The sequence below is a fragment of the Atractosteus spatula genome, chromosome 13 (genome assembly GCF_055471065.1).
Source record: "Atractosteus spatula isolate fAtrSpa1 chromosome 13, fAtrSpa1.hap1, whole genome shotgun sequence".
Classification (NCBI taxonomy): Eukaryota; Metazoa; Chordata; class Actinopteri; order Semionotiformes; family Lepisosteidae; genus Atractosteus; species Atractosteus spatula.
Window position 1 is genome coordinate 29,544,656 of NC_142718.1, and position 1,153,433 is coordinate 30,698,088.

The following is a 1,153,433-nucleotide window of genomic DNA, read 5'->3' on the forward strand; positions in this document are numbered from 1 at the left end:
ACAACCAAACAACAATTTTCCTGCATTTCAAATGCATCCTAAAGCACAGCAAATGCATCAGAAAATGTCTAGTTCTTTTTGAAACCCTAACCCTAACCCTAGGTCGGGCACTTTGGGAACTCAAATACTCTATCAAAAACATGTCTACAAATACAGCGTTCGAAAAGTCACCCAAATCGCTCCCAACTAGTCAGAAACATTTAAAATAATGTTTCTAAGCAATTCAATGTATCTACAGTGAATCTGTTGTTTAAATTTCCAATATTTTTCTTTTTCTCACTTTCTCCTGAAATGGCGCAGAAAATGAGCAAGTCTTGTGGCGTATGTGGGACTACATTACAATTACCACTACAGTGCGGCTAAAAGTATAATTGTTTTGGGCATTAAATGCAACAAGCAGGATAAATTCACATACAGAATGTGTGTTTTCAAACTTTTGATTTTTGACCCTTTTTGAGCGACAGCCACGCGGCTAAAGAAAAATGGCAAAATACGGCCATATTTTTTTCTCGAGGAAACAACCAAACAACAATTTTCCTGCATTTCAAATGCATCCTAAAGCACAGCAAATGCATCAGAAACAGTCTAGTTCTTATTGAAACCCTAACCCTAACCCTAGGTCGGGCACTTTAGGAACTCAAATACTGTATCAAAAACATGTCTACAAATACAGCGTTCGAAAAGTCACCCAAATCGCTCCCAACTAGTCAGAAACATTTAAATTAATGTTTCTAAGCAATTCAATGTATCTGCAGTGAATCTGTTGTTTAAATTTCCAATATTTTTCTTTTTCTCACTTTCTCCTGAAATGGCGCAGAAAATGAGCAAGTCTTGTGGCGTTTGTGGGACTGCATTACAATTACCACTACAGTGTGGCTAAAAGTATCATTGTTTTGGGCATTAAATGCAACAAGCAGGATAAATTCACATACAGAATGTCTGTTTTCAAAATTTGATTTTTGACCCTTTTTCAGCGACAGCCGCGCGGCTTAAGAAAAATGGCAAAATACGGCCATATTTTTTTCTCGAGGAAACAACCAAACAACAATTTTCCTGCATTTCAAATGCATCCTAAAGCACAGCAAATGCATCAGAAACGGTCTAGTTCTTATTGAAACCCTAACCCTAACCCTAGGTCGGGCACTTTGGGAACTCAAATACTGTATCAAAAACATGTCGACAAATACAGCGTTCGAAAAGTCACCCAAATCACTCCGAACTAGTCAGAAACATTTAAAATAATGTTTCTAAGCAATTCAATGTATCTGCAGTAAATCTGTTGTTTAAATTTCCAATAGTTTTCTTTTTCTCACTTTCTCCTGAAATGGCGCAGAAAATGAACATGTCTTGTGGCGTTTTTGGGACTGCATTACAATTACCACTACAGTGTGGCTAAAAGTATCATTGTTTTGGGCATTAAATGCAACAAGCAGGATAAATTCACATACAGAATGTCTGTTTTCAAAATTTGATTTTTGACCCTTTTTCAGCGACAGCCGCGCGGCTTAAGAAAAATGGCAAAATACGGCCATATTTTTTTCTCGAGGAAACAACCAAACAACAATTTTCCTGCATTTCAAATGCATCCTAAAGCACAGCAAATGCATCAGAAACGGTCTAGTTCTTATTGAAACCCTAACCCTAACCCTAGGTCGGGCACTTTGGGAACTCAAATACTGTATCAAAAACATGTCTACAAATACAGCATTCGAAAAGTCACCCAAATCGCTCCCAACTAGTCAGAAACATTTAAAATAATGTTTCTAAGCAATTCAATGTATCTGCAGTGAATCTGTTGTTTAAATTTCCAATATTTTTCTTTTTCTCACTTTCTCCTGAAATGGCGCAGAAAATGAACAAGTCTTGTGGCGTTTGTGGGACTGCATTACAATTACCACTACGGTGCGGCTAAAAGTATAATTGTTTTGGGCATTAAATGCAACAAGCAGGATAAATTCACATACAGAATGTGTGTTTTCAAACTTTTGATTTTTGACCCTTTTTGAGCGACAGCCGCGCGGCTAAAGAAAAATGGCAAAATACGGCCATATTTTTTTCTCGAGGAAACAACCAAACAACAATTTTCCTGCATTTCAAATGCATCCTAAAGCACAGCAAATGCATCAGAAACGGTCTAGTTCTTATTGAAACCCTAACCCTAACCCTAGGTCGGGCACTTTGGGAACTCAAATACTGTATCAAAAACATGTCTACAAATACAGCGTTCGAAAAGTCACCCAAATCGCTCCCAACTAGTCAGAAACATTTAAATTAATGTTTCTAAGCAATTCAATGTATCTGCAGTGAATCTGTTGTTTAAATTTCCAATATTTTTCTTTTTCTCACTTTCTCCTGAAATGGCGCAGAAAATGAGCAAGTCTTGTGGCATTTGTGGGACTGCATTACAATTACCACTACAGTGTGGCTAAAAGTATCATTGTTTTGGGCATTAAATGCAACAAGCAGGATAAATTCACATACAGAATGTGTGTTTTCAAACTTTTGATTTTTGACCCTTTTTGAGCGACAGCCGCGCGGCTTAAGAAAAATGGCAAAATACGGCCATATTTTTTTCTCGAGGAAACAACCAAACAACAATTTTCCTGCATTTCAAATGCATCCTAAAGCACAGCAAATGCATCAGAAACGGTCTAGTTCTTATTGAAACCCTAACCCTAACCCTAGGTCTGGCACTTTGGGAACTCAAATACTGTATCAAAAACATGTCTACAAATACAGCGTTCGAAAAGTCACCCAAATCGCTCCCAACTAGTCAGAAACATTTAAATTAATGTTTCTAAGCAATTCAATGTATCTGCAGTGAATCTGTTGTTTAAATTTCCAATATTTTTCTTTTTCTCACTTTCTCCTGAAAAGGCGCAGAAAATGAGCAAGTCTTGAGGCGTTTTTGGGACTGCATTACAATTACCACTACAGTGTGGCTAAAAGTATCATTGTTTTGGGCATTAAATGCAACAAGCAGGATAAATTCACATACAGAATGTCTGTTTTCAAAATTTGATTTTTGACCCTTTTTCAGCGACAGCCGCGCGGCTTAAGAAAAATGGCAAAATACGGCCATATTTTTTTCTCGAGGAAACAACCAAACAACAATTTTCCTGCATTTCAAATGCATCCTAAAGCACAGCAAATGCATCAGAAACGGTCTAGTTCTTATTGAAACCCTAACCCTAACCCTAGGTCGGGCACTTTGGGAACTCAAATACTGTATCAAAAACATGTCGACAAATACAGCGTTCGAAAAGTCTCCCAAATCACTCCGAACTAGTTAGAAACATTTAAAATAATGTTTCTAAGCAATTCAATGTATCTGCAGTAAATCTGTTGTTTAAATTTCCAATAGTTTTCTTTTTCTCACTTTCTCCTGAAATGGCGCAGAAAATGAGCAAGTCTTGTGGCGTTTTTGAGACTGCATTACAATTACCACTACAGTGTGGCTAAAAGTATCATTGTTTTGGGCATTAAATGCAACAAGCAGGATAAATTCACATACAGAATGTGTGTTTTCAAAATTTGATTTTTGACCCTTTTTGAGCGACAGCCGCACGGCTTAAGAAAAATGGCAAAATACGGCCATATTTTTTTCTCGAGGAAACAACCAAACAACAATTTTCCTGCATTTCAAATGCATCCTAAAGCTCAGCAAATGCATCAGAAACGGTCTAGTTCTTAATGAAACCCTAACCCTAACCCTAGGTCGGGCACTTTGGGAACTCAAATACTGTATCAAAAACATGTCTACAAATACAGCGTTCGAAAAGTCACCCAAATCGCTCCCAACTAGTCAGAAACATTTAAAATAATGTTTCTAAGCAATTCAATGTATCTACAGTGAATCTGTTGTTTAAATTTCCAATATTTTTCTTTTTCTCACTTTCTCCTGAAATGGCGCAGAAAATGAGAAAGTCTTGTGGCGTTTTTGGGACTGCATTACAATTACCACTACAGTGTGGCTAAAAGTATCATTGTTTTGGGCATTAAATGCAACAAGCAGGATAAATTCACATACAGAATGTGTGTTTTCAAACTTTTGATTTTTGACCCTTTTTGAGCGACAGCCGCGCGGCTTAAGAAAAATGGCAAAATACGGCCATATTTTTTTCTCGAGGAAACAACCAAACAACAATTTTCCTGCATTTCAAATGCATCCTAAAGCACAGCAAATGCATCAGAAACGGTCTAGTTCTTATTGAAACCCTAACCCTAACCCTAGGTCGGGCACTTTGGGAACTCAAATACTGTATCAAAAACATGTCTACAAATACAGCGTTCGAAAAGTCACCCAAATCGCTCCCAACTAGTCAGAAACATTTAAAATAATGTTTCTAAGCAATTCAATGTATCTGCAGTGAATCTGTTGTTTAAATTTCCAATATTTTTCTTTTTCTCACTTTCTCCTGAAATGGCGCAGAAAATGAGCAAGTCTTGTGGCGTTTGTGGGACTGCATTACAATTACCACTACAGTGCGGCTAAAAGTATAATTGTTTTGGGCATTAAATGCAACAAGCAGGATAAATTCACATACAGAATGTGTGTTTTCAAACTTTTGATTTTTGACCCTTTTTGAGCGACAGCCGCGCGGCTAAAGAAAAATGGCAAAATACGGCCATATTTTTTTCTCGAGGAAACAACCAAACAACAATTTTCCTGCATTTCAAATGCATCCTAAAGCACAGCAAATGCATCAGAAACGGTCTAGTTCTTATTGAAACCCTAACCCTAACCCTAGGTCGGGCACTTTGGGAACTCAAATACTGTATCAAAAACATGTCTACAAATACAGCGTTCGAAAAGTCACCCAAATCGCTCCCAACTAGTCAGAAACATTTAAATTAATGTTTCTAAGCAATTCAATGTATCTGCAGTGAATCTGTTGTTTAAATTTCCAATATTTTTCTTTTTCTCACTTTCTCCTGAAATGGCGCAGAAAATGAGCAAGTCTTGTGGCGTTTGTGGGACTGCATTACAATTACCACTACAGTGTGGCTAAAAGTATCATTGTTTTGGGCATTAAATGCAACAAGCAGGATAAATTCACATACAGAATGTGTGTTTTCAAACTTTTGATTTTTGACCCTTTTTGAGCGACAGCCGCGCGGCTTAAGAAAAATGGCAAAATACGGCCATATTTTTTTCTCGAGGAAACAACCAAACAACAATTTTCCTGCATTTCAAATGCATCCTAAAGCACAGCAAATGCATCAGAAAATGTCTAGTTCTTTTTGAAACCCTAACCCTAACCCTAGGTCGGGCACTTTGGGAACTCAAATACTCTATCAAAAACATGTCTACAAATACAGCGTTCGAAAAGTCACCCAAATCGCTCCCAACTAGTCAGAAACATTTAAAATAATGTTTCTAAGCAATTCAATGTATCTACAGTGAATCTGTTGTTTAAATTTCCAATATTTTTCTTTTTCTCACTTTCTCCTGAAATGGCGCAGAAAATGAGCAAGTCTTGTGGCGTATGTGGGACTACATTACAATTACCACTACAGTGCGGCTAAAAGTATAATTGTTTTGGGCATTAAATGCAACAAGCAGGATAAATTCACATACAGAATGTGTGTTTTCAAACTTTTGATTTTTGACCCTTTTTGAGCGACAGCCACGCGGCTAAAGAAAAATGGCAAAATACGGCCATATTTTTTTCTCGAGGAAACAACCAAACAACAATTTTCCTGCATTTCAAATGCATCCTAAAGCACAGCAAATGCATCAGAAACAGTCTAGTTCTTATTGAAACCCTAACCCTAACCCTAGGTCGGGCACTTTAGGAACTCAAATACTGTATCAAAAACATGTCTACAAATACAGCGTTCGAAAAGTCACCCAAATCGCTCCCAACTAGTCAGAAACATTTAAATTAATGTTTCTAAGCAATTCAATGTATCTGCAGTGAATCTGTTGTTTAAATTTCCAATATTTTTCTTTTTCTCACTTTCTCCTGAAATGGCGCAGAAAATGAGCAAGTCTTGTGGCGTTTGTGGGACTGCATTACAATTACCACTACAGTGTGGCTAAAAGTATCATTGTTTTGGGCATTAAATGCAACAAGCAGGATAAATTCACATACAGAATGTCTGTTTTCAAAATTTGATTTTTGACCCTTTTTCAGCGACAGCCGCGCGGCTTAAGAAAAATGGCAAAATACGGCCATATTTTTTTCTCGAGGAAACAACCAAACAACAATTTTCCTGCATTTCAAATGCATCCTAAAGCACAGCAAATGCATCAGAAACGGTCTAGTTCTTTTTGAAACCCTAACCCTAACCCTAGGTCGGGCACTTTGGGAACTCAAATACTGTATCAAAAACATGTCGACAAATACAGCGTTCGAAAAGTCTCCCAAATCACTCCGACCTAGTCAGAAACATTTAAAATAATGTTTCTAAGCAATTCAATGTATCTGCAGTAAATCTGTTGTTTAAATTTCCAATAGTTTTCTTTTTCTCACTTTCTCCTGAAATGGCGCAGAAAATGAGCAAGTCTTGTGGCGTTTTTGGGACTGCATTACAATTACCACTACAGTGTGGCTAAAAGTATCATTGTTTTGGGCATTAAATGCAACAAGCAGGATAAATTCACATACAGAATGTCTGTTTTCAAAATTTGATTTTTGACCCTTTTTCAGCGACAGCCGCGCGGCTTAAGAAAAATGGCAAAATACGGCCATATTTTTTTCTCGAGGAAACAACCAAACAACAATTTTCCTGCATTTCAAATGCATCCTAAAGCACAGCAAATGCATCAGAAACGGTCTAGTTCTTATTGAAATCCTAACCCTAACCCTAGGTCGGGCACTTTGGGAACTCAAATACTGTATCAAAAACATGTCTACAAATACAGCGTTCGAAAAGTCACCCAAATCGCTCCAAACTAGTCAGAAACATTTAAAACAATGTTTCTAAGCAATTCAATGTATCTACAGTGAATCAGTTGTTTAAATTTCCAATATTTTTCTTTTTCTCACTTTCTCCTGAAATGGCGCAGAAAATGAGCAAGTCTTGTGGCGTTTGTGGGACTGCATTACAATTACCACTACAGTGTGGCTAAAAGTATCATTGTTTTGTGCATTAAATGCAACAAGCAGGATAAATTCACATACAGAATGTGTGTTTTCAAACTTTTGATTTTTGACCCTTTTTGAGCGACAGCCGCGCGGCTTAAGAAAAATGGCAAAATACGGCCATATTTTTTTCTCGAGGAAACAACCAAACAACAATATTCCTGCATTTCAAATGCATCCTAAAGCACAGCAAATGCATCAGAAACGGTCTAGTTCTTTTTGAAACCCTAACCCTAACCCTAGGTCGGGCACTTTGGGAACTCAAATACTGTATCAAAAACATGTCTACAAATACAGCGTTCGAAAAGTCACCCAAATCGCTCCCAACTAGTCAGAAACATTTAAAATAATGTTTCTAAGCAATTCAATGTATCTGCAGTGAATCTGTTGTTTAAATTTCCAATATTTTTCTTTTTCTCACTTTCTCCTGAAATGGCGCAGAAAATGAGCAAGTCTTGTGGCGTTTGTGGGACTGCATTACAATTACCACTACAGTGTGGCTAAAAGTATCATTGTTTTGGGCATTAAATGCAACAAGCAGGATAAATTCACATACAGAATGTGTGTTTTCAAACTTTTGATTTTTGACCCTTTTTGAGCGACAGCCGCGCGGCTTAAGAAAAATGGCAAAATACGGCCATATTTTTTTCTCGAGGAAACAACCAAACAACAATTTTCCTGCATTTCAAATGCATCCTAAAGCACAGCAAATGCATCAGAAAATGTCTAGTTCTTTTTGAAACCCTAACCCTAACCCTAGGTCGGGCACTTTGGGAACTCAAATACTCTATCAAAAACATGTCTACAAATACAGCGTTCGAAAAGTCACCCAAATCGCTCCCAACTAGTCAGAAACATTTAAAATAATGTTTCTAAGCAATTCAATGTATCTACAGTGAATCTGTTGTTTAAATTTCCAATATTTTTCTTTTTCTCACTTTCTCCTGAAATGGCGCAGAAAATGAGCAAGTCTTGTGGCGTATGTGGGACTACATTACAATTACCACTACAGTGCGGCTAAAAGTATAATTGTTTTGGGCATTAAATGCAACAAGCAGGATAAATTCACATACAGAATGTGTGTTTTCAAACTTTTGATTTTTGACCCTTTTTGAGCGACAGCCACGCGGCTAAAGAAAAATGGCAAAATACGGCCATATTTTTTTCTCGAGGAAACAACCAAACAACAATTTTCCTGCATTTCAAATGCATCCTAAAGCACAGCAAATGCATCAGAAACAGTCTAGTTCTTATTGAAACCCTAACCCTAACCCTAGGTCGGGCACTTTAGGAACTCAAATACTGTATCAAAAACATGTCTACAAATACAGCGTTCGAAAAGTCACCCAAATCGCTCCCAACTAGTCAGACACATTTAAATTAATGTTTCTAAGCAATTCAATGTATCTGCAGTGAATCTGTTGTTTAAATTTCCAATATTTTTCTGTTTCTCACTTTCTCCTGAAATGGCGCAGAAAATGAGCAAGTCTTGTGGCGTTTGTGGGACTGCATTACAATTACCACTACAGTGTGGCTAAAAGTATCATTGTTTTGGGCATTAAATGCAACAAGCAGGATAAATTCACATACAGAATGTCTGTTTTCAAAATTTGATTTTTGACCCTTTTTCAGCGACAGCCGCGCGGCTTAAGAAAAATGGCAAAATACGGCCATATTTTTTTCTCGAGGAAACAACCAAACAACAATTTTCCTGCATTTCAAATGCATCCTAAAGCACAGCAAATGCATCAGAAACGGTCTAGTTCTTTTTGAAACCCTAACCCTAACCCTAGGTCGGGCACTTTGGGAACTCAAATACTGTATCAAAAACATGTCGACAAATACAGCGTTCGAAAAGTCTCCCAAATCACTCCGAACTAGTCAGAAACATTTAAAATAATGTTTCTAAGCAATTCAATGTATCTGCAGTAAATCTGTTGTTTAAATTTCCAATAGTTTTCTTTTTCTCACTTTCTCCTGAAATGGCGCAGAAAATGAGCAAGTCTTGTGGCGTTTTTGGGACTGCATTACAATTACCACTACAGTGTGGCTAAAAGTATCATTGTTTTGGGCATTAAATGCAACAAGCAGGATAAATTCACATACAGAATGTCTGTTTTCAAAATTTGATTTTTGACCCTTTTTCAGCGACAGCCGCGCGGCTTAAGAAAAATGGCAAAATACGGCCATATTTTTTTCTCGAGGAAACAACCAAACAACAATTTTCCTGCATTTCAAATGCATCCTAAAGCACAGCAAATGCATCAGAAACGGTCTAGTTCTTATTGAAATCCTAACCCTAACCCTAGGTCGGGCACTTTGGGAACTCAAATACTGTATCAAAAACATGTCTACAAATACAGCGTTCGAAAAGTCACCCAAATCGCTCCAAACTAGTCAGAAACATTTAAAACAATGTTTCTAAGCAATTCAATGTATCTACAGTGAATCAGTTGTTTAAATTTCCAATATTTTTCTTTTTCTCACTTTCTCCTGAAATGGCGCAGAAAATGAGCAAGTCTTGTGGCGTTTGTGGGACTGCATTACAATTACCACTACAGTGTGGCTAAAAGTATCATTGTTTTGTGCATTAAATGCAACAAGCAGGATAAATTCACATACAGAATGTGTGTTTTCAAACTTTTGATTTTTGACCCTTTTTGAGCGACAGCCGCGCGGCTTAAGAAAAATGGCAAAATACGGCCATATTTTTTTCTCGAGGAAACAACCAAACAACAATATTCCTGCATTTCAAATGCATCCTAAAGCACAGCAAATGCATCAGAAACGGTCTAGTTCTTTTTGAAACCCTAACCCTAACCCTAGGTTGGGCACTTTGGGAACTCAAATACTGTATCAAAAACATGTCTACAAATACAGCGTTCGAAAAGTCACCCAAATCGCTCCCAACTAGTCAGAAACATTTAAAATAATGTTTCTAAGCAATTCAATGTATCTGCAGTGAATCTGTTGTTTAAATTTCCAATATTTTTCTTTTTCTCACTTTCTCCTGAAATGGCGCAGAAAATGAGCAAGTCTTGTGGCGTTTGTGGGACTGCATTACAATTACCACTACAGTGTGGCTAAAAGTATCATTGTTTTGGGCATTAAATGCAACAAGCAGGATAAATTCACATACAGAATGTCTGTTTTCAAACTTTTGATTTTTGACCCTTTTTGAGCGACAGCCGCGCGCGGCTTAAGAAAAATGGCAAAATACGGCCATATTTTTTTCTCAAGGAAACAACCAAACAACAATTTTCCTGCATTTCAAATGCATCCTAAAGCACAGCAAATGCATCAGAAATGGTCTAGTTCTTATTGAAACCCTAACACTAACCCTAGGTCGGGCACTTTGGGAACTCAAATACTGTATCAAAAACATGTCTACAAATACAGCGTTCGAAAAGTCACCCAAATCGCTCCCAACTAGTCAGAAACATTTAAAATAATGTTTCTAAGCAATTCAATGTATCTACAGTGAATCTGTTGTTTAAATTTCCAATATTTTTCTTTTTCTCACTTTCTCCTGAAATGGCGCAGAAAATGAGCAAGTCTTGTGGCGTATGTGGGACTACATTACAATTACCACTACAGTGCGGCTAAAAGTATAATTGTTTTGGGCATTAAATGCAACAAGCAGGATAAATTCACATACAGAATGTGTGTTTTCAAACTTTTGATTTTTGACCCTTTTTGAGCGACAGCCGCGCGGCTTAAGAAAAATGGCAAAATACGGCCATATTTTTTTCTCGAGGAAACAACCAAACAACAATTTTCCTGCATTTCAAATGCATCCTAAAGCACAGCAAATGCATCAGAAACAGTCTAGTTCTTATTGAAACCCTAACCCTAACCCTAGGTCGGGCACTTTGGGAACTCAAATACTGTATCAAAAACATGTCTACATATACAGCGTTCGAAAAGTCACCCAAATCGCTCCCAACTAGTCAGAAACATTTAAATTAATGTTTCTAAGCAATTCAATGTATCTGCAGTGAATCTGTTGTTTAAATTTCCAATATTTTTCTTTTTCTCACTTTCTCCTGAAATGGCGCAGAAAATGAGAAAGTCTTGTGGCGTTTTTGGGACTGCATTACAATTACCACTACAGTGTGGCTAAAAGTATCATTGTTTTGGGCATTAAATGCAACAAGCAGGATAAATTCACATACAGAATGTGTGTTTTCAAACTTTTGATTTTTGACCCTTTTTGAGCGACAGCCGCGCGGCTTAAGAAAAATGGCAAAATACGGCCATATTTTTTTCTCGAGGAAACAACCAAACAACAATTTTCCTGCATTTCAAATGCATCCTAAAGCACAGCAAATGCATCAGAAACGGTCTAGTTCTTATTGAAACCCTAACCCTAACCCTAGGTCGGGCACTTTGGGAACTCAAATACTGTATCAAAAACATGTCGACAAATACAGCGTTCGAAAAGTCTCCCAAATCACTCCGAACTCGTCAGAAACATTTAAAATAATGTTTCTAAGCAATTCAATGTATCTGCAGTAAATCTGTTGTTTAAATTTCCAATAGTTTTCTTTTTCTCACTTTCTCCTGAAATGGCGCAGAAAATGAACAAGTCTTGTGGCGTTTTTGGGACTGCATTACAATTACCACTACAGTGTGGCTAAAAGTATCATTGTTTTGGGCATTAAATGCAACAAGCAGGATAAATTCACATACAGAATGTCTGTTTTCAAAATTTGATTTTTGACCCTTTTTCAGCGACAGCCGCGCGGCTTAAGAAAAATGGCAAAATACGGCCATATTTTTTTCTCGAGGAAACAACCAAACAACAATTTTCCTGCATTTCAAATGCATCCTAAAGCACAGCAAATGCATCAGAAACGGTCTAGTTCTTATTGAAACCCTAACCCTAACCCTAGGTCGGGCACTTTGGGAACTCAAATACTGTATCAAAAACATGTCTACAAATACAGCGTTCGAAAAGTCACCCAAATCGCTCCCAACTAGTCAGAAACATTTAAAATAATGTTTCTAAGCAATTCAATGTATCTGCAGTGAATCTGTTGTTTAAATTTCCAATATTTTTCTTTTTCTCACTTTCTCCTGAAATGGCGCAGAAAATGAACAAGTTTTGTGGCGTTTGTGGGACTGCATTACAATTACCACTACAGTGCGGCTAAAAGTATAATTGTTTTGGGCATTAAATGCAACAAGCAGGATAAATTCACATACAGAATGTGTGTTTTCAAACTTTTGATTTTTGACCCTTTTTGAGCGACAGCCGCGCGGCTAAAGAAAAATGGCAAAATACGGCCATATTTTTTTCTCGAGGAAACAACCAAACAACAATTTTCCTGCATTTCAAATGCATCCTAAAGCACAGCAAATGCATCAGAAACGGTCTAGTTCTTATTGAAACCCTAACCCTAACCCTAGGTCGGGCACTTTGGGAACTCAAATACTGTATCAAAAACATGTCTACAAATACAGCGTTCGAAAAGTCACCCAAATCGCTCCCAACTAGTCAGAAACATTTAAATTAATGTTTCTAAGCAATTCAATGTATCTGCAGTGAATCTGTTGTTTAAATTTCCAATATTTTTCTTTTTCTCACTTTCTCCTGAAATGGCGCAGAAAATGAGCAAGTCTTGTGGCGTTTGTGGGACTGCATTACAATTACCACTACAGTGTGGCTAAAAGTATCATTGTTTTGGGCATTAAATGCAACAAGCAGGATAAATTCACATACAGAATGTGTGTTTTCAAAATTTGATTTTTGACCCTTTTTGAGCGACAGCCGCACGGCTTAAGAAAAATGGCAAAATACGGCCATATTTTTTTCTCGAGGAAACAACCAAACAACAATTTTCCTGCATTTCAAATGCATCCTAAAGCTCAGCAAATGCATCAGAAACGGTCTAGTTCTTATTGAAACCCTAACCCTAACCCTAGGTCGGGCACTTTGGGAACTCAAATACTGTATCAAAAACATGTCTACAAATACAGCGTTCGAAAAGTCACCCAAATCGCTCCCAACTAGTCAGAAACATTTAAAATAATGTTTCTAAGCAATTCAATGTATCTACAGTGAATCTGTTGTTTAAATTTCCAATATTTTTCTTTTTCTCACTTTCTCCTGAAATGGCGCAGAAAATGAGAAAGTCTTGTGGCGTTTTTGGGACTGCATTACAATTACCACTACAGTGTGGCTAAAAGTATCATTGTTTTGGGCATTAAATGCAACAAGCAGGATAAATTCACATACAGAATGTGTGTTTTCAAACTTTTGATTTTTGACCCTTTTTGAGCGACAGCCGCGCGGCTTAAGAAAAATGGCAAAATACGGCCATATTTTTTTCTCGAGGAAACAACCAAACAACAATTTTCCTGCATTTCAAATGCATCCTAAAGCACAGCAAATGCATCAGAAACGGTCTAGTTCTTATTGAAACCGTAACCCTAACCCTAGGTCGGGCACTTTGGGAACTCAAATACTGTATCAAAAACATGTCGACAAATACAGCGTTCGAAAAGTCTCCCAAATCACTCCGAACTAGTCAGAAACATTTAAAATAATGTTTCTAAGCAATTCAATGTATCTGCAGTAAATCTGTTGTTTAAATTTCCAATAGTTTTCTTTTTCTCACTTTCTCCTGAAATGGCGCAGAAAATGAACAAGTCTTGTGGCGTTTTTGGGACTGCATTACAATTACCACTACAGTGTGGCTAAAAGTATCATTGTTTTGGGCATTAAATGCAACAAGCAGGATAAATTCACATACAGAATGTCTGTTTTCAAAATTTGATTTTTGACCCTTTTTCAGCGACAGCCGCGCGGCTTAAGAAAAATGGCAAAATACGGCCATATTTTTTTCTCGAGGAAACAACCAAACAACAATTTTCCTGCATTTCAAATGCATCCTAAAGCACAGCAAATGCATCAGAAACGGTCTAGTTCTTATTGAAACCCTAACCCTAACCCTAGGTCGGGCACTTTGGGAACTCAAATACTGTATCAAAAACATGTCTACAAATACAGCATTCGAAAAGTCACCCAAATCGCTCCCAACTAGTCAGAAACATTTAAAATAATGTTTCTAAGCAATTCAATGTATCTGCAGTGAATCTGTTGTTTAAATTTCCAATATTTTTCTTTTTCTCACTTTCTCCTGAAATGGCGCAGAAAATGAACAAGTCTTGTGGCGTTTGTGGGACTGCATTACAATTACCACTACAGTGCGGCTAAAAGTATAATTGTTTAGGGCATTAAATGCAAAAAGCAGGATAAATTCACATACAGAATGTGTGTTTTCAAACTTTTGATTTTTGACCCTTTTTGAGCGACAGCCGCGCGGCTAAAGAAAAATGGCAAAATACGGCCATATTTTTTTCTCGAGGAAACAACCAAACAACAATTTTCCTGCATTTCAAATGCATCCTAAAGCACAGCAAATGCATCAGAAACGGTCTAGTTCTTATTGAAACCCTAACCCTAACCCTAGGTCGGGCACTTTGGGAACTCAAATACTGTATCAAAAACATGTCTACAAATACAGCGTTCGAAAAGTCACCCAAATCGCTCCCAACTAGTCAGAAACATTTAAATTAATGTTTCTAAGCAATTCAATGTATCTGCAGTGAATCTGTTGTTTAAATTTCCAATATTTTTCTTTTTCTCACTTTCTCCTGAAATGGCGTAGAAAATGAGCAAGTCTTGTGGCGTTTGTGGGACTGCATTACAATTACCACTACAGTGTGGCTAAAAGTATCATTGTTTTGGGCATTAAATGCAACAAGCAGGATAAATTCACATACAGAATGTGTGTTTTCAAACTTTTGATTTTTGACCCTTTTTGAGCGACAGCCGCGCGGCTTAAGAAAAATGGCAAAATACGGCCATATTTTTTTCTCGAGGAAACAACCAAACAACAATTTTCCTGCATTTCAAATGCATCCTAAAGCACAGCAAATGCATCAGAAACGGTCTAGTTCTTATTGAAACCCTAACCCTAACCCTAGGTCGGGCACTTTGGGAACTCAAATACTGTATCAAAAACATGTCGACAAATACAGCGTTCGAAAAGTCTCCCAAATCACTCCGAACTCGTCAGAAACATTTAAAATAATGTTTCTAAGCAATTCAATGTATCTGCAGTAAATCTGTTGTTTAAATTTCCAATAGTTTTCTTTTTCTCACTTTCTCCTGAAATGGCGCAGAAAATGAACAAGTCTTGTGGCGTTTTTGGGACTGCATTACAATTACCACTACAGTGTGGCTAAAAGTATCATTGTTTTGGGCATTAAATGCAACAAGCAGGATAAATTCACATACAGAATGTCTGTTTTCAAAATTTGATTTTTGACCCTTTTTCAGCGACAGCCGCGCGGCTTAAGAAAAATGGCAAAATACGGCCATATTTTTTTCTCGAGGAAACAACCAAACAACAATTTTCCTGCATTTCAAATGCATCCTAAAGCACAGCAAATGCATCAGAAACGGTCTAGTTCTTATTGAAACCCTAACCCTAACCCTAGGTCGGGCACTTTGGGAACTCAAATACTGTATCAAAAACATGTCTACAAATACAGCGTTCGAAAAATCACCCAAATCGCTCCCAACTAGTCAGAAACATTTAAAATAATGTTTCTAAGCAATTCAATGTATCTACAGTGAATCTGTTGTTTAAATTTCCAATATTTTTCTTTTTCTCACTTTCTCCTGAAATGGCGCAGAAAATGAGCAAGTCTTGTGGCGTATGTGGGACTACATTACAATTACCACTACAGTGCGGCTAAAAGTATAATTGTTTTGGGCATTAAATGCAACAAGCAGGATAAATTCACATACAGAATGTGTGTTTTCAAACTTTTGATTTTTGACCCTTTTTGAGCGACAGCCACGCGGCTAAAGAAAAATGGCAAAATACGGCCATATTTTTTTCTCGAGGAAACAACCAAACAACAATTTTCCTGCATTTCAAATGCATCCTAAAGCACAGCAAATGCATCAGAAACAGTCTAGTTCTTATTGAAACCCTAACCCTAACCCTAGGTCGGGCACTTTGGGAACTCAAATACCGTATCAAAAACATGTCTACAAATACAGCGTTCGAAAAGTCACCCAAATCGCTCCCAACTAGTCAGAAACATTTAAATTAATGTTTCTAAGCAATTCAATGTATCTGCAGTGAATCTGTTGTTTAAATTTCCAATATTTTTCTTTTTCTCACTTTCTCCTGAAATGGCGCAGAAAATGAGCAAGTCTTGTGGCGTTTGTGGGACTGCATTACAATTACCACTACAGTGTGGCTAAAAGTATCATTGTTTTGGGCATTAAATGCAACAAGCAGGATAAATTCACATACAGAATGTCTGTTTTCAAAATTTGATTTTTGACCCTTTTTCAGCGACAGCCGCGCGGCTTAAGAAAAATGGCAAAATACGGCCATATTTTTTTCTCGAGGAAACAACCAAACAACAATTTTCCTGCATTTCAAATGCATCCTAAAGCACAGCAAATGCATCAGAAACGGTCTAGTTCTTTTTGAAACCCTAACCCTAACCCTAGGTCGGGCACTTTGGGAACTCAAATACTGTATCAAAAACATGTCGACAAATACAGCGTTCGAAAAGTCTCCCAAATCACTCCGAACTAGTCAGAAACATTTAAAATAATGTTTCTAAGCAATTCAATGTATCTGCAGTAAATCTGTTGTTTAAATTTCCAATAGTTTTCTTTTTCTCACTTTCTCCTGAAATGGCGCAGAAAATGAGCAAGTCTTGTGGCGTTTTTGGGACTGCATTACAATTACCACTACAGTGTGGCTAAAAGTATCATTGTTTTGGGCATTAAATGCAACAAGCAGGATAAATTCACATACAGAATGTCTGTTTTCAAAATTTGATTTTTGACCCTTTTTCAGCGACAGCCGCGCGGCTTAAGAAAAATGGCAAAATACGGCCATATTTTTTTCTCGAGGAAACAACCAAACAACAATTTTCCTGCATTTCAAATGCATCCTAAAGCACAGCAAATGCATCAGAAACGGTCTAGTTCTTATTGAAACCCTAACCCTAACCCTAGGTCGGGCACTTTGGGAACTCAAATACTGTATCAAAAACATGTCGACAAATACAGCGTTCGAAAAGTCTCCCAAATCACTCCGAACTCGTCAGAAACATTTAAAATAATGTTTCTAAGCAATTCAATGTATCTGCAGTAAATCTGTTGTTTAAATTTCCAATAGTTTTCTTTTTCTCACTTTCTCCTGAAATGGCGCAGAAAATGAACAAGTCTTGTGGCGTTTTTGGGACTGCATTACAATTACCACTACAGTGTGGCTAAAAGTATCATTGTTTTGGGCATTAAATGCAACAAGCAGGATAAATTCACATACAGAATGTCTGTTTTCAAAATTTGATTTTTGACCCTTTTTCAGCGACAGCCGCGCGGCTTAAGAAAAATGGCAAAATACGGCCATATTTTTTTCTCGAGGAAACAACCAAACAACAATTTTCCTGCATTTCAAATGCATCCTAAAGCACAGCAAATGCATCAGAAACGGTCTAGTTCTTATTGAAACCCTAACCCTAACCCTAGGTCGGGCACTTTGGGAACTCAAATACTGTATCAAAAACATGTCTACAAATACAGCGTTCGAAAAGTCACCCAAATCGCTCCCAACTAGTCAGAAACATTTAAAATAATGTTTCTAAGCAATTCAATGTATCTGCAGTGAATCTGTTGTTTAAATTTCCAATATTTTTCTTTTTCTCACTTTCTCCTGAAATGGCGCAGAAAATGAACAAGTTTTGTGGCGTTTGTGGGACTGCATTACAATTACCACTACAGTGCGGCTAAAAGTATAATTGTTTTGGGCATTAAATGCAACAAGCAGGATAAATTCACATACAGAATGTGTGTTTTCAAACTTTTGATTTTTGACCCTTTTTGAGCGACAGCCGCGCGGCTAAAGAAAAATGGCAAAATACGGCCATATTTTTTTCTCGAGGAAACAACCAAACAACAATTTTCCTGCATTTCAAATGCATCCTAAAGCACAGCAAATGCATCAGAAACGGTCTAGTTCTTATTGAAACCCTAACCCTAACCCTAGGTCGGGCACTTTGGGAACTCAAATACTGTATCAAAAACATGTCTACAAATACAGCGTTCGAAAAGTCACCCAAATCGCTCCCAACTAGTCAGAAACATTTAAATTAATGTTTCTAAGCAATTCAATGTATCTGCAGTGAATCTGTTGTTTAAATTTCCAATATTTTTCTTTTTCTCACTTTCTCCTGAAATGGCGCAGAAAATGAGCAAGTCTTGTGGCGTTTGTGGGACTGCATTACAATTACCACTACAGTGTGGCTAAAAGTATCATTGTTTTGGGCATTAAATGCAACAAGCAGGATAAATTCACATACAGAATGTGTGTTTTCAAAATTTGATTTTTGACCCTTTTTGAGCGACAGCCGCACGGCTTAAGAAAAATGGCAAAATACGGCCATATTTTTTTCTCGAGGAAACAACCAAACAACAATTTTCCTGCATTTCAAATGCATCCTAAAGCTCAGCAAATGCATCAGAAACGGTCTAGTTCTTATTGAAACCCTAACCCTAACCCTAGGTCGGGCACTTTGGGAACTCAAATACTGTATCAAAAACATGTCTACAAATACAGCGTTCGAAAAGTCACCCAAATCGCTCCCAACTAGTCAGAAACATTTAAAATAATGTTTCTAAGCAATTCAATGTATCTACAGTGAATCTGTTGTTTAAATTTCCAATATTTTTCTTTTTCTCACTTTCTCCTGAAATGGCGCAGAAAATGAGAAAGTCTTGTGGCGTTTTTGGGACTGCATTACAATTACCACTACAGTGTGGCTAAAAGTATCATTGTTTTGGGCATTAAATGCAACAAGCAGGATAAATTCACATACAGAATGTGTGTTTTCAAACTTTTGATTTTTGACCCTTTTTGAGCGACAGCCGCGCGGCTTAAGAAAAATGGCAAAATACGGCCATATTTTTTTCTCGAGGAAACAACCAAACAACAATTTTCCTGCATTTCAAATGCATCCTAAAGCACAGCAAATGCATCAGAAACGGTCTAGTTCTTATTGAAACCCTAACCCTAACCCTAGGTCGGGCACTTTGGGAACTCAAATACTGTATCAAAAACATGTCGACAAATACAGCGTTCGAAAAGTCTCCCAAATCACTCCGAACTAGTCAGAAACATTTAAAATAATGTTTCTAAGCAATTCAATGTATCTGCAGTAAATCTGTTGTTTAAATTTCCAATAGTTTTCTTTTTCTCACTTTCTCCTGAAATGGCGCAGAAAATGAACAAGTCTTGTGGCGTTTTTGGGACTGCATTACAATTACCACTACAGTGTGGTTAAAAGTATCATTGTTTTGGGCATTAAATGCAACAAGCAGGATAAATTCACATACAGAATGTCTGTTTTCAAAATTTGATTTTTGACCCTTTTTCAGCGACAGCCGCGCGGCTTAAGAAAAATGGCAAAATACGGCCATATTTTTTTCTCGAGGAAACAACCAAACAACAATTTTCCTGCATTTCAAATGCATCCTAAAGCACAGCAAATGCATCAGAAACGGTCTAGTTCTTATTGAAACCCTAACCCTAACCCTAGGTCGGGCACTTTGGGAACTCAAATACTGTATCAAAAACATGTCTACAAATACAGCATTCGAAAAGTCACCCAAATCGCTCCCAACTAGTCAGAAACATTTAAAATAATGTTTCTAAGCAATTCAATGTATCTGCAGTGAATCTGTTGTTTAAATTTCCAATATTTTTCTTTTTCTCACTTTCTCCTGAAATGGCACAGAAAATGAACAAGTCTTGTGGCGTTTGTGGGACTGCATTACAATTACCACTACAGTGCGGCTAAAAGTATAATTGTTTAGGGCATTAAATGCAACAAGCAGGATAAATTCACATACAGAATGTGTGTTTTCAAACTTTTGATTTTTGACCCTTTTTGAGCGACAGCCGCGCGGCTAAAGAAAAATGGCAAAATACGGCCATATTTTTTTCTCGAGGAAACAACCAAACAACAATTTTCCTGCATTTCAAATGCATCCTAAAGCACAGCAAATGCATCAGAAACGGTCTAGTTCTTATTGAAACCCTAACCCTAACCCTAGGTCGGGCACTTTGGGAACTCAAATACTGTATCAAAAACATGTCTACAAATACAGCGTTCGAAAAGTCACCCAAATCGCTCCCAACTAGTCAGAAACATTTAAAATAATGTTTCTAAGCAATTCAATGTATCTGCAGTGAATCTGTTGTTTAAATTTCCAATATTTTTCTTTTTCTCACTTTCTCCTGAAATGGCGCAGAAAATGAGCAAGTCTTGTGGCGTTTGTGGGACTGCATTACAATTACCACTACAGTGTGGCTAAAAGTATCATTGTTTTGGGCATTAAATGCAACAAGCAGGATAAATTCACATACAGAATGTGTGTTTTCAAAATTTGATTTTTGACCCTTTTTGAGCGACAGCCGCACGGCTTAAGAAAAATGGCAAAATACGGCCATATTTTTTTCTCGAGGAAACAACCAAACAACAATTTTCCTGCATTTCAAATGCATCCTAAAGCTCAGCAAATGCATCAGAAACGGTCTAGTTCTTATTGAAACCCTAACCCTAACCCTAGGTCGGGCACTTTGGGAACTCAAATACTGTATCAAAAACATGTCTACAAATACAGCATTCGAAAAGTCACCCAAATCGCTCCCAACTAGTCAGAAACATTTAAAATAATGTTTCTAAGCAATTCAATGTATCTGCAGTGAATCTGTTGTTTAAATTTCCAATATTTTTCTTTTTCTCACTTTCTCCTGAAATGGCACAGAAAATGAACAAGTCTTGTGGCGTTTGTGGGACTGCATTACAATTACCACTACAGTGCGGCTAAAAGTATAATTGTTTAGGGCATTAAATGCAACAAGCAGGATAAATTCACATACAGAATGTGTGTTTTCAAACTTTTGATTTTTGACCCTTTTTGAGCGACAGCCGCGCGGCTAAAGAAAAATGGCAAAATACGGCCATATTTTTTTCTCGAGGAAACAACCAAACAACAATTTTCCTGCATTTCAAATGCATCCTAAAGCACAGCAAATGCATCAGAAACGGTCTAGTTCTTATTGAAACCCTAACCCTAACCCTAGGTCGGGCACTTTGGGAACTCAAATACTGTATCAAAAACATGTCTACAAATACAGCGTTCGAAAAGTCACCCAAATCGCTCCCAACTAGTCAGAAACATTTAAATTAATGTTTCTAAGCAATTCAATGTATCTGCAGTGAATCTGTTGTTTAAATTTCCAATATTTTTCTTTTTCTCACTTTCTCCTGAAATGGCGCAGAAAATGAGCAAGTCTTGTGGCGTTTGTGGGACTGCATTACAATTACCACTACAGTGTGGCTAAAAGTATCATTGTTTTGGGCATTAAATGCAACAAGCAGGATAAATTCACATACAGAATGTGTGTTTTCAAACTTTTGATTTTTGACCCTTTTTGAGCGACAGCCGCGCGGCTTAAGAAAAATGGCAAAATACGGCCATATTTTTTTCTCGAGGAAACAACCAAACAACAATTTTCCTGCATTTCAAATGCATCCTAAAGCACAGCAAATGCATCAGAAACGGTCTAGTTCTTATTGAAACCCTAACCCTAACCCTAGGTCTGGCACTTTGGGAACTCAAATACTGTATCAAAAACATGTCTACAAATACAGCGTTCGAAAAGTCACCCAAATCGCTCCCAACTAGTCAGAAACATTTAAAATAATGTTTCTAAGCAATTCAATGTATCTGCAGTGAATCTGTTGTTTAAATTTCCAATATTTTTCTTTTTCTCACTTTCTCCTGAAAAGGCGCAGAAAATGAGCAAGTCTTGAGGCGTTTTTGGGACTGCATTACAATTACCACTACAGTGTGGCTAAAAGTATCATTGTTTTGGGCATTAAATGCAACAAGCAGGATAAATTCACATACTGAATGTCTGTTTTCAAAATTTGATTTTTGACCCTTTTTCAGCGACAGCCGCGCGGCTTAAGAAAAATGGCAAAATACGGCCATATTTTTTTCTCGAGGAAACAACCAAACAACAATTTTCCTGCATTTCAAATGCATCCTAAAGCACAGCAAATGCATCAGAAACGGTCTAGTTCTTATTGAAACCCTAACCCTAACCCTAGGTCGGGCACTTTGGGAACTCAAATACTGTATCAAAAACATGTCGACAAATACAGCGTTCGAAAAGTCTCCCAAATCACTCCGAACTCGTCAGAAACATTTAAAATAATGTTTCTAAGCAATTCAATGTATCTGCAGTAAATCTGTTGTTTAAATTTCCAATAGTTTTCTTTTTCTCACTTTCTCCTGAAATGGCGCAGAAAATGAACAAGTCTTGTGGCGTTTTTGGGACTGCATTACAATTACCACTACAGTGTGGCTAAAAGTATCATTGTTTTGGGCATTAAATGCAACAAGCAGGATAAATTCACATACAGAATGTCTGTTTTCAAAATTTGATTTTTGACCCTTTTTCAGCGACAGCCGCGCGGCTTAAGAAAAATGGCAAAATACGGCCATATTTTTTTCTCGAGGAAACAACCAAACAACAATTTTCCTGCATTTCAAATGCATCCTAAAGCACAGCAAATGCATCAGAAACGGTCTAGTTCTTATTGAAACCCTAACCCTAACCCTAGGTCGGGCACTTTGGGAACTCAAATACTGTATCAAAAACATGTCTACAAATACAGCGTTCGAAAAGTCACCCAAATCGCTCCCAACTAGTCAGAAACATTTAAAATAATGTTTCTAAGCAATTCAATGTATCTGCAGTGAATCTGTTGTTTAAATTTCCAATATTTTTCTTTTTCTCACTTTCTCCTGAAATGGCGCAGAAAATGAACAAGTTTTGTGGCGTTTGTGGGACTGCATTACAATTACCACTACAGTGCGGCTAAAAGTATAATTGTTTTGGGCATTAAATGCAACAAGCAGGATAAATTCACATACAGAATGTGTGTTTTCAAACTTTTGATTTTTGACCCTTTTTGAGCGACAGCCGCGCGGCTAAAGAAAAATGGCAAAATACGGCCATATTTTTTTCTCGAGGAAACAACCAAACAACAATTTTCCTGCATTTCAAATGCATCCTAAAGCACAGCAAATGCATCAGAAACGGTCTAGTTCTTATTGAAACCCTAACCCTAACCCTAGGTCGGGCACTTTGGGAACTCAAATACTGTATCAAAAACATGTCTACAAATACAGCGTTCGAAAAGTCACCCAAATCGCTCCCAACTAGTCAGAAACATTTAAATTAATGTTTCTAAGCAATTCAATGTATCTGCAGTGAATCTGTTGTTTAAATTTCCAATATTTTTCTTTTTCTCACTTTCTCCTGAAATGGCGCAGAAAATGAGCAAGTCTTGTGGCGTTTGTGGGACTGCATTACAATTACCACTACAGTGTGGCTAAAAGTATCATTGTTTTGGGCATTAAATGCAACAAGCAGGATAAATTCACATACAGAATGTGTGTTTTCAAAATTTGATTTTTGACCCTTTTTGAGCGACAGCCGCACGGCTTAAGAAAAATGGCAAAATACGGCCATATTTTTTTCTCGAGGAAACAACCAAACAACAATTTTCCTGCATTTCAAATGCATCCTAAAGCTCAGCAAATGCATCAGAAACGGTCTAGTTCTTATTGAAACCCTAACCCTAACCCTAGGTCGGGCACTTTGGGAACTCAAATACTGTATCAAAAACATGTCTACAAATACAGCGTTCGAAAAGTCACCCAAATCGCTCCCAACTAGTCAGAAACATTTAAATTAATGTTTCTAAGCAATTCAATGTATCTGCAGTGAATCTGTTGTTTAAATTTCCAATATTTTTCTTTTTCTCACTTTCTCCTGAAATGGCGCAGAAAATGAGCAAGTCTTGTGGCGTTTGTGGGACTGCATTACAATTACCACTACAGTGTGGCTAAAAGTATCATTGTTTTGGGCATTAAATGCAACAAGCAGGATAAATTCACATACAGAATGTGTGTTTTCAAACTTTTGATTTTTGACCCTTTTTGAGCGACAGCCGCGCGGCTTAAGAAAAATGGCAAAATACGGCCATATTTTTTTCTCGAGGAAACAACCAAACAACAATTTTCCTGCATTTCAAATGCATCCTAAAGCACAGCAAATGCATCAGAAACGGTCTAGTTCTTATTGAAACCCTAACCCTAACCCTAGGTCTGGCACTTTGGGAACTCAAATACTGTATCAAAAACATGTCTACAAATACAGCGTTCGAAAAGTCACCCAAATCGCTCCCAACTAGTCAGAAACATTTAAAATAATGTTTCTAAGCAATTCAATGTATCTGCAGTGAATCTGTTGTTTAAATTTCCAATATTTTTCTTTTTCTCACTTTCTCCTGAAAAGGCGCAGAAAATGAGCAAGTCTTGAGGCGTTTTTGGGACTGCATTACAATTACCACTACAGTGTGGCTAAAAGTATCATTGTTTTGGGCATTAAATGCAACAAGCAGGATAAATTCACATACTGAATGTCTGTTTTCAAAATTTGATTTTTGACCCTTTTTCAGCGACAGCCGCGCGGCTTAAGAAAAATGGCAAAATACGGCCATATTTTTTTCTCGAGGAAACAACCAAACAACAATTTTCCTGCATTTCAAATGCATCCTAAAGCACAGCAAATGCATCAGAAACGGTCTAGTTCTTATTGAAACCCTAACCCTAACCCTAGGTCGGGCACTTTGGGAACTCAAATACTGTATCAAAAACATGTCGACAAATACAGCGTTCGAAAAGTCTCCCAAATCACTCCGAACTCGTCAGAAACATTTAAAATAATGTTTCTAAGCAATTCAATGTATCTGCAGTAAATCTGTTGTTTAAATTTCCAATAGTTTTCTTTTTCTCACTTTCTCCTGAAATGGCGCAGAAAATGAACAAGTCTTGTGGCGTTTTTGGGACTGCATTACAATTACCACTACAGTGTGGCTAAAAGTATCATTGTTTTGGGCATTAAATGCAACAAGCAGGATAAATTCACATACAGAATGTCTGTTTTCAAAATTTGATTTTTGACCCTTTTTCAGCGACAGCCGCGCGGCTTAAGAAAAATGGCAAAATACGGCCATATTTTTTTCTCGAGGAAACAACCAAACAACAATTTTCCTGCATTTCAAATGCATCCTAAAGCACAGCAAATGCATCAGAAACGGTCTAGTTCTTATTGAAACCCTAACCCTAACCCTAGGTCGGGCACTTTGGGAACTCAAATACTGTATCAAAAACATGTCTACAAATACAGCGTTCGAAAAGTCACCCAAATCGCTCCCAACTAGTCAGAAACATTTAAAATAATGTTTCTAAGCAATTCAATGTATCTGCAGTGAATCTGTTGTTTAAATTTCCAATATTTTTCTTTTTCTCACTTTCTCCTGAAATGGCGCAGAAAATGAACAAGTTTTGTGGCGTTTGTGGGACTGCATTACAATTACCACTACAGTGCGGCTAAAAGTATAATTGTTTTGGGCATTAAATGCAACAAGCAGGATAAATTCACATACAGAATGTGTGTTTTCAAACTTTTGATTTTTGACCCTTTTTGAGCGACAGCCGCGCGGCTAAAGAAAAATGGCAAAATACGGCCATATTTTTTTCTCGAGGAAACAACCAAACAACAATTTTCCTGCATTTCAAATGCATCCTAAAGCACAGCAAATGCATCAGAAACGGTCTAGTTCTTATTGAAACCCTAACCCTAACCCTAGGTCGGGCACTTTGGGAACTCAAATACTGTATCAAAAACATGTCTACAAATACAGCGTTCGAAAAGTCACCCAAATCGCTCCCAACTAGTCAGAAACATTTAAATTAATGTTTCTAAGCAATTCAATGTATCTGCAGTGAATCTGTTGTTTAAATTTCCAATATTTTTCTTTTTCTCACTTTCTCCTGAAATGGCGCAGAAAATGAGCAAGTCTTGTGGCGTTTGTGGGACTGCATTACAATTACCACTACAGTGTGGCTAAAAGTATCATTGTTTTGGGCATTAAATGCAACAAGCAGGATAAATTCACATACAGAATGTGTGTTTTCAAAATTTGATTTTTGACCCTTTTTGAGCGACAGCCGCACGGCTTAAGAAAAATGGCAAAATACGGCCATATTTTTTTCTCGAGGAAACAACCAAACAACAATTTTCCTGCATTTCAAATGCATCCTAAAGCTCAGCAAATGCATCAGAAACGGTCTAGTTCTTATTGAAACCCTAACCCTAACCCTAGGTCGGGCACTTTGGGAACTCAAATACTGTATCAAAAACATGTCTACAAATACAGCGTTCGAAAAGTCACCCAAATCGCTCCCAACTAGTCAGAAACATTTAAAATAATGTTTCTAAGCAATTCAATGTATCTACAGTGAATCTGTTGTTTAAATTTCCAATATTTTTCTTTTTCTCACTTTCTCCTGAAATGGCGCAGAAAATGAGAAAGTCTTGTGGCGTTTTTGGGACTGCATTACAATTACCACTACAGTGTGGCTAAAAGTATCATTGTTTTGGGCATTAAATGCAACAAGCAGGATAAATTCACATACAGAATGTGTGTTTTCAAACTTTTGATTTTTGACCCTTTTTGAGCGACAGCCGCGCGGCTTAAGAAAAATGGCAAAATACGGCCATATTTTTTTCTCGAGGAAACAACCAAACAACAATTTTCCTGCATTTCAAATGCATCCTAAAGCACAGCAAATGCATCAGAAACGGTCTAGTTCTTATTGAAACCCTAACCCTAACCCTAGGTCGGGCACTTTGGGAACTCAAATACTGTATCAAAAACATGTCGACAAATACAGCGTTCGAAAAGTCTCCCAAATCACTCCGAACTAGTCAGAAACATTTAAAATAATGTTTCTAAGCAATTCAATGTATCTGCAGTAAATCTGTTGTTTAAATTTCCAATAGTTTTCTTTTTCTCACTTTCTCCTGAAATGGCGCAGAAAATGAACAAGTCTTGTGGCGTTTTTGGGACTGCATTACAATTACCACTACAGTGTGGCTAAAAGTATCATTGTTTTGGGCATTAAATGCAACAAGCAGGATAAATTCACATACAGAATGTCTGTTTTCAAAATTTGATTTTTGACCCTTTTTCAGCGACAGCCGCGCGGCTTAAGAAAAATGGCAAAATACGGCCATATTTTTTTCTCGAGGAAACAACCAAACAACAATTTTCCTGCATTTCAAATGCATCCTAAAGCACAGCAAATGCATCAGAAACGGTCTAGTTCTTATTGAAACCCTAACCCTAACCCTAGGTCGGGCACTTTGGGAACTCAAATACTGTATCAAAAACATGTCTACAAATACAGCATTCGAAAAGTCACCCAAATCGCTCCCAACTAGTCAGAAACATTTAAAATAATGTTTCTAAGCAATTCAATGTATCTGCAGTGAATCTGTTGTTTAAATTTCCAATATTTTTCTTTTTCTCACTTTCTCCTGAAATGGCACAGAAAATGAACAAGTCTTGTGGCGTTTGTGGGACTGCATTACAATTACCACTACAGTGCGGCTAAAAGTATAATTGTTTAGGGCATTAAATGCAACAAGCAGGATAAATTCACATACAGAATGTGTGTTTTCAAACTTTTGATTTTTGACCCTTTTTGAGCGACAGCCGCGCGGCTAAAGAAAAATGGCAAAATACGGCCATATTTTTTTCTCGAGGAAACAACCAAACAACAATTTTCCTGCATTTCAAATGCATCCTAAAGCACAGCAAATGCATCAGAAACGGTCTAGTTCTTATTGAAACCCTAACCCTAACCCTAGGTCGGGCACTTTGGGAACTCAAATACTGTATCAAAAACATGTCTACAAATACAGCGTTCGAAAAGTCACCCAAATCGCTCCCAACTAGTCAGAAACATTTAAATTAATGTTTCTAAGCAATTCAATGTATCTGCAGTGAATCTGTTGTTTAAATTTCCAATATTTTTCTTTTTCTCACTTTCTCCTGAAATGGCGCAGAAAATGAGCAAGTCTTGTGGCGTTTGTGGGACTGCATTACAATTACCACTACAGTGTGGCTAAAAGTATCATTGTTTTGGGCATTAAATGCAACAAGCAGGATAAATTCACATACAGAATGTGTGTTTTCAAACTTTTGATTTTTGACCCTTTTTGAGCGACAGCCGCGCGGCTTAAGAAAAATGGCAAAATACGGCCATATTTTTTTCTCGAGGAAACAACCAAACAACAATTTTCCTGCATTTCAAATGCATCCTAAAGCACAGCAAATGCATCAGAAACGGTCTAGTTCTTATTGAAACCCTAACCCTAACCCTAGGTCTGGCACTTTGGGAACTCAAATACTGTATCAAAAACATGTCTACAAATACAGCGTTCGAAAAGTCACCCAAATCGCTCCCAACTAGTCAGAAACATTTAAAATAATGTTTCTAAGCAATTCAATGTATCTGCAGTGAATCTGTTGTTTAAATTTCCAATATTTTTCTTTTTCTCACTTTCTCCTGAAAAGGCGCAGAAAATGAGCAAGTCTTGAGGCGTTTTTGGGACTGCATTACAATTACCACTACAGTGTGGCTAAAAGTATCATTGTTTTGGGCATTAAATGCAACAAGCAGGATAAATTCACATACAGAATGTCTGTTTTCAAAATTTGATTTTTGACCCTTTTTCAGCGACAGCCGCGCGGCTTAAGAAAAATGGCAAAATACGGCCATATTTTTTTCTCGAGGAAACAACCAAACAACAATTTTCCTGCATTTCAAATGCATCCTAAAGCACAGCAAATGCATCAGAAACGGTCTAGTTCTTATTGAAACCCTAACCCTAACCCTAGGTCGGGCACTTTGGGAACTCAAATACTGTATCAAAAACATGTCGACAAATACAGCGTTCGAAAAGTCTCCCAAATCACTCCGAACTAGTCAGAAACATTTAAAATAATGTTTCTAAGCAATTCAATGTATCTGCAGTAAATCTGTTGTTTAAATTTCCAATAGTTTTCTTTTTCTCACTTTCTCCTGAAATGGCGCAGAAAATGAGCAAGTCTTGTGGCGTTTTTGAGACTGCATTACAATTACCACTACAGTGTGGCTAAAAGTATCATTGTTTTGGGCATTAAATGCAACAAGCAGGATAAATTCACATACAGAATGTGTGTTTTCAAACTGTTGATTTTTGACCCTTTTTGAGCGACAGCCGCACGGCTTAAGAAAAATGGCAAAATACGGCCATATTTTTTTCTCGAGGAAACAACCAAACAACAATTTTCCTGCATTTCAAATGCATCCTAAAGCTCAAGAAATGCATCAGAAACGGTCTAGTTCTTAATGAAACCCTAACCCTAACCCTAGGTCGGGCACTTTGGGAACTCAAATACTGTATCAAAAACATGTCTACAAATACAGCGTTCGAAAAGTCACCCAAATCGCTCCCAACTAGTCAGAAACATTTAAAATAATGTTTCTAAGCAATTCAATGTATCTACAGTGAATCTGTTGTTTAAATTTCCAATATTTTTCTTTTTCTCACTTTCTCCTGAAATGGCGCAGAAAATGAGAAAGTCTTGTGGCGTTTTTGGGACTGCATTACAATTACCACTACAGTGTGGCTAAAAGTATCATTGTTTTGGGCATTAAATGCAACAAGCAGGATAAATTCACATACAGAATGTGTGTTTTCAAACTTTTGATTTTTGACCCTTTTTGAGCGACAGCCGCGCGGCTTAAGAAAAATGGCAAAATACGGCCATATTTTTTTCTCGAGGAAACAACCAAACAACAATTTTCCTGCATTTCAAATGCATCCTAAAGCACAGCAAATGCATCAGAAACGGTCTAGTTCTTATTGAAACCCTAACCCTAACCCTAGGTCGGGCACTTTGGGAACTCAAATACTGTATCAAAAACATGTCGACAAATACAGCGTTCGAAAAGTCTCCCAAATCACTCCGAACTCGTCAGAAACATTTAAAATAATGTTTCTAAGCAATTCAATGTATCTGCAGTAAATCTGTTGTTTAAATTTCCAATAGTTTTCTTTTTCTCACTTTCTCCTGAAATGGCGCAGAAAATGAACAAGTCTTGTGGCGTTTTTGGGACTGCATTACAATTACCACTACAGTGTGGCTAAAAGTATCATTGTTTTGGGCATTAAATGCAACAAGCAGGATAAATTCACATACAGAATGTCTGTTTTCAAAATTTGATTTTTGACCCTTTTTCAGCGACAGCCGCGCGGCTTAAGAAAAATGGCAAAATACGGCCATATTTTTTTCTCGAGGAAACAACCAAACAACAATTTTCCTGCATTTCAAATGCATCCTAAAGCACAGCAAATGCATCAGAAACGGTCTAGTTCTTATTGAAACCCTAACCCTAACCCTAGGTCGGGCACTTTGGGAACTCAAATACTGTATCAAAAACATGTCTACAAATACAGCATTCGAAAAGTCACCCAAATCGCTCCCAACTAGTCAGAAACATTTAAAATAATGTTTCTAAGCAATTCAATGTATCTGCAGTGAATCTGTTGTTTAAATTTCCAATATTTTTCTTTTTCTCACTTTCTCCTGAAATGGCACAGAAAATGAACAAGTCTTGTGGCGTTTGTGGGACTGCATTACAATTACCACTACAGTGCGGCTAAAAGTATAATTGTTTAGGGCATTAAATGCAACAAGCAGGATAAATTCACATACAGAATGTGTGTTTTCAAACTTTTGATTTTTGACCCTTTTTGAGCGACAGCCGCGCGGCTAAAGAAAAATGGCAAAATACGGCCATATTTTTTTCTCGAGGAAACAACCAAACAACAATTTTCCTGCATTTCAAATGCATCCTAAAGCACAGCAAATGCATCAGAAACGGTCTAGTTCTTATTGAAACCCTAACCCTAACCCTAGGTCGGGCACTTTGGGAACTCAAATACTGTATCAAAAACATGTCTACAAATACAGCGTTCGAAAAGTCACCCAAATCGCTCCCAACTAGTCAGAAACATTTAAATTAATGTTTCTAAGCAATTCAATGTATCTGCAGTGAATCTGTTGTTTAAATTTCCAATATTTTTCTTTTTCTCACTTTCTCCTGAAATGGCGCAGAAAATGAGCAAGTCTTGTGGCGTTTGTGGGACTGCATTACAATTACCACTACAGTGTGGCTAAAAGTATCATTGTTTTGGGCATTAAATGCAACAAGCAGGATAAATTCACATACAGAATGTGTGTTTTCAAACTTTTGATTTTTGACCCTTTTTGAGCGACAGCCGCGCGGCTTAAGAAAAATGGCAAAATACGGCCATATTTTTTTCTCGAGGAAACAACCAAACAACAATTTTCCTGCATTTCAAATGCATCCTAAAGCACAGCAAATGCATCAGAAACGGTCTAGTTCTTATTGAAACCCTAACCCTAACCCTAGGTCTGGCACTTTGGGAACTCAAATACTGTATCAAAAACATGTCTACAAATACAGCGTTCGAAAAGTCACCCAAATCGCTCCCAACTAGTCAGAAACATTTAAAATAATGTTTCTAAGCAATTCAATGTATCTGCAGTGAATCTGTTGTTTAAATTTCCAATATTTTTCTTTTTCTCACTTTCTCCTGAAAAGGCGCAGAAAATGAGCAAGTCTTGAGGCGTTTTTGGGACTGCATTACAATTACCACTACAGTGTGGCTAAAAGTATCATTGTTTTGGGCATTAAATGCAACAAGCAGGATAAATTCACATACAGAATGTCTGTTTTCAAAATTTGATTTTTGACCCTTTTTCAGCGACAGCCGCGCGGCTTAAGAAAAATGGCAAAATACGGCCATATTTTTTTCTCGAGGAAACAACCAAACAACAATTTTCCTGCATTTCAAATGCATCCTAAAGCACAGCAAATGCATCAGAAACGGTCTAGTTCTTATTGAAACCCTAACCCTAACCCTAGGTCGGGCACTTTGGGAACTCAAATACTGTATCAAAAACATGTCGACAAATACAGCGTTCGAAAAGTCTCCCAAATCACTCCGAACTAGTCAGAAACATTTAAAATAATGTTTCTAAGCAATTCAATGTATCTGCAGTAAATCTGTTGTTTAAATTTCCAATAGTTTTCTTTTTCTCACTTTCTCCTGAAATGGCGCAGAAAATGAGCAAGTCTTGTGGCGTTTTTGAGACTGCATTACAATTACCACTACAGTGTGGCTAAAAGTATCATTGTTTTGGGCATTAAATGCAACAAGCAGGATAAATTCACATACAGAATGTGTGTTTTCAAACTGTTGATTTTTGACCCTTTTTGAGCGACAGCCGCACGGCTTAAGAAAAATGGCAAAATACGGCCATATTTTTTTCTCGAGGAAACAACCAAACAACAATTTTCCTGCATTTCAAATGCATCCTAAAGCTCAAGAAATGCATCAGAAACGGTCTAGTTCTTAATGAAACCCTAACCCTAACCCTAGGTCGGGCACTTTGGGAACTCAAATACTGTATCAAAAACATGTCTACAAATACAGCGTTCGAAAAGTCACCCAAATCGCTCCCAACTAGTCAGAAACATTTAAAATAATGTTTCTAAGCAATTCAATGTATCTACAGTGAATCTGTTGTTTAAATTTCCAATATTTTTCTTTTTCTCACTTTCTCCTGAAATGGCGCAGAAAATGAGAAAGTCTTGTGGCGTTTTTGGGACTGCATTACAATTACCACTACAGTGTGGCTAAAAGTATCATTGTTTTGGGCATTAAATGCAACAAGCAGGATAAATTCACATACAGAATGTGTGTTTTCAAACTTTTGATTTTTGACCCTTTTTGAGCGACAGCCGCGCGGCTTAAGAAAAATGGCAAAATACGGCCATATTTTTTTCTCGAGGAAACAACCAAACAACAATTTTCCTGCATTTCAAATGCATCCTAAAGCACAGCAAATGCATCAGAAACGGTCTAGTTCTTATTGAAACCCTAACCCTAACCCTAGGTCGGGCACTTTGGGAACTCAAATACTGTATCAAAAACATGTCGACAAATACAGCGTTCGAAAAGTCTCCCAAATCACTCCGAACTCGTCAGAAACATTTAAAATAATGTTTCTAAGCAATTCAATGTATCTGCAGTAAATCTGTTGTTTAAATTTCCAATAGTTTTCTTTTTCTCACTTTCTCCTGAAATGGCGCAGAAAATGAACAAGTCTTGTGGCGTTTTTGGGACTGCATTACAATTACCACTACAGTGTGGCTAAAAGTATCATTGTTTTGGGCATTAAATGCAACAAGCAGGATAAATTCACATACAGAATGTCTGTTTTCAAAATTTGATTTTTGACCCTTTTTCAGCGACAGCCGCGCGGCTTAAGAAAAATGGCAAAATACGGCCATATTTTTTTCTCGAGGAAACAACCAAACAACAATTTTCCTGCATTTCAAATGCATCCTAAAGCACAGCAAATGCATCAGAAACGGTCTAGTTCTTATTGAAACCCTAACCCTAACCCTAGGTCGGGCACTTTGGGAACTCAAATACTGTATCAAAAACATGTCTACAAATACAGCGTTCGAAAAGTCACCCAAATCGCTCCCAACTAGTCAGAAACATTTAAAATAATGTTTCTAAGCAATTCAATGTATCTGCAGTGAATCTGTTGTTTAAATTTCCAATATTTTTCTTTTTCTCACTTTCTCCTGAAATGGCGCAGAAAATGAGCAAGTCTTGTGGCGTTTGTGGGACTGCATTACAATTACCACTACAGTGTGGCTAAAAGTATCATTGTTTTGGGCATTAAATGCAACAAGCAGGATAAATTCACATACAGAATGTGTGTTTTCAAACTTTTGATTTTTGACCCTTTTTGAGCGACAGCCGCGCGGCTTAAGAAAAATGGCAAAATACGGCCATATTTTTTTCTCGAGGAAACAACCAAACAACAATTTTCCTGCATTTCAAATGCATCCTAAAGCACAGCAAATGCATCAGAAAATGTCTAGTTCTTTTTGAAACCCTAACCCTAACCCTAGGTCGGGCACTTTGGGAACTCAAATACTCTATCAAAAACATGTCTACAAATACAGCGTTCGAAAAGTCACCCAAATCGCTCCCAACTAGTCAGAAACATTTAAAATAATGTTTCTAAGCAATTCAATGTATCTACAGTGAATCTGTTGTTTAAATTTCCAATATTTTTCTTTTTCTCACTTTCTCCTGAAATGGCGCAGAAAATGAGAAAGTCTTGTGGCGTATGTGGGACTACATTACAATTACCACTACAGTGCGGCTAAAAGTATAATTGTTTTGGGCATTAAATGCAACAAGCAGGATAAATTCACATACAGAATGTGTGTTTTCAAACTTTTGATTTTTGACCCTTTTTGAGCGACAGCCACGCGGCTAAAGAAAAATGGCAAAATACGGCCATATTTTTTTCTCGAGGAAACAACCAAACAACAATTTTCCTGCATTTCAAATGCATCCTAAAGCACAGCAAATGCATCAGAAACAGTCTAGTTCTTATTGAAACCCTAACCCTAACCCTAGGTCGGGCACTTTGGGAACTCAAATACTGTATCAAAAACATGTCTACAAATACAGCGTTCGAAAAGTCACCCAAATCGCTCCCAACTAGTCAGAAACATTTAAATTAATGTTTCTAAGCAATTCAATGTATCTGCAGTGAATCTGTTGTTTAAATTTCCAATATTTTTCTTTTTCTCACTTTCTCCTGAAATGGCGCAGAAAATGAGCAAGTCTTGTGGCGTTTTTGGGACTGCATTACAATTACCACTACAGTGTGGCTAAAAGTATCATTGTTTTGGGCATTAAATGCAACAAGCAGGATAAATTCACATACAGAATGTCTGTTTTCAAAATTTGATTTTTGACCCTTTTTCAGCGACAGCCGCGCGGCTTAAGAAAAATGGCAAAATACGGCCATATTTTTTTCTCGAGGAAACAACCAAACAACAATTTTCCTGCATTTCAAATGCATCCTAAAGCACAGCAAATGCATCAGAAACGGTCTAGTTCTTATTGAAACCCTAACCCTAACCCTAGGTCGGGCACTTTGGGAACTCAAATACTGTATCAAAAACATGTCTACAAATACAGCATTCGAAAAGTCACCCAAATCGCTCCCAACTAGTCAGAAACATTTAAAATAATGTTTCTAAGCAATTCAATGTATCTGCAGTGAATCTGTTGTTTAAATTTCCAATATTTTTCTTTTTCTCACTTTCTCCTGAAATGGCACAGAAAATGAACAAGTCTTGTGGCGTTTGTGGGACTGCATTACAATTACCACTACAGTGCGGCTAAAAGTATAATTGTTTAGGGCATTAAATGCAACAAGCAGGATAAATTCACATACAGAATGTGTGTTTTCAAACTTTTGATTTTTGACCCTTTTTGAGCGACAGCCGCGCGGCTAAAGAAAAATGGCAAAATACGGCCATATTTTTTTCTCGAGGAAACAACCAAACAACAATTTTCCTGCATTTCAAATGCATCCTAAAGCACAGCAAATGCATCAGAAACGGTCTAGTTCTTATTGAAACCCTAACCCTAACCCTAGGTCGGGCACTTTGGGAACTCAAATACTGTATCAAAAACATGTCTACAAATACAGCGTTCGAAAAGTCACCCAAATCGCTCCCAACTAGTCAGAAACATTTAAATTAATGTTTCTAAGCAATTCAATGTATCTGCAGTGAATCTGTTGTTTAAATTTCCAATATTTTTCTTTTTCTCACTTTCTCCTGAAATGGCGCAGAAAATGAGCAAGTCTTGTGGCGTTTGTGGGACTGCATTACAATTACCACTACAGTGTGGCTAAAAGTATCATTGTTTTGGGCATTAAATGCAACAAGCAGGATAAATTCACATACAGAATGTGTGTTTTCAAACTTTTGATTTTTGACCCTTTTTGAGCGACAGCCGCGCGGCTTAAGAAAAATGGCAAAATACGGCCATATTTTTTTCTCGAGGAAACAACCAAACAACAATTTTCCTGCATTTCAAATGCATCCTAAAGCACAGCAAATGCATCAGAAACGGTCTAGTTCTTATTGAAACCCTAACCCTAACCCTAGGTCTGGCACTTTGGGAACTCAAATACTGTATCAAAAACATGTCTACAAATACAGCGTTCGAAAAGTCACCCAAATCGCTCCCAACTAGTCAGAAACATTTAAAATAATGTTTCTAAGCAATTCAATGTATCTGCAGTGAATCTGTTGTTTAAATTTCCAATATTTTTCTTTTTCTCACTTTCTCCTGAAAAGGCGCAGAAAATGAGCAAGTCTTGAGGCGTTTTTGGGACTGCATTACAATTACCACTACAGTGTGGCTAAAAGTATCATTGTTTTGGGCATTAAATGCAACAAGCAGGATAAATTCACATACAGAATGTCTGTTTTCAAAATTTGATTTTTGACCCTTTTTCAGCGACAGCCGCGCGGCTTAAGAAAAATGGCAAAATACGGCCATATTTTTTTCTCGAGGAAACAACCAAACAACAATTTTCCTGCATTTCAAATGCATCCTAAAGCACAGCAAATGCATCAGAAACGGTCTAGTTCTTATTGAAACCCTAACCCTAACCCTAGGTCGGGCACTTTGGGAACTCAAATACTGTATCAAAAACATGTCGACAAATACAGCGTTCGAAAAGTCTCCCAAATCACTCCGAACTAGTCAGAAACATTTAAAATAATGTTTCTAAGCAATTCAATGTATCTGCAGTAAATCTGTTGTTTAAATTTCCAATAGTTTTCTTTTTCTCACTTTCTCCTGAAATGGCGCAGAAAATGAGCAAGTCTTGTGGCGTTTTTGAGACTGCATTACAATTACCACTACAGTGTGGCTAAAAGTATCATTGTTTTGGGCATTAAATGCAACAAGCAGGATAAATTCACATACAGAATGTGTGTTTTCAAACTGTTGATTTTTGACCCTTTTTGAGCGACAGCCGCACGGCTTAAGAAAAATGGCAAAATACGGCCATATTTTTTTCTCGAGGAAACAACCAAACAACAATTTTCCTGCATTTCAAATGCATCCTAAAGCTCAAGAAATGCATCAGAAACGGTCTAGTTCTTAATGAAACCCTAACCCTAACCCTAGGTCGGGCACTTTGGGAACTCAAATACTGTATCAAAAACATGTCTACAAATACAGCGTTCGAAAAGTCACCCAAATCGCTCCCAACTAGTCAGAAACATTTAAAATAATGTTTCTAAGCAATTCAATGTATCTACAGTGAATCTGTTGTTTAAATTTCCAATATTTTTCTTTTTCTCACTTTCTCCTGAAATGGCGCAGAAAATGAGAAAGTCTTGTGGCGTTTTTGGGACTGCATTACAATTACCACTACAGTGTGGCTAAAAGTATCATTGTTTTGGGCATTAAATGCAACAAGCAGGATAAATTCACATACAGAATGTGTGTTTTCAAACTTTTGATTTTTGACCCTTTTTGAGCGACAGCCGCGCGGCTTAAGAAAAATGGCAAAATACGGCCATATTTTTTTCTCGAGGAAACAACCAAACAACAATTTTCCTGCATTTCAAATGCATCCTAAAGCACAGCAAATGCATCAGAAACGGTCTAGTTCTTATTGAAACCCTAACCCTAACCCTAGGTCGGGCACTTTGGGAACTCAAATACTGTATCAAAAACATGTCGACAAATACAGCGTTCGAAAAGTCTCCCAAATCACTCCGAACTCGTCAGAAACATTTAAAATAATGTTTCTAAGCAATTCAATGTATCTGCAGTAAATCTGTTGTTTAAATTTCCAATAGTTTTCTTTTTCTCACTTTCTCCTGAAATGGCGCAGAAAATGAACAAGTCTTGTGGCGTTTTTGGGACTGCATTACAATTACCACTACAGTGTGGCTAAAAGTATCATTGTTTTGGGCATTAAATGCAACAAGCAGGATAAATTCACATACAGAATGTCTGTTTTCAAAATTTGATTTTTGACCCTTTTTCAGCGACAGCCGCGCGGCTTAAGAAAAATGGCAAAATACGGCCATATTTTTTTCTCGAGGAAACAACCAAACAACAATTTTCCTGCATTTCAAATGCATCCTAAAGCACAGCAAATGCATCAGAAACGGTCTAGTTCTTATTGAAACCCTAACCCTAACCCTAGGTCGGGCACTTTGGGAACTCAAATACTGTATCAAAAACATGTCTACAAATACAGCATTCGAAAAGTCACCCAAATCGCTCCCAACTAGTCAGAAACATTTAAAATAATGTTTCTAAGCAATTCAATGTATCTGCAGTGAATCTGTTGTTTAAATTTCCAATATTTTTCTTTTTCTCACTTTCTCCTGAAATGGCACAGAAAATGAACAAGTCTTGTGGCGTTTGTGGGACTGCATTACAATTACCACTACAGTGCGGCTAAAAGTATAATTGTTTAGGGCATTAAATGCAACAAGCAGGATAAATTCACATACAGAATGTGTGTTTTCAAACTTTTGATTTTTGACCCTTTTTGAGCGACAGCCGCGCGGCTAAAGAAAAATGGCAAAATACGGCCATATTTTTTTCTCGAGGAAACAACCAAACAACAATTTTCCTGCATTTCAAATGCATCCTAAAGCACAGCAAATGCATCAGAAACGGTCTAGTTCTTATTGAAACCCTAACCCTAACCCTAGGTCGGGCACTTTGGGAACTCAAATACTGTATCAAAAACATGTCTACAAATACAGCGTTCGAAAAGTCACCCAAATCGCTCCCAACTAGTCAGAAACATTTAAATTAATGTTTCTAAGCAATTCAATGTATCTGCAGTGAATCTGTTGTTTAAATTTCCAATATTTTTCTTTTTCTCACTTTCTCCTGAAATGGCGCAGAAAATGAGCAAGTCTTGTGGCGTTTGTGGGACTGCATTACAATTACCACTACAGTGTGGCTAAAAGTATCATTGTTTTGGGCATTAAATGCAACAAGCAGGATAAATTCACATACAGAATGTGTGTTTTCAAACTTTTGATTTTTGACCCTTTTTGAGCGACAGCCGCGCGGCTTAAGAAAAATGGCAAAATACGGCCATATTTTTTTCTCGAGGAAACAACCAAACAACAATTTTCCTGCATTTCAAATGCATCCTAAAGCACAGCAAATGCATCAGAAACGGTCTAGTTCTTATTGAAACCCTAACCCTAACCCTAGGTCTGGCACTTTGGGAACTCAAATACTGTATCAAAAACATGTCTACAAATACAGCGTTCGAAAAGTCACCCAAATCGCTCCCAACTAGTCAGAAACATTTAAAATAATGTTTCTAAGCAATTCAATGTATCTACAGTGAATCTGTTGTTTAAATTTCCAATATTTTTCTTTTTCTCACTTTCTCCTGAAATGGCGCAGAAAATGAGAAAGTCTTGTGGCGTTTTTGGGACTGCATTACAATTACCACTACAGTGTGGCTAAAAGTATCATTGTTTTGGGCATTAAATGCAACAAGCAGGATAAATTCACATACAGAATGTGTGTTTTCAAACTTTTGATTTTTGACCCTTTTTGAGCGACAGCCGCGCGGCTTAAGAAAAATGGCAAAATACGGCCATATTTTTTTCTCGAGGAAACAACCAAACAACAATTTTCCTGCATTTCAAATGCATCCTAAAGCACAGCAAATGCATCAGAAACGGTCTAGTTCTTATTGAAACCCTAACCCTAACCCTAGGTCGGGCACTTTGGGAACTCAAATACTGTATCAAAAACATGTCGACAAATACAGCGTTCGAAAAGTCTCCCAAATCACTCCGAACTCGTCAGAAACATTTAAAATAATGTTTCTAAGCAATTCAATGTATCTGCAGTAAATCTGTTGTTTAAATTTCCAATAGTTTTCTTTTTCTCACTTTCTCCTGAAATGGCGCAGAAAATGAACAAGTCTTGTGGCGTTTTTGGGACTGCATTACAATTACCACTACAGTGTGGCTAAAAGTATCATTGTTTTGGGCATTAAATGCAACAAGCAGGATAAATTCACATACAGAATGTCTGTTTTCAAAATTTGATTTTTGACCCTTTTTCAGCGACAGCCGCGCGGCTTAAGAAAAATGGCAAAATACGGCCATATTTTTTTCTCGAGGAAACAACCAAACAACAATTTTCCTGCATTTCAAATGCATCCTAAAGCACAGCAAATGCATCAGAAACGGTCTAGTTCTTATTGAAACCCTAACCCTAACCCTAGGTCGGGCACTTTGGGAACTCAAATACTGTATCAAAAACATGTCTACAAATACAGCATTCGAAAAGTCACCCAAATCGCTCCCAACTAGTCAGAAACATTTAAAATAATGTTTCTAAGCAATTCAATGTATCTGCAGTGAATCTGTTGTTTAAATTTCCAATATTTTTCTTTTTCTCACTTTCTCCTGAAATGGCACAGAAAATGAACAAGTCTTGTGGCGTTTGTGGGACTGCATTACAATTACCACTACAGTGCGGCTAAAAGTATAATTGTTTAGGGCATTAAATGCAACAAGCAGGATAAATTCACATACAGAATGTGTGTTTTCAAACTTTTGATTTTTGACCCTTTTTGAGCGACAGCCGCGCGGCTAAAGAAAAATGGCAAAATACGGCCATATTTTTTTCTCGAGGAAACAACCAAACAACAATTTTCCTGCATTTCAAATGCATCCTAAAGCACAGCAAATGCATCAGAAACGGTCTAGTTCTTATTGAAACCCTAACCCTAACCCTAGGTCGGGCACTTTGGGAACTCAAATACTGTATCAAAAACATGTCTACAAATACAGCGTTCGAAAAGTCACCCAAATCGCTCCCAACTAGTCAGAAACATTTAAATTAATGTTTCTAAGCAATTCAATGTATCTGCAGTGAATCTGTTGTTTAAATTTCCAATATTTTTCTTTTTCTCACTTTCTCCTGAAATGGCGCAGAAAATGAGCAAGTCTTGTGGCGTTTGTGGGACTGCATTACAATTACCACTACAGTGTGGCTAAAAGTATCATTGTTTTGGGCATTAAATGCAACAAGCAGGATAAATTCACATACAGAATGTGTGTTTTCAAACTTTTGATTTTTGACCCTTTTTGAGCGACAGCCGCGCGGCTTAAGAAAAATGGCAAAATACGGCCATATTTTTTTCTCGAGGAAACAACCAAACAACAATTTTCCTGCATTTCAAATGCATCCTAAAGCACAGCAAATGCATCAGAAACGGTCTAGTTCTTATTGAAACCCTAACCCTAACCCTAGGTCTGGCACTTTGGGAACTCAAATACTGTATCAAAAACATGTCTACAAATACAGCGTTCGAAAAGTCACCCAAATCGCTCCCAACTAGTCAGAAACATTTAAAATAATGTTTCTAAGCAATTCAATGTATCTGCAGTGAATCTGTTGTTTAAATTTCCAATATTTTTCTTTTTCTCACTTTCTCCTGAAAAGGCGCAGAAAATGAGCAAGTCTTGAGGCGTTTTTGGGACTGCATTACAATTACCACTACAGTGTGGCTAAAAGTATCATTGTTTTGGGCATTAAATGCAACAAGCAGGATAAATTCACATACAGAATGTCTGTTTTCAAAATTTGATTTTTGACCCTTTTTCAGCGACAGCCGCGCGGCTTAAGAAAAATGGCAAAATACGGCCATATTTTTTTCTCGAGGAAACAACCAAACAACAATTTTCCTGCATTTCAAATGCATCCTAAAGCACAGCAAATGCATCAGAAACGGTCTAGTTCTTATTGAAACCCTAACCCTAACCCTAGGTCGGGCACTTTGGGAACTCAAATACTGTATCAAAAACATGTCGACAAATACAGCGTTCGAAAAGTCTCCCAAATCACTCCGAACTAGTCAGAAACATTTAAAATAATGTTTCTAAGCAATTCAATGTATCTGCAGTAAATCTGTTGTTTAAATTTCCAATAGTTTTCTTTTTCTCACTTTCTCCTGAAATGGCGCAGAAAATGAGCAAGTCTTGTGGCGTTTTTGAGACTGCATTACAATTACCACTACAGTGTGGCTAAAAGTATCATTGTTTTGGGCATTAAATGCAACAAGCAGGATAAATTCACATACAGAATGTGTGTTTTCAAACTGTTGATTTTTGACCCTTTTTGAGCGACAGCCGCACGGCTTAAGAAAAATGGCAAAATACGGCCATATTTTTTTCTCGAGGAAACAACCAAACAACAATTTTCCTGCATTTCAAATGCATCCTAAAGCACAGCAAATGCATCAGAAACGGTCTAGTTCTTATTGAAACCCTAACCCTAACCCTAGGTCGGGCACTTTGGGAACTCAAATACTGTATCAAAAACATGTCTACAAATACAGCGTTCGAAAAGTCACCCAAATCGCTCCCAACTAGTCAGAAACATTTAAAATAATGTTTCTAAGCAATTCAATGTATCTGCAGTGAATCTGTTGTTTAAATTTCCAATATTTTTCTTTTTCTCACTTTCTCCTGAAATGGCGCAGAAAATGAGCAAGTCTTGTGGCGTTTGTGGGACTGCATTACAATTACCACTACAGTGTGGCTAAAAGTATCATTGTTTTGGGCATTAAATGCAACAAGCAGGATAAATTCACATACAGAATGTGTGTTTTCAAACTTTTGATTTTTGACCCTTTTTGAGCGACAGCCGCGCGGCTTAAGAAAAATGGCAAAATACGGCCATATTTTTTTCTCGAGGAAACAACCAAACAACAATTTTCCTGCATTTCAAATGCATCCTAAAGCACAGCAAATGCATCAGAAAATGTCTAGTTCTTTTTGAAACCCTAACCCTAACCCTAGGTCGGGCACTTTGGGAACTCAAATACTCTATCAAAAACATGTCTACAAATACAGCGTTCGAAAAGTCACCCAAATCGCTCCCAACTAGTCAGAAACATTTAAAATAATGTTTCTAAGCAATTCAATGTATCTACAGTGAATCTGTTGTTTAAATTTCCAATATTTTTCTTTTTCTCACTTTCTCCTGAAATGGCGCAGAAAATGAGCAAGTCTTGTGGCGTATGTGGGACTACATTACAATTACCACTACAGTGCGGCTAAAAGTATAATTGTTTTGGGCATTAAATGCAACAAGCAGGATAAATTCACATACAGAATGTGTGTTTTCAAACTTTTGATTTTTGACCCTTTTTGAGCGACAGCCACGCGGCTAAAGAAAAATGGCAAAATACGGCCATATTTTTTTCTCGAGGAAACAACCAAACAACAATTTTCCTGCATTTCAAATGCATCCTAAAGCACAGCAAATGCATCAGAAACAGTCTAGTTCTTATTGAAACCCTAACCCTAACCCTAGGTCGGGCACTTTGGGAACTCAAATACTGTATCAAAAACATGTCTACAAATACAGCGTTCGAAAAGTCACCCAAATCGCTCCCAACTAGTCAGAAACATTTAAATTAATGTTTCTAAGCAATTCAATGTATCTGCAGTGAATCTGTTGTTTAAATTTCCAATATTTTTCTTTTTCTCACTTTCTCCTGAAATGGCGCAGAAAATGAGCAAGTCTTGTGGCGTTTGTGGGACTGCATTACAATTACCACTACAGTGTGGCTAAAAGTATCATTGTTTTGGGCATTAAATGCAACAAGCAGGATAAATTCACATACAGAATGTCTGTTTTCAAAATTTGATTTTTGACCCTTTTTCAGCGACAGCCGCGCGGCTTAAGAAAAATGGCAAAATACGGCCATATTTTTTTCTCGAGGAAACAACCAAACAACAATTTTCCTGCATTTCAAATGCATCCTAAAGCACAGCAAATGCATCAGAAACGGTCTAGTTCTTTTTGAAACCCTAACCCTAACCCTAGGTCGGGCACTTTGGGAACTCAAATACTGTATCAAAAACATGTCGACAAATACAGCGTTCGAAAAGTCTCCCAAATCACTCCGAACTAGTCAGAAACATTTAAAATAATGTTTCTAAGCAATTCAATGTATCTGCAGTAAATCTGTTGTTTAAATTTCCAATAGTTTTCTTTTTCTCACTTTCTCCTGAAATGGCGCAGAAAATGAGCAAGTCTTGTGGCGTTTTTGGGACTGCATTACAATTACCACTACAGTGTGGCTAAAAGTATCATTGTTTTGGGCATTAAATGCAACAAGCAGGATAAATTCACATACAGAATGTCTGTTTTCAAAATTTGATTTTTGACCCTTTTTCAGCGACAGCCGCGCGGCTTAAGAAAAATGGCAAAATACGGCCATATTTTTTTCTCGAGGAAACAACCAAACAACAATTTTCCTGCATTTCAAATGCATCCTAAAGCACAGCAAATGCATCAGAAACGGTCTAGTTCTTATTGAAATCCTAACCCTAACCCTAGGTCGGGCACTTTGGGAACTCAAATACTGTATCAAAAACATGTCTACAAATACAGCGTTCGAAAAGTCACCCAAATCGCTCCAAACTAGTCAGAAACATTTAAAACAATGTTTCTAAGCAATTCAATGTATCTACAGTGAATCAGTTGTTTAAATTTCCAATATTTTTCTTTTTCTCACTTTCTCCTGAAATGGCGCAGAAAATGAGCAAGTCTTGTGGCGTTTGTGGGACTGCATTACAATTACCACTACAGTGTGGCTAAAAGTATCATTGTTTTGTGCATTAAATGCAACAAGCAGGATAAATTCACATACAGAATGTGTGTTTTCAAACTTTTGATTTTTGACCCTTTTTGAGCGACAGCCGCGCGGCTTAAGAAAAATGGCAAAATACGGCCATATTTTTTTCTCGAGGAAACAACCAAACAACAATTTTCCTGCATTTCAAATGCATCCTAAAGCACAGCAAATGCATCAGAAACGGTCTAGTTCTTTTTGAAACCCTAACCCTAACCCTAGGTCGGGCACTTTGGGAACTCAAATACTGTATCAAAAACATGTCTACAAATACAGCGTTCGAAAAGTCACCCAAATCGCTCCCAACTAGTCAGAAACATTTAAAATAATGTTTCTAAGCAATTCAATGTATCTGCAGTGAATCTGTTGTTTAAATTTCCAATATTTTTCTTTTTCTCACTTTCTCCTGAAATGGCGCAGAAAATGAGCAAGTCTTGTGGCGTTTGTGGGACTGCATTACAATTACCACTACAGTGTGGCTAAAAGTATCATTGTTTTGGGCATTAAATGCAACAAGCAGGATAAATTCACATACAGAATGTCTGTTTTCAAACTTTTGATTTTTGACCCTTTTTGAGCGACAGCCGCGCGCGGCTTAAGAAAAATGGCAAAATACGGCCATATTTTTTTCTCAAGGAAACAACCAAACAACAATTTTCCTGCATTTCAAATGCATCCTAAAGCACAGCAAATGCATCAGAAATGGTCTAGTTCTTATTGAAACCCTAACACTAACCCTAGGTCGGGCACTTTGGGAACTCAAATACTGTATCAAAAACATGTCTACAAATACAGCGTTCGAAAAGTCACCCAAATCGCTCTCAACTAGTCAGAAACATTTAAAATAATGTTTCTAAGCAATTCAATGTATCTACAGTGAATCTGTTGTTTAAATTTCCAATATTTTTCTTTTTCTCACTTTCTCCTGAAATGGCGCAGAAAATGAGCAAGTCTTGTGGCGTATGTGGGACTACATTACAATTACCACTACAGTGCGGCTAAAAGTATAATTGTTTTGGGCATTAAATGCAACAAGCAGGATAAATTCACATACAGAATGTGTGTTTTCAAACTTTTGATTTTTGACCCTTTTTGAGCGACAGCCGCGCGGCTTAAGAAAAATGGCAAAATACGGCCATATTTTTTTCTCGAGGAAACAACCAAACAACAATTTTCCTGCATTTCAAATGCATCCTAAAGCACAGCAAATGCATCAGAAACAGTCTAGTTCTTATTGAAACCCTAACCCTAACCCTAGGTCGGGCACTTTGGGAACTCAAATACTGTATCAAAAACATGTCTACATATACAGCGTTCGAAAAGTCACCCAAATCGCTCCCAACTAGTCAGAAACATTTAAATTAATGTTTCTAAGCAATTCAATGTATCTGCAGTGAATCTGTTGTTTAAATTTCCAATATTTTTCTTTTTCTCACTTTCTCCTGAAATGGCGCAGAAAATGAGCAAGTCTTGTGGCGTTTGTGGGACTGCATTACAATTACCACTACAGTGTGGCTAAAAGTATCATTGTTTTGGGCATTAAATGCAACAAGCAGGATAAATTCACATACAGAATGTGTGTTTTCAAACTTTTGATTTTTGACCCTTTTTGAGCGACAGCCGCGCGGCTTAAGAAAAATGGCAAAATACGGCCATATTTTTTTCTCGAGGATACAACCAAACAACAATTTTCCTGCATTTCAAATGCATCCTAAAGCACAGCAAATGCATCAGAAAATGTCTAGTTCTTTTTGAAACCCTAACCCTAACCCTAGGTCGTGCACTTTGGGAACTCAAATACTCTATCAAAAACATGTCTACAAATACAGCGTTCTAAAAGTCACCCAAATCACTCCCAACTAGTCAGAAACATTTAAAATAATGTTTCTAAGCAATTCAAGGTATCTACAGTGATTCAGTTGTTTAAATTTCCAATATTTTTCTTTTTCTCACTTTCTCCTGAAATGGCGCAGAAAATGAGCAAGTCTTGTGGCGTTTGTGGGACTGCATTACAATTACCACTACAGTGTGGCTAAAAGTATCATTGTTTTGGGCATTAAATGCAACAAGCAGGATAAATTCACATACAGAATGTGTGTTTTCAAACTTTTGATTTTTGACCCTTTTTGAGCGACAGCCGCGCGGCTTAAGAAAAATGGTAAAATACGGCCATATTTTTTTCTCAAGGAAACAACCAAACAACAATTTTCCTGCATTTCAAATGCATCCTAAAGCACAGCAAATGCATCAGAAATGGTCTAGTTCTTTTTGAAACCCTAACCCTAACCCTAGGTCGGGCACTTTGGGAACTCAAATACTGTATCAAAAACATGTCGACAAATACAGCGTTCGAAAAGTCTCCCAAATCACTCCAAACTAGTCAGAAACATTTAAAACAATGTTTCTAAGCAATTCAATGTATCTACAGTGAATCAGTTGTTTAAATTTCCAATATTTTTCTTTTTCTCACTTTCTCCTGAAATGGCGCAGAAAATGAGCAAGTCTTGTGGCGTTTGTGGGACTGCATTACAATTACCACTACAGTGTGGCTAAAAGTATCATTGTTTTGTGCATTAAATGCAACAAGCAGGATAAATTCACATACAGAATGTCTGTTTTCAAACTTTTGATTTCTGACCCTTTTTGAGCGACAGTCGCGCGCGGCTTAAGAAAAATGGCAAAATACGGCCATATTTTTTTCTCAAGGAAACAACCAAACAACAATTTTCCTGCATTTCAAATGCATCCTAAAGCACAGCAAATGCATCAGAAACGGTCTAGTTCTTATTGAAATCCTAACCCTAACCCTAGGTCGGGCACTTTGGGAACTCAAATACTGTATCAAAAACATGTCTACAAATACAGCGTTCGAAAAGTCACCCAAATCGCTCCCAACTAGTCAGAAACATTTAAAATAATGTTTCTAAGCAATTCAATGTATCTACAGAGAATCTGTTGTTTATATTTCCAATATTTTTCTTTTTCTCACTTTCTCCTGAAATGGCGCAGAAAATGAGAAAGTCTTGTGGCGTTTTTGGGACTGCATTACAATTACCACTACAGTGTGGCTAAAAGTATCATTGTTTTGGGCATTAAATGCAACAAGCAGGATAAATTCACATACAGAATGTGTGTTTTCAAACTTTTGATTTTTGACCCTTTTTGAGCGACAGCCGCGCGGCTTAAGAAAAATGGCAAAATACGGCCATATTTTTTTCTCGAGGAAACAACCAAACAACAATTTTCCTGCATTTCAAATGCATCCTAAAGCACAGCAAATGCATCAGAAACGGTCTAGTTCTTATTGAAACCCTAACCCTAACCCTAGGTCGGGCACTTTGGGAACTAAAATACTGTATCAAAAACATGTCTACAAATACAGCGTTCGAAAAGTCACCCAAATCGCTCCCAACTAGTCAGAAACATTTAAATTAATGTTTCTAAGCAATTCAATGTATCTGCAGTGAATCTGTTGTTTAAATTTCCAATATTTTTCTTTTTCTCAATTTCTCCTGAAATGGCGCAGAAAATGAGCAAGTCTTGTGGCGTTTGTGGGACTGCATTACAATTACCACTACAGTGTGGCTAAAAGTATCATTGTTTTGGGCATTAAATGCAACAAGCAGGATAAATTCACATACAGAATGTGTGTTTTCAAACTTTTGATTTTTGACCCTTTTTCAGCGACAGCCGCGCGGCTTAAGAAAAATGGCAAAATACGGCCATATTTTTTTCTCGAGGAAACAACCAAACAACAATTTTCCTGCATTTCAAATGCATCCTAAAGCACAGCAAATGCATCAGAAACGGTCTAGTTCTTATTGAAACCCTAACCCTAACCCTAGGTCGGGCACTTTGGGAACTCAAATACTGTATCAAAAACATGTCTACAAATACAGCATTCGAAAAGTCACCCAAATCGCTCCCAACTAGTCAGAAACATTTAAAATAATGTTTCTAAGCAATTCAATGTATCTGCAGTGAATCTGTTGTTTAAATTTCCAATATTTTTCTTTTTCTCACTTTCTCCTGAAATGGCGCAGAAAATGAGCAAGTCTTGTGGCGTTTGTGGGACTGCATTACAATTACCACTACAGTGCGGCTAAAAGTATTATTGTTTTGGGCATTAAATGCAAGAAGCAGGATAAATTCACATACAGAATGTGTGTTTTCAAACTTTTGATTTTTGACCCTTTTTGAGCGACAGCCGCGCGGCTAAAGAAAAATGGCAAAATACGGCCATATTTTTTTCTCGAGGAAACAACCAAACAACAATTTTCCTGCATTTCAAATGCATCCTAAAGCACAGCAAATGCATCAGAAACGGTCTAGTTCTTATTGAAACCCTAACCCTAACCCTAGGTCGGGCACTTTGGGAACTCAAATACTGTATCAAAAACATGTCTACAAATACAGCGTTCGAAAAGTCACCCAAATCGCTCCCAACTAGTCAGAAACATTTAAATTAATGTTTCTAAGCAATTCAATGTATCTGCAGTGAATCTGTTGTTTAAATTTCCAATATTTTTCTTTTTCTCACTTTCTCCTGAAATGGCGCAGAAAATGAGCAAGTCTTGTGGCGTTTGTGGGACTGCATTACAATTACCACTACAGTGTGGCTAAAAGTATCATTGTTTTGGGCATTAAATGCAACAAGCAGGATAAATTCACATACAGAATGTGTGTTTTCAAACTTTTGATTTTTGACCCTTTTTGAGCGACAGCCGCGCGGCTTAAGAAAAATGGCAAAATACGGCCATATTTTTTTCTCAAGGAAACAACCAAACAACAATTTTCCTGCATTTCAAATGCATCCTAAAGCACAGCAAATGCATCAGAAACAGTCTAGTTCTTATTGAAACCCTAACACTAATCCTAGGTCGGGCACTTTGGGAACTCAAATACTGTATCAAAAACATGTCTACATATACAGCGTTCGAAAAGTCACCCAAATCGCTCCCAACTAGTCAGAAACATTTAAATTAATGTTTCTAAGCAATTCAATGTATCTGCAGTGAATCTGTTGTTTAAATTTCCAATAGTTTTCTTTTTCTCACTTTCTCCTGAAATGGCGCAGAAAATGAGCAAGTCTTGTGGCGTTTGTGGGACTGCATTACAATTACCACTACAGTGTGGCTAAAAGTATCATTGTTTTGGGCATTAAATGCAACAAGCAGGATAAATTCACATACAGAATGTCTGTTTTCAAAATTTGATTTTTGACCCTTTTTGAGCGACAGCCGCGCGGCTTAAGAAAAATGGCAAAATACGGCCATATTTTTTTCTCGAGGAAACAACCAAACAACAATTTTCCTGCATTTCAAATTCATCCTAAAGCACAGCAAATGCATCAGAAACGGTCTAGTTCTTTTTGAAACCCTAACCCTAACCCTAGGTCGGGCACTTTGGGAACTCAAATACTGTATCAAAAACATGTCTACAAATACAGCGTTCGAAAAGTCACCCAAATCGCTCCCAACTAGTCAGAAACATTTAAAATAATGTTTCTAAGCAATTCAATGTATCTGCAGTGAATCTGTTGTTTAAATTTCCAATATTTTTCTTTTTCTCACTTTCTCCTGAAATGGCGCAGAAAATGAGCAAGTCTTGTGGCGTTTGTGGGACTGCATTACAATTACCACTACAGTGTGGCTAAAAGTATCATTGTTTTGGGCATTAAATGCAACAAGCAGGATAAATTCACATACAGAATGTCTGTTTTCAAACTTTTGATTTCTGACCCTTTTTGAGCGACAGTCGCGCGCGGCTTAAGAAAAATGGCAAAATACGGCCATATTTTTTTCTCAAGGAAACAACCAAACAACAATTTTCCTGCATTTCAAATGCATCCTAAAGCACAGCAAATGCATCAGAAATGGTCTAGTTCTTATTGAAACCCTAACACTAACCCTAGGTCGGGCACTTTGGGAACTCAAATACTGTATCAAAAACATGTCTACAAATACAGCGTTCGAAAAGTCACCCAAATCGCTCCCAACTAGTCAGAAACATTTAAAATAATGTTTCTAAGCAATTCAATGTATCTGCAGTAAATCTGTTGTTTAAATTTCCAATAGTTTTCTTTTTCTCACTTTCTCCTGAAATGGCGCAGAAAATGAGCAAGTCTTGTGGCGTATGTGGGACTACATTACAATTACCACTACAGTGCGGCTAAAAGTATAATTGTTTTCGGCATTAAATGCAACAAGCAGGATAAATTCACATACAGAATGTGTGTTTTCAAACTTTTGATTTTTGACCCTTTTTGAGCGACAGCCACGCGGCTAAAGAAAAATGGCAAAATACGGCCATATTTTTTTCTCGAGGAAACAACCAAACAACAATTTTCCTGCATTTCAAATGCATCCTAAAGCACAGCAAATGCATCAGAAACAGTCTAGTTCTTATTGAAACCCTAACCCTAACCCTAGGTCGGGCACTTTGGGAACTCAAATACTGTATCAAAAACATGTCTACAAATACAGCGTTCGAAAAGTCACCCAAATCGCTCCCAACTAGTCAGAAACATTTAAATTAATGTTTCTAAGCAATTCAATGTATCTGCAGTGAATCTGTTGTTTAAATTTCCAATATTTTTCTTTTTCTCACTTTCTCCTGAAATGGCGCAGAAAATGAGCAAGTCTTGTGGCGTTTGTGGGACTGCATTACAATTACCACTACAGTGTGGCTAAAAGTATCATTGTTTTGGGCATTAAATGCAACAAGCAGGATAAATTCACATACAGAATGTCTGTTTTCAAAATTTGATTTTTGACCCTTTTTCAGCGACAGCCGCGCGGCTTAAGAAAAATGGCAAAATACGGCCATATTTTTTTCTCGAGGAAACAACCAAACAACAATTTTCCTGCATTTCAAATGCATCCTAAAGCACAGCAAATGCATCAGAAACGGTCTAGTTCTTATTGAAACCCTAACCCTAACCCTAGGTCGGGCACTTTGGGAACTCAAATACTGTATCAAAAACATGTCGACAAATACAGCGTTCGAAAAGTCTCCCAAATCACTCCGAACTAGTCAGAAACATTTAAAATAATGTTTCTAAGCAATTCAATGTATCTGCAGTAAATCTGTTGTTTAAATTTCCAATATTTTTCTTTTTCTCACTTTCTCCTGAAATGGCGCAGAAAATGAGCAAGTCTTGTGGCGTTTGTGGGACTGCATTACAATTACCACTACAGTGTGGCTAAAAGTATCATTGTTTTGGGCATTAAATGCAACAAGCAGGATAAATTCACATACAGAATGTATGTTTTCAAAATTTGATTTTTGATCCTTTTTGAGCGACAGCCGCACGGCTTAAGAAAAATGGTAAAATACGGCCATATTTTTTTCTCGAGGAAACAACCAAACAACAATTTTCCTGCATTTCAAATGCATCCTAAAGCTCAGCAAATGCATCAGAAACGGTCTAGTTCTTATTGAAATCCTAACCCTAACCCTAGGTCGGGCACTTTGGGAACTCAAATACTGTATCAAAAACATGTCTACAAATACAGCGTTCGAAAAGTCACCCAAATCGCTCCCAACTAGTCAGAAACATTTAAAATAATGTTTCTAAGCAATTCAATGTATCTACAGAGAATCTGTTGTTTATATTTCCAATATTTTTCTTTTTCTCACTTTCTCCTGAAATGGCGCAGAAAATGAGAAAGTCTTGTGGCGTTTTTGGGACTGCATTACAATTACCACTACAGTGTGGCTAAAAGTATCATTGTTTTGGGCATTAAATGCAACAAGCAGGATAAATTCACATACAGAATGTGTGTTTTCAAACTTTTGATTTTTGACCCTTTTTGAGCGACAGCCGCGCGGCTTAAGAAAAACGGCAAAATACGGCCATATTTTTTTCTCGAGGAAACAACCAAACAACAATTTTCCTGCATTTCAAATGCATCCTAAAGCACAGCAAATGCATCAGAAACGGTCTAGTTCTTATTGAAACCCTAACCCTAACCCTAGGTCGGGCACTTTGGGAACTCAAATACTGTATCAAAAACATGTCTACAAATACAGCGTTCGAAAAGTCACCCAAATCGCTCCCAACTAGTCAGAAACATTTAAATTAATGTTTCTAAGCAATTCAATGTATCTGCAGTGAATCTGTTGTTTAAATTTCCAATATTTTTCTTTTTCTCACTTTCTCCTGAAATGGCGCAGAAAATGAGCAAGTCTTGTGGCGTTTGTGGGACTGCATTACAATTACCACTACAGTGTGGCTAAAAGTATCATTGTTTTGGGCATTAAATGCAACAAGCAGGATAAATTCACATACAGAATGTGTGTTTTCAAACTTTTGATTTTTGACCCTTTTTGAGCGACAGCCGCGCGGCTTAAGAAAAATGGCAAAATACGGCCATATTTTTTTCTCAAGGAAACAACCAAACAACAATTTTCCTGCATTTCAAATGCATCCTAAAGCACAGCAAATGCATCAGAAATGGTCTAGTTCTTATTGAAACCCTAACACTAATCCTAGGTCGGGCACTTTGGGAACTCAAATACTGTATCAAAAACATGTCTACAAATACAGCGTTCGAAAAGTCACCCAAATCGCTCCCAACTAGTCAGAAACATTTAAAATAATGTTTCTAAGCAATTCAATGTATCTACAGTGAATCTGTTGTTTAAATTTCCAATATTTTTCTTTTTCTCACTTTCTCCTGAAATGGCGCAGAAAATGAGCAAGTCTTGTGGCGTATGTGGGACTACATTACAATTACCACTACAGTGCAGCTAAAAGTATAATTGTTTTGGGCATTAAATGCAACAAGCAAGATAAATTCACATACAGAATGTCTGTTTTCAAAATTTGATTTTTGACCCTTTTTCAGCGACAGCCGCGCGGCTTAAGAAAAATGGCAAAATACGGCCATATTTTTTTCTCGAGGAAACAACCAAACAACAATTTTCCTGCATTTCAAATGCATCCTAAAGCACAGCAAATGCATCAGAAACAGTCTAGTTCTTATTGAAACCCTAACCCTAACCCTAGGACGGGCACTTTGGGAACTCAAATACTGTATCAAAAACATGTCTACATATACAGCGTTCGAAAAGTCACCCAAATCGCTCCCAACTAGTCAGAAACATTTAAATTAATGTTTCTAAGCAATTCAATGTATCTGCAGTGAATCTGTTGTTTAAATTTCCAATATTTTTCTTTTTCTCACTTTCTCCTGAAATGGCGCAGAAAATGAGCAAGTCTTGTGGCGTTTGTGGGACTGCATTACAATTACCACTACAGTGTGGCTAAAAGTATCATTGTTTTGGGCATTAAATGCAACAAGCAGGATAAATTCACATACAGAATGTCTGTTTTCAAAATTTGATTTTTGACCCTTTTTCAGCGACAGCCGCGCGGCTTAAGAAAAATGGCAAAATACGGCCATATTTTTTTCTCGAGGAAACAACCAAACAACAATTTTCCTGCATTTCAAATGCATTCTAAAGCACAGCAAATGCATCAGAAACGGTCTAGTTCTTATTGAAATCCTAACCCTAACCCTAGGTTGGGCACTTTGGGAACTCAAATACTGTATCAAAAACATGTCTACAAATACAGCGTTCGAAAAGTCACCCAAATCGCTCTCAACTAGTCAGAAACATTTAAAATAATGTTTCTAAGCAATTCAATGTATCTACAGTGAATCTGTTGTTTAAATTTCCAATATTTTTCTTTTTCTCACTTTCTCCTGAAATGGCGCAGAAAATGAGCAAGTCTTGTGGCGTATGTGGGACTACATTACAATTACCACTACAGTGCGGCTAAAAGTATAATTGTTTTGGGCATTAAATGCAACAAGCAGGATAAATTCACATACAGAATGTGTGTTTTCAAACTTTTGATTTTTGACCCTTTTTGAGCGACAGCCGCGCGGCTTAAGAAAAATGGCAAAATACGGCCATATTTTTTTCTCGAGGAAACAACCAAACAACAATTTTCCTGCATTTCAAATGCATCCTAAAGCACAGCAAATGCATCAGAAACAGTCTAGTTCTTATTGAAACCCTAACCCTAACCCTAGGTCGGGCACTTTGGGAACTCAAATACTGTATCAAAAACATGTCTACATATACAGCGTTCGAAAAGTCACCCAAATCGCTCCCAACTAGTCAGAAACATTTAAATTAATGTTTCTAAGCAATTCAATGTATCTGCAGTGAATCTGTTGTTTAAATTTCCAATATTTTTCTTTTTCTCACTTTCTCCTGAAATGGCGCAGAAAATGAGCAAGTCTTGTGGCGTTTGTGGGACTGCATTACAATTACCACTACAGTGTGGCTAAAAGTATCATTGTTTTGGGCATTAAATGCAACAAGCAGGATAAATTCACATACAGAATGTGTGTTTTCAAACTTTTGATTTTTGACCCTTTTTGAGCGACAGCCGCGCGGCTTAAGAAAAATGGCAAAATACGGCCATATTTTTTTCTCGAGGATACAACCAAACAACAATTTTCCTGCATTTCAAATGCATCCTAAAGCACAGCAAATGCATCAGAAAATGTCTAGTTCTTTTTGAAACCCTAACCCTAACCCTAGGTCGTGCACTTTGGGAACTCAAATACTCTATCAAAAACATGTCTACAAATACAGCGTTCTAAAAGTCACCCAAATCACTCCCAACTAGTCAGAAACATTTAAAATAATGTTTCTAAGCAATTCAAGGTATCTACAGTGATTCAGTTGTTTAAATTTCCAATATTTTTCTTTTTCTCACTTTCTCCTGAAATGGCGCAGAAAATGAGCAAGTCTTGTGGCGTTTGTGGGACTGCATTACAATTACCACTACAGTGTGGCTAAAAGTATCATTGTTTTGGGCATTAAATGCAACAAGCAGGATAAATTCACATACAGAATGTGTGTTTTCAAACTTTTGATTTTTGACCCTTTTTGAGCGACAGCCGCGCGGCTTAAGAAAAATGGTAAAATACGGCCATATTTTTTTCTCAAGGAAACAACCAAACAACAATTTTCCTGCATTTCAAATGCATCCTAAAGCACAGCAAATGCATCAGAAATGGTCTAGTTCTTTTTGAAACCCTAACCCTAACCCTAGGTCGGGCACTTTGGGAACTCAAATACTGTATCAAAAACATGTCGACAAATACAGCGTTCGAAAAGTCTCCCAAATCACTCCAAACTAGTCAGAAACATTTAAAACAATGTTTCTAAGCAATTCAATGTATCTACAGTGAATCAGTTGTTTAAATTTCCAATATTTTTCTTTTTCTCACTTTCTCCTGAAATGGCGCAGAAAATGAGCAAGTCTTGTGGCGTTTGTGGGACTGCATTACAATTACCACTACAGTGTGGCTAAAAGTATCATTGTTTTGTGCATTAAATGCAACAAGCAGGATAAATTCACATACAGAATGTCTGTTTTCAAACTTTTGATTTCTGACCCTTTTTGAGCGACAGTCGCGCGCGGCTTAAGAAAAATGGCAAAATACGGCCATATTTTTTTCTCAAGGAAACAACCAAACAACAATTTTCCTGCATTTCAAATGCATCCTAAAGCACAGCAAATGCATCAGAAACGGTCTAGTTCTTATTGAAATCCTAACCCTAACCCTAGGTCGGGCACTTTGGGAACTCAAATACTGTATCAAAAACATGTCTACAAATACAGCGTTCGAAAAGTCACCCAAATCGCTCCCAACTAGTCAGAAACATTTAAAATAATGTTTCTAAGCAATTCAATGTATCTACAGAGAATCTGTTGTTTATATTTCCAATATTTTTCTTTTTCTCACTTTCTCCTGAAATGGCGCAGAAAATGAGAAAGTCTTGTGGCGTTTTTGGGACTGCATTACAATTACCACTACAGTGTGGCTAAAAGTATCATTGTTTTGGGCATTAAATGCAACAAGCAGGATAAATTCACATACAGAATGTGTGTTTTCAAACTTTTGATTTTTGACCCTTTTTGAGCGACAGCCGCGCGGCTTAAGAAAAATGGCAAAATACGGCCATATTTTTTTCTCGAGGAAACAACCAAACAACAATTTTCCTGCATTTCAAATGCATCCTAAAGCACAGCAAATGCATCAGAAACGGTCTAGTTCTTATTGAAACCCTAACCCTAACCCTAGGTCGGGCACTTTGGGAACTAAAATACTGTATCAAAAACATGTCTACAAATACAGCGTTCGAAAAGTCACCCAAATCGCTCCCAACTAGTCAGAAACATTTAAATTAATGTTTCTAAGCAATTCAATGTATCTGCAGTGAATCTGTTGTTTAAATTTCCAATATTTTTCTTTTTCTCAATTTCTCCTGAAATGGCGCAGAAAATGAGCAAGTCTTGTGGCGTTTGTGGGACTGCATTACAATTACCACTACAGTGTGGCTAAAAGTATCATTGTTTTGGGCATTAAATGCAACAAGCAGGATAAATTCACATACAGAATGTGTGTTTTCAAACTTTTGATTTTTGACCCTTTTTCAGCGACAGCCGCGCGGCTTAAGAAAAATGGCAAAATACGGCCATATTTTTTTCTCGAGGAAACAACCAAACAACAATTTTCCTGCATTTCAAATGCATCCTAAAGCACAGCAAATGCATCAGAAACGGTCTAGTTCTTATTGAAACCCTAACCCTAACCCTAGGTCGGGCACTTTGGGAACTCAAATACTGTATCAAAAACATGTCTACAAATACAGCATTCGAAAAGTCACCCAAATCGCTCCCAACTAGTCAGAAACATTTAAAATAATGTTTCTAAGCAATTCAATGTATCTGCAGTGAATCTGTTGTTTAAATTTCCAATATTTTTCTTTTTCTCACTTTCTCCTGAAATGGCGCAGAAAATGAGCAAGTCTTGTGGCGTTTGTGGGACTGCATTACAATTACCACTACAGTGCGGCTAAAAGTATTATTGTTTTGGGCATTAAATGCAAGAAGCAGGATAAATTCACATACAGAATGTGTGTTTTCAAACTTTTGATTTTTGACCCTTTTTGAGCGACAGCCGCGCGGCTAAAGAAAAATGGCAAAATACGGCCATATTTTTTTCTCGAGGAAACAACCAAACAACAATTTTCCTGCATTTCAAATGCATCCTAAAGCACAGCAAATGCATCAGAAACGGTCTAGTTCTTATTGAAACCCTAACCCTAACCCTAGGTCGGGCACTTTGGGAACTCAAATACTGTATCAAAAACATGTCTACAAATACAGCGTTCGAAAAGTCACCCAAATCGCTCCCAACTAGTCAGAAACATTTAAATTAATGTTTCTAAGCAATTCAATGTATCTGCAGTGAATCTGTTGTTTAAATTTCCAATATTTTTCTTTTTCTCACTTTCTCCTGAAATGGCGCAGAAAATGAGCAAGTCTTGTGGCGTTTGTGGGACTGCATTACAATTACCACTACAGTGTGGCTAAAAGTATCATTGTTTTGGGCATTAAATGCAACAAGCAGGATAAATTCACATACAGAATGTGTGTTTTCAAACTTTTGATTTTTGACCCTTTTTGAGCGACAGCCGCGCGGCTTAAGAAAAATGGCAAAATACGGCCATATTTTTTTCTCAAGGAAACAACCAAACAACAATTTTCCTGCATTTCAAATGCATCCTAAAGCACAGCAAATGCATCAGAAATGGTCTAGTTCTTATTGAAACCCTAACACTAATCCTAGGTCGGGCACTTTGGGAACTCAAATACTGTATCAAAAACATGTCTACAAATACAGCGTTCGAAAAGTCACCCAAATCGCTCCCAACTAGTCAGAAACATTTAAAATAATGTTTCTAAGCAATTCAATGTATCTACAGTGAATCTGTTGTTTAAATTTCCAATATTTTTCTTTTTCTCACTTTCTCCTGAAATGGCGCAGAAAATGAGCAAGTCTTGTGGCGTATGTGGGACTACATTACAATTACCACTACAGTGCAGCTAAAAGTATAATTGTTTTGGGCATTAAATGCAACAAGCAAGATAAATTCACATACAGAATGTCTGTTTTCAAAATTTGATTTTTGACCCTTTTTCAGCGACAGCCGCGCGGCTTAAGAAAAATGGAAAAATACGGCCATATTTTTTTCTCGAGGAAACAACCAAACAACAATTTTCCTGCATTTCAAATGCATCCTAAAGCACAGCAAATGCATCAGAAACAGTCTAGTTCTTATTGAAACCCTAACCCTAACCCTAGGTCGGGCACTTTGGGAACTCAAATACTGTATCAAAAACATGTCTACATATACAGCGTTCGAAAAGTCACCCAAATCGCTCCCAACTAGTCAGAAACATTTAAATTAATGTTTCTAAGCAATTCAATGTATCTGCAGTGAATCTGTTGTTTAAATTTCCAATAGTTTTCTTTTTCTCACTTTCTCCTGAAATGGCGCAGAAAATGAGCAAGTCTTGTGGCGTTTGTGGGACTGCATTACAATTACCACTACAGTGTGGCTAAAAGTATCATTGTTTTGGGCATTAAATGCAACAAGCAGGATAAATTCACATACAGAATGTCTGTTTTCAAAATTTGATTTTTGACCCTTTTTGAGCGACAGCCGCGCGGCTTAAGAAAAATGGCAAAATACGGCCATATTTTTTTCTCGAGGAAACAACCAAACAACAATTTTCCTGCATTTCAAATTCATCCTAAAGCACAGCAAATGCATCAGAAACGGTCTAGTTCTTTTTGAAACCCTAACCCTAACCCTAGGTCGGGCACTTTGGGAACTCAAATACTGTATCAAAAACATGTCTACAAATACAGCGTTCGAAAAGTCACCCAAATCGCTCCCAACTAGTCAGAAACATTTAAAATAATGTTTCTAAGCAATTCAATGTATCTGCAGTGAATCTGTTGTTTAAATTTCCAATATTTTTCTTTTTCTCACTTTCTCCTGAAATGGCGCAGAAAATGAGCAAGTCTTGTGGCGTTTGTGGGACTGCATTACAATTACCACTACAGTGTGGCTAAAAGTATCATTGTTTTGGGCATTAAATGCAACAAGCAGGATAAATTCACATACAGAATGTCTGTTTTCAAACTTTTGATTTCTGACCCTTTTTGAGCGACAGTCGCGCGCGGCTTAAGAAAAATGGCAAAATACGGCCATATTTTTTTCTCAAGGAAACAACCAAACAACAATTTTCCTGCATTTCAAATGCATCCTAAAGCACAGCAAATGCATCAGAAATGGTCTAGTTCTTATTGAAACCCTAACACTAACCCTAGGTCGGGCACTTTGGGAACTCAAATACTGTATCAAAAACATGTCTACAAATACAGCGTTCGAAAAGTCACCCAAATCGCTCCCAACTAGTCAGAAACATTTAAAATAATGTTTCTAAGCAATTCAATGTATCTGCAGTAAATCTGTTGTTTAAATTTCCAATAGTTTTCTTTTTCTCACTTTCTCCTGAAATGGCGCAGAAAATGAGCAAGTCTTGTGGCGTATGTGGGACTACATTACAATTACCACTACAGTGCGGCTAAAAGTATAATTGTTTTCGGCATTAAATGCAACAAGCAGGATAAATTCACATACAGAATGTGTGTTTTCAAACTTTTGATTTTTGACCCTTTTTGAGCGACAGCCACGCGGCTAAAGAAAAATGGCAAAATACGGCCATATTTTTTTCTCGAGGAAACAACCAAACAACAATTTTCCTGCATTTCAAATGCATCCTAAAGCACAGCAAATGCATCAGAAACAGTCTAGTTCTTATTGAAACCCTAACCCTAACCCTAGGTCGGGCACTTTGGGAACTCAAATACTGTATCAAAAACATGTCTACAAATACAGCGTTCGAAAAGTCACCCAAATCGCTCCCAACTAGTCAGAAACATTTAAATTAATGTTTCTAAGCAATTCAATGTATCTGCAGTGAATCTGTTGTTTAAATTTCCAATATTTTTCTTTTTCTCACTTTCTCCTGAAATGGCGCAGAAAATGAGCAAGTCTTGTGGCGTTTGTGGGACTGCATTACAATTACCACTACAGTGTGGCTAAAAGTATCATTGTTTTGGGCATTAAATGCAACAAGCAGGATAAATTCACATACAGAATGTCTGTTTTCAAAATTTGATTTTTGACCCTTTTTCAGCGACAGCCGCGCGGCTTAAGAAAAATGGCAAAATACGGCCATATTTTTTTCTCGAGGAAACAACCAAACAACAATTTTCCTGCATTTCAAATGCATCCTAAAGCACAGCAAATGCATCAGAAACGGTCTAGTTCTTATTGAAACCCTAACCCTAACCCTAGGTCGGGCACTTTGGGAACTCAAATACTGTATCAAAAACATGTCGACAAATACAGCGTTCGAAAAGTCTCCCAAATCACTCCGAACTAGTCAGAAACATTTAAAATAATGTTTCTAAGCAATTCAATGTATCTGCAGTAAATCTGTTGTTTAAATTTCCAATATTTTTCTTTTTCTCACTTTCTCCTGAAATGGCGCAGAAAATGAGCAAGTCTTGTGGCGTTTGTGGGACTGCATTACAATTACCACTACAGTGTGGCTAAAAGTATCATTGTTTTGGGCATTAAATGCAACAAGCAGGATAAATTCACATACAGAATGTATGTTTTCAAAATTTGATTTTTGATCCTTTTTGAGCGACAGCCGCGCGGCTTAAGAAAAACGGCAAAATACGGCCATATTTTTTTCTCGAGGAAACAACCAAACAACAATTTTCCTGCATTTCAAATGCATCCTAAAGCACAGCAAATGCATCAGAAACGGTCTAGTTCTTATTGAAACCCTAACCCTAACCCTAGGTCGGGCACTTTGGGAACTCAAATACTGTATCAAAAACATGTCTACAAATACAGCGTTCGAAAAGTCACCCAAATCGCTCCCAACTAGTCAGAAACATTTAAATTAATGTTTCTAAGCAATTCAATGTATCTGCAGTGAATCTGTTGTTTAAATTTCCAATATTTTTCTTTTTCTCACTTTCTCCTGAAATGGCGCAGAAAATGAGCAAGTCTTGTGGCGTTTGTGGGACTGCATTACAATTACCACTACAGTGTGGCTAAAAGTATCATTGTTTTGGGCATTAAATGCAACAAGCAGGATAAATTCACATACAGAATGTGTGTTTTCAAACTTTTGATTTTTGACCCTTTTTGAGCGACAGCCGCGCGGCTTAAGAAAAATGGCAAAATACGGCCATATTTTTTTCTCAAGGAAACAACCAAACAACAATTTTCCTGCATTTCAAATGCATCCTAAAGCACAGCAAATGCATCAGAAATGGTCTAGTTCTTATTGAAACCCTAACACTAATCCTAGGTCGGGCACTTTGGGAACTCAAATACTGTATCAAAAACATGTCTACAAATACAGCGTTCGAAAAGTCACCCAAATCGCTCCCAACTAGTCAGAAACATTTAAAATAATGTTTCTAAGCAATTCAATGTATCTACAGTGAATCTGTTGTTTAAATTTCCAATATTTTTCTTTTTCTCACTTTCTCCTGAAATGGCGCAGAAAATGAGCAAGTCTTGTGGCGTATGTGGGACTACATTACAATTACCACTACAGTGCAGCTAAAAGTATAATTGTTTTGGGCATTAAATGCAACAAGCAAGATAAATTCACATACAGAATGTCTGTTTTCAAAATTTGATTTTTGACCCTTTTTCAGCGACAGCCGCGCGGCTTAAGAAAAATGGCAAAATACGGCCATATTTTTTTCTCGAGGAAACAACCAAACAACAATTTTCCTGCATTTCAAATGCATCCTAAAGCACAGCAAATGCATCAGAAACAGTCTAGTTCTTATTGAAACCCTAACCCTAACCCTAGGACGGGCACTTTGGGAACTCAAATACTGTATCAAAAACATGTCTACATATACAGCGTTCGAAAAGTCACCCAAATCGCTCCCAACTAGTCAGAAACATTTAAATTAATGTTTCTAAGCAATTCAATGTATCTGCAGTGAATCTGTTGTTTAAATTTCCAATATTTTTCTTTTTCTCACTTTCTCCTGAATTGGCGCAGAAAATGAGCAAGTCTTGTGGCGTTTGTGGGACTGCATTACAATTACCACTACAGTGTGGCTAAAAGTATCATTGTTTTGGGCATTAAATGCAACAAGCAGGATAAATTCACATACAGAATGTATGTTTTCAAAATTTGATTTTTGACCCTTTTTGAGCGACAGCCGCACGGCTTAAGAAAAATGGTAAAATACGGCCATATTTTTTTCTCGAGGAAACAACCAAACAACAATTTTCCTGCATTTCAAATGCATCCTAAAGCTCAGCAAATGCATCAGAAACGGTCTAGTTCTTATTGAAATCCTAACCCTAACCCTAGGTCGGGCACTTTGGGAACTCAAATACTGTATCAAAAACATGTCTACAAATACAGCGTTCGAAAAGTCACCCAAATCGCTCCCAACTAGTCAGAAACATTTAAAATAATGTTTCTAAGCAATTCAATGTATCTACAGAGAATCTGTTGTTTATATTTCCAATATTTTTCTTTTTCTCACTTTCTCCTGAAATGGCGCAGAAAATGAGAAAGTCTTGTGGCGTTTTTGGGACTGCATTACAATTACCACTACAGTGTGGCTAAAAGTATCATTGTTTTGGGCATTAAATGCAACAAGCAGGATAAATTCACATACAGAATGTGTGTTTTCAAACTTTTGATTTTTGACCCTTTTTGAGCGACAGCCGCGCGGCTTAAGAAAAATGGCAAAATACGGCCATATTTTTTTCTCGAGGAAACAACCAAACAACAATTTTCCTGCATTTCAAATGCATCCTAAAGCACAGCAAATGCATCAGAAACGGTCTAGTTCTTATTGAAACCCTAACCCTAACCCTAGGTCGGGCACTTTGGGAACTAAAATACTGTATCAAAAACATGTCTACAAATACAGCGTTCGAAAAGTCACCCAAATCGCTCCCAACTAGTCAGAAACATTTAAATTAATGTTTCTAAGCAATTCAATGTATCTGCAGTGAATCTGTTGTTTAAATTTCCAATATTTTTCTTTTTCTCAATTTCTCCTGAAATGGCGCAGAAAATGAGCAAGTCTTGTGGCGTTTGTGGGACTGCATTACAATTACCACTACAGTGTGGCTAAAAGTATCATTGTTTTGGGCATTAAATGCAACAAGCAGGATAAATTCACATACAGAATGTGTGTTTTCAAACTTTTGATTTTTGACCCTTTTTGAGCGACAGCCGCGCGGCTTATGAAAAATGGCAAAATACGGCCATATTTTTTTCTCGAGGAAACAACCAAACAACAATTTTCCTGCATTTCAAATGCATCCTAAAGCACAGCAAATGCATCAGAAACGGTCTAGTTCTTATTGAAACCCTAACCCTAACCCTAGGTCGGGCACTTTGGGAACTCAAATACTGTATCAAAAACATGTCTACAAATACAGCATTCGAAAAGTCACCCAAATCGCTCCCAACTAGTCAGAAACATTTAAAATAATGTTTCTAAGCAATTCAATGTATCTGCAGTGAATCTGTTGTTTAAATTTCCAATATTTTTCTTTTTCTCACTTTCTCCTGAAATGGCGCAGAAAATGAGCAAGTCTTGTGGCGTTTGTGGGACTGCATTACAATTACCACTACAGTGCGGCTAAAAGTATTATTGTTTTGGGCATTAAATGCAACAAGCAGGATAAATTCACATACAGAATGTGTGTTTTCAAACTTTTGATTTTTGACCCTTTTTGAGCGACAGCCGCGCGGCTAAAGAAAAATGGCAAAATACGGCCATATTTTTTTCTCGAGGAAACAACCAAACAACAATTTTCCTGCATTTCAAATGCATCCTAAAGCACAGCAAATGCATCAGAAACGGTCTAGTTCTTATTGAAACCCTAACCCTAACCCTAGGTCGGGCACTTTGGGAACTCAAATACTGTATCAAAAACATGTCTACAAATACAGCGTTCGAAAAGTCACCCAAATCGCTCCCAACTAGTCAGAAACATTTAAATTAATGTTTCTAAGCAATTCAATGTATCTGCAGTGAATCTGTTGTTTAAATTTCCAATATTTTTCTTTTTCTCACTTTCTCCTGAAATGGCGCAGAAAATGAACAAGTCTTGTGGCGTTTGTGGGACTGCATTACAATTACCACTACAGTGTGGCTAAAAGTATCATTGTTTTGGGCATTAAATGCAACAAGCAGGATAAATTCACATACAGAATGTGTGTTTTCAAACTTTTGATTTTTGACCCTTTTTGAGCGACAGCCGCGCGGCTTAAGAAAAATGGCAAAATACGGCCATATTTTTTTCTCAAGGAAACAACCAAACAACAATTTTCCTGCATTTCAAATGCATCCTAAAGCACAGCAAATGCATCAGAAATGGTCTAGTTCTTATTGAAACCCTAACACTAATCCTAGGTCGGGCACTTTGGGAACTCAAATACTGTATCAAAAACATGTCTACAAATACAGCGTTCGAAAAGTCACCCAAATCGCTCCCAACTAGTCAGAAACATTTAAAATAATGTTTCTAAGCAATTCAATGTATCTACAATGAATCTGTTGTTTAAATTTCCAATATTTTTCTTTTTCTCACTTTCTCCTGAAATGGCGCAGAAAATGAGCAAGTCTTGTGGCGTATGTGGGACTACATTACAATTACCACTACAGTGCTGCTAAAAGTATAATTGTTTTGGGCATTAAATGCAACAAGCAGGATAAATTCACATACAGAATGTGTGTTTTCAAACTTTTGATTTTTGACCCTTTTTGAGCGACAGCCACGCGGCTAAAGAAAAATGGCAAAATACGGCCATATTTTTTTCTCGAGGAAACAACCAAACAACAATTTTCCTGCATTTCAAATGCATACTAAAGCACAGCAAATGCATCAGAAACAGTCTAGTTCTTATTGAAACCCTAACCCTAACCCTAGGTCGGGCACTTTGGGAACTCAAATACTGTATCAAAAACATGTCTACAAATACAGCGTTCGAAAAGTCACCCAAATCGCTCCCAACTAGTCAGAAACATTTAAATTAATGTTTCTAAGCAATTCAATGTATCTGCAGTGAATCTGTTGTTTAAATTTCCAATATTTTTCTTTTTCTCACTTTCTCCTGAAATGGCGCAGAAAATGAGCAAGTCTTGTGGCGTTTGTGGGACTGCATTACAATTACCACTACAGTGTGGCTAAAAGTATCATTGTTTTGGGCATTAAATGCAACAAGCAAGATAAATTCACATACAGAATGTCTGTTTTCAAAATTTGATTTTTGACCCTTTTTCAGCGACAGCCGCGCGGCTTAAGAAAAATGGCAAAATACGGCCATATTTTTTTCTCAAGGAAACAACCAAACAACAATTTTCCTGCATTTCAAATGCATCCTAAAGCACAGCAAATGCATCAGAAATGGTCTAGTTCTTATTGAAACCCTAACACTAATCCTAGGTCGGGCACTTTGGGAACTCAAATACTGTATCAAAAACATGTCTACAAATACAGCGTTCGAAAAGTCACCCAAATCGCTCCCAACTAGTCAGAAACATTTAAAATAATGTTTCTAAGCAATTCAATGTATCTACAGTGAATCTGTTGTTTAAATTTCCAATATTTTTCTTTTTCTCACTTTCTCCTGAAATGGCGCAGAAAATGAGCAAGTCTTGTGGCGTATGTGGGACTACATTACAATTACCACTACAGTGCAGCTAAAAGTATAATTGTTTTGGGCATTAAATGCAACAAGCAAGATAAATTCACATACAGAATGTCTGTTTTCAAAATTTGATTTTTGACCCTTTTTCAGCGACAGCCGCGCGGCTTAAGAAAAATGGCAAAATACGGCCATATTTTTTTCTCGAGGAAACAACCAAACAACAATTTTCCTGCATTTCAAATGCATCCTAAAGCACAGCAAATGCATCAGAAACAGTCTAGATCTTATTGAAACCCTAACCCTAACCCTAGGTCGGGCACTTTGGGAACTCAAATACTGTATCAAAAACATGTCTACATATACAGCGTTCGAAAAGTCACCCAAATCGCTCCCAACTAGTCAGAAACATTTAAATTAATGTTTCTAAGCAATTCAATGTATCTGCAGTGAATCTGTTGTTTAAATTTCCAATATTTTTCTTTTTCTCACTTTCTCCTGAAATGGCACAGAAAATGAGCAAGTCTTGTGGCGTTTGTGGGACTGCATTACAATTACCACTACAGTGTGGCTAAAAGTATCATTGTTTTGGGCATTAAATGCAACAAGCAGGATAAATTCACATACAGAATGTCTGTTTTCAAAATTTGATTTTTGACCCTTTTTCAGCGACAGCCGCGCGGCTTAAGAAAAATGGCAAAATACGGCCATATTTTTTTCTCGAGGAAACAACCAAACAACAATTTTCCTGCATTTCAAATGCATTCTAAAGCACAGCAAATGCATCAGAAACGGTCTAGTTCTTATTGAAATCCTAACCCTAACCCTAGGTTGGGCACTTTGGGAACTCAAATACTGTATCAAAAACATGTCTACAAATACAGCGTTCGAAAAGTCACCCAAATCGCTCCCAACTAGTCAGAAACATTTAAATTAATGTTTCTAAGCAATTCAATGTATCTGCAGTGAATCTGTTGTTTAAATTTCCAATATTTTTCTTTTTCTCACTTTCTCCTGAAATGGCGCAGAAAATGAGCAAGTCTTGTGGCGTTTGTGGGACTGCATTACAATTACCACTACAGTGTGGCTAAAAGTATCATTGTTTGGGGCATTAAATGCAACAAGCAGGATAAATTCACATACAGAATGTATGTTTTCAAAATTTGATTTTTGACCCTTTTTGAGCGACAGCCGCACGGCTTAAGAAAAATGGTAAAATACGGCCATATTTTTTTCTCGAGGAAACAACCAAACAACAATTTTCCTGCATTTCAAATGCATCCTAAAGCTCAGCAAATGCATCAGAAACGGTCTAGTTCTTATTGAAATCCTAACCCTAACCCTAGGTCGGGCACTTTGGGAACTCAAATACTGTATCAAAAACATGTCTACAAATACAGCGTTGCAAAGTCACCCAAATCGCTCCCAACTAGTCAGAAACATTTAAAATAATGTTTCTAAGCAATTCAATGTATCTACAGAGAATCTGTTGTTTATATTTCCAATATTTTTCTTTTTCTCACTTTCTCCTGAAATGGCGCAGAAAATGAGAAAGTCTTGTGGCGTTTTTGGGACTGCATTACAATTACCACTACAGTGTGGCTAAAAGTATCATTGTTTTGGGCATTAAATGCAACAAGCAGGATAAATTCACATACAGAATGTATGTTTTCAAAATTTGATTTTTGACCCTTTTTGAGCGACAGCCGCACGGCTTAAGAAAAATGGTAAAATACGGCCATATTTTTTTCTCGAGGAAACAACCAAACAACAATTTTCCTGCATTTCAAATGCATCCTAAAGCTCAGCAAATGCATCAGAAACGGTCTAGTTCTTATTGAAATCCTAACCCTAACCCTAGGTCGGGCACTTTGGGAACTCAAATACTGTATCAAAAACATGTCTACAAATACAGCGTTGCAAAGTCACCCAAATCGCTCCCAACTAGTCAGAAACATTTAAAATAATGTTTCTAAGCAATTCAATGTATCTACAGAGAATCTGTTGTTTATATTTCCAATATTTTTCTTTTTCTCACTTTCTCCTGAAATGGCGCAGAAAATGAGAAAGTCTTGTGGCGTTTTTGGGACTGCATTACAATTACCACTACAGTGTGGCTAAAAGTATCATTGTTTTGGGCATTAAATGCAACAAGCAGGATAAATTCACATACAGAATGTGTGTTTTCAAACTTTTGATTTTTGACCCTTTTTGAGCGACAGCCGCGCGGCTTAAGAAAAATGGCAAAATACGGCCATATTTTTTTCTCGAGGAAACAACCAAACAACAATTTTCCTGCATTTCAAATGCATCCTAAAGCACAGCAAATGCATCAGAAACGGTCTAGTTCTTATTGAAACCCTAACCCTAACCCTAGGTCGGGCACTTTGGGAACTAAAATACTGTATCAAAAACATGTCTACAAATACAGCGTTCGAAAAGTCACCCAAATCGCTCCCAACTAGTCAGAAACATTTAAATTAATGTTTCTAAGCAATTCAATGTATCTGCAGTGAATCTGTTGTTTAAATTTCCAATATTTTTCTTTTTCTCAATTTCTCCTGAAATGGCGCAGAAAATGAGCAAGTCTTGTGGCGTTTGTGGGACTGCATTACAATTACCACTACAGTGTGGCTAAAAGTATCATTGTTTTGGGCATTAAATGCAACAAGCAGGATAAATTCACATACAGAATGTGTGTTTTCAAACTTTTGATTTTTGACCCTTTTTGAGCGACAGCCACGCGGCTTATGAAAAATGGCAAAATACGGCCATATTTTTTTCTCGAGGAAACAACCAAACAACAATTTTCCTGCATTTCAAATGCATCCTAAAGCACAGCAAATGCATCAGAAACGGTCTAGTTCTTATTGAAATCCTAACCCTAACCCTAGGTTGGGCACTTTGGGAACTCAAATACTGTATCAAAAACATGTCTACAAATACAGCGTTCGAAAAGTCACCCAAATCGCTCCCAACTAGTCAGAAACATTTAAATTAATGTTTCTAAGCAATTCAATGTATCTGCAGTGAATCTGTTGTTTAAATTTCCAATATTTTTCTTTTTCTCACTTTCTCCTGAAATGGCGCAGAAAATGAGCAAGTCTTGTGGCGTTTGTGGGACTGCATTACAATTACCACTACAGTGTGGCTAAAAGTATCATTGTTTGGGGCATTAAATGCAACAAGCAGGATAAATTCACATACAGAATGTATGTTTTCAAAATTTGATTTTTGACCCTTTTTGAGCGACAGCCGCACGGCTTAAGAAAAATGGTAAAATACGGCCATATTTTTTTCTCGAGGAAACAACCAAACAACAATTTTCCTGCATTTCAAATGCATCCTAAAGCTCAGCAAATGCATCAGAAACGGTCTAGTTCTTATTGAAATCCTAACCCTAACCCTAGGTCGGGCACTTTGGGAACTCAAATACTGTATCAAAAACATGTCTACAAATACAGCGTTGCAAAGTCACCCAAATCGCTCCCAACTAGTCAGAAACATTTAAAATAATGTTTCTAAGCAATTCAATGTATCTACAGAGAATCTGTTGTTTATATTTCCAATATTTTTCTTTTTCTCACTTTCTCCTGAAATGGCGCAGAAAATGAGAAAGTCTTGTGGCGTTTTTGGGACTGCATTACAATTACCACTACAGTGTGGCTAAAAGTATCATTGTTTTGGGCATTAAATGCAACAAGCAGGATAAATTCACATACAGAATGTGTGTTTTCAAACTTTTGATTTTTGACCCTTTTTGAGCGACAGCCGCGCGGCTTAAGAAAAATGGCAAAATACGGCCATATTTTTTTCTCGAGGAAACAACCAAACAACAATTTTCCTGCATTTCAAATGCATCCTAAAGCACAGCAAATGCATCAGAAACGGTCTAGTTCTTATTGAAACCCTAACCCTAACCCTAGGTCGGGCACTTTGGGAACTAAAATACTGTATCAAAAACATGTCTACAAATACAGCGTTCGAAAAGTCACCCAAATCGCTCCCAACTAGTCAGAAACATTTAAATTAATGTTTCTAAGCAATTCAATGTATCTGCAGTGAATCTGTTGTTTAAATTTCCAATATTTTTCTTTTTCTCAATTTCTCCTGAAATGGCGCAGAAAATGAGCAAGTCTTGTGGCGTTTGTGGGACTGCATTACAATTACCACTACAGTGTGGCTAAAAGTATCATTGTTTTGGGCATTAAATGCAACAAGCAGGATAAATTCACATACAGAATGTGTGTTTTCAAACTTTTGATTTTTGACCCTTTTTGAGCGACAGCCGCGCGGCTTATGAAAAATGGCAAAATACGGCCATATTTTTTTCTCGAGGAAACAACCAAACAACAATTTTCCTGCATTTCAAATGCATCCTAAAGCACAGCAAATGCATCAGAAACGGTCTAGTTCTTATTGAAACCCTAACCCTAACCCTAGGTCGGGCACTTTGGGAACTCAAATACTGTATCAAAAACATGTCTACAAATACAGCATTCGAAAAGTCACCCAAATCGCTCCCAACTAGTCAGAAACATTTAAAATAATGTTTCTAAGCAATTCAATGTATCTGCAGTGAATCTGTTGTTTAAATTTCCAATATTTTTCTTTTTCTCACTTTCTCCTGAAATGGCGCAGAAAATGAGCAAGTCTTGTGGCGTTTGTGGGACTGCATTACAATTACCACTACAGTGCGGCTAAAAGTATTATTGTTTTGGGCATTAAATGCAACAAGCAGGATAAATTCACATACAGAATGTGTGTTTTCAAACTTTTGATTTTTGACCCTTTTTGAGCGACAGCCGCGCGGCTAAAGAAAAATGGCAAAATACGGCCATATTTTTTTCTCGAGGAAACAACCAAACAACAATTTTCCTGCATTTCAAATGCATCCTAAAGCACAGCAAATGCATCAGAAACGGTCTAGTTCTTATTGAAACCCTAACCCTAACCCTAGGTCGGGCACTTTGGGAACTCAAATACTGTATCAAAAACATGTCTACAAATACAGCGTTCGAAAAGTCACCCAAATCGCTCCCAACTAGTCAGAAACATTTAAATTAATGTTTCTAAGCAATTCAATGTATCTGCAGTGAATCTGTTGTTTAAATTTCCAATATTTTTCTTTTTCTCACTTTCTCCTGAAATGGCGCAGAAAATGAGCAAGTCTTGTGGCGTTTGTGGGACTGCATTACAATTACCACTACAGTGTGGCTAAAAGTATCATTGTTTTGGGCATTAAATGCAACAAGCAGGATAAATTCACATACAGAATGTGTGTTTTCAAACTTTTGATTTTTGACCCTTTTTGAGCGACAGCCGCGCGGCTTAAGAAAAATGGCAAAATACGGCCATATTTTTTTCTCAAGGAAACAACCAAACAACAATTTTCCTGCATTTCAAATGCATCCTAAAGCACAGCAAATGCATCAGAAATGGTCTAGTTCTTATTGAAACCCTAACACTAATCCTAGGTCGGGCACTTTGGGAACTCAAATACTGTATCAAAAACATGTCTACAAATACAGCGTTCGAAAAGTCACCCAAATCGCTCCCAACTAGTCAGAAACATTTAAAATAATGTTTCTAAGCAATTCAATGTATCTACAATGAATCTGTTGTTTAAATTTCCAATATTTTTCTTTTTCTCACTTTCTCCTGAAATGGCGCAGAAAATGAGCAAGTCTTGTGGCGTATGTGGGACTACATTACAATTACCACTACAGTGCTGCTAAAAGTATAATTGTTTTGGGCATTAAATGCAACAAGCAGGATAAATTCACATACAGAATGTGTGTTTTCAAACTTTTGATTTTTGACCCTTTTTGAGCGACAGCCACGCGGCTAAAGAAAAATGGCAAAATACGGCCATATTTTTTTCTCGAGGAAACAACCAAACAACAATTTTCCTGCATTTCAAATGCATACTAAAGCACAGCAAATGCATCAGAAACAGTCTAGTTCTTATTGAAACCCTAACCCTAACCCTAGGTCGGGCACTTTGGGAACTCAAATACTGTATCAAAAACATGTCTACAAATACAGCGTTCGAAAAGTCACCCAAATCGCTCCCAACTAGTCAGAAACATTTAAATTAATGTTTCTAAGCAATTCAATGTATCTGCAGTGAATCTGTTGTTTAAATTTCCAATATTTTCTTTTTCTCACTTTCTCCTGAAATGGCGCAGAAAATGAGCAAGTCTTGTGGCGTTTGTGGGACTGCATTACAATTACCACTACAGTGTGGCTAAAAGTATCATTGTTTTGGGCATTAAATGCAACAAGCAAGATAAATTCACATACAGAATGTCTGTTTTCAAAATTTGATTTTTGACCCTTTTTCAGCGACAGCCGCGCGGCTTAAGAAAAATGGCAAAATACGGCCATATTTTTTTCTCGAGGAGACAACCAAACAACAATTTTCCTGCATTTCAAATGCATCCTAAAGCACAGCAAATGCATCAGAAACAGTCTAGTTCTTATTGAAACCCTAACCCTAACCCTAGGTCGGGCACTTTGGGAACTCAAATACTGTATCAAAAACATGTCTACATATACAGCGTTCGAAAAGTCACCCAAATCGCTCCCAACTAGTCAGAAACATTTAAATTAATGTTTCTAAGCAATTCAATGTATCTGCAGTGAATCTGTTGTTTAAATTTCCAATATTTTTCTTTTTCTCACTTTCTCCTGAAATGGCGCAGAAAATGAGCAAGTCTTGTGGCGTTTGTGGGACTGCATTACAATTACCACTACAGTGTGGCTAAAAGTATCATTGTTTTGGGCATTAAATGCAACAAGCAAGATAAATTCACATACAGAATGTCTGTTTTCAAAATTTGATTTTTGACCCTTTTTCAGCGACAGCCGCGCGGCTTAAGAAAAATGGCAAAATACGGCCATATTTTTTTCTCGAGGAAACAACCAAACAACAATTTTCCTGCATTTCAAATGCATCCTAAAGCACAGCAAATGCATCAGAAACAGTCTAGTTCTTATTGAAACCCTAACCCTAACCCTAGGTCGGGCACTTTGGGAACTCAAATACTGTATCAAAAACATGTCTACATATACAGCGTTCGAAAAGTCACCCAAATCGCTCCCAACTAGTCAGAAACATTTAAATTAATGTTTCTAAGCAATTCAATGTATCTGCAGTGAATCTGTTGTTTAAATTTCCAATATTTTTCTTTTTCTCACTTTCTCCTGAAATGGCGCAGAAAATGAGCAAGTCTTGTGGCGTTTGTGGGACTGCATTACAATTACCACTACAGTGTGGCTAAAAGTATCATTGTTTTGGGCATTAAATGCAACAAGCAGGATAAATTCACATACAGAATGTGTGTTTTCAAAATTTGATTTTTGACCCTTTTTGAGCGACAGCCGCACGGCTTAAGAAAAATGGCAAAATACGGCCATATTTTTTTCTCGAGGAAACAACCAAACAACAATTTTCCTGCATTTCAAATGCATCCTAAAGCTCAGCAAATGCATCAGAAACGGTCTAGTTCTTAATGAAACCCTAACCCTAACCCTAGGTCGGGCACTTTGGGAACTCAAATACTGTATCAAAAACATGTCTACAAATACAGCGTTCGAAAAGTCTCCCAAATCACTCCGAACTAGTCAGAAACATTTAAAATAATGTTTCTAAGCAATTCAATGTATCTGCAGTAAATCTGTTGTTTAAATTTCCAATATTTTTCTTTTTCTCACTTTCTCCTGAAATGGCGCAGAAAATGAGCAAGTGTTGTGGCGTTTTTGGGACTGCATTACAATTACCAATACAGTGTGGCTAAAAGTATCATTGTTTTGGGCATTAAATGCAACAAGCATGATAAATTCACATACAGAATGTCTGTTTTCAAAATTTGATTTTTGACCCTTTTTCAGCGACAGCCGCGCGGCTTAAGAAAAATGGCAAAATACGGCCATATTTTTTTCTCGAGGAAACAACCAAACAACAATTTTCCTGCATTTCAAATGCATCCTAAAGCACAGCAAATGCATCAGAAACGGTCTAGTTCTTATTGAAACCCTAACCCTAACCCTAGGTCGGGCACTTTGGGAACTCAAATACTGTATCAAAAGCATGTCGACAAATACAGCGTTCGAAAAGTCTCCCAAATCACTCCGAACTAGTCAGAAACATTTAAAATAATGTTTCTAAGCAATTCAATGTATCTGCAGTAAATCTGTTGTTTAAATTTCCAATAGTTTTCTTTTTCTCACTTTCTCCTGAAATGGCGCAGAAAATGAGCAAGTCTTGTGGCGTTTGTGGGACTGCATTACAATTACCACTACAGTGTGGCTAAAAGTATCATTGTTTTGGGCATTAAATGCAACAAGCAGGATAAATTCACATACAGAATGTCTGTTTTCAAAATTTGATTTTTGACCCTTTTTCAGCGACAGCCGCGCGGCTTAAGAAAAATGGCAAAATACGGCCATATTTTTTTCTCGAGGAAACAACCAAACAACAATTTTCCTGCATTTCAAATGCATCCTAAAGCACAGCAAATGCATCAGAAACGGTCTAGTTCTTTTTGAAACCCTAACCCTAACCCTAGGTCGGGCACTTTGGGAACTCAAATACTGTATCAAAAACATGTCTACATATACAGCGTTCGAAAAGTCACCCAAATCGCTCCCAACTAGTCAGAAACATTTAAATTAATGTTTCTAAGCAATTCAATGTATCTGCAGTGAATCTGTTGTTTAAATTTCCAATATTTTTCTTTTTCTCACTTTCTCCTGAAATGGCGCAGAAAATGAGCAAGTCTTGTGGCGTTTGTGGGACTGCATTACAATTACCACTACAGTGTGGCTAAAAGTATCATTGTTTTGGGCATTAAATGCAACAAGCAGGATAAATTCACATACAGAATGTGTGTTTTCAAAATTTGATTTTTGACCCTTTTTGAGCGACAGCCGCACGGCTTAAGAAAAATGGCAAAATACGGCCATATTTTTTTCTCGAGGAAACAACCAAACAACAATTTTCCTGCATTTCAAATGCATCCTAAAGCTCAGCAAATGCATCAGAAACGGTCTAGTTCTTAATGAAACCCTAACCCTAACCCTAGGTCGGGCACTTTGGGAACTCAAATACTGTATCAAAAACATGTCGACAAATACAGCGTTCGAAAAGTCTCCCAAATCACTCCGAACTAGTCAGAAACATTTAAAATAATGTTTCTAAGCAATTCAATGTATCTGCAGTAAATCTGTTGTTTAAATTTCCAATAGTTTTCTTTTTCTCACTTTCTCCTGAAATGGCGCAGAAAATGAGCAAGTCTTGTGGCGTTTTTGGGACTGCATTACAATTACCACTACAGTGTGGCTAAAAGTATCATTGTTTTGGGCATTAAATGCAACAAGCAGGATAAATTCAGATACAGAATGTCTGTTTTCAAAATTTGATTTTTGACCCTTTTTCAGCGACAGCCGCGCGGCTTAAGAAAAATGGCAAAATACGGCCATATTTTTTTCTCGAGGAAACAACCAAACAACAATTTTCCTGCATTTCAAATGCATCCTAAAGCACAGCAAATGCATCAGAAACGGTCTAGTTCTTATTGAAATCCTAACCCTAACCCTAGGTCGGGCACTTTGGGAACTCAAATACTGTATCAAAAACATGTCTACAAATACAGCGTTCGAAAAGTCACCCAAATCGCTCCCAACTAGTCAGAAACATTTAAATTAATGTTTCTAAGCAATTCAATGTATCTGCAGTGAATCTGTTGTTTAAATTTCCAATATTTTTCTTTTTCTCACTTTCTCCTGAAATGGCGCAGAAAATGAGCAAGTCTTGTGGCGTTTGTGGGACTGCATTACAATTACCACTACAGTGTGGCTAAAAGTATCATTGTTTTGGGCATTAAATGCAACAAGCAGGATAAATTCACATACAGAATGTGTGTTTTCAAACTTTTGATTTTTGACCCTTTTTGAGCGACAGCCGCGCGGCTTAAGAAAAATGGCAAAATACGGCCATATTTTTTTCTCGAGGAAACAACCAAACAACAATTTTCCTGCATTTCAAATGCATCCTAAAGCACAGCAAATGCATCAGAAACGGTCTAGTTCTTATTGAAACCCTAACCCTAACCCTAGGTCGGGCACTTTGGGAACTCAAATACTGTATCAAAAACATGTCTACAAATACAGCGTTCGAAAAGTCACCCAAATCGCTCCCAACTAGTCAGAAACATTTAAATTAATGTTTCTAAGCAATTCAATGTATCTGCAGTGAATCTGTTGTTTAAATTTCCAATATTTTTCTTTTTCTCACTTTCTCCTGAAATGGCGCAGAAAATGAGCAAGTCTTGTGGCGTTTGTGGGACTGCATTACAATTACCACTACAGTGTTTCTAAAAGTATCATTGTTTTGGGCATTAAATGCAACAAGCAGGATAAATTCACATACAGAATGTGTGTTTTCAAACTTTTGATTTTTGACCCTTTTTGAGCGACAGCCGCGCGGCTTAAGAAAAATGGCAAAATACGGCCATATTTTTTTCTCGAGGATACAACCAAACAACAATTTTCCTGCATTTCAAATGCATCCTAAAGCACAGCAAATGCATCAGAAAATGTCTAGTTCTTTTTGAAACCCTAACCCTAACCCTAGGTCGGGCACTTTGGGAACTCAAATACTCTATCAAAAACATGTCTACAAATACAGCGTTCGAAAAGTCACCCAAATCGCTCCCAACTAGTCAGAAACATTTAAAATAATGTTTCTAAGCAATTCAATGTATCTACAGTGAATCTGTTGTTTAAATTTCCAATATTTTTCTTTTTCTCACTTTCTCCTGAAATGGCGCAGAAAATGAGCAAGTCTTGTGGCGTTTGTGGGACTGCATTACAATTACCACTACAGTGTGGCTAAAAGTATCATTGTTTTGGGCATTAAATGCAACAAGCAGGATAAATTCACATACAGAATGTCTGTTTTCAAAATTTGATTTTTGACCCTTTTTCAGCGACAGCCGCGCGGCTTAAGAAAAATGGCAAAATACGGCCATATTTTTTTCTCGAGGAAACAACCAAACAACAATTTTCCTGCATTTCAAATGCATCCTAAAGCACAGCAAATGCATCAGAAACGGTCTAGTTCTTATTGAAACCCTAACCCTAACCCTAGGTCGGGCACTTTGGGAACTCAAATACTGTATCAAAAACATGTCGACAAATACAGCGTTCGAAAAGTCTCCCAAATCACTCCGAACTAGTCAGAAACATTTAAAATAATGTTTCTAAGCAATTCAATGTATCTGCAGTAAATCTGTTGTTTAAATTTCCAATAGTTTTCTTTTTCTCACTTTCTCCTGAAATGGCGCAGAAAATGAGCAAGTCTTGTGGCGTTTTTGGGACTGCATTACAATTACCACTACAGTGTGGCTAAAAGTATCATTGTTTTGGGCATTAAATGCAACAAGCAGGATAAATTCACATACAGAATATCTGTTTTCAAAATTTGATTTTTGACCCTTTTTCAGCGACAGCCGCGCGGCTTAAGAAAAATGGCAAAATACGGCCATATTTTTTTCTCGAGGAAACAACCAAACAACAATTTTCCTGCATTTCAAATGCATTCTAAAGCACAGCAAATGCATCAGAAACGGTCTAGTTCTTATTGAAATCCTAACCCTAACCCTAGGTTGGGCACTTTGGGAACTCAAATACTGTATCAAAAACATGTCTACAAATACAGCGTTCGAAAAGTCACCCAAATCGCTCCCAACTAGTCAGAAACATTTAAAATAATGTTTCTAAGCAATTCAATGTATCTACAGAGAATCTGTTGTTTATATTTCCAATATTTTTCTTTTTCTCACTTTCTCCTGAAATGGCGCAGAAAATGAGAAAGTCTTGTGGCGTTTTTGGGACTGCATTACAATTACCACTACAGTGTGGCTAAAAGTATCATTGTTTTGGGCATTAAATGCAACAAGCAGGATAAATTCACATACAGAATGTGTGTTTTCAAACTTTTGATTTTTGACCCTTTTTGAGCGACAGCCGCGCGGCTTAAGAAAAATGGCAAAATACGGCCATATTTTTTTCTCGAGGAAACAACCAAACAACAATTTTCCTGCATTTCAAATGCATCCTAAAGCACAGCAAATGCATCAGAAACGGTCTAGTTCTTATTGAAACCCTAACCCTAACCCTAGGTCGGGCACTTTGGGAACTAAAATACTGTATCAAAAACATGTCTACAAATACAGCGTTCGAAAAGTCACCCAAATCGCTCCCAACTAGTCAGAAACATTTAAATTAATGTTTCTAAGCAATTCAATGTATCTGCAGTGAATCTGTTGTTTAAATTTCCAATATTTTTCTTTTTCTCACTTTCTCCTGAAATGGCGCAGAAAATGAGCAAGTCTTGTGGCGTTTGTGGGACTGCATTACAATTACCACTACAGTGTGGCTAAAAGTATCATTGTTTTGGGCATTAAATGCAACAAGCAGGATAAATTCACATACAGAATGTGTGTTTTCAAACTTTTGATTTTTGACCCTTTTTGAGCGACAGCCGCGCGGCTTAAGAAAAATGGCAAAATACGGCCATATTTTTTTCTCGAGGAAACAACCAAACAACAATTTTCCTGCATTTCAAATGCATCCTAAAGCACAGCAAATGCATCAGAAACGGTCTAGTTCTTATTGAAACCCTAACCCTAGGTCGGGCACTTTGGGAACTCAAATACTGTATCAAAAACATGTCTACAAATACAGCATTCGAAAAGTCACCCAAATCGCTCCCAACTAGTCAGAAACATTTAAAATAATGTTTCTAAGCAATTCAATGTATCTGCAGTGAATCTGTTGTTTAAATTTCCAATATTTTTCTTTTTCTCACTTTCTCCTGAAATGGCGCAGAAAATGAGCAAGTCTTGTGGCGTTTGTGGGACTGCATTACAATTACCACTACAGTGCGGCTAAAAGTATTATTGTTTTGGGCATTAAATGCAACAAGCAGGATAAATTCACATACAGAATGTGTGTTTTCAAACTTTTGATTTTTGACCCTTTTTGAGCGACAGCCGCGCGGCTAAAGAAAAATGGCAAAATACGGCCATATTTTTTTCTCGAGGAAACAACCAAACAACAATTTTCCTGCATTTCAAATGCATCCTAAAGCACAGCAAATGCATCAGAAACGGTCTAGTTCTTATTGAAACCCTAACCCTAACCCTAGGTCGGGCACTTTGGGAACTCAAACACTGTATCAAAAACATGTCTACAAATACAGCGTTCGAAAAGTCACCCAAATCGCTCCCAACTAGTCAGAAACATTTAAATTAATGTTTCTAAGCAATTCAATGTATCTGCAGTGAATCTGTTGTTTAAATTTCCAATATTTTTCTTTTTCTCACTTTCTCCTGAAATGGCGCAGAAAATGAGCAAGTCTTGTGGCGTTTGTGGGACTGCATTACAATTACCACTACAGTGTGGCTAAAAGTATCATTGTTTTGGGCATTAAATGCAACAAGCAGGATAAATTCACATACAGAATGTGTGTTTTCAAACTTTTGATTTTTGACCCTTTTTGAGCGACAGCCGCGCGGCTTAAGAAAAATGGCAAAATACGGCCATATTTTTTTCTCAAGGAAACAACCAAACAACAATTTTCCTGCATTTCAAATGCATCCTAAAGCACAGCAAATGCATCAGAAATGGTCTAGTTCTTATTGAAACCCTAACACTAATCCTAGGTCGGGCACTTTGGGAACTCAAATACTGTATCAAAAACTGTCTACAAATACAGCGTTCGAAAAGTCACCCAAATCGCTCCCAACTAGTCAGAAACATTTAAAATAATGTTTCTAAGCAATTCAATGTATCTACAGTGAATCTGTTGTTTAAATTTCCAATATTTTTCTTTTTCTCACTTTCTCCTGAAATGGCGCAGAAAAATGAGCAAGTCTTGTGGCGTATGTGGGACTACATTACAATTACCACTACAGTGCGGCTAAAAGTATAATTGTTTTGGGCATTAAATGCAACAAGCAGGATAAATTCACATACAGAATGTGTGTTTTCAAACTTTTGATTTTTGACCCTTTTTGAGCGACAGCCACGCGGCTAAAGAAAAATGGCAAAATACGGCCATATTTTTTTCTCGAGGAAACAACCAAACAACAATTTTCCTGCATTTCAAATGCATACTAAAGCACAGCAAATGCATCAGAAACAGTCTAGTTCTTATTGAAACCCTAACCCTAACCCTAGGTCGGGCACTTTGGGAACTCAAATACTGTATCAAAAACATGTCTACAAATACAGCGTTCGAAAAGTCACCCAAATCGCTCCCAACTAGTCAGAAACATTTAAATTAATGTTTCTAAGCAATTCAATGTATCTGCAGTGAATCTGTTGTTTAAATTTCCAATATTTTTCTTTTTCTCACTTTCTCCTGAAATGGCGCAGAAAATGAGCAAGTCTTGTGGCGTTTGTGGGACTGCATTACAATTACCACTACAGTGTGGCTAAAAGTATCATTGTTTTGGGCATTAAATGCAACAAGCAAGATAAATTCACATACAGAATGTCTGTTTTCAAAATTTGATTTTTGACCCTTTTTCAGCGACAGCCGCGCGGCTTAAGAAAAATGGCAAAATACGGCCATATTTTTTTCTCGAGGAAACAACCAAACAACAATTTTCCTGCATTTCAAATGCATCCTAAAGCACAGCAAATGCATCAGAAACGGTCTAGTTCTTATTGAAACCCTAACCCTAACCCTAGGTCGGGCACTTTGGGAACTCAAATACTGTATCAAAAACATGTCGACAAATACAGCGTTCGAAAAGTCTCCCAAATCACTCCGAACTAGTCAGAAACATTTAAAATAATGTTTCTAAGCAATTCAATGTATCTGCAGTAAATCTGTTGTTTAAATTTCCAATATTTTTCTTTTTCTCACTTTCTCCTGAAATGGCGCAGAAAATGAGCAAGTCTTGTGGCGTATGTGGGACTACATTACAATTACCACTACAGTGCGGCTAAAAGTATTATTGTTTTGGGCATTAAATGCAACAAGCAGGATAAATTCACATACAGAATGTGTGTTTTCAAACTTTTGATTTTTGACCCTTTTTGAGCGACAGCCGCGCGGCTAAAGAAAAATGGCAAAATACGGCCATATTTTTTTCTCGAGGAAACAACCAAACAACAATTTTCCTGCATTTCAAATGCATCCTAAAGCACAGCAAATGCATCAGAAACGGTCTAGTTCTTATTGAAACCCTAACCCTAACCCTAGGTCGGGCACTTTGGGAACTCAAACACTGTATCAAAAACATGTCTACAAATACAGCGTTCGAAAAGTCACCCAAATCGCTCCCAACTAGTCAGAAACATTTAAATTAATGTTTCTAAGCAATTCAATGTATCTGCAGTGAATCTGTTGTTTAAATTTCCAATATTTTTCTTTTTCTCACTTTCTCCTGAAATGGCGCAGAAAATGAGCAAGTCTTGTGGCGTTTGTGGGACTGCATTACAATTACCACTACAGTGTGGCTAAAAGTATCATTGTTTTGGGCATTAAATGCAACAAGCAGGATAAATTCACATACAGAATGTGTGTTTTCAAACTTTTGATTTTTGACCCTTTTTGAGCGACAGCCGCGCGGCTTAAGAAAAATGGCAAAATACGGCCATATTTTTTTCTCAAGGAAACAACCAAACAACAATTTTCCTGCATTTCAAATGCATCCTAAAGCACAGCAAATGCATCAGAAATGGTCTAGTTCTTATTGAAACCCTAACACTAATCCTAGGTCGGGCACTTTGGGAACTCAAATACTGTATCAAAAACATGTCTACAAATACAGCGTTCGAAAAGTCACCCAAATCGCTCCCAACTAGTCAGAAACATTTAAAATAATGTTTCTAAGCAATTCAATGTATCTACAGTGAATCTGTTGTTTAAATTTCCAATATTTTTCTTTTTCTCACTTTCTCCTGAAATGGCGCAGAAAATGAGCAAGTCTTGTGGCGTATGTGGGACTACATTACAATTACCACTACAGTGCGGCTAAAAGTATAATTGTTTTGGGCATTAAATGCAACAAGCAGGATAAATTCACATACAGAATGTGTGTTTTCAAACTTTTGATTTTTGACCCTTTTTGAGCGACAGCCACGCGGCTAAAGAAAAATGGCAAAATACGGCCATATTTTTTTCTCGAGGAAACAACCAAACAACAATTTTCCTGCATTTCAAATGCATACTAAAGCACAGCAAATGCATCAGAAACAGTCTAGTTCTTATTGAAACCCTAACCCTAACCCTAGGTCGGGCACTTTGGGAACTCAAATACTGTATCAAAAACATGTCTACAAATACAGCGTTCGAAAAGTCACCCAAATCGCTCCCAACTAGTCAGAAACATTTAAATTAATGTTTCTAAGCAATTCAATGTATCTGCAGTGAATCTGTTGTTTAAATTTCCAATATTTTTCTTTTTCTCACTTTCTCCTGAAATGGCGCAGAAAATGAGCAAGTCTTGTGGCGTTTGTGGGACTGCATTACAATTACCACTACAGTGTGGCTAAAAGTATCATTGTTTTGGGCATTAAATGCAACAAGCAAGATAAATTCACATACAGAATGTCTGTTTTCAAAATTTGATTTTTGACCCTTTTTCAGCGACAGCCGCGCGGCTTAAGAAAAATGGCAAAATACGGCCATATTTTTTTCTCGAGGAAACAACCAAACAACAATTTTCCTGCATTTCAAATGCATCCTAAAGCACAGCAAATGCATCAGAAACGGTCTAGTTCTTATTGAAACCCTAACCCTAACCCTAGGTCGGGCACTTTGGGAACTCAAATACTGTATCAAAAACATGTCGACAAATACAGCGTTCGAAAAGTCTCCCAAATCACTCCGAACTAGTCAGAAACATTTAAAATAATGTTTCTAAGCAATTCAATGTATCTGCAGTAAATCTGTTGTTTAAATTTCCAATATTTTTCTTTTTCTCACTTTCTCCTGAAATGGCGCAGAAAATGAACAAGTCTTGTGGCGTATGTGGGACTACATTACAATTACCACTACAGTGCGGCTAAAAGTATAATTGTTTTGGGCATTAAATGCAACAAGCAGGATAAATTCACATACAGAATGTGTGTTTTCAAACTTTTGATTTTTGACCCTTTTTGAGCGACAGCCACGCGGCTAAAGAAAAATGGCAAAATACGGCCATATTTTTTTCTCGAGGAAACAACCAAACAACAATTTTCCTGCATTTCAAATGCATCCTAAAGCACAGCAAATGCATCAGAAACGGTCTAGTTCTTATTGAAACCCAAACCCTAACCCTAGGTCGGGCACTTTGGGAACTCAAATACTGTATCAAAAACATGTCTACAAATACAGCGTTCGAAAAGTCACCCAAATCGCTCCCAACTAGTCAGAAACATTTAAATTAATGTTTCTAAGCAATTCAATGTATCTGCAGTGAATCTGTTGTTTAAATTTCCAATATTTTTCTTTTTCTCACTTTCTCCTGAAATGGCGCAGAAAATGAGCAAGTCTTGTGGCATTTGTGGGACTGCATTACAATTACCACTACAGTGTGGCTAAAAGTATCATTGTTTTGGGCATTAAATGCAACAAGCAGGATAAATTCACATACAGAATGTGTGTTTTCAAAATTTGATTTTTGACCCTTTTTGAGCGACAGCCGCACGGCTTAAGAAAAATGGCAAAATACGGCCATATTTTTTTCTCGAGGAAACAACCAAACAACAATTTTCCTGCATTTCAAATGCATCCTAAAGCTCAGCAAATGCATCAGAAACGGTCTAGTTCTTAAAGAAACCCTAACCCTAACCCTAGGTCGGGCACTTTGGGAACTCAAATACTGTATCAAAAACATATCTACAAATACAGCGTTCGAAAAGTCTCCCAAATCACTCCGAACTAGTCAGAAACATTTAAAATAATCTTTCTAAGCAATTCAATGTATCTGCAGTAAATCTGTTGTTTAAATTTCCAATAGTTTTCTTTTTCTCACTTTCTCCTGAAATGGCGCAGAAAATGAGCAAGTCTTGTGGCGTTTTTGGGACTGCATTACAATTACCACTACAGTGTGGCTAAAAGTATCATTGTTTTGGGCATTAAATGCAACAAGCAGGATAAATTCACATACAGAATGTCTGTTTTCAAAATTTGATTTTTGACCCTTTTTCAGCGACAGCCGCGCGGCTTAAGAAAAATGGCAAAATACGGCCATATTTTTTTCTCGAGGAAACAACCAAACAACAATTTTCCTGCATTTCAAATGCATCCTAAAGCACAGCAAATGCATCAGAAACGGTCTAGTTCTTATTGAAACCCTAACCCTAACCCTAGGTCGGGCACTTTGGGAACTCAAATACTATATCAAAAACATGTCTACAAATACAGCGTTCGAAAAGTCACCCAAATCGCTCCCAACTAGTCAGAAACATTTAAAATAATGTTTCTAAGCAATTCAATGTATCTGCAGTAAATCTGTTGTTTAAATTTCCAATAGTTTTCTTTTTCTCACTTTCTCCTGAAATGGCGCAGAAAATGAACAAGTCTTGTTGCGTTTTTGGGACTGCATTACAATTACCACTACAGTGTGGCTAAAAGTATCATTGTTTTGGGCATTAAATGCAACAAGCAGGATAAATTCACATACAGAATGTCTGTTTTCAAAATTTGATTTTTGACCCTTTTTCAGCGACAGCCGCGCGGCTTAAGAAAAATGGCAAAATACGGCCATATTTTTTTCTCGAGGAAACAACCAAACAACAATTTTCCTGCATTTCAAATGCATCCTAAAGCACAGCAAATGCATCAGAAACGGTCTAGTTCTTATTGAAACCCTAACCCTAACCCTAGGTCGGGCACTTTGGGAACTCAAATACTGTATCAAAAACATGTCTACAAATACAGCGTTCGAAAAGTCACCCAAATCGCTCCCAACTAGTCAGAAACATTTAAAATAATGTTTCTAAGCAATTCAATGTATCTGCAGTGAATCTGTTGTTTAAATTACCAATATTTTTCTTTTTCTCACTTTCTCCTGAAATGGCGCAGAAAATGAGCAAGTCTTGTGGCGTTTGTGGAACTGCATTACAATTACCACTACAGTGTGGCTAAAAGTATCATTGTTTTGGGCATTAAATGCAACAAGCAGGATAAATTCACATACAGAATGTGTGTTTTCAAAATTTGATTTTTGACCCTTTTTGAGCGACAGCCGCACGGCTTAAGAAAAATGGCAAAATATGGCCATATTTTTTTCTCGAGGAAACAACCAAACAACAATTTTCCTGCATTTCAAATGCATCCTAAAGCTCAGCAAATGCATCAGAAACGGTCTAGTTCTTAATGAAACCCTAACCCTAACCCTAGGTCGGGCACTTTGGGAACTCAAATACTGTATCAAAAACATATCTACAAATACAGCGTTCGAAAAGTCACCCAAATCGCTCCCAACTAGTCAGAAACATTTAAATTAATGTTTCTAAGCAATTCAATGTATCTGCAGTGAATCTGTTGTTTAAATTTCCAATAGTTTTCTTTTTCTCACTTTCTCCTGAAATGGCGCAGAAAATGAGCAAGTCTTGTGGCGTTTTTGGGACTGCATTACAATTACCACTACAGTTTGGCTAAAAGTATCATTGTTTTGGGCATTAAATGCAACAAGCAGGATAAATTCACATACAGAATGTCTGTTTTCAAAATTTGATTTTTGACCCTTTTTCAGCGACAGCCGCTCGGCTTAAGAAAAATGGCAAAATACGGCCATATTTTTTTCTCGAGGAAACAACCAAACAACAATTTTCCTGCATTTCAAATGCATCCTAAAGCACAGCAAATGCATCAGAAACGGTCTAGATCTTTTTGAAACCCTAACCCTAACCCTAGGTCGGGCACTTTGGGAACTCAAATACTGTATCAAAAACATGTCTACAAATACAGCGTTCGAAAAGTCACCCAAATCACTCCGAACTAGTCAGAAACATTTAAAATAATGTTTCTAAGCAATTCAATGTATCTGCAGTAAATCTGTTGTTTAAATTTCCAATAGTTTTCTTTTTCTCACTTTCTCCTGAAATGGCGCAGAAAATGAGCAAGTCTTGTGGCGTTTGTGGGACTGCATTACAATTACCACTACAGTGTGGCTAAAAGTATCATTGTTTTGGGCATTAAATGCAACAAGCAGGATAAATTCACATATAGAATGTGTGTTTTCAAACTTTTGATTTTTGACCCTTTTTGAGCGACAGCCACGCGGCTTAAGAAAAATGGCAAAATACGGCCATATTTTTTTCTCGAGGAAACAACCAAACAACAATTTTCCTGCATTTCAAATGCATCCTAAAGCACAGCAAATGCATCAGAAACGGTCTAGTTCTTAATGAAACCCTAACCCTAACCCTAGGTCGGGCACTTTGGGAACTCAAATACTGTATCAAAAACATGTCTACAAATACAGCGTTCGAAAAGTCTCCCAAATCACTCCGAACTAGTCAGAAACATTTAAAATAATGTTTCTAAGCAATTCAATGTATCTGCAGTAAATCTGTTGTTTAAATTTCCAATATTTTTCTTTTTCTCACTTTCTCCTGAAATGGCGCAGAAAATGAGCAAGTCTTGTGGCGTTTTTGGGACTGCATTACAATTACCAATACAGTGTGGCTAAAAGTATCATTGTTTTGGGCATTAAATGCAACAAGCATGATAAATTCACATACAGAATGTCTGTTTTCAAAATTTGATTTTTGACCCTTTTTCAGCGACAGCCGCGCGGCTTAAGAAAAATGGCAAAATACGGCCATATTTTTTTCTCGAGGAAACAACCAAACAACAATTTTCCTGCATTTCAAATGCATCCTAAAGCACAGCAAATGCATCAGAAACGGTCTAGTTCTTATTGAAACCCTAACCCTAACCCTAGGTCGGGCACTTTGGGAACTCAAATACTGTATCAAAAGCATGTCGACAAATACAGCGTTCGAAAAGTCTCCCAAATCACTCCGAACTAGTCAGAAACATTTAAAATAATGTTTCTAAGCAATTCAATGTATCTGCAGTAAATCTGTTGTTTAAATTTCCAATAGTTTTCTTTTTCTCACTTTCTCCTGAAATGGCGCAGAAAATGAGCAAGTCTTGTGGCGTTTGTGGGACTGCATTACAATTACCACTACAGTGTGGCTAAAAGTATCATTGTTTTGGGCATTAAATGCAACAAGCAGGATAAATTCACATACAGAATGTCTGTTTTCAAAATTTGATTTTTGACCCTTTTTCAGCGACAGCCGCGCGGCTTAAGAAAAATGGCAAAATACGGCCATATTTTTTTCTCGAGGAAACAACCAAACAACAATTTTCCTGCATTTCAAATGCATCCTAAAGCACAGCAAATGCATCAGAAACGGTCTAGTTCTTTTTGAAACCCTAACCCTAACCCTAGGTCGGGCACTTTGGGAACTCAAATACTGTATCAAAAACATGTCTACAAATACAGCGTTCGAAAAGTCACCCAAATCGCTCCCAACTAGTCAGAAACATTTAAAATAATGTTTCTAAGCAATTCAATGTATCTGCAGTGAATCTGTTGTTTAAATTTCCAATATTTTTCTTTTTCTCACTTTCTCCTGAAATGGCGCAGAAAATGAGCAAGTCTTGTGGCGTTTGTGGGACTGCATTACAATTGCCACTACAGTGTGGCTAAAAGTATCATTGTTTTGGGCATTAAATGCAACAAGCAGGATAAATTCACATAAAGAATGTGTGTTTTCAAACTTTTGATTTTTGACCCTTTTTGAGCGACAGCCGCGCGGCTTAAGAAAAATGGCAAAATACGGCCATATTTTTTTCTCGAGGATACAACCAAACAACAATTTTCCTGCATTTCAAATGCATCCTAAAGCACAGCAAATGCATCAGAAAATGTCTAGTTCTTTTTGAAACCCTAACCCTAACCCTAGGTCGGGCACTTTGGGAACTCAAATACTGTATCAAAAACATGTCTACAAATACAGCGTTCGAAAAGTCACCCAAATCGCTCCCAACTAGTCAGAAACATTTAAAATAATGTTTCTAAGCAATTCAATGTATCTACAGTGAATCTGTTGTTTAAATTTCCAATATTTTTCTTTTTCTCACTTTCTCCTGAAATGGCGCAGAAAATGAGCAAGTCTTGTGGCGTATGTGGGACTACATTACAATTACCACTACAGTGCGGCTAAAAGTATAATTGTTTTGGGCATTAAATGCAACAAGCAGGATAAATTCACATACAGAATGTGTGTTTTCAAACTTTTGATTTTTGACCCTTTTTGAGCGACAGCCGCGCGGCTTAAGAAAAATGGCAAAATACGGCCATATTTTTTTCTCGAGGAAACAACCAAACAACAATTTTCCTGCATTTCAAATGCATCCTAAAGCACAGCAAATGCATCAGAAACGGTCTAGTTCTTATTGAAACCCTAACCCTAACCCTAGGTCGGGCACTTTGGGAACTCAAATACTGTATCAAAAACATGTCTACAAATACAGCGTTCGAAAAGTCACCCAAATCGCTCCCAACTAGTCAGAAACATTTAAATTAATGTTTCTAAGCAATTCAATGTATCTGCAGTGAATCTGTTGTTTAAATTTCCAATATTTTTCTTTTTCTCACTTTCTCCTGAAATGGCGCAGAAAATGAGCAAGTCTTGTGGCGTTTGTGGGACTGCATTACAATTACCACTACAGTGTTTCTAAAAGTATCATTGTTTTGGGCATTAAATGCAACAAGCAGGATAAATTCACATACAGAATGTGTGTTTTCAAACGTTTGATTTTTGACCCTTTTTGAGCGACAGCCGCGCGGCTTAAGAAAAATGGCAAAATACGGCCATATTTTTTTCTCGAGGATACAACCAAACAACAATTTTCCTGCATTTCAAATGCATCCTAAAGCACAGCAAATGCATCAGAAAATGTCTAGTTCTTTTTGAAACCCTAACCCTAACCCTAGGTCGGGCACTTTGGGAACTCAAATACTCTATCAAAAACATGTCTACAAATACAGCGTTCGAAAAGTCACCCAAATCGCTCCCAACTAGTCAGAAACATTTAAAATAATGTTTCTAAGCAATTCAATGTATCTACAGTGAATCTGTTGTTTAAATTTCCAATATTTTTCTTTTTCTCACTTTCTCCTGAAATGGCGCAGAAAATGAGCAAGTCTTGTGGCGTTTGTGGGACTGCATTACAATTACCACTACAGTGTGGCTAAAAGTATCATTGTTTTGGGCATTAAATGCAACAAGCAGGATAAATTCACATACAGAATGTCTGTTTTCAAAATTTGATTTTTGACCCTTTTTCAGCGACAGCCGCGCGGCTTAAGAAAAATGGCAAAATACGGCCATATTTTTTTCTCGAGGAAACAACCAAACAACAATTTTCCTGCATTTCAAATGCATCCTAAAGCACAGCAAATGCATCAGAAACGGTCTAGTTCTTATTGAAACCCTAACCCTAACCCTAGGTCGGGCACTTTGGGAACTCAAATACTGTATCAAAAACATGTCGACAAATACAGCGTTCGAAAAGTCTCCCAAATCACTCCGAACTAGTCAGAAACATTTAAAATAATGTTTCTAAGCAATTCAATGTATCTGCAGTAAATCTGTTGTTTAAATTTCCAATAGTTTTCTTTTTCTCACTTTCTCCTGAAATGGCGCAGAAAATGAGCAAGTCTTGTGGCGTTTTTGGGACTGCATTACAATTACCACTACAGTGTGGCTAAAAGTATCATTGTTTTGGGCATTAAATGCAACAAGCAGGATAAATTCACATACAGAATATCTGTTTTCAAAATTTGATTTTTGACCCTTTTTCAGCGACAGCCGCGCGGCTTAAGAAAAATGGCAAAATACGGCCATATTTTTTTCTCGAGGAAACAACCAAACAACAATTTTCCTGCATTTCAAATGCATTCTAAAGCACAGCAAATGCATCAGAAACGGTCTAGTTCTTATTGAAATCCTAACCCTAACCCTAGGTTGGGCACTTTGGGAACTCAAATACTGTATCAAAAACATGTCTACAAATACAGCGTTCGAAAAGTCACCCAAATCGCTCCCAACTAGTCAGAAACATTTAAAATAATGTTTCTAAGCAATTCAATGTATCTACAGAGAATCTGTTGTTTATATTTCCAATATTTTTCTTTTTCTCACTTTCTCCTGAAATGGCGCAGAAAATGAGAAAGTCTTGTGGCGTTTTTGGGACTGCATTACAATTACCACTACAGTGTGGCTAAAAGTATCATTGTTTTGGGCATTAAATGCAACAAGCAGGATAAATTCACATACAGAATGTGTGTTTTCAAACTTTTGATTTTTGACCCTTTTTGAGCGACAGCCGCGCGGCTTAAGAAAAATGGCAAAATACGGCCATATTTTTTTCTCGAGGAAACAACCAAACAACAATTTTCCTGCATTTCAAATGCATCCTAAAGCACAGCAAATGCATCAGAAACGGTCTAGTTCTTATTGAAACCCTAACCCTAACCCTAGGTCGGGCACTTTGGGAACTAAAATACTGTATCAAAAACATGTCTACAAATACAGCGTTCGAAAAGTCACCCAAATCGCTCCCAACTAGTCAGAAACATTTAAATTAATGTTTCTAAGCAATTCAATGTATCTGCAGTGAATCTGTTGTTTAAATTTCCAATATTTTTCTTTTTCTCACTTTCTCCTGAAATGGCGCAGAAAATGAGCAAGTCTTGTGGCGTTTGTGGGACTGCATTACAATTACCACTACAGTGTGGCTAAAAGTATCATTGTTTTGGGCATTAAATGCAACAAGCAGGATAAATTCACATACAGAATGTGTGTTTTCAAACTTTTGATTTTTGACCCTTTTTGAGCGACAGCCGCGCGGCTTAAGAAAAATGGCAAAATACGGCCATATTTTTTTCTCGAGGAAACAACCAAACAACAATTTTCCTGCATTTCAAATGCATCCTAAAGCACAGCAAATGCATCAGAAACGGTCTAGTTCTTAATGAAACCCTAACCCTAACCCTAGGTCGGGCACTTTGGGAACTCAAATACTGTATCAAAAACATATCTACAAATACAGCGTTCGAAAAGTCACCCAAATCGCTCCCAACTAGTCAGAAACATTTAAATTAATGTTTCTAAGCAATTCAATGTATCTGCAGTGAATCTGTTGTTTAAATTTCCAATAGTTTTCTTTTTCTCACTTTCTCCTGAAATGGCGCAGAAAATGAGCAAGTCTTGTGGCGTTTTTGGGACTGCATTACAATTACCACTACAGTTTGGCTAAAAGTATCATTGTTTTGGGCATTAAATGCAACAAGCAGGATAAATTCACATACAGAATGTCTGTTTTCAAAATTTGATTTTTGACCCTTTTTCAGCGACAGCCGCTCGGCTTAAGAAAAATGGCAAAATACGGCCATATTTTTTTCTCGAGGAAACAACCAAACAACAATTTTCCTGCATTTCAAATGCATCCTAAAGCACAGCAAATGCATCAGAAACGGTCTAGATCTTTTTGAAACCCTAACCCTAACCCTAGGTCGGGCACTTTGGGAACTCAAATACTGTATCAAAAACATGTCTACAAATACAGCGTTCGAAAAGTCACCCAAATCACTCCGAACTAGTCAGAAACATTTAAAATAATGTTTCTAAGCAATTCAATGTATCTGCAGTAAATCTGTTGTTTAAATTTCCAATAGTTTTCTTTTTCTCACTTTCTCCTGAAATGGCGCAGAAAATGAGCAAGTCTTGTGGCGTTTGTGGGACTGCATTACAATTACCACTACAGTGTGGCTAAAAGTATCATTGTTTTGGGCATTAAATGCAACAAGCAGGATAAATTCACATATAGAATGTGTGTTTTCAAACTTTTGATTTTTGACCCTTTTTGAGCGACAGCCACGCGGCTTAAGAAAAATGGCAAAATACGGCCATATTTTTTTCTCGAGGAAACAACCAAACAACAATTTTCCTGCATTTCAAATGCATCCTAAAGCACAGCAAATGCATCAGAAACGGTCTAGTTCTTAATGAAACCCTAACCCTAACCCTAGGTCGGGCACTTTGGGAACTCAAATACTGTATCAAAAACATGTCTACAAATACAGCGTTCGAAAAGTCTCCCAAATCACTCCGAACTAGTCAGAAACATTTAAAATAATGTTTCAAAGCAATTCAATGTATCTGCAGTAAATCTGTTGTTTAAATTTCCAATATTTTTCTTTTTCTCACTTTCTCCTGAAATGGCGCAGAAAATGAGCAAGTCTTGTGGCGTTTTTGGGACTGCATTACAATTACCAATACAGTGTGGCTAAAAGTATCATTGTTTTGGGCATTAAATGCAACAAGCATGATAAATTCACATACAGAATGTCTGTTTTCAAAATTTGATTTTTGACCCTTTTTCAGCGACAGCCGCGCGGCTTAAGAAAAATGGCAAAATACGGCCATATTTTTTTCTCGAGGAAACAACCAAACAACAATTTTCCTGCATTTCAAATGCATCCTAAAGCACAGCAAATGCATCAGAAACGGTCTAGTTCTTATTGAAACCCTAACCCTAACCCTAGGTCGGGCACTTTGGGAACTCAAATACTGTATCAAAAGCATGTCGACAAATACAGCGTTCGAAAAGTCTCCCAAATCACTCCGAACTAGTCAGAAACATTTAAAATAATGTTTCTAAGCAATTCAATGTATCTGCAGTAAATCTGTTGTTTAAATTTCCAATAGTTTTCTTTTTCTCACTTTCTCCTGAAATGGCGCAGAAAATGAGCAAGTCTTGTGGCGTTTGTGGGACTGCATTACAATTACCACTACAGTGTGGCTAAAAGTATCATTGTTTTGGGCATTAAATGCAACAAGCAGGATAAATTCACATACAGAATGTCTGTTTTCAAAATTTGATTTTTGACCCTTTTTCAGCGACAGCCGCGCGGCTTAAGAAAAATGGCAAAATACGGCCATATTTTTTTCTCGAGGAAACAACCAAACAACAATTTTCCTGCATTTCAAATGCATCCTAAAGCACAGCAAATGCATCAGAAACGGTCTAGTTCTTTTTGAAACCCTAACCCTAACCCTAGGTCGGGCACTTTGGGAACTCAAATACTGTATCAAAAACATGTCTACAAATACAGCGTTCGAAAAGTCACCCAAATCGCTCCCAACTAGTCAGAAACATTTAAAATAATGTTTCTAAGCAATTCAATGTATCTGCAGTGAATCTGTTGTTTAAATTTCCAATATTTTTCTTTTTCTCACTTTCTCCTGAAATGGCGCAGAAAATGAGCAAGTCTTGTGGCGTTTGTGGGACTGCATTACAATTGCCACTACAGTGTGGCTAAAAGTATCATTGTTTTGGGCATTAAATGCAACAAGCAGGATAAATTCACATACAGAATGTGTGTTTTCAAACTTTTGATTTTTGACCCTTTTTGAGCGACAGCCGCGCGGCTTAAGAAAAATGGCAAAATACGGCCATATTTTTTTCTCGAGGAAACAACCAAACAACAATTTTCCTGCATTTCAAATGCATCCTAAAGCACAGCAAATGCATCAGAAACGGTCTAGTTCTTATTGAAACCCTAACCCTAACCCTAGGTCGGGCACTTTGGGAACTCAAATACTGTATCAAAAACATGTCTACAAATACAGCGTTCGAAAAGTCACCCAAATCGCTCCCAACTAGTCAGAAACATTTAAATTAATGTTTCTAAGCAATTCAATGTATCTGCAGTGAATCTGTTGTTTAAATTTCCAATATTTTTCTTTTTCTCACTTTCTCCTGAAATGGCGCAGAAAATGAGCAAGTCTTGTGGCGTTTGTGGGACTGCATTACAATTACCACTACAGTGTTTCTAAAAGTATCATTGTTTTGGGCATTAAATGCAACAAGCAGGATAAATTCACATACAGAATGTGTGTTTTCAAACTTTTGATTTTTGACCCTTTTTGAGCGACAGCCGCGCGGCTTAAGAAAAATGGCAAAATACGGCCATATTTTTTTCTCGAGGATACAACCAAACAACAATTTTCCTGCATTTCAAATGCATCCTAAAGCACAGCAAATGCATCAGAAAATGTCTAGTTCTTTTTGAAACCCTAACCCTAACCCTAGGTCGGGCACTTTGGGAACTCAAATACTCTATCAAAAACATGTCTACAAATACAGCGTTCGAAAAGTCACCCAAATCGCTCCCAACTAGTCAGAAACATTTAAAATAATGTTTCTAAGCAATTCAATGTATCTACAGTGAATCTGTTGTTTAAATTTCCAATATTTTTCTTTTTCTCACTTTCTCCTGAAATGGCGCAGAAAATGAGCAAGTCTTGTGGCGTTTGTGGGACTGCATTACAATTACCACTACAGTGTGGCTAAAAGTATCATTGTTTTGGGCATTAAATGCAACAAGCAGGATAAATTCACATACAGAATGTCTGTTTTCAAAATTTGATTTTTGACCCTTTTTCAGCGACAGCCGCGCGGCTTAAGAAAAATGGCAAAATACGGCCATATTTTTTTCTCGAGGAAACAACCAAACAACAATTTTCCTGCATTTCAAATGCATCCTAAAGCACAGCAAATGCATCAGAAACGGTCTAGTTCTTATTGAAACCCTAACCCTAACCCTAGGTCGGGCACTTTGGGAACTCAAATACTGTATCAAAAACATGTCGACAAATACAGCGTTCGAAAAGTCTCCCAAATCACTCCGAACTAGTCAGAAACATTTAAAATAATGTTTCTAAGCAATTCAATGTATCTGCAGTAAATCTGTTGTTTAAATTTCCAATAGTTTTCTTTTTCTCACTTTCTCCTGAAATGGCGCAGAAAATGAGCAAGTCTTGTGGCGTTTTTGGGACTGCATTACAATTACCACTACAGTGTGGCTAAAAGTATCATTGTTTTGGGCATTAAATGCAACAAGCAGGATAAATTCACATACAGAATATCTGTTTTCAAAATTTGATTTTTGACCCTTTTTCAGCGACAGCCGCGCGGCTTAAGAAAAATGGCAAAATACGGCCATATTTTTTTCTCGAGGAAACAACCAAACAACAATTTTCCTGCATTTCAAATGCATTCTAAAGCACAGCAAATGCATCAGAAACGGTCTAGTTCTTATTGAAATCCTAACCCTAACCCTAGGTTGGGCACTTTGGGAACTCAAATACTGTATCAAAAACATGTCTACAAATACAGCGTTCGAAAAGTCACCCAAATCGCTCCCAACTAGTCAGAAACATTTAAAATAATGTTTCTAAGCAATTCAATGTATCTACAGAGAATCTGTTGTTTATATTTCCAATATTTTTCTTTTTCTCACTTTCTCCTGAAATGGCGCAGAAAATGAGAAAGTCTTGTGGCGTTTTTGGGACTGCATTACAATTACCACTACAGTGTGGCTAAAAGTATCATTGTTTTGGGCATTAAATGCAACAAGCAGGATAAATTCACATACAGAATGTGTGTTTTCAAACTTTTGATTTTTGACCCTTTTTGAGCGACAGCCGCGCGGCTTAAGAAAAATGGCAAAATACGGCCATATTTTTTTCTCGAGGAAACAACCAAACAACAATTTTCCTGCATTTCAAATGCATCCTAAAGCACAGCAAATGCATCAGAAACGGTCTAGTTCTTATTGAAACCCTAACCCTAACCCTAGGTCGGGCACTTTGGGAACTAAAATACTGTATCAAAAACATGTCTACAAATACAGCGTTCGAAAAGTCACCCAAATCGCTCCCAACTAGTCAGAAACATTTAAATTAATGTTTCTAAGCAATTCAATGTATCTGCAGTGAATCTGTTGTTTAAATTTCCAATATTTTTCTTTTTCTCACTTTCTCCTGAAATGGCGCAGAAAATGAGCAAGTCTTGTGGCGTTTGTGGGACTGCATTACAATTACCACTACAGTGTGGCTAAAAGTATCATTGTTTTGGGCATTAAATGCAACAAGCAGGATAAATTCACATACAGAATGTGTGTTTTCAAACTTTTGATTTTTGACCCTTTTTGAGCGACAGCCGCGCGGCTTAAGAAAAATGGCAAAATACGGCCATATTTTTTTCTCGAGGAAACAACCAAACAACAATTTTCCTGCATTTCAAATGCATCCTAAAGCACAGCAAATGCATCAGAAACGGTCTAGTTCTTATTGAAACCCTAACCCTAGGTCGGGCACTTTGGGAACTCAAATACTGTATCAAAAACATGTCTACAAATACAGCATTCGAAAAGTCACCCAAATCGCTCCCAACTAGTCAGAAACATTTAAAATAATGTTTCTAAGCAATTCAATGTATCTGCAGTGAATCTGTTGTTTAAATTTCCAATATTTTTCTTTTTCTCACTTTCTCCTGAAATGGCGCAGAAAATGAGCAAGTCTTGTGGCGTTTGTGGGACTGCATTACAATTACCACTACAGTGCGGCTAAAAGTATTATTGTTTTGGGCATTAAATGCAACAAGCAGGATAAATTCACATACAGAATGTGTGTTTTCAAACTTTTGATTTTTGACCCTTTTTGAGCGACAGCCGCGCGGCTAAAGAAAAATGGCAAAATACGGCCATATTTTTTTCTCGAGGAAACAACCAAACAACAATTTTCCTGCATTTCAAATGCATCCTAAAGCACAGCAAATGCATCAGAAACGGTCTAGTTCTTATTGAAACCCTAACCCTAACCCTAGGTCGGGCACTTTGGGAACTCAAACACTGTATCAAAAACATGTCTACAAATACAGCGTTCGAAAAGTCACCCAAATCGCTCCCAACTAGTCAGAAACATTTAAATTAATGTTTCTAAGCAATTCAATGTATCTGCAGTGAATCTGTTGTTTAAATTTCCAATATTTTTCTTTTTCTCACTTTCTCCTGAAATGGCGCAGAAAATGAGCAAGTCTTGTGGCGTTTGTGGGACTGCATTACAATTACCACTACAGTGTGGCTAAAAGTATCATTGTTTTGGGCATTAAATGCAACAAGCAGGATAAATTCACATACAGAATGTGTGTTTTCAAACTTTTGATTTTTGACCCTTTTTGAGCGACAGCCGCGCGGCTTAAGAAAAATGGCAAAATACGGCCATATTTTTTTCTCAAGGAAACAACCAAACAACAATTTTCCTGCATTTCAAATGCATCCTAAAGCACAGCAAATGCATCAGAAATGGTCTAGTTCTTATTGAAACCCTAACACTAATCCTAGGTCGGGCACTTTGGGAACTCAAATACTGTATCAAAAACATGTCTACAAATACAGCGTTCGAAAAGTCACCCAAATCGCTCCCAACTAGTCAGAAACATTTAAAATAATGTTTCTAAGCAATTCAATGTATCTACAGTGAATCTGTTGTTTAAATTTCCAATATTTTTCTTTTTCTCACTTTCTCCTGAAATGGCGCAGAAAATGAGCAAGTCTTGTGGCGTATGTGGGACTACATTACAATTACCACTACAGTGCGGCTAAAAGTATAATTGTTTTGGGCATTAAATGCAACAAGCAGGATAAATTCACATACAGAATGTGTGTTTTCAAACTTTTGATTTTTGACCCTTTTTGAGCGACAGCCACGCGGCTAAAGAAAAATGGCAAAATACGGCCATATTTTTTTCTCGAGGAAACAACCAAACAACAATTTTCCTGCATTTCAAATGCATACTAAAGCACAGCAAATGCATCAGAAACAGTCTAGTTCTTATTGAAACCCTAACCCTAACCCTAGGTCGGGCACTTTGGGAACTCAAATACTGTATCAAAAACATGTCTACAAATACAGCGTTCGAAAAGTCACCCAAATCGCTCCCAACTAGTCAGAAACATTTAAATTAATGTTTCTAAGCAATTCAATGTATCTGCAGTGAATCTGTTGTTTAAATTTCCAATATTTTTCTTTTTCTCACTTTCTCCTGAAATGGCGCAGAAAATGAGCAAGTCTTGTGGCGTTTGTGGGACTGCATTACAATTACCACTACAGTGTGGCTAAAAGTATCATTGTTTTGGGCATTAAATGCAACAAGCAAGATAAATTCACATACAGAATGTCTGTTTTCAAAATTTGATTTTTGACCCTTTTTCAGCGACAGCCGCGCGGCTTAAGAAAAATGGCAAAATACGGCCATATTTTTTTCTCGAGGAAACAACCAAACAACAATTTTCCTGCATTTCAAATGCATCCTAAAGCACAGCAAATGCATCAGAAACGGTCTAGTTCTTATTGAAACCCTAACCCTAACCCTAGGTCGGGCACTTTGGGAACTCAAATACTGTATCAAAAACATGTCGACAAATACAGCGTTCGAAAAGTCTCCCAAATCACTCCGAACTAGTCAGAAACATTTAAAATAATGTTTCTAAGCAATTCAATGTATCTGCAGTAAATCTGTTGTTTAAATTTCCAATATTTTTCTTTTTCTCACTTTCTCCTGAAATGGCGCAGAAAATGAGCAAGTCTTGTGGCGTATGTGGGACTACATTACAATTACCACTACAGTGCGGCTAAAAGTATTATTGTTTTGGGCATTAAATGCAACAAGCAGGATAAATTCACATACAGAATGTGTGTTTTCAAACTTTTGATTTTTGACCCTTTTTGAGCGACAGCCGCGCGGCTAAAGAAAAATGGCAAAATACGGCCATATTTTTTTCTCGAGGAAACAACCAAACAACAATTTTCCTGCATTTCAAATGCATCCTAAAGCACAGCAAATGCATCAGAAACGGTCTAGTTCTTATTGAAACCCTAACCCTAACCCTAGGTCGGGCACTTTGGGAACTCAAACACTGTATCAAAAACATGTCTACAAATACAGCGTTCGAAAAGTCACCCAAATCGCTCCCAACTAGTCAGAAACATTTAAATTAATGTTTCTAAGCAATTCAATGTATCTGCAGTGAATCTGTTGTTTAAATTTCCAATATTTTTCTTTTTCTCACTTTCTCCTGAAATGGCGCAGAAAATGAGCAAGTCTTGTGGCGTTTGTGGGACTGCATTACAATTACCACTACAGTGTGGCTAAAAGTATCATTGTTTTGGGCATTAAATGCAACAAGCAGGATAAATTCACATACAGAATGTGTGTTTTCAAACTTTTGATTTTTGACCCTTTTTGAGCGACAGCCGCGCGGCTTAAGAAAAATGGCAAAATACGGCCATATTTTTTTCTCAAGGAAACAACCAAACAACAATTTTCCTGCATTTCAAATGCATCCTAAAGCACAGCAAATGCATCAGAAATGGTCTAGTTCTTATTGAAACCCTAACACTAATCCTAGGTCGGGCACTTTGGGAACTCAAATACTGTATCAAAAACATGTCTACAAATACAGCGTTCGAAAAGTCACCCAAATCGCTCCCAACTAGTCAGAAACATTTAAAATAATGTTTCTAAGCAATTCAATGTATCTACAGTGAATCTGTTGTTTAAATTTCCAATATTTTTCTTTTTCTCACTTTCTCCTGAAATGGCGCAGAAAATGAGCAAGTCTTGTGGCGTATGTGGGACTACATTACAATTACCACTACAGTGCGGCTAAAAGTATAATTGTTTTGGGCATTAAATGCAACAAGCAGGATAAATTCACATACAGAATGTGTGTTTTCAAACTTTTGATTTTTGACCCTTTTTGAGCGACAGCCACGCGGCTAAAGAAAAATGGCAAAATACGGCCATATTTTTTTCTCGAGGAAACAACCAAACAACAATTTTCCTGCATTTCAAATGCATACTAAAGCACAGCAAATGCATCAGAAACAGTCTAGTTCTTATTGAAACCCTAACCCTAACCCTAGGTCGGGCACTTTGGGAACTCAAATACTGTATCAAAAACATGTCTACAAATACAGCGTTCGAAAAGTCACCCAAATCGCTCCCAACTAGTCAGAAACATTTAAATTAATGTTTCTAAGCAATTCAATGTATCTGCAGTGAATCTGTTGTTTAAATTTCCAATATTTTTCTTTTTCTCACTTTCTCCTGAAATGGCGCAGAAAATGAGCAAGTCTTGTGGCGTTTGTGGGACTGCATTACAATTACCACTACAGTGTGGCTAAAAGTATCATTGTTTTGGGCATTAAATGCAACAAGCAAGATAAATTCACATACAGAATGTCTGTTTTCAAAATTTGATTTTTGACCCTTTTTCAGCGACAGCCGCGCGGCTTAAGAAAAATGGCAAAATACGGCCATATTTTTTTCTCGAGGAAACAACCAAACAACAATTTTCCTGCATTTCAAATGCATCCTAAAGCACAGCAAATGCATCAGAAACGGTCTAGTTCTTATTGAAACCCTAACCCTAACCCTAGGTCGGGCACTTTGGGAACTCAAATACTGTATCAAAAACATGTCGACAAATACAGCGTTCGAAAAGTCTCCCAAATCACTCCGAACTAGTCAGAAACATTTAAAATAATGTTTCTAAGCAATTCAATGTATCTGCAGTAAATCTGTTGTTTAAATTTCCAATATTTTTCTTTTTCTCACTTTCTCCTGAAATGGCGCAGAAAATGAACAAGTCTTGTGGCGTATGTGGGACTACATTACAATTACCACTACAGTGCGGCTAAAAGTATAATTGTTTTGGGCATTAAATGCAACAAGCAGGATAAATTCACATACAGAATGTGTGTTTTCAAACTTTTGATTTTTGACCCTTTTTGAGCGACAGCCACGCGGCTAAAGAAAAATGGCAAAATACGGCCATATTTTTTTCTCGAGGAAACAACCAAACAACAATTTTCCTGCATTTCAAATGCATCCTAAAGCACAGCAAATGCATCAGAAACGGTCTAGTTCTTATTGAAACCCAAACCCTAACCCTAGGTCGGGCACTTTGGGAACTCAAATACTGTATCAAAAACATGTCTACAAATACAGCGTTCGAAAAGTCACCCAAATCGCTCCCAACTAGTCAGAAACATTTAAATTAATGTTTCTAAGCAATTCAATGTATCTGCAGTGAATCTGTTGTTTAAATTTCCAATATTTTTCTTTTTCTCACTTTCTCCTGAAATGGCGCAGAAAATGAGCAAGTCTTGTGGCATTTGTGGGACTGCATTACAATTACCACTACAGTGTGGCTAAAAGTATCATTGTTTTGGGCATTAAATGCAACAAGCAGGATAAATTCACATACAGAATGTGTGTTTTCAAAATTTGATTTTTGACCCTTTTTGAGCGACAGCCGCACGGCTTAAGAAAAATGGCAAAATACGGCCATATTTTTTTCTCGAGGAAACAACCAAACAACAATTTTCCTGCATTTCAAATGCATCCTAAAGCTCAGCAAATGCATCAGAAACGGTCTAGTTCTTAAAGAAACCCTAACCCTAACCCTAGGTCGGGCACTTTGGGAACTCAAATACTGTATCAAAAACATATCTACAAATACAGCGTTCGAAAAGTCTCCCAAATCACTCCGAACTAGTCAGAAACATTTAAAATAATCTTTCTAAGCAATTCAATGTATCTGCAGTAAATCTGTTGTTTAAATTTCCAATAGTTTTCTTTTTCTCACTTTCTCCTGAAATGGCGCAGAAAATGAGCAAGTCTTGTGGCGTTTTTGGGACTGCATTACAATTACCACTACAGTGTGGCTAAAAGTATCATTGTTTTGGGCATTAAATGCAACAAGCAGGATAAATTCACATACAGAATGTCTGTTTTCAAAATTTGATTTTTGACCCTTTTTCAGCGACAGCCGCGCGGCTTAAGAAAAATGGCAAAATACGGCCATATTTTTTTCTCGAGGAAACAACCAAACAACAATTTTCCTGCATTTCAAATGCATCCTAAAGCACAGCAAATGCATCAGAAACGGTCTAGTTCTTATTGAAACCCTAACCCTAACCCTAGGTCGGGCACTTTGGGAACTCAAATACTATATCAAAAACATGTCTACAAATACAGCGTTCGAAAAGTCACCCAAATCGCTCCCAACTAGTCAGAAACATTTAAAATAATGTTTCTAAGCAATTCAATGTATCTGCAGTAAATCTGTTGTTTAAATTTCCAATAGTTTTCTTTTTCTCACTTTCTCCTGAAATGGCGCAGAAAATGAACAAGTCTTGTTGCGTTTTTGGGACTGCATTACAATTACCACTACAGTGTGGCTAAAAGTATCATTGTTTTGGGCATTAAATGCAACAAGCAGGATAAATTCACATACAGAATGTCTGTTTTCAAAATTTGATTTTTGACCCTTTTTCAGCGACAGCCGCGCGGCTTAAGAAAAATGGCAAAATACGGCCATATTTTTTTCTCGAGGAAACAACCAAACAACAATTTTCCTGCATTTCAAATGCATCCTAAAGCACAGCAAATGCATCAGAAACGGTCTAGTTCTTATTGAAACCCTAACCCTAACCCTAGGTCGGGCACTTTGGGAACTCAAATACTGTATCAAAAACATGTCTACAAATACAGCGTTCGAAAAGTCACCCAAATCGCTCCCAACTAGTCAGAAACATTTAAAATAATGTTTCTAAGCAATTCAATGTATCTGCAGTGAATCTGTTGTTTAAATTACCAATATTTTTCTTTTTCTCACTTTCTCCTGAAATGGCGCAGAAAATGAGCAAGTCTTGTGGCGTTTGTGGAACTGCATTACAATTACCACTACAGTGTGGCTAAAAGTATCATTGTTTTGGGCATTAAATGCAACAAGCAGGATAAATTCACATACAGAATGTGTGTTTTCAAAATTTGATTTTTGACCCTTTTTGAGCGACAGCCGCACGGCTTAAGAAAAATGGCAAAATATGGCCATATTTTTTTCTCGAGGAAACAACCAAACAACAATTTTCCTGCATTTCAAATGCATCCTAAAGCTCAGCAAATGCATCAGAAACGGTCTAGTTCTTAATGAAACCCTAACCCTAACCCTAGGTCGGGCACTTTGGGAACTCAAATACTGTATCAAAAACATATCTACAAATACAGCGTTCGAAAAGTCACCCAAATCGCTCCCAACTAGTCAGAAACATTTAAATTAATGTTTCTAAGCAATTCAATGTATCTGCAGTGAATCTGTTGTTTAAATTTCCAATAGTTTTCTTTTTCTCACTTTCTCCTGAAATGGCGCAGAAAATGAGCAAGTCTTGTGGCGTTTTTGGGACTGCATTACAATTACCACTACAGTTTGGCTAAAAGTATCATTGTTTTGGGCATTAAATGCAACAAGCAGGATAAATTCACATACAGAATGTCTGTTTTCAAAATTTGATTTTTGACCCTTTTTCAGCGACAGCCGCTCGGCTTAAGAAAAATGGCAAAATACGGCCATATTTTTTTCTCGAGGAAACAACCAAACAACAATTTTCCTGCATTTCAAATGCATCCTAAAGCACAGCAAATGCATCAGAAACGGTCTAGATCTTTTTGAAACCCTAACCCTAACCCTAGGTCGGGCACTTTGGGAACTCAAATACTGTATCAAAAACATGTCTACAAATACAGCGTTCGAAAAGTCACCCAAATCACTCCGAACTAGTCAGAAACATTTAAAATAATGTTTCTAAGCAATTCAATGTATCTGCAGTAAATCTGTTGTTTAAATTTCCAATAGTTTTCTTTTTCTCACTTTCTCCTGAAATGGCGCAGAAAATGAGCAAGTCTTGTGGCGTTTGTGGGACTGCATTACAATTACCACTACAGTGTGGCTAAAAGTATCATTGTTTTGGGCATTAAATGCAACAAGCAGGATAAATTCACATATAGAATGTGTGTTTTCAAACTTTTGATTTTTGACCCTTTTTGAGCGACAGCCACGCGGCTTAAGAAAAATGGCAAAATACGGCCATATTTTTTTCTCGAGGAAACAACCAAACAACAATTTTCCTGCATTTCAAATGCATCCTAAAGCACAGCAAATGCATCAGAAACGGTCTAGTTCTTAATGAAACCCTAACCCTAACCCTAGGTCGGGCACTTTGGGAACTCAAATACTGTATCAAAAACATGTCTACAAATACAGCGTTCGAAAAGTCTCCCAAATCACTCCGAACTAGTCAGAAACATTTAAAATAATGTTTCTAAGCAATTCAATGTATCTGCAGTAAATCTGTTGTTTAAATTTCCAATATTTTTCTTTTTCTCACTTTCTCCTGAAATGGCGCAGAAAATGAGCAAGTCTTGTGGCGTTTTTGGGACTGCATTACAATTACCAATACAGTGTGGCTAAAAGTATCATTGTTTTGGGCATTAAATGCAACAAGCATGATAAATTCACATACAGAATGTCTGTTTTCAAAATTTGATTTTTGACCCTTTTTCAGCGACAGCCGCGCGGCTTAAGAAAAATGGCAAAATACGGCCATATTTTTTTCTCGAGGAAACAACCAAACAACAATTTTCCTGCATTTCAAATGCATCCTAAAGCACAGCAAATGCATCAGAAACGGTCTAGTTCTTATTGAAACCCTAACCCTAACCCTAGGTCGGGCACTTTGGGAACTCAAATACTGTATCAAAAGCATGTCGACAAATACAGCGTTCGAAAAGTCTCCCAAATCACTCCGAACTAGTCAGAAACATTTAAAATAATGTTTCTAAGCAATTCAATGTATCTGCAGTAAATCTGTTGTTTAAATTTCCAATAGTTTTCTTTTTCTCACTTTCTCCTGAAATGGCGCAGAAAATGAGCAAGTCTTGTGGCGTTTGTGGGACTGCATTACAATTACCACTACAGTGTGGCTAAAAGTATCATTGTTTTGGGCATTAAATGCAACAAGCAGGATAAATTCACATACAGAATGTCTGTTTTCAAAATTTGATTTTTGACCCTTTTTCAGCGACAGCCGCGCGGCTTAAGAAAAATGGCAAAATACGGCCATATTTTTTTCTCGAGGAAACAACCAAACAACAATTTTCCTGCATTTCAAATGCATCCTAAAGCACAGCAAATGCATCAGAAACGGTCTAGTTCTTTTTGAAACCCTAACCCTAACCCTAGGTCGGGCACTTTGGGAACTCAAATACTGTATCAAAAACATGTCTACAAATACAGCGTTCGAAAAGTCACCCAAATCGCTCCCAACTAGTCAGAAACATTTAAAATAATGTTTCTAAGCAATTCAATGTATCTGCAGTGAATCTGTTGTTTAAATTTCCAATATTTTTCTTTTTCTCACTTTCTCCTGAAATGGCGCAGAAAATGAGCAAGTCTTGTGGCGTTTGTGGGACTGCATTACAATTGCCACTACAGTGTGGCTAAAAGTATCATTGTTTTGGGCATTAAATGCAACAAGCAGGATAAATTCACATAAAGAATGTGTGTTTTCAAACTTTTGATTTTTGACCCTTTTTGAGCGACAGCCGCGCGGCTTAAGAAAAATGGCAAAATACGGCCATATTTTTTTCTCGAGGATACAACCAAACAACAATTTTCCTGCATTTCAAATGCATCCTAAAGCACAGCAAATGCATCAGAAAATGTCTAGTTCTTTTTGAAACCCTAACCCTAACCCTAGGTCGGGCACTTTGGGAACTCAAATACTGTATCAAAAACATGTCTACAAATACAGCGTTCGAAAAGTCACCCAAATCGCTCCCAACTAGTCAGAAACATTTAAAATAATGTTTCTAAGCAATTCAATGTATCTACAGTGAATCTGTTGTTTAAATTTCCAATATTTTTCTTTTTCTCACTTTCTCCTGAAATGGCGCAGAAAATGAGCAAGTCTTGTGGCGTATGTGGGACTACATTACAATTACCACTACAGTGCGGCTAAAAGTATAATTGTTTTGGGCATTAAATGCAACAAGCAGGATAAATTCACATACAGAATGTGTGTTTTCAAACTTTTGATTTTTGACCCTTTTTGAGCGACAGCCGCGCGGCTTAAGAAAAATGGCAAAATACGGCCATATTTTTTTCTCGAGGAAACAACCAAACAACAATTTTCCTGCATTTCAAATGCATCCTAAAGCACAGCAAATGCATCAGAAACGGTCTAGTTCTTATTGAAACCCTAACCCTAACCCTAGGTCGGGCACTTTGGGAACTCAAATACTGTATCAAAAACATGTCTACAAATACAGCGTTCGAAAAGTCACCCAAATCGCTCCCAACTAGTCAGAAACATTTAAATTAATGTTTCTAAGCAATTCAATGTATCTGCAGTGAATCTGTTGTTTAAATTTCCAATATTTTTCTTTTTCTCACTTTCTCCTGAAATGGCGCAGAAAATGAGCAAGTCTTGTGGCGTTTGTGGGACTGCATTACAATTACCACTACAGTGTTTCTAAAAGTATCATTGTTTTGGGCATTAAATGCAACAAGCAGGATAAATTCACATACAGAATGTGTGTTTTCAAACGTTTGATTTTTGACCCTTTTTGAGCGACAGCCGCGCGGCTTAAGAAAAATGGCAAAATACGGCCATATTTTTTTCTCGAGGATACAACCAAACAACAATTTTCCTGCATTTCAAATGCATCCTAAAGCACAGCAAATGCATCAGAAAATGTCTAGTTCTTTTTGAAACCCTAACCCTAACCCTAGGTCGGGCACTTTGGGAACTCAAATACTCTATCAAAAACATGTCTACAAATACAGCGTTCGAAAAGTCACCCAAATCGCTCCCAACTAGTCAGAAACATTTAAAATAATGTTTCTAAGCAATTCAATGTATCTACAGTGAATCTGTTGTTTAAATTTCCAATATTTTTCTTTTTCTCACTTTCTCCTGAAATGGCGCAGAAAATGAGCAAGTCTTGTGGCGTTTGTGGGACTGCATTACAATTACCACTACAGTGTGGCTAAAAGTATCATTGTTTTGGGCATTAAATGCAACAAGCAGGATAAATTCACATACAGAATGTCTGTTTTCAAAATTTGATTTTTGACCCTTTTTCAGCGACAGCCGCGCGGCTTAAGAAAAATGGCAAAATACGGCCATATTTTTTTCTCGAGGAAACAACCAAACAACAATTTTCCTGCATTTCAAATGCATCCTAAAGCACAGCAAATGCATCAGAAACGGTCTAGTTCTTATTGAAACCCTAACCCTAACCCTAGGTCGGGCACTTTGGGAACTCAAATACTGTATCAAAAACATGTCGACAAATACAGCGTTCGAAAAGTCTCCCAAATCACTCCGAACTAGTCAGAAACATTTAAAATAATGTTTCTAAGCAATTCAATGTATCTGCAGTAAATCTGTTGTTTAAATTTCCAATAGTTTTCTTTTTCTCACTTTCTCCTGAAATGGCGCAGAAAATGAGCAAGTCTTGTGGCGTTTTTGGGACTGCATTACAATTACCACTACAGTGTGGCTAAAAGTATCATTGTTTTGGGCATTAAATGCAACAAGCAGGATAAATTCACATACAGAATATCTGTTTTCAAAATTTGATTTTTGACCCTTTTTCAGCGACAGCCGCGCGGCTTAAGAAAAATGGCAAAATACGGCCATATTTTTTTCTCGAGGAAACAACCAAACAACAATTTTCCTGCATTTCAAATGCATTCTAAAGCACAGCAAATGCATCAGAAACGGTCTAGTTCTTATTGAAATCCTAACCCTAACCCTAGGTTGGGCACTTTGGGAACTCAAATACTGTATCAAAAACATGTCTACAAATACAGCGTTCGAAAAGTCACCCAAATCGCTCCCAACTAGTCAGAAACATTTAAAATAATGTTTCTAAGCAATTCAATGTATCTACAGAGAATCTGTTGTTTATATTTCCAATATTTTTCTTTTTCTCACTTTCTCCTGAAATGGCGCAGAAAATGAGAAAGTCTTGTGGCGTTTTTGGGACTGCATTACAATTACCACTACAGTGTGGCTAAAAGTATCATTGTTTTGGGCATTAAATGCAACAAGCAGGATAAATTCACATACAGAATGTGTGTTTTCAAACTTTTGATTTTTGACCCTTTTTGAGCGACAGCCGCGCGGCTTAAGAAAAATGGCAAAATACGGCCATATTTTTTTCTCGAGGAAACAACCAAACAACAATTTTCCTGCATTTCAAATGCATCCTAAAGCACAGCAAATGCATCAGAAACGGTCTAGTTCTTATTGAAACCCTAACCCTAACCCTAGGTCGGGCACTTTGGGAACTAAAATACTGTATCAAAAACATGTCTACAAATACAGCGTTCGAAAAGTCACCCAAATCGCTCCCAACTAGTCAGAAACATTTAAATTAATGTTTCTAAGCAATTCAATGTATCTGCAGTGAATCTGTTGTTTAAATTTCCAATATTTTTCTTTTTCTCACTTTCTCCTGAAATGGCGCAGAAAATGAGCAAGTCTTGTGGCGTTTGTGGGACTGCATTACAATTACCACTACAGTGTGGCTAAAAGTATCATTGTTTTGGGCATTAAATGCAACAAGCAGGATAAATTCACATACAGAATGTGTGTTTTCAAACTTTTGATTTTTGACCCTTTTTGAGCGACAGCCGCGCGGCTTAAGAAAAATGGCAAAATACGGCCATATTTTTTTCTCGAGGAAACAACCAAACAACAATTTTCCTGCATTTCAAATGCATCCTAAAGCACAGCAAATGCATCAGAAACGGTCTAGTTCTTAATGAAACCCTAACCCTAACCCTAGGTCGGGCACTTTGGGAACTCAAATACTGTATCAAAAACATATCTACAAATACAGCGTTCGAAAAGTCACCCAAATCGCTCCCAACTAGTCAGAAACATTTAAATTAATGTTTCTAAGCAATTCAATGTATCTGCAGTGAATCTGTTGTTTAAATTTCCAATAGTTTTCTTTTTCTCACTTTCTCCTGAAATGGCGCAGAAAATGAGCAAGTCTTGTGGCGTTTTTGGGACTGCATTACAATTACCACTACAGTTTGGCTAAAAGTATCATTGTTTTGGGCATTAAATGCAACAAGCAGGATAAATTCACATACAGAATGTCTGTTTTCAAAATTTGATTTTTGACCCTTTTTCAGCGACAGCCGCTCGGCTTAAGAAAAATGGCAAAATACGGCCATATTTTTTTCTCGAGGAAACAACCAAACAACAATTTTCCTGCATTTCAAATGCATCCTAAAGCACAGCAAATGCATCAGAAACGGTCTAGATCTTTTTGAAACCCTAACCCTAACCCTAGGTCGGGCACTTTGGGAACTCAAATACTGTATCAAAAACATGTCTACAAATACAGCGTTCGAAAAGTCACCCAAATCACTCCGAACTAGTCAGAAACATTTAAAATAATGTTTCTAAGCAATTCAATGTATCTGCAGTAAATCTGTTGTTTAAATTTCCAATAGTTTTCTTTTTCTCACTTTCTCCTGAAATGGCGCAGAAAATGAGCAAGTCTTGTGGCGTTTGTGGGACTGCATTACAATTACCACTACAGTGTGGCTAAAAGTATCATTGTTTTGGGCATTAAATGCAACAAGCAGGATAAATTCACATATAGAATGTGTGTTTTCAAACTTTTGATTTTTGACCCTTTTTGAGCGACAGCCACGCGGCTTAAGAAAAATGGCAAAATACGGCCATATTTTTTTCTCGAGGAAACAACCAAACAACAATTTTCCTGCATTTCAAATGCATCCTAAAGCACAGCAAATGCATCAGAAACGGTCTAGTTCTTAATGAAACCCTAACCCTAACCCTAGGTCGGGCACTTTGGGAACTCAAATACTGTATCAAAAACATGTCTACAAATACAGCGTTCGAAAAGTCTCCCAAATCACTCCGAACTAGTCAGAAACATTTAAAATAATGTTTCAAAGCAATTCAATGTATCTGCAGTAAATCTGTTGTTTAAATTTCCAATATTTTTCTTTTTCTCACTTTCTCCTGAAATGGCGCAGAAAATGAGCAAGTCTTGTGGCGTTTTTGGGACTGCATTACAATTACCAATACAGTGTGGCTAAAAGTATCATTGTTTTGGGCATTAAATGCAACAAGCATGATAAATTCACATACAGAATGTCTGTTTTCAAAATTTGATTTTTGACCCTTTTTCAGCGACAGCCGCGCGGCTTAAGAAAAATGGCAAAATACGGCCATATTTTTTTCTCGAGGAAACAACCAAACAACAATTTTCCTGCATTTCAAATGCATCCTAAAGCACAGCAAATGCATCAGAAACGGTCTAGTTCTTATTGAAACCCTAACCCTAACCCTAGGTCGGGCACTTTGGGAACTCAAATACTGTATCAAAAGCATGTCGACAAATACAGCGTTCGAAAAGTCTCCCAAATCACTCCGAACTAGTCAGAAACATTTAAAATAATGTTTCTAAGCAATTCAATGTATCTGCAGTAAATCTGTTGTTTAAATTTCCAATAGTTTTCTTTTTCTCACTTTCTCCTGAAATGGCGCAGAAAATGAGCAAGTCTTGTGGCGTTTGTGGGACTGCATTACAATTACCACTACAGTGTGGCTAAAAGTATCATTGTTTTGGGCATTAAATGCAACAAGCAGGATAAATTCACATACAGAATGTCTGTTTTCAAAATTTGATTTTTGACCCTTTTTCAGCGACAGCCGCGCGGCTTAAGAAAAATGGCAAAATACGGCCATATTTTTTTCTCGAGGAAACAACCAAACAACAATTTTCCTGCATTTCAAATGCATCCTAAAGCACAGCAAATGCATCAGAAACGGTCTAGTTCTTTTTGAAACCCTAACCCTAACCCTAGGTCGGGCACTTTGGGAACTCAAATACTGTATCAAAAACATGTCTACAAATACAGCGTTCGAAAAGTCACCCAAATCGCTCCCAACTAGTCAGAAACATTTAAAATAATGTTTCTAAGCAATTCAATGTATCTGCAGTGAATCTGTTGTTTAAATTTCCAATATTTTTCTTTTTCTCACTTTCTCCTGAAATGGCGCAGAAAATGAGCAAGTCTTGTGGCGTTTGTGGGACTGCATTACAATTGCCACTACAGTGTGGCTAAAAGTATCATTGTTTTGGGCATTAAATGCAACAAGCAGGATAAATTCACATAAAGAATGTGTGTTTTCAAACTTTTGATTTTTGACCCTTTTTGAGCGACAGCCGCGCGGCTTAAGAAAAATGGCAAAATACGGCCATATTTTTTTCTCGAGGAAACAACCAAACAACAATTTTCCTGCATTTCAAATGCATCCTAAAGCACAGCAAATGCATCAGAAAATGTCTAGTTCTTTTTGAAACCCTAACCCTAACCCTAGGTCGGGCACTTTGGGAACTCAAATACTGTATCAAAAACATGTCTACAAATACAGCGTTCGAAAAGTCACCCAAATCGCTCCCAACTAGTCAGAAACATTTAAAATAATGTTTCTAAGCAATTCAATGTATCTACAGTGAATCTGTTGTTTAAATTTCCAATATTTTTCTTTTTCTCACTTTCTCCTGAAATGGCGCAGAAAATGAGCAAGTCTTGTGGCGTATGTGGGACTACATTACAATTACCACTACAGTGCGGCTAAAAGTATAATTGTTTTGGGCATTAAATGCAACAAGCAGGATAAATTCACATACAGAATGTGTGTTTTCAAACGTTTGATTTTTGACCCTTTTTGAGCGACAGCCGCGCGGCTTAAGAAAAATGGCAAAATACGGCCATATTTTTTTCTCGAGGAAACAACCAAACAACAATTTTCCTGCATTTCAAATGCATCCTAAAGCACAGCAAATGCATCAGAAAGAGTCTAGTTCTTATTGAAACCCTAACCCTAACCCTAGGTCGGGCACTTTGGGAACTCAAATACTGTATCAAAAACATGTCTACATATACAGCGTTCGAAAAGTCACCCAAATCGCTCCCAACTAGTCAGAAACATTTAAATTAATGTTTCTAAGCAATTCAATGTATCTGCAGTGAATCTGTTGTTTAAATTTCCAATATTTTTCTTTTTCTCACTTTCTCCTGAAATGGCGCAGAAAATGAGCAAGTCTTGTGGCGTATGTGGGACTACATTACAATTACCACTACAGTGCGGCTAAAAGTATAATTGTTTTGGGCATTAAATGCAACAAGCAGGATAAATTCACATACAGAATGTGTGTTTTCAAACTTTTGATTTTTGACCCTTTTTGAGCGACAGCCGCGCGGCTTAAGAAAAATGGCAAAATACGGCCATATTTTTTTCTCGAGGAAACAACCAAACAACAATTTTCCTGCATTTCAAATGCATCCTAAAGCACAGCAAATGCATCAGAAAGAGTCTAGTTCTTATTGAAACCCTAACCCTAACCCTAGGTCGGGCACTTTGGGAACTCAAATACTGTATCAAAAACATGTCTACATATACAGCGTTCGAAAAGTCACCCAAATCGCTCCCAACTAGTCAGAAACATTTAAATTAATGTTTCTAAGCAATTCAATGTATCTGCAGTGAATCTGTTGTTTAAATTTCCAATATTTTTCTTTTTCTCACTTTCTCCTGAAATGGCGCAGAAAATGAGCAAGTCTTGTGGCGTATGTGGGACTACATTACAATTACCACTACAGTGCGGCTAAAAGTATAATTGTTTTGGGCATTAAATGCAACAAGCAGGATAAATTCACATACAGAATGTGTGTTTTCAAACTTTTGATTTTTGACCCTTTTTGAGCGACAGCCGCGCGGCTTAAGAAAAATGGCAAAATACGGCCATATTTTTTTCTCGAGGAAACAACCAAACAACAATTTTCCTGCATTTCAAATGCATCCTAAAGCACAGCAAATGCATCAGAAAGAGTCTAGTTCTTATTGAAACCCTAACCCTAACCCTAGGTCGGGCACTTTGGGAACTCAAATACTGTATCAAAAACATGTCTACATATACAGCGTTCGAAAAGTCACCCAAATCGCTCCCAACTAGTCAGAAACATTTAAATTAATGTTTCTAAGCAATTCAATGTATCTGCAGTGAATCTGTTGTTTAAATTTCCAATATTTTTCTTTTTCTCACTTTCTCCTGAAATGGCGCAGAAAATGAGCAAGTCTTGTGGCGTTTGTGGGACTGCATTACAATTACCACTACAGTGTGGCTAAAAGTATCATTGTTTTGGGCATTAAATGCAACAAGCAGGATAAATTCACATACAGAATGTGTGTTTTCAAAATTTGATTTTTGACCCTTTTTGAGCGACAGCCGCACGGCTTAAGAAAAATGGCAAAATACGGCCATATTTTTTTCTCGAGGAAACAACCAAACAACAATTTTCCTGCATTTCAAATGCATCCTAAAGCTCAGCAAATGCATCAGAAACGGTCTAGTTCTTAATGAAACCCTAACCCTAACCCTAGGTCGGGCACTTTGGGAACTCAAATACTGTATCAAAAACATGTCGACAAATACAGCGTTCGAAAAGTCTCCCAAATCACTCCGAACTAGTCAGAAACATTTAAAATAATGTTTCTAAGCAATTCAATGTATCTGCAGTAAATCTGTTGTTTAAATTTCCAATAGTTTTCTTTTTCTCACTTTCTCCTGAAATGGCGCAGAAAATGAGCAAGTCTTGTGGCGTTTTTGGGACTGCATTACAATTACCACTACAGTGTGGCTAAAAGTATCATTGTTTTGGGCATTAAATGCAACAAGCAGGATAAATTCAGATACAGAATGTCTGTTTTCAAAATTTGATTTTTGACCCTTTTTCAGCGACAGCCGCGCGGCTTAAGAAAAATGGCAAAATACGGCCATATTTTTTTCTCGAGGAAACAACCAAACAACAATTTTCCTGCATTTCAAATGCATCCTAAAGCACAGCAAATGCATCAGAAACGGTCTAGTTCTTATTGAAATCCTAACCCTAACCCTAGGTCGGGCACTTTGGGAACTCAAATACTGTATCAAAAACATGTCTACAAATACAGCGTTCGAAAAGTCACCCAAATCGCTCCCAACTAGTCAGAAACATTTAAATTAATGTTTCTAAGCAATTCAATGTATCTGCAGTGAATCTGTTGTTTAAATTTCCAATATTTTTCTTTTTCTCACTTTCTCCTGAAATGGCGCAGAAAATGAGCAAGTCTTGTGGCGTTTGTGGGACTGCATTACAATTACCACTACAGTGTGGCTAAAAGTATCATTGTTTTGGGCATTAAATGCAACAAGCAGGATAAATTCACATACAGAATGTGTGTTTTCAAACTTTTGATTTTTGACCCTTTTTGAGCGACAGCCGCGCGGCTTAAGAAAAATGGCAAAATACGGCCATATTTTTTTCTCGAGGAAACAACCAAACAACAATTTTCCTGCATTTCAAATGCATCCTAAAGCACAGCAAATGCATCAGAAACGGTCTAGTTCTTATTGAAACCCTAACCCTAACCCTAGGTCGGGCACTTTGGGAACTCAAATACTGTATCAAAAACATGTCTACAAATACAGCGTTCGAAAAGTCACCCAAATCGCTCCCAACTAGTCAGAAACATTTAAATTAATGTTTCTAAGCAATTCAATGTATCTGCAGTGAATCTGTTGTTTAAATTTCCAATATTTTTCTTTTTCTCACTTTCTCCTGAAATGGCGCAGAAAATGAGCAAGTCTTGTGGCGTTTGTGGGACTGCATTACAATTACCACTACAGTGTTTCTAAAAGTATCATTGTTTTGGGCATTAAATGCAACAAGCAGGATAAATTCACATACAGAATGTGTGTTTTCAAACGTTTGATTTTTGACCCTTTTTGAGCGACAGCCGCGCGGCTTAAGAAAAATGGCAAAATACGGCCATATTTTTTTCTCGAGGATACAACCAAACAACAATTTTCCTGCATTTCAAATGCATCCTAAAGCACAGCAAATGCATCAGAAAATGTCTAGTTCTTTTTGAAACCCTAACCCTAACCCTAGGTCGGGCACTTTGGGAACTCAAATACTCTATCAAAAACATGTCTACAAATACAGCGTTCGAAAAGTCACCCAAATCGCTCCCAACTAGTCAGAAACATTTAAAATAATGTTTCTAAGCAATTCAATGTATCTACAGTGAATCTGTTGTTTAAATTTCCAATATTTTTCTTTTTCTCACTTTCTCCTGAAATGGCGCAGAAAATGAGCAAGTCTTGTGGCGTTTGTGGGACTGCATTACAATTACCACTACAGTGTGGCTAAAAGTATCATTGTTTTGGGCATTAAATGCAACAAGCAGGATAAATTCACATACAGAATGTCTGTTTTCAAAATTTGATTTTTGACCCTTTTTCAGCGACAGCCGCGCGGCTTAAGAAAAATGGCAAAATACGGCCATATTTTTTTCTCGAGGAAACAACCAAACAACAATTTTCCTGCATTTCAAATGCATCCTAAAGCACAGCAAATGCATCAGAAACGGTCTAGTTCTTATTGAAACCCTAACCCTAACCCTAGGTCGGGCACTTTGGGAACTCAAATACTGTATCAAAAACATGTCGACAAATACAGCGTTCGAAAAGTCTCCCAAATCACTCCGAACTAGTCAGAAACATTTAAAATAATGTTTCTAAGCAATTCAATGTATCTGCAGTAAATCTGTTGTTTAAATTTCCAATAGTTTTCTTTTTCTCACTTTCTCCTGAAATGGCGCAGAAAATGAGCAAGTCTTGTGGCGTTTGTGGAACTGCATTACAATTACCACTACAGTGTGGCTAAAAGTATCATTGTTTTGGGCATTAAATGCAACAAGCAGGATAAATTCACATACAGAATATCTGTTTTCAAAATTTGATTTTTGACCCTTTTTCAGCGACAGCCGCGCGGCTTAAGAAAAATGGCAAAATACGGCCATATTTTTTTCTCGAGGAAACAACCAAACAACAATTTTCCTGCATTTCAAATGCATTCTAAAGCACAGCAAATGCATCAGAAACGGTCTAGTTCTTATTGAAATCCTAACCCTAACCCTAGGTTGGGCACTTTGGGAACTCAAATACTGTATCAAAAACATGTCTACAAATACAGCGTTCGAAAAGTCACCCAAATCGCTCCCAACTAGTCAGAAACATTTAAAATAATGTTTCTAAGCAATTCAATGTATCTACAGAGAATCTGTTGTTTATATTTCCAATATTTTTCTTTTTCTCACTTTCTCCTGAAATGGCGCAGAAAATGAGAAAGTCTTGTGGCGTTTTTGGGACTGCATTACAATTACCACTACAGTGTGGCTAAAAGTATCATTGTTTTGGGCATTAAATGCAACAAGCAGGATAAATTCACATACAGAATGTGTGTTTTCAAACTTTTGATTTTTGACCCTTTTTGAGCGACAGCCGCGCGGCTTAAGAAAAATGGCAAAATACGGCCATATTTTTTTCTCGAGGAAACAACCAAACAACAATTTTCCTGCATTTCAAATGCATCCTAAAGCACAGCAAATGCATCAGAAACGGTCTAGTTCTTATTGAAACCCTAACCCTAACCCTAGGTCGGGCACTTTGGGAACTAAAATACTGTATCAAAAACATGTCTACAAATACAGCGTTCGAAAAGTCACCCAAATCGCTCCCAACTAGTCAGAAACATTTAAATTAATGTTTCTAAGCAATTCAATGTATCTGCAGTGAATCTGTTGTTTAAATTTCCAATATTTTTCTTTTTCTCACTTTCTCCTGAAATGGCGCAGAAAATGAGCAAGTCTTGTGGCGTTTGTGGGACTGCATTACAATTACCACTACAGTGTGGCTAAAAGTATCATTGTTTTGGGCATTAAATGCAACAAGCAGGATAAATTCACATACAGAATGTGTGTTTTCAAACTTTTGATTTTTGACCCTTTTTGAGCGACAGCCGCGCGGCTTAAGAAAAATGGCAAAATACGGCCATATTTTTTTCTCGAGGAAACAACCAAACAACAATTTTCCTGCATTTCAAATGCATCCTAAAGCACAGCAAATGCATCAGAAACGGTCTAGTTCTTATTGAAACCCTAACCCTAGGTCGGGCACTTTGGGAACTCAAATACTGTATCAAAAACATGTCTACAAATACAGCATTCGAAAAGTCACCCAAATCGCTCCCAACTAGTCAGAAACATTTAAAATAATGTTTCTAAGCAATTCAATGTATCTGCAGTGAATCTGTTGTTTAAATTTCCAATATTTTTCTTTTTCTCACTTTCTCCTGAAATGGCGCAGAAAATGAGCAAGTCTTGTGGCGTTTGTGGGACTGCATTACAATTACCACTACAGTGCGGCTAAAAGTATTATTGTTTTGGGCATTAAATGCAACAAGCAGGATAAATTCACATACAGAATGTGTGTTTTCAAACTTTTGATTTTTGACCCTTTTTGAGCGACAGCCGCGCGGCTAAAGAAAAATGGCAAAATACGGCCATATTTTTTTCTCGAGGAAACAACCAAACAACAATTTTCCTGCATTTCAAATGCATCCTAAAGCACAGCAAATGCATCAGAAACGGTCTAGTTCTTATTGAAACCCTAACCCTAACCCTAGGTCGGGCACTTTGGGAACTCAAATACTGTATCAAAAACATGTCTACAAATACAGCGTTCGAAAAGTCACCCAAATCGCTCCCAACTAGTCAGAAACATTTAAATTAATGTTTCTAAGCAATTCAATGTATCTGCAGTGAATCTGTTGTTTAAATTTCCAATATTTTTCTTTTTCTCACTTTCTCCTGAAATGGCGCAGAAAATGAGCAAGTCTTGTGGCGTTTGTGGGACTGCATTACAATTACCACTACAGTGTGGCTAAAAGTATCATTGTTTTGGGCATTAAATGCAACAAGCAGGATAAATTCACATACAGAATGTGTGTTTTCAAACTTTTGATTTTTGACCCTTTTTGAGCGACAGCCGCGCGGCTTAAGAAAAATGGCAAAATACGGCCATATTTTTTTCTCAAGGAAACAACCAAACAACAATTTTCCTGCATTTCAAATGCATCCTAAAGCACAGCAAATGCATCAGAAATGGTCTAGTTCTTATTGAAACCCTAACACTAATCCTAGGTCGGGCACTTTGGGAACTCAAATACTGTATCAAAAACATGTCTACATATACAGCGTTCGAAAAGTCACCCAAATCGCTCCCAACTAGTCAGAAACATTTAAATTAATGTTTCTAAGCAATTCAATGTATCTGCAGTGAATCTGTTGTTTAAATTTCCAATAGTTTTCTTTTTCTCACTTTCTCCTGAAATGGCGCAGAAAATGAGCAAGTCTTGTGGCGTTTTTGGGACTGCATTACAATTACCACTACAGTTTGGCTAAAAGTATCATTGTTTTGGGCATTAAATGCAACAAGCAGGATAAATTCACATACAGAATGTCTGTTTTCAAAATTTGATTTTTGACCCTTTTTCAGCGACAGCCGCTCGGCTTAAGAAAAATGGCAAAATACGGCCATATTTTTTTCTCGAGGAAACAACCAAACAACAATTTTCCTGCATTTCAAATGCATCCTAAAGCACAGCAAATGCATCAGAAACGGTCTAGTTCTTTTTGAAACCCTAACCCTAACCCTAGGTCGGGCACTTTGGGAACTCAAATACTGTATCAAAAACATGTCTACAAATACAGCGTTCGAAAAGTCACCCAAATCGCTCCCAACTAGTCAGAAACATTTAAAATAATGTTTCTAAGCAATTCAATGTATCTGCAGTGAATCTGTTGTTTAAATTTCCAATATTTTTCTTTTTCTCACTTTCTCCTGAAATGGCGCAGAAAATGAGCAAGTCTTGTGGCGTTTGTGGGACTGCATTACAATTGCCACTACAGTGTGGCTAAAAGTATCATTGTTTTGGGCATTAAATGCAACAAGCAGGATAAATTCACATAAAGAATGTGTGTTTTCAAACTTTTGATTTTTGACCCTTTTTGAGCGACAGCCGCGCGGCTTAAGAAAAATGGCAAAATACGGCCATATTTTTTTCTCGAGGAAACAACCAAACAACAATTTTCCTGCATTTCAAATGCATCCTAAAGCACAGCAAATGCATCAGAAAATGTCTAGTTCTTTTTGAAACCCTAACCCTAACCCTAGGTCGGGCACTTTGGGAACTCAAATACTGTATCAAAAACATGTCTACAAATACAGCGTTCGAAAAGTCACCCAAATCGCTCCCAACTAGTCAGAAACATTTAAAATAATGTTTCTAAGCAATTCAATGTATCTACAGTGAATCTGTTGTTTAAATTTCCAATATTTTTCTTTTTCTCACTTTCTCCTGAAATGGCGCAGAAAATGAGCAAGTCTTGTGGCGTATGTGGGACTACATTACAATTACCACTACAGTGCGGCTAAAAGTATAATTGTTTTGGGCATTAAATGCAACAAGCAGGATAAATTCACATACAGAATGTGTGTTTTCAAACGTTTGATTTTTGACCCTTTTTGAGCGACAGCCGCGCGGCTTAAGAAAAATGGCAAAATACGGCCATATTTTTTTCTCGAGGAAACAACCAAACAACAATTTTCCTGCATTTCAAATGCATCCTAAAGCACAGCAAATGCATCAGAAAGAGTCTAGTTCTTATTGAAACCCTAACCCTAACCCTAGGTCGGGCACTTTGGGAACTCAAATACTGTATCAAAAACATGTCTACATATACAGCGTTCGAAAAGTCACCCAAATCGCTCCCAACTAGTCAGAAACATTTAAATTAATGTTTCTAAGCAATTCAATGTATCTGCAGTGAATCTGTTGTTTAAATTTCCAATATTTTTCTTTTTCTCACTTTCTCCTGAAATGGCGCAGAAAATGAGCAAGTCTTGTGGCGTATGTGGGACTACATTACAATTACCACTACAGTGCGGCTAAAAGTATAATTGTTTTGGGCATTAAATGCAACAAGCAGGATAAATTCACATACAGAATGTGTGTTTTCAAACTTTTGATTTTTGACCCTTTTTGAGCGACAGCCGCGCGGCTTAAGAAAAATGGCAAAATACGGCCATATTTTTTTCTCGAGGAAACAACCAAACAACAATTTTCCTGCATTTCAAATGCATCCTAAAGCACAGCAAATGCATCAGAAAGAGTCTAGTTCTTATTGAAACCCTAACCCTAACCCTAGGTCGGGCACTTTGGGAACTCAAATACTGTATCAAAAACATGTCTACATATACAGCGTTCGAAAAGTCACCCAAATCGCTCCCAACTAGTCAGAAACATTTAAATTAATGTTTCTAAGCAATTCAATGTATCTGCAGTGAATCTGTTGTTTAAATTTCCAATATTTTTCTTTTTCTCACTTTCTCCTGAAATGGCGCAGAAAATGAGCAAGTCTTGTGGCGTATGTGGGACTACATTACAATTACCACTACAGTGCGGCTAAAAGTATAATTGTTTTGGGCATTAAATGCAACAAGCAGGATAAATTCACATACAGAATGTGTGTTTTCAAACTTTTGATTTTTGACCCTTTTTGAGCGACAGCCGCGCGGCTTAAGAAAAATGGCAAAATACGGCCATATTTTTTTCTCGAGGAAACAACCAAACAACAATTTTCCTGCATTTCAAATGCATCCTAAAGCACAGCAAATGCATCAGAAAGAGTCTAGTTCTTATTGAAACCCTAACCCTAACCCTAGGTCGGGCACTTTGGGAACTCAAATACTGTATCAAAAACATGTCTACATATACAGCGTTCGAAAAGTCACCCAAATCGCTCCCAACTAGTCAGAAACATTTAAATTAATGTTTCTAAGCAATTCAATGTATCTGCAGTGAATCTGTTGTTTAAATTTCCAATATTTTTCTTTTTCTCACTTTCTCCTGAAATGGCGCAGAAAATGAGCAAGTCTTGTGGCGTTTGTGGGACTGCATTACAATTACCACTACAGTGTGGCTAAAAGTATCATTGTTTTGGGCATTAAATGCAACAAGCAGGATAAATTCACATACAGAATGTGTGTTTTCAAAATTTGATTTTTGACCCTTTTTGAGCGACAGCCGCACGGCTTAAGAAAAATGGCAAAATACGGCCATATTTTTTTCTCGAGGAAACAACCAAACAACAATTTTCCTGCATTTCAAATGCATCCTAAAGCTCAGCAAATGCATCAGAAACGGTCTAGTTCTTAATGAAACCCTAACCCTAACCCTAGGTCGGGCACTTTGGGAACTCAAATACTGTATCAAAAACATGTCGACAAATACAGCGTTCGAAAAGTCTCCCAAATCACTCCGAACTAGTCAGAAACATTTAAAATAATGTTTCTAAGCAATTCAATGTATCTGCAGTAAATCTGTTGTTTAAATTTCCAATAGTTTTCTTTTTCTCACTTTCTCCTGAAATGGCGCAGAAAATGAGCAAGTCTTGTGGCGTTTTTGGGACTGCATTACAATTACCACTACAGTGTGGCTAAAAGTATCATTGTTTTGGGCATTAAATGCAACAAGCAGGATAAATTCAGATACAGAATGTCTGTTTTCAAAATTTGATTTTTGACCCTTTTTCAGCGACAGCCGCGCGGCTTAAGAAAAATGGCAAAATACGGCCATATTTTTTTCTCGAGGAAACAACCAAACAACAATTTTCCTGCATTTCAAATGCATCCTAAAGCACAGCAAATGCATCAGAAACGGTCTAGTTCTTATTGAAATCCTAACCCTAACCCTAGGTCGGGCACTTTGGGAACTCAAATACTGTATCAAAAACATGTCTACAAATACAGCGTTCGAAAAGTCACCCAAATCGCTCCCAACTAGTCAGAAACATTTAAATTAATGTTTCTAAGCAATTCAATGTATCTGCAGTGAATCTGTTGTTTAAATTTCCAATATTTTTCTTTTTCTCACTTTCTCCTGAAATGGCGCAGAAAATGAGCAAGTCTTGTGGCGTTTGTGGGACTGCATTACAATTACCACTACAGTGTGGCTAAAAGTATCATTGTTTTGGGCATTAAATGCAACAAGCAGGATAAATTCACATACAGAATGTGTGTTTTCAAACTTTTGATTTTTGACCCTTTTTGAGCGACAGCCGCGCGGCTTAAGAAAAATGGCAAAATACGGCCATATTTTTTTCTCGAGGAAACAACCAAACAACAATTTTCCTGCATTTCAAATGCATCCTAAAGCACAGCAAATGCATCAGAAACGGTCTAGTTCTTATTGAAACCCTAACCCTAACCCTAGGTCGGGCACTTTGGGAACTCAAATACTGTATCAAAAACATGTCTACAAATACAGCGTTCGAAAAGTCACCCAAATCGCTCCCAACTAGTCAGAAACATTTAAATTAATGTTTCTAAGCAATTCAATGTATCTGCAGTGAATCTGTTGTTTAAATTTCCAATATTTTTCTTTTTCTCACTTTCTCCTGAAATGGCGCAGAAAATGAGCAAGTCTTGTGGCGTTTGTGGGACTGCATTACAATTACCACTACAGTGTTTCTAAAAGTATCATTGTTTTGGGCATTAAATGCAACAAGCAGGATAAATTCACATACAGAATGTGTGTTTTCAAACGTTTGATTTTTGACCCTTTTTGAGCGACAGCCGCGCGGCTTAAGAAAAATGGCAAAATACGGCCATATTTTTTTCTCGAGGATACAACCAAACAACAATTTTCCTGCATTTCAAATGCATCCTAAAGCACAGCAAATGCATCAGAAAATGTCTAGTTCTTTTTGAAACCCTAACCCTAACCCTAGGTCGGGCACTTTGGGAACTCAAATACTCTATCAAAAACATGTCTACAAATACAGCGTTCGAAAAGTCACCCAAATCGCTCCCAACTAGTCAGAAACATTTAAAATAATGTTTCTAAGCAATTCAATGTATCTACAGTGAATCTGTTGTTTAAATTTCCAATATTTTTCTTTTTCTCACTTTCTCCTGAAATGGCGCAGAAAATGAGCAAGTCTTGTGGCGTTTGTGGGACTGCATTACAATTACCACTACAGTGTGGCTAAAAGTATCATTGTTTTGGGCATTAAATGCAACAAGCAGGATAAATTCACATACAGAATGTCTGTTTTCAAAATTTGATTTTTGACCCTTTTTCAGCGACAGCCGCGCGGCTTAAGAAAAATGGCAAAATACGGCCATATTTTTTTCTCGAGGAAACAACCAAACAACAATTTTCCTGCATTTCAAATGCATCCTAAAGCACAGCAAATGCATCAGAAACGGTCTAGTTCTTATTGAAACCCTAACCCTAACCCTAGGTCGGGCACTTTGGGAACTCAAATACTGTATCAAAAACATGTCGACAAATACAGCGTTCGAAAAGTCTCCCAAATCACTCCGAACTAGTCAGAAACATTTAAAATAATGTTTCTAAGCAATTCAATGTATCTGCAGTAAATCTGTTGTTTAAATTTCCAATAGTTTTCTTTTTCTCACTTTCTCCTGAAATGGCGCAGAAAATGAGCAAGTCTTGTGGCGTTTGTGGAACTGCATTACAATTACCACTACAGTGTGGCTAAAAGTATCATTGTTTTGGGCATTAAATGCAACAAGCAGGATAAATTCACATACAGAATATCTGTTTTCAAAATTTGATTTTTGACCCTTTTTCAGCGACAGCCGCGCGGCTTAAGAAAAATGGCAAAATACGGCCATATTTTTTTCTCGAGGAAACAACCAAACAACAATTTTCCTGCATTTCAAATGCATTCTAAAGCACAGCAAATGCATCAGAAACGGTCTAGTTCTTATTGAAATCCTAACCCTAACCCTAGGTTGGGCACTTTGGGAACTCAAATACTGTATCAAAAACATGTCTACAAATACAGCGTTCGAAAAGTCACCCAAATCGCTCCCAACTAGTCAGAAACATTTAAAATAATGTTTCTAAGCAATTCAATGTATCTACAGAGAATCTGTTGTTTATATTTCCAATATTTTTCTTTTTCTCACTTTCTCCTGAAATGGCGCAGAAAATGAGAAAGTCTTGTGGCGTTTTTGGGACTGCATTACAATTACCACTACAGTGTGGCTAAAAGTATCATTGTTTTGGGCATTAAATGCAACAAGCAGGATAAATTCACATACAGAATGTGTGTTTTCAAACTTTTGATTTTTGACCCTTTTTGAGCGACAGCCGCGCGGCTTAAGAAAAATGGCAAAATACGGCCATATTTTTTTCTCGAGGAAACAACCAAACAACAATTTTCCTGCATTTCAAATGCATCCTAAAGCACAGCAAATGCATCAGAAACGGTCTAGTTCTTATTGAAACCCTAACCCTAACCCTAGGTCGGGCACTTTGGGAACTAAAATACTGTATCAAAAACATGTCTACAAATACAGCGTTCGAAAAGTCACCCAAATCGCTCCCAACTAGTCAGAAACATTTAAATTAATGTTTCTAAGCAATTCAATGTATCTGCAGTGAATCTGTTGTTTAAATTTCCAATATTTTTCTTTTTCTCACTTTCTCCTGAAATGGCGCAGAAAATGAGCAAGTCTTGTGGCGTTTGTGGGACTGCATTACAATTACCACTACAGTGTGGCTAAAAGTATCATTGTTTTGGGCATTAAATGCAACAAGCAGGATAAATTCACATACAGAATGTGTGTTTTCAAACTTTTGATTTTTGACCCTTTTTGAGCGACAGCCGCGCGGCTTAAGAAAAATGGCAAAATACGGCCATATTTTTTTCTCGAGGAAACAACCAAACAACAATTTTCCTGCATTTCAAATGCATCCTAAAGCACAGCAAATGCATCAGAAACGGTCTAGTTCTTATTGAAACCCTAACCCTAGGTCGGGCACTTTGGGAACTCAAATACTGTATCAAAAACATGTCTACAAATACAGCATTCGAAAAGTCACCCAAATCGCTCCCAACTAGTCAGAAACATTTAAAATAATGTTTCTAAGCAATTCAATGTATCTGCAGTGAATCTGTTGTTTAAATTTCCAATATTTTTCTTTTTCTCACTTTCTCCTGAAATGGCGCAGAAAATGAGCAAGTCTTGTGGCGTTTGTGGGACTGCATTACAATTACCACTACAGTGCGGCTAAAAGTATTATTGTTTTGGGCATTAAATGCAACAAGCAGGATAAATTCACATACAGAATGTGTGTTTTCAAACTTTTGATTTTTGACCCTTTTTGAGCGACAGCCGCGCGGCTAAAGAAAAATGGCAAAATACGGCCATATTTTTTTCTCGAGGAAACAACCAAACAACAATTTTCCTGCATTTCAAATGCATCCTAAAGCACAGCAAATGCATCAGAAACGGTCTAGTTCTTATTGAAACCCTAACCCTAACCCTAGGTCGGGCACTTTGGGAACTCAAATACTGTATCAAAAACATGTCTACAAATACAGCGTTCGAAAAGTCACCCAAATCGCTCCCAACTAGTCAGAAACATTTAAATTAATGTTTCTAAGCAATTCAATGTATCTGCAGTGAATCTGTTGTTTAAATTTCCAATATTTTTCTTTTTCTCACTTTCTCCTGAAATGGCGCAGAAAATGAGCAAGTCTTGTGGCGTTTGTGGGACTGCATTACAATTACCACTACAGTGTGGCTAAAAGTATCATTGTTTTGGGCATTAAATGCAACAAGCAGGATAAATTCACATACAGAATGTGTGTTTTCAAACTTTTGATTTTTGACCCTTTTTGAGCGACAGCCGCGCGGCTTAAGAAAAATGGCAAAATACGGCCATATTTTTTTCTCAAGGAAACAACCAAACAACAATTTTCCTGCATTTCAAATGCATCCTAAAGCACAGCAAATGCATCAGAAATGGTCTAGTTCTTATTGAAACCCTAACACTAATCCTAGGTCGGGCACTTTGGGAACTCAAATACTGTATCAAAAACATGTCTACATATACAGCGTTCGAAAAGTCACCCAAATCGCTCCCAACTAGTCAGAAACATTTAAATTAATGTTTCTAAGCAATTCAATGTATCTGCAGTGAATCTGTTGTTTAAATTTCCAATAGTTTTCTTTTTCTCACTTTCTCCTGAAATGGCGCAGAAAATGAGCAAGTCTTGTGGCGTTTTTGGGACTGCATTACAATTACCACTACAGTTTGGCTAAAAGTATCATTGTTTTGGGCATTAAATGCAACAAGCAGGATAAATTCACATACAGAATGTCTGTTTTCAAAATTTGATTTTTGACCCTTTTTCAGCGACAGCCGCTCGGCTTAAGAAAAATGGCAAAATACGGCCATATTTTTTTCTCGAGGAAACAACCAAACAACAATTTTCCTGCATTTCAAATGCATCCTAAAGCACAGCAAATGCATCAGAAACGGTCTAGATCTTTTTGAAACCCTAACCCTAACCCTAGGTCGGGCACTTTGGGAACTCAAATACTGTATCAAAAACATGTCTACAAATACAGCGTTCGAAAAGTCACCCAAATCACTCCGAACTAGTCAGAAACATTTAAAATAATGTTTCTAAGCAATTCAATGTATCTGCAGTAAATCTGTTGTTTAAATTTCCAATAGTTTTCTTTTTCTCACTTTCTCCTGAAATGGCGCAGAAAATGAGCAAGTCTTGTGGCGTTTGTGGGACTGCATTACAATTACCACTACAGTGTGGCTAAAAGTATCATTGTTTTGGGCATTAAATGCAACAAGCAGGATAAATTCACATATAGAATGTGTGTTTTCAAACTTTTGATTTTTGACCCTTTTTGAGCGACAGCCACGCGGCTTAAGAAAAATGGCAAAATACGGCCATATTTTTTTCTCGAGGAAACAACCAAACAACAATTTTCCTGCATTTCAAATGCATCCTAAAGCACAGCAAATGCATCAGAAACGGTCTAGTTCTTAATGAAACCCTAACCCTAACCCTAGGTCGGGCACTTTGGGAACTCAAATACTGTATCAAAAACATGTCGACAAATACAGCGTTCGAAAAGTCTCCCAAATCACTCCGAACTAGTCAGAAACATTTAAAATAATGTTTCTAAGCAATTCAATGTATCTGCAGTAAATCTGTTGTTTAAATTTCCAATAGTTTTCTTTTTCTCACTTTCTCCTGAAATGGCGCAGAAAATGAGCAAGTCTTGTGGCGTTTTTGGGACTGCATTACAATTACCACTACAGTGTGGCTAAAAGTATCATTGTTTTGGGCATTAAATGCAACAAGCAGGATAAATTCAGATACAGAATGTCTGTTTTCAAAATTTGATTTTTGACCCTTTTTCAGCGACAGCCGCGCGGCTTAAGAAAAATGGCAAAATACGGCCATATTTTTTTCTCGAGGAAACAACCAAACAACAATTTTCCTGCATTTCAAATGCATCCTAAAGCACAGCAAATGCATCAGAAACGGTCTAGTTCTTATTGAAATCCTAACCCTAACCCTAGGTCGGGCACTTTGGGAACTCAAATACTGTATCAAAAACATGTCTACAAATACAGCGTTCGAAAAGTCACCCAAATCGCTCCCAACTAGTCAGAAACATTTAAATTAATGTTTCTAAGCAATTCAATGTATCTGCAGTGAATCTGTTGTTTAAATTTCCAATATTTTTCTTTTTCTCACTTTCTCCTGAAATGGCGCAGAAAATGAGCAAGTCTTGTGGCGTTTGTGGGACTGCATTACAATTACCACTACAGTGTGGCTAAAAGTATCATTGTTTTGGGCATTAAATGCAACAAGCAGGATAAATTCACATACAGAATGTGTGTTTTCAAACTTTTGATTTTTGACCCTTTTTGAGCGACAGCCGCGCGGCTTAAGAAAAATGGCAAAATACGGCCATATTTTTTTCTCGAGGAAACAACCAAACAACAATTTTCCTGCATTTCAAATGCATCCTAAAGCACAGCAAATGCATCAGAAACGGTCTAGTTCTTATTGAAACCCTAACCCTAACCCTAGGTCGGGCACTTTGGGAACTCAAATACTGTATCAAAAACATGTCTACAAATACAGCGTTCGAAAAGTCACCCAAATCGCTCCCAACTAGTCAGAAACATTTAAATTAATGTTTCTAAGCAATTCAATGTATCTGCAGTGAATCTGTTGTTTAAATTTCCAATATTTTTCTTTTTCTCACTTTCTCCTGAAATGGCGCAGAAAATGAGCAAGTCTTGTGGCGTTTGTGGGACTGCATTACAATTACCACTACAGTGTTTCTAAAAGTATCATTGTTTTGGGCATTAAATGCAACAAGCAGGATAAATTCACATACAGAATGTGTGTTTTCAAACGTTTGATTTTTGACCCTTTTTGAGCGACAGCCGCGCGGCTTAAGAAAAATGGCAAAATACGGCCATATTTTTTTCTCGAGGATACAACCAAACAACAATTTTCCTGCATTTCAAATGCATCCTAAAGCACAGCAAATGCATCAGAAAATGTCTAGTTCTTTTTGAAACCCTAACCCTAACCCTAGGTCGGGCACTTTGGGAACTCAAATACTCTATCAAAAACATGTCTACAAATACAGCGTTCGAAAAGTCACCCAAATCGCTCCCAACTAGTCAGAAACATTTAAAATAATGTTTCTAAGCAATTCAATGTATCTACAGTGAATCTGTTGTTTAAATTTCCAATATTTTTCTTTTTCTCACTTTCTCCTGAAATGGCGCAGAAAATGAGCAAGTCTTGTGGCGTTTGTGGGACTGCATTACAATTACCACTACAGTGTGGCTAAAAGTATCATTGTTTTGGGCATTAAATGCAACAAGCAGGATAAATTCACATACAGAATGTCTGTTTTCAAAATTTGATTTTTGACCCTTTTTCAGCGACAGCCGCGCGGCTTAAGAAAAATGGCAAAATACGGCCATATTTTTTTCTCGAGGAAACAACCAAACAACAATTTTCCTGCATTTCAAATGCATCCTAAAGCACAGCAAATGCATCAGAAACGGTCTAGTTCTTATTGAAACCCTAACCCTAACCCTAGGTCGGGCACTTTGGGAACTCAAATACTGTATCAAAAACATGTCGACAAATACAGCGTTCGAAAAGTCTCCCAAATCACTCCGAACTAGTCAGAAACATTTAAAATAATGTTTCTAAGCAATTCAATGTATCTGCAGTAAATCTGTTGTTTAAATTTCCAATAGTTTTCTTTTTCTCACTTTCTCCTGAAATGGCGCAGAAAATGAGCAAGTCTTGTGGCGTTTTTGGGACTGCATTACAATTACCACTACAGTGTGGCTAAAAGTATCATTGTTTTGGGCATTAAATGCAACAAGCAGGATAAATTCACATACAGAATATCTGTTTTCAAAATTTGATTTTTGACCCTTTTTCAGCGACAGCCGCGCGGCTTAAGAAAAATGGCAAAATACGGCCATATTTTTTTCTCGAGGAAACAACCAAACAACAATTTTCCTGCATTTCAAATGCATCCTAAAGCTCAGCAAATGCATCAGAAACGGTCTAGTTCTTAATGAAACCCTAACCCTAACCCTAGGTCGGGCACTTTGGGAACTCAAATACTGTATCAAAAACATGTCGACAAATACAGCGTTCGAAAAGTCTCCCAAATCACTCCGAACTAGTCAGAAACATTTAAAATAATGTTTCTAAGCAATTCAATGTATCTGCAGTAAATCTGTTGTTTAAATTTCCAATAGTTTTCTTTTTCTCACTTTCTCCTGAAATGGCGCAGAAAATGAGCAAGTCTTGTGGCGTTTTTGGGACTGCATTACAATTACCACTACAGTGTGGCTAAAAGTATCATTGTTTTGGGCATTAAATGCAACAAGCAGGATAAATTCAGATACAGAATGTCTGTTTTCAAAATTTGATTTTTGACCCTTTTTCAGCGACAGCCGCGCGGCTTAAGAAAAATGGCAAAATACGGCCATATTTTTTTCTCGAGGAAACAACCAAACAACAATTTTCCTGCATTTCAAATGCATCCTAAAGCACAGCAAATGCATCAGAAACGGTCTAGTTCTTATTGAAATCCTAACCCTAACCCTAGGTCGGGCACTTTGGGAACTCAAATACTGTATCAAAAACATGTCTACAAATACAGCGTTCGAAAAGTCACCCAAATCGCTCCCAACTAGTCAGAAACATTTAAATTAATGTTTCTAAGCAATTCAATGTATCTGCAGTGAATCTGTTGTTTAAATTTCCAATATTTTTCTTTTTCTCACTTTCTCCTGAAATGGCGCAGAAAATGAGCAAGTCTTGTGGCGTTTGTGGGACTGCATTACAATTACCACTACAGTGTGGCTAAAAGTATCATTGTTTTGGGCATTAAATGCAACAAGCAGGATAAATTCACATACAGAATGTGTGTTTTCAAACTTTTGATTTTTGACCCTTTTTGAGCGACAGCCGCGCGGCTTAAGAAAAATGGCAAAATACGGCCATATTTTTTTCTCGAGGAAACAACCAAACAACAATTTTCCTGCATTTCAAATGCATCCTAAAGCACAGCAAATGCATCAGAAACGGTCTAGTTCTTATTGAAACCCTAACCCTAGGTCGGGCACTTTGGGAACTCAAATACTGTATCAAAAACATGTCTACAAATACAGCATTCGAAAAGTCACCCAAATCGCTCCCAACTAGTCAGAAACATTTAAAATAATGTTTCTAAGCAATTCAATGTATCTGCAGTGAATCTGTTGTTTAAATTTCCAATATTTTTCTTTTTCTCACTTTCTCCTGAAATGGCGCAGAAAATGAGCAAGTCTTGTGGCGTTTGTGGGACTGCATTACAATTACCACTACAGTGCGGCTAAAAGTATTATTGTTTTGGGCATTAAATGCAACAAGCAGGATAAATTCACATACAGAATGTGTGTTTTCAAACTTTTGATTTTTGACCCTTTTTGAGCGACAGCCGCGCGGCTAAAGAAAAATGGCAAAATACGGCCATATTTTTTTCTCGAGGAAACAACCAAACAACAATTTTCCTGCATTTCAAATGCATCCTAAAGCACAGCAAATGCATCAGAAACGGTCTAGTTCTTATTGAAACCCTAACCCTAACCCTAGGTCGGGCACTTTGGGAACTCAAATACTCTATCAAAAACATGTCTACAAATACAGCGTTCGAAAAGTCACCCAAATCGCTCCCAACTAGTCAGAAACATTTAAAATAATGTTTCTAAGCAATTCAATGTATCTACAGTGAATCTGTTGTTTAAATTTCCAATATTTTTCTTTTTCTCACTTTCTCCTGAAATGGCGCAGAAAATGAGCAAGTCTTGTGGCGTTTGTGGGACTGCATTACAATTACCACTACAGTGTGGCTAAAAGTATCATTGTTTTGGGCATTAAATGCAACAAGCAGGATAAATTCACATACAGAATGTCTGTTTTCAAAATTTGATTTTTGACCCTTTTTCAGCGACAGCCGCGCGGCTTAAGAAAAATGGCAAAATACGGCCATATTTTTTTCTCGAGGAAACAACCAAACAACAATTTTCCTGCATTTCAAATGCATCCTAAAGCACAGCAAATGCATCAGAAACGGTCTAGTTCTTATTGAAACCCTAACCCTAACCCTAGGTCGGGCACTTTGGGAACTCAAATACTGTATCAAAAACATGTCGACAAATACAGCGTTCGAAAAGTCTCCCAAATCACTCCGAACTAGTCAGAAACATTTAAAATAATGTTTCTAAGCAATTCAATGTATCTGCAGTAAATCTGTTGTTTAAATTTCCAATAGTTTTCTTTTTCTCACTTTCTCCTGAAATGGCGCAGAAAATGAGCAAGTCTTGTGGCGTTTTTGGGACTGCATTACAATTACCACTACAGTGTGGCTAAAAGTATCATTGTTTTGGGCATTAAATGCAACAAGCAGGATAAATTCACATACAGAATATCTGTTTTCAAAATTTGATTTTTGACCCTTTTTCAGCGACAGCCGCGCGGCTTAAGAAAAATGGCAAAATACGGCCATATTTTTTTCTCGAGGAAACAACCAAACAACAATTTTCCTGCATTTCAAATGCATTCTAAAGCACAGCAAATGCATCAGAAACGGTCTAGTTCTTATTGAAATCCTAACCCTAACCCTAGGTTGGGCACTTTGGGAACTCAAATACTGTATCAAAAACATGTCTACAAATACAGCGTTCGAAAAGTCACCCAAATCGCTCCCAACTAGTCAGAAACATTTAAAATAATGTTTCTAAGCAATTCAATGTATCTACAGAGAATCTGTTGTTTATATTTCCAATATTTTTCTTTTTCTCACTTTCTCCTGAAATGGCGCAGAAAATGAGAAAGTCTTGTGGCGTTTTTGGGACTGCATTACAATTACCACTACAGTGTGGCTAAAAGTATCATTGTTTTCGGCATTAAATGCAACAAGCAGGATAAATTCACATACAGAATGTGTGTTTTCAAACTTTTGATTTTTGACCCTTTTTGAGCGACAGCCGCGCTGCTTAAGAAAAATGGCAAAATACGGCCATATTTTTTTCTCGAGGAAACAACCAAACAACAATTTTCCTGCATTTCAAATGCATCCTAAAGCACAGCAAATGCATCAGAAACGGTCTAGTTCTTATTGAAACCCTAACCCTAACCCTAGGTCGGGCACTTTGGGAACTAAAATACTGTATCAAAAACATGTCTACAAATACAGCGTTCGAAAAGTCACCCAAATCGCTCCCAACTAGTCAGAAACATTTAAATTAATGTTTCTAAGCAATTCAATGTATCTGCAGTGAATCTGTTGTTTAAATTTCCAATATTTTTCTTTTTCTCACTTTCTCCTGAAATGGCGCAGAAAATGAGCAAGTCTTGTGGCGTTTGTGGGACTGCATTACAATTACCACTACAGTGTGGCTAAAAGTATCATTGTTTTGGGCATTAAATGCAACAAGCAGGATAAATTCACATACAGAATGTGTGTTTTCAAACTTTTGATTTTTGACCCTTTTTGAGCGACAGCCGCGCGGCTTAAGAAAAATGGCAAAATACGGCCATATTTTTTTCTCGAGGAAACAACCAAACAACAATTTTCCTGCATTTCAAATGCATCCTAAAGCACAGCAAATGCATCAGAAACGGTCTAGTTCTTATTGAAACCCTAACCCTAGGTCGGGCACTTTGGGAACTCAAATACTGTATCAAAAACATGTCTACAAATACAGCATTCGAAAAGTCACCCAAATCGCTCCCAACTAGTCAGAAACATTTAAAATAATGTTTCTAAGCAATTCAATGTATCTGCAGTGAATCTGTTGTTTAAATTTCCAATATTTTTCTTTTTCTCACTTTCTCCTGAAATGGCGCAGAAAATGAGCAAGTCTTGTGGCGTTTGTGGGACTGCATTACAATTACCACTACAGTGTGGCTAAAAGTATCATTGTTTTGGGCATTAAATGCAACAAGCAGGATAAATTCACATACAGAATGTGTGTTTTCAAACTTTTGATTTTTGACCCTTTTTGAGCGACAGCCGCGCGGCTTAAGAAAAATGGCAAAATACGGCCATATTTTTTTCTCAAGGAAACAACCAAACAACAATTTTCCTGCATTTCAAATGCATCCTAAAGCACAGCAAATGCATCAGAAATGGTCTAGTTCTTATTGAAACCCTAACACTAATCCTAGGTCGGGCACTTTGGGAACTCAAATACTGTATCAAAAACATGTCTACAAATATAGCGTTCGAAAAGTCACCCAAATCGCTCCCAACTAGTCAGAAACATTTAAAATAATGTTTCTAAGCAATTCAATGTATCTACAGTGAATCTGTTGTTTAAATTTCCAATATTTTTCTTTTTCTCACTTTCTCCTGAAATGGCGCAGAAAATGAGCAAGTCTTGTGGCGTATGTGGGACTACATTACAATTACCACTACAGTGCGGCTAAAAGTATAATTGTTTTGGGCATTAAATGCAACAAGCAGGATAAATTCACATACAGAATGTGTGTTTTCAAACTTTTGATTTTTGACCCTTTTTGAGCGACAGCCACGCGGCTAAAGAAAAATGGCAAAATACGGCCATATTTTTTTCTCGAGGAAACAACCAAACAACAATTTTCCTGCATTTCAAATGCATACTAAAGCACAGCAAATGCATCAGAAACAGTCTAGTTCTTATTGAAACCCTAACCCTAACCCTAGGTCGGGCACTTTGGGAACTCAAATACTGTATCAAAAACATGTCTACAAATACAGCGTTCGAAAAGTCACCCAAATCGCTCCCAACTAGTCAGAAACATTTAAATTAATGTTTCTAAGCAATTCAATGTATCTGCAGTGAATCTGTTGTTTAAATTTCCAATATTTTTCTTTTTCTCACTTTCTCCTGAAATGGCGCAGAAAATGAGCAAGTCTTGTGGCGTTTGTGGGACTGCATTACAATTACCACTACAGTGTGGCTAAAAGTATCATTGTTTTGGGCATTAAATGCAACAAGCAAGATAAATTCACATACAGAATGTCTGTTTTCAAAATTTGATTTTTGACCCTTTTTCAGCGACAGCCGCGCGGCTTAAGAAAAATGGCAAAATACGGCCATATTTTTTTCTCGAGGAAACAACCAAACAACAATTTTCCTGCATTTCAAATGCATCCTAAAGCACAGCAAATGCATCAGAAACGGTCTAGTTCTTATTGAAACCCTAACCCTAACCCTAGGTCGGGCACTTTGGGAACTCAAATACTATATCAAAAACATGTCTACAAATACAGCGTTCGAAAAGTCACCCAAATCGCTCCCAACTAGTCAGAAACATTTAAAATAATGTTTCTAAGCAATTCAATGTATCTGCAGTAAATCTGTTGTTTAAATTTCCAATAGTTTTCTTTTTCTCACTTTCTCCTGAAATGGCGCAGAAAATGAACAAGTCTTGTTGCGTTTTTGGGACTGCATTACAATTACCACTACAGTGTGGCTAAAAGTATCATTGTTTTGGGCATTAAATGCAACAAGCAGGATAAATTCACATACAGAATGTCTGTTTTCAAAATTTGATTTTTGACCCTTTTTCAGCGACAGCCGCGCGGCTTAAGAAAAATGGCAAAATACGGCCATATTTTTTTCTCGAGGAAACAACCAAACAACAATTTTCCTGCATTTCAAATGCATCCTAAAGCACAGCAAATGCATCAGAAACGGTCTAGTTCTTATTGAAACCCTAACCCTAACCCTAGGTCGGGCACTTTGGGAACTCAAATACTGTATCAAAAACATGTCTACAAATACAGCGTTCGAAAAGTCACCCAAATCGCTCCCAACTAGTCAGAAACATTTAAAATAATGTTTCTAAGCAATTCAATGTATCTGCAGTGAATCTGTTGTTTAAATTACCAATATTTTTCTTTTTCTCACTTTCTCCTGAAATGGCGCAGAAAATGAGCAAGTCTTGTGGCGTTTGTGGAACTGCATTACAATTACCACTACAGTGTGGCTAAAAGTATCATTGTTTTGGGCATTAAATGCAACAAGCAGGATAAATTCACATACAGAATGTGTGTTTTCAAAATTTGATTTTTGACCCTTTTTGAGCGACAGCCGCACGGCTTAAGAAAAATGGCAAAATATGGCCATATTTTTTTCTCGAGGAAACAACCAAACAACAATTTTCCTGCATTTCAAATGCATCCTAAAGCTCAGCAAATGCATCAGAAACGGTCTAGTTCTTAATGAAACCCTAACCCTAACCCTAGGTCGGGCACTTTGGGAACTCAAATACTGTATCAAAAACATATCTACAAATACAGCGTTCGAAAAGTCACCCAAATCGCTCCCAACTAGTCAGAAACATTTAAATTAATGTTTCTAAGCAATTCAATGTATCTGCAGTGAATCTGTTGTTTAAATTTCCAATAGTTTTCTTTTTCTCACTTTCTCCTGAAATGGCGCAGAAAATGAGCAAGTCTTGTGGCGTTTTTGGGACTGCATTACAATTACCACTACAGTTTGGCTAAAAGTATCATTGTTTTGGGCATTAAATGCAACAAGCAGGATAAATTCACATACAGAATGTCTGTTTTCAAAATTTGATTTTTGACCCTTTTTCAGCGACAGCCGCTCGGCTTAAGAAAAATGGCAAAATACGGCCATATTTTTTTCTCGAGGAAACAACCAAACAACAATTTTCCTGCATTTCAAATGCATCCTAAAGCACAGCAAATGCATCAGAAACGGTCTAGATCTTTTTGAAACCCTAACCCTAACCCTAGGTCGGGCACTTTGGGAACTCAAATACTGTATCAAAAACATGTCTACAAATACAGCGTTCGAAAAGTCACCCAAATCACTCCGAACTAGTCAGAAACATTTAAAATAATGTTTCTAAGCAATTCAATGTATCTGCAGTAAATCTGTTGTTTAAATTTCCAATAGTTTTCTTTTTCTCACTTTCTCCTGAAATGGCGCAGAAAATGAGCAAGTCTTGTGGCGTTTGTGGGACTGCATTACAATTACCACTACAGTGTGGCTAAAAGTATCATTGTTTTGGGCATTAAATGCAACAAGCAGGATAAATTCACATATAGAATGTGTGTTTTCAAACTTTTGATTTTTGACCCTTTTTGAGCGACAGCCACGCGGCTTAAGAAAAATGGCAAAATACGGCCATATTTTTTTCTCGAGGAAACAACCAAACAACAATTTTCCTGCATTTCAAATGCATCCTAAAGCACAGCAAATGCATCAGAAACGGTCTAGTTCTCATTGAAACCCTAACCCTAACCCTAGGTCGGGCACTTTTGGAACTCAAATACTGTATCAAAAACATGTCTACAAATACAGCGTTCGAAAAGTCTCCCAAATCGCTCCGAACTAGTCAGAAACATTTAAAATAATGTTTCTAAGCAATTCAATGTATCTGCAGTAAATCTGTTGTTTAAATTTCCAATAGTTTTCTTTTTCTCACTTTCTCCTGAAATGGCGCAGAAAATGAGCAAGTCTTGTGGCGTTTTTGGGACTGCATTACAATTACCACTACAGTGTGGCTAAAAGTATCATTGTTTTGGGCATTAAATGCAACAAGCAGGATAAATTCACATACAGAATGTCTGTTTTCAAAATTTGATTTTTGACCCTTTTTCAGCGACAGCCGCGCGGCTTAAGAAAAATGGCAAAATACGGCCATATTTTTTTCTCGAGGAAACAACCAAACAACAATTTTCCTGCATTTCAAATGCATCCTAAAGCACAGCAAATGCATCAGAAACGGTCTAGTTCTTATTGAAACCCTAACCCTAACCCTAGGTCGAGCACTTTGGGAACTCAAATACTGTATCAAAAACATGTCTACAAATACAGCGTTCGAAAAGTCACCCAAATCGCTCCCAACTAGTCAGAAACATTTAAAATAATGTTTCTAAGCAATTCAACGTATCTGCAGTGAATCTGTTGTTTAAATTTCCAATATTTTTCTTTTTCTCACTTTCTCCTGAAATGGCGCAGAAAATGAGCAAGTCTTGTGGCGTATGTGGGACTACATTACAATTACCACTACAGTGCGGCTAAAAGTATAATTGTTTTGGGCATTAAATGCAACAAGCAGGATAAATTCACATACAGAATGTGTGTTTTCAAACTTTTGATTTTTGACCCTTTTTGAGCGACAGCCGCACGGCTTAAGAAAAATGGCAAAATACGGCCATATTTTTTTCTTGAGGAAACAACCAAACAACAATTTTCCTGCATTTCAAATGCATCCTAAAGCACAGCAAATGCATCAGAAACAGACTAGTTCTTATTGAAACCCTAACCCTAGGTCGGGCACTTTGGGAACTCAAATACTGTATCAAAAACATGTCTACAAATACAGCGTTCGAAAAGTCACCCAAATCGCTCCCAACTAGTCAGAAACATTTAAAATAATGTTTCTAAGCAATTCAACGTATCTGCAGTGAATCTGTTGTTTAAATTTCCAATATTTTTCTTTTTCTCACTTTCTCCTGAAATGGCGCAGAAAATGAGCAAGTCTTGTGGCGTATGTGGGACTACATTACAATTACCACTACAGTGCGGCTAAAAGTATAATTGTTTTGGGCATTAAATGCAACAAGCAGGATAAATTCACATACAGAATGTGTGTTTTCAAACTTATGATTTTTGACCCTTTTTGAGCGACAGCCGCACGGCTTAAGAAAAATGGCAAAATACGGCCATATTTTTTTCTCGAGGAAACAACCAAACAACAATTTTCCTGCATTTCAAATGCATCCTAAAGCACAGCAAATGCATCAGAAACAGTCTAGATCTTAATGAAACCCTAACCCTAACCCTAGGTCGGGCACTTTGGGAACTCAAATACTGTATCAAAAACATGTCTACAAATACAGCGTTCGAAAAGTCACCCAAATCGCTCCCAACTAGTCAGAAACATTTAAAATAATGTTTCTAAGCAATTCAATGTATCTGCAGTAAATCTGTTGTTTAAATTTCCAATAGTTTTCTTTTTCTCACTTTCTCCTGAAATGGCGTAGAAAATGAACAAGTCTTGTGGCGTTTTTGGGACTGCATTACAATTACCACTACAGTTTGGCTAAAAGTATCATTGTTTTGGGCATTAAATGCAACAAGCAGGATAAATTCACATACAGAATGTCTGTTTTCAAAATTTGATTTTTGACCCTTTTTCAGCGACAGCCGCGCGGCTTAAGAAAAATGGCAAAATACGGCCATATTTTTTTCTCGAGGAAACAACCAAACAACAATTTTCCTGCATTTCAAATGCATCCTAAAGCACAGCAAATTCATCAGAAACGGTCTAGTTCTTATTGAAACCCTAACCCTAACCCTAGGTCGGGCACTTTGGGAACTCAAATACTGTATCAAAAACATGTCGACAAATACAGCGTTCGAAAAGTCTCCCAAATCACTCCGAACTAGTCAGAAACATTTAAAATAATGTTTCTAAGCAATTCAATGTATCTGCAGTAAATCTGTTGTTTAAATTTCCAATAGTTTTCTTTTTCTCACTTTCTCCTGAAATGGCGCAGAAAATGAGCAAGTCTTGTGGCGTTTTTGGGACTGCATTACAATTACCACTACAGTGTGGCTAAAAGTATCATTGTTTTGGGCATTAAATGCAACAAGCAGGATAAATTCACATACAGAATGTCTGTTTTCAAAATTTGATTTTTGACCCTTTTTCAGCGACAGCCGCGCGGCTTAAGAAAAATGGCAAAATACGGCCATATTTTTTTCTCGAGGAAACAACCAAACAACAATTTTCCTGCATTTCAAATGCATCCTAAAGCACAGCAAATGCATCAGAAACGGTCTAGTTCTCATTGAAACCCTAACCCTAACCCTAGGTCGGGCACTTTTGGAACTCAAATACTGTATCAAAAACATGTCTACAAATACAGCGTTCGAAAAGTCTCCCAAATCACTCCGAACTAGTCAGAAACATTTAAAATAATGTTTCTAAGCAATTCAATGTATCTGCAGTAAATCTGTTGTTTAAATTTCCAATAGTTTTCTTTTTCTCACTTTCTCCTGAAATGGCGTAGAAAATGAACAAGTCTTGTGGCGTTTTTGGGACTGCATTACAATTACCACTACAGTTTGGCTAAAAGTATCATTGTTTTGGGCATTAAATGCAACAAGCAGGATAAATTCACATACAGAATGTCTGTTTTCAAAATTTGATTTTTGACCCTTTTTCAGCGACAGCCGCGCGGCTTAAGAAAAATGGCAAAATACGGCCATATTTTTTTCTCGAGGAAACAACCAAACAACAATTTTCCTGCATTTCAAATGCATCCTAAAGCACAGCAAATTCATCAGAAACGGTCTAGTTCTTATTGAAACCCTAACCCTAACCCTAGGTCGGGCACTTTGGGAACTCAAATACTGTATCAAAAACATGTCGACAAATACAGCGTTCGAAAAGTCTCCCAAATCACTCCGAACTAGTCAGAAACATTTAAAATAATGTTTCTAAGCAATTCAACGTATCTGCAGTAAATCTGTTGTTTAAATTTCCAATAGTTTCTTTTTCTCACTTTCTCCTGAAATGGCGCAGAAAATGAGCAAGTCTTGTGGCGTATGTGGGACTACATTACAATTACCACTACAGTGCGGCTAAAAGTATAATTGTTTTGGGCATTAAATGCAACAAGCAGGATAAATTCACATACAGAATGTGTGTTTTCAAAATTTGATTTTTGACCCTTTTTGAGCGACAGCCGCACGGCTTAAGAAAAATGGCAAAATACGGCCATATTTTTTTCTCGAGGAAACAACCAAACAACAATTTTCCTGCATTTCAAATGCATCCTAAAGCACAGCAAATGCATCAGAAACGGTCTAGTTCTTATTGAAACCCTAACCCTAACCCTAGGTCGGGCACTTTGGGAACTCAAATACTGTATCAAAAACATGTCTACAAATACAGCGTTCGAAAAGTCACCCAAATCGCTCCGAACTAGTCAGAAACATTTAAAATAATGTTTCTAAGCAATTCAATGTATCTGCAGTGAATCTGTTGTTTAAATTTCCAATATTTTTCTTTTTCTCACTTTCTCCTGAAATGGCGCAGAAAATGAGCAAGTCTTGTGGCGTATGTGGGACTACATTACAATTACCACTACAGTGTGGCTAAAAGTATAATTGTTTTGGGCATTAAATGCAACAAGCAGGATAAATTCACATACAGAATGTGTGTTTTCAAACTTTTGATTTTTGACCCTTTTTGAGCGACAGCCACGCGGCTAAAGAAAAATGGCAAAATACGGCCATATTTTTTTCTCGAGGAAACAACCAAACAACAATTTTCCTGCATTTCAAATGCATCCTAAAGCACAGCAAATGCATCAGAAACAGTCTAGTTCTTATTGAAACCCTAACACTAACCCTAGGTCGGGCACTTTGGGAACTCAAATACTGTATCAAAAACATGTCTACAAATACAGCGTTCGAAAAGTCACCCAAATCGCTCCCAACTAGTCAGAAACATTTAAAATAATGTTTCTAAGCAATTCAACGTATCTACAGTGAATCTGTTGTTTAAATTTCCAATATTTTTCTTTTTCTCACTTTCTCCTGAAATGGTGCAGAAAATGAGCAAGTCTTGTGGCGTTTTTGGGACTGCATTACAATTACCACTACAGTGTGGCTAAAAGTATCATTGTTTTGGGCATTAAATGCAACAAGCAGGATAAATTCACATACAGAATGTCTGTTTTCAAAATTTGATTTTTGACCCTTTTTCAGCGACAGCCGCGCGGCTTAAGAAAAATGGCAAAATACGGCCATATTTTTTTCTCGAGGAAACAACCAAACAACAATTTTCCTGCATTTCAAATGCATCCTAAAGCACAGCAAATGCATCAGAAACGGTCTAGTTCTTATTGAAACCCTAACCCTAACCCTAGGTCGGGCACTTTGGGAACTCAAATACTGTATCAAAAACATGTCTACAAATACAGCGTTCGAAAAGTCACCCAAATCGCTCCCAACTAGTCAGAAACATTTAAATTAATGTTTCTAAGCAATTCAATGTATCTGCAGTGAATCTGTTGTTTAAATTTCCAATATTTTTCTTTTTCTCACTTTCTCCTGAAATGGCGCAGAAAATGAGCAAGTCTTGTGGCGTTTGTGGGACTGCATTACAATTACCACTACAGTGTTTCTAAAAGTATCATTGTTTTGGGCATTAAATGCAACAAGCAGGATAAATTCACATACAGAATGTGTGTTTTCAAACTTTTGATTTTTGACCCTTTTTGAGCGACAGCCGCGCGGCTTAAGAAAAATGGCAAAATACGGCCATATTTTTTTCTCGAGGATACAACCAAACAACAATTTTCCTGCATTTCAAATGAATCCTAAAGCACAGCAAATGCATCAGAAAATGTCTAGTTCTTTTTGAAACCCTAACCCTAACCCTAGGTCGGGCACTTTGGGAACTCAAATACTCTATCAAAAACATGTCTACAAATACAGCGTTCTAAAAGTCACCCAAATCACTCCCAACTAGTCAGAAACATTTAAAATAATGTTTCTAAGCAATTCAATGTATCTACAGTGAATCAGTTGTTTAAATTTCCAATATTTTTCTTTTTCTCACTTTCTCCTGAAATGGCGCAGAAAATGAGCAAGTCTTGTGGCGTTTGTGGGACTGCATTACAATTACCACTACAGTGTGGCTAAAAGTATCATTGTTTTGGGCATTAAATGCAACAAGCAGGATAAATTCACATACAGAATGTGTGTTTTCAAACTTTTGATTTTTGACCCTTTTTGAGCGACAGCCGCGCGGCTTAAGAAAAATGGCAAAATACGGCCATATTTTTTTCTCAAGGAAACAACCAAACAACAATTTTCCTGCATTTCAAATGCATCCTAAAGCACAGCAAATGCATCAGAAATGGTCTAGTTCTTATTGAAACCCTAACACTAATCCTAGGTCGGGCACTTTGGGAACTCAAATACTGTATCAAAAACATGTCTACAAATACAGCGTTCGAAAAGTCACCCAAATCGCTCCCAACTAGTCAGAAACATTTAAAATAATGTTTCTAAGCAATTCAATGTATCTACAGTGAATCTGTTGTTTAAATTTCCAATATTTTTCTTTTTCTCACTTTCTCCTGAAATGGCGCAGAAAATGAGCAAGTCTTGTGGCGTATGTGGGACTACATTACAATTACCACTACAGTGCGGCTAAAATTATAATTGTTTTGGGCATTAAATGCAACAAGCAGGATAAATTCACATACAGAATGTGTGTTTTCAAACTTTTGATTTTTGACCCTTTTTGAGCGACAGCCACGCGGCTAAAGAAAAATGGCAAAATACGGCCATATTTTTTTCTCGAGGAAACAACCAAACAACAATTTTCCTGCATTTCAAATGCATCCTAAAGCACAGCAAATGCATCAGAAACAGTCTAGTTCTTATTGAAACCCTAACCCTAACCCTAGGTCGGGCACTTTGGGAACTCAAATACTGTATCAAAAACATGTCTACAAATACAGCGTTCGAAAAGTCACCCAAATCGCTCCCAACTAGTCAGAAACATTTAAATTAATGTTTCTAAGCAATTCAATGTATCTGCAGTGAATCTGTTGTTTAAATTTCCAATATTTTTCTTTTTCTCACTTTCTCCTGAAATGGCGCAGAAAATGAGCAAGTCTTGTGGCGTTTGTGGGACTGCATTACAATTACCACTACAGTGTGGCTAAAAGTATCATTGTTTTGGGCATTAAATGCAACAAGCAGGATAAATTCACATACAGAATGTCTGTTTTCAAAATTTGATTTTTGACCCTTTTTCAGCGACAGCCGCGCGGCTTAAGAAAAATGGCAAAATACGGCCATATTTTTTTCTCGAGGAAACAACCAAACAACAATTTTCCTGCATTTCAAATGCATCCTAAAGCACAGCAAATGCATCAGAAACGGTCTAGTTCTTATTGAAACCCTAACCCTAACCCTAGGTCGGGCACTTTGGGAACTCAAATACTGTATCAAAAACATGTCGACAAATACAGCGTTCGAAAAGTCTCCCAAATCACTCCGAACTAGTCAGAAACATTTAAAATAATGTTTCTAAGCAATTCAATGTATCTGCAGTAAATCTGTTGTTTAAATTTCCAATAGTTTTCTTTTTCTCACTTTCTCCTGAAATGGCGCAGAAAATGAGCAAGTCTTGTGGCGTTTTTGGGACTGCATTACAATTACCACTACAGTGTGGCTAAAAGTATCATTGTTTTGGGCATTAAATGCAACAAGCAGGATAAATTCACATACAGAATGTCTGTTTTCAAAATTTGATTTTTGACCCTTTTTCAGCGACAGCCGCGCGGCTTAAGAAAAATGGCAAAATACGGCCATATTTTTTTCTCGAGGAAACAACCAAACAACAATTTTCCTGCATTTCAAATGCATCCTAAAGCACAGCAAATGCATCAGAAACGGTCTAGTTCTTATTGAAATCCTAACCCTAACCCTAGGTCGGGCACTTTGGGAACTCAAATACTGTATCAAAAACATGTCTACAAATACAGCGTTCGAAAAGTCACCCAAATCGCTCCCAACTAGTCAGAAACATTTAAATTAATGTTTCTAAGCAATTCAATGTATCTGCAGTGAATCTGTTGTTTAAATTTCCAATATTTTTCTTTTTCTCACTTTCTCCTGAAATGGCGCAGAAAATGAGCAAGTCTTGTGGCGTTTGTGGGACTGCATTACAATTACCACTACAGTGTGGCTAAAAGTATCATTGTTTTGGGCATTAAATGCAACAAGCAGGATAAATTCACATACAGAATGTGTGTTTTCAAACTTTTGATTTTTGACCCTTTTTGAGCGACAGCCGCGCGGCTTAAGAAAAATGGCAAAATACGGCCATATTTTTTTCTCGAGGAAACAACCAAACAACAATTTTCCTGCATTTCAAATGCATCCTAAAGCACAGCAAATGCATCAGAAACGGTCTAGTTCTTATTGAAACCCTAACCCTAACCCTAGGTCGGGCACTTTGGGAACTCAAATACTGTATCAAAAACATGTCTACAAATACAGCGTTCGAAAAGTCACCCAAATCGCTCCCAACTAGTCAGAAACATTTAAATTAATGTTTCTAAGCAATTCAATGTATCTGCAGTGAATCTGTTGTTTAAATTTCCAATATTTTTCTTTTTCTCACTTTCTCCTGAAATGGCGCAGAAAATGAGCAAGTCTTGTGGCGTTTGTGGGACTGCATTACAATTACCACTACAGTGTTTCTAAAAGTATCATTGTTTTGGGCATTAAATGCAACAAGCAGGATAAATTCACATACAGAATGTGTGTTTTCAAACTTTTGATTTTTGACCCTTTTTCAGCGACAGCCGCGCGGCTTAAGAAAAATGGCAAAATACGGCCATATTTTTTTCTCGAGGAAACAACCAAACAACAATTTTCCTGCATTTCAAATGCATCCTAAAGCACAGCAAATGCATCAGAAACGGTCTAGTTCTTATTGAAACCCTAACCCTAACCCTAGGTCGGGCACTTTGGGAACTCAAATACTGTATCAAAAACATGTCGACAAATACAGCGTTCGAAAAGTCTCCCAAATCACTCCGAACTAGTCAGAAACATTTAAAATAATGTTTCTAAGCAATTCAATGTATCTGCAGTAAATCTGTTGTTTAAATTTCCAATAGTTTTCTTTTTCTCACTTTCTCCTGAAATGGCGCAGAAAATGAGCAAGTCTTGTGGCGTTTTTGGGACTGCATTACAATTACCACTACAGTGTGGCTAAAAGTATCATTGTTTTGGGCATTAAATGCAACAAGCAGGATAAATTCACATACAGAATGTCTGTTTTCAAAATTTGATTTTTGACCCTTTTTCAGCGACAGCCGCGCGGCTTAAGAAAAATGGCAAAATACGGCCATATTTTTTTCTCGAGGAAACAACCAAACAACAATTTTCCTGCATTTCAAATGCATCCTAAAGCACAGCAAATGCATCAGAAACGGTCTAGTTCTTATTGAAATCCTAACCCTAACCCTAGGTCGGGCACTTTGGGAACTCAAATACTGTATCAAAAACATGTCTACAAATACAGCGTTCGAAAAGTCACCCAAATCGCTCCCAACTAGTCAGAAACATTTAAATTAATGTTTCTAAGCAATTCAATGTATCTGCAGTGAATCTGTTGTTTAAATTTCCAATATTTTTCTTTTTCTCACTTTCTCCTGAAATGGCGCAGAAAATGAGCAAGTCTTGTGGCGTTTGTGGGACTGCATTACAATTACCACTACAGTGTGGCTAAAAGTATCATTGTTTTGGGCATTAAATGCAACAAGCAGGATAAATTCACATACAGAATGTGTGTTTTCAAACTTTTGATTTTTGACCCTTTTTGAGCGACAGCCGCGCGGCTTAAGAAAAATGGCAAAATACGGCCATATTTTTTTCTCGAGGAAACAACCAAACAACAATTTTCCTGCATTTCAAATGCATCCTAAAGCACAGCAAATGCATCAGAAACGGTCTAGTTCTTATTGAAACCCTAACCCTAACCCTAGGTCGGGCACTTTGGGAACTCAAATACTGTATCAAAAACATGTCTACAAATACAGCGTTCGAAAAGTCACCCAAATCGCTCCCAACTAGTCAGAAACATTTAAATTAATGTTTCTAAGCAATTCAATGTATCTGCAGTGAATCTGTTGTTTAAATTTCCAATATTTTTCTTTTTCTCACTTTCTCCTGAAATGGCGCAGAAAATGAGCAAGTCTTGTGGCGTTTGTGGGACTGCATTACAATTACCACTACAGTGTTTCTAAAAGTATCATTGTTTTGGGCATTAAATGCAACAAGCAGGATAAATTCACATACAGAATGTGTGTTTTCAAACTTTTGATTTTTGACCCTTTTTGAGCGACAGCCGCGCGGCTTAAGAAAAATGGCAAAATACGGCCATATTTTTTTCTCGAGGATACAACCAAACAACAATTTTCCTGTATTTCAAATGCATCCTAAAGCACAGCAAATGCATCAGAAAATGTCTAGTTCTTTTTGAAACCCTAACCCTAACCCTAGGTCGGGCACTTTGGGAACTCAAATACTCTATCAAAAACATGTCTACAAATACAGCGTTCTAAAAGTCACCCAAATCACTCCCAACTGGTCAGAAACATTTAAAATAATGTTTCTAAGCAATTCAATGTATCTACAGTGAATCAGTTGTTTAAATTTCCAATATTTTTCTTTTTCTCACTTTCTCCTGAAATGGCGCAGAAAATGAGCAAGTCTTGTGGCGTTTGTGGGACTGCATTACAATTACCACTACAGTGTGGCTAAAAGTATCATTGTTTTGGGCATTAAATGCAACAAGCAGGATAAATTCACATACAGAATGTGTGTTTTCAAACTTTTGATTTTTGACCCTTTTTGAGCGACAGCCGCGCGGCTTAAGAAAAATGGCAAAATACGGCCATATTTTTTTCTCAAGGAAACAACCAAACAACAATTTTCCTGCATTTCAAATGCATCCTAAAGCACAGCAAATGCATCAGAAATGGTCTAGTTCTTATTGAAACCCTAACACTAATCCTAGGTCGGGCACTTTGGGAACTCAAATACTGTATCAAAAACATGTCTACAAATACAGCGTTCGAAAAGTCACCCAAATCGCTCCCAACTAGTCAGAAACATTTAAAATAATGTTTCTAAGCAATTCAATGTATCTACAGTGAATCTGTTGTTTAAATTTCCAATATTTTTCTTTTTCTCACTTTCTCCTGAAATGGCGCAGAAAATGAGCAAGTCTTGTGGCGTATGTGGGACTACATTACAATTACCACTACAGTGCGGCTAAAATTATAATTGGTTTGGGCATTAAATGCAACAAGCAGGATAAATTCACATACAGAATGTGTGTTTTCAAACTTTTGATTTTTGACCCTTTTTGAGCGACAGCCACGCGGCTAAAGAAAAATGGCAAAATACGGCCATATTTTTTTCTCGAGGAAACAACCAAACAACAATTTTCCTGCATTTCAAATGCATCCTAAAGCACAGCAAATGCATCAGAAACAGTCTAGTTCTTATTGAAACCCTAACCCTAACCCTAGGTCGGGCACTTTGGGAACTCAAATACTGTATCAAAAACATGTCTACAAATACAGCGTTCGAAAAGTCACCCAAATCGCTCCCAACTAGTCAGAAACATTTAAATTAATGTTTCTAAGCAATTCAATGTATCTGCAGTGAATCTGTTGTTTAAATTTCCAATATTTTTCTTTTTCTCACTTTCTCCTGAAATGGCGCAGAAAATGAGCAAGTCTTGTGGCGTTTGTGGGACTGCATTACAATTACCACTACAGTGTGGCTAAAAGTATCATTGTTTTGGGCATTAAATGCAACAAGCAGGATAAATTCACATACAGAATGTCTGTTTTCAAAATTTGATTTTTGACCCTTTTTCAGCGACAGCCGCGCGGCTTAAGAAAAATGGCAAAATACGGCCATATTTTTTTCTCGAGGAAACAACCAAACAACAATTTTCCTGCATTTCAAATGCATCCTAAAGCACAGCAAATGCATCAGAAACGGTCTAGTTCTTATTGAAACCCTAACCCTAACCCTAGGTCGGGCACTTTGGGAACTCAAATACTGTATCAAAAACATGTCGACAAATACAGCGTTCGAAAAGTCTCCCAAATCACTCCGAACTAGTCAGAAACATTTAAAATAATGTTTCTAAGCAATTCAATGTATCTGCAGTAAATCTGTTGTTTAAATTTCCAATAGTTTTCTTTTTCTCACTTTCTCCTGAAATGGCGCAGAAAATGAGCAAGTCTTGTGGCGTTTTTGGGACTGCATTACAATTACCACTACAGTGTGGCTAAAAGTATCATTGTTTTGGGCATTAAATGCAACAAGCAGGATAAATTCACATACAGAATGTGTGTTTTCAAACTTTTGATTTTTGACCCTTTTTGAGCGACAGCCGCGCGGCTTAAGAAAAATGGCAAAATACGGCCATATTTTTTTCTCGAGGAAACAACCAAACAACAATTTTCCTGCATTTCAAATGCATCCTAAAGCACAGGAAATGCATCAGAAACGGTCTAGTTCTTATTGAAACCCTAACCCTAACCCTAGGTCGGGCACTTTGGGAACTCAAATACTGTATCAAAAACATGTCTACAAATACAGCGTTCGAAAAGTCACCCAAATCGCTCCCAAGTAGTCAGAAACATTTAAATTAATGTTTCTAAGCAATTCAATGTATCTGCAGTGAATCTGTTGTTTAAATTTCCAATATTTTTCTTTTTCTCACTTTCTCCTGAAATGGCGCAGAAAATGAGCAAGTCTTGTGGCGTTTGTGGGACTGCATTACAATTACCACTACAGTGTTTCTAAAAGTATCATTGTTTTGGGCATTAAATGCAACAAGCAGGATAAATTCACATACAGAATGTGTGTTTTCAAACTTTTGATTTTTGACCCTTTTTGAGCGACAGCCGCGCGGCTTAAGAAAAATGGCAAAATACGGCCATATTTTTTTCTCGAGGATACAACCAAACAACAATTTTCCTGCATTTCAAATGCATCCTAAATCACAGCAAATGCATCAGAAAATGTCTAGTTCTTTTTGAAACCCTAACCCTAACCCTAGGTCGGGCACTTTGGGAACTCAAATACTCTATCAAAAACATGTCTACAAATACAGCGTTCTAAAAGTCACCCAAATCACTCCCAACTAGTCAGAAACATTTAAAATAATGTTTCTAAGCAATTCAATGTATCTACAGTGAATCAGTTGTTTAAATTTCCAATATTTTTCTTTTTCTCACTTTCTCCTGAAATGGCGCAGAAAATGAGCAAGTCTTGTGGCGTTTGTGGGACTGCATTACAATTACCACTACAGTGTGGCTAAAAGTATCATTGTTTTGGGCATTAAATGCAACAAGCAGGATAAATTCACATACAGAATGTGTGTTTTCAAACTTTTGATTTTTGACCCTTTTTGAGCGACAGCCGCGCGGCTTAAGAAAAATGGCAAAATACGGCCATATTTTTTTCTCAAGGAAACAACCAAACAACAATTTTCCTGCATTTCAAATGCATCCTAAAGCACAGCAAATGCATCAGAAATGGTCTAGTTCTTATTGAAACCCTAACACTAATCCTAGGTCGGGCACTTTGGGAACTCAAATACTGTATCAAAAACATGTCTACAAATACAGCGTTCGAAAAGTCACCCAAATCGCTCCCAACTAGTCAGAAACATTTAAAATAATGTTTCTAAGCAATTCAATGTATCTACAGTGAATCTGTTGTTTAAATTTCCAATATTTTTCTTTTTCTCACTTTCTCCTGAAATGGCGCAGAAAATGAGCAAGTCTTGTGGCGTATGTGGGACTACATTACAATTACCACTACAGTGCGGCTAAAATTATAATTGTTTTGGGCATTAAATGCAACAAGTAGGATAAATTCACATACAGAATGTGTGTTTTCAAACTTTTGATTTTTGACCCTTTTTGAGCGACAGCCACGCGGCTAAAGAAAAATGGCAAAATACGGCCATATTTTTTTCTCGAGGAAACAACCAAACAACAATTTTCCTGCATTTCAAATGCATCCTAAAGCACAGCAAATGCATCAGAAACAGTCTAGTTCTTATTGAAACCCTAACCCTAACCCTAGGTCGGGCACTTTGGGAACTCAAATACTGTATCAAAAACATGTCTACAAATACAGCGTTCGAAAAGTCACCCAAATCGCTCCCAACTAGTCAGAAACATTTAAATTAATGTTTCTAAGCAATTCAATGTATCTGCAGTGAATCTGTTGTTTAAATTTCCAATATTTTTCTTTTTCTCACTTTCTCCTGAAATGGCGCAGAAAATGAGCAAGTCTTGTGGCGTTTGTGGGACTGCATTACAATTACCACTACAGTGTGGCTAAAAGTATCATTGTTTTGGGCATTAAATGCAACAAGCAGGATAAATTCACATACAGAATGTCTGTTTTCAAAATTTGATTTTTGACCCTTTTTCAGCGACAGCCGCGCGGCTTAAGAAAAATGATAAAATACGGCCATATTTTTTTCTCGAGGAAACAACCAAACAACAATTTTCCTGCATTTCAAATGCATCCTAAAGCACAGCAAATGCATCAGAAACGGTCTAGTTCTTATTGAAACCCTAACCCTAACCCTAGGTCGGGCACTTTGGGAACTCAAATACTGTATCAAAAACATGTCGACAAATACAGCGTTCGAAAAGTCTCCCAAATCACTCCGAACTAGTCAGAAACATTTAAAATAATGTTTCTAAGCAATTCAATGTATCTGCAGTAAATCTGTTGTTTAAATTTCCAATAGTTTTCTTTTTCTCACTTTCTCCTGAAATGGCGCAGAAAATGAGCAAGTCTTGTGGCGTTTTTGGGACTGCATTACAATTACCACTACAGTGTGGCTAAAAGTATCATTGTTTTGGGCATTAAATGCAACAAGCAGGATAAATTCACATACAGAATGTCTGTTTTCAAAATTTGATTTTTGACCCTTTTTCAGCGACAGCCGCGCGGCTTAAGAAAAATGGCAAAATACGGCCATATTTTTTTCTCGAGGAAACAACCAAACAACAATTTTCCTGCATTTCAAATGCATTCTAAAGCACAGCAAATGCATCAGAAACGGTCTAGTTCTTATTGAAATCCTAACCCTAACCCTAGGTTGGGCACTTTGGGAACTCAAATACTGTATCAAAAACATGTCTACAAATACAGCGTTCGAAAAGTCACCCAAATCGCTCCCAACTAGTCAGAAACATTTAAATTAATGTTTCTAAGCAATTCAATGTATCTGCAGTGAATCTGTTGTTTAAATTTCCAATATTTTTCTTTTTCTCAATTTCTCCTGAAATGGCGCAGAAAATGAGCAAGTCTTGTGGCGTTTGTGGGACTGCATTACAATTACCACTACAGTGTGGCTAAAAGTATCATTGTTTTGGGCATTAAAGCAACAAGCAGGATAAATTCACATACAGAATGTGTGTTTTCAAACTTTTGATTTTTGACCCTTTTTGAGCGACAGCCGCGCGGCTTAAGAAAAATGGCAAAATACGGCCATATTTTTTTCTCGATGAAACAACCAAACAACAGTTTTCCTGCATTTCAAATGCATCCTAAAGCACAGCAAATGCATCAGAAACGGTCTAGTTCTTATTGAAACCCTAACCCTAACCCTAGGTCGGGCACTTTGGGAACTCAAATACTGTATCAAAAACATGTCTACAAATACAGCGTTCGAAAAGTCACCCAAATCGCTCCCAACTAGTCAGAAACATTTAAATTAATGTTTCTAAGCAATTCAATGTATCTGCAGTGAATCTGTTGTTTAAATTTCCAATATTTTTCTTTTTCTCACTTTCTCCTGAAATGGCGCAGAAAATGAGCAAGTCTTGTGGCGTTTGTGGGACTGCATTACAATTACCACTACAGTGCGGCTAAAAGTATAATTGTTTTGGGCATTAAATGCAACAAGCAGGATAAATTCACATACAGAATGTGTATTTTCAAACTTTTGATTTTTGACCCTTTTTGAGCGACAGCCGCGCGGCTAAAGAAAAATGGCAAAATACGGCCATATTTTTTTCTCGATGAAACAACCAAACAACAGTTTTCCTGCATTTCAAATGCATCCTAAAGCACAGCAAATGCATCAGAAACGGTCTAGTTCTTATTGAAACCCTAACCCTAACCCTAGGTCGGGCACTTTGGGAACTCAAATACTGTATCAAAAACATGTCTACAAATACAGCGTTCGAAAAGTCACCCAAATCGCTCCCAACTAGTCAGAAACATTTAAATTAATGTTTCTAAGCAATTCAATGTATCTGCAGTGAATCTGTTGTTTAAATTTCCAATATTTTTCTTTTTCTCACTTTCTCCTGAAATGGCGCAGAAAATGAGCAAGTCTTGTGGCGTTTGTGGGACTGCATTACAATTACCACTACAGTGCGGCTAAAAGTATAATTGTTTTGGGCATTAAATGCAACAAGCAGGATAAATTCACATACAGAATGTGTATTTTCAAACTTTTGATTTTTGACCCTTTTTGAGCGACAGCCGTGCGGCTAAAGAAAAATGGCAAAATACGGCCATATTTTTTTCTCGATGAAACAACCAAACAACAGTTTTCCTGCATTTCAAATGCATCCTAAAGCACAGCAAATGCATCAGAAACGGTCTAGTTCTTATTGAAACCCTAACCCTAACCCTAGGTCGGGCACTTTGGGAACTCAAATACTGTATCAAAAACATGTCTACAAATACAGCGTTCGAAAAGTCACCCAAATCGCTCCCAACTAGTCAGAAACATTTAAATTAATGTTTCTAAGCAATTCAATGTATCTGCAGTGAATCTGTTGTTTAAATTTCCAATATTTTTCTTTTTCTCACTTTCTCCTGAAATGGCGCAGAAAATGAGCAAGTCTTGTGGCGTTTGTGGGACTGCATTACAATTACCACTACAGTGCGGCTAAAAGTATCATTGTTTTGGGCATTAAATGCAACAAGCAGGATAAATTCACATATAGAATGTGTGTTTTCAAACTTTTGATTTTTGACCCTTTTTGAGCGACAGCCGCGCGGCTTAAGAAAAATGGCAAAATACGGCCATATTTTTTTCTCGAGGAAACAACCAAACAACAATTTTCCTGCATTTCAAATGCATCCTAAAGCACAGCAAATGCATCAGAAACGATCTAGTTGTTATTGAAACCCTAACCCTAACCCTAGGTCGGGCACTTTGGGAACTCAAATACTGTATCAAAAACATGTCTACAAATACAGCGTTCGAAAAGTCTCCCAAATCACTCCGAACTAGTCAGAAACATTTAAAATAATGTTTCTAAGCAATTCAATGTATCTGCAGTAAATCTGTTTTTTAAATTTCCAATAGTTTTCTTTTTCTCACTTTCTCCTGAAATGGCGCAGAAAATGAGCAAGTCTTGTGGCGTTTGTGGGACTGCATTACAATTACCACTACAGCGTGGCTAAAAGTATCATTGTTTTGGGCATTAAATGCAACAAGCAGGATAAATTCACATACAGAATGTATGTTTTCAAAATTTGATTTTTGACCCTTTTTGAGCGACAGCCGCGCGGCTAAAGAAAAATGGCAAAATACGGCCATATTTTTTTCTCGAGGAAACAACCAAACAACAGTTTTCCTGCATTTCAAATGCATCCTAAAGCACAGCAAATGCATCAGAAACGGTCTAGTTCTTATTGAAACCCTAACCCTAACCCTAGGTCGGGCACTTTGGGAACTCAAATACTGTATCAAAAACATGTCTACAAATACAGCGTTCGAAAAGTCACCCAAATCGCTCCCAACTAGTCAGAAACATTTAAATTAATGTTTCTAAGCAATTCAATGTATCTGCAGTGAATCTGTTGTTTAAATTTCCAATATTTTTCTTTTTCTCACTTTCTCCTGAAATGGCGCAGAAAATGAGCAAGTCTTGTGGCGTTTGTGGGACTGCATTACAATTACCACTACAGTGTGGCTAAAAGTATCATTGTTTTGGGCATTAAATGCAACAAGCAGGATAAATTCACATACAGAATGTGTGTTTTCAAAATTTGATTTTTGACCCTTTTTGAGCGACAGCCGCACGGCTTAAGAAAAATGGCAAAATACGGCCATATTTTTTTCTCGAGGAAACAACCAAACAACAATTTTCCTGCATTTCAAATGCATCCTAAAGCTCAGCAAATGCATCAGAAACGGTCTAGTTCTTATTGAAACCCTAACCCTAACCCTAGGTCGGGCACTTTGGGAACTCAAATACTGTATCAAAAACATGTCTACAAATACAGCGTTCGAAAAGTCACCCAAATCGCTCCCAACTAGTCAGAAACATTTAAATTAATGTTTCTAAGCAATTCAATGTATCTGCAGTGAATCTGTTGTTTAAATTTCCAATATTTTTCTTTTTCTCACTTTCTCCTGAAATGGCGCAGAAAATGAGCAAGTCTTGTGGCGTTTGTGGGACTGCATTACAATTACCACTACAGTGCGGCTAAAAGTATAATTGTTTTGGGCATTAAATGCAACAAGCAGGATAAATTCACATACAGAATGTGTGTTTTCAAACTTTTGATTTTTGACCCTTTTTGAGCGACAGCCGCGCGGCTTAAGAAAAATGGCAAACTACGGCCATATTTTTTTCTCGAGGAAACAACCAAACAACAATTTTCCTGCATTTCAAATGCATTCTAAAGCACAGCAAATGCATCAGAAACGGTCTAGATCTTTTTGAAACCCTAACCCTAACCCTAGGTCGGGCACTTTGGGAACTCAAATACTGTATCAAAAACATGTCTACAAATACAGCGTTCGAAAAGTCACCCAAATCACTCCGAACTAGTCAGAAACATTTAAAATAATGTTTCTAAGCAATTCAACGTATCTGCAGTGAATCTGTTGTTTAAATTTCCAATATTTTTCTTTTTCTCACTTTCTCCTGAAATGGCGCAGAAAATGAGCAAGTCTTGTGGCGTATGTGGGACTACATTACAATTACCACTACAGTGCGGCTAAAAGTATAATTGTTTTGGGTATTAAATGCAACAAGCAGGATAAATTCACATACAGAATGTGTGTTTTCAAACTTTTGATTTTTGACCCTTTTTGAGCGACAGCCGCACGGCTTAAGAAAAATGGCAAAATACGGCCATATTTTTTTCTCGAGGAAACAACCAAACAACAATTTTCCTGCATTTCAAATGCATCCTAAAGCACAGCAAATGCATCAGAAACAGTCTAGTTCTTATTGAAACCCTAACCCTAGGTCGGGCACTTTGGGAACTCAAATACTGTATCAAAAACATGTCTACAAATACAGCGTTCGAAAAGTCACCCAAATCGCTCCCAACTAGTCAGAAACATTTAAATTAATGTTTCTAAGCAATTCAATGTATCTGCAGTGAATCTGTTGTTTAAATTTCCAATATTTTTCTTTTTCTCACTTTCTCCTGAAATGGCGCAGAAAATGAGCAAGTCTTGTGGCGTTTGTGGGACTGCATTACAATTACCACTACAGTGTGGCTAAAAGTATAATTGTTTTGGGCATTAAATGCAACAAGCAGGATAAATTCACATACAGAATGTGTGTTTTCAAACTTTTGATTTTTGACCCTTTTTGAGCGACAGCCGCGCGGCTAAAGAAAAATGGCAAAATACGGCCATATTTTTTTCTCGAGGAAACAACCAAACAACAATTTTCCTGCATTTCAAATGCATCCTAAAGCACAGCAAATGCATCAGAAGCGGTCTAGTTCTTATTGAAACCCTAACCCTAACCCTAGGTCGGGCACTTTGGGAACTCAAATACTGTATCAAAAACATGTCTACAAATACAGCGTTCGAAAAGTCACCCAAATCGCTCCCAACTAGTCAGAAACATTTAAATTAATGTTTCTAAGCAATTCAATGTATCTGCAGTGAATCTGTTGTTTAAATTTCCAATATTTTTCTTTTTCTCACTTTCTCCTGAAATGGCGCAGAAAATGAACAAGTCTTGTGGCGTTTGTGGGACTGCATTAGAATTACCACTACGGTGTGGCTAAAAGTATCATTGTTTTGGGCATTAAATGCAACAAGCAGGATAAATTCACATACAGAATATGTGTTTTCAAACTTTTGATTTTTGACCCTGTTTGAGCGACAGCCGCACGGCTTAAGAAAAATGGCAAACTACGGCCATATTTTTTTCTCGAGGAAACAACCAAACAACAATTTTCCTGCATTTGAAATGCATTCTAAAGCACAGCAAATGCATCAGAAACGGTCTAGATCTTTTTGAAACCCTAACCCTAACCCTAGGTCGGGCACTTTGGGAACTCAAATACTGTATCAAAAACATGTCTACAAATACAGCGTTCGAAAAGTCACCCAAATCACTCCGAACTAGTCAGAAACATTTAAAATAATGTTTCTAAGCAATTCAATGTATCTGCAGTAAATCTGTTGTTTAAATTTCCAATAGTTTTCTTTTTCTCACTTTCTCCTGAATTGGCGCAGAAAATGAGCAAGTCTTGTGGCGTTTTTGGGACTGCATTACAATTACCACTACAGTGTGGCTAAAAGTATCATTGTTTTGGGCATTAAATGCAAGAAGCAGGATAAATTCACATACAGAATGTGTGTTTTCAAACTTTTGATTTTTGACCCTTTTTGAGCGACAGCCGCACGGCTTAAGAAAAATGGCAAAATACGGCCATATTTTTTTCTCGAGGAAACAACCAAACAACAATTTCCTGCATTTCAAATGCATCCTAAAGCACAGCAAATGCATCAGAAACAGTCTAGTTCTTATTGAAACCCTAACCCTAGGTCGGGCACTTTGGGAACTCAAATACTGTATCAAAAACATGTCTACAAATACAGCGTTCGAAAAGTCACCCAAATCGCTCCCAACTAGTCAGAAACATTTAAATTAATGTTTCTAAGCAATTCAATGTATCTGCAGTGAATCTGTTGTTTAAATTTCCAATATTTTTCTTTTTCTCACTTTCTCCTGAAATGGCGCAGAAAATGAACAAGTCTTGTGGCGTTTGTGGGACTGCATTACAATTACCACTACAGTGCGGCTAAAAGTATAATTGTTTTGGGCATTAAATGCAACAAGCAGGATAAATTCACATACAGAATGTGTGTTTTCAAACTTTTGATTTTTGACCCTTTTTGAGCGACAGCCGCGCGGCTAAAGAAAAATGGCAAAATACGGCCATATTTTTTTCTCGAGGAAACAACCAAACAACAATTTTCCTGCATTTCAAATGCATCCTAAAGCACAGCAAATGCATCAGAAACGGTCTAGTTCTTATTGAAACCCTAACCCTAACCCTAGGTCGGGCACTTTGGGAACTCAAATACTGTATCAAAAACATGTCTACAAATACAGCGTTCGAAAAGTCACCCAAATCGCTCCCAACTAGTCAGAAACATTTAAATTAATGTTTCTAAGCAATTCAATGTATCTGCAGTGAATCTGTTGTTTAAATTTCCAATATTTTTCTTTTTCTCACTTTCTCCTGAAATGGCGCAGAAAATGAACAAGTCTTGTGGCGTTTGTGGGACTGCATTACAATTACCACTACGTTGTGGCTAAAAGTATCATTGTTTTGGGCATTAAATGCAAAAGCAGGATAAATTCACATACAGAATATGTGTTTTCAAACTTTTGATTTTTGACCCTTTTTGAGCGACAGACGCGCGGCTTAAGAAAAATGGCAAAATACGGCCATATTTTTTTCTCGAGGAAACAACCAAACAACAATTTTCCTGCATTTCAAATGCATCCTAAAGCACAGCAAATGCATCAGAAACGGTCTAGTTCTTATTGAAACCCTAACCCTAACCCTAGGTCGGGCACTTTGGGAACTCAAATACTGTATCAAAAACATGTCTACAAATACAGCGTTCGAAAAGCCACCCAAATCACTCCCAACTAGTCAGAAACATTTAAAATAGTGTTTCTAAGCAATTCAATGCATCTGCAGTGAATCTGTTGTTTAAATTTCCAATATTTTTCTTTTTCTCACTTTCTCCTGAAATGGCGCAGAAAATGAACAAGTCTTGTGGCGTTTGTGGGACTGCATTACAATTACCACTACAGTGTGGCTAAAAGTATCATTGTTTTGGGCATTAAATGCAACAAGCAGGATAAATTCACATACAGAATGTGTGTTTTCAAACTTTTGATTTTTGACCCTTTTTGAGCGACAGACGCGCGGCTTAAGAAAAATGGCAAAATACGGCCATATTTTTTTCTCGAGGAAACAACCAAACAACAATTTTCCTGCATTTCAAATGCATCAGAAACGGTCTAGTTCTTAATGAAACCCTAACCCTAACCCTAGGTCGGGCACTTTGGGAACTCAAATACTGTATCAAAAACATGTCTACAAATACAGCGTTCGAAAAGTCACCCAAATCGCTCCCAACTAGTCAGAAACATTTAAAATAATGTTTCTAAGGAATTCAATGTATCTACAGTGAATCTGTTGTTTAAATTTCCAATATTTTTCTTTTTCTCACTTTCTCCTGAAATGGCGCAGAAAATGAGAAAGTCTTGTGGCGTTTTTGGGACTGCATTACAATTACCACTACAGTGTGGCTAAAAGTATCATTGTTTTGGGCATTAAATGCAACAAGCAGGATAAATTCACATACAGAATGTGTGTTTTCAAACTTTTGATTTTTGACCCTTTTTGAGCGACAGCCGCGCGGCTTAAGAAAAATGGCAAAATACGGCCATATTTTTTTCTCGAGGAAACAACCAAACAACAATTTTCCTGCATTTCAAATGCATCCTAAAGCACAGCAAATGCATCAGAAACAGTCTAGTTCTTATTGAAACCCTAACCCTAACCCTAGGTCGGGCACTTTGGGAACTCAAATACTGTATCAAAAACATGTCTACAAATACAGCGTTCGAAAAGTCAACCAAATCGCTCCCAACTAGTCAGAAACATTTAAAATAATGTTTCTAAGCAATTCAATGTATCTGCAGTGAATCTGTAGTTTAAATTTCCAATATTTTTCTTTTTCTCACTTTCTCCTGAAATGGCGCAGAAAATGAGCAAGTCTTGTGGCGTTTGTGGGACTGCATTACAATTACCACTACAGTGTGGCTAAAAGTATCATTGTTTTGGGCATTAAATGCAACAAGCAGGATAAATTCACATACAGAATGTGTGTTTTCAAACTTTTGATTTTTGACCCTTTTTGAGCGACAGCCGCGCGGCTTAAGAAAAATGGCAAACTACGGCCATATTTTTTTCTCGAGGAAACAACCAAACAACAATTTTCCTGCATTTCAAATGCATTCTAAAGCACAGCAAATGCATCAGAAACGGTCTAGATCTTTTTGAAACCCTAACCCTAACCCTAGGTCGGGCACTTTGGGAACTCAAATACTGTATCAAAAACATGTCTACAAATACAGCGTTCGAAAAGTCACCCAAATCACTCCGAACTAGTCAGAAACATTTAAAATAATGTTTCTAAGCAATTCAACGTATCTGCAGTGAATCTGTTGTTTAAATTTCCAATATTTTTCTTTTTCTCACTTTCTCCTGAAATGGCGCAGAAAATGAGCAAGTCTTGTGGCGTATGTGGGACTACATTACAATTACCACTACAGTGCGGCTAAAAGTATAATTGTTTTGGGCATTAAATGCAACAAGCAGGATAAATTCACATACAGAATGTGTGTTTTCAAACTTTTGATTTTTGACCCTTTTTGAGCGACAGCCGCACGGCTTAAGAAAAATGGCAAAATACGGCCATATTTTTTTCTCGAGGAAACAACCAAACAACAATTTTCCTGCATTTCAAATGCATCCTAAAGCACAGCAAATGCATCAGAAACAGTCTAGTTCTTATTGAAACCCTAACCCTAGGTCGGGCACTTTGGGAACTCAAATACTGTATCAAAAACATGTCTACAAATACAGCGTTCGAAAAGTCACCCAAATCGCTCCCAACTAGTCAGAAACATTTAAAATAATGTTTCTAAGCAATTCAATGTATCTGCAGTGAATCTGTTGTTTAAATTTCCAATATTTTTCTTTTTCTCACTTTCTCCTGAAATGGCGCAGAAAATGAGCCAGTCTTGTGGCGTTTGTGGGACTGCATTACAAATACCACTACAGTGTGGCTAAAAGTATCATTGTTTTGGGCATTAAATGCAAGAAGGAGGATAAATTCACATACAGAATGTGTGTTTTCAAACTTTTGATTTTTGACCCTTTTTGAGCGACAGCCGCGCGGCTTAAGAAAAATGGCAAAATACGGCCATATTTTTTTCTCGAGGAAACAACCAAACAACAATTTTCCTGCATTTCAAATGCATCCTAAAGCACAGCAAATGCATCAGAAACGGTCTAGTTCTTATTGAAACCCTAACCCTAACCCTAGGTCGGGCACTTTGGGAACTCAAATACTGTATCAAAAACATGTCTACAAATACAGCGTTCGAAAAGTCACCCAAATCGCTCCCAACTAGTCAGAAACATTTAAATTAATGTTTCTAAGCAATTCAATGTATCTGCAGTGAATCTGTTGTTTAAATTTCCAATATTTTTCTTTTTCTCACTTTCTCCTGAAATGGCGCAGAAAATGAGCAAGTCTTGTGGCGTTTGTGGGACTGCATTACAATTACCACTACAGTGTGGCTAAAAGTATCATTGTTTTGGGCATTAAATGCAACAAGCAGGATAAATTCACATACAGAATGTGTGTTTTCAAACTTTTGATTTTTGACCCTTTTTGAGCGACAGCCGCGCGGCTTAAGAAAAATGGCAAAATACGGCCATATTTTTTTCTCGAGGAAACAACCAAACAACAGTTTTCCTGCATTTCAAATGCATCCTAAAGCACAGCAAATGCATCAGAAACGGTCTAGTTCTTATTGAAACCCTAACCCTAACCCTAGGTCGGGCACTTTGGGAACTCAAATACTGTATCAAAAACATGTCTACAAATACAGCGTTCGAAAAGTCACCCAAATCGCTCCCAACTAGTCAGAAACATTTAAATTAATGTTTCTAAGCAATTCAATGTATCTGCAGTGAATCTGTTGTTTAAATTTCCAATATTTTTCTTTTTCTCACTTTCTCCTGAAATGGCGCAGAAAATGAGCAAGTCTTGTGGCGTTTGTGGGACTGCATTACAATTACCACTACAGTGCGGCTAAAAGTATAATTGTTTTGGGCATTAAATGCAACAAGCAGGATAAATTCACATACAGAATGTGTATTTTCAAACTTTTGATTTTTGACCCTTTTTGAGCGACAGCCGCGCGGCTAAAGAAAAATGGCAAAATACGGCCATATTTTTTTCTCGATGAAACAACCAAACAACAGTTTTCCTGCATTTCAAATGCATCCTAAAGCACAGCAAATGCATCAGAAACGGTCTAGTTCTTATTGAAACCCTAACCCTAACCCTAGGTCGGGCACTTTGGGAACTCAAATACTGTATCAAAAACATGTCTACAAATACAGCGTTCGAAAAGTCACCCAAATCGCTCCCAACTAGTCAGAAACATTTAAATTAATGTTTCTAAGCAATTCAATGTATCTGCAGTGAATCTGTTGTTTAAATTTCCAATATTTTTCTTTTTCTCACTTTCTCCTGAAATGGCGCAGAAAATGAGCAAGTCTTGTGGCGTTTGTGGGACTGCATTAAAATTACCACTACAGTGCGGCTAAAAGTATAATTGTTTTGGGCATTAAATGCAACAAGCAGGATAAATTCACATACAGAATGTGTGTTTTCAAACTTTTGATTTTTGACCCTTTTTGAGCGACAGCCGCGCGGCTAAAGAAAAATGGCAAAATACGGCCATATTTTTTTCTCGATGAAACAACCAAACAACAGTTTTCCTGCATTTCAAATGCATCCTAAAGCACAGCAAATGCATCAGAAACGGTCTAGTTCTTATTGAAACCCTAACCCTAACCCTAGGTCGGGCACTTTGGGAACTCAAATACTGTATCAAAAACATGTCTACAAATACAGCGTTCGAAAAGTCACCCAAATCGCTCCCAACTAGTCAGAAACATTTAAATTAATGTTTCTAAGCAATTCAATGTATCTGCAGTGAATCTGTTTTTTAAATTTCCAATATTTTTCTTTTTCTCACTTTCTCCTGAAATGGCGCAGAAAATGAACAAGTCTTGTGGCGTTTGTGGGACTGCATTACAATTACCACTACAGTGCGGCTAAAAGTATAATTTTTTTGGGCATTAAATGCAACAAGCAGGATAAATTCACATACAGAATGTGTATTTTCAAACTTTTGATTTTTGACCCTTTTTGAGCAACAGCCGCGCGGCTAAAGAAAAATGGCAAAATACGGCCATATTTTTTTCTCGAGGAAACAACCAAACAACAATTTTCCTGCATTTCAAATGCATCCTAAAGCACAGCAAATGCATCAGAAACGGTCTAGTTCTTATTGAAACCCTAACCCTAACCCTAGGTCGGGCACTTTGGGAACTCAAATACTGTATCAAAAACATGTCTACAAATACAGCGTTCGAAAAGTCACCCAAATCGCTCCCAACTAGTCAGAAACATTTAAATTAATGTTTCTAAGCAATTCAATGTATCTGCAGTGAATCTGTTGTTTAAATTTCCAATATTTTTCTTTTTCTCACTTTCTCCTGAAATGGCGCAGAAAATGAGCAAGTCTTGTGGCGTTTGTGGGACTGCATTACAATTACCACTACAGTGCGGCTAAAAGTATAATTGTTTTGGGCATTAAATGCAACAAGCAGGATAAATTCACATACAGAATGTGTATTTTCAAACTTTTGATTTTTGACCCTTTTTGAGCGACAGCCGCGCGGCTAAAGAAAAATGGCAAAAAACGGCCATATTTTTTTCTCGAGGAAACAACCAAACAACAATTTTCCTGCATTTCAAATGCATCCTAAAGCACAGCAAATGCATCAGAAACGGTCTAGTTCTTATTGAAACCCTAACCCTAACCCTAGGTCGGGCACTTTGGGAACTCAAATACTGTATCAAAAACATGTCTACAAATACAGCGTTCGAAAAGTCACCCAAATCGCTCCCAACTAGTCAGAAACATTTAAATTAATGTTTCTAAGCAATTCAATGTATCTGCAGTGAATCTGTTGTTTAAATTTCCAATATTTTTCTTTTTCTCACTTTCTCCTGAAATGGCGCAGAAAATGAGCAAGTCTTGTGGCGTTTGTGGGACTGCATTACAATTACCACTACAGTGCGGCTAAAAGTATAATTGTTTTGGGCATTAAATGCAACAAGCAGGATAAATTCACATACAGAATGTGTATTTTCAAACTTTTGATTTTTGACCCTTTTTGAGCGACAGCCGCGCGGCTAAAGAAAAATGGCAAAATACGGCCATATTTTTTTCTCGAGGAAACAACCAAACAACAATTTTCCTGCATTTCAAATGCATCCTAAAGCACAGCAAATGCATCAGAAACGGTCTAGTTCTTATTGAAACCCTAACCCTAACCCTAGGTCGGGCACTTTGGGAACTCAAATACTGTATCAAAAACATGTCTACAAATACAGCGTTCGAAAAGTCACCCAAATCGCTCCCAACTAGTCAGAAACATTTAAATTAATGTTTCTAAGCAATTCAATGTATCTGCAGTGAATCTGTTGTTTAAATTTCCAATATTTTTCTTTTTCTCACTTTCTCCTGAAATGGCGCAGAAAATGAGCAAGTCTTGTGGCGTTTGTGGGACTGCATTACAATTACCACTACAGTGCGGCTAAAAGTATAATTGTTTTGGGCATTAAATGCAACAAGCAGGATAAATTCACATACAGAATGTGTATTTTCAAACTTTTGATTTTTGACCCTTTTTGAGCGACAGCCGCGCGGCTAAAGAAAAATGGCAAAATACGGCCATATTTTTTTCTCGATGAAACAACCAAACAACAGTTTTCCTGCATTTCAAATGCATCCTAAAGCACAGCAAATGCATCAGAAACGGTCTAGTTCTTATTGAAACCCTAACCCTAACCCTAGGTCGGGCACTTTGGGAACTCAAATACTGTATCAAAAACATGTCTACAAATACAGCGTTCGAAAAGTCACCCAAATCGCTCCCAACTAGTCAGAAACATTTAAATTAATGTTTCTAAGCAATTCAATGTATCTGCAGTGAATCTGTTGTTTAAATTTCCAATATTTTTCTTTTTCTCACTTTCTCCTGAAATGGCGCAGAAAATGAGCAAGTCTTGTGGCGTTTGTGGGACTGCATTACAATTACCACTACAGTGCGGCTAAAAGTATAATTGTTTTGGGCATTAAATGCAACAAGCAGGATAAATTCACATACAGAATGTGTATTTTCAAACTTTTGATTTTTGACCCTTTTTGAGCGACAGCCGCGCGGCTAAAGAAAAATGGCAAAATACGGCCATATTTTTTTCTCGATGAAACAACCAAACAACAGTTTTCCTGCATTTCAAATGCATCCTAAAGCACAGCAAATGCATCAGAAACGGTCTAGTTCTTATTGAAACCCTAACCCTAACCCTAGGTCGGGCACTTTGGGAACTCAAATACTGTATCAAAAACATGTCTACAAATACAGCGTTCGAAAAGTCACCCAAATCGCTCCCAACTAGTCAGAAACATTTAAATTAATGTTTCTAAGCAATTCAATGTATCTGCAGTGAATCTGTTGTTTAAATTTCCAATATTTTTCTTTTTCTCACTTTCTCCTGAAATGGCGCAGAAAATGAGCAAGTCTTGTGGCGTTTGTGGGACTGCATTACAATTACCACTACAGTGCGGCTAAAAGTATAATTGTTTTGGGCATTAAATGCAACAAGCAGGATAAATTCACATACAGAATGTGTATTTTCAAACTTTTGATTTTTGACCCTTTTTGAGCGACAGCCGTGCGGCTAAAGAAAAATGGCAAAATACGGCCATATTTTTTTCTCGATGAAACAACCAAACAACAGTTTTCCTGCATTTCAAATGCATCCTAAAGCACAGCAAATGCATCAGAAACGGTCTAGTTCTTATTGAAACCCTAACCCTAACCCTAGGTCGGGCACTTTGGGAACTCAAATACTGTATCAAAAACATGTCTACAAATACAGCGTTCGAAAAGTCACCCAAATCGCTCCCAACTAGTCAGAAACATTTAAATTAATGTTTCTAAGCAATTCAATGTATCTGCAGTGAATCTGTTGTTTAAATTTCCAATATTTTTCTTTTTCTCACTTTCTCCTGAAATGGCGCAGAAAATGAGCAAGTCTTGTGGCGTTTGTGGGACTGCATTACAATTACCACTACAGTGCGGCTAAAAGTATCATTGTTTTGGGCATTAAATGCAACAAGCAGGATAAATTCACATACAGAATGTGTATTTTCAAACTTTTGATTTTTGACCCTTTTTGAGCGACAGCCGCGCGGCTAAAGAAAAATGGCAAAATACGGCCATATTTTTTTCTCGAGGAAACAACCAAACAACAATTTTCCTGCATTTCAAATGCATCCTAAAGCACAGCAAATGCATCAGAAACGGTCTAGTTCTTATTGAAACCCTAACCCTAACCCTAGGTCGGGCACTTTGGGAACTCAAATACTGTATCAAAAACATGTCTACTAATACAGCGTTCGAAAAGTCACCCAAATCGCTCCCAACTAGTCAGAAACATTTAAATTAATGTTTCTACGCAATTCAATGTATCTGCAGTGAATCTGTTGTTTAAATTTCCAATATTTTTCTTTTTCTCACTTTCTCCTGAAATGGCGCAGAAAATGAACAAGTCTTGTGGCGTTTGTGGGACTGCATTACAATTACCACTACGGTGTGGCTAAAAGTATCATTGTTTTGGGCATTAAATGCAACAAGCAGGATAAATTCACATACAGAATGTGTATTTTCAAACTTTTGATTTTTGACCCTTTTTGAGCGACAGCCGCGCGGCTAAAGAAAAATGGCAAAATACGGCCATATTTTTTTCTCGAGGAAACAAACAAACAACAATTTTCCTGCATTTCAAATGCATCCTAAAGCACAGCAAATGCATCAGAAACGGTCTAGTTCTTATTGAAACCCTAACCCTAACCCTAGGTCGGGCACTTTGGGAACTCAAATACTGTATCAAAAACATGTCTACAAATACAGCGTTCGAAAAGTCACCCAAATCGCTCCCAACTAGTCAGAAACATTTAAATTAATGTTTCTAAGCAATTCAATGTATCTGCAGTGAATCTGTTGTTTAAATTTCCAATATTTTTCTTTTTCTCACTTTCTCCTGAAATGGCGCAGAAAATGAACAAGTCTTGTGGCGTTTGTGGGACTGCATTACAATTACCACTACGGTGTGGCTAAAAGTATCATTGTTTTGGGCATTAAATGCAACAAGCAGGATAAATTCACATACAGAATATGTGTTTTCAAACTTTTGATTTTTGACCCTTTTTGAGCGACAGACGCGCGGCTTAAGAAAAATGGCAAAATACGGCCATATTTTTTTCTCGAGGAAACAACCAAACAACAATTTTCCTGCATTTCAAATGCATCCTAAAGCACAGCAAATGCATCAGAAACGGTCTAGTTCTTATTGAAACCCTAACCCTAACCCTAGGTCGGGCACTTTTGGAACTCAAATACTGTATCAAAAAAATGTCTACAAATACAGCGTTCGAAAAGTCACCCAAATCGCTCCCAACTAGTCAGAAACATTTAAATTAATGTTTCTAAGCAATTCAATGTATCTGCAGTGAATCTGTTGTTTAAATTTCCAATATTTTTCTTTTTCTCACTTTCTCCTGAAATGGCGCAGAAAATGAGCAAGTCTTGTGGCGTTTGTGGGACTGCATTACAATTACCACTACAGTGTGGCTAAAAGTATCATTGTTTTGGGCATTAAATGCAACAAGCAGGATAAATTCACATACAGAATATGTGTTTTCAAACTTTTGATTTTTGACCCTTTTTGAGCGACAGACGCGCGGCTTAAGAAAAATGGCAAAATACGGCCATATTTTTTTCTCGAGGAAACAACCAAACAACAATTTTCCTGCATTTCAAATGCATCCTAAAGCACAGCAAATGCATCAGAAACGGTCTAGTTCTTATTGAAACCCTAACCCTAACCCTAGGTCGGGCACTTTTGGAACTCAAATACTGTATCAAAAAAATGTCTACAAATACAGCGTTCGAAAAGTCACCCAAATCGCTCCCAACTAGTCAGAAACATTTAAATTAATGTTTCTAAGCAATTCAATGTATCTGCAGTGAATCTGTTGTTTAAATTTCCAATATTTTTCTTTTTCTCACTTTCTCCTGAAATGGCGCAGAAAATGAGCAAGTCTTGTGGCGTTTGTGGGACTGCATTACAATTACCACTACAGTGTGGCTAAAAGTATCATTGTTTTGGGAATTAAATGCAACAAGCAGGATAAATTCACATACAGAATGTGTGTTTTCAAACTTTTGATTTTTGACACTTTTTGAGCGACAGCCGCGCGGCTTAAGAAAAATGGCAAAATACGGCCATATTTTTTTCTCGAGGAAACAACCAAACAACAGTTTTCCTGCATTTCAAATGCATCCTAAAGCACAGCAAATGCATCAGAAACGGTCTAGTTCTTATTGAAACCCTAACCCTAACCCTAGGTCGGGCACTTTGGGAACTCAAATACTGTATCAAAAACATGTCTACAAATACAGCGTTCGAAAAGCCACCCAAATCACTCCCAACTAGTCAGAAACATTTAAAATAATGTTTCTAAGCAATTCAATGCATCTACAGTGAATCTGTTGTTTAAATTTCCAAAATTTTTCTTTTTCTCACTTTCTCCTGAAATGGCGCAGAAAATGAGCAAGTCTTGTGGCGTTTGTGGGACTGCATTACAATTACCACTACAGTGTGGCTAAAAGTATCATTGTTTTGGGCATTAAATGCAACAAGCAGGATAAATTCACATACAGAATGTGTGTTTTCAAACTTTTGATTTTTGACCCTTTTTGAGCGACAGCCGCGCGGCTTAAGAAAAATGGCAAAATACGGCCATATTTTTTTCTCGAGGAAACAACCAAACAACAGTTTTCCTGCATTTCAAATGCATCCTAAAGCACAGCAAATGCATCAGAAACGGTCTAGTTCTTATTGAAACCCTAACCCTAACCCTAGGTCGGGCACTTTGGGAACTCAAATACTGTATCAAAAACATGTCTACAAATACAGCGTTCGAAAAGTCACCCAAATCGCTCCCAACTAGTCAGAAACATTTAAAATAATGTTTCTAAGCAATTCAATGTATCTGCAGTGAATCTGTTGTTTAAATTTCCAATATTTTTCTTTTTCTCACTTTCTCCTGAAATGGCGCAGAAAATGAGCCAGTCTTGTGGCGTTTGTGGGACTGCATTACAATTACCACTACAGTGTGGCTAAAAGTATCATTGTTTTGGGCATTAAATGCAACAAGGAGGATAAATTCACATACAGAATGTGTGTTTTCAAACTTTTGATTTTTGACCCTTTTTGAGCGACAGCCGCGCGGCTTAAGAAAAATGGCAAAATACGGCCATATTTTTTTCTCGAGGAAACAACCAAACAACAATTTTCCTGCATTTCAAATGCATCCTAAAGCACAGCAAATGCATCAGAAACGGTCTAGTTCTTATTGAAACCCTAACCCTAACCCTAGGTCGGGCACTTTGGGAACTCAAATACTGTATCAAAAACATGTCTACAAATACAGCGTTCGAAAAGTCACCCAAATCGCTCCCAACTAGTCAGAAACATTTAAATTAATGTTTCTAAGCAATTCAATGTATCTGCAGTGAATCTGTTGTTTAAATTTCCAATATTTTTCTTTTTCTCACTTTCTCCTGAAATGGCGCAGAAAATGAGCAAGTCTTGTGGCGTTTGTGGGACTGCATTACAATTACCACTACAGTGTGGCTAAAAGTATCATTGTTTTGGGCATTAAATGCAACAAGCAGGATAAATTCACATACAGAATGTGTGTTTTCAAACTTTTGATTTTTGACCCTTTTTGAGCGACAGCCGCGCGGCTTAAGAAAAATGGCAAAATACGGCCATATTTTTTTCTCGAGGAAACAACCAAACAACAGTTTTCCTGCATTTCAAATGCATCCTAAAGCACAGCAAATGCATCAGAAACGGTCTAGTTCTTATTGAAACCCTAACCCTAACCCTAGGTCGGGCACTTTTGGAACTCAAATACTGTATCAAAAAAATGTCTACAAATACAGCGTTCGAAAAGTCACCCAAATCGCTCCCAACTAGTCAGAAACATTTAAATTAATGTTTCTAAGCAATTCAATGTATCTGCAGTGAATCTGTTGTTTAAATTTCCAATATTTTTCTTTTTCTCACTTTCTCCTGAAATGGCGCAGAAAATGAGCAAGTCTTGTGGCGTTTGTGGGACTGCATTACAATTACCACTACAGTGTGGCTAAAAGTATCATTGTTTTGGGAATTAAATGCAACAAGCAGGATAAATTCACATACAGAATGTGTGTTTTCAAACTTTTGATTTTTGACACTTTTTGAGCGACAGCCGCGCGGCTTAAGAAAAATGGCAAAATACGGCCATATTTTTTTCTCGAGGAAACAACCAAACAACAGTTTTCCTGCATTTCAAATGCATCCTAAAGCACAGCAAATGCATCAGAAACGGTCTAGTTCTTATTGAAACCCTAACCCTAACCCTAGGTCGGGCACTTTGGGAACTCAAATACTGTATCAAAAACATGTCTACAAATACAGCGTTCGAAAAGCCACCCAAATCACTCCCAACTAGTCAGAAACATTTAAAATAATGTTTCTAAGCAATTCAATGCATCTACAGTGAATCTGTTGTTTAAATTTCCAAAATTTTTCTTTTTCTCACTTTCTCCTGAAATGGCGCAGAAAATGAGCAAGTCTTGTGGCGTTTGTGGGACTGCATTACAATTACCACTACAGTGTGGCTAAAAGTATCATTGTTTTGGGCATTAAATGCAACAAGCAGGATAAATTCACATACAGAATGTGTGTTTTCAAACTTTTGATTTTTGACCCTTTTTGAGCGACAGCCGCGCGGCTTAAGAAAAATGGCAAAATACGGCCATATTTTTTTCTCGAGGAAACAACCAAACAACAATTTTCCTGCATTTCAAATGCATCCTAAAGCACAGCAAATGCATCAGAAACGGTCTAGTTCTTATTGAAACCCTAACCCTAACCCTAGGTCGGGCACTTTGGGAACTCAAATACTGTATCAAAAACATGTCTACAAATACAGCGTTCGAAAAGTCACCCAAATCGCTCCCAACTAGTCAGAAACATTTAAATTAATGTTTCTAAGCAATTCAATGTATCTGCAGTGAATCTGTTGTTTAAATTTCCAATATTTTTCTTTTTCTCACTTTCTCCTGAAATGGCGCAGAAAATGAGCAAGTCTTGTGGCGTTTGTGGGACTGCATTACAATTACCACTACAGTGCGGCTAAAAGTATAATTGTTTTGGGCATTAAATGCAACAAGCAGGATAAATTCACATACAGAATGTGTATTTTCAAACTTTTGATTTTTGACCCTTTTTCAGCGACAGCCGCGCGGCTAAAGAAAAATGGCAAAATACGGCCATATTTTTTTCTCGAGGAAACAACCAAACAACAATTTTCCTGCATTTCAAATGCATCCTAAAGCACAGCAAATGCATCAGAAACGGTCTAGTTCTTATTGAAACCCTAACCCTAACCCTAGGTCGGGCACTTTGGGAACTCAAATACTGTATCAAAAACATGTCTACAAATACAGCGTTCGAAAAGTCACCCAAATCGCTCCCAACTAGTCAGAAACATTTAAATTAATGTTTCTAAGCAATTCAATGTATCTGCAGTGAATCTGTTGTTTAAATTTCCAATATTTTTCTTTTTCTCACTTTCTCCTGAAATGGCGCAGAAAATGAGCAAGTCTTGTGGCGTTTGTGGGACTGCATTACAATTACCACTACAGTGTGGCTAAAAGTATCATTGTTTTGGGCATTAAATGCAACAAGCAGGATAAATTCACATACAGAATGTGTGTTTTCAAACTTTTGATTTTTGACCCTTTTTGAGCGACAGCCGCGCGGCTAAAGAAAAATGGCAAAATACGGCCATATTTTTTTCTCGAGGAAACAACCAAACAACAATTTTCCTGCATTTCAAATGCATCCTAAAGCACAGCAAATGCATCAGAAACGGTCTAGTTCTTATTGAAACCCTAACCCTAACCCTAGGTCGGGCACTTTGGGAACTCAAATACTGTATCAAAAACATGTCTACAAATACAGCGTTCGAAAAGTCACCCAAATCGCTCCCAACTAGTCAGAAACATTTAAATTAATGTTTCTAAGCAATTCAATGTATCTGCAGTGAATCTGTTGTTTAAATTTCCAATATTTTTCTTTTTCTCACTTTCTCCTGAAATGGCGCAGAAAATGAGCAAGTCTTGTGGCGTTTGTGGGACTGCATTACAATTACCACTACAGTGTGGCTAAAAGTATCATTGTTTTGGGCATTAAATGCAACAAGCAGGATAAATTCACATACAGAATGTGTGTTTTCAAACTTTTGATTTTTGACCCTTTTTGAGCGACAGCCGCGCGGCTAAAGAAAAATGGCAAAATACGGCCATATTTTTTTCTCGAGGAAACAACCAAACAACAATTTTCCTGCATTTCAAATGCATCCTAAAGCACAGCAAATGCATCAGAAACGGTCTAGTTCTTATTGAAACCCTAACCCTAACCCTAGGTCGGGCACTTTGGGAACTCAAATACTGTATCAAAAACATGTCTACAAATACAGCGTTCGAAAAGCCACCCAAATCACTCCCAACTAGTCAGAAACATTTAAAATAATGTTTCTAAGCAATTCAATGCATCTACAGTGAATCTGTTGTTTAAATTTCCAAAATTTTTCTTTTTCTCACTTTCTCCTGAAATGGCGTAGAAAATGAGCAAGTCTTGTGGCGTTTGTGGGACTGCATTACAATTACCACTACAGTGTGGCTAAAAGTATCATTGTTTTGGGCATTAAATGCAACAAGCAGGATAAATTCACATACAGAATGTGTGTTTTCAAACTTTTGATTTTTGACCCTTTTTGAGCGTCAGCCGCGCGGCTTAAGAAAAATGGCAAAATACGGCCATATTTTTTTCTCGAGGAAACAACCAAACAACAGTTTTCCTGCATTTCAAATGCATCCTAAAGCACAGCAAATGCATCAGAAACGGTCTAGTTCTTATTGAAACCCTAACCCTAACCCTAGGTCGGGCACTTTGGGAACTCAAATACTGTATCAAAAACATGTCTACAAATACAGCGTTCGAAAAGTCACCCAAATCGCTCCCAACTAGTCAGAAACATTTAAATTAATGTTTCTAAGCAATTCAATGTATCTGCAGTGAATCTGTTGTTTAAATTTCCAATATTTTTCTTTTTCTCACTTTCTCCTGAAATGGCGCAGAAAATGAGCAAGTCTTGTGGCGTTTGTGGGACTGCATTACAATTACCACTACAGTGCGGCTAAAAGTATAATTGTTTTGGGCATTAAATGCAACAAGCAGGATAAATTCACATACAGAATGTGTATTTTCAAACTTTTGATTTTTGACCCTTTTTGAGCGACAGCCGCGCGGCTAAAGAAAAATGGCAAAATACGGCCATATTTTTTTCTCGATGAAACAACCAAACAACAGTTTTCCTGCATTTCAAATGCATCCTAAAGCACAGCAAATGCATCAGAAACGGTCTAGTTCTTATTGAAACCCTAACCCTAACCCTAGGTCGGGCACTTTGGGAACTCAAATACTGTATCAAAAACATGTCTACAAATACAGCGTTCGAAAAGTCAACCAAATCGCTCCCAACTAGTCAGAAACATTTAAATTAATGTTTCTAAGCAATTCAATGTATCTGCAGTGAATCTGTTGTTTAAATTTCCAATATTTTTCTTTTTCTCACTTTCTCCTGAAATGGCGCAGAAAATGAGCAAGTCTTGTGGCGTTTGTGGGACTGCATTACAATTACCACTACAGTGTGGCTAAAAGTATCATTGTTTTGGGCATTAAATGCAACAAGCAGGATAAATTCACATACAGAATGTGTGTTTTCAAACTTTTGATTTTTGACCCTTTTTGAGCGACAGCCGCGCGGCTAAAGAAAAATGGCAAAATACGGCCATAATTTTTTCTCGAGGAAACAACCAAACAACAATTTTCCTGCATTTCAAATGCATCCTAAAGCACAGCAAATGCATCAGAAACGGTCTAGTTCTTATTGAAACCCTAACCCTAACCCTAGGTCGGGCACTTTGGGAACTCAAATACTGTATCAAAAACATGTCTACAAATACAGCGTTCGAAAAGTCACCCAAATCGCTCCCAACTAGTCAGAAACATTTAAATTAATGTTTCTAAGCAATTCAATGTATCTGCAGTGAATCTGTTGTTTAAATTTCCAATATTTTTCTTTTTCTCACTTTCTCCTGAAATGGCGCAGAAAATGAACAAGTCTTGTGGCGTTTGTGGGACTGCATTACAATTACCACTACGGTGTGGCTAAAAGTATCATTGTTTTGGGCATTAAATGCAACAAGCAGGATAAATTCACATACAGAATATGTGTTTTCAAACTTTTGATTTTTGACCCTTTTTGAGCGACAGACGCGCGGCTTAAGAAAAATGGCAAAATACGGCCATATTTTTTTCTCGAGGAAACAACCAAACAACAATTTTCCTGCATTTCAAATGCATCCTAAAGCACAGCAAATGCATCAGAAACGGTCTAGTTCTTATTGAAACCCTAACCCTAACCCTAGGTCGGGCACTTTTGGAACTCAAATACTGTATCAAAAAAATGTCTACAAATACAGCGTTCGAAAAGTCACCCAAATCGCTCCCAACTAGTCAGAAACATTTAAATTAATGTTTCTAAGAAATTCAATGTATCTGCAGTGAATCTGTTGTTTAAATTTCCAATATTTTTCTTTTTCTCACTTTCTCCTGAAATGGCGCAGAAAATGAACAAGTCTTGTGGCGTTTGTGGGACTGCATTACAATTACCACTACAGTGTGGCTAAAAGTATCATTGTTTTGGGCATTAAATGCAACAAGCAGGATAAATTCACATACAGAATGTGTGTTTTCAAACTTTTGATTTTTGACCCTTTTTGAGCGACAGCCGCGCGGCTTAAGAAAAATGGCAAAATACGGCCATATTTTTTTCTCGAGGAAACAACCAAACAACAATTTTCCTGCATTTCAAATGCATCCTAAAGCACAGCAAATGCATCAGAAACGGTCTAGTTCTTATTGAAACCCTAACCCTAACCCTAGGTCGGGCACTTTGGGAACTCAAATACTGTATCAAAAACATGTCTACAAATACAGCGTTCGAAAAGTCACCCAAATCGCTCCCAACTAGTCAGCAACATTTAAATTAATGTTTCTAAGCAATTCAATGTATCTGCAGTGAATCTGTTGTTTAAATTTCCAATATTTTTCTTTTTCTCACTTTCTCCTGAAATGGCGCAGAAAATGAACAAGTCTTGTGGCTTTTGTGGGACTGCATTACAATTACCACTACGGTGTGGCTAAAAGTATCATTGTTTTGGGCATTAAATGCAACAAGCAGGATAAATTCACATACAGAATGTGTGTTTTCAAACTTTTGATTTTTGACCCTTTTTGAGCGACAGCCGCGCGGCTTAAGAAAAATGGCAAAATACGGCCATATTTTTTTCTCGAGGAAACAACCAAACAACAGTTTTCCTACATTTCAAATGCATCCTAAAGCACAGCAAATGCATCAGAAACGGTCTAGTTCTTATTGAAACCCTAACCCTAACCCTAGGTCGGGCACTTTGGGAACTCAAATACTGTATCAAAAACATGTCTACAAATACAGCGTTCGAAAAGTCACCCAAATCGCTCCCAACTAGTCAGAAACATTTAAATTAATGTTTCTAAGCAATTCAATGTATCTGCAGTGAATCTGTTGTTTAAATTTCCAATATTTTTCTTTTTCTCACTTTCTCCTGAAATGGCGCAGAAAATGAGCAAGTCTTGTGGCGTTTGTGGGACTGCATTACAATTACCACTACAGTGTGGCTAAAAGTATCATTGTTTTGGGCATTAAATGCAACAAGCAGGATAAATTCACATACAGAATGTGTGTTTTCAAACTTTTGATTTTTGACCCTTTTTGAGCGACAGCCGCGCGGCTTAAGAAAAATGGCAAAATACGGCCATATTTTTTTCTCGAGGAAACAACCAAACAACAGTTTTCCTGCATTTCAAATGCATCCTAAAGCACAGCAAATGCATCAGAAACGGTCTAGTTCTTATTGAAACCCTAACCCTAACCCTAGGTCGGGCACTTTGGGAACTCAAATACTGTATCAAAAACATGTCTACAAATACAGCGTTCGAAAAGTCACCCAAATCGCTCCCAACTAGTCAGAAACATTTAAATTAATGTTTCTAAGCAATTCAATGTATCTGCAGTGAATCTGTTGTTTAAATTTCCAATATTTTTCTTTTTCTCACTTTCTCCTGAAATGGCGCAGAAAATGAGCAAGTCTTGTGGCGTTTGTGGGACTGCATTACAATTACCACTACAGTGTGGCTAAAAGTATCATTGTTTTGGGCATTAAATGCAACAAGCAGGATAAATTCACATACAGAATGTGTGTTTTCAAACTTTTGATTTTTGACCCTTTTTGAGCGACAGCCGCGCGGCTAAAGAAAAATGGCAAAATACGGCCATATTTTTTTCTCGAGGAAACAACCAAACAACAATTTTCCTGCATTTCAAATGCATCCTAAAGCACAGCAAATGCATCAGAAACGGTCTAGTTCTTATTGAAACCCTAACCCTAACCCTAGGTCGGGCACTTTGGGAACTCAAATACTGTATCAAAAACATGTCTACAAATACAGCGTTCGAAAAGTCACCCAAATCGCTCCCAACTAGTCAGAAACATTTAAATTAATGTTTCTAAGCAATTCAATGTATCTGCAGTGAATCTGTTGTTTAAATTTCCAATATTTTTCTTTTTCTCACTTTCTCCTGAAATGGCGCAGAAAATGAACAAGTCTTGTGGCGTTTGTGGGACTGCATTACAATTACCACTACGGTGTGGCTAAAAGTATCATTGTTTTGGGCATTAAATGCAACAAGCAGGATAAATTCACATACAGAATATGTGTTTTCAAACTTTTGATTTTTGACCCTTTTTGAGCGACAGACGCGCGGCTTAAGAAAAATGGCAAAATACGGCCATATTTTTTTCTCGAGGAAACAACCAAACAACAATTTTCCTGCATTTCAAATGCATCCTAAAGCACAGCAAATGCATCAGAAACGGTCTAGTTCTTATTGAAACCCTAACCCTAACCCTAGGTCGGGCACTTTTGGAACTCAAATACTATATCAAAAAAATGTCTACAAATACAGCGTTCGAAAAGTCACCCAAATCGCTCCCAACTAGTCAGAAACATTTAAATTAATGTTTCTAAGCAATTCAATGTATCTGCAGTGAATCTGTTGTTTAAATTTCCAATATTTTTCTTTTTCTCACTTTCTCCTGAAATGGCGCAGAAAATGAGCCAGTCTTGTGGCGTTTGTGGGACTGCATTACAATTACCACTACAGTGTGGCTAAAAGTATCATTGTTTTGGGCATTAAATGCAACAAGCAGGATAAATTCACATACAGAATGTGTGTTTTCAAACTTTTGATTTTTGACCCTCTTTGAGCGACAGCCGCGCGGCTTAAGAAAAATGGCAAAATACGGCCATATTTTTTTCTCGAGGAAACAACCAAACAACAGTTTTCCTGCATTTCAAATGCATCCTAAAGCACAGCAAATGCATCAGAAACGGTCTAGTTCTTATTGAAACCCTAACCCTAACCCTAGGTCGGGCACTTTGGGAACTCAAATACTGTATCAAAAACATGTCTACAAATACAGCGTTCGAAAAGTCACCCAAATCGCTCCCAACTAGTCAGAAACATTTAAATTAATGTTTCTAAGCAATTCAATGTATCTGCAGTGAATCTGTTGTTTAAATTTCCAATATTTTTCTTTTTCTCACTTTCTCCTGAAATGGCGCAGAAAATGAGCAAGTCTTGTGGCGTTTGTGGGACTGCATTACAATTACCACTACAGCGTGGCTAAAAGTATCATTGTTTTGGGCATTAAATGCAACAAGCAGAATAAATTCACATACAGAATGTCTGTTTTCTTAATTTGATTTTTGACCCTTTTTGAGCGACAGCCGCGCGGCTTAAGAAAAATGGCAAAATAAGGCCATATTTTTTTCTCGAGGAAACAACCAAACAACAGTTTTCCTGCATTTCAAATGCATCCTAAAGCACAGCAAATGCATCAGAAACGGTCTAGTTCTTATTGAAACCCTAACCCTAACCCTAGGTCGGGCACTTTGGGAACTCAAATACTGTATCAAAAACATGTCTACAAATACAGCGTTCGAAAAGCCACCCAAATCACTCCCAACTAGTCAGAAACATTTAAAATAGTGTTTCTAAGCAATTCAATGCATCTACAGTGAATCTGTTGTTTAAATTTCCAAAAATTTCTTTTTCTCACTTTCTCCTGAAATGGCGTAGAAAATGAGCAAGTCTTGTGGCGTTTGTGGGACTGCATTACAATTACCACTACAGTGCGGCTAAAAGTATAATTGTTTTGGGCATTAAATGCAACAAGCAGGATAAATTCACATACAGAATGTGTGTTTTCAAACTTTTGATTTTTGACCCTTTTTGAGCGACAGCCGTGCGGCTTAAGAAAAATGGCAAAATACGGCCATATTTTTTTCTCGATGAAACAACCAAACAACAGTTTTCCTGCATTTCAAATGCATCCTAAAGCACAGCAAATGCATCAGAAACGGTCTAGTTCTTATTGAAACCCTAACCCTAACCCTAGGTCGGGCACTTTGGGAACTCAAATACTGTATCAAAAACATGTCTACAAATACAGCGTTCGAAAAGTCACCCAAATCGCTCCCAGCTAGTCAGAAACATTTAAATTAATGTTTCTAAGCAATTCAATGTATCTGCAGTGAATCTGTTGTTTAAATTTCCAATATTTTTCTTTTTCTCACTTTCTCCTGAAATGGCGCAGAAAATGAGCAAGTCTTGTGGCGTTTGTGGGACTGCATTACAATTACCACTACAGTGCGGCTAAAAGTATAATTGTTTTGGGCATTAAATGCAACAAGCAGGATAAATTCACATACAGAATGTGTATTTTCAAACTTTTGATTTTTGACCCTTTTTGAGCGACAGCCGCGCGGCTAAAGAAAAATGGCAAAATACGGCCATATTTTTTTCTCGAGGAAACAACCAAACAACAATTTTCCTGCATTTCAAATGCATCCTAAAGCACAGCAAATGCATCAGAAACGGTCTAGTTCTTATTGAAACCCTAACCCTAACCCTAGGTCGGGCACTTTGGGAACTCAAATACTGTATCAAAAACATGTCTACAAATACAGCGTTCGAAAAGTCACCCAAATCGCTCCCAACTAGTCAGAAACATTTAAATTAATGTTTCTAAGCAATTCAATGTATCTGCAGTGAATCTGTTGTTTAAATTTCCAATATTTTTCTTTTTCTCACTTTCTCCTGAAATGGCGCAGAAAATGAGCAAGTCTTGTGGCGTTTGTGGGACTGCATTACAATTACCACTACAGTGCGGCTAAAAGTATAATTGTTTTGGGCATTAAATGCAACAAGCAGGATAAATTCACATACAGAATGTGTATTTTCAAACTTTTGATTTTTGACCCTTTTTGAGCGACAGCCGCGCGGCTTAAGAAAAATGGCAAAATACGGCCATATTTTTTTCTCGAGGAAACAACCAAACAACAATTTTCCTGCATTTCAAATGCATCCTAAAGCACAGCAAATGCATCAGAAACGGTCTAGTTCTTATTGAAACCCTAACCCTAACCCTAGGTCGGGCACTTTGGGAACTCAAATACTGTATCAAAAACATGTCTACAAATACAGCGTTCGAAAAGCCACCCAAATCACTCCCAACTAGTCAGAAACATTTAAAATAATGTTTCTAAGCAATTCAATGCATCTACAGTGAATCTGTTGTTTAAATTTCCAAAATTTTTCTTTTTCTCACTTTCTCCTGAAATGGCGTAGAAAATGAGCAAGTCTTGTGGCGTTTGTGGGACTGCATTACAATTACCACTACAGTGTGGCTAAAAGTATCATTGTTTTGGGCATTAAATGCAACAAGCAGGATAAATTCACATACAGAATGTGTGTTTTCAAACTTTTGATTTTTGACCCTTTTTGAGCGTCAGCCGCGCGGCTTAAGAAAAATGGCAAAATACGGCCATATTTTTTTCTCGAGGAAACAACCAAACAACAGTTTTCCTGCATTTCAAATGCATCCTAAAGCACAGCAAATGCATCAGAAACGGTCTAGTTCTTATTGAAACCCTAACCCTAACCCTAGGTCGGGCACTTTGGGAACTCAAATACTGTATCAAAAACATGTCTACAAATACAGCGTTCGAAAAGTCACCCAAATCGCTCCCAACTAGTCAGAAACATTTAAATTAATGTTTCTAAGCAATTCAATGTATCTGCAGTGAATCTGTTGTTTAAATTTCCAATATTTTTCTTTTTCTCACTTTCTCCTGAAATGGCGCAGAAAATGAGCAAGTCTTGTGGCGTTTGTGGGACTGCATTACAATTACCACTACAGTGTGGCTAAAAGTATCATTGTTTTGGGCATTAAATGCAACAAGCAGGATAAATTCACATACAGAATGTGTGTTTTCAAACTTTTGATTTTTGACCCTTTTTGAGCGACAGCCGCGCGGCTTAAGAAAAATGGCAAAATACGGCCATATTTTTTTCTCGAGGAAACAACCAAACAACAGTTTTCCTGCATTTCAAATGCATCCTAAAGCACAGCAAATGCATCAGAAACGGTCTAGTTCTTATTGAAACCCTAACCCTAACCCTAGGTCGGGCACTTTGGGAACTCAAATACTGTATCAAAAACATGTCTACAAATACAGCGTTCGAAAAGTCACCCAAATCGCTCCCAACTAGTCAGAAACATTTAAATTAATGTTTCTAAGCAATTCAATGTATCTGCAGTGAATCTGTTGTTTAAATTTCCAATATTTTTCTTTTTCTCACTTTCTCCTGAAATGGCGCAGAAAATGAGCAAGTCTTGTGGCGTTTGTGGGACTGCATTACAATTACCACTACAGTGTGGCTAAAAGTATCATTGTTTTGGGCATTAAATGCAACAAGCAGGATAAATTCACATACAGAATGTGTGTTTTCAAACTTTTGATTTTTGACCCTTTTTGAGCGACAGCCGCGCGGCTTAAGAAAAAATGGCAAAATACGGCCATATTTTTTTCTCGAGGAAACAACCAAACAACAGTTTTCCTGCATTTCAAATGCATCCTAAAGCACAGCAAATGCATCAGAAACGGTCTAGTTCTTATTGAAACCCTAACCCTAACCCTAGGTCGGGCACTTTGGGAACTCAAATACTGTATCAAAAACATGTCTACAAATACAGCGTTCGAAAAGTCACCCAAATCGCTCCCAACTAGTCAGAAACATTTAAATTAATGTTTCTAAGCAATTCAATGTATCTGCAGTGAATCTGTTGTTTAAATTTCCAATATTTTTCTTTTTCTCACTTTCTCCTGAAATGGCGCAGAAAATGAGCAAGTCTTGTGGCGTTTGTGGGACTGCATTACAATTACCACTACAGTGTGGCTAAAAGTATCATTGTTTTGGGCATTAAATGCAACAAGCAGGATAAATTCACATACAGAATGTGTGTTTTCAAACTTTTGATTTTTGACCCTTTTTGAGCGACAGCCGCGCGGCTTAAGAAAAATGGCAAAATACGGCCATATTTTTTTCTCGAGGAAACAACCAAACAACAGTTTTCCTGCATTTCAAATGCATCCTAAAGCACAGCAAATGCATCAGAAACGGTCTAGTTCTTATTGAAACCCTAACCCTAACCCTAGGTCGGGCACTTTGGGAACTCAAATACTGTATCAAAAACATGTCTACAAATACAGCGTTCGAAAAGTCACCCAAATCGCTCCCAACTAGTCAGAAACATTTAAATTAATGTTTCTAAGCAATTCAATGTATCTGCAGTGAATCTGTTGTTTAAATTTCCAATATTTTTCTTTTTCTCACTTTCTCCTGAAATGGCGCAGAAAATGAGCAAGTCTTGTGGCGTTTGTGGGACTGCATTACAATTACCACTACAGTGTGGCTAAAAGTATCATTGTTTTGGGCATTAAATGCAACAAGCAGGATAAATTCACATACAGAATGTGTGTTTTCAAACTTTTGATTTTTGACCCTTTTTGAGCGACAGCCGCGCGGCTTAAGAAAAATGGCAAAATACGGCCATATTTTTTTCTCGAGGAAACAACCAAACAACAGTTTTCCTGCATTTCAAATGCATCCTAAAGCACAGCAAATGCATCAGAAACGGTCTAGTTCTTATTGAAACCCTAACCCTAACCCTAGGTCGGGCACTTTGGGAACTCAAATACTGTATCAAAAACATGTCTACAAATACAGCGTTCGAAAAGTCACCCAAATCGCTCCCAACTAGTCAGAAACATTTAAATTAATGTTTCTAAGCAATTCAATGTATCTGCAGTGAATCTGTTGTTTAAATTTCCAATATTTTTCTTTTTCTCACTTTCTCCTGAAATGGCGCAGAAAATGAGCAAGTCTTGTGGCGTTTGTGGGACTGCATTACAATTACCACTACAGTGTGGCTAAAAGTATCATTGTTTTGGGCATTAAATGCAACAAGCAGGATAAATTCACATACAGAATGTGTGTTTTCAAACTTTTGATTTTTGACCCTTTTTGAGCGACAGCCGCGCGGCTTAAGAAAAAATGGCAAAATACGGCCATATTTTTTTCTCGAGGAAACAACCAAACAACAGTTTTCCTGCATTTCAAATGCATCCTAAAGCACAGCAAATGCATCAGAAACGGTCTAGTTCTTATTGAAACCCTAACCCTAACCCTAGGTCGGGCACTTTGGGAACTCAAATACTGTATCAAAAACATGTCTACAAATACAGCGTTCGAAAAGTCACCCAAATCGCTCCCAACTAGTCAGAAACATTTAAATTAATGTTTCTAAGCAATTCAATGTATCTGCAGTGAATCTGTTGTTTAAATTTCCAATATTTTTCTTTTTCTCACTTTCTCCTGAAATGGCGCAGAAAATGAGCAAGTCTTGTGGCGTTTGTGGGACTGCATTACAATTACCACTACAGTGTGGCTAAAAGTATCATTGTTTTGGGCATTAAATGCAACAAGCAGGATAAATTCACATACAGAATGTGTGTTTTCAAACTTTTGATTTTTGACCCTTTTTGAGCGACAGCCGCGCGGCTTAAGAAAAATGGCAAAATACGGCCATATTTTTTTCTCGAGGAAACAACCAAACAACAGTTTTCCTGCATTTCAAATGCATCCTAAAGCACAGCAAATGCATCAGAAACGGTCTAGTTCTTATTGAAACCCTAACCCTAACCCTAGGTCGGGCACTTTGGGAACTCAAATACTGTATCAAAAACATGTCTACAAATACAGCGTTCGAAAAGTCACCCAAATCGCTCCCAACTAGTCAGAAACATTTAAATTAATGTTTCTAAGCAATTCAATGTATCTGCAGTGAATCTGTTGTTTAAATTTCCAATATTTTTCTTTTTCTCACTTTCTCCTGAAATGGCGCAGAAAATGAGCAAGTCTTGTGGCGTTTGTGGGACTGCATTACAATTACCACTACAGTGTGGCTAAAAGTATCATTGTTTTGGGCATTAAATGCAACAAGCAGGATAAATTCACATACAGAATGTGTGTTTTCAAACTTTTGATTTTTGACCCTTTTTGAGCGACAGCCGCGCGGCTTAAGAAAAAATGGCAAAATACGGCCATATTTTTTTCTCGAGGAAACAACCAAACAACAGTTTTCCTGCATTTCAAATGCATCCTAAAGCACAGCAAATGCATCAGAAACGGTCTAGTTCTTATTGAAACCCTAACCCTAACCCTAGGTCGGGCACTTTGGGAACTCAAATACTGTATCAAAAACATGTCTACAAATACAGCGTTCGAAAAGTCACCCAAATCGCTCCCAACTAGTCAGAAACATTTAAAATAATGTTTCTAAGCAATTCAATGTATCTGCAGTGAATCTGTTGTTTAAATTTCCAATATTTTTCTTTTTCTCACTTTCTCCTGAAATGGCGCAGAAAATGAGCCAGTCTTGTGGCGTTTGTGGGACTGCATTACAATTACCACTACAGTGTGGCTAAAAGTATCATTGTTTTGGGCATTAAATGCAACAAGGAGGATAAATTCACATACAGAATGTGTGTTTTCAAACTTTTGATTTTTGACCCTTTTTGAGCGACAGCCGCGTGGCTTAAGAAAAATGGCAAAATACGGCCATATTTTTTTCTCGAGGAAACAACCAAACAACAGTTTTCCTGCATTTCAAATGCATCCTAAAGCACAGCAAATGCATCAGAAACGGTCTAGTTCTTATTGAAACCCTAACCCTAACCCTAGGTCGGGCACTTTGGGAACTCAAATACTGTATCAAAAACATGTCTACAAATACAGCGTTCGAAAAGCCACCCAAATCACTCCCAACTAGTCAGAAACATTTAAAATAATGTTTCTAAGCAATTCAATGCATCTACAGTGAATCTGTTGTTTAAATTTCCAAAATTTTTCTTTTTCTCACTTTCTCCTGAAATGGCGTAGAAAATGAGCAAGTCTTGTGGCGTTTGTGGGACTGCATTACAATTACCACTACAGTGTGGCTAAAAGTATCATTGTTTTGGGCATTAAATGCAACAAGCAGGATAAATTCACATACAGAATGTGTGTTTTCAAACTTTTGATTTTTGACCCTTTTTGAGCGACAGCCGCGCGGCTTAAGAAAAAATGGCAAAATACGGCCATATTTTTTTCTCGAGGAAACAACCAAACAACAGTTTTCCTGCATTTCAAATGCATCCTAAAGCACAGCAAATGCATCAGAAACGGTCTAGTTCTTATTTAACCCTAACCCTAACCCTAGGTCGGGCACTTTGGGAACTCAAATACTGTATCAAAAACATGTCTACAAATACAGCGTTCGAAAAGTCACCCAAATCGCTCCCAACTAGTCAGAAACATTTAAAATAATGTTTCTAAGCAATTCAATGTATCTGCAGTGAATCTGTTGTTTAAATTTCCAATATTTTTCTTTTTCTCACTTTCTCCTGAAATGGCGCAGAAAATGAGCCAGTCTTGTGGCGTTTGTGGGACTGCATTACAATTACCACTACAGTGTGGCTAAAAGTATCATTGTTTTGGGCATTAAATGCAACAAGCAGGATAAATTCACATACAGAATGTGTGTTTTCAAACTTTTGATTTTTGACCCTCTTTGAGCGACAGCCGCGCGGCTTAAGAAAAATGGCAAAATACGGCCATATTTTTTTCTCGAGGAAACAACCAAACAACAGTTTTCCTGCATTTCAAATGCATCCTAAAGCACAGCAAGTGCATCAGAAACGGTCTAGTTCTTATTGAAACCCTAACCCTAACCCTAGGTCGGGCACTTTGGGAACTCAAATACTGTATCAAAAACATGTCTACAAATACAGCGTTCGAAAAGTCACCCAAATCGCTCCCAACTAGTCAGAAACATTTAAATTAATGTTTCTAAGCAATTCAATGTATCTGCAGTGAATCTGTTGTTTAAATTTCCAATATTTTTCTTTTTCTCACTTTCTCCTGAAATGGCGCAGAAAATGAACAAGTCTTGTGGCGTTTGTGGGACTGCATTACAATTACCACTACAGTGCGGCTAAAAGTATCATTGTTTTGGGCATTAAATGCAACAAGCAGGATAAATTCACATACAGAATGTGTGTTTTCAAACTTTTGATTTTTGACCCTTTTTGAGCGACAGCCGCGCGGCTTAAGAAAAATGGCAAAATACGGCCATATTTTTTTCTCGATGAAACAACCAAACAACAGTTTTCCTGCATTTCAAATGCATCCTAAAGCACAGCAAATGCATCAGAAACGGTCTAGTTCTTATTGAAACCCTAACCCTAACCCTAGGTCGGGCACTTTGGGAACTCAAATACTGTATCAAAAACATGTCTACAAATACAGCGTTTGAAAAGCCACCCAAATCACTCCCAACTAGTCAGAAACATTTAAAATAATGTTTCTAAGCAATTCAATGCATCTACAGTGAATCTGTTGTTTAAATTTCCAAAATTTTTCTTTTTCTCACTTTCTCCTGAAATGGCGTAGAAAATGAGCAAGTCTTGTGGCGTTTGTGGGACTGCATTACAATTACCACTACAGTGTGGCTAAAAGTATCATTGTTTTGGGCATTAAATGCAACAAGCAGGATAAATTCACATACAGAATGTGTGTTTTCAAACTTTTGATTTTTGACCCTTTTTGAGCGTCAGCCGCGCGGCTTAAGAAAAATGGCAAAATACGGCCATATTTTTTTCTCGAGGAAACAACCAAACAACAGTTTTCCTGCATTTCAAATGCATCCTAAAGCACAGCAAATGCATCAGAAACGGTCTAGTTCTTATTGAAACCCTAACCCTAACCCTAGGTCGGGCACTTTGGGAACTCAAATACTGTATCAAAAACATGTCTACAAATACAGCGTTCGAAAAGTCACCCAAATCGCTCCCAACTAGTCAGAAACATTTAAATTAATGTTTCTAAGCAATTCAATGTATCTGCAGTGAATCTGTTGTTTAAATTTCCAATATTTTTCTTTTTCTCACTTTCTCCTGAAATGGCGCAGAAAATGAACAAGTCTTGTGGCGTTTGTGGGACTGCATTACAATTACCACTACAGTGCGGCTAAAAGTATCATTGTTTTGGGCATTAAATGCAACAAGCAGGATAAATTCACATACAGAATGTGTGTTTTCAAACTTTTGATTTTTGACCCTTTTTGAGCGACAGCCGCGCGGCTTAAGAAAAATGGCAAAATACGGCCATATTTTTTTCTCGATGAAACAACCAAACAACAGTTTTCCTGCATTTCAAATGCATCCTAAAGCACAGCAAATGCATCAGAAACGGTCTAGTTCTTATTGAAACCCTAACCCTAACCCTAGGTCGGGCACTTTGGGAACTCAAATACTGTATCAAAAACATGTCTACAAATACAGCGTTCGAAAAGTCACCCAAATCGCTCCCAACTAGTCAGAAACATTTAAATTAATGTTTCTAAGCAATTCAATGTATCTGCAGTGAATCTGTTGTTTAAATTTCCAATATTTTTCTTTTTCTCACTTTCTCCTGAAATAGCGCAGAAAATGAGCAAGTCTTGTGGCGTTTGTGGGACTGCATTACAATTACCACTACAGTGCGGCTAAAAGTATAATTGTTTTGGGCATTAAATGCAACAAACAGGATAAATTCACATACAGAATGTGTATTTTCAAACTTTTGATTTTTGACCCTTTTTGAGCGACAGCCGCGCGGCTAAAGAAAAATGGCAAAATACGGCCATATTTTTTTCTCGAGGAAACAACCAAACAACAATTTTCCTGCATTTCAAATGCATCCTAAAGCACAGCAAATGCATCAGAAACGGTCTAGTTCTTATTGAAACCCTAACCCTAACCCTAGGTCGGGCACTTTGGGAACTCAAATACTGTATCAAAAACATGTCTACAAATACAGCGTTTGAAAAGCCACCCAAATCACTCCCAACTAGTCAGAAACATTTAAAATAATGTTTCTAAGCAATTCAATGCATCTACAGTGAATCTGTTGTTTAAATTTCCAAAATTTTTCTTTTTCTCACTTTCTCCTGAAATGGCGTAGAAAATGAGCAAGTCTTGTGGCGTTTGTGGGACTGCATTACAATTACCACTACAGTGTGGCTAAAAGTATCATTGTTTTGGGCATTAAATGCAACAAGCAGGATAAATTCACATACAGAATGTGTGTTTTCAAACTTTTGATTTTTGACCCTTTTTGAGCGTCAGCCGCGCGGCTTAAGAAAAATGGCAAAATACGGCCATATTTTTTTCTCGAGGAAACAACCAAACAACAGTTTTCCTGCATTTCAAATGCATCCTAAAGCACAGCAAATGCATCAGAAACGGTCTAGTTCTTATTGAAACCCTAACCCTAACCCTAGGTCGGGCACTTTGGGAACTCAAATACTGTATCAAAAACATGTCTACAAATACAGCGTTCGAAAAGTCACCCAAATCGCTCCCAACTAGTCAGAAACATTTAAATTAATGTTTCTAAGCAATTCAATGTATCTGCAGTGAATCTGTTGTTTAAATTTCCAATATTTTTCTTTTTCTCACTTTCTCCTGAAATGGCGCAGAAAATGAGCAAGTCTTGTGGCGTTTGTGGGACTGCATTACAATTACCACTACAGTGTGGCTAAAAGTATCATTGTTTTGGGCATTAAATGCAACAAGCAGGATAAATTCACATACAGAATGTGTGTTTTCAAACTTTTGATTTTTGACCCTTTTTGAGCGTCAGCCGCGCGGCTTAAGAAAAATGGCAAAATACGGCCATATTTTTTTCTCGAGGAAACAACCAAACAACAATTTTCCTGCATTTCAAATGCATCCTAAAGCACAGCAAATGCATCAGAAACGGTCTAGTTCTTATTGAAACCCTAACCCTAACCCTAGGTCGGGCACTTTGGGAACTCAAATACTGTATCAAAAAAATGTCTACAAATACAGCGTTCGAAAAGTCACCCAAATCGCTCCCAACTAGTCAGAAACATTTAAAATAATGTTTCTAAGCAATTCAATGTATCTGCAGTAAATCTGTTGTTTAAATTTCCAATAGTTTTCTTTTTCTCACTTTCTCCTGAAATGGCGCAGAAAATGAGCAAGTCTAGTGGCGTTTGTGGGACTGCATTACAATTACCACTACAGTGTGGCTAAAAGTATCATTGTTTTGGGCATTAAATGCAACAAGCAGGATAAATTCACATATAGAATGTGTGTTTTCAAACTTTTGATTTTTGACCCTTTTTGAGCGACAGCCGCGCGGCTTAAGAAAAATGGCAAAATACGGCCATATTTTTTTCTCGAGGAAACAACCAAACAACAGTTTTCCTGCATTTCAAATGCATCCTAAAGCACAGCAAATGCATCAGAAACGGTCTAGTTCTTATTGAAACCCTAACCCTAACCCTAGGTCGGGCACTTTGGGAACTCAAATACTGTATCAAAAACATGTCTACAAATACAGCGTTCGAAAAGCCACCCAAATCACTCCCAACTAGTCAGAAACATTTAAAATAGTGTTTCTAAGCAATTCAATGCATCTACAGTGAATCTGTTGTTTAAATTTCCAAAATTTTTCTTTTTCTCACTTTCTCCTGAAATGGCGTAGAAAATGAGCAAGTCTTGTGGCGTTTGTGGGACTGCATTACAATTACCACTACAGTGCGGCTAAAAGTATAATTGTTTTGGGCATTAAATGCAACAAGCAGGATAAATTCACATACAGAATGTGTGTTTTCAAACTTTTGATTTTTGACCCTTTTTGAGCGACAGCCGCGCGGCTAAAGAAAAATGGCAAAATACGGCCATATTTTTTTCTCGAGGAAACAACCAAACAACAATTTTCCTGCATTTCAAATGCATCCTAAAGCACAGCAAATGCATCAGAAACGGTCTAGTTCTTATTGAAACCCTAACCCTAACCCTAGGTCGGGCACTTTGGGAACTCAAATACTGTATCAAAAACATGTCTACAAATACAGCGTTCGAAAAGTCACCCAAATCGCTCCCAACTAGTCAGAAACATTTAAATTAATGTTTCTAAGCAATTCAATGTATCTGCAGTGAATCTGTTGTTTAAATTTCCAATATTTTTCTTTTTCTCACTTTCTCCTGAAATGGCGCAGAAAATGAGCAAGTCTTGTGGCGTTTGTGGGACTGCATTACAATTACCACTACAGTGTGGCTAAAAGTATCATTGTTTTGGGCATTAAATGCAACAAGCAGGATAAATTCACATACAGAATGTGTGTTTTCAAACTTTTGATTTTTGACCCTTTTTGAGCGTCAGCCGCGCGGCTTAAGAAAAATGGCAAAATACGGCCATATTTTTTTCTCGAGGAAACAACCAAACAACAGTTTTCCTGCATTTCAAATGCATCCTAAAGCACAGCAAATGCATCAGAAACGGTCTAGTTCTTATTGAAACCCTAACCCTAACCCTAGGTCGGGCACTTTGGGAACTCAAATACTGTATCAAAAACATGTCTACAAATACAGCGTTCGAAAAGTCACCCAAATCGCTCCCAACTAGTCAGAAACATTTAAATTAATGTTTCTAAGCAATTCAATGTATCTGCAGTGAATCTGTTGTTTAAATTTCCAATATTTTTCTTTTTCTCACTTTCTCCTGAAATGGCGCAGAAAATGAACAAGTCTTGTGGCGTTTGTGGGACTGCATTACAATTACCACTACAGTGTGGCTAAAAGTATCATTGTTTTGGGCATTAAATGCAACAAGCAGGATAAATTCACATACAGAATGTGTGTTTTCAAACTTTTGATTTTTGACCCTTTTTGAGCGACAGACGCGCGGCTAAAGAAAAATGGCAAAATACGGCCATATTTTTTTCTCGAGGAAACAACCAAACAACAATTTTCCTGCATTTCAAATGCATCCTAAAGCACAGCAAATGCATCAGAAACGGTCTAGTTCTTATTGAAACCCTAACCCTAACACTAGGTCGGGCACTTTGGGAACTCAAATACTGTATCAAAAACATGTCTACAAATACAGCGTTCGAAAAGTCACCCAAATCGCTCCCAACTAGTCAGAAACATTTAAATTAATGTTTCTAAGCAATTCAATGTATCTGCAGTGAATCTGTTGTTTAAATTTCCAATATTTTTCTTTTTCTCACTTTCTCCTGAAATGGCGCAGAAAATGAGCAAGTCTTGTGGCGTTTGTGGGACTGCATTACAATTACCACTACAGTGTGGCTAAAAGTATCATTGTTTTGGGCATTAAATGCAACAAGCAGGATAAATTCACATACAGAATGTGTGTTTTCAAACTTTTGATTTTTGACCCTTTTTGAGCGACAGCCGCGCGGCTTAAGAAAAATGGCAAAATACGGCCATATTTTTTTCTCGATGAAACAACCAAACAACAGTTTTCCTGCATTTCAAATGCATCCTAAAGCACAGCAAATGCATCAGAAACGGTCTAGTTCTTATTGAAACCCTAACCCTAACCCTAGGTCGGGCACTTTGGGAACTCAAATACTGTATCAAAAACATGTCTACAAATACAGCGTTCGAAAAGTCACCCAAATCGCTCCCAACTAGTCAGAAACATTTAAATTAATGTTTCTAAGCAATTCAATGTATCTGCAGTGAATCTGTTGTTTAAATTTCCAATATTTTTCTTTTTCTCACTTTCTCCTGAAATGGCGCAGAAAATGAACAAGTCTTGTGGCGTTTGTGGGACTGCATTACAATTACCACTACAGTGTGGCTAAAAGTATCATTGTTTTGGGCATTAAATGCAACAAGCAGGATAAATTCACATACAGAATGTGTGTTTTCAAACTTTTGATTTTTGACCCTTTTTGAGCGACAGCCGCGCGGCTTAAGAAAAATGGCAAAATACGGCCATATTTTTTTCTCGAGGAAACAACCAAACAACAGTTTTCCTGCATTTCAAATGCATCCTAAAGCACAGCAAATGCATCAGAAACGGTCTAGTTCTTATTGAAACCCTAACCCTAACCCTAGGTCGGGCACTTTTGGAACTCAAATACTGTATCAAAAACATGTCTACAAATACAGCGTTCGAAAAGTCACCCAAATCGCTCCCAACTAGTCAGAAACATTTAAATTAATGTTTCTAAGCAATTCAATGTATCTGCAGTGAATCTGTTGTTTAAATTTCCAATATTTTTCTTTTTCTCACTTTCTCCTGAAATGGCGCAGAAAATGAGCAAGTCTTGTGGCGTTTGTGGGACTGCATTACAATTACCACTACAGTGTGGCTAAAAGTATCATTGTTTTGGGCATTAAATGCAACAAGCAGGATAAATTCACATACAGAATGTGTGTTTTCAAACTTTTGATTTTTGACCCTTTTTGAGCGACAGCCGCGCGGCTTAAGAAAAAATGGCAAAATACGGCCATATTTTTTTCTCGAGGAAACAACCAAACAACAGTTTTCCTGCATTTCAAATGCATCCTAAAGCACAGCAAATGCATCAGAAACGGTCTAGTTCTTATTGAAACCCTAACCCTAAACCTAGGTCGGGCACTTTGGGAACTCAAATACTGTATCAAAAACATGTCTACAAATACAGCGTTCGAAAAGTCACCCAAATCGCTCCCAACTAGTCAGAAACATTTAAATTAATGTTTCTAAGCAATTCAATGTATCTGCAGTGAATCTGTTGTTTAAATTTCCAATATTTTTCTTTTTCTCACTTTCTCCTGAAATGGCGCAGAAAATGAGCAAGTCTTGTGGCGTTTGTGGGACTGCATTACAATTACCACTACAGTGTGGCTAAAAGTATCATTGTTTTGGGCATTAAATGCAACAAGCAGGATAAATTCACATACAGAATGTGTGTATTCAGACTTTTGATTTTTGACCCTTTTTGAGCGACAGACGCGCGGCTTAAGAAAAATGGCAAAATACGGCCATATTTTTTTCTCGAGGAAACAACCAAACAACAATTTTCCTGCATTTCAAATGCATCCTAAAGCACAGCAAATGCATCAGAAACGGTCTAGTTCTTATTGAAACCCTAACCCTAACCCTAGGTCGGGCACTTTGGGAACTCAAATACTGTATCAAAAAAATGTCTACAAATACAGCGTTCGAAAAGTCACCCAAATCGCTCCCAACTAGTCAGAAACATTTAAAATAATGTTTCTAAGCAATTCAATGTATCTGCAGTAAATCTGTTGTTTAAATTTCCAATAGTTTTCTTTTTCTCACTTTCTCCTGAAATGGCGCAGAAAATGAGCAAGTCTTGTGGCGTTTGTGGGACTGCATTACAATTACCACTACAGTGTGGCTAAAAGTATCATTGTTTTGGGCATTAAATGCAACAAGCAGGATAAATTCACATATAGAATGTGTGTTTTCAAACTTTTGATTTTTGACCCTTTTTGAGCGACAGCCGCGCGGCTTAAGAAAAATGGCAAAATACGGCCATATTTTTTTCTCGAGGAAACAACCAAACAACAGTTTTCCTGCATTTCAAATGCATCCTAAAGCACAGCAAATGCATCAGAAACGGTCTAGTTCTTATTGAAACCCTAACCCTAACCCTAGGTCGGGCACTTTGGGAACTCAAATACTGTATCAAAAACATGTCTACAAATACAGCGTTCGAAAAGTCACCCAAATCGCTCCCAACTAGTCAGAAACATTTAAATTAATGTTTCTAAGCAATTCAATGTATCTGCAGTGAATCTGTTGTTTAAATTTCCAATATTTTTCTTTTTCTCACTTTCTCCTGAAATGGCGCAGAAAATGAGCAAGTCTTGTGGCGTTTGTGGGACTGCATTACAATTACCACTACAGTGTGGCTAAAAGTATCATTGTTTTGGGCATTAAATGCAACAAGCAGGATAAATTCACATACAGAATGTGTGTTTTCAAACTTTTGATTTTTGACCCTTTTTGAGCGTCAGCCGCGCGGCTTAAGAAAAATGGCAAAATACGGCCATATTTTTTTCTCGAGGAAACAACCAAACAACAGTTTTCCTGCATTTCAAATGCATCCTAAAGCACAGCAAATGCATCAGAAACGGTCTAGTTCTTATTGAAACCCTAACCCTAAACCTAGGTCGGGCACTTTGGGAACTCAAATACTGTATCAAAAACATGTCTACAAATACAGCGTTCGAAAAGTCACCCAAATCGCTCCCAACTAGTCAGAAACATTTAAATTAATGTTTCTAAGCAATTCAATGTATCTGCAGTGAATCTGTTGTTTAAATTTCCAATATTTTTCTTTTTCTCACTTTCTCCTGAAATGGCGCAGAAAATGAGCAAGTCTTGTGGCGTTTGTGGGACTGCATTACAATTACCACTACAGTGTGGCTAAAAGTATCATTGTTTTGGGCATTAAATGCAATAAGCAGGATAAATTCACATACAGAATGTGTGTTTTCAAACTTTTGATTTTTGACCCTTTTTGAGCGACAGCCGCGCGGCTTAAGAAAAATGGCAAAATACGGCCATATTTTTTTCTCGATGAAACAACCAAACAACAGTTTTCCTGCATTTCAAATGCATCCTAAAGCACAGCAAATGCATCAGAAACGGTCTAGTTCTTATTGAAACCCTAACCCTAACCCTAGGTCGGGCACTTTGGGAACTCAAATACTGTATCAAAAACATGTCTACAAATACAGCGTTCGAAAAGTCACCCAAATCGCTCCCAACTAGTCAGAAACATTTAAATTAATGTTTCTAAGCAATTCAATGTATCTGCAGTGAATCTGTTGTTTAAATTTCCAATATTTTTCTTTTTCTCACTTTCTCCTGAAATGGCGCAGAAAATGAACAAGTCTTGTGGCGTTTGTGGGACTGCATTACAATTACCACTACAGTGTGGCTAAAAGTATCATTGTTTTGGGTATTAAATGCAACAAGCAGGATAAATTCACATACAGAATGTGTGTTTTCAAACTTTTGATTTTTGACCCTTTTTGAGCGACAGACGCGCGGCTTAAGAAAAATGGCAAGATACGGCCATATTTTTTTCTCGAGGAAACAACCAAACAACAATTTTCCTGCATTTCAAATGCATCCTAAAGCACAGCAAATGCATCAGAAACGGTCTAGTTCTTATTGAAACCCTAACCCTAACCCTAGGTCGGGCACTTTGGGAACTAAAATACTGTATCAAAAAAATGTCTACAAATACAGCGTTCGAAAAGTCACCCAAATCGCTCCCAACTAGTCAGAAACATTTAAAATAATGTTTCTAAGCAATTCAATGTATCTGCAGTAAATCTGTTGTTTAAATTTCCAATAGTTTTCTTTTTCTCACTTTCTCCTGAAATGGCGCAGAAAATGAGCCAGTCTTGTGGCGTTTGTGGGACTGCATTACAATTACCACTACAGTGTGGCTAAAAGTATCATTGTTTTGGGCATTAAATGCAACAAGGAGGATAAATTCACATACAGAATGTGTGTTTTCAAACTTTTGATTTTTGACCCTTTTTGAGCGTCAGACGCGCGGCTTAAGAAAAATGGCAAAATACGGCCATATTTTTTTCTCGAGGAAACAACCAAACAACAGTTTTCCTGCATTTCAAATGCATCCTAAAGCACAGCAAATGCATCAGAAACGGTCTAGTTCTTATTGAAACCCTAACCCTAACCCTAGGTCGGGCACTTTGGGAACTCAAATACTGTATCAAAAACATGTCTACAAATACAGCATTCGAAAAGTCACCCAAATCGCTCCCAACTAGTCAGAAACATTTAAATTAATGTTTCTAAGCAATTCAATGTATCTGCAGTGAATCTGTTGTTTAAATTTCCAATATTTTTCTTTTTCTCACTTTCTCCTGAAATGGCGCAGAAAATGAGCAAGTCTTGTGGCGTTTGTGGGACTGCATTACAATTACCACTACAGTGCGGCTAAAAGTATCATTGTTTTGGGCATTAAATGCAAAAAGCAGGATAAATTCACATACAGAATGTGTATTTTCAAACTTTTGATTTTTGACCCTTTTTGAGCGACAGCCGCGCGGCTAAAGAAAAATGGCAAAATACGGCCATATTTTTTTCTCGAGGAAACAACCAAACAACAATTTTCCTGCATTTCAAATGCATCCTAAAGCACAACAAATGCATCAGAAACGGTCTAGTTCTTATTGAAACCCTGACCCTAACCCTAGGTCGGGCACTTTGGGAACTCAAATACTGTATCAAAAACATGTCTACAAATACAGCGTTCGAAAAGTCACCCAAATCGCTCCCAACTAGTCAGAAACATTTAAATTAATGTTTCTAAGCAATTCAATGTATCTGCAGTGAATCTGTTGTTTAAATTTCCAATATTTTTCTTTTTCTCACTTTCTCCTGAAATGGCGCAGAAAATGAACAAGTCTTGTGGCGTTTGTGGGACTGCATTACAATTACCACTACAGTGTGGCTAAAAGTATCATTGTTTTGGGCATTAAATGCAACAAGCAGGATAAATTCACATATAGAATGTGTGTTTTCAAACTTTTGATTTTTGACCCTTTTTGAGCGACAGCCGCGCGGCTAAAGAAAAATGGCAAAATACGGCCATTTTTTTTTCGAGGAAACAACCAAACAACAATTTTCCTGCATTTCAAATGCATCCTAAAGCACAGCAAATGCATCAGAAACGGTCTAGTTCTTATTGAAACCCTAACCCTAACCCTAGGTCGGGCACTTTGGGAACTCAAATACTGTATCAAAAACATGTCTACAAATACAGCGTTCGAAAAGTCACCCAAATCGCTCCCAACTAGTCAGAAACATTTAAATTAATGTTTCTAAGCAATTCAATGTATCTGCAGTGAATCTGTTGTTTAAATTTCCAATATTTTTCTTTTTCTCACTTTCTCCTGAAATGGCGCAGAAAATGAACAAGTCTTGTGGCGTTTGTGGGACTGCATTACAATTACCACTACAGTGTGGCTAAAAGTATGATTGTTTTGGGCATTAAATGCAACAAGCAGGATAAATTCACATACAGAATGTGTGTTTTCAAACTTTTGATTTTTGACCCTTTTTGAGCGACAGCCGCGCGGCTTAAGAAAAATGGCAAAATACGGCCATATTTTTTTCTCGATGAAACAACCAAACAACAGTTTTCCTGCATTTCAAATGCATCCTAAAGCACAGCAAATGCATCAGAAACGGTCTAGTTCTTATTGAAACCCTAACCCTAACCCTAGGTCGGGCACTTTGGGAACTCAAATACTGTATCAAAAACATGTCTACAAATACAGCGTTCGAAAAGTCACCCAAATCGCTCCCAACTAGTCAGAAACATTTAAATTAATGTTTCTAAGCAATTCAATGTATCTGCAGTGAATCTGTTGTTTAAATTTCCAATATTTTTCTTTTTCTCACTTTCTCCTGAAATGGCGCAGAAAATGAACAAGTCTTGTGGCGTTTGTGGGACTGCATTACAATTACCACTACAGTGTGGCTAAAAGTATCATTGTTTTGGGCATTAAATGCAACAAGCAGGATAAATTCACATACAGAATGTGTGTTTTCAAACTTTTGATTTTTGACCCTTTTTGAGCGACAGCCGCGCGGCTTAAGAAAAATGGCAAAATACGGCCATATTTTTTTCTCGAGGAAACAACCAAACAACAATTTTCCTGCATTTCAAATGCATCCTAAAGCACAGCAAATGCATCAGAAACGGTCTAGTTCTTATTGAAACCCTAACCCTAACCCTAGGTCGGGCACTTTTGGAACTCAAATACTGTATCAAAAACATGTCTACAAATACAGCGTTCGAAAAGTCACCCAAATCGCTCCCAACTAGTCAGAAACATTTAAAATAATGTTTCTAAGCAATTCAATGTATCTGCAGTAAATCTGTTGTTTAAATTTCCAATAGTTTTCTTTTTCTCACTTTCTCCTGAAATGGCGCAGAAAATGAGCAAGTCTTGTGGCGTTTGTGGGACTGCATTACAATTACCACTACAGTGTGGCTAAAAGTATCATTGTTTTGGGCATTAAATGCAACAAGCAGGATAAATTCACATATAGAATGTGTGTTTTCAAACTTTTGATTTTTGACCCTTTTTGAGCGACAGCCGCGCGGCTTAAGAAAAATGGCAAAATACGGCCATATTTTTTTCTCGAGGAAACAACCAAACAACAGTTTTCCTGCATTTCAAATGCATCCTAAAGCACAGCAAATGCATCAGAAACGGTCTAGTTCTTATTGAAACCCTAACCCTAACCCTAGGTCGGGCACTTTGGGAAATCAAATACTGTATCAAAAACATGTCTACAAATACAGCGTTCGAAAAGCCACCCAAATCACTCCCAACTAGTCAGAAACATTTAAAATAGTGTTTCTAAGCAATTCAATGCATCTACAGTGAATCTGTTGTTTAAATTTCCAAAATTTTTCTTTTTCTCACTTTCTCCTGAAATGGCGTAGAAAATGAGCAAGTCTTGTGGCGTTTGTGGGACTGCATTACAATTACCATTACAGTGCGGCTAAAAGTATAATTGTTTTGGGCATTAAATGCAACAAGCAGGATAAATTCACATACAGAATGTGTGTTTTCAAACTTTTGATTTTTGACCCTTTTTGAGCGACAGCCGCGCGGCTAAAGAAAAATGGCAAAATACGGCCATATTTTTTTCTCGATGAAACAACCAAACAACAGTTTTCCTGCATTTCAAATGCATCCTAAAGCACAGCAAATGCATCAGAAACGGTCTAGTTCTTATTGAAACCCTAACCCTAACCCTAGGTCGGGCACTTTGGGAACTCAAATACTGTATCAAAAACATGTCTACAAATACAGCGTTCGAAAAGTCACCCAAATCGCTCCCAACTAGTCAGAAACATTTAAATTAATGTTTCTAAGCAATTCAATGTATCTGCAGTGAATCTGTTGTTTAAATTTCCAATATTTTTCTTTTTCTCACTTTCTCCTGAAATGGCGCAGAAAATGAACAAGTCTTGTGGCGTTTGTGGGACTGCATTACAATTACCACTACAGTGTGGCTAAAAGTATCATTGTTTTGGGCATTAAATGCAACAAGCAGGATAAATTCACATACAGAATGTGTGTTTTCAAACTTTTGATTTTTGACCCTTTTTGAGCGACAGCCGCGCGGCTTAAGAAAAATGGCAAAATACGGCCATATTTTTTTCTCGAGGAAACAACCAAACAACAATTTTCCTGCATTTCAAATGCATCCTAAAGCACAGCAAATGCATCAGAAACGGTCTAGTTCTTATTGAAACCCTAACCCTAACCCTAGGTCGGGCACTTTGGGAACTCAAATACTGTATCAAAAAAATGTCTACAAATACAGCGTTCGAAAAGTCACCCAAATCGCTCCCAACTAGTCAGAAACATTTAAAATAATGTTTCTAAGCAATTCAATGTATCTGCAGTAAATCTGTTGTTTAAATTTCCAATAGTTTTCTTTTTCTCACTTTCTCCTGAAATGGCGCAGAAAATGAGCAAGTCTTGTGGCGTTTGTGGGACTGCATTACAATTACCACTACAGTGTGGCTAAAAGTATCATTGTTTTGGGCATTAAATGCAACAAGCAGGATAAATTCACATATAGAATGTGTGTTTTCAAACTTTTGATTTTTGACCCTTTTTGAGCGACAGCCGCGCGGCTTAAGAAAAATGGCAAAATACGGCCATATTTTTTTCTCGAGGAAACAACCAAACAACAGTTTTCCTGCATTTCAAATGCATCCTAAAGCACAGCAAATGCATCAGAAACGGTCTAGTTCTTATTGAAACCCTAACCCTAACCCTAGGTCGGGCACTTTGGGAAATCAAATACTGTATCAAAAACATGTCTACAAATACAGCGTTCGAAAAGCCACCCAAATCACTCCCAACTAGTCAGAAACATTTAAAATAGTGTTTCTAAGCAATTCAATGCATCTACAGTGAATCTGTTGTTTAAATTTCCAAAATTTTTCTTTTTCTCACTTTCTCCTGAAATGGCGTAGAAAATGAGCAAGTCTTGTGGCGTTTGTGGGACTGCATTACAATTACCATTACAGTGCGGCTAAAAGTATAATTGTTTTGGGCATTAAATGCAACAAGCAGGATAAATTCACATACAGAATGTGTGTTTTCAAACTTTTGATTTTTGACCCTTTTTGAGCGACAGCCGCGCGGCTAAAGAAAAATGGCAAAATACGGCCATATTTTTTTCTCGAGGAAACAACCAAACAACAATTTTCCTGCATTTCAAATGCATCCTAAAGCACAGCAAATGCATCAGAAACGGTCTAGTTCTTATTGAAACCCTAACCCTAACACTAGGTCGGGCACTTTGGGAACTCAAATACTGTATCAAAAACATGTCTACAAATACAGCGTTCGAAAAGTCACCCAAATCGCTCCCAACTAGTCAGAAACATTTAAATTAATGTTTCTAAGCAATTCAATGTATCTGCAGTGAATCTGTTGTTTAAATTTCCAATATTTTTCTTTTTCTCACTTTCTCCTGAAATGGCGCAGAAAATGAACAAGTCTTGTGGCGTTTGTGGGACTGCATTACAATTACCACTACAGTGTGGCTAAAAGTATAATTGTTTTGGGCATTAAATGCAACAAGCAGGATAAATTCACATACAGAATGTGTGTTTTCAAACTTTTGATTTTTGACCCTTTTTGAGCGACAGCCGCGCGGCTTAAGAAAAATGGCAAAATACGGCCATATTTTTTTCTCGAGGAAACAACCAAACAACAGTTTTCCTGCATTTCAAATGCATCCTAAAACACAGCAAATGCATCAGAAACGGTCTAGTTCTTATTGAAACCCTAACCCTAACCCTAGGTCGGGCACTTTGGGAACTCAAATACTGTATCAAAAACATGTCTACAAATACAGCGTTCGAAAAGTCACCCAAATCGCTCCCAACTAGTCAGAAACATTTAAAATAATGTTTCTAAGCAATTCAATGTATCTGCAGTGAATCTGTTGTTTAAATTTCCAATATTTTTCTTTTTCTCACTTTCTCCTGAAATGGCGCAGAAAATGAGCAAGTCTTGTGGCGTTTGTGGGACTGCATTACAATTACCACTACAGTGTGGCTAAAAGTATCATTGTTTTGGGCATTAAATGCAACAAGCAGGATAAATTCACATACAGAATGTGTGTTTTCAAACTTTTGATTTTTGACCCTTTTTGAGCGACAGCCGCGCGGCTTAAGAAAAATGGCAAAATACGGCCATATTTTTTTCTCGATGAAACAACCAAACAACAGTTTTCCTGCATTTCAAATGCATCCTAAAGCACAGCAAATGCATCAGAAACGGTCTAGTTCTTATTGAAACCCTAACCCTAACCCTAGGTCGGGCACTTTGGGAACTCAAATACTGTATCAAAAACATGTCTACAAATACAGCGTTCGAAAAGTCACTTAAATCGCTCCCAACTAGTCAGAAACATTTAAATTAATGTTTCTAAGCAATTCAATGTATCTGCAGTGAATCTGTTGTTTAAATTTCCAATATTTTTCTTTTTCTCACTTTCTCCTGAAATGGCGCAGAAAATGAGCAAGTCTTGTGGCGTTTGTGGGACTGCATTACAATTACCACTACAGTGTGGCTAAAAGTATCATTGTTTTGGGCATTAAATGCAACAAGCAGGATAAATTCACATACAGAATGTGTGTTTTCAAACTTTTAGTTTTTGACCCTTTTTGAGCGACAGACGCGCGGCTTAAGAAAAATGGCAAAATACGGCCATATTTTTTTCTCGAGGAAACAACCAAACAACAATTTTCCTGCATTTCAAATGCATCCTAAAGCACAGCAAATGCATCAGAAACGGTCTAGTTCTTATTGAAACCCTAACCCTAACCCTAGGTCGGGCACTTTGGGAACTCAAATACTGTATCAAAAAAATGTCTACAAATACAGCGTTCGAAAAGTCACCCAAATCGCTCCCAACTAGTCAGAAACATTTAAATTAATGTTTCTAAGCAATTCAATGTATCTGCAGTGAATCTGTTGTTTAAATTTCCAATATTTTTCTTTTTCTCACTTTCTCCTGAAATGGCGCAGAAAATGAGCAAGTCTTGTGGCGTTTGTGGGACTGCATTACAATTACCACTACAGTGTGGCTAAAAGTATCATTGTTTTGGGCATTAAATGCAACAAGCAGGATAAATTCACATACAGAATGTGTGTTTTCAAACTTTTGATTTTTGACCCTTTTTGAGCGACAGCCGCGCGGCTTAAGAAAAATGGCAAAATACGGCCATATTTTTTTCTCGAGGAAACAACCAAACAACAGTTTTCCTGCATTTCAAATGCATCCTAAAGCACAGCAAATGCATCAGAAACGGTCTAGTTCTTATTGAAACCCTAACCCTAACCCTAGGTCGGGCACTTTGGGAACTCAAATACTGTATCAAAAACATGTCTACAAATACAGCGTTCGAAAAGCCACCCAAATCACTCCCAACTAGTCAGAAACATTTAAAATAATGTTTCTAAGCAATTCAATGCATCTACAGTGAATCTGTTGTTTAAATTTCCAAAATTTTTCTTTTTCTCACTTTCTCCTGAAATGGCGTAGAAAATGAGCAAGTCTTGTGGCGTTTGTGGGACTGCATTACAATTACCACTACAGTGTGGCTAAAAGTATCATTGTTTTGGGCATTAAATGCAACAAGCAGGATAAATTCACATACAGTATGTGTGTTTTCAAACTTTTGATTTTTGACCCTTTTTGAGCGTCAGCCGCGCGGCTTAAGAAAAATGGCAAAATACGGCCATATTTTTTTCTCGAGGAAACAACCAAACAACAGTTTTCCTGCATTTCAAATGCATCCTAAAGCACAGCAAATGCATCAGAAACGGTCTAGTTCTTATTGAAACCCTAACCCTAACCCTAGGTCGGGCACTTTGGGAACTCAAATACTGTATCAAAAACATGTCTACAAATACAGCGTTCGAAAAGTCACCCAAATCGCTCCCAACTAGTCAGAAACATTTAAATTAATGTTTCTAAGCAATTCAATGTATCTGCAGTGAATCTGTTGTTTAAATTTCCAATATTTTTCTTTTTCTCACTTTCTCCTGAAATGGCGCAGAAAATGAGCAAGTCTTGTGGCGTTTGTGGGACTGCATTACAATTACCACTACAGTGTGGCTAAAAGTATCATTGTTTTGGGCATTAAATGCAACAAGCAGGATAAATTCACATACAGAATGTGTGTTTTCAAACTTTTGATTTTTGACCCTTTTTGAGCGACAGCCGTGCGGCTTAAGAAAAATGGCAAAATACGGCCATATTTTTTTCTCGAGGAAACAACCAAACAACAGTTTTCCTGCATTTCAAATGCATCCTAAAGCACAGCAAATGCATCAGAAACGGTCTAGTTCTTATTGAAACCCTAACCCTAACCCTAGGTCGGGCACTTTGGGAACTCAAATACTGTATCAAAAACATGTCTACAAATACAGCGTTCGAAAAGTCACCCAAATCGCTCCCAACTAGTCAGAAACATTTAAAATAATGTTTCTAAGCAATTCAATGTATCTGCAGTGAATCTGTTGTTTAAATTTCCAATATTTTTCTTTTTCTCACTTTCTCCTGAAATGGCGCAGAAAATGAGCCAGTCTTGTGGCGTTTGTGGGACTGCATTACAATTACCACTACAGTGCGGCTAAAAGTATAATTGTTTTGGGCATTAAATGCAACAAGCAGGATAAATTCACATACAGAATGTGTGTTTTCAAACTTTTGATTTTTGACCCTTTTTGAGCGACAGCCGCGCGGCTAAAGAAAAATGGCAAAATACGGCCATATTTTTTTCTCGAGGAAACAACCAAACAACAATTTTCCTGCATTTCAAATGCATCCTAAAGCACAGCAAATGCATCAGAAACGGTCTAGTTCTTATTGAAACCCTAACCCTAACCCTAGGTCGGGCACTTTGGGAACTCAAATACTGTATCAAAAACATGTCTACAAATACAGCGTTCGAAAAGTCACCCAAATCGCTCCCAACTAGTCAGAAACATTTAAATTAATGTTTCTAAGCAATTCAATGTATCTGCAGTGAATCTGTTGTTTAAATTTCCAATATTTTTCTTTTTCTCACTTTCTCCTGAAATGGCGCAGAAAATGAGCAAGTCTTGTGGCGTTTGTGGGACTGCATTACAATTACCACTACAGTGCGGCTAAAAGTATAATTGTTTTGGGCATTAAATGCAACAAGCAGGATAAATTCACATACAGAATGTGTGTTTTCAAACTTTTGATTTTTGACCCTTTTTGAGCGACAGACGCGCGGCTTAAGAAAAATGGCAAAATACGGCCATATTTTTTTCTCGAGGAAACAACCAAACAACAATTTTCCTGCATTTCAAATGCATCCTAAAGCACAGCAAATGCATCAGAAACGGTCTAGTTCTTATTGAAACCCTAACCCTAACCCTAGGTCGGGCACTTTGGGAACTCAAATACTGTATCAAAAACATGTCTACAAATACAGCGTTCGAAAAGCCACCCAAATCACTCCCAACTAGTCAGAAACATTTAAAATAGTGTTTCTAAGCAATTCAATGCATCTACAGTGAATCTGTTGTTTAAATTTCCAAAATTTTTCTTTTTCTCACTTTCTCCTGAAATGGCGTAGAAAATGAGCAAGTCTTGTGGCGTTTGTGGGACTGCATTACAATTACCACTACAGTGTGGCTAAAAGTATCATTGTTTTGGGCATTAAATGCAACAAGCAGGATAAATTCACATACAGAATGTGTGTTTTCAAACTTTTGATTTTTGACCCTTTTTGAGTGACAGCCGCGCGGCTAAAGAAAAATGGCAAAATACGGCCATATTTTTTTCTCGAGGAAACAACCAAACAACAATTTTCCTGCATTTCAAATGCATCCTAAAGCACAGCAAATGCATCAGAAACGGTCTAGTTCTTATTGAAACCCTAACCCTAACCCTAGGTCGGGCACTTTGGGAACTCAAATACTGTATCAAAAACATGTCTACAAATACAGCGTTCGAAAAGTCACCCAAATCGCTCCCAACTAGTCAGAAACATTTAAAATAATGTTTCTAAGCAATTCAATGTATCTGCAGTGAATCTGTTGTTTAAATTTCCAATATTTTTCTTTTTCTTACTTTCTCCTGAAATGGCGCAGAAAATGAGCCAGTCTTGTGGCGTTTGTGGGACTGCATTACAATTACCACTACAGTGTGGCTAAAAGTATCATTGTTTTGGGCATTAAATGCAACAAGGAGGATAAATTCACATACAGAATGTGTGTTTTCAAACTTTTGATTTTTGACCCTTTTTGAGCGTCAGCCGCGCGGCTTAAGAAAAATGGCAAAATACGGCCATATTTTTTTCTCGAGGAAACAACCAAACAACAGTTTTCCTGCATTTCAAATGCATCCTAAAGCACAGCAAATGCATCAGAAACGGTCTAGTTCTTATTGAAACCCTAACCCTAACCCTAGGTCGGGCACTTTGGGAACTCAAATACTGTATCAAAAACATGTCTACAAATACAGCGTTCGAAAAGTCACCCAAATCGCTCCCAACTAGTCAGAAACATTTAAATTAATGTTTCTAAGCAATTCAATGTATCTGCAGTGAATCTGTTGTTTAAATTTCCAATATTTTTCTTTTTCTCACTTTCTCCTGAAATGGCGCAGAAAATGAGCAAGTCTTGTGGCGTTTGTGGGACTGCATTGCAATTACCACTACAGTGCGGCTAAAAGTATAATTGTTTTGGGCATTAAATGCAACAAGCAGGATAAATTCACATACAGAATGTGTGTTTTCAAACTTTTGATTTTTGACCCTTTTTGAGCGACAGCCGCGCGGCTAAAGAAAAATGGCAAAATACGGCCATATTTTTTTCTCGAGGAAACAAACAAACAACAATTTTCCTGCATTTCAAATGCATCCTAAAGCACAGCAAATGCATCAGAAACGGTCTAGTTCTTATTGAAACCCTAACCCTAACCCTAGGTCGGGCACTTTGGGAACTCAAATACTGTATCAAAAACATGTCTACAAATACAGCGTTCGAAAAGTCACCCAAATCGCTCCCAACTAGTCAGAAACATTTAAATTAATGTTTCTAAGCAATTCAATGTATCTGCAGTGAATCTGTTGTTTAAATTTCCAATATTTTTCTTTTTCTAACTTTCTCCTGAAATGGCGCAGAAAATGAACAAGTCTTGTGGCGTTTGTGGGACTGCATTACAATTACCACTACAGTGTGGCTAAAAGTATCATTGTTTTGGGCATTAAATGCAACAAGCAGGATAAATTCACATACAGAATGTGTGTTTTCAAACTTTTGATTTTTGACCCTTTTTGAGCGACAGACGCGCGGCTTAAGAAAAATGGCAAAATACGGCCATATTTTTTTCTCGAGGAAACAACCAAACAACAGTTTTCCTGCATTTCAAATGCATCCTAAAGCACAGCAAATGCATCAGAAACGGTCTAGTTCTTATTGAAACCCTAACCCTAACCCTAGGTCGGGCACTTTGGGAACTCAAATACTGTATCAAAAACATGTCTACAAATACAGCGTTCGAAAAGTCACCCAAATCGCTCCCAACTAGTCAGAAACATTTAAAATAATGTTTCTAAGCAATTCAATGTATCTGCAGTGAATCTGTTGTTTAAATTTCCAATATTTTTCTTTTTCTCACTTTCTCCTGAAATGGCGCAGAAAATGAGCCAGTCTTGTGGCGTTTGTGGGACTGCATTACAATTACCACTACAGTGTGGCTAAAAGTATCATTGTTTTGGGCATTAAATGCAACAAGCAGGATAAATTCACATACAGAATGTGTGTTTTCAAACTTTTGATTTTTGACCCTTTTTGAGCGACAGCCGCGCGGCTTAAGAAAAATGGCAAAATACGGCCATATTTTTTTCTCGAGGAAACAACCAAACAACAATTTTCCTGCATTTCAAATGCATCCTAAAGCACAGCAAATGCATCAGAAACGGTCTAGTTCTTATTGAAACCCGAACCCTAACCCTAGGTCGGGCACTTTGGGAACTCAAATACTGTATCAAAAACATGTCTACAAATACAGCGTTCGAAAAGTCACCCAAATCGCTCCCAACTAGTCAGAAACATTTAAATTAATGTTTCTAAGCAATTCAATGTATCTGCAGTGAATCTGTTGTTTAAATTTCCAATATTTTTCTTTTTCTAACTTTCTCCTGAAATGGCGCAGAAAATGAACAAGTCTTGTGGCGTTTGTGGGACTGCATTACAAGTACCACTACAGTGTGGCTAAAAGTATCATTGTTTTGGGCATTAAATGCAACAAGCAGGATAAATTCACATACAGAATGTGTGTTTTCAAACTTTTGATTTTTGACCCTTTTTGAGCGACAGACGCGCGGCTTAAGAAAAATGGCAAAATACGGCCATATTTTTTTCTCGAGGAAACAACCAAACAACAGTTTTCCTGCATTTCAAATGCATCCTAAAGCACAGCAAATGCATCAGAAACGGTCTAGTTCTTATTGAAACCCTAACCCTAACCCTAGGTCGGGCACTTTGGGAACTCAAATACTGTATCAAAAACATGTCTACAAATACAGCGTTCGAAAAGTCACCCAAATCGCTCCCAACTAGTCAGAAACATTTAAAATAATGTTTCTAAGCAATTCAATGTATCTGCAGTGAATCTGTTGTTTAAATTTCCAATATTTTTCTTTTTCTCACTTTCTCCTGAAATGGCGCAGAAAATGAGCCAGTCTTGTGGCGTTTGTGGGACTGCATTACAATTACCACTACAGTGTGGCTAAAAGTATCATTGTTTTGGGCATTAAATGCAACAAGGAGGATAAATTCACATACAGAATGTGTGTTTTCAAACTTTTGATTTTTGACCCTTTTTGAGCGTCAGCCGCGCGGCTTAAGAAAAATGGCAAAATACGGCCATATTTTTTTCTCGAGGAAACAACCAAACAACAGTTTTCCTGCATTTCAAATGCATCCTAAAGAACAGCAAATGCATCAGAAACGGTCTAGTTCTTATTGAAACCCTAACCCTAACCCTAGGTCGGGCACTTTGGGAACTCAAATACTGTATCAAAAACATGTCTACAAATACAGCGTTCGAAAAGTCACCCAAATCGCTCCCAACTAGTCAGAAACATTTAAATTAATGTTTCTAAGCAATTCAATGTATCTGCAGTGAATCTGTTGTTTAAATTTCCAATATTTTTCTTTTTCTCACTTTCTCCTGAAATGGCGCAGAAAATGAGCAAGTCTTGTGGCGTTTGTGGGACTGCATTACAATTACCACTACAGTGTGGCTAAAAGTATCATTGTTTTGGGCATTAAATGCAACAAGCAGGATAAATTCACATACAGAATGTGTGTTTTCAAACTTTTGATTTTTGACCCTTTTTGAGCGACAGCCGCGCGGCTTAAGAAAAATGGCAAAATACGGCCATATTTTTTTCTCGAGGAAACAACCAAACAACAGTTTTCCTGCATTTCAAATGCATCCTAAAGCACAGCAAATGCATCAGAAACGGTCTAGTTCTTATTGAAACCCTAACCCTAACCCTAGGTCGGGCACTTTGGGAACTCAAATACTGTATCAAAAACATGTCTACAAATACAGCGTTCGAAAAGTCACCCAAATCGCTCCCAACTAGTCAGAAACATTTAAAATAATGTTTCTAAGCAATTCAATGTATCTGCAGTGAATCTGTTGTTTAAATTTCCAATATTTTTCTTTTTCTCACTTTCTCCTGAAATGGCGCAGAAAATGAGCCAGTCTTGTGGCGTTTGTGGGACTGCATTACAATTACCACTACAGTGTGGCTAAAAGTATCATTGTTTTGGGCATTAAATGCAACAAGGAGGATAAATTCACATACAGAATGTGTGTTTTCAAACTTTTGATTTTTGACCCTTTTTGAGCGTCAGCCGCGCGGCTTAAGAAAAATGGCAAAATACGGCCATATTTTTTTCTCGAGGAAACAACCAAACAACAGTTTTCCTGCATTTCAAATGCATCCTAAAGCACAGCAAATGCATCAGAAACGGTCTAGTTCTTATTGAAACCCTAACCCTAACCCTAGGTCGGGCACTTTGGGAACTCAAATACTGTATCAAAAACATGTCTACAAATACAGCGTTCGAAAAGTCACCCAAATCGCTCCCAACTAGTCAGAAACATTTAAAATAATGTTTCTAAGCAATTCAATGTATCTGCAGTGAATCTGTTGTTTAAATTTCCAATATTTTTCTTTTTCTCACTTTCTCCTGAAATGGCGCAGAAAATGAGCCAGTCTTGTGGCGTTTGTGGGACTGCATTACAATTACCACTACAGTGCGGCTAAAAGTATAATTCTTTTGGGCATTAAATGCAACAAGCAGGATAAATTCACATACAGAATGTGTATTTTCAAACTTTTGATTTTTGACCCTTTTTGAGCGACAGCCGCGCGGCTAAAGAAAAATGGCAAAATACGGCCATATTTTTTTCTCGAGGAAACAACCAAACAACAATTTTCCTGCATTTCAAATGCATCCTAAAGCACAGCAAATGCATCAGAAACGGTCTAGTTCTTATTGAAACCCTAACCCTAACCCTAGGTCGGGCACTTTGGGAACTCAAATACTGTATCAAAAAAATGTCTACAAATACAGCGTTCGAAAAGTCACCCAAATCGCTCCCAACTAGTCAGAAACATTTAAAATAATGTTTCTAAGCAATTCAATTTATCTGCAGTAAATCTGTTGTTTAAATTTCCAATAGTTTTCTTTTTCTCACTTTCTCCTGAAATGGCGCAGAAAATGAGCAAGTCTTGTGGCGTTTGTGGGACTGCATTACAATTACCACTACAGTGTGGCTAAAAGTATCATTGTTTTGGGCATTAAATGCAACAAGCAGGATAAATTCACATATAGAATGTGTGTTTTCAAACTTTTGATTTTTGACCCTTTTTGAGCGACAGCCGCGCGGCTTAAGAAAAATGGCAAAATACGGCCATATTTTTTTCTCGAGGAAACAACCAAACAACAGTTTTCCTGCATTTCAAATGCATCCTAAAGCACAGCAAATGCATCAGAAACGGTCTAGTTCTTATTGAAACCCTAACCCTAACCCTAGGTCGGGCACTTTGGGAACTCAAATACTGTATCAAAAACATGTCTACAAATACAGCATTCGAAAAGTCACCCAAATCGCTCCCAACTAGTCAGAAACATTTAAAATAATGTTTCTAAGCAATTCAATGTATCTGCAGTGAATCTGTTGTTTAAATTTCCAATATTTTTCTTTTTCTCACTTTCTCCTGAAATGGCGCAGAAAATGAGCAAGTCTTGTGGCGTTTGTGGGACTGCATTGCAATTACCACTACAGTGCGGCTAAAAGTATAATTGTTTTGGGCATTAAATGCAACAAGCAGGATAAATTCACATACAGAATGTGTATTTTCAAACTTTTGACTTTTGACCCTTTTTGAGCGACAGCCGCGCGGCTAAAGAAAAATGGCAAAATACGGCCATATTTTTTTCTCGAGGAAACAACCAAACAACAATTTTCCTGCATTTCAAATGCATCCTAAAGCACAGCAAATGCATCAGAAACGGTCTAGTTCTTATTGAAACCCTAACCCTAACCCTAGGTCGGGCACTTTGGGAACTCAAATACTGTATCAAAAACATGTCTACAAATACAGCGTTCGAAAAGTCACCCAAATCGCTCCCAACTAGTCAGAAACATTTAAATTAATGTTTCTAAGCAATTCAATGTATCTGCAGTGAATCTGTTGTTTAAATTTCCAATATTTTTCTTTTTCTCACTTTCTCCTGAAATGGCGCAGAAAATGAACAAGTCTTGTGGCGTTTGTGGGACTGCATTACAATTACCACTACAGTGTGGCTAAAAGTATCATTGTTTTGGGCATTAAATGCAACAAGCAGGATAAATTCACATACAGAATGTGTGTTTTCAAACTTTTGATTTTTGACCCTTTTTGAGCGACAGCCGCGCGGCTTAAGAAAAATGGCAAAATACGGCCATATTTTTTTCTCGAGGAAACAACCAAACAACAATTTTCCTGCATTTCAAATGCATCCTAAAGCACAGCAAATGCATCAGAAACGGTCTAGTTCTTATTGAAACCCGAACCCAAACCCTAGGTCGGGCACTTTGGGAACTCAAATACTGTATCAAAAACATGTCTACAAATACAGCGTTCGAAAAGTCACCCAAATCGCTCCCAACTAGTCAGAAACATTTAAATTAATGTTTCTAAGCAATTCAATGTATCTGCAGTGAATCTGTTGTTTAAATTTCCAATATTTTTCTTTTTCTAACTTTCTCCTGAAATGGCGCAGAAAATGAACAATTCTTGTGGCGTTTGTGGGACTGCATTACAATTACCACTACAGTGTGGCTAAAAGTATCATTGTTTTGGGCATTAAATGCAACAAGCAGGATAAATTCACATACAGAATGTGTGTTTTCAAACTTTTGATTTTTGACCCTTTTTGAGCGACAGACGCGCGGCCTAAGAAAAATGGCAAAATACGGCCATATTTTTTTCTCGAGGAAACAACCAAACAACAGTTTTCCTGCATTTCAAATGCATCCTAAAGCACAGCAAATGCATCAGAAACGGTCTAGTTCTTATTGAAACCCTAACCCTAACCCTAGGTCGGGCACTTTGGGAACTCAAATACTGTATCAAAAACATGTCTACAAATACAGCGTTCGAAAAGTCACCCAAATCGCTCCCAACTAGTCAGAAACATTTAAAATAATGTTTCTAAGCAATTCAATGTATCTGCAGTGAATCTGTTGTTTAAATTTCCAATATTTTTCTTTTTCTCACTTTCTCCTGAAATGGCGCAGAAAATGAGCCAGTCTTGTGGCGTTTGTGGGACTGCATTACAATTACCACTACAGTGTGGCTAAAAGTATCATTGTTTTGGGCATTAAATGCAACAAGGAGGATAAATTCACATACAGAATGTGTGTTTTCAAACTTTTGATTTTTGACCCTTTTTGAGCGTCAGCCGCGCGGCTTAAGAAAAATGGCAAAATACGGCCATATTTTTTTCTCGAGGAAACAACCAAACAACAGTTTTCCTGCATTTCAAATGCATCCTAAAGCACAGCAAATGCATCAGAAACGGTCTAGTTCTTATTGAAACCCTAACCCTAACCCTAGGTCGGGCACTTTGGGAACTCAAATACTGTATCAAAAACATGTCTACAAATACAGCGTTCGAAAAGTCACCCAAATCGCTCCCAACTAGTCAGAAACATTTAAAATAATGTTTCTAAGCAATTCAATGTATCTGCAGTGAATCTGTTGTTTAAATTTCCAATATTTTTCTTTTTCTCACTTTCTCCTGAAATGGCGCAGAAAATGAGCCAGTCTTGTGGCGTTTGTGGGACTGCATTACAATTACCACTACAGTGTGGCTAAAAGTATCATTGTTTTGGGCATTAAATGCAACAAGGAGGATAAATTCACATACAGAATGTGTGTTTTCAAACTTTTGATTTTTGACCCTTTTTGAGCGTCAGCCGCGCGGCTTAAGAAAAATGGCAAAATACGGCCATATTTTTTTCTCGAGGAAACAACCAAACAACAGTTTTCCTGCATTTCAAATGCATCCTAAAGCACAGCAAATGCATCAGAAACGGTCTAGTTCTTATTGAAACCCTAACCCTAACCCTAGGTCGGGCACTTTGGGAACTCAAATACTGTATCAAAAACATGTCTACAAATACAGCGTTCGAAAAGTCACCCAAATCGCTCCCAACTAGTCAGAAACATTTAAATTAATGTTTCTAAGCAATTCAATGTATCTGCAGTGAATCTGTTGTTTAAATTTCCAATATTTTTCTTTTTCTCACTTTCTCCTGAAATGGCGCAGAAAATGAGCAAGTCTTGTGGCGTTTGTGGGACTGCATTACAATTACCACTACAGTGTGGCTAAAAGTATCATTGTTTTGGGCATTAAATGCAACAAGCAGGATAAATTCACATACAGAATGTGTGTTTTCAAACTTTTGATTTTTGACCCTTTTTGAGCGACAGCCGCGCGGCTTAAGAAAAATGGCAAAATACGGCCATATTTTTTTCTCGAGGAAACAACCAAACAACAGTTTTCCTGCATTTCAAATGCATCCTAAAGCACAGCAAATGCATCAGAAACGGTCTAGTTCTTATTGAAACCCTAACCCTAACCCTAGGTCGGGCACTTTGGGAACTCAAATACTGTATCAAAAACATGTCTACAAATACAGCGTTCGAAAAGTCACCCAAATCGCTCCCAACTAGTCAGAAACATTTAAAATAATGTTTCTAAGCAATTCAATGTATCTGCAGTGAATCTGTTGTTTAAATTTCCAATATTTTTCTTTTTCTCACTTTCTCCTGAAATGGCGCAGAAAATGAGCCAGTCTTGTGGCGTTTGTGGGACTGCATTACAATTACCACTACAGTGTGGCTAAAAGTATCATTGTTTTGGGCATTAAATGCAACAAGGAGGATAAATTCACATACAGAATGTGTGTTTTCAAACTTTTGATTTTTGACCCTTTTTGAGCGTCAGCCGCGCGGCTTAAGAAAAATGGCAAAATACGGCCATATTTTTTTCTCGAGGAAACAACCAAACAACAGTTTTCCTGCATTTCAAATGCATCCTAAAGCACAGCAAATGCATCAGAAACGGTCTAGTTCTTATTGAAACCCTAACCCTAACCCTAGGTCGGGCACTTTGGGAACTCAAATACTGTATCAAAAACATGTCTACAAATACAGCGTTCGAAAAGTCACCCAAATCGCTCCCAACTAGTCAGAAACATTTAAAATAATGTTTCTAAGCAATTCAATGTATCTGCAGTGAATCTGTTGTTTAAATTTCCAATATTTTTCTTTTTCTCACTTTCTCCTGAAATGGCGCAGAAAATGAGCCAGTCTTGTGGCGTTTGTGGGACTGCATTACAATTACCACTACAGTGTGGCTAAAAGTATCATTGTTTTGGGCATTAAATGCAACAAGGAGGATAAATTCACATACAGAATGTGTGTTTTCAAACTTTTGATTTTTGACCCTTTTTGAGCGTCAGCCGCGCGGCTTAAGAAAAATGGCAAAATACGGCCATATTTTTTTCTCGAGGAAACAACCAAACAACAGTTTTCCTGCATTTCAAATGCATCCTAAAGCACAGCAAATGCATCAGAAACGGTCTAGTTCTTATTGAAACCCTAACCCTAACCCTAGGTCGGGCACTTTGGGAACTCAAATACTGTATCAAAAACATGTCTACAAATACAGCGTTCGAAAAGTCACCCAAATCGCTCCCAACTAGTCAGAAACATTTAAAATAATGTTTCTAAGCAATTCAATGTATCTGCAGTGAATCTGTTGTTTAAATTTCCAATATTTTTCTTTTTCTCACTTTCTCCTGAAATGGCGCAGAAAATGAGCCAGTCTTGTGGCGTTTGTGGGACTGCATTACAATTACCACTACAGTGCGGCTAAAAGTATAATTCTTTTGGGCATTAAATGCAACAAGCAGGATAAATTCACATACAGAATGTGTATTTTCAAACTTTTGATTTTTGACCCTTTTTGAGCGACAGCCGCGCGGCTAAAGAAAAATGGCAAAATACGGCCATATTTTTTTCTCGAGGAAACAACCAAACAACAATTTTCCTGCATTTCAAATGCATCCTAAAGCACAGCAAATGCATCAGAAACGGTCTAGTTCTTATTGAAACCCTAACCCTAACCCTAGGTCGGGCACTTTGGGAACTCAAATACTGTATCAAAAAAATGTCTACAAATACAGCGTTCGAAAAGTCACCCAAATCGCTCCCAACTAGTCAGAAACATTTAAAATAATGTTTCTAAGCAATTCAATTTATCTGCAGTAAATCTGTTGTTTAAATTTCCAATAGTTTTCTTTTTCTCACTTTCTCCTGAAATGGCGCAGAAAATGAGCAAGTCTTGTGGCGTTTGTGGGACTGCATTACAATTACCACTACAGTGTGGCTAAAAGTATCATTGTTTTGGGCATTAAATGCAACAAGCAGGATAAATTCACATATAGAATGTGTGTTTTCAAACTTTTGATTTTTGACCCTTTTTGAGCGACAGCCGCGCGGCTTAAGAAAAATGGCAAAATACGGCCATATTTTTTTCTCGAGGAAACAACCAAACAACAGTTTTCCTGCATTTCAAATGCATCCTAAAGCACAGCAAATGCATCAGAAACGGTCTAGTTCTTATTGAAACCCTAACCCTAACCCTAGGTCGGGCACTTTGGGAACTCAAATACTGTATCAAAAACATGTCTACAAATACAGCGTTCGAAAAGTCACCCAAATCGCTCCCAACTAGTCAGAAACATTTAAAATAATGTTTCTAAGCAATTCAATGTATCTGCAGTGAATCTGTTGTTTAAATTTCCAATATTTTTCTTTTTCTCACTTTCTCCTGAAATGGCGCAGAAAATGAGCAAGTCTTGTGGCGTTTGTGGGACTGCATTGCAATTACCACTACAGTGCGGCTAAAAGTATAATTGTTTTGGGCATTAAATGCAACAAGCAGGATAAATTCACATACAGAATGTGTATTTTCAAACTTTTGATTTTTGACCCTTTTTGAGCGACAGCCGCGCGGCTAAAGAAAAATGGCAAAATACGGCCATATTTTTTTCTCGAGGAAACAACCAAACAACAATTTTCCTGCATTTCAAATGCATCCTAAAGCACAGCAAATGCATCAGAAACGGTCTAGTTCTTATTGAAACCCTAACCCTAACCCTAGGTCGGGCACTTTGGGAACTCAAATACTGTATCAAAAACATGTCTACAAATACAGCGTTCGAAAAGTCACCCAAATCGCTCCCAACTAGTCAGAAACATTTAAATTAATGTTTCTAAGCAATTCAATGTATCTGCAGTGAATCTGTTGTTTAAATTTCCAATATTTTTCTTTTTCTCACTTTCTCCTGAAATGGCGCAGAAAATGAACAAGTCTTGTGGCGTTTGTGGGACTGCATTACAATTACCACTACAGTGTGGCTAAAAGTATCATTGTTTTGGGCATTAAATGCAACAAGCAGGATAAATTCACATACAGAATGTGTGTTTTCAAACTTTTGATTTTTAACCCTTTTTGAGCGACAGACGCGCGGCTTAAGAAAAATGGCAAAATACGGCCATATTTTTTTCTCGAGGAAACAACCAAACAACAATTTTCCTGCATTTCAAATGCATCCTAAAGCACAGCAAATGCATCAGAAACGGTCTAGTTCTTATTGAAACCCTAACCCTAACCCTAGGTCGGGCACTTTGGGACTCAAATACTGTATCAAAAAAATGTCTACAAATACAGCGTTCGAAAAGTCACCCAAATCGCTCCCAACTAGTCAGAAACATTTAAAATAATGTTTCTAAGCAATTCAATGTATCTGCAGTAAATCTGTTGTTTAAATTTCCAATAGTTTTCTTTTTCTCACTTTCTCCTGAAATGGCGCAGAAAATGAGCAAGTCTTGTGGCGTTTGTGGGACTGCATTACAATTACCACTACAGTGTGGCTAAAAGTATCATTGTTTTGGGCATTAAATGCAACAAGCAGGATAAATTCACATATAGAATGTGTGTTTTCAAACTTTTGATTTTTGACCCTTTTTGAGCGACAGCCGCGCGGCTTAAGAAAAATGGCAAAATACGGCCATATTTTTTTCTCGAGGAAACAACCAAACAACAATTTTCCTGCATTTCAAATGCATCCTAAAGCACAGCAAATGCATCAGAAACGGTCTAGTTCTTATTGAAACCCTAACCCTAACCCTAGGTCGGGCACTTTGGGAACTCAAATACTGTATCAAAAACATGTCTACAAATACAGCGTTCGAAAAGTCACCCAAATCGCTCCCAACTAGTCAGAAACATTTAAAATAATGTTTCTAAGCAATTCAATGTATCTGCAGTGAATCTGTTGTTTAAATTTCCAATATTTTTCTTTTTCTCACTTTCTCCTGAAATGGCGCAGAAAATGAACAAGTCTTGTGGCGTTTGTGGGACTGCATTGCAATTACCACTACAGTGCGGCTAAAAGTATAATTGTTTTGGGCATTAAATGCAACAAGCAGGATAAATTCACATACAGAATGTGTATTTTCAAACTTTTGATTTTTGACCCTTTTTGAGCGACAGCCGCGCGGCTAAAGAAAAATGGCAAAATACGGCCATATTTTTTTCTCAAGGAAACAACCAAACAACAATTTTCCTGCATTTCAAATGCATCCTAAAGCACAGCAAATGCATCAGAAACGGTCTAGTTCTTATTGAAACCCTAACCCTAACCCTAGGTCGGGCACTTTGGGAACTCAAATACTGTATCAAAAACATGTCTACAAATACAGCGTTCGAAAAGTCACCCAAATCGCTCCCAACTAGTCAGAAACATTTAAATTAATGTTTCTAAGCAATTCAATGTATCTGCAGTGAATCTGTTGTTTAAATTTCCAATATTTTTCTTTTTCTCACTTTCTCCTGAAATGGCGCAGAAAATGAGCAAGTCTTGTGGCGTTTGTGGGACTGCATTACAATTACCACTACAGTGTGGCTAAAAGTATCATTGTTTTGGGCATTAAATGCAACAAGGAGGATAAATTCACATACAGAATGTGTGTTTTCAAACTTTTGATTTTTGACCCTTTTTGAGCGACAGCCGCGCGGCTTAAGAAAAATGGCAAAATACGGCCATATTTTTTTCTCGAGGAAACAACCAAACAACAATTTTCCTGCATTTCAAATGCATCCTAAAGCACAGCAAATGCATCAGAAACGGTCTAGTTCTTATTGAAACCCTAACCCTAACCCTAGGTCGGGCACTTTGGGAACTCAAATACTGTATCAAAAACATGTCTACAAATACAGCGTTCGAAAAGTCACCCAAATCGCTCCCAACTAGTCAGAAACATTTAAAATAATGTTTCTAAGCAATTCAATGTATCTGCAGTGAATCTGTTGTTTAAATTTCCAATATTTTTCTTTTTCTCACTTTCTCCTGAAATGGCGCAGAAAATGAGCAAGTCTTGTGGCGTTTGTGGGACTGCATTACAATTACCACTACAGTGTGGCTAAAAGTATCATTGTTTTGGGCATTAAATGCAACAAGCAGGATAAATTCACATACAGAATGTGTGTTTTCAAACTTTTGATTTTTGACCCTTTTTGAGCGACAGCCGCGCGGCTTAAGAAAAATGGCAAAATACGGCCATATTTTTTTCTCGAGGAAACAACCAAACAACAGTTTTCCTGCATTTCAAATGCATCCTAAAGCACAGCAAATGCATCAGAAACGGTCTAGTTCTTATTGAAACCCTAACCCTAACCCTAGGTCGGGCACTTTGGGAACTCAAATACTGTATCAAAAACATGTCTACAAATACAGCGTTCGAAAAGTCACCCAAATCGCTCCCAACTAGTCAGAAACATTTAAAATAATGTTTCTAAGCAATTCAATGTATCTGCAGTGAATCTGTTGTTTAAATTTCCAATATTTTTCTTTTTCTCACTTTCTCCTGAAATGGCGCAGAAAATGAGCCAGTCTTGTGGCGTTTGTGGGACTGCATTACAATTACCACTACAGTGTGGCTAAAAGTATCATTGTTTTGGGCATTAAATGCAACAAGGAGGATAAATTCACATACAGAATGTGTGTTTTCAAACTTTTGATTTTTGACCCTTTTTGAGCGTCAGCCGCGCGGCTTAAGAAAAATGGCAAAATACGGCCATATTTTTTTCTCGAGGAAACAACCAAACAACAGTTTTCCTGCATTTCAAATGCATCCTAAAGCACAGCAAATGCATCAGAAACGGTCTAGTTCTTATTGAAACCCTAACCCTAACCCTAGGTCGGGCACTTTGGGAACTCAAATACTGTATCAAAAACATGTCTACAAATACAGCGTTCGAAAAGTCACCCAAATCGCTCCCAACTAGTCAGAAACATTTAAAATAATGTTTCTAAGCAATTCAATGTATCTGCAGTGAATCTGTTGTTTAAATTTCCAATATTTTTCTTTTTCTCACTTTCTCCTGAAATGGCGCAGAAAATGAGCCAGTCTTGTGGCGTTTGTGGGACTGCATTACAATTACCACTACAGTGTGGCTAAAAGTATCATTGTTTTGGGCATTAAATGCAACAAGGAGGATAAATTCACATACAGAATGTGTGTTTTCAAACTTTTGATTTTTGACCCTTTTTGAGCGTCAGCCGCGCGGCTTAAGAAAAATGGCAAAATACGGCCATATTTTTTTCTCGAGGAAACAACCAAACAACAGTTTTCCTGCATTTCAAATGCATCCTAAAGCACAGCAAATGCATCAGAAACGGTCTAGTTCTTATTGAAACCCTAACCCTAACCCTAGGTCGGGCACTTTGGGAACTCAAATACTGTATCAAAAACATGTCTACAAATACAGCGTTCGAAAAGTCACCCAAATCGCTCCCAACTAGTCAGAAACATTTAAAATAATGTTTCTAAGCAATTCAATGTATCTGCAGTGAATCTGTTGTTTAAATTTCCAATATTTTTCTTTTTCTCACTTTCTCCTGAAATGGCGCAGAAAATGAGCCAGTCTTGTGGCGTTTGTGGGACTGCATTACAATTACCACTACAGTGCGGCTAAAAGTATAATTCTTTTGGGCATTAAATGCAACAAGCAGGATAAATTCACATACAGAATGTGTATTTTCAAACTTTTGATTTTTGACCCTTTTTGAGCGACAGCCGCGCGGCTAAAGAAAAATGGCAAAATACGGCCATATTTTTTTCTCGAGGAAACAACCAAACAACAATTTTCCTGCATTTCAAATGCATCCTAAAGCACAGCAAATGCATCAGAAACGGTCTAGTTCTTATTGAAACCCTAACCCTAACCCTAGGTCGGGCACTTTGGGAACTCAAATACTGTATCAAAAAAATGTCTACAAATACAGCGTTCGAAAAGTCACCCAAATCGCTCCCAACTAGTCAGAAACATTTAAAATAATGTTTCTAAGCAATTCAATTTATCTGCAGTAAATCTGTTGTTTAAATTTCCAATAGTTTTCTTTTTCTCACTTTCTCCTGAAATGGCGCAGAAAATGAGCAAGTCTTGTGGCGTTTGTGGGACTGCATTACAATTACCACTACAGTGTGGCTAAAAGTATCATTGTTTTGGGCATTAAATGCAACAAGCAGGATAAATTCACATACAGAATGTGTGTTTTCAAACTTTTGATTTTTGACCCTTTTTGAGCGACAGCCGCGCGGCTTAAGAAAAATGGCAAAATACGGCCATATTTTTTTCTCGAGGAAACAACCAAACAACAATTTTCCTGCATTTCAAATGCATCCTAAAGCACAGCAAATGCATCAGAAACGGTCTAGTTCTTATTGAAACCCTAACCCTAACCCTAGGTCGGGCACTTTGGGAACTCAAATACTGTATCAAAAACATGTCTACAAATACAGCGTTCGAAAAGTCACCCAAATCGCTCCCAACTAGTCAGAAACATTTAAAATAATGTTTCTAAGCAATTCAATGTATCTGCAGTGAATCTGTTGTTTAAATTTCCAATATTTTTCTTTTTCTCACTTTCTCCTGAAATGGCGCAGAAAATGAGCAAGTCTTGTGGCGTTTGTGGGACTGCATTACAATTACCACTACAGTGTGGCTAAAAGTATCATTGTTTTGGGCATTAAATGCAACAAGCAGGATAAATTCACATACAGAATGTGTGTTTTCAAACTTTTGATTTTTGACCCTTTTTGAGCGACAGCCGCGCGGCTTAAGAAAAATGGCAAAATACGGCCATATTTTTTTCTCGAGGAAACAACCAAACAACAGTTTTCCTGCATTTCAAATGCATCCTAAAGCACAGCAAATGCATCAGAAACGGTCTAGTTCTTATTGAAACCCTAACCCTAACCCTAGGTCGGGCACTTTGGGAACTCAAATACTGTATCAAAAACATGTCTACAAATACAGCGTTCGAAAAGTCACCCAAATCGCTCCCAACTAGTCAGAAACATTTAAAATAATGTTTCTAAGCAATTCAATGTATCTGCAGTGAATCTGTTGTTTAAATTTCCAATATTTTTCTTTTTCTCACTTTCTCCTGAAATGGCGCAGAAAATGAGCCAGTCTTGTGGCGTTTGTGGGACTGCATTACAATTACCACTACAGTGTGGCTAAAAGTATCATTGTTTTGGGCATTAAATGCAACAAGGAGGATAAATTCACATACAGAATGTGTGTTTTCAAACTTTTGATTTTTGACCCTTTTTGAGCGTCAGCCGCGCGGCTTAAGAAAAATGGCAAAATACGGCCATATTTTTTTCTCGAGGAAACAACCAAACAACAGTTTTCCTGCATTTCAAATGCATCCTAAAGCACAGCAAATGCATCAGAAACGGTCTAGTTCTTATTGAAACCCTAACCCTAACCCTAGGTCGGGCACTTTGGGAACTCAAATACTGTATCAAAAACATGTCTACAAATACAGCGTTCGAAAAGTCACCCAAATCGCTCCCAACTAGTCAGAAACATTTAAAATAATGTTTCTAAGCAATTCAATGTATCTGCAGTGAATCTGTTGTTTAAATTTCCAATATTTTTCTTTTTCTCACTTTCTCCTGAAATGGCGCAGAAAATGAGCCAGTCTTGTGGCGTTTGTGGGACTGCATTACAATTACCACTACAGTGTGGCTAAAAGTATCATTGTTTTGGGCATTAAATGCAACAAGGAGGATAAATTCACATACAGAATGTGTGTTTTCAAACTTTTGATTTTTGACCCTTTTTGAGCGTCAGCCGCGCGGCTTAAGAAAAATGGCAAAATACGGCCATATTTTTTTCTCGAGGAAACAACCAAACAACAGTTTTCCTGCATTTCAAATGCATCCTAAAGCACAGCAAATGCATCAGAAACGGTCTAGTTCTTATTGAAACCCTAACCCTAACCCTAGGTCGGGCACTTTGGGAACTCAAATACTGTATCAAAAACATGTCTACAAATACAGCGTTCGAAAAGTCACCCAAATCGCTCCCAACTAGTCAGAAACATTTAAAATAATGTTTCTAAGCAATTCAATGTATCTGCAGTGAATCTGTTGTTTAAATTTCCAATATTTTTCTTTTTCTCACTTTCTCCTGAAATGGCGCAGAAAATGAGCCAGTCTTGTGGCGTTTGTGGGACTGCATTACAATTACCACTACAGTGCGGCTAAAAGTATAATTCTTTTGGGCATTAAATGCAACAAGCAGGATAAATTCACATACAGAATGTGTATTTTCAAACTTTTGATTTTTGACCCTTTTTGAGCGACAGCCGCGCGGCTAAAGAAAAATGGCAAAATACGGCCATATTTTTTTCTCGAGGAAACAACCAAACAACAATTTTCCTGCATTTCAAATGCATCCTAAAGCACAGCAAATGCATCAGAAACGGTCTAGTTCTTATTGAAACCCTAACCCTAACCCTAGGTCGGGCACTTTGGGAACTCAAATACTGTATCAAAAAAATGTCTACAAATACAGCGTTCGAAAAGTCACCCAAATCGCTCCCAACTAGTCAGAAACATTTAAAATAATGTTTCTAAGCAATTCAATTTATCTGCAGTAAATCTGTTGTTTAAATTTCCAATAGTTTTCTTTTTCTCACTTTCTCCTGAAATGGCGCAGAAAATGAGCAAGTCTTGTGGCGTTTGTGGGACTGCATTACAATTACCACTACAGTGTGGCTAAAAGTATCATTGTTTTGGGCATTAAATGCAACAAGCAGGATAAATTCACATATAGAATGTGTGTTTTCAAACTTTTGATTTTTGACCCTTTTTGAGCGACAGCCGCGCGGCTTAAGAAAAATGGCAAAATACGGCCATATTTTTTTCTCGAGGAAACAACCAAACAACAGTTTTCCTGCATTTCAAATGCATCCTAAAGCACAGCAAATGCATCAGAAACGGTCTAGTTCTTATTGAAACCCTAACCCTAACCCTAGGTCGGGCACTTTGGGAACTCAAATACTGTATCAAAAACATGTCTACAAATACAGCGTTCGAAAAGTCACCCAAATCGCTCCCAACTAGTCAGAAACATTTAAAATAATGTTTCTAAGCAATTCAATGTATCTGCAGTGAATCTGTTGTTTAAATTTCCAATATTTTTCTTTTTCTCACTTTCTCCTGAAATGGCGCAGAAAATGAGCAAGTCTTGTGGCGTTTGTGGGACTGCATTGCAATTACCACTACAGTGCGGCTAAAAGTATAATTGTTTTGGGCATTAAATGCAACAAGCAGGATAAATTCACATACAGAATGTGTATTTTCAAACTTTTGATTTTTGACCCTTTTTGAGCGACAGCCGCGCGGCTAAAGAAAAATGGCAAAATACGGCCATATTTTTTTCTCGAGGAAACAACCAAACAACAATTTTCCTGCATTTCAAATGCATCCTAAAGCACAGCAAATGCATCAGAAACGGTCTAGTTCTTATTGAAACCCTAACCCTAACCCTAGGTCGGGCACTTTGGGAACTCAAATACTGTATCAAAAACATGTCTACAAATACAGCGTTCGAAAAGTCACCCAAATCGCTCCCAACTAGTCAGAAACATTTAAATTAATGTTTCTAAGCAATTCAATGTATCTGCAGTGAATCTGTTGTTTAAATTTCCAATATTTTTCTTTTTCTCACTTTCTCCTGAAATGGCGCAGAAAATGAACAAGTCTTGTGGCGTTTGTGGGACTGCATTACAATTACCACTACAGTGTGGCTAAAAGTATCATTGTTTTGGGCATTAAATGCAACAAGCAGGATAAATTCACATACAGAATGTGTGTTTTCAAACTTTTGATTTTTAACCCTTTTTGAGCGACAGACGCGCGGCTTAAGAAAAATGGCAAAATACGGCCATATTTTTTTCTCGAGGAAACAACCAAACAACAATTTTCCTGCATTTCAAATGCATCCTAAAGCACAGCAAATGCATCAGAAACGGTCTAGTTCTTATTGAAACCCTAACCCTAACCCTAGGTCGGGCACTTTGGGACTCAAATACTGTATCAAAAAAATGTCTACAAATACAGCGTTCGAAAAGTCACCCAAATCGCTCCCAACTAGTCAGAAACATTTAAAATAATGTTTCTAAGCAATTCAATGTATCTGCAGTAAATCTGTTGTTTAAATTTCCAATAGTTTTCTTTTTCTCACTTTCTCCTGAAATGGCGCAGAAAATGAGCAAGTCTTGTGGCGTTTGTGGGACTGCATTACAATTACCACTACAGTGTGGCTAAAAGTATCATTGTTTTGGGCATTAAATGCAACAAGCAGGATAAATTCACATATAGAATGTGTGTTTTCAAACTTTTGATTTTTGACCCTTTTTGAGCGACAGCCGCGCGGCTTAAGAAAAATGGCAAAATACGGCCATATTTTTTTCTCGAGGAAACAACCAAACAACAATTTTCCTGCATTTCAAATGCATCCTAAAGCACAGCAAATGCATCAGAAACGGTCTAGTTCTTATTGAAACCCTAACCCTAACCCTAGGTCGGGCACTTTGGGAACTCAAATACTGTATCAAAAACATGTCTACAAATACAGCGTTCGAAAAGTCACCCAAATCGCTCCCAACTAGTCAGAAACATTTAAAATAATGTTTCTAAGCAATTCAATGTATCTGCAGTGAATCTGTTGTTTAAATTTCCAATATTTTTCTTTTTCTCACTTTCTCCTGAAATGGCGCAGAAAATGAACAAGTCTTGTGGCGTTTGTGGGACTGCATTGCAATTACCACTACAGTGCGGCTAAAAGTATAATTGTTTTGGGCATTAAATGCAACAAGCAGGATAAATTCACATACAGAATGTGTATTTTCAAACTTTTGATTTTTGACCCTTTTTGAGCGACAGCCGCGCGGCTAAAGAAAAATGGCAAAATACGGCCATATTTTTTTCTCAAGGAAACAACCAAACAACAATTTTCCTGCATTTCAAATGCATCCTAAAGCACAGCAAATGCATCAGAAACGGTCTAGTTCTTATTGAAACCCTAACCCTAACCCTAGGTCGGGCACTTTGGGAACTCAAATACTGTATCAAAAACATGTCTACAAATACAGCGTTCGAAAAGTCACCCAAATCGCTCCCAACTAGTCAGAAACATTTAAATTAATGTTTCTAAGCAATTCAATGTATCTGCAGTGAATCTGTTGTTTAAATTTCCAATATTTTTCTTTTTCTCACTTTCTCCTGAAATGGCGCAGAAAATGAGCAAGTCTTGTGGCGTTTGTGGGACTGCATTACAATTACCACTACAGTGTGGCTAAAAGTATCATTGTTTTGGGCATTAAATGCAACAAGGAGGATAAATTCACATACAGAATGTGTGTTTTCAAACTTTTGATTTTTGACCCTTTTTGAGCGACAGCCGCGCGGCTTAAGAAAAATGGCAAAATACGGCCATATTTTTTTCTCGAGGAAACAACCAAACAACAATTTTCCTGCATTTCAAATGCATCCTAAAGCACAGCAAATGCATCAGAAACGGTCTAGTTCTTATTGAAACCCTAACCCTAACCCTAGGTCGGGCACTTTGGGAACTCAAATACTGTATCAAAAACATGTCTACAAATACAGCGTTCGAAAAGTCACCCAAATCGCTCCCAACTAGTCAGAAACATTTAAAATAATGTTTCTAAGCAATTCAATGTATCTGCAGTGAATCTGTTGTTTAAATTTCCAATATTTTTCTTTTTCTCACTTTCTCCTGAAATGGTGCAGAAAATGAGCAAGTCTTGTGGCGTTTGTGGGACTGCATTGCAATTACCACTACAGTGCGGCTAAAAGTATAATTGTTTTGGGCATTAAATGCAACAAGCAGGATAAATTCACATACAGAATGTGTATTTTCAAACTTTTGATTTTTGACCCTTTTTGAGCGACAGCCGCGCGGCTAAAGAAAAATGGCAAAATACGGCCATATTTTTTTCTCGAGGAAACAACCAAACAACAATTTTCCTGCATTTCAAATGCATCCTAAAGCACAGCAAATGCATCAGAAACGGTCTAGTTCTTATTGAAACCCTAACCCTAACCCTAGGTCGGGCACTTTGGGAACTCAAATACTGTATCAAAAACATGTCTACAAATACAGCGTTCGAAAAGTCACCCAAATCGCTCCCAACTAGTCAGAAACATTTAAATTAATGTTTCTAAGCAATTCAATGTATCTGCAGTGAATCTGTTGTTTAAATTTCCAATATTTTTCTTTTTCTCACTTTCTCCTGAAATGGCGCAGAAAATGAGCAAGTCTTGTGGCGTTTGTGGGACTGCATTACAATTACCACTACAGTGTGGCTAAAAGTATCATTGTTTTGGGCATTAAATGCAACAAGCAGGATAAATTCACATACAGAATGTGTGTTTTCAAACTTTTGATTTTTGACCCTTTTTGAGCGACAGCCGCGCAGCTTAAGAAAAATGGCAAAATACGGCCATATTTTTTTCTCGAGGAAACAACCAAACAACAGTTTTCCTGCATTTCAAATGCATCCTAAAGCACAGCAAATGCATCAGAAACGGTCTAGTTCTTATTGAAACCCTAACCCTAACCCTAGGTCGGGCACTTTGGGAACTCAAATACTGTATCAAAAACATGTCTACAAATACAGCGTTCGAAAAGTCACCCAAATCGCTCCCAACTAGTCAGAAACATTTAAAATAATGTTTCTAAGCAATTCAATGTATCTGCAGTGAATCTGTTGTTTAAATTTCCAATATTTTTCTTTTTCTCACTTTCTCCTGAAATGGCGCAGAAAATGAGCCAGTCTTGTGGCGTTTGTGGGACTGCATTACAATTACCACTACAGTGCGGCTAAAAGTATAATTCTTTTGGGCATTAAATGCAACAAGCAGGATAAATTCACATACAGAATGTGTATTTTCAAACTTTTGATTTTTGACCCTTTTTGAGCGACAGCCGCGCGGCTAAAGAAAAATGGCAAAATACGGCCATATTTTTTTCTCGAGGAAACAACCAAACAACAATTTTCCTGCATTTCAAATGCATCCTAAAGCACAGCAAATGCATCAGAAACGGTCTAGTTCTTATTGAAACCCTAACCCTAACCCTAGGTCGGGCACTTTGGGAACTCAAATACTGTATCAAAAAAATGTCTACAAATACAGCGTTCGAAAAGTCACCCAAATCGCTCCCAACTAGTCAGAAACATTTAAAATAATGTTTCTAAGCAATTCAATGTATCTGCAGTGAATCTGTTGTTTAAATTTCCAATATTTTTCTTTTTCTCACTTTCTCCTGAAATGGCGCAGAAAATGAGCCAGTCTTGTGGCGTTTGTGGGACTGCATTACAATTACCACTACAGTGTGGCTAAAAGTATCATTGTTTTGGGCATTAAATGCAACAAGGAGGATAAATTCACATACAGAATGTGTGTTTTCAAACTTTTGATTTTTGACCCTTTTTGAGCGTCAGCCGCGCGGCTTAAGAAAAATGGCAAAATACGGCCATATTTTTTTCTCGAGGAAACAACCAAACAACAGTTTTCCTGCATTTCAAATGCATCCTAAAGCACAGCAAATGCATCAGAAACGGTCTAGTTCTTATTGAAACCCTAACCCTAACCCTAGGTCGGGCACTTTGGGAACTCAAATACTGTATCAAAAACATGTCTACAAATACAGCGTTCGAAAAGTCACCCAAATCGCTCCCAACTAGTCAGAAACATTTAAAATAATGTTTCTAAGCAATTCAATGTATCTGCAGTGAATCTGTTGTTTAAATTTCCAATATTTTTCTTTTTCTCACTTTCTCCTGAAATGGCGCAGAAAATGAGCCAGTCTTGTGGCGTTTGTGGGACTGCATTACAATTACCACTACAGTGCGGCTAAAAGTATAATTCTTTTGGGCATTAAATGCAACAAGCAGGATAAATTCACATACAGAATGTGTATTTTCAAACTTTTGATTTTTGACCCTTTTTGAGCGACAGCCGCGCGGCTAAAGAAAAATGGCAAAATACGGCCATATTTTTTTCTCGAGGAAACAACCAAACAACAATTTTCCTGCATTTCAAATGCATCCTAAAGCACAGCAAATGCATCAGAAACGGTCTAGTTCTTATTGAAACCCTAACCCTAACCCTAGGTCGGGCACTTTGGGAACTCAAATACTGTATCAAAAAAATGTCTACAAATACAGCGTTCGAAAAGTCACCCAAATCGCTCCCAACTAGTCAGAAACATTTAAAATAATGTTTCTAAGCAATTCAATTTATCTGCAGTAAATCTGTTGTTTAAATTTCCAATAGTTTTCTTTTTCTCACTTTCTCCTGAAATGGCGCAGAAAATGAGCAAGTCTTGTGGCGTTTGTGGGACTGCATTACAATTACCACTACAGTGTGGCTAAAAGTATCATTGTTTTGGGCATTAAATGCAACAAGCAGGATAAATTCACATATAGAATGTGTGTTTTCAAACTTTTGATTTTTGACCCTTTTTGAGCGACAGCCGCGCGGCTTAAGAAAAATGGCAAAATACGGCCATATTTTTTTCTCGAGGAAACAACCAAACAACAGTTTTCCTGCATTTCAAATGCATCCTAAAGCACAGCAAATGCATCAGAAACGGTCTAGTTCTTATTGAAACCCTAACCCTAACCCTAGGTCGGGCACTTTGGGAACTCAAATACTGTATCAAAAACATGTCTACAAATACAGCGTTCGAAAAGTCACCCAAATCGCTCCCAACTAGTCAGAAACATTTAAAATAATGTTTCTAAGCAATTCAATGTATCTGCAGTGAATCTGTTGTTTAAATTTCCAATATTTTTCTTTTTCTCACTTTCTCCTGAAATGGCGCAGAAAATGAGCAAGTCTTGTGGCGTTTGTGGGACTGCATTGCAATTACCACTACAGTGCGGCTAAAAGTATAATTGTTTTGGGCATTAAATGCAACAAGCAGGATAAATTCACATACAGAATGTGTATTTTCAAACTTTTGATTTTTGACCCTTTTTGAGCGACAGCCGCGCGGCTAAAGAAAAATGGCAAAATACGGCCATATTTTTTTCTCGAGGAAACAACCAAACAACAATTTTCCTGCATTTCAAATGCATCCTAAAGCACAGCAAATGCATCAGAAACGGTCTAGTTCTTATTGAAACCCTAACCCTAACCCTAGGTCGGGCACTTTGGGAACTCAAATACTGTATCAAAAACATGTCTACAAATACAGCGTTCGAAAAGTCACCCAAATCGCTCCCAACTAGTCAGAAACATTTAAATTAATGTTTCTAAGCAATTCAATGTATCTGCAGTGAATCTGTTGTTTAAATTTCCAATATTTTTCTTTTTCTCACTTTCTCCTGAAATGGCGCAGAAAATGAACAAGTCTTGTGGCGTTTGTGGGACTGCATTACAATTACCACTACAGTGTGGCTAAAAGTATCATTGTTTTGGGCATTAAATGCAACAAGCAGGATAAATTCACATACAGAATGTGTGTTTTCAAACTTTTGATTTTTAACCCTTTTTGAGCGACAGACGCGCGGCTTAAGAAAAATGGCAAAATACGGCCATATTTTTTTATCGAGGAAACAACCAAACAACAATTTTCCTGCATTTCAAATGCATCCTAAAGCACAGCAAATGCATCAGAAACGGTCTAGTTCTTATTGAAACCCTAACCCTAATCCTAGGTCGGGCACTTTGGGACTCAAATACTGTATCAAAAAAATGTCTACAAATACAGCGTTCGAAAAGTCACCCAAATCGCTCCCAACTAGTCAGAAACATTTAAAATAATGTTTCTAAGCAATTCAATGTATCTGCAGTAAATCTGTTGTTTAAATTTCCAATAGTTTTCTTTTTCTCACTTTCTCCTGAAATGGCGCAGAAAATGAGCAAGTCTTGTGGCGTTTGTGGGACTGCATTACAATTACCACTACAGTGTGGCTAAAAGTATCATTGTTTTGGGCATTAAATGCAACAAGCAGGATAAATTCACATATAGAATGTGTGTTTTCAAACTTTTGATTTTTGACCCTTTTTGAGCGACAGCCGCGCGGCTTAAGAAAAATGGCAAAATACGGCCATATTTTTTTCTCGAGGAAACAACCAAACAACAATTTTCCTGCATTTCAAATGCATCCTAAAGCACAGCAAATGCATCAGAAACGGTCTAGTTCTTATTGAAACCCTAACCCTAACCCTAGGTCGGGCACTTTGGGAACTCAAATACTGTATCAAAAACATGTCTACAAATACAGCGTTCGAAAAGTCACCCAAATCGCTCCCAACTAGTCAGAAACATTTAAAATAATGTTTCTAAGCAATTCAATGTATCTGCAGTGAATCTGTTGTTTAAATTTCCAATATTTTTCTTTTTCTCACTTTCTCCTGAAATGGCGCAGAAAATGAACAAGTCTTGTGGCGTTTGTGGGACTGCATTGCAATTACCACTACAGTGCGGCTAAAAGTATAATTGTTTTGGGCATTAAATGCAACAAGCAGGATAAATTCACATACAGAATGTGTATTTTCAAACTTTTGATTTTTGACCCTTTTTGAGCGACAGCCGCGCGGCTAAAGAAAAATGGCAAAATACGGCCATATTTTTTTCTCGAGGAAACAACCAAACAACAATTTTCCTGCATTTCAAATGCATCCTAAAGCACAGCAAATGCATCAGAAACGGTCTAGTTCTTATTGAAACCCTAACCCTAACCCTAGGTCGGGCACTTTGGGAACTCAAATACTGTATCAAAAACATGTCTACAAATACAGCGTTCGAAAAGTCACCCAAATCGCTCCCAACTAGTCAGAAACATTTAAATTAATGTTTCTAAGCAATTCAATGTATCTGCAGTGAATCTGTTGTTTAAATTTCCAATATTTTTCTTTTTCTCACTTTCTCCTGAAATGGCGCAGAAAATGAGCAAGTCTTGTGGCGTTTGTGGGACTGCATTACAATTACCACTACAGTGTGGCTAAAAGTATCATTGTTTTGGGCATTAAATGCAACAAGCAGGATAAATTCACATACAGAATGTGTGTTTTCAAACTTTTGATTTTTGACCCTTTTTGAGCGACAGCCGCGCGGCTTAAGAAAAATGGCAAAATACGGCCATATTTTTTTCTCGAGGAAACAACCAAACAACAATTTTCCTGCATTTCAAATGCATCCTAAAGCACAGCAAATGCATCAGAAACGGTCTAGTTCTTATTGAAACCCTAACCCTAACCCTAGGTCGGGCACTTTGGGAACTCAAATACTGTATCAAAAACATGTCTACAAATACAGCGTTCGAAAAGTCACCCAAATCGCTCCCAACTAGTCAGAAACATTTAAAATAATGTTTCTAAGCAATTCAATGTATCTGCAGTGAATCTGTTGTTTAAATTTCCAATATTTTTCTTTTTCTCACTTTCTCCTGAAATGGCGCAGAAAATGAGCAAGTCTTGTGGCGTTTGTGGGACTGCATTGCAATTACCACTACAGTGCGGCTAAAAGTATAATTGTTTTGGGCATTAAATGCAACAAGCAGGATAAATTCACATACAGAATGTGTATTTTCAAACTTTTGATTTTTGACCCTTTTTGAGCGACAGCCGCGCGGCTAAAGAAAAATGGCAAAATACGGCCATATTTTTTTCTCGAGGAAACAACCAAACAACAATTTTCCTGCATTTCAAATGCATCCTAAAGCACAGCAAATGCATCAGAAACGGTCTAGTTCTTATTGAAACCCTAACCCTAACCCTAGGTCGGGCACTTTGGGAACTCAAATACTGTATCAAAAACATGTCTACAAATACAGCGTTCGAAAAGTCACCCAAATCGCTCCCAACTAGTCAGAAACATTTAAATTAATGTTTCTAAGCAATTCAATGTATCTGCAGTGAATCTGTTGTTTAAATTTCCAATATTTTTCTTTTTCTCACTTTCTCCTGAAATGGCGCAGAAAATGAGCAAGTCTTGTGGCGTTTGTGGGACTGCATTACAATTACCACTACAGTGTGGCTAAAAGTATCATTGTTTTGGGCATTAAATGCAACAAGCAGGATAAATTCACATACAGAATGTGTGTTTTCAAACTTTTGATTTTTGACCCTTTTTGAGCGACAGCCGCGCGGCTTAAGAAAAATGGCAAAATACGGCCATATTTTTTTCTCGAGGAAACAACCAAACAACAGTTTTCCTGCATTTCAAATGCATCCTAAAGCACAGCAAATGCTTCAGAAACGGTCTAGTTCTTATTGAAACCCTAACCCTAACCCTAGGTCGGGCACTTTGGGAACTCAAATACTGTATCAAAAAAATGTCTACAAATACAGCGTTCGAAAAGTCACCCAAATCGCTCCCAACTAGTCAGAAACATTTAAAATAATGTTTCTAAGCAATTCAATGTATCTGCAGTAAATCTGTTGTTTAAATTTCCAATAGTTTTCTTTTTCTCACTTTCTCCTGAAATGGCGCAGAAAATGAGCAAGTCTTGTGGCGTTTGTGGGACTGCATTACAATTACCACTACAGTGTGGCTAAAAGTATCATTGTTTTGGGCATTAAATGCAACAAGCAGGATATATTCACATATAGAATGTGTGTTTTCAAACTTTTGATTTTTGACCCTTTTTGAGCGACAGCCGCGCGGCTTAAGAAAAATGGCAAAATACGGCCATATTTTTTTCTCGAGGAAACAACCAAACAACAATTTTCCTGCATTTCAAATGCATCCTAAAGCACAGCAAATGCATCAGAAACGGTCTAGTTCTTATTGAAACCCTAACCCTAACCCTAGGTCGGGCACTTTGGGAACTCAAATACTGTATCAAAAACATGTCTACAAATACAGCGTTCGAAAAGTCACCCAAATCGCTCCCAACTAGTCAGAAACATTTAAAATAATGTTTCTAAGCAATTCAATGTATCTGCAGTGAATCTGTTGTTTAAATTTCCAATATTTTTCTTTTTCTCACTTTCTCCTGAAATGGGGCAGAAAATGAGCAAGTCTTGTGGCGTTTGTGGGACTGCATTGCAATTACCACTACAGTGCGGCTAAAAGTATAATTGTTTTGGGCATTAAATGCAACAAGCAGGATAAATTCACATACAGAATGTGTATTTTCAAACTTTTGATTTTTGACCCTTTTTGAGCGACAGCCGCGCGGCTAAAGAAAAATGGCAAAATACGGCCATATTTTTTTCTCGAGGAAACAACCAAACAACAATTTTCCTGCATTTCAAATGCATCCTAAAGCACAGCAAATGCATCAGAAACGGTCTAGTTCTTATTGAAACCCTAACCCTAACCCTAGGTCGGGCACTTTGGGAACTCAAATACTGTATCAAAAACATGTCTACAAATACAGCGTTCGAAAAGTCACCCAAATCGCTCCCAACTAGTCAGAAACATTTAAATTAATGTTTCTAAGCAATTCAATGTATCTGCAGTGAATCTGTTGTTTAAATTTCCAATATTTTTCTTTTTCTCACTTTCTCCTGAAATGGCGCAGAAAATGAGCAAGTCTTGTGGCGTTTGTGGGACTGCATTACAATTACCACTACAGTGTGGCTAAAAGTATCATTGTTTTGGGCATTAAATGCAACAAGCAGGATAAATTCACATACAGAATGTGTGTTTTCAAACTTTTGATTTTTGACCCTTTTTGAGCGACAGCCGCGCGGCTAAAGAAAAATGGCAAAATACGGCCATATTTTTTTCTCGAGGAAACAACCAAACAACAATTTTCCTGCATTTCAAATGCATCCTAAAGCACAGCAAATGCATCAGAAACGGTCTAGTTCTTATTGAAACCCTAACCCTAACCCTAGGTCGGGCACTTTGGGAACTCAAATACTGTATCAAAAACATGTCTACAAATACAGCGTTCGAAAAGTCACCCAAATCGCTCCCAACTAGTCAGAAACATTTAAATTAATGTTTCTAAGCAATTCAATGTATCTGCAGTGAATCTGTTGTTTAAATTTCCAATATTTTTCTTTTTCTCACTTTCTCCTGAAATGGCGCAGAAAATGAACAAGTCTTGTGGCGTTTGTGGGACTGCATTACAATTACCACTACAGTGTGGCTAAAAGTATCATTGTTTTGGGCATTAAATGCAACAAGCAGGATAAATTCACATACAGAATGTGTGTTTTCAAACTTTTGATTTTTGACCCTTTTTGAGCGACAGCCGCGCGGCTTAAGAAAAATGGCAAAATACGGCCATATTTTTTTCTCGAGGAAACAACCAAACAACAATTTTCCTGCATTTCAAATGCATCCTAAAGCACAGCAAATGCATCAGAAACGGTCTAGTTCTTATTGAAACCCTAACCCTAACCCTAGGTCGGGCACTTTGGGAACTCAAATACTGTATCAAAAACATGTCTACAAATACAGCGTTCGAAAAGTCACCCAAATCGCTCCCAACTAGTCAGAAACATTTAAATTAATGTTTCTAAGCAATTCAATGTATCTGCAGTGAATCTGTTGTTTAAATTTCCAATATTTTTCTTTTTCTCACTTTCTCCTGAAATGGCGCAGAAAATGAACAAGTCTTGTGGCGTTTGTGGGACTGCATTACAATTACCACTACAGTGTGGCTAAAAGTATCATTGTTTTGGGCATTAAATGCAACAAGCAGGATAAATTCACATACAGAATGTGTGTTTTCAAACTTTTGATTTTTGACCCTTTTTGAGCGACAGACGCGCGGCTTAAGAAAAATGGCAAAATACGGCCATATTTTTTTCTCGAGGAAACAACCAAACAACAATTTTCCTGCATTTCAAATGCATCCTAAAGCACAGCAAATGCATCAGAAACGGTCTAGTTCTTATTGAAACCCTAACCCTAACCCTAGGTCGGGCACTTTGGGAACTCAAATACTGTATCAAAAAAATGTCTACAAATACAGCGTTCGAAAAGTCACCCAAATCGCTCCCAACTAGTCAGAAACATTTAAAATAATGTTTCTAAGCAATTCAATGTATCTGCAGTAAATCTGTTGTTTAAATTTCCAATAGTTTTCTTTTTCTCACTTTCTCCTGAAATGGCGCAGAAAATGAGCAAGTCTTGTGGCGTTTGTGGGACTGCATTACAATTACCACTACAGTGTGGCTAAAAGTATCATTGTTTTGGGCATTAAATGCAACAAGCAGGATAAATTCACATATAGAATGTGTGTTTTCAAACTTTTGATTTTTGACCCTTTTTGAGCGACAGCCGCGCGGCTTAAGAAAAATGGCAAAATACGGCCATATTTTTTTCTCGAGGAAACAACCAAACAACAGTTTTCCTGCATTTCAAATGCATCCTAAAGCACAGCAAATGCATCAGAAACGGTCTAGTTCTTATTGAAACCCTAACCCTAACCCTAGGTCGGGCACTTTGGGAACTAAAATACTGTATCAAAAACATGTCTACAAATACAGCGTTCGAAAAGCCACCCAAATCACTCCCAACTAGTCAGAAACATTTAAAATAGTGTTTCTAAGCAATTCAATGCATCTACAGTGAATCTGTTGTTTAAATTTCCAAAATTTTTCTTTTTCTCACTTTCTCCTGAAATGGCGCAGAAAATGAGCAAGTCTTGTGGCGTTTGTGGGACTGCATTACAATTACCACTACAGTGCGGCTAAAAGTATAATTGTTTTGGGCATTAAATGCAACAAGCAGGATAAATTCACATACAGAATGTGTGTTTTCAAACTTTTGATTTTTGACCCTTTTTGAGCGACAGACGCGCGGCTTAAGAAAAATGGCAAAATACGGCCATATTTTTTTCTCGAGGAAACAACCAAACAACAATTTTCCTGCATTTCAAATGCATCCTAAAGCACAGCAAATGCATCAGAAACGGTCTAGTTCTTATTGAAACCCTAACCCTAACCCTAGGTCGGGCACTTTGGGAACTCAAATACTGTATCAAAAACATGTCTACAAATACAGCGTTCGAAAAGCCACCCAAATCACTCCCAACTAGTCAGAAACATTTAAAATAGTGTTTCTAAGCAATTCAATGCATCTACAGTGAATCTGTTGTTTAAATTTCCAAAATTTTTCTTTTTCTCACTTTCTCCTGAAATGGCGTAGAAAATGAGCAAGTCTTGTGGCGTTTGTGGGACTGCATTACAATTACCACTACAGTGTGGCTAAAAGTATCATTGTTTTGGGCATTAAATGCAACAAGCAGGATAAATTCACATACAGAATGTGTGTTTTCAAACTTTTGATTTTTGACCCTTTTTGAGTGACAGCCGCGCGGCTAAAGAAAAATGGCAAAATACGGCCATATTTTTTTCTCGAGGAAACAACCAAACAACAATTTTCCTGCATTTCAAATGCATCCTAAAGCACAGCAAATGCATCAGAAACGGTCTAGTTCTTATTGAAACCCTAACCCTAACCCTAGGTCGGGCACTTTGGGAACTCAAATACTGTATCAAAAACATGTCTACAAATACAGCGTTCGAAAAGTCACCCAAATCGCTCCCAACTAGTCAGAAACATTTAAAATAATGTTTCTAAGCAATTCAATGTATCTGCAGTGAATCTGTTGTTTAAATTTCCAATATTTTTCTTTTTCTTACTTTCTCCTGAAATGGCGCAGAAAATGAGCCAGTCTTGTGGCGTTTGTGGGACTGCATTACAATTACCACTACAGTGTGGCTAAAAGTATCATTGTTTTGGGCATTAAATGCAACAAGGAGGATAAATTCACATACAGAATGTGTGTTTTCAAACTTTTGATTTTTGACCCTTTTTGAGCGTCAGCCGCGCGGCTTAAGAAAAATGGCAAAATACGGCCATATTTTTTTCTCGAGGAAACAACCAAACAACAGTTTTCCTGCATTTCAAATGCATCCTAAAGCACAGCAAATGCATCAGAAACGGTCTAGTTCTTATTGAAACCCTAACCCTAACCCTAGGTCGGGCACTTTGGGAACTCAAATACTGTATCAAAAACATGTCTACAAATACAGCGTTCGAAAAGTCACCCAAATCGCTCCCAACTAGTCAGAAACATTTAAATTAATGTTTCTAAGCAATTCAATGTATCTGCAGTGAATCTGTTGTTTAAATTTCCAATATTTTTCTTTTTCTCACTTTCTCCTGAAATGGCGCAGAAAATGAGCAAGTCTTGTGGCGTTTGTGGGACTGCATTGCAATTACCACTACAGTGCGGCTAAAAGTATAATTGTTTTGGGCATTAAATGCAACAAGCAGGATAAATTCACATACAGAATGTGTGTTTTCAAACTTTTGATTTTTGACCCTTTTTGAGCGACAGCCGCGCGGCTAAAGAAAAATGGCAAAATACGGCCATATTTTTTTCTCGAGGAAACAAACAAACAACAATTTTCCTGCATTTCAAATGCATCCTAAAGCACAGCAAATGCATCAGAAACGGTCTAGTTCTTATTGAAACCCTAACCCTAACCCTAGGTCGGGCACTTTGGGAACTCAAATACTGTATCAAAAACATGTCTACAAATACAGCGTTCGAAAAGTCACCCAAATCGCTCCCAACTAGTCAGAAACATTTAAATTAATGTTTCTAAGCAATTCAATGTATCTGCAGTGAATCTGTTGTTTAAATTTCCAATATTTTTCTTTTTCTAACTTTCTCCTGAAATGGCGCAGAAAATGAACAAGTCTTGTGGCGTTTGTGGGACTGCATTACAATTACCACTACAGTGTGGCTAAAAGTATCATTGTTTTGGGCATTAAATGCAACAAGCAGGATAAATTCACATACAGAATGTGTGTTTTCAAACTTTTGATTTTTGACCCTTTTTGAGCGACAGACGCGCGGCTTAAGAAAAATGGCAAAATACGGCCATATTTTTTTCTCGAGGAAACAACCAAACAACAGTTTTCCTGCATTTCAAATGCATCCTAAAGCACAGCAAATGCATCAGAAACGGTCTAGTTCTTATTGAAACCCTAACCCTAACCCTAGGTCGGGCACTTTGGGAACTCAAATACTGTATCAAAAACATGTCTACAAATACAGCGTTCGAAAAGTCACCCAAATCGCTCCCAACTAGTCAGAAACATTTAAAATAATGTTTCTAAGCAATTCAATGTATCTGCAGTGAATCTGTTGTTTAAATTTCCAATATTTTTCTTTTTCTCACTTTCTCCTGAAATGGCGCAGAAAATGAGCCAGTCTTGTGGCGTTTGTGGGACTGCATTACAATTACCACTACAGTGTGGCTAAAAGTATCATTGTTTTGGGCATTAAATGCAACAAGCAGGATAAATTCACATACAGAATGTGTGTTTTCAAACTTTTGATTTTTGACCCTTTTTGAGCGACAGCCGCGCGGCTTAAGAAAAATGGCAAAATACGGCCATATTTTTTTCTCGAGGAAACAACCAAACAACAATTTTCCTGCATTTCAAATGCATCCTAAAGCACAGCAAATGCATCAGAAACGGTCTAGTTCTTATTGAAACCCGAACCCTAACCCTAGGTCGGGCACTTTGGGAACTCAAATACTGTATCAAAAACATGTCTACAAATACAGCGTTCGAAAAGTCACCCAAATCGCTCCCAACTAGTCAGAAACATTTAAATTAATGTTTCTAAGCAATTCAATGTATCTGCAGTGAATCTGTTGTTTAAATTTCCAATATTTTTCTTTTTCTAACTTTCTCCTGAAATGGCGCAGAAAATGAACAAGTCTTGTGGCGTTTGTGGGACTGCATTACAAGTACCACTACAGTGTGGCTAAAAGTATCATTGTTTTGGGCATTAAATGCAACAAGCAGGATAAATTCACATACAGAATGTGTGTTTTCAAACTTTTGATTTTTGACCCTTTTTGAGCGACAGACGCGCGGCTTAAGAAAAATGGCAAAATACGGCCATATTTTTTTCTCGAGGAAACAACCAAACAACAGTTTTCCTGCATTTCAAATGCATCCTAAAGCACAGCAAATGCATCAGAAACGGTCTAGTTCTTATTGAAACCCTAACCCTAACCCTAGGTCGGGCACTTTGGGAACTCAAATACTGTATCAAAAACATGTCTACAAATACAGCGTTCGAAAAGTCACCCAAATCGCTCCCAACTAGTCAGAAACATTTAAAATAATGTTTCTAAGCAATTCAATGTATCTGCAGTGAATCTGTTGTTTAAATTTCCAATATTTTTCTTTTTCTCACTTTCTCCTGAAATGGCGCAGAAAATGAGCCAGTCTTGTGGCGTTTGTGGGACTGCATTACAATTACCACTACAGTGTGGCTAAAAGTATCATTGTTTTGGGCATTAAATGCAACAAGGAGGATAAATTCACATACAGAATGTGTGTTTTCAAACTTTTGATTTTTGACCCTTTTTGAGCGTCAGCCGCGCGGCTTAAGAAAAATGGCAAAATACGGCCATATTTTTTTCTCGAGGAAACAACCAAACAACAGTTTTCCTGCATTTCAAATGCATCCTAAAGAACAGCAAATGCATCAGAAACGGTCTAGTTCTTATTGAAACCCTAACCCTAACCCTAGGTCGGGCACTTTGGGAACTCAAATACTGTATCAAAAACATGTCTACAAATACAGCGTTCGAAAAGTCACCCAAATCGCTCCCAACTAGTCAGAAACATTTAAATTAATGTTTCTAAGCAATTCAATGTATCTGCAGTGAATCTGTTGTTTAAATTTCCAATATTTTTCTTTTTCTCACTTTCTCCTGAAATGGCGCAGAAAATGAGCAAGTCTTGTGGCGTTTGTGGGACTGCATTACAATTACCACTACAGTGTGGCTAAAAGTATCATTGTTTTGGGCATTAAATGCAACAAGCAGGATAAATTCACATACAGAATGTGTGTTTTCAAACTTTTGATTTTTGACCCTTTTTGAGCGACAGCCGCGCGGCTTAAGAAAAATGGCAAAATACGGCCATATTTTTTTCTCGAGGAAACAACCAAACAACAGTTTTCCTGCATTTCAAATGCATCCTAAAGCACAGCAAATGCATCAGAAACGGTCTAGTTCTTATTGAAACCCTAACCCTAACCCTAGGTCGGGCACTTTGGGAACTCAAATACTGTATCAAAAACATGTCTACAAATACAGCGTTCGAAAAGTCACCCAAATCGCTCCCAACTAGTCAGAAACATTTAAAATAATGTTTCTAAGCAATTCAATGTATCTGCAGTGAATCTGTTGTTTAAATTTCCAATATTTTTCTTTTTCTCACTTTCTCCTGAAATGGCGCAGAAAATGAGCCAGTCTTGTGGCGTTTGTGGGACTGCATTACAATTACCACTACAGTGTGGCTAAAAGTATCATTGTTTTGGGCATTAAATGCAACAAGGAGGATAAATTCACATACAGAATGTGTGTTTTCAAACTTTTGATTTTTGACCCTTTTTGAGCGTCAGCCGCGCGGCTTAAGAAAAATGGCAAAATACGGCCATATTTTTTTCTCGAGGAAACAACCAAACAACAGTTTTCCTGCATTTCAAATGCATCCTAAAGCACAGCAAATGCATCAGAAACGGTCTAGTTCTTATTGAAACCCTAACCCTAACCCTAGGTCGGGCACTTTGGGAACTCAAATACTGTATCAAAAACATGTCTACAAATACAGCGTTCGAAAAGTCACCCAAATCGCTCCCAACTAGTCAGAAACATTTAAAATAATGTTTCTAAGCAATTCAATGTATCTGCAGTGAATCTGTTGTTTAAATTTCCAATATTTTTCTTTTTCTCACTTTCTCCTGAAATGGCGCAGAAAATGAGCCAGTCTTGTGGCGTTTGTGGGACTGCATTACAATTACCACTACAGTGCGGCTAAAAGTATAATTCTTTTGGGCATTAAATGCAACAAGCAGGATAAATTCACATACAGAATGTGTATTTTCAAACTTTTGATTTTTGACCCTTTTTGAGCGACAGCCGCGCGGCTAAAGAAAAATGGCAAAATACGGCCATATTTTTTTCTCGAGGAAACAACCAAACAACAATTTTCCTGCATTTCAAATGCATCCTAAAGCACAGCAAATGCATCAGAAACGGTCTAGTTCTTATTGAAACCCTAACCCTAACCCTAGGTCGGGCACTTTGGGAACTCAAATACTGTATCAAAAAAATGTCTACAAATACAGCGTTCGAAAAGTCACCCAAATCGCTCCCAACTAGTCAGAAACATTTAAAATAATGTTTCTAAGCAATTCAATTTATCTGCAGTAAATCTGTTGTTTAAATTTCCAATAGTTTTCTTTTTCTCACTTTCTCCTGAAATGGCGCAGAAAATGAGCAAGTCTTGTGGCGTTTGTGGGACTGCATTACAATTACCACTACAGTGTGGCTAAAAGTATCATTGTTTTGGGCATTAAATGCAACAAGCAGGATAAATTCACATATAGAATGTGTGTTTTCAAACTTTTGATTTTTGACCCTTTTTGAGCGACAGCCGCGCGGCTTAAGAAAAATGGCAAAATACGGCCATATTTTTTTCTCGAGGAAACAACCAAACAACAGTTTTCCTGCATTTCAAATGCATCCTAAAGCACAGCAAATGCATCAGAAACGGTCTAGTTCTTATTGAAACCCTAACCCTAACCCTAGGTCGGGCACTTTGGGAACTCAAATACTGTATCAAAAACATGTCTACAAATACAGCATTCGAAAAGTCACCCAAATCGCTCCCAACTAGTCAGAAACATTTAAAATAATGTTTCTAAGCAATTCAATGTATCTGCAGTGAATCTGTTGTTTAAATTTCCAATATTTTTCTTTTTCTCACTTTCTCCTGAAATGGCGCAGAAAATGAGCAAGTCTTGTGGCGTTTGTGGGACTGCATTGCAATTACCACTACAGTGCGGCTAAAAGTATAATTGTTTTGGGCATTAAATGCAACAAGCAGGATAAATTCACATACAGAATGTGTATTTTCAAACTTTTGACTTTTGACCCTTTTTGAGCGACAGCCGCGCGGCTAAAGAAAAATGGCAAAATACGGCCATATTTTTTTCTCGAGGAAACAACCAAACAACAATTTTCCTGCATTTCAAATGCATCCTAAAGCACAGCAAATGCATCAGAAACGGTCTAGTTCTTATTGAAACCCTAACCCTAACCCTAGGTCGGGCACTTTGGGAACTCAAATACTGTATCAAAAACATGTCTACAAATACAGCGTTCGAAAAGTCACCCAAATCGCTCCCAACTAGTCAGAAACATTTAAATTAATGTTTCTAAGCAATTCAATGTATCTGCAGTGAATCTGTTGTTTAAATTTCCAATATTTTTCTTTTTCTAACTTTCTCCTGAAATGGCGCAGAAAATGAACAATTCTTGTGGCGTTTGTGGGACTGCATTACAATTACCACTACAGTGTGGCTAAAAGTATCATTGTTTTGGGCATTAAATGCAACAAGCAGGATAAATTCACATACAGAATGTGTGTTTTCAAACTTTTGATTTTTGACCCTTTTTGAGCGACAGACGCGCGGCCTAAGAAAAATGGCAAAATACGGCCATATTTTTTTCTCGAGGAAACAACCAAACAACAGTTTTCCTGCATTTCAAATGCATCCTAAAGCACAGCAAATGCATCAGAAACGGTCTAGTTCTTATTGAAACCCTAACCCTAACCCTAGGTCGGGCACTTTGGGAACTCAAATACTGTATCAAAAACATGTCTACAAATACAGCGTTCGAAAAGTCACCCAAATCGCTCCCAACTAGTCAGAAACATTTAAAATAATGTTTCTAAGCAATTCAATGTATCTGCAGTGAATCTGTTGTTTAAATTTCCAATATTTTTCTTTTTCTCACTTTCTCCTGAAATGGCGCAGAAAATGAGCCAGTCTTGTGGCGTTTGTGGGACTGCATTACAATTACCACTACAGTGTGGCTAAAAGTATCATTGTTTTGGGCATTAAATGCAACAAGGAGGATAAATTCACATACAGAATGTGTGTTTTCAAACTTTTGATTTTTGACCCTTTTTGAGCGTCAGCCGCGCGGCTTAAGAAAAATGGCAAAATACGGCCATATTTTTTTCTCGAGGAAACAACCAAACAACAGTTTTCCTGCATTTCAAATGCATCCTAAAGCACAGCAAATGCATCAGAAACGGTCTAGTTCTTATTGAAACCCTAACCCTAACCCTAGGTCGGGCACTTTGGGAACTCAAATACTGTATCAAAAACATGTCTACAAATACAGCGTTCGAAAAGTCACCCAAATCGCTCCCAACTAGTCAGAAACATTTAAAATAATGTTTCTAAGCAATTCAATGTATCTGCAGTGAATCTGTTGTTTAAATTTCCAATATTTTTCTTTTTCTCACTTTCTCCTGAAATGGCGCAGAAAATGAGCCAGTCTTGTGGCGTTTGTGGGACTGCATTACAATTACCACTACAGTGTGGCTAAAAGTATCATTGTTTTGGGCATTAAATGCAACAAGGAGGATAAATTCACATACAGAATGTGTGTTTTCAAACTTTTGATTTTTGACCCTTTTTGAGCGTCAGCCGCGCGGCTTAAGAAAAATGGCAAAATACGGCCATATTTTTTTCTCGAGGAAACAACCAAACAACAGTTTTCCTGCATTTCAAATGCATCCTAAAGCACAGCAAATGCATCAGAAACGGTCTAGTTCTTATTGAAACCCTAACCCTAACCCTAGGTCGGGCACTTTGGGAACTCAAATACTGTATCAAAAACATGTCTACAAATACAGCGTTCGAAAAGTCACCCAAATCGCTCCCAACTAGTCAGAAACATTTAAATTAATGTTTCTAAGCAATTCAATGTATCTGCAGTGAATCTGTTGTTTAAATTTCCAATATTTTTCTTTTTCTCACTTTCTCCTGAAATGGCGCAGAAAATGAGCAAGTCTTGTGGCGTTTGTGGGACTGCATTACAATTACCACTACAGTGTGGCTAAAAGTATCATTGTTTTGGGCATTAAATGCAACAAGCAGGATAAATTCACATACAGAATGTGTGTTTTCAAACTTTTGATTTTTGACCCTTTTTGAGCGACAGCCGCGCGGCTTAAGAAAAATGGCAAAATACGGCCATATTTTTTTCTCGAGGAAACAACCAAACAACAGTTTTCCTGCATTTCAAATGCATCCTAAAGCACAGCAAATGCATCAGAAACGGTCTAGTTCTTATTGAAACCCTAACCCTAACCCTAGGTCGGGCACTTTGGGAACTCAAATACTGTATCAAAAACATGTCTACAAATACAGCGTTCGAAAAGTCACCCAAATCGCTCCCAACTAGTCAGAAACATTTAAAATAATGTTTCTAAGCAATTCAATGTATCTGCAGTGAATCTGTTGTTTAAATTTCCAATATTTTTCTTTTTCTCACTTTCTCCTGAAATGGCGCAGAAAATGAGCCAGTCTTGTGGCGTTTGTGGGACTGCATTACAATTACCACTACAGTGTGGCTAAAAGTATCATTGTTTTGGGCATTAAATGCAACAAGGAGGATAAATTCACATACAGAATGTGTGTTTTCAAACTTTTGATTTTTGACCCTTTTTGAGCGTCAGCCGCGCGGCTTAAGAAAAATGGCAAAATACGGCCATATTTTTTTCTCGAGGAAACAACCAAACAACAGTTTTCCTGCATTTCAAATGCATCCTAAAGCACAGCAAATGCATCAGAAACGGTCTAGTTCTTATTGAAACCCTAACCCTAACCCTAGGTCGGGCACTTTGGGAACTCAAATACTGTATCAAAAACATGTCTACAAATACAGCGTTCGAAAAGTCACCCAAATCGCTCCCAACTAGTCAGAAACATTTAAAATAATGTTTCTAAGCAATTCAATGTATCTGCAGTGAATCTGTTGTTTAAATTTCCAATATTTTTCTTTTTCTCACTTTCTCCTGAAATGGCGCAGAAAATGAGCCAGTCTTGTGGCGTTTGTGGGACTGCATTACAATTACCACTACAGTGTGGCTAAAAGTATCATTGTTTTGGGCATTAAATGCAACAAGGAGGATAAATTCACATACAGAATGTGTGTTTTCAAACTTTTGATTTTTGACCCTTTTTGAGCGTCAGCCGCGCGGCTTAAGAAAAATGGCAAAATACGGCCATATTTTTTTCTCGAGGAAACAACCAAACAACAGTTTTCCTGCATTTCAAATGCATCCTAAAGCACAGCAAATGCATCAGAAACGGTCTAGTTCTTATTGAAACCCTAACCCTAACCCTAGGTCGGGCACTTTGGGAACTCAAATACTGTATCAAAAACATGTCTACAAATACAGCGTTCGAAAAGTCACCCAAATCGCTCCCAACTAGTCAGAAACATTTAAAATAATGTTTCTAAGCAATTCAATGTATCTGCAGTGAATCTGTTGTTTAAATTTCCAATATTTTTCTTTTTCTCACTTTCTCCTGAAATGGCGCAGAAAATGAGCCAGTCTTGTGGCGTTTGTGGGACTGCATTACAATTACCACTACAGTGCGGCTAAAAGTATAATTCTTTTGGGCATTAAATGCAACAAGCAGGATAAATTCACATACAGAATGTGTATTTTCAAACTTTTGATTTTTGACCCTTTTTGAGCGACAGCCGCGCGGCTAAAGAAAAATGGCAAAATACGGCCATATTTTTTTCTCGAGGAAACAACCAAACAACAATTTTCCTGCATTTCAAATGCATCCTAAAGCACAGCAAATGCATCAGAAACGGTCTAGTTCTTATTGAAACCCTAACCCTAACCCTAGGTCGGGCACTTTGGGAACTCAAATACTGTATCAAAAAAATGTCTACAAATACAGCGTTCGAAAAGTCACCCAAATCGCTCCCAACTAGTCAGAAACATTTAAAATAATGTTTCTAAGCAATTCAATTTATCTGCAGTAAATCTGTTGTTTAAATTTCCAATAGTTTTCTTTTTCTCACTTTCTCCTGAAATGGCGCAGAAAATGAGCAAGTCTTGTGGCGTTTGTGGGACTGCATTACAATTACCACTACAGTGTGGCTAAAAGTATCATTGTTTTGGGCATTAAATGCAACAAGCAGGATAAATTCACATATAGAATGTGTGTTTTCAAACTTTTGATTTTTGACCCTTTTTGAGCGACAGCCGCGCGGCTTAAGAAAAATGGCAAAATACGGCCATATTTTTTTCTCGAGGAAACAACCAAACAACAGTTTTCCTGCATTTCAAATGCATCCTAAAGCACAGCAAATGCATCAGAAACGGTCTAGTTCTTATTGAAACCCTAACCCTAACCCTAGGTCGGGCACTTTGGGAACTCAAATACTGTATCAAAAACATGTCTACAAATACAGCGTTCGAAAAGTCACCCAAATCGCTCCCAACTAGTCAGAAACATTTAAAATAATGTTTCTAAGCAATTCAATGTATCTGCAGTGAATCTGTTGTTTAAATTTCCAATATTTTTCTTTTTCTCACTTTCTCCTGAAATGGCGCAGAAAATGAGCAAGTCTTGTGGCGTTTGTGGGACTGCATTGCAATTACCACTACAGTGCGGCTAAAAGTATAATTGTTTTGGGCATTAAATGCAACAAGCAGGATAAATTCACATACAGAATGTGTATTTTCAAACTTTTGATTTTTGACCCTTTTTGAGCGACAGCCGCGCGGCTAAAGAAAAATGGCAAAATACGGCCATATTTTTTTCTCGAGGAAACAACCAAACAACAATTTTCCTGCATTTCAAATGCATCCTAAAGCACAGCAAATGCATCAGAAACGGTCTAGTTCTTATTGAAACCCTAACCCTAACCCTAGGTCGGGCACTTTGGGAACTCAAATACTGTATCAAAAACATGTCTACAAATACAGCGTTCGAAAAGTCACCCAAATCGCTCCCAACTAGTCAGAAACATTTAAATTAATGTTTCTAAGCAATTCAATGTATCTGCAGTGAATCTGTTGTTTAAATTTCCAATATTTTTCTTTTTCTCACTTTCTCCTGAAATGGCGCAGAAAATGAACAAGTCTTGTGGCGTTTGTGGGACTGCATTACAATTACCACTACAGTGTGGCTAAAAGTATCATTGTTTTGGGCATTAAATGCAACAAGCAGGATAAATTCACATACAGAATGTGTGTTTTCAAACTTTTGATTTTTAACCCTTTTTGAGCGACAGACGCGCGGCTTAAGAAAAATGGCAAAATACGGCCATATTTTTTTCTCGAGGAAACAACCAAACAACAATTTTCCTGCATTTCAAATGCATCCTAAAGCACAGCAAATGCATCAGAAACGGTCTAGTTCTTATTGAAACCCTAACCCTAACCCTAGGTCGGGCACTTTGGGACTCAAATACTGTATCAAAAAAATGTCTACAAATACAGCGTTCGAAAAGTCACCCAAATCGCTCCCAACTAGTCAGAAACATTTAAAATAATGTTTCTAAGCAATTCAATGTATCTGCAGTAAATCTGTTGTTTAAATTTCCAATAGTTTTCTTTTTCTCACTTTCTCCTGAAATGGCGCAGAAAATGAGCAAGTCTTGTGGCGTTTGTGGGACTGCATTACAATTACCACTACAGTGTGGCTAAAAGTATCATTGTTTTGGGCATTAAATGCAACAAGCAGGATAAATTCACATATAGAATGTGTGTTTTCAAACTTTTGATTTTTGACCCTTTTTGAGCGACAGCCGCGCGGCTTAAGAAAAATGGCAAAATACGGCCATATTTTTTTCTCGAGGAAACAACCAAACAACAATTTTCCTGCATTTCAAATGCATCCTAAAGCACAGCAAATGCATCAGAAACGGTCTAGTTCTTATTGAAACCCTAACCCTAACCCTAGGTCGGGCACTTTGGGAACTCAAATACTGTATCAAAAACATGTCTACAAATACAGCGTTCGAAAAGTCACCCAAATCGCTCCCAACTAGTCAGAAACATTTAAAATAATGTTTCTAAGCAATTCAATGTATCTGCAGTGAATCTGTTGTTTAAATTTCCAATATTTTTCTTTTTCTCACTTTCTCCTGAAATGGCGCAGAAAATGAACAAGTCTTGTGGCGTTTGTGGGACTGCATTGCAATTACCACTACAGTGCGGCTAAAAGTATAATTGTTTTGGGCATTAAATGCAACAAGCAGGATAAATTCACATACAGAATGTGTATTTTCAAACTTTTGATTTTTGACCCTTTTTGAGCGACAGCCGCGCGGCTAAAGAAAAATGGCAAAATACGGCCATATTTTTTTCTCAAGGAAACAACCAAACAACAATTTTCCTGCATTTCAAATGCATCCTAAAGCACAGCAAATGCATCAGAAACGGTCTAGTTCTTATTGAAACCCTAACCCTAACCCTAGGTCGGGCACTTTGGGAACTCAAATACTGTATCAAAAACATGTCTACAAATACAGCGTTCGAAAAGTCACCCAAATCGCTCCCAACTAGTCAGAAACATTTAAATTAATGTTTCTAAGCAATTCAATGTATCTGCAGTGAATCTGTTGTTTAAATTTCCAATATTTTTCTTTTTCTCACTTTCTCCTGAAATGGCGCAGAAAATGAGCAAGTCTTGTGGCGTTTGTGGGACTGCATTACAATTACCACTACAGTGTGGCTAAAAGTATCATTGTTTTGGGCATTAAATGCAACAAGGAGGATAAATTCACATACAGAATGTGTGTTTTCAAACTTTTGATTTTTGACCCTTTTTGAGCGACAGCCGCGCGGCTTAAGAAAAATGGCAAAATACGGCCATATTTTTTTCTCGAGGAAACAACCAAACAACAATTTTCCTGCATTTCAAATGCATCCTAAAGCACAGCAAATGCATCAGAAACGGTCTAGTTCTTATTGAAACCCTAACCCTAACCCTAGGTCGGGCACTTTGGGAACTCAAATACTGTATCAAAAACATGTCTACAAATACAGCGTTCGAAAAGTCACCCAAATCGCTCCCAACTAGTCAGAAACATTTAAAATAATGTTTCTAAGCAATTCAATGTATCTGCAGTGAATCTGTTGTTTAAATTTCCAATATTTTTCTTTTTCTCACTTTCTCCTGAAATGGCGCAGAAAATGAGCAAGTCTTGTGGCGTTTGTGGGACTGCATTACAATTACCACTACAGTGTGGCTAAAAGTATCATTGTTTTGGGCATTAAATGCAACAAGCAGGATAAATTCACATACAGAATGTGTGTTTTCAAACTTTTGATTTTTGACCCTTTTTGAGCGACAGCCGCGCGGCTTAAGAAAAATGGCAAAATACGGCCATATTTTTTTCTCGAGGAAACAACCAAACAACAGTTTTCCTGCATTTCAAATGCATCCTAAAGCACAGCAAATGCATCAGAAACGGTCTAGTTCTTATTGAAACCCTAACCCTAACCCTAGGTCGGGCACTTTGGGAACTCAAATACTGTATCAAAAACATGTCTACAAATACAGCGTTCGAAAAGTCACCCAAATCGCTCCCAACTAGTCAGAAACATTTAAAATAATGTTTCTAAGCAATTCAATGTATCTGCAGTGAATCTGTTGTTTAAATTTCCAATATTTTTCTTTTTCTCACTTTCTCCTGAAATGGCGCAGAAAATGAGCCAGTCTTGTGGCGTTTGTGGGACTGCATTACAATTACCACTACAGTGTGGCTAAAAGTATCATTGTTTTGGGCATTAAATGCAACAAGGAGGATAAATTCACATACAGAATGTGTGTTTTCAAACTTTTGATTTTTGACCCTTTTTGAGCGTCAGCCGCGCGGCTTAAGAAAAATGGCAAAATACGGCCATATTTTTTTCTCGAGGAAACAACCAAACAACAGTTTTCCTGCATTTCAAATGCATCCTAAAGCACAGCAAATGCATCAGAAACGGTCTAGTTCTTATTGAAACCCTAACCCTAACCCTAGGTCGGGCACTTTGGGAACTCAAATACTGTATCAAAAACATGTCTACAAATACAGCGTTCGAAAAGTCACCCAAATCGCTCCCAACTAGTCAGAAACATTTAAAATAATGTTTCTAAGCAATTCAATGTATCTGCAGTGAATCTGTTGTTTAAATTTCCAATATTTTTCTTTTTCTCACTTTCTCCTGAAATGGCGCAGAAAATGAGCCAGTCTTGTGGCGTTTGTGGGACTGCATTACAATTACCACTACAGTGTGGCTAAAAGTATCATTGTTTTGGGCATTAAATGCAACAAGGAGGATAAATTCACATACAGAATGTGTGTTTTCAAACTTTTGATTTTTGACCCTTTTTGAGCGTCAGCCGCGCGGCTTAAGAAAAATGGCAAAATACGGCCATATTTTTTTCTCGAGGAAACAACCAAACAACAGTTTTCCTGCATTTCAAATGCATCCTAAAGCACAGCAAATGCATCAGAAACGGTCTAGTTCTTATTGAAACCCTAACCCTAACCCTAGGTCGGGCACTTTGGGAACTCAAATACTGTATCAAAAACATGTCTACAAATACAGCGTTCGAAAAGTCACCCAAATCGCTCCCAACTAGTCAGAAACATTTAAAATAATGTTTCTAAGCAATTCAATGTATCTGCAGTGAATCTGTTGTTTAAATTTCCAATATTTTTCTTTTTCTCACTTTCTCCTGAAATGGCGCAGAAAATGAGCCAGTCTTGTGGCGTTTGTGGGACTGCATTACAATTACCACTACAGTGCGGCTAAAAGTATAATTCTTTTGGGCATTAAATGCAACAAGCAGGATAAATTCACATACAGAATGTGTATTTTCAAACTTTTGATTTTTGACCCTTTTTGAGCGACAGCCGCGCGGCTAAAGAAAAATGGCAAAATACGGCCATATTTTTTTCTCGAGGAAACAACCAAACAACAATTTTCCTGCATTTCAAATGCATCCTAAAGCACAGCAAATGCATCAGAAACGGTCTAGTTCTTATTGAAACCCTAACCCTAACCCTAGGTCGGGCACTTTGGGAACTCAAATACTGTATCAAAAAAATGTCTACAAATACAGCGTTCGAAAAGTCACCCAAATCGCTCCCAACTAGTCAGAAACATTTAAAATAATGTTTCTAAGCAATTCAATTTATCTGCAGTAAATCTGTTGTTTAAATTTCCAATAGTTTTCTTTTTCTCACTTTCTCCTGAAATGGCGCAGAAAATGAGCAAGTCTTGTGGCGTTTGTGGGACTGCATTACAATTACCACTACAGTGTGGCTAAAAGTATCATTGTTTTGGGCATTAAATGCAACAAGCAGGATAAATTCACATATAGAATGTGTGTTTTCAAACTTTTGATTTTTGACCCTTTTTGAGCGACAGCCGCGCGGCTTAAGAAAAATGGCAAAATACGGCCATATTTTTTTCTCGAGGAAACAACCAAACAACAGTTTTCCTGCATTTCAAATGCATCCTAAAGCACAGCAAATGCATCAGAAACGGTCTAGTTCTTATTGAAACCCTAACCCTAACCCTAGGTCGGGCACTTTGGGAACTCAAATACTGTATCAAAAACATGTCTACAAATACAGCGTTCGAAAAGTCACCCAAATCGCTCCCAACTAGTCAGAAACATTTAAAATAATGTTTCTAAGCAATTCAATGTATCTGCAGTGAATCTGTTGTTTAAATTTCCAATATTTTTCTTTTTCTCACTTTCTCCTGAAATGGCGCAGAAAATGAGCAAGTCTTGTGGCGTTTGTGGGACTGCATTGCAATTACCACTACAGTGCGGCTAAAAGTATAATTGTTTTGGGCATTAAATGCAACAAGCAGGATAAATTCACATACAGAATGTGTATTTTCAAACTTTTGATTTTTGACCCTTTTTGAGCGACAGCCGCGCGGCTAAAGAAAAATGGCAAAATACGGCCATATTTTTTTCTCGAGGAAACAACCAAACAACAATTTTCCTGCATTTCAAATGCATCCTAAAGCACAGCAAATGCATCAGAAACGGTCTAGTTCTTATTGAAACCCTAACCCTAACCCTAGGTCGGGCACTTTGGGAACTCAAATACTGTATCAAAAACATGTCTACAAATACAGCGTTCGAAAAGTCACCCAAATCGCTCCCAACTAGTCAGAAACATTTAAATTAATGTTTCTAAGCAATTCAATGTATCTGCAGTGAATCTGTTGTTTAAATTTCCAATATTTTTCTTTTTCTCACTTTCTCCTGAAATGGCGCAGAAAATGAACAAGTCTTGTGGCGTTTGTGGGACTGCATTACAATTACCACTACAGTGTGGCTAAAAGTATCATTGTTTTGGGCATTAAATGCAACAAGCAGGATAAATTCACATACAGAATGTGTGTTTTCAAACTTTTGATTTTTAACCCTTTTTGAGCGACAGACGCGCGGCTTAAGAAAAATGGCAAAATACGGCCATATTTTTTTCTCGAGGAAACAACCAAACAACAATTTTCCTGCATTTCAAATGCATCCTAAAGCACAGCAAATGCATCAGAAACGGTCTAGTTCTTATTGAAACCCTAACCCTAACCCTAGGTCGGGCACTTTGGGACTCAAATACTGTATCAAAAAAATGTCTACAAATACAGCGTTCGAAAAGTCACCCAAATCGCTCCCAACTAGTCAGAAACATTTAAAATAATGTTTCTAAGCAATTCAATGTATCTGCAGTAAATCTGTTGTTTAAATTTCCAATAGTTTTCTTTTTCTCACTTTCTCCTGAAATGGCGCAGAAAATGAGCAAGTCTTGTGGCGTTTGTGGGACTGCATTACAATTACCACTACAGTGTGGCTAAAAGTATCATTGTTTTGGGCATTAAATGCAACAAGCAGGATAAATTCACATATAGAATGTGTGTTTTCAAACTTTTGATTTTTGACCCTTTTTGAGCGACAGCCGCGCGGCTTAAGAAAAATGGCAAAATACGGCCATATTTTTTTCTCGAGGAAACAACCAAACAACAATTTTCCTGCATTTCAAATGCATCCTAAAGCACAGCAAATGCATCAGAAACGGTCTAGTTCTTATTGAAACCCTAACCCTAACCCTAGGTCGGGCACTTTGGGAACTCAAATACTGTATCAAAAACATGTCTACAAATACAGCGTTCGAAAAGTCACCCAAATCGCTCCCAACTAGTCAGAAACATTTAAAATAATGTTTCTAAGCAATTCAATGTATCTGCAGTGAATCTGTTGTTTAAATTTCCAATATTTTTCTTTTTCTCACTTTCTCCTGAAATGGCGCAGAAAATGAACAAGTCTTGTGGCGTTTGTGGGACTGCATTGCAATTACCACTACAGTGCGGCTAAAAGTATAATTGTTTTGGGCATTAAATGCAACAAGCAGGATAAATTCACATACAGAATGTGTATTTTCAAACTTTTGATTTTTGACCCTTTTTGAGCGACAGCCGCGCGGCTAAAGAAAAATGGCAAAATACGGCCATATTTTTTTCTCAAGGAAACAACCAAACAACAATTTTCCTGCATTTCAAATGCATCCTAAAGCACAGCAAATGCATCAGAAACGGTCTAGTTCTTATTGAAACCCTAACCCTAACCCTAGGTCGGGCACTTTGGGAACTCAAATACTGTATCAAAAACATGTCTACAAATACAGCGTTCGAAAAGTCACCCAAATCGCTCCCAACTAGTCAGAAACATTTAAATTAATGTTTCTAAGCAATTCAATGTATCTGCAGTGAATCTGTTGTTTAAATTTCCAATATTTTTCTTTTTCTCACTTTCTCCTGAAATGGCGCAGAAAATGAGCAAGTCTTGTGGCGTTTGTGGGACTGCATTACAATTACCACTACAGTGTGGCTAAAAGTATCATTGTTTTGGGCATTAAATGCAACAAGGAGGATAAATTCACATACAGAATGTGTGTTTTCAAACTTTTGATTTTTGACCCTTTTTGAGCGACAGCCGCGCGGCTTAAGAAAAATGGCAAAATACGGCCATATTTTTTTCTCGAGGAAACAACCAAACAACAGTTTTCCTGCATTTCAAATGCATCCTAAAGCACAGCAAATGCATCAGAAACGGTCTAGTTCTTATTGAAACCCTAACCCTAACCCTAGGTCGGGCACTTTGGGAACTCAAATACTGTATCAAAAACATGTCTACAAATACAGCGTTCGAAAAGTCACCCAAATCGCTCCCAACTAGTCAGAAACATTTAAAATAATGTTTCTAAGCAATTCAATGTATCTGCAGTGAATCTGTTGTTTAAATTTCCAATATTTTTCTTTTTCTCACTTTCTCCTGAAATGGCGCAGAAAATGAGCAAGTCTTGTGGCGTTTGTGGGACTGCATTGCAATTACCACTACAGTGCGGCTAAAAGTATAATTGTTTTGGGCATTAAATGCAACAAGCAGGATAAATTCACATACAGAATGTGTATTTTCAAACTTTTGATTTTTGACCCTTTTTGAGCGACAGCCGCGCGGCTAAAGAAAAATGGCAAAATACGGCCATATTTTTTTCTCGAGGAAACAACCAAACAACAATTTTCCTGCATTTCAAATGCATCCTAAAGCACAGCAAATGCATCAGAAACGGTCTAGTTCTTATTGAAACCCTAACCCTAACCCTAGGTCGGGCACTTTGGGAACTCAAATACTGTATCAAAAACATGTCTACAAATACAGCGTTCGAAAAGTCACCCAAATCGCTCCCAACTAGTCAGAAACATTTAAATTAATGTTTCTAAGCAATTCAATGTATCTGCAGTGAATCTGTTGTTTAAATTTCCAATATTTTTCTTTTTCTCACTTTCTCCTGAAATGGCGCAGAAAATGAACAAGTCTTGTGGCGTTTGTGGGACTGCATTACAATTACCACTACAGTGTGGCTAAAAGTATCATTGTTTTGGGCATTAAATGCAACAAGCAGGATAAATTCACATACAGAATGTGTGTTTTCAAACTTTTGATTTTTAACCCTTTTTGAGCGACAGACGCGCGGCTTAAGAAAAATGGCAAAATACGGCCATATTTTTTTCTCGAGGAAACAACCAAACAACAATTTTCCTGCATTTCAAATGCATCCTAAAGCACAGCAAATGCATCAGAAACGGTCTAGTTCTTATTGAAACCCTAACCCTAACCCTAGGTCGGGCACTTTGGGACTCAAATACTGTATCAAAAAAATGTCTACAAATACAGCGTTCGAAAAGTCACCCAAATCGCTCCCAACTAGTCAGAAACATTTAAAATAATGTTTCTAAGCAATTCAATGTATCTGCAGTAAATCTGTTGTTTAAATTTCCAATAGTTTTCTTTTTCTCACTTTCTCCTGAAATGGCGCAGAAAATGAGCAAGTCTTGTGGCGTTTGTGGGACTGCATTACAATTACCACTACAGTGTGGCTAAAAGTATCATTGTTTTGGGCATTAAATGCAACAAGCAGGATAAATTCACATATAGAATGTGTGTTTTCAAACTTTTGATTTTTGACCCTTTTTGAGCGACAGCCGCGCGGCTTAAGAAAAATGGCAAAATACGGCCATATTTTTTTCTCGAGGAAACAACCAAACAACAATTTTCCTGCATTTCAAATGCATCCTAAAGCACAGCAAATGCATCAGAAACGGTCTAGTTCTTATTGAAACCCTAACCCTAACCCTAGGTCGGGCACTTTGGGAACTCAAATACTGTATCAAAAACATGTCTACAAATACAGCGTTCGAAAAGTCACCCAAATCGCTCCCAACTAGTCAGAAACATTTAAAATAATGTTTCTAAGCAATTCAATGTATCTGCAGTGAATCTGTTGTTTAAATTTCCAATATTTTTCTTTTTCTCACTTTCTCCTGAAATGGCGCAGAAAATGAACAAGTCTTGTGGCGTTTGTGGGACTGCATTGCAATTACCACTACAGTGCGGCTAAAAGTATAATTGTTTTGGGCATTAAATGCAACAAGCAGGATAAATTCACATACAGAATGTGTATTTTCAAACTTTTGATTTTTGACCCTTTTTGAGCGACAGCCGCGCGGCTAAAGAAAAATGGCAAAATACGGCCATATTTTTTTCTCAAGGAAACAACCAAACAACAATTTTCCTGCATTTCAAATGCATCCTAAAGCACAGCAAATGCATCAGAAACGGTCTAGTTCTTATTGAAACCCTAACCCTAACCCTAGGTCGGGCACTTTGGGAACTCAAATACTGTATCAAAAACATGTCTACAAATACAGCGTTCGAAAAGTCACCCAAATCGCTCCCAACTAGTCAGAAACATTTAAATTAATGTTTCTAAGCAATTCAATGTATCTGCAGTGAATCTGTTGTTTAAATTTCCAATATTTTTCTTTTTCTCACTTTCTCCTGAAATGGCGCAGAAAATGAGCAAGTCTTGTGGCGTTTGTGGGACTGCATTACAATTACCACTACAGTGTGGCTAAAAGTATCATTGTTTTGGGCATTAAATGCAACAAGGAGGATAAATTCACATACAGAATGTGTGTTTTCAAACTTTTGATTTTTGACCCTTTTTGAGCGACAGCCGCGCGGCTTAAGAAAAATGGCAAAATACGGCCATATTTTTTTCTCGAGGAAACAACCAAACAACAATTTTCCTGCATTTCAAATGCATCCTAAAGCACAGCAAATGCATCAGAAACGGTCTAGTTCTTATTGAAACCCTAACCCTAACCCTAGGTCGGGCACTTTGGGAACTCAAATACTGTATCAAAAACATGTCTACAAATACAGCGTTCGAAAAGTCACCCAAATCGCTCCCAACTAGTCAGAAACATTTAAAATAATGTTTCTAAGCAATTCAATGTATCTGCAGTGAATCTGTTGTTTAAATTTCCAATATTTTTCTTTTTCTCACTTTCTCCTGAAATGGTGCAGAAAATGAGCAAGTCTTGTGGCGTTTGTGGGACTGCATTGCAATTACCACTACAGTGCGGCTAAAAGTATAATTGTTTTGGGCATTAAATGCAACAAGCAGGATAAATTCACATACAGAATGTGTATTTTCAAACTTTTGATTTTTGACCCTTTTTGAGCGACAGCCGCGCGGCTAAAGAAAAATGGCAAAATACGGCCATATTTTTTTCTCGAGGAAACAACCAAACAACAATTTTCCTGCATTTCAAATGCATCCTAAAGCACAGCAAATGCATCAGAAACGGTCTAGTTCTTATTGAAACCCTAACCCTAACCCTAGGTCGGGCACTTTGGGAACTCAAATACTGTATCAAAAACATGTCTACAAATACAGCGTTCGAAAAGTCACCCAAATCGCTCCCAACTAGTCAGAAACATTTAAATTAATGTTTCTAAGCAATTCAATGTATCTGCAGTGAATCTGTTGTTTAAATTTCCAATATTTTTCTTTTTCTCACTTTCTCCTGAAATGGCGCAGAAAATGAGCAAGTCTTGTGGCGTTTGTGGGACTGCATTGCAATTACCACTACAGTGCGGCTAAAAGTATAATTGTTTTGGGCATTAAATGCAACAAGCAGGATAAATTCACATACAGAATGTGTATTTTCAAACTTTTGATTTTTGACCCTTTTTGAGCGACAGCCGCGCGGCTAAAGAAAAATGGCAAAATACGGCCATATTTTTTTCTCGAGGAAACAACCAAACAACAATTTTCCTGCATTTCAAATGCATCCTAAAGCACAGCAAATGCATCAGAAACGGTCTAGTTCTTATTGAAACCCTAACCCTAACCCTAGGTCGGGCACTTTGGGAACTCAAATACTGTATCAAAAACATGTCTACAAATACAGCGTTCGAAAAGTCACCCAAATCGCTCCCAACTAGTCAGAAACATTTAAATTAATGTTTCTAAGCAATTCAATGTATCTGCAGTGAATCTGTTGTTTAAATTTCCAATATTTTTCTTTTTCTCACTTTCTCCTGAAATGGCGCAGAAAATGAGCAAGTCTTGTGGCGTTTGTGGGACTGCATTACAATTACCACTACAGTGTGGCTAAAAGTATCATTGTTTTGGGCATTAAATGCAACAAGCAGGATAAATTCACATACAGAATGTGTGTTTTCAAACTTTTGATTTTTGACCCTTTTTGAGCGACAGCCGCGCAGCTTAAGAAAAATGGCAAAATACGGCCATATTTTTTTCTCGAGGAAACAACCAAACAACAGTTTTCCTGCATTTCAAATGCATCCTAAAGCACAGCAAATGCATCAGAAACGGTCTAGTTCTTATTGAAACCCTAACCCTAACCCTAGGTCGGGCACTTTGGGAACTCAAATACTGTATCAAAAACATGTCTACAAATACAGCGTTCGAAAAGTCACCCAAATCGCTCCCAACTAGTCAGAAACATTTAAAATAATGTTTCTAAGCAATTCAATGTATCTGCAGTGAATCTGTTGTTTAAATTTCCAATATTTTTCTTTTTCTCACTTTCTCCTGAAATGGCGCAGAAAATGAGCCAGTCTTGTGGCGTTTGTGGGACTGCATTACAATTACCACTACAGTGTGGCTAAAAGTATCATTGTTTTGGGCATTAAATGCAACAAGGAGGATAAATTCACATACAGAATGTGTGTTTTCAAACTTTTGATTTTTGACCCTTTTTGAGCGTCAGCCGCGCGGCTTAAGAAAAATGGCAAAATACGGCCATATTTTTTTCTCGAGGAAACAACCAAACAACAGTTTTCCTGCATTTCAAATGCATCCTAAAGCACAGCAAATGCATCAGAAACGGTCTAGTTCTTATTGAAACCCTAACCCTAACCCTAGGTCGGGCACTTTGGGAACTCAAATACTGTATCAAAAACATGTCTACAAATACAGCGTTCGAAAAGTCACCCAAATCGCTCCCAACTAGTCAGAAACATTTAAAATAATGTTTCTAAGCAATTCAATGTATCTGCAGTGAATCTGTTGTTTAAATTTCCAATATTTTTCTTTTTCTCACTTTCTCCTGAAATGGCGCAGAAAATGAGCCAGTCTTGTGGCGTTTGTGGGACTGCATTACAATTACCACTACAGTGTGGCTAAAAGTATCATTGTTTTGGGCATTAAATGCAACAAGGAGGATAAATTCACATACAGAATGTGTGTTTTCAAACTTTTGATTTTTGACCCTTTTTGAGCGTCAGCCGCGCGGCTTAAGAAAAATGGCAAAATACGGCCATATTTTTTTCTCGAGGAAACAACCAAACAACAGTTTTCCTGCATTTCAAATGCATCCTAAAGCACAGCAAATGCATCAGAAACGGTCTAGTTCTTATTGAAACCCTAACCCTAACCCTAGGTCGGGCACTTTGGGAACTCAAATACTGTATCAAAAACATGTCTACAAATACAGCGTTCGAAAAGTCACCCAAATCGCTCCCAACTAGTCAGAAACATTTAAAATAATGTTTCTAAGCAATTCAATGTATCTGCAGTGAATCTGTTGTTTAAATTTCCAATATTTTTCTTTTTCTCACTTTCTCCTGAAATGGCGCAGAAAATGAGCCAGTCTTGTGGCGTTTGTGGGACTGCATTACAATTACCACTACAGTGCGGCTAAAAGTATAATTCTTTTGGGCATTAAATGCAACAAGCAGGATAAATTCACATACAGAATGTGTATTTTCAAACTTTTGATTTTTGACCCTTTTTGAGCGACAGCCGCGCGGCTAAAGAAAAATGGCAAAATACGGCCATATTTTTTTCTCGAGGAAACAACCAAACAACAATTTTCCTGCATTTCAAATGCATCCTAAAGCACAGCAAATGCATCAGAAACGGTCTAGTTCTTATTGAAACCCTAACCCTAACCCTAGGTCGGGCACTTTGGGAACTCAAATACTGTATCAAAAAAATGTCTACAAATACAGCGTTCGAAAAGTCACCCAAATCGCTCCCAACTAGTCAGAAACATTTAAAATAATGTTTCTAAGCAATTCAATTTATCTGCAGTAAATCTGTTGTTTAAATTTCCAATAGTTTTCTTTTTCTCACTTTCTCCTGAAATGGCGCAGAAAATGAGCAAGTCTTGTGGCGTTTGTGGGACTGCATTACAATTACCACTACAGTGTGGCTAAAAGTATCATTGTTTTGGGCATTAAATGCAACAAGCAGGATAAATTCACATATAGAATGTGTGTTTTCAAACTTTTGATTTTTGACCCTTTTTGAGCGACAGCCGCGCGGCTTAAGAAAAATGGCAAAATACGGCCATATTTTTTTCTCGAGGAAACAACCAAACAACAGTTTTCCTGCATTTCAAATGCATCCTAAAGCACAGCAAATGCATCAGAAACGGTCTAGTTCTTATTGAAACCCTAACCCTAACCCTAGGTCGGGCACTTTGGGAACTCAAATACTGTATCAAAAACATGTCTACAAATACAGCGTTCGAAAAGTCACCCAAATCGCTCCCAACTAGTCAGAAACATTTAAAATAATGTTTCTAAGCAATTCAATGTATCTGCAGTGAATCTGTTGTTTAAATTTCCAATATTTTTCTTTTTCTCACTTTCTCCTGAAATGGCGCAGAAAATGAGCAAGTCTTGTGGCGTTTGTGGGACTGCATTGCAATTACCACTACAGTGCGGCTAAAAGTATAATTGTTTTGGGCATTAAATGCAACAAGCAGGATAAATTCACATACAGAATGTGTATTTTCAAACTTTTGATTTTTGACCCTTTTTGAGCGACAGCCGCGCGGCTAAAGAAAAATGGCAAAATACGGCCATATTTTTTTCTCGAGGAAACAACCAAACAACAATTTTCCTGCATTTCAAATGCATCCTAAAGCACAGCAAATGCATCAGAAACGGTCTAGTTCTTATTGAAACCCTAACCCTAACCCTAGGTCGGGCACTTTGGGAACTCAAATACTGTATCAAAAACATGTCTACAAATACAGCGTTCGAAAAGTCACCCAAATCGCTCCCAACTAGTCAGAAACATTTAAATTAATGTTTCTAAGCAATTCAATGTATCTGCAGTGAATCTGTTGTTTAAATTTCCAATATTTTTCTTTTTCTCACTTTCTCCTGAAATGGCGCAGAAAATGAACAAGTCTTGTGGCGTTTGTGGGACTGCATTACAATTACCACTACAGTGTGGCTAAAAGTATCATTGTTTTGGGCATTAAATGCAACAAGCAGGATAAATTCACATACAGAATGTGTGTTTTCAAACTTTTGATTTTTAACCCTTTTTGAGCGACAGACGCGCGGCTTAAGAAAAATGGCAAAATACGGCCATATTTTTTTCTCGAGGAAACAACCAAACAACAATTTTCCTGCATTTCAAATGCATCCTAAAGCACAGCAAATGCATCAGAAACGGTCTAGTTCTTATTGAAACCCTAACCCTAACCCTAGGTCGGGCACTTTGGGACTCAAATACTGTATCAAAAAAATGTCTACAAATACAGCGTTCGAAAAGTCACCCAAATCGCTCCCAACTAGTCAGAAACATTTAAAATAATGTTTCTAAGCAATTCAATGTATCTGCAGTAAATCTGTTGTTTAAATTTCCAATAGTTTTCTTTTTCTCACTTTCTCCTGAAATGGCGCAGAAAATGAGCAAGTCTTGTGGCGTTTGTGGGACTGCATTACAATTACCACTACAGTGTGGCTAAAAGTATCATTGTTTTGGGCATTAAATGCAACAAGCAGGATAAATTCACATATAGAATGTGTGTTTTCAAACTTTTGATTTTTGACCCTTTTTGAGCGACAGCCGCGCGGCTTAAGAAAAATGGCAAAATACGGCCATATTTTTTTCTCGAGGAAACAACCAAACAACAATTTTCCTGCATTTCAAATGCATCCTAAAGCACAGCAAATGCATCAGAAACGGTCTAGTTCTTATTGAAACCCTAACCCTAACCCTAGGTCGGGCACTTTGGGAACTCAAATACTGTATCAAAAACATGTCTACAAATACAGCGTTCGAAAAGTCACCCAAATCGCTCCCAACTAGTCAGAAACATTTAAAATAATGTTTCTAAGCAATTCAATGTATCTGCAGTGAATCTGTTGTTTAAATTTCCAATATTTTTCTTTTTCTCACTTTCTCCTGAAATGGCGCAGAAAATGAACAAGTCTTGTGGCGTTTGTGGGACTGCATTGCAATTACCACTACAGTGCGGCTAAAAGTATAATTGTTTTGGGCATTAAATGCAACAAGCAGGATAAATTCACATACAGAATGTGTATTTTCAAACTTTTGATTTTTGACCCTTTTTGAGCGACAGCCGCGCGGCTAAAGAAAAATGGCAAAATACGGCCATATTTTTTTCTCAAGGAAACAACCAAACAACAATTTTCCTGCATTTCAAATGCATCCTAAAGCACAGCAAATGCATCAGAAACGGTCTAGTTCTTATTGAAACCCTAACCCTAACCCTAGGTCGGGCACTTTGGGAACTCAAATACTGTATCAAAAACATGTCTACAAATACAGCGTTCGAAAAGTCACCCAAATCGCTCCCAACTAGTCAGAAACATTTAAATTAATGTTTCTAAGCAATTCAATGTATCTGCAGTGAATCTGTTGTTTAAATTTCCAATATTTTTCTTTTTCTCACTTTCTCCTGAAATGGCGCAGAAAATGAGCAAGTCTTGTGGCGTTTGTGGGACTGCATTACAATTACCACTACAGTGTGGCTAAAAGTATCATTGTTTTGGGCATTAAATGCAACAAGGAGGATAAATTCACATACAGAATGTGTGTTTTCAAACTTTTGATTTTTGACCCTTTTTGAGCGACAGCCGCGCGGCTTAAGAAAAATGGCAAAATACGGCCATATTTTTTTCTCGAGGAAACAACCAAACAACAATTTTCCTGCATTTCAAATGCATCCTAAAGCACAGCAAATGCATCAGAAACGGTCTAGTTCTTATTGAAACCCTAACCCTAACCCTAGGTCGGGCACTTTGGGAACTCAAATACTGTATCAAAAACATGTCTACAAATACAGCGTTCGAAAAGTCACCCAAATCGCTCCCAACTAGTCAGAAACATTTAAAATAATGTTTCTAAGCAATTCAATGTATCTGCAGTGAATCTGTTGTTTAAATTTCCAATATTTTTCTTTTTCTCACTTTCTCCTGAAATGGTGCAGAAAATGAGCAAGTCTTGTGGCGTTTGTGGGACTGCATTGCAATTACCACTACAGTGCGGCTAAAAGTATAATTGTTTTGGGCATTAAATGCAACAAGCAGGATAAATTCACATACAGAATGTGTATTTTCAAACTTTTGATTTTTGACCCTTTTTGAGCGACAGCCGCGCGGCTAAAGAAAAATGGCAAAATACGGCCATATTTTTTTCTCGAGGAAACAACCAAACAACAATTTTCCTGCATTTCAAATGCATCCTAAAGCACAGCAAATGCATCAGAAACGGTCTAGTTCTTATTGAAACCCTAACCCTAACCCTAGGTCGGGCACTTTGGGAACTCAAATACTGTATCAAAAACATGTCTACAAATACAGCGTTCGAAAAGTCACCCAAATCGCTCCCAACTAGTCAGAAACATTTAAATTAATGTTTCTAAGCAATTCAATGTATCTGCAGTGAATCTGTTGTTTAAATTTCCAATATTTTTCTTTTTCTCACTTTCTCCTGAAATGGCGCAGAAAATGAGCAAGTCTTGTGGCGTTTGTGGGACTGCATTACAATTACCACTACAGTGTGGCTAAAAGTATCATTGTTTTGGGCATTAAATGCAACAAGCAGGATAAATTCACATACAGAATGTGTGTTTTCAAACTTTTGATTTTTGACCCTTTTTGAGCGACAGCCGCGCAGCTTAAGAAAAATGGCAAAATACGGCCATATTTTTTTCTCGAGGAAACAACCAAACAACAGTTTTCCTGCATTTCAAATGCATCCTAAAGCACAGCAAATGCATCAGAAACGGTCTAGTTCTTATTGAAACCCTAACCCTAACCCTAGGTCGGGCACTTTGGGAACTCAAATACTGTATCAAAAACATGTCTACAAATACAGCGTTCGAAAAGTCACCCAAATCGCTCCCAACTAGTCAGAAACATTTAAAATAATGTTTCTAAGCAATTCAATGTATCTGCAGTGAATCTGTTGTTTAAATTTCCAATATTTTTCTTTTTCTCACTTTCTCCTGAAATGGCGCAGAAAATGAGCCAGTCTTGTGGCGTTTGTGGGACTGCATTACAATTACCACTACAGTGCGGCTAAAAGTATAATTCTTTTGGGCATTAAATGCAACAAGCAGGATAAATTCACATACAGAATGTGTATTTTCAAACTTTTGATTTTTGACCCTTTTTGAGCGACAGCCGCGCGGCTAAAGAAAAATGGCAAAATACGGCCATATTTTTTTCTCGAGGAAACAACCAAACAACAATTTTCCTGCATTTCAAATGCATCCTAAAGCACAGCAAATGCATCAGAAACGGTCTAGTTCTTATTGAAACCCTAACCCTAACCCTAGGTCGGGCACTTTGGGAACTCAAATACTGTATCAAAAAAATGTCTACAAATACAGCGTTCGAAAAGTCACCCAAATCGCTCCCAACTAGTCAGAAACATTTAAAATAATGTTTCTAAGCAATTCAATGTATCTGCAGTGAATCTGTTGTTTAAATTTCCAATATTTTTCTTTTTCTCACTTTCTCCTGAAATGGCGCAGAAAATGAGCCAGTCTTGTGGCGTTTGTGGGACTGCATTACAATTACCACTACAGTGTGGCTAAAAGTATCATTGTTTTGGGCATTAAATGCAACAAGGAGGATAAATTCACATACAGAATGTGTGTTTTCAAACTTTTGATTTTTGACCCTTTTTGAGCGTCAGCCGCGCGGCTTAAGAAAAATGGCAAAATACGGCCATATTTTTTTCTCGAGGAAACAACCAAACAACAGTTTTCCTGCATTTCAAATGCATCCTAAAGCACAGCAAATGCATCAGAAACGGTCTAGTTCTTATTGAAACCCTAACCCTAACCCTAGGTCGGGCACTTTGGGAACTCAAATACTGTATCAAAAACATGTCTACAAATACAGCGTTCGAAAAGTCACCCAAATCGCTCCCAACTAGTCAGAAACATTTAAAATAATGTTTCTAAGCAATTCAATGTATCTGCAGTGAATCTGTTGTTTAAATTTCCAATATTTTTCTTTTTCTCACTTTCTCCTGAAATGGCGCAGAAAATGAGCCAGTCTTGTGGCGTTTGTGGGACTGCATTACAATTACCACTACAGTGCGGCTAAAAGTATAATTCTTTTGGGCATTAAATGCAACAAGCAGGATAAATTCACATACAGAATGTGTATTTTCAAACTTTTGATTTTTGACCCTTTTTGAGCGACAGCCGCGCGGCTAAAGAAAAATGGCAAAATACGGCCATATTTTTTTCTCGAGGAAACAACCAAACAACAATTTTCCTGCATTTCAAATGCATCCTAAAGCACAGCAAATGCATCAGAAACGGTCTAGTTCTTATTGAAACCCTAACCCTAACCCTAGGTCGGGCACTTTGGGAACTCAAATACTGTATCAAAAAAATGTCTACAAATACAGCGTTCGAAAAGTCACCCAAATCGCTCCCAACTAGTCAGAAACATTTAAAATAATGTTTCTAAGCAATTCAATTTATCTGCAGTAAATCTGTTGTTTAAATTTCCAATAGTTTTCTTTTTCTCACTTTCTCCTGAAATGGCGCAGAAAATGAGCAAGTCTTGTGGCGTTTGTGGGACTGCATTACAATTACCACTACAGTGTGGCTAAAAGTATCATTGTTTTGGGCATTAAATGCAACAAGCAGGATAAATTCACATATAGAATGTGTGTTTTCAAACTTTTGATTTTTGACCCTTTTTGAGCGACAGCCGCGCGGCTTAAGAAAAATGGCAAAATACGGCCATATTTTTTTCTCGAGGAAACAACCAAACAACAGTTTTCCTGCATTTCAAATGCATCCTAAAGCACAGCAAATGCATCAGAAACGGTCTAGTTCTTATTGAAACCCTAACCCTAACCCTAGGTCGGGCACTTTGGGAACTCAAATACTGTATCAAAAACATGTCTACAAATACAGCGTTCGAAAAGTCACCCAAATCGCTCCCAACTAGTCAGAAACATTTAAAATAATGTTTCTAAGCAATTCAATGTATCTGCAGTGAATCTGTTGTTTAAATTTCCAATATTTTTCTTTTTCTCACTTTCTCCTGAAATGGCGCAGAAAATGAGCAAGTCTTGTGGCGTTTGTGGGACTGCATTGCAATTACCACTACAGTGCGGCTAAAAGTATAATTGTTTTGGGCATTAAATGCAACAAGCAGGATAAATTCACATACAGAATGTGTATTTTCAAACTTTTGATTTTTGACCCTTTTTGAGCGACAGCCGCGCGGCTAAAGAAAAATGGCAAAATACGGCCATATTTTTTTCTCGAGGAAACAACCAAACAACAATTTTCCTGCATTTCAAATGCATCCTAAAGCACAGCAAATGCATCAGAAACGGTCTAGTTCTTATTGAAACCCTAACCCTAACCCTAGGTCGGGCACTTTGGGAACTCAAATACTGTATCAAAAACATGTCTACAAATACAGCGTTCGAAAAGTCACCCAAATCGCTCCCAACTAGTCAGAAACATTTAAATTAATGTTTCTAAGCAATTCAATGTATCTGCAGTGAATCTGTTGTTTAAATTTCCAATATTTTTCTTTTTCTCACTTTCTCCTGAAATGGCGCAGAAAATGAACAAGTCTTGTGGCGTTTGTGGGACTGCATTACAATTACCACTACAGTGTGGCTAAAAGTATCATTGTTTTGGGCATTAAATGCAACAAGCAGGATAAATTCACATACAGAATGTGTGTTTTCAAACTTTTGATTTTTAACCCTTTTTGAGCGACAGACGCGCGGCTTAAGAAAAATGGCAAAATACGGCCATATTTTTTTATCGAGGAAACAACCAAACAACAATTTTCCTGCATTTCAAATGCATCCTAAAGCACAGCAAATGCATCAGAAACGGTCTAGTTCTTATTGAAACCCTAACCCTAATCCTAGGTCGGGCACTTTGGGACTCAAATACTGTATCAAAAAAATGTCTACAAATACAGCGTTCGAAAAGTCACCCAAATCGCTCCCAACTAGTCAGAAACATTTAAAATAATGTTTCTAAGCAATTCAATGTATCTGCAGTAAATCTGTTGTTTAAATTTCCAATAGTTTTCTTTTTCTCACTTTCTCCTGAAATGGCGCAGAAAATGAGCAAGTCTTGTGGCGTTTGTGGGACTGCATTACAATTACCACTACAGTGTGGCTAAAAGTATCATTGTTTTGGGCATTAAATGCAACAAGCAGGATAAATTCACATATAGAATGTGTGTTTTCAAACTTTTGATTTTTGACCCTTTTTGAGCGACAGCCGCGCGGCTTAAGAAAAATGGCAAAATACGGCCATATTTTTTTCTCGAGGAAACAACCAAACAACAATTTTCCTGCATTTCAAATGCATCCTAAAGCACAGCAAATGCATCAGAAACGGTCTAGTTCTTATTGAAACCCTAACCCTAACCCTAGGTCGGGCACTTTGGGAACTCAAATACTGTATCAAAAACATGTCTACAAATACAGCGTTCGAAAAGTCACCCAAATCGCTCCCAACTAGTCAGAAACATTTAAAATAATGTTTCTAAGCAATTCAATGTATCTGCAGTGAATCTGTTGTTTAAATTTCCAATATTTTTCTTTTTCTCACTTTCTCCTGAAATGGCGCAGAAAATGAACAAGTCTTGTGGCGTTTGTGGGACTGCATTGCAATTACCACTACAGTGCGGCTAAAAGTATAATTGTTTTGGGCATTAAATGCAACAAGCAGGATAAATTCACATACAGAATGTGTATTTTCAAACTTTTGATTTTTGACCCTTTTTGAGCGACAGCCGCGCGGCTAAAGAAAAATGGCAAAATACGGCCATATTTTTTTCTCGAGGAAACAACCAAACAACAATTTTCCTGCATTTCAAATGCATCCTAAAGCACAGCAAATGCATCAGAAACGGTCTAGTTCTTATTGAAACCCTAACCCTAACCCTAGGTCGGGCACTTTGGGAACTCAAATACTGTATCAAAAACATGTCTACAAATACAGCGTTCGAAAAGTCACCCAAATCGCTCCCAACTAGTCAGAAACATTTAAATTAATGTTTCTAAGCAATTCAATGTATCTGCAGTGAATCTGTTGTTTAAATTTCCAATATTTTTCTTTTTCTCACTTTCTCCTGAAATGGCGCAGAAAATGAGCAAGTCTTGTGGCGTTTGTGGGACTGCATTACAATTACCACTACAGTGTGGCTAAAAGTATCATTGTTTTGGGCATTAAATGCAACAAGCAGGATAAATTCACATACAGAATGTGTGTTTTCAAACTTTTGATTTTTGACCCTTTTTGAGCGACAGCCGCGCGGCTTAAGAAAAATGGCAAAATACGGCCATATTTTTTTCTCGAGGAAACAACCAAACAACAATTTTCCTGCATTTCAAATGCATCCTAAAGCACAGCAAATGCATCAGAAACGGTCTAGTTCTTATTGAAACCCTAACCCTAACCCTAGGTCGGGCACTTTGGGAACTCAAATACTGTATCAAAAACATGTCTACAAATACAGCGTTCGAAAAGTCACCCAAATCGCTCCCAACTAGTCAGAAACATTCAAAATAATGTTTCTAAGCAATTCAATGTATCTGCAGTGAATCTGTTGTTTAAATTTCCAATATTTTTCTTTTTCTCACTTTCTCCTGAAATGGCGCAGAAAATGAGCAAGTCTTGTGGCGTTTGTGGGACTGCATTGCAATTACCACTACAGTGCGGCTAAAAGTATAATTGTTTTGGGCATTAAATGCAACAAGCAGGATAAATTCACATACAGAATGTGTATTTTCAAACTTTTGATTTTTGACCCTTTTTGAGCGACAGCCGCGCGGCTAAAGAAAAATGGCAAAATACGGCCATATTTTTTTCTCGAGGAAACAACCAAACAACAATTTTCCTGCATTTCAAATGCATCCTAAAGCACAGCAAATGCATCAGAAACGGTCTAGTTCTTATTGAAACCCTAACCCTAACCCTAGGTCGGGCACTTTGGGAACTCAAATACTGTATCAAAAACATGTCTACAAATACAGCGTTCGAAAAGTCACCCAAATCGCTCCCAACTAGTCAGAAACATTTAAATTAATGTTTCTAAGCAATTCAATGTATCTGCAGTGAATCTGTTGTTTAAATTTCCAATATTTTTCTTTTTCTCACTTTCTCCTGAAATGGCGCAGAAAATGAGCAAGTCTTGTGGCGTTTGTGGGACTGCATTACAATTACCACTACAGTGTGGCTAAAAGTATCATTGTTTTGGGCATTAAATGCAACAAGCAGGATAAATTCACATACAGAATGTGTGTTTTCAAACTTTTGATTTTTGACCCTTTTTGAGCGACAGCCGCGCGGCTTAAGAAAAATGGCAAAATACGGCCATATTTTTTTCTCGAGGAAACAACCAAACAACAGTTTTCCTGCATTTCAAATGCATCCTAAAGCACAGCAAATGCTTCAGAAACGGTCTAGTTCTTATTGAAACCCTAACCCTAACCCTAGGTCGGGCACTTTGGGAACTCAAATACTGTATCAAAAAAATGTCTACAAATACAGCGTTCGAAAAGTCACCCAAATCGCTCCCAACTAGTCAGAAACATTTAAAATAATGTTTCTAAGCAATTCAATGTATCTGCAGTAAATCTGTTGTTTAAATTTCCAATAGTTTTCTTTTTCTCACTTTCTCCTGAAATGGCGCAGAAAATGAGCAAGTCTTGTGGCGTTTGTGGGACTGCATTACAATTACCACTACAGTGTGGCTAAAAGTATCATTGTTTTGGGCATTAAATGCAACAAGCAGGATATATTCACATATAGAATGTGTGTTTTCAAACTTTTGATTTTTGACCCTTTTTGAGCGACAGCCGCGCGGCTTAAGAAAAATGGCAAAATACGGCCATATTTTTTTCTCGAGGAAACAACCAAACAACAATTTTCCTGCATTTCAAATGCATCCTAAAGCACAGCAAATGCATCAGAAACGGTCTAGTTCTTATTGAAACCCTAACCCTAACCCTAGGTCGGGCACTTTGGGAACTCAAATACTGTATCAAAAACATGTCTACAAATACAGCGTTCGAAAAGTCACCCAAATCGCTCCCAACTAGTCAGAAACATTTAAAATAATGTTTCTAAGCAATTCAATGTATCTGCAGTGAATCTGTTGTTTAAATTTCCAATATTTTTCTTTTTCTCACTTTCTCCTGAAATGGGGCAGAAAATGAGCAAGTCTTGTGGCGTTTGTGGGACTGCATTGCAATTACCACTACAGTGCGGCTAAAAGTATAATTGTTTTGGGCATTAAATGCAACAAGCAGGATAAATTCACATACAGAATGTGTATTTTCAAACTTTTGATTTTTGACCCTTTTTGAGCGACAGCCGCGCGGCTAAAGAAAAATGGCAAAATACGGCCATATTTTTTTCTCGAGGAAACAACCAAACAACAATTTTCCTGCATTTCAAATGCATCCTAAAGCACAGCAAATGCATCAGAAACGGTCTAGTTCTTATTGAAACCCTAACCCTAACCCTAGGTCGGGCACTTTGGGAACTCAAATACTGTATCAAAAACATGTCTACAAATACAGCGTTCGAAAAGTCACCCAAATCGCTCCCAACTAGTCAGAAACATTTAAATTAATGTTTCTAAGCAATTCAATGTATCTGCAGTGAATCTGTTGTTTAAATTTCCAATATTTTTCTTTTTCTCACTTTCTCCTGAAATGGCGCAGAAAATGAGCAAGTCTTGTGGCGTTTGTGGGACTGCATTACAATTACCACTACAGTGTGGCTAAAAGTATCATTGTTTTGGGCATTAAATGCAACAAGCAGGATAAATTCACATACAGAATGTGTGTTTTCAAACTTTTGATTTTTGACCCTTTTTGAGCGACAGCCGCGCGGCTAAAGAAAAATGGCAAAATACGGCCATATTTTTTTCTCGAGGAAACAACCAAACAACAATTTTCCTGCATTTCAAATGCATCCTAAAGCACAGCAAATGCATCAGAAACGGTCTAGTTCTTATTGAAACCCTAACCCTAACCCTAGGTCGGGCACTTTGGGAACTCAAATACTGTATCAAAAACATGTCTACAAATACAGCGTTCGAAAAGTCACCCAAATCGCTCCCAACTAGTCAGAAACATTTAAATTAATGTTTCTAAGCAATTCAATGTATCTGCAGTGAATCTGTTGTTTAAATTTCCAATATTTTTCTTTTTCTCACTTTCTCCTGAAATGGCGCAGAAAATGAACAAGTCTTGTGGCGTTTGTGGGACTGCATTACAATTACCACTACAGTGTGGCTAAAAGTATCATTGTTTTGGGCATTAAATGCAACAAGCAGGATAAATTCACATACAGAATGTGTGTTTTCAAACTTTTGATTTTTGACCCTTTTTGAGCGACAGCCGCGCGGCTTAAGAAAAATGGCAAAATACGGCCATATTTTTTTCTCGAGGAAACAACCAAACAACAATTTTCCTGCATTTCAAATGCATCCTAAAGCACAGCAAATGCATCAGAAACGGTCTAGTTCTTATTGAAACCCTAACCCTAACCCTAGGTCGGGCACTTTGGGAACTCAAATACTGTATCAAAAACATGTCTACAAATACAGCGTTCGAAAAGTCACCCAAATCGCTCCCAACTAGTCAGAAACATTTAAATTAATGTTTCTAAGCAATTCAATGTATCTGCAGTGAATCTGTTGTTTAAATTTCCAATATTTTTCTTTTTCTCACTTTCTCCTGAAATGGCGCAGAAAATGAACAAGTCTTGTGGCGTTTGTGGGACTGCATTACAATTACCACTACAGTGTGGCTAAAAGTATCATTGTTTTGGGCATTAAATGCAACAAGCAGGATAAATTCACATACAGAATGTGTGTTTTCAAACTTTTGATTTTTGACCCTTTTTGAGCGACAGACGCGCGGCTTAAGAAAAATGGCAAAATACGGCCATATTTTTTTCTCGAGGAAACAACCAAACAACAATTTTCCTGCATTTCAAATGCATCCTAAAGCACAGCAAATGCATCAGAAACGGTCTAGTTCTTATTGAAACCCTAACCCTAACCCTAGGTCGGGCACTTTGGGAACTCAAATACTGTATCAAAAAAATGTCTACAAATACAGCGTTCGAAAAGTCACCCAAATCGCTCCCAACTAGTCAGAAACATTTAAAATAATGTTTCTAAGCAATTCAATGTATCTGCAGTAAATCTGTTGTTTAAATTTCCAATAGTTTTCTTTTTCTCACTTTCTCCTGAAATGGCGCAGAAAATGAGCAAGTCTTGTGGCGTTTGTGGGACTGCATTACAATTACCACTACAGTGTGGCTAAAAGTATCATTGTTTTGGGCATTAAATGCAACAAGCAGGATAAATTCACATATAGAATGTGTGTTTTCAAACTTTTGATTTTTGACCCTTTTTGAGCGACAGCCGCGCGGCTTAAGAAAAATGGCAAAATACGGCCATATTTTTTTCTCGAGGAAACAACCAAACAACAGTTTTCCTGCATTTCAAATGCATCCTAAAGCACAGCAAATGCATCAGAAACGGTCTAGTTCTTATTGAAACCCTAACCCTAACCCTAGGTCGGGCACTTTGGGAACTAAAATACTGTATCAAAAACATGTCTACAAATACAGCGTTCGAAAAGCCACCCAAATCACTCCCAACTAGTCAGAAACATTTAAAATAGTGTTTCTAAGCAATTCAATGCATCTACAGTGAATCTGTTGTTTAAATTTCCAAAATTTTTCTTTTTCTCACTTTCTCCTGAAATGGCGTAGAAAATGAGCAAGTCTTGTGGCGTTTGTGGGACTGCATTACAATTACCACTACAGTGCGGCTAAAAGTATAATTGTTTTGGGCATTAAATGCAACAAGCAGGATAAATTCACATACAGAATGTGTGTTTTCAAACTTTTGATTTTTGACCCTTTTTGAGCGACAGCCGCGCGGCTAAAGAAAAATGGCAAAATACGGCCATATTTTTTTCTCGAGGAAACAACCAAACAACAATTTTCCTGCATTTCAAATGCATCCTAAAGCACAGCAAATGCATCAGAAACGGTCTAGTTCTTATTGAAACCCTAACCCTAACCCTAGGTCGGGCACTTTGGGAACTCAAATACTGTATCAAAAACATGTCTACAAATACAGCGTTCGAAAAGTCACCCAAATCGCTCCCAACTAGTCAGAAACATTTAAATTAATGTTTCTAAGCAATTCAATGTATCTGCAGTGAATCTGTTGTTTAAATTTCCAATATTTTTCTTTTTCTCACTTTCTCCTGAAATGGCGCAGAAAATGAGCAAGTCTTGTGGCGTTTGTGGGACTGCATTACAATTACCACTACAGTGTGGCTAAAAGTATCATTGTTTTGGGCATTAAATGCAACAAGCAGGATAAATTCACATACAGAATGTGTGTTTTCAAACTTTTGATTTTTGACCCTTTTTGAGCGACAGCCGCGCGGCTTAAGAAAAATGGCAAAATACGGCCATATTTTTTTCTCGAGGAAACAACCAAACAACAGTTTTCCTGCATTTCAAATGCATCCTAAAGCACAGCAAATGCATCAGAAACGGTCTAGTTCTTATTGAAACCCTAACCCTAACCCTAGGTCGGGCACTTTGGGAACTCAAATACTGTATCAAAAACATGTCTACAAATACAGCGTTCGAAAAGTCACCCAAATCGCTCCCAACTAGTCAGAAACATTTAAAATAATGTTTCTAAGCAATTCAATGTATCTGCAGTGAATCTGTTGTTTAAATTTCCAATATTTTTCTTTTTCTCACTTTCTCCTGAAATGGCGCAGAAAATGAGCAAGTCTTGTGGCGTTTGTGGGACTGCATTGCAATTACCACTACAGTGCGGCTAAAAGTATAATTGTTTTGGGCATTAAATGCAACAAGCAGGATAAATTCACATACAGAATGTGTATTTTCAAACTTTTGATTTTTGACCCTTTTTGAGCGACAGCCGCGCGGCTAAAGAAAAATGGCAAAATACGGCCATATTTTTTTCTCGAGGAAACAACCAAACAACAATTTTCCTGCATTTCAAATGCATCCTAAAGCACAGCAAATGCATCAGAAACGGTCTAGTTCTTATTGAAACCCTAACCCTAACCCTAGGTCGGGCACTTTGGGAACTCAAATACTGTATCAAAAACATGTCTACAAATACAGCGTTCGAAAAGTCACCCAAATCGCTCCCAACTAGTCAGAAACATTTAAATTAATGTTTCTAAGCAATTCAATGTATCTGCAGTGAATCTGTTGTTTAAATTTCCAATATTTTTCTTTTTCTCACTTTCTCCTGAAATGGCGCAGAAAATGAGCAAGTCTTGTGGCGTTTGTGGGACTGCATTACAATTACCACTACAGTGTGGCTAAAAGTATCATTGTTTTGGGCATTAAATGCAACAAGCAGGATAAATTCACATACAGAATGTGTGTTTTCAAACTTTTGATTTTTGACCCTTTTTGAGCGACAGCCGCGCGGCTTAAGAAAAATGGCAAAATACGGCCATATTTTTTTCTCGAGGAAACAACCAAACAACAATTTTCCTGCATTTCAAATGCATCCTAAAGCACAGCAAATGCATCAGAAACGGTCTAGTTCTTATTGAAACCCTAACCCTAACCCTAGGTCGGGCACTTTGGGAACTCAAATACTGTATCAAAAACATGTCTACAAATACAGCGTTCGAAAAGTCACCCAAATCGCTCCCAACTAGTCAGAAACATTTAAATTAATGTTTCTAAGCAATTCAATGTATCTGCAGTGAATCTGTTGTTTAAATTTCCAATATTTTTCTTTTTCTCACTTTCTCCTGAAATGGCGCAGAAAATGAACAAGTCTTGTGGCGTTTGTGGGACTGCATTACAATTACCACTACAGTGTGGCTAAAAGTATCATTGTTTTGGGCATTAAATGCAACAAGCAGGATAAATTCACATACAGAATGTGTGTTTTCAAACTTTTGATTTTTGACCCTTTTTGAGCGACAGACGCGCGGCTTAAGAAAAATGGCAAAATACGGCCATATTTTTTTCTCGAGGAAACAACCAAACAACAATTTTCCTGCATTTCAAATGCATCCTAAAGCACAGCAAATGCATCAGAAACGGTCTAGTTCTTATTGAAACCCTAACCCTAACCCTAGGTCGGGCACTTTGGGAACTCAAATACTGTATCAAAAAAATGTCTACAAATACAGCGTTCGAAAAGTCACCCAAATCGCTCCCAACTAGTCAGAAACATTTAAAATAATGTTTCTAAGCAATTCAATGTATCTGCAGTAAATCTGTTGTTTAAATTTCCAATAGTTTTCTTTTTCTCACTTTCTCCTGAAATGGCGCAGAAAATGAGCAAGTCTTGTGGCGTTTGTGGGACTGCATTACAATTACCACTACAGTGTGGCTAAAAGTATCATTGTTTTGGGCATTAAATGCAACAAGCAGGATAAATTCACATATAGAATGTGTGTTTTCAAACTTTTGATTTTTGACCCTTTTTGAGCGACAGCCGCGCGGCTTAAGAAAAATGGCAAAATACGGCCATATTTTTTTCTCGAGGAAACAACCAAACAACAGTTTTCCTGCATTTCAAATGCATCCTAAAGCACAGCAAATGCATCAGAAACGGTCTAGTTCTTATTGAAACCCTAACCCTAACCCTAGGTCGGGCACTTTGGGAACTCAAATACTGTATCAAAAACATGTCTACAAATACAGCGTTCGAAAAGCCATCCAAATCACTCCCAACTTGTCAGAAACATTTAAAATAGTGTTTCTAAGCAATTCAATGCATCTACAGTGAATCTGTTGTTTAAATTTCCAAAATTTTTCTTTTTCTCACTTTCTCCTGAAATGGCGTAGAAAATGAGCAAGTCTTGTGGCGTTTGTGGGACTGCATTACAATTACCACTACAGTGCGGCTAAAAGTATAATTGTTTTGGACATTAAATGCAACAAGCAGGATAAATTCACATACAGAATGTGTGTTTTCAAACTTTTGATTTTTGACCCTTTTTGAGCGACAGCCGCGCGGCTTAAGAAAAATGGCAAAATACGGCCATATTTTTTTCTCGAGGAAACAACCAAACAACAGTTTTCCTGCATTTCAAATGCATCCTAAAGCACAGCAAATGCATCAGAAACGGTCTAGTTCTTTTTGAAACCCTAACCCTAACCCTAGGTCGGGCACTTTGGGAACTCAAATACTGTATCAAAAACATGTCTACAAATACAGCGTTCGAAAAGTCACCCAAATCGCTCCCAACTAGTCAGAAACATTTAAAATAATGTTTCTAAGCAATTCAATGTATCTGCAGTGAATCTGTTGTTTAAATTTCCAATATTTTTCTTTTTCTCACTTTCTCCTGAAATGGCGCAGAAAATGAGCCAGTCTTGTGGCGTTTGTGGGACTGCATTACAATTACCACTACAGTGTGGCTAAAAGTATCATTGTTTTGGGCATTAAATGCAACAAGGAGGATAAATTCACATACAGAATGTGTGTTTTCAAACTTTTGATTTTTGACCTTTTTTGAGCGACAGCCGCGCGGCTTAAGAAAAATGGCAAAATACGGCCATATTTTTTTCTCGAGGAAACAACCAAACAACAATTTTCCTGCATTTCAAATGCATCCTAAAGCACAGCAAATGCATCAGAAACGGTCTAGTTCTTATTGAAACCCTAACCCTAACCCTAGGTCGGGCACTTTGGGAACTCAAATACTGTATCAAGAACATGTCTACAAATACAGCGTTCGAAAAGTCACCCAAATCGCTCCCAACTAGTCAGAAACATTTAAAATAGTGTTTCTAAGCAATTCAATGCATCTACAGTGAATCTGTTGTTTAAATTTCCAAAATTTTTCTTTTTCTCACTTTCTCCTGAAATGGCGTAGAAAATGAGCAAGTCTTGTGGCGTTTGTGGGACTGCATTACAATTACCACTACAGTGCGGCTAAAAGTATAATTGTTTTGGGCATTAAATGCAACAAGCAGGATAAATTCACATACAGAATGTGTGTTTTCAAACTTTTGATTTTTGACCCTTTTTGAGCGACAGCCGCGCGGCTTAAGAAAAATGGCAAAATACGGCCATATTTTTTTCTCGAGGAAACAACCAAACAACAGTTTTCCTGCATTTCAAATGCATCCTAAAGCACAGCAAATGAATCAGAAACGGTCTAGTTCTTATTGAAACCCTAACCCTAACCCTAGGTCGGGCACTTTGGGAACTCAAATACTGTATCAAAAACATGTCTACAAATACAGCGTTCGAAAAGTCACCCAAATCGCTCCCAACTAGTCAGAAACATTTAAAATAATGTTTCTAAGCAATTCAATGTATCTGCAGTGAATCTGTTGTTTAAATTTCCAATATTTTTCTTTTTCTCACTTTCTCCTGAAATGGCGCAGAAAATGAGCCAGTCTTGTGGCGTTTGTGGGACTGCATTACAATTACCACTACAGTGTGGCTAAAAGTATCATTGTTTTGGGCATTAAATGCAACAAGGAGGATAAATTCACATACAGAATGTGTGTTTTCAAACTTTTGATTTTTGACCCTTTTTGAGCGTCAGCCGCGCGCGCGGCTTAAGAAAAATGGCAAAATACGGCCATATTTTTTTCTCGAGGAAACAACCAAACAACAGTTTTCCTGCATTTCAAATGCATCCTAAAGCACAGCAAATGCATCAGAAACGGTCTAGTTCTTATTGAAACCCTAACCCTAACCCTAGGTCGGGCACTTTGGGAACTCAAATACTGTATCAAAAACATGTCTACAAATACAGCGTTCGAAAAGTCACCCAAATCGCTCCCAACTAGTCAGAAACATTTAAAATAATGTTTCTAAGCAATTCAATGTATCTGCAGTGAATCTGTTGTTTAAATTTCCAATATTTTTCTTTTTCTCACTTTCTCCTGAAATGGCGCAGAAAATGAGCCAGTCTTGTGGCGTTTGTGGGACTGCATTACAATTACCACTACAGTGCGGCTAAAAGTATAATTCTTTTGGGCATTAAATGCAACAAGCAGGATAAATTCACATACAGAATGTGTATTTTCAAACTTTTGATTTTTCACCCTTTTTGAGCGACAGCCGCGCGGCTAAAGAAAAATGGCAAAATACGGCCATATTTTTTTCTCGAGGAAACAACCAAACAACAATTTTCCTGCATTTCAAATGCATCCTAAAGCACAGCAAATGCATCAGAAACGGTCTAGTTCTTATTGAAACCCTAACCCTAACCCTAGGTCGGGCACTTTGGGAACTCAAATACTGTATCAAAAAAATGTCTACAAATACAGCGTTCGAAAAGTCACCCAAATCGCTCCCAACTAGTCAGAAACATTTAAAATAATGTTTCTAAGCAATTCAATTTATCTGCAGTAAATCTGTTGTTTAAATTTCCAATAGTTTTCTTTTTCTCACTTTCTCCTGAAATGGCGCAGAAAATGAGCAAGTCTTGTGGCGTTTGTGGGACTGCATTACAATTACCACTACAGTGCGGCTAAAAGTATAATTGTTTTGGGCATTAAATGCAACAAGCAGGATAAATTCACATACAGAATGTGTGTTTTCAAACTTTTGATTTTTGACCCTTTTTGAGCGACAGCCGCGCGGCTTAAGAAAAATGGCAAAATACGGCCATATTTTTTTCTCGAGGAAACAACCAAACAACAGTTTTCCTGCATTTCAAATGCATCCTAAAGCACAGCAAATGCATCAGAAACGGTCTAGTTCTTTTTGAAACCCTAACCCTAACCCTAGGTCGGGCACTTTGGGAACTCAAATACTGTATCAAAAACATGTCTACAAATACAGCGTTCGAAAAGTCACCCAAATCGCTCCCAACTAGTCAGAAACATTTAAAATAATGTTTCTAAGCAATTCAATGTATCTGCAGTGAATCTGTTGTTTAAATTTCCAATATTTTTCTTTTTCTCACTTTCTCCTGAAATGGCGCAGAAAATGAGCCAGTCTTGTGGCGTTTGTGGGACTGCATTACAATTACCACTACAGTGTGGCTAAAAGTATCATTGTTTTGGGCATTAAATGCAACAAGGAGGATAAATTCACATACAGAATGTGTGTTTTCAAACTTTTGATTTTTGACCCTTTTTGAGCGACAGCCGCGCGGCTTAAGAAAAATGGCAAAATACGGCCATATTTTTTTCTCGAGGAAACAACCAAACAACAATTTTCCTGCATTTCAAATGCATCCTAAAGCACAGCAAATGCATCAGAAACGGTCTAGTTCTTATTGAAACCCTAACCCTAACCCTAGGTCGGGCACTTTGGGAACTCAAATACTGTATCAAGAACATGTCTACAAATACAGCGTTCGAAAAGTCACCCAAATCGCTCCCAACTAGTCAGAAACATTTAAAATAGTGTTTCTAAGCAATTCAATGCATCTACAGTGAATCTGTTGTTTAAATTTCCAAAATTTTTCTTTTTCTCACTTTCTCCTGAAATGGCGTAGAAAATGAGCAAGTCTTGTGGCGTTTGTGGGACTGCATTACAATTACCACTACAGTGCGGCTAAAAGTATAATTGTTTTGGGCATTAAATGCAACAAGCAGGATAAATTCACATACAGAATGTGTGTTTTCAAACTTTTGATTTTTGACCCTTTTTGAGCGACAGCCGCGCGGCTTAAGAAAAATGGCAAAATACGGCCATATTTTTTTCTCGAGGAAACAACCAAACAACAGTTTTCCTGCATTTCAAATGCATCCTAAAGCACAGCAAATGCATCAGAAACGGTCTAGTTCTTATTGAAACCCTAACCCTAACCCTAGGTCGGGCACTTTGGGAACTCAAATACTGTATCAAAAACATGTCTACAAATACAGCGTTCGAAAAGTCACCCAAATCGCTCCCAACTAGTCAGAAACATTTAAAATAATGTTTCTAAGCAATTCAATGTATCTGCAGTGAATCTGTTGTTTAAATTTCCAATATTTTTCTTTTTCTCACTTTCTCCTGAAATGGCGCAGAAAATGAGCCAGTCTTGTGGCGTTTGTGGGACTGCATTACAATTACCACTACAGTGTGGCTAAAAGTATCATTGTTTTGGGCATTAAATGCAACAAGCAGGATAAATTCACATACAGAATGTGTATTTTCAAACTTTTGATTTTTGACCCTTTTTGAGCGACAGCCGCGCGGCTTAAGAAAAATGGCAAAATACGGCCATATTTTTTTCTCGAGGAAACAACCAAACAACAGTTTTCCTGCATTTCAAATGCATCCTAAAGCACAGCAAATGCATCAGAAACGGTCTAGTTCTTATTGAAACCCTAACCCTAACCCTAGGTCGGGCACTTTGGGAACTCAAATACTGTATCAAAAACATGTCTACAAATACAGCGTTCGAAAAGTCACCCAAATCGCTCCCAACTAGTCAGAAACATTTAAAATAATGTTTCTAAGCAATTCAATGTATCTGCAGTGAATCTGTTGTTTAAATTTCCAATATTTTTCTTTTTCTCACTTTCTCCTGAAATGGCGCAGAAAATGAGCCAGTCTTGTGGCGTTTGTGGGACTGCATTACAATTACCACTACAGTGTGGCTACAGATGCAGCCATTCAAAGTGTGCGTCACAGACACGTACCGCAGGTGACGTCGCTCAGTATGACGCAAGATGACGCGTGGCACCGCAGTAAGTGATTGGTTGACCGACAGGGGCACTCGTGGTCCGTTGGTCTGTCGTAGAAAGACTTACAGTAAAAACGTCTTTGCTGTGCCCGTTGTAGATATTGAATTTACCAATGAAGGGAAATCTTAGTAGCTGAGCATAAAAAGAATAGGAGCATACTGTAACGCGTGTGAAGGCCATAAACGATATTAATTTTGGAACATAAACATACAGTATATAGCTGGTCTTGGTACTTTAAAGAAAAAAATACACACCAGTATTCCATTTCTCCCTAAACATTTTAAGCTTTGAAGTCTTTAACTAACGTGATACCGGAGTCAACAAGCATACTTTTAGAATTTGATTAAAAGGGAATATAATATGGAATCGCGTATCTAAGGAATTTAATAATGGTATTCGTGTGCTGCGACAGGGCTGTGTAGGGCTGTTTCGCCTGCCTGTTCATGCGAGCTGTGTTGTAGCCGACTGGTCTAGGTGCGTGCCTAGCAACTGGTAGGTTGTGTGTTCAAATCCAGCTGGTACCGGACTTTTCTTTTAACAAACATTTCTTCGAAAAAATAGAATAGCGATATTATGGACAATCAATTGACTTTTATATTTCAAAATATCGCAACATGATCGATATTTGCGATATTTTGAACATATCTTCCCTTCTGACAGCGGTTCCTCCTTCTATTGTGTGTGTGTGTGCAACAGAGTAAATTTTTATAGAGAAATGGAGGCTGGACAGTATGCGTTACAATATAAACATTTATATTGATTTAAATCGTGTTCTGATTTAAATCGCAAACGCGTGTTTAATTATGTGTTTTTTAATCATAATCAGGCTAATGCATTTCTACATTTTCTGTATGAACCAGCTTAGAGGTTCATACAGAAAGACAGCTTGTGTTTAAATTGAGTGTAAGGTAATTTATGCTTCTAAAGTCATGGTCAGCATTTATTATCGTACTGTGCTGTAAACTTTTTCTGTGCCTAGTCACATTATTTTATAGCGTTTTTATTGCGTTATTAAATCTGGTGGCGCTGTGTGTTACAGTAGTTTCGTGACTCCCATGTCACATGGTCTGTGATTGAATCCCATAGAACTATGACTTTATTTTTTAACAAACATTTCTTTGAAAAAAATGAAACGTTTCCCTTAGTCAGAGATTAAATAAAACCTCACTCGCACCAAACAAATTTATATTTCTAAATATCACAAAATACGTTCATTGTCTTCCAATCGAGTCGAGTTGACATTGGAAGCCTGCCACACCCGGACTCTTAAACCAACGCATTAGCACGTCAAAGCCCATCGAGGGTATTGAGCCAGTATTGGCTTTAGTATTCCCCCCCTCTCCCCTCAATTCAATTCAATTCAAGGTGTTTTATTTGCATGACAGATGGGTACAAGCAGTGTTGGGTATGTATATTGTAACGCTTACGGCAGACAGGCACTGTGTAAGAGCCGGCGCACCAGAGCAGCGCACCGAGGGAGCGTCTGCATTTCTAACTTAGTTTTTAAAATTAGTCAAGCAATATGAAGCATCCCCTTTTACTTTGTGCCTGAGCATAAAAAGAATAGGAGCATACTGCAACGCGTGTGAAGTCCATAAACGATATTAATTTTGGAACTTAAACATACAGTATATGGCTGGTATCGGTACTTTAAAGAAAACATACACACCAGTATTCCATTTCTCCCTAAACATTTTAAGCATCGAAGTCTTTAACTACCGTGATACCGGAGTCAACAAGCATACTTTTAGAATTTGATTAAAAGGGAATATAATATGGAATCGCGTATCTCAAGAAATTAATAACGATATAATTATATTCATGTTGCAAAAGAACTGCAACGGACATAAAAACTCCCTTGCTTTTAATAGAGCGTTCCATAATTTCTAACTACGAAAATGGCAGGTGAAAGGATTTGTAAACATATTTTGTTAAAGCAAGTCAGTTTTTTCCGCAACACATAAAAGACATTTTTCCAAGAAAGTTTAGCCTTTGTCACTAATGAAATCACTAAATAAAGACATAAATATAGAAATCTTAAGATTTGTTTTATTTAATGTTGGTAGCAGGATGAACTGTCAGAGTGTATATTTTGTCGCAGAGTTGCTGCAAGATGTTAACAGTGAAAAAGGTATTTAGAAATGAGTTATTTCAAGATGAAAATTTTCAGAATAATTGCAAATCTAGCAGGATAGAGAAAGCACAGAAAACTGGCAGTTAGATTGATCAGATTAGTATGAAAAGTCATTTAGCAAAGGGAATTAGAAGAGTGACAAACTAGTATACTTTAGATCTTTTTTTTCTGAACCAGGGACAATCTGATTATGTTTCCCTATAACAATAATAAAAAACTTTATTTGATATATCACCATTAAAGGTGGCATCTCAAAGCAATACAATAGATGTAAAAACAGATAAAAGGACCACAGATTACAAAGTAAATGCATATAAGAAAGACAAGCAGGTAGAGGTGCTACCAAAATTAGAAAATGAAGCAGATACAGACACTAAGTCTTCTGAAAAGAAAGGTTCTGAGGTTAGATTTAAACTGGCCCTGGTGTGTGTGTGTGTTTGTGTCTGTCCTGTGATGGACTGGCGCTATGTCCAGGGTGTATTCTGCCTTGTGTCCGTCGCTTCATTCATGTGCATCCAACACACAGTTCAACGCTAGCAACTACACAAAATCTAAAATATGAGCTCTACTTGCCACTTACAGTACCAACAGTACCAGCTAACTTTAGTAGTGACATTTTCATGGATCTTTTTAACAATAAAATTTACAACATCAGACTTCAGACACAATTAAACAGGCCTCAAAAAAGTCTGGTACAAACATTTTCAGCATGGAATAAACCGTTACTTTAATGGTATAAACCTTAAATGGATTCATATTCTCAATAAGATTTGGTGCTCAGTAACATGACTTAGAAAATGACAGAAGACATACGTATCATGCTTATCCTTCTATTTTTCATAATCGTAAACTCCTTAAGGCAGTTACATTTTCTCTGTTCTGACCTGGAGTTACAGAGAAATTTAAATTCTAATAAGAGATTTGTAATGAGGAAAGTCATACCAATCACTCATACAGTACCAGGATTTGCAATTACAATACAAATACTTTCTTTCTGTATGTGTTTATTTTGCAGTTTGAGTCTATGGCATTCCTTTGGGGGTCTATACTCCAAGGCATGACTTTTTTATGTATAAACATCAGTATTTACTGCTATTAATTACTGTACGATTTATAGTTGAAATCTGAGCCTAGATATAAAGTTAGATATAAAGTTAAAATCTCGACAAAGCAATGTAGGAAATACAGAGAAAATAAATCCTTTCTGACATCTAAAATCAGTTTCGATCAAGGTCTCTAAAACGAACAAGAAAAAGAAGATTTTCGGAGGGCAATTACGCTGTGTTTATATAGAATAGGTGATTTATGAGCAATCTAATTTCTTGTTCGTTTAAAACAGTGAAATGTCAGCTGTAAAAGATCGCACCAGAAACAGCACTCTCTCTGCCTGTCATAGACGTTCAGGAAAGGCTGAATGAAGTCATGTCAAGTACAATAATTCGGAGATCAATAATACCAGTTGTAGGACAGTATATAAGGAGGATAAGGATTTTGAAGTTGACTCGAAATCTGATAGGTAACCAGTGCAAGGACTTGAAAACAGGTGTAATGCATCCCTGATAGGATTCTTGCTGTCATATTCTGAACATATTGAAGATTGCTCAGTGTGGATTTAATTTCCCCAGTGAACAGGATGTGCATTTATTAATTCTAGAAAAAAAGCCTTTCTTGATTTCTCTAGTTCTTAGTTTCTCTAGTTCCCTTTAAAATAAACTATTATTCCACAATGCAGAGTATTACATGGCCAGTATTTACACATGATATTTGTGATTTAAAGAAATTAACACAAGCAGCTTTTGGAGATTTAAGTGTTGGCTGAGTTATTGCAAGATAAAAGACTAGAGATGTTGGCAAGAAGAAGATAGTTTGGGGAAAGCTGAGGAATACACTTATAACAAGAACACTTCCTAATGGGGTTAGGCATACTTTTGATGAAGATGATGAAGTTAACAGACTATATGTTTACATAGATACTGAAATAAGGATTGTATTTTAGATTATGTGTAGTTGCTGGCATTGAACTGTGTGTTGGATGCACATGAATTGAAGGAATGGGCAAACATAGCTGATGCGGATCCACAGAGCCAGCATATTAAGATGTTTATAATTAGAGGCAATTTGTTTAAATAACTAGGTATGGATACTGATGTGCAAGAGAGGTGGAAAGGCTGTTTCCTTAAGCCAGCAGTATAAAATATTTTATTCTCAGTGAGATGCTGCCATTTCATAGTGGGTTTCTAACACTGTGTATAGTTCCATCCACACAGTGCCTTTACTTCCATTTCTAATCTCTTTATCCAGTACAGAGGATTTGGAGCCTATCCCAGTAAGCAACGGACACAAGGCAGAATACACCCTGGACATAGTGCCAGTCCATCACAGGACAGACAGACACAAACACACACAGACCAGGGCCAGGTTTCCCATAAACTAATTAACTTACCAGTATGTTTTGGAGTGCGAGAGGGAGTCATATCACACATATGGAGAAAAACCATGTAACCCAGAGAGAACATGTAAACCCCACACACACAGGATGGCAGGAATTGAACCTAGGACCCCAGTGCTGCAAGATAGCAATGCTAACCACTTTGCCACCATTATAAATGGATGAATATCTTAGTTATCTTTCTAGTTCACAGGTTTGCATGCATAATTTAATTTTGAAAGCCACTGAGACATCAGGTACTACTGTTGTATTTATGAAAAAGAAACAAAACAAAAAACATACTAACAACTGTGCCATCCTACTCCTTAGCTAATACATTTTATTATTCATAAACAGTTAACATTGTTAGCAAAATATTTTGAATTATATTTAACCCTATTTTTTCTTTAGTTTTGTATTTAACTTATTATATGATAGTCAGACTTAATGTATATTTGAACAATGAAAATATATTTTTACAAGATTTTACATTAAGCACTTAAAATTAATATGGTTAATAATAGTAAACTGTAACATGCTGTAACAAGATCGGTTAAACAGCGAAGAAAATGCTTTCAGAGAAAATGTTTCAGGTGTGAAGAACATAGATCTCCAATGCAATTTCAACCAAACCTGTTCCCACACACCCTGCCCCCACTACCATTAGAATATACACAAAGCACTCAAATCTTTCGAGCTAATGATCAGGTGACCCGAGAGAGAGCGAGAGAAACACCAAGGGGTGCGGAACCAGGGAACTATTTACATGGAAAACGGGCGATCTCCCCAGACTGTCCGCCCGTTTCACTGTTACCTGGATACCTCTTTATTTAGAACTCACTAACACTGATTTTTAGTTTAGAAGGATTCAAGTAGGGTTTTAGATGAAAGGCAGCGACCTTAATCAAGCCCAAATCACAATTGAACCCATTCAGAGCTTACATTACATTTTAGCGTTTCATTCTGAGCAGAAGACCCTCACACCTGAAGAAGGGGGAGGTGTTTTTCGCTGGAAATCTCGCCTGCTTCTACTTTACAACCGGAGTGCTGGCTGTGACGAATTAAACCGGTATTACAGGTTTCAATCACAGACCATGTGACATGGGAGTCAGGAAACTAACACCGCGCCACCGGATTTGATAACGCTATAAAATAATGTGACTTGGCACAGAACAAGTTTACAGCACAGTACAAAAATGCTGACCATGACTTTAGAAGCATAAATTGCCTTACACTCAATTTAAACACAAGCTGTCTTTAGCCCTCTAAGCTGGTTCATACACAAATGTAGAGATCCAGGCTCAGAACACACAGCTTCATTAGCGAATACATATGCAGGACAACTAGAGAAGACGTTTTACAGAGGATGGATTTTTAGAAACATCCCATCAGTGACATCACTGAAGTCAACTCCTAGGTACTGTAACTGTCGTGTGGATAGTTTCACAAGAATCAGACAAAGGTTTAAGCATCGCTTGTTCTAGATAAAACTGCAAAAAAAAAACAACCACCCATAATGTACTTCTTTGCGGCTGTTTGCCCAAATCATATATTCACAACGTGAAATCTAGAACATAATATTACGTAACCAAAATCCGCAATATGGAAACAGAACCTGTGTAATTGTTGATAGATGATGTACTCGTAACATTTTTTCAAGACGAACTACAACATTTAAAAAATGACTTGTATGTACTTGATATCTCTAATCAATCCACGGGTCCCAGCACGAAACGAAACTAAAACGCATACCGTTTCGCGCTTCTTATTAGTTGCTCAAAAGTAATTTGACCGTATGAAATGCATAATATAAACCTAGAAACATATACGTGAGTAGTACTTAAGCACTGTAGTATCTGTGTTAAGACATCAGGATGTCTTCTATCTTCTTCAGGATGAATAAAGTGGGCCTATTTATCTATCAATCATATTTAAATAACTAGTGTTCTGTACCGTGGTACCCCTAAAAGTACCACACTTGTACCATACAACAGTAGTACCTGATGTCTCAGTGGCTTTCAAAATTAAATTATGCAATAAATAACCACATGTAAGACTCTGATGCTTAAAATGTTTAGGGAGAAAGTGGAATACTGGTGTGTATTTTTTCTTTAAACTACCAATACCAGCCATATACAGTCTGTAACGTAGGGATTTCTATACGTCTTTATTTAGTGTTTACATTAGTAACAAAGGCTAAACGTTTAGCTTCAGTAACGTGTACATATCTCCCCTTTTTATAAAACGACATGGTTGAAAACTGTTCCAGAGCCACTGTTGTTTCATCAGTGAAAAGTACATCATGAAATGCCTCTCCCTGTTCAATCCACTGGAAAAAAGAAAAGGAGCATAAAGCTTCTGATGGTCATAAACGATATTCATTTAGGAGCAGCATCAGAGGTATGTTTTTAACTGCACTGCATTGGAGAGAATACCATAGTGTGTTTTTTTTTACTCCCTGGCGGAAACTGGCTTCCAGAAGAATCAGTATGGCTCAGAGATTAAATAAAACTTCACTCGCACCAAACAAATGTATATTTCTAAATATCACAACATGATCGAATTTAAGTCATTTTAATAACAATGAATAGTCACCTATGCGTTACAATATAAACATTTATATTGATTTAAATCGCGTTTAAATCACCTTTATTTAAAACCCATAAATAAAGCTGATACTGTTTAGACTTCCAATTATTTAAAACTGTATTAAAGCAGCACGATACACAATGCAACGTAAATCGCTATCTTTGTCTTCTGTGTGATAATGTTCACCTCTCTGTCCAGCAAATTTACAGGTTAAAAACAATACTGTTAGGCTGGGAAAACGATTTTTCTCCCCCCCCCCTCAAAAACCCAGTAAGTACAGTACTTACTAGTTAAAGGCTAGGCTCCCGACTACGGCGAAAGGAACCCTTCTTTCATTAGAATACAATGAACATATTTTAGCCCTGAATGAATAAATAGCAAACATGGTTTACATAAAAGACATTTTTCCAAGAAAGTTTAGCCTTTGTCACTAATGAAACCACTAAATAAAGACATAAATATAAAAATCTTAAGATTTTTAAAATGCATGACTTTGCTAAAATTTATTTGAAAATAAAAACAATTACAACCGCCAGGGGAGAGAGAGAACAGGGGAGGGATGTTGGTTTTGCATAAGGGGCGGGGCTATGGAAATTAGGTCTGTTTGGGAATGTGTAGTTACATGTTCTGGCTGTTTGTGAATTATCGTTGTTGAGTATGGAGTGTTGAGGTATTGATTTTGTGTAATGCTTTATGTTGAAAATTGAGGTGGATTTTGTTTATGATAAACAGGATAAACTGGGATGGGAGGAAGGTTTGGTTTTGCATAAGGGGCGGGATTATGATAATTGGAGGACTTTGCGAGAGTAAAATGGTTTGATATATTTGATTTTGTATTGTGGTTGTTATCTATGTTTTTGGTTGGTATTATGTTTATATGGTTGTTTTTGTTGGTTGGTTGTTATTATGGTTATTAATAATACGATCTATAGTTGAAATCTGAGCCTAAATAAAAAGAAAAAGCAAGTGATTAGGTTTATGAGCAATCTAATTACTTATTCGTTTAAAACGCTATATAAAATAAAGTTTATTACTAATTTGCTGCACAGAGCGGTGAATATTATTATGCATAAGACAAAGATAACGATCCTGATCAGTTTAGAAATCTGTGTACGCTGTAAGGTTTTTACTTCTTAAACTTTTAAAATACACGTTTTGAATAGAAAGAAATCCTCTTCCTGTTACAGTATGTATAGCAAACTAGCACGTCTTTTTTCTCCAATCAGAGGGGTGTCAGATGGTGTCAGCCAATCACCATTCTGCGTTGGGTAGCAACGGGTGACTGTTCTCAGGCGGAAGATGTAAACAGCTTAATGTTCGTGTTAAATAATTTTTTAAAATTCAATTAAACGGGCACAGTTAAGACATTAAATATACATATACATACTGTATACAGTACAGTTTGCATACGGTAATATGTTACGCGATTAAAAAATAAATAAATAAAACTGGAAGGTTCAGCACCAGCTGGATTCGAGCACACAACCTGCCCGTTGGCAGGCACGCACCTAGACCAGTCGGCTACAGTCAGCTCGCATGAGCAGGCAGGCGAAACAGCCCTACACAGCCCTGCCGCAGTACACGGATATAATCATACCGTTATTAAATTCTTGAGATACGCGATTCCATATTATATTCCCTTTTAATCAAATTCTAAAAGTATGCTTGTTGACTCCGGTATCACGTTAGTTAAAGACTTCGAAGCTTACAATGTTTAGGGAGAAATGGAATACCGGTGTGTATTTTTCCTTGTGATATTTTAAGCTCTAGTTGAATGATAGGTGTCGCATTTTAAATCATTTTCGTAGTTAGAAATTATGAAACGCCCTGTTAAAAGCAAAGAAGTTTTTATGCCCGTTGAAGTAAAACAAAATGCCTGACAAAGTATGGTTTGGACAGATTCCAAGTGCTTGTACAAATGTGCTAAAGAAATTATACTTTGAGTATACAGCTTGTCCAAAGTCATCCATTATTAATACTATTAGTAATATCTTCGGTAAAGGCTTTGATGCATAAATATTTCTGATAAAGGTAGGTTGTGTACTTTTGTCCAACTGAGCAATCTTGCTTTCATAAAATATACCAACATTTTAATGACTGAAGATTAACATGCTGTAATACACTGTTCAAAATTAAAGGCTCAAATGCTGTACATGAGAGGTTAAGCTCCCCCTGGCGGTTTTACAAGGTGACGCCGGAAAGTTTCCGGCAGAGCGTCAAATGACGCGCGATTAACCACGTCACACTGCGTGACACTGCGTGATGCCGCGACACGCCCACCGGGGTATGCCGCAAAATAACGCACACATTTTGAATGGCTGCATCTGTAAAAGTATCATTGTTTTGGGCATTAAATGCAACAAGGAGGATAAATTCACATACAGAATGTGTGTTTTCAAACTTTTGATTTTTGACCCTTTTTGAGCGACAGCCGCGCGGCTTAAGAAAAATGGCAAAATACGGCCATATTTTTTTCTCGAGGAAACAACCAAACAACAATTTTCCTGCATTTCAAATGCATCCTAAAGCACAGCAAATGCATCAGAAACGGTCTAGTTCTTATTGAAACCCTAACCCTAACCCTAGGTCGGGCACTTTGGGAACTCAAATACTGTATCAAAAACATGTCTACAAATACAGCGTTCGAAAAGTCACCCAAATCGCTCCCAACTAGTCAAAAACATTTAAAATAATGTTTCTAAGCAATTCAATGTATCTGCAGTGAATCTGTTGTTTAAATTTCCAATATTTTTCTTTTTCTCACTTTCTCCTGAAATGGCGCAGAAAATGAGCAAGTCTTGTGGCGTTTGTGGGACTGCATTACAATTACCACTACAGTGCGGCTAAAAGTATAATTGTTTTGGGCATTAAATGCAACAAGCAGGATAAATTCACATACAGAATGTGTGTTTTCAAACTTTTGATTTTTGACCCTTTTTGAGCGACAGCCGCGCGGCTACAGAAAAATGGCAAAATACGGCCATATTTTTTTCTCGAGGAAACAACCAAACAACAATTTTCCTGCATTTCAAATGCATCCTAAAGCACAGCAAATGCATCAGAAACGGTCTAGTTCTTATTGAAACCCTAACCCTAACCCTAGGTCGGGCACTTTGGGAACTCAAATACTGTATCAAAAACATGTCTACAAATACAGCGTTCGAAAAGTCACCCAAATCGCTCCCAACTAGTCAGAAACATTTAAATTAATGTTTCTAAGCAATTCAATGTATCTGCAGTGAATCTGTTGTTTAAATTTCCAATATTTTTCTTTTTCTCACTTTCTCCTGAAATGGCGCAGAAAATGAACAAGTCTTGTGGCGTTTGTGGGACTGCATTACAATTACCACTACAGTGTGGCTAAAAGTATCATTGTTTTGGGCATTAAATGCAACAAGCAGGATAAATTCACATACAGAATGTGTGTTTTCAAACTTTTGATTTTTGACCCTTTTTGAGCGACAGCCGCGCGGCTTAAGAAAAATGGCAAAATACGGCCATATTTTTTTCTCGAGGAAACAACCAAACAACAGTTTTCCTGCATTTCAAATGCATCCTAAAGCACAGCAAATGCATCAGAAACGGTCTAGTTCTTAATGAAACCCTAACCCTAACCCTAGGTCGGGCACTTTGGGAACTCAAATACTGTATCAAAAACATGTCTACAAATACAGCGTTCGAAAAGTCACCCAAATCGCTCCCAACTAGTCAGAAACATTTAAATTAATGTTTCTAAGCAATTCAATGTATCTGCAGTGAATCTGTTGTTTAAATTTCCAATATTTTTCTTTTTCTCACTTTCTCCTGAAATGGCGCAGAAAATGAACAAGTCTTGTGGCGTTTGTGGGACTGCATTACAATTACCACTACAGTGTGGCTAAAAGTATCATTGTTTTGGGCATTAAATGCAACAAGCAGGATAAATTCACATACAGAATGTGTGTTTTCAAACTTTTGATTTTTGACCCTTTTTGAGCGACAGCCGCGCGGCTTAAGAAAAATGGCAAAATACGGCCATATTTTTTTCTCGAGGAAACAACCAAACAACAGTTTTCCTGCATTTCAAATGCATCCTAAAGCACAGCAAATGCATCAGAAACGGTCTAGTTCTTATTGAAACCCTAACCCTAACCCTAGGTCGGGCACTTTGGGAACTCAAATACTGTATCAAAAACATGTCTACAAATACAGCGTTCGAAAAGCCACCCAAATCACTCCCAACTAGTCAGAAACATTTAAAATAGTGTTTCTAAGCAATTCAATGCATCTACAGTGAATCTGTTGTTTAAATTTCCAAAATTTTTCTTTTTCTCACTTTCTCCTGAAATGGCGTAGAAAATGAGCAAGTCTTGTGGCGTTTGTGGGACTGCATTACAATTACCACTACAGTGCGGCTAAAAGTATAATTGTTTTGGGCATTAAATGCAACAAGCAGGATAAATTCACATACAGAATGTGTGTTTTCAAACTTTTGATTTTTGACCCTTTTTGAGCGACAGCCGCGCGGCTACAGAAAAATGGCAAAATACGGCCATATTTTTTTCTCGAGGAAACAACCAAACAACAATTTTCCTGCATTTCAAATGCATCCTAAAGCACAGCAAATGCATCAGAAACGGTCTAGTTCTTATTGAAACCCTAACCCTAACCCTAGGTCGGGCACTTTGGGAACTCAAATACTGTATCAAAAACATGTCTACAAATACAGCGTTCGAAAAGTCACCCAAATCGCTCCCAACTAGTCAGAAACATTTAAATTAATGTTTCTAAGCAATTCAATGTATCTGCAGTGAATCTGTTGTTTAAATTTCCAATATTTTTCTTTTTCTCACTTTCTCCTGAAATGGCGCAGAAAATGAGCAAGTCTTGTGGCGTTTGTGGGACTGCATTACAATTACCACTAAAGTGTGGCTAAAAGTATCATTGTTTTGGGCATTAAATGCAACAAGCAGGATAAATTCACATACAGAATGTGTGTTTTCAAACTTTTGATTTTTGACCCTTTTTGAGCGACAGCCGCGCGGCTTAAGAAAAATGGCAAAATACGGCCATATTGTTTTCTCGAGGAAACAACCAAACAACAGTTTTCCTGCATTTCAAATGCATCCTAAAGCACAGCAAATGCATCAGAAACGGTCTAGTTCTTATTGAAACCCTAACCCTAACCCTAGGTCGGGCACTTTGGGAACTCAAATACTGTATCAAAAACATGTCTACAAATACAGCGTTCGAAAAGTCACCCAAATCGCTCCCAACTAGTCAGAAACATTTAAAATAATGTTTCTAAGCAATTCAATGTATCTGCAGTGAATCTGTTGTTTAAATTTCCAATATTTTTCTTTTTCTCACTTTCTCCTGAAATGGCGCAGAAAATGAGCCAGTCTTGTGGCGTTTGTGGGACTGCATTACAATTACCACTACAGTGTGGCTAAAAGTATCATTGTTTTGGGCATTAAATGCAACAAGGAGGATAAATTCACATACAGAATGTGTGTTTTCAAACTTTTGATTTTTGACCCTTTTTGAGCGTCAGCCGCGCGGCTTAAGAAAAATGGCAAAATACGGCCATATTTTTTTCTCGAGGAAACAACCAAACAACAGTTTTCCTGCATTTCAAATGCATCCTAAAGCACAGCAAATGCATCAGAAACGGTCTAGTTCTTATTGAAACCCTAACCCTAGGTCGGGCACTTTGGGAACTCAAATACTGTATCAAAAACATGTCTACAAATACAGCGTTCGAAAAGTCACCCAAATCGCTCCCAACTAGTCAGAAACATTTAAATTAATGTTTCTAAGCAATTCAATGTATCTGCAGTGAATCTGTTGTTTAAATTTCCAATATTTTTCTTTTTCTCCCTTTCTCCTGAAATGGCGCAGAAAATGAGCAAGTCTTGTGGCGTTTCTGGGACTGCATTACAATTACCACTACAGTGTGGCTAAAAGTATCATTGTTTTGGGCATTAAATGCAACAAGCAGGATAAATTCACATATAGAATGTGTGTTTTCAAACTTTTGATTTTTGACCCTTTTTGAGCGACAGCCGCGCGGCTTAAGAAAAATGGTAAAATACGGCCATATTTTTTTCTCGAGGAAACAACCAAACAACAGTTTTCCTGCATTTCAAATGCATCCTAAAGCACAGCAAATGCATCAGAAACGGTCTAGTTCTTATTGAAACCCTAACCCTAACCCTAGGTCGGGCACTTTGGGAACTCAAATACTGTATCAAAAACATGTCTACAAATACAGCGTTCGAAAAGCCACCCAAATCACTCCCAACTAGTCAGAAACATTTAAAATAGTGTTTCTAAGCAATTCAATGCATCTACAGTGAATCTGTTGTTTAAATTTCCAATATTTTTCTTTTTCTCACTTTCTCCTGAAATGGCGTAGAAAATGAGCAAGTCTTGTGGCGTTTGTGGGACTGCATTACAATTACCACTACAGTGCGGCTAAAAGTATAATTGTTTTGGGCATTAAATGCAACAAGCAGGATAAATTCACATACAGAATGTGTGTTTTCAAACTTTTGATTTTTGACCCTTTTTGAGCGACAGCCGCGCGGCTACAGAAAAATGGCAAAATACGGCCATATTTTTTTCTCGAGGAAACAACCAAACAACAATTTTCCTGCATTTCAAATGCATCCTAAAGCACAGCAAATGCATCAGAAACGGTCTAGTTCTTATTGAAACCCTAACCCTAACCCTAGGTCGGGCACTTTGGGAACTCAAATACTGTATCAAAAACATGTCTACAAATACAGCGTTCGAAAAGTCACCCAAATCGCTCCCAACTAGTCAGAAACATTTAAATTAATGTTTCTAAGCAATTCAATGTATCTGCAGTGAATCTGTTGTTTAAATTTCCAATATTTTTCTTTTTCTCACTTTCTCCTGAAATGGCGCAGAAAATGAGCAAGTCTTGTGGCGTTTGTGGGACTGCATTACAATTACCACTATAGTGTGGCTAAAAGTATCATTGTTTTGGGCATTAAATGCAACAAGCAGGATAAATTCACATACAGAATGTGTGTTTTCAAACTTTTGATTTTTGACCCTTTTTGAGCGACAGCCGCGCGGCTTAAGAAAAATGGCAAAATACGGCCATATTTTTTTCTCGAGGAAACAACCAAACAACAGTTTTCCTGCATTTCAAATGCATCCTAAAGCACAGCAAATGCATCAGAAACGGTCTAGTTCTTATTGAAACCCTAACCCTAACCCTAGGTCGGGCACTTTGGGAACTCAAATACTGTATCAAAAACATGTCTACAAATACAGCGTTCGAAAAGCCACCCAAATCACTCCCAACTAGTCAGAAACATTTAAAATAGTGTTTCTAAGCAATTCAATGCATCTACAGTGAATCTGTTGTTTAAATTTCCAAAATTTTTCTTTTTCTCACTTTCTCCTGAAATGGCGTAGAAAATGAGCAAGTCTTGTGGCGTTTGTGGGACTGCATTACAATTACCACTACAGTGCGGCTAAAAGTATAATTGTTTTGGGCATTAAATGCAACAAGCAGGATAAATTCACATACAGAATGTGTGTTTTCAAACTTTTGATTTTTGACCCTTTTTGAGCGACAGCCGCGCGGCTACAGAAAAATGGCAAAATACGGCCATATTTTTTTCTCGAGGAAACAACCAAACAACAATTTTCCTGCATTTCAAATGCATCCTAAAGCACAGCAAATGCATCAGAAACGGTCTAGTTCTTATTGAAACCCTAACCCTAACCCTAGGTCGGGCACTTTGGGAACTCAAATACTGTATCAAAAACATGTCTACAAATACAGCGTTCGAAAAGTCACCCAAATCGCTCCCAACTAGTCAGAAACATTTAAATTAATGTTTCTAAGCAATTCAATGTATCTGCAGTGAATCTGTTGTTTAAATTTCCAATATTTTTCTTTTTCTCACTTTCTCCTGAAATGGCGCAGAAAATGAGCAAGTCTTGTGGCGTTTGTGGGACTGCATTACAATTACCACTACAGTGTGGCTAAAAGTATCATTGTTTTGGGCATTAAATGCAACAAGCAGGATAAATTCACATACAGAATGTGTGTTTTCAAACTTTTGATTTTTGACCCTTTTTGAGCGACAGCCGCGCGGCTTAAGAAAAATGGCAAAATACGGCCATATTTTTTTCTCGAGGAAACAACCAAACAACAGTTTTCCTGCATTTCAAATGCATCCTAAAGCACAGCAAATGCATCAGAAACGGTCTAGTTCTTATTGAAACCCTAACCCTAGGTCGGGCACTTTGGGAACTCAAATACTGTATCAAAAACATGTCTACAAATACAGCGTTCGAAAAGTCACCCAAATCGCTCCCAACTAGTCAGAAACATTTAAATTAATGTTTCTAAGCAATTCAATGTATCTGCAGTGAATCTGTTGTTTAAATTTCCAATATTTTTCTTTTTCTCACTTTCTCCTGAAATGGCGCAGAAAATGAGCAAGTCTTGTGGCGTTTGTGGGACTGCATTAAAATTACCACTACAGTGTGGCTAAAAGTATCATAGTTTTGGGCATTAAATGCAACAAGCAGGATAAATTCACATATAGAATGTGTGTTTTCAAACTTTTGATTTTTGACCCTTTTTGAGCGACAGCCGCGCGGCTTAAGAAAAATGGCAAAATACGGCCATATTTTTTTCTCGAGGAAACAACCAAACAACAGTTTTCCTGCATTTCAAATGCATCCTAAAGCACAGCAAATGCATCAGAAACGGTCTAGTTCTTATTGAAACCCTAACCCTAACCCTAGGTCGGGCACTTTGGGAACTCAAATACTGTATCAAAAACATGTCTACAAATACAGCGTTCGAAAAGTCACCCAAATCGCTCCCAACTAGTCAGAAACATTTAAAATAATGTTTCTAAGCAATTCAATGTATCTGCAGTGAATCTGTTGTTTAAATTTCCAATATTTTTCTTTTTCTCACTTTCTCCTGAAATGGCGCAGAAAATGAGCCAGTCTTGTGGCGTTTGTGGGACTGCATTACAATTACCACTACAGTGTGGCTAAAAGTATCATTGTTTTGGGCATTAAATGCAACAAGGAGGATAAATTCACATACAGAATGTGTGTTTTCAAACTTTTGATTTTTGACCCTTTTTGAGCGTCAGCCGCGCGGCTTAAGAAAAATGGCAAAATACGGCCATATTTTTTTCTCGAGGAAACAACCAAACAACAGTTTTCCTGCATTTCAAATGCATCCTAAAGCACAGCAAATGCATCAGAAACGGTCTAGTTCTTATTGAAACCCTAACCCTAGGTCGGGCACTTTGGGAACTCAAATACTGTATCAAAAACATGTCTACAAATACAGCGTTCGAAAAGTCACCCAAATCGCTCCCAACTAGTCAGAAACATTTAAATTAATGTTTCTAAGCAATTCAATGTATCTGCAGTGAATCTGTTGTTTAAATTTCCAATATTTTTCTTTTTCTCACTTTCTCCTGAAATGGCGCAGAAAATGAGCAAGTCTTGTGGCGTTTGTGGGACTGCATTAAAATTACCACTACAGTGTGGCTAAAAGTATCATAGTTTTGGGCATTAAATGCAACAAGCAGGATAAATTCACATATAGAATGTGTGTTTTCAAACTTTTGATTTTTGACCCTTTTTGAGCGACAGCCGCGCGGCTTAAGAAAAATGGCAAAATACGGCCATATTTTTTTCTCGAGGAAACAACCAAACAACAGTTTTCCTGCATTTCAAATGCATCCTAAAGCACAGCAAATGCATCAGAAACGGTCTAGTTCTTATTGAAACCCTAACCCTAACCCTAGGTCGGGCACTTTGGGAACTCAAATACTGTATCAAAAACATGTCTACAAATACAGCGTTCGAAAAGCCACCCAAATCACTCCCAACTAGTCAGAAACATTTAAAATAGTGTTTCTAAGCAATTCAATGCATCTACAGTGAATCTGTTGTTTAAATTTCCAAAATTTTTCTTTTTCTCACTTTCTCCTGAAATGGCGTAGAAAATGAGCAAGTCTTGTGGCGTTTGTGGGACTGCATTACAATTACCACTACAGTGCGGCTAAAAGTATAATTGTTTTGGGCATTAAATGCAACAAGCAGGATAAATTCACATACAGAATGTGTGTTTTCAAACTTTTGATTTTTGACCCTTTTTGAGCGACAGCCGCGCGGCTAAAGAAAAATGGCAAAATACGGCCATATTTTTTTCTCGAGGAAACAACCAAACAACAATTTTCCTGCATTTCAAATGCATCCTAAAGCACAGCAAATGCATCAGAAACGGTCTAGTTCTTATTGAAACCCTAACCCTAACCCTAGGTCGGGCACTTTGGGAACTCAAATACTGTATCAAAAACATGTCTACAAATACAGCGTTCGAAAAGTCACCCAAATCGCTCCCAACTAGTCAGAAACATTTAAATTAATGTTTCTAAGCAATTCAATGTATCTGCAGTGAATCTGTTGTTTAAATTTCCAATATTTTTCTTTTTCTCACTTTCTCCTGAAATGGCGCAGAAAATGAGCAAGTCTTGTGGCGTTTGTGGGACTGCATTACAATTACCACTACAGTGTGGCTAAAAGTATCATTGTTTTGGGCATTAAATGCAACAAGCAGGATAAATTCACATACAGAATGTGTGTTTTCAAACTTTTGATTTTTGACCCTTTTTGAGCGACAGCCGCGCGGCTTAAGAAAACTGGCAAAATACGGCCATATTTTTTTCTCGAGGAAACAACCAAACAACAGTTTTCCTGCATTTCAAATGCATCCTAAAGCACAGCAAATGCATCAGAAACGGTCTAGTTCTTATTGAAACCCTAACCCTAACCCTAGGTCGGGCACTTTGGGAACTCAAATACTGTATCAAAAACATGTCTACAAATACAGCGTTCGAAAAGTCACCCAAATCGCTCCCAACTAGTCAGAAACATTTAAAATAATGTTTCTAAGCAATTCAATGTATCTGCAGTGAATCTGTTGTTTAAATTTCCAATATTTTTCTTTTTCTCACTTTCTCCTGAAATGGCGCAGAAAATGAGCCAGTCTTGTGGTGTTTGTGGGACTGCATTACAATTACCACTACAGTGTGGCTAAAAGTATCATTGTTTTGGGCATTAAATGCAACAAGGAGGATAAATTCACATACAGAATGTGTGTTTTCAAACTTTTGATTTTTGACCCTTTTTGAGCGACAGCCGCGCGGCTTAAGAAAAATGGCAAAATACGGCCATATTTTTTTCTCGAGGAAACAACCAAACAACAATTTTCCTGCATTTCAAATGCATCCTAAAGCACAGCAAATGCATCAGAAACGGTCTAGTTCTTATTGAAACCCTAACCCTAACCCTAGGTCGGGCACTTTGGGAACTCAAATACTGTATCAAAAACATGTCTACAAATACAGCGTTCGAAAAGTCACCCAAATCGCTCCCAACTAGTCAGAAACATTTAAAATAATGTTTCTAAGCAATTCAATGTATCTGCAGTGAATCTGTTGTTTAAATTTCCAATATTTTTCTTTTTCTCACTTTCTCCTGAAATGGCGCAGAAAATGAGCCAGTCTTGTGGCGTTTGTGGGACTGCATTACAATTACCACTACAGTGTGGCTAAAAGTATCATTGTTTTGGGCATTAAATGCAACAAGGAGGATAAATTCACATACAGAATGTGTGTTTTCAAACTTTTGATTTTTGACCCTTTTTGAGCGACAGCCGCGCGGCTTAAGAAAAATGGCAAAATACGGCCATATTTTTTTCTCGAGGAAACAACCAAACAACAATTTTCCTGCATTTCAAATGCATCCTAAAGCACAGCAAATGCATCAGAAACGGTCTAGTTGTTTTTGAAACCCTAACCCTAACCCTAGGTCGGGCACTTTGGGAACTCAAATACTGTATCAAAAACATGTCTACAACTACAGCGTTCGAAAAGTCACCCAAATCGCTCCCAACTAGTCAGAAACATTTAAAATAATGTTTCTAAGCAATTCAATGTATCTGCAGTGAATCTGTTGTTTAAATTTCCAAAATTTTTCTTTTTCTCACTTTCTCCTGAAATGGCGCAGAAAATGATCCAGTCTTGTGGCGTTTGTGGGACTGCATTACAATTACCACTACAGTGTGGCTAAAAGTATCATTGTTTTGGGCATTAAATGCAACAAGGAGGATAAATTCACATACAGAATGTGTGTTTTCAAACTTTTGATTTTTGACCCTTTTTGAGCGTCAGCCGCGCGGCTTAAGAAAAATGGCAAAATACGGCCATATTTTTTTCTCGAGGAAACAACCAAACAACAATTTTCCTGCATTTCAAATGCATCCTAAAGCACAGCAAATGCATCAGAAACGGTCTAGTTCTTATTGAAACCCTAACCCTAACCCTAGGTCGGGCACTTTGGGAACTCAAATACTGTATCAAAAACATGTCTACAAATACAGCGTTCGAAAAGTCACCCAAATCGCTCCCAACTAGTCAGAAACATTTAAAATAATGTTTCTAAGCAATTCAATGTATCTGCAGTGAATCTGTTGTTTAAATTTCCAATATTTTTCTTTTTCTCACTTTCTCCTGAAATGGCGCAGAAAATGAGCCAGTCTTGTGGCGTTTGTGGGACTGCATTACAATTACCACTACAGTGTGGCTAAAAGTATCATTGTTTTGGGCATTAAATGCAACAAGGAGGATAAATTCACATACAGAATGTGTGTTTTCAAACTTTTGATTTTTGACCCTTTTTGAGCGACAGCCGCGCGGCTTAAGAAAAATGGCAAAATACGGCCATATTTTTTTCTCGAGGAAACAACCAAACAACAATTTTCCTGCATTTCAAATGCATCCTAAAGCACAGCAAATGCATCAGAAACGGTCTAGTTCTTATTGAAACCCTAACCCTAACCCTAGGTCGGGCACTTTGGGAACTCAAATACTGTATCAAAAACATGTCTACAAATACAGCGTTCGAAAAGTCACCCAAATCGCTCCCAACTAGTCAGAAACATTTAAAATAATGTTTCTAAGCAATTCAATGTATCTGCAGTGAATCTGTTGTTTAAATTTCCAATATTTTTCTTTTTCTCACTTTCTCCTGAAATGGCGCAGAAAATGAGCAAGTCTTGTGGCGTTTGTGGGACTGCATTGCAATTACCACTACAGTGTGGCTAAAAGTATCATTGTTTTGGGCATTAAATGCAACAAGCAGGATAAATTCACATACAGAATGTGTGTTTTCAAACTTTTGATTTTTGACCCTTTTTGAGCGACAGCCGCGCGGCTTAAGAAAACTGGCAAAATACGGCCATATTTTTTTCTCGAGGAAACAACCAAACAACAGTTTTCCTGCATTTCAAATGCATCCTAAAGCACAGCAAATGCATCAGAAACGGTCTAGTTCTTATTGAAACCCTAACCCTAACCCTAGGTCGGGCACTTTGGGAACTCAAATACTGTATCAAAAACATGTCTACAAATACAGCGTTCGAAAAGTCACCCAAATCGCTCCCAACTAGTCAGACACATTTAAAATAATGTTTCTAAGCAATTCAATGTATCTGCAGTGAATCTGTTGTTTAAATTTCCAATATTTTTCTTTTTCTCACTTTCTCCTGAAATGGCGCAGAAAATGAGCAAGTCTTGTGGCGTTTGTGGGACTGCTTTACAATTACCACTACAGTGTGGCTAAAAGTATCATTGTTTTGGGCATTAAATGCAACAAGCAGGATAAATTCACATACAGAATGTGTGTTTTCAAACTTTTGATTTTTGACCCTTTTTGAGCGACAGCCGCGCGGCTTAAGAAAAATGGCAAAATACGGCCATATTTTTTTCTCGAGGAAACAACCAAACAACAATTTTCCTGCATTTCAAATGCATCCTAAAGCACAGCAAATGCATCAGAAACGGTCTAGTTGTTTTTGAAACCCTAACCCTAACCCTAGGTCGGGCACTTTGGGAACTCAAATACTGTATCAAAAACATGTCTACAACTACAGCGTTATAAAAGTCACCCAAATCGCTCCCAACTAGTCAGAAACATTTAAAATAATGTTTCTAAGCAATTCAATGTATCTGCAGTGAATCTGTTGTTTAAATTTCCAAAATTTTTCTTTTTCTCACTTTCTCCTGAAATGGCGCAGAAAATGAGCCAGTCTTGTGGCGTTTGTGGGACTGCATTACAATTACCACTACAGTGTGGCTAAAAGTATCATTGTTTTGGGCATTAAATGCAACAAGGAGGATAAATTCACATACAGAATGTGTGTTTTCAAACTTTTGATTTTTGACCCTTTTTGAGCGTCAGCCGCGCGGCTTAAGAAAAATGGCAAAATACGGCCATATTTTTTTCTCGAGGAAACAACCAAACAACAGTTTTCCTGCATTTCAAATGCATCCTAAAGCACAGCAAATGCATCAGAAACGGTCTAGTTCTTATTGAAACCCTAACCCTAACCCTAGGTCGGGCACTTTGGGAACTCAAATACTGTATCAAAAACATGTCTACAAATACAGCGTTCGAAAAGTCACCCAAATCGCTCCCAACTAGTCAGAAACATTTAAATTAATGTTTCTAAGCAATTCAATGTATCTGCAGTGAATCTGTTGTTTAAATTTCCAATATTTTTCTTTTTCTCACTTTCTCCTGAAATGGCGCAGAAAATGAGCAAGTCTTGTGGCGTTTGTGGGACTGCATTACAATTACCACTACAGTGTGGCTAAAAGTATCATTGTTTTGGGCATTAAATGCAACAAGCAGGATAAATTCACATACAGAATGTGTGTTTTCAAACTTTTGATTTTTGACCCTTTTTGAGCGACAGCCGCGCGGCTTAAGAAAAATGGCAAAATACGGCCATATTTTTTTCTCGAGGAAACAACCAAACAACAGTTTTCCTGCATTTCAAATGCATCCTAAAGCACAGCAAATGCATCAGAAACGGTCTAGTTCTTATTGAAACCCTAACCCTAACCCTAGGTCGGGCACTTTGGGAACTCAAATACTGTATCAAAAACATGTCTACAAATACAGCGTTCGAAAAGTCACCCAAATCGCTCCCAACTAGTCAGAAACATTTAAAATAATGTTTCTAAGCAATTCAATGTATCTGCAGTGAATCTGTTGTTTAAATTTCCAAAATTTTTCTTTTTCTCACTTTCTCCTGAAATGGCGCAGAAAATGAGCCAGTCTTGTGGCGTTTGTGGGACTGCATTACAATTACCACTACAGTGTGGCTAAAAGTATCATTGTTTTGGGCATTAAATGCAACAAGGAGGATAAATTCACATACAGAATGTGTGTTTTCAAACTTTTGATTTTTGACCCTTTTTGAGCGTCAGCCGCGCGGCTTAAGAAAAATGGCAAAATACGGCCATATTTTTTTCTCGAGGAAACAACCAAACAACAGTTTTCCTGCATTTCAAATGCATCCTAAAGCACAGCAAATGCATCAGAAACGGTCTAGTTCTTATTGAAACCCTAACCCTAACCCTAGGTCGGGCACTTTGGGAACTCAAATACTGTATCAAAAACATGTCTACAAATACAGCGTTCGAAAAGTCACCCAAATCGCTCCCAACTAGTCAGAAACATTTAAATTAATGTTTCTAAGCAATTCAATGTATCTGCAGTGAATCTGTTGTTTAAATTTCCAATATTTTTCTTTTTCTCACTTTCTCCTGAAATGGCGCAGAAAATGAGCAAGTCTTGTGGCGTTTGTGGGACTGCATTACAATTACCACTACAGTGTGGCTAAAAGTATCATTGTTTTGGGCATTAAATGCAACAAGCAGGATAAATTCACATACAGAATGTGTGTTTTCAAACTTTTGATTTTTGACCCTTTTTGAGCGACAGCCGCGCGGCTTAAGAAAACTGGCAAAATACGGCCATATTTTTTTCTCGAGGAAACAACCAAACAACAGTTTTCCTGCATTTCAAATGCATCCTAAAGCACAGCAAATGCATCAGAAACGGTCTAGTTCTTATTGAAACCCTAACCCTAACCCTAGGTCGGGCACTTTGGGAACTCAAATACTGTATCAAAAACATGTCTACAAATACAGCGTTCGAAAAGTCACCCAAATCGCTCCCAACTAGTCAGAAACATTTAAAATAATGTTTCTAAGCAATTCAATGTATCTGCAGTGAATCTGTTGTTTAAATTTCCAATATTTTTCTTTTTCTCACTTTCTCCTGAAATGGCGCAGAAAATGAGCCAGTCTTGTGGTGTTTGTGGGACTGCATTACAATTACCACTACAGTGTGGCTAAAAGTATCATTGTTTTGGGCATTAAATGCAACAAGGAGGATAAATTCACATACAGAATGTGTGTTTTCAAACTTTTGATTTTTGACCCTTTTTGAGCGACAGCCGCGCGGCTTAAGAAAAATGGCAAAATACGGCCATATTTTTTTCTCGAGGAAACAACCAAACAACAATTTTCCTGCATTTCAAATGCATCCTAAAGCACAGCAAATGCATCAGAAACGGTCTAGTTCTTATTGAAACCCTAACCCTAACCCTAGGTCGGGCACTTTGGGAACTCAAATACTGTATCAAAAACATGTCTACAAATACAGCGTTCGAAAAGTCACCCAAATCGCTCCCAACTAGTCAGAAACATTTAAAATAATGTTTCTAAGCAATTCAATGTATCTGCAGTGAATCTGTTGTTTAAATTTCCAATATTTTTCTTTTTCTCACTTTCTCCTGAAATGGCGCAGAAAATGAGCCAGTCTTGTGGCGTTTGTGGGACTGCATTACAATTACCACTACAGTGTGGCTAAAAGTATCATTGTTTTGGGCATTAAATGCAACAAGGAGGATAAATTCACATACAGAATGTGTGTTTTCAAACTTTTGATTTTTGACCCTTTTTGAGCGACAGCCGCGCGGCTTAAGAAAAATGGCAAAATACGGCCATATTTTTTTCTCGAGGAAACAACCAAACAACAATTTTCCTGCATTTCAAATGCATCCTAAAGCACAGCAAATGCATCAGAAACGGTCTAGTTGTTTTTGAAACCCTAACCCTAACCCTAGGTCGGGCACTTTGGGAACTCAAATACTGTATCAAAAACATGTCTACAACTACAGCGTTCGAAAAGTCACCCAAATCGCTCCCAACTAGTCAGAAACATTTAAAATAATGTTTCTAAGCAATTCAATGTATCTGCAGTGAATCTGTTGTTTAAATTTCCAAAATTTTTCTTTTTCTCACTTTCTCCTGAAATGGCGCAGAAAATGATCCAGTCTTGTGGCGTTTGTGGGACTGCATTACAATTACCACTACAGTGTGGCTAAAAGTATCATTGTTTTGGGCATTAAATGCAACAAGGAGGATAAATTCACATACAGAATGTGTGTTTTCAAACTTTTGATTTTTGACCCTTTTTGAGCGTCAGCCGCGCGGCTTAAGAAAAATGGCAAAATACGGCCATATTTTTTTCTCGAGGAAACAACCAAACAACAATTTTCCTGCATTTCAAATGCATCCTAAAGCACAGCAAATGCATCAGAAACGGTCTAGTTCTTATTGAAACCCTAACCCTAACCCTAGGTCGGGCACTTTGGGAACTCAAATACTGTATCAAAAACATGTCTACAAATACAGCGTTCGAAAAGTCACCCAAATCGCTCCCAACTAGTCAGAAACATTTAAAATAATGTTTCTAAGCAATTCAATGTATCTGCAGTGAATCTGTTGTTTAAATTTCCAATATTTTTCTTTTTCTCACTTTCTCCTGAAATGGCGCAGAAAATGAGCCAGTCTTGTGGCGTTTGTGGGACTGCATTACAATTACCACTACAGTGTGGCTAAAAGTATCATTGTTTTGGGCATTAAATGCAACAAGGAGGATAAATTCACATACAGAATGTGTGTTTTCAAACTTTTGATTTTTGACCCTTTTTGAGCGACAGCCGCGCGGCTTAAGAAAAATGGCAAAATACGGCCATATTTTTTTCTCGAGGAAACAACCAAACAACAATTTTCCTGCATTTCAAATGCATCCTAAAGCACAGCAAATGCATCAGAAACGGTCTAGTTCTTATTGAAACCCTAACCCTAACCCTAGGTCGGGCACTTTGGGAACTCAAATACTGTATCAAAAACATGTCTACAAATACAGCGTTCGAAAAGTCACCCAAATCGCTCCCAACTAGTCAGAAACATTTAAAATAATGTTTCTAAGCAATTCAATGTATCTGCAGTGAATCTGTTGTTTAAATTTCCAATATTTTTCTTTTTCTCACTTTCTCCTGAAATGGCGCAGAAAATGAGCAAGTCTTGTGGCGTTTGTGGGACTGCATTGCAATTACCACTACAGTGTGGCTAAAAGTATCATTGTTTTGGGCATTAAATGCAACAAGCAGGATAAATTCACATACAGAATGTGTGTTTTCAAACTTTTGATTTTTGACCCTTTTTGAGCGACAGCCGCGCGGCTTAAGAAAACTGGCAAAATACGGCCATATTTTTTTCTCGAGGAAACAACCAAACAACAGTTTTCCTGCATTTCAAATGCATCCTAAAGCACAGCAAATGCATCAGAAACGGTCTAGTTCTTATTGAAACCCTAACCCTAACCCTAGGTCGGGCACTTTGGGAACTCAAATACTGTATCAAAAACATGTCTACAAATACAGCGTTCGAAAAGTCACCCAAATCGCTCCCAACTAGTCAGACACATTTAAAATAATGTTTCTAAGCAATTCAATGTATCTGCAGTGAATCTGTTGTTTAAATTTCCAATATTTTTCTTTTTCTCACTTTCTCCTGAAATGGCGCAGAAAATGAGCAAGTCTTGTGGCGTTTGTGGGACTGCTTTACAATTACCACTACAGTGTGGCTAAAAGTATCATTGTTTTGGGCATTAAATGCAACAAGCAGGATAAATTCACATACAGAATGTGTGTTTTCAAACTTTTGATTTTTGACCCTTTTTGAGCGACAGCCGCGCGGCTTAAGAAAAATGGCAAAATACGGCCATATTTTTTTCTCGAGGAAACAACCAAACAACAATTTTCCTGCATTTCAAATGCATCCTAAAGCACAGCAAATGCATCAGAAACGGTCTAGTTGTTTTTGAAACCCTAACCCTAACCCTAGGTCGGGCACTTTGGGAACTCAAATACTGTATCAAAAACATGTCTACAACTACAGCGTTATAAAAGTCACCCAAATCGCTCCCAACTAGTCAGAAACATTTAAAATAATGTTTCTAAGCAATTCAATGTATCTGCAGTGAATCTGTTGTTTAAATTTCCAAAATTTTTCTTTTTCTCACTTTCTCCTGAAATGGCGCAGAAAATGAGCCAGTCTTGTGGCGTTTGTGGGACTGCATTACAATTACCACTACAGTGTGGCTAAAAGTATCATTGTTTTGGGCATTAAATGCAACAAGGAGGATAAATTCACATACAGAATGTGTGTTTTCAAACTTTTGATTTTTGACCCTTTTTGAGCGTCAGCCGCGCGGCTTAAGAAAAATGGCAAAATACGGCCATATTTTTTTCTCGAGGAAACAACCAAACAACAGTTTTCCTGCATTTCAAATGCATCCTAAAGCACAGCAAATGCATCAGAAACGGTCTAGTTCTTATTGAAACCCTAACCCTAACCCTAGGTCGGGCACTTTGGGAACTCAAATACTGTATCAAAAACATGTCTACAAATACAGCGTTCGAAAAGTCACCCAAATCGCTCCCAACTAGTCAGAAACATTTAAATTAATGTTTCTAAGCAATTCAATGTATCTGCAGTGAATCTGTTGTTTAAATTTCCAATATTTTTCTTTTTCTCACTTTCTCCTGAAATGGCGCAGAAAATGAGCAAGTCTTGTGGCGTTTGTGGGACTGCATTACAATTACCACTACAGTGTGGCTAAAAGTATCATTGTTTTGGGCATTAAATGCAACAAGCAGGATAAATTCACATACAGAATGTGTGTTTTCAAACTTTTGATTTTTGACCCTTTTTGAGCGACAGCCGCGCGGCTTAAGAAAAATGGCAAAATACGGCCATATTTTTTTCTCGAGGAAACAACCAAACAACAGTTTTCCTGCATTTCAAATGCATCCTAAAGCACAGCAAATGCATCAGAAACGGTCTAGTTCTTATTGAAACCCTAACCCTAACCCTAGGTCGGGCACTTTGGGAACTCAAATACTGTATCAAAAACATGTCTACAAATACAGCGTTCGAAAAGTCACCCAAATCGCTCCCAACTAGTCAGAAACATTTAAAATAATGTTTCTAAGCAATTCAATGTATCTGCAGTGAATCTGTTGTTTAAATTTCCAAAATTTTTCTTTTTCTCACTTTCTCCTGAAATGGCGCAGAAAATGAGCCAGTCTTGTGGCGTTTGTGGGACTGCATTACAATTACCACTACAGTGTGGCTAAAAGTATCATTGTTTTGGGCATTAAATGCAACAAGGAGGATAAATTCACATACAGAATGTGTGTTTTCAAACTTTTGATTTTTGACCCTTTTTGAGCGTCAGCCGCGCGGCTTAAGAAAAATGGCAAAATACGGCCATATTTTTTTCTCGAGGAAACAACCAAACAACAGTTTTCCTGCATTTCAAATGCATCCTAAAGCACAGCAAATGCATCAGAAACGGTCTAGTTCTTATTGAAACCCTAACCCTAACCCTAGGTCGGGCACTTTGGGAACTCAAATACTGTATCAAAAACATGTCTACAAATACAGCGTTCGAAAAGTCACCCAAATCGCTCCCAACTAGTCAGAAACATTTAAATTAATGTTTCTAAGCAATTCAATGTATCTGCAGTGAATCTGTTGTTTAAATTTCCAATATTTTTCTTTTTCTCACTTTCTCCTGAAATGGCGCAGAAAATGAGCAAGTCTTGTGGCGTTTGTGGGACTGCATTACAATTACCACTACAGTGTGGCTAAAAGTATCATTGTTTTGGGCATTAAATGCAACAAGCAGGATAAATTCACATACAGAATGTGTGTTTTCAAACTTTTGATTTTTGACCCTTTTTGAGCGACAGCCGCGCGGCTTAAGAAAACTGGCAAAATACGGCCATATTTTTTTCTCGAGGAAACAACCAAACAACAGTTTTCCTGCATTTCAAATGCATCCTAAAGCACAGCAAATGCATCAGAAACGGTCTAGTTCTTATTGAAACCCTAACCCTAACCCTAGGTCGGGCACTTTGGGAACTCAAATACTGTATCAAAAACATGTCTACAAATACAGCGTTCGAAAAGTCACCCAAATCGCTCCCAACTAGTCAGAAACATTTAAAATAATGTTTCTAAGCAATTCAATGTATCTGCAGTGAATCTGTTGTTTAAATTTCCAATATTTTTCTTTTTCTCACTTTCTCCTGAAATGGCGCAGAAAATGAGCCAGTCTTGTGGTGTTTGTGGGACTGCATTACAATTACCACTACAGTGTGGCTAAAAGTATCATTGTTTTGGGCATTAAATGCAACAAGGAGGATAAATTCACATACAGAATGTGTGTTTTCAAACTTTTGATTTTTGACCCTTTTTGAGCGACAGCCGCGCGGCTTAAGAAAAATGGCAAAATACGGCCATATTTTTTTCTCGAGGAAACAACCAAACAACAATTTTCCTGCATTTCAAATGCATCCTAAAGCACAGCAAATGCATCAGAAACGGTCTAGTTCTTATTGAAACCCTAACCCTAACCCTAGGTCGGGCACTTTGGGAACTCAAATACTGTATCAAAAACATGTCTACAAATACAGCGTTCGAAAAGTCACCCAAATCGCTCCCAACTAGTCAGAAACATTTAAAATAATGTTTCTAAGCAATTCAATGTATCTGCAGTGAATCTGTTGTTTAAATTTCCAATATTTTTCTTTTTCTCACTTTCTCCTGAAATGGCGCAGAAAATGAGCCAGTCTTGTGGCGTTTGTGGGACTGCATTACAATTACCACTACAGTGTGGCTAAAAGTATCATTGTTTTGGGCATTAAATGCAACAAGGAGGATAAATTCACATACAGAATGTGTGTTTTCAAACTTTTGATTTTTGACCCTTTTTGAGCGACAGCCGCGCGGCTTAAGAAAAATGGCAAAATACGGCCATATTTTTTTCTCGAGGAAACAACCAAACAACAATTTTCCTGCATTTCAAATGCATCCTAAAGCACAGCAAATGCATCAGAAACGGTCTAGTTGTTTTTGAAACCCTAACCCTAACCCTAGGTCGGGCACTTTGGGAACTCAAATACTGTATCAAAAACATGTCTACAACTACAGCGTTCGAAAAGTCACCCAAATCGCTCCCAACTAGTCAGAAACATTTAAAATAATGTTTCTAAGCAATTCAATGTATCTGCAGTGAATCTGTTGTTTAAATTTCCAAAATTTTTCTTTTTCTCACTTTCTCCTGAAATGGCGCAGAAAATGATCCAGTCTTGTGGCGTTTGTGGGACTGCATTACAATTACCACTACAGTGTGGCTAAAAGTATCATTGTTTTGGGCATTAAATGCAACAAGGAGGATAAATTCACATACAGAATGTGTGTTTTCAAACTTTTGATTTTTGACCCTTTTTGAGCGTCAGCCGCGCGGCTTAAGAAAAATGGCAAAATACGGCCATATTTTTTTCTCGAGGAAACAACCAAACAACAGTTTTCCTGCATTTCAAATGCATCCTAAAGCACAGCAAATGCATCAGAAACGGTCTAGTTCTTATTGAAACCCTAACCCTAACCCTAGGTCGGGCACTTTGGGAACTCAAATACTGTATCAAAAACATGTCTACAAATACAGCGTTCGAAAAGTCACCCAAATCGCTCCCAACTAGTCAGAAACATTTAAAATAATGTTTCTAAGCAATTCAATGTATCTGCAGTGAATCTGTTGTTTAAATTTCCAATATTTTTCTTTTTCTCACTTTCTCCTGAAATGGTGCAGAAAATGAGCAAGTCTTGTGGCGTTTGTGGGACTGCATTGCAATTACCACTACAGTGCGGCTAAAAGTATAATTGTTTTGGGCATTAAATGCAACAAGCAGGATAAATTCACATACAGAATGTGTATTTTCAAACTTTTGATTTTTGACCCTTTTTGAGCGACAGCCGCGCGGCTAAAGAAAAATGGCAAAATACGGCCATATTTTTTTCTCGAGGAAACAACCAAACAACAATTTTCCTGCATTTCAAATGCATCCTAAAGCACAGCAAATGCATCAGAAACGGTCTAGTTCTTATTGAAACCCTAACCCTAACCCTAGGTCGGGCACTTTGGGAACTCAAATACTGTATCAAAAACATGTCTACAAATACAGCGTTCGAAAAGTCACCCAAATCGCTCCCAACTAGTCAGAAACATTTAAATTAATGTTTCTAAGCAATTCAATGTATCTGCAGTGAATCTGTTGTTTAAATTTCCAATATTTTTCTTTTTCTCACTTTCTCCTGAAATGGCGCAGAAAATGAGCAAGTCTTGTGGCGTTTGTGGGACTGCATTACAATTACCACTACAGTGTGGCTAAAAGTATCATTGTTTTGGGCATTAAATGCAACAAGCAGGATAAATTCACATACAGAATGTGTGTTTTCAAACTTTTGATTTTTGACCCTTTTTGAGCGACAGCCGCGCGGCTTAAGAAAACTGGCAAAATACGGCCATATTTTTTTCTCGAGGAAACAACCAAACAACAGTTTTCCTGCATTTCAAATGCATCCTAAAGCACAGCAAATGCATCAGAAACGGTCTAGTTCTTATTGAAACCCTAACCCTAACCCTAGGTCGGGCACTTTGGGAACTCAAATACTGTATCAAAAACATGTCTACAAATACAGCGTTCGAAAAGTCACCCAAATCGCTCCCAACTAGTCAGAAACATTTAAAATAATGTTTCTAAGCAATTCAATGTATCTGCAGTGAATCTGTTGTTTAAATTTCCAATATTTTTCTTTTTCTCACTTTCTCCTGAAATGGCGCAGAAAATGAGCCAGTCTTGTGGTGTTTGTGGGACTGCATTACAATTACCACTACAGTGTGGCTAAAAGTATCATTGTTTTGGGCATTAAATGCAACAAGGAGGATAAATTCACATACAGAATGTGTGTTTTCAAACTTTTGATTTTTGACCCTTTTTGAGCGACAGCCGCGCGGCTTAAGAAAAATGGCAAAATACGGCCATATTTTTTTCTCGAGGAAACAACCAAACAACAATTTTCCTGCATTTCAAATGCATCCTAAAGCACAGCAAATGCATCAGAAACGGTCTAGTTCTTATTGAAACCCTAACCCTAACCCTAGGTCGGGCACTTTGGGAACTCAAATACTGTATCAAAAACATGTCTACAAATACAGCGTTCGAAAAGTCACCCAAATCGCTCCCAACTAGTCAGAAACATTTAAAATAATGTTTCTAAGCAATTCAATGTATCTGCAGTGAATCTGTTGTTTAAATTTCCAATATTTTTCTTTTTCTCACTTTCTCCTGAAATGGCGCAGAAAATGAGCCAGTCTTGTGGCGTTTGTGGGACTGCATTACAATTACCACTACAGTGTGGCTAAAAGTATCATTGTTTTGGGCATTAAATGCAACAAGGAGGATAAATTCACATACAGAATGTGTGTTTTCAAACTTTTGATTTTTGACCCTTTTTGAGCGACAGCCGCGCGGCTTAAGAAAAATGGCAAAATACGGCCATATTTTTTTCTCGAGGAAACAACCAAACAACAATTTTCCTGCATTTCAAATGCATCCTAAAGCACAGCAAATGCATCAGAAACGGTCTAGTTCTTATTGAAACCCTAACCCTAACCCTAGGTCGGGCACTTTGGGAACTCAAATACTGTATCAAAAACATGTCTACAAATACAGCGTTCGAAAAGTCACCCAAATCGCTCCCAACTAGTCAGAAACATTTAAAATAATGTTTCTAAGCAATTCAATGTATCTGCAGTGAATCTGTTGTTTAAATTTCCAATATTTTTCTTTTTCTCACTTTCTCCTGAAATGGCGCAGAAAATGAGCAAGTCTTGTGGCGTTTGTGGGACTGCATTGCAATTACCACTACAGTGTGGCTAAAAGTATCATTGTTTTGGGCATTAAATGCAACAAGCAGGATAAATTCACATACAGAATGTGTGTTTTCAAACTTTTGATTTTTGACCCTTTTTGAGCGACAGCCGCGCGGCTTAAGAAAACTGGCAAAATACGGCCATATTTTTTTCTCGAGGAAACAACCAAACAACAGTTTTCCTGCATTTCAAATGCATCCTAAAGCACAGCAAATGCATCAGAAACGGTCTAGTTCTTATTGAAACCCTAACCCTAACCCTAGGTCGGGCACTTTGGGAACTCAAATACTGTATCAAAAACATGTCTACAAATACAGCGTTCGAAAAGTCACCCAAATCGCTCCCAACTAGTCAGACACATTTAAAATAATGTTTCTAAGCAATTCAATGTATCTGCAGTGAATCTGTTGTTTAAATTTCCAATATTTTTCTTTTTCTCACTTTCTCCTGAAATGGCGCAGAAAATGAGCAAGTCTTGTGGCGTTTGTGGGACTGCTTTACAATTACCACTACAGTGTGGCTAAAAGTATCATTGTTTTGGGCATTAAATGCAACAAGCAGGATAAATTCACATACAGAATGTGTGTTTTCAAACTTTTGATTTTTGACCCTTTTTGAGCGACAGCCGCGCGGCTTAAGAAAAATGGCAAAATACGGCCATATTTTTTTCTCGAGGAAACAACCAAACAACAGTTTTCCTGCATTTCAAATGCATCCTAAAGCACAGCAAATGCATCAGAAACGGTCTAGTTCTTATTGAAACCCTAACCCTAACCCTAGGTCGGGCACTTTGTGAACTCAAATACTGTATCAAAAACATGTCTACAAATACAGCGTTCGAAAAGTCACCCAAATCGCTCCCAACTAGTCAGAAACATTTAAAATAATGTTTCTAAGCAATTCAATGTATCTGCAGTGAATCTGTTGTTTAAATTTCCAATATTTTTCTTTTTCTCACTTTCTCCTGAAATGGCGCAGAAAATGAGCCAGTCTTGAGGCGTTTGTGGGACTGCATTACAATTACCACTACAGTGTGGCTAAAAGTATCATTGTTTTGGGCATTAAATGCAACAAGGAGGATAAATTCACATACAGAATGTGTTTTTTCAAACTTTTGATTTTTGACCCTTTTTGAGCGACAGCCGCGCGGCTTAAGAAAACTGGCAAAATACGGCCATATTTTTTTCTCGAGGAAACAACCAAACAACAGTTTTCCTGCATTTCAAATGCATCCTAAAGCACAGCAAATGCATCAGAAACGGTCTAGTTCTTATTGAAACCCTAACCCTAACCCTAGGTCGGGCACTTTGGGAACTCAAATACTGTATCAAAAACATGTCTACAAATACAGCGTTCGAAAAGTCACCCAAATCGCTCCCAACTAGTCAGACACATTTAAAATAATGTTTCTAAGCAATTCAATGTATCTGCAGTGAATCTGTTGTTTAAATTTCCAATATTTTTCTTTTTCTCACTTTCTCCTGAAATGGCGCAGAAAATGAGCAAGTCTTGTGGCGTTTGTGGGACTGCATTACAATTACCACTACAGTGTGGCTAAAAGTATCATTGTTTTGGGCATTAAATGCAACAAGGAGGATAAATTCACATACAGAATGTGTGTTTTCAAACTTTTGATTTTTGACCCTTTTTGAGCGACAGCCGCGCGGCTAAAGAAAAATGGCAAAATACGGCCATATTTTTTTCTCGAGGAAACAACCAAACAACAATTTTCCTGCATTTCAAATGCATCCTAAAGCACAGCAAATGCATCAGAAACGGTCTAATTCTTATTGAAACCCTAACCCTAACCCTAGGTCGGGCACTTTGGGAACTCAAATACTGTATCAAAAACATGTCTACAAATACAGCGTTCGAAAAGCCACCCAAATCACTCCCAACTAGTCAGAAACATTTAAAATAGTGTTTCTAAGCAATTCAATGCATCTACAGTGAATCTGTTGTTTAAATTTCCAAAATTTTTCTTTTTCTCACTTTCTCCTGAAATGGCGTAGAAAATGAGCAAGTCTTGTGGCGTTTGTGGGACTGCATTACAATTACCACTACAGTGCGGCTAAAAGTATAATTGTTTTGGGCATTAAATGCAACAAGCAGGATAAATTCACATACAGAATGTGTGTTTTCAAACTTTTGATTTTTGACCCTTTTTGAGCGACAGCCGCGCGGCTTAAGAAAAATGGCAAAATACGGCCATATTTTTTTCTCGAGGAAACAACCAAACAACAATTTTCCTGCATTTCAAATGCATCCTAAAGCACAGCAAATGCATCAGAAACGGTCTAGTTGTTTTTGAAACCCTAACCCTAACCCTAGGTTGGGCACTTTGGGAACTCAAATACTGTATCAAAAACATGTCTACAACTACAGCGTTCGAAAAGTCACCCAAATCGCTCCCAACTAGTCAGAAACATTTAAAATAATGTTTCTAAGCAATTCAATGTATCTGCAGTGAATCTGCTGTTTAAATTTCCAATATGTTTCTTTTTCTCACTTTCTCCTGAAATGGCGCAGAAAATGAGCAAGTCTTGTGGCGTTTGTGGGACTGCATTACAATTACCACTACAGTGTGGCTAAAAGTATCATTGTTTTGGGCATTAAATGCAACAAGCAGGATAAATTCACATACAGAATGTGTGTTTTCAAACTTTTGATTTTTGACCCTTTTTGAGCGACAGACGCGCGGCTTAAGAAAAATGGCAAAATACGGCCATATTTTTTTCTCGAGGAAACAACCAAACAACAATTTTCCTGCATTTCAAATGCATCCTAAAGCACAGCAAATGCATCAGAAACGGTCTAGTTCTTATTGAAACCCTAACCCTAAACCTAGGTCGGGCACTTTGGGAACTCAAATACTGTATCAAAAACATGTCTACAAATACAGCGTTCGAAAAGTCACCCAAATCGCTCCCAACTAGTCAGAAACATTTAAATTAATGTTTCTAAGCAATTCAATGTATCTGCAGTGAATCTGTTGTTTAAATTTCCAATATTTTTCTTTTTCTCACTTTCTCCTGAAATGGCGCAGAAAATGAGCAAGTCTTTTGGCGTTTGTGGGACTGCATTACAATTACCACTACAGTGTGGCTAAAAGTATCATTGTTTTGGGCATTAAATGCAACAAGCAGGATAAATTCACATACAGAATGTGTGTTTTCAAACTTTTGATTTTTGACCCTTTTTGAGCGACAGCCGCGCGGCTTAAGAAAAATGGCAAAATACGGCCATATTTTTTTCTCGAGGAAACAACCAAACAACAGTTTTCCTGCATTTCAAATGCATCCAAAAGCACAGCAAATGCATCAGAAACGGTCCAGTTCTTATTGAAACCCTAACCCTAACCCTAGGTCGGGCACTTTGGGAACTCAAATACTGTATCAAAAACATGTCTACAAATACAGCGTTCGAAAAGTCACCCAAATCGCTCCCAACTAGTCAGAAACATTTAAAATAATGTTTCTAAGCAATTCAATGTATCTGCAGTAAATCTGTTGTTTAAATTTCCAATATTTTTCTTTTTCTCACTTTCTCCTGAAATGGCGCAGAAAATGAGCCAGTCTTGTGGCGTTTGTGGGACTGCATTACAATTACCACTACAGTGTGGCTAAAAGTATCATTGTTTTGGGCATTAAATGCAACAAGGAGGATAAATTCACATACAGAATGTGTGTTTTCAAACTTTTGATTTTAAACCCTTTTTGAGCGTCAGCCGCGCGGCTTAAGAAAAATGGCAAAATACGGCCATATTTTTTTCTCGAGGAAACAACCAAACAACAGTTTTCCTGCATTTCAAATGCATCCTAAAGCACAGCAAATGCATCAGAAACGGTCTAGTTCTTATTGAAACCCTAACCCTAGGTCGGGCACTTTGGGAACTCAAATACTGTATCAAAAACATGTCTACAAATACAGCGTTCGAAAAGCCACCCAAATCACTCCCAACTAGTCAGAAACATTTAAAATAGTGTTTCTAAGCAATTCAATGCATCTACAGTGAATCTGTTGTTTAAATTTCCAAAATTTTTCTTTTTCTCACTTTCTCCTGAAATGGCGTAGAAAATGAGCAAGTCTTGTGGCGTTTGTGGGACTGCATTACAATTACCACTACAGTGCGGCTAAAAGTATAATTGTTTTGGGCATTAAATGCAACAAGCAGGATAAATTCACATACAGAATGTGTGTTTTCAAACTTTTGATTTTTGACCCTTTTTGAGCGACAGCCGCGCGGCTAAAGAAAAATGGCAAAATACGGCTATATTTTTTTCTCGAGGAAACAACCAAACAACAATTTTCCTGCATTTCAAATGCATCCTAAAGCACAGCAAATGCATCAGAAACGGTCTAGTTCTTATTGAAACCCTAACCCTAACCCTAGGTCGGGCACTTTGGGAACTCAAATACTGTATCAAAAACATGTCTACAAATACAGCGTTCGAAAAGTCACCCAAATCGCTCCCAACTAGTCAGAAACATTTAAATTAATGTTTCTAAGCAATTCAATGTATCTGCAGTGAATCTGTTGTTTAAATTTCCAATATTTTTCTTTTTCTCACTTTCTCCTGAAATGGCGCAGAAAATGAGCAAGTCTTGTGGCGTTTGTGGGACTGCATTACAATTACCACTACAGTGTGGCTAAAAGTATCATTGTTTTGGGCATTAAATGCAACAAGGAGGATAAATTCACATACAGAATGTGTGTTTTCAAACTTTTGATTTTTGACCCTTTTTGAGCGACAGCCGCTCGGCTTAAGAAAAATGGCAAAATACGGCCATATTTTTTTCTCGAGGAAACAACCAAACAACAATTTTCCTGCATTTCAAATGCATCCTAAAGCACAGCAAATGCATCAGAAACGGTCTAGTTCTTATTGAAACCCTAACCCTAACCCTAGGTCGGGCACTTTGGGAACTCAAATAGTGTATCAAAAAAATGTCTACAAATACAGCGTTCGAAAATTCACCCAAATCGCTCCCAACTAGTCAGAAACATTTAAAATAATGTTTCTAAGCAATTCAATGTATCTGCAGTAAATCTGTTGTTTAAATTTCCAATAGTTTTCTTTTTCTCACTTTCTCCTGAAATGGCGCAGAAAATGAGCAAGTCTTGTGGCGTTTGTGGGACTGCATTACAATTACCACTACAGTATGGTTAAAAGTATCATTGTTTTGGGCATTAAATGCAACAAGCAGGATAAATTCACATATAGAATGTGTGTTTTCAAACTTTTGATTTTTGACCCTTTTTGAGCGACAGCCGCGCGGCTTAAGAAAAATGGCAAAATACGGCCATATTTTTTTCTCGAGGAAACAACCAAACAACAGTTTTCCTGCATTTCAAATGCATCCTAAAGCACAGCAAATGCATCAGAAACGGTCTAGTTCTTATTGAAACCCTAACCCTAACCCTAGGTCGGGCACTTTGGGAACTCAAATACTGTATCAAAAACATGTCTACAAATACAGCGTTCGAAAAGCCACCCAAATCACTCCCAACTAGTCAGAAACATTTAAAATAGTGTTTCTAAGCAATTCAATGCATCTACAGTGAATCTGTTGTTTAAATTTCCAATATTTTTCTTTTTCTCACTTTCTCCTGAAATGGCGCAGAAAATGAGCAAGTCTTGTGGCGTTTGTGGGACTGCATTACAATTACCACTACAGTGTGGCTAAAAGTATCATTGTTTTGGGCATTAAATGCAACAAGCAGGATAAATTCACATACAGAATGTGTGTTTTCAAACTTTTGATTTTTGACCCTTTTTGAGCGACAGCCGCGCGGCTTAAGAAAAATGGCAAAATACGGCCATATTTTTTTCTCGAGGAAACAACCAAACAACAATTTTCCTGCATTTCAAATGCATCCTAAAGCACAGCAAATGCATCAGAAACGGTCTAGTTCTTATTGAAACCCTAACCCTAACCCTAGGTCGGGCACTTTGGGAACTCAAATACTGTATCAAAAACATGTCTACAAATACAGCGTTCGAAAAGTCACCCAAATCGCTCCCAACTAGTCAGAAACATTTAAAATAATGTTTCTAAGCAATTCAATGTATCTGCAGTGAATCTGTTGTTTAAATTTCCAATATTTTTCTTTTTCTCACTTTCTCCTGAAATGGCGTAGAAAATGAGCAAGTCTTGTGGCGTTTGTGGGACTGCATTACAATTACCACTACAGTGCGGCTAAAAGTATAATTGTTTTGGGCATTAAATGCAACAAGCAGGATAAATTCACATACAGAATGTGTGTTTTCAAACTTTTGATTTTTGACCCTTTTTGAGCGACAGCCGCGCGGCTAAAGAAAAATGGCAAAATACGGCTATATTTTTTTCTCGAGGAAACAACCAAACAACAATTTTCCTGCATTTCAAATGCATCCTAAAGCACAGCAAATGCATCAGAAACGGTCTAGTTCTTATTGAAACCCTAACCCTAAACCTAGGTCGGGCACTTTGGGAACTCAAATACTGTATCAAAAACATGTCTACAAATACAGCGTTCGAAAAGTCACCCAAATCGCTCCCAACTAGTCAGAAACATTTAAATTAATGTTTCTAAGCAATTCAATGTATCTGCAGTGAATCTGTTGTTTAAATTTCCAATATTTTTCTTTTTCTCACTTTCTCCTGAAATGGCGCAGAAAATGAGCAAGTCTTGTGGCGTTTGTGGGACTGCATTACAATTACCACTACAGTGTGGCTAAAAGTATCATTGTTTTGGGCATTAAATGCAACAAGCAGGATAAATTCACATACAGAATGTGTGTTTTCAAACTTTTGATTTTTGACCCTTTTTGAGCGACAGCCGCGCGGCTTAAGAAAAATGGCAAAATACGGCCATATTTTTTTCTCGAGGAAACAACCAAACAACAGTTTTCCTGCATTTCAAATGCATCCAAAAGCACAGCAAATGCATCAGAAACGGTCCAGTTCTTATTGAAACCCTAACCCTAACCCTAGGTCGGGCACTTTGGGAACTCAAATACTGTATCAAAAACATGTCTACAAATACAGCGTTCGAAAAGTCACCCAAATCGCTCCCAACTAGTCAGAAACATTTAAAATAATGTTTCTAAGCAATTCAATGTATCTGCAGTAAATCTGTTGTTTAAATTTCCAATATTTTTCTTTTTCTCACTTTCTCCTGAAATGGCGCAGAAAATGAGCCAGTCTTGTGGCGTTTGTGGGACTGCATTACAATTACCACTACAGTGTGGCTAAAAGTATCATTGTTTTGGGCATTAAATGCAACAAGGAGGATAAATTCACATACAGAATGTGTGTTTTCAAACTTTTGATTTTTAACCCTTTTTGAGCGTCAGCCGCGCGGCTTAAGAAAAATGGCAAAATACGGCCATATTTTTTTCTCGAGGAAACAACCAAACAACAGTTTTCCTGCATTTCAAATGCATCCTAAAGCACAGCAAATGCATCAGAAACGGTCTAGTTCTTATTGAAACCCTAACCCTAACCCTAGGTCGGGCACTTTGGGAACTCAAATACTGTATCAAAAACATGTCTACAAATACAGCGTTCGAAAAGCCACCCAAATCACTCCCAACTAGTCAGAAACATTTAAAATAGTGTTTCTAAGCAATTCAATGCATCTACAGTGAATCTGTTGTTTAAATTTCCAAAATTTTTCTTTTTCTCACTTTCTCCTGAAATGGCGTAGAAAATGAGCAAGTCTTGTGGCGTTTGTGGGACTGCATTACAATTACCACTACAGTGCGGCTAAAAGTATAATTGTTTTGGGCATTAAATGCAACAAGCAGGATAAATTCACATACAGAATGTGTGTTTTCAAACTTTTGATTTTTGACCCTTTTTGAGCGACAGCCGCGCGGCTAAAGAAAAATGGCAAAATACGGCTATATTTTTTTCTCGAGGAAACAACCAAACAACAATTTTCCTGCATTTCAAATGCATCCTAAAGCACAGCAAATGCATCAGAAACGGTCTAGTTCTTATTGAAACCCTAACCCTAACCCTAGGTCGGGCACTTTGGGAACTCAAATACTGTATCAAAAACATGTCTACAAATACAGCGTTCGAAAAGTCACCCAAATCGCTCCCAACTAGTCAGAAACATTTAAATTAATGTTTCTAAGCAATTCAATGTATCTGCAGTGAATCTGTTGTTTAAATTTCCAATATTTTTCTTTTTCTCACTTTCTCCTGAAATGGCGCAGAAAATGAGCAAGTCTTGTGGCGTTTGTGGGACTGCATTACAATTACCACTACAGTGTGGCTAAAAGTATCATTGTTTTGGGCATTAAATGCAACAAGGAGGATAAATTCACATACAGAATGTGTGTTTTCAAACTTTTGATTTTTGACCCTTTTTGAGCGACAGCCGCTCGGCTTAAGAAAAATGGCAAAATACGGCCATATTTTTTTCTCGAGGAAACAACCAAACAACAATTTTCCTGCATTTCAAATGCATCCTAAAGCACAGCAAATGCATCAGAAACGGTCTAGTTCTTATTGAAACCCTAACCCTAACCCTAGGTCGGGCACTTTGGGAACTCAAATAGTGTATCAAAAAAATGTCTACAAATACAGCGTTCGAAAATTCACCCAAATCGCTCCCAACTAGTCAGAAACATTTAAAATAATGTTTCTAAGCAATTCAATGTATCTGCAGTAAATCTGTTGTTTAAATTTCCAATAGTTTTCTTTTTCTCACTTTCTCCTGAAATGGCGCAGAAAATGAGCAAGTCTTGTGGCGTTTGTGGGACTGCATTACAATTACCACTACAGTATGGTTAAAAGTATCATTGTTTTGGGCATTAAATGCAACAAGCAGGATAAATTCACATATAGAATGTGTGTTTTCAAACTTTTGATTTTTGACCCTTTTTGAGCGACAGCCGCGCGGCTTAAGAAAAATGGCAAAATACGGCCATATTTTTTTCTCGAGGAAACAACCAAACAACAGTTTTCCTGCATTTCAAATGCATCCTAAAGCACAGCAAATGCATCAGAAACGGTCTAGTTCTTATTGAAACCCTAACCCTAACCCTAGGTCGGGCACTTTGGGAACTCAAATACTGTATCAAAAACATGTCTACAAATACAGCGTTCGAAAAGCCACCCAAATCACTCCCAACTAGTCAGAAACATTTAAAATAGTGTTTCTAAGCAATTCAATGCATCTACAGTGAATCTGTTGTTTAAATTTCCAGTATTTTTCTTTTTCTCACTTTCTCCTGAAATGGCGCAGAAAATGAGCAAGTCTTGTGGCATTTGTGGGACTGCATTACAATTACCACTACAGTGTGGCTAAAAGTATCATTGTTTTGGGCATTAAATGCAACAAGCAGGATAAATTCACATACAGAATGTGTGTTTTCAAACTTTTGATTTTTGACCCTTTTTGAGCGACAGCCGCGCGGCTTAAGAAAAATGGCAAAATACGGCCATATTTTTTTCTCGAGGAAACAACCAAACAACAATTTTCCTGCATTTCAAATGCATCCTAAAGCACAGCAAATGCATCAGAAACGGTCTAGTTCTTATTGAAACCCTAACCCTAACCCTAGGTCGGGCACTTTGGGAACTCAAATACTGTATCAAAAACATGTCTACAAATACAGCGTTCGAAAAGTCACCCAAATCGCTCCCAACTAGTCAGAAACATTTAAAATAATGTTTCTAAGCAATTCAATGTATCTGCAGTGAATCTGTTGTTTAAATTTCCAATATTTTTCTTTTTCTCACTTTCTCCTGAAATGGCGCAGAAAATGAGCAAGTCTTGTGGCGTTTGTGGGACTGCATTGCAATTACCACTACAGTGTGGCTAAAAGTATCATTGTTTTGGGCATTAAATGCAACAAGCAGGATAAATTCACATATAGAATGTGTGTTTTCAAACTTTTGATTTTTGACCCTTTTTGAGCGACAGCCGCGCGGCTTAAGAAAAATGGCAAAATACGGCCATATTTTTTTCTCGAGGAAACAACCAAACAACAGTTTTCCTGCATTTCAAATGCATCCTAAAGCACAGCAAATGCATCAGAAACGGTCTAGTTCTTATTGAAACCCTAACCCTAACCCTAGGTCGGGCACTTTGGGAACTCAAATACTGTATCAAAAACATGTCTACAAATACAGCGTTCGAAAAGCCACCCAAATCACTCCCAACTAGTCAGAAACATTTAAAATAGTGTTTCTAAGCAATTCAATGCATCTACAGTGAATCTGTTGTTTAAATTTCCAAAATTTTTCTTTTTCTCACTTTCTCCTGAAATGGCGTAGAAAATGAGCAAGTCTTGTGGCGTTTGTGGGACTGCATTACAATTACCACTACAGTGCGGCTAAAAGTATAATTGTTTTGGGCATTAAATGCAACAAGCAGGATAAATTCACATACAGAATGTGTGTTTTCAAACTTTTGATTTTTGACCCTTTTTGAGCGACAGCCGCGCGGCTAAAGAAAAATGGCAAAATACGGCTATATTTTTTTCTCGAGGAAACAACCAAACAACAATTTTCCTGCATTTCAAATGCATCCTAAAGCACAGCAAATGCATCAGAAACGGTCTAGTTCTTATTGAAACCCTAACCCTAACCCTAGGTCGGGCACTTTGGGAACTCAAATACTGTATCAAAAACATGTCTACAAATACAGCGTTCGAAAAGTCACCCAAATCGCTCCCAACTAGTCAGAAACATTTAAATTAATGTTTCTAAGCAATTCAATGTATCTGCAGTGAATCTGTTGTTTAAATTTCCAATATTTTTCTTTTTCTCACTTTCTCCTGAAATGGCGCAGAAAATGAGCAAGTCTTGTGGCGTTTGTGGGACTGCATTACAATTACCACTACAGTGTGGCTAAAAGTATCATTGTTTTGGGCATTAAATGCAACAAGCAGGATAAATTCACATACAGAATGTGTGTTTTCAAACTTTTGATTTTTGACCCTTTTTGAGCGACAGCCGCGCGGCTTAAGAAAAATGGCAAAATACGGCCATATTTTTTTCTCGAGGAAACAACCAAACAACAGTTTTCCTGCATTTCAAATGCATCCTAAAGCACAGCAAATGCATCAGAAACGGTCTAGTTCTTATTGAAACCCTAACCCTAACCCTAGGTCGGGCACTTTGGGAACTCAAATACTGTATCAAAAACATGTCTACAAATACAGCGTTCGAAAAGTCACCCAAATCGCTCCCAACTAGTCAGAAACATTTAAATTAATGTTTCTAAGCAATTCAATGTATCTGCAGTGAATCTGTTGTTTAAATTTCCAATATTTTTCTTTTTCTCACTTTCTCCTGAAATGGCGCAGAAAATGAGCAAGTCTTGTGGCGTTTGTGGGACTGCATTACAATTACCACTACAGTGTGGCTAAAAGTATCATTGTTTTGGGCATTAAATGCAACAAGCAGGATAAATTCACATACAGAATGTGTGTTTTCAAACTTTTGATTTTTGACCCTTTTTGAGCGACAGCCGCGCGGCTTAAGAAAAATGGCAAAATACGGCCATATTTTTTTCTCGAGGAAACAACCAAACAACAGTTTTCCTGCATTTCAAATGCATCCAAAAGCACAGCAAATGCATCAGAAACGGTCCAGTTCTTATTGAAACCCTAACCCTAACCCTAGGTCGGGCACTTTGGGAACTCAAATACTGTATCAAAAACATGTCTACAAATACAGCGTTCGAAAAGTCACCCAAATCGCTCCCAACTAGTCAGAAACATTTAAAATAATGTTTCTAAGCAATTCAATGTATCTGCAGTAAATCTGTTGTTTAAATTTCCAATATTTTTCTTTTTCTCACTTTCTCCTGAAATGGCGCAGAAAATGAGCCAGTCTTGTGGCGTTTGTGGGACTGCATTACAATTACCACTACAGTGTGGCTAAAAGTATCATTGTTTTGGGCATTAAATGCAACAAGGAGGATAAATTCACATACAGAATGTGTGTTTTCAAACTTTTGATTTTTAACCCTTTTTGAGCGTCAGCCGCGCGGCTTAAGAAAAATGGCAAAATACGGCCATATTTTTTTCTCGAGGAAACAACCAAACAACAGTTTTCCTGCATTTCAAATGCATCCTAAAGCACAGCAAATGCATCAGAAACGGTCTAGTTCTTATTGAAACCCTAACCCTAACCCTAGGTCGGGCACTTTGGGAACTCAAATACTGTATCAAAAACATGTCTACAAATACAGCGTTCGAAAAGCCACCCAAATCACTCCCAACTAGTCAGAAACATTTAAAATAGTGTTTCTAAGCAATTCAATGCATCTACAGTGAATCTGTTGTTTAAATTTCCAAAATTTTTCTTTTTCTCACTTTCTCCTGAAATGGCGTAGAAAATGAGCAAGTCTTGTGGCGTTTGTGGGACTGCATTACAATTACCACTACAGTGCGGCTAAAAGTATAATTGTTTTGGGCATTAAATGCAACAAGCAGGATAAATTCACATACAGAATGTGTGTTTTCAAACTTTTGATTTTTGACCCTTTTTGAGCGACAGCCGCGCGGCTAAAGAAAAATGGCAAAATACGGCTATATTTTTTTCTCGAGGAAACAACCAAACAACAATTTTCCTGCATTTCAAATGCATCCTAAAGCACAGCAAATGCATCAGAAACGGTCTAGTTCTTATTGAAACCCTAACCCTAACCCTAGGTCGGGCACTTTGGGAACTCAAATACTGTATCAAAAACATGTCTACAAATACAGCGTTCGAAAAGTCACCCAAATCGCTCCCAACTAGTCAGAAACATTTAAATTAATGTTTCTAAGCAATTCAATGTATCTGCAGTGAATCTGTTGTTTAAATTTCCAATATTTTTCTTTTTCTCACTTTCTCCTGAAATGGCGCAGAAAATGAGCAAGTCTTGTGGCGTTTGTGGGACTGCATTACAATTACCACTACAGTGTGGCTAAAAGTATCATTGTTTTGGGCATTAAATGCAACAAGGAGGATAAATTCACATATAGAATGTGTGTTTTCAAACTTTTGATTTTTGACCCTTTTTGAGCGACAGCCGCGCGGCTTAAGAAAAATGGCAAAATACGGCCATATTTTTTTCTCGAGGAAACAACCAAACAACAGTTTTCCTGCATTTCAAATGCATCCTAAAGCACAGCAAATGCATCAGAAACGGTCTAGTTCTTATTGAAACCCTAACCCTAACCCTAGGTCGGGCACTTTGGGAACTCAAATACTGTATCAAAAACATGTCTACAAATACAGCGTTCGAAAAGCCACCCAAATCACTCCCAACTAGTCAGAAACATTTAAAATAGTGTTTCTAAGCAATTCAATGCATCTACAGTGAATCTGTTGTTTAAATTTCCAATATTTTTCTTTTTCTCACTTTCTCCTGAAATGGCGCAGAAAATGAGCAAGTCTTGTGGCGTTTGTGGGACTGCATTACAATTACCACTACAGTGTGGCTAAAAGTATCATTGTTTTGGGCATTAAATGCAACAAGCAGGATAAATTCACATACAGAATGTGTGTTTTCAAACTTTTGATTTTTGATCCTTTTTGAGCGACAGCCGCGCGGCTTAAGAAAAATGGCAAAATACGGCCATATTTTTTTCTCGAGGAAACAACCAAACAACAATTTTCCTGCATTTCAAATGCATCCTAAAGCACAGCAAATGCATCAGAAACGGTCTAGTTCTTATTGAAACCCTAACCCTAACCCTAGGTCGGGCACTTTGGGAACTCAAATACTGTATCAAAAACATGTCTACAAATACAGCGTTCGAAAAGTCACCCAAATCGCTCCCAACTAGTCAGAAACATTTAAAATAATGTTTCTAAGCAATTCAATGTATCTGCAGTGAATCTGTTGTTTAAATTTCCAATATTTTTCTTTTTCTCACTTTCTCCTGAAATGGCGCAGAAAATGAGCAAGTCTTGTGGCGTTTGTGGGACTGCATTGCAATTACCACTACAGTGTGGCTAAAAGTATCATTGTTTTGGGCATTAAATGCAACAAGCAGGATAAATTCACATATAGAATGTGTGTTTTCAAACTTTTGATTTTTGACCCTTTTTGAGCGACAGCCGCGCGGCTTAAGAAAAATGGCAAAATACGGCCATATTTTTTTCTCGAGGAAACAACCAAACAACAGTTTTCCTGCATTTCAAATGCATCCTAAAGCACAGCAAATGCATCAGAAACGGTCTAGTTCTTATTGAAACCCTAACCCTAACCCTAGGTCGGGCACTTTGGGAACTCAAATACTGTATCAAAAACATGTCTACAAATACAGCGTTCGAAAAGCCACCCAAATCACTCCCAACTAGTCAGAAACATTTAAAATAGTGTTTCTAAGCAATTCAATGCATCTACAGTGAATCTGTTGTTTAAATTTCCAAAATTTTTCTTTTTCTCACTTTCTCCTGAAATGGCGTAGAAAATGAGCAAGTCTTGTGGCGTTTGTGGGACTGCATTACAATTACCACTACAGTGCGGCTAAAAGTATAATTGTTTTGGGCATTAAATGCAACAAGCAGGATAAATTCACATACAGAATGTGTGTTTTCAAACTTTTGATTTTTGACCCTTTTTGAGCGACAGCCGCGCGGCTAAAGAAAAATGGCAAAATACGGCTATATTTTTTTCTCGAGGAAACAACCAAACAACAATTTTCCTGCATTTCAAATGCATCCTAAAGCACAGCAAATGCATCAGAAACGGTCTAGTTCTTATTGAAACCCTAACCCTAACCCTAGGTCGGGCACTTTGGGAACTCAAATACTGTATCAAAAACATGTCTACAAATACAGCGTTCGAAAAGTCACCCAAATCGCTCCCAACTAGTCAGAAACATTTAAAATAATGTTTCTAAGCAATTCAATGTATCTGCAGTAAATCTGTTGTTTAAATTTCCAATATTTTTCTTTTTCTCACTTTCTCCTGAAATGGCGCAGAAAATGAGCCAGTCTTGTGGCGTTTGTGGGACTGCATTACAATTACCACTACAGTGTGGCTAAAAGTATCATTGTTTTGGGCATTAAATGCAACAAGGAGGATAAATTCACATACAGAATGTGTGTTTTCAAACTTTTGATTTTTGACCCTTTTTGAGCGTCAGCCGCGCGGCTTAAGAAAAATGGCAAAATACGGCCATATTTTTTTCTCGAGGAAACAACCAAACAACAGTTTTCCTGCATTTCAAATGCATCCTAAAGCACAGCAAATGCATCAGAAACGGTCTAGTTCTTATTGAAACCCTAACCCTAACCCTAGGTCGGGCACTTTGGGAACTCAAATACTGTATCAAAAACATGTCTACAAATACAGCGTTCGAAAAGTCACCCAAATCGCTCCCAACTAGTCAGAAACATTTAAATTAATGTTTCTAAGCAATTCAATGTATCTGCAGTGAATCTGTTGTTTAAATTTCCAATATTTTTCTTTTTCTCACTTTCTCCTGAAATGGCGCAGAAAATGAGCAAGTCTTGTGGCGTTTGTGGGACTGCATTACAATTACCACTACAGTGTGGCTAAAAGTATCATTGTTTTGGGCATTAAATGCAACAAGCAGGATAAATTCACATACAGAATGTGTGTTTTCAAACTTTTGATTTTTGACCGTTTTTGAGAGACAGCCGCGCGGCTTAAGAAAAATGGCAAAATACGGCCATATTTTTTTCTCGAGGAAACAACCAAACAACAATTTTCCTGCATTTCAAATGCATCCTAAAGCACAGCAAATGCATCAGAAACGGTCTAGTTCTTATTGAAACCCTAACCCTAACCCTAGGTCGGGCACTTTGGAACTCAAATACTGTATCAAAAACATGTCTACAAATACAGCGTTCGAAAAGTCACCCAAATCGCTCCCAACTAGTCAGAAACATTTAAAATAATGTTTCTAAGCAATTCAATGTATCTGCAGTGAATCTGTTGTTTAAATTTCCAATATTTTTCTTTTTCTCACTTTCTCCTGAAATGGCGCAGAAAATGAGCAAGTCTTGTGGCGTTTGTGGGACTGCATTGCAATTACCACTACAGTGTGGCTAAAAGTATCATTGTTTTGGACATTAAATGCAACAAGCAGGATAAATTCACATACAGAATGTGTGTTTTCAAACTTTTGATTTTTGACCCTTTTTGAGCGACAGCCGCGCGGCTTAAGAAAAATGGCAAAATACGGCCATATTTTTTTCTCGAGGAAACAACCAAACAACAGTTTTCCTGCATTTCAAATGCATCCTAAAGCACAGCAAATGCATCAGAAACGGTCTAGTTCTTATTGAAACCCTAACCCTAACCCTAGGTCGGGCACTTTGGGAACTCAAATACTGTATCAAAAACATGTCTACAAATACAGCGTTCGAAAAGCCACCCAAATCACTCCCAACTAGTCAGAAACATTTAAAATACTGTTTCTAAGCAATTCAATGCATCTACAGTGAATCTGTTGTTTAAATTTCCAAAATTTTTCTTTTTCTCACTTTCTCCTGAAATGGCGTAGAAAATGAGCAAGTCTTGTGGCGTTTGTGGGACTGCATTACAATTACCACTACAGTGCGGCTAAAAGTATAATTGTTTTGGGCATTAAATGCAACAAGCAGGATAAATTCACATACAGAATGTGTGTTTTCAAACTTTTGATTTTTGACCCTTTTTGAGCGACAGCCGTGCGGCTAAAGAAAAATGGCAAAATACGGCCATATTTTTTTCTCGAGGAAACAACCAAACAACAATTTTCCTGCATTTCAAATGCATCCTAAAGCACAGCAAATGCATCAGAAACGGTCTAGTTCTTATTGAAACCCTAACCCTAACCCTAGGTCGGGCACTTTGGGAACTCAAATACTGTATCAAAAACATGTCTACAAATACAGCATTCGAAAAGTCACCCAAATCGCTTCCAACTAGTCAGAAACATTTAAATTAATGTTTCTAAGCAATTCAATGTATCTGCAGTGAATCTGTTGTTTAAATTTCCAAAATTTTTCTTTTTCTCACTTTCTCCTGAAATGGCGTAGAAAATGAGCAAGTCTTGTGGCGTTTGTGGGACTGCATTACAATTACCACTACAGTGCGGCTAAAAGTATAATTGTTTTGGGCATTAAATGCAACAAGCAGGATAAATTCACATACAGAATGTGTGTTTTCAAACTTTTGATTTTTGACCCTTTTTGAGCGACAGCCGCGCGGCTTAAGAAAAATGGCAAAATACGGCCATATTTTTTTCTCGAGGAAACAACCAAACAACAGTTTTCCTGCATTTCAAATGCATCCTAAAGCACAGCAAATGCATCAGAAACGGTCTAGTTCTTATTGAAACCCTAACCCTAACCCTAGGTCGGGCACTTTGGGAACTCAAATACTGTATCAAAAACATGTCTACAACTACAGCGTTCGAAAAGTCACCCAAATCGCTCCCAACTAGTCAGAAACATTTAAAATAATGTTTCTAAGCAATTCAATGTATCTGCAGTGAATCTGTTGTTTAAATTTCCAATATTTTTCTTTTTCTCACTTTCTCCTGAAATGGCGCAGAAAATGAGCAAGTCTTGTGGCGTTTGTGGGACTGCATTGCAATTACCACTACAGTGTGGCTAAAAGTATCATTGTTTTGGACATTAAATGCAACAAGCAGGATAAATTCACATACAGAATGTGTGTTTTCAAACTTTTGATTTTTGACCCTTTTTGAGCGACAGCCGCGCGGCTTAAGAAAAATGGCAAAATACGGCCATATTTTTTTCTCGAGGAAACAACCAAACAACAGTTTTCCTGCATTTCAAATGCATCCTAAAGCACAGCAAATGCATCAGAAACGGTCTAGTTCTTATTGAAACCCTAACCCTAACCCTAGGTCGGGCACTTTGGGAACTCAAATACTGTATCAAAAACATGTCTACAAATACAGCGTTCGAAAAGCCACCCAAATCACTCCCAACTAGTCAGAAACATTTAAAATACTGTTTCTAAGCAATTCAATGCATCTACAGTGAATCTGTTGTTTAAATTTCCAAAATTTTTCTTTTTCTCACTTTCTCCTGAAATGGCGTAGAAAATGAGCAAGTCTTGTGGCGTTTGTGGGACTGCATTACAATTACCACTACAGTGCGGCTAAAAGTATAATTGTTTTGGGCATTAAATGCAACAAGCAGGATAAATTCACATACAGAATGTGTGTTTTCAAACTTTTGATTTTTGACCCTTTTTGAGCGACAGCCGTGCGGCTAAAGAAAAATGGCAAAATACGGCCATATTTTTTTCTCGAGGAAACAACCAAACAACAATTTTCCTGCATTTCAAATGCATCCTAAAGCACAGCAAATGCATCAGAAACGGTCTAGTTCTTATTGAAACCCTAACCCTAACCCTAGGTCGGGCACTTTGGGAACTCAAATACTGTATCAAAAACATGTCTACAAATACAGCATTCGAAAAGTCACCCAAATCGCTTCCAACTAGTCAGAAACATTTAAATTAATGTTTCTAAGCAATTCAATGTATCTGCAGTGAATCTGTTGTTTAAATTTCCAAAATTTTTCTTTTTCTCACTTTCTCCTGAAATGGCGTAGAAAATGAGCAAGTCTTGTGGCGTTTGTGGGACTGCATTACAATTACCACTACAGTGCGGCTAAAAGTATAATTGTTTTGGGCATTAAATGCAACAAGCAGGATAAATTCACATATAAAATGTGTGTTTTCAAACTTTTGATTTTTGACCCTTTTTGAGCGACAGCCGCGCGGCTTAAGAAAAATGGCAAAATACGGCCATATTTTTTTCTCGAGGAAACAACCAAACAACAGTTTTCCTGCATTTCAAATGCATCCTAAAGCACAGCAAATGCATCAGAAACGGTCTAGTTCTTATTGAAACCCTAACCCTAACCCTAGGTCGGGCACTTTGGGAACTCAAATACTGTATCAAAAACATGTCTACAACTACAGCGTTCGAAAAGTCACCCAAATCGCTCCCAACTAGTCAGAAACATTTAAATTAATGTTTCTAAGCAATTCAATGTATCTGCAGTGAATCTGTTGTTTAAATTTCCAATATTTTTCTTTTTCTCACTTTCTCCTGAAATGGCGCAGAAAATGAGCAAGTCTTGTGGCGTTTGTGGGACTGCATTACAATTACCACTACAGTGTGGCTAAAAGTATCATTGTTTTGGGCATTAAATGCAACAAGCAGGATAAATTCACATACAGAATGTGTGTTTTCAAACTTTTGATTTTTGACCCTTTTTGAGCGACAGCCGCGCGGCTTAAGAAAAATGGCAAAATACGGCCATATTTTTATCTCGAGGAAACAACCAAACAACAGTTTTCCTGCATTTCAAATGCATCCTAAAGCACAGCAAATGCATCAGAAACGGTCTAGTTCTTATTGAAACCCTAACCCTAACCCTAGGTCGGGCACTTTGGGAACTCAAATACTGTATCAAAAACATGTCTACAAATACAGCGTTCGAAAAGCCACCCAAATCACTCCCAACTAGTCAGAAACATTTAAAATAGTGTTTCTAAGCAATTCAATGCATCTACAGTGAATCTGTTGTTTAAATTTCCAATATTTTTCTTTTTCTCACTTTCTCCTGAAATGGCGTAGAAAATGAGCAAGTCTTGTGGCGTTTGTGGGACTGCATTACAATTACCACTACAGTGCGGCTAAAAGTATAATTGTTTTGGGCATTAAATGCAACAAGCAGGATAAATTCACATATAGAATGTGTGTTTTCAAACTTTTGATTTTTGACCCTTTTTGAGCGACAGCCGCGCGGCTTAAGAAAAATGGCAAAATACGGCCATATTTTTTTCTCGAGGAAACAACCAAACAACAGTTTTCCTGCATTTCAAATGCATCCTAAAGCACAGCAAATGCATCAGAAACGGTCTAGTTCTTATTGAAACCCTAACCCTAACCCTAGGTCGGGCACTTTGGGAACTCAAATACTGTATCAAAAACATGTCTACAAATACAGCGTTCGAAAAGTCACCCAAATCGCTCCCAACTAGTCAGAAACATTTAAAATAATGTTTCTAAGCAATTCAATGTATCTGCAGTGAATCTGTTGTTTAAATTTCCAATATTTTTCTTTTTCTCACTTTCTCCTGAAATGGCGCAGAAAATGAGCAAGTCTTGTGGCGTTTGTGGGACTGCATTACAATTACCACTACAGTGTGGCTAAAAGTATCATTGTTTTGGGCATTAAATGCAACAAGGAGGATAAATTCACATACAGAATGTGTGTTTTCAAACTTTTGATTTTTGACCCTTTTTGAGCGTCAGCCGCGCGGCTTAAGAAAAATGGCAAAATACGGCCATATTTTTTTCTCGAGGAAACAACCAAACAACAGTTTTCCTGCATTTCAAATGCATCCTAAAGCACAGCAAATGCATCAGAAACGGTCTAGTTCTTATTGAAACCCTAACCCTAACCCTAGGTCGGGCACTTTGGGAACTCAAATACTGTATCAAAAACATGTCTACAAATACAGCGTTCGAAAAGTCACCCAAATCGCTCCCAACTAGTCAGAAACATTTAAAATAATGTTTCTAAGCAATTCAATGTATCTGCAGTAAATCTGTTGTTTAAATTTCCAATATTTTTCTTTTTCTCACTTTCTCCTGAAATGGCGCAGAAAATGAGCCAGTCTTGTGGCGTTTGTGGGACTGCATTACAATTAGCACTACAGTGTGGCTAAAAGTATCATTGTTTTGGGCATTAAATGCAACAAGGAGGATAAATTCACATACAGAATGTGTGTTTTCAAACTTTTGATTTTTGACCCTTTTTGAGCGTCAGCCGCGCGGCTTAAGAAAAATGGCAAAATACGGCCATATTTTTTTCTCGAGGAAACAACCAAACAACAGTTTTCCTGCATTTCAAATGCATCCTAAAGCACAGCAAATGCATCAGAAACGGTCTAGTTCTTATTGAAACCCTAACCCTAACCCTAGGTCGGGCACTTTGGGAACTCAAATACTGTATCAAAAACATGTCTACAAATACAGCGTTCGAAAAGTCACCCAAATCGCTCCCAACTAGTCAGAAACATTTAAATTAATGTTTCTAAGCAATTCAATGTATCTGCAGTGAATCTGTTGTTTAAATTTCCAATATTTTTCTTTTTCTCACTTTCTCCTGAAATGGCGCAGAAAATGAGCAACTCTTGTGGCGTTTGTGGGACTGCATTACAATTACCACTACAGTGTGGCTAAAAGTATCATTGTTTTGGGCATTAAATGCAACAAGCAGGATAAATTCACATACAGAATGTGTGTTTTCAAACTTTTGATTTTTGACCGTTTTTGAGAGACAGCCGCGCGGCTTAAGAAAAATGGCAAAATACGGCCATATTTTTTTCTCGAGGAAACAACCAAACAACAATTTTCCTGCATTTCAAATGCATCCTAAAGCACAGCAAATGCATCAGAAACGGTCTAGTTCTTATTGAAACCCTAACCCTAACCCTAGGTCGGGCACTTTGGGAACTCAAATACTGTATCAAAAACATGTCTACAAATACAGCGTTCGAAAAGTCACCCAAATCGCTCCCAACTAGTCAGAAACATTTAAAATAATGTTTCTAAGCAATTCAATGTATCTGCAGTGAATCTGTTGTTTAAATTTCCAATATTTTTCTTTTTCTCACTTTCTCCTGAAATGGCGCAGAAAATGAGCAAGTCTTGTGGCGTTTGTGGGACTGCATTGCAATTACCACTACAGTGTGGCTAAAAGTATCATTGTTTTGGACATTAAATGCAACAAGCAGGATAAATTCACATACAGAATGTGTGTTTTCAAACTTTTGATTTTTGACCCTTTTTGAGCGACAGCCGCGCGGCTTAAGAAAAATGGCAAAATACGGCCATATTTTTTTCTCGAGGAAACAACCAAACAACAGTTTTCCTGCATTTCAAATGCATCCTAAAGCACAGCAAATGCATCAGAAACGGTCTAGTTCTTATTGAAACCCTAACCCTAACCCTAGGTCGGGCACTTTGGGAACTCAAATACTGTATCAAAAACATGTCTACAAATACAGCATTCGAAAAGTCACCCAAATCGCTCCCAACTAGTCAGAAACATTTAAATTAATGTTTCTAAGCAATTCAATGTATCTGCAGTGAATCTGTTGTTTAAATTTCCAAAATTTTTCTTTTTCTCACTTTCTCCTGAAATGGCGTAGAAAATGAGCAAGTCTTGTGGCGTTTGTGGGACTGCATTACAATTACCACTACAGTGCGGCTAAAAGTATAATTGTTTTGGGCATTAAATGCAACAAGCAGGATAAATTCACATATAGAATGTGTGTTTTCAAACTTTTGATTTTTGACCCTTTTTGAGCGACAGCCGCGCGGCTTAAGAAAAATGGCAAAATACGGCCATATTTTTTTCTCGAGGAAACAACCAAACAACAGTTTTCCTGCATTTCAAATGCATCCTAAAGCACAGCAAATGCATCAGAAACGGTCTAGTTCTTATTGAAACCCTAACCCTAACCCTAGGTCGGGCACTTTGGGAACTCAAATACTGTATCAAAAACATGTCTACAACTACAGCGTTCGAAAAGTCACCCAAATCGCTCCCAACTAGTCAGAAACATTTAAAATAATGTTTCTAAGCAATTCAATGTATCTGCAGTGAATCTGTTGTTTAAATTTCCAATATTTTTCTTTTTCTCACTTTCTCCTGAAATGGCGCAGAAAATGAGCAAGTCTTGTGGCGTTTGTGGGACTGCATTGCAATTACCACTACAGTGTGGCTAAAAGTATCATTGTTTTGGGCATTAAATGCAACAAGCAGGATAAATTCACATACAGAATGTGTGTTTTCAAACTTTTGATTTTTGACCCTTTTTGAGCGACAGCCGCGCGGCTTAAGAAAAATGGCAAAATACGGCCATATTTTTTTCTCGAGGAAACAACCAAACAACAATTTTCCTGCATTTCAAATGCATCCTAAAGCACAGCAAATGCATCAGAAACGGTCTAGTTCTTATTGAAACCCTAACCCTAACCCTAGGTCGGGCACTTTGGGAACTCAAATACTGTATCAAAAACATGTCTACAATTACAGCGTTCGAAAAGCCACCCAAATCACTCCCAACTAGTCAGAAACATTTAAAATAGTGTTTCTAAGCAATTCAATGCATCTACAGTGAATCTGTTGTTTAAATTTCCAAAATTTTTCTTTTTCTCACTTTCTCCTGAAATGGCGTAGAAAATGAGCAAGTCTTGTGGCGTTTGTGGGACTGCATTACAATTACCACTACAGTGCGGCTAAAAGTATAATTGTTTTGGGCATTAAATGCAACAAGCAGGATAAATTCACATACAGAATGTGTGTTTTCAAACTTTTGATTTTTGACCCTTTTTGAGCGACAGCCGTGCGGCTAAAGAAAAATGGCAAAATACGGCCATATTTTTTTCTCGAGGAAACAACCAAACAACAATTTTCCTGCATTTCAAATGCATCCTAAAGCACAGCAAATGCATCAGAAACGGTCTAGTTCTTATTGAAACCCTAACCCTAACCCTAGGTCGGGCACTTTGGGAACTCAAATACTGTATCAAAAACATGTCTACAAATACAGCATTCGAAAAGTCACCCAAATCGCTCCCAACTAGTCAGAAACATTTAAATTAATGTTTCTAAGCAATTCAATGTATCTGCAGTGAATCTGTTGTTTAAATTTCCAATATTTTTCTTTTTCTCACTTTCTCCTGAAATGGCGCAGAAAATGAGCAAGTCTTGTGGCGTTTGTGGGACTGCATTACAATTACCACTACAGTGTGGCTAAAAGTATCATTGTTTTGGGCATTAAATGCAACAAGCAGGATAAATTCACATACAGAATGTGTGTTTTCAAACTTTTGATTTTTGACCCTTTTTGAGCGACAGCCGCGCGGCTTAAGAAAAATGGCAAAATACGGCCATATTTTTATCTCGAGGAAACAACCAAACAACAGTTTTCCTGCATTTCAAATGCATCCTAAAGCACAGCAAATGCATCAGAAACGGTCTAGTTCTTATTGAAACCCTAACCCTAACCCTAGGTCGGGCACTTTGGGAACTCAAATACTGTATCAAAAACATGTCTACAAATACAGCGTTCGAAAAGCCACCCAAATCACTCCCAACTAGTCAGAAACATTTAAAATAGTGTTTCTAAGCAATTCAATGCATCTACAGTGAATCTGTTGTTTAAATTTCCAAAATTTTTCTTTTTCTCACTTTCTCCTGAAATGGCGTAGAAAATGAGCAAGTCTTGTGGCGTTTGTGGGACTGCATTACAATTACCACTACAGTGTGGCTAAAAGTATCATTGTTTTGGGCATTAAATGCAACAAGGAGGATAAATTCACATACAGAATGTGTGTTTTCAAACTTTTGATTTTTGACCCTTTTTGAGCGTCAGCCGCGCGGCTTAAGAAAAATGGCAAAATACGGCCATATTTTTTTCTCGAGGAAACAACCAAACAACAGTTTTCCTGCATTTCAAATGCATCCTAAAGCACAGCAAATGCATCAGAAACGGTCTAGTTCTTATTGAAACCCTAACCCTAACCCTAGGTCGGGCACTTTGGGAACTCAAATACTGTATCAAAAACATGTCTACAAATACAACGTTCGAAAAGTCACCCAAATCGCTCCCAACTAGTCAGAAACATTTAAATTAATGTTTCTAAGCAATTCAATGTATCTGCAGTGAATCTGTTGTTTAAATTTCCAATATTTTTCTTTTTCTCACTTTCTCCTGAAATGGCGCAGAAAATGAGCAAGTCTTGTGGCGTTTGTGGGACTGCATTACAATTACCACTACAGTGTGGCTAAAATTATCATTGTTTTGGGCATTAAATGCAACAAGCAGGATAAATTCACATACAGAATGTGTGTTTTCAAACTTTTGATTTTTGACCCTTTTTGAGCGACAGCCGCGCGGCTTAAGAAAAATGGCAAAATACGGCCATATTTTTTTCTCGAGGAAACAACCAAACAACAGTTTTCCTGCATTTCAAATGCATCCTAAAGCACAGCAAATGCATCAGAAACGGTCTAGTTCTTATTGAAACCCTAACCCTAACCCTAGGTCGGGCACTTTGGGAACTCAAATACTGTATCAAAAACATGTCTACAAATACAACGTTCGAAAAGTCACCCAAATCGCTCCCAACTAGTCAGAAACATTTAAATTAATGTTTCTAAGCAATTCAATGTATCTGCAGTGAATCTGTTGTTTAAATTTCCAATATTTTTCTTTTTCTCACTATCTCCTGAAATGGCGCAGAAAATGAGCAAGTCTTGTGGCGTTTGTGGGACTGCATTACAATTACCACTACAGTGTGGCTAAAAGTATCATTGTTTTGGGCATTAAATGCAACAAGCAGGATAAATTCACATACAGAATGTGTGTTTTCAAACTTTTGATTTTTGACCCTTTTTGAGCGACAGCCGCGCGGCTTAAGAAAAATGGCAAAATACGGCCATATTTTTATCTCGAGGAAACAACCAAACAACAGTTTTCCTGCATTTCAAATGCATCCTAAAGCACAGCAAATGCATCAGAAACGGTCTAGTTCTTATTGAAACCCTAACCCTAACCCTAGGTCGGGCACTTTGGGAACTCAAATACTGTATCAAAAACATGTCTACAAATACAGCGTTCGAAAAGCCACCCAAATCACTCCCAACTAGTCAGAAACATTTAAAATAGTGTTTCTAAGCAATTCAATGCATCTACAGTGAATCTGTTGTTTAAATTTCCAAAATTTTTCTTTTTCTCACTTTCTCCTGAAATGGCGTAGAAAATGAGCAAGTCTTGTGGCGTTTGTGGGACTGCATTACAATTACCACTACAGTGCGGCTAAAAGTATAATTGTTTTGGGCATTAAATGCAACAAGCAGGATAAATTCACATATAGAATGTGTATTTTCAAACTTTTGATTTTTGACCCTTTTTGAGCGACAGCCGCGCGGCTTAAGAAAAATGGCAAAATACGGCCATATTTTTTTCTCGAGGAAACAACCAAACAACAGTTTTCCTGCATTTCAAATGCATCCTAAAACACAGCAAATGCATCAGAAACGGTCTAGTTCTTATTGAAACCCTAACCCTAACCCTAGGTCGGGCACTTTGGGAACTCAAATACTGTATCAAAAACATGTCTACAAATACAGCGTTCGAAAAGTCACCCAAATCGCTCCCAACTAGTCAGAAACATTTAAAATAATGTTTCTAAACAATTCAATGTATCTGCAGTGAATCTGTTGTTTAAATTTCCAATATTTTTCTTTTTCTCACTTTCTCCTGAAATGGCGCAGAAAATGAGCAAGTCTTGTGGCGTTTGTGGGACTGCATTACAATTACCACTACAGTGTGGCTAAAAGTATCATTGTTTTGGGCATTAAATGCAACAAGCAGGATAAATTCACATACAGAATGTGTGTTTTCAAACTTTTGATTTTTGTCCCTTTTTGATCGACAGCCGCGCGGCTAAAGAAAAATGGCAAAATACGGCTATATTTTTTTCTCGAGGAAACAACCAAACAACAATTTTCCTGCATTTCAAATGCATCCTAAAGCACAGCAAATGCATCAGAAACGGTCTAGTTCTTATTGAAACCCTAACCCTAACCCTAGGTCGGGCACTTTGGGAACTCAAATACTGTATCAAAAACATGTCTACAAATACAGCGTTCGAAAAGCCACCCAAATCACTCCCAACTAGTCAGAAACATTTAAAATAGTGTTTCTAAGCAATTCAATGCATCTACAGTGAATCTGTTGTTTAAATTTCCAAAATTTTTCTTTTTCTCACTTTCTCCTGAAATGGCGTAGAAAATGAGCAAGTCTTGTGGCGTTTGTGGGACTGCATTACAATTACCACTACAGTGCGGCTAAAAGTATAATTGTTTTGGGCATTAAATGCAACAAGCAGGATAAATTCACATATAGAATGTGTGTTTTCAAACTTTTGATTTTTGACCCTTTTTGAGCGACAGCCGCGCGGCTTAAGAAAAATGGCAAAATACGGCCATATTTTTTTCTCGAGGAAACAACCAAACAACAGTTTTCCTGCATTTCAAATGCATCCTAAAACACAGCAAATGCATCAGAAACGGTCTAGTTCTTATTGAAACCCTAACCCTAGGTCGGGCACTTTGGGAACTCAAATACTGTATCAAAAACATGTCTACAAATACAGCGTTCGAAAAGTCACCCAAATCGCTCCCAACTAGTCAGAAACATTTAAAATAATGTTTCTAAACAATTCAATGTATCTGCAGTGAATCTGTTGTTTAAATTTCCAATATTTTTCTTTTTCTCACTTTCTCCTGAAATGGCGCAGAAAATGAGCAAGTCTTGTGGCGTTTGTGGGACTGCATTACAATTACCACTACAGTGTGGCTAAAAGTATCATTGTTTTGGGCATTAAATGCAACAAGCAGGATAAATTCACATACAGAATGTGTGTTTTCAAACTTTTGATTTTTGTCCCTTTTTGATCGACAGCCGCGCGGCTAAAGAAAAATGGCAAAATACGGCTATATTTTTTTCTCGAGGAAACAACCAAACAACAATTTTCCTGCATTTCAAATGCATCCTAAAGCACAGCAAATGCATCAGAAACGGTCTAGTTCTTATTGAAACCCTAACCCTAACCCTAGGTCGGGCACTTTGGGAACTCAAATACTGTATCAAAAACATGTCTACAAATACAGCGTTCGAAAAGTCACCCAAATCGCTCCCAACTAGTCAGAAACATTTAAATTAATGTTTCTAAGCAATTCAATGTATCTGCAGTGAATCTGTTGTTTAAATTTCCAATATTTTTCTTTTTCTCACTTTCTCCTGAAATGGCGCAGAAAATGAGCAAGTCTTGTGGCGTTTGTGGGACTGCATTACAATTACCACTACAGTGTGGCTAAAAGTATCATTGTTTTGGGCATTAAATGCAACAAGCAGGATAAATTCACATACAGAATGTGTGTTTTCAAACTTTTGATTTTTGACCCTTTTTGAGCGACAGCCGCGCGGCTTAAGAAAAATGGCAAAATACGGCCATATTTTTTTCTCGAGGAAACAACCAAACAACAGTTTTCCTGCATTTCAAATGCATCCTAAAGCACAGCAAATGCATCAGAAACGGTCTAGTTCTTATTGAAACCCTAACCCTAACCCTAGGTCGGGCACTTTGGGAACTCAAATACTGTATCAAAAACATGTCTACAAATACAGCGTTCGAAAAGCCACCCAAATCACTCCCAACTAGTCAGAAACATTTAAAATAGTGTTTCTAAGCAATTCAATGCATCTACAGTGAATCTGTTGTTTAAATTTCCAAAATTTTTCTTTTTCTCACTTTCTCCTGAAATGGCGCAGAAAATGAGCCAGTCTTGTGGCGTTTGTGGGACTGCATTACAATTACCACTACAGTTTGGCTAAAAGTATCATTGTTTTGGGCATTAAATGCAACAAGCAGGATAAATTCACATACAGAATGTGTGTTTTCAAACTTTTGATTTTTGACCCTTTTTGAGCGACAGCCGCGCGGCTTAAGAAAAATGGCAAAATACGGCCATATTTTTTTCTCGAGGAAACAACCAAACAACAGTTTTCCTGCATTTCAAATGCATCCTAAAGCACAGCAAATGCATCAGAAACGGTCTAGTTCTTATTGAAACCCTAACCCTAACCCTAGGTCGGGCACTTTGGGAACTCAAATACTGTATCAAAAACATGTCTACAAATACAACGTTCGAAAAGTCACCCAAATCGCTCCCAACTAGTCAGAAACATTTAAATTAATGTTTCTAAGCAATTCAATGTATCTGCAGTGAATCTGTTGTTTAAATTTCCAATATTTTTCTTTTTCTCACTTTCTCCTGAAATGGCGCAGAAAATGAGCAAGTCTTGTGGCGTTTGTGGGACTGCATTACAATTACCACTACAGTGTGGCTAAAAGTATCATTGTTTTGGGCATTAAATGCAACAAGCAGGATAAATTCACATACAGAATGTGTGCTTTCAAACTTTTGATTTTTGACCCTTTTTGAGCGACAGCCGCGCGGCTTAAGAAAAATGGCAAAATACGGCCATATTTTTTTCTCGAGGAAACAACCAAACAACAGTTTTCCTGCATTTCAAATGCATCCTAAAGCACAGCAAATGCATCAGAAACGGTCTAGTTCTTATTGAAACCCTAACCCTAACCCTAGGTCGGGCACTTTGGGAACTCAAATACTGTATCAAAAACATGTCTACAAATACAACGTTCGAAAAGTCACCCAAATCGCTCCCAACTAGTCAGAAACATTTAAATTAATGTTTCTAAGCAATTCAATGTATCTGCAGTGAATCTGTTGTTTAAATTTCCAATATTTTTCTTTTTCTCACTTTCTCCTGAAATGGCGCAGAAAATGAGCAAGTCTTGTGGCGTTTGTGGGACTGCATTACAATTACCACTACAGTGTGGCTAAAAGTATCATTGTTTTGGGCATTAAATGCAACAAGCAGGATAAATTCACATACAGAATGTGTGTTTTCAAACTTTTGATTTTTGACCCTTTTTGAGCGACAGCCGCGCGGCTTAAGAAAAATGGCAAAATACGGCCATATTTTTTTCTCGAGGAAACAACCAAACAACAATTTTCCTGCATTTCAAATGCATCCTAAAGCACAGCAAATGCATCAGAAACGGTCTAGTTCTTATTGAAACCCTAACCCTAACCCTAGGTCGGGCACTTTGGGAACTCAAATACTGTATCAAAAACATGTCTACAATTACAGCGTTCGAAAAGCCACCCAAATCACTCCCAACTAGTCAGAAACATTTAAAATAGTGTTTCTAAGCAATTCAATGCATCTACAGTGAATCTGTTGTTTAAATTTCCAAAATTTTTCTTTTTCTCACTTTCTCCTGAAATGGCGTAGAAAATGAGCAAGTCTTGTGGCGTTTGTGGGACTGCATTACAATTACCACTACAGTGCGGCTAAAAGTATAATTGTTTTGGGCATTAAATGCAACAAGCAGGATAAATTCACATACAGAATGTGTGTTTTCAAACTTTTGATTTTTGACCCTTTTTGAGCGACAGCCGTGCGGCTAAAGAAAAATGGCAAAATACGGCCATATTTTTTTCTCGAGGAAACAACCAAACAACAATTTTCCTGCATTTCAAATGCATCCTAAAGCACAGCAAATGCATCAGAAACGGTCTAGTTCTTATTGAAACCCTAACCCTAACCCTAGGTCGGGCACTTTGGGAACTCAAATACTGTATCAAAAACATGTCTACAAATACAGCATTCGAAAAGTCACCCAAATCGCTCCCAACTAGTCAGAAACATTTAAATTAATGTTTCTAAGCAATTCAATGTATCTGCAGTGAATCTGTTGTTTAAATTTCCAATATTTTTCTTTTTCTCACTTTCTCCTGAAATGGCGCAGAAAATGAGCAAGTCTTGTGGCGTTTGTGGGACTGCATTACAATTACCACTACAGTGTGGCTAAAAGTATCATTGTTTTGGGCATTAAATGCAACAAGCAGGATAAATTCACATACAGAATGTGTGTTTTCAAACTTTTGATTTTTGACCCTTTTTGAGCGACAGCCGCGCGGCTTAAGAAAAATGGCAAAATACGGCCATATTTTTATCTCGAGGAAACAACCAAACAACAGTTTTCCTGCATTTCAAATGCATCCTAAAGCACAGCAAATGCATCAGAAACGGTCTAGTTCTTATTGAAACCCTAACCCTAACCCTAGGTCGGGCACTTTGGGAACTCAAATACTGTATCAAAAACATGTCTACAAATACAGCGTTCGAAAAGCCACCCAAATCACTCCCAACTAGTCAGAAACATTTAAAATAGTGTTTCTAAGCAATTCAATGCATCTACAGTGAATCTGTTGTTTAAATTTCCAAAATTTTTCTTTTTCTCACTTTCTCCTGAAATGGCGTAGAAAATGAGCAAGTCTTGTGGCGTTTGTGGGACTGCATTACAATTACCACTACAGTGCGGCTAAAAGTATAATTGTTTTGGGCATTAAATGCAACAAGCAGGATAAATTCACATATAGAATGTGTGTTTTCAAACTTTTGATTTTTGACCCTTTTTGAGCGACAGCCGCGCGGCTTAAGAAAAATGGCAAAATACGGCCATATTTTTTTCTCGAGGAAACAACCAAACAACAGTTTTCCTGCATTTCAAATGCATCCTAAAGCACAGCAAATGCATCAGAAACGGTCTAGTTCTTATTGAAACCCTAACCCTAACCCTAGGTCGGGCACTTTGGGAACTCAAATACTGTATCAAAAACATGTCTACAAATACAGCGTTCGAAAAGCCACCCAAATCACTCCCAACTAGTCAGAAACATTTAAAATAGTGTTTCTAAGCAATTCAATGCATCTACAGTGAATCTGTTGTTTAAATTTCCAATATTTTTCTTTTTCTCACTTTCTCCTGAAATGGCGCAGAAAATGAGCAAGTCTTGTGGCGTTTGTGGGACTGCATTACAATTACCACTACAGTGTGGCTAAAAGTATCATTGTTTTGGGCATTAAATGCAACAAGGAGGATAAATTCACATACAGAATGTGTGTTTTCAAACTTTTGATTTTTGACCCTTTTTGAGCGTCAGCCGCGCGGCTTAAGAAAAATGGCAAAATACGGCCATATTTTTTTCTCGAGGAAACAACCAAACAACAGTTTTCCTGCATTTCAAATGCATCCTAAAGCACAGCAAATGCATCAGAAACGGTCTAGTTCTTATTGAAACCCTAACCCTAACCCTAGGTCGGGCACTTTGGGAACTCAAATACTGTATCAAAAACATGTCTACAAATACAACGTTCGAAAAGTCACCCAAATCGCTCCCAACTAGTCAGAAACATTTAAATTAATGTTTCTAAGCAATTCAATGTATCTGCAGTGAATCTGTTGTTTAAATTTCCAATATTTTTCTTTTTCTCACTTTCTCCTGAAATGGCGCAGAAAATGAGCAAGTCTTGTGGCGTTTGTGGGACTGCATTACAATTACCACTACAGTGTGGCTAAAAGTATCATTGTTTTGGGCATTAAATGCAACAAGCAGGATAAATTCACATACAGAATGTGTGTTTTCAAACTTTTGATTTTTGACCCTTTTTGAGCGACAGCCGCGCGGCTTAAGAAAAATGGCAAAATACGGCCATATTTTTTTCTCGAGGAAACAACCAAACAACAGTTTTCCTGCATTTCAAATGCATCCTAAAGCACAGCAAATGCATCAGAAACGGTCTAGTTCTTATTGAAACCCTAACCCTAACCCTAGGTCGGGCACTTTGGGAACTCAAATACTGTATCAAAAACATGTCTACAAATACAACGTTCGAAAAGTCACCCAAATCGCTCCCAACTAGTCAGAAACATTTAAATTAATGTTTCTAAGCAATTCAATGTATCTGCAGTGAATCTGTTGTTTAAATTTCCAATATTTTTCTTTTTCTCACTTTCTCCTGAAATGGCGCAGAAAATGAGCAAGTCTTGTGGCGTTTGTGGGACTGCATTACAATTACCACTACAGTGTGGCTAAAAGTATCATTGTTTTGGGCATTAAATGCAACAAGCAGGATAAATTCACATACAGAATGTGTGTTTTCAAACTTTTGATTTTTGACCCTTTTTGAGCGACAGCCGCGCGGCTTAAGAAAAATGGCAAAATACGGCCATATTTTTATCTCGAGGAAACAACCAAACAACAGTTTTCCTGCATTTCAAATGCATCCTAAAGCAAAGCAAATGCATCAGAAACGGTCTAGTTCTTATTGAAACCCTAACCCTAACCCTAGGTCGGGCACTTTGGGAACTCAAATACTGTATCAAAAACATGTCTACAAATACAGCGTTCGAAAAGCCACCCAAATCACTCCCAACTAGTCAGAAACATTTAAAATAGTGTTTCTAAGCAATTCAATGCATCTACAGTGAATCTGTTGTTTAAATTTCCAAAATTTTTCTTTTTCTCACTTTCTCCTGAAATGGCGTAGAAAATGAGCAAGTCTTGTGGCGTTTGTGGGACTGCATTACAATTACCACTACAGTGCGGCTAAAAGTATCATTGTTTTGGGCATTAAATGCAACAAGCAGGATAAATTCACATACAGAATGTGTGTTTTCAAACTTTTGATTTTTGACCCTTTTTGAGCGACAGCCGCGCGGCTTAAGAAAAATGGCAAAATACGGCCATATTTTTTTCTCGAGGAAACAACCAAACAACAGTTTTCCTGCATTTCAAATGCATCCTAAAACACAGCAAATGCATCAGAAACGGTCTAGTTCTTATTGAAACCCTAACCCTAACCCTAGGTCGGGCACTTTGGGAACTCAAATACTGTATCAAAAACATGTCTACAAATACAGCGTTCGAAAAGTCACCCAAATCGCTCCCAACTAGTCAGAAACATTTAAAATAATGTTTCTAAACAATTCAATGTATCTGCAGTGAATCTGTTGTTTAAATTTTCAATATTTTTCTTTTTCTCACTTTCTCCTGAAATGGCGCAGAAAATGAGCAAGTCTTGTGGCGTTTGTGGGACTGCATTACAATTACCACTACAGTGTGGCTAAAAGTATCATTGTTTTGGGCATTAAATGCAACAAGCAGGATAAATTCACATACAGAATGTGTGTTTTCAAACTTTTGAGTTTTGTCCCTTTTTGATCGACAGCCGCGCGGCTAAAGAAAAATGGTAAAATACGGCCATATTTTTTTCTCGAGGAAACAACCAAACAACAATTTTCCTGCATTTCAAATGCATCCTAAAGCACAGCAAATGCATCAGAAACGGTCTAGTTCTTATTGAAACCCTAACCCTAACCCTAGGTCGGGCACTTTGGGAACTCAAATACTGTATCAAAAACATGTCTACAAATACAGCGTTCGAAAAGTCACCCAAATCGCTCCCAACTAGTCAGAAACATTTAAATTAATGTTTCTAAGCAATTCAATGTATCTGCAGTGAATCTGTTGTTTAAATTTCCAATATTTTTCTTTTTCTCACTTTCTCCTGAAATGGCGCAGAAAATGAGCAAGTCTTGTGGCGTTTGTGGGACTGCATTACAATTACCACTACAGTGTGGCTAAAAGTATCATTGTTTTGGGCATTAAATGCAACAAGCAGGATAAATTCACATACAGAATGTGTGTTTTCAAACTTTTGATTTTTGACCCTTTTTGAGCGACAGCCGCGCGGCTTAAGAAAAATGGCAAAATACGGCCATATTTTTTTCTCGAGGAAACAACCAAACAACAGTTTTCCTGCATTTCAAATGCATCCTAAAGCACAGCAAATGCATCAGAAACGGTCTAGTTCTTATTGAAACCCTAACCCTAACCCTAGGTCGGGCACTTTGGGAACTCAAATACTGTATCAAAAACATGTCTACAAATACAGCGTTCGAAAAGCCACCCAAATCACTCCCAACTAGTCAGAAACATTTAAAATAGTGTTTCTAAGCAATTCAATGCATCTACAGTGAATCTGTTGTTTAAATTTCCAAAATTTTTCTTTTTCTCACTTTCTCCTGAAATGGCGCAGAAAATGAGCCAGTCTTGTGGCGTTTGTGGGACTGCATTACAATTACCACTACAGTTTGGCTAAAAGTATCATTGTTTTGGGCATTAAATGCAACAAGCAGGATAAATTCACATACAGAATGTGTGTTTTCAAACTTTTGATTTTTGACCCTTTTTGAGCGACAGCCGCGCGGCTTAAGAAAAATGGCAAAATACGGCCATATTTTTTTCTCGAGGAAACAACCAAACAACAGTTTTCCTGCATTTCAAATGCATCCTAAAGCACAGCAAATGCATCAGAAACGGTCTAGTTCTTATTGAAACCCTAACCCTAACCCTAGGTCGGGCACTTTGGGAACTCAAATACTGTATCAAAAACATGTCTACAAATACAACGTTCGAAAAGTCACCCAAATCGCTCCCAACTAGTCAGAAACATTTAAATTAATGTTTCTAAGCAATTCAATGTATCTGCAGTGAATCTGTTGTTTAAATTTCCAATATTTTTCTTTTTCTCACTTTCTCCTGAAATGGCGCAGAAAATGAGCAAGTCTTGTGGCGTTTGTGGGACTGCATTACAATTACCACTACAGTGCGGCTAAAAGTATCATTGTTTTGGGCATTAAATGCAACAAGCAGGATAAATTCACATACAGAATGTGTGCTTTCAAACTTTTGATTTTTGACCCTTTTTGAGCGACAGCCGCGCGGCTTAAGAAAAATGGCAAAATACGGCCATATTTTTTTCTCGAGGAAACAACCAAACAACAGTTTTCCTGCATTTCAAATGCATCCTAAAGCACAGCAAATGCATCAGAAACGGTCTAGTTCTTATTGAAACCCTAACCCTAACCCTAGGTCGGGCACTTTGGGAACTCAAATACTGTATCAAAAACATGTCTACAAATACAACGTTCGAAAAGTCACCCAAATCGCTCCCAACTAGTCAGAAACATTTAAATTAATGTTTCTAAGCAATTCAATGTATCTGCAGTGAATCTGTTGTTTAAATTTCCAATATTTTTCTTTTTCTCACTTTCTCCTGAAATGGCGCAGAAAATGAGCAAGTCTTGTGGCGTTTGTGGGACTGCATTACAATTACCACTACAGTGTGGCTAAAAGTATCATTGTTTTGGGCATTAAATGCAACAAGCAGGATAAATTCACATACAGAATGTGTGTTTTCAAACTTTTGATTTTTGACCCTTTTTGAGCGACAGCCGCGCGGCTTAAGAAAAATGGCAAAATACGGCCATATTTTTTTCTCGAGGAAACAACCAAACAACAGTTTTCCTGCATTTCAAATGCATCCTAAAGCACAGCAAATGCATCAGAAACGGTCTAGTTCTTATTGAAACCCTAACCCTAACCCTAGGTCGGGCACTTTGGGAACTCAAATACTGTATCAAAAACATGTCTACAAATACAACGTTCGAAAAGTCACCCAAATCGCTCCCAACTAGTCAGAAACATTTAAATTAATGTTTCTAAGCAATTCAATGTATCTGCAGTGAATCTGTTGTTTAAATTTCCAATATTTTTCTTTTTCTCACTTTCTCCTGAAATGGCGCAGAAAATGAGCAAGTCTTGTGGCGTTTGTGGGACTGCATTACAATTACCACTACAGTGTGGCTAAAAGTATCATTGTTTTGGGCATTAAATGCAACAAGCAGGATAAATTCACATACAGAATGTGTGTTTTCAAACTTTTGATTTTTGACCCTTTTTGAGCGACAGCCGCGCGGCTTAAGAAAAATGGCAAAATACGGCCATATTTTTATCTCGAGGAAACAACCAAACAACAGTTTTCCTGCATTTCAAATGCATCCTAAAGCACAGCAAATGCATCAGAAACGGTCTAGTTCTTATTGAAACCCTAACCCTAACCCTAGGTCGGGCACTTTGGGAACTCAAATACTGTATCAAAAACATGTCTACAAATACAGCGTTCGAAAAGCCACCCAAATCACTCCCAACTAGTCAGAAACATTTAAAATAGTGTTTCTAAGCAATTCAATGCATCTACAGTGAATCTGTTGTTTAAATTTCCAAAATTTTTCTTTTTCTCACTTTCTCCTGAAATGGCGTAGAAAATGAGCAAGTCTTGTGGCGTTTGTGGGACTGCATTACAATTACCACTACAGTGCGGCTAAAAGTATAATTGTTTTGGGCATTAAATGCAACAAGCAGGATAAATTCACATATAGAATGTGTGTTTTCAAACTTTTGATTTTTGACCCTTTTTGAGCGACAGCCGCGCGGCTTAAGAAAAATGGCAAAATACGGCCATATTTTTTTCTCGAGGAAACAACCAAACAACAGTTTTCCTGCATTTCAAATGCATCCTAAAACACAGCAAATGCATCAGAAACGGTCTAGTTCTTATTGAAACCCTAACCCTAACCCTAGGTCGGGCACTTTGGGAACTCAAATACTGTATCAAAAACATGTCTACAAATACAGCGTTCGAAAAGTCACCCAAATCGCTCCCAACTAGTCAGAAACATTTAAAATAATGTTTCTAAACAATTCAATGTATCTGCAGTGAATCTGTTGTTTAAATTTCCAATATTTTTCTTTTTCTCACTTTCTCCTGAAATGGCGCAGAAAATGAGCAAGTCTTGTGGCGTTTGTGGGACTGCATTACAATTACCACTACAGTGTGGCTAAAAGTATCATTGTTTTGGGCATTAAATGCAACAAGCAGGATAAATTCACATACAGAATGTGTGTTTTCAAACTTTTGATTTTTGTCCCTTTTTGATCGACAGCCGCGCGGCTAAAGAAAAATGGCAAAATACGGCTATATTTTTTTCTCGAGGAAACAACCAAACAACAATTTTCCTGCATTTCAAATGCATCCTAAAGCACAGCAAATGCATCAGAAACGGTCTAGTTCTTATTGAAACCCTAACCCTAACCCTAGGTCGGGCACTTTGGGAACTCAAATACTGTATCAAAAACATGTCTACAAATACAGCGTTCGAAAAGTCACCCAAATCGCTCCCAACTAGTCAGAAACATTTAAATTAATGTTTCTAAGCAATTCAATGTATCTGCAGTGAATCTGTTGTTTAAATTTCCAATATTTTTCTTTTTCTCACTTTCTCCTGAAATGGCGCAGAAAATGAGCAAGTCTTGTGGCGTTTGTGGGACTGCATTACAATTACCACTACAGTGTGGCTAAAAGTATCATTGTTTTGGGCATTAAATGCAACAAGCAGGATAAATTCACATACAGAATGTGTGTTTTCAAACTTTTGATTTTTGACCCTTTTTGAGCGACAGCCGCGCGGCTTAAGAAAAATGGCAAAATACGGCCATATTTTTTTCTCGAGGAAACAACCAAACAACAGTTTTCCTGCATTTCAAATGCATCCTAAAGCACAGCAAATGCATCAGAAACGGTCTAGTTCTTATTGAAACCCTAACCCTAACCCTAGGTCGGGCACTTTGGGAACTCAAATACTGTATCAAAAACATGTCTACAAATACAGCGTTCGAAAAGCCACCCAAATCACTCCCAACTAGTCAGAAACATTTAAAATAGTGTTTCTAAGCAATTCAATGCATCTACAGTGAATCTGTTGTTTAAATTTCCAAAATTTTTCTTTTTCTCACTTTCTCCTGAAATGGCGCAGAAAATGAGCCAGTCTTGTGGCGTTTGTGGGACTGCATTACAATTACCACTACAGTTTGGCTAAAAGTATCATTGTTTTGGGCATTAAATGCAACAAGCAGGATAAATTCACATACAGAATGTGTGTTTTCAAACTTTTGATTTTTGACCCTTTTTGAGCGACAGCCGCGCGGCTTAAGAAAAATGGCAAAATACGGCCATATTTTTTTCTCGAGGAAACAACCAAACAACAGTTTTCCTGCATTTCAAATGCATCCTAAAGCACAGCAAATGCATCAGAAACGGTCTAGTTCTTATTGAAACCCTAACCCTAACCCTAGGTCGGGCACTTTGGGAACTCAAATACTGTATCAAAAACATGTCTACAAATACAACGTTCGAAAAGTCACCCAAATCGCTCCCAACTAGTCAGAAACATTTAAATTAATGTTTCTAAGCAATTCAATGTATCTGCAGTGAATCTGTTGTTTAAATTTCCAATATTTTTCTTTTTCTCACTTTCTCCTGAAATGGCGCAGAAAATGAGCAAGTCTTGTGGCGTTTGTGGGACTGCATTACAATTACCACTACAGTGTGGCTAAAAGTATCATTGTTTTGGGCATTAAATGCAACAAGCAGGATAAATTCACATACAGAATGTGTGTTTTCAAACTTTTGATTTTTGACCCTTTTTGAGCGACAGCCGCGCGGCTTAAGAAAAATGGCAAAATACGGCCATATTTTTTTCTCGAGGAAACAACCAAACAACAATTTTCCTGCATTTCAAATGCATCCTAAAGCACAGCAAATGCATCAGAAACGGTCTAGTTCTTATTGAAACCCTAACCCTAACCCTAGGTCGGGCACTTTGGGAACTCAAATACTGTATCAAAAACATGTCTACAATTACAGCGTTCGAAAAGCCACCCAAATCACTCCCAACTAGTCAGAAACATTTAAAATAGTGTTTCTAAGCAATTCAATGCATCTACAGTGAATCTGTTGTTTAAATTTCCAAAATATTTCTTTTTCTCACTTTCTCCTGAAATGGCGTAGAAAATGAGCAAGTCTTGTGGCGTTTGTGGGACTGCATTACAATTACCACTACAGTGCGGCTAAAAGTATAATTGTTTTGGGCATTAAATGCAACAAGCAGGATAAATTCACATACAGAATGTGTGTTTTCAAACTTTTGATTTTTGACCCTTTTTGAGCGACAGCCGTGCGGCTAAAGAAAAATGGCAAAATACGGCCATATTTTTTTCTCGAGGAAACAACCAAACAACAATTTTCCTGCATTTCAAATGCATCCTAAAGCACAGCAAATGCATCAGAAACGGTCTAGTTCTTATTGAAACCCTAACCCTAACCCTAGGTCGGGCACTTTGGGAACTCAAATACTGTATCAAAAACATGTCTACAAATACAGCATTCGAAAAGTCACCCAAATCGCTCCCAACTAGTCAGAAACATTTAAATTAATGTTTCTAAGCAATTCAATGTATCTGCAGTGAATCTGTTGTTTAAATTTCCAATATTTTTCTTTTTCTCACTTTCTCCTGAAATGGCGCAGAAAATGAGCAAGTCTTGTGGCGTTTGTGGGACTGCATTACAATTACCACTACAGTGTGGCTAAAAGTATCATTGTTTTGGGCATTAAATGCAACAAGCAGGATAAATTCACATACAGAATGTGTGTTTTCAAACTTTTGATTTTTGACCCTTTTTGAGCGACAGCCAAAAAGAAAAATGGCAAAAGAAAAATGGCTTAAGAAAAATGGCAAAATACGGCCATATTTTTATCTCGAGGAAACAACCAAACAACAGTTTTCCTGCATTTCAAATGCATCCTAAAGCACAGCAAATGCATCAGAAACGGTCTAGTTCTTATTGAAACCCTAACCCTAACCCTAGGTCGGGCACTTTGGGAACTCAAATACTGTATCAAAAACATGTCTACAAATACAGCGTTCGAAAAGCCACCCAAATCACTCCCAACTAGTCAGAAACATTTAAAATAGTGTTTCTAAGCAATTCAATGCATCTACAGTGAATCTGTTGTTTAAATTTCCAAAATTTTTCTTTTTCTCACTTTCTCCTGAAATGGCGTAGAAAATGAGCAAGTCTTGTGGCGTTTGTGGGACTGCATTACAATTACCACTACAGTGCGGCTAAAAGTATAATTGTTTTGGGCATTAAATGCAACAAGCAGGATAAATTCACATATAGAATGTGTGTTTTCAAACTTTTGATTTTTGACCCTTTTTGAGCGACAGCCGCGCGGCTTAAGAAAAATGGCAAAATACGGCCATATTTTTTTCTCGAGGAAACAACCAAACAACAGTTTTCCTGCATTTCAAATGCATCCTAAAGCACAGCAAATGCATCAGAAACGGTCTAGTTCTTATTGAAACCCTAACCCTAACCCTAGGTCGGGCACTTTGGGAACTCAAATACTGTATCAAAAACATGTCTACAAATACAGCGTTCGAAAAGCCACCCAAATCACTCCCAACTAGTCAGAAACATTTAAAATAGTGTTTCTAAGCAATTCAATGCATCTACAGTGAATCTGTTGTTTAAATTTCCAAAATTTTTCTTTTTCTCACTTTCTCCTGAAATGGCGTAGAAAATGAGCAAGTCTTGTGGCGTTTGTGGGACTGCATTACAATTACCACTACAGTGCGGCTAAAAGTATAATTGTTTTGGGCATTAAATGCAACAAGCAGGATAAATTCACATACAGAATGTGTGTTTTCAAACTTTTGATTTTTGTCCCTTTTTGATCGACAGCCGCGCGGCTAAAGAAAAATGGCAAAATACGGCTATATTTTTTTCTCGAGGAAACAACCAAACAACAATTTTCCTGCATTTCAAATGCATCCTAAAGCACAGCAAATGCATCAGAAACAGTCTAGTTCTTATTGAAACCCTAACCCTAACCCTAGGTCGGGCACTTTGGGAACTCAAATACTGTATCAAAAACATGTCTACAAATACAGCGTTCGAAAAGTCACCCAAATCGCTCCCAACTAGTCAGAAACATTTAAATTAATGTTTCTAAGCAATTCAATGTATCTGCAGTGAATCTGTTGTTTAAATTTCCAATATTTTTCTTTTTCTCACTTTCTCCTGAAATGGCGCAGAAAATGAGCAAGTCTTGTGGCGTTTGTGGGACTGCATTACAATTACCACTACAGTGTGGCTAAAAGTATCATTGTTTTGGGCATTAAATGCAACAAGCAGGATAAATTCACATACAGAATGTGTGTTTTCAAACTTTTGATTTTTGACCCTTTTTGAGCGACAGCCGCGCGGCTTAAGAAAAATGGCAAAATACGGCCATATTTTTTTCTCGAGGAAACAACCAAACAACAGTTTTCCTGCATTTCAAATGCATCCTAAAGCACAGCAAATGCATCAGAAACGGTCTAGTTCTTATTGAAACCCTAACCCTAACCCTAGGTCGGGCACTTTGGGAACTCAAATACTGTATCAAAAACATGTCTACAAATACAGCGTTCGAAAAGTCACCCAAATCGCTCCCAACTAGTCAGAAACATTTAAAATAATGTTTCTAAGCAATTCAATGTATCTGCAGTGAATCTGTTGTTTAAATTTCCAATATTTTTCTTTTTCTCACTTTCTCCTGAAATGGCGCAGAAAATGAGCCAGTCTTGTGGCGTTTGTGGGACTGCATTACAATTACCACTACAGTTTGGCTAAAAGTATCATTGTTTTGGGCATTAAATGCAACAAGCAGGATAAATTCACATACAGAATGTGTGTTTTCAAACTTTTGATTTTTGACCCTTTTTGAGCGACAGCCGCGCGGCTTAAGAAAAATGGCAAAATACGGCCATATTTTTTTCTCGAGGAAACAACCAAACAACAGTTTTCCTGCATTTCAAATGCATCCTAAAGCACAGCAAATGCATCAGAAACGGTCTAGTTCTTATTGAAACCCTAACCCTAACCCTAGGTCGGGCACTTTGGGAACTCAAATACTGTATCAAAAACATGTCTACAAATACAGCGTTCGAAAAGTCACCCAAATCGCTCCCAACTAGTCAGAAACATTTAAAATAATGTTTCTAAGCAATTCAATGTATCTGCAGTGAATCTGTTGTTTAAATTTCCAATATTTTTCTTTTTCTCACTTTCTCCTGAAATGGCGCAGAAAATGAGCAAGTCTTGTGGCGTTTGTGGGACTGCATTGCAATTACCACTACAGTGTGGCTAAAAGTATCATTGTTTTGGGCATTAAATGCAACAAGCAGGATAAATTCACATACAGAATGTGTGTTTTCAAACTTTTGATTTTTGACCCTTTTTGAGCGACAGCCGCGCGGCTTAAGAAAAATGGCAAAATACGGCCATATTTTTTTCTCGAGGAAACAACCAAACAACAATTTTCCTGCATTTCAAATGCATCCTAAAGCACAGCAAATGCATCAGAAACGGTCTAGTTGTTTTTGAAACCCTAACCCTAACCCTAGGTTGGGCACTTTGGGAACTCAAATACTGTATCAAAAACATGTCTACAACTACAGCGTTCGAAAAGTCACCCAAATCGCTCCCAACTAGTCAGAAACATTTAAAATAATGTTTCTAAGCAATTCAATGTATCTGCAGTGAATCTGCTGTTTAAATTTCCAATATGTTTCTTTTTCTCACTTTCTCCTGAAATGGCGCAGAAAATGAGCAAGTCTTGTGGCGTTTGTGGGACTGCATTACAATTACCACTACAGTGTGGCTAAAAGTATCATTGTTTTGGGCATTAAATGCAACAAGGAGGATAAATTCACATACAGAATGTGTGTTTTCAAACTTTTGATTTTTGACCCTTTTTGAGCGTCAGCCGCGCGGCTTAAGAAAAATGGCAAAATACGGCCATATTTTTTTCTCGAGGAAACAACCAAACAACAGTTTTCCTGCATTTCAAATGCATCCTAAAGCACAGCAAATGCATCAGAAACGGTCTAGTTGTTTTTGAAACCCTAACCCTAACCCTAGGTTGGGCACTTTGGGAACTCAAATACTGTATCAAAAACATGTCTACAACTACAGCGTTCGAAAAGTCACCCAAATCGCTCCCAACTAGTCAGAAACATTTAAAATAATGTTTCTAAGCAATTCAATGTATCTGCAGTGAATCTGCTGTTTAAATTTCCAATATGTTTCTTTTTCTCACTTTCTCCTGAAATGGCGCAGAAAATGAGCAAGTCTTGTGGCGTTTGTGGGACTGCATTACAATTACCACTACAGTGTGGCTAAAAGTATCATTGTTTTGGGCATTAAATGCAACAAGGAGGATAAATTCACATACAGAATGTGTGTTTTCAAACTTTTGATTTTTGACCCTTTTTGAGCGTCAGCCGCGCGGCTTAAGAAAAATGGCAAAATACGGCCATATTTTTTTCTCGAGGAAACAACCAAACAACAGTTTTCCTGCATTTCAAATGCATCCTAAAGCACAGCAAATGCATCAGAAACGGTCTAGTTCTTATTGAAACCCTAACCCTAACCCTAGGTCGGGCACTTTGGGAACTCAAATACTGTATCAAAAACATGTCTACAAATACAGCGTTCGAAAAGTCACCCAAATCGCTCCGAACAAGTCAGAAACATTTAAAATAATGTTTCTAAGCAATTCAATGTATCTGCAGTAAATCTGTTGTTTAAATTTCCAATAGTTTTCTTTTTCTCACTTTCTCCTGAAATGGCGCAGAAAATGAGCAAGTCTTGTGGCGTTTGTGGGACTGCATTACAATTACCACAACAGTTTGGCTAAAAGTATCATTGTTTTGGGCATTAAATGCAACAAGCAGGATAAATTCACATACAGAATGTGTGTTTTCAAACTTTTGATTTTTGACCCTTTTTGAGCGACAGCCGCGCGGCTTAAGAATAATGGCAAAATACGGCCATATTTTTTTCTCGAGGAAACAACCAAACAACAGTTTTCCTGCATTTCAAATGCATCCTAAAGCACAGCAAATGCATCAGAAACGGTCTAGTTCTTATTGAAACCCTAACCCTAACCCTAGGTCGGGCACTTTGGGAACTCAAATACTGTATCAAAAACATGTCTACAAATACAGCGTTCGAAAAGTCACCCAAATCGCTCCCAACTAGTCAGAAACATTTAAAATAATGTTTCTAAGCAATTCAATGTATCTGCAGTAAATCTGTTGTTTAAATTTCCAATATTTTTCTTTTTCTCACTTTCTCCTGAAATGGCGCAGAAAATGAGCAAGTCTTGTGGCGTTTGTGGGACTGCATTGCAATTACCACTACAGTGTGGCTAAAAGTATCATTGTTTTGGGCATTAAATGCAACAAGCAGGATAAATTCACATACAGAATGTGTGTTTTCAAACTTTTGATTTTTGACCCTTTTTGAGCGACAGCCGCGCGGCTTAAGAAAAATGGCAAAATACGGCCATATTTTTTTCTCGAGGAAACAACCAAACAACAATTTTCCTGCATTTCAAATGCATCCTAAAGCACAGCAAATGCATCAGAAACGGTCTAGTTGTTTTTGAAACCCTAACCCTAACCCTAGGTTGGGCACTTTGGGAACTCAAATACTGTATCAAAAACATGTCTACAACTACAGTGTTCGAAAAGTCACCCAAATCGCTCCCAACTAGTCAGAAACATTTAAAATAATGTTTCTAAGCAATTCAATGTATCTGCAGTGAATCTGCTGTTTAAATTTCCAATATGTTTCTTTTTCTCACTTTCTCCTGAAATGGCGCAGAAAATGAGCAAGTCTTGTGGCGTTTGTGGGACTGCATTACAATTACCACTACAGTGTGGCTAAAAGTATCATTGTTTTGGGCATTAAATGCAACAAGGAGGATAAATTCACATGCAGAATGTGTGTTTTCAAACTTTTGATTTTTGACCCTTTTTGAGCGTCAGCCGCGCGGCTTAAGAAAAATGGCAAAATACGGCCATATTTTTTTCTCGAGGAAACAACCAAACAACAGTTTTCCTGCATTTCAAATGCATCCTAAAGCACAGCAAATGCATCAGAAACGGTCTAGTTCTTATTGAAACCCTAACCCTAACCCTAGGTCGGGCACTTTGGGAACTCAAATACTGTATCAAAAACATGTCTACAAATACAACGTTCGAAAAGTCACCCAAATCGCTCCCAACTAGTCAGAAACATTTAAATTAATGTTTCTAAGCAATTCAATGTATCTGCAGTGAATCTGTTGTTTAAATTTCCAATATTTTTCTTTTTCTCACTTTCTCCTGAAATGGCGCAGAAAATGAGCAAGTCTTGTGGCGTTTGTGGGACTGCATTACAATTACCACTACAGTGCGGCTAAAAGTATAATTGTTTTGGGCATTAAATGCAACAAGCAGGATAAATTCACATATAGAATGTGTGTTTTCAAACTTTTGATTTTTGACCCTTTTTGAGCGACAGCCGCGCGGCTTAAGAAAAATGGCAAAATACGGCCATATTTTTTTCTCGAGGAAACAACCAAACAACAGTTTTCCTGCATTTCAAATGCATCCTAAAGCACAGCAAATGCATCAGAAACGGTCTAGTTCTTATTGAAACCCTAACCCTAACCCTAGGTCGGGCACTTTGGGAACTCAAATACTGTATCAAAAACATGTCTACAAATACAGCGTTCGAAAAGCCACCCAAATCACTCCCAACTAGTCAGAAACATTTAAAATAGTGTTTCTAAGCAATTCAATGCATCTACAGTGAATCTGTTGTTTAAATTTCCAAAATTTTTCTTTTTCTCACTTTCTCCTGAAATGGCGTAGAAAATGAGCAAGTTTTGTGGCGTTTGTGGGACTGCATTACAATTACCACTACAGTGCGGCTAAAAGTATAATTGTTTTGGGCATTAAATGCAACAAGCAGGATAAATTCACATATAGAATGTGTGTTTTCAAACTTTTGATTTTTGACCCTTTTTGAGCGACAGCCGCGCGGCTTAAGAAAAATGGCAAAATACGGCCATATTTTTTTCTCGAGGAAACAACCAAACAACAGTTTTCCTGCATTTCAAATGCATCCTAAAGCACAGCAAATGCATCAGAAACGGTCTAGTTCTTATTGAAACCCTAACCCTAACCCTAGGTCGGGCACTTTGGGAACTCAAATACTGTATCAAAAACATGTCTACAAATACAGCGTTCGAAAAGCCACCCAAATCACTCCCAACTAGTCAGAAACATTTAAAATAGTGTTTCTAAGCAATTCAATGCATCTACAGTGAATCTGTTGTTTAAATTTCCAAAATTTTTCTTTTTCTCACTTTCTCCTGAAATGGCGTAGAAAATGAGCAAGTCTTGTGGCGTTTGTGGGACTGCATTACAATTACCACTACAGTGCGGCTAAAAGTATAATTGTTTTGGGCATTAAATGCAACAAGCAGGATAAATTCACATACAGAATGTGTGTTTTCAAACTTTTGATTTTTGTCCCTTTTTGATCGACAGCCGCGCGGCTAAAGAAAAATGGCAAAATACGGCTATATTTTTTTCTCGAGGAAACAACCAAACAACAATTTTCCTGCATTTCAAATGCATCCTAAAGCACAGCAAATGCATCAGAAACGGTCTAGTTCTTATTGAAACCCTAACCCTAACCCTAGGTCGGGCACTTTGGGAACTCAAATACTGTATCAAAAACATGTCTACAAATACAGCGTTCGAAAAGTCACCCAAATCGCTCCCAACTAGTCAGAAACATTTAAAATAATGTTTCTAAGCAATTCAATGTATCTGCAGTGAATCTGTTGTTTAAATTTCCAATATTTTTCTTTTTCTCACTTTCTCCTGAAATGGCGCAGAAAATGAGCAAGTCTTGTGGCGTTTGTGGGACTGCATTACAATTACCACTACAGTGTGGCTAAAAGTATCATTGTTTTGGGCATTAAATGCAACAAGCAGGATAAATTCACATACAGAATGTGTTATCAAACTTTTGATTTTTGACCCTTTTTGAGCGACAGCCGCGCGGCTTAAGAAAAATGGCAAAATACGGCCATATTTTTTTCTCGAGGAAACAACCAAAGAACAATTTTCCTGCATTTCAAATGCATCCTAAAGCACAGCAAATGCATCAGAAACGGTCTAGTTCTTATTGAAACCCTAACCCTAACCCTAGGTCGGGCACTTTGGGAACTCAAATACTGTATCAAAAACATGTCTACAAATACAGCGTTCGAAAAGTCACCCAAATCGCTCCCAACTAGTCAGAAACATTTAAAATAATGTTTCTAAGCAATTCAATGTATCTGCAGTGAATCTGTTGTTGAAATTTCCAATATTTTTCTTTTTCTCACTTTCTCCTGAAATGGCGCAGAAAATGAGCAAATCTTGTGGCGTTTGTGGGACTGCATTACAATTACCACTACAGTGTGGCTAAAAGTATCATTGTTTTGGGCATTAAATGCAACAAGGAGGATAAATTCACATACAGAATGTGTGTTTTCAAACTTTTGATTTTTGACCCTTTTTGAGCGACAGCCGCGCGGCTTAAGAAAAATGGCAAAATACGGCCATATTTTTTTCTCGAGGAAACAACCAAACAACAGTTTTCCTGCATTTCAAATGCATCCTAAAGCACAGCAAATGCATCAGAAACGGTCTAGTTCTTATTGAAACCCTAACCCTAACCCTAGGTCGGGCACTTTGGGAACTCAAATACTGTATCAAAAACATGTCTACAAATACAGCGTTCGAAAAGCCACCCAAATCACTCCCAACTAGTCAGAAACATTTAAAATAGTGTTTCTAAGCAATTCAATGCATCTACAGTGAATCTGTTGTTTAAATTTCCAAAATTTTTCTTTTTCTCACTTTCTCCTGAAATGGCGTAGAAAATGAGCAAGTTTTGTGGCGTTTGTGGGACTGCATTACAATTACCACTACAGTGCGGCTAAAAGTATAATTGTTTTGGGCATTAAATGCAACAAGCAGGATAAATTCACATATAGAATGTGTGTTTTCAAACTTTTGATTTTTGACCCTTTTTGAGCGACAGCCGCGCGGCTTAAGAAAAATGGCAAAATACGGCCATATTTTTTTCTCGAGGAAACAACCAAACAACAGTTTTCCTGCATTTCAAATGCATCCTAAAGCACAGCAAATGCATCAGAAACGGTCTAGTTCTTATTGAAACCCTAACCCTAACCCTAGGTCGGGCACTTTGGGAACTCAAATACTGTATCAAAAACATGTCTACAAATACAGCGTTCGAAAAGCCACCCAAATCACTCCCAACTAGTCAGAAACATTTAAAATAGTGTTTCTAAGCAATTCAATGCATCTACAGTGAATCTGTTGTTTAAATTTCCAAAATTTTTCTTTTTCTCACTTTCTCCTGAAATGGCGTAGAAAATGAGCAAGTCTTGTGGCGTTTGTGGGACTGCATTACAATTACCACTACAGTGCGGCTAAAAGTATAATTGTTTTGGGCATTAAATGCAACAAGCAGGATAAATTCACATACAGAATGTGTGTTTTCAAACTTTTGATTTTTGTCCCTTTTTGATCGACAGCCGCGCGGCTAAAGAAAAATGGCAAAATACGGCTATATTTTTTTCTCGAGGAAACAACCAAACAACAATTTTCCTGCATTTCAAATGCATCCTAAAGCACAGCAAATGCATCAGAAACGGTCTAGTTCTTATTGAAACCCTAACCCTAACCCTAGGTCGGGCACTTTGGGAACTCAAATACTGTATCAAAAACATGTCTACAAATACAGCGTTCGAAAAGTCACCCAAATCGCTCCCAACTAGTCAGAAACATTTAAATTAATGTTTCTAAGCAATTCAATGTATCTGCAGTGAATCTGTTGTTTAAATATCCAATATTTTTCTTTTTCTCACTTTCTCCTGAAATGGCGCAGAAAATGAGCACGTCTTGTGTCGTTTGTGGGACTGCATTACAATTACCACTACAGTGTGGCTAAAAGTATCATTGTTTTGGGCATTAAATGCAACAAGCAGGATAAATTCACATACAGAATGTGTGTTTTCAAACTTTTGATTTTTGACCCTTTTTGAGCGACAGCCGCGCGGCTTAAGAAAAATGGCAAAATACGGCCATATTTTTTTCTCGAGGAAACAACCAAACAACAGTTTTCCTGCATTTCAAATGCATCCTAAAGCACAGCAAATGCATCAGAAACGGTCTAGTTCTTATTGAAACCCTAACCCTAACCCTAGGTCGGGCACTTTGGGAACTCAAATACTGTATCAAAAACATGTCTACAAATACAGCGTTCGAAAAGCCACCCAAATCACTCCCAACTAGTCAGAAACATTTAAAATAGTGTTTCTACGCAATTCAATGCATCTACAGTGAATCTGTTGTTTAAATTTCCAAAATTTTTCTTTTTCTCACTTTCTCCTGAAATGGCGTAGAAAATGAACAAGTCTTGTGGCGTTTGTGGGACTGCATTACAATTACCACTACAGTGCGGCTAAAAGTATAATTGTTTTGGGCATTAAATGCAACAAGCAGGATAAATTCACATATAGAATGTGTGTTTTCAAACTTTTGATTTTTGACCCTTTTTGAGCGACAGCCGCGCGGCTTAAGAAAAATGGCAAAATACGGCCATATTTTTTTCTCGAGGAAACAACCAAACAACAGTTTTCCTGCATTTCAAATGCATCCTAAAGCACAGCAAATGCATCAGAAACGGTCTAGTTCTTATTGAAACCCTAACCCTAACCCTAGGTCGGGCACTTTGGGAACTCAAATACTGTATCAAAAACATGTCTACAAATACAGCGTTCGAAAAGCCACCCAAATCACTCCCAACTAGTCAGAAACATTTAAAATAGTGTTTCTAAGCAATTCAATGCATCTACAGTGAATCTGTTGTTTAAATTTCCAAAATTTTTCTTTTTCTCACTTTCTCCTGAAATGGCGTAGAAAATGAACAAGTCTTGTGGCGTTTGTGGGACTGCATTACAATTACCACTACAGTGCGGCTAAAAGTATAATTGTTTTGGGCATTAAATGCAACAAGCAGGATAAATTCACATACAGAATGTGTGTTTTCAAACTTTTGATTTTTGTCCCTTTTTGATCGACAGCCGCGCGGCTAAAGAAAAATGGCAAAATACGGCTATATTTTTTTCTCGAGGAAACAACCAAACAACAATTTTCCTGCATTTCAAATGCATCCTAAAGCACAGCAAATGCATCAGAAACGGTCTAGTTCTTATTGAAACCCTAACCCTAACCCTAGGTCGGGCACTTTGGGAACTCAAATACTGTATCAAAAACATGTCTACAAATACAGCGTTCGAAAAGTCACCCAAATCGCTCCCAACTAGTCAGAAACATTTAAATTAATGTTTCTAAGCAATTCAATGTATCTGCAGTGAATCTGTTGTTTAAATTTCCAATATTTTTCTTTTTCTCACTTTCTCCTGAAATGGCGCAGAAAATGAGCAAGTCTTGTGGCGTTTGTGGGACTGCATTACAATTACCACTACAGTGTGGCTAAAAGTATCATTGTTTTGGGCATTAAATGCAACAAGCAGGATAAATTCACATACAGAATGTGTGTTTTCAAACTTTTGATTTTTGACCCTTTTTGAGCGACAGCCGCGCGGCTTAAGAAAAATGGCAAAATACGGCCATATTTTTTTCTCGAGGAAACAACCAAACAACAGTTTTCCTGCATTTCAAATGCATCCTAAAGCACAGCAAATGCATCAGAAACGGTCTAGTTCTTATTGAAACCCTAACCCTAACCCTAGGTCGGGCACTTTGGGAACTCAAATACTGTATCAAAAACATGTCTACAAATACAGCGTTCGAAAAGCCACCCAAATCACTCCCAACTAGTCAGAAACATTTAAAATAGTGTTTCTAAGCAATTCAATGCATCTACAGTGAATCTGTTGTTTAAATTTCCAAAATTTTTCTTTTTCTCACTTTCTCCTGAAATGGCGTAGAAAATGAGCAAGTCTTGTGGCGTTTGTGGGACTGCATTACAATTACCACTACAGTGCGGCTAAAAGTATAATTGTTTTGGGCATTAAATGCAACAAGCAGGATAAATTCACATATAGAATGTGTGTTTTCAAACTTTTGATTTTTGACCCTTTTTGAGCGACAGCCGCGCGGCTTAAGAAAAATGGCAAAATACGGCCATATTTTTTTCTCGAGGAAACAACCAAACAACAGTTTTCCTGCATTTCAAATGCATCCTAAAGCACAGCAAATGCATCAGAAACGGTCTAGTTCTTATTGAAACCCTAACCCTAACCCTAGGTCGGGCACTTTGGGAACTCAAATACTGTATCAAAAACATGTCTACAAATACAGCGTTCGAAAAGCCACCCAAATCACTCCCAACTAGTCAGAAACATTTAAAATAGTGTTTCTAAGCAATTCAATGTATCTGCAGTGAATCTGTTGTTTAAATTTCCAATATTTTTCTTTTTCTCACTTTCTCCTGAAATGGCGCAGAAAATGAGCAAGTCTTGTGTCGTTTGTGGGACTGCATTACAATTACCACTACAGTGTGGCTAAAAGTATCATTGTTTTGGGCATTAAATGCAACAAGCAGGATAAATTCACATACAGAATGTGTGTTTTCAAACTTTTGATTTTTGACCCTTTTTGAGCGACAGCCGCGCGGCTTAAGAAAAATGGCAAAATACGGCCATATTTTTTTCTCGAGGAAACAACCAAACAACAGTTTTCCTGCATTTCAAATGCATCCTAAAGCACAGCAAATGCATCAGAAACGGTCTAGTTCTTATTGAAACCCTAACCCTAACCCTAGTTCGGGCACTTTGGGAACTCAAATACTGTATCAAAAACATGTCTACAAATACAGCGTTCGAAAAGTCACCCAAATCGCTCCCAACTAGTCAGAAACATTTAAAATAATGTTTCTAAGCAATTCAATGTATCTGCAGTGAATCTGTTGTTTAAATTTCCAATATTTTTCTTTTTCTCACTTTCTCCTGAAATGGCGCAGAAAATGAGCAAGTCTTGTGGCGTTTGTGGGACTGCATTGCAATTACCACTACAGTGTGGCTAAAAGTATCATTGTTTTGGGCATTAAATGCAACAAGCAGGATAAATTCACATACAGAATGTTTGTTTTCAAACTTTTGATTTTTGACCCTTTTTGAGCGACAGCCGCGCGGCTAAAGAAAAATGGCAAAATACGGCCATATTTTTTTCTCGAGGAAACAACCAAACAACAATTTTCCTGCATTTCAAATGCATCCTAAAGCACAGCAAATGCATCAGAAACGGTCTAGTTCTTATTGAAACCCTAACCCTAACCCTAGGTCGGGCACTTTGGGAACTCAAATACTGTATCAAAAACATGTCTACAAATACAGCGTTCGAAAAGTCACCCAAATCGCTCCCAACTAGTCAGAAACATTTAAATTAATGTTTCTAAGCAATTCAATGTATCTGCAGTGAATCTGTTGTTTAAATTTCCAATATTTTTCTTTTTCTCACTTTCTCCTGAAATGGCGCAGAAAATGAGCAAGTCTTGTGGCGTTTGTGGGACTGCATTACAATTACCACTACAGTGTGGCTAAAAGTATCATTGTTTTGGGCATTAAATGCAACAAGCAGGATAAATTCACATACAGAATGTGTGTTTTCAAACTTTTGATTTTTGTCCCTTTTTGATCGACAGCCGCGCGGCTAAAGAAAAATGGCAAAATACGGCTATATTTTTTTCTCGAGGAAACAACCAAACAACAATTTTCCTGCATTTCAAATGCATCCTAAAGCACAGCAAATGCATCAGAAACGGTCTAGTTCTTATTGAAACCCTAACCCTAACCCTAGGTCGGGCACTTTGGGAACTCAAATACTGTATCAAAAACATGTCTACAAATACAGCGTTCGAAAAGTCACCCAAATCACTCCCAACTAGTCAGAAACATTTAAATTAATGTTTCTAAGCAATTCAATGTATCTGCAGTGAATCTGTTGTTTAAATTTCCAATATTTTTCTTTTTCTCACTTTCTCCTGAAATGGCGCAGAAAATGAGCAAGTCTTGTGGCGTTTGTGGGACTGCATTACAATTACCACTACAGTGTGGCTAAAAGTATCATTGTTTTGGGCATTAAATGCAACAAGCAGGATAAATTCACATACAGAATGTGTGTTTTCAAACTTTTGATTTTTGACCCTTTTTGAGCGACAGCAGCGCGGCTTAAGAAAAATGGCAAAATACGGCCATATTTTTTTCTCGAGGAAACAACCAAACAACAGTTTTCCTGCATTTCAAATGCATCCTAAAGCACAGCAAATGCATCAGAAACGGTCTAGTTCTTATTGAAACCCTAACCCTAACCCTAGGTCGGGCACTTTGGGAACTCAAATACTGTATCAAAAACATGTCTACAAATACAGCGTTCGAAAAGCCACCCAAATCACTCCCAACTAGTCAGAAACATTTAAAATAGTGTTTCTAAGCAATTCAATGCATCTACAGTGAATCTGTTGTTTAAATTTCCAAAATTTTTCTTTTTCTCACTTTCTCCTGAAATGGCGTAGAAAATGAACAAGTCTTGTGGCGTTTGTGGGACTGCATTACAATTACCACTACAGTGCGGCTAAAAGTATAATTGTTTTGGGCATTAAATGCAACAAGCAGGATAAATTCACATATAGAATGTGTGTTTTCAAACTTTTGATTTTTGACCCTTTTTGAGCGACAGCCGCGCGGCTTAAGAAAAATGGCAAAATACGGCCATATTTTTTTCTCGAGGAAACAACCAAACAACAGTTTTCCTGCATTTCAAATGCATCCTAAAGCACAGCAAATGCATCAGAAACGGTCTAGTTCTTATTGAAACCCTAACCCTAACCCTAGGTCGGGCACTTTGGGAACTCAAATACTGTATCAAAAACATGTCTACAAATACAGCGTTCGAAAAGCCACCCAAATCACTCCCAACTAGTCAGAAACATTTAAAATAGTGTTTCTAAGCAATTCAATGCATCTACAGTGAATCTGTTGTTTAAATTTCCAAAATTTTTCTTTTTCTCACTTTCTCCTGAAATGGCGTAGAAAATGAGCAAGTCTTGTGGCGTTTGTGGGACTGCATTACAATTACCACTACAGTGCGGCTAAAAGTATAATTGTTTTGGGCATTAAATGCAACAAGCAGGATAAATTCACATACAGAATGTGTGTTTTCAAACTTTTGATTTTTGTCCCTTTTTGATCGACAGCCGCGCGGCTAAAGAAAAATGGCAAAATACGGCTATATTTTTTTCTCGAGGAAACAACCAAACAACAATTTTCCTGCATTTCAAATGCATCCTAAAGCACAGCAAATGCATCAGAAACGGTCTAGTTCTTATTGAAACCCTAACCCTAACCCTAGGTCGGGCACTTTGGGAACTCAAATACTGTATCAAAAACATGTCTACAAATACAGCGTTCGAAAAGTCACCCAAATCGCTCCCAACTAGTCAGAAACATTTAAATTAATGTTTCTAAGCAATTCAATGTATCTGCAGTGAATCTGTTGTTTAAATTTCCAATATTTTTCTTTTTCTCACTTTCTCCTGAAATGGCGCAGAAAATGAGCAAGTCTTGTGGCGTTTGTGGGACTGCATTACAATTACCACTACAGTGTGGCTAAAAGTATCATTGTTTTGGGCATTAAATGCAACAAGCAGGATAAATTCACATATAGAATGTGTGTTTTCAAACTTTTGATTTTTGACCCTTTTTGAGCGACAGCCGCGCGGCTTAAGAAAAATGGCAAAATACGGCCATATTTTTTTCTCGAGGAAACAACCAAACAACAGTTTTCCTGCATTTCAAATGCATCCTAAAGCACAGCAAATGCATCAGAAACGGTCTAGTTCTTATTGAAACCCTAACCCTAACCCTAGGTCGGGCACTTTGGGAACTCAAATACTGTATCAAAAACATGTCTACAAATACAGCGTTCAAAAAGCCACCCAAATCACTCCCAACTAGTCAGAAACATTTAAAATAGTGTTTCTAAGCAATTCAATGCATCTACAGTGAATCTGCTGTTTAAATTTCCAAAATTTTTCTTTTTCTCACTTTCTCCTGAAATGGCGTAGAAAATGAGCAAGTTTTGTGGCGTTTGTGGGACTGCATTACAATTACCACTACAGTGCGGCTAAAAGTATAATTGTTTTGGGCATTAAATGCAACAAGCAGGATAAATTCACATATAGAATGTGTGTTTTCAAACTTTTGATTTTTGACCCTTTTTGAGCGACAGCCGCGCGGCTTAAGAAAAATGGCAAAATACGGCCATATTTTTTTCTCGAGGAAACAACCAAACAACAGTTTTCCTGCATTTCAAATGCATCCTAAAGCACAGCAAATGCATCAGAAACGGTCTAGTTCTTATTGAAACCCTAACCCTAACCCTAGGTCGGGCACTTTGGGAACTCAAATACTGTATCAAAAACATGTCTACAAATACAGCGTTCGAAAAGCCACCCAAATCACTCCCAACTAGTCAGAAACATTTAAAATAGTGTTTCTAAGCAATTCAATGCATCTACAGTGAATCTGTTGTTTAAATTTCCAAAATTTTTCTTTTTCTCACTTTCTCCTGAAATGGCGCAGAAAATGAGCAAGTCTTGTGGCGTTTGTGGGACTGCATTACAATTACCACTACAGTGTGGCTAAAAGTATCATTGTTTTGGGCATTAAATGCAACAAGCAGGATAAATTCACATACAGAATGTGTGTTTTCAAACTTTTGATTTTTGACCCTTTTTGAGCGACAGCCGCGCGGCTTAAGAAAAATGGCAAAATACGGCCATATTTTTTTCTCGAGGAAACAACCAAACAACAGTTTTCCTGCATTTCAAATGCATCCTAAAGCACAGCAAATGCATCAGAAACGGTCTAGTTCTTATTGAAACCCTAACCCTAACCCTAGGTCGGGCACTTTGGGAACTCAAATACTGTATCAAAAACATGTCTACAAATACAGCGTTCGAAAAGTCACCCAAATCGCTCCCAACTAGTCAGAAACATTTAAAATAATGTTTCTAAGCAATTCAATGTATCTGCAGTGAATCTGTTGTTTAAATTTCCAATATTTTTCTTTTTCTCACTTTCTCCTGAAATGGCGCAGAAAATGAGCCAGTCTTGTGGCGTTTGTGGGACTGCATTACAATTACCACTACAGTGTGGCTAAAAGTATCATTGTTTTGGGCATTAAATGCAACAAGCAGGATAAATTCACATACAGAATGTGTGTTTTCAAACTTTTGATTTTTGACCCTTTTTGAGCGACAGCCGCGCGGCTAAAGAAAAATGGCAAAATACGGCCATATTTTTTTCTCGAGGAAACAACCAAACAACAATTTTCCTGCATTTCAAATGCATCCTAAAGCACAGCAAATGCATCAGAAACGGTCTAGTTCTTATTGAAACCCTAACCCTAACCCTAGGTCGGGCACTTTGGGAACTCAAATACTGTATCAAAAACATGTCTACAAATACAGCGTTCGAAAAGTCACCCAAATCGCTCCCAACTAGTCAGAAACATTTAAATTAATGTTTCTAAGCAATTCAATGTATCTGCAGTGAATCTGTTGTTTAAATTTCCAATATTTTTCTTTTTCTCACTTTCTCCTGAAATGGCGCAGAAAATGAGCCAGTCTTGTGGCGTTTGTGGGACTGCATTACAATTACCACTACAGTGTGGCTAAAAGTATCATTGTTTTGGGCATTAAATGCAACAAGGAGGATAAATTCACATACAGAATGTGTGTTTTCAAACTTTTGATTTTTGTCCCTTTTTGATCGACAGCCGCGCGGCTAAAGAAAAATGGCAAAATACGGCTATATTTTTTTCTCGAGGAAACAACCAAACAACAATTTTCCTGCATTTCAAATGCATCCTAAAGCACAGCAAATGCATCAGAAACGGTCTAGTTCTTATTGAAACCCTAACCCTAACCCTAGGTCGGGCACTTTGGGAACTCAAATACTGTATCAAAAACATGTCTACAAATACAGCGTTCGAAAAGTCACCCAAATCGCTCCCAACTAGTCAGAAACATTTAAATTAATGTTTCTAAGCAATTCAATGTATCTGCAGTGAATCTGTTGTTTAAATTTCCAATATTTTTCTTTTTCTCACTTTCTCCTGAAATGGCGCAGAAAATGAGCAAGTCTTGTGGCGTTTGTGGGACTGCATTACAATTACCACTACAGTGTGGCTAAAAGTATCATTGTTTTGGGCATTAAATGCAACAAGCAGGATAAATTCACATACAGAATGTGTGTTTTCAAACTTTTGATTTTTGACCCTTTTTGAGCGACAGCCGCGCGGCTTAAGAAAAATGGCAAAATACGGCCATATTTTTTTCTCGAGGAAACAACCAAACAACAGTTTTCCTGCATTTCAAATGCATCCTAAAGCACAGCAAATGCATCAGAAACGGTCTAGTTCTTATTGAAACCCTAACCCTAACCCTAGGTCGGGCACTTTGGGAACTCAAATACTGTATCAAAAACATGTCTACAAATACAGCGTTCGAAAAGCCACCCAAATCACTCCCAACTAGTCAGAAACATTTAAAATAGTGTTTCTAAGCAATTCAATGCATCTACAGTGAATCTGTTGTTTAAATTTCCAAAATTTTTCTTTTTCTCACTTTCTCCTGAAATGGCGTAGAAAATGAGCAAGTCTTGTGGCGTTTGTGGGACTGCATTACAATTACCACTACAGTGCGGCTAAAAGTATAATTGTTTTGGGCATTAAATGCAACAAGCAGGATAAATTCACATATAGAATGTGTGTTTTCAAACTTTTGATTTTTGACCCTTTTTGAGCGACAGCCGCGCGGCTTAAGAAAAATGGCAAAATACGGCCATATTTTTTTCTCGAGGAAACAACCAAACAACAGTTTTCCTGCATTTCAAATGCATCCTAAAGCACAGCAAATGCATCAGAAACGGTCTAGTTCTTATTGAAACCCTAACCCTAACCCTAGGTCGGGCACTTTGGGAACTCAAATACTGTATCAAAAACATGTCTACAAATACAGCGTTCGAAAAGCCACCCAAATCACTCCCAACTAGTCAGAAACATTTAAAATAGTGTTTCTAAGCAATTCAATGTATCTGCAGTGAATCTGTTGTTTAAATTTCCAATATTTTTCTTTTTCTCACTTTCTCCTGAAATGGCGCAGAAAATGAGCAAGTCTTGTGTCGTTTGTGGGACTGCATTACAATTACCACTACAGTGTGGCTAAAAGTATCATTGTTTTGGGCATTAAATGCAACAAGCAGGATAAATTCACATACAGAATGTGTGTTTTCAAACTTTTGATTTTTGACCCTTTTTGAGCGACAGCCGCGCGGCTTAAGAAAAATGGCAAAATACGGCCATATTTTTTTCTCGAGGAAACAACCAAACAACAGTTTTCCTGCATTTCAAATGCATCCTAAAGCACAGCAAATGCATCAGAAACGGTCTAGTTCTTATTGAAACCCTAACCCTAACCCTAGGTCGGGCACTTTGGGAACTCAAATACTGTATCAAAAACATGTCTACAAATACAGCGTTCGAAAAGTCACCCAAATCGCTCCCAACTAGTCAGAAACATTTAAAATAATGTTTCTAAGCAATTCAATGTATCTGCAGTGAATCTGTTGTTTAAATTTCCAATATTTTTCTTTTTCTCACTTTCTCCTGAAATGGCGCAGAAAATGAGCAAGTCTTGTGGCGTTTGTGGGACTGCATTGCAATTACCACTACAGTGTGGCTAAAAGTATCATTGTTTTGGGCATTAAATGCAACAAGCAGGATAAATTCACATACAGAATGTGTGTTTTCAAACTTTTGATTTTTGACCCTTTTTGAGCGACAGCCGCGCGGCTAAAGAAAAATGGTAAAATACGGCCATATTTTTTTCTCGAGGAAACAACCAAACAACAATTTTCCTGCATTTCAAATGCATCCTAAAGCACAGCAAATGCATCAGAAACGGTCTAGTTCTTATTGAAACCCTAACCCTAACCCTAGGTCGGGCACTTTGGGAACTCAAATACTGTATCAAAAACATGTCTACAAATACAGCGTTCGAAAAGTCACCCAAATCGCTCCCAACTAGTCAGAAACATTTAAATTAATGTTTCTAAGCAATTCAATGTATCTGCAGTGAATCTGTTGTTTAAATTTCCAATATTTTTCTTTTTCTCACTTTCTCCTGAAATGGCGCAGAAAATGAGCAAGTCTTGTGGCGTTTGTGGGACTGCATTACAATTACCACTACAGTGTGGCTAAAAGTATCATTGTTTTGGGCATTAAATGCAACAAGCAGGATAAATTCACATACAGAATGTGTGTTTTCAAACTTTTGATTTTTGTCCCTTTTTGATCGACAGCCGCGCGGCTAAAGAAAAATGGCAAAATACGGCTATATTTTTTTCTCGAGGAAACAACCAAACAACAATTTTCCTGCATTTCAAATGCATCCTAAAGCACAGCAAATGCATCAGAAACGGTCTAGTTCTTATTGAAACCCTAACCCTAACCCTAGGTCGGGCACTTTGGGAACTCAAATACTGTATCAAAAACATGTCTACAAATACAGCGTTCGAAAAGTCACCCAAATCACTCCCAACTAGTCAGAAACATTTAAATTAATGTTTCTAAGCAATTCAATGTATCTGCAGTGAATCTGTTGTTTAAATTTCCAATATTTTTCTTTTTCTCACTTTCTCCTGAAATGGCGCAGAAAATGAGCAAGTCTTGTGGCGTTTGTGGGACTGCATTACAATTACCACTACAGTGTGGCTAAAAGTATCATTGTTTTGGGCATTAAATGCAACAAGCAGGATAAATTCACATACAGAATGTGTGTTTTCAAACTTTTGATTTTTGACCCTTTTTGAGCGACAGCAGCGCGGCTTAAGAAAAATGGCAAAATACGGCCATATTTTTTTCTCGAGGAAACAACCAAACAACAGTTTTCCTGCATTTCAAATGCATCCTAAAGCACAGCAAATGCATCAGAAACGGTCTAGTTCTTATTGAAACCCTAACCCTAACCCTAGGTCGGGCACTTTGGGAACTCAAATACTGTATCAAAAACATGTCTACAAATACAGCGTTCGAAAAGCCACCCAAATCACTCCCAACTAGTCAGAAACATTTAAAATAGTGTTTCTAAGCAATTCAATGCATCTACAGTGAATCTGTTGTTTAAATTTCCAAAATTTTTCTTTTTCTCACTTTCTCCTGAAATGGCGTAGAAAATGAACAAGTCTTGTGGCGTTTGTGGGACTGCATTACAATTACCACTACAGTGCGGCTAAAAGTATAATTGTTTTGGGCATTAAATGCAACAAGCAGGATAAATTCACATATAGAATGTGTGTTTTCAAACTTTTGATTTTTGACCCTTTTTGAGCGACAGCCGCGCGGCTTAAGAAAAATGGCAAAATACGGCCATATTTTTTTCTCGAGGAAACAACCAAACAACAGTTTTCCTGCATTTCAAATGCATCCTAAAGCACAGCAAATGCATCAGAAACGGTCTAGTTCTTATTGAAACCCTAACCCTAACCCTAGGTCGGGCACTTTGGGAACTCAAATACTGTATCAAAAACATGTCTACAAATACAGCGTTCGAAAAGCCACCCAAATCACTCCCAACTAGTCAGAAACATTTAAAATAGTGTTTCTAAGCAATTCAATGCATCTACAGTGAATCTGTTGTTTAAATTTCCAAAATTTTTCTTTTTCTCACTTTCTCCTGAAATGGCGTAGAAAATGAGCAAGTCTTGTGGCGTTTGTGGGACTGCATTACAATTACCACTACAGTGCGGCTAAAAGTATAATTGTTTTGGGCATTAAATGCAACAAGCAGGATAAATTCACATATAGAATGTGTGTTTTCAAACTTTTGATTTTTGACCCTTTTTGAGCGACAGCCGCGCGGCTTAAGAAAAATGGCAAAATACGGCCATATTTTTTTCTCGAGGAAACAACCAAACAACAATTTTCCTGCATTTCAAATGCATCCTAAAGCACAGCAAATGCATCAGAAACGGTCTAGTTCTTATTGAAACCCTAACCCTAACCCTAGGTCGGGCACTTTGGGAACTCAAATACTGTATCAAAAACATGTCTACAAATACAGCGTTCGAAAAGTCACCCAAATCGCTCCCAACTAGTCAGAAACATTTAAATTAATGTTTCTAAGCAATTCAATGTATCTGCAGTGAATCTGTTGTTTAAATTTCCAATATTTTTCTTTTTCTCACTTTCTCCTGAAATGGCGCAGAAAATGAGCAAGTCTTGTGGCGTTTGTGGGACTGCATTACAATTACCACTACAGTGTGGCTAAAAGTATCATTGTTTTGGGCATTAAATGCAACAAGCAGGATAAATTCACATATAGAATGTGTGTTTTCAAACTTTTGATTTTTGACCCTTTTTGAGCGACAGCCGCGCGGCTTAAGAAAAATGGCAAAATACGGCCATATTTTTTTCTCGAGGAAACAACCAAACAACAGTTTTCCTGCATTTCAAATGCATCCTAAAGCACAGCAAATGCATCAGAAACGGTCTAGTTCTTATTGAAACCCTAACCCTAACCCTAGGTCGGGCACTTTGGGAACTCAAATACTGTATCAAAAACATGTCTACAAATACAGCGTTCAAAAAGCCACCCAAATCACTCCCAACTAGTCAGAAACATTTAAAATAGTGTTTCTAAGCAATTCAATGCATCTACAGTGAATCTGCTGTTTAAATTTCCAAAATTTTTCTTTTTCTCACTTTCTCCTGAAATGGCGTAGAAAATGAGCAAGTTTTGTGGCGTTTGTGGGACTGCATTACAATTACCACTACAGTGCGGCTAAAAGTATAATTGTTTTGGGCATTAAATGCAACAAGCAGGATAAATTCACATATAGAATGTGTGTTTTCAAACTTTTGATTTTTGACCCTTTTTGAGCGACAGCCGCGCGGCTTAAGAAAAATGGCAAAATACGGCCATATTTTTTTCTCGAGGAAACAACCAAACAACAGTTTTCCTGCATTTCAAATGCATCCTAAAGCACAGCAAATGCATCAGAAACGGTCTAGTTCTTATTGAAACCCTAACCCTAACCCTAGGTCGGGCACTTTGGGAACTCAAATACTGTATCAAAAACATGTCTACAAATACAGCGTTCGAAAAGCCACCCAAATCACTCCCAACTAGTCAGAAACATTTAAAATAGTGTTTCTAAGCAATTCAATGCATCTACAGTGAATCTGTTGTTTAAATTTCCAAAATTTTTCTTTTTCTCACTTTCTCCTGAAATGGCGCAGAAAATGAGCAAGTCTTGTGGCGTTTGTGGGACTGCATTACAATTACCACTACAGTGTGGCTAAAAGTATCATTGTTTTGGGCATTAAATGCAACAAGCAGGATAAATTCACATACAGAATGTGTGTTTTCAAACTTTTGATTTTTGACCCTTTTTGAGCGACAGCCGCGCGGCTTAAGAAAAATGGCAAAATACGGCCATATTTTTTTCTCGAGGAAACAACCAAACAACAGTTTTCCTGCATTTCAAATGCATCCTAAAGCACAGCAAATGCATCAGAAACGGTCTAGTTCTTATTGAAACCCTAACCCTAACCCTAGGTCGGGCACTTTGGGAACTCAAATACTGTATCAAAAACATGTCTACAAATACAGCGTTCGAAAAGTCACCCAAATCGCTCCCAACTAGTCAGAAACATTTAAAATAATGTTTCTAAGCAATTCAATGTATCTGCAGTGAATCTGTTGTTTAAATTTCCAATATTTTTCTTTTTCTCACTTTCTCCTGAAATGGCGCAGAAAATGAGCCAGTCTTGTGGCGTTTGTGGGACTGCATTACAATTACCACTACAGTGTGGCTAAAAGTATCATTGTTTTGGGCATTAAATGCAACAAGCAGGATAAATTCACATACAGAATGTGTGTTTTCAAACTTTTGATTTTTGACCCTTTTTGAGCGACAGCCGCGCGGCTAAAGAAAAATGGCAAAATACGGCCATATTTTTTTCTCGAGGAAACAACCAAACAACAATTTTCCTGCATTTCAAATGCATCCTAAAGCACAGCAAATGCATCAGAAACGGTCTAGTTCTTATTGAAACCCTAACCCTAACCCTAGGTCGGGCACTTTGGGAACTCAAATACTGTATCAAAAACATGTCTACAAATACAGCGTTCGAAAAGTCACCCAAATCGCTCCCAACTAGTCAGAAACATTTAAATTAATGTTTCTAAGCAATTCAATGTATCTGCAGTGAATCTGTTGTTTAAATTTCCAATATTTTTCTTTTTCTCACTTTCTCCTGAAATGGCGCAGAAAATGAGCCAGTCTTGTGGCGTTTGTGGGACTGCATTACAATTACCACTACAGTGTGGCTAAAAGTATCATTGTTTTGGGCATTAAATGCAACAAGGAGGATAAATTCACATACAGAATGTGTGTTTTCAAACTTTTGATTTTTGACCCTTTTTGAGCGTCAGCCGCGCGGCTTAAGAAAAATGGCAAAATACGGCCATATTTTTTTCTCGAGGAAACAACCAAACAACAGTTTTCCTGCATTTCAAATGCATCCTAAAGCACAGCAAATGCATCAGAAACGGTCTAGTTCTTATTGAAACCCTAACCCTAACCCTAGGTCGGGCACTTTGGGAACTCAAATACTGTATCAAAAACATGTCTACAAATACAACGTTCGAAAAGTCACCCAAATCGCTCCCAACTAGTCAGAAACATTTAAATTAATGTTTCTAAGCAATTCAATGTATCTGCAGTGAATCTGTTGTTTAAATTTCCAATATTTTTCATTTTCTCACTTTCTCCTGAAATGGCGCAGAAAATGAGCAAGTCTTGTGGCGTTTGTGGGACTGCATTGCAATTAGCACTACAGTGTGGCTAAAAGTATCATTGTTTTGGGCATTAAATGCAACAAGCAGGATAAATTCACATACAGAATGTGTGTTTTCAAACTTTTGATTTTTGACCCTTTTTGAGCGACAGCCGCGCGGCTTAAGAAAAATGGCAAAATACGGCCATATTTTTTTCTCGAGGAAACAACCAAACAAAAATTTTCCTGCATTTCAAATGCATCCTAAAGCACAGCAAATGCATCAGAAACGGTCTAGATCAGTTTGAAACCCTAACCCTATCCCTAGGTCGGGCACTTTGGGAACTCAAATACTGTATCAAAAACATGTCTACAAATACAGCGTTCGAAAAGCCACCCAAATCACTCCCAACTAGTCAGAAACATTTAAAATAGTGTTTCTAAGCAATTCAATGTATCTGCAGTGAATCTGTTGTTTAAATTTCCAATATTTTTCTTTTTCTCACTTTCTCCTGAAATGGCGCAGAAAATGAGCAAGTCTTGTGTCGTTTGTGGGACTGCATTACAATTACCACTACAGTGTGGCTAAAAGTATCATTGTTTTGGGCATTAAATGCAACAAGCAGGATAAATTCACATACAGAATGTGTGTTTTCAAACTTTTGATTTTTGACCCTTTTTGAGCGACAGCCGCGCGGCTTAAGAAAAATGGCAAAATACGGCCATATTTTTTTCTCGAGGAAACAACCAAACAACAGTTTTCCTGCATTTCAAATGCATCCTAAAGCACAGCAAATGCATCAGAAACGGTCTAGTTCTTATTGAAACCCTAACCCTAACCCTAGGTCGGGCACTTTGGGAACTCAAATACTGTATCAAAAACATGTCTACAAATACAGCGTTCGAAAAGTCACCCAAATCGCTCCCAACTAGTCAGAAACATTTAAAATAATGTTTCTAAGCAATTCAATGTATCTGCAGTGAATCTGTTGTTTAAATTTCCAATATTTTTCTTTTTCTCACTTTCTCCTGAAATGGCGCAGAAAATGAGCAAGTCTTGTGGCGTTTGTGGGACTGCATTGCAATTACCACTACAGTGTGGCTAAAAGTATCATTGTTTTGGGCATTAAATGCAACAAGCAGGATAAATTCACATACAGAATGTGTGTTTTCAAACTTTTGATTTTTGACCCTTTTTGAGCGACAGCCGCGCGGCTAAAGAAAAATGGCAAAATACGGCCATATTTTTTTCTCGAGGAAACAACCAAACAACAATTTTCCTGCATTTCAAATGCATCCTAAAGCACAGCAAATGCATCAGAAACGGTCTAGTTCTTATTGAAACCCTAACCCTAACCCTAGGTCGGGCACTTTGGGAACTCAAATACTGTATCAAAAACATGTCTACAAATACAGCGTTCGAAAAGTCACCCAAATCGCTCCCAACTAGTCAGAAACATTTAAATTAATGTTTCTAAGCAATTCAATGTATCTGCAGTGAATCTGTTGTTTAAATTTCCAATATTTTTCTTTTTCTCACTTTCTCCTGAAATGGCGCAGAAAATGAGCAAGTCTTGTGGCGTTTGTGGGACTGCATTACAATTACCACTACAGTGTGGCTAAAAGTATCATTGTTTTGGGCATTAAATGCAACAAGCAGGATAAATTCACATACAGAATGTGTGTTTTCAAACTTTTGATTTTTGTCCCTTTTTGATCGACAGCCGCGCGGCTAAAGAAAAATGGCAAAATACGGCTATATTTTTTTCTCGAGGAAACAACCAAACAACAATTTTCCTGCATTTCAAATGCATCCTAAAGCACAGCAAATGCATCAGAAACGGTCTAGTTCTTATTGAAACCCTAACCCTAACCCTAGGTCGGGCACTTTGGGAACTCAAATACTGTATCAAAAACATGTCTACAAATACAGCGTTCGAAAAGTCACCCAAATCACTCCCAACTAGTCAGAAACATTTAAATTAATGTTTCTAAGCAATTCAATGTATCTGCAGTGAATCTGTTGTTTAAATTTCCAATATTTTTCTTTTTCTCACTTTCTCCTGAAATGGCGCAGAAAATGAGCAAGTCTTGTGGCGTTTGTGGGACTGCATTACAATTACCACTACAGTGTGGCTAAAAGTATCATTGTTTTGGGCATTAAATGCAACAAGCAGGATAAATTCACATACAGAATGTGTGTTTTCAAACTTTTGATTTTTGACCCTTTTTGAGCGACAGCAGCGGCGGCTTAAGAAAAATGGCAAAATACGGCCATATTTTTTTCTCGAGGAAACAACCAAACAACAGTTTTCCTGCATTTCAAATGCATCCTAAAGCACAGCAAATGCATCAGAAACGGTCTAGTTCTTATTGAAACCCTAACCCTAACCCTAGGTCGGGCACTTTGGGAACTCAAATACTGTATCAAAAACATGTCTACAAATACAGCGTTCGAAAAGCCACCCAAATCACTCCCAACTAGTCAGAAACATTTAAAATAGTGTTTCTAAGCAATTCAATGCATCTACAGTGAATCTGTTGTTTAAATTTCCAAAATTTTTCTTTTTCTCACTTTCTCCTGAAATGGCGTAGAAAATGAACAAGTCTTGTGGCGTTTGTGGGACTGCATTACAATTACCACTACAGTGCGGCTAAAAGTATAATTGTTTTGGGCATTAAATGCAACAAGCAGGATAAATTCACATATAGAATGTGTGTTTTCAAACTTTTGATTTTTGACCCTTTTTGAGCGACAGCCGCGCGGCTTAAGAAAAATGGCAAAATACGGCCATATTTTTTTCTCGAGGAAACAACCAAACAACAGTTTTCCTGCATTTCAAATGCATCCTAAAGCACAGCAAATGCATCAGAAACGGTCTAGTTCTTATTGAAACCCTAACCCTAACCCTAGGTCGGGCACTTTGGGAACTCAAATACTGTATCAAAAACATGTCTACAAATACAGCGTTCGAAAAGCCACCCAAATCACTCCCAACTAGTCAGAAACATTTAAAATAGTGTTTCTAAGCAATTCAATGCATCTACAGTGAATCTGTTGTTTAAATTTCCAAAATTTTTCTTATTCTCACTTTCTCCTGAAATGGCGCAGAAAATGAGCAAGTCTTGTGGCGTTTGTGGGACTGCATTACAATTACCACTACAGTGCGGCTAAAAGTATAATTGTTTTGGGCATTAAATGCAACAAGCAGGATAAATTCACATACAGAATGTGTGTTTTCAAACTTTTGATTTTTGTCCCTTTTTGATCGACAGCCGCGCGGCTTAAGAAAAATGGCAAAATACGGCTATATTTTTTTCTCGAGGAAACAACCAAACAACAATTTTCCTGCATTTCAAATGCATCCTAAAGCACAGCAAATGCATCAGAAACGGTCTAGTTCTTATTGAAACCCTAACCCTAACCCTAGGTCGGGCACTTTGGGAACTCAAATACTGTATCAAAAACATGTCTACAAATACAGCGTTCGAAAAGTCACCCAAATCGCTCCCAACTAGTCAGAAACATTTAAATTAATGTTTCTAAGCAATTCAATGTATCTGCAGTGAATCTGTTGTTTAAATTTCCAATATTTTTCTTTTTCTCACTTTCTCCTGAAATGGCGCAGAAAATGAGCAAGTCTTGTGGCGTTTGTGGGACTGCATTACAATTACCACTACAGTGTGGCTAAAAGTATCATTGTTTTGGGCATTAAATGCAACAAGCAGGATAAATTCACATATAGAATGTGTGTTTTCAAACTTTTGATTTTTGACCCTTTTTGAGCGACAGCCGCGCGGCTTAAGAAAAATGGCAAAATACGGCCATATTTTTTTCTCGAGGAAACAACCAAACAACAGTTTTCCTGCATTTCAAATGCATCCTAAAGCACAGCAAATGCATCAGAAACGGTCTAGTTCTTATTGAAACCCTAACCCTAACCCTAGGTCGGGCACTTTGGGAACTCAAATACTGTATCAAAAACATGTCTACAAATACAGCGTTCAAAAAGCCACCCAAATCACTCCCAACTAGTCAGAAACATTTAAAATAGTGTTTCTAAGCAATTCAATGCATCTACAGTGAATCTGTTGTTTAAATTTCCAAAATTTTTCTTTTTCTCACTTTCTCCTGAAATGGCGTAGAAAATGAGCAAGTTTTGTGGCGTTTGTGGGACTGCATTACAATTACCACTACAGTGCGGCTAAAAGTATAATTGTTTTGGGCATTAAATGCAACAAGCAGGATAAATTCACATACAGAATGTGTGTTTTCAAACTTTTGATTTTTGTCCCTTTTTGATCGACAGCCGCGCGGCTAAAGAAAAATGGCAAAATGCGGCTATATTTTTTTCTCGAGGAAACAACCAAACAACAATTTTCCTGCATTTCAAATGCATCCTAAAGCACAGCAAATGCATCAGAAACGGTCTAGTTCTTATTGAAACCCTAACCCTAACCCTAGGTCGGGCACTTTGGGAACTCAAATACTGTATCAAAAACATGTCTACAAATACAGCGTTCGAAAAGTCACCCAAATCGCTCCCAACTAGTCAGAAACATTTAAATTAATGTTTCTAAGCAATTCAATGTATCTGCAGTGAATCTGTTGTTTAAATTTCCAATATTTTTCTTTTTCTCACTTTCTCCTGAAATGGCGCAGAAAATGAGCAAGTCTTGTGGCGTTTGTGGGACTGCATTACAATTACCACTACAGTGTGGCTAAAAGTATCATTGTTTTGGGCATTAAATGCAACAAGCAGGATAAATTCACATACAGAATGTGTGTTTTCAAACTTTTGATTTTTGACCCTTTTTGAGCGACAGCCGCGCGGCTTAAGAAAAATGGCAAAATACGGCCATATTTTTTTCTCGAGGAAACAACCAAACAACAGTTTTCCTGCATTTCAAATGCATCCTAAAGCACAGCAAATGCATCAGAAACGGTCTAGTTCTTATTGAAACCCTAACCCTAACCCTAGGTCGGGCACTTTGGGAACTCAAATACTGTATCAAAAACATGTCTACAAATACAGCGTTCGAAAAGTCACCCAAATCGCTCCCAACTAGTCAGAAACATTTAAAATAATGTTTCTAAGCAATTCAATGTATCTGCAGTGAATCTGTTGTTTAAATTTCCAATATTTTTCTTTTTCTCACTTTCTCCTGAAATGGCGCAGAAAATGAGCAAGTCTTGTGGCGTTTGTGGGACTGCATTGCAATTACCACTACAGTGTGGCTAAAAGTATCATTGTTTTGGGCATTAAATGCAACAAGCAGGATAAATTCACATACAGAATGTGTGTTTTCAAACTTTTGATTTTTGACCCTTTTTGAGCGACAGCCGCGCGGCTAAAGAAAAATGGCAAAATACGGCCATATTTTTTTCTCGAGGAAACAACCAAACAACAAGTTTCCTGCATTTCAAATGCATCCTAAAGCACAGCAAATGCATCAGAAACGGTCTAGTTCTTATTGAAACCCTAACCCTAACCCTAGGTCGGGCACTTTGGGAACTCAAATACTGTATCAAAAACATGTCTACAAATACAGCGTTCGAAAAGTCACCCAAATCGCTCCCAACTAGTCAGAAACATTTAAATTAATGTTTCTAAGCAATTCAATGTATCTGCAGTGAATCTGTTGTTTAAATTTCCAATATTTTTCTTTTTCTCACTTTCTCCTGAAATGGCGCAGAAAATGAGCAAGTCTTGTGGCGTTTGTGGGACTGCATTACAATTACCACTACAGTGTGGCTAAAAGTATCATTGTTTTGGGCATTAAATGCAACAAGCAGGATAAATTCACATACAGAATGTGTGTTTTCAAACTTTTGATTTTTGTCCCTTTTTGATCGACAGCCGCGCGGCTAAAGAAAAATGGCAAAATACGGCTATATTTTTTTCTCGAGGAAACAACCAAACAACAATTTTCCTGCATTTCAAATGCATCCTAAAGCACAGCAAATGCATCAGAAACGGTCTAGTTCTTATTGAAACCCTAACCCTAACCCTAGGTCGGGCACTTTGGGAACTCAAATACTGTATCAAAAACATGTCTACAAATACAGCGTTCGAAAAGTCACCCAAATCGCTCCCAACTAGTCAGAAACATTTAAATTAATGTTTCTAAGCAATTCAATGTATCTGCAGTGAATCTGTTGTTTAAATTTCCAATATTTTTCTTTTTCTCACTTTCTCCTGAAATGGCGCAGAAAATGAGCAAGTCTTGTGGCGTTTGTGGGACTGCATTACAATTACCACTACAGTGTGGCTAAAAGTATCATTGTTTTGGGCATTAAATGCAACAAGCAGGATAAATTCACATACAGAATGTGTGTTTTCAAACTTTTGATTTTTGACCCTTTTTGAGCGACAGCCGCGCGGCTTAAGAAAAATGGCAAAATACGGCCATATTTTTTTCTCGAGGAAACAACCAAACAACAGTTTTCCTGCATTTCAAATGCATCCTAAAGCACAGCAAATGCATCAGAAACGGTCTAGTTCTTATTGAAACCCTAACCCTAACCCTAGGTCGGGCACTTTGGGAACTCAAATACTGTATCAAAAACATGTCTACAAATACAGCGTTCGAAAAGCCACCCAAATCACTCCCAACTAGTCAGAAACATTTAAAATAGTGTTTCTAAGCAATTCAATGCATCTACAGTGAATCTGTTGTTTAAATTTCCAAAATTTTTCTTTTTCTCACTTTCTCCTGAAATGGCGCAGAAAATGAGCAAGTCTTGTGGCGTTTGTGGGACTGCATTACAATTACCACTACAGTGTGGCTAAAAGTATCATTGTTTTGGGCATTAAATGCAACAAGCAGGATAAATTCACATACAGAATGTGTGTTTTCAAACTTTTGATTTTTGACCCTTTTTGAGCGACAGCCGCGCAGCTTAAGAAAAATGGCAAAATACGGCCATATTTTTTTCTCGAGGAAACAACCAAACAACAGTTTTCCTGCATTTCAAATGCATCCTAAAGCACAGCAAATGCATCAGAAACGGTCTAGTTCTTATTGAAACCCTAACCCTAACCCTAGGTCGGGCACTTTGGGAACTCAAATACTGTATCAAAAACATGTCTACAAATACAGCGTTCGAAAAGTCACCCAAATCGCTCCCAACTAGTCAGAAACATTTAAAATAATGTTTCTAAGCAATTCAATGTATCTGCAGTGAATCTGTTGTTTAAATTTCCAATATTTTTCTTTTTCTCACTTTCTCCTGAAATGGCGCAGAAAATGAGCCAGTCTTGTGGCGTTTGTGGGACTGCATTACAATTACCACTACAGTGTGGCTAAAAGTATCATTGTTTTGGGCATTAAATGCAACAAGCAGGATAAATTCACATACAGAATGTGTGTTTTCAAACTTTTGATTTTTGACCCTTTTTGAGCGACAGCCGCGCGGCTAAAGAAAAATGGCAAAATACGGCCATATTTTTTTCTCGAGGAAACAACCAAACAACAATTTTCCTGCATTTCAAATGCATCCTAAAGCACAGCAAATGCATCAGAAACGGTCTAGTTCTTATTGAAACCCTAACCCTAACCCTAGGTCGGGCACTTTGGGAACTCAAATACTGTATCAAAAACATGTCTACAAATACAGCGTTCGAAAAGTCACCCAAATCGCTCCCAACTAGTCTGAAACATTTAAATTAATGTTTCTAAGCAATTCAATGTATCTGCAGTGAATCTGTTGTTTAAATTTCCAATATTTTTCTTTTTCTCACTTTCTCCTGAAATGGCGCAGAAAATGAGCCAGTCTTGTGGCGTTTGTGGGACTGCATTACAATTACCACTACAGTGTGGCTAAAAGTATCATTGTTTTGGGCATTAAATGCAACAAGGAGGATAAATTCACATACAGAATGTGTGTTTTCAAACTTTTGATTTTTGACCCTTTTTGAGCGTCAGCCGCGCGGCTTAAGAAAAATGGCAAAATACGGCCATATTTTTTTCTCGAGGAAACAACCAAACAACAGTTTTCCTGCATTTCAAATGCATCCTAAAGCACAGCAAATGCATCAGAAACGGTCTAGTTCTTATTGAAACCCTAACCCTAACCCTAGGTCGGGCACTTTGGGAACTCAAATACTGTATCAAAAACATGTCTACAAATACAACGTTCGAAAAGTCACCCAAATCGCTCCCAACTAGTCAGAAACATTTAAATTAATGTTTCTAAGCAATTCAATGTATCTGCAGTGAATCTGTTGTTTAAATTTCCAAAATTTTTCTGTTTCTCACTTTCTCCTGAAATGGCGCAGAAAATGAGCAAGTCTTGTGGCGTTTGTGGGACTGCATTACAATTACCACTACAGTGCGGCTAAAAGTATAATTGTTTTGGGCATTAAATGCAACAAGCAGGATAAATTCACATACAGAATGTGTGTTTTCAAACTTTTGATTTTTGTCCCTTTTTGATCGACAGCCGCGCGGCTAAAGAAAAATGGCAAAATACGGCTATATTTTTTTCTCGAGGAAACAACCAAACAACAATTTTCCTGCATTTCAAATGCATCCTAAAGCACAGCAAATGCATCAGAAACGGTCTAGTTCTTATTGAAACCCTAACCCTAACCCTAGGTCGGGCACTTTGGGAACTCAAATACTGTATCAAAAACATGTCTACAAATACAGCGTTCGAAAAGTCACCCAAATCGCTCCCAACTAGTCAGAAACATTTAAATTAATGTTTCTAAGCAATTCAATGTATCTGCAGTGAATCTGTTGTTTAAATTTCCAATATTTTTCTTTTTCTCACTTTCTCCTGAAATGGCGCAGAAAATGAGCAAGTCTTGTGGCGTTTGTGGGACTGCATTACAATTACCACTACAGTGTGGCTAAAAGTATCATTGTTTTGGGCATTAAATGCAACAAGCAGGATAAATTCACATATAGAATGTGTGTTTTCAAACTTTTGATTTTTGACCCTTTTTGAGCGACAGCCGCGCGGCTTAAGAAAAATGGCAAAATACGGCCATATTTTTTTCTCGAGGAAACAACCAAACAACAGTTTTCCTGCATTTCAAATGCATCCTAAAGCACAGCAAATGCATCAGAAACGGTCTAGTTCTTATTGAAACCCTAACCCTAACCCTAGGTCGGGCACTTTGGGAACTCAAATACTGTATCAAAAACATGTCTACAAATACAGCGTTCAAAAAGCCACCCAAATCACTCCCAACTAGTCAGAAACATTTAAAATAGTGTTTCTAAGCAATTCAATGCATCTACAGTGAATCTGTTGTTTAAATTTCCAAAATTTTTCTTTTTCTCACTTTCTCCTGAAATGGCGCAGAAAATGAGCAAGTCTTGTGGCGTTTGTGGGACTGCATTGCAATTACCACTACAGTGTGGCTAAAAGTATCATTGTTTTGGGCATTAAATGCAACAAGCAGGATAAATTCACATACAGAATGTGTGTTTTCAAACTTTTGATTTTTGACCCTTTTTGAGCGACAGCCGCGCGGCTTAAGAAAAATGGCAAAATACGGCCATATTTTTTTCTCGAGGAAACAACCAAACAAAAATTTTCCTGCATTTCAAATGCATCCTAAAGCACAGCAAATGCATCAGAAACGGTCTAGATCAGTTTGAAACCCTAACCCTATCCCTAGGTCGGGCACTTTGGGAACTCAAATACTGTATCAAAAACATGTCTACAAATACAGCGTTCGAAAAGCCACCCAAATCACTCCCAACTAGTCAGAAACATTTAAAATAGTGTTTCTAAGCAATTCAATGTATCTGCAGTGAATCTGTTGTTTAAATTTCCAATATTTTTCTTTTTCTCACTTTCTCCTGAAATGGCGCAGAAAATGAGCAAGTCTTGTGTCGTTTGTGGGACTGCATTACAATTACCACTACAGTGTGGCTAAAAGTATCATTGTTTTGGGCATTAAATGCAACAAGCAGGATAAATTCACATACAGAATGTGTGTTTTCAAACTTTTGATTTTTGACCCTTTTTGAGCGACAGCCGCGCGGCTTAAGAAAAATGGCAAAATACGGCCATATTTTTTTCTCGAGGAAACAACCAAACAACAGTTTTCCTGCATTTCAAATGCATCCTAAAGCACAGCAAATGCATCAGAAACGGTCTAGTTCTTATTGAAACCCTAACCCTAACCCTAGGTCGGGCACTTTGGGAACTCAAATACTGTATCAAAAACATGTCTACAAATACAGCGTTCGAAAAGTCACCCAAATCGCTCCCAACTAGTCAGAAACATTTAAATTAATGTTTCTAAGCAATTCAATGTATCTGCAGTGAATCTGTTGTTTAAATTTCCAATATTTTTCTTTTTCTCACTTTCTCCTGAAATGGCGCAGAAAATGAGCAAGTCTTGTGGCGTTTGTGGGACTGCATTACAATTACCACTACAGTGTGGCTAAAAGTATCATTGTTTTGGGCATTAAATGCAACAAGCAGGATAAATTCACATACAGAATGTGTGTTTTCAAACTTTTGATTTTTGTCCCTTTTTGATCGACAGCCGCGCGGCTAAAGAAAAATGGCAAAATACGGCTATATTTTTTTCTCGAGGAAACAACCAAACAACAATTTTCCTGCATTTCAAATGCATCCTAAAGCACAGCAAATGCATCAGAAACGGTCTAGTTCTTATTGAAACCCTAACCCTAACCCTAGGTCGGGCACTTTGGGAACTCAAATACTGTATCAAAAACATGTCTACAAATACAGCGTTCGAAAAGTCACCCAAATCACTCCCAACTAGTCAGAAACATTTAAATTAATGTTTCTAAGCAATTCAATGTATCTGCAGTGAATCTGTTGTTTAAATTTCCAATATTTTTCTTTTTCTCACTTTCTCCTGAAATGGCGCAGAAAATGAGCAAGTCTTGTGGCGTTTGTGGGACTGCATTACAATTACCACTACAGTGTGGCTAAAAGTATCATTGTTTTGGGCATTAAATGCAACAAGCAGGATAAATTCACATACAGAATGTGTGTTTTCAAACTTTTGATTTTTGACCCTTTTTGAGCGACAGCAGCGCGGCTTAAGAAAAATGGCAAAATACGGCCATATTTTTTTCTCGAGGAAACAACCAAACAACAGTTTTCCTGCATTTCAAATGCATCCTAAAGCACAGCAAATGCATCAGAAACGGTCTAGTTCTTATTGAAACCCTAACCCTAACCCTAGGTCGGGCACTTTGGGAACTCAAATACTGTATCAAAAACATGTCTACAAATACAGCGTTCGAAAAGCCACCCAAATCACTCCCAACTAGTCAGAAACATTTAAAATAGTGTTTCTAAGCAATTCAATGCATCTACAGTGAATCTGTTGTTTAAATTTCCAAAATTTTTCTTTTTCTCACTTTCTCCTGAAATGGCGTAGAAAATGAACAAGTCTTGTGGCGTTTGTGGGACTGCATTACAATTACCACTACAGTGCGGCTAAAAGTATAATTGTTTTGGGCATTAAATGCAACAAGCAGGATAAATTCACATATAGAATGTGTGTTTTCAAACTTTTGATTTTTGACCCTTTTTGAGCGACAGCCGCGCGGCTTAAGAAAAATGGCAAAATACGGCCATATTTTTTTCTCGAGGAAACAACCAAACAACAGTTTTCCTGCATTTCAAATGCATCCTAAAGCACAGCAAATGCATCAGAAACGGTCTAGTTCTTATTGAAACCCTAACCCTAACCCTAGGTCGGGCACTTTGGGAACTCAAATACTGTATCAAAAACATGTCTACAAATACAGCGTTCGAAAAGCCACCCAAATCACTCCCAACTAGTCAGAAACATTTAAAATAGTGTTTCTAAGCAATTCAATGCATCTACAGTGAATCTGTTGTTTAAATTTCCAAAATTTTTCTTTTTCTCACTTTCTCCTGAAATGGCGTAGAAAATGAGCAAGTCTTGTGGCGTTTGTGGGACTGCATTACAATTACCACTACAGTGCGGCTAAAAGTATAATTGTTTTGGGCATTAAATGCAACAAGCAGGATAAATTCACATACAGAATGTGTGTTTTCAAACTTTTGATTTTTGTCCCTTTTTGATCGACAGCCGCGCGGCTAAAGAAAAATGGCAAAATACGGCTATATTTTTTTCTCGAGGAAACAACCAAACAACAATTTTCCTGCATTTCAAATGCATCCTAAAGCACAGCAAATGCATCAGAAACGGTCTAGTTCTTATTGAAACCCTAACCCTAACCCTAGGTCGGGCACTTTGGGAACTCAAATACTGTATCAAAAACATGTCTACAAATACAGCGTTCGAAAAGTCACCCAAATCGCTCCCAACTAGTCAGAAACATTTAAATTAATGTTTCTAAGCAATTCAATGTATCTGCAGTGAATCTGTTGTTTAAATTTCCAATATTTTTCTTTTTCTCACTTTCTCCTGAAATGGCGCAGAAAATGAGCAAGTCTTGTGGCGTTTGTGGGACTGCATTACAATTACCACTACAGTGTGGCTAAAAGTATCATTGTTTTGGGCATTAAATGCAACAAGCAGGATAAATTCACATATAGAATGTGTGTTTTCAAACTTTTGATTTTTGACCCTTTTTGAGCGACAGCCGAGCGGCTTAAGAAAAATGGCAAAATACGGCCATATTTTTTTCTCGAGGAAACAACCAAACAACAGTTTTCCTGCATTTCAAATGCATCCTAAAGCACAGCAAATGCATCAGAAACGGTCTAGTTCTTATTGAAACCCTAACCCTAACCCTAGGTCGGGCACTTTGGGAACTCAAATACTGTATCAAAAACATGTCTACAAATACAGCGTTCGAAAAGCCACCCAAATCACTCCCAACTAGTCAGAAACATTTAAAATAGTGTTTCTAAGCAATTCAATGCATCTACAGTGAATCTGTTGTTTAAATTTCCAAAATTTTTCTTTTTCTCACTTTCTCCTGAAATGGCGTAGAAAATGAGCAAGTTTTGTGGCGTTTGTGGGACTGCATTACAATTACCACTACAGTGCGGCTAAAAGTATAATTGTTTTGGGCATTAAATGCAACAAGCAGGATAAATTCACATATAGAATGTGTGTTTTCAAACTTTTGATTTTTGACCCTTTTTGAGCGACAGCCGCGCGGCTTAAGAAAAATGGCAAAATACGGCCATATTTTTTTCTCGAGGAAACAACCAAACAACAGTTTTCCTGCATTTCAAATGCATCCTAAAGCACAGCAAATGCATCAGAAACGGTCTAGTTCTTATTGAAACCCTAACCCTAACCCTAGGTCGGGCACTTTGGGAACTCAAATACTGTATCAAAAACATGTCTACAAATACAGCGTTCGAAAAGCCACCCAAATCACTCCCAACTAGTCAGAAACATTTAAAATAGTGTTTCTAAGCAATTCAATGCATCTACAGTGAATCTGTTGTTTAAATTTCCAAAATTTTTCTTTTTCTCACTTTCTCCTGAAATGGCGTAGAAAATGAGCAAGTCTTGTGGCGTTTGTGGGACTGCATTACAATTACCACTACAGTGCGGCTAAAAGTATAATTGTTTTGGGCATTAAATGCAACAAGCAGGATAAATTCACATACAGAATGTGTGTTTTCAAACTTTTGATTTTTGTCCCTTTTTGATCGACAGCCGCGCGGCTAAAGAAAAATGGCAAAATGCGGCTATATTTTTTTCTCGAGGAAACAACCAAACAACAATTTTCCTGCATTTCAAATGCATCCTAAAGCACAGCAAATGCATCAGAAACGGTCTAGTTCTTATTGAAACCCTAACCCTAACCCTAGGTCGGGCACTTTGGGAACTCAAATACTGTATCAAAAACATGTCTACAAATACAGCGTTCGAAAAGTCACCCAAATCGCTCCCAACTAGTCAGAAACATTTAAATTAATGTTTCTAAGCAATTCAATGTATCTGCAGTGAATCTGTTGTTTAAATTTCCAATATTTTTCTTTTTCTCACTTTCTCCTGAAATGGCGCAGAAAATGAGCAAGTCTTGTGGCGTTTGTGGGACTGCATTACAATTACCACTACAGTGTGGCTAAAAGTATCATTGTTTTGGGCATTAAATGCAACAAGCAGGATAAATTCACATACAGAATGTGTGTTTTCAAACTTTTGATTTTTGACCCTTTTTGAGCGACAGCCGCGCGGCTTAAGAAAAATGGCAAAATACGGCCATATTTTTTTCTCGAGGAAACAACCAAACAACAGTTTTCCTGCATTTCAAATGCATCCTAAAGCACAGCAAATGCATCAGAAACGGTCTAGTTCTTATTGAAACCCTAACCCTAACCCTAGGTCGGGCACTTTGGGAACTCAAATACTGTATCAAAAACATGTCTACAAATACAGCGTTCGAAAAGTCACCCAAATCGCTCCCAACTAGTCAGAAACATTTAAAATAATGTTTCTAAGCAATTCAATGTATCTGCAGTGAATCTGTTGTTTAAATTTCCAATATTTTTCTTTTTCTCACTTTCTCCTGAAATGGCGCAGAAAATGAGCAAGTCTTGTGGCATTTGTGGGACTGCATTGCAATTACCACTACAGTGTGGCTAAAAGTATCATTGTTTTGGGCATTAAATGCAACAAGCAGGATAAATTCACATACAGAATGTGTGTTTTCAAACTTTTGATTTTTGACCCTTTTTGAGCGACAGCCGCGCGGCTAAAGAAAAATGGCAAAATACGGCCATATTTTTTTCTCGAGGAAACAACCAAACAACAAGTTTCCTGCATTTCAAATGCATCCTAAAGCACAGCAAATGCATCAGAAACGGTCTAGTTCTTATTGAAACCCTAACCCTAACCCTAGGTCGGGCACTTTGGGAACTCAAATACTGTATCAAAAACATGTCTACAAATACAGCGTTCGAAAAGTCACCCAAATCGCTCCCAACTAGTCAGAAACATTTAAATTAATGTTTCTAAGCAATTCAATGTATCTGCAGTGAATCTGTTGTTTAAATTTCCAATATTTTTCTTTTTCTCACTTTCTCCTGAAATGGCGCAGAAAATGAGCAAGTCTTGTGGCGTTTGTGGGACTGCATTACAATTACCACTACAGTGTGGCTAAAAGTATCATTGTTTTGGGCATTAAATGCAACAAGCAGGATAAATTCACATACAGAATGTGTGTTTTCAAACTTTTGATTTTTGTCCCTTTTTGATCGACAGCCGCGCGGCTAAAGAAAAATGGCAAAATACGGCTATATTTTTTTCTCGAGGAAACAACCAAACAACAATTTTCCTGCATTTCAAATGCATCCTAAAGCACAGCAAATGCATCAGAAACGGTCTAGTTCTTATTGAAACCCTAACCCTAACCCTAGGTCGGGCACTTTGGGAACTCAAATACTGTATCAAAAACATGTCTACAAATACAGCGTTCGAAAAGTCACCCAAATCGCTCCCAACTAGTCAGAAACATTTAAATTAATGTTTCTAAGCAATTCAATGTATCTGCAGTGAATCTGTTGTTTAAATTTCCAATATTTTTCTTTTTCTCACTTTCTCCTGAAATGGCGCAGAAAATGAGCAAGTCTTGTGGCGTTTGTGGGACTGCATTACAATTACCACTACAGTGTGGCTAAAAGTATCATTGTTTTGGGCATTAAATGCAACAAGCAGGATAAATTCACATACAGAATGTGTGTTTTCAAACTTTTGATTTTTGACCCTTTTTGAGCGACAGCCGCGCGGCTTAAGAAAAATGGCAAAATACGGCCATATTTTTTTCTCGAGGAAACAACCAAACAACAGTTTTCCTGCATTTCAAATGCATCCTAAAGCACAGCAAATGCATCAGAAACGGTCTAGTTCTTATTGAAACCCTAACCCTAACCCTAGGTCGGGCACTTTGGGAACTCAAATACTGTATCAAAAACATGTCTACAAATACAGCGTTCGAAAAGCCACCCAAATCACTCCCAACTAGTCAGAAACATTTAAAATAGTGTTTCTAAGCAATTCAATGCATCTACAGTGAATCTGTTGTTTAAATTTCCAAAATTTTTCTTTTTCTCACTTTCTCCTGAAATGGCGCAGAAAATGAGCAAGTCTTGTGGCGTTTGTGGGACTGCATTACAATTACCACTACAGTGTGGCTAAAAGTATCATTGTTTTGGGCATTAAATGCAACAAGCAGGATAAATTCACATACAGAATGTGTGTTTTCAAACTTTTGATTTTTGACCCTTTTTGAGCGACAGCCGCGCGGCTTAAGAAAAATGGCAAAATACGGCCATATTTTTTTCTCGAGGAAACAACCAAACAACAGTTTTCCTGCATTTCAAATGCATCCTAAAGCACAGCAAATGCATCAGAAACGGTCTAGTTCTTATTGAAACCCTAACCCTAACCCTAGGTCGGGCACTTTGGGAACTCAAATACTGTATCAAAAACATGTCTACAAATACAGCGTTCGAAAAGTCACCCAAATCGCTCCCAACTAGTCAGAAACATTTAAAATAATGTTTCTAAGCAATTCAATGTATCTGCAGTGAATCTGTTGTTTAAATTTCCAATATTTTTCTTTTTCTCACTTTCTCCTGAAATGGCGCAGAAAATGAGCCAGTCTTGTGGCGTTTGTGGGACTGCATTACAATTACCACTACAGTGTGGCTAAAAGTATCATTGTTTTGGGCATTAAATGCAACAAGCAGGATAAATTCACATACAGAATGTGTGTTTTCAAACTTTTGATTTTTGACCCTTTTTGAGCGACAGCCGCGCGGCTAAAGAAAAATGGCAAAATACGGCCATATTTTTTTCTCGAGGAAACAACCAAACAACAATTTTCCTGCATTTCAAATGCATCCTAAAGCACAGCAAATGCATCAGAAACGGTCTAGTTCTTATTGAAACCCTAACCCTAACCCTAGGTCGGGCACTTTGGGAACTCAAATACTGTATCAAAAACATGTCTACAAATACAGCGTTCGAAAAGTCACCCAAATCGCTCCCAACTAGTCAGAAACATTTAAATTAATGTTTCTAAGCAATTCAATGTATCTGCAGTGAATCTGTTGTTTAAATTTCCAATATTTTTCTTTTTCTCACTTTCTCCTGAAATGGCGCAGAAAATGAGCCAGTCTTGTGGCGTTTGTGGGACTGCATTACAATTACCACTACAGTGTGGCTAAAAGTATCATTGTTTTGGGCATTAAATGCAACAAGGAGGATAAATTCACATACAGAATGTGTGTTTTCAAACTTTTGATTTTTGACCCTTTTTGAGCGTCAGCCGCGCGGCTTAAGAAAAATGGCAAAATACGGCCATATTTTTTTCTCGAGGAAACAACCAAACAACAGTTTTCCTGCATTTCAAATGCATCCTAAAGCACAGCAAATGCATCAGAAACGGTCTAGTTCTTATTGAAACCCTAACCCTAACCCTAGGTCGGGCACTTTGGGAACTCAAATACTGTATCAAAAACATGTCTACAAATACAACGTTCGAAAAGTCACCCAAATCGCTCCCAACTAGTCAGAAACATTTAAATTAATGTTTCTAAGCAATTCAATGTATCTGCAGTGAATCTGTTGTTTAAATTTCCAATATTTTTCATTTTCTCACTTTCTCCTGAAATGGCGCAGAAAATGAGCAAGTCTTGTGGCGTTTGTGGGACTGCATTGCAATTACCACTACAGTGTGGCTAAAAGTATCATTGTTTTGGGCATTAAATGCAACAAGCAGGATAAATTCACATACAGAATGTGTGTTTTCAAACTTTTGATTTTTGACCCTTTTTGAGCGACAGCCGCGCGGCTTAAGAAAAATGGCAAAATACGGCCATATTTTTTTCTCGAGGAAACAACCAAACAAAAATTTTCCTGCATTTCAAATGCATCCTAAAGCACAGCAAATGCATCAGAAACGGTCTAGATCAGTTTGAAACCCTAACCCTATCCCTAGGTCGGGCACTTTGGGAACTCAAATACTGTATCAAAAACATGTCTACAAATACAGCGTTCGAAAAGTCACCCAAATCGCTCCGAACAAGTCAGAAACATTTAAAATAATGTTTCTAAGCAATTCAATGTATCTGCAGTAAATCTGTTGTTTAAATTTCCAATAGTTTTCTTTTTCTCACTTTCTCCTGAAATGGCGCAGAAAATGAGCAAGTCTTGTGGCGTTTGTGGGACTGCATTACAATTACCACTACAGTTTGGCTAAAAGTATCATTGTTTTGGGCATTAAATGCAACAAGCAGGATAAATTCACATACAGAATGTGTGTTTTCAAACTTTTGATTTTTGACCCTTTTTGAGCGACAGCCGCGCGGCTTAAGAAAAATGGCAAAATACGGCCATATTTTTTTCTCGAGGAAACAACCAAACAACAGTTTTCCTGCATTTCAAATGCATCCTAAAGCACAGCAAATGCATCAGAAACGGTCTAGTTCTTATTGAAACCCTAACCCTAACCCTAGGTCGGGCACTTTGGGAACTCAAATACTGTATCAAAAACATGTCTACAAATACAGCGTTCGAAAAGTCACCCAAATCGCTCCCAACTAGTCAGAAACATTTAAAATAATGTTTCTAAGCAATTCAATGTATCTGCAGTGAATCTGTTGTTTAAATTTCCAATATTTTTCTTTTTCTCACTTTCTCCTGAAATGGCGCAGAAAATGAGCAAGTCTTGTGGCGTTTGTGGGACTGCATTGCAATTACCACTACAGTGTGGCTAAAAGTATCATTGTTTTGGGCATTAAATGCAACAAGCCGGATAAATTCACATACAGAATGTGTGTTTTCAAACTTTTGATTTTTGACCCTTTTTGAGCGACAGCCGCGCGGCTAAAGAAAAATGGCAAAATACGGCCATATTTTTTTCTCGAGGAAACAACCAAACAACAATTTTCCTGCATTTCAAATGCATCCTAAAGCACAGCAAATGCATCAGAAACGGTCTAGTTCTTATTGAAACCCTAACCCTAACCCTAGGTCGGGCACTTTGGGAACTCAAATACTGTATCAAAAACATGTCTACAAATACAGCGTTCGAAAAGTCACCCAAATCGCTCCCAACTAGTCAGAAACATTTAAAATAATGTTTCTAAGCAATTCAATGTATCTGCAGTGAATCTGTTGTTTAAATTTCCAATATTTTTCTTTTTCTCACTTTCTCCTGAAATGGCGCAGAAAATGAGCCAGTCTTGTGGCGTTTGTGGGACTGCATTACAATTACCACTACAGTGTGGCTAAAAGTATCATTGTTTTGGGCATTAAATGCAACAAGCAGGATAAATTCACATACAGAATGTGTGTTTTCAAACTTTTGATTTTTGACCCTTTTTGAGCGACAGCCGCGCGGCTAAAGAAAAATGGCAAAATACGGCCATATTTTTTTCTCGAGGAAACAACCAAACAACAATTTTCCTGCATTTCAAATGCATCCTAAAGCACAGCAAATGCATCAGAAACGGTCTAGTTCTTATTGAAACCCTAACCCTAACCCTAGGTCGGGCACTTTGGGAACTCAAATACTGTATCAAAAACATGTCTACAAATACAGCGTTCGAAAAGTCACCCAAATCGCTCCCAACTAGTCAGAAACATTTAAATTAATGTTTCTAAGCAATTCAATGTATCTGCAGTGAATCTGTTGTTTAAATTTCCAATATTTTTCTTTTTCTCACTTTCTCCTGAAATGGCGCAGAAAATGAGCCAGTCTTGTGGCGTTTGTGGGACTGCATTACAATTACCACTACAGTGTGGCTAAAAGTATCATTGTTTTGGGCATTAAATGCAACAAGGAGGATAAATTCACATACAGAATGTGTGTTTTCAAACTTTTGATTTTTGACCCTTTTTGAGCGTCAGCCGCGCGGCTTAAGAAAAATGGCAAAATACGGCCATATTTTTTTCTCGAGGAAACAACCAAACAACAGTTTTCCTGCATTTCAAATGCATCCTAAAGCACAGCAAATGCATCAGAAACGGTCTAGTTCTTATTGAAACCCTAACCCTAACCCTAGGTCGGGCACTTTGGGAACTCAAATACTGTATCAAAAACATGTCTACAAATACAACGTTCGAAAAGTCACCCAAATCGCTCCCAACTAGTCAGAAACATTTAAATTAATGTTTCTAAGCAATTCAATGTATCTGCAGTGAATCTGTTGTTTAAATTTCCAATATTTTTCATTTTCTCACTTTCTCCTGAAATGGCGCAGAAAATGAGCAAGTCTTGTGGCGTTTGTGGGACTGCATTGCAATTACCACTACAGTGTGGCTAAAAGTATCATTGTTTTGGGCATTAAATGCAACAAGCAGGATAAATTCACATACAGAATGTGTGTTTTCAAACTTTTGATTTTTGACCCTTTTTGAGCGACAGCCGCGCGGCTTAAGAAAAATGGCAAAATACGGCCATATTTTTTTCTCGAGGAAACAACCAAACAAAAATTTTCCTGCATTTCAAATGCATCCTAAAGCACAGCAAATGCATCAGAAACGGTCTAGATCAGTTTGAAACCCTAACCCTATCCCTAGGTCGGGCACTTTGGGAACTCAAATACTGTATCAAAAACATGTCTACAAATACAGCGTTCGAAAAGTCACCCAAATCGCTCCGAACAAGTCAGAAACATTTAAAATAATGTTTCTAAGCAATTCAATGTATCTGCAGTAAATCTGTTGTTTAAATTTCCAATAGTTTTCTTTTTCTCACTTTCTCCTGAAATGGCGCAGAAAATGAGCAAGTCTTGTGGCGTTTGTGGGACTGCATTACAATTACCACTACAGTTTGGCTAAAAGTATCATTGTTTTGGGCATTAAATGCAACAAGCAGGATAAATTCACATACAGAATGTGTGTTTTCAAACTTTTGATTTTTGACCCTTTTTGAGCGACAGCCGCGCGGCTTAAGAAAAATGGCAAAATACGGCCATATTTTTTTCTCGAGGAAACAACCAAACAACAGTTTTCCTGCATTTCAAATGCATCCTAAAGCACAGCAAATGCATCAGAAACGGTCTAGTTCTTATTGAAACCCTAACCCTAACCCTAGGTCGGGCACTTTGGGAACTCAAATACTGTATCAAAAACATGTCTACAAATACAGCGTTCGAAAAGTCACCCAAATCGCTCCCAACTAGTCAGAAACATTTAAAATAATGTTTCTAAGCAATTCAATGTATCTGCAGTGAATCTGTTGTTTAAATTTCCAATATTTTTCTTTTTCTCACTTTCTCCTGAAATGGCGCAGAAAATGAGCAAGTCTTGTGGCGTTTGTGGGACTGCATTGCAATTACCACTACAGTGTGGCTAAAAGTATCATTGTTTTGGGCATTAAATGCAACAAGCCGGATAAATTCACATACAGAATGTGTGTTTTCAAACTTTTGATTTTTGACCCTTTTTGAGCGACAGCCGCGCGGCTAAAGAAAAATGGCAAAATACGGCCATATTTTTTTCTCGAGGAAACAACCAAACAACAATTTTCCTGCATTTCAAATGCATCCTAAAGCACAGCAAATGCATCAGAAACGGTCTAGTTCTTATTGAAACCCTAACCCTAACCCTTGGTCGGGCACTTTGGGAACTCAAATACTGTATCAAAAACATGTCTACAAATACAGCGTTCGAAAAGTCACCCAAATCGCTCCCAACTAGTCAGAAACATTTAAAATAATGTTTCTAAGCAATTCAATGTATCTGCAGTGAATCTGTTGTTTAAATTTCCAATATTTTTCTTTTTCTCACTTTCTCCTGAAATGGCGCAGAAAATGAGCCAGTCTTGTGGCGTTTGTGGGACTGCATTACAATTACCACTACAGTGTGGCTAAAAGTATCATTGTTTTGGGCATTAAATGCAACAAGCAGGATAAATTCACATACAGAATGTGTGTTTTCAAACTTTTGATTTTTGACCCTTTTTGAGCGACAGCCGCGCGGCTTAAGAAAAATGGCAAAATACGGCCATATTTTTTTCTCGAGGAAACAACCAAACAACAGTTTTCCTGCATTTCAAATGCATCCTAAAGCACAGCAAATGCATCAGAAACGGTCTAGTTCTTATTGAAACCCTAACCCTAACCCTAGGTCGGGCACTTTGGGAACTCAAATACTGTATCAAAAACATGTCTACAAATACAGCGTTCGAAAAGCCACCCAAATCACTCCCAACTAGTCAGAAACATTTAAAATAGTGTTTCTAAGCAATTCAATGCATCTACAGTGAATCTGTTGTTTAAATTTCCAAAATTTTTCTTTTTCTCACTTTCTCCTGAAATGGCGCAGAAAATGAGCAAGTCTTGTGGCGTTTGTGGGACTGCATTACAATTACCACTACAGTGTGGCTAAAAGTATCATTGTTTTGGGCATTAAATGCAACAAGCAGGATAAATTCACATACAGAATGTGTGTTTTCAAACTTTTGATTTTTGACCCTTTTTGAGCGACAGCCGCGCGGCTTAAGAAAAATGGCAAAATACGGCCATATTTTTTTCTCGAGGAAACAACCAAACAACAGTTTTCCTGCATTTCAAATGCATCCTAAAGCACAGCAAATGCATCAGAAACGGTCTAGTTCTTATTGAAACCCTAACCCTAACCCTAGGTCGGGCACTTTGGGAACTCAAATACTGTATCAAAAACATGTCTACAAATACAGCGTTCGAAAAGTCACCCAAATCGCTCCCAACTAGTCAGAAACATTTAAAATAATGTTTCTAAGCAATTCAATGTATCTGCAGTGAATCTGTTGTTTAAATTTCCAATATTTTTCTTTTTCTCACTTTCTCCTGAAATGGCGCAGAAAATGAGCCAGTCTTGTGGCGTTTGTGGGACTGCATTACAATTACCACTACAGTGTGGCTAAAAGTATCATTGTTTTGGGCATTAAATGCAACAAGCAGGATAAATTCACATACAGAATGTGTGTTTTCAAACTTTTGATTTTTGACCCTTTTTGAGCGACAGCCGCGCGGCTAAAGAAAAATGGCAAAATACGGCCATATTTTTTTCTCGAGGAAACAACCAAACAACAATTTTCCTGCATTTCAAATGCATCCTAAAGCACAGCAAATGCATCAGAAACGGTCTAGTTCTTATTGAAACCCTAACCCTAACCCTAGGTCGGGCACTTTGGGAACTCAAATACTGTATCAAAAACATGTCTACAAATACAGCGTTCGAAAAGTCACCCAAATCGCTCCCAACTAGTCAGAAACATTTAAATTAATGTTTCTAAGCAATTCAATGTATCTGCAGTGAATCTGTTGTTTAAATTTCCAATATTTTTCTTTTTCTCACTTTCTCCTGAAATGGCGCAGAAAATGAGCCAGTCTTGTGGCGTTTGTGGGACTGCATTGCAATTACCACTACAGTGTGGCTAAAAGTATCATTGTTTTGGGCATTAAATGCAACAAGCAGGATAAATTCACATACAGAATGTGTGTTTTCAAACTTTTGATTTTTGACCCTTTTTGAGCGACAGCCGCGCGGCTTAAGAAAAATGGCAAAATACGGCCATATTTTTTTCTCGAGGAAACAACCAAACAAAAATTTTCCTGCATTTCAAATGCATCCTAAAGCACAGCAAATGCATCAGAAACGGTCTAGATCATTTTGAAACCCTAACCCTAACCCTAGGTCGGGCACTTTGGGAACTCAAATACTGTATCAAAAACATGTCTACAAATACAGCGTTCGAAAAGTCACCCAAATCGCTCCGAACAAGTCAGAAACATTTAAAATAATGTTTCTAAGCAATTCAATTTATCTGCAGTAAATCTGTTGTTTAAATTTCCAATAGTTTTCTTTTTCTCACTTTCTCCTGAAATGGCGCAGAAAATGAGCAAGTCTTGTGGCGTTTGTGGGACTGCATTACAATTACCACTACAGTTTGGCTAAAAGTATCATTGTTTTGGGCATTAAATGCAACAAGCAGGATAAATTCACATACAGAATGTGTGTTTTCAAACTTTTGATTTTTGACCCTTTTTGAGCGACAGACGCGCGGCTTAAGAAAAATGGCAAAATACGGCCATATTTTTTTCTCGAGGAAAGAACCAAACAACAATTTTCCTGCATTTCAAATGCATCCTAAAGCACAGCAAATGCATCAGAAACAGTCTAGTTCTTATTGAAACCCTAACCCTAGGTCGGGCACTTTGGGAACTCAAATACTATATCAAAAACATGTCTACAAATACAGCGTTCGAAAAGTCACCCAAATCGCTCCCAACTAGTCAGAAACATTTAAATTAATGTTTCTAAGCAATTCAATGTATCTGCAGTGAATCTGTTGTTTAAATTTCCAATATTTTTCTTTTTCTCACTTTCTCCTGAAATGGCGCAGAAAATGAGCAAGTCTTGTGGCGTTTGTGGGACTGCATTACAATTACCACTACAGTGCGGCTAAAAGTATAATTGTTTTGGGCATTAAATGCAACAAGCAGGATAAATTCACATACAGAATGTGTGTTTTCAAACTTTTGATTTTTGACCCTTTTTGAACGACAGCCGCGCGGCTAAAGAAAAATGGCAAAATACGGCCATATTTTTTTCTCGAGGAAACAACCAAACAACAATTTTCCTGCATTTCAAATGCATCCTAAAGCACAGCAAATGCATCAGAAACGGTCTAGTTCTTATTGAAACCCTAACCCTAGGTCGGGCACTTTGGGAACTCAAATACTGTATCAAAAACATGTCTACAAATACAGCGTTCGAAAAGTCACCCAAATCGCTCCCAACTAGTCAGAAACATTTAAATTAATGTTTCTAAGCAATTCAATGTATCTGCAGTGAATCTGTTGTTTAAATTTCCAAAATTTTCTTTTTCTCACTTTCTCCTGAAATGGCGCAGAAAATGAGCAAGTCTTGTGGCGTTTGTGGGACTGCATTACAATTACCACTACAGTGTGGCTAAAAGTATCATTGTTTTGGGCATTAAATGCAACAAGCAGGATAAATTCACATACAGAATGTGTGTTTTCAAACTTTTGATTTTTGACCCTTTTTGAGCGACAGCCGCGCGGCTTAAGAAAAATGGCAAAATACGGCCATATTTTTTTCTTGAGGAAACAACCAAACAACAATTTTCCTGCATTTCAAATGCATCCTAAAGCACAGCAAATGCATCAGAAACGGTCTAGTTCTTATTGAAACCCTAACCCTAACCCTAGGTCTGGCACTTTGGGAACTCAAATACTGTATCAAAAACATGTCTACAAATACAGCGTTCGAAAAATCTCCCAAATCGCTCCGAACTAGTCAGAAACATTTAAAATAATGTTTCTAAGCAATTCAATGTATCTGCAGTAAATCTGTTGTTTAAATTTCCAATAGTTTTCTTTTTCTCACTTTCTCCTGAAATGGCGCAGGAAATGAGCAAGTCTTGTGGCGTTTGTGGGACTGCATTACAATTACCACTACAGTGTGGCTAAAAGTATCATTGTTTTGGGCATTAAATGCAACAAGCAGGATAAATTCACATACAGAATGTCTGTTTTCAAAATTTGATTTTTGACCCTTTTTGAGCGACAGACGCGCGGCTTAAGAAAAATGGCAAAATACGGCCATATTTTTTTCTCGAGGAAACAACCAAACAACAGTTTTCCTGCATTTCAAATGCATCCTAAAGCACAGCAAATGCATCAGAAACGGTCTAGTTCTTATTGAAACCCTAACCCTAACCCTAGGTCGGGCACTTTGGGAACTCAAATACTGTATCAAAAACATGTCTACAAATACAGCGTTCGAAAAGTCACCCAAATCGCTCCAAACTAGTCAGAAACATTTAAAATAATGTTTCTAAGCAATTCAATGTATCTGCAGTGAATCTGTTGTTTAAATTTCCAATATTTTTCTTTTTCTCACTTTCTCCTGAAATGGCGCAGAAAATGAACAAGTCTTGTGGCGTTTGTGGGACTGCATTACAATTACCACTACAGTGTGGCTAAAAGTATCATTGTTTTGGGCATTAAATGCAACAAGCAGGATAAATTCACATACAGAATGTGTGTTTTCAAACTTTTGATTTTTGACCCTTTTTGAGCGACAGCCGCGCGGCTTAAGAAAAATGGCAAAATACGGCCATATTTTTTTCTCGAGGAAACAACCAAACAACAATTTTCCTGCATTTCAAATGCATCCTAAAGCACAGCAAATGCATCAGAAACGGTCTAGTTGTTTTTGAAACCCTAACCCTAACCCTAGGTTGGGCACTTTGGGAACTCAAATACTGTATCAAAAACATGTCTACAACTACAGCGTTCGAAAAGACACCCAAATCGCTCCCAACTAGTCAGAAACATTTAAAATAATGTTTCTAAGCAATTCAATGTATCTGCAGTGAATCTGCTGTTTAAATTTCCAATATGTTTCTTTTTCTCACTTTCTCCTGAAATGGCGCAGAAAATGAGCAAGTCTTGTGGCGTTTGTGGGACTGCATTACAATTACCACTACAGTGTGGCTAAAAGTATCATTGTTTTGGGCATTAAATGCAACAAGCAGGATAAATTCACATACAGAATGTGTGTTTTCAAACTTTTGATTTTTGACCCTTTTTGAGCGACAGCCGCGCGGCTTAAGAAAAATGGCAAAATACGGCCATATTTTTTTCTCGAGGAAACAACCAAACAAAAATTTTCCTGCATTTCAAATGCATCCTAAAGCACAGCAAATGCATCAGAAACGGTCTAGATCATTTTGAAACCCTAACCCTAACCCTAGGTCGGGCACTTTGGGAACTCAAATACTGTATCAAAAACATGTCTACAAATACAGCGTTCGAAAAGTCACCCAAATCGCTCCGAACAAGTCAGAAACATTTAAAATAATGTTTCTAAGCAATTCAATGTATCTGCAGTAAATCTGTTGTTTAAATTTCCAATAGTTTTCTTTTTCTCACTTTCTCCTGAAATGGCGCAGAAAATGAGCAAGTCTTGTGGCGTTTGTGGGACTGCATTACAATTACCACTACAGTTTGGCTAAAAGTATCATTGTTTTGGGCATTAAATGCAACAAGCAGGATAAATTCACATACAGAATGTCTGTTTTCAAAATTTGATTTTTGACCCTTTTTGAGCAACAGCCGCGCGGCTTAAGAAAAATGGCAAAATACGGCCATATTTTTTTCTCGAGGAAACAACCAAACAACAATTTTCCTGCATTTCAAATGCATCCTAAAGCACTGCAAATGCATCAGAAACGGTCTAGTTGTTTTTGAAACTCTAACCCTAACACTAGGTTGGGCACTTTGGGAACTCAAATACTGTATCAAAAACATGTCTACAAATACAGCGTTCGAAAAGTCACCCAAATCGCTCCCAACTAGTCAGAAACATTTAAAATAATGTTTCTAAGCAATTCAATGTATCTGCAGTGAATCTGTTGTTTAAATTTCCAATATTTTTCTTTTTCTCACTTTCTCCTGAAATGGCACAGAAAATGAGCAAGTCTTGTGGCGTTTGTGGGACTGCATTACAATTACCACTACAGTGTGGCTAAAAGTATCATTGTTTTGGGCATTAAATGCAACAAGCAGGATAAATTCACATACAGAATGTGTGTTTTCAAACTTTTGATTTTTGACCCTTTTTGAGCGACAGCCGCGCGGCTTAAGAAAAATGGCAAAATACGGCCATATTTTTTTCTCGAGGAAACAACCAAACAACAATTTTCCTGCATTTCAAATGCATCCTAAAGCACAGCAAATGCATCAGAAACGGTCTAGTTCTTATTGAAGCCCTAACCCTAACCCTAGGTCGGGCACTTTGGGAACTCAAATACTGTATCAAAAACATGTCTACAAATACAGCGTTCGAAAAGTCACCCAAATCGCTCCCAACTAGTCAGAAACATTTAAATTAATGTTTCTAAGCAATTCAATGTATCTGCAGTGAATCTGTTGTTTAAATTTCCAATATTTTTCTTTTTCTCACTTTCTCCTGAAATGGCGCAGAAAATGAGCAAGTCTTGTGGCTATTGTGGGACTGCATTACAATTACCTCTACAGTGTGGCTAAAAGTATCATTGTTTTGGGCATTAAATGCAACAAGCAGGATAAATTCACATACAGAATGTGTGTTTTCAAACTTTTGATTTTTGACCCTTTTTGAGCGACAGCCGCGCGGCTTAAGAAAAATGGCAAAATACGGCCATATTTTTTTCTCGAGGAAACAACCAAACAACAATTTTCCTGCATTTCAAATGCATCCTAAAGCACAGCAAATGCATCAGAAACAGTCTAGTTCTTATTGAAACCCTAACCCTAGGTCGGGCACTTTGGGAACTCAAATACTATATCAAAAACATGTCTACAAATACAGCGTTCGAAAAGTCACCCAAATCGCTCCCAACTAGTCAGAAACATTTAAATTAATGTTTCTAAGCAATTCAATGTATCTGCAGTGAATCTGTTGTTTAAATTTCCAATATTTTTCTTTTTCTCACTTTCTCCTGAAATGGCGCAGAAAATGAGCAAGTCTTGAGGCGTTTGTGGGACTGCATTACAATTACCACTACAGTGTGGCTAAAAGTATCATTGTTTTGGGCATTAAATGCAACAAGCAGGATAAATTCACATACAGAATGTGTGTTTTCAAACTTTTGATTTTTGACCCTTTTTGAGCGACAGCCGCGCGGCTTAAGAAAAATGGCAAAATCCGGCCATATTTTTTTCTCGAGGAAACAACCAAACAACAATTTTCCTGCATTTCAAATGCATCCTAAAGCACAGCAAATGCATCAGAAACGGTCTAGTTCTTATTGAAACCCTAACCCTAACCCTAGGTCTGGCACTTTGGGAACTCAAATACTGTATCAAAAACATGTCTACAAATACAGCGTTCGAAAAATCTCCCAAATCGCTCCGAACTAGTCAGAAACATTTAAAATAATGTTTCTAAGCAATTCAATGTATCTGCAGTAAATCTGTTGTTTAAATTTCCAATAGTTTTCTTTTTCTCACTTTCTCCTGAAATGGCGCAGGAAATGAGCAAGTCTTGTGGCGTTTGTGGGACTGCATTACAATTACCTCTACAGTGTGGCTAAAAGTATCATTGTTTTGGGCATTAAATGCAACAAGCAGGATAAATTCACATACAGAATGTGTGTTTTCAAACTTTTGATTTTTGACCCTTTTTGAGCGACAGCCGCGCGGCTTAAGAAAAATGGCAAAATACGGCCATATTTTTTTCTCGAGGAAACAACCAAACAACAATTTTCCTGCATTTCAAATGCATCCTAAAGCACAGCAAATGCTTCAGAAACAGTCTAGTTCTTATTGAAACCCTAACCCTAGGTCGGGCACTTTGGGAACTCAAATACTATATCAAAAACATGTCTACAAATACAGCGTTCGAAAAGTCACCCAAATCGCTCCCAACTAGTCAGAAACATTTAAATTAATGTTTCTAAGCAATTCAATGTATCTGCAGTGAATCTGTTGTTTAAATTTCCAATATTTTTCTTTTTCTCACTTTCTCCTGAAATGGCGCAGAAAATGAGCAAGTCTTGTGGCGTTTGTGGGACTGCATTACAATTACCACTACAGTGCGGCAAAAAGTATAATTGTTTTGGGCATTAAATGCAACAAGCAGGATAAATTCACATACAGAATGTGTGTTTTCAAACTTTTGATTTTTGACCCTTTTTGAGCGACAGCCGCGCGGCTAAAGAAAAATGGCAAAATACGGCCATATTTTTTTCTCGAGGAAACAACCAAACAACAATTTTCCTGCATTTCAAATGCATCCTAAAGCACAGCAAATGCATCAGAAACGGTCTAGTTCTTATTGAAACCCTAACCCTAGGTCGGGCACTTTGGGAACTCAAATACTGTATCAAAAACATGTCTACAAATACAGCGTTCGAAAAGTCACCCAAATCGCTCCCAACTAGTCAGAAACATTTAAATTAATGTTTCTAAGGAATTCAATGTATCTGCAGTGAATCTGTTGTTTAAATTTCCAAAATTTTCTTTTTCTCACTTTCTCCTGAAATGGCGCAGAAAATGAGCAAGTCTTGTGGCGTTTGTGGGACTGCATTACAATTACCACTACAGTGCGGCTAAAAGTACAATTGTTTTGGGCATTAAATGCAACAAGCAGGATAAATTCACATACAGAATGTGTGTTTTCAAACTTTTGATTTTTGACCCTTTTTGAGCGACAGCCGCGCGGTAAGGAAAAATGGCAAAATACGGCCATATTTTTTTCTCGAGGAAACAACCAAACAACAATTTTCCTGCATTTCAAATGCATCCTAAAGCACAGCAAATGCATCAGAAACGGTCTAGTTCTTATTGAAACCCTAACCCTAACCCTAGGTCGGGCACTTTGGGAACTCAAATACTGTATCAAAAACATGTCTACAAATACAGCGTTCGAAAAGTCACCCAAATCGCTCCCAACTAGTCAGAAACATTTAAATTAATGTTTCTAAGCAATTCAATGTATCTGCAGTGAATCTGTTGTTTAAATTTCCAATATTTTTCTTTTTCTCACTTTCTCCTGAAATGGCGCAGAAAATGAGCAAGTCTTGTGGCGTTTGTGGGACTGCATTACAATTACCACTACAGTGTGGCTAAAAGTATCATTGTTTTGGGCATTAAATGCAACAAGCAGGATAAATTCACATACAGAATGTGTGTTTTCAAACTTTTGATTTTTGACCCTTTTTGAGCGACAGCCGCGCGGCTTAAGAAAAATGGCAAAATACGGCCATATTTTTTTCTCGAGGAAACAACCAAACAACAATTTTCCTGCATTTCAAATGCATCCTAAAGCACAGCAAATGCATCAGAAACGGTCTAGTTCTTATTGAAACCCTAACCCTAACCCTAGGTCTGGCACTTTGGGAACTCAATTACTGTATCAAAAACATGTCTACAAATACAGCGTTCGAAAAATCTCCCAAATCGCTCCGAACTAGTCAGAAACATTTAAAATAATGTTTCTAAGCAATTCAATGTATCTGCAGTAAATCTGTTGTTTAAATTTCCAATAGTTTTCTTTTTCTCACTTTCTCCTGAAATGGCGCAGGAAATGAGCAAGTCTTGTGGCGTTTGTGGGACTGCATTACAATTACCACTACAGTGTGGCTAAAAGTATCATTGTTTTGGGCATTAAATGCAACAAGCAGGATAAATTCACATACAGAATGTCTGTTTTCAAAATTTGATTTTTGACCCTTTTTGAGCGACAGCCGCGCGGCTTAAGAAAAATGGCAAAATACGGCCATATTTTTTTCTCGAGGAAACAACCAAACAACAGTTTTCCTGCATTTCAAATGCATCCTAAAGCACAGCAAATGCATCAGAAACGGTCTAGTTCTTATTGAAACCCTAACCCTAACCCTAGGTCGGGCACTTTGGGAACTCAAATACTGTATCAAAAACATGTCTACAAATACAGCGTTCGAAAAGCCACCCAAATCACTCCCAACTAGTCAGAAACATTTAAAATAGTGTTTCTAAGCAATTCAATGCATCTACAGTGAATCTGTTGTTTAAATTTCAAAAATTTTTCTTTTTCTCACTTTCTCCTGAAATGGCGTAGAAAATGAGCAAGTCTTGTGGCGTTTGTGGGACTGCATTACAATTACCACTACAGTGCGGCTAAAAGTATAATTGTTTTGGGCATTAAATGCAACAAGCAGGATAAATTCACATACAGAATGTGTGTTTTCAAACTTTTGATTTTTGACCCTTTTTGAGCGACAGCCGCGCGGCTTAAGAAAAATGGCAAAATACGGCCATATTTTTTTCTCGAGGAAACAACCAAACAACAGTTTTCCTGCATTTCAAATGCATCCTAAAGCACAGCAAATGCATCAGAAACGGTCTAGTTCTTATTGAAACCCTAACCCTAACCCTAGGTCGGGCACTTTGGGAACTCAAATACTGTATCAAAAACATGTCTACAAATACAGCGTTCGAAAAGTCACCCAAATCGCTCCAAACTAGTCAGAAACATTTAAAATAATGTTTCTAAGCAATTCAATGTATCTGCAGTGAATCTGTTGTTTAAATTTCCAATATTTTTCTTTTTCTCACTTTCTCCTGAAATGGCGCAGAAAATGAGCAAGTCTTGTGGCGTTTGTGGGACTGCATTACAATTACCACTACAGTGTGGCTAAAAGTATCATTGTTTTGGGCATTAAATGCAACAAGCAGGATAAATTCACATACAGAATGTGTGTTTTCAAACTTTTGATTATTGACCCTTTTTGAGCGACAGCCGCGCGGCTTAAGAAAAATGGCAAAATACGGCCATATTTTTTTCTCGAGGAAACAACCAAACAACAATTTTCCTGCATTTCAAATGCATCCTAAAGCACAGCAAATGCATCAGAAACGGTCTAGTTCTTATTGAAACCCTAACCCTAACCCTAGGTCGGGCACTTTGGGAACTCAAATACTGTATCAAAATCATGTCTACAAATACAGCGTTCGAAAAGTCACCCAAATCGCTCCCAACTAGTCAGAAACATTTAAATTAATGTTTCTAAGCAATTCAATGTATCTGCAGTGAATCTGTTGTTTAAATTTCCAATATTTTTCTTTTTCTCAGTTTCTCCTGAAATGGCGCAGAAAATGAGCAAGTCTTGTGGCGTTTGTGGGACTGCATTACAATTACCACTACAGTGTGGCTAAAAGTATCATTGTTTTGGGCATTAAATGCAACAAGCAGGATAAATTCACATACAGAATGTGTGTTTTCAAACTTTTGATTTTTGACCCTTTTTGAGCGACAGCCGCGCGGCTTAAGAAAAATGGCAAAATACGGCCATATTTTTTTCTCGAGGAAACAACCAAACAACAATTTTCCTGCATTTCAAATGCATCCTAAAGCACAGCAAATGCATCAGAAACAGTCTAGTTCTTATTGAAACCCTAACCCTAGGTCGGGCACTTTGGGAACTCAAATACTATATCAAAAACATGTCTACAAATACAGCGTTCGAAAAGTCACCCAAATCGCTCCCAACTAGTCAGAAACATTTAAATTAATGTTTCTAAGCAATTCAATGTATCTGCAGTGAATCTGTTGTTTAAATTTCCAATATTATTCTTTTTCTCACTTTCTCCTGAAATGGCGCAGAAAATGAGCAAGTCTTGTGGCGTTTGTGGGACTGCATTACAATTACCACTACAGTGCGGCTAAAAGTATAATTGTTTTGGGCATTAAATGCAACAAGCAGGATAAATTCACATACAGAATGTGTGTTTTCAAACTTTTGATTTTTGACCCTTTTTGAGCGACAGCCGCGCGGCTAAAGAAAAATGGCAAAATACGGCCATATTTTTTTCTCGAGGAAACAACCAAACAACAATTTTCCTGCATTTCAAATGCATCCTAAAGCACAGCAAATGCATCAGAAACGGTCTAGTTCTTATTGAAACCCTAACCCTAGGTCGGGCACTTTGGGAACTCAAATACTGTATCAAAAACATGTCTACAAATACAGCGTTCGAAAAGCCACCCAAATCACTCCCAACTAGTCAGAAACATTTAAAATAGTGTTTCTAAGCAATTCAATGCATCTACAGTGAATCTGTTGTTTAAATTTCCAAAATTTTTCTTTTTCTCACTTTCTCCTGAAATGGCGTAGAAAATGATCAAGTCTTGTGGCGTTTGTGGGACTGCATTACAATTACCACTACAGTGCGGCTAAAAGTATAATTGTTTTGGGCATTAAATGCAACAAGCAGGATAAATTCACATACAGAATGTGTGTTTTCAAACTTTTGATTTTTGACCCTTTTTGAGCGACAGCCGCGCGGCTTAAGAAAAATGGCAAAATACGGCCATATTTTTTTCTCGAGGAAACAACCAAACAACAGTTTTCCTGCATTTCAAATGCATCCTAAAGCACAGCAAATGCATCAGAAACGGTCTAGTTCTTATTGAAACCCTAACCCTAACCCTAGGTCGGGCACTTTGGGAACTCAAATACTGTATCAAAAACATGTCTACAAATACAGCGTTCGAAAAGTCACCCAAATCGCTCCAAACTAGTCAGAAACATTTAAAATAATGTTTCTAAGCAATTCAATGTATCTGCAGTGAATCTGTTGTTTAAATTTCCAATATTTTTCTTTTTCTCACTTTCTCCTGAAATGGCGCAGAAAATGAGCAAGTCTTGTGGCGTTTGTGGGACTGCATTACAATTACCACTACAGTGTGGCTAAAAGTATCATTGTTTTGGGCATTAAATGCAACAAGCAGGATAAATTCACATACAGAATGTGTTATCAAACTTTTGATTTTTGACCCTTTTTGAGCGACAGCCGCGCGGCTTAAGAAAAATGGCAAAATACGGCCATATTTTTTTCTCGAGGAAACAACCAAACAACAATTTTCCTGCATTTCAAATGCATCCTAAAGCACAGCAAATGCATCAGAAACGGTCTAGTTCTTATTGGAACCCTAACCCTAACCCTAGGTCGGGCACTTTGGGAACTCAAATACTGTATCAAAAACATGTCTACAAATACAGCGTTCGAAAAGTCACCCAAATCGCTCCCAACTAGTCAGAAACATTTAAAATAATGTTTCTAAGCAATTCAATGTATCTGCAGTGAATCTGTTGTTTAAATTTCCAATATTTTTCTTTTTCTCACTTTCTCCTGAAATGGCGCAGAAAATGAGCAAGTCTTGTGGCGTTTGTGGGACTGCATTACAATTACCACTACAGTGTGGCTAAAAGTATCATTGTTTTGGGCATTAAATGCAACAAGCAGGATAAATTCACATACAGAATGTGTGTTTTCAAACTTTTGATTTTTGACCCTTTTTGAGCGACAGCCGCGCGGCTTAAGAAAAATGGCAAAATACGGCCATATTTTTTTCTCGAGGAAACAACCAAACAACAGTTTTCCTGCATTTCAAATGCATCCTAAAGCACAGCAAATGCATCAGAAACGGTCTAGTTCTTATTGAAACCCTAACCCTAACCCTAGGTCGGGCACTTTGGGAACTCAAATACTGTATCAAAAACATGTCTACAAATACAGCGTTCGAAAAGTCACCCAAATCGCTCCCAACTAGTCAGAAACATTTAAAATAATGTTTCTAAGCAATTCAATATATCTGCAGTGAATCTGTTGTTTAAATTTCCAATATTTTTCTTTTTCTCACTTTCTCCTGAAATGGCGCAGAAAATGAGCAAGTCTTGTGGCGTTTGTGGGACTGCATTACAATTACCACTACAGTGTGGCTAAAAGTATCATTGTTTTGGGCATTAAATGCAACAAGCAGGATAAATTCACATACAGAATGTGTTATCAAACTTTTGATTTTTGACCCTTTTTGAGCGACAGCCGCGCGGCTTAAGAAAAATGACAAAATACGGCCATATTTTTTTCTCGAGGAAACAACCAAACAACAATTTTCCTGCATTTCAAATGCATCCTAAAGCACAGCAAATGCATCAGAAACGGTCTAGTTCTTATTGGAACCCTAACCCTAACCCTAGGTCGGGCACTTTGGGAACTCAAATACTGTATCAAAAACATGTCTACAAATACAGCGTTCGAAAAGTCACCCAAATCGCTCCCAACTAGTCAGAAACATTTAAAATAATGTTTCTAAGCAATTCAATGTATCTGCAGTGAATCTGTTGTTTAAATTTCCAATATTTTTCTTTTTCTCACTTTCTCCTGAAATGGCGCAGAAAATGAGCAAGTCTTGTGGCGTTTGTGGGACTGCATTACAATTACCACTACAGTGCGGCTAAAAGTATAATTGTTTTGGGCATTAATTGCAACAAGCAGGATAAATTCACATACAGAATGTGTGTTTTCAAACTTTTGATTTTTGACCCTTTTTGAGCGACAGCCGCGCGGCTAAAGAAAAATGGCAAAATACGGCCATATTTTTTTCTCGAGGAAACAACCAAACAACAATTTTCCTGCATTTCAAATGCATCCTAAAGCACAGCAAATGCATCAGAAACGGTCTAGTTCTTATTGAAACCCTAACCCTAACCCTAGGTCGGGCACTTTGGGAACTCAAATACTGTATCAAAAACATGTCTACAAATACAGCGTTCGAAAAGTCACCCAAATCGCTCCCAACTAGTCAGAAACATTTAAATTAATGTTTCTAAGCAATTCAATGTATCTGCAGTGAATCTGTTGTTTAAATTTCCAATATTTTTCTTTTTCTCACTTTCTCCTGAAATGGCGCAGAAAATGAGCAAGTCTTGTGGCGTTTGTGGGACTGCATTACAATTACCACTACAGTGTGGCTAAAAGTATCATTGTTTTGGGCATTAAATGCAACAAGCAGGATAAATTCACATACAGAATGTGTGTTTTCAAACTTTTGATTTTTGACCCTTTTTGAGCGACAGCCGCGCGGCTTAAGAAAAATGGCAAAATACGGCCATATTTTTTTCTCGAGGAAACAACCAAACAACAGTTTTCCTGCATTTCAAATGCATCCTAAAGCACAGCAAATGCATCAGAAACGGTCTAGTTCTTATTGAAACCCTAACCCTAACCCTAGGTCGGGCACTTTGGGAACTCAAATACTGTATCAAAAACATGTCTACAAATACAGCGTTCGAAAAGTCACCCAAATCGCTCCCAACTAGTCAGAAACATTTAAATTAATGTTTCTAAGCAATTCAATGTATCTGCAGTGAATCTGTTGTTTAAATTTCCAATATTTTTCTTTTTCTCACTTTCTCCTGAAATGGCGCAGAAAATGAGCAAGTCTTGTGGCGTTTGTGGGACTGCATTACAATTACCACTACAGTGTGGCTAAAAGTATCATTGTTTTGGGCATTAAATGCAACAAGCAGGATAAATTCACATACAGAATGTGTGTTTTCAAACTTTTGATTTTTGACCCTTTTTGAGCGACAGCCGCGCGGCTTAAGAAAAATGGCAAAATACGGCCATATTTTTTTCTCGAGGAAACAACCAAACAACAGTTTTCCTGCATTTCAAATGCATCCTAAAGCACAGCAAATGCATCAGAAACGGTCTAGTTCTTATTGAAACCCTAACCCTAACCCTAGGTCGGGCACTTTGGGAACTCAAATACTGTATCAAAAACATGTCTACAAATACAGCGTTCGAAAAGTCACCCAAATCGCTCCCAACTAGTCAGAAACATTTAAAATAATGTTTCTAAGCAATTCAATGTATCTGCAGTGAATCTGTTGTTTAAATTTCCAATATTTTTCTTTTTCTCACTTTCTCCTGAAATGGCGCAGAAAATGAGCCAGTCTTGTGGCGTTTGTGGGACTGCATTACAATTACCACTACAGTGTGGCTAAAAGTATCATTGTTTTGGGCATTAAATGCAACAAGCAGGATAAATTCACATACAGAATGTGTGTTTTCAAACTTTTGATTTTTGACCCTTTTTGAGCGACAGCCGCGCGGCTTAAGAAAAATGGCAAAATACGGCCATATTTTTTTCTCGAGGAAACAACCAAACAACAGTTTTCCTGCATTTCAAATGCATCCTAAAGCACAGCAAATGCATCAGAAACGGTCTAGTTCTTATTGAAACCCTAACCCTAACCCTAGGTCGGGCACTTTGGGAACTCAAATACTGTATCAAAAACATGTCTACAAATACAGCGTTCGAAAAGTCACCCAAATCGCTCCCAACTAGTCAGAAACATTTAAAATAATGTTTCTAAGCAATTCAATATATCTGCAGTGAATCTGTTGTTTAAATTTCCAATATTTTTCTTTTTCTCACTTTCTCCTGAAATGGCGCAGAAAATGAGCAAGTCTTGTGGCGTTTGTGGGACTGCATTACAATTACCACTACAGTGTGGCTAAAAGTATCATTGTTTTGGGCATTAAATGCAACAAGCAGGATAAATTCACATACAGAATGTGTTATCAAACTTTTGATTTTTGACCCTTTTTGAGCGACAGCCGCGCGGCTTAAGAAAAATGACAAAATACGGCCATATTTTTTTCTCGAGGAAACAACCAAACAACAATTTTCCTGCATTTCAAATGCATCCTAAAGCACAGCAAATGCATCAGAAACGGTCTAGTTCTTATTGGAACCCTAACCCTAACCCTAGGTCGGGCACTTTGGGAACTCAAATACTGTATCAAAAACATGTCTACAAATACAGCGTTCGAAAAGTCACCCAAATCGCTCCCAACTAGTCAGAAACATTTAAAATAATGTTTCTAAGCAATTCAATGTATCTGCAGTGAATCTGTTGTTTAAATTTCCAATATTTTTCTTTTTCTCACTTTCTCCTGAAATGGCGCAGAAAATGAGCAAGTCTTGTGGCGTTTGTGGGACTGCATTACAATTACCACTACAGTGCGGCTAAAAGTATAATTGTTTTGGGCATTAATTGCAACAAGCAGGATAAATTCACATACAGAATGTGTGTTTTCAAACTTTTGATTTTTGACCCTTTTTGAGCGACAGCCGCGCGGCTAAAGAAAAATGGCAAAATACGGCCATATTTTTTTCTCGAGGAAACAACCAAACAACAATTTTCCTGCATTTCAAATGCATCCTAAAGCACAGCAAATGCATCAGAAACGGTCTAGTTCTTATTGAAACCCTAACCCTAACCCTAGGTCGGGCACTTTGGGAACTCAAATACTGTATCAAAAACATGTCTACAAATACAGCGTTCGAAAAGTCACCCAAATCGCTCCCAACTAGTCAGAAACATTTAAATTAATGTTTCTAAGCAATTCAATGTATCTGCAGTGAATCTGTTGTTTAAATTTCCAATATTTTTCTTTTTCTCACTTTCTCCTGAAATGGCGCAGAAAATGAGCAAGTCTTGTGGCGTTTGTGGGACTGCATTACAATTACCACTACAGTGTGGCTAAAAGTATCATTGTTTTGGGCATTAAATGCAACAAGCAGGATAAATTCACATACAGAATGTGTGTTTTCAAACTTTTGATTTTTGACCCTTTTTGAGCGACAGCCGCGCGGCTTAAGAAAAATGGCAAAATACGGCCATATTTTTTTCTCGAGGAAACAACCAAACAACAGTTTTCCTGCATTTCAAATGCATCCTAAAGCACAGCAAATGCATCAGAAACGGTCTAGTTCTTATTGAAACCCTAACCCTAACCCTAGGTCGGGCACTTTGGGAACTCAAATACTGTATCAAAAACATGTCTACAAATACAGCGTTCGAAAAGTCACCCAAATCGCTCCCAACTAGTCAGAAACATTTAAATTAATGTTTCTAAGCAATTCAATGTATCTGCAGTGAATCTGTTGTTTAAATTTCCAATATTTTTCTTTTTCTCACTTTCTCCTGAAATGGCGCAGAAAATGAGCAAGTCTTGTGGCGTTTGTGGGACTGCATTACAATTACCACTACAGTGTGGCTAAAAGTATCATTGTTTTGGGCATTAAATGCAACAAGCAGGATAAATTCACATACAGAATGTGTGTTTTCAAACTTTTGATTTTTGACCCTTTTTGAGCGACAGCCGCGCGGCTTAAGAAAAATGGCAAAATACGGCCATATTTTTTTCTCGAGGAAACAACCAAACAACAGTTTTCCTGCATTTCAAATGCATCCTAAAGCACAGCAAATGCATCAGAAACGGTCTAGTTCTTATTGAAACCCTAACCCTAACCCTAGGTCGGGCACTTTGGGAACTCAAATACTGTATCAAAAACATGTCTACAAATACAGCGTTCGAAAAGTCACCCAAATCGCTCCCAACTAGTCAGAAACATTTAAAATAATGTTTCTAAGCAATTCAATGTATCTGCAGTGAATCTGTTGTTTAAATTTCCAATATTTTTCTTTTTCTCACTTTCTCCTGAAATGGCGCAGAAAATGAGCCAGTCTTGTGGCGTTTGTGGGACTGCATTACAATTACCACTACAGTGTGGCTAAAAGTATCATTGTTTTGGGCATTAAATGCAACAAGGAGGATAAATTCACATACAGAATGTGTGTTTTCAAACTTTTGATTTTTGACCCTTTTTGAGCGTCAGCCGCGCGGCTTAAGAAAAATGGCAAAATACGGCCATATTTTTTTCTCGAGGAAACAACCAAACAACAGTTTTCCTGCATTTCAAATGCATCCTAAAGCACAGCAAATGCATCAGAAACGGTCTAGTTCTTATTGAAACCCTAACCCTAACCCTAGGTCGGGCACTTTGGGAACTCAAATACTGTATCAAAAACATGTCTACAAATACAACGTTCGAAAAGTCACCCAAATCGCTCCCAACTAGTCAGAAACATTTAAATTAATGTTTCTAAGCAATTCAATGTATCTGCAGTGAATCTGTTGTTTAAATTTCCAATATTTTTCTTTTTCTCACTTTCTCCTGAAATGGCGCAGAAAATGAGCAAGTCTTGTGGCGTTTGTGGGACTGCATTGCAATTACCACTACAGTGTGGCTAAAAGTATCATTGTTTTGGGCATTAAATGCAACAAGCAGGATAAATTCACATATAGAATGTGTGTTTTCAAACTTTTGATTTTTGACCCTTTTTGAGCGACAGCCGCGCGGCTTAAGAAAAATGGCAAAATACGGCCATATTTTTTTCTCGAGGAAACAACCAAACAAAAATTTTCCTGCATTTCAAATGCATCCTAAAGCACAGCAAATGCATCAGAAACGGTCTAGATCATTTTGAAACCCTAACCCTAACCCTAGGTCGGGCACTTTGGGAACTCAAATACTGTATCAAAAACATGTCTACAAATACAGCGTTCGAAAAGTCACCCAAATCGCTCCCAACTAGTCAGAAACATTTAAAATAATGTTTCTAAGCAATTCAATGTATCTGCAGTAAATCTGTTGTTTAAATTTCCAATAGTTTTCTTTTTCTCACTTTCTCCTGAAATGGCGCAGAAAATGAGCAAGTCTTGTGGCGTTTGTGGGACTGCATTACAATTACCACTACAGTGTGGCTAAAAGTATCATTGTTTTGGGCATTAAATGCAACAAGCAGGATAAATTCACATATAGAATGTGTGTTTTCAAACTTTTGATTTTTGACCCTTTTTGAGCGACAGCCGCGCGGCTTAAGAAAAATGGCAAAATACGGCCATATTTTTTTCTCGAGGAAACAACCAAACAACAGTTTTCCTGCATTTCAAATGCATCCTAAAGCACAGCAAATGCATCAGAAACGGTCTAGTTCTTATTGAAACCCTAACCCTAACCCTAGGTCGGGCACTTTGGGAACTCAAATACTGTATCAAAAAAATGTCTACAAATACAGCGTTCGAAAAGTCACCCAAATCGCTCCCAACTAGTCAGAAACATTTAAATTAATGTTTCTAAGCAATTCAATGCATCTGCAGTGAATCTGTTGTTTAAATTTCCAATATTTTTCTTTTTCTCACTTTCTCCTGAAATGGCGCAGAAAATGAGCAAGTCTTGTGGCGTTTGTGGGACTGCATTACAATTACCACTACAGTGTGGCTAAAAGTATCATTGTTTTGGGCATTAAATGCAACAAGCAGGATAAATTCACATACAGAATGTGTGTTTTCAAACTTTTGATTTTTGACCCTTTTTGAGCGACAGCCGCGCGGCTTAAGAAAAATGGCAAAATACGGCCATATTTTTTTCTCGAGGAAACAACCAAACAACAGTTTTCCTGCATTTCAAATGCATCCTAAAGCACAGCAAATGCATCAGAAACGGTCTAGTTCTTATTGAAACCCTAACCCTAACCCTAGGTCGGGCACTTTGGGAACTCAAATACTGTATCAAAAACATGTCTACAAATACAGCGTTCGAAAAGTCACCCAAATCGCTCCCAACTAGTCAGAAACATTTAAAATAATGTTTCTAAGCAATTCAATATATCTGCAGTGAATCTGTTGTTTAAATTTCCAATATTTTTCTTTTTCTCACTTTCTCCTGAAATGGCGCAGAAAATGAGCAAGTCTTGTGGCGTTTGTGGGACTGCATTACAATTACCACTACAGTGTGGCTAAAAGTATCATTGTTTTGGGCATTAAATGCAACAAGCAGGATAAATTCACATACAGAATGTGTTATCAAACTTTTGATTTTTGACCCTTTTTGAGCGACAGCCGCGCGGCTTAAGAAAAATGGCAAAATACGGCCATATTTTTTTCTCGAGGAAACAACCAAACAACAATTTTCCTGCATTTCAAATGCATCCTAAAGCACAGCAAATGCATCAGAAACGGTCTAGTTCTTATTGGAACCCTAACCCTAACCCTAGGTCGGGCACTTTGGGAACTCAAATACTGTATCAAAAACATGTCTACAAATACAGCGTTCGAAAAGTCACCCAAATCGCTCCCAACTAGTCAGAAACATTTAAAATAATGTTTCTAAGCAATTCAATGTATCTGCAGTGAATCTGTTGTTTAAATTTCCAATATTTTTCTTTTTCTCACTTTCTCCTGAAATGGCGCAGAAAATGAGCAAGTCTTGTGGCGTTTGTGGGACTGCATTACAATTACCACTACAGTGTGGCTAAAAGTATCATTGTTTTGGGCATTAAATGCAACAAGCAGGATAAATTCACATACAGAATGTGTGTTTTCAAACTTTTGATTTTTGACCCTTTTTGAGCGACAGCCGCGCGGCTTAAGAAAAATGGCAAAATACGGCCATATTTTTTTCTCGAGGAAACAACCAAACAACAGTTTTCCTGCATTTCAAATGCATCCTAAAGCACAGCAAATGCATCAGAAACGGTCTAGTTCTTATTGAAACCCTAACCCTAACCCTAGGTCGGGCACTTTGGGAACTCAAATACTGTATCAAAAACATGTCTACAAATACAGCGTTCGAAAAGTCACCCAAATCGCTCCCAACTAGTCAGAAACATTTAAAATAATGTTTCTAAGCAATTCAATGTATCTGCAGTGAATCTGTTGTTTAAATTTCCAATATTTTTCTTTTTCTCACTTTCTCCTGAAATGGCGCAGAAAATGAGCCAGTCTTGTGGCGTTTGTGGGACTGCATTACAATTACCACTACAGTGTGGCTAAAAGTATCATTGTTTTGGGCATTAAATGCAACAAGCAGGATAAATTCACATATAGAATGTGTGTTTTCAAACTTTTGATTTTTGACCCTTTTTGAGCGACAGCCGCGCGGCTAAAGAAAAATGGCAAAATACAGCCATATTTTTTTCTCGAGGAAACAACCAAACAACAATTTTCCTGCATTTCAAATGCATCCTAAAGCACAGCAAATGCATCAGAAACGGTCTAGTTCTTATTGAAACCCTAACCCTAACCCTAGGTCGGGCACTTTGGGAACTCAAATACTGTATCAAAAACATGTCTACAAATACAGCGTTCGAAAAGTCACCCAAATCGCTCCCAACTAGTCAGAAACATTTAAATTAATGTTTCTAAGCAATTCAATGTATCTGCAGTGAATCTGTTGTTTAAATTTCCAATATTTTTCTTTTTCTCACTTTCTCCTGAAATGGCGCAGAAAATGAGCAAGTCTTGTGGCGTTTGTGGGACTGCATTACAATTACCACTACAGTGTGGCTAAAAGTATCATTGTTTTGGGCATTAAATGCAACAAGCAGGATAAATTCACATACAGAATGTGTGTTTTCAAACTTTTGATTTTTGACCCTTTTTGAGCGACAGCCGCGCGGCTTAAGAAAAATGGCAAAATACGGCCATATTTTTTTCTCGAGGAAACAACCAAACAACAGTTTTCCTGCATTTCAAATGCATCCTAAAGCACAGCAAATGCATCAGAAACGGTCTAGTTCTTATTGAAACCCTAACCCTAACCCTAGGTCGGGCACTTTGGGAACTCAAATACTGTATCAAAAACATGTCTACAAATACAGCGTTCGAAAAGTCACCCAAATCGCTCCCAACTAGTCAGAAACATTTAAAATAATGTTTCTAAGCAATTCAATGTATCTGCAGTGAATCTGTTGTTTAAATTTCCAATATTTTTCTTTTTCTCACTTTCTCCTGAAATGGCGCAGAAAATGAGCCAGTCTTGTGGCGTTTGTGGGACTGCATTACAATTACCACTACAGTGTGGCTAAAAGTATCATTGTTTTGGGCATTAAATGCAACAAGGAGGATAAATTCACATACAGAATGTGTGTTTTCAAACTTTTGATTTTTGACCCTTTTTGAGCGTCAGCCGCGCGGCTTAAGAAAAATGGCAAAATACGGCCATATTTTTTTCTCGAGGAAACAACCAAACAACAGTTTTCCTGCATTTCAAATGCATCCTAAAGCACAGCAAATGCATCAGAAACGGTCTAGTTCTTATTGAAACCCTAACCCTAACCCTAGGTCGGGCACTTTGGGAACTCAAATACTGTATCAAAAACATGTCTACAAATACAACGTTCGAAAAGTCACCCAAATCGCTCCCAACTAGTCAGAAACATTTAAATTAATGTTTCTAAGCAATTCAATGTATCTGCAGTGAATCTGTTGTTTAAATTTCCAATATTTTTCTTTTTCTCACTTTCTCCTGAAATGGCGCAGAAAATGAGCAAGTCTTGTGGCGTTTGTGGGACTGCATTGCAATTAGCACTACAGTGTGGCTAAAAGTATCATTGTTTTGGGCATTAAATGCAACAAGCAGGATAAATTCACATATAGAATGTGTGTTTTCAAACTTTTGATTTTTGACCCTTTTTGAGCGACAGCCGCGCGGCTTAAGAAAAATGGCAAAATACGGCCATATTTTTTTCTCGAGGAAACAACCAAACAAAAATTTTCCTGCATTTCAAATGCATCCTAAAGCACAGCAAATGCATCAGAAACGGTCTAGATCATTTTGAAACCCTAACCCTAACCCTAGGTCGGGCACTTTGGGAACTCAAATACTGTATCAAAAACATGTCTACAAATACAGCGTTCGAAAAGTCACCCAAATCGCTCCCAACTAGTCAGAAACATTTAAAATAATGTTTCTAAGCAATTCAATGTATCTGCAGTAAATCTGTTGTTTAAATTTCCAATAGTTTTCTTTTTCTCACTTTCTCCTGAAATGGCGCAGAAAATGAGCAAGTCTTGTGGCGTTTGTGGGACTGCATTACAATTACCACTACAGTGTGGCTAAAAGTATCATTGTTTTGGGCATTAAATGCAACAAGCAGGATAAATTCACATATAGAATGTGTGTTTTCAAACTTTTGATTTTTGACCCTTTTTGAGCGACAGCCGCGCGGCTTAAGAAAAATGGCAAAATACGGCCATATTTTTTTCTCGAGGAAACAACCAAACAACAGTTTTCCTGCATTTCAAATGCATCCTAAAGCACAGCAAATGCATCAGAAACGGTCTAGTTCTTATTGAAACCCTAACCCTAACCCTAGGTCGGGCACTTTGGGAACTCAAATACTGTATCAAAAAAATGTCTACAAATACAGCGTTCGAAAAGTCACCCAAATCGCTCCCAACTAGTCAGAAACATTTAAATTAATGTTTCTAAGCAATTCAATGCATCTGCAGTGAATCTGTTGTTTAAATTTCCAATATTTTTCTTTTTCTCACTTTCTCCTGAAATGGCGCAGAAAATGAGCAAGTCTTGTGGCGTTTGTGGGACTGCATTACAATTACCACTACAGTGTGGCTAAAAGTATCATTGTTTTGGGCATTAAATGCAACAAGCAGGATAAATTCACATACAGAATGTGTGTTTTCAAACTTTTGATTTTTGACCCTTTTTGAGCGACAGCCGCGCGGCTTAAGAAAAATGGCAAAATACGGCCATATTATTTTCTCGAGGAAACAACCAAACAACAGTTTTCCTGCATTTCAAATGCATCCTAAAGCACAGCAAATGCATCAGAAACGGTCTAGTTCTTATTGAAACCCTAACCCTAACCCTAGGTCGGGCACTTTGGGAACTCAAATACTGTATCAAAAACATGTCTACAAATACAGCGTTCGAAAAGTCACCCAAATCGCTCCCAACTAGTCAGAAACATTTAAAATAATGTTTCTAAGCAATTCAATGTATCTGCAGTGAATCTGTTGTTTAAATTTCCAATATTTTTCTTTTTCTCACTTTCTCCTGAAATGGCGCAGAAAATGAGCCAGTCTTGTGGCGTTTGTGGGACTGCATTACAATTACCACTACAGTGTGGCTAAAAGTATCATTGTTTTGGGCATTAAATGCAGCAAGGAGGATAAATTCACATACAGAATGTGTGTTTTCAAACTTTTGATTTTTGACCCTTTTTGAGCGTCAGCCGCGCGGCTTAAGAAAAATGGCAAAATACGGCCATATTTTTTTCTCGAGGAAACAACCAATCAACAGTTTTCCTGCATTTCAAATGCATCCTAAAGCACAGCAAATGCATCAGAAACGGTCTAGTTCTTATTGAAACCCTAACCCTAACCCTAGGTCGGGCACTTTGGGAACTCAAATACTGTATCAAAAACATGTCTACAAATACAACGTTCGAAAAGTCACCCAAATCGCTCCCAACTAGTCAGAAACATTTAAATTAATGTTTCTAAGCAATTCAATGTATCTGCAGTGAATCTGTTGTTTAAATTTCCAATATTTTTCTTTTTCTCACTTTCTCCTGAAATGGCGCAGAAAATGAGCAAGTCTTGTGGCGTTTGTGGGACTGCATTGCAATTACCACTACAGTGTGGCTAAAAGTATCATTGTTTTGGGCATTAAATGCAACAAGCAGGATAAATTCACATACAGAATGTGTGTTTTCAAACTTTTGATTTTTGACCCTTTTTGAGCGACAGCCGCGCGGCTTAAGAAAAATGGCAAAATACGGCCATATTTTTTTCTCGAGGAAACAACCAAACAAAAATTTTCCTGCATTTCAAATGCATCCTAAAGCACAGCAAATGCATCAGAAACGGTCTAGATCATTTTGAAACCCTAACCCTAACCCTAGGTCGGGCACTTTGGGAACTCAAATACTGTATCAAAAACATGTCTACAAATACAGCGTTCGAAAAGTCACCCAAATCGCTCCGAACAAGTCAGAAACATTTAAAATAATGTTTCTAAGCAATTCAATGTATCTGCAGTAAATCTGTTGTTTAAATTTCCAATAGTTTTCTTTTTCTCACTTTCTCCTGAAATGGCGCAGAAAATGAGCAAGTCTTGTGGCGTTTGTGGGACTGCATTACAATTACCACTACAGTTTGGCTAAAAGTATCATTGTTTTGGGCATTAAATGCAACAAGCAGGATAAATTCACATACAGAATGTCTGTTTTCAAAATTTGATTTTTGACCCTTTTTGAGCAACAGCCGCGCGGCTTAAGAAAAATGGCAAAATACGGCCATATTTTTTTCTCAAGGAAACAACCAAACAACAATTTTCCTGCATTTCAAATGCATCCTAAAGCACTGCAAATGCATCAGAAACGGTCTAGTTGTTTTTGAAACCCTAACCCTAACACTAGGTTGGGCATTTTGTGAACTCAAATACTGTATCAAAAACATGTCTACAAATACAGCGTTCGAAAAGTCACCCAAATCGCTCCCAACTAGTCAGAAACATTTAAAATAATGTTTCTAAGCAATTCAATGTATCTGCAGTGAATCTGTTGTTTAAATTTCCAATATTTTTCTTTTTCTCACTTTCTCCTGAAATGGCGCAGAAAATGAGCAAGTCTTGTGGCGTTTGTGGGACTGCATTACAATTACCACTACAGTGTGGCTAAAAGTATCATTGTTTTGGGCATTAAATGCAACAAGCAGGATAAATTCACATACAGAATGTGTGTTTTCAAACTTTTGATTTTTGACCCTTTTTGAGCGACAGCCGCGCGGCTTAAGAAAAATGGCAAAATACGGCCATATTTTTTTCTCGAGGAAACAACCAAACAACAATTTTCCTGCATTTCAAATGCATCCTAAAGCACAGCAAATGCATCAGAAACGGTCTAGTTCTTATTGAAGCCCTAACTCTAACCCTAGGTCGGGCACTTTGGGAACTCAAATACTGTATCAAAAACATGTCTACAAATACAGTGTTCGAAAAGTCACCCAAATCGCTCCCAACTAGTCAGAAACATTTAAATTAATGTTTCTAAGCAATTCAATGTATCTGCAGTGAATCTGTTGTTTAAATTTCCAATATTTTTCTTTTTCTCACTTTCTCCTGAAATGGCGCAGAAAATGAGCAAGTCTTGTGGCTATTGTGGGACTGCATTACAATTACCTCTACAGTGTGGCTAAAAGTATCAATGTTTTGGGCATTAAATGCAACAAGCAGGATAAATTCACATACAGAATGTGTGTTTTCAAACTTTTGATTTTTGACCCTTTTTGAGCGACAGCCGCGCGGCTTAAGAAAAATGGCAAAATACGGCCATATTTTTTTCTCGAGGAAACAACCAAACAACAATTTTCCTGCATTTCAAATGCATCCTAAAGCACAGCAAATGCATCAGAAACAGTCTAGTTCTTATTGAAACCCTAACCCTAGGTCGGGCACTTTGGGAACTCAAATACTGTATCAAAAACATGTCTACAAATACAACGTTCGAAAAGTCACCCAAATCGCTCCCAACTAGTCAGAAACATTTAAATTAATGTTTCTAAGCAATTCAATGTATCTGCAGTGAATCTGTTGTTTAAATTTCCAATATTTTTCTTTTTCTCACTTTCTCCTGAAATGGCACAGAAAATGAGCAAGTCTTGTGGCGTTTGTGGGACTGCATTACAATTACCACTACAGTGTGGCTAAAAGTATCATTGTTTTGGGCATTAAATGCAACAAGCAGGATAAATTCACATACAGAATGTGTGTTTTCAAACTTTTGATTTTTGACCCTTTTTGAGCGACAGCCGCGCGGCTTAAGAAAAATGGCAAAATACGGCCATATTTTTTTCTCGAGGAAACAACCAAACAACAATTTTCCTGCATTTCAAATGCATCCTAAAGCACAGCAAATGCATCAGAAACGGTCTAGTTCTTATTGAAGCCCTAACCCTAACCCTAGGTCGGGCACTTTGGGAACTCAAATACTGTATCAAAAACATGTCTACAAATACAGCGTTCGAAAAGTCACCCAAATCGCTCCCAACTAGTCAGAAACATTTAAATTAATGTTTCTAAGCAATTCAATGTATCTGCAGTGAATCTGTTGTTTAAATTTCCAATATTTTTCTTTTTCTCACTTTCTCCTGAAATGGCGCAGAAAATGAGCAAGTCTTGTGGCTATTGTGGGACTGCATTACAATTACCTCTACAGTGTGGCTAAAAGTATCATTGTTTTGGGCATTAAATGCAACAAGCAGGATAAATTCACATACAGAATGTGTGTTTTCAAACTTTTGATTTTTGACCCTTTTTGAGCGACAGCCGCGCGGCTTAAGAAAAATGGCAAAATACGGCCATATTTTTTTCTCGAGGAAACAACCAAACAACAATTTTCCTGCATTTCAAATGCATCCTAAAGCACAGCAAATGCATCAGAAACAGTCTAGTTCTTATTGAAACCCTAACCCTAGGTCGGGCACTTTGGGAACTCAAATACTATATCAAAAACATGTCTACAAATACAGCGTTCGAAAAGTCACCCAAATCGCTCCCAACTAGTCAGAAACATTTAAATTAATGTTTCTAAGCAATTCAATGTATCTGCAGTGAATCTGTTGTTTAAATTTCCAATATTTTTCTTTTTCTCACTTTCTCCTGAAATGGCGCAGAAAATGAGCAAGTCTTGAGGCGTTTGTGGGACTGCATTACAATTACCACTACAGTGTGGCTAAAAGTATCATTGTTTTGGGCATTAAATGCAACAAGCAGGATAAATTCACATACAGAATGTGTGTTTTCAAACTTTTGATTTTTGACCCTTTTTGAGCGACAGCCGCGCGGCTTAAGAAAAATGGCAAAATCCGGCCATATTTTTTTCTCGAGGAAACAACCAAACAACAATTTTCCTGCATTTCAAATGCATCCTAAAGCACAGCAAATGCATCAGAAACGGTCTAGTTCTTATTGAAACCCTAACCCTAACCCTAGGTCTGGCACTTTGGGAACTCAAATACTGTATCAAAAACATGTCTACAAATACAGCGTTCGAAAAATCTCCCAAATCGCTCCGAACTAGTCAGAAACATTTAAAATAATGTTTCTAAGCAATTCAATGTATCTGCAGTAAATCTGTTGTTTAAATTTCCAATAGTTTTCTTTTTCTCACTTTCTCCTGAAATGGCGCAGAAAATGAGCAAGTCTTGAGGCGTTTGTGGGACTGCATTACAATTACCACTACAGTGTGGCTAAAAGTATCATTGTTTTGGGCATTAAATGCAACAAGCAGGATAAATTCACATACAGAATGTGTGTTTTCAAACTTTTGATTTTTGACCCTTTTTGAGCGACAGCCGCGCGGCTTAAGAAAAATGGCAAAATACGGCCATATTTTTTTCTCGAGGAAACAACCAAACAACAATTTTCCTGCATTTCAAATGCATCCTAAAGCACAGCAAATGCTTCAGAAACAGTCTAGTTCTTATTGAAACCCTAACCCTAGGTCGGGCACTTTGGGAACTCAAATACTATATCAAAAACATGTCTACAAATACAGCGTTCGAAAAGTCACCCAAATCGCTCCCAACTAGTCAGAAACATTTAAATTAATGTTTCTAAGCAATTCAATGTATCTGCAGTGAATCTGTTGTTTAAATTTCCAATATTTTTCTTTTTCTCACTTTCTCCTGAAATGGCGCAGAAAATGAGCAAGTCTTGTGGCGTTTGTGGGACTGCATTACAATTACCACTACAGTGCGGCAAAAAGTATAATTGTTTTGGGCATTAAATGCAACAAGCAGGATAAATTCACATACAGAATGTGTGTTTTCAAACTTTTGATTTTTGACCCTTTTTGAGCGACAGCCGCGCGGCTAAAGAAAAATGGCAAAATACGGCCATATTTTTTTCTCGAGGAAACAACCAAACAACAATTTTCCTGCATTTCAAATGCATCCTAAAGCACAGCAAATGCATCAGAAACGGTCTAGTTCTTATTGAAACCCTAACCCTAGGTCGGGCACTTTGGGAACTCAAATACTGTATCAAAAACATGTCTACAAATACAGCGTTCGAAAAGTCACCCAAATCGCTCCCAACTAGTCAGAAACATTTAAATTAATGTTTCTAAGGAATTCAATGTATCTGCAGTGAATCTGTTGTTTAAATTTCCAAAATTTTCTTTTTCTCACTTTCTCCTGAAATGGCGCAGAAAATGAGCAAGTCTTGTGGCGTTTGTGGGACTGCATTACAATTACCACTACAGTGCGGCTAAAAGTACAATTGTTTTGGGCATTAAATGCAACAAGCAGGATAAATTCACATACAGAATGTGTGTTTTCAAACTTTTGATTTTTGACCCTTTTTGAGCGACAGCCGCGCGGTAAGGAAAAATGGCAAAATACGGCCATATTTTTTTCTCGAGGAAACAACCAAACAACAATTTTCCTGCATTTCAAATGCATCCTAAAGCACAGCAAATGCATCAGAAACGGTCTAGTTCTTATTGAAACCCTAACCCTAACCCTAGGTCGGGCACTTTGGGAACTCAAATACTGTATCAAAAACATGTCTACAAATACAGCGTTCGAAAAGTCACCCAAATCGCTCCCAACTAGTCAGAAACATTTAAATTAATGTTTCTAAGCAATTCAATGTATCTGCAGTGAATCTGTTGTTTAAATTTCCAATATTTTTCTTTTTCTCACTTTCTCCTGAAATGGCGCAGAAAATGAGCAAGTCTTGTGGCGTTTGTGGGACTGCATTACAATTACCACTACAGTGTGGCTAAAAGTATCATTGTTTTGGGCATTAAATGCAACAAGCAGGATAAATTCACATACAGAATGTGTGTTTTCAAACTTTTGATTTTTGACCCTTTTTGAGCGACAGCCGCGCGGCTTAAGAAAAATGGCAAAATACGGCCATATTTTTTTCTCGAGGAAACAACCAAACAACAATTTTCCTGCATTTCAAATGCATCCTAAAGCACAGCAAATGCATCAGAAACGGTCTAGTTCTTATTGAAACCCTAACCCTAACCCTAGGTCTGGCACTTTGGGAACTCAATTACTGTATCAAAAACATGTCTACAAATACAGCGTTCGAAAAATCTCCCAAATCGCTCCGAACTAGTCAGAAACATTTAAAATAATGTTTCTAAGCAATTCAATGTATCTGCAGTAAATCTGTTGTTTAAATTTCCAATAGTTTTCTTTTTCTCACTTTCTCCTGAAATGGCGCAGGAAATGAGCAAGTCTTGTGGCGTTTGTGGGACTGCATTACAATTACCACTACAGTGTGGCTAAAAGTATCATTGTTTTGGGCATTAAATGCAACAAGCAGGATAAATTCACATACAGAATGTCTGTTTTCAAAATTTGATTTTTGACCCTTTTTGAGCGACAGCCGCGCGGCTTAAGAAAAATGGCAAAATACGGCCATATTTTTTTCTCGAGGAAACAACCAAACAACAGTTTTCCTGCATTTCAAATGCATCCTAAAGCACAGCAAATGCATCAGAAACGGTCTAGTTCTTATTGAAACCCTAACCCTAACCCTAGGTCGGGCACTTTGGGAACTCAAATACTGTATCAAAAACATGTCTACAAATACAGCGTTCGAAAAGCCACCCAAATCACTCCCAACTAGTCAGAAACATTTAAAATAGTGTTTCTAAGCAATTCAATGCATCTACAGTGAATCTGTTGTTTAAATTTCAAAAATTTTTCTTTTTCTCACTTTCTCCTGAAATGGCGTAGAAAATGAGCAAGTCTTGTGGCGTTTGTGGGACTGCATTACAATTACCACTACAGTGCGGCTAAAAGTATAATTGTTTTGGGCATTAAATGCAACAAGCAGGATAAATTCACATACAGAATGTGTGTTTTCAAACTTTTGATTTTTGACCCTTTTTGAGCGACAGCCGCGCGGCTTAAGAAAAATGGCAAAATACGGCCATATTTTTTTCTCGAGGAAACAACCAAACAACAGTTTTCCTGCATTTCAAATGCATCCTAAAGCACAGCAAATGCATCAGAAACGGTCTAGTTCTTATTGAAACCCTAACCCTAACCCTAGGTCGGGCACTTTGGGAACTCAAATACTGTATCAAAAACATGTCTACAAATACAGCGTTCGAAAAGTCACCCAAATCGCTCCAAACTAGTCAGAAACATTTAAAATAATGTTTCTAAGCAATTCAATGTATCTGCAGTGAATCTGTTGTTTAAATTTCCAATATTTTTCTTTTTCTCACTTTCTCCTGAAATGGCGCAGAAAATGAGCAAGTCTTGTGGCGTTTGTGGGACTGCATTACAATTACCACTACAGTGTGGCTAAAAGTATCATTGTTTTGGGCATTAAATGCAACAAGCAGGATAAATTCACATACAGAATGTGTGTTTTCAAACTTTTGATTATTGACCCTTTTTGAGCGACAGCCGCGCGGCTTAAGAAAAATGGCAAAATACGGCCATATTTTTTTCTCGAGGAAACAACCAAACAACAATTTTCCTGCATTTCAAATGCATCCTAAAGCACAGCAAATGCATCAGAAACGGTCTAGTTCTTATTGAAACCCTAACCCTAACCCTAGGTCGGGCACTTTGGGAACTCAAATACTGTATCAAAATCATGTCTACAAATACAGCGTTCGAAAAGTCACCCAAATCGCTCCCAACTAGTCAGAAACATTTAAATTAATGTTTCTAAGCAATTCAATGTATCTGCAGTGAATCTGTTGTTTAAATTTCCAATATTTTTCTTTTTCTCAGTTTCTCCTGAAATGGCGCAGAAAATGAGCAAGTCTTGTGGCGTTTGTGGGACTGCATTACAATTACCACTACAGTGTGGCTAAAAGTATCATTGTTTTGGGCATTAAATGCAACAAGCAGGATAAATTCACATACAGAATGTGTGTTTTCAAACTTTTGATTTTTGACCCTTTTTGAGCGACAGCCGCGCGGCTTAAGAAAAATGGCAAAATACGGCCATATTTTTTTCTCGAGGAAACAACCAAACAACAATTTTCCTGCATTTCAAATGCATCCTAAAGCACAGCAAATGCATCAGAAACAGTCTAGTTCTTATTGAAACCCTAACCCTAGGTCGGGCACTTTGGGAACTCAAATACTATATCAAAAACATGTCTACAAATACAGCGTTCGAAAAGTCACCCAAATCGCTCCCAACTAGTCAGAAACATTTAAATTAATGTTTCTAAGCAATTCAATGTATCTGCAGTGAATCTGTTGTTTAAATTTCCAATATTATTCTTTTTCTCACTTTCTCCTGAAATGGCGCAGAAAATGAGCAAGTCTTGTGGCGTTTGTGGGACTGCATTACAATTACCACTACAGTGCGGCTAAAAGTATAATTGTTTTGGGCATTAAATGCAACAAGCAGGATAAATTCACATACAGAATGTGTGTTTTCAAACTTTTGATTTTTGACCCTTTTTGAGCGACAGCCGCGCGGCTAAAGAAAAATGGCAAAATACGGCCATATTTTTTTCTCGAGGAAACAACCAAACAACAATTTTCCTGCATTTCAAATGCATCCTAAAGCACAGCAAATGCATCAGAAACGGTCTAGTTCTTATTGAAACCCTAACCCTAGGTCGGGCACTTTGGGAACTCAAATACTGTATCAAAAACATGTCTACAAATACAGCGTTCGAAAAGCCACCCAAATCACTCCCAACTAGTCAGAAACATTTAAAATAGTGTTTCTAAGCAATTCAATGCATCTACAGTGAATCTGTTGTTTAAATTTCCAAAATTTTTCTTTTTCTCACTTTCTCCTGAAATGGCGTAGAAAATGATCAAGTCTTGTGGCGTTTGTGGGACTGCATTACAATTACCACTACAGTGCGGCTAAAAGTATAATTGTTTTGGGCATTAAATGCAACAAGCAGGATAAATTCACATACAGAATGTGTGTTTTCAAACTTTTGATTTTTGACCCTTTTTGAGCGACAGCCGCGCGGCTTAAGAAAAATGGCAAAATACGGCCATATTTTTTTCTCGAGGAAACAACCAAACAACAGTTTTCCTGCATTTCAAATGCATCCTAAAGCACAGCAAATGCATCAGAAACGGTCTAGTTCTTATTGAAACCCTAACCCTAACCCTAGGTCGGGCACTTTGGGAACTCAAATACTGTATCAAAAACATGTCTACAAATACAGCGTTCGAAAAGTCACCCAAATCGCTCCAAACTAGTCAGAAACATTTAAAATAATGTTTCTAAGCAATTCAATGTATCTGCAGTGAATCTGTTGTTTAAATTTCCAATATTTTTCTTTTTCTCACTTTCTCCTGAAATGGCGCAGAAAATGAGCAAGTCTTGTGGCGTTTGTGGGACTGCATTACAATTACCACTACAGTGTGGCTAAAAGTATCATTGTTTTGGGCATTAAATGCAACAAGCAGGATAAATTCACATACAGAATGTGTTATCAAACTTTTGATTTTTGACCCTTTTTGAGCGACAGCCGCGCGGCTTAAGAAAAATGGCAAAATACGGCCATATTTTTTTCTCGAGGAAACAACCAAACAACAATTTTCCTGCATTTCAAATGCATCCTAAAGCACAGCAAATGCATCAGAAACGGTCTAGTTCTTATTGGAACCCTAACCCTAACCCTAGGTCGGGCACTTTGGGAACTCAAATACTGTATCAAAAACATGTCTACAAATACAGCGTTCGAAAAGTCACCCAAATCGCTCCCAACTAGTCAGAAACATTTAAAATAATGTTTCTAAGCAATTCAATGTATCTGCAGTGAATCTGTTGTTTAAATTTCCAATATTTTTCTTTTTCTCACTTTCTCCTGAAATGGCGCAGAAAATGAGCAAGTCTTGTGGCGTTTGTGGGACTGCATTACAATTACCACTACAGTGTGGCTAAAAGTATCATTGTTTTGGGCATTAAATGCAACAAGCAGGATAAATTCACATACAGAATGTGTGTTTTCAAACTTTTGATTTTTGACCCTTTTTGAGCGACAGCCGCGCGGCTTAAGAAAAATGGCAAAATACGGCCATATTTTTTTCTCGAGGAAACAACCAAACAACAGTTTTCCTGCATTTCAAATGCATCCTAAAGCACAGCAAATGCATCAGAAACGGTCTAGTTCTTATTGAAACCCTAACCCTAACCCTAGGTCGGGCACTTTGGGAACTCAAATACTGTATCAAAAACATGTCTACAAATACAGCGTTCGAAAAGTCACCCAAATCGCTCCCAACTAGTCAGAAACATTTAAAATAATGTTTCTAAGCAATTCAATATATCTGCAGTGAATCTGTTGTTTAAATTTCCAATATTTTTCTTTTTCTCACTTTCTCCTGAAATGGCGCAGAAAATGAGCAAGTCTTGTGGCGTTTGTGGGACTGCATTACAATTACCACTACAGTGTGGCTAAAAGTATCATTGTTTTGGGCATTAAATGCAACAAGCAGGATAAATTCACATACAGAATGTGTTATCAAACTTTTGATTTTTGACCCTTTTTGAGCGACAGCCGCGCGGCTTAAGAAAAATGACAAAATACGGCCATATTTTTTTCTCGAGGAAACAACCAAACAACAATTTTCCTGCATTTCAAATGCATCCTAAAGCACAGCAAATGCATCAGAAACGGTCTAGTTCTTATTGGAACCCTAACCCTAACCCTAGGTCGGGCACTTTGGGAACTCAAATACTGTATCAAAAACATGTCTACAAATACAGCGTTCGAAAAGTCACCCAAATCGCTCCCAACTAGTCAGAAACATTTAAAATAATGTTTCTAAGCAATTCAATGTATCTGCAGTGAATCTGTTGTTTAAATTTCCAATATTTTTCTTTTTCTCACTTTCTCCTGAAATGGCGCAGAAAATGAGCAAGTCTTGTGGCGTTTGTGGGACTGCATTACAATTACCACTACAGTGCGGCTAAAAGTATAATTGTTTTGGGCATTAATTGCAACAAGCAGGATAAATTCACATACAGAATGTGTGTTTTCAAACTTTTGATTTTTGACCCTTTTTGAGCGACAGCCGCGCGGCTAAAGAAAAATGGCAAAATACGGCCATATTTTTTTCTCGAGGAAACAACCAAACAACAATTTTCCTGCATTTCAAATGCATCCTAAAGCACAGCAAATGCATCAGAAACGGTCTAGTTCTTATTGAAACCCTAACCCTAACCCTAGGTCGGGCACTTTGGGAACTCAAATACTGTATCAAAAACATGTCTACAAATACAGCGTTCGAAAAGTCACCCAAATCGCTCCCAACTAGTCAGAAACATTTAAATTAATGTTTCTAAGCAATTCAATGTATCTGCAGTGAATCTGTTGTTTAAATTTCCAATATTTTTCTTTTTCTCACTTTCTCCTGAAATGGCGCAGAAAATGAGCAAGTCTTGTGGCGTTTGTGGGACTGCATTACAATTACCACTACAGTGTGGCTAAAAGTATCATTGTTTTGGGCATTAAATGCAACAAGCAGGATAAATTCACATACAGAATGTGTGTTTTCAAACTTTTGATTTTTGACCCTTTTTGAGCGACAGCCGCGCGGCTTAAGAAAAATGGCAAAATACGGCCATATTTTTTTCTCGAGGAAACAACCAAACAACAGTTTTCCTGCATTTCAAATGCATCCTAAAGCACAGCAAATGCATCAGAAACGGTCTAGTTCTTATTGAAACCCTAACCCTAACCCTAGGTCGGGCACTTTGGGAACTCAAATACTGTATCAAAAACATGTCTACAAATACAGCGTTCGAAAAGTCACCCAAATCGCTCCCAACTAGTCAGAAACATTTAAATTAATGTTTCTAAGCAATTCAATGTATCTGCAGTGAATCTGTTGTTTAAATTTCCAATATTTTTCTTTTTCTCACTTTCTCCTGAAATGGCGCAGAAAATGAGCAAGTCTTGTGGCGTTTGTGGGACTGCATTACAATTACCACTACAGTGTGGCTAAAAGTATCATTGTTTTGGGCATTAAATGCAACAAGCAGGATAAATTCACATACAGAATGTGTGTTTTCAAACTTTTGATTTTTGACCCTTTTTGAGCGACAGCCGCGCGGCTTAAGAAAAATGGCAAAATACGGCCATATTTTTTTCTCGAGGAAACAACCAAACAACAGTTTTCCTGCATTTCAAATGCATCCTAAAGCACAGCAAATGCATCAGAAACGGTCTAGTTCTTATTGAAACCCTAACCCTAACCCTAGGTCGGGCACTTTGGGAACTCAAATACTGTATCAAAAACATGTCTACAAATACAGCGTTCGAAAAGTCACCCAAATCGCTCCCAACTAGTCAGAAACATTTAAAATAATGTTTCTAAGCAATTCAATATATCTGCAGTGAATCTGTTGTTTAAATTTCCAATATTTTTCTTTTTCTCACTTTCTCCTGAAATGGCGCAGAAAATGAGCAAGTCTTGTGGCGTTTGTGGGACTGCATTACAATTACCACTACAGTGTGGCTAAAAGTATCATTGTTTTGGGCATTAAATGCAACAAGCAGGATAAATTCACATACAGAATGTGTTATCAAACTTTTGATTTTTGACCCTTTTTGAGCGACAGCCGCGCGGCTTAAGAAAAATGACAAAATACGGCCATATTTTTTTCTCGAGGAAACAACCAAACAACAATTTTCCTGCATTTCAAATGCATCCTAAAGCACAGCAAATGCATCAGAAACGGTCTAGTTCTTATTGGAACCCTAACCCTAACCCTAGGTCGGGCACTTTGGGAACTCAAATACTGTATCAAAAACATGTCTACAAATACAGCGTTCGAAAAGTCACCCAAATCGCTCCCAACTAGTCAGAAACATTTAAAATAATGTTTCTAAGCAATTCAATGTATCTGCAGTGAATCTGTTGTTTAAATTTCCAATATTTTTCTTTTTCTCACTTTCTCCTGAAATGGCGCAGAAAATGAGCAAGTCTTGTGGCGTTTGTGGGACTGCATTACAATTACCACTACAGTGCGGCTAAAAGTATAATTGTTTTGGGCATTAATTGCAACAAGCAGGATAAATTCACATACAGAATGTGTGTTTTCAAACTTTTGATTTTTGACCCTTTTTGAGCGACAGCCGCGCGGCTAAAGAAAAATGGCAAAATACGGCCATATTTTTTTCTCGAGGAAACAACCAAACAACAATTTTCCTGCATTTCAAATGCATCCTAAAGCACAGCAAATGCATCAGAAACGGTCTAGTTCTTATTGAAACCCTAACCCTAACCCTAGGTCGGGCACTTTGGGAACTCAAATACTGTATCAAAAACATGTCTACAAATACAGCGTTCGAAAAGTCACCCAAATCGCTCCCAACTAGTCAGAAACATTTAAATTAATGTTTCTAAGCAATTCAATGTATCTGCAGTGAATCTGTTGTTTAAATTTCCAATATTTTTCTTTTTCTCACTTTCTCCTGAAATGGCGCAGAAAATGAGCAAGTCTTGTGGCGTTTGTGGGACTGCATTACAATTACCACTACAGTGTGGCTAAAAGTATCATTGTTTTGGGCATTAAATGCAACAAGCAGGATAAATTCACATACAGAATGTGTGTTTTCAAACTTTTGATTTTTGACCCTTTTTGAGCGACAGCCGCGCGGCTTAAGAAAAATGGCAAAATACGGCCATATTTTTTTCTCGAGGAAACAACCAAACAACAGTTTTCCTGCATTTCAAATGCATCCTAAAGCACAGCAAATGCATCAGAAACGGTCTAGTTCTTATTGAAACCCTAACCCTAACCCTAGGTCGGGCACTTTGGGAACTCAAATACTGTATCAAAAACATGTCTACAAATACAGCGTTCGAAAAGTCACCCAAATCGCTCCCAACTAGTCAGAAACATTTAAATTAATGTTTCTAAGCAATTCAATGTATCTGCAGTGAATCTGTTGTTTAAATTTCCAATATTTTTCTTTTTCTCACTTTCTCCTGAAATGGCGCAGAAAATGAGCAAGTCTTGTGGCGTTTGTGGGACTGCATTACAATTACCACTACAGTGTGGCTAAAAGTATCATTGTTTTGGGCATTAAATGCAACAAGCAGGATAAATTCACATACAGAATGTGTGTTTTCAAACTTTTGATTTTTGACCCTTTTTGAGCGACAGCCGCGCGGCTTAAGAAAAATGGCAAAATACGGCCATATTTTTTTCTCGAGGAAACAACCAAACAACAGTTTTCCTGCATTTCAAATGCATCCTAAAGCACAGCAAATGCATCAGAAACGGTCTAGTTCTTATTGAAACCCTAACCCTAACCCTAGGTCGGGCACTTTGGGAACTCAAATACTGTATCAAAAACATGTCTACAAATACAGCGTTCGAAAAGTCACCCAAATCGCTCCCAACTAGTCAGAAACATTTAAAATAATGTTTCTAAGCAATTCAATGTATCTGCAGTGAATCTGTTGTTTAAATTTCCAATATTTTTCTTTTTCTCACTTTCTCCTGAAATGGCGCAGAAAATGAGCCAGTCTTGTGGCGTTTGTGGGACTGCATTACAATTACCACTACAGTGTGGCTAAAAGTATCATTGTTTTGGGCATTAAATGCAACAAGGAGGATAAATTCACATACAGAATGTGTGTTTTCAAACTTTTGATTTTTGACCCTTTTTGAGCGTCAGCCGCGCGGCTTAAGAAAAATGGCAAAATACGGCCATATTTTTTTCTCGAGGAAACAACCAAACAACAGTTTTCCTGCATTTCAAATGCATCCTAAAGCACAGCAAATGCATCAGAAACGGTCTAGTTCTTATTGAAACCCTAACCCTAACCCTAGGTCGGGCACTTTGGGAACTCAAATACTGTATCAAAAACATGTCTACAAATACAACGTTCGAAAAGTCACCCAAATCGCTCCCAACTAGTCAGAAACATTTAAATTAATGTTTCTAAGCAATTCAATGTATCTGCAGTGAATCTGTTGTTTAAATTTCCAATATTTTTCTTTTTCTCACTTTCTCCTGAAATGGCGCAGAAAATGAGCAAGTCTTGTGGCGTTTGTGGGACTGCATTGCAATTACCACTACAGTGTGGCTAAAAGTATCATTGTTTTGGGCATTAAATGCAACAAGCAGGATAAATTCACATATAGAATGTGTGTTTTCAAACTTTTGATTTTTGACCCTTTTTGAGCGACAGCCGCGCGGCTTAAGAAAAATGGCAAAATACGGCCATATTTTTTTCTCGAGGAAACAACCAAACAAAAATTTTCCTGCATTTCAAATGCATCCTAAAGCACAGCAAATGCATCAGAAACGGTCTAGATCATTTTGAAACCCTAACCCTAACCCTAGGTCGGGCACTTTGGGAACTCAAATACTGTATCAAAAACATGTCTACAAATACAGCGTTCGAAAAGTCACCCAAATCGCTCCCAACTAGTCAGAAACATTTAAAATAATGTTTCTAAGCAATTCAATGTATCTGCAGTAAATCTGTTGTTTAAATTTCCAATAGTTTTCTTTTTCTCACTTTCTCCTGAAATGGCGCAGAAAATGAGCAAGTCTTGTGGCGTTTGTGGGACTGCATTACAATTACCACTACAGTGTGGCTAAAAGTATCATTGTTTTGGGCATTAAATGCAACAAGCAGGATAAATTCACATATAGAATGTGTGTTTTCAAACTTTTGATTTTTGACCCTTTTTGAGCGACAGCCGCGCGGCTTAAGAAAAATGGCAAAATACGGCCATATTTTTTTCTCGAGGAAACAACCAAACAACAGTTTTCCTGCATTTCAAATGCATCCTAAAGCACAGCAAATGCATCAGAAACGGTCTAGTTCTTATTGAAACCCTAACCCTAACCCTAGGTCGGGCACTTTGGGAACTCAAATACTGTATCAAAAAAATGTCTACAAATACAGCGTTCGAAAAGTCACCCAAATCGCTCCCAACTAGTCAGAAACATTTAAATTAATGTTTCTAAGCAATTCAATGCATCTGCAGTGAATCTGTTGTTTAAATTTCCAATATTTTTCTTTTTCTCACTTTCTCCTGAAATGGCGCAGAAAATGAGCAAGTCTTGTGGCGTTTGTGGGACTGCATTACAATTACCACTACAGTGTGGCTAAAAGTATCATTGTTTTGGGCATTAAATGCAACAAGCAGGATAAATTCACATACAGAATGTGTGTTTTCAAACTTTTGATTTTTGACCCTTTTTGAGCGACAGCCGCGCGGCTTAAGAAAAATGGCAAAATACGGCCATATTTTTTTCTCGAGGAAACAACCAAACAACAGTTTTCCTGCATTTCAAATGCATCCTAAAGCACAGCAAATGCATCAGAAACGGTCTAGTTCTTATTGAAACCCTAACCCTAACCCTAGGTCGGGCACTTTGGGAACTCAAATACTGTATCAAAAACATGTCTACAAATACAGCGTTCGAAAAGTCACCCAAATCGCTCCCAACTAGTCAGAAACATTTAAAATAATGTTTCTAAGCAATTCAATATATCTGCAGTGAATCTGTTGTTTAAATTTCCAATATTTTTCTTTTTCTCACTTTCTCCTGAAATGGCGCAGAAAATGAGCAAGTCTTGTGGCGTTTGTGGGACTGCATTACAATTACCACTACAGTGTGGCTAAAAGTATCATTGTTTTGGGCATTAAATGCAACAAGCAGGATAAATTCACATACAGAATGTGTTATCAAACTTTTGATTTTTGACCCTTTTTGAGCGACAGCCGCGCGGCTTAAGAAAAATGGCAAAATACGGCCATATTTTTTTCTCGAGGAAACAACCAAACAACAATTTTCCTGCATTTCAAATGCATCCTAAAGCACAGCAAATGCATCAGAAACGGTCTAGTTCTTATTGGAACCCTAACCCTAACCCTAGGTCGGGCACTTTGGGAACTCAAATACTGTATCAAAAACATGTCTACAAATACAGCGTTCGAAAAGTCACCCAAATCGCTCCCAACTAGTCAGAAACATTTAAAATAATGTTTCTAAGCAATTCAATGTATCTGCAGTGAATCTGTTGTTTAAATTTCCAATATTTTTCTTTTTCTCACTTTCTCCTGAAATGGCGCAGAAAATGAGCAAGTCTTGTGGCGTTTGTGGGACTGCATTACAATTACCACTACAGTGCGGCTAAAAGTATAATTGTTTTGGGCATTAATTGCAACAAGCAGGATAAATTCACATACAGAATGTGTGTTTTCAAACTTTTGATTTTTGACCCTTTTTGAGCGACAGCCGCGCGGCTAAAGAAAAATGGCAAAATACGGCCATATTTTTTTCTCGAGGAAACAACCAAACAACAATTTTCCTGCATTTCAAATGCATCCTAAAGCACAGCAAATGCATCAGAAACGGTCTAGTTCTTATTGAAACCCTAACCCTAACCCTAGGTCGGGCACTTTGGGAACTCAAATACTGTATCAAAAACATGTCTACAAATACAGCGTTCGAAAAGTCACCCAAATCGCTCCCAACTAGTCAGAAACATTTAAATTAATGTTTCTAAGCAATTCAATGTATCTGCAGTGAATCTGTTGTTTAAATTTCCAATATTTTTCTTTTTCTCACTTTCTCCTGAAATGGCGCAGAAAATGAGCAAGTCTTGTGGCGTTTGTGGGACTGCATTACAATTACCACTACAGTGTGGCTAAAAGTATCATTGTTTTGGGCATTAAATGCAACAAGCAGGATAAATTCACATACAGAATGTGTGTTTTCAAACTTTTGATTTTTGACCCTTTTTGAGCGACAGCCGCGCGGCTTAAGAAAAATGGCAAAATACGGCCATATTTTTTTCTTGAGGAAACAACCAAACAACAGTTTTCCTGCATTTCAAATGCATCCTAAAGCACAGCAAATGCATCAGAAACGGTCTAGTTCTTATTGAAACCCTAACCCTAACCCTAGGTCGGGCACTTTGGGAACTCAAATACTGTATCAAAAACATGTCTACAAATACAGCGTTCGAAAAGTCACCCAAATCGCTCCCAACTAGTCAGAAACATTTAAAATAATGTTTCTAAGCAATTCAATGTATCTGCAGTGAATCTGTTGTTTAAATTTCCAATATTTTTCTTTTTCTCACTTTCTCCTGAAATGGCGCAGAAAATGAGCCAGTCTTGTGGCGTTTGTGGGACTGCATTACAATTACCACTACAGTGTGGCTAAAAGTATCATTGTTTTGGGCATTAAATGCAACAAGCAGGATAAATTCACATATAGAATGTGTGTTTTCAAACTTTTGATTTTTGACCCTTTTTGAGCGACAGCCGCGCGGCTAAAGAAAAATGGCAAAATACAGCCATATTTTTTTCTCGAGGAAACAACCAAACAACAATTTTCCTGCATTTCAAATGCATCCTAAAGCACAGCAAATGCATCAGAAACGGTCTAGTTCTTATTGAAACCCTAACCCTAACCCTAGGTCGGGCACTTTGGGAACTCAAATACTGTATCAAAAACATGTCTACAAATACAGCGTTCGAAAAGTCACCCAAATCGCTCCCAACTAGTCAGAAACATTTAAATTAATGTTTCTAAGCAATTCAATGTATCTGCAGTGAATCTGTTGTTTAAATTTCCAATATTTTTCTTTTTCTCACTTTCTCCTGAAATGGCGCAGAAAATGAGCAAGTCTTGTGGCGTTTGTGGGACTGCATTACAATTACCACTACAGTGTGGCTAAAAGTATCATTGTTTTGGGCATTAAATGCAACAAGCAGGATAAATTCACATACAGAATGTCTGTTTTCAAAATTTGATTTTTGACCCTTTTTGAGCAACAGCCGCGCGGCTTAAGAAAAATGGCAAAATACGGCCATATTTTTTTCTCAAGGAAACAACCAAACAACAATTTTCCTGCATTTCAAATGCATCCTAAAGCACTGCAAATGCATCAGAAACGGTCTAGTTGTTTTTGAAACCCTAACCCTAACACTAGGTTGGGCATTTTGTGAACTCAAATACTGTATCAAAAACATGTCTACAAATACAGCGTTCGAAAAGTCACCCAAATCGCTCCCAACTAGTCAGAAACATTTAAAATAATGTTTCTAAGCAATTCAATGTATCTGCAGTGAATCTGTTGTTTAAATTTCCAATATTTTTCTTTTTCTCACTTTCTCCTGAAATGGCGCAGAAAATGAGCAAGTCTTGTGGCGTTTGTGGGACTGCATTACAATTACCACTACAGTGTGGCTAAAAGTATCATTGTTTTGGGCATTAAATGCAACAAGCAGGATAAATTCACATACAGAATGTGTGTTTTCAAACTTTTGATTTTTGACCCTTTTTGAGCGACAGCCGCGCGGCTTAAGAAAAATGGCAAAATACGGCCATATTTTTTTCTCGAGGAAACAACCAAACAACAATTTTCCTGCATTTCAAATGCATCCTAAAGCACAGCAAATGCATCAGAAACAGTCTAGTTCTTATTGAAACCCTAACCCTAGGTCGGGCACTTTGGGAACTCAAATACTGTATCAAAAACATGTCTACAAATACAACGTTCGAAAAGTCACCCAAATCGCTCCCAACTAGTCAGAAACATTTAAATTAATGTTTCTAAGCAATTCAATGTATCTGCAGTGAATCTGTTGTTTAAATTTCCAATATTTTTCTTTTTCTCACTTTCTCCTGAAATGGCGCAGAAAATGAGCAAGTCTTGTGGCGTTTGTGGGACTGCATTACAATTACCACTACAGTTTGGCTAAAAGTATCATTGTTTTGGGCATTAAATGCAACAAGCAGGATAAATTCACATACAGAATGTGTGTTTTCAAACTTTTGATTTTTGACCCTTTTTGAGCGACAGCCGCGCGGCTAAAGAAAAATGGCAAAATACGGCCATATTTTTTTCTCGAGGAAACAACCAAACAACAATTTTCCTGCATTTCAAATGCATCCTAAAGCACAGCAAATGCATCAGAAACCGTCTAGTTCTTATTGAAACCCTAACCCTAACCCTAGGTTGGGCACTTTGGGAACTCAAATACTGTATCAAAAACATGTCTACAAATACAGCGTTCGAAAAGTCACCCAAATCGCTCCCAACTAGTCAGAAACATTTAAATTAATGTTTCTAAGCAATTCAATGTATCTGCAGTGAATCTGTTGTTTAAATTTCCAATATTTTTCTTTTTCTCACTTTCTCCTGAAATGGCGCAGAAAATGAGCAAGTCTTGTGGCTATTGTGGGACTGCATTACAATTACCTCTACAGTGTGGCTAAAAGTATCATTGTTTTGGGCATTAAATGCAACAAGCAGGATAAATTCACATACAGAATGTGTGCTTTCAAACTTTTGATTTTTGACCCTTTTTGAGCGACAGCCGCGCGGCTTAAGAAAAATGGCAAAATACGGCCATATTTTTTTCTCGAGGAAACAACCAAACAACAATTTTCCTGCATTTCAAATGCATCCTAAAGCACAGCAAATGCATCAGAAACAGTCTAGTTCTTATTGAAACCCTAACCCTAGGTCGGGCACTTTGGGAACTCAAATACTGTATCAAAAACATGTCTACAAATACAGCGTTCGAAAAGTCACCCAAATCGCTCCGAACAAGTCAGAAACATTTAAAATAATGTTTCTAAGCAATTCAATGTATCTGCAGTGAATCTGTTGTTTAAATTTCCAATATTTTTCTTTTTCTCACTTTCTCCTGAAATGGCGCAGAAAATGAGCAAGTCTTGTGGCTATTGTGGGACTGCATTACAATTACCTCTACAGTGTGGCTAAAAGTATCATTGTTTTGGGCATTAAATGCAACAAGCAGGATAAATTCACATACAGAATGTGTGTTTTCAAACTTTTGATTTTTGACCCTTTTTGAGCGACAGCCGCGCGGCTTAAGAAAAATGGCAAAATACGGCCATATTTTTTTCTCGAGGAAACAACCAAACAACAATTTTCCTGCATTTCAAATGCATCCTAAAGCACAGCAAATGCATCAGAAACAGTCTAGTTCTTATTGAAACCCTAACCCTAGGTCGGGCACTTTGGGAACTCAAATACTATATCAAAAACTTGTCTACAAATACAGCGTTCGAAAAGTCACCCAAATCGCTCCCAACTAGTCAGAAACATTTAAATTAATGTTTCTAAGCAATTCAATGTATCTGCAGTGAATCTGTTGTTTAAATTTCCAATATTTTTCTTTTTCTCACTTTCTCCTGAAATGGCGCAGAAAATGAGCAAGTCTTGTGGCGTTTGTGGGACTGCATTACAATTACCACTACAGTGCGGCTAAAAGTATAATTGTTTTGGGCATTAAATGCAACAAGCAGGATAAATTCACATACAGAATGTGTGTTTTCAAACTTTTGATTTTTGACCCTTTTTGAGCGACAGCCGCGCGGCTAAAGAAAAATGGCAAAATACGGCCATATTTTTTTCTCGAGGAAACAACCAAACAACAATTTTCCTGCATTTCAAATGCATCCTAAAGCACAGCAAATGCATCAGAAACGGTCTAGTTCTTATTGAAACCCTAACCCTAACCCTAGGTTGGGCACTTTGGGAACTCAAATACTGTATCAAAAACATGTCTACAAATACAGCGTTCGAAAAGTCACCCAAATCGCTCCCAACTAGTCAGAAACATTTAAATTAATGTTTCTAAGCAATTCAATGTATCTGCAGTGAATCTGTTCTTTAAATTTCCAATATTTTTCTTTTTCTCACTTTCTCCTGAAATGGCGCAGAAAATGAGCAAGTCTTGTGGCGTTTGTGGGACTGCATTACAATTACCACTACAGTGTGGCTAAAAGTATCATTGTTTTGGGCATTAAATGCAACAAGCAGGATAAATTCACATACAGAATGTGTGTTTTCAAACTTTTGATTTTTGACCCTTTTTGAGCGACAGCCGCGCGGCTTAAGAAAAATGGCAAAATACGGCCATATTTTTTTCTCGAGGAAACAACCAAACAACAATTTTCCTGCATTTCAAATGCATCCTAAAGCACAGCAAATGCATCAGAAACGGTCTAGTTCTTATTGAAGCCCTAACCGTAACCCTAGGTCGGGCACTTTGGGAACTCAAATACTGTATCAAAAACATGTCTACAAATACAGCGTTCGAAAAGTCACCCAAATCGCTCCCAACTAGTCAGAAACATTTAAATTAATGTTTCTAAGCAATTCAATGTATCTGCAGTGAATCTGTTGTTTAAATTTCCAATATTTTTCTTTTTCTCACTTTCTCCTGAAATGGCGCAGAAAATGAGCAAGTCTTGTGGCTATTGTGGGACTGCATTACAATTACCTCTACAGTGTGGCTAAAAGTATCATTGTTTTGGGCATTAAATGCAACAAGCAGGATAAATTCACATACAGAATGTGTGCTTTCAAACTTTTGATTTTTGACCCTTTTTGAGCGACAGCCGCGCGGCTTAAGAAAAATGGCAAAATACGGCCATATTTTTTTCTCGAGGAAACAACCAAACAACAATTTTCCTGCATTTCAAATGCATCCTAAAGCACAGCAAATGCATCAGAAACAGTCTAGTTCTTATTGAAACCCTAACCCTAGGTCGGGCACTTTGGGAACTCAAATACTGTATCAAAAACATGTCTACAAATACAGCGTTCGAAAAGTCACCCAAATCGCTCCCAACTAGTCAGAAACATTTAAATTAATGTTTCTAAGCAATTCAATGTATCTGCAGTGAATCTGTTGTTTAAATTTCCAAAATTTTCTTTTTCTCACTTTCTCCTGAAATGGCGCAGAAAATGAGCAAGTCTTGTGGCGTTTGTGGGACTGCATTACAATTACCACTACAGTGCGGCTAAAAGTACAATTGTTTTGGGCATTAAATGCAACAAGCAGGATAAATTCACATACAGAATGTGTGTTTTCAAACTTTTGATTTTTGACCCTTTTTGAGCGACAGCCGCGCGGCTAAGGAAAAATGGCAAAATACGGCCATATTTTTTTCTCGAGGAAACAACCAAACAACAATTTTCCTGCATTTCAAATGCATCCTAAAGCACAGCAAATGCATCAGAAACGGTCTAGTTCTTATTGAAACCCTAACCCTAACCCTAGGTCGGGCACTTTGGGAACTCAAATACTGTATCAAAAACATGTCTACAAATACAGCTTTCGAAAAGTCACCCAAATCGCTCCCAACTAGTCAGAAACATTTAAATTAATGTTTCTAAGCAATTCAATGTATCTGCAGTGAATCTGTTGTTTAAATTTCCAATATTTTTCTTTTTCTCACTTTCTCCTGAAATGGCGCAGAAAATGAGCAAGTCTTGTGGCGTTTGTGGGACTGCATTACAATTACCACTACAGTGTGGCTAAAAGTATCATTGTTTTGGGCATTAAATGCAACAAGCAGGATAAATTCACATACAGAATGTGTGTTTTCAAACTTTTGATTTTTGACCCTTTTTGAGCGACAGCCGCGCGGCTTAAGAAAAATGGCAAAATACGGCCATATTTTTTTCTCGAGGAAACAACCAAACAACAATTTTCCTGCATTTCAAATGCATCCTAAAGCACAGCAAATGCATCAGAAACGGTCTAGTTCTTATTGAAACCCTAACCCTAACCCTAGGTCTGGCACTTTGGGAACTCAAATACTGTATCAAAAACATGTCTACAAATACAGCGTTCGAAAAGTCTCCCAAATCGCTCCGAACTAGTCAGAAACATTTAAAATAATGTTTCTAAGCAATTCAATGTATCTGCAGTAAATCTGTTGTTTAAATTTCCAATAGTTTTCTTTTTCTCACTTTCTCCTGAAATGGCGCAGGAAATGAGCAAGTCTTGTGGCGTTTGTGGGACTGCATTACAATTACCACTACAGTGTGGCTAAAAGTATCATTGTTTTGGGCATTAAATGCAACAAGCAGGATAAATTCACATACAGAATGTCTGTTTTCAAAATTTGATTTTTGACCCTTTTTGAGCGACAGACGCGCGGCTTAAGAAAAATGGCAAAATACGGCCATATTTTTTTCTCGAGGAAACAACCAAACAACAGTTTTCCTGCATTTCAAATGCATCCTAAAGCACAGCAAATGCATCAGAAACGGTCTAGTTCTTATTGAAACCCTAACCCTAACCCTAGGTCGGGCACTTTGGGAACTCAAATACTGTATCAAAAACATGTCTACAAATACAGCGTTCGAAAAGCCACCCAAATCACTCCCAACTAGTCAGAAACATTTAAAATAGTGTTTCTAAGCAATTCAATGCATCTACAGTGAATCTGTTGTTTAAATTTCAAAAATTTTTCTTTTTCTCACTTTCTCCTGAAATGGCGTAGAAAATGAGCAAGTCTTGTGGCGTTTGTGGGACTGCATTACAATTACCACTACAGTGCGGCTAAAAGTATAATTGTTTTGGGCATTAAATGCAACAAGCAGGATAAATTCACATACAGAATGTGTGTTTTCAAACTTTTGATTTTTGACCCTTTTTGAGCGACAGCCGCGCGGCTAAAGAAAAATGGCAAAATACGGCCATATTTTTTTCTCGAGGAAACAACCAAACAATTTTCCTACATTTCAAATGCATCCTAAAGCACAGCAAATGCATCAGAAACGGTCTAGTTCTTATTGAAACCCTAACCCTAACCCTAGGTCGGGCACTTTGGGAACTCAAATACTGTATCAAAAACATGTCTACAAATACAGCGTTCGAAAAGTCACCCAAATCGCTCCCAACTAGTCAGAAACATTTAAATTAATGTTTCTAAGCAATTCAATGTATCTGCAGTGAATCTGTTGTTTAAATTTCCAATATTTTTCTTTTTCTCACTTTCTCCTGAAATGGCGCAGAAAATGAGCAAGTCTTGTGGCGTTTGTGGGACTGCATTACAATTACCACTACAGTGTGGCTAAAAGTATCATTGTTTTGGGCATTAAATGCAACAAGCAGGATAAATTCACATACAGAATGTGTGTTTTCAAACTTTTGATTTTTGACCCTTTTTGAGCGACAGCCGCGCGGCTTAAGAAAAATGGCAAAATACGGCCATATTTTTTTCTCGAGGAAACAACCAAACAACAATTTTCCTGCATTTCAAATGCATCCTAAAGCACAGCAAATGCATCAGAAACAGTCTAGTTCTTATTGAAACCCTAACCCTAGGTCGGGCACTTTGGGAACTCAAATACTGTATCAAAAACATGTCTACAAATACAGCATTCGAAAAGTCACCCAAATCGCTCCCAACTAGTCAGAAACATTTAAATTAATGTTTCTAAGCAATTCAATGTATCTGCAGTGAATCTGTTGTTTAAATTTCCAAAATTTTCTTTTTCTCACTTTCTCCTGAAATGGCGCAGAAAATGAGCAAGTCTTGTGGCGTTTGTGGGACTGCATTACAATTACCACTACAGTGCGGCTAAAAGTACAATTGTTTTGGGCATTAAATGCAACAAGCAGGATAAATTCACATACAGAATGTGTGTTTTCAAACTTTTGATTTTTGACCCTTTTTGAGCGACAGCCGCGCGGCTAAGGAAAAATGGCAAAATACGGCCATATTTTTTTCTCGAGGAAACAACCAAACAACAATTTTCCTGCATTTCAAATGCATCCTAAAGCACAGCAAATGCATCAGAAACGGTCTAGTTCTTATTGAAACCCTAACCCTAACCCTAGGTCGGGCACTTTGGGAACTCAAATACTGTATCAAAAACATGTCTACAAATACAGCGTTCGAAAAGTCTCCCAAATCGCTCCGAACTAGTCAGAAACATTTAAAATAATGTTTCTAAGCAATTCAATGTATCTGCAGTAAATCTGTTGTTTAAATTTCCAATAGTTTTCTTTTTCTCACTTTCTCCTGAAATGGCGCAGGAAATGAGCAAGTCTTGTGGCGTTTGTGGGACTGCATTACAATTACCACTACAGTGTGGCTAAAAGTATCATTGTTTTGGGCATTAAATGCAACAAGCAGGATAAATTCACATACAGAATGTCTGTTTTCAAAATTTGAATTTTGACCCTTTTTGAGCGACAGACGCGCGGCTTAAGAAAAATGGCAAAATACGGCCATATTTTTTTCTCGAGGAAACAACCAAACAACAGTTTTCCTGCATTTCAAATGCATCCTAAAGCACAGCAAATGCATCAGAAACGGTCTAGTTCTTATTGAAACCCTAACCCTAACCCTAGGTCGGGCACTTTGGGAACTCAAATACTGTATCAAAAACATGTCTACAAATACAGCGTTCGAAAAGCCACCCAAATCACTCCCAACTAGTCAGAAACATTTAAAATAGTGTTTCTAAGCAATTCAATGCATCTACAGTGAATCTGTTGTTTAAATTTCAAAAATTTTTCTTTTTCTCACTTTCTCCTGAAATGGCGTAGAAAATGAGCAAGTCTTGTGGCGTTTGTGGGACTGCATTACAATTACCACTACAGTGCGGCTAAAAGTATAATTGTTTTGGGCATTAAATGCAACAAGCAGGATAAATTCACATACAGAATGTGTGTTTTCAAACTTTTGATTTTTGACCCTTTTTGAGCGACAGCCGCGCGGCTAAAGAAAAATGGCAAAATACGGCCATATTTTTTTCTCGAGGAAACAACCAAACAATTTTCCTGCATTTCAAATGCATCCTAAAGCACAGCAAATGCATCAGAAACGGTCTAGTTCTTATTGAAACCCTAACCCTAACCCTATGTCGGGCACTTTGGGAACTCAAATACTGTATCAAAAACATGTCTACAAATACAGCGTTCGAAAAGTCACCCAAATCGCTCCCAACTAGTCAGAAACATTTAAATTAATGTTTCTAAGCAATTCAATGTATCTGCAGTGAATCTGTTGTTTAAATTTCCAATATTTTTCTTTTTCTCACTTTCTCCTGAAATGGCGCAGAAAATGAGCAAGTCTTGTGGCGTTTGTGGGACTGCATTACAATTACCACTACAGTGTGGCTAAAAGTATCATTGTTTTGGGCATTAAATGCAACAAGCAGGATAAATTCACATACAGAATGTGTGTTTTCAAACTTTTGATTTTTGACCCTTTTTGAGCGACAGCCGCGCGGCTTAAGAAAAATGGCAAAATACGGCCATATTTTTTTCTCGAGGAAACAACCAAACAACAATTTTCCTGCATTTCAAATGCATCCTAAAGCACAGCAAATGCATCAGAAACAGTCTAGTTCTTATTGAAACCCTAACCCTAGGTCGGGCACTTTGGGAACTCAAATACTGTATCAAAAACATGTCTACAAATACAGCGTTCGAAAAGTCACCCAAATCGCTCCCAACTAGTCAGAAACATTTAAATTAATGTTTCTAAGCAATTCAATGTATCTGCAGTGAATCTGTTGTTTAAATTTCCAATATTTTTCTTTTTCTCACTTTCTCCTGAAATGGCGCAGAAAATGAGCAAGTCTTGTGGCGTTTGTGGGACTGCATTACAATTACCACTACAGTGTGGCTAAAAGTATCATTGTTTTGGGCATTAAATGCAACAAGCAGGATAAATTCACATACAGAATGTCTGTTTTCAAAATTTGATTTTTGACCCTTTTTGAGCGACAGACGCGCGGCTTAAGAAAAATGGCAAAATACGGCCATATTTTTTTCTCGAGGAAACAACCAAACAACAGTTTTCCTGCATTTCAAATGCATCCTAAAGCACAGCAAATGCATCAGAAACGGTCTAGTTCTTATTGAAACCCTAACCCTAACCCTAGGTCGGGCACTTTGGGAACTCAAATACTGTATCAAAAACATGTCTACAAATACAGCGTTCGAAAAGCCACCCAAATCACTCCCAACTAGTCAGAAACATTTAAAATAGTGTTTCTAAGCAATTCAATGCATCTACAGTGAATCTGTTGTTTAAATTTCAAAAATTTTTCTTTTTCTCACTTTCTCCTGAAATGGCGTAGAAAATGAGCAAGTCTTGTGGCGTTTGTGGGACTGCATTACAATTACCACTACAGTGCGGCTAAAAGTATAATTGTTTTGGGCATTAAATGCAACAAGCAGGATAAATTCACATACAGAATGTGTGTTTTCAAACTTTTGATTTTTGACCCTTTTTGAGCGACAGCCGCGCGGCTAAAGAAAAATGGCAAAATACGGCCATATTTTTTTCTCGAGGAAACAACCAAACAATTTTCCTACATTTCAAATGCATCCTAAAGCACAGCAAATGCATCAGAAACGGTCTAGTTCTTATTGAAACCCTAACCCTAACCCTAGGTCGGGCACTTTGGGAACTCAAATACTGTATCAAAAACATGTCTACAAATACAGCGTTCGAAAAGTCACCCAAATCGCTCCCAACTAGTCAGAAACATTTAAATTAATGTTTCTAAGCAATTCAATGTATCTGCAGTGAATCTGTTGTTTAAATTTCCAATATTTTTCTTTTTCTCACTTTCTCCTGAAATGGCGCAGAAAATGAGCAAGTCTTGTGGCGTTTGTGGGACTGCATTACAATTACCACTACAGTGTGGCTAAAAGTATCATTGTTTTGGGCATTAAATGCAACAAGCAGGATAAATTCACATACAGAATGTGTGTTTTCAAACTTTTGATTTTTGACCCTTTTTGAGCGACAGCCGCGCGGCTTAAGAAAAATGGCAAAATACGGCCATATTTTTTTCTCGAGGAAACAACCAAACAACAATTTTCCTGCATTTCAAATGCATCCTAAAGCACAGCAAATGCATCAGAAACAGTCTAGTTCTTATTGAAACCCTAACCCTAGGTCGGGCACTTTGGGAACTCAAATACTGTATCAAAAACATGTCTACAAATACAGCATTCGAAAAGTCACCCAAATCGCTCCCAACTAGTCAGAAACATTTAAATTAATGTTTCTAAGCAATTCAATGTATCTGCAGTGAATCTGTTGTTTAAATTTCCAAAATTTTCTTTTTCTCACTTTCTCCTGAAATGGCGCAGAAAATGAGCAAGTCTTGTGGCGTTTGTGGGACTGCATTACAATTACCACTACAGTGCGGCTAAAAGTACAATTGTTTTGGGCATTAAATGCAACAAGCAGGATAAATTCACATACAGAATGTGTGTTTTCAAACTTTTGATTTTTGACCCTTTTTGAGCGACAGCCGCGCGGCTAAGGAAAAATGGCAAAATACGGCCATATTTTTTTCTCGAGGAAACAACCAAACAACAATTTTCCTGCATTTCAAATGCATCCTAAAGCACAGCAAATGCATCAGAAACGGTCTAGTTCTTATTGAAACCCTAACCCTAACCCTAGGTCGGGCACTTTGGGAACTCAAATACTGTATCAAAAACATGTCTACAAATACAGCGTTCGAAAAGTCTCCCAAATCGCTCCGAACTAGTCAGAAACATTTAAAATAATGTTTCTAAGCAATTCAATGTATCTGCAGTAAATCTGTTGTTTAAATTTCCAATAGTTTTCTTTTTCTCACTTTCTCCTGAAATGGCGCAGGAAATGAGCAAGTCTTGTGGCGTTTGTGGGACTGCATTACAATTACCACTACAGTGTGGCTAAAAGTATCATTGTTTTGGGCATTAAATGCAACAAGCAGGATAAATTCACATACAGAATGTCTGTTTTCAAAATTTGATTTTTGACCCTTTTTGAGCGACAGACGCGCGGCTTAAGAAAAATGGCAAAATACGGCCATATTTTTTTCTCGAGGAAACAACCAAACAACAATTTTCCTGCATTTCAAATGCATCCTAAAGCACAGCAAATGCATCAGAAACGGTCTAGTTCTTATTGAAACCCTAACCCTAGGTCGGGCACTTTGGGAACTCAAATACTGTATCAAAAACATGTCTACAAATACAGCGTTCGAAAAGCCACCCAAATCACTCCCAACTAGTCAGAAACATTTAAATTAATGTTTCTAAGCAATTCAATGTATCTGCAGTGAATCTGTTGTTTAAATTTCCAAAATTTTCTTTTTCTCACTTTCTCCTGAAATGGCGCAGAAAATGAGCAAGTCTTGTGGCGTTTGTGGGACTGCATTACAATTACCACTACAGTGCGGCTAAAAGTATAATTGTTTTGGGCATTAAATGCAACAAGCAGGATAAATTCACATACAGAATGTGTGTTTTCAAACTTTTGATTTTTGACCCTTTTTGAGCGACAGCCGCGCGGCTAAAGAAAAATGGCAAAATACGGCCATATTTTTTTCTCGAGGAAACAACCAAACAACAATTTTCCTGCATTTCAAATGCATCCTAAAGCACAGCAAATGCATCAGAAACAGTCTAGTTCTTATTGAAACCCTAACCCTAGGTCGGGCACTTTGGGAACTCAAATACTGTATCAAAAACATGTCTACAAATACAGCGTTCGAAAAGTCACCCAAATCGCTCCCAACTAGTCAGAAACATTTAAATTAATGTTTCTAAGCAATTCAATGTATCTGCAGTGAATCTGTTGTTTAAATTTCCAAAATTTTCTTTTTCTCACTTTCTCCTGAAATGGCGCAGAAAATGAGCAAGTCTTGTGGCGTTTGTGGGACTGCATTACAATTACCACTACAGTGCGGCTAAAAGTACAATTGTTTTGGGCATTAAATGCAACAAGCAGGATAAATTCACATACAGAATGTGTGTTTTCAAACTTTTGATTTTTGACCCTTTTTGAGCGACAGCCGCGCGGCTAAAGAAAAATGGCAAAATACGGCCATATTTTTTTCTCGAGGAAACAACCAAACAATTTTCCTGCATTTCAAATGCATCCTAAAGCACAGCAAATGCATCAGAAACGGTCTAGTTCTTATTGAAACCCTAACCCTAACCCTATGTCGGGCACTTTGGGAACTCAAATACTGTATCAAAAACATGTCTACAAATACAGCGTTCAAAAAGTCACCCAAATCGCTCCCAACTAGTCAGAAACATTTAAATTAATGTTTCTAAGCAATTCAATGTATCTGCAGTGAATCTGTTGTTTAAATTTCCAATATTTTTCTTTTTCTCACTTTCTCCTGAAATGGCGCAGAAAATGAGCAAGTCTTGTGGCGTTTGTGGGACTGCATTACAATTACCACTACAGTGTGGCTAAAAGTATCATTGTTTTGGGCATTAAATGCAACAAGCAGGATAAATTCACATACAGAATGTGTGTTTTCAAACTTTTGATTTTTGACCCTTTTTGAGCGACAGCCGCGCGGCTTAAGAAAAATGGCAAAATACGGCCATATTTTTTTCTCGAGGAAACAACCAAACAACAATTTTCCTGCATTTCAAATGCATCCTAAAGCACAGCAAATGCATCAGAAACAGTCTAGTTCTTATTGAAACCCTAACCCTATGTCGGGCACTTTGGGAACTCAAATACTGTATCAAAAACATGTCTACAAATACAGCGTTCGAAAAGTCACCCAAATCGCTCCCAACTAGTCAGAAACATTTAAATTAATGTTTCTAAGCAATTCAATGTATCTGCAGTGAATCTGTTGTTTAAATTTCCAAAATTTTCTTTTTCTCACTTTCTCCTGAAATGGCGCAGAAAATGAGCAAGTCTTGTGGCGTTTGTGGGACTGCATTACAATTACCACTACAGTGCGGCTAAAAGTACAATTGTTTTGGGCATTAAATGCAACAAGCAGGATAAATTCACATACAGAATGTGTGTTTTCAAACTTTTGATTTTTGACCCTTTTTGAGCGACAGCCGCGCGGCTAAGGAAAAATGGCAAAATACGGCCATATTTTTTTCTCGAGGAAACAACCAAACAACAATTTTCCTGCATTTCAAATGCATCCTAAAGCACAGCAAATGCATCAGAAACGGTCTAGTTCTTATTGAAACCCTAACCCTAACCCTAGGTCGGGCACTTTGGGAACTCAAATACTGTATCAAAAACATGTCTACAAATACAGCGTTCGAAAAGTCACCCAAATCGCTCCCAACTAGTCAGAAACATTTAAATTAATGTTTCTAAGCAATTCAATGTATCTGCAGTGAATCTGTTGTTTAAATTTCCAATATTTTTCTTTTTCTCACTTTCTCCTGAAATGGCGCAGAAAATGAGCAAGTCTTGTGGCGTTTGTGGGACTGCATTACAATTACCACTACAGTGTGGCTAAAAGTATCATTGTTTTGGGCATTAAATGCAACAAGCAGGATAATTCACATACAGAATGTGTGTTTTCAAACTTTTGATTTTTGACCCTTTTTGAGCGACAGCCGCGCGGCTTAAGAAAAATGGCAAAATACGGCCATATTTTTTTCTCGAGGAAACAACCAAACAACAATTTTCCTGCATTTCAAATGCATCCTAAAGCATAGCAAATGCATCAGAAACGGTCTAGTTCTTATTGAAACCCTAACCCTAACCCTAGGTCTGGCACTTTGGGAACTCAAATACTGTATCAAAAACATGTCTACAAATACAGCGTTCGAAAAGTCTCCCAAATCGCTCCGAACTAGTCAGAAACATTTAAAATAATGTTTCTAAGCAATTCAATGTATCTGCAGTAAATCTGTTGTTTAAATTTCCAATAGTTTTCTTTTTCTCACTTTCTCCTGAAATGGCGCAGGAAATGAGCAAGTCTTGTTGCGTTTGTGGGACTGCATTACAATTACCACTACAGTGTGGCTAAAAGTATCATTGTTTTGGGCATTAAATGCAACAAGCAGGATAAATTCACATACAGAATGTCTGTTTTCAAAATTTGATTTTTGACCCTTTTTGAGCGACAGACGCGCGGCTTAAGAAAAATGGCAAAATACGGCCATATTTTTTTCTCGAGGAAACAACCAAACAACAGTTTTCCTGCATTTCAAATGCATCCTAAAGCACAGCAAATGCATCAGAAACGGTCTAGTTCTTATTGAAACCCTAACCCTAACCCTAGGTCGGGCACTTTGGGAACTCAAATACTGTATCAAAAACATGTCTACAAATACAGCGTTCGAAAAGCCACCCAAATCACTCCCAACTAGTCAGAAACATTTAAAATAGTGTTTCTAAGCAATTCAATGCATCTACAGTGAATCTGTTGTTTAAATTTCAAAAATTTTTCTTTTTCTCACTTTCTCCTGAAATGGCGTAGAAAATGAACAAGTCTTGTGGCGTTTGTGGGACTGCATTACAATTACCACTACAGTGCGGCTAAAAGTATAATTGTTTTGGGCATTAAATGCAACAAGCAGGATAAATTCACATACAGAATGTGTGTTTTCAAACTTTTGATTTTTGACCCTTTTTGAGCGACAGCCGCGCGGCTAAAGAAAAATGGCAAAATACGGCCATATTTTTTTCTCGAGGAAACAACCAAACAATTTTCCTGCATTTCAAATGCATCCTAAAGCACAGCAAATGCATCAGAAACGGACTAGTTCTTATTGAAACCCTAACCCTAACCCTAGGTCGGGCACTTTGGGAACTCAAATACTGTATCAAAAACATGTCTACAAATACAGCGTTCGAAAAGTCACCCAAATCGCTCCCAACTAGTCAGAAACATTTAAATTAATGTTTCTAAGCAATTCAATGTATCTGCAGTGAATCTGTTGTTTAAATTTCCAATATTTTTCTTTTTCTCACTTTCTCCTGAAATGGCGCAGAAAATGAGCAAGTCTTGTGGCGTTTGTGGGACTGCATTACAATTACCACTACAGTGTGGCTAAAAGTATCATTGTTTTGGGCATTAAATGCAACAAGCAGGATAAATTCACATACAGAATGTGTGTTTTCAAACTTTTGATTTTTGACCCTTTTTGAGCGACAGCCGCGCGGCTTAAGAAAAATGGCAAAATACGGCCATATTTTTTTCTCGAGGAAACAACCAAACAACAATTTTCCTGCATTTCAAATGCATCCTAAAGCACAGCAAATGCATCAGAAACAGTCTAGTTCTTATTGAAGCCCTAACCCTAACCCTAGGTCGGGCACTTTGGGAACTCAAATACTGTATCAAAAACATGTCTACAAATACAGCGTTCGAAAAGTCACCCAAATCGCTCCCAACTAGTCAGAAACATTTAAATTAATGTTTCTAAGCAATTCAATGTATCTGCAGTGAATCTGTTGTTTAAATTTCCAATATTTTTCTTTTTCTCACTTTCTCCTGAAATGGCGCAGAAAATGAGCAAGTCTTGTGGCTATTGTGGGACTGCATTACAATTACCTCTACAGTGTGGCTAAAAGTATCATTGTTTTGGGCATTAAATGCAACAAGCAGGATAAATTCACATACAGAATGTGTGTTTTCAAACGTTTGATTTTTGACCCTTTTTGAGCGACAGCCGCGCGGCTTAAGAAAAATGGCAAAATACGGCCATATTTTTTTCTCGAGGAAACAACCAAACAACAATTTTCCTGCATTTCAAATGCATCCTAAAGCACAGCAAATGCATCAGAAACAGTCTAGTTCTTATTGAAACCCTAACCCTAGGTCGGGCACTTTGGGAACTCAAATACTGTATCAAAAACATGTCTACAAATACAGCGTTCGAAAAGTCACCCAAATCGCTCCTAACTAGTCAGAAACATTTAAATTAATGTTTCTAAGCAATTCAATGTATCTGCAGTGAATCTGTTGTTTAAATTTCCAAAATTTTCTTTTTCTCACTTTCTCCTGAAATGGCGCAGAAAATGAGCAAGTCTTGTGGCGTTTGTGGGACTGCATTACAATTACCACTACAGTGCGGCTAAAAGTACAATTGTTTTGGGCATTAAATGCAACAAGCAGGATAAATTCACATACAGAATGTGTGTTTTCAAACTTTTGATTTTTGACCCTTTTTGAGCGACAGCCGCGCGGCTAAGGAAAAATGGCAAAATACGGCCATATTTTTTTCTTGAGGAAACAACCAAACAACAATTTTCCTGCATTTCAAATGCATCCTAAAGCACAGCAAATGCATCAGAAACGGTCTAGTTCTTATTGAAACCCTAACCCTAACCCTAGGTCGGGCACTTTGGGAACTCAAATACTGTATCAAAAACATGTCTACAAATACAGCGTTCGAAAAGTCACCCAAATCGCTCCCAACTAGTCAGAAACATTTAAATTAATGTTTCTAAGCAATTCAATGTATCTGCAGTGAATCTGTTGTTTAAATTTCCAATATTTTTCTTTTTCTCACTTTCTCCTGAAATGGCGCAGAAAATGAGCAAGTCTTGTGGCGTTTGTGGGACTGCATTACAATTACCACTACAGTGTGGCTAAAAGTATCATTGTTTTGGGCATTAAATGCAACAAGCAGGATAAATTCACATACAGAATGTGTGTTTTCAAACTTTTGAATTTTGACCCTTTTTGAGCGACAGCCGCGCGGCTTAAGAAAAATGGCAAAATACGGCCATATTTTTTTCTCGAGGAAACAACCAAACAACAATTTTCCTGCATTTCAAATGCATCCTAAAGCACAGCAAATGCATCAGAAACGGTCTAGTTCTTATTGAAACCCTAACCCTAACCCTAGGTCTGGCACTTTGGGAACTCAAATACTGTATCAAAAACATGTCTACAAATACAGCGTTCGAAAAGTCTCCCAAATCGCTCCGAACTAGTCAGAAACATTTAAAATAATGTTTCTAAGCAATTCAATGTATCTGCAGTAAATCTGTTGTTTAAATTTCCAATAGTTTTCTTTTTCTCACTTTCTCCTGAAATGGCGCAGGAAATGAGCAAGTCTTGTGGCGTTTGTGGGACTGCATTACAATTACCACTACAGTGTGGCTAAAAGTATCATTGTTTTGGGCATTAAATGCAACAAGCAGGATAAATTCACATACAGAATGTCTGTTTTCAAAATTTGATTTTTGACCCTTTTTGAGCGACAGACGCGCGGCTTAAGAAAAATGGCAAAATACGGCCACATTTTTTTCTCGAGGAAACAACCAAACAACAGTTTTCCTGCATTTCAAATGCATCCTAAAGCACAGCAAATGCATCAGAAACGGTCTAGTTCTTTTTGAAACCCTAACCCTAACCCTAGGTCGGGCACTTTGGGAACTCAAATACTGTATCAAAAACATGTCTACAAATACAGCGTTCGAAAAGCCACCCAAATCACTCCCAACTAGTCAGAAACATTTAAAATAGTGTTTCTAAGCAATTCAATGCATCTACAGTGAATCTGTTGTTTAAATTTCAAAAATTTTTCTTTTTCTCACTTTCTCCTGAAATGGCGTAGAAAATGAGCAAGTCTTGTGGCGTTTGTGGGACTGCATTACAATTACCACTACAGTGCGGCTAAAAGTATAATTGTTTTGGGCATTAAATGCAACAAGCAGGATAAATTCACATACAGAATGTGTGTTTTCAAACTTTTGATTTTTGACCCTTTTTGAGCGACAGCCGCGCGGCTAAAGAAAAATGGCAAAATACGGCCATATTTTTTTCTCGAGGAAACAACCAAACAATTTTCCTGCATTTCAAATGCATCCTAAAGCACAGCAAATGCATCAGAAACGGTCTAGTTCTTATTGAAACCCTAACCCTAACCCTAGGTCGGGCACTTTGGGAACTCAAATACTGTATCAAAAACATGTCTACAAATACAGCGTTCAAAAAGTCACCCAAATCGCTGCCAACTAGTCAGAAACATTTAAATTAATGTTTCTAAGCAATTCAATGTATCTGCAGTGAATCTGTTGTTTAAATTTCCAATATTTTTCTTTTTCTCACTTTCTCCTGAAATGGCGCAGAAAATGAGCAAGTCTTGTGGCGTTTGTGGGACTGCATTACAATTACCACTACAGTGTGGCTAAAAGTATCATTGTTTTGGGCATTAAATGCAACAAGCAGGATAAATTCACATACAGAATGTGTGTTTTCAAACTTTTGATTTTTGACCCTTTTTGAGCGACAGCCGCGCGGCTAAAGAAAAATGGCAAAATACGGCCATATTTTTTTCTCGAGGAAACAACCAAACAATTTTCCTGCATTTCAAATGCATCCTAAAGCACAGCAAATGCATCAGAAACGGTCTAGTTCTTATTGAAACCCTAACCCTAACCCTAGGTCGGGCACTTTGGGAACTCAAATACTGTATCAAAAACATGTCTACAAATACAGCGTTCGAAAAGTCACCCAAATCGCTCCCAACTAGTCAGAAACATTTAAATTAATGTTTCTAAGCAATTCAATGTATCTGCAGTGAATCTGTTGTTTAAATTTCCAATATTTTTCTTTTTCTCACTTTCTCCTGAAATGGCGCAGAAAATGAGCAAGTCTTGTGGCGTTTGTGGGACTGCATTACAATTACCACTACAGTGTGGCTAAAAGTATCATTGTTTTGGGCATTAAATGCAACAAGCAGGATAAATTCATATACAGAATGTGTGTTTTCAAACTTTTGATTTTTGACCCTTTTTGAGCGACAGCCGCGCGGCTTAAGAAAAATGGCAAAATACGGCCATATTTTTTTCTCGAGGAAACAACCAAACAACAATTTTCCTGCATTTCAAATGCATCCTAAAGCACAGCAAATGCATCAGAAACGGTCTAGTTCTTATTGAAACCCTAACCCTAACCCTAGGTCGGGCACTTTGGGAACTCAAATACTGTATCAAAAACATGTCTACAAATACAGCGTTCGAAAAGCCACCCAAATCACTCCCAACTAGTCAGAAACATTTAAAATAGTGTTTCTAAGCAATTCAATGCATCTACAGTGAATCTGTTGTTTAAATTTCAAAAATTTTTCTTTTTCTCACTTTCTCCTGAAATGGCGTAGAAAATGAGCAAGTCTTGTGGCGTTTGTGGGACTGCATTACAATTACCACTACAGTGCGGCTAAAAGTATAATTGTTTTGGGCATTAAATGCAACAAGCAGGATAAATTCACATACAGAATGTGTGTTTTCAAACTTTTGATTTTTGACCCTTTTTGAGCGACAGCCGCGCGGCTAAAGAAAAATGGCAAAATACGGCCATATTTTTTTCTCGAGGAAACAACCAAACAATTTTCCTGCATTTCAAATGCATCCTAAAGCACAGCAAATGCATCAGAAACGGTCTAGTTCTTATTGAAACCCTAACCCTAACCCTAGGTCGGGCACTTTGGGAACTCAAATACTGTATCAAAAACATGTCTACAAATACAGCGTTCGAAAAGCCACCCAAATCACTCCCAACTAGTCAGAAACATTTAAAATAGTGTTTCTAAGCAATTCAATGCATCTACAGTGAATCTGTTGTTTAAATTTCAAAAATTTTTCTTTTTCTCACTTTCTCCTGAAATGGCGTAGAAAATGAGCAAGTCTTGTGGCGTTTGTGGGACTGCATTACAATTACCACTACAGTGCGGCTAAAAGTATAATTGTTTTGGGCATTAAATGCAACAAGCAGGATAAATTCACATACAGAATGTGTGTTTTCAAACTTTTGATTTTTGACCCTTTTTGAGCGACAGCCGCGCGGCTAAAGAAAAATGGCAAAATACGGCCATATTTTTTTCTCGAGGAAACAACCAAACAATTTTCCTGCATTTCAAATGCATCCTAAAGCACAGCAAATGCATCAGAAACGGTCTAGTTCTTATTGAAACCCTAACCCTAACCCTAGGTCGGGCACTTTGGGAACTCAAATACTGTATCAAAAACATGTCTACAAATACAGCGTTCGAAAAGTCACCCAAATCGCTCCCAACTAGTCAGAAACATTTAAATTAATGTTTCTAAGCAATTCAATGTATCTGCAGTGAATCTGTTGTTTAAATTTCCAATATTTTTCTTTTTCTCACTTTCTCCTGAAATGGCGCAGAAAATGAGCAAGTCTTGTGGCGTTTGTGGGACTGCATTACAATTACCACTACAGTGTGGCTAAAAGTATCATTGTTTTGGGCATTAAATGCAACAAGCAGGATAAATTCACATACAGAATGTGTGTTTTCAAACTTTTGATTTTTGACCCTTTTTGAGCGACAGCCGCGCGGCTTAAGAAAAATGGCAAAATACGGCCATATTTTTTTCTCGAGGAAACAACCAAACAACAATTTTCCTGCATTTCAAATGCATCCTAAAGCACAGCAAATGCATCAGAAACGGTCTAGTTCTTATTGAAACCCTAACCCTAACCCTAGGTCGGGCACTTTGGGAACTCAAATACTGTATCAAAAACATGTCTACAAATACAGCGTTCGAAAAGCCACCCAAATCACTCCCAACTAGTCAGAAACATTTAAAATAGTGTTTCTAAGCAATTCAATGCATCTACAGTGAATCTGTTGTTTAAATTTCAAAAATTTTTCTTTTTCTCACTTTCTCCTGAAATGGCGTAGAAAATGAGCAAGTCTTGTGGCGTTTGTGGGACTGCATTACAATTACCACTACAGTGCGGCTAAAAGTATAATTGTTTTGGGCATTAAATGCAACAAGCAGGATAAATTCACATACAGAATGTGTGTTTTCAAACTTTTGATTTTTGACCCTTTTTGAGCGACAGCCGCTCGGCTAAAGAAAAATGGCAAAATACGGCCATATTTTTTTCTCGAGGAAACAACCAAACAATTTTCCTGCATTTCAAATGCATCCTAAAGCACAGCAAATGCATCAGAAACGGTCTAGTTCTTATTGAAACCCTAACCCTAACCCTAGGTCTGGCACTTTGGGAACTCAAATACTGTATCAAAAACATGTCTACAAATACAGCGTTCGAAAAGTCACCCAAATCGCTCCAAACTAGTCAGAAACATTTAAAATAATGTTTCTAAGCAATTCAATGTATCTGCAGTGAATCTGTTGTTTAAATTTCCAGTATTTTTCTTTTTCTCACTTTCTCCTGAAATGGCGCAGAAAATGAGCAAGTCTTGTGGCGTTTGTGGGACTGCATTACAATTACCACTACAGTGTGGCTAAAAGTATCATTGTTTTGGGCATTAAATGCAACAAGCAGGATAAATTCACATACAGAATGTGTGGTTTCAAACTTCTGATTTTTGACCCTTTTTGAGCGACAGCCGCGCGGCTTAAGAAAAATGGCAAAATACGGCCATATTTTTTTCTCGAGGAAACAACCAAACAACAATTTTCCTGCATTTCAAATGCATCCTAAAGCACAGCAAATGCATCAGAAACGGTCTAGTTCTTATTGAAACCCTAACCCTAACCCTAGGTCGGGCACTTTGGGAACTCAAATACTGTATCAAAAACATGTCTACAAATACAGCGTTCGAAAAGTCACCCAAATCGCTCCCAACTAGTCAGAAACATTTAAAATAATGTTTCTAAGCAATTCAATATATCTGCAGTGAATCTGTTGTTTAAATTTCCAATATTTTTCTTTTTCTCACTTTCTCCTGAAATGGCGCAGAAAATGAGCAAGTCTTGTGGCGTTTGTGGGACTGCATTACAATTACCACTACAGTGTGGCTAAAAGTATCATTGTTTTGGGCATTAAATGCAACAAGCAGGATAAATTCACATACAGAATGTGTTATCAAACTTTTGATTTTTGACCCTTTTTGAGCGACAGCCGCGCGGCTTAAGAAAAATGGCAAAATACGGCCATATTTTTTTCTCGAGGAAACAACCAAACAACAATTTTCCTGCATTTCAAATGCATCCTAAAGCACAGCAAATGCATCAGAAACGGTCTAGTTCTTATTGGAACCCTAACCCTAACCCTAGGTCGGGCACTTTGGGAACTCAAATACTGTATCAAAAACATGTCTACAAATACAGCGTTCGAAAAGTCACCCAAATCGCTCCCAACTAGTCAGAAACATTTAAAATAATGTTTCTAAGCAATTCAATGTATCTGCAGTGAATCTGTTGTTTAAATTTCCAATATTTTTCTTTTTCTCACTTTCTCCTGAAATGGCGCAGAAAATGAGCAAGTCTTGTGGCGTTTGTGGGACTGCATTACAATTACCACTACAGTGTGGCTAAAAGTATCATTGTTTTGGGCATTAAATGCAACAAGCAGGATAAATTCACATACAGAATGTGTTATCAAACTTTTGATTTTTGACCCTTTTTGAGCGACAGCCGCGCGGCTTAAGAAAAATGGCAAAATACGGCCATATTTTTTTCTCGAGGAAACAACCAAACAACAATTTTCCTGCATTTCAAATGCATCCTAAAGCACAGCAAATGCATCAGAAACGGTCTAGTTCTTTTTGAAACCCTAACCCTAACCCTAGGTCGGGCACTTTGGGAACTCAAATACTGTATCAAAAACATGTCTACAAATACAGCGTTCGAAAAGTCACCCAAATCACTCCCAACTAGTCAGAAACATTTAAAATAATGTTTCTAAGCAATTCAATGTATCTACAGTGAATCTGTTGTTTAAATTTCCAGTATTTTTCTTTTTCTCACTTTCTCCTGAAATGGCGCAGAAAATGAACAAGTCTTGTGGCGTTTGTGGGACTGCATTACAATTACCACTACAGTGTGGCTAAAAGTATCATTGTTTTGGGCATTAAAAGCAACAAGCAGGATAAATTCACATACAGAATGAGTGTTTTCAAACGTTTGATTTTTGACCCTTTTTGAGCGACAGCCGCGCGGCTTAAGAAAAATGGCAAAATACGGCCATATTTTTTTCTCGTGGAAACAACCAAACAACAATTTTCCTGCATTTCAAATGCATCCTAAAGCACAGCAAATGCATCAGAAACGGTCTAGATCTTATTGAAACCCTAACCCTAACCCTAGTTCGGGCACTTTGGGAACTCAAATACTGTATCAAACACATGTCTACAAATACAGCATTCGAAAAGTCACCCAAATCGCTCCCAACTAGTCAGAAACATTGAAAATAATGTTTCTAAGCAATTCAATGTATCTGCAGTGAATCAGTTGTTGAAATTTCCAATATTTTTCTTTTTCTCACTTTCTCCTGAAATGGCCCAGAAAATGAGCAAGTCTTTTGGCGTTTGTGGGACTGCATTACAATTACCACTACAGTGTGGCTAAAAGTATCATTGTTTTGGGCATTAAATGCAACAAGCAGGATAAATTCACATACAGAATGTGTTATCAAACTTTTGATTTTTGACCCTTTTTGAGCGACAGCCGCGCGGCTTAAGAAAAATGGCAAAATACGGCCATATTTTTTTCTCGAGGAAACAACCAAACAACAATTTTCCTGCATTTCAAATGCATCCTAAAGCACAGCAAATGCATCAGAAACGGTCTAGTTCTTTTTGAAACCCTAACCCTAACCCTAGGTCGGGCACTTTGGGAATTCAAATACTGTATCAAAAACATGTCTACAAATACAGCGTTCGAAAAGTCACCCAAATCACTCCCAACTAGTCAGAAACATTTAAAATAATGTTTCTAAGCAATTCAATGTATCTACAGTGAATCTGTTGTTTAAATTTCCAGTATTTTTCTTTTTCTCACTTTCTCCTGAAATGGCGCAGAAAATGAGCAAGTCTTGTGGCGTTTGTGGGACTGCATTACAATTACCACTACAGTGTGGCTAAAAGTATCATTGTTTTGGGCATTAAAAGCAACAAGCAGGATAAATTCACATACAGAATGAGTGTTTTCAAACGTTTGATTTTTGACCCTTTTTGAGCGACAGCCGCGCGGCTTAAGAAAAATGGCAAAATACGGCCATATTTTTTTCTCGTGGAAACAACCAAACAACAATTTTCCTGCATTTCAAATGCATCCTAAAGCACAGCAAATGCATCAGAAACGGTCTAGTTCTTATTGAAACCCTAACCCTAGGTCGGGCACTTTGGGAACTCAAATACTGTATCAAAAACATGTCTACAAATACAGCGTTCGAAAAGTCACCCAAATCACTCCCAACTAGTCAGAAACATTTAAATTAATGTTTCTAAGCAATTCAATGTATCTGCAGTGAATCTGTTGTTTAAATTTCCAATATTTTTCTTTTTCTCACTTTCTCCTGAAATGGCGCAGAAAATGAGCAAGTCTTGTGGCGTTTGTGGGACTGCATTACAATTACCACTACAGTGTGGCTAAAAGTATCATTGTTTTGGGCATTAAATGCAACAAGCAGGATAAATTCACATACAGAATGTGTGTTTTCAAACTTTTGATTTTTGACCCTTTTTGAGCGACAGCCGCGCGGCTTAATAAAAATGGCAAAATACGGTCATATTTTTTTCTCGAGGAAACAACCAAACAACAATTTTCCTGCATTTCAAATGCATCCTAAAGCACAGCAAATGCATCAGAAACGGTCTAGTTCTTATTGAAACCCTAACCCTAACCCTAGGTCGGGCACTTTGGGAACTCAAATACTGTATCAAAAACATGTCTACAAATACAGCGTTCGAAAAGTCACCCAAATCGCTCCCAACTAGTCAGAAACATTTAAAATAATGTTTCTAAGCAATTCAATGTATTTGCAGTGAATCTGTTGTTTAAATTTCCAATATTTTTCTTTTTCTCACTTTCTCCTGAAATGGCGCAGAAAATGAGCAAGTCTTGTGGCGTTTGTGGGACTGCATTACAATTACCACTACAGTGTGGCTAAAAGTATCATTGTTTTGGGCATTAAATGCAACAAGCAGGATAAATTCACATACAGAATGTGTTATCAAACTTTTGATTTTTGACCCTTTTTGAGCGACAGCCGCGCGGCTTAAGAAAAATGGCAAAATACGGCCATATTTTTTTCTCGTGGAAACAACCAAACAACAATTTTCCTGCATTTCAAATGCATCCTAAAGCACAGCAAATGCATCAGAAACGGTCTAGTTCTTATTGAAACCCTAACCCTAGGTCGGGCACTTTGGGAACTCAAATACTGTATCAAAAACATGTCTACAAATACAGCGTTCGAAAAGTCACCCAAATCACTCCCAACTAGTCAGAAACATTTAAATTAATGTTTCTAAGCAATTCAATGTATCTGCAGTGAATCTGTTGTTTAAATTTCCAATATTTTTCTTTTTCTCACTTTCTCCTGAAATGGCGCAGAAAATGAGCAAGTCTTGTGGCGTTTGTGGGACTGCATTACAATTACCACTACAGTGTGGCTAAAAGTATCATTGTTTTGGGCATTAAATGCAACAAGCAGGATAAATTCACATACAGAATGTGTGTTTTCAAACTTTTGATTTTTGACCCTTTTTGAGCGACAGCCGCGCGGCTTAAGAAAAATGGCAAAATACGGTCATATTTTTTTCTCGAGGAAACAACCAAACAACAATTTTCCTGCATTTCAAATGCATCCTAAAGCACAGCAAATGCATCAGAAACGGTCTAGTTCTTATTGAAACCCTAACCCTAACCCTAGGTCGGGCACTTTGGGAACTCAAATACTGTATCAAAAACATGTCTACAAATACAGCGTTCGAAAAGTCACCCAAATCGCTCCCAACTAGTCAGAAACATTTAAAATAATGTTTCTAAGCAATTCAATGTATTTGCAGTGAATCTGTTGTTTAAATTTCCAATATTTTTCTTTTTCTCACTTTCTCCTGAAATGGCGCAGAAAATGAGCAAGTCTTGTGGCGTTTGTGGGACTGCATTACAATTACCACTACAGTGTGGCTAAAAGTATCATTGTTTTGGGCATTAAATGCAACAAGCAGGATAAATTCACATACAGAATGTGTTATCAAACTTTTGATTTTTGACCCTTTTTGAGCGACAGCCGCGCGGCTTAAGAAAAATGGCAAAATACGGTCATATTTTTTTCTCGAGGAAACAACCAAACAACAATTTTCCTGCATTTCAAATGCATCCTAAAGCACAGCAAATGCATCAGAAACGGTCTAGTTTTTGTTGAAACCCTAACCCTAACCCTAGGTCGGGCACTTTGGGAACTCAAATACTGTATCAAAAACATGTCTACAAATACAGCGTTCGAAAAGTCACCCAAATCGCTCCCAACTAGTCAGAAACATTTAAAATAATGTTTCTAAGCAATTCAATGTATCTGCAGTGAATCTGTTGTTTAAATTTCCATTTTTTTTCTTTTTCTCACTTTCTCCTGAAATGGCGCAGAAAATGAGCAAGTCTTGTGGCGTTTGTGGGACTGCATTACAATTACCACTACAGTGTGGCTAAAAGTATCATTGTTTTGGGCATTAAATGCAACAAGCAGGATAAATTCACATACAGAATGTGTGTTTTCAAACTTTTGATTTTTGACCCTTTTTGAGCGACAGCCGCGCGGCTTAAGAAAAATGGCAAAATACGGCCATATTTTTTTCTCGAGGAAACAACCAAACAACAATTTTCCTGCATTTCAAATGCATCCTAAAGCACAGCAAATGCATCAGAAACGGTCTAGTTCTTATTGAAACCCTAACCCTAACCCTAGGTCGGGCACTTTGGGAACTCAAATACTGTATCAAAAACATGTCTACAAATACAGCGTTAGAAAAGTCACCCAAATCGCTCCCAACTAGTCAGAAACATTTAAAATAATGTTTCTAAGCAATTCAATGTATCTGCAGTGAATCAGTTGTTGAAATTTCCAATATTTTTCTTTTTCTCACTTTCTCCTGAAATGGCGCAGAAAATGAGCAAGTCTTGTGGCGTTTGTGGGACTGCATTACAATTACCACTACAGTGTGGCTAAAAGTATCATTGTTTTGGGCATTAAATGCAACAAGCAGGATAAATTCACATACAGAATGTGTGTTTTCAAACTTTTGATTTTTACCCTTTTTGAGCGACAGCCGCGCGGCTTAAGAAAAATGGCAAAATACGGCCATATTTTTTTCTCGAGGAAACAACCAAACAACAATTTTCCTGCATTTCAAATGCATCCTAAAGCACAGCAAATGCATCAGAAACGGTCTAGTTCTTATTGAAACCCTAACCCTAGGTCGGGCACTTTGGGAACTCAAATACTGTATCAAAAACATGTCTACAAATACAGCGTTCGAAAAGTCACCCAAATCACTCCCAACTAGTCAGAAACATTTAAATTAATGTTTCTAAGCAATTCAATGTATCTGCAGTGAATCTGTTGTTTAAATTTCCAATATTTTTCTTTTTCTCACTTTCTCCTGAAATGGCGCAGAAAATGAGCAAGTCTTGTGGCGTTTGTGGGACTGCATTACAATTACCACTACAGTGTGGCTAAAAGTATCATTGTTTTGGGCATTAAATGCAACAAGCAGGATAAATTCACATACAGAATGTGTGTTTTCAAACTTTTGATTTTTGACCCTTTTTGAGCGACAGCCGCGCGGCTTAATAAAAATGGCAAAATACGGTCATATTTTTTTCTCGAGGAAACAACCAAACAACAATTTTCCTGCATTTCAAATGCATCCTAAAGCACAGCAAATGCATCAGAAACGGTCTAGTTCTTATTGAAACCCTAACCCTAACCCTAGGTCGGGCACTTTGGGAACTCAAATACTGTATCAAAAACATGTCTACAAATACAGCGTTCGAAAAGTCACCCAAATCGCTCCCAACTAGTCAGAAACATTTAAAATAATGTTTCTAAGCAATTCAATGTATTTGCAGTGAATCTGTTGTTTAAATTTCCAATATTTTTCTTTTTCTCACTTTCTCCTGAAATGGCGCAGAAAATGAGCAAGTCTTGTGGCGTTTGTGGGACTGCATTACAATTACCACTACAGTGTGGCTAAAAGTATCATTGTTTTGGGCATTAAATGCAACAAGCAGGATAAATTCACATACAGAATGTGTGTTTTCAAACTTTTGATTTTTGACCCTTTTTGAGCGACAGCCGCGCGGCTTAAGAAAAATGGCAAAATACGGTCATATTTTTTTCTCGAGGAAACAACCAAACAACAATTTTCCTGCATTTCAAATGCATCCTAAAGCACAGCAAATGCATCAGAAACGGTCTAGTTCTTATTGAAACCCTAACCCTAACCCTAGGTCGGGCACTTTGGGAACTCAAATACTGTATCAAAAACATGTCTACAAATACAGCGTTCGAAAAGTCACCCAAATCGCTCCCAACTAGTCAGAAACATTTAAAATAATGTTTCTAAGCAATTCAATGTATTTGCAGTGAATCTGTTGTTTAAATTTCCAATATTTTTCTTTTTCTCACTTTCTCCTGAAATGGCGCAGAAAATGAGCAAGTCTTGTGGCGTTTGTGGGACTGCATTACAATTACCACTACAGTGTGGCTAAAAGTATCATTGTTTTGGGCATTAAATGCAACAAGCAGGATAAATTCACATACAGAATGTGTTATCAAACTTTTGATTTTTGACCCTTTTTGAGCGACAGCCGCGCGGCTTAAGAAAAATGGCAAAATACGGTCATATTTTTTTCTCGAGGAAACAACCAAACAACAATTTTCCTGCATTTCAAATGCATCCTAAAGCACAGCAAATGCATCAGAAACGGTCTAGTTTTTGTTGAAACCCTAACCCTAACCCTAGGTCGGGCACTTTGGGAACTCAAATACTGTATCAAAAACATGTCTACAAATACAGCGTTCGAAAAGTCACCCAAATCGCTCCCAACTAGTCAGAAACATTTAAAATAATGTTTCTAAGCAATTCAATGTATCTGCAGTGAATCTGTTGTTTAAATTTCCATTTTTTTTCTTTTTCTCACTTTCTCCTGAAATGGCGCAGAAAATGAGCAAGTCTTGTGGCGTTTGTGGGACTGCATTACAATTACCACTACAGTGTGGCTAAAAGTATCATTGTTTTGGGCATTAAATGCAACAAGCAGGATAAATTCACATACAGAATGTGTGTTTTCAAACTTTTGATTTTTGACCCTTTTTGAGCGACAGCCGCGCGGCTTAAGAAAAATGGCAAAATACGGCCATATTTTTTTCTCGAGGAAACAACCAAACAACAATTTTCCTGCATTTCAAATGCATCCTAAAGCACAGCAAATGCATCAGAAACGGTCTAGTTCTTATTGAAACCCTAACCCTAACCCTAGGTCGGGCACTTTGGGAACTCAAATACTGTATCAAAAACATGTCTACAAATACAGCGTTAGAAAAGTCACCCAAATCGCTCCCAACTAGTCAGAAACATTTAAAATAATGTTTCTAAGCAATTCAATGTATCTGCAGTGAATCAGTTGTTGAAATTTCCAATATTTTTCTTTTTCTCACTTTCTCCTGAAATGGCGCAGAAAATGAGCAAGTCTTGTGGCGTTTGTGGGACTGCATTACAATTACCACTACAGTGTGGCTAAAAGTATCATTGTTTTGGGCATTAAATGCAACAAGCAGGATAAATTCACATACAGAATGTGTGTTTTCAAACTTTTGATTTTTACCCTTTTTGAGCGACAGCCGCGCGGCTTAAGAAAAATGGCAAAATACGGCCATATTTTTTTCTCGAGGAAACAACCAAACAACAATTTTCCTGCATTTCAAATGCATCCTAAAGCACAGCAAATGCATCAGAAACGGTCTAGTTCTTTTTGAAACCCTAACCCTAACCCTAGGTCGGGCACTTTGGGAACTCAAATACTGTATCAAAAACATGTCTACAAATACAGCGTTCGAAAAGTCACCCAAATCACTCCCAACTAGTCAGAAACATTTAAAATAATGTTTCTAAGCAATTCAATGTATCTACAGTGAATCTGTTGTTTAAATTTCCAGAATTTTTCTTTTTCTCACTTTCTCCTGAAATGGCGCAGAAAATGAGCAAGTCTTGTGGCGTTTGTGGGACTGCATTACAATTACCACTACAGTGTGGCTAAAAGTATCATTGTTTTGGGCATTAAATGCAACAAGCAGGATAAATTCACATACAGAATGTGTGTTTTCAAACTTTTGATTTTTGACCCTTTTTGAGCGATAGCCGCGCGGCTTAAGAAAAATGGCAAAATACGGCCATATTTTTTTCTCGAGGAAACAACCAAACAACAATTTTCCTGCATTTCAAATGCATCCTAAAGCACAGCAAATGCATCAGAAACGGTCTAGTTCTTATTGAAACCCTAACCCTAACCCTAGGTCGGGCACTTTGGGAACTCAAATACTGTATCAAAAACATGTCTACAAATACAGCGTTCGAAAAGTCACCCAAATCGCTCCCAACTAGTCAGAAACATTTAAAATAATGTTTCTAAGCAATTCAATGTATCTGCAGTGAATCACTTGTTGAAATTTCCAATATTTTTCTTTTTCTCACTTTCTCCTGAAATGGCGCAGAAAATGAGCAAGTCTTGTGGCGTTTGTGGGACTGCATTACAATTACCACTACAGTGTGGCTAAAAGTATCATTGTTTTGGGCATTAAATGCAACAAGCAGGATAAATTCACATACAGAATGTGTGTTTTCAAACTTTTGATTTTTACCCTTTTTGAGCGACAGCCGCGCGGCTTAAGAAAAATGGCAAAATACGGCCATATTTTTTTCTCGAGGAAACAACCAAACAACAATTTTCCTGCATTTCAAATGCATCCTAAAGCACAGCAAATGCATCAGAAATGGTCTAGTTCTTATTGAAACCCTAACCCTAACCCTAGGTCGGGCACTTTGGGAACTCAAATACTGTATCAAAAACATGTCTACAAATACAGCGTTCGAAAAGTCACCCAAATCGCTCCCAACTAGTCAGAAACATTTAAAATAATGTTTCTAAGCAATTCAATGCATCTGCAGTGAATCTGTTGTTGAAATTTCCAAAATTTTTATTTTTCTCACTTTCCCCTGAAATGGCGCATAAAATGAGCAAGTCTTGTGGCGTTTGTGGGACTGCATTACAATTACCACTACAGTGCGGCTAAAAGTATCATTGTTTTGGGCATTAAATGCAACAAGCAGGATAAATTCACATACAGAATGTGTATTTTCAAACTTTTGATTTTTGACCCTTTTTGAGCGACAGCCGCACGGCTTAAGAAAAATGGCAAAATACGGCCATATTTTTTTCTCGAGGAAACAACCAAACAACAATTTTCCTGCATTTCAAATGCATCCTAAAGCACAGCAAATGCATCAGAAACGGTCTAGTTCTTATTGAAACCCTAACCCTAACCCTAGGTCGGGCACTTTGGGAACTCAAATACTGTATCAAAAACATGTCTACAAATACAGCGTTAGAAAAGTCACCCAAATCACTCCCAACTAGTCAGAAACATTTAAAATAATGTTTCTAAGCAATTCAATGTATCTGCAGTGAATCAGTTGTTGAAATTTCCAATATTTTTCTTTTTCTCACTTTCTCCTGAAATGGCGCAGAAAATGAGCAAGTCTTGTGGCGTTTGTGGGACTGCATTACAATTACCACTACAGTGTGGCTAAAAGTATCATTGTTTTGGGCATTAAATGCAACAAGCAGGATAAATTCACATACAGAATGTGTGTTTTCAACCTTTTGATTTTTACCCTTTTTGAGCGACAGCCGCGCGGCTTAAGAAAAATGGCAAAATACGGCCATATTTTTTTCTCGAAGAAACAACCAAACAACAATTTTCCTGCATTTCAAATGCATCCTAAAGCACAGCAAATGCATCAGAAATGGTCTAGTTCTTATTGAAACCCTAACCCTAACCCTAGGTCGGGCACTTTGGGAACTCAAATACTGTATCAAAAACGTCTACAAATACAGCGTTCGAAAAGTCACCCAAATCACTCCCAACTAGTCAGAAACATTTAAATTAATGTTTCTAAGCAATTCAATGCATCTGCAGTGAATCTGTTGTTGAAATTTCCAAAATTTTTATTTTTCTCACTTTCCCTTGAAATGGCGCATAAAATGAGCAAGTCTTGTGGCGTTTGTGGGACTGCATTACAATTACCACTACAGTGCGGCTAAAAGTATCATTGTTTTGGGCATTAAATGCAACAAGCAGGATAAATTCACATACAGAATGTGTGTTTTCAAACTTTTGATTTTTGACCCTTTTTGAGCGACAGCCGCACGGCTTAAGAAAAATGGCAAAATACGGCCATATTTTTTTCTCGAGGAAACAACCAAACAACAATTTTCCTGCATTTCAAATGCATCCTAAAGCACAGCAAATGCATCAGAAACGGTCTAGTTCTTATAGAAACCCTAACCCTAACCCTAGGTCGGGCACTTTGGGAACTCAAATACTGTATCAAAAACATGTCTACAAATACAGCGTTCGAAAAGTCACCCAAATCGCTCCCAACTAGTCGGAAACATTTAAAATAATCTTTCTAAGCAATTCAATGTATCTGCAGTGAATCTGTTGTTTAAATTTCCAATATTTTTCTTTTTCTCACTTTCTCCTGAAATGGCGCAGAAAATGAGCAAGTTTTGTGGCGTTTGTGGGACTGCATTACAATTACCACTACAGTGTGGCTAAAAGTATCATTGTTTTGGGCATTAAATGCAACAAGCAGGATAAATTCACATACAGAATGTGTGTTTTCAAACTTTTGATTTTTACCCTTTTTGAGCGACAGCCGCGCGGCTTAAGAAAAATGGCAAAATACGGCCATATTTTTTTCTCGAGGAAACAACCAAACAACAATTTTCCTGCATTTCAAATGCATCCTAAAGCACAGCAAATGCATCAGAAACGGTCTAGTTCTTATTGAAACCCTAACCCTAACCCTAGGTCGGGCACTTTGGGAACTCAAATACTGTATCAAAAACATGTCTACAAATACAGCGTTCGAAAAGTCACCCAAATCACTCCCAACTAGTCAGAAACATTTAAATTAATGTTTCTAACCAATTCAATGCATCTGCAGTGAATCTGTTGTTGAAATTTCCAAAATTTTTATTTTTCTCACTTTCCCCTGAAATGGCGCATAAAATGAGCAAGTCTTGTGGCGTTTGTGGGACTGCATTACAATTACCACTACAGTGCGGCTAAAAGTATCATTGTTTTGGGCATTAAATGCAACAAGCAGGATAAATTCACATACAGAATGTGTGTTTTCAAACTTTTGATTTTTGACCCTTTTTGAGCGACAGCCGCACGGCATAAGAAAAATGGCAAAATACGGCCATATTTTTTTCTCGAGGAAACAACCAAACAACAATTTTCCTGCATTTCAAATGCATCCTAAAGCACAGCAAATGCATCAGAAACGGTCTAGTTCTTATTGAAACCCTAACCCTAACCCTAGGTCGGGCACTTTGGGAACTCAAATACTGTATCAAAAACATGTCTACAAATACAGCGTTCGAAAAGTCACCGAAATCGCTCCCAACTAGTCGGAAACATTTAAAATAATTTTTCTAAGCAATTCAATGTATCTGCAGTGAATCTGTTGTTTAAATTTCCAATATTTTTCTTTTTCTCACTTTCTCCTGAAATGGCGCAGAAAATGAGCAAGTTTTGTGGCGTTTGTGGGACTGCATTACAATTACCACTACAGTGTGGCTAAAAGTATCATTGTTTTGGGCATTAAATGCAACAAGCAGGATAAATTCACATACAGAATGTGTGTTTTCAAACTTTTGATTTTTACCCTTTTTGAGCGACAGCCGCGCGGCTTAAGAAAAATGGCAAAATACGGCCATATTTTTTTCTCGAGGAAACAACCAAACAACAATTTTCCTGCATTTCAAATGCATCCTAAAGCACAGCAAATGCATCAGAAACGGTCTAGTTCTTTTTGAAACCCTAACCCTAATCCTAGTTCGGGCACTTTGGGAACTCAAATACTGTATCAAACACATGTCTACAAATACAGCGTTCGAAAAGTCACCCAAATCGCTCCCAACTAGTCAGAAACATTTAAAATAATGTTTCTAAGCAATTCAATGTATCTGCAGTGAATCAGTTGTTGAAATTTCCAATATTTTTCTTTTTCTCACTTTCTCCTGAAATGGCGCAGAAAATGAGCAAGTCTTGTGGCGTTTGTGGGACTGCATTACAATTACCACTACAGTGTGGCTAAAAGTATCATTGTTTTGGGCATTAAATGCAACAAGCAGGATAAATTCACATACAGAATGTGTTATCAAACTTTTGATTTTTGACCCTTTTTGAGCGACAGCCGCGCGGCTTAAGAAAAATGGCAAAATACGGCCATATTTTTTTCTCGAGGAAACAACCAAACAACAATTTTCCTGCATTTCAAATGCATCCTAAAGCACAGCAAATGCATCAGAAACGGTCTAGTTCTTTTTGAAACCCTAACCCTAACCCTAGGTCGGGCACTTTGGGAACTCAAATACTGTATCAAAAACATGTCTACAAATACAGCGTTCGAAAAGTCACCCAAATCACTCCCAACTAGTCAGAAACATTTAAAATAATGTTTCTAAGCAATTCAATGTATCTACAGTGAATCTGTTGTTTAAATTTCCAGTATTTTTCTTTTTCTCACTTTCTCCTGAAATGGCGCAGAAAATGAGCAAGTCTTGTGGCGTTTGTGGGACTGCATTACAATTACCACTACAGTGTGGCTAAAAGTATCATTGTTTTGGGCATTAAATGCAACAAGCAGGATAAATTCACATACAGAATGTGTGTTTTCAAACGTTTGATTTTTGACCCTTTTTGAGCGACAGCCGCGCGGCTTAAGAAAAATGGCAAAATACGGCCATATTTTTTTCTCGTGGAAACAACCAAACAACAATTTTCCTGCATTTCAAATGCATCCTTAAGCACAGCAAATGCATCAGAAACGGACTAGTTCTTTTTGAAACCCTAACCCTAACCCTAGGTCGGGCACTTTGGGAACTCAAATACTGTATCAAAAACATGTCTACAAATACAGCGTTCGAAAAGTCACCCAAATCACTCCCAACTAGTCAGAAACATTTAAAATAATGTTTCTAAGCAATTCAATGTATCTACAGTGAATCTGTTGTTTAAATTTCCAGTATTTTTCTTTTTCTCACTTTCTCCTGAAATGGCGCAGAAAATGAGCAAGTCTTGTGGCGTTTGTGGGACTGCATTACAATTACCACTACAGTGTGGCTAAAAGTATCATTGTTTTGGGCATTAAATGCAACAAGCAGGATAAATTCACATACAGAATGTGTGTTTTCAAACTTTTGATTTTTGACCCTTTTTGAGCGACAGCCGCGCGGCTTAAGAAAAATGGCAAAATACGGCCATATTTTTTTCTCGAGGAAACAACCAAACAACAATTTTCCTGCATTTCAAATGCATCCTAAAGCACAGCAAATGCATCAGAAACGGTCTAGTTCTTATTGAAACCCTAACCGTAACCCTAGGTCGGGCACTTTGGGAACTCAAATACTGTATCAAAAACATGTCTACAAATACAGCATTCGAAAAGTCACCCAAATCGCTCCCAACTAGTCAGAAACATTTAAAATAATGTTTCTAAGCAATTCAATGTATCTGCAGTGAATCAGTTGTTGAAATTTCCAATATTTTTCTTTTTCTCACTTTCTCCTGAAATGGCGCAGAAAATGAGCAAGTCTTGTGGTGTTTGTGGTACTGCATTACAATTACCACTACAGTGTGGCTAAAAGTATCATTGTTTTGGGCATTAAATGCAACAAGCAGGATAAATTCACATACAGAATGTGTTTTTTCAAACTTTTGATTTTTACCCTTTTTGAGCGACAGCCGCGCGGCTTAAGAAAAATGGCAAAATACGGCCATATTTTTTTCTCGAGGAAACAACCAAACAACAATTTTCCTGCATTTCAAATGCATCCTAAAGCACAGCAAATGCATCAGAAACGGTCTAGTTCTTATTGAAACCCTAACCCTAACCCTAGCTCGGGCACTTTGGGAACTCAAATACTGTATCAAAAACATGTCTACAAATACAGCGTTCGAAAAGTCACCCAAATCGCTCCCAACTAGTCGGAAACATTTAAAATAATCTTTCTAAGCAATTCAATGTATCTGCAGTGAATCTGTTGTTTAAATTTCCAATATTTTTCTTTTTCTCACTTTCTCCTGAAATGGCGCAGAAAATAAGCAAGTCTTGTGGCGTTTGTGGGACTGCATTGCAATTACCACTACAGTGTGGCTAAAAGTATCATTGTTTTGGGCATTAAATGCAACAAGCAGGATAAATTCACATACAGAATGTGTGTTTTCAAACTTTTGATTTTTGACCCTTTTTGAGCGACAGCCGCGCGGCTTAAGAAAAATGGCAAAATACGGCCATATTTTTTTCTTGAGGAAACAACCAAACAACAATTTTCCTGCATTTCAAATGCATCCTAAAGCACAGCAAATGCATCAGAAACGGTCTAGTTCTTATTGAAACCCTAACCCTAACCCTAGGTCGGGCACTTTGGGATCTCAAATACTGTATCAAAAACATGTCTACAAATACAGCGTTCGAAAAGTCACCCAAATCGCTCCCAACTAGTCAGAAACATTTAAAATAATGTTTCTAAGCAATTCAATGTATCTGCAGTGAATCTGTTGTTTAAATTTCCAATATTTTTCTTTTTCTCACTTTCTCCTGAAATGGCGCAGAAAATGAGCAAGTCTTGTGGCGTTTGTGGGACTGCATTGCAATTACCACTACAGTGTGGCTAAAAGTATCATTGTTTTGGGCATTAAATGCAACAAGCAGGATAAATTCACATACAGAATGTGTGTTTTCAAACTTTTGATTTTTGACCCTTTTTGAGCGACAGCCGCGCGGCTTAAGAAAAATGGCAAAATATGGCCATATTTTTTTCTCGAGGAAACAACCAAACAACAGTTTTCTTGCATTTCAAATGCATCCTAAAGCACAGCAAATGCATCAGAAACGGTCTAGTTCTTATTGAAACCCTAATCCTAACCCTAGGTCGGGCACTTTGGGAACTCAAATACTGTATCAAAAACATGTCTACAAATACAGCGTTCGAAAAGTCACCCAAATCGCTCCCAGCTAGTCAGAAACATTTAAAATAATGTTTCTAAGCAATTCAATGTATCTGCAGTGAATCTGTTGTTTAAATTTCCAATATTTTTCTTTTTCTCACTTTCTCCTGAAATGGCGCAGAAAATGAGCCAGTCCTGTGGCGTTTGTGGGACTGCATTACAATTACCACTACAGTGTGGCTAAAAGTATCATTGTTTTGGGCATTAAATGCAACAAGGAGGATAAATTCACATACAGAATGTGTGTTTTCAAACTTTTGATTTTTGACCCTTTTTGAGCGACAGCCGCGCGGCTTAAGAAAAATGGCAAAATACGGCCATATTTTTTTCTCGAGGAAACAACCAAACAACAATTTTCCTGCATTTCAAATGCATCCTAAAGCACAGCAAATGCATCAGAAACGGTCTAGTTCTTATTGAAACCCTAACCCTAACCCTAGGTCGGGCACTTTGGGAACTCAAATACTGTATCAAAAACATGTCTACAAATACAGCGTTCGAAAAGTCACCCAAATCGCTCCCAAGTAGTCAGAAACATTTAAAATAATGTTTCTAAGCAATTCAATGTATCTGCAGTGAATCTGTTGTTTAAATTTCCAATATTTTTCTTTTTCTCACTTTCTCCTGAAATGGCGCAGAAAATAAGCAAGTCTTGTGGCGTTTGTGGGACTGCATTGCAATTACCACTACAGTGTGGCTAAAAGTATCATTGTTTTGGGCATTAAATGCAACAAGCAGGATAAATTCACATACAGAATGTGTGTTTTCAAACTTTTGATTTTTGACCCTTTTTGAGCGACAGCCGCGCGGCTTAAGAAAACTGGCAAAATACGGCCATATTTTTTTCACGAGGAAACAACCAAACAACAGTTTTCCTGCATTTCAAATGCATCCTAAAGCACAGCAAATGCATCAGAAACGGTCTAGATCATTTTGAAACCCTAACCCTAACCCTAGGTCGGGCACTTTGGGAACTCAAATACTGTATCAAAAACATGTCTACAAATACAGCGTTCGAAAAGTCACCCAAATCGCTCCGAACTAGTCAGAAACATTTAAAATAATGTTTCTAAGCAATTCAATGTATCTGCAGTAAATCTGTTGTTTAAATTTCCAATAGTTTTCTTTTTCTCACTTTCTCCTGAAATGGCGCAGAAAATGAGCAAGTCTTGTGGCGTTTGTGGGACTGCATTACAATTATCACTACAGTGTGGCTAAAAGTATCATTGTTTTGGGCATTAAATGCAACAAGCAGGATAAATTCACATACAGAATGTGTGTTTTCAAACTTTTGATTTTTGACCCTTTTTGAGCGACAGCCGCGCGGCTTAAGAAAAATGGCAAAATACGGCCATATTTTTTTCTCGAGGAAACAACCAAACAAAAATTTTCCTGCATTTCAAATGCATCCTAAAGCACAGCAAATGCATCAGAAACGGTCTAGTTCTTATTGAAACCCTAACCCTAACCCTAGGTCGGGCACTTTGGGATCTCAAATACTGTATCAAAAACATGTCTACAAATACAGCGTTCGAAAAGTCACCCAAATCGCTCCCAACTAGTCAGAAACATTTAAAATAATGTTTCTAAGCAATTCAATGTATCTGCAGTGAATCTGTTGTTTAAATTTCCAATATTTTTCTTTTTCTCACTTTCTCCTGAAATGGCGCAGAAAATGAGCAAGTCTTGTGGCGTTTGTGGGACTGCATTGCAATTACCACTACAGTGTGGCTAAAAGTATCATTGTTTTGGGCATTAAATGCAACAAGCAGGATAAATTCACATACAGAATGTGTGTTTTCAAACTTTTGATTTTTGACCCTTTTTGAGCGACAGCCGCGCGGCTTAAGAAAAATGGCAAAATACGGCCATATTTTTTTCTCGAGGAAACAACCAAACAACAGTTTTCTTGCATTTCAAATGCATCCTAAAGCACAGCAAATGCATCAGAAACGGTCTAGTTCTTATTGAAACCCTAATCCTAACCCTAGGTCGGGCACTTTGGGAACTCAAATACTGTATCAAAAACATGTCTACAAATACAGCGTTCGAAAAGTCACCCAAATCGCTCCCAGCTAGTCAGAAACATTTAAAATAATGTTTCTAAGCAATTCAATGTATCTGCAGTGAATCTGTTGTTTAAATTTCCAATATTTTTCTTTTTCTCACTTTCTCCTGAAATGGCGCAGAAAATGAGCCAGTCCTGTGGCGTTTGTGGGACTGCATTACAATTACCACTACAGTGTGGCTAAAAGTATCATTGTTTTGGGCATTAAATGCAACAAGGAGGATAAATTCACATACAGAATGTGTGTTTTCAAACTTTTGATTTTTGACCCTTTTTGAGCGACAGCCGCGCGGCTTAAGAAAAATGGCAAAATACGGCCATATTTTTTTCTCGAGGAAACAACCAAACAACAATTTTCCTGCATTTCAAATGCATCCTAAAGCACAGCAAATGCATCAGAAACGGTCTAGTTCTTATTGAAACCCTAACCCTAACCCTAGGTCGGGCACTTTGGGAACTCAAATACTGTATCAAAAACATGTCTACAAATACAGCGTTCGAAAAGTCACCCAAATCGCTCCCAACTAGTCAGAAACATTTAAATTAATGTTTCTAAGCAATTCAATGTATCTGCAGTGAATCTGTTGTTTAAATTTCCAATATTTTTCTTTTTCTCACTTTCTCCTGAAATGGCGCAGAAAATGAGCAAGTCTTGTGGCGTTTGTGGGACTGCATTACAATTACCACTACAGTGTGGCTAAAAGTATCATTGTTTTGGGCATTAAATGCAACAAGCAGGATAAATTCACATACAGAATGTGTGTTTTCAAACTTTTGATTTTTGACCCTTTTTGAGCGACAGCCGCGCGGCTTAAGAAAAATGGCAAAATACGGCCATATTTTTTTCTCGAGGAAACAACCAAACAACAATTTTCCTGCATTTCAAATGCATCCTAAAGCACAGCAAATGCATCAGAAACGGTCTAGTTCTTATTGAAACCCTAACCCTAACCCTAGGTCGGGCACTTTGGGAACTCAAATACTGTATCAAAAACATGTCTACAAATACAGCGTTCGAAAAGTCACCCAAATCGCTCCCAACTAGTCAGAAACATTTAAAATAATCTTTCTAAGCAATTCAATGTATCTGCAGTGAATCTGTTGTTGAAATTTCCAATATTTTTCTTTTTCTCACTTTCTCCTGAAATGGCGCAGAAAATGAGCAAATCTTGTGGCGTTTGTGGGACTGCATTACAATTACCACTACAGTGTGGCTAAAAGTATCATTGTTTTGGGCATTAAATGCAACAAGCAGGATAAATTCACATACAGAATGTGTGGTTTCAAACTTTTGATTTTTGACCCTTTTTGAGCGACAGCCGCGCGGCTTAAGAAAAATGGCAAAATACGGCCATATTTTTTTCTCGTGGAAACAACCAAACAACAATTTTCCTGCATTTCAAATGCATCCTAAAGCACAGCAAATGCATCAGAAACGGTCTAGTTCTTATTGAAACCCTAACCGTAACCCTAGGTCGGGCACTTTGGGAACTCAAATACTGTATCAAAAACATGTCTACAAATACAGCATTCGAAAAGTCACCCAAATCGCTCCCAACTAGTCAGAAACATTTAGAATAATGTTTCTAAGCAATTCAATGTATCTGCAGTGAATCACTTGTTGAAATTTCCAATATTTTTCTTTTTCTCACTTTCTCCTGAAATGGCGCAGAAAATGAGCAAGTCTTGTGGCGTTTGTGGGACTGCATTACAATTACCACTACAGTGTGGCTAAAAGTATCATTGTTTTGGGCATTAAATGCAACAAGCAGGATAAATTCACATACAGAATGTGTGTTTTCAAACTTTTGATTTTTACCCTTTTTGAGCGACAGCCGCGCGGCTTAAGAAAAATGGCAAAATACGGCCATATTTTTTTCTCGAGGAAACAACCAAACAACAATTTTCCTGCATTTCAAATGCATCCTAAAGCACAGCAAATGCATCAGAAACGGTCTAGTTCTTATTGAAACCCTAACCCTAACCCTAGGTCGGGCACTTTGGGAACTCAAATACTGTATCAAAAACATGTCTACAAATACAGCGTTCGAAAAGTCACCCAAATCGCTCCCAACTAGTCAGAAACATTTAAAATAATGTTTCTAAGCAATTCAATGTATCTGCAGTGAATCTGTTGTTTAAATTTCCAATATTTTTCTTTTTCTCACTTTCTCCTGAAATGGCGCAGAAAATGAGCAAGTCTTGTGGCGTTTGTGGGACTGCATTGCAATTACCACTACAGTGTGGCTAAAAGTATCATTGTTTTGGGCATTAAATGCAACAAGCAGGATAAATTCACATACAGAATGTGTGTTTTCAAACTTTTGATTTTTGACCCTTTTTGAGCGACAGCCGCGCGGCTTAAGAAAAATGGCAAAATACGGCCATATTTTTTTCTCGAGGAAACAACCAAACAACAGTTTTCTTGCATTTCAAATGCATCCTAAAGCACAGCAAATGCATCAGAAACGGTCTAGTTCTTATTGAAACCCTAATCCTAACCCTAGGTCGGGCACTTTGGGAACTCAAATACTGTATCAAAAACATGTCTACAAATACAGCGTTCGAAAAGTCACCCAAATCGCTCCCAGCTAGTCAGAAACATTTAAAATAATGTTTCTAAGCAATTCAATGTATCTGCAGTGAATCTGTTGTTTAAATTTCCAATATTTTTCTTTTTCTCACTTTCTCCTGAAATGGCGCAGAAAATGAGCCAGTCCTGTGGCGTTTGTGGGACTGCATTACAATTACCACTACAGTGTGGCTAAAAGTATCATTGTTTTGGGCATTAAATGCAACAAGGAGGATAAATTCACATACAGAATGTGTGTTTTCAAACTTTTGATTTTTGACCCTTTTTGAGCGACAGCCGCGCGGCTTAAGAAAAATGGCAAAATACGGCCATATTTTTTTCTCGAGGAAACAACCAAACAACAATTTTCCTGCATTTCAAATGCATCCTAAAGCACAGCAAATGCATCAGAAACGGTCTAGTTCTTATTGAAACCCTAACCCTAACCCTAGGTCGGGCACTTTGGGAACTCAAATACTGTATCAAAAACATGTCTACAAATACAGCGTTCGAAAAGTCACCCAAATCGCTCCCAAGTAGTCAGAAACATTTAAAATAATGTTTCTAAGCAATTCAATGTATCTGCAGTGAATCTGTTGTTTAAATTTCCAATATTTTTCTTTTTCTCACTTTCTCCTGAAATGGCGCAGAAAATAAGCAAGTCTTGTGGCGTTTGTGGGACTGCATTGCAATTACCACTACAGTGTGGCTAAAAGTATCATTGTTTTGGGCATTAAATGCAACAAGCAGGATAAATTCACATACAGAATGTGTGTTTTCAAACTTTTGATTTTTGACCCTTTTTGAGCGACAGCCGCGCGGCTTAAGAAAACTGGCAAAATACGGCCATATTTTTTTCACGAGGAAACAACCAAACAACAGTTTTCCTGCATTTCAAATGCATCCTAAAGCACAGCAAATGCATCAGAAACGGTCTAGATCATTTTGAAACCCTAACCCTAACCCTAGGTCGGGCACTTTGGGAACTCAAATACTGTATCAAAAACATGTCTACAAATACAGCGTTCGAAAAGTCACCCAAATCGCTCCGAACTAGTCAGAAACATTTAAAATAATGTTTCTAAGCAATTCAATGTATCTGCAGTAAATCTGTTGTTTAAATTTCCAATAGTTTTCTTTTTCTCACTTTCTCCTGAAATGGCGCAGAAAATGAGCAAGTCTTGTGGCGTTTGTGGGACTGCATTACAATTATCACTACAGTGTGGCTAAAAGTATCATTGTTTTGGGCATTAAATGCAACAAGCAGGATAAATTCACATACAGAATGTGTGTTTTCAAACTTTTGATTTTTGACCCTTTTTGAGCGACAGCCGCGCGGCTTAAGAAAAATGGCAAAATACGGCCATATTTTTTTCTCGAGGAAACAACCAAACAAAAATTTTCCTGCATTTCAAATGCATCCTAAAGCACAGCAAATGCATCAGAAACGGTCTAGTTCTTATTGAAACCCTAACCCTAACCCTAGGTCGGGCACTTTGGGATCTCAAATACTGTATCAAAAACATGTCTACAAATACAGCGTTCGAAAAGTCACCCAAATCGCTCCCAACTAGTCAGAAACATTTAAAATAATGTTTCTAAGCAATTCAATGTATCTGCAGTGAATCTGTTGTTTAAATTTCCAATATTTTTCTTTTTCTCACTTTCTCCTGAAATGGCGCAGAAAATGAGCAAGTCTTGTGGCGTTTGTGGGACTGCATTGCAATTACCACTACAGTGTGGCTAAAAGTATCATTGTTTTGGGCATTAAATGCAACAAGCAGGATAAATTCACATACAGAATGTGTGTTTTCAAACTTTTGATTTTTGACCCTTTTTGAGCGACAGCCGCGCGGCTTAAGAAAAATGGCAAAATACGGCCATATTTTTTTCTCGAGGAAACAACCAAACAACAGTTTTCTTGCATTTCAAATGCATCCTAAAGCACAGCAAATGCATCAGAAACGGTCTAGTTCTTATTGAAACCCTAATCCTAACCCTAGGTCGGGCACTTTGGGAACTCAAATACTGTATCAAAAACATGTCTACAAATACAGCGTTCGAAAAGTCACCCAAATCGCTCCCAGCTAGTCAGAAACATTTAAAATAATGTTTCTAAGCAATTCAATGTATCTGCAGTGAATCTGTTGTTTAAATTTCCAATATTTTTCTTTTTCTCACTTTCTCCTGAAATGGCGCAGAAAATGAGCCAGTCTTGTGGCGTTTGTGGGACTGCATTACAATTACCACTACAGTGTGGCTAAAAGGATCATTGTTTTGGGCATTAAATGCAACAAGGAGGATAAATTCACATACAGAATGTGTGTTTTCAAACTTTTGATTTTTGACCCTTTTTGAGCGACAGCCGCGCGGCTTAAGAAAAATGGCAAAATACGGCCATATTTTTTTCTCGAGGAAACAACCAAACAACAATTTTCCTGCATTTCAAATGCATCCTAAAGCACAGCAAATGCATCAGAAACGGTCTAGTTCTTATTGAAACCCTAACCCTAACCCTAGGTCGGGCACTTTGGGAACTCAAATACTGTATCAAAAACATGTCTACAAATACAGCGTTCGAAAAGTCACCCAAATCGCTCCCAAGTAGTCAGAAACATTTAAAATAATGTTTCTAAGCAATTCAATGTATCTGCAGTGAATCTGTTGTTTAAATTTCCAATATTTTTCTTTTTCTCACTTTCTCCTGAAATGGCGCAGAAAATAACCAAGTCTTGTGGCGTTTGTGGGACTGCATTGCAATTACCACTACAGTGTGGCTAAAAGTATCATTGTTTTGGGCATTAAATGCAACAAGCAGGATAAATTCACATACAGAATGTGTGTTTTCAAACTTTTGATTTTTGACCCTTTTTGAGCGACAGCCGCGCGGCTTAAGAAAACTGGCAAAATACGGCCATATTTTTTTCACGAGGAAACAACCAAACAACAGTTTTCCTGCATTTCAAATGCATCCTAAAGCACAGCAAATGCATCAGAAACGGTCTAGATCATTTTGAAACCCTAACCCTAACCCTAGGTCGGGCACTTTGGGAACTCAAATACTGTATCAAAAACATGTCTACAAATACAGCGTTCGAAAAGTCACCCAAATCGCTCCGAACTAGTCAGAAACATTTAAAATAATGTTTCTAAGCAATTCAATGTATCTGCAGTAAATCTGTTGTTTAAATTTCCAATAGTTTTCTTTTTCTCACTTTCTCCTGAAATGGCGCAGAAAATGAGCAAGTCTTGTGGCGTTTGTGGGACTGCATTACAATTATCACTACAGTGTGGCTAAAAGTATCATTGTTTTGGGCATTAAATGCAACAAGCAGGATAAATTCACATACAGAATGTGTGTTTTCAAACTTTTGATTTTTGACCCTTTTTGAGCGACAGCCGCGCGGCTTAAGAAAAATGGCAAAATACGGCCATATTTTTTTCTCGAGGAAACAACCAAACAAAAATTTTCCTGCATTTCAAATGCATCCTAAAGCACAGCAAATGCATCAGAAACGGTCTAGTTCTTATTGAAACCCTAACCCTAACCCTAGGTCGGGCACTTTGGGAACTCAAATACTGTATCAAAAACATGTCTACAAATACAGCGTTCGAAAAGTCACCCAAATCGCTCCGAACTAGTCAGAAACATTTAAAATAATGTTTCTAAGCAATTCAATGTATCTACAGTGAATCTGTTGTTTAAATTTCCAGTATTTTTCTTTTTCTCACTTTCTCCTGAAATGGCGCAGAAAATGAGCAAGTCTTGTGGCGTTTGTGGGACTGCATTACAATTACCACTACAGTGTGGCTAAAAGTATCATTGTTTTGGGCATTAAATGCAACAAGCAGGATAAATTCACATACAGAATGTGTGTTTTCAAACTTTTGATTTTTGACCCTTTTTGAGCGACAGCCGCGCGGCTTAAGAAAAATGGCAAAATACGGCCATATTTTTTTCTCGAGGAAACAACCAAACAACAATTTTCCTGCATTTCAAATGCATCCTAAAGCACAGCAAATGCATCAGAAACGGTCTAGTTCTTATTGAAACCCTAACCCTAACGCTAGGTCGGGCACTTTGGGAACTCAAATACTGTATCAAAAACATGTCTACAAATACAGCGTTCGTAAAGTCACCCAAATCGCTCCCAACTAGTCAGAAACATTTAAAATAATGTTTCTAAGCAATTCAATGTATCTGCAGTGAATCAGTTGTTGAAATTTCCAATATTTTTCTTTTTCTCACTTTCTCCTGAAATGGCGCAGAAAATGAGCAAGTCTTGTGGTGTTTGTGGGACTGCATTACAATTACCACTATAGTGTGGCTAAAAGTATCATTGTTTTGGGCATTAAATGCAACAAGCAGGATAAATTCACATATAGAATGTGTGTTTTCAAACTTTTGATTTTTGACCCTTTTTGAGCGACAGCCGCGCGGCTTAAGAAAAATGGCAAAATACGGCCATATTTTTTTCTCGAGGAAACAACCAAACAACAATTTTCCTGCATTTCAAATGCATCCTAAAGCACAGCAAATGCATCAGAAACGGTCTAGTTCTTATTGAAACCCTAACCCTAACGCTAGGTCGGGCACTTTGGGAACTCAAATACTGTATCAAAAACATGTCTACAAATACAGCGTTCGAAAAGTCACCCAAATCGCTCCCAACTAGTCAGAAACATTTAAAATAATCTTTCTAAGCAATTCAATGTATCTGCAGTGAATCTGTTGTTGAAATTTCCAATATTTTTCTTTTTCTCACTTTCTCCTGAAATGGCGCAGAAAATGAGCAAATCTTGTGGCGTTTGTGGGACTGCATTACAATTACCACTACAGTGTGGCTAAAAGTATCATTGTTTTGGGCATTAAATGCAACAAGCAGGATAAATTCACATACAGAATGTGTGGTTTCAAACTTTTGATTTTTGACCCTTTTTGAGCGACAGCCGCGCGGCTTAAGAAAAATGGCAAAATACGGCCATATTTTTTTCTCGTGGAAACAACCAAACAACAATTTTCCTGCATTTCAAATGCATCCTAAAGCACAGCAAATGCATCAGAAACGGTCTAGTTCTTATTGAAACCCTAACCGTAACCCTAGGTCGGGCACTTTGGGAACTCAAATACTGTATCAAAAACATGTCTACAAATACAGCATTCGAAAAGTCACCCAAATCGCTCCCAACTAGTCAGAAACATTTAGAATAATGTTTCTAAGCAATTCAATGTATCTGCAGTGAATCACTTGTTGAAATTTCCAATATTTTTCTTTTTCTCACTTTCTCCTGAAATGGCGCAGAAAATGAGCAAGTCTTGTGGCGTTTGTGGGACTGCATTACAATTACCACTACAGTGTGGCTAAAAGTATCATTGTTTTGGGCATTAAATGCAACAAGCAGGATAAATTCACATACAGAATGTGTGTTTTCAAACTTTTGATTTTTACCCTTTTTGAGCGACAGCCGCGCGGCTTAAGAAAAATGGCAAAATACGGCCATATTTTTTTCTCGAGGAAACAACCAAACAACAATTTTCCTGCATTTCAAATGCATCCTAAAGCACAGCAAATGCATCAGAAACGGTCTAGTTCTTATTGAAACCCTAACCCTAACCCTAGGTCGGGCACTTTGGGAACTCAAATACTGTATCAAAAACATGTCTACAAATACAGCGTTCGAAAAGTCACCCAAATCGCTCCCAACTAGTCAGAAACATTTAAAATAATGTTTCTAAGCAATTCAATGTATCTGCAGTGAATCTGTTGTTTAAATTTCCAATATTTTTCTTTTTCTCACTTTCTCCTGAAATGGCGCAGAAAATGAGCAAGTCTTGTGGCGTTTGTGGGACTGCATTACAATTACCACTACAGTGTGGCTAAAAGTATCATTGTTTTGGGCATTAAATGCAACAAGCAGGATAAATTCACATACAGAATGTGTGTTTTCAAACTTTTGATTTTTGACCCTTTTTGAGCGACAGCCGCGCGGCTTAAGAAAAATGGCAAAATACGGCCATATTTTTTTCTCGAGGAAACAACCAAACAACAATTTTCCTGCATTTCAAATGCATCCTAAAGCACAGCAAATGCATCAGAAACGGTCTAGTTCTTATTGAAACCCTAACCCTAACGCTAGGTCGGGCACTTTGGGAACTCAAATACTGTATCAAAAACATGTCTACAAATACAGCGTTCGAAAAGTCACCCAAATCGCTCCCAACTAGTCAGAAACATTTAAAATAATCTTTCTAAGCAATTCAATGTATCTGCAGTGAATCTGTTGTTGAAATTTCCAATATTTTTCTTTTTCTCACTTTCTCCTGAAATGGCGCAGAAAATGAGCAAATCTTGTGGCGTTTGTGGGACTGCATTACAATTACCACTACAGTGTGGCTAAAAGTATCATTGTTTTGGGCATTAAATGCAACAAGCAGGATAAATTCACATACAGAATGTGTGGTTTCAAACTTTTGATTTTTGACCCTTTTTGAGCGACAGCCGCGCGGCTTAAGAAAAATGGCAAAATACGGCCATATTTTTTTCTCGTGGAAACAACCAAACAACAATTTTCCTGCATTTCAAATGCATCCTAAAGCACAGCAAATGCATCAGAAACGGTCTAGTTCTTATTGAAACCCTAACCGTAACCCTAGGTCGGGCACTTTGGGAACTCAAATACTGTATCAAAAACATGTCTACAAATACAGCATTCGAAAAGTCACCCAAATCGCTCCCAACTAGTCAGAAACATTTAGAATAATGTTTCTAAGCAATTCAATGTATCTGCAGTGAATCACTTGTTGAAATTTCCAATATTTTTCTTTTTCTCACTTTCTCCTGAAATGGCGCAGAAAATGAGCAAGTCTTGTGGCGTTTGTGGGACTGCATTACAATTACCACTACAGTGTGGCTAAAAGTATCATTGTTTTGGGCATTAAATGCAACAAGCAGGATAAATTCACATACAGAATGTGTGTTTTCAAACTTTTGATTTTTACCCTTTTTGAGCGACAGCCGCGCGGCTTAAGAAAAATGGCAAAATACGGCCATATTTTTTTCTCGAGGAAACAACCAAACAACAATTTTCCTGCATTTCAAATGCATCCTAAAGCACAGCAAATGCATCAGAAACGGTCTAGTTCTTATTGAAACCCTAACCCTAACCCTAGGTCGGGCACTTTGGGAACTCAAATACTGTATCAAAAACATGTCTACAAATACAGCGTTCGAAAAGTCACCCAAATCGCTCCCAACTAGTCAGAAACATTTAAAATAATGTTTCTAAGCAATTCAATGTATCTGCAGTGAATCTGTTGTTTAAATTTCCAATATTTTTCTTTTTCTCACTTTCTCCTGAAATGGCGCAGAAAATGAGCAAGTCTTGTGGCGTTTGTGGGACTGCATTACAATTACCACTACAGTGTGGCTAAAAGTATCATTGTTTTGGGCATTAAATGCAACAAGCAGGATAAATTCACATACAGAATGTGTGTTTTCAAACTTTTGATTTTTGACCCTTTTTGAGCGACAGCCGCGCGGCTTAAGAAAAATGGCAAAATACGGCCATATTTTTTTCTCGAGGAAACAACCAAACAACAGTTTTCTTGCATTTCAAATGCATCCTCAAGCACAGCAAATGCATCAGAAACGGTCTAGTTCTTATTGAAACCCTAACCCTAACCCTAGGTCGGGCACTTTGGGAACTCAAATACTGTATCAAAAACATGTCTACAAATACAGCGTTCGAAAAGTCACCCAAATCGCTCCCAGCTAGTCAGAAACATTTAAAATAATGTTTCTAAGCAATTCAATGTATCTGCAGTGAATCTGTTGTTTAAATTTCCAATATTTTTCTTTTTCTCACTTTCTCCTGAAATGGCGCAGAAAATGAGCCAGTCTTGTGGCGTTTGTGGGACTGCATTACAATTACCACTACAGTGTGGCTAAAAGTATCATTGTTTTGGGCATTAAATGCAACAAGGAGGATAAATTCACATACAGAATGTGTGTTTTCAAACTTTTGATTTTTGACCCTTTTTGAGCGACAGCCGCGCGGCTTAAGAAAAATGGCAAAATACGGCCATATTTTTTTCTCGAGGAAACAACCAAACAACAATTTTCCTGCATTTCAAATGCATCCTAAAGCACAGCAAATGCATCAGAAACGGTCTAGTTCTTATTGAAACCCTAACCCTAACCCTAGGTCGGGCACTTTGGGAACTCAAATACTGTATCAAAAACATGTCTACAAATACAGCGTTCGAAAAGTCACCCAAATCGCTCCCAAGTAGTCAGAAACATTTAAAATAATGTTTCTAAGCAATTCAATGTATCTGCAGTGAATCTGTTGTTTAAATTTCCAATATTTTTCTTTTTCTCACTTTCTCCTGAAATGGCGCAGAAAATGAGCAAGTCTTGTGGCGTTTGTGGGACTGCATTGCAATTACCACTACAGTGTGGCTAAAAGTATCATTGTTTTGGGCATTAAATGCAACAAGCAGGATAAATTCACATACAGAATGTGTGTTTTCAAACTTTTGATTTTTGACCCTTTTTGAGCGACAGCCGCGCGGCTTAAGAAAACTGGCAAAATACGGCCATATTTTTTTCTCGAGGAAACAACCAAACAACAGTTTTCCTGCATTTCAAATGCATCCTAAAGCACAGCAAATGCATCAGAAACGTTCTAGATCATTTTGAAACCCTAACCCTAACCCTAGGTCGGGCACTTTGGGAACTCAAATACTGTATCAAAAACATGTCTACAAATACAGCGTTCGAAAAGTCACCCAAATCGCTCCGAACTAGTCAGAAACATTTAAAATAATGTTTCTAAGCAATTCAATGTATCTGCAGTAAATCTGTTGTTTAAATTTCCAATAGTTTTCTTTTTCTCACTTTCTCCTGAAATGGCGCAGAAAATGAGCAAGTCTTGTGGCGTTTGTGGGACTGCATTACAATTATCACTACAGTGTGGCTAAAAGTATCATTGTTTTGGGCATTAAATGCAACAAGCAGGATAAATTCACATACAGAATGTGTGTTTTCAAACTTTTGATTTTTGACCCTTTTTGAGCGACAGCCGCGCGGCTTAAGAAAAATGGCAAAATACGGCCATATTTTTTTCTCGAGGAAACAACCAAACAACAATTTTCCTGCATTTCAAATGCATCCTAAAGCACAGCAAATGCATCAGAAACGGTCTAGTTCTTATTGAAACCCTAACCCTAACCCTAGGTCGGGCACTTTGGGAACTCAAATACTGTATCAAAAACATGTCTACAAATACAGCGTTCGAAAAGTCACCCAAATCGCTCCGAACTAGTCAGAAACATTTAAAATAATGTTTCTAAGCAATTCAATGTATCTGCAGTAAATCTGTTGTTTAAATTTCCAATAGTTTTCTTTTTCTCACTTTCTCCTGAAATGGCGCAGAAAATGAGCAAGTCTTGTGGCGTTTGTGGGACTGCATTACAATTACCACTACAGTTTGGCTAAAAGTATCATTGTTTTGGGCATTAAATGCAACAAGCAGGATAAATTCACATACAGAATGTCTGTTTTCAAAATTTGATTTTTGACCCTTTTTGAGCAACAGCCGCGCGGCTTAAGAAAAATGGCAAAATACGGCCATATTTTTTTCTCGAGGAAACAACCAAACAACAATTTTCCTGCATTTCAAATGCATCCTAAAGCACTGCAAATGCATCAGAAACGGTCTAGTTGTTTTTGAAACCCTAACCCTAACACTAGGTTGGGCACTTTGGGAACTCAAATACTGTATCAAAAACATGTCTACAAATACAGCGTTCGAAAAGTCACCCAAATCGCTCCCAACTAGTCAGAAACATTTAAAATAATGTTTCTAAGCAATTCAATGTATCTGCAGTGAATCTGTTGTTTAAATTTCCAATATTTTTCTTTTTCTCACTTTCTCCTGAAATGGCGCAGAAAATGAGCAAGTCTTGTGGCGTTTGTGGGACTGCATTACAATTACCACTACAGTGTGGCTAAAAGTATCATTGTTTTGGGCATTAAATGCAACAAGCAGGATAAATTCACATACAGAATGTGTGTTTTCAAACTTTTGATTTTTGACCCTTTTTGAGCGACAGCCGCGCGGCTTAAGAAAAATGGCAAAATACGGCCATATTTTTTTCTCGAGGAAACAACCAAACAACAATTTTCCTGCATTTCAAATGCATCCTAAAGCACAGCAAATGCATCAGAAACGGTCTAGTTCTTATTGAAGCCCTAACCCTAACCCTAGGTCGGGCACTTTGGGAACTCAAATACTGTATCAAAAACATGTCTACAAATACAGCGTTCGAAAAGTCACCCAAATCGCTCCCAACTAGTCAGAAACATTTAAATTAATGTTTCTAAGCAATTCAATGTATCTGCAGTGAATCTGTTGTTTAAATTTCCAATATTTTTCTTTTTCTCACTTTCTCCTGAAATGGCGCAGAAAATGAGCAAGTCTTGTGGCGTTTGTGGGACTGCATTACAATTACCACTACAGTGCAGCTAAAAGTATAATTGTTTTGGGCATTAAATGCAACAAGCAGGATAAATTCACATACAGAATGTGTGTTTTCAAACTTTTGATTTTTGACCCTTTTTGAGCGACAGCCGCGCGGCTAAAGAAAAATGGCAAAATACGGCCATATTTTTTTCTCGAGGAAACAACCAAACAACAATTTTCCTGCATTTCAAATGCATCCTAAAGCACAGCAAATGCATCAGAAACGGTCTAGTTCTTATTGAAACCCTAACCCTAACCCTAGGTCGGGCACTTTGGGAACTCAAATACTGTATCAAAAACATGTCTACAAATACAGCGTTCGAAAAGTCACCCAAATCGCTCCCAACTAGTCAGAAACATTTAAATTAATGTTTCTAAGCAATTCAATGTATCTGCAGTGAATCTGTTGTTTAAATTTCCAATATTTTTCTTTTTCTCACTTTCTCCTGAAATGGCGCAGAAAATGAGCAAGTCTTGTGGCGTTTGTGGGACTGCATTACAATTACCACTACAGTGTGGCTAAAAGTATTATTGTTTTGGGCATTAAATGCAACAAGCAGGATAAATTCACATACAGAATGTGTGTTTTCAAACTTTTGATTTTTGACCCTTTTTGAGCGACAGCCGCGCGGCTTAAGAAAAATGGCAAAATACGGCCATATTTTTTTCTCGAGGAAACAACCAAACAACAATTTTCCTGCATTTCAAATGCATCCTAAAGCACAGCAAATGCATCAGAAACGGTCTAGTTCTTATTGAAGCCCTAACCGTAACCCTAGGTCGGGCACTTTGGGAACTCAAATACTGTATCAAAAACATGTCTACAAATACAGCGTTCGAAAAGTCACCCAAATCGCTCCCAACTAGTCAGAAACATTTAAATTAATGTTTCTAAGCAATTCAATGTATCTGCAGTGAATCTGTTGTTTAAATTTCCAATATTTTTCTTTTTCTCACTTTCTCCTGAAATGGCGCAGAAAATGAACAAGTCTTGTGGCTATTGTGGGACTGCATTACAATTACCTCTACAGTGTGGCTAAAAGTATCATTGTTTTGGGCATTAAATGCAACAAGCAGGATAAATTCACATACAGAATGTGTGTTTTCAAACTTTTGATTTTTGACCCTTTTTGAGCGACAGCCGCGCGGCTTAAGAAAAATGGCAAAATACGGCCATATTTTTTTCTCGAGGAAACAACCAAACAACAATTTTCCTGCATTTCAAATGCATCCTAAAGCACAGCAAATGCATCAGAAACGGTCTAGTTCTTATTGAAACCCTAACCCTAGGTCGGGCACTTTGGGAACTCAAATACTGTATCAAAAACATGTCTACAAATACAGCGTTCGAAAAGTCACCCAAATCGCTCCCAACTAGTCAGAAACATTTAAATTAATGTTTCTAAGCAATTCAATGTATCTGCAGTGAATCTGTTGTTTAAATTTCCAATATTTTTCTTTTTCTCACTTTCTCCTGAAATGGCGCAGAAAATGAGCAAGTCTTGTGGCGTTTGTGGGACTGCATTACAATTACCACTACAGTGCGGCTAAAAGTACAATTGTTTTGGGCATTAAATGCAACAAGCAGGATAAATTCACATACAGAATGTGTGTTTTCAAACTTTTGATTTTTGACCCTTTTGGAGCGACAGCCGCGCGGCTAAGGAAAAATGGCAAAATACGGCCATATTTTTTTCTCGAGGAAACAACCAAACAACACTTTTCCTGCATTTCAAATGCATCCTAAAGCACAGCAAATGCATCAGAAACGGTCTAGTTCTTATTGAAACCCTAACCCTAACCCTAGGTCGGGCACTTTGGGAACTCAAATACTGTATCAAAAACATGTCTACAAATACAGCGTTCGAAAAGTCACCCAAATCGCTCCCAACTAGTCAGACACATTTAAAATAATATTTCTAAGCAATTCAATGTATCTGCAGTGAATCTGTTGTTTAAATTTCCAATATTTTTCTTTTTCTCACTTTCTCCTGAAATGGCGCAGAAAATGAGCAAGTCTTGTGGCGTTTGTGGGACTGCATTACAATTACCACTACAGTGTGGCTAAAAGTATCATTGTTTTGGGCATTAAATGCAACAAGGAGGATAAATTCACATACAGAATGTGTGTTTTCAAACTTTTGATTTTTGACCCTTTTTGAGCGACAGCCGCGCGGCTTAAGAAAAATGGCAAAATACGGCCATATTTTTTTCTCGAGGAAACAACCAAACAACAATTTTCCTGCATTTCAAATGCATCCTAAAGCACAGCAAATGCATCAGAAACGGTCTAGTTGTTTTTGAAACCCTAACCCTAACCCTAGGTCTGGCACTTTGGGAACTCAAATACTGTATCAAAAACATGTCTACAAATACAGCGTTCGAAAAGTCTCCCAAATCGCTCCGAACTAGTCAGAAACATTTAAAATAATGTTTCTAAGCAATTCAATGTATCTGCAGTAAATCTGTTTTTTAAATTTCCAATAGTTTTCTTTTTCTCACTTTCTCCTGAAATGGCGCAGAAAATGAGCAAGTCTTGTGGCGTTTGTGGGACTGCATTACAATTACCACTACAGTTTGGCTAAAAGTATCATTGTTTTGGGCATTAAATGCAACAAGCAGGATAAATTCACATACAGAATGTCTGTTTTCAAAATTTGATTTTTGACCCTTTTTGAGCAACAGCCGCGCGGCTTAAGAAAAATGGCAAAATACGGCCATATTTTTTTCTCGAGGAAACAACCAAACAACAATTTTCCTGCATTTCAAATGCATCCTAAAGCACTGCAAATGCATCAGAAACGGTCTAGTTGTTTTTGAAACCCTAACCCTAACACTAGGTTGGGCAATTTGGGAACTCAAATACTGTATCAAAAACATGTCTACAAATACAGCGTTCGAAAAGTCACCCAAATCGCTCCCAACTAGTCAGAAACATTTAAAATAATGTTTCTAAGCAATTCAATGTATCTGCAGTGAATCTGTTGTTTAAATTTCCAATATTTTTCTTTTTCTCACTTTCTCCTGAAATGGCGCAGAAAATGAGCAAGTGTTGTGGCGTTTGTGGGACTGCATTACAATTACCACTACAGTGTGGCTAAAAGTATCATTGTTTTGGGCATTAAATGCAACAAGCAGGATAAATTCACATACAGAATGTGTGTTTTCAAACTTTTGATTTTTGACCCTTTTTGAGCGACAGCCGCGCGGCTTAAGAAAAATGGCAAAATACGGCCATATTTTTTTCTCGAGGAAACAACCAAACAACAATTTTCCTGCATTTCAAATGCATCCTAAAGCACAGCAAATGCATCAGAAACGGTCTAGTTGTTTTTGAAACCCTAACCCTAACCCTAGGTCTGGCACTTTGGGAACTCAAATACTGTATCAAAAACATGTCTACAAATACAGCGTTCGAAAAGTCACCCAAATCGCTCCGAACTAGTCAGAAACATTTAAAATAATGTTTCTAAGCAATTCAATGTATCTGCAGTAAATCTGTTTTTTAAATTTCCAATAGTTTTCTTTTTCTCACTTTCTCCTGAAATGGCGCAGAAAATGAGCAAGTCTTGTGGCGTTTGTGGGACTGCATTACAATTACCACTACAGTTTGGCTAAAAGTATCATTGTTTTGGGCATTAAATGCAACAAGCAGGATAAATTCACATACAGAATGTCTGTTTTCAAAATTTGATTTTTGACCCTTTTTGAGCAACAGCCGCGCGGCTTAAGAAAAATGGCAAAATACGGCCATATTTTTTTCTCGAGGAAACAACCAAACAACAATTTTCCTGCATTTCAAATGCATCCTAAAGCACTGCAAATGCATCAGAAACGGTCTAGTTGTTTTTGAAACCCTAACCCTAACACTAGGTTGGGCAATTTGGGAACTCAAATACTGTATCAAAAACATGTCTACAAATACAGCGTTCGAAAAGTCACCCAAATCGCTCCCAACTAGTCAGAAACATTTAAAATAATGTTTCTAAGCAATTCAATGTATCTGCAGTGAATCTGTTGTTTAAATTTCCAATATTTTTCTTTTTCTCACTTTCTCCTGAAATGGCGCAGAAAATGAGCAAGTGTTGTGGCGTTTGTGGGACTGCATTACAATTACCACTACAGTGTGGCTAAAAGTATCATTGTTTTGGGCATTAAATGCAACAAGCAGGATAAATTCACATACAGAATGTGTGTTTTTAAACTTTTGATTTTTGACCCTTTTTGAGCGACAGCCGCGCGGCTTAAGAAAAATGGCAAAATACGGCCATATTTTTTTCTCGAGGAAACAACCAAACAACAATTTTCCTGCATTTCAAATGCATCCTAAAGCACAGCAAATGCATCAGAAACGGTCTAGTTCTTATTGAAGCCCTAACCCTAACCCTAGGTCGGGCACTTTGGGAACTCAAATACTGTATCAAAAACATGTCTACAAATACAGCGTTCGAAAAGTCACCCAAATCGCTCCCAACTAGTCAGAAACATTTAAATTAATGTTTCTAAGCAATTCAATGTATCTGCAGTGAATCTGTTGTTTAAATTTCCAATATTTTTCTTTTTCTCACTTTCTCCTGAAATGGCGCAGAAAATGAGCAAGTCTTGTGGCTATTGTGGGACTGCATTACAATTACCTCTACAGTGTGGCTAAAAGTATCATTGTTTTGGGCATTAAATGCAACAAGCAGGATAAATTCACATACAGAATGTGTGGTTTCAAACTTTTGATTTTTGACCCTTTTTGAGCGACAGCCGCGCGGCTTAAGAAAAATGGCAAAATGCGGCCATATTTTTTTCTCGAGGAAACAACCAAACAACAATTTTCCTGCATTTCAAATGCATCCTAAAGCACAGCAAATGCATCAGAAACGGTCTAGTTCTTATTGGAACCCTAACCCTAACCCTAGGTCGGGCACTTTGGGAACTCAAATACTGTATCAAAAACATGTCTACAAATACAGCGTTCGAAAAGTCACCCAAATCGCTCCCAACTAGTCAGAAACATTTAAAATAATGTTTCTAAGCAATTCAATGTATCTGCAGTGAATCTGTTGTTTAAATTTCCAATATTTTTCTTTTTCTCACTTTCTCCTGAAATGGCGCAGAAAATGAGCAAGTCTTGTGGCGTTTGTGGGACTGCATTACAATTACCACTACAGTGTGGCTAAAAGTATCATTGTTTTGGGCATTAAATGCAACAAGCAGGATAAATTCACATACAGAATGTGTGGTTTCAAACTTTTGATTTTTGACCCTTTTTGAGCGACAGCCGCGCGGCTTAAGAAAAATGGCAAAATACGGCCATATTTTTTTCTCGAGGAAACAACCAAACAACAATTTTCCTGCATTTCAAATGCATCCTAAAGCACAGCAAATGCATCAGAAACAGTCTAGTTCTTATTGAAACCCTAACCCTAGGTCGGGCACTTTGGGAACTCAAATACTATATCAAAAACATGTCTACAAATACAGCGTTCGAAAAGTCACCCAAATCGCTCCCAACTAGTCAGAAACATTTAAATTAATGTTTCTAAGCAATTCAATGTATCTGCAGTGAATCTGTTGTTTAAATTTCCAATATTTTTCTTTTTCTCACTTTCTCCTGAAATGGCGCAGAAAATGAGCAAGTCTTGTGGCGTTTGTGGGACTGCATTACAATTACCACTACAGTGCGGCTAAAAGTATAATTGTTTTGGGCATTAAATGCAACAAGCAGGATAAATTCACATACAGAATGTGTGTTTTCAAACTTTTGATTTTTGACCCTTTTTGAGCGACAGCCGCGCGGCTAAAGAAAAATGGCAAAATACGGCCATATTTTTTTCTCGAGGAAACAACCAAACAACAATTTTACTGCATTTCAAATGCATCCTAAAGCACAGCAAATGCATCAGAAACGGTCTAGTTCTTATTGAAACCCTAACCCTAACCCTAGGTCGGGCACTTTGGGAACTCAAATACTGTATCAAAAACATGTCTACAAATACAGCGTTCGAAAAGTCACCCAAATCGCTCCCAACTAGTCAGAAACATTTAAATTAATTTTTCTAAGCAATTCAATGTATCTGCAGTGAATCTGTTGTTTAAATTTCCAATATTTTTCTTTTTCTCACTTTCTCCTGAAATGGCGCAGAAAATGAGCAAGTCTTGTGGCGTTTGTGGGACTACATTACAATTACCACTACAGTGTGGCTAAAAGTATCATTGTTTTGGGCATTAAATGCAACAAGCAGGATAAATTCACATACAGAATGTGTGGTTTCAAACTTTTGATTTTTGACCCTTTTTGAGCGACAGCCGCGCGGCTTAAGAAAAATGGCAAAATACGGCCATATTTTTTTCTCGAGGAAACAACCAAACAACAATTTTCCTGCATTTCAAATGCATCCTAAAGCACAGCAAATGCATCAGAAACGGTCTAGTTCTTATTGAAGCCCTAACCGTAACCCTAGGTCGGGCACTTTGGGAACTCAAATACTGTATCAAAAACATGTCTACAAATACAGCGTTCGAAAAGTCACCCAAATCGCTCCCAACTAGTCAGAAACATTTAAAATAATGTTTCTAAGCAATTCAATGTATCTGCAGTGAATCTGTTGTTTAAATTTCCAATATTTTTCTTTTTCTCACTTTCTCCTGAAATGGCGCAGAAAATGAGCAAGTCTTGTGGCGTTTGTGGGACTGCATTACAATTACCACTACAGTGTGGCTAAAAGTATCATTGTTTTGGGCATTAAATGCAACAAGCAGGATAAATTCACATACAGAATGTGTGGTTTCAAACTTTTGATTTTTGACCCTTTTTGAGCGACAGCCGCGCGGCTTAAGAAAAATGGCAAAATACGGCCATATTTTTTTCTCGAGGAAACAACCAAACAACAATTTTCCTGCATTTCAACTGCATCCTAAAGCACAGCAAATGCATCAGAAACGGTCTAGTTCTTATTGAAGCCCTAACCGTAACCCTAGGTCGGGCACTTTGGGAACTCAAATACTGTATCAAAAACATGTCTACAAATACAGCGTTCGAAAAGTCACCCAAATCGCTCCCAACTAGTCAGAAACATTTAAAATAATGTTTCTAAGCAATTCAATGTATCTGCAGTGAATCTGTTGTTTAAATTTCCAATATTTTTCTTTTTCTCACTTTCTCCTGAAATGGCGCAGAAAATGAGCAAGTCTTGTGGCGTTTGTGGGACTGCATTACAATTACCACTACAGTGCGGCTAAAAGTACAATTGTTTTGGGCATTAAATGCAACAAGCAGGATAAATTCACATACAGAATGTGTGTTTTCAAACTTTTGATTTTTGACCCTTTTTGAGCGACAGCCGCGCGGCTTAAGAAAAATGGCAAAATACGGCCATATTTTTTTCTCGAGGAAACAACCAAACAACAATTTTCCTGCATTTCAAATGCATCCTAAAGCACAGCAAATGCATCAGAAACGGTCTAGTTCTTATTGGAACCCTAACCCTAACCCTAGGTCGGGCACTTTGGGAACTCAAATACTGTATCAAAAACATGTCTACAAATACAGCGTTCGAAAAGTCACCCAAATCGCTCCCAACTAGTCAGAAACATTTAAAATAATGTTTCTAAGCAATTCAATGTATCTGCAGTGAATCTGTTGTTTAAATTTCCAATATTTTTCTTTTTCTCACTTTCTCCTGAAATGGCGCAGAAAATGAGCAAGTCTTGTGGCGTTTGTGGGACTGCATTACAATTACCACTACAGTGTGGCTAAAAGTATCATTGTTTTGGGCATTAAATGCAACAAGCAGGATAAATTCACATACAGAATGTGTGGTTTCAAACTTTTGATTTTTGACCCTTTTTGAGCGACAGCCGCGCGGCTTAAGAAAAATGGCAAAATACGGCCATATTTTTTTCTCGAGGAAACAACCAAACAACAATTTTCCTGCATTTCAAATGCATCCTAAAGCACAGCAAATGCATCAGAAACAGTCTAGTTCTTATTGAAACCCTAACCCTAGGTCGGGCACTTTGGGAACTCAAATACTATATCAAAAACATGTCTACAAATACAGCGTTCGAAAAGTCACCCAAATCGCTCCCAACTAGTCAGAAACATTTAAATTAATGTTTCTAAGCAATTCAATGTATCTGCAGTGAATCTGTTGTTTAAATTTCCAATATTTTTCTTTTTCTCACTTTCTCCTGAAATGGCGCAGAAAATGAGCAAGTCTTGTGGCGTTTGTGGGACTGCATTACAATTACCACTACAGTGCGGCTAAAAGTATAATTGTTTTGGGCATTAAATGCAACAAGCAGGATAAATTCACATACAGAATGTGTGTTTTCAAACTTTTGATTTTTGACCCTTTTTGAGCGACAGCCGCGCGGCTTAAGAAAAATGGCAAAATACGGCCATATTTTTTTCTCGAGGAAACAACCAAACAACAATTTTCCTGCATTTAAAATGCATCCTAAAGCACAGCAAATGCATCAGAAACGGTCTAGTTCTTATTGAAACCCTAACCCTAGGTCGGGCACTTTGGGAACTCAAATACTGTATCAAAAACATGTCTACAAATACAGCGTTCGAAAAGTCACCCAAATCGCTCCCAACTAGTCAGAAACATTTAAATTAATGTTTCTAAGCAATTCAATGTATCTGCAGTGAATCTGTTGTTTAAATTTCCAATATTTTTCTTTTTCTCACTTTCTCCTGAAATGGCGCAGAAAATGAGCAAGTCTTGTGGCGTTTGTGGGACTGCATTACAATTACCACTACAGTGCAGCTAAAAGTATAATTGTTTTGGGCATTAAATGCAACAAGCAGGATAAATTCACATACAGAATGTGTGTTTTCAAACTTTTGATTTTTGACCCTTTTTGAGCGACAGCCGCGCGGCTAAAGAAAAATGGCAAAATACGGCCATATTTTTTTCTCGAGGAAACAACCAAACAACAATTTTCCTGCATTTCAAATGCATCCTAAAGCACAGCAAATGCATCAGAAACGGTCTAGTTCTTATTGAAACCCTAACCCTAACCCTAGGTCGGGCACTTTGGGAACTCAAATACTGTATCAAAAACATGTCTACAAATACAGCGTTCGAAAAGTCACCCAAATCGCTCCCAACTAGTCAGAAACATTTAAATTAATGTTTCTAAGCAATTCAATGTATCTGCAGTGAATCTGTTGTTTAAATTTCCAATATTTTTCTTTTTCTCACTTTCTCCTGAAATGGCGCAGAAAATGAGCAAGTCTTGTGGCGTTTGTGGGACTGCATTACAATTACCACTACAGTGTGGCTAAAAGTATCATTGTTTTGGGCATTAAATGCAACAAGCAGGATAAATTCACATACAGAATGTGTGGTTTCAAACTTTTGATTTTTGACCCTTTTTGAGCGACAGCCGCGCGGCTTAAGAAAAATGGCAAAATACGGCCATATTTTTTTCTCGAGGAAACAACCAAACAACAATTTTCCTGCATTTCAAATGCATCCTAAAGCACAGCAAATGCATCAGAAACAGTCTAGTTCTTATTGAAACCCTAACCCTAGGTCGGGCACTTTGGGAACTCAAATACTATATCAAAAACATGTCTACAAATACAGCGTTCGAAAAGTCACCCAAATCGCTCCCAACTAGTCAGAAACATTTAAATTAATGTTTCTAAGCAATTCAATGTATCTGCAGTGAATCTGTTGTTTAAATTTCCAATATTTTTCTTTTTCTCACTTTCTCCTGAAATGGCGCAGAAAATGAGCAAGTCTTGTGGCGTTTGTGGGACTGCATTACAATTACCACTACAGTGCGGCTAAAAGTATAATTGTTTTGGGCATTAAATGCAACAAGCAGGATAAATTCACATACAGAATGTGTGTTTTCAAACTTTTGATTTTTGACCCTTTTTGAGCGACAGCCGCGCGGCTAAAGAAAAATGGCAAAATACGGCCATATTTTTTTCTCGAGGAAACAACCAAACAACAATTTTACTGCATTTCAAATGCATCCTAAAGCACAGCAAATGCATCAGAAACGGTCTAGTTCTTATTGAAACCCTAACCCTAACCCTAGGTCGGGCACTTTGGGAACTCAAATACTGTATCAAAAACATGTCTACAAATACAGCGTTCGAAAAGTCACCCAAATCGCTCCCAACTAGTCAGAAACATTTAAATTAATTTTTCTAAGCAATTCAATGTATCTGCAGTGAATCTGTTGTTTAAATTTCCAATATTTTTCTTTTTCTCACTTTCTCCTGAAATGGCGCAGAAAATGAGCAAGTCTTGTGGCGTTTGTGGGACTGCATTACAATTACCACTACAGTGTGGCTAAAAGTATCATTGTTTTGGGCATTAAATGCAACAAGCAGGATAAATTCACATACAGAATGTGTGGTTTCAAACTTTTGATTTTTGACCCTTTTTGAGCGACAGCCGCGCGGCTTAAGAAAAATGGCAAAATACGGCCATATTTTTTTCTCGAGGAAACAACCAAACAACAATTTTCCTGCATTTCAAATGCATCCTAAAGCACAGCAAATGCATCAGAAACGGTCTAGTTCTTATTGAAACCCTAACCCTAACCCTAGGTCTGGCACTTTGGGAACTCAAATACTGTATCAAAAACATGTCTACAAATACAGCGTTCGAAAAGTCTCCCAAATCGCTCCGAACTAGTCAGAAACATTTAAAATAATGTTTCTAAGCAATTCAATGTATCTGCAGTAAATCTGTTGTTTAAATTTCCAATAGTTTTCTTTTTCTCACTTTCTCCTGAAATGGCGCAGGAAATGAGCAAGTCTTGTGGCGTTTGTGGGACTGCATTACAATTACCACTACAGTGTGGCTAAAAGTATCATTGTTTTGGGCATTAAATGCAACAAGCAGGATAAATTCACATACAGAATGTCTGTTTTCAAAATTTGATTTTTGACCCTTTTTGAGCGACAGACGCGCGGCTTAAGAAAAATGGCAAAATACGGCCATATTTTTTTCTCGAGGAAACAACCAAACAACAATTTTCCTGCATTTCAAATGCATCCTAAAGCACAGCAAATGCATCAGAAACGGTCTAGTTCTTATTGAAACCCTAACCCTAACCCTAGGTCTGGCACTTTGGGAACTCAAATACTGTATCAAAAACATGTCTACAAATACAGCGTTCGAAAAGTCTCCCAAATCGCTCCGAACTAGTCAGAAACATTTAAAATAATGTTTCTAAGCAATTCAATGTATCTGCAGTGAATCTGTTGTTTAAATTTCCAATATTTTTCTTTTTCTCACTTTCTCCTGAAATGGCGCAGAAAATGAGCAAGTCTTGTGGCGTTTGTGGGACTGCATTACAATTACCACTACAGTGTGGCTAAAAGTATCATTGTTTAGGGCATTAAATGCAACAAGCAGGATAAATTCACATACAGAATGTGTTATCAAACTTTTGATTTTTGACCCTTTTTGAGCGACAGCCGCGCGGCTTAAGAAAAATGGCAAAATACGGCCATATTTTTTTCTCGAGGAAACAACCAAACAACAATTTTCCTGCATTTCAAATGCATCCTAAAGCACAGCAAATGCATCAGAAACGGTCTAGTTCTTATTGGAACCCTAACCCTAACCCTAGGACGGGCACTTTGGGAACTCAAATACTGTATCAAAAACATGTCTACAAATACAGCGTTCGAAAAGTCACCCAAATCGCTCCCAACTAGTCAGAAACATTTAAAATAATGTTTCTAAGCAATTCAATGTATCTGCAGTGAATCTGTTGTTTAAATTTCCAATATTTTTCTTTTTCTCACTTTCTCCTGAAATGGCGCAGAAAATGAGCAAGTCTTGTGGCGTTTGTGGGACTGCATTACAATTACCACTACAGTGTGGCTAAAAGTATCATTGTTTTGGGCATTAAATGCAACAAGCAGGATAAATTCACATACAGAATGTGTGGTTTCAAACTTTTGATTTTTGACCCTTTTTGAGCGACAGCCGCGCGGCTTAAGAAAAATGGCAAAATACGGCCATATTTTTTTCTCGAGGAAACAACCAAACAACAATTTTCCTGCATTTCAAATGCATCCTAAAGCACAGCAAATGCATCAGAAACAGTCTAGTTCTTATTGAAACCCTAACCCTAGGTCGGGCACTTTGGGAACTCAAATACTATATCAAAAACATGTCTACAAATACAGCGTTCGAAAAGTCACCCAAATCGCTCCCAACTAGTCAGAAACATTTAAATTAATGTTTCTAAGCAATTCAATGTATCTGCAGTGAATCTGTTGTTTAAATTTCCAATATTTTTCTTTTTCTCACTTTCTCCTGAAATGGCGCAGAAAATGAGCAAGTCTTGTGGCGTTTGTGGGACTGCATTACAATTACCACTACAGTGCGGCTAAAAGTATAATTGTTTTGGGCATTAAATGCAACAAGCAGGATAAATTCACATACAGAATGTGTGTTTTCAAACTTTTGATTTTTGACCCTTTTTGAGCGACAGCCGCGCGGCTAAAGAAAAATGGCAAAATACGGCCATATTTTTTTCTCGAGGAAACAACCAAACAACAATTTTCCTGCATTTCAAATGCATCCTAAAGCACAGCAAATGCATCAGAAACGGTCTAGTTCTTATTGAAACCCTAACCCTAACCCTAGGTCGGGCACTTTGGGAACTCAAATACTGTATCAAAAACATGTCTACAAATACAGCGTTCGAAAAGTCACCCAAATCGCTCCCAACTAGTCAGAAACATTTAAATTAATGTTTCTAAGCAATTCAATGTATCTGCAGTGAATCTGTTGTTTAAATTTCCAATATTTTTCTTTTTCTCACTTTCTCCTGAAATGGCGCAGAAAATGAGCAAGTCTTGTGGCGTTTGTGGGACTGCATTACAATTACCACTACAGTGTGGCTAAAAGTATCATTGTTTTGGGCATTAAATGCAACAAGCAGGATAAATTCACATACAGAATGTGTGTTTTCAAACTTTTGATTTTTGACCATTTTTGAGCGACAGCCGCGCGGCTTAAGAAAAATGGCAAAATACGGCCATATTTTTTTCTCGAGGAAACAACCAAACAACAATTTTCCTGCATTTCAAATGCATCCTAAAGCACAGCAAATGCATCAGAAACGGTCTAGTTCTTATTGAAGCCCTAACCGTAACCCTAGGTCGGGCACTTTGGGAACTCAAATACTGTATCAAAAACATGTCTACAAATACAGCGTTCGAAAAGTCACCCAAATCGCTCCCAACTAGTCAGAAACATTTAAAATAATGTTTCTAAGCAATTCAATGTATCTGCAGTGAATCTGTTGTTTAAATTTCCAATATTTTTCTTTTTCTCACTTTCTCCTGAAATGGCGCAGAAAATGAGCAAGTCTTGTGGCGTTTGTGGGACTGCATTACAATTACCACTACAGTGCGGCTAAAAGTACAATTGTTTTGGGCATTAAATGCAACAAGCAGGATAAATTCACATACAGAATGTGTGTTTTCAAACTTTTGATTTTTGACCCTTTTTGAGCGACAGCCGCGCGGCTTAAGAAAAATGGCAAAATACGGCCATATTTTTTTCTCGAGGAAACAACCAAACAACAATTTTCCTGCATTTCAAATGCATCCTAAAGCACAGCAAATGCATCAGAAACGGTCTAGTTCTTATTGAAACCCTAACCCTAACCCTAGGTCTGGCACTTTGGGAACTCAAATACTGTATCAAAAACATGTCTACAAATACAGCGTTCGAAAAGTCTCCCAAATCGCTCCGAACTAGTCAGAAACATTTAAAATAATGTTTCTAAGCAATTCAATGTATCTGCAGTAAATCTGTTTTTTAAATTTCCAATAGTTTTCTTTTTCTCACTTTCTCCTGAAATGGCGCAGGAAATGAGCAAGTCTTGTGGCGTTTGTGGGACTGCATTACAATTACCACTACAGTGTGGCTAAAAGTATCATTGTTTTGGGCATTAAATGCAACAAGCAGGATAAATTCACATACAGAATGTCTGTTTTCAAAATTTGATTTTTGACCCTTTTTGAGCGACAGACGCGCGGCTTAAGAAAAATGGCAATATACGGCCATATTTTTTTCTCGAGGAAACAACCAAACAACAATTTTCCTGCATTTCAAATGCATCCTAAAGCACAGCAAATGCATCAGAAATGGTCTAGTTCTTATTGAAACCCTAACCCTAACCCTAGGTCTGGCACTTTGGGAACTCAAATACTGTATTAAAAACATGTCTACAAATACAGCGTTCGAAAAGTCTCCCAAATCGCTCCGAACTAGTCAGAAACATTTAAAATAATGTTTCTAAGCAATTCAATGTATCTGCAGTGAATCTGTTGTTTAAATTTCCAATATTTTTCTTTTTCTCACTTTCTCCTGAAATGGCGCAGAAAATGAGCAAGTCTTGTGGCGTTTGTGGGACTGCATTACAATTACCACTACAGTGCGGCTAAAAGTACAATTGTTTTGGGCATTAAATGCAACAAGCAGGATAAATTCACATACAGAATGTGTGTTTTCAAACTTTTGATTTTTGACCCTTTTTGAGCGACAGCCGCGCGGCTTAAGAAAAATGGCAAAATACGGCCATATTTTTTTCTCGAGGAAACAACCAAACAACAATTTTCCTGCATTTCAAATGCATCCTAAAGCACAGCAAATGCATCAGAAACGGTCTAGTTCTTATTGAAACCCTAACCCTAACCCTAGGTCTGGCACTTTGGGAACTCAAATACTGTATCAAAAACATGTCTACAAATACAGCGTTCGAAAAGTCTCCCAAATCGCTCCGAACTAGTCAGAAACATTTAAAATAATGTTTCTAAGCAATTCAATGTATCTGCAGTAAATCTGTTTTTTAAATTTCCAATAGTTTTCTTTTTCTCACTTTCTCCTGAAATGGCGCAGGAAATGAGCAAGTCTTGTGGCGTTTGTGGGACTGCATTACAATTACCACTACAGTGTGGCTAAAAGTATCATTGTTTTGGGCATTAAATGCAACAAGCAGGATAAATTCACATACAGAATGTCTGTTTTCAAAATTTGATTTTTGACCCTTTTTGAGCGACAGACGCGCGGCTTAAGAAAAATGGCAATATACGGCCATATTTTTTTCTCGAGGAAACAACCAAACAACAATTTTCCTGCATTTCAAATGCATCCTAAAGCACAGCAAATGCATCAGAAACGGTCTAGTTCTTATTGAAACCCTAACCCTAACCCTAGGTCTGGCACTTTGGGAACTCAAATACTGTATCAAAAACATGTCTACAAATACAGCGTTCGAAAAGTCTCCCAAATCGCTCCGAACTAGTCAGAAACATTTAAAATAATGTTTCTAAGCAATTCAATGTATCTGCAGTAAATCTGTTGTTTAAATTTCCAATAGTTTTCTTTTTCTCACTTTCTCCTGAAATGGCGCAGGAAATGAGCAAGTCTTGTGGCGTTTGTGGGACTGCATTACAATTACCACTACAGTGTGGCTAAAAGTATCATTGTTTTGGGCATTAAATGCAACAAGCAGGATAAATTCACATACAGAATGTCTGTTTTCAAAATTTGATTTTTGACCCTTTTTGAGCGACAGACGCGCGGCTTAAGAAAAATGGCAAAATACGGCCATATTTTTTTCTCGAGGAAACAACCAAACAACAATTTTCCTGCATTTCAAATGCATCCTAAAGCACAGCAAATGCATCAGAAACGGTCTAGTTCTTATTGAAACCCTAACCCTAACCCTAGGTCTGGCACTTTGGGAACTCAAATACTGTATCAAAAACATGTCTACAAATACAGCGTTCGAAAAGTCTCCCAAATCGCTCCGAACTAGTCAGAAACATTTAAAATAATGTTTCTAAGCAATTCAATGTATCTGCAGTGAATCTGTTGTTTAAATTTCCAATATTTTTCTTTTTCTCACTTTCTCCTGAAATGGCGCAGAAAATGAGCAAGTCTTGTGGCGTTTGTGGGACTGCATTACAATTACCACTACAGTGTGGCTAAAAGTATCATTGTTTAGGGCATTAAATGCAACAAGCAGGATAAATTCACATACAGAATGTGTTATCAAACTTTTGATTTTTGACCCTTTTTGAGCGACAGCCGCGCGGCTTAAGAAAAATGGCAAAATACGGCCATATTTTTTTCTCGAGGAAACAACCAAACAACAATTTTCCTGCATTTCAAATGCATCCTAAAGCACAGCAAATGCATCAGAAACGGTCTAGTTCTTATTGGAACCCTAACCCTAACCCTAGGACGGGCACTTTGGGAACTCAAATACTGTATCAAAAACATGTCTACAAATACAGCGTTCGAAAAGTCACCCAAATCGCTCCCAACTAGTCAGAAACATTTAAAATAATGTTTCTAAGCAATTCAATGTATCTGCAGTGAATCTGTTGTTTAAATTTCCAATATTTTTCTTTTTCTCACTTTCTCCTGAAATGGCGCAGAAAATGAGCAAGTCTTGTGGCGTTTGTGGGACTGCATTACAATTACCACTACAGTGCGGCTAAAAGTATAATTGTTTTGGGCATTAAATGCAACAAGCAGGATAAATTCACATACAGAATGTGTGTTTTCAAACTTTTGATTTTTGACCCTTTTTGAGCGACAGCCGCGCGGCTAAAGAAAAATGGCAAAATACGGCCATATTTTTTTCTCGAGGAAACAACCAAACAACAATTTTCCTGCATTTCAAATGCATCCTAAAGCACAGCAAATGCATCAGAAACGGTCTAGTTCTTATTGAAACCCTAACCCTAACCCTAGGTCGGGCACTTTGGGAACTCAAATACTGTATCAAAAACATGTCTACAAATACAGCGTTCGAAAAGTCACCCAAATCGCTCCCAACTAGTCAGAAACATTTAAATTAATGTTTCTAAGCAATTCAATGTATCTGCAGTGAATCTGTTGTTTAAATTTCCAATATTTTTCTTTTTCTCACTTTCTCCTGAAATGGCGCAGAAAATGAGCAAGTCTTGTGGCGTTTGTGGGACTGCATTACAATTACCACTACAGTGTGGCTAAAAGTATCATTGTTTTGGGCATTAAATGCAACAAGCAGGATAAATTCACATACAGAATGTGTGTTTTCAAACTTTTGATTTTTGACCCTTTTTGAGCGACAGCCGCGCGGCTTAAGAAAAATGGCAAAATACGGCCATATTTTTTTCTCGAGGAAACAACCAAACAACAATTTTCCTGCATTTCAAATGCATCCTAAAGCACAGCAAATGCATCAGAAACGGTCTAGTTCTTATTGAAGCCCTAACCGTAACCCTAGGTCGGGCACTTTGGGAACTCAAATACTGTATCAAAAACATGTCTACAAATACAGCGTTCGAAAAGTCACCCAAATCGCTCCCAACTAGTCAGAAACATTTAAAATAATGTTTCTAAGCAATTCAATGTATCTGCAGTGAATCTGTTGTTTAAATTTCCAATATTTTTCTTTTTCTCACTTTCTCCTGAAATGGCGCAGAAAATGAGCAAGTCTTGTGGCGTTTGTGGGACTGCATTACAATTACCACTACAGTGCGGCTAAAAGTACAATTGTTTTGGGCATTAAATGCAACAAGCAGGATAAATTCACATACAGAATGTGTGTTTTCAAACTTTTGATTTTTGACCCTTTTTGAGCGACAGCCGCGCGGCTTAAGAAAAATGGCAAAATACGGCCATATTTTTTTCTCGAGGAAACAACCAAACAACAATTTTCCTGCATTTCAAATGCATCCTAAAGCACAGCAAATGCATCAGAAACGGTCTAGTTCTTATTGAAACCCTAACCCTAACCCTAGGTCTGGCACTTTGGGAACTCAAATACTGTATCAAAAACATGTCTACAAATACAGCGTTCGAAAAGTCTCCCAAATCGCTCCGAACTAGTCAGAAACATTTAAAATAATGTTTCTAAGCAATTCAATGTATCTGCAGTAAATCTGTTTTTTAAATTTCCAATAGTTTTCTTTTTCTCACTTTCTCCTGAAATGGCGCAGGAAATGAGCAAGTCTTGTGGCGTTTGTGGGACTGCATTACAATTACCACTACAGTGTGGCTAAAAGTATCATTGTTTTGGGCATTAAATGCAACAAGCAGGATAAATTCACATACAGAATGTCTGTTTTCAAAATTTGATTTTTGACCCTTTTTGAGCGACAGACGCGCGGCTTAAGAAAAATGGCAATATACGGCCATATTTTTTTCTCGAGGAAACAACCAAACAACAATTTTCCTGCATTTCAAATGCATCCTAAAGCACAGCAAATGCATCAGAAATGGTCTAGTTCTTATTGAAACCCTAACCCTAACCCTAGGTCTGGCACTTTGGGAACTCAAATACTGTATTAAAAACATGTCTACAAATACAGCGTTCGAAAAGTCTCCCAAATCGCTCCGAACTAGTCAGAAACATTTAAAATAATGTTTCTAAGCAATTCAATGTATCTGCAGTAAATCTGTTGTTTAAATTTCCAATAGTTTTCTTTTTCTCACTTTCTCCTGAAATGGCGCAGGAAATGAGCAAGTCTTGTGGCGTTTGTGGGACTGCATTACAATTACCACTACAGTGCGGCTAAAAGTACAATTGTTTTGGGCATTAAATGCAACAAGCAGGATAAATTCACATACAGAATGTGTGTTTTCAAACTTTTGATTTTTGACCCTTTTTGAGCGACAGCCGCGCGGCTAAGGAAAAATGGCAAAATACGGCCATATTTTTTTCTCGAGGAAACAACCAAACAACAATTTTCCTGCATTTCAAATGCATCCTAAAGCACAGCAAATGCATCAGAAACGGTCTAGTTCTTATTGAAACCCTAACCCTAACCCTAGGTCGGGCACTTTGGGAACTCAAATACTGTATCAAAAACATGTCTACATATACAGCGTTCGAAAAGTCACCCAAATCGCTCCCAACTAGTCAGAAACATTTAAATTAATGTTTCTAAGCAATTCAATGTATCTGCAGTGAATCTGTTGTTTAAATTTCCAATATTTTTCTTTTTCTCACTTTCTCCTGAAATGGCGCAGAAAATGAGCAAGTCTTGTGGCGTTTGTGGGACTGCATTACAATTACCACTACAGTGTGGCTAAAAGTATCATTGTTTTGGGCATTAAATGCAACATGCAGGATAAATTCACATACAGAATGTGTGTTTTCAAACTTTTGATTTTTGACCCTTTTTGAGCGACAGCCGCGCGGCTTAAGAAAAATGGCAAAATACGGCCATATTTTTTTCTCGAGGAAACAACCAAACAACAATTTTCCTGCATTTCAAATGCATCCTAAAGCACAGCAAATGCATCAGAAACGGTCTAGTTCTTATTGAAACCCTAACCCTAACCCTAGGTCTGGCACTTTGGGAACTCAAATACTGTATCAAAAACATGTCTACAAATACAGCGTTCGAAAAGTCTCCCAAATCGCTCCGAACTAGTCAGAAACATTTAAAATAATGTTTCTAAGCAATTCAATGTATCTGCAGTAAATCTGTTGTTTAAATTTCCAATAGTTTTCTTTTTCTCACTTTCTCCTGAAATGGCGCAGGAAATGAGCAAGTCTTGTGGCGTTTGTGGGACTGCATTACAATTACCACTACAGTGTGGCTAAAAGTATCATTGTTTTGGGCATTAAATGCAACAAGCAGGATAAATTCACATACAGAATGTCTGTTTTCAAAATTTGATTTTTGACCCTTTTTGAGCGACAGACGCGCGGCTTAAGAAAAATGGCAAAATACGGCCATATTTTTTTCTCGAGGAAACAACCAAACAACAATTTTCCTGCATTTCAAATGCATCCTAAAGCACAGCAAATGCATCAGAAACGGTCTAGTTCTTATTGAAACCCTAACCCTAACCCTAGGTCTGGCACTTTGGGAACTCAAATACTGTATCAAAAACATGTCTACAAATACAGCGTTCGAAAAGTCTCCCAAATCGCTCCGAACTAGTCAGAAACATTTAAAATAATGTTTCTAAGCAATTCAATGTATCTGCAGTGAATCTGTTGTTTAAATTTCCAATATTTTTCTTTTTCTCACTTTCTCCTGAAATGGCGCAGAAAATGAGCAAGTCTTGTGGCGTTTGTGGGACTGCATTACAATTACCACTACAGTGTGGCTAAAAGTATCATTGTTTAGGGCATTAAATGCAACAAGCAGGATAAATTCACATACAGAATGTGTTATCAAACTTTTGATTTTTGACCCTTTTTGAGCGACAGCCGCGCGGCTTAAGAAAAATGGCAAAATACGGCCATATTTTTTTCTCGAGGAAACAACCAAACAACAATTTTCCTGCATTTCAAATGCATCCTAAAGCACAGCAAATGCATCAGAAACGGTCTAGTTCTTATTGGAACCCTAACCCTAACCCTAGGTCGGGCACTTTGGGAACTCAAATACTGTATCAAAAACATGTCTACAAATACAGCGTTCGAAAAGTCACCCAAATCGCTCCCAACTAGTCAGAAACATTTAAAATAATGTTTCTAAGCAATTCAATGTATCTGCAGTGAATCTGTTGTTTAAATTTCCAATATTTTTCTTTTTCTCACTTTCTCCTGAAATGGCGCAGAAAATGAGCAAGTCTTGTGGCGTTTGTGGGACTGCATTACAATTACCACTACAGTGTGGCTAAAAGTATCATTGTTTTGGGCATTAAATGCAACAAGCAGGATAAATTCACATACAGAATGTGTGGTTTCAAACTTTTGATTTTTGACCCTTTTTGAGCGACAGCCGCGCGGCTTAAGAAAAATGGCAAAATACGGCCATATTTTTTTCTCGAGGAAACAACCAAACAACAATTTTCCTGCATTTCAAATGCATCCTAAAGCACAGCAAATGCATCAGAAACAGTCTAGTTCTTATTGAAACCCTAACCCTAGGTCGGGCACTTTGGGAACTCAAATACTATATCAAAAACATGTCTACAAATACAGCGTTCGAAAAGTCACCCAAATCGCTCCCAACTAGTCAGAAACATTTAAATTAATGTTTCTAAGCAATTCAATGTATCTGCAGTGAATCTGTTGTTTAAATTTCCAATATTTTTCTTTTTCTCACTTTCTCCTGAAATGGCGCAGAAAATGAGCAAGTCTTGTGGCGTTTGTGGGACTGCATTACAATTACCACTACAGTGCGGCTAAAAGTATAATTGTTTTGGGCATTAAATGCAACAAGCAGGATAAATTCACATACAGAATGTGTGTTTTCAAACTTTTGATTTTTGACCCTTTTTGAGCGACAGCCGCGCGGCTAAAGAAAAATGGCAAAATACGGCCATATTTTTTTCTCGAGGAAACAACCAAACAACAATTTTCCTGCATTTCAAATGCATCCTAAAGCACAGCAAATGCATCAGAAACGGTCTAGTTCTTATTGAAACCCTAACCCTAACCCTAGGTCGGGCACTTTGGGAACTCAAATACTGTATCAAAAACATGTCTACAAATACAGCGTTCGAAAAGTCACCCAAATCGCTCCCAACTAGTCAGAAACATTTAAATTAATGTTTCTAAGCAATTCAATGTATCTGCAGTGAATCTGTTGTTTAAATTTCCAATATTTTTCTTTTTCTCACTTTCTCCTGAAATGGCGCAGAAAATGAGCAAGTCTTGTGGCGTTTGTGGGACTGCATTACAATTACCACTACAGTGTGGCTAAAAGTATCATTGTTTTGGGCATTAAATGCAACAAGCAGGATAAATTCACATACAGAATGTGTGTTTTCAAACTTTTGATTTTTGACCCTTTTTGAGCGACAGCCGCGCGGCTTAAGAAAAATGGCAAAATACGGCCATATTTTTTTCTCGAGGAAACAACCAAACAACAATTTTCCTGCATTTCAAATGCATCCTAAAGCACAGCAAATGCATCAGAAACGGTCTAGTTCTTATTGAAGCCCTAACCGTAACCCTAGGTCGGGCACTTTGGGAACTCAAATACTGTATCAAAAACATGTCTACAAATACAGCGTTCGAAAAGTCACCCAAATCGCTCCCAACTAGTCAGAAACATTTAAAATAATGTTTCTAAGCAATTCAATGTATCTGCAGTGAATCTGTTGTTTAAATTTCCAATATTTTTCTTTTTCTCACTTTCTCCTGAAATGGCGCAGAAAATGAGCAAGTCTTGTGGCGTTTGTGGGACTGCATTACAATTACCACTACAGTGCGGCTAAAAGTACAATTGTTTTGGGCATTAAATGCAACAAGCAGGATAAATTCACATACAGAATGTGTGTTTTCAAACTTTTGATTTTTGACCCTTTTTGAGCGACAGCCGCGCGGCTTAAGAAAAATGGCAAAATACGGCCATATTTTTTTCTCGAGGAAACAACCAAACAACAATTTTCCTGCATTTCAAATGCATCCTAAAGCACAGCAAATGCATCAGAAACGGTCTAGTTCTTATTGAAACCCTAACCCTAACCCTAGGTCTGGCACTTTGGGAACTCAAATACTGTATCAAAAACATGTCTACAAATACAGCGTTCGAAAAGTCTCCCAAATCGCTCCGAACTAGTCAGAAACATTTAAAATAATGTTTCTAAGCAATTCAATGTATCTGCAGTAAATCTGTTTTTTAAATTTCCAATAGTTTTCTTTTTCTCACTTTCTCCTGAAATGGCGCAGGAAATGAGCAAGTCTTGTGGCGTTTGTGGGACTGCATTACAATTACCACTACAGTGTGGCTAAAAGTATCATTGTTTTGGGCATTAAATGCAACAAGCAGGATAAATTCACATACAGAATGTCTGTTTTCAAAATTTGATTTTTGACCCTTTTTGAGCGACAGACGCGCGGCTTAAGAAAAATGGCAATATACGGCCATATTTTTTTCTCGAGGAAACAACCAAACAACAATTTTCCTGCATTTCAAATGCATCCTAAAGCACAGCAAATGCATCAGAAATGGTCTAGTTCTTATTGAAACCCTAACCCTAACCCTAGGTCTGGCACTTTGGGAACTCAAATACTGTATTAAAAACATGTCTACAAATACAGCGTTCGAAAAGTCTCCCAAATCGCTCCGAACTAGTCAGAAACATTTAAAATAATGTTTCTAAGCAATTCAATGTATCTGCAGTAAATCTGTTGTTTAAATTTCCAATAGTTTTCTTTTTCTCACTTTCTCCTGAAATGGCGCAGGAAATGAGCAAGTCTTGTGGCGTTTGTGGGACTGCATTACAATTACCACTACAGTGCGGCTAAAAGTACAATTGTTTTGGGCATTAAATGCAACAAGCAGGATAAATTCACATACAGAATGTGTGTTTTCAAACTTTTGATTTTTGACCCTTTTTGAGCGACAGCCGCGCGGCTAAGGAAAAATGGCAAAATACGGCCATATTTTTTTCTCGAGGAAACAACCAAACAACAATTTTCCTGCATTTCAAATGCATCCTAAAGCACAGCAAATGCATCAGAAACGGTCTAGTTCTTATTGAAACCCTAACCCTAACCCTAGGTCGGGCACTTTGGGAACTCAAATACTGTATCAAAAACATGTCTACATATACAGCGTTCGAAAAGTCACCCAAATCGCTCCCAACTAGTCAGAAACATTTAAATTAATGTTTCTAAGCAATTCAATGTATCTGCAGTGAATCTGTTGTTTAAATTTCCAATATTTTTCTTTTTCTCACTTTCTCCTGAAATGGCGCAGAAAATGAGCAAGTCTTGTGGCGTTTGTGGGACTGCATTACAATTACCACTACAGTGTGGCTAAAAGTATCATTGTTTTGGGCATTAAATGCAACAAGCAGGATAAATTCACATACAGAATGTGTGTTTTCAAACTTTTGATTTTTGACCCTTTTTGAGCGACAGCCGCGCGGCTTAAGAAAAATGGCAAAATACGGCCATATTTTTTTCTCGAGGAAACAACCAAACAACAATTTTCCTGCATTTCAAATGCATCCTAAAGCACAGCAAATGCATCAGAAACGGTCTAGTTCTTATTGAAACCCTAACCCTAACCCTAGGTCTGGCACTTTGGGAACTCAAATACTGTATCAAAAACATGTCTACAAATACAGCGTTCGAAAAGTCTCCCAAATCGCTCCGAACTAGTCAGAAACATTTAAAATAATGTTTCTAAGCAATTCAATGTATCTGCAGTAAATCTGTTGTTTAAATTTCCAATAGTTTTCTTTTTCTCACTTTCTCCTGAAATGGCGCAGGAAATGAGCAAGTCTTGTGGCGTTTGTGGGACTGCATTACAATTACCACTACAGTGTGGCTAAAAGTATCATTGTTTTGGGCATTAAATGCAACAAGCAGGATAAATTCACATACAGAATGTCTGTTTTCAAAATTTGATTTTTGACCCTTTTTGAGCGACAGACGCGCGGCTTAAGAAAAATGGCAAAATACGGCCATATTTTTTTCTCGAGGAAACAACCAAACAACAATTTTCCTGCATTTCAAATGCATCCTAAAGCACAGCAAATGCATCAGAAACGGTCTAGTTCTTATTGAAACCCTAACCCTAACCCTAGGTCTGGCACTTTGGGAACTCAAATACTGTATCAAAAACATGTCTACAAATACAGCGTTCGAAAAGTCTCCCAAATCGCTCCGAACTAGTCAGAAACATTTAAAATAATGTTTCTAAGCAATTCAATGTATCTGCAGTGAATCTGTTGTTTAAATTTCCAATATTTTTCTTTTTCTCACTTTCTCCTGAAATGGCGCAGAAAATGAGCAAGTCTTGTGGCGTTTGTGGGACTGCATTACAATTACCACTACAGTGTGGCTAAAAGTATCATTGTTTAGGGCATTAAATGCAACAAGCAGGATAAATTCACATACAGAATGTGTTATCAAACTTTTGATTTTTGACCCTTTTTGAGCGACAGCCGCGCGGCTTAAGAAAAATGGCAAAATACGGCCATATTTTTTTCTCGAGGAAACAACCAAACAACAATTTTCCTGCATTTCAAATGCATCCTAAAGCACAGCAAATGCATCAGAAACGGTCTAGTTCTTATTGGAACCCTAACCCTAACCCTAGGTCGGGCACTTTGGGAACTCAAATACTGTATCAAAAACATGTCTACAAATACAGCGTTCGAAAAGTCACCCAAATCGCTCCCAACTAGTCAGAAACATTTAAAATAATGTTTCTAAGCAATTCAATGTATCTGCAGTGAATCTGTTGTTTAAATTTCCAATATTTTTCTTTTTCTCACTTTCTCCTGAAATGGCGCAGAAAATGAGCAAGTCTTGTGGCGTTTGTGGGACTGCATTACAATTACCACTACAGTGTGGCTAAAAGTATCATTGTTTTGGGCATTAAATGCAACAAGCAGGATAAATTCACATACAGAATGTGTGGTTTCAAACTTTTGATTTTTGACCCTTTTTGAGCGACAGCCGCGCGGCTTAAGAAAAATGGCAAAATACGGCCATATTTTTTTCTCGAGGAAACAACCAAACAACAATTTTCCTGCATTTCAAATGCATCCTAAAGCACAGCAAATGCATCAGAAACAGTCTAGTTCTTATTGAAACCCTAACCCTAGGTCGGGCACTTTGGGAACTCAAATACTATATCAAAAACATGTCTACAAATACAGCGTTCGAAAAGTCACCCAAATCGCTCCCAACTAGTCAGAAACATTTAAATTAATGTTTCTAAGCAATTCAATGTATCTGCAGTGAATCTGTTGTTTAAATTTCCAATATTTTTCTTTTTCTCACTTTCTCCTGAAATGGCGCAGAAAATGAGCAAGTCTTGTGGCGTTTGTGGGACTGCATTAAAATTACCACTACAGTGCGGCTAAAAGTATAATTGTTTTGGGCATTAAATGCAACAAGCAGGATAAATTCACATACAGAATGTGTGTTTTCAAACTTTTGATTTTTGACCCTTTTTGAGCGACAGCCGCGCGGCTAAAGAAAAATGGCAAAATACGGCCATATTTTTTTCTCGAGGAAACAACCAAACAACAATTTTCCTGCATTTCAAATGCATCCTAAAGCACAGCAAATGCATCAGAAACGGTCTAGTTCTTATTGAAACCCTAACCCTAACCCTAGGTCGGGCACTTTGGGAACTCAAATACTGTATCAAAAACATGTCTACAAATACAGCGTTCGAAAAGTCACCCAAATCGCTCCCAACTAGTCAGAAACATTTAAATTAATGTTTCTAAGCAATTCAATGTATCTGCAGTGAATCTGTTGTTTAAATTTCCAATATTTTTCTTTTTCTCACTTTCTCCTGAAATGGCGCAGAAAATGAGCAAGTCTTGTGGCGTTTGTGGGACTGCATTACAATTACCACTACAGTGTGGCTAAAAGTATCATTGTTTTGGGCATTAAATGCAACAAGCAGGATAAATTCACATACAGAATGTGTGTTTTCAAACTTTTGATTTTTGACCCTTTTTGAGCGACAGCCGCGCGGCTTAAGAAAAATGGCAAAATACGGCCATATTTTTTTCTCGAGGAAACAACCAAACAACAATTTTCCTGCATTTCAAATGCATCCTAAAGCACAGCAAATGCATCAGAAACGGTCTAGTTCTTATTGAAGCCCTAACCGTAACCCTAGGTCGGGCACTTTGGGAACTCAAATACTGTATCAAAAACATGTCTACAAATACAGCGTTCGAAAAGTCACCCAAATCGCTCCCAACTAGTCAGAAACATTTAAAATAATGTTTCTAAGCAATTCAATGTATCTGCAGTGAATCTGTTGTTTAAATTTCCAATATTTTTCTTTTTCTCACTTTCTCCTGAAATGGCGCAGAAAATGAGCAAGTCTTGTGGCGTTTGTGGGACTGCATTACAATTACCACTACAGTGCGGCTAAAAGTACAATTGTTTTGGGCATTAAATGCAACAAGCAGGATAAATTCACATACAGAATGTGTGTTTTCAAACTTTTGATTTTTGACCCTTTTTGAGCGACAGCCGCGCGGCTTAAGAAAAATGGCAAAATACGGCCATATTTTTTTCTCGAGGAAACAACCAAACAACAATTTTCCTGCATTTCAAATGCATCCTAAAGCACAGCAAATGCATCAGAAACGGTCTAGTTCTTATTGAAACCCTAACCCTAACCCTAGGTCTGGCACTTTGGGAACTCAAATACTGTATCAAAAACATGTCTACAAATACAGCGTTCGAAAAGTCTCCCAAATCGCTCCGAACTAGTCAGAAACATTTAAAATAATGTTTCTAAGCAATTCAATGTATCTGCAGTAAATCTGTTTTTTAAATTTCCAATAGTTTTCTTTTTCTCACTTTCTCCTGAAATGGCGCAGGAAATGAGCAAGTCTTGTGGCGTTTGTGGGACTGCATTACAATTACCACTACAGTGTGGCTAAAAGTATCATTGTTTTGGGCATTAAATGCAACAAGCAGGATAAATTCACATACAGAATGTCTGTTTTCAAAATTTGATTTTTGACCCTTTTTGAGCGACAGCCGCGCGGCTTAAGAAAAATGGCAATATACGGCCATATTTTTTTCTCGAGGAAACAACCAAACAACAATTTTCCTGCATTTCAAATGCATCCTAAAGCACAGCAAATGCATCAGAAATGGTCTAGTTCTTATTGAAACCCTAACCCTAACCCTAGGTCTGGCACTTTGGGAACTCAAATACTGTATTAAAAACATGTCTACAAATACAGCGTTCGAAAAGTCTCCCAAATCGCTCCGAACTAGTCAGAAACATTTAAAATAATGTTTCTAAGCAATTCAATGTATCTGCAGTAAATCTGTTGTTTAAATTTCCAATAGTTTTCTTTTTCTCACTTTCTCCTGAAATGGCGCAGGAAATGAGCAAGTCTTGTGGCGTTTGTGGGACTGCATTACAATTACCACTACAGTGCGGCTAAAAGTACAATTGTTTTGGGCATTAAATGCAACAAGCAGGATAAATTCACATACAGAATGTGTGTTTTCAAACTTTTGATTTTTGACCCTTTTTGAGCGACAGCCGCGCGGCTAAGGAAAAATGGCAAAATACGGCCATATTTTTTTCTCGAGGAAACAACCAAACAACAATTTTCCTGCATTTCAAATGCATCCTAAAGCACAGCAAATGCATCAGAAACGGTCTAGTTCTTATTGAAACCCTAACCCTAACCCTAGGTCGGGCACTTTGGGAACTCAAATACTGTATCAAAAACATGTCTACATATACAGCGTTCGAAAAGTCACCCAAATCGCTCCCAACTAGTCAGAAACATTTAAATTAATGTTTCTAAGCAATTCAATGTATCTGCAGTGAATCTGTTGTTTAAATTTCCAATATTTTTCTTTTTCTCACTTTCTCCTGAAATGGCGCAGAAAATGAGCAAGTCTTGTGGCGTTTGTGGGACTGCATTACAATTACCACTACAGTGTGGCTAAAAGTATCATTGTTTTGGGCATTAAATGCAACAAGCAGGATAAATTCACATACAGAATGTGTGTTTTCAAACTTTTGATTTTTGACCCTTTTTGAGCGACAGCCGCGCGGCTTAAGAAAAATGGCAAAATACGGCCATATTTTTTTCTCGAGGAAACAACCAAACAACAATTTTCCTGCATTTCAAATGCATCCTAAAGCACAGCAAATGCATCAGAAACGGTCTAGTTCTTATTGAAACCCTAACCCTAACCCTAGGTCTGGCACTTTGGGAACTCAAATACTGTATCAAAAACATGTCTACAAATACAGCGTTCGAAAAGTCTCCCAAATCGCTCCGAACTGGTCAGAAACATTTAAAATAATGTTTCTAAGCAATTCAATGTATCTGCAGTAAATCTGTTGTTTAAATTTCCAATAGTTTTCTTTTTCTCACTTTCTCCTGAAATGGCGCAGGAAATGAGCAAGTCTTGTGGCGTTTGTGGGACTGCATTACAATTACCACTACAGTGTGGCTAAAAGTATCATTGTTTTGGGCATTAAATGCAACAAGCAGGATAAATTCACATACAGAATGTCTGTTTTCAAAATTTGATTTTTGACCCTTTTTGAGCGACAGACGCGCGGCTTAAGAAAAATGGCAAAATACGGCCATATTTTTTTCTCGAGGAAACAACCAAACAACAATTTTCCTGCATTTCAAATGCATCCTAAAGCACAGCAAATGCATCAGAAACGGTCTAGTTCTTATTGGAACCCTAACCCTAACCCTAGGTCGGGCACTTTGGGAACTCAAATACTGTATCAAAAACATGTCTACAAATACAGCGTTCGAAAAGTCACCCAAATCGCTCCCAACTAGTCAGAAACATTTAAAATAATGTTTCTAAGCAATTCAATGTATCTGCAGTGAATCTGTTGTTTAAATTTCCAATATTTTTCTTTTTCTCACTTTCTCCTGAAATGGCGCAGAAAATGAGCAAGTCTTGTGGCGTTTGTGGGACTGCATTACAATTACCACTACAGTGTGGCTAAAAGTATCATTGTTTTGGGCATTAAATGCAACAAGCAGGATAAATTCACATACAGAATGTGTGGTTTCAAACTTTTGATTTTTGACCCTTTTTGAGCGACAGCCGCGCGGCTTAAGAAAAATGGCAAAATACGGCCATATTTTTTTCTCGAGGAAACAACCAAACAACAATTTTCCTGCATTTCAAATGCATCCTAAAGCACAGCAAATGCATCAGAAACAGTCTAGTTCTTATTGAAACCCTAACCCTAGGTCGGGCACTTTGGGAACTCAAATACTATATCAAAAACATGTCTACAAATACAGCGTTCGAAAAGTCACCCAAATCGCTCCCAACTAGTCAGAAACATTTAAATTAATGTTTCTAAGCAATTCAATGTATCTGCAGTGAATCTGTTGTTTAAATTTCCAATATTTTTCTTTTTCTCACTTTCTCCTGAAATGGCGCAGAAAATGAGCAAGTCTTGTGGCGTTTGTGGGACTGCATTACAATTACCACTACAGTGTGGCTAAAAGTATCATTGTTTTGGGCATTAAATGCAACAAGGAGGATAAATTCACATACAGAATGTGTGTTTTCAAACTTTTGATTTTTGACCCTTTTTGAGCGACAGCCGCGCGGCTTAAGAAAAATGGCAAAATACGGCCATATTTTTTTCTCGAGGAAACAACCAAACAACAATTTTCCTGCATTTCAAATGCATCCTAAAGCACAGCAAATGCATCAGAAACGGTCTAGTTGTTTTTGAAACCCTAACCCTAACCCTAGGTCGGGCACTTTGGGAACTCAAATACTGTATCAAAAACATGTCTACAAATACAGCGTTCGAAAAGTCACCCAAATCGCTCCGAACTAGTCAGAAACATTTAAAATAATGTTTCTAAGCAATTCAATGTATCTGCAGTAAATCTGTTTTTTAAATTTCCAATAGTTTTCTTTTTCTCACTTTCTCCTGAAATGGTGCAGAAAATGAGCAAGTCTTGTGGCGTTTGTGGGACTGCATTACAATTACCACTACAGTTTGGCTAAAAGTATCATTGTTTTGGGCATTAAATGCAACAAGCAGGATAAATTCACATACAGAATGTCTGTTTTCAAAATTTGATTTTTGACCCTTTTTGAGCAACAGCCGCGCGGCTTAAGAAAAATGGCAAAATACGGCCATATCTTTTTCTCGAGGAAACAACCAAACAACAATTTTCCTGCATTTCAAATGCATCCTAAAGCACTGCAAATGCATCAGAAACGGTCTAGTTGTTTTTGAAACCCTAACCCTAACACTAGGTTGGGCACTTTGGGAACTCAAATACTGTATCAAAAACATGTCTACAAATACAGCGTTCGAAAAGTCACCCAAATCGCTCCCAACTAGTCAGGAACATTTAAAATAATGTTTCTAAGCAATTCAATGTATCTGCTGTGAATCTGTTGTTTAAATTTCCAATATTTTTCTTTTTCTCACTTTCTCCTGAAATGGCGCAAAAAATGAGCAAGTGTTGTGGCGTTTGTGGGACTGCATTACAATTACCACTACAGTGTGGCTAAAAGTATCATTGTTTTGGGCATTAAATGCAACAAGCAGGATAAATTCACATACAGAATGTGTGTTTTTAAACTTTTGATTTTTGACCCTTTTTGAGTGACAGCCGCGCGGCTTAAGAAAAATGGCAAAATACGGCCATATTTTTTTCTCGAGGAAACAACCAAACAACAATTTTCCTGCATTTCAAATGCATCCTAAAGCACAGCAAATGCATCAGAAACGGTCTAGTTCTTATTGAAGCCCTAACCCTAACCCTAGGTCGGGCACTTTGGGAACTCAAATACTGTATCAAAAACATGTCTACAAATACAGCGTTCGAAAAGTCACCCAAATCGCTCCCAACTAGTCAGAAACATTTAAATTAATGTTTCTAAGCAATTCAATGTATCTGCAGTGAATCTGTTGTTTAAATTTCCAATATTTTTCTTTTTCTCACTTTCTCCTGAAATGGCGCAGAAAATGAGCAAGTCTTGTGGCTATTGTGGGACTGCATTACAATTACCTCTACAGTGTGGCTAAAAGTATCATTGTTTTGGGCATTAAATGCAACAAGCAGGATAAATTCACATACAGAATGTGTGTTTTCAAACTTTTGATTTTTGACCCTTTTTGAGCGACAGCCGCGCGGCTTAAGAAAACTGGCAAAATACGGCCATATTTTTTTCTCGAGGAAACAACCAAACAACAGTTTTCCTGCATTTCAAATGCATCCTAAAGCACAGCAAATGCATCAGAAACGGTCTAGTTCTTATTGAAACCCTAACCCTAGGTCGGGCACTTTGGGAACTCAAATACTATATCAAAAACATGTCTACAAATACAGCGTTCGAAAAGTCACCCAAATCGCTCCCAACTAGTCAGAAACATTTAAATTAATGTTTCTAAGCAATTCAATGTATCTGCAGTGAATCTGTTGTTTAAATTTCCAATATTTTTCTTTTTCTCACTTTCTCCTGAAATGGCGCAGAAAATGAGCAAGTCTTGTGGCGTTTGTGAGACTGCATTACAATTACCACTACAGTGCGGCTAAAAGTATAATTGTTTTGGGCATTAAATGCAACAAGCAGGATAAATTCACATACAGAATGTGTGTTTTCAAACTTTTGATTTTTGACCCTTTTTGAGCGACAGCCGCGCGGCTAAAGAAAAATGGAAAAATACGGCCATATTTTTTTCTCGAGGAAACAACCAAACAACAATTTTCCTGCATTTCAAATGCATCCTAAAGCACAGCAAGTGCATCAGAAACGGTCTAGTTCTTATTGAAACCCTAACCCTAACCCTAGGTCGGGCACTTTGGGAACTCAAATACTGTATCAAAAACATGTCTACAAATACAGCGTTCGAAAAGTCACCCAAATCGCTCCCAACTAGTCAGAAACATTTAAAATAATGTTTCTAAGCAATTCAATGTATCTGCAGTGAATCTGCTGTTTAAATTTCCAATATTTTTCTTTTTCTCACTTTCTCCTGAAATGGCGCAGAAAATGAACAAGTCTTGTGGCGTTTGTGGGACTGCATTACAATTACCACTACAGTGTGGCTAAAAGTATCATTGTGTTGGGCATTAAATGCAACAAGCAGGATAAATTCACATACAGAATGTGTGTTTTCAAACTTTTGATTTTTGACCCTTTTTGAGCGACAGCCGCGCGGCTTAAGAAAACTGGCAAAATACGGCCATATTTTTTTCTCGAGGAAACAACCAAACAACAGTTTTCCTGCATTTCAAATGCATCCTAAAGCACAGCAAATGCATCAGAAACGGTCTAGTTCTTATTGAAACCCTAACCCTAGGTCGGGCACTTTGGGAACTCAAATACTATATCAAAAACATGTCTACAAATACAGCGTTCGAAAAGTCACCCAAATCGCTCCCAACTAGTCAGAAACATTTAAATTAATGTTTCTAAGCAATTCAATGTATCTGCAGTGAATCTGTTGTTTAAATTTCCAATATTTTTCTTTTTCTCACTTTCTCCTGAAATGGCGCAGAAAATGAGCAAGTCTTGTGGCGTTTGTGAGACTGCATTACAATTACCACTACAGTGCGGCTAAAAGTATAATTGTTTTGGGCATTAAATGCAACAAGCAGGATAAATTCACATACAGAATGTGTGTTTTCAAACTTTTGATTTTTGACCCTTTTTGAGCGACAGCCGCGCGGCTAAAGAAAAATGGAAAAATACGGCCATATTTTTTTCTCGAGGAAACAACCAAACAACAATTTTCCTGCATTTCAAATGCATCCTAAAGCACAGCAAATGCATCAGAAACGGTCTAGTTCTTATTGAAACCCTAACCCTAACCCTAGGTCGGGCACTTTGGGAACTCAAATACTGTATCAAAAACATGTCTACAAATACAGCGTTCGAAAAGTCACCCAAATCGCTCCCAACTAGTCAGAAACATTTAAAATAATGTTTCTAAGCAATTCAATGTATCTGCAGTGAATCTGTTGTTTAAATTTCCAATATTTTTCTTTTTCTCACTTTCTCCTGAAATGGCGCAGAAAATGAGCAAGTCTTGTGGCGTTTGTGGGACTGCATTACAATTACCACTACAGTGCGGCTAAAAGTACATTTGTTTTGGGCATTAAATGCAACAAGCAGGATAAATTCACATACAGAATGTGTGTTTTCAAACTTTTGATTTTTGACCCTTTTTGAGCGACAGCCGCGCGGCTTAAGAAAAATGGCAAAATACGGCCATATTTTTTTATCGAAGAAACAACCAAACAACAATTTTCCTGCATTTCAAATGCATCCTAAAGCACAGCAAATGCATCAGAAACGGTCTAGTTCTTATTGAAACCCTAACCCTAACCCTAGGTCTGGCACTTTGGGAACTCAAATACTGTATCAAAAACATGTCTACAAATACAGCGTTCGAAAAGTCTCCCAAATCGCTCCGAACTAGTCAGAAACATTTAAAATAATGTTTCTAAGCAATTCAATGTATCTGCAGTAAATCTGTTGTTTAAATTTCCAATAGTTTTCTTTTTCTCACTTTCTCCTGAAATGGCGCAGGAAATGAGCAAGTCTTGTGGCGTTTGTGGGACTGCATTACAATTACCACTACAGTGTGGCTAAAAGTATCATTGTTTTGGGCATTAAATGCAACAAGCAGGATAAATTCACATACAGAATGTCTGTTTTCAAAATTTGATTTTTGACCCTTTTTGAGCGACAGACGCGCGGCTTAAGAAAAATGGCAAAATACGGCCATATTTTTTTCTCGAGGAAACAACCAAACAACAATTTTCCTGCATTTCAAATGCATCCTAAAGCACAGCAAATGCATCAGAAACGGTCTAGTTCTTATTGAAACCCTAACCCTAACCCTAGGTCTGGCACTTTGGGAACTCAAATACTGTATCAAAAACATGTCTACAAATACAGCGTTCGAAAAGTCTCCCAAATCGCTCCGAACTAGTCAGAAACATTTAAAATAATGTTTCTAAGCAATTCAATGTATCTGCAGTAAATCTGTTGTTTAAATTTCCAATAGTTTTCTTTTTCTCACTTTCTCCTGAAATGGCGCAGGAAATGAGCAAGTCTTGTGGCGTTTGTGGGACTGCATTACAATTACCACTACAGTGCGGCTAAAAGTACAATTGTTTTGGGCATTAAATGCAACAAGCAGGATAAATTCACATACAGAATGTGTGTTTTCAAACTTTTGATTTTTGACCCTTTTTGAGCGACAGCCGCGCGGCTAAGGAAAAATGGCAAAATACGGCCATATTTTTTTCTCGAGGAAACAACCAAACAACAATTTTCCTGCATTTCAAATGCATCCTAAAGCACAGCAAATGCATCAGAAACGGTCTAGTTCTTATTGAAACCCTAACCCTAACCCTAGGTCGGGCACTTTGGGAACTCAAATACTGTATCAAAAACATGTCTACATATACAGCGTTCGAAAAGTCACCCAAATCGCTCCCAACTAGTCAGAAACATTTAAATTAATGTTTCTAAGCAATTCAATGTATCTGCAGTGAATCTGTTGTTTAAATTTCCAATATTTTTCTTTTTCTCACTTTCTCCTGAAATGGCGCAGAAAATGAGCAAGTCTTGTGGCGTTTGTGGGACTGCATTACAATTACCACTACAGTGTGGCTAAAAGTATCATTGTTTTGGGCATTAAATGCAACAAGCAGGATAAATTCACATACAGAATGTGTGTTTTCAAACTTTTGATTTTTGACCCTTTTTGAGCGACAGCCGCGCGGCTTAAGAAAAATGGCAAAATACGGCCATATTTTTTTCTCGAGGAAACAACCAAACAACAATTTTCCTGCATTTCAAATGCATCCTAAAGCACAGCAAATGCATCAGAAACGGTCTAGTTCTTATTGAAACCCTAACCCTAACCCTAGGTCTGGCACTTTGGGAACTCAAATACTGTATCAAAAACATGTCTACAAATACAGCGTTCGAAAAGTCTCCCAAATCGCTCCGAACTAGTCAGAAACATTTAAAATAATGTTTCTAAGCAATTCAATGTATCTGCAGTAAATCTGTTGTTTAAATTTCCAATAGTTTTCTTTTTCTCACTTTCTCCTGAAATGGCGCAGGAAATGAGCAAGTCTTGTGGCGTTTGTGGGACTGCATTACAATTACCACTACAGTGTGGCTAAAAGTATCATTGTTTTGGGCATTAAATGCAACAAGCAGGATAAATTCACATACAGAATGTCTGTTTTCAAAATTTGATTTTTGACCCTTTTTGAGCGACAGACGCGCGGCTTAAGAAAAATGGCAAAATACGGCCATATTTTTTTCTCGAGGAAACAACCAAACAACAATTTTCCTGCATTTCAAATGCATCCTAAAGCAAAGCAAATGCATCAGAAACGGTCTAGTTCTTATTGAAACCCTAACCCTAACCCTAGGTCTGGCACTTTGGGAACTCAAATACTGTATCAAAAACATGTCTACAAATACAGCGTTCGAAAAGTCTCCCAAATCGCTCCGAACTAGTCAGAAACATTTAAAATAATGTTTCTAAGCAATTCAATGTATCTGCAGTAAATCTGTTGTTTAAATTTCCAATAGTTTTCTTTTTCTCACTTTCTCCTGAAATGGCGCAGGAAATGAGCAAGTCTTGTGGCGTTTGTGGGACTGCATTACAATTACCACTACAGTGTGGCTAAAAGTATCATTGTTTTGGGCATTAAATGCAACAAGCAGGATAAATTCACATACAGAATGTCTGTTTTCAAAATTTGATTTTTGACCCTTTTTGAGCGACAGACGCGCGGCTTAAGAAAAATGGCAAAATACGGCCATATTTTTTTCTCGAGGAAACAACCAAACAACAGTTTTCCTGCATTTCAAATGCATCCTAAAGCACAGCAAATGCATCAGAAACGGTCTAGTTCTTATTGAAACCCTAACCCTAACCCTAAGTCGGGCACTTTGGGAACTCAAATACTGTATCAAAAACATGTCTACAAATACAGCGTTCGAAAAGCCACCCAAATCACTCCCAACTAGTCAGAAACATTTAAAATAGTGTTTCTAAGCAATTCAATGCATCTACAGTGAATCTGTTGTTTAAATTTCAAAAATTTTTCTTTTTCTCACTTTCTCCTGAAATGGCGTAGAAAATGAGCAAGTCTTGTGGCGTTTGTGGGACTGCATTACAATTACCACTACAGTGCGGCTAAAAGTATAATTGTTTTGGGCATTAAATGCAACAAGCAGGATAAATTCACATACAAAATGTGTGTTTTCAAACTTTTGATTTTTGACCCTTTTTGAGCGACAGCCGCGCGGCTAAAGAAAAATGGCAAAATACGTCCACATTTTTTTCTCGAGGAAACAACCAAACAATTTTCCTGCATTTCAAATGCATCCTAAAGCACAGCAAATGCATCAGAAACGGTCCAGTTCTTATTGAAACCCTAACCCTAACCCTAGGTCGGGCACTTTGGGAACTCAAATACTGTATCAAAAACATGTCTACAAATACAGCGTTCGAAAAGTCACCCAAATCGCTCCCAACTAGTCAGAAACATTTAAATTAATGTTTCTAAGCAATTCAATGTATCTGCAGTGAATCTGTTGTTTAAATTTCCAATATTTTTCTTTTTCTCACTTTCTCCTGAAATGGCGCAGAAAATGAGCAAGTCTTGTGGCGTTTGTGGGACTGCATTACAATTACCACTACAGTGTGGCTAAAAGTATCATTGTTTTGGGCATTAAATGCAACAAGCAGGATAAATTCACATACAGAATGTGTGGTTTCAAACTTTTGATTTTTGACCCTTTTTGAGCGACAGCCGCGCGGCTTAAGAAAAATGGCAAAATACGGCCATATTTTTTTCTCGAGGAAACAACCAAACAACAATTTTCCTGCATTTCAAATGCATCCTAAAGCACAGCAAATGCATCAGAAACGGTCTAGTTCTTATTGAAACCCTAACCCTAACCCTAGGTCGGGCACTTTGGGAACTCAAATACTGTATCAAAAACATGTCTACAAATACAGCGTTCGAAAAGTCACCCAAATCGCTCCCAACTAGTCAGAAACATTTAAATTAATGTTTCTAAGCAATTCAATGTATCTGCAGTGAATCTGTTGTTTAAATTTCCAATATTTTTCTTTTTCTCACTTTCTCCTGAAATGGCGCAGAAAATGAGCAAGTCTTGTGGCGTTTGTGGGACTGCATTACAATTACCACTACAGTGTGGCTAAAAGTATCATTGTTTTGGGCATTAAATGCAACAAGCAGGATAAATTCACATACAGAATGTGTGGTTTCAAACTTTTGATTTTTGACCCTTTTTGAGCGACAGCCGCGCGGCTTAAGAAAAATGGCAAAATACGGCCATATTTTTTTCTCGAGGAAACAACCAAACAACAATTTTCCTGCATTTCAAATGCATCCTAAAGCACAGCAAATGCATCAGAAACGGTCTAGTTCTTATTGAAACCCTAACCCTAACCCTAGGTCGGGCACTTTGGGAACTCAAATACTGTATCAAAAACATGTCTACAAATACAGCGTTCGAAAAGTCACCCAAATCGCTCCCAACTAGTCAGAAACATTTAAAATAATGTTTCTAAGCAATTCAATGTATCTGCAGTGAATCTGTTGTTTAAATTTCCAATATTTTTCTTTTTCTCACTTTCTCCTGAAATGGCGCAGAAAATGAGCAAGTCTTGTGGCGTTTGTGGGACTGCATTACAATTACCACTACAGTGTGGCTAAAAGTATCATTGTTTTGGGCATTAAATGCAACAAGCAGGATAAATTCACTTACAGAATGTGTTATCAAACTTTTGATTTTTGACCCTTTTTGAGCGACAGCCGCGCGGCTTAAGAAAAATGGCAAAATACGGCCATATTTTTTTCTCGAGGAAACAACCAAACAACAATTTTCCTGCATTTCAAATGCATCCTAAAGCACAGCAAATGCATCAGAAACGGTCTAGTTCTTATTGGAACCCTAACCCTAACCCTAGGTCGGGCACTTTGGGAACTCAAATACTGTATCAAAAACATGTCTACAAATACAGCGTTCGAAAAGTCACCCAAATCGCTCCCAACTAGTCAGAAACATTTAAAATAATGTTTCTAAGCAATTCAATGTATCTGCAGTGAATCTGTTGTTTAAATTTCCAATATTTTTCTTTTTCTCACTTTCTCCTGAAATGGCGCAGAAAATGAGCAAGTCTTGTGGCGTTTGTGGGACTGCATTACAATTACCACTACAGTGTGGCTAAAAGTATCATTGTTTTGGGCATTAAATGCAACAAGCAGGATAAATTCACATACAGAATGAGTGTTTTCAAACGTTTGATTTTTGACCCTTTTTGAGCGACAGCCGCGCGGCTTAAGAAAAATGGCAAAATACGGCCATATTTTTTTCTCGTGGAAACAACCAAACAACAATTTTCCTGCATTTCAAATGCATCCTAAAGCACAGCAAATGCATCAGAAACGGTCTAGTTCTTATTGAAACCCTAACCCTAACCCTAGGTCGGGCACTTTGGGAACTCAAATACTGTATCAAAAACATGTCTACAAATACAGCGTTCGAAAAGTCACCCAAATCACTCCCAACTACTCAGAAACATTTAAAATAATGGTTCTAAGCAATTCAATGTATCTGCAGTGAATCTGTTGTTTAAATTTCCAATATTTTTCTTTTTCTCACTTTCTCCTGAAATGGCGCAGAAAATGAGCAAGTCTTGTGGCGTTTGTGGGACTGCATTACAATTACCACTACAGTGTGGCTAAAAGTATCATTGTTTTGGGCATTAAATGCAACAAGCAGGATAAATTCACATACAGAATGTGTGTTTTCAAACTTTTGATTTTTGACCCTTTTTGAGCGACAGCCGCGCGGCTTAAGAAAAATGGCAAAATACGGTCTTATTTTTTTCTCGAGGAAACAACCAAACAACAATTTTCCTGCATTTCAAATGCATCCTAAAGCACAGCAAATGCATCAGAAACGGTCTAGTTCTTATTGAAACCCTAACCCTAACCCTAGGTCGGGCACTTTGGGAACTCAAATACTGTATCAAAAACATGTCTACAAATACAGCGTTCGAAAAGTCACCCAAATCGCTCCCAACTAGTCAGAAACATTTAAAATAATGTTTCTAAGCAATTCAATGTATTTGCAGTGAATCTGTTGTTTAAATTTCCAATATTTTTCTTTTTCTCACTTTCTCCTGAAATGGCGCAGAAAATGAGCAAGTCTTGTGGCGTTTGTGGGACTGCATTACAATTACCACTACAGTGTGGCTAAAAGTATCATTGTTTTGGGCATTAAATGCAACAAGCAGGATAAATTCACATACAGAATGTGTTATCAAACTTTTGATTTTTGACCCTTTTTGAGCGACAGCCGCGCGGCTTAAGAAAAATGGCAAAATACGGTCATATTTTTTTCTCGAGGAAACAACCAAACAACAATTTTCCTGCATTTCAAATGCATCCTAAAGCACAGCAAATGCATCAGAAACGGTCTAGTTCTTATTGAAACCCTAACCCTAACCCTAGGTCGGGCACTTTGGGAACTCAAATACTGTATCAAAAACATGTCTACAAATACAGCGTTCGAAAAGTCACCCAAATCGCTCCCAACTAGTCAGAAACATTTAAAATAATGTTTCTAAGCAATTCAATGTATCTGCAGTGAATCTGTTGTTTAAATTTCCAATTTTTTTCTTTTTCTCACTTTCTCCTGAAATGGCGCAGAAAATGAGCAAGTCTTGTGGCGTTTGTGGGACTGCATTACAATTACCACTACAGTGTGGCTAAAAGTATCATTGTTTTGGGCATTAAATGCAACAAGCAGGATAAATTCACATACAGAATGTGTGTTTTCAAACTTTTGATTTTTGACCCTTTTTGAGCGACAGCCGCGCGGCTTAAGAAAAATGGCAAAATACGGCCATATTTTTTTCTCGAGGAAACAACCAAACAACAATTTTCCTGCATTTCAAATGCATCCTAAAGCACAGCAAATGCATCAGAAACGGTCTAGTTCTTTTTGAAACCCTAACCCTAACCCTAGGTCGGGCACTTTGGGAACTCAAATACTGTATCAAAAACATGTCTACAAATACAAATTCGAAAAGTCACCAAAATCACTCCCAACTAGTCAGAAACATTTAAAATAATGTTTCTAAGCAATTCAATGTATCTGCAGTGAATCTGTTGTTGAAATTTCCAATTTTTTTCTTTTTCTCACTTTCTCCTGAAATGGCGCAGAAAATGAGCAAGTCTTGTGGCGTTTGTGGGACTGCATTACAATTACCACTTCAGTGCGGCTAAAAGTATCATTGTTTTGGGCATTAAATGCAACAAGCAGGATAAATTCACATACAGAATGTGTGTTTTCAAACTTTTGATTTTTGACCCTTTTTGAGCGACAGCCGCGCGGCTTAAGAAAAATGGCAAAATACGGCCATATTTTTTTCTCGAAGAAACAACCAAACAACAATTTTCCTGCATTTCAAATGCATCCTAAAGCACAGCAAATGCATCAGAAGCGGACTAGTTCTTTTTGAAACCCTAACCCTAACCCTAGGTCGGGCACTTTGGGAACTCAAATACTGTATCAAAAACATGTCTACAAATACAGCGTTCGAAAAGTCACCCAAATCACTCCCAACTAGTCAGAAACATTTAAAATAATGTTTCTAAGCAATTCAATGTATCTGCAGTGAATCTGTTGTTTAAATTTCCAATTTTTTTCTTTTTCTCACTTTCTCCTGAAATGGCGCAGAAAATGAGCAAGTCTTGTGGCGTTTGTGGGACTGCATTACAATTACCACTACAGTGTGGCTAAAAGTATCATTGTTTTGGGCATTAAATGCAACAAGCAGGATAAATTCACATACAGAATGTGTTATCAAAATTTTGATTTTTGACCCTTTTTGAGCGACAGCCGCGCGGCTTAAGAAAAATGGCAAAATACGGTCATATTTTTTTCTCGAGGAAACAACCAAACAACAATTTTCCTGCATTTCAAATGCATCCTAAAGCACAGCAAATGCATCAGAAACGGTCTAGTTCTTATTGAAACCCTAACCCTAACCCTAGGTCGGGCACTTTGGGAACTCAAATACTGTATCAAAAACATGTCTACAAATACAGCGTTCGAAAAGTCACCCAAATCGCTCCCAACTAGTCAGAAACATTTAAAATAATGTTTCTAAGCAATTCAATGTATCTGCAGTGAATCTGTTGTTTAAATTTCCAATTTTTTTCTTTTTCTCACTTTCTCCTGAAATGGCGCAGAAAATGAGCAAGTCTTGTGGCGTTTGTGGGACTGCATTACAATTACCACTACAGTGTGGCTAAAAGTATCATTGTTTTGGGCATTAAATGCAACAAGCAGGATAAATTCACATACAGAATGAGTGTTTTCAAACTTTTGATTTTTGACCCTTTTTGAGCGACAGCCGCGCGACTTAAGAAAAATGGCAAATACTGCCATATTTTTTTCTCGAGGAAACAACCAAACAACAATTTTCCTGCATTTCAAATGCATCCTAAAGCACAGCAAATGCATCAGAAACGGTCTAGTTCTTATTGAAACCCTAACCCTAACCCTAGGTCGGGCACTTTGGGAACTCAAATACTGTATCAAAAACATGTCTACAAATACAGCGTTCGAAAAGTCACCCAAATCGCTCCCAACTAGTCAGAAACATTTAAAACAATGTTTCTAAGCAATTCAATGTATCTACAGTGAATCTGTTGTTTAAATTTCCAATATTTTTCTTTTTCTCACTTTCTCCTGAAATGGCTCAGAAAATGAGCAAGTCTTGTGGTGTTTGTGGGACTGCATTACAATTACCACTACAGTGTGGCTAAAAGTATCATTGTTTTGGGCATTAAATGCAACAAGCAGGATAAATTCACATACAGAATGTGTGTTTTCAAACTTTGGATTTTTGACCCTTTTTGAGCGACAGCCGCGCGGCTTAAGAAAAATGGCAAAATACGGCCATATTTTTTTCTCGAGGAAACAACCAAACAACAATTTTCCTGCATTTCAAATGCATCCTAAATCACAGCAAATGCATCAGAAACGGTCTAGTTCTTATTGAAACCCTAACCCTAACCCTAGGTCGGGCACTTTGGGAACTCAAATACCGTATGAAAAACATGTCTACAAATACAGCGTTCGAAAAGTCACCCAAATCGCTCCCAACTAGTCAGAAACTTTTAAAATAATGTTTCTAAGCAATTCAATGTATCTGCAGTGAATCTGTTGTTTAAATTTCCAATATTTTTCTTTTTCTCACTTTCTCCTGAAATGGCGCAGAAAATGAGCAAGTCTTGTGGCGTTTGTGGGACTGCATTACAATTACCACTACAGTGTGGCTAAAAGTATCATTGTTTTGGGCATTAAATGCAACAAGCAGGATAAATTCACATACAGAATGTGTGTTTTCAAACTTTTGATTTTTGACCCTTTTTGAGCGACAGCCGCGCGGCTTAAGAAAAATGGCAAAATACGGCCATATTTTTTTCTCGAGGAAACAACCAAACAACAATTTTCCTGCATTTCAAATGCATCCTAAAGCACAGCAAATGCATCAGAAACGGTCTAGTTCTTTTTGAAACCCTAACCCTAACCCTAGGTCGGGCACTTTGGGAACTCAAATACTGTATCAAAAACATGTCTACAAATACAAATTCGAAAAGTCACCAAAATCACTCCCAACTAGTCAGAAACATTTAAAATAATGTTTCTAAGCAATTCAATGTATCTGCAGTGAATCTGTTGTTGAAATTTCCAATTTTTTTCTTTTTCTCACTTTCTCCTGAAATGGCGCAGAAAATGAGCAAGTCTTGTGGCGTTTGTGGGACTGCATTACAATTACCACTTCAGTGCGGCTAAAAGTATCATTGTTTTGGGCATTAAATGCAACAAGCAGGATAAATTCACATACAGAATGTGTGTTTTCAAACTTTTGATTTTTGACCCTTTTTGAGCGACAGCCGCGCGGCTTAAGAAAAATGGCAAAATACGGTCATATTTTTTTCTCGAGGAAACAACCAAACAACAATTTTCCTGCATTTCAAATGCATCCTAAAGCACAGCAAATGCATCAGAAACGGTCTAGTTCTTATTGAAACCCTAACCCTAACCCTAGGTCGGGCACTTTGGGAACTCAAATACTGTATCAAAAACATGTCTACAAATACAGCGTTCGAAAAGTCACCCAAATCGCTCCCAACTAGTCAGAAACATTTAAAGTAATGTTTCTAAGCAATTCAATGTATTTGCAGTGAATCTGTTGTTTAAATTTCCAATATTTTTCTTTTTCTCACTTTCTCCTGAAATGGCGCAGAAAATGAGCAAGTCTTGTGGCGTTTGTGGGACTGCATTACAATTACCACTACAGTGTGGCTAAAAGTATCATTGTTTTGGGCATTAAATGCAACAAGCAGGATAAATTCACATACAGAATGTGTTATCAAACTTTTGATTTTTGACCCTTTTTGAGCGACAGCCGCGCGGCTTAAGAAAAATGGCAAAATACGGTCATATTTTTTTCTCGAGGAAACAACCAAACAACAATTTTCCTGCATTTCAAATGCATCCTAAAGCACAGCAAATGCATCAGAAACGGTCTAGTTCTTATTGAAACCCTAACCCTAACCCTAGGTCGGGCACTTTGGGAACTCAAATACTGTATCAAAAACATGTCTACAAATACAGCGTTCGAAAAGTCACCCAAATCGCTCCCAACTAGTCAGAAACATTTAAAATAATGTTTCTAAGCAATTCAATGTATCTGCAGTGAATCTGTTGTTGAAATTTCCAATTTTTTTCTTTTTCTCACTTTCTCCTGAAATGGCGCAGAAAATGAGCAAGTCTTGTGGCGTTTGTGGGACTGCATTACAATTACCACTACAGTGTGGCTAAAAGTATCATTGTTTTGGGCATTAAATGCAACAAGCAGGATAAATTCACATACAGAATGTGTTATCAAACTTTTGATTTTTGACCCTTTTTGAGCGACAGCCGCGCGGCTTAAGAAAAATGGCAAAATACGGCCATATTTTTTTCTCGAGGAAACAACCAAACAACAATTTTCCTGCATTTCAAATGCATCCTAAAGCACAGCAAATGCATCAGAAACGGTCTAGTTCTTTTTGAAACCCTAACCCTAACCCTAGGTCGGGCACTTTGGGAACTCAAATACTGTATCAAAAACATGTCTACAAATACAAATTCGAAAAGTCACCAAAATCACTCCCAACTAGTCAGAAACATTTAAAATAATGTTTCTAAGCAATTCAATGTATCTGCAGTGAATCTGTTGTTGAAATTTCCAATTTTTTTCTTTTTCTCACTTTCTCCTGAAATGGCGCAGAAAATGAGCAAGTCTTGTGGCGTTTGTGGGACTGCATTACAATTACCACTTCAGTGCGGCTAAAAGTATCATTGTTTTGGGCATTAAATGCAACAAGCAGGATAAATTCACATACAGAATGTGTGTTTTCAAACTTTTGATTTTTGACCCTTTTTGAGCGACAGCCGCGCGGCTTAAGAAAAATGGCAAAATACGGCCATATTTTTTTCTCGAAGAAACAACCAAACAACAATTTTCCTGCATTTCAAATGCATCCTAAAGCACAGCAAATGCATCAGAAGCGGACTAGTTCTTTTTGAAACCCTAACCCTAACCCTAGGTCGGGCACTTTGGGAACTCAAATACTGTATCAAAAACATGTCTACAAATACAGCGTTCGAAAAGTCACCCAAATCACTCCCAACTAGTCAGAAACATTTAAAATAATGTTTCTAAGCAATTCAATGTATCTACAGTGAATCTGTTGTTTAAATTTCCAGTATTTTTCTTTTTCTCACTTTCTCCTGAAATGGCGCAGAAAATGAGCAAGTCTTGTGGCGTTTGTGGGACTGCATTACAATTACCACTACAGTGTGGCTAAAAGTATCATTGTTTTGGGCATTAAATGCAACAAGCAGGATAAATTCACATACAGAATGTGTTATCAAACTTTTGATTTTTGACCCTTTTTGAGCAACAGCCGCGCGGCTTAAGAAAAATGGCAAAATACGGTCATATTTTTTTCTCGAGGAAACAACCAAACAACAATTTTCCTGCATTTCAAATGCATCCTAAAGCACAGCAAATGCATCAGAAACGGTCTAGTTCTTATTGAAACCCTAACCCTAACCCTAGGTCGGGCACTTTGGGAACTCAAATACTGTATCAAAAACATGTCTACAAATACAGCGTTCGAAAAGTCACCCAAATCGCTCCCAACTAGTCAGAAACATTTAAAATAATGTTTCTAAGCAATTCAATGTATCTGCAGTGAATCTGTTGTTTAAATTTCCAATTTTTTTCTTTTTCTCACTTTCTCCTGAAATGGCGCAGAAAATGAGCAAGTCTTGTGGCGTTTGTGGGACTGCATTACAATTACCACTACAGTGTGGCTAAAAGTATCATTGTTTTGGGCATTAAATGCAACAAGCAGGATAAATTCACATACAGAATGTGTTATCAAACTTTTGATTTTTGACCCTTTTTGAGCGACAGCCGCGCGACTTAAGAAAAATGGCAAATACTGCCATATTTTTTTCTCGAGGAAACAACCAAACAACAATTTTCCTGCATTTCAAATGCATCCTAAAGCACAGCAAATGCATCAGAAACGGTCTAGTTCTTATTAAAACCCTAACCCTAACCCTAGGTCGGGCACTTTGGGAACTCAAATACTGTATCAAAAACATGTCTACAAATACAGCGTTCGAAAAGTCACCCAAATCGCTCCCAACTAGTCAGAAACATTTAAAATAATGTTTCTAAGCAATTCAATGTATCTACAGTGAATCTGTTGTTTAAATTTCCAATATTTTTCTTTTTCTCACTTTCTCCTGAAATGGCGCAGAAAATGAGCAAGTCTTGTGGCGTTTGTGGGACTGCATTACAATTACCACTACAGTGTGGCTAAAAGTATCATTGTTTTGGGCATTAAATGCAACAAGCAGGATAAATTCACATACAGAATGTGTGTTTTCAAACTTTGGATTTTTGACCCTTTTTGAGCGACAGCCGCGCGGCTTAAGAAAAATGGCAAAATACGGCCATATTTTTTTCTCGAGGAAACAACCAAACAACAATTTTCCTACATTTCAAATGCATCCTAAAGCACAGCAAATGCATCAGAAACGGTCTAGTTCTTATTGAAACCCTAACCCTAACCCTAGGTCGGGCACTTTGGGAACTCAAATACTGTATCAAAAACATGTCTACAAATACAGCGTTCGAAAAGTCACCCAAATCGCTCCCAACTAGTCAGAAACATTTAAAACAATGTTTCTAAGCAATTCAATGTATCTACAGTGAATCTGTTGTTTAAATTTCCAATATTTTTCTTTTTCTCACTTTCTCCTGAAATGGCTCAGAAAATGAGCAAGTCTTGTGGTGTTTGTGGGACTGCATTACAATTACCACTACAGTGTGGCTAAAAGTATCATTGTTTTGGGCATTAAATGCAACAAGCAGGATATATTCACATACAGAATGTGTGTTTTCAAACTTTGGATTTTTGACCCTTTTTGAGCGACAGCCGCGCGGCTTAAGAAAAATGGCAAAATACGGCCATATTTTTTTCTCGAGGAAACAACCAAACAACAATTTTCCTGCATTTCAAATGCATCCTAAAGCACAGCAAATGCATCAGAAACGGTCTAGTTCTTATTGAAACCCTAACCCTAACCCTAGGTCGGGCACTTTGGGAACTCAAATACCGTATGAAAAACATGTCTACAAATACAGCGTTCGAAAAGTCACCCAAATCGCTCCCAACTAGTCAGAAACTTTTAAAATAATGTTTCTAAGCAATTCAATGTATCTGCAGTGAATCTGTTGTTTAAATTTCCAATATTTTTCTTTTTCTCACTTTCTCCTGAAATGGCGCAGAAAATGAGCAAGTCTTGTGGCGTTTGTGGGACTGCATTACAATTACCACTACAGTGTGGCTAAAAGAATCATTGTTTTGGGCATTAAATGCAACAAGCAGGATAAATTCACATACAGAATGTGTGTTTTCAAACTTTTGATTTTTGACCCTTTTTGAGCGACAGCCGCGCGGCTTAAGAAAAATGGCAAAATACGGCCATATTTTTTTCTCGAGGAAACAACCAAACAACAATTTTCCTGCATTTCAAATGCATCCTAAAGCACAGCAAATGCATCAGAAACGGTCTAGTTCTTTTTGAAACCCTAACCCTAACCCTAGGTCGGGCACTTTGGGAACTCAAATACTGTATCAAAAACATGTCTACAAATACAAATTCGACAAGTCACCCAAATCACTCCCAACTAGTCAGAAACATTTAAAATAATGTTTCTAAGCAATTCAATGTATCTGCAGTGAATCTGTTGTTTAAATTTCCAATATTTTTCTTTTTCTCACTTTCTCCTGAAATGGCGCAGAAAATGAGCAAGTCTTGTGGCGTTTGTGGGACTGCATTACAATTACCACTACAGTGTGGCTAAAAGTATCATTGTTTTGGGCATTAAATGCAACAAGCAGGATAAATTCACATACAGAATGTGTGTTTTCAAAATTTGATTTTTGACCCTTTTTAAGCGACAGCCGCGCGGCTTAAGAAAAATGGCAAAATACGGCCATATTTTTTTCTCGAGGAAACAACCAAACAACAATTTTCCTGCATTTCAAATGCATCCTAAAGCACAGCAAATGCATCAGAAACGGTCTAGTTCTTATTGAAACCCTAACCCTAACCCTAGGTCGGGCACTTTGGGAACTCAAATACTGTATGAAAAACATGTCTACAAATACAGCGTTCGAAAAGTCACCCAAATCGCTCCCAACTAGTCAGAAACATTTAAAACAATGTTTCTAAGCAATTCAATGTATCTACAGTGAATCTGTTGTTTAAATTTCCAATATTTTTCTTTTTCTCACTTTTTCCTGAAATGGCTCAGAAAATGAGCAAGTCTTGTGGTGTTTGTGGGACTGCATTACAATTACCACTACAGTGTGGCTAAAAGTATCATTGTTTTGGGCATTAAATGCAACAAGCAGGATATATTCACATACAGAATGTGTGTTTTCAACCTTTGGATTTTTGACCCTTTTTGAGCGACAGCCACGCGGCTTAAGAAAAATGGCAAAATACGGCCATATTTTTTTCTCGAGGAAACAACCAAACAACAATTTTCCTGCATTTCAAATGCATCCTAAAGCACAGCAAATGCATCAGAAACGGTCTAGTTCTTAATGAAACCCTAACCCTAACCCTAGGTCGGGCACTTTGGGAACTCAAATACTGTATCAAAAACATGTCTACAAATACAGCGTTCGAAAAGTCACCCAAATCGCTCCCAACTAGTCAGAAACATTTAAAACAATGTTTCTAAGCAATTCAATGTATCTACAGTGAATCTGTTGTTTAAATTTCCAATATTTTTCTTTTTCTCACTTTCTCCTGAAATGGCGCAGAAAATGAGCAAGTCTTGTGGCGTTTGTGGGACTGCATTACAATTACCACTACAGTGTGGCTAAAAGTATCATTGTTTTGGGCATTAAATGCAACAAGCAGGATAAATTCACATACAGAATGTGTGTTTTCAAAATTTGATTTTTGACCCTTTTTGAGCGACAGCCGCGCGGCTTAAGAAAAATGGCAAAATACGGCCATATTTTTTTCTCGAGGAAACAACCAAACAACAATTTTCCTGCATTTCAAATGCATCCTAAAGCACAGCAAATGCATCAGAAACGGTCTAGTTCTTAATGAAACCCTAACCCTAACCCTAGGTCGGGTACTATCGGAACTCAAATACTGTATCAAAAACATGTCTACAAATACAGCGTTCGAAAAGTCACCCAAATCGCTCCCAACTAGTCAGAAACATTTAAAATAATGTTTCTAAGCAATTCAATGTATCTACAGTGAATCTGTTGTTTAAATTTCCAATATTTTTCTTTTTCTCACTTTCTCCTGAAATGGCGCAGAAAATGAGCAAGTCTTGTGGCGTTTGTGGGACTGCATTACAATTACCACTACAGTGTGGCTAAAAGTATCATTGTTTTGGGCATTAAATGCAACAAGCAGGATAAATTCACATACAGAATGTGTGTTTTCAAACTTTGGATTTTTGACCCTTTTTGAGCGACAGCCGCGCGGCTTAAGAAAAATGGCAAAATACGGCCATATTTTTTTCTCGAGGAAACAACCAAACAACAATTTTCCTGCATTTCAAATGCATCCTAAAGCACAGCAAATGCATCAGAAACGGTCTAGTTCTTATTGAAACCCAAACCCTAACCCTAGGTCGGGCACTTTGGGAACTCAAATACTGTATCAAAAACATGTCTACAAATACAGCGTTCGAAAAGTCACCCAAATCGCTCCCATCTAGTCAGAAACATTTAAAATAATGTTTCTAAGCAATTCAATGTATCTGCAGTGAATCTGTTGTTTAAATTTCCAATATTTTTCTTTTTCTCACTTTCTCCTAAAATGGCGCAGAAAATGAGCAAGTCTTGTGGCGTTTGTGGGACTGCATTACAATTACCACTACAGTGTGGCTAAAAGTATCATTGTTTTGGGCATTAAATGCAACAAGCAGGATAAATTCACATACAGAATGTGTGTTTTCAAAATTTGGATTTTTGACCCTTTTTGAGCGACAGCCGCGCGGCTTAAGAAAAATGGCAAAATACGGCCATATTTTTTTCTCGAGGAAACAACCAAACAACAATTTTCCTGCATTTCAAATGCATCCTAAAGCACAGCAAATGCATCAGAAACGGTCTAGTTCTTATTGAAACCCTAACCCTAACCCTAGGTCGGGCACTTTGGGGACTCAAATACCGTATGAAAAACATGTCTACAAATACAGCGTTCGAAAAGTCACCCAAATCGCTCCCAACTAGTCAGAAACTTTTAAAATAATGTTTCTAAGCAATTCAATGTATCTGCAGTGAATCTGTTGTTTAAATTTCCAATATTTTTCTTTTTCTCACTTTCTCCTGAAATGGCGCAGAAAATGAGGAAGTCTTGTGGCGTTTGTGGGACTGCATTACAATTACCACTACAGTTTGGCTAAAAGTATCATTGTTTTGGGCATTAAATGCAACAAGCAGGATAAATTCACATACAGAATGTGTGTTTTCAAACTTTTGATTTTTGACCCTTTTTGAGCGACAGCCGCGCGGCTTAAGAAAAATGGCAAAATACGGCCATATTTTTTTCTCGAGGAAACAACCAAACAACAATTTTCCTGCATTTCAAATGCATCCTAAAGCACAGCAAATGCATCAGAAACGGTCTAGTTCTTATTGAAACCCAAACCCTAACCCTAGGTCGGGCACTTTGGGAACTCAAATACTGTATCAAAAACATGTCTACAAATACAGCGTTCGAAAACTCACCCAAATCACTCCCAACTAGTCAGAAACATTTAAAATAATGTTTCTAAGCAATTCAATGTATCTGCAGTGAATCTGTTGTTTAAATTTCCAATATTTTTCTTTTTCTCACTTTCTCCTGAAATGGCGCAGAAAATGAGCAAGTCTTGTGGCGTTTGTGGGACTGCATTACAATTACCACTACAGTGTGGCTAAAAGTATCATTGTTTTGGGCATTAAATGCAACAAGCAGGATAAATTCACATACAGAATGTGTGTTTTCAAACTTTTGATTTTTGACCCTTTTTGAGCGACAGCCGCGCGGCTTAAGAAAAATGGCAAAATACGGCCATATTTTTTTCTCGAGGAAACAACCAAACAACAATTTTCCTGCATTTCAAATGCATCCTAAAGCACAGCAAATGCATCAGAAACGGTCTAGTTCTTATTGAAACCCTAACCCTAACCCTAGGTCGGGCACTTTGGGAACTCAAATACTGTATCAAAAACATATCTACAAATACAGCGTTCGAAAAGTCACCCAAATCGCTCCCAACTAGTCAGAAACATTTAAAATAATGTTTCTAAGCAATTCAATGTATCTACAGTGAATCTGTTGTTTAAATTTCCAATATTTTTCTTTTTCTCACTTTCTCCTGAAATGGCGCAGAAAATGAGCAAGTCTTGTGGCGTTTGTGGGACTGCATTACAATTACCACTATAGTGTGGCTAAAAGTATCATTGTTTTGGGCATTAAATGCAACAAGCAGGATAAATTCACATACAGAATGTGTGTTTTCAAACTGTTGATTTTTGACCCTTTTTGAGCGACAGCCGCGCGGCTTAAGAAAAATGGTAAAATACAGCCATATTTTTTTCTCGAGGAAACAACCAAACAACAATTTTCCTGCATTTCAAATGCATCCTAAAGCACAGCAAATGCATCAGAAACGGTCTAGTTCTTATTGAAACCCAAACCCTAACCCTAGGTCGGGCACTTTGGGAACTCAAATACTGTATCAAAAACATGTCTACAAATACAGCGTTCGAAAAGTCACCCAAATCACTCCCAACTAGTCAGAAACATTTAAAACAATGTTTCTAAGCAATTCAATGTATCTGCAGTGAATCTGTTGTTTAAATTTCCAATATTTTTCTTTTTCTCACTTTCTCCTGAAATGGCGCAGAAAATGAGCAAGTCTTGTGGCGTTTGTGGGACTGCATTACAATTACCACTACAGTGTGGCTAAAAGTATCATTGTTTTGGGCATTAAATGCAACAAGCAGGATAAATTCACATACAGAATGTGTGTTTTCAAAATTTGATTTTTGACCCTTTTTAAGCGACAGCCGCGCGGCTTAAGAAAAATGGCAAAATACGGCCATATTTTTTTCTCGAGGAAACAACCAAACAACAATTTTCCTGCATTTCAAATGCATCCTAAAGCACAGCAAATGCATCAGAAACGGTCTAGTTGTTTTTGAAACCCTAACCCTAACCCTAGGTCGGGCACTTTGGGAACTCAAATACTGTATCAAAAACATGTCTACAAATACAGCGTTCGAAAAGTCACCCAAATCGCTCCCAACTAGTCAGAAACATTTAAAATAATGTTTCTAAGCAATTCAATGTATCTGCAGTGAATCTGTTGTTTAAATTTCCAATATTTTTCTTTTTCTCACTTTCTCCTAAAATGGCGCAGAAAATGCAAAGTCTTGTGGCGTTTGTGGGACTGCATTACAATTACCACTACAGTGTGGCTAAAAGTATCATTGTTTTGGGCATTAAATGCAACAAGCAGGATATATTCACATTACAGAATGTGTGTTTTCAAACTTTTGATTTTTGACCCTTTTTGAGCGACAGCCGCGCGGCTTAAGAAAAATGGCAAAATACGGCCATATTTTTTTCTCGAGGAAACAACCAAACAACAATTTTCCTGCATTTCAAATGCATCCTAAAGCACAGCAAATGCATCAGAAACGGTCTAGTTCTTTTTGAAACCCTAACCCTAACCCTAGGTCGGGCACTTTGGGAACTCAAATACTGTATCAAAAACATGTCTACAAATACAGCGTTCGAAAACTCACCCAAATCACTCCCAACTAGTCAGAAACATTTAAAATAATGTTTCTAAGCAATTCAATGTATCTACTGTGAATCTGTTAATTAAATTTCCAATATTTTTCTTTTTCTCACTTTCTCCTGAAATGGCGCAGAAAATGAGCAAGTCTTGTGGCGTTTGTGGGACTACATTACAATTACCACTACAGTGTGGCTAAAAGTATCATTGTTTTGGGCATTAAATGCAACAAGCAGGATAAATTCACATACAGAATGTGTGTTTTCAAACTTTTGATTTTTGACCCTTTTTGAGCGACAGCCGCGCGGCTTAAGAAAAATGGCAAAATACGGCCATATTTTTTTCTCGAGGAAACAACCAAACAACAATTTTCCTGCATTTCAAATGCATCCTAAAGCACAGCAAATGCATCAGAAACGGTTTAGATCTTTTTGAAACCCTAACCCTAACCCTAGGTCGGGCACTTTGGGAACTCAAATGCTGTATCAAAAACATGTCTACAAATACAGCGGTCGAAAAGTCACCCAAATCGCTCCCAACTAGTCAGAAACATTTAAAATAATGTTTCTAAGCAATTCAATGTATCTGCAGTGAATCTGTTGTTTAAATTTCCAATATTTTTCTTTTTCTCACTTTCTCCTGAAATGGCGCAGAAAATGAGCAAGTCTTGTGGCGTTTGTGGGACTGCATTACAATTACCACTACAGTGTGGCTAAAAGTATCATTGTTTTGGGCATTAAATGCAACAAGCAGGATAAATTCACATATAGAATGTGTGTTTTCAAACTGTTGATTTTTGACCCTTTTTGAGCGACAGCCGCGCGGCTTAAGAAAAATGGCAAAATACGGCCATATTTTTTTCTCGAGGAAACAACCAAACAACAATTTTCCTGCATTTCAAATGCATCCTAAAGCACAGCAAATGCATCAGAAACGGTCTAGTTCTTATTGAAACCCTAACCCTAACCCTAGGTCGGGCACTTTGGGAACTCAAATACTGTATCAAAAACATGTCTACAAATACAGCTTTCGAAAAGTCTCCCAAATCACTCCGAACTAGTCAGAAACATTTAAAATAATGTTTCTAAGCAATTCAATGTATCTGCAGTAAATCTGTTGTTTAAATTTCCAATAGTTTTCTTTTTCTCACTTTCTCCTGAAATGGAGCAGAAAATGAGCAAGTCTTGTGGCGTTTGTGGGACTGCATTACAATTACCACTACAGTGCGGCTAAAAGTATCATTGTTTTGGGCATTAAATGCAACAAGCAGGATAAATTCACATACAGAATGTCTGTTTTCAAAATTTGATTTTTGACCCTTTTTCAGCGACAGCCGCGCGGCTTAAGAAAAATGGCAAAATACGGCCATATTTTTTTCTCGAGGAAACAACCAAACAACAATTTTCCTGCATTTCAAATACATCCTAAAGCACAGCAGATGCATCAGAAACGGTCTAGTTCTTATTGAAACCCTAACCCTAACCCTAGGTCGGGCACTTTGGGAACTCAAATACTGTATCAAAAACATGTCTACAAATACAGCGTTCGAAAAGTCACCCAAATCGCTCCCAACTAGTCAGAAACATTTAAAATAATGTTTCTAAGCAATTCAATGTATCTGCAGTGAATCTGTTGTTTAAATTTCCAATATTTTCTTTTTCTCACTTTCTCCTGAAATGGCGCAGAAAATGAGCAAGTCTTGTGGCGTTTGTGGGACTGCATTACAATTACCACTACAGTGTGGCTAAAAGTATCATTGTTTTGGGCATTAAATGCAACAAGCAGGATAAATTCACATACAGAATGTGTGTTTTCAAACTTTTGATTTTTGACCCTTTTTGAGCGACAGCCGCGCGGCTTAAGAAAAATGGCAAAATACGGCCATATTTTTTTCTCGAGGAAACAACCAAACAACAATTTTCCTGCATTTCAAATGCATCCTAAAGCACAGCAAATGCATCAGAAACGGTCTAGTTCTTATTGAAACCCTAACCCTAACCCTAGGTCGGGCACTTTGGGAACTCAAATACTGTATCAAAAACATGTCTTCAAATACAGCGTTCGAAAAGTCACCCAAATCGCTCCCGACTAGTCAGCAACATTTAAAATAATGTTTCTAAGCAATTCAATGTATCTGCAGTGAATCTGTTGTTTAAATTTCCAATATTTTTCTTTTTCTCACTTTCTCCTGAAATGGCGCAGAAAATGAGCAAGTCTTGTGGCGTTTGTGGGACTGCATTACAATTACCACTATAGTGTGGCTAAAAGTATCATTGTTTTGGGCATTAAATGCAACAAGCAGGATAAATTCACATACAGAATGTGTGTTTTCAAACTTTTGATTTTTGACCCTTTTTGAGCGACAGCCGCGCGGCTTAAGAAAAATGGCAAAATACGGCCATATTTTTTTCTCGAGGAAACAACCAAACAACAATTTTCCTGCATTTCAAATGCATCCTAAAGCACAGCAAATGCATCAGAAACGGTCTAGATCTTTTTGAAACCCTAACCCTAACCCTAGGTCGGGCACTTTGGGAACTCAAATACTGTATCAAAAACATGTCGACAAATACAGCGTTCGAAAAGTCACCCAAATCACTCCCAACTAGTCAGAAACATTTAAATTAATGTTTCTAAGCAATTCAATGTATCTGCAGTGAATCTGTTGTTTAAATTTCCAATATTTTTCTTTTTCTCACTTTCTCCTGAAATGGCGCAGAAAATGAGCAAGTCTTGTGGCGTTTGTGGGACTGCATTACAATTACCACTACAGTGTGGCTAAAAGTATCATTGTTTTGGGCATTAAATGCAACAAGCAGGATAAATTCACATACAGAATGTGTGTTTTCAAACTTTTGATTTTTGACCCTTTTTGAGCGACAGCCGCGCGGCTTAAGAAAAATGGCAAAATACGGCCATATTTTTTTCTCGAGGAAACAACCAAACAACAATTTTCCTGCATTTCAAATGCATCCTAAAGCACAGCAAATGCATCAGAAACGGTCTAGTTCTTATTGAAACCCTAACCCTAACCCTAGGTCGGGCACTTTGGGAACTCAAATACTGTATCAAAAACATGTCTACAAATACAGCGTTCGAAAAGTCACCCAAATCGCTCCCAACTAGTCAGAAACATTTAAAATAATGTTTCTAAGCACTTCAATGTATCTGCAGTAAATCTGTTGTTTAAATTTCCAATAGTTTTCTTTTTCTCACTTTCTCCTGAAATGGCGCAGAAAATGAGCAAGTCTTGTGGCGTTTGTGGGACTGCATTACAATTACCACTACAGTGTGGCTAAAAGTATCATTGTTTTGGGCATTAAATGCAACAAGCAGGATAAATTCACATACAGAATATCTGTTTTCAAAATTTGATTTTTGACCCTTTTTCAGCGACAGCCGCGCGGCTTAAGAAAAATGGCAAAATACGGCCATATTTTTTTCTCGAGGAAACAACCAAACAACAATTTTCCTGCATTTCAAATGCATCCTAAAGCACAGCAAATGCATCAGAAACGGTCTAGTTCTTATTGAAGCCCTAACCCTAACCCTAGGTCGGGCACTTTGGGAACTCAAATACTGTACCAAAAACATGTCTACAAATACAGCGTTCGAAAAGTCACCCAAATCGCTCCCAACTAGTCAGAAACATTTAAATTAATGTTTCTAAGCAATTCAATGTATCTGCAGTGAATCTGTTGTTTAAATTTCCAATATTTTTCTTTTTCTCACTTTCTCCTGAAGTGGCGCAGAAAATGAGCAAGTCTTGTGGCGTTTGTGGGACTGCATTACAATTACCACTACAGTGTGGCTAAAAGTATCATTGTTTTGTGCATTAAATGCAACAAGCAGGATAAATTCACATACAGAATGTGTGTTTTCAAAATTTGATTTTTGACCCTTTTTGAGCGACAGCCGCACGGCTTAAGAAAAATGGCAAAATACGGCCATATTTTTTTCTCGAGGAAACAACCAAACAACAATTTTCCTGCATTTCAAATGCATCCTAAAGCTCAGCAAATGCATCAGAAACGGTCTAGTTCTTAATGAAACCCTAATCCTAACCCTAGGTCGGGCACTTTGGGAACTCAAATACTGTATCAAAAACATGTCGACAAATACAGCGTTCGAAAAGTCTCCCAAATCACTCCGAACTCGTCAGAAACATTTAAAATAATGTTTCTAAGCAATTCAATGTATCTGCAGTAAATCTGTTGTTTAAATTTCCAATAGTTTTCTTTTTCTCACTTTCTCCTGAAATGGCGCAGAAAATGAACAAGTCTTGTGGCGTTTTTGGGACTGCATTACAATTACCACTACAGTGTGGCTAAAAGTATCATTGTTTTGGGCATTAAATGCAACAAGCAGGATAAATTCACATACAGAATGTCTGTTTTCAAAATTTGATTTTTGACACTTTTTCAGCGACAGCCGCGCGGCTTAAGAAAAATGGCAAAATACGGCCATATTTTTTTCTCGAGGAAACAACCAAACAACAATTTTCCTGCATTTCAAATGCATCCTAAAGCACAGCAAATGCATCAGAAACGGTCTAGTTCTTATTGAAACCCTAACCCTAACCCTAGGTCGGGCACTTTGGGAACTCAAATACTGTATCAAAAACATGTCTACAAATACAGCGTTCGAAAAGTCACCCAAATCGCTCCCAACTAGTCAGAAACATTTAAATTAATGTTTCTAAGCAATTCAATGTATCTGCAGTGAATCTGTTGTTTAAATTTCCAATATTTTTCTTTTTCTCACTTTCTCCTGAAATGGCGCAGAAAATGAGCAAGTCTTGTGGCGTTTGTGGGACTGCATTACAATTACCACTACAGTGTGGCTAAAAGTATCATTGTTTTGGGCATTAAATGCAACAAGCAGGATAAATTCACATACAGAATGTGTGTTTTCAAAATTTGATTTTTGACCCTTTTTGAGCGACAGCCGCACGGCTTAAGAAAAATGGCAAAATACGGCCATATTTTTTTCTCGAGGAAACAACCAAACAACAATTTTCCTGCATTTCAAATGCATCCTAAAGCACAGCAAATGCATCAGAAACGGTCTAGTTCTTTTTGAAACCCTAACCCTAACCCTAGGTCGGGCACTTTGGGAACTCAAATACTGTATCAAAAACATGTCTACAAATACAGCGTTCGAAAAGTCACCCAAATCGCTCCCAACTAGTCAGAAACATTTAAAATAATGTTTCTAAGCAATTCAATGTATCTGCAGTGAATCTGTTGTTTAAATTTCCAATATTTTTCTTTTTCTCACTTTCTCCTGAAATGGCGCAGAAAATGAGCAAGTCTTGTGGCGTTTGTGGGACTGCATTACAATTGCCACTACAGTGTGGCTAAAAGTATCATTGTTTTGGGCATTAAATGCAACAAGCAGGATAAATTCACATACAGAATGTCTGTTTTCAAACTTTTGATTTTTGACCCTTTTTGAGCGACAGCCGCGCGGCTTAAGAAAAATGGCAAAATACGGCCATATTTTTTTCTCGAGGATACAACCAAACAACAATTTTCCTGCATTTCAAATGCATCCTAAAGCACAGCAAATGCATCAGAAAATGTCTAGTTCTTTTTGAAACCCTAACCCTAACCCTAGGTCGGGCACTTTGGGAACTCAAATACTCTATCAAAAACATGTCTACAAATACAGCGTTCTAAAAGTCACCCAAATCACTCCCAACTAGTCAGAAACATTTAAAATAATGTTTCTAAGCAATTCAATGTATCTACAGTGAATCAGTTGTTTAAATTTCCAATATTTTTCTTTTTCTCACTTTCTCCTGAAATGGCGCAGAAAATGAGCAAGTCTTGTGGCGTTTGTGGGACTGCATTACAATTACCACTACAGTGTGGCTAAAAGTATCATTGTTTTGGGCATTAAATGCAACAAGCAGGATAAATTCACATACAGAATGTGTGTTTTCAAACTTTTGATTTTTGACCCTTTTTGAGCGACAGCCGCGCGGCTTAAGAAAAATGGCAAAATACGGTCATATTTTTTTCTCAAGGAAACAACCAAACAACAATTTTCCTGCATTTCAAATGCATCCTAAAGCACAGCAAATGCATCAGAAATCGTCTAGTTCTTATTGAAACCCTAACACTAACCCTAGGTCGGGCACTTTGGGAACTCAAATACTGTATCAAAAACATGTCTACAAATACAGCGTTCGAAAAGTCACCCAAATCGCTCCCAACTAGTCAGAAACATTTAAAATAATGTTTCTAAGCAATTCAATGTATCTACAGTGAATCTGTTGTTTAAATTTCCAATATTTTTCTTTTTCTCACTTTCTCCTGAAATGGCGCAGAAAATGAGCAAGTCTTGTGGCGTATGTGGGACTACATTACAATTACCACTACAGTGCGGCTAAAAGTATAATTGTTTTGGGCATTAAATGCAACAAGCAGGATAAATTCACATACAGAATGTGTGTTTTCAAACTTTTGATTTTTGACCCTTTTTGAGCGACAGCCGCGAGGCTTAAGAAAAATGGCAAAATACGGCCATATTTTTTTCTCGAGGAAACAACCAAACAACAATTTTCCTGCATTTCAAATGCATCCTAAAGCACAGCAAATGCATCAGAAACGGTCTAGTTCTTATTGAAACCCTAACCCTAACCCTAGGTCGGGCACTTTGGGAACTCAAATACTGTATCAAAAACATGTCGACAAATACAGCGTTCGAAAAGTCTCCCAAATCACTCCGAACTAGTCAGAAACATTTAAAATAATGTTTCTAAGCAATTCAATGTATCTGCAGTAAATCTGTTGTTTAAATTTCCAATAGTTTTCTTTTTCTCACTTTCTCCTGAAATGGCGCAGAAAATGTGCAAGTCTTGTGGCGTTTTTGAGACTGCATTACAATTACCACTACAGTGTGGCTAAAAGTATCATTGTTTTGGGCATTAAATGCAACAAGCAGGATAAATTCACATACAGAATGTGTGTTTTCAAACTGTTGATTTTTGACCCTTCTTGAGCGACAGCCGCACGGCTTAAGAAAAATGGCAAAATACGGCCATATTTTTTTCTCGAGGAAACAACCAAACAACAATTTTCCTGCATTTCAAATGCATCCTAAAGCACAGCAAATGCATCAGAAACGGTCTAGTTCTTATTGAAATCCTAACCCTAACCCTAGGTCGGGAACTTTGGGAACTCAAATACTGTATCAAAAACATGTCTACAAATACAGCGATCGAAAAGTCACCCAAATCGCTCCCAACTAGTCAGAAACATTTAAATTAATGTTTCTAAGCAATTCAATGTATCTGCAGTGAATCTGTTGTTTAAATTTCCAATATTTTTCTTTTTCTCACTTTCTCCTGAAATGGCGCAGAAAATGAGCAAGTCTTGTGGCGTTTGTGGGACTGCATTACAATTACCACTACAGTGTGGCTAAAAGTATCATTGTTTTGTGCATTAAATGCAACAAGCAGGATAAATTCACATACAGAATGTGTGTTTTCAAAATTTGATTTTTGACCCTTTTTGAGCGACAGCCGCACGGCTTAAGAAAAATGGCAAAATACGGCCATATTTTTTTCTCGAGGAAACAACCAAACAACAATTTTCCTGCATTTCAAATGCATCCTAAAGCTCAGCAAATGCATCAGAAACGGTCTAGTTCTTAATGAAACCCTAACCCTAACCCTAGGTCGGGCACTTTGGGAACTCAAATACTGTATCAAAAACATGTCTACAAATACAGCGTTCGAAAAGTCACCCAAATCGCTCCCAACTAGTCAGAAACATTTAAAATAATGTTTCTAAGCAATTCAATGTATCTACAGTGAATCTGTTGTTTAAATTTCCAATATTTTTCTTTTTCTCACTTTCTCCTGAAATGGCGCAGAAAATGAGAAAGTCTTGTGGCGTTTTTGGGACTGCATTACAATTACCACTACAGTGTGGCTAAAAGTATCATTGTTTTGGGCATTAAATGCAACAAGCAGGATAAATTCACATACAGAATGTGTGTTTTCAAACTTTTGATTTTTGACCCTTTTTGAGCGACAGCCGCGCGGCTTAAGAAAAATGGCAAAATACGGCCATATTTTTTTCTCGAGGAAACAACCAAACAACAATTTTCCTGCATTTCAAATGCATCCTAAAGCACAGCAAATGCATCAGAAACGGTCTAGTTCTTATTGAAACCCTAACCTTAACCCTAGGTCGGGCACTTTGGGAACTCAAATACTGTATCAAAAACATGTCGACAAATACAGCGTTCGAAAAGTCTCCCAAATCACTCCGAACTCGTCAGAAACATTTAAAATAATGTTTCTAAGCAATTCAATGTATCTGCAGTAAATCTGTTGTTTAAATTTCCAATAGTTTTCTATTTCTCACTTTCTCCTGAAATGGCGCAGAAAATGAACAAGTCTTGTGGCGTTTTTGGGACTGCATTACAATTACCACTACAGTGTGGCTAAAAGTATCATTGTTTTGGGCATTAAATGCAACAAGCAGGATAAATTCACATACAGAATGTCTGTTTTCAAAATTTGATTTTTGACCCTTTTTGAGCGACAGCCGCACGGCTTAAGAAAAATGGCAAAATACGGCCATATTTTTTTCTCGAGGAAACAACCAAACAACAATTTTCCTGCATTTCAAATGCATCCTAAAGCACAGCAAATGCATCAGAAACGGTCTAGTTCTTTTTGAAACCCTAACCCTAACCCTAGGTCGGGCACTTTGGGAACTCAAATACTGTATCAAAAACATGTCTACAAATACAGCGTTCGAAAAGTCACCCAAATCGCTCCCAACTAGTCAGAAACATTTAAAATAATGTTTCTAAGCAATTCAATGTATCTGCAGTGAATCTGTTGTTTAAATTTCCAATATTTTTCTTTTTCTCACTTTCTCCTGAAATGGCGCAGAAAATGAGCAAGTCTTGTGGCGTTTGTGGGACTGCATTACAATTGCCACTACAGTGTGGCTAAAAGTATCATTGTTTTGGGCATTAAATGCAACAAGCAGGATAAATTCACATACAGAATGTCTGTTTTCAAACTTTTGATTTTTGACCCTTTTTGAGCGACAGCCGCGCGGCTTAAGAAAAATGGCAAAATACGGCCATATTTTTTTCTCGAGGATACAACCAAACAACAATTTTCCTGCATTTCAAATGCATCCTAAAGCACAGCAAATGCATCAGAAAATGTCTAGTTCTTTTTGAAACCCTAACCCTAACCCTAGGTCGGGCACTTTGGGAACTCAAATACTCTATCAAAAACATGTCTACAAATACAGCGTTCTAAAAGTCACCCAAATCACTCCCAACTAGTCAGAAACATTTAAAATAATGTTTCTAAGCAATTCAATGTATCTACAGTGAATCAGTTGTTTAAATTTCCAATATTTTTCTTTTTCTCACTTTCTCCTGAAATGGCGCAGAAAATGAGCAAGTCTTGTGGCGTTTGTGGGACTGCATTACAATTACCACTACAGTGTGGCTAAAAGTATCATTGTTTTGGGCATTAAATGCAACAAGCAGGATAAATTCACATACAGAATGTGTGTTTTCAAACTTTTGATTTTTGACCCTTTTTGAGCGACAGCCGCGCGGCTTAAGAAAAATGGCAAAATACGGTCATATTTTTTTCTCAAGGAAACAACCAAACAACAATTTTCCTGCATTTCAAATGCATCCTAAAGCACAGCAAATGCATCAGAAATCGTCTAGTTCTTATTGAAACCCTAACACTAACCCTAGGTCGGGCACTTTGGGAACTCAAATACTGTATCAAAAACATGTCTACAAATACAGCGTTCGAAAAGTCACCCAAATCGCTCCCAACTAGTCAGAAACATTTAAAATAATGTTTCTAAGCAATTCAATGTATCTACAGTGAATCTGTTGTTTAAATTTCCAATATTTTTCTTTTTCTCACTTTCTCCTGAAATGGCGCAGAAAATGAGCAAGTCTTGTGGCGTATGTGGGACTACATTACAATTACCACTACAGTGCGGCTAAAAGTATAATTGTTTTGGGCATTAAATGCAACAAGCAGGATAAATTCACATACAGAATGTGTGTTTTCAAACTTTTGATTTTTGACCCTTTTTGAGCGACAGCCGCGAGGCTTAAGAAAAATGGCAAAATACGGCCATATTTTTTTCTCGAGGAAACAACCAAACAACAATTTTCCTGCATTTCAAATGCATCCTAAAGCACAGCAAATGCATCAGAAACGGTCTAGTTCTTATTGAAACCCTAACCCTAACCCTAGGTCGGGCACTTTGGGAACTCAAATACTGTATCAAAAACATGTCGACAAATACAGCGTTCGAAAAGTCTCCCAAATCACTCCGAACTAGTCAGAAACATTTAAAATAATGTTTCTAAGCAATTCAATGTATCTGCAGTAAATCTGTTGTTTAAATTTCCAATAGTTTTCTTTTTCTCACTTTCTCCTGAAATGGCGCAGAAAATGTGCAAGTCTTGTGGCGTTTTTGAGACTGCATTACAATTACCACTACATTGTGGCTAAAAGTATCATTGTTTTGGGCATTAAATGCAACAAGCAGGATAAATTCACATACAGAATGTGTGTTTTCAAACTGTTGATTTTTGACCCTTCTTGAGCGACAGCCGCACGGCTTAAGAAAAATGGCAAAATACGGCCATATTTTTTTCTCGAGGAAACAACCAAACAACAATTTTCCTGCATTTCAAATGCATCCTAAAGCACAGCAAATGCATCAGAAACGGTCTAGTTCTTATTGAAATCCTAACCCTAACCCTAGGTCGGGAACTTTGGGAACTCAAATACTGTATCAAAAACATGTCTACAAATACAGCGTTCGAAAAGTCACCCAAATCGCTCCCAACTAGTCAGAAACATTTAAATTAATGTTTCTAAGCAATTCAATGTATCTGCAGTGAATCTGTTGTTTAAATTTCCAATATTTTTCTTTTTCTCACTTTCTCCTGAAATGGCGCAGAAAATGAGCAAGTCTTGTGGCGTTTGTGGGACTGCATTACAATTACCACTACAGTGTGGCTAAAAGTATCATTGTTTTGTGCATTAAATGCAACAAGCAGGATAAATTCACATACAGAATGTGTGTTTTCAAAATTTGATTTTTGACCCTTTTTGAGCGACAGCCGCACGGCTTAAGAAAAATGGCAAAATACGGCCATATTTTTTTCTCGAGGAAACAACCAAACAACAATTTTCCTGCATTTCAAATGCATCCTAAAGCACAGCAAATGCATCAGAAACGGTCTAGTTCTTATTGAAACCCTAACCCTAACCCTAGGTCGGGCACTTTGGGAACTCAAATACTGTATCAAAAACATGTCTACAAATACAGCGTTCGAAAAGTCACCCAAATCGCTCCCAACTAGTCAGAAACATTTAAATTAATGTTTCTAAGCAATTCAATGTATCTGCAGAGAATCTGTTGTTTAAATTTCCAATATTTTTCTTTTTCTCACTTTCTCCTGAAATGGCGCAGAAAATGAGAAAGTCTTGTGGCGTTTTTGGGACTGCATTACAATTACCACTACAGTGTGGCTAAAAGTATCATTGTTTTGGGCATTAAATGCAACAAGCAGGATAAATTCACATACAGAATGTGTGTTTTCAAACTTTTGATTTTTGACCCTTTTTGAGCGACAGCCGCGCGGCTTAAGAAAAATGGCAAAATACGGCCATATTTTTTTCTCGAGGAAACAACCAAACAACAATTTTCCTGCATTTCAAATGCATCCTAAAGCACAGCAAATGCATCAGAAACGGTCTAGTTCTTATTGAAACCCTAACCCTAACCCTAGGTCGGGCACTTTGGGAACTCAAATACTGTATCAAAAACATGTCGACAAATACAGCGTTCGAAAAGTCTCCCAAATCACTCCAAACTCGTCAGAAACATTTAAAATAATGTTTCTAAGCAATTCAATGTATCTGCAGTAAATCTGTTGTTTAAATTTCCAATAGTTTTCTTTTTCTCACTTTCTCCTGAAATGGTGCAGAAAATGAACAAGTCTTGTGGCGTTTTTGGGACTGCATTACAATTACCACTACAGTGTGGCTAAAAGTATCATTGTTTTGGGCATTAAATGCAACAAGCAGGATAAATTCACATACAGAATGTCTGTTTTCAAAATTTGATTTTTGACACTTTTTCAGCGACAGCCGCGCGGCTTAAGAAAAATGGCAAAATACGGCCATATTTTTTTCTCGAGGAAACAACCAAACAACAATTTTCCTGCATTTCAAATGCATCCTAAAGCACAGCAAATGCATCAGAAACGGTCTAGTTCTTATTGAAACCCTAACCCTAACCCTAGGTCGGGCACTTTGGGAACTCAAATACTGTATCAAAAACATGTCTACAAATACAGCGTTCGAAAAGTCACCCAAATCGCTCCCAACTAGTCAGAAACATTTAAAATAATGTTTCTAAGCAATTCAATGTATCTACAGTGAATCAGTTGTTTAAATTTCCAATATTTTTCTTTTTCTCACTTTCTCCTGAAATGGCGCAGAAAATGAGCAAGTCTTGTGGCGTTTGTGGGACTGCATTACAATTACCACTACAGTGTGGCTAAAAGTATCATTGTTTTGGGCATTAAATGCAACAAGCAGGATAAATTCACATACAGAATGTGTGTTTTCAAACTTTTGATTTTTGACCCTTTTTGAGCGACAGCCGCGCGGCTTAAGAAAAATGGCAAAATACGGCCATATTTTTTTCTCAAGGAGACAACCAAACAACAATTTTCCTGCATTTCAAATGCATCCTAAAGCACAGCAAATGCATCAGAAATGGTCTAGTTCTTATTGAAACCCTAACACTAACCCTAGGTCGGGCACTTTGGGAACTCAAATACTGTATCAAAAACATGTCTACAAATACAGCGTTCGAAAAGTCACCCAAATCGCTCCCAACTAGTCAGAAACATTTAAAATAATGTTTCTAAGCAATTCAATGTATCTACAGTGAATCTGTTGTTTAAATTTCCAATATTTTTCTTTTTCTCTCTTTCTCCTGAAATGGCGCAGAAAATGAGCAAGTCTTGTGGCGTATGTGGGACTACATTACAATTACCACTACAGTGCGGCTAAAAGTATAATTGTTTTGGGCATTAAATGCAACAAGCAGGATAAATTCACATACAGAATGTGTGTTTTCAAACTTTTGATTTTTGACCCTTTTTGAGCGACAGCCGCGAGGCTTAAGAAAAATGGCAAAATACGGCCATATTTTTTTCTCGAGGATACAACCAAACAACAATTTTCCTGCATTTCAAATGCATCCTAAAGCACAGCAAATGCATCAGAAAATGTCTAGTTCTTTTTGAAACCCTAACCCTAACCCTAGGTCGGGCACTTTGGGAACTCAAATACTGTATCAAAAACATGTCTACAAATACAGCGTTCGAAAAGTCACCCAAATCGCTCCCAACTAGTCAGAAACATTTAAAATAATGTTTCTAAGCAATTCAATGTATCTGCAGTGAATCTGTTGTTTAAATTTCCAATATTTTTCTTTTTCTCACTTTCTCCTGAAATGGCGCCGAAAATGAGCAAGTCTTGTGGCGTTTGTAGGACTGCATTACAATTGCCACTACAGTGTGGCTAAAAGTATCATTGTTTTGGGCATTAAATGCAACAAGCAGGATAAATTCACATACAGAATGTCTGTTTTCAAACTTTTGATTTTTGACCCTTTTTGAGCGACAGCCGCGCGGCTTAAGAAAAATGGCAAAATACGGCCATATTTTTTTCTCGAGGATACAACCAAACAACAATTTTCCTGCATTTCAAATGCATCCTAAAGCACAGCAAATGCATCAGAAAATGTCTAGTTCTTTTTGAAACCCTAACCCTAACCCTAGGTCGGGCACTTTGGGAACTCAAATACTCTATCAAAAACATGTCTACAAATACAGCGTTCTAAAAGTCACCCAAATCACTCCCAACTAGTCAGAAACATTTAAAATAATGTTTCTAAGCAATTCAATGTATCTACAGTGAATCAGTTGTTTAAAATTCCAATATTTTTCTTTTTCTCACTTTCTCCTGAAATGGCGCAGAAAATGAGCAAGTCTTGTGGCGTTTGTGGGACTGCATTACAATTACCACTACAGTGTGGCTAAAAGTATCATTGTTTTGGGCATTAAATGCAACAAGCAGGATAAATTCACATACAGAATGTGTGTTTTCAAACTTTTGATTTTTGACCCTTTTTGAGCGACAGCCGCGCGGCTTAAGAAAAATGGCAAAATACGGCCATATTTTTTTCTCAAGGAGACAACCAAACAACAATTTTCCTGCATTTCAAATGCATCCTAAAGCACAGCAAATGCATCAGAAATGGTCTAGTTCTTATTGAAACCCTAACACTAACCCTAGGTCGGGCACTTTGGGAACTCAAATACTGTATCAAAAACATGTCTACAAATACAGCGTTCGAAAAGTCACCCAAATCGCTCCCAACTAGTCAGAAACATTTAAAATAATGTTTCTAAGCAATTCAATGTATCTACAGTGAATCTGTTGTTTAAATTTCCAATATTTTTCTTTTTCTCACTTTCTCCTGAAATGGCGCAGAAAATGAGCAAGTCTTGTGGCGTATGTGGGACTACATTACAATTACCACTACAGTGCGGCTAAAAGTATAATTGTTTTGGGCATTAAATGCAACAAGCAGGATAAATTCACATACAGAATGTGTGTTTTCAAACTTTTGTTTTTGACCCTTTTTGAGCGACAGCCGCGCGGCTTAAGAAAAATGGCAAAATACGGCCATATTTTTTTCTCGAGGATACAACCAAACAACAATTTTCCTGCATTTCAAATGCATCCTAAAGCACAGCAAATGCATCAGAAAATGTCTAGTTCTTTTTGAAACCCTAACCCTAACCCTAGATCGGGCACTTTGGGAACTCAAATACTCTATCAAAAACATGTCTACAAATACAGCGTTCTAAAAGTCACCCAAATCACTCCGAACTAGTCAGAAACATTTAAAATAATGTTTCTAAGCAATTCAATGTATCTACAGTGAATCAGTTGTTTAAATTTCCAATATTTTTCTTTTTCTCACTTTCTCCTGAAATGGCGCAGAAAATGAGCAAGTCTTGTGGCGTTTGTGGGACTGCATTACACTTACCACTACAGTGTGGCTAAAAGTATCATTGTTTTGGGCATTAAATGCAACAAGCAGGATAAATTCACATACAGAATTTGTGTTTTCAAACTTTTGATTTTTGACCCTTTTTGAGCGACAGCCGCGAGGCTTAAGAAAAATGGCAAAATACGGCCATATTTTTTTCTCAAGGAAACAACCAAACAACAATTTTCCTGCATTTCAAATGCATCCTAAAGCACAGCAAATGCATCAGAAATGGTCTAGTTCTTATTGAAACCCTAACACTAACCCTAGGTCGGGCACTTTGGGAACTCAAATACTGTATCAAAAACATGTCTACAAATACAGCGTTCGAAAAGTCACCCAAATCGCTCCCATCTAGTCAGAAACATTTAAAATAATGTTTCTAAGCAATTCAATGTATCTACAGTGAATCTGTTGTTTAAATTTCCAATATTTTTCTTTTTCTCACTTTCTCCTGAAATGGCGCAGAAAATGAGCAAGTCTTGTGGTGTATGTGGGACTACATTACAATTACCACTACAGTGCGGCTAAAAGTATAATTGTTTTGGGCATTAAATGCAACAAGCAGGATAAATTCACATACAGAATGTGTGTTTTCAAACTTTTGATTTTTGACCCTTTTTGAGCGACAGCCACGCGGCTAAAGAAAAATGGCAAAATACGGCCATATTTTTTTCTCGAGGAAACAACCAAACAACAATTTTCCTGCATTTCAAATGCATCCTAAAGCACAGCAAATGCATCAGAAACAGTCTAGTTCTTATTGAAACCCTAACACTAACCCTAGGTCGGGCACTTTGGGAACTCAAATACTGTATCAAAAACATGTCTACATATACAGCGTTCGAAAAGTCACCCAAATCGCTCCCAACTAGTCAGAAACATTTAAATTAATGTTTCTAAGCAATTCAATGTATCTGCAGTGAATCTGTTGTTTAAATTTCCAATATTTTTCTTTTTCTCACTTTCTCCTGAAATGGCGCAGAAAATGAGCAAGTCTTGTGGCGTTTGTGGGACTGCATTACAATTACCACTACAGTGTGGCTAAAAGTATCATTGTTTTGGGCATTAAATGCAACAAGCAGGATAAATTCACATACAGAATGTGTGTTTTCAAAATTTGATTTTTGACCCTTTTTGAGCGACAGCCGCACGGCTTAAGAAAAATGGCAAAATACGGCCATATTTTTTTCTCGAGGAAACAACCAAACAACAATTTTCCTGCATTTCAAATGCATCCTAAAGCTCAGCAAATGCATCAGAAACTGTCTAGTTCTTAATGAAACCCTAACCCTAACCCTAGGTCGGGCACTTTGGGAACTCAAATACTGTATCAAAAACATGTCTACAAATACAGCGTTCGAAAAGTCTCCCAAATCACTCCGAACTAGTCAGAAACATTTAAAATAATGTTTCTAAGCAATTCAATGTATCTGCAGTAAATCTGTTGTTTAAATTTCCAATAGTTTTCTTTTTCTCACTTTCTCCTGAAATGGCGCAGAAAATGAGCAAGTCTTGTGGCGTTTTTGGGACTGCATTACAATTACCACTACAGTGTGGCTAAAAGTATCATTGTTTTGGGCATTAAATGCAACAAGCAGGATAAATTCACATACAGAATGTCTGTTTTCAAAATTTGATTTTTGACCCTTTTTCAGCGACAGCCGCGCGGCTTAAGAAAAATGGCAAAATACGGCCATATTTTTTTCTCGAGGATACAACCAAACAACAATTTTCCTGCATTTCAAATGCATCCTAAAGCACAGCAAATGCATCAGAAAATGTCTAGTTCTTTTTGAAACCCTAACCCTAACCCTAGGTCGGGCACTTTGGGAACTCAAATACTCTATCAAAAACATGTCTACAAATACAGCGTTCTAAAAGTCACCCAAATCACTCCCAACTAGTCAGAAACATTTAAAATAATGTTTCTAAGCAATTCAATGTATCTACAGTGAATCAGTTGTTTAAATTTCCAATATTTTTCTTTTTCTCACTTTCTCCTGAAATGGCGCAGAAAATGAGCAAGTCTTGTGGCGTTTGTGGGACTGCATTACAATTACCACTACAGTGTGGCTAAAAGTATCATTGTTTTGGGCATTAAATGCAACAAGCAGGATAAATTCACATACAGAATGTGTGTTTTCAAACTTTTGATTTTTGACCCTTTTTGAGCGACAGCCGCGCGGCTTAAGAAAAATGGCAAAATACGGCCATATTTTTTTCTCAAGGAGACAACCAAACAACAATTTTCCTGCATTTCAAATGCATCCTAAAGCACAGCAAATGCATCAGAAATGGTCTAGTTCTTATTGAAACCCTAACACTAACCCTAGGTCGGGCACTTTGGGAACTCAAATACTGTATCAAAAACATGTCTACAAATACAGCGTTCGAAAAGTCACCCAAATCGCTCCCAACTAGTCAGAAACATTTAAAATAATGTTTCTAAGCAATTCAATGTATCTACAGTGAATCTGTTGTTTAAATTTCCAATATTTTTCTTTTTCTCTCTTTCTCCTGAAATGGCGCAGAAAATGAGCAAGTCTTGTGGCGTATGTGGGACTACATTACAATTACCACTACAGTGCGGCTAAAAGTATAATTGTTTTGGGCATTAAATGCAACAAGCAGGATAAATTCACATACAGAATGTGTGTTTTCAAACTTTTGATTTTTGACCCTTTTTGAGCGACAGCCGCGAGGCTTAAGAAAAATGGCAAAATACGGCCATATTTTTTTCTCGAGGATACAACCAAACAACAATTTTCCTGCATTTCAAATGCATCCTAAAGCACAGCAAATGCATCAGAAAATGTCTAGTTCTTTTTGAAACCCTAACCCTAACCCTAGGTCGGGCACTTTGGGAACTCAAATACTGTATCAAAAACATGTCTACAAATACAGCGTTCGAAAAGTCACCCAAATCGCTCCCAACTAGTCAGAAACATTTAAAATAATGTTTCTAAGCAATTCAATGTATCTGCAGTGAATCTGTTGTTTAAATTTCCAATATTTTTCTTTTTCTCACTTTCTCCTGAAATGGCGCAGAAAATGAGCAAGTCTTGTGGCGTTTGTGGGACTGCATTACAATTGCCACTACAGTGTGGCTAAAAGTATCATTGTTTTGGGCATTAAATGCAACAAGCAGGATAAATTCACATACAGAATGTCTGTTTTCAAACTTTTGATTTTTGACCCTTTTTGAGCGACAGCCGCGCGGCTTAAGAAAAATGGCAAAATATGGCCATATTTTTTTCTCGAGGATACAACCAAACAACAATTTTCCTGCATTTCAAATGCATCCTATAGCACAGCAAATGCATCAGAAAATGTCTAGTTCTTTTTGAAACCCTAACCCTAACCCTAGGTCGGGCACTTTGGGAACTCAAATACTCTATCAAAAACATGTCTACAAATACAGCGTTCTAAAAGTCACCCAAATCACTCCCAACTAGTCAGAAACATTTAAAATAATGTTTCTAAGCAATTCAATGTATCTACAGTGAATCAGTTGTTTAAATTTCCAATATTTTTCTTTTTCTCACTTTCTCCTGAAATGGCGCAGAAAATGAGCAAGTCTTGTGGCGTTTGTGGGACTGCATTACAATTACCACTACAGTGTGGCTAAAAGTATCATTGTTTTGGGCATTAAATGCAACAAGCAGGATAAATTCACATACAGAATGTGTGTTTTCAAACTTTTGATTTTTGACCCTTTTTGAGCGACAGCCGCGCGGCTTAAGAAAAATGGCAAAATACGGCCATATTTTTTTCTCAAGGAGACAACCAAACAACAATTTTCCTGCATTTCAAATGCATCCTAAAGCACAGCAAATGCATCAGAAATGGTCTAGTTCTTATTGAAACCCTAACACTAACCCTAGGTCGGGCACTTTGGGAACTCAAATACTGTATCAAAAACATGTCTACAAATACAGCGTTCGAAAAGTCACCCAAATCGCTCCCAACTAGTCAGAAACATTTAAAATAATGTTTCTAAGCAATTCAATGTATCTACAGTGAATCTGTTGTTTAAATTTCCAATATTTTTCTTTTTCTCACTTTCTCCTGAAATGGCGCAGAAAATGAGCAAGTCTTGTGGCGTTTGTGGGACTACATTACAATTACCACTACAGTGCGGCTAAAAGTATAATTGTTTTGGGCATTAAATGCAACAAGCAGGATAAATTCACATACAGAATGTGTGTTTTCAAACTTTTGTTTTTGACCCTTTTTGAGCGACAGCCGCGCGGCTTAAGAAAAATGGCAAAATACGGCCATATTTTTTTCTCGAGGATACAACCAAACAACAATTTTCCTGCATTTCAAATGCATCCTAAAGCACAGCAAATGCATCAGAAAATGTCTAGTTCTTTTTGAAACCCTAACCCTAACCCTAGATCGGGCACTTTGGGAACTCAAATACTCTATCAAAAACATGTCTACAAATACAGCGTTCTAAAAGTCACCCAAATCACTCCGAACTAGTCAGAAACATTTAAAATAATGTTTCTAAGCAATTCAATGTATCTACAGTGAATCAGTTGTTTAAATTTCCAATATTTTTCTTTTTCTCACTTTCTCCTGAAATGGCGCAGAAAATGAGCAAGTCTTGTGGCGTTTGTGGGACTGCATTACACTTACCACTACAGTGTGGCTAAAAGTATCATTGTTTTGGGCATTAAATGCAACAAGCAGGATAAATTCACATACAGAATTTGTGTTTTCAAACTTTTGATTTTTGACCCTTTTTGAGCGACAGCCGCGAGGCTTAAGAAAAATGGCAAAATACGGCCATATTTTTTTCTCAAGGAAACAACCAAACAACAATTTTCCTGCATTTCAAATGCATCCTAAAGCACAGCAAATGCATCAGAAATGGTCTAGTTCTTATTGAAACCCTAACACTAACCCTAGGTCGGGCACTTTGGGAACTCAAATACTGTATCAAAAACATGTCTACAAATACAGCGTTCGAAAAGTCACCCAAATCGCTCCCATCTAGTCAGAAACATTTAAAATAATGTTTCTAAGCAATTCAATGTATCTACAGTGAATCTGTTGTTTAAATTTCCAATATTTTTCTTTTTCTCACTTTCTCCTGAAATGGCGCAGAAAATGAGCAAGTCTTGTGGTGTATGTGGGACTACATTACAATTACCACTACAGTGCGGCTAAAAGTATAATTGTTTTGGGCATTAAATGCAACAAGCAGGATAAATTCACATACAGAATGTGTGTTTTCAAACTTTTGATTTTTGACCCTTTTTGAGCGACAGCCACGCGGCTAAAGAAAAATGGCAAAATACGGCCATATTTTTTTCTCGAGGAAACAACCAAACAACAATTTTCCTGCATTTCAAATGCATCCTAAAGCACAGCAAATGCATCAGAAACAGTCTAGTTCTTATTGAAACCCTAACACTAACCCTAGGTCGGGCACTTTGGGAACTCAAATACTGTATCAAAAACATGTCTACATATACAGCGTTCGAAAAGTCACCCAAATCGCTCCCAACTAGTCAGAAACATTTAAATTAATGTTTCTAAGCAATTCAATGTATCTGCAGTGAATCTGTTGTTTAAATTTCCAATATTTTTCTTTTTCTCACTTTCTCCTGAAATGGCGCAGAAAATGAGCAAGTCTTGTGGCGTTTGTGGGACTGCATTACAATTACCACTACAGTGTGGCTAAAAGTATCATTGTTTTGGGCATTAAATGCAACAAGCAGGATAAATTCACATACAGAATGTGTGTTTTCAAAATTTGATTTTTGACCCTTTTTGAGCGACAGCCGCACGGCTTAAGAAAAATGGCAAAATACGGCCATATTTTTTTCTCGAGGAAACAACCAAACAACAATTTTCCTGCATTTCAAATGCATCCTAAAGCTCAGCAAATGCATCAGAAACTGTCTAGTTCTTAATGAAACCCTAACCCTAACCCTAGGTCGGGCACTTTGGGAACTCAAATACTGTATCAAAAACATGTCTACAAATACAGCGTTCGAAAAGTCTCCCAAATCACTCCGAACTAGTCAGAAACATTTAAAATAATGTTTCTAAGCAATTCAATGTATCTGCAGTAAATCTGTTGTTTAAATTTCCAATAGTTTTCTTTTTCTCACTTTCTCCTGAAATGGCGCAGAAAATGAGCAAGTCTTGTGGCGTTTTTGGGACTGCATTACAATTACCAATACAGTGTGGCTAAAAGTATCATTGTTTTGGGCATTAAATGCAACAAGCATGATAAATTCACATACAGAATGTCTGTTTTCAAAATTTGATTTTTGACCCTTTTTCAGCGACAGCCGCGCGGCTTAAGAAAAATGGCAAAATACGGCCATATTTTTTTCTCGAGGAAACAATCAAACAACAATTTTCCTGCATTTCAAATGCATCCTAAAGCACAGCAAATGCATCAGAAACGGTCTAGTTCTTATTGAAACCCTAACCCTAACCCTAGGTCGGGCACTTTGGGAACTCAAATACTGTATCAAAAGCATGTCGACAAATACAGCGTTCGAAAAGTCTCCCAAATCACTCCGAACTAGTCAGAAACATTTAAAATAATGTTTCTAAGCAATTCAATGTATCTGCAGTAAATCTGTTGTTTAAATTTCCAATAGTTTTCTTTTTCTCACTTTCTCCTGAAATGGCGCAGAAAATGAGCAAGTCTTGTGGCGTTTTTGGGACTGCATTACAATTACCACTACAGTGTGGCTAAAAGTATCATTGTTTTGGGCATTAAATGCAACAAGCAGGATAAATTCACATACAGAATGTCTGTTTTCAAAATTTGATTTTTGACCCTTTTTCAGCGACAGCCGCGCGGCTTAAGAAAAATGGCAAAATACGGCCATATTTTTTTCTCGAGGATACAACCAAACAACAATTTTCCTGCATTTCAAATGCATCCTAAAGCACAGCAAATGCATCAGAAAATGTCTAGTTCTTTTTGAAACCCTAACCCTAACCCTAGGTCGGGCACTTTGGGAACTCAAATACTCTATCAAAAACATGTCTACAAATACAGCGTTCTAAAAGTCACCCAAATCACTCCCAACTAGTCAGAAACATTTAAAATAATGTTTCTAAGCAATTCAATGTATCTACAGTGAATCAGTTGTTTAAATTTCCAATATTTTTCTTTTTCTCACTTTCTCCTGAAATGGCGCAGAAAATGAGCAAGTCTTGTGGCGTTTGTGGGACTGCATTACAATTACCACTACAGTGTGGCTAAAAGTATCATTGTTTTGGGCATTAAATGCAACAAGCAGGATAAATTCACATACAGAATGTGTGTTTTCAAACTTTTGATTTTTGACCCTTTTTGAGCGACAGCCGCGCGGCTTAAGAAAAATGGCAAAATACGGCCATATTTTTTTCTCAAGGAGACAACCAAACAACAATTTTCCTGCATTTCAAATGCATCCTAAAGCACAGCAAATGCATCAGAAATGGTCTAGTTCTTATTGAAACCCTAACACTAACCCTAGGTCGGGCACTTTGGGAACTCAAATACTGTATCAAAAACATGTCTACAAATACAGCGTTCGAAAAGTCACCCAAATCGCTCCCAACTAGTCAGAAACATTTAAAATAATGTTTCTAAGCAATTCAATGTATCTACAGTGAATCTGTTGTTTAAATTTCCAATATTTTTCTTTTTCTCTCTTTCTCCTGAAATGGCGCAGAAAATGAGCAAGTCTTGTGGCGTATGTGGGACTACATTACAATTACCACTACAGTGCGGCTAAAAGTATAATTGTTTTGGGCATTAAATGCAACAAGCAGGATAAATTCACATACAGAATGTGTGTTTTCAAACTTTTGATTTTTGACCCTTTTTGAGCGACAGCCGCGAGGCTTAAGAAAAATGGCAAAATACGGCCATATTTTTTTCTCGAGGATACAACCAAACAACAATTTTCCTGCATTTCAAATGCATCCTAAAGCACAGCAAATGCATCAGAAAATGTCTAGTTCTTTTTGAAACCCTAACCCTAACCCTAGGTCGGGCACTTTGGGAACTCAAATACTGTATCAAAAACATGTCTACAAATACAGCGTTCGAAAAGTCACCCAAATCGCTCCCAACTAGTCAGAAACATTTAAAATAATGTTTCTAAGCAATTCAATGTATCTGCAGTGAATCTGTTGTTTAAATTTCCAATATTTTTCTTTTTCTCACTTTCTCCTGAAATGGCGCAGAAAATGAGCAAGTCTTGTGGCGTTTGTGGGACTGCATTACAATTGCCACTACAGTGTGGCTAAAAGTATCATTGTTTTGGGCATTAAATGCAACAAGCAGGATAAATTCACATACAGAATGTCTGTTTTCAAACTTTTGATTTTTGACCCTTTTTGAGCGACAGCCGCGCGGCTTAAGAAAAATGGCAAAATATGGCCATATTTTTTTCTCGAGGATACAACCAAACAACAATTTTCCTGCATTTCAAATGCATCCTATAGCACAGCAAATGCATCAGAAAATGTCTAGTTCTTTTTGAAACCCTAACCCTAACCCTAGGTCGGGCACTTTGGGAACTCAAATACTCTATCAAAAACATGTCTACAAATACAGCGTTCTAAAAGTCACCCAAATCACTCCCAACTAGTCAGAAACATTTAAAATAATGTTTCTAAGCAATTCAATGTATCTACAGTGAATCAGTTGTTTAAATTTCCAATTTTTTTCTTTTTCTCACTTTCTCCTGAAATGGCGCAGAAAATGAGCAAGTCTTGTGGCGTTTGTGGGACTGCATTACAATTACCACTACAGTGTGGCTAAAAGTATCATTGTTTTGGGCATTAAATGCAACAAGCAGGATAAATTCACATACAGAATGTGTGTTTTCAAACTTTTGATTTTTGACCCTTTTTGAGCGACAGCCGCGCGGCTTAAGAAAAATGGCAAAATACGGCCATATTTTTTTCTCAAGGAGACAACCAAACAACAATTTTCCTGCATTTCAAATGCATCCTAAAGCACAGCAAATGCATCAGAAATGGTCTAGTTCTTATTGAAACCCTAACACTAACCCTAGGTCGGGCACTTTGGGAACTCAAATACTGTATCAAAAACATGTCTACAAATACAGCGTTCGAAAAGTCACCCAAATCGCTCCCAACTAGTCAGAAACATTTAAAATAATGTTTCTAAGCAATTCAATGTATCTACAGTGAATCTGTTGTTTAAATTTCCAATATTTTTCTTTTTCTCACTTTCTCCTGAAATGGCGCAGAAAATGAGCAAGTCTTGTGGCGTATGTGGGACTACATTACAATTACCACTACAGTGCGGCTAAAAGTATAATTGTTTTGGGCATTAAATGCAACAAGCAGGATAAATTCACATACAGAATGTGTGTTTTCAAACTTTTGTTTTTGACCCTTTTTGAGCGACAGCCGCGCGGCTTAAGAAAAATGGCAAAATACGGCCATATTTTTTTCTCGAGGATACAACCAAACAACAATTTTCCTGCATTTCAAATGCATCCTAAAGCACAGCAAATGCATCAGAAAATGTCTAGTTCTTTTTGAAACCCTAACCCTAACCCTAGGTCGGGCACTTTGGGAACTCAAATACTCTATCAAAAACATGTCTACAAATACAGCGTTCTAAAAGTCACCCAAATCACTCCCAACTAGTCAGAAACATTTAAAATAATGTTTCTAAGCAATTCAATGTATCTACAGTGAATCAGTTGTTTAAATTTCCAATATTTTTCTTTTTCTCACTTTCTCCTGAAATGGCGCAGAAAATGAGCAAGTCTTGTGGCGTTTGTGGGACTGCATTACAATTACCACTACAGTGTGGCTAAAAGTATCATTGTTTTGGGCATTAAATGCAACAAGCAGGATAAATTCACATACAGAATGTGTGTTTTCAAAATTTGATTTTTGACCCTTTTTGAGCGACAGCCGCACGGCTTAAGAAAAATGGCAAAATACGGCCATATTTTTTTCTCGAGGAAACAACCAAACAACAATTTTCCTGCATTTCAAATGCATCCTAAAGCTCAGCAAATGCATCAGAAACGGTCTAGTTCTTAATGAAACCCTAACCCTAACCCTAGGTCGGGCACTTTGGGAACTCAAATACTGTATCAAAAACATGTCTACAAATACAGCGTTCGAAAAGTCTCCCAAATCACTCCGAACTAGTCAGAAACATTTAAAATAATGTTTCTAAGCAATTCAATGTATCTGCAGTAAATCTGTTGTTTAAATTTCCAATAGTTTTCTTTTTCTCACTTTCTCCTGAAATGGCGCAGAAAATGAGCAAGTCTTGTGGCGTTTTTGGGACTGCATTACAATTACCAATACAGTGTGGCTAAAAGTATCATTGTTTTGGGCATTAAATGCAACAAGCATGATAAATTCACATACAGAATGTCTGTTTTCAAAATTTGATTTTTGACCCTTTTTCAGCGACAGCCGCGCGGCTTAAGAAAAATGGCAAAATACGGCCATATTTTTTTCTCGAGGAAACAATCAAACAACAATTTTCCTGCATTTCAAATGCATCCTAAAGCACAGCAAATGCATCAGAAACGGTCTAGTTCTTATTGAAACACTAACCCTAACCCTAGGTCGGGCACTTTGGGAACTCAAATACTGTATCAAAAGCATGTCGACAAATACAGCGTTCGAAAAGTCTCCCAAATCACTCCGAACTAGTCAGAAACATTTAAAATAATGTTTCTAAGCAATTCAATGTATCTGCAGTAAATCTGTTGTTTAAATTTCCAATAGTTTTCTTTTTCTCACTTTCTCCTGAAATGGCGCAGAAAATGAGCAAGTCTTGTGGCGTTTGTGGGACTGCATTACAATTACCACTACAGTGTGGCTAAAAGTATCATTGTTTTGGGCATTAAATGCAACAAGCAGGATAAATTCACATACAGAATGTCTGTTTTCAAAATTTGATTTTTGACCCTTTTTCAGCGACAGCCGCGCGGCTTAAGAAAAATGGCAAAATACGGCCATATTTTGTTCTCGAGGAAACAACCAAACAACAATTTTCCTGCATTTCAAATGCATCCTAAAGCACAGCAAATGCATCAGAAACGGTCTAGTTCTTATTGAAACCCTAACCCTAACCCTAGGTCGGGCACTTTGGGAACTCAAATACTGTATCAAAAACATGTCGACAAATACAGCGTTCGAAAAGTCTCCCAAATCACTCCGAACTAGTCAGAAACATTTAAAATAATGTTTCTAAGCAATTCAATGTATCTGCAGTAAATCTGTTGTTTAAATTTCCAATAGTTTTCTTTTTCTCACTTTCTCCTGAAATGGCGCAGAAAATGAGCAAGTCTTGTGGCGTTTTTGGGACTGCATTACAATTACCACTACAGTGTGGCTAAAAGTATCATTGTTTTGGGCATTAAATGCAACAAGCAGGATAAATTCACATACAGAATGTCTGTTTTCAAAATTTGATTTTTGACCCTTTTTCAGCGACAGCCGCGCGGCTTAAGAAAAATGGCAAAATACGGCCATATTTTTTTCTCGAGGATACAACCAAACAACAATTTTCCTGCATTTCAAATGCATCCTAAAGCACAGCAAATGCATCAGAAAATGTCTAGTTCTTTTTGAAACCCTAACCCTAACCCTAGGTCGGGCACTTTGGGAACTCAAATACTCTATCAAAAACATGTCTACAAATACAGCGTTCTAAAAGTCACCCAAATCACTCCCAACTAGTCAGAAACATTTAAAATAATGTTTCTAAGCAATTCAATGTATCTACAGTGAATCAGTTGTTTAAATTTCCAATATTTTTCTTTTTCTCACTTTCTCCTGAAATGGCGCAGAAAATGAGCAAGTCTTGTGGCGTTTGTGGGACTGCATTACAATTACCACTACAGTGTGGCTAAAAGTATCATTGTTTTGGGCATTAAATGCAACAAGCAGGATAAATTCACATACAGAATGTGTGTTTTCAAACTTTTGATTTTTGACCCTTTTTGAGCGACAGCCGCGCGGCTTAAGAAAAATGGCAAAATACGGCCATATTTTTTTCTCAAGGAGACAACCAAACAACAATTTTCCTGCATTTCAAATGCATCCTAAAGCACAGCAAATGCATCAGAAATGGTCTAGTTCTTATTGAAACCCTAACACTAACCCTAGGTCGGGCACTTTGGGAACTCAAATACTGTATCAAAAACATGTCTACAAATACAGCGTTCGAAAAGTCACCCAAATCGCTCCCAACTAGTCAGAAACATTTAAAATAATGTTTCTAAGCAATTCAATGTATCTACAGTGAATCTGTTGTTTAAATTTCCAATATTTTTCTTTTTCTCTCTTTCTCCTGAAATGGCGCAGAAAATGAGCAAGTCTTGTGGCGTATGTGGGACTACATTACAATTACCACTACAGTGCGGCTAAAAGTATAATTGTTTTGGGCATTAAATGCAACAAGCAGGATAAATTCACATACAGAATGTGTGTTTTCAAACTTTTGATTTTTGACCCTTTTTGAGCGACAGCCGCGAGGCTTAAGAAAAATGGCAAAATACGGCCATATTTTTTTCTCGAGGATACAACCAAACAACAATTTTCCTGCATTTCAAATGCATCCTAAAGCACAGCAAATGCATCAGAAAATGTCTAGTTCTTTTTGAAACCCTAACCCTAACCCTAGGTCGGGCACTTTGGGAACTCAAATACTGTATCACAAACATGTCTACAAATACAGCGTTCGAAAAGTCACCCAAATCGCTCCCAACTAGTCAGAAACATTTAAAATAATGTTTCTAAGCAATTCAATGTATCTGCAGTGAATCTGTTGTTTAAATTTCCAATATTTTTCTTTTTCTCACTTTCTCCTGAAATGCCGCAGAAAATGAGCAAGTCTTGTGGCGTTTGTGGGACTGCATTACAATTGCCACTACAGTGTGGCTAAAAGTATCATTGTTTTGGGCATTAAATGCAACAAGCAGGATAAATTCACATACAGAATGTCTGTTTTCAAACTTTTGATTTTTGACCCTTTTTGAGCGACAGCCGCGCGGCTTAAGAAAAATGGCAAAATACGGCCATATTTTTTTCTCGAGGATACAACCAAACAACAATTTTCCTGCATTTCAAATGCATCCTATAGCACAGCAAATGCATCAGAAAATGTCTAGTTCTTTTTGAAACCCTAACCCTAACCCTAGGTCGGGCACTTTGGGAACTCAAATACTCTATCAAAAACATGTCTACAAATACAGCGTTCTAAAAGTCACCCAAATCACTCCCAACTAGTCAGAAACATTTAAAATAATGTTTCTAAGCAATTCAATGTATCTACAGTGAATCAGTTGTTTAAATTTCCAATATTTTTCTTTTTCTCACTTTCTCCTGAAATGGCGCAGAAAATGAGCAAGTCTTGTGGCGTTTGTGGGACTGCATTACAATTACCACTACAGTGTGGCTAAAAGTATCATTGTTTTGGGCATTAAATGCAACAAGCAGGATAAATTCACATACAGAATGTGTGTTTTCAAACTTTTGATTTTTGACCCTTTTTGAGCGACAGCCGCGCGGCTTAAGAAAAATGGCAAAATACGGCCATATTTTTTTCTCAAGGAGACAACCAAACAACAATTTTCCTGCATTTCAAATGCATCCTAAAGCACAGCAAATGTATCAGAAATGGTCTAGTTCTTATTGAAACCCTAACACTAACCCTAGGTCGGGCACTTTGGGAACTCAAATACTGTATCAAAAACATGTCTACAAATACAGCGTTCGAAAAGTCACCCAAATCGCTCCCAACTAGTCAGAAACATTTAAAATAATGTTTCTAAGCAATTCAATGTATCTACAGTGAATCTGTTGTTTAAATTTCCAATATTTTTCTTTTTCTCACTTTCTCCTGAAATGGCGCAGAAAATGAGCAAGTCTTGTGGCGTATGTGGGACTACATTACAATTACCACTACAGTGCGGCTAAAAGTATAATTGTTTTGGGCATTAAATGCAACAAGCAGGATAAATTCACATACAGAATGTGTGTTTTCAAACTTTTGTTTTTGACCCTTTTTGAGCGACAGCCGCGCGGCTTAAGAAAAATGGCAAAATACGGCCATATTTTTTTCTCGAGGATACAACCAAACAACAATTTTCCTGCATTTCAAATGCATCCTAAAGCACAGCAAATGCATCAGAAAATGTCTAGTTCTTTTTGAAACCCTAACCCTAACCCTAGGTCGGGCACTTTGGGAACTCAAATACTCTATCAAAAACATGTCTACAAATACAGCGTTCTAAAAGTCACCCAAATCACTCCCAACTAGTCAGAAACATTTAAAATAATGTTTCTAAGCAATTCAATGTATCTACAGTGAATCAGTTGTTTAAATTTCCAATATTTTTCTTTTTCTCACTTTCTCCTGAAATGGCGCAGAAAATGAGCAAGTCTTGTGGCGTTTGTGGGACTGCATTACACTTACCACTACAGTGTGGCTAAAAGTATCATTGTTTTGGGCATTAAATGCAACAAGCAGGATAAATTCACATACAGAATGTGTGTTTTCAAACTTTTGATTTTTGACCCTTTTTGAGCGACAGCCGCGAGGCTTAAGAAAAATGGCAAAATACGGCCATATTTTTTTCTCAAGGAAACAACCAAACAACAATTTTCCTGCATTTCAAATGCATCCTAAAGCACAGCAAATGCATCAGAAATGGTCTAGTTCTTATTGAAACCCTAACACTAACCCTAGGTCGGGCACTTTGGGAACTCAAATACTGTATCAAAAACATGTCTACAAATACAGCGTTCGAAAAGTCACCCAAATCGCTCCCATCTAGTCAGAAACATTTAAAATAATGTTTCTAAGCAATTCAATGTATCTACAGTGAATCTGTTGTTTAAATTTCCAATATTTTTCTTTTTCTCACTTTCTCCTGAAATGGCGCAGAAAATGAGCAAGTCTTGTGGTGTATGTGGGACTACATTACAATTACCACTACAGTGCGGCTAAAAGTATAATTGTTTTGGGCATTAAATGCAACAAGCAGGATAAATTCACATACAGAATGTGTGTTTTCAAACTTTTGATTTTTGACCCTTTTTGAGCGACAGCCACGCGGCTAATGAAAAATGGCAAAATACGGCCATATTTTTTTCTCGAGGAAACAACCAAACAACAATTTTCCTGCATTTCAAATGCATCCTAAAGCACAGCAAATGCATCAGAAACAGTCTAGTTCTTATTGAAACCCTAACACTAACCCTAGGTCGGGCACTTTGGGAACTCAAATACTGTATCAAAAACATGTCTACAAATACAGCGTTCGAAAAGTCTCCCAAATCACTCCGAACTAGTCAGAAACATTTAAAATAATGTTTCTAAGCAATTCAATGTATCTGCAGTAAATCTGTTGTTTAAATTTCCAATAGTTTTCTTTTTCTCACTTTCTCCTGAAATGGCGCAGAAAATGAGCAAGTCTTGTGGCGTTTTTGGGACTGCATTACAATTACCAATACAGTGTGGCTAAAAGTATCATTGTTTTGGGCATTAAATGCAACAAGCATGATAAATTCACATACAGAATGTCTGTTTTCAAAATTTGATTTTTGACCCTTTTTCAGCGACAGCCGCGCGGCTTAAGAAAAATGGCAAAATACGGCCATATTTTTTTCTCGAGGAAACAACCAAACAACAATTTTCCTGCATTTCAAATGCATCCTAAAGCACAGCAAATGCATCAGAAACGGTCTAGTTCTTATTGAAACCCTAACCCTAACCCTAGGTCGGGCACTTTGGGAACTCAAATACTGTATCAAAAGCATGTCGACAAATACAGCGTTCGAAAAGTCTCCCAAATCACTCCGAACTAGTCAGAAACATTTAAAATAATGTTTCTAAGCAATTCAATGTATCTGCAGTAAATCTGTTGTTTAAATTTCCAATAGTTTTCTTTTTCTCACTTTCTCCTGAAATGGCGCAGAAAATGAGCAAGTCTTGTGGCGTTTGTGGGACTGCATTACAATTACCACTACAGTGTGGCTAAAAGTATCATTGTTTTGGGCATTAAATGCAACAAGCAGGATAAATTCACATACAGAATGTCTGTTTTCAAAATTTGATTTTTGACCCTTTTTCAGCGACAGCCGCGCGGCTTAAGAAAAATGGCAAAATACGGCCATATTTTTTTCTCGAGGAAACAACCAAACAACAATTTTCCTGCATTTCAAATGCATCCTAAAGCACAGCAAATGCATCAGAAACGGTCTAGTTCTTTTTGAAACCCTAACCCTAACCCTAGGTCGGGCACTTTGGGAACTCAAATACTGTATCAAAAACATGTCTACAAATACAGCGTTCGAAAAGTCACCCAAATCGCTCCCAACTAGTCAGAAACATTTAAAATAATGTTTCTAAGCAATTCAATGTATCTGCAGTGAATCTGTTGTTTAAATTTCCAATATTTTTCTTTTTCTCACTTTCTCCTGAAATGGCGCAGAAAATGAGCAAGTCTTGTGGCGTTTGTGGGACTGCATTACAATTGCCACTACAGTGTGGTTAAAAGTATCATTGTTTTGAGCATTAAATGCAACAAGCAGGATAAATTCACATACAGAATGTCTGTTTTCAAACGTTTGATTTTTGACCCTTTTTGAGCGACAGCCGCGCGGCTTAAGAAAAATGGCAAAATACGGCCATATTTTTTTCTCGAGGATACAACCAAACAACAATTTTCCTGCATTTCAAATGCATCCTAAAGCACAGCAAATGCATCAGAAACAGTCTAGTTCTTATTGAAACCCTAACACTAACCCTAGGTCGGGCACTTTGGGAACTCAAATACTGTATCAAAAACATGTCTACAAATACAGCGTTCGAAAAGTCACCCAAATCGCTCCCAACTAGTCAGAAACATTTAAAATAATGTTTCTAAGCAATTCAATGTATCTGCAGTGAATCTGTTGTTTAAATTTCCAATATTTTTCTTTTTCTCACTTTCTCCTGAAATGGCGCAGAAAATGAGCAAGTCTTGTGGCGTATGTGGGACTACATTACAATTACCACTACAGTGTGGCTAAAAGTAAAATTGTTTTGGGCATTAAATGCAACAAGCAGGATAAATTCACATACAGAATGTGTGTTTTCAAAATTTGATTTTTGACCCTTTTTGAGCGACAGCCGCACGGCTTAAGAAAAATGGCAAAATACGGCCATATTTTTTTCTCGAGGAAACAACCAAACAACAATTTTCCTGCATTTCAAATGCATCCTAAAGCACAGCAAATGCATCAGAAACGGTCTAGTTCTTTTTGAAACCCTAACCCTAACCCTAGGTCGGGCACTTTGGGAACTCAAATACTGTATCAAAAACATGTCTACAAATACAGCGTTCGAAAAGTCACCCAAATCGCTCCCAACTAGTCAGAAACATTTAAAATAATGTTTCTAAGCAATTCAATGTATCTGCAGTGAATCTGTTGTTTAAATTTCCAATATTTTTCTTTTTCTCACTTTCTCCTGAAATGGCGCAGAAAATGAGCAAGTCTTGTGGCGTTTGTGGGACTGCATTACAATTGCCACTACAGTGTGGTTAAAAGTATCATTGTTTTGAGCATTAAATGCAACAAGCAGGATAAATTCACATACAGAATGTCTGTTTTCAAACGTTTGATTTTTGACCCTTTTTGAGCGACAGCCGCGCGGCTTAAGAAAAATGGCAAAATACGGCCATATTTTTTTCTCGAGGATACAACCAAACAACAATTTTCCTGCATTTCAAATGCATCCTAAAGCACAGCAAATGCATCAGAAACAGTCTAGTTCTTATTGAAACCCTAACACTAACCCTAGGTCGGGCACTTTGGGAACTCAAATACTGTATCAAAAACATGTCTACAAATACAGCGTTCGAAAAGTCACCCAAATCGCTCCCAACTAGTCAGAAACATTTAAAATAATGTTTCTAAGCAATTCAATGTATCTGCAGTGAATCTGTTGTTTAAATTTCCAATATTTTTCTTTTTCTCACTTTCTCCTGAAATGGCGCAGAAAATGAGCAAGTCTTGTGGCGTATGTGGGACTACATTACAATTACCACTACAGTGTGGCTAAAAGTATCATTGTTTTGGGCATTAAATGCAACAAGCAGGATAAATTCACATACAGAATGTGTGTTTTCAAAATTTGATTTTTGACCCTTTTTGAGCGACAGCCGCACGGCTTAAGAAAAATGGCAAAATACGGCCATATTTTTTTCTCGAGGAAACAACCAAACAACAATTTTCCTGCATTTCAAATGCATCCTAAAGCTCAGCAAATGCATCAGAAACGGTCTAGTTCTTAATGAAACCCTAACCCTAACCCTAGGTCGGGCACTTTGGGAACTCAAATACTGTATCAAAAACATGTCTACAAATACAGCGTTCGAAAAGTCTCCCAAATCACTCCGAACTAGTCAGAAACATTTAAAATAATGTTTCTAAGCAATTCAATGTATCTGCAGTAAATCTGTTGTTTAAATTTCCAATAGTTTCTTTTTCTCACTTTCTCCTGAAATGGCGCAGAAAATGAGCAAGTCTTGTGGCGTTTTTGGGACTGCATTACAATTACCACTACAGTGTGGCTAAAAGTATCATTGTTTTGGGCATTAAATGCAACAAGCAGGATAAATTCACATACAGAATGTCTGTTTTCAAAATTTGATTTTTGACCCTTTTTCAGCGACAGCCGCGCGGCTTAAGAAAAATGGCAAAATACGGCCATATTTTTTTCTCGAGGATACAACCAAACAACAATTTTCCTGCATTTCAAATGCATCCTAAAGCACAGCAAATGCATCAGAAAATGTCTAGTTCTTTTTGAAACCCTAACCCTAACCCTAGGTCGGGCACTTTGGGAACTCAAATACTCTATCAAAAACATGTCTACAAATACAGCGTTCTAAAAGTCACCCAAATCACTCCCAACTAGTCAGAAACATTTAAAATAATGTTTCTAAGCAATTCAATGTATCTACAGTGAATCAGTTGTTTAAATTTCCAATATTTTTCTTTTTCTCACTTTCTCCTGAAATGGCGCAGAAAATGAGCAAGTCTTGTGGCGTTTGTGGGACTGCATTACACTTACCACTACAGTGTGGCTAAAAGTATCATTGTTTTGGGCATTAAATGCAACAAGCAGGATAAATTCACATACAGAATGTGTGTTTTCAAACTTTTGATTTTTGACCCTTTTTGAGCGACAGCCGCGCGGCTTAAGAAAAATGGCAAAATACGGCCATATTTTTTTCTCGAGGATACAACCAAACAACAATTTTCCTGCATTTCAAATGCATCCTAAAGCACAGCAAATGCATCAGAAAATGTCTAGTTCTTTTTGAAACCCTAACCCTAACCCTAGGTCGGGCACTTTGGGAACTCAAATACTGTATCAAAAACATGTCTACAAATACAGCGTTCGAAAAGTCACCCAAATCGCTCCCAACTAGTCAGAAACATTTAAAATAATGTTTCTAAGCAATTCAATGTATCTACAGTGAATCTGTTGTTTAAATTTCCAATATTTTTCTTTTTCTCACTTTCTCCTGAAATGGCGCAGAAAATGAGCAAGTCTTGTGGCGTATGTGGGACTACATTACAATTACCACTACAGTGCGGCTAAAAGTATAATTGTTTTGGGCATTAAATGCAACAAGCAGGATAAATTCACATACAGAATGTGTGTTTTCAAACTTTTGATTTTTGACCCTTTTTGAGCGACAGCCACGCGGCTAAAGAAAAATGGCAAAATACGGCCATATTTTTTTCTCGAGGAAACAACCAAACAACAATTTTCCTGCATTTCAAATGCATCCTAAAGCTCAGCAAATGCATCAGAAACGGTCTAGTTCTTAATGAAACCCTAACCCTAACCCTAGGTCGGGCACTTTGGGAACTCAAATACTGTATCAAAAACATGTCTACAAATACAGCGTTCGAAAAGTCTCCCAAATCACTCCGAACTAGTCAGAAACATTTAAAATAATGTTTCTAAGCAATTCAATGTATCTGCAGTAAATCTGTTGTTTAAATTTCCAATAGTTTCTTTTTCTCACTTTCTCCTGAAATGGCGCAGAAAATGAGCAAGTCTTGTGGCGTTTTTGGGACTGCATTACAATTACCACTACAGTGTGGCTAAAAGTATCATTGTTTTGGGCATTAAATGCAACAAGCAGGATAAATTCACATACAGAATGTCTGTTTTCAAAATTTGATTTTTGACCCTTTTTCAGCGACAGCCGCGAGGCTTAAGAAAAATGGCAAAATACGGCCATATTTTGTTCTCGAGGAAACAACCAAACAACAATTTTCCTGCATTTCAAATGCATCCTAAAGCACAGCAAATGCATCAGAAACGGTCTAGTTCTTATTGAAACCCTAACCCTAACCCTAGGTCGGGCACTTTGGGAACTCAAATACTGTATCAAAAACATGTCGACAAATACAGCGTTCGAAAAGTCTCCCAAATCACTCCGAACTAGTCAGAAACATTTAAAATAATGTTTCTAAGCAATTCAATGTATCTGCAGTAAATCTGTTGTTTAAATTTCCAATAGTTTTCTTTTTCTCACTTTCTCCTGAAATGGCGCAGAAAATGAGCAAGTCTTGTGGCGTTTTTGGGACTGCATTACAATTACCACTACAGTGTGGCTAAAAGTATCATTGTTTTGGGCATTAAATGCAACAAGCAGGATAAATTCACAAACAGAATGTCTGTTTTCAAAATTTGATTTTTGACCCTTTTTCAGCGACAGCCGCGCGGCTTAAGAAAAATGGCAAAATACGGCCATATTTTTTTCTCGAGGAAACAACCAAACAACAATTTTCCTGCATTTCAAATGCATCCTAAAGCACAGCAAATGCATCAGAAACGGTCTAGTTCTTATTGAAATCCTAACCCTAACCCTAGGTCGGGCACTTTGGGAACTCAAATACTGTATCAAAAACATGTCTACAAATACAGCGTTCGAAAAGTCACCCAAATCGCTCCCAACTAGTCAGAAACATTTAAATTAATGTTTCTAAGCAATTCAATGTATCTGCAGTGAATCTGTTGTTTAAATTTCCATTATTTTTCTTTTTCTCACTTTCTCCTGAAATGGCGCAGAAAATGAGCAAGTCTTGTGGCGTTTGTGGGACTGCATTACAATTACCACTACAGTGTGGCTAAAAGTATCATTGTTTTGGCCATTAAATGCAACAAGCAGGATAAATTCACATACAGAATGTATGTTTTCAAACTTTTGATTTTTGACCCTTTTTGAGCGACAGCCGCGCGGCTTAAGAAAAATGGCAAAATACGGCCATATTTTTTTCTCGAGGAAACAACCAAACAACAATTTTCCTGCATTTCGAATGCATCCTAAAGCACAGCAAATGCATCAGAAACGGTCTAGTTCTTATTGAAACCCTAACCCTAACCCTAGGTCGGGCACTTTGGGAACTCAAATACTGTATCAAAAACATGTCTACAAATACAGCGTTCGAAAAGTCACCCAAATCACTCCCAACTAGTCAGAAACATTTAAAATAATGTTTCTAAGCAATTCAATGTATCTGCAGTGAATCTGTTGTTTAAATTTCCAATATTTTTCTTTTTCTCACTTTCTCCTGAAATGGCGCAGAAAATGAGCAAGTCTTGTGGCGTTTGTGGGACTGCATTACAATTACCACTACAGTGTTTCTAAAAGTATCATTGTTTTGGGCATTAAATGCAACAAGCAGGATAAATTCACATACAGAATGTGTGTTTTCAAACTTTTGATTTTTGACCCTTTTTGAGCGACAGCCGCGCGGCTTAAGAAAAATGGCAAAATACGGCCATATTTTTTTCTCGAGGATACAACCAAACAACAATTTTCCTGCATTTCAAATGCATCCTAAAGCACAGCAAATGCATCAGAAAATGTCTAGTTCTTTTTGAAACCCTAACCCTAACCCTAGGTCGGGCACTTTGGGAACTCAAATACTGTATCAAAAACATGTCTACAAATACAGCGTTCGAAAAGTCACCCAAATCGCTCCCAACTAGTCAGAAACATTTAAAATAATGTTTCTAAGCAATTCAATGTATCTACAGAGAATCTGTTGTTTATATTTCCAATATTTTTCTTTTTCTCACTTTCTCCTGAAATGGCGCAGAAAATGAGAAAGTCTTGTGGCGTTTTTGGGACTGCATTACAATTACCACTACAGTGTGGCTAAAAGTATCATTGTTTTGGGCATTAAATGCAACAAGCAGGATAAATTCACATACAGAATGTGTGTTTTCAAACTTTTGATTTTTGACCCTTTTTGAGCGACAGCCGCGCGGCTTAAGAAAAATGGCAAAATACGGCCATATTTTTTTCTCGAGGAAACAACCAAACAACAATTTTCCTGCATTTCAAATGCATCCTAAAGCACAGCAAATGCATCAGAAACGGTCTAGTTCTTATTGAAACCCTAACCCTAACCCTAGGTCGGGCACTTTGGGAACTCAAATACTGTATCAAAAACATGTCTACAAATACAGCGTTCGAAAAGTCACCCAAATCGCTCCCAACTAGTCAGAAACATTTAAAATAATGTTTCTAAGCAATTCAATGTATCTGCAGTGAATCTGTTGTTTAAATTTCCAATATTTTTCTTTTTCTCACTTTCTCCTGAAATGGCGCAGAAAATGAGCAAGTCTTGTGGCGTTTGTGGGACTGCATTACAATTGCCACTACAGTGTGGCTAAAAGTATCATTGTTTTGAGCATTAAATGCAACAAGCAGGATAAATTCACATACAGAATGTCTGTTTTCAAACGTTTGATTTTTGACCCTTTTTGAGCGACAGCCGCGCGGCTTAAGAAAAATGGCAAAATACGGCCATATTTTTTTCTCGAGGATACAACTAAACAACAATTTTCCTGCATTTCAAATGCATCCTAAAGCACAGCAAATGCATCAGAAAATGTCTAGTTCTTTTTGAAACCCTAACCCTAACCCTAGGTCGGGCACTTTGGGAACTCAAATACTGTATCAAAAACATGTCTACAAATACAGCGTTCGAAAAGTCACCCAAATCGCTCCCAACTAGTCAGAAACATTTAAAATAATGTTTCTAAGCAATTCAATGTATCTACAGTGAATCTGTTGTTTAAATTTCCAATAGTTTCTTTTTCTCACTTTCTCCTGAAATGACGCAGAAAATGAGCAAGTCTTGTGGCGTTTTTGGGACTGCATTACAATTACCACTACAGTGTGGCTAAAAGTATCATTGTTTTGGGCATTAAATGCAACAAGCAGGATAAATTCACATACAGAATGTCTGTTTTCAAAATTTGATTTTTGACCCTTTTTCAGCGACAGCCGCGCGGCTTAAGAAAAATGGCAAAATACGGCCATATTTTGTTCTCGAGGAAACAACCAAACAACAATTTTCCTGCATTTCAAATGCATCCTAAAGCACAGCAAATGCATCAGAAACGGTCTAGTTCTTATTGAAACCCTAACCCTAACCCTAGGTCGGGCACTTTGGGAACTCAAATACTGTATCAAAAACATGTCGACAAATACAGCGTTCGAAAAGTCTCCCAAATCACTCCGAACTAGTCAGAAACATTTAAAATAATGTTTCTAAGCAATTCAATGTATCTGCAGTAAATCTGTTGTTTAAATTTCCAATAGTTTCTTTTTCTCACTTTCTCCTGAAATGGCGCAGAAAATGAGCAAGTCTTGCGGCGTTTGTGGGACTGCATTACAATTACCACTACAGTGTTTCTAAAAGTATCATTGTTTTGGGCATTAAATGCAACAAGCAGGATAAATTCACATACAGAATGTGTGTTTTCAAACTTTTGATTTTTGACCCTTTTTGAGCGACAGCCGCGCGGCTTAAGAAAAATGGCAAAATACGGCCATATTTTTTTCTCGAGGATACAACCAAACAACAATTTTCCTGCATTTCAAATGCATCCTAAAGCACAGCAAATGCATCAGAAAATGTCTAGTTCTTTTTGAAACCCTAACCCTAACCCTAGGTCGGGCACTTTGGGAACTCAAATACTCTATCAAAAACATGTCTACAAATACAGCGTTCTAAAAGTCACCCAAATCACTCCCAACTAGTCAGAAACATTTAAAATAATGTTTCTAAGCAATTCAATGTATCTACAGTGAATCAGTTGTTTAAATTTCCAATATTTTTCTTTTTCTCACTTTCTCCTGAAATGGCGCAGAAAATGAGCAAGTCTTGTGGCGTTTGTGGGACTGCATTACAATTACCACTACAGTGTGGCTAAAAGTATCATTGTTTTGGGCATTAAATGCAACAAGCAGGATAAATTCACATACAGAATGTGTGTTTTCAAACTTTTGATTTTTGACCCTTTTTGAGCGACAGCCGCGCGGCTTAAGAAAAATGGCAAAATACGGCCATATTTTTTTCTCAAGGAAACAACCAAACAACAATTTTCCTGCATTTCAAATGCATCCTAAAGCACAGCAAATGCATCAGAAACGGTCTAGTTCTTATTGAAACCCTAACCCTAACCCTAGGTCGGGCACTTTGGGAACTCAAATACTGTATCAAAAACATGTCGACAAATACAGCGTTCGAAAAGTCTCCCAAATCACTCCGAACTAGTCAGAAACATTTAAAATAATGTTTCTAAGCAATTCAATGTATCTGCAGTAAATCTGTTGTTTAAATTTCCAATAGTTTCTTTTTCTCACTTTCTCCTGAAATGGCGCAGAAAATGAGCAAGTCTTGCGGCGTTTGTGGGACTGCATTACAATTACCACTACAGTGTTTCTAAAAGTATCATTGTTTTGGGCATTAAATGCAACAAGCAGGATAAATTCACATACAGAATGTGTGTTTTCAAACTTTTGATTTTTGACCCTTTTTGAGCGACAGCCGCGCGGCTTAAGAAAAATGGCAAAATACGGCCATATTTTTTTCTCGAGGATACAACCAAACAACAATTTTCCTGCATTTCAAATGCATCCTAAAGCACAGCAAATGCATCAGAAAATGTCTAGTTCTTTTTGAAACCCTAACCCTAACCCTAGGTCGGGCACTTTGGGAACTCAAATACTCTATCAAAAACATGTCTACAAATACAGCGTTCTAAAAGTCACCCAAATCACTCCCAACTAGTCAGAAACATTTAAAATAATGTTTCTAAGCAATTCAATGTATCTACAGTGAATCAGTTGTTTAAATTTCCAATATTTTTCTTTTTCTCACTTTCTCCTGAAATGGCGCAGAAAATGAGCAAGTCTTGTGGCGTTTGTGGGACTGCATTACAATTACCACTACAGTGTGGCTAAAAGTATCATTGTTTTGGGCATTAAATGCAACAAGCAGGATAAATTCACATACAGAATGTGTGTTTTCAAACTTTTGATTTTTGACCCTTTTTGAGCGACAGCCGCGCGGCTTAAGAAAAATGGCAAAATACGGCCATATTTTTTTCTCAAGGAAACAACCAAACAACAATTTTCCTGCATTTCAAATGCATCCTAAAGCACAGCAAATGCATCAGAAATGGTCTAGTTCTTATTGAAACCCTAACACTAACCCTAGGTCGGGCACTTTGGGAACTCAAATACTGTATCAAAAACATGTCTACAAATACAACGTTCGAAAAGTCACCCAAATCGCTCCCAACTAGTCAGAAACATTTAAATTAATGTTTCTAAGCAATTCAATGTATCTGCAGTGAATCTGTTGTTTAAATTTCCAATATTTTTCTTTTTCTCACTTTCTCCTGAAATGGCGCAGAAAATGAACAAGTCTTGTGGCGTTTGTGGGACTGCATTACAATTACCACTACAGTGTGGCTAAAAGTATCATTGTTTTGGGCATTAAATGCAACAAGCAGGATAAATTCACATACAGAATGTGTGTTTTCAAAATTTGATTTTTGACCCTTTTTGAGCGACAGCCGCACGGCTTAAGAAAAATGGTAAAATACGGCCATATTTTTTTCTCGAGGAAACAACCAAACAACAATTTTCCTGCATTTCAAATGCATCCTAAAGCTCAGCAAATGCATCAGAAACGGTCTAGTTCTTATTGAAATCCTAACCCTAACCCTAGGTCGGGCACTTTGGGAACTCAAATACTGTATCAAAAACATGTCTACAAATACAGCGTTCGAAAAGTCACCCAAATCGCTCCCAACTAGTCAGAAACATTTAAAATAATGTTTCTAAGCAATTCAATGTATCTACAGTGAATCTGTTGTTTAAATTTCCAATATTTTTCTTTTTCTCACTTTCTCCTGAAATGGCGCAGAAAATGACCAAGTCTTGTGGCGTATGTTTGACTACATTACAATTACCACTACAGTGCGGCTAAAAGTATAATTGTTTTGGGCATTAAATGCAACAAGCAGGATAAATTCACATACAGAATGTGTGTTTTCAAACTTTTGATTTTTGACCCTTTTTGAGCGACAGCCACGCGGCTAAAGAAAAATGGCAAAATACGGCCATATTTTTTTCTCGAGGAAACAACCAAACAACAATTTTCCTGCATTTCAAATGCATCCTAAAGCACAGCAAATGCATCAGAAACAGTCTAGTTCTTATTGAAACCCTAACACTAACCCTAGGTCGGGCACTTTGGGAACTCAAATACTGTATCAAAAACATGTCTACAAATACAGCGTTCGAAAAGTCACCCAAATCGCTCCCAACTAGTCAGAAACATTTAAAATAATGTTTCTAAGCAATTCAATGTATCTACAGTGAATCTGTTGTTTAAATTTCCAATATTTTTCTTTTTCTCACTTTCTCCTGAAATGGCGCAGAAAATGAGCAAGTCTTGTGGCGTATGTGGGACTACATTACAATTACCACTACAGTGTGGCTAAAAGTATCATTGTTTTGGGCATTAAATGCAACAAGCAGGATAAATTCACATACAGAATGTGTGTTTTCAAAATTTGATTTTTGACCCTTTTTGAGCGACAGCCGCACGGCTTAAGAAAAATGGCAAAATACGGCCATATTTTTTTCTCGAGGAAACAACCAAACAACAATTTTCCTGCATTTCAAATGCATCCTAAAGCTCAGCAAATGCATCAGAAACGATCTAGTTCTTAATGAAACCCTAACCCTAACCCTAGGTCGGGCACTTTGGGAACTCAAATACTGTATCAAAAACATGTCTACAAATACAGCGTTCGAAAAGTCTCCCAAATCACTCCGAACTAGTCAGAAACATTTAAAATAATGTTTCTAAGCAATTCAATGTATCTGCAGTAAATCTGTTGTTTAAATTTCCAATAGTTTCTTTTTCTCACTTTCTCCTGAAATGGCGCAGAAAATGAGCAAGTCTTGTGGCGTTTTTGGGACTGCATTACAATTACCACTACAGTGTGGCTAAAAGTATCATTGTTTTGGGCATTAAATGCAACAAGCAGGATAAATTCACATACAGAATGTCTGTTTTCAAAATTTGATTTTTGACCCTTTTTCAGCGACAGCCGCGCGGCTTAAGAAAAATGGCAAAACACGGCCATATTTTTTTCTCGAGGAAACAACCAAACAACAATTTTCCTGCATTTCAAATGCATCCTAAAGCACAGCAAATGCATCAGAAACGGTCTAGTTCTTATTGAAATCCTAACCCTAACCCTAGGTCGGGCACTTTGGGAACTCAAATACTGTATCAAAAACATGTCTACAAATACAGCGTTCGAAAAGTCACCCAAATCGCTCCCAACTAGTCAGAAACATTTAAATTAATGTTTCTAAGCAATTCAATGTATCTGCAGTGAATCTGTTGTTTAAATTTCCAATATTTTTCTTTTTCTCACTTTCTCCTGAAATGGCGCAGAAAATGAGCAAGTCTTGTGGCGTTTGTGGGACTGCATTACAATTACCACTACAGTGTGGCTAAAAGTATCATTGTTTTGGGCATTAAATGCAACAAGCAGGATAAATTCACATACAGAATGTGTGTTTTCAAACTTTTTATTTTTGACCCTTTTTGAGCGACAGCCGCGCGGCTTAAGAAAAATGGCAAAATACGGCAATATTTTTTTCTCGAGGAAACAACCAAACAACAATTTTCCTGCATTTCAAATGCATCCTAAAGCACAGCAAATGCATCAGAAATGGTCTAGTTCTTATTGAAACCCTAACACTAACCCTAGGTCGGGCACTTTGGGAACTCAAATACTGTATCAAAAACATGTCTACAAATACAGCGTTCGAAAAGTCACCCAAATCGCTCCCAACTAGTCAGAAACATTTAAATTAATGTTTCTAAGCAATTCAATGTATCTGCAGTGAATCTGTTGTTTAAATTTCCAATATTTTTCTTTTTCTCACTTTCTCCTGAAATGGCGCAGAAAATGAACAAGTCTTGTGGCGTTTGTGGGACTGCATTACAATTACCACTACAGTGTGGCTAAAAGTATCATTGTTTTGGGCATTAAATGCAACAAGCAGGATAAATTCACATACAGAATGTGTGTTTTCAAAATTTGATTTTTGACCCTTTTTGAGCGACAGCCGCACGGCTTAAGAAAAATGGTAAAATACGGCCATATTTTTTTCTCGAGGAAACAACCAAACAACAATTTTCCTGCATTTCAAATGCATCCTAAAGCTCAGCAAATGCATCAGAAACGGTCTAGTTCTTATTGAAATCCTAACCCTAACCCTAGGTCGGGCACTTTGGGAACTCAAATACTGTATCAAAAACATGTCTACAAATACAGCGTTCGAAAAGTCACCCAAATCGCTCCCAACTAGTCAGAAACATTTAAAATAATGTTTCTAAGCAATTCAATGTATCTACAGAGAATCTGTTGTTTATATTTCCAATATTTTTCTTTTTCTCACTTTCTCCTGAAATGGCGCAGAAAATGAGAAAGTCTTGTGGCGTTTTTGGGACTGCATTACAATTACCACTACAGTGTGGCTAAAAGTATCATTGTTTTGGGCATTAAATGCAACAAGCAGGATAAATTCACATACAGAATGTGTGTTTTCAAACTTTTGATTTTAGACCCTTTTTGAGCGACAGCCGCGCGGCTAAAGAAAAATGGCAAAATACGGCCATATTTTTTTCTCGAGGAAACAACCAAACAACAATTTTCCTGCATTTCAAATGCATCCTAAAGCACAGCAAATGCATCAGAAACAGTCTAGTTCTTATTGAAACCCTAACACTAACCCTAGGTCGGGCACTTTGGGAACTCAAATACTGTATCAAAAACATGTCTACAAATACAGCGTTCGAAAAGTCACCGAAATCGCTCCCAACTAGTCAGAAACATTTAAATTAATGTTTCTAAGCAATTCAATGTATCTGCAGTGAATCTGTTGTTTAAATTTCCAATATTTTTCTTTTTCTCACTTTCTCCTGAAATGGCGCAGAAAATGAGCAAGTCTTGTGGCGTTTGTGGGACTGCATTACAATTACCACTACAGTGTGGCTAAAAGTATCATTGTTTTGGGCATTAAATGCAACAAGCAGGATAAATTCACATACAGAATGTCTGTTTTCAAAATTTGATTTTTGACCCTTTTTCAGCAACAGCCGCACGGCTTAAGAAAAATGGCAAAATACGGCCATATTTTTTTCTCGAGGAAACAACCAAACAACAATTTTCCTGCATTTCAAATGCATCCTAAAGCTCAGCAAATGCATCAGAAACGGTCTAGTTCTTAATGAAACCCTAACCCTAACCCTAGGTCGGGCACTTTGGGAACTCAAATACTGTATCAAAAACATGTCTACAAATACAGCGTTCGAAAAGTCACCCAAATCGCTCCCAACTAGTCAGAAACATTTAAAATAATGTTTCTAAGCAATTCAATGTATCTGCAGTGAATCTGTTGTTTAAATTTCCAATATTTTTCTTTTTCTCACTTTCTCCTGAAATGGCGCAGAAAATGAGCAAGTCTTGTGGCGTTTGTGGGACTGCATTACAATTACCACTACAGTGTGGCTAAAAGTATCATTGTTTTGGGCATTAAATGCAACAAGCAGGATAAATTCACATACAGAATGTGTGTTTTCAAACTTTTGATTTTTGACCCTTTTTGAGCGACAGCCGCGCGGCTTAAGAAAAATGGCAAAATACGGCCATATTTTTTTCTCGAGGAAACAACCAAACAACAATTTTCCTACATTTCAAATGCATCCTAAAGCACAGCAAATGCATCAGAAACGGTCTAGATCTTTTTGAAACCCTAACCCTAACCCTAGGTCGGGCACTTTGGGAACTCAAATACTGTATCAAAAACATGTCTACAAATACAGCGTTCGAAAAGTCACCCAAATCACTCCGAACTAGTCAGAAACATTTAAAATAATGTTTCTAAGCAATTCAATGTATCTGCAGTAAATCTGTTGTTTAAATTTCCAATAGTTTTCTTTTTCTCACTTTCTCCTGAAATGGCGCAGAAAATGAGCAAGTCTTGTGGCGTTTGTGGGACTGCATTAAAATTACCACTACAGTGTGGCTAAAAGTATCATTGTTTTGGGCATTAAATGCAACAAGCAGGATAAATTCACATATAGAATGTCTGTTTTCAAACTTTTGATTTTTGACCCTTTTTGAGCGACAGCCACGCGGCTTAAGAAAAATGGCAAAATACGGCCATATTTTTTTCTCGAGGAAACAACCAAACAACAATTTTCCTGCATTTCAAATGCATCCTAAAGCACAGCAAATGCATCAGAAACGGTCTAGTTCTCATTGAAAACCTAACCCTAACCCTAGGTCGGGCACTTTGGGAACTCAAATACTGTATCAAAAACATGTCGACAAATACAGCGTTCGAAAAGTCACCCAAATCGCTCCCAACTAGTCAGAAACATTTAAAATAATGTTTCTAAGCAATTCAATGTATCTGCAGTGAATCTGTTGTTTAAATTACCAATATTTTTCTTTTTCTCACTTTCTCCTGAAATGGCGCAGAAAATCAGCAAGTCTTGTGGCGTTTGTGGAACTGCATTACAATTACCACTACAGTGTGGCTAAAAGTATCATTGTTTTGGGCATTAAATGCAACAAGCAGGATAAATTCACATACAAAATGTGTGTTTTCAAAATTTGATTTTTGACCCTTTTTCAGCGACAGCCGCGCGGCTTAAGAAAAATGGCAAAATACGGCCATATTTTTTTCTCGAGGAAACAACCAAACAACAATTTTCCTGCATTTCAAATGCATCCTAAAGCACAGCAAATGCATCAGAAACGGTCTAGTTCTCATTGAAACCCTAACCCTAACCCTAGGTCGGGCACTTTTGGAACTCAAATACTGTATCAAAAACATGTCTACAAATACAGCGTTCGAAAAGTCTCCCAAATCACTCCGAACTAGTCAGAAACATTTAAAATAATGTTTCTAAGCAATTCAATGTATCTGCAGTAAATCTGTTGTTTAAATTTCCAATAGTTTTCTTTTTCTCACTTTCTCCTGAAATGGCGCAGAAAATGAGCAAGTCTTGTGGCGTTTTTGGGACTGCATTACAATTACCACTACAGTGTGGCTAAAAGTATCATTGTTTTGGGCATTAAATGCAACAAGCAGGATAAATTCACATACAGAATGTCTGTTTTCAAAATTTGATTTTTGACCCTTTTTCAGCGACAGCCGCGCGGCTTAAGAAAAATGGCAAAATACGGCCATATTTTTTTCTCGAGGAAACAACCAAACAACAATTTTCCTGCATTTCAAATGCATCCTAAAGCTCAGCAAATGCATCAGAAACAGACTAGTTCTTATTGAAACCCTAACCCTAGGTCGGGCACTTTGGGAACTCAAATACTGTATCAAAAACATATCTACAAATACAGCGTTCGAAAAGTCTCCCAAATCACTCCGAACTAGTCAGAAACATTTAAAATAATCTTTCTAAGCAATTCAATGTATCTGCAGTAAATCTGTTGTTTAAATTTCCAATAGTTTTCTTTTTCTCACTTTCTCCTGAAATGGCGTAGAAAATGAACAAGTCTTGTGGCGTTTTTGGGACTGCATTACAATTACCACTACAGTTTGGCTAAAAGTATCATTGTTTTGGGCATTAAATGCAACAAGCAGGATAAATTCACATACAGAATGTGTGTTTTCAAAATTTGATTTTTGACCCTTTTTCAGCGACAGCCGCGCGGCTTAAGAAAAATGGCAAAATACGGCAATATTTTTTTCTCGAGGAAACAACCAAACAACAATTTTCCTGCATTTCAAATGCATCCTAAAGCACAGCAAATGCATCAGAAACGGTCTAGTTCTTATTGAAACCCTAACCCTAACCCTAGGTCGGGCACTTTGGGAACTCAAATACTGTATCAAAAACATGTCGACAAATACAGCGTTCGAAAAGTCTCCCAAATCACTCCGAACTAGTCAGAAACATTTAAAATAATGTTTCTAAGCAATTCAATGTATCTGCAGTAAATCTGTTGTTTAAATTTCCAATAGTTTTCTTTTTCTCACTTTCTCCTGAAATGGCGAAGAAAATGAGCAAGTCTTGTGGCGTTTTTGGGACTGCATTACAATTACCACTACAGTGTGGCTAAAAGTATCATTGTTTTGGGCATTAAATGCAACAAGCAGGATAAATTCACATACAGAATGTCTGTTTTCAAAATTTGATTTTTGACCCTTTTTCAGCGACAGCCGCGCGGCTTAAGAAAAATGGCAAAATACGGCCATATTTTTTTCTCGAGGAAACAACCAAACAACAATTTTCCTGCATTTCAAATGCATCCTAAAGCACAGCAAATGCATCAGAAACGGTCTAGTTCTCATTGAAACCCTAACCCTAACCCTAGGTCGGGCACTTTGGGAACTCAAATACTGTATCAAAAACATGTCGACAAATACAGCGTTCGAAAAGTCACCCAAATCGCTCCCAACTAGTCAGAAACATTTAAAATAATGTTTCTAAGCAATTCAATGTATCTGCAGTGAATCTGTTGTTTAAATTACCAATATTTTTCTTTTTCTCACTTTCTCCTGAAATGGCGCAGAAAATCAGCAAGTCTTGTGGCGTTTGTGGAACTGCATTACAATTACCACTACAGTGTGGCTAAAAGTATCATTGTTTTGGGCATTAAATGCAACAAGCAGGATAAATTCACATACAGAATGTGTGTTTTCAAAATTTGATTTTTGACCCTTTTTGAGCGACAGCCGCACGGCTTAAGAAAAATGGCAAAATACGGCCATATTTTTTTCTCGAGGAAACAACCAAACAACAATTTTCCTGCATTTCAAATGCATCCTAAAGCTCAGCAAATGCATCAGAAACGGTCTAGTTCTTAATGAAACCCTAACCCTAACCCTAGGTCGGGCACTTTGGGAACTCAAATACTGTATCAAAAACATATCTACAAATACAGCGTTCGAAAAGTCTCCCAAATCACTCCGAACTAGTCAGAAACATTTAAAATAATCTTTCTAAGCAATTCAATGTATCTGCAGTAAATCTGTTGTTTAAATTTCCAATAGTTTTCTTTTTCTCACTTTCTCCTGAAATGGCGTAGAAAATGAACAAGTCTTGTGGCGTTTTTGGGACTGCATTACAATTACCACTACAGTTTGGCTAAAAGTATCATTGTTTTGGGCATTAAATGCAACAAGCAGGATAAATTCACATACAGAATGTGTGTTTTCAAAATTTGATTTTTGACCCTTTTTCAGCGACAGCCGCGCGGCTTAAGAAAAATGGCAAAATACGGCCATATTTTTTTCTCGAGGAAACAACCAAACAACAATTTTCCTGCATTTCAAATGCATCCTAAAACACAGCAAATGCATCAGAAACGGTCTAGTTCTTATTGAAACCCTAACCCTAACCCTAGGTCGGGCACTTTGGGAACTCAAATACTGTATCAAAAACATGTCGACAAATACAGCGTTCGAAAAGTCTCCCAAATCACTCCGAACTAGTCAGAAACATTTAAAATAATGTTTCTAAGCAATTCAATGTATCTGCAGTAAATCTGTTGTTTAAATTTCCAATAGTTTTCTTTTTCTCACTTTCTCCTGAAATGGCGAAGAAAATGAGCAAGTCTTGTGGCGTTTTTGGGACTGCATTACAATTACCACTACAGTGTGGCTAAAAGTATCATTGTTTTGGGCATTAAATGCAACAAGCAGGATAAATTCACATACAGAATGTCTGTTTTCAAAATTTGATTTTTGACCCTTTTTCAGCGACAGCCGCGCGGCTTAAGAAAAATGGCAAAATACGGCCATATTTTTTTCTCGAGGAAACAACCAAACAACAATTTTCCTGCATTTCAAATGCATCCTAAAGCACAGCAAATGCATCAGAAACGGTCTAGTTCTTATTGAAACCCTAAGCCTAACCCTAGGTCGGGCACTTTGGGAACTCAAATACTGTATCAAAAACATGTCGACAAATACAGCGTTCGAAAAGTCTCCCAAATCACTCCGAACTAGTCAGAAACATTTAAAATAATGTTTCTAAGCAATTCAATGTATCTGCAGTAAATCTGTTGTTTAAATTTCCAATAGTTTTCTTTTTCTCACTTTCTCCTGAAATGGCGAAGAAAATGAGCAAGTCTTGTGGCGTTTTTGGGACTGCATTACAATTACCACTACAGTGTGGCTAAAAGTATCATTGTTTTGGGCATTAAATGCAACAAGCAGGATAAATTCACATACAGAATGTCTGTTTTCAAAATTTGATTTTTGACCCTTTTTCAGCGACAGCCGCGCGGCTTAAGAAAAATGGCAAAATACGGCCATATTTTTTTCTCGAGGAAACAACCAAACAACAATTTTCCTGCATTTCAAATGCATCCTAAAGCACAGCAAATGCATCAGAAACGGTCTAGTTCTTATTGAAACCCTAACCCTAACCCTAGGTCGGGCACTTTGGGAACTCAAATACTGTATCAAAAACATGTCTACAAATACAGCGTTCGAAAAGTCACCCAAATCGCTCCCAACTAGTCAGAAACATTTAAAATAATGTTTCTAAGCAATTCAATGTATCTGCAGTGAATCTGTTGTTTAAATTACCAATATTTTTCTTTTTCTCACTTTCTCCTGAAATGGCGCAGAAAATCAGCAAGTCTTGTGGCGTTTGTGGAACTGCATTACAATTACCACTACAGTGTGGCTAAAAGTATCATTGTTTTGGGCATTAAATGCAACAAGCAGGATAAATTCACATACAGAATGTCTGTTTTCAAAATTTGATTTTTGACCCTTTTTCAGCGACAGCCGCGCGGCTTAAGAAAAATGGCAAAATACGGCCATATTTTTTTCTCGAGGAAACAACCAAACAACAATTTTCCTGCATTTCAAATGCATCCTAAAGCTCAGCAAATGCATCAGAAACGGTCTAGTTCTTAATGAAACCCTAACCCTAACCCTAGGTCGGGCACTTTGGGAACTCAAATACTATATCAAAAACATGTCTACAAATACAGCGTTCGAAAAGTCACCCAAATCGCTCCCAACTAGTCAGAAACATTTAAAATAATGTTTCTAAGCAATTCAATGTATCTGCAGTGAATCTGTTGTTTAAATTTCCAATATTTTTCTTTTTCTCACTTTCTCCTGAAATGGCGCAGAAAATGAGCAAGTCTTGTGGCGTTTGTGGGACTGCATTACAATTACCACTACAGTGTGGCTAAAAGTATCATTGTTTTGGGCATTAAATGCAACAATCAGGATAAATTCACATACAGAATGTGTGTTTTCAAACTTTTGATTTTTGACCCTTTTTGAGCGACAGCCGCGCGGCTTAAGAAAAATGGCAAAATACGGCCATATTTTTTTCTCGAGGCAACAACCAAACAACAATTTTCCTGCATTTCAAATGCATCCTAAAGCACAGCAAATGCATCAGAAACGGTCTAGATCTTTTTGAAAGCCTAACCCTAACCCTAGGTCGGGCACTTTGGGAACTCAAATACTGTATCAAAAACATGTCTACAAATACAGCGTTCGAAAAGTCACCCAAATCACTCCGAACTAGTCAGAAACATTTAAAATAATGTTTCTAAGCAATTCAATGTCTCTGCAGTAAATCTGTTGTTTAAATTTCCAATAGTTTTCTTTTTCTCACTTTCTCCTGAAATGGCGCAGAAAATGAGCAAGTCTTGTGGCGTTTGTGGGACTGCATTACAATTACCACTACAGTGTGGCTAAAAGTATCATTGTTTTGGGCATTAAATGCAACAAGCAGGATAAATTCACATATAGAATGTGTGTTTTCAAACTTTTGATTTTTGACCCTTTTTGAGCGACAGCCGCGCGGCTTAAGAAAAATGGCAAAATACGGCCATATTTTTTTCTCGAGGAAACAACCAAACAACAATTTTCCTGCATTTCAAATGCATCCTAAAGCACAGCAAATGCATCAGAAACGGTCTAGTTCTTATTGAAACCCTAACCCTAACCCTAGGTCGGGCACTTTGGGAACTCAAATACTGTATCAAAAACATGTCTACAAATACAGCGTTCGAAAAGTCACCCAAATCGCTCCCAACTAGTCAGAAACATTTAAATTAATGTTTCTAAGCAATTCAATGTATCTGCAGTGAATCTGTTGTTTAAATTTCCAATATTTTTCTTTTTCTCACTTTCTCCTGAAATGGCGCAGAAAATGAGCAAGTCTTGTAGCGTTTGTGGGACTGCATTACAATTACCACTACAGTGTGGCTAAAAGTATAATTGTTTTGGGCATTAAATGCAACAAGCAGGATAAATTCACATACAGAATGTGTGTTTTCAAACTTTTGATTTTTGACCCTTTTTGAGCGACAGCCGCGCGGCTTAAGAAAAATGGCAAAATACGGCCATATTTTTTTCTCGAGGAAACAACCAAACAACAATTTTCCTGCATTTCAAATGCATTCTAAAGCACAGCAAATGCATCAGAAACGGTCTAGTTCTTATTGAAACCCTAACCCTAACCCTAGGTCGGGCACTTTGGGAACTCAAATACTGTATCAAAAACATGTCTACAAATACAGCGTTCGAAAAGTCACCCAAATCACTCCGAACTAGTCAGAAACATTTAAAATAATGTTTCTAAGCAATTCAACGTATCTGCAGTGAATCTGTTGTTTAAATTTCCAATATTTTTCTTTTTCTCACTTTCTCCTGAAATGGCGCAGAAAATGAGCAAGTCTTGTGGCGTATGTGGGACTACATTACAATTACCACTACAGTGCGGCTAAAAGTATAATTGTTTTGGGCATTAAATGCAACAAGCAGGATAAATTCACATACAGAATGTGTGTTTTCAAACTTTTGATTTTTGACCCTTTTTGAGCGACAGCCGCACGGCTTAAGAAAAATGGCAAAATACGGCCATATTTTTTTCTCGAGGAAACAACCAAACAACAATTTTCCTGCATTTCAAATGCATCCTAAAGCACAGCAAATGCATCAGAAACAGTCTAGTTCTTATTGAAACCCTAACCCTAGGTCGGGCACTTTGGGAACTCAAATACTGTATCAAAAACATGTCTACAAATACAGCGTTCGAAAAGTCACCCAAATCGCTCCCAACTAGTCAGAAACATTTAAATTAATGTTTCTAAGCAATTCAATGTATCTGCAGTGAATCTGTTGTTTAAATTTCCAATATTTTTCTTTTTCTCACTTTCTCCTGAAATGGCGCAAAAAATGAGCAAGTCTTGTGGCGTTTGTGGGACTGCATTACAATTACCACTACAGTGTGGCTAAAAGTATAATTGTTTTGGGCATTAAATGCAACAAGCAGGATAAATTCACATACAGAATGTGTGTTTTCAAACTTTTGATTTTTGACCCTTTTTGAGCGACAGCCGCGCGGCTAAAGAAAAATGGCAAAATACGGCCATATTTTTTTCTCGAGGAAACAACCAAACAACAATTTTCCTGCATTTCAAATGCATCCTAAAGCACAGCAAATGCATCAGAAACGGTCTAGTTCTTATTGAAACCCTAACCCTAACCCTAGGTCGGGCACTTTGGGAACTCAAATACTGTATCAAAAACATGTCTACAAATACAGCGTTCGAAAAGTCACCCAAATCACTCCGAACTAGTCAGAAACATTTAAAATAATGTTTCTAAGCAATTCAATGTATCTGCAGTAAATCTGTTGTTTAAATTTCCAATAGTTTTCTTTTTCTCACTTTCTCCTGAATTGGCGCAGAAAATGAGCAAGTCTTGTGGCGTTTTTGGGACTGCATTACAATTACCACTACAGTGTGGCTAAAAGTATCATTGTTTTGGGCATTAAATGCAACAAGCAGGATAAATTCACATACAGAATGTCTGTTTTCAAAATTTGATTTTTGACCCTTTTTCAGCGACAGCCGCGCTGCTTAAGAAAAATGGCAAAATACGGCCATATTTTTTTCTCGAGGAAACAACCAAACAACAATTTTCCTGCATTTCAAATGCATCCTAAAGCACAGCAAATGCATCAGAAACGGTCTAGATCTTTTTGAAACCCTAACCCTAACCCTAGGTCGGGCACTTTGGGAACTCAAATACTGTATCAAAAACATGTCTACAAATACAGCGTTCGAAAAGTCACCCAAATCACTCCGAACTAGTCAGAAACATTTAAAATAATGTTTCTAAGCAATTCAACGTATCTGCAGTGAATCTGTTGTTTAAATTTCCAATATTTTTCTTTTTCTCACTTTCTCCTGAAATGGCGCAGAAAATGAGCAAGTCTTGTGGCGTATGTGGGACTACATTACAATTACCACTACAGTGCGGCTAAAAGTATAATTGTTTTGGGCATTAAATGCAACAAGCAGGATAAATTCACATACAGAATGTGTGTTTTCAAACTTTTGATTTTTGACCCTTTTTGAGCGACAGCCGCACGGCTTAAGAAAAATGGCAAAATACGGCCATATTTTTTTCTCGAGGAAACAACCAAACAACAATTTTCCTGCATTTCAAATGCATCCTAAAGCACAGCAAATGCATCAGAAACAGTCTAGTTCTTATTGAAACCCTAACCCTAGGTCGGGCACTTTGGGAACTCAAATACTGTATCAAAAACATGTCTACAAATACAGCGTTCGAAAAGTCACCCAAATCGCTCCCAACAAGTCAGAAACATTTAAATTAATGATTCTAAGCAATTCAATGTATCTGCAGTGAATCTGTTGTTTAAATTTCCAATATTTTTCTTTTTCTCACTTTCTCCTGAAATGGCGCAGAAAATGATCAAGTCTTGTGGCGTTTGTGGGACTGCATTACAATTACCACTACAGTGTGGCTAAAAGTATAATTGTTTTGGGCATTAAATGCAACAAGCAGGATAAATTCACATACAGAATGTGTGTTTTCAAACTTTTGATTTTTGACCCTTTTTGAGCGACAGCCGCGCGGCTAAAGAAAAATGGCAAAATACGGCCATATTTTTTTCTCGAGGAAACAACCAAACAACAATTTTCCTGCATTTCAAATGCATCCTAAAGCACAGCAAATGCATCAGAAACGGTCTAGTTCTTATTGAAACCCTAACCCTAACCCTAGGTCGGGCACTTTGGGAACTCAAATACTGTATCAAAAACATGTCTACAAATACAGCGTTCGAAAAGTCACCCAAATCGCTCCCAACTAGTCAGAAACATTTAAATTAATGTTACTAAGCAATTCAATGTATCTGCAGTGAATCTGTTGTTTAAATTTCCAATATTTTTCTTTTTCTCACTTTCTCCTGAAATGGCGCAGAAAATGAACAAGTCTTGTGGCGTTTGTGGGACTGCATTACAATTACCACTACAGTGTGGCTAAAAGTATCATTGTTTTGGGCATTAAATGCAACAAGCAGGATAAATTCACATACAGAATGTGTGTTTTCAAACTTTTGATTTTTGACCCTTTTTGAGCGACAGACGCGCGGCTTAAGAAAAATGGCAAAATACGGCCATATTTTTTTCTCGAGGAAACAACCAAACAACAATTTTCCTGCATTTCAAATGCATCCTAAAGCACAGCAAATGCATCAGAAACGGTCTAGTTCTTAATGAAACCCTAACCCTAACCCTAGGTCGGGCACTTTGGGAACTCAAATACTGTATCAAAAACATGTCTACAAATACAGCGTTCGAAAAGTCACCCAAATCGCTCCCAACTAGTCAGAAACATTTAAAATAATGTTTCTAAGGAATTCAATGTATCTACAGTGAATCTGTTGTTTAAATTTCCAATATTTTTCTTTTTCTCACTTTCTCCTGAAATGGCGCAGAAAATGAGAAAGTCTTGTGGCGTTTTTGGGACTGCATTACAATTACCACTACAGTGTGGCTAAAAGTATCATTGTTTTGGGCATTAAATGCAACAAGCAGGATAAATTCACATACAGAATGTGTGTTTTCAAACTTTTGATTTTTGACCCTTTTTGAGCGACAGCCGCGCGGCTTAAGAAAAATGGCAAAATACGGCCATATTTTTTTCTCGATGAAACAACCAAACAACAGTTTTCCTGCATTTCAAATGCATCCTAAAGCACAGCAAATGCATCAGAAACGGTCTAGTTCTTATTGAAACCCTAACCCTAACCCTAGGTCGGGCACTTTGGGAACTCAAATACTGTATCAAAAACATGTCTACAAATACAGCGTTCGAAAAGTCACCCAAATCGCTCCCAACTAGTCAGAAACATTTAAATTAATGTTACTAAACAATTCAATGTATCTGCAGTGAATCTGTTGTTTAAATTTCCAATATTTTTCTTTTTCTCACTTTCTCCTGAAATGGCGCAGAAAATGAACAAGTCTTGTGGCGTTTGTGGGACTGCATTACAATTACCACTACAGTGTGGCTAAAAGTATCATTGTTTTGGGCATTAAATGCAACAAGCAGGATAAATTCACATACAGAATGTGTGTTTTCAAACTTTTGATTTTTGACCCTTTTTGAGCGACAGACGCGCGGCTTAAGAAAAATGGCAAAATACGGCCATATTTTTTTCTCGAGGAAACAACCAAACAACAATTTTCCTGCATTTCAAATGCATCCTAAAGCACAGCAAATGCATCAGAAACGGTCTAGTTCTTAATGAAACCCTAACCCTAACCCTAGGTCGGGCACTTTGGGAACTCAAATACTGTATCAAAAACATGTCTACAAATACAGCGTTCGAAAAGTCACCCAAATCGCTCCCAACTAGTCAGAAACATTTAAAATAATGTTTCTAAGGAATTCAATGTATCTACAGTGAATCTGTTGTTTAAATTTCCAATATTTTTCTTTTTCTCACTTTCTCCTGAAATGGCGCAGAAAATGACAAAGTCTTGTGGCGTTTTTGGGACTGCATTACAATTACCACTACAGTGTGGCTAAAAGTATCATTGTTTTGGGCATTAAATGCAACAAGCAGGATAAATTCACATACAGAATGTGTGTTTTCAAACTTTTGATTTTTGACCCTTTTTGAGCGACAGCCGCGCGGCTTAAGAAAAATGGCAAAATACGGCCATATTTTTTTCTCGAGGAAACAACCAAACAACAATTTTCCTGCATTTCAAATGCATCCTAAAGCACAGCAAATGCATCAGAAACGGTCTAGATCTTTTTGAAACCCTAACCCTAACCCTAGGTCGGGCACTTTGGGAACTCAAATACTGTATCAAAAACATGTCTACAAATACAGCGTTCGAAAAGTCACCCAAATCACTCCGAACTAGTCAGAAACATTTAAAATAATGTTTCTAAGCAATTCATCGTATCTGCAGTGAATCTGTTGTTTAAATTTCCAATATTTTTCTTTTTCTCACTTTCTCCTGAAATGGCGCAGAAAATGAGCAAGTCTTGTGGCGTATGTGGGACTACATTACAATTACCACTACAGTGCGGCTAAAAGTATAATTGTTTTGGGCATTAAATGCAACAAGCAGGATAAATTCACATACAGAATGTTTGTTTTCAAACTTTTGATTTTTGACCCTTTTTGAGCGCCAGCCGCACGGCTTAAGAAAAATGGCAAAATACGGCCATATTTTTTTCTCGAGGAAACAACCAAACAACAATTTTCCTGCATTTCAAATGCATCCTAAAGCACAGCAAATGCATCAGAAACAGTCTAGTTCTTATTGAAACCCTAACCCTAGGTCGGGCACTTTGGGAACTCAAATACTGTATCAAAAACATGTCTACAAATACAGCGTTCGAAAAGTCACCCAAATCGCTCCCAACTAGTCAGAAACATTTAAATTAATGTTTCTAAGCAATTCAATGTATCTGCAGTGAATCTGTTGTTTAAATTTCCAATATTTTTCTTTTTCTCACTTTCTCCTGAAATGGCGCAAAAAATGAGCAAGTCTTGTGGCGTTTGTGGGACTGCATTACAATTACCACTACAGTGTGGCTAAAAGTATAATTGTTTTGGGCATTAAATGCAACAAGCAGGATAAATTCACATACAGAATGTGTGTTTTCAAACTTTTGATTTTTGACCCTTTTTGAGCGACAGCCGCGCGGCTAAAGAAAAATGGCAAAATACGGCCATATTTTTTTCTCGAGGAAACAACCAAACAACAATTTTCCTGCATTTCAAATGCATCCTAAAGCACAGCAAATGCATCAGAAACGGTCTAGTTCTTATTGAAACCCTAACCCTAACCCTAGGTCGGGCACTTTGGGAACTCAAATACTGTATCAAAAACATGTCTACAAATACAGCGTTCGAAAAGTCACCCAAATCACTCTGAACTAGTCAGAAACATTTAAAATAATGTTTCTAAGCAATTCAATGTATCTGCAGTAAATCTGTTGTTTAAATTTCCAATAGTTTTCTTTTTCTCACTTTCTCCTGAATTGGCGCAGAAAATGAGCAAGTCTTGTGGCGTTTTTGGGACTGCATTACAATTACCACTACAGTGTGGCTAAAAGTATCATTGTTTTGGGCATTAAATGCAACAAGCAGGATAAATTCACATACAGAATGTCTGTTTTCAAAATTTGATTTTTGACCCTTTTTCAGCGACAGCCGCGCTGCTTAAGAAAAATGGCAAAATACGGCCATATTTTTTTCTCGAGGAAACAACCAAACAACAATTTTCCTGCATTTCAAATGCATCCTAAAGCACAGCAAATGCATCAGAAACGGTCTAGATCTTTTTGAAACCCTAACCCTAACCCTAGGTCGGGCACTTTGGGAACTCAAATACTGTATCAAAAACATGTCTACAAATACAGCGTTCGAAAAGTCACCCAAATCACTCCGAACTAGTCAGAAACATTTAAAATAATGTTTCTAAGCAATTCAACGTATCTGCAGTGAATCTGTTGTTTAAATTTCCAATATTTTTCTTTTTCTCACTTTCTCCTGAAATGGCGCAGAAAATGAGCAAGTCTTGTGGCGTATGTGGGACTACATTACAATTACCACTACAGTGCGGCTAAAAGTATAATTGTTTTGGGCATTAAATGCAACAAGCAGGATAAATTCACATACAGAATGTGTGTTTTCAAACTTTTGATTTTTGACCCTTTTTGAGCGACAGCCGCACGGCTTAAGAAAAATGGCAAAATACGGCCATATTTTTTTCTCGAGGAAACAACCAAACAACAATTTTCCTGCATTTCAAATGCATCCTAAAGCACAGCAAATGCATCAGAAACAGTCTAGTTCTTATTGAAACCCTAACCCTAGGTCGGGCACTTTGGGAACTCAAATACTGTATCAAAAACATGTCTACAAATACAGCGTTCGAAAAGTCACCCAAATCGCTCCCAACAAGTCAGAAACATTTAAATTAATGTTTCTAAGCAATTCAATGTATCTGCAGTGAATCTGTTGTTTAAATTTCCAATATTTTTCTTTTTCTCACTTTCTCCTGAAATGGCGCAGAAAATGAGCAAGTCTTGTGGCGTTTGTGGGACTGCATTACAATTACCACTACAGTGTGGCTAAAAGTATAATTGTTTTGGGCATTAAATGCAACAAGCAGGATAAATTCACATACAGAATGTGTGTTTTCAAACTTTTGATTTTTGACCCTTTTTGAGCGACAGCCGCGCGGCTAAAGAAAAATGGCAAAATACGGCCATATTTTTTTCTCGAGGAAACAACCAAACAACAATTTTCCTGCATTTCAAATGCATCCTAAAGCACAGCAAATGCATCAGAAACGGTCTAGTTCTTATTGAAACCCTAACCCTAACCCTAGGTCGGGCACTTTGGGAACTCAAATACTGTATCAAAAACATGTCTACAAATACAGCGTTCGAAAAGCCACCCAAATCACTCCCAACTAGTCAGAAACATTTAAAATAGTGTTTCTAAGCAATTCAATGCATCTGCAGTGAATCTGTTGTTTAAATTTCCAATAGTTTTCTTTTTCTCACTTTCTCCTGAAATGGCGCAGAAAATGAGCAAGTCTTGTGGCGTTTGTGGGACTGCATTACAATTACCACTACAGTGTGGCTAAAAGTATCATTGTTTTGGGCATTAAATGCAACAAGCAGGATAAATTCACATACAGAATGTGTGTTTTCAAACTTTTGATTTTTGACCCTTTTTGAGCGACAGCCGCGCGGCTTAAGAAAAATGGCAAAATACGGCCATATTTTTTTCTCGATGAAACAACCAAACAACAGTTTTCCTGCATTTCAAATGCATCCTAAAGCACAGCAAATGCATCAGAAACGGTCTAGTTCTTATGAAACCCTAACCCTAACCCTAGGTCGGGCACTTTGGGAACTCAAATACTGTATCAAAAACATGTCTACAAATACAGCGTTCGAAAAGTCACCCAAATCGCTCCCAACTAGTCAGAAACATTTAAATTAATGTTTCTAAGCAATTCAATGTATCTGCAGTGAATCTGTTGTTTAAATTTCCAATATTTTTCTTTTTCTCACTTTCTCCTGAAATGGCGCAGAAAATGAACAAGTCTTGTGGCGTTTGTGGGACTGCATTACAATTACCACTACAGTGTGGCTAAAAGTATCATTGTTTTGGGCATTAAATGCAACAAGCAGGATAAATTCACATACAGAATGTGTGTTTTCAAACTTTTGATTTTTGACCCTTTTTGAGCGACAGACGCGCGGCTTAAGAAAAATGGCAAAATACGGCCATATTTTTTTCTCGAGGAAACAACCAAACAACAATTTTCCTGCATTTCAAATGCATCCTAAAGCACAGCAAATGCATCAGAAACGGTCTAGTTCTTAATGAAACCCTAACCCTAACCCTAGGTCGGGCACTTTGGGAACTCAAATACTGTATCAAAAACATGTCTACAAATACAGCGTTCGAAAAGTCACCCAAATCGCTCCCAACTAGTCAGAAACATTTAAAATAATGTTTCTAAGGAATTCAATGTATCTACAGTGAATCTGTTGTTTAAATTTCCAATATTTTTCTTTTTCTCACTTTCTCCTGAAATGGCGCAGAAAATGAGAAAGTCTTGTGGCGTTTTTGGGACTGCATTACAATTACCACTACAGTGTGGCTAAAAGTATCATTGTTTTGGGCATTAAATGCAACAAGCAGGATAAATTCACATACAGAATGTGTGTTTTCAAACTTTTGATTTTTGACCCTTTTTGAGCGACAGCCGCGCGGCTTAAGAAAAATGGCAAAATACGGCCATATTTTTTTCTCGATGAAACAACCAAACAACAGTTTTCCTGCATTTCAAATGCATCCTAAAGCACAGCAAATGCATCAGAAACGGTCTAGTTCTTATTGAAACCCTAACCCTAACCCTAGGTCGGGCACTTTGGGAACTCAAATACTGTATCAAAAACATGTCTACAAATACAGCGTTCGAAAAGTCACCCAAATCGCTCCCAACTAGTCAGAAACATTTAAATTAATGTTACTAAACAATTCAATGTATCTGCAGTGAATCTGTTGTTTAAATTTCCAATATTTTTCTTTTTCTCACTTTCTCCTGAAATGGCGCAGAAAATGAACAAGTCTTGTGGCGTTTGTGGGACTGCATTACAATTACCACTACAGTGTGGCTAAAAGTATCATTGTTTTGGGCATTAAATGCAACAAGCAGGATAAATTCACATACAGAATGTGTGTTTTCAAACTTTTGATTTTTGACCCTTTTTGAGCGACAGACGCGCGGCTTAAGAAAAATGGCAAAATACGGCCATATTTTTTTCTCGAGGAAACAACCAAACAACAATTTTCCTGCATTTCAAATGCATCCTAAAGCACAGCAAATGCATCAGAAACAGTCTAGTTCTTATTGAAACCCTAACCCTAGGTCGGGCACTTTGGGAACTCAAATACTGTATCAAAAACATGTCTACAAATACAGCGTTCGAAAAGTCACCCAAATCGCTCCCAACTAGTCAGAAACATTTAAATTAATGTTTCTAAGCAATTCAATGTATCTGCAGTGAATCTGTTGTTTAAATTTCCAATATTTTTCTTTTTCTCACTTTCTCCTGAAATGGCGCAAAAAATGAGCAAGTCTTGTGGCGTTTGTGGGACTGCATTACAATTACCACTACAGTGTGGCTAAAAGTATAATTGTTTTGGGCATTAAATGCAACAAGCAGGATAAATTCACATACAGAATGTGTGTTTTCAAACTTTTGATTTTTGACCCTTTTTGAGCGACAGCCGCGCGGCTAAAGAAAAATGGCAAAATACGGCCATATTTTTTTCTCGAGGAAACAACCAAACAACAATTTTCCTGCATTTCAAATGCATCCTAAAGCACAGCAAATGCATCAGAAACGGTCTAGTTCTTATTGAAACCCTAACCCTAACCCTAGGTCGGGCACTTTGGGAACTCAAATACTGTATCAAAAACATGTCTACAAATACAGCGTTCGAAAAGTCACCCAAATCACTCCGAACTAGTCAGAAACATTTAAAATAATGTTTCTAAGCAATTCAATGTATCTGCAGTAAATCTGTTGTTTAAATTTCCAATAGTTTTCTTTTTCTCACTTTCTCCTGAATTGGCGCAGAAAATGAGCAAGTCTTGTGGCGTTTTTGGGACTGCATTACAATTACCACTACAGTGTGGCTAAAAGTATCATTGTTTTGGGCATTAAATGCAACAAGCAGGATAAATTCACATACAGAATGTCTGTTTTCAAAATTTGATTTTTGACCCTTTTTCAGCGACAGCCGCGCTGCTTAAGAAAAATGGCAAAATACGGCCATATTTTTTTCTCGAGGAAACAACCAAACAACAATTTTCCTGCATTTCAAATGCATCCTAAAGCACAGCAAATGCATCAGAAACGGTCTAGTTCTTAATGAAACCCTAACCCTAACCCTAGGTCGGGCACTTTGGGAACTCAAATACTGTATCAAAAACATGTCTACAAATACAGCGTTCGAAAAGTCACCCAAATCGCTCCCAACTAGTCAGAAACATTTAAAATAATGTTTCTAAGGAATTCAATGTATCTACAGTGAATCTGTTGTTTAAATTTCCAATATTTTTCTTTTTCTCACTTTCTCCTGAAATGGCGCAGAAAATGAGAAAGTCTTGTGGCGTTTTTGGGACTGCATTACAATTACCACTACAGTGTGGCTAAAAGTATCATTGTTTTGGGCATTAAATGCAACAAGCAGGATAAATTCACATACAGAATGTGTGTTTTCAAACTTTTGATTTTTGACCCTTTTTGAGCGACAGCCGCGCGGCTTAAGAAAAATGGCAAAATACGGCCATATTTTTTTCTCGATGAAACAACCAAACAACAGTTTTCCTGCATTTCAAATGCATCCTAAAGCACAGCAAATGCATCAGAAACGGTCTAGTTCTTATTGAAACCCTAACCCTAACCCTAGGTCGGGCACTTTGGGAACTCAAATACTGTATCAAAAACATGTCTACAAATACAGCGTTCGAAAAGTCACCCAAATCGCTCCCAACTAGTCAGAAACATTTAAATTAATGTTACTAAACAATTCAATGTATCTGCAGTGAATCTGTTGTTTAAATTTCCAATATTTTTCTTTTTCTCACTTTCTCCTGAAATGGCGCAGAAAATGAACAAGTCTTGTGGCGTTTGTGGGACTGCATTACAATTACCACTACAGTGTGGCTAAAAGTATCATTGTTTTGGGCATTAAATGCAACAAGCAGGATAAATTCACATACAGAATGTGTGTTTTCAAACTTTTGATTTTTGACCCTTTTTGAGCGACAGACGCGCGGCTTAAGAAAAATGGCAAAATACGGCCATATTTTTTTCTCGAGGAAACAACCAAACAACAATTTTCCTGCATTTCAAATGCATCCTAAAGCACAGCAAATGCATCAGAAACGGTCTAGTTCTTAATGAAACCCTAACCCTAACCCTAGGTCGGGCACTTTGGGAACTCAAATACTGTATCAAAAACATGTCTACAAATACAGCGTTCGAAAAGTCACCCAAATCGCTCCCAACTAGTCAGAAACATTTAAAATAATGTTTCTAAGGAATTCAATGTATCTACAGTGAATCTGTTGTTTAAATTTCCAATATTTTTCTTTTTCTCACTTTCTCCTGAAATGGCGCAGAAAATGAGAAAGTCTTGTGGCGTTTTTGGGACTGCATTACAATTACCACTACAGTGTGGCTAAAAGTATCATTGTTTTGGGCATTAAATGCAACAAGCAGGATAAATTCACATACAGAATGTGTGTTTTCAAACTTTTGATTTTTGACCCTTTTTGAGCGACAGCCGCGCGGCTTAAGAAAAATGGCAAAATACGGCCATATTTTTTTCTCGAGGAAACAACCAAACAACAATTTTCCTGCATTTCAAATGCATCCTAAAGCACAGCAAATGCATCAGAAACGGTCTAGATCTTTTTGAAACCCTAACCCTAACCCTAGGTCGGGCACTTTGGGAACTCAAATACTGTATCAAAAACATGTCTACAAATACAGCGTTCGAAAAGTCACCCAAATCACTCCGAACTAGTCAGAAACATTTAAAATAATGTTTCTAAGCAATTCAACGTATCTGCAGTGAATCTGTTGTTTAAATTTCCAATATTTTTCTTTTTCTCACTTTCTCCTGAAATGGCGCAGAAAATGAGCAAGTCTTGTGGCGTATGTGGGACTACATTACAATTACCACTACAGTGCGGCTAAAAGTATAATTGTTTTGGGCATTAAATGCAACAAGCAGGATAAATTCACATACAGAATGTGTGTTTTCAAACTTTTGATTTTTGACCCTTTTTGAGCGACAGCCGCACGGCTTAAGAAAAATGGCAAAATACGGCCATATTTTTTTCTCGAGGAAACAACCAAACAACAATTTTCCTGCATTTCAAATGCATCCTAAAGCACAGCAAATGCATCAGAAACAGTCTAGTTCTTATTGAAACCCTAACCCTAGGTCGGGCACTTTGGGAACTCAAATACTGTATCAAAAACATGTCTACAAATACAGCGTTCGAAAAGTCACCCAAATCGCTCCCAACTAGTCAGAAACATTTAAATTAATGTTTCTAAGCAATTCAATGTATCTGCAGTGAATCTGTTGTTTAAATTTCCAATATTTTTCTTTTTCTCACTTTCTCCTGAAATGGCGCAAAAAATGAGCAAGTCTTGTGGCGTTTGTGGGACTGCATTACAATTACCACTACAGTGTGGCTAAAAGTATAATTGTTTTGGGCATTAAATGCAACAAGCAGGATAAATTCACATACAGAATGTGTGTTTTCAAACTTTTGATTTTTGACCCTTTTTGAGCGACAGCCGCGCGGCTAAAGAAAAATGGCAAAATACGGCCATATTTTTTTCTCGAGGAAACAACCAAACAACAATTTTCCTGCATTTCAAATGCATCCTAAAGCACAGCAAATGCATCAGAAACGGTCTAGTTCTTATTGAAACCCTAACCCTAACCCTAGGTCGGGCACTTTGGGAACTCAAATACTGTATCAAAAACATGTCTACAAATACAGCGTTCGAAAAGTCACCCAAATCACTCCGAACTAGTCAGAAACATTTAAAATAATGTTTCTAAGCAATTCAATGTATCTGCAGTAAATCTGTTGTTTAAATTTCCAATAGTTTTCTTTTTCTCACTTTCTCCTGAATTGGCGCAGAAAATGAGCAAGTCTTGTGGCGTTTTTGGGACTGCATTACAATTACCACTACAGTGTGGCTAAAAGTATCATTGTTTTGGGCATTAAATGCAACAAGCAGGATAAATTCACATACAGAATGTCTGTTTTCAAAATTTGATTTTTGACCCTTTTTCAGCGACAGCCGCGCTGCTTAAGAAAAATGGCAAAATACGGCCATATTTTTTTCTCGAGGAAACAACCAAACAACAATTTTCCTGCATTTCAAATGCATCCTAAAGCACAGCAAATGCATCAGAAACGGTCTAGATCTTTTTGAAACCCTAACCCTAACCCTAGGTCGGGCACTTTGGGAACTCAAATACTGTATCAAAAACATGTCTACAAATACAGCGTTCGAAAAGTCACCCAAATCACTCCGAACTAGTCAGAAACATTTAAAATAATGTTTCTAAGCAATTCAACGTATCTGCAGTGAATCTGTTGTTTAAATTTCCAATATTTTTCTTTTTCTCACTTTCTCCTGAAATGGCGCAGAAAATGAGCAAGTCTTGTGGCGTATGTGGGACTACATTACAATTACCACTACAGTGCGGCTAAAAGTATAATTGTTTTGGGCATTAAATGCAACAAGCAGGATAAATTCACATACAGAATGTGTGTTTTCAAACTTTTGATTTTTGACCCTTTTTGAGCGACAGCCGCACGGCTTAAGAAAAATGGCAAAATACGGCCATATTTTTTTCTCGAGGAAACAACCAAACAACAATTTTCCTGCATTTCAAATGCATCCTAAAGCACAGCAAATGCATCAGAAACAGTCTAGTTCTTATTGAAACCCTAACCCTAGGTCGGGCACTTTGGGAACTCAAATACTGTATCAAAAACATGTCTACAAATACAGCGTTCGAAAAGTCACCCAAATCGCTCCCAACAAGTCAGAAACATTTAAATTAATGTTTCTAAGCAATTCAATGTATCTGCAGTGAATCTGTTGTTTAAATTTCCAATATTTTTCTTTTTCTCACTTTCTCCTGAAATGGCGCAGAAAATGAGCAAGTCTTGTGGCGTTTGTGGGACTGCATTACAATTACCACTACAGTGTGGCTAAAAGTATAATTGTTTTGGGCATTAAATGCAACAAGCAGGATAAATTCACATACAGAATGTGTGTTTTCAAACTTTTGATTTTTGACCCTTTTTGAGCGACAGCCGCGCGGCTAAAGAAAAATGGCAAAATACGGCCATATTTTTTTCTCGAGGAAACAACCAAACAACAATTTTCCTGCATTTCAAATGCATCCTAAAGCACAGCAAATGCATCAGAAACGGTCTAGTTCTTATTGAAACCCTAACCCTAACCCTAGGTCGGGCACTTTGGGAACTCAAATACTGTATCAAAAACATGTCTACAAATACAGCGTTCGAAAAGCCACCCAAATCACTCCCAACTAGTCAGAAACATTTAAAATAGTGTTTCTAAGCAATTCAATGCATCTGCAGTGAATCTGTTGTTTAAATTTCCAATAGTTTTCTTTTTCTCACTTTCTCCTGAAATGGCGCAGAAAATGAGCAAGTCTTGTGGCGTTTGTGGGACTGCATTACAATTACCACTACAGTGTGGCTAAAAGTATCATTGTTTTGGGCATTAAATGCAACAAGCAGGATAAATTCACATACAGAATGTGTGTTTTCAAACTTTTGATTTTTGACCCTTTTTGAGCGACAGCCGCGCGGCTTAAGAAAAATGGCAAAATACGGCCATATTTTTTTCTCGATGAAACAACCAAACAACAGTTTTCCTGCATTTCAAATGCATCCTAAAGCACAGCAAATGCATCAGAAACGGTCTAGTTCTTATGAAACCCTAACCCTAACCCTAGGTCGGGCACTTTGGGAACTCAAATACTGTATCAAAAACATGTCTACAAATACAGCGTTCGAAAAGTCACCCAAATCGCTCCCAACTAGTCAGAAACATTTAAATTAATGTTTCTAAGCAATTCAATGTATCTGCAGTGAATCTGTTGTTTAAATTTCCAATATTTTTCTTTTTCTCACTTTCTCCTGAAATGGCGCAGAAAATGAGCAAGTCTTGTGGCGTATGTGGGACTACATTACAATTACCACTACAGTGCGGCTAAAAGTATAATTGTTTTGGGCATTAAATGCAACAAGCAGGATAAATTCACATACAGAATGTGTGTTTTCAAACTTTTGATTTTTGACCCTTTTTGAGCGACAGCCGCACGGCTTAAGAAAAATGGCAAAATACGGCCATATTTTTTTCTCGAGGAAACAACCAAACAACAATTTTCCTGCATTTCAAATGCATCCTAAAGCACAGCAAATGCATCAGAAACAGTCTAGTTCTTATTGAAACCCTAACCCTAGGTCGGGCACTTTGGGAACTCAAATACTGTATCAAAAACATGTCTACAAATACAGCGTTCGAAAAGTCACCCAAATCACTCCGAACTAGTCAGAAACATTTAAAATAATGTTTCTAAGCAATTCAATGTATCTGCAGTAAATCTGTTGTTTAAATTTCCAATAGTTTTCTTTTTCTCACTTTCTCCTGAATTGGCGCAGAAAATGAGCAAGTCTTGTGGCGTTTTTGGGACTGCATTACAATTACCACTACAGTGTGGCTAAAAGTATCATTGTTTTGGGCATTAAATGCAACAAGCAGGATAAATTCACATACAGAATGTCTGTTTTCAAAATTTGATTTTTGACCCTTTTTCAGCGACAGCCGCGCTGCTTAAGAAAAATGGCAAAATACGGCCATATTTTTTTCTCGAGGAAACAACCAAACAACAATTTTCCTGCATTTCAAATGCATCCTAAAGCACAGCAAATGCATCAGAAACGGTCTAGATCTTTTTGAAACCCTAACCCTAACCCTAGGTCGGGCACTTTGGGAACTCAAATACTGTATCAAAAACATGTCTACAAATACAGCGTTCGAAAAGTCACCCAAATCACTCCGAACTAGTCAGAAACATTTAAAATAATGTTTCTAAGCAATTCAACGTATCTGCAGTGAATCTGTTGTTTAAATTTCCAATATTTTTCTTTTTCTCACTTTCTCCTGAAATGGCGCAGAAAATGAGCAAGTCTTGTGGCGTATGTGGGACTACATTACAATTACCACTACAGTGCGGCTAAAAGTATAATTGTTTTGGGCATTAAATGCAACAAGCAGGATAAATTCACATACAGAATGTGTGTTTTCAAACTTTTGATTTTTGACCCTTTTTGAGCGACAGCCGCACGGCTTAAGAAAAATGGCAAAATACGGCCATATTTTTTTCTCGAGGAAACAACCAAACAACAATTTTCCTGCATTTCAAATGCATCCTAAAGCACAGCAAATGCATCAGAAACAGTCTAGTTCTTATTGAAACCCTAACCCTAGGTCGGGCACTTTGGGAACTCAAATACTGTATCAAAAACATGTCTACAAATACAGCGTTCGAAAAGTCACCCAAATCGCTCCCAACAAGTCAGAAACATTTAAATTAATGTTTCTAAGCAATTCAATGTATCTGCAGTGAATCTGTTGTTTAAATTTCCAATATTTTTCTTTTTCTCACTTTCTCCTGAAATGGCGCAGAAAATGAGCAAGTCTTGTGGCGTTTGTGGGACTGCATTACAATTACCACTACAGTGTGGCTAAAAGTATAATTGTTTTGGGCATTAAATGCAACAAGCAGGATAAATTCACATACAGAATGTGTGTTTTCAAACTTTTGATTTTTGACCCTTTTTGAGCGACAGCCGCGCGGCTAAAGAAAAATGGCAAAATACGGCCATATTTTTTTCTCGAGGAAACAACCAAACAACAATTTTCCTGCATTTCAAATGCATCCTAAAGCACAGCAAATGCATCAGAAACGGTCTAGTTCTTATTGAAACCCTAACCCTAACCCTAGGTCGGGCACTTTGGGAACTCAAATACTGTATCAAAAACATGTCTACAAATACAGCGTTCGAAAAGCCACCCAAATCACTCCCAACTAGTCAGAAACATTTAAAATAGTGTTTCTAAGCAATTCAATGCATCTGCAGTGAATCTGTTGTTTAAATTTCCAATAGTTTTCTTTTTCTCACTTTCTCCTGAAATGGCGCAGAAAATGAGCAAGTCTTGTGGCGTTTGTGGGACTGCATTACAATTACCACTACAGTGTGGCTAAAAGTATCATTGTTTTGGGCATTAAATGCAACAAGCAGGATAAATTCACATACAGAATGTGTGTTTTCAAACTTTTGATTTTTGACCCTTTTTGAGCGACAGCCGCGCGGCTTAAGAAAAATGGCAAAATACGGCCATATTTTTTTCTCGATGAAACAACCAAACAACAGTTTTCCTGCATTTCAAATGCATCCTAAAGCACAGCAAATGCATCAGAAACGGTCTAGTTCTTATGAAACCCTAACCCTAACCCTAGGTCGGGCACTTTGGGAACTCAAATACTGTATCAAAAACATGTCTACAAATACAGCGTTCGAAAAGTCACCCAAATCGCTCCCAACTAGTCAGAAACATTTAAATTAATGTTTCTAAGCAATTCAATGTATCTGCAGTGAATCTGTTGTTTAAATTTCCAATATTTTTCTTTTTCTCACTTTCTCCTGAAATGGCGCAGAAAATGAACAAGTCTTGTGGCGTTTGTGGGACTGCATTACAATTACCACTACAGTGTGGCTAAAAGTATCATTGTTTTGGGCATTAAATGCAACAAGCAGGATAAATTCACATACAGAATGTGTGTTTTCAAACTTTTGATTTTTGACCCTTTTTGAGCGACAGACGCGCGGCTTAAGAAAAATGGCAAAATACGGCCATATTTTTTTCTCGAGGAAACAACCAAACAACAATTTTCCTGCATTTCAAATGCATCCTAAAGCACAGCAAATGCATCAGAAACGGTCTAGTTCTTAATGAAACCCTAACCCTAACCCTAGGTCGGGCACTTTGGGAACTCAAATACTGTATCAAAAACATGTCTACAAATACAGCGTTCGAAAAGTCACCCAAATCGCTCCCAACTAGTCAGAAACATTTAAAATAATGTTTCTAAGCAATTCAATGTATCTGCAGTGAATCTGTAGTTTAAATTTCCAATATTTTTCTTTTTCTCACTTTCTCCTGAAATGGCGCAGAAAATGAGCAAGTCTTGTGGCGTTTGTGGGACTGCATTACAATTACCACTACAGTGTGGCTAAAAGTATCATTGTTTTGGGCATTAAATGCAACAAGCAGGATAAATTCACATACAGAATGTGTCTTTTCAAACTTTTGATTTTTGACCCTTTTTGAGCGACAGCCGCGCGGCTTAAGAAAAATGGCAAACTACGGCCATATTTTTTTCTCGAGGAAACAACCAAACAACAATTTTCCTGCATTTCAAATGCATTCTAAAGCACAGCAAATGCATCAGAAACGGTCTAGATCTTTTTGAAACCCTAACCCTAACCCTAGGTCGGGCACTTTGGGAACTCAAATACTGTATCAAAAACATGTCTACAAATACAGCGTTCGAAAAGTCACCCAAATCACTCCGAACTAGTCAGAAACATTTAAAATAATGTTTCTAAGCAATTCAACGTATCTGCAGTGAATCTGTTGTTTAAATTTCCAATATTTTTCTTTTTCTCACTTTCTCCTGAAATGGCGCAGAAAATGAGCAAGTCTTGTGGCGTATGTGGGACTACATTACAATTACCACTACAGTGCGGCTAAAAGTATAATTGTTTTGGGCATTAAATGCAACAAGCAGGATAAATTCACATACAGAATGTGTGTTTTCAAACTTTTGATTTTTGACCCTTTTTGAGCGACAGCCGCACGACTTAAGAAAAATGGCAAAATACGGCCATATTTTTTTCTCGAGGAAACAACCAAACAACAATTTTCCTGCATTTCAAATGCATCCTAAAGCACAGCAAATGCATCAGAAACAGTCTAGTTCTTATTGAAACCCTAACCCTAGGTCGGGCACTTTGGGAACTCAAATACTGTATCAAAAACATGTCTACAAATACAGCGTTCGAAAAGTCACCCAAATCGCTCCCAACTAGTCAGAAACATTTAAATTAATGTTTCTAAGCAATTCAATGTATCTGCAGTGAATCTGTTGTTTAAATTTCCAATATTTTTCTTTTTCTCACTTTCTCCTGAAATGGCGCAGAAAATGAGTAAGTCTTGTGGCGTTTGTGGGACTGCATTACAATTACCACTACAGTGTGGCTAAAAGTATAATTGTTTTGGGCATTAAATGCAACAAGCAGGATAAATTCACATACAGAATGTGTGTTTTCAAACTTTTGATTTTTGACCCTTTTTGAGCGACAGCCGCGCGGCTTAAGAAAAATGGCAAACTACGGCCATATTTTTTTCTCGAGGAAACAACCAAACAACAATTTTCCTGCATTTCAAATGCATTCTAAAGCACAGCAAATGCATCAGAAACGGTCTAGATCTTTTTGAAACCCTAACCCTAACCCTAGGTCGGGCACTTTGGGAACTCAAATACTGTATCAAAAACATGTCTACAAATACAGCGTTCGAAAAGTCACCGAAATCACTCCGAACTAGTCAGAAACATTTAAAATAATGTTTCTAAGCAATTCAATGTATCTGCAGTAAATCTGTTGTTTAAATTTCCAATAGTTTTCTTTTTCTCACTTTCTCCTGAATTGGTGCAGAAAATGAGCAAGTCTTGTGGCGTTTTTGGGACTGCATTACAATTACCACTACAGTGTGGCTAAAAGTATCATTGTTTTGGGCATTAAATGCAACAAGCAGGATAAATTCACATACAGAATGTCTGTTTTCAAAATTTGATTTTTGACCCTTTTTCAGCGACAGCCGCGCTGCTTAAGAAAAATGGCAAAATACGGCCATATTTTTTTCTCGAGGAAACAACCAAACAACAATTTTCCTGCATTTCAAATGCATCCTAAAGCACAGCAAATGCATCAGAAACGGTCTAGATCTTTTTGAAACCCTAACCCTAACCCTAGGTCGGGCACTTTGGGAACTCAAATACTGTATCAAAAACATGTCTACAAATACAGCGTTCGAAAAGTCACCCAAATCACTCCGAACTAGTCAGAAACATTTAAAATAATGTTTCTAAGCAATTCAACGTATCTGCAGTGAATCTGTTGTTTAAATTTCCAATATTTTTCTTTTTCTCACTTTCTCCTGAAATGGCGCAGAAAATGAGCAAGTCTTGTGGCGTTTGTGGGACTACATTACAATTACCACTACAGTGCGGCTAAAAGTATAATTGTTTTGGGCATTAAATGCAACAAGCAGGATAAATTCACATACAGAATGTGTGTTTTCAAACTTTTGATTTTTGACCCTTTTTGAGCGACAGCCGCACGGCTTAAGAAAAATGGCAAAATACGGCCATATTTTTTTCTCGAGGAAACAACCAAACAACAATTTTCCTGCATTTCAAATGCATCCTAAAGCACAGCAAATGCATCAGAAACAGTCTAGTTCTTATTGAAACCCTAACCCTAGGTCGGGCACTTTGGGAACTCAAATACTGTATCAAAAACATGTCTACAAATACAGCGTTCGAAAAGTCACCCAAATCGCTCCCAACTAGTCAGAAACATTTAAATTAATGTTTCTAAGCAATTCAATGTATCTGCAGTGAATCTGTTGTTTAAATTTCCAATATTTTTCTTTTTCTCACTTTCTCCTGAAATGGCGCAAAAAATGAGCAAGTCTTGTGGCGTTTGTGGGACTGCATTACAATTACCACTACAGTGTGGCTAAAAGTATAATTGTTTTGGGCATTAAATGCAACAAGCAGGATAAATTCACATACAGAATGTGTGTTTTCAAACTTTTGATTTTTGACCCTTTTTGAGCGACAGCCGCGCGGCTAAAGAAAAATGGCAAAATACGGCCATATTTTTTTCTCGAGGAAACAACCAAACAACAATTTTCCTGCATTTCAAATGCATCCTAAAGCACAGCAAATGCATCAGAAACGGTCTAGTTCTTATTGAAACCCTAACCCTAACCCTAGGTTGGGCACTTTGGGAACTCAAATACTGTATCAAAAACATGTCTACAAATACAGCGTTCGAAAAGTCACCCAAATCACTCCGAACTAGTCAGAAAAATTTAAAATAATGTTTCTAAGCAATTCAATGTATCTGCAGTAAATCTGTTGTTTAAATTTCCAATAGTTTTCTTTTTCTCACTTTCTCCTGAATTGGCGCAGAAAATGAGCAAGTCTTGTGGCGTTTTTGGGACTGCATTACAATTACCACTACAGTGTGGCTAAAAGTATCATTGTTTTGGGCATTAAATGCAACAAGCAGGATAAATTCACATACAGAATGTCTGTTTTCAAAATTTGATTTTTGACCCTTTTTCAGCGACAGCCGCGCTGCTTAAGAAAAATGGCAAAATACGGCCATATTTTTTTCTCGAGGAAACAACCAAACAACAATTTTCCTGCATTTCAAATGCATCCTAAAGCACAGCAAATGCATCAGAAACGGTCTAGATCTTTTTGAAACCCTAACCCTAACCCTAGGTCGGGCACTTTGGGAACTCAAATACTGTATCAAAAACATGTCTACAAATACAGCGTTCGAAAAGTCACCCAAATCACTCCGAACTAGTCAGAAACATTTAAAATAATGTTTCTAAGCAATTCAACGTATCTGCAGTGAATCTGTTGTTTAAATTTCCAATATTTTTCTTTTTCTCACTTTCTCCTGAAATGGCGCAGAAAATGAGCAAGTCTTGTGGCGTATGTGGGACTACATTACAATTACCACTACAGTGCGGCTAAAAGTATAATTGTTTTGGGCATTAAATGCAACAAGCAGGATAAATTCACATACAGAATGTGTGTTTTCAAACTTTTGATTTTTGACCCTTTTTGAGCGACAGCCGCACGGCTTAAGAAAAATGGCAAAATACGGCCATATTTTTTTCTCGAGGAAACAACCAAACAACAATTTTCCTGCATTTCAAATGCATCCTAAAGCACAGCAAATGCATCAGAAACAGTCTAGTTCTTATTGAAACCCTAACCCTAGGTCGGGCACTTTGGGAACTCAAATACTGTATCAAAAACATGTCTACAAATACAGCGTTCGAAAAGTCACCCAAATCGCTCCCAACAAGTCAGAAACATTTAAATTAATGTTTCTAAGCAATTCAATGTATCTGCAGTGAATCTGTTGTTTAAATTTCCAATATTTTTCTTTTTCTCACTTTCTCCTGAAATGGCGCAGAAAATGAGCAAGTCTTGTGGCGTTTGTGGGACTGCATTACAATTACCACTACAGTGTGGCTAAAAGTATAATTGTTTTGGGCATTAAATGCAACAAGCAGGATAAATTCACATACAGAATGTGTGTTTTCAAACTTTTGATTTTTGACCTTTTTGAGCGACAGCCGCGCGGCTAAAGAAAAATGGCAAAATACGGCCATATTTTTTTCTCGAGGAAACAACCAAACAACAATTTTCCTGCATTTCAAATGCATCCTAAAGCACAGCAAATGCATCAGAAACGGTCTAGTTCTTATTGAAACCCTAACCCTAACCCTAGGTCGGGCACTTTGGGAACTCAAATACTGTATCAAAAACATGTCTACAAATACAGCGTTCGAAAAGCCACCCAAATCACTCCCAACTAGTCAGAAACATTTAAAATAGTGTTTCTAAGCAATTCAATGCATCTGCAGTGAATCTGTTGTTTAAATTTCCAATAGTTTTCTTTTTCTCACTTTCTCCTGAAATGGCGCAGAAAATGAGCAAGTCTTGTGGCGTTTGTGGGACTGCATTACAATTACCACTACAGTGTGGCTAAAAGTATCATTGTTTTGGGCATTAAATGCAACAAGCAGGATAAATTCACATACAGAATGTGTGTTTTCAAACTTTTGATTTTTGACCCTTTTTGAGCGACAGCCGCGCGGCTTAAGAAAAATGGCAAAATACGGCCATATTTTTTTCTCGATGAAACAACCAAACAACAGTTTTCCTGCATTTCAAATGCATCCTAAAGCACAGCAAATGCATCAGAAACGGTCTAGTTCTTATGAAACCCTAACCCTAACCCTAGGTCGGGCACTTTGGGAACTCAAATACTGTATCAAAAACATGTCTACAAATACAGCGTTCGAAAAGTCACCCAAATCGCTCCCAACTAGTCAGAAACATTTAAATTAATGTTTCTAAGCAATTCAATGTATCTGCAGTGAATCTGTTGTTTAAATTTCCAATATTTTTCTTTTTCTCACTTTCTCCTGAAATGGCGCAGAAAATGAACAAGTCTTGTGGCGTTTGTGGGACTGCATTACAATTACCACTACAGTGTGGCTAAAAGTATCATTGTTTTGGGCATTAAATGCAACAAGCAGGATAAATTCACATACAGAATGTGTGTTTTCAAACTTTTGATTTTTGACCCTTTTTGAGCGACAGACGCGCGGCTTAAGAAAAATGGCAAAATACGGCCATATTTTTTTCTCGAGGAAACAACCAAACAACAATTTTCCTGCATTTCAAATGCATCCTAAAGCACAGCAAATGCATCAGAAACGGTCTAGTTCTTAATGAAACCCTAACCCTAACCCTAGGTCGGGCACTTTGGGAACTCAAATACTGTATCAAAAACATGTCTACAAATACAGCGTTCGAAAAGTCACCCAAATCGCTCCCAACTAGTCAGAAACATTTAAAATAATGTTTCTAAGGAATTCAATGTATCTACAGTGAATCTGTTGTTTAAATTTCCAATATTTTTCTTTTTCTCACTTTCTCCTGAAATGGCGCAGAAAATGAGAAAGTCTTGTGGCGTTTTTGGGACTGCATTACAATTACCACTACAGTGTGGCTAAAAGTATCATTGTTTTGGGCATTAAATGCAACAAGCAGGATAAATTCACATACAGAATGTGTGTTTTCAAACTTTTGATTTTTGACCCTTTTTGAGCGACAGCCGCGCGGCTTAAGAAAAATGGCAAAATACGGCCATATTTTTTTCTCGAGGAAACAACCAAACAACAATTTTCCTGCATTTCAAATGCATCCTAAAGCACAGCAAATGCATCAGAAACAGTCTAGTTCTTATTGAAACCCTAACCCTAACCCTAGGTCGGGCACTTTGGGAACTCAAATACTGTATCAAAAACATGTCTACAAATACAGCGTTCGAAAAGTCACCCAAATCGCTCCCAACTAGTCAGAAACATTTAAAATAATGTTTCTAAGCAATTCAATGTATCTGCAGTGAATCTGTAGTTTAAATTTCCAATATTTTTCTTTTTCTCACTTTCTCCTGAAATGGCGCAGAAAATGAGCAAGTCTTGTGGCGTTTGTGGGACTGCATTACAATTACCACTACAGTGTGGCTAAAAGTATCATTGTTTTGGGCATTAAATGCAACAAGCAGGATAAATTCACATACAGAATGTGTGTTTTCAAACTTTTGATTTTTGACCCTTTTTGAGCGACAGCCGCGCGGCTTAAGAAAAATGGCAAACTACGGCCATATTTTTTTCTCGAGGAAACAACCAAACAACAATTTTCCTGCATTTCAAATGCATTCTAAAGCACAGCAAATGCATCAGAAACGGTCTAGATCTTTTTGAAACCCTAACCCTAACCCTAGGTCGGGCACTTTGGGAACTCAAATACTGTATCAAAAACATGTCTACAAATACAGCGTTCGAAAAGTCACCCAAATCACTCCGAACTAGTCAGAAACATTTAAAATAATGTTTCTAAGCAATTCAACGTGTCTGCAGTGAATCTGTTGTTTAAATTTCCAATATTTTTCTTTTTCTCACTTTCTCCTGAAATGGCGCAGAAAATGAGCAAGTCTTGTGGCGTTTGTGGGACTGCATTACAATTACCACTACAGTGCGGCTAAAAGTATAATTGTTTTGGGCATTAAATGCAACAAGCAGGATAAATTCACATACAGAATGTGTGTTTTCAAACTTTTGATTTTTGACCCTTTTTGAGCGACAGCCGCACGACTTAAGAAAAATGGCAAAATACGGCCATATTTTTTTCTCGAGGAAACAACCAAACAACAATTTTCCTGCATTTCAAATGCATCCTAAAGCACAGCAAATGCATCAGAAACAGTCTAGTTCTTATTGAAACCCTAACCCTAGGTCGGGCACTTTGGGAACTCAAATACTGTATCAAAAACATGTCTACAAATACAGCGTTCGAAAAGTCACCCAAATCGCTCCCAACTAGTCAGAAACATTTAAATTAATGTTTCTAAGCAATTCAATGTATCTGCAGTGAATCTGTTGTTTAAATTTCCAATATTTTTCTTTTTCTCACTTTCTCCTGAAATGGCGCAGAAAATGAGTAAGTCTTGTGGCGTTTGTGGGACTGCATTACAATTACCACTACAGTGTGGCTAAAAGTATAATTGTTTTGGGCATTAAATGCAACAAGCAGGATAAATTCACATACAGAATGTGTGTTTTCAAACTTTTGATTTTTGACCCTTTTTGAGCGACAGCCGCGCGGCTTAAGAAAAATGGCAAACTACGGCCATATTTTTTTCTCGAGGAAACAACCAAACAACAATTTTCCTGCATTTCAAATGCATTCTAAAGCACAGCAAATGCATCAGAAACGGTCTAGATCTTTTTGAAACCCTAACCCTAACCCTAGGTCTGGCACTTTGGGAACTCAAATACTGTATCAAAAACATGTCTACAAATACAGCGTTCGAAAAGTCACCGAAATCACTCCGAACTAGTCAGAAACATTTAAAATAATGTTTCTAAGCAATTCAATGTATCTGCAGTAAATCTGTTGTTTAAATTTCCAATAGTTTTCTTTTTCTCACTTTCTCCTGAATTGGTGCAGAAAATGAGCAAGTCTTGTGGCGTTTTTGGGACTGCATTACAATTACCACTACAGTGTGGCTAAAAGTATCATTGTTTTGGGCATTAAATGCAACAAGCAGGATAAATTCACATACAGAATGTCTGTTTTCAAAATTTGATTTTTGACCCTTTTTCAGCGACAGCCGCGCTGCTTAAGAAAAATGGCAAAATACGGCCATATTTTTTTCTCGAGGAAACAACCAAACAACAATTTTCCTGCATTTCAAATGCATCCTAAAGCACAGCAAATGCATCAGAAACGGTCTAGATCTTTTTGAAACCCTAACCCTAACCCTAGGTCGGGCACTTTGGGAACTCAAATACTGTATCAAAAACATGTCTACAAATACAGCGTTCGAAAAGTCTCCCAAATCGCTCCGAACTAGTCAGAAACATTTAAAATAATGTTTCTAAGCAATTCAATGTATCTGCAGTAAATCTGTTGTTTAAATTTCCAATAGTTTTCTTTTTCTCACTTTCTCCTGAAATGGCGCAGGAAATGAGCAAGTCTTGTGGCGTTTGTGGGACTGCATTACAATTACCACTACAGTGTGGCTAAAAGTATCATTGTTTTGGGCATTAAATGCAACAAGCAGGATAAATTCACATACAGAATGTCTGTTTTCAAAATTTGATTTTTGACCCTTTTTGAGCGACAGACGCGCGGCTTAAGAAAAATGGCAAAATACGGCCATATTTTTTTCTCGAGGAAACAACCATACAACAATTTTCCTGCATTTCAAATGCATCCTAAAGCACAGCAAATGCATCAGAAACGGTCTAGTTCTTATTGAAACCCTAACCCTAGGTCGGGCACTTTGGGAACTCAAATACTGTATCAAAAACATGTCTACAAATACAGCGTTCGAAAAGCCACCCAAATCACTCCCAACTAGTCAGAAACATTTAAATTAATGTTTCTAAGCAATTCAATGTATCTGCAGTGAATCTGTTGTTTAAATTTCCAAAATTTTCTTTTTCTCACTTTCTCCTGAAATGGCGCAGAAAATGAGCAAGTCTTGTGGCGTTTGTGGGACTGCATTACAATTACCACTACAGTGCGGCTAAAAGTACAATTGTTTTGGGCATTAAATGCAACAAGCAGGATAAATTCACATACAGAATGTGTGTTTTCAAACTTTTGATTTTTGACCCTTTTTGAGCGACAGCCGCGCGGCTAAGGAAAAATGGCAAAATACGGCCATATTTTTTTCTCGAGGAAACAACCAAACAACAATTTTCCTGCATTTCAAATGCATCCTAAAGCACAGCAAATGCATCAGAAACGGTCTAGTTCTTATTGAAACCCTAACCCTAACCCTAGGTCGGGCACTTTGGGAACTCAAATACTGTATCAAAAACATGTCTACAAATACAGCGTTCGAAAAGCCACCCAAATCACTCCCAACTAGTCAGAAACATTTAAAATAGTGTTTCTAAGCAATTCAATGCATCTACAGTGAATCTGTTGTTTAAATTTCAAAAATTTTTCTTTTTCTCACTTTCTCCTGAAATGGCGTAGAAAATGAGCAAGTCTTGTGGCGTTTGTGGGACTGCATTACAATTACCACTACAGTGCGGCTAAAAGTATAATTGTTTTGGGCATTAAATGCAACAAGCAGGATAAATTCACATACAGAATGTGTGTTTTCAAACTTTTGATTTTTGACCCTTTTTGAGCGACAGCCGCGCGGCTAAAGAAAAATGGCAAAATACGGCCATATTTTTTTCTCGAGGAAACAACCAAACAACAATTTTCCTGCATTTCAAATGCATCCTAAAGCACAGCAAATGCATCAGAAACAGTCTAGTTCTTATTGAAACCCTAACCCTAGGTCGGGCACTTTGGGAACTCAAATACTGTATCAAAAACATGTCTACAAATACAGCGTTCGAAAAGTCACCCAAATCGCTCCCAACTAGTCAGAAACATTTAAATTAATGTTTCTAAGCAATTCAATGTATCTGCAGTGAATCTGTTGTTTAAATTTCCAAAATTTTCTTTTTCTCACTTTCTCCTGAAATGGCGCAGAAAATGAGCAAGTCTTGTGGCGTTTGTGGGACTGCATTACAATTACCACTACAGTGCGGCTAAAAGTACAATTGTTTTGGGCATTAAATGCAACAAGCAGGATAAATTCACATACAGAATGTGTGTTTTCAAACTTTTGATTTTTGACCCTTTTTGAGCGACAGCCGCGCGGCTAAAGAAAAATGGCAAAATACGGCCATATTTTTTTCTCGAGGAAACAACCAAACAATTTTCCTGCATTTCAAATGCATCATAAAGCACAGCAAATGCATCAGAAACGGTCTAGTTCTTATTGAAACCCTAACCCTAACCCTATGTCGGGCACTTTGGGAACTCAAATACTGTATCAAAAACATGTCTACAAATACAGCGTTCGAAAAGTCACCCAAATCGCTCCCAACTAGTCAGAAACATTTAAATTAATGTTTCTAAGCAATTCAATGTATCTGCAGTGAATCTGTTGTTTAAATTTCCAATATTTTTCTTTTTCTCACTTTCTCCTGAAATGGCGCAGAAAATGAGCAAGTCTTGTGGCGTTTGTGGGACTGCATTACAATTACCACTACAGTGTGGCTAAAAGTATCATTGTTTTGGGCATTAAATGCAACAAGCAGGATAAATTCACATACAGAATGTGTGTTTTCAAACTTTTGATTTTTGACCCTTTTTGAGCGACAGCCGCGCGGCTTAAGAAAAATGGCAAAATACGGCCATATTTTTTTCTCGAGGAAACAACCAAACAACAATTTTCCTGCATTTCAAATGCATCCTAAAGCACAGCAAATGCATCAGAAACAGTCTAGTTCTTATTGAAACCCTAACCCTATGTCGGGCACTTTGGGAACTCAAATACTGTATCAAAAACATGTCTACAAATACAGCGTTCGAAAAGTCACCCAAATCGCTCCCAACTAGTCAGAAACATTTAAATTAATGTTTCTAAGCAATTCAATGTATCTGCAGTGAATCTGTTGTTTAAATTTCCAAAATTTTCTTTTTCTCACTTTCTCCTGAAATGGCGCAGAAAATGAGCAAGTCTTGTGGCGTTTGTGGGACTGCATTACAATTACCACTACAGTGCGGCAAAAATACAATTGTTTTGGGCATTAAATGCAACAAGCAGGATAAATTCACATACAGAATGTGTGTTTTCAAACTTTTGATTTTTGACCCTTTTTGAGCGACAGCCGCGCGGCTAAGGAAAAATGGCAAAATACGGCCATATTTTTTTCTCGAGGAAACAACCAAACAACAATTTTCCTGCATTTCAAATGCATCCTAAAGCACAGCAAATGCATCAGAAACGGTCTAGTTCTTATTGAAACCCTAACCCTAACCCTAGGTCGGGCACTTTGGGAACTCAAATACTGTATCAAAAACATGTCTACAAATACAGCGTTCGAAAAGTCACCCAAATCGCTCCCAACTAGTCAGAAACATTTAAATTAATGTTTCTAAGCAATTCAATGTATCTGCAGTGAATCTGTTGTTTAAATTTCCAATATTTTTCTTTTTCTCACTTTCTCCTGAAATGGCGCAGAAAATGAGCAAGTCTTGTGGCGTTTGTGGGACTGCATTACAATTACCACTACAGTGTGGCTAAAAGTATCATTGTTTTGGGCATTAAATGCAACAAGCAGGATAAATTCACATACAGAATGTGTGTTTTCAAACTTTTGATTTTTGACCCTTTTTGAGCGACAGCCGCGCGGCTTAAGAAAAATGGCAAAATACGGCCATATTTTTTTCTCGAGGAAACAACCAAACAACAATTTTCCTGCATTTCAAATGCATCCTAAAGCATAGCAAATGCATCAGAAACGGTCTAGTTCTTATTGAAACCCTAACCCTAACCCTAGGTCTGGCACTTTGGGAACTCAAATACTGTATCAAAAACATGTCTACAAATACAGCGTTCGAAAAGTCTCCCAAATCGCTCCGAACTAGTCAGAAACATTTAAAATAATGTTTCTAAGCAATTCAATGTATCTGCAGTAAATCTGTTGTTTAAATTTCCAATAGTTTTCTTTTTCTCACTTTCTCCTGAAATGGCGCAGGAAATGAGCAAGTCTTGTTGCGTTTGTGGGACTGCATTACAATTACCACTACAGTGTGGCTAAAAGTATCATTGTTTTGGGCATTAAATGCAACAAGCAGGATAAATTCACATACAGAATGTCTGTTTTCAAAATTTGATTTTTGACCCTTTTTGAGCGACAGACGCGCGGCTTAAGAAAAATGGCAAAATACGGCCATATTTTTTTCTCGAGGAAACAACCAAACAACAGTTTTCCTGCATTTCAAATGCATCCTAAAGCACAGCAAATGCATCAGAAACGGTCTAGTTCTTATTGAAACCCTAACCCTAACCCTAGGTCGGGCACTTTGGGAACTCAAATACTGTATCAAAAACATGTCTACAAATACAGCGTTCGAAAAGCCACCCAAATCACTCCCAACTAGTCAGAAACATTTAAAATAGTGTTTCTAAGCAATTCAATGCATCTACAGTGAATCTGTTGTTTAAATTTCAAAAATTTTTCTTTTTCTCACTTTCTCCTGAAATGGCGTAGAAAATGAGCAAGTCTTGTGGCGTTTGTGGGACTGCATTACAATTACCACTACAGTGCGGCTAAAAGTATAATTGTTTTGGGCATTAAATGCAACAAGCAGGATAAATTCACATACAGAATGTGTGTTTTCAAACTTTTGATTTTTGACCCTTTTTGAGCGACAGCCGCGCGGCTAAAGAAAAATGGCAAAATACGGCCATATTTTTTTCTCGAGGAAACAACCAAACAATTTTCCTGCATTTCAAATGCATCCTAAAGCACAGCAAATGCATCAGAAACGGTCTAGTTCTTATTGAAACCCTAACCCTAACCCTAGGTCGGGCACTTTGGGAACTCAAATACTGTATCAAAAACATGTCTACAAATACAGCGTTCGAAAAGTCACCCAAATCGCTCCCAACTAGTCAGAAACATTTAAATTAATGTTTCTAAGCAATTCAATGTATCTGCAGTGAATCTGTTGTTTAAATTTCCAATATTTTTCTTTTTCTCACTTTCTCCTGAAATGGCGCAGAAAATGAGCAAGTCTTGTGGCGTTTGTGGGACTGCATTACAATTACCACTACAGTGTGGCTAAAAGTATCATTGTTTTGGGCATTAAATGCAACAAGCAGGATAAATTCACATACAGAATGTGTGTTTTCAAACTTTTGATTTTTGACCCTTTTTGAGCGACAGCCGCGCGGCTTAAGAAAAATGGCAAAATACGGCCATATTTTTTTCTCGAGGAAACAACCAAACAACAATTTTCCTGCATTTCAAATGCATCCTAAAGCACAGCAAATGCATCAGAAACAGTCTAGTTCTTATTGAAGCCCTAACCCTAACCCTAGGTCGGGCACTTTGGGAACTCAAATACTGTATCAAAAACATGTCTACAAATACAGCGTTCGAAAAGTCACCCAAATCGCTCCCAACTAGTCAGAAACATTTAAATTAATGTTTCTAAGCAATTCAATGTATCTGCAGTGAATCTGTTGTTTAAATTTCCAATATTTTTCTTTTTCTCACTTTCTCCTGAAATGGCGCAGAAAATGAGCAAGTCTTGTGGCTATTGTGGGACTGCATTACAATTACCTCTACAGTGTGGCTAAAAGTATCATTGTTTTGGGCATTAAATGCAACAAGCAGGATAAATTCACATACAGAATGTGTGTTTTCAAACGTTTGATTTTTGACCCTTTTTGAGCGACAGCCGCGCGGCTTAAGAAAAATGGCAAAATACGGCCATATTTTTTTCTCGAGGAAACAACCAAACAACAATTTTCCTGCATTTCAAATGCATCCTAAAGCACAGCAAATGCATCAGAAACAGTCTAGTTCTTATTGAAACCCTAACCCTAGGTCGGGCACTTTGGGAACTCAAATACTATATCAAAAACATGTCTACAAATACAGCGTTCGAAAAGTCACACAAATCGCTCCCAACTAGTCAGAAACATTTAAATTAATGTTTCTAAGCAATTCAATGTATCTGCAGTGAATCTGTTGTTTAAATTTCCAATATTTTTCTTTTTCTCACTTTCTCCTGAAATGGCGCAGAAAATGAGCAAGTCTTGTGGCGTTTGTGGGACTGCATTACAATTACCACTACAGTGCGGCTAAAAGTATAATTGTTTTGGGCATTAAATGCAACAAGCAGGATAAATTCACATACAGAATGTGTGTTTTCAAACTTTTGATTTTTGACCCTTTTTGAGCGACAGCCGCGCGGCTAAAGAAAAATGGCAAAATACGGCCATATTTTTTTCTCGAGGAAACAACCAAACAACAATTTTCCTGCATTTCAAATGCTTCCTAAAGCACAGCAAATGCATCAGAAACGGTCTAGTTCTTATTGAAACCCTAACCCTAACCCTAGGTTGGGCACTTTGGGAACTCAAATACTGTATCAAAAACATGTCTACAAATACAGCGTTCGAAAAGTCACCCAAATCGCTCCCAACTAGTCAGAAACATTTAAATTAATGTTTCTAAGCAATTCAATGTATCTGCAGTGAATCTGTTGTTTAAATTTCCAATATTTTTCTTTTTCTCACTTTCTCCTGAAATGGCGCAGAAAATGAGCAAGTCTTGTGGCGTTTGTGGGACTGCATTACAATTACCACTACAGTGTGGCTAAAAGTATCATTGTTTTGGGCATTAAATGCAACAAGCAGGATAAATTCACATACAGAATGTGTGTTTTCAAACTTTTGATTTTTGACCCTTTTTGAGCGACAGCCGCCCGGCTTAAGAAAAATGGCAAAATACGGCCATATTTTTTTCTCAAGGAAACAACCAAACAACAGTTTTCCTGCATTTCAAATGCATCCTAAAGCACAGCAAATGCATCAGAAACAGTCTAGTTCTTATTGAAACCCTAACCCTAGGTCGGGCACTTTGGGAACTCAAATACTGTATCAAAAACATGTCTACAAATACAGCGTTCGAAAAGTCACCCAAATCGCTACTAACTAGTCAGAAACATTTAAATTAATGTTTCTAAGCAATTCAATGTATCTGCAGTGAATCTGTTGTTTAAATTTCCAAAATTTTCTTTTTCTCACTTTCTCCTGAAATGGCGCAGAAAATGAGCAAGTCTTGTGGCGTTTGTGGGACTGCATTACAATTACCACTACAGTGCGGCTAAAAGTACAATTGTTTTGGGCATTAAATGCAACAAGCAGGATAAATTCACATACAGAATGTGTGTTTTCAAACTTTTGATTTTTGACCCTTTTTGAGCGACAGCCGCGCGGCTAAGGAAAAATGGCAAAATACGGCCATATTTTTTTCTCGAGGAAACAACCAAACAACAATTTTCCTGCATTTCAAATGCATCCTAAAGCACAGCAAATGCATCAGAAACGGTCTAGTTCTTATTGAAACCCTAACCCTAACCCTAGGTCGGGCACTTTGGGAACTCAAATACTGTATCAAAAACATGTCTACAAATACAGCGTTCGAAAAGTCACCCAAATCGCTCCCAACTAGTCAGAAACATTTAAATTAATGTTTCTAAGCAATTCAATGTATCTGCAGTGAATCTGTTGTTTAAATTTCCAATATTTTTCTTTTTCTCACTTTCTCCTGAAATGGCGCAGAAAATGAGCAAGTCTTGTGGCGTTTGTGGGACTGCATTACAATTACCACTACAGTGTGGCTAAAAGTATCATTGTTTTGGGCATTAAATGCAACAAGCAGGATAAATTCACATACAGAATGTGTGTTTTCAAACTTTTGATTTTTGACCCTTTTTGAGCGACAGCCGCGCGGCTTAAGAAAAATGGCAAAATACGGCCATATTTTTTTCTCGAGGAAACAACCAAACAACAATTTTCCTGCATTTCAAATGCATCCTAAAGCACAGCAAATGCATCAGAAACGGTCTAGTTCTTATTGAAACCCTAACCCTAACCCTAGGTCTGGCACTTTGGGAACTCAAATACTGTATCAAAAACATGTCTACAAATACAGCGTTCGAAAAGTCTCCCAAATCGCTCCGAACTAGTCAGAAACATTTAAAATAATGTTTCTAAGCAATTCAATGTATCTGCAGTAAATCTGTTGTTTAAATTTCCAATAGTTTTCTTTTTCTCACTTTCTCCTGAAATGGCGCAGGAAATGAGCAAGTCTTGTGGCGTTTGTGGGACTGCATTACAATTACCACTACAGTGTGGCTAAAAGTATCATTGTTTTGGGCATTAAATGCAACAAGCAGGATAAATTCACATACAGAATGTCTGTTTTCAAAATTTGATTTTTGACCCTTTTTGAGCGACAGACGCGCGGCTTAAGAAAAATGGCAAAATACGGCCACATTTTTTTCTCGAGGAAACAACCAAACAACAGTTTTCCTGCATTTCAAATGCATCCTAAAGCACAGCAAATGCATCAGAAACGGTCTAGTTCTTTTTGAAACCCTAACCCTAACCCTAGGTCGGGCACTTTGGGAACTCAAATACTGTATCAAAAACATGTCTACAAATACAGCGTTCGAAAAGCCACCCAAATCACTCCCAACTAGTCAGAAACATTTAAAATAGTGTTTCTAAGCAATTCAATGCATCTACAGTGAATCTGTTGTTTAAATTTCAAAAATTTTTCTTTTTCTCACTTTCTCCTGAAATGGCGTAGAAAATGAGCAAGTCTTGTGGCGTTTGTGGGACTGCATTACAATTACCACTACAGTGCGGCTAAAAGTATAATTGTTTTGGGCATTAAATGCAACAAGCAGGATAAATTCACATACAGAATGTGTGTTTTCAAACTTTTGATTTTTGACCCTTTTTGAGCGACAGCCGCGCGGCTAAAGAAAAATGGCAAAATACGGCCATATTTTTTTCTCGAGGAAACAACCAAACAATTTTCCTGCATTTCAAATGCATCCTAAAGCACAGCAAATGCATCAGAAACGGTCTAGTTCTTATTGAAACCCTAACCCTAACCCTAGGTCGGGCACTTTGGGAACTCAAATACTGTATCAAAAACATGTCTACAAATACAGCGTTCAAAAAGTCACCCAAATCGCTGCCAACTAGTCAGAAACATTTAAATTAATGTTTCTAAGCAATTCAATGTATCTGCAGTGAATCTGTTGTTTAAATTTCCAATATTTTTCTTTTTCTCACTTTCTCCTGAAATGGCGCAGAAAATGAGCAAGTCTTGTGGCGTTTGTGGGACTGCATTACAATTACCACTACAGTGTGGCTAAAAGTATCATTGTTTTGGGCATTAAATGCAACAAGCAGGATAAATTCACATACAGAATGTGTGTTTTCAAACTTTTGATTTTTGACCCTTTTTGAGCGACAGCCGCGCGGCTAAAGAAAAATGGCAAAATACGGCCATATTTTTTTCTCGAGGAAACAACCAAACAATTTTCCTGCATTTCAAATGCATCCTAAAGCACAGCAAATGCATCAGAAACGGTCTAGTTCTTATTGAAACCCTAACCCTAACCCTAGGTCGGGCACTTTGGGAACTCAAATACTGTATCAAAAACATGTCTACAAATACAGCGTTCGAAAAGTCACCCAAATCGCTCCCAACTAGTCAGAAACATTTAAATTAATGTTTCTAAGCAATTCAATGTATCTGCAGTGAATCTGTTGTTTAAATTTCCAATATTTTTCTTTTTCTCACTTTCTCCTGAAATGGCGCAGAAAATGAGCAAGTCTTGTGGCGTTTGTGGGACTGCATTACAATTACCACTACAGTGTGGCTAAAAGTATCATTGTTTTGGGCATTAAATGCAACAAGCAGGATAAATTCACATACAGAATGTGTGTTTTCAAACTTTTGATTTTTGACCCTTTTTGAGCGACAGCCGCGCGGCTTAAGAAAAAAGGCAAAATACGGCCATATTTTTTTCTCGAGGAAACAACCAAACAACAATTTTCCTGCATTTCAAATGCATCCTAAAGCACAGCAAATGCATCAGAAACGGTCTAGTTCTTATTGAAACCCTAACCCTAACCCTAGGTCGGGCACTTTGGGAACTCAAATACTGTATCAAAAACATGTCTACAAATACAGCGTTCGAAAAGCCACCCAAATCACTCCCAACTAGTCAGAAACATTTAAAATAGTGTTTCTAAGCAATTCAATGCATCTACAGTGAATCTGTTGTTTAAATTTCAAAAATTTTTCTTTTTCTCACTTTCTCCTGAAATGTCGTAGAAAATGAGCAAGTCTTGTGGCGTTTGTGGGACTGCATTACAATTACCACTACAGTGCGGCTAAAAGTATAATTGTTTTGGGCATTAAATGCAACAAGCAGGATAAATTCACATACAGAATGTGTGTTTTCAAACTTTTGATTTTTGACCCTTTTTGAGCGACAGCCGCGCGGCTAAAGAAAAATGGCAAAATACGGCCATATTTTTTTCTCGAGGAAACAACCAAACAATTTTCCTGCATTTCAAATGCATCCTAAAGCACAGCAAATGCATCAGAAACGGTCTAGTTCTTATTGAAACCCTAACCCTAACCCTAGGTCGGGCACTTTGGGAACTCAAATACTGTATCAAAAACATGTCTACAAATACAGCGTTCGAAAAGTCACCCAAATCGCTCCCAACTAGTCAGAAACATTTAAATTAATGTTTCTAAGCAATTCAATGTATCTGCAGTGAATCTGTTGTTTAAATTTCCAATATTTTTCTTTTTCTCACTTTCTCCTGAAATGGCGCAGAAAATGAGCAAGTCTTGTGGCGTTTGTGGGACTGCATTACAATTACCACTACAGTGTGGCTAAAAGTATCATTGTTTTGGGCATTAAATGCAACAAGCAGGATAAATTCACATACAGAATGTGTGTTTTCAAACTTTTGATTTTTGACCCTTTTTGAGCGACAGCCGCGCGGCTTAAGAAAAATGGCAAAATACGGCCATATTTTTTTCTCGAGGAAACAACCAAACAACAATTTTCCTGCATTTCAAATGCATCCTAAAGCACAGCAAATGCATCAGAAACGGTCTAGTTCTTATTGAAACCCTAACCCTAACCCTAGGTCGGGCACTTTGGGAACTCAAATACTGTATCAAAAACATGTCTACAAATACAGCGTTCGAAAAGCCACCCAAATCACTCCCAACTAGTCAGAAACATTTAAAATAGTGTTTCTAAGCAATTCAATGCATCTACAGTGAATCTGTTGTTTAAATTTCAAAAATTTTTCTTTTTCTCACTTTCTCCTGAAATGGCGTAGAAAATGAGCAAGTCTTGTGGCGTTTGTGGGACTGCATTACAATTACCACTACAGTGCGGCTAAAAGTATAATTGTTTTGGGCATTAAATGCAACAAGCAGGATAAATTCACATACAGAATGTGTGTTTTCAAACTTTTGATTTTTGACCCTTTTTGAGCGACAGCCGCTCGGCTAAAGAAAAATGGCAAAATACGGCCATATTTTTTTCTCGAGGAAACAACCAAACAATTTTCCTGCATTTCAAATGCATCCTAAAGCACAGCAAATGCATCAGAAACGGTCTAGTTCTTATTGAAACCCTAACCCTAACCCTAGGTCTGGCACTTTGGGAACTCAAATACTGTATCAAAAACATGTCTACAAATACAGCGTTCGAAAAGTCACCCAAATCGCTCCAAACTAGTCAGAAACATTTAAAATAATGTTTCTAAGCAATTCAATGTATCTGCAGTGAATCTGTTGTTTAAATTTCCAGTATTTTTCTTTTTCTCACTTTCTCCTGAAATGGCGCAGAAAATGAGCAAGTCTTGTGGCGTTTGTGGGACTGCATTACAATTACCACTACAGTGTGGCTAAAAGTATCATTGTTTTGGGCATTAAATGCAACAAGCAGGATAAATTCACATACAGAATGTGTGGTTTCAAACTTCTGATTTTTGACCCTTTTTGAGCGACAGCCGCGCGGCTTAAGAAAAATGGCAAAATACGGCCATATTTTTTTCTCGAGGAAACAACCAAACAACAATTTTCCTGCATTTCAAATGCATCCTAAAGCACAGCAAATGCATCAGAAACGGTCTAGTTCTTATTGAAACCCTAACCCTAACCCTAGGTCGGGCACTTTGGGAACTCAAATACTGTATCAAAAACATGTCTACAAATACAGCGTTCGAAAAGTCACCCAAATCGCTCCCAACTAGTCAGAAACATTTAAAATAATGTTTCTAAGCAATTCAATATATCTGCAGTGAATCTGTTGTTTAAATTTCCAATATTTTTCTTTTTCTCACTTTCTCCTGAAATGGCGCAGAAAATGAGCAAGTCTTGTGGCGTTTGTGGGACTGCATTACAATTACCACTACAGTGTGGCTAAAAGTATCATTGTTTTGGGCATTAAATGCAACAAGCAGGATAAATTCACATACAGAATGTGTTATCAAACTTTTGATTTTTGACCCTTTATGAGCGACAGCCGCGCGGCTTAAGAAAAATGGCAAAATACGGCCATATTTTTTTCTCGAGGAAACAACCAAACAACAATTTTCCTGCATTTCAAATGCATCCTAAAGCACAGCAAATGCATCAGAAACGGTCTAGTTCTTATTGGAACCCTAACCCTAACCCTAGGTCGGGCACTTTGGGAACTCAAATACTGTATCAAAAACATGTCTACAAATACAGCGTTCGAAAAGTCACCCAAATCGCTCCCAACTACTCAGAAACATTTAAAATAATGTTTCTAAGCAATTCAATGTATCTGCAGTGAATCTGTTGTTTAAATTTCCAATATTTTTCTTTTTCTCACTTTCTCCTGAAATGGCGCAGAAAATGAGCAAGTCTTGTGGCGTTTGTGGGACTGCATTACAATTACCACTACAGTGTGGCTAAAAGTATCATTGTTTTGGGCATTAAATGCAACAAGCAGGATAAATTCACATACAGAATGTGTTATCAAACTTTTGATTTTTGACCCTTTTTGAGCGACAGCCGCGCGGCTTAAGAAAAATGGCAAAATACGGCCATATTTTTTTCTCGAGGAAACAACCAAACAACAATTTTCCTGCATTTCAAATGCATCCTAAAGCACAGCAAATGCATCAGAAACGGTCTAGTTCTTTTTGAAACCCTAACCCTAACCCTAGGTCGGGCACTTTGGGAACTCAAATACTGTATCAAAAACATGTCTACAAATACAGCGTTCGAAAAGTCACCCAAATCACTCCCAACTAGTCAGAAACATTTAAAATAATGTTTCTAAGCAATTCAATGTATCTACAGTGAATCTGTTGTTTAAATTTCCAGTATTTTTCTTTTTCTCACTTTCTCCTGAAATGGCGCAGAAAATGAACAAGTCTTGTGGCGTTTGTGGGACTGCATTACAATTACCACTACAGTGTGGCTAAAAGTATCATTGTTTTGGGCATTAAAAGCAACAAGCAGGATAAATTCACATACAGAATGAGTGTTTTCAAACGTTTGATTTTTGACCCTTTTTGAGCGACAGCCGCGCGGCTTAAGAAAAATGGCAAAATACGGCCATATTTTTTTCTCGTGGAAACAACCAAACAACAATTTTCCTGCATTTCAAATGCATCCTAAAGCACAGCAAATGCATCAGAAACGGTCTAGATCTTATTGAAACCCTAACCCTAACCCTAGTTCGGGCACTTTGGGAACTCAAATACTGTATCAAACACATGTCTACAAATACAGCATTCGAAAAGTCACCCAAATCGCTCCCAACTAGTCAGAAACATTGAAAATAATGTTTCTAAGCAATTCAATGTATCTGCAGTGAATCAGTTGTTGAAATTTCCAATATTTTTCTTTTTCTCACTTTCTCCTGAAATGGCCCAGAAAATGAGCAAGTCTTTTGGCGTTTGTGGGACTGCATTACAATTACCACTACAGTGTGGCTAAAAGTATCATTGTTTTGGGCATTAAATGCAACAAGCAGGATAAATTCACATACAGAATGTGTTATCAAACTTTTGATTTTTGACCCTTTTTGAGCGACAGCCGCGCGGCTTAAGAAAAATGGCAAAATACGGTCATATTTTTTTCTCGAGGAAACAACCAAACAACAATTTTCCTGCATTTCAAATGCATCCTAAAGCACAGCAAATGCATCAGAAACGGTCTAGTTCTTTTTGAAACCCTAACCCTAACCCTAGGTCGGGCACTTTGGGAATTCAAATACTGTATCAAAAACATGTCTACAAATACAGCGTTCGAAAAGTCACCCAAATCACTCCCAACTAGTCAGAAACATTTAAAATAATGTTTCTAAGCAATTCAATGTATCTACAGTGAATCTGTTGTTTAAATTTCCAGTATTTTTCTTTTTCTCACTTTCTCCTGAAATGGCGCAGAAAATGAACAAGTCTTGTGGCGTTTGTGGGACTGCATTACAATTACCACTACAGTGTGGCTAAAAGTATCATTGTTTTGGGCATTAAAAGCAACAAGCAGGATAAATTCACATACAGAATGAGTGTTTTCAAACGTTTGATTTTTGACCCTTTTTGAGCGACAGCCGCGCGGCTTAAGAAAAATGGCAAAATACGGCCATATTTTTTTCTCGTGGAAACAACCAAACAACAATTTTCCTGCATTTCAAATGCATCCTAAAGCACAGCAAATGCATCAGAAACGGTCTAGTTCTTATTGAAACCCTAACCCTAGGTCGGGCACTTTGGGAACTCAAATACTGTATCAAAAACATGTCTACAAATACAGCGTTCGAAAAGTCACCCAAATCACTCCCAACTAGTCAGAAACATTTAAATTAATGTTTCTAAGCAATTCAATGTATCTGCAGTGAATCTGTTGTTTAAATTTCCAATATTTTTCTTTTTCTCACTTTCTCCTGAAATGGCGCAGAAAATGAGCAAGTCTTGTGGCGTTTGTGGGACTGCATTACAATTACCACTACAGTGTGGCTAAAAGTATCATTGTTTTGGGCATTAAATGCAACAAGCAGGATAAATTCACATACAGAATGTGTGTTTTCAAACTTTTGATTTTTGACCCTTTTTGAGCGACAGCCGCGCGGCTTAAGAAAAATGGCAAAATACGGTCATATTTTTTTCTCGAGGAAACAACCAAACAACAATTTTCCTGCATTTCAAATGCATCCTAAAGCACAGCAAATGCATCAGAAACGGTCTAGTTCTTATTGAAACCCTAACCCTAACCCTAGGTCGGGCACTTTGGGAACTCAAATACTGTATCAAAAACATGTCTACAAATACAGCGTTCGAAAAGTCACCCAAATCGCTCCCAACTAGTCAGAAACATTTAAAATAATGTTTCTAAGCAATTCAATGTATCTGCAGTGAATCTGTTGTTTAAATTTCCATTTTTTTTCTTTTTCTCACTTTCTCCTGAAATGGCGCAGAAAATGAGCAAGTCTTGTGGCGTTTGTGGGACTGCATTACAATTACCACTACAGTGTGGCTAAAAGTATCATTGTTTTGGGCATTAAATGCAACAAGCAGGATAAATTCACATACAGAATGTGTGTTTTCAAACTTTTGATTTTTGACCCTTTTTGAGCGACAGCCGCGCGGCTTAAGAAAAATGGCAAAATACGGCCATATTTTTTTCTCGAGGAAACAACCAAACAACAATTTTCCTGCATTTCAAATGCATCCTAAAGCACAGCAAATGCATCAGAAACGGTCTAGTTCTTATTGAAACCCTAACCCTAACCCTAGGTCGGGCACTTTGGGAACTCAAATACTGTATCAAAAACATGTCTACAAATACAGCGTTAGAAAAGTCACCCAAATCGCTCCCAACTAGTCAGAAACATTTAAAATAATGTTTCTAAGCAATTCAATGTATCTGCAGTGAATCAGTTGTTGAAATTTCCAATATTTTTCTTTTTCTCACTTTCTCCTGAAATGGCGCAGAAAATGAGCAAGTCTTGTGGCGTTTGTGGGACTGCATTACAATTACCACTACAGTGTGGCTAAAAGTATCATTGTTTTGGGCATTAAATGCAACAAGCAGGATAAATTCACATACAGAATGTGTGTTTTCAAACTTTTGATTTTTACCCTTTTTGAGCGACAGCCGCGCGGCTTAAGAAAAATGGCAAAATACGGCCATATTTTTTTCTCGAGGAAACAACCAAACAACAATTTTCCTGCATTTCAAATGCATCCTAAAGCACAGCAAATGCATCAGAAACGGTCTAGTTCTTTTTGAAACCCTAACCCTAACCCTAGGTCGGGCACTTTGGGAACTCAAATACTGTATCAAAAACATGTCTACAAATACAGCGTTCGAAAAGTCACCCAAATCACTCCCAACTAGTCAGAAACATTTAAAATAATGTTTCTAAGCAATTCAATGTATCTACAGTGAATCTGTTGTTTAAATTTCCAGAATTTTTCTTTTTCTCACTTTCTCCTGAAATGGCGCAGAAAATGAGCAAGTCTTGTGGCGTTTGTGGGACTGCATTACAATTACCACTACAGTGTGGCTAAAAGTATCATTGTTTTGGGCATTAAATGCAACAAGCAGGATAAATTCACATACAGAATGTGTGTTTTCAAACTTTTGATTTTTGACCCTTTTTGAGCGATAGCCGCGCGGCTTAAGAAAAATGGCAAAATACGGCCATATTTTTTTCTCGAGGAAACAACCAAACAACAATTTTCCTGCATTTCAAATGCATCCTAAAGCACAGCAAATGCATCAGAAACGGTCTAGTTCTTATTGAAACCCTAACCCTAACCCTAGGTCGGGCACTTTGGGAACTCAAATACTGTATCAAAAACATGTCTACAAATACAGCGTTCGAAAAGTCACCCAAATCGCTCCCAACTAGTCAGAAACATTTAAAATAATGTTTCTAAGCAATTCAATGTATCTGCAGTGAATCACTTGTTGAAATTTCCAATATTTTTCTTTTTCTCACTTTCTCCTGAAATGGCGCAGAAAATGAGCAAGTCTTGTGGCGTTTGTGGGACTGCATTACAATTACCACTACAGTGTGGCTAAAAGTATCATTGTTTTGGGCATTAAATGCAACAAGCAGGATAAATTCACATACAGAATGTGTGTTTTCAAACTTTTGATTTTTACCCTTTTTGAGCGACAGCCGCGCGGCTTAAGAAAAATGGCAAAATACGGCCATATTTTTTTCTCGAGGAAACAACCAAACAACAATTTTCCTGCATTTCAAATGCATCCTAAAGCACAGCAAATGCATCAGAAATGGTCTAGTTCTTATTGAAACCCTAACCCTAACCCTAGGTCGGGCACTTTGGGAACTCAAATACTGTATCAAAAACATGTCTACAAATACAGCGTTCGAAAAGTCACCCAAATCGCTCCCAACTAGTCAGAAACATTTAAAATAATGTTTCTAAGCAATTCAATGCATCTGCAGTGAATCTGTTGTTGAAATTTCCAATATTTTTCTTTTTCTCACTTTCTCCTGAAATGGCGCAGAAAATGAGCAAGTCTTGTGGCGTTTGTGGGACTGCATTACAATTACCACTACAGTGTGGCTAAAAGTATCATTGTTTTGGGCATTAAATGCAACAAGCAGGATAAATTCACATACAGAATGTGTGTTTTCAAACTTTTGATTTTTACCCTTTTTGAGCGACAGCCGCGCGGCTTAAGAAAAATGGCAAAATACGGCCATATTTTTTTCTCGAGGAAACAACCAAACAACAATTTTCCTGCATTTCAAATGCATCCTAAAGCACAGCAAATGCATCAGAAACGGTCTAGTTCTTTTTGAAACCCTAACCCTAACCCTAGGTCGGGCACTTTGGGAACTCAAATACTGTATCAAAAACATGTCTACAAATACAGCGTTCGAAAAGTCACCCAAATCACTCCCAACTAGTCAGAAACATTTAAAATAATGTTTCTAAGCAATTCAATGCATCTACAGTGAATCTGTTGTTTAAATTTCCAGAATTTTTCTTTTTCTCACTTTCTCCTGAAATGGCGCAGAAAATGAGCAAGTCTTGTGGCGTTTGTGGGACTGCATTACAATTACCACTACAGTGTGGCTAAAAGTATCATTGTTTTGGGCATTAAATGCAACAAGCAGGATAAATTCACATACAGAATGTGTGTTTTCAAACTTTTGATTTTTGACCCTTTTTGAGCGATAGCCGCGCGGCTTAAGAAAAATGGCAAAATACGGCCATATTTTTTTCTCGAGGAAACAACCAAACAACAATTTTCCTGCATTTCAAATGCATCCTAAAGCACAGCAAATGCATCTGAAACGGTCTAGTTCTTATTGAAACCCTAACCCTAACCCTAGTTCGGGCACTTTGGGAACTCAAATACTGTATCAAAAACATGTCTACAAATACAGCGTTCGAAAAGTCACCCAAATCGCTCCCAACTAGTCAGAAACATTTAAAATAATGTTTCTAAGCAATTCAATGTATCTGCAGTGAATCACTTGTTGAAATTTCCAATATTTTTCTTTTTCTCACTTTCTCCTGAAATGGCGCAGAAAATGAGCAAGTCTTGTGGCGTTTGTGGGACTGCATTACAATTACCACTACAGTGTGGCTAAAAGTATCATTGTTTTGGGCATTAAATGCAACAAGCAGGATAAATTCACATACAGAATGTGTGTTTTCAAACTTTTGATTTTTACCCTTTTTGAGCGACAGCCGCGCGGCTTAAGAAAAATGGCAAAATACGGCCATATTTTTTTCTCGAGGAAACAACCAAACAACAATTTTCCTGCATTTCAAATGCATCCTAAAGCACAGCAAATGCATCAGAAATGGTCTAGTTCTTATTGAAACCCTAACCCTAACCCTAGGTCGGGCACTTTGGGAACTCAAATACTGTATCAAAAACATGTCTACAAATACAGCGTTCGAAAAGTCACCCAAATCGCTCCCAACTAGTCAGAAACATTTAAAATAATGTTTCTAAGCAATTCAATGCATCTGCAGTGAATCTGTTGTTGAAATTTCCAAAATTTTTATTTTTCTCACTTTCCCCTGAAATGGCGCATAAAATGAGCAAGTCTTGTGGCGTTTGTGGGACTGCATTACAATTACCACTACAGTGCGGCTAAAAGTATCATTGTTTTGGGCATTAAATGCAACAAGCAGGATAAATTCACATACAGAATGTGTATTTTCAAACTTTTGATTTTTGACCCTTTTTGAGCGACAGCCGCACGGCTTAAGAAAAATGGCAAAATACGGCCATATTTTTTTCTCGAAGAAACAACCAAACAACAATTTTCCTGCATTTCAAATGCATCCTAAAGCACAGCAAATGCATCAGAAATGGTCTAGTTCTTATTGAAACCCTAACCCTAACCCTAGGTCGGGCACTTTGGGAACTCAAATACTGTATCAAAAACGTCTACAAATACAGCGTTCGAAAAGTCACCCAAATCACTCCCAACTAGTCAGAAACATTTAAATTAATGTTTCTAAGCAATTCAATGCATCTGCAGTGAATCTGTTGTTGAAATTTCCAAAATTTTTATTTTTCTCACTTTCCCTTGAAATGGCGCATAAAATGAGCAAGTCTTGTGGCGTTTGTGGGACTGCATTACAATTACCACTACAGTGCGGCTAAAAGTATCATTGTTTTGGGCATTAAATGCAACAAGCAGGATAAATTCACATACAGAATGTGTGTTTTCAAACTTTTGATTTTTGACCCTTTTTGAGCGACAGCCGCACGGCTTAAGAAAAATGGCAAAATACGGCCATATTTTTTTCTCGAGGAAACAACCAAACAACAATTTTCCTGCATTTCAAATGCATCCTAAAGCACAGCAAATGCATCAGAAACGGTCTAGTTCTTATAGAAACCCTAACCCTAACCCTAGGTCGGGCACTTTGGGAACTCAAATACTGTATCAAAAACATGTCTACAAATACAGCGTTCGAAAAGTCACCCAAATCGCTCCCAACTAGTCGGAAACATTTAAAATAATCTTTCTAAGCAATTCAATGTATCTGCAGTGAATCTGTTGTTTAAATTTCCAATATTTTTCTTTTTCTCACTTTCTCCTGAAATGGCGCAGAAAATGAGCAAGTTTTGTGGCGTTTGTGGGACTGCATTACAATTACCACTACAGTGTGGCTAAAAGTATCATTGTTTTGGGCATTAAATGCAACAAGCAGGATAAATTCACATACAGAATGTGTGTTTTCAAACTTTTGATTTTTACCCTTTTTGAGCGACAGCCGCGCGGCTTAAGAAAAATGGCAAAATACGGCCATATTTTTTTCTCGAGGAAACAACCAAACAACAATTTTCCTGCATTTCAAATGCATCCTAAAGCACAGCAAATGCATCAGAAACGGTCTAGTTCTTATTGAAACCCTAACCCTAACCCTAGGTCGGGCACTTTGGGAACTCAAATACTGTATCAAAAACATGTCTACAAATACAGCGTTCGAAAAGTCACCCAAATCACTCCCAACTAGTCAGAAACATTTAAATTAATGTTTCTAACCAATTCAATGCATCTGCAGTGAATCTGTTGTTGAAATTTCCAAAATTTTTATTTTTCTCACTTTCCCCTGAAATGGCGCATAAAATGAGCAAGTCTTGTGGCGTTTGTGGGACTGCATTACAATTACCACTACAGTGCGGCTAAAAGTATCATTGTTTTGGGCATTAAATGCAACAAGCAGGATAAATTCACATACAGAATGTGTGTTTTCAAACTTTTGATTTTTGACCCTTTTTGAGCGACAGCCGCACGGCATAAGAAAAATGGCAAAATACGGCCATATTTTTTTCTCGAGGAAACAACCAAACAACAATTTTCCTGCATTTCAAATGCATCCTAAAGCACAGCAAATGCATCAGAAACGGTCTAGTTCTTATTGAAACCCTAACCCTAACCCTAGGTCGGGCACTTTGGGAACTCAAATACTGTATCAAAAACATGTCTACAAATACAGCGTTCGAAAAGTCACGCAAATCGCTCCCAACTAGTCGGAAACATTTAAAATAATTTTTCTAAGCAATTCAATGTATCTGCAGTGAATCTGTTGTTTAAATTTCCAATATTTTTCTTTTTCTCACTTTCTCCTGAAATGGCGCAGAAAATGAGCAAGTTTTGTGGCGTTTGTGGGACTGCATTACAATTACCACTACAGTGTGGCTAAAAGTATCATTGTTTTGGGCATTAAATGCAACAAGCAGGATAAATTCACATACAGAATGTGTGTTTTCAAACTTTTGATTTTTACCCTTTTTGAGCGACAGCCGCGCGGCTTAAGAAAAATGGCAAAATACGGCCATATTTTTTTCTCGAGGAAACAACCAAACAACAATTTTCCTGCATTTCAAATGCATCCTAAAGCACAGCAAATGCATCAGAAACGGTCTAGTTCTTTTTGAAACCCTAACCCTAATCCTAGTTCGGGCACTTTGGGAACTCAAATACTGTATCAAACACATGTCTACAAATACAGCATTCGAAAAGTCACCCAAATCGCTCCCAACTAGTTAGAAACATTTAAAATAATGTTTCTAAGCAATTCAATGTATCTGCAGTGAATCAGTTGTTGAAATTTCCAATATTTTTCTTTTTCTCACTTTCTCCTGAAATGGCGCAGAAAATGAGCAAGTCTTGTGGCGTTTGTGGGACTGCATTACAATTACCACTACAGTGTGGCTAAAAGTATCATTGTTTTGGGCATTAAATGCAACAAGCAGGATAAATTCACATACAGAATGTGTTATCAAACTTTTGATTTTTGACCCTTTTTGAGCGACAGGCGCGCGGCTTAAGAAAAATGGCAAAATACGGCCATATTTTTTTCTCGAGGAAACAACCAAACAACAATTTTCCTGCATTTCAAATGCATCCTAAAGCACAGCAAATGCATCAGAAACGGTCTAGTTCTTTTTGAAACCCTAACCCTAACCCTAGGTCGGGCACTTTGGGAACTCAAATACTGTATCAAAAACATGTCTACAAATACAGCGTTCGAAAAGTCACCCAAATCACTCCCAACTAGTCAGAAACATTTAAAATAATGTTTCTAAGCAATTCAATGTATCTACAGTGAATCTGTTGTTTAAATTTCCAGTATTTTTCTTTTTCTCACTTTCTCCTGAAATGGCGCAGAAAATGAGCAAGTCTTGTGGCGTTTGTGGGACTGCATTACAATTACCACTACAGTGTGGCTAAAAGTATCATTGTTTTGGGCATTAAATGCAACAAGCAGGATAAATTCACATACAGAATGTGTGTTTTCAAACGTTTGATTTTTGACCCTTTTTGAGCGACAGCCGCGCGGCTTAAGAAAAATGGCAAAATACGGCCATATTTTTTTCTCGTGGAAACAACCAAACAACAATTTTCCTGCATTTCAAATGCATCCTAAAGCACAGCAAATGCATCAGAAACGGACTAGTTCTTTTTGAAACCCTAACCCTAACCCTAGGTCGGGCACTTTGGGAACTCAAATACTGTATCAAAAACATGTCTACAAATACAGCGTTCGAAAAGTCACCCAAATCACTCCCAACTAGTCAGAAACATTTAAAATAATGTTTCTAAGCAATTCAATGTATCTACAGTGAATCTGTTGTTTAAATTTCCAGTATTTTTCTTTTTCTCACTTTCTCCTGAAATGGCGCAGAAAATGAGCAAGTCTTGTGGCGTTTGTGGGACTGCATTACAATTACCACTACAGTGTGGCTAAAAGTATCATTGTTTTGGGCATTAAATGCAACAAGCAGGATAAATTCACATACAGAATGTGTGTTTTCAAACTTTTGATTTTTGACCCTTTTTGAGCGACAGCCGCGCGGCTTAAGAAAAATGGCAAAATACGGCCATATTTTTTTCTCGAGGAAACAACCAAACAACAATTTTCCTGCATTTCAAATGCATCCTAAAGCACAGCAAATGCATCAGAAACGGTCTAGTTCTTATTGAAACCCTAACCGTAACCCTAGGTCGGGCACTTTGGGAACTCAAATACTGTATCAAAAACATGTCTACAAATACAGCATTCGAAAAGTCACCCAAATCGCTCCCAACTAGTCAGAAACATTTAAAATAATGTTTCTAAGCAATTCAATGTATCTGCAGTGAATCAGTTGTTGAAATTTCCAATATTTTTCTTTTTCTCACTTTCTCCTGAAATGGCGCAGAAAATGAGCAAGTCTTGTGGTGTTTGTGGTACTGCATTACAATTACCACTACAGTGTGGCTAAAAGTATCATTGTTTTGGGCATTAAATGCAACAAGCAGGATAAATTCACATACAGAATGTGTGTTTTCAAACTTTTGATTTTTACCCTTTTTGAGCGACAGCCGCGCGGCTTAAGAAAAATGGCAAAATACGGCCATATTTTTTTCTCGAGGAAACAACCAAACAACAATTTTCCTGCATTTCAAATGCATCCTAAAGCACAGCAAATGCATCAGAAACGGTCTAGTTCTTATTGAAACCCTAACCCTAACCCTAGGTCGGGCACTTTGGGAACTCAAATACTGTATCAAAAACATGTCTACAAATACAGCGTTCGAAAAGTCACCCAAATCGCTCCCAACTAGTCAGAAACATTTAAAATAATGTTTCTAAGCAATTCAATGTATCTGCAGTGAATCTGTTGTTGAAATTTCCAATATTTTTCTTTTTCTCACTTTCTCCTGAAATGGCGCAGAAAATGAGCAAATCTTGTGGCGTTTGTGGGACTGCATTACAATTACCACTACAGTGTGGCTAAAAGTATCATTGTTTTGGGCATTAAATGCAACAAGCAGGATAAATTCACATACAGAATGTGTGTTTTCAAACTTTTGATTTTTGACCCTTTTTGAGCGACAGCCGCGCGGCTTAAGAAAAATGGCAAAATACGGCCATATTTTTTTCTCGAGGAAACAACCAAACAACAATTTTCCTGCATTTCAAATGCATCCTAAAGCACAGCAAATGCATCAGAAACGGACTAGTTCTTTTTGAAACCCTAACCCTAACCCTAGGTCGGGCACTTTGGGAACTCAAATACTGTATCAAAAACATGTCTACAAATACAACGTTCGAAAAGTCACCCAAATCACTCCCAACTAGTCAGAAACATTTAAAATAATGTTTCTAAGCAATTCAATGTATCTACAGTGAATCTGTTGTTTAAATTTCCAGTATTTTTCTTTTTCTCACTTTCTCCTGAAATGGCGCAGAAAATGAGCAAGTCTTGTGTCGTTTGTGGGACTGCATTACAATTACCACTACAGTGTGGCTAAAAGTATCATTGTTTTGGGCATTAAATGCAACAAGCAGGATAAATTCACATACAGAATGTGTTTTTTCAAACTTTTGATTTTTACCCTTTTTGAGCGACAGCCGCGCGGCTTAAGAAAAATGGCAAAATACGGCCATATTTTTTTCTCGAGGAAACAACCAAACAACAATTTTCCTGCATTTCAAATGCATCCTAAAGCACAGCAAATGCATCAGAAACGGTCTAGTTCTTATTGAAACCCTAACCCTAACCCTAGGTCGGGCACTTTGGGAACTCAAATACTGTATCAAAAACATGTCTACAAATACAGCGTTCGAAAAGTCACCCAAATCGCTCCCAACTAGTCAGAAACATTTAAATTAATGTTTCTAAGCAATTCAATGCATCTGCAGTGAATCTGTTGTTGAAATTTCCAAAATTTTTATTTTTCTCACTTTCCCCTGAAATGGCGCATAAAATGAGCAAGTCTTGTGGCGTTTGTGGGACTGCATTACAATTACCACTACAGTGCGGCTAAAAGTATCATTGTTTTGGGCATAAAATGCAACAAGCAGGATAAATTCACATACAGAATGTGTGTTTTCAAACTTTTGATTTTTGACCCTTTTTGAGCGACAGCTGCACGGCTTAAGAAAAATGGCAAAATACGGCCATATTTTTTTCTCGAGGAAACAACCAAACAACAATTTTCCTGCATTTCAAATGCATCCTAAAGCACAGCAAATGCATCAGAAACGGTCTAGTTCTTATTGAAACCCTAACCCTAACCCTAGCTCGGGCACTTTGGGAACTCAAATACTGTATCAAAAACATGTCTACAAATACAGCGTTCGAAAAGTCACCCAAATCGCTCCCAACTAGTCGGAAACATTTAAAATAATCTTTCTAAGCAATTCAATGTATCTGCAGTGAATCTGTTGTTTAAATTTCCAATATTTTTCTTTTTCTCACTTTCTCCTGAAATGGCGCAGAAAATGAGCAAGTTTTGTGGCGTTTGTGGGACTGCATTACAATTACCACTACAGTGTGGCTAAAAGTATCATTGTTTTGGGCATTAAATGCAACAAGCAGGATAAATTCACATACAGAATGTGTGTTTTCAAACTTTTGATTTTTACCCTTTTTGAGCGACAGCCGCGCGGCTTAAGAAAAATGGCAAAATACGGCCATATTTTTTTCTCGAGGAAACAACCAAACAACAATTTTCCTGCATTTCAAATGCATCCTAAAGCACAGCAAATGCATCAGAAACGGTCTAGTTCTTTTTGAAACCCTAACCCTAATCCTAGGTCGGGCACTTTGGGAACTCAAATACTGTATCAAAAACATGTCTACAAATACAGCGTTAGAAAAGTCACCCAAATCACTCCCAACTAGTCAGAAACATTTAAAATAATGTTTCTAAGCAATTCAATGTATCTGCAGTGAATCTGTTGTTTAAATTTCCAATATTTTTCTTTTTCTCACTTTCTCCTGAAATGGCGCAGAAAATGAGCAAGTCTTGTGGCGTTTGTGGGACTGCATTACAATTACCACTACAGTGTGGCTAAAAGTATCATTGTTTTGGGCATTAAATGCAACAAGCAGGATAAATTCACATACAGAATGTGTGTTTTCAAACTTTTGATTTTTGACCCTTTTTGAGCGACAGCCGCGCGGCTTAAGAAAAATGGCAAAATACGGCCATATTTTTTTCTCGAGGAAACAACCAAACAACAATTTTCCTGCATTTCAAATGCATCCTAAAGCACAGCAAATGCATCAGAAACGGTCTAGTTCTTATTGAAACCCTAACCCTAACCCTAGGTCGGGCACTTTGGGAACTCAAATACTGTATCAAAAACATGTCTACAAATACAGCGTTCGAAAAGTCACCCAAATCGCTCCCAACTAGTCAGAAACATTTAAAATAATGTTTCTAAGCAATTCAATGTATCTGCAGTGAATCAGTTGTTGAAATTTCCAAAATTTTTATTTTTCTCACTTTCTCCTGAAATGGCGCAGAAAATGAGCAAGTCTTGTGGCGTTTGTGGGACTGCATTACAATTACCACTACAGTGCGGCTTAAAGTATCATTGTTTTGGGCATTAAATGCAACAAGCAGGATAAATTCACATACAGAATGTGTGTTTTCAAACTTTTGATTTTTGACCCTTTTTGAGCGACAGCCGCGCGGCTTAAGAAAAATGGCAAAATACGGCTATATTTTTTTCTTGAGGAAACAACCAAACAACAATTTTCCTGCATTTCAAATGCATCCTAAAGCACAGCAAATGCATCAGAAACGGTCTAGTTCTTATTGAAACCCTAACCCTAACCCTAGGTCGGGCACTTTGGGATCTCAAATACTGTATCAAAAACATGTCTACAAATACAGCGTTCGAAAAGTCACCCAAATCGCTCCCAACTAGTCAGAAACATTTAAAATAATGTTTCTAAGCAATTCAATGTATCTGCAGTGAATCTGTTGTTTAAATTTCCAATATTTTTCTTTTTCTCACTTTCTCCTGAAATGGCGCAGAAAATGAGCAAGTCTTGTGGCGTTTGTGGGACTGCATTGCAATTACCACTACAGTGTGGCTAAAAGTATCATTGTTTTGGGCATTAAATGCAACAAGCAGGATAAATTCACATACAGAATGTGTGTTTTCAAACTTTTGATTTTTGACCCTTTTTGAGCGACAGCCGCGCGGCTTAAGAAAAATGGCAAAATACGGCCATATTTTTTTCTCGAGGAAACAACCAATCAACAGTTTTCTTGCATTTCAAATGCATCCTAAAGCACAGCAAATGCATCAGAAACGGTCTAGTTCTTATTGAAACCCTAATCCTAACCCTAGGTCGGGCACTTTGGGAACTCAAATACTGTATCAAAAACATGTCTACAAATACAGCGTTCGAAAAGTCACCCAAATCGCTCCCAGCTAGTCAGAAACATTTAAAATAATGTTTCTAAGCAATTCAATGTATCTGCAGTGAATCTGTTGTTTAAATTTCCAATATTTTTCTTTTTCTCACTTTCTCCTGAAATGGCGCAGAAAATGAGCCAGTCTTGTGGCGTTTGTGGGACTGCATTACAATTACCACTACAGTGTGGCTAAAAGTATCATTGTTTTGGGCATTAAATGCAACAAGGAGGATAAATTCACATACAGAATGTGTGTTTTCAAACTTTTGATTTTTGACCCTTTTTGAGCGACAGCCGCGCGGCTTAAGAAAAATGGCAAAATACGGCCATATTTTTTTCTCGAGGAAACAACCAAACAACAATTTTCCTGCATTTCAAATGCATCCTAAAGCACAGCAAATGCATCAGAAACGGTCTAGTTCTTATTGAAACCCTAACCCTAACCCTAGGTCGGGCACTTTGGGAACTCAAATACTGTATCAAAAACATGTCTACAAATACAGCGTTCGAAAAGTCACCCAAATCGCTCCCAAGTAGTCAGAAACATTTAAAATAATGTTTCTAAGCAATTCAATGTATCTGCAGTGAATCTGTTGTTTAAATTTCCAATATTTTTCTTTTTCTCACTTTCTCCTGAAATGGCGCAGAAAATAAGCAAGTCTTGTGGCGTTTGTGGGACTGCATTGCAATTACCACTACAGTGTGGCTAAAAGTATCATTGTTTTGGGCATTAAATGCAACAAGCAGGATAAATTCACATACAGAATGTGTGTTTTCAAACTTTTGATTTTTGACCCTTTTTGAGCGACAGCCGCGCGGCTTAAGAAAAATGGCAAAATACGGCCATATTTTTTTCTTGAGGAAACAACCAAACAACAATTTTCCTGCATTTCAAATGCATCCTAAAGCACAGCAAATGCATCAGAAACGGTCTAGTTCTTATTGAAACCCTAACCCTAACCCTAGGTCGGGCACTTTGGGATCTCAAATACTGTATCAAAAACATGTCTACAAATACAGCGTTCGAAAAGTCACCCAAATCGCTCCCAACTAGTCAGAAACATTTAAAATAATGTTTCTAAGCAATTCAATGTATCTGCAGTGAATCTGTTGTTTAAATTTCCAATATTTTTCTTTTTCTCACTTTCTCCTGAAATGGCGCAGAAAATGAGCAAGTCTTGTGGCGTTTGTGGGACTGCATTGCAATTACCACTACAGTGTGGCTAAAAGTATCATTGTTTTGGGCATTAAATGCAACAAGCAGGATAAATTCACATACAGAATGTGTGTTTTCAAACTTTTGATTTTTGACCCTTTTTGAGCGACAGCCGCGCGGCTTAAGAAAAATGGCAAAATACGGCCATATTTTTTTCTCGAGGAAACAACCAAACAACAGTTTTCTTGCATTTCAAATGCATCCTAAAGCACAGCAAATGCATCAGAAACGGTCTAGTTCTTATTGAAACCCTAATCCTAACCCTAGGTCGGGCACTTTGGGAACTCAAATACTGTATCAAAAACATGTCTACAAATACAGCGTTCGAAAAGTCACCCAAATCGCTCCCAGCTAGTCAGAAACATTTAAAATAATGTTTCTAAGCAATTCAATGTATCTGCAGTGAATCTGTTGTTTAAATTTCCAATATTTTTCTTTTTCTCACTTTCTCCTGAAATGGCGCAGAAAATGAGCCAGTCCTGTGGCGTTTGTGGGACTGCATTACAATTACCACTACAGTGTGGCTAAAAGTATCATTGTTTTGGGCATTAAATGCAACAAGGAGGATAAATTCACATACAGAATGTGTGTTTTCAAACTTTTGATTTTTGACCCTTTTTGAGCGACAGCCGCGCGGCTTAAGAAAAATGGCAAAATACGGCCATATTTTTTTCTCGAGGAAACAACCAAACAACAATTTTCCTGCATTTCAAATGCATCCTAAAGCACAGCAAATGCATCAGAAACGGTCTAGTTCTTATTGAAACCCTAACCCTAACCCTAGGTCGGGCACTTTGGGAACTCAAATACTGTATCAAAAACATGTCTACAAATACAGCGTTCGAAAAGTCACCCAAATCGCTCCCAAGTAGTCAGAAACATTTAAAATAATGTTTCTAAGCAATTCAATGTATCTGCAGTGAATCTGTTGTTTAAATTTCCAATATTTTTCTTTTTCTCACTTTCTCCTGAAATGGCGCAGAAAATAAGCAAGTCTTGTGGCGTTTGTGGGACTGCATTGCAATTACCACTACAGTGTGGCTAAAAGTATCATTGTTTTGGGCATTAAATGCAACAAGCAGGATAAATTCACATACAGAATGTGTGTTTTCAAACTTTTGATTTTTGACCCTTTTTGAGCGACAGCCGCGCGGCTTAAGAAAACTGGCAAAATACGGCGATATTTTTTTCACGAGGAAACAACCAATCAACAGTTTTCTTGCATTTCAAATGCATCCTAAAGCACAGCAAATGCATCAGAAACGGTCTAGTTCTTATTGAAACCCTAATCCTAACCCTAGGTCGGGCACTTTGGGAACTCAAATACTGTATCAAAAACATGTCTACAAATACAGCGTTCGAAAAGTCACCCAAATCGCTCCCAGCTAGTCAGAAACATTTAAAATAATGTTTCTAAGCAATTCAATGTATCTGCAGTGAATCTGTTGTTTAAATTTCCAATATTTTTCTTTTTCTCACTTTCTCCTGAAATGGCGCAGAAAATGAGCCAGTCTTGTGGCGTTTGTGGGACTGCATTACAATTACCACTACAGTGTGGCTAAAAGTATCATTGTTTTGGGCATTAAATGCAACAAGGAGGATAAATTCACATACAGAATGTGTGTTTTCAAACTTTTGATTTTTGACCCTTTTTGAGCGACAGCCGCGCGGCTTAAGAAAAATGGCAAAATACGGCCATATTTTTTTCTCGAGGAAACAACCAAACAACAATTTTCCTGCATTTCAAATGCATCCTAAAGCACAGCAAATGCATCAGAAACGGTCTAGTTCTTATTGAAACCCTAACCCTAACCCTAGGTCGGGCACTTTGGGAACTCAAATACTGTATCAAAAACATGTCTACAAATACAGCGTTCGAAAAGTCACCCAAATCGCTCCCAAGTAGTCAGAAACATTTAAAATAATGTTTCTAAGCAATTCAATGTATCTGCAGTGAATCTGTTGTTTAAATTTCCAATATTTTTCTTTTTCTCACTTTCTCCTGAAATGGCGCAGAAAATAAGCAAGTCTTGTGGCGTTTGTGGGACTGCATTGCAATTACCACTACAGTGTGGCTAAAAGTATCATTGTTTTGGGCATTAAATGCAACAAGCAGGATAAATTCACATACAGAATGTGTGTTTTCAAACTTTTGATTTTTGACCCTTTTTGAGCGACAGCCGCGCGGCTTAAGAAAAATGGCAAAATACGGCCATATTTTTTTCTTGAGGAAACAACCAAACAACAATTTTCCTGCATTTCAAATGCATCCTAAAGCACAGCAAATGCATCAGAAACGGTCTAGTTCTTATTGAAACCCTAACCCTAACCCTAGGTCGGGCACTTTGGGATCTCAAATACTGTATCAAAAACATGTCTACAAATACAGCGTTCGAAAAGTCACCCAAATCGCTCCCAACTAGTCAGAAACATTTAAAATAATGTTTCTAAGCAATTCAATGTATCTGCAGTGAATCTGTTGTTTAAATTTCCAATATTTTTCTTTTTCTCACTTTCTCCTGAAATGGCGCAGAAAATGAGCAAGTCTTGTGGCGTTTGTGGGACTGCATTGCAATTACCACTACAGTGTGGCTAAAAGTATCATTGTTTTGGGCATTAAATGCAACAAGCAGGATAAATTCACATACAGAATGTGTGTTTTCAAACTTTTGATTTTTGACCCTTTTTGAGCGACAGCCGCGCGGCTTAAGAAAAATGGCAAAATACGGCCATATTTTTTTCTCGAGGAAACAACCAAACAACAGTTTTCTTGCATTTCAAATGCATCCTAAAGCACAGCAAATGCATCAGAAACGGTCTAGTTCTTATTGAAACCCTAATCCTAACCCTAGGTCGGGCACTTTGGGAACTCAAATACTGTATCAAAAACATGTCTACAAATACAGCGTTCGAAAAGTCACCCAAATCGCTCCCAGCTAGTCAGAAACATTTAAAATAATGTTTCTAAGCAATTCAATGTATCTGCAGTGAATCTGTTGTTTAAATTTCCAATATTTTTCTTTTTCTCACTTTCTCCTGAAATGGCGCAGAAAATGAGCCAGTCCTGTGGCGTTTGTGGGACTGCATTACAATTACCACTACAGTGTGGCTAAAAGTATCATTGTTTTGGGCATTAAATGCAACAAGGAGGATAAATTCACATACAGAATGTGTGTTTTCAAACTTTTGATTTTTGACCCTTTTTGAGCGACAGCCGCGCGGCTTAAGAAAAATGGCAAAATACGGCCATATTTTTTTCTCGAGGAAACAACCAAACAACAATTTTCCTGCATTTCAAATGCATCCTAAAGCACAGCAAATGCATCAGAAACGGTCTAGTTCTTATTGAAACCCTAACCCTAACCCTAGGTCGGGCACTTTGGGAACTCAAATACTGTATCAAAAACATGTCTACAAATACAGCGTTCGAAAAGTCACCCAAATCGCTCCCAAGTAGTCAGAAACATTTAAAATAATGTTTCTAAGCAATTCAATGTATCTGCAGTGAATCTGTTGTTTAAATTTCCAATATTTTTCTTTTTCTCACTTTCTCCTGAAATGGCGCAGAAAATAAGCAAGTCTTGTGGCGTTTGTGGGACTGCATTGCAATTACCACTACAGTGTGGCTAAAAGTATCATTGTTTTGGGCATTAAATGCAACAAGCAGGATAAATTCACATACAGAATGTGTGTTTTCAAACTTTTGATTTTTGACCCTTTTTGAGCGACAGCCGCGCGGCTTAAGAAAACTGGCAAAATACGGCCATATTTTTTTCACGAGGAAACAACCAAACAACAGTTTTCCTGCATTTCAAATGCATCCTAAAGCACAGCAAATGCATCAGAAACGGTCTAGATCATTTTGAAACCCTAACCCTAACCCTAGGTCGGGCACTTTGGGAACTCAAATACTGTATCAAAAACATGTCTACAAATACAGCGTTCGAAAAGTCACCCAAATCGCTCCGAACTAGTCAGAAACATTTAAAATAATGTTTCTAAGCAATTCAATGTATCTGCAGTAAATCTGTTGTTTAAATTTCCAATAGTTTTCTTTTTCTCACTTTCTCCTGAAATGGCGCAGAAAATGAGCAAGTCTTGTGGCGTTTGTGGGACTGCATTACAATTATCACTACAGTGTGGCTAAAAGTATCATTGTTTTGGGCATTAAATGCAACAAGCAGGATAAATTCACATACAGAATGTGTGTTTTCAAACTTTTGATTTTTGACCCTTTTTCAGCGACAGCCGCGCGGCTTAAGAAAAATGGCAAAATACGGCCATATTTTTTTCTCGAGGAAACAACCAAACAAAAATTTTCCTGCATTTCAAATGCATCCTAAAGCACAGCAAATGCATCAGAAACGGTCTAGTTCTTATTGAAACCCTAACCCTAACCCTAGGTCGGGCACTTTGGGATCTCAAATACTGTATCAAAAACATGTCTACAAATACAGCGTTCGAAAAGTCACCCAAATCGCTCCCAACTAGTCAGAAACATTTAAAATAATGTTTCTAAGCAATTCAATGTATCTGCAGTGAATCTGTTGTTTAAATTTCCAATATTTTTCTTTTTCTCACTTTCTCCTGAAATGGCGCAGAAAATGAGCAAGTCTTGTGGCGTTTGTGGGACTGCATTGCAATTACCACTACAGTGTGGCTAAAAGTATCATTGTTTTGGGCATTAAATGCAACAAGCAGGATAAATTCACATACAGAATGTGTGTTTTCAAACTTTTGATTTTTGACCCTTTTTGAGCGACAGCCGCGCGGCTTAAGAAAAATGGCAAAATACGGCCATATTTTTTTCTCGAGGAAACAACCAAACAACAGTTTTCTTGCATTTCAAATGCATCCTAAAGCACAGCAAATGCATCAGAAACGGTCTAGTTCTTATTGAAACCCTAATCCTAACCCTAGGTCGGGCACTTTGGGAACTCAAATACTGTATCAAAAACATGTCTACAAATACAGCGTTCGAAAAGTCACCCAAATCGCTCCCAGCTAGTCAGAAACATTTAAAATAATGTTTCTAAGCAATTCAATGTATCTGCAGTGAATCTGTTGTTTAAATTTCCAATATTTTTCTTTTTCTCACTTTCTCCTGAAATGGCGCAGAAAATGAGCCAGTCTTGTGGCGTTTGTGGGACTGCATTACAATTACCACTACAGTGTGGCTAAAAGTATCATTGTTTTGGGCATTAAATGCAACAAGGAGGATAAATTCACATACAGAATGTGTGTTTTCAAACTTTTGATTTTTGACCCTTTTTGAGCGACAGCCGCGCGGCTTAAGAAAAATGGCAAAATACGGCCATATTTTTTTCTCGAGGAAACAACCAAACAACAATTTTCCTGCATTTCAAATGCATCCTAAAGCACAGCAAATGCATCAGAAACGGTCTAGTTCTTATTGAAACCCTAACCCTAACCCTAGGTCGGGCACTTTGGGAACTCAAATACTGTATCAAAAACATGTCTACAAATACAGCGTTCGAAAAGTCACCCAAATCGCTCCCAAGTAGTCAGAAACATTTAAAATAATGTTTCTAAGCAATTCAATGTATCTGCAGTGAATCTGTTGTTTAAATTTCCAATATTTTTCTTTTTCTCACTTTCTCCTGAAATGGCGCAGAAAATAAGCAAGTCTTGTGGCGTTTGTGGGACTGCATTGCAATTACCACTACAGTGTGGCTAAAAGTATCATTGTTTTGGGCATTAAATGCAACAAGCAGGATAAATTCACATACAGAATGTGTGTTTTCAAACTTTTGATTTTTGACCCTTTTTGAGCGACAGCCGCGCGGCTTAAGAAAACTGGCAAAATACGGCCATATTTTTTTCACGAGGAAACAACCAAACAACAGTTTTCCTGCATTTCAAATGCATCCTAAAGCACAGCAAATGCATCAGAAACGGTCTAGATCATTTTGAAACCCTAACCCTAACCCTAGGTCGGGCACTTTGCGAACTCAAATACTGTATCAAAAACATGTCTACAAATACAGCGTTCGAAAAGTCACCCAAATCGCTCCGAACTAGTCAGAAACATTTAAAATAATGTTTCTAAGCAATTCAATGTATCTGCAGTAAATCTGTTGTTTAAATTTCCAATAGTTTTCTTTTTCTCACTTTCTCCTGAAATGGCGCAGAAAATGAGCAAGTCTTGTGGCGTTTGTGGGACTGCATTACAATTATCACTACAGTGTGGCTAAAAGTATCATTGTTTTGGGCATTAAATGCAACAAGCAGGATAAATTCACATACAGAATGTGTGTTTTCAAACTTTTGATTTTTGACCCTTTTTGAGCGACAGCCGCGCGGCTTAAGAAAAATGGCAAAATACGGCCATATTTTTTTCTTGAGGAAACAACCAAACAACAATTTTCCTGCATTTCAAATGCATCCTAAAGCACAGCAAATGCATCAGAAACGGTCTAGTTCTTATTGAAACCCTAACCCTAACCCTAGGTCGGGCACTTTGGGATCTCAAATACTGTATCAAAAACATGTCTACAAATACAGCGTTCGAAAAGTCACCCAAATCGCTCCCAACTAGTCAGAAACATTTAAAATAATGTTTCTAAGCAATTCAATGTATCTGCAGTGAATCTGTTGTTTAAATTTCCAATATTTTTCTTTTTCTCACTTTCTCCTGAAATGGCGCAGAAAATGAGCAAGTCTTGTGGCGTTTGTGGGACTGCATTGCAATTACCACTACAGTGTGGCTAAAAGTATCATTGTTTTGGGCATTAAATGCAACAAGCAGGATAAATTCACATACAGAATGTGTGTTTTCAAACTTTTGATTTTTGACCCTTTTTGAGCGACAGCCGCGCGGCTTAAGAAAAATGGCAAAATACGGCCATATTTTTTTCTCGAGGAAACAACCAAACAACAGTTTTCTTGCATTTCAAATGCATCCTAAAGCACAGCAAATGCATCAGAAACGGTCTAGTTCTTATTGAAACCCTAATCCTAACCCTAGGTCGGGCACTTTGGGAACTCAAATACTGTATCAAAAACATGTCTACAAATACAGCGTTCGAAAAGTCACCCAAATCGCTCCCAGCTAGTCAGAAACATTTAAAATAATGTTTCTAAGCAATTCAATGTATCTGCAGTGAATCTGTTGTTTAAATTTCCAATATTTTTCTTTTTCTCACTTTCTCCTGAAATGGCGCAGAAAATGAGCCAGTCTTGTGGCGTTTGTGGGACTGCATTACAATTACCACTACAGTGTGGCTAAAAGTATCATTGTTTTGGGCATTAAATGCAACAAGCAGGATAAATTCACATACAGAATGTGTGTTTTCAAACTTTTGATTTTTGACCCTTTTTGAGCGACAGCCGCGCGGCTTAAGAAAACTGGCAAAATACGGCCATATTTTTTTCACGAGGAAACAACCAAACAACAGTTTTCCTGCATTTCAAATGCATCCTAAAGCACAGCAAATGCATCAGAAACGGTCTAGATCATTTTGAAACCCTAACCCTAACCCTAGGTCGGGCACTTTGGGAACTCAAATACTGTATCAAAAACATGTCTACAAATACAGCGTTCGAAAAGTCACCCAAATCGCTCCGAACTAGTCAGAAACATTTAAAATAATGTTTCTAAGCAATTCAATGTATCTGCAGTAAATCTGTTGTTTAAATTTCCAATAGTTTTCTTTTTCTCACTTTCTCCTGAAATGGCGCAGAAAATGAGCAAGTCTTGTGGCGTTTGTGGGACTGCATTACAATTATCACTACAGTGTGGCTAAAAGTATCATTGTTTTGGGCATTAAATGCAACAAGCAGGATAAATTCACATACAGAATGTGTGTTTTCAAACTTTTGATTTTTGACCCTTTTTGAGCGACAGCCGCGCGGCTTAAGAAAAATGGCAAAATACGGCCATATTTTTTTCTCGAGGAAACAACCAAACAAAAATTTTCCTGCATTTCAAATGCATCCTAAAGCACAGCAAATGCATCAGAAACGGTCTAGTTCTTATTGAAACCCTAACCCTAACCCTAGGTCGGGCACTTTGGGAACTCAAATACTGTATCAAAAACATGTCTACAAATACAGCGTTCGAAAAGTCACCCAAATCGCTCCGAACTAGTCAGAAACATTTAAAATAATGTTTCTAAGCAATTCAATGTATCTACAGTGAATCTGTTGTTTAAATTTCCAGTATTTTTCTTTTTCTCACTTTCTCCTGAAATGGCGCAGAAAATGAGCAAGTCTTGTGGCGTTTGTGGGACTGCATTACAATTACCACTACAGTGTGGCTAAAAGTATCATTGTTTTGGGCATTAAATGCAACATGCAGGATAAATTCACATACAGAATGTGTGTTTTCAAACTTTTGATTTTTGACCCTTTTTGAGCGACAGCCGCGCGGCTTAAGAAAAATGGCAAAATACGGCCATATTTTTTTCTCGAGGAAACAACCAAACAACAATTTTCCTGCATTTCAAATGCATCCTAAAGCACAGCAAATGCATCAGAAACGGTCTAGTTCTTATTGAAACCCTAACCGTAACCCTAGGTCGGGCACTTTGGGAACTCAAATACTGTATCAAAAACATGTCTACAAATACAGCATTCGAAAAGTCACCCAAATCGCTCCCAACTAGTCAGAAACATTTAAAATAATGTTTCTAAGCAATTCAATGTATCTGCAGTGAATCAGTTGTTGAAATTTCCAATATTTTTCTTTTTCTCACTTTCTCCTGAAATGGCGCAGAAAATGAGCAAGTCTTGTGGTGTTTGTGGGACTGCATTACAATTACCACTATAGTGTGGCTAAAAGTATCATTGTTTTGGGCATTAAATGCAACAAGCAGGATAAATTCACATATAGAATGTGTGTTTTCAAACTTTTGATTTTTGACCCTTTTTGAGCGACAGCCGCGCGGCTTAAGAAAAATGGCAAAATACGGCCATATTTTTTTCTCGAGGAAACAACCAAACAACAATTTTCCTGCATTTCAAATGCATCCTAAAGCACAGCAAATGCATCAGAAACGGTCTAGTTCTTATTGAAACCCTAACCCTAACCCTAGGTCGGGCACTTTGGGAACTCAAATACTGTATCAAAAACATGTCTACAAATACAGCGTTCGAAAAGTCACCCAAATCGCTCCCAACTAGTCAGAAACATTTAAAATAATGTTTCTAAGCAATTCAATGTATCTGCAGTGAATCTGTTGTTGAAATTTCCAATATTTTTCTTTTTCTCACTTTCTCCTGAAATGGCGCAGAAAATGAGCAAGTCTTGTGGCGTTTGTGGGACTGCATTACAATTACCACTACAGTGTGGCTAAAAGTATCATTGTTTTGGGCATTAAATGCAACAAGCAGGATAAATTCACATACAGAATGTGTGTTTTCAAACTTTTGATTTTTGACCCTTTTTGAGCGACAGCCGCGCGGCTTAAGAAAAATGGCAAAATACGGCCATATTTTTTTCTCGAGGAAACAACCAAACAACAATTTTCCTGCATTTCAAATGCATCCTAAAGCACAGCAAATGCATCAGAAACGGTCTAGTTCTTATTGAAACCCTAACCCTAACCCTAGGTCGGGCACTTTGGGAACTCAAATACTGTATCAAAAACATGTCTACAAATACAGCGTTCGAAAAGTCACCCAAATCGCTCCCAACTAGTCAGAAACATTTAAAATAATGTTTCTAAGCAATTCAATGTATCTGCAGTGAATCAGTTGTTGAAATTTCCAAAATTTTTATTTTTCTCACTTTCTCCTGAAATGGCGCAGAAAATGAGCAAGTCTTGTGGCGTTTGTGGGACTGCATTACAATTACCACTACAGTGCGGCTTAAAGTATCATTGTTTTGGGCATTAAATGCAACAAGCAGGATAAATTCACATACAGAATGTGTGTTTTCAAACTTTTGATTTTTGACCCTTTTTGAGCGACAGCCGCGCGGCTTAAGAAAAATGGCAAAATACGGCCATATTTTTTTCTTGAGGAAACAACCAAACAACAATTTTCCTGCATTTCAAATGCTTCCTAAAGCACAGCAAATGCATCAGAAACGGTCTAGTTCTTATTGAAACCCTAACCCTAACCCTAGGTCGGGCACTTTGGGATCTCAAATACTGTATCAAAAACATGTCTACAAATACAGCGTTCGAAAAGTCACCCAAATCGCTCCCAACTAGTCAGAAACATTTAAAATAATGTTTCTAAGCAATTCAATGTATCTGCAGTGAATCTGTTGTTTAAATTTCCAATATTTTTCTTTTTCTCACTTTCTCCTGAAATGGCGCAGAAAATGAGCAAGTCTTGTGGCGTTTGTGGGACTGCATTGCAATTACCACTACAGTGTGGCTAAAAGTATCATTGTTTTGGGCATTAAATGCAACAAGCAGGATAAATTCACATACAGAATGTGTGTTTTCAAACTTTTGATTTTTGACCCTTTTTGAGCGACAGCCGCGCGGCTTAAGAAAAATGGCAAAATACGGCCATATTTTTTTCTCGAGGAAACAACCAAACAACAGTTTTCTTGCATTTCAAATGCATCCTAAAGCACAGCAAATGCATCAGAAACGGTCTAGTTCTTATTGAAACCCTAACCCTAACCCTAGGTCGGGCACTTTGGGAACTCAAATACTGTATCAAAAACATGTCTACAAATACAGCGTTCGAAAAGTCACCCAAATCGCTCCCAGCTAGTCAGAAACATTTAAAATAATGTTTCTAAGCAATTCAATGTATCTGCAGTGAATCTGTTGTTTAAATTTCCAATATTTTTCTTTTTCTCACTTTCTCCTGAAATGGCGCAGAAAATGAGCCAGTCTTGTGGCGTTTGTGGGACTGCATTACAATTACCACTACAGTGTGGCTAAAAGTATCATTGTTTTGGGCATTAAATGCAACAAGGAGGATAAATTCACATACAGAATGTGTGTTTTCAAACTTTTGATTTTTGACCCTTTTTGAGCGACAGCCGCGCGGCTTAAGAAAAATGGCAAAATACGGCCATATTTTTTTCTCGAGGAAACAACCAAACAACAATTTTCCTGCATTTCAAATGCATCCTAAAGCACAGCAAATGCATCAGAAACGGTCTAGTTCTTATTGAAACCCTAACCCTAACCCTAGGTCGGGCACTTTGGGAACTCAAATACTGTATCAAAAACATGTCTACAAATACAGCGTTCGAAAAGTCACCCAAATCGCTCCCAAGTAGTCAGAAACATTTAAAATAATGTTTCTAAGCAATTCAATGTATCTGCAGTGAATCTGTTGTTTAAATTTCCAATATTTTTCTTTTTCTCACTTTCTCCTGAAATGGCGCAGAAAATGAGCAAGTCTTGTGGCGTTTGTGGGACTGCATTGCAATTACCACTACAGTGTGGCTAAAAGTATCATTGTTTTGGGCATTAAATGCAACAAGCAGGATAAATTCACATACAGAATGTGTGTTTTCAAACTTTTGATTTTTGACCCTTTTTGAGCGACAGCCGCGCGGCTTAAGAAAACTGGCAAAATACGGCCATATTTTTTTCTCGAGGAAACAACCAAACAACAGTTTTCCTGCATTTCAAATGCATCCTAAAGCACAGCAAATGCATCAGAAACGGTCTAGATCATTTTGAAACCCTAACCCTAACCCTAGGTCGGGCACTTTGGGAACTCAAATACTGTATCAAAAACATGTCTACAAATACAGCGTTCGAAAAGTCACCCAAATCGCTCCGAACTAGTCAGAAACATTTAAAATAATGTTTCTAAGCAATTCAATGTATCTGCAGTAAATCTGTTGTTTAAATTTCCAATAGTTTTCTTTTTCTCACTTTCTCCTGAAATGGCGCAGAAAATGAGCAAGTCTTGTGGCGTTTGTGGGACTGCATTACAATTATCACTACAGTGTGGCTAAAAGTATCATTGTTTTGGGCATTAAATGCAACAAGCAGGATAAATTCACATACAGAATGTGTGTTTTCAAACTTTTGATTTTTGACCCTTTTTGAGCGACAGCCGCGCGGCTTAAGAAAAATGGCAAAATACGGCCATATTTTTTTCTCGAGGAAACAACCAAACAAAAATTTTCCTGCATTTCAAATGCATCCTAAAGCACAGCAAATGCATCAGAAACGGTCTAGTTCTTATTGAAACCCTAACCCTAACCCTAGGTCGGGCACTTTGGGATCTCAAATACTGTATCAAAAACATGTCTACAAATACAGCGTTCGAAAAGTCACCCAAATCGCTCCCAACTAGTCAGAAACATTTAAAATAATGTTTCTAAGCAATTCAATGTATCTGCAGTGAATCTGTTGTTTAAATTTCCAATATTTTTCTTTTTCTCACTTTCTCCTGAAATGGCGCAGAAAATGAGCAAGTCTTGTGGCGTTTGTGGGACTGCATTGCAATTACCACTACAGTGTGGCTAAAAGTATCATTGTTTTGGGCATTAAATGCAACAAGCAGGATAAATTCACATACAGAATGTGTGTTTTCAAACTTTTGATTTTTGACCCTTTTTGAGCGACAGCCGCGCGGCTTAAGAAAAATGGCAAAATACGGCCATATTTTTTTCTCGAGGAAACAACCAAACAACAATTTTCCTGCATTTCAAATGCATCCTAAAGCACAGCAAATGCATCAGAAACGGTCTAGTTCTTATTGAAACCCTAACCCTAACCCTAGGTCGGGCACTTTGGGAACTCAAATACTGTATCAAAAACATGTCTACAAATACAGCGTTCGAAAAGTCACCCAAATCGCTCCCAAGTAGTCAGAAACATTTAAAATAATGTTTCTAAGCAATTCAATGTATCTGCAGTGAATCTGTTGTTTAAATTTCCAATATTTTTCTTTTTCTCACTTTCTCCTGAAATGGCGCAGAAAATAAGCAAGTCTTGTGGCGTTTGTGGGACTGCATTGCAATTACCACTACAGTGTGGCTAAAAGTATCATTGTTTTGGGCATTAAATGCAACAAGCAGGATAAATTCACATACAGAATGTGTGTTTTCAAACTTTTGATTTTTGACCCTTTTTGAGCGACAGCCGCGCGGCTTAAGAAAACTGGCAAAATACGGCCATATTTTTTTCACGAGGAAACAACCAAACAACAGTTTTCCTGCATTTCAAATGCATCCTAAAGCACAGCAAATGCATCAGAAACGGTCTAGATCATTTTGAAACCCTAACCCTAACCCTAGGTCGGGCACTTTGGGAACTCAAATACTGTATCAAAAACATGTCTACAAATACAGCGTTCGAAAAGTCACCCAAATCGCTCCGAACTAGTCAGAAACATTTAAAATAATGTTTCTAAGCAATTCAATGTATCTGCAGTAAATCTGTTGTTTAAATTTCCAATAGTTTTCTTTTTCTCACTTTCTCCTGAAATGGCGCAGAAAATGAGCAAGTCTTGTGGCGTTTGTGGGACTGCATTACAATTATCACTACAGTGTGGCTAAAAGTATCATTGTTTTGGGCATTAAATGCAACAAGCAGGATAAATTCACATACAGAATGTGTGTTTTCAAACTTTTGATTTTTGACCCTTTTTGAGCGACAGCCGCGCGGCTTAAGAAAAATGGCAAAATACGGCCATATTTTTTTCTCGAGGAAACAACCAAACAAAAATTTTCCTGCATTTCAAATGCATCCTAAAGCACAGCAAATGCATCAGAAACGGTCTAGTTCTTATTGAAACCCTAACCCTAACCCTAGGTCGGGCACTTTGGGATCTCAAATACTGTATCAAAAACATGTCTACAAATACAGCGTTCGAAAAGTCACCCAAATCGCTCCCAACTAGTCAGAAACATTTAAAATAATGTTTCTAAGCAATTCAATGTATCTGCAGTGAATCTGTTGTTTAAATTTCCAATATTTTTCTTTTTCTCACTTTCTCCTGAAATGGCGCAGAAAATGAGCAAGTCTTGTGGCGTTTGTGGGACTGCATTGCAATTACCACTACAGTGTGGCTAAAAGTATCATTGTTTTGGGCATTAAATGCAACAAGCAGGATAAATTCACATACAGAATGTGTGTTTTCAAACTTTTGATTTTTGACCCTTTTTGAGCGACAGCCGCGCGGCTTAAGAAAAATGGCAAAATACGGCCATATTTTTTTCTCGAGGAAACAACCAAACAACAATTTTCCTGCATTTCAAATGCATCCTAAAGCACAGCAAATGCATCAGAAACGGTCTAGTTCTTATTGAAACCCTAACCCTAACCCTAGGTCGGGCACTTTGGGAACTCAAATACTGTATCAAAAACATGTCTACAAATACAGCGTTCGAAAAGTCACCCAAATCGCTCCCAAGTAGTCAGAAACATTTAAAATAATGTTTCTAAGCAATTCAATGTATCTGCAGTGAATCTGTTGTTTAAATTTCCAATATTTTTCTTTTTCTCACTTTCTCCTGAAATGGCGCAGAAAATAAGCAAGTCTTGTGGCGTTTGTGGGACTGCATTGCAATTACCACTACAGTGTGGCTAAAAGTATCATTGTTTTGGGCATTAAATGCAACAAGCAGGATAAATTCACATACAGAATGTGTGTTTTCAAACTTTTGATTTTTGACCCTTTTTGAGCGACAGCCGCGCGGCTTAAGAAAACTGGCAAAATACGGCCATATTTTTTTCACGAGGAAACAACCAAACAACAGTTTTCCTGCATTTCAAATGCATCCTAAAGCACAGCAAATGCATCAGAAACGGTCTAGATCATTTTGAAACCCTAACCCTAACCCTAGGTCGGGCACTTTGGGAACTCAAATACTGTATCAAAAACATGTCTACAAATACAGCGTTCGAAAAGTCACCCAAATCGCTCCGAACTAGTCAGAAACATTTAAAATAATGTTTCTAAGCAATTCAATGTATCTGCAGTAAATCTGTTGTTTAAATTTCCAATAGTTTTCTTTTTCTCACTTTCTCCTGAAATGGCGCAGAAAATGAGCAAGTCTTGTGGCGTTTGTGGGACTGCATTACAATTATCACTACAGTGTGGCTAAAAGTATCATTGTTTTGGGCATTAAATGCAACAAGCAGGATAAATTCACATACAGAATGTGTGTTTTCAAACTTTTGATTTTTGACCCTTTTTGAGCGACAGCCGCGCGGCTTAAGAAAAATGGCAAAATACGGCCATATTTTTTTCTCGAGGAAACAACCAAACAACAATTTTCCTGCATTTCAAATGCATCCTAAAGCACAGCAAATGCATCAGAAACGGTCTAGTTCTTATTGAAACCCTAACCCTAACCCTAGGTCGGGCACTTTGGGAACTCAAATACTGTATCAAAAACATGTCTAAAAATACACCGTTCGAAAAGTCACCCAAATCGCTCCCAACTAGTCAGAAACATTTAAAATAATGTTTCTAAGCAATTCAATGTATCTGCAGTGAATCAGTTGTTGAAATTTCCAAAATTTTTATTTTTCTCACTTTCTCCTGAAATGGCGCAGAAAATGAGCAAGTCTTGTGGCGTTTGTGGGACTGCATTACAATTACCACTACAGTGCGGCTTAAAGTATCATTGTTTTGGGCATTAAATGCAACAAGCAGGATAAATTCACATACAGAATGTGTGTTTTCAAACTTTTGATTTTTGACCCTTTTTGAGCGACAGCCGCGCGGCTTAAGAAAAATGGCAAAATACGGCCATATTTTTTTCTTGAGGAAACAACCAAACAACAATTTTCCTGCATTTCAAATGCATCCTAAAGCACAGCAAATGCATCAGAAACGGTCTAGTTCTTATTGAAACCCTAACCCTAACCCTAGGTCGGGCACTTTGGGATCTCAAATACTGTATCAAAAACATGTCTACAAATACAGCGTTCGAAAAGTCACCCAAATCGCTCCCAACTAGTCAGAAACATTTAAAATAATGTTTCTAAGCAATTCAATGTATCTGCAGTGAATCTGTTGTTTAAATTTCCAATATTTTTCTTTTTCTCACTTTCTCCTGAAATGGCGCAGAAAATGAGCAAGTCTTGTGGCGTTTGTGGGACTGCATTGCAATTACCACTACAGTGTGGCTAAAAGTATCATTGTTTTGGGCATTAAATGCAACAAGCAGGATAAATTCACATACAGAATGTGTGTTTTCAAACTTTTGATTTTTGACCCTTTTTGAGCGACAGCCGCGCGGCTTAAGAAAAATGGCAAAATACGGCCATATTTTTTTCTCGAGGAAACAACCAAACAACAGTTTTCTTGCATTTCAAATGCATCCTAAAGCACAGCAAATGCATCAGAAACGGTCTAGTTCTTATTGAAACCCTAATCCTAACCCTAGGTCGGGCACTTTGGGAACTCAAATACTGTATCAAAAACATGTCTACAAATACAGCGTTCGAAAAGTCACCCAAATCGCTCCCAGCTAGTCAGAAACATTTAAAATAATGTTTCTAAGCAATTCAATGTATCTGCAGTGAATCTGTTGTTTAAATTTCCAATATTTTTCTTTTTCTCACTTTCTCCTGAAATGGCGCAGAAAATGAGCCAGTCTTGTGGCGTTTGTGGGACTGCATTACAATTACCACTACAGTGTGGCTAAAAGTATCATTGTTTTGGGCATTAAATGCAACAAGCAGGATAAATTCACATACAGAATGTGTGTTTTCAAACTTTTGATTTTTGACCCTTTTTGAGCGACAGCCGCGCGGCTTAAGAAAACTGGCAAAATACGGCCATATTTTTTTCACGAGGAAACAACCAAACAACAGTTTTCCTGCATTTCAAATGCATCCTAAAGCACAGCAAATGCATCAGAAACGGTCTAGATCATTTTGAAACCCTAACCCTAACCCTAGGTCGGGCACTTTGGGAACTCAAATACTGTATCAAAAACATGTCTACAAATACAGCGTTCGAAAAGTCACCCAAATCGCTCCGAACTAGTCAGAAACATTTAAAATAATGTTTCTAAGCAATTCAATGTATCTGCAGTAAATCTGTTGTTTAAATTTCCAATAGTTTTCTTTTTCTCACTTTCTCCTGAAATGGCGCAGAAAATGAGCAAGTCTTGTGGCGTTTGTGGGACTGCATTACAATTATCACTACAGTGTGGCTAAAAGTATCATTGTTTTGGGCATTAAATGCAACAAGCAGGATAAATTCACATACAGAATGTGTGTTTTCAAACTTTTGATTTTTGACCCTTTTTGAGCGACAGCCGCGCGGCTTAAGAAAAATGGCAAAATACGGCCATATTTTTTTCTCGAGGAAACAACCAAACAAAAATTTTCCTGCATTTCAAATGCATCCTAAAGCACAGCAAATGCATCAGAAACGGTCTAGTTCTTATTGAAACCCTAACCCTAACCCTAGGTCGGGCACTTTGGGAACTCAAATACTGTATCAAAAACATGTCTACAAATACAGCGTTCGAAAAGTCACCCAAATCGCTCCGAACTAGTCAGAAACATTTAAAATAATGTTTCTAAGCAATTCAATGTATCTACAGTGAATCTGTTGTTTAAATTTCCAGTATTTTTCTTTTTCTCACTTTCTCCTGAAATGGCGCAGAAAATGAGCAAGTCTTGTGGCGTTTGTGGGACTGCATTACAATTACCACTACAGTGTGGCTAAAAGTATCATTGTTTTGGGCATTAAATGCAACATGCAGGATAAATTCACATACAGAATGTGTGTTTTCAAACTTTTGATTTTTGACCCTTTTTGAGCGACAGCCGCGCGGCTTAAGAAAAATGGCAAAATACGGCCATATTTTTTTCTCGAGGAAACAACCAAACAACAATTTTCCTGCATTTCAAATGCATCCTAAAGCACAGCAAATGCATCAGAAACGGTCTAGTTCTTATTGAAACCCTAACCGTAACCCTAGGTCGGGCACTTTGGGAACTCAAATACTGTATCAAAAACATGTCTACAAATACAGCATTCGAAAAGTCACCCAAATCGCTCCCAACTAGTCAGAAACATTTAAAATAATGTTTCTAAGCAATTCAATGTATCTGCAGTGAATCAGTTGTTGAAATTTCCAATATTTTTCTTTTTCTCACTTTCTCCTGAAATGGCGCAGAAAATGAGCAAGTCTTGTGGTGTTTGTGGGACTGCATTACAATTACCACTATAGTGTGGCTAAAAGTATCATTGTTTTGGGCATTAAATGCAACAAGCAGGATAAATTCACATATAGAATGTGTGTTTTCAAACTTTTGATTTTTGACCCTTTTTGAGCGACAGCCGCGCGGCTTAAGAAAAATGGCAAAATACGGCCATATTTTTTTCTCGAGGAAACAACCAAACAACAATTTTCCTGCATTTCAAATGCATCCTAAAGCACAGCAAATGCATCAGAAACGGTCTAGTTCTTATTGAAACCCTAACCCTAACCCTAGGTCGGGCACTTTGGGAACTCAAATACTGTATCAAAAACATGTCTACAAATACAGCGTTCGAAAAGTCACCCAAATCGCTCCCAACTAGTCAGAAACATTTAAAATAATGTTTCTAAGCAATTCAATGTATCTGCAGTGAATCTGTTGTTGAAATTTCCAATATTTTTCTTTTTCTCACTTTCTCCTGAAATGGCGCAGAAAATGAGCAAGTCTTGTGGCGTTTGTGGGACTGCATTACAATTACCACTACAGTGTGGCTAAAAGTATCATTGTTTTGGGCATTAAATGCAACAAGCAGGATAAATTCACATACAGAATGTGTGTTTTCAAACTTTTGATTTTTGACCCTTTTTGAGCGACAGCCGCGCGGCTTAAGAAAAATGGCAAAATACGGCCATATTTTTTTCTCGAGGAAACAACCAAACAACAATTTTCCTGCATTTCAAATGCATCCTAAAGCACAGCAAATGCATCAGAAACGGTCTAGTTCTTATTGAAACCCTAACCCTAACCCTAGGTCGGGCACTTTGGGAACTCAAATACTGTATCAAAAACATGTCTACAAATACAGCGTTCGAAAAGTCACCCAAATCGCTCCCAACTAGTCAGAAACATTTAAAATAATGTTTCTAAGCAATTCAATGTATCTGCAGTGAATCAGTTGTTGAAATTTCCAAAATTTTTATTTTTCTCACTTTCTCCTGAAATGGCGCAGAAAATGAGCAAGTCTTGTGGCGTTTGTGGGACTGCATTACAATTACCACTACAGTGCGGCTTAAAGTATCATTGTTTTGGGCATTAAATGCAACAAGCAGGATAAATTCACATACAGAATGTGTGTTTTCAAACTTTTGATTTTTGACCCTTTTTGAGCGACAGCCGCGCGGCTTAAGAAAAATGGCAAAATACGGCCATATTTTTTTCTTGAGGAAACAACCAAACAACAATTTTCCTGCATTTCAAATGCTTCCTAAAGCACAGCAAATGCATCAGAAACGGTCTAGTTCTTATTGAAACCCTAACCCTAACCCTAGGTCGGGCACTTTGGGATCTCAAATACTGTATCAAAAACATGTCTACAAATACAGCGTTCGAAAAGTCACCCAAATCGCTCCCAACTAGTCAGAAACATTTAAAATAATGTTTCTAAGCAATTCAATGTATCTGCAGTGAATCTGTTGTTTAAATTTCCAATATTTTTCTTTTTCTCACTTTCTCCTGAAATGGCGCAGAAAATGAGCAAGTCTTGTGGCGTTTGTGGGACTGCATTGCAATTACCACTACAGTGTGGCTAAAAGTATCATTGTTTTGGGCATTAAATGCAACAAGCAGGATAAATTCACATACAGAATGTGTGTTTTCAAACTTTTGATTTTTGACCCTTTTTGAGCGACAGCCGCGCGGCTTAAGAAAAATGGCAAAATACGGCCATATTTTTTTCTCGAGGAAACAACCAAACAACAGTTTTCTTGCATTTCAAATGCATCCTAAAGCACAGCAAATGCATCAGAAACGGTCTAGTTCTTATTGAAACCCTAACCCTAACCCTAGGTCGGGCACTTTGGGAACTCAAATACTGTATCAAAAACATGTCTACAAATACAGCGTTCGAAAAGTCACCCAAATCGCTCCCAGCTAGTCAGAAACATTTAAAATAATGTTTCTAAGCAATTCAATGTATCTGCAGTGAATCTGTTGTTTAAATTTCCAATATTTTTCTTTTTCTCACTTTCTCCTGAAATGGCGCAGAAAATGAGCCAGTCTTGTGGCGTTTGTGGGACTGCATTACAATTACCACTACAGTGTGGCTAAAAGTATCATTGTTTTGGGCATTAAATGCAACAAGGAGGATAAATTCACATACAGAATGTGTGTTTTCAAACTTTTGATTTTTGACCCTTTTTGAGCGACAGCCGCGCGGCTTAAGAAAAATGGCAAAATACGGCCATATTTTTTTCTCGAGGAAACAACCAAACAACAATTTTCCTGCATTTCAAATGCATCCTAAAGCACAGCAAATGCATCAGAAACGGTCTAGTTCTTATTGAAACCCTAACCCTAACCCTAGGTCGGGCACTTTGGGAACTCAAATACTGTATCAAAAACATGTCTACAAATACAGCGTTCGAAAAGTCACCCAAATCGCTCCCAAGTAGTCAGAAACATTTAAAATAATGTTTCTAAGCAATTCAATGTATCTGCAGTGAATCTGTTGTTTAAATTTCCAATATTTTTCTTTTTCTCACTTTCTCCTGAAATGGCGCAGAAAATGAGCAAGTCTTGTGGCGTTTGTGGGACTGCATTGCAATTACCACTACAGTGTGGCTAAAAGTATCATTGTTTTGGGCATTAAATGCAACAAGCAGGATAAATTCACATACAGAATGTGTGTTTTCAAACTTTTGATTTTTGACCCTTTTTGAGCGACAGCCGCGCGGCTTAAGAAAACTGGCAAAATACGGCCATATTTTTTTCTCGAGGAAACAACCAAACAACAGTTTTCCTGCATTTCAAATGCATCCTAAAGCACAGCAAATGCATCAGAAACGGTCTAGATCATTTTGAAACCCTAACCCTAACCCTAGGTCGGGCACTTTGGGAACTCAAATACTGTATCAAAAACATGTCTACAAATACAGCGTTCGAAAAGTCACCCAAATCGCTCCCAACTAGTCAGAAACATTTAAATTAATGTTTCTAAGCAATTCAATGTATCTGCAGTGAATCTGTTGTTTAAATTTCCAATAGTTTTCTTTTTCTCACTTTCTCCTGAAATGGCGCAGAAAATGAGCAAGTCTTGTGGCGTTTGTGGGACTGCATTACAATTACCACTACAGTGCGGCTAAAAGTATAATTGTTTTGGGCATTAAATGCAACAAGCAGGATAAATTCACATACAGAATGTGTGTTTTCAAACTTTTGATTTTTGACCCTTTTTGAGCGACAGCCGCGCGGCTAAAGAAAAATGGCAAAATACGGCCATATTTTTTTCTCGAGGAAACAACCAAACAACAATTTTCCTGCATTTCAAATGCATCCTAAAGCACAGCAAATGCATCAGAAACGGTCTAGTTCTTATTGAAACCCTAACCCTAACCCTAGGTCGGGCACTTTGGGAACTCAAATACTGTATCAAAAACATGTCTACAAATACAGCGTTCGAAAAGTCACCCAAATCGCTCCGAACTAGTCAGAAACATTTAAAATAATGTTTCTAAGCAATTCAATGTATCTACAGTGAATCTGTTGTTTAAATTTCCAGTATTTTTCTTTTTCTCACTTTCTCCTGAAATGGCGCAGAAAATGAGCAAGTCTTGTGGCGTTTGTGGGACTGCATTACAATTACCACTACAGTGTGGCTAAAAGTATCATTGTTTTGGGCATTAAATGCAACATGCAGGATAAATTCACATACAGAATGTGTGTTTTCAAACTTTTGATTTTTGACCCTTTTTGAGCGACAGCCGCGCGGCTTAAGAAAAATGGCAAAATACGGCCATATTTTTTTCTCGAGGAAACAACCAAACAACAATTTTCCTGCATTTCAAATGCATCCTAAAGCACAGCAAATGCATCAGAAACGGTCTAGTTCTTATTGAAACCCTAACCGTAACCCTAGGTCGGGCACTTTGGGAACTCAAATACTGTATCAAAAACATGTCTACAAATACAGCATTCGAAAAGTCACCCAAATCGCTCCCAACTAGTCAGAAACATTTAAAATAATGTTTCTAAGCAATTCAATGTATCTGCAGTGAATCAGTTGTTGAAATTTCCAATATTTTTCTTTTTCTCACTTTCTCCTGAAATGGCGCAGAAAATGAGCAAGTCTTGTGGTGTTTGTGGGACTGCATTACAATTACCACTATAGTGTGGCTAAAAGTATCATTGTTTTGGGCATTAAATGCAACAAGCAGGATAAATTCACATATAGAATGTGTGTTTTCAAACTTTTGATTTTTGACCCTTTTTGAGCGACAGCCGCGCGGCTTAAGAAAAATGGCAAAATACGGCCATATTTTTTTCTCGAGGAAACAACCAAACAACAATTTTCCTGCATTTCAAATGCATCCTAAAGCACAGCAAATGCATCAGAAACGGTCTAGTTCTTATTGAAACCCTAACCCTAACCCTAGGTCGGGCACTTTGGGAACTCAAATACTGTATCAAAAACATGTCTACAAATACAGCGTTCGAAAAGTCACCCAAATCGCTCCCAACTAGTCAGAAACATTTAAAATAATGTTTCTAAGCAATTCAATGTATCTGCAGTGAATCTGTTGTTGAAATTTCCAATATTTTTCTTTTTCTCACTTTCTCCTGAAATGGCGCAGAAAATGAGCAAGTCTTGTGGCGTTTGTGGGACTGCATTACAATTACCACTACAGTGTGGCTAAAAGTATCATTGTTTTGGGCATTAAATGCAACAAGCAGGATAAATTCACATACAGAATGTGTGTTTTCAAACTTTTGATTTTTGACCCTTTTTGAGCGACAGCCGCGCGGCTTAAGAAAAATGGCAAAATACGGCCATATTTTTTTCTCGAGGAAACAACCAAACAACAATTTTCCTGCATTTCAAATGCATCCTAAAGCACAGCAAATGCATCAGAAACGGTCTAGTTCTTATTGAAACCCTAACCCTAACCCTAGGTCGGGCACTTTGGGAACTCAAATACTGTATCAAAAACATGTCTACAAATACAGCGTTCGAAAAGTCACCCAATTCGCTCCCAACTAGTCAGAAACATTTAAAATAATGTTTCTAAGCAATTCAATGTATCTGCAGTGAATCAGTTGTTGAAATTTCCAAAATTTTTATTTTTCTCACTTTCTCCTGAAATGGCGCAGAAAATGAGCAAGTCTTGTGGCGTTTGTGGGACTGCATTACAATTACCACTACAGTGCGGCTTAAAGTATCATTGTTTTGGGCATTAAATGCAACAAGCAGGATAAATTCACATACAGAATGTGTGTTTTCAAACTTTTGATTTTTGACCCTTTTTGAGCGACAGCCGCGCGGCTTAAGAAAAATGGCAAAATACGGCCATATTTTTTTCTTGAGGAAACAACCAAACAACAATTTTCCTGCATTTCAAATGCTTCCTAAAGCACAGCAAATGCATCAGAAACGGTCTAGTTCTTATTGAAACCCTAACCCTAACCCTAGGTCGGGCACTTTGGGATCTCAAATACTGTATCAAAAACATGTCTACAAATACAGCGTTCGAAAAGTCACCCAAATCGCTCCCAACTAGTCAGAAACATTTAAAATAATGTTTCTAAGCAATTCAATGTATCTGCAGTGAATCTGTTGTTTAAATTTCCAATATTTTTCTTTTTCTCACTTTCTCCTGAAATGGCGCAGAAAATGAGCAAGTCTTGTGGCGTATGTGGGACTACATTACAATTACCACTACAGTGCGGCTAAAAGTATAATTGTTTTGGGCATTAAATGCAACAAGCAGGATAAATTCACATACAGAATGTGTGTTTTCAAACTTTTGATTTTTGACCCTTTTTGAGCGACAGCCGCGCGGCTTAAGAAAAATGGCAAAATACGGCCATATTTTTTTCTCGAGGAAACAACCAAACAACAGTTTTCTTGCATTTCAAATGCATCCTAAAGCACAGCAAATGCATCAGAAACGGTCTAGTTCTTATTGAAACCCTAACCCTAACCCTAGGTCGGGCACTTTGGGAACTCAAATACTGTATCAAAAACATGTCTACAAATACAGCGTTCGAAAAGTCACCCAAATCGCTCCCAGCTAGTCAGAAACATTTAAAATAATGTTTCTAAGCAATTCAATGTATCTGCAGTGAATCTGTTGTTTAAATTTCCAATATTTTTCTTTTTCTCACTTTCTCCTGAAATGGCGCAGAAAATGAGCCAGTCTTGTGGCGTTTGTGGGACTGCATTACAATTACCACTACAGTGTGGCTAAAAGTATCATTGTTTTGGGCATTAAATGCAACAAGGAGGATAAATTCACATACAGAATGTGTGTTTTCAAACTTTTGATTTTTGACCCTTTTTGAGCGACAGCCGCGCGGCTTAAGAAAAATGGCAAAATACGGCCATATTTTTTTTTCGAGGAAACAACCAAACAACAATTTTCCTGCATTTCAAATGCATCCTAAAGCACAGCAAATGCATCAGAAACGGTCTAGTTCTTATTGAAACCCTAACCCTAACCCTAGGTCGGGCACTTTGGGAACTCAAATACTGTATCAAAAACATGTCTACAAATACAGCGTTCGAAAAGTCACCCAAATCGCTCCCAAGTAGTCAGAAACATTTAAAATAATGTTTCTAAGCAATTCAATGTATCTGCAGTGAATCTGTTGTTTAAATTTCCAATATTTTTCTTTTTCTCACTTTCTCCTGAAATGGCGCAGAAAATGAGCAAGTCTTGTGGCGTTTGTGGGACTGCATTGCAATTACCACTACAGTGTGGCTAAAAGTATCATTGTTTTGGGCATTAAATGCAACAAGCAGGATAAATTCACATACAGAATGTGTGTTTTCAAACTTTTGATTTTTGACCCTTTTTGAGCGACAGCCGCGCGGCTTAAGAAAACTGGCAAAATACGGCCATATTTTTTTCTCGAGGAAACAACCAAACAACAGTTTTCCTGCATTTCAAATGCATCCTAAAGCACAGCAAATGCATCAGAAACGGTCTAGATCATTTTGAAACCCTAACCCTAACCCTAGGTCGGGCACTTTGGGAACTCAAATACTGTATCAAAAACATGTCTACAAATACAGCGTTCGAAAAGTCACCCAAATCGCTCCCAACTAGTCAGAAACATTTAAATTAATGTTTCTAAGCAATTCAATGTATCTGCAGTGAATCTGTTGTTTAAATTTCCAATAGTTTTCTTTTTCTCACTTTCTCCTGAAATGGCGCAGAAAATGAGCAAGTCTTGTGGCGTTTGTGGGACTGCATTACAATTACCACTACAGTGCGGCTTAAAGTATCATTGTTTTGGGCATTAAATGCAACAAGCAGGATAAATTCACATACAGAATGTGTGTTTTCAAACTTTTGATTTTTGACCCTTTTTGAGCGACAGCCGCGCGGCTTAAGAAAAATGGCAAAATACGGCCATATTTTTTTCTTGAGGAAACAACCAAACAACAATTTTCCTGCATTTCAAATGCTTCCTAAAGCACAGCAAATGCATCAGAAACGGTCTAGTTCTTATTGAAACCCTAACCCTAACCCTAGGTCGGGCACTTTGGGATCTCAAATACTGTATCAAAAACATGTCTACAAATACAGCGTTCGAAAAGTCACCCAAATCGCTCCCAACTAGTCAGAAACATTTAAAATAATGTTTCTAAGCAATTCAATGTATCTGCAGTGAATCTGTTGTTTAAATTTCCAATATTTTTCTTTTTCTCACTTTCTCCTGAAATGGCGCAGAAAATGAGCAAGTCTTGTGGCGTTTGTGGGACTGCATTGCAATTACCACTACAGTGTGGCTAAAAGTATCATTGTTTTGGGCATTAAATGCAACAAGCAGGATAAATTCACATACAGAATGTGTGTTTTCAAACTTTTGATTTTTGACCCTTTTTGAGCGACAGCCGCGCGGCTTAAGAAAAATGGCAAAATACGGCCATATTTTTTTCTCGAGGAAACAACCAAACAACAGTTTTCTTGCATTTCAAATGCATCCTAAAGCACAGCAAATGCATCAGAAACGGTCTAGTTCTTATTGAAACCCTAACCCTAACCCTAGGTCGGGCACTTTGGGAACTCAAATACTGTATCAAAAACATGTCTACAAATACAGCGTTCGAAAAGTCACCCAAATCGCTCCCAGCTAGTCAGAAACATTTAAAATAATGTTTCTAAGCAATTCAATGTATCTGCAGTGAATCTGTTGTTTAAATTTCCAATATTTTTCTTTTTCTCACTTTCTCCTGAAATGGCGCAGAAAATGAGCCAGTCTTGTGGCGTTTGTGGGACTGCATTACAATTACCACTACAGTGTGGCTAAAAGTATCATTGTTTTGGGCATTAAATGCAACAAGGAGGATAAATTCACATACAGAATGTGTGTTTTCAAACTTTTGATTTTTGACCCTTTTTGAGCGACAGCCGCGCGGCTTAAGAAAAATGGCAAAATACGGCCATATTTTTTTCTCGAGGAAACAACCAAACAACAATTTTCCTGCATTTCAAATGCATCCTAAAGCACAGCAAATGCATCAGAAACGGTCTAGTTCTTATTGAAACCCTAACCCTAACCCTAGGTCGGGCACTTTGGGAACTCAAATACTGTATCAAAAACATGTCTACAAATACAGCGTTCGAAAAGTCACCCAAATCGCTCCCAAGTAGTCAGAAACATTTAAAATAATGTTTCTAAGCAATTCAATGTATCTGCAGTGAATCTGTTGTTTAAATTTCCAATATTTTTCTTTTTCTCACTTTCTCCTGAAATGGCGCAGAAAATGAGCAAGTCTTGTGGCGTTTGTGGGACTGCATTGCAATTACCACTACAGTGTGGCTAAAAGTATCATTGTTTTGGGCATTAAATGCAACAAGCAGGATAAATTCACATACAGAATGTGTGTTTTCAAACTTTTGATTTTTGACCCTTTTTGAGCGACAGCCGCGCGGCTTAAGAAAACTGGCAAAATACGGCCATATTTTTTTCTCGAGGAAACAACCAAACAACAGTTTTCCTGCATTTCAAATGCATCCTAAAGCACAGCAAATGCATCAGAAACGGTCTAGATCATTTTGAAACCCTAACCCTAACCCTAGGTCGGGCACTTTGGGAACTCAAATACTGTATCAAAAACATGTCTACAAATACAGCGTTCGAAAAGTCACCCAAATCGCTCCCAACTAGTCAGAAACATTTAAATTAATGTTTCTAAGCAATTCAATGTATCTGCAGTGAATCTGTTGTTTAAATTTCCAATAGTTTTCTTTTTCTCACTTTCTCCTGAAATGGCGCAGAAAATGAGCAAGTCTTGTGGCGTTTGTGGGACTGCATTACAATTACCACTACAGTGCGGCTAAAAGTATAATTGTTTTGGGCATTAAATGCAACAAGCAGGATAAATTCACATACAGAATGTGTGTTTTCAAACTTTTGATTTTTGACCCTTTTTGAGCGACAGCCGCGCGGCTAAAGAAAAATGGCAAAATACGGCCATATTTTTTTCTCGAGGAAACAACCAAACAACAATTTTCCTGCATTTCAAATGCATCCTAAAGCACAGCAAATGCATCAGAAACGGTCTAGTTCTTATTGAAACCCTAACCCTAACCCTAGGTCGGGCACTTTGGGAACTCAAATACTGTATCAAAAACATGTCTACAAATACAGCGTTCGAAAAGTCACCCAAATCGCTCCCAACTAGTCAGAAACATTTAAATTAATGTTTCTAAGCAATTCAATGTATCTGCAGTGAATCTGTTGTTTAAATTTCCAATATTTTTCTTTTTCTCACTTTCTCCTGAAATGGCGCAGAAAATGAGCAAGTCTTGTGGCGTTTGTGGGACTGCATTACAATTACCACTACAGTGTGGCTAAAAGTATCATTGTTTTGGGCATTAAATGCAACAAGCAGGATAAATTCACATACAGAATGTGTGTTTTCAAACTTTTGATTTTTGACCCTTTTTGAGCGACAGCCGCGCGGCTTAAGAAAAATGGCAAAATACGGCCATATTTTTTTCTCGAGGAAACAACCAAACAACAATTTTCCTGCATTTCAAATGCATCCTAAAGCACAGCAAATGCATCAGAAACGGTCTAGTTCTTATTGAAGCCCTAACCGTAACCCTAGGTCGGGCACTTTGGGAACTCAAATACTGTATCAAAAACATGTCTACAAATACAGCGTTCGAAAAGTCACCCAAATCGCTCCCAACTAGTCAGAAACATTTAAATTAATGTTTCTAAGCAATTCAATGTATCTGCAGTGAATCTGTTGTTTAAATTTCCAATATTTTTCTTTTTCTCACTTTCTCCTGAAATGGCGCAGAAAATGAACAAGTCTTGTGGCTATTGTGGGACTGCATTACAATTACCTCTACAGTGTGGCTAAAAGTATCATTGTTTTGGGCATTAAATGCAACAAGCAGGATAAATTCACATACAGAATGTGTGTTTTCAAACTTTTGATTTTTGACCCTTTTTGAGCGACAGCCGCGCGGCTTAAGAAAAATGGCAAAATACGGCCATATTTTTTTCTCGAGGAAACAACCAAACAACAATTTTCCTGCATTTCAAATGCATCCTAAAGCACAGCAAATGCATCAGAAACGGTCTAGTTCTTATTGAAACCCTAACCCTAGGTCGGGCACTTTGGGAACTCAAATACTGTATCAAAAACATGTCTACAAATACAGCGTTCGAAAAGTCACCCAAATCGCTCCCAACTAGTCAGAAACATTTAAATTAATGTTTCTAAGCAATTCAATGTATCTGCAGTGAATCTGTTGTTTAAATTTCCAATATTTTTCTTTTTCTCACTTTCTCCTGAAATGGCGCAGAAAATGAGCAAGTCTTGTGGCGTTTGTGGGACTGCATTACAATTACCACTACAGTGCGGCTAAAAGTACAATTGTTTTGGGCATTAAATGCAACAAGCAGGATAAATTCACATACAGAATGTGTGTTTTCAAACTTTTGATTTTTGACCCTTTTTGAGCGACAGCCGCGCGGCTAAGGAAAAATGGCAAAATACGGCAATATTTTTTTCTCGAGGAAACAACCAAACAAAACTTTTCCTGCATTTCAAATGCATCCTAAAGCACAGCAAATGCATCAGAAACGGTCTAGTTGTTTTTGAAACCCTAACCCTAACCCTAGGTCTGGCACTTTGGGAACTCAAATACTGTATCAAAAACATGTCTACAAATACAGCGTTCGAAAAGTCACCCAAATCGCTCCGAACTAGTCAGAAACATTTAAAATAATGTTTCTAAGCAATTCAATGTATCTGCAGTAAATCTGTTTTTTAAATTTCCAATAGTTTTCTTTTTCTCACTTTCTCCTGAAATGGCGCAGAAAATGAGCAAGTCTTGTGGCGTTTGTGGGACTGCATTACAATTATCACTACAGTGTGGCTAAAAGTATCATTGTTTTGGGCATTAAATGCAACAAGCAGGATAAATTCACATACAGAATGTGTGTTTTTAAACTTTTGATTTTTGACCCTTTTTGAGCGACAGCCGCGCGGCTTAAGAAAAATGGCAAAATACGGCCATATTTTTTTCTCGAGGAAACAACCAAACAACAGTTTTCTTGCATTTCAAATGCATCCTAAAGCACAGCAAATGCATCAGAAACGGTCTAGTTCTTATTGAAACCCTAACCCTAACCCTAGGTCGGGCACTTTGGGAACTCAAATACTGTATCAAAAACATGTCTACAAATACAGCGTTCGAAAAGTCACCCAAATCGCTCCCAGCTAGTCAGAAACATTTAAAATAATGTTTCTAAGCAATTCAATGTATCTGCAGTGAATCTGTTGTTTAAATTTCCAATATTTTTCTTTTTCTCACTTTCTCCTGAAATGGCGCAGAAAATGAGCCAGTCTTGTGGCGTTTGTGGGACTGCATTACAATTACCACTACAGTGTGGCTAAAAGTATCATTGTTTTGGGCATTAAATGCAACAAGGAGGATAAATTCACATACAGAATGTGTGTTTTCAAACTTTTGATTTTTGACCCTTTTTGAGCGACAGCCGCGCGGCTTAAGAAAAATGGCAAAATATGGCCATATTTTTTTCTCGAGGAAACAACCAAACAACAATTTTCCTGCATTTCAAATGCATCCTAAAGCACAGCAAATGCATCAGAAACGGTCTAGTTCTTATTGAAACCCTAACCCTAACCCTAGGTCGGGCACTTTGGGAACTCAAATACTGTATCAAAAACATGTCTACAAATACAGCGTTCGAAAAGTCACCCAAATCGCTCCCAAGTAGTCAGAAACATTTAAAATAATGTTTCTAAGCAATTCAATGTATCTGCAGTGAATCTGTTGTTTAAATTTCCAATATTTTTCTTTTTCTCACTTTCTCCTGAAATGGCGCAGAAAATGAGCAAGTCTTGTGGCGTTTGTGGGACTGCATTGCAATTACCACTACAGTGTGGCTAAAAGTATCATTGTTTTGGGCATTAAATGCAACAAGCAGGATAAATTCACATACAGAATGTGTGTTTTCAAACTTTTGATTTTTGACCCTTTTTGAGCGACAGCCGCGCGGCTTAAGAAAACTGGCAAAATACGGCCATATTTTTTTCTCGAGGAAACAACCAAACAACAGTTTTCCTGCATTTCAAATGCATCCTAAAGCACAGCAAATGCATCAGAAACGGTCTAGATCATTTTGAAACCCTAACCCTAACCCTAGGTCGGGCACTTTGGGAACTCAAATACTGTATCAAAAACATGTCTACAAATACAGCGTTCGAAAAGTCACCCAAATCGCTCCCAACTAGTCAGAAACATTTAAATTAATGTTTCTAAGCAATTCAATGTATCTGCAGTGAATCTGTTGTTTAAATTTCCAATAGTTTTCTTTTTCTCACTTTCTCCTGAAATGGCGCAGAAAATGAGCAAGTCTTGTGGCGTTTGTGGGACTGCATTACAATTACCACTACAGTGCGGCTAAAAGTATAATTGTTTTGGGCATTAAATGCAACAAGCAGGATAAATTCACATACAGAATGTGTGTTTTCAAACTTTTGATTTTTGACCCTTTTTGAGCGACAGCCGCGCGGCTAAAGAAAAATGGCAAAATACGGCCATATTTTTTTCTCGAGGAAACAACCAAACAACAATTTTCCTGCATTTCAAATGCATCCTAAAGCACAGCAAATGCATCAGAAACGGTCTAGTTCTTATTGAAACCCTAACCCTAACCCTAGGTCGGGCACTTTGGGAACTCAAATACTGTATCAAAAACATGTCTACAAATACAGCGTTCGAAAAGTCACCCAAATCGCTCCCAACTAGTCAGAAACATTTAAATTAATGTTTCTAAGCAATTCAATGTATCTGCAGTGAATCTGTTGTTTAAATTTCCAATATTTTTCTTTTTCTCACTTTCTCCTGAAATGGCGCAGAAAATGAGCAAGTCTTGTGGCGTTTGTGGGACTGCATTACAATTACCACTACAGTGTGGCTAAAAGTATCATTGTTTTGGGCATTAAATGCAACAAGCAGGATAAATTCACATACAGAATGTGTGTTTTCAAACTTTTGATTTTTGACCCTTTTTGAGCGACAGCCGCGCGGCTTAAGAAAAATGGCAAAATACGGCCATATTTTTTTCTCGAGGAAACAACCAAACAACAATTTTCCTGCATTTCAAATGCATCCTAAAGCACAGCAAATGCATCAGAAACGGTCTAGTTCTTATTGAAGCCCTAACCGTAACCCTAGGTCGGGCACTTTGGGAACTCAAATACTGTATCAAAAACATGTCTACAAATACAGCGTTCGAAAAGTCACCCAAATCGCTCCCAACTAGTCAGAAACATTTAAATTAATGTTTCTAAGCAATTCAATGTATCTGCAGTGAATCTGTTGTTTAAATTTCCAATATTTTTCTTTTTCTCACTTTCTCCTGAAATGGCGCAGAAAATGAACAAGTCTTGTGGCTATTGTGGGACTGCATTACAATTACCTCTACAGTGTGGCTAAAAGTATCATTGTTTTGGGCATTAAATGCAACAAGCAGGATAAATTCACATACAGAATGTGTGTTTTCAAACTTTTGATTTTTGACCCTTTTTGAGCGACAGCCGCGCGGCTTAAGAAAAATGGCAAAATACGGCCATATTTTTTTCTCGAGGAAACAACCAAACAACAATTTTCCTGCATTTCAAATGCATCCTAAAACACAGCAAATGCATCAGAAACGGTCTAGTTCTTATTGAAACCCTAACCCTAGGTCGGGCACTTTGGGAACTCAAATACTGTATCAAAAACATGTCTACAAATACAGCGTTCGAAAAGTCACCCAAATCGCTCCCAACTAGTCAGACACATTTAAAATAATATTTCTAAGCAATTCAATGTATCTGCAGTGAATCTGTTGTTTAAATTTCCAATATTTTTCTTTTTCTCACTTTCTCCTGAAATGGCGCAGAAAATGAGCAAGTCTTGTGGCGTTTGTGGGACTGCATTACAATTACCACTACAGTGTGGCTAAAAGTATCATTGTTTTGGGCATTAAATGCAACAAGGAGGATAAATTCACATACAGAATGTGTGTTTTCAAACTTTTGATTTTTGACCCTTTTTGAGCGACAGCCGCGCGGCTTAAGAAAAATGGCAAAATACGGCCATATTTTTTTCTCGAGGAAACAACCAAACAACAATTTTCCTGCATTTCAAATGCATCCTAAAGCACAGCAAATGCATCAGAAACGGTCTAGTTGTTTTTGAAACCCTAACCCTAACCCTAGGTCTGGCACTTTGGGAACTCAAATACTGTATCAAAAACATGTCTACAAATACAGCGTTCGAAAAGTCACCCAAATCGCTCCGAACTAGTCAGAAACATTTAAAATAATGTTTCTAAGCAATTCAATGTATCTGCAGTAAATCTGTTTTTTAAATTTCCAATAGTTTTCTTTTTCTCACTTTCTCCTGAAATGGCGCAGAAAATGAGCAAGTCTTGTGGCGTTTGTGGGACTGCATTACAATTACCACTACAGTTTGGCTAAAAGTATCATTGTTTTGGGCATTAAATGCAACAAGCAGGATAAATTCACATACAGAATGTCTGTTTTCAAAATTTGATTTTTGACCCTTTTTGAGCAACAGCCGCGCGGCTTAAGAAAAATGGCAAAATACGGCCATATTTTTTTCTCGAGGAAACAACCAAACAACAATTTTCCTGCATTTCAAATGCATCCTAAAGCACTGCAAATGCATCAGAAACGGTCTAGTTGTTTTTGAAACCCTAACCCTAACACTAGGTTGGGCAATTTGGGAACTCAAATACTGTATCAAAAACATGTCTACAAATACAGCGTTCGAAAAGTCACCCAAATCGCTCCCAACTAGTCAGAAACATTTAAAATAATGTTTCTAAGCAATTCAATGTATCTGCAGTGAATCTGTTGTTTAAATTTCCAATATTTTTCTTTTTCTCACTTTCTCCTGAAATGGCGCAGAAAATGAGCAAGTGTTGTGGCGTTTGTGGGACTGCATTACAATTACCACTACAGTGTGGCTAAAAGTATCATTGTTTTGGGCATTAAATGCAACAAGCAGGATAAATTCACATACAGAATGTGTGTTTTTAAACTTTTGATTTTTGACCCTTTTTGAGCGACAGCCGCGCGGCTTAAGAAAAATGGCAAAATACGGCCATATTTTTTTCTCGAGGAAACAACCAAACAACAATTTTCCTGCATTTCAAATGCATCCTAAAGCACAGCAAATGCATCAGAAACGGTCTAGTTCTTATTGAAGCCCTAACCCTAACCCTAGGTCGGGCACTTTGGGAACTCAAATACTGTATCAAAAACATGTCTACAAATACAGCGTTCGAAAAGTCACCCAAATCGCTCCCAACTAGTCAGAAACATTTAAATTAATGTTTCTAAGCAATTCAATGTATCTGCAGTGAATCTGTTGTTTAAATTTCCAATATTTTTCTTTTTCTCACTTTCTCCTGAAATGGCGCAGAAAATGAGCAAGTCTTGTGGCTATTGTGGGACTGCATTACAATTACCTCTACAGTGTGGCTAAAAGTATCATTGTTTTGGGCATTAAATGCAACAAGCAGGATAAATTCACATACAGAATGTGTGTTTTCAAACTTTTGATTTTTGACCCTTTTTGAGCGACAGCCGCGCGGCTTAAGAAAAATGGCAAAATACGGCCATATTTTTTTCTCGAGGAAACAACCAAACAACAATTTTCCTGCATTTCAAATGCATCCTAAAGCACAGCAAATGCATCAGAAACGGTCTAGTTCTTATTGAAGCCCTAACCGTAACCCTAGGTCGGGCACTTTGGGAACTCAAATACTGTATCAAAAACATGTCTACAAATACAGCGTTCGAAAAGTCACCCAAATCGCTCCCAACTAGTCAGAAACATTTAAATTAATGTTTCTAAGCAATTCAATGTATCTGCAGTGAATCTGTTGTTTAAATTTCCAATATTTTTCTTTTTCTCACTTTCTCCTGAAATGGCGCAGAAAATGAACAAGTCTTGTGGCTATTGTGGGACTGCATTACAATTACCTCTACAGTGTGGCTAAAAGTATCATTGTTTTGGGCATTAAATGCAACAAGCAGGATAAATTCACATACAGAATGTGTGTTTTCAAACTTTTGATTTTTGACCCTTTTTGAGCGACAGCCGCGCGGCTTAAGAAAAATGGCAAAATACGGCCATATTTTTTTCTCGAGGAAACAACCAAACAACAATTTTCCTGCATTTCAAATGCATCCTAAAGCACAGCAAATGCATCAGAAACGGTCTAGTTCTTATTGAAACCCTAACCCTAGGTCGGGCACTTTGGGAACTCAAATACTGTATCAAAAACATGTCTACAAATACAGCGTTCGAAAAGTCACCCAAATCGCTCCCAACTAGTCAGAAACATTTAAATTAATGTTTCTAAGCAATTCAATGTATCTGCAGTGAATCTGTTGTTTAAATTTCCAATATTTTTCTTTTTCTCACTTTCTCCTGAAATGGCGCAGAAAATGAGCAAGTCTTGTGGCGTTTGTGGGACGGCATTACAATTACCACTACAGTGCGGCTAAAAGTACAATTGTTTTGGGCATTAAATGCAACAAGCAGGATAAATTCACATACAGAATGTGTGTTTTCAAACTTTTGATTTTTGACCCTTTTTGAGCGACAGCCGCGCGGCTAAGGAAAAATGGCAAAATACGGCCATATTTTTTTCTCGAGGAAACAACCAAACAACACTTTTCCTGCATTTCAAATGCATCCTAAAGCACAGCAAATGCATCAGAAACGGTCTAGTTCTTATTGAAACCCTAACCCTAACCCTAGGTCGGGCACTTTGGGAACTCAAATACTGTATCAAAAACATGTCTACAAATACAGCGTTCGAAAAGTCACCCAAATCGCTCCCAACTAGTCAGACACATTTAAAATAATATTTCTAAGCAATTCAATGTATCTGCAGTGAATCTGTTGTTTAAATTTCCAATATTTTTCTTTTTCTCACTTTCTCCTGAAATGGCGCAGAAAATGAGCAAGTCTTGTGGCGTTTGTGGGACTGCATTACAATTACCACTACAGTGTGGCTAAAAGTATCATTGTTTTGGGCATTAAATGCAACAAGGAGGATAAATTCACATACAGAATGTGTGTTTTCAAACTTTTGATTTTTGACCCTTTTTGAGCGACAGCCGCGCGGCTTAAGAAAAATGGCAAAATACGGCCATATTTTTTTCTCGAGGAAACAACCAAACAACAATTTTCCTGCATTTCAAATGCATCCTAAAGCACAGCAAATGCATCAGAAACGGTCTAGTTGTTTTTGAAACCCTAACCCTAACCCTAGGTCTGGCACTTTGGGAACTCAAATACTGTATCAAAAACATGTCTACAAATACAGCGTTCGAAAAGTCACCCAAATCGCTCCGAACTAGTCAGAAACATTTAAAATAATGTTTCTAAGCAATTCAATGTATCTGCAGTAAATCTGTTTTTTAAATTTCCAATAGTTTTCTTTTTCTCACTTTCTCCTGAAATGGCGCAGAAAATGAGCAAGTCTTGTGGCGTTTGTGGGACTGCATTACAATTACCACTACAGTTTGGCTAAAAGTATCATTGTTTTGGGCATTAAATGCAACAAGCAGGATAAATTCACATACAGAATGTCTGTTTTCAAAATTTGATTTTTGACCCTTTTTGAGCAACAGCCGCGCGGCTTAAGAAAAATGGCAAAATACGGCCATATTTTTTTCTCGAGGAAACAACCAAACAACAATTTTCCTGCATTTCAAATGCATCCTAAAGCACTGCAAATGCATCAGAAACGGTCTAGTTGTTTTTGAAACCCTAACCCTAACACTAGGTTGGGCAATTTGGGAACTCAAATACTGTATCAAAAACATGTCTACAAATACAGCGTTCGAAAAGTCACCCAAATCGCTCCCAACTAGTCAGAAACATTTAAAATAATGTTTCTAAGCAATTCAATGTATCTGCAGTGAATCTGTTGTTTAAATTTCCAATATTTTTCTTTTTCTCACTTTCTCCTGAAATGCGCAGAAAATGAGCAAGTGTTGTGGCGTTTGTGGGACTGCATTACAATTACCACTACAGTGTGGCTAAAAGTATCATTGTTTTGGGCATTAAATGCAACAAGCAGGATAAATTCACATACAGAATGTGTGTTTTTAAACTTTTGATTTTTGACCCTTTTTGAGCGACAGCCGCGCGGCTTAAGAAAAATGGCAAAATACGGCCATATTTTTTTCTCGAGGAAACAACCAAACAACAATTTTCCTGCATTTCAAATGCATCCTAAAGCACAGCAAATGCATCAGAAACGGTCTAGTTCTTATTGAAGCCCTAACCCTAACCCTAGGTCGGGCACTTTGGGAACTCAAATACTGTATCAAAAACATGTCTACAAATACAGCGTTCGAAAAGTCACCCAAATCGCTCCCAACTAGTCAGAAACATTTAAATTAATGTTTCTAAGCAATTCAATGTATCTGCAGTGAATCTGTTGTTTAAATTTCCAATATTTTTCTTTTTCTCACTTTCTCCTGAAATGGCGCAGAAAATGAGCAAGTCTTGTGGCTATTGTGGGACTGCATTACAATTACCTCTACAGTGTGGCTAAAAGTATCATTGTTTTGGGCATTAAATGCAACAAGCAGGATAAATTCACATACAGAATGTGTGGTTTCAAACTTTTGATTTTTGACCCTTTTTGAGCGACAGCCGCGCGGCTTAAGAAAAATGGCAAAATGCGGCCATATTTTTTTCTCGAGGAAACAACCAAACAACAATTTTCCTGCATTTCAAATGCATCCTAAAGCACAGCAAATGCATCAGAAACGGTCTAGTTCTTATTGGAACCCTAACCCTAACCCTAGGTCGGGCACTTTGGGAACTCAAATACTGTATCAAAAACATGTCTACAAATACAGCGTTCGAAAAGTCACCCAAATCGCTCCCAACTAGTCAGAAACATTTAAAATAATGTTTCTAAGCAATTCAATGTATCTGCAGTGAATCTGTTGTTTAAATTTCCAATATTTTTCTTTTTCTCACTTTCTCCTGAAATGGCGCAGAAAATGAGCAAGTCTTGTGGCGTTTGTGGGACTGCATTACAATTACCACTACAGTGTGGCTAAAAGTATCATTGTTTTGGGCATTAAATGCAACAAGCAGGATAAATTCACATACAGAATGTGTGGTTTCAAACTTTTGATTTTTGACCCTTTTTGAGCGACAGCCGCGCGGCTTAAGAAAAATGGCAAAATACGGCCATATTTTTTTCTCGAGGAAACAACCAAACAACAATTTTCCTGCATTTCAAATGCATCCTAAAGCACAGCAAATGCATCAGAAACAGTCTAGTTCTTATTGAAACCCTAACCCTAGGTCGGGCACTTTGGGAACTCAAATACTATATCAAAAACATGTCTACAAATACAGCGTTCGAAAAGTCACCCAAATCGCTCCCAACTAGTCAGAAACATTTAAATTAATGTTTCTAAGCAATTCAATGTATCTGCAGTGAATCTGTTGTTTAAATTTCCAATATTTTTCTTTTTCTCACTTTCTCCTGAAATGGCGCAGAAAATGAGCAAGTCTTGTGGCGTTTGTGGGACTGCATTACAATTACCACTACAGTGCGGCTAAAAGTATAATTGTTTTGGGCATTAAATGCAACAAGCAGGATAAATTCACATACAGAATGTGTGTTTTCAAACTTTTGATTTTTGACCCTTTTTGAGCGACAGCCGCGCGGCTAAAGAAAAATGGCAAAATACGGCCATATTTTTTTCTCGAGGAAACAACCAAACAACAATTTTACTGCATTTCAAATGCATCCTAAAGCACAGCAAATGCATCAGAAACGGTCTAGTTCTTATTGAAACCCTAACCCTAACCCTAGGTCGGGCACTTTGGGAACTCAAATACTGTATCAAAAACATGTCTACAAATACAGCGTTCGAAAAGTCACCCAAATCGCTCCCAACTAGTCAGAAACATTTAAATTAATTTTTCTAAGCAATTCAATGTATCTGCAGTGAATCTGTTGTTTAAATTTCCAATATTTTTCTTTTTCTCACTTTCTCCTGAAATGGCGCAGAAAATGAGCAAGTCTTGTGGCGTTTGTGGGACTGCATTACAATTACCACTACAGTGTGGCTAAAAGTATCATTGTTTTGGGCATTAAATGCAACAAGCAGGATAAATTCACATACAGAATGTGTGTTTTCAAACTTTTGATTTTTGACCCTTTTTGAGCGACAGCCGCGCGGCTTAAGAAAAATGGCAAAATACGGCCATATTTTTTTCTCGAGGAAACAACCAAACAACAATTTTCCTGCATTTCAAATGCATCCTAAAGCACAGCAAATGCATCAGAAACGGTCTAGTTCTTATTGAAGCCCTAACCGTAACCCTAGGTCGGGCACTTTGGGAACTCAAATACTGTATCAAAAACATGTCTACAAATACAGCGTTCGAAAAGTCACCCAAATCGCTCCCAACTAGTCAGAAACATTTAAATTAATGTTTCTAAGCAATTCAATGTATCTGCAGTGAATCTGTTGTTTAAATTTCCAATATTTTTCTTTTTCTCACTTTCTCCTGAAATGGCGCAGAAAATGAGCAAGTCTTGTGGCTATTGTGGGACTGCATTACAATTACCTCTACAGTGTGGCTAAAAGTATCATTGTTTTGGGCATTAAATGCAACAAGCAGGATAAATTCACATACAGAATGTGTGGTTTCAAACTTTTGATTTTTGACCCTTTTTGAGCGACAGCCGCGCGGCTTAAGAAAAATGGCAAAATGCGGCCATATTTTTTTCTCGAGGAAACAACCAAACAACAATTTTCCTGCATTTCAAATGCATCCTAAAGCACAGCAAATGCATCAGAAACGGTCTAGTTCTTATTGGAACCCTAACCCTAACCCTAGGTCGGGCACTTTGGGAACTCAAATACTGTATCAAAAACATGTCTACAAATACAGCGTTCGAAAAGTCACCCAAATCGCTCCCAACTAGTCAGAAACATTTAAAATAATGTTTCTAAGCAATTCAATGTATCTGCAGTGAATCTGTTGTTTAAATTTCCAATATTTTTCTTTTTCTCACTTTCTCCTGAAATGGCGCAGAAAATGAGCAAGTCTTGTGGCGTTTGTGGGACTGCATTACAATTACCACTACAGTGTGGCTAAAAGTATCATTGTTTTGGGCATTAAATGCAACAAGCAGGATAAATTCACATACAGAATGTGTGGTTTCAAACTTTTGATTTTTGACCCTTTTTGAGCGACAGCCGCGCGGCTTAAGAAAAATGGCAAAATACGGCCATATTTTTTTCTCGAGGAAACAACCAAACAACAATTTTCCTGCATTTCAAATGCATCCTAAAGCACAGCAAATGCATCAGAAACAGTCTAGTTCTTATTGAAACCCTAACCCTAGGTCGGGAACTTTGGGAACTCAAATACTATATCAAAAACATGTCTACAAATACAGCGTTCGAAAAGTCACCCAAATCGCTCCCAACTAGTCAGAAACATTTAAATTAATGTTTCTAAGCAATTCAATGTATCTGCAGTGAATCTGTTGTTTAAATTTCCAATATTTTTCTTTTTCTCACTTTCTCCTGAAATGGCGCAGAAAATGAGCAAGTCTTGTGGCGTTTGTGGGACTGCATTACAATTACCACTACAGTGCGGCTAAAAGTATAATTGTTTTGGGCATTAAATGCAACAAGCAGGATAAATTCACATACAGAATGTGTGTTTTCAAACTTTTGATTTTTGACCCTTTTTGAGCGACAGCCGCGCGGCTAAAGAAAAATGGCAAAATACGGCCATATTTTTTTCTCGAGGAAACAACCAAACAACAATTTTACTGCATTTCAAATGCATCCTAAAGCACAGCAAATGCATCAGAAACGGTCTAGTTCTTATTGAAACCCTAACCCTAACCCTAGGTCGGGCACTTTGGGAACTCAAATACTGTATCAAAAACATGTCTACAAATACAGCGTTCGAAAAGTCACCCAAATCGCTCCCAACTAGTCAGAAACATTTAAATTAATTTTTCTAAGCAATTCAATGTATCTGCAGTGAATCTGTTGTTTAAATTTCCAATATTTTTCTTTTTCTCACTTTCTCCTGAAATGGCGCAGAAAATGAGCAAGTCTTGTGGCGTTTGTGGGACTGCATTACAATTACCACTACAGTGTGGCTAAAAGTATCATTGTTTTGGGCATTAAATGCAACAAGCAGGATAAATTCACATACAGAATGTGTGTTTTCAAACTTTTGATTTTTGACCCTTTTTGAGCGACAGCCGCGCGGCTTAAGAAAAATGGCAAAATACGGCCATATTTTTTTCTCGAGGAAACAACCAAACAACAATTTTCCTGCATTTCAAATGCATCCTAAAGCACAGCAAATGCATCAGAAACGGTCTAGTTCTTATTGAAGCCCTAACCGTAACCCTAGGTCGGGCACTTTGGGAACTCAAATACTGTATCAAAAACATGTCTACAAATACAGCGTTCGAAAAGTCACCCAAATCGCTCCCAACTAGTCAGAAACATTTAAAATAATGTTTCTAAGCAATTCAATGTATCTGCAGTGAATCTGTTGTTTAAATTTCCAATATTTTTCTTTTTCTCACTTTCTCCTGAAATGGCGCAGAAAATGAGCAAGTCTTGTGGCGTTTGTGGGACTGCATTACAATTACCACTACAGTGCGGCTAAAAGTACAATTGTTTTGGGCATTAAATGCAACAAGCAGGATAAATTCACATACAGAATGTGTGTTTTCAAACTTTTGATTTTTGACCCTTTTTGAGCGACAGCCGCGCGGCTTAAGAAAAATGGCAAAATACGGCCATATTTTTTTCTCGAGGAAACAACCAAACAACAATTTTCCTGCATTTCAAATGCATCCTAAAGCACAGCAAATGCATCAGAAACGGTCTAGTTCTTATTGAAACCCTAACCCTAACCCTAGGTCTGGCACTTTGGGAACTCAAATACTGTATCAAAAACATGTCTACAAATACAGCGTTCGAAAAGTCTCCCAAATCGCTCCGAACTAGTCAGAAACATTTAAAATAATGTTTCTTAGCAATTCAATGTATCTGCAGTGAATCTGTTGTTTAAATTTCCAATAGTTTTCTTTTTCTCACTTTCTCCTGAAATGGCGCAGGAAATGAGCAAGTCTTGTGGCGTTTGTGGGACTGCATTACAATTACCACTACAGTGTGGCTAAAAGTATCATTGTTTTGGGCATTAAATGCAACAAGCAGGATAAATTCACATACAGAATGTGTGGTTTCAAACTTTTGATTTTTGACCCTTTTTGAGCGACAGCCGCGCGGCTTAAGAAAAATGGCAAAATACGGCCATATTTTTTTCTCGAGGAAACAACCAAACAACAATTTTCCTGCATTTCAAATGCATCCTAAAGCACAGCAAATGCATCAGAAACGGTCTAGTTCTTATTGGAACCCTAACCCTAACCCTAGGTCGGGCACTTTGGGAACTCAAATACTGTATCAAAAACATGTCTACAAATACAGCGTTCGAAAAGTCACCCAAATCGCTCCCAACTAGTCAGAAACATTTAAAATAATGTTTCTAAGCAATTCAATGTATCTGCAGTGAATCTGTTGTTTAAATTTCCAATATTTTTCTTTTTCTCACTTTCTCCTGAAATGGCGCAGAAAATGAGCAAGTCTTGTGGCGTTTGTGGGACTGCATTACAATTACCACTACAGTGTGGCTAAAAGTATCATTGTTTAGGGCATTAAATGCAACAAGCAGGATAAATTCACATACAGAATGTGTTATCAAACTTTTGATTTTTGACCCTTTTTGAGCGACAGCCGCGCGGCTTAAGAAAAATGGCAAAATACGGCCATATTTTTTTCTCGAGGAAACAACCAAACAACAATTTTCCTGCATTTCAAATGCATCCTAAAGCACAGCAAATGCATCAGAAACGGTCTAGTTCTTATTGGAACCCTAACCCTAACCCTAGGTCGGGCACTTTGGGAACTCAAATACTGTATCAAAAACATGTCTACAAATACAGCGTTCGAAAAGTCTCCCAAATCGCTCCGAACTAGTCAGAAACATTTAAAATAATGTTTCTAAGCAATTCAATGTATCTGCAGTAAATCTGTTGTTTAAATTTCCAATAGTTTTCTTTTTCTCACTTTCTCCTGAAATGGCGCAGGAAATGAGCAAGTCTTGTGGCGTTTGTGGGACTGCATTACAATTACCACTACAGTGTGGCTAAAAGTATCATTGTTTTGGGCATTAAATGCAACAAGCAGGATAAATTCACATACAGAATGTCTGTTTTCAAAATTTGATTTTTGACCCTTTTTGAGCGACAGACGCGCGGCTTAAGAAAAATGGCAAAATACGGCCATATTTTTTTCTCGAGGAAACAACCAAACAACAGTTTTCCTGCATTTCAAATGCATCCTAAAGCACAGCAAATGCATCAGAAACGGTCTAGTTCTTATTGAAACCCTAACCCTAACCCTAAGTCGGGCACTTTGGGAACTCAAATACTGTATCAAAAACATGTCTACAAATACAGCGTTCGAAAAGCCACCCAAATCACTCCCAACTAGTCAGAAACATTTAAAATAGTGTTTCTAAGCAATTCAATGCATCTACAGTGAATCTGTTGTTTAAATTTCAAAAATTTTTCTTTTTCTCACTTTCTCCTGAAATGGCGTAGAAAATGAGCAAGTCTTGTGGCGTTTGTGGGACTGCATTACAATTACCACTACAGTGCGGCTAAAAGTATAATTGTTTTGGGCATTAAATGCAACAAGCAGGATAAATTCACATACAAAATGTGTGTTTTCAAACTTTTGATTTTTGACCCTTTTTGAGCGACAGCCGCGCGGCTAAAGAAAAATGGCAAAATACGTCCACATTTTTTTCTCGAGGAAACAACCAAACAATTTTCCTGCATTTCAAATGCATCCTAAAGCACAGCAAATGCATCAGAAACGGTCTAGTTCTTATTGAAACCCTAACCCTAACCCTAGGTCGGGCACTTTGGGAACTCAAATACTGTATCAAAAACATGTCTACAAATACAGCGTTCGAAAAGTCACCCAAATCGCTCCCAACTAGTCAGAAACATTTAAATTAATGTTTCTAAGCAATTCAATGTATCTGCAGTGAATCTGTTGTTTAAATTTCCAATAGTTTTCTTTTTCTCACTTTCTCCTGAAATGGCGCAGAAAATGAGCAAGTCTTGTGGCGTTTGTGGGACTGCATTACAATTACCACTACAGTGCGGCTAAAAGTATAATTGTTTTGGGCATTAAATGCAACAAGCAGGATAAATTCACATACAGAATGTGTGTTTTCAAACTTTTGATTTTTGACCCTTTTTGAGCGACAGCCGCGCGGCTAAAGAAAAATGGCAAAATACGGCCATATTTTTTTCTCGAGGAAACAACCAAACAACAATTTTCCTGCATTTCAAATGCATCCTAAAGCACAGCAAATGCATCAGAAACGGTCTAGTTCTTATTGAAACCCTAACCCTAACCCTAGGTCGGGCACTTTGGGAACTCAAATACTGTATCAAAAACATGTCTACAAATACAGCGTTCGAAAAGTCACCCAAATCGCTCCCAACTAGTCAGAAACATTTAAATTAATGTTTCTAAGCAATTCAATGTATCTGCAGTGAATCTGTTGTTTAAATTTCCAATATTTTTCTTTTTCTCACTTTCTCCTGAAATGGCGCAGAAAATGAGCAAGTCTTGTGGCGTTTGTGGGACTGCATTACAATTACCACTACAGTGCGGCTAAAAGTACAATTGTTTTGGGCATTAAATGCAACAAGCAGGATAAATTCACATACAGAATGTGTGTTTTCAAACTTTTGATTTTTGACCCTTTTTGAGCGACAGCCGCGCGGCTTAAGAAAAATGGCAAAATACGGCCATATTTTTTTCTCGAGGAAACAACCAAACAACAATTTTCCTGCATTTCAAATGCATCCTAAAGCACAGCAAATGCATCAGAAACGGTCTAGTTCTTATTGAAACCCTAACCCTAACCCTAGGTCTGGCACTTTGGGAACTCAAATACTGTATCAAAAACATGTCTACAAATACAGCGTTCGAAAAGTCTCCCAAATCGCTCCGAACTAGTCAGAAACATTTAAAATAATGTTTCTAAGCAATTCAATGTATCTGCAGTAAATCTGTTTTTTAAATTTCCAATAGTTTTCTTTTTCTCACTTTCTCCTGAAATGGCGCAGGAAATGAGCAAGTCTTGTGGCGTTTGTGGGACTGCATTACAATTACCACTACAGTGTGGCTAAAAGTATCATTGTTTTGGGCATTAAATGCAACAAGCAGGATAAATTCACATACAGAATGTCTGTTTTCAAAATTTGATTTTTGACCCTTTTTGAGCGACAGACGCGCGGCTTAAGAAAAATGGCAATATACGGCCATATTTTTTTCTCGAGGAAACAACCAAACAACAATTTTCCTGCATTTCAAATGCATCCTAAAGCACAGCAAATGCATCAGAAATGGTCTAGTTCTTATTGAAACCCTAACCCTAACCCTAGGTCTGGCACTTTGGGAACTCAAATACTGTATTAAAAACATGTCTACAAATACAGCGTTCGAAAAGTCTCCCAAATCGCTCCGAACTAGTCAGAAACATTTAAAATAATGTTTCTAAGCAATTCAATGTATCTGCAGTAAATCTGTTGTTTAAATTTCCAATAGTTTTCTTTTTCTCACTTTCTCCTGAAATGGCGCAGGAAATGAGCAAGTCTTGTGGCGTTTGTGGGACTGCATTACAATTACCACTACAGTGCGGCTAAAAGTACAATTGTTTTGGGCATTAAATGCAACAAGCTGGATAAATTCACATACAGAATGTGTGTTTTCAAACTTTTGATTTTTGACCCTTTTTGAGCGACAGCCGCGCGGCTAAGGAAAAATGGCAAAATACGGCCATATTTTTTTCTCGAGGAAACAACCAAACAACAATTTTCCTGCATTTCAAATGCATCCTAAAGCACAGCAAATGCATCAGAAACGGTCTAGTTCTTATTGAAACCCTAACCCTAACCCTAGGTCGGGCACTTTGGGAACTCAAATACTGTATCAAAAACATGTCTACATATACAGCGTTCGAAAAGTCACCCAAATCGCTCCCAACTAGTCAGAAACATTTAAATTAATGTTTCTAAGCAATTCAATGTATCTGCAGTGAATCTGTTGTTTAAATTTCCAATATTTTTCTTTTTCTCACTTTCTCCTGAAATGGCGCAGAAAATGAGCAAGTCTTGTGGCGTTTGTGGGACTGCATTACAATTACCACTACAGTGTGGCTAAAAGTATCATTGTTTTGGGCATTAAATGCAACAAGTAGGATAAATTCACATACAGAATGTGTGTTTTCAAACTTTTGATTTTTGACCCTTTTTGAGCGACAGCCGCGCGGCTTAAGAAAAATGGCAAAATACGGCCATATTTTTTTCTCGAGGAAACAACCAAACAACAATTTTCCTGCATTTCAAATGCATCCTAAAGCACAGCAAATGCATCAGAAACGGTCTAGTTCTTATTGAAACCCTAACCCTAACCCTAGGTCTGGCACTTTGGGAACTCAAATACTGTATCAAAAACATGTCTACAAATACAGCGTTCGAAAAGTCTCCCAAATCGCTCCGAACTAGTCAGAAACATTTAAAATAATGTTTCTAAGCAATTCAATGTATCTGCAGTAAATCTGTTGTTTAAATTTCCAATAGTTTTCTTTTTCTCACTTTCTCCTGAAATGGCGCAGGAAATGAGCAAGTCTTGTGGCGTTTGTGGGACTGCATTACAATTACCACTACAGTGTGGCTAAAAGTATCATTGTTTTGGGCATTAAATGCAACAAGCAGGATAAATTCACATACAGAATGTGTGTTTTCAAACTTTTGATTTTTGACCCTTTTTGAGCGACAGCCGCGCGGCTTAAGAAAAATGGCAAAATACGGCCATATTTTTTTCTCGAGGAAACAACCAAACAACAATTTTCCTGCATTTCAAATGCATCCTAAAGCACAGCAAATGCATCAGAAACGGTCTAGTTCTTATTGAAACCCTAACCCTAACCCTAGGTCTGGCACTTTGGGAACTCAAATACTGTATCAAAAACATGTCTACAAATACAGCGTTCGAAAAGTCTCCCAAATCGCTCCGAACTAGTCAGAAACATTTAAAATAATGTTTCTAAGCAATTCAATGTATCTGCAGTAAATCTGTTGTTTAAATTTCCAATAGTTTTCTTTTTCTCACTTTCTCCTGAAATGGCGCAGGAAATGAGCAAGTCTTGTGGCGTTTGTGGGACTGCATTACAATTACCACTACAGTGTGGCTAAAAGTATCATTGTTTTGGGCATTAAATGCAACAAGCAGGATAAATTCACATACAGAATGTCTGTTTTCAAAATTTGATTTTTGACCCTTTTTGAGCGACAGACGCGCGGCTTAAGAAAAATGGCAAAATACGGCCATATTTTTTTCTCGAGGAAACAACCAAACAACAATTTTCCTGCATTTCAAATGCATCCTAAAGCACAGCAAATGCATCAGAAACGGTCTAGTTCTTATTGAAACCCTAACCCTAACCCTAGGTCTGGCACTTTGGGAACTCAAATACTGTATCAAAAACATGTCTACAAATACAGCGTTCGAAAAGTCTCCCAAATCGCTCCGAACTAGTCAGAAACATTTAAAATAATGTTTCTAAGCAATTCAATGTATCTGCAGTGAATCTGTTGTTTAAATTTCCAATATTTTTCTTTTTCTCACTTTCTCCTGAAATGGCGTAGAAAATGAGCAAGTCTTGTGGCGTTTGTGGGACTGCATTACAATTACCACTACAGTGCGGCTAAAAGTATAATTGTTTTGGGCATTAAATGCAACAAGCAGGATAAATTCACATACAAAATGTGTGTTTTCAAACTTTTGATTTTTGACCCTTTTTGAGCGACAGCCGCGCGGCTAAAGAAAAATGGCAAAATACGTCCACATTTTTTTCTCGAGGAAACAACCAAACAATTTTCCTGCATTTCAAATGCATCCTAAAGCACAGCAAATGCATCAGAAACGGTCTAGTTCTTATTGAAACCCTAACCCTAACCCTAGGTCGGGCACTTTGGGAACTCAAATACTGTATCAAAAACATGTCTACAAATACAGCGTTCGAAAAGTCACCCAAATCGCTCCCAACTAGTCAGAAACATTTAAATTAATGTTTCTAAGCAATTCAATGTATCTGCAGTGAATCTGTTGTTTAAATTTCCAATAGTTTTCTTTTTCTCACTTTCTCCTGAAATGGCGCAGAAAATGAGCAAGTCTTGTGGCGTTTGTGGGACTGCATTACAATTACCACTACAGTGCGGCTAAAAGTATAATTGTTTTGGGCATTAAATGCAACAAGCAGGATAAATTCACATACAGAATGTGTGTTTTCAAACTTTTGATTTTTGACCCTTTTTGAGCGACAGCCGCGCGGCTAAAGAAAAATGGCAAAATACGGCCATATTTTTTTCTCGAGGAAACAACCAAACAACAATTTTCCTGCATTTCAAATGCATCCTAAAGCACAGCAAATGCATCAGAAACGGTCTAGTTCTTATTGAAACCCTAACCCTAACCCTAGGTCGGGCACTTTGGGAACTCAAATACTGTATCAAAAACATGTCTACAAATACAGCGTTCGAAAAGTCACCCAAATCGCTCCCAACTAGTCAGAAACATTTAAATTAATGTTTCTAAGCAATTCAATGTATCTGCAGTGAATCTGTTGTTTAAATTTCCAATATTTTTCTTTTTCTCACTTTCTCCTGAAATGGCGCAGAAAATGAGCAAGTCTTGTGGCGTTTGTGGGACTGCATTACAATTACCACTACAGTGCGGCTAAAAGTACAATTGTTTTGGGCATTAAATGCAACAAGCAGGATAAATTCACATACAGAATGTGTGTTTTCAAACTTTTGATTTTTGACCCTTTTTGAGCGACAGCCGCGCGGCTTAAGAAAAATGGCAAAATACGGCCATATTTTTTTCTCGAGGAAACAACCAAACAACAATTTTCCTGCATTTCAAATGCATCCTAAAGCACAGCAAATGCATCAGAAACGGTCTAGTTCTTATTGAAACCCTAACCCTAACCCTAGGTCTGGCACTTTGGGAACTCAAATACTGTATCAAAAACATGTCTACAAATACAGCGTTCGAAAAGTCTCCCAAATCGCTCCGAACTAGTCAGAAACATTTAAAATAATGTTTCTAAGCAATTCAATGTATCTGCAGTAAATCTGTTTTTTAAATTTCCAATAGTTTTCTTTTTCTCACTTTCTCCTGAAATGGCGCAGGAAATGAGCAAGTCTTGTGGCGTTTGTGGGACTGCATTACAATTACCACTACAGTGTGGCTAAAAGTATCATTGTTTTGGGCATTAAATGCAACAAGCAGGATAAATTCACATACAGAATGTCTGTTTTCAAAATTTGATTTTTGACCCTTTTTGAGCGACAGACGCGCGGCTTAAGAAAAATGGCAATATACGGCCATATTTTTTTCTCGAGGAAACAACCAAACAACAATTTTCCTGCATTTCAAATGCATCCTAAAGCACAGCAAATGCATCAGAAATGGTCTAGTTCTTATTGAAACCCTAACCCTAACCCTAGGTCTGGCACTTTGGGAACTCAAATACTGTATTAAAAACATGTCTACAAATACAGCGTTCGAAAAGTCTCCCAAATCGCTCCGAACTAGTCAGAAACATTTAAAATAATGTTTCTAAGCAATTCAATGTATCTGCAGTAAATCTGTTGTTTAAATTTCCAATAGTTTTCTTTTTCTCACTTTCTCCTGAAATGGCGCAGGAAATGAGCAAGTCTTGTGGCGTTTGTGGGACTGCATTACAATTACCACTACAGTGCGGCTAAAAGTACAATTGTTTTGGGCATTAAATGCAACAAGCTGGATAAATTCACATACAGAATGTGTGTTTTCAAACTTTTGATTTTTGACCCTTTTTGAGCGACAGCCGCGCGGCTAAGGAAAAATGGCAAAATACGGCCATATTTTTTTCTCGAGGAAACAACCAAACAACAATTTTCCTGCATTTCAAATGCATCCTAAAGCACAGCAAATGCATCAGAAACGGTCTAGTTCTTATTGAAACCCTAACCCTAACCCTAGGTCGGGCACTTTGGGAACTCAAATACTGTATCAAAAACATGTCTACATATACAGCGTTCGAAAAGTCACCCAAATCGCTCCCAACTAGTCAGAAACATTTAAATTAATGTTTCTAAGCAATTCAATGTATCTGCAGTGAATCTGTTGTTTAAATTTCCAATATTTTTCTTTTTCTCACTTTCTCCTGAAATGGCGCAGAAAATGAGCAAGTCTTGTGGCGTTTGTGGGACTGCATTACAATTACCACTACAGTGTGGCTAAAAGTATCATTGTTTTGGGCATTAAATGCAACAAGCAGGATAAATTCACATACAGAATGTGTGTTTTCAAACTTTTGATTTTTGACCCTTTTTGAGCGACAGCCGCGCGGCTTAAGAAAAATGGCAAAATACGGCCATATTTTTTTCTCGAGGAAACAACCAAACAACAATTTTCCTGCATTTCAAATGCATCCTAAAGCACAGCAAATGCATCAGAAACGGTCTAGTTCTTATTGAAACCCTAACCCTAACCCTAGGTCTGGCACTTTGGGAACTCAAATACTGTATCAAAAACATGTCTACAAATACAGCGTTCGAAAAGTCTCCCAAATCGCTCCGAACTAGTCAGAAACATTTAAAATAATGTTTCTAAGCAATTCAATGTATCTGCAGTAAATCTGTTGTTTAAATTTCCAATAGTTTTCTTTTTCTCACTTTCTCCTGAAATGGCGCAGGAAATGAGCAAGTCTTGTGGCGTTTGTGGGACTGCATTACAATTACCACTACAGTGTGGCTAAAAGTATCATTGTTTTGGGCATTAAATGCAACAAGCAGGATAAATTCACATACAGAATGTGTGTTTTCAAACTTTTGATTTTTGACCCTTTTTGAGCGACAGCCGCGCGGCTTAAGAAAAATGGCAAAATACGGCCATATTTTTTTCTCGAGGAAACAACCAAACAACAATTTTCCTGCATTTCAAATGCATCCTAAAGCACAGCAAATGCATCAGAAACGGTCTAGTTCTTATTGAAACCCTAACCCTAACCCTAGGTCTGGCACTTTGGGAACTCAAATACTGTATCAAAAACATGTCTACAAATACAGCGTTCGAAAAGTCTCCCAAATCGCTCCGAACTAGTCAGAAACATTTAAAATAATGTTTCTAAGCAATTCAATGTATCTGCAGTAAATCTGTTGTTTAAATTTCCAATAGTTTTCTTTTTCTCACTTTCTCCTGAAATGGCGCAGGAAATGAGCAAGTCTTGTGGCGTTTGTGGGACTGCATTACAATTACCACTACAGTGTGGCTAAAAGTATCATTGTTTTGGGCATTAAATGCAACAAGCAGGATAAATTCACATACAGAATGTCTGTTTTCAAAATTTGATTTTTGACCCTTTTTGAGCGACAGACGCGCGGCTTAAGAAAAATGGCAAAATACGGCCATATTTTTTTCTCGAGGAAACAACCAAACAACAATTTTCCTGCATTTCAAATGCATCCTAAAGCACAGCAAATGCATCAGAAACGGTCTAGTTCTTATTGAAACCCTAACCCTAACCCTAGGTCTGGCACTTTGGGAACTCAAATACTGTATCAAAAACATGTCTACAAATACAGCGTTCGAAAAGTCTCCCAAATCGCTCCGAACTAGTCAGAAACATTTAAAATAATGTTTCTAAGCAATTCAATGTATCTGCAGTGAATCTGTTGTTTAAATTTCCAATATTTTTCTTTTTCTCACTTTCTCCTGAAATGGCGCAGAAAATGAGCAAGTCTTGTGGCGTTTGTGGGACTGCATTACAATTACCACTACAGTGTGGCTAAAAGTATCATTGTTTAGGGCATTAAATGCAACAAGCAGGATAAATTCACATACAGAATGTGTTATCAAACTTTTGATTTTTGACCCTTTTTGAGCGACAGCCGCGCGGCTTAAGAAAAATGGCAAAATACGGCCATATTTTTTTCTCGAGGAAACAACCAAACAACAATTTTCCTGCATTTCAAATGCATCCTAAAGCACAGCAAATGCATCAGAAACGGTCTAGTTCTTATTGGAACCCTAACCCTAACCCTAGGTCGGGCACTTTGGGAACTCAAATACTGTATCAAAAACATGTCTACAAATACAGCGTTCGAAAAGTCACCCAAATCGCTCCCAACTAGTCAGAAACATTTAAAATAATGTTTCTAAGCAATTCAATGTATCTGCAGTGAATCTGTTGTTTAAATTTCCAATATTTTTCTTTTTCTCACTTTCTCCTGAAATGGCGCAGAAAATGAGCAAGTCTTGTGGCGTTTGTGGGACTGCATTACAATTACCACTACAGTGTGGCTAAAAGTATCATTGTTTTGGGCATTAAATGCAACAAGCAGGATAAATTCACATACAGAATGTGTGGTTTCAAACTTTTGATTTTTGACCCTTTTTGAGCGACAGCCGCGCGGCTTAAGAAAAATGGCAAAATACGGCCATATTTTTTTCTCGAGGAAACAACCAAACAACAATTTTCCTGCATTTCAAATGCATCCTAAAGCACAGCAAATGCATCAGAAACAGTCTAGTTCTTATTGAAACCCTAACCCTAGGTCGGGCACTTTGGGAACTCAAATACTATATCAAAAACATGTCTACAAATACAGCGTTCGAAAAGTCACCCAAATCGCTCCCAACTAGTCAGAAACATTTAAATTAATGTTTCTAAGCAATTCAATGTATCTGCAGTGAATCTGTTGTTTAAATTTCCAATATTTTTCTTTTTCTCACTTTCTCCTGAAATGGCGCAGAAAATGAGCAAGTCTTGTGGCGTTTGTGGGACTGCATTACAATTACCACTACAGTGCGGCTAAAAGTATAATTGTTTTGGGCATTAAATGCAACAAGCAGGATAAATTCACATACAGAATGTGTGTTTTCAAACTTTTGATTTTTGACCCTTTTTGAGCGACAGCCGCGCGGCTAAAGAAAAATGGCAAAATACGGCCATATTTTTTTCTCGATGAAACAACCAAACAACAATTTTCCTGCATTTCAAATGCATCCTAAAGCACAGCAAATGCATCAGAAACGGTCTAGTTCTTATTGAAACCCTAACCCTAACCCTAGGTCGGGCACTTTGGGAACTCAAATACTGTATCAAAAACATGTCTACAAATACAGCGTTCGAAAAGTCACCCAAATCGCTCCCAACTAGTCAGAAACATTTAAATTAATATTTCTAAGCAATTCAATGTATCTGCAGTGAATCTGTTGTTTAAATTTCCAATATTTTTCTTTTTCTCACTTTCTCCTGAAATGGCGCAGAAAATGAGCAAGTCTTGTGGCGTTTGTGGGACTGCATTACAATTACCACTACAGTGTGGCTAAAAGTATCATTGTTTTGGGCATTAAATGCAACAAGCAGGATAAATTCACATACAGAATGTGTGTTTTCAAACTTTTGATTTTTGACCCTTTTTGAGCGACAGCCGCACGGCTTAAGAAAAATGGCAAAATACGGCCATATTTTTTTCTCGAGGAAACAACCAAACAACAATTTTCCTGCATTTCAAATGCATCCTAAAGCACAGCAAATGCATCAGAAACGGTCTAGTTCTTATTGAAGCCCTAACCGTAACCCTAGGTCGGGCACTTTGGGAACTCAAATACTGTATCAAAAACATGTCTACAAATACAGCGTTCGAAAAGTCACCCAAATCGCTCCCAACTAGTCAGAAACATTTAAAATAATGTTTCTAAGCAATTCAATGTATCTGCAGTGAATCTGTTGTTTAAATTTCCAATATTTTTCTTTTTCTCACTTTCTCCTGAAATGGCGCAGAAAATGAGCAAGTCTTGTGGCGTTTGTGGGACTGCATTACAATTACCACTACAGTGCGGCTAAAAGTACAATTGTTTTGGGCATTAAATGCAACAAGCAGGATAAATTCACATACAGAATGTGTGTTTTCAAACTTTTGATTTTTGACCCTTTTTGAGCGACAGCCGCGCGGCTTAAGAAAAATGGCAAAATACGGCCATATTTTTTTCTCGAGGAAACAACCAAACAACAATTTTCCTGCATTTCAAATGCATCCTAAAGCACAGCAAATGCATCAGAAACGGTCTAGTTCTTATTGAAACCCTAACCCTAACCCTAGGTCTGGCACTTTGGGAACTCAAATACTGTATCAAAAACATGTCTACAAATACAGCGTTCGAAAAGTCTCCCAAATCGCTCCGAACTAGTCAGAAACATTTAAAATAATGTTTCTAAGCAATTCAATGTATCTGCAGTAAATCTGTTTTTTAAATTTCCAATAGTTTTCTTTTTCTCACTTTCTCCTGAAATGGCGCAGGAAATGAGCAAGTCTTGTGGCGTTTGTGGGACTGCATTACAATTACCACTACAGTGTGGCTAAAAGTATCATTGTTTTGGGCATTAAATGCAACAAGCAGGATAAATTCACATACAGAATGTCTGTTTTCAAAATTTGATTTTTGACCCTTTTTGAGCGACAGACGCGCGGCTTAAGAAAAATGGCAATATACGGCCATATTTTTTTCTCGAGGAAACAACCAAACAACAATTTTCCTGCATTTCAAATGCATCCTAAAGCACAGCAAATGCATCAGAAATGGTCTAGTTCTTATTGAAACCCTAACCCTAACCCTAGGTCTGGCACTTTGGGAACTCAAATACTGTATTAAAAACATGTCTACAAATACAGCGTTCGAAAAGTCTCCCAAATCGCTCCGAACTAGTCAGAAACATTTAAAATAATGTTTCTAAGCAATTCAATGTATCTGCAGTAAATCTGTTGTTTAAATTTCCAATAGTTTTCTTTTTCTCACTTTCTCCTGAAATGGCGCAGGAAATGAGCAAGTCTTGTGGCGTTTGTGGGACTGCATTACAATTACCACTACAGTGCGGCTAAAAGTACAATTGTTTTGGGCATTAAATGCAACAAGCAGGATAAATTCACATACAGAATGTGTGTTTTCAAACTTTTGATTTTTGACCCTTTTTGAGCGACAGCCGCGCGGCTAAGGAAAAATGGCAAAATACGGCCATATTTTTTTCTCGAGGAAACAACCAAACAACAATTTTCCTGCATTTCAAATGCATCCTAAAGCACAGCAAATGCATCAGAAACGGTCTAGTTCTTATTGAAACCCTAACCCTAACCCTAGGTCGGGCACTTTGGGAACTCAAATACTGTATCAAAAACATGTCTACATATACAGCGTTCGAAAAGTCACCCAAATCGCTCCCAACTAGTCAGAAACATTTAAATTAATGTTTCTAAGCAATTCAATGTATCTGCAGTAAATCTGTTGTTTAAATTTCCAATAGTTTTCTTTTTCTCACTTTCTCCTGAAATGGCGCAGGAAATGAGCAAGTCTTGTGGCGTTTGTGGGACTGCATTACAATTACCACTACAGTGCGGCTAAAAGTACAATTGTTTTGGGCATTAAATGCAACAAGCAGGATAAATTCACATACAGAATGTGTGTTTTCAAACTTTTGATTTTTGACCCTTTTTGAGCGACAGCCGCGCGGCTTAAGAAAAATGGCAAAATACGGCCATATTTTTTTCTCGAGGAAACAACCAAACAACAATTTTCCTGCATTTCAAATGCATCCTAAAGCACAGCAAATGCATCAGAAACGGTCTAGTTCTTATTGGAACCCTAACCCTAACCCTAGGTCGGGCACTTTGGGAACTCAAATACTGTATCAAAAACATGTCTACAAATACAGCGTTCGAAAAGTCACCCAAATCGCTCCCAACTAGTCAGAAACATTTAAAATAATGTTTCTAAGCAATTCAATGTATCTGCAGTGAATCTGTTGTTTAAATTTCCAATATTTTTCTTTTTCTCACTTTCTCCTGAAATGGCGCAGAAAATGAGCAAGTCTTGTGGCGTTTGTGGGACTGCATTACAATTACCACTACAGTGTGGCTAAAAGTATCATTGTTTTGGGCATTAAATGCAACAAGCAGGATAAATTCACATACAGAATGTGTGGTTTCAAACTTTTGATTTTTGACCCTTTTTGAGCGACAGCCGCGCGGCTTAAGAAAAATGGCAAAATACGGCCATATTTTTTTCTCGAGGAAACAACCAAACAACAATTTTCCTGCATTTCAAATGCATCCTAAAGCACAGCAAATGCATCAGAAACAGTCTAGTTCTTATTGAAACCCTAACCCTAGGTCGGGCACTTTGGGAACTCAAATACTATATCAAAAACATGTCTACAAATACAGCGTTCGAAAAGTCACCCAAATCGCTCCCAACTAGTCAGAAACATTTAAATTAATGTTTCTAAGCAATTCAATGTATCTGCAGTGAATCTGTTGTTTAAATTTCCAATATTTTTCTTTTTCTCACTTTCTCCTGAAATGGCGCAGAAAATGAGCAAGTCTTGTGGCGTTTGTGGGACTGCATTACAATTACCACTACAGTGCGGCTAAAAGTATAATTGTTTTGGGCATTAAATGCAACAAGCAGGATAAATTCACATACAGAATGTGTGTTTTCAAACTTTTGATTTTTGACCCTTTTTGAGCGACAGCCGCGCGGCTTAAGAAAAATGGCAAAATACGGCCATATTTTTTTCTCGAGGAAACAACCAAACAACAATTTTCCTGCATTTCAAATGCATCCTAAAGCACAGCAAATGCATCAGAAACGGTCTAGTTCTTATTGAAGCCCTAACCGTAACCCTAGGTCGGGCACTTTGGGAACTCAAATACTGTATCAAAAACATGTCTACAAATACAGCGTTCGAAAAGTCACCCAAATCGCTCCCAACTAGTCAGAAACATTTAAAATAATGTTTCTAAGCAATTCAATGTATCTGCAGTGAATCTGTTGTTTAAATTTCCAATATTTTTCTTTTTCTCACTTTCTCCTGAAATGGCGCAGAAAATGAGCAAGTCTTGTGGCGTTTGTGGGACTGCATTACAATTACCACTACAGTGCGGCTAAAAGTACAATTGTTTTGGGCATTAAATGCAACAAGCAGGATAAATTCACATACAGAATGTGTGTTTTCAAACTTTTGATTTTTGACCCTTTTTGAGCGACAGCCGCGCGGCTTAAGAAAAATGGCAAAATACGGCCATATTTTTTTCTCGAGGAAACAACCAAACAACAATTTTCCTGCATTTCAAATGCATCCTAAAGCACAGCAAATGCATCAGAAACGGTCTAGTTCTTATTGAAACCCTAACCCTAACCCTAGGTCTGGCACTTTGGGAACTCAAATACTGTATCAAAAACATGTCTACAAATACAGCGTTCGAAAAGTCTCCCAAATCGCTCCGAACTAGTCAGAAACATTTAAAATAATGTTTCTAAGCAATTCAATGTATCTGCAGTAAATCTGTTTTTTAAATTTCCAATAGTTTTCTTTTTCTCACTTTCTCCTGAAATGGCGCAGGAAATGAGCAAGTCTTGTGGCGTTTGTGGGACTGCATTACAATTACCACTACAGTGTGGCTAAAAGTATCATTGTTTTGGGCATTAAATGCAACAAGCAGGATAAATTCACATACAGAATGTCTGTTTTCAAAATTTGATTTTTGACCCTTTTTGAGCGACAGACGCGCGGCTTAAGAAAAATGGCAATATACGGCCATATTTTTTTCTCGAGGAAACAACCAAACAACAATTTTCCTGCATTTCAAATGCATCCTAAAGCACAGCAAATGCATCAGAAATGGTCTAGTTCTTATTGAAACCCTAACCCTAACCCTAGGTCTGGCACTTTGGGAACTCAAATACTGTATTAAAAACATGTCTACAAATACAGCGTTCGAAAAGTCTCCCAAATCGCTCCGAACTAGTCAGAAACATTTAAAATAATGTTTCTAAGCAATTCAATGTATCTGCAGTAAATCTGTTGTTTAAATTTCCAATAGTTTTCTTTTTCTCACTTTCTCCTGAAATGGCGCAGGAAATGAGCAAGTCTTGTGGCGTTTGTGGGACTGCATTACAATTACCACTACAGTGCGGCTAAAAGTACAATTGTTTTGGGCATTAAATGCAACAAGCAGGATAAATTCACATACAGAATGTGTGTTTTCAAACTTTTGATTTTTGACCCTTTTTGAGCGACAGCCGCGCGGCTAAGGAAAAATGGCAAAATACGGCCATATTTTTTTCTCGAGGAAACAACCAAACAACAATTTTCCTGCATTTCAAATGCATCCTAAAGCACAGCAAATGCATCAGAAACGGCCTAGTTCTTATTGAAACCCTAACCCTAACCCTAGGTCGGGCACTTTGGGAACTCAAATACTGTATCAAAAACATGTCTACATATACAGCGTTCGAAAAGTCACCCAAATCGCTCCCAACTAGTCAGAAACATTTAAATTAATGTTTCTAAGCAATTCAATGTATCTGCAGTGAATCTGTTGTTTAAATTTCCAATATTTTTCTTTTTCTCACTTTCTCCTGAAATGGCGCAGAAAATGAGCAAGTCTTGTGGCGTTTGTGGGACTGCATTACAATTACCACTACAGTGTGGCTAAAAGTATCATTGTTTTGGGCATTAAATGCAACAAGCAGGATAAATTCACATACAGAATGTCTGTTTTCAAAATTTGATTTTTGACCCTTTTTGAGCGACAGACGCGCGGCTTAAGAAAAATGGCAAAATACGGCCATATTTTTTTCTCGAGGAAACAACCAAACAACAATTTTCCTGCATTTCAAATGCATCCTAAAGCACAGCAAATGCATCAGAAACGGTCTAGTTCTTATTGAAACCCTAACCCTAACCCTAGGTCTGGCACTTTGGGAACTCAAATACTGTATCAAAAACATGTCTACAAATACAGCGTTCGAAAAGTCTCCCAAATCGCTCCGAACTAGTCAGAAACATTTAAAATAATGTTTCTAAGCAATTCAATGTATCTGCAGTGAATCTGTTGTTTAAATTTCCAATATTTTTCTTTTTCTCACTTTCTCCTGAAATGGCGCAGAAAATGAGCAAGTCTTGTGGCGTTTGTGGGACTGCATTACAATTACCACTACAGTGTGGCTAAAAGTATCATTGTTTAGGGCATTAAATGCAACAAGCAGGATAAATTCACATACAGAATGTGTTATCAAACTTTTGATTTTTGACCCTTTTTGAGCGACAGCCGCGCGGCTTAAGAAAAATGGCAAAATACGGCCATATTTTTTTCTCGAGGAAACAACCAAACAACAATTTTCCTGCATTTCAAATGCATCCTAAAGCACAGCAAATGCATCAGAAACAGTCTAGTTCTTATTGAAACCCTAACCCTAGGTCGGGCACTTTGGGAACTCAAATACTATATCAAAAACATGTCTACAAATACAGCGTTCGAAAAGTCACCCAAATCGCTCCCAACTAGTCAGAAACATTTAAATTAATGTTTCTAAGCAATTCAATGTATCTGCAGTGAATCTGTTGTTTAAATTTCCAATATTTTTCTTTTTCTCACTTTCTCCTGAAATGGCGCAGAAAATGAGCAAGTCTTGTGGCGTTTGTGGGACTGCATTACAATTACCACTACAGTGTGGCTAAAAGTATCATTGTTTTGGGCATTAAATGCAACAAGGAGGATAAATTCACATACAGAATGTGTGTTTTCAAACTTTTGATTTTTGACCCTTTTTGAGCGACAGCCGCGCGGCTTAAGAAAAATGGCAAAATACGGCCATATTTTTTTCTCGAGGAAACAACCAAACAACAATTTTCCTGCATTTCAAATGCATCCTAAAGCACAGCAAATGCATCAGAAACGGTCTAGTTGTTTTTGAAACCCTAACCCTAACCCTAGGTCGGGCACTTTGGGAACTCAAATACTGTATCAAAAACATGTCTACAAATACAGCGTTCGAAAAGTCACCCAAATCGCTCCCAACTAGTCAGAAACATTTAAAATAATGTTTCTAAGCAATTCAATGTATCTGCAGTAAATCTGTTTTTTAAATTTCCAATAGTTTTCTTTTTCTCACTTTCTCCTGAAATGGCGCAGAAAATGAGCAAGTCTTGTGGCGTTTGTGGGACTGCATTACAATTACCACTACAGTTTGGCTAAAAGTATCATTGTTTTGGGCATTAAATGCAACAAGCAGGATAAATTCACATACAGAATGTCTGTTTTCAAAATTTGATTTTTGACCCTTTTTGAGCAACAGCCGCGCGGCTTAAGAAAAATGGCAAAATACGGCCATATCTTTTTCTCGAGGAAACAACCAAACAACAATTTTCCTGCATTTCAAATGCATCCTAAAGCACTGCAAATGCATCAGAAACGGTCTAGTTGTTTTTGAAACCCTAACCCTAACACTAGGTTGGGCACTTTGGGAACTCAAATACTGTATCAAAAACATGTCTACAAATACAGCGTTCGAAAAGTCACCCAAATCGCTCCCAACTAGTCAGAAACATTTAAATTAATGTTTCTAAGCAATTCAATGTATCTGCAGTGAATCTGTTGTTTAAATTTCCAATATTTTTCTTTTTCTCACTTTCTCCTGAAATGGCGCAGAAAATGAGCAAGTCTTGTGGCTATTGTGGGACTGCATTACAATTACCTCTACAGTGTGGCTAAAAGTATCATTGTTTTGGGCATTAAATGCAACAAGCAGGATAAATTCACATACAGAATGTGTGTTTTCAAACTTTTGATTTTTGACCCTTTTTGAGCGACAGCCGCGCGGCTTAAGAAAACTGGCAAAATACGGCCATATTTTTTTCTCGAGGAAACAACCAAACAACAGTTTTCCTGCATTTCAAATGCATCCTAAAGCACAGCAAATGCATCAGAAACGGTCTAGTTCTTATTGAAACCCTAACCCTAGGTCGGGCACTTTGGGAACTCAAATACTATATCAAAAACATGTCTACAAATACAGCGTTCGAAAAGTCACCCAAATCGCTCCCAACTAGTCAGAAACATTTAAATTAATGTTTCTAAGCAATTCAATGTATCTGCAGTGAATCTGTTGTTTAAATTTCCAATATTTTTCTTTTTCTCACTTTCTCCTGAAATGGCGCAGAAAATGAGCAAGTCTTGTGGCGTTTGTGAGACTGCATTACAATTACCACTACAGTGCGGCTAAAAGTATAATTGTTTTGGGCATTAAATGCAACAAGCAGGATAAATTCACATACAGAATGTGTGTTTTCAAACTTTTGATTTTTGACCCTTTTTGAGCGACAGCCGCGCGGCTTAAGAAAAATGGCAAAATACGGCCATATTTTTTTCTCGAGGAAACAACCAAACAACAATTTTCCTGCATTTCAAATGCATCCTAAAGCACAGCAAATGCATCAGAAACGGTCTAGATCTTTTTGAAACCCTAACCCTAACCCTAGGTCGGGCACTTTGGGAACTCAAATACTGTATCAAAAACATGTCTACAAATACAGCGTTCGAAAAGTCACCCAAATCACTCCGAACTAGTCAGAAACATTTAAAATAATGTTTCTAAGCAATTCAACGTATCTGCAGTGAATCTGTTGTTTAAATTTCCAATATTTTTCTTTTTCTCACTTTCTCCTGAAATGGCGCAGAAAATGAGCAAGTCTTGTGGCGTATGTGGGACTACATTACAATTACCACTACAGTGCGGCTAAAAGTATAATTGTTTTGGGCATTAAATGCAACAAGCAGGATAAATTCACATACAGAATGTGTGTTTTCAAACTTTTGATTTTTGACCCTTTTTGAGCGACAGCCGCACGGCTTAAGAAAAATGGCAAAATACGGCCATATTTTTTTCTCGAGGAAACAACCAAACAACAATTTTCCTGCATTTCAAATGCATCCTAAAGCACAGCAAATGCATCAGAAACAGTCTAGTTCTTATTGAAACCCTAACCCTAGGTCGGGCACTTTGGGAACTCAAATACTGTATCAAAAACATGTCTACAAATACAGCGTTCGAAAAGTCACCCAAATCGCTCCCAACTAGTCAGAAACATTTAAATTAATGTTTCTAAGCAATTCAATGTATCTGCAGTGAATCTGTTGTTTAAATTTCCAATATTTTTCTTTTTCTCACTTTCTCCTGAAATGGCGCAAAAAATGAGCAAGTCTTGTGGCGTTTGTGGGACTGCATTACAATTACCACTACAGTGTGGCTAAAAGTATAATTGTTTTGGGCATTAAATGCAACAAGCAGGATAAATTCACATACAGAATGTGTGTTTTCAAACTTTTGATTTTTGACCCTTTTTGAGCGACAGCCGCGCGGCTAAAGAAAAATGGCAAAATACGGCCATATTTTTTTCTCGAGGAAACAACCAAACAACAATTTTCCTGCATTTCAAATGCATCCTAAAGCACAGCAAATGCATCAGAAACGGTCTAGTTCTTATTGAAACCCTAACCCTAACCCTAGGTCGGGCACTTTGGGAACTCAAATACTGTATCAAAAACATGTCTACAAATACAGCGTTCGAAAAGTCACCCAAATCACTCCGAACTAGTCAGAAACATTTAAAATAATGTTTCTAAGCAATTCAATGTATCTGCAGTAAATCTGTTGTTTAAATTTCCAATAGTTTTCTTTTTCTCACTTTCTCCTGAATTGGCGCAGAAAATGAGCAAGTCTTGTGGCGTTTTTGGGACTGCATTACAATTACCACTACAGTGTGGCTAAAAGTATCATTGTTTTGGGCATTAAATGCAACAAGCAGGATAAATTCACATACAGAATGTCTGTTTTCAAAATTTGATTTTTGACCCTTTTTCAGCGACAGCCGCGCTGCTTAAGAAAAATGGCAAAATACGGCCATATTTTTTTCTCGAGGAAACAACCAAACATCAATTTTCCTGCATTTCAAATGCATCCTAAAGCACAGCAAATGCATCAGAAACGGTCTAGATCTTTTTGAAACCCTAACCCTAACCCTAGGTCGGGCACTTTGGGAACTCAAATACTGTATCAAAAACATGTCTACAAATACAGCGTTCGAAAAGTCACCCAAATCACTCCGAACTAGTCAGAAACATTTAAAATAATGTTTCTAAGCAATTCAACGTATCTGCAGTGAATCTGTTGTTTAAATTTCCAATATTTTTCTTTTTCTCACTTTCTCCTGAAATGGCGCAGAAAATGAGCAAGTCTTGTGGCGTATGTGGGACTACATTACAATTACCACTACAGTGCGGCTAAAAGTATAATTGTTTTGGGCATTAAATGCAACAAGCAGGATAAATTCACATACAGAATGTGTGTTTTCAAACTTTTGATTTTTGACCCTTTTTGAGCGACAGCCGCACGGCTTAAGAAAAATGGCAAAATACGGCCATATTTTTTTCTCGAGGAAACAACCAAACAACAATTTTCCTGCATTTCAAATGCATCCTAAAGCACAGCAAATGCATCAGAAACAGTCTAGTTCTTATTGAAACCCTAACCCTAGGTCGGGCACTTTGGGAACTCAAATACTGTATCAAAAACATGTCTACAAATACAGCGTTCGAAAAGTCACCCAAATCGCTCCCAACAAGTCAGAAACATTTAAATTAATGTTTCTAAGCAATTCAATGTATCTGCAGTGAATCTGTTGTTTAAATTTCCAATATTTTTCTTTTTCTCACTTTCTCCTGAAATGGCGCAGAAAATGATCAAGTCTTGTGGCGTTTGTGGGACTGCATTACAATTACCACTACAGTGTGGCTAAAAGTATAATTGTTTTGGGCATTAAATGCAACAAGCAGGATAAATTCACATACAGAATGTGTGTTTTCAAACTTTTGATTTTTGACCCTTTTTGAGCGACAGCCGCGCGGCTAAAGAAAAATGGCAAAATACGGCCATATTTTTTTCTCGAGGAAACAACCAAACAACAATTTTCCTGCATTTCAAATGCATCCTAAAGCACAGCAAATGCATCAGAAACGGTCTAGTTCTTATTGAAACCCTAACCCTAACCCTTGGTCGGGCACTTTGGGAACTCAAATACTGTATCAAAAACATGTCTACAAATACAGCGTTCGAAAAGCCACCCAAATCACTCCCAACTAGTCAGAAACATTTAAAATAGTGTTTCTAAGCAATTCAATGCATCTGCAGTGAATCTGTTGTTTAAATTTCCAATAGTTTTCTTTTTCTCACTTTCTCCTGAAATGGCGCAGAAAATGAGCAAGTCTTGTGGCGTTTGTGGGACTGCATTACAATTACCACTACAGTGTGGCTAAAAGTATCATTGTTTTGGGCATTAAATGCAACAAGCAGGATAAATTCACATACAGAATGTGTGTTTTCAAACTTTTGATTTTTGACCCTTTTTGAGCGACAGCCGCGCGCCTTAAGAAAAATGGCAAAATACGGCCATATTTTTTTCTCGATGAAACAACCAAACAACAGTTTTCCTGCATTTCAAATGCATCCTAAAGCACAGCAAATGCATCAGAAACGGTCTAGTTCTTATGAAACCCTAACCCTAACCCTAGGTCGGGCACTTTGGGAACTCAAATACTGTATCAAAAACATGTCTACAAATACAGCGTTCGAAAAGTCACCCAAATCGCTCCCAACTAGTCAGAAACATTTAAATTAATGTTTCTAAGCAATTCAATGTATCTGCAGTGAATCTGTTGTTTAAATTTCCAATATTTTTCTTTTTCTCACTTTCTCCTGAAATGGCGCAGAAAATGAACAAGTCTTGTGGCGTTTGTGGGACTGCATTACAATTACCACTACAGTGTGGCTAAAAGTATCATTGTTTTGGGCATTAAATGCAACAAGCAGGATAAATTCACATACAGAATGTGTGTTTTCAAACTTTTGATTTTTGACCCTTTTTGAGCGACAGACGCGCGGCTTAAGAAAAATGGCAAAATACGGCCATATTTTTTTCTCGAGGAAACAACCAAACAACAATTTTCCTGCATTTCAAATGCATCCTAAAGCACAGCAAATGCATCAGAAACGGTCTAGTTCTTAATGAAACCCTAACCCTAACCCTAGGTCGGGCACTTTGGGAACTCAAATACTGTATCAAAAACATGTCTACAAATACAGCGTTCGAAAAGTCACCCAAATCGCTCCCAACTAATCAGAAACATTTAAAATAATGTTTCTAAGGAATTCAATGTATCTACAGTGAATCTGTTGTTTAAATTTCCAATATTTTTCTTTTTCTCACTTTCTCCTGAAATGGCGCAGAAAATGAGAAAGTCTTGTGGCGTTTTTGGGACTGCATTACAATTACCACTACAGTGTGGCTAAAAGTATCATTGTTTTGGGCATTAAATGCAACAAGCAGGATAAATTCACATACAGAATGTGTGTTTTCAAACTTTTGATTTTTGACCCTTTTTGAGCGACAGCCGCGCGGCTTAAGAAAAATGGCAAAATACGGCCATATTTTTTTCTCGAGGAAACAACCAAACAACAATTTTCCTGCATTTCAAATGCATCCTAAAGCACAGCAAATGCATCAGAAACAGTCTAGTTCTTATTGAAACCCTAACCCTAACCCTAGGTCGGGCACTTTGGGAACTCAAATACTGTATCAAAAACATGTCTACAAATACAGCGTTCGAAAAGTCACCCAAATCGCTCCCAACTAGTCAGAAACATTTAAAATAATGTTTCTAAGCAATTCAATGTATCTGCAGTGAATCTGTAGTTTAAATTTCCAATATTTTTCTTTTTCTCACTTTCTCCTGAAATGGCGCAGAAAATGAGCAAGTCTTGTGGCGTTTGTGGGACTGCATTACAATTACCACTACAGTGTGGCTAAAAGTATCATTGTTTTGGGCATTAAATGCAACAAGCAGGATAAATTCACATACAGAATGTGTGTTTTCAAAATTTTGATTTTTGACCCTTTTTGAGCGACAGCCGCGCGGCTTAAGAAAAATGGCAAACTACGGCCATATTTTTTTCTCGAGGAAACAACCAAACAACAATTTTCCTGCATTTCAAATGCATTCTAAAGCACAGCAAATGCATCAGAAACGGTCTAGATCTTTTTGAAACCCTAACCCTAACCCTAGGTCGGACACTTTGGGAACTCAAATACTGTATCAAAAACATGTCTACAAATACAGCGTTCGAAAAGTCACCCAAATCACTCCGAACTAGTCAGAAACATTTAAAATAATGTTTCTAAGCAATTCAACGTATCTGCAGTGAATCTGTTGTTTAAATTTCCAATATTTTTCTTTTTCTCACTTTCTCCTGAAATGGCGCAGAAAATGAGCAAGTCTTGTGGCGTATGTGGGACTACATTACAATTACCACTACAGTGCGGCTAAAAGTATAATTGTTTTGGGCATTAAATGCAACAAGCAGGATAAATTCACATACAGAATGTGTGTTTTCAAACTTTTGATTTTTGACCCTTTTTGAGCGACAGCCGCACGACTTAAGAAAAATGGCAAAATACGGCCATATTTTTTTCTCGAGGAAACAACCAAACAACAATTTTCCTGCATTTCAAATGCATCCTAAAGCACAGCAAATGCATCAGAAACAGTCTAGTTCTTATTGAAACCCTAACCCTAGGTCGGGCACTTTGGGAACTCAAATACTGTATCAAAAACATGTCTACAAATACAGCGTTCGAAAAGTCACCCAAATCGCTCCCAACTAGTCAGAAACATTTAAATTAATGTTTCTAAGCAATTCAATGTATCTGCAGTGAATCTGTTGTTTAAATTTCCAATATTTTTCTTTTTCTCACTTTCTCCTGAAATGGCGCAGAAAATGAGTAAGTCTTGTGGCGTTTGTGGGACTGCATTACAATTACCACTACAGTGTGGCTAAAAGTATAATTGTTTTGGGCATTAAATGCAACAAGCAGGATAAATTCACATACAGAATGTGTGTTTTCAAACTTTTGATTTTTGACCCTTTTTGAGCGACAGCCGCGCGGCTTAAGAAAAATGGCAAACTACGGCCATATTTTTTTCTCGAGGAAACAACCAAACAACAATTTTCCTGCATTTCAAATGCATTCTAAAGCACAGCAAATGCATCAGAAACGGTCTAGATCTTTTTGAAACCCTAACCCTAACCCTAGGTCGGGCACTTTGGGAACTCAAATACTGTATCAAAAACATGTCTACAAATACAGCGTTCGAAAAGTCACCGAAATCACTCCGAACTAGTCAGAAACATTTAAAATAATGTTTCTAAGCAATTCAATGTATCTGCAGTAAATCTGTTGTTTAAATTTCCAATAGTTTTCTTTTTCTCACTTTCTCCTGAATTGGTGCAGAAAATGAGCAAGTCTTGTGGCGTTTTTGGGACTGCATTACAATTACCACTACAGTGTGGCTAAAAGTATCATTGTTTTGGGCATTAAATGCAACAAGCAGGATAAATTCACATACAGAATGTCTGTTTTCAAAATTTGATTTTTGACCCTTTTTCAGCGACAGCCGCGCTGCTTAAGAAAAATGGCAAAATACGGCCATATTTTTTTCTCGAGGAAACAACCAAACAACAATTTTCCTGCATTTCAAATGCATCCTAAAGCACAGCAAATGCATCAGAAACGGTCTAGATCTTTTTGAAACCCTAACCCTAACCCTAGGTCGGGCACTTTGGGAACTCAAATACTGTATCAAAAACATGTCTACAAATACAGCGTTCGAAAAGTCACCCAAATCACTCCGAACTAGTCAGAAACATTTAAAATAATGTTTCTAAGCAATTCAACGTATCTGCAGTGAATCTGTTGTTTAAATTTCCAATATTTTTCTTTTTCTCACTTTCTCCTGAAATGGCGCAGAAAATGAGCAAGTCTTGTGGCGTTTGTGGGACTACATTACAATTACCACTACAGTGCGGCTAAAAGTATAATTGTTTTGGGCATTAAATGCAACAAGCAGGATAAATTCACATACAGAATGTGTGTTTTCAAACTTTTGATTTTTGACCCTTTTTGAGCGACAGCCGCACGGCTTAAGAAAAATGGCAAAATACGGCCATATTTTTTTCTCGAGGAAACAACCAAACAACAATTTTCCTGCATTTCAAATGCATCCTAAAGCACAGCAAATGCATCAGAAACGGTCTAGTTCTTATTGAAACCCTAACCCTAACCCTAGGTCGGGCACTTTGGGAACTCAAATACTGTATCAAAAACATGTCTACAAATACAGCGTTCGAAAAGCCACCCAAATCACTCCCAACTAGTCAGAAACATTTAAAATAGTGTTTCTAAGCAATTCAATGCATCTGCAGTGAATCTGTTGTTTAAATTTCCAATATTTTTCTTTTTCTCACTTTCTCCTGAAATGGCGCAGAAAATGAGCAAGTCTTGTGGCGTTTGTGGGACTGCATTACAATTACCACTACAGTGTGGCTAAAAGTATCATTGTTTTGGGCATTAAATGCAACAAGCAGGATAAATTCACATACAGAATGTGTGTTTTCAAACTTTTGATTTTTGACCCTTTTTGAGCGACAGCCGCGCGGCTTAAGAAAAATGGCAAAATACGGCCATATTTTTTTCTCGATGAAACAACCAAACAACAGTTTTCCTGCATTTCAAATGCATCCTAAAGCACAGCAAATGCATCAGAAACGGTCTAGTTCTTATTGAAACCCTAACCCTAACCCTAGGTCGGGCACTTTGGGAACTCAAATACTGTATCAAAAACATGTCTACAAATACAGCGTTCGAAAAGTCACCCAAATCGCTCCCAACTAGTCAGAAACATTTAAATTAATGTTACTAAGCAATTCAATGTATCTGCAGTGAATCTGTTGTTTAAATTTCCAATATTTTTCTTTTTCTCACTTTCTCCTGAAATGGCGCAGAAAATGAACAAGTCTTGTGGCGTTTGTGGGACTGCATTACAATTACCACTACAGTGTGGCTAAAAGTATCATTGTTTTGGGCATTAAATGCAACAAGCAGGATAAATTCACATACAGAATGTGTGTTTTCAAACTTTTGATTTTTGACCCTTTTTGAGCGACAGACGCGCGGCTTAAGAAAAATGGCAAAATACGGCCATATTTTTTTCTCGAGGAAACAACCAAACAACAATTTTCCTGCATTTCAAATGCATCCTAAAGCACAGCAAATGCATCAGAAACGGTCTAGTTCTTAATGAAACCCTAACCCTAACCCTAGGTCGGGCACTTTGGGAACTCAAATACTGTATCAAAAACATGTCTACAAATACAGCGTTCGAAAAGTCACCCAAATCGCTCCCAACTAGTCAGAAACATTTAAATTAATGTTACTAAACAATTCAATGTATCTGCAGTGAATCTGTTGTTTAAATTTCCAATATTTTTCTTTTTCTCACTTTCTCCTGAAATGGCGCAGAAAATGAACAAGTCTTGTGGCGTTTGTGGGACTGCATTACAATTACCACTACAGTGTGGCTAAAAGTATCATTGTTTTGGGCATTAAATGCAACAAGCAGGATAAATTCACATACAGAATGTGTGTTTTCAAACTTTTGATTTTTGACCCTTTTTGAGCGACAGACGCGCGGCTTAAGAAAAATGGCAAAATACGGCCATATTTTTTTCTCGAGGAAACAACCAAACAACAATTTTCCTGCATTTCAAATGCATCCTAAAGCACAGCAAATGCATCAGAAACGGTCTAGTTCTTAATGAAACCCTAACCCTAACCCTAGGTCGGGCACTTTGGGAACTCAAATACTGTATCAAAAACATGTCTACAAATACAGCGTTCGAAAAGTCACCCAAATCGCTCCCAACTAGTCAGAAACATTTAAAATAATGTTTCTAAGGAATTCAATGTATCTACAGTGAATCTGTTGTTTAAATTTCCAATATTTTTCTTTTTCTCACTTTCTCCTGAAATGGCGCAGAAAATGAGAAAGTCTTGTGGCGTTTTTGGGACTGCATTACAATTACCACTACAGTGTGGCTAAAAGTATCATTGTTTTGGGCATTAAATGCAACAAGCAGGATAAATTCACATACAGAATGTGTGTTTTCAAACTTTTGATTTTTGACCCTTTTTGAGCGACAGCCGCACGGCTTAAGAAAAATGGCAAAATACGGCCATATTTTTTTCTCGAGGAAACAACCAAACAACAATTTTCCTGCATTTCAAATGCATCCTAAAGCACAGCAAATGCATCAGAAACAGTCTAGTTCTTATTGAAACCCTAACCCTAGGTCGGGCACTTTGGGAACTCAAATACTGTATCAAAAACATGTCTACAAATACAGCGTTCGAAAAGTCACCCAAATCGCTCCCAACTAGTCAGAAACATTTAAATTAATGTTTCTAAGCAATTCAATGTATCTGCAGTGAATCTGTTGTTTAAATTTCCAATATTTTTCTTTTTCTCACTTTCTCCTGAAATGGCGCAAAAAATGAGCAAGTCTTGTGGCGTTTGTGGGACTGCATTACAATTACCACTACAGTGTGGCTAAAAGTATAATTGTTTTGGGCATTAAATGCAACAAGCAGGATAAATTCACATACAGAATGTGTGTTTTCAAACTTTTGATTTTTGACCCTTTTTGACCGACAGCCGCGCGGCTAAAGAAAAATGGCAAAATACGGCCATATTTTTTTCTCGAGGAAACAACCAAACAACAATTTTCCTGCATTTCAAATGCATCCTAAAGCACAGCAAATGCATCAGAAACGGTCTAGTTCTTATTGAAACCCTAACCCTAACCCTAGGTCGGGCACTTTGGGAACTCAAATACTGTATCAAAAACATGTCTACAAATACAGCGTTCGAAAAGTCACCCAAATCACTCTGAACTAGTCAGAAACATTTAAAATAATGTTTCTAAGCAATTCAATGTATCTGCAGTAAATCTGTTGTTTAAATTTCCAATAGTTTTCTTTTTCTCACTTTCTCCTGAATTGGCGCAGAAAATGAGCAAGTCTTGTGGCGTTTTTGGGACTGCATTACAATTACCACTACAGTGTGGCTAAAAGTATCATTGTTTTGGGCATTAAATGCAACAAGCAGGATAAATTCACATACAGAATGTCTGTTTTCAAAATTTGATTTTTGACCCTTTTTCAGCGACAGCCGCGCTGCTTAAGAAAAATGGCAAAATACGGCCATATTTTTTTCTCGAGGAAACAACCAAACAACAATTTTCCTGCATTTCAAATGCATCCTAAAGCACAGCAAATGCATCAGAAACGGTCTAGATCTTTTTGAAACCCTAACCCTAACCCTAGGTCGGGCACTTTGGGAACTCAAATACTGTATCAAAAACATGTCTACAAATACAGCGTTCGAAAAGTCACCCAAATCACTCCGAACTAGTCAGAAACATTTAAAATAATGTTTCTAAGCAATTCAACGTATCTGCAGTGAATCTGTTGTTTAAATTTCCAATATTTTTCTTTTTCTCACTTTCTCCTGAAATGGCGCAGAAAATGAGCAAGTCTTGTGGCGTATGTGGGACTACATTACAATTACCACTACAGTGCGGCTAAAAGTATAATTGTTTTGGGCATTAAATGCAACAAGCAGGATAAATTCACATACAGAATGTGTGTTTTCAAACTTTTGATTTTTGACCCTTTTTGAGCGACAGCCGCACGGCTTAAGAAAAATGGCAAAATACGGCCATATTTTTTTCTCGAGGAAACAACCAAACAACAATTTTCCTGCATTTCAAATGCATCCTAAAGCACAGCAAATGCATCAGAAACAGTCTAGTTCTTATTGAAACCCTAACCCTAGGTCGGGCACTTTGGGAACTCAAATACTGTATCAAAAACATGTCTACAAATACAGCGTTCGAAAAGTCACCCAAATCGCTCCCAACAAGTCAGAAACATTTAAATTAATGTTTCTAAGCAATTCAATGTATCTGCAGTGAATCTGTTGTTTAAATTTCCAATATTTTTCTTTTTCTCACTTTCTCCTGAAATGGCGCAGAAAATGAGCAAGTCTTGTGGCGTTTGTGGGACTGCATTACAATTACCACTACAGTGTGGCTAAAAGTATAATTGTTTTGGGCATTAAATGCAACAAGCAGGATAAATTCACATACAGAATGTGTGTTTTCAAACTTTTGATTTTTGACCCTTTTTGAGCGACAGCCGCGCGGCTAAAGAAAAATGGCAAAATACGGCCATATTTTTTTCTCGAGGAAACAACCAAACAACAATTTTCCTGCATTTCAAATGCATCCTAAAGCACAGCAAATGCATCAGAAACGGTCTAGTTCTTATTGAAACCCTAACCCTAACCCTAGGTCGGGCACTTTGGGAACTCAAATACTGTATCAAAAACATGTCTACAAATACAGCGTTCGAAAAGCCACCCAAATCACTCCCAACTAGTCAGAAACATTTAAAATAGTGTTTCTAAGCAATTCAATGCATCTGCAGTGAATCTGTTGTTTAAATTTCCAATAGTTTTCTTTTTCTCACTTTCTCCTGAAATGGCGCAGAAAATGAGCAAGTCTTGTGGCGTTTGTGGGACTGCATTACAATTACCACTACAGTGTGGCTAAAAGTATCATTGTTTTGGGCATTAAATGCAACAAGCAGGATAAATTCACATACAGAATGTGTGTTTTCAAACTTTTGATTTTTGACCCTTTTTGAGCGACAGCCGCGCGGCTTAAGAAAAATGGCAAAATACGGCCATATTTTTTTCTCGATGAAACAACCAAACAACAGTTTTCCTGCATTTCAAATGCATCCTAAAGCACAGCAAATGCATCAGAAACGGTCTAGTTCTTATGAAACCCTAACCCTAACCCTAGGTCGGGCACTTTGGGAACTCAAATACTGTATCAAAAACATGTCTACAAATACAGCGTTCGAAAAGTCACCCAAATCGCTCCCAACTAGTCAGAAACATTTAAATTAATGTTTCTAAGCAATTCAATGTATCTGCAGTGAATCTGTTGTTTAAATTTCCAATATTTTTCTTTTTCTCACTTTCTCCTGAAATGGCGCAGAAAATGAACAAGTCTTGTGGCGTTTGTGGGACTGCATTACAATTACCACTACAGTGTGGCTAAAAGTATCATTGTTTTGGGCATTAAATGCAACAAGCAGGATAAATTCACATACAGAATGTGTGTTTTCAAACTTTTGATTTTTGACCCTTTTTGAGCGACAGACGCGCGGCTTAAGAAAAATGGCAAAATACGGCCATATTTTTTTCTCGAGGAAACAACCAAACAACAATTTTCCTGCATTTCAAATGCATCCTAAAGCACAGCAAATGCATCAGAAACGGTCTAGTTCTTAATGAAACCCTAACCCTAACCCTAGGTCGGGCACTTTGGGAACTCAAATACTGTATCAAAAACATGTCTACAAATACAGCGTTCGAAAAGTCACCCAAATCGCTCCCAACTAGTCAGAAACATTTAAAATAATGTTTCTAAGGAATTCAATGTATCTACAGTGAATCTGTTGTTTAAATTTCCAATATTTTTCTTTTTCTCACTTTCTCCTGAAATGGCGCAGAAAATGAGAAAGTCTTGTGGCGTTTTTGGGACTGCATTACAATTACCACTACAGTGTGGCTAAAAGTATCATTGTTTTGGGCATTAAATGCAACAAGCAGGATAAATTCACATACAGAATGTGTGTTTTCAAACTTTTGATTTTTGACCCTTTTTGAGCGACAGCCGCGCGGCTTAAGAAAAATGGCAAAATACGGCCATATTTTTTTCTCGATGAAACAACCAAACAACAGTTTTCCTGCATTTCAAATGCATCCTAAAGCACAGCAAATGCATCAGAAACGGTCTAGTTCTTATTGAAACCCTAACCCTAACCCTAGGTCGGGCACTTTGGGAACTCAAATACTGTATCAAAAACATGTCTACAAATACAGCGTTCGAAAAGTCACCCAAATCGCTCCCAACTAGTCAGAAACATTTAAATTAATGTTACTAAACAATTCAATGTATCTGCAGTGAATCTGTTGTTTAAATTTCCAATATTTTTCTTTTTCTCACTTTCTCCTGAAATGGCGCAGAAAATGAACAAGTCTTGTGGCGTTTGTGGGACTGCATTACAATTACCACTACAGTGTGGCTAAAAGTATCATTGTTTTGGGCATTAAATGCAACAAGCAGGATAAATTCACATACAGAATGTGTGTTTTCAAACTTTTGATTTTTGACCCTTTTTGAGCGACAGACGCGCGGCTTAAGAAAAATGGCAAAATACGGCCATATTTTTTTCTCGAGGAAACAACCAAACAACAATTTTCCTGCATTTCAAATGCATCCTAAAGCACAGCAAATGCATCAGAAACGGTCTAGTTCTTAATGAAACCCTAACCCTAACCCTAGGTCGGGCACTTTGGGAACTCAAATACTGTATCAAAAACATGTCTACAAATACAGCGTTCGAAAAGTCACCCAAATCGCTCCCAACTAATCAGAAACATTTAAAATAATGTTTCTAAGGAATTCAATGTATCTACAGTGAATCTGTTGTTTAAATTTCCAATATTTTTCTTTTTCTCACTTTCTCCTGAAATGGCGCAGAAAATGAGAAAGTCTTGTGGCGTTTTTGGGACTGCATTACAATTACCACTACAGTGTGGCTAAAAGTATCATTGTTTTGGGCATTAAATGCAACAAGCAGGATAAATTCACATACAGAATGTGTGTTTTCAAACTTTTGATTTTTGACCCTTTTTGAGCGACAGCCGCGCGGCTTAAGAAAAATGGCAAAATACGGCCATATTTTTTTCTCGAGGAAACAACCAAACAACAATTTTCCTGCATTTCAAATGCATCCTAAAGCACAGCAAATGCATCAGAAACAGTCTAGTTCTTATTGAAACCCTAACCCTAACCCTAGGTCGGGCACTTTGGGAACTCAAATACTGTATCAAAAACATGTCTACAAATACAGCGTTCGAAAAGTCACCAAATCGCTCCCAACTAGTCAGAAACATTTAAAATAATGTTTCTAAGCAATTCAATGTATCTGCAGTGAATCTGTAGTTTAAATTTCCAATATTTTTCTTTTTCTCACTTTCTCCTGAAATGGCGCAGAAAATGAGCAAGTCTTGTGGCGTTTGTGGGACTGCATTACAATTACCACTACAGTGTGGCTAAAAGTATCATTGTTTTGGGCATTAAATGCAACAAGCAGGATAAATTCACATACAGAATGTGTGTTTTCAAACTTTTGATTTTTGACCCTTTTTGAGCGACAGCCGCGCGGCTTAAGAAAAATGGCAAACTACGGCCATATTTTTTTCTCGAGGAAACAACCAAACAACAATTTTCCTGCATTTCAAATGCATTCTAAAGCACAGCAAATGCATCAGAAACGGTCTAGATCTTTTTGAAACCCTAACCCTAACCCTAGGTCGGGCACTTTGGGAACTCAAATACTGTATCAAAAACATGTCTACAAATACAGCGTTCGAAAAGTCACCCAAATCACTCCGAACTAGTCAGAAACATTTAAAATAATGTTTCTAAGCAATTCAACGTATCTGCAGTGAATCTGTTGTTTAAATTTCCAATATTTTTCTTTTTCTCACTTTCTCCTGAAATGGCGCAGAAAATGAGCAAGTCTTGTGGCGTATGTGGGACTACATTACAATTACCACTACAGTGCGGCTAAAAGTATAATTGTTTTGGGCATTAAATGCAACAAGCAGGATAAATTCACATACAGAATGTGTGTTTTCAAACTTTTGATTTTTGACCCTTTTTGAGCGACAGCCGCACGACTTAAGAAAAATGGCAAAATACGGCCATATTTTTTTCTCGAGGAAACAACCAAACAACAATTTTCCTGCATTTCAAATGCATCCTAAAGCACAGCAAATGCATCAGAAACAGTCTAGTTCTTATTGAAACCCTAACCCTAGGTCGGGCACTTTGGGAACTCAAATACTGTATCAAAAACATGTCTACAAATACAGCGTTCGAAAAGTCACCCAAATCGCTCCCAGCTAGTCAGAAACATTTAAATTAATGTTTCTAAGCAATTCAATGTATCTGCAGTGAATCTGTTGTTTAAATTTCCAATATTTTTCTTTTTCTCACTTTCTCCTGAAATGGCGCAGAAAATGAGTAAGTCTTGTGGCGTTTGTGGGACTGCATTACAATTACCACTACAGTGTGGCTAAAAGTATAATTGTTTTGGGCATTAAATGCAACAAGCAGGATAAATTCACATACAGAATGTGTGTTTTCAAACTTTTGATTTTTGACCCTTTTTGAGCGACAGCCGCGCGGCTTAAGAAAAATGGCAAACTACGGCCATATTTTTTTCTCGAGGAAACAACCAAACAACAATTTTCCTGCATTTCAAATGCATTCTAAAGCACAGCAAATGCATCAGAAACGGTCTAGATCTTTTTGAAACCCTAACCCTAACCCTAGGTCGGGCACTTTGGGAACTCAAATACTGTATCAAAAACATGTCTACAAATACAGCGTTCGAAAAGTCACCGAAATCACTCCGAACTAGTCAGAAACATTTAAAATAATGTTTCTAAGCAATTCAATGTATCTGCAGTAAATCTGTTGTTTAAATTTCCAATAGTTTTCTTTTTCTCACTTTCTCCTGAATTGGTGCAGAAAATGAGCAAGTCTTGTGGCGTTTTTGGGACTGCATTACAATTACCACTACAGTGTGGCTAAAAGTATCATTGTTTTGGGCATTAAATGCAACAAGCAGGATAAATTCACATACAGAATGTCTGTTTTCAAAATTTGATTTTTGACCCTTTTTCAGCGACAGCCGCGCTGCTTAAGAAAAATGGCAAAATACGGCCATATTTTTTTCTCGAGGAAACAACCAAACAACAATTTTCCTGCATTTCAAATGCATCCTAAAGCACAGCAAATGCATCAGAAACGGTCTAGATCTTTTTGAAACCCTAACCCTAACCCTAGGTCGGGCACTTTGGGAACTCAAATACTGTATCAAAAACATGTCTACAAATACAGCGTTCGAAAAGTCACCCAAATCACTCCGAACTAGTCAGAAACATTTAAAATAATGTTTCTAAGCAATTCAACGTATCTGCAGTGAATCTGTTGTTTAAATTTCCAATATTTTTCTTTTTCTCACTTTCTCCTGAAATGGCGCAGAAAATGAGCAAGTCTTGTGGCGTTTGTGGGACTACATTACAATTACCACTACAGTGCGGCTAAAAGTATAATTGTTTTGGGCATTAAATGCAACAAGCAGGATAAATTCACATACAGAATGTGTGTTTTCAAACTTTTGATTTTTGACCCTTTTTGAGCGACAGCCGCACGGCTTAAGAAAAATGGCAAAATACGGCCATATTTTTTTCTCGAGGAAACAACCAAACAACAATTTTCCTGCATTTCAAATGCATCCTAAAGCACAGCAAATGCATCAGAAACGGTCTAGTTCTTATTGAAACCCTAACCCTAACCCTAGGTCGGGCACTTTGGGAACTCAAATACTGTATCAAAAACATGTCTACAAATACAGCGTTCGAAAAGCCACCCAAATCACTCCCAACTAGTCAGAAACATTTAAAATAGTGTTTCTAAGCAATTCAATGCATCTGCAGTGAATCTGTTGTTTAAATTTCCAATATTTTTCTTTTTCTCACTTTCTCCTGAAATGGCGCAGAAAATGAGCAAGTCTTGTGGCGTTTGTGGGACTGCATTACAATTACCACTACAGTGTGGCTAAAAGTATCATTGTTTTGGGCATTAAATGCAACAAGCAGGATAAATTCACATACAGAATGTGTGTTTTCAAACTTTTGATTTTTGACCCTTTTTGAGCGACAGCCGCGCGGCTTAAGAAAAATGGCAAAATACGGCCATATTTTTTTCTCGATGAAACAACCAAACAACAGTTTTCCTGCATTTCAAATGCATCCTAAAGCACAGCAAATGCATCAGAAACGGTCTAGTTCTTATTGAAACCCTAACCCTAACCCTAGGTCGGGCACTTTGGGAACTCAAATACTGTATCAAAAACATGTCTACAAATACAGCGTTCGAAAAGTCACCCAAATCGCTCCCAACTAGTCAGAAACATTTAAATTAATGTTACTAAGCAATTCAATGTATCTGCAGTGAATCTGTTGTTTAAATTTCCAATATTTTTCTTTTTCTCACTTTCTCCTGAAATGGCGCAGAAAATGAACAAGTCTTGTGGCGTTTGTGGGACTGCATTACAATTACCACTACAGTGTGGCTAAAAGTATCATTGTTTTGGGCATTAAATGCAACAAGCAGGATAAATTCACATACAGAATGTGTGTTTTCAAACTTTTGATTTTTGACCCTTTTTGAGCGACAGACGCGCGGCTTAAGAAAAATGGCAAAATACGGCCATATTTTTTTCTCGAGGAAACAACCAAACAACAATTTTCCTGCATTTCAAATGCATCCTAAAGCACAGCAAATGCATCAGAAACGGTCTAGTTCTTAATGAAACCCTAACCCTAACCCTAGGTCGGGCACTTTGGGAACTCAAATACTGTATCAAAAACATGTCTACAAATACAGCGTTCGAAAAGTCACCCAAATCGCTCCCAACTAGTCAGAAACATTTAAAATAATGTTTCTAAGGAATTCAATGTATCTACAGTGAATCTGTTGTTTAAATTTCCAATATTTTTCTTTTTCTCACTTTCTCCTGAAATGGCGCAGAAAATGAGAAAGTCTTGTGGCGTTTTTGGGACTGCATTACAATTACCACTACAGTGTGGCTAAAAGTATCATTGTTTTGGGCATTAAATGCAACAAGCAGGATAAATTCACATACAGAATGTGTGTTTTCAAACTTTTGATTTTTGACCCTTTTTGATCGACAGCCGCGCGGCTTAAGAAAAATGGCAAAATACGGCCATATTTTTTTCTCGATGAAACAACCAAACAACAGTTTTCCTGCATTTCAAATGCATCCTAAAGCACAGCAAATGCATCAGAAACGGTCTAGTTCTTATTGAAACCCTAACCCTAACCCTAGGTCGGGCACTTTGGGAACTCAAATACTGTATCAAAAACATGTCTACAAATACAGCGTTCGAAAAGTCACCCAAATCGCTCCCAACTAGTCAGAAACATTTAAATTAATGTTACTAAACAATTCAATGTATCTGCAGTGAATCTGTTGTTTAAATTTCCAATATTTTTCTTTTTCTCACTTTCTCCTGAAATGGCGCAGAAAATGAACAAGTCTTGTGGCGTTTGTGGGACTGCATTACAATTACCACTACAGTGTGGCTAAAAGTATCATTGTTTTGGGCATTAAATGCAACAAGCAGGATAAATTCACATACAGAATGTGTGTTTTCAAACTTTTGATTTTTGACCCTTTTTGAGCGACAGCCGCGCGGCTAAAGAAAAATGGCAAAATACGGCCATATTTTTTTCTCGAGGAAACAACCAAACAACAATTTTCCTGCATTTCAAATGCATCCTAAAGCACAGCAAATGCATCAGAAACGGTCTAGTTCTTATTGAAACCCTAACCCTAACCCTAGGTCGGGCACTTTGGGAACTCAAATACTGTATCAAAAACATGTCTACAAATACAGCGTTCGAAAAGTCACCCAAATCACTCTGAACTAGTCAGAAACATTTAAAATAATGTTTCTAAGCAATTCAATGTATCTGCAGTAAATCTGTTGTTTAAATTTCCAATAGTTTTCTTTTTCTCACTTTCTCCTGAATTGGCGCAGAAAATGAGCAAGTCTTGTGGCGTTTTTGGGACTGCATTACAATTACCACTACAGTGTGGCTAAAAGTATCATTGTTTTGGGCATTAAATGCAACAAGCAGGATAAATTCACATACAGAATGTCTGTTTTCAAAATTTGATTTTTGACCCTTTTTCAGCGACAGCCGCGCTGCTTAAGAAAAATGGCAAAATACGGCCATATTTTTTTCTCGAGGAAACAACCAAACAACAATTTTCCTGCATTTCAAATGCATCCTAAAGCACAGCAAATGCATCAGAAACGGTCTAGATCTTTTTGAAACCCTAACCCTAACCCTAGGTCGGGCACTTTGGGAACTCAAATACTGTATCAAAAACATGTCTACAAATACAGCGTTCGAAAAGTCACCCAAATCACTCCGAACTAGTCAGAAACATTTAAAATAATGTTTCTAAGCAATTCAACGTATCTGCAGTGAATCTGTTGTTTAAATTTCCAATATTTTTCTTTTTCTCACTTTCTCCTGAAATGGCGCAGAAAATGAGCAAGTCTTGTGGCGTATGTGGGACTACATTACAATTACCACTACAGTGCGGCTAAAAGTATAATTGTTTTGGGCATTAAATGCAACAAGCAGGATAAATTCACATACAGAATGTGTGTTTTCAAACTTTTGATTTTTGACCCTTTTTGAGCGACAGCCGCACGGCTTAAGAAAAATGGCAAAATACGGCCATATTTTTTTCTCGAGGAAACAACCAAACAACAATTTTCCTGCATTTCAAATGCATCCTAAAGCACAGCAAATGCATCAGAAACAGTCTAGTTCTTATTGAAACCCTAACCCTAGGTCGGGCACTTTGGGAACTCAAATACTGTATCAAAAACATGTCTACAAATACAGCGTTCGAAAAGTCACCCAAATCGCTCCCAACTAGTCAGAAACATTTAAATTAATGTTTCTAAGCAATTCAATGTATCTGCAGTGAATCTGTTGTTTAAATTTCCAATATTTTTCTTTTTCTCACTTTCTCCTGAAATGGCGCAAAAAATGAGCAAGTCTTGTGGCGTTTGTGGGACTGCATTACAATTACCACTACAGTGTGGCTAAAAGTATAATTGTTTTGGGCATTAAATGCAACAAGCAGGATAAATTCACATACAGAATGTGTGTTTTCAAACGTTTGATTTTTGACCCTTTTTGAGCGACAGCCGCGCGGCTAAAGAAAAATGGCAAAATACGGCCATATTTTTTTCTCGAGGAAACAACCAAACAACAATTTTCCTGCATTTCAAATGCATCCTAAAGCACAGCAAATGCATCAGAAACGGTCTAGTTCTTATTGAAACCCTAACCCTAACCCTAGGTCGGGCACTTTGGGAACTCAAATACTGTATCAAAAACATGTCTACAAATACAGCGTTCGAAAAGTCACCCAAATCACTCTGAACTAGTCAGAAACATTTAAAATAATGTTTCTAAGCAATTCAATGTATCTGCAGTAAATCTGTTGTTTAAATTTCCAATAGTTTTCTTTTTCTCACTTTCTCCTGAATTGGCGCAGAAAATGAGCAAGTCTTGTGGCGTTTGTGGGACTGCATTACAATTACCACTACAGTGTGGCTAAAAGTATCATTGTTTTGGGCATTAAATGCAACAAGCAGGATAAATTCACATACAGAATGTGTGTTTTCAAACTTTTGATTTTTGACCCTTTTTGAGCGACAGCCGCGCGGCTTAAGAAAAATGGCAAAATACGGCCATATTTTTTTCTCGATGAAACAACCAAACAACAGTTTTCCTGCATTTCAAATGCATCCTAAAGCACAGCAAATGCATCAGAAACGGTCTAGTTCTTATTGAAACCCTAACCCTAACCCTAGGTCGGGCACTTTGGGAACTCAAATACTGTATCAAAAACATGTCTACAAATACAGCGTTCGAAAAGTCACCCAAATCGCTCCCAACTAGTCAGAAACATTTAAATTAATGTTTCTAAGCAATTCAATGTATCTGCAGTGAATCTGTTGTTTAAATTTCCAATATTTTTCTTTTTCTCACTTTCTCCTGAAATGGCGCAGAAAATGAGCAAGTCTTGTGGCGTTTGTGGGACTGCATTACAATTACCACTACAGTGTGGCTAAAAGTATCATTGTTTTGGGCATTAAATGCAACAAGCAGGATAAATTCACATACAGAATGTGTGTTTTCAAACTTTTGATTTTTGACCCTTTTTGAGCGACAGCCGCGCGGCTTAAGAAAAATGGCAAAATACGGCCATATTTTTTTCTCGAGGAAACAACCAAACAACAATTTTCCTGCATTTCAAATGCATCCTAAAGCACAGCAAATGCATCAGAAACGGTCTAGTTCTTATTGAAACCCTAACCCTAACCCTAGGTCGGGCACTTTGGGAACTCAAATACTGTATCAAAAAAATGTCTACAAATACAGCGTTCGAAAAGTCACCCAAATCGCTCCCAACTAGTCAGAAACATTTAAAATAATGTTTCTAAGTAATTCAATGTATCTGCAGTAAATCTGTTGTTTAAATTTCCAATACTTTTCTTTTTCTCACTTTCTCCTGAAATGGCGCAGAAAATGAGCAAGTCTTGTGGCGTTTGTGGGACTGCATTACAATTACCACTACAGTGTGGCTAAAAGTATCATTGTTTTGGGCATTAAATGCAACAAGCAGGATAAATTCACATATAGAATGTGTGTTTTCAAACTTTTGATTTTTGACCCTTTTTGAGCGACAGCCGCGCGGCTAAAGAAAAATGGCAAAATACGGCCATATTTTTTTCTCGAGGAAACAACCAAACAACAATTTTCCTGCATTTCAAATGCATCCTAAAGCACAGCAAATGCATCAGAAACGGTCTAGTTCGTATTGAAACCCTAACCCTAACACTAGGTCGGGCACTTTGGGAACTCAAATACTGTATCAAAAACATGTCTACAAATACAGCGTTCGAAAAGTCACCCAAATCGCTCCCAACTAGTCAGAAACATTTAAATTAATGTTTCTAAGCAATTCAATGTATCTGCAGTGAATCTGTTGTTTAAATTTCCAATATTTTTCTTTTTCTCACTTTCTCCTGAAATGGCGCAGAAAATGAGCAAGTCTTGTGGCGTTTGTGGGACTGCATTACAATTACCACTACAGTGTGGCTAAAAGTATCATTGTTTTGGGCATTAAATGCAACAAGGAGGATAAATTCACATACAGAATGTGTGTTTTCAAACTTTTGATTTTTGACCCTTTTTGAGCGTCAGCCGCGCGGCTTAAGAAAAATGGCAAAATACGGCCATATTTTTTTCTCGAGGAAACAACCAAACAACAGTTTTCCTGCATTTCAAATGCATCCTAAAGCACAGCAAATGCATCAGAAACGGTCTAGTTCTTATTGAAACCCTAACCCTAACCCTAGGTCGGGCAATTTGGGAACTCAAATACTGTATCAAAAACATGTCTACAAATACAGCGTTCGAAAAGTCACCCAAATCGCTCCCAACTAGTCAGAAACATTTAAATTAATGTTTCTAAGCAATTCAATGTATCTGCAGTGAATCTGTTGTTTAAATTTCCAATATTTTTCTTTTTCTCACTTTCTCCTGAAATGGCGCAGAAAATGAGCAAGTCTTGTGGCGTTTGTGGGACTGCATTACAATTACCACTACAGTGTGGCTAAAAGTATCATTGTTTTGGGCATTAAATGCAACAAGCAGGATAAATTCACATACAGAATGTGTGTTTTCAAACTTTTGATTTTTGACCCTTTTTGAGCGACAGCCGCGCGGCTTAAGAAAAATGGCAAAATACGGCCATATTTTTTTCTCGAGGAAACAACCAAACAACAATTTTCCTGCATTTCAAATGCATCCTAAAGCACAGCAAATGCATCAGAAACGGTCTAGTTCTTATTGAAACCCTAACCCTAACCCTAGGTCGGGCACTTTGGGAACTCAAATACTGTATCAAAAAAATGTCTACAAATACAGCGTTCGAAAAGTCACCCAAATCGCTCCCAACTAGTCAGAAACATTTAAAATAATGTTTCTAAGTAATTCAATGTATCTGCAGTAAATCTGTTGTTTAAATTTCCAATAGTTTTCTTTTTCTCACTTTCTCCTGAAATGGCGCAGAAAATGAGCAAGTCTTGTGGCGTTTGTGGGACTGCATTACAATTACCACTACAGTGTGGCTAAAAGTATCATTGTTTTGGGCATTAAATGCAACAAGCAGGATAAATTCACATATAGAATGTGTGTTTTCAAACTTTTGATTTTTGACCCTTTTTGAGCGTCAGCCGCGCGGCTTAAGAAAAATGGCAAAATACGGCCATATTTTTTTCTCGAGGAAACAACCAAACAACAGTTTTCCTGCATTTCAAATGCATCCTAAAGCACAGCAAATGCATCAGAAACGGTCTAGTTCTTATTGAAACCCTAACCCTAACCCTAGGTCGGGCACTTTGGGAAATCAAATACTGTATCAAAAACATGTCTACAAATACAGCGTTCGAAAAGCCACCCAAATCACTCCCAACTAGTCAGAAACATTTAAAATAGTGTTTCTAAGCAATTCAATGCATCTACAGTGAATCTGTTGTTTAAATTTCCAAAATTTTTCTTTTTCTCACTTTCTCCTGAAATGGCGCAGAAAATGAGCAAGTCTTGTGGCGTTTGTGGGACTGCATTACAATTACCACTACAGTGTGGCTAAAAGTATCATTGTTTTGGGCATTAAATGCAACAAGCAGGATAAATTCACATACAGAATGTGTGTTTTCAAACTTTTGATTTTTGACCCTTTTTGAGCGACAGCCGCGCGGCTTAAGAAAAATGGCAAAATACGGCCATATTTTTTTCTCGAGGAAACAACCAAACAACAATTTTCCTGCATTTCAAATGCATCCTAAAGCACAGCAAATGCATCAGAAACGGTCTAGTTCTTATTGAAACCCTAACCCTAACCCTAGGTCGGGCACTTTGGGAACTCAAATACTGTATCAAAAAAATGTCTACAAATACAGCGTTCGAAAAGTCACCCAAATCGCTCCCAACTAGTCAGAAACATTTAAAATAATGTTTCTAAGTAATTCAATGTATCTGCAGTAAATCTGTTGTTTAAATTTCCAATAGTTTTCTTTTTCTCACTTTCTCCTGAAATGGCGCAGAAAATGAGCAAGTCTTGTGGCGTTTGTGGGACTGCATTACAATTACCACTACAGTGTGGCTAAAAGTATCATTGTTTTGGGCATTAAATGCAACAAGCAGGATAAATTCACATATAGAATGTGTGTTTTCAAACTTTTGATTTTTGACCCTTTTTGAGCGTCAGCCGCGCGGCTTAAGAAAAATGGCAAAATACGGCCATATTTTTTTCTCGAGGAAACAACCAAACAACAGTTTTCCTGCATTTCAAATGCATCCTAAAGCACAGCAAATGCATCAGAAACGGTCTAGTTCTTATTGAAACCCTAACCCTAACCCTAGGTCGGGCACTTTGGGAAATCAAATACTGTATCAAAAACATGTCTACAAATACAGCGTTCGAAAAGCCACCCAAATCACTCCCAACTAGTCAGAAACATTTAAAATAGTGTTTCTAAGCAATTCAATGCATCTACAGTGAATCTGTTGTTTAAATTTCCAAAATTTTTCTTTTTCTCACTTTCTCCTGAAATGGCGTAGAAAATGAGCAAGTCTTGTGGCGTTTGTGGGACTGCATTACAATTACCATTACAGTGCGGCTAAAAGTATAATTGTTTTGGGCATTAAATGCAACAAGCAGGATAAATTCACATACAGAATGTGTGTTTTCAAACTTTTGATTTTTGACCCTTTTTGAGCGACAGCCGCGCGGCTAAAGAAAAATGGCAAAATACGGCCATATTTTTTTCTCGAGGAAACAACCAAACAACAATTTTCCTGCATTTCAAATGCATCCTAAAGCACAGCAAATGCATCAGAAACGGTCTAGTTCGTATTGAAACCCTAACCCTAACACTAGGTCGGGCACTTTGGGAACTCAAATACTGTATCAAAAACATGTCTACAAATACAGCGTTCGAAAAGTCACCCAAATCGCTCCCAACTAGTCAGAAACATTTAAATTAATGTTTCTAAGCAATTCAATGTATCTGCAGTGAATCTGTTGTTTAAATTTCCAATATTTTTCTTTTTCTCACTTTCTCCTGAAATGGCGCAGAAAATGAGCAAGTCTTGTGGCGTTTGTGGGACTGCATTACAATTACCACTACAGTGTGGCTAAAAGTATCATTGTTTTGGGCATTAAATGCAACAAGCAGGATAAATTCACATACAGAATGTGTGTTTTCAAACTTTTGATTTTTGACCCTTTTTGAGCGTCAGCCGCGCGGCTTAAGAAAAATGGCAAAATACGGCCATATTTTTTTCTCGAGGAAACAACCAAACAACAGTTTTCCTGCATTTCAAATGCATCCTAAAGCACAGCAAATGCATCAGAAACGGTCTAGTTCTTATTGAAACCCTAACCCTAACCCTAGGTCGGGCACTTTGGGAACTCAAATACTGTATCAAAAACATGTCTACAAATACAGCGTTCGAAAAGTCACCCAAATCGCTGCCAACTAGTCAGAAACATTTAAATTAATGTTTCTAAGCAATTCAATGTATCTGCAGTGAATCTGTTGTTTAAATTTCCAATATTTTTCTTTTTCTCACTTTCTCCTGAAATGGCGCAGAAAATGAGCAAGTCTTGTGGCGTTTGTGGGACTGCATTACAATTACCACTACAGTGTGGCTAAAAGTATCATTGTTTTGGGCATTAAATGCAACAAGCAGGATAAATTCACATACAGAATGTGTGTTTTCAAACTTTTGATTTTTGACCCTTTTTGAGCGACAGCCGCGCGGCTTAAGAAAAATGGCAAAATACGGCCATATTTTTTTCTCGAGGAAACAACCAAACAACAGTTTTCCTGCATTTCAAATGCATCCTAAAGCACAGCAAATGCATCAGAAACGGTCTAGTTCTTATTGAAACCCTAACCCTAACCCTAGGTCGGGCACTTTGGGAACTCAAATACTGTATCAAAAACATGTCTACAAATACAACGTTCGAAAAGTCACCCAAATCGCTCCCAACTAGTCAGAAACATTTAAAATAATGTTTCTAAGCAATTCAATGTATCTGCAGTGAATCTGTTGTTTAAATTTCCAATATTTTTCTTTTTCTCACTTTCTCCTGAAATGGCGCAGAAAATGAGCCAGTCTTGTGGCGTTTGTGGGACTGCATTACAATTACCACTACAGTGCGGCTAAAAGTATAATTGTTTTGGGCATTAAATGCAAAAAGCAGGATAAATTCACATACAGAATGTGTATTTTCAAACTTTTGATTTTTGACCCTTTTTGAGCGACAGCCGCGCGGCTAAAGAAAAATGGCAAAATACGGCCATATTTTTTTCTCGAGGAAACAACCAAACAACAATTTTCCTGCATTTCAAATGCATCCTAAAGCACAGCAAATGCATCAGAAACGGTCTAGTTCTTATTGAAACCCTAACCCTAACCCTAGGTCGGGCACTTTGGGAACTCAAATACTGTATCAAAAAAATGTCTACAAATACAGCGTTCGAAAAGTCACCCAAATCGCTCCCAACTAGTCAGAAACATTTAAATTAATGTTTCTAAGCAATTCAATGTATCTGCAGTGAATCTGTTGTTTAAATTTCCAATATTTTTCTTTTTCTCACTTTCTCCTGAAATGGCGCAGAAAATGAGCAAGTCTTGTGGCGTTTGTGGGACTGCATTACAATTACCACTACAGTGCGGCTAAAAGTATAATTGTTTTGGGCATTAAATGCAAAAAGCAGGATAAATTCACATACAGAATGCGTATTTTCAAACTTTTGATTTTTGACCCTTTTTGAGCGACAGCCGCGCGGCTAAAGAAAAATGGCAAAATACGGCCATATTTTTTTCTCGAGGAAACAACCAAACAACAATTTTCCTGCATTTCAAATGCATCCTAAAGCACAGCAAATGCATCAGAAACGGTCTAGTTCTTATTGAAACCCTAACCCTAACCCTAGGTCGGGCACTTTGGGAACTCAAATACTGTATCAAAAACATGTCTACAAATACAGCGTTCGAAAAGTCACCCAAATCGCTCCCAACTAGTCAGAAACATTTAAATTAATGTTTCTAAGCAATTCAATGTATCTGCAGTGAATCTGTTGTTTAAATTTCCAAAATTTTTCTTTTTCTCACTTTCTCCTGAAATGGCGTAGAAAATGAGCAAGTCTTGTGGCGTTTGTGGGACTGCATTACAATTACCACTACAGTGTGGCTAAAAGTATCATTGTTTTGGGCATTAAATGCAACAAGCAGGATAAATTCACATACAGAATGTGTGTTTTCAAACTTTTGATTTTTGACCCTTTTTGAGCGACAGCCGCGCGGCTTAAGAAAAATGGCAAAATACGGCCATATTTTTTTCTCGAGGAAACAACCAAACAACAGTTTTCCTGCATTTCAAATGCATCCTAAAGCACAGCAAATGCATCAGAAACGGTCTAGTTCTTATTGAAACCCTAACCCTAACCCTAGGTCGGGCACTTTGGGAACTCAAATACTGTATCAAAAACATGTCTACAAATACAGCGTTCGAAAAGTCACCCAAATCGCTCCCAACTAGTCAGAAACATTTAAAATAATGTTTCTAAGCAATTCAATGTATCTGCAGTGAATCTGTTGTTTAAATTTCCAATATTTTTCTTTTTCTCACTTTCTCCTGAAATGGCGCAGAAAATGAGCCAGTCTTGTGGCGTTTGTGGGACTGCATTACAATTATCACTACAGTGCGGCTAAAAGTATAATTGTTTTGGGCATTAAATGCAAAAAGCAGGATAAATTCACATACAGAATGTGTATTTTCAAACTTTTGATTTTTGACCCTTTTTGAGCGACAGCCGCGCGGCTAAAGAAAAATGGCAAAATACGGCCATATTTTTTTCTCGAGGAAACAACCAAACAACAATTTTCCTGCATTTCAAATGCATCCTACAGCACAGCAAATGCATCAGAAACGGTCTAGTTCTTATTGAAACCCTAACCCTAACCCTAGGTCGGGCACTTTGGGAACTCAAATACTGTATCAAAAACATGTCTACAAATACAGCGTTCGAAAAGTCACCCAAATCGCTCCCAACTAGTCAGAAACATTTAAATTAATGTTTCTAAGCAATTCAATGTATCTGCAGTGAATCTGTTGTTTAAATTTCCAATATTTTTCTTTTTCTCACTTTCTCCTGAAATGGCGCAGAAAATGAGCAAGTCTTGTGGCGTTTGTGGGACTGCATTACAATTACCACTACAGTGTGGCTAAAAGTATCATTGTTTTGGGCATTAAATGCAACAAGCAGGATAAATTCACATACAGAATGTGTGTTTTCAAACTTTTGATTTTTGACCCTTTTTGAGCGACAGCCGCGCGGCTTAAGAAAAATGGCAAAATACGGCCATATTTTTTTCTCGAGGAAACAACCAAACAACAGTTTTCCTGCATTTCAAATGCATCCTAAAGCACAGCAAATGCATCAGAAACGGTCTAGTTCTTATTGAAACCCTAACCCTAACCCTAGGTCGGGCACTTTGGGAACTCAAATACTGTATCAAAAACATGTCTACAAATACAGCGTTCGAAAAGTCACCCAAATCGCTCCCAACTAGTCAGAAACATTTAAAATAATGTTTCTAAGCAATTCAATGTATCTGCAGTGAATCTGTTGTTTAAATTTCCAATATTTTTCTTTTTCTCACTTTCTCCTGAAATGGCGCAGAAAATGAGCCAGTCTTGTGGCGTTTGTGGGACTGCATTACAATTACCACTACAGTGCGGCTAAAAGTATAATTGTTTTGGGCATTAAATGCAAAAAGCAGGATAAATTCACATACAGAATGTGTATTTTCAAACGTTTGATTTTTGACCCTTTTTGAGCGACAGCCGCGCGGCTAAAGAAAAATGGCAAAATACGGCCATATTTTTTTCTCGAGGAAACAACCAAACAACAATTTTCCTGCATTTCAAATGCATCCTAAAGCACAGCAAATGCATCAGAAACGGTCTAGTTCTTATTGAAACCCTAACCCTAACCCTAGGTCGGGCACTTTGGGAACTCAAATACTGTATCAAAAAAATGTCTACAAATACAGCGTTCGAAAAGTCACCCAAATCGCTCCCAACTAGTCAGAAACATTTAAATTAATGTTTCTAAGCAATTCAATGTATCTGCAGTGAATCTGTTGTTTAAATTTCCAATATTTTTCTTTTTCTCACTTTCTCCTGAAATGGCGCAGAAAATGAGCAAGTCTTGTGGCGTTTGTGGGACTGCATTACAATTACCACTACAGTGCGGCTAAAAGTATAATTGTTTTGGGCATTAAATGCAAAAAGCAGGATAAATTCACATACAGAATGTGTGTTTTCAAACTTTTGATTTTTGACCCTTTTTGAGCGTCAGCCGCGCGGCTTAAGAAAAATGGCAAAATACGGCCATATTTTTTTCTCGAGGAAACAACCAAACAACAGTTTTCCTGCATTTCAAATGCATCCTAAAGCACAGCAAATGCATCAGAAACGGTCTAGTTCTTATTGAAACCCTAACCCTAACCCTAGGTCGGGCACTTTGGGAACTCAAATACTGTATCAAAAACATGTCTACAAATACAGCGTTCGAAAAGTCACCCAAATCGCTGCCAACTAGTCAGAAACATTTAAATTAATGTTTCTAAGCAATTCAATGTATCTGCAGTGAATCTGTTGTTTAAATTTCCAATATTTTTCTTTTTCTCACTTTCTCCTGAAATGGCGCAGAAAATGAGCAAGTCTTGTGGCGTTTGTGGGACTGCATTACAATTACCACTACAGTGTGGCTAAAAGTATCATTGTTTTGGGCATTAAATGCAACAAGCAGGATAAATTCACATACAGAATGTGTGTTTTCAAACTTTTGATTTTTGACCCTTTTTGAGCGACAGCCGCGCGGCTTAAGAAAAATGGCAAAATACGGCCATATTTTTTTCTCGAGGAAACAACCAAACAACAGTTTTCCTGCATTTCAAATGCATCCTAAAGCACAGCAAATGCATCAGAAACGGTCTAGTTCTTATTGAAACCCTAACCCTAACCCTAGGTCGGGCACTTTGGGAACTCAAATACTGTATCAAAAACATGTCTACAAATACAGCGTTCGAAAAGTCACCCAAATCGCTCCCAACTAGTCAGAAACATTTAAAATAATGTTTCTAAGCAATTCAATGTATCTGCAGTGAATCTGTTGTTTAAATTTCCAATATTTTTCTTTTTCTCACTTTCTCCTGAAATGGCGCAGAAAATGAGCCAGTCTTGTGGCGTTTGTGGGACTGCATTACAATTACCACTACAGTGCGGCTAAAAGTATAATTGTTTTGGGCATTAAATGCAAAAAGCAGGATAAATTCACATACAGAATGTGTATTTTCAAACGTTTGATTTTTGACCCTTTTTGAGCGACAGCCGCGCGGCTAAAGAAAAATGGCAAAATACGGCCATATTTTTTTCTCGAGGAAACAACCAAACAACAATTTTCCTGCATTTCAAATGCATCCTAAAGCACAGCAAATGCATCAGAAACGGTCTAGTTCTTATTGAAACCCTAACCCTAACCCTAGGTCGGGCACTTTGGGAACTCAAATACTGTATCAAAAAAATGTCTACAAATACAGCGTTCGAAAAGTCTCCCAAATCGCTCCCAACTAGTCAGAAACATTTAAATTAATGTTTCTAAGCAATTCAATGTATCTGCAGTGAATCTGTTGTTTAAATTTCCAATATTTTTCTTTTTCTCACTTTCTCCTGAAATGGCGCAGAAAATGAGCAAGTCTTGTGGCGTTTGTGGGACTGCATTACAATTACCACTACAGTGCGGCTAAAAGTATAATTGTTTTGGGCATTAAATGCAAAAAGCAGGATAAATTCACATACAGAATGCGTATTTTCAAACTTTTGATTTTTGACCCTTTTTGAGCGACAGCCGCGCGGCTAAAGAAAAATGGCAAAATACGGCCATATTTTTTTCTCGAGGAAACAACCAAACAACAATTTTCCTGCATTTCAAATGCATCCTAAAGCACAGCAAATGCATCAGAAACGGTCTAGTTCTTATTGAAACCCTAACCCTAACCCTAGGTCGGGCACTTTGGGAACTCAAATACTGTATCAAAAACATGTCTACAAATACAGCGTTCGAAAAGTCACCCAAATCGCTCCCAACTAGTCAGAAACATTTAAAATAATGTTTCTAAGCAATTCAATGTATCTGCAGTGAATCTGTTGTTTAAATTTCCAATATTTTTCTTTTTCTCACTTTCTCCTGAAATGGCGCAGAAAATGAGCCAGTCTTGTGGCGTTTGTGGGACTGCATTACAATTACCACTACAGTGCGGCTAAAAGTATAATTGTTTTGGGCATTAAATGCAAAAAGCAGGATAAATTCACATACAGAATGTGTATTTTCAAACTTTTGATTTTTGACCCTTTTTGAGCGACAGCCGCGCGGCTAAAGAAAAATGGCAAAATACGGCCATATTTTTTTCTCGAGGAAACAACCAAACAACAATTTTCCTGCATTTCAAATGCATCCTAAAGCACAGCAAATGCATCAGAAACGGTCTAGTTCGTATTGAAACCCTAACCCTAACCCTAGGTCGGGCACTTTGGGAACTCAAATACTGTATCAAAAACATGTCTACAAATACAGCGTTAGAAAAGTCACCCAAATCGCTCCCAACTAGTCAGAAACATTTAAATTAATGTTTCTAAGCAATTCAATGTATCTGCAGTGAATCTGTTGTTTAAATTTCCAATATTTTTCTTTTTCTCACTTTCTCCTGAAATGGCGCAGAAAATGAGCCAGTCTTGTGGCGTTTGTGGGACTGCATTACAATTACCACTACAGTGCGGCTAAAAGTATAATTGTTTTGGGCATTAAATGCAACAAGCAGGATAAATTCACATACAGAATGTGTATTTTCAAACTTTTGATTTTTGACCCTTTTTGAGCGACAGCCGCGCGGCTAAAGAAAAATGGCAAAATACGGCCATATTTTTTTCTCGAGGAAACAACCAAACAACAATTTTCCTGCATTTCAAATGCATCCTAAAGCACAGCAAATGCATCAGAAACGGTCTAGTTCTTATTGAAACCCTAACCCTAACCCTAGGTCGGGCACTTTGGGAACTCAAATACTGTATCAAAAACATGTCTACAAATACAGCGTTCGAAAAGTCACCCAAATCGCTCCCAACTAGTCAGAAACATTTAAATTAATGTTTCTAAGCAATTCAATGTATCTGCAGTGAATCTGTTGTTTAAATTTCCAATATTTTTCTTTTTCTCACTTTCTCCTGAAATGGCGCAGAAAATGAGCAAGTCTTGTGGCGTTTGTGGGACTGCATTACAATTACCACTACAGTGTGGCTAAAAGTATCATTGTTTTGGGCATTAAATGCAACAAGCAGGATAAATTCACATACAGAATGTGTGTTTTCAAACTTTTGGTTTTTGACCCTTTTTGAGCAACAGACGCGCGGCTTAAGAAAAATGGCAAAATACGGCCATATTTTTTTCTCGAGGAAACAACCAAACAACAATTTTCCTGCATTTCAAATGCATCCTAAAGCACAGCAAATGCATCAGAAACGGTCTAGTTCTTATTGAAACCCTAACCCTAACCCTAGGTCGGGCACTTTGGGAACTCAAATACTGTATCAAAAACATGTCTACAAATACAGCGTTCGAAAAGTCACCCAAATCGCTCCCAACTAGTCAGAAACATTTAAATTAATGTTTCTAAGCAATTCAATGTATCTGCAGTGAATCTGTTGTTTAAATTTCCAATATTTTTCTTTTTCTCACTTTCTCCTGAAATGGCGCAGAAAATGAGCCAGTCTTGTGGCGTTTGTGGGACTGCATTACAATTACCACTACAGTGCGGCTAAAAGTATAATTGTTTTGGGCATTAAATGCAAAAAGCAGGATAAATTCACATACAGAATGTGTATTTTCAAACTTTTGATTTTTGACCCTTTTTGAGCGACAGCCGCGCGGCTAAAGAAAAATGGCAAAATACGGCCATATTTTTTTCTCGAGGAAACAACCAAACAACAATTTTCCTGCATTTCAAATGCATCCTAAAGCACAGCAAATGCATCAGAAACGGTCTAGTTCTTATTGAAACCCTAACCCTAACCCTAGGTCGGGCACTTTGGGAACTCAAATACTGTATCAAAAACATGTCTACAAATACAGCGTTCGAAAAGTCACCCAAATCACTCCCAACTAGTCAGAAACATTTAAATTAATGTTTCTAAGCAATTCAATGTATCTGCAGTGAATCTGTTGTTTAAATTTCCAATATTTTTCTTTTTCTCACTTTCTCCTGAAATGGCGCAGAAAATGAACAAGTCTTGTGGCGTTTGTGGGACTGCATTACAATTACCACTACAGTGTGGCTAAAAGTATCATTGTTTTGGGCATTAAATGCAACAAGCAGGATAAATTCACATACAGAATGTGTGTTTTCAAACTTTTGGTTTTTGACCCTTTTTGAGCGACAGACGCGCGGCTTAAGAAAAATGGCAAAATACGGCCATATTTTTTTCTCGAGGAAACAACCAAACAACAATTTTCCTGCATTTCAAATGCATCCTAAAGCACAGCAAATGCATCAGAAACGGTCTAGTTCTTATTGAAACCCTAACCCTAACCCTAGGTCGGGCACTTTGGGAACTCAAATACTGTATCAAAAAAATGTCTACAAATACAGCGTTCGAAAAGTCACCCAAATCGCTCCCAACTAGTCAGAAACATTTAAATTAATGTTTCTAAGCAATTCAATGTATCTGCAGTGAATCTGTTGTTTAAATTTCCAATATTTTTCTTTTTCTCACTTTCTCCTGAAATGGCGCAGAAAATGAGCAAGTCTTGTGGCGTTTGTGGGACTGCATTACAATTACCACTACAGTGTGGCTAAAAGTATCATTGTTTTGGGCATTAAATGCAACAAGCAGGATAAATTCACATACAGAATGTGTGTTTTCAAACTTTTGATTTTTGACCCTTTTTGAGCGACAGCCGCGCGGCTTAAGAAAAATGGCAAAATACGGCCATATTTTTTTCTCGAGGAAACAACCAAACAACAGTTTTCCTGCATTTCAAATGCATCCTAAAGCACAGCAAATGCATCAGAAACGGTCTAGTTCTTATTGAAACCCTAACCCTAACCCTAGGTCGGGCACTTTGGGAACTCAAATACTGTATCAAAAACATGTCTACAAATACAGCGTTCGAAAAGTCACCCAAATCGCTCCCAACTAGTCAGAAACATTTAAAATAATGTTTCTAAGCAATTCAATGTATCTGCAGTGAATCTGTTGTTTAAATTTCCAATATTTTTCTTTTTCTCACTTTCTCCTGAAATGGCGCAGAAAATGAGCCAGTCTTGTGGCGTTTGTGGGACTGCATTACAATTACCACTACAGTGCGGCTAAAAGTATAATTGTTTTGGGCATTAAATGCAAAAAGCAGGATAAATTCACATACAGAATGTGTATTTTCAAACTTTTGATTTTTGACCCTTTTTGAGCGACAGCCGCGCGGCTAAAGAAAAATGGCAAAATACGGCCATATTTTTTTCTCGAGGAAACAACCAAACAACAATTTTCCTGCATTTCAAATGCATCCTAAAGCACAGCAAATGCATCAGAAACGGTCTAGTTCTTATTGAAACCCTAACCCTAACCCTAGGTCGGGCACTTTGGGAACTCAAATACTGTATCAAAAACATGTCTACAAATACAGCGTTCGAAAAGTCACCCAAATCGCTCCCAACTAGTCAGAAACATTTAAATTAATGTTTCTAAGCAATTCAATGTATCTGCAGTGAATCTGTTGTTTAAATTTCCAAAATTTTTCTTTTTCTCACTTTCTCCTGAAATGGCGTAGAAAATGAGCAAGTCTTGTGGCGTTTGTGGGACTGCATTACAATTACCACTACAGTGTGGCTAAAAGTATCATTGTTTTGGGCATTAAATGCAACAAGCAGGATAAATTCACATACATAATGTGTGTTTTCAAACTTTTGATTTTTGACCCTTTTTGAGCGACAGCCGCGCGGCTTAAGAAAAATGGCAAAATACGGCCATATTTTTTTCTCGAGGAAACAACCAAACAACAGTTTTCCTGCATTTCAAATGCATCCTAATGCACAGCAAATGCATCAGAAACGGTAAAGTTCTTATTGAAACCCTAACCCTAACCCTAGGTCGGGCACTTTGGGAACTCAAATACTGTATCAAAAACATGTCTACAAATACAGCGTTCGAAAAGTCACCCAAATCGCTCCCAACTAGTCAGAAACATTTAAAATAATGTTTCTAAGCAATTCAATGTATCTGCAGTGAATCTGTTGTTTAAATTTCCAATATTTTTCTTTTTCTCACTTTCTCCTGAAATGGCGCAGAAAATGAGCCAGTCTTGTGGCGTTTGTGGGACTGCATTACAATTACCACTACAGTGCGGCTAAAAGTATAATTGTTTTGGGCATTAAATGCAAAAAGCAGGATAAATTCACATACAGAATGTGTATTTTCAAACTTTTGATTTTTGACCCTTTTTGAGCGACAGCCGCGCGGCTAAAGAAAAATGGCAAAATACGGCCATATTTTTTTCTCGAGGAAACAACCAAACAACAATTTTCCTGCATTTCAAATGCATCCTAAAGCACAGCAAATGCATCAGAAACGGTCTAGTTCTTATTGAAACCCTAACCCTAACCCTAGGTCGGGCACTTTGGGAACTCAAATACTGTATCAAAAACATGTCTACAAATACAGCGTTCGAAAAGTCACCCAAATCACTCCCAACTAGTCAGAAACATTTAAATTAATGTTTCTAAGCAATTCAATGTATCTGCAGTGAATCTGTTGTTTAAATTTCCAATATTTTTCTTTTTCTCACTTTCTCCTGAAATGGCGCAGAAAATGAACAAGTCTTGTGGCGTTTGTGGGACTGCATTACAATTACCACTACAGTGTGGCTAAAAGTATCATTGTTTTGGGCATTAAATGCAACAAGCAGGATAAATTCACATACAGAATGTGTGTTTTCAAACTTTTGGTTTTTGACCCTTTTTGAGCGACAGACGCGCGGCTTAAGAAAAATGGCAAAATACGGCCATATTTTTTTCTCGAGGAAACAACCAAACAACAATTTTCCTGCATTTCAAATGCATCCTAAAGCACAGCAAATGCATCAGAAACGGTCTAGTTCTTATTGAAACCCTAACCCTAACCCTAGGTCGGGCACTTTGGGAACTCAAATACTGTATCAAAAAAATGTCTACAAATACAGCGTTCGAAAAGTCACCCAAATCGCTCCCAACTAGTCAGAAACATTTAAATTAATGTTTCTAAGCAATTCAATGTATCTGCAGTGAATCTGTTGTTTAAATTTCCAATATTTTTCTTTTTCTCACTTTCTCCTGAAATGGCGCAGAAAATGAGCAAGTCTTGTGGCGTTTGTGGGACTGCATTACAATTACCACTACAGTGTGGCTAAAAGTATCATTGTTTTGGGCATTAAATGCAACAAGCAGGATAAATTCACATACAGAATGTGTGTTTTCAAACTTTTGATTTTTGACCCTTTTTGAGCGACAGCCGCGCGGCTTAAGAAAAATGGCAAAATACGGCCATATTTTTTTCTCGAGGAAACAACCAAACAACAGTTTTCCTGCATTTCAAATGCATCCTAAAGCACAGCAAATGCATCAGAAACGGTCTAGTTCTTATTGAAACCCTAACCCTAACCCTAGGTCGGGCACTTTGGGAACTCAAATACTGTATCAAAAACATGTCTACAAATACAGCGTTCGAAAAGTCACCCAAATCGCTCCCAACTAGTCAGAAACATTTAAAATAATGTTTCTAAGCAATTCAATGTATCTGCAGTGAATCTGTTGTTTAAATTTCCAATATTTTTCTTTTTCTCACTTTCTCCTGAAATGGCGCAGAAAATGAGCCAGTCTTGTGGCGTTTGTGGGACTGCATTACAATAACCACTACAGTGCGGCTAAAAGTATAATTGTTTTGGGCATTAAATGCAAAAAGCAGGATAAATTCACATACAGAATGTGTATTTTCAAACTTTTGATTTTTGACCCTTTTTGAGCGACAGCCGCGCGGCTAAAGAAAAATGGCAAAATACGGCCATATTTTTTTCTCGAGGAAACAACCAAACAACAATTTTCCTGCATTTCAAATGCATCCTAAAGCATAGCAAATGCATCAGAAACGGTCTAGTTCTTATTGAAACCCTAACCCTAACCCTAGGTCGGGCACTTTGGGAACTCAAATACTGTATCAAAAACATGTCTACAAATACAGCGTTCGAAAAGTCACCCAAATCGCTCCCAACTAGTCAGAAACATTTAAATTAATGTTTCTAAGCAATTCAATGTATCTGCAGTGAATCTGTTGTTTAAATTTCCAAAATTTTTCTTTTTCTCACTTTCTCCTGAAATGGCGTAGAAAATGAGCAAGTCTTGTGGCGTTTGTGGGACTGCATTACAATTACCACTACAGTGTGGCTAAAAGTATCATTGTTTTGGGCATTAAATGCAACAAGCAGGATAAATTCACATACAGAATGTGTGTTTTCAAACTTTTGATTTTTGACCCTTTTTGAGCGACAGCCGCGCGGCTTAAGAAAAATGGCAAAATACGGCCATATTTTTTTCTCGAGGAAACAACCAAACAACAGTTTTCCTGCATTTCAAATGCATCCTAATGCACAGCAAATGCATCAGAAACGGTAAAGTTCTTATTGAAACCCTAACCCTAACCCTAGGTCGGGCACTTTGGGAACTCAAATACTGTATCAAAAACATGTCTACAAATACAGCGTTCGAAAAGTCACCCAAATCGCTCCCAACTAGTCAGAAACATTTAAAATAATGTTTCTAAGCAATTCAATGTATCTGCAGTGAATCTGTTGTTTAAATTTCCAATATTTTTCTTTTTCTCACTTTCTCCTGAAATGGCGCAGAAAATGAGCCAGTCTTGTGGCGTTTGTGGGACTGCATTACAATTACCACTACAGTGCGGCTAAAAGTATAATTGTTTTGGGCATTAAATGCAAAAAGCAGGATAAATTCACATACAGAATGTGTATTTTCAAACTTTTGATTTTTGACCCTTTTTGAGCGACAGCCGCGCGGCTAAAGAAAAATGGCAAAATACGGCCATATTTTTTTCTCGAGGAAACAACCAAACAACAATTTTCCTGCATTTCAAATGCATCCTAAAGCACAGCAAATGCATCAGAAACGGTCTAGTTCTTATTGAAACCCTAACCCTAACCCTAGGTCGGGCACTTTGGGAACTCAAATACTGTATCAAAAACATGTCTACAAATACAGCGTTCGAAAAGTCACCCAAATCGCTCCCAACTAGTCAGAAACATTTAAATTAATGTTTCTAAGCAATTCAATGTATCTGCAGTGAATCTGTTGTTTAAATTTCCAATATTTTTCTTTTTCTCACTTTCTCCTGAAATGGCGCAGAAAATGAACAAGTCTTGTGGCGTTTGTGGGACTGCATTACAATTACCACTACAGTGTGGCTAAAAGTATCATTGTTTTGGGCATTAAATGCAACAAGCAGGATAAATTCACATACAGAATGTGTGTTTTCAAACTTTTGGTTTTTGACCCTTTTTGAGCGACAGACGCGCGGCTTAAGAAAAATGGTAAAATACGGCCATATTTTTTTCTCGAGGAAACAACCAAACAACAATTTTCCTGCATTTCAAATGCATCCTAAAGCACAGCAAATGCATCAGAAACGGTCTAGTTCTTATTGAAACCCTAACCCTAACCCTAGGTCGGGCACTTTGGGAACTCAAATACTGTATCAAAAAAATGTCTACAAATACAGCGTTCGAAAAGTCACCCAAATCGCTCCCAACTAGTCAGAAACATTTAAATTAATGTTTCTAAGCAATTCAATGTATCTGCAGTGAATCTGTTGTTTAAATTTCCAATATTTTTCTTTTTCTCACTTTCTCCTGAAATGGCGCAGAAAATGAGCAAGTCTTGTGGCGTTTGTGGGACTGCATTACAATTACCACTACAGTGTGGCTAAAAGTATCATTGTTTTGGGCATTAAATGCAACAAGCAGGATAAATTCACATACAGAATGTGTGTTTTCAAACTTTTGATTTTTGACCCTTTTTGAGCGTCAGCCGCGCGGCTTAAGAAAAATGGCAAAATACGGCCATATTTTTTTCTCGAGGAAACAACCAAACAACAGTTTTCCTGCATTTCAAATGCATCCTAAAGCACAGCAAATGCATCAGAAACGGTCTAGTTCTTATTGAAACCCTAACCCTAACCCTAGGTCGGGCACTTTGGGAACTCAAATACTGTATCAAAAACATGTCTACAAATACAGCGTTCGAAAAGTCACCCAAATCGCTCCCAACTAGTCAGAAACATTTAAATTAATGTTTCTAAGCAATTCAATGTATCTGCAGTGAATCTGTTGTTTAAATTTCCAATATTTTTCTTTTTCTCACTTTCTCCTGAAATGGCGCAGAAAATGAGCAAGTCTTGTGGCGTTTGTGGGACTGCATTGCAATTACCACTACAGTGCGGCTAAAAGTATAATTGTTTTGGGCATTAAATGCAACAAGCAGGATAAATTCACATACAGAATGTGTATTTTCAAACTTTTGATTTTTGACCCTTTTTGAGCGACAGCCGCGCGGCTAAAGAAAAATGGCAAAATACGGCCATATTTTTTTCTCGAGGAAACAACCAAACAACAATTTTCCTGCATTTCAAATGCATCCTAAAGCACAGCAAATGCATCAGAAACGGTCTAGTTCTTATTGAAACCCTAACCCTAACCCTAGGTCGGGCACTTTGGGAACTCAAATACTCTATCAAAAACATGTCTACAAATACAGCGTTCGAAAAGTCACCCAAATCGCTCCCAACTAGTCAGAAACATTTAAAATAATGTTTCTAAGCAATTCAATGTATCTGCAGTGAATCTGTTGTTTAAATTTCCAATATTTTTCTTTTTCTCACTTTCTCCTGAAATGGCGCAGAAAATGAGCCAGTCTTGTGGCGTTTGTGGGACTGCATTACAATTACCACTACAGTGTGGCTAAAAGTATCATTGTTTTGGGCATTAAATGCAACAAGCAGGATAAATTCACATACAGAATGTGTGTTTTCAAACTTTTGATTTTTGACCCTTTTTGAGCGACAGCCGCGCGGCTTAAGAAAAATGGCAAAATACGGCCATATTTTTTTCTCGAGGAAACAACCAAACAACAGTTTTCCTGCATTTCAAATGCATCCTAAAGCACAGCAAATGCATCAGAAACGGTCTAGTTCTTATTGAAACCCTAACCCTAACCCTAGGTCGGGCACTTTGGGAACTCAAATACTGTATCAAAAAAATGTCTACAAATACAGCGTTCGAAAAGTCACCCAAATCGCTCCCAACTAGTCAGAAACATTTAAAATAGTGTTTCTAAGCAATTCAATGCATCTACAGTGAATCTGTTGTTTAAATTTCCAAAATGTTTCTTTTTCTCACTTTCTCCTGAAATGGCGTAGAAAATGAGCAAGTCTTGTGGCGTTTGTGGGACTGCATTACAATTACCACTACAGTGCGGCTAAAAGTATAATTGTTTTGGGCATTAAATGCAACAAGCAGGATAAATTCACATACAGAATGTGTGTTTTCAAACTTTTGATTTTTGACCCTTTTTGAGCGACAGCCGCGCGGCTAAAGAAAAATGGCAAAATACGGCCATATTTTTTTCTCGAGGAAACAACCAAACAACAATTTTCCTGCATTTCAAATGCATCCTAAAGCACAGCAAATGCATCAGAAACGGTCTAGTTCTTATTGAAACCCTAACCCTAACCCTAGGTCGGGCACTTTGGGAACTCAAATACTGTATCAAAAACATGTCTACAAATACAGCGTTCGAAAAGTCACCCAAATCGCTCCCAACTAGTCAGAAACATTTAAATTAATGTTTCTAAGCAATTCAATGTATCTGCAGTGAATCTGTTGTTTAAATTTCCAATATTTTTCTTTTTCTCACTTTCTCCTGAAATGGCGCAGAAAATGAGCAAGTCTTGTGGCGTTTGTGGGACTGCATTACAATTACCACTACAGTGTGGCTAAAAGTATCATTGTTTTGGGCATTAAATGCAACAAGCAGGATAAATTCACATACAGAATGTGTGTTTTCAAACTTTTGATTTTTGACCCTTTTTGAGCGACAGACGCGCGGCTTAAGAAAAATGGCAAAATACGGCCATATTTTTTTCTCGAGGAAACAACCAAACAACAATTTTCCTGCATTTCAAATGCATCCTAAAGCACAGCAAATGCATCAGAAACGGTCTAGTTCTTATTGAAACCCTAACCCTAACCCTAGGTCGGGCACTTTGGGAACTCAAATACTGTATCAAAAAAATGTCTACAAATACAGCGTTCGAAAAGTCACCCAAATCGCTTCCAACTAGTCAGAAACATTTAAAATAATGTTTCTAAGCAATTCAATGTATCTGCAGTAAATCTGTTGTTTAAATTTCCAATAGTTTTCTTTTTCTCACTTTCTCCTGAAATGGCGCAGAAAATGAGCAAGTCTTGTGGCGTTTGTGGGACTGCATTGCAATTACCACTACAGTGCGGCTAAAAGTATAATTGTTTTGGGCATTAAATGCAACAAGCAGGATAAATTCACATACAGAATGTGTATTTTCAAACTTTTGATTTTTGACCCTTTTTGAGCGACAGCCGCGCGGCTAAAGAAAAATGGCAAAATACGGCCATATTTTTTTCTCGAGGAAACAACCAAACAACAATTTTCCTGCATTTCAAATGCATCCTAAAGCACAGCAAATGCATCAGAAACGGTCTAGTTCTTATTGAAACCCTAACCCTAACCCTAGGTCGGGCACTTTGGGAACTCAAATACTCTATCAAAAACATGTCTACAAATACAGCGTTCGAAAAGTCACCCAAATCGCTCCCAACTAGTCAGAAACATTTAAAATAATGTTTCTAAGCAATTCAATGTATCTGCAGTGAATCTGTTGTTTAAATTTCCAATATTTTTCTTTTTCTCACTTTCTCCTGAAATGGCGCAGAAAATGAGCCAGTCTTGTGGCGTTTGTGGGACTGCATTACAATTACCACTACAGTGTGGCTAAAAGTATCATTGTTTTGGGCATTAAATGCAACAAGCAGGATAAATTCACATACAGAATGTGTGTTTTCAAACTTTTGATTTTTGACCCTTTTTGAGCGACAGCCGCGCGGCTTAAGAAAAATGGCAAAATACGGCCATATTTTTTTCTCGAGGAAACAACCAAACAACAGTTTTCCTGCATTTCAAATGCATCCTAAAGCACAGCAAATGCATCAGAAACGGTCTAGTTCTTATTGAAACCCTAACCCTAACCCTAGGTCGGGCACTTTGGGAACTCAAATACTGTATCAAAAAAATGTCTACAAATACAGCGTTCGAAAAGTCACCCAAATCGCTCCCAACTAGTCAGAAACATTTAAAATAGTGTTTCTAAGCAATTCAATGCATCTACAGTGAATCTGTTGTTTAAATTTCCAAAATGTTTCTTTTTCTCACTTTCTCCTGAAATGGCGTAGAAAATGAGCAAGTCTTGTGGCGTTTGTGGGACTGCATTACAATTACCACTACAGTGCGGCTAAAAGTATAATTGTTTTGGGCATTAAATGCAACAAGCAGGATAAATTCACATACAGAATGTGTGTTTTCAAACTTTTGATTTTTGACCCTTTTTGAGCGACAGCCGCGCGGCTAAAGAAAAATGGCAAAATACGGCCATATTTTTTTCTCGAGGAAACAACCAAACAACAATTTTCCTGCATTTCAAATGCATCCTAAAGCACAGCAAATGCATCAGAAACGGTCTAGTTCTTATTGAAACCCTAACCCTAACCCTAGGTCGGGCACTTTGGGAACTCAAATACTGTATCAAAAACATGTCTACAAATACAGCGTTCGAAAAGTCACCCAAATCGCTCCCAACTAGTCAGAAACATTTAAATTAATGTTTCTAAGCAATTCAATGTATCTGCAGTGAATCTGTTGTTTAAATTTCCAATATTTTTCTTTTTCTCACTTTCTCCTGAAATGGCGCAGAAAATGAGCAAGTCTTGTGGCGTTTGTGGGACTGCATTACAATTACCACTACAGTGTGGCTAAAAGTATCATTGTTTTGGGCATTAAATGCAACAAGCAGGATAAATTCACATACAGAATGTGTGTTTTCAAACTTTTGATTTTTGACCCTTTTTGAGCGACAGACGCGCGGCTTAAGAAAAATGGCAAAATACGGCCATATTTTTTTCTCGAGGAAACAACCAAACAACAATTTTCCTGCATTTCAAATGCATCCTAAAGCACAGCAAATGCATCAGAAACGGTCTAGTTCTTATTGAAACCCTAACCCTAACCCTAGGTCGGGCACTTTGGGAACTCAAATACTGTATCAAAAAAATGTCTACAAATACAGCGTTCGAAAAGTCACCCAAATCGCTTCCAACTAGTCAGAAACATTTAAAATAATGTTTCTAAGCAATTCAATGTATCTGCAGTAAATCTGTTGTTTAAATTTCCAATAGTTTTCTTTTTCTCACTTTCTCCTGAAATGGCGCAGAAAATGAGCAAGTCTTGTGGCGTTTGTGGGACTGCATTACAATTACCACTACAGTGTGGCTAAAAGTATCATTGTTTTGGGCATTAAATGCAACAAGCAGGATAAATTCACATATAGATTGTGTGTTTTCAAACTTTTGATTTTTGACTCTTTTTGAGCGACAGCCGCGCGGCTTAAGGAAAATGGCAAAATACGGCCATATTTTTTTCTCGAGGAAACAACCAAACAACAGTTTTCCTGCATTTCAAATGCATCCTAAAGCACAGCAAATGCATCAGAAACGGTCTAGTTCTTATTGAAACCCTAACCCTAACCCTAGGTCGGGCACTTTGGGAACTCAAATACTGTATCAAAAACATGTCTACAAATACAGCGTTCGAAAAGCCACCCAAATCACTCCCAACTAGTCAGAAACATTTAAAATAGTGTTTCTAAGCAATTCAATGCATCTACAGTGAATCTGTTGTTTAAATTTCCAAAATTTTTCTTTTTCTCACTTTCTCCTGAAATGGCGTAGAAAATGAGCAAGTCTTGTGGCGTTTGTGGGACTGCATTACAATTACCACTACAGTGCGGCTAAAAGTATAATTGTTTTGGGCATTAAATGCAACAAGCAGGATAAATTCACATACAGAATGTGTGTTTTCAAACTTTTGATTTTTGACCCTTTTTGAGTGACAGCCGCGCGGCTAAAGAAAAATGGCAAAATACGGCCATATTTTTTTCTCGAGGAAACAACCAAACAACAATTTTCCTGCATTTCAAATGCATCCTAAAGCACAGCAAATGCATCAGAAACGGTCTAGTTCTTATTGAAACCCTAACCCTAACCCTAGGTCGGGCACTTTGGGAACTCAAATACTGTATCAAAAACATGTCTACAAATACAGCGTTCGAAAAGTCACCCAAATCGCTCCCAACTAGTCAGAAACATTTAAAATAATGTTTCTAAGCAATTCAATGTATCTGCAGTGAATCTGTTGTTTAAATTTCCAATATTTTTCTTTTTCTCACTTTCTCCTGAAATGGCGCAGAAAATGAGCCAGTCTTGTGGCGTTTGTGGGACTGCATTACAATTACCACTACAGTGTGGCTAAAAGTATCATTGTTTTGGGCATTAAATGCAACAAGGAGGATAAATTCACATACAGAATGTGTGTTTTCAAACTTTTGATTTTTGACCCTTTTTGAGCGTCAGCTGCGCGGCTTAAGAAAAATGGCAAAATACGGCCATATTTTTTTCTCGAGGAAACAACCAAACAACAGTTTTCCTGCATTTCAAATGCATCCTAAAGCACAGCAAATGCATCAGAAACGGTCTAGTTCTTATTGAAACCCTAACCCTAACCCTAGGTCGGGCACTTTGGGAACTCAAATACTGTATCAAAAACATGTCTACAAATACAGCGTTCGAAAAGTCACCCAAATCGCTCCCAACTAGTCAGAAACATTTAAATTAATGTTTCTAAGCAATTCAATGTATCTGCAGTGAATCTGTTGTTTAAATTTCCAATATTTTTCTTTTTCTCACTTTCTCCTGAAATGGCGCAGAAAATGAGCAAGTCTTGTGGCGTTTGTGGGACTGCATTGCAATTACCACTACAGTGCGGCTAAAAGTATAATTGTTTTGGGCATTAAATGCAACAAGCAGGATAAATTCACATACAGAATGTGTATTTTCAAACTTTTGATTTTTGACCCTTTTTGAGCGACAGCCGCGCGGCTAAAGAAAAATGGCAAAATACGGCCATATTTTTTTCTCGAGGAAACAACCAAACAACAATTTTCCTGCATTTCAAATGCATCCTAAAGCACAGCAAATGCATCAGAAACGGTCTAGTTCTTATTGAAACCCTAACCCTAACCCTAGGTCGGGCACTTTGGGAACTCAAATACTGTATCAAAAACATGTCTACAAATACAGCGTTCGAAAAGCCACCCAAATCACTCCCAACTAGTCAGAAACATTTAAAATAGTGTTTCTAAGCAATTCAATGCATCTACAGTGAATCTGTTGTTTAAATTTCCAAAATTTTTCTTTTTCTCACTTTCTCCTGAAATGGCGTAGAAAATGAGCAAGTCTTGTGGCGTTTGTGGGACTGCATTACAATTACCACTACAGTGCGGCTAAAAGTATAATTGTTTTGGGCATTAAATGCAACAAGCAGGATAAATTCACATACAGAATGTGTGTTTTCAAACTTTTGATTTTTGACCCTTTTTGAGCGACAGCCGCGCGGCTTAAGAAAAATGGCAAAATACGGCCATATTTTTTTCTCGAGGAAACAACCAAACAACAGTTTTCCTGCATTTCAAATGCATCCTAATGCACAGCAAATGCATCAGAAACGGTAAAGTTCTTATTGAAACCCTAACCCTAACCCTAGGTCGGGCACTTTGGGAACTCAAATACTGTATCAAAAACATGTCTACAAATACAGCGTTCGAAAAGTCACCCAAATCGCTCCCAACTAGTCAGAAACATTTAAAATAATGTTTCTAAGCAATTCAATGTATCTGCAGTGAATCTGTTGTTTAAATTTCCAATATTTTTCTTTTTCTCACTTTCTCCTGAAATGGCGCAGAAAATGAGCCAGTCTTGTGGCGTTTGTGGGACTGCATTACAATTACCACTACAGTGCGGCTAAAAGTATAATTGTTTTGGGCATTAAATGCAAAAAGCAGGATAAATTCACATACAGAATGTGTATTTTCAAACTTTTGATTTTTGACCCTTTTTGAGCGACAGCCGCGCGGCTAAAGAAAAATGGCAAAATACGGCCATATTTTTTTCTCGAGGAAACAACCAAACAACAATTTTCCTGCATTTCAAATGCATCCTAAAGCACAGCAAATGCATCAGAAACGGTCTAGTTCTTATTGAAACCCTAACCCTAACCCTAGGTCGGGCACTTTGGGAACTCAAATACTGTATCAAAAACATGTCTACAAATACAGCGTTCGAAAAGTCACCCAAATCACTCCCAACTAGTCAGAAACATTTAAATTAATGTTTCTAAGCAATTCAATGTATCTGCAGTGAATCTGTTGTTTAAATTTCCAATATTTTTCTTTTTCTCACTTTCTCCTGAAATGGCGCAGAAAATGAACAAGTCTTGTGGCGTTTGTGGGACTGCATTACAATTACCACTACAGTGTGGCTAAAAGTATCATTGTTTTGGGCATTAAATGCAACAAGCAGGATAAATTCACATACAGAATGTGTGTTTTCAAACTTTTGGTTTTTGACCCTTTTTGAGCGACAGACGCGCGGCTTAAGAAAAATGGCAAAATACGGCCATATTTTTTTCTCGAGGAAACAACCAAACAACAATTTTCCTGCATTTCAAATGCATCCTAAAGCACAGCAAATGCATCAGAAACGGTCTAGTTCTTATTGAAACCCTAACCCTAACCCTAGGTCGGGCACTTTGGGAACTCAAATACTGTATCAAAAAAATGTCTACAAATACAGCGTTCGAAAAGTCACCCAAATCGCTCCCAACTAGTCAGAAACATTTAAATTAATGTTTCTAAGCAATTCAATGTATCTGCAGTGAATCTGTTGTTTAAATTTCCAATATTTTTCTTTTTCTCACTTTCTCCTGAAATGGCGCAGAAAATGAGCAAGTCTTGTGGCGTTTGTGGGACTGCATTACAATTACCACTACAGTGTGGCTAAAAGTATCATTGTTTTGGGCATTAAATGCAACAAGCAGGATAAATTCACATACAGAATGTGTGTTTTCAAACTTTTGATTTTTGACCCTTTTTGAGCGACAGCCGCGCGGCTTAAGAAAAATGGCAAAATACGGCCATATTTTTTTCTCGAGGAAACAACCAAACAACAGTTTTCCTGCATTTCAAATGCATCCTAAAGCACAGCAAATGCATCAGAAACGGTCTAGTTCTTATTGAAACCCTAACCCTAACCCTAGGTCGGGCACTTTGGGAACTCAAATACTGTATCAAAAACATGTCTACAAATACAGCGTTCGAAAAGTCACCCAAATCGCTCCCAACTAGTCAGAAACATTTAAAATAATGTTTCTAAGCAATTCAATGTATCTGCAGTGAATCTGTTGTTTAAATTTCCAATATTTTTCTTTTTCTCACTTTCTCCTGAAATGGCGCAGAAAATGAGCCAGTCTTGTGGCGTTTGTGGGACTGCATTACAATAACCACTACAGTGCGGCTAAAAGTATAATTGTTTTGGGCATTAAATGCAAAAAGCAGGATAAATTCACATACAGAATGTGTATTTTCAAACTTTTGATTTTTGACCCTTTTTGAGCGACAGCCGCGCGGCTAAAGAAAAATGGCAAAATACGGCCATATTTTTTTCTCGAGGAAACAACCAAACAACAATTTTCCTGCATTTCAAATGCATCCTAAAGCATAGCAAATGCATCAGAAACGGTCTAGTTCTTATTGAAACCCTAACCCTAACCCTAGGTCGGGCACTTTGGGAACTCAAATACTGTATCAAAAACATGTCTACAAATACAGCGTTCGAAAAGTCACCCAAATCGCTCCCAACTAGTCAGAAACATTTAAATTAATGTTTCTAAGCAATTCAATGTATCTGCAGTGAATCTGTTGTTTAAATTTCCAAAATTTTTCTTTTTCTCACTTTCTCCTGAAATGGCGTAGAAAATGAGCAAGTCTTGTGGCGTTTGTGGGACTGCATTACAATTACCACTACAGTGTGGCTAAAAGTATCATTGTTTTGGGCATTAAATGCAACAAGCAGGATAAATTCACATACAGAATGTGTGTTTTCAAACTTTTGATTTTTGACCCTTTTTGAGCGACAGCCGCGCGGCTTAAGAAAAATGGCAAAATACGGCCATATTTTTTTCTCGAGGAAACAACCAAACAACAGTTTTCCTGCATTTCAAATGCATCCTAATGCACAGCAAATGCATCAGAAACGGTAAAGTTCTTATTGAAACCCTAACCCTAACCCTAGGTCGGGCACTTTGGGAACTCAAATACTGTATCAAAAACATGTCTACAAATACAGCGTTCGAAAAGTCACCCAAATCGCTCCCAACTAGTCAGAAACATTTAAAATAATGTTTCTAAGCAATTCAATGTATCTGCAGTGAATCTGTTGTTTAAATTTCCAATATTTTTCTTTTTCTCACTTTCTCCTGAAATGGCGCAGAAAATGAGCCAGTCTTGTGGCGTTTGTGGGACTGCATTACAATTACCACTACAGTGCGGCTAAAAGTATAATTGTTTTGGGCATTAAATGCAAAAAGCAGGATAAATTCACATACAGAATGTGTATTTTCAAACTTTTGATTTTTGACCCTTTTTGAGCGACAGCCGCGCGGCTAAAGAAAAATGGCAAAATACGGCCATATTTTTTTCTCGAGGAAACAACCAAACAACAATTTTCCTGCATTTCAAATGCATCCTAAAGCACAGCAAATGCATCAGAAACGGTCTAGTTCTTATTGAAACCCTAACCCTAACCCTAGGTCGGGCACTTTGGGAACTCAAATACTGTATCAAAAACATGTCTACAAATACAGCGTTCGAAAAGTCACCCAAATCGCTCCCAACTAGTCAGAAACATTTAAATTAATGTTTCTAAGCAATTCAATGTATCTGCAGTGAATCTGTTGTTTAAATTTCCAATATTTTTCTTTTTCTCACTTTCTCCTGAAATGGCGCAGAAAATGAACAAGTCTTGTGGCGTTTGTGGGACTGCATTACAATTACCACTACAGTGTGGCTAAAAGTATCATTGTTTTGGGCATTAAATGCAACAAGCAGGATAAATTCACATACAGAATGTGTGTTTTCAAACTTTTGGTTTTTGACCCTTTTTGAGCGACAGACGCGCGGCTTAAGAAAAATGGTAAAATACGGCCATATTTTTTTCTCGAGGAAACAACCAAACAACAATTTTCCTGCATTTCAAATGCATCCTAAAGCACAGCAAATGCATCAGAAACGGTCTAGTTCTTATTGAAACCCTAACCCTAACCCTAGGTCGGGCACTTTGGGAACTCAAATACTGTATCAAAAAAATGTCTACAAATACAGCGTTCGAAAAGTCACCCAAATCGCTCCCAACTAGTCAGAAACATTTAAATTAATGTTTCTAAGCAATTCAATGTATCTGCAGTGAATCTGTTGTTTAAATTTCCAATATTTTTCTTTTTCTCACTTTCTCCTGAAATGGCGCAGAAAATGAGCAAGTCTTGTGGCGTTTGTGGGACTGCATTACAATTACCACTACAGTGTGGCTAAAAGTATCATTGTTTTGGGCATTAAATGCAACAAGCAGGATAAATTCACATACAGAATGTGTGTTTTCAAACTTTTGATTTTTGACCCTTTTTGAGCGTCAGCCGCGCGGCTTAAGAAAAATGGCAAAATACGGCCATATTTTTTTCTCGAGGAAACAACCAAACAACAGTTTTCCTGCATTTCAAATGCATCCTAAAGCACAGCAAATGCATCAGAAACGGTCTAGTTCTTATTGAAACCCTAACCCTAACCCTAGGTCGGGCACTTTGGGAACTCAAATACTGTATCAAAAACATGTCTACAAATACAGCGTTCGAAAAGTCACCCAAATCGCTCCCAACTAGTCAGAAACATTTAAATTAATGTTTCTAAGCAATTCAATGTATCTGCAGTGAATCTGTTGTTTAAATTTCCAATATTTTTCTTTTTCTCACTTTCTCCTGAAATGGCGCAGAAAATGAGCAAGTCTTGTGGCGTTTGTGGGACTGCATTGCAATTACCACTACAGTGCGGCTAAAAGTATAATTGTTTTGGGCATTAAATGCAACAAGCAGGATAAATTCACATACAGAATGTGTATTTTCAAACTTTTGATTTTTGACCCTTTTTGAGCGACAGCCGCGCGGCTAAAGAAAAATGGCAAAATACGGCCATATTTTTTTCTCGAGGAAACAACCAAACAACAATTTTCCTGCATTTCAAATGCATCCTAAAGCACAGCAAATGCATCAGAAACGGTCTAGTTCTTATTGAAACCCTAACCCTAACCCTAGGTCGGGCACTTTGGGAACTCAAATACTCTATCAAAAACATGTCTACAAATACAGCGTTCGAAAAGTCACCCAAATCGCTCCCAACTAGTCAGAAACATTTAAAATAATGTTTCTAAGCAATTCAATGTATCTGCAGTGAATCTGTTGTTTAAATTTCCAATATTTTTCTTTTTCTCACTTTCTCCTGAAATGGCGCAGAAAATGAGCCAGTCTTGTGGCGTTTGTGGGACTGCATTACAATTACCACTACAGTGTGGCTAAAAGTATCATTGTTTTGGGCATTAAATGCAACAAGCAGGATAAATTCACATACAGAATGTGTGTTTTCAAACTTTTGATTTTTGACCCTTTTTGAGCGACAGCCGCGCGGCTTAAGAAAAATGGCAAAATACGGCCATATTTTTTTCTCGAGGAAACAACCAAACAACAGTTTTCCTGCATTTCAAATGCATCCTAAAGCACAGCAAATGCATCAGAAACGGTCTAGTTCTTATTGAAACCCTAACCCTAACCCTAGGTCGGGCACTTTGGGAACTCAAATACTGTATCAAAAAAATGTCTACAAATACAGCGTTCGAAAAGTCACCCAAATCGCTCCCAACTAGTCAGAAACATTTAAAATAGTGTTTCTAAGCAATTCAATGCATCTACAGTGAATCTGTTGTTTAAATTTCCAAAATGTTTCTTTTTCTCACTTTCTCCTGAAATGGCGTAGAAAATGAGCAAGTCTTGTGGCGTTTGTGGGACTGCATTACAATTACCACTACAGTGCGGCTAAAAGTATAATTGTTTTGGGCATTAAATGCAACAAGCAGGATAAATTCACATACAGAATGTGTGTTTTCAAACTTTTGATTTTTGACCCTTTTTGAGCGACAGCCGCGCGGCTAAAGAAAAATGGCAAAATACGGCCATATTTTTTTCTCGAGGAAACAACCAAACAACAATTTTCCTGCATTTCAAATGCATCCTAAAGCACAGCAAATGCATCAGAAACGGTCTAGTTCTTATTGAAACCCTAACCCTAACCCTAGGTCGGGCACTTTGGGAACTCAAATACTGTATCAAAAACATGTCTACAAATACAGCGTTCGAAAAGTCACCCAAATCGCTCCCAACTAGTCAGAAACATTTAAATTAATGTTTCTAAGCAATTCAATGTATCTGCAGTGAATCTGTTGTTTAAATTTCCAATATTTTTCTTTTTCTCACTTTCTCCTGAAATGGCGCAGAAAATGAGCAAGTCTTGTGGCGTTTGTGGGACTGCATTACAATTACCACTACAGTGTGGCTAAAAGTATCATTGTTTTGGGCATTAAATGCAACAAGCAGGATAAATTCACATACAGAATGTGTGTTTTCAAACTTTTGATTTTTGACCCTTTTTGAGCGACAGACGCGCGGCTTAAGAAAAATGGCAAAATACGGCCATATTTTTTTCTCGAGGAAACAACCAAACAACAATTTTCCTGCATTTCAAATGCATCCTAAAGCACAGCAAATGCATCAGAAACGGTCTAGTTCTTATTGAAACCCTAACCCTAACCCTAGGTCGGGCACTTTGGGAACTCAAATACTGTATCAAAAAAATGTCTACAAATACAGCGTTCGAAAAGTCACCCAAATCGCTTCCAACTAGTCAGAAACATTTAAAATAATGTTTCTAAGCAATTCAATGTATCTGCAGTAAATCTGTTGTTTAAATTTCCAATAGTTTTCTTTTTCTCACTTTCTCCTGAAATGGCGCAGAAAATGAGCAAGTCTTGTGGCGTTTGTGGGACTGCATTACAATTACCACTACAGTGTGGCTAAAAGTATCATTGTTTTGGGCATTAAATGCAACAAGCAGGATAAATTCACATATAGATTGTGTGTTTTCAAACTTTTGATTTTTGACTCTTTTTGAGCGACAGCCGCGCGGCTTAAGGAAAATGGCAAAATACGGCCATATTTTTTTCTCGAGGAAACAACCAAACAACAGTTTTCCTGCATTTCAAATGCATCCTAAAGCACAGCAAATGCATCAGAAACGGTCTAGTTCTTATTGAAACCCTAACCCTAACCCTAGGTCGGGCACTTTGGGAACTCAAATACTGTATCAAAAACATGTCTACAAATACAGCGTTCGAAAAGCCACCCAAATCACTCCCAACTAGTCAGAAACATTTAAAATAGTGTTTCTAAGCAATTCAATGCATCTACAGTGAATCTGTTGTTTAAATTTCCAAAATTTTTCTTTTTCTCACTTTCTCCTGAAATGGCGTAGAAAATGAGCAAGTCTTGTGGCGTTTGTGGGACTGCATTACAATTACCACTACAGTGCGGCTAAAAGTATAATTGTTTTGGGCATTAAATGCAACAAGCAGGATAAATTCACATACAGAATGTGTGTTTTCAAACTTTTGATTTTTGACCCTTTTTGAGTGACAGCCGCGCGGCTAAAGAAAAATGGCAAAATACGGCCATATTTTTTTCTCGAGGAAACAACCAAACAACAATTTTCCTGCATTTCAAATGCATCCTAAAGCACAGCAAATGCATCAGAAACGGTCTAGTTCTTATTGAAACCCTAACCCTAACCCTAGGTCGGGCACTTTGGGAACTCAAATACTGTATCAAAAACATGTCTACAAATACAGCGTTCGAAAAGTCACCCAAATCGCTCCCAACTAGTCAGAAACATTTAAAATAATGTTTCTAAGCAATTCAATGTATCTGCAGTGAATCTGTTGTTTAAATTTCCAATATTTTTCTTTTTCTCACTTTCTCCTGAAATGGCGCAGAAAATGAGCCAGTCTTGTGGCGTTTGTGGGACTGCATTACAATTACCACTACAGTGTGGCTAAAAGTATCATTGTTTTGGGCATTAAATGCAACAAGGAGGATAAATTCACATACAGAATGTGTGTTTTCAAACTTTTGATTTTTGACCCTTTTTGAGCGTCAGCTGCGCGGCTTAAGAAAAATGGCAAAATACGGCCATATTTTTTTCTCGAGGAAACAACCAAACAACAGTTTTCCTGCATTTCAAATGCATCCTAAAGCACAGCAAATGCATCAGAAACGGTCTAGTTCTTATTGAAACCCTAACCCTAACCCTAGGTCGGGCACTTTGGGAACTCAAATACTGTATCAAAAACATGTCTACAAATACAGCGTTCGAAAAGTCACCCAAATCGCTCCCAACTAGTCAGAAACATTTAAATTAATGTTTCTAAGCAATTCAATGTATCTGCAGTGAATCTGTTGTTTAAATTTCCAATATTTTTCTTTTTCTCACTTTCTCCTGAAATGGCGCAGAAAATGAGCAAGTCTTGTGGCGTTTGTGGGACTGCATTGCAATTACCACTACAGTGCGGCTAAAAGTATAATTGTTTTGGGCATTAAATGCAACAAGCAGGATAAATTCACATACAGAATGTGTATTTTCAAACTTTTGATTTTTGACCCTTTTTGAGCGACAGCCGCGCGGCTAAAGAAAAATGGCAAAATACGGCCATATTTTTTTCTCGAGGAAACAACCAAACAACAATTTTCCTGCATTTCAAATGCATCCTAAAGCACAGCAAATGCATCAGAAACGGTCTAGTTCTTATTGAAACCCTAACCCTAACCCTAGGTCGGGCACTTTGGGAACTCAAATACTGTATCAAAAACATGTCTACAAATACAGCGTTCGAAAAGCCACCCAAATCACTCCCAACTAGTCAGAAACATTTAAAATAGTGTTTCTAAGCAATTCAATGCATCTACAGTGAATCTGTTGTTTAAATTTCCAAAATTTTTCTTTTTCTCACTTTCTCCTGAAATGGCGTAGAAAATGAGCAAGTCTTGTGGCGTTTGTGGGACTGCATTACAATTACCACTACAGTGCGGCTAAAAGTATAATTGTTTTGGGCATTAAATGCAACAAGCAGGATAAATTCACATACAGAATGTGTGTTTTCAAACTTTTGATTTTTGACCCTTTTTGAGCGACAGCCGCGCGGCTAAAGAAAAATGGCAAAATACGGCCATATTTTTTTCTCGAGGAAACAAACAAACAACAATTTTCCTGCATTTCAAATGCATCCTAAAGCACAGCAAATGCATCAGAAACGGTCTAGTTCTTATTGAAACCCTAACCCTAACCCTAGGTCGGGCACTTTGGGAACTCAAATACTGTATCAAAAACATGTCTACAAATACAGCGTTCGAAAAGTCACCCAAATCGCTCCCAACTAGTCAGAAACATTTAAATTAATGTTTCTAAGCAATTCAATGTATCTGCAGTGAATCTGTTGTTTAAATTTCCAATATTTTTCTTTTTCTCACTTTCTCCTGAAATGGCGCAGAAAATGAGCAAGTCTTGTGGCGTTTGTGGGACTGCATTACAATTACCACTACAGTGTGGCTAAAAGTATCATTGTTTTGGGCATTAAATGCAACAAGCAGGATAAATTCACATACAGAATGTGTGTTTTCAAACTTTTGATTTTTGACCCTTTTTGAGCGACAGACGCGCGGCTTAAGAAAAATGGCAAAATACGGCCATATTTTTTTCTCGAGGAAACAACCAAACAACAATTTTCCTGCATTTCAAATGCATCCTAAAGCACAGCAAATGCATCAGAAACGGTCTAGTTCTTATTGAAACCCTAACCCTAACCCTAGGTCGGGCACTTTGGGAACTCAAATAATGTATCAAAAAAATGTCTACAAATACAGCGTTCGAAAAGTCACCCAAATCGCTCCCAACTAGTCAGAAACATTTAAAATAATGTTTCTAAGCAATTCAATGTATCTGCAGTAAATCTGTTGTTTAAATTTCCAATAGTTTTCTTTTTCTCACTTTCTCCTGAAATGGCGCAGAAAATGAGCAAGTCTTGTGGCGTTTGTGGGACTGCATTACAATTACCACTACAGTGCGGCTAAAAGTATAATTGTTTTGGGCATTAAATGCAACAAGCAGGATAAATTCACATACAGAATGTGTGTTTTCAAACTTTTGATTTTTGACCCTTTTTGAGCGACAGCCGCGCGGCTAAAGAAAAATGGCAAAATACGGCCATATTTTTTTCTCGAGGAAACAACCAAACAACAATTTTCCTGCATTTCAAATGCATCCTAAAGCACAGCAAATGCATCAGAAACGGTCTAGTTCTTATTGAAACCCTAACCCTAACCCTAGGTCGGGCACTTTGGGAACTCAAATAATGTATCAAAAAAATGTCTACAAATACAGCGTTCGAAAAGTCACCCAAATCGCTCCCAACTAGTCAGAAACATTTAAAATAATGTTTCTAAGCAATTCAATGTATCTGCAGTGAATCTGTTGTTTAAATTTCCAATATTTTTCTTTTTCTCACTTTCTCCTGAAATGGCGCAGAAAATGAGCAAGTCTTGTGGCGTTTGTGGGACTGCATTACAATTACCACTACAGTGCGGCTAAAAGTATAATTGTTTTGGGCATTAAATGCAACAAGCAGGATAAATTCACATACAGAATGTGTGTTTTCAAACTTTTGATTTTTGACCCTTTTTGAGCGACAGCCGCGCGGCTAAAGAAAAATGGCAAAATACGGCCATATTTTTTTCTCGAGGAAACAACCAAACAACAATTTTCCTGCATTTCAAATGCATCCTAAAGCACAGCAAATGCATCAGAAACGGTCTAGTTCTTATTGAAACCCTAACCCTAACCCTAGGTCGGGCACTTTGGGAACTCAAATACTGTATCAAAAACATGTCTACAAATACAGCGTTCGAAAAGTCACCCAAATCGCTCCCAACTAGTCAGAAACATTTAAATTAATGTTTCTAAGCAATTCAATGTATCTGCAGTGAATCTGTTGTTTAAATTTCCAATATTTTTCTTTTTCTCACTTTCTCCTGAAATGGCGCAGAAAATGAGCAAGTCTTGTGGCGTTTGTGGGACTGCATTACAATTACCACTACAGTGTGGCTAAAAGTATCATTGTTTTGGGCATTAAATGCAACAAGCAGGATAAATTCACATACAGAATGTGTGTTTTCAAACTTTTGATTTTTGACCCTTTTTGAGCGACAGCCGCGCGGCTTAAGAAAAATGGCAAAATACGGCCATATTTTTTTCTCGAGGAAACAACCAAACAACAGTTTTCCTGCATTTCAAATGCATCCTAAAGCACAGCAAATGCATCAGAAACGGTCTAGTTCTTATTGAAACCCTAACCCTAACCCTAGGTCGGGCACTTTGGGAACTCAAATACTGTATCAAAAACATGTCTACAAATACAGCGTTCGAAAAGTCACCCAAATCGCTCCCAACTAGTCAGAAACATTTAAAATAATGTTTCTAAGCAATTCAATGTATCTGCAGTGAATCTGTTGTTTAAATTTCCAATATTTTTCTTTTTCTCACTTTCTACTGAAATGGCGCAGAAAATGAGCCAGTCTTGTGGCGTTTGTGAGACTGCATTACAATTACCACTACAGTGTGGCTAAAAGTATCATTGTTTTGGGCATTAAATGCAACAAGGAGGATAAATTCACATACAGAATGTGTGTTTTCAAACTTTTGATTTTTGACCCTTTTTGAGCGTCAGCCGCGCGGCTTAAGAAAAATGGCAAAATACGGCCATATTTTTTTCTCGAGGAAACAACCAAACAACAGTTTTCCTGCATTTCAAATGCATCCTAAAGCACAGCAAATGCATCAGAAACGGTCTAGTTCTTATTGAAACCCTAACCCTAACCCTAGGTCGGGCACTTTGGGAACTCAAATACTGTATCAAAAACATGTCTACAAATACAGCGTTCGAAAAGTCACCCAAATCGCTCCCAACTAGTCAGAAACATTTAAATTAATGTTTCTAAGCAATTCAATGTATCTGCAGTGAATCTGTTGTTTAAATTTCCAATATTTTTCTTTTTCTCACTTTCTCCTGTAATGGCGCAGAAAATGAGCAAGTCTTGTGGCGTTTGTGGGACTGCATTACAATTACCACTACAGTGTGGCTAAAAGTATCATTGTTTTGGGCATTAAATGCAACAAGCAGGATAAATTCACATACAGAATGTGTGTTTTCAAACTTTTGATTTTTGACCCTTTTTGAGCGACAGCCGCGCGGCTTAAGAAAAATGGCAAAATACGGCCATATTTTTTTCTCGAGGAAACAACCAAACAACAGTTTTCCTGCATTTCAAATGCATCCTAAAGCATAGCAAATGCATCAGAAACGGTCTAGTTCTTATTGAAACCCTAACCCTAGGTCGGGCACTTTGGGAACTCAAATACTGTATCAAAAAAATGTCTACAAATACAGCGTTCGAAAAGTCACCCAAATCGCTCCCAACTAGTCAGAAACATTTAAAATAATGTTTCTAAGCAATTCAATGTATCTGCAGTGAATCTGTTGTTTAAATTTCCAATATTTTTCTTTTTCTCACTTTCTCCTGAAATGGCGCAGAAAATGAGCAAGTCTTGTGGCGTTTGTGGGACTGCATTACAATTACCACTACAGTGCGGCTAAAAGTATAATTGTTTTGGGCATTAAATGCAACAAGCAGGATAAATTCACATACAGAATGTGTGTTTTCAAACTTTTGATTTTTGACCCTTTTTGAGCGACAGCCGCGCGGCTAAAGAAAAATGGCAAAATACGGCCATATTTTTTTCTCGAGGAAACAACCAAACAACAATTTTCCTGCATTTCAAATGCATCCTAAAGCACAGCAAATGCATCAGAAACGGTCTAGTTCTTATTGAAACCCTAACCCTAACCCTAGGTCGGGCACTTTGGGAACTCAAATACTGTATCAAAAACATGTCTACAAATACAGCGTTCGAAAAGTCACCCAAATCGCTCCCAACTAGTCAGAAACATTTAAATTAATGTTTCTAAGCAATTCAATGTATCTGCAGTGAATCTGTTGTTTAAATTTCCAATATTTTTCTTTTTCTCACTTTCTCCTGAAATGGCGCAGAAAATGAGCAAGTCTTGTGGCGTTTGTGGGACTGCATTACAATTACCACTACAGTGTGGCTAAAAGTATCATTGTTTTGGGCATTAAATGCAACAAGCAGGATAAATTCACATACAGAATGTGTGTTTTCAAACTTTTGATTTTTGACCCTTTTTGAGCGACAGCCGCGCGGCTTAAGAAAAATGGCAAAATACGGCCATATTTTTTTCTCGAGGAAACAACCAAACAACAGTTTTCCTGCATTTCAAATGCATCCTAAAGCACAGCAAATGCATCAGAAACGGTCTAGTTCTTATTGAAACCCTAACCCTAACCCTAGGTCGGGCACTTTGGGAACTCAAATACTGTATCAAAAACATGTCTACAAATACAGCGTTCGAAAAGTCACCCAAATCGCTCCCAACTAGTCAGAAACATTTAAAATAATGTTTCTAAGCAATTCAATGTATCTGCAGTGAATCTGTTGTTTAAATTTCCAATATTTTTCTTTTTCTCACTTTCTACTGAAATGGCGCAGAAAATGAGCCAGTCTTGTGGCGTTTGTGAGACTGCATTACAATTACCACTACAGTGTGGCTAAAAGTATCATTGTTTTGGGCATTAAATGCAACAAGGAGGATAAATTCACATACAGAATGTGTGTTTTCAAACTTTTGATTTTTGACCCTTTTTGAGCGTCAGCCGCGCGGCTTAAGAAAAATGGCAAAATACGGCCATATTTTTTTCTCGAGGAAACAACCAAACAACAGTTTTCCTGCATTTCAAATGCATCCTAAAGCACAGCAAATGCATCAGAAACGGTCTAGTTCTTATTGAAACCCTAACCCTAACCCTAGGTCGGGCACTTTGGGAACTCAAATACTGTATCAAAAACATGTCTACAAATACAGCGTTCGAAAAGTCACCCAAATCGCTCCCAACTAGTCAGAAACATTTAAATTAATGTTTCTAAGCAATTCAATGTATCTGCAGTGAATCTGTTGTTTAAATTTCCAATATTTTTCTTTTTCTCACTTTCTCCTGAAATGGCGCAGAAAATGAGCAAGTCTTGTGGCGTTTGTGGGACTGCATTACAATTACCACTACAGTGTGGCTAAAAGTATCATTGTTTTGGGCATTAAATGCAACAAGCAGGATAAATTCACATACAGAATGTGTGTTTTCAAACTTTTGATTTTTGACCCTTTTTGAGCGACAGCCGCGCGGCTTAAGAAAAATGGCAAAATACGGCCATATTTTTTTCTCGAGGAAACAACCAAACAACAGTTTTCCTGCATTTCAAATGCATCCTAAAGCATAGCAAATGCATCAGAAACGGTCTAGTTCTTATTGAAACCCTAACCCTAGGTCGGGCACTTTGGGAACTCAAATACTGTATCAAAAACATGTCTACAAATACAGCGTTCGAAAAGTCACCCAAATCGCTCCCAACTAGTCAGAAACATTTAAAATAATGTTTCTAAGCAATTCAATGTATCTGCAGTGAATCTGTTGTTTAAATTTCCAATATTTTTCTTTTTCTCACTTTCTCCTGAAATGGCGCAGAAAATGAGCCAGTCTTGTGGCGTTTGTGGGACTGCATTACAATTACCACTACAGTGCGGCTAAAAGTATAATTCTTTTGGGCATTAAATGCAACAAGCAGGATAAATTCACATACAGAATGTGTATTTTCAAACTTTTGATTTTTGACCCTTTTTGAGCGACAGCCGCGCGGCTAAAGAAAAATGGCAAAATACGGCCATATTTTTTTCTCGAGGAAACAACCAAACAACAATTTTCCTGCATTTCAAATGCATCCTAAAGCACAGCAAATGCATCAGAAACGGTCTAGTTCTTATTGAAACCCTAACCCTAACCCTAGGTCGGGCACTTTGGGAACTCAAATACTGTATCAAAAACATGTCTACAAATACAGCGTTCGAAAAGTCACCCAAATCGCTCCCAACTAGTCAGAAACATTTAAATTAATGTTTCTAAGCAATTCAATGTATCTGCAGTGAATCTGTTGTTTAAATTTCCAATAGTTTTCTTTTTCTCACTTTCTCCTGAAATGGCGCAGAAAATGAGCAAGTCTTGTGGCGTTTGTGGGACTGCATTACAATTACCACTACAGTGTGGCTAAAAGTATAATTGTTTTGGGCATTAAATGCAACAAGCAGGATAAATTCACATACAGAATGTGTATTTTCAAACTTTTGATTTTTGACCCTTTTTGAGCGACAGCCGCGCGGCTAAAGAAAAATGGCAAAATACGGCCATATTTTTTTCTCAAGGAAACAACCAAACAACAATTTTCCTGCATTTCAAATGCATCCTAAAGCACAGCAAATGCATCAGAAACGGTCTAGTTCTTATTGAAACCCTAACCCTAACCCTAGGTCGGGCACTTTGGGAACTCAAATACTGTATCAAAAACATGTCTACAAATACAGCGTTCGAAAAGTCACCCAAATCGCTCCCAACTAGTCAGAAACATTTAAATTAATGTTTCTAAGCAATTCAATGTATCTGCAGTGAATCTGTTGTTTAAATTTCCAATATTTTTCTTTTTCTCACTTTCTCCTGAAATGGCGCAGAAAATGAACAAGTCTTGTGGCGTTTGTGGGACTGCATTACAATTACCACTACAGTGTGGCTAAAAGTATCATTGTTTTGGGCATTAAATGCAACAAGCAGGATAAATTCACATACAGAATGTGTGTTTTCAAACTTTTGATTTTTAACCCTTTTTGAGCGACAGACGCGCGGCTTAAGAAAAATGGCAAAATACGGCCATATTTTTTTCTTGAGGAAACAACCAAACAACAATTTTCCTGCATTTCAAATGCATCCTAAAGCACAGCAAATGCATCAGAAACGGTCTAGTTCTTATTGAAACCCTAACCCTAACCCTAGGTCGGGCACTTTGGGACTCAAATACTGTATCAAAAAAATGTCTACAAATACAGCGTTCGAAAAGTCACCCAAATCGCTCCCAACTAGTCAGAAACATTTAAAATAATGTTTCTAAGCAATTCAATGTATCTGCAGTAAATCTGTTGTTTAAATTTCCAATAGTTTTCTTTTTCTCACTTTCTCCTGGAATGGCGCAGAAAATGAGCAAGTCTTGTGGCGTTTGTGGGACTGCATTACAATTACCACTACAGTGTGGCTAAAAGTATCATTGTTTTGGGCATTAAATGCAACAAGCAGGATAAATTCACATATAGAATGTGTGTTTTCAAACTTTTGATTTTTGACCCTTTTTGAGCGACAGCCGCGCGGCTTAAGAAAAATGGCAAAATACGGCCATATTTTTTTCTCGAGGAAACAACCAAACAACAATTTTCCTGCATTTCAAATGCATCCTAAAGCACAGCAAATGCATCAGAAACGGTCTAGTTCTTATTGAAACCCTAACCCTAACCCTAGGTCGGGCACTTTGGGAACTCAAATACTGTATCAAAAACATGTCTACAAATACAGCGTTCGAAAAGTCACCCAAATCGCTCCCAACTAGTCAGAAACATTTAAAATAATGTTTCTAAGCAATTCAATGTATCTGCAGTGAATCTGTTGTTTAAATTTCCAATATTTTTCTTTTTCTCACTTTCTCCTGAAATGGCGCAGAAAATGAGCCAGTCTTGTGGCGTTTGTGGGACTGCATTACAATTACCACTACAGTGTGGCTAAAAGTATCATTGTTTTGGGCATTAAATGCAACAAGGAGGATAAATTCACATACAGAATGTGTGTTTTCAAACTTTTGATTTTTGACCCTTTTTGAGCGTCAGCCGCGCGGCTTAAGAAAAATGGCAAAATACGGCCATATTTTTTTCTCGAGGAAACAACCAAACAACAGTTTTCCTGCATTTCAAATGCATCCTAAAGCACAGCAAATGCATCAGAAACGGTCTAGTTCTTATTGAAACCCTAACCCTAACCCTAGGTCGGGCACTTTGGGAACTCAAATACTGTATCAAAAACATGTCTACAAATACAGCGTTCGAAAAGTCACCCAAATCGCTCCCAACTAGTCAGAAACATTTAAATTAATGTTTCTAAGCAATTCAATGTATCTGCAGTGAATCTGTTGTTTAAATTTCCAATATTTTTCTTTTTCTCACTTTCTCCTGAAATGGCGCAGAAAATGAGCAAGTCTTGTGGCGTTTGTGGGACTGCATTGCAATTACCACTACAGTGCGGCTAAAAGTATAATTGTTTTGGGCATTAAATGCAACAAGCAGGATAAATTCACATACAGAATGTGTATTTTCAAACTTTTGATTTTTGACCCTTTTTGAGCGACAGCCGCGCGGCTAAAGAAAAATGGCAAAATACGGCCATATTTTTTTCTCGAGGAAACAACCAAACAACAATTTTCCTGCATTTCAAATGCATCCTAAAGCACAGCAAATGCATCAGAAACGGTCTAGTTCTTATTGAAACCCTAACCCTAACCCTAGGTCGGGCACTTTGGGAACTCAAATACTGTATCAAAAACATGTCTACAAATACAGCGTTCGAAAAGTCACCCAAATCGCTCCCAACTAGTCAGAAACATTTAAATTAATGTTTCTAAGCAATTCAATGTATCTGCAGTGAATCTGTTGTTTAAATTTCCAATATTTTTCTTTTTCTCACTTTCTCCTGAAATGGCGCAGAAAATGAACAAGTCTTGTGGCGTTTGTGGGACTGCATTACAATTACCACTACAGTGTGGCTAAAAGTATCATTGTTTTGGGCATTAAATGCAACAAGCAGGATAAATTCACATACAGAATGTGTGTTTTCAAACTTTTGATTTTTGACCCTTTTTGAGCGACAGACGCGCGGCTTAAGAAAAATGGCAAAATACGGCCATATTTTTTTCTCGAGGAAACAACCAAACAACAATTTTCCTGCATTTCAAATGCATCCTAAAGCACAGCAAATGCATCAGAAACGGTCTAGTTCTTATTGAAACCCTAACCCTAACCCTAGGTCGGGCACTTTGGGAACTCAAATACTGTATCAAAAACATGTCTACAAATACAGCGTTCGAAAAGTCACCCAAATCGCTCCCAACTAGTCAGAAACATTTAAATTAATGTTTCTAAGCAATTCAATGTATCTGCAGTGAATCTGTTGTTTAAATTTCCAATATTTTTCTTTTTCTCACTTTCTCCTGAAATGGCGCAGAAAATGAGCAAGTCTTGTGGCGTTTGTGGGACTGCATTACAATTACCACTACAGTGTGGCTAAAAGTATCATTGTTTTGGGCATTAAATGCAACAAGCAGGATAAATTCACATACAGAATGTGTGTTTTCAAACTTTTGATTTTTGACCCTTTTTGAGCGACAGACGCGCGGCTTAAGAAAAATGGCAAAATACGGCCATATTTTTTTCTCGAGGAAACAACCAAACAACAATTTTCCTGCATTTCAAATGCATCCTAAAGCACAGCAAATGCATCAGAAACGGTCTAGTTCTTATTGAAACCCTAACCCTAACCCTAGGTCGGGCACTTTGGGAACTCAAATAATGTATCAAAAAAATGTCTACAAATACAGCGTTCGAAAAGTCACCCAAATCGCTCCCAACTAGTCAGAAACATTTAAAATAATGTTTCTAAGCAATTCAATGTATCTGCAGTAAATCTGTTGTTTAAATTTCCAATAGTTTTCTTTTTCTCACTTTCTCCTGAAATGGCGCAGAAAATGAGCAAGTCTTGTGGCGTTTGTGGGACTGCATTACAATTACCACTACAGTGCGGCTAAAAGTATAATTGTTTTGGGCATTAAATGCAACAAGCAGGATAAATTCACATACAGAATGTGTGTTTTCAAACTTTTGATTTTTGACCCTTTTTGAGCGACAGCCGCGCGGCTAAAGAAAAATGGCAAAATACGGCCATATTTTTTTCTCGAGGAAACAACCAAACAACAATTTTCCTGCATTTCAAATGCATCCTAAAGCACAGCAAATGCATCAGAAACGGTCTAGTTCTTATTGAAACCCTAACCCTAACCCTAGGTCGGGCACTTTGGGAACTCAAATAATGTATCAAAAAAATGTCTACAAATACAGCGTTCGAAAAGTCACCCAAATCGCTCCCAACTAGTCAGAAACATTTAAAATAATGTTTCTAAGCAATTCAATGTATCTGCAGTGAATCTGTTGTTTAAATTTCCAATATTTTTCTTTTTCTCACTTTCTCCTGAAATGGCGCAGAAAATGAGCAAGTCTTGTGGCGTTTGTGGGACTGCATTACAATTACCACTACAGTGCGGCTAAAAGTATAATTGTTTTGGGCATTAAATGCAACAAGCAGGATAAATTCACATACAGAATGTGTGTTTTCAAACTTTTGATTTTTGACCCTTTTTGAGCGACAGCCGCGCGGCTAAAGAAAAATGGCAAAATACGGCCATATTTTTTTCTCGAGGAAACAACCAAACAACAATTTTCCTGCATTTCAAATGCATCCTAAAGCACAGCAAATGCATCAGAAACGGTCTAGTTCTTATTGAAACCCTAACCCTAACCCTAGGTCGGGCACTTTGGGAACTCAAATACTGTATCAAAAACATGTCTACAAATACAGCGTTCGAAAAGTCACCCAAATCGCTCCCAACTAGTCAGAAACATTTAAATTAATGTTTCTAAGCAATTCAATGTATCTGCAGTGAATCTGTTGTTTAAATTTCCAATATTTTTCTTTTTCTCACTTTCTCCTGAAATGGCGCAGAAAATGAGCAAGTCTTGTGGCGTTTGTGGGACTGCATTACAATTACCACTACAGTGTGGCTAAAAGTATCATTGTTTTGGGCATTAAATGCAACAAGCAGGATAAATTCACATACAGAATGTGTGTTTTCAAACTTTTGATTTTTGACCCTTTTTGAGCGACAGCCGCGCGGCTTAAGAAAAATGGCAAAATACGGCCATATTTTTTTCTCGAGGAAACAACCAAACAACAGTTTTCCTGCATTTCAAATGCATCCTAAAGCACAGCAAATGCATCAGAAACGGTCTAGTTCTTATTGAAACCCTAACCCTAACCCTAGGTCGGGCACTTTGGGAACTCAAATACTGTATCAAAAACATGTCTACAAATACAGCGTTCGAAAAGTCACCCAAATCGCTCCCAACTAGTCAGAAACATTTAAAATAATGTTTCTAAGCAATTCAATGTATCTGCAGTGAATCTGTTGTTTAAATTTCCAATATTTTTCTTTTTCTCACTTTCTACTGAAATGGCGCAGAAAATGAGCCAGTCTTGTGGCGTTTGTGAGACTGCATTACAATTACCACTACAGTGTGGCTAAAAGTATCATTGTTTTGGGCATTAAATGCAACAAGGAGGATAAATTCACATACAGAATGTGTGTTTTCAAACTTTTGATTTTTGACCCTTTTTGAGCGTCAGCCGTGCGGCTTAAGAAAAATGGCAAAATACGGCCATATTTTTTTCTCGAGGAAACAACCAAACAACAGTTTTCCTGCATTTCAAATGCATCCTAAAGCACAGCAAATGCATCAGAAACGGTCTAGTTCTTATTGAAACCCTAACCCTAACCCTAGGTCGGGCACTTTGGGAACTCAAATACTGTATCAAAAACATGTCTACAAATACAGCGTTCGAAAAGTCACCCAAATCGCTCCCAACTAGTCAGAAACATTTAAATTAATGTTTCTAAGCAATTCAATGTATCTGCAGTGAATCTGTTGTTTAAATTTCCAATATTTTTCTTTTTCTCACTTTCTCCTGAAATGGCGCAGAAAATGAGCAAGTCTTGTGGCGTTTGTGGGACTGCATTACAATTACCACTACAGTGTGGCTAAAAGTATCATTGTTTTGGGCATTAAATGCAACAAGCAGGATAAATTCACATACAGAATGTGTGTTTTCAAACTTTTGATTTTTGACCCTTTTTGAGCGACAGCCGCGCGGCTTAAGAAAAATGGCAAAATACGGCCATATTTTTTTCTCGAGGAAACAACCAAACAACAGTTTTCCTGCATTTCAAATGCATCCTAAAGCATAGCAAATGCATCAGAAACGGTCTAGTTCTTATTGAAACCCTAACCCTAGGTCGGGCACTTTGGGAACTCAAATACTGTATCAAAAAAATGTCTACAAATACAGCGTTCGAAAAGTCACCCAAATCGCTCCCAACTAGTCAGAAACATTTAAAATAATGTTTCTAAGCAATTCAATGTATCTGCAGTGAATCTGTTGTTTAAATTTCCAATATTTTTCTTTTTCTCACTTTCTCCTGAAATGGCGCAGAAAATGAGCAAGTCTTGTGGCGTTTGTGGGACTGCATTACAATTACCACTACAGTGCGGCTAAAAGTATAATTGTTTTGGGCATTAAATGCAACAAGCAGGATAAATTCACATACAGAATGTGTGTTTTCAAACTTTTGATTTTTGACCCTTTTTGAGCGACAGCCGCGCGGCTAAAGAAAAATGGCAAAATACGGCCATATTTTTTTCTCGAGGAAACAACCAAACAACAATTTTCCTGCATTTCAAATGCATCCTAAAGCACAGCAAATGCATCAGAAACGGTCTAGTTCTTATTGAAACCCTAACCCTAACCCTAGGTCGGGCACTTTGGGAACTCAAATACTGTATCAAAAACATGTCTACAAATACAGCGTTCGAAAAGTCACCCAAATCGCTCCCAACTAGTCAGAAACATTTAAATTAATGTTTCTAAGCAATTCAATGTATCTGCAGTGAATCTGTTGTTTAAATTTCCAATATTTTTCTTTTTCTCACTTTCTCCTGAAATGGCGCAGAAAATGAGCAAGTCTTGTGGCGTTTGTGGGACTGCATTACAATTACCACTACAGTGTGGCTAAAAGTATCATTGTTTTGGGCATTAAATGCAACAAGCAGGATAAATTCACATACAGAATGTGTGTTTTCAAACTTTTGATTTTTGACCCTTTTTGAGCGACAGCCGCGCGGCTTAAGAAAAATGGCAAAATACGGCCATATTTTTTTCTCGAGGAAACAACCAAACAACAGTTTTCCTGCATTTCAAATGCATCCTAAAGCACAGCAAATGCATCAGAAACGGTCTAGTTCTTATTGAAACCCTAACCCTAACCCTAGGTCGGGCACTTTGGGAACTCAAATACTGTATCAAAAACATGTCTACAAATACAGCGTTCGAAAAGTCACCCAAATCGCTCCCAACTAGTCAGAAACATTTAAAATAATGTTTCTAAGCAATTCAATGTATCTGCAGTGAATCTGTTGTTTAAATTTCCAATATTTTTCTTTTTCTCACTTTCTACTGAAATGGCGCAGAAAATGAGCCAGTCTTGTGGCGTTTGTGAGACTGCATTACAATTACCACTACAGTGTGGCTAAAAGTATCATTGTTTTGGGCATTAAATGCAACAAGGAGGATAAATTCACATACAGAATGTGTGTTTTCAAACTTTTGATTTTTGACCCTTTTTGAGCGTCAGCCGCGCGGCTTAAGAAAAATGGCAAAATACGGCCATATTTTTTTCTCGAGGAAACAACCAAACAACAGTTTTCCTGCATTTCAAATGCATCCTAAAGCACAGCAAATGCATCAGAAACGGTCTAGTTCTTATTGAAACCCTAACCCTAACCCTAGGTCGGGCACTTTGGGAACTCAAATACTGTATCAAAAAAATGTCTACAAATACAGCGTTCGAAAAGTCACCCAAATCGCTCCCAACTAGTCAGAAACATTTAAATTAATGTTTCTAAGCAATTCAATGTATCTGCAGTGAATCTGTTGTTTAAATTTCCAATATTTTTCTTTTTCTCACTTTCTCCTGAAATGGCGCAGAAAATGAGCAAGTCTTGTGGCGTTTGTGGGACTGCATTACAATTACCACTACAGTGTGGCTAAAAGTATCATTGTTTTGGGCATTAAATGCAACAAGCAGGATAAATTCACATACAGAATGTGTGTTTTCAAACTTTTGATTTTTGACCCTTTTTGAGCGACAGCCGCGCGGCTTAAGAAAAATGGCAAAATACGGCCATATTTTTTTCTCGAGGAAACAACCAAACAACAGTTTTCCTGCATTTCAAATGCATCCTAAAGCATAGCAAATGCATCAGAAACGGTCTAGTTCTTATTGAAACCCTAACCCTAGGTCGGGCACTTTGGGAACTCAAATACTGTATCAAAAACATGTCTACAAATACAGCGTTCGAAAAGTCACCCAAATCGCTCCCAACTAGTCAGAAACATTTAAAATAATGTTTCTAAGCAATTCAATGTATCTGCAGTGAATCTGTTGTTTAAATTTCCAATATTTTTCTTTTTCTCACTTTCTCCTGAAATGGCGCAGAAAATGAGCCAGTCTTGTGGCGTTTGTGGGACTGCATTACAATTACCACTACAGTGCGGCTAAAAGTATAATTCTTTTGGGCATTAAATGCAACAAGCAGGATAAATTCACATACAGAATGTGTATTTTCAAACTTTTGATTTTTGACCCTTTTTGAGCGACAGCCGCGCGGCTAAAGAAAAATGGCAAAATACGGCCATATTTTTTTCTCGAGGAAACAACCAAACAACAATTTTCCTGCATTTCAAATGCATCCTAAAGCACAGCAAATGCATCAGAAACGGTCTAGTTCTTATTGAAACCCTAACCCTAACCCTAGGTCGGGCACTTTGGGAACTCAAATACTGTATCAAAAACATGTCTACAAATACAGCGTTCGAAAAGTCACCCAAATCGCTCCCAACTAGTCAGAAACATTTAAATTAATGTTTCTAAGCAATTCAATGTATCTGCAGTGAATCTGTTGTTTAAATTTCCAATATTTTTCTTTTTCTCACTTTCTCCTGAAATGGCGCAGAAAATGAACAAGTCCTGTGGCGTTTGTGGGACTGCATTACAATTACCACTACAGTGTGGCTAAAAGTATCATTGTTTTGGGCATTAAATGCAACAAGCAGGATAAATTCACATACAGAATGTGTGTTTTCAAACTTTTGATTTTTGACCCTTTTTGAGCGACAGACGCGCGGCTTAAGAAAAATGGCAAAATACGGCCATATTTTTTTCTCGAGGAAACAACCAAACAACAATTTTCCTGCATTTCAAATGCATCCTAAAGCACAGCAAATGCATCAGAAACGGTCTAGTTCTTATTGAAACCCTAACCCTAACCCTAGGTCGGGCACTTTGGGAACTCAAATACTGTATAAAAAAAATGTCTACAAATACAGCGTTCGAAAAGTCACCCAAATCGCTCCCAACTAGTCAGAAACATTTAAAATAATGTTTCTAAGCAATTCAATGTATCTGCAGTAAATCTGTTGTTTAAATTTCCAATAGTTTTCTTTTTCTCACTTTCTCCTGAAATGGCGCAGAAAATGAGCAAGTCTTGTGGCGTTTGTGGGACTGCATTACAATTACCACTACAGTGTGGCTAAAAGTATAATTGTTTTGGGCATTAAATGCAACAAGCAGGATAAATTCACATACAGAATGTGTATTTTCAAACTTTTGATTTTTGACCCTTTTTGAGCGACAGCCGCGCGGCTAAAGAAAAATGGCAAAATACGGCCATATTTTTTTCTCAAGGAAACAACCAAACAACAATTTTCCTGCATTTCAAATGCATCCTAAAGCACAGCAAATGCATCAGAAACGGTCTAGTTCTTATTGAAACCCTAACCCTAACCCTAGGTCGGGCACTTTGGGAACTCAAATACTGTATCAAAAACATGTCTACAAATACAGCGTTCGAAAAGTCACCCAAATCGCTCCCAACTAGTCAGAAACATTTAAATTAATGTTTCTAAGCAATTCAATGTATCTGCAGTGAATCTGTTGTTTAAATTTCCAATATTTTTCTTTTTCTCACTTTCTCCTGAAATGGCGCAGAAAATGAACAAGTCTTGTGGCGTTTGTGGGACTGCATTACAATTACCACTACAGTGTGGCTAAAAGTATCATTGTTTTGGGCATTAAATGCAACAAGCAGGATAAATTCACATATAGAATGTGTGTTTTCAAACTTTTGATTTTTGACCCTTTTTGAGCGACAGCCGCGCGGCTTAAGAAAAATGGCAAAATACGGCCATATTTTTTTCTCGAGGAAACAACCAAACAACAATTTTCCTGCATTTCAAATGCATCCTAAAGCACAGCAAATGCATCAGAAACGGTCTAGTTCTTATTGAAACCCTAACCCTAACCCTAGGTCGGGCACTTTGGGAACTCAAATACTGTATCAAAAACATGTCTACAAATACAGCGTTCGAAAAGTCACCCAAATCGCTCCCAACTAGTCAGAAACATTTAAAATAATGTTTCTAAGCAATTCAATGTATCTGCAGTGAATCTGTTGTTTAAATTTCCAATATTTTTCTTTTTCTCACTTTCTCCTGAAATGGCGCAGAAAATGAGCCAGTCTTGTGGCGTTTGTGGGACTGCATTACAATTACCACTACAGTGTGGCTAAAAGTATCATTGTTTTGGGCATTAAATGCAACAAGGAGGATAAATTCACATACAGAATGTGTGTTTTCAAACTTTTGATTTTTGACCCTTTTTGAGCGACAGCCGCGCGGCTTAAGAAAAATGGCAAAATACGGCCATATTTTTTTCTCGAGGAAACAACCAAACAACAGTTTTCCTGCATTTCAAATGCATCCTAAAGCATAGCAAATGCATCAGAAACGGTCTAGTTCTTATTGAAACCCTAACCCTAGGTCGGGCACTTTGGGAACTCAAATACTGTATCAAAAACATGTCTACAAATACAGCGTTCGAAAAGTCACCCAAATCGCTCCCAACTAGTCAGAAACATTTAAAATAATGTTTCTAAGCAATTCAATGTATCTGCAGTGAATCTGTTGTTTAAATTTCCAATATTTTTCTTTTTCTCACTTTCTCCTGAAATGGCGCAGAAAATGAGCCAGTCTTGTGGCGTTTGTGGGACTGCATTACAATTACCACTACAGTGCGGCTAAAAGTATAATTCTTTTGGGCATTAAATGCAACAAGCAGGATAAATTCACATACAGAATGTGTATTTTCAAACTTTTGATTTTTGACCCTTTTTGAGCGACAGCCGCGCGGCTAAAGAAAAATGGCAAAATACGGCCATATTTTTTTCTCGAGGAAACAACCAAACAACAATTTTCCTGCATTTCAAATGCATCCTAAAGCACAGCAAATGCATCAGAAACGGTCTAGTTCTTATTGAAACCCTAACCCTAACCCTAGGTCGGGCACTTTGGGAACTCAAATACTGTATCAAAAACATGTCTACAAATACAGCGTTCGAAAAGTCACCCAAATCGCTCCCAACTAGTCAGAAACATTTAAATTAATGTTTCTAAGCAATTCAATGTATCTGCAGTGAATCTGTTGTTTAAATTTCCAATATTTTTCTTTTTCTCACTTTCTCCTGAAATGGCGCAGAAAATGAACAAGTCCTGTGGCGTTTGTGGGACTGCATTACAATTACCACTACAGTGTGGCTAAAAGTATCATTGTTTTGGGCATTAAATGCAACAAGCAGGATAAATTCACATACAGAATGTGTGTTTTCAAACTTTTGATTTTTGACCCTTTTTGAGCGACAGACGCGCGGCTTAAGAAAAATGGCAAAATACGGCCATATTTTTTTCTCGAGGAAACAACCAAACAACAATTTTCCTGCATTTCAAATGCATCCTAAAGCACAGCAAATGCATCAGAAACGGTCTAGTTCTTATTGAAACCCTAACCCTAACCCTAGGTCGGGCACTTTGGGAACTCAAATACTGTATCAAAAAAATGTCTACAAATACAGCGTTCGAAAAGTCACCCAAATCGCTCCCAACTAGTCAGAAACATTTAAAATAATGTTTCTAAGCAATTCAATGTATCTGCAGTAAATCTGTTGTTTAAATTTCCAATAGTTTTCTTTTTCTCACTTTCTCCTGAAATGGCGCAGAAAATGAGCAAGTCTTGTGGCGTTTGTGGGACTGCATTACAATTACCACTACAGTGTGGCTAAAAGTATAATTGTTTTGGGCATTAAATGCAACAAGCAGGATAAATTCACATACAGAATGTGTATTTTCAAACTTTTGATTTTTGACCCTTTTTGAGCGACAGCCGCGCGGCTAAAGAAAAATGGCAAAATACGGCCATATTTTTTTCTCAAGGAAACAACCAAACAACAATTTTCCTGCATTTCAAATGCATCCTAAAGCACAGCAAATGCATCAGAAACGGTCTAGTTCTTATTGAAACCCTAACCCTAACCCTAGGTCGGGCACTTTGGGAACTCAAATACTGTATCAAAAACATGTCTACAAATACAGCGTTCGAAAAGTCACCCAAATCGCTCCCAACTAGTCAGAAACATTTAAATTAATGTTTCTAAGCAATTCAATGTATCTGCAGTGAATCTGTTGTTTAAATTTCCAATATTTTTCTTTTTCTCACTTTCTCCTGAAATGGCGCAGAAAATGAACAAGTCTTGTGGCGTTTGTGGGACTGCATTACAATTACCACTACAGTGTGGCTAAAAGTATCATTGTTTTGGGCATTAAATGCAACAAGCAGGATAAATTCACATACAGAATGTGTGTTTTCAAACTTTTGATTTTTAACCCTTTTTGAGCGACAGACGCGCGGCTTAAGAAAAATGGCAAAATACGGCCATATTTTTTTCTTGAGGAAACAACCAAACAACAATTTTCCTGCATTTCAAATGCATCCTAAAGCACAGCAAATGCATCAGAAACGGTCTAGTTCTTATTGAAACCCTAACCCTAACCCTAGGTCGGGCACTTTGGGACTCAAATACTGTATCAAAAAAATGTCTACAAATACAGCGTTCGAAAAGTCACCCAAATCGCTCCCAACTAGTCAGAAACATTTAAAATAATGTTTCTAAGCAATTCAATGTATCTGCAGTAAATCTGTTGTTTAAATTTCCAATAGTTTTCTTTTTCTCACTTTCTCCTGGAATGGCGCAGAAAATGAGCAAGTCTTGTGGCGTTTGTGGGACTGCATTACAATTACCACTACAGTGTGGCTAAAAGTATCATTGTTTTGGGCATTAAATGCAACAAGCAGGATAAATTCACATATAGAATGTGTGTTTTCAAACTTTTGATTTTTGACCCTTTTTGAGCGACAGCCGCGCGGCTTAAGAAAAATGGCAAAATACGGCCATATTTTTTTCTCGAGGAAACAACCAAACAACAATTTTCCTGCATTTCAAATGCATCCTAAAGCACAGCAAATGCATCAGAAACGGTCTAGTTCTTATTGAAACCCTAACCCTAACCCTAGGTCGGGCACTTTGGGAACTCAAATACTGTATCAAAAACATGTCTACAAATACAGCGTTCGAAAAGTCACCCAAATCGCTCCCAACTAGTCAGAAACATTTAAAATAATGTTTCTAAGCAATTCAATGTATCTGCAGTGAATCTGTTGTTTAAATTTCCAATATTTTTCTTTTTCTCACTTTCTCCTGAAATGGCGCAGAAAATGAGCCAGTCTTGTGGCGTTTGTGGGACTGCATTACAATTACCACTACAGTGTGGCTAAAAGTATCATTGTTTTGGGCATTAAATGCAACAAGGAGGATAAATTCACATACAGAATGTGTGTTTTCAAACTTTTGATTTTTGACCCTTTTTGAGCGACAGCCGCGCGGCTTAAGAAAAATGGCAAAATACGGCCATATTTTTTTCTCGAGGAAACAACCAAACAACAGTTTTCCTGCATTTCAAATGCATCCTAAAGCATAGCAAATGCATCAGAAACGGTCTAGTTCTTATTGAAACCCTAACCCTAGGTCGGGCACTTTGGGAACTCAAATACTGTATCAAAAACATGTCTACAAATACAGCGTTCGAAAAGTCACCCAAATCGCTCCCAACTAGTCAGAAACATTTAAAATAATGTTTCTAAGCAATTCAATGTATCTGCAGTGAATCTGTTGTTTAAATTTCCAATATTTTTCTTTTTCTCACTTTCTCCTGAAATGGCGCAGAAAATGAGCCAGTCTTGTGGCGTTTGTGGGACTGCATTACAATTACCACTACAGTGCGGCTAAAAGTATAATTCTTTTGGGCATTAAATGCAACAAGCAGGATAAATTCACATACAGAATGTGTATTTTCAAACTTTTGATTTTTGACCCTTTTTGAGCGACAGCCGCGCGGCTAAAGAAAAATGGCAAAATACGGCCATATTTTTTTCTCGAGGAAACAACCAAACAACAATTTTCCTGCATTTCAAATGCATCCTAAAGCACAGCAAATGCATCAGAAACGGTCTAGTTCTTATTGAAACCCTAACCCTAACCCTAGGTCGGGCACTTTGGGAACTCAAATACTGTATCAAAAACATGTCTACAAATACAGCGTTCGAAAAGTCACCCAAATCGCTCCCAACTAGTCAGAAACATTTAAATTAATGTTTCTAAGCAATTCAATGTATCTGCAGTGAATCTGTTGTTTAAATTTCCAATATTTTTCTTTTTCTCACTTTCTCCTGAAATGGCGCAGAAAATGAACAAGTCCTGTGGCGTTTGTGGGACTGCATTACAATTACCACTACAGTGTGGCTAAAAGTATCATTGTTTTGGGCATTAAATGCAACAAGCAGGATAAATTCACATACAGAATGTGTGTTTTCAAACTTTTGATTTTTGACCCTTTTTGAGCGACAGACGCGCGGCTTAAGAAAAATGGCAAAATACGGCCATATTTTTTTCTCGAGGAAACAACCAAACAACAATTTTCCTGCATTTCAAATGCATCCTAAAGCACAGCAAATGCATCAGAAACGGTCTAGTTCTTATTGAAACCCTAACCCTAACCCTAGGTCGGGCACTTTGGGAACTCAAATACTGTATCAAAAAAATGTCTACAAATACAGCGTTCGAAAAGTCACCCAAATCGCTCCCAACTAGTCAGAAACATTTAAAATAATGTTTCTAAGCAATTCAATGTATCTGCAGTAAATCTGTTGTTTAAATTTCCAATAGTTTTCTTTTTCTCACTTTCTCCTGAAATGGCGCAGAAAATGAGCAAGTCTTGTGGCGTTTGTGGGACTGCATTACAATTACCACTACAGTGTGGCTAAAAGTATAATTGTTTTGGGCATTAAATGCAACAAGCAGGATAAATTCACATACAGAATGTGTATTTTCAAACTTTTGATTTTTGACCCTTTTTGAGCGACAGCCGCGCGGCTAAAGAAAAATGGCAAAATACGGCCATATTTTTTTCTCAAGGAAACAACCAAACAACAATTTTCCTGCATTTCAAATGCATCCTAAAGCACAGCAAATGCATCAGAAACGGTCTAGTTCTTATTGAAACCCTAACCCTAACCCTAGGTCGGGCACTTTGGGAACTCAAATACTGTATCAAAAACATGTCTACAAATACAGCGTTCGAAAAGTCACCCAAATCGCTCCCAACTAGTCAGAAACATTTAAATTAATGTTTCTAAGCAATTCAATGTATCTGCAGTGAATCTGTTGTTTAAATTTCCAATATTTTTCTTTTTCTCACTTTCTCCTGAAATGGCGCAGAAAATGAACAAGTCTTGTGGCGTTTGTGGGACTGCATTACAATTACCACTACAGTGTGGCTAAAAGTATCATTGTTTTGGGCATTAAATGCAACAAGCAGGATAAATTCACATACAGAATGTGTGTTTTCAAACTTTTGATTTTTAACCCTTTTTGAGCGACAGACGCGCGGCTTAAGAAAAATGGCAAAATACGGCCATATTTTTTTCTTGAGGAAACAACCAAACAACAATTTTCCTGCATTTCAAATGCATCCTAAAGCACAGCAAATGCATCAGAAACGGTCTAGTTCTTATTGAAACCCTAACCCTAACCCTAGGTCGGGCACTTTGGGACTCAAATACTGTATCAAAAAAATGTCTACAAATACAGCGTTCGAAAAGTCACCCAAATCGCTCCCAACTAGTCAGAAACATTTAAAATAATGTTTCTAAGCAATTCAATGTATCTGCAGTAAATCTGTTGTTTAAATTTCCAATAGTTTTCTTTTTCTCACTTTCTCCTGGAATGGCGCAGAAAATGAGCAAGTCTTGTGGCGTTTGTGGGACTGCATTACAATTACCACTACAGTGTGGCTAAAAGTATCATTGTTTTGGGCATTAAATGCAACAAGCAGGATAAATTCACATATAGAATGTGTGTTTTCAAACTTTTGATTTTTGACCCTTTTTGAGCGACAGCCGCGCGGCTTAAGAAAAATGGCAAAATACGGCCATATTTTTTTCTCGAGGAAACAACCAAACAACAATTTTCCTGCATTTCAAATGCATCCTAAAGCACAGCAAATGCATCAGAAACGGTCTAGTTCTTATTGAAACCCTAACCCTAACCCTAGGTCGGGCACTTTGGGAACTCAAATACTGTATCAAAAACATGTCTACAAATACAGCGTTCGAAAAGTCACCCAAATCGCTCCCAACTAGTCAGAAACATTTAAAATAATGTTTCTAAGCAATTCAATGTATCTGCAGTGAATCTGTTGTTTAAATTTCCAATATTTTTCTTTTTCTCACTTTCTCCTGAAATGGCGCAGAAAATGAGCCAGTCTTGTGGCGTTTGTGGGACTGCATTACAATTACCACTACAGTGTGGCTAAAAGTATCATTGTTTTGGGCATTAAATGCAACAAGGAGGATAAATTCACATACAGAATGTGTGTTTTCAAACTTTTGATTTTTGACCCTTTTTGAGCGTCAGCCGCGCGGCTTAAGAAAAATGGCAAAATACGGCCATATTTTTTTCTCGAGGAAACAACCAAACAACAGTTTTCCTGCATTTCAAATGCATCCTAAAGCACAGCAAATGCATCAGAAACGGTCTAGTTCTTATTGAAACCCTAACCCTAACCCTAGGTCGGGCACTTTGGGAACTCAAATACTGTATCAAAAACATGTCTACAAATACAGCGTTCGAAAAGTCACCCAAATCGCTCCCAACTAGTCAGAAACATTTAAATTAATGTTTCTAAGCAATTCAATGTATCTGCAGTGAATCTGTTGTTTAAATTTCCAATATTTTTCTTTTTCTCACTTTCTCCTGAAATGGCGCAGAAAATGAGCAAGTCTTGTGGCGTTTGTGGGACTGCATTGCAATTACCACTACAGTGCGGCTAAAAGTATAATTGTTTTGGGCATTAAATGCAACAAGCAGGATAAATTCACATACAGAATGTGTATTTTCAAACTTTTGATTTTTGACCCTTTTTGAGCGACAGCCGCGCGGCTAAAGAAAAATGGCAAAATACGGCCATATTTTTTTCTCGAGGAAACAACCAAACAACAATTTTCCTGCATTTCAAATGCATCCTAAAGCACAGCAAATGCATCAGAAACGGTCTAGTTCTTATTGAAACCCTAACCCTAACCCTAGGTCGGGCACTTTGGGAACTCAAATACTGTATCAAAAACATGTCTACAAATACAGCGTTCGAAAAGTCACCCAAATCGCTCCCAACTAGTCAGAAACATTTAAATTAATGTTTCTAAGCAATTCAATGTATCTGCAGTGAATCTGTTGTTTAAATTTCCAATATTTTTCTTTTTCTCACTTTCTCCTGAAATGGCGCAGAAAATGAACAAGTCTTGTGGCGTTTGTGGGACTGCATTACAATTACCACTACAGTGTGGCTAAAAGTATCATTGTTTTGGGCATTAAATGCAACAAGCAGGATAAATTCACATACAGAATGTGTGTTTTCAAACTTTTGATTTTTGACCCTTTTTGAGCGACAGACGCGCGGCTTAAGAAAAATGGCAAAATACGGCCATATTTTTTTCTCGAGGAAACAACCAAACAACAATTTTCCTGCATTTCAAATGCATCCTAAAGCACAGCAAATGCATCAGAAACGGTCTAGTTCTTATTGAAACCCTAACCCTAACCCTAGGTCGGGCACTTTGGGAACTCAAATACTGTATCAAAAAAATGTCTACAAATACAGCGTTCGAAAAGTCACCCAAATCGCTCCCAACTAGTCAGAAACATTTAAAATAATGTTTCTAAGCAATTCAATGTATCTGCAGTAAATCTGTTGTTTAAATTTCCAATAGTTTTCTTTTTCTCACTTTCTCCTGAAATGGCGCAGAAAATGAGCAAGTCTTGTGGCGTTTGTGGGACTGCATTACAATTACCACTACAGTGTGGCTAAAAGTATCATTGTTTTGGGCATTAAATGCAACAAGCAGGATAAATTCACATATAGAATGTGTGTTTTCAAACTTTTGATTTTTGACCCTTTTTGAGCGACAGCCGCGCGGCTTAAGAAAAATGGCAAAATACGGCCATATTTTTTTCTCGAGGAAACAACCAAACAACAGTTTTCCTGCATTTGAAATGCATCCTAAAGCACAGCAAATGCATCAGAAACGGTCTAGTTCTTATTGAAACCCTAACCCTAACCCTAGGTCGGGCACTTTGGGAACTCAAATACTGTATCAAAAACATGTCTACAAATACAGCGTTCGAAAAGCCACCCAAATCACTCCCAACTAGTCAGAAACATTTAAAATAGTGTTTCTAAGCAATTCAATGCATCTACAGTGAATCTGTTGTTTAAATTTCCAAAATTTTTCTTTTTCTCACTTTCTCCTGAAATGGCGTAGAAAATGAGCAAGTCTTGTGGCGTTTGTGGGACTGCATTACAATTACCACTACAGTGCGGCTAAAAGTATAATTGTTTTGGGCATTAAATGCAACAAGCAGGATAAATTCACATACAGAATGTGTGTTTTCAAACTTTTGATTTTTGACCCTTTTTGAGCGACAGCCGCGCGGCTAAAGAAAAATGGCAAAATACGGCCATATTTTTTTCTCGAGGAAACAACCAAACAACAATTTTCCTGCATTTCAAATGCATCCTAAAGCACAGCAAATGCATCAGAAACGGTCTAGTTCTTATTGAAACCCTAACCCTAACCCTAGGTCGGGCACTTTGGGAACTCAAATACTGTATCAAAAACATGTCTACAAATACAGCGTTCGAAAAGTCACCCAAATCGCTCCCAACTAGTCAGAAACATTTAAATTAATGTTTCTAAGCAATTCAATGTATCTGCAGTGAATCTGTTGTTTAAATTTCCAATATTTTTCTTTTTCTCACTTTCTCCTGAAATGGCGCAGAAAATGAGGAAGTCTTGTGGCGTTTGTGGGACTGCATTACAATTACCACTACAGTGTGGCTAAAAGTATCATTGTTTTGGGCATTAAATGCAACAAGCAGGATAAATTCACATACAGAATGTGTGTTTTCAAACTTTTGATTTTTGACCCTTTTTGAGCGACAGACGCGCGGCTTAAGAAAAATGGCAAAATACGGCCATATTTTTTTCTCGAGGAAACAACCAAACAACAATTTTCCTGCATTTCAAATGCATCCTAAAGCACAGCAAATGCATCAGAAACGGTCTAGTTCTTATTGAAACCCTAACCCTAACCCTAGGTCGGGCACTTTGGGAACTCAAATAATGTATCAAAAAAATGTCTACAAATACAGCGTTCGAAAAGTCACCCAAATCGCTCCCAACTAGTCAGAAACATTTAAAATAATGTTTCTAAGCAATTCAATGTATCTGCAGTGAATCTGTTGTTTAAATTTCCAATATTTTTCTTTTTCTCACTTTCTCCTGAAATGGCGCAGAAAATGAACAAGTCCTGTGGCGTTTGTGGGACTGCATTACAATTACCACTACAGTGTGGCTAAAAGTATCATTGTTTTGGGCATTAAATGCAACAAGCAGGATAAATTCACATACAGAATGTGTGTTTTCAAACTTTTGATTTTTGACCCTTTTTGAGCGACAGACGCGCGGCTTAAGAAAAATGGCAAAATACGGCCATATTTTTTTCTCGAGGAAACAACCAAACAACAATTTTCCTGCATTTCAAATGCATCCTAAAGCACAGCAAATGCATCAGAAACGGTCTAGTTCTTATTGAAACCCTAACCCTAACCCTAGGTCGGGCACTTTGGGAACTCAAATACTGTATCAAAAACATGTCTACAAATACAGCGTTCGAAAAGTCACCCAAATCGCTCCCAACTAGTCAGAAACATTTAAATTAATGTTTCTAAGCAATTCAATGTATCTGCAGTGAATCTGTTGTTTAAATTTCCAATATTTTTCTTTTTCTCACTTTCTCCTGAAATGGCGCAGAAAATGAACAAGTCTTGTGGCGTTTGTGGGACTGCATTACAATTACCACTACAGTGTGGCTAAAAGTATCATTGTTTTGGGCATTAAATGCAACAAGCAGGATAAATTCACATACAGAATGTGTGTTTTCAAACTTTTGATTTTTGACCCTTTTTGAGCGACAGACGCGCGGCTTAAGAAAAATGGCAAAATACGGCCATATTTTTTTCTCGAGGAAACAACCAAACAACAATTTTCCTGCATTTCAAATGCATCCTAAAGCACAGCAAATGCATCAGAAACGGTCTAGTTCTTATTGAAACCCTAACCCTAACCCTAGGTCGGGCACTTTGGGAACTCAAATACTGTATCAAAAAAATGTCTACAAATACAGCGTTCGAAAAGTCACCCAAATCGCTCCCAACTAGTCAGAAACATTTAAAATAATGTTTCTAAGCAATTCAATGTATCTGCAGTAAATCTGTTGTTTAAATTTCCAATAGTTTTCTTTTTCTCACTTTCTCCTGAAATGGCGCAGAAAATGAGCAAGTCTTGTGGCGTTTGTGGGACTGCATTACAATTACCACTACAGTGTGGCTAAAAGTATCATTGTTTTGGGCATTAAATGCAACAAGCAGGATAAATTCACATATAGAATGTGTGTTTTCAAACTTTTGATTTTTGACCCTTTTTGAGCGACAGCCGCGCGGCTTAAGAAAAATGGCAAAATACGGCCATATTTTTTTCTCGAGGAAACAACCAAACAACAGTTTTCCTGCATTTCAAATGCATCCTAAAGCACAGCAAATGCATCAGAAACGGTCTAGTTCTTATTGAAACCCTAACCCTAACCCTAGGTCGGGCACTTTGGGAACTCAAATACTGTATCAAAAACATGTCTACAAATACAGCGTTCGAAAAGCCACCCAAATCACTCCCAACTAGTCAGAAACATTTAAAATAGTGTTTCTAAGCAATTCAATGCATCTACAGTGAATCTGTTGTTTAAATTTCCAAAATTTTTCTTTTTCTCACTTTCTCCTGAAATGGCGTAGAAAATGAGCAAGTCTTGTGGCGTTTGTGGGACTGCATTACAATTACCACTACAGTGCGGCTAAAAGTATAATTGTTTTGGGCATTAAATGCAACAAGCAGGATAAATTCACATACAGAATGTGTGTTTTCAAACTTTTGATTTTTGACCCTTTTTGAGCGACAGCCGCGCGGCTAAAGAAAAATGGCAAAATACGGCCATATTTTTTTCTCGAGGAAACAACCAAACAACAATTTTCCTGCATTTCAAATGCATCCTAAAGCACAGCAAATGCATCAGAAACGGTCTAGTTCTTATTGAAACCCTAACCCTAACCCTAGGTCGGGCACTTTGGGAACTCAAATACTGTATCAAAAACATGTCTACAAATACAGCGTTCGAAAAGTCACCCAAATCGCTCCCAACTAGTCAGAAACATTTAAATTAATGTTTCTAAGCAATTCAATGTATCTGCAGTGAATCTGTTGTTTAAATTTCCAATATTTTTCTTTTTCTCACTTTCTCCTGAAATGGCGCAGAAAATGAGGAAGTCTTGTGGCGTTTGTGGGACTGCATTACAATTACCACTACAGTGTGGCTAAAAGTATCATTGTTTTGGGCATTAAATGCAACAAGCAGGATAAATTCACATACAGAATGTGTGTTTTCAAACTTTTGATTTTTGACCCTTTTTGAGCGACAGACGCGCGGCTTAAGAAAAATGGCAAAATACGGCCATATTTTTTTCTCGAGGAAACAACCAAACAACAATTTTCCTGCATTTCAAATGCATCCTAAAGCACAGCAAATGCATCAGAAACGGTCTAGTTCTTATTGAAACCCTAACCCTAACCCTAGGTCGGGCACTTTGGGAACTCAAATAATGTATCAAAAAAATGTCTACAAATACAGCGTTCGAAAAGTCACCCAAATCGCTCCCAACTAGTCAGAAACATTTAAAATAATGTTTCTAAGCAATTCAATGTATCTGCAGTGAATCTGTTGTTTAAATTTCCAATATTTTTCTTTTTCTCACTTTCTCCTGAAATGGCGCAGAAAATGAGCCAGTCTTGTGGCGTTTGTGGGACTGCATTACAATTACCACTACAGTGCGGCTAAAAGTATAATTCTTTTGGGCATTAAATGCAACAAGCAGGATAAATTCACATACAGAATGTGTATTTTCAAACTTTTGATTTTTGACCCTTTTTGAGCGACAGCCGCGCGGCTAAAGAAAAATGGCAAAATACGGCCATATTTTTTTCTCGAGGAAACAACCAAACAACAATTTTCCTGCATTTCAAATGCATCCTAAAGCACAGCAAATGCATCAGAAACGGTCTAGTTCTTATTGAAACCCTAACCCTAACCCTAGGTCGGGCACTTTGGGAACTCAAATACTGTATCAAAAACATGTCTACAAATACAGCGTTCGAAAAGTCACCCAAATCGCTCCCAACTAGTCAGAAACATTTAAATTAATGTTTCTAAGCAATTCAATGTATCTGCAGTGAATCTGTTGTTTAAATTTCCAATATTTTTCTTTTTCTCACTTTCTCCTGAAATGGCGCAGAAAATGAACAAGTCCTGTGGCGTTTGTGGGACTGCATTACAATTACCACTACAGTGTGGCTAAAAGTATCATTGTTTTGGGCATTAAATGCAACAAGCAGGATAAATTCACATACAGAATGTGTGTTTTCAAACTTTTGATTTTTGACCCTTTTTGAGCGACAGACGCGCGGCTTAAGAAAAATGGCAAAATACGGCCATATTTTTTTCTCGAGGAAACAACCAAACAACAATTTTCCTGCATTTCAAATGCATCCTAAAGCACAGCAAATGCATCAGAAACGGTCTAGTTCTTATTGAAACCCTAACCCTAACCCTAGGTCGGGCACTTTGGGAACTCAAATACTGTATCAAAAACATGTCTACAAATACAGCGTTCGAAAAGTCACCCAAATCGCTCCCAACTAGTCAGAAACATTTAAATTAATGTTTCTAAGCAATTCAATGTATCTGCAGTGAATCTGTTGTTTAAATTTCCAATATTTTTCTTTTTCTCACTTTCTCCTGAAATGGCGCAGAAAATGAACAAGTCTTGTGGCGTTTGTGGGACTGCATTACAATTACCACTACAGTGTGGCTAAAAGTATCATTGTTTTGGGCATTAAATGCAACAAGCAGGATAAATTCACATACAGAATGTGTGTTTTCAAACTTTTGATTTTTAACCCTTTTTGAGCGACAGACGCGCGGCTTAAGAAAAATGGCAAAATACGGCCATATTTTTTTCTTGAGGAAACAACCAAACAACAATTTTCCTGCATTTCAAATGCATCCTAAAGCACAGCAAATGCATCAGAAACGGTCTAGTTCTTATTGAAACCCTAACCCTAACCCTAGGTCGGGCACTTTGGGACTCAAATACTGTATCAAAAAAATGTCTACAAATACAGCGTTCGAAAAGTCACCCAAATCGCTCCCAACTAGTCAGAAACATTTAAAATAATGTTTCTAAGCAATTCAATGTATCTGCAGTAAATCTGTTGTTTAAATTTCCAATAGTTTTCTTTTTCTCACTTTCTCCTGGAATGGCGCAGAAAATGAGCAAGTCTTGTGGCGTTTGTGGGACTGCATTACAATTACCACTACAGTGTGGCTAAAAGTATCATTGTTTTGGGCATTAAATGCAACAAGCAGGATAAATTCACATATAGAATGTGTGTTTTCAAACTTTTGATTTTTGACCCTTTTTGAGCGACAGCCGCGCGGCTTAAGAAAAATGGCAAAATACGGCCATATTTTTTTCTCGAGGAAACAACCAAACAACAGTTTTCCTGCATTTCAAATGCATCCTAAAGCACAGCAAATGCATCAGAAACGGTCTAGTTCTTATTGAAACCCTAACCCTAACCCTAGGTCGGGCACTTTGGGAACTCAAATACTGTATCAAAAACATGTCTACAAATACAGCGTTCGAAAAGTCACCCAAATCGCTCCCAACTAGTCAGAAACATTTAAATTAATGTTTCTAAGCAATTCAATGTATCTGCAGTGAATCTGTTGTTTAAATTTCCAATATTTTTCTTTTTCTCACTTTCTCCTGAAATGGCGCAGAAAATGAGCAAGTCTTGTGGCGTTTGTGGGACTGCATTGCAATTACCACTACAGTGCGGCTAAAAGTATAATTGTTTTGGGCATTAAATGCAACAAGCAGGATAAATTCACATACAGAATGTGTATTTTCAAACTTTTGATTTTTGACCCTTTTTGAGCGACAGCCGCGCGGCTAAAGAAAAATGGCAAAATACGGCCATATTTTTTTCTCGAGGAAACAACCAAACAACAATTTTCCTGCATTTCAAATGCATCCTAAAGCACAGCAAATGCATCAGAAACGGTCTAGTTCTTATTGAAACCCTAACCCTAACCCTAGGTCGGGCACTTTGGGAACTCAAATACTGTATCAAAAACATGTCTACAAATACAGCGTTCGAAAAGTCACCCAAATCGCTCCCAACTAGTCAGAAACATTTAAATTAATGTTTCTAAGCAATTCAATGTATCTGCAGTGAATCTGTTGTTTAAATTTCCAATATTTTTCTTTTTCTCACTTTCTCCTGAAATGGCGCAGAAAATGAACAAGTCTTGTGGCGTTTGTGGGACTGCATTACAATTACCACTACAGTGTGGCTAAAAGTATCATTGTTTTGGGCATTAAATGCAACAAGGAGGATAAATTCACATATAGAATGTGTGTTTTCAAACTTTTGATTTTTGACCCTTTTTGAGCGACAGCCGCGCGGCTTAAGAAAAATGGCAAAATACGGCCATATTTTTTTCTCGAGGAAACAACCAAACAACAGTTTTCCTGCATTTCAAATGCATCCTAAAGCACAGCAAATGCATCAGAAACGGTCTAGTTCTTATTGAAACCCTAACCCTAACCCTAGGTCGGGCACTTTGGGAACTCAAATACTGTATCAAAAACATGTCTACAAATACAGCGTTCGAAAAGCCACCCAAATCACTCCCAACTAGTCAGAAACATTTAAAATAGTGTTTCTAAGCAATTCAATGCATCTACAGTGAATCTGTTGTTTAAATTTCCAAAATTTTTCTTTTTCTCACTTTCTCCTGAAATGGCGTAGAAAATGAGCAAGTCTTGTGGCGTTTGTGGGACTGCATTACAATTACCACTACAGTGCGGCTAAAAGTATAATTGTTTTGGGCATTAAATGCAACAAGCAGGATAAATTCACATACAGAATGTGTGTTTTCAAACTTTTGATTTTTGACCCTTTTTGAGCGACAGCCGCGCGGCTAAAGAAAAATGGCAAAATACGGCCATATTTTTTTCTCGAGGAAACAACCAAACAACAATTTTCCTGCATTTCAAATGCATCCTAAAGCACAGCAAATGCATCAGAAACGGTCTAGTTCTTATTGAAACCCTAACCCTAACCCTAGGTCGGGCACTTTGGGAACTCAAATACTGTATCAAAAACATGTCTACAAATACAGCGTTCGAAAAGTCACCCAAATCGCTCCCAACTAGTCAGAAACATTTAAATTAATGTTTCTAAGCAATTCAATGTATCTGCAGTGAATCTGTTGTTTAAATTTCCAATATTTTTCTTTTTCTCACTTTCTCCTGAAATGGCGCAGAAAATGAGGAAGTCTTGTGGCGTTTGTGGGACTGCATTACAATTACCACTACAGTGTGGCTAAAAGTATCATTGTTTTGGGCATTAAATGCAACAAGCAGGATAAATTCACATACAGAATGTGTGTTTTCAAACTTTTGATTTTTGACCCTTTTTGAGCGACAGACGCGCGGCTTAAGAAAAATGGCAAAATACGGCCATATTTTTTTCTCGAGGAAACAACCAAACAACAATTTTCCTGCATTTCAAATGCATCCTAAAGCACAGCAAATGCATCAGAAACGGTCTAGTTCTTATTGAAACCCTAACCCTAACCCTAGGTCGGGCACTTTGGGAACTCAAATAATGTATCAAAAAAATGTCTACAAATACAGCGTTCGAAAAGTCACCCAAATCGCTCCCAACTAGTCAGAAACATTTAAAATAATGTTTCTAAGCAATTCAATGTATCTGCAGTGAATCTGTTGTTTAAATTTCCAATATTTTTCTTTTTCTCACTTTCTCCTGAAATGGCGCAGAAAATGAGCCAGTCTTGTGGCGTTTGTGGGACTGCATTACAATTACCACTACAGTGCGGCTAAAAGTATAATTCTTTTGGGCATTAAATGCAACAAGCAGGATAAATTCACATACAGAATGTGTATTTTCAAACTTTTGATTTTTGACCCTTTTTGAGCGACAGCCGCGCGGCTAAAGAAAAATGGCAAAATACGGCCATATTTTTTTCTCGAGGAAACAACCAAACAACAATTTTCCTGCATTTCAAATGCATCCTAAAGCACAGCAAATGCATCAGAAACGGTCTAGTTCTTATTGAAACCCTAACCCTAACCCTAGGTCGGGCACTTTGGGAACTCAAATACTGTATCAAAAACATGTCTACAAATACAGCGTTCGAAAAGTCACCCAAATCGCTCCCAACTAGTCAGAAACATTTAAATTAATGTTTCTAAGCAATTCAATGTATCTGCAGTGAATCTGTTGTTTAAATTTCCAATATTTTTCTTTTTCTCACTTTCTCCTGAAATGGCGCAGAAAATGAACAAGTCCTGTGGCGTTTGTGGGACTGCATTACAATTACCACTACAGTGTGGCTAAAAGTATCATTGTTTTGGGCATTAAATGCAACAAGCAGGATAAATTCACATACAGAATGTGTGTTTTCAAACTTTTGATTTTTGACCCTTTTTGAGCGACAGACGCGCGGCTTAAGAAAAATGGCAAAATACGGCCATATTTTTTTCTCGAGGAAACAACCAAACAACAATTTTCCTGCATTTCAAATGCATCCTAAAGCACAGCAAATGCATCAGAAACGGTCTAGTTCTTATTGAAACCCTAACCCTAACCCTAGGTCGGGCACTTTGGGAACTCAAATACTGTATCAAAAACATGTCTACAAATACAGCGTTCGAAAAGTCACCCAAATCGCTCCCAACTAGTCAGAAACATTTAAAATAATGTTTCTAAGCAATTCAATGTATCTGCAGTGAATCTGTTGTTTAAATTTCCAAAATTTTTCTTTTTCTCACTTTCTCCTGAAATGGCGCAGAAAATGAGCAAGTCTTGTGGCGTTTGTGGGACTGCATTGCAATTACCACTACAGTGCGGCTAAAAGTATAATTGTTTTGGGCATTAAATGCAACAAGCAGGATAAATTCACATACAGAATGTGTGTTTTCAAACTTTTGATTTTTGACCCTTTTTGAGCGACAGCCGCGCGGCTTAAGAAAAATGGCAAAATACGGCCATATTTTTTTCTCGAGGAAACAACCAAACAACAGTTTTCCTGCATTTCAAATGCATCCTAAAGCACAGCAAATGCATCAGAAACGGTCTAGTTCTTATTGAAACCCTAACCCTAACCCTAGGTCGGGCACTTTGGGAACTCAAATACTGTATCAAAAACATGTCTACAAATACAGCGTTCGAAAAGTCACCCAAATCGCTCCCAACTAGTCAGAAACATTTAAAATAATGTTTCTAAGCAATTCAATGTATCTGCAGTGAATCTGTTGTTTAAATTTCCAATATTTTTCTTTTTCTCACTTTCTCCTGAAATGGCGCAGAAAATGAGCCAGTCTTGTGGCGTTTGTGGGACTGCATTACAATTACCACTACAGTGTGGCTAAAAGTATCATTGTTTTGGGCATTAAATGCAACAAGGAGGATAAATTCACATACAGAATGTGTGTTTTCAAACTTTTGATTTTTGACCCTTTTTGAGCGACAGCCGCGCGGCTTAAGAAAAATGGCAAAATACGGCCATATTTTTTTCTCGAGGAAACAACCAAACAACAATTTTCCTGCATTTCAAATGCATCCTAAAGCACAGCAAATGCATCAGAAACGGTCTAGTTCTTATTGAAACCCTAACCCTAACCCTAGGTCGGGCACTTTGGGAACTCAAATACTGTATCAAAAACATGTCTACAAATACAGCGTTCGAAAAGTCACCCAAATCGCTCCCAACTAGTCAGAAACATTTAAATTAATGTTTCTAAGCAATTCAATGTATCTGCAGTGAATCTGTTGTTTAAATTTCCAATATTTTTCTTTTTCTCACTTTCTCCTGAAATGGCGCAGAAAATGAACAAGTCTTGTGGCGTTTGTGGGACTGCATTACAATTACCACTACAGTGTGGCTAAAAGTATCATTGTTTTGGGCATTAAATGCAACAAGCAGGATAAATTCACATACAGAATGTGTGTTTTCAAACTTTTGATTTTTGACCCTTTTTGAGCGACAGACGCGCGGCTTAAGAAAAATGGCAAAATACGGCCATATTTTTTTCTCGAGGAAACAACCAAACAACAATTTTCCTGCATTTCAAATGCATCCTAAAGCACAGCAAATGCATCAGAAACGGTCTAGTTCTTATTGAAACCCTAACCCTAACCCTAGGTCGGGCACTTTGGGAACTCAAATACTGTATCAAAAAAATGTCTACAAATACAGCGTTCGAAAAGTCACCCAAATCGCTCCCAACTAGTCAGAAACATTTAAAATAATGTTTCTAAGCAATTCAATGTATCTGCAGTAAATCTGTTGTTTAAATTTCCAATAGTTTTCTTTTTCTCACTTTCTCCTGAAATGGCGCAGAAAATGAGCAAGTCTTGTGGCGTTTGTGGGACTGCATTACAATTACCACTACAGTGTGGCTAAAAGTATCATTGTTTTGGGCATTAAATGCAACAAGCAGGATAAATTCACATATAGAATGTGTGTTTTCAAACTTTTGATTTTTGACCCTTTTTGAGCGACAGCCGCGCGGCTTAAGAAAAATGGCAAAATACGGCCATATTTTTTTCTCGAGGAAACAACCAAACAACAGTTTTCCTGCATTTCAAATGCATCCTAAAGCACAGCAAATGCATCAGAAACGGTCTAGTTCTTATTGAAACCCTAACCCTAACCCTAGGTCGGGCACTTTGGGAACTCAAATACTGTATCAAAAACATGTCTACAAATACAGCGTTCGAAAAGCCATCCAAATCACTCCCAACTTGTCAGAAACATTTAAAATAGTGTTTCTAAGCAATTCAATGCATCTACAGTGAATCTGTTGTTTAAATTTCCAAAATTTTTCTTTTTCTCACTTTCTCCTGAAATGGCGTAGAAAATGAGCAAGTCTTGTGGCGTTTGTGGGACTGCATTACAATTACCACTACAGTGCGGCTAAAAGTATAATTGTTTTGGGCATTAAATGCAACAAGCAGGATAAATTCACATACAGAATGTGTGTTTTCAAACTTTTGATTTTTGACCCTTTTTGAGCGACAGCCGCGCGGCTTAAGAAAAATGGCAAAATACGGCCATATTTTTTTCTCGAGGAAACAACCAAACAACAGTTTTCCTGCATTTCAAATGCATCCTAAAGCACAGCAAATGCATCAGAAACGGTCTAGTTCTTATTGAAACCCTAACCCTAACCCTAGGTCGGGCACTTTGGGAACTCAAATACTGTATCAAAAACATGTCTACAAATACAGCGTTCGAAAAGTCACCCAAATCGCTCCCAACTAGTCAGAAACATTTAAAATAATGTTTCTAAGCAATTCAATGTATCTGCAGTGAATCTGTTGTTTAAATTTCCAATATTTTTCTTTTTCTCACTTTCTCCTGAAATGGCGCAGAAAATGAACCAGTCTTGTGGCGTTTGTGGGACTGCATTGCAATTACCACTACAGTGCGGCTAAAAGTATAATTGTTTTGGGCATTAAATGCAACAAGCAGGATAAATTCACATACAGAATGTGTATTTTCAAACTTTTGATTTTTGACCCTTTTTGAGCGACAGCCGCGCGGCTAAAGAAAAATGGCAAAATACGGCCATATTTTTTTCTCGAGGAAACAACCAAACAACAATTTTCCTGCATTTCAAATGCATCCTAAAGCACAGCAAATGCATCAGAAATGGTCTAGTTCTTATTGAAACCCTAACCCTAACCCTAGGTCGGGCACTTTGGGAACTCAAATACTGTATCAAAAACATGTCTACAAATACAGCGTTCGAAAAGCCACCCAAATCACTCCCAACTAGTCAGAAACATTTAAAATAGTGTTTCTAAGCAATTCAATGCATCTACAGTGAATCTGTTGTTTAAATTTCCAAAATTTTTCTTTTTCTCACTTTCTCCTGAAATGGCGTAGAAAATGAGCAAGTCTTGTGGCGTTTGTGGGACTGCATTACAATTACCACTACAGTGCGGCTAAAAGTATAATTGTTTTGGGCATTAAATGCAACAAGCAGGATAAATTCACATACAGAATGTGTGTTTTCAAACTTTTGATTTTTGACCCTTTTTGAGCGACAGCCGCGCGGCTAAAGAAAAATGGCAAAATACGGCCATATTTTTTTCTCGAGGAAACAACCAAACAACAATTTTCCTGCATTTCAAATGCATCCTAAAGCACAGCAAATGCATCAGAAACGGTCTAGTTCTTATTGAAACCCTAACCCTAACCCTAGGTCGGGCACTTTGGGAACTCAAATACTGTATCAAAAACATGTCTACAAATACAGCGTTCGAAAAGTCACCCAAATCGCTCCCAACTAGTCAGAAACATTTAAATTAATGTTTCTAAGCAATTCAATGTATCTGCAGTGAATCTGTTGTTTAAATTTCCAATATTTTTCTTTTTCTCACTTTCTCCTGAAATGGCGCAGAAAATGAGCAAGTCTTGTGGCGTTTGTGGGACTGCATTACAATTACCACTACAGTGTGGCTAAAAGTATCATTGTTTTGGGCATTAAATGCAACAAGCAGGATAAATTCACATACAGAATGTGTGTTTTCAAACTTTTGATTTTTGACCCTTTTTGAGCGACAGCCGCGCGGCTTAAGAAAAATGGCAAAATACGGCCATATTTTTTTCTCGAGGAAACAACCAAACAACAGTTTTCCTGCATTTCAAATGCATCCTAAAGCACAGCAAATGCATCAGAAACGGTCTAGTTCTTATTGAAACCCTAACCCTAACCCTAGGTCGGGCACTTTGGGAACTCAAATACTGTATCAAAAACATGTCTACAAATACAGCGTTCGAAAAGTCACCCAAATCGCTCCCAACTAGTCAGAAACATTTAAAATAATGTTTCTAAGCAATTCAATGTATCTGCAGTGAATCTGTTGTTTAAATTTCCAATATTTTTCTTTTTCTCACTTTCTCCTGAAATGGCGCAGAAAATGAGCCAGTCTTGTGGTGTTTGTGGGACTGCATTACAATTACCACTACAGTGTGGCTAAAAGTATCATTGTTTTGGGCATTAAATGCAACAAGGAGGATAAATTCACATACAGAATGTGTGTTTTCAAACTTTTGATTTTTGACCCTTTTTGAGCGTCAGCCGCGCGGCTTAAGAAAAATGGCAAAATACGGCCATATTTTTTTCTCGAGGAAACAACCAAACAACAGTTTTCCTGCATTTCAAATGCATCCTAAAACACAGCAAATGCATCAGAAACGGACTAGTTCTTATTGAAACCCTAACCCTAACCCTAGGTCGGGCACTTTGGGAACTCAAATACTGTATCAAAAACATGTCTACAAATACAGCGTTCGAAAAGTCACCCAAATCGCTCCCAACTAGTCAGAAACATTTAAAATAATGTTTCTAAGCAATTCAATGTATTTGCAGTGAATCTGTTGTTTAAATTTCCAATATTTTTCTTTTTCTCACTTTCTCCTGAAATGGCGCAGAAAATGAGCAAGTCTTGTGGCGTTTGTGGGACTGCATTGCAATTACCACTACAGTGCGGCTAAAAGTATAATTGTTTTGGGCATTAAATGCAACAAGCAGGATAAATTCACATACAGAATGTGTATTTTCAAACTTTTGATTTTTGACCCTTTTTGAGCGACAGCCGCGCGGCTAAAGAAAAATGGCAAAATACGGCCATATTTTTTTCTCGAGGAAACAACCAAACAACAATTTTCCTGCATTTCAAATGCATCCTAAAGCACAGCAAATGCATCAGAAACGGTCTAGTTCTTATTGAAACCCTAACCCTAACCCTAGGTCGGGCACTTTGGGAACTCAAATACTGTATCAAAAACATGTCTACAAATACAGCGTTCGAAAAGTCACCCAAATCGCTCCCAACTAGTCAGAAACATTTAAATTAATGTTTCTAAGCAATTCAATGTATCTGCAGTGAATCTGTTGTTTAAATTTCCAATATTTTTCTTTTTCTCACTTTCTCCTGAAATGGCGCAGAAAATGAACAAGTCTTGTGGCGTTTGTGGGACTGCATTACAATTACCACTACAGTGTGGCTAAAAGTATCATTGTTTTGGGCATTAAATGCAACAAGCAGGATAAATTCACATACAGAATGTGTGTTTTCAAACTTTTGATTTTTGACCCTTTTTGAGCGACAGCCACGCGGCTTAAGAAAAATGGCAAAATACGGCCATATTTTTTTCTCGAGGAAACAACCAAACAACAGTTTTCCTGCATTTCAAATGCATCCTAAAGCACAGCAAATGCATCAGAAACGGTCTAGTTCTTATTGAAACCCTAACCCTAACCCTAGGTCGGGCACTTTGGGAACTCAAATACTGTATCAAAAACATGTCTACAAATACAGCGTTCGAAAAGCCACCCAAATCACTCCCAACTAGTCAGAAACATTTAAAATAGTGTTTCTAAGCAATTCAATGCATCTACAGTGAATCTGTTGTTTAAATTTCCAAAATTTTTCTTTTTCTCACTTTCTCCTGAAATGGCGTAGAAAATGAACAAGTCTTGTGGCGTTTGTGGGACTGCATTACAATTACCACTACAGTGCGGCTAAAAGTATAATTGTTTTGGGCATTAAATGCAACAAGCAGGATAAATTCACATACAGAATGTGTGTTTTCAAACTTTTGATTTTTGACCCTTTTTGAGCGACAGCCGCGCGGCTAAAGAAAAATGGCAAAATACGGCCATATTTTTTTCTCGAGGAAACAACCAAACAACAATTTTCCTGCATTTCAAATGCATCCTAAAGCACAGCAAATGCATCAGAAACGGTCTAGTTCTTATTGAAACCCTAACCCTAACCCTAGGTCGGGCACTTTGGGAACTCAAATACTGTATCAAAAACATGTCTACAAATACAGCGTTCGAAAAGTCACCCAAATCGCTCCCAACTAGTCAGAAACATTTAAATTAATGTTTCTAAGCAATTCAATGTATCTGCAGTGAATCTGTTGTTTAAATTTCCAATATTTTTCTTTTTCTCACTTTCTCCTGAAATGGCGCAGAAAATGAGCAAGTCTTGTGGCGTTTGTGGGACTGCATTACAATTACCACTACAGTGTGGCTAAAAGTATCATTGTTTTGGGCATTAAATGCAACAAGCAGGATAAATTCACATACAGAATGTGTGTTTTCAAACTTTTGATTTTTGACCCTTTTTGAGCGACAGCCGCGCGGCTTAAGAAAAATGGCAAAATACGGCCATATTTTTTTCTCGAGGAAACAACCAAACAACAGTTTTCCTGCATTTCAAATGCATCCTAAAGCACAGCAAATGCATCAGAAACGGTCTAGTTCTTATTGAAACCCTAACCCTAACCCTAGGTCGGGCACTTTGGGAACTCAAATACTGTATCAAAAACATGTCTACAAATACAGCGTTCGAAAAGTCACCCAAATCGCTCCCAACTAGTCAGAAACATTTAAAATAATGTTTCTAAGCAATTCAATGTATCTGCAGTGAATCTGTTGTTTAAATTTCCAATATTTTTCTTTTTCTCACTTTCTCCTGAAATGGCGCAGAAAATGAGCCAGTCTTGTGGTGTTTGTGGGACTGCATTACAATTACCACTACAGTGTGGCTAAAAGTATCATTGTTTTGGGCATTAAATGCAACAAGGAGGATAAATTCACATACAGAATGTGTGTTTTCAAACTTTTGAGTTTTGACCCTTTTTGAGCGTCAGCCGCGCGGCTTAAGAAAAATGGCAAAATACGGCCATATTTTTTTCTCGAGGAAACAACCAAACAACAGTTTTCCTGCATTTCAAATGCATCCTAAAACACAGCAAATGCATCAGAAACGGTCTAGTTCTTATTGAAACCCTAACCCTAACCCTAGGTCGGGCACTTTGGGAACTCAAATACTGTATCAAAAACATGTCTACAAATACAGCGTTCGAAAAGTCACCCAAATCGCTCCCAACTAGTCAGAAACATTTAAATTAATGTTTCTAAGCAATTCAATGTATCTGCAGTGAATCTGTTGTTTAAATTTCCAATATTTTTCTTTTTCTCACTTTCTCCTGAAATGGCGCAGAAAATGAGCAAGTCTTGTGGCGTTTGTGGGACTGCATTACAATTACCACTACAGTGTGGCTAAAAGTATCATTGTTTTGGGCATTAAATGCAACAAGCAGGATAAATTCACATATAGAATGTGTGTTTTCAAACTTTTGATTTTTGACCCTTTTTGAGCGACAGCCGCGCGGCTTAAGAAAAATGGCAAAATACGGCCATATTTTTTTCTCGAGGAAACAACCAAACAACAGTTTTCCTGCATTTCAAATGCATCCTAAAGCACAGCAAATGCATCAGAAACGGTCTAGTTCTTATTGAAACCCTAACCCTAACCCTAGGTCGGGCACTTTGGGAACTCAAATACTGTATCAAAAACATGTCTACAAATACAGCGTTCGAAAAGCCACCCAAATCACTCCCAACTAGTCAGAAACATTTAAAATAGTGTTTCTAAGCAATTCAATGCATCTACAGTGAATCTGTTGTTTAAATTTCCAAAATTTTTCTTTTTCTCACTTTCTCCTGAAATGGCGTAGAAAATGAGCAAGTCTTGTGGCGTTTGTGGGACTGCATTACAATTACCACTACAGTGCGGCTAAAAGTATAATTGTTTTGGGCATTAAATGCAACAAGCAGGATAAATTCACATACAGAATGTGTGTTTTCAAACTTTTGATTTTTGACCCTTTTTGAGCGACAGCCGCGCGGCTAAAGAAAAATGGCAAAATACGGCCATATTTTTTTCTCGAGGAAACAACCAAACAACAATTTTCCTGCATTTCAAATGCATCCTAAAGCACAGCAAATGCATCAGAAACGGTCTAGTTCTTATTGAAACCCTAACCCTAACCCTAGGTCGGGCACTTTGGGAACTCAAATACTGTATCAAAAACATGTCTACAAATACAGCGTTCGAAAAGTCACCCAAATCGCTCCCAACTAGTCAGAAACATTTAAATTAATGTTTCTAAGCAATTCAATGTATCTGCAGTGAATCTGTTGTTTAAATTTCCAATATTTTTCTTTTTCTCACTTTCTCCTGAAATGGCGCAGAAAATGAGCAAGTCTTGTGGCGTTTGTGGGACTGCATTACAATTACCACTACAGTGTGGCTAAAAGTATCATTGTTTTGGGCATTAAATGCAACAAGCAGGATAAATTCACATACAGAATGTGTGTTTTCAAACTTTTGATTTTTGACCCTTTTTGAGCGACAGCCGCGCGGCTTAAGAAAAATGGCAAAATACGGCCATATTTTTTTCTCGAGGAAACAACCAAACAACAGTTTTCCTGCATTTCAAATGCATCCTAAAGCACAGCAAATGCATCAGAAACGGTCTAGTTCTTATTGAAACCCTAACCCTAACCCTAGGTCGGGCACTTTGGGAACTCAAATACTGTATCAAAAACATGTCTACAAATACAGCGTTCGAAAAGTCACCCAAATCGCTCCCAACTAGTCAGAAACATTTAAATTAATGTTTCTAAGCAATTCAATGTATCTGCAGTGAATCTGTTGTTTAAATTTCCAATATTTTTCTTTTTCTCACTTTCTCCTGAAATGGCGCAGAAAATGAGCAAGTCTTGTGGCGTTTGTGGGACTGCATTACAATTACCACTACAGTGTGGCTAAAAGTATCATTGTTTTGGGCATTAAATGCAACAAGCAGGATAAATTCACATACAGAATGTGTGTTTTCAAACTTTTGATTTTTGACCCTTTTTGAGCGACAGCCGCGCGGCTTAAGAAAAATGGCAAAATACGGCCATATTTTTTTCTCGAGGAAACAACCAAACAACAGTTTTCCTGCATTTCAAATGCATCCTAAAGCACAGCAAATGCATCAGAAACGGTCTAGTTCTTATTGAAACCCTAACCCTAACCCTAGGTCGGGCACTTTGGGAACTCAAATACTGTATCAAAAACATGTCTACAAATACAGCGTTCGAAAAGTCACCCAAATCGCTCCCAACTAGTCAGAAACATTTAAAATAATGTTTCTAAGCAATTCAATGTATCTGCAGTGAATCTGTTGTTTAAATTTCCAATATTTTTCTTTTTCTCACTTTCTCCTGAAATGGCGCAGAAAATGAGCCAGTCTTGTGGCGTTTGTGGGACTGCATTACAATTACCACTACAGTGTGGCTAAAAGTATCATTGTTTTGGGCATTAAATGCAACAAGGAGGATAAATTCACATACAGAATGTGTGTTTTCAAACTTTTGAGTTTTGACCCTTTTTGAGCGTCAGCCGCGCGGCTTAAGAAAAATGGCAAAATACGGCCATATTTTTTTCTCGAGGAAACAACCAAACAACAGTTTTCCTGCATTTCAAATGCATCCTAAAACACAGCAAATGCATCAGAAACGGTCTAGTTCTTATTGAAACCCTAACCCTAACCCTAGGTCGGGCACTTTGGGAACTCAAATACTGTATCAAAAACATGTCTACAAATACAGCGTTCGAAAAGTCACCCAAATCGCTCCCAACTAGTCAGAAACATTTAAATTAATGTTTCTAAGCAATTCAATGTATCTGCAGTGAATCTGTTGTTTAAATTTCCAATATTTTTCTTTTTCTCACTTTCTCCTGAAATGGCGCAGAAAATGAGCAAGTCTTGTGGCGTTTGTGGGACTGCATTACAATTACCACTACAGTGTGGCTAAAAGTATCATTGTTTTGGGCATTAAATGCAACAAGCAGGATAAATTCACATATAGAATGTGTGTTTTCAAACTTTTGATTTTTGACCCTTTTTGAGCGACAGCCGCGCGGCTTAAGAAAAATGGCAAAATACGGCCATATTTTTTTCTCGAGGAAACAACCAAACAACAGTTTTCCTGCATTTCAAATGCATCCTAAAGCACAGCAAATGCATCAGAAACGGTCTAGTTCTTATTGAAACCCTAACCCTAACCCTAGGTCGGGCACTTTGGGAACTCAAATACTGTATCAAAAACATGTCTACAAATACAGCGTTCGAAAAGTCACCCAAATCGCTCCCAACTAGTCAGAAACATTTAAATTAATGTTTCTAAGCAATTCAATGTATCTGCAGTGAATCTGTTGTTTAAATTTCCAATATTTTTCTTTTTCTCACTTTCTCCTGAAATGGCGCAGAAAATGAGCAAGTCTTGTGGCGTTTGTGGGACTGCATTACAATTACCACTACAGTGTGGCTAAAAGTATCATTGTTTTGGGCATTAAATGCAACAAGCAGGATAAATTCACATACAGAATGTGTGTTTTCAAACTTTTGATTTTTGACCCTTTTTGAGCGACAGCCGCGCGGCTTAAGAAAAATGGCAAAATACGGCCATATTTTTTTCTCGAGGAAACAACCAAACAACAGTTTTCCTGCATTTCAAATGCATCTTAAAGCACAGCAAATGCATCAGAAACGGTCTAGTTCTTATTGAAACCCTAACCCTAACCCTAGGTCGGGTACTTTGGGAACTCAAATACTGTATCAAAAACATGTCTACAAATACAGCGTTCGAAAAGTCACCCAAATCGCTCCCATCTAGTCAGAAACATTTAAAATAATGTTTCTAAGCAATTCAATGTATCTGCAGTGAATCTGTTGTTTAAATTTCCAATATTTTTCTTTTTCTCACTTTCTCCTGAAATGGCGCAGAAAATGAGCCAGTCTTGTGGCGTTTGTGGGACTGCATTACAATTACCACTACAGTGTGGCTAAAAGTATCATTGTTTTGGGCATTAAATGCAACAAGGAGGATAAATTCACATACAGAATGTGTGTTTTCAAACTTTTGATTTTTGACCCTTTTTGAGCGACAGCCGCGCGGCTTAAGAAAACTGGCAAAATACGGCCATATTTTTTTCTCGAGGAAACAACCAAACAACAGTTTTCCTGCATTTCAAATGCATCCTAAAGCACAGCAAATGCATCAGAAACGGTCTAGTTCTTATTGAAACCCTAACCCTAACCCTAGGTCGGGCACTTTGGGAACTCAAATACTGTATCAAAAACATGTCTACAAATACAGCGTTCGAAAAGTCACCCAAATCGCTCCCAACTAGTCAGAAACATTTAAATTAATGTTTCTAAGCAATTCAATGTATCTGCAGTGAATCTGTTGTTTAAATTTCCAATATTTTTCTTTTTCTCACTTTCTCCTGAAATGGCGCAGAAAATGAGCAAGTCTTGTGGCGTTTGTGGGACTGCATTACAATTACCACTACAGTGTGGCTAAAAGTATCATTGTTTTGGGCATTAAATGCAACAAGCAGGATAAATTCACATATAGAATGTGTGTTTTCAAACTTTTGATTTTTGACCCTTTTTGAGCGACAGCCGCGCGGCTTAAGAAAAATGGCAAAATACGGCCATATTTTTTTCTCGAGGAAACAACCAAACAACAGTTTTCCTGCATTTCAAATGCATCCTAAAGCACAGCAAATGCATCAGAAACGGTCTAGTTCTTATTGAAACCCTAACCCTAACCCTAGGTCGGGCACTTTGGGAACTCAAATACTGTATCAAAAACATGTCTACAAATACAGCGTTCGAAAAGCCACCCAAATCACTCCCAACTAGTCAGAAACATTTAAAATAGTGTTTCTAAGCAATTCAATGCATCTACAGTGAATCTGTTGTTTAAATTTCCAAAATTTTTCTTTTTCTCACTTTCTCCTGAAATGGCGTAGAAACTGAGCAAGTCTTGTGGCGTTTGTGGGACTGCATTACAATTACCACTACAGTGCGGCTAAAAGTATAATTGTTTTGGGCATTAAATGCAACAAGCAGGATAAATTCACATACAGAATGTGTGTTTTCAAACTTTTGATTTTTGACCCTTTTTGAGCGACAGCCGCGCGGCTAAAGAAAAATGGCAAAATACGGCCATATTTTTTTCTCGAGGAAACAACCAAACAACAATTTTCCTGCATTTCAAATGCATCCTAAAGCACAGCAAATGCATCAGAAACGGTCTAGTTCTTATTGAAACCCTAACCCTAACCCTAGGTCGGGCACTTTGGGAACTCAAATACTGTATCAAAAACATGTCTACAAATACAGCGTTCGAAAAGTCACCCAAATCGCTCCCAACTAGTCAGAAACATTTAAATTAATGTTTCTAAGCAATTCAATGTATCTGCAGTGAATCTGTTGTTTAAATTTCCAATATTTTTCTTTTTCTCACTTTCTCCTGAAATGGCGCAGAAAATGAGCAAGTCTTGTGGCGTTTGTGGGACTGCATTACAATTACCACTACAGTGTGGCTAAAAGTATCATTGTTTTGGGCATTAAATGCAACAAGCAGGATAAATTCACATACAGAATGTGTGTTTTCAAACTTTTGATTTTTGACCCTTTTTGAGCGACAGCCGCGCGGCTTAAGAAAAATGGCAAAATACGGCCATATTTTTTTCTCGAGGAAACAACCAAACAACAGTTTTCCTGCATTTCAAATGCATCCTAAAGCACAGCAAATGCATCAGAAACGGTCTAGTTCTTATTGAAACCCTAACCCTAACCCTAGGTCGGGCACTTTGGGAACTCAAATACTGTATCAAAAACATGTCTACAAATACAGCGTTCGAAAAGTCACCCAAATCGCTCCCAACTAGTCAGAAACATTTAAAATAGTGTTTCTAAGCAATTCAATGTATCTGCAGTGAATCTGTTGTTTAAATTTCCAATATTTTTCTTTTTCTCACTTTCTCCTGAAATGGCGCAGAAAATGAGCCAGTCTTGTGGCGTTTGTGGGACTGCATTACAATTACCACTACAGTGTGGCTAAAAGTATCATTGTTTTGGGCATTAAATGCAACAAGGAGGATAAATTCACATACAGAATGTGTGTTTTCAAACTTTTGATTTTTGACCCTTTTTGAGCGACAGCCGCGCGGCTTAAGAAAAATGGCAAAATACGGCCATATTTTTTTCTCGAGGAAACAACCAAACAACAGTTTTCCTGCATTTCAAATGCATCCTAAAGCACAGCAAATGCATCAGAAACGGTCTAGTTCTTATTGAAACCCTAACCCTAACCCTAGGTCGGGCACTTTGGGAACTCAAATACTGTATCAAAAACATGTCTACAAATACAGCGTTCGAAAAGTCACCCAAATCGCTCCCAACTAGTCAGAAACATTTAAATTAATGTTTCTAAGCAATTCAATGTATCTGCAGTGAATCTGTTGTTTAAATTTCCAATATTTTTCTTTTTCTCACTTTCTCCTGAAATGGCGCAGAAAATGAGCAAGTCTTGTGGCGTTTGTGGGACTGCATTACAATTACCACTACAGTGTGGCTAAAAGTATCATTGTTTTGGGCATTAAATGCAACAAGCAGGATAAATTCACATATAGAATGTGTGTTTTCAAACTTTTGATTTTTGACCCTTTTTGAGCGACAGCCGCGCGGCTTAAGAAAAATGGCAAAATACGGCCATATTTTTTTCTCGAGGAAACAACCAAACAACAGTTTTCCTGCATTTCAAATGCATCCTAAAGCACAGCAAATGCATCAGAAACGGTCTAGTTCTTATTGAAACCCTAACCCTAACCCTAGGTCGGGCACTTTGGGAACTCAAATACTGTATCAAAAACATGTCTACAAATACAGCGTTCGAAAAGCCACCCAAATCACTCCCAACTAGTCAGAAACATTTAAAATAGTGTTTCTAAGCAATTCAATGCATCTACAGTGAATCTGTTGTTTAAATTTCCAAAATTTTTCTTTTTCTCACTTTCTCCTGAAATGGCGTAGAAACTGAGCAAGTCTTGTGGCGTTTGTGGGACTGCATTACAATTACCACTACAGTGCGGCTAAAAGTATAATTGTTTTGGGCATTAAATGCAACAAGCAGGATAAATTCACATACAGAATGTGTGTTTTCAAACTTTTGATTTTTGACCCTTTTTGAGCGACAGCCGCGCGGCTAAAGAAAAATGGCAAAATACGGCCATATTTTTTTCTCGAGGAAACAACCAAACAACAATTTTCCTGCATTTCAAATGCATCCTAAAGCACAGCAAATGCATCAGAAACGGTCTAGTTCTTATTGAAACCCTAACCCTAACCCTAGGTCGGGCACTTTGGGAACTCAAATACTGTATCAAAAACATGTCTACAAATACAGCGTTCGAAAAGTCACCCAAATCGCTCCCAACTAGTCAGAAACATTTAAATTAATGTTTCTAAGCAATTCAATGTATCTGCAGTGAATCTGTTGTTTAAATTTCCAATATTTTTCTTTTTCTCACTTTCTCCTGAAATGGCGCAGAAAATGAGCAAGTCTTATGGCGTTTGTGGGACTGCATTACAATTACCACTACAGTGTGGCTAAAAGTATCATTGTTTTGGGCATTAAATGCAACAAGCAGGATAAATTCACATACAGAATGTGTGTTTTCAAACTTTTGATTTTTGACCCTTTTTGAGCGACAGCCGCGCGGCTTAAGAAAAATGGCAAAATACGGCCATATTTTTTTCTCGAGGAAACAACCAAACAACAGTTTTCCTGCATTTCAAATGCATCCTAAAACACAGCAAATGCATCAGAAACGGTCTAGTTCTTATTGAAACCCTAACCCTAACCCTAGGTCGGGCACTTTGGGAACTCAAATACTGTATCAAAAACATGTCTACAAATACAGCGTTCGAAAAGTCACCCAAATCGCTCCCAACTAGTCAGAAACATTTAAATTAATGTTTCTAAGCAATTCAATGTATCTGCAGTGAATCTGTTGTTTAAATTTCCAATATTTTTCTTTTTCTCACTTTCTCCTGAAATGGCGCAGAAAATGAGCAAGTCTTGTGGCGTTTGTGGGACTGCATTACAATTACCACTACAGTGTGGCTAAAAGTATCATTGTTTTGGGCATTAAATGCAACAAGCAGGATAAATTCACATACAGAATGTGTGTTTTCAAACTTTTGATTTTTGACCCTTTTTGAGCGACAGCCGCGCGGCTTAAGAAAAATGGCAAAATACGGCCATATTTTTTTCTCGAGGAAACAACCAAACAACAGTTTTCCTGCATTTCAAATGCATCCTAAAGCACAGCAAATGCATCAGAAACGGTCTAGTTCTTATTGAAACCCTAACCCTAACCCTAGGTCGGGCACTTTGGGAACTCAAATACTGTATCAAAAACATGTCTACAAATACAGCGTTCGAAAAGTCACCCAAATCGCTCCCAACTAGTCAGAAACATTTAAAATAGTGTTTCTAAGCAATTCAATGTATCTGCAGTGAATCTGTTGTTTAAATTTCCAATATTTTTCTTTTTCTCACTTTCTCCTGAAATGGCGCAGAAAATGAGCCAGTCTTGTGGCGTTTGTGGGACTGCATTACAATTACCACTACAGTGTGGCTAAAAGTATCATTGTTTTGGGCATTAAATGCAACAAGGAGGATAAATTCACATACAGAATGTGTGTTTTCAAACTTTTGATTTTTGACCCTTTTTGAGCGACAGCCGCGCGGCTTAAGAAAAATGGCAAAATACGGCCATATTTTTTTCTCGAGGAAACAACCAAACAACAGTTTTCCTGCATTTCAAATGCATCCTAAAGCACAGCAAATGCATCAGAAACGGTCTAGTTCTTATTGAAACCCTAACCCTAACCCTAGGTCGGGCACTTTGGGAACTCAAATACTGTATCAAAAACATGTCTACAAATACAGCGTTCGAAAAGTCACCCAAATCGCTCCCAACTAGTCAGAAACATTTAAATTAATGTTTCTAAGCAATTCAATGTATCTGCAGTGAATCTGTTGTTTAAATTTCCAATATTTTTCTTTTTCTCACTTTCTCCTGAAATGGCGCAGAAAATGAGCAAGTCTTGTGGCGTTTGTGGGACTGCATTACAATTACCACTACAGTGTGGCTAAAAGTATCATTGTTTTGGGCATTAAATGCAACAAGCAGGATAAATTCACATGCAGAATGTGTGTTTTCAAACTTTTGATTTTTGACCCTTTTTGAGCGACAGCCGCGCGGCTTAAGAAAAATGGCAAAATACGGCCATATTTTTTTCTCGAGGAAACAACCAAACAACAGTTTTCCTGCATTTCAAATGCATCCTAAAGCACAGCAAATGCATCAGAAACGGTCTAGTTCTTATTGAAACCCTAACCCTAACCCTAGGTCGGGCACTTTGGGAACTCAAATACTGTATCAAAAACATGTCTACAAATACAGCGTTCGAAAAGTCACCCAAATCGCTCCCAACTAGTCAGAAACATTTAAAATAATGTTTCTAAGCAATTCAATGTATCTGCAGTGAATCTGTTGTTTAAATTTCCAATATTTTTCTTTTTCTCACTTTCTCCTGAAATGGCGCAGAAAATGAGCAAGTCTTGTGGCGTTTGTGGGACTGCATTACAATTACCACTACAGTGTGGCTAAAAGTATCATTGTTTTGGGCATTAAATGCAACAAGGAGGATAAATTCACATACAGAATGTGTGTTTTCAAACTTTTGATTTTTGACCCTTTTTGAGCGTCAGCCGCGCGGCTTAAGAAAAATGGCAAAATACGGCCATATTTTTTTCTCGAGGAAACAACCAAACAACAGTTTTCCTGCATTTCAAATGCATCCTAAAGCACAGCAAATGCATCAGAAACGGTCTAGTTCTTATTGAAACCCTAACCCTAACCCTAGGTCGGGCACTTTGGGAACTCAAATACTGTATCAAAAACATGTCTACAAATACAGCGTTCGAAAAGTCACCCAAATCGCTCCCAACTAGTCAGAAACATTTAAAATAATGTTTCTAAGCAATTCAATGTATCTGCAGTGAATCTGTTGTTTAAATTTCCAATATTTTTCTTTTTCTCACTTTCTCCTGAAATGGCGCAGAAAATGAGCCAGTCTTGTGGCGTTTGTGGGACTGCATTACAATTACCACTACAGTGTGGCTAAAAGTATCATTGTTTTGGGCATTAAATGCAACAAGGAGGATAAATTCACATACAGAATGTGTGTTTTCAAACTTTTGATTTTTGACCCTTTTTGAGCGACAGCCGCGCGGCTTAAGAAAAATGGCAAAATACGGCCATATTTTTTTCTCGAGGAAACAACCAAACAACAATTTTCCTGCATTTAAAATGCATCCTAAAGCACAGCAAATGCATCAGAAACGGTCTAGTTGTTTTTGAAACCCTAACCCTAACCCTAGGTTGGGCACTTTGGGAACTCAAATACTGTATCAAAAACATGTCTACAACTACAGCGTTCGAAAAGTCACCCAAATCGCTCCCAACTAGTCAGAAACATTTAAAATAATGTTTCTAAGCAATTCAATGTATCTGCAGTGAATCTGCTGTTTAAATTTCCAATATGTTTCTTTTTCTCACTTTCTCCTGAAATGGCGCAGAAAATGAGCAAGTCTTGTGGCGTTTGTGGGACTGCATTACAATTACCACTACAGTGTGGCTAAAAGTATCATTGTTTTGGGCATTAAATGCAACAAGCAGGATAAATTCACATATAGAATGTGTGTTTTCAAACTTTTGATTTTTGACCCTTTTTGAGCGACAGCCGCGCGGCTTAAGAAAAATGGCAAAATACGGCCATATTTTTTTCTCGAGGAAACAACCAAACAACAGTTTTCCTGCATTTCAAATGCATCCTAAAGCACAGCAAATGCATCAGAAACGGTCTAGTTCTTATTGAAACCCTAACCCTAACCCTAGGTCGGGCACTTTGGGAACTCAAATACTGTATCAAAAACATGTCTACAAATACAGCGTTCGAAAAGTCACCCAAATCGCTCCCAACTAGTCAGAAACATTTAAAATAATGTTTCTAAGCAATTCAATGTATCTGCAGTGAATCTGTTGTTTAAATTTCCAATATTTTTCTTTTTCTCACTTTCTCCTGAAATGGCGCAGAAAATGAGCCAGTCTTGTGGCGTTTGTGGGACTGCATTACAATTACCACTACAGTGTGGCTAAAAGTATCATTGTTTTGGGCATTAAATGCAACAAGGAGGATAAATTCACATACAGAATGTGTTTTTTCAAACTTTTGATTTTTGACCCTTTTTGAGCGACAGCCGCGCGGCTTAAGAAAAATGGCAAAATACGGCCATATTTTTTTCTCGAGGAAACAACCAAACAACAATTTTCCTGCATTTCAAATGCATCCTAAAGCACAGCAAATGCATCAGAAACAGTCTAGTTCTTATTGAAACCCTAACCCTAACCCTAGGTCGGGCACTTTGGGAACTCAAATACTGTATCAAAAACATGTCTACAAATACAGCGTTCGAAAAGTCACCCAAATCGCTCCCAACTAGTCAGAAACATTTAAATTAATGTTTCTAAGCAATTCAATGTATCTGCAGTGAATCTGCTGTTTAAATTTCCAATATGTTTCTTTTTCTCACTTTCTCCTGAAATGGCGCAGAAAATGAGCAAGTCTTGTGGCGTTTGTGGGACTGCATTACAATTACCACTACAGTGTGGCTAAAAGTATCATTGTTTTGGGCATTAAATGCAACAAGCAGGATAAATTCACATATAGAATGTGTGTTTTCAAACTTTTGATTTTTGACCCTTTTTGAGCGACAGCCGCGCGGCTTAAGAAAAATGGCAAAATACGGCCATATTTTTTTCTCGAGGAAACAACCAAACAACAGTTTTCCTGCATTTCAAATGCATCCTAAAGCACAGCAACTGCATCAGAAACGGTCTAGTTCTTATTGAAACCCTAACCCTAACCCTAGGTCGGGCACTTTGGGAACTCAAATACTGTATCAAAAACATGTCTACAAATACAGCGTTCGAAAAGTCACCCAAATCGCTCCCAACTAGTCAGAAACATTTAAAATAATGTTTCTAAGCAATTCAATGTATCTGCAGTGAATCTGTTGTTTAAATTTCCAATATTTTTCTTTTTCTCACTTTCTCCTGAAATGGCGCAGAAAATGAGCAAGTCTTGTGGCGTTTGTGGGACTGCATTGCAATTACCACTACAGTGTGGCTAAAAGTATCATTGTTTTGGGCATTAAATGCAACAAGCAGGATAAATTCACATACAGAATGTGTGTTTTCAAACTTTTGATTTTTGACCCTTTTTGAGCGACAGCCGCGCGGCTTAAGAAAAATGGCAAAATACGGCCATATTTTTTTCTCGAGGAAACAACCAAACAACAGTTTTCCTGCATTTCAAATGCATCCTAAAGCACAGCAAATGCATCAGAAACGGTCTAGTTCTTACTGAAACCCTAACCCTAACCCTAGGTCGGGCACTTTGGGAACTCAAATACTGTATCAAAAACATGTCTACAAATACAGCGTTCGAAAAGTCACCCAAATCGCTCCCAACTAGTCAGAAACATTTAAAATAATGTTTCTAAGCAATTCAATGTATCTGCAGTGAATCTGTTGTTTAAATTTCCAATATTTTTCTTTTTCTCACTTTCTCCTGAAATGGCGTAGAAAATGAGCCAGTCTTGTGGCGTTTGTGGGACTGCATTACAATTACCACTACAGTGTGGCTAAAAGTATCATTGTTTTGGGCATTAAATGCAACAAGGAGGATAAATTCACATACAGAATGTGTGTTTTCAAACTTTTGATTTTTGACCCTTTTTGAGCGTCAGCCGCGCGGCTTAAGAAAAATGGCAAAATACGGCCATATTTTTTTCTCGAGGAAACAACCAAACAACAGTTTTCCTGCATTTCAAATGCATCCTAAAGCACAGCAAATGCATCAGAAACGGTCTAGTTCTTATTGAAACCCTAACCCTAACCCTAGGTCGGGCACTTTGGGAACTCAAATACTGTATCAAAAACATGTCTACAAATACAGCGTTCGAAAAGTCACTCAAATCGCTCCCAACTAGTCAGAAACATTTAAAATAATGTTTCTAAGCAATTCAATGTATCTGCAGTGAATCTGTTGTTTAAATTTCCAATATTTTTCTTTTTCTCACTTTCTCCTGAAATGGCGCAGAAAATGAGCCAGTCTTGTGGCGTTTGTGGGACTGCATTACAATTACCACTACAGTGTGGCTAAAAGTATCATTGTTTTGGGCATTAAATGCAACAAGGAGGATAAATTCACATACAGAATGTGTGTTTTCAAACTTTTGATTTTTGACCCTTTTTGAGCGACAGCCGCGCGGCTTAAGAAAACTGGCAAAATACGGCCATATTTTTTTCTCGAGGAAACAACCAAACAACAGTTTTCCTGCATTTCAAATGCATCCTAAAGCACAGCAAATGCATCAGAAACGGTCTAGTTCTTATTGAAACCCTAACCCTAACCCTAGGTCGGGCACTTTGGGAACTCAAATACTGTATCAAAAACATGTCTACAAATACAGCGTTCGAAAAGTCACCCAAATCGCTCCCAACTAGTCAGACACATTTAAAATAATGTTTCTAAGCAATTCAATGTATCTGCAGTGAATCTGCTGTTTAAATTTCCAATATGTTTCTTTTTCTCACTTTCTCCTGAAATGGCGCAGAAAATGAGCCAGTCTTGTGGCGTTTGTGGGACTGCATTACAATTACCACTACAGTGTGGCTAAAAGTATCATTGTTTTGGGCATTAAATGCAACAAGGAGGATAAATTCACATACAGAATGTGTGTTTTCAAACTTTTGATTTTTGACCCTTTTTGAGCGTCAGCCGCGCGGCTTAAGAAAAATGGCAAAATACGGCCATATTTTTTTCTCGAGGAAACAACCAAACAACAGTTTTCCTGCATTTCAAATGCATCCTAAAGCACAGCAAATGCATCAGAAACGGTCTAGTTCTTATTGAAACCCTAACCCTAACCCTAGGTCGTGCACTTTGGGAACTCAAATACCGTATGAAAAACATGTCTACAAATACAGCGTTCGAAAAGTCACCCAAATCGCTCCCAACTAGTCAGAAACATTTAAATTAATGTTTCTAAGCAATTCAATGTATCTGCAGTGAATCTGTTGTTTAAATTTCCAAAATTTTTCTTTTTCTCACTTTCTCCTGAAATGGCGCAGAAAATGAACAAGTCTTGTGGCGTTTGTGGGACTGCATTACAATTACCACTACAGTGCGGCTAAAAGTATAATTGTTTTGGGCATTAAATGCAACAAGCAGGATAAATTCACATACAGAATGTGTGTTTTCAAACTTTTGATTTTTGACCCTTTTTGAGCGACAGCCGCGCGGCTTAAGAAAAATGGCAAAATACGGCCATATTTTTTTCTCGAGGAAACAACCAAACAACAATTTTCCTGCATTTCAAATGCATCCTAAAGCACAGCAAATGCATCAGAAACGGTCTAGTTGTTTTTGAAACCCTAACCCTAACCCTAGGTTGGGCACTTTGGGAACTCAAATACTGTATCAAAAACATGTCTACAACTACAGCGTTCGAAAAGTCACCCAAATCGCTCCCAACTAGTCAGAAACATTTAAAATAATGTTTCTAAGCAATTCAATGTATCTGCAGTGAATCTGCTGTTTAAATTTCCAATATGTTTCTTTTTCTCACTTTCTCCTGAAATGGCGCAGAAAATGAGCAAGTCTTGTGGCGTTTGTGGGACTGCATTACAATTACCACTACAGTGTGGCTAAAAGTATCATTGTTTTGGGCATTAAATGCAACAAGCAGGATAAATTCACATACAGAATGTGTGTTTTCAAACTTTTGATTTTTGACCCTTTTTGAGCGACAGCCGCGCGGCTTAAGAAAAATGGCAAAATACGGCCATATTTTTTTCTCGAGGAAACAACCAAACAACAATTTTCCTGCATTTCAAATGCATCCTAAAGCACAGCAAATGCATCAGAAACGGTCTAGTTCTTATTGAAACCCTAACCCTAACCCTAGGTCGGGCACTTTGGGAACTCAAATACTGTATCAAAAACATGTCTACAAATACAGCGTTCGAAAAGCCACCCAAATCACTCCCAACTAGTCAGAAACATTTAAAACAGTGTTTCTAAGCAATTCAATGCATCTACAGTGAATCTGTTGTTTAAATTTCCAAAATTTTTCTTTTTCTCACTTTCTCCTGAAATGGCGTAGAAAATGAGCAAGTCTTGTGGCGTTTGTGGGACTGCATTACAATTACCACTACAGTGCGGCTAAAAGTATAATTGTTTTGGGCATTAAATGCAACAAGCAGGATAAATTCACATACAGAATGTGTGTTTTCAAACTTTTGATTTTTGACCCTTTTTGAGCGACAGCCGCGCGGCTAAAGAAAAATGGCAAAATACGGCCATATTTTTTTCTCGAGGAAATAACCAAACAACAATTTTCCTGCATTTCAAATGCATCCTAAAGCACAGCAAATGCATCAGAAACGGTCTAGTTCTTATTGAAACCCTAACCCTAACCCTAGGTCGGGCACTTTGGGAACTCAAATACTGTATCAAAAACATGTCTACAAATACAGCGTTCGAAAAGTCACCCAAATCGCTCCCAACTAGTCAGAAACATTTAAAATAATGTTTCTAAGCAATTCAATGTATCTGCAGTGAATCTGTTGTTTAAATTTCCAATATTTTTCTTTTTCTCACTTTCTCCTGAAATGGCGCAGAAAATGAACAAGTCTTGTGGCGTTTGTGGGACTGCATTACAATTACCACTACAGTGTGGCTAAAAGTATCATTGTTTTGGGCATTAAATGCAACAAGCAGGATAAATTCACATACAGAATGTGTGTTTTCAAACTTTTGATTTTTGACCCTTTTTGAGCGACAGCCGCGCGGCTTAAGAAAAATGGCAAAATACGGCCATATTTTTTTCTCGAGGAAACAACCAAACAACAGTTTTCCTGCATTTCAAATGCATCCTAAAGCACAGCAAATGCATCAGAAACGGTCTAGTTCTTATTGAAACCCTAACCCTAACCCTAGGTCGGGCACTTTGGGAACTCAAATACTGTATCAAAAACATGTCTACAAATACAGCGTTCGAAAAGTCACCCAAATCGCTCCCAACTAGTCAGAAACATTTAAATTAATGTTTCTAAGCAATTCAATGTATCTGCAGTGAATCTGTTGTTTAAATTTCCAAAATTTTTCTTTTTCTCACTTTCTCCTGAAATGGCGCAGAAAATGAGCCAGTCTTGTGGCGTTTGTGGGACTGCATTACAATTACCACTACAGTGTGGCTAAAAGTATCATTGTTTTGGGCATTAAATGCAACAAGGAGGATAAATTCACATATAGAATGTGTGTTTTCAAACTTTTGATTTTTGACCCTTTTTGAGCGACAGCCGCGCGGCTTAAGAAAAATGGCAAAATACGGCCATATTTTTTTCTCGAGGAAACAACCAAACAACAGTTTTCCTGCATTTCAAATGCATCCTAAAGCACAGCAAATGCATCAGAAACGGTCTAGTTCTTATTGAAACCCTAACCCTAACCCTAGGTTGGGCACTTTGGGAACTCAAATACTGTATCAAAAACATGTCTACAACTACAGCGTTCGAAAAGTCACCCAAATTGCTCCCAACTAGTCAGAAACATTTAAAATAATGTTTCTAAGCAATTCAATGTATCTGCAGTGAATCTGCTGTTTAAATTTCCAATATGTTTCTTTTTCTCACTTTCTCCTGAAATGGCGCAGAAAATGAGCCAGTCTTGTGGCGTTTGTGGGACTGCATTACAATTACCACTACAGTGTGGCTAAAAGTATCATTGTTTTGGGCATTAAATGCAACAAGGAGGATAAATTCACATACAGAATGTGTGTTTTCAAACTTTTGATTTTTGACCCTTTTTGAGCGTCAGCCGCGCGGCTTAAGAAAAATGGCAAAATACGGCCATATTTTTTTCTCGAGGAAACAACCAAACAACAGTTTTCCTGCATTTCAAATGCATCCTAAAGCACAGCAAATGCATCAGAAACGGTCTAGTTCTTATTGAAACCCTAACCCTAACCCTAGGTCGTGCACTTTGGGAACTCAAATACCGTATGAAAAACATGTCTACAAATACAGCGTTCGAAAAGTCACCCAAATCGCTCCCAACTAGTCAGAAACATTTAAATTAATGTTTCTAAGCAATTCAATGTATCTGCAGTGAATCTGTTGTTTAAATTTCCAAAATTTTTCTTTTTCTCACTTTCTCCTGAAATGGCGCAGAAAATGAACAAGTCTTGTGGCGTTTGTGGGACTGCATTACAATTACCACTACAGTGCGGCTAAAAGTATAATTGTTTTGGGCATTAAATGCAACAAGCAGGATAAATTCACATACAGAATGTGTGTTTTCAAACTTTTGATTTTTGACCCTTTTTGAGCGACAGCCGCGCGGCTTAAGAAAAATGGCAAAATACGGCCATATTTTTTTCTCGAGGAAACAACCAAACAACAATTTTCCTGCATTTCAAATGCATCCTAAAGCACAGCAAATGCATCAGAAACGGTCTAGTTGTTTTTGAAACCCTAACCCTAACCCTAGGTTGGGCACTTTGGGAACTCAAATACTGTATCAAAAACATGTCTACAACTACAGCGTTCGAAAAGTCACCCAAATCGCTCCCAACTAGTCAGAAACATTTAAAATAATGTTTCTAAGCAATTCAATGTATCTGCAGTGAATCTGCTGTTTAAATTTCCAATATGTTTCTTTTTCTCACTTTCTCCTGAAATGGCGCAGAAAATGAGCAAGTCTTGTGGCGTTTGTGGGACTGCATTACAATTACCACTACAGTGTGGCTAAAAGTATCATTGTTTTGGGCATTAAATGCAACAAGCAGGATAAATTCACATACAGAATGTGTGTTTTCAAACTTTTGATTTTTGACCCTTTTTGAGCGACAGCCGCGCGGCTTAAGAAAAATGGCAAAATACGGCCATATTTTTTTCTCGAGGAAACAACCAAACAACAATTTTCCTGCATTTCAAATGCATCCTAAAGCACAGCAAATGCATCAGAAACGGTCTAGTTCTTATTGAAACCCTAACCCTAACCCTAGGTCGGGCACTTTGGGAACTCAAATACTGTATCAAAAACATGTCTACAAATACAGCGTTCGAAAAGCCACCCAAATCACTCCCAACTAGTCAGAAACATTTAAAATAGTGTTTCTAAGCAATTCAATGCATCTACAGTGAATCTGTTGTTTAAATTTCCAAAATTTTTCTTTTTCTCACTTTCTCCTGAAATGGCGTAGAAAATGAGCAAGTCTTGTGGCGTTTGTGGGACTGCATTACAATTACCACTACAGTGCGGCTAAAAGTATAATTGTTTTGGGCATTAAATGCAACAAGCAGGATAAATTCACATACAGAATGTGTGTTTTCAAACTTTTGATTTTTGACCCTTTTTGAGCGACAGCCGCGCGGCTAAAGAAAAATGGCAAAATACGGCCATATTTTTTTCTCGAGGAAACAACCAAACAACAATTTTCCTGCATTTCAAATGCATCCTAAAGCACAGCAAATGCATCAGAAACGGTCTAGTTCTTATTGAAACCCTAACCCTAACCCTAGGTCGGGCACTTTGGGAACTCAAATACTGTATCAAAAACATGTCTACAAATACAGCGTTCGAAAAGTCACCCAAATCGCTCCCAACTAGTCAGAAACATTTAAATTAATGTTTCTAAGCAATTCAATGTATCTGCAGTGAATCTGTTGTTTAAATTTCCAATATTTTTCTTTTTCTCACTTTCTCCTGAAATGGCGCAGAAAATGAACAAGTCTTGTGGCGTTTGTGGGACTGCATTACAATTACCACTACAGTGTGGCTAAAAGTATCATTGTTTTGGGCATTAAATGCAACAAGCAGGATAAATTCACATACAGAATGTGTGTTTTCAAACTTTTGATTTTTGACCCTTTTTGAGCGACAGCCGCGCGGCTTAAGAAAAATGGCAAAATACGGCCATATTTTTTTCTCGAGGAAACAACCAAACAACAGTTTTCCTGCATTTCAAATGCATCCTAAAGCACAGCAAATGCATCAGAAACGGTCTAGTTCTTATTGAAACCCTAACCCTAACCCTAGGTCGGGCACTTTGGGAACTCAAATACTGTATCAAAAACATGTCTACAAATACAGCGTTCGAAAAGTCACCCAAATCGCTCCCAACTAGTCAGAAACATTTAAATTAATGTTTCTAAGCAATTCAATGTATCTGCAGTGAATCTGTTGTTTAAATTTCCAAAATTTTTCTTTTTCTCACTTTCTCCTGAAATGGCGCAGAAAATGAGCCAGTCTTGTGGCGTTTGTGGGACTGCATTACAATTACCACTACAGTGTGGCTAAAAGTATCATTGTTTTGGGCATTAAATGCAACAAGCAGGATAAATTCACATACAGAATGTGTGTTTTCAAACTTTTGATTTTTGACCCTTTTTGAGCGACAGCCGCGCGGCTTAAGAAAAATGGCAAAATACGGCCATATTTTTTTCTCGAGGAAACAACCAAACAACAATTTTCCTGCATTTCAAATGCATCCTAAAGCACAGCAAATGCATCAGAAACGGTCTAGTTCTTATTGAAACCCTAACCCTAACCCTAGGTCGGGCACTTTGGGAACTCAAATACTGTATCAAAAACATGTCTACAAATACAGCGTTCGAAAAGTCACCCAAATCGCTCCCAACTAGTCAGAAACATTTAAATTAATGTTTCTAAGCAATTCAATGTATCTGCAGTGAATCTGTTGTTTAAATTTCCAATATTTTTCTTTTTCTCACTTTCTCCTGAAATGGCGCAGAAAATGAGCAAGTCTTGTGGCGTTTGTGGGACTGCATTACAATTACCACTACAGTGTGGCTAAAAGTATCATTGTTTTGGGCATTAAATGCAACAAGCAGGATAAATTCACATACAGAATGTGTGTTTTCAAACTTTTGATTTTTGACCCTTTTTGAGCGACAGGCGCGCGGCTTAAGAAAAATGGCAAAATACGGCCATATTTTTTTCTCGAGGAAACACCCAAACAACAATTTTCCTGCATTTCAAATGCATCCTAAAGCACAGCAAATGCATCAGAAACGGTCTAGTTCTTATTGAAACCCTAACCCTAACCCTAGGTCGGGCACTTTGGGAACTCAAATACTGTATCAAAAACATGTCTACAAATACAGCGTTCGAAAAGTCACCCAAATCGCTCCCAACTAGTCAGAAACATTTAAAATAATGTTTCTAAGCAATTCAATGTATCTGCAGTGAATCTGTTGTTTAAATTTCCAATATTTTTCTTTTTCTCACTTTCTCCTGAAATGGCGCAGAAAATGAGCAAGTCTTGTGGCGTTTGTGGGACTGCATTGCAATTACCACTACAGTGCGGCTAAAAGTATAATTGTTTTGGGCATTAAATGCAACAAGCAGGATAAATTCACATACAGAATGTGTATTTTCAAACTTTTGATTTTTGACCCTTTTTGAGCGACAGCCGCGCGGCTAAAGAAAAATGGCTAAATACGGCCATATTTTTTTCTCGAGGAAACAACCAAACAACAATTTTCCTGCATTTCAAATGCATCCTAATGCACAGCAAATGCATCAGAAACGGTCTAGTTCTTATTGAAACCCTAACCCTAACCCTAGGTCGGGCACTTTGGGAACTCAAATACTGTATCAAAAACATGTCTACAAATACAGCGTTCGAAAAGCCACCCAAATCACTCCCAACTAGTCAGAAACATTTAAAATAGTGTTTCTAAGCAATTCAATGCATCTACAGTGAATCTGTTGTTTAAATTTCAAAAATTTTTCTTTTTCTCACTTTCTCCTGAAATGGCGTAGAAAATGAGCAAGTCTTGTGGCGTTTGTGGGACTGCATTACAATTACCACTACAGTGCGGCTAAAAGTATAATTGTTTTGGGCATTAAATGCAACAAGCAGGATAAATTCACATACAGAATGTGTGTTTTCAAACTTTTGATTTTTGACCCTTTTTGAGCGACAGCCGCGCGGCTAAAGAAAAATGGCAAAATACGGCCATATTTTTTTCTCGAGGAAACAACCAAACAACAATTTTCCTGCATTTCAAATGCATCCTAAAGCACAGCAAATGCATCAGAAACGTTCTAGTTCTTATTGAAACCCTAACCCTAACCCTAGGTCGGGCACTTTGGGAACTCAAATACTGTATCAAAAACATGTCTACAAATACAGCGTTCGAAAAGTCACCCAAATCGCTCCCAACTAGTCAGAAACATTTAAATTAATGTTTCTAAGCAATTCAATGTATCTGCAGTGAATCTGTTGTTTAAATTTCCAATATTTTTCTTTTTCTCACTTTCTCCTGAAATGGCGCAGAAAATGAGCAAGTCTTGTGGCGTTTGTGGGACTGCATTACAATTACCACTACAGTGTGCCTAAAAGTATCATTGTTTTGGGCATTAAATGCAACAAGCAGGATAAATTCACATACAGAATGTGTGTTTTCAAACTTTTGATTTTTGACCCTTTTTGAGCGACAGCCGCGCGGCTTAAGAAAAATGGCAAAATACGGCCATATTTTTTTCTCGAGGAAACAACCAAACAACAATTTTCCTGCATTTCAAATGCATCCTAAAGCACAGCAAATGCATCAGAAACGGTCTAGTTCTTATTGAAACCCTAACCCTAACCCTAGGTCGGGCACTTTGGGAACTCAAATACTGTATCAAAAACATGTCTACAAATACAGCGTTCGAAAAGTCACCCAAATCGCTCCCAACTAGTCAGAAACATTTAAATTAATGTTTCTAAGCAATTCAATGTATCTGCAGTGAATCTGTTGTTTAAATTTCCAATATTTTTCTTTTTCTCACTTTCTCCTGAAATGGCGCAGAAAATGAGCAAGTCTTGTGGCGTTTGTGGGACTGCATTACAATTACCACTACAGTGTGGCTAAAAGTATCATTGTTTTGGGCATTAAATGCAACAAGCAGGATAAATTCACATACAGAATGTGTGTTTTCAAACTTTTGATTTTTGACCCTTTTTGAGCGACAGCCGCGCGGCTTAAGAAAAATGGCAAAATACGGCCATATTTTTTTCTCGAGGAAACAACCAAACAACAATTTTCCTGCATTTCAAATGCATCCTAAAGCACAGTAAATGCATCAGAAACGGTGTAGTTCTTATTGAAACCCTAACCCTAACCCTAGGTCGGGCACTTTGGGAACTCAAATACTGTATCAAAAAAATGTCTACAAATACAGCGTTCGAAAAGTCACCCAAATCGCTCCCAACTAGTCAGAAACATTTAAATTAATGTTTCTAAGCAATTCAATGTATCTGCAGTGAATCTGTTGTTTAAATTTCCAATATTTTTCTTTTTCTCACTTTCTCCTGAAATGGCGCAGAAAATGAGCAAGTCTTGTGGCGTTTGTGGGACTGCATTACAATTACCACTACAGTGTGGCTAAAAGTATCATTGTTTTGGGCATTAAATGCAACAAGCAGGATAAATTCACATACAGAATGTGTGTTTTCAAACTTTTGATTTTTTACCCTTTTTGAGCGACAGCCGCGCGGCTTAAGAAAAATGGCAAAATACGGCCATATTTTTTTCTCGAGGAAACAACCAAACAACAGTTTTCCTGCATTTCAAATGCATCCTAAAGCACAGCAAATGCATCAGAAACGGTCTAGTTCTTATTGAAACCCTAACCCTAACCCTAGGTCGGGCACTTTGGGAACTCAAATACTGTATCAAAAACATGTCTACAAATACAGCGTTCGAAAAGCCACCCAAATCACTCCCAACTAGTCAGAAACATTTAAAATAATGTTTCTAAGCAATTCAATGCATCTACAGTGAATCTGTTGTTTAAATTTCCAAAATTTTTCTTTTTCTCACTTTCTCCTGAAATGGCGTAGAAAATGAGCAAGTCTTGTGGCGTTTGTGGGACTGCATTACAATTACCACTACAGTGTGGCTAAAAGTATCATTGTTTTGGGCATTAAATGCAACAAGCAGGATAAATTCACATACAGAATGTGTGTTTTCAAACTTTTGATTTTTGACCCTTTTTGAGCGTCAGCCGCGCGGCTTAAGAAAAATGGCAAAATACGGCCATATTTTTTTCTCGAGGAAACAACCAAACAACAGTTTTCCTGCATTTCAAATGCATCCTAAAGCACAGCAAATGCATCAGAAACGGTCTAGTTCTTATTGAAACCCTAACCCTAACCCTAGGTCGGGCACTTTGGGAACTCAAATACTGTATCAAAAACATGTCTACAAATACAGCGTTCGAAAAGTCACCCAAATCGCTCCCAACTAGTCAGAAACATTTAAAATAATGTTTCTAAGCAATTCAATGTATCTGCAGTGAATCTGTTGTTTAAATTTCCAATATTTTTCTTTTTCTCACTTTCTCCTGAAATGGCGCAGAAAATGAGCCAGTCTTGTGGCGTTTGTGGGACTGCATTACAATTACCACTACAGTGTGGCTAAAAGTATCATTGTTTTGGGCATTAAATGCAACAAGGAGGATAAATTCACATACAGAATGTGTGTTTTCAAACTTTTGATTTTTGACCCTTTTTGAGCGACAGCCGCGCGGCTTAAGAAAAATGGCAAAATACGGCCATATTTTTTTCTCGAGGAAACAACCAAACAACAATTTTCCTGCATTTCAAATGCTTCCTAAAGCACAGCAAATGCATCAGAAACGGTCTAGTTCTTATTGAAACCCTAACCCTAACCTTAGGTCGGGCACTTTGGGAACTCAAATACTGTATCAAAAAAATGTCTACAAATACAGCGTTCGAAAAGTCACCCAAATCGCTCCCAACTAGTCAGAAACATTTAAAATAATGTTTCTAAGCAATTCAATGTATCTGCAGTGAATCTGTTGTTTAAATTTCCAATATTTTTCTTTTTCTCACTTTCTCCTGAAATGGCGCAGAAAATGAGCCAGTCTTGTGGCGTTTGTGGGACTGCATTACAATTACCACTACAGTGTGGCTAAAAGTATCATTGTTTTGGGCATTAAATGCAACAAGGAGGATAAATTCACATACAGAATGTGTGTTTTCAAACTTTTGATTTTTGACCCTTTTTGAGCGTCAGCCGCGCGGCTTAAGAAAAATGGCAAAATACGGCCATATTTTTTTCTCGAGGAAACAACCAAACAACAGTTTTCCTGCATTTCAAATGCATCCTAAAGCACAGCAAATGCATCAGAAACGGTCTAGTTCTTATTGAAACCCTAACCCTAACCCTAGGTCGGGCACTTTGGGAACTCAAATACTGTATCAAAAACATGTCTACAAATACAGCGTTCGAAAAGTCACCCAAATCGCTCCCAACTAGTCAGAAACATTTAAATTAATGTTTCTAAGAAATTCAATGTATCTGCAGTGAATCTGTTGTTTAAATTTCCAATATTTTTCTTTTTCTCACTTTCTCCTGAAATGGCGCAGAAAATGAGCAAGTCTTGTGGCGTTTGTGGGACTGCATTACAATTACCACTACAGTGCGGCTAAAAGTATAATTGTTTTGGGCATTAAATGCAAAAAGCAGGATAAATTCACATACAGAATGTGTATTTTCAAACTTTTGATTTTTGACCCTTTTTGAGCGACAGCCGCGCGGCTAAAGAAAAATGGCAAAATACGGCCATATTTTTTTCTCGAGGAAACAACCAAACAACAATTTTCCTGCATTTCAAATGCATCCTAAAGCACAGCAAATGCATCAGAAACGGTCTAGTTCTTATTGAAACCCTAACCCTAACCCTAGGTCGGGCACTTTGGGAACTCAAATACTGTATCAAAAACATGTCTACAAATACAGCGTTCGAAAAGTCACCCAAATCGCTCCCAACTAGTCAGAAACATTTAAATTAATGTTTCTAAGCAATTCAATGTATCTGCAGTGAATCTGTTGTTTAAATTTCCAATGTTTTTCTTTTTCTCACTTTCTCCTGAAATGGCGCAGAAAATGAACAAGTCTTGTGGCGTTTGTGGGACTGCATTACAATTACCACTACAGTGTGGCTAAAAGTATCATTGTTTTGGGCATTAAATGCAACAAGCAGGATAAATTCACATACAGAATGTGTGTTTTCAAACTTTTGATTTTTGACCCTTTTTGAGCGACAGATGCGCGGCTTAAGAAAAATGGCAAAATACGGCCATATTTTTTTCTCGAGGAAACAACCAAACAACAATTTTCCTGCATTTCAAATGCATCCTAAAGCACAGTAAATGCATCAGAAACGGTGTAGTTCTTATTGAAACCCTAACCCTAACCCTAGGTCGGGCACTTTGGGAACTCAAATACTGTATCAAAAAAATGTCTACAAATACAGCGTTCGAAAAGTCACCCAAATCGCTCCCAACTAGTCAGAAACATTTAAATTAATGTTTCTAAGCAATTCAATGTATCTGCAGTGAATCTGTTGTTTAAATTTCCAATATTTTTCTTTTTCTCACTTTCTCCTGAAATGGCGCAGAAAATGAGCAAGTCTTGTGGCGTTTGTGGCACTGCATTACAATTACCACTACAGTGTGGCTAAAAGTATCATTGTTTTGGGCATTAAATGCAACAAGCAGGATAAATTCACATACAGAATGTGTGTTTTCAAACTTTTGATTTTTTACCCTTTTTGAGCGACAGCCGCGCGGCTTAAGAAAAATGGCAAAATACGGCCATATTTTTTTCTCGAGGAAACAACCAAACAACAGTTTTCCTGCATTTCAAATGCATCCTAAAGCACAGCAAATGCATCAGAAACGGTCTAGTTCTTATTGAAACCCTAACCCTAACCCTAGGTCGGGCACTTTGGGAACTCAAATACTGTATCAAAAACATGTCTACAAATACAGCGTTCGAAAAGCCACCCAAATCACTCCCAACTAGTCAGAAACATTTAAAATAATGTTTCTAAGCAATTCAATGCATCTACAGTGAATCTGTTGTTTAAATTTCCAAAATTTTTCTTTTTCTCACTTTCTCCTGAAATGGCGTAGAAAATGAGCAAGTCTTGTGGCGTTTGTGGGACTGCATTACAATTACCACTACAGTGTGGCTAAAAGTATCATTGTTTTGGGCATTAAATGCAACAAGCAGGATAAATTCACATACAGAATGTGTGTTTTCAAACTTTTGATTTTTGACCCTTTTTGAGCGTCAGCCGCGCGGCTTAAGAAAAATGGCAAAATACGGCCATATTTTTTTCTCGAGGAAACAACCAAACAACAGTTTTCCTGCATTTCAAATGCATCCTAAAGCACAGCAAATGCATCAGAAACGGTCTAGTTCTTATTGAAACCCTAACCCTAACCCTAGGTCGGGCACTTTGGGAACTCAAATACTGTATCAAAAACATGTCTACAAATACAGCGTTCGAAAAGTCACCCAAATCGCTCCCAACTAGTCAGAAACATTTAAAATAATGTTTCTAAGCAATTCAATGTATCTGCAGTGAATCTGTTGTTTAAATTTCCAATATTTTTCTTTTTCTCACTTTCTCCTGAAATGGCGCAGAAAATGAGCCAGTCTTGTGGCGTTTGTGGGACTGCATTACAATTACCACTACAGTGTGGCTAAAAGTATCATTGTTTTGGGCATTAAATGCAACAAGGAGGATAAATTCACATACAGAATGTGTGTTTTCAAACTTTTGATTTTTGACCCTTTTTGAGCGACAGCCGCGCGGCTTAAGAAAAATGGCAAAATACGGCCATATTTTTTTCTCGAGGAAACAACCAAACAACAATTTTCCTGCATTTCAAATGCATCCTAAAGCACAGCAAATGCATCAGAAACGGTCTAGTTCTTATTGAAACCCTAACCCTAACCTTAGGTCGGGCACTTTGGGAACTCAAATACTGTATCAAAAAAATGTCTACAAATACAGCGTTCGAAAAGTCACCCAAATCGCTCCCAACTAGTCAGAAACATTTAAAATAATGTTTCTAAGCAATTCAATGTATCTGCAGTGAATCTGTTGTTTAAATTTCCAATATTTTTCTTTTTCTCACTTTCTCCTGAAATGGCGCAGAAAATGAGCCAGTCTTGTGGCGTTTGTGGGACTGCATTACAATTACCACTACAGTGTGGCTAAAAGTATCATTGTTTTGGGCATTAAATGCAACAAGGAGGATAAATTCACATACAGAATGTGTGTTTTCAAACTTTTGATTTTTGACCCTTTTTGAGCGTCAGCCGCGCGGCTTAAGAAAAATGGCAAAATACGGCCATATTTTTTTCTCGAGGAAACAACCAAACAACAGTTTTCCTGCATTTCAAATGCATCCTAAAGCACAGCAAATGCATCAGAAACGGTCTAGTTCTTATTGAAACCCTAACCCTAACCCTAGGTCGGGCACTTTGGGAACTCAAATACTGTATCAAAAACATGTCTACAAATACAGCGTTCGAAAAGTCACCCAAATCGCTCCCAACTAGTCAGAAACATTTAAATTAATGTTTCTAAGCAATTCAATGTATCTGCAGTGAATCTGTTGTTTAAATTTCCAATATTTTTCTTTTTCTCACTTTCTCCTGAAATGGCGCAGAAAATGAGCAAGTCTTGTGGCGTTTGTTGGACTGCATTACAATTACCACTACAGTGTGGCTAAAAGTATCATTGTTTTGGGCATTAAATGCAACAAGCAGGATAAATTCACATACAGAATGTGTGTTTTCAAACTTTTGATTTTTGACCCTTTTTGAGCGACAGCCGCGCGGCTTAAGAAAAATGGCAAAATACGGCCATATTTTTTTCTCGAGGAAACAACCAAACAACAATTTTCCTGCATTTCAAATGCATCCTAAAGCACAGCAAATGCATCAGAAACGGTCTAGTTCTTATTGAAACCCTAACCCTAACCCTAGGTCGGGCACTTTGGGAACTCAAATACTGTATCAAAAACATGTCTACAAATACAGCGTTCGAAAAGTCACCCAAATCGCTCCCAACTAGTCAGAAACATTTAAATTAATGTTTCTAAGCAATTCAATGTATCTGCAGTGAATCTGTTGTTTAAATTTCCAATATTTTTCTTTTTCTCACTTTCTCCTGAAATGGCGCAGAAAATGAGCAAGTCTTGTGGCGTTTGTGGGACTGCATTACAATTACCACTACAGTGTGGCTAAAAGTATCATTGTTTTGGGCATTAAATGCAACAAGCAGGATAAATTCACATATAGAATGTGTGTTTTCAAACTTTTGATTTTTGACCCTTTTTGAGCGACAGCCGCGCGGCTTAAGAAAAATGGCAAAATACGGCCATATTTTTTTCTCGAGGAAACAACCAAACAACAATTTTCCTGCATTTCAAATGCATCCTAAAGCACAGCAAATGCATCAGAAACGGTCTAGTTCTTATTGAAACCCTAACCCTAACCCTAGGTCGGGCACTTTGGGAACTCAAATACTGTATCAAAAACATGTCTACAAATACAGCGTTCGAAAAGTCACCCAAATCGCTCCCAACTAGTCAGAAACATTTAAATTAATGTTTCTAAGCAATTCAATGTATCTGCAGTGAATCTGTTGTTTAAATTTCCAATATTTTTCTTTTTCTCACTTTCTCCTGAAATGGCGCAGAAAATGAGCAAGTCTTGTGGCGTTTGTGGGACTGCATTACAATTACCACTACAGTGTGCCTAAAAGTATCATTGTTTTGGGCATTAAATGCAACAAGCAGGATAAATTCACATACAGAATGTGTGTTTTCAAACTTTTGATTTTTGACCCTTTTTGAGCGACAGCCGCGCGGCTTAAGAAAAATGGCAAAATACGGCCATATTTTTTTCTCGAGGAAACAACCAAACAACAATTTTCCTGCATTTCAAATGCATCCTAAAGCACAGCAAATGCATCAGAAACGGTCTAGTTCTTATTGAAACCCTAACCCTAACCCTAGGTCGGGCACTTTGGGAACTCAAATACTGTATCAAAAACATGTCTACAAATACAGCGTTCGAAAAGTCACCCAAATCGCTCCCAACTAGTCAGAAACATTTAAATTAATGTTTCTAAGCAATTCAATGTATCTGCAGTGAATCTGTTGTTTAAATTTCCAATATTTTTCTTTTTCTCACTTTCTCCTGAAATGGCGCAGAAAATGAGCAAGTCTTGTGGCGTTTGTGGGACTGCATTACAATTACCACTACAGTGTGGCTAAAAGTATCATTGTTTTGGGCATTAAATGCAACAAGCAGGATAAATTCACATACAGAATGTGTGTTTTCAAACTTTTGATTTTTGACCCTTTTTGAGCGACAGACGCGCGGCTTAAGAAAAATGGCAAAATACGGCCATATTTTTTTCTCGAGGAAACAACCAAACAACAATTTTCCTGCATTTCAAATGCATCCTAAAGCACAGCAAATGCATCAGAAACGGTCTAGTTCTTATTGAAACCCTAACCCTAACCCTAGGTCGGGCACTTTGGGAACTCAAATACTGTATCAAAAACATGTCTACAAATACAGCGTTCGAAAAGCCACCCAAATCACTCCCAACTAGTCAGAAACATTTAAAATAGTGTTTCTAAGCAATTCAATGCATCTACAGTGAATCTGTTGTTTAAATTTCAAAAATTTTTCTTTTTCTCACTTTCTCCTGAAATGGCGTAGAAAATGAGCAAGTCTTGTGGCGTTTGTGGGACTGCATTACAATTACCACTACAGTGCGGCTAAAAGTATAATTGTTTTGGGCATTAAATGCAACAAGCAGGATAAATTCACATACAGAATGTGTGATTTCAAACTTTTGATTTTTGACCCTTTTTGAGCGACAGCCGCGCGGCTAAAGAAAAATGGCAAAATACGGCCATATTTTTTTCTCGAGGAAACAACCAAACAACAATTTTCCTGCATTTCAAATGCATCCTAAAGCACAGCAAATGCATCAGAAACGGTCTAGTTCTTATTGAAACCCTAACCCTAACCCTAGGTCGGGCACTTTGGGAACTCAAATACTGTATCAAAAACATGTCTACAAATACAGCGTTCGAAAAGTCACCCAAATCGCTCCCAACTAGTCAGAAACATTTAAATTAATGTTTCTAAGCAATTCAATGTATCTGCAGTGAATCTGTTGTTTAAATTTCCAATATTTTTCTTTTTCTCACTTTCTCCTGAAATGGCGCAGAAAATGAGCAAGTCTTGTGGCGTTTGTGGGACTGCATTACAATTACCACTACAGTGTGGCTAAAAGTATCATTGTTTTGGGCATTAAATGCAACAAGCAGGATAAATTCACATACAGAATGTGTGTTTTCAAACTTTTGATTTTTGACCCTTTTTGAGCGACAGACGCGCGGCTTAAGAAAAATGGCAAAATACGGCCATATTTTTTTCTCGAGGAAACAACCAAACAACAATTTTCCTGCATTTCAAATGCATCCTAAAGCACAGCAAATGCATCAGAAACGGTCTAGTTCTTATTGAAACCCTAACCCTAACCCTAGGTCGGGCACTTTGGGAACTCAAATACTGTATCAAAAAAATGTCTACAAATACAGCGTTCGAAAAGTCACCCAAATCGCTCCCAACTAGTCAGAAACATTTAAAATAATGTTTCTAAGCAATTCAATGTATCTGCAGTAAATCTGTTGTTTAAATTTCCAATAGTTTTCTTTTTCTCACTTTCTCCTGAAATGGCGCAGAAAATGAGCAAGTCTTGTGGCGTTTGTGGGACTGCATTACAATTACCACTACAGTGTGGCTAAAAGTATCATTGTTTTGGGCATTAAATGCAACAAGCAGGATAAATTCACATATAGAATGTGTGTTTTCAAACTTTTGATTTTTGACCTTTTTTGAGCGACAGCCGCGCGGCTTAAGGAAAATGGCAAAATACGGCCATATTTTTTTCTCGAGGAAACAACCAAACAACAGTTTTCCTGCATTTCAAATGCATCCTAAAGCACAGCAAATGCATCAGAAACGGTCTAGTTCTTATTGAAACCCTAACCCTAACCCTAGGTCGGGCACTTTGGGAACTCAAATACTGTATCAAAAACATGTCTACAAATACAGCGTTCGAAAAGCCACCCAAATCACTCCCAACTAGTCAGAAACATTTAAAATAGTGTTTCTAAGCAATTCAATGCATCTACAGTGAATCTGTTGTTTAAATTTCCAAAATTTTTCTTTTTCTCACTTTCTCCTGAAATGGCGTAGAAAATGAGCAAGTCTTGTGGCGTTTGTGGGACTGCATTACAATTACCACTACAGTGCGGCTAAAAGTATAATTGTTTTGGGCATTAAATGCAACAAGCAGGATAAATTCACATACAGAATGTGTGTTTTCAAACTTTTGATTTTTGACCCTTTTTGAGCGACAGCCGCGCGGCTTAAGAAAAATGGCAAAATACGGCCATATTTTTTTCTCGAGGAAACAACCAAACAACAATTTTCCTGCATTTCAAATGCATCCTAAAGCACAGCAAATGCATCAGAAACGGTCTAGTTCTTATTGAAACCCTAACCCTAACCCTAGGTCGGGCACTTTGGGAACTCAAATACTGTATCAAAAACATGTCTACAAATACAGCGTTCGAAAAGTCACCCAAATCGCACCCAACTAGTCAGAAACATTTAAATTAATGTTTCTAAGCAATTCAATGTATCTGCAGTGAATCTGTTGTTTAAATTTCCAATATTTTTCTTTTTCTCACTTTCTCCTGAAATGGCGCAGAAAATGAACAAGTCTTGTGGCGTTTGTGGGACTGCATTACAATTACCACTACAGTGTGGCTAAAAGTATCATTGTTTTGGGCATTAAATGCAACAAGCAGGATAAATTCACATACAGAATGTGTGTTTTCAAACTTTTGATTTTTGACCCTTTTTGAGCGACAGACGCGCGGCTTAAGAAAAATGGCAAAATACGGCCATATTTTTTTCTCGAGGAAACAACCAAACAACAATTTTCCTGCATTTCAAATGCATCCTAAAGCACAGCAAATGCATCAGAAACGGTCTAGTTCTTATTGAAACCCTAACCCTAACCCTAGGTCGGGCACTTTGGGAACTCAAATACTGTATCAAAAAAATGTCTACAAATACAGCGTTCGAAAAGTCACCCAAATCGCTCCCAACTAGTCAGAAACATTTAAAATAATGTTTCTAAGCAATTCAATGTATCTGCAGTAAATCTGTTGTTTAAATTTCCAATAGTTATCTTTTTCTCACTTTCTCCTGAAATGGCGCAGAAAATGAGCAAGTCTTGTGGCGTTTGTGGGACTGCATTACAATTACCACTACAGTGTGGCTAAAAGTATCATTGTTTTGGGCATTAAATGCAACAAGCAGGATAAATTCACATATAGAATGTGTGTTTTCAAACTTTTGATTTTTGACCTTTTTTGAGCGACAGCCGCGCGGCTTAAGGAAAATGGCAAAATACGGCCATATTTTTTTCTCGAGGAAACAACCAAACAACAGTTTTCCTGCATTTCAAATGCATCCTAAAGCACAGCAAATGCATCAGAAACGGTCTAGTTCTTATTGAAACCCTAACCCTAACCCTAGGTCGGGCACTTTGGGAACTCAAATACTGTATCAAAAACATGTCTACAAATACAGCGTTCGAAAAGCCACCCAAATCACTCCCAACTAGTCAGAAACATTTAAAATAGTGTTTCTAAGCAATTCAATGCATCTACAGTGAATCTGTTGTTTAAATTTCCAAAATTTTTCTTTTTCTCACTTTCTCCTGAAATGGCGTAGAAAATGAGCAAGTCTTGTGGCGTTTGTGGGACTGCATTACAATTACCACTACAGTGCGGCTAAAAGTATAATTGTTTTGGGCATTAAATGCAACAAGCAGGATAAATTCACATACAGAATGTGTGTTTTCAAACTTTTGATTTTTGACCCTTTTTGAGCGACAGCCGCGCGGCTTAAGAAAAATGGCAAAATACGGCCATATTTTTTTCTCGAGGAAACAACCAAACAACAATTTTCCTGCATTTCAAATGCATCCTAAAGCACAGCAAATGCATCAGAAACGGTCTAGTTCTTATTGAAACCCTAACCCTAACCTTAGGTCGGGCACTTTGGGAACTCAAATACTGTATCAAAAACATGTCTACAAATACAGCGTTCGAAAAGTCACCCAAATCGCTCCCAACTAGTCAGAAACATTTAAATTAATGTTTCTAAGCAATTCAATGTATCTGCAGTGAATCTGTTGTTTAAATTTCCAATATTTTTCTTTTTCTCACTTTCTCCTGAAATGGCGCAGAAAATGAACAAGTCTTGTGGCGTTTGTGGGACTGCATTACAATTACCACTACAGTGTGGCTAAAAGTATCATTGTTTTGGGCATTAAATGCAACAAGCAGGATAAATTCACATACAGAATGTGTGTTTTCAAACTTTTGATTTTTGACCCTTTTTGAGCGACAGACGCGCGGCTTAAGAAAAATGGCAAAATACGGCCATATTTTTTTCTCGAGGAAACAACCAAACAACAATTTTCCTGCATTTCAAATGCATCCTAAAGCACAGCAAATGCATCAGAAACGGTCTAGTTCTTATTGAAACCCTAACCCTAACCCTAGGTCGGGCACTTTGGGAACTCAAATACTGTATCAAAAAAATGTCTACAAATACAGCGTTCGAAAAGTCACCCAAATCGCTCCCAACTAGTCAGAAACATTTAAAATAATGTTTCTAAGCAATTCAATGTATCTGCAGTAAATCTGTTGTTTAAATTTCCAATAGTTATCTTTTTCTCACTTTCTCCTGAAATGGCGCAGAAAATGAGCAAGTCTTGTGGCGTTTGTGGGACTGCATTACAATTACCACTACAGTGTGGCTAAAAGTATCATTGTTTTGGGCATTAAATGCAACAAGCAGGATAAATTCACATACAGAATGTGTATTTTCAAACTTTTGATTTTTGACCCTTTTTGAGCGACAGCCGCGCGGCTAAAGAAAAATGGCAAAATACGGCCATATTTTTTTCTCGAGGAAACAACCAAACAACAATTTTCCTGCATTTCAAATGCATCCTAATGCACAGCAAATGCATCAGAAACGGTCTAGTTCTTATTGAAACCCTAACCCTAACCCTAGGTCGGGCACTTTGGGAACTCAAATACTGTATCAAAAAAATGTCTACAAATACAGCGTTCGAAAAGTCACCCAAATCGCTCCCAACTAGTCAGAAACATTTAAAATAATGTTTCTAAGCAATTCAATGTATCTGCAGTAAATCTGTTGTTTAAATTTCCAATAGTTTTCTTTTTCTCACTTTCTCCTGAAATGGCGCAGAAAATGAGCAAGTCTTGTGGCGTTTGTGGGACTGCATTACAATTACCACTACAGTGTGGCTAAAAGTATCATTGTTTTGGGCATTAAATGCAACAAGCAGGATAAATTCACATATAGAATGTGTGTTTTCAAACTTTTGATTTTTGACCTTTTTTGAGCGACAGCCGCGCGGCTTAAGGAAAATGGCAAAATACGGCCATATTTTTTTCTCGAGGAAACAACCAAACAACAGTTTTCCTGCATTTCAAATGCATCCTAAAGCACAGCAAATGCATCAGAAACGGTCTAGTTCTTATTGAAACCCTAACCCTAACCCTAGGTCGGGCACTTTGGGAACTCAAATACTGTATCAAAAACATGTCTACAAATACAGCGTTCGAAAAGCCACCCAAATCACTCCCAACTAGTCAGAAACATTTAAAATAGTGTTTCTAAGCAATTCAATGCATCTACAGTGAATCTGTTGTTTAAATTTCCAAAATTTTTCTTTTTCTCACTTTCTCCTGAAATGGCGTAGAAAATGAGCAAGTCTTGTGGCGTTTGTGGGACTGCATTACAATTACCACTACAGTGCGGCTAAAAGTATAATTGTTTTGGGCATTAAATGCAACAAGCAGGATAAATTCACATACAGAATGTGTGTTTTCAAACTTTTGATTTTTGACCCTTTTTGAGCGACAGCCGCGCGGCTTAAGAAAAATGGCAAAATACGGCCATATTTTTTTCTCGAGGAAACAACCAAACAACAATTTTCCTGCATTTCAAATGCATCCTAAAGCACAGCAAATGCATCAGAAACGGTCTAGTTCTTATTGAAACCCTAACCCTAACCCTAGGTCGGGCACTTTGGGAACTCAAATACTGTATCAAAAACATGTCTACAAATACAGCGTTCGAAAAGTCACCCAAATCGCTCCCAACTAGTCAGAAACATTTAAATTAATGTTTCTAAGCAATTCAATGTATCTGCAGTGAATCTGTTGTTTAAATTTCCAATATTTTTCTTTTTCTCACTTTCTCCTGAAATGGCGCAGAAAATGAGCAAGTCTTGTGGCGTTTGTGGGACTGCATTACAATTACCACTACAGTGTGGCTAAAAGTATCATTGTTTTGGGCATTAAATGCAACAAGCAGGATAAATTCACATACAGAATGTGTGTTTTCAAACTTTTGATTTTTGACCCTTTTTGAGCGACAGACGCGCGGCTTAAGAAAAATGGCAAAATACGGCCATATTTTTTTCTCGAGGAAACAACCAAACAACAATTTTCCTGCATTTCAAATGCATCCTAAAGCACAGCAAATGCATCAGAAACGGTCTAGTTCTTATTGAAACCCTAACCCTAACCCTAGGTCGGGCACTTTGGGAACTCAAATACTGTATCAAAAACATGTCTACAAATACAGCGTTCGAAAAGCCACCCAAATCACTCCCAACTAGTCAGAAACATTTAAAATAGTGTTTCTAAGCAATTCAATGCATCTACAGTGAATCTGTTGTTTAAATTTCAAAAATTTTTCTTTTTCTCACTTTCTCCTGAAATGGCGTAGAAAATGAGCAAGTCTTGTGGCGTTTGTGGGACTGCATTACAATTACCACTACAGTGCGGCTAAAAGTATAATTGTTTTGGGCATTAAATGCAACAAGCAGGATAAATTCACATACAGAATGTGTGTTTTCAAACTTTTGATTTTTGACCCTTTTTGAGCGACAGCCGCGCGGCTAAAGAAAAATGGCAAAATACGGCCATATTTTTTTCTCGAGGAAACAACCAAACAACAATTTTCCTGCATTTCAAATGCATCCTAAAGCACAGCAAATGCATCAGAAACGGTCTAGTTCTTATTGAAACCCTAACCCTAACCCTAGGTCGGGCACTTTGGGAACTCAAATACTGTATCAAAAACATGTCTACAAATACAGCGTTCGAAAAGTCACCCAAATCGCTCCCAACTAGTCAGAAACATTTAAATTAATGTTTCTAAGCAATTCAATGTATCTGCAGTGAATCTGTTGTTTAAATTTCCAATATTTTTCTTTTTCTCACTTTCTCCTGAAATGGCGCAGAAAATGAGCAAGTCTTGTGGCGTTTGTGGGACTGCATTACAATTACCACTACAGTGTGGCTAAAAGTATCATTGTTTTGGGCATTAAATGCAACAAGCAGGATAAATTCACATACAGAATGTGTGTTTTCAAACTTTTGATTTTTGACCCTTTTTGAGCGACAGACGCGCGGCTTAAGAAAAATGGCAAAATACGGCCATATTTTTTTCTCGAGGAAACAACCAAACAACAATTTTCCTGCATTTCAAATGCATCCTAAAGCACAGCAAATGCATCAGAAACGGTCTAGTTCTTATTGAAACCCTAACCCTAACCCTAGGTCGGGCACTTTGGGAACTCAAATACTGTATCAAAAAAATGTCTACAAATACAGCGTTCGAAAAGTCACCCAAATCGCTCCCAACTAGTCAGAAACATTTAAAATAATGTTTCTAAGCAATTCAATGTATCTGCAGTAAATCTGTTGTTTAAATTTCCAATAGTTTTCTTTTTCTCACTTTCTCCTGAAATGGCGCAGAAAATGAGCAAGTCTTGTGGCGTTTGTGGGACTGCATTACAATTACCACTACAGTGTGGCTAAAAGTATCATTGTTTTGGGCATTAAATGCAACAAGCAGGATAAATTCACATATAGAATGTGTGTTTTCAAACTTTTGATTTTTGACCTTTTTTGAGCGACAGCCGCGCGGCTTAAGGAAAATGGCAAAATACGGCCATATTTTTTTCTCGAGGAAACAACCAAACAACAGTTTTCCTGCATTTCAAATGCATCCTAAAGCACAGCAAATGCATCAGAAACGGTCTAGTTCTTATTGAAACCCTAACCCTAACCCTAGGTCGGGCACTTTGGGAACTCAAATACTGTATCAAAAACATGTCTACAAATACAGCGTTCGAAAAGCCACCCAAATCACTCCCAACTAGTCAGAAACATTTAAAATAGTGTTTCTAAGCAATTCAATGCATCTACAGTGAATCTGTTGTTTAAATTTCCAAAATTTTTCTTTTTCTCACTTTCTCCTGAAATGGCGTAGAAAATGAGCAAGTCTTGTGGCGTTTGTGGGACTGCATTACAATTACCACTACAGTGCGGCTAAAAGTATAATTGTTTTGGGCATTAAATGCAACAAGCAGGATAAATTCACATACAGAATGTGTGTTTTCAAACTTTTGATTTTTGACCCTTTTTGAGCGACAGCCGCGCGGCTTAAGAAAAATGGCAAAATACGGCCATATTTTTTTCTCGAGGAAACAACCAAACAACAATTTTCCTGCATTTCAAATGCATCCTAAAGCACAGCAAATGCATCAGAAACGGTCTAGTTCTTATTGAAACCCTAACCCTAACCCTAGGTCGGGCACTTTGGGAACTCAAATACTGTATCAAAAACATGTCTACAAATACAGCGTTCGAAAAGTCACCCAAATCGCTCCCAACTAGTCAGAAACATTTAAATTAATGTTTCTAAGCAATTCAATGTATCTGCAGTGAATCTGTTGTTTAAATTTCCAATATTTTTCTTTTTCTCACTTTCTCCTGAAATGGCGCAGAAAATGAACAAGTCTTGTGGCGTTTGTGGGACTGCATTACAATTACCACTACAGTGTGGCTAAAAGTATCATTGTTTTGGGCATTAAATGCAACAAGCAGGATAAATTCACATACAGAATGTGTGTTTTCAAACTTTTGATTTTTGACCCTTTTTGAGCGACAGACGCGCGGCTTAAGAAAAATGGCAAAATACGGCCATATTTTTTTCTCGAGGAAACAACCAAACAACAATTTTCCTGCATTTCAAATGCATCCTAAAGCACAGCAAATGCATCAGAAACGGTCTAGTTCTTATTGAAACCCTAACCCTAACCCTAGGTCGGGCACTTTGGGAACTCAAATACTGTATCAAAAAAATGTCTACAAATACAGCGTTCGAAAAGTCACCCAAATCGCTCCCAACTAGTCAGAAACATTTAAAATAATGTTTCTAAGCAATTCAATGTATCTGCAGTAAATCTGTTGTTTAAATTTCCAATAGTTATCTTTTTCTCACTTTCTCCTGAAATGGCGCAGAAAATGAGCAAGTCTTGTGGCGTTTGTGGGACTGCATTACAATTACCACTACAGTGTGGCTAAAAGTATCATTGTTTTGGGCATTAAATGCAACAAGCAGGATAAATTCACATATAGAATGTGTGTTTTCAAACTTTTGATTTTTGACCTTTTTTGAGCGACAGCCGCGCGGCTTAAGGAAAATGGCAAAATACGGCCATATTTTTTTCTCGAGGAAACAACCAAACAACAGTTTTCCTGCATTTCAAATGCATCCTAAAGCACAGCAAATGCATCAGAAACGGTCTAGTTCTTATTGAAACCCTAACCCTAACCCTAGGTCGGGCACTTTGGGAACTCAAATACTGTATCAAAAACATGTCTACAAATACAGCGTTCGAAAAGCCACCCAAATCACTCCCAACTAGTCAGAAACATTTAAAATAGTGTTTCTAAGCAATTCAATGCATCTACAGTGAATCTGTTGTTTAAATTTCCAAAATTTTTCTTTTTCTCACTTTCTCCTGAAATGGCGTAGAAAATGAGCAAGTCTTGTGGCGTTTGTGGGACTGCATTACAATTACCACTACAGTGCGGCTAAAAGTATAATTGTTTTGGGCATTAAATGCAACAAGCAGGATAAATTCACATACAGAATGTGTGTTTTCAAACTTTTGATTTTTGACCCTTTTTGAGCGACAGCCGCGCGGCTTAAGAAAAATGGCAAAATACGGCCATATTTTTTTCTCGAGGAAACAACCAAACAACAATTTTCCTGCATTTCAAATGCATCCTAAAGCACAGCAAATGCATCAGAAACGGTCTAGTTCTTATTGAAACCCTAACCCTAACCTTAGGTCGGGCACTTTGGGAACTCAAATACTGTATCAAAAACATGTCTACAAATACAGCGTTCGAAAAGTCACCCAAATCGCTCCCAACTAGTCAGAAACATTTAAATTAATGTTTCTAAGCAATTCAATGTATCTGCAGTAAATCTGTTGTTTAAATTTCCAATAGTTATCTTTTTCTCACTTTCTCCTGAAATGGCGCAGAAAATGAGCAAGTCTTGTGGCGTTTGTGGGACTGCATTACAATTACCACTACAGTGTGGCTAAAAGTATCATTGTTTTGGGCATTAAATGCAACAAGCAGGATAAATTCACATACAGAATGTGTGTTTTCAAACTTTTGATTTTTGACCCTTTTTGAGCGACAGCCGCGCGGCTTAAGAAAAATGGCAAAATACGGCCATATTTTTTTCTCGAGGAAACAACCAAACAACAGTTTTCCTGCATTTCAAATGCATCCTAAAGCACAGCAAATGCATCAGAAACGGTCTAGTTCTTATTGAAACCCTAACCCTAACCCTAGGTCGGGCACTTTGGGAACTCAAATACTGTATCAAAAACATGTCTACAAATACAGCGTTCGAAAAGCCACCCAAATCACTCCCAACTAGTCAGAAACATTTAAAATAGTGTTTCTAAGCAATTCAATGCATCTAAAGTGAATCTGTTGTTTAAATTTCCAAAATTTTTCTTTTTCTCACTTTCTCCTGAAATGGCGTAGAAAATGAGCAAGTCTTGTGGCGTTTGTGGGACTGCATTACAATTACCACTACAGTGTGGCTAAAAGTATAATTGTTTTGGGCATTAAATGCAACAAGCAGGATAAATTCACATACAGAATGTGTGTTTTCAAACTTTTGATTTTTGACCCTTTTTGAGCGACAGCCGCGCGGCTAAAGAAAAATGGCAAAATACGGCCATATTTTTTTCTCGAGGAAACAACCAAACAACAATTTTCCTGCATTTCAAATGCATCCTAAAGCACAGCAAATGCATCAGAAACGGTCTAGTTCTTATTGAAACCCTAACCCTAACCCTAGGTCGGGCACTTTGGGAACTCAAATACTGTATCAAAAACATGTCTACAAATACAGCGTTCGAAAAGTCACCCAAATCGCTCCCAACTAGTCAGAAACATTTAAATTAATGTTTCTAAGCAATTCAATGTATCTGCAGTGAATCTGTTGTTTAAATTTCCAATATTTTTCTTTTTCTCACTTTCTCCTGAAATGGCGCAGAAAATGAGCAAGTCTTGTGGCGTTTGTGGGACTGCATTACAATTACCACTACAGTGTGGCTAAAAGTATCATTGTTTTGGGCATTAAATGCAACAAGCAGGATAAATTCACATACAGAATGTGTGTTTTCAAACTTTTGATTTTTGACCCTTTTTGAGCGACAGCCGCGCGGCTTAAGAAAAATGGCAAAATACGGCCATATTTTTTTCTCGAGGAAACAACCAAACAACAATTTTCCTGCATTTCAAATGCATCCTAAAGCACAGCAAATGCATCAGAAACGGTCTAGTTCTTATTGAAACCCTAACCCTAACCCTAGGTCGGGCACTTTGGGAACTCAAATACTGTATCAAAAAAGTGTCTACAAATACAGCGTTCGAAAAGCCACCCAAATCGCTCCCAACTAGTCAGAAACATTTAAAATAATGTTTCTAAGCAATTCAATGTATCTGCAGTAAATCTGTTGTTTAAATTTCCAATAGTTTTCTTTTTCTCACTTTCTCCTGAAATGGCGCAGAAAATGAGCAAGTCTTGTGGCGTTTGTGGGACTGCATTACAATTACCACTACAGTGCGGCTAAAAGTATAATTGTTTTGGGCATTAAATGCAACAAGCAGGATAAATTCACATACAGAATGTGTGTTTTCAAACTTTTGATTTTTGACCCTTTTTGAGCGTCAGCCGCGCGGCTTAAGAAAAATGGCAAAATACGGCCATATTTTTTTCTCGAGGAAACAACCAAACAACAGTTTTCCTGCATTTCAAATGCATCCTAAAGCACAGCAAATGCATCAGAAACAGTCTAGTTCTTATTGAAACCCTAACCCTAACCCTAGGTCGGGCACTTTGGGAACTCAAATACTGTATCAAAAACATGTCTACAAATACAGCGTTCGAAAAGTCACCCAAATCGCTCCCAACTAGTCAGAAACATTTAAATTAATGTTTCTAAGCAATTCAATGTATCTGCAGTGAATCTGTTGTTTAAATTTCCAATATTTTTCTTTTTCTCACTTTCTCCTGAAATGGCGCAGAAAATGAGCTAGTCTTGTGGCGTTTGTGGGACTGCATTACAATTACCACTACAGTGTGGCTAAAAGTATCATTGTTTTGGGCATTAAATGCAACAAGCAGGATAAATTCACATACAGAATGTGTGTTTTCAAACTTTTGATTTTTGACCCTTTTTGAGCGACAGCCGCGCGGCTTAAGAAAAATGGCAAAATACGGCCATATTTTTTTCTCGAGGAAACAACCAAACAACAGTTTTCCTGCATTTCAAATGCATCCTAAAGCACAGCAAATGCATCAGAAACGGTCTAGTTCTTATTGAAACCCTAACCCTAACCCTAGGTCGGGCACTTTGGGAACTCAAATACTGTATCAAAAACATGTCTACAAATACAGCGTTCGAAAAGTCACCCAAATCGCTCCCAACTAGTCAGAAACATTTAAAATAATGTTTCTAAGCAATTCAATGTATCTGCAGTGAATCTGTTGTTTAAATTTCCAATATTTTTCTTTTTCTCACTTTCTCCTGAAATGGCACAGAAAATGAGCCAGTCTTGTTGCGTTTGTGGGACTGCATTACAATTACCACTACAGTGTGGCTAAAAGTATCATTGTTTTGGGCATTAAATGCAACAAGGAGGATAAATTCACATACAGAATGTGTGTTTTCAAACTTTTGATTTTTGACCCTTTTTGAGCGTCAGCCGCGCGGCTTAAGAAAAATGGCAAAATACGGCCATATTTTTTTCTCGAGGAAACAACCAAACAACAGTTTTCCTGCATTTCAAATGCATCCTAAAGCACAGCAAATGCATCAGAAACTGTCTAGTTCTTATTGAAACCCTAACCCTAACCCTAGGTCGGGCACTTTGGGAACTCAAATACTGTATCAAAAACATGTCTACAAATACAGCGTTCGAAAAGTCACCCAAATCGCTCCCAACTAGTCAGAAACATTTAAATTAATGTTTCTAAGCAATTCAATGTATCTGCAGTGAATCTGTTGTTTAAATTTCCAATATTTTTCTTTTTCTCACTTTCTCCTGAAATGGCGCAGAAAATGAGCTAGTCTTGTGGCGTTTGTGGGACTGCATTACAATTACCACTACAGTGTGGCTAAAAGTATCATTGTTTTGGGCATTAAATGCAACAAGCAGGATAAATTCACATACAGAATGTGTGTTTTCAAACTTTTGATTTTTGACCCTTTTTGAGCGACAGCCGCGCGGCTTAAGAAAAATGGCAAAATACGGCCATATTTTTTTATCGAGGAAACAACCAAACAACAGTTTTCCTGCATTTCAAATGCATCCTAAAGCACAGCAAATGCATCAGAAACGGTCTAGTTCTTATTGAACCCCTAACCCTAACCCTAGGTCGGGCACTTTGGGAACTCAAATACTGTATCAAAAACATGTCTACAAATACAGCGTTCGAAAAGTCACCCAAATCGCTCCCAACTAGTCAGAAACATTTAAAATAATGTTTCTAAGCAATTCAATGTATCTGCAGTAAATCTGTTGTTTAAATTTCCAATAGTTTTCTTTTTCTCACTTTCTCCTGAAATGGCGCAGAAAATGAGCAAGTCTTGTGGCGTTTGTGGGACTGCATTACAATTACCACTACAGTGTGGCTAAAAGTATCATTGTTATGGGCATTAAATGCAACAAGCAGGATAAATTCACATATAGAATGTGTGTTTTCAAACTTTTGATTTTTGACCTTTTTTGAGCGACAGCCGCGCGGCTTAAGGAAAATGGCAAAATACGGCCATATTTTTTTCTCGAGGAAACAACCAAACAACAGTTTTCCTGCATTTCAAATGCATCCTAAAGCACAGCAAATGCATCAGAAACGGTCTAGTTCTTATTGAAACCCTAACCCTAACCCTAGGTCGGGCACTTTGGGAACTCAAATACTGTATCAAAAACATGTCTACAAATACAGCGTTCGAAAAGTCACCCAAATCGCTCCCAACTAGTCAGAAACATTTAAAATAATGTTTCTAAGCAATTCAATGTATCTGCAGTGAATCTGTTGTTTAAATTTCCAATATTTTTCTTTTTCTCACTTTCTCCTGAAATGGCGCAGAAAATGAGCCAGTCTTGTGGCGTTTGTGGGACTGCATTACAATTACCACTACAGTGTGGCTAAAAGTATCATTGTTTTGGGCATTAAATGCAACAAGGAGGATAAATTCACATACAGAATGTGTGTTTTCAAACTTTTGATTTTTGACCCTTTTTGAGCGTCAGCCGCGCGGCTTAAGAAAAATGGCAAAATACGGCCATATTTTTTTCTCGAGGAAACAACCAAACAACAGTTTTCCTGCATTTCAAATGCATCCTAAAGCACAGCAAATGCATCAGAAACTGTCTAGTTCTTATTGAAACCCTAACCCTAACCCTAGGTCGGGCACTTTGGGAACTCAAATACTGTATCAAAAACATGTCTACAAATACAGCGTTCGAAAAGTCACCCAAATCGCTCCCAACTAGTCAGAAACATTTAAATTAATGTTTCTAAGCAATTCAATGTATCTGCAGTGAATCTGTTGTTTAAATTTCCAATATTTTTCTTTTTCTCACTTTCTCCTGAAATGGCGCAGAAAATGAGCTAGTCTTGTGGCGTTTGTGGGACTGCATTACAATTACCACTACAGTGTGGCTAAAAGTATCATTGTTTTGGGCATTAAATGCAACAAGCAGGATAAATTCACATACAGAATGTGTGTTTTCAAACTTTTGATTTTTGACCCTTTTTGAGCGACAGCTGCGCGGCTTAAGAAAAATGGCAAAATACGGCCATATTTTTTTCTCGAGGAAACAACCAAACAACAGTTTTCCTGCATTTCAAATGCATCCTAAAGCACAGCAAATGCATCAGAAACTGTCTAGTTCTTATTGAAACCCTAACCCTAACCCTAGGTCGGGCACTTTGGGAACTCAAATACTGTATCAAAAACATGTCTACAAATACAGCGTTCGAAAAGTCACCCAAATCGCTCCCAACTAGTCAGAAACATTTAAATTAATGTTTCTAAGCAATTCAATGTATCTGCAGTGAATCTGTTGTTTAAATTTCCAATATTTTTCTTTTTCTCACTTTCTCCTGAAATGGCGCAGAAAATGAGCAAGTCTTGTGGCGTTTGTGGGACTGCATTACAATTACCACTACAGTGTGGCTAAAAGTATCATTGTTTTGGGCATTAAATGCAACAAGCAGGATAAATTCACATACAGAATGTGTGTTTTCAAACTTTTGATTTTTGACCCTTTTTGAGCGACAGCCGCGCGGCTTAAGAAAAATGGCAAAATACGGCCATATTTTTTTATCGAGGAAACAACCAAACAACAGTTTTCCTGCATTTCAAATGCATCCTAAAGCACAGCAAATGCATCAGAAACGGTCTAGTTCTTATTGAACCCCTAACCCTAACCCTAGGTCGGGCACTTTGGGAACTCAAATACTGTATCAAAAACATGTCTACAAATACAGCGTTCGAAAAGTCACCCAAATCGCTCCCAACTAGTCAGAAACATTTAAAATAATGTTTCTAAGCAATTCAATGTATCTGCAGTGAATCTGTTGTTTAAATTTCCAATATTTTTCTTTTTCTCACTTTCTCCTGAAATGGCGCAGAAAATGAGCCAGTCTTGTGGCGTTTGTGGGACTGCATTACAATTACCACTACAGTGTGGCTAAAAGTATCATTGTTTTGGGCATTAAATGCAACAAGGAGGATAAATTCACATACAGAATGTGTGTTTTCAAACTTTTGATTTTTGACCCTTTTTGAGCGTCAGCCGCGCGGCTTAAGAAAAATGGCAAAATACGGCCATATTTTTTTCTCGAGGAAACAACCAAACAACAGTTTTCCTGCATTTCAAATGCATCCTAAAGCACAGCAAATGCATCAGAAACGGTCTAGTTCTTATTGAAACCCTAACCCTAACCCTAGGTCGGGCACTTTGGGAACTCAAATACTGTATCAAAAACATGTCTACAAATACAGCGTTCGAAAAGTCACCCAAATCGCTCCCAACTAGTCAGAAACATTTAAATTAATGTTTCTAAGCAATTCAATGTATCTGCAGTGAATCTGTTGTTTAAATTTCCAATATTTTTCTTTTTCTCACTTTCTCCTGAAATGGCGCAGAAAATGAGCAAGTCTTGTGGCGTTTGTGGGACTGCATTACAATTACCACTACAGTGTGGCTAAAAGTATCATTGTTTTGGGCATTAAATGCAACAAGCAGGATAAATTCACATACAGAATGTGTGTTTTCAAACTTTTGATTTTTGACCCTTTTTGAGCGACAGACGCGCGGCTTAAGAAAAATGGCAAAATACGGCCATATTTTTTTCTCGAGGAAACAACCAAACAACAATTTTCCTGCATTTCAAATGCATCCTAAAGCACAGCAAATGCATCAGAAACGGTCTAGTTCTTATTGAAACCCTAACCCTAACCCTAGGTCGGGCACTTTGGGAACTCAAATACTGTATCAAAAAAATGTCTACAAATACAGCGTTCGAAAAGTCACCCAAATCGCTCCCAACTAGTCAGAAACATTTAAAATAATGTTTCTAAGCAATTCAATGTATCTGCAGTAAATCTGTTGTTTAAATTTCCAATAGTTTTCTTTTTCTCACTTTCTCCTGAAATGGCGCAGAAAATGAGCAAGTCTTGTGGCGTTTGTGGGACTGCATTACAATTACCACTACAGTGTGGCTAAAAGTATCATTGTTTTGGGCATTAAATGCAACAAGCAGGATAAATTCACATATAGAATGTGTGTTTTCAAACTTTTGATTTTTGACCTTTTTTGAGCGACAGCCGCGCGGCTTAAGGAAAATGGCAAAATACGGCCATATTTTTTTCTCGAGGAAACAACCAAACAACAGTTTTCCTGCATTTCAAATGCATCCTAAAGCACAGCAAATGCATCAGAAACGGTCTAGTTCTTATTGAAACCCTAACCCTAACCCTAGGTCGGGCACTTTGGGAACTCAAATACTGTATCAAAAACATGTCTACAAATACAGCGTTCGAAAAGCCACCCAAATCACTCCCAACTAGTCAGAAACATTTAAAATAGTGTTTCTAAGCAATTCAATGCATCTAAAGTGAATCTTTTGTTTAAATTTCCAAAATTTTTCTTTTTCTCACTTTCTCCTGAAATGGCGTAGAAAATGAGCAAGTCTTGTGGCGTTTGTGGGACTGCATTACAATTACCACTACAGTGCGGCTAAAAGTATAATTGTTTTGGGCATTAAATGCAACAAGCAGGATAAATTCACATACAGAATGTGTGTTTTCAAACTTTTGATTTTTGACCCTTTTTGAGCGACAGCCGCGCGGCTTAAGAAAAATGGCAAAATACGGCCATATTTTTTTCTCGAGGGAACAACCAAACAACAATTTTCCTGCATTTCAAATGCATCCTAAAGCACAGCAAATGCATCAGAAACGGTCTAGTTCTTATTGAAACCCTAACCCTAACCCTAGGTCGGGCACTTTGGGTACTCAAATACTGTATCAAAAAAATGTCTACAAATACAGCGTTCGAAAAGTCACCCAAATCGCTCCCAACTAGTCAGAAACATTTAAAATAATGTTTCTAAGCAATTCAATGTATCTGCAGTAAATCTGTTGTTTAAATTTCCAATAGTTTTCTATTTCTCACTTTCTCCTGAAATGGCGCAGAAAATGAGCAAGTCTTGTGGCGTTTGTGGGACTGCATTACAATTACCACTACAGTGTGGCTAAAAGTATCATTGTTTTGGGCATTAAATGCAACAAGCAGGATAAATTCACATATAGAATGTGTGTTTTCAAACTTTTGATTTTTGACCCTTTTTGAGCGACAGCCGCGCGGCTTAAGAAAAATGGCAAAATACGGCCATATTTTTTTCTCGAGGAAACAACCAAACAACAGTTTTCCTGCATTTCAAATGCATCCTAAAGCACAGCAAATGCATCAGAAACGGTCTAGTTCTTATTGAAACCCTAACCCTAACCCTAGGTCGGGCACTTTGGGAACTCAAATACTGTATCAAAAACATGTCTACAAATACAGCGTTCGAAAAGCCACCCAAATCGCTCCCAACTAGTCAGAAACATTTAAATTAATGTTTCTAAGCAATTCAATGTATCTGCAGTGAATCTGTTGTTTAAATTTCCAATATTTTTCTTTTTCTCACTTTCTCCTGAAATGGCGCAGAAAATGAACAAGTCTTGTGGCGTTTGTGGGACTGCATTACAATTACCACTACAGTGTGGCTAAAAGTATCATTGTTTTGGGCATTAAATGCAACAAGCAGGATAAATTCACATACAGAATGTGTGTTTTCAAACTTTTGATTTTTGACCCTTTTTGAGCGACAGCCGCGCGGCTTAAGAAAAATGGCAAAATACGGCCATATTTTTTTCTCGAGGAAACAACCAAACAACAATTTTCCTGCATTTCAAATGCATCCTAAAGCACAGCAAATGCATCAGAAACGGTCTAGTTCTTATTGAAACCCTAACCCTAACCCTAGGTCGGGCACTTTGGGAACTCAAATACTGTATCAAAAAAATGTCTACAAATACAGCGTTCGAAAAGTCACCCAAATCGCTCCCAACTAGTCAGAAACATTTAAATTAATGTTTCTAAGCAATTCAATGTATCTGCAGTGAATCTGTTGTTTAAATTTCCAATATTTTTCTTTTTCTCACTTTCTCCTGAAATGGCGCAGAAAATGAGCAAGTCTTGTGGCGTTTGTGGGACTGCATTACAATTACCACTACAGTGTGGCTAAAAGTATCATTGTTTTGGGCATTAAATGCAACAAGCAGGATAAATTCACATACAGAATGTGTGTTTTCAAACTTTTGATTTTTGACCCTTTTTGAGCGACAGACGCGCGGCTTAAGAAAAATGGCAAAATACGGCCATATTTTTTTCTCGAGGAAACAACCAAACAACAATTTTCCTGCATTTCAAATGCATCCTAAAGCACAGCAAATGCATCAGAAACGGTCTAGTTCTTATTGAAACCCTAACCCTAACCCTAGGTCGGGCACTTTGGGAACTCAAATACTGTATCAAAAAAATGTCTACAAATACAGCGTTCGAAAAGTCACCCAAATCGCTCCCAACTAGTCAGAAACATTTAAAATAATGTTTCTAAGCAATTCAATGTATCTGCAGTAAATCTGTTGTTTAAATTTCCAATAGTTTTCTTTTTCTCACTTTCTCCTGAAATGGCGCAGAAAATGAGCAAGTCTTGTGGCGTTTGTGGGACTGCATTACAATTACCACTACAGTGTGGCTAAAAGTATCATTGTTTTGGGCATTAAATGCAACAAGCAGGATAAATTCACATACAGAATGTGTGTTTTCAAACTTTTGATTTTTGACCCTTTTTGAGCGACAGCCGCGCGGCTTAAGAAAAATGGCAAAATACGGCCATATTTTTTTCTCGAGGAAACAACCAAACAACAATTTTCCTGCATTTCAAATGCATCCTAAAGCACAGCAAATGCATCAGAAACGGTCTAGTTCTTATTGAAACCCTAACCCTAACCCTAGGTCGGGCACTTTGGGAACTCAAATACTGTATCAAAAAAATGTCTACAAATACAGCGTTCGAAAAGTCACCCAAATCGCTCCCAACTAGTCAGAAACATTTAAAATAATGTTTCTAAGCAATTCAATGTATCTGCAGTAAATCTGTTGTTTAAATTTCCAATAGTTATCTTTTTCTCACTTTCTCCTGAAATGGCGCAGAAAATGAGCAAGTCTTGTGGCGTTTGTGGGACTGCATTACAATTACCACTACAGTGTGGCTAAAAGTATCATTGTTTTGGGCATTAAATGCAACAAGCAGGATAAATTCACATATAGAATGTGTGTTTTCAAACTTTTGATTTTTGACCCTTTTTGAGCGACAGCCGCGCGGCTTAAGAAAAATGGCAAAATACGGCCATATTTTTTTCTCGAGGAAACAACCAAACAACAGTTTTCCTGCATTTCAAATGCATCCTAAAGCACAGCAAATGCATCAGAAACGGTCTAGTTCTTATTGAAACCCTAACCCTAACCCTAGGTCGGGCACTTTGGGAACTCAAATACTGTATCAAAAACATGTCTACAAATACAGCGTTCGAAAAGCCACCCAAATCACTCCCAACTAGTCAGAAACATTTAAAATAGTGTTTCTAAGCAATTCAATGCATCTACAGTGAATCTGTTGTTTAAATCTCCAAAATTTTTCTTTTTCTCACTTTCTCCTGAAATGGCGTAGAAAATGAGCAAGTCTTGTGGCGTTTGTGGGACTGCATTACAATTACCACTACAGTGTGGCTAAAAGTATCATTGTTTTGGGCATTAAATGCAACAAGCAGGATAAATTCACATACAGAATGTGTGTTTTCAAACTTTTGATTTTTGACCCTTTTTGAGCGACAGCCGCGCGGCTTAAGAAAAATGGCAAAATACGGCCATATTTTTTTATCGAGGAAACAACCAAACAACAGTTTTCCTGCATTTCAAATGCATCCTAAAGCACAGCAAATGCATCAGAAACGGTCTAGTTCTTATTGAAACCCTAACCCTAACCCTAGGTCGGGCACTTTGGGAACTCAAATACTGTATCAAAAACATGTCTACAAATACAGCGTTCGAAAAGTCACCCAAATCGCTCCCAACTAGTCAGAAACATTTAAAATAATGTTTCTAAGCAATTCAATGTATCTGCAGTGAATCTGTTGTTTAAATTTCCAATATTTTTCTTTTTCTCACTTTCTCCTGAAATGGCGCAGAAAATGAGCCAGTCTTGTGGCGTTTGTGGGACTGCATTACAATTACCACTACAGTGTGGCTAAAAGTATCATTGTTTTGGGCATTAAATGCAACAAGGAGGATAAATTCACATACAGAATGTGTGTTTTCAAACTTTTGATTTTTGACCCTTTTTGAGCGACAGCCGCGCGGCTTAAGAAAAATGGCAAAATACGGCCATATTTTTTTCTCGAGGAAACAACCAAACAACAGTTTTCCTGCATTTCAAATGCATCCTAAAACACAGCAAATGCATCAGAAACGGTCTAGTTCTTATTGAAACCCTAACCCTAACCCTAGGTCGGGCACTTTGGGAACTCAAATACTGTATCAAAAACATGTCTACAAATACAGCGTTCGAAAAGTCACCCAAATCGCTCCCAACTAGTCAGAAACATTTAAAATAATGTTTCTAAACAATTCAATGTATCTGCAGTGAATCTGTTGTTTAAATTTCCAATATTTTTCTTTTTCTCACTTTCTCCTGAAATGGCGCAGAAAATGAGCCAGTCTTGTGGCGTTTGTGGGACTGCATTACAATTACCACTACAGTGTGGCTAAAAGTATCATTGTTTTGGGCATTAAATGCAACAAGGAGGATAAATTCACATACAGAATGTGTGTTTTCAAACTTTTGATTTTTGACCCTTTTTGAGCGTCAGCCGCGCGGCTTAAGAAAAATGGCAAAATACGGCCATATTTTTTTCTCGAGGAAACAACCAAACAACAGTTTTCCTGCATTTCAAATGCATCCTAAAGCACAGCAAATGCATCAGAAACGGTCTAGTTCTTATTGAAACCCTAACCCTAACCCTAGGTCGGGCACTTTGGGAACTCAAATACTGTATCAAAAACATGTCTACAAATACAGCGTTCGAAAAGTCACCCAAATCGCTCCCAACTAGTCAGAAACATTTAAATTAATGTTTCTAAGCAATTCAATGTATCTGCAGTGAATCTGTTGTTTAAATTTCCAATATTTTTCTTTTTCTCACTTTCTCCTGAAATGGCGCAGAAAATGAGCAAGTCTTGTGGCGTTTGTGGGACTGCATTACAATTACCACTACAGTGTGGCTTAAAGTATCATTGTTTTGGGCATTAAATGCAACAAGCAGGATAAATTCACATACAGAATGTGTGTTTTCAAACTTTTGATTTTTGACCCTTTTTGAGCGACAGACGCGCGGCTTAAGAAAAATGGCAAAATACGGCCATATTTTTTTCTCGAGGAAACAACCAAACAACAGTTTTCCTGCATTTCAAATGCATCCTAAAGCACAGCAAATGCATCAGAAACGGTCTAGTTCTTATTGAAACCCTAACCCTAACCCTAGGTCGGGCACTTTGGGAACTCAAATACTGTATCAAAAACATGTCTACAAATACAGCGTTCGAAAAGCCACCCAAATCACTCCCAACTAGTCAGAAACATTTAAAATAGTGTTTCTAAGCAATTCAATGCATCTACAGTGAATCTGTTGTTTAAATTTCAAAAATTTTTCTTTTTCTCACTTTCTCCTGAAATGGCGTAGAAAATGAGCAAGTCTTGTGGCGTTTGTGGGACTGCATTACAATTACCACTACAGTGTGGCTTAAAGTATCATTGTTTTGGGCATTAAATGCAACAAGCAGGATAAATTCACATACAGAATGTGTGTTTTCAAACTTTTGATTTTTGACCCTTTTTGAGCGACAGACGCGCGGCTTAAGAAAAATGGCAAAATACGGCCATATTTTTTTCTCGAGGAAACAACCAAACAACAGTTTTCCTGCATTTCAAATGCATCCTAAAGCACAGCAAATGCATCAGAAACGGTCTAGTTCTTATTGAAACCCTAACCCTAACCCTAGGTCGGGCACTTTGGGAACTCAAATACTGTATCAAAAACATGTCTACAAATACAGCGTTCGAAAAGCCACCCAAATCACTCCCAACTAGTCAGAAACATTTAAAATAGTGTTTCTAAGCAATTCAATGCATCTACAGTGAATCTGTTGTTTAAATTTCAAAAATTTTTCTTTTTCTCACTTTCTCCTGAAATGGCGTAGAAAATGAGCAAGTCTTGTGGCGTTTGTGGGACTGCATTACAATTACCACTACAGTGCGGCTAAAAGTATAATTGTTTTGGGCATTAAATGCAACAAGCAGGATAAATTCACATACAGAATGTGTGTTTTCAAACTTTTGATTTTTGACCCTTTTTGAGCGACAGCCGCGCGGCTAAAGAAAAAAGGCAAAATACGGCCATATTTTTTTCTCGAGGAAACAACCAAACAACAGTTTTCCTGCATTTCAAATGCATCCTAAAGCACAGCAAATGCATCAGAAACGGTCTAGTTCTTATTGAAACCCTAACCCTAACCCTAGGTCGGGCACTTTGGGAACTCAAATACTGTATCAAAAACATGTCTACAAATACAGCGTTCGAAAAGCCACCCAAATCACTCCCAACTAGTCAGAAACATTTAAAATAGTGTTTCTAAGCAATTCAATGCATCTACAGTGAATCTGTTGTTTAAATTTCAAAACTTTTTCTTTTTCTCACTTTCTCCTGAAATGGCGTAGAAAATGAGCAAGTCTTGTGGCGTTTGTGGGACTGCATTACAATTACCACTACAGTGTGGCTTAAAGTATCATTGTTTTGGGCATTAAATGCAACAAGCAGGATAAATTCACATACAGAATGTGTGTTTTCAAACTTTTGATTTTTGACCCTTTTTGAGCGACAGACGCGCGGCTTAAGAAAAATGGCAAAATACGGCCATATTTTTTTCTCGAGGAAACAACCAAACAACAGTTTTCCTGCATTTCAAATGCATCCTAAAGCACAGCAAATGCATCAGAAACGGTCTAGTTCTTATTGAAACCCTAACCCTAACCCTAGGTCGGGCACTTTGGGAACTCAAATACTGTATCAAAAACATGTCTACAAATACAGCGTTCGAAAAGCCACCCAAATCACTCCCAACTAGTCAGAAACATTTAAAATAGTGTTTCTAAGCAATTCAATGCATCTACAGTGAATCTGTTGTTTAAATTTCAAAAATTTTTCTTTTTCTCACTTTCTCCTGAAATGGCGTAGAAAATGAGCAAGTCTTGTGGCGTTTGTGGGACTGCATTACAATTACCACTACAGTGTGCCTAAAAGTATCATTGTTTTGGGCATTAAATGCAACAAGCAGGATAAATTCACATACAGAATGTGTGTTTTCAAACTTTTGATTTTTGACCCTTTTTGAGCGACAGCCGCGCGGCTTAAGAAAAATGGCAAAATACGGCCATATTTTTTTCTCGAGGAAACAACCAAACAACAGTTTTCCTGCATTTCAAATGCATCCTAAAGCACAGCAAATGCATCAGAAACGGTCTAGTTCTTATTGAAACCCTAACCCTAACCCTAGGTCGGGCACTTTGGGAACTCAAATACTGTATCAAAAACATGTCTACAAATACAGCGTTCGAAAAGTCACCCAAATCGCTCCCAACTAGTCAGAAACATTTAAAATAATGTTTCTAAGCAATTCAATGTATCTGCAGTGAATCTGTTGTTTAAATTTCCAATATTTTTCTTTTTCTCACCTTCTCCTGAAATGGCGCAGAAAATGAGCCAGTCTTGTGGCGTTTGTGGGACTGCATTACAATTACCACTACAGTGTGGCTAAAAGTATCATTGTTTTGGGCATTAAATGCAACAAGGAGGATAAATTCACATACAGAATGTGTGTTTTCAAACTTTTGATTTTTGACCCTTTTTGAGCGTCAGCCGCGCGGCTTAAGAAAAATGGCAAAATACGGCCATATTTTTTTCTCGAGGAAACAACCAAACAACAGTTTTCCTGCATTTCAAATGCATCCTAAAGCACAGCAAATGCATCAGAAACGGTCTAGTTCTTATTGAAACCCTAACCCTAACCCTAGGTCGGGCACTTTGGGAACTCAAATACTGTATCAAAAACATGTCTACAAATACAGCGTTCGAAAAGTCACCCAAATCGCTCCCAACTAGTCAGAAACATTTAAATTAATGTTTCTAAGCAATTCAATGTATCTGCAGTGAATCTGTTGTTTAAATTTCCAATATTTTTCTTTTTCTCACTTTCTCCTGAAATGGCGCAGAAAATGAGCAAGTCTTGTGGCGTTTGTGGGACTGCATTACAATTACCACTACAGTGTGGCTTAAAGTATCATTGTTTTGGGCATTAAATGCAGCAAGCAGGATAAATTCACATACAGAATGTGTGTTTTCAAACTTTTGATTTTTGACCCTTTTTGAGCGACAGACGCGCGGCTTAAGAAAAATGGCAAAATACGGCCATATTTTTTTCTCGAGGAAACAACCAAACAACAGTTTTCCTGCATTTCAAATGCATCCTAAAGCACAGCAAATGCATCAGAAACGGTCTAGTTCTTATTGAAACCCTAACCCTAACCCTAGGTCGGGCACTTTGGGAACTCAAATACTGTATCAAAAACATGTCTACAAATACAGCGTTCGAAAAGCCACCCAAATCACTCCCAACTAGTCAGAAACATTTAAAATAGTGTTTCTAAGCAATTCAATGCATCTACAGTGAATCTGTTGTTTAAATTTCAAAAATTTTTCTTTTTCTCACTTTCTCCTGAAATGGCGTAGAAAATGAGCAAGTCTTGTGGCGTTTGTGGGACTGCATTACAATTACCACTACAGTGCGGCTAAAAGTATAATTGTTTTGGGCATTAAATGCAACAAGCAGGATAAATTCACATACAGAATGTGTGTTTTCAAACTTTTGATTTTTGACCCTTTTTGAGCGACAGCCGCGCGGCTAAAGAAAAAAGGCAAAATACGGCCATATTTTTTTCTCGAGGAAACAACCAAACAACAATTTTCCTGCATTTCAAATGCATCCTAAAGCACAGCAAATGCATCAGAAACGGTCTAGTTCTTATTGAAACCCTAACCCTAACCCTAGGTCGGGCACTTTGGGAACTCAAATACTGTATCAAAAACATGTCTACAAATACAGCGTTCGAAAAGTCACCCAAATCGCTCCCAACTAGTCAGAAACATTTAAATTAATGTTTCTAAGCAATTCAATGTATCTGCAGTGAATCTGTTGTTTAAATTTCCAATATTTTTCTTTTTCTCACTTTCTCCTGAAATGGCGCAGAAAATGAGCAAGTCTTGTGGCGTTTGTGGGACTGCATTACAATTACCACTACAGTGTGCCTAAAAGTATCATTGTTTTGGGCATTAAATGCAACAAGCAGGATAAATTCACATACAGAATGTGTGTTTTCAAACTTTTGATTTTTGACCCTTTTTGAGCGACAGCCGCGCGGCTTAAGAAAAATGGCAAAATACGGCCATATTTTTTTCTCGAGGAAACAACCAAACAACAATTTTCCTGCATTTCAAATGCATCCTAAAGCACAGCAAATGCATCAGAAACGGTCTAGTTCTTATTGAAACCCTAACCCTAACCCTAGGTCGGGCACTTTGGGAACTCAAATACTGTATCAAAAACATGTCTACAAATACAGCGTTCGAAAAGTCACCCAAATTGCTCCCAACTAGTCAGAAACATTTAAATTAATGTTTCTAAGCAATTCAATGTATCTGCAGTGAATCTGTTGTTTAAATTTCCAATATTTTTCTTTTTCTCACTTTCTCCTGAAATGGCGCAGAAAATGAGCAAGTCTTGTGGCGTTTGTGGGACTGCATTACAATTACCACTACAGTGTGGCTAAAAGTATCATTGTTTTGGGCATTAAATGCAACAAGCAGGATAAATTCACATACAGAATGTGTGTTTTCAAACTTTTGATTTTTGACCCTTTTTGAGCGACAGCCGCGCGGCTTAAGAAAAATGGCAAAATACGGCCATATTTTTTTCTCGAGGAAACAACCAAACAACAGTTTTCCTGCATTTCAAATGCATCCTAAAGCACAGCAAATGCATCAGAAACGGTCTAGTTCTTATTGAAACCCTAACCCTAACCCTAGGTCGGGCACTTTGGGAACTCAAATACTGTATCAAAAACATGTCTACAAATACAGCGTTCGAAAAGTCACCCAAATCGCTCCCAACTAGTCAGAAACATTTAAAATAATGTTTCTAAGCAATTCAATGTATCTGCAGTGAATCTGTTGTTTAAATTTCCAATATTTTTCTTTTTCTCACCTTCTCCTGAAATGGCGCAGAAAATGAGCCAGTCTTGTGGCGTTTGTGGGACTGCATTACAATTACCACTACAGTGTGGCTAAAAGTATCATTGTTTTGGGCATTAAATGCAACAAGGAGGATAAATTCACATACAGAATGTGTGTTTTCAAACTTTTGATTTTTGACCCTTTTTGAGCGTCAGCCGCGCGGCTTAAGAAAAATGGCAAAATACGGCCATATTTTTTTCTCGAGGAAACAACCAAACAACAGTTTTCCTGCATTTCAAATGCATCCTAAAGCACAGCAAATGCATCAGAAACGGTCTAGTTCTTATTGAAACCCTAACCCTAACCCTAGGTCGGGCACTTTGGGAACTCAAATACTGTATCAAAAACATGTCTACAAATACAGCGTTCGAAAAGTCACCCAAATCGCTCCCAACTAGTCAGAAACATTTAAAATAATGTTTCTAAGCAATTCAATGTATCTGCAGTGAATCTGTTGTTTAAATTTCCAATATTTTTCTTTTTCTCACCTTCTCCTGAAATGGCGCAGAAAATGAGCCAGTCTTGTGGCGTTTGTGGGACTGCATTACAATTACCACTACAGTGTGGCTAAAAGTATCATTGTTTTGGGCATTAAATGCAACAAGGAGGATAAATTCACATACAGAATGTGTGTTTTCAAACTTTTGATTTTTGACCCTTTTTGAGCGTCAGCCGCGCGGCTTAAGAAAAATGGCAAAATACGGCCATATTTTTTTCTCGAGGAAACAACCAAACAACAGTTTTCCTGCATTTCAAATGCATCCTAAAGCACAGCAAATGCATCAGAAACGGTCTAGTTCTTATTGAAACCCTAACCCTAACCCTAGGTCGGGCACTTTGGGAACTCAAATACTGTATCAAAAACATGTCTACAAATACAGCGTTCGAAAAGTCACCCAAATCGCTCCCAACTAGTCAGAAACATTTAAAATAATGTTTCTAAGCAATTCAATGTATCTGCAGTGAATCTGTTGTTTAAATTTCCAATATTTTTCTTTTTCTCACCTTCTCCTGAAATGGCGCAGAAAATGAGCCAGTCTTGTGGCGTTTGTGGGACTGCATTACAATTACCACTACAGTGTGGCTAAAAGTATCATTGTTTTGGGCATTAAATGCAACAAGGAGGATAAATTCACATACAGAATGTGTGTTTTCAAACTTTTGATTTTTGACCCTTTTTGAGCGTCAGCCGCGCGGCTTAAGAAAAATGGCAAAATACGGCCATATTTTTTTCTCGAGGAAACAACCAAACAACAGTTTTCCTGCATTTCAAATGCATCCTAAAGCACAGCAAATGCATCAGAAACGGTCTAGTTCTTATTGAAACCCTAACCCTAACCCTAGGTCGGGCACTTTGGGAACTCAAATACTGTATCAAAAACATGTCTACAAATACAGCGTTCGAAAAGCCACCCAAATCACTCCCAACTAGTCAGAAACATTTAAAATAGTGTTTCTAAGCAATTCAATGCATCTACAGTGAATCTGTTGTTTAAATTTCAAAAATTTTTCTTTTTCTCACTTTCTCCTGAAATGGCGTAGAAAATGAGCAAGTCTTGTGGCGTTTGTGGGACTGCATTACAATTACCACTACAGTGCGGCTAAAAGTATAATTGTTTTGGGCATTAAATGCAACAAGCAGGATAAATTCACATACAGAATGTGTGTTTTCAAACTTTTGATTTTTGACCCTTTTTGAGCGACAGCCGCGCGGCTAAAGAAAAATGGCAAAATACGGCCATATTTTTTTCTCGAGGAAACAACCAAACAACAATTTTCCTGCATTTCAAATGCATCCTAAAGCACAGCAAATGCATCAGAAACGGTCTAGTTCTTATTGAAACCCTAACCCTAACCCTAGGTCGGGCACTTTGGGAACTCAAATACTGTATCAAAAACATGTCTACAAATACAGCGTTCGAAAAGTCACCCAAATCGCTCCCAACTAGTCAGAAACATTTAAATTAATGTTTCTAAGCAATTCAATGTATCTGCAGTGAATCTGTTGTTTAAATTTCCAATATTTTTCTTTTTCTCACCTTCTCCTGAAATGGCGCAGAAAATGAGCCAGTCTTGTGGCGTTTGTGGGACTGCATTACAATTACCACTACAGTGTGGCTAAAAGTATCATTGTTTTGGGCATTAAATGCAACAAGCAGGATAAATTCACATACAGAATGTGTGTTTTCAAACTTTTGATTTTTGACCCTTTTTGAGCGTCAGCCGCGCGGCTTAAGAAAAATGGCAAAATACGGCCATATTTTTTTCTCGAGGAAACAACCAAACAACAGTTTTCCTGCATTTCAAATGCATCCTAAAGCACAGCAAATGCATCAGAAACAGTCTAGTTCTTATTGAAACCCTAACCCTAACCCTAGGTCAGGCACTTTGGGAACTCAAATACTGTATCAAAAACATGTCTACAAATACAGCGTTCGAAAAGTCACCCAAATCGCTCCCAACTAGTCAGAAACATTTAAATTAATGTTTCTAAGCAATTCAATGTATCTGCAGTGAATCTGTTGTTTAAATTTCCAATATTTTTCTTTTTCTCACTTTCTCCTGAAATGGCGCAGAAAATGACCTAGTCTTGTGGCGTTTGTGGGACTGCATTACAATTACCACTACAGTGTGGCTAAAAGTATCATTGTTTTGGGCATTAAATGCAACAAGCAGGATAAATTCACATACAGAATGTGTGTTTTCAAACTTTTGATTTTTGACCCTTTTTGAGCGACAGCCGCGCGGCTTAAGAAAAATGGCAAAATACGGCCATATTTTTTTCTCGAGGAAACAACCAAACAACAGTTTTCCTGCATTTCAAATGCATCCTAAAGCACAGCAAATGCATCAGAAACGGTCTAGTTCTTATTGAAACCCTAACCCTAACCCTAGGTCGGGCACTTTGGGAACTCAAATACTGTATCAAAAACATGTCTACAAATACAGCGTTCGAAAAGTCACCCAAATCGCTCCCAACTAGTCAGAAACATTTAAATTAATGTTTCTAAGCAATTCAATGTATCTGCAGTGAATCTGTTGTTTAAATTTCCAATATTTTTCTTTTTCTCACTTTCTCCTGAAATGGCGCAGAAAATGAGCAAGTCTTGTGGCGTTTGTGGGACTGCATTACAATTACCACTACAGTGTGGCTAAAAGTATCATTGTTTTGGGCATTAAATGCAACAAGCAGGATAAATTCACATACAGAATGTGTGTTTTCAAACTTTTGATTTTTGACCCTTTTTGAGCGACAGCCGCGCGGCTTAAGAAAAATGGCAAAATACGGCCATATTTTTTTATCGAGGAAACAACCAAACAACAATTTTCCTGCATTTCAAATGCATCCTAAAGCACAGCAAATGCATCAGAAACGGTCTAGTTCTTATTGAAACCCTAACCCTAACCCTAGGTCAGGCACTTTGGGAACTCAAATACTGTATCAAAAACATGTCTACAAATACAGCGTTCGAAAAGTCACCCAAATCGCTCCCAACTAGTCAGAAACATTTAAATTAATGTTTCTAAGCAATTCAATGTATCTGCAGTGAATCTGTTGTTTAAATTTCCAATATTTTTCTTTTTCTCACTTTCTCCTGAAATGGCGCAGAAAATGACCTAGTCTTGTGGCGTTTGTGGGACTGCATTACAATTACCACTACAGTGTGGCTAAAAGTATCATTGTTTTGGGCATTAAATGCAACAAGCAGGATAAATTCACATACAGAATGTGTGTTTTCAAACTTTTGATTTTTGACCCTTTTTGAGCGACAGCCGCGCGGCTTAAGAAAAATGGCAAAATACGGCCATATTTTTTTCTCGAGGAAACAACCAAACAACAGTTTTCCTGCATTTCAAATGCATCCTAAAGCACAGCAAATGCATCAGAAACGGTCTAGTTCTTATTGAAACCCTAACCCTAACCCTAGGTCGGGCACTTTGGGAACTCAAATACTGTATCAAAAACATGTCTACAAATACAGCGTTCGAAAAGTCACCCAAATCGCTCCCAACTAGTCAGAAACATTTAAATTAATGTTTCTAAGCAATTCAATGTATCTGCAGTGAATCTGTTGTTTAAATTTCCAATATTTTTCTTTTTCTCACTTTCTCCTGAAATGGCGCAGAAAATGAGCAAGTCTTGTGGCGTTTGTGGGACTGCATTACAATTACCACTACAGTGTGGCTAAAAGTATCATTGTTTTGGGCATTAAATGCAACAAGCAGGATAAATTCACATACAGAATGTGTGTTTTCAAACTTTTGATTTTTGACCCTTTTTGAGCGTCAGCCGCGCGGCTTAAGAAAAATGGCAAAATACGGCCATATTTTTTTCTCGAGGAAACAACCAAACAACAGTTTTCCTGCATTTCAAATGCATCCTAAAGCACAGCAAATGCATCAGAAACAGTCTAGTTCTTATTGAAACCCTAACCCTAACCCTAGGTCGGGCACTTTGGGAACTCAAATACTGTATCAAAAACATGTCTACAAATACAGCGTTCGAAAAGTCACCCAAATCGCTCCCAACTAGTCAGAAACATTTAAATTAATGTTTCTAAGCAATTCAATGTATCTGCAGTGAATCTGTTGTTTAAATTTCCAATATTTTTCTTTTTCTCACTTTCTCCTGAAATGGCGCAGAAAATGAACAAGTCTTGTGGCGTTTGTGGGACTGCATTACAATTACCACTACAGTGTGGCTAAAAGTATCATTGTTTTGGGCATTAAATGCAACAAGCAGGATAAATTCACATACAGAATGTGTGTTTTCAAACTTTTGATTTTTGACCCTTTTTGAGCGACAGCCGCGCGGCTTAAGAAAAATGGCAAAATACGGCCATATTTTTTTCTCGAGGAAACAACCAAACAACAGTTTTCCTGCATTTCAAATGCATCCTAAAGCACAGCAAATGCATCAGAAACGGTCTAGTTCTTATTGAAACCCTAACCCTAACCCTAGGTCGGGCACTTTGGGAACTCAAATACTGTATCAAAAACATGTCTACAAATACAGCGTTCGAAAAGTCACCCAAATCGCTCCCAACTAGTCAGAAACATTTAAATTAATGTTTCTAAGCAATTCAATGTATCTGCAGTGAATCTGTTGTTTAAATTTCCAATATTTTTCTTTTTCTCACTTTCTCCTGAAATGGCGCAGAAAATGAGCAAGTCTTGTGGCGTTTGTGGGACTGCATTACAATTACCACTACAGTGTGGCTTAAAGTATCATTGTTTTGGGCATTAAATGCAACAAGCAGGATAAATTCACATACAGAATGTGTGTTTTCAAACTTTTGATTTTTGACCCTTTTTGAGCGACAGACGCGCGGCTTAAGAAAAATGGCAAAATACGGCCATATTTTTTTCTCGAGGAAACAACCAAACAACAGTTTTCCTGCATTTCAAATGCATCCTAAAGCACAGCAAATGCATCAGAAACGGTCTAGTTCTTATTGAAACCCTAACCCTAACCCTAGGTCGGGCACTTTGGGAACTCAAATACTGTATCAAAAACATGTCTACAAATACAGCGTTCGAAAAGCCACCCAAATCGCTCCCAACTAGTCAGAAACATTTAAATTAATGTTTCTAAGCAATTCAATGTATCTGCAGTGAATCTGTTGTTTAAATTTCCAATATTTTTCTTTTTCTCACTTTCTCCTGAAATGGCGCAGAAAATGAACAAGTCTTGTGGCGTTTGTGGGACTGCATTACAATTACCACTACAGTGTGGCTAAAAGTATCATTGTTTTGGGCATTAAATGCAACAAGCAGGATAAATTCACATACAGAATGTGTGTTTTCAAACTTTTGATTTTTGACCCTTTTTGAGCGACAGCCGCGCGGCTTAAGAAAAATGGCAAAATACGGCCATATTTTTTTCTCGAGGAAACAACCAAACAACAATTTTCCTGCATTTCAAATGCATCCTAAAGCACAGCAAATGCATCAGAAACGGTCTAGTTCTTATTGAAACCCTAACCCTAACCTTAGGTCGGGCACTTTGGGAACTCAAATACTGTATCAAAAAAATGTCTACAAATACAGCGTTCGAAAAGTCACCCAAATCGCTCCCAACTAGTCAGAAACATTTAAAATAATGTTTCTAAGCAATTCAATGTATCTGCAGTAAATCTGTTGTTTAAATTTCCAATAGTTATCTTTTTCTCACTTTCTCCTGAAATGGCGCAGAAAATGAGCAAGTCTTGTGGCGTTTGTGGGACTGCATTACAATTACCACTACAGTGTGGCTAAAAGTATCATTGTTTTGGGCATTAAATGCAACAAGCAGGATAAATTCACATATAGAATGTGTGTTTTCAAACTTTTGATTTTTGACCCTTTTTGAGCGACAGCCGCGCGGCTTAAGAAAAATGGCAAAATACGGCCATATTTTTTTCTCGAGGAAACAACCAAACAACAGTTTTCATGCATTACAAATGCATCCTAAAGCACAGCAAATGCATCAGAAACGGTCTAGTTCTTATTGAAACCCTAACCCTAACCCTAGGTCGGGCACTTTGGGAACTCAAATACTGTATCAAAAACATGTCTACAAATACAGCGTTCGAAAAGCCACCCAAATCGCTCCCAACTAGTCAGAAACATTTAAATTAATGTTTCTAAGCAATTCAATGTATCTGCAGTGAATCTGTTGTTTAAATTTCCAATATTTTTCTTTTTCTCACTTTCTCCTGAAATGGCGCAGAAAATGAGCAAGTCTTGTGGCGTTTGTGGGACTGCATTACAATTACCACTACAGTGTGGCTAAAAGTATCATTGTTTTGGGCATTAAATGCAACAAGCAGGATAAATTCACATATAGAATGTGTGTTTTCAAACTTTTGATTTTTGACCCTTTTTGAGCGACAGCCGCGCGGCTTAAGAAAAATGGCAAAATACGGCCATATTTTTTTCTCGAGGAAACAACCAAACAACAGTTTTCCTGCATTTCAAATGCATCCTAAAGCACAGCAAATGCATCAGAAACGGTCTAGTTCTTATTGAAACCCTAACCCTAACCCTAGGTCGGGCACTTTGGGAACTCAAATACTGTATCAAAAACATGTCTACAAATACAGCGTTCGAAAAGCCACCCAAATCACTCCCAACTAGTCAGAAACATTTAAAATAGTGTTTCTAAGCAATTCAATGCATCTACAGTGAATCTGTTGTTTAAATCTCCAAAATTTTTCTTTTTCTCACTTTCTCCTGAAATGGCGTAGAAAATGAGCAAGTCTTGTGGCGTTTGTGGGACTGCATTACAATTACCACTACAGTGTGGCTAAAAGTATCATTGTTTTGGGCATTAAATGCAACAAGCAGGATAAATTCACATACAGAATGTGTGTTTTCAAACTTTTGATTTTTGACCCTTTTTGAGCGACAGCCGCGCGGCTTAAGAAAAATGGCAAAATACGGCCATATTTTTTTATCGAGGAAACAACCAAACAACAGTTTTCCTGCATTTCAAATGCATCCTAAAGCACAGCAAATGCATCAGAAACGGTCTAGTTCTTATTGAAACCCTAACCCTAACCCTAGGTCGGGCACTTTGGGAACTCAAATACTGTATCAAAAACATGTCTACAAATACAGCGTTCGAAAAGTCACCCAAATCGCTCCCAACTAGTCAGAAACATTTAAAATAATGTTTCTAAGCAATTCAATGTATCTGCAGTGAATCTGTTGTTTAAATTTCCAATATTTTTCTTTTTCTCACTTTCTCCTGAAATGGCGCAGAAAATGAGCCAGTCTTGTGGCGTTTGTGGGACTGCATTACAATTACCACTACAGTGTGGCTAAAAGTATCATTGTTTTGGGCATTAAATGCAACAAGGAGGATAAATTCACATACAGAATGTGTGTTTTCAAACTTTTGATTTTTGACCCTTTTTGAGCGACAGCCGCGCGGCTTAAGAAAAATGGCAAAATACGGCCATATTTTTTTATCGAGGAAACAACCAAACAACAGTTTTCCTGCATTTCAAATGCATCCTAAAGCACAGCAAATGCATCAGAAACAGTCTAGTTCTTATTGAAACCCTAACCCTAACCCTAGGTCGGGCACTTTGGGAACTCAAATACTGTATCAAAAACATGTCTACAAATACAGCGTTCGAAAAGTCACCCAAATCGCTCCCAACTAGTCAGAAACATTTAAATTAATGTTTCTAAGCAATTCAATGTATCTGCAGTGAATCTGTTGTTTAAATTTCCAATATTTTTCTTTTTCTCACTTTCTCCTGAAATGGCGCAGAAAATGAGCAAGTCTTGTGGCGTTTGTGGGACTGCATTACAATTACCACTACAGTGTGGCTAAAAGTATCATTGTTTTGGGCATTAAATGCAACAAGCAGGATAAATTCACATACAGAATGTGTGTTTTCAAACTTTTGATTTTTGACCCTTTTTGAGCGACAGCCGCGCGGCTTAAGAAAAATGGCAAAATACGGCCATATTTTTTTCTCGAGGAAACAACCAAACAACAGTTTTCCTGCATTTCAAATGCATCCTAAAGCACAGCAAATGCATCAGAAACGGTCTAGTTCTTATTGAAACCCTAACCCTAACCCTAGGTCGGGCACTTTGGGAACTCAAATACTGTATCAAAAACATGTCTACAAATACAGCGTTCGAAAAGTCACCCAAATCGCTCCCAACTAGTCAGAAACATTTAAAATAATGTTTCTAAGCAATTCAATGTATCTGCAGTGAATCTGTTGTTTAAATTTCCAATATTTTTCTTTTTCTCACTTTCTCCTGAAATGGCGCAGAAAATGAGCCAGTCTTGTGGCGTTTGTGGGACTGCATTACAATTACCACTACAGTGTGGCTAAAAGTATCATTGTTTTGGGCATTAAATGCAACAAGGAGGATAAATTCACATACAGAATGTGTGTTTTCAAACTTTTGATTTTTGACCCTTTTTGAGCGTCAGCCGCGCGGCTTAAGAAAAATGGCAAAATACGGCCATATTTTTTTCTCGAGGAAACAACCAAACAACAGTTTTCCTGCATTTCAAATGCATCCTAAAGCACAGCAAATGCATCAGAAACGGTCTAGTTCTTATTGAAACCCTAACCCTAACCCTAGGTCGGGCACTTTGGGAACTCAAATACTGTATCAAAAACATGTCTACAAATACAGCGTTCGAAAAGTCACCCAAATCGCTCCCAACTAGTCAGAAACATTTAAATTAATGTTTCTAAGCAATTCAATGTATCTGCAGTGAATCTGTTGTTTAAATTTCCAATATTTTTCTTTTTCTCACTTTCTCCTGAAATGGCGTAGAAAATGAGCAAGTCTTGTGGCGTTTGTGGGACTGCATTACAATTACCACTACAGTGTGGCTAAAAGTATCATTGTTTTGGGCATTAAATGCAACAAGCAGGATAAATTCACATACAGAATGTGTGTTTTCAAACTTTTGATTTTTGACCCTTTTTGAGCGACAGCCGCGCGGCTTAAGAAAAATGGCAAAATACGGCCATATTTTTTTATCGAGGAAACAACCAAACAACAGTTTTCCTGCATTTCAAATGCATCCTAAAGCACAGCAAATGCATCAGAAACGGTCTAGTTCTTATTGAAACCCTAACCCTAACCCTAGGTCGGGCACTTTGGGAACTCAAATACTGTATCAAAAACATGTCTACAAATACAGCGTTCGAAAAGTCACCCAAATCGCTCCCAACTAGTCAGAAACATTTAAAATAATGTTTCTAAGCAATTCAATGTATCTGCAGTGAATCTGTTGTTTAAATTTCCAATATTTTTCTTTTTCTCACTTTCTCCTGAAATGGCGCAGAAAATGAGCCAGTCTTGTGGCGTTTGTGGGACTGCATTACAATTACCACTACAGTGTGGCTAAAAGTATCATTGTTTTGGGCATTAAATGCAACAAGCAGGATAAATTCACATACAGAATGTGTGTTTTCAAACTTTTGATTTTTGACCCTTTTTGAGCGACAGCCGCGCGGCTTAAGAAAAATGGCAAAATACGGCCATATTTTTTTCTCGAGGAAACAACCAAACAACAGTTTTCCTGCATTTCAAATGCATCCTAAAACACAGCAAATGCATCAGAAACGGTCTAGTTCTTATTGAAACCCTAACCCTAACCCTAGGTCGGGCACTTTGGGAACTCAAATACTGTATCAAAAACATGTCTACAAATACAGCGTTCGAAAAGTCACCCAAATCGCTCCCAACTAGTCAGAAACATTTAAAATAATGTTTCTAAACAATTCAATGTATCTGCAGTGAATCTGTTGTTTAAATTTCCAATATTTTTCTTTTTCTCACTTTCTCCTGAAATGGCGCAGAAAATGAGCCAGTCTTGTGGCGTTTGTGGGACTGCATTACAATTACCACTACAGTGTGGCTAAAAGTATCATTGTTTTGGGCATTAAATGCAACAAGGAGGATAAATTCACATACAGAATGTGTGTTTTCAAACTTTTGATTTTTGACCCTTTTTGAGCGTCAGCCGCGCGGCTTAAGAAAAATGGCAAAATACGGCCATATTTTTTTCTCGAGGAAACAACCAAACAACAGTTTTCCTGCATTTCAAATGCATCCTAAAGCACAGCAAATGCATCAGAAACGGTCTAGTTCTTATTGAAACCCTAACCCTAACCCTAGGTCGGGCACTTTGGGAACTCAAATACTGTATCAAAAACATGTCTACAAATACAGCGTTCGAAAAGTCACCCAAATCGCTCCCAACTAGTCAGAAACATTTAAATTAATGTTTCTAAGCAATTCAATGTATCTGCAGTGAATCTGTTGTTTAAATTTCCAATATTTTTCTTTTTCTCACTTTCTCCTGAAATGGCGCAGAAAATGAGCAAGTCTTGTGGCGTTTGTGGGACTGCATTACAATTACCACTACAGTGTGGCTTAAAGTATCATTGTTTTGGGCATTAAATGCAACAAGCAGGATAAATTCACATACAGAATGTGTGTTTTCAAACTTTTGATTTTTGACCCTTTTTGAGCGACAGCCGCGCGGCTTAAGAAAAATGGCAAAATACGGCCATATTTTTTTCTCGAGGAAACAACCAAACAACAGTTTTCCTGCATTTCAAATGCATCCTAAAGCACAGCAAATGCATCAGAAACGGTCTAGTTCTTATTGAAACCCTAACCCTAACCCTAGGTCGGGCACTTTGGGAACTCAAATACTGTATCAAAAACATGTCTACAAATACAGCGTTCGAAAAGTCACCCAAATCGCTCCCAACTAGTCAGAAACATTTAAAATAATGTTTCTAAGCAATTCAATGTATCTGCAGTGAATCTGTTGTTTAAATTTCCAATATTTTTCTTTTTCTCACTTTCTCCTGAAATGGCGCAGAAAATGAGCCAGTCTTGTGGCGTTTGTGGGACTGCATTACAATTACCACTACAGTGTGGCTAAAAGTATCATTGTTTTGGGCATTAAATGCAACAAGGAGGATAAATTCACATACAGAATGTGTGTTTTCAAACTTTTGATTTTTGACCCTTTTTGAGCGTCAGCCGCGCGGCTTAAGAAAAATGGCAAAATACGGCCATATTTTTTTCTCGAGGAAACAACCAAACAACAGTTTTCCTGCATTTCAAATGCATCCTAAAGCACAGCAAATGCATCAGAAACGGTCTAGTTCTTATTGAAACCCTAACCCTAACCCTAGGTCGGGCACTTTGGGAACTCAAATACTGTATCAAAAACATGTCTACAAATACAGCGTTCGAAAAGTCACCCAAATCGCTCCCAACTAGTCAGAAACATTTAAATTAATGTTTCTAAGCAATTCAATGTATCTGCAGTGAATCTGTTGTTTAAATTTCCAATATTTTTCTTTTTCTCACTTTCTCCTGAAATGGCGTAGAAAATGAGCAAGTCTTGTGGCGTTTGTGGGACTGCATTACAATTACCACTACAGTGTGGCTAAAAGTATCATTGTTTTGGGCATTAAATGCAACAAGCAGGATAAATTCACATACAGAATGTGTGTTTTCAAACTTTTGATTTTTGACCCTTTTTGAGCGACAGCCGCGCGGCTTAAGAAAAATGGCAAAATACGGCCATATTTTTTTATCGAGGAAACAACCAAACAACAGTTTTCCTGCATTTCAAATGCATCCTAAAGCACAGCAAATGCATCAGAAACGGTCTAGTTCTTATTGAAACCCTAACCCTAACCCTAGGTCGGGCACTTTGGGAACTCAAATACTGTATCAAAAACATGTCTACAAATACAGCGTTCGAAAAGTCACCCAAATCGCTCCCAACTAGTCAGAAACATTTAAAATAATGTTTCTAAGCAATTCAATGTATCTGCAGTGAATCTGTTGTTTAAATTTCCAATATTTTTCTTTTTCTCACTTTCTCCTGAAATGGCGCAGAAAATGAGCCAGTCTTGTGGCGTTTGTGGGACTGCATTACAATTACCACTACAGTGTGGCTAAAAGTATCATTGTTTTGGGCATTAAATGCAACAAGCAGGATAAATTCACATACAGAATGTGTGTTTTCAAACTTTTGATTTTTGACCCTTTTTGAGCGACAGCCGCGCGGCTTAAGAAAAATGGCAAAATACGGCCATATTTTTTTCTCGAGGAAACAACCAAACAACAGTTTTCCTGCATTTCAAATGCATCCTAAAACACAGCAAATGCATCAGAAACGGTCTAGTTCTTATTGAAACCCTAACCCTAACCCTAGGTCGGGCACTTTGGGAACTCAAATACTGTATCAAAAACATGTCTACAAATACAGCGTTCGAAAAGTCACCCAAATCGCTCCCAACTAGTCAGAAACATTTAAAATAATGTTTCTAAGCAATTCAATGTATCTGCAGTGAATCTGTTGTTTAAATTTCCAATATTTTTCTTTTTCTCACTTTCTCCTGAAATGGCGCAGAAAATGAGCCAGTCTTGTGGCGTTTGTGGGACTGCATTACAATTACCACTACAGTGTGGCTAAAAGTATCATTGTTTTGGGCATTAAATGCAACAAGGAGGATAAATTCACATACAGAATGTGTGTTTTCAAACTTTTGATTTTTGACCCTTTTTGAGCGTCAGCCGCGCGGCTTAAGAAAAATGGCAAAATACGGCCATATTTTTTTCTCGAGGAAACAACCAAACAACAGTTTTCCTGCATTTCAAATGCATCCTAAAGCACAGCAAATGCATCAGAAACGGTCTAGTTCTTATTGAAACCCTAACCCTAACCCTAGGTCGGGCACTTTGGGAACTCAAATACTGTATCAAAAACATGTCTACAAATACAGCGTTCGAAAAGTCACCCAAATCGCTCCCAACTAGTCAGAAACATTTAAATTAATGTTTCTAAGCAATTCAATGTATCTGCAGTGAATCTGTTGTTTAAATTTCCAATATTTTTCTTTTTCTCACTTTCTCCTGAAATGGCGCAGAAAATGAGCAAGTCTTGTGGCGTTTGTGGGACTGCATTACAATTACCACTACAGTGTGGCTTAAAGTATCATTGTTTTGGGCATTAAATGCAACAAGCAGGATAAATTCACATACAGAATGTGTGTTTTCAAACTTTTGATTTTTGACCCTTTTTGAGCGACAGCCGAGCGGCTAAAGAAAAATGGCAAAATACGGCCATATTTTTTTCTCGAGGAAACAACCAAACAACAATTTTCCTGCATTTCAAATGCATCCTAAAGCACAGCAAATGCATCAGAAACGGTCTAGTTCTTATTGAAACCCTAACCCTAACCCTAGGTCGGGCACTTTGGGAACTCAAATACTGTATCAAAAACATGTCTACAAATACAGCGTTCGAAAAGTCACCCAAATCGCTCCCAACTAGTCAGAAACATTTAAATTAATGTTTCTAAGCAATTCAATGTATCTGCAGTGAATCTGTTGTTTAAATTTCCAATATTTTTCTTTTTCTCACTTTCTCCTGAAATGGCGCAGAAAATGAGCAAGTCTTGTGGCGTTTGTGGGACTGCATTACAATTACCACTACAGTGTGCCTAAAAGTATCATTGTTTTGGGCATTAAATGCAACAAGCAGGATAAATTCACATACAGAATGTGTGTTTTCAAACTTTTGATTTTTGACCCTTTTTGAGCGACAGCCGCGCGGCTTAAGAAAAATGGCAAAATACGGCCATATTTTTTTCTCGAGGAAACAACCAAACAACAATTTTCCTGCATTTCAAATGCATCCTAAAGCACAGCAAATGCATCAGAAACGGTCTAGTTCTTATTGAAACCCTAACCCTAACCCTAGGTCGGGCACTTTGGGAACTCAAATACTGTATCAAAAACATGTCTACAAATACAGCGTTCGAAAAGTCACCCAAATCGCTCCCAACTAGTCAGAAACATTTAAATTAATGTTTCTAAGCAATTCAATGTATCTGCAGTGAATCTGTTGTTTAAATTTCCAATATTTTTCTTTTTCTCACCTTCTCCTGAAATGGCGCAGAAAATGAGCCAGTCTTGTGGCGTTTGTGGGACTGCATTACAATTACCACTACAGTGTGGCTAAAAGTATCATTGTTTTGGGCATTAAATGCAACAAGCAGGATAAATTCACATACAGAATGTGTGTTTTCAAACTTTTGATTTTTGACCCTTTTTGAGCGTCAGCCGCGCGGCTTAAGAAAAATGGCAAAATACGGCCATATTTTTTTCTCGAGGAAACAACCAAACAACAGTTTTCCTGCATTTCAAATGCATCCTAAAGCACAGCAAATGCATCAGAAACAGTCTAGTTCTTATTGAAACCCTAACCCTAACCCTAGGTCAGGCACTTTGGGAACTCAAATACTGTATCAAAAACATGTCTACAAATACAGCGTTCGAAAAGTCACCCAAATCGCCCCCAACTAGTCAGAAACATTTAAATTAATGTTTCTAAGCAATTCAATGTATCTGCAGTGAATCTGTTGTTTAAATTTCCAATATTTTTCTTTTTCTCACTTTCTCCTGAAATGGCGCAGAAAATGACCTAGTCTTGTGGCGTTTGTGGGACTGCATTACAATTACCACTACAGTGTGGCTAAAAGTATCATTGTTTTGGGCATTAAATGCAACAAGCAGGATAAATTCACATACAGAATGTGTGTTTTCAAACTTTTGATTTTTGACCCTTTTTGAGCGACAGCCGCGCGGCTTAAGAAAAATGGCAAAATACGGCCATATTTTTTTCTCGAGGAAACAACCAAACAACAGTTTTCCTGCATTTCAAATGCATCCTAAAGCACAGCAAATGCATCAGAAACGGTCTAGTTCTTATTGAAACCCTAACCCTAACCCTAGGTCGGGCACTTTGGGAACTCAAATACTGTATCAAAAACATGTCTACAAATACAGCGTTCGAAAAGTCACCCAAATCGCTCCCAACTAGTCAGAAACATTTAAATTAATGTTTCTAAGCAATTCAATGTATCTGCAGTGAATCTGTTGTTTAAATTTCCAATATTTTTCTTTTTCTCACTTTCTCCTGAAATGGCGCAGAAAATGAGCAAGTCTTGTGGCGTTTGTGGGACTGCATTACAATTACCACTACAGTGTGGCTAAAAGTATCATTGTTTTGGGCATTAAATGCAACAAGCAGGATAAATTCACATACAGAATGTGTGTTTTCAAACTTTTGATTTTTGACCCTTTTTGAGCGACAGCCGCGCGGCTTAAGAAAAATGGCAAAATACGGCCATATTTTTTTATCGAGGAAACAACCAAACAACAGTTTTCCTGCATTTCAAATGCATCCTAAAGCACAGCAAATGCATCAGAAACGGTCTAGTTCTTATTGAAACCCTAACCCTAACCCTAGGTCGGGCACTTTGGGAACTCAAATACTGTATCAAAAACATGTCTACAAATACAGCGTTCGAAAAGTCACCCAAATCGCTCCCAACTAGTCAGAAACATTTAAAATAATGTTTCTAAGCAATTCAATGTATCTGCAGTGAATCTGTTGTTTAAATTTCCAATATTTTTCTTTTTCTCACCTTCTCCTGAAATGGCGCAGAAAATGAGCCAGTCTTGTGGCGTTTGTGGGACTGCATTACAATTACCACTACAGTGTGGCTAAAAGTATCATTGTTTTGGGCATTAAATGCAACAAGGAGGATAAATTCACATACAGAATGTGTGTTTTCAAACTTTTGATTTTTGACCCTTTTTGAGCGTCAGCCGCGCGGCTTAAGAAAAATGGCAAAATACGGCCATATTTTTTTCTCGAGGAAACAACCAAACAACAGTTTTCCTGCATTTCAAATGCATCCTAAAGCACAGCAAATGCATCAGAAACGGTCTAGTTCTTATTGAAACCCTAACCCTAACCCTAGGTCGGGCACTTTGGGAACTCAAATACTGTATCAAAAACATGTCTACAAATACAGCGTTCGAAAAGTCACCCAAATCGCTCCCAACTAGTCAGAAACATTTAAATTAATGTTTCTAAGCAATTCAATGTATCTGCAGTGAATCTGTTGTTTAAATTTCCAATATTTTTCTTTTTCTCACTTTCTCCTGAAATGGCGCAGAAAATGAACAAGTCTTGTGGCGTTTGTGGGACTGCATTACAATTACCACTACAGTGTGGCTAAAAGTATCATTGTTTTGGGCATTAAATGCAACAAGCAGGATAAATTCACATACAGAATGTGTGTTTTCAAACTTTTGATTTTTGACCCTTTTTGAGCGACAGCCGCGCGGCTTAAGAAAAATGGCAAAATACGGCCATATTTTTTTCTCGAGGAAACAACCAAACAACAGTTTTCCTGCATTTCAAATGCATCCTAAAGCACAGCAAATGCATCAGAAACGGTCTAGTTCTTATTGAAACCCTAACCCTAACCCTAGGTCGGGCACTTTGGGAACTCAAATACTGTATCAAAAACATGTCTACAAATACAGCGTTCGAAAAGTCACCCAAATCGCTCCCAACTAGTCAGAAACATTTAAATTAATGTTTCTAAGCAATTCAATGTATCTGCAGTGAATCTGTTGTTTAAATTTCCAATATTTTTCTTTTTCTCACTTTCTCCTGAAATGGCGCAGAAAATGAGCAAGTCTTGTGGCGTTTGTGGGACTGCATTACAATTACCACTACAGTGTGGCTTAAAGTATCATTGTTTTGGGCATTAAATGCAACAAGCAGGATAAATTCACATACAGAATGTGTGTTTTCAAACTTTTGATTTTTGACCCTTTTTGAGCGACAGACGCGCGGCTTAAGAAAAATGGCAAAATACGGCCATATTTTTTTCTCGAGGAAACAACCAAACAACAGTTTTCCTGCATTTCAAATGCATCCTAAAGCACAGCAAATGCATCAGAAACGGTCTAGTTCTTATTGAAACCCTAACCCTAACCCTAGGTCGGGCACTTTGGGAACTCAAATACTGTATCAAAAACATGTCTACAAATACAGCGTTCGAAAAGCCACCCAAATCACTCCCAACTAGTCAGAAACATTTAAAATAGTGTTTCTAAGCAATTCAATGCATCTACAGTGAATCTGTTGTTTAAATTTCAAAAATTTTTCTTTTTCTCACTTTCTCCTGAAATGGCGTAGAAAATGAGCAAGTCTTGTGGCGTTTGTGGGACTGCATTACAATTACCACTACAGTGCGGCTAAAAGTATAATTGTTTTGGGCATTAAATGCAACAAGCAGGATAAATTCACATACAGAATGTGTGTTTTCAAACTTTTGATTTTTGACCCTTTTTGAGCGACAGCCGCGCGGCTAAAGAAAAATGGCAAAATACGGCCATATTTTTTTCTCGAGGAAACAACCAAACAACAATTTTCCTGCATTTCAAATGCATCCTAAAGCACAGCAAATGCATCAGAAACGGTCTAGTTCTTATTGAAACCCTAACCCTAACCCTAGGTCGGGCACTTTGGGAACTCAAATACTGTATCAAAAACATGTCTACAAATACAGCGTTCGAAAAGTCACCCAAATCGATCCCAACTAGTCAGAAACATTTAAATTAATGTTTCTAAGCAATTCAATGTATCTGCAGTGAATCTGTTGTTTAAATTTCCAATATTTTTCTTTTTCTCACTTTCTCCTGAAATGGCGCAGAAAATGAGCAAGTCTTGTGGCGTTTGTGGGACTGCATTACAATTACCACTACAGTGTGCCTAAAAGTATCATTGTTTTGGGCATTAAATGCAACAAGCAGGATAAATTCACATACAGAATGTGTGTTTTCAAACTTTTGATTTTTGACCCTTTTTGAGCGACAGCCGCGCGGCTTAAGAAAAATGGCAAAATACGGCCATATTTTTTTCTCGAGGAAACAACCAAACAACAATTTTCCTGCATTTCACATGCATCCTAAAGCACAGCAAATGCATCAGAAACGGTCTAGTTCTTATTGAAACCCTAACCCTAACCCTAGGTCGGGCACTTTGGGAACTCAAATACTGTATCAAAAACATGTCTACAAATACAGCGTTCGAAAAGTCACCCAAATCGCTCCCAACTAGTCAGAAACATTTAAATTAATGTTTCTAAGCAATTCAATGTATCTGCAGTGAATCTGTTGTTTAAATTTCCAATATTTTTCTTTTTCTCACCTTCTCCTGAAATGGCGCAGAAAATGAGCCAGTCTTGTGGCGTTTGTGGGACTGCATTACAATTACCACTACAGTGTGGCTAAAAGTATCATTGTTTTGGGCATTAAATGCAACAAGCAGGATAAATTCACATACAGAATGTGTGTTTTCAAACTTTTGATTTTTGACCCTTTTTGAGCGTCAGCCGCGCGGCTTAAGAAAAATGGCAAAATACGGCCATATTTTTTTCTCGAGGAAACAACCAAACAACAGTCTTCCTGCATTTCAAATGCATCCTAAAGCACAGCAAATGCATCAGAAACAGTCTAGTTCTTATTGAAACCCTAACCCTAACCCTAGGTCAGGCACTTTGGGAACTCAAATACTGTATCAAAAACATGTCTACAAATACAGCGTTCGAAAAGTCACCCAAATCGCTCCCAACTAGTCAGAAACATTTAAATTAATGTTTCTAAGCAATTCAATGTATCTGCAGTGAATCTGTTGTTTAAATTTCCAATATTTTTCTTTTTCTCACTTTCTCCTGAAATGGCGCAGAAAATGACCTAGTCTTGTGGCGTTTGTGGGACTGCATTACAATTACCACTACAGTGTGGCTAAAAGTATCATTGTTTTGGGCATTAAATGCAACAAGCAGGATAAATTCACATACAGAATGTGTGTTTTCAAACTTTTGATTTTTGACCCTTTTTGAGCGACAGCCGCGCGGCTTAAGAAAAATGGCAAAATACGGCCATATTTTTTTCTCGAGGAAACAACCAAACAACAGTTTTCCTGCATTTCAAATGCATCCTAAAGCACAGCAAATGCATCAGAAACGGTCTAGTTCTTATTGAAACCCTAACCCTAACCCTAGGTCGGGCACTTTGGGAACTCAAATACTGTATCAAAAACATGTCTACAAATACAGCGTTCGAAAAGTCACCCAAATCGCTCCCAACTAGTCAGAAACATTTAAAATAATGTTTCTAAGCAATTCAATGTATCTGCAGTGAATCTGTTGTTTAAATTTCCAATATTTTTCTTTTTCTCACTTTCTCCTGAAATGGCGCAGAAAATGAGCCAGTCTTGTGGCGTTTGTGGGACTGCATTACACTTACCACTACAGTGTGGCTAAAAGTATCATTGTTTTGGGCATTAAATGCAACAAGCAGGATAAATTCACATACAGAATGTGTGTTTTCAAACTTTTGATTTTTGACCCTTGTTGAGCGACAGACGCGCGGCTTAAGAAAAATGGCAAAATACGGCCATATTTTTTTCTCGAGGAAACAACCAAACAACAATTTTCCTGCATTTCAAATGCATCCTAAAGCACAGCAAATGCATCAGAAACGGTCTAGTTCTTATTGAAACTCTAACCCTAACCCTAGGTCGGGCACTTTGGGAACTCAAATACTGTATCAAAAACATGTCTACAAATACAGCGTTCGAAAAGTCACCCAAATCGCTCCCAACTAGTCAGAAACATTTAAATTAATGTTTCTAAGCAATTCAATGTATCTGCAGTGAATCTGTTGTTTAAATTTCCAATATTTTTCTTTTTCTCACTTTCTCCTGAAATGGCGCAGAAAATGAGCAAGTCTTGTGGCGTTTGTGGGACTGCATTACAATTACCACTACAGTGTGGCTAAAAGTATCATTGTTTTGGGCATTAAATGTAACAAGCAGGATAAATTCACATACAGAATGTGTGTTTTCAAACTTTTGATTTTTGACCCTTTTTGAGCGACAGCCGCGCGGCTTAAGAAAAATGGCAAAATACGGCCATATTTTTTTCTCGAGGAAACAACCAAACAACAGTTTTCCTGCATTTCAAATGCATCCTAAAGCACAGCAAATGCATCAGAAACGGTCTAGTTCTTATTGAAACCCTAACCCTAACCCTAGGTCGGGCACTTTGGGAACTCAAATACTGTATCAAAAACATGTCTACAAATACAGCGTTCGAAAAGTCACCCAAATCGCTCCCAACTAGTCAGAAACATTTAAAATAATGTTTCTAAGCAATTCAATGTATCTGCAGTGAATCTGTTGTTTAAATTTCCAATATTTTTCTTTTTCTCACTTTCTCCTGAAATGGCGCAGAAAATGAGCCAGTCTTGTGGCGTTTGTGGGACTGCATTACAATTACCACTACAGTGTGGCTAAAAGTATCATTGTTTTGGGCATTAAATGCAACAAGGAGGATAAATTCACATACAGAATGTTTGTTTTCAAACTTTTGATTTTTGACCCTTTTTGAGCGTCAGCCGCGCGGCTTAAGAAAAATGGCAAAATACGGCCATATTTTTTTCTCGAGCAAACAACCAAACAACAGTTTTCCTGCATTTCAAATGCATCCTAAAGCACAGCAAATGCATCAGAAACGGTCTAGTTCTTATTGAAACCCTAACCCTAACCCTAGGTCGGGCACTTTGGGAACTCAAATACTGTATCAAAAACATGTCTACAAATACAGCGTTCGAAAAGTCACCCAAATCGCTCCCAACTAGTCAGAAACATTTAAAATAATGTTTCTAAGCAATTCAATGTATCTGCAGTGAATCTGTTGTTTAAATTTCCAATATTTTTCTTTTTCTCACTTTCTCCTGAAATGGCGCAGAAAATGAGCAAGTCTTGTGGCGTTTGTGGGACTGCATTACAATTACCACTACAGTGTGGCTAAAAGTATCATTGTTTTGGGCATTAAATGCAACAAGCAGGATAAATTCACATATAGAATGTGTGTTTTCAAACTTTTGATTTTTGACCCTTTTTGAGCGACAGCCGCGCGGCTTAAGAAAAATGGCAAAATACGGCCATATTTTTTTCTCGAGGAAACAACCAAACAACAGTTTTCCTGCATTTCAAATGCATCCTAAAGCACAGCAAATGCATCAGAAACGGTCTAGTTCTTATTGAAACCCTAACCCTAACCCTAGGTCGGGCACTTTGGGAACTCAAATACTGTATCAAAAACATGTCTACAAATACAGCGTTCGAAAAGTCACCCAAATCACTCCCAACTAGTCAGAAACATTTAAAATAGTGTTTCTAAGCAATTCAATGCATCTACAGTGAATCTGTTGTTTAAATTTCCAAAATTTTTCTTTTTCTCACTTTCTCCTGAAATGGCGTAGAAAATGAGCAAGTCTTGTGGCGTTTGTGGGACTGCATTACAATTACCACTACAGTGTGGCTAAAAGTATCATTGTTTTGGGCATTAAATGCAACAAGCAGGATAAATTCACATACAGAATGTGTGTTTTCAAACTTTTGATTTTTGACCCTTTTTGAGCGACAGCCGCGCGGCTTAAGAAAAATGGCAAAATACGGCCATATTTTTTTCTCGAGGAAACAACCAAACAACAGGTTTCCTGCATTTCAAATGCATCCTAAAGCACAGCAAATGCATCAGAAACGGTCTAGTTCTTATTGAAACCCTAACCCTAACCCTAGGTCGGGCACTTTGGGAACTCAAATACTGTATCAAAAACATGTCTACAAATACAGCGTTCGAAAAGTCACCCAAATCGCTCCCAACTAGTCAGAAACATTTAAATTAATGTTTCTAAGCAATTCAATGTATCTGCAGTGAATCTGTTGTTTAAATTTCCAATATTTTTCTTTTTCTCACTTTCTCCTGAAATGGCGCAGAAAATGAGCCAGTCTTGTGGCGTTTGTGGGACTGCATTACAATTACCACTACAGTGTGGCTAAAAGTATCATTGTTTTGGGCATTAAATGCAACAAGCAGGATAAATTCACATACAGAATGTGTGTTTTCAAACTTTTGATTTTTGACCCTTTTTGAGCGTCAGCCGCGCGGCTTAAGAAAAATGGCAAAATACGGCCATATTTTTTTCTCGAGGAAACAACCAAACAACAGTTTTCCTGCATTTCAAATGCATCCTAAAGCACAGCAAATGCATCAGAAACGGTCTAGTTCTTATTGAAACCCTAACCCTAACCCTAGGTCGGGCACTTTGGGAACTCAAATACTGTATCAAAAACATGTCTACAAATACAGCGTTCGAAAAGTCACCCAAATCGCTCCCAACTAGTCAGAAACATTTAAATTAATGTTTCTAAGCAATTCAATGTATCTGCAGTGAATCTGTTGTTTAAATTTCCAATATTTTTCTTTTTCTCACTTTCTCCTGAAATGGCGCAGAAAATGAGCAAGTCTTGTGGCGTTTGTGGGACTGCATTACAATTACCACTACAGTGTGGCTAAAAGTATCATTGTTTTGGGCATTAAATGCAACAAGCAGGATAAATTCACATACAGAATGTGTGTTTTCAAACTTTTGATTTTTGACCCTTTTTGAGCGACAGACGCGCGGCTTAAGAAAAATGGCAAAATACGGCCATATTTTTTTCTCGAGGAAACAACCAAACAACAGTTTTCCTGCATTTCAAATGCATCCTAAAGCACAGCAAATGCATCAGAAACGGTCTAGTTCTTATTGAAACCCTAACCCTAACCCTAGGTCGGGCACTTTGGGAACTCAAATACTGTATCAAAAACATGTCTACAAATACAGCGTTCGAAAAGTCACCCAAATCGCTCCCAACTAGTCAGAAACATTTAAAATAATGTTTCTAAGCAATTCAATGTATCTGCAGTGAATCTGTTGTTTAAATTTCCAATATTTTTCTTTTTCTCACTTTCTCCTGAAATGGCGCAGAAAATGAGCCAGTCTTGTGGCGTTTGTGGGACTGCATTACAATTACCACTACAGTTCGGCTAAAAGTATAATTCTTTTGGGCATTAAATGCAACAAGCAGGATAAATTCACATACAGAATGTGTATTTTCAAACTTTTGATTGTTGACCCTTTTTGAGCGACAGCCGCGCGGCTAAAGAAAAATGGCAAAATACGGCGATATTTTTTTCTCGAGGAAACAACCAAACAACAATTTTCCTGCATTTCAAATGCATCCTAAAGCACAGCAAATGCATCAGAAACGGTCTAGTTCTTATTGAAACCCTAACCCTAACCCTAGGTCGGGCACTTTGGGAACTCAAATACTGTATCAAAAACATGTCTACAAATACAGCGTTCGAAAAGTCACCCAAATCGCTCCCAACTAGTCAGAAACATTTAAATTAATGTTTCTAAGCAATTCAATGTATCTGCAGTGAATCTGTTGTTTAAATTTCCAATATTTTTCTTTTTCTCACTTTCTCCTGAAATGGCGCAGAAAATGAGCAAGTCTTGTGGCGTTTGTGGGACTGCATTACAATTACCACTACAGTGTGGCTAAAAGTATCATTGTTTTGGGCATTAAATGCAACAAGCAGGATAAATTCACATACAGAATGTGTGTTTTCAAACTTTTGATTTTTGACCCTTTTTGAGCGACAGCCGCGCGGCTTAAGAAAAATGGCAAAATACGGCCATATTTTTTTCTCGAGGAAACAACCAAACAACAATTTTCCTGCATTTCAAATGCATCCTAAAGCACAGCAAATGCATCAGAAACGGTCTAGTTCTTATTGAAACCCTAACCCTAACCCTAGGTCGGGCACTTTGGGAACTCAAATACTGTATCAAAAACATGTGTACAAATACAGCGTTCGAAAAGTCACCCAAATCGCTCCCAACTAGTCAGAAACATTTAAATTAATGTTTCTAAGCAATTCAATGTATCTGCAGTGAATCTGTTGTTTAAATTTCCAATATTTTTCTTTTTCTCACTTTCTCCTGAAATGGCGCAGAAAATGAGCAAGTCTTGTGGCGTTTGTGGGACTGCATTACAATTACCACTACAGTGTGGCTAAAAGTATCATTGTTTTGGGCATTAAATGCAACAAGCAGGATAAATTCACATACAGAATGTGTGTTTTCAAACTTTTGATTTTTGACCCTTTTTGAGCGTCAGCCGCGCGGCTTAAGAAAAATGGCAAAATACGGCCATATTTTTTTCTCGAGGAAACAACCAAACAACAATTTTCCTGCATTTCAAATGCATCCTAAAGCACAGCAAATGCATCAGAAACGGTCTAGTTCTTATTGAAACCCTAACCCTAACCCTAGGTCGGGCACTTTGGGAACTCAAATACTGTATCAAAAAAATGTCTACAAATACAGCGTTCGAAAAGTCACCCAAATCGCTCCCAACTAGTCAGAAACATTTAAAATAATGTTTCTAAGCAATTCAATGTATCTGCAGTAAATCTGTTGTTTAAATTTCCAATAGTTTTCTTTTTCTCACTTTCTCCTGAAATGGCGCAGAAAATGAGCAAGTCTTGTGGCGTTTGTGGGACTGCATTACAATTACCACTACAGTGTGGCTAAAAGTATCATTGTTTTGGGCATTAAATGCAACAAGCAGGATAAATTCACATATAGAATGTGTGTTTTCAAACTTTTGATTTTTGACCCTTTTTGAGCGTCAGCCGCGCGGCTTAAGAAAAATGGCAAAATACGGCCATATTTTTTTCTCGAGGAAACAACCAAACAACAGTTTTCCTGCATTTCAAATGCATCCTAAAGCACAGCAAATGCATCAGAAACGGTCTAGTTCTTATTGAAACCCTAACCCTAACCCTAGGTCGGGCACTTTGGGAACTCAAATACTGTATCAAAAACATGTCTACAAATACAGCGTTCGAAAAGTCACCCAAATCGCTCCCAACTAGTCAGAAACATTTAAATTAATGTTTCTAAGCAATTCAATGTATCTGCAGTGAATCTGTTGTTTAAATTTCCAATATTTTTCTTTTTCTCACTTTCTCCTGAAATGGCGCAGAAAATGAGCAAGTCTTGTGGCGTTTGTGGGACTGCATTACAATTACCACTACAGTGTGGCTAAAAGTATCATTGTTTTGGGCATTAAATGCAACAAGCAGGATAAATTCACATACAGAATGTGTGTTTTCAAACTTTTGATTTTTGACCCTTTTTGAGCGACAGACGCGCGGCTTAAGAAAAATGGCAAAATACGGCCATATTTTTTTCTCGAGGAAACAACCAAACAACAGTTTTCCTGCATTTCAAATGCATCCTAAAGCACAGCAAATGCATCAGAAACGGTCTAGTTCTTATTGAAACCCTAACCCTAACCCTAGGTCGGGCACTTTGGGAACTCAAATACTGTATCAAAAACATGTCTACAAATACAGCGTTCGAAAAGTCACCCAAATCGCTCCCAACTAGTCAGAAACATTTAAAATAATGTTTCTAAGCAATTCAATGTATCTGCAGTGAATCTGTTGTTTAAATTTCCAATATTTTTCTTTTTCTCACTTTCTCCTGAAATGGCGCAGAAAATGAGCCAGTCTTGTGGCGTTTGTGGGACTGCATTACAATTACCACTACAGTTCGGCTAAAAGTATAATTCTTTTGGGCATTAAATGCAACAAGCAGGATAAATTCACATACAGAATGTGTATTTTCAAACTTTTGATTGTTGACCCTTTTTGAGCGACAGCCGCGCGGCTAAAGAAAAATGGCAAAATACGGCGATATTTTTTTCTCGAGGAAACAACCAAACAACAATTTTCCTGCATTTCAAATGCATCCTAAAGCACAGCAAATGCATCAGAAACGGTCTAGTTCTTATTGAAACCCTAACCCTAACCCTAGGTCGGGCACTTTGGGAACTCAAATACTGTATCAAAAACATGTCTACAAATACAGCGTTCGAAAAGTCACCCAAATCGCTCCCAACTAGTCAGAAACATTTAAATTAATGTTTCTAAGCAATTCAATGTATCTGCAGTGAATCTGTTGTTTAAATTTCCAATATTTTTCTTTTTCTCACTTTCTCCTGAAATGGCGCAGAAAATGAGCAAGTCTTGTGGCGTTTGTGGGACTGCATTACAATTACCACTACAGTGTGGCTAAAAGTATCATTGTTTTGGGCATTAAATGCAACAAGCAGGATAAATTCACATACAGAATGTGTGTTTTCAAACTTTTGATTTTTGACCCTTTTTGAGCGACAGCCGCGCGGCTTAAGAAAAATGGCAAAATACGGCCATATTTTTTTCTCGAGGAAACAACCAAACAACAATTTTCCTGCATTTCAAATGCATCCTAAAGCACAGCAAATGCATCAGAAACGGTCTAGTTCTTATTGAAACCCTAACCCTAACCCTAGGTCGGGCACTTTGGGAACTCAAATACTGTATCAAAAACATGTGTACAAATACAGCGTTCGAAAAGTCACCCAAATCGCTCCCAACTAGTCAGAAACATTTAAATTAATGTTTCTAAGCAATTCAATGTATCTGCAGTGAATCTGTTGTTTAAATTTCCAATATTTTTCTTTTTCTCACTTTCTCCTGAAATGGCGCAGAAAATGAGCAAGTCTTGTGGCGTTTGTGGGACTGCATTACAATTACCACTACAGTGTGGCTAAAAGTATCATTGTTTTGGGCATTAAATGCAACAAGCAGGATAAATTCACATATAGAATGTGTGTTTTCAAACTTTTGATTTTTGACCCTTTTTGAGCGACAGCCGCGCGGCTTAAGAAAAATGGCAAAATACGGCCATATTTTTTTCTCGAGGAAACAACCAAACAACAGTTTTCCTGCATTTCAAATGCATCCTAAAGCACAGCAAATGCATCAGAAACGGTCTAGTTCTTATTGAAACCCTAACCCTAACCCTAGGTCGGGCACTTTGGGAACTCAAATACTGTATCAAAAACATGTCTACAAATACAGCGTTCGAAAAGTCACCCAAATCACTCCCAACTAGTCAGAAACATTTAAAATAGTGTTTCTAAGCAATTCAATGCATCTACAGTGAATCTGTTGTTTAAATTTCCAAAATTTTTCTTTTTCTCACTTTCTCTTGAAATGGCGTAGAAAATGAGCAAGTCTTGTGGCGTTTGTGGGACTGCATTACAATTACCACTACAGTGTGGCTAAAAGTATCATTGTTTTGGGCATTAAATGCAACAAGCAGGATAAATTCACATACAGAATGTGTGTTTTCAAACTTTTGATTTTTGACCCTTTTTGAGCGACAGCCGCGCGGCTTAAGAAAAATGGCAAAATACGGCCATATTTTTTTCTCGAGGAAACAACCAAACAACAGGTTTCCTGCATTTCAAATGCATCCTAAAGCACAGCAAATGCATCAGAAACGGTCTAGTTCTTATTGAAACCCTAACCCTAACCCTAGGTCGGGCACTTTGGGAACTCAAATACTGTATCAAAAACATGTCTACAAATACAGCGTTCGAAAAGTCACCCAAATCGCTCCCAACTAGTCAGAAACATTTAAATTAATGTTTCTAAGCAATTCAATGTATCTGCAGTGAATCTGTTGTTTAAATTTCCAATATTTTTCTTTTTCTCACTTTCTCCTGAAATGGCGCAGAAAATGAGCCAGTCTTGTGGCGTTTGTGGGACTGCATTACAATTACCACTACAGTGTGGCTAAAAGTATCATTGTTTTGGGCATTAAATGCAACAAGGAGGATAAATTCACATACAGAATGTTTGTTTTCAAACTTTTGATTTTTGACCCTTTTTGAGCGTCAGCCGCGCGGCTTAAGAAAAATGGCAAAATACGGCCATATTTTTTTCTCGAGGAAACAACCAAACAACAGTTTTCCTGCATTTCAAATGCATCCTAAAGCACAGCAAATGCATCAGAAACGGTCTAGTTCTTATTGAAACCCTAACCCTAACCCTAGGTCGGGCACTTTGGGAACTCAAATACTGTATCAAAAACATGTCTACAAATACAGCGTTCGAAAAGTCACCCAAATCGCTCCCAACTAGTCAGAAACATTTAAATTAATGTTTCTAAGCAATTCAATGTATCTGCAGTGAATCTGTTGTTTAAATTTCCAATATTTTTCTTTTTCTCACTTTCTCCTGAAATGGCGCAGAAAATGAGCAAGTCTTGTGGCGTTTGTGGGACTGCATTACAATTACCACTACAGTGTGGCTAAAAGTATCATTGTTTTGGGCATTAAATGCAACAAGCAGGATAAATTCACATACAGAATGTGTGTTTTCAAACTTTTGATTTTTGACCCTTTTTGAGCGACAGACGCGCGGCTTAAGAAAAATGGCAAAATACGGCCATATTTTTTTCTCGAGGAAACAACCAAACAACAGTTTTCCTGCATTTCAAATGCATCCTAAAGCACAGCAAATGCATCAGAAACGGTCTAGTTCTTATTGAAACCCTAACCCTAACCCTAGGTCGGGCACTTTGGGAACTCAAATACTGTATCAAAAACATGTCTACAAATACAGCGTTCGAAAAGTCACCCAAATCGCTCCCAACTAGTCAGAAACATTTAAAATAATGTTTCTAAGCAATTCAATGTATCTGCAGTGAATCTGTTGTTTAAATTTCCAATATTTTTCTTTTTCTCACTTTCTCCTGAAATGGCGCAGAAAATGAGCCAGTCTTGTGGCGTTTGTGGGACTGCATTACAATTACCACTACAGTTCGGCTAAAAGTATAATTCTTTTGGGCATTAAATGCAACAAGCAGGATAAATTCACATACAGAATGTGTATTTTCAAACTTTTGATTGTTGACCCTTTTTGAGCGACAGCCGCGCGGCTAAAGAAAAATGGCAAAATACGGCGATATTTTTTTCTCGAGGAAACAACCAAACAACAATTTTCCTGCATTTCAAATGCATCCTAAAGCACAGCAAATGCATCAGAAACGGTCTAGTTCTTATTGAAACCCTAACCCTAACCCTAGGTCGGGCACTTTGGGAACTCAAATACTGTATCAAAAACATGTCTACAAATACAGCGTTCGAAAAGTCACCCAAATCGCTCCCAACTAGTCAGAAACATTTAAATTAATGTTTCTAAGCAATTCAATGTATCTGCAGTGAATCTGTTGTTTAAATTTCCAATATTTTTCTTTTTCTCACTTTCTCCTGAAATGGCGCAGAAAATGAGCAAGTCTTGTGGCGTTTGTGGGACTGCATTACAATTACCACTACAGTGTGGCTAAAAGTATCATTGTTTTGGGCATTAAATGCAACAAGCAGGATAAATTCACATACAGAATGTGTGTTTTCAAACTTTTGATTTTTGACCCTTTTTGAGCGACAGCCGCGCGGCTTAAGAAAAATGGCAAAATACGGCCATATTTTTTTCTCGAGGAAACAACCAAACAACAATTTTCCTGCATTTCAAATGCATCCTAAAGCACAGCAAATGCATCAGAAACGGTCTAGTTCTTATTGAAACCCTAACCCTAACCCTAGGTCGGGCACTTTGGGAACTCAAATACTGTATCAAAAACATGTGTACAAATACAGCGTTCGAAAAGTCACCCAAATCGCTCCCAACTAGTCAGAAACATTTAAATTAATGTTTCTAAGCAATTCAATGTATCTGCAGTGAATCTGTTGTTTAAATTTCCAATATTTTTCTTTTTCTCACTTTCTCCTGAAATGGCGCAGAAAATGAGCAAGTCTTGTGGCGTTTGTGGGACTGCATTACAATTACCACTACAGTGTGGCTAAAAGTATCATTGTTTTGGGCATTAAATGCAACAAGCAGGATAAATTCACATATAGAATGTGTGTTTTCAAACTTTTGATTTTTGACCCTTTTTGAGCGACAGCCGCGCGGCTTAAGAAAAATGGCAAAATACGGCCATATTTTTTTCTCGAGGAAACAACCAAACAACAGTTTTCCTGCATTTCAAATGCATCCTAAAGCACAGCAAATGCATCAGAAATGGTCTAGTTCTTATTGAAACCCTAACCCTAACCCTAGGTCGGGCACTTTGGGAACTCAAATACTGTATCAAAATCATGTCTACAAATACAGCGTTCGAAAAGTCACCCAAATCACTCCCAACTAGTCAGAAACATTTAAAATAGTGTTTCTAAGCAATTCAATGCATCTACAGTGAATCTGTTGTTTAAATTTCCAAAATTTTTCTTTTTCTCACTTTCTCCTGAAATGGCGTAGAAAATGAGCAAGTCTTGTGGCGTTTGTGGGACTGCATTACAATTACCACTACAGTGTGGCTAAAAGTATCATTGTTTTGGGCATTAAATGCAACAAGCAGGATAAATTCACATACAGAATGTGTGTTTTCAAACTTTTGATTTTTGACCCTTTTTGAGCGACAGCCGCGCGGCTTAAGAAAAATGGCAAAATACGGCCATATTTTTTTCTCGAGGAAACAACCAAACAACAGGTTTCCTGCATTTCAAATGCATCCTAAAGCACAGCAAATGCATCAGAAACGGTCTAGTTCTTATTGAAACCCTAACCCTAACCCTAGGTCGGGCACTTTGGGAACTCAAATACTGTATCAAAAACATGTCTACAAATACAGCGTTCGAAAAGTCACCCAAATCGCTCCCAACTAGTCAGAAACATTTAAATTAATGTTTCTAAGCAATTCAATGTATCTGCAGTGAATCTGTTGTTTAAATTTCCAATATTTTTCTTTTTCTCACTTTCTCCTGAAATGGCGCAGAAAATGAGCCAGTCTTGTGGCGTTTGTGGGACTGCATTACAATTACCACTACAGTGTGGCTAAAAGTATCATTGTTTTGGGCATTAAATGCAACAAGCAGGATAAATTCACATACAGAATGTGTGTTTTCAAACTTTTGATTTTTGACCCTTTTTGAGCGTCAGCCGCGCGGCTTAAGAAAAATGGCAAAATACGGCCATATTTTTTTCTCGAGGAAACAACCAAACAACAGTTTTCCTGCATTTCAAATGCATCCTAAAGCACAGCAAATGCATCAGAAACGGTCTAGTTCTTATTGAAACCCTAACCCTAACCCTAGGTCGGGCACTTTGGGAACTCAAATACTGTATCAAAAACATGTCTACAAATACAGCGTTCGAAAAGTCACCCAAATCGCTCCCAACTAGTCAGAAACATTTAAAATAATGTTTCTAAGCAATTCAATGTATCTGCAGTGAATCTGTTGTTTAAATTTCCAATATTTTTCTTTTTCTCACTTTCTCCTGAAATGGCGCAGAAAATGAGCCAGTCTTGTGGCGTTTGTGGGACTGCATTACAATTACCACTACAGTGTGGCTAAAAGTATCATTGTTTTGGGCATTAAATGCAACAAGGAGGATAAATTCACATACAGAATGTTTGTTTTCAAACTTTTGATTTTTGACCCTTTTTGAGCGTCAGCCGCGCGGCTTAAGAAAAATGGCAAAATACAGCCATATTTTTTTCTCGAGGAAACAACCAAACAACAGTTTTCCTGCATTTCAAATGCATCCTAAAGCACAGCAAATGCATCAGAAACGGTCTAGTTCTTATTGAAACCCTAACCCTAACCCTAGGTCGGGCACTTTGGGAACTCAAATACTGTATCAAAAACATGTCTACAAATACAGCGTTCGAAAAGTCACCCAAATCGCTCCCAACTAGTCAGAAACATTTAAATTAATGTTTCTAAGCAATTCAATGTATCTGCAGTGAATCTGTTGTTTAAATTTCCAATATTTTTCTTTTTCTCACTTTCTCCTGAAATGGCGCAGAAAATGAGCAAGTCTTGTGGCGTTTGTGGGACTGCATTACAATTACCACTACAGTGTGGCTAAAAGTATCATTGTTTTGGGCATTAAATGCAACAAGCAGGATAAATTCACATACAGAATGTGTGTTTTCAAACTTTTGATTTTTGACCCTTTTTGAGCGACAGACGCGCGGCTTAAGAAAAATGGCAAAATACGGCCATATTTTTTTCTCGAGGAAACAACCAAACAACAGTTTTCCTGCATTTCAAATGCATCCTAAAGCACAGCAAATGCATCAGAAACGGTCTAGTTCTTATTGAAACCCTAACCCTAACCCTAGGTCGGGCACTTTGGGAACTCAAATACTGTATCAAAAACATGTCTACAAATACAGCGTTCGAAAAGTCACCCAAATCGCTCCCAACTAGTCAGAAACATTTAAAATAATGTTTCTAAGCAATTCAATGTATCTGCAGTGAATCTGTTGTTTAAATTTCCAATATTTTTCTTTTTCTCACTTTCTCCTGAAATGGCGCAGAAAATGAGCCAGTCTTGTGGCGTTTGTGGGACTGCATTACAATTACCACTACAGTTCGGCTAAAAGTATAATTCTTTTGGGCATTAAATGCAACAAGCAGGATAAATTCACATACAGAATGTGTATTTTCAAACTTTTGATTGTTGACCCTTTTTGAGCGACAGCCGCGCGGCTAAAGAAAAATGGCAAAATACGGCGATATTTTTTTCTCGAGGAAACAACCAAACAACAATTTTCCTGCATTTCAAATGCATCCTAAAGCACAGCAAATGCATCAGAAACGGTCTAGTTCTTATTGAAACCCTAACCCTAACCCTAGGTCGGGCACTTTGGGAACTCAAATACTGTATCAAAAACATGTCTACAAATACAGCGTTCGAAAAGTCACCCAAATCGCTCCCAACTAGTCAGAAACATTTAAATTAATGTTTCTAAGCAATTCAATGTATCTGCAGTGAATCTGTTGTTTAAATTTCCAATATTTTTCTTTTTCTCACTTTCTCCTGAAATGGCGCAGAAAATGAGCAAGTCTTGTGGCGTTTGTGGGACTGCATTACAATTACCACTACAGTGTGGCTAAAAGTATCATTGTTTTGGGCATTAAATGCAACAAGCAGGATAAATTCACATACAGAATGTGTGTTTTCAAACTTTTGATTTTTGACCCTTTTTGAGCGACAGCCGCGCGGCTTAAGAAAAATGGCAAAATACGGCCATATTTTTTTCTCGAGGAAACAACCAAACAACAATTTTCCTGCATTTCAAATGCATCCTAAAGCACAGCAAATGCATCAGAAACGGTCTAGTTCTTATTGAAACCCTAACCCTAACCCTAGGTCGGGCACTTTGGGAACTCAAATACTGTATCAAAAACATGTGTACAAATACAGCGTTCGAAAAGTCACCCAAATCGCTCCCAACTAGTCAGAAACATTTAAATTAATGTTTCTAAGCAATTCAATGTATCTGCAGTGAATCTGTTGTTTAAATTTCCAATATTTTTCTTTTTCTCACTTTCTCCTGAAATGGCGCAGAAAATGAGCAAGTCTTGTGGCGTTTGTGGGACTGCATTACAATTACCACTACAGTGTGGCTAAAAGTATCATTGTTTTGGGCATTAAATGCAACAAGCAGGATAAATTCACATACAGAATGTGTGTTTTCAAACTTTTGATTTTTGACCCTTTTTGAGCGTCAGCCGCGCGGCTTAAGAAAAATGGCAAAATACGGCCATATTTTTTTCTCGAGGAAACAACCAAACAACAATTTTCCTGCATTTCAAATGCATCCTAAAGCACAGCAAATGCATCAGAAACGGTCTAGTTCTTATTGAAACCCTAACCCTAACCCTAGGTCGGGCACTTTGGGAACTCAAATACTGTATCAAAAAAATGTCTACAAATACAGCGTTCGAAAAGTCACCCAAATCGCTCCCAACTAGTCAGAAACATTTAAAATAATGTTTCTAAGCAATTCAATGTATCTGCAGTAAATCTGTTGTTTAAATTTCCAATAGTTTTCTTTTTCTCACTTTCTCCTGAAATGGCGCAGAAAATGAGCAAGTCTTGTGGCGTTTGTGGGACTGCATTACAATTACCACTACAGTGTGGCTAAAAGTATCATTGTTTTGGGCATTAAATGCAACAAGCAGGATAAATTCACATATAGAATGTGTGTTTTCAAACTTTTGATTTTTGACCCTTTTTGAGCGACAGCCGCGCGGCTTAAGAAAAATGGCAAAATACGGCCATATTTTTTTCTCGAGGAAACAACCAAACAACAGTTTTCCTGCATTTCAAATGCATCCTAAAGCACAGCAAATGCATCAGAAACGGTCTAGTTCTTATTGAAACCCTAACCCTAACCCTAGGTCGGGCACTTTGGGAACTCAAATACTGTATCAAAAACATGTCTACAAATACAGCGTTCGAAAAGCCACCCAAATCACTCCCAACTAGTCAGAAACATTTAAAATAGTGTTTCTAAGCAATTCAATGCATCTACAGTGAATCTGTTGTTTAAATTTCCAAAATTTTTCTTTTTCTCACTTTCTCCTGAAATGGCGTAGAAAATGAGCAAGTCTTGTGGCGTTTGTGGGACTGCATTACAATTACCACTACAGTGCGGCTAAAAGTATAATTGTTTTGGGCATTAAATGCAACAAGCAGGATAAATTCACATACAGAATGTGTGTTTTCAAACTTTTGATTTTTGACCCTTTTTGATCGTCAGCCGCGCGGCTTAAGAAAAATGGCAAAATACGGCCATATTTTTTTCTCGCGGAAACAACCAAACAACAGTTTTCCTGCATTTCAAATGCATCCTAAAGCACAGCAAATGCATCAGAAACAGTCTAGTTCTTATTGAAACCCAACCCTAACCCTAGGTCAGGCACTTTGGGAACTCAAATACTGTATCAAAAACATGTCTACAAATACAGCGTTCGAAAAGTCACCCAAATCGCTCCCAACTAGTCAGAAACATTTAAATTAATGTTTCTAAGCAATTCAATGTATCTGCAGTGAATCTGTTGTTTAAATTTCCAATATTTTTCTTTTTCTCACTTTCTCCTGAAATGGCGCAGAAAATGAGCTAGTCTTGTGGCGTTTGTGGGACTGCATTACAATTACCACTACAGTGTGGCTAAAAGTATCATTGTTTTGGGCATTAAATGCAACAAGCAGGATAAATTCACATACAGAATGTGTGTTTTCAAACTTTTGATTTTTGACCCTTTTTGAGCGACAGCCGCGCGGCTTAAGAAAAATGGCAAAATACGGCCATATTTTTTTCTCGAGGAAACAACCAAACAACAGGTTTCCTGCATTTCAAATGCATCCTAAAGCACAGCAAATGCATCAGAAACGGTCTAGTTCTTATTGAAACCCTAACCCTAACCCTAGGTCGGGCACTTTGGGAACTCAAATACTGTATCAAAAACATGTCTACAAATACAGCGTTCGAAAAGTCACCCAAATCGCTCCCAACTAGTCAGAAACATTTAAATTAATGTTTCTAAGCAATTCAATGTATCTGCAGTGAATCTGTTGTTTAAATTTCCAATATTTTTCTTTTTCTCACTTTCTCCTGAAATGGCGCAGAAAATGAGCAAGTCTTGTGGCGTTTGTGGGACTGCATTACAATTACCACTACAGTGTGGCTAAAAGTATCATTGTTTTGGGCATTAAATGCAACAAGCAGGATAAATTCACATACAGAATGTGTGTTTTCAAACTTTTGATTTTTGACCCTTTTTGAGCGACAGCCGCGCGGCTTAAGAAAAATGGCAAAATACGGCCATATTTTTTTATCGAGGAAACAACCAAACAACAGTTTTCCTGCATTTCAAATGCATCCTAAAGCACAGCAAATGCATCAGAAACGGTCTAGTTCTTATTGAAACCCTAACCCTAACCCTAGGTCGGGCACTTTGGGAACTCAAATACTGTATCAAAAACATGTCTACAAATACAGCGTTCGAAAAGTCACCCAAATCGCTCCCAACTAGTCAGAAACATTTAAAATAATGTTTCTAAGCAATTCAATGTATCTGCAGTGAATCTGTTGTTTAAATTTCCAATATTTTTCTTTTTCTCACTTTGTCCTGAAATGGCGCAGAAAATGAGCAAGTCTTGTGGCGTTTGTGGGACTGCGTTGCAATTACCACTACAGTGCGGCTAAAAGTATAATTGTTTTGGGCATTAAATGCAACAAGCAGGATAAATTCACATACAGAATGTATATTTTCAAACTTTTGATTTTTGACCCTTTTTGAGCGACAGCCGCGTGGCTAAAGAAAAATGGCAAAATACGGCCATATTTTTTTCTCGAGGAAACAACCAAACAACAGTTTTCCTGCATTTCAAATGCATCCTAAAGCACAGCAAATGCATCAGAAACGGTCTAGTTCTTATTGAAACCCTAACCCTAACCCTAGGTCGGGCACTTTGGGAACTCAAATACTGTATCAAAAACATGTCTACAAATACAGCGTTCGAAAAGTCACCCAAATCGCTCCCAACTAGTCAGAAACATTTAAATTAATGTTTCTAAGCAATTCAATGTATCTGCAGTGAATCTGTTGTTTAAATTTCCAATATTTTTCTTTTTCTCACTTTCTCCTGAAATGGCGCAGAAAATGAGCAAGTCTTGTGGCGTTTGTGGGACTGCATTACAATTACCACTACAGTGTGGCTAAAAGTATCATTGTTTTGGGCATTAAATGCAACAAGCAGGATAAATTCACATATAGAATGTGTGTTTTCAAACTTTTGATTTTTGACCCTTTTTGAGCGACAGCCGCGCGGCTTAAGAAAAATGGCAAAATACGGCCATATTTTTTTCTCGAGGAAACAACCAAACAACAGTTTTCCTGCATTTCAAATGCATCCTAAAGCACAGCAAATGCATCAGAAACGGTCTAGTTCTTATTGAAACCCTAACCCTAACCCTAGGTCGGGCACTTTGGGAACTCAAATACTGTATCAAAAACATGTCTACAAATACAGCGTTCGAAAAGTCACCCAAATCGCTCCCAACTAGTCAGAAACATTTAAAATAATGTTTCTAAGCAATTCAATGTATCTGCAGTGAATCTGTTGTTTAAATTTCCAATATTTTTCTTTTTCTCACTTTCTCCTGAAATGGCGCAGAAAATGAGCCAGTCTTGTGGCGTTTGTGGGACTGCATTACAATTACCACTACAGTGTGGCTAAAAGTATCATTGTTTTGGGCATTAAATGCAACAAGGAGGATAAATTCACATACAGAATGTTTGTTTTCAAACTTTTGATTTTTGACCCTTTTTGAGCGTCAGCCGCGCGGCTTAAGAAAAATGGCAAAATACAGCCATATTTTTTTCTCGAGGAAACAACCAAACAACAGTTTTCCTGCATTTCAAATGCATCCTAAAGCACAGCAAATGCATCAGAAACGGTCTAGTTCTTATTGAAACCCTAACCCTAACCCTAGGTCGGGCACTTTGGGAACTCAAATACTGTATCAAAAACATGTCTACAAATACAGCGTTCGAAAAGTCACCCAAATCGCTCCCAACTAGTCAGAAACATTTAAATTAATGTTTCTAAGCAATTCAATGTATCTGCAGTGAATCTGTTGTTTAAATTTCCAATATTTTTCTTTTTCTCACTTTCTCCTGAAATGGCGCAGAAAATGAGCAAGTCTTGTGGCGTTTGTGGGACTGCATTACAATTACCACTACAGTGTGGCTAAAAGTATCATTGTTTTGGGCATTAAATGCAACAAGCAGGATAAATTCACATACAGAATGTGTGTTTTCAAACTTTTGATTTTTGACCCTTTTTGAGCGACAGACGCGCGGCTTAAGAAAAATGGCAAAATACGGCCATATTTTTTTCTCGAGGAAACAACCAAACAACAGTTTTCCTGCATTTCAAATGCATCCTAAAGCACAGCAAATGCATCAGAAACGGTCTAGTTCTTATTGAAACCCTAACCCTAACCCTAGGTCGGGCACTTTGGGAACTCAAATACTGTATCAAAAACATGTCTACAAATACAGCGTTCGAAAAGTCACCCAAATCGCTCCCAACTAGTCAGAAACATTTAAAATAATGTTTCTAAGCAATTCAATGTATCTGCAGTGAATCTGTTGTTTAAATTTCCAATATTTTTCTTTTTCTCACTTTCTCCTGAAATGGCGCAGAAAATGAGCCAGTCTTGTGGCGTTTGTGGGACTGCATTACAATTACCACTACAGTTCGGCTAAAAGTATAATTCTTTTGGGCATTAAATGCAACAAGCAGGATAAATTCACATACAGAATGTGTATTTTCAAACTTTTGATTGTTGACCCTTTTTGAGCGACAGCCGCGCGGCTAAAGAAAAATGGCAAAATACGGCGATATTTTTTTCTCGAGGAAACAACCAAACAACAATTTTCCTGCATTTCAAATGCATCCTAAAGCACAGCAAATGCATCAGAAACGGTCTAGTTCTTATTGAAACCCTAACCCTAACCCTAGGTCGGGCACTTTGGGAACTCAAATACTGTATCAAAAACATGTCAACAAATACAGCGTTCGAAAAGTCACCCAAATCGCTCCCAACTAGTCAGAAACATTTAAATTAATGTTTCTAAGCAATTCAATGTATCTGCAGTGAATCTGTTGTTTAAATTTCCAATATTTTTCTTTTTCTCACTTTCTCCTGAAATGGCGCAGAAAATGAGCAAGTCTTGTGGCGTTTGTGGGACTGCATTACAATTACCACTACAGTGTGGCTAAAAGTATCATTGTTTTGGGCATTAAATGCAACAAGCAGGATAAATTCACATACAGAATGTGTGTTTTCAAACTTTTGATTTTTGACCCTTTTTGAGCGACAGCCGCGCGGCTTAAGAAAAATGGCAAAATACGGCCATATTTTTTTCTCGAGGAAACAACCAAACAACAATTTTCCTGCATTTCAAATGCATCCTAAAGCACAGCAAATGCATCAGAAACGGTCTAGTTCTTATTGAAACCCTAACCCTAACCCTAGGTCGGGCACTTTGGGAACTCAAATACTGTATCAAAAACATGTGTACAAATACAGCGTTCGAAAAGTCACCCAAATCGCTCCCAACTAGTCAGAAACATTTAAATTAATGTTTCTAAGCAATTCAATGTATCTGCAGTGAATCTGTTGTTTAAATTTCCAATATTTTTCTTTTTCTCACTTTCTCCTGAAATGGCGCAGAAAATGAGCAAGTCTTGTGGCGTTTGTGGGACTGCATTACAATTACCACTACAGTGTGGCTAAAAGTATCATTGTTTTGGGCATTAAATGCAACAAGCAGGATAAATTCACATACAGAATGTGTGTTTTCAAACTTTTGATTTTTGACCCTTTTTGAGCGTCAGCCGCGCGGCTTAAGAAAAATGGCAAAACACGGCCATATTTTTTTCTCGAGGAAACAACCAAACAACAATTTTCCTGCATTTCAAATGCATCCTAAAGCACAGCAAATGCATCAGAAACGGTCTAGTTCTTATTGAAACCCTAACCCTAACCCTAGGTCGGGCACTTTGGGAACTCAAATACTGTATCAAAAAAATGTCTACAAATACAGCGTTCGAAAAGTCACCCAAATCGCTCCCAACTAGTCAGAAACATTTAAAATAATGTTTCTAAGCAATTCAATGTATCTGCAGTAAATCTGTTGTTTAAATTTCCAATAGTTTTCTTTTTCTCACTTTCTCCTGAAATGGCGCAGAAAATGAGCAAGTCTTGTGGCGTTTGTGGGACTGCATTACAATTACCACTACAGTGTGGCTAAAAGTATCATTGTTTTGGGCATTAAATGCAACAAGCAGGATAAATTCACATATAGAATGTGTGTTTTCAAACTTTTGATTTTTGACCCTTTTTGAGCGACAGCCGCGCGGCTTAAGAAAAATGGCAAAATACGGCCATATTTTTTTCTCGAGGAAACAACCAAACAACAGTTTTCCTGCATTTCAAATGCATCCTAAAGCACAGCAAATGCATCAGAAACGGTCTAGTTCTTATTGAAACCCTAACCCTAACCCTAGGTCGGGCACTTTGGGAACTCAAATACTGTATCAAAAACATGTCTACAAATACAGCGTTCGAAAAGCCACCCAAATCACTCCCAACTAGTCAGAAACATTTAAAATAGTGTTTCTAAGCAATTCAATGCATCTACAGTGAATCTGTTGTTTAAATTTCCAAAATTTTTCTTTTTCTCACTTTCTCCTGAAATGGCGTAGAAAATGAGCAAGTCTTGTGGCGTTTGTGGGACTGCATTACAATTACCACTACAGTGCGGCTAAAAGTATAATTGTTTTGGGCATTAAATGCAACAAGCAGGATAAATTCACATACAGAATGTGTGTTTTCAAACTTTTGATTTTTGACCCTTTTTGATCGTCAGCCGCGCGGCTTAAGAAAAATGGCAAAATACGGCCATATTTTTTTCTCGCGGAAACAACCAAACAACAGTTTTCCTGCATTTCAAATGCATCCTAAAGCACAGCAAATGCATCAGAAACAGTCTAGTTCTTATTGAAACCCAACCCTAACCCTAGGTCAGGCACTTTGGGAACTCAAATACTGTATCAAAAACATGTCTACAAATACAGCGTTCGAAAAGTCACCCAAATCGCTCCCAACTAGTCAGAAACATTTAAATTAATGTTTCTAAGCAATTCAATGTATCTGCAGTGAATCTGTTGTTTAAATTTCCAATATTTTTCTTTTTCTCACTTTCTCCTGAAATGGCGCAGAAAATGAGCTAGTCTTGTGGCGTTTGTGGGACTGCATTACAATTACCACTACAGTGTGGCTAAAAGTATCATTGTTTTGGGCATTAAATGCAACAAGCAGGATAAATTCACATACAGAATGTGTGTTTTCAAACTTTTGATTTTTGACCCTTTTTGAGCGACAGCCGCGCGGCTTAAGAAAAATGGCAAAATACGGCCATATTTTTTTCTCGAGGAAACAACCAAACAACAGGTTTCCTGCATTTCAAATGCATCCTAAAGCACAGCAAATGCATCAGAAACGGTCTAGTTCTTATTGAAACCCTAACCCTAACCCTAGGTCGGGCACTTTGGGAACTCAAATACTGTATCAAAAACATGTCTACAAATACAGCGTTCGAAAAGTCACCCAAATCGCTCCCAACTAGTCAGAAACATTTAAATTAATGTTTCTAAGCAATTCAATGTATCTGCAGTGAATCTGTTGTTTAAATTTCCAATATTTTTCTTTTTCTCACTTTCTCCTGAAATGGCGCAGAAAATGAGCAAGTCTTGTGGCGTTTGTGGGACTGCATTACAATTACCACTACAGTGTGGCTAAAAGTATCATTGTTTTGGGCATTAAATGCAACAAGCAGGATAAATTCACATACAGAATGTGTGTTTTCAAACTTTTGATTTTTGACCCTTTTTGAGCGACAGCCGCGCGGCTTAAGAAAAATGGCAAAATACGGCCATATTTTTTTATCGAGGAAACAACCAAACAACAGTTTTCCTGCATTTCAAATGCATCCTAAAGCACAGCAAATGCATCAGAAACGGTCTAGTTCTTATTGAAACCCTAACCCTAACCCTAGGTCGGGCACTTTGGGAACTCAAATACTGTATCAAAAACATGTCTACAAATACAGCGTTCGAAAAGTCACCCAAATCGCTCCCAACTAGTCAGAAACATTTAAAATAATGTTTCTAAGCAATTCAATGTATCTGCAGTGAATCTGTTGTTTAAATTTCCAATATTTTTCTTTTTCTCACTTTGTCCTGAAATGGCGCAGAAAATGAGCAAGTCTTGTGGCGTTTGTGGGACTGCGTTGCAATTACCACTACAGTGCGGCTAAAAGTATAATTGTTTTGGGCATTAAATGCAACAAGCAGGATAAATTCACATACAGAATGTATATTTTCAAACTTTTGATTTTTGACCCTTTTTGAGCGACAGCCGCGTGGCTAAAGAAAAATGGCAAAATACGGCCATATTTTTTTCTCGAGGAAACAACCAAACAACAGTTTTCCTGCATTTCAAATGCATCCTAAAGCACAGCAAATGCATCAGAAACGGTCTAGTTCTTATTGAAACCCTAACCCTAACCCTAGGTCGGGCACTTTGGGAACTCAAATACTGTATCAAAAACATGTCTACAAATACAGCGTTCGAAAAGTCACCCAAATCGCTCCCAACTAGTCAGAAACATTTAAATTAATGTTTCTAAGCAATTCAATGTATCTGCAGTGAATCTGTTGTTTAAATTTCCAATATTTTTCTTTTTCTCACTTTCTCCTGAAATGGCGCAGAAAATGAGCAAGTCTTGTGGCGTTTGTGGGACTGCATTACAATTACCACTACAGTGTGGCTAAAAGTATCATTGTTTTGGGCATTAAATGCAACAAGCAGGATAAATTCACATATAGAATGTGTGTTTTCAAACTTTTGATTTTTGACCCTTTTTGAGCGACAGCCGCGCGGCTTAAGAAAAATGGCAAAATACGGCCATATTTTTTTCTCGAGGAAACAACCAAACAAGAGTTTTCCTGCATTTCAAATGCATCCTAAAGCACAGCAAATGCATCAGAAACGGTCTAGTTCTTATTGAAACCCTAACCCTAACCCTAGGTCGGGCACTTTGGGAACTCAAATACTGTATCAAAAACATGTCTACAAATACAGCGTTCGAAAAGCCACCCAAATCACTCCCAACTAGTCAGAAACATTTAAAATAGTGTTTCTAAGCAATTCAATGCATCTACAGTGAATCTGTTGTTTAAATTTCCAAACTTTTTCTTTTTCTCACTTTCTCCTGAAATGGCGTAGAAAATGAGCAAGTCTTGTGGCGTTTGTGGGACTGCATTACAATTACCACTACAGTGTGGCTAAAAGTATCATTGTTTTGGGCATTAAATGCAACAAGCAGGATAAATTCACATACAGAATGTGTGTTTTCAAACTTTTGATTTTTAACCCTTTTTGAGCGACAGACGCGCGGCTTAAGAAAAATGGCAAAATACGGCCATATTTTTTTCTCGAGGAAACAACCAAACGACAATTTTCCTGCATTTCAAATGCATCCTAAAGCACAGCAAATGCATCAGAAACGGTCTAGTTCTTATTGAAACCCTAACCCTAACCCTAGGTCGGGCACTTTGGGAACTCAAATACTGTATCAAAAACATGTCTACAAATACAGCGTTCGAAAAGTCACCCAAATCGCTCCCAACTAGTCAGAAACATTTAAAATAATGTTTCTAAGCAATTCAGTGTATCTGCAGTGAATCTGTTGTTTAAATTTCCAATATTTTTCTTTTTCTCACTTTCTCCTGAAATGGCGCAGAAAATGAGCAAGTCTTGTGGCGTTTGTGGGACTGCATTGCAATTACCACTACAGTGCGGCTAAAAGTATAATTGTTTTGGGCATTAAATGCAACAAGCAGGATAAATTCCCATACAGAATGTGTATTTTCAAACTTTTGATTTTTGACCCTTTTTGAGCGACAGCCGCGCGGCTAAAGAAAAATGGCAAAATACGGCCATATTTTTTTCTCGAGGAAACAACCAAACAACAATTTTCCTGCATTTCAAATGCATCCTAAAGCACAGCAAATGCATCAGAAACGGTCTAGTTCTTATTGAAACCCTAACCCTAACCCTAGGTCGGGCACTTTGGGAACTCAAATACTGTATCAAAAACATGTCTACAAATACAGCGTTCGAAAAGTCACCCAAATCGCTCCCAACTAGTCAGAAACATTTAAATTAATGTTTCTAAGCAATTCAATGTATCTGCAGTGAATCTGTTGTTTAAATTTCCAATATTTTTCTTTTTCTCACTTTCTCCTGAAATGGCGCAGAAAATGAACAAGTCTTGTGGCGTTTGTGGGACTGCATTACAATTACCACTACAGTGTGGCTAAAAGTATCATTGTTTTGGGCATTAAATGCAACAAGCAGGATAAATTCACATACAGAATGTGTGTTTTCAAACTTTTGATTTTTAACCCTTTTTGAGCGACAGACGCGCGGCTTAAGAAAAATGGCAAAATACGGCGATATTTTTTTCTCGAGGAAACAACCAAACAACAATTTTCCTGCATTTCAAATGCATCCTAAAGCACAGCAAATGCATCAGAAACGGTCTAGTTCTTATTGAAACCCTAACCCTAACCCTAGGTCGGGCACTTTGGGAACTCAAATACTGTATCAAAAAAATGTCTACAAATACAGCGTTCGAAAAGTCACCCAAATCGCTCCCAACTAGTCAGAAACATTTAAAATAATGTTTCTAAGCAATTCAATGTATCTGCAGTAAATCTGTTGTTTAAATTTCCAATAGTTTTCTTTTTCTCACTTTCTCCTGAAATGGCGCAGAAAATGAGCAAGTCTTGTGGCGTTTGTGGGACTGCATTACAATTACCACTACAGTGTGGCTAAAAGTATCATTGTTTTGGGCATTAAATGCAACAAGCAGGATAAATTCACATATAGAATGTGTGTTTTCAAACTTTTGATTTTTGACCCTTTTTGAGCGACAGCCGCGCGGCTTAAGAAAAATGGCAAAATACGGCCATATTTTTTTCTCGAGGAAACAACCAAACAACAGTTTTCCTGCATTTCAAATTCATCCTAAAGCACAGCAAATGCATCAGAAACGGTCTAGTTCTTATTGAAACCCTAACCCTAACCCTAGGTCGGGCACTTTGGGAACTCAAATACTGTATCAAAAACATGTCTACAAATACAGCGTTCGAAAAGCCACCCAAATCACTCCCAACTAGTCAGAAACATTTAAAATAGTGTTTCTAAGCAATTCAATGCATCTACAGTGAATCTGTTGTTTAAATTTCCAAAATTTTTCTTTTTCTCACTTTCTCCTGAAATGGCGTAGAAAATGAGCAAGTCTTGTGGCGTTTGTGGGACTGCATTACAATTACCACTACAGTGCGGCTAAAAGTATAATTGTTTTGGGCATTAAATGCAACAAGCAGGATAAATTCACATACAGAATGTGTGTTTTCAAACTTTTGATTTTTGACCCTTTTTGAGCGACAGCCGCGCGGCTAAAGAAAAATGGCAAAATACGGCCATATTTTTTTCTCGAGGAAACAACCAAACAACAATTTTCCTGCATTTCAAATGCATCCTAAAGCACAGCAAATGCATCAGAAACGGTCTAGTTCTTATTGAAACCCTAACCCTAACCCTAGGTCGGGCACTTTGGGAACTCAAATACTGTATCAAAAACATGTCTACAAATACAGCGTTCGAAAAGTCACCCAAATCGCTCCCAACTAGTCAGAAACATTTAAATTAATGTTTCTAAGCAATTCAATGTATCTGCAGTGAATCTGTTGTTTAAATTTCCAATATTTTTCTTTTTCTCACTTTCTCCTGAAATGGCGCAGAAAATGAGCAAGTCTTGTGGCGTTTGTGGGACTGCATTACAATTACCACTACAGTGCGGCTAAAAGTATCATTGTTTTGGGCATTAAATGCAACAAGCAGGATAAATTCACATACAGAATGTGTGTTTTCAAACTTTTGATTTTTGACCCTTTTTGAGCGACAGCCGCGCGGCTTAAGAAAAATGGCAAAATACGGCCATATTTTTTTCTCGAGGAAACAACCAAACAACAGTTTTCCTGCATTTCAAATGCATCCTAAAGCACAGCAAATGCATCAGAAACGGTCTAGTTCTTATTGAAACCCTAACCCTAACCCTAGGTCGGGCACTTTGGGAACTCAAATACTGTATCAAAAACATGTCTACAAATACAGCGTTCGAAAAGTCACCCAAATCGCTCCCAACTAGTCAGAAACATTTAAAATAATGTTTCTAAGCAATTCAATGTATCTGCAGTGAATCTGTTGTTTAAATTTCCAATATTTTTCTTTTTCTCACTTTCTCCTGAAATGGCGCAGAAAATGAGCCAGTCTTGTGGCGTTTGTGGGACTGCATTACAATTACCACTACAGTGCGGCTAAAAGTATAATTGTTTTGGGCATTAAATGCAACAAGCAGGATAAATTCACATACAGAATGTGTGTTTTCAAACTTTTGATTTTTGACCCTTTTTGAGCGACAGACGCGCGGCTTAAGAAAAATGGCAAAATACGGCCATATTTTTTTCTCGAGCAAACAACCAAACAACAGTTTTCCTGCATTTCAAATGCATCCTAAAGCACAGCAAATGCATCAGAAACGGTCTAGTTCTTATTGAAACCCTAACCCTAACCCTAGGTCGGGCACTTTGGGAACTCAAATACTGTATCAAAAACATGTCTACAAATACAGCGTTCGAAAAGCCACCCAAATCACTCCCAACTTGTCAGAAACATTTAAAATAGTGTTTCTAAGCAATTCAATGCATCTACAGTGAATCTGTTGTTTAAATTTCCAAAATTTTTCTTTCTCTCACTTTCTCCTGAAATGGCGTAGAAAATGAGCAAGTCTTGTGGCGTTTGTGGGACTGCATTACAATTACCACTACAGTGCGGCTAAAAGTATAATTGTTTTGGGCATTAAATACAACAAGCAGGATAAATTCACATACAGAATGTGTGTTTTCAAACTTTTGATTTTTGACCCTTTTTGAGCGACAGCCGCGCGGCTTAAGAAAAATGGCAAAATACGGCCATATTTTTTTCTCGAGTAAACAACCAAACAACAGTTTTCCTGCATTTCAAATGCATCCTAAAGCACAGCAAATGCATCAGAAATGGTCTAGTTCTTATTGAAACCCTAACCCTAACCCTAGGTCGGGCACTTTGGGAACTCAAATACTGTATCAAAAACATGTCTACAAATACAGCGTTCGAAAAGTCACCCAAATCGCTCCCAACTAGTCAGAAACATTTAAAATAATGTTTCTAAGCAATTCAATGTATCTGCAGTGAATCTGTTGTTTAAATTTCCAATATTTTTCTTTTTCTCACTTTCTCCTGAAATGGCGCAGAAAATGAGCCAGTCTTGTGGCGTTTGTGGGACTGCATTACAATTACCACTACAGTGCGGCTAAAAGTATAATTGTTTTGGGCATTTAATGCAACAAGCAGGATAAATTCACATACAGAATGTGTATTTTCAAACTTTTGATTTTTGACCCTTTTTGAGCGACAGCCGCGCGGCTAAAGAAAAATGGCAAAATACGGCCATATTTTTTTCTCGAGGAAACAACCAAACAACAATTTTCCTGCATTTCAAATGCATCCTAAAGCACAGCAAATGCATCAGAAACGGTCTAGTTCTTATTGAAACCCTAACCCTAACCCTAGGTCGGGCACTTTGGGAACTCAAATACTGTATCAAAAACATGTCTACAAATACAGCGTTCGAAAAGTCACCCAAATCGCTCCCAACTAGTCAGAAACATTTAAAATAATGTTTCTAAGCAATTCAATGTATCTGCAGTGAATCTGTTGTTTAAATTTCCAATATTTTTCTTTTTCTCACTTTCTCCTGAAATGGCGCAGAAAATGAGCCAGTCTTGTGGCGTTTGTGGGACTGCATTACAATTACCACTACAGTGTGGCTAAAAGTATCATTGTTTTGGGCATTAAATGCAACAAGGAGGATAAATTCACATACAGAATGTGTGTTTTCAAACTTTTGATTTTTGACCCTTTTTGAGCGACAGCCGCGCGGCTTAAGAAAAATGGCAAAATACGGCCATATTTTTTTCTCGAGGAAACAACCAAACAACAGTTTTCCTGCATTTCAAATGCATACTAAAGCACAGCAAATGCATCAGAAACGGTCTAGTTCTTATTGAAACCCTAACCCTAACCCTAGGTCGGGCACTTTGGGAACTCAAATACTGTATCAAAAACATGTCTACAAATACAGCGTTCGAAAAGCCACCCAAATCACTCCCAACTAGTCAGAAACATTTAAAATAGTGTTTCTAAGCAATTCAATGCATCTACAGTGAATCTGTTGTTTAAATTTCCAAAATTTTTCTTTTTCTCACTTTCTCCTGAAATGGCGTAGAAAATGAGCAAGTCTTGTGGCGTTTGTGGGACTGCATTACAATTACCACTACAGTGCGGCTAAAAGTATAATTGTTTTGGGCATTAAATGCAACAAGCAGGATAAATTCACATACAGAATGTGTGTTTTCAAACTTTTGATTTTTGACCCTTTTTGAGCGACAGCCGCGCGGCTAAAGAAAAATGGCAAAATACGGCTATATTTTTTTCTCGAGGAAACAACCAAACAACAGTTTTCCTGCATTTCAAATGCATCCTAAAGCACAGCAAATGCATCAGAAACGGTCTAGTTCTTATTGAAACCCTAACCCTAACCCTAGGTCGGGCACTTTGGGAACTCAAATACTGTATCAAAAACATGTCTACAAATACAGCGTTCGAAAAGTCACCCAAATCGCTCCCAACTAGTCAGAAACATTTAAATTAATGTTTCTAAGCAATTCAATGTATCTGCAGTGAATCTGTTGTTTAAATTTCCAATATTTTTCTTTTTCTCACTTTCTCCTGAAATGGCGCAGAAAATGAGCAAGTCTTGTGGCGTTTGTGGGACTGCATTACAATTACCACTACAGTGTGGCTAAAAGTATCATTGTTTTGGGCATTAAATGCAACAAGCAGGATAAATTCACATATAGAATGTGTGTTTTCAAACTTTTGATTTTTGACCCTTTTTGAGCGACAGCCGCGCGGCTTAAGAAAACTGGCAAAATACGGCCATATTTTTTTCTCGAGGAAACAACCAAACAACAGTTTTCCTGCATTTCAAATGCATCCTAAAGCACAGCAAATGCATCAGAAACGGTCTAGTTCTTATTGAAACCCTAACCCTAACCCTAGGTCGGGCACTTTGGGAACTCAAATACTGTATCAAAAACATGTCTACAAACACAGCGTTCGAAAAGTCACCCAAATCGCTCCCAACTAGTCAGAAACATTTAAAATAATGTTTCTAAGCAATTCAATGTATCTGCAGTGAATCTGTTGTTTAAATTTCCAATATTTTTCTTTTTCTCACTTTCTCCTGAAATGGCGCAGAAAATGAGCCAGTCTTGTGGCGTTTGTGGGACTGCATTACAATTAGCACTACAGTGTGGCTAAAAGTATCATTGTTTTGGGCATTAAATGCAACAAGGAGGATAAATTCACATACAGAATGTGTGTTTTCAAACTTTTGATTTTTGACCCTTTTTGAGCGTCAGCCGCGCGGCTTAAGAAAAATGGCAAAATACGGATATATTTTTTTCTCGAGGAAACAACCAAACAACAGTTTTCCAGCATTTCAAATGCATCCTAAAGCACAGCAAATGCATCAGAAACGGTCTAGTTCTTATTGAAACCCTAACCCTAACCCTAGGTCGGGCACTTTGGGAACTCAAATACTGTATCAAAAACATGTCTACAAATACAGCGTTCGAAAAGTCACCCAAATCGCTCCCAACTAGTCAGAAACATTTAAATTAATGTTTCTAAGCAATTCAATGTATCTGCAGTGAATCTGTTGTTTAAATTTCCAATATTTTTCTTTTTCTCACTTTCTCCTGAAATGGCGCAGAAAATGAGCCAGTCTTGTGGCGTTTGTGGGACTGCATTACAATTACCACTACAGTGCGGCTAAAAGTATAATTGTTTTGGGCATTAAATGCAACAAGCAGGATAAATTCACATACAGAATGTGTATTTTCAAACTTTTGATTTTTGACCCTTTTTGAGCGTCATCCGCGCGGCTAAAGAAAAATGGCAAAATACGGCCATATTTTTTTCTCGAGGAAACAACCAAACAACAGTTTTCCTGCATTTCAAATGCATCCTAAAGCACAGCAAATGCATCAGAAACGGTCTAGTTCTTATTGAAACCCTAACCCTAACCCTAGGTCGGGCACTTTGGGAACTCAAATACTGTATCAAAAACATGTCTACAAATACAGCGTTCGAAAAGTCACCCAAATCGCTCCCAACTAGTCAGAAACATTTAAATTAATGTTTCTAAGCAATTCAATGTATCTGCAGTGAATCTGTTGTTTAAATTTCCAATATTTTTCTTTTTCTCACTTTCTCCTGAAATGGCGCAGAAAATGAGCCAGTCTTGTGGCGTTTGTGGGACTGCATTACAATTACCACTACAGTGCGGCTAAAAGTATAATTGTTTTGGGCATTAAATGCAACAAGCAGGATAAATTCACATACAGAATGTGTATTTTCAAACTTTTGATTTTTGACCCTTTTTGAGCGACAGCCGCGCGGCTAAAGAAAAATGGCAAAATACGGCCATATTTTTTTCTCGAGGAAACAACCAAACAACAGTTTTCCTGCATTTCAAATGCATCCTAAAGCACAGCAAATGCATCAGAAACGGTCTAGTTCTTATTGAAACCCTAACCCTAACCCTAGGTCGGGCACTTTGGGAACTCAAATACTGTATCAAAAACATGTCTACAAATACAGCGTTCGAAAAGCCACCCAAATCACTCCCAACTTGTCAGAAACATTTAAAATAGTGTTTCTAAGCAATTCAATGCATCTACAGTGAATCTGTTGTTTAAATTTCCAAAATTTTTCTTTTTCTCACTTTCTCCTGAAATGGCGTAGAAAATGAGCAAGTCTTGTGGCGTTTGTGGGACTGCATTACAATTACCACTACAGTGTGGCTAAAAGTATCATTGTTTTGGGCATTAAATGCAACAAGCAGGATAAATTCACATATAGAATGTGTGTTTTCAAACTTTTGATTTTTGACCCTTTTTGAGCGACAGCCGCGCGGCTTAAGAAAAATGGCAAAATACGGCCATATTTTTTTCTCGAGGAAACAACCAAACCACAGTTTTCCTGCATTTCAAATGCATCCTAAAGCACAGCAAATGCATCAGAAACGGTCTAGTTCTTATTGAAACCCTAACCCTAACCCTAGGTCGGGCACTTTGGGAACTCAAATACTGTATCAAAAACATGTCTACAAATACAGCGTTCGAAAAGCCAACCAAATCACTCCCAACTTGTCAGAAACATTTAAAATAGTGTTTCTAAGCAATTCAATGCATCTACAGTGAATCTGTTGTTTAAATTTCCAAAATTTTTCTTTTTCTCACTTTCTCCTGAAATGGCGCAGAAAATGAGCAAGTCTTGTGGCGTTTGTGGGACTGCATTACAATTACCACTACAGTGCGGCTAAAAGTATAATTGTTTTGGGCATTAAATGCAACAAGCAGGATAAATTCACATACAGAATGTGTGTTTTCAAACTTTTGATTTTTGACCCTTTTTGAGCGACAGCCGCGCGGCTTAAGAAAAATGGCAAAATACGGCCATATTTTTTTCTCGAGGAAACAACCAAACAACAGTTTTCCTGCATTTCAAATGCATCCTAAAGCACAGCAAATGCATCAGAAACGGTCTAGTTCTTATTGAAACCCTAACCCTAACCCTAGGTCGGGCACTTTGGGAACTCAAATACTGTATCAAAAACATGTCTACAAATACAGCGTTCGAAAAGCCACCCAAATCACTCCCAACTTGTCAGAAACATTTAAAATAGTGTTTCTAAGCAATTCAATGCATCTACAGTGAATCTGTTGTTTAAATTTCCAAAATTTTTCTTTCTCTCACTTTCTCCTGAAATGGCGTAGAAAATGAGCAAGTCTTGTGGCGTTTGTGGGACTGCATTACAATTACCACTACAGTGTGGCTAAAAGTATCATTGTTTTGGGCATTAAATGCAACAAGCAGGATAAATTCACATACAGAATGTGTGTTTTCAAACTTTTGATTTTTGACCCTTTTTGAGCGACAGCCGCGCGGCTTAAGAAAACTGGCAAAATACGGCCATATTTTTTTCTCGAGGAAACAACCAAACAACAGTTTTCCTGCATTTCAAATGCATCCTAAAGCACAGCAAATGCATCAGAAACGGTCTAGTTCTTATTGAAACCCTAACCCTAACCCTAGGTCGGGCACTTTGGGAACTCAAATACTGTATCAAAAACATGTCTACAAATACAGCGTTCGAAAAGTCACCCAAATCGCTCCCAACTAGTCAGACACATTTAAAATAATGTTTCTAAGCAATTCAATGTATCTGCAGTGAATCTGTTGTTTAAATTTCCAATATTTTTCTTTTTCTCACTTTCTCCTGAAATGGCGCAGAAAATGAGCAAGTCTTGTGGCGTTTGTGGGACTGCATTGCAATTACCACTACAGTGTGGCTAAAAGTATCATTGTTTTGGGCATTAAATGCAACAAGGAGGATAAATTCACATACAGAATGTGTGTTTTCAAACTTTTGATTTTTGACCCTTTTTGAGCGACAGCCGCGCGGCTTAAGAAAAATGGCAAAATACGGCCATATTTTTTTCTCGAGGAAACAACCAAACAACAATTTTCCTGCATTTCAAATGCATCCTAAAGCACAGCAAATGCATCAGAAACGGTCTAGTTGTTTTTGAAACCCTAACCCTAACCCTAGGTTGGGCACTTTGGGAACTCAAATACTGTATCAAAAACATGTCTACAAATACAGCGTTCGAAAAGTCACCCAAATCGCTCCCAACTAGTCAGAAACATTTAAAATAATGTTTCTAAGCAATTCAATGTATCTGCAGTAAATCTGTTGTTTAAATTTCCAATAGTTTTCTTTTTCTCACTTTCTCCTGAAATGGCGCAGAAAATGAGCAAGTCTTGTGGCGTTTGTGGGACTGCATTACAATTACCACTACAGTGTGGCTAAAAGTATCATTGTTTTGGGCATTAAATGCAACAAGCAGGATAAATTCACATATAGAATGTGTGTTTTCAAACTTTTGATTTTTGACCCTTTTTGAGCGACAGCCGCGCGGCTTAAGAAAAATGGCAAAATACGGCCATATTTTTTTCTCGAGGAAACAACCAAACAACAGTTTTCCTGCATTTCAAATGCATCCTAAAGCACAGCAAATGCATCAGAAACGGTCTAGTTCTTATTGAAACCCTAACCCTAACCCTAGGTCGGGCACTTTGGGAACTCAAATACTGTATCAAAAACATGTCTACAAATACAGCGTTCGAAAAGCCACCCAAATCACTCCCAACTAGTCAGAAACATTTAAAATAGTGTTTCTAAGCAATTCAATGCATCTACAGTGAATCTGTTGTTTAAATTTCCAAAATTTTTCTTTTTCTCACTTTCTCCTGAAATGGCGTAGAAAATGAGCAAGTCTTGTGGCGTTTGTGGGACTGCATTACAATTACCACTACAGTGCGGCTAAAAGTATAATTGTTTTGGGCATTAAATGCAACAAGCAGGATAAATTCACATATAGAATGTGTGTTTTCAAACTTTTGATTTTTGACCCTTTTTGAGCGACAGCCGCGCGGCTTAAGAAAAATGGCAAAATAAGGCCATATTTTTTTCTCGAGGAAACAACCAAACAACAGTTTTCCTGCATTTCAAATGCATCCTAAAGCACAGCAAATGCATCAGAAACGGTCTAGTTCTTATTGAAACCCTAACCCTAACCCTAGGTCGGGCACTTTGGGAACTCAAATACTGTATCAAAAACATGTCTACAAATACAGCGTTCGAAAAGCCACCCAAATCACTCCCAACTAGTCAGAAACATTTAAAATAGTGTTTCTAAGCAATTCAATGCATCTACAGTGAATCTGTTGTTTAAATTTCCAAAATTTTTCTTTTTCTCACTTTCTCCTGAAATGGCGTAGAAAATGAGCAAGTCTTGTGGCGTTTGTGGGACTGCATTACAATTACCACTACAGTGCGGCTAAAAGTATAATTGTTTTGGGCATTAAATGCAACAAGCAGGATAAATTCACATACAGAATGTGTGTTTTCAAACTTTTGATTTTTGACCCTTTTTGAGCGACAGCCGCGCGGCTAAAGAAAAATGGCAAAATACGGCTATATTTTTTTCTCGAGGAAACAACCAAACAACAGTTTTCCTGCATTTCAAATGCATCCTAAAGCACAGCAAATGCATCAGAAACGGTCTAGTTCTTATTGAAACCCTAACCCTAACCCTAGGTCGGGCACTTTGGGAACTCAAATACTGTATCAAAAACATGTCTACAAATACAGCGTTCGAAAAGTCACCCAAATCGCTCCCAACTAGTCAGAAACATTTAAATTAATGTTTCTAAGCAATTCAATGTATCTGCAGTGAATCTGTTGTTTAAATTTCCAATATTTTTCTTTTTCTCACTTTCTCCTGAAATGGCGCAGAAAATGAGCAAGTCTTGTGGCGTTTGTGGGACTGCATTACAATTACCACTACAGTGTGGCTAAAAGTATCATTGTTTTGGGCATTAAATGCAACAAGCAGGATAAATTCACATACAGAATGTGTGTTTTCAAACTTTTGATTTTTGACCCTTTTTGAGCGACAGCCGCGCGGCTTAAGAAAAATGGCAAAATACGGCCATATTTTTTTCTCGAGGAAACAACCAAACAACAATTTTCCTGCATTTCAAATGCATCCTAAAGCACAGCAAATGCATCAGAAACGGTCTAGTTCTTATTGAAACCCTAACCCTAACCCTAGGTCGGGCACTTTGGGAACTCAAATACTGTATCAAAAAAATGTCTACAAATACAGCGTTCGAAAAGTCACCCAAATCGCTCCCAACTAGTCAGAAACATTTAAAATAATGTTTCTAAGCAATTCAATGTATCTGCAGTAAATCTGTTGTTTAAATTTCCAATAGTTTTCTTTTTCTCACTTTCTCCTGAAATGGCGCAGAAAATGAGCAAGTCTTGTGGCGTTTGTGGGACTGCATTACAATTACCACTACAGTGTGGCTAAAAGTATCATTGTTTTGGGCATTAAATGCAACAAGCAGGATAAATTCACATATAGAATGTGTGTTTTCAAACTTTTGATTTTTGACCCTTTTTGAGCGACAGCCGCGCGGCTTAAGAAAAATGGCAAAATACGGCCATATTTTTTTCTCGAGGAAACAACCAAACAACAGTTTTCCTGCATTTCAAATGCATCCTAAAGCACAGCAAATGCATCAGAAACGGTCTAGTTCTTATTGAAACCCTAACCCTAACCCTAGGTCGGGCACTTTGGGAACTCAAATACTGTATCAAAAACATGTCTACAAATACAGCGTTCGAAAAGCCACCCAAATCACTCCCAACTAGTCAGAAACATTTAAAATAGTGTTTCTAAGCAATTCAATGCATCTACAGTGAATCTGTTGTTTAAATTTCCAAAATTTTTATTTTTCTCACTTTCTCCTGAAATGGCGTAGAAAATGAGCAAGTCTTGTGGCGTTTGTGGGACTGCATTACAATTACCACTACAGTGCGGCTAAAAGTATAATTGTTTTGGGCATTAAATGCAACAAGCAGGATAAATTCACATACAGAATGTGTGTTTTCAAACTTTTGATTTTTGACCCTTTTTGAGCGACAGCCGCGCTGCTAAAGAAAAATGGCAAAATACGGCTATATTTTTTTCTCGAGGAAACAACCAAACAACAATTTTCCTGCATTTCAAATGCATCCTAAAGCACAGCAAATGCATCAGAAACGGTCTAGTTCTTATTGAAACCCTAACCCTAACCCTAGGTCGGGCACTTTGGGAACTCAAATACTGTATCAAAAACATGTCTACAAATACAGCGTTCGAAAAGCCATCCAAATCACTCCCAACTTGTCAGAAACATTTAAAATAGTGTTTCTAAGCAATTCAATGCATCTACAGTGAATCTGTTGTTTAAATTTCCAAAATTTTTCTTTTTCTCACTTTCTCCTGAAATGGCGTAGAAAATGAGCAAGTCTTGTGGCGTTTGTGGGACTGCATTACAATTACCACTACAGTGCGGCTAAAAGTATAATTGTTTTGGGCATTAAATGCAACAAGCAGGATAAATTCACATACAGAATGTGTGTTTTCAAACTTTTGATTTTTGACCCTTTTTGAGCGACAGCCGCGCGGCTTAAGAAAAATGGCAAAATACGGCCATATTTTTTTCTCGAGGAAACAACCAAACAACAGTTTTCCTGCATTTCAAATGCATCCTAAAGCACAGCAAATGCATCAGAAACGGTCTAGTTCTTATTGAAACCCTAACCCTAACCCTAGGTCGGGCACTTTGGGAACTCAAATACTGTATCAAAAACATGTCTACAAATACAGCGTTCGAAAAGTCACCCAAATCGCTCCCAACTAGTCAGAAACATTTAAAATAATGTTTCTAAGCAATTCAATGTATCTGCAGTGAATCTGTTGTTTAAATTTCCAATATTTTTCTTTTTCTCACTTTCTCCTGAAATGGCGCAGAAAATGAGCCAGTCTTGTGGCGTTTGTGGGACTGCATTACAATTAGCACTACAGTGTGGCTAAAAGTACCATTGTTTTGGGCATTAAATGCAACAAGTAGGATAAATTCAACTACAGAATGTGTGTTTTCAAACTTTTGATTTTTGACCCTTTTTGAGCGACAGCCGCGCGGCTTAAGAAAAATGGCAAAATACGGCCATATTTTTTTCTCGAGGAAACAACCAAACAACAGTTTTCCTGCATTTCAAATGCATCCTAAAGCACAGCAAATGCATCAGAAACGGTCTAGTTCTTATTGAAACCCTAACCCTAACCCTAGGTCGGGCACTTTGGGAACACAAATACTGTATCAAAAACATGTCTACAAATACAGCGTTCGAAAAGCCACCCAAATCACTCCCAACTAGTCAGAAACATTTAAAATAGTGTTTCTAAGCAATTCAATGCATCTACAGTGAATCTGTTGTTTAAATTTCCAATAGTTTTCTTTTTCTCACTTTCTCCTGAAATGGCGCAGAAAATGAGCAAGTCTTGTGGCGTTTGTGGGACTGCATTACAATTACCACTACAGTGTGGCTAAAAGTATCATTGTTTTGGGCATTAAATGCAACAAGCAGGATAAATTCACATATAGAATGTGTGTTTTCAAACTTTTGATTTTTGACCCTTTTTGAGCGACAGCCGCGCGGCTTAAGAAAACTGGCAAAATACGGCCATATTTTTTTCTCGAGGAAACAACCAAACAACAGTTTTCCTGCATTTCAAATGCATCCTAAAGCACAGCAAATGCATCAGAAACGGTCTAGTTCTTATTGAAACCCTAACCCTAACCCTAGGTCGGGCACTTTGGGAACTCAAATACTGTATCAAAAACATGTCTACAAATACAGCGTTCGAAAAGCCACCCAAATCACTCCCAACTAGTCAGAAACATTTAAAATAGTGTTTCTAAGCAATTCAATGCATCTACAGTGAATCTGTTGTTTAAATTTCCAAAATTTTTCTTTTTCTCACTTTCTCCTGAAATGGCGTAGAAAATGAACAAGTCTTGTGGCGTTTGTGGGACTGCATTACAATTACCACTACAGTGCGGCTAAAAGTATCATTGTTTTGGGCATTAAATGCAACAAGCAGGATAAATTCACATATAGAATGTGTGTTTTCAAACTTTTGATTTTTGACCCTTTTTGAGCGACAGCCGCGCGGCTTAAGAAAAATGGCAAAATACGGCCATATTTTTTTCTCGAGGAAACAACCAAACAACAGTTTTCCTGCATTTCAAATGCATCCTAAAGCACAGCAAATGCATCAGAAACGGTCTAGTTCTTATTGAAACCCTAACCCTAACCCTAGGTCGGGCACTTTGGGAACTCAAATACTGTATCAAAAACATGTCTACAAATACAGCGTTCGAAAAGCCACCCAAATCACTCCCAACTAGTCAGAAACATTTAAAATAGTGTTTCTAAGCAATTCAATGCATCTACAGTGAATCTGTTGTTTAAATTTCCAAAATTTTTATTTTTCTCACTTTCTCCTGAAATGGCGTAGAAAATGAGCAAGTCTTGTGGCGTTTGTGGGACTGCATTACAATTACCACTACAGTGCGGCTAAAAGTATAATTGTTTTGGGCATTAAATGCAACAAGCAGGATAAATTCACATACAGAATGTGTGTTTTCAAACTTTTGATTTTTGACCCTTTTTGAGCGACAGCCGCGCTGCTAAAGAAAAATGGCAAAATACGGCTATATTTTTTTCTCGAGGAAACAACCAAACAACAATTTTCCTGCATTTCAAATGCATCCTAAAGCACAGCAAATGCATCAGAAACGGTCTAGTTCTTATTGAAACCCTAACCCTAACCCTAGGTCGGGCACTTTGGGAACTCAAATACTGTATCAAAAACATGTCTACAAATACAGCGTTCGAAAAGTCACCCAAATCGCTCCCAACTAGTCAGAAACATTTAAATTAATGTTTCTAAGCAATTCAATGTATCTGCAGTGAATCTGTTGTTTAAATTTCCAATATTTTTCTTTTTCTCACTTTCTCCTGAAATGGCGCAGAAAATGAGCAAGTCTTGTGGCGTTTGTGGGACTGCATTACAATTACCACTACAGTGCGGCTAAAAGTATAATTGTTTTGGGCATTAAATGCAACAAGCAGGATAAATTCACATATAGAATGTGTGTTTTCAAACTTTTGATTTTTGACCCTTTTTGAGCGACAGCCGCGCGGCTTAAGAAAAATGGCAAAATACGGCCATATTTTTTTCTCGAGGAATCAACCAAACAACAGTTTTCCTGCATTTCAAATGCATCCTAAAGCACAGCAAATGCATCAGAAACGGTCTAGTTCTTATTGAAACCCTAACCCTAACCCTAGGTCGGGCACTTTGGGAACTCAAATACTGTATCAAAAACATGTCTACAAATACAGCGTTCGAAAAGCCACCCAAATCACTCCCAACTAGTCAGAAACATTTAAAATAGTGTTTCTAAGCAATTCAATGCATCTACAGTGAATCTGTTGTTTAAATTTCCAAAATTTTTCTTTTTCTCACTTTCTCCTGAAATGGCGTAGAAAATGAGCAAGTCTTGTGGCGTTTGTGGGACTGCATTACAATTACCACTACAGTGCGGCTAAAAGTATAATTGTTTTGGGCATTAAATGCAACAAGCAGGATAAATTCACATACAGAATGTGTGTTTTCAAACTTTTGATTTTTGACCCTTTTTGAGCGACAGCCGCGCGGGTAAAGAAAAATGGCAAAATACGGCTATATTTTTTTCTCGAGGAAACAACCAAACAACAATTTTCCTGCATTTCAAATGCATCCTAAAGCACAGCAAATGCATCAGAAACGGTCTAGTTCTTATTGAAACCCTAACCCTAACCCTAGGTCGGGCACTTTGGGAACTCAAATACTGTATCAAAAACATGTCTACAAACACAGCGTTCGAAAAGTCACCCAAATCGCTCCCAACTAGTCAGAAACATTTAAAATAATGTTTCTAAGCAATTCAATGTATCTGCAGTGAATCTGTTGTTTAAATTTCCAATATTTTTCTTTTTCTCACTTTCTCCTGAAATGGCGCAGAAAATGAGCCAGTCTTGTGGCGTTTGTGGGACTGCATTACAATTACCACTACAGTGTGGCTAAAAGTATCATTGTTTTGGGCATTAAATGCAACAAGGAGGATAAATTCACATACAGAATGTGTGTTTTCAAACTTTTGATTTTTGACCCTTTTTGAGCGACAGCCGCGCGGCTTAAGAAAAATGGCAAAATACGGCCATATTTTTTTCTCGAGGAAACAACCAAACAACAATTTTCCTGCATTTCAAATGCATCCTAAAGCACAGCAAATGCATCAGAAACGGTCTAGTTCTTATTGAAACCCTAACCCTAACCCTAGGTCGGGCACTTTGGGAACTCAAATACTGTATCAAAAACATGTCTACAAATACAGCGTTCGAAAAGTCACCCAAATCACTCCCAACTAGTCAGAAACATTTAAAATAGTGTTTCTAAGCAATTCAATGCATCTACAGTGAATCTGTTGTTTAAATTTCCAAAATTTTTCTTTTTCTCACTTTCTCCTGAAATGGCGTAGAAAATGAGCAAGTCTTGTGGCGTTTGTGGGACTGCATTACAATTACCACTACAGTGCGGCTAAAAGTATAATTGTTTTGGGCATTAAATGCAACAAGCAGGATAAATTCACATACAGAATGTGTGTTTTCAAACTTTTGATTTTTGACCCTTTTTGAGCGACAGCCGCGCGGCTAAAGAAAAATGGCAAAATACGGCTATATTTTTTTCTCGAGGAAACAACCAAACAACAATTTTCCTGCATTTCAAATGCATCCTAAAGCACAGCAAATGCATCAGAAACGGTCTAGTTCTTATTGAAACCCTAACCCTAACCCTAGGTCGGGCACTTTGGGAACTCAAATACTGTATCAAAAACATGTCTACAAATACAGCGTTCGAAAAGTCACCCAAATCGCTCCCAACTAGTCAGAAACATTTAAAATAATGTTTCTAAGCAATTCAATGTATCTGCAGTGAATCTGTTGTTTAAATTTCCAATATTTTTCTTTTTCTCACTTTCTCCTGAAATGGCGCAGAAAATGAGCAAGTCTTGTGGCGTTTGTGGGACTGCATTACAATTACCACTACAGTGTGGCTAAAAGTATCATTGTTTTGGGCATTAAATGCAACAAGCAGGATAAATTCACATACAGAATGTGTGTTTTCAAACTTTTGATTTTTGACCCTTTTTGAGCGACAGCCGCGCGGCTTAAGAAAAATGGCAAAATACGGCCATATTTTTTTCTCGATGAAACAACCAAACAACAGTTTTCCTGCATTTCAAATGCATCCTAAAGCACAGCAAATGCATCAGAAACGGTCTAGTTCTTATTGAAACCCTAACCCTAACCCTAGGTCGGGCACTTTGGGAACTCAAATACTGTATCAAAAAAATGTCTACAAATACAGCGTTCGAAAAGTCACCCAAATCGCTCCCAACTAGTCAGAAACATTTAAAATAATGTTTCTAAGCAATTCAATGTATCTGCAGTAAATCTGTTGTTTAAATTTCCAATAGTTTTCTTTTTCTCACTTTCTCCTGAAATGGCGCAGAAAATGAGCAAGTCTTGTGGCGTTTGTGGGACTGCATTACAATTACCACTACAGTGTGGCTAAAAGTATCATTGTTTTGGGCATTAAATGCAACAAGCAGGATAAATTCACATATAGAATGTGTGTTTTCAAACTTTTGATTTTTGACCCTTTTTGAGCGACAGCCGCGCGGCTAAAGAAAAATGGCAAAATACGGCCATATTTTTTTCTCGAGGAAACAACCAAACAACAGTTTTCCTGCATTTCAAATGCATCCTAAAGCACAGCAAATGCATCAGAAACGGTCTAGTTCTTATTGAAACCCTAACCCTAACCCTAGGTCGGGCACTTTGGGAACTCAAATACTGTATCAAAAACATGTCTACAAATACAGCGTTCGAAAAGCCACCCAAATCACTCCCAACTAGTCAGAAACATTTAAAATAGTGTTTCTAAGCAATTCAATGCATCTACAGTGAATCTGTTGTTTAAATTTCCAAAATTTTTCTTTTTCTCACTTTCTCCTGAAATGGCGTAGAAAATGAGCAAGTCTTGTGGCGTTTGTGGGACTGCATTACAATTACCACTACAGTGCGGCTAAAAGTATAATTGTTTTGGGCATTAAATGCAACAAGCAGGATAAATTCACATATAGAATGTGTGTTTTCAAACTTTTGATTTTTGACCCTTGTTGAGCGACAGCCGCGCGGCTTAAGAAAAATGGCAAAATACGGCCATATTTTTTTCTCGAGGAAACAACCAAACAACAGTTTTCCTGCATTTCAAATGCATCCTAAAGCACAGCAAATGCATCAGAAACGGTCTAGTTCTTATTGAAACCCTAACCCTAACCCTAGGTCGGGCACTTTGGGAACTCAAATACTGTATCAAAAACATGTCTACAAATACAGCGTTCGAAAAGCCACCCAAATCACTCCCAACTAGTCAGAAACATTTAAAATAGTGTTTCTAAGCAATTCAATGCATCTACAGTGAATCTGTTGTTTAAATTTCCAAAATTTTTCTTTTTCTCACTTTCTCCTGAAATGGCGTAGAAAATGAGCAAGTCTTGTGGCGTTTGTGGGACTGCATTACAATTACCACTACAGTGCGGCTAAAAGTATAATTGTTTTGGGCATTAAATGCAACAAGCAGGATAAATTCACATACAGAATGTGTGTTTTCAAACTTTTGATTTTTGACCCTTTTTGAGCGACAGCCGCGCGGCTAAAGAAAAATGGCAAAATACGGCTATATTTTTTTCTCGAGGAAACAACCAAACAACAATTTTCCTGCATTTCAAATGCATCCTAAAGCACAGCAAATGCATCAGAAACGGTCTAGTTCTTATTGAAACCCTAACCCTAACCCTAGGTCGGGCACTTTGGGAACTCAAATACTGTATCAAAAACATGTCTACAAATACAGCGTTCGAAAAGTCACCCAAATCGCTCCCAACTAGTCAGAAACATTTAAAATAATGTTTCTAAGCAATTCAATGTATCTGCAGTGAATCTGTTGTTTAAATTTCCAATATTTTTCTTTTTCTCACTTTCTCCTGAAATGGCGCAGAAAATGAGCAAGTCTTGTGGCGTTTGTGGGACTGCATTACAATTACCACTACAGTGTGGCTAAAAGTATCATTGTTTTGGGCATTAAATGCAACAAGCAGGATAAATTCACATACAGAATGTGTGTTTTCAAACTTTTGATTTTTGACCCTTTTTGAGCGACAGCCGCGCGGCTTAAGAAAAATGGCAAAATACGGCCATATTTTTTTCTCGATGAAACAACCAAACAACAGTTTTCCTGCATTTCAAATGCATCCTAAAGCACAGCAAATGCATCAGAAACGGTCTAGTTCTTATTGAAACCCTAACCCTAACCCTAGGTCGGGCACTTTGGGAACTCAAATACTGTATCAAAAACATGTCTACAAATACAGCGTTCGAAAAGCCACCCAAATCACTCCCAACTAGTCAGAAACATTTAAAATAGTGTTTCTAAGCAATTCAATGCATCTACAGTGAATCTGTTGTTTAAATTTCCAAAATTTTTCTTTTTCTCACTTTCTCCTGAAATGGCGTAGAAAATGAGCAAGTCTTGTGGCGTTTGTGGGACTGCATTACAATTACCACTACAGTGCGGCTAAAAGTATAATTGTTTTGGGCATTAAATGCAACAAGCAGGATAAATTCACATATAGAATGTGTGTTTTCAAACTTTTGATTTTTGACCCTTGTTGAGCGACAGCCGCGCGGCTTAAGAAAAATGGCAAAATACGGCCATATTTTTTTCTCGAGGAAACAACCAAACAACAGTTTTCCTGCATTTCAAATGCATCCTAAAGCACAGCAAATGCATCAGAAACGGTCTAGTTCTTATTGAAACCCTAACCCTAACCCTAGGTCGGGCACTTTGGGAACTCAAATACTGTATCAAAAACATGTCTACAAATACAGCGTTCGAAAAGCCACCCAAATCGCTCCCAACTAGTCAGAAACATTTAAAATAATGTTTCTAAGCAATTCAATGTATCTGCAGTGAATCTGTTGTTTAAATTTCCAATATTTTTCTTTTTCTCACTTTCTCCTGAAATGGCGCAGAAAATGAGCCAGTCTTGTGGCGTTTGTGGGACTGCATTACAATTAGCACTACAGTGTGGCTAAAAGTATCATTGTTTTGGGCATTAAATGCAACAAGGAGGATAAATTCACATACAGAATGTGTGTTTTCAAACTTTTGATTTTTGACCCTTTTTGAGCGACAGCCGCGCGGCTTAAGAAAAATGGCAAAATACGGCCATATTTTTTTCTCGAGGAAACAACCAAACAACAGTTTTCCTGCATTTCAAATGCATCCTAAAGCACAGCAAATGCATCAGAAACGGTCTAGTTCTTATTGAAACCCTAACCCTAACCCTAGGTCGGGCACTTTGGGAACTCAAATACTGTATCAAAAACATGTCTACAAATACAGCGTTCGAAAAGTCACCCAAATCGCTCCCAACTAGTCAGAAACATTTAAAATAATGTTTCTAAGCAATTCAATGTATCTGCAGTGAATCTGTTGTTTAAATTTCCAATATTTTTCTTTTTCTCACTTTCTCCTGAAATGGCGCAGAAAATGAGCCAGTCTTGTGGCGTTTGTGGGACTGCATTACAATTACCACTACAGTGTGGCTAAAAGTATCATTGTTTTGGGCATTAAATGCAACAAGGAGGATAAATTCACATACAGAATGTGTGTTTTCAAACTTTTGATTTTTGACCCTTTTTGAGCGTCAGCCGCGCGGCTTAAGAAAAATGGCAAAATACGGCCATATTTTTTTCTCGAGGAAACAACCAAACAACAGTTTTCCTGCATTTCAAATGCATCCTAAAGCACAGCAAATGCATCAGAAACGGTCTAGTTCTTATTGAAACCCTAACCCTAACCCTAGGTCGGGCACTTTGGGAACACAAATACTGTATCAAAAACATGTCTACAAATACAGCGTTCGAAAAGCCACCCAAATCACTCCCAACTAGTCAGAAACATTTAAAATAGTGTTTCTAAGCAATTCAATGCATCTACAGTGAATCTGTTGTTTAAATTTCCAAAATTTTTCTTTTTCTCACTTTCTCCTGAAATGGCGTAGAAAATGAGCAAGTCTTGTGGCGTTTGTGGGACTGCATTACAATTACCACTACAGTGCGGCTAAAAGTATAATTGTTTTGGGCATTAAATGCAACAAGCAGGATAAATTCACATATAGAATGTGTGTTTTCAAACTTTTGATTTTTGACCCTTTTTGAGCGACAGCCGCGCGGCTTAAGAAAAATGGCAAAATACGGCCATATTTTTTTCTCGAGGAATCAACCAAACAACAGTTTTCCTGCATTTCAAATGCATCCTAAAGCACAGCAAATGCATCAGAAACGGTCTAGTTCTTATTGAAACCCTAACCCTAACCCTAGGTCGGGCACTTTGGGAACTCAAATACTGTATCAAAAACATGTCTACAAATACAGCGTTCGAAAAGCCACCCAAATCACTCCCAACTAGTCAGAAACATTTAAAATAGTGTTTCTAAGCAATTCAATGCATCTACAGTGAATCTGTTGTTTAAATTTCCAAAATTTTTCTTTTTCTCACTTTCTCCTGAAATGGCGTAGAAAATGAGCAAGTCTTGTGGCGTTTGTGGGACTGCATTACAATTACCACTACAGTGCGGCTAAAAGTATAATTGTTTTGGGCATTAAATGCAACAAGCAGGATAAATTCACATACAGAATGTGTGTTTTCAAACTTTTGATTTTTGACCCTTTTTGAGCGACAGCCGCGCGGCTAAAGAAAAATGGCAAAATACGGCTATATTTTTTTCTCGAGGAAACAACCAAACAACAATTTTCCTGCATTTCAAATGCATCCTAAAGCACAGCAAATGCATCAGAAACGGTCTAGTTCTTATTGAAACCCTAACCCTAACCCTAGGTCGGGCACTTTGGGAACTCAAATACTGTATCAAAAACATGTCTACAAATACAGCGTTCGAAAAGTCACCCAAATCGCTCCCAACTAGTCAGAAACATTTAAATTAATGTTTCTAAGCAATTCAATGTATCTGCAGTGAATCTGTTGTTTAAATTTCCAATATTTTTCTTTTTCTCACTTTCTCCTGAAATGGCGCAGAAAATGAGCAAGTCTTGTGGCGTTTGTGGGACTGCATTACAATTACCACTACAGTGTGGCTAAAAGTATCATTGTTTTGGGCATTAAATGCAACAAGCAGGATAAATTCACATACAGAATGTGTTTTCAAACTTTTGATTTTTGACCCTTTTTGAGCGACAGCCGCGCGGCTTAAGAAAAATGGCAAAATACGGCCATATTTTTTTCTCGAGGAAACAACCAAACAACAATTTTCCTGCATTTCAAATGCATCCTAAAGCACAGCAAATGCATCAGAAACGGTCTAGTTCTTATTGAAACCCTAACCCTAACCCTAGGTCGGGCACTTTGGGAACTCAAATACTGTATCAAAAAAATGTCTACAAATACAGCGTTCGAAAAGTCACCCAAATCGCTCCCAACTAGTCAGAAACATTTAAAATAATGTTTCTAAGCAATTCAATGTATCTGCAGTAAATCTGTTGTTTAAATTTCCAATAGTTTTCTTTTTCTCACTTTCTCCTGAAATGGCGCAGAAAATGAGCAAGTCTTGTGGCGTTTGTGGGACTGCATTACAATTACCACTACAGTGTGGCTAAAAGTATCATTGTTTTGGGCATTAAATGCAACAAGCAGGATAAATTCACATATAGAATGTGTGTTTTCAAACTTTTGATTTTTGACCCTTTTTGAGCGACAGCCGCGCGGCTAAAGAAAAATGGCAAAATACGGCCATATTTTTTTCTCGAGGAAACAACCAAACAACAGTTTTCCTGCATTTCAAATGCATCCTAAAGCACAGCAAATGCATCAGAAACGGTCTAGTTCTTATTGAAACCCTAACCCTAACCCTAGGTCGGGCACTTTGGGAACTCAAATACTGTATCAAAAACATGTCTACAAATACAGCGTTCGAAAAGCCACCCAAATCACTCCCAACTAGTCAGAAACATTTAAAATAGTGTTTCTAAGCAATTCAATGCATCTACAGTGAATCTGTTGTTTAAATTTCCAAAATTTTTCTTTTTCTCACTTTCTCCTGAAATGGCGTAGAAAATGAGCAAGTCTTGTGGCGTTTGTGGGACTGCATTACAATTACCACTACAGTGCGGCTAAAAGTATAATTGTTTTGGGCATTAAATGCAACAAGCAGGATAAATTCACATATAGAATGTGTGTTTTCAAACTTTTGATTTTTGACCCTTGTTGAGCGACAGCCGCGCGGCTTAAGAAAAATGGCAAAATACGGCCATATTTTTTTCTCGAGGAAACAACCAAACAACAGTTTTCCTGCATTTCAAATGCATCCTAAAGCACAGCAAATGCATCAGAAACGGTCTAGTTCTTATTGAAACCCTAACCCTAACCCTAGGTCGGGCACTTTGGGAACTCAAATACTGTATCAAAAACATGTCTACAAATACAGCGTTCGAAAAGCCACCCAAATCACTCCCAACTAGTCAGAAACATTTAAAATAGTGTTTCTAAGCAATTCAATGCATCTACAGTGAATCTGTTGTTTAAATTTCCAAAATTTTTCTTTTTCTCACTTTCTCCTGAAATGGCGTAGAAAATGAGCAAGTCTTGTGGCGTTTGTGGGACTGCATTACAATTACCACTACAGTGCGGCTAAAAGTATAATTGTTTTGGGCATTAAATGCAACAAGCAGGATAAATTCACATACAGAATGTGTGTTTTCAAACTTTTGATTTTTGACCCTTTTTGAGCGACAGCCGCGCGGCTTAAGAAAAATGGCAAAATACGGCCATATTTTTTTCTCGAGGAAACAACCAAACAACAGTTTTCCTGCATTTCAAATGCATCCTAAAGCACAGCAAATGCATCAGAAACGGTCTAGTTCTTATTGAAACCCTAACCCTAACCCTAGGTCGGGCACTTTGGGAACTCAAATACTGTATCAAAAACATGTCTACAAACACAGCGTTCGAAAAGTCACCCAAATCGCTCCCAACTAGTCAGAAACATTTAAAATAATGTTTCTAAGCAATTCAATGTATCTGCAGTGAATCTGTTGTTTAAATTTCCAATATTTTTCTTTTTCTCACTTTCTCCTGAAATGGCGCAGAAAATGAGCCAGTCTTGTGGCGTTTGTGGGACTGCATTACAATTACCACTACAGTGTGGCTAAAAGTATAATTGTTTTGGGCATTAAATGCAACAAGCAAGATAAATTCACATACAGAATGTGTGTTTTCAAACTTTTGATTTTTGACCCTTTTTGAGCGACAGCCGCGCGGCTTAAGAAAAATGGCAAAATACGGCCATATTTTTTTCTCGAGGAAACAACCAAACAACAATTTTCCTGCATTTCAAATGCATCCTAAAGCACAGCAAATGCATCAGAAACGGTCTAGTTCTTATTGAAACCCTAACCCTAACCCTAGGTCGGGCACTTTGGGAACTCAAATACTGTATCAAAAAAATGTCTACAAATACAGCGTTCGAAAAGTCACCCAAATCGCTCCCAACTAGTCAGAAACATTTAAAATAATGTTTCTAAGCAATTCAATGTATCTGCAGTAAATCTGTTGTTTAAATTTCCAATAGTTTTCTTTTTCTCACTTTCTCCTGAAATGGCGCAGAAAATGAGCAAGTCTTGTGGCGTTTGTGGGACTGCATTACAATTACCACTACAGTGTGGCTAAAAGTATCATTGTTTTGGGCATTAAATGCAACAAGCAGGATAAATTCACATATAGAATGTGTGTTTTCAAACTTTTGATTTTTGACCCTTTTTGAGCGACAGCCGCGCGGCTTAAGAAAAATGGCAAAATACGGCCATATTTTTTTCTCGAGGAAACAACCAAACAACAGTTTTCCTGCATTTCAAATGCATCCTAAAGCACAGCAAATGCATCAGAAACGGTCTAGTTCTTATTGAAACCCTAACCCTAACCCTAGGTCGGGCACTTTGGGAACTCAAATACTGTATCAAAAACATGTCTACAAATACAGCGTTCGAAAAGCCACCCAAATCACTCCCAACTAGTCAGAAACATTTAAAATAGTGTTTCTAAGCAATTCAATGCATCTACAGTGAATCTGTTGTTTAAATTTCCAAAATTTTTCTTTTTCTCACTTTCTCCTGAAATGGCGTAGAAAATGAGCAAGTCTTGTGGCGTTTGTGGGACTGCATTACAATTACCACTACAGTGCGGCTAAAAGTATAATTGTTTTGGGCATTAAATGCAACAAGCAGGATAAATTCACATATAGAATGTGTGTTTTCAAACTTTTGATTTTTGACCCTTGTTGAGCGACAGCCGCGCGGCTTAAGAAAAATGGCAAAATACGGCCATATTTTTTTCTCGAGGAAACAACCAAACAACAGTTTTCCTGCATTTCAAATGCATCCTAAAGCACAGCAAATGCATCAGAAACGGTCTAGTTCTTATTGAAACCCTAACCCTAACCCTAGGTCGGGCACTTTGGGAACTCAAATACTGTATCAAAAACATGTCTACAAATACAGCGTTCGAAAAGCCACCCAAATCACTCCCAACTAGTCAGAAACATTTAAAATAGTGTTTCTAAGCAATTCAATGCATCTACAGTGAATCTGTTGTTTAAATTTCCAAAATTTTTCTTTTTCTCACTTTCTCCTGAAATGGCGTAGAAAATGAGCAAGTCTTGTGGCGTTTGTGGGACTGCATTACAATTACCACTACAGTGCGGCTAAAAGTATAATTGTTTTGGGCATTAAATGCAACAAGCAGGATAAATTCACATACAGAATGTGTGTTTTCAAACTTTTGATTTTTGACCCTTTTTGAGCGACAGCCGCGCGGCTAAAGAAAAATGGCAAAATACGGCTATATTTTTTTCTCGAGGAAACAACCAAACAAAAATTTTCCTGCATTTCAAATGCATCCTAAAGCACAGCAAATGCATCAGAAACGGTCTAGTTCTTATTGAAACCCTAACCCTAACCCTAGGTCGGGCACTTTGGGAACTCAAATACTGTATCAAAAACATGTCTACAAATACAGCGTTCGAAAAGTCACCCAAATCGCTCCCAACTAGTCAGAAACATTTAAAATAATGTTTCTAAGCAATTCAATGTATCTGCAGTGAATCTGTTGTTTAAATTTCCAATATTTTTCTTTTTCTCACTTTCTCCTGAAATGGCGCAGAAAATGAGCAAGTCTTGTGGCGTTTGTGGGACTGCATTACAATTACCACTACAGTGTGGCTAAAAGTATCATTGTTTTGGGCATTAAATGCAACAAGCAGGATAAATTCACATACAGAATGTGTGTTTTCAAACTTTTGATTTTTGACCCTTTTTGAGCGACAGCCGCGCGGCTTAAGAAAAATGGCAAAATACGGCCATATTTTTTTCTCGATGAAACAACCAAACAACAGTTTTCCTGCATTTCAAATGCATCCTAAAGCACAGCAAATGCATCAGAAACGGTCTAGTTCTTATTGAAACCCTAACCCTAACCCTAGGTCGGGCACTTTGGGAACTCAAATACTGTATCAAAAACATGTCTACAAATACAGCGTTCGAAAAGCCACCCAAATCACTCCCAACTAGTCAGAAACATTTAAAATAGTGTTTCTAAGCAATTCAATGCATCTACAGTGAATCTGTTGTTTAAATTTCCAAAATTTTTCTTTTTCTCACTTTCTCCTGAAATGGCGTAGAAAATGAGCAAGTCTTGTGGCGTTTGTGGGACTGCATTACAATTACCACTACAGTGCGGCTAAAAGTATAATTGTTTTGGGCATTAAATGCAACAAGCAGGATAAATTCACATATAGAATGTGTGTTTTCAAACTTTTGATTTTTGACCCTTGTTGAGCGACAGCCGCGCGGCTTAAGAAAAATGGCAAAATACGGCCATATTTTTTTCTCGAGGAAACAACCAAACAACAGTTTTCCTGCATTTCAAATGCATCCTAAAGCACAGCAAATGCATCAGAAGCGGTCTAGTTCTTATTGAAACCCTAACCCTAACCCTAGGTCGGGCACTTTGGGAACTCAAATACTGTATCAAAAACATGTCTACAAATACAGCGTTCGAAAAGCCACCCAAATCACTCCCAACTAGTCAGAAACATTTAAAATAGTGTTTCTAAGCAATTCAATGCATCTACAGTGAATCTGTTGTTTAAATTTCCAAAATTTTTCTTTTTCTCACTTTCTCCTGAAATGGCGTAGAAAATGAGCAAGTCTTGTGGCGTTTGTGGGACTGCATTACAATTACCACTACAGTGCGGCTAAAAGTATAATTGTTTTGGGCATTAAATGCAACAAGCAGGATAAATTCACATACAGAATGTGTGTTTTCAAACTTTTGATTTTTGACCCTTTTTGAGCGACAGCCGCGCGGCTTAAGAAAAAAGGCAAAATACGGCCATATTTTTTTCTCGAGGAAACAACCAAACAACAGTTTTCCTGCATTTCAAATGCATCCTAAAGCACAGCAAATGCATCAGAAACGGTCTAGTTCTTATTGAAACCCTAACCCTAACCCTAGGTCGGGCACTTTGGGAACTCAAATACTGTATCAAAAACATGTCTACAAATACAGCGTTCGAAAAGTCACCCAAATCGCTCCCAACTAGTCAGAAACATTTAAAATAATGTTTCTAAGCAATTCAATGTATCTGCAGTGAATCTGTTGTTTAAATTTCCAATATTTTTCTTTTTCTCACTTTCTCCTGAAATGGCGCAGAAAATGAGCCAGTCTTGTGGCGTTTGTGGGACTGCATTACAATTAGCACTACAGTGTGGCTAAAAGTATCATTGTTTTGGGCATTAAATGCAACAAGGAGGATAAATTCACATACAGAATGTGTGTTTTCAAACTTTTGATTTTTGACCCTTTTTGAGCGACAGCCGCGCGGCTTAAGAAAAATGGCAAAATACGGCCATATTTTTTTCTCGAGGAAACAACCAAACAACAGTTTTCCTGCATTTCAAATGCATCCTAAAGCACAGCAAATGCATCAGAAACGGTCTAGTTCTTATTGAAACCCTAACCCTAACCCTAGGTCGGGCACTTTGGGAACTCAAATACTGTATCAAAAACATGTCTACAAATACAGCGTTCGAAAAGTCACCCAAATCGCTCCCAACTAGTCAGAAACATTTAAAATAATGTTTCTAAGCAATTCAATGTATCTGCAGTGAATCTGTTGTTTAAATTTCCAATATTTTTCTTTTTCTCACTTTCTCCTGAAATGGCGCAGAAAATGAGCCAGTCTTGTGGCGTTTGTGGGACTGCATTACAATTACCACTACAGTGTGGCTAAAAGTATCATTGTTTTGGGCATTAAATGCAACAAGGAGGATAAATTCACATACAGAATGTGTGTTTTCAAACTTTTGATTTTTGACCCTTTTTGAGCGTCAGCCGCGCGGCTTAAGAAAAATGGCAAAATACGGCCATATTTTTTTCTCGAGGAAACAACCAAACAACAGTTTTCCTGCATTTCAAATGCATCCTAAAGCACAGCAAATGCATCAGAAACGGTCTAGTTCTTATTGAAACCCTAACCCTAACCCTAGGTCGGGCACTTTGGGAACTCAAATACTGTATCAAAAACATGTCTACAAATACAGCGTTCGAAAAGTCACCCAAATCGCTCCCAACTAGTCAGAAACATTTAAATTAATGTTTCTAAGCAATTCAATGTATCTGCAGTGAATCTGTTGTTTAAATTTCCAATATTTTTCTTTTTCTCACTTTCTCCTGAAATGGCGCAGAAAATGAGCAAGTCTTGTGGCGTTTGTGGGACTGCATTACAATTACCACTACAGTGTGGCTAAAAGTATCATTGTTTTGGGCATTAAATGCAACAAGCAGGATAAATTCACATACAGAATGTGTGTTTTCAAACTTTTGATTTTTGACCCTTTTTGAGCGACAGCCGCGCGGCTTAAGAAAAATGGCAAAATACGGCCATATTTTTTTCTCGAGGAAACAACCAAACAACAGTTTTCCTGCATTTCAAATGCATCGTAAAGCACAGCAAATGCATCAGAAACGGTCTAGTTCTTATTGAAACCCTAACCCTAACCCTAGGTCGGGCACTTTGGGAACTCAAATACTGTATCAAAAAAATGTCTACAAATACAGCGTTCGAAAAGTCACCCAAATCGCTCCCAACTAGTCAGAAACATTTAAAATAATGTTTCTAAGCAATTCAATGTATCTGCAGTAAATCTGTTGTTTAAATTTCCAATATTTTTCTTTTTCTCACTTTCTCCTGAAATGGCGCAGAAAATGAGCCAGTCTTGTGGCGTTTGTGGGACTGCATTACAATTACCACTACAGTGTGGCTAAAAGTATCATTGTTTTGGGCATTAAATGCAACAAGCAGGATAAATTCACATACAGAATGTGTGTTTTCAAACTTTTGATTTTTGACCCTTTTTGAGCGACAGCCGCGCGGCTTAAGAAAAATGGCAAAATACGGCCATATTTTTTTCTCGAGGAAACAACCAAACAACAATTTTCCTGCATTTCAAATGCATCCTAAAGCACAGCAAATGCATCAGAAACGGTCTAGTTCTTATTGAAACCCTAACCCTAACCCTAGGTCGGGCACTTTGGGAACTCAAATACTGTATCAAAAAAATGTCTACAAATACAGCGTTCGAAAAGTCACCCAAATCGCTCCCAACTAGTCAGAAACATTTAAAATAATGTTTCTAAGCAATTCAATGTATCTGCAGTAAATCTGTTGTTTAAATTTCCAATAGTTTTCTTTTTCTCACTTTCTCCTGAAATGGCGCAGAAAATGAGCAAGTCTTGTGGCGTTTGTGGGACTGCATTACAATTACCACTACAGTGTGGCTAAAAGTATCATTGTTTTGGGCATTAAATGCAACAAGCAGGATAAATTCACATATAGAATGTGTGTTTTCAAACTTTTGATTTTTGACCCTTTTTGAGCGACAGCCGCGCGGCTTAAGAAAACTGGCAAAATACGGCCATATTTTTTTCTCGAGGAAACAACCAAACAACAGTTTTCCTGCATTTCAAATGCATCCTAAAGCACAGCAAATGCATCAGAAACGGTCTAGTTCTTATTGAAACCCTAACCCTAACCCTAGGTCGGGCACTTTGGGAACTCAAATACTGTATCAAAAACATGTCTACAAATACAGCGTTCGAAAAGCCACCCAAATCACTCCCAACTAGTCAGAAACATTTAAAATAGTGTTTCTAAGCAATTCAATGCATCTACAGTGAATCTGTTGTTTAAATTTCCAAAATTTTTCTTTTTCTCACTTTCTCCTGAAATGGCGTAGAAAATGACCAAGTCTTGTGGCGTTTGTGGGACTGCATTACAATTACCACTACAGTGCGGCTAAAAGTATCATTGTTTTGGGCATTAAATGCAACAAGCAGGATAAATTCACATATAGAATGTGTGTTTTCAAACTTTTGATTTTTGACCCTTTTTGAGCGACAGCCGCGCGGCTTAAGAAAAATGGCAAAATACGGCCATATTTTTTTCTCTAGGAATCAACCAAACAACAGTTTTCCTGCATTTCAAATGCATCCTAAAGCACAGCAAATGCATCAGAAACGGTCTAGTTCTTATTGAAACCCTAACCCTAACCCTAGGTCGGGCACTTTGGGAACTCAAATACTGTATCAAAAACATGTCTACAAATACAGCGTTCGAAAAGCCACCCAAATCACTCCCAACTAGTCAGAAACATTTAAAATAGTGTTTCTAAGCAATTCAATGCATCTACAGTGAATCTGTTGTTTAAATTTCCAAAATTTTTCTTTTTCTCACTTTCTCCTGAAATGGCGTAGAAAATGAGCAAGTCTTGTGGCGTTTGTGGGACTGCATTACAATTACCACTACAGTGCGGCTAAAAGTATAATTGTTTTGGGCATTAAATGCAACAAGCAGGATAAATTCACATATAGAATGTGTGTTTTCAAACTTTTGATTTTTGACCCTTGTTGAGCGACAGCCGCGCGGCTTAAGAAAAATGGCAAAATACGGCCATATTTTTTTCTCGAGGAAACAACCAAACAACAGTTTTCCTGCATTTCAAATGCATCCTAAAGCACAGCAAATGCATCAGAAACGGTCTAGTTCTTATTGAAACCCTAACCCTAACCCTAGGTCGGGCACTTTGGGAACTCAAATACTGTATCAAAAACATGTCTACAAATACAGCGTTCGAAAAGCCACCCAAATCACTCCCAACTAGTCAGAAACATTTAAAATAGTGTTTCTAAGCAATTCAATGCATCTACAGTGAATCTGTTGTTTAAATTTCCAAAATTTTTCTTTTTCTCACTTTCTCCTGAAATGGCGTAGAAAATGAGCAAGTCTTGTGGCGTTTGTGGGACTGCATTACAATTACCACTACAGTGCGGCTAAAAGTATAATTGTTTTGGGCATTAAATGCAACAAGCAGGATAAATTCACATACAGAATGTGTGTTTTCAAACTTTTGATTTTTGACCCTTTTTGAGCGACAGCCGCGCGGCTTAAGAAAAATGGCAAAATACGGCCATATTTTTTTCTCGAGGAAACAACCAAACAACAGTTTTCCTGCATTTCAAATGCATCCTAAAGCACAGCAAATGCATCAGAAACGGTCTAGTTCTTATTGAAACCCTAACCCTAACCCTAGGTCGGGCACTTTGGGAACTCAAATACTGTATCAAAAACATGTCTACAAATACAGCGTTCGAAAAGTCACCCAAATCGCTCCCAACTAGTCAGAAACATTTAAAATAATGTTTCTAAGCAATTCAATGTATCTGCAGTGAATCTGTTGTTTAAATTTCCAATATTTTTCTTTTTCTCACTTTCTCCTGAAATGGCGCAGAAAATGAGCCAGTCTTGTGGCGTTTGTGGGACTGCATTACAATTAGCACTACAGTGTGGCTAAAAGTATCATTGTTTTGGGCATTAAATGCAACAAGGAGGATAAATTCACATACAGAATGTGTGTTTTCAAACTTTTGATTTTTGACCCTTTTTGAGCGACAGCCGCGCGGCTTAAGAAAAATGGCAAAATACGGCCATATTTTTTTCTCGAGGAAACAACCAAACAACAGTTTTCCTGCATTTCAAATGCATCCTAAAGCACAGCAAATGCATCAGAAACGGTCTAGTTCTTATTGAAACCCTAACCCTAACCCTAGGTCGGGCACTTTGGGAACTCAAATACTGTATCAAAAACATGTCTACAAATACAGCGTTCGAAAAGTCACCCAAATCGCTCCCAACTAGTCAGAAACATTTAAAATAATGTTTCTAAGCAATTCAATGTATCTGCAGTGAATCTGTTGTTTAAATTTCCAATATTTTTCTTTTTCTCACTTTCTCCTGAAATGGCGCAGAAAATGAGCCAGTCTTGTGGCGTTTGTGGGACTGCATTACAATTACCACTACAGTGTGGCTAAAAGTATCATTGTTTTGGGCATTAAATGCAACAAGGAGGATAAATTCACATACAGAATGTGTGTTTTCAAACTTTTGATTTTTGACCCTTTTTGAGCGTCAGCCGCGCGGCTTAAGAAAAATGGCAAAATACGGCCATATTTTTTTCTCGAGGAAACAACCAAACAACAGTTTTCCTGCATTTCAAATGCATCCTAAAGCACAGCAAATGCATCAGAAACGGTCTAGTTCTTATTGAAACCCTAACCCTAACCCTAGGTCGGGCACTTTGGGAACTCAAATACTGTATCAAAAACATGTCTACAAATACAGCGTTCGAAAAGTCACCCAAATCGCTCCCAACTAGTCAGAAACATTTAAATTAATGTTTCTAAGCAATTCAATGTATCTGCAGTGAATCTGTTGTTTAAATTTCCAATATTTTTCTTTTTCTCACTTTCTCCTGAAATGGCGCAGAAAATGAGCAAGTCTTGTGGCGTTTGTGGGACTGCATTACAATTACCACTACAGTGTGGCTAAAAGTATCATTGTTTTGGGCATTAAATGCAACAAGCAGGATAAATTCACATACAGAATGTGTGTTTTCAAACTTTTGATTTTTGACCCTTTTTGAGCGACAGCCGCGCGGCTTAAGAAAAATGGCAAAATACGGCCATATTTTTTTCTCGAGGAAACAACCAAACAACAATTTTCCTGCATTTCAAATGCATCCTAAAGCACAGCAAATGCATCAGAAACGGTCTAGTTCTTATTGAAACCCTAACCCTAACCCTAGGTCGGGCACTTTGGGAACTCAAATACTGTATCAAAAACATGTCTACAAATACAGCGTTCGAAAAGTCACCCAAATCGCTCCCAACTAGTCAGAAACATTTAAAATAATGTTTCTAAGCAATTCAATGTATCTGCAGTGAATCTGTTGTTTAAATTTCCAATAGTTTTCTTTTTCTCACTTTCTCCTGAAGTGGCGCAGAAAATGAGCAAGTCTTGTGGCGTTTGTGGGACTGCATTACAATTACCACTACAGTGTGGCTAAAAGTATCATTGTTTTGGGCATTAAATGCAACAAGCAGGATAAATTCACATATAGAATGTGTGTTTTCAAACTTTTGATTTTTGACCCTTTTTGAGCGACAGCCGCGCGGCTTAAGAAAACTGGCAAAATACGGCCATATTTTTTTCTCGAGGAAACAACCAAACAACAGTTTTCCTGCATTTCAAATGCATCCTAAAGCACAGCAAATGCATCAGAAACGGTCTAGTTCTTATTGAAACCCTAACCCTAACCCTAGGTCGGGCACTTTGGGAACTCAAATACTGTATCAAAAACATGTCTACAAATACAGCGTTCGAAAAGCCACCCAAATCACTCCCAACTAGTCAGAAACATTTAAAATAGTGTTTCTAAGCAATTCAATGCATCTACAGTGAATCTGTTGTTTAAATTTCCAAAATTTTTCTTTTTCTCACTTTCTCCTGAAATGGCGTAGAAAATGAGCAAGTCTTGTGGCGTTTGTGGGACTGCATTACAATTACCACTACAGTGCGGCTAAAAGTATCATTGTTTTGGGCATTAAATGCAACAAGCAGGATAAATTCACATATAGAATGTGTGTTTTCAAACTTTTGATTTTTGACCCTTTTTGAGCGACAGCCGCGCGGCTTAAGAAAAATGGCAAAATACGGCCATATTTTTTTCTCGAGGAATCAACCAAACAACAGTTTTCCTGCATTTCAAATGCATCCTAAAGCACAGCAAATGCATCAGAAACGGTCTAGTTCTTATTGAAACCCTAACCCTAACCCTAGGTCGGGCACTTTGGGAACTCAAATACTGTATCAAAAACATGTCTACAAATACAGCGTTCGAAAAGCCACCCAAATCACTCCCAACTAGTCAGAAACATTTAAAATAGTGTTTCTAAGCAATTCAATGCATCTACAGTGAATCTGTTGTTTAAATTTCCAAAATTTTTCTTTTTCTCACTTTCTCCTGAAATGGCGCAGAAAATGAGCCAGTCTTGTGGCGTTTGTGGGACTGCATTACAATTACCACTACAGTGTGGCTAAAAGTATCATTGTTTTGGGCATTAAATGCAACAAGCAGGATAAATTCACATATAGAATGTGTGTTTTCAAACTTTTGATTTTTGACCCTTTTTGAGCGACAGCCGCGCGGCTTAAGAAAAATGGCAAAATACGGCCATATTTTTTTCTCGAGGAAACAACCAAACAACAGTTTTCCTGCATTTCAAATGCATCCTAAAGCACAGCAAATGCATCAGAAACGGTCTAGTTCTTATTGAAACCCTAACCCTAACCCTAGGTCGGGCACTTTGGGAACTCAAATACTGTATCAAAAACATGTCTACAAATACAGCGTTCGAAAAGCCACCCAAATCACTCCCAACTAGTCAGAAACATTTAAAATAGTGTTTCTAAGCAATTCAATGCATCTACAGTGAATCTGTTGTTTAAATTTCCAAAATTTTTCTTTTTCTCACTTTCTCCTGAAATGGCGTAGAAAATGAGCAAGTCTTGTGGCGTTTGTGGGACTGCATTACAATTACCACTACAGTGCGGCTAAAAGTATAATTGTTTTGGGCATTAAATGCAACAAGCAGGATAAATTCACATATAGAATGTGTGTTTTCAAACTTTTGATTTTTGACCCTTGTTGAGCGACAGCCGCGCGGCTTAAGAAAAATGGCAAAATACGGCCATATTTTTTTCTCGAGGAAACAACCAAACAACAGTTTTCCTGCATTTCAAATGCATCCTAAAGCACAGCAAATGCATCAGAAACGGTCTAGTTCTTATTGAAACCCTAACCCTAACCCTAGGTCGGGCACTTTGGGAACTCAAATACTGTATCAAAAACATGTCTACAAATACAGCGTTCGAAAAGCCACCCAAATCACTCCCAACTAGTCAGAAACATTTAAAATAGTGTTTCTAAGCAATTCAATGCATCTACAGTGAATCTGTTGTTTAAATTTCCAAAATTTTTCTTTTTCTCACTTTCTCCTGAAATGGCGTAGAAAATGAGCAAGTCTTGTGGCGTTTGTGGGACTGCATTACAATTACCACTACAGTGCGGCTAAAAGTATAATTGTTTTGGGCATTAAATGCAACAAGCAGGATAAATTCACATACAGAATGTGTGTTTTCAAACTTTTGATTTTTGACCCTTTTTGAGCGACAGCCGCGCGGCTAAAGAAAAATGGCAAAATACGGCTATATTTTTTTCTCGAGGAAACAACCAAACAACAATTTTCCTGCATTTCAAATGCATCCTAAAGCACAGCAAATGCATCAGAAACGGTCTAGTTCTTATTGAAACCCTAACCCTAACCCTAGGTCGGGCACTTTGGGAACTCAAATACTGTATCAAAAACATGTCTACAAATACAGCGTTCGAAAAGTCACCCAAATCGCTCCCAACTAGTCAGAAACATTTAAAATAATGTTTCTAAGCAATTCAATGTATCTGCAGTGAATCTGTTGTTTAAATTTCCAATATTTTTCTTTTTCTCACTTTCTCCTGAAATGGCGCAGAAAATGAGCAAGTCTTGTGGCGTTTGTGGGACTGCATTACAATTACCACTACAGTGTGGCTAAAAGTATCATTGTTTTGGGCATTAAATGCAACAAGCAGGATAAATTCACATACAGAATGTGTGTTTTCAAACTTTTGATTTTTGACCCTTTTTGAGCGACAGCCGCGCGGCTTAAGAAAAATGGCAAAATACGGCCATATTTTTTTCTCGATGAAACAACCAAACAACAGTTTTCCTGCATTTCAAATGCATCCTAAAGCACAGCAAATGCATCAGAAACGGTCTAGTTCTTATTGAAACCCTAACCCTAACCCTAGGTCGGGCACTTTGGGAACTCAAATACTGTATCAAAAACATGTCTACAAATACAGCGTTCGAAAAGTCACCCAAATCGCTCCCAACTAGTCAGAAACATTTAAAATAATGTTTCTAAGCAATTCAATGTATCTGCAGTGAATCTGTTGTTTAAATTTCCAATATTTTTCTTTTTCTCACTTTCTCCTGAAATGGCGCAGAAAATGAGCCAGTCTTGTGGCGTTTGTGGGACTGCATTACAATTACCACTACAGTGTGGCTAAAAGTATCATTGTTTTGGGCATTAAATGCTACAAGGAGGATAAATTCACATACAGAATGTGTGTTTTCAAACTTTTGATTTTTGACCCTTTTTGAGCGACAGCCGCGCGGCTTAAGAAAAATGGCAAAATACGGCCATATTTTTTTCTCGAGGAAACAACCAAACAACAATTTTCCTGCATTTCAAATGCATCCTAAAGCACAGCAAATGCATCAGAAACGGTCTAGTTCTTATTGAAACCCTAACCCTAACCCTAGGTCGGGCACTTTGGGAACTCAAATACTGTATCAAAAACATGTCTACAAATACAGCGTTCGAAAAGTCACCCAAATCGCTCCCAACTAGTCAGAAACATTTAAAATAATGTTTCTAAGCAATTCAATGTATCTGCAGTGAATCTGTTGTTTAAATTTCCAATATTTTTCTTTTTCTCACTTTCTCCTGAAATGGCGCAGAAAATGAGCCAGTCTTGTGGCGTTTGTGGGACTGCATTACAATTACCACTACAGTGTGGCTAAAAGTATCATTGTTTTGGGCATTAAATGCAACAAGGAGGATAAATTCACATACAGAATGTGTGTTTTCAAACTTTTGATTTTTGACCCTTTTTGAGCGTCAGCCGCGCGGCTTAAGAAAAATGGCAAAATACGGCCATATTTTTTTCTCGAGGAAACAACCAAACAACAGTTTTCCTGCATTTCAAATGCATCCTAAAGCACAGCAAATGCATCAGAAACGGTCTAGTTCTTATTGAAACCCTAACCCTAACCCTAGGTCGGGCACTTTGGGAACTCAAATACTGTATCAAAAACATGTCTACAAATACAGCGTTCGAAAAGTCACCCAAATCGCTCCCAACTAGTCAGAAACATTTAAAATAATGTTTCTAAGCAATTCAATGTATCTGCAGTGAATCTGTTGTTTAAATTTCCAATATTTTTCTTTTTCTCACTTTCTCCTGAAATGGCGCAGAAAATGAGCCAGTCTTGTGGCGTTTGTGGGACTGCATTACAATTACCACTACAGTGTGGCTAAAAGTATCATTGTTTTGGGCATTAAATGCAACAAGGAGGATAAATTCACATACAGAATGTGTGTTTTCAAACTTTTGATTTTTGACCCTTTTTGAGCGTCAGCCGCGCGGCTTAAGAAAAATGGCAAAATACGGCCATATTTTTTTCTCGAGGAAACATCCAAACAACAATTTTCCTGCATTTCAAATGCATCCTAAAGCACAGCAAATGCATCAGAAACGGTCTAGTTCTTATTGAAACCCTAACCCTAACCCTAGGTCGGGCACTTTGGGAACTCAAATACTGTATCAAAAACATGTCTACAAATACAGCGTTCGAAAAGTGACCCAAATCGCTCCCAACTAGTCAGAAACATTTAAATTAATGTTTCTAAGCAATTCAATGTATCTGCAGTGAATCTGTTGTTTAAATTTCCAATATTTTTCTTTTTCTCACTTTCTCCTGAAATGGCGCAGAAAATGAGCAAGTCTTGTGGCGTTTGTGGGACTGCATTACAATTACCACTACAGTGTGGCTAAAAGTATCATTGTTTTGGGCATTAAATGCAACAAGCAGGATAAATTCACATACAGAATGTGTGTTTTCAAACTTTTGATTTTTGACCCTTTTTGAGCGACAGCCGCGCGGCTTAAGAAAAATGGCAAAATACGGCCATATTTTTTTCTCGAGGAAACAACCAAACAACAGTTTTCCTGCATTTCAAATGCATCCTAAAGCACAGCAAATGCATCAGAAACGGTCTAGTTCTTATTGAAACCCTAACCCTAACCCTAGGTCGGGCACTTTGGGAACTCAAATACTGTATCAAAAACATGTCTACAAATACAGCGTTCGAAAAGTCACCCAAATCGCTCCCAACTAGTCAGAAACATTTAAAATAATGTTTCTAAGCAATTCAATGTATCTGCAGTGAATCTGTTGTTTAAATTTCCAATATTTTTCTTTTTCTCACTTTCTCCTGAAATGGCGCAGAAAATGAGCCAGTCTTGTGGCGTTTGTGGGACTGCATTACAATTACCACTACAGTGTGGCTAAAAGTATCATTGTTTTGGGCATTAAATGCTACAAGGAGGATAAATTCACATACAGAATGTGTGTTTTCAAACTTTTGATTTTTGACCCTTTTTGAGCGACAGCCGCGCGGCTTAAGAAAAATGGCAAAATACGGCCATATTTTTTTCTCGAGGAAACAACCAAACAACAATTTTCCTGCATTTCAAATGCATCCTAAAGCACAGCAAATGCATCAGAAACGGTCTAGTTCTTATTGAAACCCTAACCCTAACCCTAGGTCGGGCACTTTGGGAACTCAAATACTGTATCAAAAACATGTCTACAAATACAGCGTTCGAAAAGTCACCCAAATCGCTCCCAACTAGTCAGAAACATTTAAAATAATGTTTCTAAGCAATTCAATGTATCTGCAGTGAATCTGTTGTTTAAATTTCCAATATTTTTCTTTTTCTCACTTTCTCCTGAAATGGCGCAGAAAATGAGCCAGTCTTGTGGCGTTTGTGGGACTGCATTACAATTACCACTACAGTGTGGCTAAAAGTATCATTGTTTTGGGCATTAAATGCAACAAGGAGGATAAATTCACATACAGAATGTGTGTTTTCAAACTTTTGATTTTTGACCCTTTTTGAGCGTCAGCCGCGCGGCTTAAGAAAAATGGCAAAATACGGCCATATTTTTTTCTCGAGGAAACAACCAAACAACAGTTTTCCTGCATTTCAAATGCATCCTAAAGCACAGCAAATGCATCAGAAACGGTCTAGTTCTTATTGAAACCCTAACCCTAACCCTAGGTCGGGCACTTTGGGAACTCAAATACTGTATCAAAAACATGTCTACAAATACAACGTTCGAAAAGTCACCCAAATCGCACCCAACTAGTCAGAAACATTTAAATTAATGTTTCTAAGCAATTCAATGTATCTGCAGTGAATCTGTTGTTTAAATTTCCAATATTTTTCTTTTTCTCACTTTCTCCTGAAATGGCGCAGAAAATGAGCAAGTCTTGTGGCGTTTGTGGGACTGCATTACAATTACCACTACAGTGTGGCTAAAAGTATCATTGTTTTGGGCATTAAATGCAACAAGGAGGATAAATTCACATACAGAATGTGTGTTTTCAAAGTTTTGATTTTTGACCCTTTTTGAGCGACAGCCGCGCGGCTTAAGAAAAATGGCAAAATACGGCCATATTTTTTTCTCGAGGAAACAACCAAACAACAATTTTCCTGCATTTCAAATGCATCCTAAAGCACAGCAAATGCATCAGAAACGGTCTAGTTCTTATTGAAACCCTAACCCTAACCCTAGGTCGGGCACTTTGGGAACTCAAATACTGTATCAAAAACATGTCTACAAATACAGCGTTCGAAAAGTCACCCAAATCGCTCCCAAGTAGTCAGAAACATTTAAAATAATGTTTCTAAGCAATTCAATGTATCTGCAGTGAATCTGTTGTTTAAATTTCCAATATTTTTCTTTTTCTCACTTTCTCCTGAAATGGCGCAGAAAATGAGCAAGTCTTGTGGCGTTTGTGGGACTGCATTGCAATTACCACTACAGTGTGGCTAAAAGTATCATTGTTTTGGGCATTAAATGCAACAAGCAGGATAAATTCACATACAGAATGTGTGTTTTCAAACTTTTGATTTTTGACCCTTTTTGAGCGACAGCCGCGCGGCTTAAGAAAAATGGCAAAATACGGCCATATTTTTTTCTCGAGGAAACAACCAAACAACAATTTTCCTGCATTTCAAATGCATCCTAAAGCACAGCAAATGCATCAGAAACGGTCTAGTTGTTTTTGAAACCCTAACCCTAACCCTAGGTTGGGCACTTTGGGAACTCAAATACTGTATCAAAAACATGTCTACAACTACAGCGTTCGAAAAGTCACCCAAATCGCTCCCAACTAGTCAGAAACATTTAAAATAATGTTTCTAAGCAATTCAATGTATCTGTAGTGAATCTGCTGTTTAAATTTCCAATATGTTTCTTTTTCTCACTTTCTCCTGAAATGGCGCAGAAAATGACCAAGTCTTGTGGCGTTTGTGGGACTGCATTACAATTACCACTACAGTGTGGCTAAAAGTATCATTGTTTTGGGCATTAAATGCAACAAGCAGGATAAATTCACATACAGAATTTGTGTTTTCAAACTTTTGATTTTTGACCCTTTTTGAGCGACAGCCGCGCGGCTTAAGAAAAATGGCAAAATACGGCCATATTTTTTTCTCGAGGAAACAACCAAACAAAAATTTTCCTGCATTTCAAATGCATCCTAAAGCACAGCAAATGCATCAGAAACGGTCTAGATCATTTTGAAACCCTAACCCTAACCCTAGGTCGGGCACTTTGGGAACTCAAATACTGTATCAAAAACATGTCTACAAATACAGCGTTCGAAAAGTCACCCAAATCGCTCCGAACTAGTCAGAAACATTTAAAATAATGTTTCTAAGCAATTCAATGTATCTGCAGTAAATCTATTGTTTAAATTTCCATTAGTTTTCTTTTTCTCACTTTCTCCTGAAATGGCGCAGAAAATGAGCAAGTCTTGTGGCGTTTGTGGGACTGCATTACAATTACCACTACAGTTTGGCTAAAAGTATCATTGTTTTGGGCATTAAATGCAACAAGCAGGATAAATTCACATACAGAATGTCTGTTTTCAAAATTTGATTTTTGACCCTTTTTGAGCAACAGCCGCGCGGCTTAAGAAAAATGGCAAAATACGGCCATATTTTTTTCTCGAGGAAACAACCAAACAACAATTTTCCTGCATTTCAAATGCATCCTAAAGCACTGCAAATGCATCAGAAACGGTCTAGTTGTTTTTGAAACCCTAACCCTAACACTAGGTTGGGCACTTTGGGAACTCAAATACTGTATCAAAAACATGTCTACAAATACAGCGTTCGAAAAGTCACCCAAATCGCTCCCAACTAGTCAGAAACATTTAAAATAATGTTTCTAAGCAATTCAATGTATCTGCAGTGAATCTGTTGTTTAAATTTCCAACATTTTTCTTTTTCTCACTTTCTCCTGAAATGGCGCAGAAAATGAGCAAGTCTTGTGGCGTTTGTGGGACTGCATTACAATTACCACTACAGTGTGGCTAAAAGTATCATTGTTTTGGGCATTAAATGCAACAAGCAGGATAAATTCACATACAGAATGTGTGTTTTCAAACTTTTGATTTTTGACCCTTTTTGAGCGACAGCCGCGCGGCTAAAGAAAAATGGCAAAATACGGCCATATTTTTTTCTCGAGGAAACAACCAAACAACAATTTTCCTGCATTTCAAATGCATCCTAAAGCACAGCAAATGCATCAGAAACGGTCTAGTTCTTATTGAAACCCTAACCCTAACCCTAGGTCGGGCACTTTGGGAACTCAAATACTGTATCAAAAAAATGTCTACAAATACAGCGTTCGAAAAGTCACCCAAATCGCTCCCAACTAGTCAGAAACATTTAAAATAATGTTTCTAAGCAATTCAATGTATCTGCAGTAAATCTGTTGTTTAAATTTCCAATAGTTTTCTTTTTCTCACTTTCTCCTGAAATGGCGCAGAAAATGAGCAAGTCTTGTGGCGTTTGTGGGACTGCATTACAATTACCACTACAGTGTGGCTAAAAGTATCATTGTTTTGGGCATTAAATGCAACAAGCAGGATAAATTCACATATAGAATGTGTGTTTTCAAACTTTTGATTTTTGACCCTTTTTGAGCGACAGCCGCGCGGCTTAAGAAAAATGGCAAAATACGGCCATATTTTTTTCTCGAGGAAACAACCAAACAACAATTTTCCTGCATTTCAAATGCATCCTAAAGCACAGCAAATGCATCAGAAACGGTCTAGTTCTTATTGAAACCCTAACCCTAACCCTAGGTTGGGCACTTTGGGAACTCAAATACTGTATCAAAAACATGTCTACAACTACAGCGTTCGAAAAGTCACCCAAATCGCTCCCAACTAGTCAGAAACATTTAAAATAATGTTTCTAAGCAATTCAATGTATCTGTAGTGAATCTGCTGTTTAAATTTCCAATATGTTTCTTTTTCTCACTTTCTCCTGAAATGGCGCAGAAAATGAGCAAGTCTTGTGGCGTTTGTGGGACTGCATTACAATTACCACTACAGTGTGGCTAAAAGTATCATTGTTTTGGGCATTAAATGCAACAAGCAGGATAAATTCACATACAGAATGTGTGTTTTCAAACTTTTGATTTTTGACCCTTTTTGAGCGACAGCCGCGCGGCTAAAGAAAAATGGCAAAATACGGCCATATTTTTTTCTCGAGGAAACAACCAAACAACAATTTTCCTGCATTTCAAATGCATCCTAAAGCACAGCAAATGCATCAGAAACGGTCTAGTTCTTATTGAAACCCTAACCCTAACCCTAGGTCGGGCACTTTGGGAACTCAAATACTGTATCAAAAAAATGTCTAAAAATACAGCGTTCGAAAAGTCACCCAAATCGCTCCCAACTAGTCAGAAACATTTAAAATAATGTTTCTAAGCAATTCAATGTATCTGCAGTAAATCTGTTGTTTAAATTTCCAATAGTTTTCTTTTTCTCACTTTCTCCTGAAATGGCGCAGAAAATGAGCAAGTCTTGTGGCGTTTGTGGGACTGCATTACAATTACCACTACAGTGTGGCTAAAAGTATCATTGTTTTGGGCATTAAATGCAACAAGCAGGATAAATTCACATATAGAATGTGTGTTTTCAAACTTTTGATTTTTGACCCTTTTTGAGCGACAGCCGCGCGGCTTAAGAAAAATGGCAAAATACGGCCATATTTTTTTCTCGAGGAAACAACCAAACAACAATTTTCCTGCATTTCAAATGCATCCTAAAGCACAGCAAATGCATCAGAAACGGTCTAGTTGTTTTTGAAACCCTAACCCTAACCCTAGGTTGGGCACTTTGGGAACTCAAATACTGTATCAAAAACATGTCTACAACTACAGCGTTCGAAAAGTCACCCAAATCGCTCCCAACTAGTCAGAAACATTTAAAATAATGTTTCTAAGCAATTCAATGTATCTGTAGTGAATCTGCTGTTTAAATTTCCAATATGTTTCTTTTTCTCACTTTCTCCTGAAATGGCGCAGAAAATGAGCAAGTCTTGTGGCGTTTGTGGGACTGCATTACAATTACCACTACAGTTTGGCTAAAAGTATCATTGTTTTGGGCATTAAATGCAACAAGCAGGATAAATTCACATACAGAATGTCTGTTTTCAAAATTTGATTTTTGACCCTTTTTGAGCAACAGCCGCGCGGCTTAAGAAAAATGGCAAAATACGGCCATATTTTTTTCTCGAGGAAACAACCAAACAACAATTTTCCTGCATTTCAAATGCATCCTAAAGCACTGCAAATGCATCAGAAACGGTCTAGTTGTTTTTGAAACCCTAACCCTAACACTAGGTTGGGCACTTTGGGAACTCAAATACTGTATCAAAAACATGTCTACAAATACAGCGTTCGAAAAGTTACCCAAATCGCTCCCAACTAGTCAGAAACATTTAAAATAATGTTTCTAAGCAATTCAATGTATCTGCAGTGAATCTGTTGTTTAAATTTCCAACATTTTTCTTTTTCTCACTTTCTCCTGAAATGGCGCAGAAAATGAGCAAGTCTTGTGGCGTTTGTGGGACTGCATTACAATTACCACTACAGTGTGGCTAAAAGTATCATTGTTTTGGGCATTAAATGCAACAAGCAGGATAAATTCACATACAGAATGTGTGTTTTCAAACTTTTGATTTTTGACCCTTTTTGAGCGACAGCCGCGCGGCTAAAGAAAAATGGCAAAATACGGCCATATTTTTTTCTCGAGGAAACAACCAAACAACAATTTTCCTGCATTTCAAATGCATCCTAAAGCACAGCAAATGCATCAGAAACGGTCTAGTTCTTATTGAAACCCTAACCCTAACCCTAGGTCGGGCACTTTGGGAACTCAAATACTGTATCAAAAAAATGTCTACAAATACAGCGTTCGAAAAGTCACCCAAATCGCTCCCAACTAGTCAGAAACATTTAAAATAATGTTTCTAAGCAATTCAATGTATCTGCAGTAAATCTGTTGTTTAAATTTCCAATAGTTTTCTTTTTCTCACTTTCTCCTGAAATGGCGCAGAAAATGAGCAAGTCTTGTGGCGTTTGTGGGACTGCATTACAATTACCACTACAGTGTGGCTAAAAGTATCATTGTTTTGGGCATTAAATGCAACAAGCAGGATAAATTCACATATAGAATGTGTGTTTTCAAACTTTTGATTTTTGACCCTTTTTGAGCGACAGCCGCGCGGCTTAAGAAAAATGGCAAAATACGGCCATATTTTTTTCTCGAGGAAACAACCAAACAACAATTTTCCTGCATTTCAAATGCATCCTAAAGCACAGCAAATGCATCAGAAACGGTCTAGTTGTTTTTGAAACCCTAACCCTAACCCTAGGTTGGGCACTTTGGGAACTCAAATACTGTATCAAAAACATGTCTACAACTACAGCGTTCGAAAAGTCACCCAAATCGCTCCCAACTAGTCAGAAACATTTAAAATAATGTTTCTAAGCAATTCAATGTATCTGTAGTGAATCTGCTGTTTAAATTTCCAAAATGTTTCTTTTTCTCACTTTCTCCTGAAATGGCGCAGAAAATGAGCAAGTCTTGTGGCGTTTGTGGGACTGCATTACAATTACCACTACAGTGTGGCTAAAAGTATCATTGTTTTGGGCATTAAATGCAACAAGCAGGATAAATTCACATACAGAATGTGTGTTTTCAAACTTTTGATTTTTGACCCTTTTTGAGCGACAGCCGCGCGGCTAAAGAAAAATGGCAAAATACGGCCATATTTTTTTCTCGAGGAAACAACCAAACAACAATTTTCCTGCATTTCAAATGCATCCTAAAGCACAGCAAATGCATCAGAAACGGTCTAGTTCTTATTGAAACCCTAACCCTAACCCTAGGTCGGGCACTTTGGGAACTCAAATACTGTATCAAAAAAATGTCTACAAATACAGCGTTCGAAAAGTCACCCAAATCGCTCCCAACTAGTCAGAAACATTTAAAATAATGTTTCTAAGCAATTCAATGTATCTGCAGTAAATCTGTTGTTTAAATTTCCAATAGTTTTCTTTTTCTCACTTTCTCCTGAAATGGCGCAGAAAATGAGCAAGTCTTGTGGCGTTTGTGGGACTGCATTACAATTACCACTACAGTGTGGCTAAAAGTATCATTGTTTTGGGCATTAAATGCAACAAGCAGGATAAATTCACATATAGAATGTGTGTTTTCAAACTTTTGATTTTTGACCCTTTTTGAGCGACAGCCGCGCGGCTTAAGAAAAATGGCAAAATACGGCCATATTTTTTTCTCGAGGAAACAACCAAACAACAATTTTCCTGCATTTCAAATGCATCCTAAAGCACAGCAAATGCATCAGAAACGGTCTAGTTGTTTTTGAAACCCTAACCCTAACCCTAGGTTGGGCACTTTGGGAACTCAAATACTGTATCAAAAACATGTCTACAACTACAGCGTTCGAAAAGTCACCCAAATCGCTCCCAACTAGTCAGAAACATTTAAAATAATGTTTCTAAGCAATTCAATGTATCTGTAGTGAATCTGCTGTTTAAATTTCCAATATGTTTCTTTTTCTCACTTTCTCCTGAAATGGCGCAGAAAATGAGCAAGTCTTGTGGCGTTTGTGGGACTGCATTACAATTACCACTACAGTGTGGCTAAAAGTATCATTGTTTTGGGCATTAAATGCAACAAGCAGGATAAATTCACATACAGAATGTGTGTTTTCAAACTTTTGATTTTTGACCCTTTTTGAGCGACAGCCGCGCGGCTAAAGAAAAATGGCAAAATACGGCCATATTTTTTTCTCGAGGAAACAACCAAACAACAATTTTCCTGCATTTCAAATGCATCCTAAAGCACAGCAAATGCATCAGAAACGGTCTAGTTCTTATTGAAACCCTAACCCTAACCCTAGGTCGGGCACTTTGGGAACTCAAATACTGTATCAAAAAAATGTCTACAAATACAGCGTTCGAAAAGTCACCCAAATCGCTCCCAACTAGTCAGAAACATTTAAAATAATGTTTCTAAGCAATTCAATGTATCTGCAGTAAATCTGTTGTTTAAATTTCCAATAGTTTTCTTTTTCTCACTTTCTCCTGAAATGGCGCAGAAAATGAGCAAGTCTTGTGGCGTTTGTGGGACTGCATTACAATTACCACTACAGTGTGGCTAAAAGTATCATTGTTTTGGGCATTAAATGCAACAAGCAGGATAAATTCACATATAGAATGTGTGTTTTCAAACTTTTGATTTTTGACCCTTTTTGAGCGACAGCCGCGCGGCTTAAGAAAAATGGCAAAATACGGCCATATTTTTTTCTCGAGGAAACAACCAAACAACAGTTTTCCTGCATTTCAAATGCATCCTAAAGCACAGCAAATACATCAGAAACGGTCTAGTTCTTATTGAAACCCTAACCCTAACCCTAGGTCGGGCACTTTGGGAACTCAAATACTGTATCAAAAACATGTCTACAAATACAGCGTTCGAAAAGCCACCCAAATCACTCCCAACTAGTCAGAAACATTTAAAATAGTGTTTCTAAGCAATTCAATGCATCTACAGTGAATCTGTTGTTTAAATTTCCAAAATTTTTCTTTTTCTCACTTTCTCCTGAAATGGCGTAGAAAATGAGCAAGTCTTGTGGCGTTTGTGGGACTGCATTACAATTACCACTACAGTGTGGCTAAAAGTATCATTGTTTTGGGCATTAAATGCAACAAGGAGGATAAATTCACATACAGAATGTGTGTTTTCAAACTTTTGATTTTTGACCCTTTTTGAGCGACAGCCGCGCGGCTTAAGAAAAATGGCAAAATACGGCCATATTTTTTTCTCGAGGAAACAACCAAACAACAATTTTCCTGCATTTCAAATGCATCCTAAAGCACAGCAAATGCATCAGAAACGGTCTAGTTCTTATTGAAACCCTAACCCTAACCCTAGGTCGGGCACTTTGGGAACTCAAATACTGTATCAAAAACATGTCTACAAATACAGCGTTCGAAAAGTCACCCAAATCGCTCCCAACTAGTCAGAAACATTTAAAATAATGTTTCTAAGCAATTCAATGTATCTGCAGTGAATCTGTTGTTTAAATTTCCAATATTTTTCTTTTTCTCACTTTCTCCTGAAATGGCGCAGAAAATGAGCAAGTCTTGTGGCGTTTGTGGGACTGCATTGCAATTACCACTACAGTGTGGCTAAAAGTATCATTGTTTTGGGCATTAAATGCAACAAGCAGGATAAATTCACATACAGAATGTGTGTTTTCAAACTTTTGATTTTTGACCCTTTTTGAGCGACAGCCGCGCGGCTTAAGAAAACTGGCAAAATACGGCCATATTTTTTTCTCGAGGAAACAACCAAACAACAGTTTTCCTGCATTTCAAATGCATCCTAAAGCACAGCAAATGCATCAGAAACGGTCTAGTTCTTATTGAAACCCTAACCCTAACCCTAGGTCGGGCACTTTGGGAACTCAAATACTGTATCAAAAACATGTCTACAAATACAGCGTTCGAAAAGTCACCCAAATCGCTCCCAACTAGTCAGACACATTTAAAATAATGTTTCTAAGCAATTCAATGTATCTGCAGTGAATCTGTTGTTTAAATTTCCAATATTTTTCTTTTTCTCACTTTCTCCTGAAATGGCGCAGAAAATGAGCAAGTCTTGTGGCGTTTGTGGGACTGCATTACAATTACCACTACAGTGTGGCTAAAAGTATCATTGTTTTGGGCATTAAATGCAACAAGGAGGATAAATTCACATACAGAATGTGTGTTTTCAAACTTTTGATTTTTGACCCTTTTTGAGCGACAGCCGCGCGGCTTAAGAAAAATGGCAAAATACGGCCATATTTTTTTCTCGAGGAAACAACCAAACAACAATTTTCCTGCATTTCAAATGCATCCTAAAGCACAGCAAATGCATCAGAAACGGTCTAGTTGTTTTTGAAACCCTAACCCTAACCCTAGGTCGGGCACTTTGGGAACTCAAATACTGTATCAAAAACATGTCTACAACTACAGCGTTCGAAAAGTCACCCAAATCGCTCCCAACTAGTCAGAAACATTTAAAATAATGTTTCTAAGCAATTCAATGTTTCTGTAGTGAATCTGCTGTTTAAATTTCCAATATGTTTCTTTTTCTCACTTTCTCCTGAAATGGCGCAGAAAATGAGCAAGTCTTGTGGTGTTTGTGGGACTGCATTACAATTACCACTACAGTGTGGCTAAAAGTATCATTGTTTTGGGCATTAAATGCAACAAGCAGGATAAATTCACATACAGAATGTGTGTTTTCAAACTTTTGATTTTTGACCCTTTTTGAGCGACAGCCGCGCGGCTTAAGAAAAATGGCAAAATACGGCCATATTTTTTTCTCGAGGAAACAACCAAACAAAAATTTTCCTGCATTTCAAATGCATCCTAAAGCACAGCAAATGCATCAGAAACGGTCTAGATCATTTTGAAACCCTAACCCTAACCCTAGGTCGGGCACTTTGGGAACTCAAATACTGTATCAAAAACATGTCTACAAATACAGCGTTCGAAAAGTCACCCAAATCGCTCCGAACTAGTCAGAAACATTTAAAATAATGTTTCTAAGCAATTCAATGTATCTGCAGTAAATCTGTTGTTTAAATTTCCATTAGTTTTCTTTTTCTCACTTTCTCCTGAAATGGCGCAGAAAATGAGCAAGTCTTGTGGCGTTTGTGGGACTGCATTACAATTACCACTACAGTTTGGCTAAAAGTATCATTGTTTTGGGCATTAAATGCAACAAGCAGGATAAATTCACATACAGAATGTCTGTTTTCAAAATTTGATTTTTGACCCTTTTTGAGCAACAGCCGCGCGGCTTAAGAAAAATGGCAAAATACGGCCATATTTTTTTCTCGAGGAAACAACCAAACAACAATTTTCCTGCATTTCAAATGCATCCTAAAGCACTGCAAATGCATCAGAAATGGTCTAGTTGTTTTTGAAACCCTAACCCTAACACTAGGTTGGGCACTTTGGGAACTCAAATACTGTATCAAAAACATGTCTACAAATACAGCGTTCGAAAAGTCACCCAAATCGCTCCCAACTAGTCAGAAACATTTAAAATAATGTTTCTAAGCAATTCAATGTATCTGCAGTGAATCTGTTGTTTAAATTTCCAATATTTTTCTTTTTCTCACTTTCTCCTGAAATGGCGCAGAAAATGAGCAAGTCTTGTGGCGTTTGTGGGACTGCATTACAATTACCACTACAGTGTGGCTAAAAGTATCATTGTTTTGGGCATTAAATGCAACAAGCAGGATAAATTCACATACAGAATGTGTGTTTTCAAACTTTTGATTTTTGACCCTTTTTGAGCGACAGCCGCGCGGCTAAAGAAAAATGGCAAAATACGGCCATATTTTTTTCTCGAGGAAACAACCAAACAACAATTTTCCTGCATTTAAAATGCATCCTAAAGCACAGCAAATGCATCAGAAACGGTCTAGTTCTTATTGAAACCCTAACCCTAACCCTAGGTCGGGCACTTTGGGAACTCAAATACTGTATCAAAAAAATGTCTACAAATACAGCGTTCGAAAAGTCACCCAAATCGCTCCCAACTAGTCAGAAACATTTAAAATAATGTTTCTAAGCAATTTAATGTATCTGCAGTAAATCTGTTGTTTAAATTTCCAATAGTTTTCTTTTTCTCACTTTCTCCTGAAATGGCGCAGAAAATGAGCAAGTCTTGTGGCGTTTGTGGGACTGCATTACAATTACCACTACAGTGTGGCTAAAAGTATCATTGTTTTGGGCATTAAATGCAACAAGCAGGATAAATTCACATATAGAATGTGTGTTTTCAAACTTTTGATTTTTGACCCTTTTTGAGCGACAGCCGCGCGGCTTAAGAAAAATGGCAAAATACGGCCATATTTTTTTCTCGAGGAAACAACCAAACAACAGTTTTCCTGCATTTCAAATGCATCCTAAAGCACAGCAAATACATCAGAAACGGTCTAGTTCTTATTGAAACCCTAACCCTAACCCTAGGTCGGGCACTTTGGGAACTCAAATACTTTATCAAAAACATGTCTACAAATACAGCGTTCGAAAAGCCACCCAATTCACTCCCAACTAGTCAGAAACATTTAAAATAGTGTTTCTAAGCAATTCAATGCATCTACAGTGAATCTGTTGTTTAAATTTCCAAAATTTTTCTTTTTCTCACTTTCTCCTGAAATGGCGTAGAAAATGAGCAAGTCTTGTGGCGTTTGTGGGACTGCATTACAATTACCACTACAGTGTGGCTAAAAGTATCATTGTTTTGGGCATTAAATGCAACAAGGAGGATAAATTCACATACAGAATGTGTGTTTTCAAACTTTTGATTTTTGACCCTTTTTGAGCGACAGCCGCGCGGCTTAAGAAAAATGGCAAAATACGGCCATATTTTTTTCTCGAGGAAACAACCAAACAACAATTTTCCTGCATTTCAAATGCATCCTAAAGCACAGCAAATGCATCAGAAACGGTCTAGTTCTTATTGAAACCCTAACCCTAACCCTAGGTCGGGCACTTTGGGAACTCAAATACTGTATCAAAAACATGTCTACAAATACAGCGTTCGAAAAGTCACCCAAATCGCTCCCAACTAGTCAGAAACATTTAAAATAATGTTTCTAAGCAATTCAATGTATCTGCAGTGAATCTGTTGTTTAAATTTCCAATATTTTTCTTTTTCTCACTTTCTCCTGAAATGGCGCAGAAAATGAGCAAGTCTTGTGGCGTTTGTGGGACTGCATTGCAATTACCACTACAGTGTGGCTAAAAGTATCATTGTTTTGGGCATTAAATGCAACAAGCAGGATAAATTCACATACAGAATGTGTGTTTTCAAACTTTTGATTTTTGACCCTTTTTGAGCGACAGCCGCGCGGCTTAAGAAAACTGGCAAAATACGGCCATATTTTTTTCTCGAGGAAACAACCAAACAACAGTTTTCCTGCATTTCAAATGCATCCTAAAGCACAGCAAATGCATCAGAAACGGTCTAGTTCTTATTGAAACCCTAACCCTAACCCTAGGTCGGACACTTTGGGAACTCAAATACTGTATCAAAAACATGTCTACAAATACAGCGTTCGAAAAGTCACCCAAATCGCTCCCAACTAGTCAGACACATTTAAAATAATGTTTCTAAGCAATTCAATGTATCTGCAGTGAATCTGTTGTTTAAATTTCCAATATTTTTCTTTTTCTCACTTTCTCCTGAAATGGCGCAGAAAATGAGCAAGTCTTGTGGCGTTTGTGGGACTGCATTACAATTACCACTACAGTGTGGCTAAAAGTATCATTGTTTTGGGCATTAAATGCAACAAGCAGGATAAATTCACATACAGAATGTGTGTTTTCAAACTTTTGATTTTTGACCCTTTTTGAGCGACAGACGCGCGGCTTAAGAAAAATGGCAAAATACGGCCATATTTTTTTCTCGAGGAAACAACCAAACAACAATTTTCCTGCATTTCAAATGCATCCTAAAGCACAGCAAATGCATCAGAAACGGTCTAGTTCTTATTGAAACCCTAACCCTAACCCTAGGTCGGGCACTTTGGGAACTCAAATACTGTATCAAAAAAATGTCTACAAATACAGCGTTCGAAAAGTCACCCAAATCGCTCCCAACTAGTCAGAAACATTTAAAATAATGTTTCTAAGCAATTCAATGTATCTGCAGTAAATCTGTTGTTTAAATTTCCAATAGTTTTCTTTTTCTCACTTTCTCCTGAAATGGCGCAGAAAATGAGCAAGTCTTGTGGCGTTTGTGGGACTGCATTACAATTACCACTACAGTGTGGCTAAAAGTATCATTGTTTTGGGCATTAAATGCAACAAGCAGGATAAATTCACATATAGAATGTGTGTTTTCAAACTTTTGATTTTTGACCCTTTTTGAGCGACAGCCGCGCGGCTTAAGAAATATGGCAAAATACGGCCATATTTTTTTCTCGAGGAAACAACCAAACAACAGTTTTCCTGCATTTCAAATGCATCGTAAAGCACAGCAAATGCATCAGAAACGGTCTAGTTCTTATTGAAACCCTAACCCTAACCCTAGGTCGGGCACTTTGGGAACTCAAATACTGTATCAAAAAAATGTCTACAAATACAGCGTTCGAAAAGTCACCCAAATCGCTCCCAACTAGTCAGAAACATTTAAAATAATGTTTCTAAGCAATTCAATGTATCTGCAGTAAATCTGTTGTTTAAATTTCCAATAGTTTTCTTTTTCTCACTTTCTCCTGAAATGGCGCAGAAAATGAGCAAGTCTTGTGGCGTTTGTGGGACTGCATTACAATTACCACTACAGTGTGGCTAAAAGTATCATTGTTTTGGGCATTAAATGCAACAAGCAGGATAAATTCACATATAGAATGTGTGTTTTCAAACTTTTGATTTTTGACCCTTTTTGAGCGACAGCCGCGCGGCTTAAGAAAAATGGCAAAATACGGCCATATTTTTTTCTCGAGGAAACAACCAAACAACAGTTTTCCTGCATTTCAAATGCATCCTAAAGCACAGCAAATGCATCAGAAACGGTCTAGTTCTTATTGAAACCCTAACCCTAACCCTAGGTCGGGCACTTTGGGAACTCAAATACTGTATCAAAAACATGTCTACAAATACAGCGTTCGAAAAGCCACCCAAATCACTCCCAACTAGTCAGAAACATTTAAAATAGTGTTTCTAAGCAATTCAATGCATCTACAGTGAATCTGTTGTTTAAATTTCAAAAATTTTTCTTTTTCTCACTTTCTCCTGAAATGGCGCAGAAAATGAGCAAGTCTTGTGGCGTTTCTGGGACTGCATTACAATTACCACTACAGTGCGGCTAAAAGTATAATTGTTTTGGGCATTAAATGCAACAAGCAGGATAAATTCACATACAGAATGTGTGTTTTCAAACTTTTGATTTTTGACCCTTTTTGAGCGACAGCCGCGCGGCTAAAGAAAAATGGCAAAATACGGCTATATTTTTTTCTCGAGGAAACAACCAAACAACAATTTTCCTGCATTTCAAATGCATCCTAAAGCACAGCAAATGCATCAGAAACGGTCTAGTTCTTATTGAAACCCTAACCCTAACCCTAGGTCGGGCACTTTGGGAACTCAAATACTGTATCAAAAACATGTCTACAAATACAGCGTTCGAAAAGTCACCCAAATCGCTCCCAACTAGTCAGAAACATTTAAATTAATGTTTCTAAGCAATTCAATGTATCTGCAGTGAATCTGTTGTTTAAATTTCCAATATTTTTCTTTTTCTCACTTTCTCCTGAAATGGCACAGAAAATGAGCAAGTCTTGTGGCGTTTGTGGGACTGCATTACAATTACCACTACAGTGTGGCTAAAAGTATCATTGTTTTGGGCATTAAATGCAACAAGCAGGATAAATTCACATACAGAATGTGTGTTTTCAAACTTTTGATTTTTGACCCTTTTTGAGCGACAGCCGCGCGGCTTAAGAAAAATGGCAAAATACGGCCATATTTTTTTCTCGAGGAAACAACCAAACAACAGTTTTCCTGCATTTCAAATGCATCCTAAAGCACAGCAAATGCATCAGAAACGGTCTAGTTCTTATTGAAACCCTAGCCCTAACCCTAGGTCGGGCACTTTGGGAACTCAAATACTGTATCAAAAACATGTCTACAAACACAGCGTTCGAAAAGTCACCCAAATCGCTCCCAACTAGTCAGAAACATTTAAAATAATGTTTCTAAGCAATTCAATGTATCTGCAGTGAATCTGTTGTTTAAATTTCCAATATTTTTCTTTTTCTCACTTTCTCCTGAAATGGCGCAGAAAATGAGCCAGTCTTGTGGCGTTTGTGGGACTGCATTACAATTACCACTACAGTGTGGCTAAAAGTATCATTGTTTTGGGCATTAAATGCAACAAGGAGGATAAATTCACATACAGAATGTGTGTTTTCAAACTTTTGATTTTTGACCCTTTTTGAGCGACAGCCGCGCGGCTTAAGAAAAATGGCAAAATACGGCCATATTTTTTTCTCGAGGAAACAACCAAACAACAGTTTTCCTGCATTTCAAATGCATCCTAAAGCACAGCAAATGCATCAGAAACGGTCTAGTTCTTATTGAAACCCTAACCCTAACCCTAGGTCGGGCACTTTGGGAACTCAAATACTGTATCAAAAACATGTCTACAAATACAGCGTTCGAAAAGTCACCCAAATCGCTCCCAACTAGTCAGAAACATTTAAATTAATGTTTCTAAGCAATTCAATGTATCTGCAGTGAATCTGTTGTTTAAATTTCCAATATTTTTCTTTTTCTCACTTTCTCCTGAAATGGCGCAGAAAATGAGCAAGTCTTGTGGCGTTTGTGGGACTGCATTACAATTACCACTACAGTGTGGCTAAAAGTATCATTGTTTTGGGCATTAAATGCAACAAGCAGGATAAATTCACATACAGAATGTGTGTTTTCAAACTTTTGATTTTTGACCCTTTTTGAGCGACAGCCGCGCGGCTTAAGAAAAATGGCAAAATACGGCCATATTTTTTTCTCGAGGAAACAACCAAACAACAGTTTTCCTGCATTTCAAATGCATCCTAAAGCACAGCAAATGCATCAGAAACGGTCTAGTTCTTATTGAAACCCTAACCCTAACCCTAGGTCGGGCACTTTGGGAACTCAAATACTGTATCAAAAACATGTCTACAAATACAGCGTTCGAAAAGTCACCCAAATCGCTCCCAACTAGTCAGAAACATTTAAAATAATGTTTCTAAGCAATTCAATGTATCTGCAGTGAATCTGTTGTTTAAATTTCCAATATTTTTCTTTTTCTCATTTTCTCCTGAAATGGCGCAGAAAATGAGCCAGTCTTGTGGCGTTTGTGGGACTGCATTACAATTACCACTACAGTGTGGCTAAAAGTATCATTGTTTTGGGCATTAAATGCTACAAGGAGGATAAATTCACATACAGAATGTGTGTTTTCAAACTTTTGATTTTTGACCCTTTTTGAGCGACAGCCGCGCGGCTTAAGAAAAATGGCAAAATACGGCCATATTTTTTTCTCGAGGAAACAACCAAACAACAATTTTCCTGCATTTCAAATGCATCCTAAAGCACAGCAAATGCATCAGAAACGGTCTAGTTCTTATTGAAACCCTAACCCTAACCCTAGGTCGGGCACTTTGGGAACTCAAATACTGTATCAAAAACATGTCTACAAATACAGCGTTCGAAAAGTCACCCAAATCGCTCCCAACTAGTCAGAAACATTTAAATTAATGTTTCTAAGCAATTCAATGTATCTGCAGTGAATCTGTTGTTTAAATTTCCAATATTTTTCTTTTTCTCACTTTCTCCTGAAATGGCGCAGAAAATGAGCAAGTCTTGTGGCGTTTGTGGGACTGCATTACAATTACCACTACAGTGTGGCTAAAAGTATCATTGTTTTGGGCATTAAATGCAACAAGCAGGATAAATTCACATACAGAATGTGTGTTTTCAAACTTTTGATTTTTGACCCTTTTTGAGCGACAGCCGCGCGGCTTAAGAAAAATGGCAAAATACGGCCATATTTTTTTCTCGAGGAAACAACCAAACAACAGTTTTCCTGCATTTCAAATGCATCCTAAAGCACAGCAAATGCATCAGAAACGGTCTAGTTCTTATTGAAACCCTAACCCTAACCCTAGGTCGGGCACTTTGGGAACTCAAATACTGTATCAAAAACATGTCTACAAATACAGCGTTCGAAAAGTCACCCAAATCGCTCCCAACTAGTCAGAAACATTTAAAATAATGTTTCTAAGCAATTCAATGTATCTGCAGTGAATCTGTTGTTTAAATTTCCAATATTTTTCTTTTTCTCACTTTCTCCTGAAATGGCGCAGAAAATGAGCAAGTCTTGTGGCGTTTGTGGGACTGCATTACAATTACCACTACAGTGTGGCTAAAAGTATCATTGTTTTGGGCATTAAATGCAACAAGCAGGATAAATTCACATACAGAATGTGTGTTTTCAAACTTTTGATTTTTGACCCTTTTTGAGCGACAGCCGCGCGGCTTAAGAAAAATGGCAAAATACGGCCATATTTTTTTCTCGAGGAAACAACCAAACAACAGTTTTCCTGCATTTCAAATGCATCCTAAAGCACAGCAAATGCATCAGAAACGGTCTAGTTCTTATTGAAACCCTAACCCTAACCCTAGGTCGGACACTTTGGGAACTCAAATACTGTATCAAAAACATGTCTACAAATACAGCGTTCGAAAAGTCACCCAAATCGCTCCCAACTAGTCAGACACATTTAAAATAATGTTTCTAAGCAATTCAATGTATCTGCAGTGAATCTGTTGTTTAAATTTCCAATATTTTTCTTTTTCTCACTTTCTCCTGAAATGGCGCAGAAAATGAGCAAGTCTTGTGGCGTTTGTGGGACTGCATTACAATTACCACTACAGTGTGGCTAAAAGTATCATTGTTTTGGGCATTAAATGCAACAAGCAGGATAAATTCACATACAGAATGTGTGTTTTCAAACTTTTGATTTTTGACCCTTTTTGAGCGACAGACGCGCGGCTTAAGAAAAATGGCAAAATACGGCCATATTTTTTTCTCGAGGAAACAACCAAACAACAATTTTCCTGCATTTCAAATGCATCCTAAAGCACAGCAAATGCATCAGAAACGGTCTAGTTCTTATTGAAACCCTAACCCTAACCCTAGGTCGGGCACTTTGGGAACTCAAATACTGTATCAAAAAAATGTCTACAAATACAGCGTTCGAAAAGTCACCCAAATCGCTCCCAACTAGTCAGAAACATTTAAAATAATGTTTCTAAGCAATTCAATGTATCTGCAGTAAATCTGTTGTTTAAATTTCCAATAGTTTTCTTTTTCTCACTTTCTCCTGAAATGGCGCAGAAAATGAGCAAGTCTTGTGGCGTTTGTGGGACTGCATTACAATTACCACTACAGTGTGGCTAAAAGTATCATTGTTTTGGGCATTAAATGCAACAAGCAGGATAAATTCACATATAGAATGTGTGTTTTCAAACTTTTGATTTTTGACCCTTTTTGAGCGACAGCCGCGCGGCTTAAGAAATATGGCAAAATACGGCCATATTTTTTTCTCGAGGAAACAACCAAACAACAGTTTTCCTGCATTTCAAATGCATCGTAAAGCACAGCAAATGCATCAGAAACGGTCTAGTTCTTATTGAAACCCTAACCCTAACCCTAGGTCGGGCACTTTGGGAACTCAAATACTGTATCAAAAAAATGTCTACAAATACAGCGTTCGAAAAGTCACCCAAATCGCTCCCAACTAGTCAGAAACATTTAAAATAATGTTTCTAAGCAATTCAATGTATCTGCAGTAAATCTGTTGTTTAAATTTCCAATAGTTTTCTTTTTCTCACTTTCTCCTGAAATGGCGCAGAAAATGAGCAAGTCTTGTGGCGTTTGTGGGACTGCATTACAATTACCACTACAGTGTGGCTAAAAGTATCATTGTTTTGGGCATTAAATGCAACAAGCAGGATAAATTCACATATAGAATGTGTGTTTTCAAACTTTTGATTTTTGACCCTTTTTGAGCGACAGCCGCGCGGCTTAAGAAAAATGGCAAAATACGGCCATATTTTTTTCTCGAGGAAACAACCAAACAACAGTTTTCCTGCATTTCAAATGCATCCTAAAGCACAGCAAATGCATCAGAAACGGTCTAGTTCTTATTGAAACCCTAACCCTAACCCTAGGTCGGGCACTTTGGGAACTCAAATACTGTATCAAAAACATGTCTACAAATACAGCGTTCGAAAAGCCACCCAAATCACTCCCAACTAGTCAGAAACATTTAAAATAGTGTTTCTAAGCAATTCAATGCATCTACAGTGAATCTGTTGTTTAAATTTCAAAAATTTTTCTTTTTCTCACTTTCTCCTGAAATGGCGTAGAAAATGAGCAAGTCTTGTGGCGTTTCTGGGACTGCATTACAATTACCACTACAGTGCGGCTAAAAGTATAATTGTTTTGGGCATTAAATGCAACAAGCAGGATAAATTCACATACAGAATGTGTGTTTTCAAACTTTTGATTTTTGACCCTTTTTGAGCGACAGCCGCTCGGCTAAAGAAAAATGGCAAAATACGGCTATATTTTTTTCTCGAGGAAACAACCAAACAACAATTTTCCTGCATTTCAAATGCATCCTAAAGCACAGCAAATGCATCAGAAACGGTCTAGTTCTTATTGAAACCCTAACCCTAACCCTAGGTCGGGCACTTTGGGAACTCAAATACTGTATCAAAAACATGTCTACAAATACAGCGTTCGAAAAGTCACCCAAATCGCTCCCAACTAGTCAGAAACATTTAAATTAATGTTTCTAAGCAATTCAATGTATCTGCAGTGAATCTGTTGTTTAAATTTCCAATATTTTTCTTTTTCTCACTTTCTCCTGAAATGGCACAGAAAATGAGCAAGTCTTGTGGCGTTTGTGGGACTGCATTACAATTACCACTACAGTGTGGCTAAAAGTATCATTGTTTTGGGCATTAAATGCAACAAGCAGGATAAATTCACATACAGAATGTGTGTTTTCAAACTTTTGATTTTTGACCCTTTTTGAGCGACAGCCGCGCGGCTAAAGAAAAATGGCAAAATACGGCCATATTTTTTTCTCGAGGAAACAACCAAACAACAATTTTCCTGCATTTCAAATGCATCCTAAAGCACAGCAAATGCATCAGAAACGGTCTAGTTCTTATTGAAACCCTAACCCTAACCCTAGGTCGGGCACTTTGGGAACTCAAATACTGTATCAAAAAAATGTCTACAAATACAGCGTTCGAAAAGTCACCCAAATCGCTCCCAACTAGTCAGAAACATTTAAAATAATGTTTCTAAGCAATTTAATGTATCTGCAGTAAATCTGTTGTTTAAATTTCCAATAGTTTTCTTTTTCTCACTTTCTCCTGAAATGGCGCAGAAAATGAGCAAGTCTTGTGGCGTTTGTGGGACTGCATTACAATTACCACTACAGTGTGGCTAAAAGTATCATTGTTTTGGGCATTAAATGCAACAAGCAGGATAAATTCACATATAGAATGTGTGTTTTCAAACTTTTGATTTTTGACCCTTTTTGAGCGACAGCCGCGCGGCTTAAGAAAAATGGCAAAATACGGCCATATTTTTTTCTCGAGGAAACAACCAAACAACAGTTTTCCTGCATTTCAAATGCATCCTAAAGCACAGCAAATACATCAGAAACGGTCTAGTTCTTATTGAAACCCTAACCCTAACCCTAGGTCGGGCACTTTGGGAACTCAAATACTTTATCAAAAACATGTCTACAAATACAGCGTTCGAAAAGCCACCCAATTCACTCCCAACTAGTCAGAAACATTTAAAATAGTGTTTCTAAGCAATTCAATGCATCTACAGTGAATCTGTTGTTTAAATTTCCAAAATTTTTCTTTTTCTCACTTTCTCCTGAAATGGCGTAGAAAATGAGCAAGTCTTGTGGCGTTTGTGGGACTGCATTACAATTACCACTACAGTGTGGCTAAAAGTATCATTGTTTTGGGCATTAAATGCAACAAGGAGGATAAATTCACATACAGAATGTGTGTTTTCAAACTTTTGATTTTTGACCCTTTTTGAGCGACAGCCGCGCGGCTTAAGAAAAATGGCAAAATACGGCCATATTTTTTTCTCGAGGAAACAACCAAACAACAATTTTCCTGCATTTCAAATGCATCCTAAAGCACAGCAAATGCATCAGAAACGGTCTAGTTCTTATTGAAACCCTAACCCTAACCCTAGGTCGGGCACTTTGGGAACTCAAATACTGTATCAAAAACATGTCTACAAATACAGCGTTCGAAAAGTCACCCAAATCGCTCCCAACTAGTCAGAAACATTTAAAATAATGTTTCTAAGCAATTCAATGTATCTGCAGTGAATCTGTTGTTTAAATTTCCAATATTTTTCTTTTTCTCACTTTCTCCTGAAATGGCGCAGAAAATGAGCAAGTCTTGTGGCGTTTGTGGGACTGCATTGCAATTACCACTACAGTGTGGCTAAAAGTATCATTGTTTTGGGCATTAAATGCAACAAGCAGGATAAATTCACATACAGAATGTGTGTTTTCAAACTTTTGATTTTTGACCCTTTTTGAGCGACAGCCGCGCGGCTTAAGAAAACTGGCAAAATACGGCCATATTTTTTTCTCGAGGAAACAACCAAACAACAGTTTTCCTGCATTTCAAATGCATCCTAAAGCACAGCAAATGCATCAGAAACGGTCTAGTTCTTATTGAAACCCTAACCCTAACCCTAGGTCGGACACTTTGGGAACTCAAATACTGTATCAAAAACATGTCTACAAATACAGCGTTCGAAAAGTCACCCAAATCGCTCCCAACTAGTCAGACACATTTAAAATAATGTTTCTAAGCAATTCAATGTATCTGCAGTGAATCTGTTGTTTAAATTTCCAATATTTTTCTTTTTCTCACTTTCTCCTGAAATGGCGCAGAAAATGAGCAAGTCTTGTGGCGTTTGTGGGACTGCATTACAATTACCACTACAGTGTGGCTAAAAGTATCATTGTTTTGGGCATTAAATGCAACAAGCAGGATAAATTCACATACAGAATGTGTGTTTTCAAACTTTTGATTTTTGACCCTTTTTGAGCGACAGACGCGCGGCTTAAGAAAAATGGCAAAATACGGCCATATTTTTTTCTCGAGGAAACAACCAAACAACAATTTTCCTGCATTTCAAATGCATCCTAAAGCACAGCAAATGCATCAGAAACGGTCTAGTTCTTATTGAAACCCTAACCCTAACCCTAGGTCGGGCACTTTGGGAACTCAAATACTGTATCAAAAAAATGTCTACAAATACAGCGTTCGAAAAGTCACCCAAATCGCTCCCAACTAGTCAGAAACATTTAAAATAATGTTTCTAAGCAATTCAATGTATCTGCAGTAAATCTGTTGTTTAAATTTCCAATAGTTTTCTTTTTCTCACTTTCTCCTGAAATGGCGCAGAAAATGAGCAAGTCTTGTGGCGTTTGTGGGACTGCATTACAATTACCACTACAGTGTGGCTAAAAGTATCATTGTTTTGGGCATTAAATGCAACAAGCAGGATAAATTCACATATAGAATGTGTGTTTTCAAACTTTTGATTTTTGACCCTTTTTGAGCGACAGCCGCGCGGCTTAAGAAATATGGCAAAATACGGCCATATTTTTTTCTCGAGGAAACAACCAAACAACAGTTTTCCTGCATTTCAAATGCATCGTAAAGCACAGCAAATGCATCAGAAACGGTCTAGTTCTTATTGAAACCCTAACCCTAACCCTAGGTCGGGCACTTTGGGAACTCAAATACTGTATCAAAAAAATGTCTACAAATACAGCGTTCGAAAAGTCACCCAAATCGCTCCCAACTAGTCAGAAACATTTAAAATAATGTTTCTAAGCAATTCAATGTATCTGCAGTAAATCTGTTGTTTAAATTTCCAATAGTTTTCTTTTTCTCACTTTCTCCTGAAATGGCGCAGAAAATGAGCAAGTCTTGTGGCGTTTGTGGGACTGCATTACAATTACCACTACAGTGTGGCTAAAAGTATCATTGTTTTGGGCATTAAATGCAACAAGCAGGATAAATTCACATATAGAATGTGTGTTTTCAAACTTTTGATTTTTGACCCTTTTTGAGCGACAGCCGCGCGGCTTAAGAAAAATGGCAAAATACGGCCATATTTTTTTCTCGAGGAAACAACCAAACAACAGTTTTCCTGCATTTCAAATGCATCCTAAAGCACAGCAAATGCATCAGAAACGGTCTAGTTCTTATTGAAACCCTAACCCTAACCCTAGGTCGGGCACTTTGGGAACTCAAATACTGTATCAAAAACATGTCTACAAATACAGCGTTCGAAAAGCCACCCAAATCACTCCCAACTAGTCAGAAACATTTAAAATAGTGTTTCTAAGCAATTCAATGCATCTACAGTGAATCTGTTGTTTAAATTTCAAAAATTTTTCTTTTTCTCACTTTCTCCTGAAATGGCGTAGAAAATGAGCAAGTCTTGTGGCGTTTCTGGGACTGCATTACAATTACCACTACAGTGCGGCTAAAAGTATAATTGTTTTGGGCATTAAATGCAACAAGCAGGATAAATTCACATACAGAATGTGTGTTTTCAAACTTTTGATTTTTGACCCTTTTTGAGCGACAGCCGCGCGGCTAAAGAAAAATGGCAAAATACGGCTATATTTTTTTCTCGAGGAAACAACCAAACAACAATTTTCCTGCATTTCAAATGCATCCTAAAGCACAGCAAATGCATCAGAAACGGTCTAGTTCTTATTGAAACCCTAACCCTAACCCTAGGTCGGGCACTTTGGGAACTCAAATACTGTATCAAAAACATGTCTACAAATACAGCGTTCGAAAAGTCACCCAAATCGCTCCCAACTAGTCAGAAACATTTAAATTAATGTTTCTAAGCAATTCAATGTATCTGCAGTGAATCTGTTGTTTAAATTTCCAATATTTTTCTTTTTCTCACTTTCTCCTGAAATGGCACAGAAAATGAGCAAGTCTTGTGGCGTTTGTGGGACTGCATTACAATTACCACTACAGTGTGGCTAAAAGTATCATTGTTTTGGGCATTAAATGCAACAAGCAGGATAAATTCACATACAGAATGTGTGTTTTCAAACTTTTGATTTTTGACCCTTTTTGAGCGACAGCCGCGCGGCTTAAGAAAAATGGCAAAATACGGCCATATTTTTTTCTCGAGGAAACAACCAAACAACAGTTTTCCTGCATTTCAAATGCATCCTAAAGCACAGCAAATGCATCAGAAACGGTCTAGTTCTTATTGAAACCCTAGCCCTAACCCTAGGTCGGGCACTTTGGGAACTCAAATACTGTATCAAAAACATGTCTACAAACACAGCGTTCGAAAAGTCACCCAAATCGCTCCCAACTAGTCAGAAACATTTAAAATAATGTTTCTAAGCAATTCAATGTATCTGCAGTGAATCTGTTGTTTAAATTTCCAATATTTTTCTTTTTCTCACTTTCTCCTGAAATGGCGCAGAAAATGAGCCAGTCTTGTGGCGTTTGTGGGACTGCATTACAATTACCACTACAGTGTGGCTAAAAGTATCATTGTTTTGGGCATTAAATGCAACAAGGAGGATAAATTCACATACAGAATGTGTGTTTTCAAACTTTTGATTTTTGACCCTTTTTGAGCGACAGCCGCGCGGCTTAAGAAAAATGGCAAAATACGGCCATATTTTTTTCTCGAGGAAACAACCAAACAACAGTTTTCCTGCATTTCAAATGCATCCTAAAGCACAGCAAATGCATCAGAAACGGTCTAGTTCTTATTGAAACCCTAACCCTAACCCTAGGTCGGGCACTTTGGGAACTCAAATACTGTATCAAAAACATGTCTACAAATACAGCGTTCGAAAAGTCACCCAAATCGCTCCCAACTAGTCAGAAACATTTAAAATAATGTTTCTAAGCAATTCAATGTATCTGCAGTGAATCTGTTGTTTAAATTTCCAATATTTTTCTTTTTCTCATTTTCTCCTGAAATGGCGCAGAAAATGAGCCAGTCTTGTGGCGTTTGTGGGACTGCATTACAATTACCACTACAGTGTGGCTAAAAGTATCATTGTTTTGGGCATTAAATGCTACAAGGAGGATAAATTCACATACAGAATGTGTGTTTTCAAACTTTTGATTTTTGACCCTTTTTGAGCGACAGCCGCGCGGCTTAAGAAAAATGGCAAAATACGGCCATATTTTTTTCTCGAGGAAACAACCAAACAACAATTTTCCTGCATTTCAAATGCATCCTAAAGCACAGCAAATGCATCAGGAACGGTCTAGTTCTTATTGAAACCCTAACCCTAACCCTAGGTCGGGCACTTTGGGAACTCAAATACTGTATCAAAAACATGTCTACAAATACAGCGTTCGAAAAGTCACCCAAATCGCTCCCAACTAGTCAGAAACATTTAAATTAATGTTTCTAAGCAATTCAATGTATCTGCAGTGAATCTGTTGTTTAAATTTCCAATATTTTTCTTTTTCTCACTTTCTCCTGAAATGGCGCAGAAAATGAGCAAGTCTTGTGGCGTTTGTGGGACTGCATTACAATTACCACTACAGTGTGGCTAAAAGTATCATTGTTTTGGGCATTAAATGCAACAAGCAGGATAAATTCACATACAGAATGTGTGTTTTCAAACTTTTGATTTTTGACCCTTTTTGAGCGACAGCCGCGCGGCTTAAGAAAAATGGCAAAATACGGCCATATTTTTTTCTCGAGGAAACAACCAAACAACAGTTTTCCTGCATTTCAAATGCATCCTAAAGCACAGCAAATGCATCAGAAACGGTCTAGTTCTTATTGAAACCCTAACCCTAACCCTAGGTCGGGCACTTTGGGAACTCAAATACTGTATCAAAAACATGTCTACAAATACAGCGTTCGAAAAGTCACCCAAATCGCTCCCAACTAGTCAGAAACATTTAAAATAATGTTTCTAAGCAATTCAATGTATCTGCAGTGAATCTGTTGTTTAAATTTCCAATATTTTTCTTTTTCTCACTTTCTCCTGAAATGGCGCAGAAAATGAGCAAGTCTTGTGGCGTTTGTGGGACTGCATTACAATTACCACTACAGTGTGGCTAAAAGTATCATTGTTTTGGGCATTAAATGCAACAAGCAGGATAAATTCACATACAGAATGTGTGTTTTCAAACTTTTGATTTTTGACCCTTTTTGAGCGACAGCCGCGCGGCTTAAGAAAAATGGCAAAATACGGCCATATTTTTTTCTCGAGGAAACAACCAAACAACAGTTTTCCTGCATTTCAAATGCATCCTAAAGCACAGCAAATGCATCAGAAACGGTCTAGTTCTTATTGAAACCCTAACCCTAACCCTAGGTCGGACACTTTGGGAACTCAAATACTGTATCAAAAACATGTCTACAAATACAGCGTTCGAAAAGTCACCCAAATCGCTCCCAACTAGTCAGACACATTTAAAATAATGTTTCTAAGCAATTCAATGTATCTGCAGTGAATCTGTTGTTTAAATTTCCAATATTTTTCTTTTTCTCACTTTCTCCTGAAATGGCGCAGAAAATGAGCAAGTCTTGTGGCGTTTGTGGGACTGCATTACAATTACCACTACAGTGTGGCTAAAAGTATCATTGTTTTGGGCATTAAATGCAACAAGCAGGATAAATTCACATACAGAATGTGTGTTTTCAAACTTTTGATTTTTGACCCTTTTTGAGCGACAGACGCGCGGCTTAAGAAAAATGGCAAAATACGGCCATATTTTTTTCTCGAGGAAACAACCAAACAACAATTTTCCTGCATTTCAAATGCATCCTAAAGCACAGCAAATGCATCAGGAACGGTCTAGTTCTTATTGAAACCCTAACCCTAACCCTAGGTCGGGCACTTTGGGAACTCAAATACTGTATCAAAAACATGTCTACAAATACAGCGTTCGAAAAGTCACCCAAATCGCTCCCAACTAGTCAGAAACATTTAAATTAATGTTTCTAAGCAATTCAATGTATCTGCAGTGAATCTGTTGTTTAAATTTCCAATATTTTTCTTTTTCTCACTTTCTCCTGAAATGGCGCAGAAAATGAGCAAGTCTTGTGGCGTTTGTGGGACTGCATTACAATTACCACTACAGTGTGGCTAAAAGTATCATTGTTTTGGGCATTAAATGCAACAAGCAGGATAAATTCACATACAGAATGTGTGTTTTCAAACTTTTGATTTTTGACCCTTTTTGAGCGACAGCCGCGCGGCTTAAGAAAAATGGCAAAATACGGCCATATTTTTTTCTCGAGGAAACAACCAAACAACAGTTTTCCTGCATTTCAAATGCATCCTAAAGCACAGCAAATGCATCAGAAACGGTCTAGTTCTTATTGAAACCCTAACCCTAACCCTAGGTCGGGCACTTTGGGAACTCAAATACTGTATCAAAAACATGTCTACAAATACAGCGTTCGAAAAGTCACCCAAATCGCTCCCAACTAGTCAGAAACATTTAAAATAATGTTTCTAAGCAATTCAATGTATCTGCAGTGAATCTGTTGTTTAAATTTCCAATATTTTTCTTTTTCTCACTTTCTCCTGAAATGGCGCAGAAAATGAGCAAGTCTTGTGGCGTTTGTGGGACTGCATTACAATTACCACTACAGTGTGGCTAAAAGTATCATTGTTTTGGGCATTAAATGCAACAAGCAGGATAAATTCACATACAGAATGTGTGTTTTCAAACTTTTGATTTTTGACCCTTTTTGAGCGACAGCCGCGCGGCTTAAGAAAAATGGCAAAATACGGCCATATTTTTTTCTCGAGGAAACAACCAAACAACAGTTTTCCTGCATTTCAAATGCATCCTAAAGCACAGCAAATGCATCAGAAACGGTCTAGTTCTTATTGAAACCCTAACCCTAACCCTAGGTCGGACACTTTGGGAACTCAAATACTGTATCAAAAACATGTCTACAAATACAGCGTTCGAAAAGTCACCCAAATCGCTCCCAACTAGTCAGACACATTTAAAATAATGTTTCTAAGCAATTCAATGTATCTGCAGTGAATCTGTTGTTTAAATTTCCAATATTTTTCTTTTTCTCACTTTCTCCTGAAATGGCGCAGAAAATGAGCAAGTCTTGTGGCGTTTGTGGGACTGCATTACAATTACCACTACAGTGTGGCTAAAAGTATCATTGTTTTGGGCATTAAATGCAACAAGCAGGATAAATTCACATACAGAATGTGTGTTTTCAAACTTTTGATTTTTGACCCTTTTTGAGCGACAGACGCGCGGCTTAAGAAAAATGGCAAAATACGGCCATATTTTTTTCTCGAGGAAACAACCAAACAACAATTTTCCTGCATTTCAAATGCATCCTAAAGCACAGCAAATGCATCAGAAACGGTCTAGTTCTTATTGAAACCCTAACCCTAACCCTAGGTCGGGCACTTTGGGAACTCAAATACTGTATCAAAAAAATGTCTACAAATACAGCGTTCGAAAAGTCACCCAAATCGCTCCCAACTAGTCAGAAACATTTAAAATAATGTTTCTAAGCAATTCAATGTATCTGCAGTAAATCTGTTGTTTAAATTTCCAATAGTTTTCTTTTTCTCACTTTCTCCTGAAATGGCGCAGAAAATGAGCAAGTCTTGTGGCGTTTGTGGGACTGCATTACAATTACCACTACAGTGTGGCTAAAAGTATCATTGTTTTGGGCATTAAATGCAACAAGCAGGATAAATTCACATATAGAATGTGTGTTTTCAAACTTTTGATTTTTGACCCTTTTTGAGCGACAGCCGCGCGGCTTAAGAAATATGGCAAAATACGGCCATATTTTTTTCTCGAGGAAACAACCAAACAACAGTTTTCCTGCATTTCAAATGCATCGTAAAGCACAGCAAATGCATCAGAAACGGTCTAGTTCTTATTGAAACCCTAACCCTAACCCTAGGTCGGGCACTTTGGGAACTCAAATACTGTATCAAAAAAATGTCTACAAATACAGCGTTCGAAAAGTCACCCAAATCGCTCCCAACTAGTCAGAAACATTTAAAATAATGTTTCTAAGCAATTCAATGTATCTGCAGTAAATCTGTTGTTTAAATTTCCAATAGTTTTCTTTTTCTCACTTTCTCCTGAAATGGCGCAGAAAATGAGCAAGTCTTGTGGCGTTTGTGGGACTGCATTACAATTACCACTACAGTGTGGCTAAAAGTATCATTGTTTTGGGCATTAAATGCAACAAGCAGGATAAATTCACATACAGAATGTGTGTTTTCAAACTTTTGATTTTTGACCCTTTTTGAGCGACAGCCGCGCGGCTTAAGAAAAATGGCAAAATACGGCCATATTTTTTTCTCGAGGAAACAACCAAACAACAGTTTTCCTGCATTTCAAATGCATCCTAAAGCACAGCAAATGCATCAGAAACGGTCTAGTTCTTATTGAAACCCTAACCCTAACCCTAGGTCGGGCACTTTGGGAACTCAACTACTGTATCAAAAACATGTCTACAAACACAGCGTTCGAAAAGTCACCCAAATCGCTCCCAACTAGTCAGAAACATTTAAAATAATGTTTCTAAGCAATTCAATGTATCTGCAGTGAATCTGTTGTTTAAATTTCCAATATTTTTCTTTTTCTCACTTTCTCCTGAAATGGCGCAGAAAATGAGCCAGTCTTGTGGCGTTTGTGGGACTGCATTACAATTACCACTACAGTGTGGCTAAAAGTATCATTGTTTTGGGCATTAAATGCAACAAGGAGGATAAATTCACATACAGAATGTGTGTTTTCAAACTTTTGATTTTTGACCCTTTTTGAGCGACAGCCGCGCGGCTTAAGAAAAATGGCAAAATACGGCCATATTTTTTTCTCGAGGAAACAACCAAACAACAGTTTTCCTGCATTTCAAATGCATCCTAAAGCACAGCAAATGCATCAGAAACGGTCTAGTTCTTATTGAAACCCTAACCCTAACCCTAGGTCGGGCACTTTGGGAACTCAAATACTGTATCAAAAACATGTCTACAAATACAGCGTTCGAAAAGTCACCCAAATCGCTCCCAACTAGTCAGAAACATTTAAATTAATGTTTCTAAGCAATTCAATGTATCTGCAGTGAATCTGTTGTTTAAATTTCCAATATTTTTCTTTTTCTCACTTTCTCCTGAAATGGCGCAGAAAATGAGCAAGTCTTGTGGCGTTTGTGGGACTGCATTACAATTACCACTACAGTGTGGCTAAAAGTATCATTGTTTTGGGCATTAAATGCAACAAGCAGGATAAATTCACATACAGAATGTGTGTTTTCAAACTTTTGATTTTTGACCCTTTTTGAGCGACAGCCGCGCGGCTTAAGAAAAATGGCAAAATACGGCCATATTTTTTTCTCGAGGAAACAACCAAACAACAGTTTTCCTGCATTTCAAATGCATCCTAAAGCACAGCAAATGCATCAGAAACGGTCTAGTTCTTATTGAAACCCTAACCCTAACCCTAGGTCGGGCACTTTGGGAACTCAAATACTGTATCAAAAACATGTCTACAAATACAGCGTTCGAAAAGTCACCCAAATCGCTCCCAACTAGTCAGAAACATTTAAAATAATGTTTCTAAGCAATTCAATGTATCTGCAGTGAATCTGTTGTTTAAATTTCCAATATTTTTCTTTTTCTCATTTTCTCCTGAAATGGCGCAGAAAATGAGCCAGTCTTGTGGCGTTTGTGGGACTGCATTACAATTACCACTACAGTGTGGCTAAAAGTATCATTGTTTTGGGCATTAAATGCTACAAGGAGGATAAATTCACATACAGAATGTGTGTTTTCAAACTTTTGATTTTTGACCCTTTTTGAGCGACAGCCGCGCGGCTTAAGAAAAATGGCAAAATACGGCCATATTTTTTTCTCGAGGAAACAACCAAACAACAATTTTCCTGCATTTCAAATGCATCCTAAAGCACAGCAAATGCATCAGAAACGGTCTAGTTCTTATTGAAACCCTAACCCTAACCCTAGGTCGGGCACTTTGGGAACTCAAATACTGTATCAAAAACATGTCTACAAATACAGCGTTCGAAAAGTCACCCAAATCGCTCCCAACTAGTCAGAAACATTTAAATTAATGTTTCTAAGCAATTCAATGTATCTGCAGTGAATCTGTTGTTTAAATTTCCAATATTTTTCTTTTTCTCACTTTCTCCTGAAATGGCGCAGAAAATGAGCAAGTCTTGTGGCGTTTGTGGGACTGCATTACAATTACCACTACAGTGTGGCTAAAAGTATCATTGTTTTGGGCATTAAATGCAACAAGCAGGATAAATTCACATACAGAATGTGTGTTTTCAAACTTTTGATTTTTGACCCTTTTTGAGCGACAGCCGCGCGGCTTAAGAAAAATGGCAAAATACGGCCATATTTTTTTCTCGAGGAAACAACCAAACAACAGTTTTCCTGCATTTCAAATGCATCCTAAAGCACAGCAAATGCATCAGAAACGGTCTAGTTCTTATTGAAACCCTAACCCTAACCCTAGGTCGGGCACTTTGGGAACTCAAATACTGTATCAAAAACATGTCTACAAATACAGCGTTCGAAAAGTCACCCAAATCGCTCCCAACTAGTCAGAAACATTTAAAATAATGTTTCTAAGCAATTCAATGTATCTGCAGTGAATCTGTTGTTTAAATTTCCAATATTTTTCTTTTTCTCACTTTCTCCTGAAATGGCGCAGAAAATGAGCAAGTCTTGTGGCGTTTGTGGGACTGCATTACAATTACCACTACAGTGTGGCTAAAAGTATCATTGTTTTGGGCATTAAATGCAACAAGCAGGATAAATTCACATACAGAATGTGTGTTTTCAAACTTTTGATTTTTGACCCTTTTTGAGCGACAGCCGCGCGGCTTAAGAAAAATGGCAAAATACGGCCATATTTTTTTCTCGAGGAAACAACCAAACAACAGTTTTCCTGCATTTCAAATGCATCCTAAAGCACAGCAAATGCATCAGAAACGGTCTAGTTCTTATTGAAACCCTAACCCTAACCCTAGGTCGGGCACTTTGGGAACTCAAATACTGTATCAAAAACATGTCTACAAATACAGCGTTCGAAAAGTCACCCAAATCGCTCCCAACTAGTCAGAAACATTTAAATTAATGTTTCTAAGCAATTCAATGTATCTGCAGTGAATCTGTTGTTTCAATTTCCAATATTTTTCTTTTTCTCACTTTCTCCTGAAATGGCGCAGAAAATGAGCAAGTCTTGTGGCGTTTGTGGGACTGCATTACAATTACCACTACAGTGTGGCTAAAAGTATCATTGTTTTGGGCATTAAATGCAACAAGCAGGATAAATTCACATACAGAATGTGTGTTTTCAAACTTTTGATTTTTGACCCTTTTTGAGCGACAGCCGCGCGGCTTAAGAAAAATGGCAAAATACGGCCATATTTTTTTCTCGAGGAAACAACCAAACAAAAATTTTCCTGCATTTCAAATGCATCCTAAAGCACAGCAAATGCATCAGAAACGGTCTAGATCATTTTGAAACCCTAACCCTAACCCTAGGTCGGGCACTTTGGGAACTCAAATACTGTATCAAAAACATGTCTACAAATACAGCGTTCGAAAAGTCACCCAAATCGCTCCGAACTAGTCAGAAACATTTAAAATAATGTTTCTAAGCAATTCAATGTATCTGCAGTAAATCTGTTGTTTAAATTTCCAATAGTTTTCTTTTTCTCACTTTCTCCTGAAATGGCGCAGAAAATGAGCAAGTCTTATGGCGTTTGTGGGACTGCATTACAATTACCACTACAGTTTGGCTAAAAGTATCATTGTTTTGGGCATTAAATGCAACAAGCAGGATAAATTCACATACAGAATGTCTGTTTTCAAAATTTGATTTTTGACCCTTTTTGAGCAACAGCCGCGCGGCTTAAGAAAAATGGCAAAATACGGCCATATTTTTTTCTCGAGGAAACAACCAAACAACAATTTTCCTGCATTTCAAATGCATCCTAAAGCACTGCAAATGCATCAGAAACGGTCTAGTTGTTTTTGAAACCCTAACCCTAACACTAGGTCGGGCACTTTGGGAACTCAAATACTGTATCAAAAACATGTCTACAAATACAGCGTTCGAAAAGTCACCCAAATCGCTCCCAACTAGTCAGAAACATTTAAAATAATGTTTCTAAGCAATTCAATGTATCTGCAGTGAATCTGTTGTTTAAATTTCCAATATTTTTCTTTTTCTCACTTTCTCCTGAAATGGCGCAGAAAATGAGCAAGTCTTGTGGCGTTTGTGGGACTGCATTACAATTACCACTACAGTGTGGCTAAAAGTATCATTGTTTTGGGCATTAAATGCAACAAGCAGGATAAATTCACATCCAGAATGTGTGTTTTCAAACTTTTGATTTTTGACCCTTTTTGAGCGACAGCCGCGCGGCTTAAGAAAAATGGCAAAATACGGCCATATTTTTTTCTCGAGGAAACAACCAAACAACAATTTTCCTGCATTTCAAATGCATCCTAAAGCACAGCAAATGCATCAGAAACGGTCTAGTTCTTATTGAAACCCTAACCCTAACCCTAGGTCTGGCACTTTGGGAACTCAAATACTGTATCAAAAACATGTCTACAAATACAGCGTTCGAAAAGTCTCCCAAATCGCTCCGAACTAGTCAGAAACATTTAAAATAATGTTTCTAAGCAATTCAATGTATCTGCAGTAAATCTGTTATTTAAATTTCCAATAGTTTTCTTTTTCTCACTTTCTCCTGAAATGGCGCAGGAAATGATCAAGTCTTGTGGCGTTTGTGGGACTGCATTACAATTACCACTACAGTGTGGCTAAAAGTATCATTGTTTTGGGCATTAAATGCAACAAGCAGGATAAATTCACATACAGAATGTCTGTTTTCAAAATTTGATTTTTGACCCTTTTTGAGCGACAGACGCGCGGCTTAAGAAAAATGGCAAAATACGGCCATATTTTTTTCTCGAGGAAACAACCAAACAACAGTTTTCCTGCATTTCAAATGCATCCTAAAGCACAGCAAATGCATCAGAAACGGTCTAGTTCTTATTGAAACCCTAACCCTAACCCTAGGTCGGGCACTTTGGGAACTCAAATACTGTATCAAAAACATGTCTACAAATACAGCGTTCGAAAAGCCACCCAAATCACTCCCAACTAGTCAGAAACATTTAAAATAGTGTTTCTAAGCAATTCAATGCATCTACAGTGAATCTGTTGTTTAAATTTCAAAAATTTTTCTTTTTCTCACTTTCTCCTGAAATGGCGTAGAAAATGAGCAAGTCTTGTGGCGTTTGTGGGACTGCATTACAATTACCACTACAGTGCGGCTAAAAGTATAATTGTTTTGGGCATTAAATGCAACAAGCAGGATAAATTCACATACAGAATGTGTGTTTTCAAACTTTTAATTTTTGACCCTTTTTGAGCGACAGCCGCAAGGCTAAAGAAAAATGGCAAAATACGGCCATATTTTTTTCTCGAGGAAACAACCAAACAATTTTCCTGCATTTCAAATGCATCCTAAAGCACAGCAAATGCATCAGAAACGGTCTAGTTCTTATTGAAACCCTAACCCTAACCCTAGGTCGGGCACTTTGGGAACTCAAATACTGTATCAAAAACATGTCTACAAATACAGCGTTCGAAAAGTCACCCAAATCGCTCCCAACTAGTCAGAAACATTTAAATTAATGTTTCTAAGCAATTCAATGTATCTGCAGTGAATCTGTTGTTTAAATTTCCAATATTTTTCTTTTTCTCACTTTCTCCTGAAATGGCGCAGAAAATGAGCAAGTCTTGTGGCGTTTGTGGGACTGCATTACAATTACCACTACAGTGTGGCTAAAAGTATCATTGTTTTGGGCATTAAATGCAACAAGCAGGATAAATTCACATACAGAATGTGTGTTTTCAAACTTTTGATTTTTGACCCTTTTTGAGCGACAGCCGCGCGGCTTAAGAAAAATGGCAAAATACGGCCATATTTTTTTCTCGAGGAAACAACCAAACAACAATTTTCCTGCATTTCAAATGCATCCTAAAGCACAGCAAATGCATCAGAAACGGTCTAGTTCTTATTGAAACCCTAACCCTAACCCTAGGTCGGGCACTTTGGGAACTCAAATACTGTATCAAAAACATCTCTACAAATACAGCGTTCGAAAAGTCACCCAAATCGCTCCCAACTAGTCAGAAACATTTAAATTAATGTTTCTAAGCAATTCAATGTATCTGCAGTGAATCTGTTGTTTAAATTTCCAATATTTTTCTTTTTCTCACTTTCTCCTGAAATGGCGCAGAAAATGAGCAAGTCTTGTGGCGTTTGTGGGACTGCATTACAATTACCACTACAGTGTGGCTAAAAGTATCATTGTTTTGGGCATTAAATGCAACAAGCAGGATAAATTCACATACAGAATGTGTGTTTTCAAACTTTTGATTTTTGACCCTTTTTGAGCGACAGCCGCGCGGCTTAAGAAAAATGGCAAAATACGGCCATATTTTTTTCTCGAGGAAACAACCAAACAACAGTTTTCCTGCATTTCAAATGCATCCTAAAGCACAGCAAATGCATCAGAAACGGTCTAGTTCTTATTGAAACCCTAACCCTAACCCTAGGTCGGGCACTTTGGGAACTCAAATACTGTATCAAAAACATGTCTACAAATACAGCGTTCGAAAAGTCACCCAAATCGCTCCAAACTAGTCAGAAACATTTAAAATAATGTTTCTAAGCAATTCAATGTATCTGCAGTGAATCTGTTGTTTAAATTTCCAGTATTTTTCTTTTTCTCACTTTCTCCTGAAATGGCGCAGAAAATGAGCAAGTCTTGTGGCGTTTGTTGGACTGCATTACAATTACCACTACAGTGTGGCTAAAAGTATCATTGTTTTGGGCATTAAATGCAACAAGCAGGATAAATTCACATACAGAATGTGTGTTTTCAAACTTTTGATTTTTGACCCTTTTTGAGCGACAGCCGCGCGGCTTAAGAAAAATGGCAAAATACGGCCATATTTTTTTCTCGAGGAAACAACCAAACAACAATTTTCCTGCATTTCAAATGCATCCTAAAGCACAGCAAATGCATCAGAAACAGTCTAGTTCTTATTGAAACCCTAACCCTAGGTCGGGCACTTTGGGAACTCAAATACTGTATCAAAAACATGTCTACAAATACAGCGTTCGAAAAGTCACCCAAATCGCTCCCAACTAGTCAGAAACATTTAAATTAATGTTTCTAAGCAATTCAATGTATCTGCAGTGAATCTGTTGTTTAAATTTCCAATATTTTTCTTTTTCTCACTTTCTCCTGAAATGGCGCAGAAAATGAGCAAGTCTTGTGGCGTTTGTGGGACTGCATTACAATTACCACTACAGTGTGGCTAAAAGTATCATTGTTTTGGGCATTAAATGCAACAAGCAGGATAAATTCACATACAGAATGTGTGTTTTCAAACTTTTGATTTTTGACCCTTTTTGAGCGACAGCCGCGCGGCTTAAGAAAAATGGCAAAATACGGCCATATTTTTTTCTCGAGGAAACAACCAAACAACAGTTTTCCTGCATTTCAAATGCATCCTAAAGCACAGCAAATGCATCAGAAACGGTCTAGTTCTTATTGAAACCCTAACCCTAACCCTAGGTCGGGCACTTTGGGAACTCAAATACTGTATCAAAAACATGTCTACAAATACAGCGTTCGAAAAGTCACCCAAATCGCTCCCAACTAGTCAGAAACATTTAAAATAATGTTTCTAAGCAATTCAATGTATCTGCAGTGAATCTGTTGTTTAAATTTCCAATATTTTTCTTTTTCTCACTTTCTCCTGAAATGGCGCAGAAAATGAGCAAGTCTTGTGGCGTTTGTGGGACTGCATTACAATTACCACTACAGTGTGGCTAAAAGTATCATTGTTTTGGGCATTAAATGCAACAAGCAGGATAAATTCACATACAGAATGTGTGTTTTCAAACTTTTGATTTTTGACCCTTTTTGAGCGACAGCCGCGCGGCTTAAGAAAAATGGCAAAATACGGCCATATTTTTTTCTCGAGGAAACAACCAAACAACAGTTTTCCTGCATTTCAAATGCATCCTAAAGCACAGCAAATGCATCAGAAACGGTCTAGTTCTTATTGAAACCCTAACCCTAACCCTAGGTCGGGCACTTTGGGAACTCAAATACTGTATCAAAAACATGTCTACAAATACAGCGTTCGAAAAGTCACCCAAATCGCTCCCAACTAGTCAGAAACATTTAAATTAATGTTTCTAAGCAATTCAATGTATCTGCAGTGAATCTGTTGTTTAAATTTCCAATATTTTTCTTTTTCTCACTTTCTCCTGAAATGGCGCAGAAAATGAGCAAGTCTTGTGGCGTTTGTGGGACTGCATTACAATTACCACTACAGTGTGGCTAAAAGTATCATTGTTTTGGGCATTAAATGCAACAAGCAGGATAAATTCACATACAGAATGTGTGTTTTCAAACTTTTGATTTTTGACCCTTTTTGAGCGACAGCCGCGCGGCTTAAGAAAAATGGCAAAATACGGCCATATTTTTTTCTCGAGGAAACAACCAAACAAAAATTTTCCTGCATTTCAAATGCATCCTAAAGCACAGCAAATGCATCAGAAACGGTCTAGATCATTTTGAAACCCTAACCCTAACCCTAGGTCGGGCACTTTGGGAACTCAAATACTGTATCAAAAACATGTCTACAAATACAGCGTTCGAAAAGTCACCCAAATCGCTCCGAACTAGTCAGAAACATTTAAAATAATGTTTCTAAGCAATTCAATGTATCTGCAGTAAATCTGTTGTTTAAATTTCCAATAGTTTTCTTTTTCTCACTTTCTCCTGAAATGGCGCAGAAAATGAGCAAGTCTTATGGCGTTTGTGGGACTGCATTACAATTACCACTACAGTTTGGCTAAAAGTATCATTGTTTTGGGCATTAAATGCAACAAGCAGGATAAATTCACATACAGAATGTCTGTTTTCAAAATTTGATTTTTGACCCTTTTTGAGCAACAGCCGCGCGGCTTAAGAAAAATGGCAAAATACGGCCATATTTTTTTCTCGAGGAAACAACCAAACAACAATTTTCCTGCATTTCAAATGCATCCTAAAGCACTGCAAATGCATCAGAAACGGTCTAGTTGTTTTTGAAACCCTAACCCTAACACTAGGTCGGGCACTTTGGGAACTCAAATACTGTATCAAAAACATGTCTACAAATACAGCGTTCGAAAAGTCACCCAAATCGCTCCCAACTAGTCAGAAACATTTAAAATAATGTTTCTAAGTAATTCAATGTATCTGCAGTGAATCTGTTGTTTAAATTTCCAATATTTTTCTTTTTCTCACTTTCTCCTGAAATGGCGCAGAAAATGAGCAAGTCTTGTGGCGTTTGTGGGACTGCATTACAATTACCACTACAGTGTGGCTAAAAGTATCATTGTTTTGGGCATTAAATGCAACAAGCAGGATAAATTCACATACAGAATGTGTGTTTTCAAACTTTTGATTTTTGACCCTTTTTGAGCGACAGCCGCGCGGCTTAAGAAAAATGGCAAAATACGGCCATATTTTTTTCTCGAGGAAACAACCAAACAACAATTTTCCTGCATTTCAAATGCATCCTAAAGCACAGCAAATGCATCAGAAACGGTCTAGTTCTTATTGAAACCCTAACCCTAACCCTAGGTCTGGCACTTTGGGAACTCAAATACTGTATCAAAAACATGTCTACAAATACAGCGTTCGAAAAGTCTCCCAAATCGCTCCGAACTAGTCAGAAACATTTAAAATAATGTTTCTAAGCAATTCAATGTATCTGCAGTAAATCTGTTATTTAAATTTCCAATAGTTTTCTTTTTCTCACTTTCTCCTGAAATGGCGCAGGAAATGATCAAGTCTTGTGGCGTTTGTGGGACTGCATTACAATTACCACTACAGTGTGGCTAAAAGTATCATTGTTTTGGGCATTAAATGCAACAAGCAGGATAAATTCACATACAGAATGTCTGTTTTCAAAATTTGATTTTTGACCCTTTTTGAGCGACAGACGCGCGGCTTAAGAAAAATGGCAAAATACGGCCATATTTTTTTCTCGAGGAAACAACCAAACAACAGTTTTCCTGCATTTCAAATGCATCCTAAAGCACAGCAAATGCATCAGAAACGGTCTAGTTCTTATTGAAACCCTAACCCTAGGTCGGGCACTTTGGGAACTCAAATACTGTATCAAAAACATGTCTACAAATACAGCGTTCGAAAAGCCACCCAAATCACTCCCAACTAGTCAGAAACATTTAAAATAGTGTTTCTAAGCAATTCAATGCATCTACAGTGAATCTGTTGTTTAAATTTCAAAAATTTTTCTTTTTCTCACTTTCTCCTGAAATGGCGTAGAAAATGAGCAAGTCTTGTGGCGTTTGTGGGACTGCATTACAATTACCACTACAGTGCGGCTAAAAGTATAATTGTTTTGGGCATTAAATGCAACAAGCAGGATAAATTCACATACAGAATGTGTGTTTTCAAACTTTTAATTTTTGACCCTTTTTGAGCGACAGCCGCAAGGCTAAAGAAAAATGGCAAAATACGGCCATATTTTTTTCTCGAGGAAACAACCAAACAATTTTCCTGCATTTCAAATGCATCCTAAAGCACAGCAAATGCATCAGAAACGGTCTAGTTCTTATTGAAACCCTAACCCTAACCCTAGGTCGGGCACTTTGGGAACTCAAATACTGTATCAAAAACATGTCTACAAATACAGCGTTCGAAAAGTCACCCAAATCGCTCCCAACTAGTCAGAAACATTTAAATTAATGTTTCTAAGCAATTCAATGTATCTGCAGTGAATCTGTTGTTTAAATTTCCAATATTTTTCTTTTTCTCACTTTCTCCTGAAATGGCGCAGAAAATGAGCAAGTCTTGTGGCGTTTGTGGGACTGCATTACAATTACCACTACAGTGCGGCTAAAAGTACAATTGTTTTGGGCATTAAATGCAACAAGCAGGATAAATTCACATACAGAATGTGTGTTTTCAAACTTTTGATTTTTGACCCTTTTTGAGCGACAGCCGCAAGGCTAAAGAAAAATGGCAAAATACGGCCATATTTTTTTCTCGAGGAAACAACCAAACAATTTTCCTGCATTTCAAATGCATCCTAAAGCACAGCAAATGCATCAGAAACGGTCTAGTTCTTATTGAAACCCTAACCCTAACCCTAGGTCGGGCACTTTGGGAACTCAAATACTGTATCAAAAACATGTCTACAAATACAGCGTTCGAAAAGTCACCCAAATCGCTCCCAACTAGTCAGAAACATTTAAATTAATGTTTCTAAGCAATTCAATGTATCTGCAGTGAATCTGTTGTTTAAATTTCCAATATTTTTCTTTTTCTCACTTTCTCCTGAAATGGCGCAGAAAATGAGCAAGTCTTGTGGCGTTTGTGGGACTGCATTACAATTACCACTACAGTGTGGCTAAAAGTATCATTGTTTTGGGCATTAAATGCAACAAGCAGGATAAATTCACATACAGAATGTGTGTTTTCAAACTTTTGATTTTTGACCCTTTTTGAGTGACAGCCGCGCGGCTTAAGAAAAATGGCAAAATACGGCCATATTTTTTTCTCGAGGAAACAACCAAACAACAATTTTCCTGCATTTCAAATGCATCCTAAAGCACAGCAAATGCATCAGAAACGGTCTAGTTCTTATTGAAACCCTAACCCTAACCCTAGGTCTGGCACTTTGGGAACTCAAATACTGTATCAAAAACATGTCTACAAATACAGCGTTCGAAAAGCCACCCAAATCACTCCCAACTAGTCAGAAACATTTAAAATAGTGTTTCTAAGCAATTCAATGCATCTACAGTGAATCTGTTGTTTAAATTTCAAAAATTTTTCTTTTTCTCACTTTCTCCTGAAATGGCGTAGAAAATGAGCAAGTCTTGTGGCGTTTGTGGGACTGCATTACAATTACCACTACAGTGCGGCTAAAAGTATAATTGTTTTGGGCATTAAATGCAACAAGCAGGATAAATTCACATACAGAATGTGTGTTTTCAAACTTTTAATTTTTGACCCTTTTTGAGCGACAGCCGCAAGGCTAAAGAAAAATGGCAAAATACGGCCATATTTTTTTCTCGTGGAAACAACCAAACAATTTTCCTGCATTTCAAATGCATCCTAAAGCACAGCAAATGCATCAGAAACGGTCTAGTTCTTATTGAAACCCTAACCCTAACCCTAGGTCGGGCACTTTGGGAACTCAAATACTGTATCAAAAACATGTCTACAAATACAGCGTTCGAAAAGTCACCCAAATCGCTCCCAACTAGTCAGAAACATTTAAATTAATGTTTCTAAGCAATTCAATGTATCTGCAGTGAATCTGTTGTTTAAATTTCCAATATTTTTCTTTTTCTCACTTTCTCCTGAAATGGCGCAGAAAATGAGCAAGTCTTGTGGCGTTTGTGGGACTGCATTACAATTACCACTGCAGTGTGGCTAAAAGTATCATTGTTTTGGGCATTAAATGCAACAAGCAGGATAAATTCACATACAGAATGTGTGTTTTCAAACTTTTGATTTTTGACCCTTTTTGAGCGACAGCCGCGCGGCTTAAGAAAAATGGCAAAATACGGCCATATTTTTTTCTCGAGGAAACAACCAAACAACAGTTTTCCTGCATTTCAAATGCATCCTAAAGCACAGCAAATGCATCAGAAACAGTCTAGTTCTTATTGAAACCCTAACCCTAACCCTAGAACGGGCACTTTGGGAACTCAAATACTGTATCAAAAACATGTCTACAAATACAGCGTTCGAAAAGTCACCCAAATCGCTCCAAACTAGTCAGAAACATTTAAAATAATGTTTCTAAGCAATTCAATGTATCTGCAGTGAATCTGTTGTTTAAATTTCCAATATTTTTCTTTTTCTCACTTTCTCCTGAAATGGCGCAGAAAATGAGCAAGTCTTGTGGCGTTTGTGGGACTGCATTACAATTACCACTACAGTGTGGCTAAAAGTATCATTGTTTTGGGCATTAAATGCAACAAGCAGGATAAATTCACATACAGAATGTGTGTTTTCAAACTTTTGATTTTTGACCCTTTTTGAGCGACAGCCGCGCGGCTTAAGAAAAATGGCAAAATACGGCCATATTTTTTTCTCGAGGAAACAACCAAACAACAATTTTCCTGCATTTCAAATGCATCCTAAAGCACAGCAAATGCATCAGAAACGGTCTAGTTCTTATTGAAACCCTAACCCTAACCCTAGGTCGGGCACTTTGGGAACTCAAATACTGTATCAAAAACATCTCTACAAATACAGCGTTCGAAAAGTCACCCAAATCGCTCCCAACTAGTCAGAAACATTTAAATTAATGTTTCTAAGCAATTCAATGTATCTGCAGTGAATCTGTTGTTTAAATTTCCAATATTTTTCTTTTTCTCACTTTCTCCTGAAATGGCGCAGAAAATGAGCAAGTCTTGTGGCGTTTGTGGGACTGCATTACAATTACCACTACAGTGTGGCTAAAAGTATCATTGTTTTGGGCATTAAATGCAACAAGCAGGATAAATTCACATACAGAATGTGTGTTTTCAAACTTTTGATTTTTGACCCTTTTTGAGCGACAGCCGCGCGGCTTAAGAAAAATGGCAAAATACGGCCATATTTTTTTCTCGAGGAAACAACCAAACAACAGTTTTCCTGCATTTCAAATGCATCCTAAAGCACAGCAAATGCATCAGAAACGGTCTAGTTCTTATTGAAACCCTAACCCTAACCCTAGGTCGGGCACTTTGGGAACTCAAATACTGTATCAAAAACATGTCTACAAATACAGCGTTCGAAAAGTCACCCAAATCGCTCCAAACTAGTCAGAAACATTTAAAATAATGTTTCTAAGCAATTCAATGTATCTGCAGTGAATCTGTTGTTTAAATTTCCAGTATTTTTCTTTTTCTCACTTTCTCCTGAAATGGCGCAGAAAATGAGCAAGTCTTGTGGCGTTTGTTGGACTGCATTACAATTACCACTACAGTGTGGCTAAAAGTATCATTGTTTTGGGCATTAAATGCAACAAGCAGGATAAATTCACATACAGAATGTGTGTTTTCAAACTTTTGATTTTTGACCCTTTTTGAGCGACAGCCGCGCGGCTTAAGAAAAATGGCAAAATACGGCCATATTTTTTTCTCGAGGAAACAACCAAACAACAATTTTCCTGCATTTCAAATGCATCCTAAAGCACAGCAAATGCATCAGAAAAAGTCTAGTTCTTATTGAAACCCTAACCCTAGGTCGGGCACTTTGGGAACTCAAATACTGTATCAAAAACATGTCTACAAATACAGCGTTCGAAAAGTCACCCAAATCGCTCCCAACTAGTCAGAAACATTTAAATTAATGTTTCTAAGCAATTCAATGTATCTGCAGTGAATCTGTTGTTTAAATTTCCAATATTTTTCTTTTTCTCACTTTCTCCTGAAATGGCGCAGAAAATGAGCAAGTCTTGTGGCGTTTGTGGGACTGCATTACAATTACCACTACAGTGTGGCTAAAAGTATCATTGTTTTGGGCATTAAATGCAACAAGCAGGATAAATTCACATACAGAATGTGTGTTTTCAAACTTTTGATTTTTGACCCTTTTTGAGCGACAGCCGCGCGGCTTAAGAAAAATGGCAAAATACGGCCATATTTTTTTCTCGAGGAAACAACCAAACAACAATTTTCCTGCATTTCAAATGCATCCTAAAGCACAGCAAATGCATCAGAAACGGTCTAGTTCTTATTGAAACCCTAACCCTAACCCTAGGTCGGGCACTTTGGGAACTCAATTACTGTATCAAAAACATGTCTACAAATACAGCGTTCGAAAAGTCACCCAAATCGCTCCCAACTAGTCAGAAACATTTAAAATAATGTTTCTAAGCAATTCAATGTATCTGCAGTGAATCTGTTGTTTAAATTTCCAATATTTTTCTTTTTCTCACTTTCTCCTGAAATGGCGCAGAAAATGAGCAAGTCTTGTGGCGTTTGTGGGACTGCATTACAATTACCACTACAGTGCGGCTAAAAGTACAATTGTTTTGGGCATTAAATGCAACAAGCAGGATAAATTCACATACAGAATGTCTGTTTTCAAAATTTGATTTTTGACCCTTTTTGAGCGACAGACGCGCGGCTTAAGAAAAATGGCAAAATACGGCCATATTTTTTTCTCGAGGAAACAACCAAACAACAGTTTTCCTGCATTTCAAATGCATCCTAAAGCACAGCAAATGCATCAGAAACGGTCTAGTTCTTATTGAAACCCTAACCCTAACCCTAGGTCGGGCACTTTGGGAACTCAAATACTGTATCAAAAACATGTCTACAAATACAGCGTTCGAAAAGCCACCCAAATCACTCCCAACTAGTCAGAAACATTTAAAATAGTGTTTCTAAGCAATTCAATGCATCTACAGTGAATCTGTTGTTTAAATTTCAAAAATTTTTCTTTTTCTCACTTTCTCCTGAAATGGCGTAGAAAATGAGCAAGTCTTGTGGCGTTTGTGGGACTGCATTACAATTACCACTACAGTGCGGCTAAAAGTATAATTGTTTTGGGCATTAAATGCAACAAGCAGGATAAATTCACATACAGAATGTGTGTTTTCAAACTTTTAATTTTTGACCCTTTTTGAGCGACAGCCGCGCGGCTAAAGAAAAATGGCAAAATACGGCCATATTTTTTTCTCGAGGAAACAACCAAACAATTTTCCTGCATTTCAAATGCATCCTAAAGCACAGCAAATGCATCAGAAACGGTCTAGTTCTTATTGAAACCCTAACCCTAACCCTAGGTCGGGCACTTTGGGAACTCAAATACTGTATCAAAAACATGTCTACAAATACAGCGTTCGAAAAGTCACCCAAATCGCTCCCAACTAGTCAGAAACATTTAAATTAATGTTTCTAAGCAATTCAATGTATCTGCAGTGAATCTGTTGTTTAAATTTCCAATATTTTTCTTTTTCTCACTTTCTCCTGAAATGGCGCAGAAAATGAGCAAGTCTTGTGGCGTTTGTGTGGACTGCATTACAATTACCACTACAGTGTGGCTAAAAGTATCATTGTTTTGGGCATTAAATGCAACAAGCAGGATAAATTCACATACAGAATGTGTGTTTTCAAACTTTTGATTTTTGACCCTTTTTGAGCGACAGCCGCGCGGCTTAAGAAAAATGGCAAAATACGGCCATATTTTTTTCTCGAGGAAACAACCAAACAACAGTTTTCCTGCATTTCAAATGCATCCTAAAGCACAGCAAATGCATCAGAAACGGTCTAGTTCTTATTGAAACCCTAACCCTAACCCTAGGTCGGGCACTTTGGGAACTCAAATACTGTATCAAAAACATGTCTACAAATACAGCGTTCGAAAAGTCACCCAAATCGCTCCCAACTAGTCAGAAACATTTAAATTAATGTTTCTAAGCAATTCAATGTATCTGCAGTGAATCTGTTGTTTAAATTTCCAATATTTTTCTTTTTCTCACTTTCTCCTGAAATGGCGCAGAAAATGAGCAAGTCTTGTGGCGTTTGTGTGGACTGCATTACAATTACCACTACAGTGTGGCTAAAAGTATCATTGTTTTGGGCATTAAATGCAACAAGCAGGATAAATTCACATACAGAATGTGTGTTTTCAAACTTTTGATTTTTGACCCTTTTTGAGCGACAGCCGCGCGGCTTAAGAAAAATGGCAAAATACGGCCATATTTTTTTCTCGAGGAAACAACCAAACAACAGTTTTCCTGCATTTCAAATGCATCCTAAAGCACAGCAAATGCATCAGAAACGGTCTAGTTCTTATTGAAACCCTAACCCTAACCCTAGGTCGGGCACTTTGGGAACTCAAATACTGTATCAAAAACATGTCTACAAATACAGCGTTCGAAAAGTCACCCAAATCGCTCCAAACTAGTCAGAAACATTTAAAATAATGTTTCTAAGCAATTCAATGTATCTGCAGTGAATCTGTTGTTTAAATTTCCAGTATTTTTCTTTTTCTCACTTTCTCCTGAAATGGCGCAGAAAATGAGCAAGTCTTGTGGCGTTTGTTGGACTGCATTACAATTACCACTACAGTGTGGCTAAAAGTATCATTGTTTTGGGCATTAAATGCAACAAGCAGGATAAATTCACATACAGAATGTGTGGTTTCAAACTTTTGATTTTTGACCCTTTTTGAGCGACAGCCGCGCGGCTTAAGAAAAATGGAAAAATACGGCCATATTTTTTTCTCGAGAAAACAACCAAACAACAATTTTCCTGCATTTCAAATGCATCCTAAAGCACAGCAAATGCATCAGAAACGGTCTAGATCTTATTGAAACCCTAACCCTAACCCTAGTTCGGGCACTTTGGGAACTCAAATACTGTATCAAAAACATGTCTACAAATACAGCATTCGAAAAGTCACCCAAATCGCTCCCAACTAGTCAGAAACATTTAAAATAATGTTTCTAAGCAATTCAATGTATCTGCAGTGAATCAGTTGTTGAAATTTCCAATATTTTTCTTTTTCTCACTTTCTCCTGAAATGGCGCAGAAAATGAGCAAGTCTTGTGGCGTTTGTGGGACTGCATTACAATTACCACTACAGTGTGGCTAAAAGTATCATTGTTTTGGGCATTAAATGCAACAAGCAGGATAAATTCACATACAGAATGTGTTATCAAACTTTTGATTTTTGACCCTTTTTGAGCGACAGCCGCGCGGCTTAAGAAAAATGGCAAAATACGGCCATATTTTTTTCTCGAGGAAACAACCAAACAACAATTTTCCTGCATTTCAAATGCATCCTAAAGCACAGCAAATGCATCAGAAACGGTCTAGTTCTTTTTGAAACCCTAACCCTAACCCTAGATCGGGCACTTTGGGAACTCAAATACTGTATCAAAAACATGTCTACAAATACAGCGTTCGAAAAGTCACCCAAATCGCTCCCAACTAGTCAGAAACATTTAAAATAATGTTTCTAAGCAATTCAATGTATTTGCAGTGAATCTGTTGTTTAAATTCCAATATTTTTCTTTTTCTCACTTTCTCCTGAAATGGCGCAGAAAATGAGCAAGTCTTGTGGCGTTTGTGGGACTGCATTACAATTACCACTACAGTGTGGCTAAAAGTATCATTGTTTTGGGCATTAAATGCAACAAGCAGGATAAATTCACATACAGAATGAGTGTTTTCAAACGTTTGATTTTTGACCCTTTTTGAGCGACAGCCGCGCGGCTTAAGAAAAATGGCAAAATACGGCCATATTTTTTTCTCGTGGAAACAACCAAACAACAATTTTCCTGCATTTCAAATGCATCCTAAAGCACAGCAAATGCATCAGAAACGGTCTAGTTCTTATTGAAACCCTAACCCTAACCCTAGGTCGGGCACTTTGGGAACTCAAATACTGTATCAAAAACATGTCTACAAATACAGCGTTCGAAAAGTCACCCAAATCACTCCCAACTAGTCAGAAACATTTAAAATAATGTTTCTAAGCAATTCAATGTATCTGCAGTGAATCTGTTGTTGAAATTTCCAATATTTTTCTTTTTCTCACTTTCTCCTGAAATGGCGCAGAAAATGAGCAAGTCTTGTGGCGTTTGTGGGACTGCATTACAATTACCACTACAGTGTGGCTAAAAGTATCATTGTTTTGGGCATTAAATGCAACAAGCAGGATAAATTCACATACAGAATGTGTGTTTTCAAACTTTTGATTTTTGACCCTTTTTGAGCGACAGCCGCGCGGCTTAAGAAAAATGGCAAAATACGGTCATATTTTTTCTCGAGGAAACAACCAAACAACAATTTTCCTGCATTTCAAATGCATCCTAAAGCACAGCAAATGCATCAGAAACAGTCTAGTTCTTATTGAAACCCTAACCCTAACCCTAGGTCGGGCACTTTGGGAACTCAAATACTGTATCAAAAACATGTCTACAAATACAGCGTTCGAAAAGTCACCCAAATCGCTCCCAACTAGTCAGAAACATTTAAAATAATGTTTCTAAGCAATTCAATGTATTTGCAGTGAATCTGTTGTTTAAATTTCCAATATTTTTCTTTTTCTCACTTTCTCCTGAAATGGCGCAGAAAATGAGCAAGTCTTGTGGCGTTTGTGGGACTGCATTACAATTACCACTACAGTGTGGCTAAAAGTATCATTGTTTTGGGCATTAAATGCAACAAGCAAGATAAATTCACATACAGAATGTGTTATCAAACTTTTGATTTTTGACCCTTTTTGAGCGACAGCCGCGCGGCTTAAGAAAAATGGCAAATTACGGTCATATTTTTTTCTCGAGGAAACAACCAAACAACAATTTTCCTGCATTTCAAATGCATCCTAAAGCACAGCAAATGCATCAGAAACGGTCTAGTTCTTATTGAAACCCTAACCCTAACCCTAGGTCGGGCACTTTGGGAACTCAAATACTGTATCAAAAACATGTCTACAAATACAGCGTTCGAAAAGTCACCCAAATCGCTCCCAACTAGTCAGAAACATTTAAAATAATGTTTCTAAGCAATTCAATGTATCTGCAGTGAATCTGTTGTTGAAATTTCCAATTTTTTTCTTTTTCTCACTTTCTCCTGAAATGGCGCAGAAAATGAGCAAGTCTTGTGGCGTTTGTGGGACTGCATTACAATTACCACTACAGTGTGGCTAAAAGTATCATTGTTTTGGGCATTAAATGCAACAAGCAGGATAAATTCACATACAGAATCTGTGTTTTCAAACTTTTGATTTTTGACCCTTTTTGAGCGACAGCCGCGCGGCTTAAGAAAAATGGCAAAATACGGCCATATTTTTTTCTCGAGGAAACAACCAAACAACAATTTTCCTGCATTTCAAATGCATCCTAAACCACAGCAAATGCATCAGAAACGGTCTAGATCTTATTGAAACCCTAACCCTAACCCTAGTTCGGGCACTTTGGGAACTCAAATACTCTATCAAACACATGTCTACAAATACAGCATTCGAAAAGTCACCCAAATCGCTCCCAACTACTCAGAAACATTTAAAATAATGTTTCTAAGCAATTCAATGTATCTGCAGTGAATCAGTTGTTGAAATTTCCAATATTTTTCTTTTTCTCACTTTCTCCTGAAATGGCGCAGAAAATGAGCAAGTCTTGTGGCGTTTGTGGGACTGCATTACAATTACCACTACAGTGTGGCTAAAAGTATCATTGTTTTGGGCATTAAATGCAACAAGCAGGATAAATTCACATACAGAATGTGTCATCAAACTTTTGATTTTTGACCCTTTTTGAGCGACAGCCGCGCGGCTTAAGAAAAATGGCAAAATACGGCCATATTTTTTTCTCGAGGAAACAACCAAACAACAATTTTCCTGCATTTCAAATGCATCCTAAAGCACAGCAAATGCATCAGAAACGGTCTAGTTCTTTTTGAAACCCTAACCCTAACCCTAGGTCGGGCACTTTGGGAACTCAAATACTGTATCAAAAACATGTCTACAAATACAGCGTTCGAAAAGTCACCCAAATCACTCCCAACTAGTCAGAAACATTTAAAATAATGTTTCTAAGCAATTCAATGTATCTACAGTGAATCTGTTGTTTAAATTTCCAGTATTTTTCTTTTTCTCACTTTCTCCTGAAATGGCGCAGAAAATGAGCAAGTCTTGTGGCGTTTGTGGGACTGCATTACAATTACCACTACAGTGTGGCTAAAAGTATCATTGTTTTGGGCATTAAATGCAACAAGCAGGATAAATTCACATACAGAATGTGTGTTTTCAAACGTTTGATTTTTGACCCTTTTTGAGCGACAGCCGCGCGGTTTAAGAAAAATGGCAAAATACGGCCATATTTTTTTCTCGTGGAAACAACCAAACAACAATTTTCCTGCATTTCAAATGCATCCTAAAGCACAGCAAATGCATCAGAAACGGTCTAGTTCTTATTGAAACCCTAACCCTAACCCTAGGTCGGGCACTTTGGGAACTCAAATACTGTATCAAAAACATGTCTACAAATACAGCGTTCGAAAAGTCACCCAAATCACTCCCAACTAGTCAGAAACATTTAAAATAATGTTTCTAAGCAATTCAATGTATCTGCAGTGAATCTGTTGTTGAAATTTCCAATTTTTTTCTTTTTCTCACTTTCTCCTGAAATGGCGCAGAAAATGAGCAAGTCTTGTGGCGTTTGTGGGACTGCATTACAATTACCACTACAGTGTGGCTAAAAGTATCATTGTTTTGGGCATTAAATGCAACAAGCAAGATAAATTCACATACAGAATGTGTTATCAAACTTTTGATTTTTGACCCTTTTTGAGCGACAGCCGCACGGCTTAAGAAAAATGGCAAAATACGGCCATATTTTTTTCTCGAGGAAACAACCAAACAACAATTTTCCTGCATTTCAAATGCATCCTAAAGCACAGCAAATGCATCAGAAACGGTCTAGTTCTTTTTGAAACCCTAACCCTAACCCTAGGTCGGGCACTTTGGGAACTCAAATACTGTATCAAAAACATGTCTACAAATACAGCGTTCGAAAAGTCACCCAAATCACTCCCAACTAGTCAGAAACATTTAAAATAATGTTTCTAAGCAATTCAATGTATCTACAGTGAATCTGTTGTTTAAATTTCCAGTATTTTTCTTTTTCTCACTTTCTCCTGAAATGGCGCAGAAAATGAGCAAGTCTTGTGGCGTTTGTGGGACTGCATTACAATTACCACTACAGTGTGGCTAAAAGTATCATTGTTTTGGGCATTAAATGCAACAAGCAGGATAAATTCACATACAGAATGTGTGTTTTCAAACGTTTGATTTTTGACCCTTTTTGAGCGACAGCCGCGCGGTTTAAGAAAAATGGCAAAATACGGCCATATTTTTTTCTCGTGGAAACAACCAAACAACAATTTTCCTGCATTTCAAATGCATCCTAAAGCACAGCAAATGCATCAGAAACGGTCTAGTTCTTATTGAAACCCTAACCCTAACCCTAGGTCGGGCACTTTGGGAACTCAAATACTGTATCAAAAACATGTCTACAAATACAGCGTTCGAAAAGTCACCCAAATCACTCCCAACTAGTCAGAAACATTTAAAATAATGTTTCTAAGCAATTCAATGTATCTGCAGTGAATCTGTTGTTGAAATTTCCAATTTTTTTCTTTTTCTCACTTTCTCCTGAAATGGCGCAGAAAATGAGCAAGTCTTGTGGCGTTTGTGGGACTGCATTACAATTACCACTTCAGTGCGGCTAAAAGTATCATTGTTTTGGGCATTAAATGCAACAAGCAGGATAAATTCACATACAGAATGTGTGTTTTCAAACTTTTGATTTTTGACCCTTTTTGAGCGACAGCCGCGCGGCTTAAGAAAAATGGCAAAATACGGCCATATTTTTTTCTCGAAGAAACAACCAAACAACAATTTTCCTGCATTTCAAATGCATCCTAAAGCACAGCAAATGCATCAGAAACGGTCTAGTTCTTATTGAAACCCTAACCCTAACCCTAGGTCGGGCACTTTGGGAACTCAAATACTGTATCAAAAACATGTCTACAAATACAGCGTTCGAAAAGTCACCCAAATCGCTCCCAACTAGTCAGAAACATTTAAAATAATGTTTCTAAGCAATTCAATGTATTTGCAGTGAATCTGTTGTTTAAATTTCCAATATTTTTCTTTTTCTCACTTTCTCCTGAAATGGCGCAGAAAATGAGCAAGTCTTGTGGCGTTTGTGGGACTGCATTACAATTACCACTACAGTGTGGCTAAAAGTATCATTGTTTTGGGCATTAAATGCAACAAGCAAGATAAATTCACATACAGAATGTGTTATCAAACTTTTGATTTTTGACCCTTTTTGAGCGACAGCCGCGCGGCTTAAGAAAAATGGCAAAATACGGCCATATTTTTTTCTCGAGGAAACAACCAAACAACAATTTTCCTGCATTTCAAATGCATCCTAAACCACAGCAAATGCATCAGAAACGGTCTAGATCTTATTGAAACCCTAACCCTAACCCTAGTTCGGGCACTTTGGGAACTCAAATACTGTATCAAACACATGTCTACAAATACAGCATTCGAAAAGTCACCCAAATCGCTCCCAACTAGTCAGAAACATTTAAAATAATGTTTCTAAGCAATTCAATGTATCTGCAGTGAATCAGTTGTTGAAATTTCCAATATTTTTCTTTTTCTCACTTTCTCCTGAAATGGCGCAGAAAATGAGCAAGTCTTGTGGCGTTTGTGGGACTGCATTACAATTACCACTACAGTGTGGCTAAAAGTATCATTGTTTTGGGCATTAAATGCAACAAGCAGGATAAATTCACATACAGAATGTGTTATCAAACTTTTGATTTTTGACCCTTTTTGAGCGACAGCCGCGCGGCTTAAGAAAAATGGCAAAATACGGCCATATTTTTTTCTCGAGGAAACAACCAAACAACAATTTTCCTGCATTTCAAATGCATCCTAAAGCACAGCAAATGCATCAGAAACGGTCTAGTTCTTTTTGAAACCCTAACCCTAACCCTAGGTCGGGCACTTTGGGAACTCAAATACTGTATCAAAAACATGTCTACAAATACAGCGTTCGAAAAGTCACCCAAATCACTCCCAACTAGTCAGAAACATTTAAAATAATGTTTCTAAGCAATTCAATGTATCTACAGTGAATCTGTTGTTTAAATTTCCAGTATTTTTCTTTTTCTCACTTTCTCCTGAAATGGCGCAGAAAATGAGCAAGTCTTGTGGCGTTTGTGGGACTGCATTACAATTACCACTACAGTGTGGCTAAAAGTATCATTGTTTTGGGCATTAAATGCAACAAGCAGGATAAATTCACATACAGAATGTGTGTTTTCAAACGTTTGATTTTTGACCCTTTTTGAGCGACAGCCGCGCGGTTTAAGAAAAATGGCAAAATACGGCCATATTTTTTTCTCGTGGAAACAACCAAACAACAATTTTCCTGCATTTCAAATGCATCCTAAAGCACAGCAAATGCATCAGAAACGGTCTAGTTCTTATTGAAACCCTAACCCTAACCCTAGGTCGGGCACTTTGGGAACTCAAATACTGTATCAAAAACATGTCTACAAATACAGCGTTCGAAAAGTCACCCAAATCACTCCCAACTAGTCAGAAACATTTAAAATAATGTTTCTAAGCAATTCAATGTATCTGCAGTGAATCTGTTGTTGAAATTTCCAATTTTTTTCTTTTTCTCACTTTCTCCTGAAATGGCGCAGAAAATGAGCAAGTCTTGTGGCGTTTGTGGGACTGCATTACAATTACCACTACAGTGTGGCTAAAAGTATCATTGTTTTGGGCATTAAATGCAACAAGCAAGATAAATTCACATACAGAATGTGTTATCAAACTTTTGATTTTTGACCCTTTTTGAGCGACAGCCGCACGGCTTAAGAAAAATGGCAAAATACGGCCATATTTTTTTCTCGAGGAAACAACCAAACAACAATTTTCCTGCATTTCAAATGCATCCTAAAGCACAGCAAATGCATCAGAAACGGTCTAGTTCTTTTTGAAACCCTAACCCTAACCCTAGGTCGGGCACTTTGGGAACTCAAATACTGTATCAAAAACATGTCTACAAATACAGCGTTCGAAAAGTCACCCAAAACACTCCCAACTAGTCAGAAACATTTAAAATAATGTTTCTAAGCAATTCAATGTATCTACAGTGAATCTGTTGTTTAAATTTCCAGTATTTTTCTTTTTCTCACTTTCTCCTGAAATGGCGCAGAAAATGAGCAAGTCTTGTGGCGTTTGTGGGACTGCATTACAATTACCACTACAGTGTGGCTAAAAGTATCATTGTTTTGGGCATTAAATGCAACAAGCAGGATAAATTCACATACAGAATGTGTGTTTTCAAACGTTTGATTTTTGACCCTTTTTGAGCGACAGCCGCGCGGTTTAAGAAAAATGGCAAAATACGGCCATATTTTTTTCTCGTGGAAACAACCAAACAACAATTTTCCTGCATTTCAAATGCATCCTAAAGCACAGCAAATGCATCAGAAACGGTCTAGTTCTTATTGAAACCCTAACCCTAACCCTAGGTCGGGCACTTTGGGAACTCAAATACTGTATCAAAAACATGTCTACAAATACAGCGTTCGAAAAGTCACCCAAATCACTCCCAACTAGTCAGAAACATTTAAAATAATGTTTCTAAGCAATTCAATGTATCTGCAGTGAATCTGTTGTTGAAATTTCCAATTTTTTTCTTTTTCTCACTTTCTCCTGAAATGGCGCAGAAAATGAGCAAGTCTTGTGGCGTTTGTGGGACTGCATTACAATTACCACTTCAGTGCGGCTAAAAGTATCATTGTTTTGGGCATTAAATGCAACAAGCAGGATAAATTCACATACAGAATGTGTGTTTTCAAACTTTTGATTTTTGACCCTTTTTGAGCGACAGCCGCGCGGCTTAAGAAAAATGGCAAAATACGGCCATATTTTTTTCTCGAAGAAACAACCAAACAACAATTTTCCTGCATTTCAAATGCATCCTAAAGCACAGCAAATGCATCAGAAACGGTCTAGTTCTTATTGAAACCCTAACCCTAACCCTAGGTCGGGCACTTTGGGAACTCAAATACTGTATCAAAAACATGTCTACAAATACAGCGTTCGAAAAGTCACCCAAATCGCTCCCAACTAGTCAGAAACATTTAAAATAATGTTTCTAAGCAATTCAATGTATTTGCAGTGAATCTGTTGTTTAAATTTCCAATATTTTTCTTTTTCTCACTTTCTCCTGAAATGGCGCAGAAAATGAGCAAGTCTTGTGGCGTTTGTGGGACTGCATTACAATTACCACTACAGTGTGGCTAAAAGTATCATTGTTTTGGGCATTAAATGCAACAAGGAAGATAAATTCACATACAGAATGTGTTATCAAACTTTTGATTTTTGACCCTTTTTGAGCGACAGCCGCGCGGCTTAAGAAAAATGGCAAAATACGGCCATATTTTTTTCTCGTGGAAACAACCAAACAACAATTTTCCTGCATTTCAAATGCATCCTAAAGCACAGCAAATGCATCAGAAACGGTCTAGTTCTTATTGAAACCCTAACCCTAACCCTAGGTCGGGCACTTTGGGAACTCAAATACTGTATCAAAAACATGTCTACAAATACAGCGTTCGAAAAGTCACCCAAATCACTCCCAACTAGTCAGAAACATTTAAAATAATGTTTCTAAGCAATTCAATGTATCTGCAGTGAATCTGTTGTTGAAATTTCCAATTTTTTTCTTTTTCTCACTTTCTCCTGAAATGGCGCAGAAAATGAGCAAGTCTTGTGGCGTTTGTGGGACTGCATTACAATTACCACTTCAGTGCGGCTAAAAGTATAATTGTTTTGGGCATTAAATGCAACAAGCAGGATAAATTCACATACAGAATGTGTGTTTTCAAACGTTTGATTTTTGACCCTTTTTGAGCGACAGCCGCGCGGCTTAAGAAAAATGGCAAAATACGGCCATATTTTTTTCTCGAAGAAACAACCAAACAACAATTTTCCTGCATTTCAAATGCATCCTAAAGCACAGCAAATGCATCAGAAACGGTCTAGTTCTTATTGAAACCCTAACCCTAACCCTAGGTCGGGCACTTTGGGAACTCAAATACTGTATCAAAAACATGTCTACAAATACAGCGTTCGAAAAGTCACCCAAATCGCTCCCAACTAGTCAGAAACATTTAAAATAATGTTTCTAAGCAATTCAATGTATTTGCAGTGAATCTGTTGTTTAAATTTCCAATATTTTTCTTTTTCTCACTTTCTCCTGAAATGGCGCAGAAAATGAGCAAGTCTTGTGGCGTTTGTGGGACTGCATTACAATTACCACTACAGTGTGGCTAAAAGTATCATTGTTTTGGGCATTAAATGCAACAAGCAAGATAAATTCACATACAGAATGTGTTATCAAACTTTTGATTTTTGACCCTTTTTGAGCGACAGCCGCGCGGCTTAAGAAAAATGGCAAAATACGGCCATATTTTTTTCTCGTGGAAACAACCAAACAACAATTTTCCTGCATTTCAAATGCATCCTAAAGCACAGCAAATGCATCAGAAACGGTCTAGTTCTTATTGAAACCCTAACCCTAACCCTAGGTCGGGCACTTTGGGAACTCAAATACTGTATCAAAAACATGTCTACAAATACAGCGTTCGAAAAGTCACCCAAATCACTCCCAACTAGTCAGAAACATTTAAAATAATGTTTCTAAGCAATTCAATGTATCTGCAGTGAATCTGTTGTTGAAATTTCCAATTTTTTTCTTTTTCTCACTTTCTCCTGAAATGGCGCAGAAAATGAGCAAGTCTTGTGGCGTTTGTGGGACTGCATTACAATTACCACTTCAGTGCGGCTAAAAGTATCATTGTTTTGGGCATTAAATGCAACAAGCAGGATAAATTCACATACAGAATGTGTGTTTTCAAACTTTTGATTTTTGACCCTTTTTGAGCGACAGCCGCGCGGCTTAAGAAAAATGGCAAAATACGGCCATATTTCTTTCTCGAAGAAACAACCAAACAACAATTTTCCTGCATTTCAAATGCATCCTAAAGCACAGCAAATGCATCAGAAACGGACTAGTTCTTTTTGAAACCCTAACCCTAACCCTAGGTCGGGCACTTTGGGAACTCAAATACTGTATCAAAAACATGTCTACAAATACAGCGTTCGAAAAGTCACCCAAATCACTCCCAACTAGTCAGAAACATTTAAAATAATGTTTCTAAGCAATTCAATGTATCTACAGTGAATCTGTTGTTTAAATTTCCAGTATTTTTCTTTTTCTCACTTTCTCCTGAAATGGCGCAGAAAATGAGAAAGTCTTGTGGCGTTTGTGGGACTGCATTACAATTACCACTACAGTGTGGCTAAAAGTATCATTGTTTTGGGCATTAAATGCAACAAGCAGGATAAATTCACATACAGAATGTGTGTTTTCAAACTTTTGATTTTTGACCCTTTTTGAGCGACAGCCGCGCGGCTTAAGAAAAATGGCAAAATACTGCCATATTTTTTTCACGAGGAAACAACCAAACAACAATTTTCCTGCATTTCAAATGCATCCTAAAGCACAGCAAATGCATCAGAAACGGTCTAGTTCTTATTGAAACCCTAACCCTAACCCTAGGTCGGGCACTTTGGGAACTCAAATACTGTATCAAAAACATGTCTACAAATACAGCGTTCGAAAAGTCACCCAAATCGCTCCCAACTAGTCAGAAACATTTAAAATAATGTTTCTAAGCAATTCAATGTATCTGCAGTGAATCTGTTGTTTAAATTTCCAGTATTTTTCTTTTTCTCACTTTCTCCTGAAATGGCGCAGAAAATGAGCAAGTCTTGTGGCGTTTGTGGGACTGCATTACAATTACCACTACAGTGTGGCTAAAAGTATCATTGTTTTGGGCATTAAATGCAACAAGCAGGATAAATTCACATACAGAATGAGTGTTTTCAAACGTTTGATTTTTGACCCTTTTTGAGCGACAGCCGCGCGGCTTAAGAAAAATGGCAAAATACGGCCATATTTTTTTCTCGTGGAAACAACCAAACAACAATTTTCCTGCATTTCAAATGCATCCTAAAGCACAGCAAATGCATCAGAAACGGTCTAGTTCTTATTGAAACCCTAACCCTAACCCTAGGTCGGGCACTTTGGGAACTCAAATACTGTATCAAAAACATGTCTACAAATACAGCGTTCGAAAAGTCACCCAAATCACTCCCAACTAGTCAGAAACATTTAAAATAATGTTTCTAAGCAATTCAATGTATCTGCAGTGAATCTGTTGTTGAAATTTCCAATATTTTTCTTTTTCTCACTTTCTCCTGAAATGGCGCAGAAAATGAGCAAGTCTTGTGGCGTTTGTGGGACTGCATTACAATTACCCTACAGTGTGGCTAAAAGTATCATTGTTTTGGGCATTAAATGCAACAAGCAGGATAAATTCACATACAGAATGTGTGTTTTCAAACTTTTGATTTTTGACCCTTTTTGAGCGACAGCCGCGCGGCTTAAGAAAAATGGCAAAATACGGTCATATTTTTTTCTCGAGGAAACAACCAAACAACAATTTTCCTGCATTTCAAATGCATCCTAAAGCACAGCAAATGCATCAGAAACGGTCTAGTTCTTATTGAAACCCTAACCCTAACCCTAGGTCGGGCACTTTGGGAACTCAAATACTGTATCAAAAACATGTCTACAAATACAGCGTTCGAAAAGTCACCCAAATCGCTCCCAACTAGTCAGAAACATTTAAAATAATGTTTCTAAGCAATTCAATGTATTTGCAGTGAATCTGTTGTTTAAATTTCCAATATTTTTCTTTTTCTCACTTTCTCCTGAAATGGCGCAGAAAATGAGCAAGTCTTGTGGCGTTTGTGGGACTGCATTACAATTACCACTACAGTGTGGCTAAAAGTATCATTGTTTTGGGCATTAAATGCAACAAGCAAGATAAATTCACATACAGAATGTGTTATCAAACTTTTGATTTTTGACCCTTTTTGAGCGACAGCTGCGCGGCTTAAGAAAAATGGCAAAATACGGTCATATTTTTTTCTCGAGGAAACAACCAAACAACAATTTTCCTGCATTTCAAATGCATCCTAAAGCACAGCAAATGCATCAGAAACGGTCTAGTTCTTATTGAAACCCTAACCCTAACCCTAGGTCGGGCACTTTGGGAACTCAAATACTGTATCAAAAACATGTCTACAAATACAGCGTTCGAAAAGTCACCCAAATCGGTCCCAACTAGTCAGAAACATTTAAAATAATGTTTCTAAGCAATTCAATGTATCTGCAGTGAATCTGTTGTTTAAATTTCCAATTTTTTTCTTTTTCTCACTTTCTCCTGAAATGGCGCAGAAAATGAGCAAGTCTTGTGGCGTTTGTGGGACTGCATTACAATTACCACTACAGTGTGGCTAAAAGTATCATTGTTTTGGGCATTAAATGCAACAAGCAGGATAAATTCACATACAGAATCTGTGTTTTCAAACTTTTGATTTTTGACCCTTTTTGAGCGACAGCCGCGCGGCTTAAGAAAAATGGCGAAATACGGCCATATTTTTTTCTCAAGGAAACAACCAAACAACAATTTTCCTGCATTTCAAATGCATCCTAAAGCACAGCAAATGCATCAGAAACGGTCTAGATCTTATTGAAACCCTAACCCTAACCCTAGTTCGGGCACTTTGGGAACTCAAATACTGTATCAAAAACATGTCTACAAATACAGCGTTCGAAAAGTCACCCAAATCACTCCCAACTAGTCAGAAACATTTAAAATAATGTTTCTAAGCAATTCAATGTATCTGCAGTGAATCTGTTGTTGAAATTTCCAATATTTTTCTTTTTCTCACTTTCTCCTGAAATGGCGCAGAAAATGAGCAAGTCTTGTGGCGTTTGTGGGACTGCATTACAATTACCACTTCAGTGCGGCTAAAAGTATCATTGTTTTGGGCATTAAATGCAACAAGCAGGATAAATTCACATACAGAATGTGTGTTTTCAAACTTTTGATTTTTGACCCTTTTTGAGCGACAGCCGCGCGGCTTAAGAAAAATGGCAAAATACGGCCATATTTTTTTCTCGAAGAAACAACCAAACAACAATTTTCCTGCATTTCAAATGCATCCTAAAGCACAGCAAATGCATCAGAAACGGTCTAGTTCTTATTGAAACCCTAACCCTAACCCTAGGTCGGGCACTTTGGGAACTCAAATACTGTATCAAAAACATGTCTACAAATACAGCGTTCGAAAAGTCACCCAAATCGCTCCCAACTAGTCAGAAACATTTAAAATAATGTTTCTAAGCAATTCAATGTATTTGCAGTGAATCTGTTGTTTAAATTTCCAATATTTTTCTTTTTCTCACTTTCTCCTGAAATGGCGCAGAAAATGAGCAAGTCTTGTGGCGTTTGTGGGACTGCATTACAATTACCACTACAGTGTGGCTAAAAGTATCATTGTTTTGGGCATTAAATGCAACAAGCAAGATAAATTCACATACAGAATGTGTTATCAAACTTTTGATTTTTGACCCTTTTTGAGCGACAGCCGCGCGGCTTAAGAAAAATGGCAAAATACGGCCATATTTTTTTCTCGTGGAAACAACCAAACAACAATTTTCCTGCATTTCAAATGCATCCTAAAGCACAGCAAATGCATCAGAAACGGTCTAGTTCTTATTGAAACCCTAACCCTAACCCTAGGTCGGGCACTTTGGGAACTCAAATACTGTATCAAAAACATATCTACAAATACAGCGTTCGAAAAGTCACCCAAATCACTCCCAACTAGTCAGAAACATTTAAAATAATGTTTCTAAGCAATTCAATGTATCTGCAGTGAATCTGTTGTTGAAATTTCCAATTTTTTTCTTTTTCTCACTTTCTCCTGAAATGGCGCAGAAAATGAGCAAGTCTTGTGGCGTTTGTGGGACTGCATTACAATTACCACTTCAGTGCGGCTAAAAGTATCATTGTTTTGGGCATTAAATGCAACAAGCAGGATAAATTCACATACAGAATGTGTGTTTTCAAACGTTTGATTTTTGACCCTTTTTGAGCGACAGCCGCGCGGCTTAAGAAAAATGGCAAAATACGGCCATATTTTTTTCTCGAAGAAACAACCAAACAACAATTTTCCTGCATTTCAAATGCATCCTAAAGCACAGCAAATGCATCAGAAACGGTCTAGTTCTTATTGAAACCCTAACCCTAACCCTAGGTCGGGCACTTTGGGAACTCAAATACTGTATCAAAAACATGTCTACAAATACAGCGTTCGAAAAGTCACCCAAATCGCTCCCAACTAGTCAGAAACATTTAAAATAATGTTTCTAAGCAATTCAATGTATTTGCAGTGAATCTGTTGTTTAAATTTCCAATATTTTTCTTTTTCTCACTTTCTCCTGAAATGGCGCAGAAAATGAGCAAGTCTTGTGGCGTTTGTGGGACTGCATTACAATTACCACTACAGTGTGGCTAAAAGTATCATTGTTTTGGGCATTAAATGCAACAAGCAAGATAAATTCACATACAGAATGTGTTATCAAACTTTTGATTTTTGACCCTTTTTGAGCGACAGCCGCGCGGCTTAAGAAAAATGGCAAAATACGGCCATATTTTTTTCTCGTGGAAACAACCAAACAACAATTTTCCTGCATTTCAAATGCATCCTAAAGCACAGCAAATGCATCAGAAACGGTCTAGTTCTTATTGAAACCCTAACCCTAACCTTAGGTCGGGCACTTTGGGAACTCAAATACTGTATCAAAAACATGTCTACAAATACAGCGTTCGAAAAGTCACCCAAATCACTCCCAACTAGTCAGAAACATTTAAAATAATGTTTCTAAGCAATTCAATGTATCTACAGTGAATCTGTTGTTTAAATTTCCAGTATTTTTCTTTTTCTCACTTTCTCCTGAAATGGCGCAGAAAATGAGCAAGTCTTGTGGCGTTTGTGGGACTGCATTACAATTACCACTACAGTGTGGCTAAAAGTATCATTGTTTTGGGCATTAAATGCAACAAGCAGGATAAATTCACATACAGAATGTGTGTTTTCAAACTTTTGATTTTTGACCCTTTTTGAGCGACAGCCGCGCGGCTTAAGAAAAATGGCAAAATACTGCCATATTTTTTTCACGAGGAAACAACCAAACAACAATTTTCCTGCATTTCAAATGCATCCTAAAGCACAGCAAATGCATCAGAAACGGTCTAGTTCTTATTGAAACCCTAACCCTAACCCTAGGTCGGGCACTTTGGGAACTCAAATACTGTATCAAAAACATGTCTACAAATACAGCGTTCGAAAAGTCACCCAAATCGCTCCCAACTAGTCAGAAACATTTAAAATAATGTTTCTAAGCAATTCAATGTATCTGCAGTGAATCTGTTGTTTAAATTTCCAGTATTTTTCTTTTTCTCACTTTCTCCTGAAATGGCGCAGAAAATGAGCAAGTCTTGTGGCGTTTGTGGGACTGCATTACAATTACCACTACAGTGTGGCTAAAAGTATCATTGTTTTGGGCATTAAATGCAACAAGCAGGATAAATTCACATACAGAATGAGTGTTTTCAAACGTTTGATTTTTGACCCTTTTTGAGCGACAGCCGCGCGGCTTAAGAAAAATGGCAAAATACGGCCATATTTTTTTCTCGTGGAAACAACCAAACAACAATTTTCCTGCATTTCAAATGCATCCTAAAGCACAGCAAATGCATCAGAAACGGTCTAGTTCTTATTGAAACCCTAACCCTAACCCTAGGTCGGGCACTTTGGGAACTCAAATACTGTATCAAAAACATGTCTACAAATACAGCGTTCGAAAAGTCACCCAAATCACTCCCAACTAGTCAGAAACATTTAAAATAATGTTTCTAAGCAATTCAATGTATCTGCAGTGAATCTGTTGTTGAAATTTCCAATATTTTTCTTTTTCTCACTTTCTCCTGAAATGGCGCAGAAAATGAGCAAGTCTTGTGGCGTTTGTGGGACTGCATTACAATTACCACTACAGTGTGGCTAAAAGTATCATTGTTTTGGGCATTAAATGCAACAAGCAGGATAAATTCACATACAGAATGTGTGTTTTCAAACTTTTGATTTTTGACCCTTTTTGAGCGACAGCCGCGCGGCTTAAGAAAAATGGCGAAATACGGCCATATTTTTTTCTCGAGGAAACAACCAAACAACAATTTTCCTGCATTTCAAATGCATCCTAAAGCACAGCAAATGCATCAGAAACGGTCTAGATCTTATTGAAACCCTAACCCTAACCCTAGTTCGGGCACTTTGGGAACTCAAATACTGTATCAAACACATGTCTACAAATACAGCATTCGAAAAGTCACCCAAATCACTCCCAACTAGTCAGAAACATTTAAAATAATGTTTCTAAGCAATTCAATGTATCTACAGTGAATCTGTTGTTTAAATTTCCAGTATTTTTCTTTTTCTCACTTTCTCCTGAAATGGCGCAGAAAATGAGCAAGTCTTGTGGCGTTTGTGGGACTGCATTACAATTACCACTACAGTGTGGCTAAAAGTATCATTGTTTTGGGCATTAAATGCAACAAGCAGGATAAATTCACATACAGAATGAGTGTTTTCAAACGTTTGATTTTTGACCCTTTTTGAGCGACAGCCGCGCGGCTTAAGAAAAATGGCAAAATACGGCCATATTTTTTTCTCGTGGAAACAACCAAACAACAATTTTCCTGCATTTCAAATGCATCCTAAAGCACAGCAAATGCATCAGAAACGGTCTAGTTCTTATTGAAACCCTAACCCTAACCCTAGGTCGGGCACTTTGGGAACTCAAATACTGTATCAAAAACATGTCTACAAATACAGCGTTCGAAAAGTCACCCAAATCACTCCCAACTAGTCAGAAACATTTAAAATAATGTTTCTAAGCAATTCAATGTATCTGCAGTGAATCTGTTGTTGAAATTTCCAATATTTTTCTTTTTCTCACTTTCTCCTGAAATGGCGCAGAAAATGAGCAAGTCTTGTGGCGTTTGTGGGACTGCATTACAATTACCACTACAGTGTGGCTAAAAGTATCATTGTTTTGGGCATTAAATGCAACAAGCAGGATAAATTCACATACAGAATGTGTGTTTTCAAACGTTTGATTTTTGACCCTTTTTGAGCGACAGCCGCGCGGCTTAAGAAAAATGGCAAAATACGGTCATATTTTTTCTCGAGGAAACAACCAAACAACAATTTTCCTGCATTTCAAATGCATCCTAAAGCACAGCAAATGCATCAGAAACGGTCTAGTTCTTATTGAAACCCTAACCCTAACCCTAGGTCGGGCACTTTGGGAACTCAAATACTGTATCAAAAACATGTCTACAAATACAGCGTTCGAAAAGTCACCCAAATCACTCCCAACTAGTCAGAAACATTTAAAATAATGTTTCTAAGCAATTCAATGTATCTGCAGTGAATCTGTTGTTGAAATTTCCAATATTTTTCTTTTTCTCACTTTCTCCTGAAATGGCGCAGAAAATGAGCAAGTCTTGTGGCGTTTGTGGGACTGCATTACAATTACCACTACAGTGTGGCTAAAAGTATCATTGTTTTGGGCATTAAATGCAACAAGCAGGATAAATTCACATACAGAATGTGTGTTTTCAAACTTTTGATTTTTGACCCTTTTTGAGCGACAGCCGCGCGGCTTAAGAAAAATGGCAAAATACTGCCATATTTTTTTCTCGAAGAAACAACCAAACAACAATTTTCCTGCATTTCAAATGCATCCTAAAGCACAGCAAATGCATCAGAAACGGACTAGTTCTTTTTGAAACCCTAACCCTAACCCTAGGTCGGGCACTTTGGGAACTCAAATACTGTATCAAAAACATGTCTACAAATACAGCGTTCGAAAAGTCACCCAAATCGCTCCCAACTAGTCAGAAACATTTAAAATAATGTTTCTAAGCAATTCAATGTATCTACAGTGAATCTGTTGTTTAAATTTCCGGTATTTTTCTTTTTCTCACTTTCTCCTGAAATGGCGCAGAAAATGAGCAAGTCTTGTGGCGTTTGTGGGACTGCATTACAATTACCACTACAGTGTGGCTAAAAGTATCATTGTTTTGGGCATTAAATGCAACAAGCAGGATAAATTCACATACAGAATGTGTTATCAAACTTTTGATTTTTGACCCTTTTTGAGCGACAGCCGCGTGGCTTAAGAAAAATGGCAAAATACGGTCATATTTTTTTCTCGAGGAAACAACCAAACAACAATTTTCCTGCATTTCAAATGCATCCTAAAGCACAGCAAATGCATCAGAAACGGTCTAGTTCTTATTGAAACCCTAACCCTAACCCTAGGTCGGGCACTTTGGGAACTCAAATACTGTATCAAAAACATGTCTACAAATACAGCGTTCGAAAAGTCACCCAAATCGCTCCCAACTAGTCAGAAACATTTAAAATAATGTTTCTAAGCAATTCAATGTATCTGCAGTGAATCTGTTGTTTAAATTTCCAATTTTTTTCTTTTTCTCACTTTCTCCTGAAATGGCGCAGAAAATGAGCAAGTCTTGTGGCGTTTGTGGGACTGCATTACAATTACCACTACAGTGTGGCTAAAAGTATCATTGTTTTGGGCATTAAATGCAACAAGCAGGATAAATTCACATACAGAATGTGTGTTTTCAAACTTTTGATTTTTGACCCTTTTTGAGCGACAGCCGCGCGGCTTAAGAAAAATGGCAAAATACGGCCATATTTTTTTCTCGAGGAAACAACCAAACAACAATTTTCCTGCATTTCAAATGCATCCTAAAGCACAGCAAATGCATCAGAAACGGTCTAGTTCTTATTGAAACCCTAACCCTAACCCTAGGTCGGGCACTTTGGGAACTCAAATACTGTATCAAAAACATGTCTACAAATACAGCGTTCGAAAAGTCACCCAAATCGCTCCCAACTAGTCAGAAACATTTAAAATAATGTTTCTAAGCAATTCAATGTATTTGCAGTGAATCTGTTGTTTAAATTTCCAATATTTGTCTTTTTCTCACTTTCTCCTGAAATGGCGCAGAAAATGAGCAAGTCTTGTGGCGTTTGTGGGACTGAATTACAATTACCACTACAGTGTGGCTAAAAGTATCATTGTTTTGGGCATTAAATGCAACAAGCAGGATAAATTCACATACAGAATGTGTTATCAAACTTTTGATTTTTGACCCTTTTTGAGCGACAGCCGCGTGGCTTAAGAAAAATGGCAAAATACGGTCATATTTTTTTCTCGAGGAAACAACCAAACAACAATTTTCCTGCATTTCAAATGCATCCTAAAGCACAGCAAATGCATCAGAAACGGTCTAGTTCTTTTTGAAACCCTAACCCTAACCCTAGGTCGGGCACTTTGGGAACTCAAATACTGTATCAAAAACATGTCTACAAATACAGCGTTCGAAAAGTCACCCAAATCACTCCCAACTAGTCAGAAACATTTAAAATAATGTTTCTAAGCAATTCAATGTATCTACAGTGAATCTGTTGTTTAAATTTCCAGTATTTTTCTTTTTCTCACTTTCTCCTGAAATGGCGCAGAAAATGAGCAAGTCTTGTGGCGTTTGTGGGACTGCATTACAATTACCACTACAGTGTGGCTAAAAGTATCATTGTTTTGGGCATTAAATGCAACAAGCAGGATAAATTCACATACAGAATGTGTGTTTTCAAACTTTTGATTTTTGACCCTTTTTGAGCGACAGCCGCGCGGCTTAAGAAAAATGGCAAAATACGGCCATATTTTTTTCTCGAGGAAACAACCAAACAACAATTTTCCTGCATTTCAAATGCATCCTAAAGCACAGCAAATGCATCAGAAACGGTCTAGTTCTTATTGAAACCCTAACCCTAACCCTAGGTCGGGCACTTTGGGAACTCAAATACTGTATCAAAAACATGTCTACAAATACAGCGTTCGAAAAGTCACCCAAATCGCTCCCAACTAGTCAGAAACATTTAAAATAATGTTTCTAAGCAATTCAATGTATTTGCAGTGAATCTGTTGTTGAAATTTCCAGTATTTTTCTTTTTCTCACTTTCTCCTGAAATGGCGCAGAAAATGAGCAAATCTTGTGGCGTTTGTGGGACTGCATTACAATTACCACTACAGTGTGGCTAAAAGTATCATTGTTTTGGGCATTAAATGCAACAAGCAGGATAAATTCACATACAGAATGTGTGTTTTCAAACTTTTGATTTTTGACCCTTTTTGAGCGACAGCCACGCGGCTTAAGAAAAATGGCAAAATACGGCCATATTTTTTTCTCGTGGAAACAACCAAACAACAATTTTCCTGCATTTCAAATGCATCCTAAAGCACAGCAAATGCATCAGAAACGGTCTAGTTCTTATTGAAACCCTAACCCTAACCCTAGGTCGGGCACTTTGGGAACTCAAATACTGTATCAAAAACATGTCTACAAATACAGCGTTCGAAAAGTCACCCAAATCACTCCCAACTAGTCAGAAACATTTAAAATAATGTTTCTAAGCAATTTAATGTATCTGCAGTGAATCTGTTGTTGAAATTTCCAATTTTTTTCTTTTTCTCACTTTCTCCTGAAATGGCGCAGAAAATGAGCAAGTCTTGTGGCGTTTGTGGGACTGCATTACAATTACCACTTCAGTGCGGCTAAAAGTATCATTGTTTTGGGCATTAAATGCAACAAGCAGGATAAATTCACATACAGAATGTGTGTTTTCAAACTTTTGATTTTTGACCCTTTTTGAGCGACAGCCGCGCGGCTTAAGAAAAATGGCAAAATACGGCCATATTTTTTTCTCGAGGAAACAACCAAACAACAATTTTCCTGCATTTCAAATGCATCCTAAAGCACAGCAAATGCATCAGAAACGGACTAGTTCTTTTTGAAACCCTAACCCTAACCCTAGGTCGGGCACTTTGGGAACTCAAATACTGTATCAAAAACATGTCTACAAATACAGCGTTCGAAAAGTCACCCAAATCACTCCCAACTAGTCAGAAACATTTAAAATAATGTTTCTAAGCAATTCAATGTATCTACAGTGAATCTGTTGTTTAAATTTCCAGTATTATTCTTTTTCTCACTTTCTTCTGAAATGGCGCAGAAAATGAGCAAGTCTTGTGTCGTTTGTGGGACTGCATTACAATTACCACTACAGTGTGGCTAAAAGTATCATTGTTTTGGGCATTAAATGCAACAAGCAGGATAAATTCACATACAGAATGTGTGTTTTCAAACTTTTGATTTTTGACCCTTTTTGAGCGACAGCCACGCGGCTTAAGAAAAATGGCAAAATACGGCCATATTTTTTTCTCGTGGAAACAACCAAACAACAATTTTCCTGCATTTCAAATGCATCCTAAAGCACAGCAAATGCATCAGAAACGGTCTAGTTCTTATTGAAACCCTAACCCTAACCCTAGGTCGGGCACTTTGGGAACTCAAATACTGTATCAAAAACATGTCTACAAATACAGCGTTCGAAAAGTCACCCAAATCACTCCCAACTAGTCAGAAACATTTAAAATAATGTTTCTAAGCAATTTAATGTATCTGCAGTGAATCTGTTGTTGAAATTTCCAATTTTTTTCTTTTTCTCACTTTCTCCTGAAATGGCGCAGAAAATGAGCAAGTCTTGTGGCGTTTGTGGGACTGCATTACAATTACCACTTCAGTGCGGCTAAAAGTATCATTGTTTTGGGCATTAAATGCAACAAGCAGGATAAATTCACATACAGAATGTGTGTTTTCAAACTTTTGATTTTTGACCCTTTTTGAGCGACAGCCGCGCGGCTTAAGAAAAATGGCAAAATACGGCCATATTTTTTTCTCGAGGAAACAACCAAACAACAATTTTCCTGCATTTCAAATGCATCCTAAAGCACAGCAAATGCATCAGAAACGGACTAGTTCTTTTTGAAACCCTAACCCTAACCCTAGGTCGGGCACTTTGGGAACTCAAATACTGTATCAAAAACATGTCTACAAATACAGCGTTCGAAAAGTCACCCAAATCACTCCCAACTAGTCAGAAACATTTAAAATAATGTTTCTAAGCAATTCAATGTATCTACAGTGAATCTGTTGTTTAAATTTCCAGTATTTTTCTTTTTCTCACTTTCTCCTGAAATGGCGCAGAAAATGAGCAAGTCTTGTGTCGTTTGTGGGACTGCATTACAATTACCACTACAGTGTGGCTAAAAGTATCATTGTTTTGGGCATTAAATGCAACAAGCAGGATAAATTCACATACAGAATGTGTGTTTTCAAACTTTTGATTTTTGACCCTTTTTGAGCGACAGCCGCGCGGCTTAAGAAAAATGGCAAAATACGGCCATATTTTTTTCTCGTGGAAACAACCAAACAACAATTTTCCTGCATTTCAAATGCATCCTAAAGCACAGCAAATGCATCAGAAACGGTCTAGTCCTTATTGAAACCCTAATCCTAACCCTAGGTCGGGCACTTTGGGAACTCAAATACTGTATCAAAAACATGTCTACAAATACAGCGTTCGAAAAGTCACCCAAATCACTCCCAACTAGTCAGAAACATTTAAAATAATGTTTCTAAGCAATTCAATGTATCTGCAGTGAATCTGTTGTTGAAATTTCCAATTTTTTTCTTTTTCTCACTTTCTCCTGAAATGGCGCAGAAAATGAGCAAGTCTTGTGGCGTTTGTGGGACTGCATTACAATTACCACTTCAGTGCGGCTAAAAGTATCATTGTTTTGGGCATTAAATGCAACAAGCAGGATTAATTCACATACAGAATGTGTGTTTTCAAACTTTTGATTTTTGACCCTTTTTGAGCGACAGCCGCGCGGCTTAAGAAAAATGGCAAAATACGGCCATATTTTTTTCTCGAGGAAACAACCAAACAACAATTTTCCTGCATTTCAAATGCATCCTAAAGCACAGCAAATGCATCAGAAACGGTCTAGTTCTTTTTGAAACCCTAACCCTAACCCTAGGTCGGGCACTTTGGGAACTCAAATACTGTATCAAAAACATGTCTACAAATACAGCGTTCGAAAAGTCACCCAAATCACTCCCAACTAGTCAGAAACATTTAAAATAATGTTTCTAAGCAATTCAATGTATCTGCAGTGAATCTGTTGTTGAAATTTCCAATTTTTTTCTTTTTCTCACTTTCTCCTGAAATGGCGCAGAAAATGAGCAAGTCTTGTGGCGTTTGTGGGACTGCATTACAATTACCACTTCAGTGCGGCTAAAAGTATCATTGTTTTGGGCATTAAATGCAACAAGCAGGATAAATTCACATACAGAATGTGTGTTTTCAAACTTTTGATTTTTGACCCTTTTTGAGCGACAGCCGCGCGGCTTAAGAAAAATGGCAAAATACGGCCATATTTTTTTCTCGTGGAAACAACCAAACAACAATTTTCCTGCATTTCAAATGCATCCTAAAGCACAGCAAATGCATCAGAAACGGTCTAGTTCTTATTGAAACCCTAACCCTAACCCTAGGTCGGGCACTTTGGGAACTCAAATACTGTATCAAAAACATGTCTACAAATACAGCGTTCGAAAAGTCACCCAAATCACTCCCAACTAGTCAGAAACATTTAAAATAATGTTTCTAAGCAATTCAATGTATCTGCAGTGAATCTGTTGTTGAAATTTCCAATTTTTTTCTTTTTCTCACTTTCTCCTGAAATGGCGCAGAAAATGAGCAAGTCTTGTGGCGTTTGTGGGACTGCATTACAATTACCACTTCAGTGCGGCTAAAAGTATCATTGTTTTGGGCATTAAATGCAACAAGCAGGATAAATTCACATACAGAATGTGTGTTTTCAAACTTTTGATTTTTGACCCTTTTTGAGCGACAGCCGCGCGGCTTAAGAAAAATGGCAAAATACGGCCATATTTTTTTCTCGTGGAAACAACCAAACAACAATTTTCCTGCATTTCAAATGCATCCTAAAGCACAGCAAATGCATCAGAAACGGTCTAGTTCTTATTGAAACCCTAATCCTAACCCTAGGTCGGGCACTTTGGGAACTCAAATACTGTATCAAAAACATGTCTACAAATACAGCGTTCGAAAAGTCACCCAAATCACTCCCAACTAGTCAGAAACATTTAAAATAATGTTTCTAAGCAATTCAATGTATCTACAGTGAATCTGTTGTTTAAATTTCCAGTATTTTTCTTTTTCTCACTTTCTCCTGAAATGGCGCAGAAAATGAGCAAGTCTTGTGGCGTTTGTGGGACTGCATTACAATTACCACTACAGTGTGACTAAAAGTATCATTGTTTTGGGCATTAAATGCAACAAGCAGGATAAATTCACATACAGAATGTGTTTTTTCAAACTTTTGATTTTTACCCTTTTTGAGCGACAGCCGCGCGGCTTAAGAAAAATGGCAAAATACGGCCATATTTTTTTCTCGAGGAAACAAACAAACAACAATTTTCCTGCATTTCAAATGCATCCTAAAGCACAGCAAATGCATCAGAAACGGTCTAGTTCTTATTGAAACCCTAACCCTAACCCTAGGTCGGGCACTTTGGGAACTCAAATACTGTATCAAAAACATGTCTACAAATACAGCGTTCGAAAAGTCACCCAAATCGCTCCCAACTAGTCAGAAACATTTAAAATAATGTTTCTAAGCAATTCAATGTATCTGCAGTGAATCTGTTGTTGAAATTTCCAATATTTTTCTTTTTCTCACTTTCTCCTGAAATGGCGCAGAAAATCAGCAAATCTTGTGGCGTTTGTGGGACTGCATTACAATTACCACTACAGTGTGGCTAAAAGTATCATTGTTTTGGGCATTAAATGCAACAAGCAGGATAAATTCACATACAGAATGTGTGTTTTCAAACTTTTGATTTTTGACCCTTTTTGAGCGACAGCCGCGCGGCTTAAGAAAAATGGCAAAATACGGCCATATTTTTTTCTCGTGGAAACAACCAAACAACAATTTTCCTGCATTTCAAATGCATCCTAAAGCACAGCAAATGCATCAGAAACGGTCTAGTTCTTATTGAAACCCTAACCCTAACCCTAGGTCGGGCACTTTGGGAACTCAAATACTGTATCAAAAACATGTCTACAAATACAGCGTTCGAAAAGTCACCCAAATCACTCCCAACTAGTCAGAAACATTTAAAATAATGTTTCTAAGCAATTCAATGTATCTGCAGTGAATCTGTTGTTGAAATTTCCAATTTTTTTCTTTTTCTCACTTTCTCCTGAAATGGCGCAGAAAATGAGCAAGTCTTGTGGCGTTTGTGGGACTGCATTACAATTACCACTACAGTGTGGCTAAAAGTATCATTGTTTTGGGCATTAAATGCAACAAGCAGGATAAATTCACATACAGAATGTGTGTTTTCAAACTTTTGATTTTTGACCCTTTTTGAGCGACAGCCGCGCGGCTTAAGAAAAATGGCAAAATACGGCCATATTTTTTTCTCGAGGAAACAACCAAACAACAATTTTCCTGCATTTCAAATGCATCCTAAAGCACAGCAAATGCATCAGAAACGGTCTAGATCTTATTGAAACCCTAACCCTAACCCTAGTTCGGGCACTTTGGGAACTCAAATACTGTATCAAACACATGTCTACAAATACAGCGTTCGAAAAGTCACCCAAATCGCTCCCAACTAGTCAGAAACATTTAAAATAATGTTTCTAAGCAATTCAATGTATCTGCAGTGAATCAGTTGTTGAAATTTCCAATATTTTTCTTTTTCTCACTTTCTCCTGAAATGGCGCAGAAAATGAGCAAGTCTTGTGGCGTTTGTGGGACTGCATTACAATTACCACTACAGTGTTGCTAAAAGTATCATTGTTTTGGGCATTAAATGCAACAAGCAGGATAAATTCACATACAGAATGTGTTTTCAAACTTTTGATTTTTGACCCTTTTTGAGCGACAGCCGCGCGGCTTAAGAAAAATGGCAAAATACGGCCATATTTTTTTCTCGAGGAAACAACCAAACAACAATTTTCCTGCATTTCAAATGCATCCTAAAGCACAGCAAATGCATCAGAAACGGTCTAGTTCTTTTTGAAACCCTAACCCTAACCCTAGGTCGGGCACTTTGGGAACTCAAATACTGTATCAAAAACATGTCTACAAATACAGCGTTCGAAAAGTCACCCAAATCACTCCCAACTAGTCAGAAACATTTAAAATAATGTTTCTAAGCAATTCAATGTATCTGCAGTGAATCTGTTGTTTAAATTTCCAGTATTTTTCTTTTTCTCACTTTCTCCTGAAATGGCGCAGAAAATGAGCAAGTCTTGTGGCGTTTGTGGGACTGCATTACAATTACCACTACAGTGTGGCTAAAAGTATCATTGTTTTGGGCATTAAATGCAACAAGCAGGATAAATTCACATACAGAATGTGTGTTTTCAAACTTTTGATTTTTGACCCTTTTTGAGCGACAGCCGCGCGGCTTAAGAAAAATGGCAAAATACGGCCATATTTTTTTCTCAAGGAAACAACCAAACAACAATTTTCCTGCATTTCAAATGCATCCTAAAGCACAGCAAATGCATCAGAAACGGTCTAGATCTTATGGAAACCCTAACCCTAACCCTAGTTCGGGCACTTTGGGAACTCAAATACTGTATCAAACACATGTCTACAAATACAGCATTCGAAAAGTCACCCAAATCGCTCCCAACTAGTCAGAAACATTTAAAATAATGTTTCTAAGCAATTCAATGTATCTGCAGTGAATCAGTTGTTGAAATTTCCAATATTTTTCTTTTTCTCACTTTCTCCTGAAATGGCGCAGAAAATGAGCAAGTCTTGTGGCGTTTGTGGGACTGCATTACACTTACCACTACAGTGTGGCTAAAAGTATCATTGTTTTGGGCATTAAATGCAACAAGCAGGATAAATTCACATACAGAATGTGTTATCAAACTTTTGATTTTTGACCCTTTTTGAGCGACAGCCGCGCGGCTTAAGAAAAATGGCAAAATACGGCCATATTTTTTTCTCGAGGAAACAACCAAAGAACAATTTTCCTGCATTTCAAATGCATCCTAAAGCACAGCAAATGCATCAGAAACGGTCTAGTTCTTATTGAAACCCTAACCCGAACCCTAGGTCGGGCACTTTGGGAACTCAAATACTGTATCAAAAACATGTCTACAAATACAGCGTTCGAAAAGTCACCCAAATCGCTCCCAACTAGTCAGAAACATTTAAAATAATGTTTCTAAGCAATTCAATGTATCTGCAGTGAATCTGTTGTTGAAATTTCCAATATTTTTCTTTTTCTCACTTTCTCCTGAAATGGCGCAGAAAATGAGCAAATCTTGTGGCGTTTGTGGGACTGCATTACAATTACCACTACAGTGTGGCTAAAAGTATCATTGTTTTGGGCATTAAATGCAACAAGGAGGATAAATTCACATACAGAATGTGTGTTTTCAAACTTTTGATTTTTGACCCTTTTTGAGCGACAGCCGCGCGGCTTAAGAAAAATGGCAAAATACGGCCATATTTTTTTCTCGAGGAAACAACCAAACAACAATTTTCCTGCATTTCAAATGCATCCTAAAGCACAGCAAATGCATCAGAAACGGTCTAGTTCTTATTGAAACCCTAACCCTAACCCTAGGTCGGGCACTTTGGGAACTCAAATACTGTATCAAAAACATGTCTACAAATACAGCGTTCGAAAAGTCACCCAAATCACTCCCAACTAGTCAGAAACATTTAAAATAATGTTTCTAAGCAATTCAATGTATCTGCAGTGAATCTGTTGTTGAAATTTCCAATTTTTTTCTTTTTCTCTCTTTCTCCTGAAATGGCGCAGAAAATGAGCAAGTCTTGTGGCGTTTGTGGGACTGCATTACAATTACCACTACAGTGTGGCTAAAAGTATCATTGTTTTGGGCATTAAATGCAACAAGCAGGATAAATTCACATACAGAATGTGTTATCAAACTTTTGATTTTTGACCCTTTTTGAGCGACAGCCGCGCGGCTTAAGAAAAATGGCAAAATACGGTCATATTTTTTTCTCGAGGAAACAACCAAACAACAATTTTCCTGCATTTCAAATGCATCCTAAAGCACAGCAAATGCATCAGAAACGGTCTAGTTCTTATTGAAACCCTAACCCTAACCCTAGGTCGGGCACTTTGGGAACTCAAATACTGTATCAAAAACATGTCTACAAATACAGCGTTCGAAAAGTCACCCAAATCGCTCCCAACTAGTCAGAAACATTTAAAATAATGTTTCTAAGCAATTCAATGTATCTGCAGTGAATCAGTTGTTGAAATTTCCAATATTTTTCTTTTTCTCACTTTCTCCTGAAATGGCGCAGAAAATGAGCAAGTCTTGTGGCGTTTGTGGGACTGCATTACAATTACCACTACAGTGTGGCTAAAAGTATCATTGTTTTGGGCATTAAATGCAACAAGCAGGATAAATTCACATACAGAATGTGTTATCAAACTTTTGATTTTTGACCCTTTTTGAGCGACAGCCGCGCGGCTTAAGAAAAATGGCAAAATACGGCCATATTTTTTTCTCAAGGAAACAACCAAACAACAATTTTCCTGCATTTCAAATGCATCCTAAAGCACAGCAAATGCATCAGAAACGGTCTAGTTCTTTTTGAAACCCTAACCCTAACCCTAGGTCGGGCACTTTGGGAACTCAAATACTGTATCAAAAACATGTCTACAAATACAGCGTTCGAAAAGTCACCCAAATCACTCCCAACTAGTCAGAAACATTTAAAATAATGTTTCTAAGCAATTCAATGTATCTACAGTGAATCTGTTGTTTAAATTTCCAGTATTTTTCTTTTTCTCACTTTCTCCTGAAATGGCGCAGAAAATGAGCAAGTCTTGTGGCGTTTGTGGGACTGCATTACAATTACCACTACAGTGTGGCTAAAAGTATCATTGTTTTGGGCATTAAATGCAACAAGCAGGATAAATTCACATACAGAATGTGTGTTTTCAAACGTTTGATTTTTGACCCTTTTTGAGCGACAGCCGCGCGGCTTAAGAAAAATGGCAAAATACGGCCATATTTTTTTCTCGTGGAAACAACCAAACAACAATTTTCCTGCATTTCAAATGCATCCTAAAGCACAGCAAATGCATCAGAAACGGTCTAGTTCTTATTGAAACCCTAACCCTAACCCTAGGTCGGGCACTTTGGGAACTCAAATACTGTATCAAAAACATGTCTACAAATACAGCGTTCGAAAAGTCACCCAAATCACTCCCAACTAGTCAGAAACATTTAAAATAATGTTTCTAAGCAATTCAATGTATCTACAGTGAATCTGTTGTTTAAATTTCCAGTATTTTTCTTTTTCTCACTTTCTCCTGAAATGGCGCAGAAAATGAGCAAGTCTTGTGGCGTTTGTGGGACTGCATTACAATTACCACTACAGTGTGGCTAAAAGTATCATTGTTTTGGGCATTAAATGCAACAAGCAGGATAAATTCACATACAGAATGTGTGTTTTCAAACGTTTGATTTTTGACCCTTTTTGAGCGACAGCCGCGCGGTTTAAGAAAAATGGCAAAATACGGCCATATTTTTTTCTCGTGGAAACAACCAAACAACAATTTTCCTGCATTTCAAATGCATCCTAAAGCACAGCAAATGCATCAGAAACGGTCTAGTTCTTATTGAAACCCTAACCCTAACCCTAGGTCGGGCACTTTGGGAACTCAAATACTGTATCAAAAACATGTCTACAAATACAGCGTTCGAAAAGTCACCCAAATCACTCCCAACTAGTCAGAAACATTTAAAATAATGTTTCTAAGCAATTCAATGTATCTGCAGTGAATCTATTGTTGAAATTTCCAATATTTTTCTTTTTCTCACTTTCTCCTGAAATGGCGCAGAAAATGAGCAAGTCTTGTGGCGTTTGTGGGACTGCATTACAATTACCACTACAGTGTGGCTAAAAGTATCATTGTTTTGGGCATTAAATGCAACAAGCAGGATAAATTCACATACAGAATGTGTGTTTTCAAACGTTTGATTTTTCACCCTTTTTGAGCGACAGCCGCGCGGCTTAAGAAAAATGGCAAAATACGGTCATATTTTTTCTCGAGGAAACAACCAAACAACAATTTTCCTGCATTTCAAATGCATCCTAAAGCACAGCAAATGCATCAGAAACGGTCTAGTTCTTATTGAAACCCTAACCCTAACCCTAGGTCGGGCACTTTGGGAACTCAAATACTGTATCAAAAACATGTCTACAAATACAGCGTTCGAAAAGTCACCCAAATCGCTCCCAACTAGTCAGAAACATTTAAAATAATGTTTCTAAGCAATTCAATGTATCTACAGTGAATCTGTTGTTTAAATTTCCGGTATTTTTCTTTTTCTCACTTTCTCCTGAAATGGCGCAGAAAATGAGCAAGTCTTGTGGCGTTTGTGGGACTGCATTACAATTACCACTACAGTGTGGCTAAAAGTATCATTGTTTTGGGCATTAAATGCAACAAGCAGGATAAATTCACATACAGAATGTGTGTTTTCAAACTTTTGATTTTTGACCCTTTTTGAGCGACAGCCGCGCGGCTTAAGAAAAATGGCAAAATACTGCCATATTTTTTTCTCGAGGAAACAACCAAACAACAATTTTCCTGCATTTCAAATGCATCCTAAAGCACAGCAAATGCATCAGAAACGGTCTAGTTCTTATTGAAACCCTAACCCTAACCCTAGGTCGGGCACTTTGGGAACTCAAATACTGTATCAAAAACATGTCTACAAATACAGCGTTCGAAAAGTCACCCAAATCGCTCCCAACTAGTCAGAAACATTTAAAATAATGTTTCTAAGCAATTCAATGTATTTGCAGTGAATCTGTTGTTTAAATTTCCAATATTTTTCTTTTTCTCACTTTCTCCTGAAATGGCGCAGAAAATGAGGAAGTCTTGTGGCGTTTGTGGGACTGCATTACAATTACCACTACAGTGTGGCTAAAAGTATCATTGTTTTGGGCATTAAATGCAACAAGCAAGATAAATTCACATACAGAATGTGTTATCAAACTTTTGATTTTTGACCCTTTTTGAGCGACAGCCGCGCGGCTTAAGAAAAATGGCAAAATACGGTCATATTTTTTTCTCGAGGAAACAACCAAACAACAATTTTCCTGCATTTCAAATGCATCCTAAAGCACAGCAAATGCATCAGAAACGGTCTAGTTCTTATTGAAACCCTAACCCTAACCCTAGGTCGGGCACTTTGGGAACTCAAATACTGTATCAAAAACATGTCTACAAATACAGCGTTCGAAAAGTCACCCAAATTGCTCCCAACTAGTCAGAAACATTTAAAATAATGTTTCTAAGCAATTCAATGTATTTGCAGTGAATCTGTTGTTTAAATTTCCAATATTTTTCTTTTTCTCACTTTCTCCTGAAATGGCGCAGAAAATGAGCAAGTCTTGTGGCGTTTGTGGGACTGCATTACAATTACCACTTCAGTGCGGCTAAAAGTATCATTGTTTTGGGCATTAAATGCAACAAGCAGGATAAATTCACATACAGAATGTGTGTTTTCAAACTTTTGATTTTTGACCCTTTTTGAGCGACAGCCGCGCGGCTTAAGAAAAATGGCAAAATACGGTCATATTTTTTTCTCGAGGAAACAACCAAACAACAATTTTCCTGCATTTCAAATGCATCCTAAAGCACAGCAAATGCATCAGAAACGGTCTAGTTCTTATTGAAACCCTAACCCTAACCCTAGGTCGGGCACTTTGGGAACTCAAATACTGTATCAAAAACATGTCTACAAATACAGCGTTCGAAAAGTCACCCAAATCACTCCCAACTAGTCAGAAACATTTAAAATAATGTTTCTAAGCAATTCAATGTATCTACAGTGAATCTGTTGTTTAAATTTCCAGTATTTTTCTTTTTCTCACTTTCTCCTGAAATGGCGCAGAAAATGAGCAAGTCTTGTGGCGTTTGTGGGACTGCATTACAATTACCACTACAGTGTGGCTAAAAGTATCATTGTTTTGGGCATTAAATGCAACAAGCAGGATAAATTCACATACAGAATGTGTGTTTTCAAACTTTTGATTTTTGACCCTTTTTGAGCGACAGCCGCGCGGCTTAAGAAAAATGGCAAAATACGGTCATATTTTTTTCTCGAGGAAACAACCAAACAACAATTTTCCTGCATTTCAAATGCATCCTAAAGCACAGCAAATGCATCAGAAACGGTCTAGTTCTTATTGAAACCCTAACCCTAACCCTAGGTCGGGCACTTTGGGAACTCAAATACTGTATCAAAAACATGTCTACAAATACAGCGTTCGAAAAGTCACCCAAATTGCTCCCAACTAGTCAGAAACATTTAAAATAATGTTTCTAAGCAATTCAATGTATTTGCAGTGAATCTGTTGTTTAAATTTCCAATATTTTTCTTTTTCTCACTTTCTCCTGAAATGGCGCAGAAAATGAGCAAGTCTTGTGGCGTTTGTGGGACTGCATTACAATTACCACTTCAGTGCGGCTAAAAGTATCATTGTTTTGGGCATTAAATGCAACAAGCAGGATAAATTCACATACAGAATGTGTGTTTTCAAACTTTTGATTTTTGACCCTTTTTGAGCGACAGCCGCGCGGCTTAAGAAAAATGGCAAAATACGGTCATATTTTTTTCTCGAGGAAACAACCAAACAACAATTTTCCTGCATTTCAAATGCATCCTAAAGCACAGCAAATGCATCAGAAACGGTCTAGTTCTTATTGAAACCCTAACCCTAACCCTAGGTCGGGCACTTTGGGAACTCAAATACTGTATCAAAAACATGTCTACAAATACAGCGTTCGAAAAGTCACCCAAATCACTCCCAACTAGTCAGAAACATTTAAAATAATGTTTCTAAGCAATTCAATGTATCTACAGTGAATCTGTTGTTTAAATTTCCAGTATTTTTCTTTTTCTCACTTTCTCCTGAAATGGCGCAGAAAATGAGCAAGTCTTGTGGCGTTTGTGGGACTGCATTACAATTACCACTACAGTGTGGCTAAAAGTATCATTGTTTTGGGCATTAAATGCAACAAGCAGGATAAATTCACATACAGAATGTGTGTTTTCAAACTTTTGATTTTTGACCCTTTTTGAGCGACAGCCGCGCGGCTTAAGAAAAATGGCAAAATACTGCCATATTTTTTTCACGAGGAAACAACCAAACAACAATTTTCCTGCATTTCAAATGCATCCTAAAGCACAGCAAATGCATCAGAAACGGTCTAGTTCTTATTGAAACCCTAACCCTAACCCTAGGTCGGGCACTTTGGGAACTCAAATACTGTATCAAAAACATGTCTACAAATACAGCGTTCGAAAAGTCACCCAAATCACTCCCAACTAGTCAGAAACATTTAAAATAATGTTTCTAAGCAATTCAATGTATCTGCAGTGAATCTATTGTTGAAATTTCCAATATTTTTCTTTTTCTCACTTTCTCCTGAAATGGCGCAGAAAATGAGCAAGTCTTGTGGCGTTTGTGGGACTGCATTACAATTACCACTACAGTGTGGCTAAAAGTATCATTGTTTTGGGCATTAAATGCAACAAGCAGGATAAATTCACATACAGAATGTGTGTTTTCAAACGTTTGATTTTTCACCCTTTTTGAGCGACAGCCGCGCGGCTTAAGAAAAATGGCAAAATACGGTCATATTTTTTCTCGAGGAAACAACCAAACAACAATTTTCCTGCATTTCAAATGCATCCTAAAGCACAGCAAATGCATCAGAAACGGTCTAGTTCTTATTGAAACCCTAACCCTAACCCTAGGTCGGGCACTTTGGGAACTCAAATACTGTATCAAAAACATGTCTACAAATACAGCGTTCGAAAAGTCACCCAAATCACTCCCAACTAGTCAGAAACATTTAAAATAATGTTTCTAAGCAATTCAATGTATCTGCAGTGAATCTGTTGTTGAAATTTCCAATATTTTTCTTTTTCTCACTTTCTCCTGAAATGGCGCAGAAAATGAGCAAGTCTTGTGGCGTTTGTGGGACTGCATTACAATTACCACTACAGTGTGGCTAAAAGTATCATTGTTTTGGGCATTAAATGCAACAAGCAGGATAAATTCACATACAGAATGTGTGTTTTCAAACTTTTGATTTTTGACCCTTTTTGAGCGACAGCCGCGCGGCTTAAGAAAAATGGCAAAATACTGCCATATTTTTTTCTCGAAGAAACAACCAAACAACAATTTTCCTGCATTTCAAATGCATCCTAAAGCACAGCAAATGCATCAGAAACGGACTAGTTCTTTTTGAAACCCTAACCCTAACCCTAGGTCGGGCACTTTGGGAACTCAAATACTGTATCAAAAACATGTCTACAAATACAGCGTTCGAAAAGTCACCCAAATCGCTCCCAACTAGTCAGAAACATTTAAAATAATGTTTCTAAGCAATTCAATGTATTTGCAGTGAATCTGTTGTTTAAATTTCCAATATTTTTCTTTTTCTCACTTTCTCCTGAAATGGCGCAGAAAATGAGCAAGTCTTGTGGCGTTTGTGGGACTGCATTACAATTACCACTACAGTGTGGCTAAAAGTATCATTGTTTTGGGCATTAAATGCAACAAGCAGGATAAATTCACATACAGAATGTGTTATCAAACTTTTGATTTTTGACCCTTTTTGAGCGACAGCCGCGTGGCTTAAGAAAAATGGCAAAATACGGTCATATTTTTTTCTCGAGGAAACAACCAAACAACAATTTTCCTGCATTTCAAATGCATCCTAAAGCACAGCAAATGCATCAGAAACGGTCTAGTTCTTATTGAAACCCTAACCCTAACCCTAGGTCGGGCACTTTGGGAACTCAAATACTGTATCAAAAACATGTCTACAAATACAGCGTTCGAAAAGTCACCCAAATCGCTCCCAACTAGTCAGAAACATTTAAAATAATGTTTCTAAGCAATTCAATGTATCTGCAGTGAATCTGTTGTTTAAATTTCCAATTTTTTTCTTTTTCTCACTTTCTCCTGAAATGGCGCAGAAAATGAGCAAGTCTTGTGGCGTTTGTGGGACTGCATTACAATTACCACTACAGTGTGGCTAAAAGTATCATTGTTTTGGGCATTAAATGCAACAAGCAGGATAAATTCACATACAGAATGTGTTATCAAACTTTTGATTTTTGACCCTTTTTGAGCGACAGCCGCGCGGCTTAAGAAAAATGGCAAAATACGGTCATATTTTTTTCTCGAGGAAACAACCAAACAACAATTTTCCTGCATTTCAAATGCATCCTAAAGCACAGCAAATGCATCAGAAACGGTCTAGTTCTTATTGAAACCCTAACCCTAACCCTAGGTCGGGCACTTTGGGAACTCAAATACTGTATCAAAAACATGTCTACAAATACAGCGTTCGAAAAGTCACCCAAATCGCTCCCAACTAGTCAGAAACATTTAAAATAATGTTTCTAAGCAATTCAATGTATTTGCAGTGAATCTGTTGTTTAAATTTCCAATATTTTTCTTTTTCTCACTTTCTCCTGAAATGGCGCAGAAAATGAGCAAGTCTTGTGGCGTTTGTGGGACTGCATTACAATTACCACTACAGTGTGGCTAAAAGTATCATTGTTTTGGGCATTAAATGCAACAAGCAGGATAAATTCACATACAGAATGTGTTATCAAACTTTTGATTTTTGACCCTTTTTGAGCGACAGCCGCGCGGCTTAAGAAAAATGGCAAAATACGGCCATATTTTTTTCTCGAGGAAACAACCAAACAACAATTTTCCTGCATTTCAAATGCATCCTAAAGCACAGCAAATGCATCAGAAACGGTCTAGTTCTTTTTGAAACCCTAACCCTAACCCTAGGTCGGGCACTTTGGGAACTCAAATACTGTATCAAAAACATGTCTACAAATACAGCGTTCGAAAAGTCACCCAAATCACTCCCAACTAGTCAGAAACATTTAAAATAATGTTTCTAAGCAATTCAATGTATCTACAGTGAATCTGTTGTTTAAATTTCCAGTATTTTTCTTTTTCTCACTTTCTCCTGAAATGGCGCAGAAAATGAGCAAGTCTTGTGGCGTTTGTGGGACTGCATTACAATTACCACTACAGTGTGGCTAAAAGTATCATTGTTTTGGGCATTAAATGCAACAAGCAGGATAAATTCACATACAGAATGTGTGTTTTCAAACGTTTGATTTTTGACCCTTTTTGAGCGACAGCCGCGCGGCTTAAGAAAAATGGCAAAATACGGCCATATTTTTTTCTCGTGGAAACAACCAAACAACAATTTTCCTGCATTTCAAATGCATCCTAAAGCACAGCAAATGCATCAGAAACGGTCTAGTTCTTATTGAAACCCTAACCCTAACCCTAGGTCGGGCACTTTGGGAACTCAAATACTGTATCAAAAACATGTCTACAAATACAGCGTTCGAAAAGTCACCCAAATCACTCCCAACTAGTCAGAAACATTTAAAATAATGTTTCTAAGCAATTCAATGTATCTACAGTGAATCTGTTGTTTAAATTTCCAGTATTTTTCTTTTTCTCACTTTCTCCTGAAATGGCGCAGAAAATGAGCAAGTCTTGTGGCGTTTGTGGGACTGCATTACAATTACCACTACAGTGTGGCTAAAAGTATCATTGTTTTGGGCATTAAATGCAACAAGCAGGATAAATTCACATACAGAATGTGTGTTTTCAAACGTTTGATTTTTGACCCTTTTTGAGCGACAGCCGCGCGGTTTAAGAAAAATGGCAAAATACGGCCATATTTTTTTCTCGTGGAAACAACCAAACAACAATTTTCCTGCATTTCAAATGCATCCTAAAGCACAGCAAATGCATCAGAAACGGTCTAGTTCTTATTGAAACCCTAACCCTAACCCTAGGTCGGGCACTTTGGGAACTCAAATACTGTATCAAAAACATGTCTACAAATACAGCGTTCGAAAAGTCACCCAAATCACTCCCAACTAGTCAGAAACATTTAAAATAATGTTTCTAAGCAATTCAATGTATCTGCAGTGAATCTGTTGTTGAAATTTCCAATTTTTTTCTTTTTCTCACTTTCTCCTGAAATGGCGCAGAAAATGAGCAAGTCTTGTGGCGTTTGTGGGACTGCATTACAATTACCACTTCAGTGCGGCTAAAAGTATCATTGTTTTGGGCATTAAATGCAACAAGCAGGATAAATTCACATACAGAATGTGTGTTTTCAAACTTTTGATTTTTGACCCTTTTTGAGCGACAGCCGCGCGGCTTAAGAAAAATGGCAAAATACGGCCATATTTTTTTCTCGAAGAAACAACCAAACAACAATTTTCCTGCATTTCAAATGCATCCTAAAGCACAGCAAATGCATCAGAAACGGACTAGTTCTTTTTGAAACCCTAACCCTAACCCTAGGTCGGGCACTTTGCGAACTCAAATACTGTATCAAAAACATGTCTACAAATACAGCGTTCGAAAAGTCACCCAAATCACTCCCAACTAGTCAGAAACATTTAAAATAATGTTTCTAAGCAATTCAATGTATCTACAGTGAATCTGTTGTTTAAATTTCCAGTATTTTTCTTTTTCTCACTTTCTCCTGAAATGGCGCAGAAAATGAGCAAGTCTTGTGGCGTTTGTGGGACTGCATTACAATTACCACTACAGTGTGGCTAAAAGTATCATTGTTTTGGGCATTAAATGCAACAAGCAGGATAAATTCACATACAGAATGTGTGTTTTCAAACTTTTGATTTTCGACCCTTTTTGAGCGACAGCCGCGCGGCTTAAGAAAAATGGCAAAATACTGCCATATTTTTTTCACGAGAAAACAACCAAACAACAATTTTCCTGCATTTCAAATGCATCCTAAAGCACAGCAAATGCATCAGAAACGGTCTAGTTCTTATTGAAACCCTAACCCTAACCCTAGGTCGGGCACTTTGGGAACTCAAATACTGTATCAAAAACATGTCTACAAATACAGCGTTCGAAAAGTCACCCAAATCGCTCCCAACTAGTCAGAAACATTTAAAATAATGTTTCTAAGCAATTCAATGTATCTGCAGTGAATCTGTTGTTTAAATTTCCAGTATTTTTCTTTTTCTCACTTTCTCCTGAAATGGCGCAGAAAATGAGCAAGTCTTGTGGCGTTTGTGGGACTGCATTACAATTACCACTACAGTGTGGCTAAAAGTATCATTGTTTTGGGCATTAAATGCAACAAGCAGGATAAATTCACATACAGAATGTGTGTTTTCAAACGTTTGATTTTTCACCCTTTTTGAGCGACAGCCGCGCGGCTTAAGAAAAATGGCAAAATACTGCCATATTTTTTTCTCGAAGAAACAACCAAACAACAATTTTCCTGCATTTCAAATGCATCCTAAAGCACAGCAAATGCATCAGAAACGGACTAGTTCTTTTTGAAACCCTAACCCTAACCCTAGGTCGGGCACTTTGGGAACTCAAATACTGTATCAAAAACATGTCTACAAATACAGCGTTCGAAAAGTCACCCAAATCGCTCCCAACTAGTCAGAAACATTTAAAATAATGTTTCTAAGCAATTCAATGTATCTACAGTGAATCTGTTGTTTAAATTTCCGGTATTTTTCTTTTTCTCACTTTCTCCTGAAATGGCGCAGAAAATGAGGAAGTCTTGTGGCGTTTGTGGGACTGCATTACAATTACCACTACAGTGTGGCTAAAAGTATCATTGTTTTGGGCATTAAATGCAACAAGCAAGATAAATTCACATACAGAATGTGTTATCAAACTTTTGATTTTTGACCCTTTTTGAGCGACAGCCGCGCGGCTTAAGAAAAATGGCAAAATACGGTCATATTTTTTTCTCGAGGAAACAACCAAACAACAATTTTCCTGCATTTCAAATGCATCCTAAAGCACAGCAAATGCATCAGAAACGGTCTAGTTCTTATTGAAACCCTAACCCTAACCCTAGGTCGGGCACTTTGGGAACTCAAATACTGTATCAAAAACATGTCTACAAATACAGCGTTCGAAAAGTCACCCAAATCGCTCCCAACTAGTCAGAAACATTTAAAATAATGTTTCTAAGCAATTCAATGTATTTGCAGTGAATCTGTTGTTTAAATTTCCAATATTTTTCTTTTTCTCACTTTCTCCTGAAATGGCGCAGAAAATGAGCAAGTCTTGTGGCGTTTGTGGGACTGCATTACAATTACCACTACAGTGTGGCTAAAAGTATCATTGTTTTGGGCATTAAATGCAACAAGCAGGATAAATTCACATACAGAATGTGTTATCAAACTTTTGATTTTTGACCCTTTTTGAGCGACAGCCGATTGGCTTAAGAAAAATGGCAAAATACGGTCATATTTTTTTCTCGAGGAAACAACCAAACAACAATTTTCCTGCATTTCAAATGCATCCTAAAGCACAGCAAATGCATCAGAAACGGTCTAGTTCTTATTGAAACCCTAACCCTAACCCTAGGTCGGGCACTTTGGGAACTCAAATACTGTATCAAAAACATGTCTACAAATACAGCGTTCGAAAAGTCACCCAAATCGCTCCCAACTAGTCAGAAACATTTAAAATAATGTTTCTAAGCAATTCAATATATCTGCAGTGAATCTGTTGTTTAAATTTCCAATTTTTTTCTTTTTCTCACTTTCTCCTGAAATGGCGCAGAAAATGAGCAAGTCTTGTGGCGTTTGTGGGACTGCATTACAATTACCACTACAGTGTGGCTAAAAGTATCATTGTTTTGGGCATTAAATGCAACAAGCAGGATAAATTCACATACAGAATGAGTTATCAAACTTTTGATTTTTGACCCTTTTTGAGCGACAGCCGCGCGGCTTAAGAAAAATGGCAAAATACGGCCATATTTTTTTCTCGAGGAAACAACCAAACAACAATTTTCCTGCATTTCAAATGCATCCTAAAGCACAGCAAATGCATCAGAAACGGTCTAGTTCTTATTGAAACCCTAACCCTAACCCTAGGTCGGGCACTTTGGGAACTCAAATACTGTATCAAAAACATGTCTACAAATACAGCGTTCGAAAAGTCACCCAAATCGCTCCCAACTAGTCAGAAACATTTAAAATAATGTTTCTAAGCAATTCAATGTATTTGCAGTGAATCTGTTGTTTAAATTTCCAATATTTTTCTTTTTCTCACTTTCTCCTGAAATGGCGCAGAAAATGAGCAAGTCTTGTGGCGTTTGTGGGACTGCATTACAATTACCACTACAGGGTGGCTAAAAGTATCATTGTTTTGGGCATTAAATGCAACAAGCAGGATAAATTCACATACAGAATGTGTTATCAAACTTTTGATTTTTGACCCTTTTTGAGCGACAGCCGCGTGGCTTAAGAAAAATGGCAAAATACGGTCATATTTTTTTCTCGAGGAAACAACCAAACAACAATTTTCCTGCATTTCAAATGCATCCTAAAGCACAGCAAATGCATCAGAAACGGTCTAGTTCTTATTGAAACCCTAACCCTATCCCTAGGTCGGGCACTTTGGGAACTCAAATACTGTATCAAAAACATGTCTACAAATACAGCGTTCGAAAAGTCACCCAAATCGCTCCCAACTAGTCAGAAACATTTAAAATAATGTTTCTAAGCAATTCAATGTATCTGCAGTGAATCTGTTGTTTAAATTTCCAATTTTTTTCTTTTTCTCACTTTCTCCTGAAATGGCGCAGAAAATGAGCAAGTCTTGTGGCGTTTGTGGGACTGCATTACAATTACCACTACAGTGTGGCTAAAAGTATCATTGTTTTGGGCATTAAATGCAACAAGCAGGATAAATTCACATACAGAATGTGTGTTTTCAAACTTTTGATTTTTGACCCTTTTTGAGCGACAGCCGCGCGGCTTAAGAAAAATGGCAAAATACGGCCATATTTTTTTCTCGAGGAAACAACCAAACAACAATTTTCCTGCATTTCAAATGCATCCTAAAGCACAGCAAATGCATCAGAAACGGTCTAGTTCTTATTGAAACCCTAACCCTAACCCTAGGTCGGGCACTTTGGGAACTCAAATACTGTATCAAAAACATGTCTACAAATACAGCGTTCGAAAAGTCACCCAAATCGCTCCCAACTAGTCAGAAACATTTAAAATAATGTTTCTAAGCAATTCAATGTATCTGCAGTGAATCAGTTGTTGAAATTTCCAATATTTTTCTTTTTCTCACTTTCTCCTGAAATGGCGCAGAAAATGAGCAAGTCTTGTGGCGTTTGTGGGACTGCATTACAATTACCACTACAGTGTGGCTAAAAGTATCATTGTTTTGGGCATTAAATGCAACAAGCAGGATAAATTCACATACAGAATGTGTTATCAAACTTTTGATTTTTGACCCTTTTTGAGCGACAGCCACGCGGCTTAAGAAAAATGGCAAAATACGGCCATATTTTTTTCTCGAGGAAACAACCAAACAACAATTTTCCTGCATTTCAAATGCATCCTAAAGCACAGCAAATGCATCAGAAACGGTCTAGTTCTTTTTGAAACCCTAACCCTAACCCTAGGTCGGGCACTTTGGGAACTCAAATACTGTATCAAAAACATGTCTACAAATACAGCGTTCGAAAAGTCACCCAAATCACTCCCAACTAGTCAGAAACATTTAAAATAATGTTTCTAAGCAATTCAATGTATCTGCAGTGAATCTGTTGTTGAAATTTCCAATTTTTTTCTTTTTCTCACTTTCTCCTGAAATGGCGCAGAAAATGAGCAAGTCTTGTGGCGTTTGTGGGACTGCATTACAATTACCACTTCAGTGCGGCTAAAAGTATCATTGTTTTGGGCATTAAATGCAACAAGCAGGATAAATTCACATACAGAATGTGTGTTTTCAAACTTTTGATTTTTGACCCTTTTTGAGCGACAGCCGTGCGGCTTAAGAAAAATGGCAAAATACGGCCATATTTTTTTCTCGTGGAAACAACCAAACAACAATTTTCCTGCATTTCAAATGCATCCTAAAGCACAGCAAATGCATCAGAAACGGTCTAGTTCTTATTGAAACCCTAACCCTAACCCTAGGTCGGGCACTTTGGGAACTCAAATACTGTATCAAAAACATGTCTACAAATACAGCGTTCGAAAAGTCACCCAAATCACTCCCAACTAGTCAGAAACATTTAAAATAATGTTTCTAAGCAATTCAATGTATCTGCAGTGAATCTGTTGTTGAAATTTCCAATTTTTTTCTTTTTCTCACTTTCTCCTGAAATGGCGCAGAAAATGAGCAAGTCTTGTGGCGTTTGTGGGACTGCATTACAATTACCACTACAGTGTGGCTAAAAGTATCATTGTTTTGGGCATTAAATGCAACAAGCAGGATAAATTCACATACAGAATGTGTGTTTTCAAACTTTTGATTTTTGACCCTTTTTGAGCGACAGCCGCGCGGCTTAAGAAAAATGGCAAAATACTGCCATATTTTTTTCTCGAGGAAACAACCAAACAACAATTTTCCTGCATTTCAAATGCATCCTAAAGCACAGCAAATGCATCAGAAACGGTCTAGTTCTTATTGAAACCCTAACCCTAACCCTAGGTCGGGCACTTTGGGAACTCAAATACTGTATCAAAAACATGTCTACAAATACAGCGTTCGAAAAGTCACCCAAATCGCTCCCAACTAGTCAGAAACATTTAAAATAATGTTTCTAAGCAATTCAATGTATTTGCAGTGAATCTGTTGTTTAAATTTCCAATATTTTTCTTTTTCTCACTTTCTCCTGAAATGGCGCAGAAAATGAGGAAGTCTTGTGGCGTTTGTGGGACTGCATTACAATTACCACTACAGTGTGGCTAAAAGTATCATTGTTTTGGGCATTAAATGCAACAAGCAAGATAAATTCACATACAGAATGTGTTATCAAACTTTTGATTTTTGACCCTTTTTGAGCGACAGCCGCGCGGCTTAAGAAAAATGGCAAAATACGGTCATATTTTTTTCTCGAGGAAACAACCAAACAACAATTTTCCTGCATTTCAAATGCATCCTAAAGCACAGCAAATGCATCAGAAACGGTCTAGTTCTTATTGAAACCCTAACCCTAACCCTAGGTCGGGCACTTTGGGAACTCAAATACTGTATCAAAAACATGTCTACAAATACAGCGTTCGAAAAGTCACCCAAATCGCTCCCAACTAGTCAGAAACATTTAAAATAATGTTTCTAAGCAATTCAATGTATTTACAGTGAATCTGTTGTTTAAATTTCCAATATTTTTCTTTTTCTCACTTTCTCCTGAAATGGCGCAGAAAATGAGCAAGTCTTGTGGCGTTTGTGGGACTGCATTACAATTACCACTACAGTGTGGCTAAAAGTATCATTGTTTTGGGCATTAAATGCAACAAGCAGGATAAATTCACATACAGAATGAGTTATCAAACTTTTGATTTTTGACCCTTTTTGAGCGACAGCCGCGTGGCTTAAGAAAAATGGCAAAATACGGTCATATTTTTTTCTCGAGGAAACAACCAAACAACAATTTTCCTGCATTTCAAATGCATCCTAAAGCACAGCAAATGCATCAGAAACGGTCTAGTTCTTATTGAAACCCTAACCCTATCCCTAGGTCGGGCACTTTGGGAACTCAAATACTGTATCAAAAACATGTCTACAAATACAGCGTTCGAAAAGTCACCCAAATCGCTCCCAACTAGTCAGAAACATTTAAAATAATGTTTCTAAGCAATTCAATGTATCTGCAGTGAATCAGTTGTTGAAATTTCCAATTTTTGTCTTTTTCTCACTTTCTCCTGAAATGGCGCAGAAAATGAGCAAGTCTTGTGGCGTTTGTGGGACTGCATTACAATTACCACTACAGTGTGGCTAAAAGTATCATTGTTTTGGGCATTAAATGCAACAAGCAGGATAAATTCACATACAGAATGTGTGTTTTCAAACTTTTGATTTTTGACCCTTTTTGAGCGACAGACGCGCGGCTTAAGAAAAATGGCAAAATACGGCCATATTTTTTTCTCGTGGAAACAACCAAACAACAATTTTCCTGCATTTCAAATGCATCCTAAAGCACAGCAAATGCATCAGAAACGGTCTAGTTCTTATTGAAACCCTAACCCTAACCCTAGGTCGGGCACTTTGGGAACTCAAATACTGTATCAAAAACATGTCTACAAATACAGCGTTCGAAAAGTCACCCAAATCGCTCCCAACTAGTCAGAAACATTTAAAATAATGTTTCTAAGCAATTCAATGTATTTGCAGTGAATCTGTTGTTTAAATTTCCAATATTTTTCTTTTTCTCACTTTCTCCTGAAATGGCGCAGAAAATGAGGAAGTCTTGTGGCGTTTGTGGGACTGCATTACAATTACCACTACAGTGTGGCTAAAAGTATCATTGTTTTGGGCATTAAATGCAACAAGCAAGATAAATTCACATACAGAATGTGTTATCAAACTTTTGATTTTTGACCCTTTTTGAGCGACAGCCGCGCGGCTTAAGAAAAATGGCAAAATACGGTCATATTTTTTTCTCGAGGAAACAACCAAACAACAATTTTCCTGCATTTCAAATGCATCCTAAAGCACAGCAAATGCATCAGAAACGGTCTAGTTCTTATTGAAACCCTAACCCTAACCCTAGGTCGGGCACTTTGGGAACTCAAATACTGTATCAAAAACATGTCTACAAATACAGCGTTCGAAAAGTCACCCAAATCGCTCCCAACTAGTCAGAAACATTTAAAATAATGTTTCTAAGCAATTCAATGTATTTACAGTGAATCTGTTGTTTAAATTTCCAATATTTTTCTTTTTCTCACTTTCTCCTGAAATGGCGCAGAAAATGAGCAAGTCTTGTGGCGTTTGTGGGACTGCATTACAATTACCACTACAGTGTGGCTAAAAGTATCATTGTTTTGGGCATTAAATGCAACAAGCAGGATAAATTCACATACAGAATGAGTTATCAAACTTTTGATTTTTGACCCTTTTTGAGCGACAGCCGCGTGGCTTAAGAAAAATGGCAAAATACGGTCATATTTTTTTCTCGAGGAAACAACCAAACAACAATTTTCCTGCATTTCAAATGCATCCTAAAGCACAGCAAATGCATCAGAAACGGTCTAGTTCTTATTGAAACCCTAACCCTATCCCTAGGTCGGGCACTTTGGGAACTCAAATACTGTATCAAAAACATGTCTACAAATACAGCGTTCGAAAAGTCACCCAAATCGCTCCCAACTAGTCAGAAACATTTAAAATAATGTTTCTAAGCAATTCAATGTATCTGCAGTGAATCAGTTGTTGAAATTTCCAATTTTTGTCTTTTTCTCACTTTCTCCTGAAATGGCGCAGAAAATGAGCAAGTCTTGTGGCGTTTGTGGGACTGCATTACAATTACCACTACAGTGTGGCTAAAAGTATCATTGTTTTGGGCATTAAATGCAACAAGCAGGATAAATTCACATACAGAATGTGTGTTTTCAAACTTTTGATTTTTGACCCTTTTTGAGCGACAGACGCGCGGCTTAAGAAAAATGGCAAAATACGGCCATATTTTTTTCTCGTGGAAACAACCAAACAACAATTTTCCTGCATTTCAAATGCATCCTAAAGCACAGCAAATGCATCAGAAACGGTCTAGTTCTTATTGAAACCCTAACCCTAACCCTAGGTCGGGCACTTTGGGAACTCAAATACTGTATCAAAAACATGTCTACAAATACAGCGTTCGAAAAGTCACCCAAATCACTCCCAACTAGTCAGAAACATTTAAAATAATGTTTCTAAGCAATTCAATGTATCTACAGTGAATCTGTTGTTTAAATTTCCAGTATTTTTCTTTTTCTCACTTTCTCCTGAAATGGCGCAGAAAATGAGCAAGTCTTGTGGCGTTTGTGGGACTGCATTACAATTACCACTACAGTGTGGCTAAAAGTATCATTGTTTTGGGCATTAAATGCAACAAGCAGGATAAATTCACATACAGAATGTGTGTTTTCAAACTTTTGATTTTTGACCCTTTTTGAGCGACAGCCGCGCGGCTTAAGAAAAATGGCAAAATACGGCCATATTTTTTTCTCGAAGAAACAACCAAACAACAATTTTCCTGCATTTCAAATGCATCCTAAAGCACAGCAAATGCATCAGAAACGGACTAGTTCTTTTTGAAACCCTAACCCTAACCCTAGGTCGGGCACTTTGGGAACTCAAATACTGTATCAAAAACATGTCTACAAATACAGCGTTCGAAAAGTCACCCAAATCACTCCCAACTAGTCAGAAACATTTAAAATAATGTTTCTAAGCAATTCAATGTATCTGCAGTGAATCTGTTGTTGAAATTTCCAATATTTTTCTTTTTCTCACTTTCTCCTGAAATGGCGCAGAAAATGAGCAAGTCTTGTGGCGTTTGTGGGACTGCATTACAATTACCACTACAGTGTGGCTAAAAGTATCATTGTTTTGGGCATTAAATGCAACAAGCAGGATAAATTCACATACAGAATGTGTGTTTTCAAACTTTTGATTTTTGACCCTTTTTGAGCGACAGCCGCGCGGCTTAAGAAAAATGGCAAAATACTGCCATATTTTTTTCTCGAGGAAACAACCAAACAACAATTTTCCTGCATTTCAAATGCATCCTAAAGCACAGCAAATGCATCAGAAACGGTCTAGTTCTTATTGAAACCCTAACCCTAACCCTAGGTCGGGCACTTTGGGAACTCAAATACTGTATCAAAAACATGTCTACAAATACAGCGTTCGAAAAGTCACCCAAATCGCTCCCAACTAGTCAGAAACATTTAAAATAATGTTTCTAAGCAATTCAATGTATTTGCAGTGAATCTGTTGTTTAAATTTCCAATATTTTTCTTTTTCTCACTTTCTCCTGAAATGGCGCAGAAAATGAGGAAGTCTTGTGGCGTTTGTGGGACTGCATTACAATTACCACTACAGTGTGGCTAAAAGTATCATTGTTTTGGGCATTAAATGCAACAAGCAAGATAAATTCACATACAGAATGTGTTATCAAACTTTTGATTTTTGACCCTTTTTGAGCGACAGCCGCGCGGCTTAAGAAAAATGGCAAAATACGGTCATATTTTTTTCTCGAGGAAACAACCAAACAACAATTTTCCTGCATTTCAAATGCATCCTAAAGCACAGCAAATGCATCAGAAACGGTCTAGTTCTTATTGAAACCCTAACCCTAACCCTAGGTCGGGCACTTTGGGAACTCAAATACTGTATCAAAAACATGTCTACAAATACAGCGTTCGAAAAGTCACCCAAATCGCTCCCAACTAGTCAGAAACATTTAAAATAATGTTTCTAAGCAATTCAATGTATTTGCAGTGAATCTGTTGTTTAAATTTCCAATATTTTTCTTTTTCTCACTTTCTCCTGAAATGGCGCAGAAAATGAGCAAGTCTTGTGGCGTTTGTGGGACTGCATTACAATTACCACTACAGTGTGGCTAAAAGTATCATTGTTTTGGGCATTAAATGCAACAAGCAGGATAAATTCACATACAGAATGTGTTATCAAACTTTTGATTTTTGACCCTTTTTGAGCGACAGCCGATTGGCTTAAGAAAAATGGCAAAATACGGTCATATTTTTTTCTCGAGGAAACAACCAAACAACAATTTTCCTGCATTTCAAATGCATCCTAAAGCACAGCAAATGCATCAGAAACGGTCTAGTTCTTATTGAAACCCTAACCCTAACCCTAGGTCGGGCACTTTGGGAACTCAAATACTGTATCAAAAACATGTCTACAAATACAGCGTTCGAAAAGTCACCCAAATCGCTCCCAACTAGTCAGAAACATTTAAAATAATGTTTCTAAGCAATTCAATGTATCTGCAGTGAATCTGTTGTTTAAATTTCCAATTTTTTTCTTTTTCTCACTTTCTCCTGAAATGGCGCAGAAAATGAGCAAGTCTTGTGGCGTTTCTGGGACTGCATTACAATTACCACTACAGTGTGGCTAAAAGTATCATTGTTTTGGGCATTAAATGCAACAAGCAGGATAAATTCACATACAGAATGTGTGTTTTCAAACTTTTGATTTTTGACCCTTTTTGAGCGACAGCCGCGCGGCTTAAGAAAAATGGCAAAATACGGCCATATTTTTTTCTCAAGGAAACAACCAAACAACAATTTTCCTGCATTTCAAATGCATCCTAAAGCACAGCAAATGCATCAGAAACGGTCTAGATCTTATTGAAACCCTAACCCTAACCCTAGTTCGGGCACTTTGGGAACTCAAATACTGTATCAAACACATGTCTACAAATACAGCATTCGAAAAGTCACCCAAATCGCTCCCAACTAGTCAGAAACATTTAAAATAATGTTTCTAAGCAATTCAATGTATCTGCAGTGAATCTGTTGTTTAAATTTCCAATATTTTTCTTTTTCTCACTTTCTCCTGAAATGGCGCAGAAAATGAGCAAGTCTTGTGGCGTTTGTGGGACTGCATTACAATTACCACTACAGTGTGGCTAAAAGTATCATTGTTTTGGGCATTAAATGCAACAAGCAGGATAAATTCACATACAGAATGTGTTATCAAACTTTTGATTTTTGACCCTTTTTGAGCGACAGCCGCGCGGCTTAAGAAAAATGGCAAAATACGGCCATATTTTTTTCTCGAGGAAACAACCAAACAACAGTTTTCCTGCATTTCAAATGCATCCTAAAGCACAGCAAATGCATCAGAAACGGTCTAGTTCTTATTGAAACCCTAACCCTAACCCTAGGTCGGGCACTTTGGGAACTCAAATACTGTATCAAAAACATGTCTACAAATACAGCGTTCGAAAAGTCACCCAAATCGCTCCCAACTAGTCAGAAACATTTAAAATAATGTTTCTAAGCAATTCAATGTATCTGCAGTGAATCTGTTGTTTAAATTTCCAATTTTTTTCTTTTTCTCACTTTCTCCTGAAATGGCGCAGAAAATGAGCAAGTCTTGTGGCGTTTGTGGGACTGCATTACAATTACCACTACAGTGTGGCTAAAAGTATCATTGTTTTGGGCATTAAATGCAACAAGCAGGATAAATTCACATACAGAATGTGTGTTTTCAAACTTTTGATTTTTGACCCTTTTTGAGCGACAGCCGCGCGGCTTAAGAAAAATGGCAAAATACGGCCATATTTTTTTCTCAAGGAAACAACCAAACAACAATTTTCCTGCATTTCAAATGCATCCTAAAGCACAGCAAATGCATCAGAAACGGTCTAGATCTTATTGAAACCCTAACCCTAACCCTAGTTCGGGCACTTTGGGAACTCAAATACTGTATCAAACACATGTCTACAAATACAGCATTCGAAAAGTCACCCAAATCGCTCCCAACTAGTCAGAAACATTTAAAATAATGTTTCTAAGCAATTCAATGTATCTGCAGTGAATCTGTTGTTTAAATTTCCAATATTTTTCTTTTTCTCACTTTCTCCTGAAATGGCGCAGAAAATGAGCAAGTCTTGTGGCGTTTGTGGGACTGCATTACAATTACCACTACAGTGTGGCTAAAAGTATCATTGTTTTGGGCATTAAATGCAACAAGCAGGATAAATTCACATACAGAATGTGTTATCAAACTTTTGATTTTTGACCCTTTTTGAGCGACAGCCGCGCGGCTTAAGAAAAATGGCAAAATACGGCCATATTTTTTTCTCGAGGAAACAACCAAAGAACAATTTTCCTGCATTTCAAATGCATCCTAAAGCACAGCAAATGCATCAGAAACGGTCTAGTTCTTATTGAAACCCTAACCCTAACCCTAGGTCGGGCACTTTGGGAACTCAAATACTGTATCAAAAACATGTCTACAAATACAGCGTTCGAAAAGTCACCCAAATCGCTCCCAACTAGTCAGAAACATTTAAAATAATGTTTCTAAGCAATTCAATGTATCTGCAGTGAATCTGTTGTTGAAATTTCCAATATTTTTCTTTTTCTCACTTTCTCCTGAAATGGCGCAGAAAATGAGCAAATCTTGTGGCGTTTGTGGGACTGCATTACAATTACCACTACAGTGTGGCTAAAAGTATCATTGTTTTGGGCATTAAATGCAACAAGGAGGATAAATTCACATACAGAATGTGTGTTTTCAAACTTTTGATTTTTGACCCTTTTTGAGCGACAGCCGCGCGGCTTAAGAAAAATGGCAAAATACGGCCATATTTTTTTCTCGAGGAAACAACCAAACAACAATTTTCCTGCATTTCAAATGCATCCTAAAGCACAGCAAATGCATCAGAAACGGTCTAGTTCTTATTGAAACCCTAACCCTAACCCTAGGTCGGGCACTTTGGGAACTCAAATACTGTATCAAAAACATGTCTACAAATACAGCGTTCGAAAAGTCACCCAAATCACTCCCAACTAGTCAGAAACATTTAAAATAATGTTTCTAAGCAATTCAATGTATCTGCAGTGAATCTGTTGTTGAAATTTCCAATTTTTTTCTTTTTCTCACTTTCTCCTGAAATGGCGCAGAAAATGAGCAAGTCTTGTGGCGTTTGTGGGACTGCATTACAATTACCACTACAGTGTGGCTAAAAGTATCATTGTTTTGGGCATTAAATGCAACAAGCAGGATAAATTCACATACAGAATGTGTGTTTTCAAACTTTTGATTTTTGACCCTTTTTGAGCGACAGCCGCGCGGCTTAAGAAAAATGGCAAAATACGGCCATATTTTTTTCTCGAGGAAACAACCAAACAACAATTTTCCTGCATTTCAAATGCATCCTAAAGCACAGCAAATGCATCAGAAACGGTCTAGATCTTATTGAAACCCTAACCCTAACCCTAGTTCGGGCACTTTGGGAACTCAAATACTGTATCAAACACATGTCTACAAATACAGCATTCGAAAAGTCACCCAAATCGCTCCCAACTAGTCAGAAACATTTAAAATAATGTTTCTAAGCAATTCAATGTATCTGCAGTGAATCAGTTGTTGAAATTTCCAATATTTTTCTTTTTCTCACTTTCTCCTGAAATGGCGCAGAAAATGAGCAAGTCTTGTGGCGTTTGTGGGACTGCATTACAATTACCACTACAGTGTGGCTAAAAGTATCATTGTTTTGGGCATTAAATGCAACAAGCAGGATAAATTCACATACAGAATGTGTTATCAAACTTTTGATTTTTGACCCTTTTTGAGCGACAGCCGCGCGGCTTAAGAAAAATGGCAAAATACTGCCATATTTTTTTCTCGAGGAAACAACCAAACAACAATTTTCCTGCATTTCAAATGCATCCTAAAGCACAGCAAATGCATCAGAAACGGTCTAGTTCTTATTGAAACCCTAACCCTAACCCTAGGTCGGGCACTTTGGGAACTCAAATACTGTATCAAAAACATGTCTACAAATACAGCGTTCGAAAAGTCACCCAAATCGCTCCCAACTAGTCAGAAACATTTAAAATAATGTTTCTAAGCAATTCAATGTATTTGCAGTGAATCTGTTGTTTAAATTTCCAATATTTTTCTTTTTCTCACTTTCTCCTGAAATGGCGCAGAAAATGAGGAAGTCTTGTGGCGTTTGTGGGACTGCATTACAATTACCACTACAGTGTGGCTAAAAGTATCATTGTTTTGGGCATTAAATGCAACAAGCAAGATAAATTCACATACAGAATGTGTTATCAAACTTTTGATTTTTGACCCTTTTTGAGCGACAGCCGCGCGGCTTAAGAAAAATGGCAAAATACGGTCATATTTTTTTCTCGAGGAAACAACCAAACAACAATTTTCCTGCATTTCAAATGCATCCTAAAGCACAGCAAATGCATCAGAAACGGTCTAGTTCTTATTGAAACCCTAACCCTAACCCTAGGTCGGGCACTTTGGGAACTCAAATACTGTATCAAAAACATGTCTACAAATACAGCGTTCGAAAAGTCACCCAAATCGCTCCCAACTAGTCAGAAACATTTAAAATAATGTTTCTAAGCAATTCAATGTATCTGCAGTGAATCTGTTGTTTAAATTTCCAGTATTTTTCTTTTTCTCACTTTCTCCTGAAATGGCGCAGAAAATGAGCAAGTCTTGTGGCGTTTGTGGGACTGCATTACAATTACCACTACAGTGTGGCTAAAAGTATCATTGTTTTGGGCATTAAATGCAACAAGCAGGATAAATTCACATACAGAATGAGTGTTTTCAAACGTTTGATTTTTGACCCTTTTTGAGCGACAGCCGCGCGGCTTAAGAAAAATGGCAAAATACTGCCATATTTTTTTCTCGAAGAAACAACCAAACAACAATTTTCCTGCATTTCAAATGCATCCTAAAGCACAGCAAATGCATCAGAAACGGACTAGTTCTTTTTGAAACCCTAACCCTAACCCTAGGTCGGGCACTTTGGGAACTCAAATACTGTATCAAAAACATGTCTACAAATACAGCGTTCGAAAAGTCACCCAAATCGCTCCCAACTAGTCAGAAACATTTAAAATAATGTTTCTAAGCAATTCAATGTATCTACAGTGAATCTGTTGTTTAAATTTCCGGTATTTTTCTTTTTCTCACTTTCTCCTGAAATGGCGCAGAAAATGAGGAAGTCTTGTGGCGTTTGTGGGACTGCATTACAATTACCACTACAGTGTGGCTAAAAGTATCATTGTTTTGGGCATTAAATGCAACAAGCAAGATAAATTCACATACAGAATGTGTTATCAAACTTTTGATTTTTGACCCTTTTTGAGCGACAGCCGCGCGGCTTAAGAAAAATGGCAAAATACGGTCATATTTTTTTCTCGAGGAAACAACCAAACAACAATTTTCCTGCATTTCAAATGCATCCTAAAGCACAGCAAATGCATCAGAAACGGTCTAGTTCTTATTGAAACCCTAACCCTAACCCTAGGTCGGGCACTTTGGGAACTCAAATACTGTATCAAAAACATGTCTACAAATACAGCGTTCGAAAAGTCACCCAAATCGCTCCCAACTAGTCAGAAACATTTAAAATAATGTTTCTAAGCAATTCAATGTATTTGCAGTGAATCTGTTGTTTAAATTTCCAATATTTTTCTTTTTCTCACTTTCTCCTGAAATGGCGCAGAAAATGAGCAAGTCTTGTGGCGTTTGTGGGACTGCATTACAATTACCACTACAGTGTGGCTAAAAGTATCATTGTTTTGGGCATTAAATGCAACAAGCAGGATAAATTCACATACAGAATGTGTTATCAAACTTTTGATTTTTGACCCTTTTTGAGCGACAGCCGATTGGCTTAAGAAAAATGGCAAAATACGGTCATATTTTTTTCTCGAGGAAACAACCAAACAACAATTTTCCTGCATTTCAAATGCATCCTAAAGCACAGCAAATGCATCAGAAACGGTCTAGTTCTTATTGAAACCCTAACCCTAACCCTAGGTCGGGCACTTTGGGAACTCAAATACTGTATCAAAAACATGTCTACAAATACAGCGTTCGAAAAGTCACCCAAATCGCTCCCAACTAGTCAGAAACATTTAAAATAATGTTTCTAAGCAATTCAATATATCTGCAGTGAATCTGTTGTTTAAATTTCCAATTTTTTTCTTTTTCTCACTTTCTCCTGAAATGGCGCAGAAAATGAGCAAGTCTTGTGGCGTTTGTGGGACTGCATTACAATTACCACTACAGTGTGGCTAAAAGTATCATTGTTTTGGGCATTAAATGCAACAAGCAGGATAAATTCACATACAGAATGTGTGTTTTCAAACTTTTGATTTTTGACCCTTTTTGAGCGACAGCCGCGCGGCTTAAGAAAAATGGCAAAATACGGCCATATTTTTTTCTCGAGGAAACAACCAAACAACAATTTTCCTGCATTTCAAATGCATCCTAAAGCACAGCAAATGCATCAGAAACGGTCTAGTTCTTATTGAAACCCTAACCCTAACCCTAGGTCGGGCACTTTGGGAACTCAAATACTGTATCAAAAACATGTCTACAAATACAGCGTTCGAAAAGTCACCCAAATCGCTCCCAACTAGTCAGAAACATTTAAAATAATGTTTCTAAGCAATTCAATGTATTTGCAGTGAATCTGTTGTTTAAATTTCCAATATTTTTCTTTTTCTCACTTTCTCCTGAAATGGCGCAGAAAATGAGCAAGTCTTGTGGCGTTTGTGGGACTGCATTACAATTACCACTACAGGGTGGCTAAAAGTATCATTGTTTTGGGCATTAAATGCAACAAGCAGGATAAATTCACATACAGAATGTGTTATCAAACTTTTGATTTTTGACCCTTTTTGAGCGACAGCCGCGTGGCTTAAGAAAAATGGCAAAATACGGTCATATTTTTTTCTCGAGGAAACAACCAAACAACAATTTTCCTGCATTTCAAATGCATCCTAAAGCACAGCAAATGCATCAGAAACGGTCTAGTTCTTATTGAAACCCTAACCCTATCCCTAGGTCGGGCACTTTGGGAACTCAAATACTGTATCAAAAACATGTCTACAAATACAGCGTTCGAAAAGTCACCCAAATCGCTCCCAACTAGTCAGAAACATTTAAAATAATGTTTCTAAGCAATTCAATGTATCTGCAGTGAATCTGTTGTTTAAATTTCCAATTTTTTTCTTTTTCTCACTTTCTCCTGAAATGGCGCAGAAAATGAGCAAGTCTTGTGGCGTTTGTGGGACTGCATTACAATTACCACTACAGTGTGGCTAAAAGTATCATTGTTTTGGGCATTAAATGCAACAAGCAGGATAAATTCACATACAGAATGTGTGTTTTCAAACTTTTGATTTTTGACCCTTTTTGAGCGACAGCCGCGCGGCTTAAGAAAAATGGCAAAATACGGCCATATTTTTTTCTCGAGGAAACAACCAAACAACAATTTTCCTGCATTTCAAATGCATCCTAAAGCACAGCAAATGCATCAGAAACGGTCTAGTTCTTATTGAAACCCTAACCCTAACCCTAGGTCGGGCACTTTGGGAACTCAAATACTGTATCAAAAACATGTCTACAAATACAGCGTTCGAAAAGTCACCCAAATCGCTCCCAACTAGTCAGAAACATTTAAAATAATGTTTCTAAGCAATTCAATGTATCTGCAGTGAATCAGTTGTTGAAATTTCCAATATTTTTCTTTTTCTCACTTTCTCCTGAAATGGCGCAGAAAATGAGCAAGTCTTGTGGCGTTTGTGGGACTGCATTACAATTACCACTACAGTGTGGCTAAAAGTATCATTGTTTTGGGCATTAAATGCAACAAGCAGGATAAATTCACATACAGAATGTGTTATCAAACTTTTGATTTTTGACCCTTTTTGAGCGACAGCCACGCGGCTTAAGAAAAATGGCAAAATACGGCCATATTTTTTTCTCGAGGAAACAACCAAACAACAATTTTCCTGCATTTCAAATGCATCCTAAAGCACAGCAAATGCATCAGAAACGGTCTAGTTCTTTTTGAAACCCTAACCCTAACCCTAGGTCGGGCACTTTGGGAACTCAAATACTGTATCAAAAACATGTCTACAAATACAGCGTTCGAAAAGTCACCCAAATCACTCCCAACTAGTCAGAAACATTTAAAATAATGTTTCTAAGCAATTCAATGTATCTGCAGTGAATCTGTTGTTGAAATTTCCAATTTTTTTCTTTTTCTCACTTTCTCCTGAAATGGCGCAGAAAATGAGCAAGTCTTGTGGCGTTTGTGGGACTGCATTACAATTACCACTTCAGTGCGGCTAAAAGTATCATTGTTTTGGGCATTAAATGCAACAAGCAGGATAAATTCACATACAGAATGTGTGTTTTCAAACTTTTGATTTTTGACCCTTTTTGAGCGACAGCCGTGCGGCTTAAGAAAAATGGCAAAATACGGCCATATTTTTTTCTCGTGGAAACAACCAAACAACAATTTTCCTGCATTTCAAATGCATCCTAAAGCACAGCAAATGCATCAGAAACGGTCTAGTTCTTATTGAAACCCTAACCCTAACCCTAGGTCGGGCACTTTGGGAACTCAAATACTGTATCAAAAACATGTCTACAAATACAGCGTTCGAAAAGTCACCCAAATCACTCCCAACTAGTCAGAAACATTTAAAATAATGTTTCTAAGCAATTCAATGTATCTGCAGTGAATCTGTTGTTGAAATTTCCAATTTTTTTCTTTTTCTCACTTTCTCCTGAAATGGCGCAGAAAATGAGCAAGTCTTGTGGCGTTTGTGGGACTGCATTACAATTACCACTACAGTGTGGCTAAAAGTATCATTGTTTTGGGCATTAAATGCAACAAGCAGGATAAATTCACATACAGAATGTGTGTTTTCAAACTTTTGATTTTTGACCCTTTTTGAGCGACAGCCGCGCGGCTTAAGAAAAATGGCAAAATACTGCCATATTTTTTTCTCGAGGAAACAACCAAACAACAATTTTCCTGCATTTCAAATGCATCCTAAAGCACAGCAAATGCATCAGAAACGGTCTAGTTCTTATTGAAACCCTAACCCTAACCCTAGGTCGGGCACTTTGGGAACTCAAATACTGTATCAAAAACATGTCTACAAATACAGCGTTCGAAAAGTCACCCAAATCGCTCCCAACTAGTCAGAAACATTTAAAATAATGTTTCTAAGCAATTCAATGTATTTGCAGTGAATCTGTTGTTTAAATTTCCAATATTTTTCTTTTTCTCACTTTCTCCTGAAATGGCGCAGAAAATGAGGAAGTCTTGTGGCGTTTGTGGGACTGCATTACAATTACCACTACAGTGTGGCTAAAAGTATCATTGTTTTGGGCATTAAATGCAACAAGCAAGATAAATTCACATACAGAATGTGTTATCAAACTTTTGATTTTTGACCCTTTTTGAGCGACAGCCGCGCGGCTTAAGAAAAATGGCAAAATACGGTCATATTTTTTTCTCGAGGAAACAACCAAACAACAATTTTCCTGCATTTCAAATGCATCCTAAAGCACAGCAAATGCATCAGAAACGGTCTAGTTCTTATTGAAACCCTAACCCTAACCCTAGGTCGGGCACTTTGGGAACTCAAATACTGTATCAAAAACATGTCTACAAATACAGCGTTCGAAAAGTCACCCAAATCGCTCCCAACTAGTCAGAAACATTTAAAATAATGTTTCTAAGCAATTCAATGTATTTACAGTGAATCTGTTGTTTAAATTTCCAATATTTTTCTTTTTCTCACTTTCTCCTGAAATGGCGCAGAAAATGAGCAAGTCTTGTGGCGTTTGTGGGACTGCATTACAATTACCACTACAGTGTGGCTAAAAGTATCATTGTTTTGGGCATTAAATGCAACAAGCAGGATAAATTCACATACAGAATGTGTTATCAAACTTTTGATTTTTGACCCTTTTTGAGCGACAGCCGCGTGGCTTAAGAAAAATGGCAAAATACGGTCATATTTTTTTCTCGAGGAAACAACCAAACAACAATTTTCCTGCATTTCAAATGCATCCTAAAGCACAGCAAATGCATCAGAAACGGTCTAGTTCTTATTGAAACCCTAACCCTATCCCTAGGTCGGGCACTTTGGGAACTCAAATACTGTATCAAAAACATGTCTACAAATACAGCGTTCGAAAAGTCACCCAAATCGCTCCCAACTAGTCAGAAACATTTAAAATAATGTTTCTAAGCAATTCAATGTATCTGCAGTGAATCAGTTGTTGAAATTTCCAATTTTTGTCTTTTTCTCACTTTCTCCTGAAATGGCGCAGAAAATGAGCAAGTCTTGTGGCGTTTGTGGGACTGCATTACAATTACCACTACAGTGTGGCTAAAAGTATCATTGTTTTGGGCATTAAATGCAACAAGCAGGATAAATTCACATACAGAATGTGTTATCAAACTTTTGATTTTTGACCCTTTTTGAGCGACAGCCGCGCGGCTTAAGAAAAATGGCAAAATACGGCCATATTTTTTTCTCGAGGAAACAACCAAACAACAATTTTCCTGCATTTCAAATGCATCCTAAAGCACAGCAAATGCATCAGAAACGGTCTAGTTCTTTTTGAAACCCTAACCCTAACCCTAGGTCGGGCACTTTGGGAACTCAAATACTGTATCAAAAACATGTCTACAAATACAGCGTTCGAAAAGTCACCCAAATCACTCCCAACTAGTCAGAAACATTTAAAATAATGTTTCTAAGCAATTCAATGTATCTACAGTGAATCTGTTGTTTAAATATTCAGTATTTTTCTTTTTCTCACTTTCTCCTGAAATGGCGCAGAAAATGAGCAAGTCTTGTGGCGTTTGTGGGACTGCATTACAATTACCACTACAGTGTGGCTAAAAGTATCATTGTTTTGGGCATTAAATGCAACAAGCAGGATAAATTCACATACAGAATGTGTGTTTTCAAACGTTTGATTTTTGACCCTTTTTGAGCGACAGCCGCGCGGCTTAAGAAAAATGGCAAAATACGGCCATATTTTTTTCTCGAAGAAACAACCAAACAACAATTTTCCTGCATTTCAAATGCATCCTAAAGCACAACAAATGCATCAGAAACGGACTAGTTCTTTTTGAAACCCTAACCCTAACCCTAGGTCGGGCACTTTGGGAACTCAAATACTGTATCAAAAACATGTCTACAAATACAGCGTTCGAAAAGTCACCCAAATCACTCCCAACTAGTCAGAAACATTTAAAATAATGTTTCTAAGCAATTCAATGTATCTGCAGTGAATCTGTTGTTGAAATTTCCAATTTTTTTCTTTTTCTCACTTTCTCCTGAAATGGCGCAGAAAATGAGCAAGTCTTGTGGCGTTTGTGGGACTGCATTACAATTACCACTTCAGTGCGGCTAAAAGTATCATTGTTTTGGGCATTAAATGCAACAAGCAGGATAAATTCACATACAGAATGTGTGTTTTCAAACTTTTGATTTTTGACCCTTTTTGAGCGACAGCCGCGCGGCTTAAGAAAAATGGCAAAATACGGCCATATTTTTTTCTCGTGGAAACAACCAAACAACAATTTTCCTGCATTTCAAATGCATCCTAAAGCACAGCAAATGCATCAGAAACGGTCTAGTTCTTATTGAAACCCTAACCCTAACCCTAGGTCGGGCACTTTGGGAACTCAAATACTGTATCAAAAACATGTCTACAAATACAGCGTTCGAAAAGTCACCCAAATCACTCCCAACTAGTCAGAAACATTTAAAATAATGTTTCTAAGCAATTCAATGTATCTACAGTGAATCTGTTGTTTAAATTTCCAGTATTTTTCTTTTTCTCACTTTCTCCTGAAATGGCGCAGAAAATGAGCAAGTCTTGTGGCGTTTGTGGGACTGCATTACAATTACCACTACAGTGTGGCTAAAAGTATCATTGTTTTGGGCATTAAATGCAACAAGCAGGATAAATTCACATACAGAATGTGTGTTTTCAAACTTTTGATTTTTGACCCTTTTTGAGCGACAGCCGCGCGGCTTAAGAAAAATGGCAAAATACGGCCATATTTTTTTCTCGAAGAAACAACCAAACAACAATTTTCCTGCATTTCAAATGCATCCTAAAGCACAGCAAATGCATCAGAAACGGACTAGTTCTTTTTGAAACCCTAACCCTAACCCTAGGTCGGGCACTTTGGGAACTCAAATACTGTATCAAAAACATGTCTACAAATACAGCGTTCGAAAAGTCACCCAAATCACTCCCAACTAGTCAGAAACATTTAAAATAATGTTTCTAAGCAATTCAATGTATCTGCAGTGAATCTGTTGTTGAAATTTCCAATATTTTTCTTTTTCTCACTTTCTCCTGAAATGGCGCAGAAAATGAGCAAGTCTTGTGGCGTTTGTGGGACTGCATTACAATTACCACTACAGTGTGGCTAAAAGTATCATTGTTTTGGGCATTAAATGCAACAAGCAGGATAAATTCACATACAGAATGTGTGTTTTCAAACTTTTGATTTTTGACCCTTTTTGAGCGACAGCCGCGCGGCTTAAGAAAAATGGCAAAATACTGCCATATTTTTTTCTCGAGGAAACAACCAAACAACAATTTTCCTGCATTTCAAATGCATCCTAAAGCACAGCAAATGCATCAGAAACGGTCTAGTTCTTATTGAAACCCTAACCCTAACCCTAGGTCGGGCACTTTGGGAACTCAAATACTGTATCAAAAACATGTCTACAAATACAGCGTTCGAAAAGTCACCCAAATCGCTCCCAACTAGTCAGAAACATTTAAAATAATGTTTCTAAGCAATTCAATGTATTTGCAGTGAATCTGTTGTTTAAATTTCCAATATTTTTCTTTTTCTCACTTTCTCCTGAAATGGCGCAGAAAATGAGGAAGTCTTGTGGCGTTTGTGGGACTGCATTACAATTACCACTACAGTGTGGCTAAAAGTATCATTGTTTTGGGCATTAAATGCAACAAGCAAGATAAATTCACATACAGAATGTGTTATCAAACTTTTGATTTTTGACCCTTTTTGAGCGACAGCCGCGCGGCTTAAGAAAAATGGCAAAATACGGTCATATTTTTTTCTCGAGGAAACAACCAAACAACAATTTTCCTGCATTTCAAATGCATCCTAAAGCACAGCAAATGCATCAGAAACGGTCTAGTTCTTATTGAAACCCTAACCCTAACCCTAGGTCGGGCACTTTGGGAACTCAAATACTGTATCAAAAACATGTCTACAAATACAGCGTTCGAAAAGTCACCCAAATCGCTCCCAACTAGTCAGAAACATTTAAAATAATGTTTCTAAGCAATTCAATGTATTTGCAGTGAATCTGTTGTTTAAATTTCCAATATTTTTCTTTTTCTCACTTTCTCCTGAAATGGCGCAGAAAATGAGCAAGTCTTGTGGCGTTTGTGGGACTGCATTACAATTACCACTACAGTGTGGCTAAAAGTATCATTGTTTTGGGCATTAAATGCAACAAGCAGGATAAATTCACATACAGAATGTGTTATCAAACTTTTGATTTTTGACCCTTTTTGAGCGACAGCCGATTGGCTTAAGAAAAATGGCAAAATACGGTCATATTTTTTTCTCGAGGAAACAACCAAACAACAATTTTCCTGCATTTCAAATGCATCCTAAAGCACAGCAAATGCATCAGAAACGGTCTAGTTCTTATTGAAACCCTAACCCTAACCCTAGGTCGGGCACTTTGGGAACTCAAATACTGTATCAAAAACATGTCTACAAATACAGCGTTCGAAAAGTCACCCAAATCGCTCCCAACTAGTCAGAAACATTTAAAATAATGTTTCTAAGCAATTCAATGTATCTGCAGTGAATCTGTTGTTTAAATTTCCAATTTTTTTCTTTTTCTCACTTTCTCCTGAAATGGCGCAGAAAATGAGCAAGTCTTGTGGCGTTTGTGGGACTGCATTACAATTACCACTACAGTGTGGCTAAAAGTATCATTGTTTTGGGCATTAAATGCAACAAGCAGGATAAATTCACATACAGAATGTGTGTTTTCAAACTTTTGATTTTTGACCCTTTTTGAGCGACAGCCGCGCGGCTTAAGAAAAATGGCAAAATACGGCCATATTTTTTTCTCAAGGAAACAACCAAACAACAATTTTCCTGCATTTCAAATGCATCCTAAAGCACAGCAAATGCATCAGAAACGGTCTAGATCTTATTGAAACCCTAACCCTAACCCAAGTTCGGGCACTTTGGGAACTCAAATACTGTATCAAACACATGTCTACAAATACAGCATTCGAAAAGTCACCCAAATCGCTCCCAACTAGTCAGAAACATTTAAAATAATGTTTCTAAGCAATTCAATGTATCTGCAGTGAATCTGTTGTTTAAATTTCCAATATTTTTCTTTTTCTCACTTTCTCCTGAAATGGCGCAGAAAATGAGCAAGTCTTGTGGCGTTTGTGGGACTGCATTACAATTACCACTACAGTGTGGCTAAAAGTATCATTGTTTTGGGCATTAAATGCAACAAGCAGGATAAATTCACATACAGAATGTGTTATCAAACTTTTGATTTTTGACCCTTTTTGAGCGACAGCCGCGCGGCTTAAGAAAAATGGCAAAATACGGCCATATTTTTTTCTCGAGGAAACAACCAAACAACAATTTTCCTGCATTTCAAATGCATCCTAAAGCACAGCAAATGCATCAGAAACGGTCTAGTTCTTTTTGAAACCCTAACCCTAACCCTAGGTCGGGCACTTTGGGAACTCAAATACTGTATCAAAAACATGTCTACAAATACAGCGTTCGAAAAGTCACCCAAATCACTCCCAACTAGTCAGAAACATTTAAAATAATGTTTCTAAGCAATTCAATGTATCTACAGTGAATCTGTTGTTTAAATATTCAGTATTTTTCTTTTTCTCACTTTCTCCTGAAATGGCGCAGAAAATGAGCAAGTCTTGTGGCGTTTGTGGGACTGCATTACAATTACCACTACAGTGTGGCTAAAAGTATCATTGTTTTGGGCATTAAATGCAACAAGCAGGATAAATTCACATACAGAATGTGTGTTTTCAAACGTTTGATTTTTGACCCTTTTTGAGCGACAGCCGCGCGGCTTAAGAAAAATGGCAAAATACGGCCATATTTTTTTCTCGAAGAAACAACCAAACAACAATTTTCCTGCATTTCAAATGCATCCTAAAGCACAACAAATGCATCAGAAACGGACTAGTTCTTTTTGAAACCCTAACCCTAACCCTAGGTCGGGCACTTTGGGAACTCAAATACTGTATCAAAAACATGTCTACAAATACAGCGTTCGAAAAGTCACCCAAATCACTCCCAACTAGTCAGAAACATTTAAAATAATGTTTCTAAGCAATTCAATGTATCTGCAGTGAATCTGTTGTTGAAATTTCCAATTTTTTTCTTTTTCTCACTTTCTCCTGAAATGGCGCAGAAAATGAGCAAGTCTTGTGGCGTTTGTGGGACTGCATTACAATTACCACTTCAGTGCGGCTAAAAGTATCATTGTTTTGGGCATTAAATGCAACAAGCAGGATAAATTCACATACAGAATGTGTGTTTTCAAACTTTTGATTTTTGACCCTTTTTGAGCGACAGCCGCGCGGCTTAAGAAAAATGGCAAAATACGGCCATATTTTTTTCTCGTGGAAACAACCAAACAACAATTTTCCTGCATTTCAAATGCATCCTAAAGCACAGCAAATGCATCAGAAACGGTCTAGTTCTTATTGAAACCCTAACCCTAACCCTAGGTCGGGCACTTTGGGAACTCAAATACTGTATCAAAAACATGTCTACAAATACAGCGTTCGAAAAGTCACCCAAATCACTCCCAACTAGTCAGAAACATTTAAAATAATGTTTCTAAGCAATTCAATGTATCTACAGTGAATCTGTTGTTTAAATTTCCAGTATTTTTCTTTTTCTCACTTTCTCCTGAAATGGCGCAGAAAATGAGCAAGTCTTGTGGCGTTTGTGGGACTGCATTACAATTACCACTACAGTGTGGCTAAAAGTATCATTGTTTTGGGCATTAAATGCAACAAGCAGGATAAATTCACATACAGAATGTGTGTTTTCAAACTTTTGATTTTTGACCCTTTTTGAGCGACAGCCGCGCGGCTTAAGAAAAATGGCAAAATACGGCCATATTTTTTTCTCGAAGAAACAACCAAACAACAATTTTCCTGCATTTCAAATGCATCCTAAAGCACAGCAAATGCATCAGAAACGGACTAGTTCTTTTTGAAACCCTAACCCTAACCCTAGGTCGGGCACTTTGGGAACTCAAATACTGTATCAAAAACATGTCTACAAATACAGCGTTCGAAAAGTCACCCAAATCACTCCCAACTAGTCAGAAACATTTAAAATAATGTTTCTAAGCAATTCAATGTATCTGCAGTGAATCTGTTGTTGAAATTTCCAATATTTTTCTTTTTCTCACTTTCTCCTGAAATGGCGCAGAAAATGAGCAAGTCTTGTGGCGTTTGTGGGACTGCATTACAATTACCACTACAGTGTGGCTAAAAGTATCATTGTTTTGGGCATTAAATGCAACAAGCAGGATAAATTCACATACAGAATGTGTGTTTTCAAACTTTTGATTTTTGACCCTTTTTGAGCGACAGCCGCGCGGCTTAAGAAAAATGGCAAAATACTGCCATATTTTTTTCTCGAGGAAACAACCAAACAACAATTTTCCTGCATTTCAAATGCATCCTAAAGCACAGCAAATGCATCAGAAACGGTCTAGTTCTTATTGAAACCCTAACCCTAACCCTAGGTCGGGCACTTTGGGAACTCAAATACTGTATCAAAAACATGTCTACAAATACAGCGTTCGAAAAGTCACCCAAATCGCTCCCAACTAGTCAGAAACATTTAAAATAATGTTTCTAAGCAATTCAATGTATTTGCAGTGAATCTGTTGTTTAAATTTCCAATATTTTTCTTTTTCTCACTTTCTCCTGAAATGGCGCAGAAAATGAGGAAGTCTTGTGGCGTTTGTGGGACTGCATTACAATTACCACTACAGTGTTGCTAAAAGTATCATTGTTTTGGGCATTAAATGCAACAAGCAAGATAAATTCACATACAGAATGTGTTATCAAACTTTTGATTTTTGACCCTTTTTGAGCGACAGCCGCGCGGCTTAAGAAAAATGGCAAAATACGGTCATATTTTTTTCTCGAGGAAACAACCAAACAACAATTTTCCTGCATTTCAAATGCATCCTAAAGCACAGCAAATGCATCAGAAACGGTCTAGTTCTTATTGAAACCCTAACCCTAACCCTAGGTCGGGCACTTTGGGAACTCAAATACTGTATCAAAAACATGTCTACAAATACAGCGTTCGAAAAGTCACCCAAATCGCTCCCAACTAGTCAGAAACATTTAAAATAATGTTTCTAAGCAATTCAATGTATTTGCAGTGAATCTGTTGTTTAAATTTCCAATATTTTTCTTTTTCTCACTTTCTCCTGAAATGGCGCAGAAAATGAGCAAGTCTTGTGGCGTTTGTGGGACTGCATTACAATTACCACTACAGTGTGGCTAAAAGTATCATTGTTTTGGGCATTAAATGCAACAAGCAGGATAAATTCACATACAGAATGTGTTATCAAACTTTTGATTTTTGACCCTTTTTGAGCGACAGCCGATTGGCTTAAGAAAAATGGCAAAATACGGTCATATTTTTTTCTCGAGGAAACAACCAAACAACAATTTTCCTGCATTTCAAATGCATCCTAAAGCACAGCAAATGCATCAGAAACGGTCTAGTTCTTATTGAAACCCTAAACCTAACCCTAGGTCGGGCACTTTGGGAACTCAAATACTGTATCAAAAACATGTCTACAAATACAGCGTTCGAAAAGTCACCCAAATCGCTCCCAACTAGTCAGAAACATTTAAAATAATGTTTCTAAGCAATTCAATGTATCTGCAGTGAATCTGTTGTTTAAATTTCCAATTTTTTTCTTTTTCTCACTTTCTCCTGAAATGGCGCAGAAAATGAGCAAGTCTTGTGGCGTTTGTGGGACTGCATTACAATTACCACTACAGTGTGGCTAAAAGTATCATTGTTTTGGGCATTAAATGCAACAAGCAGGATAAATTCACATACAGAATGTGTGTTTTCAAACTTTTGATTTTTGACCCTTTTTGAGCGACAGCCGCGCGGCTTAAGAAAAATGGCAAAATACGGCCATATTTTTTTCTCAAGGAAACAACCAAACAACAATTTTCCTGCATTTCAAATGCATCCTAAAGCACAGCAAATGCATCAGAAACGGTCTAGATCTTATTGAAACCCTAACCCTAACCCTAGTTCGGGCACTTTGGGAACTCAAATACTGTATCAAACACATGTCTACAAATACAGCATTCGAAAAGTCACCCAAATCGCTCCCAACTAGTCAGAAACATTTAAAATAATGTTTCTAAGCAATTCAATGTATCTGCAGTGAATCTGTTGTTTAAATTTCCAATATTTTTCTTTTTCTCACTTTCTCCTGAAATGGCGCAGAAAATGAGCAAGTCTTGTGGCGTTTGTGGGACTGCATTACAATTACCACTACAGTGTGGCTAAAAGTATCATTGTTTTGGGCATTAAATGCAACAAGCAGGATAAATTCACATACAGAATGTGTTATCAAACTTTTGATTTTTGACCCTTTTTGAGCGACAGCCGCGCGGCTTAAGAAAAATGGCAAAATACGGCCATATTTTTTTCTCGAGGAAACAACCAAAGAACAATTTTCCTGCATTTCAAATGCATCCTAAAGCACAGCAAATGCATCAGAAACGGTCTAGTTCTTATTGAAACCCTAACCCTAACCCTAGGTCGGGCACTTTGGGAACTCAAATACTGTATCAAAAACATGTCTACAAATACAGCGTTCGAAAAGTCACCCAAATCGCTCCCAACTAGTCAGAAACATTTAAAATAATGTTTCTAAGCAATTCAATGTATCTGCAGTGAATCTGTTGTTGAAATTTCCAATATTTTTCTTTTTCTCACTTTCTCCTGAAATGGCGCAGAAAATGAGCAAATCTTGTGGCGTTTGTGGGACTGCATTACAATTACCACTACAGTGTGGCTAAAAGTATCATTGTTTTGGGCATTAAATGCAACAAGGAGGATAAATTCACATACAGAATGTGTGTTTTCAAACTTTTGATTTTTGACCCTTTTTGAGCGACAGCCGCGCGGCTTAAGAAAAATGGCAAAATACGGCCATATTTTTTTCTCGAGGAAACAACCAAACAACAATTTTCCTGCATTTCAAATGCATCCTAAAGCACAGCAAATGCATCAGAAACGGTCTAGTTCTTATTGAAACCCTAACCCTAACCCTAGGTCGGGCACTTTGGGAACTCAAATACTGTATCAAAAACATGTCTACAAATACAGCGTTCGAAAAGTCACCCAAATCACTCCCAACTAGTCAGAAACATTTAAAATAATGTTTCTAAGCAATTCAATGTATCTGCAGTGAATCTGTTGTTGAAATTTCCAATTTTTTTCTTTTTCTCACTTTCTCCTGAAATGGCGCAGAAAATGAGCAAGTCTTGTGGCGTTTGTGGGACTGCATTACAATTACCACTACAGTGTGGCTAAAAGTATCATTGTTTTGGGCATTAAATGCAACAAGCAGGATAAATTCACATACAGAATGTGTGTTTTCAAACTTTTGATTTTTGACCCTTTTTGAGCGACAGCCGCGCGGCTTAAGAAAAATGGCAAAATACGGCCATATTTTTTTCTCGAGGAAACAACCAAACAACAATTTTCCTGCATTTCAAATGCATCCTAAAGCACAGCAAATGCATCAGAAACGGTCTAGATCTTATTGAAACCCTAACCCTAACCCTAGTTCGGGCACTTTGGGAACTCAAATACTGTATCAAACACATGTCTACAAATACAGCATTCGAAAAGTCACCCAAATCGCTCCCAACTAGTCAGAAACATTTAAAATAATGTTTCTAAGCAATTCAATGTATCTGCAGTGAATCAGTTGTTGAAATTTCCAATATTTTTCTTTTTCTCACTTTCTCCTGAAATGGCGCAGAAAATGAGCAAGTCTTGTGGCGTTTGTGGGACTGCATTACAATTACCACTACAGTGTGGCTAAAAGTATCATTGTTTTGGGCATTAAATGCAACAAGCAGGATAAATTCACATACAGAATGTGTTATCAAACTTTTGATTTTTGACCCTTTTTGAGCGACAGCCGCGCGGCTTAAGAAAAATGGCAAAATACTGCCATATTTTTTTCTCGAGGAAACAACCAAACAACAATTTTCCTGCATTTCAAATGCATCCTAAAGCACAGCAAATGCATCAGAAACGGTCTAGTTCTTATTGAAACCCTAACCCTAACCCTAGGTCGGGCACTTTGGGAACTCAAATACTGTATCAAAAACATGTCTACAAATACAGCGTTCGAAAAGTCACCCAAATCGCTCCCAACTAGTCAGAAACATTTAAAATAATGTTTCTAAGCAATTCAATGTATTTGCAGTGAATCTGTTGTTTAAATTTCCAATATTTTTCTTTTTCTCACTTTCTCCTGAAATGGCGCAGAAAATGAGGAAGTCTTGTGGCGTTTGTGGGACTGCATTACAATTACCACTACAGTGTGGCTAAAAGTATCATTGTTTTGGGCATTAAATGCAACAAGCAAGATAAATTCACATACAGAATGTGTTATCAAACTTTTGATTTTTGACCCTTTTTGAGCGACAGCCGCGCGGCTTAAGAAAAATGGCAAAATACGGTCATATTTTTTTCTCGAGGAAACAACCAAACAACAATTTTCCTGCATTTCAAATGCATCCTAAAGCACAGCAAATGCATCAGAAACGGTCTAGTTCTTATTGAAACCCTAACCCTAACCCTAGGTCGGGCACTTTGGGAACTCAAATACTGTATCAAAAACATGTCTACAAATACAGCGTTCGAAAAGTCACCCAAATCGCTCCCAACTAGTCAGAAACATTTAAAATAATGTTTCTAAGCAATTCAATGTATTTGCAGTGAATCTGTTGTTTAAATTTCCAATATTTTTCTTTTTCTCACTTTCTCCTGAAATGGCGCAGAAAATGAGCAAGTCTTGTGGCGTTTGTGGGACTGCATTACAATTACCACTACAGTGTGGCTAAAAGTATCATTGTTTTGGGCATTAAATGCAACAAGCAGGATAAATTCACATACAGAATGTGTTATCAAACTTTTGATTTTTGACCCTTTTTGAGCGACAGCCGATTGGCTTAAGAAAAATGGCAAAATACGGTCATATTTTTTTCTCGAGGAAACAACCAAACAACAATTTTCCTGCATTTCAAATGCATCCTAAAGCACAGCAAATGCATCAGAAACGGTCTAGTTCTTATTGAAACCCTAACCCTAACCCTAGGTCGGGCACTTTGGGAACTCAAATACTGTATCAAAAACATGTCTACAAATACAGCGTTCGAAAAGTCACCCAAATCGCTCCCAACTAGTCAGAAACATTTAAAATAATGTTTCTAAGCAATTCAATGTATCTGCAGTGAATCTGTTGTTTAAATTTCCAATTTTTTTCTTTTTCTCACTTTCTCCTGAAATGGCGCAGAAAATGAGCAAGTCTTGTGGCGTTTGTGGGACTGCATTACAATTACCACTACAGTGTGGCTAAAAGTATCATTGTTTTGGGCATTAAATGCAACAAGCAGGATAAATTCACATACAGAATGTGTGTTTTCAAACTTTTGATTTTTGACCCTTTTTGAGCGACAGCCGCGCGGCTTAAGAAAAATGGCAAAATACGGCCATATTTTTTTCTCGAGGAAACAACCAAACAACAATTTTCCTGCATTTCAAATGCATCCTAAAGCACAGCAAATGCATCAGAAACGGTCTAGTTCTTATTGAAACCCTAACCCTAACCCTAGGTCGGGCACTTTGGGAACTCAAATACTGTATCAAAAACATGTCTACAAATACAGCGTTCGAAAAGTCACCCAAATCGCTCCCAACTAGTCAGAAACTTTTAAAATAATGTTTCTAAGCAATTCAATGTATTTGCAGTGAATCTGTTGTTTAAATTTCCAATATTTTTCTTTTTCTCACTTTCTCCTGAAATGGCGCAGAAAATGAGCAAGTCTTGTGGCGTTTGTGGGACTGCATTACAATTACCACTACAGTGTGGCTAAAAGTATCATTGTTTTGGGCATTAAATGCAACAAGCAGGATAAATTCACATACAGAATGTGTTATCAAACTTTTGATTTTTGACCCTTTTTGAGCGACAGCCGCGTGGCTTAAGAAAAATGGCAAAATACGGTCATATTTTTTTCTCGAGGAAACAACCAAACAACAATTTTCCTGCATTTCAAATGCATCCTAAAGCACAGCAAATGCATCAGAAACGGTCTAGTTCTTATTGAAACCCTAACCCTAACCCTAGGTCGGGCACTTTGGGAACTCAAATACTGTATCAAAAACATGTCTACAAATACAGCGTTCGAAAAGTCACCCAAATCGCTCCCAACTAGTCAGAAACATTTAAAATAATGTTTCTAAGCAATTCAATGTATCTGCAGTGAATCAGTTGTTGAAATTTCCAATATTTTTCTTTTTCTCACTTTCTCCTGAAATGGCGCAGAAAATGAGCAAGTCTTGTGGCGTTTGTGGGACTGCATTACAATTACCACTACAGTGTGGCTAAAAGTATCATTGTTTTGGGCATTAAATGCAACAAGCAGGATAAATTCACATACAGAATGTGTTATCAAACTTTTGATTTTTGACCCTTTTTGAGCGACAGCCGCGCGGCTTAAGATAAATGGCAAAATACGGCCATATTTTTTTCTCGAGGAAACAACCAAACAACAATTTTCCTGCATTTCAAATGCATCCTAAAGCACAGCAAATGCATCAGAAACGGTCTAGTTCTTTTTGAAACCCTAACCCTAACCCTAGGTCGGGCACTTTGGGAACTCAAATACTGTATCAAAAACATGTCTACAAATACAGCGTTCGAAAAGTCACCCAAATCACTCCCAACTAGTCAGAAACATTTAAAATAATGTTTCTAAGCAATTCAATGTATCTACAGTGAATCTGTTGTTTAAATATTCAGTATTTTTCTTTTTCTCACTTTCTCCTGAAATGGCGCAGAAAATGAGCAAGTCTTGTGGCGTTTGTGGGACTGCATTACAATTACCACTACAGTGTGGCTAAAAGTATCATTGTTTTGGGCATTAAATGCAACAAGCAGGATAAATTCACATACAGAATGTGTGTTTTCAAACGTTTGATTTTTGACCCTTTTTGAGCGACAGCCGCGCGGCTTAAGAAAAATGGCAAAATACGGCCATATTTTTTTCTCGAAGAAACAACCAAACAACAATTTTTCTGCATTTCAAATGCATCCTAAAGCACAGCAAATGCATCAGAAACGGACTAGTTCTTTTTGAAACCCTAACCCTAACCCTAGGTCGGGCACTTTGGGAACTCAAATACTGTATCAAAAACATGTCTACAAATACAGCGTTCGAAAAGTCACCCAAATCACTCCCAACTAGTCAGAAACATTTAAAATAATGTTTCTAAGCAATTCAATGTATCTGCAGTGAATCTGTTGTTGAAATTTCCAATTTTTTTCTTTTTCTCACTTTCTCCTGAAATGGCGCAGAAAATGAGCAAGTCTTGTGGCGTTTGTGGGACTGCATTACAATTACCACTACAGTGTGGCTAAAAGTATCATTGTTTTGGGCATTAAATGCAACAAGCAGGATAAATTCACATACAGAATGTGTGTTTTCAAACTTTTGATTTTTGACCCTTTTTGAGCGACAGCCGCGCGGCTTAAGAAAAATGGCAAAATACTGCCATATTTTTTTCTCGAGGAAACAACCAAACAACAATTTTCCTGCATTTCAAATGCATCCTAAAGCACAGCAAATGCATCAGAAACGGTCTAGTTCTTATTGAAACCCTAACCCTAACCCTAGGTCGGGCACTTTGGGAACTCAAATACTGTATCAAAAACATGTCTACAAATACAGCGTTCGAAAAGTCACCCAAATCGCTCCCAACTAGTCAGAAACATTTAAAATAATGTTTCTAAGCAATTCAATGTATCTGCAGTGAATCTGTTGTTGAAATTTCCAATATTTTTCTTTTTCTCACTTTCTCCTGAAATGGCGCAGAAAATGAGCAAATCTTGTGGCGTTTGTGGGACTGCATTACAATTACCACTACAGTGTGGCTAAAAGTATCATTGTTTTGGGCATTAAATGCAACAAGGAGGATAAATTCACATACAGAATGTGTGTTTTCAAACTTTTGATTTTTGACCCTTTTTGAGCGACAGCCGCGCGGCTTAAGAAAAATGGCAAAATACGGCCATATTTTTTTCTCGAAGAAACAACCAAACAACAATTTTTCTGCATTTCAAATGCATCCTAAAGCACAGCAAATGCATCAGAAACGGACTAGTTCTTTTTGAAACCCTAACCCTAACCCTAGGTCGGGCACTTTGGGAACTCAAATACTGTATCAAAAACATGTCTACAAATACAGCGTTCGAAAAGTCACCCAAATCACTCCCAACTAGTCAGAAACATTTAAAATAATGTTTCTAAGCAATTCAATGTATCTGCAGTGAATCTGTTGTTGAAATTTCCAATTTTTTTCTTTTTCTCACTTTCTCCTGAAATGGCGCAGAAAATGAGCAAGTCTTGTGGCGTTTGTGGGACTGCATTACAATTACCACTTCAGTGCGGCTAAAAGTATCATTGTTTTGGGCATTAAATGCAACAAGCAGGATAAATTCACATACAGAATGTGTGTTTTCAAACTTTTGATTTTTGACCCTTTTTGAGCGACAGCCGCGCGGCTTAAGAAAAATGGCAAAATACGGCCATATTTTTTTCTCGTGGAAACAACCAAACAACAATATTCCTGCATTTCAAATGCATCCTAAAGCACAGCAAATGCATCAGAAACGGTCTAGTTCTTATTGAAACCCTAACCCTAACCCTAGGTCGGGCACTTTGGGAACTCAAATACTGTATCAAAAACATGTCTACAAATACAGCGTTCGAAAAGTCACCCAAATCACTCCCAACTAGTCAGAAACATTTAAAATAATGTTTCTAAGCAATTCAATGTATCTGCAGTGAATCTGTTGTTGAAATTTCCAATTTTTTTCTTTTTCTCACTTTCTCCTGAAATGGCGCAGAAAATGAGCAAGTCTTGTGGCGTTTGTGGGACTGCATTACAATTACCACTACAGTGTGGCTAAAAGTATCATTGTTTTGGGCATTAAATGCAACAAGCAGGATAAATTCACATACAGAATGTGTGTTTTCAAACTTTTGATTTTTGACCCTTTTTGAGCGACAGCCGCGCGGCTTAAGAAAAATGGCAAAATACTGCCATATTTTTTTCTCGAGGAAACAACCAAACAACAATTTTCCTGCATTTCAAATGCATCCTAAAGCACAGCAAATGCATCAGAAACGGTCTAGTTCTTATTGAAACCCTAACCCTAACCCTAGGTCGGGCACTTTGGGAACTCAAATACTGTATCAAAAACATGTCTACAAATACAGCGTTCGAAAAGTCACCCAAATCGCTCCCAACTAGTCAGAAACATTTAAAATAATGTTTCTAAGCAATTCAATGTATCTGCAGTGAATCTGTTGTTGAAATTTCCAATATTTTTCTTTTTCTCACTTTCTCCTGAAATGGCGCAGAAAATGAGCAAATCTTGTGGCGTTTGTGGGACTGCATTACAATTACCACTACAGTGTGGCTAAAAGTATCATTGTTTTGGGCATTAAATGCAACAAGGAGGATAAATTCACATACAGAATGTGTGTTTTCAAACTTTTGATTTTTGACCCTTTTTGAGCGACAGCCGCGCGGCTTAAGAAAAATGGCAAAATACGGCCATATTTTTTTCTCGAGGAAACAACCAAACAACAATTTTCCTGCATTTCAAATGCATCCTAAAGCACAGCAAATGCATCAGAAACGGTCTAGTTCTTATTGAAACCCTAACCCTAACCCTAGGTCGGGCACTTTGGGAACTCAAATACTGTATCAAAAACATGTCTACAAATACAGCGTTCGAAAAGTCACCCAAATCACTCCCAACTAGTCAGAAACATTTAAAATAATGTTTCTAAGCAATTCAATGTATCTGCAGTGAATCTGTTGTTGAAATTTCCAATTTTTTTCTTTTTCTCACTTTCTCCTGAAATGGCGCAGAAAATGAGCAAGTCTTGTGGCGTTTGTGGGACTGCATTACAATTACCACTACAGTGTGGCTAAAAGTATCATTGTTTTGGGCATTAAATGCAACAAGCAGGATAAATTCACATACAGAATGTGTGTTTTCAAACTTTTGATTTTTGACCCTTTTTGAGCGACAGCCGCGCGGCTTAAGAAAAATGGCAAAATACGGCCATATTTTTTTCTCGAGGAAACAACCAAACAACAATTTTCCTGCATTTCAAATGCATCCTAAAGCACAGCAAATGCATCAGAAACGGTCTAGATCTTATTGAAACCCTAACCCTAACCCTAGTTCGGGCACTTTGGGAACTCAAATACTGTATCAAACACATGTCTACAAATACAGCATTCGAAAAGTCACCCAAATCGCTCCCAACTAGTCAGAAACATTTAAAATAATGTTTCTAAGCAATTCAATGTATCTGCAGTGAATCAGTTGTTGAAATTTCCAATATTTTTCTTTTTCTCACTTTCTCCTGAAATGGCGCAGAAAATGAGCAAGTCTTGTGGCGTTTGTGGGACTGCATTACAATTACCACTACAGTGTGGCTAAAAGTATCATTGTTTTGGGCATTAAATGCAACAAGCAGGATAAATTCACATACAGAATGTGTTATCAAACTTTTGATTTTTGACCCTTTTTGAGCGACAGCCGCGCGGCTTAAGAAAAATGGCAAAATACGGCCATATTTTTTTCTCGAGGAAACAACCAAACAACAATTTTCCTGCATTTCAAATGCATCCTAAAGCACAGCAAATGCATCAGAAACGGTCTAGTTCTTTTTGAAACCCTAACCCTAACCCTAGATCGGGCACTTTGGGAACTCAAATACTGTATCAAAAACATGTCTACAAATACAGCGTTCGAAAAGTCACCCAAATCGCTCCCAACTAGTCAGAAACATTTAAAATAATGTTTCTAAGCAATTCAATGTATTTGCAGTGAATCTGTTGTTTAAATTTCCAATATTTTTCTTTTTCTCACTTTCTCCTGAAATGGCGCAGAAAATGAGCAAGTCTTGTGGCGTTTGTGGGACTGCATTACAATTACCACTACAGTGTGGCTAAAAGTATCATTGTTTTGGGCATTAAATGCAACAAGCAGGATAAATTCACATACAGAATGTGTTATCAAACTTTTGATTTTTGACCCTTTTTGAGCAACAGCCGCGCGGCTTAAGAAAAATGGCAAAATACGGTCATATTTTTTTCTCGAGGAAACAACCAAACAACAATTTTCCTGCATTTCAAATGCATCCTAAAGCACAGCAAATGCATCAGAAACGGTCTAGTTCTTATTGAAACCCTAACCCTAACCCTAGGTCGGGCACTTTGGGAACTCAAATACTGTATCAAAAACATGTCTACAAATACAGCGTTCGAAAAGTCACCCAAATCGCTCCCAACTAGTCAGAAACATTTAAAATAATGTTTCTAAGCAATTCAATGTATCTGCAGTGAATCTGTTGTTTAAATTTCCAATTTTTTTCTTTTTCTCACTTTCTCCTGAAATGGCGCAGAAAATGAGCAAGTCTTGTGGCGTTTGTGGGACTGCATTACAATTACCACTACAGTGTGGCTAAAAGTATCATTGTTTTGGGCATTAAATGCAACAAGCAGGATAAATTCACATACAGAATGTGTGTTTTCAAACTTTTGATTTTTGACCCTTTTTGAGCGACAGCCGCGCGGCTTAAGAAAAATGGCAAAATACGGCCATATTTTTTTCTCGAAGAAACAACCAAACAACAATTTTCCTGCATTTCAAATGCATCCTAAAGCACAGCAAATGCATCAGAAACGGACTAGTTCTTTTTGAAACCCTAACCCTAACCCTAGGTCGGGCACTTTGGGAACTCAAATACTGTATCAAAAACATGTCTACAAATACAGCGTTCGAAAAGTCACCCAAATCACTCCCAACTAGTCAGAAACATTTAAAATAATGTTTCTAAGCAATTCAATGTATCTACAGTGAATCTGTTGTTTAAATTTCCAGTATTTTTCTTTTTCTCACTTTCTCCTGAAATGGCGCAGAAAATGAGCAAGTCTTGTGGCGTTTGTGGGACTGCATTACAATTACCACTACAGTGTGGCTAAAAGTATCATTGTTTTGGGCATTAAATGCAACAAGCAGGATAAATTCACATACAGAATGTGTGTTTTCAAACTTTTGATTTTTGACCCTTTTTGAGCGACAGCCGCGCGGCTTAAGAAAAATGGCAAAATACGGCCATATTTTTTTCTCGAAGAAACAACCAAACAACAATTTTCCTGCATTTCAAATGCATCCTAAAGCACAGCAAATGCATCAGAAACGGACTAGTTCTTTTTGAAACCCTAACCCTAACCCTAGGTCGGGCACTTTGGGAACTCAAATACTGTATCAAAAACATGTCTACAAATACAGCGTTCGAAAAGTCACCCAAATCACTCCCAACTAGTCAGAAACATTTAAAATAATGTTTCTAAGCAATTCAATGTATCTACAGTGAATCTGTTGTTTAAATTTCCAGTATTTTTCTTTTTCTCACTTTCTCCTGAAATGGCGCAGAAAATGAGCAAGTCTTGTGGCGTTTGTGGGACTGCATTACAATTACCACTACAGTGTGGCTAAAAGTATCATTGTTTTGGGCATTAAATGCAACAAGCAGGATAAATTCACATACAGAATGTGTGTTTTCAAACTTTTGATTTTTGACCCTTTTTGAGCGACAGCCGCGCGGCTTAAGAAAAATGGCAAAATACGGCCATATTTTTTTCTCGAGGAAACAACCAAACAACAATTTTCCTGCATTTCAAATGCATCCTAAAGCACAGCAAATGCATCAGAAACGGTCTAGTTCTTATTGAAACCCTAACCGTAACCCTAGGTCGGGCACTTTGGGAACTCAAATACTGTATCAAAAACATGTCTACAAATACAGCGTTCGAAAAGTCACCCAAATCACTCCCAACTAGTCAGAAACATTTAAAATAATGTTTCTAAGCAATTCAATGTATCTGCATTGAATCTGTTGTTGAAATTTCCAATATTTTTCTTTTTCTCACTTTCTCCTGAAATGGCGCAGAAAATGAGCAAGTCTTGTGGCGTTTGTGGGACTGCATTACAATTACCACTACAGTGTGGCTAAAAGTATCATTGTTTTGGGCATTAAATGCAACAAGCAGGATAAATTCACATACAGAATGTGTGTTTTCAAACTTTTGATTTTTGACCCTTTTTGAGCGACAGCCGCGCGGCTTAAGAAAAATGGCAAAATACTGCCATATTTTTTTCTCGAAGAAACAACCAAACAACAATTTTCCTGCATTTCAAATGCATCCTAAAGCACAGCAAATGCATCAGAAACGGACTAGTTCTTTTTGAAACCCTAACCCTAACCCTAGGTCGGGCACTTTGGGAACTCAAATACTGTATCAAAAACATGTCTACAAATACAGCGTTCGAAAAGTCACCCAAATCGCTCCCAACTAGTCAGAAACATTTAAAATAATGTTTCTAAGCAATTCAATGTATCTACAGTGAATCTGTTGTTTAAATTTCCGGTATTTTTCTTTTTCTCACTTTCTCCTGAAATGGCGCAGAAAATGAGCAAGTCTTGTGGCGTTTGTGGGACTGCATTACAATTACCACTACAGTGTGGCTAAAAGTATCATTGTTTTGGGCATTAAATGCAACAAGCAGGATAAATTCACATACAGAATGTGTGTTTTCAAACTTTTGATTTTTGACCCTTTTTGAGCGACAGCCGCGCGGCTTAAGAAAAATGGCAAAATACGGCCATATTTTTTTCTCGAAGAAACAACCAAACAACAATTTTCCTGCATTTCAAATGCATCCTAAAGCACAGCAAATGCATCAGAAACGGACTAGTTCTTTTTGAAACCCTAACCCTAACCCTAGGTCGGGCACTTTGGGAACTCAAATACTGTATCAAAAACATGTCTACAAATACAGCGTTCGAAAAGTCACCCAAATCACTCCCAACTAGTCAGAAACATTTAAAATAATGTTTCTAAGCAATTCAATGTATCTACAGTGAATCTGTTGTTTAAATTTCCAGTATTTTTCTTTTTCTCACTTTCTCCTGAAATGGCGCAGAAAATGAGCAAGTCTTGTGGCGTTTGTGGGACTGCATTACAATTACCACTACAGTGTGGCTAAAAGTATCATTGTTTTGGGCATTAAATGCAACAAGCAGGATAAATTCACATACAGAATGTGTGTTTTCAAACTTTTGATTTTTGACCCTTTTTGAGCGACAGCCGCGCGGCTTAAGAAAAATGGCAAAATACGGCCATATTTTTTTCTCGAAGAAACAACCAAACAACAATTTTCCTGCATTTCAAATGCATCCTAAAGCACAGCAAATGCATCAGAAACGGACTAGTTCTTTTTGAAACCCTAACCCTAACCCTAGGTCGGGCACTTTGGGAACTCAAATACTGTATCAAAAACATGTCTACAAATACAGCGTTCGAAAAGTCACCCAAATCACTCCCAACTAGTCAGAAACATTTAAAATAATGTTTCTAAGCAATTCAATGTATCTACAGTGAATCTGTTGTTTAAATTTCCAGTATTTTTCTTTTTCTCACTTTCTCCTGAAATGGCGCAGAAAATGAGCAAGTCTTGTGGCGTTTGTGGGACTGCATTACAATTACCACTACAGTGTGGCTAAAAGTATCATTGTTTTGGGCATTAAATGCAACAAGCAGGATAAATTCACATACAGAATGTGTGTTTTCAAACTTTTGATTTTTGACCCTTTTTGAGCGACAGCCGCGCGGCTTAAGAAAAATGGCAAAATACGGCCATATTTTTTTCTCGAGGAAACAACCAAACAACAATTTTCCTGCATTTCAAATGCATCCTAAAGCACAGCAAATGCATCAGAAACGGTCTAGTTCTTATTGAAACCCTAACCGTAACCCTAGGTCGGGCACTTTGGGAACTCAAATACTGTATCAAAAACATGTCTACAAATACAGCGTTCGAAAAGACACCCAAATCACTCCCAACTAGTCAGAAACATTTAAAATAATGTTTCTAAGCAATTCAATGTATCTGCAGTGAATCTGTTGTTGAAATTTCCAATATTTTTCTTTTTCTCACTTTCTCCTGAAATGGCGCAGAAAATGAGCAAGTCTTGTGGCGTTTGTGGGACTGCATTACAATTACCACTACAGTGTGGCTAAAAGTATCATTGTTTTGGGCATTAAATGCAACAAGCAGGATAAATTCACATACAGAATGTGTGTTTTCAAACTTTTGATTTTTGACCCTTTTTGAGCGACAGCCGCGCGGCTTAAGAAAAATGGCAAAATACTGCCATATTTTTTTCTCGAAGAAACAACCAAACAACAATTTTCCTGCATTTCAAATGCATCCTAAAGCACAGCAAATGCATCAGAAACGGACTAGTTCTTTTTGAAACCCTAACCCTAACCCTAGGTCGGGCACTTTGGGAACTCAAATACTGTATCAAAAACATGTCTACAAATACAGCGTTCGAAAAGTCACCCAAATCGCTCCCAACTAGTCAGAAACATTTAAAATAATGTTTCTAAGCAATTCAATGTATCTACAGTGAATCTGTTGTTTAAATTTCCGGTATTTTTCTTTTTCTCACTTTCTCCTGAAATGGCGCAGAAAATGAGCAAGTCTTGTGGCGTTTGTGGGACTGCATTACAATTACCACTACAGTGTGGCTAAAAGTATCATTGTTTTGGGCATTAAATGCAACAAGCAGGATAAATTCACATACAGAATGTGTGTTTTCAAACTTTTGATTTTTGAACCTTTTTGAGCGACAGCCGCGCGGCTTAAGAAAAATGGCAAAATACTGCCATATTTTTTTCTCGAGGAAACAACCAAACAACAATTTTCCTGCATTTCAAATGCATCCTAAAGCACAGCAAATGCATCAGAAACGGTCTAGTTCTTATTGAAACCCTAACCCTAACCCTAGGTCGGGCACTTTGGGAACTCAAATACTGTATCAAAAACATGTCTACAAATACAGCGTTCGAAAAGTCACCCAAATCGCTCCCAACTAGTCAGAAACATTTAAAATAATGTTTCTAAGCAATTCAATGTATTTGCAGTGAATCTGTTGTTTAAATTTCCAATATTTTTCTTTTTCTCACTTTCTCCTGAAATGGCGCAGAAAATGAGGAAGTCTTGTGGCGTTTGTGGGACTGCATTACAATTACCACTACAGTGTGGCTAAAAGTATCATTGTTTTGGGCATTAAATGCAACAAGCAAGATAAATTCACATACAGAATGTGTTATCAAACTTTTGATTTTTGACCCTTTTTGAGCGACAGCCGCGCGGCTTAAGAAAAATGGCAAAATACGGTCATATTTTTTTCTCGAGGAAACAACCAAACAACAATTTTCCTGCATTTCAAATGCATCCTAAAGCACAGCAAATGCATCAGAAACGGTCTAGTTCTTATTGAAACCCTAACCCTAACCCTAGGTCGGGCACTTTGGGAACTCAAATACTGTATCAAAAACATGTCTACAAATACAGCGTTCGAAAAGTCACCCAAATCGCTCCCAACTAGTCAGAAACATTTAAAATAATGTTTCTAAGCAATTCAATGTATTTGCAGTGAATCTGTTGTTTAAATTTCCAATATTTTTCTTTTTCTCACTTTCTCCTGAAATGGCGCAGAAAATGAGCAAGTCTTGTGGCGTTTGTGGGACTGCATTACAATTACCACTACAGTGTGGCTAAAAGTATCATTGTTTTGGGCATTAAATGCAACAAGCAGGATAAATTCACATACAGAATGTGTTATCAAACTTTTGATTTTTGACCCTTTTTGAGCGACAGCCGATTGGCTTAAGAAAAATGGCAAAATACGGTCATATTTTTTTCTCGAGGAAACAACCAAACAACAATTTTCCTGCATTTCAAATGCATCCTAAAGCACAGCAAATGCATCAGAAACGGTCTAGTTCTTATTGAAACCCTAACCCTAACCCTAGGTCGGGCACTTTGGGAACTCAAATACTGTATCAAAAACATGTCTACAAATACAGCGTTCGAAAAGTCACCCAAATCGCTCCCAACTAGTCAGAAACATTTAAAATAATGTTTCTAAGCAATTCAATGTATCTGCAGTGAATCTGTTGTTTAAATTTCCAATTTTTTTCTTTTTCTCACTTTCTCCTGAAATGGCGCAGAAAATGAGCAAGTCTTGTGGCGTTTGTGGGACTGCATTACAATTACCACTACAGTGTGGCTAAAAGTATCATTGTTTTGGGCATTAAATGCAACAAGCAGGATAAATTCACATACAGAATGTGTGTTTTCAAACTTTTGATTTTTGACCCTTTTTGAGCGACAGCCGCGCGGCTTAAGAAAAATGGCAAAATACGGCCATATTTTTTTCTCGAGAAAACAACCAAACAACAATTTTCCTGCATTTCAAATGCATCCTAAAGCACAGCAAATGCATCAGAAACGGTCTAGTTCTTATTGAAACCCTAACCCTAACCCTAGGTCGGGCACTTTGGGAACTCAAATACTGTATCAAAAACATGTCTACAAATACAGCGTTCGAAAAGTCACCCAAATCGCTCCCAACTAGTCAGAAACATTTAAAATAATGTTTCTAAGCAATTCAATGTATTTGCAGTGAATCTGTTGTTTAAATTTCCAATATTTTTCTTTTTCTCACTTTCTCCTGAAATGGCGCAGAAAATGAGCAAGTCTTGTGGCGTTTGTGGGACTGCATTACAATTACCACTACAGTGTGGCTAAAAGTATCATTGTTTTGGGCATTAAATGCAACAAGCAGGATAAATTCACATACAGAATGTGTTATCAAACTTTTGATTTTTGACCCTTTTTGAGCGACAGCCGCGTGGCTTAAGAAAAATGGCAAAATACGGTCATATTTTTTTCTCGAGGAAACAACCAAACAACAATTTTCCTGCATTTCAAATGCATCCTAAAGCACAGCAAATGCATCAGAAACGGTCTAGTTCTTATTGAAACCCTAACCCTATCCCTAGGTCGGGCACTTTGGGAACTCAAATACTGTATCAAAAACATGTCTACAAATACAGCGTTCGAAAAGTCACCCAAATCGCTCCCAACTAGTCAGAAACATTTAAAATAATGTTTCTAAGCAATTCAATGTATCTGCAGTGAATCTGTTGTTTAAATTTCCAATTTTTTTCTTTTTCTCACTTTCTCCTGAAATGGCGCAGAAAATGAGCAAGTCTTGTGGCGTTTGTGGGACTGCATTACAATTACCACTACAGTGTGGCTAAAAGTATCATTGTTTTGGGCATTAAATGCAACAAGCAGGATAAATTCACATACAGAATGTGTGTTTTCAAACTTTTGATTTTTGACCCTTTTTGAGCGACAGCCGCGCGGCTTAAGAAAAATGGCAAAATACGGCCATATTTTTTTCTCGAGGAAACAACCAAACAACAATTTTCCTGCATTTCAAATGCATCCTAAAGCACAGCAAATGCATCAGAAACGGTCTAGTTCTTTTTGAAACCCTAACCCTAACCCTAGGTCGGGCACTTTGGGAACTCAAATACTGTATCAAAAACATGTCTACAAATACAGCGTTCGAAAAGTCACCCAAATCACTCCCAACTAGTCAGAAACATTTAAAATAATGTTTCTAAGCAATTCAATGTATCTACAGTGAATCTGTTGTTTAAATATTCAGTATTTTTCTTTTTCTCACTTTCTCCTGAAATGGCGCAGAAAATGAGCAAGTCTTGTGGCGTTTGTGGGACTGCATTACAATTACCACTACAGTGTGGCTAAAAGTATCATTGTTTTGGGCATTAAATGCAACAAGCAGGATAAATTCACATACAGAATGTGTGTTTTCAAACGTTTGATTTTTGACCCTTTTTGAGCGACAGCCGCGCGGCTTAAGAAAAATGGCAAAATACGGCCATATTTTTTTCTCGAAGAAACAACCAAACAACAATTTTCCTGCATTTCAAATGCATCCTAAAGCACAGCAAATGCATCAGAAACGGACTAGTTCTTTTTGAAACCCTCACCCTAACCCTAGGTCGGGCACTTTGGGAACTCAAATACTGTATCAAAAACATGTCTACAAATACAGCGTTCGAAAAGTCACCCAAATCGCTCCCAACTAGTCAGAAACATTTAAAATAATGTTTCTAAGCAATTCAATGTATCTACAGTGAATCTGTTGTTTAAATTTCCGGTATTTTTCTTTTTCTCACTTTCTCCTGAAATGGCGCAGAAAATGAGCAAGTCTTGTGGCGTTTGTGGGACTGCATTACAATTACCACTACAGTGTGGCTAAAAGTATCATTGTTTTGGGCATTAAATGCAACAAGCAGGATAAATTCACATACAGAATGTGTGTTTTCAAACTTTTGATTTTTGACCCTTTTTGAGCGACAGCCGCGCGGCTTAAGAAAAATGGCAAAATACTGCCATATTTTTTTCTCGAGGAAACAACCAAACAACAATTTTCCTGCATTTCAAATGCATCCTAAAGCACAGCAAATGCATCAGAAACGGTCTAGTTCTTATTGAAACCCTAACCCTAACCCTAGGTCGGGCACTTTGGGAACTCAAATACTGTATCAAAAACATGTCTACAAATACAGCGTTCGAAAAGTCACCCATATCGCTCCCAACTAGTCAGAAACATTTAAAATAATGTTTCTAAGCAATTCAATGTATTTGCAGTGAATCTGTTGTTTAAATTTCCAATATTTTTCTTTTTCTCACTTTCTCCTGAAATGGCGCAGAAAATGAGGATGTCTTGTGGCGTTTGTGGGACTGCATTACAATTACCACTACAGTGTGGCTAAAAGTATCATTGTTTTGGGCATTAAATGCAACAAGCAAGATAAATTCACATACAGAATGTGTTATCAAACTTTTGATTTTTGACCCTTTTTGAGCGACAGCCGCGCGGCTTAAGAAAAATGGCAAAATACGGTCATATTTTTTTCTCGAGGAAACAACCAAACAACAATTTTCCTGCATTTCAAATGCATCCTAAAGCACAGCAAATGCATCAGAAACGGTCTAGTTCTTATTGAAACCCTAACCCTAACCCTAGGTCGGGCACTTTGGGAACTCAAATACTGTATCAAAAACATGTCTACAAATACAGCGTTCGAAAAGTCACCCAAATCGCTCCCAACTAGTCAGAAACATTTAAAATAATGTTTCTAAGCAATTCAATGTATTTGCAGTGAATCTGTTGTTTAAATTTCCAATATTTTTCTTTTTCTCACTTTCTCCTGAAATGGCGCAGAAAATGAGCAAGTCTTGTGGCGTTTGTGGGACTGCATTACAATTACCACTACAGTGTGGCTAAAAGTATCATTGTTTTGGGCATTAAATGCAACAAGCAGGATAAATTCACATACAGAATGTGTTATCAAACTTTTGATTTTTGACCCTTTTTGAGCGACAGCCGATTGGCTTAAGAAAAATGGCAAAATACGGTCATATTTTTTTCTCGAGGAAACAACCAAACAACAATTTTCCTGCATTTCAAATGCATCCTAAAGCACAGCAAATGCATCAGAAACGGTCTAGTTCTTATTGAAACCCTAACCCTAACCCTAGGTCGGGCACTTTGGGAACTCAAATACTGTATCAAAAACATGTCTACAAATACAGCGTTCGAAAAGTCACCCAAATCGCTCCCAACTAGTCAGAAACATTTAAAATAATGTTTCTAAGCAATTCAATGTATCTGCAGTGAATCTGTTGTTTAAATTTCCAATTTTTTTCTTTTTCTCACTTTCTCCTGAAATGGCGCAGAAAATGAGCAAGTCTTGTGGCGTTTGTGGGACTGCATTACAATTACCACTACAGTGTGGCTAAAAGTATCATTGTTTTGGGCATTAAATGCAACAAGCAGGATAAATTCACATACAGAATGTGTGTTTTCAAACTTTTGATTTTTGACCCTTTTTGAGCGACAGCCGCGCGGCTTAAGAAAAATGGCAAAATACGGCCATATTTTTTTCTCGAGAAAACAACCAAACAACAATTTTCCTGCATTTCAAATGCATCCTAAAGCACAGCAAATGCATCAGAAACGGTCTAGTTCTTATTGAAACCCTAACCCTAACCCTAGGTCGGGCACTTTGGGAACTCAAATACTGTATCAAAAACATGTCTACAAATACAGCGTTCGAAAAGTCACCCAAATCGCTCCCAACTAGTCAGAAACATTTAAAATAATGTTTCTAAGCAATTCAATGTATTTGCAGTGAATCTGTTGTTTAAATTTCCAATATTTTTCTTTTTCTCACTTTCTCCTGAAATGGCGCAGAAAATGAGCAAGTCTTGTGGCGTTTGTGGGACTGCATTACAATTACCACTACAGTGTGGCTAAAAGTATCATTGTTTTGGGCATTAAATGCAACAAGCAGGATAAATTCACATACAGAATGTGTTATCAAACTTTTGATTTTTGACCCTTTTTGAGCGACAGCCGCGTGGCTTAAGAAAAATGGCAAAATACGGTCATATTTTTTTCTCGAGGAAACAACCAAACAACAATTTTCCTGCATTTCAAATGCATCCTAAAGCACAGCAAATGCATCAGAAACGGTCTAGTTCTTATTGAAACCCTAACCCTATCCCTAGGTCGGGCACTTTGGGAACTCAAATACTGTATCAAAAACATGTCTACAAATACAGCGTTCGAAAAGTCACCCAAATCGCTCCCAACTAGTCAGAAACATTTAAAATAATGTTTCTAAGCAATTCAATGTATTTGCAGTGAATCTGTTGTTTAAATTTCCAATATTTTTCTTTTTCTCACTTTCTCCTGAAATGGCGCAGAAAATGAGCAAGTCTTGTGGCGTTTGTGGGACTGCATTACAATTACCACTACAGTGTGGCTAAAAGTATCATTGTTTTGGGCATTAAATGCAACAAGCAGGATAAATTCACATACAGAATGTGTTATCAAACTTTTGATTTTTGACCCTTTTTGAGCGACAGCCGCGTGGCTTAAGAAAAATGGCAAAATACGGTCATATTTTTTTCTCGAGGAAACAACCAAACAACAATTTTCCTGCATTTCAAATGCATCCTAAAGCACAGCAAATGCATCAGAAACGGTCTAGTTCTTATTGAAACCCTAACCCTATCCCTAGGTCGGGCACTTTGGGAACTCAAATACTGTATCAAAAACATGTCTACAAATACAGCGTTCGAAAAGTCACCCAAATTGCTCCCAACTAGTCAGAAACATTTAAAATAATGTTTCTAAGCAATTCAATGTATCTGCAGTGAATCTGTTGTTTAAATTTCCAATTTTTTTCTTTTTCTCACTTTCTCCTGAAATGGCGCAGAAAATGAGCAAGTCTTGTGGCGTTTGTGGGACTGCATTACAATTACCACTACAGTGTGGCTAAAAGTATCATTGTTTTGGGCATTAAATGCAACAAGCAGGATAAATTCACATACAGAATGTGTGTTTTCAAACTTTTGATTTTTGACCCTTTTTGAGCGACAGCCGCGCGGCTTAAGAAAAATGGCAAAATACGGCCATATTTTTTTCTCGAGGAAACAACCAAACAACAATTTTCCTGCATTTCAAATGCATCCTAAAGCACAGCAAATGCATCAGAAACGGTCTAGTTCTTTTTGAAACCCTAACCCTAACCCTAGGTCGGGCACTTTGGGAACTCAAATACTGTATCAAAAACATGTCTACAAATACAGCGTTCGAAAAGTCACCCAAATCACTCCCAACTAGTCAGAAACATTTAAAATAATGTTTCTAAGCAATTCAATGTATCTACAGTGAATCTGTTGTTTAAATATTCAGTATTTTTCTTTTTCTCACTTTCTCCTGAAATGGCGCAGAAAATGAGCAAGTCTTGTGGCGTTTGTGGGACTGCATTACAATTACCACTACAGTGTGGCTAAAAGTATCATTGTTTTGGGCATTAAATGCAACAAGCAGGATAAATTCACATACAGAATGTGTGTTTTCAAACGTTTGATTTTTGACCCTTTTTGAGCGACAGCCGCGCGGCTTAAGAAAAATGGCAAAATACGGCCATATTTTTTTCTCGAAGAAACAACCAAACAACAATTTTCCTGCATTTCAAATGCATCCTAAAGCACAGCAAATGCATCAGAAACGGTCTAGTTCTTTTTGAAACCCTAACCCTAACCCTAGGTCGGGCACTTTGGGAACTCAAATACTGTATCAAAAACATGTCTACAAATACAGCGTTCGAAAAGTCACCCAAATCACTCCCAACTAGTCAGAAACATTTAAAATAATGTTTCTAAGCAATTCAATGTATCTACAGTGAATCTGTTGTTTAAATATTCAGTATTTTTCTTTTTCTCACTTTCTCCTGAAATGGCGCAGAAAATGAGCAAGTCTTGTGGCGTTTGTGGGACTGCATTACAATTACCACTACAGTGTGGCTAAAAGTATCATTGTTTTGGGCATTAAATGCAACAAGCAGGATAAATTCACATACAGAATGTGTGTTTTCAAACGTTTGATTTTTGACCCTTTTTGAGCGACAGCCGCGCGGCTTAAGAAAAATGGCAAAATACGGCCATATTTTTTTCTCGAAGAAACAACCAAACAACAATTTTCCTGCATTTCAAATGCATCCTAAAGCACAGCAAATGCATCAGAAACGGACTAGTTCTTTTTGAAACCCTCACCCTAACCCTAGGTCGGGCACTTTGGGAACTCAAATACTGTATCAAAAACATGTCTACAAATACAGCGTTCGAAAAGTCACCCAAATCGCTCCCAACTAGTCAGAAACATTTAAAATAATGTTTCTAAGCAATTCAATGTATCTACAGTGAATCTGTTGTTTAAATTTCCGGTATTTTTCTTTTTCTCACTTTCTCCTGAAATGGCGCAGAAAATGAGCAAGTCTTGTGGCGTTTGTGGGACTGCATTACAATTACCACTACAGTGTGGCTAAAAGTATCATTGTTTTGGGCATTAAATGCAACAAGCAGGATAAATTCACATACAGAATGTGTGTTTTCAAACTTTTGATTTTTGACCCTTTTTGAGCGACAGCCGCGCGGCTTAAGAAAAATGGCAAAATACTGCCATATTTTTTTCTCGAGGAAACAACCAAACAACAATTTTCCTGCATTTCAAATGCATCCTAAAGCACAGCAAATGCATCAGAAACGGTCTAGTTCTTATTGAAACCCTAACCCTAACCCTAGGTCGGGCACTTTGGGAACTCAAATACTGTATCAAAAACATGTCTACAAATACAGCGTTCGAAAAGTCACCCAAATCGCTCCCAACTAGTCAGAAACATTTAAAATAATGTTTCTAAGCAATTCAATGTATTTGCAGTGAATCTGTTGTTTAAATTTCCAATATTTTTCTTTTTCTCACTTTCTCCTGAAATGGCGCAGAAAATGAGGATGTCTTGTGGCGTTTGTGGGACTGCATTACAATTACCACTACAGTGTGGCTAAAAGTATCATTGTTTTGGGCATTAAATGCAACAAGCAAGATAAATTCACATACAGAATGTGTTATCAAACTTTTGATTTTTGACCCTTTTTGAGCGACAGCCGCGCGGCTTAAGAAAAATGGCAAAATACGGTCATATTTTTTTCTCGAGGAAACAACCAAACAACAATTTTCCTGCATTTCAAATGCATCCTAAAGCACAGCAAATGCATCAGAAACGGTCTAGTTCTTATTGAAACCCTAACCCTAACCCTAGGTCGGGCACTTTGGGAACTCAAATACTGTATCAAAAACATGTCTACAAATACAGCGTTCGAAAAGTCACCCAAATCGCTCCCAACTAGTCAGAAACATTTAAAATAATGTTTCTAAGCAATTCAATGTATTTGCAGTGAATCTGTTGTTTAAATTTCCAATATTTTTCTTTTTCTCACTTTCTCCTGAAATGGCGCAGAAAATGAGCAAGTCTTGTGGCGTTTGTGGGACTGCATTACAATTACCACTACAGTGTGGCTAAAAGTATCATTGTTTTGGGCATTAAATGCAACAAGCAGGATAAATTCACATACAGAATGTGTTATCAAACTTTTGATTTTTGACCCTTTTTGAGCGACAGCCGATTGGCTTAAGAAAAATGGCAAAATACGGTCATATTTTTTTCTCGAGGAAACAACCAAACAACAATTTTCCTGCATTTCAAATGCATCCTAAAGCACAGCAAATGCATCAGAAACGGTCTAGTTCTTATTGAAACCCTAACCCTAACCCTAGGTCGGGCACTTTGGGAACTCAAATACTGTATCAAAAACATGTCTACAAATACAGCGTTCGAAAAGTCACCCAAATCGCTCCCAACTAGTCAGAAACATTTAAAATAATGTTTCTAAGCAATTCAATGTATCTGCAGTGAATCTGTTGTTTAAATTTCCAATTTTTTTCTTTTTCTCACTTTCTCCTGAAATGGCGCAGAAAATGAGCAAGTCTTGTGGCGTTTGTGGGACTGCATTACAATTACCACTACAGTGTGGCTAAAAGTATCATTGTTTTGGGCATTAAATGCAACAAGCAGGATAAATTCACATACAGAATGTGTGTTTTCAAACTTTTGATTTTTGACCCTTTTTGAGCGACAGCCGCGCGGCTTAAGAAAAATGGCAAAATACGGCCATATTTTTTTCTCGAGAAAACAACCAAACAACAATTTTCCTGCATTTCAAATGCATCCTAAAGCACAGCAAATGCATCAGAAACGGTCTAGTTCTTATTGAAACCCTAACCCTAACCCTAGGTCGGGCACTTTGGGAACTCAAATACTGTATCAAAAACATGTCTACAAATACAGCGTTCGAAAAGTCACCCAAATCGCTCCCAACTAGTCAGAAACATTTAAAATAATGTTTCTAAGCAATTCAATGTATTTGCAGTGAATCTGTTGTTTAAATTTCCAATATTTTTCTTTTTCTCACTTTCTCCTGAAATGGCGCAGAAAATGAGCAAGTCTTGTGGCGTTTGTGGGACTGCATTACAATTACCACTACAGTGTGGCTAAAAGTATCATTGTTTTGGGCATTAAATGCAACAAGCAGGATAAATTCACATACAGAATGTGTTATCAAACTTTTGATTTTTGACCCTTTTTGAGCGACAGCCGCGTGGCTTAAGAAAAATGGCAAAATACGGTCATATTTTTTTCTCGAGGAAACAACCAAACAACAATTTTCCTGCATTTCAAATGCATCCTAAAGCACAGCAAATGCATCAGAAACGGTCTAGTTCTTATTGAAACCCTAACCCTATCCCTAGGTCGGGCACTTTGGGAACTCAAATACTGTATCAAAAACATGTCTACAAATACAGCGTTCGAAAAGTCACCCAAATCGCTCCCAACTAGTCAGAAACATTTAAAATAATGTTTCTAAGCAATTCAATGTATTTGCAGTGAATCTGTTGTTTAAATTTCCAATATTTTTCTTTTTCTCACTTTCTCCTGAAATGGCGCAGAAAATGAGCAAGTCTTGTGGCGTTTGTGGGACTGCATTACAATTACCACTACAGTGTGGCTAAAAGTATCATTGTTTTGGGCATTAAATGCAACAAGCAGGATAAATTCACATACAGAATGTGTTATCAAACTTTTGATTTTTGACCCTTTTTGAGCGACAGCCGCGTGGCTTAAGAAAAATGGCAAAATACGGTCATATTTTTTTCTCGAGGAAACAACCAAACAACAATTTTCCTGCATTTCAAATGCATCCTAAAGCACAGCAAATGCATCAGAAACGGTCTAGTTCTTATTGAAACCCTAACCCTATCCCTAGGTCGGGCACTTTGGGAACTCAAATACTGTATCAAAAACATGTCTACAAATACAGCGTTCGAAAAGTCACCCAAATTGCTCCCAACTAGTCAGAAACATTTAAAATAATGTTTCTAAGCAATTCAATGTATCTGCAGTGAATCTGTTGTTTAAATTTCCAATTTTTTTCTTTTTCTCACTTTCTCCTGAAATGGCGCAGAAAATGAGCAAGTCTTGTGGCGTTTGTGGGACTGCATTACAATTACCACTACAGTGTGGCTAAAAGTATCATTGTTTTGGGCATTAAATGCAACAAGCAGGATAAATTCACATACAGAATGTGTGTTTTCAAACTTTTGATTTTTGACCCTTTTTGAGCGACAGCCGCGCGGCTTAAGAAAAATGGCAAAATACGGCCATATTTTTTTCTCGAGGAAACAACCAAACAACAATTTTCCTGCATTTCAAATGCATCCTAAAGCACAGCAAATGCATCAGAAACGGTCTAGTTCTTTTTGAAACCCTAACCCTAACCCTAGGTCGGGCACTTTGGGAACTCAAATACTGTATCAAAAACATGTCTACAAATACAGCGTTCGAAAAGTCACCCAAATCACTCCCAACTAGTCAGAAACATTTAAAATAATGTTTCTAAGCAATTCAATGTATCTACAGTGAATCTGTTGTTTAAATATTCAGTATTTTTCTTTTTCTCACTTTCTCCTGAAATGGCGCAGAAAATGAGCAAGTCTTGTGGCGTTTGTGGGACTGCATTACAATTACCACTACAGTGTGGCTAAAAGTATCATTGTTTTGGGCATTAAATGCAACAAGCAGGATAAATTCACATACAGAATGTGTGTTTTCAAACGTTTGATTTTTGACCCTTTTTGAGCGACAGCCGCGCGGCTTAAGAAAAATGGCAAAATACGGCCATATTTTTTTCTCGAAGAAACAACCAAACAACAATTTTCCTGCATTTCAAATGCATCCTAAAGCACAGCAAATGCATCAGAAACGGACTAGTTCTTTTTGAAACCCTAACCCTAACCCTAGGTCGGGCACTTTGGGAACTCAAATACTGTATCAAAAACATGTCTACAAATACAGCGTTCGAAAAGTCACCCAAATCGCTCCCAACTAGTCAGAAACATTTAAAATAATGTTTCTAAGCAATTCAATGTATCTACAGTGAATCTGTTGTTTAAATTTCCGGTATTTTTCTTTTTCTCACTTTCTCCTGAAATGGCGCAGAAAATGAGCAAGTCTTGTGGCGTTTGTGGGACTGCATTACAATTACCACTACAGTGTGGCTAAAAGTATCATTGTTTTGGGCATTAAATGCAACAAGCAGGATAAATTCACATACAGAATGTGTGTTTTCAAACTTTTGATTTTTGACCCTTTTTGAGCGACAGCCGCGCGGCTTAAGAAAAATGGCAAAATACTGCCATATTTTTTTCTCGAGGAAACAACCAAACAACAATTTTCCTGCATTTCAAATGCATCCTAAAGCACAGCAAATGCATCAGAAACGGTCTAGTTCTTATTGAAACCCTAACCCTAACCCTAGGTCGGGCACTTTGGGAACTCAAATACTGTATCAAAAACATGTCTACAAATACAGCGTTCGAAAAGTCACCCAAATCGCTCCCAACTAGTCAGAAACATTTAAAATAATGTTTCTAAGCAATTCAATGTATTTGCAGTGAATCTGTTGTTTAAATTTCCAATATTTTTCTTTTTCTCACTTTCTCCTGAAATGGCGCAGAAAATGAGGATGTCTTGTGGCGTTTGTGGGACTGCATTACAATTACCACTACAGTGTGGCTAAAAGTATCATTGTTTTGGGCATTAAATGCAACAAGCAAGATAAATTCACATACAGAATGTGTTATCAAACTTTTGATTTTTGACCCTTTTTGAGCGACAGCCGCGCGGCTTAAGAAAAATGGCAAAATACGGTCATATTTTTTTCTCGAGGAAACAACCAAACAACAATTTTCCTGCATTTCAAATGCATCCTAAAGCACAGCAAATGCATCAGAAACGGTCTAGTTCTTATTGAAACCCTAACCCTAACCCTAGGTCGGGCACTTTGGGAACTCAAATACTGTATCAAAAACATGTCTACAAATACAGCGTTCGAAAAGTCACCCAAATCGCTCCCAACTAGTCAGAAACATTTAAAATAATGTTTCTAAGCAATTCAATGTATTTGCAGTGAATCTGTTGTTTAAATTTCCAATATTTTTCTTTTTCTCACTTTCTCCTGAAATGGCGCAGAAAATGAGCAAGTCTTGTGGCGTTTGTGGGACTGCATTACAATTACCACTACAGTGTGGCTAAAAGTATCATTGTTTTGGGCATTAAATGCAACAAGCAGGATAAATTCACATACAGAATGTGTTATCAAACTTTTGATTTTTGACCCTTTTTGAGCGACAGCCGATTGGCTTAAGAAAAATGGCAAAATACGGTCATATTTTTTTCTCGAGGAAACAACCAAACAACAATTTTCCTGCATTTCAAATGCATCCTAAAGCACAGCAAATGCATCAGAAACGGTCTAGTTCTTATTGAAACCCTAACCCTAACCCTAGGTCGGGCACTTTGGGAACTCAAATACTGTATCAAAAACATGTCTACAAATACAGCGTTCGAAAAGTCACCCAAATCGCTCCCAACTAGTCAGAAACATTTAAAATAATGTTTCTAAGCAATTCAATGTATCTGCAGTGAATCTGTTGTTTAAATTTCCAATTTTTTTCTTTTTCTCACTTTCTCCTGAAATGGCGCAGAAAATGAGCAAGTCTTGTGGCGTTTGTGGGACTGCATTACAATTACCACTACAGTGTGGCTAAAAGTATCATTGTTTTGGGCATTAAATGCAACAAGCAGGATAAATTCACATACAGAATGTGTGTTTTCAAACTTTTGATTTTTGACCCTTTTTGAGCGACAGCCGCGCGGCTTAAGAAAAATGGCAAAATACGGCCATATTTTTTTCTCGAGGAAACAACCAAACAACAATTTTCCTGCATTTCAAATGCATCCTAAAGCACAGCAAATGCATCAGAAACGGTCTAGTTCTTATTGAAACCCTAACCCTAACCCTAGGTCGGGCACTTTGGGAACTCAAATACTGTATCAAAAACATGTCTACAAATACAGCGTTCGAAAAGTCACCCAAATCGCTCCCAACTAGTCAGAAACATTTAAAATAATGTTTCTAAGCAATTCAATGTATTTGCAGTGAATCTGTTGTTTAAATTTCCAATATTTTTCTTTTTCTCACTTTCTCCTGAAATGGCGCAGAAAATGAGCAAGTCTTGTGGCGTTTGTGGGACTGCATTACAATTACCACTACAGTGTGGCTAAAAGTATCATTGTTTTGGGCATTAAATGCAACAAGCAGGATAAATTCACATACAGAATGTGTTATCAAACTTTTGATTTTTGACCCTTTTTGAGCGACAGCCGCGTGGCTTAAGAAAAATGGCAAAATACGGTCATATTTTTTTCTCGAGGAAACAACCAAACAACAATTTTCCTGCATTTCAAATGCATCCTAAAGCACAGCAAATGCATCAGAAACGGTCTAGTTCTTATTGAAACCCTAACCCTATCCCTAGGTCGGGCACTTTGGGAACTCAAATACTGTATCAAAAACATGTCTACAAATACAGCGTTCGAAAAGTCACCCAAATCGCTCCCAACTAGTCAGAAACATTTAAAATAATGTTTCTAAGCAATTCAATGTATCTGCAGTGAATCTGTTGTTTAAATTTCCAATTTTTTTCTTTTTCTCACTTTCTCCTGAAATGGCGCAGAAAATGAGCAAGTCTTGTGGCGTTTGTGGGACTGCATTACAATTACCACTACAGTGTGGCTAAAAGTATCATTGTTTTGGGCATTAAATGCAACAAGCAGGATAAATTCACATACAGAATGTGTGTTTTCAAACTTTTGATTTTTGACCCTTTTTGAGCGACAGCCGCGCGGCTTAAGAAAAATGGCAAAATACGGCCATATTTTTTTCTCGAGGAAACAACCAAACAACAATTTTCCTGCATTTCAAATGCATCCTAAAGCACAGCAAATGCATCAGAAACGGTCTAGTTCTTATTGAAACCCTAACCCTAACCCTAGGTCGGGCACTTTGGGAACTCAAATACTGTATCAAAAACATGTCTACAAATACAGCGTTCGAAAAGTCACCCAAATCGCTCCCAACTAGTCAGAAACATTTAAAATAATGTTTCTAAGCAATTCAATGTATCTGCAGTGAATCAGTTGTTGAAATTTCCAATATTTTTCTTTTTCTCACTTTCTCCTGAAATGGCGCAGAAAATGAGCAAGTCTTGTGGCGTTTGTGGGACTGCATTACAATTACCACTACAGTGTGGCTAAAAGTATCATTGTTTTGGGCATTAAATGCAACAAGCAGGATAAATTCACATACAGAATGTGTTATCAAACTTTTGATTTTTGACCCTTTTTGAGCGACAGCCGCGCGGCTTAAGAAAAATGGCAAAATACGGCCATATTTTTTTCTCGAGGAAACAACCAAACAACAATTTTCCTGCATTTCAAATGCATCCTAAAGCACAGCAAATGCATCAGAAACGGTCTAGTTCTTTTTGAAACCCTAACCCTAACCCTAGGTCGGGCACTTTGGGAACTCAAATACTGTATCAAAAACATGTCTACAAATACAGCGTTCGAAAAGTCACCCAAATCACTCCCAACTAGTCAGAAACATTTAAAATAATGTTTCTAAGCAATTCAATGTATCTACAGTGAATCTGTTGTTTAAATATTCAGTATTTTTCTTTTTCTCACTTTCTCCTGAAATGGCGCAGAAAATGAGCAAGTCTTGTGGCGTTTGTGGGACTGCATTACAATTACCACTACAGTGTGGCTAAAAGTATCATTGTTTTGGGCATTAAATGCAACAAGCAGGATAAATTCACATACAGAATGTGTGTTTTCAAACGTTTGATTTTTGACCCTTTTTGAGCGACAGCCGCGCGGCTTAAGAAAAATGGCAAAATACGGCCATATTTTTTTCTAGAAGAAACAACCAAACAACAATTTTCCTGCATTTCAAATGCATCCTAAAGCACAGCAAATGCATCAGAAACGGACTAGTTCTTTTTGAAACCCTAACCCTAACCCTAGGTCGGGCACTTTGGGAACTCAAATACTGTATCAAAAACATGTCTACAAATACAGCGTTCGAAAAGTCACCCAAATCACTCCCAACTAGTCAGAAACATTTAAAATAATGTTTCTAAGCAATTCAATGTATCTGCAGTGAATCTGTTGTTGAAATTTCCAATTTTTTTCTTTTTCTCACTTTCTCCTGAAATGGCGCAGAAAATGAGCAAGTCTTGTGGCGTTTGTGGGACTGCATTACAATTACCACTACAGTGTGGCTAAAAGTATCATTGTTTTGGGCATTAAATGCAACAAGCAGGATAAATTCACATACAGAATGTGTGTTTTCAAACTTTTGATTTTTGACCCTTTTTGAGCGACAGCCGCGCGGCTTAAGAAAAATGGCAAAATACGGTCATATTTTTTTCTCGAGGAAACAACCAAACAACAATTTTCCTGCATTTCAAATGCATCCTAAAGCACAGCAAATGCATCAGAAACGGTCTAGTTCTTATTGAAACCCTAACCCTAACCCTAGGTCGGGCACTTTGGGAACTCAAATACTGTATCAAAAACATGTCTACAAATACAGCGTTCGAAAAGTCACCCAAATCGCTCCCAACTAGTCAGAAACATTTAAAATAATGTTTCTAAGCAATTCAATGTATTTACAGTGAATCTGTTGTTTAAATTTCCAATATTTTTCTTTTTCTCACTTTCTCCTGAAATGGCGCAGAAAATGAGCAAGTCTTGTGGCGTTTGTGGGACTGCATTACAATTACCACTACAGTGTGGCTAAAAGTATCATTGTTTTGGGCATTAAATGCAACAAGCAGGATAAATTCACATACAGAATGTGTGTTTTCAAACTTTTGATTTTTGACCCTTTTTGAGCGACAGCCGCGCGGCTTAAGAAAAATGGCAAAATACGGCCATATTTTTTTCTCGAGGAAACAACCAAACAACAATTTTCCTGCATTTCAAATGCATCCTAAAGCACAGCAAATGCATCAGAAACGGTCTAGTTCTTATTGAAACCCTAACCCTAACCCTAGGTCGGGCACTTTGGGAACTCAAATACTGTATCAAAAACATGTCTACAAATACAGCGTTCGAAAAGTCACCCAAATCGCTCCCAACTAGTCAGAAACATTTAAAATAATGTTTCTAAGCAATTCAATGTATTTGCAGTGAATCTGTTGTTTAAATTTCCAATATTTTTCTTTTTCTCACTTTCTCCTGAAATGGCGCAGAAAATGAGCAAGTCTTGTGGCGTTTGTGGGACTGCATTACAATTACCACTACAGTGTGGCTAAAAGTATCATTGTTTTGGGCATTAAATGCAACAAGCAGGATAAATTCACATACAGAATGTGTTATCAAACTTTTGATTTTTGACCCTTTTTGAGCGACAGCCGCGTGGCTTAAGAAAAATGGCAAAATACGGTCATATTTTTTTCTCGAGGAAACAACCAAACAACAATTTTCCTGCATTTCAAATGCATCCTAAAGCACAGCAAATGCATCAGAAACGGTCTAGTTCTTATTGAAACCCTAACCCTATCCCTAGGTCGGGTACTTTGGGAACTCAAATACTGTATCAAAAACATGTCTACAAATACAGCGTTCGAAAAGTCACCCAAATCGCTCCCAACTAGTCAGAAACATTTAAAATAATGTTTCTAAGCAATTCAATGTATCTGCAGTGAATCAGTTGTTGAAATTTCCAATTTTTTTCTTTTTCTCACTTTCTCCTGAAATGGCGCAGAAAATGAGCAAGTCTTGTGGCGTTTGTGGGACTGCATTACAATTACCACTACAGTGTGGCTAAAAGTATCATTGTTTTGGGCATTAAATGCAACAAGCAGGATAAATTCACATACAGAATGTGTTATCAAACTTTTGATTTTTGACCCTTTTTGAGCGACAGCCGCGCGGCTTAAGAAAAATGGCAAAATACGGCCATATTTTTTTCTCGAGGAAACAACCAAACAACAATTTTCCTGCATTTCAAATGCATCCTAAAGCACAGCAAATGCATCAGAAACGGTCTAGTTCTTTTTGAAACCCTAACCCTAACCCTAGGTCGGGCACTTTGGGAACTCAAATACTGTATCAAAAACATGTCTACAAATACAGCGTTCGAAAAGTCACCCAAATCACTCCCAACTAGTCAGAAACATTTAAAATAATGTTTCTAAGCAATTCAATGTATCTACAGTGAATCTGTTGTTTAAATATTCAGTATTTTTCTTTTTCTCACTTTCTCCTGAAATGGCGCAGAAAATGAGCAAGTCTTGTGGCGTTTGTGGGACTGCATTACAATTACCACTACAGTGTGGCTAAAAGTATCATTGTTTTGGGCATTAAATGCAACAAGCAGGATAAATTCACATACAGAATGTGTGTTTTCAAACGTTTGATTTTTGACCCTTTTTGAGCGACAGCCGCGCGGCTTAAGAAAAATGGCAAAATACGGCCATATTTTTTTCTCGAAGAAACAACCAAACAACAATTTTCCTGCATTTCAAATGCATCCTAAAGCACAGCAAATGCATCAGAAACGGACTAGTTCTTTTTGAAACCCTAACCCTAACCCTAGGTCGGGCACTTTGGGAACTCAAATACTGTATCAAAAACATGTCTACAAATACAGCGTTCGAAAAGTCACCCAAATCACTCCCAACTAGTCAGAAACATTTAAAATAATGTTTCTAAGCAATTCAATGTATCTGCAGTGAATCTGTTGTTGAAATTTCCAATTTTTTTCTTTTTCTCACTTTCTCCTGAAATGGCGCAGAAAATGAGCAAGTCTTGTGGCGTTTGTGGGACTGCATTACAATTACCACTTCAGTGCGGCTAAAAGTATCATTGTTTTGGGCATTAAATGCAACAAGCAGGATAAATTCACATACAGAATGTGTGTTTTCAAACTTTTGATTTTTGACCCTTTTTGAGCGACAGCCGCGCGGCTTAAGAAAAATGGCAAAATACGGCCATATTTTTTTCTCGTGGAAACAACCAAACAACAATTTTCCTGCATTTCAAATGCATCCTAAAGCACAGCAAATGCATCAGAAACGGTCTAGTTCTTATTGAAACCCTAACCCTAACCCTAGGTCGGGCACTTTGGGAACTCAAATACTGTATCAAAAACATGTCTACAAATACAGCGTTCGAAAAGTCACCCAAATCACTCCCAACTAGTCAGAAACATTTAAAATAATGTTTCTAAGCAATTCAATGTATCTGCAGTGAATCTGTTGTTGAAATTTCCAATTTTTTTCTTTTTCTCACTTTCTCCTGAAATGGCGCAGAAAATGAGCAAGTCTTGTGGCGTTTGTGGGACTGCATTACAATTACCACTACAGTGTGGCTAAAAGTATCATTGTTTTGGGCATTAAATGCAACAAGCAGGATAAATTCACATACAGAATGTGTGTTTTCAAACTTTTGATTTTTGACCCTTTTTGAGCGACAGCCGCGCGGCTTAAGAAAAATGGCAAAATACGGCCATATTTTTTTCTCGAGGAAACAACCAAACAACAATTTTCCTGCATTTCAAATGCATCCTAAAGCACAGCAAATGCATCAGAAACGGTCTAGATCTTATTGAAACCCTAACCCTAACCCTAGTTCGGGCACTTTGGGAACTCAAATACTGTATCAAACACATGTCTACAAATACAGCATTCGAAAAGTCACCCAAATCGCTCCCAACTAGTCAGAAACATTTAAAATAATGTTTCTAAGCAATTCAATGTATCTGCAGTGAATCAGTTGTTGAAATTTCCAATATTTTTCTTTTTCTCACTTTCTCCTGAAATGGCGCAGAAAATGAGCAAGTCTTGTGGCGTTTGTGGGACTGCATTACAATTACCACTACAGTGTTGCTAAAAGTATCATTGTTTTGGGCATTAAATGCAACAAGCAGGATAAATTCACATACAGAATGTGTTATCAAACTTTTGATTTTTGACCCTTTTTGAGCGACAGCCGCGCGGCTTAAGAAAAATGGCAAAATACGGCCATATTTTTTTCTCGAGGAAACAACCAAACAACAATTTTCCTGCATTTCAAATGCATCCTAAAGCACAGCAAATGCATCAGAAACGGTCTAGTTCTTTTTGAAACCCTAACCCTAACCCTAGGTCGGGCACTTTGGGAACTCAAATACTGTATCAAAAACATGTCTACAAATACAGCGTTCGAAAAGTCACCCAAATCACTCCCAACTAGTCAGAAACATTTAAAATAATGTTTCTAAGCAATTCAATGTATCTACAGTGAATCTGTTGTTTAAATTTCCAGTATTTTTCTTTTTCTCAATTTCTCCTGAAATGGCGCAGAAAATGAGCAAGTCTTGTGGCGTTTGTGGGACTGCATTACAATTACCACTACAGTGTGGCTAAAAGTATCATTGTTTTGGGCATTAAATGCAACAAGCAGGATAAATTCACATACAGAATGTATGTTTTCAAACGTTTGATTTTTGACCCTTTTTGAGCGACAGCCGCGCGGCTTAAGAAAAATGGCAAAATACGGCCATATTTTTTTCTCGTGTAAACAACCAAACAACAATTTTCCTGCATTTCAAATGCATCCTAAAGCACAGCAAATGCATCAGAAACGGACTAGTTCTTTTTGAAACCCTAACCCTAACCCTAGGTCGGGCACTTTGGGAACTCAAATACTGTATCAAAAACATGTCTACAAATACAGCGTTCGAAAAGTCACCCAAATCACTCCCAACTAGTCAGAAACATTTAAAATAATGTTTCTAAGCAATTCAATGTATCTGCAGTGAATCTGTTGTTTAAATTTCCAGTATTTTTCTTTTTCTCACTTTCTCCTGAAATGGCGCAGAAAATGAGCAAGTCTTGTGGCGTTTGTGGGACTGCATTACAATTACCACTACAGTGTGGCTAAAAGTATCATTGTTTTGGGCATTAAATGCAACAAGCAGGATAAATTCACATACAGAATGTGTTATCAAACTTTTGATTTTTGACCCTTTTTGAGCGACAGCCGCGCGGCTTAAGAAAAATGGCAAAATACGGTCATATTTTTTTCTCGAGGAAACAACCAAACAACAATTTTCCTGCATTTCAAATGCATCCTAAAGCACAGCAAATGCATCAGAAACGGTCTAGTTCTTATTGAAACCCTAACCCTAACCCTAGGTCGGGCACTTTGGGAACTCAAATACTGTATCAAAAACATGTCTACAAATACAGCGTTCGAAAAGTCACCCAAATCGCTCCCAACTAGTCAGAAACATTTAAAATAATGTTTCTAAGCAATTCAATGTATCTGCAGTGAATCTGTTGTTTAAATTTCCAATATTTTTCTTTTTCTCACTTTCTCCTGAAATGGCGCAGAAAATGAGCAAGTCTTGTGGCGTTTGTGGGACTGCATTACAATTACCACTACAGTGTGGCTAAAAGTATCATTGTTTTGGGCATTAAATGCAACAAGCAGGATAAATTCACATACAGAATGTGTTATCAAACTTTTGATTTTTGACCCTTTTTGAGCGACAGCCGCGCGGCTTAAGAAAAATGGCAAAATACGGCCATATTTTTTTCTCGAGGAAACAACCAAAGAACAATTTTCCTGCATTTCAAATGCATCCTAAAGCACAGCAAATGCATCAGAAACGGTCTAGTTCTTATTGAAACCCTAAACCTAACCCTAGGTCGGGCACTTTGGGAACTCAAATACTGTATCAAAAACATGTCTACAAATACAGCGTTCGAAAAGTCACCCAAATCGCTCCCAACTAGTCAGAAACATTTAAAATAATGTTTCTAAGCAATTCAATGTATCTGCAGTGAATCTGTTGTTGAAATTTCCAATATTTTTCTTTTTCTCACTTTCTCCTGAAATGGCGCAGAAAATGAGCAAATCTTGTGGCGTTTTGTGGGACTGCATTACAATTACCACTACAGTGTGGCTAAAAGTATCATTGTTTTGGGCATTAAATGCAACAAGGAGGATAAATTCACATACAGAATGTGTGTTTTCAAACTTTTGATTTTTGACCCTTTTTGAGCGACAGCCGCGCGGCTTAAGAAAAATGGCAAAATACGGCCATATTTTTTTCTCGAGGAAACAACCAAACAACAATTTTCCTGCATTTCAAATGCATCCTAAAGCACAGCAAATGCATCAGAAACGGTCTAGTTCTTATTGAAACCCTAACCCTAACCCTAGGTCGGGCACTTTGGGAACTCAAATACTGTATCAAAAACATGTCTACAAATACAGCGTTCGAAAAGTCACCCAAATCACTCCCAACTAGTCAGAAACATTTAAAATAATGTTTCTAAGCAATTCAATGTATCTGCAGTGAATCTGTTGTTGAAATTTCCAATTTTTTTCTTTTTCTCACTTTCTCCTGAAATGGCGCAGAAAATGAGCAAGTCTTGTGGCGTTTGTGGGACTGCATTACAATTACCACTACAGTGTGGCTAAAAGTATCATTGTTTTGGGCATTAAATGCAACAAGCAGGATAAATTCACATACAGAATGTGTGTTTTCAAACTTTTGATTTTTGACCCTTTTTGAGCGACAGCCGCGCGGCTTAAGAAAAATGGCAAAATACGGCCATATTTTTTTCTCGAGGAAACAACCAAACAACAATTTTCCTGCATTTCAAATGCATCCTAAAGCACAGCAAATGCATCAGAAACGGTCTAGATCTTATTGAAACCCTAACCCTAACCCTAGTTCGGGCACTTTGGGAACTCAAATACTGTATCAAACACATGTCTACAAATACAGCATTCGAAAAGTCACCCAAATCGCTCCCAACTAGTCAGAAACATTTAAAATAATGTTTCTAAGCAATTCAATGTATCTGCAGTGAATCAGTTGTTGAAATTTCCAATATTTTTCTTTTTCTCACTTTCTCCTGAAATGGCGCAGAAAATGAGCAAGTCTTGTGGCGTTTGTGGGACTGCATTACAATTACCACTACAGTGTGGCTAAAAGTATCATTGTTTTGGGCATTAAATGCAACAAGCAGGATAAATTCACATACAGAATGTGTTATCAAACTTTTGATTTTTGACCCTTTTTGAGCGACAGCCGCGCGGCTTAAGAAAAATGGCAAAATACGGCCATATTTTTTTCTCGAGGAAACAACCAAACAACAATTTTCCTGCATTTCAAATGCATCCTAAAGCACAGCAAATGCATCAGAAACGGTCTAGTTCTTTTTGAAACCCTAACCCTAACCCTAGATCGGGCACTTTGGGAACTCAAATACTGTATCAAAAACATGTCTACAAATACAGCGTTCGAAAAGTCACCCAAATCGCTCCCAACTAGTCAGAAACATTTAAAATAATGTTTCTAAGCAATTCAATGTATTTGCAGTGAATCTGTTGTTTAAATTTCCAATATTTTTCTTTTTCTCACTTTCTCCTGAAATGGCGCAGAAAATGAGCAAGTCTTGTGGCGTTTGTGGGACTGCATTACAATTACCACTACAGTGTGGCTAAAAGTATCATTGTTTTGGGCATTAAATGCAACAAGCAGGATAAATTCACATACAGAATGTGTTATCAAACTTTTGATTTTTGACCCTTTTTGAGCAACAGCCGCGCGGCTTAAGAAAAATGGCAAAATACGGTCATATTTTTTTCTCGAGGAAACAACCAAACAACAATTTTCCTGCATTTCAAATGCATCCTAAAGCACAGCAAATGCATCAGAAACGGTCTAGTTCTTATTGAAACCCTAACCCTAACCCTAGGTCGGGCACTTTGGGAACTCAAATACTGTATCAAAAACATGTCTACAAATACAGCGTTCGAAAAGTCACCCAAATCGCTCCCAACTAGTCAGAAACATTTAAAATAATGTTTCTAAGCAATTCAATGTATCTGCAGTGAATCTGTTGTTTAAATTTCCAATTTTTTTCTTTTTCTCACTTTCTCCTGAAATGGCGCAGAAAATGAGCAAGTCTTGTGGCGTTTGTGGGACTGCATTACAATTACCACTACAGTGTGGCTAAAAGTATCATTGTTTTGGGCATTAAATGCAACAAGCAGGATAAATTCACATACAGAATGTGTGTTTTCAAACTTTTGATTTTTGACCCTTTTTGAGCGACAGCCGCGCGGCTTAAGAAAAATGGCAAAATACGGCCATATTTTTTTCTCGAAGAAACAACCAAACAACAATTTTCCTGCATTTCAAATGCATCCTAAAGCACAGCAAATGCATCAGAAACGGACTAGTTCTTTTTGAAACCCTAACCCTAACCCTAGGTCGGGCACTTTGGGAACTCAAATACTGTATCAAAAACATGTCTACAAATACAGCGTTCGAAAAGTCACCCAAATCACTCCCAACTAGTCAGAAACATTTAAAATAATGTTTCTAAGCAATTCAATGTATCTACAGTGAATCTGTTGTTTAAATTTCCAGTATTTTTCTTTTTCTCACTTTCTCCTGAAATGGCGCAGAAAATGAGCAAGTCTTGTGGCGTTTGTGGGACTGCATTACAATTACCACTACAGTGTGGCTAAAAGTATCATTGTTTTGGGCATTAAATGCAACAAGCAGGATAAATTCACATACAGAATGTGTGTTTTCAAACTTTTGATTTTTGACCCTTTTTGAGCGACAGCCGCGCGGCTTAAGAAAAATGGCAAAATACGGCCATATTTTTTTCTCGAAGAAACAACCAAACAACAATTTTCCTGCATTTCAAATGCATCCTAAAGCACAGCAAATGCATCAGAAACGGACTAGTTCTTTTTGAAACCCTAACCCTAACCCTAGGTCGGGCACTTTGGGAACTCAAATACTGTATCAAAAACATGTCTACAAATACAGCGTTCGAAAAGTCACCCAAATCACTCCCAAATAGTCAGAAACATTTAAAATAATGTTTCTAAGCAATTCAATGTATCTACAGTGAATCTGTTGTTTAAATTTCCAGTATTTTTCTTTTTCTCACTTTCTCCTGAAATGGCGCAGAAAATGAGCAAGTCTTGTGGCGTTTGTGGGACTGCATTACAATTACCACTACAGTGTGGCTAAAAGTATCATTGTTTTGGGCATTAAATGCAACAAGCAGGATAAATTCACATACAGAATGTGTGTTTTCAAACTTTTGATTTTTGACCCTTTTTGAGCGACAGCCGCGCGGCTTAAGAAAAATGGCAAAATACGGCCATATTTTTTTCTCGAGGAAACAACCAAACAACAATTTTCCTGCATTTCAAATGCATCCTAAAGCACAGCAAATGCATCAGAAACGGTCTAGTTCTTATTGAAACCCTAACCGTAACCCTAGGTCGGGCACTTTGGGAACTCAAATACTGTATCAAAAACATGTCTACAAATACAGCATTCGAAAAGTCACCCAAATCGCTCCCAACTAGTCAGAAACATTTAAAATAATGTTTCTAAGCAATTCAATGTATCTGCAGTGAATCAGTTGTTGAAATTTCCAATATTTTTCTTTTTCTCACTTTCTCCTGAAATGGCGCAGAAAATGAGCAAATCTTGTGGCGTTTGTGGGACTGCATTACAATTACCACTACAGTGTGGCTAAAAGTATCATTGTTTTGGGCATTAAATGCAACAAGGAGGATAAATTCACATACAGAATGTGTGTTTTCAAACTTTTGATTTTTGACCCTTTTTGAGCGACAGCCGCGCGGCTTAAGAAAAATGGCAAAATACGGCCATATTTTTTTCTCGAGGAAACAACCAAACAACAATTTTCCTGCATTTCAAATGCATCCTAAAGCACAGCAAATGCATCAGAAACGGTCTAGTTCTTATTGAAACCCTAACCCTAACCCTAGGTCGGGCACTTTGGGAACTCAAATACTGTATCAAAAACATGTCTACAAATACAGCGTTCGAAAAGTCACCCAAATCACTCCCAACTAGTCAGAAACATTTAAAATAATGTTTCTAAGCAATTCAATGTATCTGCAGTGAATCTGTTGTTGAAATTTCCAATTTTTTTCTTTTTCTCACTTTCTCCTGAAATGGCGCAGAAAATGAGCAAGTCTTGTGGCGTTTGTGGGACTGCATTACAATTACCACTACAGTGTGGCTAAAAGTATCATTGTTTTGGGCATTAAATGCAACAAGCAGGATAAATTCACATACAGAATGTGTGTTTTCAAACTTTTGATTTTTGACCCTTTTTGAGCGACAGCCGCGCGGCTTAAGAAAAATGGCAAAATACGGCCATATTTTTTTCTCGAGGAAACAACCAAACAACAATTTTCCTGCATTTCAAATGCATCCTAAAGCACAGCAAATGCATCAGAAACGGTCTAGATCTTATTGAAACCCTAACCCTAACCCTAGTTCGGGCACTTTGGGAACTCAAATACTGTATCAAACACATGTCTACAAATACAGCATTCGAAAAGTCACCCAAATCGCTCCCAACTAGTCAGAAACATTTAAAATAATGTTTCTAAGCAATTCAATGTATCTGCAGTGAATCAGTTGTTGAAATTTCCAATATTTTTCTTTTTCTCACTTTCTCCTGAAATGGCGCAGAAAATGAGCAAGTCTTGTGGCGTTTGTGGGACTGCATTACAATTACCACTACAGTGTGGCTAAAAGTATCATTGTTTTGGGCATTAAATGCAACAAGCAGGATAAATTCACATACAGAATGTGTTATCAAACTTTTGATTTTTGACCCTTTTTGAGCGACAGCCGCGCGGCTTAAGAAAAATGGCAAAATACGGCCATATTTTTTTCTCGAGGAAACAACCAAACAACAATTTTCCTGCATTTCAAATGCATCCTAAAGCACAGCAAATGCATCAGAAACGGTCTAGTTCTTTTTGAAACCCTAACCCTAACCCTAGATCGGGCACTTTGGGAACTCAAATACTGTATCAAAAACATGTCTACAAATACAGCGTTCGAAAAGTCACCCAAATCGCTCCCAACTAATCAGAAACATTTAAAATAATGTTTCTAAGCAATTCAATGTATTTGCAGTGAATCTGTTGTTTAAATTTCCAATATTTTTCTTTTTCTCACTTTCTCCTGAAATGGCGCAGAAAATGAGCAAGTCTTGTGGCGTTTGTGGGACTGCATTACAATTACCACTACAGTGTGGCTAAAAGTATCATTGTTTTGGGCATTAAATGCAACAAGCAGGATAAATTCACATACAGAATGTGTTATCAAACTTTTGATTTTTGACCCTTTTTGAGCAACAGCCGCGCGGCTTAAGAAAAATGGCAAAATACGGTCATATTTTTTTCTCGAGGAAACAACCAAACAACAATTTTCCTGCATTTCAAATGCATCCTAAAGCACAGCAAATGCATCAGAAACGGTCTAGTTCTTATTGAAACCCTAACCCTAACCCTAGGTCGGGCACTTTGGGAACTCAAATACTGTATCAAAAACATGTCTACAAATACAGCGTTCGAAAAGTCACCCAAATCGCTCCCAACTAGTCAGAAACATTTAAAATAATGTTTCTAAGCAATTCAATGTATCTGCAGTGAATCTGTTGTTTAAATTTCCAATTTTTTTCTTTTTCTCACTTTCTCCTGAAATGGCGCAGAAAATGAGCAAGTCTTGTGGCGTTTGTGGGACTGCATTACAATTACCACTACAGTGTGGCTAAAAGTATCATTGTTTTGGGCATTAAATGCAACAAGCAGGATAAATTCACATACAGAATGTGTGTTTTCAAACTTTTGATTTTTGACCCTTTTTGAGCGACAGCCGCGCGGCTTAAGAAAAATGGCAAAATACGGCCATATTTTTTTCTCGAAGAAACAACCAAACAACAATTTTCCTGCATTTCAAATGCATCCTAAAGCACAGCAAATGCATCAGAAACGGACTAGTTCTTTTTGAAACCCTAACCCTAACCCTAGGTCGGGCACTTTGGGAACTCAAATACTGTATCAAAAACATGTCTACAAATACAGCGTTCGAAAAGTCACCCAAATCACTCCCAACTAGTCAGAAACATTTAAAATAATGTTTCTAAGCAATTCAATGTATCTACAGTGAATCTGTTGTTTAAATTTCCAGTATTTTTCTTTTTCTCACTTTCTCCTGAAATGGCGCAGAAAATGAGCAAGTCTTGTGGCGTTTGTGGGACTGCATTACAATTACCACTACAGTGTGGCTAAAAGTATCATTGTTTTGGGCATTAAATGCAACAAGCAGGATAAATTCACATACAGAATGTGTGTTTTCAAACTTTTGATTTTTGACCCTTTTTGAGCGACAGCCGCGCGGCTTAAGAAAAATGGCAAAATACGGCCATATTTTTTTCTCGAAGAAACAACCAAACAACAATTTTCCTGCATTTCAAATGCATCCTAAAGCACAGCAAATGCATCAGAAACGGACTAGTTCTTTTTGAAACCCTAACCCTAACCCTAGGTCGGGCACTTTGGGAACTCAAATACTGTATCAAAAACATGTCTACAAATACAGCGTTTGAAAAGTCACCCAAATCACTCCCAACTAGTCAGAAACATTTAAAATAATGTTTCTAAGCAATTCAATGTATCTACAGTGAATCTGTTGTTTAAATTTCCAGTATTTTTCTTTTTCTCACTTTCTCCTGAAATGGCGCAGAAAATGAGCAAGTCTTGTTTCGTTTGTGGGACTGCATTACAATTACCACTACAGTGTGGCTAAAAGTATCATTGTTTTGGGCATTAAATGCAACAAGCAGGATAAATTCACATACAGAATGTGTTTTTTCAAACTTTTGATTTTTACCCTTTTTGAGCGACAGCTGCGCGGCTTAAGAAAAATGGCAAAATACGGCCATATTTTTTTCTCGAGGAAACAACCAAACAACAATTTTCCTGCATTTCAAATGCATCCTAAAGCACAGCAAATGCATCAGAAACGGTCTAGTTCTTATTGAAACCCTAACCCTAACCCTAGGTCGGGCACTTTGGGAACTCAAATACTGTATCAAAAACATGTCTACAAATACAGCGTTCGAAAAGTCACCCAAATCGCTCCCAACTAGTCAGAAACATTTAAAATAATGTTTCTAAGCAATTCAATGTATCTGCAGTGAATCTGTTGTTGAAATTTCCAATATTTTTCTTTTTCTCACTTTCTCCTGAAATGCCGCAGAAAATGAGCAAATCTTGTGGCGTTTGTGGGACTGCATTACAATTACCACTACAGTGTGGCTAAAAGTATCATTGTTTTGGGCATTAAATGCAACAAGCAGGATAAATTCACATACAGAATGTGTGTTTTCAAACTTTTGATTTTTGACCCTTTTTGAGCGACAGCCGCGCGGCTTAAGAAAAATGGCAAAATACGGCCATATTTTTTTCTCGTGGAAACAACCAAACAACAATTTTCCTGCATTTCAAATGCATCCTAAAGCACAGCAAATGCATCAGAAACGGTCTAGTTCTTATTGAAACCCTAACCCTAACCCTAGGTCGGGCACTTTGGGAACTCAAATACTGTATCAAAAACATGTCTACAAATACAGCGTTCGAAAAGTCACCCAAATCACTCCCAACTAGTCAGAAACATTTAAAATAATGTTTCTAAGCAATTCAATGTATCTGCAGTGAATCTGTTGTTGAAATTTCCAATTTTTTTCTTTTTCTCACTTTCTCCTGAAATGGCGCAGAAAATGAGCAAGTCTTGTGGCGTTTGTGGGACTGCATTACAATTACCACTTCAGTGCGGCTAAAAGTATCATTGTTTTGGGCATTAAATGCAACAAGCAGGATAAATTCACATACAGAATGTGTGTTTTCAAACTTTTGATTTTTGACCCTTTCTGAGCGACAGCCGCGCGGCTTAAGAAAAATGGCAAAATACGGCCATATTTTTTTCTCGAGGAAACAAGCAAACAACAATTTTCCTGCATTTCAAATGCATCCTAAAGCACAGCAAATGCATCAGAAACGGTCTAGTTCTTATTGAAACCCTAACCCTAACCCTAGTTCGGGCACTTTGGGAACTCAAATACTGTATCAAAAACATGTCTACAAATACAGCGTTCGAAAAGTCACCCAAATCACTCCCAACTAGTCAGAAACATTTAAAATAATGTTTCTAAGCAATTCAATGTATCTGCAGTGAATCAGTTGTTGAAATTTCCAATATTTTTCTTTTTCTCACTTTCTCCTGAAATGGCGCAGAAAATGAGCAAGTCTTGTGGCGTTTGTGGGACTGCATTACAATTACCACTACAGTGTGGCTAAAAGTATCATTGTTTTGGGCATTAAATGCAACAAGCAGGATAAATTCACATACAGAATGTGTGTTTTCAAACTTTTGATTTTTGACCCTTTTTGAGCGACAGCCGCGCGGCTTAAGAAAAATGGCAAAATACGGTCATATTTTTTTCTCGAGGAAACAACCAAACAACAATTTTCCTGCATTTCAAATGCATCCTAAAGCACAGCAAATGCATCAGAAACGGTCTAGTTCTTATTGAAACCCTAACCCTAACCCTAGGTCGGGCACTTTGGGAACTCAAATACTGTATCAAAAACATGTACACAAATACAGCGTTCGAAAAGTCACCCAAATCACTCCCAACTAGTCAGAAACATTTAAAATAATGTTTCTAAGCAATTCAATGTATCTGCAGTGAATCTGTTGTTGAAATTTCCAATTTTTTTCTTTTTCTCACTTTCTCCTGAAATGGCGCAGAAAATGAGCAAGTCTTGTGGCGTTTCTGGGACTGCATTACAATTACCACTTCAGTGCGGCTAAAAGTATCATTGTTTTGGGCATTAAATGCAACAAGCAGGATAAATTCACATACAGAATGTGTGTTTTCAAACTTTTGATTTTTGACCCTTTTTGAGCGACAGCCGCGCGGCTTAAGAAAAATGGCAAAATACGGCCATATTTTTTTCTCGAGGAAACAACCAAACAACAATTTTCCTGCATTTCAAATGCATCCTAAAGCACAGCAAATGCATCAGAAACGGACTAGTTCTTTTTGAAACCCTAACCCTAACCCTAGGTCGGGCACTTTGGGAACTCAAATACTGTATCAAAAACATGTCTACAAATACAGCGTTCGAAAAGTCACCCAAATCACTCCCAACTAGTCAGAAACATTTAAAATAATGTTTCTAAGCAATTCAATGTATCTACAGTGAATCTGTTGTTTAAATTTCCAGTATTTTTCTTTTTCTCACTTTCTCCTGAAATGGCGCAGAAAATGAGCAAGTCTTGTGTCGTTTGTGGGACTGCATTACAATTACCACTACAGTGTGGCTAAAAGTATCATTGTTTTGGGCATTAAATGCAACAAGCAGGATAAATTCACATACAGAATGTGTTTTTTCAAACTTTTGATTTTTACCCTTTTTGAACGACAGCCGCGCGGCTTAAGAAAAATGGCAAAATACGGCCATATTTTTTTCTCGAGGAAACAACCAAACAACAATTTTCCTGCATTTCAAATGCATCCTAAAGCACAGCAAATGCATCAGAAACGGTCTAGTTCTTATTGAAACCCTAACCCTAACCCTAGGTCGGGCACTTTGGGAACTCAAATACTGTATCAAAAACATGTCTACAAATACAGCGTTCGAAAAGTCACCCAAATCGCTCCCAACTAGTCAGAAACATTTAAAATAATGTTTCTAAGCAATTCAATGTATCTGCAGTGAATCTGTTGTTGAAATTTCCAATATTTTTCTTTTTCTCACTTTCTCCTGAAATGGCGCAGAAAATGAGCAAGTCTTGTGGCGTTTGTGGGACTGCATTACAATTACCACTACAGTGTGGCTAAAAGTATCATTGTTTTGGGCATTAAATGCAACAAGCAGGATAAATTCACATACAGAATGTGTGTTTTCAAACTTTTGATTTTTGACCCTTTTTGAGCGACAGCCGCGCGGCTTAAGAAAAATGGCAAAATACGGTCATATTTTTTTCTCGAGGAAACAACCAAACAACAATTTTCCTGCATTTCAAATGCATCCTAAAGCACAGCAAATGCATCAGAAACGGTCTAGTTCTTATTGAAACCCTAACCCTAACCCTAGGTCGGGCACTTTGGGAACTCAAATACTGTATCAAAAACATGTCTACAAATACAGCGTTCGAAAAGTCACCCAAATCGCTCCCAACTAGTCAGAAACATTTAAAATAATGTTTCTAAGCAATTCAATGTATTTGCAGTGAATCTGTTGTTTAAATTTCCAATATTTTTCTTTTTCTCACTTTCTCCTGAAATGGCGCAGAAAATGAGCAAGTCTTGTGGCGTTTGTGGGACTGCATTACAATTACCACTACAGTGTGGCTAAAAGTATCATTGTTTTGGGCATTAAATGCAACAAGCAGGATAAATTCACATACAGAATGTGTTATCAAACTTTTGATTTTTGACCCTTTTTGAGCGACAGCCGCGCGGCTTAAGAAAAATGGCAAAATACGGTCATATTTTTTTCTCGAGGAAACAACCAAACAACAATTTTCCTGCATTTCAAATGCATCCTAAAGCACAGCAAATGCATCAGAAACGGTCTAGTTCTTATTGAAACCCTAACCCTAACCCTAGGTCGGGCACTTTGGGAACTCAAATACTGTATCAAAAACATGTCTACAAATACAGCGTTCGAAAAGTCACCCAAATCGCTCCCAACTAGTCAGAAACATTTAAAATAATGTTTCTAAGCAATTCAATGTATCTGCAGTGAATCTGTTGTTTAAATTTCCAATTTTTTTCTTTTTCTCACTTTCTCCTGAAATGGCGCAGAAAATGAGCAAGTCTTGTGGCGTTTGTGGGACTGCATTACAATTACCACTACAGTGTGGCTAAAAGTATCATTGTTTTGGGCATTAAATGCAACAAGCAGGATAAATTCACATACAGAATGTGTTATCAAACTTTTGATTTTTGACCCTTTTTGAGCGACAGCCGCGCGGCTTAAGAAAAATGGCAAAATACGGCCATATTTTTTTCTCGAGGAAACAACCAAACAACAATTTTCCTGCATTTCAAATGCATCCTAAAGCACAGCAAATGCATCAGAAACGGTCTAGTTCTTTTTGAAACCCTAACCCTAACCCTAGATCGGGCACTTTGGGAACTCAAATACTGTATCAAAAACATGTCTACAAATACAGCGTTCGAAAAGTCACCCAAATCGCTCCCAACTAGTCAGAAACATTTAAAATAATGTTTCTAAGCAATTCAATGTATTTGCAGTGAATCTGTTGTTTAAATTTCCAATATTTTTCTTTTTCTCACTTTCTCCTGAAATGGCGCAGAAAATGAGCAAGTCTTGTGGCGTTTGTGGGACTGCATTACAATTACCACTACAGTGTGGCTAAAAGTATCATTGTTTTGGGCATTAAATGCAACAAGCAGGATAAATTCACATACAGAATGTGTTATCAAACTTTTGATTTTTGACCCTTTTTGAGCAACAGCCGCGCGGCTTAAGAAAAATGGCAAAATACGGTCATATTTTTTTCTCGAGGAAACAACCAAACAACAATTTTCCTGCATTTCAAATGCATCCTAAAGCACAGCAAATGCATCAGAAACGGTCTAGTTCTTATTGAAACCCTAACCCTAACCCTAGGTCGGGCACTTTGGGAACTCAAATACTGTATCAAAAACATGTCTACAAATACAGCGTTCGAAAAGTCACCCAAATCGCTCCCAACTAGTCAGAAACATTTAAAATAATGTTTCTAAGCAATTCAATGTATCTGCAGTGAATCTGTTGTTTAAATTTCCAATTTTTTTCTTTTTCTCACTTTCTCCTGAAATGGCGCAGAAAATGAGCAAGTCTTGTGGCGTTTGTGGGACTGCATTACAATTACCACTACAGTGTGGCTAAAAGTATCATTGTTTTGGGCATTAAATGCAACAAGCAGGATAAATTCACATACAGAATGTGTGTTTTCAAACTTTTGATTTTTGACCCTTTTTGAGCGACAGCCGCGCGGCTTAAGAAAAATGGCAAAATACGGCCATATTTTTTTCTCGAAGAAACAACCAAACAACAATTTTCCTGCATTTCAAATGCATCCTAAAGCACAGCAAATGCATCAGAAACGGACTAGTTCTTTTTGAAACCCTAACCCTAACCCTAGGTCGGGCACTTTGGGAACTCAAATACTGTATCAAAAACATGTCTACAAATACAGCGTTCGAAAAGTCACCCAAATCACTCCCAACTAGTCAGAAACATTTAAAATAATGTTTCTAAGCAATTCAATGTATCTACAGTGAATCTGTTGTTTAAATTTCCAGTATTTTTCTTTTTCTCACTTTCTCCTGAAATGGCGCAGAAAATGAGCAAGTCTTGTGGCGTTTGTGGGACTGCATTACAATTACCACTACAGTGTGGCTAAAAGTATCATTGTTTTGGGCATTAAATGCAACAAGCAGGATAAATTCACATACAGAATGTGTGTTTTCAAACTTTTGATTTTTGACCCTTTTTGAGCGACAGCCGCGCGGCTTAAGAAAAATGGCAAAATACGGCCATATTTTTTTCTCGAAGAAACAACCAAACAACAATTTTCCTGCATTTCAAATGCATCCTAAAGCACAGCAAATGCATCAGAAACGGACTAGTTCTTTTTGAAACCCTAACCCTAACCCTAGGTAGGGCACTTTGGGAACTCAAATACTGTATCAAAAACATGTCTACAAATACAGCGTTCGAAAAGTCACCCAAATCACTCCCAACTAGTCAGAAACATTTAAAATAATGTTTCTAAGCAATTCAATGTATCTACAGTGAATCTGTTGTTTAAATTTCCAGTATTTTTCTTTTTCTCACTTTCTCCTGAAATGGCGCAGAAAATGAGCAAGTCTTGTGGCGTTTGTGGGACTGCATTACAATTACCACTACAGTGTGGCTAAAAGTATCATTGTTTTGGGCATTAAATGCAACAAGCAGGATAAATTCACATACAGAATGTGTGTTTTCAAACTTTTGATTTTTGACCCTTTTTGAGCGACAGCCGCGCGGCTTAAGAAAAATGGCAAAATACGGCCATATTTTTTTCTCGAGGAAACAACCAAACAACAATTTTCCTGCATTTCAAATGCATCCTAAAGCACAGCAAATGCATCAGAAACGGTCTAGTTCTTATTGAAACCCTAACCGTAACCCTAGGTCGGGCACTTTGGGAACTCAAATACTGTATCAAAAACATGTCTACAAATACAGCATTCGAAAAGTCACCCAAATCGCTCCCAACTAGTCAGAAACATTTAAAATAATGTTTCTAAGCAATTCAATGTATCTGCAGTGAATCAGTTGTTGAAATTTCCAATATTTTTCTTTTTCTCACTTTCTCCTGAAATGGCGCAGAAAATGAGCAAGTCTTGTGGCGTTTGTGGGACTGCATTACAATTACCACTACAGTGTGGCTAAAAGTATCATTGTTTTGGGCATTAAATGCAACAAGCAGGATAAATTCACATACAGAATGTGTTTTTTCAAACTTTTGATTTTTACCCTTTTTGAGCGACAGCCGCGCGGCTTAAGAAAAATGGCAAAATACGGCCATATTTTTTTCTCGAGGAAACAACCAAACAACAATTTTCCTGCATTTCAAATGCATCCTAAAGCACAGCAAATGCATCAGAAACGGTCTAGTTCTTATTGAAACCCTAACCCTAACCCTAGGTCGGGCACTTTGGGAACTCAAATACTGTATCAAAAACATGTCTACAAATACAGCGTTCGAAAAGTCACCCAAATCGCTCCCAACTAGTCAGAAACATTTAAAATAATGTTTCTAAGCAATTCAATGTATCTGCAGTGAATCTGTTGTTGAAATTTCCAATATTTTTCTTTTTCTCACTTTCTCCTGAAATGGCGCAGAAAATGAGCAAATCTTGTGGCGTTTGTGGGACTGCATTACAATTACCACTACAGTGTGGCTAAAAGTATCATTGTTTTGGGCATTAAATGCAACAAGCAGGATAAATTCACATACAGAATGTGTGTTTTCAAACTTTTGATTTTTGACCCGTTTTGAGCGACAGCCACGCGGCTTAAGAAAAATGGCAAAATACGGCCATATTTTTTTCTCGTGGAAACAACCAAACAACAATTTTCCTGCATTTCAAATGCATCCTAAAGCACAGCAAATGCATCAGAAACGGTCTAGTTCTTATTGAAACCCTAACCCTCACCCTAGGTCGGGCACTTTGGGAACTCAAATACTGTATCAAAAACATGTCTACAAATACAGCGTTCGAAAAGTCACCCAAATCACTCCCAACTAGTCAGAAACATTTAAAATAATGTTTCTAAGCAATTCAATGTATCTGCAGTGAATCTGTTGTTGAAATTTCCAATTTTTTTCTTTTTCTCACTTTCTCCTGAAATGGCGCAGAAAATGAGCAAGTCTTGTGGCGTTTGTGGGACTGCATTACAATTACCACTTCAGTGCGGCTAAAAGTATCATTGTTTTGGGCATTAAATGCAACAAGCAGGATAAATTCACATACAGAATGTGTGTTTTCAAACTTTTGATTTTTGACCCTTTTTGAGCGACAGCCGCGCGGCTTAAGAAAAATGGCAAAATACGGCCATATTTTTTTCTCGAGGAAACAACCAAACAACAATTTTCCTGCATTTCAAATGCATCCTAAAGCACAGCAAATGCATCAGAAACGGACTAGTTCTTTTTGAAACCCTAACCCTAACCCTAGGTCGGGCACTTTGGGAACTCAAATACTGTATCAAAAACATGTCTACAAATACAGCGTTCGAAAAGTCACCCAAATCACTCCCAACTAGTCAGAAACATTTAAAATAATGTTTCTAAGCAATTCAATGTATCTACAGTGAATCTGTTGTTTAAATTTCCAGTATTTTTCTTTTTCTCACTTTCTCCTGAAATGGCGCAGAAAATGAGCAAGTCTTGTGTCGTTTGTGGGACTGCATTACAATTACCACTACAGTGTGGCTAAAAGTATCATTGTTTTGGGCATTAAATGCAACAAGCAGGATAAATTCACATACAGAATGTGTTTTTTCAAACTTTTGATTTTTACCCTTTTTGAGCGACAGCTGCGCGGCTTAAGAAAAATGGCAAAATACGGCCATATTTTTTTCTCGAGGAAACAACCAAACAACAATTTTCCTGCATTTCAAATGCATCCTAAAGCACAGCAAATGCATCAGAAACGGTCTAGTTCTTATTGAAACCCTAACCCTAACCCTAGGTCGGGCACTTTGGGAACTCAAATACTGTATCAAAAACATGTCTACAAATACAGCGTTCGAAAAGTCACCCAAATCGCTCCCAACTAGTCAGAAACATTTAAAATAATGTTTCTAAGCAATTCAATGTATCTGCAGTGAATCTGTTGTTGAAATTTCCAATATTTTTCTTTTTCTCACTTTCTCCTGAAATGCCGCAGAAAATGAGCAAATCTTGTGGCGTTTGTGGGACTGCATTACAATTACCACTACAGTGTGGCTAAAAGTATCATTGTTTTGGGCATTAAATGCAACAAGCAGGATAAATTCACATACAGAATGTGTGTTTTCAAACTTTTGATTTTTGACCCTTTTTGAGCGACAGCCGCGCGGCTTAAGAAAAATGGCAAAATACGGTCATATTTTTTTCTCGAGGAAACAACCAAACAACAATTTTCCTGCATTTCAAATGCATCCTAAAGCACAGCAAATGCATCAGAAACGGTCTAGTTCTTATTGAAACCCTAACCCTAACCCTAGGTCGGGCACTTTGGGAACTCAAATACTGTATCAAAAACATGTACACAAATACAGCGTTCGAAAAGTCACCCAAATCACTCCCAACTAGTCAGAAACATTTAAAATAATGTTTCTAAGCAATTCAATGTATCTGCAGTGAATCTGTTGTTGAAATTTCCAATTTTTTTCTTTTTCTCACTTTCTCCTGAAATGGCGCAGAAAATGAGCAAGTCTTGTGGCGTTTGTGGGACTGCATTACAATTACCACTTCAGTGCGGCTAAAAGTATCATTGTTTTGGGCATTAAATGCAACAAGCAGGATAAATTCACATACAGAATGTGTGTTTTCAAACTTTTGATTTTTGACCCTTTTTGAGCGACAGCCGCGCGGCTTAAGAAAAATGGCAAAATACGGCCATATTTTTTTCTCGAGGAAACAACCAAACAACAATTTTCCTGCATTTCAAATGCATCCTAAAGCACAGCAAATGCATCAGAAACGGACTAGTTCTTTTTGAAACCCTAACCCTAACCCTAGGTCGGGCACTTTGGGAACTCAAATACTGTATCAAAAACATGTCTACAAATACAGCGTTCGAAAAGTCACCCAAATCACTCCCAACTAGTCAGAAACATTTAAAATAATGTTTCTAAGCAATTCAATGTATCTACAGTGAATCTGTTGTTTAAATTTCCAGTATTTTTCTTTTTCTCACTTTCTCCTGAAATGGCGCAGAAAATGAGCAAGTCTTGTGTCGTTTGTGGGACTGCATTACAATTACCACTACAGTGTGGCTAAAAGTATCATTGTTTTGGGCATTAAATGCAACAAGCAGGATAAATTCACATACAGAATGTGTGTTTTCAAACTTTTGATTTTTGACCCTTTTTGAGCGACAGCCGCGCGGCTTAAGAAAAATGGCAAAATACGGCCATATTTTTTTCTCGAGGAAACAACCAAACAACAATTTTCCTGCATTTCAAATGCATCCTAAAGCACAGCAAATGCATCAGAAACGGTCTAGTTCTTATTGAAACCCTAACCGTAACCCTAGGTCGGGCACTTTGGGAACTCAAATACTGTATCAAAAACATGTCTACAAATACAGCATTCGAAAAGTCACCCAAATCGCTCCCAACTAGTCAGAAACATTTAAAATAATGTTTCTAAGCAATTCAATGTATCTGCAGTGAATCAGTTGTTGAAATTTCCAATATTTTTCTTTTTCTCACTTTCTCCTGAAATGGCGCAGAAAATGAGCAAGTCTTGTGGCGTTTGTGGGACTGCATTACAATTACCACTACAGTGTGGCTAAAAGTATCATTGTTTTGGGCATTAAATGCAACAAGCAGGATAAATTCACATACAGAATGTGTTTTTTCAAACTTTTGATTTTTACCCTTTTTGAGCGACAGCCGCGCGGCTTAAGAAAAATGGCAAAATACGGCCATATTTTTTTCTCGAGGAAACAACCAAACAACAATTTTCCTGCATTTCAAATGCATCCTAAAGCACAGCAAATGCATCAGAAACGGTCTAGTTCTTATTGAAACCCTAACCCTAACCCTAGGTCGGGCACTTTGGGAACTCAAATACTGTATCAAAAACATGTCTACAAATACAGCGTTCGAAAAGTCACCCAAATCGCTCCCAACTAGTCAGAAACATTTAAAATAATGTTTCTAAGCAATTCAATGTATCTGCAGTGAATCTGTTGTTGAAATTTCCAATATTTTTCTTTTTCTCACTTTCTCCTGAAATGGCGCAGAAAATGAGCAAATCTTGTGGCGTTTGTGGGACTGCATTACAATTACCACTACAGTGTGGCTAAAAGTATCATTGTTTTGGGCATTAAATGCAACAAGCAGGATAAATTCACATACAGAATGTGTGTTTTCAAACTTTTGATTTTTGACCCGTTTTGAGCGACAGCCACGCGGCTTAAGAAAAATGGCAAAATACGGCCATATTTTTTTCTCGTGGAAACAACCAAACAACAATTTTCCTGCATTTCAAATGCATCCTAAAGCACAGCAAATGCATCAGAAACGGTCTAGTTCTTATTGAAACCCTAACCCTCACCCTAGGTCGGGCACTTTGGGAACTCAAATACTGTATCAAAAACATGTCTACAAATACAGCGTTCGAAAAGTCACCCAAATCACTCCCAACTAGTCAGAAACATTTAAAATAATGTTTCTAAGCAATTCAATGTATCTGCAGTGAATCTGTTGTTGAAATTTCCAATTTTTTTCTTTTTCTCACTTTCTCCTGAAATGGCGCAGAAAATGAGCAAGTCTTGTGGCGTTTGTGGGACTGCATTACAATTACCACTTCAGTGCGGCTAAAAGTATCATTGTTTTGGGCATTAAATGCAACAAGCAGGATAAATTCACATACAGAATGTGTGTTTTCAAACTTTTGATTTTTGACCCTTTTTGAGCGACAGCCGCGCGGCTTAAGAAAAATGGCAAAATACGGCCATATTTTTTTCTCGAGGAAACAACCAAACAACAATTTTCCTGCATTTCAAATGCATCCTAAAGCACAGCAAATGCATCAGAAACGGACTAGTTCTTTTTGAAACCCTAACCCTAACCCTAGGTCGGGCACTTTGGGAACTCAAATACTGTATCAAAAACATGTCTACAAATACAGCGTTCGAAAAGTCACCCAAATCACTCCCAACTAGTCAGAAACATTTAAAATAATGTTTCTAAGCAATTCAATGTATCTACAGTGAATCTGTTGTTTAAATTTCCAGTATTTTTCTTTTTCTCACTTTCTCCTGAAATGGCGCAGAAAATGAGCAAGTCTTGTGTCGTTTGTGGGACTGCATTACAATTACCACTACAGTGTGGCTAAAAGTATCATTGTTTTGGGCATTAAATGCAACAAGCAGGATAAATTCACATACAGAATGTGTTTTTTCAAACTTTTGATTTTTACCCTTTTTGAGCGACAGCTGCGCGGCTTAAGAAAAATGGCAAAATACGGCCATATTTTTTTCTCGAGGAAACAACCAAACAACAATTTTCCTGCATTTCAAATGCATCCTAAAGCACAGCAAATGCATCAGAAACGGTCTAGTTCTTATTGAAACCCTAACCCTAACCCTAGGTCGGGCACTTTGGGAACTCAAATACTGTATCAAAAACATGTCTACAAATACAGCGTTCGAAAAGTCACCCAAATCGCTCCCAACTAGTCAGAAACATTTAAAATAATGTTTCTAAGCAATTCAATGTATCTGCAGTGAATCTGTTGTTGAAATTTCCAATATTTTTCTTTTTCTCACTTTCTCCTGAAATGCCGCAGAAAATGAGCAAATCTTGTGGCGTTTGTGGGACTGCATTACAATTACCACTACAGTGTGGCTAAAAGTATCATTGTTTTGGGCATTAAATGCAACAAGCAGGATAAATTCACATACAGAATGTGTGTTTTCAAACTTTTGATTTTTGACCCTTTTTGAGCGACAGCCGCGCGGCTTAAGAAAAATGGCAAAATACGGCCATATTTTTTTCTCGTGGAAACAACCAAACAACAATTTTCCTGCATTTCAAATGCATCCTAAAGCACAGCAAATGCATCAGAAACGGTCTAGTTCTTATTGAAACCCTAACCCTAACCCTAGGTCGGGCACTTTGGGAACTCAAATACTGTATCAAAAACATGTCTACAAATACAGCGTTCGAAAAGTCACCCAAATCACTCCCAACTAGTCAGAAACATTTAAAATAATGTTTCTAAGCAATTCAATGTATCTGCAGTGAATCTGTTGTTGAAATTTCCAATTTTTTTCTTTTTCTCACTTTCTCCTGAAATGGCGCAGAAAATGAGCAAGTCTTGTGGCGTTTGTGGGACTGCATTACAATTACCACTTCAGTGCGGCTAAAAGTATCATTGTTTTGGGCATTAAATGCAACAAGCAGGATAAATTCACATACAGAATGTGTGTTTTCAAACTTTTGATTTTTGACCCTTTCTGAGCGACAGCCGCGCGGCTTAAGAAAAATGGCAAAATACGGCCATATTTTTTTCTCGAGGAAACAAGCAAACAACAATTTTCCTGCATTTCAAATGCATCCTAAAGCACAGCAAATGCATCAGAAACGGTCTAGTTCTTATTGAAACCCTAACCCTAACCCTAGGTCGGGCACTTTGGGAACTCAAATACTGTATCAAAAACATGTCTACAAATACAGCGTTCGAAAAGTCACCCAAATCACTCCCAACTAGTCAGAAACATTTAAAATAATGTTTCTAAGCAATTCAATGTATCTGCAGTGAATCAGTTGTTGAAATTTCCAATATTTTTCTTTTTCTCACTTTCTCCTGAAATGTCGCAGAAAATGAGCAAGTCTTGTGGCGTTTGTGGGACTGCATTACAATTACCACTACAGTGTGGCTAAAAGTATCATTGTTTTGGGCATTAAATGCAACAAGCAGGATAAATTCACATACAGAATGTGTGTTTTCAAACTTTTGATTTTTGACCCTTTTTGAGCGACAGCCGCGCGGCTTAAGAAAAATGGCAAAATACGGTCATATTTTTTTCTCGAGGAAACAACCAAACAACAATTTTCCTGCATTTCAAATGCATCCTAAAGCACAGCAAATGCATCAGAAACGGTCTAGTTCTTATTGAAACCCTAACCCTAACCCTAGGTCGGGCACTTTGGGAACTCAAATACTGTATCAAAAACATGTACACAAATACAGCGTTCGAAAAGTCACCCAAATCACTCCCAACTAGTCAGAAACATTTAAAATAATGTTTCTAAGCAATTCAATGTATCTGCAGTGAATCTGTTGTTGAAATTTCCAATTTTTTTCTTTTTCTCACTTTCTCCTGAAATGGCGCAGAAAATGAGCAAGTCTTGTGGCGTTTGTGGGACTGCATTACAATTACCACTTCAGTGCGGCTAAAAGTATCATTGTTTTGGGCATTAAATGCAACAAGCAGGATAAATTCACATACAGAATGTGTGTTTTCAAACTTTTGATTTTTGACCCTTTTTGAGCGACAGCCGCGCGGCTTAAGAAAAATGGCAAAATACGGCCATATTTTTTTCTCGAGGAAACAACCAAACAACAATTTTCCTGCATTTCAAATGCATCCTAAAGCACAGCAAATGCATCAGAAACGGACTAGTTCTTTTTGAAACCCTAACCCTAACCCTAGGTCGGGCACTTTGGGAACTCAAATACTGTATCAAAAACATGTCTACAAATACAGCGTTCGAAAAGTCACCCAAATCACTCCCAACTAGTCAGAAACATTTAAAATAATGTTTCTAAGCAATTCAATGTATCTACAGTGAATCTGTTGTTTAAATTTCCAGTATTTTTCTTTTTCTCACTTTCTCCTGAAATGGCGCAGAAAATGAGCAAGTCTTGTGTCGTTTGTGGGACTGCATTACAATTACCACTACAGTGTGGCTAAAAGTATCATTGTTTTGGGCATTAAATGCAACAAGCAGGATAAATTCACATACAGAATGTGTTTTTTCAAACTTTTGATTTTTACCCTTTTTGAGCGACAGCTGCGCGGCTTAAGAAAAATGGCAAAATACGGCCATATTTTTTTCTCGAGGAAACAACCAAACAACAATTTTCCTGCATTTCAAATGCATCCTAAAGCACAGCAAATGCATCAGAAACGGTCTAGTTCTTATTGAAACCCTAACCCTAACCCTAGGTCGGGCACTTTGGGAACTCAAATACTGTATCAAAAACATGTCTACAAATACAGCGTTCGAAAAGTCACCCAAATCGCTCCCAACTAGTCAGAAACATTTAAAATAATGTTTCTAAGCAATTCAATGTATCTGCAGTGAATCTGTTGTTGAAATTTCCAATATTTTTCTTTTTCTCACTTTCTCCTGAAATGCCGCAGAAAATGAGCAAATCTTGTGGCGTTTGTGGGACTGCATTACAATTACCACTACAGTGTGGCTAAAAGTATCATTGTTTTGGGCATTAAATGCAACAAGCAGGATAAATTCACATACAGAATGTGTGTTTTCAAACTTTTGATTTTTGACCCTTTTTGAGCGACAGCCGCGCGGCTTAAGAAAAATGGCAAAATACGGCCATATTTTTTTCTCGTGGAAACAACCAAACAACAATTTTCCTGCATTTCAAATGCATCCTAAAGCACAGCAAATGCATCAGAAACGGTCTAGTTCTTATTGAAACCCTAACCCTAACCCTAGGTCGGGCACTTTGGGAACTCAAATACTGTATCAAAAACATGTCTACAAATACAGCGTTCGAAAAGTCACCCAAATCACTCCCAACTAGTCAGAAACATTTAAAATAATGTTTCTAAGCAATTCAATGTATCTGCAGTGAATCTGTTGTTGAAATTTCCAATTTTTTTCTTTTTCTCACTTTCTCCTGAAATGGCGCAGAAAATGAGCAAGTCTTGTGGCGTTTGTGGGACTGCATTACAATTACCACTTCAGTGCGGCTAAAAGTATCATTGTTTTGGGCATTAAATGCAACAAGCAGGATAAATTCACATACAGAATGTGTGTTTTCAAACTTTTGATTTTTGACCCTTTCTGAGCGACAGCCGCGCGGCTTAAGAAAAATGGCAAAATACGGCCATATTTTTTTCTCGAGGAAACAAGCAAACAACAATTTTCCTGCATTTCAAATGCATCCTAAAGCACAGCAAATGCATCAGAAACGGTCTAGTTCTTATTGAAACCCTAACCCTAACCCTAGGTCGGGCACTTTGGGAACTCAAATACTGTATCAAAAACATGTCTACAAATACAGCGTTCGAAAAGTCACCCAAATCACTCCCAACTAGTCAGAAACATTTAAAATAATGTTTCTAAGCAATTCAATGTATCTGCAGTGAATCAGTTGTTGAAATTTCCAATATTTTTCTTTTTCTCACTTTCTCCTGAAATGGCGCAGAAAATGAGCAAGTCTTGTGGCGTTTGTGGGACTGCATTACAATTACCACTACAGTGTGGCTAAAAGTATCATTGTTTTGGGCATTAAATGCAACAAGCAGGATAAATTCACATACAGAATGTGTGTTTTCAAACTTTTGATTTTTGACCCTTTTTGAGCGACAGCCGCGCGGCTTAAGAAAAATGGCAAAATACGGTCATATTTTTTTCTCGAGGAAACAACCAAACAACAATTTTCCTGCATTTCAAATGCATCCTAAAGCACAGCAAATGCATCAGAAAGGGTCTAGTTCTTATTGAAACCCTAACCCTAACCCTAGGTCGGGCACTTTGGGAACTCAAATACTGTATCAAAAACATGTACACAAATACAGCGTTCGAAAAGTCACCCAAATCACTCCCAACTAGTCAGAAACATTTAAAATAATGTTTCTAAGCAATTCAATGTATCTGCAGTGAATCTGTTGTTGAAATTTCCAATTTTTTTCTTTTTCTCACTTTCTCCTGAAATGGCGCAGAAAATGAGCAAGTCTTGTGGCGTTTCTGGGACTGCATTACAATTACCACTTCAGTGCGGCTAAAAGTATCATTGTTTTGGGCATTAAATGCAACAAGCAGGATAAATTCACATACAGAATGTGTGTTTTCAAACTTTTGATTTTTGACCCTTTTTGAGCGACAGCCGCGCGGCTTAAGAAAAATGGCAAAATACGGCCATATTTTTTTCTCGAGGAAACAACCAAACAACAATTTTCCTGCATTTCAAATGCATCCTAAAGCACAGCAAATGCATCAGAAACGGACTAGTTCTTTTTGAAACCCTAACCCTAACCCTAGGTCGGGCACTTTGGGAACTCAAATACTGTATCAAAAACATGTCTACAAATACAGCGTTCGAAAAGTCACCCAAATCGCTCCCAACTAGTCAGAAACATTTAAAATAATGTTTCTAAGCAATTCAATGTATCTGCAGTGAATCTGTTGTTGAAATTTCCAATATTTTTCTTTTTCTCACTTTCTCCTGAAATGGCGCAGAAAATGAGCAAGTCTTGTGGCGTTTGTGGGACTGCATTACAATTACCACTACAGTGTGGCTAAAAGTATCATTGTTTTGGGCATTAAATGCAACAAGCAGGATAAATTCACATACAGAATGTGTTATCAAACTTTTGATTTTTGACCCTTTTTGAGCGACAGCCGCGCGGCTTAAGAAAAATGGCAAAATACGGTCATATTTTTTTCTCGAGGAAACAACCAAACAACAATTTTCCTGCATTTCAAATGCATCCTAAAGCACAGCAAATGCATCAGAAACGGTCTAGTTCTTATTGAAACCCTAACCCTAACCCTAGGTCGGGCACTTTGGGAACTCAAATACTGTATCAAAAACATGTCTACAAATACAGCGTTCGAAAAGTCACCCAAATCGCTCCCAACTAGTCAGAAACATTTAAAATAATGTTTCTAAGCAATTCAATGTATCTGCAGTGAATCTGTTGTTTAAATTTCCAATTTTTTTCTTTTTCTCACTTTCTCCTGAAATGGCGCAGAAAATGAGCAAGTCTTGTGGCGTTTCTGGGACTGCATTACAATTACCACTACAGTGTGGCTAAAAGTATCATTGTTTTGGGCATTAAATGCAACAAGCAGGATAAATTCACATACAGAATGTGTGTTTTCAAACTTTTGATTTTTGACCCTTTTTGAGCGACAGCCGCGCGGCTTAAGAAAAATGGCAAAATACGGCCATATTTTTTTCTCGAGGAAACAACCAAACAACAATTTTCCTGCATTTCAAATGCATCCTAAAGCACAGCAAATGCATCAGAAACGGTCTAGATCTTATTGAAACCCTAACCCTAACCCTAGTTCGGGCACTTTGGGAACTCAAATACTGTATCAAACACATGTCTACAAATACAGCATTCGAAAAGTCACCCAAATCGCTCCCAACTAGTCAGAAACATTTAAAATAATGTTTCTAAGCAATTCAATGTATCTGCAGTGAATCAGTTGTTGAAATTTCCAATATTTTTCTTTTTCTCACTTTCTCCTGAAATGGCGCAGAAAATGAGCAAGTCTTGTGGCGTTTGTGGGACTGCATTACAATTACCACTACAGTGTTGCTAAAAGTATCATTGTTTTGGGCATTAAATGCAACAAGCAGGATAAATTCACATACAGAATGTGTTATCAAACTTTTGATTTTTGACCCTTTTTGAGCGACAGCCGCGCGGCTTAAGAAAAATGGCAAAATACGGCCATATTTTTTTCTCGAGGAAACAACCAAACAACAATTTTCCTGCATTTCAAATGCATCCTAAAGCACAGCAAATGCATCAGAAACGGTCTAGTTCTTTTTGAAACCCTAACCCTAACCCTAGGTCGGGCACTTTGGGAACTTAAATACTGTATCAAAAACATGTCTACAAATACAGCGTTCGAAAAGTCACCCAAATCACTCCCAACTAGTCAGAAACATTTAAAATAATGTTTCTAAGCAATTCAATGTATCTACATTGAATCTGTTGTTTAAATTTCCAGTATTTTTCTTTTTCTCAATTTCTCCTGAAATGGCGCAGAAAATGAGCAAGTCTTGTGGCGTTTGTGGGACTGCATTACAATTACCACTACAGTGTGGCTAAAAGTATCATTGTTTTGGGCATTAAATGCAACAAGCAGGATAAATTCACATACAGAATGTATGTTTTCAAACGTTTGATTTTTGACCCTTTTTGAGCGACAGCCGCGCGGCTTAAGAAAAATGGCAAAATACGGCCATATTTTTTTCTCGTGGAAACAACCAAACAACAATTTTCCTGCATTTCAAATGCATCCTAAAGCACAGCAAATGCATCAGAAACGGTCTAGTTCTTATTGAAACCCTAACCCTAACCCTAGGTCGGGCACTTTGGGAACTCAAATACTGTATCAAAAACATGTCTACAAATACAGCGTTCGAAAAGTCACCCAAATCACTCCCAACTAGTCAGAAACATTTAAAATAATGTTTCTAAGCAATTCAATGTATCTGCAGTGAATCTGTTGTTGAAATTTCCAATTTTTTTCTTTTTCTCACTTTCTCCTGAAATGGCGCAGAAAATGAGCAACTCTTTTGGCGTTTGTGGGACTGCATTACAATTACCACTTCAGTGCGGCTAAAAGTATCATTGTTTTGGGCATTAAATGCAACAAGCAGGATAAATTCACATACACAATGTGTGTTTTCAAACTTTTGATTTTTGACCCTTTTTGAGCGACAGCCGCGCGGCTTAAGAAAAATGGCAAAATACGGTCATATTTTTTTCTCGAAGAAACAACCAAACAACAATTTTCCTGCATTTCAAATGCATCCTAAAGCACAGCAAATGCATCAGAAACGGACTAGTTCTTTTTGAAACCCTAACCCTAACCCTAGGTCGGGCACTTTGGGAACTCAAATACTGTATCAAAAACATGTCTACAAATACAGCGTTCGAAAAGTCACCCAAATCACTCCCAACTAGTCAGAAACATTTAAAATAATGTTTCTAAGCAATTCAATGTATCTACAGTGAACTTGTTGTTTAAATTTCCAGTATTTTTCTTTTTCTCACTTTCTCCTGAAATGGCGCAGAAAATGAGCAAGTCTTGTGGCGTTTGTGGGACTGCATTACAATTACCACTACAGTGTGGCTAAAAGTATCATTGTTTTGGGCATTAAATGCAACAAGCAGGATAAATTCACATACAGAATGTGTGTTTTCAAACTTTTGATTTTTGACCCTTTTTGAGCGACAGCCGCGCGGCTTAAGAAAAATGGCAAAATACTGCCATATTTTTTTCTCGAGGAAACAACCAAACAACAATTTTCCTGCATTTCAAATGCATCCTAAAGCACAGCAAATGCATCAGAAACGGTCTAGTTCTTATTGAAACCCTAACCCTAACCCTAGGTCGGGCACTTTGGGAACTCAAATACTGTATCAAAAACATGTCTACAAATACAGCGTTCGAAAAGTCACCCAAATCGCTCCCAACTAGTCAGAAACATTTAAAATAATGTTTCTAAGCAATTCAATGTATCTGCAGTGAATCTGTTGTTTAAATTTCCAATTTTTTTCTTTTTCTCACTTTCTCCTGAAATGGCGCAGAAAATGAGCAAGTCTTGTGGCGTTTGTGGGACTGCATTACAATTACCACTACAGTGTGGCTAAAAGTATCATTGTTTTGGGCATTAAATGCAACAAGCAGGATAAATTCACATACAGAATGTGTGTTTTCAAACTTTTGATTTTTGACCCTTTTTGAGCGACAGCCGCGCGGCTTAAGAAAAATGGCAAAATACGGCCATATTTTTTTCTCGAGGAAACAACCAAACAACAATTTTCCTGCATTTCAAATTCATCCTAAAGCACAGCAAATGCATCAGAAACGGTCTAGATCTTATTGAAACCCTAACCCTAACCCTAGTTCGGGCACTTTGGGAACTCAAATACTGTATCAAACACATGTCTACAAATACAGCATTCGAAAAGTCACCCAAATCGCTACCAACTAGTCAGAAACATTTAAAATAATGTTTCTAAGCAATTCAATGTATCTGCAGTGAATCAGTTGTTGAAATTTCCAATATTTTCTTTTTCTCACTTTCTCCTGAAATGGCGCAGAAAATGAGCAAGTCTTGTGGCGTTTGTGGGACTGCATTACAATTACCACTACAGTGTGGCTAAAAGTATCATTGTTTTGGGCATTAAATGCAACAAGCAGGATAAATTCACATACAGAATGTGTTATCAAACTTTTGATTTTTGACCCTTTTTGAGCGACAGCCGCGCGGCTTAAGAAAAATGGCAAAATACGGCCATATTTTTTTCTCGAGGAAACAACCAAACAACAATTTTCCTGCATTTCAAATGCATCCTAAAGCACAGCAAATGCATCAGAAACGGTCTAGTTCTTTTTGAAACCCTAACCCTAACCCTAGGTCGGGCACTTTGGGAACTCAAATACTGTATCAAAAACATGTCTACAAATACAGCGTTCGAAAAGTCACCCAAATCACTCCCAACTAGTCAGAAACATTTAAAATAATGTTTCTAAGCAATTCAATGTATCTACAGTGAATCTGTTGTTTAAATTTCCAGTATTTTTCTTTTTCTCACTTTCTCCTGAAATGGCGCAGAAAATGAGCAAGTCTTGTGGCGTTTGTGGGACTGCATTACAATTACCACTACAGTGTGGCTAAAAGTATCATTGTTTTGGGCATTAAATGCAACAAGCAGGATAAATTCACATACAGAATGTGTGTTTTCAAACGTTTGATTTTTGACCCTTTTTGAGCGACAGCCGCGCGGCTTAAGAAAAATGGCAAAATACGGCCATATTTTTTTCTCGTGGAAACAACCAAACAACAATTTTCCTGCATTTCAAATGCATCCTAAAGCACAGCAAATGCATCAGAAACGGTCTAGTTCTTATTGAAACCCTAACCCTAACCCTAGGTCGGGCACTTTGGGAACTCAAATACTGTATCAAAAACATGTCTACAAATACAGCGTTCGAAAAGTCACCCAAATCACTCCCAACTAGTCAGAAACATTTAAAATAATGTTTCTAAGCAATTCAATGTATCTACAGTGAATCTGTTGTTTAAATTTCCAGTATTTTTCTTTTTCTCACTTTCTCCTGAAATGGCGCAGAAAATGAGCAAGTCTTGTGGCGTTTGTGGGACTGCATTACAATTACCACTACAGTGTGGCTAAAAGTATCATTGTTTTGGGCATTAAATGCAACAAGCAGGATAAATTCACATACAGAATGTGTGTTTTCAAACTTTTAATTTTTGACCCTTTTTGAGCGACAGCCGCGCGGCTTAAGAAAAATGGCAAAATACTGCCATATTTTTTTCTCGAGGAAACAACCAAACAACAATTTTCCTGCATTTCAAATGCATCCTAAAGCACAGCAAATGCATCAGAAACGGTCTAGTTCTTATTGAAACCCTAACCCTAACCCTAGGTCGGGCACTTTGGGAACTCAAATACTGTATCAAAAACATGTCTACAAATACAGCGTTCGAAAAGTCACCCAAATCGCTCCCAACTACTCAGAAACATTTAAAATAATGTTTCTAAGCAATTCAATGTATCTGCAGTGAATCTGTTGTTTAAATTTCCAATATTTTTCTTTTTCTCACTTTCTCCTGAAATGGCGCAGAAAATGAGCAAGTCTTGTGGCGTTTGTGGGACTGCATTACAATTACCACTACAGTGTGGCTAAAAGTATCATTGTTTTGGGCATTAAATGCAACAAGCAGGATAAATTCACATACAGAATGTGTGTTTTCAAACTTTTGATTTTTGACCCTTTTTGAGCGACAGCCGCGCGGCTTAAGAAAAATGGCAAAATACGGCCATATTTTTTTCTCGAGGAAACAACCAAACAACAATTTTCCTGCATTTCAAATGCATCCTAAAGCACAGCAAATGCATCAGAAACGGTCTAGTTCTTATTGAAACCCTAACCGTAACCCTAGGTCGGGCACTTTGGTAACTCAAATACTGTATCAAAAACATGTCTACAAATACAGCATTCGAAAAGTCACCCAAATCGCTCCCAACTAGTCAGAAACATTTAAAATAATGTTTCTAAGCAATTCAATGTATCTGCAGTGAATCAGTTGTTGAAATTTCCAATATTTTTCTTTTTCTCACTTTCTCCTGAAATGGCGCAGAAAATGAGCAAGTCTTGTGGCGTTTGTGGGACTGCATTACAATTACCACTACAGTGTGGCTAAAAGTATCATTGTTTTGGGCATTAAATGCAACAAGCAGGATAAATTCACATACAGAATGTGTGTTTTCAAACTTTTGATTTTTGACCCTTTTTGAGCGACAGCCGCGCGGCTTAAGAAAAATGGCAAAATACGGCCATATTTTTTTCTCGAGGAAACAACCAAACAACAATTTTCCTGCATTTCAAATGCATCCTAAAGCACAGCAAATGCATCAGAAACGGTCTAGATCTTATTGAAACCCTAACCCTAACCCTAGTTCGGGCACTTTGGGAACTCAAATACTGTATCAAACACATGTCTACAAATACAGCATTCGAAAAGTCACCCAAATCGCTCCCAACTAGTCAGAAACATTTAAAATAATGTTTCTAAGCAATTCAATGTATCTGCAGTGAATCAGTTGTTGAAATTTCCAATATTTTTCTTTTTCTCACTTTCTCCTGAAATGGCGCAGAAAATGAGCAAGTCTTGTGGCGTTTGTGGGACTGCATTACAATTACCACTACAGTGTGGCTAAAAGTATCATTGTTTTGGGCATTAAATGCAACAAGCAGGATAAATTCACATACAGAATGTGTTATCAAACTTTTGATTTTTGACCCTTTTTGAGCGACAGCCGCACGGCTTAAGAAAAATGGCAAAATACGGCCATATTTTTTTCGCGAGGAAACAACCAAACAACAATTTTCCTGCATTTCAAATGCATCCTAAAGCACAGCAAATGCATCAGAAACGGTCTAGTTCTTTTTGAAACCCTAACCCTAACCCTAGGTCGGGCACTTTGGGAACTCAAATACTGTATCAAAAACATGTCTACAAATACAGCGTTCGAAAAGTCACCCAAATCGCTCCCAACTAGTCAGAAACATTTAAAATAATGTTTCTAAGCAATTCAATGTATCTGCAGTGAATCTGTTGTTTAAATTTCCAATTTTTTTCTTTTTCTCACTTTCTCCTGAAATGGCCCAGAAAATGAGCAAGTCTTGTGGCGTTTGTGGGACTGCATTACAATTACCACTACAGTGTGGCTAAAAGTATCATTGTTTTGGGCATTAAATGCAACAAGCAGGATAAATTCACATACAGAATGTGTGTTTTCAAACTTTTGATTTTTGACCCTTTTTGAGCGACAGCCGCGCGGCTTAAGAAAAATGGCAAAATACGGCCATATTTTTTTCTCGAGGAAACAACCAAACAACAATTTTCCTGCATTTCAAATGCATCCTAAAGCACAGCAAATGCATCAGAAACGGTCTAGATCTTATTGAAACCCTAACCCTAACCCTAGTTCGGGCACTTTGGGAACTCAAATACTGTATCAAACACATGTCTACAAATACAGCATTCGAAAAGTCACCCAAATCGCTCCCAAGTAGTCAGAAACATTTAAAATAATGTTTCTAAGCAATTCAATGTATCTGCAGTGAATCAGTTGTTGAAATTTCCAATATTTTTCTTTTTCTCACTTTCTCCTGAAATGGCGCAGAAAATGAGCAAGTCTTGTGGCGTTTGTGGAACTGCATTACAATTACCACTACAGTGTTGCTAAAAGTATCATTGTTTTGGGCATTAAATGCAACAAGCAGGATAAATTCACATACAGAATGTGTTATCAAACTTTTGATTTTTGACCCTTTTTGAGCGACAGCCGCGCGGCTTAAGAAAAATGGCAAAATACGGCCATATTTTTTTCTCGAAGAAACAACCAAACAACAATTTTCCTGCATTTCAAATGCATCCTAAAGCACAGCAAATGAATCAGAAACGGACTAGTTCTTTTTGAAACCCTAACCCTAACCCTAGGTCGGGCACTTTGGGAACTCAAATACTGTATCAAAAACATGTCTACAAATACAGCGTTCGAAAAGTCACCCAAATCGCTCCCAACTAGTCAGAAACATTTAAAATAATGTTTCTAAGCAATTCAATGTATCTGCAGTGAATCTGTTGTTTAAATTTCCAATTTTTTTCTTTTTCTCACTTTCTCCTGAAATGGCCCAGAAAATGAGCAAGTCTTGTGGCGTTTGTGGGACTGCATTACAATTACCACTACAGTGTGGCTAAAAGTATCATTGTTTTGGGCATTAAATGCAACAAGCAGGATAAATTCACATACAGAATGTGTGTTTTCAAACTTTTGATTTTTGACCCTTTTTGAGCGACAGCCGCGCGGCTTAAGAAAAATGGCAAAATACGGCCATATTTTTTTCTCGAGGAAACAACCAAACAACAATTTTCCTGCATTTCAAATGCATCCTAAAGCACAGCAAATGCATCAGAAACGGTCTAGATCTTATTGAAACCCTAACCCTAACCCTAGTTCGGGCACTTTGGGAACTCAAATACTGTATCAAACCCATGTCTACAAATACAGCATTCGAAAAGTCACCCAAATCGCTCCCAAGTAGTCAGAAACATTTAAAATAATGTTTCTAAGCAATTCAATGTATCTGCAGTGAATCAGTTGTTGAAATTTCCAATATTTTTCTTTTTCTCACTTTCTCCTGAAATGGCGCAGAAAATGAGCAAGTCTTGTGGCGTTTGTGGGACTGCATTACAATTACCACTACAGTGTTGCTAAAAGTATCATTGTTTTGGGCATTAAATGCAACAAGCAGGATAAATTCACATACAGAATGTGTTATCAAACTTTTGATTTTTGACCCTTTTTGAGCGACAGCCGCGCGGCTTAAGAAAAATGGCAAAATACGGCCATATTTTTTTCTCGAAGAAACAACCAAACAACAATTTTCCTGCATTTCAAATGCATCCTAAAGCACAGCAAATGAATCAGAAACGGACTAGTTCTTTTTGAAACCCTAACCCTAACCCTAGGTCGGGCACTTTGGGAACTCAAATACTGTATCAAAAACATGTCTACAAATACAGCGTTCGAAAAGTCACCCAAATCACTCCCAACTAGTCAGAAACATTTAAAATAATGTTTCTAAGCAATTCAATGTATCTACAGTGAATCTGTTGTTTAAATTTCCAGTATTTTTCTTTTTCTCACTTTCTCCTGAAATGGCGCAGAAAATGAGCAAGTCTTGTGGCGTTTGTGGGACTGCATTACAATTACCACTACAGTGTGGCTAAAAGTATCATTGTTTTGGGCATTAAATGCAACAAGCAGGATAAATTCACATACAGAATGTGTGTTTTCAAACTTTTGATTTTTGACCCTTTTTGAGCGACAGCCGCGCGGCTTAAGAAAAATGGCAAAATACTGCCATATTTTTTTCTCGAGGAAACAACCAAACAACAATTTTCCTGCATTTCAAATGCATCCTAAAGCACAGCAAATGCATCAGAAACGGTCTAGTTCTTATTGAAACCCTAACCCTAACCCTAGGTCGGGCACTTTGGGAACTCAAATACTGTATCAAAAACATGTCTACAAATACAGCGTTGGAAAAGTCACCCAAATCGCTCCCAACTAGTCAGAAACATTTAAAATAATGTTTCTAAGCAATTCAATGTATCTGCAGTGAATCTGTTGTTTAAATTTCCAATATTTTTCTTTTTCTCACTTTCTCCTGAAATGGCGCAGAAAATGAGCAAGTCTTGTGGCGTTTGTGGGACTGCATTACAATTACCACTACAGTGTGGCTAAAAGTATCATTGTTTTGGGCATTAAATGCAACAAGCAGGATAAATTCACATACAGAATGTGTGTTTTCAAACTTTTGATTTTTGACCCTTTTTGAGCGACAGCCGCGCGGCTTAAGAAAAATGGCAAAATACGGCCATATTTTTTTCTCGAGGAAACAACCAAACAACAATTTTCCTGCATTTCAAATGCATCCTAAAGCACAGCAAATGCATCAGAAACGGTCTAGTTCTTATTGAAACCCTAACCCTAACCCTAGGTCGGGCACTTTGGGAACTCAAATACTGTATCAAAAACATGTCTACAAATACAGCGTTCGAAAAGTCACCCAAATCGCTCCCAACTAGTCAGAAACATTTAAAATAATGTTTCTAAGAAATTCAATGTATTTGCAGTGAATCTGTTGTTTAAATTTCCAATATTTTTCTTTTTCTCACTTTCTCCTGAAATGGCGCAGAAAATGAACAAGTCTTGTGGCATTTGTGGGACTGCATTACAATTACCACTACAGTGTGGCTAAAAGTATCATTGTTTTGGGCATTAAATGCAACAAGCAGGATAAATTCACATACAGAATGTGTTATCAAACTTTTGATTTTTGACCCTTTTTGAGCGACAGCCGCGCGGCTTAAGAAAAATGGCAAAATACGGTCATATTTTTTTCTCGAGGAAACAACCAAACAACAATTTTCCTGCATTTCAAATGCATCCTAAAGCACAGCAAATGCATCAGAAACGGTCTAGTTCTTATTGAAACCCTAACCCTAACCCTAGGTCGGGCACTTTGGGAACTCAAATACTGTATCAAAAACATGTCTACAAATACAGCGTTCGAAAAGTCACCCAAATCGCTCCCAACTAGTCAGAAACATTTAAAATAATGTTTCTAAGCAATTCAATGTATCTGCAGTGAATCTGTTGTTTAAATTTCCAATTTTTTTCTTTTTCTCACTTTCTCCTGAAATGGCGCAGAAAATGAGCAAGTCTTGTGGCGTTTGTGGGACTGCATTACAATTACCACTACAGTGTGGCTAAAAGTATCATTGTTTTGGGCATTAAATGCAACAAGCAGGATAAATTCACATACAGAATGTGTGTTTTCAAACTTTTGATTTTTGACCCTTTTTGAGCGACAGCCGCGCGGCTTAAGAAAAATGGCAAAATACGGCCATATTTTTTTCTCAAGGAAACAACCAAACAACAATTTTCCTGCATTTCAAATGCATCCTAAAGCACAGCAAATGCATCAGAAACGGTCTAGATCTTATTGAAACCCTAACCCTAACCCTAGTTCGGGCACTTTGGGAACTCAAATACTGTATCAAACACATGTCTACAAATACAGCATTCGAAAAGTCACCCAAATCGCTCCCAACTAGTCAGAAACATTTAAAATAATGTTTCTAAGCAATTCAATGTATCTGCAGTGAATCAGTTGTTGAAATTTCCAATATTTTTCTTTTTCTCACTTTCTCCTGAAATGGCGCAGAAAATGAGCAAGTCTTGTGGCGTTTGTGGGACTGCATTACAATTACCACTACAGTGTGGCTAAAAGTATCATTGTTTTGGGCATTAAATGCAACAAGCAGGATAAATTCACATACAGAATGTGTTATCAAACTTTTGATTTTTGACCCTTTTTGAGCGACAGCCGCGCGGCTTAAGAAAAATGGCAAAATACGGCCATATTTTTTTCTCGAGGAAACAACCAAAGAACAATTTTCCTGCATTTCAAATGCATCCTAAAGCACAGCAAATGCATCAGAAACGGTCTAGTTCTTATTGAAACCCTAACCCTAACCCTAGGTCGGGCACTTTGGGAACTCAAATACTGTATCAAAAACATGTCTACAAATACAGCGTTCGAAAAGTCACCCAAATCACTCCCAACTAGTCAGAAACATTTAAAATAATGTTTCTAAGCAATTCAATGTATCTACAGTGAATCTGTTGTTTAAATTTCCAGTATTTTTCTTTTTCTCACTTTCTCCTGAAATGGCGCAGAAAATGAGCAAGTCTTGTGGCATTTGTGGGACTGCATTACAATTACCACTACAGTGTGGCTAAAAGTATCATTGTTTTGGGCATTAAATGCAACAAGCAGGATAAATTCACATACAGAATGTGTGTTTTCAAACTTTTGATTTTTGACCCTTTTTGAGCGACAGCCGCGCGGCTTAAGAAAAATGGCAAAATACTGCCATATTTTTTTCTCGAGGAAACAACCAAACAACAATTTTCCTGCATTTCAAATGCATCCTAAAGCACAGCAAATGCATCAGAAACGGTCTAGTTCTTATTGAAACCCTAACCCTAACCCTAGGTCGGGCACTTTGGGAACTCAAATACTGTATCAAAAACATGTCTACAAATACAGCGTTGGAAAAGTCACCCAAATCGCTCCCAACTAGTCAGAAACATTTAAAATAATGTTTCTAAGCAATTCAATGTATCTGCAGTGAATCTGTTGTTTAAATTTCCAATATTTTTCTTTTTCTCACTTTCTCCTGAAATGGCGCAGAAAATGAGCAAGTCTTGTGGCGTTTGTGGGACTGCATTACAATTACCACTACAGTGTGGCTAAAAGTATCATTGTTTTGGGCATTAAATGCAACAAGCAGGATAAATTCACATACAGAATGTGTGTTTTCAAACTTTTGATTTTTGACCCTTTTTGAGCGACAGCCGCGCGGCTTAAGAAAAATGGCAAAAAACGGCCATATTTTTTTCTCGAGGAAACAACCAAACAACAATTTTCCTGCATTTCAAATGCATCCTAAAGCACAGCAAATGCATCAGAAACGGTCTAGTTCTTATTGAAACCCTAACCCTAACCCTAGGTCGGGCACTTTGGGAACTCAAATACTGTATCAAAAACATGTCTACAAATACAGCATTCGAAAAGTCACCCAAATCGCTCCCAACTAGTCAGAAACATTTAAAATAATGTTTCTAAGCAATTCAATGTATCTGCAGTGAATCTGTTGTTTAAATTTCCAATATTTTTCTTTTTCTCACTTTCTCCTGAAATGGCGCAGAAAATGAGCAAGTCTTGTGGCGTTTGTGGGACTGCATTACAATTACCACTACAGTGTGGCTAAAAGTATCATTGTTTTGGGCATTAAATGCAACAAGCAGGATAAATTCACATACAGAATGTGTGTTTTCAAACTTTTGATTTTTGACCCTTTTTGAGCGACAGCCGCGCGGCTTAAGAAAAATGGCAAAATACGGCCATATTTTTTTCTCGAGGAAACAACCAAACAACAATTTTCCTGCATTTCAAATGCATCCTAAAGCACAGCAAATGCATCAGAAACGGTCTAGTTCTTATTGAAACCCTAACCCTAACCCTAGGTCGGGCACTTTGGGAACTCAAATACTGTATCAAAAACATGTCTACAAATACAGCGTTCGAAAAGTCACCCAAATCGCTCCCAACTAGTCAGAAACATTTAAAATAATGTTTCTAAGAAATTCAATGTATTTGCAGTGAATCTGTTGTTTAAATTTCCAATATTTTTCTTTTTCTCACTTTCTCCTGAAATGGCGCAGAAAATGAACAAGTCTTGTGGCATTTGTGGGACTGCATTACAATTACCACTACAGTGTGGCTAAAAGTATCATTGTTTTGGGCATTAAATGCAACAAGCAGGATAAATTCACATACAGAATGTGTTATCAAACTTTTGATTTTTGACCCTTTTTGAGCGACAGCCGCGCGGCTTAAGAAAAATGGCAAAATACGGTCATATTTTTTTCTCGAGGAAACAACCAAACAACAATTTTCCTGCATTTCAAATGCATCCTAAAGCACAGCAAATGCATCAGAAACGGTCTAGTTCTTATTGAAACCCTAACCCTAACCCTAGGTCGGGCACTTTGGGAACTCAAATACTGTATCAAAAACATGTCTACAAATACAGCGTTCGAAAAGTCACCCAAATCGCTCCCAACTAGTCAGAAACATTTAAAATAATGTTTCTAAGCAATTCAATGTATCTGCAGTGAATCTGTTGTTTAAATTTCCAATTTTTTTCTTTTTCTCACTTTCTCCTGAAATGGCGCAGAAAATGAGCAAGTCTTGTGGCGTTTGTGGGACTGCATTACAATTACCACTACAGTGTGGCTAAAAGTATCATTGTTTTGGGCATTAAATGCAACAAGCAGGATAAATTCACATACAGAATGTGTGTTTTCAAACTTTTGATTTTTGACCCTTTTTGAGCGACAGCCGCGCGGCTTAAGAAAAATGGCAAAATACGGCCATATTTTTTTCTCAAGGAAACAACCAAACAACAATTTTCCTGCATTTCAAATGCATCCTAAAGCACAGCAAATGCATCAGAAACGGTCTAGATCTTATTGAAACCCTAACCCTAACCCTAGTTCGGGCACTTTGGGAACTCAAATACTGTATCAAACACATGTCTACAAATACAGCATTCGAAAAGTCACCCAAATCGCTCCCAACTAGTCAGAAACATTTAAAATAATGTTTCTAAGCAATTCAATGTATCTGCAGTGAATCAGTTGTTGAAATTTCCAATATTTTTCTTTTTCTCACTTTCTCCTGAAATGGCGCAGAAAATGAGCAAGTCTTGTGGCGTTTGTGGGACTGCATTACAATTACCACTACAGTGTGGCTAAAAGTATCATTGTTTTGGGCATTAAATGCAACAAGCAGGATAAATTCACATACAGAATGTGTTATCAAACTTTTGATTTTTGACCCTTTTTGAGCGACAGCCGCGCGGCTTAAGAAAAATGGCAAAATACGGCCATATTTTTTTCTCGAGGAAACAACCAAAGAACAATTTTCCTGCATTTCAAATGCATCCTAAAGCACAGCAAATGCATCAGAAACGGTCTAGTTCTTATTGAAACCCTAACCCTAACCCTAGGTCGGGCACTTTGGGAACTCAAATACTGTATCAAAAACATGTCTACAAATACAGCGTTCGAAAAGTCACCCAAATCACTCCCAACTAGTCAGAAACATTTAAAATAATGTTTCTAAGCAATTCAATGTATCTACAGTGAATCTGTTGTTTAAATTTCCAGTATTTTTCTTTTTCTCACTTTCTCCTGAAATGGCGCAGAAAATGAGCAAGTCTTGTGGCATTTGTGGGACTGCATTACAATTACCACTACAGTGTGGCTAAAAGTATCATTGTTTTGGGCATTAAATGCAACAAGCAGGATAAATTCACATACAGAATGTGTGTTTTCAAACTTTTGATTTTTGACCCTTTTTGAGCGACAGCCGCGCGGCTTAAGAAAAATGGCAAAATACTGCCATATTTTTTTCTCGAGGAAACAACCAAACAACAATTTTCCTGCATTTCAAATGCATCCTAAAGCACAGCAAATGCATCAGAAACGGTCTAGTTCTTATTGAAACCCTAACCCTAACCCTAGGTCGGGCACTTTGGGAACTCAAATACTGTATCAAAAACATGTCTACAAATACAGCGTTGGAAAAGTCACCCAAATCGCTCCCAACTAGTCAGAAACATTTAAAATAATGTTTCTAAGCAATTCAATGTATCTGCAGTGAATCTGTTGTTTAAATTTCCAATATTTTTCTTTTTCTCACTTTCTCCTGAAATGGCGCAGAAAATGAGCAAGTCTTGTGGCGTTTGTGGGACTGCATTACAATTACCACTACAGTGTGGCTAAAAGTATCATTGTTTTGGGCATTAAATGCAACAAGCAGGATAAATTCACATACAGAATGTGTGTTTTCAAACTTTTGATTTTTGACCCTTTTTGAGCGACAGCCGCGCGGCTTAAGAAAAATGGCAAAAAACGGCCATATTTTTTTCTCGAGGAAACAACCAAACAACAATTTTCCTGCATTTCAAATGCATCCTAAAGCACAGCAAATGCATCAGAAACGGTCTAGTTCTTATTGAAACCCTAACCCTAACCCTAGGTCGGGCACTTTGGGAACTCAAATACTGTATCAAAAACATGTCTACAAATACAGCATTCGAAAAGTCACCCAAATCGCTCCCAACTAGTCAGAAACATTTAAAATAATGTTTCTAAGCAATTCAATGTATCTGCAGTGAATCAGTTGTTGAAATTTCCAATATTTTTCTTTTTCTCACTTTCTCCTGAAATGGCGCAGAAAATGAGCAAGTCTTGTGGCGTTTGTGGGACTGCATTACAATTACCACTACAGTGTGGCTAAAAGTATCATTGTTTTGGGCATTAAATGCAACAAGCAGGATAAATTCACATACAGAATGTGTTATCAAACTTTTGATTTTTGACCCTTTTTGAGCGACAGCCGCGCGGCTTAAGAAAAATGGCAAAATACGGCCATATTTTTTTCTCGAGGAAACAACCAAAGAACAATTTTCCTGCATTTCAAATGCATCCTAAAGCACAGCAAATGCATCAGAAACGGTCTAGTTCTTATTGAAACCCTAACCCTAATCCTAGGTCGGGCACTTTGGGAACTCAAATACTGTATCAAAAACATGTCTACAAATACAGCGTTCGAAAAGTCACCCAAATCACTCCCAACTAGTCAGAAACATTTAAAATAATGTTTCTAAGCAATTCAATGTATCTGCAGTGAATCTGTTGTTGAAATTTCCAATTTTTTTCTTTTTCTCACTTTCTCCTGAAATGGCGCAGAAAATGAGCAAGTCTTGTGGCGTTTGTGGGACTGCATTACAATTACCACTACAGTGTGGCTAAAAGTATCATTGTTTTGGGCATTAAATGCAACAAGCAGGATAAATTCACATACAGAATGTGTTATCAAACTTTTGATTTTTGACCCTTTTTGAGCGACAGCCGCGCGGCTTAAGAAAAATGGCAAAATACGGTCATATTTTTTTCTCGAGGAAACAACCAAACAACAATTTTCCTGCATTTCAAATGCATCCTAAAGCACAGCAAATGCATCAGAAACGGTCTAGTTCTTATTGAAACCCTAACCCTAACCCTAGGTCGGGCACTTTGGGAACTCAAATACTGTATCAAAAACATGTCTACAAATACAGCGTTCGAAAAGTCACCCAAATCGCTCCCAACTAGTCAGAAACATTTAAAATAATGTTTCTAAGCAATTCAATGTATCTACAGTGAATCTGTTGTTTAAATTTCCAATTTTTTTCGTTTTCTCACTTTCTCCTGAAATGGCGCAGAAAATGAGCAAGTTTTGTGGCGTTTGTGGGACTGCATTACAATTACCACTACAGTGTGGCTAAAAGTATCATTGTTTTGGGCATTAAATGCAACAAGCAGGATAAATTCACATACAGAATGTGTGTTTTCAAACTTTTGATTTTTGACCCTTTTTGAGCGACAGCCGCGCGGCTTAAGAAAAATGGCAAAATACGGCCATATTTTTTTCTCAAGGAAACAACCAAACAACAATTTTCCTGCATTTCAAATGCATCCTAAAGCACAGCAAATGCATCAGAAACGGTCTAGATCTTATTGAAACCCTAACCCTAACCCTAGTTCGGGCACTTTGGGAACTCAAATACTGTATCAAACACATGTCTACAAATACAGCATTCGAAAAGTCACCCAAATCGCTCCCAACTAGTCAGAAACATTTAAAATAATGTTTCTAAGCAATTCAATGTATCTGCAGTGAATCAGTTGTTGAAATTTCCAATATTTTTCTTTTTCTCACTTTCTCCTGAAATGGCGCAGAAAATGAGCAAGTCTTGTGGCGTTTGTGGGACTGCATTACAATTACCACTACAGTGTGGCTAAAAGTATCATTGTTTTGGGCATTAAATGCAACAAGCAGGATAAATTCACATACAGAATGTGTTATCAAACTTTTGATTTTTGACCCTTTTTGAGCGACAGCCGCGCGGCTTAAGAAAAATGGCAAAATACGGCCATATTTTTTTCTCGAGGAAACAACCAAAGAACAATTTTCCTGCATTTCAAATGCATCCTAAAGCACAGCAAATGCATCAGAAACGGTCTAGTTCTTATTGAAACCCTAACCCTAACCCTAGGTCGGGCACTTTGGGAACTCAAATACTGTATCAAAAACATGTCTACAAATACAGCGTTCGAAAAGTCACCCAAATCGCTCCCAACTAGTCAGAAACATTTAAAATAATGTTTCTAAGCAATTCAATGTATCTGCAGTGAATCTGTTGTTGAAATTTCCAATATTTTTCTTTTTCTCACTTTCTCCTGAAATGGCGCAGAAAATGAGCAAATCTTGTGGCGTTTGTGGGACTGCATTACAATTACCACTACAGTGTGGCTAAAAGTATCATTGTTTTGGGCATTAAATGCAACAAGCAGGATAAATTCACATACAGAATGTGTGTTTTCAAACGTTTGATTTTTGACCCTTTTTGAGCGACAGCCGCGCGGCTTAAGAAAAATGGCAAAATACGGCCATATTTTTTTCTCGTGGAAACAACCAAACAACAATTTTCCTGCATTTCAAATGCATCCTAAAGCACAGCAAATGCATCAGAAACGGTCTAGTTCTTATTGAAACCCTAACCCTAACCCTAGGTCGGGCACTTTGGGAACTCAAATACTGTATCAAAAACATGTCTACAAATACAGCGTTCGAAAAGTCACCCAAATCACTCCCAACTAGTCAGAAACATTTAAAATAATGTTTCTAAGCAATTCAATGTATCTGCAGTGAATCTGTTGTTGAAATTTCCAATTTTTTTCTTTTTCTCACTTTCTCCTGAAATGGCGCAGAAAATGAGCAAGTCTTGTGGCGTTTGTGGGACTGCATTACAATTACCACTACAGTGTGGCTAAAAGTATCATTGTTTTGGGCATTAAATGCAACAAGCAGGATAAATTCACATACAGAATGTGTGTTTTCAAACTTTTGATTTTTGACCCTTTTTGAGCGACAGCCGCGCGGCTTAAGAAAAATGGCAAAATACGGTCATATTTTTTTCTCGAGGAAACAACCAAACAACAATTTTCCTGCATTTCAAATGCATCCTAAAGCACAGCAAATGCATCAGAAACGGTCTAGTTCTTATTGAAACCCTAACCCTAACCCTAGGTCGGGCACTTTGGGAACTCAAATACTGTATCAAAAACATGTCTACAAATACAGCGTTCGAAAAGTCACCCAAATCGCTCCCAACTAGTCAGAAACATTTAAAATAATGTTTCTAAGCAATTCAATGTATCTACAGTGAATCTGTTGTTTAAATTTCCAATTTTTTTCGTTTTCTCACTTTCTCCTGAAATGGCGCAGAAAATGAGCAAGTTTTGTGGCGTTTGTGGGACTGCATTACAATTACCACTACAGTGTGGCTAAAAGTATCATTGTTTTGGGCATTAAATGCAACAAGCAGGATAAATTCACATACAGAATGTGTGTTTTCAAACTTTTGATTTTTGACCCTTTTTGAGCGACAGCCGCGCGGCTTAAGAAAAATGGCAAAATACGGCCATATTTTTTTCTCAAGGAAACAACCAAACAACAATTTTCCTGCATTTCAAATGCATCCTAAAGCACAGCAAATGCATCAGAAACGGTCTAGATCTTATTGAAACCCTAACCCTAACCCTAGTTCGGGCACTTTGGGAACTCAAATACTGTATCAAACACATGTCTACAAATACAGCATTCGAAAAGTCACCCAAATCGCTCCCAACTAGTCAGAAACATTTAAAATAATGTTTCTAAGCAATTCAATGTATCTGCAGTGAATCAGTTGTTGAAATTTCCAATATTTTTCTTTTTCTCACTTTCTCCTGAAATGGCGCAGAAAATGAGCAAGTCTTGTGGCGTTTGTGGGACTGCATTACAATTACCACTACAGTGTGGCTAAAAGTATCATTGTTTTGGGCATTAAATGCAACAAGCAGGATAAATTCACATACAGAATGTGTTATCAAACTTTTGATTTTTGACCCTTTTTGAGCGACAGCCGCGCGGCTTAAGAAAAATGGCAAAATACGGCCATATTTTTTTCTCGAGGAAACAACCAAAGAACAATTTTCCTGCATTTCAAATGCATCCTAAAGCACAGCAAATGCATCAGAAACGGTCTAGTTCTTATTGAAACCCTAACCCTAACCCTAGGTCGGGCACTTTGGGAACTCAAATACTGTATCAAAAACATGTCTACAAATACAGCGTTCGAAAAGTCACCCAAATCGCTCCCAACTAGTCAGAAACATTTAAAATAATGTTTCTAAGCAATTCAATGTATCTGCAGTGAATCTGTTGTTGAAATTTCCAATATTTTTCTTTTTCTCACTTTCTCCTGAAATGGCGCAGAAAATGAGCAAATCTTGTGGCGTTTGTGGGACTGCATTACAATTACCACTACAGTGTGGCTAAAAGTATCATTGTTTTGGGCATTAAATGCAACAAGCAGGATAAATTCACATACAGAATGTGTGTTTTCAAACGTTTGATTTTTGACCCTTTTTGAGCGACAGCCGCGCGGCTTAAGAAAAATGGCAAAATACGGCCATATTTTTTTCTCGTGGAAACAACCAAACAACAATTTTCCTGCATTTCAAATGCATCCTAAAGCACAGCAAATGCATCAGAAACGGTCTAGTTCTTATTGAAACCCTAACCCTAACCCTAGGTCGGGCACTTTGGGAACTCAAATACTGTATCAAAAACATGTCTACAAATACAGCGTTCGAAAAGTCACCCAAATCACTCCCAACTAGTCAGAAACATTTAAAATAATGTTTCTAAGCAATTCAATGTATCTGCAGTGAATCTGTTGTTGAAATTTCCAATTTTTTTCTTTTTCTCACTTTCTCCTGAAATGGCGCAGAAAATGAGCAAGTCTTGTGGCGTTTGTGGGACTGCATTACAATTACCACTACAGTGTGGCTAAAAGTATCATTGTTTTGGGCATTAAATGCAACAAGCAGGATAAATTCACATACAGAATGTGTGTTTTCAAACTTTTGATTTTTGACCCTTTTTGAGCGACAGCCGCGCGGCTTAAGAAAAATGGCAAAATACTGCCATATTTTTTTCTCAAGGAAACAACCAAACAACAATTTTCCTGCATTTCAAATGCATCCTAAAGCACAGCAAATGCATCAGAAACGGTCTAGATCTTATTGAAACCCTAACCCTAACCCTAGTTCGGGCACTTTGGGAACTCAAATACTGTATCAAACACATGTCTACAAATACAGCATTCGAAAAGTCACCCAAATCGCTCCCAACTAGTCAGAAACATTTAAAATAATGTTTCTAAGCAATTCAATGTATCTGCAGTGAATCAGTTGTTGAAATTTCCAATATTTTTCTTTTTCTCACTTTCTCCTGAAATGGCGCAGAAAATGAACAAGTCTTGTGGCGTTTGTGGGACTGCATTACAATTACCACTACAGTGTGGCTAAAAGTATCATTGTTTTGGGCATTAAATGCAACAAGCAGGATAAATTCACATACAGAATGTGTTATCAAACTTTTGATTTTTGACCCTTTTTGAGCGACAGCCGCGCGGCTTAAGAAAAATGGCAAAATACGGCCATATTTTTTTCTCGAGGAAACAACCAAAGAACAATTTTCCTGCATTTCAAATGCATCCTAAAGCACAGCAAATGCATCAGAAACGGTCTAGTTCTTATTGAAACCCTAACCCTAACCCTAGGTCGGGCACTTTGGGAACTCAAATACTGTATCAAAAACATGTCTACAAATACAGCGTTCGAAAAGTCACCCAAATCGCTCCCAACTAGTCAGAAACATTTAAAATAATGTTTCTAAGCAATTCAATGTATCTGCAGTGAATCTGTTGTTGAAATTTCCAATATTTTTCTTTTTCTCACTTTCTCCTGAAATGGCGCAGAAAATGAGCAAATCTTGTGGCGTTTGTGGGACTGCATTACAATTACCACTACAGTGTGGCTAAAAGTATCATTGTTTTGGGCATTAAATGCAACAAGCAGGATAAATTCACATACAGAATGTGTGTTTTCAAACGTTTGATTTTTGACCCTTTTTGAGCGACAGCCGCGCGGCTTAAGAAAAATGGCAAAATACGGCCATATTTTTTTCTCGTGGAAACAACCAAACAACAATTTTCCTGCATTTCAAATGCATCCTAAAGCACAGCAAATGCATCAGAAACGGTCTAGTTCTTATTGAAACCCTAACCCTAACCCTAGGTCGGGCACTTTGGGAACTCAAATACTGTATCAAAAACATGTCTACAAATACAGCGTTCGAAAAGTCACCCAAATCACTCCCAACTAGTCAGAAACATTTAAAATAATGTTTCTAAGCAATTCAATGTATCTGCAGTGAATCTGTTGTTGAAATTTCCAATTTTTTTCTTTTTCTCACTTTCTCCTGAAATGGCGCAGAAAATGAGCAAGTCTTGTGGCGTTTGTGGGACTGCATTACAATTACCACTACAGTGTGGCTAAAAGTATCATTGTTTTGGGCATTAAATGCAACAAGCAGGATAAATTCACATACAGAATGTGTGTTTTCAAACGTTTGATTTTTGACCCTTTTTGAGCGACAGCCGCGCGGCTTAAGAAAAATGGCAAAATACGGCCATATTTTTTTCTCGTGGAAACAACCAAACAACAATTTTCCTGCATTTCAAATGCATCCTAAAGCACAGCAAATGCATCAGAAACGGTCTAGTTCTTATTGAAACCCTAACCCTAATCCTAGGTCGGGCACTTTGGGAACTCAAATACTGTATCAAAAACATGTCTACAAATACAGCGTTCGAAAAGTCACCCAAATCACTCCCAACTAGTCAGAAACATTTAAAATAATGTTTCTAAGCAATTCAATGTATCTGCAGTGAATCTGTTGTTGAAATTTCCAATTTTTTTCTTTTTCTCACTTTCTCCTGAAATGGCGCAGAAAATGAGCAAGTCTTGTGGCGTTTGTGGGACTGCATTACAATTACCACTACAGTGTGGCTAAAAGTATCATTGTTTTGGGCATTAAATGCAACAAGCAGGATAAATTCACATACAGAATGTGTTATCAAACTTTTGATTTTTGACCCTTTTTGAGCGACAGCCGCGCGGCTTAAGAAAAATGGCAAAATACGGTCATATTTTTTTCTCGAGGAAACAACCAAACAACAATTTTCCTGCATTTCAAATGCATCCTAAAGCACAGCAAATGCATCAGAAACGGTCTAGTTCTTATTGAAACCCTAACCCTAACCCTAGGTCGGGCACTTTGGGAACTCAAATACTGTATCAAAAACATGTCTACAAATACAGCGTTCGAAAAGTCACCCAAATCGCTCCCAACTAGTCAGAAACATTTAAAATAATGTTTCTAAGCAATTCAATGTATCTACAGTGAATCTGTTGTTTAAATTTCCAATTTTTTTCGTTTTCTCACTTTCTCCTGAAATGGCGCAGAAAATGAGCAAGTTTTGTGGCGTTTGTGGGACTGCATTACAATTACCACTACAGTGTGGCTAAAAGTATCATTGTTTTGGGCATTAAATGCAACAAGCAGGATAAATTCACATACAGAATGTGTGTTTTCAAACTTTTGATTTTTGACCCTTTTTGAGCGACAGCCGCGCGGCTTAAGAAAAATGGCAAAATACGGCCATATTTTTTTCTCAAGGAAACAACCAAACAACAATTTTCCTGCATTTCAAATGCATCCTAAAGCACAGCAAATGCATCAGAAACGGTCTAGATCTTATTGAAACCCTAACCCTAACCCTAGTTCGGGCACTTTGGGAACTCAAATACTGTATCAAACACATGTCTACAAATACAGCATTCGAAAAGTCACCCAAATCGCTCCCAACTAGTCAGAAACATTTAAAATAATGTTTCTAAGCAATTCAATGTATCTGCAGTGAATCAGTTGTTGAAATTTCCAATATTTTTCTTTTTCTCACTTTCTCCTGAAATGGCGCAGAAAATGAGCAAGTCTTGTGGCGTTTGTGGGACTGCATTACAATTACCACTACAGTGTGGCTAAAAGTATCATTGTTTTGGGCATTAAATGCAACAAGCAGGATAAATTCACATACAGAATGTGTTATCAAACTTTTGATTTTTGACCCTTTTTGAGCGACAGCCGCGCGGCTTAAGAAAAATGGCAAAATACGGCCATATTTTTTTCTCGAGGAAACAACCAAAGAACAATTTTCCTGCATTTCAAATGCATCCTAAAGCACAGCAAATGCATCAGAAACGGTCTAGTTCTTATTGAAACCCTAACCCTAACCCTAGGTCGGGCACTTTGGGAACTCAAATACTGTATCAAAAACATGTCTACAAATACAGCGTTCGAAAAGTCACCCAAATCGCTCCCAACTAGTCAGAAACATTTAAAATAATGTTTCTAAGCAATTCAATGTATCTGCAGTGAATCTGTTGTTGAAATTTCCAATATTTTTCTTTTTCTCACTTTCTCCTGAAATGGCGCAGAAAATGAGCAAATCTTGTGGCGTTTGTGGGACTGCATTACAATTACCACTACAGTGTGGCTAAAAGTATCATTGTTTTGGGCATTAAATGCAACAAGCAGGATAAATTCACATACAGAATGTGTGTTTTCAAACGTTTGATTTTTGACCCTTTTTGAGCGACAGCCGCGCGGCTTAAGAAAAATGGCAAAATACGGCCATATTTTTTTCTCGAGGAAACAACCAAACAACAATTTTCCTGCATTTCAAATGCATCCTAAAGCACAGCAAATGCATCAGAAACGGTCTAGTTCTTATTGAAACCCTAACCGTAACCCTAGGTCGGGCACTTTGGTAACTCAAATACTGTATCAAAAACATGTCTACAAATACAGCATTCGAAAAGTCACCCAAATCGCTCCCAACTAGTCAGAAACATTTAAAATAATGTTTCTAAGCAATTCAATGTATCTGCAGTGAATCAGTTGTTGAAATTTACAATATTTTTCTTTTTCTCACTTTCTCCTGAAATGGCGCAGAAAATGAGCAAGTCTTGTGGCGTTTGTGGGACTGCATTACAATTACCACTACAGTGTTGCTAAAAGTATCATTGTTTTGGGCATTAAATGCAACAAGCAGGATAAATTCACATACAGAATGTATGTTTTCAAACGTTTGATTTTTGACCCTTTTTGAGCGACAGCCGCGCGGCTTAAGAAAAATGGCAAAATACGGCCATATTTTTTTCTCGTGGAAACAACCAAACAACAATTTTCCTGCATTTCAAATGCATCCTAAAGCACAGCAAATGCATCAGAAACGGTCTAGTTCTTATTGAAACCCTAACCCTAACCCTAGGTCGGGCACTTTGGGAACTCAAATACTGTATCAAAAACATGTCTACAAATACAGCGTTCGAAAAGTCACCCAAATCACTCCCAACTAGTCAGAAACATTTAAAATAATGTTTCTAAGCAATTCAATGTATCTGCAGTGAATCTGTTGTTGAAATTTCCAATTTTTTTCTTTTTCTCACTTTCTCCTGAAATGGCGCAGAAAATGAGCAACTCTTGTGGCGTTTGTGGGACTGCATTACAATTACCACTTCAGTGCGGCTAAAAGTATCATTGTTTTGGGCATTAAATGCAACAAGCAGGATAAATTCACATACAGAATGTGTGTTTTCAAACTTTTGATTTTTGACCCTTTTTGAGCGACAGCCGCGCGGCTTAAGAAAAATGGCAAAATACGGCCATATTTTTTTCTCGAAGAAACAACCAAACAACAATTTTCCTGCATTTCAAATGCATCCTAAAGCACAGCAAATGCATCAGAAACGGACTAGTTCTTTTTGAAACCCTAACCCTAACCCTAGGTCGGGCACTTTGGGAACTCAAATACTGTATCAAAAACATGTCTACAAATACAGCGTTCGAAAAGTCACCCAAATCACTCCCAACTAGTCAGAAACATTTAAAATAATGTTTCTAAGCAATTCAATGTATCTACAGTGAATCTGTTGTTTAAATTTCCAGTATTTTTCTTTTTCTCACTTTCTCCTGAAATGGCGCAGAAAATGAGCAAGTCTTGTGGCGTTTGTGGGACTGCATTACAATTACCACTACAGTGTGGCTAAAAGTATCATTGTTTTGGGCATTAAATGCAACAAGCAGGATAAATTCACATACAGAATGTGTTATCAAACTTTTGATTTTTGACCCTTTTTGAGATACAGCCGCGCGACTTAAGAAAAATGGCAAAATAAGGTCATATTTTTTTCTCGAGGAAACAACCAAACAACAATTTTCCTGCATTTCAAATGCATCCTAAAGCACAGCAAATGCATCAGAAACGGTCTAGTTCTTATTGAAACCCTAACCCTAACCCTAGGTCGGGCACTTTGGGAACTCAAATACTGTATCAAAAACATGTCTACAAATACAGCGTTCGAAAAGTCACCCAAATCGCTCCCAACTAGTCAGAAACATTTAAAATAATGTTTCTAAGCAATTCAATGTATCTGCAGTGAATCTGTTGTTTAAATTTCCAATTTTTTTCTTTTTCTCACTTTCTCCTGAAATGGCGCAGAAAATGAGCAAGTCTTGTGGCGTTTGTGGGACTGCATTACAATTACCACTACAGTGTGGCTAAAAGTATCATTGTTTTGGGCATTAAATGCAACAAGCAGGATAAATTCACATACAGAATGTGTGTTTTCAAACTTTTGATTTTTGACCCTTTTTGAGCGACAGCCGCGCGGCTTAAGAAAAATGGCAAAATACGGCCATATTTTTTTCTCAAGGAAACAACCAAACAACAATTTTCCTGCATTTCAAATGCATCCTAAAGCACAGCAAATGCATCAGAAACGGTCTAGATCTTATTGAAACCCTAACCCTAACCCTAGTTCGGGCACTTTGGGAACTCAAATACTGTATCAAACACATGTCTACAAATACAGCATTCGAAAAGTCACCCAAATCGCTCCCAACTAGTCAGAAACATTTAAAATAATGTTTCTAAGCAATTCAATGTATCTGCAGTGAATCAGTTGTTGAAATTTCCAATATTTTTCTTTTTCTCACTTTCTCCTGAAATGGCGCAGAAAATGAGCAAGTCTTGTGGCGTTTGTGGGACTGCATTACAATTACCACTACAGTGTGGCTAAAAGTATCATTGTTTTGGGCATTAAATGCAACAAGCAGGATAAATTCACATACAGAATGTGTTATCAAACTTTTGATTTTTGACCCTTTTTGAGCGACAGCCGCGCGGCTTAAGAAAAATGGCAAAATACGGCCATATTTTTTTCTCGAGGAAACAACCAAAGAACAATTTTCCTGCATTTCAAATGCATCCTAAAGCACAGCAAATGCATCAGAAACGGTCTAGTTCTTATTGAAACCCTAACCCTAACCCTAGGTCGGGCACTTTGGGAACTCAAATACTGTATCAAAAACATGTCTACAAATACAGCGTTCGAAAAGTCACCCAAATCGCTCCCAACTAGTCAGAAACATTTAAAATAATGTTTCTAAGCAATTCAATGTATCTGCAGTGAATCTGTTGTTGAAATTTCCAATATTTTTCTTTTTCTCACTTTCTCCTGAAATGGCGCAGAAAATGAGCAAATCTTGTGGCGTTTGTGGGACTGCATTACAATTACCACTACAGTGTGGCTAAAAGTATCATTGTTTTGGGCATTAAATGCAACAAGCAGGATAAATTCACATACAGAATGTGTGTTTCCAAACTTTTGATTTTTGACCCTTTTTGAGCGACAGCCGCGCGGCTTAAGAAAAATGGCAAAATACGGCCATATTTTTTTCTCGTGGAAACAACCAAACAACAATTTTCCTGCATTTCAAATGCATCCTAAAGCACAGCAAATGCATCAGAAACGGTCTAGTTCTTATTGAAACCCTAACCCTAACCCTAGGTCGGGCACTTTGGGAACTCAAATACTGTATCAAAAACATGTCTACAAATACAGCGTTCGAAAAGTCACCCAAATCACTCCCAACTAGTCAGAAACATTTAAAATAATGTTTCTAAGCAATTCAATGTATCTGCAGTGAATCTGTTGTTGAAATTTCCCATTTTTTTCTTTTTCTCACTTTCTCCTGAAATGGCGCAGAAAATGAGCAAGTCTTGTGGCGTTTGTGGGACTGCATTACAATTACCACTACAGTGTGGCTAAAAGTATCATTGTTTTGGGCATTAAATGCAACAAGCAGGATAAATTCACATACAGAATGTGTGTTTTCAAACGTTTGATTTTTGACCCTTTTTGAGCGACAGCCGCGCGGCTTAAGAAAAATGGCAAAATACGGCCATATTTTTTTCTCAAGGAAACAACCAAACAACAATTTTCCTGCATTTCAAATGCATCCTAAAGCACAGCAAATGCATCAGAAACGGTCTAGATCTTATTGAAACCCTAACCCTAACCCTAGTTCGGGCACTTTGGGAACTCAAATACTGTATCAAACACATGTCTACAAATACAGCATTCGAAAAGTCACCCAAATCGCTCCCAACTAGTCAGAAACATTTAAAATAATGTTTCTAAGCAATTCAATGTATCTGCAGTGAATCAGTTGTTGAAATTTCCAATATTTTTCTTTTTCTCACTTTCTCCTGAAATGCGGCAGAAAATGAGCAAGTCTTGTGGCGTTTGTGGGACTGCATTACAATTACCACTACAGTGTGGCTAAAAGTATCATTGTTTTGGGCATTTAATGCAACAAGCAGGATAAATTCACATACAGAATGTGTTATCAAACTTTTGATTTTTGACCCTTTTTGAGCGACAGCCGCGCGGCTTAAGAAAAATGGCAAAATACGGCCATATTTTTTTCTCGAGGAAACAACCAAAGAACAATTTTCCTGCATTTCAAATGCATCCTAAAGCACAGCAAATGCATCAGAAACGGTCTAGTTCTTATTGAAACCCTAACCCTAACCCTAGGTCGGGCACTTTGGGAACTCAAATACTGTATCAAAAACATGTCTACAAATACAGCGTTCGAAAAGTCACCCAAATCGCTCCCAACTAGTCAGAAACATTTAAAATAATGTTTCTAAGCAATTCAATGTATCTGCAGTGAATCTGTTGTTGAAATTTCCAATATTTTTCTTTTTCTCACTTTCTCCTGAAATGGCGCAGAAAATGAGCAAATCTTGTGGCGTTTGTGGGACTGCATTACAATTACCACTACAGTGTGGCTAAAAGTATCATTGTTTTGGGCATTAAATGCAACAAGCAGGATAAATTCACATACAGAATGTGTGTTTTCAAACGTTTGATTTTTGACCCTTTTTGAGCGACAGCCGCGCGGCTTAAGAAAAATGGCAAAATACGGCCATATTTTTTTCTCGTGGAAACAACCAAACAACAATTTTCCTGCATTTCAAATGCATCCTAAAGCACAGCAAATGCATCAGAAACGGTCTAGTTCTTATTGAAACCCTAACCCTAACCCTAGGTCGGGCACTTTGGGAACTCAAATACTGTATCAAAAACATGTCTACAAATACAGCGTTCGAAAAGTCACCCAAATCACTCCCAACTAGTCAGAAACATTTAAAATAATGTTTCTAAGCAATTCAATGTATCTGCAGTGAATCTGTTGTTGAAATTTCCAATTTTTTTCTTTATCTCACTTTCTCCTGAAATGGCGCAGAAAATGAGCAAGTCTTGTGGCGTTTGTGGGACTGCATTACAATTACCACTTCAGTGCGGCTAAAAGTATCATTGTTTTGGGCATTAAATGCAACAAGCAGGATAAATTCACATACAGAATGTGTGTTTTCAAACTTTTGATTTTTGACCCTTTTTGAGCGACAGCCGCGCGGCTTAAGAAAAATGGCAAAATACGGCCATATTTTTTTCTCGAAGAAACAACCAAACAACAATTTTCCTGCATTTCAAATGCATCCTAAAGCACAGCAAATGCATCAGAAACGGACTAGTTCTTTTTGAAACCCTAACCCTAACCCTAGGTCGGGCACTTTGGGAACTCAAATACTGTATCAAAAACATGTCTACAAATACAGCGTTCGAAAAGTCACCCAAATCACTCCCAACTAGTCAGAAACATTTAAAATAATGTTTCTAACCAATTCAATGTATCTACAGTGAATCTGTTGTTTAAATTTCCAATATTTTTCTTTTTCTCACTTTCTCCTGAAATGGCGCAGAAAATGAGCAAGTCTTGTGGCGTTTGTGGGACTGCATTACAATTACCACTACAGTGTGGCTAAAAGTATCATTGTTTTGGGCATTAAATGCAACAAGCAGGATAAATTCACATACAGAATGTGTTATCAAACTTTTGATTTTTGACCCTTTTTGAGCGACAGCCGCGCGGCTTAAGAAAAATGGCAAAATACGGCCATATTTTTTTCTCGAGGAAACAACCAAAGAACAATTTTCCTGCATTTCAAATGCATCCTAAAGCACAGCAAATGCATCAGAAACGGTCTAGTTCTTATTGAAACCCTAACCCTAACCCTAGGTCGGGCACTTTGGGAACTCAAATACTGTATCAAAAACATGTCTACAAATACAGCGTTCGAAAAGTCACCCAAATCGCTCCCAACTAGTCAGAAACATTTAAAATAATGTTTCTAAGCAATTCAATGTATCTGCAGTGAATCAGTTGTTGAAATTTCCAATATTTTTCTTTTTCTCACTTTCTCCTGAAATGGCGCAGAAAATGAGCAAGTCTTGTGGCGTTTGTGGGACTGCATTACAATTACCACTACAGTGTGGCTAAAAGTATCATTGTTTTGGGCATTAAATGCAACAAGCAGGATAAATTCACATACAGAATGTGTTATCAAACTTTTGATTTTTGACCCTTTTTGAGCGACAGCCGCGCGGCTTAAGAAAAATGGCAAAATACGGCCATATTTTTTTCGCGAGGAAACAACCAAACAACAATTTTCCTGCATTTCAAATGCATCCTAAAGCACAGCAAATGCATCAGAAACGGTCTAGTTCTTTTTGAAACCCTAACCCTAACCCTAGGTCGGGCACTTTGGGAACTCAAATACTGTATCAAAAACATGTCTACAAATACAGCGTTCGAAAAGTCACCCAAATCGCTCCCAACTAGTCAGAAACATTTAAAATAATGTTTCTAAGCAATTCAATGTATTTGCAGTAAATCTGTTGTTTAAATTTCCAATATTTTTCTTTTTCTCACTTTCTCCTGAAATGGCGCAGAAAATGAGCAAGTCTTGTGGCGTTTGTGGGACTGCATTACAATTACCACTACAGTGTGGCTAAAAGTATCATTGTTTTGGGCATTAAATGCAACAAGCAGGATAAATTCACATACAGAATGTGTTATCAAACTTTTGATTTTTGACCCTTTTTGAGCGACAGCCGCGCGGCTTAAGAAAAATGGCAAAATACGGTCATATTTTTTTCTCGAGGAAACAACCAAAGAACAATTTTCCTGCATTTCAAATGCATCCTAAAGCACAGCAAATGCATCAGAAACGGTCTAGTTCTTATTGAAACCCTAACCCTAACCCTAGGTCGGGCACTTTGGGAACTCAAATACTGTATCAAAAACATGTCTACAAATACAGCGTTCGAAAAGTCACCCAAATCGCTCCCAACTAGTCAGAAACATTTAAAATAATGTTTCTAAGCAATTCAATGTATCTGCAGTGAATCTGTTGTTTAAATTTCCAATTTTTTTCTTTTTCTCACTTTCTCCTGAAATGGCCCAGAAAATGAGCAAGTCTTGTGGCGTTTGTGGGACTGCATTACAATTACCACTACAGTGTGGCTAAAAGTATCATTGTTTTGGGCATTAAATGCAACAAGCAGGATAAATTCACATACAGAATGTGTGTTTTCAAACTTTTGATTTTTGACCCTTTTTGAGCGACAGCCGCGCGGCTTAAGAAAAATGGCAAAATACGGCCATATTTTTTTCTCGAGGAAACAACCAAACAACAATTTTCCTGCATTTCAAATGCATCCTAAAGCACAGCAAATGCATCAGAAACGGTCTAGATCTTATTGAAACCCTTACCCTAACCCTAGTTCGGGCACTTTGGGAACTCAAATACTGTATCAAACACATGTCTACAAATACAGCATTCGAAAAGTCACCCAAATCGCTCCCAAGTAGTCAGAAACATTTAAAATAATGTTTCTAAGCAATTCAATGTATCTGCAGTGAATCAGTTGTTGAAATTTCCAATATTTTTCTTTTTCTCACTTTCTCCTGAAATGGCGCAGAAAATGAGCAAGTCTTGTGGCGTTTGTGGGACTGCATTACAATTACCACTACAGTGTTGCTAAAAGTATCATTGTTTTGGGCATTAAATGCAACAAGCAGGATAAATTCACATACAGAATGTGTTATCAAACTTTTGATTTTTGACCCTTTTTGAGCGACAGCCGCGCGGCTTAAGAAAAATGGCAAAATACGGCCATATTTTTTTCTCGAGGAAACAACCAAACAACAATTTTCCTGCATTTCAAATGCATCCTAAAGCACAGCAAATGCATCAGAAACGGACTAGTTCTTTTTGAAACCCTAACCCTAACCCTAGGTCGGGCACTTTGGGAACTCAAATACTGTATCAAAAACATGTCTACAAATACAGCGTTCGAAAAGTCACCCAAATCACTCCCAACTAGTCAGAAACATTTAAAATAATGTTTCTAAGCAATTCAATGTATCTACAGTGAATCTGTTGTTTAAATTTCCAGTATTTTTCTTTTTCTCACTTTCTCCTGAAATGGCGCAGAAAATGAGCAAGTCTTGTGGCGTTTGTGGGACTGCATTACAATTACCACTACAGTGTGGCTAAAAGTATCATTGTTTTGGGCATTAAATGCAACAAGCAGGATAAATTCACATACAGAATGTGTTATCAAACTTTTGATTTTTGACCCTTTTTGAGCGACAGCCGCGCGGCTTAAGAAAAATGGCAAAATAAGGTCATATTTTTTTCTCGAGGAAACAACCAAACAACAATTTTCCTGCATTTCAAATGCATCCTAAAGCACAGCAAATGCATCAGAAACGGTCTAGTTCTTATTGAAACCCTAACCCTAACCCTAGGTCGGGCACTTTGGGAACTCAAATACTGTATCAAAAACATGTCTACAAATACAGCGTTCGAAAAGTCACCCAAATCGCTCCCAACTAGTCAGAAACATTTAAAATAATGTTTCTAAGCAATTCAATGTATCTGCAGTGAATCTGTTGTTGAAATTTCCAATATTTTTCTTTTTCTCACTTTCTCCTGAAATGGCGCAGAAAATGAGCAAATCTTGTGGCGTTTGTGGGACTGCATTACAATTACCACTACAGTGTGGCTAAAAGTATCATTGTTTTGGGCATTAAATGCAACAAGCAGGATAAATTCACATACAGAATGTGTGTTTTCAAACGTTTGATTTTTGACCCTTTTTGAGCGACAGCCGCGCGGCTTAAGAAAAATGGCAAAATACGGCCATATTTTTTTCTCGTGGAAACAACCAAACAACAATTTTCCTGCATTTCAAATGCATCCTAAAGCACAGCAAATGCATCAGAAACGGTCTAGTTCTTATTGAAACCCTAACCCTAACCCTAGGTCGGGCACTTTGGGAACTCAAATACTGTATCAAAAACATGTCTACAAATACAGCGTTCGAAAAGTCACCCAAATCACTCCCAACTAGTCAGAAACATTTAAAATAATGTTTCTAAGCAATTCAATGTATCTGCAGTGAATCTGTTGTTGAAATTTCCAATTTTTTTCTTTATCTCACTTTCTCCTGAAATGGCGCAGAAAATGAGCAAGTCTTGTGGCGTTTGTGGGACTGCATTACAATTACCACTTCAGTGCGGCTAAAAGTATCATTGTTTTGGGCATTAAATGCAACAAGCAGGATAAATTCACATACAGAATGTGTGTTTTCAAACTTTTGATTTTTGACCCTTTTTGAGCGACAGCCGCGCGGCTTAAGAAAAATGGCAAAATACGGCCATATTTTTTTCTCGAAGAAACAACCAAACAACAATTTTCCTGCATTTCAAATGCATCCTAAAGCACAGCAAATGCATCAGAAACGGACTAGTTCTTTTTGAAACCCTAACCCTAACCCTAGGTCGGGCACTTTGGGAACTCAAATACTGTATCAAAAACATGTCTACAAATACAGCGTTCGAAAAGTCACCCAAATCACTCCCAACTAGTCAGAAACATTTAAAATAATGTTTCTAACCAATTCAATGTATCTACAGTGAATCTGTTGTTTAAATTTCCAATATTTTTCTTTTTCTCACTTTCTCCTGAAATGGCGCAGAAAATGAGCAAGTCTTGTGGCGTTTGTGGGACTGCATTACAATTACCACTACAGTGTGGCTAAAAGTATCATTGTTTTGGGCATTAAATGCAACAAGCAGGATAAATTCACATACAGAATGTGTTATCAAACTTTTGATTTTTGACCCTTTTTGAGCGACAGCCGCGCGGCTTAAGAAAAATGGCAAAATACGGCC